Source organism: Dromaius novaehollandiae, chromosome 4 (genome assembly GCF_036370855.1).
Source record: "Dromaius novaehollandiae isolate bDroNov1 chromosome 4, bDroNov1.hap1, whole genome shotgun sequence".
In the NCBI taxonomy this organism is placed as follows: domain Eukaryota; kingdom Metazoa; phylum Chordata; class Aves; order Casuariiformes; family Dromaiidae; genus Dromaius; species Dromaius novaehollandiae.
The window spans coordinates 83,283,381-84,436,813 of record NC_088101.1 but is presented as its reverse complement, the minus strand read 5'-3'; the positions used below and the strand labels follow the sequence as shown (position 1 = coordinate 84,436,813).

The 1,153,433-nt window shown below is 38.9% G+C and overlaps 2 protein-coding genes and 1 long non-coding RNA gene across 8 annotated transcripts; 2 read left to right on the top strand and 1 right to left on the bottom strand.

Annotated features, from left to right (window-relative positions):
• The first annotated feature begins 358,946 nt into the window (after positions 1 to 358,946).
• LOC135328326 (uncharacterized) lies at positions 358,947 to 384,474 on the top strand. 2 transcript variants are annotated; one of them, XR_010389168.1, is made up of 3 exons: positions 358,947 to 358,984; positions 375,351 to 375,430; positions 381,999 to 384,474. It is a non-coding gene; the product is annotated as an uncharacterized LOC135328326 (long non-coding RNA). The 2 variants fall into 2 exon arrangements; XR_010389167.1 differs by lacking the exon at positions 358,947 to 358,984 and adding an exon at positions 374,089 to 374,230.
• Positions 384,475 to 397,858: 13,384 nt separating this feature from the next.
• On the top strand, positions 397,859 to 863,927 carry CTNNA2 (catenin alpha 2). 5 transcript variants are annotated; one of them, XM_064511624.1, is made up of 20 exons: positions 397,933 to 398,069; positions 435,894 to 436,065; positions 452,702 to 452,808; positions 492,025 to 492,220; positions 514,366 to 514,532; positions 517,837 to 517,956; positions 520,220 to 520,486; positions 534,459 to 534,662; positions 744,421 to 744,501; positions 758,380 to 758,532; positions 796,429 to 796,521; positions 796,801 to 796,957; positions 800,328 to 800,528; positions 815,052 to 815,203; positions 822,665 to 822,778; positions 826,106 to 826,287; positions 828,880 to 828,985; positions 832,302 to 832,436; positions 847,747 to 847,890; positions 862,770 to 863,927. In XM_064511624.1, exons 3-20 carry the CDS (start codon positions 452,707 to 452,709, stop codon positions 863,055 to 863,057), a joined length of 2,862 nt encoding a protein of 953 aa, XP_064367694.1. In that variant the 5' UTR covers positions 397,933 to 398,069; positions 435,894 to 436,065; positions 452,702 to 452,706; the 3' UTR covers positions 863,058 to 863,927. The 5 variants fall into 5 exon arrangements, with proteins under 5 accessions (XP_064367692.1, XP_064367695.1, XP_064367694.1 ...); XM_064511623.1 differs by having other exon boundaries at positions 435,894 to 436,073; XM_026121781.2 differs by lacking the exon at positions 397,933 to 398,069 and adding an exon at positions 424,151 to 424,170 and having other exon boundaries at positions 435,894 to 436,073.
• On the bottom strand, positions 703,828 to 706,583 carry LRRTM1 (leucine rich repeat transmembrane neuronal 1). The gene has a single exon (XM_026121784.2). The coding sequence runs from the start codon at positions 705,716 to 705,718 to the stop codon at positions 704,153 to 704,155; it is 1,566 nt and encodes a 521-aa protein (XP_025977569.1). The 5' UTR covers positions 705,719 to 706,583; the 3' UTR covers positions 703,828 to 704,152.
• Positions 863,928 to 1,153,433: the final 289,506 nt, after the last annotated feature.

Below are 1,153,433 nucleotides of genomic sequence, written 5' to 3'. Positions count from 1 at the left end.
GACCTTAAGAAAAGTTCATTAAGTACTATAGTGACTCTGCACATCACACAGACTGTTGTTCCCATAAAACAAAAATATTTCACCAAAATTTTACATACAAGGTGTGTATGTTTATTCATTCTTAACATGTTGGCAGATCAACTGACAGCTAAGATTTACATCCAGAGAATTAGACTTGGCATGTACGTATGCTGGTTGTTTAAAACTGAAAATCAAATACATTCCTTTCTAAAAAAAAGAGAGAGAGAGAAAAGAGAGAGAGAAAATAAAAAAGGAAAGAAAAAAAGAAAAAAAGAAAAAAAAAAGAAAAAAATCCCACTGGAGTCAGGAAAAATTCCTGCTAAGCAAAGGTTAAACAACCAAATTCAGAAGTCATAGCAGCTTCACTTCCCAGTGTTTTTCATAAAATTGACCCTTAGCTGGATTGCGAAGAGGCAGAGGGGAAGACATATGTTTTAGGACCTTCTTTTTTGATTCACCAGCCTCCAAATATGTTTCTAAAAGAGATGGAGCTTTAGTTCAAAAGCTCCCAGGCAGGTGTAAGACCATAGCTAGGAAGGTGATGATAGTATCATTTATATCAAATGATCATTTTGTGAAGCTGCCAATCATCACTGGATATAGGAACACTTACAGCCACCAGAGGGTGCAAGGAAAATCAGGTGGAACTTCACATTTACAGTCTGGGGAACGACATCTCAAAATACATATGAAGGGAGATGCAGGGCAAAGGGAAGGATAAGGTATTGCCAGCCTAGCATGATCACATTCCTGGTATTATCTGTGATCCAGAGAAATGGAGAGGAAAGGACTAATTTTGCAGATGAGCACAGCAGATAGTCTTGTTTTAGCAACGACAGTAGATAGAAGCTTGTCCATTTAGACATGACACTCTACACTCTCCGAACGTACAAACATTGAATTGAAGCTCATAACAGGAAAATGTAGGCAACAGACTGATAATGCAGCTCAGGATGTGTGACCTAGGTTTCCTATTTAACATATATGCTATTTAAGCAATCTCTATCTGTGCAAAAAGTGCTATGAGTCCAAGAGCTGGCTCAGAAGAGGAACACTTGTCTGGTTCATCTCATTCAATTAATTACAAGTGCAGGCTCATGCAAAGCATGGTCCAACTAAATCCAAGTATCTCAAGCAAGGACTTTACTCTCTACCGTGAGAAGCCTGTTCCAAGCCTGTAGAAATTCACTGTTGAGCTTAAGTTTTTTCATTAAATCTAAATCAATTGTTTTCAGCCAAATCTATAAATGTCATAGAGAATTATGATCCACTCAAGAACTGGGTCTTCACTCTGTCTTAGACTTACAAGGGAACAGTAGAAACTTAATTGTCTTCAAGGACACATTGGTGTTTGTCTTAAAAGCTTGAGGGCAATGATGCCCTTCCATTCCCAGTAACTTTACTAAAATACCATCTTCCAAGCTTAGGAAAAATCAGATGAACCACGTAGGTGCTGAATATAAGGCATAGTGCATGCTTATTTGCACCAGGAGCCCAGCTTTGCTTAGTGCTGCTTATTATTTATGGGTTTACAAGTTTTTCAGCTTAAATTAAAAAAAAAATAATCCTATATTAGACAATACACTTGTTTTTGATGCTTGCTTAAAGTATTGTAGGGCAAAGAGAAACTCTCAGTCATGCTTTGGGCACCCAGGAATAAACTACTCTGAGATCATCTTGTTTCATCATGGGCCACATAGGTTCCATCTGAGACCTGCTATTTAATGGAATACAGCTGGAAGTGTGATGAATAGTCCATTTTTACTATCTATAGGAAGATTTCATTTCATCCACAAAATTTAGATACTTTATTACCAGCCTGATTTAGTCATTGATTCGTTTTTCTTTTTAATAGAGCAATAAAAACCTCAGGACACAGATGACTTCAAGTGCTCTTCCTAGATTCCTTTTAATTCAGAAAAGACAGTTTGGCCCATGGGGAAAATAGTTAAAAATTAGTGAAAACAAGCTGGTTCTGATTAATTCAGGAATTACGCTGGTTTCTGCCTTCTGAAGAGCAAGGCCAGCTAGTTTTGTTTCAACAGGTCATGCTGGGTTTATACAGTTTTACTGATGGTTTGGGTCCCACAGTGTTATTGAACTGCTTGGCATGTGGCTTCAGTGTAAATAATCAGAGCACAAAGTCCTTGACTGTATTTCACTCCTACATACTGCTTGACGAGTGTTTACATTGTAGGGACTGTGAATCTGGGGTACGCTCCTTTTGGTATCCTTCATCTGTGGTTTCGGCGTATGGAGGAAGGGAGAGAAAGGTCTCCAGATGGTGCAGAAACAGACCCCTGCTCATGAGAAGAGATTTCTTTTTAAAGACTTAAACATCTTTGACATTTATAAAGCATCACATGCTGTAAAAGGAGCCTTTTGCCTCCATCAGCAAATCCCTGTCTCGTGGGAAAGCAGCTTACTCTTCACTTCTCAGAAGAGAGCTGATGCTCAGAGAGGTTTCTGAAACCACAGCCTAACAGGTAGGAAAGTAGGGCGGTTGTTCTGTATTCCCGGTGTGCATGTCGATTTTTATGGTTAACTGTGGTTAGTATTATACAACATCCAGAAGCGTGGCTAAGGAACCAGACTTACCTGGTTGCTACCAGGACCACAACTGCCTGCACTGCTGACCCCCACCAGCGCTCCTTTTTGTGGCAGGACGAACACCGTCTGTCTCCATCACAAATCAGCCCCAACAGACAAAAGGATACATCACCAATTTTACTAGGCCTTCCTCAAAAAACAACACACCCCACCAATTAGGTACCCCAAAAACTGTTTTTGAGAGTTTGAACACACTGACGACCTATTTTGGGCTGGGCACAGTAAAACTGTACCCACCTGGAGGACCCTTTCTCCACAGATCCCATGAGGGCAAACGGGAACATAATGCTTCCCGTGTGTCACATCTGTGCTGAAATCAGGCATTTGCACTGTACCCACAAAAGTGAAGAAAGAGCCAGTGTGGGTAGCTGGGGCACCCCAGAACTGAACAAGACTATGGAGAAGGGGTGCAGGGTCTATAAAATCAATGAAGTTTAGCATTTTGAATACCAAGAACAACTTTTTTTCCAAATATACAGAGCTTCACCTCCACCAGAAACAAGAAACTTCAGATTTCTCAATTTGGTGCACAACTGCTGACAAACCAACCAAACATATCGAAGCTTGCAGGCAGAAGGAAGACTTTAGTTTGCAGCTTGAAGATATCAGGAATACCCCAACAAAATGCCAAACTGATAAGCTGCTTTAAAATTTTCCATGGGGTAAATCTGATCAGTGAACCCGTCTTTCCAACACCACCATCATAACAGAACCAGACTAGCTGTATAGCTCTCATACCTCTTTTTTTCCAGCTTATGATGTCTTCTCATGTGATTTTATCAACAAAGTGGCAGCCACAATTTCCTGAAAACACCGCAAAAGGCTTGTGCAGTGCATTTTTTAGACTGTTAAACCTAAGCATATGCTTGTGTACAGGGCCCCAAAGGCACCTACAATCCTGAATTGCACAGACCAGCCTCACCTGAGGCTCCCATTCACACCTCCTACCCACCTGTCCAGGAGCCCCATATAAGCTCAGGCTCAGACACCAGCCTAGCCCTGCTCAGCTGGGCCCTGGTCCATGGGGTCACTGTCCCACCTGTGCTGGGTCAACTTCAGCTCCTTCTGCAATGCTTCATAGTCCCTTAGATGTGCTGCAAGACAGCTGCCTGCACCACAGCAAAGACTGAGGTGTTTGTGAGTGGCCCAGGTGGTTGGAGCCCACTGCTGTGGGACAGTTTAGGCAGGCTGACAAGGAAGTTGCTACTGGATCACTAAGTTGCATCTTCAGGACTCAGATTTTACTGCTACTTGAGATCCTAGAGGAAGTACTGTTTAAAAGTTAAAGGTGTTACTCTAACACCACCAATAGAAAAAAAGTCTATTTTGAGGGACTTCATGTTGGTCTACGGCATAAATTCAGATGGCAACATCCTTAAGAAGATCATGGTAGAGCAATGCTCCACCTTCAGCAACAAGGAGAAGTGGGTGATAGAAGCCAGGCACCTCAGGAAGGTGCAGAAGGTGGTCTGTGATAAAGGCACTGACTGAAAATGTTAACAACCTCTGTTAGTTTTCTTCACAAGCACGCCCTGGAAACATCCCTTGTGCAATATTTGGGCAGGTCCTACTAACTGTGGGAGAAGTTATTTTCCCAGAAATGTTTCAGATAATGCAGACCACTTACTCTATTATGCCTGAAAATACCATGTGATGTTACAGTTGGCCACTGTTATATCAGGAACTGCTCTGGAAATATCCTTCTACTAAATCTGTGGAGGACTTACCCCAAAGTCTTAGCAATAACCTGCCATTTCCCCATAATAAAGACAATATGGTTGTAATTAAAAATTTGACAAATCCTGTTGTGAGAGCTGCAAAATTCAGAAAGTTTTTGCTAAGTATGTGCATCACATTGACTTGGAAAAAAACACTGTTGATAAAGAGTCAAAGCATTATTCTTAACATAAAATACATGGTGTTATTTAAAAGTGCAACAAGCAGAGGCAACTAGCACTGACTCAGTAGTTCTCACATGCAGAGTCTTTGCTCAAAAATTCAAAATGGTGGTGGTGATGTGCCGCAGGGTATGGTCGCTGACACCAGCTGGAGCAACTGTCCCTGGTACAAAGACATCAACAGTCTTTTTTTTTCTTTGTTTTGAAAAAAAGCTGTCCCAGGACTACTATAAAGCTGCAATTCAAAGAGACCTTGACAGTCTGGAGAAGTTCAGGAAGTTCACTAATTTCAACAAGGGAAATTCTAATTAGCTATAAGGAAAAAGTTCTTTGCAACAGGGGTGGTCAGAAAGAAATTAGCAGGAGGTGGACCAGATGACCTCAAAAGGTCCCTTCTAACCTAACTTATTCTTCAGGCCTGCGAATGTCACAGAAATCAGCCTAATGCCTCTGGCTGATTTACCTTGTTCAGCATACTGCTACATGAAGGGTTTCAGCTTCCTTAATAAGACAACCCAAGGGCTTACAGGTTGATTCCTAATTGCTTGAGGATTTTTAATGTTTCCAGAAAGAATCACTAACACTGTTTCCCAAGGGAGAAGATGTTTATGACACCACACAGTAATTCAAGGATGAGTAGTTAGGAAGGTGTTCTTGAAAGATGGCTCCTCATTGGCTAGAAGGTTGGGTTTTTTTAATATTCTCCAAACATTTTAAGTTGAAAAGATCAACATCAAGCTGAAGTGTCTGTGTTTATCTCCTCACGATCATTTTTCCAACTGGGTGTCACTGACGGTGAATTGTAGCTCTTGGCTGCATCTGTTGCTCTAAACTAAATGGAAAATGTAAAGTTTGCTGAAAATCCCCTACTTATACAGTTACTTTGTCCTGGTTTTGGAACTAGATTCATTTTGGAAGGAGAGAAACAAGGACCCTCAATTCAACCAGCCTTTATTACAGTATAAATAGGTCCCAAATTCCTGGGTGGGCTGAGTTACGTGGGAGTCACTTTGCGTGTGCCATCAGAAGGCTCTTGAACTGCCAAGATTTCCCATACTTTTGCATCATTTCACTTGCACTATGAAAGGCCAAACACCATATGCTTCACCTGTTTTTCAGTAAATTTGTTGACAGTTTCTGTCTCTTCTCCTCTGTTCACGCTGATCTGATCATCTCTCTTGCCTTAACTTCCAAGCCCCTTGCTTGCTCTGCTTGCTTCTTCTCTGTGGTTGTTCCCTTGATGAGCTCTTTCTCCTGTTCTTTTTCCTAAGTTTTTGACACTCAGCAGCACTGTCAGAGATGTAAACACATACCGCTCCTCTCAACACATGCAGAATTGCAAGAAGTCACCCAAAAATTGCTCAGGGTGTTGGAGTCACCCCAGATGGCTGCAAGCCTCCTATCTGCAGCCACACATGAAAGCACTGGCAAGAAATGCCAGTGCGAGTTCAAGAAAAACGAAATTCGTTTTAAAGGATAGATGAACAGCAAAGGAAAGGGGCAGAAAACAGATACGCAGTGCACTACAAGGTGACATGGTCTTGGCACTGCAAAACAACCTTGCAGTATCATCTCTGCTTCACAACCACAGCCTGATGTCAATATTATTGCAAGGTGATTTGCAGGGAGCAGCTGCAGTAATGTTCTCCTCTTCACTGTGTTGATTTGTCTTTACCCTGGACTATGGTTTCAGAAGGACACTGAGGATGCTCACATGGTCCATCCTTTGCAAGATGGCCTGAATAATAACAGCTAGTAATATAGGAATGTGAGTGTAAACTGTGTGTCAATGGGAAGGCTTTGGCCTCTTCAGGCATCTGCCTGGAAGAATACGAGGGGATATGGCTCTGGAGGAAAGAAAGGTGCAAGATAGCCGGTTGATTTTCAAGGATCACCTCCTCCAAACTCAAGAGCGCTCCATCCCAACAATCAGGAATTCAAGCAAAGGCAGCAAGAGACCTGCATGGATGAACAAGGAGCTCCTGACTACACTCAAACATAAAAAGGAAGCATACAAGAGGTGGAAGCAGGGGAGGGAGATGATCCTACCCCTCTACTCAGCCATGGTGAAGCCACATCTGGAGTGCTGTGTCCCATCCCAGGCTCCCCAGTTAAAAAAAAAAAAAAGGCATGGACTTATTGAAGCAAGCCACGCAAAAGTCTGTGAAGATGATTAAGGGACTGGAGCATTTCTCATAAAGGGAGAGGCTGAGAGAGCTGGGACTGTTCAGCCTGGAGAGGAGAAGCCTCAAGGGAGATCTTATCAATGTATATAAATATCTGATGGGAGGGTGTAAAGAAGACAAAGCCAGACTCTTCTCAGTGATAGCTAGTGAGAGGACAAGAGGCAACAGGCACACACTGAAACACAGGAAGTTGTCTGAACATAAGAATTTTATTTATTTATTTATTTATTTTTATTACTATGAGAGTGACTGAGCACTGGAACAGATTGCCCAGAGAGGTTGTAGAGTCTCCATCCTTGGAGATATTCAAAAGCCATCTGGATGGGGTCCTGGGCAACCTGCTCTGGGTGACCCTGCTTGAGCAGGGAGTTGGACTAGATGATCTCCAGAGGTCCCTTCCAGCCTCAAGCGTTCTGTGAAATATTTTGAGCACAAAGGAAAGACTGCAAGCACAAATCCAGCCTGTTTCTCCTACAGAAGAGCAGCAGAGGAAGGGAAAAGGGATGCAGGCTGTTAACTAATCCCTGGCCCAGGAAGCTTGTCTAGCAAAAAGAGTACTTCAGGTCTACTCTGTAACCCCAAACCATAACAGCTTCTTGCTACAAACCATCTGTTTCCCTACTGTCTGTCAGCCATCCTCTAAAAACACGTAACCAACCGAATCTTGTTTCAGGAGATGTGATGACAGACATAAACAAGGTTTGTACCCATCGGTGAGAGGCAGCAATTAGCAAGACCCCACAGCACAAGGCGGCCAGTTGTGTCTGCAGCCTGATCAATAGCACCGCATGCAGATTCCCCTGAAAGGCTTTTAAAGAGCTTTCAAAAAATCTATGCTTATGTTTGCAGTTCAATAAGTCAGGAATCCACAGGGAGTATGCTTCTTTGTGTTTGGATGAATCAGTGACCGATTAAAACCCTAGTAAGAAATAACCTCACTGTAACCTCGGTATTAATTTCCCAAGTTTTAAACCGCATATAAACAGGAACAAAAAAATACACCCTGCAGTAGAAGATGCCTGTTTGATCACAGAAGATGCGCCAACTATTTTCCCAGCTCTCATATGAAGAAAAATGATGTGAAGGGCTAGAAAGAAATTAAAAATGATGGGTGAAGTGAGACTTAGGCATCTGAATTCCATCAAACTCGCAGTTTTCCTCACTCGGTTGCCTTTAACTTTGGGGAACCAAAGCTCTGCCCAAGAGCCTAAAGTTAGGTTCCCCTCCGCACACCTGATCAGAGCTACTTCAGTATCAACAGGGCAGAGCTACCTGGCACCAAACACCAAATCAGCAAAATGGAGTTTTTCTCAAATATCCAGACAGGCTTGACAGGTCAGTGTGTTCAGATCCCTTGCTTTGCCTAACGTACAGGCTTAGGCTCCTGTAACACGTGCGTTTTCACTCTTGTTTCAGAAGCAGGACGCTACCTAGCTCGCTGCCTAAAGCCAGTAAGCAAGAAAAGATTTTTTTGATTTTTTTTTTAATTGGAGGGTTTTTTCTTGCTTTTCTATCGCTGTCGTTAATATTGAAGAAAGCCTGTCAGAGATCAAGTGTTTGTTATTAAACAAGTCCTTCTTTACAAGATATCTGGTGTGTTTAGCTTTTTAATCAATTAAGGTTTTACAGTGAAGCATCGAGCTACAGCTTAAAACAATGACTCGTTTAACAGCTACTACTAATGTGTTTAGCAACATTCCAGTAAATGCCAAAAAACAAACAAACAGAAAAACAAACAAACAAAAGCTGTTCCCCAGCCCAATGCCTAGGAAAGTATCCTTGGAATCTAGAGGCTTTTTGAGGAGGAAAAGGTAACCAGTGCAACGCATATATAAATTCATGCAAGAGTCTTAAACCATACTAGATGACTTGAATACAAGTTCAGCTATTGAATTCAGTGGCATTTGTATTTCCAAGAAGTAAACTGGTATTTTTTAGCCAGAACAGCCTTCATTTCTTCTAGATAAGGGCAGAATATACGATGGGGGAAGATGGCAGATTCAAAGCATGTTTTAAATTCAAATTAGCAGAATATGTTTGGCAGTAATTTCATGAACATACAACCTGAAAGAAGATATTCAAGAAAGAACACCTAACAAAGTGGTTGCTGGAATAACTTGCAGCAAGTCAACGAGATGGAAAATAGCCTTTTTGATTTAATCCTAATGGAAGTAATTTTTGAGGCTCATATTTTCTCTTATGCCTTTAGGGGAAAAATTATTTTATGGCTTGTCTCTCACTTCACTAACAAGAGATAAGGGGGGAAAACAAATTAGATAGCAAGGTATTTTCCTCCCAGCTTGAAAACATTATTTCTAAGCCAGGATCCTCTGATAGCAGCAGATGCTCCTTCTTCTACTGGGGTAACTAGGGAAGGACAATATGCCCCATAGAAATTATACAGGCCAGCTAAAAAAGCTAATAACACACAGCTCAGAAAAAAAACCTTGTTTTCTTTTCCTCTTAGTCTCTAAAGGTCTTTCTTATAACATAGTGAACCCCAGAAGTCCCTAAAGGATTTTAACACCAATTGGAAGAGTCCTATAGAACAATTTGACCCTTGCATATCATATTGCAGGTAGCCTGAGAAAGCCTACGATGTTCTTCAAATTTAGGATGGAGAAAATGAATATTTAAGTACTGAAGCATTGAGTTAAGAGATGTGGAACTAAAAAGCAGACTAGAAGCCATTTAGCCCTGCATATATTACAGCAAGATGAATTAGAGTTTGGAACAGATGAGAAAAATATAAGAGAAGAATAGAGCAGTAAAATCATAGCCGACTGCTTAGAAAGAGTTAGAATTAACATACTAGCAGAGAAACATCAGCCACTAATCATCCTAGACAGCTATTTGTGCAGTAGTCGACCCATTTTTTTCCCTTTTCTTGATTAGTATAAGAGAAAAGGTGACGAGTGAAGCAACTAGCTCTGAAAATCATAAAGGACAAACATTATCTAGTAATCAGCACCACATGACATTTTATGATTGCTATTTTAATCCTACCTAAGCCCCCTTTACAAATTGCAGAACTCTTCCCCCAAAGAGCACCTTCACTCACACACCCTCCTCAGCTGCAGGTGCTCCCTATATATATAGTGACCTGACTTTATTACTAATTACTGGAGACCTTCCCCTGGAAGGGGTTTCTTTCATAAATGGATTCCTCCACCTCATTACTCTCTCTGCCATGAGTTTTAGTACTTTGTAGATAGTTAAGAAAGAGTAGGAAGGGATTGAAGAGGTGACAAGAAGAAAAGGTACGGTAGGAATTAATTTCTTTGATACTTTTGCTGTTTCAAGCTGCTTTTCATATAGGCTATTTCTAATCATCATTCTTCTAAGGCTAAATTTTTCTTCTAACAGTGCAATTTTTAATAACATAGTTCACACTTCTAATACAGTTTTTGGTAACACAGATAAGCTCTTTTAGTGCTTTTGAGCTCAGGGCTGGAAGTGTAGGGGAGAAAGGGAACAATTTTTTTTTACATGGAAGAGAAATTTAAGTGCAGCTAAGCATCTTTTATTTGACTAAACAACTTTCTCTGAGTACTATCAAGATGAGGTCAAATACTGAGTGTAAATAAAAGTCAGCTTATAATTTGCTAGGTCTTTCAATAACATTCAGTGCATAGAGCTCTTTGCAAGCACAAGAAAAATGAGATGTGAAAGTTGCAAAGCTGTTGAAGCGCTCTGAGCTCTAGGCTGAAACCGGAATTTCAAACTTACCCAGTGAAAACTTTATTAAAAAAAAAAAAAGTTTTACTACTCCAGCAGAGAACTACTTTATCCAAATAAACACATGTCCTGTTTATATGGCATAAAATTCTAGCCTATGAGAAATACTTTTTTTTATTATTATTATTTAAATCACTTACTGGAGTATAATTAGCATAAAAGGCTAATTTCTTTTAACAGCTTAACTATTCTTTAGGCCTGAAGTTCCTTAGGAAAAGTTAGTAAAATAAGTGCCTGATTACTTATAGTTCTTTATACATAATAATCTATAAGATGAAATATTTATAAGAACTGATTGTCTCCCATTATTTTGTACTTGTTTTAGACTTGATGTTCTAAGGCATTAGATTAGATGGTTATGAGGGTGCATTTAGGCTATGATATCCATGGAATTACTTTAAGTCCCAATTGTCTCATCTGAATAGAGAATTGAGGAAGACCAGAAATCTTGGCTTTTGTGCTGGAGTTCTAGTTTTGTAGAGCTTTGGCCAGAGACACCACTACAGAAGGCTTTAAATCTTGGATACAGAAAGAACTGAACAAACCTAACTTTTTATATATTTCATGATGAATATTGCATTTAAGTTATTAAATATGAATATATGAATATTATGCCAAGTTTAAAACTTGGTTCCAGACCTGACAGGTAGTTTTCCTTCAAGTTTGGACTAGTGAGCATTGCAAAAGTCCACATTGTTAAAAGAAAACGCAAAGCCCAGTAGGTTTGCTCATTCTTCAAAATCAGTCCTTTGAGATTACAGGCGAATGCAGACAAATAATTGTGATGCTGTTGGAGAAAACTTTTATTATTTACATTTGCATTTCCCTAATGATATTTGCATAATGCAATTAGCATAGCCAGGCATACTGTACATTGCAAATCAGTATTTTTTATCACACCCCAACTGTTTCCTTTTGCTGTATTTTTTTATTATTAAATGACTCGTTCTGTTCTAAGAGTGCTGGCACTCAAACCCTTGTGAAATTTCAGTCCTACTTCACTTCAAGGACAATAATCCTTTCTGATGTTTGATGTGCTGCCATGGTGAGTCTGGTAGATCACTGGAGCGTCACTGGGTAAGGGCGCTTTTCTCAAAAATTAAGTTGGAGGTGCAGGAGTGAATGAAGTGAAACCATGGAGCAGCACAGTATGAGGACTTGCTGTGTTGCAGCTGGAAAAGCTCAGTTCCTCTCCTCATCACTGCTGTATCTGCCTTCAAGGTGTTTGGTTTCAGGCTAATAGTAAATGATCCAGTGAGGATCCAGTTACTCTCAGGCTGCCTTAAAAAAAGGAATTAGAAAACCAAGGCATGGCACTGGTACAAATATCCTTACCAGGGGCAGCATAATTTGTGTAATGCAGGAGATCAGAGCAGATGCTCATATTTATCCATTTTGGTTTCAAATGGAGTTATTCTTGTCACTGCCCATCTCTCATTGAAAGCCTGGGGTGAATACTGCCAGGGTAGAATGGCCAGCTCTAATTTTTAGCTGTCCCCAGTTTATTATTAAAGATTCATCAGGCTTTTGTCATAAGTATCTTTGCTTATCATCTGAGCTGAATATTCAGGATTAGCACTTTACATTTTTCTTCACAAGAAGAAACATTTTTTATTATTATTTATGCATGACTGCAAAGGCTGAATTTCAAAGCAAAGTATCAAACTATGAGCAGCAGTTTGCAGTAAAACTGTGAATGGTGACTGTGACTGACCTGCTGTATGGTAACTAAAATTGCCCTTCAGGATAGTTGTCTTGGCACAGCTCACAGTTTTCAGAACTTGTATCCTTTCTGCTGTGGCTTTAGATACTATTTACTCACTGTCCCTGTCTTCCAATTCTCTGCTTATGTTCTATCACATCATTAAAGAATCTTCTCTAATGGCCCATCTCATGCATATTTAAAGAGTTAGAGATTTCCTATCAGGAAGTGGTTTCCCAAAGTGAGATGGCAACTGGATTTCTGAAGTGTTTCTGTTCTCATTCTTATTCTTTCCTAGAGATGTATGCAGGTCCTTCAGTAGTAAATATTGTAAATCCTAAATCAAAATGAATATCAGTGCTAGTCTTAGCAGTTTGATTCATAAGGAAAAGACTATTTCCAAACTGGGTTCATGCTCTCAGGAGTTCAGCTGGAGCTTAGTCCATCCCGGATGGTTTTCTCACTAGATCTTTTACTCTCAGTTACTTTTAACACTTGAATGTTTTCATTTTTTAAATAGCTTCCTCCACAGTGATCATCTTGTTTGTCATTAATTACCCAAATTAAGGTTTCTAGCTATCCATCAACAAGTCTTCCTCAGTATTAATGTCTTTCACTTTATCCAATAATGTTCTTAATTATTCTGTAATCTTGCAGATGAATAGAATACGATCAGTGTAAGATAAATCATTGAAGAGAGGCTTTGATTCCACTATCAACATATAACTGGACCACTTATTGCTCTTGCCTACTGCATGGCTTGTTCAGGCAAGGAAGACAAAGATAGACATGGGGATCCCTCATTTGGGTTGCAGCCTGCTTGGGTGCTTGTGTTTTGATATAGGAGCAATGCTCCTCTTTTTAAGGACTTCTGTTCTCAGAAATGTTAAGTGCTGTTCCCTTTCCCTGACTGTTCTGTCTTTTAGCACTGTAGAGACATCTGTTTCTTTGCATGACTGTGGAAAAGTCTCCATTTATGTTTATATGTTCAAACTCTCCGGAATTAACAGGAAACCCACCTCTCATCAGAATTCCTGTCCCATGTTCTTTACTCGCTAGTGCCCTTGGACGGTTGTGTTGATGCTGATAACTTTGCAGCAGTGGTATCAGGAGGTGAGGGTTGGCCATGCCTTTGATGTAATGAGTGCTGCATTAGAACTTTCCAGCAGAAACTGGCTGCAACATTCACTCCTGGAAAAGAAAAAAGAAAAATAATTCATCTTTGTTGCCCGAGAGCTTATTCTGGTGACTGCATGCAGCTTACAAAAATAATAACAATAATAATAAAAATAGACAAATTCAGTGCAGGGCTAGGAACAAGCCAGTGGTGATAGAAATAGTTGTTTGAAGTGTCAAAATGCCAGGAAGCAAAACATTATTTCACTAACTGTTGGATCTACCATAATGAATTTATGGACTTTGAACATGGAACAGCTAGTTACTAGTGACATTACTAGTACAAGCTAATCTCATTTATCTTTTACCTACCTGAGTTCAGCAATCTAAATGTGAGGCAAGTGGACCAGGCATCTGTCACCCTTCTGCAGCTAATGGGAGAAACAGGTGGCTGTGGAAGGATCTTCATCCCTCAAAAGATGGTTTTCTGAGGTAGAAGGGCAAGACCTGCCATGTGGAGCTGCTTATTTCCATTTGCTTTCACTCTGGGTACCTGAACAACAACATTTAGTATGGATACTTATCCTTTTTGTGTGATTAGAAGAGGACTACGGTTAGGTGAGATGAATATCAACCTTTTCCTACCCTGAGAGAGCCCTAAAGTAGATGTGCTGGTGTAAAACATGACAGTGTTTTACCAAGTAATCAGTTTGAGTGGTGGACAGGTTTGTAGGCCAAATCAAATTTGTGTCCAGTCAAGCCAGGCTTGTTCCACACAGTGGTAGCATCAGAGGGCAAATGCAATGAAAAAACTTACATTTGTAATCACTGGCAAAGCTTATTCCTGAATTTTATCAATTTGTGGCTACTGTAGGCTGTTGCAGGGAAGACTTTACTTATTTTTATTTTTATTTATTTATTTATTCTCCATTATGCTCATCTGAAGACAACTAGTCCTCTGTGTTCTTCAGGATTTGGATGCCAGGATACATGTGAAATTCACAGCAATTGGCATAAGGTTTGCTGTATTTCAGTTCTTGGTCAGAGATACAAAATTGGGCTTCTTATCTCTTCCAAAGAACAATATGTTTCAGATGTAAACCAGAACAACAACTAGGGTAACTCTCGCTAGTCTGGCTTGCAAATATTTAATATTTATTTTCAAATCTCCTCAATGCTATACTTTGGCAGTGAATTCCATAGCTGGTTTACATGTTTCAAGAAGAAGCATTCCCATTAATGACGTATTTGTCAGCCTATGAATTTTATGGAAACTTCCTTTTGTCTTTTTTGCGTATGAGAAAAGAATAAAAAGCTGTAACTTCTCAAGACTTCTCTAGATCTAATATATTTTTGTCAGAACTCCTCTTATTCATCTCTTCTGTAAACAGTCATACAATCTTTCAATCTCCTTTTATGAAATGTTTATTCCAGGATGTGGATCACTTTCATAACCAGTTTCTGAACCCCTTGTGATTCTGTAATATACCTCAGGAAGTTCTTTTGTATTTTTTTTTTAATGAGAAGTAGAATAAGAGCATCTCTGACTTCTATATTGTATTTGATCTGCATTCCAGCCTCAAAGTATCTTTCTATGACATTTTATTCCTCTGTTCTGTTTAGCACATGCTCTTCTCTATTTCCAAGTAGAGAGCAAGATTCATCTCACCTAACATTGACTATCTAAAAGTTAAACACCTCCATCTAAGCTGCCATTATAGTCAAAGCAGATTATATAGATTTGCTTTCTGGAATTGCATAAGATGCTTACCTCAGGATGGAAACACTTAGTGGATATATTAGCAGAACAGTGGAACAGTGAATAGGAGCCTTTGGAGTTTAACTATTCACAGTTGAGAGCAGGAGAAAAACATCTGAAGTATTTAATATAGTCTGATTTAATGCTAGCATTCTGAAGATTTCTTATACTTAGTTGCAAGTATTGCCACCCACAGTTAAGCATTTAAAGACCCAGAGACTCTTTGAAATAGTTAGGAGCATCCGTAAGAGAACCTCTACCCTCTTTCCTGCTCCAAGACATGTTTAGCTATATTTACATCACTTCCAACACATGACTATCTAGGTGGTTGTTTTCAAAACCCTCCAGTAATAAGAAGCGTACAACTTGTCCCATTTCGCTGTTTAACTAAGTACACTTGGAAATTTTTACCTGTTGTCTGACCTAATCTCCCTGGCTTTGGCTTTAGTCCATTCCCTCTCGCAGTGTCCTCAGTAGCTGCACACAGTAGGTTCTGTCTTTGCAGAAATCTTTCCAAGTTTAAAGACTATTGCATTGTTCCTTCTGTCATCTCCAAGTTATCCCGTTATAGTAAGAAAAGAGCCTTTATTTTCTGTTCCTAAAATACAGTTCAGTTGTTTCTTATATGTATGTCTTCTGGATGCTGAGAAATAGTTTAAGCATTTTTTCCAGCATGTTACTGGGAATGGAAGTTAAAAAGGTTCAGTCTCTACTTCTTAGTTCCTTTTCTTTCTCATACTTAAGACAAGCAAATGCTGTGCCCTTTCCCAGCCTTCAGAAATCTCCCCCATCTGCTATGAGTTCCCATGATAACCAGCAAAAGCACTGAGATTATTCTGGTAAATTTGAAATCTTAGAGTGAATCACTTCATGTACAGCAGATTTGGAAACATCAGATGTGGCCAGGTGTTCCTGCCCTGTTCTTTTTCAATTGTACATGATCTTTTGGTAATCATAGTTATGTTAAAGCTTCATTTACTTGATCTTATATATATGATTTGAATTGCATACATTTGGGAAACCTATTTGCCCCAGATCTCATAGTGAAAGGTCATCTTACTACATCAGACAGATTCTAGATGTTGTAAGTGTCTTAAAGATAAGCATGCAATGAGCTGAAAGTATGTTGGTGCAGTCTTCTGAGTGCTGCAATGAATTTCAGTGTACCATAATACCTGCTGACACAGTGCTTCTCCCCTGTGCAGCTCAGTGGTCATGTTTAGGGTGGGAAGGTAATTATTGTGTTGGTGGTAAAATTGGCAAAGAGGAAAGTAACTGCCCAAATGTCACATAAATTATCTGTTACAAAGATTTAAATTTTATGGCACACTTCTAAACAATAATCTGCAGATCATATGGGTATTTGATAAAACCTCAGATTTTGGCTTCAGTGACCTGGCACTGGAGTCTGCTGACTTGTTAGAACATAGAGTCAACATGATAGAATCTGAACTGAATAGCTTCCCAGGTCTTTCATCAAGAAAATAATTGTAGAGAGTCCAGGATTTCCCAAGGAGCTTTATATCTAGTAGTAGGATCAGCATATGCTGTGTCCAGCCACAAACACTTATCAAAAACATATTTTGATGTTCTCCAACACTTAATCCTTCTGTTCCAGGAATTAATCCTTGTAAGTAGTTTCTGGCTGAACCAGTGTGTCCTCTGATACCCTCTCAGAAAGCATATCAACCAGTCTCCAAGATGGTCTTGAACAAAGATTCGTGCTTCTCAGAAATGGCCTTGGTGGCAAAATGTAAAAGAAAAAGCTTGGCTGCTGGAAAAGCACAGGAAACTGCAAAACTTCCCTATAAGTCACCTTCTTCCATTCCTGCAAGTGATGAGAGCTAAAGCTCAGAAGGTTATCTCAGAAAGGTAAAAAGATGAAGGTGTGACTGAGAACTGGATGAGAATATCAGATTCAAGACTAAATTACATCATTTGCATCAAAAGGGCATTAATTTCATCCAAGGACAGCTTTCGGATTTGCCCACATTTCTATTGCTTTTCACTGGTGTTTATTCAACTGTTTGTTTCTTCCTTAAGCCTAGAAAGATTAAATACTGAATGCAAGGGGTTGGTTTGTTTGCTTTTGTTCCTTCTTGGCTTGTGGGGATTCAGTTTGTCTTTTTACTCTGAATTTTTGCCCCTTTTCTTAAGTCTTGTGGGATTAAATGAGTTGAATGATTCCTTTTTTCCCCTGGCAGATGAGGACCCAACAATTTCTCCTGTGCTTTTAAAAATCCCACATGGTTCGAATCAAATGAGCTTAGCAAACACCAAGTCCCTTGGCTTCTCAAGGGCCTTAGCTGGTCTATTATACTGTGCCACCGCCTATGGTGGGAACATAAATTTGCTCAAATAGCTGTCTCAAGCATCCATTTTTTTAATGAATCTAAAAAATATTTGTCTAATGGCGTCATGAAAATTAAATCACATGTAAAACCAGTATAAATAATGTATATAACATTCACTACAAGATTTAAACATTATCTCTGGATTGCTCTAGTGAGTCGTCTTCAAGATGGGGAATATTAGCAGCAAGTTTGGGTAGAATGCAACTACTTCCAGTTTAACTTTTGAAAACTCCCAATGCATCAGGATCAGCACCAGGACCTTCTTTCATCCAATATGAAAGATGACCTTGTCTTCACTGGGATCCAATGAAGAAAACTCAAGTTTGAGGGCTTTTTTTCCCCCCCTCAATATTGGCTCTGTGTGAATATTTGTTATCATTTTATTGCTGTAAACAAATTACTTGGACCTTTCTTTAATTTACAGATGGACTCATGTTCACATATATGTATGCTAGCTCCCTCTGATATACTACTGTAGTTAAGATGTGACTGAAGGTAATGCTGATATCCGAGAGGGAGTTGCTGGGAAATCAAGTCATTCAGATACCAGCAGCATCAGAAATGTGGTACTATGGAGAGCAACATGGACTTAAAAACTCCAGGATCCAAACTTCTTTCAGATCCATGGCATTCATATTTTTCTGTGTGGAAAAAATACTCTGATAACTCTATCCTAAAGAAGATTGCTTCTAATCATAAGAAGGGTCAAATTCACTTTGCTAAGTGAAATGAAGTGAGAAATACATTACCTAATATGTGCAAGATGGGGGGGTAAGAAAAAACATTGCAATTAAAACACTGTCAGAAAATAATCACTAATGTTATAATTTAGGTATTCACATGTGTACATACATAGAGCCTTTGTAAAAGCCACTTGTCTTTAATTTTAGACATTTGTGGGTCACTCTTAAATACATCATCTTGAAATTACAATTCCTCAACCTCTCAATGCTTGTATTATTTATTATAGGGTTCTACTGTGCTTTAACATATGATGGGGACTTGACTGAAAATGCTAGGTGCTGCTCCAAATAAATGTTCCTGGTGTAAAATGTAGAATGCCTTTACAACTGAGTCTAAAAAAAATTAGCCCTGTTTCATTGGGAAGCTTATTTAATTCAAGCTCATAGGGAATGGCTGTTAGGATAGTAACTTTTCTTCTGGAGAGTCTTTGGGCACTCTCAAGGGGTTGGAATAACAGTTATTTCATTGGTCATGCATAAGTTCAGATTTTCAGTATTATATTCTCTAGTTCTAGTCCCAGTAATTAAAAAAAAAAAAAAGATGAAAGTAAGTCAATTAAAAATTCCAAACAGATTAGCTTTGGGATTTCAGCATGAGTCAGTTGCAGTGTAAAGCTGTAATTTGAAATAGTGTTAATAATGTTAATAATAAAAGTGTTAATTCTTTCTTAAGTAACAGAGTAAAAAAGAGTAATATCAAACTGAAAATTTTTCCCGTTGTACACATGATGTAAGTTTTTTTTTTTTTTTTTTTTTTTTTTTTTTTCCCCCTTAACTAGTATTACAAAACAAAATGGGTCAGTTCTGCTGGTGTCACTCAGGACAAGTCTGAGCTCTATGGGAGATGATGATTTTGGCCCAGTTGACTCTCATAGACTAATTCGAATGCCTGCCCCAGAACGATTGCTCTCACAGGAAAGTGTTTACAGCAGCAAGTAGTTGTTAAAATAAATGAAGTACCTATCCAATTATGCTTACTTCTGCTAACCGCTTGCCCTGAATAGAATAAAAACTATACATGACAGCAATGTATTAGTTTCTGCCGAGTGAATCTGGTGGCAAAAAAATAGGTGCAGAAAATTAATTATGTTGAGACAATTTTTGGAATTTATTTTGTGAGCACAACAAAGAGCTAATTGCTGATGCATTTGTATCCAGTGGTATCATCTGCACTGTTAGGACATCACCAGTACAAGAGGTTTTTCTGACAGCTGTTCTGGCTGTGCTTTGAATCTTAACCAGGCATGTTTGCCAAAGAGTTATAATACCACTTACCACACACTCCGCTTTGCAAACATCGGCTAATTAGGCATAACTCTTTCAAAACAACAGAAACTGGAAAACCTACAAGGCAAAGATGGAAGGAAGAAAAGACAAGCAAAAACATAAAGATAAGTGAAGTTGGTATAGAAGAGCTGGACTTTGAAAGATTTTTTTTGTACTGTACTGATGACCTCTCCAAATGTCAAATCTATTCCAAAGGACACCAAAGACCACGGATTTCTGCGATGACAGATATGATGAAGTGCTTGCTGCTTCAGCTGTTTTTATTTTGTCCAGGTGGAAAAAAACACTCTGGTTCCTTTACTCTTTTATGGTAGGTCCAGGTGGGCATGGGTGTGCCTGTTTTACTTGATAGTTAAGGTATATGAGTTAAGAAATTATTTGCATTCAGACTGGTTAAGAACTCAGCTAAGCCTGTGTGAGGCACAGCAACTAGATGAGGAACTTCTTACCCAAAGGTAAGGGCTCTTCTATTCTTCTTCTAGGGCTTTTCTATTCACCATATAATTTCTATTCACTATAGGGTGTCCACGTTGCTGTAGACCCTCAAGCTCTTGGACAGCTGATCGCTGGCTCAGCAACCTTGGCTTCTTGCTCAGGTAAATACTGCACAAAGTCCTGAAGACATGGTCCACAAATAACAGGATTATAAAGCAAATGCATTGATTTTTCTCCCTCAGCCTTACCAGTGAGCTCTGAGAAGACACCTCCCCAAGTTTAATTATATCTATCTTCCTGTCTCAGCTTTAAAAAACCCAGCTCCACATTTTGACGTGGATTGGAGGTGTGATCAGCCTTCCACGATAGCTCAGAGATGGTCTCGACAAATATTTTAGCAGCGATAGGGCCTGTAAGGCACTCTGGTTTTACAGTTAAAAAGACGCATGTCAGTCTACATGAAAAAACTTAGCACCAGGAGTGGAAAGGAAAGATATTTTAACAAGGATTGTCAGGAAATCCTGTTTTCCTTGTCAGATGGTGCAAATGTGAAAAGATTAGAAGAAAGAAAAAGTGGGAAAATTGGTCTATAACTGGCTGTGAACTATCCAAGTTAATGAAGAGTAGAGTCCCACAAATTATTTTCTGTAAGGATATTTTTTAGCTTTACACTTCTGCCATCATGGGCCTTAGAAAATCTTCAGAAGAATTTCAGTGAAAAATTTGCAGGAAAAGAATTTGTTCCATGTGGAATTACAAACACTGCACTGAGAAACAAAACAGGGATCTTTTCAGTAACAACTTTGTGGGAGGTGGCAGCATGGACAGAAGACATGCACCACTGCTTTTGACAGACTGAAGCATTCCTTCAAGAAACCAGAATATTTAAAGGAACCTTTTTTTGTCCTTCTACTTTTTTGTACAAAGAATACCTGTGTGTGTCAAGCTCCAATTAAATATTAAAGGCACCTCTACCCCTATGGCATTCCCAGGTCTCAGCTGGAACTGGGATGGGGAAGCATTGCATGAAGACAATAGTTCCCAGGCTTTGTCTGGCTGCACTTTCTTTTGCTTATTGTCTTTATAACATTATTCATTTCTGTATGCTATAGAGCAACTTAAGATTCAAGAATGTGTTTCTGAGTTGAGCGTCATGTACTTCTATGCTGAAATTGTTTAAGGCCTTTAGTTTAAGGCATCTCTTTAAGGCATTTAGACTGTCAGTGAGAAATTCAGGAAAGATCTTGGGTTTTAACGATTAAGACCTATTATTGGAAAGTTGCATGCAGTTAAAGGGAGGGCAGGAATAGGAATTGCAATTGTGGCACACAGATCGGTGAGGAAACGTACGGCAAGGTCAGGAAAGGAACTGATTTCTTCTGTGTCCACAGCTGGTTGCTGTACCTGGAACACTGTCTTTGCCTTCCGTCCTAAGACCAAAGTATTTATTCTAATTCAAGTAAATCAAAGTATTTTATGTGATGAAATTTCTTGTTCAGTTGCTGCTCGTGATGTAGTGTTTTTAGTAGATGATATCAATTAACCAGAGCTTTTCAAGAGTAACACTATTACTTTGACTTTATTTTTGTCAGGCAAACCATTTTCTGATGAAGTAAGGATCTATATTGATAGAAAGTAGATTTTTGTCAAATCAGAGAAGCTGGGACCCACTGCATTTATTCCTGTGTAGCTGGGTTTTAATAAGCTTTAATTTACTACAGTGCAGTAAATGTAGATACTAATGCATGCACTATACCTATTCTCATAAAGGATCTCAAATGGCTGCTATAAATCTCAGCAGGCAATTACTTTAAAGCATTGTAGAGTAGGATTTTTGACATGCAAACTTCATTTCTATCTGAAGTTGGTTCTGTTTGGAGATTGAGCTATAAAGGGCTTCCAAAGGCGCCAGCTTAAGGAGACCTGATGAAAGCTATTTTTGTTCTAATGAATAAAGTATTGTCTTTGAACAACCGCTAGAAGAGGTAACTTTATGGTGTCAGAAGAAACGTTATGAAACTGTAAAAATGTCCAATGGAAGAACAGAAATTGTGCTAACAGAAAACAAAGAAAGGTGATCACGTGAACTACAGATTGGGAGTAAGCTTGAAGTTTTGAGAGAATATACAATTTTATTAAAGCCTTTTGCATGACAGAAGGCCTGAAAGATTTTTGCCTTTATTGGGGAGAGGGGAAGAGCTTAGATGAGATTAGTCAGCAGCATGTGATGTTTGAAGATGGTGTTCCTCTTGTTACACTAATAAGTCATGTTAAATAAATTGGCTATATATTAGAAGGGGTGTGATTTTCATCTCTAATTCAATATAATTTATAGATCATGTTTTTGTTCTTCTGAAAATCATTTACTTTTTCCCAGTGATGCTTTCACATCGTCAGTTTTTCCCTTGTGGTTTGTACAGTGGGCATGTTTAAAATGTCCTCTGTGTTCCTCTTTCTGATACACACACGCTGCCCTTTTGTGACCAAAGGGGTTTCAAGCGGGAGAAATGCCTTCTGAATGCTTGTTTTTCATCTGAATACTCCAGACAGTGGTAAGGCCAGTTCACCATTCTTGATATGACCATACCACTAAACTCACTGGGATCATAATCACAAATCAGTCTTTTATTTTACATTTTGTGAGTTTTCTAGGATAAAGACCATATACAACAAACAGCCTTCTGCTTTCTTCCACATACAGATTCTTGGAAATAAGAAAGAAATGTAATTCTAGTCCCAGGAACCAAAATTCTGTCTCCTTTTTCTTTCACGTGCCACAGAGGCATATTTCTGACCAGCACTCAATGCCATTTACATGCTTCCAGAAGTTCATCTCTTGCATGACTTTCTGGATAGTGTTCATATAGTCAAAAGCTGAACAGGCCGGGAGCAGTGATTTATTTATTACATATTGGAAAGGCTTTGTAAAGTAAGAGCTTTCAGTGTCGATCACAATGTTTTCCCAGACCCTAGGCAGTTTGTTTGGCTTGTGACTGAGTTGCATAAACTTCCTTGTAAGTGTCACTTAGATCTGTGCTCAATCTCTCTGGATTTAGGAGAAATTTATTACTGGTTCATCTCATTCTCCATTAAACATATATTTTTTTCCCCCCCCCCCACTTAATGTTCTCCTCTAGAGATGACCAGTCTGTTCTTGACGCTAACGCTTTCATTCTTTCAGTGAACCTTTCCATGTCCCTTTTTATCTTTAGTCTCACCACATTCACCTGTTCCTTCCAATAAAATTACTTGCTAATGGCCTTTCTTTCCACCTCCCTTTATCTTTCGCTGTTTCAGTAGTATTCTGAAGTTAAATATGCTACGGAAGTTGATGTGGCAGCAAAGAAATAAGTTATCTGCTAGAACGGGACCTTTTTTTTTTTCCTTTAGTCTGCAGCAGAAATTTCCTTGAATTAAAGAAAAGGTCAGAATTCATTGAGCAACAGACAATGACAAAGCAGTGAATAATGAAAAGAATCTTGGTGCACAGCAAATGTGCATGTGACCGGGATGTAAGGGGGGAGAGCAGGGTTGGGAAAATGTGATTATTAATTTTTTTTTTAATAACAAATGTTGCTGTGGACATTAATAATTGAGAACTAGCATCCTGAGCATGCTATTAGCTAAAAGTATTGCTCTTTTGTGCACACAGATAATCTGTCCTTACTTTCAAAAGCTTTTTAGACTCACCAACTTTGTCCACTTTTAAACTAACATCTCTGATGTTATGGTCTCTCCATGGCATGTCTCTCACCTCCTGATGTAATTTTTCAACTGACTTTTGAATTTTGTAGATGATAGCAGAAGGAAACACTTCACATAAATGATGATCTGTCTAACATGTATGCATACACTTTTGAGGAGGAGCCTGTCTGTGGAGACTACTGAAAACATTAGATGGATGTGAAAATGCCCATAACAAAACCAGGTCGTTTCTTTCTGTTCCCTGCTCCAGACAACCCAACCCCAGATAAACCAAGCACATCAAATGAAGGAAGAACAGGAGAAGAGCAGGAATTAAGCCCAGTAGCCTCACCAGCTATAAATGCCTGGCTGATCAAGCGTGTTTGCTCAGTGCTTTAACGGCGGTGACAGCACTGGCAGCGGTGTGCGGGGAAGGGATGAGAGCAAAGAACCGTGAGGGTGCAAACGTGCGACAGTGTCCATGGTGTTCATTGCACGGAGACCTCGCTGAGCTCCCATGCTCTCCCAAAAGTTTGGTCTTGAAAGCTGTCAGAGAAGATCGCTGACTTATTCAGCAAGCAGCTCTTCATAGGAAATCGTGGTTGCCACTGCGACAGAAGGAAAACAAGCAGGGAGATGGCGCGTGAAGCTTTTCATTCTCATCCTGGCAGGAGGCAGAGCATGCTAAGCACAGGCTAATTAACTGGAGGAGATTTCAGTGTCCAGCTCTTCTGTGCTGCAGCTTTGTTTGCATACATGGGGAATTAGCAGGAAGATTATTATGAGGGCTATCGAGGACCCAAACAAACTTTGAATTTGCTTTGGCACGAGTGGAGAGGAGCAGAAAGACACATAATCAGCCTGCTCTACACAGCCTAGCAAAACATCTGCTTGGGATTTATCAACTGGAGGAGTAGGTGCCAGCGGTCAGAAATCTGTGTGCAGTGATGAAGGAAGAGCTGAAAGTTTCCCTCACAGGCTTTGGTAAGGCCTGGTCAAACTTCAAAGCGCAGCCAGGAACTGCATAAAGCTCAAAGCATCCTGTGTAAAAGGAGAACGATAACGATCCTGAAAGTAAACAAGATGATGCACACTTGGATTTCAAGGAAAGCAATAAAATAAGGATCTATATTTTGCCTGCTTGGGTTTAAAAGCCTTCAAATCCCACCTGGCTTATAAAGCCTCAACCTGTGCTGGTGGCTTTTGACTTTGCCTCACTTCTAGATATTGAAATTGTGCAGCATGCAGGCTTTTATAAAATGCACAGTAGCTGTTACTGTCCGGTGAAACTGGGAGCTCTTAGGTAATGCCATTTCCTACGCTAGGAAACTGAGGCTGTGTTAGCTAAAATAAAATCAGTTATGGACTTTCCATATTCGTACAACAGCAAAGTCTGAGTGCTGGGAGTAAATAAGGGCCTCATTTTGCCTGGTGCTGTACCGATCACCTAAAAGAAAGGTGTCCCTTTGCCAAAAGTATTAATAGGGTAACTTTTGGGAGGGGTAAGAAGTTGCAAGTATTCAGATGGTGGTTGTACTCATTAGTGCACCTTATGCCCTCATAGGAAGGCAGAGTTAGGCCTCTTCTGATTATTTCTGAACATCCTATTCAAAGCTGTGCAAGTTAAGTATCTCCTTGATGAACATAATATGCAGCTTAGAGATATCAAAAAAAATTTACCAAAAGCGAATGCCTCAGTTCTTGGTTCTGCCAAGTGCAAGTGAGGAGCCTTGGGCTTTGGTCATGACAGGATTCATGTGGTTCCAATGAGATTATGATTTGATCCTCTTAAATCAGAAGAAATAATGGGTGTTAGCTTTCAAAGTCTGGGAGAAGAGCACTTGCGTATTACTGCATGTAGCAGTTGAGCAGCTTAATGTGCACGCCTTCAGTCATTATTTTTTAATTAATGTAGACTATATTTTTTCAGATCCAAGGTCTTCACCAGAGAGATCTGAACTCTGTGGAAATGGAGAACATTTGGTAGTCTCTGTAAATGAGGCATAACTTCCTAAAATGGTGCTCAGATTTTAGACAGAGAGACTCAACATCTTTCTCATTTAGAAAGGATTTAAAGTAAGCCAGTATAAATAAAATGATGCCAGTCATCTTCTTAGGATCTAAAGAGCTATATAAACTGTAAATCAGAATTATCTCCTGAGACACTTCTTTAATGACAAAGATGAAATAACCTCTCTATCTGGAAAGGCTTGCTCCTGTAAGAGTACTTTGTTAAAGAAAAGCATTGTACAAAAACTTGCAGGATACCAGCAAATAACCAAATGTCAGAGAAAACTGGTAATTAGTGAGAAACCCCTCACCTTGAATAGCTGCTATTTATGGCATCATATTGCGACCTTGACAGAATGCATCTACAGATCAATTTTTTGGCAAGGAGAAATACATACTTGTTTGTAACAGACTTCTTTTCATATGAAATAACAAAATCAAAAAAAAAAAAAAAAAAAAAAAAAAGGAAAAAAACCCTGTCCCTGTTCTTGTCATTCAAGAACTCATGATCATTTTTTGACTGACAGGCACTCAGAGAACCACAGGTAACGGGATTTTGTAGGCAGTAACAGATCACTACATCTCTCTATGGATTTAGCCAAAAGGTTAGATAACCTGTCATGCACCTTCCCTCTAAAGCAATAAAAGAAATTAAATAAACAGGGAATTTTTTAAATGCATCTCTAAAATAGTGAAGTGAGCCGATTAAATCATGCCTGGCCCAAATGCCAATTCATTTGGCACATGGATATTCTCCAGCAAAGTCTTGTTGGGGAAAAACTTTCCCTTTCCATCTCCAGTGCTTTTAAAACACCCTTGGAGCTAATCCTGGGCATGGCAACTTGCGACCGGAAAGTTACACTAATAAATCAAAATAATAACAAACAAGGAGAAAGTATTTGAATACCTAATTTCAGGTAAAGTGACAAGGTTAAATGCCTTGCTGTCATTTGGATATTGTGCTGAGTACATTAGAAATGCAGATAGTCAGATTGCTGGAGTGTAGGGAAGGCAGCGATCCTAGGGCATAATTTATAACCTGTCACAGTAGAAATTATTAAAAGAAAAAGAGGACATCTCTGGAAATTTCAGTAATATATACAAGGAATCAAGAACCAGTGAAAGTTACTCTAAAATAGAAGCCAATGTGTCATGGGGGAGAATTTAAAGTGAAAATTGAGATTTCATCTAAATGTAAATGAAAAATTCTTGAGAAAAAAATGTGGCTGGCTTCTAAAGAAAAACTTTCAAACATAAAAATAGTAAAAAATACTGGAAGGTGTGTCAGCCTGTGGGCAGCCTGCAAAAAACGATATTATGAGTGGTGAGTTCAACACGAAAGTTGGTGACATCAGAGCAATATTTATGTCAGTGTTGTTAAGGACAATACCGACACCAAATACATAAGTAAAAGCAGAAAAAAACACACTGTTATAGATCGTACTTGTCTGGAGTTTAACTCCTCTCTTGTTGGTGTCCCAGACAGATTGAGCTTTGGTTACATTAAAGTTTGAAAGAAAACTTTAGTTTAGTTCTTCTTTTAAACCAGGATTTAAATGATTGTTGACATAACCTCTACCTTTGTAGTCTAAAATAGGTGGAAAAGGAAGCATAAGACTTTTAAATTAAGAAATACTAAGCTGGTTCCATAGGAAAAGTTTGCATGGCTACTCTTTGATTCAGAGCATGGCCAGAGTGAGCCCTCAAAAGACTATATAGGTGAATCCAGAGAAACCTGTGTTTATGAAGTGCGTAATTTCTTAACATGAGAATTATCTGCCTGGAACACAGTCTAGGCTACATCCCAAATGAGGCTCCATTCTTTGGAGAAAGCATGTTTTGCTGAACTTAGTTCAGGAAATTTCTTTGTATTCCTCTTGCGGTGTGTTTTATAACTTGAGACTTTCTTCAAGATGGTTTTCTGTAAAATATATTGCAGCTAGTGTCTTTGGGTTCTGATCAACCAGCAGAACATCCTAGTTCAGAAAGCAGAATTGCTGATCCCCTCTGCCTGGGAATCTGAAAGGTTGCTTGGGTTTGGGTTTTTCTTAGTAGCCGGCATATGTCTTGAGTACTCTTCTGAACATTTTCCATTGTGTTTGAAAAGCTGAAGAGGCGATGGGAACACCAACAGCTTTTCTTCTCCTGGAATGCCTGCATAGATCCAAGAGATGGTTGCGTTTATGCCATTAGGCATCACTGTTTTTCCAGGGTGTATGAAGAAGTGTTGGCAGATGGTTTCAGCCAAAACACAGAGCAGACTGGGCCACTGCAAAGGAAGTGCTGCTCTTCGGCTGAACAAAAACATTTAAGTTAAAGGGCTGTCCCTCGTTTAGCACCATCCCACTATCAGACACGTCAAGAGGGCTCGGTCTGACTGTGTGCCTCTCTAAACGAACGAGTGCAGCTGCCTCCGGACAAGGGAGCCGTAAGGCCTTGTACTGATGTGTTTCATGGTGCAGAATCAGGAAATCATGTGGGAGACCAGCTGAAGAAACCTTGGTTTTTCACATTTTCTCAAATTCTCTTTCTGTGACAGGGAGAAACTTGAGACAGAAGTTCCTTGGTTTATGCAGAAGACAATCTTAACTTTATGCAGAAGACAACTTATGCAGAAGCCAATCCAGTCAGCTAACATCTCTCTCCCACTAGGAGACCCAAAACTGGAGAGATCTTCCAAATATGGTGTCAAAAGTGCTGGCCGAGAGGGGAAGAACTGCTCCCCTAAACTTGCTGGCTGCCCTCTTGCTAATGCAGCCCAGGATGCAGTTAGGACTTCATAGCCACATGGGTACACTGCTGACTTACGTTCTACCTATTGCTCACCTAGACACCCAGGTCCTTTTTTTGCAGAACTTCTCCTGGTGTAAAACTGTGGACATTTTTATTTTTAAAAAAGAAATAGTGAAAAGAGCATTGGTTCTGCAGCTACACGACCTGGAAAAAATGGAGTGAAACTCCAGCGCTCTCAAGAACTTTTCAAAGAAATTGAGCTATACCACTAACTATTTCTGTGGGAAAGAAAAATAATGGCAAAAAAATCCTAATATTTGTTTTTATGCAATTTTATCTGGATGAACAAGTATGCTATCGCTTTCCATCCCCTTCTCCAGAGCCCCTGGCAGAATGTGACAACATAACTGTTCTTTGGCAAGAGGAATTCATTTTTCTTCTTAACAGACTCCTCTGCATACGTTGAAGAGGCAGAATCAGAGAAATTTTTCTGGTTATTGAAAAAGAAACTCCAAGCTATTCAAAACTCAAGGTTGTTATGATTGACAGGATGCTAGAGAGTCACTGACATGAAAGGATTTGACAGCCTTTCAAATGCATGTATCGGATGATAGTTTTCTTTCTAAATTAGAAATTTGCTGGTAGAAACTCAATAGGGTCAGGAGATACTGAGTTTCAGAGCTGAGATGTTTCTCATCAGCTTATCTTTGATGTCGTGTTTGGTGCAGCATCTCGTCTTTGCTCCTGCTGAATTCTAAACAGATGTCTCAACTCCCACCATGCAAAACCCACCTCCAGTGGTGTCTGTTGTTCATGTTACGCTTTTCTGACCCCTGTGTTAGGTAACTGATTGGTGACAGTTTACAGGAGCCTTTTGCAAATCCAAAGGAAGTCCTTGATTTGCTGATCAGCAGCACACCTTTCTTTCAGAGAAACACTGCAGTGAAAACAAAAGGAAGAATTTTCCAAGACACTTCTGAAATGATGGTGTTGACTTTTTGCTTAGTGCAGTGACTGAGTTGGAAAGAGGAAAAGTGAGAAGGATCTCCAGCGCATTCAGGACAGCATACCCCCTGATGAGTCTGAACTGCAAAATGCTTCATTTGCTCCCATCTGCCAGAAAGGCAAAGAGGTCAGGAAATGATTCAATAGAGCTTGAAAGCAGCAGGTTCTGTGAAGTGAATTCAGTGTGCTAACTTATCAGTATTTTAAGGTAGTGCTGAATCATGAGGAGAAACCAAACCACTTTTTGCATGTCATCCTAAGCATGAGTTACTGCATGCTTGGACCATGTTCTTTTTTGATTCTCTACCAGACAGCTTAGTCGATAGTGAGCATGCAAGCAGGAGTTTTTCAAGATATCACTTAAAAGCATGTTGGTTGTGCCCTGAGTTGATAGGGGGTGATTTCAGGATTTTGGCCTGTCTCAATTCTTGCAGGTTCCGGCAAACAGTGAACTTGGCCTGTAACGGAGTATTGATATCTGAGCAAAGGCATCATTACAGAAGAACCCAGAACAAGCTTCCTGATGAAAACTCCCTTGAAGACTTGCATTTCTCTTACTTTTCCTTTTTTGAATTCAGTATTCCTTACATAAATAAGCACTGTTCTAAACAGAAAAGATTGAGTTTTTCCCAATACCTTTCCGTTTTACTGTAAGCAGTGATGAGTTGTGTGCTGATTACATACTTAAAATGATCATACCTCAGATGTCTTAGGAAACGTGGTATTGAATCCTATTAGGAGAAAAAAGTAACCCACAGACTCATGGTTGAACATGCAGCAATAAAGGATGGTGCTGCCTTCGAAGGCTGAAACCGCTGGGTGATTTAATAACAAAACGTGATATGGCCCCTTCTCATCTTAGACACTTGAGCTCTTACAGCATCAAGAACTAAAGGGAAAATATCCTCTCTGTGCACATATAGGTCTTCCATAACTTTCAAGGTCTGTGTTGGTCACAGGCATCTCAACACACATTTTGTATTAGAAGGTAAATTTGATCTGCTTGTGTTGAGGATGATCAGCCATTTGCGGATTTTGCAATTGCTCCTATTAACAATGTTTTCAGAGGCCCAGAGCAGAGCTCCCTGACGCAGGAGGGAGAGACTTGTGTTATTCCCTGCGACTAAGCCACATCCCCCCCAACAGAGCATCAGAGAGGTGAAAGTCACTTGGATCCACAGCCCTCAATGAATAAATATGTTGGATTAAGATGTCCAGCATTTGTTATTTAGTGCTCACATGCCTCTCTGTTTCAAACATAGATAAGGTTTGAAGGGACCTTGGGTGGTCATCTAGGCCTGCTGTCACCTCTGAGGCAGAGGTAAAAAGAGGCAGATCTGCTTCTAACATATTTATCAAGCCTGTTCTTAAAATTTTCAGCAGAGGACATTCTTTAACCTTCTTCAGACTCTTGGAGATTCTTCACTATCACTACACTTTCTTGCTGATCTTACCACCTTAGTTTTGTATCTTCTCACCCTCTTTCTCTTTGGGAATGCATAACAATATCTCATATAACCATATCTGCATAACAATATCTCATATACCAGAAAACTGAACCATTCCTTTTAATTCTCTCCCTCCCAGACTAAACAAGCCCACTTCCTCCCACCCTTGCTCCATAAGTCATGCTCTTATACCTCGTCTTTCTTATGACAGTCCTCTGAACCCTCTCCAATATGACTAAATCGGTATGACTGCAGTCAGTATGACTGTAATTGCAGTGCTCAAATCTGAAGGCAGTACTCCAGCTGAGACCATGACTGTACAGGTGGAGAATAATAATTATCTCATACTAATACATCCATTTGGAATTTGACTTTCCACAGCAGAATCCATGCTATTCTATTTTGCCTGTGTTCAGCAACAACCTGCTGTGCAAGGACTCCTCTAAAGGCCCTTTTTGCATGATTCCCCATTTTTCCTTCCTATGGGTACCACTTTTTATTTTTTTAATTGTATTTCATCATGGTGGTTTTGACCTTCTGTCAAATTTACCAAAATAATTTTAAATTCTGGTTCTGTTTTCTAGAGTGCTTTCATTTTTCCTAGCTTGTTGCTAACAGCAAATTGTACCAAAGCAGTTTGTATCTGAATAGTCAAACCACCTAGTTCAGAACAGATACTTGTGGGACCTCTAGCTGAAACATCCTGCCATTGACAGCAAACCACAAGGATGGCCTTTTATCCTCCAGTTCATTACACAGTGACTTTCTGGTACTCTTATATAGGCCATATTCCTTAATTTGTTTGAGAACATCATACTGGAGCTGTATAAACTACTTGAAGACACATTGCACTCTTGTTCCTCTCCATTTAGGTAGGTTAAATTAACACTCAGAGAAATTAGGTTGTTTTGACTATTCTTGACAATTCCACGTTGGTCATCCTTTTATCACCTTATTATGATGCAAGTGCTTATGAAATGTTTAATATTTTATTTCCACCATTCCAAGAACTGAAGTTTAGGGAGTTCAAGAGAGGTATGTCTGGTTCCTTTTCTAAAGCATACTGCCATGTTTGCCATTCCCTTGAATCTCATCCCCTGTCTCCTCAGCCATGAGTTTTTAAGGATAGCTTTTAATGGATCAGATCCTGAAGCATGATGAGAAAAGATTCTGAAAGCCTGATGTGTCTAAACCTGAGATGAGATATGCTTTTGGAGCATATCTCTCTCTTTCATGGAGGTAAAGTCAGGGTGTTGCTGTCAGAAAAAGTTTAAATCTTGGATACAGATGCAACTGTGACTCAGGCTTCTAAAGATAAATGTGTGAGATGTTTGAGCTGAAATTAAAGAGTATAAGAAAGGTATAAATAATGATAATGCTGTGTAACTGTATATCTTTCAGCTATCTCAAAATACTACTAACGATAATTTAAATACAACTAGTGAGAGATATTATTCCTTTCTTAGAGGAAAAAAGTCCTAAAAATGATTAAGTACCTCACATGACCTTCTGAAAGTTATTTTTCCAAGCAGGAGAAAGAAACTGGGAATGCAGACTGCCATTTTTCTACACTGAGCATCAGATGGCTTTCTCTAACTTTATTAATATTGCAGCTCATTTAACATATACTGTTTCAAATTGGCAGGTATTATATACTCTCCACAAACAAAATGTATGGAGCATGATACGTACTAGAGTTGTTACTCCTTTTTATAATCCATCCTTTGGAATAATTCAATTAAATGAAGCCATGAAACATACTTCTACACCATTTTCCTTTCCTTTTGCCTGTGTGAGTTTAGCACAATCATTGCATCATAGCTGTTGCTCTGCTTTGGAGCTTCACTGAAGTTAGTGCTTCTCATGCTTTTTTTTTTTTTTTTTTTTTTTTTTTTTTTTTGCCTTGGGTGAGCTCTGCAATACACCATTGAACCAAAAAGGAAGAAAAAGAAGGCTAAATTAAATTTATTCCAGAAAGTCAGTACATATGTCTTATGTCTTGCATGTCTACTACATCCCACAGCTGATTAGCTGGTCTTTGAAGGATGCAGGGCTAGACTGTCAAAGACTGTCTTACCGTGACTGGATTATAAGTCTCCTTACCGTACAGCAATGCTGAGCAATATGTAGCAATAACATTTTGGAACATTTTCTATTTGACTCCTGCATTATTTGGTCTAAAAACACTTGCTAGACTTGAAAGCACATTAGACTTTTTGTCAGAAACACTCTTCATTATCACTACAGCCTCCCTCCTAAGGAGTATGTTATAAAACTGAGGAATTATTTGTTTTTCAATTCATGTATTTATTTCAAGTAGAAGTGTCTTATACAATTAATAATGCAATAAAATCCCCATTAAAAATAAAACTTTAGTTCAGAATTCTGGTTAGTTCAATGCTTTTCTCAGGATACTTCAGCTATGAATCAACATTTAAGAAGAGTCCAGATAAATCTACGACTTCATTTCTCACAGCCTGCAGCCATGTGAATTTTCTCTCTTCTTTATTATAAATAACAGTAAAGTATGTGTGTTTGCGAGATCCACCAAATGTGTTTGAAAAGCCTATATAGCCCTCAGCAAGAAAGAGACTGTAGATCCAAGAGCTGAATACTCTGAGAATAATATACCTCCAATCGTTTTTTTATGTTCTGCGAACTATCAACTCCTAAAAAACCCAAAATGACAACAGTAAAAAAAGACTAGTTTGCAGTGCCAGATAAACAAGCTAACAGACAAGCTATAAGCAGCTGCTTGGAGCCTAACCATTCTTTTCTTGTGAGAGAGAGAGGATCTGAATCAAAAATGTCTCCTGCAGCGAGTTGTCATTCTCTTCCTTTTCCACGCAGTAAAACAAAGCAGTGCAGGCGTTCCCGAGCAGCCGTAGGGTGAGCAAACAGAGCTGGCACGACAAAAGAAAAGCCTGTTAAGAACTAATATTTGACAGTTAAAACTAGCCAAATTCTAAATTTACAATAAGAAGAGTTGACGAGGGATATTTCTGTTTTTTTTCCCCCCAGTGGCAGATCATGAACAATCTACTTTTTCTGAAAATTTTCACTTTTCTAACCAGAATTTCTCAGCTCTAAACTGAATGCTAAAACTGAATATTTCAGACCGATATGACAGACACTGAAATATTTCAGTTTGAAATGATCAGCTGATCTTCATTGCAAGACAGCTGAAGACTCACCACCAGTAGTCTCCTGTGGATCATTGCCTCTCACGAGCTGTTTCTCAGGAGCACTATATTCTTTTCCTCCATAGTTCTCCTTGTTCCCCTTCCTTAACTGCATATCAGATGATGCACTTCTTCCCCAATGGGCTGTTTCTGTGGTTGTAGCTTGCATTGTGAAAATCTGTCACAAAATATTGAGGACCTGAAAAAGAATTTACAAATTGCAGTGGTGGACACATTATTGTTAGAAAAATGCAGCTCAATCCACAGATTTTCAGGCTGTAGAATTTGTAATGCCCCCCCCTTTTCCATGTTAATACCATTTTGGAAAATATCATGTGCTTAAAAGACATAAATTGCTGCAGAAAGGAAAATTATGGGGGTTTTGTATGCTCCAAAACTAACTCCAAACATCTGAACCCAAAGCTGCATGATGATTGAAACAAACTGTCAGTGGTTATGACGGATTTCTCCTGTCCTGATGATTTGAAGACAAAAATATCTAGCTGGAAATAGTCCAATGTAAAGAGCTGATCTTAACATCCAGAGGTGAACTTTTCAGGTTGCATTTTGAAGATCCTGCTAAAGGTAACTTTTGGCCTCGGCATGGTCTCTCCTGATTTCTATCTACTCCGTAAAACGATGCCCCTGAGAGCAACCACCAGCCTTCTCTCTGAATTGAACTGCGCCTTTGCCAGACTCAAATGCAAACTGCAATGGACTCTTCTGATCCACTCGCTTAAGGCTTTAGGTATATTTGTATAGGCTAGCAAAGATTCTTCCCAAGCAGTGGAAAACAAGATTAAAAAAAAAAAAAAGGCGAAAGCAAACAATCCTGAAAACTTTGCAGCAAGTTTTTTGAGCATCTTGACTGAAGTCTTGAATATTTTGAGGAAGACACGAAAGTAAAGATGTTTGATCTCTAACGGTACAAGTCTTCTGGACTGTAGGCTAAAGAGCTGTTTCGCCCCGTTGTGTGGGTGGAATATAAGGTTTTAATAAAGCTCTACGATTCTGAGTCATTCTAATCCTATTAGCAGTCAATCCTCTTGATATTCTGCATACATATTTAGTTCTCAGAGATCGGATTGATTTTTATTTGCACTGAAACCACCTCTGGCACTTTCACACTGGGTAGAGCGAAATAGTAAAGTTGCAATGCTCTTCCCTCCATAGGGTAAATTGCAGCACAAATCACTGTGCTTTTTACCCAGGAGGCCACCACCGCTCCTCGCCACGGAGCTCAGGTTATACTTACATTTTTAGCACAAGCTGGTGATCGGGGAAGGTGCAAGATAGGACATCATGTGCACGTGATGTGTCTCATCCTTATGTTGCTTTTTCCCTAAGACGTGATTTCCCCCCTCCCCCACCAGTGACCTGCATGTTCAACAAGTTAAAGCAGAAGGAATAAAAATAAAAAGGATCCACATATTTAGTGTTGCACACGTTGGTACCAAAATAGCACTTCTTGCTATTATGTTCCTGACTTCACTGATAACGGGACTGAACTAATTAACTTCTGTTTTTTTCCATTGTCAGAAAGAGACAAGTTATAAACAGCATTTTTGTTGCAGGGCCATTTCAGGGCTGGTTTGTACCTAATTCCTCTCTTAACTATATCATAACTTCTCTCTTCAAATACGTTTGTGTCCTCATGCACTTGAATACCGTGATGATGAACAAAACAGAAAAGTCCAGATAGAGAAGCTGAAGGAGATATCCCACTAGAAAACAACATTTATGACACCCTCAAGTGGCAGGTTTGTGATTGGCATAGGAACTTCAAGATCAATTACACATGGAGCTTTTACTTTGTGATAATTAGTCGCCATGCCGCTGAGCTTCTTAAGTACATTATATGATATTATTAATTAGAAATGACAGAAGAAACTAGGTAGCTGCTTCTTGCTGTGTAGAAATGTCCTCCACTAGAGCCACAGGGCTGCTGCTATCTATAGACCAGCATGAGAAACAGGGTAATATTTCATTTTGATTTTGTTGCAAAATCAATATTAACCCATGTTTTCATTAATGATGACTGTTCAATTTCTGGGAATCTACTAGATATTATTTTTATGGTAATTTTTATAAGTTTGGTACATTACTCGGGATATGAGTCTGTCAGCATAAGCGTCTTACTTGCCTTATGAGCACATTCCAAGAAATATGCCCACCAGACTGCTCTGCACATCTGTGTCTGCAATTTGGACAAGAAGTATTGGTCCTTTGTTTTGAGAGCTTCTGAAATACTTGCTTGGCCAAAGTCCCCCCAGAATTAATAACAGGGTGCCTAACTTTATTGTTATAAGAAAGGGGAAAAAATAATTGTGTAAACCTTCACTGACTACGTTTCTATGAAGCAAGGTTGTTTTCCATAAAACTAGATCGTTCTGAGTTTCCTTGCCATCAGATGTATGTGACTGGGGCAAAGCAATTTCAGCTTTCATGGTATCCAGCAAAGACTGTGATTGACTAGCATTAGACTGGGATCAGTGTAGCTTGCTTAAGACAGCAGTCAGGGTGAAAGTTTTGAACAGGCAGGCAGAAGCCTTGCTTTCCAGCTTTCAGCTATGTTAAGAAAAAATGATAAGTGTCTTGGTGGATGCAAAGTTTGTTTTGGTAACCTCTTGAACTGAGATGGAGTTTTAGTCCTGCCTAGCAAAAATCAGTATGCTTTTATGATTTTTATGGCCATTAACGAATGATGAAACTGCTTCAACATCCCTGTTCTTCCACAGCCATAATACGGTCAATAAGTTTTTCTATTAATTAACTGAGAAGAAGAGGGGAGAAACAACCTCTCAGATTTTATTTTTCTATTGCTTTAGGTTGAGAGATGATTTATTTTTAGCACCTAGTGCAGATGTGTCATCTAGGAAAAACTTAAGACAGTAAACTTCTCCAAACTTCTACAGAAAATTTATTAAAAGTGCATCTGTGTATCTTTTCCTTATTTTACTTGTTCACAAAAAGAAGTGGCATGTTAGGAAAAGTGATTTTTTTTTTCTTTTGGACAACTAGTTAAAGATTAATATATCTTCCTATTAGTTATTGATAAATAACCAGTTATTTTTAGGGGAAAAAAAAGAATTTAAATGAAAATATTTACTAAAGTGACCATATTTTGCACATATATGTTTACAGAAGACTGTCCGCTGAAGTATGATGTAATCTACATTTTGAGATAAATTTCATAATATAGTGGAACTGGATCTTGGGAGATCATTTAATCCATCTCATTACCACAAAGGAAGAACAGATCTCCCTAAGCCACTTGTAGTAAGTGGTTGTCTAACCTGTTCCAAATACGTTCCAGTGATGAAGGTCCCACACTTGCTAACTTCTTCCAGTGCTTTGCTGTTAAAGCTTTTTCTAATGTTGAAACAAATTCCCAGTTGCTGCAATTGTCTTTTTCTCAGTGGAAACTGAAGAAAGATTAAGTTTCTTCTTTGCAGAAATTGTCTTATATTGAATGCTATTTTTGCATTCTTTCTTCTATGGACTAAACACACCCAAATCCCCTGGCTTTTTCTTTAGAAGTTCTGTCTTCCAAAAGTCTCATCATTCCTCTTGCTTTTTTTTAGACTTTGAGTCATACACATATTTCTAAAACTAGAGTGTCTGGGCTGCAGACTGGGACATTTTCTGTGCTCGAGAAGAGCTGGCTGGTATTCACATACCTTACACTGATAGGAATGCTGTAGGCATCCCAGTAAGACATATATGTTTTCCTGGTGATGCTGACTCATGTTTTATTTTTTATCCACAGTTCTTTCCAAGTACTTTTTACACAGGACTTTATAGCTAGTAATTTTTCATCTTGTTTCCATGCAGCTGATTATTCCCAGTTAAAAGTTGTATTTCGTAGTTTTCTCTATTGAACTACATCCTATTTATTTCAGACCATATCTTCAATTTGTTCAGATCATTTTGAATGTTAAGCCTATCTTCCACAGTACCCATGGGATATGCAAGACCTACCAGATTATTATTTTTTTGCAAACTAATTGCCTCTGCTACTCCTAATGGGATGCTGTTCCAGAATTTCATCGCTCTGAAATGGCTAAAAGCATTCTAATTTCCAACCCAAATGTATTGCTGGTCATGTTTGTTCTTGTACCTACCTGGTCTTAATCTTAAATAACTTATTTCACTAGTGATTTCTATTCTAGCCCAATGTTTTTCTGGATGGTAATCAGACCTTCCATTCAGAAAGTTGTTTTCATAGATTAAATAAACAAAGCTGCTTTGGATGCCTCTCACAGTGGGGTTGCCATTCTGTCACCCTCATCCCAGCCCTTCTGAAAACTTCTCCAGGTTTGACTTGATTTCTCCTCATCTTGAGAGAGCAACTACTAAAATCCAGCAGCTTGTTCCTGCATTTGTCAGTTGCAGTCAACACTTAAATGTAACTTATTCTACACTTATACATCTATTCCAGAATAGGCAAGTCTATTAAAAAAGAGAAAAGAAAAGTCAAAAACAAGGATTCTATATCTCACGAGGTTGATTCTGGCAGATGAATTTTCTCTAAGTTCTCTTGGCAAATTAAGCAGATCACTGCTTGTAATAATTTTAAGTCTACATACGGTTCTCTTGGGTCTGGAAAGATAATTCTTTACACAGAAGCACAAACCAGAACGGGAACTTGTAGATCTTCAAGACCTGTCCTGCTAACTATGGCAAACACATAACGTATTCCTCATAATGGGCTTTTAGAGATCAGTAGTGTCGATTCTTTGATTTTGTGAAAGACTCCTTTGAAGACAGAAGTCCTTGTTTTATCCTTAGATAAAAGCATGAGCAGTAGCTGTAGAAGCTTTCCCAATTTCCCATGTCATCTGTACCCTCATGAGGAGCAGGGATGAGCAGAGAGCACCTAAAGACTACATGAGAGGAGGATGCTCTGGTCCTCTTCTGGTGAGTGAAGTCCCCCAACTCCAAGACTTGGAAGTCCTTTCTCCTACTTCAAATGCATGTCCTCAGTGTCTTCAGCACTTGTGGGTCTGCTCAGTTTCCCTTGGTACAACCATTGCCTTCAACAGCTGTTCTTGGTAAATTAGAACGCTGGTCTCCACTCCGACCTCTGACACTGATGGATATTCCTGTGTCTAGAAATATAAACTTCAGTAAGTGAGAGAAATAAAAAGCAACCCCAGGATAGGACGCCAACAGCTCAGAACTATTACTGCTTGCTTGGATATTGATCTAAGCTAGTTCACTTCTCAGGTGTCTGCAGCCAAAGTAGCAGTGTAGGAATACTAATGGTTTCTAGCTTTCTTTTCCCACAGGATCCTCTTTGAGCAGTCATCCATTCTCAGTGCTCCCACTATTTATTGATCTTCCCTGTGGCTCAGGTGAAAACATATTTTGGGCTTGCATTTTAAATAAATGGCAGAAGCAGAATGAGGCTGAATGATGGGTCTCATGTATTAGACACTTCCATCTCTGGCTACTTCTTTTGTGGCACAGGCAGTTTTAGTAAGGAATATCAAGGGTTCCCGTTCTCCTCTAGTGAACACAAATTCTGGCTTCTCTTTTCTCTCTTACCTGTGCTTTTGTTCAGAGGAAATAAAGCTATAAAGGATGCACTAAAATCCCTTCTCAGAATGTGCATGTTTTAATTTGATGCTAAGGAAATTAGTGAAAAGACGATGACAGGTCATGGCCCTTCTTTATGGGAAGAATGTGTGTGAGAGAGAAGGCACTTTACATACTTGAAATCTGTATAAACCTCGTGAAGGTAAAATAGATTCATGCAAAACCCTGACCCTCTTGAGTCAGAGGAAAATGTCAGCTGCAAAATTCAGTGTCCTGCTTTTTGCTTGCCCTCTTACTGATCTGTAAAAACAAAAGGAGCCTGTTTCTACCAAAAAAATGACTCATTGGCATTCAGATGTGGCTCAGCCTTTCCTTCATCTGTGATTAGATTCTTCAGGACCCTCTTTCTCATAGTTGTGTTGTGGCCGTGTTGAGTGTCAATAAAGGCGTCTAACCATTATATAGTCTTTTTACTACCTTGAAAGATAAAAAAATGAGATTAACTAATTGAATTTCATTAATTGTCAAAGAAAACAAAATTAAGATGGAAATAAGACTGAAAGTATGAACAGCACTGCAGTAAAAACATAATAAGGATGTGTTAGATTTCAAAATTAAGGATAATAAATACAGAAAAGTAGGGCCAGGGATATACTCAGAAATACACACTATTACGATGAGAAAAGCAGGGTTAAAACAAAAAAATCTTAAGTATGACTTACAGTGGAATCAGGTAATAACTATATGACTAAAGGCATTGAAACTAGTTTTTAAAGGGAAGAGTAGTTTGTTTTAACAAATATCTACCTCCCCCATGATATCATATTACATAGAAATCATTAAAAAAATATGTTGGAAAGAAACTCTGGAAGTCTCTAGTCAAAACTTCCCTCTTGCGTAAATTTTGGGGGGTTTGAATAATGAGATCAAGTTCACAGATCAGGCTGCTCAGAGACTTGTCCAGCTGAATTTTGTCATTCTCCAAAGAGGGAGATTCCATAACTCTTGGGAAACCTGTTACTCATGCCCAATCACTCTCTCAAAAAAAGAACTTTTTTCCATATGTCTGAATGGAGTTTTCTTTGTTCCTTTGCTTCTTTGTCCTTGTGTTGTGCCTCTTCAAGATATCTGGCTCCATCTTGTCTATAAAGATAGACAAGATTTTTAGATAGTGGAAGACTGAAGTTAGATCGCTTTTTAGCTTCCTCTTCTCCAGTTTAAACAAGCCCAGCTGCCTCAACCTCTTCTCATATCTGCTCCAGCCCCACAGCCATCTTGGAGGCCTTCCAGTGGGCTCTCCTCAGTGTCTTGCTTGGACTTAAGGGGACCAAACTGCATGAAGAACACCACATATGGCCTCACGAGTACCAGAGGGAAACAATCACTTGCCATGACCTACTGGCTGCCCTCTTGCTAGTGCAGCCAAGGACACTGTTGTCTTCGTGATGGCCAGGCACACTGCTGGCTCCTGCGGAGCTTGCTCTTCCCTGGGCCCCAGGTCCTTCTTTACAAAGCCGCACCCCAACCCATAGTTGCTGGCTTGCATCGATGTGTGGTGCTGCTCCATCATGGGTCCAGGAGTCTGCATTTGGTTGTGTTGAACTCCAAGAGGTCCCTGTTGGCCTGGTTATCCAGCTTGTTGAGGGCCCTCTGAATAACAGTTCTGCCCTCCATTGCAGAAACCTCTCCCACCAGCTTGGTGCTGTCAGCAGACATGCTGAGGATGCATCCTGCCCCACTGCCGAGATTGCTGATGAAGACATTAAGCATCTTCCACAGTATTGGTCCTTGAGTAAAGTCACCGATTGTCACCAGAATGTGTAGTCTACTATCTTTTGAGCCTGGTGGTCCAACTAGTTTTCCATCCACTTTGAAATCCAACTATCTAATCGATTTATCTTCAGTTTAGCTACCAGGATACTATGGAAGTCCACACCTGAAAACCTTGCAGCAGTTGAAGTAAAAGATATTTATTGTTCTTCCTTTGTCTGAAGAGACATAGACAGCATATCTGGCTGGTCAGCCATGACTTGCTCTTAGAAAACCCATGTTAACTATTCCCAGTTAGCTTCTTGTCCTTGTGCTTGGAAATGTTTTCCATGAGAACTTGTTCTATGGTCTGAGATGAAGTTGACTGGCCAGTAATTAGCCAGATGATCCTTGCCTTTTCTGAAGATGGGCGTATCATTTACTTCTTTCCAGTCACTAGGGACCTCCCTTCACATTTGCAAAATTTCAACGATGATAGAGAACAGCCTTGAGATTGCTTCAGGCAGCTGCTTCAGCACCTGCAGATTCATCCCTAAATTTGGACTGGATGGTTATAGATAGTTGGGTGTACTTTTCTTCTGCTTTTTTGTGCCATACCGTCTTTCATACCCACATAGCTACCAGCTGACACTTTTCAATGGCATTCCCTTACATTTAGGGATGTGCCAGATGATACTATGGCAGTGTTTACTGGCCATCTCACATAAAGCAAATCAGAGTAATATCTTCATGACACCATGACTCCTTCCCAAATACATGGCCAGGGCAGAGCTTGCCCCCTCTCAGCACTTAGAATGAGCTGAATCATCACTGGGAGTATCACCAAGGGCATCTTTGATCTCCTTGGTGGAAGATACTGCAGTAGTATAACTGGAGAAGGGTATATCTCCATGCATTTCTGGTACAAATAACCTATTTCTATAGTGGCTGAGGCTACTGTTTCTGTGTAAGCAGTCTCACTTCTTAAAGAAATTGCTGGTATGTTTAATCAAACTAGATGCAGGGTTATGTTCAAGTAGCTTGCCTGATCCTTCATCTGAAAGGATCTCCATCCTTGGCAAGGGCTTAGGTCTGAAGTTCTTAGACTCTGTCCCTACATGGCAAGGTATTGGCAAATACCGTCAATTTCAAATTTAAAAATAAAATTCAGGAGATACAGTCTTATCTGAAGGCTGGGGTAAAAATGCTTATTTGTCTCTAAGGCTTTCTGCCTGAGTGGCCCACTTTTCTCTGGTCACTGCTGGCATCACTGCCAAAGCCAGTGACTGGAGTTTGTGCATGTAGTTTTTTAAACCAAACTGCCACTATTATTTCAATTCGGAATACTTTGCTCAGCTGCTAGGGACACTATAAGGGCAAGAAGGAGGCTATTCTTCATTGACTGGAAGATCTGGCACAGCTCCCATACATAATCCAGATTTAGTCAAAGTACATATGCTTTACGTTCATTTGCATGTGCCTACAACCTAATGGTGACGTGTTAATGTGGTGCTTTGACTGGTGTTTTTTGTGTCTAAGATGAATCTTAGATATCATTTTGCTGGGCAATATAGAAACTCAAACGTATATGATTAACCTTGTCCCAGGAAGCTTACTCAAGGCAAAGTATAATATGTTGAGAAAGACCAAACCAAAACAGTATAAGAAAACTTACACTTGCTATAATAAAATACAGTAATTGCAGTTCAGTAACAGTCTCTCCTTGTTGAGTTTGTTCCTTTCTTCTCTAGGCATTTTGAGAGCTGGATTCAGAGGACCGCAAGATGACTTTGTGGATATTTACTGAATTCTTCCCCCTCTTCAGGGCAGCATGGGAGAAATGATGAAAATTGCTGGGAATTTTGAAGAACAGAGAGGGCAGCCAACCCTTAGAAGCCAATCCCACCTATGACTAATCAGCTGTGACTCATCTGAGGCTTTGCTTTCTTTTATTAGGGCTTTTCAAACTCTCAATGTTGTAAGAAACATACAGGCAATACGCAGGTACGATTAAGCCGGAGCAATCCACAGGCTTACAGGTTATTACAAGAAATAACACCATTAATTCTCCTAAGTGCTCAAATACAGAATTAGCGAAGGAAGATGAATAGCTCAAGAGCTGTACAACCCCAGGTATAATGACATCATGTCACCTCAAAAAAGCCCTGGTATCCTAGCACCAAACTTCTTTTCTCCCCAGTGGAGACTGTTTTCTGGTGAATCTTAGACTGCGCAACGCTTGGTGTTGTTATCACTATTCATAAACCATTCCCCAGATCTGAATGTGAGGACTGAGGGAAACACATGGCCTTTTATGGAAAGGGAGTATCTGTTTTTGCCCAATAAGTTTGGCAAATTGTGGCTTTATTCCTGGCTGCTTTTTACAAAATCACTTTTGGAAGTACATATAATTTTTATTGTTTCTGTCTCATTTGCAAAGCTACAGATGATCCACTGGGACTAAAGATTAAAGCTCCATGAAGTAATTCCAGACTTTTGCTTCTTCAGCGTGCAGATTAAGTCCCATTGTACCCTAAAATAACAGTTTCTCCTTCATCCCTGTACACACACCTCTCTCTTCAAACAGCTTCACCAATTTCCTCATGATTCACTCCAGGTGTGGAAAGTAAGCATGTTCAAAGTGAAAGAAACACTCTGACAAGTAACCTGTGCTTCTTAGAAGATTTGAGGCACTTGCCAACTTTTACAGCTTCCTACAACCTGCCGCCTCCAGCACCTTTTCCTAGTTGCAGCTCTTTGTTTCCCCTCGCAGAAGACCAGCTCCAGCTTTTCAAACTAACACTGCAGGCTCTGCAGACCGTGCAGCCAGGGAAAGGTCAGCCCATGTTCCTCACCTCATTTGGCTATTTGTTTTTGAAGGCTGAGTCTGGTCCCTGAGGCACTCCCATTACTCTGCAGGCAGCAATTGAGTTTTTCATGTGCTTTGAAGTTGTGATCATAACCAAAATGTCAAAAGAAAAGCCACAATAGGGGGAAGAGAGCCCTGTTACTGCAAACTGGTTAAAGTACCAGCTCTAGGAGAAATGCTTTTCCCAATGGCTGAACTTGCATCTCCTATTTTCAGCTGCGGAGCCAGGCAGTCTCTCCACTACAAAAGGGCTTAAGAAGCCAAACATGGCTGTGGAGGAAGTTAATGACAAGCTGGTGTATCTGATCATTTTGGATATATGCTACTAATGGACATCCATCAATCTCAGCGCTTGCTCTTCATGAACATTTCACTTTCCAATATGTGAGACTTCTTCGTGTAGGAGGTGAGAAAAATCTCACATTGAGAAGTTTCCCTGGGACACCCAAAATTATTCTTCACATCCATTCTCCTGAAAGCTGATTCCTGTCCTTAATTCTTTGTTTGCTCTTGGGAGGTAATTGGTGCTGGATGAAGGCTAAGGAGGCCTGACTAAAACAAGACTTTCAGAAAGAGATAATGTGGGTTCTACCTTCACAAAGAACAAAAAAATAATAGGTTCTTGATGTAGCAGAATGTGTACTACTGAACAGGAACTTTTGTGAAACAGAGCACATAATTTTGTAAACCTGCAGTTTGTTATGAAAAACATTCAGTTGTATATGCTTAATAAATGAAACTCATAGATCCGTTGCCATCCAAAGTTACCAGAATTATCCAAGTAGATATGGCCGCAGAAATTTAGCAGTTTAGCAGTTTCCAGAAGGTGTTTTATTCAGTAAGTTACACTGTTCCCAACTGATCCTTAGATTCAAAAAAGCAAAAAGTTGGCTTATAGCTTCTTCGTGAGCCACTTATGTTGTCTTGGGAATTTTTATCCTCTACTGCAATATTACTGCTGTCTGACTTTACTTAAAAGGCACTCAACTGACACATCTTTTGACTAAGGAAAGGAATTACCATCTTCGAAACTTTCCTAATTCTTTCTACATTTGCTTTGTAGACTTTCTTTTAGTAAAAATGGAAGGGAAAATGCAAAGTGATACTGATAAACTAATGTTTTTGGAGTTTACATTTTTGCTTGCAAAGTAGTTCATATTGAGTTTCAGTCAGAGGTTGGGATATGATGTGTTTTTGGAAAACAGGCTTATCTAGGACTGAGGAAAAAGATGATACGATGCTTTTTTAGGCTACTAAATTTAGGATTGAGAAGATCAACAGTAAATGTGTGAATGTGCTGATATCACTCCAAATTTCTGATCGCAGATGCCAAGGACTCACAAGAACCCTCAGATTAGTTCAGTCATGTGGGAATCAAAGCACCTGATCAGTGATGTGATAGAACTGCCTATCTTGCTGTCATTTGCTAAAGAAACTTCATCTATAAGATGAGAAATGTCACCATCTTACATGGCTGTAGCGGAGAATAACTCTTCAACGTCAGAGCAGATGGTAGAAGAGATAACCACTGATTAAAAGGTTTTGTTAAAATTGTGCGCATCATACCATTTCATTAACTGAGGAATAAGTAGGTTAGCCTTTCTGAGGCACTCTTCTTGCCAGTACTTTTTCCTACCATTACAGCTTGAACCGTCTATCCAACACAAGAGCCATCTCTCTGTTTTCCTGCTGTCTTTTCTCGGCAACGGTGGAGCCCACCCCTGCCAATGAAGCTGAGGAAGTATGTAATTGCTTGAAAGCACCTACATTTTCAGATCCAAGCCCTGTAAAGCGAGCACTTGACTCTATAAGGACAAATGTCCTTGCTCTTTTGGAAGTGTTTGGATCTGATTTGGATTGAGCTACTTCGCAGATACTGCTGTCGAAACCCTGGTTTGTTTCAGAAACTGCATACTGTGGAGAGCGGACATGGTCTGCACAGTCTCATGGACATTCTGCTTCAAGATCAGCTCAAGGAGTAGCAAAATATTGTTGATCCTTTCCCTACAAGCTGCTCAAACCACATATGGGCTTCACGGGTTGAATGGTTTGTAATCAGGCTTTCTGCGGACATTCACCTTGGTATTATAGACAGATTTGGTTGGCTAACATGAGTCAGGCTTGGTCTAGACAGTCAGCAGAACTAGAGGATAATCTTGTTGGGTGCCTAGCACAGGACATCCTGGAAACCTTCTGATAAAACTCTGGTCTTAGGTACCCCTTCTTCGAGTCTTTTTTTCTCATAGGTACCTTAGAATCCAGTTCCGTTTTTAATTCCTCCATTGCTGCATATTGGCTAATAAAAGACAACTTATTAGTTCTTAATGACTGAAATGTCTGGTGATTCACTTATTTAATTTTTAGAGAAGGAAGAATAGCAGATTTTGAGAGCTACTGTGCATTGCAACACCTAATAGCCCAAATGTCTTTGTCTGCTCACTCTTTGCATTGTCTAGAAAACACACTTTTTCAAAGTCTCTGAAATATTCCATCCTGTCACCTATGCTCCTAAAAAATGGAGAGAAATCTGTAAAAAGACACTTAATCCATCAGCACCTCCCTGTTAGGAAAAGTCTCACAATTGTAGGGCAGAGGATTGGAAGGTGGAAGAAAAGAAGGAAATTACATTAACAGCCCTCAGGGATCACCTGGAGAAAAAGGGGTTTTCTTTACAAGTGACCAGAGGAGTCTAATATCAAAATCATGCTTACTTTCCTCAGCAGAGTCACGACTGCCTTGCCCTTTCTCTTCAACCCTCTCCTGAAAACACCAAAACTTGGATGATAAGAATCACAACTTGCAATCAGTCTCTCGACGAAGGAAGGGCACAGTGGCTGCACTATATGTGGGCATGTGCAGTGCAAACGTCTGTATCAGAGATAACCGCTGTAGGATCCCTTGGTAGCTGGTAGAAATCAAGTGAATATAGTCAACTAAATCTAGAGGATGAGTCAGCTCACGATGCAGGTGTGTAAAGTAGGCCTGATGATTCATGATTTAAAATTGCCTATTTCTCCCCATTAATTCTTAGGAGAGCCTTGGGTGACTAGCTCAGGTATAGCTGTCTGGAGAGTAAACATTTGAAGTTAGGCCAGATTAATTCTGCCTGGAGTCTTTCCCACGTTTTTTCTCCTTTATTTAAGCAGAGATTTATGGTGCTGAGCTGTTTCTCTACTTTCACCAACTTCTTAATGGTCAATGCATGATGAAAACAGCTTAGACAAGAAAACATGCTTTAGCTTTCACATTTAAATTACCATTCAGTTAACGCAGGCAAAAATAAATAAATTTTTGAAATGAGTAAATAGGTTAGCTTTGAAAACTGCAAAGAAAGCAAAAATAAGTTTGTAATTTCTGACACTTTTTGTAATTATAATTTAATTATAATAACAAGTAATCACACAAAAAGATGTTCCACATATGCTGCTGGATAGGAAGACAAGTCAAGTGTCTACACTGCATGTATTCCAGACTTTTGCAAAAACATTTCTGTCATGAAACCATCGTATGCATCTTATTTGAGCAGAACCATGACACAGTAGTTTGCAGGTCCTCAGTATGACATTGAAAATAGTCTTTTCTATTAATATAACTATAGGAATCGGACACTGGGAAATTAGAGGCATGTTTGGGATTCTGAGATCTTGAAAACCAGTAACTATGATCACAGGGATCTCTATAACAAGACAGTAAAAATTGGCAATTGACCCTGAGAACAGAGATGCCTGTGAATCCTGCTTTGCAATTTTTGCCATGCTCAACTTTCCTGCTCTAAACTGCTCTGTTATATGACATTTATTGTGGTGTATTGCAGGTTTCACTAACAGGGTCACAACCCACTTCTCTGTAGAGACCGCCTGCTTAGCATGAAGGATGGGGTTGAGTTTTGCCACAAGAAGCTGGGAACAGAGACTTCTTCAAGCTGAAGTTTTCAGCAAGATTTGAAAGTCCCAAACCTGTAATCTGAGCTTGCATCTGCCAGTACGAGTGAGTCAGTGATTCTGAAAGCACTCCCAACAAGGGACTCTTAGTTTCCCAATCTAGAATCTGAATTTGGTCTTATGGGTTCCAAGGGAATGTGCAATCTCTTGCAAAAACCTCCAGACATCTCTGCAGCAGCTAAAGACTTGCTGTTTTCATGATGTGGTACAACCTCTTCTAAATCCTTCTTCCCAGCTTTCTAAGATAACATATAGCTTGCAAAATTTCACCACTACAGTTTGGAGCAACTCAGCTGAAGATTAAGCAGAAGGTAAGATCAGTTGTCCGTGGCTGACACCACCAGGTTAGTATTGGCACTGTGAAAGAGAAAATTATGAAAGAGGCTGATCAAAGGTGACATAAAAACCAATTGAATATGAAGTCCCTAAGCTAAAAACTTACCTTGTAAACGCAAATTGCTATGACAGCTGACAAAGCAGTTCAGAGCTTACAGCTCAGACCAATACGAACATAGCTTTGGGCAGCTGCATGCCATCCGAAGTCAGATATGCTCCTGGCTTCTGTCAAACCCCTCATTTTCTCAGCTTCTGAATGTGAGAGATCCTTCAGCACCACGAACTAAACTCTTGAATAGAAATGCAGTAGAGGTGGCACTGTACTAGCAAAGTTGGTCCATGCCTTCAGCTCTCCAGGCCTTGAGAATCTACAAAATCACTGCTCTCAAAGGAGGATACAGTGTGGAGATACAGTCCCTCTGTCACAAAAAATTCAAGTATTGTATAACATAAAAAAGCATAGAAGTAAGTTATTCCACCTTGTACTCATATTTTTGTTGTTCCTGGCAAAGGAGAAAGGCTGGAGACAAACTTCATTCTGCCTATATTCATTACCCAAGCAGCAGCTCTTACTGCTTCAGTGCGCTTTAGGAGCTGGGGGTCCAGCTGGCCTGACCTCTTGCTTAACTAAATCAGGGATGAATGAAATACAGAAATTGTACTTCTTTTTTGCAATTCACAAAGCAAATGGTTGTGGAAACATCTCCTCCTCCACATGCTTGTCATGTTGTTGAGAGCAGTTGTGAAAACCTTTACAGTTTCATTAGCAGTACTAGTATGGGTAAGTGGCTGAAAAAGGGATGTGAAAAACCAAAAATAAATATTTCTCTCAATGAGCCTGGAAGCCCTGCTTCAAGGTGCAAAAGAGGAAGAAAAAAGTGTTCAAATTTTGGATGTTTGAAACACCTCCAGCTCCAGGCATCAGGGTTCAATACCTCAACAAGCGTGTATGTATGTTTACAACTAGTTATGGTTTGTTTTTACGTGGCTACTACAAAATCAGTTAAGTAATTCATTTCTGTGGTCTGTATTGAAGGTCATGCTCTTTCTCAGAAGGCAAAAGTAAATCAGCTCTCTAGGAGAACAGCTGAAAGACCTTGGCATCTTTCAATGGCTTTAGAATCGAGGTGCTAAAAGCATCAGCCCATGTAAAACAGAGAATTGCTCAAATCAGGGCACTCATACCATTAGCGAGGAATAATTATGAGCTACAAAATATATTTGCAAGCTATTTCTTAGAATAGAACTAGGGAACAGCCTGACATTGCGCCTTCATCTGAAACTAGTAGGGCAACAAGGACGGAAGATATAACTCCTCAAGTAAGGAATGCCTTAAAGAGGTGAAAGTGAATCCTTTTTTATTCCTCTCCAGGTATCAGAGACTACAGGAAATTTATTTTGCACTTTCTCGTTTGTTTAAGGCATCAGGAGGGAATGATTATTAAGGAAGTAACTTTGTGATTTGTCAGGTTAGACAGTAACCATTTGCCATCTTCAGGAAATCAGACTAATTTTATTGCAGATGTTGTGAAATGTTAGTATTTGTTATTCTAGTTGTGCTTGGTCTGTCGCTAGAAATCATAGTAGTTTACAAAAAGAGTAGTCAGTGTCCCATGCCTATCCTCTTCCTTCCCAAATCCCAGGTTCAGTCAATGCAGTATTCAAAACAGTGACAGAAAGCAATGAAGACAATGTGCCACTCTTTAGATGCAGTGATTCTTTTTTCATAAAGTCATGCTTGTCATTGATTTTAATGTGAGATAGTGATCACATGGAAAATTTCTTCACCTAGGTGTCAGTGCATTTTTTTCAGGGCTTCTGAATTGTTTTAATATTAATTTCAAAATCAAAAGTTGATCTCAAGGATATAGACTTTTTTATAGCTGATTTATTTCCACCATTTGGTTCTTCCAAATCAAAATCCTTTAGTCCTGTTCATCTTTGATTTTCTTTGTTAGAAGTACAGACTTTTTACAGATCGAGAATCAAGAAAATAAAATGGTAAAGCATTAGTTATCACAGACTTTCAGAGAGTACTCTGTTTAGGATTTAAAAGATTTAGTTTAATTACTATTACAGATATATCTCAAAAATATACATTAGGTGAATTTTTCTAAAAAAAAGAAACACCAGAACAAAGGCTTTCCTCATCCATGAGCAATACTCATTCCAAATTGTGTTTGCATATCACAGGAAACGTTGACACTTATAGTTTTTTAAGTGCAAGTATTTCTTGGAGCTTGACATTTTATTCTGTTGTTCACAATAACAATTTGCTAAAGTGCATATCTGTTACAGCTGATCTGTACTTGGGTTTTCAGGCACTTACAGGTTGAAAAATGAACCTATAGAAGCCAGTGAGACACTAGCATGCCTGAAGTTGGACATCTGCCTTTCAGCAAAACATTTCAAACCTACGTCTTCCCTCTTGCTGAAATAAGTTCTGGAACACAACGGATTGAAGCCTGGAGATTTTCACTGTAAATCTGTTTTTGTTGACTGCTTGTCTGAAGTCTGTACTGATCTCCTTCAGCACAGTAAACATTAACCAGAAATCTAATTTCAGGTCTTTTCAACTGCAGATTTTGAAATGAATTACAATTTTTTTTTGAAGGAAAATCTTCAAATGACTCCATCATGTTATGTACAGTCGTGATTCTGCTGAATTGTTGTTTGAACTAGCTTTTGACTTTGCAGGAAAATGCATCACTTCTCTCCTTGGCAAATGGCCTCTGCAACAACCAGGGATTTATGAGCACAAAATACACTTCACACAAGATCAGGAGAAATTCGGATGACCCAAATATAGATGTGTGTCTCTGCCAAAAAGGGCAGTCCAGAATTCATGGAGAGTCAGTCGGTTCTTAGTGGTCTCTGTGTAATTCACCCGTGAAAAATTCCCCATTCTTCAGCCATTATAAAAAGTTAGTTGCTTTAATCCTTGCAGGTCACTAGATTGCGGAGCGCTTGTGACCCAGAGACTGTCCAGGAAAACTCCTCCCTTTGACCTCTTTGATCAAATTGTTTTAACCTTACGTGATTTGTGTACTGATATGAAAACCGATGACATTATAGACTGCAGTGTAAGTTTTGACACAAGCACGTTTTAATGAATGTTTTATAAAAGTTTTTTTTTTCCCGAGCTTTATAGAGCCTTGCTAATCCGTTTATTGATACTCACATGGTCAGTACTTGGTTACCTCTGCAAAAGCTAGGCAAAAAAGCCATTTAAGAATATAAGACATTAATGCTGCTTTTAAGCAAGCAGGCCCTAGATTTTGTCTTTAAGTGCCATAATGTTCCATTCGATTTAATACAAACTGTTATAATTAACACCAGTGAAGTCTTGTCCTGTAAACTCTTGTCAGTCTTTCAGAGTGCTTTTCGCTATAGACATAGCTAAAGCCCAGTGCAGTTGTAGCTCAGCATCTCCAGTGATGATACTTCTGATGTACCTTTCAACTACACTGGCTATACTTAGCGTTGCAGTCTATTCCTCCATTTCATTGCAATGTTGTTCGGCAGACTGTCCCTGAAAGATCTGCCCTATGAAGTCTCCTATGCTTTTTAAAAAGCTGAACTGCTAACAAACCGCATGCAGTCCTGTTGTAAGGAGCCTTAACGAAAGCTGGTTGCACAAGATGGGCAAAAGGATGTTCAGATCATCCTTGGAAGACAGATTTCATGGTTAAACTGAATTTTGGAATCAGCTTATTGCATCATTGGAGTTGGACATCACTTTTTTCTGTGAATCTGTAATGTATAGTAGGGATGCGAGTACCAGCTGATCTGACCATCACAAAGTCGCTTGAAAGGTTGTTTTCAGCTTTATGACAAGCAAACTCTTGAGTGTGGTAACCTTCATCAGTACCAGAACGGTCCATGCATAAGCTACCCCACCCGCAACCCAGCCGCCAATGGCAAGTTACTGAAAGACTAGATATTTGCATAGAGGTGATGAAGCATCTTGGAAAAAGTATGTGGTGTTTCATCTTGCTTTCGCCACACTATTGCACTGTTGTGTCTGCTGGGATGCAAACGCTGTGCTCATCGTTCTTCGTACAAATTAATTCTCTTTCTCTGGGTAGAAAGTGTCCAGCTCCCAAGCGTTTATGAAATAAACATACAGTCTGGAGAGAGATTTCCCCTGGCCAATATGATGTGGAAACTGTGACCAAAAAACACTTTTCCTTTACGGACTACAAAGGGAGCCTAAATGACTTGTGAATATCTGCTTTAGAGCAAGAGGAATTTTCTTTATACTGCCTTTCATACATCCAGTGTAGAAAAATGTTTAGACTCATTACTTGCTTATCGCAGCAAATCCCTTGTAGCTTTCCATCACAATGTGCAGAAGTCTCAAAAAAAAAAAAAAAAAAAAAAGAAAGAAAGCGGAAAAAAAAAGAGTAACAGTGTGGAAATGTAGGAGACAGATGATCCAGTACCAGCTTTCCTCGGCATAATGCTTTGTGACACTGCTGGGACAGTGACTTTAGTCAGTCAGTCATGCTGTAGTAAAGCTACTTTTTTTTACAGTGCTATTTTCAAGTGAAAGCTCCTATTTAAGCTGCCTGCATTTTATATCATCAACTAACTAAGCTTCACGGACTACAGAGGGTTCACTAATGGCAAAAAGGGCTGGTCCGGCAGCACAAGGGGCTGCCGAGGGCAACGTCCCCGGCGCGTTGTGGATGATGATTTTCCGCTCGGCCGGGAGCAGCGTGGAGAGCCTTGCAACGAGGCGAGATGCTGCCCGCTGGGGCACTCCAGGGGCTTCTCGCCTGTGGGTGAGGCAGAAGCCGAGCTCTGCCATCAGCTTCCTGCCTTTTTTCCGAGCTGTCAACTAGAATATGTCACTTTGGCATACCCTCTACCGCCTCGTGAAAAGCGCTCCTTGAGCTGTCATCAGATCAAGAGTTTCGTTATTTTTGTTTCCTTCTTACATTTGACTTCGAAGTGACACTGTGAAATCGTTTTCAACTGTTTGTAAACATATTTCCTCGTTTTCAATAGGATCTTTCTTTCCTTGCCCTCTCATCTGTTCTTAAACATGAAGGTTTATATTTAGGTTCTCTGGGCAGCTCCATCTTTCACTCGCTTTATGTCTTTGTCCAAAAAAATTGGCATGTCCCCGGGGAATGAGAGCACTGAGCTGAAGTCCTCTTAGGTTCAGAAATTGGTCCTCCTCCATCATTAAACAGGAGTTCGTTGAAAACGAGGACTTCCAAGCTAGGGTTGGAAAACAAAATTACAAGCGTCTGGAGAAGTGCTTACCTTGCAGTGTCTGTCTGTAAGCTTAAAATGAAAGCAAATTGCACCATTTAGAAGAGCAAGCCAGACTGAATGGCTGTGTGTTGCCATACGTTGTTTCCAGCATTCAGTGCAACTTTGGAAAACCAAGTTAGAAGCCTTCCTGTGCCGTTAGCGGAGGATGCATGCTGCTCTCTAGCACAAGAACTCAGCAAAAGAAGCATGCTATTAGCTTAAATGGACAAATGAATAATGCTATCACTTGAGATGTCCAAACATTTGGAGATCTTTAAAATAACGATGTATTTAAAGCATGTGCATGCTTTCTGTTACATTCTGTACTTCAGATGTCGAGAACAACACAATTTTTATTTTATACTGTGCCCTGCAATCTGTCAAGCCAAAGGCTTTCTTTCTGACATATTGTTTGCATGTTATGACTTATTTTGGGACACTGTACAGTTAAGAGATGAGGGAAGAAATCTAAAAAATTCTTACTTTCCTTCTCCTGCCTCTAGAAAAGTCTCAGAGTAAGTTGTCAAAAAGTGAAGGTGGGGAGATTTTCTTAATTTAAAGTCAGTTTTAAAATGTTCTTAATTAAGAGATGTGCATGTTTTGTCAGCTGTAGCTGGTGCAGCATGAATAATTGTGGGCAGTTTTGACACAATCTGTACAGTTTTGCTATAATTAGACAGACACAGAGAACATCCTTCAGAGCAGAAAATGACTGGTTAAAATACATAATTTGCTGGCAGGTTTTAAAACAGCCGTGCCATCATCTGCCAACGTCTATCCTGTCTGTCACCTAACTTCATAGTAACGTCCATGAGAGCAACGCATGCCTGAAAATGACCGTCCAATGCACTGTTTCAAGACAGCAGACATCATGGCCAAGTTCACAGTCTTTCGTGAGCAAGAACATTGTCAAAAGCATGGATTTAGGGAGACGTGGTGAGAGGAGGCGCAAAGACAAACCGTAGATCCACCTGGATTAGAACTTGTTCCTAGTTTAGGATTGAGACCAAGTGGCATTGCGGGTTGACAGGACTTTAAAACATTTTGAAAAGATTTGAAGCCCTGTAGCGAGTCTATCAGCTTATTGTTCCCATACTGATTTTGTGCCTGTAGTGGAAAAGACATGTATATGTTCTATGTGACCTTCCTCTTTTTAAAAAGGCAGGAGCAGATCTTCCTGCTTAGCACGGAGCAAGGTAGGACTGTTGACAGTATACTGCAGTATCCTGATCAACTCTGTGAATAGTCTGCATCAGCGGAAATTTTCTGGTCATGAAGTGGGAGAGAGCAGAATTAAAATCCCTTCCTTTTCCATGTTTTGTGAATGGGATCAGTCACACTGGTATCCTCCTTCGAATATGACTTGTTGAAAGGTTCTGTCTTTGCATTATACAAGATCATGGAGAGGCCAGATTCAAGTAATACCATTCGTGTGCACCTCATGCTTATCTATTCTTTATGTTTCTTGCAAATTTGACTTATTACTTACTACTTCTTGGGGATAAAAAGTTTAGCTTTTATGCAAAGGTCTGTCCTTCTCTTTTAAATCTTATGCAGCCTTTCTTGCATGCACATCGCATATGCTTGAAAAAAATTTACAAGTTTCAGCTTGTAAAAATAACATGATTTACAAATTTTGGTTTAAGAAAAAAGTGTGAACCAGGTCATGAAATAGTCACAAGCTGCATTCCTATTCCAAAAGAAGTCCAAGTTTAAAAACAAGTTAAAACTTGTTTTAATTTCCTTTTACTTCCACTGTGGGCTAGGAGGCAACACTGTATGAGGTAGGTTTCTCCTTAGCATGGAATAATGTAAATTTAGAACTCTCACATCATTAGTTTTGTTTCCTATCTAAAGCATAGTCTTCAGAAATGGGCATTTGGAACAGACTGCAGGTTATTAATTGCCCGAAAACTAGAAGAATTCTTCCAGCACATTAACTATGAACTGTTAAAAAGTGACATGGGACTGTAAGTTCTATTTTTAATGCATTGTTTGCCATACACAGGCTAAAGAAGCTGTCTGTTGGTCTGAAAGATGTAGTCTTGTGAGCGGGGATGTGAAAGAAATATACCTTCACAGCAGTAATGGAAAGGGTATGGATTTGCAAGAAAAAAGAAGGAATAAGTTTTTGTGAAGACAAATATAAAGACTCTGAGACACAGATTTGAATTTTGCCCATGTAGGCAATACGAGGACTGATTTTCTATTTCCGTGAAGTCCCTCTAGTAACACTAAAATAAGCATAATTTACATGCATATCGATCTATGAGACTTTCAATTTACCACTGGAACCAGATAGGAATTTGAAGTAAAAAGATTCTTATTACTTTCATGATTTGCACTTCTCAGTTTCTAGGTAATTAAGACCTGAATATCTTAATTCCACAAGACAGAAACCCTCTTCCTTTCCCTGCTTCTTTTCTTCTTAATGCTGCCCTCAGCTTTAACTACTTCAGTGCTCTGTAGGGATTTATGGACCCCATCACAGAGTGGTCAGTCACCTGGGCAGACTACCAACAAAAATGATGGATTTTCCACCTTCCTGTTTCCAAACCCACATCAGATGCCTAAATTTGGAAGCTAGTCTCCCTTTTTTCTCTCTACTGAACACTCCTCCAGCTGCTGATTGATTTACCCCTTCTAAGATGTAAATCTCTGGAGATGCCTGACTTTCTCCAGTGATCATATAGGGAACCATAATGTAAATAAACCTACGTACCTCTCAGTTCAGTACATAAATCTGGGCTGCAGCTGTAGATCCTGACTCCTTCTGTTGCAGTCTTCTTCAGTAAAGAAGCTTGCCTCTGCTTGATGAAATGGAGTTAGAGGATTGCTGCCCATATGGATGCACACCACTTCTCTGTACTCATTATTTCAGGAGGAAAGCTGGAATAAATCTCCCAAATGGTTGGGACTGCATGTTTATAAAGTCCATTTTCTCCTTTCATCAAGAAACCAAACCAAGAGAAGTGACTGGTACTCCTCCTTCACAAGGAGCTGGCTGGAGTCCTCTTCTCCGTATCATTGTAGATGCTGGATGTGAAAATCTCACACTCCAAGCTGGGAACTGCAGAGTGCATGTTTCTCTCTCAGCAAACACGGTATGCCATTGCATAGGGCCAAAACCCACATTTCTCTAAACCTGCGTAACCCGGAACAGATTAAAAACAATGGTCCAGGTATTTGGATACCAGATCAACAACTTGTACCACTTTAGCTATATTTTCAGCTCTTCTATGCCAACATTGCCTTTGCAAGATATTCAGTTCCTGAGGCAGAAATCTCTTTTCCATTGATACTCTGTTTACACATTTTTAAATCTTTTTTTAAATTGAGTATAGAATATTTTGCCAACAGTTTGTGAGACCATAGCCTTTGATACAGGTATTTCAGATAAGAGCCTACAGTCAGGTAAACTGAATATTGAAGGATGATTTTAAATCTGAACTCAGATCTTATTGCCTAGAACAGATTGTGAAGGGCAGCACCAGGCAGAGTAGCATGAGGTTGTCCAGAGCCCACCAACCAGTCACCAGCAGCGATATTGCCACTGCAGTTAGCACGCAGTTGCACCCACGCTCATCGACCTCCAGATCACATGATGTGGGCACCAAAGATGGAGCTTTGTGAATGCCAGGCTTTGTATTTTATGTATTGGGTAATAAAATATGCAAACAAACTTTGATACAAACCTCCCAGAACACATTACAGAGCAGAATAACAATATTGCTGAGACTTTACGCCTATGGCACTGAAACACTTTCATCTCTAAAGAGATGTCCATGCACTCGTGCACTCTGTGGTGGTGGTGTTTTTGCCACTTCACACTGATTGGCAAAGGAGAAATAGGCACTCTTTCATTTTCAGGGTTTTAGATGGCAGCACAAAAACCCAGAAGGCATAGTACAGGATTTCCATAATAAGTACTTGTGCTGTTTTGCTCTGAAATACTGGTAAACAGAAGTGAAAATCTACTGAGCAGTAGTTGTGGAACACATGATAACCCAATATTGGGTGTAAGACTTTGTTGCTTTTCTTCAAGTTTATGGACAGATGGCCACAAGCATTCAAATTATCTCATTTTAATGAATTATCTGTCCTCACTGGGGCCACAGCAAATGCCCGTGGGCATGTCCTTAGCTCTGCTGCAAATAGGAAGGGACACATACCAGCTGAAACTACCTTCAGCTCTAAAGCAACAAAATCTAAGGTCACACAAACACTCGCTGAAGTAACTGGTGTGCTGTCCAGGAGCAGCACATGTTAGTGATGCTGTTAGTAATGCATTAGGCATCATGACTAAAGTCAATCAATACCAGTTGCTGTGTCTTCTGCCCATTGAGACAGTGTGACTCACTGCCAGGTCTCCCGATGGGTCAGCAACCTAACACTTTTCCACTGTAGAAAATTTCCTCCAACCCGATGCTGTAATTTTTATTGTTTTAAAGATTTCCTAATTTATATACCAGTGATAATACTAAGCTGTCTTTTTTTCAGTACAGTGCATACATACAACTAGTTAGTATTCAACAGCTCTTTACAGGAACTAAAATCATATTATATCACTCATGCAGTGCTGCTTTGAAATGGACCTGAAGCACCAAGATCCTCAGGTTACACGTATTGCAAAACCAGACTAATAAATCTTTCACCTCTTCAAAATCAATAATTAAATAAATAAATAAGCCCTTTCATCTCAGGGTTAAGGGCTAATGAGTTACAAAATTGGAACCAGCCTGAGAAGTAAGCAGCTGTGAAAGAGCTTGTAAGTTGTAGTTGACATAGCCTTAAGTGAGTGCAAAGAATATATAGATATAAAAGACAGAGTTATTAGTCTCTTTTCAGCTGGAGAAAGAACACAGTGGAAAATTAGTAAAGCAAAACTACTACTTTGCCTTACTAATTAGTAAAGCAAAAGTAAAGAAAATACGCTTCTGGGGTCTTTCATGCATGTTTACAATTAAGGCCAACTGCCTCTCAGAATCACATAACTCTTCAGGAAATAAAGACAGGACAAGACACATCAGCACGCCCAAAGTAACATTCGGTATCCAATTGTGTATAAATCTGACTCATTTCAGAACATCTCCAGAACTGTGAAGCTTAAAGGAAAAAAACATATGGAGATATGAGGGGACCAACCTCTTCATAAGAGTGTCCACTGTGGACCAACCCATTGGCACTATCTGTCCTTTTCCCCTTTCAGTCTCTTTCAGGTACACTGCCTTCAGTTTTCAGGCTTAATTTTGTGCCCTTCAGTGGTTTATTGGTCTCCTCTGAAAACATTATTAACAAAGACATTTTCTTTGTTCTTGTGCCTTTCTGGGATTTCATGCTATAGCAATCATAAGCAATTTTTTTCTTGGATGAGAAGTTTGGCTTAGGAAGGTCTCTGGTGAAACACTAATTATGCAGAGCAGTTTCTGAAAGGAAGGAAGTATTAACAGGTTACACTTTGTGCTGCTATGTAGGTGTCCACAGGGTAAATACACATTCAGAAATCCTAATGTCTGAGAAAGATACTTCTGTAAGGTATATAGTAGTTCCTAGAAAACATGACTGATGTGGAAAGCCTGAAAGAACTGAAGCATTTTATTCTAAAAGAGAGAAGATTGAAAAAGAGTATGTATAATAGTCAAATACAGAAAAAAGTGTGTGCCTAAGGGGAGGAGAGAAGGATGGGAAGATCATTGTAGCCTAGGAATGAAAAATGGGGAGGAAAAAGGCTAGAAAATGTAAGAACAATTGATCATATTGAGAGGGACTCTTCTGAGTCAGCTCCACGTGAGCCTTGTAGACAGTCCCCAAGCTGGGATACTATACTGGGAAAAGCACTAAAATGTGCAGCAATCTTTCATCTTACCAAAGAAAAGGAAGAAAAAAACCTCTTGAGTCATTCTGTCCACTGAAAACATTTTCCATCATCCTGGGTGTAAACACAACTTAAGAAGTGGCAGCAAAGTCCTCCCTGGAGTGGGAGCACATGCCTGCTAGTTAGAGGTATTTCTGCAGAGCTTTGGGGGCCTTTGAGGCACCATTAATGCTTCAGTAACCAGGGTTTTTGCTTTACATGAGACTTTAACATGAGACTACTGTTGCTTCGGTTCTGATCTTTCCTGGACAGCCTTCTGCAAAGTCCCAGGTGCATTCAGTACCTTGAGCAGATTTGTCCTGGCTGCACATCTGCTCCCCCGTAAGCCAGAGGGCTTTGTGAGCTTCAACTCCTGTGACGGAGCAGCAACTACAAGGATGTTGGGCAAAAAATGTCTCTAGGGCTGTGAAATATTCCACTTCCCTGTGAACAACTGCACACTGTGCTTCAGGGTCTGTATTTGTACAGACAGGTTTGCTGCTATGAGCAGTAAATTGTGATATACAGGTTGTTGCTGTACATTGAAAAAGATGTCCATAATCTGAGAAGATGACTCGGTGTTCTTCTCTTAGCAAATAGGTTCAGCCTTTCATGGGCGACTTCTCTGAATCAGGAGCTGAAGGTAGAGCTTCTAGTTTGTGGATAGTTTGTGCTTTTAAAAATAGGTTTCACTTTGCATAGGATAAAACCTAATAATTGAAATTCCCTGGTGAATTTGCTTGGAAAAAGTGGAGCCCCTGGTCTAAGGCTGCCATGAAAATAATCTGACTGGTTCATCTGCAACCCATTTTCCAGTATTCTTCCTTCTAGGCTCAGTCAAACTTCATTGGAAACCCTGCAAAATCCCATTAAAACTCTTATTTTCTCCAGTGCTGAGCAGTGACTTCTACCCTCATTAGAAACAGCTCCCTTGGCTTCAGGCTCGTCTTTCTTCAGTGCCACATCTTGCCAGCTGAAGAGATCCAGGGAGAACAAGGTCCATGTTTCTGACAGCCAGTCTGGCATGCTGGACGCAGAACCTTTACTGCTGTAAATATCCAGTTCCCAGGCCTCAGGCTGTTTACCAGAAGTCCAAATTCAGGGAAATGTGAAGTTCCTCAATTAGAAAATAAAAAGAAAAAGGAAAAAAGAGACAGTCCTGACTAGGGTTCAGACAAACTTCATTTGAAACTATGAAGTTCCAGGTTTGATACAAATCTGAGTTGTTTGTACACACAATTTTTTTGTCAGAAAATTTGCCAAGGTTTTCTCTGACTATTAAGAGCAATTCTTGTAGGCCCCTTCCAAGCTTAGTGCTGAGCAGGAAATATTTTTGCCGGTGGTATTCCAAAGGGTTTCCTGCAAATCTCTCTGGTGAGCTTGATCTGCCAGCTCTGAGGGTCGGCACTGCAGAAACCCTGACGAATGATAAAAAAACCTTCATGAATAATAAAGTAGTTTTGTGCTTGACCTAAAAATTTGCTATGGGGACAGAAATGCATACGAATCAATTAAAAATTATGCATAGACAGGACGTAAGAGCTGCTGTGGATGAAAGTTTTAAGCATCCAGGAAAGAGACATCCCCAGTAACCACATATAGCCAGCTTCACTGCTGGGTGTCAGCTGTTTTTTGCAGTACGCCTTGATTTTGAGGCGCAGAGAGGTGCAAACTCAGAGCGATGGAACAACCCTTCTGCAGAAGCACGCAGAATTTGCAAATGTTGACTGGCCCTCGAGAAGCTTTGACTCATGCGTGATTCAAAGCAAGACATCACAGATGTAAAAGGAACTTGTGGCAGGGTAAGGACTTCTTCTGTCAGAGGGAAATTCCTGTTTTTTTTTTTCTAGAGCTTTTTTACTTTTTTATAGCTGTCGTCAATTCTATTTGGCAGGTTAGCTGAAGGGGCCCCAGATCACTGCCTTTAAGAACAGTAAGTAGGAAGGCAGCGAGACCTTTTTTTTATTTCACTATAAACAAAAGAAAACACATAGGCAAACAAGTAGGTGTCACTACCGTAGACAACGTGCTTTCTGAGCAGATTTCATAAGTTACTATAAAGCTTCCAAAACAAAGCTTTGTGATAGACTTCAAACATAAAGAGTTTGTAACCTCTCTAGCTTTGTGAAAGTGATTCCTGTCACTTAAAATATAACTGGCTATGTTTAATGTTGCATATTTTCAGATCGCTTAACAAGATTTGCTTTAAATGGAGGCAGCAGTAAGTCCCTTCCTGCCACACAGCAGACAGTGAGAATGCGTTCAGTTTATTAACTTTTCATTTGGGTTCTGCTGGGGTTATTAATATAGCACTCAAGTGCGCTTGACGCTTCACATAACAGGTTGCTTCATGTAGCTAGAAAGAGGGCTAAGCCAGGCCCTGAGGAGATCTTTTCAAATGGGATTCTGGAGGTGACAGTGACAACAAGCTTGGGGCAAGGAAGCACAAAGATGGCAAGGTACTTGGCTGAAACGTGCTTTCTAGAGGCTTAATTAATGTGTTCTTGCCCTGCATGCACTTGCTCAGTAGAAGCTCTTCCTCTCACCCTCCCATGCCTGGAGGAGCAGCTGCAAAAGCAGCCCAGTGGTGACAACCATCCTGCCCCATACGTGGTGGGGAAAGCTGTTCTGGCACCTGGGTGGTGCATATCCATCGCTCTCAGTTCGTGCTCTGCTTTCTGTCCTGCCACCGGGCCAGACATGACAAATGATGACTCTCCATCACCTCCAAACATCCTCCTCTTCCTCCAGAGGAAGGAGGATTCTGGTTAATATGAGGCCGCCACTTCTCCTCATGAAAAGAGGCTATTTCAGGTTCTTTTCAAAAAGACTTTGGCACAAGGCTTGCCTTGGAGGCCAGATGTGCTCAGCTACTTACAGAATTATTGCGTGATTTAGGCTGGGAGGGACCTTTGGGGGTCTCTAGTCCAACCTCCTGCTCAAAGCAGGATGAACTTCAAATTTAGAGTTTGATGTTCAGGACCTTATCCATTGCATGTTGAATATCTCCAAGGATGGAGGTTCTCCGGTTACTTGTTGACCACTGTCATGGTGACAGCGAAACCTCCTTATGCAACATGTAACTCTCACTATTTAACTTCCCTGAGAAGGTGATGGGACACTGAGCTGGAATTTGCCTAAATGTTTTCCTTTGCTTTGAGCTCCCTGCACAAGCAGCAATAAGGTCTTAAACTGAAAAAAAGCAACTAATTAGAATATAAATTAGAGACTTAATGGCTTTCTGAAACTGAAAAAAATTCAAAGTGATTAGGTAAGACAGATGCAATAGGAGGAGGTTAAATGCAAATATTCCCCTGCTAGTCTTTCCTTGCAGAGCAGGTCCTTGATTCTAGGTTAGGTTTCAGTCAATTCAGTGGTTTTCTGGGTGGCAGAAAACTGAACATCCTGCTCTGGCCACTTCAAGGGACCCCCCTGACTCCCATTAGGTCTATGCCTTGGATTTTGCTTTTATCGCAGCATCGAAAGGTTGGTGCAAAAGCACCAACCAGAACTGGGCCACTATAGGTCAGACTAAGAAAAGGTGCATGTCCTTGCAGTGCTAAGATGCACATGATGGCCTGACCCCAGCAGTGCATGCTGGTTTTCATGAGGCTGTTTCCTGGGATAGCAGCTGATTTCACAAGCAGCAGGCCCACCTCCTGACCACAACCGACCCTAGGATGGATGTTCTGCGTTGCCCAGAAGAGGCAAGTGATGGGCTGAATGCCTGGCATCACTGTCCTCCAAATCACAGTCAGGAGCTCTGAATAATTCAGTGGTGCCTGTCTGAAATATGCCCTCCTCCTTAGTCTAGCTCAGATACATTTTGCTGAGTAATCCAGCTTTTATGCTCATTTTAGCTGCTGTGGATGAAGAGAACAATTAATTCCCTTCCTTCTTGTATAAGTATTTTACTTGTTTAAGACTTACTGGGACTTCTCTGAAACTGCTCTTTCTAGACTAAACAGTCTCTCATCTTTTCATCCTCTGTATTGTTACATTTTGCAACAATGTCACCCATCCCATAAAAGCTTACTTTCAACGGCATTGAGCAAATCCCCTTTGGTTTCGCTTTGCAAAGTGACACACTCAGAAAAACCTGCTGGTTAATAAAAAGGATTTGAAGAGGACTTTAGGGAAAATTGTTGTTTTCAGAGAAGCGTAGGAAACTGGTTTTGAAGCACACTTGCGAAAATAGATCTAAATCTCTTTTTTATGTTCTGCCTCAGTTGTATCAGAGTTGTCTTTGCAAATAAAGTAGATGAGAATAAACTGATAATTTATATTTCTGACTGTTTAGTTCTGTCTCCAGAAAGGAAAAACCCACATTTTTTGGAATAAACATTTTTTGACTGGCTGAAGGGCCAAGAGAATGTCTTCTATCATCTTTATAAAGATAAATTTCAGTGAGAGACTTTTATAATGACTTCTGGCTTTCTGGAAGAATTGTTAAAGCAAACTCTCATAGAGCAAATATACTTATTATGAATTGTTCTCCTGCAGTTGTTCAGCTACCCTTATCCTTAGAAAAATTTTCTGAAGCTGCTGTAGGAAACATCTGTTACATAAGTGCTGTACAACTTTAAAAACATTTTTCACGACAGCAACTCTTGAAAACAGGAGAGCATTGCCTTTCTCTATTGGTTTCAAGGGAGTAATGAGACTGGTGCTTAGGAACTTGTGAGAAGCTTTAGAGGAAGTTAGCAATGGAGAAGTGAATTAAATGTAGGATTCCCATGTCCCAGGTTAACATCCTAACAGCAAGGACGGTTCCCTCTGTGTATCTGAGAAGAGATGTCTCTGCACTCCAGTGTGTCAATGCTTGCCAAAGATGATTAAGACTTAAAGCCTGCTGCTTTGGGACACAGAGCTATTACTCAGAAATGACAGGAAATCTAAGCATCTCTCTCCTTGTGTTTATTAAGAAAAGCTATGGCATATTTTGGTTGTTTTTTGCAAGAACACTCTTTCCAGCACTCTGGAAATTCCACTTTAGGGCTCTGTACTTTCTGCCTACCAAAATTCCCCATATATTTAAGTAGCATACACATATACGCCTTCACAGCCCATTTGTGTCTGCTGCTGTAATGTGTGTTTTTCACTTCAATGGTAGCTATTCATCACCTTTTTTTAGTAGAATTAGCTTAGTGCAGTTCTTGCTAGCTTAAACGTTCTAAGTTTTTTAAAGTGTTTAAAGAGCACAGTGGTGCTTTAAATTGATTGATCTGAGCTGCAAAGCTGTATACTCAAATATTGAAAGTGCCTTTAAAGTAGTACCGAGTTCTCTAGTGACTCAGCACAGAATTTAATCTAACATTTCCTTTGGAATTTAATGTCACTTACTCAGATATTTTTCTTCACAGAGAAGAAAATTATTTGAAAATGAGTTCCAAATACACTAAATATGCTAGCTGTGTATCTACTGCACCTAGTATGACATAAATGCTTTAACTAGGCAAACACATACAACGATTTTAGCACGAGTTGACCCACCTAGGCGTTAAATATCAATTCTGTAGTCTAGAAGGAGGTTCTTACGTAAAAACTATCTGCGCTGTGGAAATGCATAAATTAAAGTGACAATGACACATGTTGTTAGCAGCCTACTCACACTTCAGTAACATATGTTCCAAGTGGGTAAGGGAAGTGTCTTGGAAGAAAACCAAAGTCCTTGGAGATGCTGTCTCTACTCCTTGCTTAATACCAAAATCCCAACAGGAAGAAGAACTGAAAGAGCACCAGAACGACCACCTGAGACATTCTGTGGCATCACAGAAACTACATAAAATGAGGAAGAGGCTGCGGTCGTGTGCAAATACTAATTCACTACTAAGCTCAAATATTTAGGCTCCATAGGGATGGACTTTGTTTTTCTTGCAGTATTAGAGAGTTGTCAAGACAAACTGAAATTAAACAGCAATAGCTATTTAGGATAATTCGAGCTGTATCAGGTAAGTCATTGGCATAGCTGCAAAATTTAATATCCGATATAACAGTGTTAGTGATGTTGATCTAGTTGGAAGCAAATGATTGATAGAAGCTATAACAGCACAAGCATTTCATGCAATTCATAAACTTATCTACACCAATTTTGGTCTTTAGGACTGCGAACCCATGTAGTTCTGTGTATTCACAGAAAGAGATGCAGACTCAGACCTGTAAATTACAGGAGAATGGAAGAGAAAACTACTCTAGAAAGGCCAGTAATGCCCATAACCACTGGTTTGGAGAAAGGGAAAAAATACAGTCAAACAACAACATTCTTTGTATAATAAATACACACACACAACCCCTACTTCTCTCTACATTTTGAAGAACACCTTTGCAGGTGCAATTTTGCCTCTCAAGAAGTAGAAAAAGACAAAGGGATGATTCCCTGGTCATCTCATTCCTGCCTCCATTATGTGCCTGTGTTATGATGCGGTTTTTAAATTATAAAATGATGTTTTGCTTTTCTTTCCATGGAAGCTCTGTCCCATTTGTGGCACAGAAATAGAAAGCATTCCCTAAAAAAGAAGCTATTAAATATTTATCTTTCTTTCCCCCCCATGGGTGATCCTCCTGTCTTATTTATGATACATTGTCCAAAACCATCATTTTTCTCCTGGGCTTTACTCTGGCTCTTATTGATACAGTACTCCGACTGCCTTCCAAATATGAATGTATTTAATTTTCACAATGTCCTACCGAGGTGAGCACAGGCTCCCTTATTACTGATCTTATTTTGCAGATGAGAAACTGAAACAGAGCAAGATAAAGGTCAAATGTATCTTGTAACCTGGGGTCCTGATTTTAGGGCTTGTTTTTCCATAATTTCCAGGGCTGGGAGAGACCATGATACCTGTTCTGACCTCCTCTATATTAAAAGTTATTAAATACTGCCTGGATATTTTCATGTAGACAACAGATTTCAGGCAGATGTAGGATTTTGAGTTACCAGGATACAAGACAGTTCCAAACTAGACTTTCTGCAGCCACGTACTGAGCCTATGCTAATTTGTGTACAAAAGCCATGTAAATTTGGGATTGAGGCTTGCTCATATCCAACCAGTCTGAAGGAAAACAAGTGTTTGTGGTGCTGCCACGTGCCATGATTTTATGCTTCCAGCAGAGTCCACTAGCTTTAGAATGAAGGACCTTTTTTAGTTCTCAAGATGTTTCCCTACAACACATCCTGCGCAAGAGGAAGGCCAGGGCTGCTGCTGAAAAGGAGTAGGTGAGAGATGCTTGTGTGATCTGAGCAGAAGAGAAGCATGCCCTGTAATGCAGAGTTTGGAGTCTGCCTCCATAAACTCCATGATTTCTTCCTGACTCCCAGCCCAATGACTGTTTTCACCACAGACATGTGAACGAAGTCCCTAACAAGGTATGTTCTCCGTCTGCCTTAGAGCACACTGACCTGCTCTGTTCCTTGTCCTTCCTCCAGCTGTAGTCACTGAAAACAAACCAAAACAAATCACATACACTCAAATATATCTGCCCAGTTCTGTACCAAGGGAAATTTAAATCCTCTACTCACCTGGGGGACGTGAAATTCTGAGACATGCATATTCATTATAATCATTATCTTAATGCTGAGCAGCAAGTACTCTGAGCATTTTGGAGGCAATGCAGGCATCTTTTGTTCCACCTTTAATCCAAAGAATTAACATGTATCTGAGACTATTTTAAAAATACGGATTGAAGTAATTACCCAGCCTTTAATATAATGACATTGATTGGGCAGTATTAGGCTTAAATAGAGATGCATGCTAAAAGGGTCATGAACATAATGTGAAACAATTATATTCAGTGACCTTTTCTCCTAATTCAATCTCAAATTAAAGATCCCAAATGAATGGGGTGGATGATTTAAGTGGTTAGTTAATTCCTCCAAAAGATTTTCATGTTGATGCCAGAGTCAACTTTCCCAGGCTTGTGACGTTCCTCTGTGCCTAGTTAGAAAGTTCCTGCTTAATGGTAATGACTTCTCTTCTTAACTTCCACTCTGAGTGAACTAAATGGATTAAACACCTTTATCTTCTCAGCATAGGGCATGTTTTCCTCTCCTTGAACCATTTGCTTGACTTTCCTGAACACTAAAATATGAATGCCTGACTGGATGCAGCAGTCCAGCTGTGACTTTAGCAACCTGTTCCTCAAAGGTAATAGCACCTTTTTGATATTAATCAGTATTCTTTGTTACCAATACAGATTTCTATCTGTGCTTTCTTCCGTAAAACATATGCCTCCACCTTAATCACAAGGAAGACCTAAAAAAAGAAATGTGTAGGTAGAACAGGTTGTTTATCTGCTTTTTCCTACAAGACTGACCTGCTAATTATCTGCTTTTATTCAGGCTGGTCTGTGCAGAACAATTGGGACCCCACGGTCCTCTAGAGCAAAATGGGGTTGTCTTAATATCTGCTGAATTATCTCACTGTCTGCTTCTGAAATATGCCTTACTGAGCAGAAATGCTGGCAGACCCTTAAAAGAAATAATCTGTGGGTTATACTGAGGAGAGCCAGAAGTGAACACTGATGCAAGGGCAGAGGAACTCACTGCTGGGACTCGTGTGCAGAAGGTCAATGGTGGGGCTCGGGGCATCTCTGCAGGATTCTCCAGTCGTGGGTGGCAGAAGGAAGGAAGCAGCAGCCTCAGGTGCTTCAAACGGGATTTTTCAGCAGCAGCCCAGAGAAGCAGGTAGGGCTGGACTCCTCTGCTGAGTCCTAGTGCTGGGGGAGGAAGAGGTTTTTGCAAAGTTGTATCTGAGGAGAGTGCTGGACTGCATCTGTACTACTTTTGTTATCTATGACCTAGTGTGGTTTGTCCATGTGAAAACCCAGCCGGCTCACTGCAGACCTCAGCCTGGCAGTAAGCCAACAGTGCAAAGGATCAGAGAGCTTAGTCTCGAGTAATTCCAACCCTGAGCTTACCTGAGAGTAAAAATTCACCTATAATGTAGTAATGGACATCTCTACCCATGGTAGCTTTTGTGTTAGTTATTGGAGATCTAGAAGCAAAGTAGCTGGACCAAGCAGCTTGCTGCAGGCTGCAAGAGGTTTGGCATAAATCTAATTAAATGCCTGGAGAGCTCAAAGCAAGCAATTTGCACAGCTAGAATGGTGGTGGTGGCCCAGCTAGCTCAAGCCACACTATGCGAGAGTCACTGCAGGAGCAGATGTACTCCTAAGGCAGTATTAAAACTATTGCATATGCTAATATTGATAGGTGAGATGGGGAGTTTTGTAAGGCCTCCAAGAAATCTGTCTTTCTTAACTGCTTCAACTCTACTTAACTTGCTGAAAGAGAGCTAAGAGGTCTGAGGGACAATTTGGAGGCCAGCTTCCTCCTTTCAAAAGGGGAGACTTGGCTTCCAAGTCTGGATCTTGTTTTGAATGAAATAAGCAGAGCATTTTTTGTACAAACTGTACACAGCCCTCCAAGTTTATTCATTTAAGAACAGAGTTTGCCTAAAAAAAGGGATGTTTTCTAGTTTTATAAACCTTAACCTCAAGGTCAGTGAGGAAACTTATCTAAAAACAGAGTTGTAAAAGCAAATCTGCCATGTTGTATCTGTATCCTTGTTCTTACAATTAACAACAAGAACAACAAAGTATAACAAACCTTTAAACTTTATCTTCTTGATGTTGGCTGAAACTCTTAAAAGATGACTATTCATGATATAAATAGCCTGGTGTGAATAATGTTTAGGTTTCATTTCAGTTCTGTCTCCAACATTTGCTTTTGCCTACTCTACTGATGTATTTTGGCTCTTATTTTATTCCTATCAGAGAAATCAGTTGTTTCTGACATCATTTCAGTGCCTTCAAGACAGACTGCTAGCAACTAAACAGCTGGTCCTGTCCACAGCATTTTCCAAGCCCATACTGAGTTCCCTTTTTGATATTCAGAGAGGTCACAGATGTAAAACCAGTGAAAGGACAAATTTCAGTAGAAGTTCACTTTGAGAGGGATGCTATGGTCCACACTTATAGATTACGGAGTATCTCCAGAATGATCATTTTTCATATTAACCAGAGACATCATGGCCAAGACTTACCAGAGTGCACAGTCTCTTTCCAGCATTCCCCAAACACAGCAAAATGATCTCTCCAGCCAGGTGTCCTGTGACTAGGCCAATGGAAAGACCTTTCTCCACTGTCTCCTTGTCATGGAACTTCACTTCTGCATGCAGGTGGAGAAAGTCACATCAATCTCTGGAGTCTTTTGGAGCAAGACTGGAGGGACCACATTGAGCAAGGCTGTGACTGAACTTGTGTTTGTGGCACAAATTTGTAGTCTTAAATCTCCCATGCATGCCCTTAAACACTGCTTCTAGATTTCTGAGGCTTGCCCTTAGACCTCTTACTCCTTTTAAGGTTCCTTCTTCCTGATACCCACTAGGACAGCAAGGCTGAATGCTAGCCAGCCAGCTGATCTAACTCAACATCATGCCTAGAGGAGAATCTCTATAGTCCCAGAAATCAGGACATCCTCTTTGTGTCCACCCTGACCCCCAATGGGAATGTCAATGGTCATGAGATTTTCTACAGGAGCCTGCCTACACTTTTTTTTTCTGTAACCTTATTAGAGCCATGACTGTAGGTGTTTATCTAGCAGATTTTACAAAGAACACAGCGGATTGTCATCTGGTTCATTCAGAGATGTCATTCAGAGGTGTTAAAACAATTGCCTGAAACCCACCATCAGGAAATCCCAAATGAGAGTGTTTTGCTTCAGGGAGAATTGCAACATGCTGATTCATGGCACTGGATGCATCTGCTAATAGAAACTTTCTTAGAGGAGGAGCTGCCATCTAAAATTTCTGTTAAGAGTGTCCCAGTTAGCTGTTTTATTTATGCACTTAACTTTTACTTGACACTTCCAACTTTGCTTTTCCTTTGCAGAAACACTCCAAACTTCTTCATTCCTTTCAGATACAGAGAAGAAAGAATAAAGCCCATTATTATTTACCATGATAAGGCTCAACTTACCTACTAAATATTAAACATTAACAACCTCCTTACTTCTTGGAGGTATGAGACTGGAGATTTGTCTTTAAATGAGCCTATTTCTTTAGTCTTGCTGTTTCTCCATACTTAAGATGAGTCACTCCTAATAGTAAGCATAAATGTGACAGAGTTCTTGAAACTGGCCTTTCTTTGTCTGCAGTCTCCTGATTTATGTATTTAATTGTAGCAATTATTTGAGCAAATCAACAGAATGGATCTGAAAATAGGTACAGTGGAGGTGCTGACTGAAAAGAAAGGTCTTAATTTCGCATTTGAAGGTGTTTATGCCTAGAGATATCGAACTCTAGTTAACTCCACCAGGAATCAGAGCAGCTTGGCACTTTGCTGCAGAGCTCCCACCCAGGCAGGCAGCACCAATTTGTATTCATTTGCACTTTGATATTTGTAGGAGGGCTGATAAAAGGCAGGGTGGCAGGACTGAGGCTTGATTTCTCCTTTGAACTCCAGTGAATTTCTTACTCCAAATACATTTGGCAAATACAGCTTGGATTTCTTGCAATGCTTTCTCTCCACTCAAGGCAATCAGTGGACAGAACAGAGTGAACTAAGTTTGAACAGAGCATTTATCTTGATAACATTAGTGTGCCAGCATTCAAGTTATAAAAAAAAGTCTTTCCAATTATTCCGCTCTCCTAATTTTTTCTAGCTAAATGAGAATAGTTAATGTTTATAATACTACTGGCAGCCTAGTGAAATAATATGTTTCTGATTTTTTTGTATATATTTAGTGACTCTTGAGCATTGGACTTGAGAATGTGTGACCTATTATGGCATCATATAGATGAATATATAACACTTATCTGGATTGATTTGCTTTATATTCTGCTGACAGCCACACTATGTTTTCATTTATTTTAAATCATATTCATGTTGGTTGATGCTCACATGATGTACATCTTCATCTTACATCAGAAATGCATGAGTTTTCCAAATACTGGTTCTATTAGTAATAATTAATGAAATTAGTCTATTCTTTTCCCTTTTATCCCTGTTGTGTTGAAGATCCTGGCTTTCCTGTTTGGAATGATAGATACCAATGCTGTCTAACAGACTGCAGTCTTGGTTCCATCACCACCCAATTGCATATGTTGATATGCATATGCATAGCTTACCAAAGTTGTGACTCCTTCCATGAATAGCTCTATTCTGTGGCAATTAATCTGTGATCTCTCGGTGTACTGTAAAATAGCTAGCAATAAATTTCCCTGGCTCATAACTCCTTAGGAGCTAAAAAGCTTAGAGGATCTATGTTCCTTCACAAGTATTTTGTATCACTTTAGTAATAAATATTTATTAAGTTAATAAATATTAATACTAAGAATTAAGAAGTGTCAGCAGCAATATTAATGCTGGGTTAATAGTATAAAATTAATACATAATTTAGTACTACTAGAGATGATATCAGTACTAATTGGTAGTAGTAAATATCTATTGGCTTAGTAACACAAGGAGATAAATTAGGTGTGCGCTGCTGTAGTAACTGTTATCTTCCTGATCTGTGAGCTGGGAGTCATCTCACTTAACTCTTCACGTGTGTAATGTGTATGTCCGCATCTGAGCTTAGATTGTCGTTACATGGTGGAGAGAAATCAAAGCTTCTAGAGCGAAGCTCATTTCCTCCAAAGGTAAATTTACCAAGATGAGATTAAGTCTTTCCTAGTGATTATAAAGAAAGTCTAGATATAAGGCTCAGATGCTGTCTTCTTCAGTAAGGACTGATGAATCCCATCTGCAGTCTCCTGGGAGACACAAAGCAAATAATTTTCATGTTCTCTGTGCATCCAATAATCCTGCAAAAACTTTCCGCATGGAAACTTTTCCAAATATTTCACTATCTATCTGATCTTTTCCCTATGATCAATGTCAGTACTGAACTACACATTGAATCATGTGGGGATAACTCAGACCATGCTCAGAACTGCTTGCTGCAAATTACTTTTTTAAATTTTTTCAAAAAATCATCACAAAATTTATCTGTTGTTAGAGAAGCTGTGCATTAAGCCTGAAATGCAGGGCTTAGCTCACTATTGGCAACCAATACCTGCCTAAAATGTTGCAGATAAGTGAAAACATTCTTGACAGCATTTCCAAAGCATCCGGTGTAGTGGAGTTTGGGAGTGGGAGGCATTTGGTTATACACTAGTGAAAACAACCCTTCTTGACAGATGCTAGTCAGCCTTTGAATATTCCTTACGTTCATTTAAAATAATTGGAAAACTCACAGTCCAAGGAGACAGACTTTTTTAAGCCAAGTGTGTGCCTCCAGTGGGCATCCAGATACATCCAACAGGCAGATATATGAACTGACTTGCCCATGCAAGTCCTTGTGTGCCGATACTGTGGGCTTCTGGAAATTGCTGCAAAACTAGGAATAAGACTGATGGGAAACAAGGTTAAACCACTCCAGTATAATGCTTGAAGCCGCTCTATATGTGAGTGCTTAGCTCTCGTGAGCTGAGTGTGTGTCCTACTGGCACAGAAAACATTTGCCCTTAAAGATAGAACAAAAAGAGGTAGAGCACCTTCTCCAGAAATCTCTTCTCATCCTCGTAGTTTGCTTATGTGACCTCTCCTTCCAGAGCTATGAAGTTTAAAAAGTCAGGAAGTTCAAAAATTTCATGATGCAGACACATTTCTTACAGGGAATCACTGTATGGGTTACAAGACCTTCAGTCTGGAGCTAAATGTGTGTCCTGCAAGCCATGGATATAAATGCTCTACAGACCTCTGCATATTATGTGGGGAGCTGAGAGTGCCCCCAAAAAAAAAAAAAAAAAAAAAAAAAAAAAAAAAACCAGCTTTGCAACTGCATGAACATATGCATTCATTATGAAGTAAAGAAAAAAGAAATTTTTCCTCTATTTCTGGATGGATAGTTAATTTTTTTGCTGGCTAGAGGGTAGAAGACCTCATCTGAAAAATGTACTCACATCAATTCTTCCATCCCTCAGCAAGGCTCGTCTCCAGCCTCTGATATATATAGACGATGGCATCCAAGTGAGATGGGCATCTGACATACCTGCACAGACTTTCCATCTATCACATATCAAAGTTCCTGCATGCTACCAGCTTGGCCTACAGTTAAATTTTAACTCCAGAGTGGTGACTGCAGCAGTCCTGAATATTCATTTTTTGTGTGTGTTTTATCTTTATCAATTGGAAGTTGTTTGCCTTTCTGTTGTTTGCTTTTCCAGATCTGTTAAAAAATCATCTCATTCTTAAAAAAAATCTCTTCTACAACTGATTGTCTTCATTTTGAAAGAGACTGGCAAAAAATCGGGGCTGAATTCATGTCTCTGACACTAGGCAGTATAGCAAAGGAGAAGGCTAATTGTCGAAGAAAAGGGTAAGGAGCTAAAATCTCACAGGCTTTTGTCACAAAATGTGCACAGTGAAAATAATTGTCGGAGGGCAAGGGACTACAATGAGAACATCCTGGAAAAGGTTCACCATTGACCTGGTGGCACCCTCCGTTATGTCTTCAAACTGTCGTGTCTCATGGTGTTGTAGGAAGAAGAGTGATTCACGTTAGTACGTGGATAGATGGCTGCTGAGGGCTGGTTAGGTATTACAATAAGACCTGATAGTTCAGTAAGTGCTCTTCTTTTCTGCCTCTCAGGTAAATCCACAGTGGATTAAGTGCCCAATACATTGTTAAATAGTGTTGAAGATGTAGCTTTATAAAACGTTTACAATTTACTGCTAAGGTACTTAAAATGCCATGAGTCTTGGCTAGCACCAGCGTGTTTGAGTCTTTTCTTGCAGACAGTCTGAGTAGACTAACCATTTCCTGCCCATTAAAAGAAAAAAAGAAAGTAATGGGGCAGTTTGAATACATATTCTTCATATCCTTCTCTGAATTATTTGTTGCTGGTGTGCGTTGCTCGACAGTCTGTCATGTTACACCCCAGAGGTGACTGCGTTCACAGTGAAGGAGAGAAAAGCACCCAGGCAAGGAGGCAAGGTCCTCCTCGAGGGCTCCTGCCCCCAGGCCTGTTGACTACATGTGTGCCCCAACGGGGCTGGTGGTGAGCCCACGCTAACAAGCTCAGTCAACCCAATTGTGGGTTGACAACTAGCAACCCTATCACCTTGGGGGTCTCCACCCTCCATTCCTGGGAGCTTGGACGTGGGGCAGCTGAAGGCTTCAGGATCCAAGACTTGAGAAAGCTTCCAGGCTTCATCTGGCTACAGATGAAAGTCTGCTGTGCTCGTGTCGCACTGTCTGAGCAGTGGCGCAGACAGTCCAGCCATGGATAACAGAGCTGGCTGTACCCAATAAATGCCACTCTGTTAATTAGATTCACCGAAAGGGCTGTGAGGCAGCACTAAGCTATGGAGGTGGACACACACTATTAAAAAGTAAGATCTACCTCGTGAACTTTCCCAAGGCTTGTAACCGTGAACATTCAACATGCTGGAGTTTTAACCTAAAGGCTGTGTGCGTAATTAACGTGACAGCAAGTTGCAGTCACCTGATGTAGTGAAAGAAGATGTTCCCTTGGCTCTACTAGAGAGGGTTATGTGTCAGCAGACAGTCTGCAGCTGATGCACGCTTACCCCGGGACATCCAGGCATCCCAGCTTCTGGCGTGCTCCTGACACCCACCCGCCGGGTAGACAATTTCTCATAGCTGATTGAAAAGAGTTCTTAAAATGCACTATGTATATGATTCTGTTCTTCTATTTACACTCTATATATCTTCCCTGATCTTCCCCTGATTCCCTAATTTTTATATATTCATACTACCGAGTTGGGGTTTCTCTCTCCATTCTTTTCATCTTCCACGTACTCAGGTCAGCTTTTGAAACATTTCATTTCTGCCATCAGCTTTTAAAGAGAGACAGGTTTCTTGCATTATCCCCTGTGAAGTCTAATTGATATTAGAAGGGTCATATTTATTACTTTCTTATAATTATCCATAAATATTGCAGGTGATATTAGTGTAATAATGTTGAACAGGCAGTGAATTGACTTTGACTTGAAAAATAATAATTCTGAGATCATAACTAAAAATAGCTATGTTTTTAGAGCAAGCTCATACAGCCATATTTTCCTTTTATTGTGATGCATAATCCCATTATATTAAACAACTAATAGGAAAAAAAATCATAAAAATAGAAGGTACAAGCCACAATCACTGACTCAGTTTGGCCTGAAGGAATAGAACTCCGTTTCAGCTGAGCAAGATAGCATCAAATTTTTATTCCCTGCATTTTGTTACTTATGACTCATCTGTAGCCAATTCAATTATCATTCTAAATACTGCAACTGTTTTCAAAAGTTGTTTCATATAATTTTAGGCAACTTCCCCTGTTCTATTTACCAAAACTAAACAAGTAGTAAATTAAAGCAAGATGCATTACCAGTGCTTTAAGAAAGTTCAACATCAAAGACTAGTTTGCCCAGAAAAAAAGTGGAGAAGATAAAATGAAGGAGAAGCTCCTGGAATCTGTGTTAGAAACAGGGTCATGATGGCAGCCACGAGAGAACTCAGAATGTCCTGTTTTCCTGTGCAGAATACTATAGAGGCTCTATTATTTCTTTTTAGGAAGAAGGAATTGAAAATACAGTAGTTAAGGCTGGAAATCAATTCAGGAACACGTCACAGGATCTAAATTTTTGGGCACCTGATAAAATTTATTATTTCAGTTTGGATGGAGGTACGTTAGTTTGCAGTAGCTCAGAAGCGGCTCCTTGCAGTCTTTCCCTTGATAAGCAGCACTGGAGGCGACTGCACACGGAGGCAAAAGTTTGGAAGCTGGGCTCCTGAGTCGCACTTTTCAACTCATTAATGCCCTAATCTTTGACTTAGTGCAGATCCCTAAATCTGATGCAACCCATTTGCAGCTCTTGGGGTAGGATGGGAAGGATATCTAGGATGATGTTAACCATGTCTTAGCCAGCCCAGCACCTCTGTGCTAGACTCCTTGGAGAGAGAACCTGCTCCTCATGCCATGGCTAATCTATAGTCTGCTTTTTAAGGCTGTTTTCCATAGAAACCTGTCAGCAAGTTTTTCAAAGATAAATATACTAACCACATTGTTATAATTTAGCTTACTCCTCTTCTGTGTTATCTATTTGGGCTTTTTTTTTTCTTTAATCAGCTTCTAAGCTTTTTTATCCAGGATATCTCAGAGTTGAATGTATAAAATTTTTCCATCTTCCTTGGCTATGTTGAGAGTTAGTAGTTTTAATTTTTACTTTTTCTCTGAAACAGAGAACTCTCAGCACCTGTTTACAACAGCAGAAGCCCAGGGCAGTTAGCTGCTACAAATATATGAAAAAGGGGATGAACTGGTTGGTTGCACTAGAACCAAGACTCTGGTTCATTGATATGTATTCTCCAAACTTGGCAAAGAGCGTAAGTGCCCAGAAGGATCTGCATCCTTGTGCAGCCAAACAGTCCATAGCTTCTGGTGATGATATAATTCAAGATGCTGTTTAATTAGGCTTGTGCCTATAGGAAGAGCATTGCTAAGCAGGCAGTGAACAGAAAGGTTTTATCTGCATTCAATTTTGAGGCCTTTGGAAAGGTGCTGCAGAGGTGCTTGAGCCAGTTCCACACTTCAGCACAATACAGGCAGGATTAGGCCCAGAGTTGCAGTTTCAGCTTGTTTTATCCAGAAATTTTATTTTTCTTTTTTCCCAGAAGTAAGCTGTATAGGGTTTGCACTTACAGCTCTTGCACATACCCTAATGCCTAGGCAAACACAAACTAGATTCGTCCTACTCTTGTAGAGCCGCATAATCTAACCCAAATTATGGCACAATTGTTCTGGGGTAAAACTATTCATAAGAAAAGTTATAGCAAGGTATCTAACGGGCTGAAAATGCATACCTACTTAGCTTGTAGTAACTTGTTCTTGTGGCTCAACTCTGTCTTATGATGTCTATTTTGAACAGTATCTTCTGTACATATAGGACAAGAGTTAGAAGGACAGCATGGCTCTTGCACCTTTGTTATGAAATGGGAAACATTTAAATGCATTGCAGACAGGAAAAAAAGATGTCTAGAGGGTCCCACGCTGGCACACTCACAGTTTTATACAATTAATTCATCGGATGAGCTCATAAATCTAACAAATAAGTGTGCCAAATGTGACAATGATTCCAATTTCCCCTGCATGTATTACCTGATTAGCATTGATTTACTATCCAGATCCCTTTTAGATTAAATAAAGTTCTCTCAAACACATCATATTTCAAACAACTGTATAAAACTAAAAAAAAAAAAAAAAAAAAAAAAAAAAGCCTAGCCATGAGTCATGCCTTTTCTTCATTACCCTGAGAAGTTACAATCCAGGATTCTCGTAAAGCCAAATGACATTTTGGGAGAAGACATGTACCATAAAATAATACAGAAATGTTTTCCAGAGAGCTGTTTTGATAGCTTGAATGCTACCCCACACAGACTTTATGCTCCACTTGGCACCACAAAGACAATTAAATGTATTGTTTACCAAACTCGTATGAGCCAGTATTTCTGCAGAGAGAGCTACAAAGGGACAAATAGCATTTTTAGCAACACGACACTGGCAAAGATGAGTGAAGTCTGATTCTTTATTTAAGTATATAGCCTTATAGAAGCTACAAATCTACAAGGCTGGAACATTCCATAATTGAAAGAAGCCAAAAAAAGGATTTTAAAATACGGTGTTTGAAAAAATACCATTTTCCCTACAGTTCAATCTCTGTAGAAGCTGGAAACTTCTTGGGAAGGACTGTAAAGGTGAACAAATAACTTTTCAGTGATAACAGCTTTAAGCGCTTTCATTTGGCGCTGATCACAGACAATTAAAATCCCTCTGAGAATGAAGTGTAATTAAGGTCAACATAGAAAATTATAGAGGGCAGATATGGGATGTACCATGACAAATGCTAGTCCTCAGGTCTTGATGCCCCTCCTGGCCTGCCATCTTTTGAAGGACAGGACCAGAAAGTGGGTGGTTGTTAGACGCAATCATTGCATCCAAGACTTCCCTGTGTCCTCTGCTCTTCCCAGCAGCATCCTCCTCCTCCTGAGTGCAGTCTGCAATCAAAGTAAAATCATATGTCTGCCTACGGTGCAGTGATGTTGTTGTCACATCTCTCCTGAAATACTCTGGTTGTCTCTTGAAAGCAGTTGCTGGTTAACCTGAGGCAAGAGACCTTCCTTTATTTTTTTCCAAATATTCTTTTAAAGACATGCGACGCTTACATTGCAGAGAGCTGCATGGCCTGAAACACGTCTCTAAAGAACTTATTACCAACGAGGCAAAATGAAACAAACCCAAACCACTGTGCTGCTAATTAATATCCCACTTAAAGTTTACTCTTCCTGACCAGCATGTTGCTCTGTCTCTGAAATCAGAAAAAGACAATTACAGTGTACTGGTGCATGGCTATTTAAACTCAGTCATTCACAGGTTCTTTAGGCTATGGCTGATAGCAGAGAAACTATGTTCTATTGACAGTTTTTTTGTTTATTTGTTTGTAAATCAACAGAGATTAAATCCTGCAAGTCAGAGAAGAATGAGTAATATCCTCTCTTCTGTGGCTCTCTACATTATGTCATTTCAACGCTTTTTCGTTAAATATTGCAGTAGATAACGCATTCTTTATTGCATGAATATGCAGATATACTTTCAATTTTTTTTTCATAGAAACATAGATACTTTGGAAGAAATCTGTGCCCAAAGTCTTGGTTTGGGGTGATTCATGTTAGCTAGCAATGTATACATTTTAGGGTGGCTTTAGTAACCAATAATCTCTGTTTAGCTTTCAAATTTAGCTCATACATTTGTTAGGATAGAGGCCTTTTTGTACTTCACTAAATTAAAAATCAAATTTCCATAATGCTTAAATACCTATGCTAAGAGGCTTAGCTAAAGTTTATATAACCTTTAGATTGCCATAGTGTTTTAAAAATCCATCTAAGGGAGTTTTTTGGATTATCTGTAGATTACAATGTATTTAGTGGATTTGTCTCTACCTTTTAAAAATGCAGACATGGAAAAAATAGAATATTAGTTTTGCATATCATACTACCAAAATAAACAGAAGGTAATTAGTTAAACCTCTAAAATTGCACGTTGCAAAGAAATATTGTACAAATCAGTGTGCAAAATTCTGTAGTAATTTTGCTTTGACTACTGCAGTACCGCAGCAGGCTAAAGACCAAAAACACATACTTTTACATTAGCTATGGATGTTTCCAGTAATAATTAATAGAGCAATTAAATTGTATTTACGCTTTGGGGCTTTAGTTACGATTGGGTAACTGTAGCCAGTTGGTTGGAGTGATATGAGAAGTTTCTACCCCTCAGCTGTGAGACGGAAATATCACCAGATAACCTATTAGAAAAAGGTCGAGGGACAGTTGCCCATCTTGACTGGAAGAGCAGCCGTCTCTCCCCAGGCAGTTCCTGCTGCAGAATTGACCATTGCACGTAGATAAGACACTTGTAAATAGTAGAAACCGTCCTTGCTGCTGCAGAAACAGCCATGTAGCACAGTGCTTTGTACATAGTTAAGACAGTAAGGAGATATTTCCTATGTAGTTTAAGATGAACAGTGGACATGCAGCAGTGGGCATGTAGGGCTGTGAGCCAGCCAGGGTGAGAATGGAGCAGAAGAACAGTTTGGGGAGTCATCCCAAACCCAGCTGGAGATGCCATTGCAAGGACCTTTGCAATGGAGGCTCCTGTCGCCACCCAGGCAGTGACCAACTGTCGTGTTTGGGAGGTCTGATTTGCCACACAAGTGTTTCCCTGTGCAAAGATCCCAACAAACCTATGAATAATGCCCTCAGTTAATTTGATTTTAGGGACTCAGGGTACACCTGGAAAAAAAGGCCTGTTTCTTAAATGGTGGTCTAAAATGCAAGTCCCTAGACCTATCATCTCCCCTTCTTTTGCACTAGTGCTTAGGGACTTAGGGATTCATATAAGTTTTGTCCTATAAGTCCCATATAAGTTTTGTTGAAAACAACAAAATATAAAGGCAATCCTTGCTCTTAGCAGTCTTAGAAAATGTTAGCAGACTTGAGATGGGGAGGCAGCTCTTGGGGATGGAAATATTTGCTTGCATAAAAATACGATTACAACAAACAAAACATCTGAAATTAAGGTAGGTATTAGGTTTGGGACAAACTAGGTGTCATGCTGCTCACTTGGTGCAAAATGACCACCACACAGCATATACTCATTTTCTATCTATTCCAAAGCTTTTATGTGGCAAGAAGCTCTTTCTTCGTGTAATGCAGATGTTATCAACGATGTCAAACTAGCCCTGCCCATGACAAGGGTTTGATATCATGGTCTGAACCAGACTGAAACTTAGCAGTGTGGCACCAAAAAAACCCCATCAGCATCATTTAGCTTTTGCGTCGCTGTAACTCAAAGGGTGACAGCGGAAGTGGGTGTCCAGATAGAGCTCAGTTTTGAAAGCGATTGAGATTTTTAACAGATTATTGTTTATCCTCTCAAGATACTTTGATTCAGTGCAAGCCAAATGCAATGTTATTACGTAGTGCTCAGGTAAGAAGAAATCTAGTTGTGAAAGCAGTCAAAATTCTTCATTAGCACTTTTGTCTGAGCAAGAATGAGTCATCACTTAGCAAGAACTTGATGCTTTCCCTTCACTGTAGGATTTTAATTGGCAAAATACTTCAGTTTTTAATGACTGCAAATACTAGGTGTTTTTCCTTTTTTGCCCACCTCCTGAACTAAATGTATCATCACAGTCTTAATTACTTCCTATCCAAGTAATATTTGCAATTTATTACTATCATTTAAAACTTTTCTACTTGAGTCTACCTGCTAGGTTTTGGTGTCAGACAAATCACTGTAGATCAGGAGCATGGCAGCCTATTAGATATTAATATTTTGAGTGTCATATTGAAAAGTCACTGGGTGAAATATATAACAAATGCTGGGAGCAGCATCTACGTGTCCCCTGAGTATTGGGTGTCTGAGTTAAGACAGTACGGAGGTACATCTACATCTCTGACTTCTCTGATTCAGTAAATTTCCCTTTTTTAAAAAATTGATTTTCCATATCTAGGTTGTTTTATCACTTTACAGAGTCCAAGCTGCAGGTTACAACTTTTTCAGGGGCAGAAAGGATCAAAGCCTTCCATTTCCTATCCAAATAATGTAACTACCAGCATATGGGCTGAAAGTGAGCTCTGCCCGTCTTAAAAGGAAACAACGATCACCAGTGCATTTTGCAAGGAGCCTAATTCTGTTGTAGAATAGCTGTACTCTCAATAAGGCCCCTTAGGCTTTTGGTGTCAGGCAGAGATTGACTTAGAAGGCTGAGAGGCTGTAGTCCATCCTTTAGCATCTTCTGAGACATTGGTACACGGTCGCTTATCTGGATTCTGCCTAGTGGATCTGGTCACTAGGGATTGGGGGAAAGGGATGAAATACCAGGATGGGGTTTCACTGCAGTTTTCTTGGCATAATTTTGCCAGATAGCACAGTGTAGAAAAATTCACCTTTTTCTCACTGTCATACATACGCTGAATGCAGATGTGGCTGTGTTGGCCAGCAATTGTTTTTGCTGGCTTACATCATGTCCTTGCGGGGGTAACAGCCATGGCAAGAAAACTTCTATCAGCCTGTTTTCATTTGCAGGCTCTCAGCCCCTAATCCTGGCTATAGTCTCATTACTGAAGCACCTTGTCCAGTGTGCACAGGCCGTTGGAGTGGGGCAATTCTGCACATGCATTGGTGCAGAAAATCTCAGGGCAAAAGAAAGGGAGCTCTGGATTTGGGACTTGTTAGGATTAGGCAGCAGTTTAGGAGATGTATTTTGAAGAGCAGTTTTCAAAGTCTATATTCAGCCTATTTTTGGACTGAGCTGCTTCAGTCCTTCTGGATATGGTCCTTGGTACACACAGGTGAATGATGCCGTGATTTAAATCAAGTCAGAATTGCCTCATAATGTTTGTGTTATAGTATTTCCAAGTCCATATCATTGCTTTCATATTAATCCTTGATTTGTTGAATGGGCGATAATTCAGTTAACTGAAAAGCCGAGCCCAATATTCCAGTCTGATTAATTGGTATTTCTTTAGTAGCAATCCCAAGGAAGCCCCATCTCAAGACTGAATCCTATTGTATCTGGAGCTATTCAGACCAGAACGAGAGCCCTACCACCAGTGACACTGTAACTCTAGTAACACTTTTTTTTTCTCCTCATAGGGGAAAAAAAAAAAAAAACACCCAAAATACAGCACAAATGGAAGGGACAACTACTTTAATTTTATGCATTTACTTTGAAGGTACCTTCATAAGCAAATAGAAGATTCTTCCACAGTACGAAATAAGCATAGTACCCTCATTTTTTAATAATATATAATTGCTTCTCATTCAAGCTGTGACATAATTGAGTAATTAATTAAACCAAATGTCACTGTAGCCATATCTATAATGAACGTCAGTGCCCTGGAACACTCCAAAGATTGACACAAGAAAGTAGGAAATTACTTTAAAAGGCTATGACATTATTACACGCTCAGGAAAAGGTAACGATATATGTCACACTAAGGTCTCTAGGTACTTGAAATAACTGTTTATGCATCACTGTAGTATCTGGAGGCCCTGGCTGGATCTGTGGCCTGCTGTAACGTGTGCTGTGCAAATGCATGCTAGGATGGCCACTATTCCACGGAGTTCCCAGTAGGAATAAGCCACACATTGCCAATACCCAAGTCTGCAAATTTTCCTTCACTCTTAGCCCGGTGCATCCTATACCCCTCTGCTCTCTCACATCAGACACCTGGCATGAGAACAAGATACAGAGGACTGCATGGGACGCTCATGGTATCACACCCAGAACCAGGGAAACAATGTCATACGTATGTCATATTGCTGCACAGCAATCAGTGATGCAACGTATGCCTTAGGAATCTTTGATCTTTCCTTGCAGTGGAGCTAGCAAAATAGAGCAAGGTCAGCACATATGTTCATGCATCCTGGTTTATACCCACTTGCTCACAAGGCATAGCTTTACAGAATTCAGCTAAACTCCATATGCCCATCTTAAAGGCAGATGTACAAAAATACCTAAGTGCCAGACACAAGTTATTATAACTGGTATCCATCTGGCCATTGTAAAAACAGATATAAAAAAAGTTCAATGCAAACTGCTCACCAAAAAAACCTTACTAAAATTTTTTTAGAAATATTTTTCAAAATAAATTTTCATATAAACTTTAGCTAGAACTCTTCACACAAGCACTTGGACCATCATGGACATTTTGTTTACAGCTTTGCATACAATAGGAAAGTCATTTAACTTTATACACCACCCTAGTTAAACTAGTCTTCAAATATATATCACATAATACAGAATAACCTAAACTATATAGGATTAGCAGACATTCTTCTCATTTCTAGCCTAAATATATTCCGGGTCAGTTTATATGCAGTTGGTCTTCTGCCAAAATTGTCCTTGAATTATCAGCATGTACACAGACTTTCAGAGTTAGGACACTGGAGCTGTAGTCATGGCTATGAAAAGAAGTTAGTGTGAGAAGAGGGGAAGTGCATATAGGAAGAAGTCAGAGGATGAGTTGAAAAGGAAATGTCAAATGAAAAAATGGATCATATTTTCCTTTCAAATTACTCAACTTGAATAGTGACAGGAGAAGTTTTGGGTTTAAAAGACTACTTTGTTTGGTGAAAGTTGGGAGCATATAACCATCCTGGGTTATGTTCAAAACTTTTGCTTCTTTTAGCTATGCTGTAATTTCTTGAGAGGCAGACAGCTTAACAAAAACACTTATCATGTCAGGCAGTTCTTCAATGTCTTGCACAAACATTAAGGAACTCTCTGGAAGATTAGGAAGAAAATCATACTTAAACACAGCTGCATCTAAGTTAATTTTTTAAATGTATGTATTTACAAGAGACGTGTAATTAAAACTGGGAGGGGAGAATTCTGATCTCTATGGAGTACAGTTGTCAGTCAAACCATTTTTAGACCTTGGTCTGAGCCTATGTCTATGTATAATACTTAAGATTGACAGGAAAGTTCCGTCTCTGTGGATGCAACATCCTATTTTTGTATAATAATGTGGGTTTTGATTGGCAACTCAACAATGGCAGAATTCAGCCATCCATGTACCCTTTTTATACCCCAGTTATTTGCTGTTATTGTTCTACATACCCAGGTTGTCAATAATAAAATGAGTCTAGTGCTCAACGGTATGCAGCCAGCACAATCCAGGGAATCTGAACTTCAAAATAGGAATATTCAAAACCAATAAAAAATGAAATAATACAAAATTTTAATACTCTACATTCCATGACTGACTGGCTGCATCCTGAGCAGTGTGCGCTAATGTTTCCCCATCCTTTGTAAAGTATAACTTTCTTCTACCCTGGCATATATATTTCAAGGATGCACAAAAATCCCAGAGAGAGGTGGAAGGTGAGTGCTTTTGAAATGGTCAGTAAAGGCACAGTTTCATGTGTCTTACTGCTCGCATCCCCTTCGTACGCTGAATGTGCTGTGCTGGATGACTACAATATGCCAAACCAACCCTGCGTTCCACACCATGATCTTTACAACTTAGTTCCCTCCCAGCAAAATGTTGCTTTGATTTTCCAGGCAAGTTCTTCTCAGGTTTTATAGAGCCTAGAGAGGTTAAGCTCACCTTAGTGGTTAGTGAATGGAGAGCTTTTCTCACACTATGAACAGAATACCTTCTATCTCAATTTAGAAGATCATGGCTAATATTGTGGTAATAGAGCTGGTTGCATTCCTGAGATATTTCATACATTTCATCAAATACTAGGCTTCATATCTTTGCCAGGTAGTAATACTGTAATTCAGTTACTCTTAGTTTTTAATGGTGGGCGAACAGAGCTCTGCCGTCTTGAAAGTTGGTTGTCCGGTGCAAGTTATTCATTTAATCCTTCTTTAGTTTCAGTAGTTAGAGAGAGCGAGCCAGCACTGGAAACTGGTTCATTTCATTCATCTGAGACACTTTTTTTAGGAGGGGTGAATTGCCACTGTTTCTCTGGATATTGAGTGTTAACGTCCTGTGTACCGACTCTGGTTTTCTTTTGATTTCTCTTTGTGGATGCTATGAGCAGCTGATAACCAGACCACTGTCTTATGCCAAGAATTGCTTGATCGTAACAGTACTTTAAAAGTTTGCTGTATGGGTTTATATGAGCAATTAAACATAGACACATATGTCTCTTATCCCTCCTGGGTGCTGAAAAGACTTGTCTGATTCAGACCCCTGTCTTAACATTACCGCTCTCATACAAACAATTCCCTGAATAACAGGGAATGTTATATAGATGTGGAATAACATCTTTTAAGAAATTTCAGACATTACCTCTTCACCTCTTCCTCCATTCTTAGGTTTAAACTGAAAAAATTGTTCATTGCTCACTTACTATCTTTCTGACAGGAAGTTGAGGCAACATTTGTACATAAGGTCACAGAAGAACGACCCCAAGTTAAGGTTACTTAAGAACTTCATTCATTCATTTATTACAGATCAACCTTCACACCATGCAGAGTCAATCCAGGTGGACCCAGTCCAGCCTTGATCTCTATCCTTAATCTATGCAAACCCTTTGAGTTAAGGGGGTGAAGAGAACCAAAAGAGCATGAAATGTTGTCAGTAATCTTTAGTGGGGGGAAGGAAGAGTCCCCAGGAAGATGTTTGTGTGAAGGTACAGTTAACACCATTACCTTGGGAAACAAGTTTGGGTGAAGAGAAGAGTGAAATGTAAAAGTATTGACAATCGTAGGAAGGAGTGGTAGAACATTACCTGAGGCCGTGAGCGAGGAGCATGGTTGAGTTCCTCTTGTCTTGCCACAGACTTGGAGGAAATGGGCCTTAACAGGCAATCTCTGGTCCTTGGTCATCTTTAACTATCAAGATAGCCCCGACAGGGAGACTGCCTGAACTGCTGCTGAAAAGAGGCTGACACTGTCAAAAGAATAGCAGAAAAATCACAGGATGGCTTACGGCCAAATGCTTGGCATTCCTAGCTGGGACAGACTTAATAAACTAAGAGAAGAAATGCATAAGCACAAAGTCCCAGAACTACATTTTCAGGCACTCAACTCAAAATTGCACTGGGATGTAGTTACATCTGGTAACATTCCCTCGAGATATTGAGAGTTTAGAGCTGGAAACTTTTTTTCTAAATACTCTGTGTGAAATGAAGAAACAAGGCTCATATCTGAATTTTTAAATTAGCTTGTCAGATTTTCATTAGTGCAGGAAACTCAACAGCTTCCAATGAAGCATCTTTGAAAGCTTCGTAGATTTGTTCATGTGCTTAAAATCCAGCTTGGATGTTGAACTTCTGAGCTGAAAATTCTCATGTTTCTATCTTTTAAGAGGATGTGGATTGAAATATTATTATTATTTTTGGGGGGGATTTTACTTCATTGTGGGAAAGAGGATTCTGTGGCCAAAGGGGACATGTAATTTTGCGTATATCATATTGAGCATGCATCAGAGGTACTGTTCCCACCCTACCAGATGTTCAAATTCTGCTTTTTATTCAGTGCACTCCTCAATTTCTCCCCTTAAAGTAAAGCTTGACTTATATTTTCTAGAAAGGCTGCAAAGTTCTGTTCCTAAATATGTAGAAGGTGTTTTGATATCTTTGGGGAGCACTAACCACAGGCACATTAAAAAACCTACTTCTTTTATTGGAATCATGTGCCTGTATGTTTAAAGTCAATCAGTCTGAGTGAAAAGGGTTTCCTTCTCTTTTTTAAATTAATATCTTGAGTATAAATGAATGATTTATGTCTTGGTAATAAAATTTTAAGCTGAGAAAAGCTAATGCAGGGGAAATAATTAAATTTGACAAGTGTCAAGTAACTCAGAATTGCACTGGGATGCAGTTACATCTGGTAACATTCCCTCAAGACATTCTGAGTTTAGAGTGGGAGATGTTTTTGCTAAATACTGCAAGAGTTTAAGTAGAATAAAAGAAATGTTTCAGCAAATAGCTACATCTGAGCCAGTTCTGAGTGTGCAATAAATTTATATACAAAGTAGTTCTGTCTTTTCATTTCCTAGTATTGCTCAGCTTAGGGAATGAAAACAAAGTCATTTCATCCCATAAGGTTTGATTTATGATGAAAATGTGGGATTTGTACTATGTATGTGGGCTTTTATTTAGATGCTAAAGTGAGCTAAGCTATTGCTTAGAGTGAATGGAGCGATTAAGAACTGATCCCCAAATTAATAAAAACCACAATGTTTACATGTTAAATACTGCTGAAAAAATAAAGTGTACCTGGTCTAGTGATTGGTCCACCTACAGATTAAGAGCTTAACATTTCTGTCAAAGAAATTAGTCTGTTGGCGCAACAAGTAGAAGTCTATGCTTCAATCATAAGGTCTTATTCTTGTATTTAATCCATCCTTGGTGAAGCAGAAAGGCTTTTTGCTCCATAAAATACTGTTTGAATTGAAATGCTTACAAAAATCTTTAAGACTGAATGTTTTTCCTCCAGAGGTGTCATAGTTTGACTGAAAAAAAAGAGTTTTCATGAACAAGTTATTTCGTGAAAACCAATCTCTACAGGTATCAGAGTAGAAGACTATGGAATATCCTCTGACCACGAGATTTTTGCCTATTTTTTTCCCCTCAACATAAACCCCAATATTTTTTCTCAAAAGTCAATATTCACAGTGAAGCCTGTTTTGGGCAATGCCTCTGAGTACTGGCCATTGCCCAAGGTGGAGAGCAGCAGCAGGTCTTGAACTGTCCTTTGCACCTTTCCAGGCAGTGACCTCCGATGGGGAGTCCAGCACTGTCAGAGGTCTGATGAGGGACTCAAACTGGTGAATATGGTGATGGTACCATGTTGATGGTATATCATCTCCTCTTGCTTCCAGACACTCTTAGTCTTTAATAGGCACCCTGAGAGACTCTACTCTTTACTAGAGAAGTGAGAAATAATTCTTGTAAACAAGATTTTAAGATACTGTAAATTTCTTTATGGTAAAAATCAAAACTTATCAGCAAGGGAGAAATGGGCACTCATGGATCTGTGAGCTTAAAGTCATTGAGAACAACAGAAGTGGTACTTAGAATTCATTATTCATGGAAGATTAAATTAGCCAAGCATGAGCTCGCAGTGTCATGTAGCCATTGTCTGCCGTGACGGAAATTCACCTGAGATATAATATAGAAAAAGTGGTATTAATTAAGGATGTGCTGAGGTATGTGCTGAGGACTGAGGCACAGGGCTGCAGCAGTCTCTGAGTTTTGCCTAGAGAGCTTGTGGTATGTCTCTCATTAGATGTTTTTAAGAACAGGTTAGACAGATGTTGATAAGGACTGACAGAATTACAGCTGATCTTACACTGGGTAAGGGGATGGACTCCACAGTCCCTCAAAATCCCTTCTACCCTCTTTTTCACTTTTCAAACTGGTCTACGAATCTGCAACAGAAGGCTCTGAGTGGACTCCAGGCAACTTGCACACTCAAGCACTCCAGAAATGTCTCTGTCTTTACCCCGTGATGAGCAAGCACAGATAGTTTTTTATAGCGATTAATGATACAAGCATCTTTCTGAATCAAACTAGTTGAAAAATCAGGCTAGATGGGGTTCCTGGTTACCCTGTTTAACAGTACAGACAATAAATAATTCCAGAGAGGGTCTGTGCTGGGCTAGACAGAGCCTGCAAACACGAGCACTGTTGAAAGTCCATGATCTTGTTACTGGCTGGGGGATTCATTGCTTTTTACATGCACATTCTGCTGAAGCAGAGAAGTAACCAGCGGGTACTTGTTAACCATGCTATCGCTGTTTTTCGGATTATTTATTTTCTCTCCCTTCTGTCCATATTTGTTCTTCTGCTGGAAAAAACAGTGTTCCTCTGGGCTATGTTGAAACCTGACATGTTCAGATTGGGAAGGCAAGGGAGAAGAGGCAGTAGGTGGTTTGTCCCCTCAGGCTGCCACTTTGATTTTTTTTTTTTTAATATTGTTATATTTTAGAAGGAAAGCAGCAAACTTCTTGCATAGATTCCCTGCCAGTGTTTCATAATGCTCATTTCTGTTCCAAGCAAGGTAAAGGAGAATAGCTGGGAGTGAAGTGTGGCAAACACCTGCTGCTATAGAACAAGCCATTGAGTGGATCGTCAGGATCATCTACACTCTGCCTGAAGAAAATCATGAGCCGTAGCTTACGTTTCTTTGCATGGATGTGGTGCAGCATTCAGGCTCTCAGTTCAGTCTGATCCATATGGAAAACTGTTTACGTCTAGGTGGAGCTGTTAGGATAAAAGGTGCAGTGCAAGTTTTTATTTCAATTGCACTTTTCACTTTTAAATGTTTTACGTGTTGTGTGCGTTTTCACACAACAATAAGGAGAAGTGCTTGAGAGCTTGCAAGAGGGATGGGGGTTCCTTCTCCAAAGATGGCTGGATGCAGAAACTGCGGACTTGCATTGCACCCAACATATAGATCCTGCTAGAGTCTGCTTGTGTGTGAAGACATCTGGCAATTGAACAGAAAACTAAAAATACTCAACCATTTTGACGAACTAGAGGAAATCCCTAACTGAAGTGGGGTTCATGAAAAATATATGACTTGAGGACAAAGGAAGCAACAGGCTAAGAATGAGAACAAGTGAATTAGCTGCCCTGGAAAAACAGGCAGGGACGGAAGCAGCAAGGGAGATGAGATGGTCCCACAAAAAATGACAAACAGAAAATAGAGATAACCAGACATTAAAGCCCCAAAAAAGAACTGGAACCACAGAAAGAACAGAGGAACAGATGGAAGGAAAACAAACAAAAAAAAAAAAAAGAAAAAAAAAAGAAAGGAAAGGCAATGACCAAAGGTTCATATTCAAATCCGGGAAGGAGTAAGTCTGCTAGCCAGGCACTCATTAAGGAGTGAGATTCACAGCCTCTGAGTGCATCCAAAACAAGAGTGTGCTCTCTCTCAGAAGAAGGATCGCAAATGTGGCCCTGAGGCTGGAAAAGACTCTGGAAGGAGCAAAGTAAAATCCAGTTCCACCATCTGGAACAAGTTATGTTGCCAGATTCCCAAAGTATGGCTCAGGGATGAATATACATCTCTGACAGAAATACTTGGAGATGGGGATTATCATGGCACTCTTGGACTACACAGAGGAGGCAGAGAAAGTGGCAAGATGATGGTCAATGGATGGCTCAAGGGCTAGTACAATTAGGAAGGTTTTGGGGTAGACTGCCAGAAAGCAGTATCTTAATACACATATACTGCTAGAATAATTCCTTTATCAGGAAGAGAATCATATGACTGATAAAAAACTTAAGAATAAGAAAAGATGGGAAAAGTTTGGTATTACTTCAGAGAAAGAAAATTAGACAAATGATGCAAGCGAACGGAAGCAAATCGCTAGATTGAAGGGTAAAGAACAAGATTTTTAATGAGAACAGTAGCTATGTCATTGCTTAACTCAGCAATAGGTCTTTGCCTACATTGGGACCGGTCATTTCAAAACAACTGTGTACAGGAAGCTAAGGCAACTAAAAGGGAATACAAACTGCTGGTTCATGCCTACAGCAAGAAGCTACAGGGAGAATATATATGACTGGAAAAAAATGACTGATAAAGAAATAGGAATGGGAAACCAGACTGAATTGTCTTGTTTAGTAAAAATCATTTAGGAAAAGATCAATACTAAGGTAGCATTGGGACACTTCTGCAAGGACAAAAAGAGATGTCAAATTGGGTTTAAAATTTCAAAGTAAAAATATCAATAACTGAAAGTACTAGTTTAGTGAACTTAACGCAACTGAGAAGTTTGAAGACTTGCATATAGAAGCTTCCTGCAATTCCAGGCCTTTCTGACTAAAAAATTACCTCTAAAAAATTAACGAAGAGCTTAGAAGGAGTAGAATAAAGGACCTATCAACAAAGAACAATAAACTCCTGAGGTCAAGAAAAATATGGTTATAACGCAAATTGCCAAAAGTCATGTGAAGGATTATGAAACAATTAGCAAAGGTTCTTCAGCACTATAAACAAAAGAAAACAAGAAGAGAACAAAAGAGGTTGCTATGCAGAAAGACTCTGAAATTATACTGAATATGGCTAAAAGACAAAATCAACATTCTTCCTTAGTTTACAACAAAAACAGCGAAGGGAAAGACTGGATGGGTAATAGGAATGAGAGTACAGAAAGTGACAAAACAGTAACAGTGGTGGAAGGAAAACGTGGCACACACCGAATACAGGAGGAGCAGATGATTTTAGAGTGGTAGCTGTATTACCAAGAATTGGGAAGCATGATTAGGATGGAAGAGGATAAGGATGTGAGAATGGGACAGACTGAAGAACTAATTCAATGGAAACAGGGTGAAAAATCACTGTTGCACTTTGCAAGCTTTTGCATTTAGAAATTTGCACTGCGTATCATTTTGGTCAGCTAAGCTGGTAAAAGACAGATTCAGGCATGGAGCATGCAGAGAGAAGGACTACCACGAAAATAGAACGCTTTATGAAAGGAAGCCAAAGGAACTTAGCTCATTTATCCAAGATGAACAAGGCCTGAGAGAGGATATGACTGCTCTCTCTACACTTGTCAAGAGGACCAACAACCAGGGGGAAAAGGGAGTTGCTGGTGCTAAAGACCATGCTGGCACAAGAACAAAAGGCTACAAAGTGGTCATGGATAAATCTGGGAGGAATTTAGAAGGCTCCTAGCTAAAATACTTCTGGGGTTCTGAAACAGTCTCGCTGTAAGATTATAGGGTGATCAAAAGCTGTATTTTAGTAGGGATTCATATAGGAGAAGGTGTTAGAGCTCTGAAGAACCCAGACAAAGATGGCAAAATTCATTTCCTCTGATATAAGAAATTTTGGGAACAATGCGGTATGGCACAGGCATCCCCATAGGCTGTGCGAATTTGCCAGCTCTGTGCAAATGCCTCATATACCCTGAGACATCCCGAGTAGTCAAACTTTATTAGAAAGTTGAATCACTCCCCTGCAAAGCAGACACTATCTGAGCTATTGGCCCATGGCTTTCTTTGCAGTCAATGGCAAACTCCAGAACTGCCTGTTTCTCTTCACTGACCTCACAGAAAGATCTTAATAATTAACTCAGATGCAGGTGCCATTGTCTAGTTGGGTGAAGTGAGCTACATCTGGACTGTACATCTCTCAAGCATTTTTAAGCTCAGTTCAAGTCTCTAAATAATTAGTCTAAACCTATGGATATTATTGAAGATGGAGAGAAGACGTGACAAGGGTCTTCCACTGAGTTAAAGGTAGCAACAAATATATAGGGAAGGGGTTCTTGTCCCCTGCACATATCACATTTTGAGGCACGTTTAGAGGTTTAAACGGCAGCAAGAGAAATTTGTATGAGCCGTCAGGGAGACTTTCTAACAGTGAAGAGAGTTAAGCCCTGGAATAGGCTGTGTTGAGAGAAATTCTACCACTTCCCACCAAGAACAGCCTTGGAAACGGTCTGAACATGCCTCTTCCAGGATCAGCTAGATACTGGGTTTACAGTTTTCAGGCAGTGGTTGGGATGATCACTTGAATCTCTTCCAGCACTGTTCTCCACCATTTCTATAGCTGAAATCATATCAAACTTGCAAATCACTGTTTAACCTATTGCTTCGGTTTTTCTGTTGTCTTTGAGAAGGTGTGTAGCTTATTGCTTTAGAGTCTTTCGCACTTTTATGCCTCTAAACATTTAAGATGAGGGCAAAACAGACTGAGCAATGAAGGCAGCATATATGCCTTCTTATCTACTCTTATTTTGTATCCAAATGGTTTCTTCCCCAGAGTCCCAAACATCTTTGATTTTGATCACACACCAAAAACTTTTCCTTCTAGTCCCTCACAAATTCTTTCTAAATTATTCAAGCTACTTATTCTGTAACCTCTCTTATCCACTCTCTCACCTGCTTTTTATAAAGAACTCATCTGCTGTGACCATAATTTACTACCACTGTCCTCAGCACTTCAGATTATGAAACTGGCCTTTTCTTAATTATTTTCAATATAAAGCCATGAATGTCAGATAGGCCTCTACTGCAAAGGCAGGTTTTAATTTTCATTTACATTTGCAAGGTAAATTTATAGAGGAGCCTGAGCTTTTTACTCACCTTGCAAAGTTTTATGAAAACTCTGTACTGTGTTATCTTGTCCTCACTTGGATTTTACATGAAGTTATATAACTCAAGCTTAGAAACTCGAGTTAAGAACGTTTTATTATCCCTGGTGAAGACCCAGCTGATGAAAACACAGTGGAACAACTTTTTTAGCCAGCTTATTTTAAAACTCTGCCCCAGCTCTTTGTATAGATAAAGGCAACAAGGCTTTCAAAATGTTAGCTGCTCAGGGTCAGACCCTTCATCATGCAACACGGTGGGAGAGCCTCCTTCATCCACCCTTTTGACCAGAGCTGCAGCCACGCGGGACGCGGGAGAAGCAATCTCGCAGCAGAGCAAAGGTTATGGTGATATGTCTGTGTGGTGACTCAGGGCTTTATGCACCTTAGGTGATTCTGTGTGGTTAAATACGAATTGCATTTAACTCAGTGCTTGCAGGCAATTATTTTCCTTTAGTGCTCTCGGAGTCCTCTGGCAGGAAAGCAAAAGGACAGGCACTCCCCCTAGTGCCTTACTGTTTAGAGCCAAGCTTAGTCATTTTTCCTCCTGCGGCATTGCCTAGCATCTTTTTTGATTTGGCCCAGGTACTCTGCTTCCACCCTACCATTTAAAATCCTTTCCACCCCAATTCCTGCAAGCTGATGGCACTGAAATGAAAGAGGAGCCTAACCTGCAAAATTCCCATCTAAATCAGGAATGTGACTAACGATAATTATTGTCTGCGTTGTTGCAGGGCTTCGGTGGCCCACTCATGAGCCACAGGTACCCAAGGCTATAAAACCAGGAATAAAAAAAGCTGACTCTGCTTTAAGGAACTTTGACATGTGCAGAACAAAAGAAATTTCCCAGGGCCCAAGGGGAGCTGGCTCTAGTGTTTAACTACATATTCAGAACAGGTCCGAATTGCTCCTGGAGCCCTTAGTGGGCACACCTTGAGAGGGGTCACTGGGCTAAAGAGAACGGAGGTGCCTTACTGTCCCTGTTAGCTCTGGTGGGCACAGAGCACCCTCTGCCTTCATACCTGGCCCAGTGTCCTCACTCAGAAAGAAGCTATTTCGTGCACTGGAGCTTCAATGTTGGTTTTGACTATCTAACACTGCCTGCTTCTGCGACAATGCTGAGCAAATCCATAGGGCCATAAATCCACCCCCCGGGTCACTGGAAATGTTTTTGCATCTCCTGGTCAAGCCTGCTTCAGTTTCTCATTTGATACAAAATCTAGGACAAAAAGAAGAGCTTTTCACACATGCTTTGATTGCAAACATTCAAATTTAACAATATCCAGGTTCTCCACAGCTGCTCAGGTCAAACTTGCTTGTTCTCAGTAATCTGTCCCTGTAATTCTTTGTGTCAATGCATTTTTTGTTTAAGTCAGGGGGTTAAGGAATGATTGTTTTTCATGCAAACACTCGTGTTCAGATGTGGGTGGACCAATTCAGATGGAAGCAGGAAAAATCATTGTCCGTTGCTGACTGTTCACTGTGCTTTCATTTAAGAAGTCAGGGGAAATAAAACAGGTGACTAATATGTAATTATCCAGCACAGAGTGGTGAAATACTGTAGCTGAAGAATTTATGGAATTGGACACTTCTTTTGTTTATCTCCAAGCAGCTAAGGACCTAGAAGTTTAGAAGACAGAAATTCCCTGAACAAATGGCTTACTGGCACTTACCAAACTACCACTTCCAAAAATTATAGGATAACTCTCAGAAGAAGAAAGAGAGGTAGCCATGAACACTGTCATTAGAACAATTAAGTAGGCCTTTTGTCTGGGATGTTGGCAGATCCCAATTGAAAGTTTGCAAAAAAAAAAAAAAAAAAAAAAAAAAAACAAAGAGGGGGGGGAGAAAGTTCAACTGTCTCCAAAGTGTCCCAATAAATAGCAAGTTTTCACATTTTAGGTCAGCTTTGTGCCAGGCCTCCAGGGTTGTTTTCTTGCATTAGTAGGGACAGGGACATCTTCCTTCCAGTAACGCCTCACTTGCACAACTTCATGTGTATGCAGTCAGGTTGGTGTTACCTCCTGCACGCTCCATAGGATAGACGAGCTTTTTCATTCCTCCCCATCCTTTTCGTGTCTGATTAGTCCTGTAGGGAAGAGAGATACGCAGTCATTTCCAGAGCAGCCTTTTAATATCACTGGGCACTGGAAGGGATCAAGATGTCAGTCTTGAGAAGTGGCTCTCCAGCAGTAGCAGCTCTCTCACCCCTTGTAAAATGCAGTCACGTCTCCACTCACCCGGGACCTGGAGTCCGTCCATCTGGCAGCATCAGGGTGGTGTTTGGGTCGCGCGGCTCACAAGCCTGGCAACAGCTGCTATGACAACTGACTGAGCATAGTCGCCCCGTCACACGAGAAATGGTAGTTTCTTGTGCCCCTGGTATAGCACCGAGCCATGTAGGGGCCAGATAAGTCCCCAAACTGGAATGTGGGACAGAGCGGGGGAAAAACGAGAGGAGATTACAGGCTTTGTGTCTCCAGAATTTCTGTCAGTGTGTGATGGAGAACATCGCCTTTGTGCTACCTGGAGTGTAGATAAAAGAGGGAGGAAGCAACAGAAGTGTGGAAAGAGTAAACCACGGTGGAGGGAGGCACGAAGGGAAAAGGGAAAAGGAGCACATGGAATAAGAAAGGAATGAAGAAACTGAATACAGCAGAGAGGAAGTGGGTGTTAAGATTGATTAAACATTTAGTTTCTTTTAATATTTAATTTCGTGTCTGCCTGGCTAACTTTCCAGGACACAGAGTGCTAGAGGAAAGCGGTTAAGTACTTCAGAACGGGGATCTTTGCACTCCTGAGTCAACTGGCCTCCCTGCGCTTTGGTTTCCCAGCCATAACGCGGAAACTATAAAATAGAAACATGCCTTACGGGGCATGTAGAGGTCCAGCATACCCAAACCATCTGAATAGCCTCGGATGAGAAGAATTCCCTGAGGAGCAGCAAGTCCTTACCAGGAAAAGGAGGCTGATGGAACCAGGCTCTACTGTCTCCCGGGGGAGGTGGTTCACTGAGAACAGCAAAGCCCGGTCCGGAGCAGGACTCTGCTCCCAGATGCATCTGCTTCCAGTTCACTTTGAAGACAGGCAGCCGTAGAGAAGTGAGAGACTGGTGTCGTCGCAAAGCTTTCATCTTCTGCTTTTGCTGGCCTTCAATTCTGGCTGCTTTGCTCTCATCTGGCTGTACCTATTTATCAGTGCTTTGTATAAGGTTTTTCTGGATGAATCCTACAGTTAAAACACACACTGTTTACTGAAGTCCTAATAACAGTGTCATTTGCTTATCTAAAACATATTCCGGAACAGCAGTGCTTTGTTCAGCAGATACCCACTGCTACAAACCAGTTTAAATCCATGTCACACAGAGCCCAACAGCATGTCATTTTAAAGGGACACAGGCAGCTTTTTTGATTTTTTTTTTTCAAATTTGCAGTATCCTTCATTCTTTCCTGTTCTTCCCTGGATGGGAAGCAGCACTTTATGAGATGCTGTCATTTAGGCACAGGAATTTAGTACCAGCAGAGACTTTCCAGCCACAGCTACTGCAAGTAACCCCATCATATCGTGTTTTGCATAGCATAATTAAACTCTACTTTAAAAATATTAGAGATTTGCAGTTTTATAATTTGAGGCTGTCTTTAAACTGCTGCCTGTGGCATCAGTTGTCTGTCTTATTATCCCTTGCCTCCTCTTTGCATCCCTTCCCATCTCTGCTGGTGGAACAGCATGGTAGCACCTCTTCCCATCATCTACCTTTTTCATTTAAGGCTTTGAAAAATATATGAGAGGAAGGCAGTTTTCTGCCCCAATTTTAACTTGTCAATAAGCATACAGGAAAGAGATTTGGCCTATGTATTTAAACAGTCCTATCCTGTATTAAATTTCTTAACAGTCTGCAAAAGAACTGCATCGTAACATCCTCTGGAAATGAGGGTGATCCACAGCCTCTCCTCGTCCAAGATAAGATATAAAAATCCAATAAATGATACCTTTTGGAACTGGCCTGAGTTTGTCACTATTTTTCTTCAAAGTGAGCTGGTGTTTAGGCACAGTTGTTGCACTGTGCTGGACAAATATGTAACACAGGGCAGCCTGAAAGAGCCTAGGTGAAGGGAGCTGCCCAAGCTTGTGTAGTGGGATATGACCCCGGATAGGGAGGGAAGGCTTTTGTCCCGATTCCTGATCTATAACCTTATCTACCAGCCAATGCTGCATCTTGTGAGCTAGCACACGTGGCCCTGATGCTACAGTTTGGTTCAGCATGTGCAGACTAACCACTGGAGAGAGGCCAATGATGCATTTGTCCAAGCCAGGCAGTGGCTGTTACTTGTGTTAGAGAGGCACGAGGAGCCATGTGCACGGACAGGGCGCTCTGGCCCCGGTGCTCCATGCACAGCATGAGATGTTAGCACTTCAATGCACCAGAAGAGCACGGTTTGCACGTGGGACACTGCACGGACAAAGTGCGAATGGGTGCTGGATGAGGAAGGACCATACCTCTGAGAACAATGTGGTGTCCAGCCCTCCTGCTTCGCACTGGAGTTTTGATGCAGCATCCTTATCTCTTGTCAGCCATTCCCTGATGCATCTTTCTCTGCTGCTAATCTAATGCTTTCTGCAGAGGCAGCGAGGACAGGCCAAAATAGGCAGCAGCATCTTCAACAGCATCTCCTTGCCCAGGACCACCTGGTCCCCCAACCCCTCCTTTGCCAGTTGCTTTGATGACTCCCATGTTTGCCCACCAATAAACGAAGGGTGCCTTGGTGGAAATAATCCTTTGTGTAAAATGAGCCTCCAGGAAATGGGTTTTCTATCCTGCAGGCTTAATACCTCAGAGATTACTGTGTGCGACTAAGCTGCCTTCAGGCATTGGGTACCTGTACCTTCCTCACATAATCTATTATCACCCCCCCACACACATACTCTCTTAAGAGCTAGGAAGAAACTAAATTGTTTGCAGAAGATGCTCCAAAATGCCCTCACTGTGAAGGGTGTAAGGACCTGTAATCGTTACAAGCTTCTTTTTGAATGACCCTGAAGGTAACACTTTTCTCCTGCAGCCTGTGTACTTGCTCATTTTTGAAGTTAGGTGGCTCAGTGCCATGGTGTAGCTTATGGCAATAAGTTATTTTTTTCTGATGTTGTTTCTGATAATAGTTGCTTGGATTTTTGTTTATTTTTTCCCCTTTCATGCTGATTTTCTGTTCTTGCTTCTGTTTCTCCTTTTGGCAGTTGTGTTTTGCTGGGAGACTTCATTAATGTAAAAGCTAGTTTTGATGTCAGTTATCCCTCCTTGTTTCTGTTAGTCGTTGCAGTAGGACCTAGATTATCAGTCTAGCTGGGAAGGGGATCCATAGCACTGCTGTTATGGAGACAGGCTTACAGTAGTAAGACTAGCCCCATTTTACCAAAAGGAAAAGAGAGCCCATGTGTGGAAATCACCCACGTTGGCAGGGGAAGCTCGCAGCAGGGCTGGTGACCCAGAAAGTGTCTGTCAACTGAGCGTGACTCTGACCACTCAGCTATTTGTGCCTTTAACACAAAATTCATTCTTCCTCCTTGTGGTCTGTCAATGTTATTGGGTTCCTATCCCATTACCAGGGAGTATTTTAAGCAAAAGTCAAGACTAGGCAAAATTCCTTGCAAAACTCATTTATTTTGGGTGAACTTTATATACTCACTGTCATTCTTCCTCTCTTGCCATCAGTATTGCAAGAGCAGTAGCCTCAGATCTGAATATCGCTGGTGAACTGAACCATGAAAAGCAAACAAGTGTGCACGACTAAAGTGCTCTGGGAATAGATGGTGTTTAGTGCTGTCAAACTGGCACTTTTCAGCTATATAGTATTATTAAAAAAAAGAAAAAGAAAAGAAAAGAGGAAGGTCTGCATTGTCTCACAACCAGTAAATGCTCCTCATTTTTCATTGTGTTGGGATAGAGGGCCACAAATTCTGACTTAGTTTCTGTATTTCTTTTCTTTGCCCAGGAACTGTCAGGCCCAATAGTTTAGAGAGTTTCTAGCTAGCCTCCCTCCCGGATTTTCTGTGTCAAGAGTGCTTTTTCAAGAACTTCTGTTGCAATCTGGCAGCATCACAGTTTGTTAACATTTTAGACATGGTGAAGACACATAAGCCAAGTTTTTATCAGGAGAGTTACGATGGATTTATTGCAGGATAAGAGAAAACAGAGTTTGGATCATTTATTTTTAAACTGGGATTTCACTCAGAATGCCCCAGGGCATTCTGTTATAATCATCAGGCTCCTTCTAGGGGCACGAAGCAATCTCCAAAGAGACTCTCATTTTGATTTACTTTGAGTGTAAAGTCTTCAGGGCAGGTGGCAGATCTTAATCTGTGCTCTCTTGAGATAAATCCACATTTCCCACTTTGAACTGCAATTCAAACTTCAGTTTGAAGCCAGCTTGCAACCTTAAGTTCCTTTGTTTTTGCTTTATGTTTTCACTTTGGAGTTTGAGTCCATTAACTGTTGGGTAGCTTTTTATTTATTTATTTCTACATCTGTCTAATTTGGGCACCTAATGAAAAAAGAAAAGTGAAAGAATGTAAGACTGTCTTGCAGCTTGGGGAACCGCAAGATTGTTTTTATTATTATTATTCATTTTCCTTTTTAATCTGGAATCTCAGGGCCGTCAGCAACATCAGCAGCCTTTACTGGTTAAAGCTATTTCTACCAGGAGGACTTTTGAATCATATTTACACAAATCTATCATGTAAATTATCCCTTAACTGTAACTTAGAACTTTCTTAATTCTGCTTTAAACACTGAACAGACTTTCTTAATGTTACTTTGATAGTTCTGTAATATGTGGCTTTCCTGCATCAGAAAGTCTTGGAAAAAATGCGGCAGATGATTCAGAAAAGAGTCCCCAGAAAGATTTTGAAGGTCTACAGCGAGAGGAGGAAATTGCTCAAATCTTTTAATTTATCAGAAAAAAGAAGATGGAGAGCTGCTTTGGTTAAAGTATGTAAGCATCTGCACAGAGGGAAAATACAAGAGAATAAAATGTTTTTCAGCTCCCTGGAGAAAATCTGAACAAAGTAAAACTTCAGGCAAATTCAGAGGAGAAATAAAGCATCCATTGGAACCTTCTACCAAGGAAAGTAGCAGATATATCAGCTTTGGATGAAGACTGGGTGCATTTCAGGAAGACAGGTATTAGTCAAGAGCAATGCAGGAGAAAAGAGGGAAATCCTGGGATTTATTTATATAGCAGTGCCCAGGTGGTATCTCAAGATGGTTCAATGAGGTTTTCAAGCACTTTAAAGTACAAGCTCCTACACCAGGGCTGTATGGGCCGGTGTTGACCTCATGGCTTCTGGATAACTAGTTGCTGAGAGAAGAAATAAGCACTAGAGGGGCTCCTAGGTCCCTGTAAATTGTGATTAATGGGAGCTCTCCTTCACCTTGGCAGTATATGTCCTGTGGTCACAGGACGATTTTACTGCTGAAAATTTGGCCAGCGTCTGACCTAGATGATCTAATGGTCCTATCTGAACGCCCACTGTCTAAATTTGTTAATCACAGACACACTCTTCTCACTTGGAATCCATCAAGCTTTGGCCACCTTTGAGATGTTCATTAATAATACTCATTCCAATAAGTAAGGAATATCCATTCAGATCCAAACCAGAACCACCAAGGAACCAGTGTATTCACTGGGATGTGCGAGCTGATAGCTAACTCTTCTAAGAAAAGGAGGTTCAACCCAGAAAGAGGAACACCATCTTTTGCTGCCTATAGTAGTAGTTAAGTACGTAAATCTTCTTCTGTCTCATGCATACACACACACAAACCCATTAGCTGAAAAGACCAGCCTTGGTTAGGTCTATATCTCGGCATATTCTAAGCAGAAATAAAGCAGCAACATTATCCCAATTTTATTTAATCTTCTTGGTCCTGTCAACTTCAGGTCTTCAGGAAATGTGACCAGTTCAACTGGGTCAAAAATAACAGTATTCTGAGTTTCACTAACATTTGAGGAATCACGTTTTCAAGCTTTTCTTTCCCACTTCAAGATTAGAAACATTGCCTTCTCCAACCGAAAACTGAGATCCCCTGCAAGACATCAGGTGTCTGAGAGCTGGGACATAGTTTATAACACTAAGATATCTGTAATAAAATTATGAGAGTTGGCAGCTCTGCCACTTCACTTATTTTCAATGCATTATAAGCAGCAAGGGAGCTTATGATCCAGAAATTGATCTCAAGTCAGGGGCTATTGTAACAGTTGCTTTCTGCTCCAAAAACTCATGCAAAGAGATGTCTTTTAGTTTGTAGTTACAGTATAACACATACCACTGATACAAATGCCTTTTTGCCCTTGTAAAATAAGCAGTGTTCATTCGTATCTTCAGCCTGAATTTGTAAGCTTGACAATCAGTAAGAAGAGATTTATTTTTTATTTATTTATAGGTGTAGATCTTCCTGAAAGGCAGGAAGCCCTGGACCTTCTTCTGGCCATTTTTATAATGGTGCTTTTCAAAGAACAGTCTCTTTTCCATTTTCTCCTGAGCTATACATTGTAAATATGAAAGGCAAAGCCAGAAGTATATTCCATCATCAGAAGTATTCAAGATACACATACTCCCTCTTCCCTAGTTTCGGTGTTAGCTCGTCCCAAAATGTGTCTTGGAAAATCTGTTGTTGGGTTACTTGCCTGACAAATGCAAACTCATCGTGAGGCCATAAGTCTCCAAGAATCACTGCAGAAGTAATTCCAAAGCTGAAAGCCAAACAGAGGAAATGAAATAAAATATTATTCAGAAGAGACAAAGACGTGGAAAAATGGAATATGCAATTTAATAGTCAGCACTAACTGTCTGGGTTGCATGTAAATATACACCTTGCCAATCTCAATATGGAAAAAAAAAAGACCAAGAGTAAATAAAAAAAAAAATTACTGCTGGGGAAATAGCATGAAATGCTATGCTGTGATATTCAACCACAAATTATCTGTTTGCTCAGGTAGTGGGAACTGGGATAGAAAAATCAGAATGAGGGAGGTAGTATGGGAGCTAGTTTTAATGCAACACAGCAGATGCTGCCCCAAATGTTTATGCACAAAATAATGTTTTCATGCTGATTTCATATGATGAAAGAACATGCACAACATGTTCTAGTCATTAATTTTTCAATCTGAAAATGCATTTTAGGGGAGTCATTTTTTATTCTTCAAAGCAAATGACAGTAAACATTAAGGAAAATAGGCCTGTTGGTAAAATACACTTCCATGTTTTGTTCCTTGAAATGTAGTTATTTCAGTTTTTCTTATATGGCACATTAAATTTGCCCTCTTGCAAAAACATGTACTTGTGGTCCCCTTGCACTTATCTGTAAAGTTAAGCACATGTCTATGTGTCTGCAGAACCAAGGATTACAAATCTCTTAGCCTAAGTATCTAGTGAAACATTTAAGGGGAAAAAGCCATGTATTTAAATATTTCAAAGTTAATGAAATAAATATGATAAATAGATTTTTTTTTTCTTTTTTGCTGTTAAATGAAGAGCAACGGTATAATCATTTGTCTGTAAGTGGCTCTATGGCAAAACATGCAAAATATCCAGGGAATGAAAGCAAGAAACTTACAGTAAAAATATATATCTATAGAAATTGACACAATACTGTCTGAAATATGATATGCAGGAGGCTGAGGCTGAGTATGTCTTTAGGATAAAAGGTGGTGATCTTTAGTATACAACTTCTATGGGCCAGAGAGTGATAATGAATTCGTTACAGCTGCCTGATCACGTACCAGTACCAGTGGCAGCACTTACAAGACTTTCTGTTCTTTAGATGACTTTTCTTTAAAAAACTTGCAATACATTCTGTACTACCCTAACTGACAAAATAGGAAGAATTAACTGATTCATAGTCCTAGGCCAAAATTATAGCAAAAAGCAAAATCTCAGTCTTCTACTCTATAAAAGAAAAGATTTTAGCTTTATTACAATCCAAAGAAAACCTCAGTTACTCAACAGTTTTCTGAATTAGCCTTTGACAGGCTAAAACTAAGGGTTTAGTCCCAGAAGTAGTGAAGCTGCTTTCCATATTGCTATGCCTGAGCTAATAACACATAGGTTGCCCCTCTGCAGTGCTTCGTAAGTGAACAAAAAGTTCTGGCCTTAAATTTAAGGTGTCCTGGATTCCTGGTTGACCTTTACCTGGTGTAAATTGTGCTCCAGCTATTTTTGTGTTCCCTTCCCTTTGTACCTTAGTCTCTCTTCTGCCCGCGGAAAGTGAAGAGACAGGTCTCTGATTATATTCTTTTCTGATTGGGAAGTATCTTTCACTAGCAAAAAGTCAAAAACCATGTTAACTAAAGCCCGGAAGGTCAACAGAACTATTCAATCTATTCAAAGAAGGAAAATTAAATAGCAATTAAAGATGAAAGCTTTGTTATGCTTGTATAACCCATAATAGCACAATTTTCCCATGACTTGCTACTCGTAAGATAGCCGACCTTGTAACAGTTAGCCAGTTCTTTTACAAATCCACTGAATGTGCTTTTAATTAAAATTTGCCTTTGAAAGTGGGCCCAGATGAGCTATCCTTCAAAACAAAATAATGAAATAGGACCTATCCTTTGGGTTATACCCTGAATCAAATCCTGCCAATTTTATTCCCACCATAAACAACATTCCTCTGGGTGTCATCCTGCTTTTAAAACAAAGCTGTGAGCTGCAAGTCAGTCTTACCTGGCATAACAGTGACAAGAGAGAGTCCTTGCCTTGTTGAAGTCAGTTAGCAGTCCTGTCAGGCTTTCTTTCAAATTTGGAGGGAAGGAAAAAAAATGTGGTAGTGTTTTGTAGGTTTTTCTTGTTTGGGGTCTCGCCTCGCCTCGCCTCGCCTCTTTCAACTTGTCTTTAAAGATCCTTATTGTTCCAGTCTCTGACCACCTAGAGACATGGACATAGGAGCAGGGCATCACTCTGAGCTTTTCAAATGCTGAAAGAAGCACAGAAAAACGTGCTGAAGTTTAAGAAGAGCATCCTGGCCACCTCTGGTGAGGACACCATGTGCCAGTCAAAGGTGCTTGCAACATTAAATGTTGGAACCGAAAAAATGGGTGAAAAGAGACACAAGTAGCTCCACCAAAATGAAGGAGGTGCACGAGGTAACTTTTGAGTAAACAGCTGAAGTGTGTTAGATTTCTCTCTCTTATTTAGAGGGAAAAAAGTCTAGATTAGCTATATGTTTCCCTCTAATAACACGGTGTCCATGTTCAAAAGTAGCAATGAGAGGGCATCTCCATAGTTCACAGGAGAATCTCCAGTATTAGTCCCAAGTGAAAAACCCTCTGGAAAACACCAGGTTTTGTTACTTGTCACAAATGAAATTGCAAGTTCAAATCACGAAGCACCTTTCTGTACTACAAACTAAACGCCTACAGCGACGCTTTTCATTTAAACAGAGATGAGGCAGGAGTCAAAGTTAGGTGGAATAACATTACAAGGGGCGATGAGCTGTATCTCAAGAAATTTAAGGCAATGAGTTTAAAGGAAAATCAATAAACTGAACTAAAGAAAACTTTATTTTAGGAATAAAATCCAATTGCAAGTTTAGGCTGTGGAATTACTCACACCCACTTCCCCTATTCAGCAACAAATAGGAGCTGGGCACAATTGAAATAAAATACAACATTTTTCCAGTGGACTAAGAGGGCATATGTAGCCTATATGTATGTGTGTATATATACATATGCATATACATACATACATACATACATACATACATATATATATATAAAATGAAAATGTGTCTAAAATTGCAAGCCCCAGGGAGAAGAAAAACACTTAAATTGTTAGTGCTGGTCAGTGGTCTGAACTGTGCAATTTATAAAGCTCTCAACCAGGGAGCACAGATCAGGGCTAGCCACATATGAGCTCACCAGCACAAGTGAGAAACGTGCAGCCGTCTCCATGGTGCACGAGAGAGGAGTCTTTTCCCATCATGTCCTACTATGGGACGGTGAATGAAAAGTTCTATAGGTGACATTAATTCCCACCCTATCATCTACCAAGGCTGAAATCACTATTGCATTGTTCTGAGGATTCAGAGGAATGTATTTAACCAGAATTTCCTAAAAACAGTTAACAGTATGTTGCTGAGAAAGAAGACCTTTTTGTGTGTTTATGAAAGAGATGAAACCTACACTTGAACTCCAAATGGCAGCTGTTCCAAACCAGCTTCTTTTTTATCTGCTCCTATTAAAAAACTGTTCCAAAACTTCAACGATCTTATAGTAAGAAATCTTTCTGTTGTCAGAACAAATGTACTCATAGAAATTAAACCCAGTTGTTCTTGTTCCAAGATTGCTCTTTTGCTTAAAAAAAATCTTTTCTTTCCGTGGATTTTATCCTGCTGATCTACTGATAGAGAAAAAAGGAACATCACCTCTCTTCTTGGCCTTCCTTTTACTTGACTTGACAAGCCTGGCTTTTCCCCGCTCCTTCAACGCTGTAGCTTCATCTTGCAACAGGTTCTCATCTCCCCTGATCATCAGGACAGTCTTTCCTTGCACCTCTTCCAGATTGAATCTTTCCTGATCATGAATGGCCAAATTTGAACACCCTACTTCAAATTAGATTCCTCCCATTTCTTGTACCAGGGCAGGAATACTTCCTAGTGTCTACTAGAAATAGTTCTTCTTGACTATTGCATATAGCTTTCTCATAGCTGCATCACACCAGTGTTAGTCACCCTGCGATCTGCTACACTACAAAATTGTTCCCCTTTCTCACTTATTTCCAAACGGTAAACCTGCAGTTCGTAACAGAAATGCCCACAGTCAATATGCCATCTTACATTTTGTCCCGTAAAATTCCTTTCAGATTTTTTTAATTCCAGTCTTCAAGGTCTTCCAGCATTTTGGATAGGAAGGCCTGTTTTTTCTCTTAAAAGAAGATGCCTTGAATTAACACAGTCTCATTATGTGCCCGTTCATAAAAGAAACTATGAAACGAGACCAGGCCTCAGACTTGTTTCTTGGGGAACTCCACCAGTGACTTCTTTACAGCCTGATCTTTCCCTTTTCAAGGTTGTCTGTTGTCACCTCCCCTCTACCTGGTGTCTTCTCACCTCAGAGTTCTGCCAGTGTCTTTAAGGCATTGCTTCAAGTCCCAAAGGCCAGCTTTACTAGCATGATAAGACTTTCAGTTAGAGAAAACTGTGAGACCCACAATAAAAGAGAGGTTGCAAAAAAATGTCTGCCTTGCTTGCTTTGTCTTAATAGGTCAGATTCTTCTCTTCCAGCCTGTCTGTACTATTGCAAACTTTCTGTAGCTGTCTGAACTGCTGTAAGATCTGCAAAGTCCTCTCTGCTTACCTAGAAAATTATCTCCAAGATTTCTGTTTTTCTCAGTAGCTTTCCCATCCAAGCTCTTGCTGCAGATGTCACACTTCATAGATTTCTCTCTGGTTCACCACATTTCTCACCTTGCCCTCCAAAATATTCTCCTTTTGTGTGTGTGTTCATTAACAAAGAGCTTCCCTTCTCATCAGAGGCTTCCACTGCTAGCAGTATAATTGCAAGGACAAGACTTCCGCCTCCAGCCGTACTTGCCTAACAATATAGACAAGCAGTGTTCATGAAACGTGAATAGGGACCTGAACTAGTTATGCAATCTACCCTAAGATTAGGTCTTGACATTTCCTGGGCTATATTTTCTTCCTCCTCTCAAGTATTCTATTTCTTACTCTCTCATTAGACAGTATCACCCACAACTTTAGTGAAAATCCTTGCTCTTGGACCTCTGATTTCATGTGGTAATATTTTTCAGAAATCTAAAATAGAGACTATTTGGATTTGCAGCTGTACGTGATCTCTTTGTGTTCTTTGGGATGCTAATTTTATCCCTTTGTCCAGATCTCTCAGTGTTTTCCAAGCAACACACTAAACACTTCAGATAGGTTAGTCACTTAGCTCATGACATAAATGTGGGTTGGAAAATGACAGTTCTCCACTGATTGTGAGGTACTTAACAATACAATAAAAAAGTGCTTTAGGTGTGGAAATTGTTCCATTCATTGATGAATCATAGTCCTTTAAAAGAGTTCTGGCTGAAGTGAATATCTGCAGAGTATCTGCAGATCTGATGGATCTGCAGCACATCTACTTTTAAATTGGCACGATGTCTGTATTTTTGAGATAAGCAAGCAATTATTTTATGAGGTGAAATAACTCCTTATTATCATGGTCCATATAGTAAAGGGTTTAATAATACTGTTTTAAAAGCCTGTATGTGGATGTCCAAATTGAGTTTCTAAATGAATACAATGAATATATAAGCAGGCAAGTTAAATAAAGTTAACAACTGCCTATTATTCTTTCCAAGTATCTGCATCATTCCTGCAGCAGGACAGTACCAACTATTTTACAGGACTATGAACAGATCTCTACTTTTCACCAGGAGAAAAATTGGGTATTTACCATCAGGAAATACCCAAATATGTGCAAGGTTTCCAACTCACTGTTGCTGTAATCTGCATTATAGCAGTTAGTGATCTTTCTTTCTGTCTCTTTCTTTTTCTTTAATTCTCTCTCTCTTTCTTTCTTTTCTATTTCTTTTTTTTCCTCTTTCCCTCTTTTCCCTTTCCCTTTTTCCTCCTCACTCTGGAAGTCTCCATTTCACTCTGGAAGACCCTGATGACCAAATGCACTAAGGCTGCACACAGGACTGTTGTCATTAGATACTACAAAGGCTAAATATCAAACAGATGCTTTATTTACTAGTTGTTTACTATTGCATCTGACCTGCAGCAAATGACAGAACAACAACAGCAAGAACAACTATGGATGCTAGTTTACTCAAATACAAGAATATCTCTCTGCTTATATAGTTTTCTAATGTAAAACTTTGTTTTTGGGGATGGGTGGGGGGAAATTGACTGTGGGAACAGATACTACGCTATATGCATGGACAAGTCTTTCCAGTTTTATTGCAGCTTTTACCACCTTTGAAAGCTCAATCAGCATCCAAAAGCAGTCAGAAATAAGTGCTAATATCTCTTAGTTCTCTGTGTCCTGGACTGAATTAATCTAGCCCAGGCCACTTAAAGATATTTAGTGTACAAAAGGACAGCTGAGTATCTTCTTTCTATATCCACCAATGATTCTTCCCTGCATGCTCCATTTTAGGAAAATAATATTTAAATAACAAAATGCTTCTGAAACTAGCTTCTTCAGAATGTTTTGTCCACAGCTTTTTAAAAATATTTAAACATTTAGTCTCAACAAAAAGTTTGGGAGATATGAATTTCCTGTCTAATGCGAGAACTTGTTCCTCTCTGTGCAAGGTTGAGCATGACTTACTGGCATCAGTGAATTTTCCCAGTTCAGATGTGCATGAAAAAAACAAAGGCATGAAGAAGACTATGAGTGTAGGGGTGAAAGAGTCAACAACATAGTTGTCCTGTGATCACTCAATATATATAAATCTTTCTTCTCAGTCACTTCCAAATAAATAGTTTGTAAACTGTACCAGAAATCTTTGTTATTGACCCTGCAAATTCATGGCCTTCATTTTTTACTACTACGTTTTGTCCTGTTGAGCATGTTATTGTCTGGCTAACTTCAGTTCCCTCCAATTCAAGCCCCAGGTGAGGTTGTGAAAAAAGAACACGGCTCATTATAGGATTGAATCTGCAATTTATGTGAGAAGTAGCTGATTCCTGTGGTTAAAAAAAGCCCCATGATTTCATTTAAGGAAAAAAATAGTCTACCTGGAGTTGGATTTACCCCACAAAAGCAGCATAGGAGGGTGGCATGATTGGGACTCTGAAGATAGTTGAATTGCCTGGCTTGCCATCAAAGGAGTTATAGCTACCGAAAACCACTGCATTCTGCTAATTTTGAGAGATTAAGAATCTGCCTTACTAACTGGAAATAAAACTTTCTCCTGCCTTTGGCCTCCTCTTTAAAGTGGTGTTTTAAACATCGCTCTTTCATAGTTCTGTTGGAGGTGATTGTATTTCATTCCTTTAATTTCTTAATTTAACTTAGTATTTAGTTATATTCATGCGATTTTAAGCTCATAGTGACAAGAAATGAAAGATAAAAAGAAAAAAAAGGAACAGGCTAAAGTAAATTGAACACAAACGTGGTCAATGTGCCTGAAGATGAAACTTCAAAAACTGAAACCACAAAAGGTTTTGTTTGGAACTGTCTTGCTCTTCCTTTTAAACTTATACAGTGGTCACACAGTCAAACTTATAAATTCTACAAGAAAAAAATAGAAAAGAAAAAAGTAAGAATGCTGCTTGATTATTTCACTGGAGTAATAACAGAATGAAATAAAGCAGCTCTGAAATGGGAAGACTTCATGAAATATCCTGATGCAGGTAGGGACAGCGATTTATGAAACTCACTTCAAAAGAACAAACCAGAAGTAGGTAAATATTAGAGATATCCTATCACATTTCTCCTAAGTATGTTCAAGCAAGGGTCTAAATGCACACGCTGCAAATACATCTCTTAATTCCTTAGCAATGTCTCTCCTCTTAGCAGGAGCAGCCCAGAGTATTTTGATGTGTGCTAATTTTGCAAAATCAAGAAACAGTCACCAGATCATGCTTCTCCTTCCTTCCCTCCAAGGCAGTCTTAGCCACTGAAGCTTAGTTGAAGTCTGCAGCATCAAAACACTGCAGCACTGTTTAATTACCTCTTTCGCAGCTCATTACTTGGGGTGCAGTATGATTCTCAATGCCAGTGTGCTGGAGGACATTAACACAGGCAGAAAATAATACGGAAGACAGAAAAAGGAAAAAGGGCGTCAGTATATGCTGAAAGGCACATACCATGCAATGAAGGACAGAAGACAAACAGGACATAGAGAAAGTATAAAGCAAACAACAGAAAAGCTTGCAGTCGACCATATATATGTTATTGTTGCTTTTGCAGCTGCCTTCAAACATGCAAATAATCTCCCATGAAGATGGAAAAAAATAAGTAAAGCTTTTTTCTCCATGTTTACCATGCTTGCACGTGAAACAAACTGTCACTTCAACTACATCAACAGGATGGAAGAAGCTGGTGGTGCCTGCAATGAGACAGCGGTGGAGGAACTCACAGCAACCATGAATATGTTAAAAAATGTTAGTAGCAACACAGGATAAAACAGCCACAGGTCTGTTCAAAGCAAGCAAGTAACAAAAATCTTAGAAGTGCCACTGTGGTTCTTTAAAACAAAATGGAAAACAGAATTCAGTCCAGAACGGAAAGAAATTAGCTTAAAAGGGGTATTTGTGCAACTCTAATAAATGGTGTAGGACCATGCCACTTCCAAACAACAGAAACCTTTCTGCACAGTTTTTTCTGAACAAGACTGGCAATTCAGTGAACAGCAGAATTTGAAGATAACATTTTGTTTTGCCATTGATCATAGTTTTACATTATACAACAAAGTGAAACAAAGCAATGAATGAAAATTACCACTTGGCCAAAACACTTTTTTAAAAGACTTTGAGAATGAAGACAGAGGTGTTTCACTGGCAGATCCTGGCAATCAATAGGTTCCTCTGCAAACTATTTGAATTTCCTGTTCTTTATCAACCTCACTGTGCCTGGTTTGATGAGAAACAGGAGTCAGATAATGACAGTTGTGAGCCCTCCTTCTGCGTTACTCTGTTTTGCCCACAGAAAGATTGTCTACTTGCAGCTTTGCACCTTACTGATGCTATTTGCTTCCTGAATACATCTATAAATGAACTACAACAAATCACTGATAAGCTACTCAGAACTACTGATTAGACCATATGTTAGACCATATGTTCAACAAGTTAAGAGGAGGGATTAAAAGGGCACCTTGTATCTTGGAGGATCTGACTACTGGTGACTTACTTACTGTTATTTACCCATTCCTATTATTTTGGCTGTCAGTTTGTGCAGATCATGGCAGTGACTGTAAGCACGTAGGCATATGCTTCTAACAGCAAAATCTTCCAAAAAGTGGGATGAAATTATCTCCAGCACAATCAGAGCTTTTGTTCATCTTCTCTGCAACAAATTGGTTAAACATCAGCAAAGGCATGTGTAGCGAAGAAAACATGAACATGGTAATTAAATCTGACAGGAAGTAAAACTAAAAGCTATTTATACACCATTAGCAAGGAGATGTTTAAATGAGCAGTCAGGTGTTGTGGGAAGTTGAGAAGTGATGCAATAAATAAGAAAAAGATCCATAAGGTGGGGTATAAAACCTAATGCAGCTTCTCTCGAACAGGAAAAAGAGGAAGAGGACTAATCCCATTGATTCCGGTGCAATCTCAGACAGTCTTCCAGTTCAGAAACTGATATTCTACCTTATTATTGCATTTCAGAAATGCCATGAGAGCCAAAGGATGAACGTGATTATGTGGTTGTTTCTGTGCAAAAGCAGGACAGATGCTTCCTTCCACAAATAACTAAATATCCTCACTGGAAAAAGGTGTAGATGCATCTCTGAAACAGGGATACATGGACAGGAAGAAGTTGGGAACAAAAGGAAATTGTGTGATTAATGAGATACTAGTTATCATTGGTACGACTGCAGTTATATGCCTGGACTACCAAGAAAGAAAGAAAAAAATTAGATTGAAGAATTTGGTTAGGAGCCACATGTGGATCTGGGATCTCCTGTAAGAGATTTGCAAGAGCCAGATGCTTAGCTAACAAAAATTAGCATAAAAGTTACTAGTACCCCCAGATTCGAAGCTGACATCCACGTGGTGACATTGCTCTTCAAAGTGATAGAGACCTGCCTCCTTCCTTGTGTTATTACTTATGCTGTAGAAATATTCAGCCTGGGGGTTGTCCTAGCCCATATACGGCTTACTGCTGTCCCAGTGTACTACCCATAATAGGAGCTGCGGGTCTGTATGAATCTTAATAAATTCTTTTGATGCAATAAGCCAGTGATCAGATCAGTCTTCTAGGATCTTGTCAGACTTGAATTCAAATCCTTAGTTTATCAAGGAAATCAGGTTTGATTTCAGTCAGAACAAGTAACCTCTCCCATCAGTAACAGGAGAATCATTTTCCTTACCTGTATTACAGTAATATGGCAAAGATAAAACCATTAAAGTTCCTTAGACACTGAAATACTTTCGTGATGTAGCTATTCAAAGTATTTAACATTGTACAGTAACTTGTAAAAAAATTAATTCATTTTAATCTAGCTGTTTATAGCTGGGAAATAGACATTACAAAGACCTGATAATACAGGGAAAGGTTCATACTTTGGCTAAACAATTGTTCTTTACAAATAGAACAGACATTTTTCAAACACTTCATCAATATTTCTGTATTCAGCTTCTGTTTCTCTGAATAACTCATATAATCAATGTTATTGAGCTGATTTTTCTTATTAAAGTGATTGATAACAAAATGCTATAACACTTACAGCTTATCTGAATTTAAATAACCTTGAACATTAAGTTTCTTTACAGATGTTAAGAGTTGTAGTTCTTAAGGAATCATTATCCCCAGGACACTCTTAACGCTGGTATGTTTAAAACAGAAAGATCTGGAGTACTTTAGTACCTGCTCTAGCTAATTTTACATCTGTGACGGTGTAGTCATATCTTTAAGATATCTTTAAGACACTGCTCATATATTGCTAAATATCTATGCAAATTTTCTTTTTCTTATTGCTCTGCTTACTGCTTGTTGATACTTGCATATAAAACCCTAGTCTGAAAAATTAGTATGGATTGGTGCCTCATGTAGGAGACAGATTGAATTTGAGATTGTAATAGCTTTTGTTCCCAGTTGGAATACACTCTTTCCATTTGGTGTCTTGAAATGTATTAAGGTTTCCATTACTTATTCCAGTCATCTCAGCCAAAATCATCTCATCTAAAAAAAAATGTTCTTAATATTCTTAAGCGGTCCTGCCAAAGTATCCTTTTGTTCTTATAAATAATTATACAAATAGAATGGCAGACAGGGAATATTTCATTGTCTTGCTTATTTGCACAGAATTTCTTTATAAAAAAACAAGACATAAGAATTACAGCACTCTGCCACACTCAGCAAAGTCTGTAATGTGAACTCATCTCAGTGACATTTGATGATTTTAGCACTATGAGCAGGTCCTTGTTGAAGAGAAAAGACTATCTACTTTAATAATCACATCAGTAAATACTACACATGGAAGGCAAAGGGAGAGGTTCTTGTGGTATTTGTTCAGTGGGGAACAATTCGGTCCTCTACAGAAAAAAAAAAAAGAAAAAAAGAAAAAAGAAAAAAAAGAAGTTACTGGAGGTGTCAGTATCGGCAAATCAATAAGTATAAGATATTAATGAAATTAGAACAACTATATTTTCTCCCTTTAAGAGAGCTACTGGATGAAAGCCTGGGGACCAGGCAAACACTTTGTCTGCTCTCCAGCCCTTAGCCAGCCACAGCTAAAGGGGCTTCCTGAACCAGCGCTGGAATTTTTCCTTTACTGGAGAAATGCTCCGGTAAGTGGCCATCACACATCACACTGAGCTGCTGTTTCATTAAGCCAAAGTAAAAGATAATGATATGAAAGACAAGATACTGTATGCCCAATGTATAGGCATACTTTATATAGGAAAGGTTACTTTGCAAAAAGTAATGTCACTAAAAATAACAGTTATTTCGTGGATTTCTTTTCTAATTCTCTAAAAATGAGTGTATCATTGCACCTTCGTCTCAAAATCTCTCTTGAGTGATCACTTTCTCAGAGTTTCATTTACTGAATTTTCAATGCTATGTGCTTTAAATTTGAGTCTAATTAGCTTTTGGAACTGTTTACACCAAAAAAAGTATCAGATGATTCTCTCCGCCTTTTACATATTTGATTTCAAATCACAGACACCCTGGAGCATCTTGCCGGGCTGCATGAGTCACCTATCTGCCAGGGTGGATGTGTGCATCCTAATGGCCCTGGTGCATCTCTAATGGCTCTGGAGGTCCACGTTTATGCACCGAGGCTGCTCCATAGATGCTTTTTCTAGGCGAATTGGGGCATATCTTTTCAGAGATATATAGGCATGCTGTTCAGCAGGCAATGGGAGAAATTCTATGACATGCCTGACACGTGTCAGCTTTTAAATCAACAAAGTTCCCTTTGGTCCTCGTTTGCGAGAAGTATTTCCAAATGCAAAAAAAAAAGAACGTTCCAATGGCGTAGATGCATTCAGCACAGGTTCGTCCTGTTTTCTTGGCATGGCAAGCTGTTAAGGAACAGTGTGACACTGAGAGAACAGGTATGTTTCCACCGGCAGAGGATTTCGGTAAATCGCAGACGTACTGCTGAAAGACAGGGCTCCGTCCTAGCACTGTGGGGCATCCTGCTATCTGCTGACAGCCATCAACCAGCAGTCCTTCTGTTCTCCTGCAGTCCTCGAAGGCTTTGGCATTTTCCTCTGAACAGCTCAAATACACACTGTTCCTGCACACCGCACTGCAGTTCCACAGCACTATAGCTTCATCCACAATATTCTTGGCAAAAAAAGATGTTTCGGTCATACACAAATCAAGTGTCTAAACACAAGAAGGGGAGGGGGTGTTTGCAAAAAGCAGAAGATAAGCAGCGCCCGTCCCCAGAATGAATGCTGGTGGATAGTCCAGATAATGAATCGTGCAAAAAGTTAAGTTAAAGAGTGTGACAATGTTCTCTTCAGGAAACCATATATCAGTAGATATGTTATTAAGAACAGCTGGCACCACTGTATTCAGAGTGTCATAACAGCTACTTGCTTAACATCATTTTGCTTGACTGGTTTTCTAGGATTCGTCTTGACTCAAATCTGGAACTTTTGCTTTGGCAAAACCCCCACCGATGTCAATAAGCTTCTGACTAGCAAGGATTTGGAAAGGCAAATCCCCAAGGAGATCTCATTTGTTGTCTTTCCACAAGGAATATTTATTATATATAACTAAAAAAAAAAAAAAAAGTGGACTTTTGTGATGTTTCTCATTTACATTTTTAGAAGTTGAAAGAATTGAATTTGATTTATATCTATATTCAGTTGAGGCAAGGGTGTCAAACAATTAAATAAAGTGGTACTGAGCACAGAGTACATAATTTATATTCATTAGAAGACGAGCAGGTTCCAAAGCTTTGTGATGTCACTTTGATTAGGCTATCGCAATGAAAAATTAATTGGTATAGATGAAACATTCTTCACCTGATTCAACTTAAGATTCATGGGCTTTGCTTAAGAAATCTAGGAAAACATGTTGTACGGAAGGTGAGCAAATAACTGGCTGTAATACTGTCCTCAGAGAGTTATTTTTTTCTTAGCTGAGCCTTGATGTTTTCTATCCTTAGGTTCCTGTAGGCAGAATCCAAGTATTTCTTGAGAAGACATTCAAAGACCAGGTACAATATCAGTCAGAATTATTCATCGTCCCTCCTGTCCTTTTTCAGTTGCCACGATTGATAAGGCTATTCTTGATTTTAAATCTTGCCTTCCTTGTTGTGGTCTATACCTCTTAGCCTGCTCTCCTCTCCTTTAGGGAAACCACCACTTGATCAGCACTTAGCCTTGGCAACAGGCTGAAGCTTTAAAATACGGCATACTTGAGAACCAAGAATCAGAACTTTCATTAAAGATTACATCTCTCATTGATGGAGAATGATTACAGGATGACTCACCCAGTACAATTGTTATCAGATTGTAGGAATGGGCCCCATTCATAAAGGCCCATTTTTTTCCCCAGCCCCATTTTTTCCTGACTAAAATGCCACATTTCATGCTAAAACGTCTTCCTCCAACAATGCAAATACAATAAAATCAAAGCAAATAAATGTCCGCCAGGCAAAGCACCGGCGTGTTTGCTGAACCCTGACACCTGCTTCTGCCAGGTAAATAAAATAAATCCATTTCGGTCCGCTCACTCAGACATGTTAAGCATGACAAACCATGCAAGAACCCCTGAGACCTGTGCTGTCATGCTTGTTGGTTCTTCCCAAAGGCACAGCTCACATCTTCCCAAGAACCAGCTGCCCACCATGACTAGTTGAAACCCCTACTGCAGTCCCAACCATCCTTCTGTCTCTTCCTGATCCAGGGGAGGGTTGCTGTGGCACTACCATTTCCAGAGTGCTCCTGTCTCCTGCGTTGCAAGTAGCTTTTTCTGTTGTCATTTCTCAATGAGACCCCAAACTGCCACACTGCTTTGCCCTATGCATCTCTTGACTTCTGCTTCTAGTTCGAAGTCACTGATTGCAACTTGGCAAGATCCTGTGTTATTTTTAACCTGGCTCTCCATGGGTGATACTAGCGTGACTGTTATCTTTTAGGACCTGGAGCATTGCTGACTTGGTTTTGTGCTTGGTAGCAAATTGCCTATTGTTGTGTAAGGTGCAGCCTCTTTTTTTTGTATTGCTTCTTTTTTCTAGTTGCCAGTCAGAAGGTTTTCCTGGATGCTGTTGGTCAGACTTTCCTTATGGCATTTTATAGTCCTTGGAGCTCCAATTTATCCATCCTCTCTGTTCTTGGGCAGGCAATAACCAGACTCAAAGTCAAGACAAGGATCAAAGCTACATGGGGGCAAAGGACACTACTCACATAGGACCTGATAAGTAAAGATACTTAAGTGCCAAAGCATACTGATAGATCTAAAGTGGAATGGACAAAGCTTTTAAGAACACGTCTACCTGCTACTTAAAATGCTAGAGTAGTAAAAAAGGTGAAAAAGAGACTGTGCACCCTTTTGTGCATAATAGCACACTCACCTGAGCACATACTTACGGTGTGAGATGTCTGGCCTTTTCATCTTTCCCTCTAACCCTAGCGCATTCATTTCTCACCAGACGGGGTTTTGTGAAGGGCACTCGCTGTTCACCCCTCTTGAATTTGAGGAGCGTGAGACCTGAAGGGAAGGGGTCAAGGAAGGGAAAGCCTGGCATCTTCAGCACGTTCCAAAGATCCTGTTTTGTAGTTTAACTAAGACTGGTATGGATAGAAAAAGAAAAAGAAGAAAAAGAAAAAGAAAAAGGTACAAACGCCTCTGGGCAAAGGGACCGAAACACCAGTTTCTGGTGTTACCAGATGAGTGGCTTAAGCCAATAGCAAGACCTCCCCCGGCATCCCCACATTCATGCAAAGGACATGGCCTGCCTGCCTTCCTTGGGGTGAGCTCTGGTGCTAGTTTCTGAATGAAACCCTACTCTTACTGGAACCAAACCATGCTGCTAAATTGAGAAAACATCTTTTCAGGCTGTGTTGTGTCATAACAAAATTCTGATATTTCAGCCTGTTTCCAGACTTGGGCTGAAAACTCAACATCAAAACAGATTTCCAAAACTTTGTGTCTTTTTCAGGGACAGTTTGGGGTTTTTTTTAACTTGATGACTAAATAGATGACTTCAGAAAGATTTAAACTTCATTAAGGGTAGGGAGGAAAGCCTCATTTGCTTGGATAATAAATCAGGGTTGAGTGTGCCTTGTGATGTTTAGAATAGCAATCAGCCTACCACGGTGGCTTTGCTCACAGTAGCTTACTTTCTCGTGACGGTGAAGCATATGTTTGTGTCTTTAATTATGGAAATATTTAGTGCATTTTGATAATATCCTGAGACCTGCTTTTTCAAGTTTAGATAGTTAGCAACTCTTTTGTTCCACCTGTTTCCTGACGAGTAGGAATGTGGGCAGACAGCACCCTCTGCAGCGAATAACAGGGAATTAAGAGTTTGGTCTCTCTCTGCCAAGGACCTTTATTTGTACTACAACTTGTTTTAGCTGCTCTTGTCCTCTTCCAGACTCTGCTTTCAATAGATAGGCTAAACTATGGGGTTTGGAGCTAGCAGGAAAGCTGAGGCAGGCAGAGACATCTCAGAATAGCTTGAAGTATGAAGAGGTTTCTCTAGTTTGAGCACTTGCATGTCACAGGCTCTTCCCAAGCAGGTGTCCTCTCCACCAGCTCTTAAATAAAGCAGGCTGAAAGCAGAAGCAGACTGAACACTGTGAGGAGCAAAGCACTGGCAGATGTTCTGGACCTCCAAAGTTCACCTGGTTTAAGAAAACAGTCATTCAGTGACAAGAACAGATGGTGATTTCAGAGGTTGGGGGCACTGCTGGAGCCCGTCTCAAATCCTACCTGCACTTCAGGGGCGACAGAGTCCTGAATACCCAGACGAACTGGGAGGGCAGAAGCAGTCCCGTGGGCAGCAGCTTACATTTATTGTATAAGCCTTGTGGGGTATATTTGCCTGGGTTTAGAGCCATATCTCTGTGCTTGGACTCCCTCTGATACCTGAATAAACAAGTCTAAAGGTAGCCTGGATTTTTCTCTGCCTTGCAGCATTTTGCACCATGGAAACACACACGACTTCTCTGTATAAGTGGGTAGTTTTTTCTAACACTGTAAATGTAGCCAATTACTCTGTAATTAAGAATCTTTTTGGCTGGCGAAAAACATCCAAGTGACCACAATTAATGATGGAGGGAATTAACTGGACATCGTCGTGGGTTGGTTTTTTTTGAAATGCAGCGACAATTGTCTTAGGATGATCATATTTACGCTTATTTCTGGATAAGCAAACTGTGAGAAGGCTGTTATTAGGTCAAGGCACCACTGGCACAGTCATCCTGAGTCACCTGGAAACTTTTGAGGGTGGAGAACATGGTGCCACCCAAAATTTCTTACAAGGAAAAATACTCCAAGGAAAATCCTAAAGTAACCTTGTTGTTCTGGAAATGTGTGTGAGCAGACACCAAAGCTGTTCTTGCTGTGTTTGCTCTGATGAGTCACTTCAAAAGAAAAGAAATGTCATTCGCATAATAAAAGAATAAAAAAAATCACCTGGTAGAATTTTGCCAGGCTGTTTAGACTTGCAAATACTGTTGATGGACAAAAGAAGAAAGTGTCCTGAACAGATTCCAAGAGGAAGGAACTGATGGATTGCTACTTAAAAATCTTGTTCAGTTGGCTTTTAGAATCTAAAATAGTGAAAGTCATGCTGGCCTCCTTTGTAAAGCGCTTTGTGATTTTCTGATGAAAAGGAATATATAAGCTAGATTGTTATTATTATTATTATTATTAAATTATTAGTCTCATTCTATAGCTATTGAGTATATCAAATGACTGCTAAAGTTGTCATTTTACTCAAAATTTCTCTGTAGCATCCATGTTTCTTCAATTCACACACTAAAAGCTTTTCCTGTTGAACTTCTCTTCTTTGTCATTTTTAATTCATTTTATGAGTGGATATGATCATTAGAAAGCAAACAAGGTCATAGCCTCTCAAAGAAAGCTCATAACTTTTGAAAGCAGTAGTATTTTTATTCTCTCTCTCCGAGGTGTTTTCTAAAAAAGTTCATTTTATCTTAGGTTGCTTCCCAAGTTTTGATTTATTATTACCTGTTGCTATCTCTGGATGTATCCATACTAGTAAATTAAGCGGAGCCGAGGCACAGGCTCATCATCCTCTTCAATTATTAGAGGATTTTGGCAATGTTTCGCTGTGGGCCCTGTTTACACTCTCCCAGTCAATGCTCAGACACAGGACAGGGGACAGACCGGGTCTGGGTCTGTTCCCAAAAGACATGTGGCCATGACAAGGCCATGTCACAGAGGGCTATGTCATGCCTCCTGGGCCAGAGAACAACCATGGGCCCTTTATGTCAGCTAATGGAGAGGTAGCCTCTCCAGACTGGGTCTTTTGGTTTTCAACATATCAATGCCCAATCCCTCTTCAGGCTAGTGTCATCTTCATCCATCTCCACACAAGGTTCCCAAGGAAGAAGGATTTTCAGAGCTGGTCAGCTGAGTGGAAGAAGTCTAACCTAGCCATGACTAAAATGGCATAGACAGGAAGAAAAGAGGGGCGCAGGCACCCCCAGTATGTTTATATCCTTAGCTCAGTGGAAGTCCTAAAGATGTTGCTAGAAGACTGACCAGGTCATGATGCTCTATATATACAGCTGCAAACCTCATGGAGCTAAGTGCCTAATTCACTGCAGCTACTTAGGATGTGGCTTTCTCTCTTCCCTGCTCATCCTCAGCATTTTTCTCACCTTCCTTCTATGTGGGTATCCTTATTTTTCTCAAAGTTTGAACTAGCCTTACCTCTGTTGGTGTTATGCCCTGGGTTTCCTACTATGGGAGGCTGCCTATGGGTATAGCTTCAATGATGATGTCCTCCAAACTCAAGAATCTGGTTCCAGTTTGGATTAAAACTCTGGGCAGGAATTTACATGCAAGATGGTGCTTAGGTGATTTTCCATGTGCAGATACAACTAAAGTGATGCTTCCCCCCGCCACGGAATTCAGTACCTAAGATAGCAAGATAGGTATCAAAGTACCCTTAAGGATTCATACCCCTGGCCTGCTAGGAAGCTTTGATTTCTGCAGGCTTCCCATTTATTTTTTTCCTCTTGGCTCAAAAGAAATAGTCATGATTTTTTTCTCCTCAAAAGCTCTGTTCCATTGCTAGCATCATCATCCTTTCCTGACACTTGGCAGTGCCTTTTAGCTGAGAACTAGCAGGATGCCTCCTCCTGAAACCAGTGATGCAATGTTTGGGTGTGACTTCCTGCATTTATATATATATATTCATGTTCTGGAACAGAGGTGGGCATGAAGGTATCACAGGTACAGCTTCCTATGAGAAATACCAGCTCCAAGAACCATTTTGCAAATAACCCAGCAAAGCAAGTCTTTTCTGTCCTAAAAACTACCTTACATGTTTAAAAAAAGCCCTCAAACCATAAATGAAAGCATATTGATGGCTTGTATGCTTTCTCTTGTGTTTATCTGATTATCCTAAAGTATTATGAAGTAGAAATCAGCTATCCACCCTCCAGAAGACAAAAAAAGGATTTGGTCTACCTTCTGTGGTCCGTTTCCAAGAATCACTTTTTTTTTTCACCTCATGCCTTTCATAAGGGTAAAATAAATATTTCCATACTCAAGGCATTTGGATACATACCTTCATCGCATATAAATGCAGCAATGAGACTCAAGGCACTGAGAGGATACAGACATGTATCAATACTAAGGACTAGGCTGTGGTGCTTGGGCACTGTCTGCCCTTACTACGGAGCACACAGTGCCCAGTAATGCAACATGAAATTCGAGGAAAGTTTTGTGAGGGATCCTTCTCTATGAGATCCTTCCTTTTTAACTTTGGGCAGTTCAAATGAAAGTGAATTAGGCCCTAAAATCCTGTATTGTTTTAACTTCTTCATTCTGCTCCAACCTTAATGGAGCAGGCAGGATCACACGCCTGTCCATGCATTTCAGCATTCATTTCCACTAGCTCCTTAGAGCTTCTTAATGTAGCAGAACACCTGATGACTGTTTTGTGTATTGTTGACTAGCTTGCCAGCACTAATGATCTCCTCATTGCTTCTCCATTTACTTTGCCTATCAATTAGGCTGTTATTGTTCTGTAAGTTACAGTAATTGGCAGATTTTGCAGACACAGCTGACAGTCACTATACTAGGAGGTGGTGGAGTATGAATAAATTTAAATACATATGCATATTGAAAATGAACATATAAAAATGTTAAATATAGACACCCTTAAAATAACTTCTAAAATAAACAAAAATCAAGCAGAATAAACCAAAGTACCCTACTGGCAGCAATCTAGGAAGCTCAGAAGGAGACAAGAGGGGCATCCAGCAGCCAGGGGCACAATGAAGTTTTGGAGCATTTGGCTTCCTGTCGCAAATCTATCACAGACTTTTTGTATGATCCTATACTAGACATTTCTACTGTTTTCAAAAGCGTGTAAGCAACATTGAGCACTCATGTCGATTTTGATATATTTGTCCCCATTTATGAAATGGGACTGTCACTGCAATCCTATTTTCTATGAAGTGAAGTCTCACCCTACCTATGTCTTTCATTGAAAAGGGTCTCACTGTTCTCAGCGTTATGCAAACAAACAACAGAAAAATAGCCTAAGGCGCTCATGATCTGAGCAGGAGATATGCATAGAGCTTGCGAAGTGTTTGGATGATGCAATAAGGAGCAATGCACGGGTTTTTCAGTCACATACACCATCTCATTATCAAAGCAGTTTACCGTTCCTTGTCCTGCCCTTCTTTTTCTTATGTCATCGAAGCTGAACTACTAGACAGGACAAATATGCAAGCCTGATGTTCCTAAGAGGCCTACTTTGCTCTTATGCAAAACTCCTGAGCTGAACTGAAGAGCCAATGCAAACTGCTCTGATCTCCGATCAAATAATACAGAATGAACAGCAATAAATCACCAGGACCAGATGACATGCATTCTAGGATTTGGAAGAGCTCAAATATTAATTTGCTGAGCCTTCAGAGGGTGTCATGACTATCATTTAACATGGCCTAAACATCAGAATTGTGTAAGACAGAAATCTGCTTTGCTGATGCGAAAGTCTGGTTTTACTCAGAGAGCTGTCTGTGATTACAAGAAATAGATCTAGAGGCCATGAAGATGCACAGATTTTCCAACGACCTAGGAAAAAGATAAAAGATACTGAAGTATGGGGAAGCATAAAGTAATTAACGCTTGGGACATGAGAGGAAAGAAAAACAGACAAAAGAGAAAATATCAGAGTTACAGAGTAATAGAGTTACAGCTAGGATTCATCATCACAGTTCTGGGGACTATTTAACATTTCTTGTTCCCACACGTGGGAAGTTGCATGCGTTGGACCTTACCCTGGTTGGTGTTGGGGTCTGTAACATCAAGACTGAGATCCTCAATATTTCCCAGAACGTAAGTCTGGGTTTATATTTCCTGGTTTAATTCAGCTACTGGTTTTCACTGATTTTATATGCCCACATGTTAACACAACAAGTCCATGAAAGTCAATGCAAGTAACAAATAGTGAAGGCGCTTGGCACTTTCCTGGTTCATTTCTTTACATACTGGCACAACATAACAAATTATTTTAAAATGGCAAAATTGGAGAATCTGAGCAGTGTGCTCGGAAAGTCTCTTCCTTATCAAACTATACTGGTTTCCCAGCACTGGTAAATGGAAAATCTTACCTATCAAAAAATAAAATGAAATTAAATAGAGCTTGCCAGTATCAGGTCAGAGAAAACTGGACTAAAGTTATGTACAAGAAAAATATCAACTGAGTTACACAGACAGAAACAAAATATCATTTCCTGAAAATCTGGAGGGTGGTTAATGTAATTAAGAGAGCCACAACACTGCACTGCACCATCACTATTTATTCAGATGAATGCCCCTAATGATACCAAAGTTTTCCAGCTGACAATGTCAAAATATGTTTTAGAAAATCTAAAACGTAATTTTAATGAAAATATGAAAGAAACTTACACAATCGTTTGCCAGGAGTAAATGGGAGGATACCATTTGTACCCAGCTGTAGAATTGGCTTGTGTGTCCCATATGCCAGAGAGATTTCAATGTTAGCTTCTGGCAAGAACTGGACATGTCGTTAATAGACAAATCTTGATCTTTAATCATTAATGGCATATTGATTTTAAGATTTTGTGCCATTATCACCTCTGTTAGCATTTGTACTACGCTTTCACTGGAAGTGGCATTGCAGCCCATGAGGGAATCATTGCCAAGAGGGAGTGTGATGTTTCCCACTACCTGCCAAGGGGATGTAAATGAATTGCTGTGCATTGCACCCCTCTCTCCACTAGCTGGATAGGGAAGCTAAGGTGCTAATTTTGGAACACTAGTCCCCTGGGTTCATTTAACCCAGCTTGAGATAGCTGAGCTAGTCATGCAGGCGTTTTCCTTGGGACGAGACACGTCACGCCCTACAAGTGTTTGTTTCTGTCAATGTGGATGGCTTAACTGCAGGGATATAAACCCTTCCAAAGGCACAACCTTCATCTCACCCAATTTTATCTACTTACATATGAGGCATTTCACCTGTGCTGGTTCTCTAGGCTCCCTCCGTACTCAGTGCAGGGAGCAGAAAAACACATCAAGACAGGAACGGATCCAGCTCCTGAAATAGACTCCACGGTGCAGATGCCTCCTTTTATCCATTACCTGTCTTATTCTAGGCAACTGCTTCTCCTAAATTTTAAATGGCTAAAGTGATGTGGATCCCGCAAAAAGAAGGTGAAATCAAGTCATGTGCTGATTCAGCAAAACCTTTTCATCTGTGCTTCTGTTTAATCATGTGTCAATGTCACACTGATTCCAGCTACACCCAAACCTGCGCCTCAGTGTCATTCCTAAACAGAAATCACCAGATAAGAGCCAAAAAAAGATGGGACAGACTGAAACAATGAAGTACCAGTTAGTCAAGTGTGTTTCTTCTTTTTTTGCAGTGAACAGCGGTTCCAACATTAGTTGAAGCAAAGATGTAGAAATCTAATGTGGTCTTTTATAAATGGGAACTACAAATGTTCCCCTTTTGTCTGAATTGCATTCATCTTAGAATTGCATAGAAATTTTCTCTATCGCTGAGCTCAGGTTTTTCTTAACATACCAGAGAGAAGGTCCTATAGCTTACAAATCTAACCCTGAGGATATTCCCTGGGATTACCTTCTTAATGCCTAGGCAGCTTGCCTGTTTTTTCACTGTTGCAAACCTGTCTTTATTATCCCTGCAACACCAACTGCATGAGAATCCGTAGTCTTTAGCTTGGGAGCCAACTATTCAATGTTTTTGATTCATTAGTTTGAAGCATGGTCCACACACTTTGATTTTTATTTTAACTTTTGTTTCTGACATTTTCTGGGGATTGTCTTTATTGTTTATTTTGTTTTATTTTTCTCAGTGCAGTTTTTGTTTTATTCTCCACAGGGAAATTAGTTTCCTACACAGTCCTTCATGCAAAGAACAACATTGCAATATTTCTTTACAAAATGACTGGAGGGTTTCTGTGAAACCTTCCCTTACTGTAACAGTGATTCAGCAGCAAAACTCCACTCTGTTAGGGCAACCAATCTTATTCATATCTTCTAACAATTATTTAGCAGAAATCTCATATTTCTGTCCATGTGCCCAGGAAAGCCATTTTCTGATAGTTTTTCTGTATTGCAATATTTTTGTCCTTGGCTATGGAATAACATTTTGAATTGTCATTTTAACGCAGTGGTTGCTTACAACTTTATGGGGGGAAGGGAGAGGACAAAGGGAAAGTCTTTGTTTTAAAATTCTTAATAATATATGACCCAACGTGAAAAGAGACTGAGTAGTCGTGTACCTAACAGCAGGTAAATGATGCATGCACACAGCTCCCCTGTGTAAACACTGAATGAACCTTGAGCATCAGCTTGCTGGAAGAAACATGTTAATACTGCAGGAAGATTTTAGAGCCTAAAGACTCACGTGTCAGCAATGGCTCTGGTTATGCTTACCTTGACTGGATGAGGCCACTGTGAAGTAGCAATCGGAGCCACAAGCTGAGGATCTGGCTTGAAATCCTTGAAAAGTGACAGATTTAGTGGCAGAGCATGTTTTCACTTTCTGAGCTTCAGTTTTCTTCCTCTTCTATCACTCATCTAAGCTTTTGGGCTTAAGCACTGCACGCACAGTGACTGCTCTATGAGCAGGTGGCACAGAGTCATCATCTTTAACACTAGATGTGCTATTTTTGGTTGCATGTGGTAAGAAGAGCAGATCTGATCCCATTTTGCTATCAATCTAGAAATCTTTTTGCATTAACTTCTTTCTGTGTTGACGTATGATGAAATGCCAAAACACTTGGAGAAGTAAAAAGATATTTTGACTAAGTTATGACCTTCCAAACCCACGTAGATCCAAAGCTTACAACTTGCAATGTGAATACTGCAGGATTTTGATCTTATCCCACAGTCCTGAAATACACACTGATCTTTGGCTGGATTATATATTTGTTGCTCCTTAACAGAGAGCAAACAGGTTGTTCACAGAAGCACAATAAACAAATAGTTGTGCCACTGGCATAAAATTTCTATAGGTTGATTCACCTCTTGCGTTGATGTACCCCACTGACAACCGTGGGGAGTCAGTGTTGATTTAAAGAGTCAAATCAGAATGAAGGTGGAAAAACGAGCTGGAAATGGCTTAGGAATAAATGCAAGGAGTGCAGAGATGCGGGACATTGTGCTATGTGTCAGTGTAGGCTTGTTCGTACCTTTTGCTCACACAGGATCTTACCTGCTTGGCATATGACCCTGTGCAATCACACTGATTGGCAGCTGTAATAATTATTCATCCACCTATTTTTACAGATGAAAAGTAGCATGGCTTTTTGCACGTTCCCACAGGAAAAATTAGAGAAGCTCCAAAAAGTTACTGACCCAAGGACTGAACCTCCTTCTGCTGTTATCCATCCTTTCACTGACAGCATAGGGAGAGCAGTGCCCGTGCTCCTCATGCAAGTCCCTCAGTGCATAAACCTTTCAGTGCTATTTGCAGCTGAAATATGTGCTATAATCCGGAAAAGAAAGAATCTGCTCAAGGGTTTGGAGAGTTAGTTCTTAAATAGGAAACTTTAATTGTTAGCCTACAAATGGGAGAAAAAAAAAACACTTTTACAAGTGTGGAATTATAAGTGGCATAAATCAAGGCAAAATGTCTTCATGTTTCCTTGTATTCCTCTGTTAAGTTTATTTCCCATAAAGTCTATTTGTTCATTTAATACTCCAAATTCCAAACTGGCACATGTTGTATTAATCTTAAATAAGTTAAAAATATTATCTGAGACTGCATGTTTACTAGAGCTGGCAAGAAAACATATCTGGTTAAAACACTATTAATGTTTAAAATGTTCATCACAAGCTTTGCCTCATTTTCTTTTTTTAATTTCACTTAAACACCAGAGTAGAGGAAATTTATTTTGAACTACATCATTACTTTGCAATTACAAGACTGTATACACATAATTAGATATTTGTTTATAATAAGCTATATTCAATATTTGATAAACATTTTTTCTGTCAGAGGAGGAATTGTAATCTCTGAACACTTATGACTAAACATATCCTCAACAAAAACAATGATTTATTTATTTTAAGAAAACTCTGTTAAACTCTGAATAATGTACAAAGTTTAGCGTGCATATCCATTATGCTGGAAGAATAAGGCCACTGCTGTCTGGGGCTTTCCTCTTTCTCCTTCCCCAAAGGGATGTATCCTTAATATTTGTGTAATGCCAGATACAACTGAGGCTTCAAAGGGTCTCTGTGAAGCTCTGCGTGAACACAGTGAGACGAGGCTTTGCTGGCTGTGCAGTGAAGATGTGGAAATGCTGGCATATGTTAAGAGGAGGGCCAGTTACAGCCAGTGATAGAAGAAGGATATCCCTGAATTAAGCAAAGAAGATAGGATAGTCATTCTGCCTTCCACAAGTCTAATTCTTGGGTTGAATGGGGGAAAACAAAAAATGCTCAGACAAATCCTTCTGGAAAGTGTAATTCCAAGTACCACATTCTCCCACTTTACCTTTATGTTTTATCTTTGCTTCGAAAGTAAAGCTAAGGCTGACAACTGCTTCCCTAGGAGCTTGTGGGAATGTGATCATCCGCACCCTTGGCTGAAGCATGGGACTGAAAATGTTCTAGGCGAGCAAAGTAATATGAAGTTAGTGTAGTGACCTGATGAAGTTGGAATAGTCTGGACAGCCCCACGCTATCTTGGACAAGAGTTGGTAACTACCCCGGCAGAGAAAGACGAACGCTACAGGCGATGAAGTCCCTCACAGCAATAAGACATCACAGGTTCATGCCTGACAAGTGTCATGCAGTCCATTACTTTTTTAAATCACTGAATTCCCCCCAAGTTGTATCTTTATGCAAATTTGCCAAAGTTTTCATCAGCCTCACATGTAAATAGAGGGTTTGGGGGTTATTTTTCGTGATAGGAGTGTTATAAAGAGCAAATTTTATTTCTGGTCATCTGTGTGTGCTTGAACTGATACACTTACTTATCGTATTCAAAGTGTTTGAGGACTATAGCATCTAAGGGTTATTTCATATTCCTCTGCAAATTGAAGAACGATAATATAACCGTTAACCAAAATGCATACCTGCTCCCTGAAAGACTTTTTCCTGGAGGGTTCTTATAAAATAAGCATAAAGATGCTCATGTTAATGTTATTAAATCCTTCTCCTTTGATACCACTGATCAGTGTGAACTGCTCTCAGCTTACGCCATCTTTTGCAGTTCTTATGTACTCTCAAGAATACAAAGGACCAGCTGATTGCATAGAGAAATCAAAATCTGTGTGGGCTATGGCTTCATCAAACCACTCCTGCTGCCCACTGTTAATGACCAGGCAATTTTGCTTCTTAGTCAGACAATGAAACTGTCAGGAATTGTCTCAAAGAAATGGGACTTGCCTGCACCAAATTTCTTCCATTAGCCCCTTATTTCTGTTGCAAGGGTCTACAGGCTCATCATGCTAGATAATAGCCTGGGAAGATGTAGATAAGTCAAAAGGAGGAGGAAAACACTGAAAATGACTGACTGGGAGTCTTCAGTCATTTTTCTGCTTTTTTGCAATATGATTCCCATGATTCCACCACATATTGATCTTTCTCACAAATTTAGTGTTGTTCTTTACACATCATCCTGTTTAATGCCCCCTCAAGGGAGGCCAGGAATTTCCCACTGCAACATAGATGCATAGCAGGAAGGGAAACAGGCACGGAGAGGTGAGCAACTCATCTAAAGTTGTGCAGATAGGAATTTGCCTGGGCCAAGGTGAGGATCCATCTATGGAGCGCCCATGCTAGAGATTATGCCTTTTCTATAGGCCTTTTGCATCTGTAATACTCCACACTGCGGCTAAACAGGAGGCTTGCATTTGGATGATCCTGTATGATCTGACACTTGAACTTTCCATCTGAACATAAGAAAACACTTTCACCGTGAGGCTGGTTGAACACTGGGAAAGGTTGCCCAGAGTAGTTCCGAGTCTCCATCCTTGGAGATAGTCAAAACCCAACTGGATACAGTCCTGGGCAACCTGCTCTGGCTGACCATGCTTGAGCAGGGGGTTTGGACCAGATGATCTCCAGACGTGCCTTCCAACCCCAGCTATTCTGGGATTCTGTGATTGAATTTACCAGGAGGGGACCATAGCTGACCAGGAGCTGTCTACTAGAGGTAACTAGAGGTGTGGGTTTGTTACATCAGCCAATACTAAAGCCATCTTAAAATCTCCCTCCCTTCTCCTACCCTCTTCTACTCACTGGATAGATTCATCCCTGCTAAACAGGAAGTAAATTTGTAGAATATAAGTTGTCCCTTTCACACCAGTATCCAAGAAAAAATGTTTGCATACGTTCAGAATGGTATAGGAAGAGGCTACTGTAATGACACGCATGCAGCCAAAAGATATCATGCTTGTCTATAAAATATAAGAGTAAACGAAGGGTACTGATGAATACACATACATGAGGCTGCATCCCTCTACAAATCCCACCTGCTAATCAGAAACCTTTAAAAACAGGGTTTGTTCAGTGCTCTGTCAGTATCCTGGGACACAGACAAAAGCTATTAGGGCTGAAAAATTCAATGTGTGTAACAACACACACTGGGGAAAGGAGTCTGGAAAAAGGAAAGGGGAAAGGATCAGGGATTATCCTCAAAATAGTCCTAAAGGATTAAAAATCCCAACCCAAACTGTAAGAATTTGAAATAGCACAGAAAATGACAGACAAGTCGCAGCTCAGTGTTATCTGGAAAGCTTTCACATCGTGCAATCATCTGATGATGTATTCACCTAGTAATAATTACCCTGTGAAATAATAGAGGGCTCATTACATATCCTGTCAAATATTGCAAACAAACACTGAAAAAAGAATATCTTAAACTGTAGAGAGAGATTCATTTGATTGAATGAGTCAGGTAATACAAATAATTAGAGCTATGTAGCAAAAAAAAAAAAAAAAATCAGGATGACTCAGGATTTACAGCAGCTTCCTTCTACTGAGGGTAGGAAAAAGCTTTCTCTGGGGATGGTCGATTCTGTGATTTTCTCATGCAAGAGTCTATCCTGGAATTTTTCTCATGCAGTCTCCTGTGAAACACACAGACTGACCATTCTCAAAGCTACAAGACAAAACGAACAAGTGGCCTGATCTGGCAAGGCAATGCTTATAATCCAGTCATTGTCAAGGCTTCAGTTTAGAAGTTTAGGAGTGAGCAGAATTACTCATGAGCCAGGCATCTACTTAAAGTGTCTTGGGTCACAAGTTCTTATTAGTGCTTCTTCTGAACAACTAATGAGCTGGGACGCATTAATAAGGTTCTAGTAATAGTCTGTCAACGTGTTTCCTCCAAAACTTTTGCAGATAAGTTTTCATATGTCTCTGCAAGCTTGCCTTTGAGGATTGAGAAATTTCTCTTCTCCTGTGATCACTTATCTACTTTGGGAGATGGCGATGGGCGTTTAAAAGTAGCTGGCAATTAGGAGCCTTATTCAAAACCCATTACAATCAACAACAGCCTTTCTATGGACTTCAGTGCGCATCAGGTCAGATTGTTGCATATGCAGAGGTATCGAAAAAGAAAAAAAGGAGAAAGAAAGAAGGAAAAAAGGGGGAAAAAAAACCCTTTTGAGGGTATTTTGGACCTTGCTTTCCAAGGTTTCCAGATAGATGATGGTTGATTAGAGGTTGTTTACATATCTTACACAATTTTATTTTGTTTAGCCAATGGGAGATGCAAAAATAAATGAATATATAAATAAATGAAAGCAACTTCAATAATGTTTGGCAGTGGAATGGCACATACTTAATTTCAGGTTCTTCCTCATGACGTTTTCTTGGTCTTGGATGTTAGATTTACATTCTTTATTTACATACAGGCATGAAAGGCGCTGTGCACCATACTGCCATACCAAGGAAAAAAAGAAAGGAAAAGAATAGAGAGAGTCTCTACCTGATTTTAAAAGGGACAGACTAAAATGTCTTTCTTGGTGAAATCCCAGGCTTCAAAAATAATTATGAGAAGGTAGAAGGGGAATAATAGAATTTTTTTCTTTCATCTAAGATTGATTTTTTTTTCAAAGGAGACAGATCAATTTGGTCTATTTTTAGAAGCATTTTTCTAGCTAGTTTTAAAGCCATTGTTCTTGAGGAAAAAATCTGTCAAATCTGATTTAATCAGAAGGTTTCTTAGTTTTGATGGGGCTTTTTTTTCCCTCTGGATGTTGATGAGTAAGGCTAAAAGGCAAGTATGATATTAAGGACTTTTGACAAATAGCATTAATGGGGAGTTTTCTGTTTCATTTCACTGGGAACTGACTGCAGGTTTTGAATTGCAACTGATGCTGGAGGAGGAACAGACTAACCATGCTACACTCGCGTACTGCCCTGTCTCCGGTAGACTCCACTATGTGCTACAAGGAAAAAGAGAGGGGACTGGAGGAAAAAGCATCTAAATTCTCCATCTGGCAGAAAGAGCAACAGGCAAAGCAAAGACTCACTGGAAAATTAAGGTTATAGAAGTGATTCACTAAGGTCATTCCTCCTCCCAGTAACCTGATGGGTGTATGGGGAGATCTCCAACCAAGCCACACACACACTTTGGGATCAGGAAGGCCTGGTCTGATCCCATCTAACTTTAGATATCTGTCTGAGACATCCGTGTTAGGCAGATGGGATTTGGTCCACAATCAACGGAGAGAGAGGCAATTCTGAAGGCACTTAGAGACCTTTGGAATCCACCTCTATCACTTAACTACAGCAAATATAAGGCAATAAGTCTTGGTGAGAAGTCTAAATGATTGAAATACATCTGGCTGGAGACTGCTAGATTGAGAGAGTTGTCCACAGTGTGGCATTGTCTCTTCCTGCCCTTTGCTGCAATTCTTTCTTTGATCCCTCCATCCTTTCTCCTTGCTTTCCTACACCTTCCCTCCATCCCTTTTTCTCTACCCTGTCCTTTAACTTCTTCCTGTTTCTCACTACCTACCTGTCCCTACAATAAGTAACACCTCATCCTAAAAATACCAGGTAGGAATGAGAGAACATTAATGTCCATCATACTCTGCTTGTGTGTTATAACTCTCCTTCCATCCTTCCTGCAACATTTCTACGCAAATTATAAAGCCCTTAGATCAAGGACTGTCTGCTCCTCTTAGTGCAATGCCAAACACAACAGGGACCTCTAAGTCCTTAAGCCCAAACATAATAAAAGCAGTTAATAGCAAGAAGGAATGAGTGGGTCAGCCAGCTTACCTTTTTCTTTTATCTTTCGGAGTTGGAAGGTTCACACCAGTATAAGTGGGAACACGGATGAATGAGAACACTGCTTTCATGTAGAGAAATGCCTGCAAATAAAATGCAGAGCAGGTGTTCAGAGGAATTAAATGATTCAGAGTAATTTACTGTGGCAGGAACATCAATTTGAGAATTGCTGAAATGTAGGAACTGAAACATCATTTTTTATTACATTTTCAACTATTAAATGTCAGCTGCTTTATTGGTTCTAACATCGTATCAGGTGTACCAATAAATTTACAAAGCATACCATTTGGCTTTCTAATAAGCATGGACTACAAACCTCAGATGCCATCAATTCTACTTCATTTGTGAATGCTGTGAAACTAGAGGTATTTTCTTAGCTGTGATTTGCTTTCATTCTAATCAGTTTCTTAGGCAATTTATACAATTTCTATGTGTCTTGAAAACAGTGTAGGCAATTAATAGGTTACGGTACTTGTTTCGTTACAGCTTTTGTTCTGCCAACAAAGTTGTCTTCACTCAGATCTAGGAGAATGAAAGCCAAATTTTTCTCTCAAAAATCAGCTTTATTAAAGTTACTGAACAGAAGAGACACCCTCCTCCCCCAAAAAAGAAGTTGGCAATAAAATCATGAGCCAGCTAAGCAGTCAACTAAAGACAAGATGAATTCCAAAATCAATTAAAAGAGCCTATCGTAGAGCTTAAATATTCAGGTAGTGAAAAAGGAATGTTTCCTATTGCAAAAAAAAAAAAAAAAAAAAAAAAAAAGTGATGAGAAAAATTCATTAGGGTGGATATCCTAAAGGCAGCTATTTAATGCAAAGTAAGAATGTGCCCCATCAATTGTTAAAAGGCAGAGTTTGATGTTTAACGAAAAAATGTCAGACCAAAGTCACTAAGATGCTTTTGGTGCTCCGTGCTCATGACACCGGCCTTTTCTGTTGCCACTATATGTTGCATCATAATTCAATGCTTTTTTCTGTTACTAATGTCCTTTTCAGTATTCGTCCCTTATGCCACTTGTATAATGTCATTACGATTGAGTCTCTCTCATTGCAAATATTCCAGGGAGCACTCTTTCTGTATAAGTCTCTGTCTAGGAATTACTTTGACCAACAGTGATTTGGAGGAGTCTTCAGAGGGAGGCATATGCTAACTTTTGGCTTTTTACAACATCATTATGATTCATCATTGAGCTGGAAGTCAGGCTGGTATTAGATTGCTATTGCAAGAAAAGTTTGGGTGGGTGAAGTGAATTCAGTGTGGGCAGTGGGTCGACATAGCAACTAATATAAAAACTTGTCAATGACAACAAGTGGGCAGAATCTCTTTTTTTGTGCTCACTGTAGAGACTGCAATGAATTCAAAACTAATCAAGCTGTTACTTTCCTTCTGAATATAAAGGGAGGCTGCCATCTAATGAGCACTAGCAGAAATTCCTGCCATACTGCAAGTTTTTCCTGTCCTATAAGTGAAAAAGCTTAACGGGCTCTCAAGGTGAGGAAAGCAAACAAAATACACGTACAGTTTGAGCTCTCCACAACTCCAAGACCCTGTTCAGAAGCACTGAAGACCCTTGGATCAAAGGCACTAAAGCCACATAAATTGTTCTTCGCTAATAGTGCGCTTTCAAAGAAATTGTCTGCCGCATTCAGGCAATGGATTGCAGTTAGAAGTAAGGTCATTCCATTGCCTCTCATTTAAGTCTATCTAAATTAAATTCTCTGCAAGACCAAATGTTAATTTAGGAAGTGATTTTTAATTTCAGTAATGCTGTGATCAAGTGACCTCTAAAGGTATAAGTTAATATTCCCAGCTGCTGCTACCACCTTTCCTCTTCTTTTTTTTTTCCCCCCCTGAAGACAAAACTGAAATTATTGCCATTTTTTTTTGCCTCTCTTGAGTCCACACAAGTATCAGCCCACACAAAGGAATCCCACAGGAAAAAAAGAAGTAGCTTTTGATCCAGGAAATACCACATGATGACTCTTGCATTTGGCTTTAAATGAAAGAGTCTCTAGACCTTTCATTTAGCAGGGAGCAGTCCAGTCCCACTGCACTGATTTTTTTGTTTTCTTGCTTCATGATCACCTAAGAAGGGTCTCAGGCCCTTTCTGCTCAGCCCTTGCTGTCCATGGTTGTCTATCTCAGGCAGCAAGGTCTAAATAATTTCCTGGTGTTCCCCACTCTGTCCCCATGCACATTGCTCTCAGGCTCTAGCTACGTTGCAGTTAAGGGTGATTCAATCCACCTGGCTCCAACAGAAATGCCTATCCAGAAGGATACCAGGGGGCCTCGGCAGCATGGATGTGAGTGGAATAAAAATAGGGAAAGCGGCTCTGAGATGTATTTCTGTCTTTCAGATCATAAATCTGCTTTGAGATCACACCTAACATTTTGGACACCTTTACGATGTTATGTCTAAGGTTCAGCAACTGCAAACTGGGCCTGCCCCAGCTAGTGAAGGCTAACTCTGGTCTCCTAATCTACATAAAAGGCATGTAAAGTCCATCTGCCCACAGTCTCAAATCGATTTTTATTTTTTGTTTGTCTGACAACCAAGCATCTTCCCTATAGACAGATGTTTAGGCTATGCTCTCTTGGCTGCAGACTGTTATCTTGTGGTGGAAAGCAGATGTTCTAGCCATCTTCTAATTAAGATCCTCCTGGGGGAAAAAGAAAGGAATGCACAGGTAATTTGACACGAGGAATTCACCTTAATGGAACAATGTTGGGAATAAGGTGGCTTCTTATTATCCCTGCTCCATTTCTCCTAAATTATGAGACAGTTTACCTCAGCCCCTCAATGCAACATGTCCAGCTTGTGCTGATGAGTTGATCAGACTCATTGATTTACAGGTCAGTGTAATCCATAGCAAGTCTGAAAGCTCACATTGGGAAAAACAGTGCTCTTTATAAAATAAACTTGAGCTGGACAAGTGAATGATGGTGTGGCCAGATGTAGAAGCGTTCCTAGTCGCCTCTTCCCACAGCTGCAGTATAAAATCACTTAATTCCTGTGAAGGCTGAATTTCCAAACTTTGGAGTTGAATAATGACAGAAGCAGTTGCAGCGCAAGTACCGAAGACTGAGCAACCATGTGCCTAGCCAAATGACACAGGTGCATGTGACGGGCCAGTCAGCATCGATAGTGTGGCTGAGACTTTCCTATCCCCTTTGATAAGCAATTAGTTTAAGCTCAAAAATTTTGAGACACATTATTAGTTGAATCAAAGAGCTACCATGTTAGCTCAGAACTGACGGCAAATAGGGCATGGCTACTACAGGATGAAAACAAAGGGCTACATATACATTGTTCCTATGAGCTGCAAAGTATTTGTGAGCCAAATTATCACTTTTCCTAGAGCTATTACTAGGGAGAGAGCTAGAGATGCAGCAGGCTGCCTCTGGGAAAAACAGCATCCTGCACCAAGCAAACTCCACATAACAGGCAAAATGCTCCTCTCACTTAAACCTTTTTTACACTCACATGATGGCGATGACTATAAAGTGCTATTCTCAAATTTACTTCAGGGTGAGTGGGAGGAGGTCAAAATAAGAGGAAAGATAAGCTTGCAGTTTCCTGCAAACCCTTTTCTCAAATGTTTGGGCTTAGAAGTCTTCAGATGAAAGCTGTGGAGCCCACTGAAACACTGGAATTCAAGAGAAGAGTCCACATGAAGGATGACCTGTATCTAATGTGCTATTCAGCTCTCTATCCACCTTTTCCTGGCAGTGAAGGTAGCAGTGATTGCCATTGCCTTTAGGACTGAATAGATGTGGAGAGCTACATCGTGTGTTTGCCCAGTTGACATGCTCTTCCCTAGGTATCTGTTACTTGCTAGATTCAAACACTGGCTCCTGGACTAGACGGGCTTAGGAAAGTTGTTCCTATGACCTTATGGATCTGCAGGTCTCAAGGACGAGGGACTCACCACATCATGGACTATCAGCCCCCTGTATAAAATATGCATGTACTCTGAACTATTGAAGCTCCGCCAAGGAAATGGGTTTAAGTGGGGTCTAATAGTGGCTTGGTGAAGCAGGATGAGAAAGTCATCCCATACAGATGCTCAGACATTGGATATGACTGCAGTACGTGTTGATGTGGATAAGGAATAGCAGATGAGACCTGGGCAAACTATGGACTTAAAAAGGACAATGAGTATTGTATCCTCTGAACTCTGTGGAAATGGTGAACAAAGAGGAAGTCTTAGACATTATTCTATACCCCTGTTGCCAGCTTGTGTTTGCTTTACAAATGCCCTTCATCTACAAAGAGCAAAGAGAAACAAAGTACCTGTTACAGGAGATGAGTCAGTGAGCTTTGGATCTGTCAGCAAAACACCCCCGGGAATGGCAAAGCAAATATTTTACCATAGTTTTCAGCTCTGTAAACTGTTAGCAAAATGGGATTACAGAAGCAAGAGCACTTCAAAATAATGGCAAAGTGACTGCAGCATTATCCAGGGACGTTGCTCTACTGCACACTGTGCCAGTGGCATTACATCTAATGTTGGATTTTGAAGTTCAGAGTACCTGCAGCAGATTCAAACACTCCAGGAAAGGTCTATTCCAAACCTACTGTTTGGAATACCTATATTATCTCTGGCCACCCAGGATATCATGTTTGCCACTTTGCTACACAGAGCTACCTGGCAGCTCTGGTTTGGGGAAGAGGAGCTGAGCTTTCCCCCAGCTTGGTCTACCAACGTACAAGCTTCTGCTCCTTCTGCAAAAGCAGAATATTTGGGGTAAAGCCACAAAGGGCAGAGGTTCCTGAGCTAGAAGCTGAGAGCATAGCAGACCCTTGCAGCATGGGTTTCAGCAATAGATATGGCAGGAGGAAAAGTAAGTTGTGCTGGTATAGACCTAATGAAAAAGGCCTAAGACCTTCTAATAGATGAACCTAACAGAGCACTCATAAAGCTGTCCTTGGATGAAGGATACATGAGCAGTGCCAGATGGGGCCAAAAGCCCAGCACCCTCCCCTTCCTGGCTGAGTTCCCTATTGATGGGCTACCAAGTCCTGGTTGCCACATGTCTTTCTGAATCACAATCTCTTTGCTGTATGGTGGCTCCTGAAATGTCAGCAGCCACTGTCCCAAATTTGTTCATGGCTTGGGGATGACGGCATGCCCCAAAGAAGCTGGAGGTGAAGATCTGAACAAGGAGGACACTGGAGCCCAAGCCATGCCTCTTGGGAGACTGCTCGAGACTCGTCTGGAGAAGACTTGTGGGGCCAGCAACCACAGAACGTAACAAAGATGAGTCCTGATCACTTTTTTGGAAAGAATTTAGCTTAGACTACTTTAGCTTTAACCATATGAGGAGCCTGAAATGCAGCCGATCCCAGGAAAGCAGTAAGTTTTGAAGCCCTGAGAGACGCTATGTTATGGTCATGGTTACACCATGTTATAGCCTAGTCTATGGGCTATGTTATAATTTTAAAAGCAAGTTAGAGACCAAAACTAGGACATCATATACAGCAAGTGTAGCACTTGATACCGTTTCCCATAAAGAAACTGAAAGTAGGGCCGGTTGCCATATCTCACCTTCTCACCATTCTTTGAGGGGCATCTTTTTCAATGCAAACAATCACTTAGGGCAGCCTGTTCCTGACTCTCCTTTCCTCAGCTCTCCCTTGCTGAGAGATGGGTGGGAGATGGGTCACGGAAAAAGGCTACAGGAACGATATGGAGAAAGCTCATAGAAACACCCAGCAAAGTGTCCAATCCACCCACCCTACACTATTCATTTGTCTTGATTGCATTTGAGTGGGTGGGTGTGAACTCTTTCCCATCACTGCAAGAGTGTACACATCATCTCCCTGTCCTGTGTCCTGCTCATGTTATGGCCTGCAGGCTCTTTCATGGCTGCAGATTCAGACATTTTCAGTAATTATTGCCTTTCCTCACACATAGCTGACATGGAAAGGAGCAGAGGGGAGAGGAGAACTTTAATTAGGCCTATACTATTAGTGCAAAATTGGGGCTTGAGGGTCCTAAACTGGGTTGTGGAAGTACTCTTCCAGAGACTGCAGACATCTCTCTCTAATATCCCTTGGGGGTTTTCCTGCTGGAGACAAGTTAACAAACCTTTCAAAACATACTTCTTAACAGATAGTCCAAATCATCCACTTCTTACAGATCTGCTCTTTTCAGTTCACAACAGGAGTGTGAGAAAACTGCTTTCAGCAAGTTCACAACTGGCCTCAGTCGATCATATTTATTAGGGCAGAGAATGGGCTCTGTAAGCTGATGGTTCTGCTGGAGAGTGGTAGAAGACATTTACTGCAGGTGAATTCCTTTCTTTGTCAGGAAGACAACGCTTTTATCTTTGAACTGGATCATGCTGCTATGCAGAAGGATGTATTGTATCTAAGTGAGAAGTATCTAGATCTATACCATTTCATTCCACGCTTTAAATTTGCTTTTGTTTATTGCTGTTCTCAATGGGAACAAAAGACACTGCTTTTTTAACATATTAGCACAAACCAAAATTATATACATATGTATAGATACATAAAAATATATAAATATATATATGCATCTTTCTGTTTGTATAAAACATTTTTATTTGATTCAAGCTATAATAGGGTATAAAATAACTAAATATATAATAGCATTTTGCAATGAGTCATAAAACACTAAAATGTTTATTTCCTGCCTAGTGAAAATGTTCCATTTGAATTGCATTAAATTTAAGTATTTAGGCACTTTTTCAGGATGATATGCAAGATCATGATCAACTCATTTTCATACAAAAGAATATTCCAAAGATAGCTTTTGGCTGGTTCTAATTTTAAATTCTGATTTTGCTCAGTGACTATCAGCTCCCCTGGAACCATCAAGCATTAAGGCACTTGCTAAATGTAACATTCAGGAAAGTGCTTTCTCTATCCACTGTTCTGACACCTGAATCTTGGCTTTTGATCCCTATTCTAGGTCAGATCTGAGCATCTTTAGAAACATGCCACGCTATCTTCACAGCCCCAAAGATCTGAAGGGACATGTCCTGCACGACAGGTCTGGGGCATGATAGGAGGCCATGAGGATGCTGTCTTGGGCAGATGGGCCAGGGAATTCCAGGCAGGGACGCTTGTGGGTGCAGAGGTGACCAGAGCACCCAAAAGGCATGCTGGTGGGCTGTGTATGGACTGTGCAGCCCAGTGCTCCAGCTAAAACAGTGCTGTCATGAGCCTACCAGAAACACTTCAAGATCTGGACAAGGTGGTGGACACAGAGGAAATTTGGCCTTGAGATAGCTCCAGGGATGCTGCAGCTGCACAGTGTCAATGTGGGTCTTTGGACTAACTCCACGGCGAGTTGGAAAAGTATAGCAGTTAGGGAATGAAAGAGATTAAAAAGCATTTGACAGCTGCCTCCCAAGTAATCATTCCTTGAATATATACTTTTTCTCCCTTACACACCTGTCTGTCATTTACCGAAAAAAGACCTACTATGCCAAAGTCAAAGCTGTGATATTAAATTCTCAACCACAACTACACAGGTTTGCCAAGCAGATGAGCACTAAGTGAAAATACAGTTTGTTCTCCACTGTTTCTAATGCTACCATTGTATTAGGTTGCACTGCTACAGCTTCAACATGACAGGCAGCATTTGGCCAAAAAAAAAAAACCACGAAGCAGGCCAGAACATCCCATCCACTCCTATAGTATTTTATGTGTGTTAATCCCGTTTCTCCAAAATACCAGGAAGACAAATGCTCTCATTTCATAAAAATAGTCTTCTCAGCCCAGAAAACACTAACAGTGATAAAACAAGCCTTATAGCATAGCAATTCTGTAAGGCAAATAGCAACAAATGAGCAGCTGCTTCTGCTCTCCTAAAGCTTTTATTTCAACTTTCTTCCTACGATATCCAAAGGAAAATATTAGAAGAAAGAAAGCACTTTGAGACCCGTCAAAGGCAGAAATCCTTGAACACTGTCTGTGTGAAGGCTTCTTCAGTTCTGATACAGGGGTAAGACACTGCCCCTGTGACAAGTACTGTCTATACTGATGTATCAAGGTCTGAAGTGGAGGGAAAGCATTTCAAGGTAAAGCTGCTTTCTCATGCAACTTGAGCAGAAGGGATACTCCAGCCTCCCAGATGCTCAATTTGTCTTGGTTGGCAGAAAGTTGGGAAGATGTGTCTGCAACATCATTTTCTTTAGATCCGCTGCTGCTTCAAAAGCAACGTATTTACAGTCTGTCACTTGGGCCCACTATAAACACAAGACAAAACTACAAGAAAGCTGGGATTTTGCTCTAACAGGACAAAAGGGCTATGCTTTTTATAACAAGGCTGGAAGAAGTGTATATGAAACAAGAAGGCACAGATTCAGAGCATGCTCGAATTCCCCTCCCCAATGGTTTGTGAGGCATATCAGAGACCCAAGGCAGGGCTCAACAATATTCTTCCTTTCATACAGTTTCTTGTAGAGTGGGTTTCTACTGAAGGACCTTTACCTTCTCAGGCCTTTCCAAGTGCTATTGACAGTAAATGACATTTCAAAAGGATTATTAAAAATGTCCTTATACCTTTATTAATTTAGAAACCCTCTTCGAACTGTGGCCTTGTTTGCAGCCACTTGGCATGAACAAGAACAAAAATGAAGTGTTCTTAACTAGATTTGATAATAAATCACTTCTCCAAGAGGAGATCAACTCTATATTACTTGGTTTTCCTCCCATTCCCATCCTCCATTCACCTTTTTTCAGAAATCTAATGAAATGCATTTGATACAGAGGTATACTGCAACATTAGCAAAATAATTTATTATAAGAGTTTAATTAAATTATGTGGTTAATTGCATCTTTTAAAGACTATATGGAATAGTCCTACCCAAATACACTAAGGGCCAGCAGCAATGGAATACTGTTCTCAGGTGGAAAATAGAGCAAGACCTACTTGGCTTGAATAGGGGCAAATAACAGGGCCATTGACAAATTCTTTTTAAATAGAGGAAAACTGATCACAATCTGCAGATAATAGTTTGTCTATGGTCAGGCAAATTACATAGGAGGAAGATTTTTAAATTGTGAGGGGATGGATGGATTAAAAGTAGAACAAAAGAGACTGCTGTAATTACTTCCTGTAATTTATCTCATGAAAGCATGATAAGCAAAGGTGAGCAGAGGTTTACAGGGCTGCCGACCCTCAAATGAAGGATGGCAGATGGCAGAGAACACAGTGGATGTTAATATGTGCTCTTAGTTTCAGAGGCCGTTATGTCACAGATATTTGCAACGACTCAAGAGTATATGGTTGTGTCCTTGCGATGTGCTCTGCTATTTTAGAGCAAACTATGAGACATCATTGGATTCCCTCCACCAAATCAGAATGACCTTCTCCATTTGTTTGTTTTGGGGGGGATTTGGAGGGGGTTTTTTTTTGTTTGTTTAAGGGGTGGAAGGGATGGGATAAATGGGAGTTCCCATTAATTTTAACAGACCTCTGGTATGGCAAGTAAATAGGGTTTTGTGGACAAAGCACAGGCAATAAAAAAATAAATTAATTAAAAAAAAAAGAGAGAGATTTGTGTTCCATTTGCAGCTTTATGCCAGCTTGAATAGATGTTTTACATGCTCTGGATTTTGCTTTCCTCTCAGGCTAATGGGGAGGAGATATGTCATTTAGACAAGTTTTGAACATTGGTTTATTAGACCAACTAATTCAATGTTTTGGTTTTTCTCCATTTTGATCACATGTTTCTTAGATTATAAGGTTAGAGCATCTCACCTGATATTTTACATTAGCACAGATACAAACAGTAAAAGACTATTTTATTTTATTTTTCAGCAGGTCCATATCACATGATTGACTTGGACTCACAAGCCTGAGATAAAGACTTCCAGTGACAATGAAATTTCACACAGCTCCTACTAAAATGTTCCCATGGTTAATTAAAATGACTGTAAAAAAATATTCAGACTTATTTATAGCTCTGAATTTGCCTGGATTTAGTTCCCAGCCATTAAATCTTAATAAGCCTTTGTCTGCTAGATAAAAAGACGTCTCCTATCAGCTGGATGCCCAACCTGATGCTTCTCAAGTCTGATTTTGAATGGAGTTTGCTGATATAATAATCAGACTGGCAGTGTGTCTGGTCCACTAAATACAGCATCCAAAATCAGTCAATGTTATTTGATGAAAATACGGTGAGCTTTTTAGCTAGGCTGTGCTGTAGAAAAGCAAAGCTTTCCTTGGCTTATGTTTTTAAATTGCACTGCATGAATTATTCAAGGCTAACAAAGTTGCTCGTTGAAGCACTGTAGGATCTAGCAGACTGGGTTGTGCAACCCTGTTTGAGGACAACTGCTAGCGTGAACAGCAGGTTGAAGAGTCCAGATGAAGAACATGCTCTGACCTTACATACACATCAAAGATAAAAGCCCCTTGAAGTTTGCTTGGGGACAACAGGGTGCCAATGCTATCAGCTGCAAAATCCCCAAAACTTCAGAGTAGAAAAACAAACAGTCAATTCCCTAATAAGACACATATGTCTTGCATCATAAGCAAAGCTCAAAAATGAATATTTCATTAGACAATGTCACCAACATTTTCATACCATTTGAAGGTGGAAGAATAATGTTTCTTGATTTGAATAGCTAATTGCTATGACTTAAGGAATACTTTTTTGCAGGTGCAGAATTTAAATTTGAAGTATGAAAAAAATGGGTTTGTAATGGTACAATTGTTACAAGATTTACTTTCCATTTAAGATTCTTTTTCAAATAAACCTATTGCACAAGTTAATGAGAGCAGCAACAAGTTCAGGAGACTGATGGCAATGCCTTTTCCAAGAAACTAAGAAGTTCTCCAAATTTTCCCTGTATTTATCTTTTGCCCCCAATCCCTTACATACCTTGATTGAAGAAGCTGCTAATCTTAAAAGGAGTTATCAAAATGCTGTCTGCACTTCTTCAGAGGAAGGAAGTACCAGAGGTTCTGCCATACAAAGAAAAAGGAAAGCACCATAAATAACTTCAAAATAAAACCTCAAACCAACTCAAAACCAGAGATAAAAGGGCTAAGTTCACCCTATTTAACATTAGGCACTTACCAGACACGCTGAAATTAGAGTCCAGTTGTCATAGTGTTCCTCTATCATTGGTGGACAGAAATAAGGCAATTTGGCCCAGTTAAGGTGTAAATCATCCTCTGGCACTTACCCCTCTCCACTGATTATAGAGGGAACCCAGAGCAATTAGATCCTCATTCACCTCAGTTATTTACCTGTAATTAGATGAGATGAATCTGTGCCATGGTGTCTATCTCATGAGCTAGGCCAGCTTAAGTACACCGGGATGCTGATAAATTATTGCCTGCAGGTAGCATTTGGGAAAATTCAGGATAAGACTCTATTTCTATACAAAGGCAAAAATAAACCAGCCTGCCCACAAATTCCATCTTACCAAATGTTTGACATTGGTTAAACTTTGGGAGAACCCATCTCTTTTGAGGCTATTTCTGAAACATTCTGACAATTAGCTAATCAAATCACTTTTGGGATACAGCTGGGGTGGGGGATGTGGCAATTACCTAATCAAATCACTTTTGTAGTACAGCTGGGGGGGCTACTGGGTTGAAAATAGGGAGCTGTTTACAGCTTTAGACTGAGAAATGGTAACAGCACTTTTCAAACACAAGGATCTTAATAGACTCCAGTTCAGCAAAATGCTTAACTTGTGTCTTTTGGCCCTGCCCTTTCTGGGTTGTGTTAAAGTTTCTCCTTTGGAGAGGTGCCTTTCTCAGAAGGGTTCTGGATGTGGCACAGTGAGGTCTAATTAGGAAGTGTATAAAATTACAGATCAGCAGTATATAACATAGCATGAGGGGGACAATCCAGATTCCAAATATAACTTCATGGGAATCATAGATGAGTCAAAAATATAATTTTTGCATAATAAATACATTGGGTATAGATAACAAACACAAATCTTGTTTTTATGAAAACTGCTAGTCTTTTTTACGGCTACCGATACTTCATCTTCTGTGCATCCCATCCCAGTTTTCAGGTCATCTTCAGCAGGTCTGCTTCCTCGAAGCATATCACCGCACTGCTTCAATAAAATCACATCAGCTTTGAAAACCAGCAGAAAGAGACCCTGAGAGATCACCTGGTGCATTTTCTAACTCTAAGGCACAAATTTCTAGCTAAGCAATTTCTGAACTCAGGAAAAGGGATGTCTTCTTTCTGCTCATTTTCTGCACTTCTGGTAAGCCTTTCAGTTTTCCTTGAAGGTGTCCTCATTAAATTTCAATTTTAGTAGAAAATCAGACAACATAAGCCCTTACAGGCAGATATATATTTCCTGTCCTCATGTTTATTTTTCAGTGAGCTGTGAAGAAAACCAGTTACATGGGAAAGGGAAAATTGTTGTTGGGAAATAAATGTGATATTTACCTCAGTTTGTTGGTCTGGAAACATCTTTCCTTGGCATACAAGCATGAAGGAGTGTGGAAAAGGAGCACCTTAAGATAGCCAGTTCTTAATTCCACAGAAGTAGATGTTTCATTTAATAATAGAGAGAAAAAGAAGAATTTTTCCCCCCCTCTAACAAGTGCTTCAAGAATCTGATTTTATCCTTCATTTCAGCTGCAGAATCCAGTGAACCAAACACCTAAAACAAATTTCCGTTAGCTTAATTAATTGTACCAGCCCTCAGACAAGTGTACTCCACTGCTATGCACATGAAATAATATGAAGACCACTTTATAGTGCTGCCAAAGCAAAAGGTCAAAAAATGCCCTTGCTAGAGCAGTAAAGCTAGTGTGATAGAAATGAAGGTCTAGACTGCTTTCTTTCATGCCACCCCTGGAAATCTCATATAAGTTCTCAGCAAGTCCCTGTAGGAGTTTATCTTAAATCTGTTTCTACCCCTAAGCCTGCATTTCTCCATGACTTGGGAGCCATTCAGACAAAGATCCTACAGCTTTCCACAAGATGATGAATGATTAGTAGAATATATATATTAAATAGGTCATTTATGTAATTCCAATGACCTTAGAGGACTCAGTAAATATCGGAACTAACAGTTGCATGTGAACACTACGGATGAACAGTGAAACAAAGCCATCTGCTGCTGCAAAAATTGTCGGAGTAGCGCACACATGATAAAGATTACTTAGATCATGATTACTACTATTGCGTAAGTCTTGCAAAATTCATAGATGAAAGTCAGAAGGGAACCAGAAGGGAACAATTTAATCATCCTGCTTGACCTCCTGTATAACATTACCCAGGCAAACTCATCTAGTCATCCTTGCACTGTTTTTGGCTGAAGCCTGCCTTCCAGAAGCACATCTACTCTTGTGATGGGGAACTCATTACTCTTCTTAATTATCATCCCTGAAGTTTCTGATGTGCATTTATCTAGTTTTACCTTCCAGCAGATGGACAAAATCACACAAATCATGGCTGTAGTCCAAGGAGGTTATGTTTTCCTACAAAGGAGAGTTATATGAAATCATACGGTGAGAGTGAGACTTTGTATTGAAAAGATGAATGAGACTACAGTATGGAGTAGTAGGTGTAAAAGTGAGAAAAGACATGACTTCAGATAATCCTATTTCTTGCTTATTTAGGCATCCAATTGCTGGTGGGGGGAAGAGTTTAACATTTAGTTTGTATTCCATGTAGTAGCAAGAGGAGGTAAAAAGTGAACTACTGGATGAACTCTGCAGGCATATTTCATTTTACCTAACCACACAACTTTGTGACTAACAAGAAATCTATTCTTCTTTTTTTCAGAATGCACTTTTCAGCAAGCAAGCCTGAACAGTTACTTTGAAATAGCTTGCTGCAACCAAGGACACTTGCCTTTAGTGAAAATTATAATAATCAAATGGGAGTGTTCAGACATAGTCTAGTTAGGACATATTTCTGTATTGAATGTTCTGACTAACATTTTTTAAAACAGGGCTTTTTTACACTGTGCAAAAGAAAGGAAAATGATTCACCACCATAAAAAATTAAAGAAGAATATAGAAATAGTGGACTCAGTGAAAAATGAGTAATGTACAGGCAAGTGGCAATGCAGTGCTGGAATAAATATTATGTGACATTGGAAAATGACATGACAACTGGAGCTGGACTAACAGTATCTTACTAATTGGAAGGGTCTCTGAAGAAAATCCTTGATTCTACACATTCTTTTTGACTTTTTGTTACATTTTCAATAAAAATGCATATAATCTTAATTAATTTTTGTTATCACAGGCCTCAAATATTTAAACACCAGGATGCAGGTCCTGAGCAATAAAACTAGCTTAAAAATGATATAAAATAAAACTATTTCTGGAGTTCCTCTTAAGCTGCTATCTGTTTTTCAACCTTTAGGAAGCACTCAAGTTTTTCTGTGCAAACACTAGAGCTGGAAAACTTTTCTTTCTGATCTTTTTTCCCCTTCCCCCAAGAGTCTCATTTAATCAATAGCCTGAAGTTGCTGGGGCTTTAAAATGGAACATCAAATATTTCTGTGAGAATTGGCAAAGCTGCTACAGGCATGATAATTATAATAAACAACACTCAAGGAATCACACTCTGCATTGACTCACATCCTGTTTCACTCATGAGAAGCATTAAGCTTGTACAAAGGATTAGCTGATGACGAATTTGATTGTCTATGGATTACAAATGAGAAAGTTGCAAAAAAAGTCAACATCCAAACAATGTAATCATGTATTACAACTGATTTTCAATTCAGTGTAGAGGATTTGAGTTGTTCTATCAAATTGCATAAAACTCTAACCAAATGCTAAGGGACACAGAAAGTTCTGATGAGTGAAGGGGTGGAAAAATACTTCTACAGAAAAACATGTCTGTCTGAGATGCTGGACTGGTATAGATCCTACGACTGGTAAGCATGTGCCCATGGGCATAGAAGTAGGTTTATTTACCTATCAGGAGATATGCATGGTCCTGAAACCTCCCACATACACATGATCCTGGGCCATAAAGCATGGACCGTTGTGACCTGTCTTCCATTCTCTTATAAACTTGAGCCCATAATAGCAAAGGACTGAAAAATAGGGACAGGGAGTGAAATGCAGGATTCAAACTCCTACATCACCTGGAAGGAGAGTAACTATTGCAGTGTAAGTAACCATCCCTTTTTTTTAGCTCTGTGTTATTGTGGGACGTCAGAGTGACTGGCCAGAAATTGTCTAGTCCTTGTTAACATCTTCAAGAAACTGCATGTATTCCCAATCACTTTCATATTATTATCAGCTGAAGATGCCTAAACACTAGGATGATGGTCCATTGGATAAAAAAAATTGAAGCAATTTACCTGATCAAACTAAACTGAGATAGATTGCAATACTTGCACTCCTCATCTGGCTTCTCAGAGAATGATGTTTAGCAAATATCAGAGTGTGATTGAAGATGGCCAGGCTGCAAAGGCTTGTTCATGACACGGGCCAGTGATGTTGTTTGCATTTTAGTGCAGGACTTCTCATTCAGTGAGAATAAAAGGTGGGGATGTACTGGGAAATCAACTTCATAAAGATTTTGGAAAGAAGTTCTGGACCTTTTGGTTTTCCCTATGCACACATGGTGAGGGAGGGGGGGAATAGAAAGGGTGCACTTGTGTCTTGCAAACCAAGTAGGACTCTGAAAACATCCGGGGAGAAATCTTTCTTATATTTGGGATAAAAACATGCACTTTCATCCAGAAGAGAGAAAGAGTATCAGCTAGTTTGGCTAAAACTCTGCAAACACTTTCAGGGTAAAGCTGGGACACGAGGGTTTGGATGTTGCTGTCTTTCCTAGCTGATATGATGGGAATGATGAAAACATTGTTGATAGTAAGAGAATCTAAGCCATCATTCTATGAGACATTCAAAAGACAACTGAGGTAGAAAAAAAGATTTTCACCTTGGGATAAGAATCTTTTTTTCCATTTAGACGAACTCTCAATCAGTGTTATTCATGCAGGCACCCTCCTGATGTGCAGATTAGCTGTAGGATGTCTTGTTCAGGTTTTTGGGGACTCTACACAAGCAATACATCATATGATTGACTGGTTGGACATTTGTAATCACAAACTGTATCAGCCAATTAGCATGATAAATGGTCTTGTTCTTTTGAATAAAAAAGAGAGGAACATCATCTTCTTTGGCAGTTTTGTGATTTCGTCCCAGCCTCCAAGAACATTTCTCTGCAAAGCAATTCTGCAAACTGAATCCCACCTGCAGCTAGTTTGGGAATTCCTGGAAATATGCTTGTGTGTTTGTGTACAACCCAGACACATCTATCTGCCTATATACATGCTTGTAGATGTGTTTTGGCAGATGAATCATTCATGCAAATGTTTCAGGTCAGGTGTCTTGCTCAGAGGCAACACAAAGCAATATAGGGTCCAGGTCGTCCAGTCCTCACAATACGAACAAGTCATCCCAAAGTTGTCCTGAAAGCAGAGGGCTAAAAGAACAGAGGCTATTGCACCTTATCCCTCTTGCTGAAGATGACTATATCTGTCCGTAGCCATATCCTAACCTAAAAGAGATTATGTTCATCTACTATGAAGCAGAATTTAAAAGGTTCCAATTAGTCTTTCTTTTGAGGAAAGAATGTCTTCTCCTTGAGATGCAGCATTTTGCTATCTATGTTGCTTTTCTATTCAAACATCAGTCACTGGAGTTTGCAGCCCACTGGGATCTAGAGGGCACAAAGGTTTCTCTGGAGACGCTAAACTCCTGTGAACAAGTAATTGATTTGCAGGATGGTTTGACTCCTGATTCTCCCTAAAGAGCTAATGTCCAGGCCTTTCGGGCTGAAAATGGCACATATCTAAATGTTTGGACCATGCAAGAAGATGTGTTTGTATGGTTTGTGGACAGGTTCTATGATATCATGAGCCCTGAATATGGCAGGTTTCTCAGATGAGTACGCAAAAGACGCCGGTAACCTGCTCAGCATTGACTTTACTGCTCGATTTTATTCAATGACACTTCAATTGCTTGCACAGTATTAAAAAGGAAGTAAGACTCTACTTCCCCGCAGTTTCACAGAATTCATGCCTGTAGGGTGCAAGTTAGAAGTGTGACCACTTAAAGAATATCCAGAAAGTATTACTTTGATGGATATGTCTTCATTCTGTCTTGATAACAGTTCCACGTTTGCTGCTTGCTTTAAGCTATTTATAAACTGCAGTGATCTGTCTCCTTTAACAACCCTGTAATAATGTTTGTAAGTAAGTTACAAAAAATTATCGTGGAAAATGTAGATATTCATAGAATTTAGGGCCAGAAGGAATTTTCCTTATTTTTCTGTTCCTAATCATCTAAAATTCCTTCTGCCTATGAACAAAATAAGACTTTCAGTAACATAAATGGTGTTGCTTGTTATTCTGTTAACATCAAACTCCAGCTTTTGAAGGGCTACAGTGTTAAAAGTCAGTAGCAGCACAAAAAGCTGTCCATCAGAGAATACATAGAAAGACTTTCAAGACATAAAGGTAGTTGAAAGGGGTTATAATGATAACACTAAAAAGTAACTCTGGTTTTCAAATGTGGTCAAATACCCCCAAGCTGGTTTCTGAAGATTACAATACCTCCACATATTGACACACTACTGAATATACGGGAGGAAATGGCTGGCTGTAGCCTGTTGCAGGTTGTTGGAAGAGGAGTAGATGTCACTGTGACCTTCACAACGTGCTGGATACCTTGGAGAGACCTTCCTGGAAAAGCAGACAGCTGAGGTGGGGAATGCCTAAACTTGGGAAGGCAAGAAAAAAGAGGAATCAGCTAATGATTTTGTTCTGATGAACCATAAATTCTTTTATTCCCCCAAGTAAAAGCCTTGAATTTGTAGAAGTGGAAATGAAATTTCTGAGATTTAGATGAATTTCCAGAGAGGGTTGTAGCAGCCAGATATTTGCTTATAGTCAACAGAGAAGCACTAAACTGAGACCTCTGGCTTCCCACTTCTGCTCTTAGCAGCCTTAAAAAACCTGCATTTCCAAACAATTTTAGATGCGTATTACGCCTTCTCTTACTGTGTCCCTAATTTTTTTAAGGTACTGGAGTTTCCTGCACCATCTGCCCTGAGGATTTCTAGTGGGTTCTCTGGAGAGATGCTCACCCCAGTCTCCTGTCTTCTGTTCTCAGCTCTCACATGAGGAGCTGCCAGGGTGCTGGTGAACATCAATGCTGAGAGCTCTGGAGGGGAACAAGCTCGTGCCGTCCACACCAGGCTCCACACAGAGCTGGCAGATCTCTTCAGAGAAGTGGACCTGGATGCAGTTTCCAAGTGGATGTTCCTAAATTATGCATGGCTGGAAAATAGCAGGATATAGCCAGGAAGAGGTGGTTTGTATTGCCCACTTTCTTATGCATTTTTAAAATAGCTATTAATGATCCCTGTCAGAAACAAGAAACTGGGTTCAGCTGAATTCTTCCAGAATATTTTCTGGGCAAAAGGAAAAGGAATAAACAAGTTTCATTTCCTGCAATTTAAGCAGGATGGAGAAACTCCTAGGTTCCAACAGCTCAGGTTTTGACTCATTTTCTTTCTCCAGCTCTTCGATGTGGAACTAGCGAATGTTGTTAATTAAAAAGGGTCCCCAAAGGCAAGCACTGTTGTTGTTGTTGTGCTAAAAGAGAGAGAGAGAGAATATAAAAAAGGAACCTGAATAGTTTTGCATCGCGAGGGACTAAAATAACACCATTTAATATTAATTTCCATTAGTGCTTTGAAATTTGATTACTTGCCCCCAGAAAACGCAACCATTGGGCCAAATCTTCAGGTGATGTTGATCAGCGTGGCTCACACTGCGGTCAATAACGGCTGCGGGAACTCCCACGAGCTCTGCACGCTGCCCTTTACAGTGCCGTAACGGGACATTAGAGGAAGGACCATGAAAATCCATCTCACCAAACTAGAGATTGACAGGCATCCCCCCCCCACACACAGGGACTTGTTTTTCACTCTTGTTGCCCAAAGTCACCCCTGATTGATGTAATATGCCTTTTCCATTTCCTCTCCACGGCTGCCTGAACTTTTGTTTTATAGTTGTGGTTCCCTTTATGGCCTGTTTTCACTAGTTCTTTCTCACATTGTCCATTGTGTTGTATGTGACAAAATAATAAGTTTATGTAAAGTACACATTTGTACATAAAGGAGAAGAAATTGTTTCAAAGGAGAAGTGACAAAGACACTGACAAGATTATTGCAGAAGATATTGATATGAGGTCTTTGATAAAGGAATTTTCTCATCAAATATTACATTACAGCAATTTCTGGAGGCTTCAGGTAAAAAGACAATTTTTTTCTGGATTTTGGCATGGGAAACAGTCTCTGCCCAGACTGTTTCCTGTGTAAGTGCCTATGACTTTTGTTTCCATTTTACTTTTGGGAAGTTGTCACAGGTGGGGACTGATGAAGGTGACCAGAAGGCTGTTAGAATATTATTTTGCCTAGATGAGAAATGATATTAGGGGCCAATCATAATCTTTTATGTCACTCCTTCAGGAGAAAACTGCAGGATTTTCTCTGCCTCCCATAATGCACGACCCAGTTTAAGGGATACTTTGTTTTTTTTGTGTGATAACAGTCTGGACACCCAAATTAAATACTTTGCACAGGCAATGCACAGAGTCTAAGTCAAAGCAGGGAACTCATGGTTTTTTGCGCACCAGTCTAGTGTCTTAAGCCCAAATGACCATATCTTCCCTGTTCTACTTTTCCCTTGAGACTGGAGCTAATCTGTTTGGCAGCTCAGGGACAGGTGGGGTTAGTTGCTTCTTGGTGTTGGCATGCTCTACAGTGATAAAAAAAAGCCTTCTAAATATGCTGCAGTCTGTAGACCTCATGGGTCAAGATAGCCATCAGCTTTCATGGAGCTGAAGTGGATGCATGCAGAAACACAGAAGTCTCTTGTGTGTTTTTAGAGAGACACTTTCTGTCATTAAATATAAAGGAGGTTTTCTTGCAATTAAAACTTCCCTTGCCTTTTTTTGTTTTTCAGTCTTACCTGACGTTACGCTCCTTACCTACACTGTGGTCTGTTGCACTTGCTAAGCCAAAAGATTCAGTTTTACAGTGGATCTCACCTGAAACCTGCCTCATTTTGCGGCAATTGCATCAAATTAAAGGATCTGCAGTGAGACTACTTTGCAGGAAATCAGAAAATTGACCTCATTTCTAGGAACTCATTTATCATGGTTGCGGCTGAAATTACACAATGCCTAAAATCTCTAACAATAAGTACAGACACAAAAACCCCTACTCTAATGCATGAATTGAGCTTCTGGCTGGTTCAACCTATTTTTGAGAGAGAGAGAGAAGCTTACTAATTCTTCATTTATATTCTGCAGTAACACCGGTGTCCAATAGTGGTCCATTGTGAGCATTTTATTAATTCAGCATAGGTAAGGAATATATTAGCAAGGTAAGATAGATAAAATCAGTATGTAGGAATACGGAAAGTATCTTGCAAAAATGGACTGTTTATATAAAGTGGAAAATAAGAACTATTTGGGCTGCAGTTTCCCATGCTAGCATTTTCCAGAAGCCTCAAACCATTCTGTTTTGTTTTCTTGGAAGTAGAAAAAGGACAGAAGATGAGGATGGGGCGGGAGGGTTGGTCAATTCTTTCTCTTAAATTCATCTAAAATGGTCTATGTGCTCCAAGAGAAACTGATCAAAACATTTATGTTCTGTTTAAAAATAAAGTCATTTTACTATGTTACTCTTGTACTCTTCCATTCTTTGCAGCAGAGACTTGAAATCTGTCACATTGCTGTTCCTCTACAGCCCACGTTGTTATAAGCTTTTGAAAACTCAGTTTTTGCTCCTGAGTAGAGACAGGTTTGAATCTAGCAATGAAATGAAGCAACAGTTCCAACTGCACCGAGCATGCTGTATCTTTTCCCTCTCCTTTAGACATAGTTCGCTTATGCTTACAGCACAGATCTGCTAGACCGCTTTTGGAGTTAAAAGGAGGAGCAGAATTTTCTCTACAGCTCCAATCCAGGCTGCCAAAGCACAAACAGTCTCAAGGAAAACATAGAACTTGACATCATATAATTAATGTATTAATAGCTTAATACTCAGGGCCTGAGGTAAGACTTGCACAGGCACACTTAACTTGGGCCTTTCATCAATTAGGAGTCTTTACTTTGCAACTGCTCATTCATTTTCTGCATAGTATTTTAACTAGTGGAAGGTATTTCTGTCGTATTTATCTTGGGAGAAGGTAGGCGGGATTGGAGACTGGAAGGTAATCCATAGAGGAACAGAAGAAAAAAAGTTAAATAAATGCCCAAGCACTAAGCATTTCATAGTGCCTCTTTTGCTATTTAAGAGCAATTTGTTACAAGATTGTAACTTGCAAGTTTTTTACCTTAATTTTGGTTATTCTTTTGGATTGCATTGTATTTCCAAAGCATGACATCTTTAAAAGTGCGTATTCAGACCGTAACTTCTGCAAAGGTGTGTATGAATGAGCTCCTATTGATAATCAGTTCTTCTTAAGCTGTGCAACTATATCTCCAACCAGCCAATTTCCTCTCTCTCTCAAAAGAACAGACCACAATTATATGTTCTTTCCTATCCCAGCTCTTTTTTTCAGACAAACTCCTTTTGTTTACAAGGAATGCTATTACGTTCATCTGATTTTATATTGTGATATATCCCAGTGGCTATCACAGGAGGAGCTGACTGACTGTCCTCAAGCAGCAATGATATTGTTCTGGTTTGGTTCAGCTGACTTTGAGATGGTATCAGCTACCTTCTCCTCCTTTCTGCATAATACCGTTGTCCTTAGCAGGAGGAAGCTGCAACACACGGAAGAAGTTTGCCTCTCTGCCATTAGGCAGCTCAAGGCAGCTCTTGATGCTGAGAAACTGTCATACTTCTGAAGAACTCAAACATTTTCAGGATCTTCTTTAGTAGAGTCTAAATCTGACTAGATGAGTTCAGTATTACTGTTTTATTTTCATTTTCAGATTTGGTTTTAGCACGCTGGTACCCAAGCATTGTTATTCACAATGCTCTAGCCATGTTATTAATGTGGTTTCTGATCAACCATTATAACTGGTTTAAGGTAGTGGCCTTAAGACTTTCCTGCTTTTTCTAAAAACAAACAAACAAACCCTGAATAATAATGTGGGATTTTCTGGCTTGGCTGCAAACATTTTCTTGCCATCTTTTTCTTTAAAAAAAGGAACAGAGTTTCCATCTGAGATGCCAGGACTGCTGTCTTATTTTTGTTCTCATTTATAATTAGAATTTCAGGAAAAATAAAAGCAACCAGTTTAGTGTTCAGACCAGAGATTTCTATTTTGGAGGAGTAGAACATAACGTCTTCGTTAGGATTATAATCATTAGTGTATAAATGCTCACTTGAAAAATCCTTAAAGCAAAGTGCTCTTAATGGTACAGAACTATTTCCCTAATCAGAGCACTTTTAAGTTCAAGGGTTTAATTGTAAATACAGCCAGATATGGAAAAATAACCCAATGTTTTTAACTGTAGTAGGAGTTTGATAGGTAAAATAGTGATTGATGAGTCCTAACCTTGGACCCACAATGACAAAGATGTGTATATATGAAACAATATTTATATTTCAGAGGTATGTTCATGAGGGAGATAAAAAGCAGAGGTGTATCTGGGTGGGACATATGTTACTTTATTGAACTCTCAGAGGCACCAAACTTTAACTCTCTAACTCTTCCTCCTTCCCGTTAGCCCCAAGCTGCTGCTTTCTCCTTGGCCAGGACCTTGGCCAAGGGTTGCCTCAGGGTGCCACCAAGCTGCAGCTTCTCCTGGCACCTTCCAAAGCCAGGAGGAGCCGTCAGGCTCAGCAGGAGGAAGATGTGTCCCAAATGGGCTGTGATCTCCCCTGAGATCTCCCAGACCTACCTGGGATGGCTGAGCCCAGGATTGATCCGACACCTAGGGCCCTCCTGGACCTGGTTCAGCCTGCTCAATGCCAGGTAGACCTGTCTGCAGAGCAGGCAAGTATGGCCCTCAGTCCCTTCCAGATGGCACTCAGGGCTTCACCATTGATGCCCCTTGTAGGAAAGGATACAACAGAGTGAAATACCTTACTACCAATAAACTTACCACCATTTTAAGGCTTCATCTGCCCTAGAAGATCCTGCCAACATGTTGCCTCTTTGCAATAAGCCAGCAAAACACAGCCTTTGTGCCCCTTGAATGAAGCCCCCTTCTTGAAAGAGAAAAGTCCTCGAGTGACCCGCAGCTCCTGGCGAAATGCTGGAGCGATTGCGCCACCGTGACGTAGCCGGTCCTGTGAACTCTGGGCTCCTCGCCACGGGATACTATATCATCCTCTGACATGGCTCCACACTGCGAGGACACACTGTATGTGGAGTAACTGCAGCAGCTGTTACACTGGCTGTAAAACTTCTGACTAAATACATGGGCCATATGGGGAAATAGATCATTTCCACTCTGTCATTAGAGCTGGAGTCATAAAACTTTTGCATGTCAAAAGTCCTAAAAAGGTTGACTTCGGAGCATTTCATATCTAATATACCCATCATGTAGTATCTCTGAATGTCTGCAGCCTTCACGGTGTTTTAGCATAGATCTCATAATTGTATTTGCCTCTTTTAGCCTCCAGATCGTCTGAATGAAAGCAAGTCTTATTGCTTTTGCGTTTTCCAATTCACAGTTATTTTTATAAGGCTCCCAAAGGCCTCCAGCTAATGAAGCTAATCAACTGACATTTAATGTTTTCTTATGAATCTGTCAACAGATTTTCCAAATGTATTCAGAACTCATGTTTGCTCTTTCATAAAATTCTCTCCCCTGAATAAGAAAAAAAGAAAAGGGAAAAAACCTAGCAAAACCCCAAAGACTTCCTAGTTAGGCTTGAAACTGAGAAATGTTGTATGAAAAGTCCTGCCAACGCTCGTATGTAAGTATAAAGATCCACACACATTAAAAGCAGGTGTTTCCTTTTCAAAAGACGGAAATTATAGCTTGGCCTAACAGACTCTCCTCTGATACTCCAATACTTTTTCTTATATGAACAGTCTGTTTCTGAGTCGTGAGAGCCCTCTAGGGTTAGTTCATGCACTTAGTGTTGCTCTAAATAAACCTAAGAGAATCATAAGAAGGAGCACACAAATTGAGCCATTTCACAGCTGCCTGGCTGAACACTGGGACTTTTGCCTATAGTTACAATTACTCAGAAATCTACTTCAGCAAAGGGCACAATTTACATCCCTGTATTGCTAAATCCCCATTCAAAGAAACCTTGTTTTTACACCAAAGCCAGCTTTTCCCTTTCCTGACTAAATGCAACTTATTTCTGATCTGGATGCTGACATTTTATTTCTGATTTTCTAGTTTCTAATCTTGCTGCTGCCTTTTAATTGGGCTGGGGTGAAGGTGGATCCCTCAACTCCAGTAAGAGGTTGGTGGTTCAGCAAACGGCACTGGTATTTAGGTACCCATGGGCAGCTCCACGTGGGGACTGAGGGCCCATACCTTGCAGGTTTAAAATGATAATAGCCTGATAAACGTCATTCATCATGAATTTGTGATTCTGAAGATACCATTTAATGCAATAATGAAGTTAACTGACAGACTCCACTCAGGTTCAGTGAAGGCTGGGCTGGGTTGGACTGCAGCTCGTATCGACCACAGCATCTTACAGGACTCCTCCACGTGCACCATACACCTCCTCAAAACATGCATTAATATGGAGTTGAAAGGCTGATAGCCCATTCAAATCACAAACATGCTCAGAATGGGCTCTTTTCCAAACTTCAGAAGTCTCATTTTTCTTTCATGCATAAAACATCAGTGAAGACATGCAAAAGAATGAAAAATCAGAAGCGGTAACACGGAGCACAGCAAATACAAGTCCAGCTTTTCTGAGATTGCTATTATAAATATATGCATATGTTTACTGCACACCGTTTCAAATAAAAAGCCTCAAAGACATGTCTTCCAGCATCTATTTATATAGAAACAGGTTTGTTGTACCAGCTGCATCCAAACAATGGGTTACAAGTCCTCTCTGTCTTTCAAAGGCAGCAATCCTTAAATACAGACGAACCATTTCCACAGTGGCCTATCTCTCTGTCTCTCTCTCAACGCTTATACTGTTTATTAGCATCCATTATTTTATGGTCTAGTGCCCAATTCCCCTCTAAATGACACTTACCTGTAAGCCAGGTAATGGGAAAAGGAAGCCCATTCAAACGGGCACTGCTGTTTCTCACAGTTTTGTGCCTCACTTTGAAACACAAGAAAATCCTGGTACTGTGAGCTGCAGAAATCAGATTTTGCATTTTCATAATTATTTAAAAAAAGAAACAAAACCACCTGATGTTCGGTTTGAGACAGAAAGGCTCAGAAAGCTGAAGGTAAAGAGAAAGAACTCCCAATCTACTGCTCAGGTCAAAAAGCCACCATAGGAAACCCAAGTTCCTGTCTGATTTTGCTGATAGAATGACTTGTAACATTATAAAAAGCATGTCAGAACAGCTTCCTTTGGTGTTTTTAATAATAGGTAACTTAATAATTGCGTTTTAGGATTAGTGCTGACAAGAGCGTAAAACATGCAAGTCAGCCAGAACTGAGCATGAACAGCTACATCAGAACATCTAGAGTCACAACCTATATATATTTGCCCACTCATATTTCCCAAACTCATTTATCCTATTTTTTTTGTGTTAAAGAGATATTTGGTGACTTTCTGAACGTTTCAACTGGTGTGCACAGTATGGGAGGAGGCACAGGAGGGCTAGATCAAAAATGCTCACTGCTCCTTGCTCCATGCCGAGATTCACAGCCACATTCTGGAAAATAACATCTGGACATTTCCACTTCAGGGATGTCCCCTTTGCCACCTTGCAGCAGCAGCAGTGGCAAGCTGCAGCACATCCCAGATGCAGCGCGCTCCTTCTTGCTGAGCCAGAAGAGGGAGACCAAGGATACACTAAGCCAGATGCCAGCTCCACATTCACTCCTGGCCATTGCCCCAGCTCCTTTTCAGAAACCCCTGTCTGCTGCTGACTGCAGTTTCTGGGACCATATGAACTCCATTTCATATAGTTGTATAGTTATACGAACTATAGTTCTGGAGATATACAACTGAATTGACTTTAAAATCATTTGATGATTTTGTACAAACTGCACAAAAAACCTGTACAAACTGTCAGAAAAATGGCACAATGGCCTTAACAAACATGTATTTTTAGGGCTATGAAACTTAATCTTGGTATGAGAAACCTATCTGCCCTTAAGATGCAGCTGGATGCATTTACAAACAAGACTGCATCGTACAGCTTTCTCCATTACTAGGAAATAGACCTCAGTGAGCCATGATATTCCTGTGATTTATATGCTCTTAATGGTTTGGCTCTTCTGTTTTACTGGTTTTTCATTGATTTGAATGTGCTTCCCTATTCATTCTCATACCTCTGCTTGCTATATTATCATCTTTTTATATTCATAATAATGTTTGTACACTGATGCCTAGAAGCCTCAAAAACGGATCAAAAGCCCCTCTCTAGTGGATGATGTAGAAATGTACAACAAAAAGACAGTCCCTGCCTCTTAGATCTCACAATCTCAGCTGATTTGTAGCAAGAGTGGACAGGGCTGGCAAAAGTTGAGTGACTTCTCTGCTAAGTAACATATTAGAATACTCTCCTCACACCTTAACTGCTATAGGAGCATTTAATTTTACATGTGGGAATCTCTGAAAGCATCTTGATGGAAGTATCATGCATGATTTCCTAGTCCATTACACACAGGATCTCAGGGCAGCACAATGTAGAAACGAAGCTCTATCATAGGCTTCACTGTGCCTGAAAAAGACAGTAGTCAACAAAAAACAAAAGCTCTAAAGGAGATGTTGTGTTACATTACCTTATCATTACCAAAAAAGATTTTGCCATGCTCTCGGAAGAATGACAGATACAAAAAGCAACCAGTTCCCCCAAAAGCTGCTCCAAACTCTAGCCAGGACTTGCTAGAACACTTCTAAGAATAAGAAGCTGATCTGAATCTTGAGGCCATTTTGGCAAATGTTCTGTGGGCTCGTTGAGGACTAGGTTCACAAAAAAGTGTGTCAAAGTGTCAAAATAAGTACCTTATTTTCAGCAGTTCCAATGGTGACACTGATGGGCACATTTTCCAGAGTTAAGCCTTTGCCCTATTTAATTACTTTTATTATAGATGCTTGGATTTTCTACTTGCATCCTCAAATTCCTACCGAGAGTTCGTCGAAACCTATAAAAATGCCCCCTGTGGCTTAGTGAGTTTTGGAACTGATCAGTCCCAGACTGTATTTCCAGCTGATCTAAAATGCAATTGAATGCATTTATATAGGCATGAGCGTGCTAAAGAGAAGGCTTCTACCTCCTTCTTGATAGAACTGAGAAAATGCTTCAAAAAGACTGAAGGGTTTTTTCAGTTCTTCTCTCTTTCCATCCTGTTTCAAGAAATGTATATGTCTTGTATAATGCTGATAAGCATCTTTGGAAGAAAAAGGTGCAGACACATCAGTGTGGTTTTTTTATCCTGGTATCATTTTTTTTTCAAGTACTGTTACACTGTGTGTTGGTTAGCTTCAGGTGTTGGCTGAAGCTGATGGCCTTATCTATCCTTTATTTAGCATAAATGTAAGCAACTAAACTCTTTTCAAAGCTGAGTGTCTTAAGCAACAGGAGCCACCAATGAATATCATAGGTGAATATTGTTAAATGTGTCAGTGTAGTTACGGAGGCCTAAGGATTGCATATGAGTGGACAGAGCTAGAAACAGCCCACAGGCAAGCAAACGATACAGCAGAAAGCTGTGTTTTATCAGACAATGTTTCCAGAAGCATCTGTGAGAATATTTGGAGAAGGTTTACGGGAAGAAAGCTGGCATGTGGTCTTCAGGCATAGAAAAGAAATGGAAATGTCTCCTGAGTAGAGAGAAACGGGACAGTGTGCACATTTTCTGTAAATAAGCAATCTTGAACCAAAAGAAAAGCCTGAGGCAACACTGAGTTCTCATTGTAATGAAAACAGCAAGATTCTGACTATTAACAAACAAACTGTTCAGATCAAAAGCAGCAAAGTACAATTTGGGTCACTAGACCAAGATTCATAGGCGTTCTAGCATCAGATCAGAATCCAAGGCACATAAATTGTGTTGATACCAGCACAGCAAAAAGCTTTGTCTGATCATGGATGTATAGGAACAGGAGATAGATATCTGACAGCTATTTTTGAGGCCTAAACTCAACTTGCAGGTGCAGCAAAGAAAGATTCTCATATCTCATTTCCTTCTCATATAACCTCACTTTACTTATGTGACTACCCATGCTGCTCTAAGGCTTTGATGACACACCAGCCCTGAAAGGTTCTGGTAAGACCTTACCTTCTGGAGCTCCCAGACATACTGTTGAGACCCAGTTTTATATAAAGAGAAAGCTTGGGACAAGCCTTTTAACAGTGCCCTTATTTGATTTTACTCCATCGGTCAGTAGTTATGGGACTCACCCGGGATTTGGAAAACCTGTTTTCGTTTGTCCCTGCTGTCTGATTGGAAGCAGGGACATAAATGTAGGTTTCTCACAAACCTAGATGATTGCTATAATGTAGGTTTCTCACAAGGCTAGATGATTGCTATAATCATCAAGCTGTTGGCTAAGTCTGGATAAATTTATCTTACTGGAGCTGCCCTGTTTTGTATAATTTGATAACGCACCTAGGAGTAAATGAGTGAAAAAGTGAAATACCTTCTGGTCACTAGAGTATTCTCCTGGGATCTGGGGTGGGGGGAGGTGAGGTCAGACACCTGTTCCAATGAATATTTATCCATACAAAAGGAATAGCTGCAACCCAAGAGATTTAAAAGATGTTCTTAAAGAAAGGTCTGAGACTTAGGGTGCTTTTCTGGAATTTGAGAAACCATCATCCAGGCTGAGCAGAGTGGAGATTTGAGAGGATGTCTTCTGCTTTCAGAGTAGCTGCTCTCTTCCTCCTCTTCCCACCAGCTGCCTCTCTTTCTCAGGCATACCGGCTAGTCTGGCTTCAACATTCAAGACAAGCTGAGAGCTCACAGATGAAAATCTGAAACAAAGATAGATCCTGGATACACCTTGTTTTGATTTTACTAGAGATCATTTGCCTAAATGCCTTTCAAGAGCTGGACCTAAAATCATACAGACGAGAACACTGGTAACTAAAATGTTGTCTAAGAGCTGAATCATGTTTTTAAATCTTTTTAAGACATTTAACACTCTGTGATACCTGATGCAGCATTTATTTCTTTTCAGATGTGGTTCTCAATGCAACATTAAATAAATTTTCTGAGAAAAGGGTAGAAACAATAATCAAGCGGTCGCATGGCCTAATAAGGCAAGGAACCATTTCACTGAACAAGCACAACTGAGCACTAATTAGAGAGATTATAGGAAGAAGGGACAGTTACAGTCCGCATGAAACACACATCAGGCAGCAATTTAACAACCGAGTAACCAGAGTCGTATTATTCAAAGTTGTTCCTTACAGAAATGAAATATTGCAGTGCGGTGACACCTGGTGCACAAACACAATTGCTCGTGAAATTACAACCCCCCTGCCATGTTCTCCTAAAGCAGCTTTCGATCCCAGAGAGGTTAGCCATAAGCCTTTGAAATCAGCTAATGTTTGTAAAGCACTTAACAGACAAGCAGCGTTGTAGGGGAGTGATGTCTTGCTGAACAATTCAGCATAATTAATTTTTGTCTGTTTACAAGACTCATCTTGCTACACTAAAGATTCACTTCAAGGCTCTGGAGGAGGTTTTTCAAGGACATGGATGGCAGTGACTCCGAAATACACCTTCGAACAAATTTCCTTTACCACTTCTTGTCATGTCACTTCTTGTTTAACTAGAAGACTAGATGGGCGGATCTTTATGACTTGTTTGGCCCAGGTCACTTCTCTGGGTTTCTAACCAAAAAAGTTTCCTGTTCACACCTTATTTTGCTCCATTTAGCATACAGTACTGATTTTCAGTAGGTTGGAAAATAGCCATCTCCAAAATGGGCCCCAAATAGCTCTCTGGATGAACCAGAGCTTTCTCCCTCTGATGTTGCGTTCCTTTGTAGATGGTGCACTGCAAAGTGAGATAGCTCATCTAAGGGTTTTAGGCACTACAGTGACAATTCATAAAAAAGAATGCGACTTCTTAATAAGGAGTTCTTATCCTGTTGGATTTCCTGACTTGTACTTTAGAGGCAGATTCTTGTATTCAGGGGCAGTCATTCTGGTTTCCACAGGCCGTCATGTAGGTGAAAGAGTGGCCCACTAAAAAGCCTTGTATATGAGAAAGGAGGTAGATACTGTATCTTCCTGTTTGGCTGCAAAGTGCACAGCCAATTAAAATAATAAATAATGACTATTGCACTATCCAGTCCTCTTTTAGACCAGTCGCAGTTTGCCCACATGTAAAATGGACATGTGGTCACTTGGTTTGGAAAGAGCAGATACACCTAGACATGATGCTTTTGTTTGCTACAGAAAGGAGGTGTGCTGTAGCCAAAATGATCTCATGGCCTGTTTATGACTATCCTTATTTATGACTATCCTTACTTTATGTTCATCTCTTTACAAACCCACACACTTCACCAGCCTTTTGCTTTTTGAAGTTCCCAACATCAGAGCGATATTCATTTCATAATGAACAATACAACTCCTTATGCTTGAGGGCACCCATAAAAGTGAAGCAGCAATGAGAGTCTGTGGCAGTCTGCATTAGATGTATGCTGCTAATGAGAGCAGTTCATCGTAATTACCTATGGTGACCTAAAAGACACATTACACCAAGCAAACAATTTTAAGCAGCAGACAGTGTACTTGTTTACTTCTCTTGAAGCTTGTTAGGCTTAATCCTTTTTTTCCCTCCACTTTGGCAAATTGATTTATAGTATCAGTTTCAAAACTGAAGCTCTTTGTTTTCATTTTTCTAACACTCCACACTGCCATACTGCTGAGTGCTCTTCATGCTGTATTTAATGTTAGGTTCGGGCAGCACATGTGGAAAAAAATAGCCTCCTGTTAGCAGTATAATGTGGCTCATTTGATATGGAATTGTGAGGCAGCCAATGTATTGCAAAAACCTCATTTAATTACCTCTCACCTATGGCTTTTGTTGTGTATGTCTAACTGTTGGTTTATGCTAAACATGTTTAACACACAATGATTAATCTTCTCCTTGGAGCCCTTCAGTCAATTTTTTTCCTTAATCCCTTGGATAGTTTTTTAAGACATCTCCAAACCACCTTTAAATGAGATAGCTCAGGTACTTTAGCAATCAAATTGTGTCAAAGGGAAGGCAGACGACCTGGGGGTTAGGCTGTGACGAGCCTTGTGCTATCGGAGTTAACTCTTTTAAAGCCATTTCTCTCTGAAGGGGAATGCTGTGCAGTCTCTCATGTGGTCTTTCATCTGGACTTTGGTGTCAGCCCAGGTTATATATAAAAGTTGCTGGTGCTCTCAGTGTAATCCGCTTTCTAAAGCACTTTGTCATCACCACAAGTGAGCTAAATCTTTCATGATTTTGTGTCTTGATTGGTGCCGGATGGGAAGGTGGTGGGTTGTCAGATCTGCACAACTTTCCCTTCCCACACTTTGCTAGACTTCAGGGGAGCCCATCTGAGCCTGACACTGCTTATTTGCATGTTCCCTTTGCTGTCATATGAAACGAGCCATTTATCTTCCCTTACGTGCTGATCGATACTGTCACAGAGTTTTCTCCTGCTTAACCTGGCTTTTGTTCCTTGCCAGGTGCTTAGATGGGGAAAAGCATCATCTTTTTATTCTGCATTTGTATAACACAGCACAGTGGGGCCCTGCTCCAGCCCTGCAAAGCCTTAAAATAACACACGTCAGAGCCATGGATATTTGAGCACATGGTGGCAAGAGTTTGCTTGTGTGTTGACATGCGAAACTGTGAAAGTGCAGTCCGGGTACCGAACCATCTGTACAGCAAACGACTGCTAAATCTGAGCCTGGAGAGGGCTGAGTGGTTGTGTTTGAGGATGCCCAACTGTCCTCTCGGTGATCCTGGTCTGCTCTGCATTGGGTGGTGTGGTTGTCCACCCTGGCAAGAGTCTGAGGGTGTCCAGGGTGATGCCCACTGCCCACCGTGTGGTTGTCCTTGGAGGGAAACCAAGGCAGAAGAGACCTGCAGTGTGATAAGTCTCCTAATGATGAGGCAACAAGGTGTGCCTGGGTGTGGTGTGGCCTCCAGTTCAATCAGGACTGCTTTTCCCCCCGGTTCAGCGATACAAGCCATTTGCACAATGAGGTCCTTTTTGCTTCCCACAGCTCCTAGATACATAGAGAACACACTCAATGCAACAGCTCTTCGGCTGCCTGTAGTCCTGACTCCTCTTATTTTGTAGACATTGATTAAAAGTAACAGAAGGAACTGCGGTTATGTCTCATTTGTAAGTGGATAGTCCCAGAAGAAGGCAGGGTCCTGCCTGTTAATCCACTGGCCAGACTGCAATTTGCAAAACCTGGTGTGTTTTACTAAAGGAAAGGATGCTCCTCATCCCAACCCTGGCCCATGTGCACACAGGCGCATATTTCTCGTGCTGACTTCAGTCCGCTGCACAGCAGCGAATGTCAGCAGCAGCGTTACCGCCCAGTCTGCTTGGCATTGTGGGAAAAGGACCGTAAGACCAAGCCATGTGTGAAATAAATTAAATACACAAGCCCACTCTGGGTTACCGATGGGGTCAAGCAGGCAGCTAATCAACATCCCACAGTAACCTTGTCCCTGTCTGGCTCTGCCCTTTGCTTTGTCACTGGAAATGCTTGATCCTGTAGTTTAATCCTTTTCCTTGCAGTGCTCAGAAAGAAAAGCAATAGATCTTAAAGATGGAAAAAGAGACCTTAAGCTGTTTGCTTTTTCTTCCCTGAGCTGCAAGTAGCCCAAGAGTTCTTGCAGAAAGGAAAAAATCTGTGTGGGCCTTTTAACATTTAAGGACCCTTAGAGAAGTGAATGGTTATTCAGTGAGCAGTTCTTATCCATATCTGTGCCCAGGCATAAAGGATGTGAATCTACTGCGGCTGCCACTCCTGAGATTGTGTCTTGCAGCTCATGCATGAATGGCCTGAGCTTAATGATAATCACAGTTAAAGCTGTTATGCAAACTCAGGTCAAGACATTTTCCATATAAATATTTGTAGAAATTTTGTCTGATAGCCTTCCCCTGGTGCTCACAGTCACAGCTTTTTCTAGGTCGGCGGTTACCCCTACACAGACACAGTTTGCAAATATCTGCAATGAGAAGAGCCAAGTAAGAATTCTTGAACGGTATTTGCGTTTCTGCAATTAATAAATCATCTGTGAGAGATGTGATAGGCTCTCTGGAGCTTTCTTTTCAGATGCCTTAAGATCTGAGCTCAGCAGGGAAAATGGTGACTTCTGCCCTTTCTCCCTTTTAGGATCACTGGAGAGTAGAGTCAGTACCCCATTAAAAAAGCCATATATCGAGAACTGGCAGTGCTTTCCTCATTGCCAGGAGCTTCAGCACAGATCTCTGGGAGAAAATGTGGTTGATTGGGTCACAAGAGTGCATGCAGACACACTTCAGCACGTGGTGGGTGTCCAAGACTGCTGTGGAAATGGCTATAACTGTATATCTTCAGATTGTGCAGGACTTTAGGTGCTGCCTTTGAATAGCCAGCAAGCTAGATTATCTCTTCATGCTGGTCTCTGGCTGTGGAGATATAATTTAAAGGCAAACAAATAAAAACATGCCAAAATCCAAAGCGCTGCTTTAGTCCTGTGTTCGGTTCAGTCAGTCCATGTGTGACCTTCAAGAGGACTTGGAACAGCTTTTTCCACAATAAGCTATGGCTTCTTTGTTTTTTAGCTCCATTTATGAGATTTATATCGGGCTATTTCATTCCAAATTGAGTATTCATGACCGTTGACATCTGCTGCTAAGAAGTGGCTCAGGAAGGTCTCTGTAAGAGACCTAGTGTAGGGGGTATCACCTAGTGTAAGACACAATCTAGTCTCACTTCATATTCCAGGAATATTACTTCATTTTGTTAAATTTGACTAATACACTCTATAAGTTTGTTCGTATTAACTTTTTTGAATCTCCATTTAGATATTCCTGGTTTTGAACAGAGCTGATTGATTGAATAATGTAAGGCTGTTTTGCAGACAAACAGCAACCTCCCCTTGCCAAACAAAACAAAACAAAAATAATGTCAGTGAAGTTTTCACCTTAAAGTTATTGAATTTTTTCATTGGGTTCCATATTTTTCTCTTTTCTACTACACTTCTCTTTTTTTAATCATGAACACTACTTTATATAGTGTGCAGGTCTTCCTGAACATAAGAAAAAAACACATATTTGTTTAAGTCCCTAAAAAGGCATGTGAAAACAGTCACATACGTATAGTTACTCCTTATTTGTCTCTTTCCTTTGAATTTGCAGCAGTCACTTAATGCCTTGCTATCATGACTTTGGGGTATTGAACTGAGTGCTGGCAAAAGTGCCAAACAGAAATTTTGAGATCGTACAGCTGTATTTAACCACAACTCAGGAAAAACATGAGCCAGCTCAGTGAAAGTTCCCATATCATTCCCCACTCTGTAAACTATGACTAAGAGCTTGCAGTGCTGCTTCTCTGATAAGGGCGCCACGGTTGGTTTAAATGAGTTTCACAGTCCCATTGGGGTTTGGATTTGTTCTGTGAACTTCCCTTTTGAAAAGCCATCTGATGGCAAAAGATCCTCTCAATACAAAATAGATCTCGTTCCAACTTCTCAGCTAGAAAGACTGTGTTTGAAAACTTCTTGGCTTTTCAAGAATGGCTTAGATGGCTGGTCTTCACCTAAGAAATGTCACAAAACCTAACACTTTGCTCTTGCACCATTCTTTAGACCTTGCCTTGTGTTTTGTTAGATCATAAATACTTCAATCCATCTTGCATAAATTTTTGCAGCAACTATCACAGCAAAATCTGATGATGTTCTGGCTCTCATACCCTGTTACTAACCTGCTTCTCTTCGATTTATGATATGTCTTTTCACACAGTTTCATCTGAGTTTGTAACCTACAGAAGCCTTTCCCTTTGGCAGCTCTGACCCAAAGGTAGATGTAGTGACTCACTCAGAGAAGCCTCTTTGAAACCTAGCATTATTTATATATTAAAAGCAACATAGCATTCAAGAAAAAGAGATGAAGCATCAGAGGGCTCACAATGGTAGGGTTTTCCAGAGGCTCACCATTTCCCTCAAAATTACGCAGACCTGGGCCCTCCCAGGCACCGCTGCATCCCCAGGATGGATTTTACCTGCTTCTCTGAACACGTTGGCTTTTGCTTTTTAACCAAATAATTTTTCCATTCTTTGCTATGGGGCTGCAGACACAATGTGGTGAGCTTATGAAGGCCAAGTGCTGGGTTCCCAGAGCGTGGTCCTCTGGGAAGTGTCTTGTCTGTGATTGAAAGCTATTGCTGGCCTTCCTGCCTGAACTAACTTCTTCAGGAATTAAGCTTCTAGACAAACTGGCAAAGCATATAATAAAAGTCATACAGGCATGCTACTGAAGAAAACAACATAGACCATTCCCATGATTTTCACTGAGTTATTCTGGTGAAGGAGGGTCACAAGCAGTCTATTATCTTTACCTTGCCTTTCAAGCAGAAAATTATGGGTTATAATTAGGAAAGACACAAAGGAGTCCTGAAAGCAAGAATAGTTCTTCCCTGCATCAAGAATTTGTTCCCTTTAAACTAAAACTGTCAATGAGTCTTTCTCAGAGAAAGTGGTGCTTTTTGTTGCTCAGGAAATTATGTTTAATCTTTCCTTTTTTCTTTTGAAATATCGTACTAAAGGCTCTTAGGTTCCCTCTTCCCTTCTTTTCCAGGAAGTGTATCTGGATGCCAAATAATATCATTATAAGAAAACTGATAGCGCTCTAACTAGATAGAATTAAAAAGATCGAATAAGTATTTCTGTTAATCCACTGAGATTCCCCCTTTCAAAAAAAAAAAAAAAAAAAAAAAAGAATGATTATGCAGCTTGTCTGTTTGCAAATAGCTTTTTAAAAAATCCAGTAAAAGATAGCCAAGGCCCAGGAGGCAGCTCTTATTCTTTGTAAGGTTTTAATTCCTTTCCCTTTCTTTGCCTGTCATGCCATATCACCCAAAGAAAGGGTCAGGCTTCACACTCAAGTTTGTCTTCTCTGAATCCCCTCACAGCAGCTTCAGAAGAGAAAGATGTCACGTCCGGATTTGGGCTGACCTTGAGGTTGAGGCCTCACTCCATTCATTGTTGCCAAAAAGTCTCACAGCCAGTTGCAAGCACTGAATTTGTTTGCAAAAGGCTTTAGAGGGCAATAATTGTAAAGGAGAGTGACTGGCAGAAGGAACCTGTGCTGCAGATGAGACTAACTGTTTGGGGCTTTTAAACATGACCCTGAAGGTATAATTACATCATATCAGAAGTAATAAAGATTTTCTTCAAGCAAGGAGAAAATCAAATGCTAGGCGGTGACTACACTTACCTAGACTGGTTATTTTCACAATTTGGGAGCAGACTGTTTTTTGGGTTCAGCTATCTTTCCCTCACATTGTCCCATAACGTTTAGGGTAGAGGAGGAAGATGTGTTTCCACTTACCTACCTGCTGCTAGAAAGTAGTGTTTCTTGCCTGATATAAATACTTGTTGAAGCCTTCTGCAGTCTTCCTGGGGTTTAGGACTGCAGTCTGAGAAACAGTGTTGCAATGACACACAGCCTTATGCTAAATACAATGTGATAATCCTGATGGCTGCTCCTGGCAAAGACCTTTAGGAGTTTTGACATAACTATTTTTAGCATATACATAACATTAAGGAGGGGATGCTTCATGTAGAATATCTTAATTGGTAGAGCACTTACTAAAATTGTGATCTTTGAACTATAATTCCAGCACACAATATCCTTTTGTAGGTGGCTGTGGGTAAGGCTTCACTCCATGCTTCAGATCATTTTGCTTTTAAGCAAGAAAATTGCCTTCATCCAAGGAATATCCCAGTACCTAGAGCCAGATCCTGTCCTCTTTTCTTGTAGCAGGGTAACCCCTGTGTACTTCGGGGTTGTTCTGTGCTGGAATCCTGTGAATATCATAATGTTGGCCCTTAATCTTGGTGCATGTTTCTGCAAACTTTAAAGAGGATGCTTACTATACAGCCAGTGCATAGCACCTGCAAAAAACTTCTTATTTAACAGCCCATCCTTTCCCATCTAAATGCTTGACAGGAAAAGAAAGCTTGCAGCAATCTGGGCAGACCTGTGATACGCAGCTTTTGGCTCAGTCCCCCTCATCATTGTATTTAAATGAGCCTACTCCTATATTATATGCAGGAAACACCAAATTAGAGGAAATAGCCCTAGAAGAAACCTTGGAGGTTGATCTTATTCATCCTCCTGCCTTAGGACAGACGCAGCTTTATGTAAAACCCTCTCTGTCAGACAATTTCTGCTTTCAGAAGCCCCCGAGAATGAAGATGCCCTGGCTGCCTCCGCTAATCTATTTCAGTGCTTAATCCTTTCTTTGACCATCCTAAATGCCAGCTAAATAGTTCTCATGATACAGCTCTATTGTTCTGGACACCCCAAGGATGATTTAACACAGCATTTTAAACTGGAAATCAGATTAGAAGTAAGAAGATGCGAAACATCTTCACTCTCCTGAATAACGAATGGCTCTGTCTCTTCTCCTTTTGGAGTGAAAGCATCTACCCACCCTCCTCAGGTAAAAGCATGCAGCTTTTATGGACAGCAAGCTCTGATTACTCTCCAATTTGCATTCTCCCCCCAACTTTTATATTAGTTTTTGATGTGGAAAATATGAATCATTCTCCAATCAGACGTCTATTGCCAGAGATATTTATTGTCTCTGCAGCTGCATCACGTATTTAACAGAAACCTATCACTCCAGTTCCTCTTGTGCAGACAAACAAAACATATCCTCTAGGCAGAATTTTTTATTGAATTTTAATCTCATGATTCATGGGAATTTTAAAAGCATCCTGTCAGAGATAGATACTCCTTTTTCATTGTGCCTAGGCAAGCAATAGATTTCTATTCCTCCTATCACAAAATAATAATAATAATAATAATGACAATAATGATGATGATGATGATGATGTGTATGTCACCCTTCTGCAAAGAATTAAATGATAATCAGAAGGGAGATGAAAACCCACCCAGGTGGCAAATGTTGTTTGGCATTTGCAATTCTTCTACAGCCTAGAAAAATGACAGTTGTAACTATTCCCTCTAATGAGGTTTTCTGAGGTCAGTAGACAGTCATGGTAGTGAAGAATTTTTGCCTAGATTCATAAACAAATGGGTACACTAAGAATAAATTTGAAAAAAGGTGGGCCAGAGGGAGCCATGTTTGTGAGAGAATAGATGAGGGAGGTGGTGGAAGTGCCCTGGCATCCTCCTTGGCTCCATCTCCACCACTCCTCCTCTGCTGAACCACGTTTGCACAGTTCTGGGTGACATTATTTGTCCGATCCTCCTGTTCAAGCTCCTCTGATACCCTGTGCCACATGGCACTTAGTTTATGCAGTGGTTTGCCAGTGAAGTCAGCAAACCCCTGGTTGTCCTTTACGGGTCACTTTCAGCCCCAAAGCTGCCTTTGGAAGAAACCTGGCTTCTGGCCCATTTGAGTTTGGAAATCCAAATAATAGGAATTAAAATCTGCACATGTCAACTATCTTAGCAAATCTGCTGTAAGTAGCACACTTAAGCTAAAACAGAGAATCAGACCTGAAGCTAGATTTCCTGAATACCTAAAGGATGCTTTGACCACAGGACTCCTTTCTTCAGTGAGTGTGTTGGTTTGCCGTCGTTAACCAGCTCTGTGCCAGTTTCTTATGAGATGCTTAAGGAAGACTCTCTGAAGTGCACATAAGATGCAAAGCCACCTGAGCTACACCTGCCCCGCTTGGGATTTTGCTATGTAGGACACATTGAATCTATGAAGGTGCTGAATGCACCTGTAAATCTTTAAATAACCATGAAGTCGTGTCTAATGGGCTTTCTACTTTGCTTTAAGTCACCTTCTTTGGCTCCAAGTCTCCTAGATGCTTTAGGAAGTGTTTTTGTCAATAGAAAGAGAATATTTTTCATGGCAAAAAACAACAATGTGCAAAAACATGGTTTTGACAGGCTGAGTAAGCTACTTACATTTTATTCACATGGATAACAATTTTATTCATGTGGATAACAATCCTCATGGCAAAAATTTCCCCAGATTTGCAGCAAAATTCTAGGAAATAGCCATTTTCCACTGTGCTCTCTCAAAAGGATTGTGAAACTGTGATCTGGGCATGGCATTTGGAGGGGATGGAGCCTGTAATGGGATGCAGATACAGGGAATTCTTGTGGGCAGAGGGTCCATGCCAGAAGCCTTAGGTTAGCCTCATACAGACATGCGATAGTGTCATGTGCATGAATGAGGCTTAGCACAACTAATTTTCTGAATCATGGGTGCTTTCCATCCTAGTTTTTGGTAAAACAGGTGAGAAAAATGAGAGGACAGCTATGGTATAGAGAGGCAAAAGGAGTAAATGTGCCAAGCTCAGTAGCTAAACTGCTTTGCATCTCACCGAGTTTTGCAGGTGTTACCATCGACTTCAGGGTGCAATGAACCCAAAGTGCGCAGAATGACTTTCAAAATTCTTGCCATAAAATGTCTCGGTAACAAAAGCCTTTAAAAACAAGCTGGCATCACATTTGGCAAAAAGTAAAACATGATAGACTTTTCTCTTTTAACATATCGCAACAGTGATTTTTATTAATGAAAAAAATAATAAAATTCAAGTTGCAAAGTCTATATAAATAGTTGTTTTCCTCATATAACATACATTTCCCCTGTGGCTAATGTCTGTGCATTATAAATGAATGCTTTCACTATAGTAAAATTCTAATACGATATCTTCAGAGTTTTGTTTTTCAAAACAAAAAAACCCCACAAATACACCAGTGTTTAATTTAGAACAGCACAGTTTTTCAAATCTCTGTTCTATTTCATCACTCTTCACAAAAAGAATCTCCAGAAAGCAATGCAATAGTTATATAGGTGCATCAACCAGGCAGCTCATAGAACAGGGTAAATACTTTACTATAAATGTACAGAGCAGCTTTTGTCTACTCAGAAAATCTCCAACCATCTTGTAGGTCTTTTGTGGGAACTTCTGTGCCACTTACCACTGTCCTGATTTCAGGAGACCATTCAATGTTCTTTCCTGCATTAGGAATTAATGGTTTGAGGGCATGGCATTTTTCACTCCCAAACAAGAAATGCCTGAGGGGTAGCGGGGTGCCCATGAGAGAATTACATGGAATAAAAAAAGAGACCACGGGCTTCAGGTTCTCCGGGTTTAGTGGTAAGTGTGCAGAATAAAAGTAACTCCCATACAAGGAATAGTTGAATAGAGTAGGACTTCTCTGACTACAAAAGAGACAGCTAAGAAGAAATGTTATATAGATCAATGAAGTCATGAGTGGCACAAAGTGGATGGACAGGGAGTGAGTGTCTCTAATGCAATAAACATGAAGCACTTGCAAAACAGAAGGAAGGGGGTTTTTCCATATAATATGCAGTTAAGATGTGGAACTCCTTGCCATGGGATGTTTTGGATCCAAAGTTTACCGGGAGTCAAGGGAAGACTTGACCTGTTCATGAAGTAGGAACCCATTAAGGATTATGAAATATTTCTGTGCGCTAATTAGCTTGAAATGCCCTTTATGGAAAAAACAATGTCAAGCTTGAAAAGTCTGGAGGCTGGAGGTGTCACCTGGGGGATACACCATGCCTGTCTCATTCTTGTACTCTTCAATGGACATCTGCTTTTACACATTACTGGAGACAGGCTGCCTTTGCTCTCACCTCATGCGGTCACTCTTCTATTTTTATGGTTTGTAACCAAGCAATAGATAAGGTTCATCTCACTTAATATTAGTCATGTAAAAGTCATCTGCCTTCTGTAACCTTTTTATCAAGATTCTCTTTAGAGCTAGGGAAAAAGACATGCACCAGAAAATGATTTATTCTACTTATTTTAAGAAGGGATGAATCACACTGTAGAGATGTCAGTCTCTCTCTGCTAACCATAGAAAGCAAAGGGAAAATCATGCAGATTACTTGAACACACAGACATGACATCCCCATCAGGTATGTATGAAATGACATTTTGGGGTTTATGTCTCTGACAGATTGCAACCTCCATTTTACTTGATGAATGCTCTGTTGGTTGTGATCTCTCTGCAACATTCAGTTTGCTTTAGAATTGTTATCTGGGACCAAGGCACTAAAATCTAACCCCAGTCCTAATAAAGACAATCAATTTGGGATGCAATAAACTTATGGTAAAGGCTGGAACATATCTAGAAAGCTTGTAATAAGATAATTATTAAGGATCATGAACATCAACCAGTTTCTCCCTAAGTAATAGGTTGATTTGACACTACTGGAGGCCCCTTATGTAGGATGGACTCAGTGGGTGGTAATCTGAAGAAAGGGCATGAATCTCTTATATAAATCTTCCAGTCAAGTTCCCCAGTTGCCAAGCCCAGCCAACCAACTACAGATGAAAGACTTCATTTCAGGAGGAGTCATCTCTGACCACAGCCTGCAGAATGACCAGGCAAGAAAGTGTGTCACGGGTTTGGCCTACACTCTTTCACCCAACAGTGCTGGCCAAATCCATGACTCATGAGGTACAGGGAAAATACTGAGGCAACTATGTTCAGCAGTTTGCTTTCTTCCACAGTTTTTTTAAATTTTCTGCAATTAAAAATTGCCTATGAATTGCACACAGGGCCTGGCAGCACACTGGAGACACTCACAATGTGTAGGACAGCTCCTGCGCATCTTAGGGGCACTGAAATGAAGTGATCCAAATTCAGTCCTAATGTGCCAGCATATAGTCAAACTGGGGTCTGCAACAACCTGGGATACAAACTATGGAATTCTTCTTCCCTAGCTCATGCACCCCAAAGCTTGGCTTGTAAATCCAGTCTCGTTATCTGTGACTCCCTTTCTAATTACTGGAGGGAGACACACATTTCTAAAGGTAAATAAGCTGTCTTAGATACCGTTCTTAACATGAATATCCTTGGAATTGCTTACCTCTTTCTGTTGACTATAAGGAAGCCAAGACAACCACCTTAAGTTTAAGAATGTAAGAGGTGGATGTCTAAGTTTTAGGCAAATAAATCCCACCTCAAGAAACTAATGAGCTGGGATGAGATAAGCAGCTGGCTGTTTCAAACACTTCACCTGGACTCTAAGTCTGCAAAATGATTTTCTGTAGATAAACTGTCTTTCTCATATTATGAAATTCCTCCTGTTCATTTTTTCCTCCCTACAGACAGCCTGTCACTCTTGCTCTTTCTGAGCCCACTCTGACAATGTCACCTTCTTGGCAGGAACTCTCTTAAAAGAGAAGTGTGTTCTTCAGTGAGGAGACAATGGGCTTTGATGAACCCCATGAGAAAATTGCACAGGGGGAAGAACTGGATTCCGATTGCCTAATTTTCACCAAATACAGGCAGACCAAATGCATTTGTATAAAATGTTACATAATTGTTAACCAGACCGTGACCAAGCAATAGTGAGAACAATGCTTTTTATGGCAATTGAAACTCTTTCTGGAAGATCAGATATCATTTAAAGTTGAGGCAAATCAGAACAGGCCAAGAAAGAGGCTCTATGAGACACCTATGGCTAAGCTATCAATCATATTCACACCCAGGTGGTGTAAGCATGCGCAAAAGATAACAGGATTCAATTTACCATCAGCATGACTGTGAGTTACAGTTTGCCACTTAGAATGAGAACAGAGATTGCAATGTCAGAAGTCACCTCTAAATCAGAAAGTAGTCTCTGCTTAATAGTCTCTTATCCATAAGGAAGATGACGTGATCAGTAAATTCAAGTAGAACAGCCAAGGTGGAAGGCAGAGGTCTGCATCAGAATCAATATTCATTAGGATAATTACCTGGTTCCACGTCACAAATGCAATGCAAATGGGTAAGTGCATCCCATTACATCTCTAAATTGCCAGTTTGGTTGAAATAATGCAGTGGTTTATTATTTTATTAAACTTTTGAAAGCCAGAGATATAGTACTTAGCCACATGAAGGTATAAAGATAAGAGACTATCAAATGCCGAAGTGTGCAATGCAACATTCATTATAACACTGAGTATGCAAAAGACCAGCATTTGTTGTGTCTCGGGATAATGAAGAAACCCTTCAAACAAGGAGCTGAAATTTGTAAATGACTATCTAAATACATACATTTGGGGTATTACTGGGCAGGACTCTGTATCATGCATATTCACCCAGCAGGATTCTGTAGAAATACAGAAATGACCTGCAAAAACTATTTGAGGGCTGAAAAAAGTGTTTTACACTGATAGACTCTCTTTAGGTTGTCAGAAAGAAATTTGAGGGCAATTTCATTATAAGCATTGCTTAGTCTGGTGGGGAGAAAACCCCAAATACAGTGGAGTCCTTTAACTCAGAAGAGAAAAGTTTATCCAGAACCAACAGCTGGGAAAAATAATATTAGAGGTATTCAAATTGCAAGCAGGACATACATTTTTAACAGTGAAACAAATTCCCAAAGGAGGCAGCAGATTTTCCATCTTTGGCTATCTGCAAATCAAGACTAGATGTGTTTCTGGAAGCGATGCAGGACGAGTGGGTGAAATCTCATGAGTTTTGTTATGCAACATGTCAGACTGATTGATCTGTTGATCCCTTCTGGCCATTAACTTGGTGTTTATTAATCACAGAGAAATGACTAAATTCCCAGAGCTCTGTCCCAACCATGCACAGAACTCAATTAAAAATCTGTGCTGGATTATCTGGGATCATTCTCATTCTGTGGTTAGTCTAAAACTGTGGGCCAAAAGCAATATATGTTCACAGCTTCTTCTTCTCTAAGCACTACAGCAGCATTTTAATGTGAAATTTCACACTGACCTTCCCATTAACCTCCTGGATTTTTCTCTATTTTCTTTCATTTCTTTACATAAAGGGTTACTAAGAGTTGTTCATAAGTGGATTATGGCAGAATGTTACCTGTCAAAGTCACATTTCCATTTCTTTTTCTTTTTGGCAATTAAATATATTTTCAAAGAATTGTCCCTCTACATTTAAAAAAAAAGAAAAGGTGGCAGATCAGTCCCAAGAAGATCATGTGCAGCAGAACGCTTAATTGAGAATTTATGAATATTTTTAGGCCTTATCCATTATAATCAGACATTTATGAGCAATGGGCAGCAGATGGGTAAATCCTTTCTGCTTGGACACATACCATTTTCTCCATCAGTAACTACACTTTCCTGTCAGATGTTATCCTACGGTGGAAAAGGTTTCCTGTGCAGCTGCTGCCAGAATGTGAAGTTTGCTAAAGATGTGCAAACTGCCAGTGGACACAATCTTTTCTAGCAGTAGCTTCCCTCCTCTAACAGGTAAAATCAACTTCACGAGCGGCTGCACATCTATGATATGCTCTGAGAATCGGCTATTGACAGCGCTGAGTTCTTTGTCCAGCCCCAGCTTAATTTTTTTTTAAAAGAAGGTGTTGGAAATGAATTCACAGACTCCCCATTATAAAATGGTTTCAGCTGCTACGTATGCAGAGGCATAAAATTGAAGGGCTGATGAGTCAGGTCACCTGAAACAACTTCTGCTCCTCCAGCAGAGCCTTCTGTCCTCATATCACTGTGCATCACCCCCTTTCTCCCCAAATCTAGACTGTTCCTCATGGCAGGGCAGGAGCCTGCCCGGGGCAGGTCCTTCTCCCTGCGACGCCTGCTTGCTGGCAGGGTTTGGACAAGAAGTGGGATCTGGTGCAGGATCCGTGCCTGCTGAGCGGTGCAGCCCTGCTGACACAACCAGCTATTAGAGAAGGGCATTTGGTCTGCGGTATCCAGCAGTTGTGGTCAGAGTGAGATGCCTGGCTCTAGGAAGAGAATTAAAAGTCAGGTAACCAAAATCTTCATTTCCTTGGGTCTGATATCTTTCTATCAAGTGCCTCTATTTTTTTGTTTTTTTAATCTCTGTGGTGAAAATCAGTTTGACTTTTAGTCATGAAATTTAGTAGACATAGCTGGGAAGCGCTTTTGTTTTCTGTGTCCTTTTCTACCTCTTTCAGAATGTCTCTGATAGCAGATGTCTTCAACGATTTTGTTTTTTAGTATATATTAAAGGTGATTACAGGGCAAAGATTTTCTTCTGGCCCCTTCTGGATAGAGACTCTGAAAACAAAAGTATTTCAGGCTGACAGGATGTCAGTGCTTGCAGTACAGCATGCAGAGAAACAGCATAAGACTCCTTAAATGTAAAGTAATAAAAGCCATGACTGTTTCAGGACTGCATACAGCAGAAGAACATGACTGCTACTTTGAGGAGAATGTATTTCTTGAAATAATCTGACTCCAGCAGGCGGATAAAAATTCGTGTCATTTCTGTTGCAGAACTTCATTTTATCATGTATAAAACTCTTGAAACTTTTATTCCTGGAAAGTTCAGCTGTGAGTGAAAGAACAGAAAGAGAGGGATAAAAAGATTTCCCCACTCCTCTGACCCAAGGATGTAGCACAGAATTTAACATTTCAGAAGTAATCGCATTTAAATTCATTTCACAGAAACATATTTATTTTTCAAATAACCACATTACTCAAAGCGGTTTATGACCAAGCAGCAGGGGGACAGGCTCAAGGATAAACAGAAGACATTAAAAAAGGTTGTTATACCCTTGCAACACATTTGGTAGACTGTAAACATAATAAAGCTAAACCAAATGAAATACAGAGCAGAAGAGTTATGAAATAACATCTATACATCTCAGGCTACATCCTGCAGTCCTTTCTCTGGAAAGAAGAGAGTAAGCATGCGGCTGATTGAAATGATGGTTTTGCTTGAGTGAAAGATGTCAGATTGATTGCCAGACTTTCCTTCTGTGCTTTTTCCCCTTTGCAAAAAGCACCTCTAAGGCATTTCTCACCATGATAAGGAGAGTAGCCCATGCTCTGTTTCGTTCTCCAGGTCAAGAAGACACTAATAGCGATGGGCCCTGCCCGTGAGTTGTGGGCAGTGAACATGCTGCCAGCAGACAGGAGGTCGTGTTTGATGTGCGCTGTGTGGTGGTCGGTGAAGCTGTAGGAGCCTGAGGCAGGTGGGGCTTAACTGAGCAATTCCCATTCGGGCAGCTTCAAGAATGAAGCTGATATAGGGCCAAATGTTGAGGAACTAGATGATTCTTTTAATGGTCACCTTATTTCCCACCTTTTGCAAGCTTTTTCCTGCTATGCTCATGCGAACGTTGCCATAGTTTCCATCACTAATGCAATTCCAACTTCTACAACGAGTGGCTGACAACAAATATTAGGATTTGGGATAAATTCATCTGCAAATGTGTGTGCAAGTCATGCTGCTTCTTCATGACATACTCAAATCCACTGCCATAACCTGCTGGCAATACTATTCTCTGCCCGTATAAAGAGCATCGGTGGGGTCCCTATCCCCATTCAGCCTTGGACAAAGCATCCAGACAGCATGCAGAGGCTATGTGAAATGACCACAACAAAAAAATAAAATATGGCTCAGTAAGGTTTATTTATCAGCTTTGCCTCTGTTCCAGTGGAGCCAGAAAAAGATAGTCATCCAAAGATAAACATTTTGGCAATTGTTTATGCAATACTTTTTTCACTTTAAAAGTATTATTTCTCAGTTGTTTATTGCTGGTTCAAGGAAGCAGGTTACTGAGAAAAAAAGTTATTTAACAGACTATTCTTTCATCTTGACAGCCACCAATCCTAAGCACTTATAAATGTGTGGGGGAAGAAAATTCCAAGTAGAATCTAGCATACACAAATTATAGTTAGGTTTATGTAGACATAGATATCTGGAACTGTGAAAGATTTTTTTCTTTGATCTTTTTTGTTGTTCACCATCTGTTCCAGGGACTTGCTTACAACTCTCAGTCAGAATCTGGGTCTGTAAAAGTGATCTACACATGGCAGGAACTTTCATGAGACTCTCAGATGTCTGAGAAAACAATAATGTACCTGAAACTGCTCTCATATGTGATGCTCTTTTCTGGAGATTTCTTGATCTGAATAATGTCTTATCCTAAAAGTGCTAGGCATTCTTGTGGGAAAAGCTACAGCTCCCCAGGAAAAAAGTGGATTAGTGTTCTACCCAGGAAGAGTGTCAAAGTGAAAGATGTTTTAACACAATACCTGAACAGAGGCAGCAATTAGTTTCCATCTCTCTTCAAGGACTTTTTATATAAATCCCACAAGGTTTTTGCATTCACCTATTCTGTTGCAGACCATTTTGCCACATTTAAAATGGCCTTCAAGACATTTTTAGAAAGCTATTACTCAATGTCAGGTTTGCAAAGAGACCACAGACACTGCGTATTGAACACCGACAATGAAGATAGCAGCAAGTAGGGCTAAATTGTTAGGAGATGCAAAGAGAAAGCATTAGCAGTGGGGAAGCCGCCAGGGTTGCTGGAGGAGCAGAGGTAATTCTTTCATTGCTGCCATTGCTGGTTCTCCCCAGTCAGGTTGTGTTTACAGTAAACATGGAAGCTGATTTATAAGAAAGCTGGAGACTATTTAATAATGCAGTTCTCCATAATCTCTGACCTTTGGCTTGTACAATACAATTAAGCAACAAGACCATGGCAACAGTCATACGGGGGTTATTACACCTTCATCTTCCTGCAGCACAAAGCCCCTTCAGTTCTGCATCTCTTTTCAGCTTGGTTCTCCTTCATAGCTCTAACACTCACCCTTATCTTTGGTCCTAGGAGAGAACACGTGCCAGGGAAAGATGGTTTTTTTTCACAAATCACTTTGTGCCAAGTCTGCTTCATTCAGCGGTGAATCAGCTTGCCATGCCAGGAACCTCCACACCACACCAAAATGGGTTCACATTGGCTCTTCTAAGGTTCAGCCTTCATAAGGTTCAGCTCCCACTGAGAGGACTCATCCATTCTTCCTTTCAGATGAGAGCTGAAGTGGGCAGAGGCTGCTGTCCTCCCCTGGAGGCTTCTTTCCTCCCACTAGTAAAGAATGTAAAGAACATTCAAAAATAACTGTAATGTGTTGCAGCACTGTGTTATGAATCAGGAGAGAGAGTGTACATCAGCGAGAAGGAGTGGTAGAAGAATAAAGGGTAAACTCCGTATCTGGGACTCATAACTCCTTTCTCATAACTGCGATCCATCAGTAATAGATATTACCAATAGGCTAAAATATTTGGGCTTGGAAAGTTTTATTAAGAACTGGACCAGTGCAGTGAGTGTCATTAACATACATAAAATGTCAGATACCCCTCCTGGCAGCTAGCTAAGCGCTTCTTGGAAAACAGTGACCCAGTCTGAAGATGGCACTATCATATATGAAGTCCAAATCCTTAATGGTGTTTAGGCTCCTAAATACCATGGACTTGAGCAGCACTTAAATGCTTTTCAGGTTACCTTTCTTAATATATCTGAGCCTCCATTTCCAGTTCTGTCAAATGGGGACGTAGTAACCATTCTTAGCTTTCAGAGTTTCTGTTTAGAAATGGAAAATGGACATTTTAAAATGCTCCTCTGGAAGGAAGAGAAAACTGAGAAGATTGTTTAGAATAACAAAAAGCAAACCAGGACTTCAAATCCATCTAGCTACAGTCACCTCATTTCCAGCTTTTGCCATGTCTAGCAAAGCAAGCTTGCACCCCTGCACCCCAACTGGAAGAGACGGGTATGCTCAGGTCTTGGGAGACAGGCTCCTGCCTTTGCCCTCAGGACACCAGAGGACCTGGAAGCTGCTCTCACTGCTACACATCTTGGAGTTACCTGGATCCCTCCGTATAGCAGGGTCTATCTTTAAGCCATCAGTTTTGGAGACCTGGGCTCCCTGTTAGACCCCTCCCACAGGAGCTGTGAGAATCCCAGGCTGTTTTCCATGGGGAAACTGCCAGTGTTTCACCACAGGTTTCTACAGTCAACTTGCAAAATGTTTCCCACCTTTGATTAAGCTTTTTTTAAATCATAAAGAATTTCTGACTGGCAGTATTTGTGACAATTTTTATACATTGAGGGGTGTGATTTGCAGGTAAAAGCTGCTAGAGAATATACAAATATCTGAGTAGTTTTAATGAGGATTTATTTCTAATCACATTAATGTGCTGAAAGGCTTGAAAAAAATTGAAAAAATGAAAGAACCATTTCCTTTCCTAGAAGAGCCCTTGTTAGTTTGCTTTTCTTTTTATGAAAGGTTAAATCTAGCCTCCAAGTAAAGTTCCCGGTACATATACTTGAACTAGTAGAAAAAAAAAGTGAATAAATGTACAGTAGTGGGTCTACAGAACCGACACATTGGCAGAAGTGGTTGCACACCAGAACTGGAAGACATTTAGCTACTTGGTGAATTTTACTTTTATTTTCTTTAAATGTAGATATTGCACTGACCGCCCTATTAAAAGGGGCTGCTCCTGAGCTTTCAATATCAGCCAGATCAAACTGCAAATCCCTTATTGTTTTTTCCTCATAAAATAACAGAGCTGCACAGTTTTGTTAGGCATTCTGGGGTGAGGTGTGCAACCATTTCCAAGTAATTCTGCAGGACACTGCTTTGCGTAAAAAAAGGATTTGGCTTCACTGAGATATTGGCCATGATACTGCTAGTTTCCATCCTTTCTCTGCAGCACAGCTGTCACCAGGCTGAGACAAGGGAGATGCGATCTGATCCCATTTGTGATTCTGAATGCAAACTTTCAAACAAGCTCTAATGCAATCCAATTAGGTGAGGTGGGAAACCAGAGCAAGAATCTTGATTAGCATTTACATGCATTAACATTTACAGTAGACCAGACAAAGTAATAAGCTGTTCCCAAAATAAGTAAATGATGTGCATGGCACATGTAAAACACTGTAACTGATTAAAATCTTTTGGCTTCGTTGCTGGTGTCTACATGTTAAAAGCCAGCTCCCAAATTCTCCTACTCCATTTGCATTCATGCTGTGGCATAGCATGTGCTGCCTGCTTGCTAGAATGAGAACTGTGATAATGCTTTAGCTACACCCTCACTCATCTGAATGGAGCTGCACCACTTCACAAAAACTGGAATATGATGTGTTTGCGTGTGGTTTCTATTATGATTGTGCAAAGCATGGGCCATAGACTGGCATAGGCAAGGACTGTGTCTGGTGTGGAAAACTACGCGAAAGGCGGTATCCTCAGGTCAGGAGATGGGATTTTACTTTTTGCTTTCCTATGCTACTGAGTCATCTGCGGGTTTATGCTTTTGCCATATTCAACTTTCAGGCACAGCGTGGGACCATGCTGCATGCACCTGCAGATAGCATCTGGAGCTAAATGTGGCCTTTATGTTTCAGTCTGTTGGTGATAAGTCTTGGAGCAAGGGTTAAAAGGGTTCTGCTGCTTCCCGCACCTTGGAACATTTATCTGCCAGTGCTTGACCCCTCCTGCATTTCTGAACCCTGGTGCTTGGACTTCTCTGGCTGAAAGCCTTAACATCAACATTCAATAGCTACATCACTAATTGTTCACAGAACAGTTGAGGTTGGAAGGGACTTCTGGAGATTGTCTTGTCCAAGACCCCTCGCTCAAAGCATGGTCAGCTAGAGCCAGTAGCTCATGACCGTGTCCAGTCAGGTCCTGAGTATCTGCAAGGATGGAATTTCACAGCCTCTCTGGGCAACCTGTTCCAGTGTTCCATCACCACCACAGTAAAAAAAGTTTTCTTCTTATATTTAAATGGAATTTCCTGTATTTCAATTTGTGCCCACTGCCTCTTGCCCTGTCACTGAACACCACTGAGAAGAGTTTGACTCAGTCTTCTTACTCCCCCCATCAGGTATTTATAAGGATTGATAAGATTCCTCATTGAGCCTTCTCCAGGCTGAACAGTCCCAGCTCTCTCAACCTCTCCTTGTATGAGAGAGGCTCCAGTCCCTTCATCATCTTTGTGGCCCTTCACGAGACTCACTCCAGTAAGTCCATGTCTGTATTTTACTAGGGAGCTCAGAACTGGACCCAGCACTCCAGAACTGGCCTTACCAGTGCTGAGTAGGGGGGACCTTCTACCTGGTACCCTGAAGTGGACAATTTTGACAGTGGGAGATAAGACAATCTTACCTCCATGAATGCCTAAAGCTACCCGTGACCAGGCCAGCTGACAGGGTGGAAGGGAAAGTCTTTACTGTACAGTGGACCCTGTACATGTTCTTGGCATGTGCCAGGATGTGTTGGACTGGGTTTCTTTCAAGCCAGGTCTTCTTAATCCAGGCACTTCCACCCAGCTAGTTTTCGCAAAGCCACTCCTATCCGATATATTGGGTGCTACTAAATGTCAGTCAAGGATTCTGCAGCTGTTCCTCTCTGCTCAGGACATATTAAGCATTGCCCTCTATGTTCAGTCTACCTGGGACATGATCTCTTACATATCAGCTGAAGAGAAAGCCCTTCAAGAAGACTCGCCACCACGCTTTGAATCTCACACAGTTGCCATCCTCAGAGTAACTTCCCTTGTAAAGAAAAAGAAACCTTGGTCCCTGAAGCTTCCCAGCCTAAAAAGTCTTCTTGCTGCTTGGTCACAGAGGAAAGGCAGCCCAGCCTGACTTCATTCAGGCCATCACTGTTCTCCTCATGAAACTTCCTAATATCCCTACTGCCGCATTTTCTCCTGCAGCCATTTCAGAACATTTAATTTTGCCAAAATGCTGCAATAGCACAGAGTCTGTTCAGATTTTCTCTGTTGGCTCAAACATAGCACCAGTTGTGTTCCTGAGTAGGGGGAGGAGGGAGGATACGCTGTCAATATTATGTTGGTCCCACCAGAGATGAGGTAAATAAATTACAACAAATGATTTTCCAGAATCTTTGCCCATTTCTAGGATTGTGGAAAATTTAATATTTCTTGGTTATTTTTCTGTGAGTCTACTAGAAGAAAATGACATTTGCCAGTGATGGCAAAGAACTGAATTCTGACACAAACAGTTCCTTCAGGCTTGCAGTCTTAATATGTTTTTTATTTTTAAAATCCAAATCTGAGTATCTCTCAGGGAATCTCTAAAGAACCCAGTCAAAACCACGTCCTTGGCAAATGCTTGGGTATATGAAATGTGGAACTATATCTTTGTGAATTTAATCCATCTCTTCCATCTTTTTTTTTAATCTCTCCACTGAGAATAGATCCATAAATTCAAAATTCCTGGAGAAATTCCATCCTTGCAAACTTTCTGGCATATTCCCAAAAAAAAAAAAAAAATCGTGAAACCTTTTCCTTTGGATTTATGATTTTCTTCACAGGTGAGACTTTTGGGAGATGTGGATCCTGGTATGGTCTAGATAATAAGGATGACATATTTTGCTTGATCTAAAGGACCTAGTAATGAGAACTGACCAAAATCTTCTATTGAGATATTTGATTTAAAATATTTGTCCTTTTTCTTTTCTAAACAAGTGGTGTGTTGTATTAAAATCTCCTCAATCCTTCCAACTTTCTTCTGTCTCTGCATTGTCTTTCTGATGTTTACAGAAGTGATGCCAGCATGTTTAGACTGTCTGACTTTGGGCTACTGTTAGGATTTCATGGAAACCCATCCTTCAGGTGGCTTTTCAGGGAGTGGTATGGACACGCAGGAAATAATACACTAGGGTCAGGAAGGAATCCAAAAACTGAATAAAACTTCCCAAGAGGCAAGCGTTCCCTTACCAAGTACCCTTTTTTAGGGAAGTGGTCATTCAACAACAGTCAGAAAGTAAGAAACAACTTCCAACAAGGAGTCTCCCTGTGGTCAGAGCAAAAGGCTGGACAATCCCTCACTGTCATGGAGCTACCTCCAGTGCTGACTGCAGCATCTACAAAGTATAGGCCCAAAATTGCAGTCCTACCCAACAAAAGGACCTTTTCTAGAAGCCCAGAACTTACTTTATGGCTCAAAATGCACTTTGCAGCTCACAAAAAGCACTGGTTTGTAGACTGCACCATATTTCTTCTCCTAGGGACATGAGAAAAATGGCCAATATCTCATCTCTGATGAGACTTTGCAAATTCAAAGTCAGGTCTGCTAGGAAATGGATGGGCCCCTCGGTTACTGTAAGTCAGCTTGATTCCTTTGGATTCTGGGAAAGCCATTTTATTCGCAAATGGAAATGAAAATATCCTTACCGTTCTCAATTTGATAAACCAAAGACAAGTTCTGAGCATTTGCAATTTCCATGTTGCTCTAGTTATCAAGTGTTCATTTGCATTTAACAGTTTGAAAGATTAGCACTTCATTAAAATTAGCACTGAAAAGCCCTGTAAAGTAGACTAAAAAAATCAGAATTATGTTTAAATAGTTACGGTACTATTTTCTATTTGGTTGTAGCTTCCTTTTTCTTTTATTTCTAGGAAAGTGTCTCATAAAATAACTTATATTTACTCTGGAAGGTAATTGAATGCACAGCTCACATGGCATGACAAAGACTATTTTGAGGAAAAGGAATTTACTGATAAATTGATCAGCTAATTGCTTTTTTATGAAGTTTCATGGTATGTTCTGCTTGCCAAGTTGCAATCTCACTTCTAAGTGCAGTGCTTGTCCTCAGCCTGTGAGTGATTTGTCTTATTTACAAAAGCACAACTTCCTGTTGCCAGCTTTAAAAATGTTTCCCTAATAACTTAATAAAACAATACAATTCCAAATGTTTGTCACATTTTCCATCTGTGCCCTTTGCCCTCCCAAACTGAATAAAGCAGTTAAAGCCCAGAATCTCTGCCTGCTCTGAATGACAAGCATATCCCCAATATTGAGTTATACCACGTATTTTTGGTAAGAGGAGAACTTCAGCATTAATCCTACTAGTTTGGCTTATGGCCTGTGGCACTGGGACCTTTCACTTGGTTCTGTCCATCGGTTTATTCAGCAGACTAGCTCCTTAAAGATAATGCAGCCATAGCTATGAAGCCTGTAGACTTCTATTGTTAAAGCATTTTGTGCTGCTGTGTGAAAATTAGCTCTTTCCACCTTCTTTGTTTCCCAGGTTGCCTATTTCCAATTGCAGGGTAATGCTCTTATGTGTGATGTGCTGCACTGTTGTGGAGGGAAAAAGCAATTTGTCCAGACTGCTGGACATCCAGAGTCTTGGACTTGGACAGATTGCTGTGCACCTACGACTTAGCACTACATCACGGGCTCAGTTGCTCTGGTGCCTCTGGAATATGTGGTATATGTTAATTGACCAAGGCACATATTTCTGAAAAAAAAAAAAATCTGTATAGACCAGTGTGTACCACTCCTCCTTTCTTTTTTAGTGTTCTTACATACAGTTCCTGTATATATAAATGTCATAACAGCACTGTCTTTGTCTATCTTTCCTACCGAGACCATAAAATCTTGGAAGCAGGATGCTTATTCCCTGTCTCTGTATGGGGGGTCTCTGGCTATGACCCCATGAGCTATTATAATGTTAATAGATTCAGCAGAGACAACGCAGGTCAATGGGAGAAGGGTTCTCAGGGAATAAATGACAGAGTTAGGAAGATTTTTACCATTATTTCTTTGTTTAAGGAAACCTGTGGACTTGTCTCTATTGCCACCACCACTAGTAACTCGAACTCCTGAGCTCTCCCAAGGGAAAAGCCCCTAAAGACAAGTATTTTCTGCAAGATCCACAAAGCAGAGTTAAACTTTGCACTGCCTGCTAGGCCTCCAGTTATCTGATAGATTCAACAAATCTGAGTTAAGTGTCTGAACTTCCTACACAGTACCAGGGGAGAAAGAGGCAAGTGTCAGACTGCTACAAAGGGGCTATATTAAAAAGTCAGTAAAATTTCCAAGACTGTCATGTTGCCAGATTTTGCTGCAGAGGCAGCACCTGAAATCTAATAGCTGGTGCAAAGCTGGGTTCATTTTTAACTCCTCTAACTGAGAAAGAAAATAGTGCAAACTTGTGCTGATGCCTCCTACCTGTGCTCGAGCCCATGAGCTGTAGGTCACTCTGAAATGGGGCCCTCTTGGTCTCTCCTTTTGCAGCTAGAAGAAATTAAAGGGACTTGTGCCTCCAACCCATGAGAACGGTCTGACAGCTGAGCTGCAGAGCAAACCTCTGTCTTGATTTGACCTAGTAAATATTTAATTTGTTAAGGGTATATGACAGACCTGGGCAAAAATTCCTGCTTCGAGACAGGCAAAAGAGGGAGTCAAGCTGAGGTGTCTTTTGTTGGAGGTGAATTTACTTCTTATTAGTCCTCATGCAGGGGAAAGAGCACAACTCCCTCTGTTTTGCACCAGTTGTCATCTAGCCAGTGACCTGGGAGTCTGCATGGGACCCTGCAGAGGATGTAGGCAGGAAAACATTTATTTTGTAATTCCTGCAGCAGCTTTGAGGCCGAAGGAACCACCAACACAGTGACTTGAGTATCTGTGTGCAGTGTTAGAAGTACAGATGACTGGGAAACTCAGGAGTGCGGCTATCAAAGTAGGGCAGGATTCTGAAGATGTAAATTAAGGATTCAAATGCCCAAAATGGCAACTAAAAGATTTTTGTGGCTTCTGCTGATGGGAAGAATGAGGTAAGATTACAGTGGCAAGCCTTAGGTGGAGCAATAAGGACTATTTGAGTAGGTTTGCCTTTGTTTAAATCACAGTCCTTTCCTTCATAATGTACTTTCAGAACGTGCGCTCAGGGGACACTTGCAAGTATAAGCAGTCTAAAGTAAAAAACAAAACAAAACAAAACAACCCCCTGTAATTTGTTTTTTGGGGTGTTTTTTTTTCAAGTGAAAACAATTCCTGAAAGACTTCTGCCCTGCCAGGCCCACAGAGCTCTTGCAAATGGCACCAACGTGATAGAGATGAAGCATGACTCTGATATGCCTGTCCACCTGTCCTGCTGCACTTCGATGCCCTTCGGTGTTATTTCATCTGCTTTCATTTACTTTCCTTTCCTGAGAGTGCCTGTGAAGCTGCGGATGTCATTAGGCTCAGCTAGAGTTAAAGCAGAAAAGGACGAGTCGACTTCCAGAAGTCATGCAGGCCAGGGCACATCTAAAACTGCAGAGGAGTATTTTGCCGAGGTCCCAATACAGTATTGAACAGTCTGGCTGGATTCCTATAAAACAGTGCCCTGAAATGCAGTGCGAGGGAATGCCTGTGCGAATATAGCCCCCGCGTCTCAGCGGGACTAACTGGCTTGGGGGCACAACAGTGTAGTGCCCAAATGCAGTTCTTCGCCCAACCCTGCATGATGTCATGTGGAGGCACCAGCTTGGAGGTTTCCGTCACAGTCCCAGCTGCTTGGAAATATCTGAAGAGGGTTGACGGTTGCGGAGGAGCAGCCTGTCTTAGCAAAGCTGGTCCTTCTGTCACCGTCAGTGATGTGACAGGCAATGTCTGGGACGATCATGACGCTGATAAAATAAGCAGCAGTGGGGGTCACCATACCCTGACCCTTTCCTTCTCCCTTACTGGCATTAAGGACTTTTTTTTCTGTGAACGCTAGGTTTTTTTCCTGAAGCAACAAAAGAAAAAGCGCAGGAAAAAAGGTATCCCACATCATCTAGGAGAGGAGGGGAGCATGCTGTGTTCAGTGCCTGGCTTTGCTCTGACATAGACTTCTTTTCCTGACGTGAAATGAGAGGGAGGGTAAAGCTTACTTTTCCTTCCTCCCACCACCTTGTACAGAAGGTACAGGATAAGCAAATAGGAGCTTACCTTAGGAAAAGCTCACATTTGGGCATGAGCTTTTCCCCAAGTATTTTTGTGACTTGGAAGATGTTGTCGTCGACACACTGGGCTTCATTTAGCGTTACGCAGCAGTAGGGTACACGCAACTTGCGCCAGACAAGGGGTTCACTACTGTATCCTGGGGTAATTTGTTGGCCATCCGCCTCCCTCCCGAAAACACATGCACAAAATCTCAGTCGCTGCTTCACAAGGGACATCCATGGCAGTGGTGGCTCCCACAGTGCTGAGGACTCTCAAGGACCCCTCCGAGAGTGAGAGAGGCCATCAGCGTCCCTGAAACCTTGCCTGTCCCCTTGCAGAAGACTGGGCAGAAAGCTCTGCTGAGCAGAGCTGTAATTTCCCACTGTAAATCTGAAGCTTCATTTCCTTGCAGGCCCCTTCGTAAAGAAATGGGAAGACTCCACGATGGGGAAACAGAGCTTACAGTAATTATTCCTAAAAACTTCACAGACTTCAGATGGTCTTCCATATCTTCTTTTATAGTGTCAACAAAAATATGGACAAGCAACAAATTACTGATTAATGAATTGCCTTCAGCTTCTCTTAGCATATATTGCAGACTTCATGACGAGATAAACTGACATAGTTTTGTCACCTAATGAACAAATCTTTGTTTCATGCATTTACTTTCTTATTTCTTGTATAGGATCAAAGTGCAGAGAATTCAAATAAAAAGCCTCAGAACAATTCCAAATGTGAAAATCATATTAAGGCTTCTATGGTTTCAAATAAATGAGCTGTTCCTCTTGACTCATACGAATCTTGCAAGATATAATTAATTTTTATCTCCATTTCTCTTGAAATTTCATTCAGTCATTCACTTTCAAATGATGAAAATAGTGGTGGTGGGCTTCTAAATTGAAATGGCAGTGTCTTCATTCTTTTCCATTCCTGTGGTGGTGATTACATTAAGCAATATTTGCCACATAATTAAAAGTATTTATATAGTTATTGTAATATTAAATTAACTTTTTTTGTAATTGAGACTCCTCTGATGTCTTTAATTTTAGATATTTCTCTTGTTTATGATTTCAGAAGCATTCACTATGAATGTGAGAAAGTCTGGCCATTCAAGGCCGTGTACATTTTAGAATTTCTTTTGATCACTGTTATTTTAAAAATAATCTGCTTCTAATGCCTTGACGTTTAGCAAGTTCCTAGCCTAATTATAAACTTTACTTCCAAGTTTGTTCCCTGATTTGAACATTAGAAATGAACTCCACCAACCTTTACAGATGAAATGCAAAGAACAAATTACATCTTAACAGCAGGGTATAGAAGCAGTTTGCAATATTAAATCGTACTGTGTATAACACACAATGAACATTTGGGTGAGCAATTGAAAAGAAAATGCTATCTGCAATATATGTCACAAAACGGGATGTCAAATTTGCTGAGGAGCCTGGTAGAAATATCAGACAGGCACGAAAGAGCCAGATTTCTAAATGCCTTAACCCATGGGAGTAAGCACTCAAGATTGCAAGTAAAGCATCTGCAATCTGGCTTACATACTGCTAAGAATAAGCTGGCCATTATTTATACCGTATGATGCCTGTGGAATGAAAGCTGATGGCTGTGTGACTGCTCAGTCTCATGCTGTTTTCAACAATGTTTCCTACTGTCAAATTGTTATCATTTATGGATTTATTGCAGGCCTTGGAGAAATGCACCACAACTTCAGACTATGCTAAGAGGAGCACTAGACAAGCGAGAGAATTTCCAAAGCAGCAGACTGACAGTTTGGCCTGAAAGAGTTAATGAAACTGTTTCCTACGCATTTAAAAGAAGAGGTGTGGAATCCTAAAAGACTAGTATGAAGTAATGGTCTTTTTCTATGGTTCATTACAAATATTTCCATCAAGAAATCCCTAAATTCATCAAAAAGGGAATAATAAATATACCTTTCACTCACTAAAAAATAAAAAATTCAGTCCACTTCTGGGAAATAGAAACTATATAAAGAGATCTTAAGAAATAATTTAATTTATCCCATAAGCTCAAGGCACTATCTAATATAACTGCAGAAATCATGATAGATGTTCATCTTCAGCAACAAAGGTCACCTAACCTCTTAAGGCAGGCAGTTCAAGTATTTAACTAGCTCTACAGCTAAAAAGCCCTTCCTTTTATCTAACCCAAATGTGCCTTGCTGCAGTTACCTCTTATGTGTCTGAAGATCCTAACACACTCTCACCTACTCTTCTTTTTTCTAGGCTAAGTCACAGCAGTTCCTTCAGTCTTTCCTTCTGGCATGTATTTTCAAAACTTCAGATCTTTCACACGCTTTCCTCCGGACCCTAAGCGAACAGCCACAGCTCTATTGAAGTGTGACATTCAAACGAAGGACAGAGCGCTCCAGGTTAGGTTTATAAAAGGAGTGATGGACTGTTCCTTGTGCCTTACAGATGCCACTCCTGTTCATACAATCCAGTATGAAGTTTGTCCTTTTCCAAGAACGTGACTTTTTTTTTTTTTATGGTTATTACTTTAGAGTTCATCCTTTTCAGTGGATATGCTGTCTAGCCAGTTTTTCTCATTCTTCACTTGTGAAGATCATTATCCCTGTCTAAATGTAGAACTTTGCAGCTATTTGTAAGGAACTGCACCATATCAAGAGTATTCAGAATTTTACCCATCTCCTCCAGTATGCTGACAGCCTTTTCTTTGCTTGGGGTTGCCTACAAACCTAAAAATCACACTCTTTTCTTAGTCAAGTTTACTGAGCATACGTAATAGTACCAAACCCAAGAGAGATCCAGGGCAATGGTGCTCTGTCTGAAAGGACAGTCAACTTCCGATAACTAGCTGACAGTTTTTCAGCTATTTGTACCCTCTTTACAGCAGTTGCACCCTCTGCACACTCAGCTGATGCTTTCACATCCTACTTATGAGAAGACTATACAGGATAACAAAAAGCTTCGGTAAAGTCAAGACACAACATCTACTCCTTTTTCCCTAAGGACCATTTTTGTATCATAAAAGGAAAATGGATTCATTGGTCTTACATGATTTTTTTTCTGGACAGATTCATGTTGGCTCCTAATCTCCTGATTTTCTAAGCGTCTGCCAATTGCTTACTCTGTGCTAGTGGTTTTTTGTAGCAGCTGGAGATGAAGATGGATGACCATAATTCCCTAGTTCTACTTCTCTCTTTTTTAAAAAGCTCATCAATACTTTTTTCTTTTTTTCCCCCTTTTCCTGCTTACTGGAACTTCTGCCATCCATTCTCCAGAAAAATCACCAGCCATTTAGAAATGGTCCCCACCAGTTCTCTATAGGAATGCAGTTAACCAACGTGAAGCTAGATGGGAACTTTTAATTTCTCCTAACACCATCTGTTTTCATTCTTCCAGTCTTAGTTACCTCTTGCATCAGTTCTGTTGGCCATTCTGATCTGTGCTAGTTTTATTAGTATATCTGGACAAGGCTGATTATTTCAGTGAAGACTGAAGCAAAAAGTTAAGCACCATGATCTCTTGACATTATCTGTTGACAGCTCTCACTTTCTGTTGAATCAGGGTGAACATTTTCCTTGTTTTTTTCACTTACTACTAATGTACCATCCAGTTGCCAAGATCACACTTTTGTGGCTCTGGCTAGTTTTATTTCCCATTGTATATCAGCCTCTCTGATTTTCTTTTCTAGTTCAACTTTCCTAGTCAAATTGTGGAAACCAAAGCTGAGCAAAGCATATTAACTCATGCCTAACTTCAGCATATTTAATCAAGGTTATATGTTAAAGTAATTTGGGAAAAATTTGAAAGATAAGACACATTTTGGTACTTCTTGGGACCTATCTTTAGCATGTGGCCTGAGAAACGTAGAAGAGGACTTCAGATTTTTTGAGCTATTCCCTTTAGGAAGGAGAGAGTATATTTAAGTTGGTTATTTTGAGTGGCTGAGATTTTGAGTGTGTCTGTAATCATTATTCTTTGCCTAAAGCATTCAATAAACACTTCTCTGAGTAAATATGAAAGGCATCAGCATGCAAATTCATCTCTTCCTCCTCTAATCCCAAATTACAATATGGTGCTTTCAAACCCTGCATTTAGATTTTTTCACCTCCTGCTCCTCCTCTTCACAATCCTTTCTTTAATTAGACTGCATTTTTAAAACCAGAAAAGAAATTAAAATTAAATGGCATGTGAAAATGTTGTTTTGTTACATTAACTTCACAGATGGTGAAGGCCTACTTCGCTGAATGTGAATATAAACATTAATCCTGTTCTCTTCTTTCTCCTAAATAAGACCTATCCTGATGGAAAGGGAACCATATTGATATAAATATTTACAATGCACAGACAGGCAAGCTTATGCATTAGCATAAAGAAACTGGTTCTTTTTTTCCTCCTTGTTCTTCGAGAGGATGAATTAGTGTAGACCCTGGCATTCGTGGGGTTAGCTCCCTGACCTCCCGCTAACTTGCAAGTTCTTGTAGCCTAAGTTATCTGGAGTCTTTAGGCCTCAGTTTATTCATTAGGAAAATAAAGGTAATACTCAGCTACTAGGTGCTGTAAGTTTTATACATTTTCTAAAGTTTGGGGGAAATCCTGACCCACATGATGCTATAAAATGGTATGTAGTTCAGAGCAATTTTTCAGAGAAATTATAGGATAATTCACTAAGAAAAGTTTATCACTCTTGTAAAACAAATGAATTAGAAATCTGCGTGGCTGTAGAGTACAGGAAAAGTTTGCAGTCTCTCCCATAGTTGCAAGCCTTGAATGTTCATGGCAATGGAAACCTCTCTCATTGACTTTGTTATATTTTTGTACCCAGGAGATCTTTCCTTAATCCTAGCCCTTTGTACAAGTCAGATGTCTGGCTTGCTCCCACTTGCACTGATCCCAATGTAAAATTGTTCCTCGCCTTTGCCGCATGTGTGCACGCACGCACACACACACAACACACCTGCTCACCAGACATCGCCGCAAGCTCAGCCAGCCACACTCAATAAGCCATCTTGAAATAAATTCCTGCAGCAACTTACAATAAGCTGGGATAACTTCTGAAGGTTTGAGAGGGAAAGAAAGAAGGGAGAAGGGAAAGAAAGAAGGGAGAAGGGAAAGAAGGAAAGACCAGAGGTGGTCTCAGCTAGTAGAATCAGGCATTTTACAAAGCACAAAAGTGGTTTCACTTTCTTTTGAAATGTCTGTTCGTCTCATACACAGAAAACTACTGCTTAGCATTTTTGCCCCAACTGGGGCTCAGTTCCCTCCCTGTCCTTCTGGGAGGCCAACCCAGGTCACTCAGCTTGCGGGAGAGGCTGCTCCCCAAACGCTCGCCATGGGTCCACGCGTATGGTATTTGGGAACCCACCCGAGAGGGGATATCTTGGTTTCATTCCCTGATGGCTTCTACATTTTAATTAACAACATTAACGTCCCAGGACAGGGATGGTGTCATGCTTGATCTATGCACAGAGGTCAGCATAACAGGCCGCTTATGTTCTGACACAGAAACATTGCCCCAAGCAATTTCTATTTCACCAAATAGTTTGCTTAGAAATGAGAAAAGAAACACATCTTTCAACTAGGACAGAGTTTTAAATAAAGTATTCAAAACAAAATATTCAAAATCAAAAGTAAATGTCAAAATATATTTTAATTTTACATTATTAAAAACTGTGTCAGTTTTCCAATTCAAAATGATCTTGTGCTTTGCTTTAAAAAAAACATTTTAAATAGTCCAGAATCAAAACTAGGCATTTGATTTTTAAAATAAATACTCCACCTCATTTTAATTGGACTGAATTCCTTTTCAGGATTGCTAGCAAGCCTACAAAATCCCCAATTCACCTACATATTGTAGATCCAACTACGATACAAAAAACCCTCAACCAACTATGCGTTACACATGTAACGTGGAAAAAACAGAACGCAGATTTGAGGTCTATTTTGAGGGTGTGTGTCCTTCTCCCATTTCACAGTGAAATCTCTCTGTCAATACTAGATGCAGTCATGCAAGACGTGCTGGGGTGCGGATGGAGAGTGGCGATAGCTGCAGTAAGACACAGAGCCATGTAGCCACGGCAAATTTTGACAAAGAATACAGGATATTATGAATGGGTCTGGATAAAACCCAGCCCCACTTTTGGTGGATAAAATATGAGAAAACATATGTCTTCCAACTCCACACTAAGGAAAGCTTCGTGTTGCACAGCACATACTGCCACGGGGGAGAATGATATTAATGATGTGGAAAAAGACCAGCCTGTCATTTCTGCTGAAAATGATAAGAGAAAACAATTCCCTGTAACAGTTGCAAAAGCAGCGCTGGAGCAACTCGAGGAAAAACAAGATTAAAGACTGGTTTGTCAACCTGGTGTCTTCTACTGCTAGGACTGATAATTTACAACAATACTGTGTTGCTCTGTGAGGAGAAATAATGTCAGCTCAAATCCCATTCAACCTGGGGAAGGTCTTTGTTCTTCAGAGATCAGGGTTAAACTATGAGTTATTATTTAGCAGGGCTGGTTTTAGTCATAAGCAAAGTAAGCAGGTGACTAAGAAGCAGACTGCTTATGGGGAGCAAAATATCTATCTATCTGCTTTATCTCTCCCAACACTTCGGAAAACCTGGCTGCCTGCTGCTGCCACTGATGGAGGACCAGGGTGTACAGGGAAGGGGCTACTGTCAGTGAGAGACCCCTGCAGAAATTACCCCCCACATTTTTAAGGATTCTCCCCTGACTCACAACTTTAGCCATTTTGCCTTGTCTTTTTGTGACAAGAGTCCTGAGAAAAATCAATATTCAGCATTGGCCACAGTGCTAAGAATCTGTGTGTTGGGCCTTTTGCTCAGGACCTTCTTTCTCAGACTTTCCTCATGGGATGTAGCATTTTTGTAGAAGAAAAAAGAATCCCATGAAATCAGGGACTTACTCTACAAACAAGATAGCATCGAGGATGAGCAGGGTAACATTTGGAGCAGCTCTCAGATGACTACTGCAATGAATCTTTCATAAGGCTGGGTTCTTACCAACAGTAGAGACACATTTCATACACTGGTAGTATTAAGGAGAGAGCTTCCACTGTGATTCAGGACAGCAAAAAATGAACGCTGATAGGAAGTGAAGTAAGGAGAAAACAAGGCTGACTCTTAGGGAACAAAATAAGAAGGAATATGGAGTCCAATTATTTCCAAACACTGGTAGGCTTGTATTGGGGACAGTTTAAAGAAGAGTTCATCAAATATGACAAGAATTCAGCAGACATCTTGGCAGGGTTGATCAATGATGTTTTTCAGCTGCAACATATTCAAGCACATACCTTAAAGGATTCTGACAAAAATTCAGAGAAGCCAGGAACGCTTCAGAAGTTCATCTTTTAACCCTACTAAATAAGCAGTATATAATGCCTCAATATCTTTGCCCAGGGCTGTTTTCAGTATGTTCCTCACTTGGTTTGGGAAACACCAAGACCTGATCCAAAGTCTGTTGAAATCAATGGAAAAAATGTAATTGACTTCACGATCTTAATCATCACCATTTGGATCAAAAAAGCCAGCTGTATCAATCCTTAACAGTGGAGACAATTTCAGAAAATTGTTAGCACATGGTGCTTGTAAAGAACTAGAGCATAACAGTGCCTAAAGTTCTGGAAGCATTTTGTCACCGAGCAATCATGGGATGAACTAGCTCAAAACAGGCTTCTAGACTTTCAAAATGCTGTTCTTCTATTTAAGGCTATACCTTACTTGCATTGGATTTAAGTTGGAGAAATGAAAAGCGGGGTGTACGTGAGGCTTGATTTGAAGAATGTGCTTAAAGACAGTATTGGCCTGATTCTGGAATACAAAATAGGACCCAGATGAATCTGTAAAACCTCAGTCTTGGGGTGAAGTTAAGTGTAATAAAATGAATATAGCTCCCAAACCTCATTACTTCCTCCATATGTTTTCCTTAGATGTCCCAGCTACACACTTGAAACAGCTAGATGTTTCTGTCTTGAGATTTACTTGGATAACAAAAGGCTGAGAACAGAAATATCAGGGCTTCTTTAAAACAAAGTAAATACAGGATACAGGTGACAATAATGAGCCGATCAAATAATGTCTGACCTTTCTGAAATTGCTAAGACAGAGGAGACAGAAACAGTGTACAAACAATACGAATAATTTTCAGATAAAACAGAAGGATTTAACCAAAGCCAAGTAGCATGGTTTATCCAGAATCCTGGAATAAATGCCACTGAGTTGTAAGAATTTAACAAGGAAAATATTTCCAAGTAGTGCAAAAATAAAAATATTTTTCATTATTAACAAAATTAAGAGTTTTCTGGAAACAGAGTTCCACAAGTACAAAGATCACCATAAAAGACTATTTAATTGCTAGCAGCTTAGTGAAGGAACAATCAGGAAATTATCACATTAATAACAATGGTCATATTTAAATAAAACTTTGTTTGCTAAAGTACCTTTTTCTGCTTCATGATTACCATTTCCTTGCATAAGCCCTTTGCAAAGGGACTGTTAGATAATTAGACAGTATCTGGCACTTGAGTATAAAAGGTATTTCATGAGGTTTTATGAAGCATGTCTCAAATGCTCACAGGATTTTAATACATGGGTACTTTAAACTAAACTGTGATAAAAAGCAAGGTGCATGTTGTGTCTACACCTGGCAATTAAACTAGAGGTCAAGCTCACCTGACAGATTTTTGCAGGTGGGGAATGAAAAATAAAGCATATAATAAAAGAAGAATATATAATAAAAAATCTTTGTCACATGGATGGGCTTCCTACCATAAAAACAGCACACCTGCCCATTTTAATATAACAGGTCCTGCTTTTGTGACCAAAGTTCAAGGACCACCAAAGTTAATTCCACTAGAGCCAATGGAGCCTCTTGGTGCTAAATTTAACCATTAAACTCTGAATTTAAAACTACAAAATAGATTTTGGTTGAAGAAAGAAAAAGTTTCTATCTCCAGACCATTGACTGGAATGCCATCATTTTTGCATCAACTGAGTTTAATATTCTTATCCCACATTATCCCTCCTTCAGTTTACATAATAGTCTTTAACTGCTGCAAAAGCAATTTATGGAAACATCCGCACTAATGGTGAAACTTCCATATGTACACACCATCTGAAAACATTCCTTTTTTCCCAGCAGGCCTACTTCTATTCAAGTGGCATTTTAGCTGTTTTTTGTAATAGCCTATTTGTGTCAAACTTTTCAGAACTGTTACATTTTCTGTTTGCTGGCCTAAAAAAAGAAAAAGTAGTTTTACACAGCTCAGTAAAGAGGAAATCAATAAATTCCTTGGGTTTAGTTATTTTAGCCAACTTATGGAAGGAATGAAATGGAATACAATCTCAAGCCCTCTGCTGAATGAACCCTGGGCACTCATTCACAAATGCACAACTGGAAGACATTTTTGCCAATTTTTCACAAAAGGAGGCTCTCCAAGTGTGATTACAGACATTACCACAAATACATTCAGACAGTAATAAAAAAGTGTGAAAGAGAAAGGTGTCTTCTGATTGCTTCTCACATACAGAAACACCACTGGACTAGTTTCCATATTAGTGTACAGGGAATTTCAAATTCATTCATAACTCACAATTGTGAATTTCCTCACCATATGTTTGAAGAAATCAGTCTACAAGTCTTCACATAGTTTGTAGCTTGCATCAAGAGAGAGAAATAAAGCAGAAGGTGTGCTGTTATAACAACTCTATCTCAGAACATGATAGAATAGATAGGACTTAAATTCTAAAATTTCCAATATATACTAGGTTGAGCTGTTCGTTGTAGGACAGCTGGCTTTCTAAAATTGCTTCAGGTCAAGTACTATAGCATGTCACTATATATTTATAGGGGTAGCTGTTGTAGGAACTGCTAATGAAAGGGGATTCTGTTCTTCCCTTCTCGCTAAGTCTCGCTGAAGCTAGTGGGAGGTAGGACCATATGTCAGACCTATAGTATTAAAAGTTCCCGATTTCTAGTCAATCAGAACTTTATAGAAGCTGTCCTTGAGTCTACATAAGGATCTTCCTCATCTTTTCAGCCATCTCTACAAAAATTCTACCATCCATTTCTGAGTGGGTCCAATCATGAGTTTTTCTGATATGCTAATATGGAGTGAATGCCTTATAAAAATCTATTTATCCCATTTCATATGTTAATCTTGCTTGATTAAAAATTATTGCTCCAGCTGCCTGTAATAACTAGTTTGAGGGGGTTTTAATGATCAGCTCTCTTAAGGACTAGTAACAGATCCTAAACATTCAAGATGGAAGAGCCCTCTTAAATCACAGTGTGTCTCTCTGCCCATGATATATATGATGGGAGACACCAATAGTATAATTTCTCTTGAGGCAGAAATCCAGGAAAAGCATACAGAGCTCTCAAGAAGCAGGCTCAGTGGAGGGCGAGAAGTGCCATGCTTAAGCATTTGCTAGTGGTTCTGAGTCTTAACAGAAATGTTAGCAAACTGAATTTGAGTTTTTTGTTAGACCTGGCAATTCAGACTGTGTGACTGTGGAGAAAATGGTGACAAGTAAACTGGGATATTTACTTTCCTAAAAGTTGTTTGCAATTGCAGATGCCAATGCTGCCTAGTGTGTGCTATCTTTTAAAAGTATTAATAGGCTGCAGGACCTATGCCCAGCTAGGGATGTTATTTTGGATCCACGGGAGGAACTGTATTCTTCAAAACATTGAGCCTAATCCTCAGTGCAGAAAATAACCCTATACCTTAACAAAAAGCTGAGGAGATGCGATGTTAGACCTCTGTGGTTAGGGGTCCCACCCAAGAGAAAAGATCCACCTCCTGTTTTCAGGATGACTGTCCATATATTTCATCCACAGACTGCTCCATCTTCCCGTGAGATTTCCAGGAACTGAAAAACTCTCGTATTAGCTAAAAACCCAAGGAACAGATGACCTTTCAATTTCTCCTTTCTGCCTCACGCAACAGGTGTTTGCACCTGTTTTATGGTCGTTGACATTTTAAGGGTCTTTTTAAAAATGCAAATTTATCCATTTTGAGTAGACTTTTTTTTTCCCCATGTTTTTTCAATGGCAAATGCAAATCACACACCACAAGCCTCAGGGAGGAATGGGATCAGTGTTTCACAATTGTACCAGAACTGGCTTTTATAGGAAAAAGGAAAAAATGAAGGGAGGAAAATTTTTTCTTTTATGTCAAAAAAAAAGAAACTCATCCTCACAAAAGCATTAAAAGATGCAGTAGCTATTGTCATGAAAAAATGAGCGGTTTATTTCTGCCATCACTCATCAGTTCCTTTTTCTTGTTTCCTGTTCCTTCTTGTGATCTGTCTCCTCATGGGCTGAATTACCTACTTCTCTTTTTCCCACCTGCAGATTCTTTTCTTCCGCAGTCTTTTGGGGCCTTTTGGCATTAGAAGAGTTTCTAAGAGGCAGCCGCTTCTTTGCAGTTTATCTGCTCCCCTTAGTATTTAAACATTAAGGAAGACAGTGGATGCAAGAAGCCGCAGCAGAGTTTATTTTATCTTAATGATGCAGCCTGAAGCCTCAGCCCCGTCGAGCGTGTACCCCTGAGGCTGATGGTAAACAGCATTCAGAAGCCTATTGTTTGCTGAATGTATCCATCAAAAGATTATTGCGCTTGGCCAAGTTGCTTCACTTTCTCTTTGCTGGATGTATAAGTTGAGGAATCCTCTGCTCCTCTCATTGACTTTGGATTCAGCAAAAAGGCATTTTGTGTTTAGTTAAGCAAACATTCATGTAATTGCAGGATTAGCTCTGGAGAGGGGTGTTGCTCAGATGGATGAGCGACGCTCTGGAGAAGAGGCATTTGTTACTAGACCTGTTTTCAGTGCTGAAAATTAGGGGCTGTTATTTTTTTCCTTTCTTAGCAGGGTTATTACACACTTTTCCACTCATATTCCACAGCCTGCTGGAAAATTTATGCTATCCAGAGAGAGGTCTGAGAGCCTGAGCTCAGTTACCTTATATAATTCTCCCTTAGATCATAATGTGCTAAGAGCAAAAATCAATGCCTTACCCACTTTACCTGCAACGAAGCAGATATAAATTTCTTTTTCCTATCCATTGTTCTTGATCTGAATTCTTCCCAGCTATCAGCATCAGCTCACTTCTTTCAAACACCTTGTAAAGCTGTCTTTTCCAAAAAAAAATCCTTTCTGTGATAAATTATCATAACATTAAAAACAACATACATCAGGAAAGACTGTCCTGAAGTCAGGTCACAGCGCTGGGTTTGGGATCTCTGGATTAAATTGAGGCCATTACCATAGAGCCCATCTGGGCATATCCATAACATGCAATAGCCAGGACAGAGATTTGAGGCTGGCTAGAGTATGGCCACGCCTGTGTGGCAGTCTGCCTGAGCTAAGGTACCCTGGGTCTCTTCAAGAACTTATCACTTTGAGCATAGTATAATAAACTTGTTGCTTTTGCAGCTCAGGTTACCTTAGGAAGACTGGCTTCGGTGTTTCTGTATCAGCCATTCTCAAACAAACAGGCAGGAAGGAAGTTGTGTCCTGGACATGATTCAAGCAGTGCCAGAAAAATTCCCTGCTTTTGTCTTTCCACTTCTCTTTCTTTGCCTCTTGCCCTCTCATTCGCCCATCCAAAATCCTCTTTGGAGGGCCACGTCTACTTCCAGCCAGCAAGGCAAATGCTGACACACACTGCTGTCCAACACGGGATGAGAAGCTCTGTGATGGGGCAGGATTTGAATTTACTTCCTAATCCCTGTTCCCCCAATCTGTGCAACAGTTTGCCACTCTGCTGGTGGTGGTGACCAGTGGTGTCTGCAGCAATATTATAGGTTAAACTGCATCTCCTCTTCCAGCAGAAGCAGGTCTCAAGCAGCTCTTGAAGAGCTGGATGGGACAGAGAGAGGAAGTCCTTCTGTTTTTTTTTTTTTGTTTTTTTTTTTTTTGTTCATTCGTTTGTTTTTGTAGAGGCGCACAGGGGCTGGAGGTAATAAATGGAAGGCCAGTGAAACTTGGAGCTCAGAAGCTACTGGGGCTGGAAAGGACTAGACATGCCGAGAGCGTGGTGGTGCAGGATGCTGCTGCAGAAAACAGCAGCTGGATTGTTACGTTTCTCCAAGCCAGACTGGATATGTCATAAACAGCGTAGTCCCAGTAACAATATACATAGCCTTCACTTCATTCTGCTTTGATTACTTCCCCAAATCTTAGAATCTTTGGGAGATCATCAAACATGAGGTGGAGGAGGACCCGAGAAGCATGCCAATAGAAACAGAGTTTGGTTTACATGAAAACTGTACTTGTTGAGAGACACAAAGGATTGTTTTGTTTTCACAGATAAGGCTGAATTTGTATGTAAACATACAGCTGATCACCCATTTGATAAAGATAAACCCAGGTTTGGGGGGGTGGGGATTGACAGTAACAAAAATCATAGAATCACAGAATAGGTTAGGTTGCATGGGACCTCTGCAGGTCAGGGTCCAACCCCTGCTCAAAGTAGGGCCAACTTAGGTCAGGTTGCTCGAGGCTTTGTCTTGAATATCTCCAAGGATGGAGATTCCCCCATCTCTTTGTGCTCCCATGCCAGTGTTTAACTACCCTTACAGGAAAGAACTTTTTCCTTCTATTTAATCAGAATTTTCCTTGTTGTGGCTTGTGCCCATTGCCTCTCATCCTGTTACGGTACACCTCTGAGAAAAGCCTGGCTCCGTCTTCTCCATACCTGTCAGCTGAAGACCAGAATAAAGTCTCCCCTTTACTTAACTCCCCGTAACTTTAAGGTTAAACAAACCCCATTCTCTCAGCCTTTTCTTGTACTTCCTATTCTCTAGCACCTTCATCCCATCCTAGCAGCCTCCACTGGACTCACTCCAGTGTGACAGTACCTTTCTTTTACTGGAGAGCCCCAAACTGGGCACAGTAATCCAGGTGCAGTCTCACAACTGCCAAATAGAGGGCAATCACACAAAACATTGCCTTAAAATTACAAGGGAACAAGACAAGGATACATGGCACTATCCTAGCACAGAGTAGACTGAAGAGTTTGCTTCGTTAACATTCATTATATCCTCTGTCTAAACCACTTTCCCAGCAGATTAATGCCATTAAGAACATTAATACATTTAAAAATGTTATGGCCAATACTGCTCAGCTCTTGTTTAAAGAATAAATGAGAAACAGCAGCTCGTAAAGGCAATCCATCACCTAAAGTACGCAGTTAATGTGAGCAGCAGCATTAGCACAAGCAAATCTTCTGCTAAAGTAAACAAATACTCCAGCACAAAGTAAGCACGATATGGAAAGAAGGCACTATCTAAAAGTGGAATTGCATACCTGGCCTTGTTAATCAAGGGACAAAATGATATTAAATCAGTCTCACGCGTGACATATGCAGAGTCTCTGTGCAGCTTTGAGATGCAGAATTGTCATGCAAGAAAAGGCTGGGCTTACCAATTAGAGCTGTAATAATGCCTCTTCCTTGGCAAACTTCACTTAGGTGTCACAGTTACTAAGGTGGTTAAGGTCAAGAGGATGCCCATGGCTGCAAGGGCTCACCTGCAAAATCTGCCCCCCTCCAGCCCAGGGAAAGAAGCTGACAAAACACCGGATTAGGCCTCCCCAATAGCTCTGGCTGTGAGTGCTCAAGCTAGATGCCTTTTGCAAGTGTGCGCCAGTAACACCAATAATTCCAGACAATTGCAAAAAAGTCCTTTTGTCAGGATGTATACAGAATAAAATAATATAAATGCTTTCTGCAAAGCCCAAGTGGATACCAGTTGTCCATACCTGACATATCAATGTGGAGCTGTCTTTAAGGATTCACACACCATTTGTCTTCTGCTTTGGACCTACAGTCATAAGACCTGGATGATTCTTCACATATTCATGACCCAGTCAGACCAGGCAATGGAGGAAAGTGTTTTCAGTCGTTCATCCAAAGCCATTTATACCAAGATAATATACTAAAAATTCTGTTTTGGGAGAAAGATACAACAGTGCTTGGTGTGAGGAGGCGACACAGGTAGGAAAGTGCAGGAGGCAGTTTGACAGTTCCACAGTGACAATAATAATACTTTGCATTTCTGTCTGGAGATCTCCAAGTGCTTTAAAACTATGGAGAAATGAATTTTCAAATGGGTAAGCTAGAAACATTCTTTTTGTCTTAGAGCTAGAGGTACTAAAGCACAAAGACCTTAAATGTCAGCCAAGGTTTAGGGACAAACTGAAAATAGAGGACAAATGCCCTCACTTCAAGATCAGGGCTTTTGTCCCAACGTGATTTTAATTTTTGTCTGCCTTTATGTACAATATCATAAAATGTGCATTTAAAATGATCCATAAAGTAATTGATCTTTGGATTAGAAAACCTATTAACTAGAGAGCTTGCAGGTAAATATTGAGGGGTTTTTATAGTCTTCTCAGGCACGATTATTTTTTAAACATATTTTTAACTTCAATCTGTGCAAATTGTTTCCTCCTTATTCAGTACATGAAATGCTTGTGAATTATTCAGTGGAATTCTTTGTCCTTGATTAACCATTCTTGGGCTTCTGTTTTTTAGATTGCAGCTAATGCTTTCAAAGTGAAATGCCTGAAGCTGGACAACAAAGTCAACACTGAAGCAGATAATTTAGCATTAAACTTTATAAAGGTTGGCTTTACAGACCGTATAAACCAGCTACCTAGTTTCCAATTTATAGTCATCCTTCCAGCTCAGATTCTCTTTGGTTATCAGGGACTAAGAGTAAAAGCTCTGCTGGAAAATATCTTTTGACTTACCCACATGATATTTTTCTCTTTGAAGCCTGCGGAAACTCGAAATGCTTTGTTGCCCTAGCCTGAAAACAATCATAATGATCCATATGGGACAAAGTATGTACTAATTTTTGCCAGAATATTTCTGGATATAAATAAGTCATTGGTTTATGAACTAAATCCAGGCACATATTAAAGCTCATCCGTAATGTTCTTCATTCTTATTTTTCCTCCTTCAGTTGACACTAGTAATATAATGTAATATAATAATATTGGTCCCTGCTGCAGTTGAGGTAATGGAGTAAAAATCTCATGTCACCTGCTTTAGGCTGAGATAACCATCTTCCTATCAGTGGGTGTCCATCTATCTCCAGTGACCTTCATGACGATTAGCTGGATGACTAGCTGAATCTGGAATATAGTGTGGGGCAGAGCAGGAAATAACACTAGGTCCTCCAGATGCCAGACTAATGTCTAATAGGCCATCTTGCTTTCCTTTGTATATATTATAGTTGCAGCTATTTCCTCACAAGGGCACTTCCAAGATTTGGACTGGGACTTTTACTGTAAGCAAGAATTATACCCATAAACATAAGTTTTTGAGGTTCTGAAAAGTCAATTTCCTACCACTGATTTGACTTCCAAATTCCGTACTGGAAATATTACCTGTGGGGCTGAAGGAAAGAAGGTTTATTGAATGAAGTAGATCCCAAACATAACTGTTTCCTGCAAAACTAATGTAAGCTACAGTTTCTCTGCCTCAGAAAAGACACGCTTTTCAGTTTCTCTCGAGGACAGGCTTTTTTGGCAATTCAAATATCTACATATTGTTTTATTCTACACTTTCTTTTTTTAATAGTTGTATTTTGTCCTCTATTTCATCTAAAATACTTACAGCAGCTCCACGGCTAGCTGGAATCTAAGCTATTTCAAATTATAGAGGAAGTAAATTTCCTTTTATAAGTATTTTACAAGACTGTTAAAAGTAGTGTATCAATATACAAAACTTAAAGGTACAGTCCCCTCCCTTCACACAGATTTACCCTTCTTCTTTAGCAACACACCTGCATATTGTAAATTCTTTCAGAAAGTGAGCCAAACAGAAGTAGAGCTGGTTAAAAATTACTTTCAGTGGAAAATTGTACTCCCTTTTTAGCAGAAAACAAATCAAGCCACATTTATTCAATGAGGAATGAAAACTATTTAAAGAAATTTGACACTCTTCATGGAAAGCTTTGATTTTTATATCAACATGGAAAGTTCTACCCCCAAAAAGCTGTGCTCGAAAATATTTCTCCTAAGTGCCTGTTTGCACCAGTCTTATGCCTGCCGCTATGCCTCTGCCCTGGGGAATCACTTAGGAGAGTTCCTGGTGTTCACTTTGGCACTACTGTCTGCTGTAACATCATCCCTTGATAAAATTTTCAGCAACCTTTGGTTAGCCACGGATAGCGGAGCCTCAATTCCTCATGATTTCATTGTTGAACAGTGACACTGCATTATACTCAGACTTAGCACATCTCAGGGACAGCACCTCACTGAGCCTGCTCTTTGCGTTCTACACTGGTTTCCCACAAAACAGGCTGAGAGTGCCAGTCCTCCTCCGAAAATAAGTGAAAAAAAGTCATAAGGACTGGTTGATTCAGCTTTACTGCTGTTTTCACTTTAAGGCAAATTGTATTGAATGCCTATAATGTCTGTTTGCGGCTATAATATAAAATTCAATAAAAACCAGCACTCTATTCTGGTATTTAAAGTACCTTCTTAATACAGTACAGTAGTGGTAATTAAAATTATTACTGTTGCATACAGCCAAGAGTCAATGGCTTGCATTGTAAAATCAAAATCTCCATTCCAGAGGATTCACATCAGTTGGTTTGCCAATAGTCCATTGATTTTCTCACTGAGTTTTACATGCGAGAAATAGATGTGTCCAGGGAAAATGGCAGTGTTGATATTCTGCTTGCCACTGTTTCCCTTAGGAAATCCCAGTCTGAGACTAACGCATATGGTCTGGGTCCCTGGATATGTTACTTAATCTGCCTCATGTGCTCAGTCTTGGCTGGATACAAAGCAGCTAGAGAAGTAATTTGCACCTGCCCAGGACTATACTGGATAACCTGGAGGATTTCTACGAGTCACAAATACATCATACATGTCAGGAAAGACCTCATAGATCAGTTTCCTAGACGAATAATCCAAGGCACAAAGAGGACCTACAGCAAGACAATACCAAATCCAGTTCATAGATCCAAGCCAATAAAATGTTTTTTTGCCAAAATACCTTCTATTACAATCTCCTGTATTTTTCTTTCATAATCCTCCCATGAAACAAATGCATCTTAACGTTATCCCATAATGTTATCCTTTAATGTTAATCCCTTAATGCTGTCCAAAGTATGATGTTAGATATAAGATAGAATTGTGGTCCCATTTCAGTCAGAGGTTAATGACTAGTGCGTGACAGGATTTAGCTGCTAAGGTCTTGTTCTGGTAACGGAGTGAGCACGGAAAGCTCACCACTGATTGCAACAAGGTCCAAACAACAAGCCCTGATGTCCATGCTCTGCCTCGAAGCAATCAGAGTTTTTAGTTATGTAAATTACACAGCATTGCAGGTCACAGCACAGATTTAATTAAATTCTGATAAAATCGATTTGCAGTTCTTGTACTGCGTAAGTCAACAATAGAAAACTACCAAGCTAGGCACCCAGCTGCAGAAAGTTCTCAAGTAGAAAATTGCATCTATATTTTTAAATGTTCATCTTATTCAGTATGCAGGAAAGGCTGGCTGCCTCAGGCAGGTGAGTTCGGCTACCATTGGTGAGACTGCATTCATTTATGCCAGCTGAGATTCACCATTTCATCAAACAGATAAAACTAGAATCTGTGGTGGGGTGAGTTCGCAGTTCTCTGTTGATAGAAAACTGAAGCCATCAAGGTCTGTGTCCAGCTCAAACTGCAGAAGGAATTTGTAAAAGCAGCATGGTTACAGGCTTTAATGATGGCCCTGGACTCCAGGCTATTCTGTTGTTAAAAGTTCCATACCATCTGTAATGACTCAATGTTGTTTCTGTCTCTTCAGAGAAAGACAACTGAACTGTGGCAACACAATGTCCACTGGGACAGACAAGGAGTACCACGCTGATGTAATGGACCTGCCATTTGCATCACAGGAAAATTCCTGTCACCACCACTGGGATTTCAAAGGACAATATTACAGAACTGAGGGTTTCATGAGAAATAAGACAACTTTCGAAACTCTGGTTCCAAAGCTCTCAGTCAATGCACCTGAGACATAACTGAAGAAGACAAACTAATAAAAAGCATGTTCTACCTGATTTCTAGAGCAGAGGACAAGCACCTGGGAGATCTCTCTCTCATACCAGCTAGCTGAGTGACTTGGGACCCCTGAACTCTTGGTCTTGGTCAGATCCGGTTTCAGTAATTTCCAGGAGCTGACTGAATATCATGGGGCAAAATGTACTTCCTTTTGTCAGCTTCAAATACAACAACAGAGAGCATCAGGGTTATCCTGGGTTCACCTTATCCTTGCTAACTTGTCAATGATGCGCCATGCCAGGAAGCTGACAGGCCTCATCTTAAGGAAGACAGTGAGTTTCGACATGTGACCTACACCTTCTGTAGTAACTTGTCTGTGATTATTTTTCTTTTATTTGTTAGCATGTTGTTTGGTTTGCTCTCTCCGATCCCCACACCGAGTTCATAGACAGAGAGCATACTCCTTTCTTTGCAGAACTAGACGACTTTGCATGTGCTTCATGAATCCAGATTCATGGTGCCTCATCTTCTACCCTGAATGCTGATGAGTAGTTCAGTAGTGCCTCTGACATAGGTGCGCTCTAAATAATAGATACAAATCGATGGCTATATTACAGCTGCAGTTTCTGAGCCTGTTTCCATGACAGCTAAAAAGTTTCTGTACATGCTTATTGCACCCTCTTGTGTTTGTTCACTATAAATGCATGACTTACTCAGCTTCACACTTGGTCCACATTTTGATGATGCCCCAGCTGGTATCCAAAGCCAGTCTTTCTCCTGTGCCTCAGTGGTAGAGCACAGAGAAGTGGAGATGACAAAAAGCCATTTGTGTGGAAGGGGATTCTCTGCAACTCTGTAGCAGGTAGAAGTTTGATGAATAAGTGGAGCAAATCCGTATCATTTCTTCCATTTCAGAAGTACCCATTAAGGCTATGGTCCTTGATATAATTGCTTGAAATTACAAAATATATATATGGCCTGGGAATAAAATTGCATCAGACTACAGTGTGCAATAAAAGCAGCATTTATTTAACATCATTCAATAATTTATACACACAGGATTAAATTCCCAGCCACTTGCCCTGGCTCTTAACTGAAAGACTTTTCAGGCTGCGATGGATGGTGTATGGAACGTAAGGAGCTTTTCCTGGTTCTCCTCACTTCTTCTGCTGGCCTGTCATGGGCAGGTTGCCCAAGTCCCTCTCTAGTTTTGCTTTGCACTATTCATGGGCAAGGAAGACATTCTTCGAATAATTATTGATTCTGATACTTCCAGCATAATTTCTTCTTATTGATTTATCCTGCTAGCTTCAGGCCCATTCTTGCATGTAGAGGCTTTCTATAGCCATCTGCCATACTGACAGCTCTGAAAGACCAAAAGCATGTCATATCCTTTTCTTCTCAGTCATATTAAATGAGATTTTAAGCTTACCTTTACAATGCTTTACAAATGATAGTGGATTTTTTCCCCTTTTGCCTTCATTGAAAGTTCGTAAACTGTCCAGGAACTTCTCTGAAGGAAGAATCTTGGTCTGTGGGTTTGCTGTGGATGTGAATGGCAGCTGGTAAAATTACAGAGGGAGCAGAGAAGGAAAAAAAGGCATTTCACATGGGCAGTACTGCATAAGATTTTAAGGCAGACTTTTAACATCCACAGTTTATCTGCCATCACAATGGTGATGTTTCACATGGATATAAGCCTTTGAGTTTCCATTATAAACAGGTAATCTTAGGACTCCGTATTAAAACTGGTCACATTTTGAAAGTTTCTGGTGAAGAAAGCAGTTGAATATTTTCAGCAAATGCTGGCCAAAATGTTCCTGCTTTTCAGCGTGTCCTACTTACACAGCTTTGGTGATGTACAAATCAGCCTCAAATGTTCTTCCACCTCCTCAGCCCTGTGGTCTCACACAAAGTGCTCTGGGGATATCAGGACTGAGGTGTGTGTCTAAGTGGAACTGCAAGTTGAGCAGGGAAAAGTCTTATATCTTTTGCTTGTAAAGAACTGGGAAAACTGCTGGCACTGTCACAATCAAGAACTAAGACTTAGGACAGAAATATTCTTTTGGGCACTATTATTAAAGCTTGTCAGCTGAACAGGATTTTTTCAGCTGGATGAGAGCCTGCTGCAAAGCTGTGAATAACGTCCACGCACATATACATAAGTATACATGTTTATATATATATATATATTTGAAAGTAAAAAGCAATATGGTTAATTTCAGATAAAACGTATATCACGTGGCATAGCTGTTGCCACTGTTGCTGTGGCAACCAAGAATGACAATGTGTCAGACAAGTTAATTTTAGCCAAAATAAACTGTTTCTCAAAAGTGTTGGAGAAACAGATGGATTTTGTCTTAAAATGGACTCTTAAACATTTGCTCTTTGGAAGTACAGGCAGATCAAATAAATACGCATTCGCTTCGCAGTAGCTTGTTCAAACAAAAGGACTTCCCAGATGCTTTGGCACCATCTTTATTGCCCAAGCCTCCTTTGCTAAAGCGTTTTCTCATAGCTTCACAAACGGATGCGTGCGCCAGTTGAAAAGATTATTTGATTTTTGATCTTTCTGATGCCTTTCTGCTGTGGCTTGGCGTTCATCCTCAGCCGTCCTCTCCGGGTCATCTTACGGGTGCCCCATAAGCACAGAAACTGTGTTTGGATGGACGCAACCTGCTGTGTTCACAATCATTGCTGCAACCTGCTGGGGATGGCTGTGGGAGGAACAACAGGGGTGGTAAAGACAGAAAACACCCATATTTGGTTGCAATTTTGATCTGTTAACATGCTTCAGTACTGGAACCTGCTTAAAATTCATGCCAGTCTCCTAAAACTGCTACAAAAGGAGCCTCAAACTCTCCCTACCTTCCTCCACACTGCTTTTTTCTTTTTTTTTTCTTTTCTTTGTGACATGCTGGTTTTAACTATATAGTAAGTTTCCTCCTTAGTGCCTTCACCTTTGCTGTTAGTTTAATATCCTTTCTTTGCTGTTAGTTTAATATCCTCCAGGCTGCTTCCACCAGCCTAGCCTTTATTTTCTACGAAAAAAAGTAGTGCACATAAGACCAGGTAACTCTATTTGGGATCAGAGTATAATGAATAAAAATGAATTAATCAGTGGGCTAGAAGCTGATCGTTACTAAAGCATCAGTGGTCATGACTTGATTATGTGCAAGATAAATAGAGGACAGTCCTAAGCAGTAACATTTTCACTTAGTGCTTCAAAAGTGCTGTTTCCCAGTGCTGAGGAAAATCATGAGCTAAAGAAAGTAGGAATAAAAGTAGGGGTAGAAAAAACATTTTCCTTTAGAAAATAGATTTGACAACCAAAAAACCACTAAGTCAAGATCAAATAAGAGGATGGTTGCCAGGTCAATAAGAAAAAGGAAAGCAGAAATAAAAAGAGCAAAAACTAAGACTCTAAGAAATGAAAATACATGGGAATTGCTATCACTAAGAAATTTTGAGATGTAGATAATTGACAAGAAAAGCTGCAGTCATCAGGGGAAAATCTATTGCAGGCAGTGTTAAGGCACAGAAAAAGGAAGATCTGACATGTAATAAAAGAAAAAAATCTTACCAGTACTATAAGCCTTTGCTAGGGAGAGGAGGACCCATCATGGATAATAACGCAGAACAGCAAGAAACACTCACTAAACACTTCTTTCTTGAAAAAGTCAAGAGACCATTATGCATTTTCTGTGAAGACAACTCTGCTTGCAAATGTTCTAGTAAATGAAGCAATTAATAGCCAAATCTACCAAGAATATACCTTTTCAAGATCATCCAGTCTGGACAACTTTCAGAAGACTCTGAAAGAGTTGGCTGAAGGGATAGTTGATGCATTGCTGTGACTGTTAATACAACTTTTCATACCAGTGAAATTTCAAAAAATGGAAAGACTCTATTTGACATAATATTCTATAAGGCACCGAAGAAACTGGAGATTTGACATCTATCAATCCCAAGCAAAATAATAGAAAAGCTTATATGAGATCTGCTTGGTAAAGACTGTGAATATAATTAATGCCAATCAAAACTGTCTCTGGAAAATGGGCCTTGTCAAACCAACCTGATTTTCTTCTTTAAGGAGACTACTGGTTTGGTTGGAAAAGGTACTGATAAATGTAGCAGACTTTCCTTAAGCACTCAACTTCATATTGCCCAACTTCCTGACTAAAAATACAGCACTACAAAATATCAATACATCATGCCATCTAACCGACACATTTTGCCTGCCAAGCATCACATCTTTGAGAAGTAAATATAAAATCTTTATGACAAACACAAATTACGCTGCTGATTACAGGAGTAAAATGGAGGGGGCCGTGATGCACAGGGGTTAGACTACATGATTTAATTATAGCCTGACCTACTCTCCCTCAGCCCCCCTCCTAGCCTTATGCTCCATGAATATATATATTCTTTAACAGCCAGCAGGGAACTCCAGAAATTCTGTCTGACTTATTACAGGAAGGTTCTTGCAAAACTGACATTGCAGCAATGAGCAGATAGTGTTAAGCCAGCTGCTACCCTACAAAATGATGTGACTGAGAGAAAGAGAGATGCTTTTGGGTTGCCACCTCCATTTCTGGATGACATGAAAGTGAATCCAATGTCTGATGTAGTGGAGAATTTTACCTGAGAAGTTATGACTATTGCCATTTTGAACTTTGCACTCAGGAAGTTTAAGAGCATCCCAGTGATGCAGGTGATTCCCAAGCAATGCTGAAATGGGACCAAGCATCTCCTAAGAAACATTCAGCATCTTGCAGAAGCAAGCCTGTGTGTCTCACCAGAAGAAAAGCCAGTCCTGCTATTGGAGTCTACATTCTCTCTTGCGCTTAATTTCTTCCAATTACTCTTAATTGTGCCCCCAGGAATAGAGCTCTGTGAATAATTGATTTTTTGGTTTTGTTGCCAAACTGGGGGGAGGGGAATTATTCAAGGCTGATTGGAAATGAAAAACATTTATTTTTTTCTCAACGTCATAAAAGACCCCATCCCCTGCATTTTTCCAGGCTCGATAAAACAGTTCTTTTAATTTAAAACAAAATGTTTTCATTCATTTTCTTGTCTAATTCTTATAAAAATGAATTATAACTATATACAGCCTTAAAATCTCATTTGAAATGTGAAAAAGTCAAAACACGGCATTCAGAAAAACTGAAATGAAATGCTTCAGAGTTCTAAAACAAATTTTTTTGTTTAGCTTTGGGTTCTGATATAGATCACATTCAACCTAAATTCGTGAAAACCTTCATTTCCACCTTCAACATGAATTTTCTAGGAATAAAACTATTTTCCCCATTCTGCCTCTCAGATCTTCCAATTTTGCCATGATTTTGCCATTTCCTCTTTTGGTACTGACTTGGTATTCAGCTTACAGATGTAGGTAGATTTATGCCCTTTTCCTAAGCTGTCCTTTAGCCAAGCTCTGCATAATTAGTTCTGATCTTCTCTCAAAAGTCAGTCCCTTCCTCCCAATAATCATTTTTCTTTCTGGAATTGCCTTCAATTTATCAACATGTGCCTGGGCAGGAGCTACTAAGAAGTGAATGCTGTGATAAATAGCAAGACAGTCACAACGGCTACCTTTCATAGGTAGCTGGTTTTGCTATTTTGCCTGCAGTTACCATTTTTGGCTCAGGTTTCTTTGCTTTACCAATCTCCTTGAAACACATTTCAAGCTGGCAAAGGTCTGCTTAGCCCTGCTTTTTTTCTAGAAGAATTGGAGATAGCTCAGTTGTAGACATGGGTTGGAAAAACATGCATCTTGGATGCTCCAAAACCTTTTGATAGTTCACAGTTTCTGAATATTTTACTCCTTTGTGTTCACTAAGATACCTGTTCTCACTCAACTCAAATATTTATCAAAATCACCTAAGGCAAAAGCTTAATACACATAGTTGGTGCTTCCAAACTTTACTTATGAACATCTGCGTGAGTCGATGCCTGAGGCCGTAATAAAGCCAAACCTGTCCATATGAAAGATTGCTGGAAAAGATACTGGAGGGTCAGCAAATTAGAAAACGGGAAGAGGAAAGAGAAAAGCTACCAGCATTTTCCCCACACATTCAAATGTCAGCTGAGCTCTATTACCCTCCTTCACCCAGCAATCTAAAAGCAAATTGATTTCATAAACAGTGAGGGAGGGCTAAAGGTTGCATGCTGGGGAGAGTCAGGCATGGGAAGAGTTATGAGAAACGTGCACATTTTCATAACTTATCTGAGCAGAGCAATATTTGCTGTCCCTCAAGGTGATCCAACACCCAGTCCTGCTGCCAGCATTTAATCCTTTCGAAAGCACAGTGAAGGCTGATGACAAGAGCACTAAAACTGCCAGCACTTTTCTGTTTCTGACTCTTTCATTAAGGAATGTGTTATCCATGCTCACATTTTTGTTCAGCACACATGCTTCATTGATTCATATTGTATGAACACACCTTAGACTTGTCTTTAAAACCTCATTAGTATCTGCTGAATATCCATTTAAACCTGAGTTTTATTCATAAATGCAAATTTACAAACATTCTTAATTGTGTGTCACGCATCAGTGTGATTACAACTCCATTTCCTCTGTTTTGACATAATGTGGATTTAATATTTTGCAAAACCACCAGCCTAGATAATGCATAACGACGTATCATTTATACGAAGGCAAATGTTTCCCATCGTCTGTAGATTTGGTCAATACCTGCTGAGAGAGAAGACTTCCTGCAATTAACAGGAATGAACTAATAATAGCCACTGATAATAGCTGTGGCCCAGTGCAAAAGCAGCACAGTGTTTACTTTCTAATAGGAATCAGAGAAAATTCCTTTGTTAAGGAACAGAAATGCAATTATACACAGATATGCTCTGTAGACTATACGAAGAACTGATGTCCCAAAGTCTTGCCTTTGTTTGACAACATTAAATAAAAATAAGTAAATAAAAGCCAATTAAGAGCAAGAGTAGAAGGTTAAATTCTGTGATTTTTATGTTTCCGGACTTCATTTTGACTCACCTCTCCTATTCCTCCCATTTTGTGCTTTTCACCCCGGCCCTATAGCTCTACAAATTTAATGAAGATAATCTTCTTTCCTTAGTGTTGGCCTGGTTCCACAGTGCTTATGAACTAAAACCAAAACTACAAACTCTCACACACACCCCTATGTGTGCAAGAACTCAGAGCGTAAGAACCCCAGCTGGTTGGCTATGAGAGGGCAAGTCCCAGAGCCACAATTCTGTCAAATCACTCACTTCTCAGTCAAAGACACCTGCTTCAGGTGCCAGCCTAACCTTCTTCAGGCAAAAATGACAGCACAAACTGGAAGGGTCCACCTTAATACTAACCTCTCTTTAGAGTAAATAGTGAAAGAAGGAAACTGATTGTGCACTAAAATGAAGCACAGCAAAGAGAACCCATACAAACCATGTTTAATCCACTGTAAAGGACTTCAGCCATGAGGCTTTTGATTAAAAGGAAAAAAAAAAAGTTGGTGATTTTTATCTCTCAGAAAGTTGCTGCTCCAGATCTCTGGCAACCACAGTGAAATAATGTGATGAACCATTTTGAGAGGCAGCTCCTAACAATGAATGATCTTTATCTCTAAATGCCTTGATGAGATAAATAAGCTTCATAATTACAGACTCTGAAGTCCTCTTCCCTTTCCAGTTTTGCAGTGAGCTTTTGTAATGAGTTTTTAGGGACATTATTATTTCTTCATCTATGGATTGGAGCTTGAACATGGCACAAGGGTGTGCAATTACAACTCTAATGACTTTTTAATTTCTCAAGCACTGGACAGGCTGTTCAGCAGTAAATAAGCACAAGCAACTAGTTGTTTGGTCACACTGAAACTGATTGTGCACTTTGTGAATTCTTGATTCAGAGATGCTTCTATTCAAGGGCCTTCTTACCTGCAGATGGCTGGAGGAGCACAGCAGAGATTTCAACACTAAGATGGGGAAGGTGTTCATCATGTTTTTTGAGAGAGAGAAGACAGCAGTAACTTGGTAGCAGTACTGAGCTATACATTATATTCCACAAAGCTCTCCATTCCAGCTGAAAGGCTCCAAAAAATAGGGCACACCCTTCATCCTAAGTCAGAGTGTTCCAGAGGTTGATTACCATCAATTAAACATGTGTACCTTATTTCTCAGTCTTCAGCTTCTAAATGCAAGTTTTGGCCACATCACTCTCTCCACACTAAACAACAACTACTTGTCAGCAATATTCTAGGTATATGCTTACCACTCTCTTAACCCTGATTATCTAGATGAACTCTGAAAATGTATGTTATTTTCTTTAGTTATGCTTTTTATCAGATTTCTCTCTTGTAGTTCCTTTCTCAATCCTTTTCAGTTTGTCTTCATGCTTCTCAAATACCAGACATTTGAACTTGATGTACTATTTCAAGCCTGAACTAGCTAGTACCAGATAGAGCACTAAGGTGCAGAAGTATTTTGCAAAGTAATAGATATTTTTTTGACAGCTCTGCTTCACTATGTTCCCCTCCCAGAAAAAAAGGCAGGGTTAACTTAGTGTGAGTAGGTGTACCAGCAGCCTTCAGAGAAGCTCCAGCTAGATATACTTCCATGTGATTGTGGCTTCAGCATGACAGCTGAAATGTTCCTTTTCTGACTTCCTCTAAAAAATACTCTGTTTGCAGATTTATAGTAGATACCTTGTTTCTTACCGTTATGGACCTATGGAGATTTGAAAGTAATTAATCATGTTGAAGAGTCTTGCTGCTAAGGAAGGAAGAATGTGCAATTCTGCAGGCTGTTAGTCAATAAGGAAGACTTTTTAGACATTCATAATTGACTACCATTTGTCACCAATTTACACACAGCAAACTTCTGTTGAGGATACCCTTGTAGGGCAGATTGCCAAATCATAATAAAATAGCAATTATAACACCAACAAACAAGACATCCGTAACTATTCCCCCATCCCACTTTTCCTTATGTCAGTAGATTTTTGATATCTGAATTTATACAGAAAACAAGGTTAGGAGGCATGTGAACTTGTAAATCTCTACCAGGCTAAAGAGAGTTTAAGAACCCTTATGTAAAAGTCTGAAAGAATGGGAGGAAAGGTATACAGGAAGGGAAAAAAGGTAGAGAAAAACTAAAGGCTTATAAAAAAAACACCAGATAGTCTGAAAAATGCTGACTCAATAACTGTGAAATTCTCTGTTGCACAGATAAAACTGTTTCGACTTGGTCAAGAGCAGAACAGTAAAATTTTTCCAGGGAACAGTTATTGTCATCATGAAAGGTCTGTACAGATTTTCACGAGTGATGGGATGAACTTAGAAAAGAAAGAAATTAGATATCAAGAAAGATGTTCCAGCACAGTAAGATCTGTTAGACTGCAGAATAGCCTCATAAGGAAACTGATAGAAATCCCATTGCTCGAGATATTTAAAACTAGACTGAATACAGCAGGTGTTACATCTCTCTCTCCCTCTGCAATAAAAAACTAATACAAAGAAATCACCCAGGCACAGCTGGAGACATAAATAACAGTGTTTAGCTCACAAACAGCTTCAAAGGGTACTGCAAAATTCCTACCATGTACCACGGTATGAACTGTTATACGTATGGCAGGGGCAAATCTCCCCTGGCAGGGAGATGGACGCCGTGCCTTGATAAGTGTGCTGTCTCCTGATACCTGTGATCATATGCCTTGCTACAGAAAAAGTATGCTCTGTTCCAGACTTGCACTTCATTTCAGAGGCTCTTTATCTGTGCATCTCCTACAGTTTAACATCCCTGCCCCCTTGTATAAAGTAACAAAGCACAGTATGTTGGGCCTGCAGTCTACTACCCACCTTCTCATCTTCTGAACCTTTACGAATGGTATTGTTCCTCCAATATTCTTAGCGTTGCCATTACGATTAAGAACTTTCTTTTTTTGTTCTCATATTTCTCCATTACTACACATCCCAAAAGATCATAAAACTGTCAACCATATACATAAATGCCCGACATAGCACATTCCCTGAATTGTCAGGATACCAGCCTGGAAGTGAACCAGACGGTTCTTGCAGGATACATATTTTCTAGTTTCCATGGTCCAGATTTGAACTTAATCTACAGACATACAAGAGAATATCAGAATTAGCTCAATGGATTATGCTTACTGTGACAATGCCTATGGGAAACTGGCAACACTGACTCAGTATGTTACACCCTGAAAGAGCAAAAGCATTGTAAGAGATGGTCTCTGCCCTGAACAAGCTGATTAGACTTTCTAAAAATATGAGTTAGCCACAGTGGGGTGGGAAGAGAGGTGGAACAAACAAGCAAAGTGAGCAATATAATGGCACTGACACAAAACTGCAAACAGGCTATTTGTTTATAACTTAAATCCATTGAATATAGCTGGTGATGGAGTGGGCTGCCATGTACCCTCTGCTTCCTCTACCCTTTCTGGAACACTCACCCAGAGCATGGAACAACAAGGTTTAATGTCCTGCCCTACCTTGGATGATCACACACCCAAATCACTTTAGCTGGGAGAAAATAAGGAAAGAGGAAGAGACACTTCAAGCTTTTGCATTATGGAGACAAGTGTGGGGCCAGAGGGAAGGAGAAAAGCAAAAGCATCAGGCACAGACAGCCTCTGGAGCGATAGTGTGAAAACAGGGTATACTTGCCCTCAGGTTTTTGCAGGTTATACAATGACCAATGTTCGTTTTTCATATATATCTAGTCCTTGAAGAGGAGGCTGGGATCTTAGTCTTCCCTTCTCATGTGAGTGTCCTAATGGCTTCACCACACAATTAAGCTCTCATTTGAAAGCTTTTTGGGCAATGCACACTCAGATCCCATCTGCACAACAGAAACTTCCAAAAAAATGCATGGGGAGCCATTCTTTTGCCTTGAAGCATGCAAAGCTGTCCTCAAACATAGGAACTGTTGCTTTGAATCCAGCTGGCAAGAAGAGATCAGCACCTCAATCAGCCCCATTTTCAACAGGTGCTGTGATAACAAAACTATTTTGTAAAAGCCTTGTGGAAACTCCCTGCTGTGCTGTGAAATACAGCCATAACACACTGCCAAACTTTGGAAAGGACCTCGGCTCTCACTTGCAGGAAAAGGGTTAAGGATTGTCATCCCTAAGCAGGAAGAAGGACTTCCCTACAAATATAGCACCCTGAGGAGTAAGGGGGAAATCAAGGTACACCACTATCTTCTGCCTTTTTGGGCAGCTCCCATGCTGGACTTCCTGCTGAACACCCTGAATTGGGTGGCTCCTGGCTCAGGATGCTGCTGCCTACAAATCCCACGCTGAAACACCTTGCCCTGGCATGCACGGCCAATTTGGGGCCTCAGATGCTGCTCTGCCAGGCCAGTGCTAACAGCCTGTGATGCCCCAAGCTCTGAAATCCAGGATGTTTTGCTACAAGAGGTGGGTTTTTTAACACAGAAAACTGGCATAGTGTATGCAACTGCAGCTTGGCTTCCACATATACATACTCTCTGCTAATTTGTGATTTTGCCTCAAAGTCTTCTTGAATATTTAAAGCATTTCTAGTCTTATATAGCATTACTAACAAGAAAGCAGGATTTCTGGTCTTATTTTTCACTCAACTATTGCCTATTATACCCCACAAAGCAAGTGAAAGCTCAGTTTAGCAAAACCTCTGGATGGCTCAGAGGGACAAGTTTCACCTACCTCAGCTAAACACTGGAGGGATTGAGCCAAAGTCCACCAGACGCAATGAGAGTCTTTTTTTCACTGACTTCAGTGGGCTTTAGATAAGGAATTAAGTCTATTTGCTAGAAGTCATAGCAAATTTTCAAAACCCTTTTCTGAACCTACCACAGAGGAGGACCAGAGTCCCAGAGCACATTAATGAGTATTGCATGCTCTTGAAAAAGTTGTTTATATTGGACGCTGCTGTCCTCAGACTTCTCCTACTTTCTGTAAGACATTTCCTTTCATTTCCATCTTTGGTTGCAGCCCAGTGGTGATATTTGAGGCCCTTCTCCCCCTTCTCTCATTTGTTATGTTCCCATGCCAAAGAGAAATTCTACCTGCCTCCTTTTTTTTTTTTAAGTCACAGTCGAAGTTTGAAACTTGGCATGTAAAATCCTTTTGGTGGAAAGTGGTTCTTTGTTAAGATAAGGCGGAGAAATAACAACAGTTTTGGTAGCCAGTTTTCACTTTCAGTGCACCTGTGGGCCTTTCACAAAATGTCATAGAGTTTAATACAAGTACGTGTAGGAAAAGACAAGGATATGAATTAAAGTAACAGTTGTATGATTTGGGGGGCTAGAATCAAATCTCTTGTTCATCTGCTGTCTAAAATTGGTACACACCAAATCCACAGACACATTTCTATATGACAATTTTTCAAATATCTAATGCTCTGCTTGCGCTCATAAGTGTCTCAGTTTTGCTGGAGTTAAAGAGCATGGTTGCCAGTATCTATTTCATATCTAATTCCCATATGAATCTCCAAATTACTTGTCAGCACTCTTCTTCCTACATTGCCTGAGGGCCTCAGTCTTTTACATGAAACACCTACGAGTGTGTGGTGAGTCCGGAACTGGGAGTTGTTCTGTTTAAGAAGGAAACCAGGGAGCTAACATGTTTTCAGCATGGATGTGAGATCAAAATGCTGGAGGAAAAAAAGGAACCCTCCAAACCAACCCACTGGACCCAAAATTAGTTGCTAAAGCATTTCTCCAGCTACAGCTTCTTTCTCTGCTTGAAGAGATTCAAGCTTTCGTCTCCTATAAGGATGCTCAAGCAAACCACTAGGCTGTAAGTGGAGAAACACAGCTGAGTAAGAAAGAAAGTGTTTTTAATCCTTCTACTTCAACCTGTTATTCACTACATAAATAGCCCAATAAATAGCCTCCTTAGAGGTTCAAATGAGTTTTTGATACTGAACTGTTTTGTGGTCCAAAGAAAACTCCATTCTCCTGAAACAATATAAGATGCCAAAAGAAGATTAGGCTATCACAAGGATTCAGTGAAGACTTCTATACCCTGTCCAGAACCCATATCCAATAGGTATCTCAGCATGACAGACATGAGGTTGCTTAAGACAGTTTTCTGTTCTTCAGCAACAAAAGAGACGAAAAGGAGAAGTAGAGTGAAAGTTAACAATTGAGTTATGTGGTTCCTCACTGACAAATGCTTTGTGCACATAGTAATTGCTTCCTTTCCTTCTCCTCACTAGCAAGCAGTAAAATGAGAGGGAGCATGTAGGAGAGACTTGTGAGAAGTGGGGAGGACTGTGGTGCAGTGCGCAGGAGGGGGACTGTGAGCAAACCCATGAGCTAGAAGGAAAGGAGAAGCCATTGGGGTGAATCATACAGGGAAAGGATGTGGAAGAAAACCAGATCCAAGCTTAGAAATACGAGGATATTTTGGCATGGGTTCTAGCGCAAAAAATTAGAGAGTAACCTGCCAACTGATGGCCATTGTTGACCCTCATTTTGCAGCCTTCCTTCACTAATAGACTGAAATACAATAGCACCACAGGCATACTCAATAGCTATGCCTTTATCCAAGATGTGAGCAGAGGCTAACTGATGAAAAAGGAAGGCATGAAAAGGACCAATGGGAGAAAAAAGGGACGTTTTAGTCTGAAACACACTTTTTCTGTAGAAAAGTTTTCATACTGCTTGAAAACACAACCAGCAATTCCAGTACGCTTCCAAACATGTCTCCTAACTGCAGTTAAAAGAAATATTTGCTCTGACTCCTATGGGGTTTTGACTCTGGCCTGAAGGACATCATTATTCTTTTCTGCACTATGTTTAAAGCCCTTTGACACAGCCAGAACAGTAAATAAGAGCTTAGCATGCATGAGAGTTGGGCTGTTGGTGCAGAAAGAAGAGCTTCTCTGGAGAAGATCCCTAACACAACAGGACTCCTTTCTTTCTCTCTTGGATTGCAATCAAAGCAGCTGGTGTGGACCTGACTGTTTGAGAGCCATTTAGGCCAGAGGGTAAGGCTGTCCACGGGTCTAAAGTATATTGTCAGCATGCTACCACATCCACTGTTAGCAACAAGTAAAAGGCTGTCTCTACCACTACACTATGTAAAAGATTATTCAGATACATTTTCCCTGAGTTTATAATTCCCTTGCATAGATAACAAAGAGAAAATATGCTTAAAGCAGAAAAATCAGCTGATGAGTAATTCCTGCTTCAAAATGAGAAAGCAATAGCTATTACCAGTGGCATGTTTTGCTCTGTGGGTTTCCGCTACAGAGCGGTACTAAACCACTAAGCATTTTGCCTAATGATAATATCCACAGAACGAATTTCTTCAGACTGGCACATAAAATTAAATTTAACTGAAGGTCTGCCGTGATTAATGAAACCCTGGAAAAATGCAATTCTTCTTTGAGTCCTAAAACACACATACATATATGAAGATATCAGAATAGTATGAGTTAAATTCCTAATATAACACACATGCACACATAAATACACGCATTAATCATTACGGTCTATTATGATAAAAAGGATTTGTATACTTCAGGCATCGCACACAGCTATTTGAAAATAAATGGAAATCGCGTTTATGATGTTACTCATTGTAAGGGAAAGAAAGTTTTGCATTTTTGTACAAACTAATTTAGCATGGAGGTTAAATTCATCAAGTAGCTAATTTTATCCTTGTAAAGCAATGTAATATGTGTAAGGCCACCTCTGTGTGGGATTATTAGATGAAAAAGTAATAATACAGTGTGTTATCTCACATTGCTATGGATCCAACAAAAACTCTGTCAAAGTCTACATAACAGTTCCTATTATATTCAATGGCCTTTCTGCTGATTCATGAGCAAAACTGATTACAAATTCTCCAAAAATAAATATTTCCTTTCCCAAAGCTAGATTATTTATAAGTAGCTCTGGGCAGTGCAGTGTAAGCAGTGCCTTGTCACCTTAAAAAGTACACCTGTGTATTACAAGGAAAAAACACACAGAAAATGTTACACTCCAAGGTCTGTCAGCCTGAAACTAGGAAATGCAACTCTTTTGATCATGCAATCTGAATTTGCCATCCTTGAACACATCCATTAGGAAAGCAGAATCCCAGGGCTGGAATAACCCAGGAATTATGAGAATGGATCTGACTGTTATAAACTGGCAAATGAACTCAACACCATAACTTAGAATTTAGTCTATGCTGATGAAGGTAAAAAATCACTAGCTGTTGACAAATAACTATTTGGCCTACATGAAAATGAGCTCAGGGGTCTCAGTGCAACTCCTACATCCTAATCTGCTAATAATGCTTATACCTTCTTGGTCTCCAAGTGCCTCACAATCTTTATAATGCATTTATATGCATAACGCTTTTGTGAGACAGTGATGTGCTATTTCATCCTGCTTTATAGACTGAGAAGACTGGTTACATAAATAGGCTCAACAAATCAAAGCACTACTCTGTAAAGGGCTCTTGCATTCAACCATGTAGCATCCAACTCTTAGATACCTTGTAGTTAGTTTTCTTGTAGGCAGGAGAGAAAAGCAAGCACAGTAAGTGATGAGATGCTTATAATAATCAGTAGAAAATATGTAGGAGAGATGTGGGACTTAGGTTCATGCCTCTGAGCTTGAAGACCTAGTCAGGTTGTACTGTTGCAGTTTTTGCCTGGGTTCGATCATCTATCTAGCTATATGGAGCTCACTAGCGGTCGCCTAGGGTATCTTTAACAGGAAACTGAATCCAGGTCTCCTTCCTCTCTGAGAACCAGAACACGAACCACCTCTCTTCCACATCAGCTGCAATCTCAAATAGCATTCAAATTAGCCACCTCAAAAGAAACCCCCAAGGGCTAAAGAGTGGTTTTCCAATCAGAGATATGGTGACTAATGTATGGAGAATCTGTCCTTCTGCCGTTGCTCCTCCTGCTCTCTCAGCAAACAAATGACTTTGCTCAGTGCTGGGCTGTCAATCTGACATGTTTCATAATACAAAAATGCATTTAATCAACAATGAAAAAAAGAAGATTACTCCGCTGAGTGCCCAGTGCTCCTCTATTGGCTGACATAAGCCTATTGAAAATGCATGTGTCATTCCTGTGTAATGTGACAGTGTAATTGGACTTGACAAATCAGCATGTTGCCATATTAAGCCAAGGAAGATTCAAGGACAGGCTTTCATTTTTTGCAACTTTCAATTTTATTTTATTTTATTTCTTTTATTTATTATTTTTATTTTATTTTATTTTTACAGTATTTTTCTATCGCATGAGACTATACATAGGACCCTTGGAAGCAGCATAATGCTCTAATCCCCTTGGCTTTGTTTACAGGTCTAGTGCTTGAACTGTCTGTATAGAGAAAATTATTCTTCCCTCTCTAGTTGAAGATCATGAGAATCCTATAGATAAATGTTAACAGGAATAGGAACAATGCAGCTTTTATCTAGATGGCTACAGCACAGCAACACTACCACAAGTAAAAACTTTTAAGAAAGTCGTATCCAGAAGGACATTATATTCCATTTGCATTTACACTAATATTTAAGGCAGAACTCAGAAGGCAGGGAAGACAGAGCCATACCCAATGTATCAGTGATGTCTAAAATTACATGGAAACTCTACCTGGTTGTAATAGGATGATTCCTTGTATCATCTATGGGCCCATCCATTTTCCACTTAATAAGACAGTGTTTAGGCAGGCTCCTCTGGTGAAACTGTGGTTTAGGCTAACTCTAGGTTCTTAATCTAGCAAAGGATCATTTCTGGTCTTGGGGATTCAGCAGCTCCCAGCATTATTTTGCTCAATAATTACATGCCTGACATCTGGCCTGATCGAGGGTGGTCATTTTTGGATCTTCCTATATCTTATGCTGCAATACTGCTAAATCACAGCTTGCTTGTAAGCATATAAGAAGTGAAAGGATTCTTTTATCTTATTTATTTTACCTTTCCTTCTTTCAGCCTTAGTCCCTTTCCCATTTTTTTCCCTCATTCTGAGCTTTGTTAGTCTCTTCTCCTTTGTGTTATTTTGGGTTATGTCCATCCTTTACGTAATTGCTTCTGAAAGGCTTAAGGTAAACACAGAAGAGCAGACTGATAAACAATTGCTGCAAGAAAGCCAAGTACAATAAAAGATAGCAGCATGGAGCAATATTTGGGAGTAGGATGTAATTTTAAAGGTCAATAATGCGCCAAGGAAATTTTGCCTGAAGCATGGCTCACGTTGATAACAGAGTTGGATTGGTTATCTTTGGATTTTTTAGCTGCTAAATGAGTTTAACATTCTACCTCTGAGTTTATCATTCTATCTCCCATATCTTGCTTCAGGCTTTTTCTTTCTCTCTCTCTTTCTTTCTCTCTCTCTTTCTTTCTCTCTTTCTCTTTCTTCCTTTCTCTTTTTTCTCTTTCTCTCTCTCTCTCTCTCTCTTCCCCTCTTTCTCTTTCTATCAGATTTATCACAGCTTCTAGAGTCACTTAGAAAGCCTTGAAGCACATCTGTTTAGTATTTATTACAATTATTTTTCATGTCCTGGCCTTCTGTGGAAAACACTTGCTGGATCAGTAAGTCGACAAACAGAGAGTAGGTTTTTAATTTCCAGGTGGTATTGCCTGTTGGATAAGTATCTGTACTATCATAGTTGAGTTTTCTATTATTTGTTTCTATGTGATCTGAGTATAAACTGCTTCAGCTTTCTGTGTTTGTTTCTCTCTCCACCCTTTGTCCATTGTGGCAGTTTTCTCTGAAGTCTTAAAGACTGAAATTGTCACAGAGAGACCTTCATCTCCCTGTGGTCTTCAAGCCCTACGGTGACTCTGCTGATCATATTAAAAGCAAGCAATGAGATGAAGTCAAGAGAACACAGTGAGTTCTAAGATTTTTTCATCCTGAGTTTTATTGTAAAAACTAAAATTTTATTTATTTGAATTTTAAAACATATTTAAGTGTTACATCACACTATAATCAGCTCTCAACTTTTAAGATAATAAAAACTCTGACAATAAAGACATGGTAATTCCTGTCCAGATTTTCAAAAGTGACTAAAGGTTCCTCAGTTCTTCACTTCTGAGCTGACATCTTGAGGAAGCCTCATTTTTGAAAGGTGAGTGCTCATACTCCTTTGCCAATTGAGCTATTCAGATTAGGACTCTGAAATCACTGATCACTGCTCCAAACTTGGCAATAAACATCCTAATATAGTAGCATGACTAAAAGGAAATCTACAATTTTTTTTACAAAGTTTTTTTACAAGGTATCCAATTTGGTCCCATTCAGCACTTATTCTGTGTATCTGTGAATGTCAACACAAGTTGCTAGTCAGTGAGGAAGCTGACTACGAAATTATGCAATTTTCTTAGTGTCTTTGTGCAACACTTCCCCCATGTCCTGTGCAGGCCAAGACAGAGTAGCTGCAATGAGGACCTCTCAGGCAGCTTCTTGGCAAGTTCTGTGTTTACTGGATCCGTGATAAATCATGACTTTTTTTCTGGCCCAGGTTGTAAAAAAGATAACCAAAAATGATTTTTCTACGCCTTTCTGGCTTTCATGTTTATAGACTCCCTACCTATAACAACATATATTAGAGACACAGACCGCAGCCATGTAACAGACTTTGTGCCATGGGCTAGGAGTGGGCACTAGATTATAAGCGCTGAAGCATATGCCATCAAATGCAGCCACATCTGGGGATGGATGTGGGAACTTTTGCACATGACCTAACTGCTATATAGGACAGACATAACATCATTCATGCAGCGGCACACACTGCTATTCTGAGACGTGTGAAATGAGTGCTGTCCATGAGCACATCTGATGCTTTATTATCCCTAAGATAGAATCGGCAGTGTCTACAGCTCCACTGGGAGAATTAGGCATGGGAGGGGGGTGTCATTTTAATGAAGACTTAAGGCACAATTCTGATCCAATTAAAAAAATACCTTCATAAAATATTAAACTAAACCCCATTACTATTACAAAGTTTGAACATGAATACTACAAGTCTCCTTGGGGAAGTTTTTGAGACTTTTTCTCATACAGAGCTGGCATGTCTCTGAGCCTCTTCTCGGTCTCCCACAACCTTATTTCCAAAAATGAAGATCAGAAGGTGACTGCATTTGCAATAGAGCTCTTACCACATCTGACATACAAACGCAAAAGGCAATTAATACCATCAGCTACAACTAATAGCGCTAAAATAACAATGCCCGGGAGGTAGCCATATATGGGTCTTAACACAAGATGATGATCTTAACAAAGGATGATTTTCTTGTGTTAACTAATTATGTGTTGCTCTAGGTATTTTCCTTGCAACAAAACCGGTATCACAAGGAGGAGGTAAGCCTTCCATTTTGCCTGGTCTAGAACTCTAATAAGCCCAGCCAGTACTAATATGCTACTATAAAACTTTGGTGGTTTGCAGTTATCCTTATATTAAAGGCAAAAATTTCCTGTGTATACATTTTGTTGCCTCCTCAGTACAGCCTCATTTCATACTTCCACTTGTAGTCCAATAAAATTCAGCAAAAAAAAAAAAAAAAATCTCTGGCTTTATTTGCATTCTTTCTCCCCCTTTTAATTCCTGAATAATGCAGACATGGACACATGACTGAAAGCACTGAATTTTCACTCACTGGATGATCCCTGACAATCATCAGTTGGGCTCTCAGTCCATCTTAGTTGCAAAATAAAACATGCTGGCTTCAACTGCTTTTGTGGTGGTTTTACTACACAATTCAGGTCGGCTGAGAATACTTCAGCTGTTATTATGAAGCTGTGAATTAAACCAACATGCTATGCTGTTCAGGATGACCTTATATGATGTAACATTCTGAAAGAATTATACTGCCTCATTTCTTTAAGATTTCATAGTATTGAATCTTGGCTGATGAACCTAGACAAAGAATGTTGGTACCCCATACTTCACAGTCAAGGAGACATTTTATATACAAGGTATATATAGACCCCAGGCACTATCCCTACATACAGATGACTATATAGAAAGTCTTAATCTTGAGCCAAATCCCAACCCACATTATAGACATGAGGTGGACAAAGTAGCACATGGTCCCAGGCAGGACCCCAGCATCATGTCTCCAGTGCAGATGAAACTCTAAAACAACACATCTTACATCACTCTAGGTTCACCTTTTCTTTCTTTCTAAATCAGTTCCTTCACCTTAATCTATAATTTCTCATGCTTGTGACTGAGTGCCATTTGCTCCGTCCCTTTCTGGCATCCAGGCATCCTGAACTGAGATAGGCCTATTCATCTTCCTGCCTTGCAGATCTGCAAAAGTGAACCTACCAGCTTTAATATTATTGGCAGTTTTGATGCACCTAAACACAGTCATGTCTGCAGAAAGTAGCCATGCTTTTCCATGTCCCCAGAAATGTTTGCTATTTCTGTTAAATGTTCAGGGCCAGTCTGAAATAAGTAGGTCTTTTGCTACTGATTCCAAGAGGCCTACATTTTGGCTGTTGCTTCCTTGATAAAAGCAGTATCACATTTTCAAAATGTAATGATATAAACATGCTTTTATCACACAGCTGATCATCCTCCTCTCTACTCGGTGTACTTTTTTGTGTAATAGGTTCTGCACTGGTACCCAAGCCTAAAGAAAGATAAACAGAGCAGGAGTTAAACAAACACAAAGAGCTGCTTCCTGCGACAACAAAACTTAAGAGTGATGCAGAATTTGCAGCTCTGTGGAGCTTCAGCCCTTCCATTGGCAGAAATGGAGACTTCTTCCCTCATTTTGTCATTGCATTAGTCTGGCTTCCACCACTCAGGTTTGCTGCCTTTTTGCCAGGCATCTGCCCTGAAGAGGCCCTCTGTCACTCCAGGCCAGGGACCCCGTACACCTCAGAGACTCCCTTCTCTTTTTCTGACTGACCTTCAGTTCTCCCTGTCCAACAAAATGAAACTCAAGCATTTACTAGCTGTATTTACAGTGTCGTAAAATATATCTTGCTGAGAGATGTACATCCCCTGGTATGATTCTGTTTAGTGTAATAGGAAATCATTGTGCAAGAATATAACCCTCTGATTCCTATCTTATGTCCTTGTCTTCCCTTTGTGTCCCACAGTATTCTAATTAAGCTGTAATTTGGAAGCTCTCTAAGATAGGGATATATCTGCCTTTGCTCCTATAAACTACTTTATAGCATGTTGTAAAGATAGACAGAAATTTTGCAAATCAGTTTGCTGGCATGTCACCAATACGGTGGAGCTAAGTTAATACTGAGCTCAGGAAACGGATAGGTCTGTGAAATCTAGTTTATTTTATTGTGATATTAGCATATTTGTTAATATGTTTTAAACCCAATGCATTCAGTTCAAGTGTCAGCTCTGCCTATCTGAAGGGCTTGCTAAGGACAGAGGTAGAAAGACTTTGAAAACATACCATTTTGGCTTCCTTTTCTATTAATTTCACTGGTGACATCATAGTATTCTCAATAACAAATATGCTTGGATTTATAAACCCCACACTGGTCCACACAAGGGAAACTAGAGTTCAAGGACTGCACTAACTTTCTCTTGAGATGAAAAGGAAGGAATTAAAGAAGGAACAAGGCAGCTGGAGAGAAGGAATAATGTAGAGAGGGGTATTTGTGGCCTAAGGAAGAGACTTAGGAAAAATATAAGATTACATGGGAACAATGATGTACTGTAAAAGGATAAAGACAGAAGGGAGCCAATCCAAATTAGGAGTTCAGTTCAAGCTAATGATTTTTACATGACATTACATGTACATGTCCATTTTATGTACATCTGCTCTCATGGAGAAATCACATGCAGGATTCAGACAATTCAAGGGTCTAACAACTCCAGCTAAGAACGGGTCTAACAGGCCACACCTGCTGGGGAGGGGAAAAGAGGGCAAAAAATTACCTCCTCTTTCTTCTATTTGAATTGTTTGATTTCCACTGAGGCACACTAGATGCAAGCTGTGTGACACTTTGCTTTGGAGAAGGAAAACCGAAAATAAACATAGGAGGCAGGGAAGATGTGTGCATAATCACTACTTCATTGGACATTTAATCACCTGAGGCATCATTGCATGACAGCCTACATGATTCAACCCGAGCCAGCAAGCTCTGGGTATAGAGGGAAACCTCGTGTGCTAGATCTAACCGTTGCAGAGGTTGTTGGGTACAGAAGTAAGAGGTAAACAGGCCCTCCTAGTAACATGGAAGAGTTCACAGGTACCGAAAGAAGGCATTAGGCTGTAGGCTACTAAACATTTCCTCAAATCCAAGGTACATTCATTTTACATTATAGAAAAGGAAAGGGAAAGGAAGATTTTCTGGTCATCTCTGGCTCCATCGTACTTACATAGTTTACTTACCACACTGACCAGAACTGTCTCACTGGGGTATTTTTGTATTATCTATTGGTCTGTTAGTATCTGTATGTTCTATCTACTATTGATGGCAGAAAATTTCTTGTTCTCTCTTTGAATAGCATTTAGCACAGTGAAAACCTATGGACTCCTGGGAGTTGTAAGAAAACAAGCCATACTCAATAAAAGAGCAGTAATTTGGGCCTCAGGAGAGTCATACTGTATTCTTGTTCCTGCCACACATACCCTATGGCTACAGCTATCCCATCAAATGGTCCTGCTTACGTTCACAGACTTAAAGTCTCATGTCCCTTAAATGGGATGGCTGTATACAAGCTGCTTTTTGCAAAAGTCTCTAAACCAGGGTACCCAAACCATGCCTTGCGAGCTATCAGGGCTACTTCCATGTCATGGAAGTGCCCCAGTGCATGGTTTGGAGTACTGTGCTATAAATAAAACTGGATGATGCCAGGCCAGGGGTCCAGCCATAGCCTTGTTTTATTTACTGGTGTGGAAATAATCCGTGTACTTTTGGATGACATTCACATCTACATCCTCTTTGTGTATTTGGGATCTTTTCTTCTTGAGCTTTCTCTTATCTTTTATACACAATCTACACCATCCAGTTCTACTTTATCATCACTGAAAACCATTATAAAAAGTGCTAACCAATGTGCTAGAAGGAGGATTGATATAGCCAGATTAAGAGACAATGGGAGTCTGGAGAAGACTGAGGTGAAATCCAGAAGTGAGATTGTGACAATGAAAGAAGAGGGACGAGGAGGGCATGACGAAACTAATTCCATCTGCAAAGAAAGGTAGGGGGGTACATCTGTTAGATATTTTAGTTTACGACAAGTGCCTCCAACCTCTCTAGTAAAATTAAAACATAGCTTCTAATTTCCTAGGCATGTGCATGTTCAGGGGAGAGAAACATTAATTAATACTAAATATCTAACCCATTGCCTGCCTCAGCTTTCAAGATGCATTATAAATATTGGCAAGAAAGATCATTAAAAACAACACAGATCGAAAGTTCAGCTTGATTTGTAGAAATTGCCTAGAAGCAAAGGTGCTGTGAAGATGGATGAGTTTGTTAAAAAGGAAAGAAGATTTCAAATATCACTTTGTAAGAAAATGAATAGCTCCTTCCCAGCTCTGCAATGTGGGCACAAATACACACACATGCACAGGGCAAAGGAAAAAAAATAGAAAACAAGCTTTTCTCATTACCATGGAAGCCCACAGGCTGCTGAAAAATAGCTTGTGTCTGGCGCTGTCTCCTGATAGAAATTTTTCAAGAGCTGCACCACAATTACCAAAAGTTTCTCAGACTCACCTATCATCCGTTCCTGCCTGCTGCTCCCTGCTACATCGTGCGCTGACCTGCTTCTATCTCTGCCCCCTGGCTCAAATGGACACAGAGAAAGCCAACAATATGACGCAGGAAATCTGTGATTTTTCCTTCTCTGGGGCGGTACATAATGAGAAGCCTTTGGTTTAGGATTTTTTAAATCAGAAGTTAAAGCAGTTGAAACATTTAAAAGGGGATTTCTGGACCACCTAGTGGAATTAGGAAAACATACTCTTTTAACAGCCAAGGGGGCATTTGCTTTTACATCTCTGATCTTCTTTTGAAGATCTTCAATTCCATAAAACTGAAAGTTATTTAGACTCAAGGAAGGCATTTAGGATTAAATGAACTTCCCATTCACTGTTAGACCCATCGGTGATGATGTTTCTGCTGCACCTCCTAATTTTTTGAGGGGAGACTTCTGGACTGAAGAATACTTCTGGAAGTCAGGAATGTTATTCATAAAAACTACTCTTTTTTTTTGGAGGGGGGGGCGCAGGGGGTGTCACAACATATCTTTCTGCCAGAATTATTTACTTTATTTATCTTGAACTACAGCTTCTGTCTTGTTTCCTTACTTTGATATTAATATACTGAGGAGTTGAATTTTAATGATTAGCATAATGAGCAATTCCCTGTAAAACACTTTGAGCCCAAAGTACTGCAGAAATTTTGACAAATTTTGTTGCTATAAATTTAATGAGTTTGGGGATAACCAACCGGTATTATAACAAAAGGTTGGGAGGATTTATATACTGCACACAAAATTTTATTCATCAGAGAAATTTATATGAACCTGAAATTTAATTTAATGCCCCCAAACTCAATAACAGCTTTGCAAATGACTTAATCTGGGTGAAATATCAGTCTTTAGGAAACCCGCATGCCACAAAACACAGGGGGAGAGAAGGCAAATTTACCCAGCACCAAGATATGCTATGAAATCTCCAATGCTCAAGTGATCAATTGGAATATGTATTTTACAGTTTCACACAAATAAACTGGAACACTATAAACTGTATGGAACTCTTTTTTTTTTATTTCAGAGAGTTCTGGTAATAAATGCTCCAACGTCTTGTAAGGTAGGACTGACACAGAATTTTACGGATGTTTAGACTCCTAATTTAAAAAAGAAGAAGAAAAAAACCCTAGCTCTTTTGGCTTATGTGTCATTTTTTCCAACCTTCCACTTTTTTCTCCATAAATGTTTCTCTCACCATCTTCCCAATGGGTTTTGTGAAACTGCTGTAGTACATAAAATATAGATTTTAGTAACATTTGGATAATATTTCCCTTCTCCTCCCATTATGGGACAGGTATTTTCCCAAGACTATGTAAAATAACATAGATCTTCAGATGACATTCTGGCAATAGCTAAAGATCTGGGAAGGGAAGGCAGAGAATTCTTGGGGGAAACTGATGAAAATGTCAAGGACAGAGCAGGAAACACACTTCATCTCCATTGCTGAAACATACTCACTGACTGAGAGGTTACATTTTGCTGTGGATAAAGATGATTGCATAGATGTTCCACATCATGCAGAAAATGGATGTGGCCACACTGGAATCTTTCTCTCTCTCTCTGTTTTTAAAATACCGTAGAAGCTTTATCACAAACCCATCCATGACTTTGACACCAGTGCTAAATATGCTGCTACAAAACCCAAAATCAATAGGCTGGAAGGTGAAACAATCCTTCAAACCAACCCCAGCTGTCATAGTCACTACTGTGTGACCACATCCTTGTAGCTACATCTGCCAATGATCCATGCAGAAAACTTCCCTGTCAGAAACACCAAGTTCTGCATGAATTCAGAGGCCAGAACAGAGCCAATTATTTGCCTTGCAACAACATATTTCATATTTCTGAAAATATTTCCGAACAACACATTTCTGAAAGGCGAAGAAACAAAAGTAGTGAACAGGGCTTCTCTGAAAACCAAACACACCTTTACTTTTATAGAGCACTTGGAGATCTCTTGGTTAAAGTGCTGTGTAAATGTTAAATGCAATTACATCTAAATATCTGGGAAGCATTATACTACTAATACTCTTTTTATTTTCCAGAAAGACTGTAGAATTAAGGCTCTCATTATCTTTGACCACTTAAGATTCCAAGTTACTTTTGCTAAAGAGGGAATGATAGCTTTGGTGTCTGGGCTAAGTTCCAAATGAGTAATTACATTCTGCAAGCCTACATTCCTCCTCAAGTTTTATATTAGATAAAGTTCTTTTCACTTAGCAATGCTGTTTATGTTAAATACTGACATCTTCTAAGCCGGAGGCAGCTGCATTTCACTGATGGGTGAAATAATTCCTATGTAAATATAATTTGAATAAATCACGTGCTTTGTGGTTTTCAAAATGCAATGTCCACTCCAACTCATGCTTTTCATTTGTTATATGCATGGAATAAAATCCTATAATGCAGACAAAACAAAAATCCATCAAATCTTTGGCTTCAAGGAACAGCCTAACCACAGCCAATGGGGAAAAATGCTTTGGGCAATTCACATTTACTTTCAAGTGTTTTGTTCATAAACAGCTTTTAATGAAATGGCATTTAAACTGACTATGATGCATATAAAAATAAAATAGCTATTCACCTGCTGAAAATCTCAAACAAAACCCCAAATAAGATAAACTAAAATTAATAAATCCGTGAACTTCCTTGAGATATATTTTAGAAGTCTCCAGCTCAGTAAATAATTAATTGGTATGAGTTTTTGCTTCAGTTCAGAAATATAAACTCTCGCAGGATAGATTAAATGTGCATTACTTACTAATGATTCTCAATGCATCAAAGCTGAGAGGCCGCAGTAAGGCGGAAGGGCTGAAATGAATAAGTAAAAGGCAACAGTGAAACTGTCAGGCTATACGAAAGTGTTCGCAAATCAGATAGTTCTTGAACACAAAATATAGTTCTGTTCACAAAGAATAGTTCATAGAGTTGCTGCTGGCAATCTGTGGAACATTATTCAATACTGTGTTATTATGCCCGACATTTTATTCCAGATGAGAAGTTATATTTAAAGATACACAGAGTAGTTTCCTTCAGGTGTTTTTGCCATGAAGAATCCTTTTACGAAGAAGAAAGGGAAAGCTACTCATACAGCCCTGCGAGGGAAAGGAAACACCATCCCTTTGCAGGAAGTGATCTACACTCGGAGAAAAGAAAGAAAGAAAAAAAGATGATAGGAAACCTGTGCTAGAAGAATAACTCCTTTCTCAAGGCATATTGTCTGCACCAGGCATTTATGTCTGGTGAGGCTGGGCTTGCTTTATTCCTGCTCTTGTGCCTTTGATGTGCTGGCACCTCACTCATCCCTGTTCAAACTCCTTCCAGGCCAGGAGCAAGTTACCTTTCTGCAGTAATATCCAAATACCTGTGATCACTAACACTGCTCTGTGATCCCATTTTTCTAAAATACAAGGGCTTGTTGGACAAAAAAACTTGAAAGTTAAGCAGAACACATCATAAGTGGTTTTATTACTGCACATAGTTCTTACTAGGCAAAATCTTGTTACTGATCAATCTTGATATTGATTGAACTGGTCAAATTTCTTAGAACTTAAGGGATTTTACATCATCTAGAGTAATTACAGTGTCTTTCCAACTTGTGAAGGTATCTCTAAACTTCCTGAAGGACATCCTGGTTGTGCTGAAGTCAGTGATAATTTCCCAATTTCTTTTGTGAAGCCAGGATTTTGCCCACTCGAAGAAGCTTAGATTATTTTACCGTATATTTAAACACACATTTTAGTCTATTCAACTATCCAGAACCAGCTTAGTATCATAGGGAGCAGCAGCTGGGCATGGGACCACTCTCCCCAGTTCCATGTTGGATAACCTGGAACACATCCATTTCCCAGCCGCACAAAGATCCCAGTTGGTTTTGTTCATATTAAGTCTGGAACTGGGGTTACCAGCTCAAATGTCGAAGCATTTCATGTTCTCTCAGTGCTAAAACCACTTCAGCTTCTTCTGTGCATGTGGGCTTGCTGATCTGGGTTTCCATCACTTATGAAATCTCCAGTCAGCATCTCCCTGTGGCCCCAGCTTAGGTGTGAGGGGCTCCACACACTTACCTTGATTGCTCACCCTTGCCCCTTAGCCAAATGGCTAAGCAATATCTCTTCAGTCAAGCATTTGTCCCAACCTGCAAAGATCCCTGATTCGATATGTCAGCTCAGTGAGCAAAGAGAACCAGATAGGTTTTGTACAAGCTACTTTAAGACTCACTTATTTTTCTGATCCCTCCCACTGAGGGAAATTCCTCCTTCATTAGCTTTTGAAAAGCAATTAACAAATCAAAGTTTCTGCTTAGACTATTAATCCTTTAAAGTGAGGGCAGCTTCTTTCTCTGTCTGAGCAGCATGCACCACAGCAGGGCCCAGATCTTGATGGGGGCCTCTGTAGGTGCTGCATGGTCAAAATATAATGATAATAATAAAAATAACAATATCAGAGGCACTTTCTGATTGCGGTGCAAGAGTTCAGGTGCTTTCAAGCATGAAAAATTTCCTTCTGTATGTTTGCCTTCCTAAAGGCACATGCCCTGCTGTGACTGTGAGCACGTATCTCATTTTGATTAAGGTATATTAGCACTGCAGTCACCTTTTCACTCAGAAAGTGTGTCCATTTCCCCTGGCTGAATAGGGGATGTTCATTTTAGACACAAGCCTTGCTCTGTAATCATTGTATAATAATTACTTATTCTTTTAGTTTTAACAAGCAATCAAGGGCTAGCACTGTCATAGTAAATAAGTTTATCAAAGAAGCAATTGCAGTGAGTCATTTTCATTCATCTAAATGACAGGCACTGACATTAGAATACACCTTGGCACATATTTTAATTATTAGAAAAGTGATTGAGAGAATACTGCTTTTCAGCTATGGACTTTGTTCACAGCTCATTGACGGCTCATGATGGCATTAATAGTCTTTGTATCAGTACCTGCAAGACTGCTCTCATACTTAGTGAAATATTTCTACTGGTACCACTATATATAAGATCAGGCACCGGTATATAATATATAGCACGCCAATTCACTGAGAGGCCTTCACAAATACGTGACGTGTATTATAACGGAGTGTTGAGGGGCATAGTGACTCTTCACATTATCAAAATTTCACATTATCAAGAATTCACAATATTCCAAATAATAGAAAATATATCCAGAGTTGTGCCTGCCTTTCAACTTTAAATCTTTGACTTCTTTCTGTGGCATAATGAAAATCAAGTAAATAGCTACAATGAGTCCTAAACAAGGAGCCCTGAATTCAGCTCCTAGTCCTGGCAAGGATTTACAACATGACCTCGGGCAAGGTCAAGTCCAGATCTTCTGTACCTCAGCTTCCCTATCTGCAAAATGGTAATAATAATTCCTACTCCACAGGAAGACTGTGGGGCTTAATTAACGTCCATAAAGCACCTTGAAATCCTTAGATAAAAGGTGCTGTAAAAGGGCAAATGTAATTACTGTTATTATAGTGGTGCTGCTATAAAATATTCATTGTATAATGGCAAGTCCAGTGAACATTCAGAAGCTTGTAAGATCAAATGCTGTGCATGAATGCACAAGCGCATTAGCAGGTCGTACAGGATGCAAGGCAATTTCCTTCCAACGATCAGGTTCCCATTCTGCAAAGGGCCAAGTGCCCCAATTTCCCACTGGACTTGATGAGAGGATTTTGAAGTCAGAAGAAATGGTGGGCTCTTAAAAAATATTAGAAACTCTCATCATGAAAAAAGAAACCTATGAGTTTTCTTCATACTGATCAGAAGCACTGTAGTAAACTGTAGTGTATTGATGTGCTGGTACCTATCACCAAAGAATGAAGGGCCAGATCCACAGCTGATAGAAATCATAGCAGTATTTCTAAAGTTGATGCAGCTATGCTGATTTATGGCAGTGAAGCTCTTGAGAACACAAAGTGTTCTTGAGGGGATTTTTTTTTAAGACACAGATGAGAAATACTTGATAATTATGTTACCAAATTAAACTAGCCTTGTAAGTATTGAGAAAAAAAATTAAAATACATTTGTAAGATTCTTTTGCTGTGTATTTAAACAGAAAAAGTGTTGTGATTACTTTACTATTGAAATAGATGTAAAAATTAATTCCTTAGGATTTTAAACAGCAACTGAATGTACTGGGGGTTTAAATTAATACTATTCCTCCTGTTCTTGCATTTATTACCTAGAGGTTCACAGTACCAGCTGTTTGGTTTTGAAGCGAGTTATCATTAATGACTTTCTAACCAATTACAAGACATGCTTAATAACCAACAGTGCTGTTATGCAATGCAGGTATTTAAGGACGTCTAACTCAAGGACTTCTAAGTGAGGATAATAGTAAAAGTTACATGAAGTCCCTGGTAGCACACTGGCTGGCTGCACCTTCTCAGACATCTAGTTTTGACACTCTCAGCAGTACTATCAACACATCTCATCCCTTCTTTACCCCACACCTGAACAGACGTCCACTCCTTACAGCCCACTCAAAAGGTGGTACCATTTTTACTTCATCTGAGCATTCGCTAACTCTTTTACCTCCATGAGTGCTTTGGCATCCTCCCTTTCACTTCATTCCTTCCAATATTCATTTGGCCTTTCCTCAGATTTTAATGGCTTCACATGACAAAGTAAGATTTCCTAAAATATGAATCCCAGCACTGCAAAAGCAATATCAAATCTTGCATTTACTCCAGTAAGACGCTCTGGGACTTTAATGGAACGTGTTTTGGGAAGAGAGCACTTCTCTTTAGCTCTGTGAATCTATCACATTGATCTATAAGGAAAGCGAAATTTCCCACTGCAAAAAATACAGCCAACATTTATCTTACTGTCTTGTAAGCCCTTTGTAAAGACTGTGGTTTGGAATATATCCCTGAAGCTCTGGAGAGACTAAGTGTAACTACGGTTAAAAATTTTCAGATGATATGCTTCTCCATTAGAAATAGCAGAGATGAAGCTTTAGTGAGAGGATATATTTATTTTTAGTGAAAATCGGTGGAAATCATGAAATCCATGCCTACAAATAATAGAGACCCTGGGATTCTTAACTGCTTGGTAGGCTTCCAAGAAGCTATAAGTCTGGAAGACTGAGGCTCTGACCTTCACAAACTTCCCAGGGCCTTGGTATCTCATCTGGCCTGTTTTCATAGGGCAGCCACACCAGAGCTCCCAGTGCCTTGAGGTAAAAATCAAATTTCCCAACCAGCCAGGTATTTCGCAGCTAACCTGGCCAATTTCCAAGCTCACAGCCTCTTGGCAGTCTGTCTAACAGAATTCCACAGAGGAGTGTACGCAGGTCCACTTTCTCCAGCCCATCCAAACCTAAACACAGCAACAGAGGGAAGCATATTTCAGTTCTGGAGAAACAAGAATAGTCTTGGTATGATCATATCTTGACAGATTCAGAATGAAATGTTGGAGTATTAAATTTCTGTAGAAAAAAAAACAGAAAGACAAAATAAAATAAAGTATTATCCTTTTGCCATTGATTTGGGATTTAAAGTTTTCCTAGATTTAAGAATCATCTATGGAACTTGAATTTTCTTTTCCATGTAGCTCTTGCTTATGGCCTGACACATAGTTGACCTTAACAAAGCTCCCTTGGAATACAGCAGCCTGAAGCATTGCTATAATTTATGGCAGATTACTTGAACTCCTGTTCACAGGCTGTCCAGCATCCATGGTACTTCTTGCATTTTGGTATTTCATCAAATCACATTATTATATAAATATGTAAACATAATATTTAAGCTCATGGGATGACTAGGAGGGAGAAAAAATGCAAAAAGTAAAGGAAAAAAGTATTTAAATATTTAGTGAGAAAATATTAATGATACAGGGACATTCAAGAGAAGAACACAGTGAAAACATAAGTGCTGTGTATATCAGTAGCTAATAAAAACAGTGGCTCTGGAGAAAGATCTTCTACTGTATGAAATATTAAACACCCACTGCTTTTGGAAATAACTTCATGACATAACAAAACATTTTTCCTGGGAAGTATTTATGAAACTTTTTTTCATACAATGTTTCATTGATTTCTTTCTCTCATTTTAAAAGGATATTTAGGAAATACGGTTGTGCTATTTTCAGCATGGGACTGTTCATTTCTGTGTGAATAACTATGGAAGATCAGAATCCTCAGATCCATTAAAACTGTTACAACGTTCAGAAATAAGCTGATTGCTTCACAAAAGCTACAATTTAAAAAGAAAACCTTTTTAGGCACCTAAGATAAGATCAATCCACATCTGGTGAACAGAATTACCTACAACACCTTCCGACAGAAATTCCAGCCTATGTAGTGACTTAGACCAACAGGACTACTGGCAATATTCAGATGAGACATATGTGTAAATCTCTGCTGAATGTCAGATCTGACCTAAAGGACAAAGTCAGCAACAGGCAAGAAGGAAGTAACGTGAGGGAAAAGTGGTGTCATGATTCCTACACTTAAGCAGATGGGATAATCCATCTAATCCACCATCCCAATACCTGTAGCACTCAGAAGCACTCTGCAAGAAGCAGCTGGAAAACAGAGTCCCATAATACCATTTAGCAGCATTAACCTCGCTTCCAAATATCATTTGTTATGTCTGAAAATCCTTTACACTGCACTTCAAAATGTTCCCATGCACCACATAGATCTCTTGGTCTTTTCTTCGTACACTGAAAAAATGTCATCTTGTGGTAATGAATTCACAGAATGAATGTTTGAACAATCGGACCTTATGAACAATAAGCTTATGCATATGCATTAGCTGCTCTGTTTTGTTTAATGAATAATCATAAAGATAACACAACTGATTCCCTGATCCAGGAAGACTGTCATTTTGGGTCACAGAATTAAGGGATATAATGAATTAGGACATTGCAGGCATGAGAATGACAAACAAAGTGATGATAAAAGAAATATCAAGCCTAGAATGCACGGTGTGAGATTACTGGAGAAATGTAAGAAGGGCAAGAAAGAACAAGAAAGGAGGCACTTGTGATGGATTTGATGCCTATAATAAAATATAAGAATACTGGGTTGGATACAGAAGAGGAAAATAATCTTGTAGAAAGATATTAAGGATGGTCAGCTAAAAACTCATTTCCACAGCCAAGTTCTACTAGTCTCATTTCAAGAACAGATAATAATAATTTGGGAACTGTATTTTTTCATGAGCAGAGGCAAAGATATATGATGCTATCTTGGAAGGCAGAACAGGGTGCTCAGGTCAATGGCAAGAGGTTCAACTTGTCTGCAAAGGCCTGGCTCCTTGAAATGCGACGGACGCAGAGCCTAGGTGGCTTGCAGCTCGCCTGGGTGTGACTGGATGATAACAGGAGATGACTGCCCTGGTGACAGAGTGGATCTTGTCAGAAGGGGCCTGGTGATGAAGGGGAGAAAGGAAGCCAGCAAGCTTACAATGGGAAAATAAGAAGATCAGAATAGGTCCTTATTAAGACATCCCAGAAGAGCTGTCAGACAGGGAGTCTGATGCATGGGAATATGGTTGAGAGAGATATATCACAGGCTGCAAGTTGTGAAGTTTCAGAAAGATGTTAATAGCTCTCCATCTTTCTTGTAGGCTAGACATGGTGTGGAGTTCTCTGAACAATATACATGCTGTGCAAGGGGAATTTCACCCCCCTTTATAATGTAGCCACCCCTCGGGTGGGTAGGCCCATTTCATCTCTCCTACTAACACTACAAAATAGCTTTAGAAGAGTAAGCAAAGAGTCATTTTTCCCTCTTGAAACTATTAAAGTAATTTATATGAGCCAAATGTAATTATCCAAAATGAAATTTAGCCAGCAGACTGGTTTTACTTTTCTTCTGAAACAAAACCACCTGAAATAGGGAGGATTCCTTCTAGCATAAAGCTAGGGTATGGATTCAGCCTGGATTAAAGTAGAACAAAATGTTCCCTAAAGCACTGTTACTGAAAAGGTGCTGAGTTAGCTGTAGCCCTCACTCTTTTCAAGACGACAAGGGTGCTCAGCACCTTGTAGCATGCCCTCATGCAGTGCATGCATAGGGGTAATTTGAAAGGCCGACTTTCACAGGGACAAAGGGAGATTTACTCTTATCTTCTTTGAGAACAGGATTTGGCCAAAGAACACATTCTTTTGTACTGCCTAAAAACTCTGTGTTGACCCACCCTGAAAGGGAATCAGATTTAACAAAATCATAGTCCCAAATGACATGGCAGGAAGGTGGCTAGCGCATAATTCAAGGTGGAAAATCTATAGGCTCAGATTCATGGGCTGGGTTTGCACCCCTCACCACCTAATGATGAGAAATGCTGTAATCCTGCCACAAATTGCCCAGATGAGAATTCCCTAGTCGGACTCCTCTGCAGTCTGCGTGCAGTGCCCTGAGGCATCACATCTTTGCTGCAACCCGGCCAGATGGGTAAGCGGGTGGGAATAGGAGCAGACATGCTGGGGGCTGGGGAAGACTTAGGCTGGTTATCCTCTGCCATGGCAACCATCCAATGGTGCATGTTTGGAGAGTACAAGGGACAGTTTTGCCTTTGTAGTTAAAAATAACACAGGAGCCTCAGCAGCAAGACTCCTGAGCATCTGTGTCACTACATATTTTACTGTTTCATTTCTACTGTGCAGTGTCCCATTGAAATGAGTGATTTCTGCTTGCACCATTACTTCACCGTAGGATTATTTTATGAAAATATGCCCTGTATATCACCTGACAGTTGCTCCCTCTTTTACTGGGCTAGTATCAATGAGTCTATCTACAGAATTACTGCATGAAAAACAGTCTATAAGAGAAAAGAAAATTAAAGTCTTACTATGACACATCTGCATAACTATCTTTCACTGCTCTCTGCTTCAGGGTGCTGTGTTAATGTTCTTAGAATGATCTGAAAATAAAATGTGCTACATAATCCATACATGCAACTCCTTTTGTCCAGTAGGAACCTTGTCTCATTTAACCAAACAGCAGTGACCTCTACACTGGATTACCACAAAGCTCCTGCATGTCTGTGCTTTAAAATCATTCAAGATGTAGCTTGTGTAGATGCTTCCTTGCTTACCGAACTTGGATGCAAAAAGCTACCAGTCCTTCAAACGTCAGCAAGGAACCTTCTAGCTTCTGGTTGTTAACCTGACCTACAAGCCTGCATTTGGTTTGTGAGGCAACTTCTCTCACCCAGTGAGTCCTGCTCACTGTTAAAAAAGCCATTTACAGTTCTTATTTCTAAACCACAACTTGTGCCTGACTAGAAGGAGTGCTTGATGGACAACCCTTCCTGCTGAAATTACTCTCTTTGGCAAAATCTGCCTATGACCCTTGAGGGCCACATGATGAGGGACTATTTCTCTTTGAGTCAGACCTTAGTCCCACTCAACACTGTGTTTTAAGTATGGTGCAGGGTGGTGCTTTCTTCTAACTTCAGCATGTTGACTCCAGATTTTATCCTGGATGTTTTGCTTGGAGCTCCAGCTCTTTAAATCAGATAATTCCATAGCAATTCCATCTCTCCTTTAAAACATAGATTGGATGCACTACTGATGGTGATTGGAGGCCTCTCTTTTACTGTACCAACAGTACCCAGCTCCTGACATCTCACTAACAGCCTGAGCAAACCTATGCCAGATCCTGCATGGTTGCACTGCTGGAAATAGAGAAATTGGGAATCAATATCTGTTCCTAGTGCTTAAGGAAACAATTTATGTTCTCTCAGTAGTCTAATGGTCAGGCAGGGAGGCTATGGCCTTAGTAAATACATAGGGAACCTTTCCTGGAAAAGCAGGGCATGGCAATGTCTCCCTAAATGCATGGTCTCTAATGACTTTGCTTTACTTTGCAAAATGTCCTGCATTGTTTCTACAATGCCGATTACCAAGGGCACCCCCTGTGTTCAATACTTTGAGCCATAGCAGTGATTAACCTCTGAGTGAGATATATTCAGCCCTGGTTTGAAGTCTGATCCTGAGAAATACATTGTTTCTAAGGGGACAACAGTACAACACATTATTTTAGCAAACTGTAGCAGCTGACTTCATGAAGATGTCTATAGATAAAAACAGACGGGGCTCTAAAGCTCTTCTGACTCTTTTAGGGAATCTGTGTCTTTAGGGATCTCTCCACATGTCTTAAAATAGTCTAAGTTTTCCTCTGAGGGTATTGACTGTTCTAATTTTCATTTGGGGATTGTTATATTCCCAAGCTAACACAGTACATGCACACTGTGATGGTTTTCCTGACTGTGCCCATCTATTGTATGTTCCTGGTTTGCCGCTACTGAGCAGTAGCTGAAACATATAATGCACAGCACTGACCTATTTTAGATATGATAATGCAAATAACACATACTTTACAGTAATAGCTCTTATCAGTGTCTCATTTCAACAAACTCATTAACTTATATATTTTCTTATTTCATTTCTCAAAACTGAATTCTCCAAAACATTCCCATTTCTTCAAGCCCCCTAGACAGCCACTGTGTTCTCCCAGGGCCAGATTCTAACACCCCTTCCTTTTAGGAATGGCTCTGTAGCCCACATGTGATGTGGGTAATTTCATGGGGCAGTGATCCCCATCTCACTGAGTTTGTAATCTAAAAAACAAATTGCACTTGGGTTTCATTTCATGTATACATCTACTGAGAAAGAAAATTAAAGGCAGTTTTTCTTTCTGAATGGCACAATAGCACTTCACAGGTTTCAAAATACAATACATAAAAAGAACTTGCTGGAGACAACAGAGAGATTTTTGCTGTGTTATTCAGAGCTCTGACATTGTTTTCAATCTGAATTGTTTGAAATGGATTCCTTTTTGGTTTCTTCAGTTTACAGATAAATCCAGAAACAGCTATACATAATTTTGTTGGAATCATTTTCTATATTCAATTACAAAACTTTTTAAAATTTTGGTTAATAATAATATTCAATTATCTACATTGTTTCTTTTATTTAGAACATTTACTTAATTTCCTTTTCAATAGTAGAAAGGCCCAAACTTTTGAAAAAAATGAAGAAAAAAAAGATTTTGACAACTTTGAATGAAAACCAGTAATTTTTAAAGTCTGTTCTTGATGGGAAATTTTTCTTGGGAAAAACTCAACCAGCTGTACAGGCAAATCTAACAAAGGAGTACAGAAATTGTAAATCCATCATTTAAATGCAAGATCCACTGGGGTGAAATGTGGCAACTGTTTAATAATGCACAGCAGCACCATACAGCAATTTAAGATGAGAAGACAAGAAGAATGACACAAGGAATTGAAAATGCAGGCTGAGTGTAAGTAGGCAAAATGTAATCATCTGAATGTGAATTTTGCCACGGCAACACAGTAGGCATCCCTGCACTTATAGATATTGCCATGAAATCTTTAATGACGACTTGTCAAGATTTCTGTCTCCTTTTTAAAAAATGCCATCCAGAAACGTAGTGACCCCAAATTCTCACTTAAGTAGTGGTTCACAGCAGCTCAGAGGAAGGAGCTCTCCATCATGAATCATTAGTACCATTTCTTTTTAATATTGACTGTGTTTTCAGGGTCCTCTTTGACAGGATGACACAAGCACTGCTTAGACTTTGGGATATCTGAGAAGGTCAAAAAGATATCGCATTGAATCCTGTTTGCATGTGGGAGGGTGGAAAAAAAATCTATTTTTTAGAATGCGTTTGTATTTTTAAAAGTTTGAGTTATTTCTTCCCTCCACCATTCCTCGAATGGAGTCATGCTTGCTGTCAAGCCTCATTGGTTTCCTCCTGTGTGGATGGACCTATTTTACTGCTGGAGTGACAATTTAAAACCTCAAGGGATGGATAATCTGGTGCATTGTTCTATTTTTTTTCCTTTTTTCATCTTGTCTGTAGAAAAAAAATGGCCCTTCATCCAGCAAGGAACATATGATCAGGAGATAAAACAAAACTTCAACTCATCATGCTTGAATGCAGAATGAAGTAGTCCCTAGAGCAAAGTAAGTCAAAATGAAGCACCAATTCAAAGGCCAAAAGTTACAGTAATATCCTATTAATACATAATGTAAGCATTCTCCAAGGGTTAATGAATTATCACCGCATCTTTATAACAATGCTCAGATTCTTAAAAATATTCCCTGAGCTAAGCTGTTCCCAATGACATCCGTACCCAGTGATATCTGTTTAATGGGAATCAAAACATGGCTTATTTCTTCCATAATGTTCGACAGAGCTTTTAGAGAAAAAGTCGGGACATGATCTTGGCACAGGAGGCAAGGCCTTTAGGCACCTGGGATGCAGAAAGGTGTTATCAGGACTTTAAGAAGTGCCTGGGGGCGAGTTGCCAGCCTTGTGAATGGGAGGTGGCCATTAGAGCTTTGGAAAAATCTCAGGAAGCGCCCCTATGATCTTGGCTTTTAGGCAATGAAAGTTCTAGAAAATAACTAACTAACGAACTAACTAAAGGCCCACAATTAATTATCATTGGAAAGGAAACATGACACACTTGTCTGGAGGATGCTGACTTTAAAGAGTTCTTCATTAAAAGAATAAGCTAGGGTCTAAACTGGGTATAGAGCATGCTATTAAGAAATAATAACATTGTGACTTTGCTAAGGTGGTGGTAGTGTCTGTTCCCTTTTTTTTCCCCAAGCACTGTCCATATAAGTATTAGGTCGAGAGATCCAAATGCTTCAAAGCCCCTTCTTACTGGATGCAGTATGTGCGTGCACATGTAGTAGTAGAAAACCCCTGCTCCAAAGTCCTTGCCGTTTGACCTGCCGTCTTGCCTGCCTGGATCAGAATTCACAATATACACTATCAGATGCAAATAACTGAAAAAGGTGAGTTCTCTACGTTGAGAATATCACAAACTAACCTCTTATTAAACATGTAAAAATGTGGATTAGAAATGATCACTGTCTCGTCGGTTTGATCACTGCCTCTACTGTGTATATGTGCAGGGTGCTGAGCACCTTGGCCTTGATCTTGAATGTGACCATTGCTTCCATACTCACAAAAACGATAGGCTACTGGGCAGAGAAAAAAGTTCTGAAGTTAAATAATGAGAAACATTCTCCTTGAGGCAGGGAAAGAGAGAGCAGGCATATTATGGTTCTATGTTTATATCATTCATTGTGTTACATAATATTGCTCAAGTTTCCATGACTGAAGAGATGAAGCTCTCTTCATCTTCGTTGGGAGAGAGCTGGGAAACAGAGAAGTTACATTAGACAGACAGACAAAGTCAGAGTCAGTGGAAAACAATGGGGAAGAAAGGCACAGTGTTGGGGTAGAAAACCATCACAATGATCAGCAAAAAGAGCAGGGTGGACATACTGAAGAGCAAGTAGTAGGATGTTGAGGTAAAGCCTGGAGTCAGGTCTAAGTAAATCACAAAGAGAAACTTGAAAGAGTCACAGTAAGAGGAGTGAGGCAGGTTGGTGAGATGGTGGGATAGTGTGGTCAGAGTAGTTGAACTAGAGAGTGTCAAGAAAGTTTAAAAAATATAGGCAGAGATATCGGCAATGTGGCTAAACCAAGAAGGTTATGTACCATCCACAAGGAAATAGAGATTAAAATAATTTGAATTGTCGCTACTGGTGTCCCACTTTCTTATCTACTTTCTTCTATTTCTTCTTCTCCCTTCATCCCGGAAAGGAGCATGGCTTTGGTTGTCCCAGTGATGGTGTTCAGCATGCTGCTTTTGCTAACCAAAGAACAGTGGTGATAAGAAAGAACCCACAGTGAAAACATGGCTTTTTTGAAATCCACAGGAATTTGTCATTATTGCCAGTGGCCAAGATTTCAGCTCTGATGTTCTATGAACTTTGCAGGTAGGGTCTGTATGCCCCAGAGTAGACATACACAGCATAGATGTCTACACTTCCTTCATAGTCACTAAAATAGGCATTTCAGGGCTGTTATTTGTTCATCTTGAAGCAGATGTACAAAATGGGTGAGGTTAATCACATTTTAAAATAACCTATTTCTCTCCTATAAATAAACACTAAGCTTAGGACCCCTGGCTCATATGTAGACATCTATAATACAGGTGAGAGGAATCCTACTGTCTGTGCCTGAAAAAGTCAGTGCAGAGTGTGAATAAGCCATGAAATAAGACTTGTGAAGGAAACTAATGTGTTGGACTGGGAGTCATTCCCTTCACACTTCCTCATGACACTTTCATTTCTTCTTTCTTTTCTTTCTAAGTCATTTTCAAGTGTAAAAATGAGTGTCTTCCAATGTGTGAGTAATTTGAGTGCATAATACTGCTTGAAATGAGGGTTGGCTGGCCCGAGGCAAGTTTTTCATCAGCTCTGTTGGGCCTGGGGAGTGATCAAGGTGGTGGATGGATGAATTGGCTTGAGGTGGTGGAAGGAAGTCAGTCTGAATTAGTCACCTGTTGTGAGGAGGAGTAGGCACTCAGCAGATAAGTTCTGGAAAAAAATATATGCATCATCCTCCAGTCTTCCAGGCTCTCATTTCTATTCCCTAATGAAAAATGAAGATGCTAGCAACTAAAAGTTCCAAAAACTTTAAAAGGCCATCCAAAATCTGATGGGAAAAAAATCCGCAGCGCTTCAGAAAGTACTGTATATATAAGCAGATGGCCCATTTGCTTTCCTGAAGTATAAAAATGAAATTGATGCTTCTAAAGCAGCATATAGGCCTTTAAAGATAATAAACAGACATGATGTCATTTGCACTGACATGTAGAAAACTCTGGTAATGGACTGTGTGAGCAGATTGGGTCCAGTCCACTTTCTATGGACCAAAAGATGTACAGTGTGATAGGTGCAGATGGCATAGCCATGCTGGGCTGCTCCTATATGTCTTTTGTTTAGTAAATACTATATTTAATGGCCTGCCATTAACTGATGAGCATAGTAAGTTAATTTTGCATTTAAATAGTAAAACTTCAAGGAAGTTCATAATTGCATATCTTTTTACCAAATGACAAGCCATATGCTAGGAAATTTCAAGCCTCTAATTAAACAAAACATGCCCAAGCATGTTTTTTAACAAATACTGTATATCGTTATTTAAATTCAGGGCAAATACTGTTCTGAGCACTACAAATAGCTAAAATGGTGTTTAATAAGATACACCATCTGCATTTCAAATTGATGCCACCCACATTTAAATCTCTTTCTTGAATAATCCCACTTAACAGTTACTGGGGAAAAGAAATGCATTTATGGCTCTTTCTGTAAATTCTATACCACTGTTCTCGGCAATTCTCGTTGGTTATTAAACTCACTGGGGTAAAACTGCCAAAGTGCTAACTGCCAGCTTCCAGATTACTCTAATCGAGAAGTGTACAAACCAAACTGAACTGTCCTTTAAGAGCTCTGAAAAGGGAGTAATTGGAGATTAATCAAAATAAATGTGGGGTTGTTCCCCCCCCCCCCCCCCACTATTTTTAGATACTCAGAGCTACCTACAAAACCACATAACATATGGACTCCTACAGACTGTACAGTCTCCAGATAGCAGCTAAGACCATCCCTTAATCAGCTGAGACTCTGCGTACTGGAATGAAATCCACAGAATAAAGCTTAAAAAGTGGAAATTACGGCATTCGAACATACAGACATTTTTCATACTCTCCCCCACTCCCCCCCAAGAGGATAAATCTGAAACACAACAGCTGTTTGGTTTAGCATCCAAACATCCACCCTGTACTGTGTTTGCAGGTGTTTGGAGTCCAAAACACATTGCCTTGTCTAAGCCAAGACAGCTGGTGTTAAGTCATGGGCTAATTGTTACAATTCTCCTACTAAGGAACTATAGGGGATAGTTACGACAATTAACATGGCAGAAATGTAGCAAGGGAAGGGGGGGACTTCAGCAAAGACATCTGCTGGAAAAATAAAGTCAGTACATCCCTTTTCTAATGTTTTTTGTTCTGCAGCTGATGTTTTCGTGTGGACAATTGCGCTCTCCCTGAGATTATTTATTAGCATATTGCAAAAACTACTTCCAGTGAAAGCTGTGGGATTGTCTTAAAACCTCTGAGAGCTTGGAAATACAGCTAAGGCTTCCGTTCTACCTGGTTGGGTCAGAAATATATTGAACTACACCCAGAAGATTAAGCCAGAGCTAGCCCTGGCACTATATATAGCAAAGGGAAGAAGCAACTCAGGGCTCCTGCCTTTCACCATTAATCAAATTTACATTTTTGTGATTTAGATAGGTGGCATAAAGCTGAAATGTATCGTTTATTGTATGAAAGGCTCTAAAAACTCAGTGCAGGGCACCATTAAACTGCCTCTCCTGTAGTCTCTGTGATGGTAAAGGGACCATATGTTTTCCTAGGTGTTTGGCCTGTTACTGATACAGCTGCCTGGCCAGTTGTTTTAATTTATATCTTCTTCTCAATCTGATCCCTTAGGAAGGAGTCCTGTATCGCACACTACGTCTTCCCCAAAAGTAAGGATTAACCAAAAGGGCTCCTATAACAGAAAGCGCAGCTTGGCTTGAAATTTTGACCCACTAGCCCTGGTGTTTGGAATCACAGTGAATTTCATGAGTTTTTAAGATCTCAGCAGACCGTATGCTCTGATGTTGTGCACTACATACACATGTAGCTCCCCTTTCTCAGTGCATCTGGACTCAACCACTTGCTTAGCTCATGCATACTCATGCATACAGGTTTCCACTTTGGACTTCAAGAGGCCAAAGGTAGGGAGACTATTACTGCCCTAAGAAGCATGTGTCACTGGCAAATAATAAATCCATTAAAATTTTTTAAAATCCATTCTTGTAATTTATATTTGCTCGGCCTCAGTTTATAGCCACTGCTACTTGCTACATCTCCCAGTTTCTTTATGTATGTTTTTGATGCCTTCTTCTTCTGAACTATCTGAATTTCTGAACAAAACCACACCAGCTCAAGAGAATCCTTTAAAGTCCACAAAGCCTATTTGGGATGTATATTTTAAAAAGCTTAAGCCATGTTTTAGCCAAAAAAAGAACAAACTGAACTTAATGGAAACCACGATGTTAAACCCCTTGCAATGCTTTGAAAATAATCCCTTACCACACTCCATTTGGGTAGGATTTTCAGAAATGCTCAACCTTGCTCTAGTTTGCTCTTAATGAATTCAGTGGGAGTTTCTCCACTGACTTCAATCAGAGCACAGTTAGGCTGACACTGAGTACTTCTGAAAATCTTATCCTTTATGTATCAGTCTATCCATTTTTAATTAACTACAAAGAGGACTTTAGTCTATATTATGGATTAATGGGCTGAAAATTTTCATTTAAATTTACATAAGCCAAAGAAATTATAATAAAAGCAATAAATCTAACAGTACTGGTACATTTTGTTTTCTTTCTTTATTCCCTCTTTTCCTTTTTCTTGAATTACTCTCCTTGAAAAGCAGCCAAATAGATATTTCTACTTTCCTTTAAAAAAAAAAAAAAAAAAAAAAAGGAATTGCTGAGTTCAGCATGGAGTCCATTTTGACTGCTAAGTTATGAATCTGGGGTTAATTCTAACACAATCTTTAATGGAAATACTGAAAACCTTTTAATCTCTACAGTGCTGCTAGCCAATATTACTATAGCTAAGAAAGAAAAATAATTAATTCTTTGCAGTAAATAGCGATAGTTTCAAAAAGCAGGAAGGGGGAAGGCTAGCACACAAAAATACTTAACTTAATCAGCCCATATAGCAGTATTTCTTCAACTACTTGGAGATCTTACGTGTTATGATCCACACACTGAGTGCCACCTGACTCTACTAACTTTTCTACAAAGCCCTCCTTCAAATCCTTATTTTCCATTACACCTATTAGAAAATAAATCAATAAGATAAATCTTGTTCTGTGTCCTTTCCAACAAGATAGCCTATTGTTTCCTTGAACTTCCCTGCCTCCTTGGGTCCACCAGTTGGATGTGCTCTGCAGCAAGCTCTACCATCCTTTCTGTGTGGGTGCCGCATCTAGAAGGGTGCATTCCTGATCCATCTCCAGGGCTCAGAGATGTTATGGCAATGCATAAAATAATTATAGTGATATACCTTGATAGCTATATACAGCTATAATGAGAAAGGCAGCTCAGGCAAGAAGGCAGTTCAAAATAACATACCAAAATCAGGCCTTTGAAAACTTACTGAGTTGCAGATAGGGCCATACGAACGCATTGCACACAAGACCTTATCTTGAAAGATGTCAAGCATTTCCAAATCCTTTTTCAGTAGCTTGAATCATTCAGGCTGCTTTTGCAGGTGAGTTGCCCACTGAAATCCCAGCGGCTGTTTGAAACTGCTCTTGTAGCTGGAAAACCATGTCCAAGGCCCCTGGTTCCCTTTGGAGCTGAATGCGCCTCTGTGGTGCTCAGCAGCCCCTGTTAGCTCAGGGACATGAATTTCTCATGGCCTGTGCAAATGAAGGCTGGTCAAGCCCGATATATTCATTTACCCAGTAGGTGCAGTCAGGGAGATGAAGCAGCCTGTAATATAAAACACCTGATGAAAAACAAAAATCTTTGCTGCTCACTGCACAAAATGTTGCCCCTGGGAATCAAAGGTTGTTTGCCATGCTGTGCTTGCCAGGAGCCTGCCTGCCACTAGGACAGAGATCAATCTGCATTGCAGACTGAAAAGGAGAAACTTGCAGTGATTGCAAAACAGGCCCTGAGACTTATCAGCACCAAAAACACATCCACCACTAATGTCCAGCTGAAGCATGCAGAGCCTGGATTGTATACAAGAGCCTAGCCTGCGCTGACTTTTCCTGCATAATATTTGCCAGAACACGTTCACATTAAACCACTTCTCCATGACATGATGTATTGTTCTGTAATTACTTTTTTATGCCATGTTCCAGCCACATTCTGAATGTCACACTTTTTAATTAGCTACAAGCCCATTAAAAATGATGCTTTTTCAATCCGTGTGTCCTGGGAAGGTTGGGCTGTTTTAAAGGAGTGACTGAAATTTGTAAACATGAATAAGTGATATAAGAAAATTAACTGTATTCATTGCTTTTTTTTTTTTTTTAAAAAAAAGCAATCTGTGAATAATTATTTTCTTCCCTTAAATGGTGTGCTGGGATATTCTTTCAACAAGATCTTCTCCAGGATTTGTTGTGAGTGTCAACACTTTATGATGATGTCACTCTTTTTAGGAAGTGCAACTTTCTTTTAATCAGTCATCAAGTCACACCTCATGACTTTACTATTTAAAGATGAAATGGACCCCTGACATGTCCAGTATTATTCTTCTTCTCTTTTTTTAATAAATAGCTAGGATGACAACGGAGGAAGGGAGGAAGGAAGGCAGGAAGATGGACAGACTGTGGAGGATGCAGGAAGAACTGGGATATAATGGAGGTTCTTGGGAGATAAGGATGTTGCCTAGGAGAAATGGGTTGAATTTGCTCAGCTATCCCCAACATATGGATTTTTTCATTAAAAAAAGAAGTATTTTCACACACAAGAAGTGAAAGGTTTCACAGGTTTTGATTTCTTAACTAAAGTTATGAATTCTCCAAAGAAAGTATACACTTTTCCTTAAGAAAATTCTTAGTTGACAATCCAGTTTTCTATTACGTGAATTTCTGTGAAAATTCCTAATGTTCCTAATCTCAAGGGAGAGAATTGCTGCTATTGCTGCGACTAATAAAACAAAGTTACGGGTGGGGTATGGCAATGAGAAAAGAGAAAAGAATCCCAGGTGAGCTCTGAGAAGCTGTCTGTGTGTCATTGATCCGAGTAGATACCACTGACTGATGAAAGCCCTGTTTGTATCAGAAACGATGGCAAAACAGACTTTAACCTGAGGGATCAACACTGATGGGTTTCATTGTGGCATAGTAAGGGACAGATCTTAATTCAAACTGACTAACTACAGGTGGAACTGAACTGAGGGCAAATCGGTCAAACACCTTTCTTCATCTTTATTTTAATAAAGTGCTTTTTAATTGTGAGCAGTTATTATTACTGGACCCTAGAGTATGCCTCCTTTTCCGTCTCCTTTTCAGACACTATGATCCCAATCATCAGCAGTAAGCCTGTAATCTTACCTAACTGCTTAGCTTGTGCAAAGTATACTGTTGGTATTTTAAATATTAAGGGAAAATTGATTTTGCCTTTAAAGAACTGTATTTCTGTATCATGGTGATTAGGTGTGAGTATTCCATTACCCTCTCCCAGATAAAGGGAGACTCCTGGGAGTGCTTAGTGGGGAAGTATTGTACTGTAATGACTATTAGATGAGTTCCACCTCCTCAATATGCAGTGAACGGTCTGCAGTGATGCAGTTTATTTACTAAAAGGGTTGCTTAAAAAAATAATAATACTTTAGTAATACTATGGATATTTCCTCTGTGGAAGAGGCTTAGGAACTGGGTAAAAAATGGAAGTGCAAGGAGTTGATTTACCAAATAAAAAGTGTAGTATGGGGTTGTCTCCAAACTACTCATGATTTCTGACTGAACTCTCTAAGTAGCTGCAGCAGAAACTGAAAACAAAAGGGAGAAGGGGATTGTCACAGTCACAAAATTGCTGCAGCAGGAGCTGTTAACCAATGGTCCAATGCTTATGGCCATTATCGCACAGACGAAAGACCTAGATTCAATTCCTTCTTCTTCTGCCTGAAGAGGTTTCAGCTTACCTCTCCCGGAGGAGTACCCATGCTGCTATGATAAGGACTATTCCTGTGAGGCAAAAAGAGCATTCAATGCCTCCTGTTGATGCTGTTCCATCTGGCATTGCTAATTAAACTTTCACCTGACATAAGGTTTGATTATTACTTGTCCTGACTGCTAAACTCATTCTTGTTCTCCACCCTGGCAAAGCTGAAATAGCAATTTAGTGAGCCCCAGCTCAGACTGGTCTCTACCTCCATGGGCAGGTCATTATTCTCTGAAGACAGAAGTCTTAGCTTTACATTTACGTGCTGCTTCTTCCAGAGACTGCAGCCTCAGGTGAGTATCCTAGTTGTATTTGCTCCCTCAAATTCTCCTCTTGGAGGGATTCCATTTTGTGTTAAATATTCCCTGAGCCCAAGCATGAGCCAGGACACTCAAGTGGGAGTCTTCTAATATCTACTCCCAGAATTGATTAGCACATTAAAAAAGCATTAACAGAAACAACTATGCCCTCTGTACCCATGAGGAGAAGGATTAAAGAACTGAGGAGCTGTGGCTTGCCCACCCACCAAAGCAATGGTGGGGATGAAATCTGTGCCTCCTGCATCAAGGATCAGTGGGGCTGGGAAACATCTCTTCTTGCAGTTTGGGGAATATGGCCCTTCATTTCCCCATTGTTTTTCTTCCTGGTGCTTCAAATTAGACATATTTAATTTTTTTATTCAACAGTGATTTTCATTTGTCAGGAAGTGAAAATGTTTCACAGTTCTGTCATTTATTTTGGTTTTGACCAAGATGATTCCTTCCCCTTCTTCATCTCCATCATTTCTCTGTCCACTGTGGTACTTGTACCTAAAAGTCATGATGTGCCCTAGTTCACTTTGCATTCAGTCCTATACATTCAGAAGCAATTCAGCCTTGAACTGGAAGTTACCTCTTGCAAAAATTCAGCCACCAAGTTACAGAAAAGCAATAAACCTTGCCTTGGATGCAGTATCACTGTTGTAGGGGAGCAGTGTGGAAACCTTGCCTGGGTTATAACACATCCAATGAGTGAAAGAAGGCTCAGTCTCCTGAGGATCTTCAGCAAGTCATTTCATCTTGCGGCTGTTGGTGGTCTAGCAAAATAAGAGGGGAATATGACCACCAAATCCACTACAACAGGAAATGCTTGTGTGATCCCAGAGACACTTTGGTTTTGTTCTATACTGCTTTCTGCTTTGCCCATTCCACAAAAGTGTCCCTGAGGAGGTGTGACTGCCAGTCCCTGTCACACATGCAGACAGACACGGTCTCACAGAGTGTGTGATTACACAAAGAGTCAGATCTTCAGCTGAGAGGGGAACAGAGCACCACACGAAGTGGTCTGTACATCTGACAGTTTGTTCTAGAAAAGGAGCCCAGCCCCTAGTTAAATATTATGCTTTAGAACCACACAATTCAGAGCATTTTGTGCAGAATGTGGTTTAACAACGTTTGCTGTGCTGTGTCACTTCCTTCTTTGCTTAACAATATTGGCTGTCTGCTCACCATCGGCCTGTGGCCATAACCACTCCCTAGGCTGTGCTGACTCCTTTTTTGGAGCTCGACCTACTCCACTCTTAGCACTGTTATCACTATTTTCCTTCAAGATCTTGTGCTGGTTGCAGAGCAGGACAAGTATCACTTAGGTTGATCAGAGCTGTGTGAGCTTATTGCCACTAAAAGCCAGGACATGCCCAAGCCCTATTATTGAGCTAGAAGCAGACTAGCATTGAAAGCAGATGTCTTAACTTCAGGTCACCAAAGACTTAACCCTTCTCAGCAGCTTCAGGAAATTTGTTTGGAGTCCCTCACAACAGCTTGATTGTCTTTTCCTGTTTACTAAGATGAGCAGGAGCTCTTTACTGAGTAAAATCCAACTCAAGAGATGAAATTTTGCTTTCATCGAAAGCAATAGGAATTTTGCCGTTCATTTAAATGCAGCCAGGATTTCACTCTCAGACTAAAATTCAGCTCTAATGTTGAGATGAACTGAGATGTGGAGCCAGCTGGTTCAACGAACTGACCACATTGCATTTGAGCCCAAAATTACCCAGCTAGTCTGCATAGAAAATTTCAATCACTAGTGAACTCAGCCAGCTGCTGAATCACATCAGCAGGACAGAGCTTTTTAATCTGATTGATTATGGTAAAGGATAACTGCTTTCTTTACATTCTAATGTATGCTATATTTCTTTTAAAAGTCAATGAGTGGGTCAGGCAAAACACTGCAGATGGAGAGGGAGTTGTTCTTTTAGGACTAAATTGACCTTCTCAGGAGAAAGTGAGGCCTCAAGACTGCAGGATGTGGCAGGCCGAGGAAAGGACAGGGACTGAGAGCTTATCAAGACCTGGAAGGCTACAGGTCAAGACTGGGAGACTGCTGAAGAGAACACAGAAACTGTGCAGAATTTGTTGCAACCAAAAAACCCACTGAGTTGACTGAAACCAAGAGGGGAAGCACAGACACAACATCTTGTTCAGAAAACTTCCTATTCTTGTTCTGCTTTACTTGATTGCTTTCGGTTGTCCCAGCTAACAAGGTAATTATTCTAGTCTGCATTCTAGTACAACCTAGCTTTTTGAGTTTAAAGGGCACTGTGGTCTTCATGGGGATGTTAATAAACAGCCTAGGCACTTCTTTCTGGAAGCTGTGCCTGACCTGTGCTTTCATCACAATTGTGGACAAAACCCCACAGCAATGATTGCCAAACTGAAGCAGAGTGCTATGGCCACAATTAGGCATCCTCACAAATCATTTCTTCTTTTTGCCTCTGTTCTCTTTACTCATCAGGCAGAAATAGCACCAGCCTTTCTTACTGTGTGGGTAGCTGTGAGGGTTAACAGGAAGAACTTAGAGGAGGACCAGATCCACAGTGACAGGTAGTTGTCACCCCCTCCTTGAACTGCAGAGAAGAGTGGATTGTTGCTCTCGTTTTCTGTATCTGGAACATTAATGTATTCCCCTGGAGTCCTGCATTCACTTTTCCCTGTGAAATCAATAACTCACAGAATCCATGGTCCAGATATCACCACAGCAGATAAGGGCAGCATTGCCAAAGTGTGCATATGGACAGGAGAGGCCTCATAATCAACAAACTGGAAGAATTGCTGGACTCAGAGGTTTGCAATCAGCAGCACGAAGTCCAGCTGGAGGACAATCATTAGTGATGTCCTAGCTAACTTGACTGTACATGGTCCTGGGCAAAATGCTCTAACTGATCCTGTTTTGAGCAGGGGGGTTAGACTAGACAATCTCCAGAGGTCCCCTCTAACCTCAGTGACACTGTGGCTTGTCCCTCCATGTACCAACAACAAGGAGTTCAGATGTAATCTATTATGCTAATTACTCCAACCACCAAAAAAGGGGGTGGTAGTGGCCCTGTAACCTTATTTGTAATTAAAATTAATTACTTAATGGAAGCAAGTAACCATGACAGTAAACCACGAAGTCTTAACCCCAGTTTCCACTGATAAGGGTATTACGGAACTAGAGGCCAATCTTTTCTGTCTGACTTCTCACCTTCCCCCCTGCCTTCCACTTATGGGAAGAAGATGAATCTTTCCATCTGTGAATTACGCAATATAAATTATTCATCAAGCACTTTTATCAACCCTATTAGCAGCACACGAATCTAGGTAAATGTCAAGTCATCTTCGTTAATCCTTCATTCAGGCTGTTGGAAGTGATACTGCACTGAGTGGTAATGCATTTGACCTCCTGGAGGATTCACTTTGCCAGAGAGTCACATTTCGATGAGACAGTCTAAGCGTTTCTCTGTGGCAGAGCCTGGAATTGCTCCTTTCTGAATAATTGGGTTGTAGGAGGTGGCCATGATGTTTGCATGTTTTTTTTTCTCAATCATATATTTTAAATGAAAAAACAAAAGGACCCATTAACTGATCTCATGTACATTTGTGTAATGCCTGTCCTAGTGGAGCTCTGCTCTCTAACATGTTTTAAAAGTTGCACTGGTTTGCAGTTCTCCTCTGTTCTAGGAAATGACTTACTATCTTACATCTAGAGGATTTTTCCCAGTAAGAACATACACACTGAAACAAATCTTTTACTATAATGCTCAGACAAGTTCCTTGACTGTAACTAGACCAGTGTAGTGGATTTAAAATGTGTCACTTGCTGTTATCTGGCACAGTGGCTTCCCTTCCACAAAAAGATCTGAATTCCTTGGAAAGAGACTTCAGCCCAAACCTTCAGCAATTTACAAGTGCTTTAGCAAGTGCCTAAGTTCAAAGTACTTAGAAACAGGAGTTCAGCTGCAGAGTAAAAGAGGACTTAGGCACCTAAATTGGGACTTCAGTGGGAATTTTGCTCATATGTATGCTATCCTCCTTATTCCATAGCTCCCTAATTCCATAGATTTTATACTTTTCCGTAAAAAGTCAAAAAATTAGTGTAATAAGTAAAACAGGCAAAACAAAACAAAAAACCTACAGAAACAAAAAAACCTGCAGAAACTGTCCTTGAAACACAGAGCAAAACCAAAATTCCTGCCCACTAGGTTATAGTACTATGTTTAGTCACACATACTTCTTCTCCAGCCCAGTGGATCTTGAATTGCTTCCTGGATGGTGACACAGCTTCCAGAGATGGCGTAGAAAAGCCTAGTGGCTAGGACACCTTCTGGAGATGTGGGGCATATGGCTTTGAAATCTGCTTGGAGACAGGATAGCACCAGACTTGTGCCTTACAGTTCCCATGTGAGTGTGCCAACCAGCACACAGGTGGGCATGCTTATTTTTAAGTCACACTTAAAAACACACATCTGCCACTGCTGCATCTTGTGAGCAGCCTGATACCACTGGTCTGTGTTAGGTGCAGTCTTAGAACAACTGTGGGAATGAGGGACAGCTTCTTCATCGGCCAAGCTTCAGCACAGGTTGACATGCCTCTCAACCCTGCTAAGACAGATGTACATGAGGGCAAATGCAAAACTGGAACTTTTGAGTGCCTAAGGTATTTTTTAAGTTCAAAAAATGCGTTATCTTTAAAATTTATGAATCTCAAGAGCAGAGGTTTTCATGATTTTAGCTTAGGATTTAGGAACCTGCATTCCCTGCTTTGTATCCGTCTGTTATTGCTCATGCTTTGCAGTGGAGTGTGATGCAGAAATATCCAAGTTTCTGCTGCATTAACCAGAAGTAGCCAACATCAAGAAATCTATGCAGTTTTCCCTCTGCCCAGTCCTAAGCTATGTCTCTGATTCTGTACTGCCTGTGGAGACTTGACAACTTACCCGAGCATCCCTCTCACAGTGTTGCCTTGTTTGGTGAGGTCATGCCTTGCTATTACAAACCTGTCTGTGAATAACTTGTCCAAGGTTGCACTCAAAGTCTGCGGCAGAGCAGGAACATAAATGCAGACTAGTGTTCAAATCCTTAAGCCTTTCTTCCTTTATGCACTGTAGTTGTCTCGCAGGCTGGCATTGCACTAAAAAATATGAAAGAATGAGAATAGTCAGACAATATGTTTTCCACTTCCTGGCTTTCCAGGTCTTCCTTTTTGCACCTTCCGTGTTGATCCCACATGTAAAACAGAGTAAATAGTCACCGATGTCAGCTGGAGTATTGCCTCAGTACAAACATGAAATGATGTTGCCCCTTGGTATCCTTCTTTTCCATAATCCTTTTCTAATCTCCTGGCAGAGCTACCGCTACCCCTCTCTCATGGATGTATAGACAGAAGTTTCATATACGTTACTCTGTTTCCACCAACTCCACAAAAATAACGAATTTGGCTATTCAAAATATGACTGGTGGGAGTACAGCCCTTGTAGATGGGACAGTGCATGAAAATGCAACAAACCTGTAGATGTAAGACAGGAAGCAAAAACATCTGAAATGACTTTGAACCCTTTGTAGAAAGTACGTTATGAAGCATGCAAACAATTTAAGAGTTATAAATCAGTCATTCATTTCACACACTTGTCAGCAGTCATTTAAAGCTCAGCATCTCCTCCTTCCTGGCTGCAAGAGGCTGCATTATATTCTCTGTAAATGAAAAGTGCTTCCCCATCATAAAGCAGAGCTCCTCTCTTCATCTTCTCTGCACATCAGAAAGCCTCTCCCACATATTTGGCCAACCAGCGACCAAGCCTTTTGAGAGTAATCATGAAGTACCCAGCCTGAGATAGCTGGGACCAAGCCTTTGGGCAGTTAATACTATATTGTGCAGCTGTGGAGCTCCTTGCTACAGGATAGTCCGTGAAAATTTACATAGGTACAGAAAGGAACTGCAGAGACTCATGCAAAAAAAAATGCCCTCTGCTGAGGTCTATTAAATATGAAAATATCACCTTCCATTTAGCAAAGCTCTAAGCCACAAGCTGATAGAGATTCAATTAGCATTCTCAGAAAGTAGGGCAACATGCATGCCTGTTCTTATGTTATTCCCAGGCACCCAGAGTTGATCACTGTCTGAGACAGGATGCTGGGCCAGGAGAATTTTTGGCCTGACCCAGCATGGCCATTTTCTCAGTCTCCTATTAATGGCAAACTGTGTGGAAATAGCCTCAAGTGACCTGCCCCCAGTGAGATAGCTGAATAACCACAATGCTGAGTTTGAGCTAAGGGAGCTCTAGGAAAAAGCAGTGAAGTTTCAACACCACAGCCTTGTGACTCTAAGGCAGGTGAGATACTCAGCATGGCTCTGACCTGTGCCAGCTGATGTGAAGGGATCTCTAACATGGCACTGCATTGCATGGTGGAAACAGGGAAACGCTCCTAAAGTGCTGGTTTGAGAGGTCCTTACAGCCTGAAGGGTCTGGCTGGTGAAAGCTAAAGCTACCTTCTCTTAGGAAAGAGAATTTGCCATATAAAGTATTTTCTAAAGAGCTGCGTGAACTCTGAGCCCCCCTAGATGAAAGATCCAGCACAGGAACCTCCTTCCCTTCTCTGGAGGGGAAACTGGCTTGGAAAGGAGCTGGATATGGCCTCTCTCTTCTCTTCTGCACCATTCCTCCTTTTGCCATTTAAAATATTCACTTTTGTTTCCATTAAGCAATTTATGCCTCAAGCTGCCATCATTCTTAAGGTACGTAGACTAAGAAGAACATATTACAAGCACTCTCTTGCCCCAACTGACCCATCAGGATTGTCAGTGCTACAGTGGCTTGCAGTGAGATGCTGTGATTAAGTTAGGGAATTCAGTTTCAAACTATACATAGTTATCTCTTGTATCCACACTTTATGGATTGGGAAATGGGTATGAAGATAACCAGGATGCCCAAAAATTATGCAGGGAGAGGAGAAGGCAAGGAACCAAGTCCTCTTTCCAAGTAAAAAGTGATTCCCAGAAATAAGCAATTGAATGTGGCTGATATGATATGCAGGCCACAATCCAAAAGATACACATATGCAGTTTTTAGCTCTGTAAGTATCTGGATAAGCCTATCTGGTAGTAGCAGCAGCTGATACAGTGACATGTGCAAAGCTCATATCCCCCAAATATGAGATTACATTTTACATTTAGAAAGCATCTTTCCCTGAGGATAGCATAACATTTTGAACTAATAAATATTAAGTCGATATCACACTAGCCCACTGCATGTGTGATGTGCATAGTGGACAAGTTACTTTAGCTTGGATGAGACATCCAAGACAAGGGCAGAAAACCCCACAGTTGTGGATTATGCATCCTGCACCTGTCTACTTTAAGTGCTAAAGACTACCAAATCTGTTTATATCCTCTTGACACAGATGAAGTACCTGCCTGTGGTGGAAGAATGTGAACAACCCCAGCTAGAGAGCTGCAGAGATATGGGGCAGCTAAGAGACTGGGAGAAGATTTGACTTTGTCTCCCACCTCTGACCCGGTATCCCCATGTTATTCCAGGCAGACTGCTCAGTCTTTCCACGCCTGTTTTCCATCCCTGAAGAAGTCTTTATTTTCTTTGCCTGGCTTGCCTGTTTACACTACAGTCCGCCAAGATGGGAAATGGTTATTATTTTGAGTTTGTGAAGCGCTTAGCATGGAAGGCCCTTGGGCTCCAAGTGCTATGCTAGTGTGAGCAATAATAAAATCAAACAGTTCTTTGCTTCTGGTTGCACAGAATTGGCCACAGTAGAGGAAATAGCATGTGGTTTGCTGCCTCTGACAGGTGGAGAAATCTCACTTCTTTACCAAAAGTCTTTGGTAGTAATTGGGAAGGAAAAGTTTTCCTGCTGGAAGGTCAGCTTGTATACCTGGTGGAAAGGCATCATTACACCTGATCTTGAAGTCAAACCATCAATGACTGATATATGAGTCTGCTTCTCTTGGGTCTGAGAGGCTCCAGGAGCTCACACGCAAGTGAGCCCAGTGAGTAGCTAGCTGATAATCTCAATACAGCAAAACGCAGGAAAAGGAAATACTTCTTGCAGGCTGGTGCTTTACAAAGATAACGTATGCTTGCTCTCTCCAGATTGGGAAGGTTGCAACCTGCTCCACAGAGAAGAAGAAAAAAAAAGCCCATCTTTTAGCCCGTCAGCAGCAAAGAGACAGATGTTCTTTTATGCACTAATCTTCCTCTATACCCCCAGAAAATCAAGGGATTTTGTCAGAGAGAAACTACATGGCCAAACTCACTTAAAAGAGCGTGCTGCAAAACGATTTGGGTCATTATGGATTAGGCAAGCTTCCCACTTTGCTGGGAAACTAAACAACTCTTTAAAAGAGCTGTGTCAGATACAATCCTCTTTGATACACTCTGTCCCTTGTTGGTGACTCACGGGGGATTGTATACAGACAGTGTCTGATTCTCCTCTCTCTCACACCAGTGACAATTAGGAGTAATTCCGTTACACTCACTGGAAACACACAGGGGCATCACACTCAGTTTCCAGTGGCACTGGTCTTTGGGTGCAAGTGCAGGCATTGCACACACAATATTCCAGGGACACATATAACACAATGCATCTAGCAGCAGACTCCAAGTTTCCCCTTCTTCCTCTCTCTCTTCTTCCCTGTGGTGAGCTAAAAGAGAGTTGAACTCAAGGCTCCAAAGGTCAAAAGTTAAAGCACAAGTGTGCATTCGTTCCCTCATCTTATTTGCCTCTCCCAGGTGTTCCCTATTACAAAACATTCATTCATTATGTCTGAAATCCCTTCATTGTCAATCATGTGCATAATGTGACTGGAAACCATTACAGATGAGCAAATGATTTCATAATTACTGACTTCTTCAATGAATTTCAGGTACTTGACAGTTATTTTTTTCTAAAATGTAATGCTACAGACTGACCAGGAATACTTAAAATGTAATCCGTACTGCTTCTTTATGATAAGCTGTAGAAGTCACATGATCCCTATTCATGGCCTGAGTACCAGCTAAACAGTCAGTTTTTACCATCCACTGGTGCAGGCCACTTTGGAGTTCACTTTATACATCATTTTTGGTCTGTATAATTTTTCATAACTTCCCAGTATTTAAGGGCAAAAGGCTTTCTTAGGTCATCTAATTTGAGTTTCCCAAATTTCATCTGTTTCTCCTGAGTAAGATCAGTAACTTCTGTTCGATGAAAATGGATCTAGTTCCTGGATCAGTAACAAAGAGTGGATGAAAGCAGTCATTCTGCAAGCCGAGGAGCTAACAAAGCCAAGTTCTCTATAGATTTGTGCCTCCACTCTGGCTGTGAGTCTTGCTGGGTGAGAAACAATTTGTGTTGTGCCTATTTCAAAGCTATGCATGCAGTTGGTGGGCCGCTACCTATGTGCTCAGTGGCTGGCCAGCTGCCACCAAATAAACTGGCTAACAAGAGTTCTTCCTGTCTTTTCTATTTAGAGGGTGCTAATTCCATTCTCTTTCCTCTACCTAATGACAGATTTCAGCACCCTTGTGGATATTAAATTCTCTCTGATTCTTCTACCTCCCCCCCTTCAAATTTGATTGAGATTGACTAACGAGTTCAAAAGTCATGATGGGGAGCAGGAGGAGGAACAGGAAGAGAGCTGGCTGTAGTAGGTATGAGATCACATAGCTGTGTTTCCTTAGGAAGTTAATAATGAATGCAAACATGAGCAAAGAAGGAATGAATTAACTCAGTGAAATAATGTTTATCTTTATTCTTCAAGCTCTGGGAAAAAAATGCAGAAACACACATCTCTATTACATTAGCTTGCACTTTCAAACAATAGGACTTTGATCCTCATTCTCAACCAGGGTCAGTAACTTGCCCTATTCCATATTAGATATAAACACAATAAAGTGAAGAGGCAAATTCCTGCTGGACAACAGACCCAAACACCAGTAGGTAATGTTTTTTTCTTGCTAGGTAAGTATCTTGGAATCGTGATTGTCCCAGTTTTAAGCTACCAATGCAGGCATGTAGGTTTACACATTTCTGCATCTGTGCTGAAAGCACCAGCCACAGCAAAGTTTCGGTGCTCCTTACAAGCATTCCTTTAAAAGTCCAACATTTGCAATGAATTCATTTCCCACTTGCCCCCCCCCTTCCCCCCGCTGTGGAACACCAACCCGTCCTTCCAAGTTCTCATTGCCCAAGCTGTGCAATAGCATCATCAGAAACATTAATGCTTCACTTAGATGGTGGAAAGACCACAGAACTGTGTTTACCAAACAAACCACAAGCAGAAAGCAAATGCCCAGTGGCAAAGTTATTTTGTTGGTACACCAAAGCCAAAATTGTAGCAAGCCTTGTAGAACTGGTTGGGAAGAGGTTGAAAGAGATCCAAATAGTCAGTCCATATGCAAGGGTGGAGGGCCAGCTGCAATGCCTCTATAATAAGCTTTTCTCTGGAAAGGGAAATTTCAGTTCTACAAAGTTGGTGTCCTCTGACAATACAGCCCAATGCCTGGTACATGAACCAGGGAGGAAATTAGGGGCAGTCTTTTATCTGCATTGGTGGCACTGCATGTGTACCTGTTGGGTGCTACACTGTGATAATACACTGCAATAGTGCAGCACAGTTAAGCTGCCTGTTGGCTTAAGAGTAAGAAACTTGAAGTTGTATCACTTGTATTTATGGAATCGCCTTTTCTAGGATGCTTCAAGACAAATTAAAATCTAGTAAGCATTGACTATAACAAAGGACACAAAAACCCCCATGTGATTTTATAACAGACACTTTCTCTGAGGAACAATGATTTCCAAAGATAAGAGCATTTCCTCTGCATTGGGTTTCCACACTGACGTAACTGCATTGCTTGCATCTGTCTTGTATCAGCATAAACTCATATTATATAGATGTGTTGCAGTGGTGAGAAAGTGCTTTTCCCTGACTTATCCCAGAGTAATAAGAGCTTATACCGATAGTCACACAGGGGTAACTGCATGTTTGTTTAAAAGCCAAATGCACAGTGCCCCATAATTTGGATCTCTGGAGAACCCAGGGCCATTACAGCTCAGACATGCAAAGCTGAGCTGCATTTGTAGCAGGCCAAGTGATGACAGCCCCAAGATTACCTCAAAAAAAGGCAGAAAATTCTTTAGGCATATGATGGTCTGTAAGTGCAGCAGCACATTGCTGCATAGATCAATTTACAGGTACTTTCCAAGGCGAAACAATCAGTGCATATGGTATTAATATTTGTTTAAAGCAAGCCAACCATATGATTTAAGACTTAAATAAAATGCCATCAGTTCTTGGAATTACTGATTTTCTTTGTAATGAAAAAGAGTATATACCTGGTACCTCAGCTGGGAACTACTTTTACTAAAATAAACTACATTCTCCTTTCAGTTCACAAATGATGAACTGGGCATGCTACAAAATCAGAACTGCAGCAAATGCCGCATTGTATGATATGCATCAACAGGAAAATCCCAAAGATAAAATGATTGACTTATCACTTATTCATAAAAGGGAGGGACTATGAAATCATATACTTTTCAATATTTAAGGGATGAAGAATTTTAAATATTATGCCTTGGGTGTCATTTTACACTCTATTTGAAAGAGTACTGGTCATAACCGAAGCTGCCGTGGGACAGATTCCAGTGACTTCACAGGCAAATTAGTACAGGATACGGCCCAGAATCTTGCCCCCTTACTTTCCGACTGTCACCTAGACATTAGTCATTATTCATTCGAATACTTTTCTGCTTCAATACAGCTGAGGTTTCTCTTTTACCTTCAAATTGTCCTAGAAATTTTAATCAACGTACAGATTACAATAACCATTTCAAATTAATCCTATAATTCAGTGCACACAGGTTTTCAGAGGCCATTACCACCCCGACTGAAATGAAAACTGCACAGTCTTAAGTGTAATGCTGCTATCGTTTTGCTGTAATTAACTGCTGAAGATCTGACTTAAATTTACGAAGACACAGGTCACGTTAATCGTCTTGTTGCTTAGCAAAAGAGCAGGAGAACTCAGTAGGGCTACTGGAGCAGCAGCTACCTACGGTTAATAAGGATTTTGAAATACTGGTTTCCTGAGACCAATACAGCTTCGAAAATATGACTTCCCACAGCCTGCAGAGTTCCAGAAACAATGACTTGTTTCCAAAATGTCTGTGGATGAGCAATGAAGTTGCTGCAATTATGTCCAAAGGCACGTAAAAGAGCATTACCCAAAACTCACTAGGCTGAAGATTTAGAGTCTGGACCTCCTTTATTTACTCAGAATGAGAGGCATAAATAACAGTTGAACATTTAAAAAAAATCTTCATGATTTAAAATATAAGCTTAGTTTCCAAAGGAAACAAAGGCCCTAATCCTTAAATGGAGTGTTAGGAGTCAGTCACCTGATTACTTCTAAGGATTTGGCTCCTAAGTCTTGTTGATATGGATATTATTTTATTGATTCTACAAGGATAGATGTGTCTCAGGAAGGAGATGATTTTTTAGATTAGGCAAACCCCTTTCCACTCAGGTAGGAACAAGAATGTTCGGTGTCATTGTTCCAGTTTGAATTCCCAGTATAACTTGAAGGGTTTAATTGTCCTTTGCAGACAAGACATTGGGAATGTGGGAGCTTAAGTCCCTGCGTCAGTGGAATTCAGGTTGTTTGAGGCCAGTTTTTAAAAAAATATTTAAGTAAATACAGATTAGTGAAGAATGGGACCTCAACATACAAACCTTACTAAAATCAACGCAGCTAGCTCCTGAAGAGCTTTGGAAAATCCCACAAGGAACCTTTCTACTTCTGTGGACAGGTGCCCAACTTTAAAAATCAGGCTTACTAATCAACGTGAGCAAGGCTGGCCATAGCAATCTGCAATTTGTTAGTCATGCAAAGTATAGTATAGAGGAAATGGATTAGAGACATGATTAAGACCCTAGTCTTGCACTGATCATCCAATGCTTGTACAAAACCCAGATGAGTTTACCTCCTTATACATAAACATGAGAAAACCAACTGAAGTTGTAAAACCCATGAGCTAGCTACTCAAGCTATTTCTCCAACAGGTTGTGAAAGAAAAAGAAAGGAGGATGTTGCTGGTATTTCTGCCTTGAAAGCTGTAGGAGGAGCCAGAGGGTATATAAGGGTCTGGAGATAGATGGGGGATGGTGTCCTGATTCCAGACCAGATGTTGCGACAGTTGAGCTACAAGTGAGTTTTTTGCCCACCACTAACTTCTTTGGGGAAAGCACAGTTTGAATTATGTGGAAACTGAAGCTGAGGGAAAAAAAAGAAGCTAGAAATGAGAACTGTGTTAACTGGAACTATTTTCTGAAGGAAAATTATCTACCTATCACAGACCTCTGCCTTAAGATGAGACGCACAACCCTCCAGAAGTGCCTATTTCTCTGCATCAACTATAGAGAGAGTCTAGATTGCAAGCTGCCAAATTTTCAGAGAGCTGCAGCTGCTCAAGGATAAATCCCACCCCCTGAGCCCCCCGGCCTACCATTAATCTTCTCTCTCTTTTGTAGCCATTAACACAGCCAGCCAGAGTGAATAATCTTGTTACTTGGGGGATCACATATATTCAGAAGGACCATTCTGTTACAATTTCCTCCTCCTTCCAAACAGTCCTCCTTTTCGTTTTCATAACGTTTCGGGATTACACTGGCAATGTGGTTTCATATTCCTTTGCCCTACCAGCAACTGACTGATTTATCTCACTGTAATATAACCAAATAAATTAGCATCCAAAAGAACTTTCTATCAAAGCCCACAAGCCTAGAGGCACAGGAAAATTGGTATTACTGCAGGAGACAATTATTCGGTTTGAAAAGGATAAAGATTCTGCAGGGATCTGACACAAGTTTAAAAGTTGCAGGGGCATTATAGCTATAAATCAGGAGGAAAGCAAAAAGCCTCAGATGGTCCAATTTGCTGACAATTTTTCCTCCAACATTTATTTTAAAAAATGTATCTAATAGTAAACATGGTTTGTTACTGTTGAATTTGTTCTGTGATATAATCCAAAATAGTGCTGGAAGTTTTCCAAAGACAGTATAAGTTTCAGTACCACTAGGAAAAGTGTACAGTACATCACCTACATGCATCTCAGAAGAGTGTTGGATGAGAAAGAAATCTTGTTAAGGACCAGATTTTGCTATCCTGACTCAGAGCAAATACTGGAATCTGGCTCCTAGGCCAGGTTTTTGAAAAGCAATTAATTATTGCAGGTGCTTCAGCTATTAGTTGCTTAGCTAGAGACACCTTGAAGAAGGCAGAATTTCGGAAAGTACTCAGCTCTGAATATAATTAGTGGCTTTCAAAAATCTTGGCTTTGCTGGTACTCTCTGATGAGGACTGAATTTTAAATTCCCATGGATGGATTTACTTTGTCAGCCATTTGGTTTTATTTATTTGTTGGAATGCATGCTGTTTGGTTTCGATTTTTATAGAGACCAGGACTGAAAGGTCATTCCTAAAAGGCTGTATTACATATTCTGTTTTAAACATTTGTTCTGTTGAATAGCAATGTTTACAACATCCAAACATGTCTCATTTTTGTTAAAGTGAAAGCTGAAATGTAAACATCACTCCGAGACCTTGATAGGAGTTTGAGTGTGTTCACTTTCCCTTTAAACCATCCATTTTCCAGCCAGAGAAAAACATCTCTGATAGATCTGTGATCTGTTCCAGGAGGGCAGATCTGTCTAATTCCTCTGTTGGCATCAAAATCATATTTCTCCTATAGAATTAACCACTCAATCATCAAATAATATACAGCTACGTAATATATTTGTTTGACTACTGACATTTTTTATACATATCCCTTTTATTCCCAGATAAGCCTAATTACACTCTGCCGTTCCTTTTCAAGACATGCAGTATGATTTTATTCTCCTAAGCACAGTGCTTTAAAAAAAGTTTGACCCAAGCTTTGTGAAAATCTCACCATAATTTCCAAAGATTTATAACTGTCTATATTTTGTCCTGACAGTAAGCTTACCTTTTTGAATTCATTTGTCATAATTTCCTGACAGTAAGAAAGAGGTATCCACTTGGGAATTTATATAATATGAACTTGAATTTTTAAGTCTAAAATTAACTTTTCTGATTGATTTCTACTTCCCTACTGCTCACCTTTCAAACAGAATGCACATAAAGCTGTAATATCTATACATAAAATTGTGAATTTAGGAATTACCACGTATATGATAAAAAGAAAGAAAACTATGAGCCTAGCCTTTTCTCAGGCTCTTCTTAAATATTTTTCTGACACAGAACATTATCCCACTTGGTCGCAGTGTCAGTCCTAGTTCTACTTTGTGTGTCTTGCTGTACACAGTGTGTAGACCTTATTTTTGAAATACTTTGCTAGTGCAAAATAAAGAAGTTGATGAAAATGTGCATTTTTTCCAAAGAAATTCGCACAAAATACCCAGTTGTATCTTTTCAAGCATCAGTATAATTTCCAGCACTCTATTTGTCCACTGCAGCTGTACTCCTCAATGCATTTCATGGATTGTTGAAATGCAATCCCAGTATGTCCTCTAAGGATGTCCAATCTTACTGAAACAATGGAGTAAAGCTTTCCATTGAGAGTCATAGTTATATTTGTCAAGAAAATACGTATTTGTCAACATATCCTGTTTTTTCAACCCTTCAGATCTTTTGGGGGATCCAGTTCAGAGTAGCTCATCCCATTCCACCTGCTTTTGATGTCTTGACAACAGCTAAGCCACAAAAAAAGGATGTTACAATGATGTTTAAATCTGCTGAGGTCTAGTTAATGCTCTTGAGTATAGTTCCTGTTACAAAGAATATACTTCTGAGACCCATTCTTTTTTAAATTTCAGGCTGAATCCCCCCTCTGCTGTCATGATTTTCAAGACAGGTACAGTATGAGCATATACTTGCCCTACTGTGGCATTTTTTGCTTTAGCACCAAAAAAAAATAACGTTTGTGGCTTTCAGTTTTAATCTGTTTAAGTTTTCTTTGCCATGAACTGCAAATAGATAAAACACACTTCCACTTTTCAGATGTCTTTACGCACCTAGGGACTTATATGACTCAGTGTCTGTACGTTTGCTATCAGCTGTAGTTAAAACATCATTAGCAGAGCTCACATTAGCAGACACAAGCCACAACTCACTGGCCATACCTGCTGGGAAGCTGTCTTCATGCATTCAAAGCATGCAGCCTCTTCTGTGCTCAAGTGATGGCTGCAAGAATTTGTCATTTCAATATATCGAACAAATATATTTTGATATTTTATTTGAGGAAAGGTCAGGGGACTCTGCAAGCATGCAGACCTCCAGCAGCTCTGCTTGCCTTGGCTAACTGAGTAAATTAAGAGTCCAGATTACAGTCATGGGCCCAGATAGCATGTAAACACTTTGACACAAAAACCTTTGTGTGTGATTTTTCTGTTCTCTAGGTACTTACATTTTTGGCTTTGAAATATTCTTTCTTCTTTGGGATAACTGACTTATTCTGGCTGGCAAAGGTCCTCAAAGAGCCATTCATTTACACAGTGTGCTCTGACTGTGCCCCTCTTATCTGACATGTCTTCACATAGATCTTCGTGCCATGTCCAAGAGTTGAAGGCGATATATCACCCAACTATGCCAGCTAACCACTACCAGAAGGTTTCTATGGTAATATCCAAAATTTTTGCAAATCAACCAAGGTGCAAAGGAATCATATCAGGGGAGAGAGTCAGGTCATCATTACTGTTTGAAACGACCTCTAAATGATTTGTCAACTTTTTCTGCAGCAGTACTACTCCACCGATTTCAGTGATGGTTTATGATCTGTTATGGGTTATTATTTTCAGAGCTTAGCCAGATTTCTGAAGGTATCTGTTGACACAGTTTTAACTTTGCTATACTTTTCAATTTAACTGCAAAATGTCCACAGTGAGAATTTTTGGATTTTAATATAACATTCTTTGCAATGTTGCATGCACATTTATTTTATTATCAATTTTAAAGACAGGTTACTTCAGTACAATACACATCAGTTGAAAGCAAGTTGGCACATTGTTACCAGAGGATCACAGTAAATATATAAAGAAGTACTGGCTGGACAGAAGGCTCCAGCCATTATTTGTGTAGATTTCAGCCCAGTTTCAGTATACAGTTAAAAAAACTTATTAAGAATTTTTCATCCAGTTCCCTAAGTTATTCCACATCCACCAGTCTGCAAGAATGTTTCCTTGTTCACTTAGGAGCCTGGAAAGGATCTTAGTACTTCTGAAGTTAAGTATTCAAAGGCTTCCTCACAGCCCTCTAAGGCAATGGATAAAACCCCCATTGACTTCAGTGGTTCCCCAAATCAGTTTTTCTGTGATAAGTTTATGTGCTTTGTCTGTGTTTTGACCATGTCAAGGGAAATTGGAAATAACAAAGCTTTATGGACACTCTAGACACTACACCAGGTAAGTGTAAAAGAGGCAAAAGTGAAATCCATAACCCACAATTCACTTTTTCATATGGCATAGTTCTGACTCATTTTTTTATCATTAATGTGGAAAAAAATAAGATAATATTCTTGCTTGTCAGCAAGAATATCCATGAGTCTCTCAGTTCACATTATGTACCCTAGTCATTTCAACAGCCAGTGTAACTTAAGACTGACCTACAGCAACACATTATTTGGAAGTGATTCCCCTGGTAATAAAGATGTATGTCCATGCTGCAACTTGACAAGTTTTTATCTCCACTGCAGGGGAGAGTTTAACTTTGCATCACTCCCACATGACATGACTGGACAAACACACTTTACCAAGTGTTCTTGAACTTCATTTCCTCTCTGCTAAGATCTCACTGCCTTACCTACTGCAGCTCCAATGAAAAGAGCGACGTGGGCAGCATTTACAGAGACCTCAGTGAATGCAGAATAAACCACATTTTATCTAACACATTGTTTCTGTGAAGCAGTATGCAGCTCGAGTCACAGGCTACCCTGCAGAGAGTATCAGAGAAGAGGGAAGCTGAGTCAAAGGACATCTCCTGTTTGACTAGCGAAAGCAACACAAAGCCTTGAGAAGTAACAGGAAGTGTGATTCCTCCCCTCCTCAGATATGAGTCTCAGATAAGTGGGGTGATGCCCTTCTTATTCATTTCAGATGATACGTGTTATGCAGATGATTGCAATAACGTTATTATTTCAGATTAAAAGTACTTTCATAGATCACATGTCATCTGTGCTGGCCTAGTAGCACAGTCCTATACGGACTGTGAAGGTGGACTAAAGGACCTGACTGAAAATCCATTCACCTGTCAAATGACTCTTGTTGGCTTTGAGTCAAGCTCAAAAGCTAGATAAATTGAAATGCTGCCATTTGCAAAAAAGTTGGATGTGTCAATTGATAAAGATGGAAGGATATACATAGAGGGAAATCGCAGCAACAAGTCTTCAGCAATTATGTTTGCCACACCTAGACAGAAGGGTAGAATGAGCTGTGAAAAAGAAGTCACAATATTTCTCCTGCTTATTTGAATCCTGAGTTGAGGATGGTCAAGCTTTGTGGGAGGTGTTTTGTTTTGATCTCATTTGATTCAATTTGCTTAGTTCTCCTATTTCAGTACAAGATGCCAGCTTATTTCTCTTGATTGAAGGTACATGTGCTTTGGCAGCAATTTCCTAGGGAAGAGACATCAAATTGACAGCAAACTGACTCAGCACTGCCCTGCATCTGGTAAGGTGATACAACCTAAGAGGTAGTTTTTATGAGACCTGCATTTACCTTCGTGTGTTTGTACCTACATTCATGCTAAGAATTTATCACATCAGCAATAGCTTCAGGACACACTTATTATTCATATGCATCTCGTATTTATGTGCACTGGTAGGTAAGAGATGGTGCATGCTCCATATTCACAGTTTCTCTCAACCCCCAGCTGAGATCATAGTCAGTAAAAGCAGAGCAGATACCTTCTAGAGCCTGAACCCCCATGAAGACTACATAATTGATAATGGCAACCTCTGACAAATAATTCAGTACCCAGATGATGGGAGAGGATCCTATCCCCAAGAATAGACATCAAGAAAAGTGGCTCATCTTCCCCTCCAAACACAGTAACCTGGAAACATCTTGGCATTTAAGGGGTGGCAGACAGGGCTTATAATGTGAGGTAGGACCATCAACAGTAGCTGCTGACTCTATCATTTGGTTGTCTCTGTCTTGTATGTTAGTTCTGGAATATGTTTGCAAACCCACAGAATCCTCACAGCTCTTGACACCGACTTTTCCACTGCAGCATCAAGTGACAGAAGAAGTAGCATCAGTCTCTCTCTGGTGAGGTCACACCTCACCAGTCATTTCCTTCTGTGACACTGAAAGACTTCTCATTATTCTCCCCAAGGAAGGGAGGAAGGAAGGGAAGATGGTGAATGATCAAAAACAAAGGGTAAGGAACAGCAGTGGTCTAAAATTTCCTCTGCAATTGTTCTTTCTATTGTGCCCAACTGATTGGAACAAATGGTTTTATTAAGAGCCTGCTCCAAAGATGACTGAAGTAGACAGGAGAATTCTCCTTGATTCTGATAAACTTTTCACTGTTCTAGAAGATTAGACCTCGATCAGGAAATTGGCAGTCTGGATCTCCAGTACGAGCAAACTTTTTGTCTGGGGAGGGGAGTTGTTACAGCTCGAGATGAGTCTATATCTCTCATAGCTCTGAAGTTCAAGATTAAACATCCATTACCATGAGGGCAGCTTATGAAAGTTTTTTAAATTACTCCTCTGGTAGTGTGATAGCGGCCACAGTGTGCATGATGTCTCTGAGCGGGCGAGCAGCCCTTCTCATTCACCGATGTTTGAATAATTGGAAAATCACTCACCCATTACTATTTTATGGCTGCAGCCACAATCCTTCCCTGAGCTGGCGTCTCAGCCAGAGATGCTTCATTTCCATTTAATAGGATGAAAACCATGTGGCCGTGAATCATCTGGTTCCTTCTGTGCTGCCTTAACAGGAGCACGTTTGCTGTATTCGATCAACTGTGCTACAGTTCAAATTGATGGCAGGGCTCACACCTCATTTCCACACACAGAGGCTGTGAACTTTCTGAGGCTGTGAGCATTTCCCCTGCCTACGTCCTCAGTTCTAGAGCCTGTTCGTATTTATTTTTTTGATTGCCATTGTGATACAGTCATTTCCTAAAGCTTTTATGAACTAATTCCATAAGATGCAGTGTTTCTTCTTTCTAAGATTTTCTGGCACGCTTATTCTCTCTCTCACACACACACGTTTACCACACACACACGCACATATCTGTGTGTGTGTGTTCGTGTCCATAAATCACAGTGTAATCTACAGACACTCCAGCAGTGCATTTCCACAGTGTTTAGCTAATCTAAACCAGAGCTACTGCAATCACTCTCTCCGTTTCACCCCCTGCTGTGTGTGTCCTATCTTCACTTTTGAGCTGGCACTAGGAGATTTGATATAAAGGCTGATATTTCATATTATAGCATGAAGTGAGCTAGCTCAGGGAGCTGATGCAGTTAGGTCAGGCTAGCTTTCGGCCAGTTCATTTCCTTGAACGATGTCATTATCCTGTACTGACAACGCAAAGCAGGGAATGAGACCACACAGAAATGGATGGGATTGAGGACAGCGTGACAGCAGGCTTGATTTTAGGGTGGCATAAGGTGCCCCTGTGCCTTTCTTTTTCTGTGTGCATGTGAGTGCATGCATGTGTGGATGTTATTTCTAGTTACACAGAAACAAAAATTTTTAGATTAGGAGTTTCTAGACTATCACACATAGCACTGCGGGTATAAAACCCTTTGAAAGGCTTGAAATATCCCAACTATCCAATGGGAAACTTTGTACATGAGTTGCAAGGTGACATTCCCTGGAAGGCAGGCACTGATCAGGTATGAATCATGACCTCTCAGGAGGTGCTGAGCCATTGGATGAGCACCTGAACACACCAGTCAGTCCACTGGTGATTAGCACCACTCAGCTGATCAGGAGTAATACCCCAGCTTCCCAGTCTGCTCTGTTACTTGTGGGAGGAACCCAAATGGTGTCAACACCTGTCCTGCTTGGGGTGCTGGGACAAATTCCAGGCAAATATGTAAAGGAATGGTGATGAAGCTAGGGCATATCTTTTTGGGATGGTGGACAAAACTAGAATGGTGGAGGGATGGGATTTCAGGTGATAAGCAGGAGGGAAGATGAGTGACATGCAATAGGAGTCCTGGTGTGAGGTGGTGGGGAGGGATGTGTTAGAAGGATGTGGACAAGGCTTTGCATCTTATCCTGGGAGGGCAGTAGGTGGGATAGGAGTGTGGAGAATGGATAGAGGTATCTTTTCCGTTTCCATTTGTGTTTTTACAGACTCGGATGTGGGAACTCCTACTGGTATCTGCAGTAACTGTTATTATCTACAGCCTCTGCCTGCAGCCACTCCGTGGTTGATAGCAGCCAAGTAGATTACAGCTAGGTTATGAGGCTGAAGGCCTTGCAACTGGTGCAGTGGCAACTGGGATATTACCGTACAAAGTCTGAGTGGGCCTAACCTTTCAGGTGAGGTGGAAGAGGCAAGCTTTGACACCTTCTTTCTTGGCCAATTGGAGGAGACATCTGTAATTCTGGACACTGGAAGGCAAGTCACCAATCCTTCTTCTTCCACCAGGTTATAGCAGCAGTGGTGTCTCTAAGAGAAAAGCAGCAGTTCGATGACCTCACCAGGTAATCCCTTTTTCTTATTATTCCTTTGCATTCCTCACCGTTTCTTGAATTATATGTGAATTTTTTTCTTTCTAATGTCTTCTACAACAGTAAAACTGTATCCTCTGCTAATATTGATTTAACTTTATTAATTTTTATTGATTGATTAACTTTGATACTGATTTGATTTAATACAAATCCATTAGTTGTGTTATTATTACCATTATTTCTTGAACTTCTGCTCTTAAGTCCTGCTCATAACCCACAGCTATATGAACATTTTGTCCTCTCTGCATAAGATGTTTATTCATTTTTCCAGCATTTCTCATATGCATCCCCTGCAGTGCAAATTCTCTTTCCTTTCCTGTTCTTTCCCTTCTTAGGTCAGCAGTATGCTTGCAAATGCCAAAAGCAACTTTTATTCCCTGCTTCTCAAAGCCAGTTAATTTTGCTTCATGGGTTAGTAGTTTTATCCCTACTCTTAAATCATTTGACAACCAGTCTTTTATAACTGATGTTGATTTAATAATGGAATAATGTAATTACAGGTGAAGTCAGAGAATAGTTGAGGTTGGAAGGGACCTCTGGAGATCATCATGTCAACCCCCCTTGCTCAAGCAGGGTCAATTACAGCAGGTTGCCCAGGACCTTGTCCAGTTAGGTTTTGAATATCTCCAAGGATGGAGAGTCCACAACCCCTCTGGGAAATCTGTTCCAGTGCTGAACAACTCTCACAGTGAAGAGGTGTTTTCTTATTTTCAGGTGGAATTTCCTGTCTTTGAATTTGTGCCCATTGCCTCTCGTCCTGTCACTGGGCATCACTGAGAAAAGAATGGCTCTGTCTTCTTTATACTCTCTCATCAGATATTTATAAATAGTCATAAGATCCCCCCTGAGCCTTCTATTCTCCAGGCTAAACAGTCCCAACTCTCTCAGCCTCACTTCATATGTCAGAGGCTCCAGTCCCTTAATCATCTTTGTGGTCCTTCACTGGACTCACTCCGGTAGGCCCACATCTTTCCTATGCTGGGGAGCCCAGAACAGGACACAGCACCCCAGATGGGGCCTCACCAGAGCTGAGTAGTTGGGAAAGATCACCTCCCGTGGCCTGCTGGCAAGGCCCTGCCTAATGCAGCCCAGGATACCACTGGCCTTGTTTGGCATGAGGGCACATTGCTGTTTCACAGTCAGCCTGTTGCCCACCAGGACCCCCAGGTCCTTTTCTGTAAAGCTACTTTCCAGCTGGTCCGCTCCCAGCCTGTACTGGTGCATGGGATCATTCCTCCCCAGGTGCAGGACTTTGCACTTCTCCTTGCTGAACTTCATGCAGTTCCTGTCTGTGTATTATAGTTTTTGAATAAATGTTTAAAGATGCCAAAATGTTTGATTGGAAAATGTCACTTCCAGAGGGATGATTTTAAATTTTCTAAATATTGAATCTCTTCCTCAGGGCATCTCTATCCTTTTAACCCCAGAGGAAGCCTAAGATCACTTTAGTCCTAGTGCAACTCTCAGTTAAATGTCTTTAGGTAGGTTGGATGGATCAGAGCCATGATATGACTCTGGTTGTAGAATCTGGTTTACACGAGCATTTTTTTAAGATGTAACCCTAGTGACATGGAGCAAGCTCAGGACTAGATGCTAATTGTCACTCTCGTTTCCATCCTGCTTCCTGATTCCTTCATCTCAATACTTCATGGATCTGTGAGGCTGTTTTCTTCGTGCTTTTTGTTCTTGATTTGCAACTCACTTGTGAATAAATATCTCACAAATGTTCATCACGTCTAAGCAGAAAGTGCACAGGTTGATTTCTCTACTCCCGAATCTCCCTCCAGGCAAACTAACATCATCTCATAGGTGATTATGCATCAGCTCAAGCTCAACAAGGTTAGAACCAAGCTTCTAATCCTCTTCTGTGATCCCTGTGGGCTATCTTCATTCTCTGCTGCCATTCTAATGCTCAGCCATGAATTCAGAAATCATTTTTCTCCTTCAGGCAAGGAAATCTTGCATTGGTTTTTTTTGAGGAAGAGGAGGAGCTTTTTTTTTTTTTTTTAATCTTAACATACCTAAAACTCAGACGTTCCTACACAATCTCAAGCCAAAATTCCCATCATCTGGGATTCACTTTGATTAGCTTTAGCCAGGTTAGGTTTATTTAGGCATGCCCAGCATCTAGTTTGAGCTAGTGACATAAGCTCCCTTAGCCGTCAGTGAAGCAGGATAGGAACTCTCCAGGTCAGTTTACCTATCCTGAGACAGGGCTGTGATGGGTAAATGTACTCCTAGACATGTTTTTTTTCTCTGTTGACTGTACATGAGTAATGTTGAGATTATGTCCTGTCATACTGAACAGTGCTATCCCTTTGTTTCTCTCTAATCTCCACGGTACTTGTATTATCTTTAGTCTCTTTTTACATGTAAGTTCTTTGGGGAAGAACTGCCTTTCCATTGTGTGTTTCTACAGCACCTAACACAAGTGAATCCTACTCTGTCACTGGAGCTTCATGGTGCTATGATAATGCAAATAAATAATAACAATGAGTTGGGTATGGGTGAAGGATCAAGCACACACAAGCACATATCTGAAACTTTCCTTGGTCATTGACCTCAATATGCAGTCAAAGATAAATCCAGCCATGATATAATTTACTCATTAAAGAAAGGATCATTAACTCTTTCCTATCACTCAATTCTGTTTTAGTCCTCACTGGACTAATAAATGCTCTTGATGTGTTTTTTTTTCCCTTTTACCCTGAGAAACAACTGTGGCAATGATTTTTTTTTTTAATTAAAATGTCTTTAAATTAAAAGGATGTTTTGTCAGAATAGATTATAAAAAAGACTACTTACTACTTTGTATATGAACCCAGATGGAAAAGTAAGACTATGTATCTAGCCTCTAAAGTCACTTGAGAAAGCAAAAGAATGCTAAATTTCTCTGCACCATCAAAAAGATTTGTGCCTAGAATTTGAAGTGGTCTCTTCACAGCTAGTAGTAGGGCATTCTCTGCGGCCAAGACCTCAGTTAAGCACTTACTTAATATGTGTTTATTCTCCCCCCTTGGAAGGGGGGTGGGGGAGGAGGAAGGGGGTAGGGAGACCCAAGCTTAAAGGTAAGAGGCATTGAAGTGTATGGACGAATTGGAGCCTGCATCATCTTTGTCCAAGAAACCTATTGTTCTTATAATTAAATCTCAAGGGAACAGACTTTTCTCTGCCATTTCTCTACCACACACTTTTTCCTCTGTATTTCTTTTTCCTCATGTACTTCAGAATTCACTTCCACCAATTTATTATTCATACCTGAGTGAGCCAGGATGCCTTCTTATTTTTTTATTTTATTTCTTTCTTTAATAAATGTTCGACTCTTCAATGTAAGTACTTGGCCATTCTCTCCTAGGCTTATAAAGCAGTATTAACTAACTTTACTGAAAGGATATTTCATTCAACTTTTAAGAGAGGATAGTTCAGATACCTCAGAAGAAGGAGATAGGGTAAGTAATTTACAACCACTCAAATAAATACTTAAAAAAGAAGGGGTTGGAGTTGCTGATTCAGTAAATGTTCACTTTCCTTTACAGCATGAATGATCTTTCTATCTATAGTTAATTAATTTATAAGGGCTGACATTAACATACTTGTCACAAAGCACTTTTTACACCAAAAAAGCCCAAAATACCTTAAATAAAAACTTAGGCTTCTGTTCTGAAGGTCATGAGTTTTCAGCTGAGTTTCCAAGCATATACTTTACTGTAATTGCCTTTGATGGGGCTCCAGGTTAAGAATATGATTAAATGCTTTGTGGCAGAAGTAGAAATTAAGCATGTTCTTGTATGCCCAGAGGAATTTGGGCCTGATTAGCAAGTTATTGGACTCACTTGATATATTCCTGCCATTCTGGGGACTACTTAAGGGCATACTGGTAGTAGGAATACCTAATACACATGGGTATTAGGCCTGTAATGGAATCAATGCAGACAAAACCTGAAATTTTTGCAGAGCTCTGAGGCAGGCCAGGAGCTACAGCTGAAAGCGAAAAGGGTTGGCCTTCATGCTAAGAAAGGATAAAGCTCATCTTTTTCATTTTACTTGAGATTTTTCTGCATTGATTCCCCATTCTTAGGAACTAAGAAGTTTGTGAACTAAGTTTGTGGGCCTACACAAGGTAGAAACAGGGTTATGGTACAGAATAACCAATTGGTTTGTTTATTTGAAGCCAGGGAAGAGTTCACTGAATTCAGCCACCATATTTTACAATGTCCTGTTTAAATATGCATCATATACACAGTCTAATGCAGAAGACAGAAGTGTGCTGTCCACTTGACAACAACTGTAAACACCTCAGGTAAAATTACATGACAGCTTGGAAATGCGAAGTGAAGGAGAGGAAGCTGAAAATGAGGAGGGAAATTGAAAAGCAGGCAGATCTTGATTACTTGCATGAGAAGGTAAACACTGAGTTTATCATCCTAACACTGAGGAAAAATTTTTACAGGATCTTTAACAATACAAAAAAGAAGGTCTTGGTTATTTTTCTCATACTTATGCACACTTTCAGAAGAGTGGAGGTAGTTGCTATATGGCATTCAAATGATTCCTGTATTTGTGTCGAAGTCCATTTAGCAATAAATGCTAAGGTCATTTCTGATTTTAAAGATTAGTGTAAGACTAATCTTGCACTGAACTCAAGGTAATTGAAAAAGTTCAACACAAATGTGCTTTGCTGACACTGAAAGAAATTCAAGCCGTGAATCGGCAGACTACAATCTATGCTCTTACTAAAGTCTATTTTTCCCACATGGTTGAGCAATTTCAGGGTTTTTTTTTTTATATAGTCGTAAAAAATCCTAGGGAAAAAGCAGGCAAGCCCCCTCAGAAGACAATGATTCATGGTATAGAGTTGTTCTGACTAGAGTGCTTTAAGTGTAGCTTCTTCCATCTCTGTGACACTGGCCTCTGCAGGAAGCTACTTCTACACGAATGGCTGTTTTTCATCTTCATAAATAGAAATACAGATAAAAAAGCCAAGTGTTAGATACACATACAAAAGATAGTTAAGGGAACACATAGTTTTCTGAGACTGTGGGGAAAGGAAGAGAAAAGAGACATAAGTGGATCTGTAGCTTCAACTTTCTTATTACCTGTTCAAAGCAGTAAATGAGCAAGAAGAAAGGCAACCCAGGTTCCCTTCCTGCCTTGGTTTCTAAAATGCTTTGGACATATTTTCTTTTAACAGCTTTGGCCTCTCGGTCCCACACTTTGTCTGTCTATTTAGATTCTCAATATTTAAAAGGTATTTACAAACTTAAAGGTGCACTCGATTTCTAACAAATATTAAAATCTGTCCTTTAGAGCAAAACAATGTCTTACCATATCAACAAAGCAAGGCTGGGGATTCTGATTAGGTACTTCAGATTACTTTATATACCTAACATTATATCCTTGGGATATAATTATAGATATATTAGATACAGTTAGATATATTATAGCCTTTGGGAGGGTTTTGCCATTTGTAAGTCTCTCACGCCCAAGTTGAAAGGTCTACCCACCCCTTACCATGTCTGTGTACATGAGAGACTCCTGCTCTGAACTTTCGTGCCCTAAATGATACTGAAGATAACAGAATAGCCCAAAGTAGGCAAAGTGAGTATTCCCACCACTGTTTGGCTCTGATTCAGGCCATTTAACTGTGGGCACTTGACAGAAGTAAGCCTTGTCACCTAGTCAAGAGAGAGAAAGAAGCGTTTCTACCAAAAGCCTGGGTTACCTTCTGGAGTGGCTTATGTCCTTGAATACTCACGCTCCTTATACACCGCTGAGATCTGTAGTTATTTCAACACCCTCTATAAAGAGGAAAGCTATTTTCTATCTATGGTGGGCAGAGAACATCTGAGCTAAAAGTAGTGGAGCAATGAAACAATTGCCTGGCTTCTCTTACATAAAAGAGTGCAACACCTAATTGAAACATCATCTTAAGTCTTCAAAACAGCACAAAGTGCATTGTTGCACCAAGAATAGGAAGCCCTGCTTTTTAGCAGAATTCTGATTTAGCAATACTGTTCTCAATTCCCTAGACAGACCGGCTTCTGACAGCTCAGGGAGATATGCACTCCCCTCCAATGTGCAATGCAGACATATCCTAAGAAGCTAAAGGGTTGTAAGAAACCAAGAATTAAAAACCACTTGTCCATGACAGGAGGCAAATGTAATTCTGAATGAGAAAAAAAAAATCTAACAGATATTACACCGGTAAGGGACTGAGATTTGCAATGTCCCCCCAGAGAAGACACCTGTTCAAATATCCATGTCTGGATGATAATTGGAAAGATGGCTTTTATGGCTGGGATGCTAATGAGCAAAGTCGCACATTTTGCTGCAAAGTGTTTCCAGACTAGCCTAGATAACAAATGAAGTGAACGGTAACTTGTCACCGTAGGAATCAGTTTGCTAGACCACAGGAAACTAAAACTGTGAAGACTACATATTTGTTTTTCTTATCTGTAAGTGTAAAAAGGTTTGGGACACTCTGGACAATGCCTGGAACCTGAGTCCTGTGTGCCACTTGTTTTAAGTGATCGCTTGTTTCTTCATTTAAGAAATTTTCTAACAATCTTAAGGACATTCCTGCTCATTCATACCTTAAAATCCTTCACAGATTACAGTAGAGTATGATTTACCTAGGATCTTCAGTCAAAAGGCCAGCTGCTTTCCTAGAAAATACTGTTAGTGCCAGAGACCGAGACTGTCTTCACTTATGTGAAAAGCTCTAACTATCACTGACAAAAATCTAAGTTAGAAATGAGATCATGTCAGATGGGACATGACAACCACATTTCACGGACCATGTGAGAAATGGTGTAAATTCTCAATGGCTGATTGTGCCCTACATTCATCATAACAAAATTCCCAGCAGTTTCTTTTTTAAGATTACTTTTTACAAGTTAACACTTTCATAAGCATTGCTTCATACACAGGATTTCATGTAAAATGCTTTCAGTCCTCAGGAAAATGCACACAAAAATATGCTTGTGATTTATTATTACATATGCTCAGTATTTGTAGTGAAGCTACAGAGTCTAGTCAATTGTTTTAAAATAATTTAATACTACCATCAGAGAGGCATGAAGCCATTCACTGACCACAGTGGTTGAGAAGAGCTGATATAAAAGTAGAGTTAACTGAGAAACTATCATATAAGTATTCCCAATTCTATGCTCATTGCCATCTGGCAGGACCTGAAACATTTTCCTCCATGGCATGTGAAGAAGAAGGCAGCCTTGTGCAAAATGCTCATGTGAGGTGATGAAGGGGAAATGACCTACTGAAAAAATTTCTGAGGCAAAGAATTGCACTTACAGAAGTGCCTGAACCTTTGACTATAGTAATTATAATTTTACATCGATAGTGCATTTCTGATCCTGGGTCCCACAGGGCTCTGTATACTGTTGCACCGTAGCAGTACTGACGCTTTTCAATAGAAGGACACCAGCCAGCTAAATCAAGGCATGTAAAGTGGGGCACTGAGGAAATTTGGGCAAGGAAAATGAAAAAAATACTGTGATGAGAAAGAAAGCTTGCAGATGTAACCCACGCAGGGCTAGAGACAAAGCGTACATTTTTAATAGATTATTTATAAACCAAGTTCTCTGTATCTTTGAGACTGGCTCATGACTTCTAAACACCAATTGTTGTCAGTACTGAAAACGTTAGCTTTGATTTCAAGTACTCAGAAACCTCTTTTTTCACAAATGCTCTTTTTATAGATAGCCCCATAACCCATTGCTAATTCAGAACATTCAGTTCCTACCTAACTTTATACTTGTAATTGAGAAGTTTATAAAAAAGTCTTCTTACCTGCATACTTCTCTCAAAGGAGAGAAATAGGTATCTTCTAGTGACAACACAGATCCTGAAGGGTCTGTATTCCTTACCTCATCTCCCACATCAGGCACTAGAAGGCTGATGTGATGAGACCAGGCCATACTAGGCACCTTCCTTTTTAAACAGCGTCAGTAAATTAGGTAGGAATAATGTCCCAAGACTGAATATCTTTTTTGTTTATTTGCTGATTGTGTTTTATCTATCCATCAAGAGGTACTTGAACGGTGTGGACTCATCCAACCAGAGAGCTTTAAATCTCCTCTCTTCAATGGTAATCCAGGGGACGCGGCCTCACTCCAAGGGAACTCATCTAATGATCTAAAATAGTTACAGTCATTTAAACAGATTGTTAAATAACCATGAAAGAAGGACTTGTCTGAGTCTATTGCAACTTGAGATGGTTTTGAACCTGAGAAGGCATCAGTCCAAATCCAAAACTCTTTTCTGCCTGACCTGTAATAAAGATACATCATGTGAAGCAGCCTGCAGGACTAAGGTCCTTGGTCAGATTTGCTAGTTGCCTATTTGTTAGCATCTCCAGTGATTTTACTTTCAATAAGTGGGATGCTTAAAAAGAGAACAATTCTAAAAAACACCCTGTTTTTCTTTTCAAGACTGATTTTCTTTTACTTTATGTTATGGGAGAAAGAAAAAAGAAACACTCTGAGGGATGTATTTGAATTCTCAAGGGGCTGATCTGCAGCGTTCCTTCCTTGCTGGAAGGGAGAGGACAAAAGGACTTTTTTTTTTTTAAATAAGCTAAATTTGCACAGGCATTTTGGGGGTAGGAAACGGAGAGTTAGGGAATATGCAGAAGAAACATTTGTATTATAACTTTGCTAGACGACAACGTGCTCTAATTAGATGGCAGCAGGCTGGTAATATCCACACAGCCTTGCTTACATTATTAATATTTTATGCTAACAGGGGCCCATCATGCATTCTTTAACATCCATTTTTTGCGCTTCACAGGTTACAGACAGGTCTTCACTTTCAATTTCTATATAAGAATAAATCAAGGTCTTTAGCAAACATTTTGCAAAAGAAAACAGGAAATTTCCTTGCCACAGAAGGATAAGAATTACGATTTACCAACTGCTGGGACATTTACTTATGATAAAAATGATAGAAAAGATAGAAAATTGCCTTGAAAATGGCTTGGAATTATATGTATACAAAAATCCTATATTTGTGTGTGTAGGGGAGGGTGGCTGTAATACATTTATTTCACATCTCAGTTTAAATGCATTCTGCTATACACAGTCTTAGTCTGGAACGTCCGTGAGAGTGATTTCTCATTCCAAATTCAAAGAACTAAAATTACCCAGCTACCTCTGGCCTACATTTTCCATAATGAATGCCCAGCTTTCCTTCATCCAACCTTTGAAGGAGCCATTTTCAAATATAATGGATTTTAACATTTTGCCATTCAGCTGATCACATGTAGGGTCACCACTAAAATGAACTCTGCTGTAAAAATGTGTTTTCTGCACAGATCTTGCTGTCTAGATTTTCTTTGGTAACAAGCGGACCAAGGGTCTGGTTTCATTGGCTCAGTGACAAATGCTAACATATGTAAGCCCTCCTTGGCATTATAAAAAAACCTGTGTCATTCCTTCAGATTACAACATATAGGGCTTGACAGTGTCATGGAATGTACAACTGCAACAATCACTTTTTAGCTATGGAAAACTTAATGTCATCTTTACATTTTAGCAGTAAAGCACTTGATCATAGTTGTCAAGTGTGGCCACTACGAGGTTTTCACAAATGTTGCAGAGCCAGGGTTTCCCTGCTTTACTTCTGACAAAGAGACAAAACAAAAAGCCTAATAAAGTGAAGGTGTATCAGAATTTATGATTTCTACAGCTTGTCCCCATGCCTTTATTGTGCTGTAGGAGGCAGCTAGATATAAGCAGGCCCCTAACAGGCACAAGGCAGTTGCGATAGTCACTCACCCAAAAATTCTTGCCACATAAGCAGGAAAAGGTTGTGGGGGAGGGAGATGGGCACAAGAGTTTGCTGGGAAAAAAGGTTAATCACAGTTAAATCACAGTTAAAATCACAGAGCAGATATACAACTAAGGCTTTTATGCCAAATTTTTCCATCAAACTTTCTAGGAAGGAAAGATCTGTCGACAATATTAAAAATAATATTGTCCTGTGTGGGCTTTTTAACCTACAAAGACTCTTCCTTTTCTATTAATTCCTACTCGCCCTACTTTTTTCTTTACTATCATTGTTTTCTGTTGACTTATAATTCCCTCCATCTGTCTCCATGTCTCTCCTCTTAAGTCTATTTAAGTGTTTCTCCCCTTTACTACTTTAGAACAAAATCATGTTGGACTTCTGTTTGGGTAGTTATTTTTAATCTTAAAGATCATTTGCTTTTTATCTCCCATTTTCATTCCTCCCTTTAGAGGGGAATTTTCTTTCAAATTTGGTCTTTCTTCAGCCTCTTATTTATCTTTTGAATAATTTTCCTTTGTAGACTGATATTTGCTCAGATTTCTTTTTCTTGTTGCACAGTTAAATTGCTTTTTCCCTGTTAGACTTCTGACCTCCTAAACCTGTATCTTCTTTATCCATCAAAAAGATCAGGAAAAAAAAAAGCAGGGGGTGATGGGAATCACTGAAAGTGCTAAAAATCAATGCACATATGCAATGTACAGAACTCGCTTGTGGGAACTGAGGTGATTCTGCACTCTGTGTGTTATTGTAGCAACTGTGAACTTTGCTGGCATCAAGGTCCCATTGTGCTTCACAAAAGACCATCCTTGCTTTAAAGAGTTTATAATCTAAGCAAACAGAATGTATAAGTGGTAGAAGAAAGGAGGGACTGCAATCCTTCTCATACAAACAAAGAATTGAGATTTAAGGCAAGTTTTTCCAAAGAATTCAGCTACCATTTAGGAAGTGAAATAAGCCCAAATTCCTCTGGCTTAGCTTTTGTGTTCATCTCTCGGCTTGGCATGTACTTTTGGCTAGAGGCCTCTGAAGGCCTAGAACTAGAACTAACTTGAGTTAAAGACATGCAGAGCAAACCAGAGGAGCAGCCTCAGTGACTTCGCTGGGTCATCTTTCTTTCTGATCCTCTGTTGATTAGAAAGGCTGTGCTTACATGTGAAAATATTTTCAGCAGGATTTGTATTTCCTCTAGTCTGTTGCAAGAAGCATTTGCTCCTTATATATTCATAGGATTGAAAGAGCTGGAAAAGGACAAAGGAGAGGAGGAAAGGGAAGTGGGAAGGTTTACCCACACAACCAAACAAAAAAGTGCACCAACCCTGAAATAGCTTTTATACTTTCACTGCAACTTTGAAAATAAAGAAATGAAAGCAAGTCTCATTTGAGGACTTCTTCCATTCATGCCTTTCCATGATTCCATAGTGGCATTCCTGATTCTCTTTTCTGTAAGTGAGATTAGTGGAAATTACAAGGAAGAGATTTTGTTGAAGACATAAAAAAAGAGGAGGTCCAATGCTAATCATCTTTAAATCCCTCTCAGTTAATGTGACAGAAACTTCAGGCTTTTTGGGTAGACTGAAAAATCTGGAGTTTGACTGACAAGGTTCCTTGGAGAAATTGTTTTCTGTTGTTTCTGTTCACGTAATGACAGTTTCAACTGGGGGGGTGGGGGTGGGGAGAGCCAATTTAACACTAACGATTTTGTTCTGAATCATAATGTGCCTCTGATTCAGTGTATTTATCGCCACGTTTCACTTGAGTAAACATGCTGTTGATTGGAATCCAAGCCAAATTATCAGACAACATGCTTGATGTCTGTTTTTATGTTGAATTCACACCATTTTTATTTAAAGACAAAAGCAATATTACAGGATTTACCAGCATCCTTTTGTTGGTGCATAAGTAGTCCAGGCTTTAGCATCCCTGCAACACATATATGCTGAGCAGATTACTACAAGCTGCTGAAGACAGTAATTTGTTTGGCAAAGTTAGTCTTTAACAAACCAGATTTGTGCATATATTGCTGGAGTTAACAAATCACTTTGAATTGTACCAGTCAGTATGTAAGTGCCGACATGCAGCTTCAAAACATATTTGGAGAAAAATCCTCACTTATTCTACCACATTACATTCCACTGATGTTAGAGATGAACATGACAGCAGAAAAGTTCACATAATAAAGGCTAAAATACAGGGCAGCATTTTAAAATCCCCTTAGGATCAGATTTTTAGAGAAGTCCAGGCTCCTACAAATGCAAACAGAAACTTACTGGGATTACCTAAATATGCCTAAACACATTAGGTATCTGAAGTACTGCAGAAAAAATAACTTGTAATTGGACCATTAATGATTTTTGTAACAGACATAGAAGATGATTGGTGGCTGATGATGTCTGTCATGAAGGAGAAATGGTCTTATTTATACATGTTTTCCTGCCTATGTGAATATTCTTTGTGATGCCTTTAGTCCACCTTTTCAAAATGTTCACTTTGGTAGGATTCATCCAACAGCCAGACATCAAATGCAAACTAGTTATGTCATAGCTTGTTAAATAACTCCCTTGCTGGAGATAGGTAGACCTTCCTCATGGGATTCAGGCTACCCTTCTGAATTATCTATTTCAGGGCAAGACTAATAGCCTTGTAGAAATATTCATCCCTTTACTGTGACTACAGAGGAAGTTCAGACAACTAACTTAGACGAAACAACTCATACGCGGCTAAATGTCAGTTAGATGAATCCTTTCTTCAACTTAAAGTATAACACAGCTATCCTCACAATTACTCTAGACATAACTTATACTTACAACATGTCAGAAATACCTTACAACATTTCATTTTTCAGTGGCAGTCAGCTTATTATTACCGAAGAGGACCCAGAACAGACTGGATGAAACAATGCTGGTTTTGTGTTATTGCCTCTAAAGCGTACCTAGCACACAGCTAAGGACTGACAGATTCTGCTTCTGTTACATCACAAAAAAAGAAAAATACATTAATGGTGGGGTTGTACATTCATGTTCTTAATTTTTTCTCGTTTTCTGTTTTTTTCATTATGATGGGTGGAAATACTTTAAAATAGAGCTGTCCAAAATAAATATTGTATTAGTAAAACTCAATTACTCTTTTCCTGAACACAATTTGAGGCATCAATAAACCTTTATCTCATTACCAAAAAAAGCACATTACAGTAATACTTAGAAGCTCAAACAGAGATGAGAGCCTCATTTTGCAGGCTACACTGCCAACTTGGAGACACCAGCTTCTCAAAAACTGAGACCAAGATAAGAAATCTAAACAAGTTATCTCCATTTTAAAAGTAGATCATGGAGACACAGAGAGGTATAAAGTCCAGATCTGGGTACCTGACATCCCTTGAAAAGGATAAGTAGGTCCTAGTGTGATTAAGGAAGTGGATGCTGTGACTTCCTGAAGTTTATACAAAAAAAAAAAAAAAAAAAAAAAAAAAAAAAAGCTATTCAGCCTGAAATTGGCTCTCCTTAAATGAAAGAACACCCTTCCTTCCCAGGTCAGGACTAAGTCAGAATATGAAATCTTCAATGATTCTGCTGTTTAGAATGAAATCTTATCCAAGGACTACTGTAATATATATATTTTTTGCATGTATGTCCACAGTGTGCTTTGCATTGTATGAACACTAAAAATAGAGATCTCTAATCTTTAATCTCCTTAAAACTGAGATAACTGGCTTTGATTTCTTATCTTGGTCTAAGACTTGAGGAGCTGGTCTCTCTGATTATGCTCAATGCTTTGCTTTTGACTATGCAGCTAGCATAAAGTGCAGCTTGAGTGCATGTGTTTATAAATAGGAAGTCACTAAATCTAATTATTTTTCCTCTTTAATTGCGTTTTCTGCCATCAGCTATGAAAATGTGACCCACAGAAACTTAATGCTTCTGCCTGCATTACCTCACCTCCCATGTGGATACATACTCCCTGCTAACTGTCTCCTTGTCAAATCCAATGATAAACTACCACTTGTGATAACAACATGCTGCTCTTTCTTTATTTTCCCAGTTACACTTATGAGCAGCTCAGCTGTAACCTTACAAACTACCAGTAGAGAGGGGCAGCACATACTTCCAAAATAGGCAACCTTGTCAAAAAATTGAGCACTAAGTGACACCAATGCTTCATGTGGCTTTCCCTTAAGGCTGGCCAGCCTTCGGATGGGAGGGAGTAAGACTCCGTCTGGTTTCCCTGTTGCTCTCCTCAGCTAGGGGAGGTGCATGATCTCCCACACAGATATTTCCTACCTCCCAGTTAGCAACTCCGGGAGACTTCAGTGGTACAAGAAAGATCTAAACCCTACAAAATCTGAACTGCATCATGAAAGCTTGTTCATTGCCATCATGCTCTAGCCTCTTTTCCCTTCTGTGCTTGCTGTCTGCACCACCATAGCATTCAATTCACAACTGTGTTTCTCTAAATGATTCAGTTTTGTTTTGTTTTTTTTCCAAAGAAACAGAGGAGTCAGAGGAGCTCCTGTCATGGCTTATGAGGCTCAGTCCCTCTGCTCTTTCAGTCACCATACAGCACACTCCCTGGCAGCAGGGACCTGAACATCTTTATATCTTTGACAACAACTGGGAATTTGAGATTAAGGTTGGATCTTTTACTTAAGAAAATGGGTTTGGATGAACAGGTTCTGTCCCCAGCTCTGATATCAATCTTCTGTGACTTCAGGTAGGTCTCTCAGGTTGGGATTCAGCTGCCTAAACACATGTAGGTGTTTCAGTGGTGCTTTAGATGCCCAGGAGAGAGGCACTTGTCTTTCAGCTGTCTGTAAGAAACGGTGATACATCTGCCAGTCTTGCTTGGTATCTCATATACTTAAGAGCATCTCAGATAACGTTGGCTCTATCTCTCATCTCAGTTCCTTCTCTGTTAAATGGGTTAGTAAGGCTTATTTTGTCTGCTACTCTATCAGGACTGGGAAGTCCTCAGAACTGTAGCTGTTCACGTACACAATGGCCAAACTCTGTTGGCATATCCCAGTAACGCTGTGAGAATCGTTCTGGGAAACAGAACAATTCTTTCCTTTGCTGCACTTCTGCATGCTAGTGTTGAGGTTTGTGTAGATGTCACTGTTGCTACCAGTTATACGGCACAGTGTGCACGGGGCACAACGTAAGCATGTCAGAGCCAACAGCCCCTGCTCTGACAAATTTGTGATTTAAGTATAACATAGAGGCAACAGATATTCAGCAAATCAACAGAGAGCACAAAGGAATGAGAAGACACTTTATATATAGGCCAGATGTGCCCTGGAGAGGTTAGGGACATACAGCAGTGCCGCAGGAGTAGGTAACTATCCCTTCACAACAGGATCACTCATGCCAGAATTACCACTGACTTGTCAGATAAAGCAGTGAGTTTTTGCAGAAACTGTCAATGACTGACACCTGAGAATGCCTATGTAAATTAAATCATGAGAAAAAGAATCTTGCTATAATTATTACTAAGCTATAACGAGTAGGTCAGAAGTGCCATAGTTTTGCCATTCCTTTTAGTGACTATAAAACATACCTATTTTCATACCATGAATAAGAATATGAAGCAAGCTTTGCTGCATTATATTACTGCTTTCTTGAGGCTCTTGCTTTGCAGGAAGGGTTTTACCCAGTACACTCAGGAGCCTCTAGGTTTCTCATTTTCCAGAGTACATTCCAGCTGCATATAGGATAGTGGCCACATGGCTAAAGAGCCTTCTGCAACCCCTGTAATGGCTACATCCTGCCCTGAGTCCTGCAAGTGACTGGTGCAAAATTGTTTCTGGCAGTTCAGCTCTTCCATGAGCCCAGAAAGGAGACTGAATGAGTCAGCACATAAAGAGAAATCTCTATTGTTTTAATAAAACACAAGTGCATAATCTGTCCACAGTACATAAATCTCCTAGGAGTAAAGAAAATCTTTGCATTATTCTGCATTGCCCGAGGTCGATGCAGGAATGCTCATACTGGCTTTTAAAATAAATCTATCTTTGAAGGGCCCCAAGGGGCTGTTATTAGCTGCTTTCTCTGCAGCCGAAGTTATTCTTTAACACCACTGAAGGTGTGTCACCTCATAGACAGGCTCGATAGCTCGAAAGCATTATCAAACAGCCGTGACAGAGACAATTGCTCATCTGGTAGGAAATAGGTTCATTGAGGGCAGTGTAGGTTTACAGTAGCACCAAACATTTACTGGAGAGAGGGCATCCCATCTGTGAATTGCTCGCTGTTGATGGAGAAATTTTGCCTCTGGCCCTTCTGAGACTATCACATATACATTTCAACTCCAGTGCTACTAAAGGATTGGTTGGTATGGGAGCAAACAGATTGCATCCAAGATAAACCGACCTTGTTTGGGATTTTTGATATTATGCTTTCTGCCCAGCCATTCATATTCATATGTCAGCTTGAAGCACACTTGCTAAATCTGTTAGTGCTGGACATTGCTGATTTGTGGGAAAGGTCCTGGAAAAGTCACCCTTTTTTTTCTGTAGCCACAGCAACCTCCTATGCTCTGACAGTCACGAGACTCAAATGCACCGTCTAGATCAGAATACGCTCTCTCAACCCCTGGGCTGGCTGCTCCTGATTTACACCAGCCTGGGGCTGTCTCTTCAGCAAGGCTTTAATTTAAATTGGTAACCTGTGCAAAAGTGCCAAACTGCCATATCTTTTCTAGGATTTTATCTCAAAGTAGTGATACCAAGTTAGTTCAATTCAAGTCAAGAACAAGTCTCTTTTTCTTTTTTCTTTCCTAAGTGAAAAGGAAAGTCAGATCACAAGGATGACTTTTAAAGCGGCATTGTTTTCAAAGCAAGCCCTCGTGATAAAGTGAACTGCAGCAATCTATCAGCCAGACTTTGCTATATAGTACACTAATTTCCCATTTCCACTTCATTCTGTGTATAGCACTGTAATTTGTAGATCTCAGAACTGCTACTGTAAAACCTCAGAAAACCTCAGGAAAAAAAAACAGGAATAAAAAGCCACAACAAAAACCTAGAAGTGTCTGGACTTATCTAGAATATAAATGTGTCCACAACAAAGGCTCTTTGTGAGTAAACCTGATCTGCATTTCCAGTGCTCTTAATTTAAATATGCACAAATTTTCCACAGCTACTTAATTGTTCTCTGGGCTAATTCATGCTTTTTATATATATATAAAAGTGAATTATCTGTCTGATCCCTTAAAAGAGATCCACTGAGATACAAAACTGATGGCTCTTTTATAGCTGTAAAGAATTTGCATACACAAGCCATAGAAGTCCCTGACATGTTGTTCAAAAATTAAATAATACGTATTCATCAGACAATGGACTTCTCTTATACAGTACGAGAATATTCGATCAGCTGAGACAGATGCTTAGAGGCAATCTTATTTGTGAGGCAACATTATGTTACTGACAGGTGCATAAAGGAGTTGTAACTGTAGAGACCAAAGATGCAAAATCAAATGCTAAGTCCTTTATACTTTTTTTCTCAGAGATGAAAAACAATCATTTTTAATGGGGAACCATAGCCATCTTTGCAGCTGATGTCAGTTTTAATTGTTTCAACGTGTGATCTAAGGATCTGCCGTGAGGGGAGCAGTCCTGCAGAAGCACTCACTTTCTATGGCATTTCTGTTGTCGAGGTGTCTTACACCTAGCCAGTGGTTGAAACGGGACTTCAAAAGTACCAATATAGGAGGAATAAATAAAAGGAGAAGAAAAGGTCCTGTATGCTATTCAATACCTTTCCCCATGCAGGAAAAGAGCTATCGAACCTCTTTGAAGTGTCAGTCAGTGTATCCCAGCCTGCATCAGTCACTGCATATATGGGTTCATTTTCTAAGTGCTATGCAGGAAAGGATTAAAATCTACCTGTGCTTCACCTGATAAAACAAAGGATTTCAAAGAAAGGGCTATCTTCCTTTTGGGGGCTTTCAGAGGCAGGGAGAAAAACATCTGGTCACCGAAGTGTGTATTGGGCAAGTGAATCACTAGACTTTAAACTTACTTCTGAATTTTCTAGCTAAGTAACCAACTACTGGATGCAAACAGGGTAGGTGTGGTACTGATTTCTGTTATTACTGCTAGAAGATGGTCAGCGATCTTCTGAAAGCATCAGCGCACCCTCTAAAGCATCACACTTTTCTAGGCCCCTTTTACATCTGCACCATTAATCTGGGTGATATCTATAAAGGAAAACTCTGGACTATAAGAAATATGAATAAATCAGACAGATCAGGCTTCAAAAAGAAGACAAGAAACTTCCAGAAAATAACCAACATCAGGCAAAATAGCTTTTTCTAACAGGAACGCATTCTGTCAGAAAATATCTGACCAGCTCTACACAGCAACTGCATAAATTAATACCAACATTTCTGCCTGGGGGCAGGGAAGGGGAGAAGACTGTTAGTGAAGTTCACTAGCTTTCAATTTTTCTAATTCCCTCCAGAATATCAAAGACCATTTTGCAGGGCATGAGAAAAGAGAAATTCACACTTATGTCTGCTCTGACTGCAAGAATTCTCGGCTGCAGGGAGCTGCCTTTACGGGCTGTCTTCAGAAGGCTCCTCGCTTCGCAACTGCAGGGTTTGGTTCAGGGGGTCGGGGGTTTTTTTGTTGTTGCTTTTTTTTCCTTTCACACTGTGTTTTACATTTTAAGAATTTCTTGGTTTTAGTCAAAAATGCCTGCTGGTGCTTTCAGTGCCTCCACAGTGTCTCCAGCAACAATTATCCTAGAACAGCTCCATTCCAGAATCTCGTAAAAATATGCTTTGAGACAGAGAGACGGTCTCTCTCAGGCAAGGGCTGGAACTGTCATTCTCTGTCAATTATTTTTTGTGGGAAATTAACTTGCTGCAGGAGACAGGGCAAGTCTCATTGAAATTGTCTGTGCTGAATGGTTTCTTGAGGGGCTTTTTTTGGTAATAGATTCGACAGATCAGTGGCCAAGACTATACTGTCTTAATTTTTGCATGCCACTGGCAGACTTAAAAATGTGCAGTGTACTCAGGGATATGTGTCAGTTTATAAACATGGACTGAGGATGTTGAGGCAGATGCCTTTACCATCCGAACAGCTCAAAATGCTTTTCAAGCATTCATTTAAATGCAGTGCAGCTCTCACCACTGTTCTGGCACAGCTTTGCTTAGAGCTGGGTAAAGCTCGTACCAAATGTAAATCATTATACTGACCACCTCCATGGGCCCAGTCCTCAGCTGTACTCTAGCTGTTATGCATTATGCTGCCAGAACAAAATAGCCCCAAGGTCATTGTGATCACAGGAAGATTGTGGCAATGGTCCTAAAAAATATGTATAGCCAGGGTAATGTTTTCACTATGACCAGCACAACAGATGTGGCTGATGATCAAGGGATGTTGCTGGAAACACACATGTCCAAATCTGGCTAGCTGGTACCCAGCTGCCAGAACAGATCTTTGGGGCAGTTGGCATAGGTTGAAAGCAAAAATGGGAAAGCTCAAGAAGAAGGTTGCTTTTCACTCCCTTTGCTCAACTGTGATATGCATTGCCCACACTCTTTAGCCTCTTTGGTGTTACTCTCAAAATTGTGTATTTGAAATCTCTATGCAGAAAACTAGTCAGCTGAAATGGAAGAAAGGAAGAATATTATTCAGACATGGGAAGTTAGGATTGGGTCTTTCAACGTGAAATCTTTCAAATCGTACCTTGTCAAAAAGGACAGTTGAATATATGTAGCTGAGTACTTCTGCTAGGTTACTCACTTTAAGCAAACATGTAAGAACTAAACAAGATATTTTCTAGATAAGCACCACAATTTGCCAGCTTTCACCGGCTTTGTCTTATCAAAGAGTAAAATCTTACTCTTTGGGGTGGACTCTGGGGGGGGTCTTGGACCCTGATTATGGCCTCTGATGCTTCAAGAAAGAAATGATAATAATCATTCCTCTTGCCTGAACACAAGCTTGGCCTGGCTGCTTGCTCCCTGGAAACATGTGCGAGTCAGCAGGGCTTTAGAGACCTTTTTCATATAGTCACTAAGTGATAACACCAGAGTGTTGTCAGAAAGCTGCAGCAGGATGCACTCAACTGGGCAAAAGCATTGAATCTCTGTTTCTTTTATCCCTATTCAGCACAGTTTTGAGCATGTTGTCTCCAATTCTTTGAATCTGCTTTCCACAGGAATGTTCCAAGTATTTCAAAAGCACATGCAAATTCCTTTTCTTTTCTCTTCATGTTGGCACAGAAATGTTCTGAGCACCCTGTTGTTTGGCTGGTGAGTGCTTCTAACTGTGTGTTCAGGAAATGTCAACAGGGTCCTACAAAAATTGCTATTTTGCTCTTTGAAAAATGCAACTGACCTTATGAAAAATAATCTTCTGACACAAGCTAAAGAAATGAATTATAGTACATAGTTCATATAACACATTAGTAATACAAATCAAATGCCATCGTTGCAGGGGCAGAGAGTGTCTCAGCTTACCAGCTCCTCTATCTGCCCACCTCACGGTACAAGGGCAAAACCATTCCTCTGCTGAAATCAGCAGGCAGCGTACTGTTGATTTGCCAGCTGGGAGGTTGCTATGCAGAATGGGGAATCTCAGTTGCATATAGCAGGCTGAATTTCATCTCCGCCATCAAAGATGATGGTAATGGGGGCCATATAACTACCTAGGTAATTAGATCACAGCAAATATCCTTCCTGATAAAAGGGCTCAATTCTCTGTCAAGATACACTCCTCCTCATGTAGTGCAATGGCAATTGAGCACATGAAGTGATGGGAACAAGTACCTCTCGGTGGTTTTTATTTTCCTAATCACTAAGCTGTTCCTTTCATTCCTTTTGTCTTTTGCTGACTCTCTTCCTTTTGCTTCTTTGCTGACTGTCTCTGCCTTATCTCCCTCCGTGTACTAGTGCCATAACCACTAAATCCTCTCTCTCGTCTCTTTGGTATTAACTGCTGTTGTCACCAACTACTTCTTGTCAACATTACTTGATCTCCTTTGTGCTTCACCCTGTCTTGATTCATTCTACCTGAAATTCATCAGTATATGTAGGGACGAAGATATAAGGAGAGAGAGTTCAGCCTTTCAGTCCTTCTGTATTTGGAAAAAGTCAAACATACATACGGCTGAAAAAGGAATTGATTTATGTTGCTGCAACTCCACTGATTCTTCCTGAGGTTTCTCTAATTTCCACTGGTGTAAGGGAGATTAAAATCCAGCTAAGAGTAGAGTACCTCACTGCTGTAGAATTGCTTTTGACTGGGTAAGAGATAGGAGGCATATTTCCAGCCTGAAATGTATTTTCATCGTATCTCATGCACAGGGCTCAGTGAAAGACTGTTATTGGAGTTGTGTGCAAATCATCTGAATTACTGATAATCCTTTAGCAGCACATAAGCAATAACACGCAGTATGGCATGGGATTTAATGTAATTTCTGAGTGTTTTGGATGCAGCTGGAAACACAATGACTGGCTGCCAGGTGCATACCCAGTGTAAGAGCGCAGAAGAGCTGCCCTAGCTTATGCAAGGGCTGAATTTGGATCCGAGTATTTCTAACCGGCAGCCCTGCCATGTGATTATCTCACTGATTTGCAGCTCACAGTCTGGCTCTGGGTTACCTCCATAAAATGTTTTTTTTAGCAGCCAATGTTTTATTTAAGGTAGGAATACATATGCAAAGTATAATGTAATGTCCCAGTTTGTCTTGCCACATATGCTTCATATATCATGAAACATGTTCTCTTCTTTGCTACATTGTTGATGTCCCACTTAACCAATAAACTAAACAGATAAATTAGTATTCACAGACCCAGGTAGGGGCAGCGCTGCTTTTTCTCAACCACCAACCCAATGGAGAGATAGCAAGGGCGCAATAGGTCATATCCCCAGTTAGCTGCTCCAATAGCTTCCAGTTTGCACCAGCAAAAAAGATACAGGCCAACTCTTACCAATTTCCTAAAATATTAATTTATACCTCCCTCATCACAGGCTCTCTAACTATTCCCTTTAAGAGGAAAAAGTTCTAGCTTGGGCAAAGTTCTCCATCTGTTTCATTGCTTTGCCAGTAGTCTCCCCTGTTCTAACCAGTCAATGGCGAAACAGATCATGCTGCTCTGAGCCTTTACCTCACCTGGAGCCAACACTATTTTTTGCTCCATTTCATGTCATTGTTCACCATCATGACATCAGCTGATCATAGGTGAAGCAGCAGCTTCTAATTGCTTTACACAGCTTTCTTTTTCTTTTGCTTCCAAATAAGGAAAAAAATACTTAGTCACAATCACATTGCAAAATATAAGTGAGATATCCTTATAAGTGTAAGGATTAGTTTGCCATAAAGACAGCAGGATGCCTCAGGCAATATGGCTATGCAAAAATAATCACACATCTTGGGTGGCTGAATTCATTTTCTTCTGTGGTTTCAGACACGCCTAAGGTATGCAGTTCCCATTAGACAATATGTTGTCCTGGCTTCTGAGAAGTTTAAGACTGAACTTCTGCAGAGTGTGATTCCTCATCAGGAGAGAAATGAGCTAACAACTCTGAATATTCCATAAATCACCTAAGTATTTATACCTTTGCAAAAGAGAGCAAGAAGGTGAGTTCTGCTCTCAGGTCTCACACTATCCTCAGGCCTGAGCTGAAGCTCTCTGTGCCTTAAACATAAACGGTGACTTGAATGACCGAACACCAAGGTAACCAAACCAAACAGAGTTGCACCAGGCCCAGAGATCAGACCTGTCTCTGGCTGCGTTGTTTGTGGTTATGTTTCTAAATCATTACCTATCAAAATTAATGTGCTAATGCCCAGTGCTTGCATTCAAACATTACTAAAAGGGATTTATTTTCATACTGTAAATATTTCAATGTTATATGGGCTTACCAAACAGCACAGACATGACCAAGAGCAGCAGTAGATGTTTTTTCTTCTGCAGTCTTGACAGTCTGTATTTGACAGAGAAATTAGGTTCCTGGGTTCATTTTGTTGATCCGTGTCTTTTCTGTTCCTTTATGCAATACACACATGCATAGGCTACTGACTCATTGTAAAACACAGAAGCTACAGCTCAGTGAGTAAGAGCAAGTGAGAAGTTTTTAGTGCTGGAAAGGACAGAATCTTTTATCTTTGCTAATAATTGCTGTGAAGCCTCAAATCGTGTCCACTTTGAACTATTATCTTCAGTTTTTTAAGGTTAACAAGCAGCATTAGGGAGCCAGCACTGGGCACTGTCCAAACCTCTGACTGAGAGGGTGTCCCTGCCTCGGAGAGCTCTGGCATGAGACTTTGCAGAAGGCAGGAGATGTAGAGAGATCATCAAACAATCTGATCGGCCTAAAAAGCAGTAGCCTCATTAAACTATCTTCTTAATCATTGTAAAGGCAGGCTTCTTTTCATCAGCCACACAACAAAGAGTTTTCAAGCAAAATTTGAAGGTGAGAAGTGAATTGGCTGTATGAGCAGACTGTGGTTTTTACCTACAGATTTACAGAAAATAGGATTGGAAAGGAGTTCAACAGGTCATCTAGTTTATTTCCCTTCTCTAGTTAACGGTGCGACAAGAAGAAAGGAGGAAAACTATTGGCTGATATTTTTAATATAGAGCCTTTAATATAAACTCTGCAGGCTGAGTCTGCATGTCAACATCTCATGAGGTGTAGGAGACCATCAGTAGGGCTGGGATAGACTGTGAAGGTCTGTCCAAGTGCATGAGTGTTTTGTGTCAAACACTCTGCAGGATACCAGTGAAGGAATGCAACAGGAAGGGACAAGGCAGTTTGTTCTTTTAAGTGAAGACGTACAAGAACGATCATTTCACCTCTATTTTAAAAGTATGTATGTGTATGAAGATGTTGCCAAGAGTAAGAGGAGGAGATGAGGGTTTGAGATGAAAGTGACTTGAACAAGAGATATCTCCTTGCAAATATGCCAAATCCTGGAGATATTACATCCTGTAGGCATAGCTTAAATCTGAGACTGTGCTGCAAGGACCCAGAGCTGAGTCAGAGTCAGGCCAAACCTATGCGACAGAGCAACAGAGAGGAACGGGCGAGTCCCCCACGGCTGAGGAAGCAGAGAGAGTGGATGTTTGGTGGGGGAGAAAATAAAACAGTCAGTTTCGACTATACTGATTTTAGGCCCACTAGGAACTGTCAGGTACACAAAACCATAAACTAAGCTACAAAATGTTGAACATGAGCTGCTGCTGGCAGGGCTGACCTTGCGATGAGAGGGTGAGGATCAAAGAGGCAAGGGCAAAGGAGAGCACAACAGCATGCCGCAAGCCAGGCAGCATCCTGGCACTTTTCTGCAGCTTTTCAGAACCTTAAGCAAAACTTAGACCAAATTACCACTTACACAATTAAGTAAAAGGCTGAGGTTTCAATACTGGTAAAGCTGATTCATTGCTAGCTCTACTATTTTAAAGGGCAGACTGCCAGCTACTGAAACACTGACCCTCACGTTTTTTTAACAAGTGGGCCTCCCATCCCTGTACAAACCCTGCCTGGTCTTGTTTAGTTTGAAAACGCTGCAAGAGTAAATGTGCGAGGCTATGTGACTTGCATAATTTTAAAGCACAGCAACTTCATAAGCCCGTAACTTACTGTTTACAAACACATTTACAACTCTTTCAATTTGGTAGTGTGAATGAATGAGCAAATAGGCTCACCGTGCATTTACCTGATTTTGCTAGAGTATTTAAGACATTTCGTTTATGCCAAAAGCTATATAGGATGGGATGGGAGGAGAAGTTCTTACTGGTTCTAATTTCTACATATATTAAGTGTAAACACTTCACTTCTATGAGAAAGTTTAACATTTAAATCTATAATATGAATCTTCGGTAGCAGTTCAGATGTAAATTATCATCTTTCAATCTCATCACCTCTGTCCCATCTATTAGATAAGGTCCTTTATTGTCATTCTTCCATTCAGCTCTGGATCTGAGATTACAAAATTAGCACATGGCTATAAATTCTCTCTCCTGTCTGATTCCATCCTCTGCAAATGTATTTTCCGTACTTAATTCCATTTCTTATTTTGTTGGTGCACTATATTTCAGAAATAACTTGCTCTCTTTTTTGTTCTTCAAACAATTACTATGCTACAGGTAAAAAAGTCATTTGCCTTCATGGAAGAAGCCTTCTTCCTAAGTGCCAATATGTAATATTGTAATATGCTACAAATCCTTCATTTCTGTAGAGGTTTGGAGCATGCCTTTTAGTTTCTAGGGAATAAATCATGACTCTCTGATGATTGAAATGACCTTCAGTCTCTATAGTAATTTAACCTGAAGCTGAGTTGACTCTCATTAGAGATCTGTAATTCTGCTAAGCATTTCAGTTACTTGTTTTCTTTGTTGTTACTGTATATTTTCAAACCCTTTTCTGCAGCTAATTATCAAACTACATTTAGTTTTATGTCTGAGTGATACTGGCATGCATTTTTGGAAACTGTAGTTAAAATAGCAAAGTGTGGTCTCAACAAAGGACCAAAAATTTTCTGGGAATTGAATTTCACCTTGTATCACTCCAGGTTAGCCACATTATCTATTTTATTAGCTTTACTTTAAAGCCTCTTTCTCCAGGGTTTTGTATATGGTATTTCCCAAAACGCTGTATGTAGACGAAATCATTGCTTATGGTATTTAACCTCTCACTGCTATCCAGACAATACACAGATTTACTATACTACTAATGATGATTCCCTATCATCGATGACCATTTACGATAGTTTAAGCACCCTCAGTAATAAGAAACTTGAAACACCCACACTGCAGAAATTTTATGGTTTGAGAGCCAAGATTTTTTTATACCTCTTAAGTGCACCTTCACTTTCTTTATTACACCAAGCTGAAGTTAAATTTACCAAGTGGCATAAATCTCTTGTATCTGTGCACACTAGGAAAAAGAAATCATTAAAGGAGCATCATTATATCACACGTAAAAGGGAAAAATAAAGACTGAGGTAAAACGTTCACAGGTTGGTGCTTGGATTTTAGTATCGAGGACAAGATGCATCTCTTCAAACTTCAGGCATCTGTGGTGTTGACACCCATCCTACGCTCCTTCTAGAGTCAGTGGAGAGAAATGTGCCCTTGCAGGGGAAGATTCATGTGACCAGCTTTAGACACCTACATAAGGATTAGATGATTCATTCCCTAGCAGTGCCTCTTTTCTCCATTGACTGAAGGCACTGTGGACAACCAAGTCAAACAGAAACGTCCACATTGTATGTTTGAAGTTGGGTGAGAATTCTGACAACTGCAGCTATATTTAAAAATATGACATAAAGCCCAGTCCAACAGCCAATCAAAACGTGTCTCTTCCTCCCCTTATCAGTTTATGGGATCAAAAATTTTAAAATGCCTGATTTTCAGAAGAGCTGAGTGATCCCAGTTCCTATCAAAATAAACGCAGGGACCTACAGTCTCCTTGAAAACCAGCTCAGTGTCTCTAAAATCAGCCTAGCCCTGCATCCACTCAGGCCAATTTTTAAACATGATTTTAGCAAAAAAGTTTTCCTGACTCTGAGTTTTAAATAGGCACTTTTACATGCTTTTCTCCATGTTTTTAGGCATCTAGCCTTAAAAAGTCCCCACTTGCAAAATCGCTGTTGACATTAGTCAGAAGCCTTGTAACGATTGCCTTCAGTTATGCTGATTATCACTCTTTTTCTAACTTTTTAGTTGTTTTCTCTTTTTTTTTCTGTTCAAACAAAATTAAGTTGATCTACCTTGATTATCAGCCTTCCTGAATTATAAGACTTTTGGGCTGTTTTCAGTTTCTAATACTACAGAGAATGTTTAAAGTAATAAGAACATCATGAAACCAGATGTAAGCATAACAAATTTGGCAAAACCTAATTCTTCTTTTCTTTTCAGGCTCCATTTTGGTGACCCATCTACTTGGCAAAGTTCTTCTAATAATTGAGGCATTTTATCCTCAGGGAGATTTTTTTAAAAGTGCAATTCTATACATTTTGGCCAAATTAAGCCTGTGAAATTAACACTATTCTGGATAGCAGCAAAAAACCTGGAATCATCATCTAAAGGCATTTGCAAGCGTTCCAGGAACATCATTACATATGTATTTTTAGTCTTCATACTGGCAGCAAGAGCAGCGCAAGTCAAATTTGCATTTCAAGGCTGGAACCAACTCCATTTCGCATGGATCTGATAAAAACATCAGAAGAACAACGAGATACTTTGGCATGCACAAGTATTTCCTAAAATGATAGAAAAATGAGAATTTCAAGGATGCATTTCTACACCTCCCACTTCAAAGTCTTGCTACTTAATCTCCCTTGAATAAGCTGCAAATATGTCTGACCTCTTAGTAAAGCTCATTCATTTCTATGTTTCTTTTCCATGTAATTCCTACAAAGGAACTGTATCAGTAAAAGTACACATACTGTACCTTTAAAATTATCAAATACAGATTGTTGGAATTGTAACAAATGGGACTTTTTCAGGGAAATCTGTTTTCAGTAGAACCCCTCAAATCCTGTTTTCCAAAGCAGCACCCAACTTACTACTGGCTCCCTACAGTGAAGATGGAATAAGAAGATTTGCTTGCAGACCTGTCTCCTGAGGTCATTTCACAGTAGGCTTGAGGAACACTAATGGGAAAGTTTTCTGTGCAAGCTATACAATGCTGAGGGCTCTCGCTCTAAATGTATCACTCACAACTTTCAATGCTGCTTTTTGGAAGTAATAGCAGGGAGAAGAGAGCAACAGGGTTATTTGCACAGGATGCTCCACAGCTCAGATAACTTCTGGTTCTGTTTCCTTTTCATTGCACTTTCAGATTTCTAAGAATCTTCACCTGTGTGTGATGACAGAAGTTTGTACAGAAGAGATGTGCAGAGCTCTCTCTTGGAGACATTTTATTCCTGCACGTAGTTTTGTTTGATCCCAAGTGAGTGATGTTAGACTGAAAGTACACTTCACTCTCTTGAAATACCACATGCTCTTTTAATACCACAAGCTGAAAGAGGAGCATCAGCAAAAAATTAACATCTTTATTTCTCAGAGAAAACGTCAGAGAAAATAAAAAGCTCATCTGAATATAAGGTGAATATCCCCAACTACTGCAGACTACAACTCTTGCAGTTAGGAAAGAGGTAGCAAGCACAGCTCGACACATGGTTTTTCCAAGAAACAGGAATACATTGCCAACATTTCCTAATCTAACTGCTCTAAAACTTTTTTCAAATCCTCATATGTCAAATTTGGGCTTCAGCCCTGACTTTGCCTCAAGCAAACCCACAGATCCACCATCTCTGCATTCAGTCAGGCATGGCTTCGTCTCTTGCCATGCTCCACAGCTATGCAACAGCACCTCCAGCTTGCTACAAAGCAGGGCATGGAGCAAGGGAAGAGGACTCCTCGGCAGCGGCTCATTCCTGCTTCCCCATTTGGCTGCTGCTGGAGGTGTCATTGACTAGCTTCAATGCTCTTCTGATACTGGAAGTGCTCACAGTGACTCCTCTGGTTTAAAATCCTTTGCAATACCTATATTTCAAATGCGGGGGTATTCATAGATTAGGCTCTTCGGAAGCTGCTCCAGGATGGAAGCTGAACTCCAGTATGGAGCTAGTTACATTTCTGTAGGGACAGGTGGGACTCTTTTATCCTCATATCTTTCGATCTGATTAGCTATCTGTTTCTCTTTTGAACATCTTGCTCAGTTTCAAGCAGAGATGTCTCTAAGTTATCAAGCTCCACCAGCTTTTTAGAAAGAAAGATGAAAGAAGAAAGGTTGTTTTTATTAACCTTTTCATTTCATCCCTTGAGGAAACTCCCATTAGTCAATCAGCATGTGTGTCCTGACCAGGACAGATGCGAATCAGGCAGTACACACGCCACTTTCTTAGTCCAGAAAGCAGGTTGTGGGAGAGGAGGCAAACGGGACAAGGGAAGAGGAAGGATTTAGGATACAAATTTGTAAGAAGCCAGGGTCTGTTACCTCTACAGAACAACATCTTTAAGCTTATTAGCTTTATGATCACCGTAATATCATGTAGCAATAAATTCCATGGGCTAATTATGATCTTACTGCAAAAAATTATTTTATTTTCTGGTTTAAAATTTTCTGCTTTTCTATTTCAAGAAATTATATTTGTTCTAACACTTTAAGAAAATGTGAACTGGGGTTCTTCAACTACTTTATCTGTATTGCTTTCTGTATCTTTATCATGATCTGGCTCTTCTTTTCTCTCTTTAAGGTGAATAATTTCATTTTTTAAATAATTCTAGTAAAAGAGTTTGCCCATTCTTGCCACAAATTACAGAATCATTTCTATTTCTGCTGTGTCTGCTTTTGAGTGTAGGTACCTTGAACTGCACATGGCATTCAAGAAGAAATATTTTAATTTATATAGTTTTGTAACATTTTGTTTATTATCCTCCATTACGCTCTTTGGGCATCTTAGCAATTTTGTTGACTGTACTTCCACAATAAGCAGAATGTTCATTAAGTTATTTATAATGATTCACAGATCTACTCTCTACTAGAGCCGAAACAGCTAATTTTGAATTTGCATAGTCAGGTATATGAAAAAAATATATGAGTATTTCAAAATCATATTCTCTACTGTGCATTATTTTTCTGTCTCTACACCAAATTTCCTCAGCTGCTTATCTGGCTTGGGAAGCTTTTTCTGCCTTGACTTCTCCTATCCTGAAAACCAAAATGTTTGTTGTCTACAAATTCCCCTCCTCCCCTGCTCACTGTTTCTTGTAGACTGTTAAAGCATTTTTTAAACACCAGTTTAGGAGGTGCATCTTTCACCTTTCCCACCGAAAGCTTCTTGCCATGATGAAAACTGAATATGTGTTCCTACTCCTGAATTAAACACTGAAGGGTTTCAGCAAATTGCCATTTTTATGCCAACGCTTATGCCTGCAGCAGTGTATCTAGAAGCAGCAATAACTTCGTAGAGCAGGACAGATACGTTGGTATTCAGTGACTGCTTTGCATTGGTCTGGTGATGCAAAACAGATGTAAACTCAGCTCAGCTGGCTGGCTCAGAACAGTGAAACAGAGCAATGAAACTGGTCTAGAGCCCACATCTTTATAAAATCCAGAACAGACCAGCACTGAGCTATTTCTGAAATACCTGGTACACAATTTAAGTATTATTCCGCTAATGTAAGCTACAGGCTTAAGTTAAATCTCCATCCTGGTGTGATAACCTATTCATCTATTCTCTCCTGAGCTGAATTTTTGTATTAGCAAGAGGTTTGAGTGGTAGCCTGAATGACTTCACAGCATTTTTTTAAAAACTTCTAATTTCCATGCTCCTCCACTAGACCTGCCAAAATCCCATCTACAAAACAGCACGTATAGTATTGTAATGTTTGTCTTAACATCTAGGCAGAAATGTAATCTCTTTCTCCTCACTCCTCCCTCCAAACCCTCTAGATGTTTAGAAGGAAGGGGTCTGTGGAGCCTGTGTTGATTCAGAAATGATGCGAGGGCTGAATAGAGTTGTGTTCGCAATTCACTCACACAGAGGAAATGTTATATTAGCCACATGCACATGAGCAGCCTCTGCCAACAGCTGCTCAGCTTTCCAACGTCTGACAACTGCAGACCAAAACCGTGACAGTGTTAGGAGGTGACCTGGCCAGAATATGACTTGTTTCCAGTACCAAAGCATGCAGTTGTTTTTTCTTTACTCAGCTACTACCCAGGATAGCCAAAAAGCCTGAAGAACGCATTGTCTGTTAATCTATGCAAAATAATGTTAAATTTAGCTACAACTGTGTTTGCATTTTGGGGGTATTTACTTAACTTAATGAGGAATGTGATCGGTATTAATGAGAAAAGTGCTGTGTTTTCATATGTGTATGTAAATGTAAGTAATTAGCATGTGCAAATGAGGAGTAGGTGTCCAGGGGAAGGTTGCTGTTCGTTTTCTATGACTCATGCATGTTAATTATCAAAATAAGATTCGCAAATGGTCCTATATTTTTTATTCCAAGGTTAATAATACAATTCAGTGAGCTTTAAAAAGGCCAGGCTTGCATTACAGCTTTGGCTAGCTTCCAGAAACATTACGCGAACTCATAAGCTTTCCTGATCTAAGATCTGTAAGTTCTCCACTTGACAAGGAATTGGCCTATTTCAAGAAAAGGCAGCTGATCTGGACATGTGTGAATCTGATCTGGACAGTATTATCAAATCCCAGTTTAAATTCAAGATTTAAGTAAAATTAGCCAAAGTTTTCACATGACAAGCTTAACTTGAGGCAACTGATTCATATTTGAATGTTGTAAATTATCCAAAATTCATGAATGAGCAGTTTGAAGAAAATTTCTGGAAAAAACAGGTCCTATCTGGGACATCATTCTTGAAATCAAGACATTTATTTAAATACTTGTATTTGAGTATAATTGTCTAACTTTAAACTCCCAGATTAGAAAGTCTTGGCCATTTAAATTTAAGAAGTTTCATCCATGAACAAGCATTTGCCTCCAATGAACTTGCTAATATTTCTGACTACACTGGTTGTGAGCACACATACCCTATACAGAAATCAAAACTTTTAGACATGATTCATTTAGAGCCTGCAGCATATTACAGATACACTAGAGAAAAAAGGTAAGTCCCTGTCCCAGAGAGACTGTACTTTAAATGTTGCAGGAAAATTCAAGGAACACCCCACAAAGGCTATTTATTTCTTCCTAAAGTCCTTTTTTTCTGTTGCTGTTCCTTTTAATCTAATTTTTTGTCTCCTTAGGCATTAGCTCTTAAATTCTACGTCCATCATTTATTCTGATGGACTATAATCTGATAACTGTAACTGATAACTATAATATTTTCCATAGCAGTTAAGACTAAATGCTGGTCTGAGTTTATGATTTCAATGAAACTTTACTACAGTGAATGGTAAATAAACAACCAAGTAAAGAAAGAACTGAGGAGGGACAGAGAAAGGTATGTGAGGCTGCTGTCAACCAGCTGAGAGCAACTGGTTCAACCCAAATCATCTCATGACTCTTAAAGTTATCAGTACAGACTGAACCTTATGATGCTTTCTTCCTCTGACACAGCGAGCCCATCTCTGAGTGGCAGTCCAGCTCTTCACAGCTGCTGCACCAGAGGGTAATGCACCTCTGTGATGGGCAGTGGTCGAGAAGGAGTTGCGGTGGCTGAAAGCATAGCGGTATCTAGTGAGATCTGACTCATACTAGGTTGAGAAACCCCTCTATACTGTTGTACCAGACATCCCTATTCATTGAAAACGTCAAAAACTTAAGATACTCATTTCTCTTTAGCCAAAGCAAGGGTTTGCCATACATTTCCATCCCACTGTTCCCTAAGCAAACATGCTGCCTGTTGGCTGGAACCCATGATTAGTGAAGGACTAACAAATAAGAAAGGCACTTGTAGAGATAAGCATCACTTTGGGAGGCATAAATAGGCCCTTCCGCTCTGCTGAACATTATATATAGTTATGGACACCATAGCTGAAGAAAAATTTGGGCCAACTGGAGAGAATCCAGAAAGGGGCACAAGAATGACTGAGTTGTTTGACTGAATTAAGCTGAAGGAAGAGGAGGCTGAGACCAAGAGTGATCATAGGAGTCAAACATTTATGGACATAGTGGAACCTCCACTGCTGGATACTTTTTAGAATAGGGTAGACAAAAATCTATTAGGAATGGTATAGAAATAGTTGTCCTGACCTTGGGAGGGAGGCATGGACTAGAGGACCTGTTAGAGCCCTGCCAGGGCAATCCTTCTACATGTATTCATGTGGCATCCTACAGTCAGGTGAGCATCTATCACATCTGAATGTCAAGGAGAGACTGAGGGAAATGGATTTGCTCAGTTTTAAGAGAAGTCTTAGAGCAAATCTTATTGCTGTCTACAACTACCTAATGGGAGGGTTCAGAGAAAAGAGAACCAGAGTCTTCTCAGCGGTGCACGGTGCAAGGATAAGAGGTAACGAGCTACACAAGTTGCAGCAAGAGAAATTCCCATTAGATAAAAAGAATTTTTTTATGAGGAGAGGCTGAGAGAGCTGGGATTGTTTAGCCTGGAGAGGAGCAGGCTTGTGGGGGGGGGGGGGGGGCTTACCAATATGTATAAGTGCCTGATAGGAGGGTGTAAAGAAGATGGAGTAGGACTCTTAGTAGTATCCAGTGAATGGACAAGGGACAATGGGCACAAAAGGAAATACAAGAAATTCTATTCAAATGAAAGAAAAAAACTCTCTTACGGTGAGGATGTTCAAACACTGGAGCAGATTGCCCAGAGATGATGTGGAGTCTCCATCCTTGGAGATACTTAAAACCCAACCAGACATGGTCCCGGGCAATCTGCTCTAGCTGACCCTGCTTTGAGCAGGGGGGTGGACAAGATGATCTCCAGAGGTCTCTACCAACCTCAACAATTCTGTGACTCTATGATTGTGTCTCTATGATCTCTGTGATGGGTCTCTTGCATGGATGAGGCCATCTCTCTGAGGGCTGCAGCTACAGAGCTCTGTGTTACCGTAATTTAGAGCTAAACACTAGGAAATTATTTCAGCTGTTTATATCACTGTATTCTCCTATAACTGATGATATACTTTACCTTAGTTAATTATTGGGTTAAAGAAGCAGAAAGGAAAAGCAAAAGGAGATGAAAGGAAATACATGTTCCTAATTTCCTTACTCCTACCTAAATGTCCTAACCAGAAGGCTACAAAGTCACAGCTGCTTCTCTCCCTGGGAATCAATCAAACCTTGCTGGCTGCAGGGGGGCTGTGGTTGAGTACTCTTATCACTAAGGTCATCTATGCAAAAAGTGCACATCAGCAGCCTTCAAACAGTAGCTGTGTTTAGATCAATCTCCCAGGAGATAGGTAACATAACTTTAATTTCCACCTCAGTCCATGGAGATATAAAGCTACCTCTGTGTCTTTTCACAGCCAGGCTTTAAGCACTAGGTTACAGGATATTCTGAGAGGAAGGATGCCTCCTCCTTGCTCTTAGTGTTTACACCAGGAGAATGAAGGAAGACCCCTTAACCTGAAGCAAAATCTTTTTGTCTACTGGTTAAGGCATATTGAAAAGGGGACTGTTGTGGTCTCGTCAGGACTATGTCTAGATTTTTAATGCAAGACCTTTCATTATCATGCGGGTATACTGTCTCAGCTTTTAGGAATACAGTCCTAGTCTAGTAAATCCTGTCCTAACTGCTAAGATACAGTACAGGGCTCCCTGGTCTCTCTCAAGCAGTGTCCAACAGCATATGTCAGGGGCATTCACTAAAATCACGTCTTTCAGTCATCAGCAATTGTACTGATGCTCAGAAGAAGAGACCTGATCCTACAGCTGAAGTCCTGCAGGGCTGGACCCACAGTTCACAGAAGAGGAGTATCCAGCAAGGACTTCCCTCTCTACAGACAGATTTGGATTTGGTTCCCATTTCCATAGCAAAGTGTGAAGACCTGTTTAATCTGCTCTGTTTAATATTTCTATTTCAGCTAACGTGGAACCATTTCCATTGTCAGATGTCAAGAGATCCTTCAGTGAGAGGGAAGTAGTGTTAGTCATTTGAAGCCAAAGGTAAGAGTAGTATTCTCGTAAGAATGAAGAGCTCCTCCATAAAACTGGGTAACTCCATCTATATCCAAAATAGGGGTGTTTGGTTTCAAAAGTAGCAGCTGTCTCAATCACCTGACTCTAGGGAAGCAGGAATATATCCTAAAGGCGAAACAGGAACACACGATTTTGAAAAACATTTTCTGCCTCAGTTTTAAAAGTGAGCCAAGGTACTGCACTGCCCTAGTCTGCCTCAAAGGTAGCATATGTTTTCCAGATCATGCCTCATGTGACATTTCTGTGTTCCTCAACTCCATCCTAGTAAGTAAGAGATAAGGCAGCTCTATAAATCGGGAGCTTAGTTTAACAGTCATCATTTATAATTTAGCCAGATAACTAAGTATAAAGTTTACACTTGGTACATATGCAGACAGACTCTTGAGAGGCAACCCAAACAGTCTGCAAAACAGTGATCACATCCCAGGCTAGTGCTTCTCAGGCAAAAGCACTTTAGCCAAGCGTCTTCACTAGTGCCAGACCTTTTTCCCTTTGAAGTGAGTGGACTTTTGCCACTGTCTTCAATAGAACAAGGATTCAAGCCTTATCCCACACTGTTTGAAATTAAAATACAGCAGGGTTCAAGTCAGCAGAATGGCCTGGACTGGAAAGAATGTATTACATACGTTAAAAAATGTGCTTATCTAACTAAATTGTCCTTAAAAACAATTAAAATGTTGAAAATATATTTCAAATCCACTTAAACCTATTAACATTTGTCTTAATAGAGGTAAAGGAAGTTACAGTCTGTGACACAGCCAGGGAAGGTAACCCAGCTCACGGACACTCAAGTTGCTCCATTCATTCAACAAAATGCATCAGCTTAATCACACTCAGGATTATTTAAGATAACCTGTTTTTACCTCAAAATATAAGTGAAACTAAAACTAGGTCCTGTTTGGTTACCGTATCTCATGCATAGGTGGAGACTTCTCTATTTACATTAGTTCTGTTGCTTTTAATCTGAACATAATCTTGCTCAAGTCGGTAGCTTATGATTTAAGTCAGACTTATTGTGGCCTATACTCATGTATTTTAGGGTATAAAACTAGTAAATACTATCTGAAATGCATAGTATGGCAGTGGAAGTACTGAAGGCCTCTATGGAAACTAACCAGGCAACTCATGTACAATAGGTCCATCCAAGTAGGCAGTATCTGTGCAGTGACTGATGCTTTCCAAAATCATCAGAATTATTGCATAGGACCATACATTCAGCGTGGAGGTACAGGAGTGCCAGCTAGCTGCCATATGTCAGCAAATTCTAACTATGAGGACACAGACCTAACTGTGTGACCATGCACAATGTCTCCAGTTCCATCTAAAATTTTCCCCTAAGGCAAACTTCCAACAGCCTAAAGGATCATTCTAGGGCTGCCAAATGTTCAAAAATTCCTGTTAAATTTCAAGAATACCTCCCTTTTTGACCAATTTCTTTTTTCCAGGAATATTTAGAGGACAAATACAGGAAAACATAGCTATAAAGTAGTCCTAAAATGAAATTCTTAGGGCTTTGAATTTTTTCCTTTCCACCATAGGAAACCATGTTACATCACCCCATTTCTAAATTTCATTTTGAAGCCAATTAGGATTGTCACTGCCACTCCTTCTCTTGGAAGGCTCTGACACAACCATAGTCTTCTTGGAGTTAGAAACGTCATTCTGATTTCTCTCCTAAATTCATGGCTAGGTAATTAACCATGATTTTCAACACGTGACCTCACGGCACTGAGTAGTCTACAGAACGTTTCTAAAGGCCTCTAGGCCAGCACAGACTCAGTGTATTTACATCCACTATATAGAGTATACTGCTCCGCAACCATTTTGGGGATATCAAGCTATTTCTGTTTCCTGTTATACAACTGTTATAAGCTCCTGTTATAAGCTCTCCATCCTCCCAGTCATACTCTTAGGCCTTCTCTGCATTTGTAGAATAATTTTTAGGTAGCAGTCCTCAACACCATATTGAGACAGTGGTTCTTCCTGACTACAGATGATCAATAGTGCTGCTAACTGTTTCAACAACACCACTTACTGCAGTGTTTGAGTTTTCCTCGGGGAACACACTCATACAAATATTACTTGGACTCAGCACTTAAATCCTCATGAATATGGTTTATAAAGCACAAGCTGCAGGTACTGTAGCATAATGCAAAGAAACATTTCAGATCATATTGCCATTCGACTGCATCTTTTAATAACTATTGGTTGGACGCACAGCAACTATTAAATACAATGGAGCCAGAAGTTTTTTCTCCTCTGCAACAGCAAAAGGCCATAAAATGCTCATGTCTAGCAGTTCATTACTTTGACTTTGCCATGGTTTAGAGGGAAAAGAACAGTAATATTTGGAACAAAAGCAAATAGACTTAAACTGATGCTGTCATCACTGTCTAAAATCTCTTCATTATGCTCTGACTAAATACAACCAGTGTAGTACCTGACAGTGTCTACCTAACACTGTCACACAGAAATTTAGAAATGCTGATGTATTAAGTACTCATTTTTCCAAGAACACCACAAATTTGGTGCTCTTAAATAAGAAGTCAAGTTCATGGCAACAAGCTTGTACAAGTGTTTGTCTTTATGAACACATTTCATAAAATGAGTCTCAACCAATTCTCAGCTAATGAAAATTTCTGATGAAAAATATCTCTTGAGTTTTATATATACTCTCTGTATTTTTATCAGAAAAAGAAACCCCCTAAAACTACAACATGGTTGTTCAGAAGAGCAAAGCATTTCACATGGGCTAAACAGCTGCTTTTATTATTTTAATATTGTATTCAAATGGTGATTTGGATCAAGGTTGCCTGTTTCAAAAAAAGATGCATTTCGGGCGGGGATCTTAAAGGAGGTTTGGTGGCTATTTTTTCCACAAAGGGAAAGAAAATAAAACACCTTCAAAACTGAACAGGAGATTGATATTTTTGAAGAGACTTCCTTTTTAAGGGGAAAAAAAAAAAACAGATTTTTTTCTTCATCTATAAATCTCCAGAATGAAGATTCAGTATATGTGAACTCAACTATTCTTAGTTCATTAAGTTAAGCAGGTGCTAAGTCCTTTGCAGATGAAGAACTTTATTGTTATAGTATATCTACTTCAGTCCTTACCAGCTCACCAGCATGATCGTTTTTAGAGGGACATTTTAGCAAAGTCAGAGCTCCTGAATCACATCAGGGATTTCAATGTCCTCTTTGATTTGACTCTACACTTAATCCAAAGTTCCAGAAGTTCTTGCTACACACGGTAACTATTCAAAAAGAGTTAGCAAGAGTACCTAGGGAATAGATGTTTAGAAAGATAAAAAGTTTCTAAAGGTATTACCAACCCAAAGTCTGGTCCCAACTGCAAAAAGTTTGTAGAACAGCTAAGTTCTATATTGTGTTTATTTTTTCTGAGAACTCACGTTATTGCAAGGTTGCCTCACTCACCAGGCTTCTCTTCAGTTACTACAATAATAGCAGTTCCTTTCTAGGCAAAAGCAGATATTTTCAAAAATATCATTACATTCCACAATTTTTCTAAGAAAAAGTCATGTCACAGAAGTCAAGAAATAACTCATAACCTGGTTTCAATAAGGCTTTTGCTTCAAGAAGGAAACTTTTGAGGAACCTATGCTATGGGACAAGAATCTTAACACACTGCAAAAACCAGGCAACCTAACATAACCTATTAATTCTCTTCTCCTGCCATCTTTTCAACTCCAGGCTAACTAAACTTAATGTACAACATCATAAAGCAGTAACAAGCTGTATAGTCATGTCTCTGCTTACAGAATTCATAACACTCGTGAGCTCACCTTGGCACAGTATCCCTTTTATAAGAGACTTTTTTTTCCTGGTAAGCCTCTCCAAAGCTGCATGTTTGACAAAACTCTACCAGCTTCAACCTTAAAAAAAGACTTATGATGAGTTGCATGTCTTTCTCTTTTAACTAATGCATTCTGATGTACTTATGCCCTTGCTGGCTTATGTTTAACAGCATTTTTTTTTTTTTTTTTGAAAAAAGCTAGAACTTAAAGTAGGCTCCATCTCTGCTATCTCAAGCTCTATAAAAGTTAGGGACCTAGTTTAAGCTAGCCTAGGCACTCTGCTTAGCTATTAAAGAAGGAAGGACACCTCCAACAGCCTTACAAGACAGAGCCTGTAGGACTCATTGACTAGATGAATTGACTATTGAGAAAACCTAGACTATGCACCCCATTTCTTGTTTTTCAGCAAAAGGCAGGATGAATCTCACTGTTACCTTTTCTTTCCTAAGTGCAAACTGACATTCCCCCGTAATGACATGACTACTGAATATGATCTGGCATTAAGAATGATAGCACCTCAAGAGCTGGCAAAACCAATTTAGTACCTTGTCATACCTGATAAATACACTGGTTAGGTGTTTCAGGAGCAATGATCACAATGAAATTTGTAGCTCTGAGTTCCATTCTGCTTCCTTCAAAGTCAATGGCAAAATAAATATATGTTGCTTTGAATTGCAATAGGAATATACCAACTGTTCTCATTCATTATCCTGTCCATCCCATTGCAAGGATGGGGGCAGACTTCTGTGGGTGTAGAAACCGCCTACAGTGATGCAAAGATGCAGAATGAGGGCTAAGTGGATGGTGACTGGATGAATTCAATTATTTCTTAAAACTGACTCTATAGTGTCTCCAAGTTGAACATTCCTTGGTAGAAAGAACTATGTGCATTTTTAAGCTTTTCAGAACAGCCTTCCTTTCCCACAGGCTATAAAGTTTTATTAATCAAGCACATTTTCCAGTGCTGGAATTCATAAAGCCAAAAATAAAATAAGAACGTAAAAACAGCTGTTTAGAGCCAGACAAAAAAATCATCTAGACTAATTCTTCATCTCTGATAGTGGCCAGTGCCAGATCTTTAGGGAACATGTGTAAGATGTAATGTAAGACATTTATAGTGAAAGTTTTCCCCCAGCGAATCCTTCAGGCAATCTGTGGTATAAGGACTTGCCTCCAGACCACTGCAGTTAATAACTCCTAACTGATATACCCTCAATGGATAGGTCTAGCCACTTTTTGAGCTCTTTCATTCAAGTTTCCAAAACTTTCTGGAGTAATTTAATTATGCTCCCTACGAAAAAGTAGTTTGCTTTGTTTGTTTTGAACCTACTGCCTGATAATTTAATTGCATGTCCCTCAATCCTTGTTTAACAAGAAAGGCAGAACAATCATTCCCTACTCACTTTCACAATGTCATTCATTGTTTTTTAGACCATAACATCAATCCTGGCTGTTTCCAAGCTAGAGAGTCTATTTTATAGGACTCCTCCTTACTGTTCAAACTGTTAGACACCTCTGGCTGTCTTTGCCATCTTCCTCTGTGTTATTTTTTCCCCTCTGTGATAATCCATTTTGAGATAACACCATTCTCAGGAGACACTGCAGATGTGAACTTACATAGAGCTTTTCTGGTAGTTTTGGTTTCAGTCCCTCTCCTAACTATCCACAACATCCATTCTGCTTCTAACCAGTTTCTAAGCATGGCACTGGTCTACAGAGACTCCAAGATCTCTGCTATCAGTGGTAATAACGTACAGCCCATCACTGAGAATGGTATTTATGATTTTTTTCTTTCCATGTGGGTTGCTTTGTATTTATCAATGCTTAATTTCATCTGCCATGCCCTCCTCCAACACCCATATCATGATTTAAATAAAAAAATAATCTAGAGAAGTGTCATTTGGTTCTTAAATTGCTTCTTCTAGTGTCCACTGAGGTCAGCAGGCTTTCAGGCTTTCAGTCAGACCCAGATGGTATTATGTAGCCACAGATGCCACAACATTTTCAAAGAAGTAAACCACTTCTGAAATGGAAATGTTTTCCAACCATCTTTAGCAGCTGAGCTGCACATTCTAGAGATTAGAAAGGGGTTGTCTTGCCCGCAGAAGGGCTGGATGGCAACACCACAAAAAAGAAAGTGTTACCAGAACACAATTATTCAGATGCATTTTAATTCAAATTGGATGGGACTGTGGGGGAGGAAATGCCAAAAGCCACAGAAATAGAATTTTTCCTCTCTTGCTTTAGTGTAATTTAAAACATCAAACCATTTTTAATGAGTTTTAGTGAAACCAACTCTTGGCTGTGACCTTCTATGCCAAAATCTAGCCTGAAGAAATTTTTCAAAGCTGATTTATGAATCCTATAAAACAGGGAGGCTGACAATGGAAACAGTGAGCAGTGGACACCAGCAGGATATATTGTTACAGCCTTATTTTTAAGTTTTAATTTGCAGAAAGGCTGTAAGGTGCATTTACATAGCATCCTGATCCTAAAATTCTGCATGAAACTTTCTCCTTATAAAAGTATGACTTTAACATTTTCCAATGTATTAGAAGCAATGAGAAATGTGTGTTAGCAAAATAAAACCTACAGAAGGGACTATGTACCACCAAGCTCTTATCTTGAGCAGAGACCTCATTTACAGTAATTAGAGTAAACAGCAAAGGAAGGACAGCTTCTAGTCTTCTGTTGGACAAGTGATTTTTGCACCCGTTTCTCATTCTAGTGCTTGTCTATTTGTCATATAAGGTCTTCAAGGTACAGACTTTCTTACTCTTGGAATGGATGGTGCCTCCTACAGTGAGTATGTGGGGTCTCTAGGAGACACCCGTCATGCAAAAAATTAGAAGTAACTAAGGGTTGCATTTATCAGTTTTTTCCTACCATCCTACAAAGATAACAAGGTTTAGAGTAAAGAGACACAACAAATATCCTCATTCTACCCACTCCAGAATTCCTTTCTTGAGACATTCATGCAAGTTTGTAATTAATAAGGTTTTGCAGTCATCCGGCCTACTGCGTAATGCAGCCTTATTGATTTCCTTGTCAACAACTTACACAATGCTTTGGACCTTTTGCTCCAAAATGTAATTTGAGCTAAAGGCAAGCTCCATTATCTCACAGCCTCTGTCATTCTACCTTTCAGAGGGCAAGGGCATATGTACATTATATTGTGCTACCTGTGGATTGTCCATCTGAGCTATCCATTATTCTGTACCATTCCCCATCAATTTCCCAGCACATTCACATCTGCTCAGTGCTATGGTCTCCTGCAAGTTACCTAACTGCACATGCTTATATTTTCATCTATGAAAGTTTCCAGTTTTATTATAATCCTCTTGGTGTCTTGAGTTTTTCCGTTTTTGCATATTGTACAGAACCACTAGTCTCCAAAGCTTATCTGTCCTTGGGAAACTTTCACCCAATACCTTCTCGACATGTACATTTCCTTTCTTCAGTCTGTTGTTTTCTGGTAATTATTTCTCCATCCAAAACTATAAACACCTATAAAATTCACCCCAACTCACACAAAAGGGGGCATTTTTGGCAAACCAAGCCATGAAATAAACTTAGGAAAAATATTCTATAGATACAGGCATTTTGGTTGGGATTCACCTTCTATAGCTTTTGACTTTAGATAATGTTGGTGTCCACATTTGAGTTGGTCACTTACATGACTATATGCTGCACTGAGCTTCACAAAGACAGATTTCTTGACTAGTAAATCAAGTCTTGACTAATTAGTTAATAATAAGCTGCATTTGTCAACTTCCTTCTGTGTAAGAATTTCCCTGATTTCAAGTAAATGCTGTATGCACAAATCTCTTGGCACAGTTCAGTCCTTAGCCATTCAAGTCCAGTTTAAAGCAACTACCTTTGTGATTATACTGAGTGAAACAGAAGGAAAAGAAAAGTTCAGCAATGCTGACTACAAACAGCCCTCCAGGGAACAATAAGAGAAAACGTCTTATTTTGCACAGAGCAGGACAAGTAGAGGTTGCTTCAGCTCCTAAAGAAAATATGTACATTGCTTAATGTGTTGATGATGGTCGTGGTGTGTGTGCGTGGGGGGGTATTTTATGATTCTGTGTTTTTTTGCGTACTTTCTACTGTTTGTACTTCACTTCCAAAATAACATGACTCAGTAGATGGGAGCCTTGAGACCTGGTGAATATTCCTAGCTCCATTACTGACTTGCTGCAGTAAATGAGCAGGTCTCTTAACCTCCCTGTACCTCAAATATCCCATTTGTGAAATGGGGCTTATTCTTTCACCTCTATATAGCACTTTGGGACTTAAGGGATCATACTATCACTACATTCAGACCAAAGCTACCAGCTCAAAACAATCAGTCCTGATGCTGGTGGTCACAACAGAAACTGTGAAGACTGTCTATACCCAGAGCTCAGCTATAGGCTGTGAAAAAAGCTAAGCTGTTTAAACATCTTCTGTAGTTTCCCTGTCCACCCAAGAAAGAAAGGGAAGAAAAGCACTTCAAAGGACTGGTCCCCTTGCCCAGAGCACTGAAATCTGAAAGCATGTTGTTCAACATGGCTACAGTTCCCATGCTAGACAGAGATCAAAACTGCAGCTTCAGTAGCTCTTCCCTACAATAAAGCTAATCACATTAGCCACTTCATAAGAATAAATCTTTCATTTACCTTTCACTTTGATTTTCACTTTTCATTTTTATCTTTAAAGTGTAATGGTTTGCATACAGTCTTAGGTACAAGGAGTACAGAGTACAAGTCTGTTGCAGAAGGCACTTCTGGGACTAGGCTACAAGGTGGAGGACCGTGAAGGGTCACTATCTGATAGGGTAGGCTTAAAACTTGACCCAGCATTTTATTAATCTGCTTAAGGGTGTATTTCAGCTGGTACTGAAAGAGGGGCTTGGGGAGGCTTGGTTTTTCTTTTTTTGTGGGGGGAGCTTCCCTCCTCATCAAAGGGAAATAAAAAAACCAAAGTGTTAGCAGGCAACTACATCATTTTCCACAGCTATTTGTTTCACAAGTGCAGAGAAGGAAGAAGTTTGGTCTGATAGTGCCTGAACCCCCCTCCATAAAAGCCAATGACAATATGTCAAGGAAGACAGCAGATAACAAGTCCTAGAGGGCAAGGAAACTAAAGTGCTGTCAAATTCTTAACACATTAATTCAGCTATCTGGGCCTGATTCTGTACAAGCTTGTACTCTGAGACCTCTGATGAATAAGTCCAAATGTTCCTGAAGCAGGATCATCTACTGACTGAGCCTCATGTTAGTCCTTGCTACCTAATGTGCAATGCTTTGTGCAAGCATGCGCTATTCTCGTTTCATATATTGTAGAGAATCAGGCTCTTGATTTTCAGTAGACTACCTGAGAAGAAACAGATAAAGATAAGTGCATATATGCAGAGGTATGCCTGGCATTTAAGGCTAGGGTTTTTTTCTCCACATTAAAAATGTAACAGATGTTACTGCATGAATAACTTTGGCAGGTAGCATATTGGCTTCCCAATCCCCAGGACTAGCTTACTTTCCTGGCTAGGAGTGGGGAAGAGGAAGGAAATAAAAATTACTCTAGAAAAAGCAACAAATGAATTCCCAAGCTCTGAAAATCTTTTCAGCTTCTGGTATGCACAGCATATCAACCCAGTTTGCTGTCCCCTGAGGGGAGGTATTTATTTGTGGCAATAGTAATCATTTTTTCCATTGTTTTCTAACCCCTTCTCTCCCCAAACCCTTCTTTCCCTACCTCCGTTACTTTAAAAGCATTAAATAAAATTTAACTTAAATAGGCAGCCTCATGTAAATGAATACATGAGGAAAATTTTGCTGGATTTAAAAGGACTCACTCATGATATAATTGTTTAGCTGGGGTAGCGCTCTACGAGCCTGCATGAAAAGGACAATGGAGGTTTGTTTTGCTTTTTATTGCAATTGTTTCTACTTCTGCAATTGCAGTTCAGAGCCAGAAACTTACTGTTCATGAAAAATTAGAATGTGCAGCATGTTTTTGAACAAGCTGAAGTTTAGAGAGAGACGTGAAGATCTCAGGTTCAGTGATTTGTGTGGGCGTGCACACACAGCTTTTTCCATCCTTGTTATAAATACAGAGGTTTAAGGAAGTGCGCACTGACTGGCTCATGACACAAAGGCAGGGGGATTTGCAAAGCTCCTGACACTGACATAAATCAAGGGGGGACTTCAGTGAGGACAATTAGGCTAGAAAAATCCCACACACAGAGACTTCAGGCATGTAATGCAGGGACAGGAGGAGAAGAGGTTCCCAGAACGACTTCACTTGCACTGACCAAGGCAATTAGAATTGCTCTGGGCAAGGGCAAGAGCAAAACTGGTAGCATGGGACCACACTTCGTTTAGTGGGCTCCTGCTGTGCCCTTCCTAAGTTCGGGGAGGAAGAAAATGCACTCTCTTCCCTACTCCCCTCAGGGTATTTGGTCACACGTGGAATTAAGCAAGTCTCCTCTCCTGTTTTAATACGAATTTGGACATTACTTTAATATGGGCCACATCTCCAAACCAGCACTGTCAGTATTTCTACTTTGCAATTGAGGAAACTGAGGGACAAAGCACGTAAGTGATATGGCCCAATTCTCATCATGCGACAGAATTCAGAATCTACTCCAATTCCATCCTTATTTCCTATCAGAAAGAAAATAAAGGCTATATTAAAGTTATTAAAAAGAACAGAGAACCAAATGTGCTATTCAAAAAGAAAAAAGCAATTATCTTTGCTTTTTAAAGAATTAATTAAAAAAAGAAACAAATATTGGTAACTTATAGGTATCCAAAGTTACTGGTAGGCATGAATATGAACAGTTAAAATGGGTGTACAGTACATTCTAAGGAACTAATGCATGGAAATGGCTCTAACGTTACACAAAATAAGGCACAGACAGCACAAATTCCTAAAGACATTGTAGCAACAGTGTGCTATACAGTTTTGCCACATGTTAGAAAATGTAAGAATAATAATAGGTCCTTCTGCCTGGAGAAATATAGTATGACTCAGGCATCAGGGAAAGGCTCACTGCTGTGGTATGATAGAGCTGTCACCTTTTAATATACAATGCCAAAAAAAAAAGACTCATAGCTCCCTTCTCAATCAATTTTAATTAGATTGAGGGAGGAGAAGGTTAGCTATGAAGGGGGAACGAGCATATGCTGGTGATATCTGAAAATACACAGACAAATACAATAAAACATTGCTATTTCTGTGTCTAGGTCTCTTTATCTGATGCCCTTTTTCACAATACATTTAGTGTGCAGGTCAGTGGAAGAAAAACAGAGCAAGCAATGCCTCCATGACTAGTTGGAAACCTTGGACGTATACCCAATATATACATTATTTTTAACTAAGAAGGCCTCAATCCTTCAAATGTATGCAGCTTTGTTTAGCTTCATACATATAGATAGGTTAATTGATTTCAGGGGGGCTGCTTTCACTGTTAGCATTGAACATCTGCTTAATGCCTGAAGGAGCAGCACCCTAATTTTCTTTTCCAAATAAACGTCATGATGCATGAAGTAATAACTGACAGACAATAACTGTGTAAAATTAATTCACTCCATATTTATTTACAAAGCTAAGAAAGAAAACTAAGAGAAATGTAGTTTTCAAAAATCTATGAGAGGTAGTTTCACAAGAGACTCATAAACCATCCTACAAGCAGTATAAAATGCTTTGTAAGGGCATTTATAGCATGCTCATCCCTAGGGTAAACCTACTGTTTGATGTAGAAATTAAGAAGGAAAAAATAAGGATGGGAAAAAAGCATGGGACAACTGGCAGAATGGTTCTGCAATTAAGGTGCTGAAGTGCTGATTCAATGGGTTCATTCACTTCCTAACTCTGCTACTGCAAACACCCTTCGTAACCTTGGGAGAGTCTGTCTGTATCACAGTTACTTTTCTATAGACTATAGAAATAGCACACAGTATTGGAGCACTGAATACCTCAAAGCAGGGCCAGCCTCCAAATAATCCAACGCAAAACACTTGCCAATTTCAAGGGAACCTGTGGAAGGGTGTAAGGATTTCTACTGCCACCATCCACTTGATCTTAAACAGAGGTTTCTCACATAAACGCCAAAATAATGCTAAAGTCAGCAATATCCCTGGCTCTCCTGCTTCTCATAGTAAAAATTTTGGAAAGCATACATTAGTCCTACTTTCATTAGTTGGTTTATTCATTATTTCATTTTGTTTTGGGGGGGCAGTAGCGAAGGAGAAGAGGGACTGAGAGCTTGAAGACAAAGTGAAAATAAGCAGACTGTGGACTAGAAGCTTCTTGGAAGTGTGATCCACTTTAGTGCGGGCACAAAGCAGCAGACTGAAATACTGTAATTGCAACGTGTGCCTTTGGAAAATAACATGCAATGGCTGCAACACAGGGTAGAGATGCAAGAGATCCATGGTCAAGTTGCCTGAACAGTCTTAACTGTGGCATTTCCTGAGTTTTAAATATTTGACTTTACAGCCTTAGCATTCTTTCTCTTACTTATTTTCTAGTTATATATATATATGAAACACATTCAACTTGCATATTATTAATAGCTGATGTTTAAAAGCATAAAGAATAAACCAGTTTTATATGTCTGTGTGGCACAAAATTGTGGAGGGGAGTCTTAATAATATTTCTTTTGCCTTTGTTTTGAGCAACTACAGAGTGAAATATTGCCCTCAGGACAGAAAAAACTCGTCTCAGTTTTGCACTAAGAATTTCAGCCTTTAGCCCCAGGCATTGCATCATAATCTCAGTAACCCTCTATCCCTAGGCAATATTTTACCACAGTTTCCCTCCACAGTGACTATTTATAGGTTGGGAGAGAGTGTAGACAGTGTGGTATGTTATATGCATGCAGCGGTTTGTTTTGGGTGTATGTGAGGAACTTGAGGTTTCTTCCTAACAATCCAGGCAGCTTTATTTTATGTTCTTTGAACATGTACATGCAAAAAGCTTTTCTCTAACAATCCTAGACTGAGTGGTGAAAGAGGCGTTTTTTGTATCAAATGATACTGGCAAAAAAGCCTATCAACAGAAGAGACTGAGACCTTTTTTTTTTTTTTTTGTCCTCAGTTCTGAAAGTATAAATCCATATGCAGATCCAGAAAGTCAGTAAAGTAACCCTGCTTCAGGTTTATATGGAGGTAACTGTGACCAGAATTCAGCCTAGCGGCTTGTAAATATATAGTGTAGTGAAATACATTTGAGGCAGGATTCATTTCATCAAATTTACCCATCTAAAGTCATGGCTAAACCAAGCTAGGCACTTAAAAGCATCCTCTATGGAGTTAGTGAAGAGTGATAAGGAATTCATTCCAACTGAGAATAAATATCTATATAGGAAGCTTTGCCTTTGCAGAAATTTCTTTCTCTCCACTGATTATGGAGGCAAGCTAGAGTGTTATCTTAGCTTGCATACTAAATCTTTAGATAGATGAAGTAAAGTCAGATGTAGGATCATAGGGTCATAGGAAAACTCAGGTTTGAAGGGCCCTCTGGAGGTCTCTAGTCATCCTATTTAAAGCAGGATCAGCCCTGAGGTCAGTTCAAGTTACTCAAGGCTTTGTCCAGCTTGGAGAAAGGATGGAGGCTGTACAGCCTTCTCTCTGCGAAGCCTGTTCTCTTGGTCAAGCAGTGGAACAGTCCTCAGTCTTCCAAGCCTGCTTTTTTATCATAGAATAAATTCTTGTTGGAAGGGACCTCAGGGGTTCATCTAGTCCAACCTCCTGCTCAAAGCATACTCCATCTGTCCAAGCAGATACAATACTTAATGGTGTATATCATTGTTTATGAACCTTGATATCATAAAGGGAAAAAGCAGTCACCTCCTTTGTCACTGATATGGGAAAGAGTTCTTTGTTGTCACATGCATTCAGGTGCTTAGTTCAGTGGAAGAACAAAGCGAGAACAGTAGCTATAAGGCAAGTAAAAGAGGATGAGAGGCAATGAGAGGATGTCAGTCAGCTGGGCTGAAGGAGAAGAAAGGAAGTGTTTAGAGAAGACCCTCAAGGACTGGATGCCGAGAATGATCTTGTTTAATGTTTAACTAATAGACTTGGCAAAAAGTAGGAGTGTTAATTAAACTGACTGATGAAAAAAACTGGCAGGCATCACTGATACAGAGGAGTGCAACCTTCTACTGAAATAATTGAATGAGAACAGAAATAACAGAAATGGGATAAGATTCAATACTTTGAAGTTGTAAGGTCACACACTTAGAGACTAGAAACAATTTATACTGTAAAGCTGCAAGCTTATCTGTGCAAACAACTGATAGAAAAATAGATCAGGGTATATTAGTCAATCAGAGAATCACTATGTGCCACCAACATGGTATGGCCATGGAAAAGACAAATATGATTCTAAGGGGTATCAATTTCACTACTTCAAGTAGACAGAACCTAGTAGTTCAGAAAGTAGTAACTGTGCAGTACAAAGCAGTGGTGGTGTCTCATCTGGAGCTGTGTATACAGTTCTGGCCACTACTGTTTACAATAAAGACATTGAACATTGAATATTGCATTCTTGTTTGGTAAAAGAAGGAAATTAAAATGAGATGCAAGTGACAAAGAGAGATTTCACCTTGAATCAAGAGAGAGAAGACACAGTGTGAGAGACCTCACTGAGACAAAGGAGACTGGGACTACAGGTAAGTAGATCAGGCTTCAAAGTTCTGATGTATTAGAGCAGCTAAGAAAGCATGATGTAAAATTGCACTTGACTGTCTGTGCTTCTTTCAGTAACATTGTTATAAACGTTACAACATGATGCCAATGTTCTCATAAAAAAACAGAACTCTTTGTTTTCTTATAATAAAATTGCTTTTTCTTCTTTAAGCTCATCTTATGTTAAGAGGGAGCTCAAATCAGGGTGACAAGCACAGACATACTCTTTCCTCAGCAGCAATGGACTCAAATGAAGCTGATTCACCACCAAAGCAATGAGGTCTGCAATCTGGGACAAGCTGGGGATTTGAAGGAGCCTGACCATGTTTCCAAGCTAGCCTGCAAGACCTGGTGTGGGATCAGTGCAGTGGGATCAGTGCAGATCAACCAGTGAACAGGGAATAATATCTCCTGATAGGGTGTCTACCATTGTGCTGTTTGCCAAAAAGATACTGGTTGGATAAAGGAGACATATCCCACAATACTGAATAGCTCCAAATTATCAAAGTGACATACCCCACAGAGACTTGTGTCTTATTTCCCAGTTAACCCAAGTTATGCTTTCCTTTTAACAAGACAAGATGGTCTGTGAAATCTTGAAAACAAGTTTTCCTTTTTCCTCTGATATTTTCTGTCCTTTCTAGGCAAATGACAACTGAGGAAAAAGACCTGTTCTAAATTGGTGGAGGTACTGCTGTGCTCAAGAGAAAGGTTAGACTGGTAAAACAGGTGATGAAAGGTAGCATTATCCTTGTGACTGGAATTGCATGTTTTTAAAATCAAGTCTCGCAGACTTAAGAATCCAGGCTGGCAATCAGGAGGCTGGAGATTAAGGCAAGGACTGAAAGGTCAATAAGTGACCAGACCCGAAGCTTACCAGATGAGATTCTGATAGGTTAAGGAAGGTCATACCTGGCCTGTCCATATTTTTCTACATTACATTTAAACAGGGCCAAGATCAGTGAGAGAAATAAGTATCTATCAAAGCTGAAAAACAGCTTGGGCATAAGTGTAAATGAAAAAAATATTTTTAATGTGCATGGAGGGAGCGGAGGAAGAGTCAGTTTCCTCTGATGGTTGCAGTAATCACAGATGCCAGGGTGAAGAACATCTTCGCAACAGGAATCTATGAAAGTGGCCTGATGTGGTCCTGTGAAAACAGGAGAGTGCTTTTCATAACCCAGAAAGTCTTTTCCTGTCTTAAGACCATTTTCTATTGCAACAGTTTCCAAATGTTTCATATGCTGATTTTTGCCTTTTCAAAAAGAGTTAATTCCAACGGTAGGATACTAGCAACTGATTAACATAGCAAAAAGCCATTGTTTTTATCTGCATCATATTTTGTGCAAAAGTTGGAGTTACACAGCATGAACATATTATCAGGTATCCACTAAAGAGCTTCTGAAGTGTACATGTTTGAGAAATCATTCAGAGGGGTGCCTAGGCAAAAGAGCCAAGACCCAAGAGCTGATTCTTACTTCACTGTGGCCTTCCATAGGTGTAATTCCACTAACTTCAGGATAGTGACGCCAGGCCTAAAGGAAAGCAGGCTTAGCAGGCAGAAATTGTGCAGCACTGTAATGTTGATATGCATTCTGGAGCAAAGGGAAGGGAAAGCAAAAATAAAAATGAAGCAGTATTAAGCAGATTTCTTCTTATATTTAAGAAGAGAAAAATTACAAGAACTCACTGATGTGGTGTATAGTCTATCCCACACATATCCTACTTTTTCCTACTTTTAAATTTTGAATGTGTTGCACAAAGAGATTATGCAATTGCAAAATATCTGGGGATTAAAACAAGCTTCCTCCCTTTCTCTTGAGGAGCAAAGTCTGAGTATACTCCACATGATGGTATACTAGCAAACACACATGCCTCAGAAAAAGGAGAACAAAATTCCTAACCCAGCTTTTTCTGTGTGTCAGAAAGTGTTTCACTGAACTCAAAACTAAGTGGAACTGAATGCTCTCAGCAGCCATCTAGACAAACAGAAGAACAGTGGGGAAAAAAATAAAATGATAGTAACAAGCAGAAAAGCAGACAAATTCAGGATAACAGCACCCTTTGCAATAATCATAATGAGAGCAATTGAATTGCACCTTGGAAAGGTCACACTTACTTGGATCCCATGTGGGTACTGGATGTGTGCGTTCAAACAAAAAAGCAGATGGCAGAATGCACCCCCTCCGTACACAGCCTCCGTTTCTATTTGTGCTTGCAATTCCCTAGGTTGCTGTCACCTGTGTTACCCCAGATCTCCTGGGGAATTCTTACCATCAGCTACAGTGCATGCTGGTCTCCTGCTATGGTAATGTACCTCCACATACTGCCCTGCCTTCCATAAATGGCATCTTGAGCATACAGTACAACCTCAAATCCAGATGTTTTCCTCCTTTATAAAGCAGCCACTGGGCTAGTATTTATTGATGAGCACTTAATCACCAGCTGATGGAAGGAGTTTTACATGAATTGCTGGTGGTCACATTAAAGATATTAATCAAATTATGCTATGGTCTGGGATGGTTATCTGCATATAAAGATCACAGACCTGGCTAAGGTTTGATTTATCCCAGTGTATAAAACCCCTACAGGTTTTGTACAGCAGTTAGTACAGCGAATGCTCCTCCATCACTGAAGTTTACAGCTCAACTCAAGTAACAACAACAAGCTTAGAGTCACATCAGCAAAGAACTGAGGAGAGAATATAATTAATATATTGTTATTATATATTATTATTATTATTATTAATAAATCTATATATTTTCCTCCTAATTTTGCTGTTAGTTTTTCAAGATCAGTTCTCAATAAAGGTTAAAGACCATCTGAATTCAAGCGGCACATCAGACCACCATGTCACACCTATGCCCAGAGGCTAACACTACAGATGCCTGCTTAAGTTTAAAGCTCAAGGTCACTTCTTGGATATTTATTGAAGTTGGGTGTTTTGTCTAAGCCAATTACCTGTGCTCCTAGTATAGTCAATGGAGAGCATTAGGTAATTCCACAGGTGCATTCGTCTTATCCTTAAAAATATCAGATGCCTTGCAATGACAGGATGTCTAATTTTGCAAAGGCTGATGTCAGCTGATGTGAGTCCCATTTCAGAAAACCACTTTCCCATGGACAGGTGGGTCAGCTGAGAACAAGTTGTGGAACAAGTCCAGAGACTGATTTTATACCTCTGGATTCATCACAAGATGCTTAAACTGATTTGTTACTGTACCCCTCCTAATAACTACAATTACACAGAAATCATTAATTTAACATTAAAAATACAGCATTCTATGCTGCTTTATTATCCAGAATGAAGAGAATTCTGAGGCAACAAAACATTTTTTCCACTTGCATTTTTCCTCTAGTCAAAGGACCTCTGCATCTTCAAATGAGCTCAGGACTCCCTAAAAAACATATGTGCAGAGAAGAATATGAACCAAAGCAACAGAGATCTCAGTTTGACAGTGGCTGAGTTGGGGAGAAATAAAATGAAAGAGTGAAAGTCAGAAGACTTTCTGTGTAGCTTTCTGGAAAGCACAAACTAAGAGTTTGTGGTCGTCTAAGGAAAAAAAAAACATTATGTCTACATGCACAGAGATCTGAGTTTCTCTCTTGGCACTCTAGACCAGAAGTTGCGTAATCACATTAGCACATTAGTACTTCTGGAGAAGACTAACCACACAAGACTTACAGGGCTTCATGGTTTCCTCACAGGAGCTGGCTTATATCCAGCCAGCTCAGAGCTTGGGCAGAGGAGGCTGGAACTGTCTGCATCACCCGTGCAAGCATGCCCCTAGTTACATTTAAATCTGCAATGAAGCATCTGACCCCTTTTAAAAAAGAACAATTGCAAGCCTATTGTTTGGCCACATCATCGGAGCAACTGTAATTTACCTCATGAAAAGAGTGAATGCAGTTGGCAAAGTTCTTGCTTTAAAAAAAAATCACTGACAGGGTTTTAAGCTCCAGCTCCGGACAGTGAGAGTAGCTCAGATTATATGCAGGCACAGAGAAAGACTGGTGGATTGATATGGAGATTGCACCAGTAAAGGCAGGACATGTTAAAGCTAATAATCATCACAGAGAAGAATGCCATGAGCAGCTCAGCTATCCCAGCTGGAGCTATTCCAGGCTACACGGCTACCAGAGTAACGTCCAGCAAGTCAAGGTGGTGGCGGGAACCAGGAGACTGCCTGGGGCAATAAAAAAGGGCATCAGCTCCATTAATTAAGGTGCATTAATATTAACCATAATTGGGGAGGATTTTGGATGCACATTGGATGCCCAGTCCCCATTGCCTTTGAAGTGGAATCAGTGCCCTGTCCCTCAGGATTCCCCAGTTTAGCACTTTGTAAAGCAGTTTATACCTACACAGCTGAGTGCACTTTACAAAGGAAGGTGTTCCCCTTTGCCCACTGTTAGGAGAATCAAGGCACACAAGCATGAAAAACACTCACTGATGGAAACAGAAATCAAACAGGTGTCTCATCCTTGCCTTGTTTCCAATCCAGAAACCAAACCCAAACTGTCATACCTGCTCCAGCACAGTCAGACACCTGCTTTGTGGTCCGTATGCTAATTCTCAGTCCACGAGCTATACACATTTCCGCCACATTTATTACACCTTAAAAGTTTCTTCTGTCTCTTACTGGTTCTGCTGGTCTGCTGTTATGAGGCATAGGCATATTTTTCAAAGGTCAGACTAGGGTATCAAAGTAGTCCCTTCTGGCTTTAAAAGCTATAAGCTAATCGGATGTTTCAGACTGGAAGAAATGCTATCACTGAATATAAGCCAATGTCCCTTTTCCTTTTTTTTTTTTACTGGATACAGTAAAAGCATGGTCTCTCAAGCTACAGCAACCAGTCCTAGCAATGAGGCTGCATTTCTGCTTTGGAGATGGTTATGTTTTTTATTTCCAACCACGTGCACTCATCAAATTCCATGTCATTTCTGTTTAATCTGATTCTCTATCAAGCTGATTCTCTGACTCCCAAGCCTTTCTGTCTTCCAGCTGGGCATTTTTTAAAGCAGTGATTTGCAAAACATTAAAGCAGGCATATAAATAAGTCACTGTCTGGAGAGTGAGTCATCATGATTTCATAGGAGACTGTGTCGTAAATAGTGGCTGTCTGTTGGCAAAGCAGGTCTATGCTGCCCCCAGTTTTATCCTGCTCCTCTCTGCCCCCCTCTGTCTCTTTGAGTGGACTGAGGCTGTATCCTACCCCCTGTCATTTCACTTGCTGGTAAATGAGGCTCTCGCTCTGGACCTCTGATGTTACAGGATACTATGGAGAGGACAGCAAAAGCACATTAAATCTTGAGACACAAGTGCTATCTTGTTGCAGCTTGGCCTCACGGGAGCCACCCTATGCTTAGGATCCCATTACTTATTAGCTGCTGGTGAACTGAAGAGTATCCATCATGCACGAATGAGAAACTGGACACACACTAACGTGCTCAGGCTTCCCCTAAAGAAAGCATGGCCGTGCTAGGTCGCTGCTCCTGAAAACCCTTTGTCTGGCCTTGAAATCAGGCTGGTACCCAACTTAACAGACAACATGCCCCAGTACAGCTCCAAGTCACAGTTATGTTCAAAGTTCTGACTTTGGGACCCAGATTCAAGGAAGCCCAGGGATTTCACTGAGGCAGATCTATTTGTGTCACTATGGTGTTCAAAGGAGGGGAACAGTGCAGTAGAGATTAATTTGCATAGAGACAGAGATCCCTCTCTCTCCTAGCAAGCTCTACTCTGTTGTATCTCACAGCATTTCTACAGAGCTTGTGCTTTCCTTTTCATGTTCAAAACTCTGCTATGTAAACAAGCAGGGACACCACCATTAAACCTCACTCAAGCGCGATTCCTTCTTCCTCTATCCCATCCTATGCTTGCTATGGCCTAGTTCACCACTGTGTTTATTTAAACCCCATGCACGAGCGAGGCAACAGCCCCAACTCTGAGACATCACTTTCCAGTTCTCTCCCCTCCCTGTTGCATTGCTCCACATGTCTGGTCCCAGGCATCACGCTGCCAGTGGAAAAGCACAAGTCAGCCAGAAGAGCTATTCTGCACATTACCACCTCTAACAGTAACGCAGCAAAGCTTCTAAAAAATGTGAATGATGCAGCCAGAACACTGCCCATTCCTTATTTCCACTTCTTTATTCACGACTCTCTTCTGGAAGAACCTGGATTAGCTAAATCCATGATCAGCTGATATATAGTGAGGTTTTTTTAAACATGATGCTATGCTCACAGGCAGAGTTCCCATTGATAGCCACCGTTGTTACTTCCCTTGTTATTCACACTGCCATCCCACACTTTCTGAGTACAGAACAGATGTGCCCTCAGTGCATCTATTTTAGGCCTTCAGCAGCATTTGAAAAGGTAAGAGATGCTTCCTGATTAGAATGCCAGCAAGGAAAAGGATCAGATGTACTTTTGGTCTAAACCGCTGTAATTCCTGTGAAGCAAAAATCCAACAGCCATTGAAAAGCATAATAACTTCCGCCATCTGAAGACGTGATTTAAGTCTCTGTGCATCTGCACCTAGTGCAAATATAATAGCCATTACATCTAAAAGACCACCATAATATAAAAAAATCTAATAAATGATTTTTTTGACAAAAATTCTGCTTTGTCTACTACAACTCTGTTTGCAGATATTTAAGGGCAGAGCAGGACTTGGAGTCTAATTCTGGAGCCAAAGGGTATGTTTAGGAACGCTGTTTTTGTTTTCTCTACAATGACTTGTAAAGAAAAGCCAAGCAAGGCAGAGAGAGGACAGTCTGGGGATCCAGGAAGAAGTTTTCCGGCTTGTGACTCCAGCAAAGTCATTTCAGCTTTTTATACCTTTGTTTCTTCTTCAAGCAAGCAAGGCCCATCTCTGCCTGTATATCTGCACCATACTTAGCTTAAGAAAACCCTGATCTTAAATGGGACTTTTTGATAAGCCCTTATAAAAGGGATATTTTTTCCTCCTACCTTATGTACTAATGCACAGTTGATGGACGATGGGAACTCCAAAGGGCAATTCAGAACATCCAAATACCTACCTCTCTCCATCAGGTATAGGTGGAATGAAGCCTAGGAGCTTAGTTCCCAAATAAAGGCTCTCGTAATAAAAGAGCCTTTCTCCATGAAGTGACTAAGAGGCAACAGAAAGCAACCTATGAATTCCCAGTTATTGTGCTTTGAGTAACTAAAGTGGGAAAATTTCCAACAAAAGGGAACGGAAATTAAGTTTGGCTTGGAAAAGCATGCCATTCTTGGTAACAAAAGCCAATTGACAGCAATGTTTACATTTGGTATATAACACCAGTTGTGGCAATCCTTGTTCTTAGTAATGCCTGTTTTGAGGAATGCAGAACAAAGTGATAGGTAACTATTATGCTTTTATGCTCCTGAAGACTATAGATTGATGACAGAGGTCTATCTCCTTTGCCCTCCAGCTTTCTCCTCTCTTTGGCTGAGAGCCAGCATGGAAAATATGTTTAGTCTCAGCAAAAAAAGCCCTACTAAAATAAGTGGAAAAGAATAAATAATTAGCAGCCCCCTTTAAAAACAGTTTGGGCTGACTTGTTTTCCACTAGCAAAGATAATCATCTTAGTAAGTTATTTTTATTTGATTATGGTTTATCTGGAAATGAGGAAACATTAAAATGCCTTAACAATAGGAAAACTGAAGCTACTAATGAATTATAACATAAGATATATATAATTAATCATTATAAATTGGCAAGCCCTTGACAACCTGTAGCGAGCTAATCTCATGGCATTGCTCACAAGCATTAGGAGTATTCAATGCCCTTTCTAAGCTAAATGCACATCTGGATAATACATCTTCCTTCACCAAGCTCTCCCTGCAACTAGATAGCACATTCGTCATTTCCTGGCAGTATTTAAAATGGAATTTTAAAAGACCCATTCAAACCTATTTGTCCTATAGCCCGTGGTAATGATCATTACTGTGAAATGTCAGTACATATATTTGATATACTGAGAAGTGCTAGTATTCTATATTCTAATGCTCTTGCATCCTGTGCTAAACTACTGTGAAGGGTGATGATGTTTTTCTGGACAGGCTGAGGAGTGTATGCACGTCTCATTTAAAAACCCACCTGGTGTTGATATTCATGTAATAAACTTCATAAACAGATGAAAAATTGCATTTTTATGCCATCTTCACCTGCACTGTACCCTTTAGTCTATTTCTCTCCCTGAGTTCCTTCCAACTTCCAAAATCTCTGAATGGCTTCACATAGCCAATATATTATATTAAACATGTAAAGCTTCTGGGGCTTTTTCTTCATTTTGCTTAAGTGTGGAATTTTTCTAGCCTCAGATTAGGGTGCTCTCGGTTGGATGCAAAATGAACAATAGTGTTCCTATGCAAGCTGAAAATCCAGTATCTTATGATGCATTGAGTCTGTAAGCAAATAGGGGAATTTGCCACTGCAAAATGAGGATTCCCAGCACCTAAACGGGAGCAGCATTTGCCGCTAGCTTGCAAGCTATGAGATACATAACATTTGATATCCGCCCATTACGGAAAGCATTGTTTTAGACTATTTTGTACTAAAGAGTTTTCAAATATTTGCTTATATTTCTCCTATCTCTTGCCTCCTTTCTGTCTGGACTAATCATAACCAAAGCACAAGACTGCACACACAGAATGAAAAATTAGTCACTAAAAAATCAGAGCCATTTTTAAACTGTGCATTCCCTAATCATCAGTAAAGCAGTACTGGAATTGTGGACCCTCCTGCCTTTTTCCCACTGTTATAGAGTTGTCCAAAAGCTAAGAGCTTCTGGGGAAAGGAACATTTAGCACTTCTTTTATTCTAGCCATGAATAGTTTATGGGGGGCTCCCTAGCTTTCAGGTTATTCTTATTGCTTTACACGAATGCTTATTTCCTACTCACTGGCAGGAAAGCATCTGTGGTCAGAATCCCAGCTGGTGCAAATAGGTATATAATGGAGACTAGCTGATCTTTGCCAGCTGATGATCTGAAATAAGATATTTCAGCATTGAAAGTTTTCCATTTCTGAGTAGACAGAGAACAGAAACACTGTATGACGTAAACAACAACTCTTGAAATAATTATTTTGAAGCTAGAAGTAGGAAAAAAAGGTTATGTTTTTCATAAGCAGTCCTGAACTTTCAGTAGTATTTCAATATCACTTTTCTTCCATCTGGTAGAGTGTTTTATTTAGATTCTGTCACTGTGATCACCTGAACACTTCCTAATATCAGGTTGAGCAACATAATTATCATGTCACATTTGTTCCTTCCATGTTTCTGTAGCAATACAAGAATGTGCAGTGAAGTGCCTCTCTTTCAAAGAGTAGTTGTGTCTGTTCCATTTTATTTTTTAAGATAGCATTAATTAGGGTATAAGGGTATATAATTTATGTATTTTTATGGAGAGGTAAACAATTAGAAAAAAGTATCTGACACTTTGACATGAAGGTGGTAAGATTCATAAGGATATTGGCCTGGCCTGAGCGAATTTACTGCACACCTGACCTTTTACTTTATCGAAGAAAGTCATAGTGTTGCAAAGAAATGAACTTTTTGGCCATGATATTTACTCTGGAGATTTACGTGGTCTTTTAGATATTCTGAGCCCACATCCTGAAGTGTCTTGAATATAACAAGCGAGTTCTCGAATGGAAAACAAATATGTCCTGTTTTTCTTTAAACAAATAGGAAATTTATGATGACTCTATCTTAGCCAAAAAGCTGAGTTCATTAAAAAAAAGTGCAGTCTTTTTAATGCTGAAAGTGGGGAAAAAAAAGACAGCTTTCATACCCCTTTATTTTACTCTTCAGATTATAAAAAATCCTACTCAAAGAAATCAGGAAAAGAAGCTAAAATGTCTGTGGAAAAGCAAAGTGATAAAGAGATAAATACAGCAAAAATGAGAGAGAGAGGAAAGAGAAGGAGAAGAGAGAAAGACAGAGAGCCGAGAAGGGTGGGTATTAGATGCGAAAACAGTGTAAGAGAGCCTCTGGGCCAGATTCACATAGGGTTGTTCCTCTGAAGTATTTTGCTCCCTCAAAGCCCTGAGGAGGGGAAGGAAAATACTTCACCCAATTTTTGTTAGTGGAAAAATACCTTATATTGTCCTTACCTTTGGGGCAACAGCACTGAGTGCGCAATGACAGCAGAGAACTCCATGAGGCTTCATCGTCTCTGACTGACTGACGGCATCAAACCACAGCCAGTCGTCCGTCCCCAGTTGTGGCTCACTAATACACTTGCCCTGGTCTTCCTCTGCCTGGTATGGTTCAGTTGACACAAAGTTGTTTCATTCACCGATGGTAAGGAGAGGGGAAAAGCAGCTTTCGCTTATCCCAGCTCCCACATGCCATCCTCATCCATAGTATGTTTTCCCACCAGGAGCCAAATGCTTGCCAGGGCTAGCAGAGGAGATTGCTGGGTGTGCAGGCGGCAGAGCCATAGCCACCCGCTAAAAAGCCAGTGAGCTCATTCGGTCTTTTTGCATATAACCTAACCAGGGAACATAGTGTGTGGAGGAGTTGCATTTGCTACCCCTACCAGGCTTCCACTCTAAGCCTGTTTTGTTTGTGCTGAAATGTGCTCATCTGCATGCTCAAACAGGCTTCGCTGCGAGTTCTTGTGTCCCATATTCTTCTCACTAAATGCACCTTTGGCAGACCTGCTCACACGCACGCACTCTCTCTCTTTCTCTGTGATGCTTGCACTGCTGTTCTGTTTACTGTTTTATTCCTTAAACCCCTCTTCTTGCAGATAGCCAGGCTTTGGTTGGTACCAAGACAGGAAAATAGCCTAGACACCCACCTGAGGTCCCTTCTAACCCTATGGTTCTTTGGCACCAGAGAAAGGGAGAACCAGAGAGCAAAGTACCACACAGAGAGTGTATGGAAGCTGTAATATTTGCATTAGTGTTACAGGATGTGGAGCTAAACCTGTAGCTTCTTCATGAAACTTCTTTAAAGCCTAAGACTGCTGCCTGAGTTTAAGATCTTATCTCAGTCGCGTAGGGCAGGCTAGGATTCTTCTTGTATGCCTCCAGAAGAAGAGAAGACCACTCAGACATGGATTTCACTGTACAGGAAGAAAAGCAGATCCAGGAAGTTCCTTCCAGTTTGTTAAAAGGAGGCACCAATGCATGGAATCTAGTTGTATTTCATTTTCAGGTGGGGCGAGGGGACAGAACATGAGTAGGAAAGCAGGTTTTGCCCTTACGATTTTGTCTATTGAATAATGAATAAGGTCCACAAGTCAGCCAAAGTCAACAGAGAACTGCAGACGGTCAGTGCTGGCTTTTTCTGTGGCAACTCCAGCCAGATACCTCAAGCAAGATATTGCACAGTAATCGTTGCTAATTCCCTAAATACTGTATAGAGTAGGGATGATGATGTACAGAAATAATTTGCTCTCCAATAGTGTTACATGGGTCAGGGTGTTAGTACCTCTCACTAACCAGTCATTTCCAGGGAGGGCAGAGGAGTTACAGGAGCAGAATGTGAGGCCTAGAGGGATACACTCCATTACAGATACCCCAACTTTGGTCTGTGTTTCCAGTTTCTCCTTCTAACTTCGAGACTAATCTTATTCACAAACACCACTCAGATGTCCATTTCTATGCAGGTGAATTATAAATCAATCTTTCTATTCCAGATTTGACTCTTGCTCTGCTCACATTAACATCTTGGCCTCGCAGATCTTCAGCTATCAAGTCAAACTCAACATAATTAGGACAGGTTTCTTCATCTTTTCCTCCACACCCTCCCTGTTACTTCCTTTCTCTGTCTCTGTGGATAAAATCACTCCCTGCCTGTCATTCAGGCCCATCTGCTGTGACATGGGTCTGTCTGTTCCCACGGGCAGGTGCTATCTCCAAGCTCCTCTCTGACACTTCACTAGAGTGTACTTCCCTTCTTACTCTATTGTCTCCTTTTATTCTCAAATGTTCACTCTCAGTGCCAAATCATCTTTTTTTGTTCTTTGTACATATCATCTAGCTCAATGGAGTCTTGGTCAATGACTTTGAGACGGAGATGTGACAGCCATAATAACTATAAATAACAAAGGTAGCTTTGGTAGGTCTTTAGTCTTGGAGTAAAAGTTTTTAACTTAATCCTCTTGAAACAAAGGACGGGAATGGATCAATCCAGAGTAATTCATTTTCAATCCACTCTTTCAGCGTGAACTGATATAATTCACGACGACATCTATGGAAGCAAAAGAACAAGTCATGTTAAACCCTGCCAGTAGAAAATAATGTATGTTACTACTTTGTTTCCATGCATTGATTCATATCACCTTCTTTGTTTTTGTTTTTCTTCTTTTTTAGTTATCTCTATCTAGGGAAAATAAATAAAAGCTGTATTTACAGCAGAAATGGTTTTTTGCCTGTACACGTAGGTGGGAATTCCTATGCCAGTAAATCCTAATAAAAGCATTTATTAATTTAATTTTACAAATTTGGTTTGTATATATAGCCAATTCAAACTATTGTACAAGAGTCAAAAATATGCCAAGCATTTCCTACCTTACAAAAACTGTGATTAAATTTGGTTAGTATTCAATAAGCTCTGCAGAGGTTAATTAAATTTTTATAGATTTATTCTTCATTCAGTGCTGTAAAAGGCTCTTCTGTTCAGCTATCATTGCCAAGTTGGTGATGGGGGAAATTGAGAACCCTGATCTACGTGAATCTTCTGTGTTGCCAGTCATTGAAATAATTTGAAGAATATTGGTATGGCATGAAATGGGGAAAGAAGGAGGAGACAGAGAACTACCCTTGAACGTTGTCTGGATGATCTGTGTGCTATCCGGAATGTTACACTTCTGTAGGCACAACAGACAAATTGGAACTTTCTTTCATTGGGCACTAGCTACAGAAGAATGAACACTTTTCATCTTACTTTCAGGCAAAATGGATAGCCATTTCTCCATCAAGTCTAGGCAAGAGTGGAATGTGGCAATGTCAATTCCATGAAGATATGACAGTTAAAAATATTAATAAAACACAGAGCCATGTTCTGTGTCTCTGCAATAATTTGCTACTAGCTACCCCACTACTACTAGTAGTATATATTCCTACAATACGCCACCTAGAAAACTCAGCTGGGGATGGGTGTTTTCTTGAACTATGTGTCAGATAGGTAGGTAGCAAAACAAAGCAGTCAGTGTCCCAGGAGGATTACAGTTAACATACTAGACACTGCATAGCAGGTGGTTGTGATGGAAAAAAAAAAAAAAAAAAAAAAAAAAAAAAGAGGAAGGCTGAGAGATTAAGATAACAGTATAAAGAATACTACGAATGTCAAAGTCTCTGCTCAGCTTCTGCTTAATGAACTCCGTAAGTCCCCTGTGTGGCAAAGCTAAAAACATGCTTAAGTCCATCTCTCTTCAGCAAAGCACTATGGCATGTGTTTAATTTTTAGTTTGTGATGAAGTGTTTTCCTAAATATGGATTGACTGCTGAATCTGAGCCTGAGGATGTTGTTAAAATAGTGGTTAACGGAGATCCAGTTAACATTATTTATTAGGATTTACAAAAAGCTTTTAACAGCATTCCTTACATGAAGCTGCTTAAGAAACTAATCTATCATAGGGTAAAGTCCTGCCTCGGGTTAAAAACTGGTAAAAAGATTTAAAAAAGGGTCAGACTTGATAGTCACATTTCATCAGGGAAGGAAGGTTGTCACAAGAATCTACAATAGCAATGAAACTGTTTCACAGCATGCGATATATTATCTCGCCTACCGGCATACCAGCTGATGTACACTGAGTAGTTCCAAAAGGATCTAGGAAGAGCTCTTTTTCAAAACTTATTAAAAATGACAAGCATATTTCTGTTTTTAAACACGGTGTAGGCAATGATCACGCTGAATATTTCAGTTATGTTGTGGATCCCTTCTTTCAAAGCTGTATTTAGAAGCCGAACTCCTTGGAGGATAGGTCTTTCTTTTTTTTTGACTTGGAAAATATCTTGCAAAGTCCAGGCAGTAGCTGATACAAATAGCAATAAATACTGTTAATAATCTGGAACAAAGTCTTTAGCAGCAAAACATTTTTTGCCAGAAAAAGTATATTTTATGTGACATAATTTCCATTAGCCAAGATTAAATAGGACTTTGGAGAATGGCCAAACTAGACTGTCTGCACAACATCCATGACAGATCAAATTAATTGCAGAAAAGTTCAAGGTGATACACACTGGAAAGGACAAATCAACTGCTCATACGCATAGCTGAGTTATAATCACTCACGTGTAATCACTCATGAAAAAGATCTTGTTGTCACTGTGGACAACTCTATGAAAACATCTGCTCAGTGCACAGCAGTGATCAAGAAGCAAACAAAATGTCAAGATGTATGAAGAAAGGATTAGGGTATAAGGCTGAAAGTATTATAATGCCACGGCCTAAGTCAATGGTGTGCATTCACCTTGAATCGTGTGCCCAGCTGTGGTCTCTCCAAATCAGAAGTGATTTACTGGAAATAGAAAGGATCCAGAGAAAGGGCACCATCTTTAATTAGAGGCTGGGAACACTGTGAGGTGAGGGAACATTAAAATGATTAACACAAATATTTTCAAAGAAGAAAATTAATAGAAGTTTAGAAAATGCTGCAGAAAATAGGAGTTGAAAAAGTCAGCTTCCCCTCTCCCACAATACACATTATGGGGCTGGGCACTGTCTAAAAGATAAAACTGAAAGAAATCACTTTTTAAGAATTTTTGTATAATTAACATGTGAAACTTATTCCTACAAAAACTGAGTTCAAGAGTTTAGCCACTTTCAAAAATAACTACCAATAGCATTCAAACTTAGAGATACGGATTATTAAGAAGGGACATAACCACCCAAATGGATGCCAGCCAACTGGCACATGAGGACATTTGGAAGAAATATCCCCTCCGGCCAGCTTATTGAATATGTTTTATATTCATTAAAGACGTCTCTGCTTTTTTACACTGGAGGATCTCCAATTTGTCTGGTATATCCCAGAGAATTTCATGTCATTTGCAGCAGATGTATCATAGCTAGTACATGTAGACTTACATCACTGGAAGAGCACACTAACAAAATTTTGCACTACTAGCTATTATATTGTATTACTGCATCACATTACTGTTCTTTGACCCATTGCCAGATTGCTTCAATACCTGTGGTTTGTTATGATTTTGTGCTAGATTACTTCAGAATAAGCTACCTGAATCAATGCTCGGTGACTTGGCATTATTCTATACAAACTCCTTGCAAGAGAACGTTATCATGCCAAAGTGTTAAAATAAAGACATACAGCAAACAGGAAAGGTAAAATTTAGACCATGAGACTTGAAAAATGCAATCAAAGGTCCTGCTCTTCAGCAAGCAACAAGTATAGGAAAGAAGTTCAATGAAGCGAAAGAAATACAAGCTGCATACAGCTTTGGGAATTAATTCCCGACAAAAACATTTTAAGGATCCGAAGCAGAAAAATCTGTTTTATGCTTCTCTGTGCAGCTGATCATGCATTCCTTCAGGCAGAAAAAGTCCTATTGACTACGCAAGACTGATGTGTGTGGAGCAAAAATGGGATCAGATCTGAGGTACCAAACAGTTAATACCAGAACAGGGCAGGAAGGATTTTTCCTGTCCTTGCAAAAATGCATGAGATTTAAACAATGGTTCCTTTGTGTATAGAGATGAACTTCAAGAATTGCAACATTAATTGTGGAAAAAAGGGAAAGAGATATTGACATATCTCCCAGATAGGTCTGCTGGTTAAGATAGATGGAAGGGAACAGACTGAAAGGTAAGTCCTAATTTGTTCTAACAACTGTTCACTCAATATTATGTAAAGTGAAATCCAACAGAAGAGATTCATATCTGAGTGGCTGAGACACTTCCTCAAGAGGAGAAGACCAGAGCTCAGGTTTCTGCTGCTCCCCATTCAGAAGGCCTGGTATAAACAAAAAGTGCAGAGAGACAAAACAAATTTATATTGCCTGTTACCATTTTATAGTACCTGGACCACAAAAATTTAACTTCTTGACTTAGGAAGACCAGATATAGTGTCTTGTACCTCTCCTTCACTGGCCAAACGGCTATTTGGATAGCTGAAGATGTCTTTCTTCCCCTTAACTCCATTCTTCAGTTTGACAAGGCAATTTCTTAGAAATGTCCCAAACAGCCCTAGGCAATACTTTGTTTTTTTTTTTCTTTGGAGAGAGCTATCTCCCCTGAAAAAGTACACACCATAGAAATATACTGCAAGTCATCTCTTCTGGTGCATGCATAGTCAGTCCATGTCCATATGCCAGCTACTCCTTATATAGCTACATAGTAGAGCTATATTTTGGTACATTCTGTATTTACTCCCTGCAAAAAGTGACTGCCGCGTAATTACACATGCACAGCAATACATTTTATACTGAATATGTACTGTTAAAAATTAAAGGTACTTTGCAACTGTACTTAAAGTAAAATTAAACTAAATTTATAAAGGTTATTGAGTAAGAACCTGATTCTAGCATACAGGATGCTTGATTCTTTAGTCCAGTTATTGTAGTGTTCACATCCTCTTTCTCCAATAGCACTGAGAAGCTCCAAGCTAGATCAACGGACTGTTAAATACTCTGTACAGGTAAGTCCATCTAGAAGTACTGACAAGCAGTCAAGTCATTATGGGTTGAGCAGTGCCGTTTATCAGCTGAACTACAATCATTGGTCATTCACATCCTATTTCCCCATTGCAAATACAAGGTAAAACATGTTAATTTAAACTGCCATAATTTAAATGAACACATTTAATTTCATATACACAACAGAGCAAGAGCCTGAATATGGCTAAAATCTGTCCTGGGAGGTTTTCAAGACCTGACTGGACAAAGTCATGAGAAAACTGGTCTGATCTCACAGCTGTCCTGCTTTGACACATGGCAACATAGCTACATGTGGTTGTTCACCCGTAACTTGAGTTTAACTTTTGGATGATTTTATTATGACCTGCATTACTGAAAAATGATACAAGATGACAATCAGAAGAGTAAACATTTGCCCAGACACTTCAAGGAGGTGATTAGTTCAAGTTAACTTATCTCAGTTGCATCACAGCCAAACCACTACTTTGCAAAAGGCTTTGTAAGCAATATTTTCCAAAGAACCTAAAATCCATCTATTCACAACGGGCAGATTGTGGAAAAGTTTTGCTAAATGTTCTCAGTTCATTACACTCTCTCTCTGGTTCTCCCTGGGCATCTCAGAGAGCGCCATCTTCTCTACCTCAGCTCAGACCATTTCTCATGGTCTGCCAATAGATGACTTCATATGAGGTTAGCTATTCAACAGTTACTGCATCTCTAAAGTAGTAAAGGAGTCCACACTTACTGTATATGACGGTTACTGTAGGGGGGCTGTCAAACTGTGAATTCTAACTTGAGTTTACTCTATGGCAGTGGGTTTCGTGCCCACCTCTTAGCATATAATATAATGAGCACAGAACTTGGTGGTGGTATCTAAAAATGGAAAAAAACTGTTTTCTCCAATTTTCCCTAAGCAATTTTGAATGTTTTCTCTTTCTGGCATCCTCAGCCCTTGTGCACTGTTGAATTCCTTCCATCTTTTGTGTCATCCTTCAGATCAAGGTCAGTGTGAGAGTCAAGCAGTCACCAGAAGGGCATCCTGAACCCACAGCTAGTAGCAGCTATTGGCAGCAGTGGTTACTTACGATTACATGTGATGAGGCCTTAGAGGAGGACATAGTTTATTGAAGATAAAGCAGAAGTAAATGTTTTCCTCAGTAAGAACAGTTTCAAAGTAAGAGACCATCTTCAAGAAAGATGCTGCCCTCCTACTGCTTTGGTGATTTATGAGCCAAATGACATATGGACTACATACTTTATCAAACTTTTCTCCCCTTCTTTCTCTTCCAGATCTCTAGCATCTTAGAGATGTTCCTCTGCCCTCTGGTTTATTAGGGTGACAAAACAGACAAATGCCATTGTTTATATATATAGCATCTCTTAGCGCTGACTTACTGGGATTCATTTTACATTGTCTTTTGCCATACAAAAGGAAGATGAAGGTAAGAAGAAAATAAAGTAGGAAACTAGGCAGTTTATAGCTTTAGCTTTCTTGATTATTTTTTTCTTCTGAATCATTATGAAACATAAATACTACTGTAAGTACTTAGACGAGTGGAACAGTACATTTTGAATTATATTCACACATATTGTCCTACCTACCTATGATGTTGATGGGTAAAGATTTACTTCTATTCCCTAATCACTATGCAATAGGCTTGTTTGGTAAATAACAAACAAATCTGTTATAACAAGAGTAGGCTTTTAGGAAGCTCCTTAAATTCTTAAATACATCTCTTTTTAGCAGTACACATATCTTCCTTTCTGATAAAGTAACTAGGATAAATCACATTCTTTTTGAAAACAATCCACATACCTTTGACTTTCATTTCAAATTGACAGACTTGTGCTTACAGTCAACCACTTGTAAATGCATCAGTTCTTGTTCTTAAGATTTAGCATCCACCAAGTTATCATCCAGCTATAATAAACCAGATGAGAGAAGCCTTCTGTGCAATATTTGTTCCATGAGCCATTCAGAGTTGGCACAAGCACTGCATAACTGAAAGGGTATTATGTTACACTGTCAATCTTGGTTCAGCTTGAAAGCCATGCTCCCACACCCTTCTGAATCCGCTTGCATCTCCTATACATTAAAATCCTATGTGGAAAATGCTGTCTCTTGCTATAGAATTCAATTACAGCTAGAAACCCTATGCTCTGAGGAAAAATTAAATGTTTTGACAATCACATCTTTAAAATGTATAGTGATAAAGAGTCCATCTTTTTTCCTGCTCCAACACTAAACCATCTTTAGTAGGAAGATTTTTTTACTGATACCTAGACTTATCTCTCTTGAGGCAAACATAGCAGATTATCTATGGCCTACCTGTGTAGCATCTATCACCATCTTTACATTGCATATTTCCAGACTAAGCAAACCCATCTTTTTTCAAATTTCCTTATATGTTATGACACAGCTATTTTTGGCATACTGAATTAAGCCTTGAAGATTTGAAGGTTCTCAACCCCTAGCATCAGGAGCATAAGTGTGTGACAGAAGATACTAGTCTCAGATTACCATTGTATTTCCCTCTGTTCCCCCTTTGACAACCCCAGGATGCAAAAAGGGCATGACCTTTGGGTGTCCCAAAATCATTTGCATTGATCCTCTAAATCTAATCACATGCAAGGATGAAACATGTCTACAGCAGGATATAATCCACTAGCAAAGTGACTTTTTTGAAAAGAGAGCTTTCCAAAATGGTTGCGAGAGCAGTCCCATTGTGGCTATTCTGACACGCTTACAGTGTTTGAGAAGCTTTTGTTTTCTGCCAGCATTGTGACAAATATCAGTGCATTCACCTGAATGTTCTTGAACAAAACCAAGTTACAGATACCTCAGCAACCAACTGATCAGTATTTTATTTGCATGAACATTCCAAATACTTTTCTCCTCTGTATTTGTCCTGCTCTATTGCACAATGCTACTGTTAATTATGCCCATATCAAACTGTTGCAATGAAACTGTGTTAGAAATAAATGCACAACAAAGGCATTGGCTTCATTTATTCTGTGCATTTCTTATGGTCATTTTTTTGGCCAAAAATCTGATTTGTTACCTTGTAGCTCTAAAATGAGGCATTACACTTATACGTAGTTTTAGATTAGCGCCAAGCTGACACATTTTGAGCCTGCTATAGTTGGAAATACAAAGAAAATGAGAGCATTTTCCTGCTGGAAGATAGAACATGATTAAAGAAAAGCAGTTTAATATCATATTGCAATCTGATATAATAATGTCACACTGCTGACCTAGTGAACCTGCCACAGCATTGAGTCTCGTACAATATTAGTTTCTTTCAGCATAAGAAATGTTAAATAAATGGACATACTGACAGCCATAAAATCATTAAAAACTACAGCTGTCCCAACCACTTCAGAATGGCAAGTGGGCAAAATAATTATGCTACTCCCATTACACACACATGCACTGAAGAACACAAAATAAAAGATAAATATGCCCTTTGAGGATTGTTTGGAAGTTATTCCATCAGTATTGAAACAAAATTAAGCTCACTGAAATTAAACTCGCTGAGATAAAATATGAGGACCCTTAAATAAAGAGCACATTTGACAAAAATGAGTCAGTGGGAGACGAAACTGTCTCTTAGGATTAGGATTTTTAACAGGAGTCACATCCCACCATCCCTAAGAAGCTCTACTTCCCACCTGTGAGGTTTGTCTCAGAGCTGAGGCATAACAATGTTAAAGATGATGTATACACTGCTGGCGGGAGAGGAGGTGTTGAACAGTTCATGCAGCGCTGAAGAGCAGGTGTAGAAGATCCCTGAGCTTGGGTGGCCATGCTCCAGTTACTGCTATTCAGCAGCACCAAGGATCCCAGAGCTCAGCTTCTTTTCTGTATCAGCACCACTCCAGGGTTGAGAATGGGACCCTGTGTTCTAGCATTTGGCACCTTTTTTGTTCTTGCAAGCCCCCTAAGTCTTGTGCAAGTTGCCTGGAGTTCAGGAAAAAGGACACAAGGATCACAGAGAGATTATTCTGCCCGCAGAGTTAGTTATCTGGCAGTGGCAGGTTTAATGCTTGTCTGCTCTCTTCAGTGCTGTTTCATGAATGATTAGCTGTTTTTGTAGCATTTCTACCACCTTCACCTGTCCTTTCACCCTCTTGTCCTGAAACTGTTCAGAGCCTGAACCCATCCTGGATCATATTCTGACATCTCTGACCACTTTAGTCTCAGGGAGACACTACTGTTCATCTTGCAAGATGGCTCAGTTTGTACTGACTTGCTGGGAGATGGAGTAAACCTGATGTGCTGAAGGATTAGATCCTGTAGAAATACCACAGCTAGATGAACAGGCCAAGTCCTTGCACTAAGAATGTATAAATATTTAACCTGTCCTTGCAGAAATGGAGAGTCTACAGAAATACCCTTCCTCTTTTCTTTGAAAAACATAATCAGAGATCATTGCTGTCTTTTAAAACAGCACTGTGATACTGCCCACCTTTCATATCGCATAGTGGTAGGTGAAGAACTCAACATGAGAACAGATTTAGATCACTATCCCTTTCTGTCTGAAAGGATTTCAACCTACATCTTTCACCTCAGAGAACAGAAGGTCAATTTTCTTCAACTTTTGGCTATTCTGGGTACTTGGTACTTCACTTCTTGACATGACTTCTTGATACTACTATACACATAAGTATGAAAAAGATAAATCATGTAAACATGGCTCTCTAACCTAGTGGCTATGGTGTTCGTTTGATATGGTGAAGGTCTGGGTCGCAGCTGCATTCCTGGGACAGTTTCTGTATTTTAACCACCATCAGATTGGATGCTTAAACTGTCCAAACAAGAGGGGCAGAACCCAGAATTGCCCTTCTCTCTGATCAGTCAGCAAAAGTTTGCAGTCACCTCCTTTTTACGTGGTTGTCTTTCCTGACCCTTTGATTTCTGCCTTCTTGGCTGTAAATTGTAGCAGCTTCAAAATAACAGGATGACAAACACCCAACCCATAATATTCTTATATGACCCCATATACTATCCATGTAAGTCAACTGGTGATTATTGTCTTCTTTTGTAAGCTGGGATAGATGTGTTTGAAACCTCTCAGACTAAGGACTGATTTTAGCTCAGGACCGTCACTTCTTGGGTGAATGTACAGTCCACTAAGTTACTATATTTTAAGCTAAAGATCACAACCATATCTATCCTTGGGTATCCTATGAAGGTATTTGCTAGTTGGGGTCCTCAGAGTCTCAAACATCCCTTGACTCTATTCACACAGATGTCAGGGATATATGTTAAACTGCTTATTACAGGCCAGATGGAGCACTTGCAAAATCAGATTTCTAAGTCTTCAGGAACTTTCAGTACAAACAAAGAGACACCTTATAAGTCTGAGATGCTTTTAGGCAGATAGAAACAGAGGTGTGAATTGTACTGATGGTAATTCGGGAGCTAAGCTCCTTAATTTCGCACAAATCCTTCTCTGAGTTTGTGTCTTTTATTCGATGCTGCCCTCCATCATAGGCAGTAGGGTCATCTGCATTTGGAGTCATAATCTTCATGGTCTTAGGACTCTCATGCCAGTGACAGCATTTTGGATGTTGTTTTTGCTGAATTGCAATGGTGGTTAATTAGTTGAAAAGCCTGAAGTGGAAAGGGCTTAAATGACATTCCTGTAGTGTATCTGTGACTTTTTCTGTGTGTATCTGCATATTTTAGATGCCCTGATTGTCATTTTATCTGCAAATCAAATCAAGCTTCAACTAATGCTTCTGGCTTTAAATACCTGCAGCAGATAGTATCTACTTTTCCCTTTTACGTTCAGCTACTTTAGGGGTTTTATTACATCTTCTTGAATATGCTTATTCTCTCATCATGTATAGTCTAGGACTATTAAAAAAGAACAATTTGGAAGTGTTAGTTTTATTTGTACTAGATGGATAATCATAATATCATATAAGAATCAGATTTAGGCTGACTTCAATTGCGCCCATTTCTGCATTACATAACTTGTCAGCCCTGGCTTCTGATTATGACTTTGTAACTCCAAAAATATGTCAGAATTTATGTATTCCCACTGTTCAACATTTCTAAGCGTAACAGGTAAAAACACAGGGAAATAATTTCTCTAAAAATTGAAGTGGTTTCCATCTCATTGTGATTGTGAAAACTTATTTTTTTCTCACATCCTTGTATGTCTGCAATTTCATGTATTTTGACTGTAACAAATTAGCCTTGTAAATAGTTAATTCACACTAAAATATAAGATACATTGCAAAAATCAATAATTTCAAAAAACATTTTTTCCTCAGAAGAGTTTTTTAAATCAACAATTTTTCAACAAAGATGTTATTTCTGCAAGATGGAAAGAATGCAGGCCAGTCTGTTTTAAAGCTTTTGGAGTATCTAGGTTTCTCTTGCATTAAAATTCTGGAACATCACTTTCTGGAAGGGATGGTTCCTTCCCCCCCACCCCCCCATGCTTTATTTCTGATCTTTTTGGTCTTACTTTTCAGAGAGTCCTCATCATGCTGGGTAGCTGTGATGACAGGCTGACAGACACAGGGCAGGTTCAGAGCTGGCACCTGAGGACAGAGGCAGTTCTTGAACTGCATGAGGTCTTGCCCTGGTGTTTTTGGGGGAAAGCTTTCAGACGAGAAAACTAACAACAATTCAGGAACATGTTGCTGTGTCCCTCTGGGAACTGGGAACTGCTGATTGCTACAAATCTGTTTAAAGTTGGAAAATCTGCAGCTGGCAGAGACAGCACTGAGGCTTACAGTACTGTCCCTGAGGCTTTCTACACACGGATGAAATGATGCAGGATTTAAATGAGTGAGCACGTACAGGGGTCATTCATCCCCTCTTACTCACACTGAGTAGTGCTTTACTCTCTAAGTTGATCCCCTAAAATCAGTTGCAAAAAATGTGCAGTGATGGGATTGAAAGCAAATGAATCTGACAGAAGAGAAGTGACAAAATGACATATTGCACCTGAGGGAAACTTGTCACAATGTAAAGAAGAAAAACCACAAATAAATCAATGTAACTCAAGTTCATTTGCACAAATACATGAAAACCCATTTTTCACGCTGTGAATCCTTGCTTTCCATTCTCCAGCTCTCCAGACACACAAAGGTTAAGTAGGACAGAGGTTCTGAATGAGATAAACAGCTTTCAGCTGCTGGTGGGTGACTTAGAGCTGATCTCGCCTGTAGCTCCCATGAGGAAGTGATGTAAGGGTAGACTGAAGAGAGGATAATGTGGGCAAGTGGGACTGACCACAGGATGCTGATGTGAGCTGCTGCCATCATAAGTGCTCCAGACAGTACGCATTTCTGAAGCTGTCATTACTAGGGACTGCAAGACATTGCTGAGAAAAAGCACTTTGTTTAAATTATTGCACTTGCTCTGAGTGCAAAACGCTTTGAGTTTAAACAAATCAAAAGCGAAGAATACTGCTTATGCTAGACATGGAAATTTCAGTCCTTCAGAGAGATGAAAAAGCACTAATGCTTAATGACTGTGTGCACATCCAGTAATTACTAAAGGATAAAGTCTGATATCAGTGGTATGTGAGAGTTAGGTTATGTAAGACTCGCATTAAATGAAGAGAGTTTTTGTTGGGGAAAAGGAAATGCATTCATGGCTTCTTTTTCATTTGAAAAGTTTTACTACTGGCAATGAAAATATGCTACTTCTCCTCTAAATAAACTGTAAAACATGCCATATCACTAGAAGTACTTAAAAAAAATACTTCTCGACTAAATCAGGGAGTTTGGGCTCTGGATTGTCTTTCCTGCTCTGTAGTAACATTGCTTTCTATGTTTCCTTGAACAAATCACTAAATCTATAATAGTCTAGAAAAAAACCTCTTGATTCTGGATGCCATGAAACAGTTACAAGGCTGCCAATTACCAGAGGTACTCAGTGCCAACAAATTTGAAATCAGTGAGGCCTGCAGATATTCATAACCCTGTAAAAGCAACGGATATCTGAAAATAGAGGCAATTATAATTAGAAGGCGCATTTGAAAATGGAGTCCCCACACATGCAATTCAACTTTGAGTAGAATTAGAAAGGGGAATAGGCTGAATTAGAACAGCTAATCCAAAATGTCTGCAATATTATAATGATTCTTCCATTATTACAAATATTTGGCACTCTTACATGCACCTTTTGAGCACTAATTAATCCCCTTTGCATTGCTTTGATATGAGTATCATCTCCATCTTCTGGATGGAAAACTAAGATTTTAAAAGGCGAGATCACAACACCAGAAATAATCAGTGTCAGAGCCAGAGATCACTCAGAAATAGGAGATTTTGGCCTCATTCTATCCTGTCTGACTTCCCTTGCTTTCCTCTTAGGCTTGGAACAATAGATTAGCATCTGAAGGGGATTCCTTGCTGCTTCTTTATTTGTGCTTGTGTTTTTTCTGTATTCCTACCATTCAGCAATGTACAAGCATGAATTCACTGCTCTACTATTGCCAAGAGAGAAGCCTTCTCTCATCACTATGAGGTGTGAAATTTTGAAAAGTGCCATTTATTTGAATGCGTGGCAGGGTGCCAGGCAGGTGGTGGGTGGGCTCTAAGTAGAAGCTGTGTAACACACCAGAAAAGATGTCTGTGGAGCCAAAAACTCTGTCTGTGACTCTTTATCAGTGTCATACTGACCCTCTCAGCTTAAGAGAAAATCAAACAAGACCCATAAATCTTGTGAAACTGAATATAACAGTGGTCCCTCCTGACACACAAAGATGCACAAAGAAATTCAGAACTTTTTCACTACTTTTTGTTGCAAGAAAGATAAATCCTGTAGCAAGACAGCATTTTCTTTTTCTTTCTTTGAATTCCTGTGGCATTTAGATCATCTATTCATTCCCTGAGGACATCAGGGTGCTTTTTTAAGATGCCCATAATAGACACTGGAGTAGAGAGTTTATTACTTTCCCTTCCTTTTCACTTTGCAAGAAGCTGTAGCAGAAGAACTTCAGAATGTTGTAAAATTTCAGTATTTTGAACCTTTTATAGTATCAAAAAAATGCAGTAAGCAGGTCTCCTGAGTGAGTTGAAAATTAGAAGTGGCAGAAGAGTGAGAGGTGGAAATGATTCACCCCAAGGTCATGTAACCACCCGGGAGCAACGGCAGTGAAAGAATGTGAAAATCCCAGCTCAGTGCCCTGGAGAGAGGACTCCCGTGCTTCCCAGGCAGCATCGCTGCATATTCCCGTCTGTAGCAGAAAGCGGCTGGGAAATGAAAGCATCTCTCCCCCAGCCCTCCCTGTTTCCTTGGTGATGGATAGCAATTCTACACTGGCTCAGTACTCAAGTCAGCACAGGGACGGGGCACTGTAGCCAGCTCTGCAGCAGCAGGTGCAATGGGAAGTTCTTTGCCCTCCTTCTTGCAAATGGAGCCAGGTATAATCTGGCTCTCGGCTTGGCTGGATCCATGTGAACAAAACCCTGAGGCATATAAAAAGCACTTCTGACCTCTTTCAAATGACATGGTAGGACATGGCGAAAGGAAGTGAGGTTATTTCAGAGCAGGATGTAGAAAATCCAAAGTTAAAGCTACATCTTCCTCCAAAGCCTGTACTTTCAAGTTGCTAGGAGTAAAGCACATTGAATATGCCGAAGACTGAAAAAGCAAGGCATTTGCCAAGTTATGTAACTCAATTGGATGTTCTAGCTCAGACTACTGACCTGTATCAAATCTGCCACCAGCTTGGATGTACAGAAGTGCAGTGGCTGGTACTAGCACTGGTCTGGGACACATTATCATGTTCATTACATGAATTTTCCAGATGAAAACTTATTAGAAAAATCAGAAAAGAATATTGTTTTACATATTATATTTAGCTATATATTATACCTGAATATAATACATTTTTATGTTGCTCCATACAGTTCTGTGGCTTCTGGCTTTTTGTGCAGCTATCTGTATTTGTTATAGGGTGTTTTGTGGAGGAATCTGTGTCTTGTGGTGTGAGGGTAGTAATGGAAGGGATGTGAAACTTTGCTGGGCTTAAACATCTATTGCCATTCTGCCCGTGCCAGAGGGACTGGACTCCAAGCACAAACTGTCTCTTCTGGGACTGTCTTTGTAAGAGCACTTTGCTTTAACTCCAATGTGCACTGGCCCCATGCTCAGAAAGTATTATGCAGCTTTATGAACCATAAACTGACAGATTTGTATTGGGTATTTGTACCACACTGCACTAAGCCATCTCGGATTTACAGCTCAACCTGAGAGTTCAGCTACGCGCAGCAACCTGTTTACCTGACCTGTTAGTTCACTTGACCTGTCTTTTTTACAGGTAGTACCTTGTAGCTCCTTTGTTCTTTTTTTTTTTTTTTTTCTTTTCTGGTCGTATTCATTTACAAGAACATATGTTTGTTTTAGACTGCAGTCACTATTCTGGCAGGCTTGTCCATACCTAACTGTTCTCTGGTTTGAAATAACCATGCTACAATATGCTGAAAGCATGCAAGTTCTCCATCCTCCCACTACCACTACCATGTGACTTCCTTCAGTGTACCTAAGGTGTAACAAGAACACTGTTCTAACATCTCTGAATTGAAGTCAAACTCATTACTCATACCTGCAGACATTCATAACAATTCCAAAGAATCACTGCTGCAGATAAAAGGGCAAATGAATTTATGGCAGATAATTAAAGCACAATTAATAATTAAATGGTGATGTGAATTCTTAACATGAATAGTGTTTTTTTCTAGAAAGAATGCTGGCATTTGACAGTGGAGTCTGTGGCTAAACATTAGTGTCACTCTTGGTGTCACTTTTCTGAAGTTAAGCAAGTATTACAGTGGAGTTTGTTCCATTTTACCTAACATCTAAATAAAGTGCACAGATTTTAAGACAGTTCTTTAGATGTGAGAAGCAAGTAACATTATTTCTTATTTCTTTGTACATTTTAAGAACATTTTCAGTAACAGTGTTTGCCATTCTGTGGCAGGCCCTTTCTCTCTCCAAGATTTCACCAAGATGCCTTCGTTTAACTTCTTTTGGATTAAGTTTTTGCATAGCCTTGCAAATGGGTCGTAAGTGGGAGAAAGAGAGAGAGAAAGAAGAAGAATCCATGAGATAGTTATACCCCCTTCCTCAAGCATTTGACTTAGGAAGAGAGGTCTACAGCCAAGACAAATCATTGCATGTGGGATTTTGGCTGTCGTAGGAGCACAGGAAGATATACTGCAGGTTATACAGCACAGCCTCTAGGAGCTTGGACTTGTGATGCACAGAAGAGGAAGGCACATGCAACCGTGCATATAGCAGAGTATCTAGAGACTAAGGAGTATCAAAGGCATGAATAAGAAGGTATTTGGGCAGCTTCCTCTTCTTGAACTTCTCTTAGGGTAAGGAAACAACTTCATGTAGTGACATACTTTTAGTTGTTTGCTTTTCCCCAAAGCTTCACATAAGATATTTTGGAGGTTCCCCTGTTAGGTCATTATTACTGTTAGTTTTTCTACCCCCTATTTATTTTTGTATGGCTTCCCCTTAAAAATTTTAAAATAATTACTTCTCTGCATGTAACCATTATGAAAGCACAGTCTCCCACCTCAACCCATGTGGTTAGGAAGCCCTTATTTAAAATGCTTTCTCTCCCCTTACCCTCTCTCCGCACAAAAACAACCCAAACAAACAAAGGAGGCTTTCTTGGAAAGTTGGCAATGACTTTCAGATCTCCCACTGTCTTTTCTTCTTTAAGATCTTCAAGTTGTTTGTTTAAATGTTCATGTCTTTAGGCCTTTCTTCCTGATTTTATTGCTGGAAACCATGAGAAATACTATTTGTTCCAGAGAGCAGATTTATGATTTCTTCTCTACACCAACTACAACTTTTTTCCAGTTTAAAGTTGAGAAAGAAAAAAAGACTCACTCTTTCAATATGCACTTTAACTCCTGTGACTTAGAGCGCCAAGCTGTGAAATGGCACAACTTGGTGGATTTTTGCAATTTAAAAGCAAGAGTGGAAGGCGCTCTATAAAATTATGGCAATGCATGCCACCAGCAGCTACAATCCTTCATGTTTGGCCTGATGATGAGAGCGAATCTGCCAAAATGTCAGGCAAACAATAAAAGCGCATTTTACATGTCCTGTTTGTGATAGTGTTTCTTGTGAGGATGGAGTTGGGCGGGGAATCCGCAACAACAGTTGGTGGATACCTACAGTTTTAATGGGGTGGGGGGAGGTCTCAAGCTCCGAGGCACATCTAATGAAGGCACAAGGACTGTGGTTGTCAGCCTCACAGGGCAGCGTGCTGGGCGCAGCAAGGAGGGCAGCAGAGACTGCTGTTGCTAGGGAGAGCAGCATGGATAGCCCAGGCAGCAGAAACAGAAAGAGCCCAGTGCTGCCAGGTGAGCTTTCTCATTACCAAGAGAAGACTCCTGTTAAAAGATAACTGCTCAGCTCTGAGACTGCAGCAGCTGGGGGATCTCTCTGTTCCCATTCAAAGCACTGTTAGCCCCTACCACAGACAGGACCTTTTCTGTCCCTTAGCTTTGCCCCTGCCCCACACCACTTCTCCTCTGCTGCATGTCAAGCAGTTTCCCCCAGTGCTGTCTCCAAGAGAAGGACGACGTGCTGCTGCCCTGTGTCAGCAAAAGCCCAAGTATTGTCAGCAATACACAGGGTTAGTGGAAACAGAGTATGTGCACAAAGATGGAGAGAAAATGGGCACCTTCACTTCACACACACACACACACACGCACAAGATTGGAAATCATTTGTCCAAATGAAAACTTTCTGAGGAAGTGCATTGATTTGAGTGAAATTTTTTTCACCCCAAAATGCAGTTTCTCCTGCTGTTCATTTTTAAAGGAAGATAATAGCCCAATATAAGATAATAATAGGACAATCCAGGATATTCTGAGATGGTGAAGGCCCAGGATCACCTCTTTCTATCCAATTTGACCAGACCAGGAGTCTGAATCCAGTCATCCTGCACTTCAGAGTAGGGCTCTACCCACCAGACTGTTAGCATATTCTTGGGAGGGCAAGGTGTTATCTGTGTGTGTAACCAAACACATTTGCAAAACCTTAGTTCTGTTCTGCATCAAATGGGGAAATATATTTTGAAACCTAAATTTTCCACTAAACAGAAATCTGGACTTCTTGCCATTCTACTTCAGATATCAGCATCTAAAAGTGTGCAACAGTCTTTTGATTACATATGAAGCCTTGGTTCATCTATACACATAAAAAGGTAATTCAGGTCATTCAGTTGTAAACAGAAAGATGATTTCTAGCAGGCACTGAAATGCATGTAGGAATTTATCTTCTACACAGAATTAACTTCTTCATGTTAACCATTCCTGCCTAAAACACAATCACAATTGGTGGCAGCTGAGCGTTTACCATGCTGTTCTTTTGATGTATGTAACCATCACCATGAAGAAGAATATAAAGAATTAGTGATAAAAAAGCTTTGATAAAAATGGGTTCTGTGCTGACTGCATTTAAACTTACTCAAATTCAAAGTTCCAGTGTTAATACTGTTTGCGATGAAAGAAATTCTGCTTTTAATGACAGCTGAGCTGTGCACAACCACTTTGACAAAAATAGATACAATGTCAATAACCTGAAATGTTTAAGGGTCCTTGATACTATGTGGTGTCACATGAACTAGTGATAACATCACTACTATTGTAATATCAAGTTGTTAGAAGTTATAGTGGCTTCTTATATGCCTCATGACGTTTTTTTTTTCCTTGTGAAGAATTATTTTAATATAAAAATTCACCTTAAAGTAACAGTCCAGATTTTCCAGCTGCTGACTGTGGGCCACCCTTGGCATTGTTATTATTCTGCAAGGTATCAGCAATGCTATGAGTGTCTTCCACAGCAACAGGGAATGAATAAGAAATGGAGATACTGATAGAATATGGGGATTGTCAAATTAAGCAGTTTTGCAGGGGTGACCCAGGGAGCCAATCCTTGTTTGCTAACATTTCATGCACATGTTGCACAACTGTAAATGAGTATGTATTTCAAGAAAATAGGGAGTTTGGGCCAGTGTACTTACGAGCATATGTGTGTAGGCATCCTTGTGTTTGTGGATTTTCCTGCCACAGTTTTACATCCCCTCTGATCTTCCTGTGGGAGAATTTCTGTGTTATGAAGAGTCACCTGTGCAGATTTATGTCCTCCCATAACAGGTACATTTTCTGCACTCTTCTGTCTCCCATCCTGATTGCCTTCTAAATTCTGCTATCTCACGTCACTGGCTGCTACGGAAGTGCTGTACGTTCCCTGGACATCAGCTAATACCGCTGTTCAAACTTTGTATTGGGCACAAACAGCACGGTTTGGGCTGTAAGGCGGGGTGGAGGGGGAACCACCGGCGGGGGGGGGGGAGAGACGGCCCTGGGCCGGTCACAGCCGGTCACAGCCGGCTCTGTAACCGCTTGTTGAAGCCCCGCGCGTCAAAGCTGCAGCCAATCAGAAGCCGCAGCTGAAACGTATTTAAGAAAGGTCAGTAACGGTCACTGGGGCTCCTGAGGGGAGTGTGTGACAAGAAGTGTGAGTGGAGACCTGGGAGGTATTATTTTTTGGGGGGGGGGGGGGGGGCGGCCTGTGGCAGGTGGGGAGACCCACCTGGAGCAGGGGCATGCCCGAGGGGGCTGCAGAGGTAGTGGAAGGAAAGGGTGTGAGGGAGGGAGCAGTGGGGGGACTGTGGCAGCCTGCACTGCCTGTTGCCTCGCCAGAGAGAGGAAGTGTAATATGTGGAGAGTGGGGGGAGAGGAGGGGAGTTGTTGGAGGGAAGTTGGGCTTTGGGTAAGGGGGAAGAAAGATGTTTCCCTAAGCATTTGTTTCATTGCTTGTGTCTTTGTTTCTTAAAACCCAAATTGGTAATTAAAAGTCTGTTAATTGGCAGTGAAATAATAAAAATTCCTCTGAGTTGAGAATGTTTTGCTTGCAAGAGCAGTTGGTGGAGGATGTGGTTAACACCTGGACTGGTCATGGCTTGGGGTTGGAGTAATTGTAGTGACTTTGAACCTGAGGGAGCTCCAGCTGGGTGGAAAGGCAGTTGGGAAGAATTGGGATGAGTTTTGCTCCATTCTCAGGGACCCTTTCTCAGGGGCCTGGAGCTGTTTCTGTGTGCAGGATCTAAGAGCACCAACTCAAGAGCTGCAGAGGGGCCATGGTGGTTATGAAATCCCCTCAGCAGGACTAGGGGGATGAGCTGATTGTCAGAGTGATGGCCTATTAACAGAGGTGTTAACGAGCCTTTAGCAGGGAAAGGGATGCTTCTGGTCAGAAGTTAGCAGCCGGTAGTGCTGAAGTGGCCAAACTGAAAGCCAGCAAGCTTAAAGCCAACTGCCCTGGAGTGGGACCCTGACTCCCTGAAGGGGGAAATTGAAGACTCTGAATTAAAAACAAAGACCTTCCAGTGGTTAAGCAGACTTAGGGGAATGGGAGCACTGCTCCCCAGAGTGTGGCCACTGAGTGGTCCTTTACTCAAAGTAAACTTAATGAAATGCAGGACACCTCCGGTTGTTGCACAGGGGAGGTGCACCTGCAGTGCCTATGGCAGTGCTGGGAAGCTGGAGCTGTTGGGATACAGCTGGTGGCTCAACAGTGTGTTGCTTTGGGGAGTTTGGGGCCTGTGCCACTAGTAAACACTACCCTGTGCAAAGGAAGAGGGCTTTGGGATGAGCTGATGGAGGAGTATGTGGAACAGCAGCCTGATCCTGATTATTCTGCAAATGATACCCCTATGGAGGGACTGGGAAGGAGGAGATAATTGACTGCAGTTGCTTGGATTGTGGGAGTGTGTTTACAGGCAAAGGGGAGGGGCCCCAGAAAAGCAGTGATGACTACTGTGGTGGCCTGGAAGGTCCCACAGCTAGGCACAGTTACTAATGTCCCTCTGGTATCTCTTGATAAGCTGGTGGGATGTCCGATTGAGCCAGGAATGACCTATATACTCTGTACTTACGGGAGCGTACCAGAAGGCAGGCATGAGGTTGCATCATCCTTGGCCTTGCTGCTAGAGTCCAGCAGTATGGTCTACCTCCAAAAAGGTGTCAAGAAGGGCTGAAGATTTCCCATGCTCCTGCCCTATGTACTGGGACTTCAGCGTATTCCTGAAGGAAAGGGGGAAGGATATGATGTAGGACAGAAAACCCTTCAGAGATGATTGTGATTTAGGGAATTGCAAGTGCAGGGGAAAGGTCAGAGCTCAGTTAATGCTGTTACAAGATGTGGAACAAGCTCCAGGAGATGAAAGATGTTTGGTGCATAGTTTTACTCCTGAAACAAGAAAGTGTCCTCGCTGTACTGAGTGAATGCTGTTCACCAGCTATTTCAGGTCTGAATGAAGCCCTCCAGGGAATGGAGTTGTGACCTATTGGTAATTCCAATGGTAGTGTTATTCATTGCTTATAAGAGTGACCTAAGACTGGTTTTATTTTCTGGGATCACTTTAAGGAAGCACTTTGAAATGAAGCTATAAAGATAGCAGCCCAACCAAGCTACAAGAAAAATGTATAGGGAAAAAGGAGGAAAGGATTGTCCCTGGTGTCTTTGGCAGTTGTTGCCTTGGATGGCATACAAAGGAGTGGGAACTCCAACCAAATTGGAAGGATGTTGTCCTCCTTGCCAAAGTGGTACCAGGAAAGCCATGGCCTTGAGCTGAAACTGTCCCTCTGTTGTCTCCTTTCTCAACCTCTTGTACAGGTAAACAGATGCTCTTTGGTCATGCTCACTTACAAGGTAAGACCCCAAAGGTTTATAAGTAATATCATTATGTTTAATTCTAACACAAAAATACTAAGTTAGGACAAGAGAATTCTATGCATAGGGGAATCTCAGAGCTCCTAGGTGAGACAGATGAAACTGAAAGCTTGAGAATTGCTTGCTCCTTAGGTGCTTGCAGGAGAGCTCCCTTCCTCTTGATTCTGATTGCCAGCTTAGTTTTTTCCTGTTTTGAAAACCTGTCTTTTTGGTCCCCAAGAAAGTCTGTTTTGTCCCATCATCTGCACATGTTAACTTTGGGTCCCTGCCAAACAGACCATTGCTTTTCTCCCAAAGGTCTTTCAGTCTGCCCATAAACTGTAGACTACCAATTTAGTATCAGTGTTGCTGCTCTGATGCTATTACTGTAGCCTGAACTTGTACAGCTGCTGTCAGGATTATTCCTTTCCTGACAGCAGGAATAACCTGTTCCTTTTTTAGTCTCAATCTTGAGTCAAGAGAGCCAGCCAGACCCTCTTCTCTGCTGCCCACCCTCTCAATTTTTAAATGGAATATAAAATGACAATAAACTATCCATGGCCAAATCAAGTATTTTTACCATCTGTCACAGATGCAAATAAGTGGACAAGAGGCAGTGGAAACTTAGGCAAAGATGTGGAAAAGATTTATGAAAATGAGAGATGCAGTCCAACTGTAGACTCATGGGGATCTTCCCTATAAATAACTGATAGTGTTTTCATTTCTTTTTATGGAATCTGACTGTACTCCCACGGGCCAGTATGTGTATTTCCCACAGTGTCTTAGTGGAAAACAGTCTGATTTTAGTGTTTAAAAAAAAAAGCGTACCAGCATACTAGTCACAGTTGAAATCAATTCAAGTTCCCTGGTAAGGAGATGGTGCTCTCTTCCTTGTAAGAAGCAGGGTTCAGCCATTCTCATCAATGCTGGGAATGGTACCTGAGTTCACTGTAATGCATTTACTGTTTTAAAAAAAAAAGTCTGCTATTTAGCATTCTGTCTCTCTGAATTCTGATCCTTGAATCTGAGGAAATTTGGACCATATGGTTGAAAATATCAGCAACTGCAGTTGATTTTTTTTTCTGTAAAAGTTGTCTTAAGCCTTGTAGCATGCCAAATGCAGTAAGCAAATACAGTTTTAACAGAGCCTGTCTGAGGCAACTATCCAATACCATCCTATAAGCGGATCCCTGTCTAAAAAGCTGTGTCAAGTCTGGGGAAAAGGAAGAAGAGCTGAAGCGGGGAAGGATTTTAAAGCAGTTTCTTCTTTGAAGTGGTTTTATTGCAAATCACTTTACAGTGTAAAACTCAGCATTAAAACTTGTCTTCTCAGATTGCCAGTGTGGAATTCACCCACAGTTTATTGAACCAAAAAGCACACTTTGTGCATTAAGTATTCTCGTATGAAGGGGTGTTTCATAATCCAAGGATGGTATCTGCTAATTCTCCTGGGTCCCAAGTCAGACCCAAATAGGTTGCTTTTTTTGGATAACCACTTGATTTGAAATTGAATCATCTCCACTTCCCTCCCATTAGTTTATATCATGGACTGGTCTTGGAGCACCTGCTGCATATTATGTTTGGGTAGGACTAAGAAGTCCAGCATAAAAATCCTTGAAACATACAGTGTAGATATTAGGGGCTCAGGAATGATGGTCTTTTCATTAGCAAAGTCACCTCTAGAGGGATGGTAACAGTGTTAGGAACTGAATGCTGAAATCATAAATGAATGGAAGGACATCTGCAGTGATTCTTCTTTAAAAAGTGGACCATTAATTGAGTTTCTCTGTTGGTTCTTAGTGGGATCATAGTTCGCAATTGTCCTCTAGTAGCATGCCTCACTGCAATTTTTTCTTTATCTTGCACACTGATTATAAAAACTGTGTGGCGTACCCTGAATCATGCTCTGATTTACTTTGAAGAGGTCAGCTTAAAAAATTTCCTGTGAGGAATTTTATTAGAAGCAAACTGCACCATGACTGAATTAAAATGCAGCCTAAGGATTCTTATATCCATTTCATCATCACCATTATATTTTCCCCTCTGTTTCACCATTATAAACTGATTTCTGGCTTTTCCTTTCATGTGGATGGGTCAAAAGAAGTTTTTTCCAAACACAGGGTTAGTTGTGTTGTGCGGAAAGTGATAATACCTCCAAAGCTTCTGTTACACTCTGAGGGAAATTGCCAAGGTGTACACAGAATGCAATGGAAGGGCAGATGTGGGAAGTATCATTTAGGAATCACTTAGCTCAAAGGTTTCTCCTAGAGGTCTGCAAGCATTTTTAGCGATTGCTGTGAAATAGTGGAAGGCACAATGTAATGAAATAAGCATTTCCCACTTCATTCAAGCCATGCCCTCTTGAAGTACAAGTCTGCATTCTCTTTCCCAGCTAAACAGAATAAATTATAAGCATTAATATCATACACAGTTCAAAACTGGCTAATAATGCTCTGCTAAGTTTGAACTGTTGGACCTGATTTCATGCAGAAGCTTATTACAGGTGTACTTCCTCAAGCCAGGACTGCTGGGACCACCTTCTGCTATAAGACAAGAACTTCATTTGGAGTATTGGGATCAATCCCAATATGGTAATATGGGCAATATGACTCACTTTGTGTGAGTCATAAGATCTTGTAGATAAATATTCAGGTTTGATTAGCAGGGGGAGCTGTGTCTCGTAGCTAAGATATTAGCTTTGTGTCAGCTAATAGGTAAGATGTAAATAAATGATGCCAAAAAACTGTAGCATATATTTTAGGTTTGTTAGTAAATTTCTTGTTCTGTACTGCTAATGACTGCCTTTTGCTAGTCTATGTATGCTTTTAGCAACAGGATTTTTTATTGTTACTAAAGGATACTACAGAGCTGTTAAATAACAAAAACTTATTTGCAGTTTAGTCTGCACTGCTGCCTTTAATCATGTCACTCCAAAAATCTTCTATGTAAATCAAGAAGTGACTCAAAGCATCCGTTAATCTCTACTTGCAGAGATTGAGATGGCTAGTAGAAATGCAGTATTTCTTGGCATGACATATCATCCTGGCAGCATGCCTGCGATTCTGGCAGCATGCAGATGAAGACACCTGGCAGTAGGAGAGAATCAGGTATTTTTAGGATTGATGCAGCTCTTCTAAAGTAGCAGGGGTAACACTGTATGCATTAAGTGCCTCTGTAGCCACACACATTTTGACATGTCCTAGTTCCATACATGTCATCACCATGTAGAAAATGTTTGGACAGTTACTAAAAACAGAATGCATAATAAAAATGTATTTGCTGAATTCTGCCTATTTTAATTTCTTGAATTATCCATGCTTCTGGTACGAATTCTTTTGGAAAACATTATTTGAAATCAGTAGCTGAATATTTTCTATGGCTCATCAGTCAACATCTGATTGTAATGATTCTGTATTGAAAGACTCAGTGATGCTCAGAGAGATCACTTTATATGCTTAAGATCCCTTTTTGAATGACTTCAAATCATAGAATTAGGTTTTTCATGAGGCTGTTGCTAACTTCAAATTTCATTTCTAAAGTTTTGCTGGTATGGTTATCTAAGAGGGAATTATTGAATAGAAAATAACACAGTGGTTTAAAAACACTTAAAATATTCATGCCATCTTCCCATGCTACTTGCCTGACTCATAACTAGGAGGCAAGAGTGTTCAGTTTTTTTCAGTCATAAGCCGAAGTTAGGGTATTTCAGTATATATGATTAATTGATTTCAGCTTCATTAATACCTGTTCTAAACCAGAGCTTTATGTCAAAAAGGCAGCACTGAAAGTCAGTGAAACATTGTCATTTGAATCCCTCTAAAGATGTAATTATATATCATCTGCATATAATTAGTAGCAGGTGCACTATCAAGCAACACAAAGGCAATACTAAAAATTCAGTAAAACAGTAGTCTGAGGTACACACAGTACTTAGAGAAGGAAATTAATCAGCCTGGGACACCATAAAGCTAAATTAAATGGGATATCATGTATAACATATTTGGAAAGATCATTTGTAAATTTTCCTGAATGACTTAATTAAAAAATGTGAAAATACCAAGAAGGAAGGTGAGAAATGACATGCTACATATAATAAACTGGAGGCAGCTAAGATGGAGAATATAGCCCTGTTGAAATTAAGACATGTATGGCCAAAAGGTCTCTGCTTCATACTCTGCAAAATGTTCACAGGACGCCAGTCCCATGACACAACTATTCAGAGTTGTTTTTATCAAATTGGGTCCTATGCATGTATAAATAAGACTGTATCTATTGATTGGCTTTGCTTGCTGTGACAGTTGTTTTCCATACTACTAATTCTGCAATTTTACATTCCATTATTTTTGTTCTTGACCTGAAGTCCATTCCTATCAAGGAGAATTTTTCCATTGACATTCAGTGGGCATTGGATCATATCCTAATTTATCCATTCCCAAGAGAGCAAGTCTAGAGCTGCTTAACTGCTGTAAATTCTGCATTCACAAAGATTCATTTAGACTCTGAATGGCTGTACGATTCAGCCAAGCCTGTGTCCTTTTTTATCACTAAAAACTGTATAATCAGGTATTTGCCCAATGAACAGCTGTTCTGTGCCTATATTCTTATGTGCACAATATTATATTATTGTTGCCATTCATTACTCATTTTCATTCTCCTGTTAGACCTCACTGTGTTTTTGGTGTTTTGTTGGTTTTTTTTGTGTTTTTGGTATGTTTTTACAAAACCACTTGAACAGTGCTAGTTTTCAGTTTGCTCAATATTTTGCAGATATTTTTCCACCCAGAAAATGAAAAGCCACACCAAGTACTTTTGCACCTTGTCATCTTTTTTCCCAGGCTTGCTTTTCCCCATACCTTATAGTAGAGAATGCTGTCTAGAAAAGGAAAATCAAAAATGGAATACATTTTGTTTGGTCAATAAATGAAACAGGCCAAATGAATTGTGAGCATTTCTTTTAGGTTCATTCCCATTTTAAGTTGTCAGGCATCTACTCAGAGGAAGAACAGTAGCATGCCTCATTGAAGAGGAGCAAAAAAATCCCCAAATCTAAATAAAGAGTGCATGAACACATTGTGAGCCAAAATGTGTTTGCTTAAATTAGTCATTGAACAATTACAAACAAGAAATAAGTATGCAAAAAATCAGTGTGATTTGCAAATCATTTGTGAACAGAAAATGAGCTGCCAAATGTACCGGATAACTGATTAATTGCAATTAGCGGGTCGGGCCCTGATCATACAAAGTAAATTTTCTACCTATCTGATTTCATTGGAAATAAGTTTGGGCCCATGCTAATTAATTCTCACCTCAAATCAGTTGACTTCATTTCTCCTAAGGCAAGTGTATGTTTCTTTTCAGCAATAAAGAATGTTCCCATTATGTAAAAAACTTCATAAAAATTGCCAGTTATTTGAGTAAGAATTTGTCTCATACAAAAAAAGTGTGTGGGGGGAAAGATGTTTCTGTGGGGCCTATTGACAGGTACTTGACAAAAGTACTTGGATCTCTGCTTAACACAACATGGATGGGTGGATGACTGAGATGTCCCAGGTAAGTCCATGCCTGTTGATTTATTTTATTTAAATAAAAGTTTTGCATGCATATTCATCTACAAACTCTAAGGTGTATATATTTGTAACTATCTTTTTTTTTTCCATTAGGAAGTATAGCAAACAAGTAGAAGCATGTGATTTTTCTGGAAAATTTTTGTACATGGCTTGGTAGAGTCAGCATTTCGTTCAGAGTACTGAGCTCCTAGTGCTGTTCTAATTGAAGCTGTCAAGGGTTTTGCTTGTGACCTCTTTGAGAGCTTAGTGGCTGTGTCTACATTGTGTGCAAAGGATGAATATATAAGGCTTTCTTCAAGACCTGAACCATCAGCAATTTACACAAAAATGCAAGTCTGGTAGAGGACTGCTTTTTGGAAAATGCCAGTCCTTCCTCGGCCTGACAGCATCCAGGTGGGTTTGCAAACTGCCAGGACAGACAATCTGCAGTGAGTGTAGTAATTGCTAGGAAGCAGCAAAGAGAAGAAAAGTCAAAATTCAGATTTTTCCCTCCAAACAAGCTAATCCAGTCCTATTTCTATCTTTCTTACCTCATTGTTCAATCATGTGAGTGTTTTAACATGAATTCTGGGTTGTACATGAGTCAAAGGGACTGATAATTGCAGGTTGGAGAAAATCATTTTATACTGGAAGTAACTAATGTTAAACTAGAGGTTAAAATGACTGTTGCTTCCTACTGTGTATGAAAGGAAATCAAATAAGAGAAACAAGCCAGAGGAAATGTGATAGCATGGTAAGCTCAATAAGAAACAGCACATTCCTGAATTTCCAGCTCTGAATGTGAAAGATTCTGTTTGAGAACTTGAAGGTAGAATATGTCCACAACTCTGAATAAGAAAAATAATAACCTGAAGATGTATTAATTGTCCAAGTGTTGCAAGGGAATTCCTGAAGCATACCAGTCATTCATGTCAGGATTAAAATCAGTGCAATTGAGCTTGACACCAGTTTAGCACTGAATTAACTGTAATGATCTGCAGTGATATAATGGCAGAATCTGGAGCTGGGAAACTAGAGTCTTTACAAGAAGCACTAAAGGGAAGAAGTGCATTTAAAAAAAATGGAGGAGAAAAAGATTGTATGGAATAAAAGTGAAATGTATAGAAGTAGTATACTGCAAAGCATAAGCTCGCAGAGCTCTGAGGAGCATCAGAGACAGTCAGACTTATAGTAAATAAATGTTATTACACTGCCACAATTACAGCATCTTTCCTGTTTTCAGGCTGGCTGAGCCATCTGGCATGGGCATCCGGATAAAAGTTACGCAATTATTAAAACAAGCTACATTAATTTAAATTAATCACAGCATACAAAAATAACTGGCCAGAAGCACTGCATAGTTGTTTCAAACATGATGACCTATTTTTCTGTTTTCACTGGACTTTCTCTAATTGTGAGATAATATGTTGTCTTTGAAACTAGTGGCAAAAGTCCAGTTGACTGAGAAAAGAGACAGATCTGGGTGGGGTACTGTCTTTGACATACACAAGCAATGATGTACTTCATTAAACATTGTGCACATATAGTCCCTACTGAAGGAGATGGATACGTTTTACTACTCCATGTTGGTCCATCGTGTAGAACGTGAAGTTACTACATTATTTCAGGATGTTTCTTATGTTATTTTGGGAAGGTGTAAAAGACTTTTTTGTTCCCTTAAATGTTATGAAAAGTGTATATCATTTGCTAAATATTCCTAAATAGGTCATTCTTATCTAAATGTTTCCAAAAGGATTGTCCAATGGCTTTATCTATCACAGATGCAAATTTTCTGTTAAAATTTCAGCCAATCTTTTGGTGACAGTGTGTTTAGAAAAATGATGACTAACAGAAAGTGGCTTGATTTAAAGTGCCAAAAAAATGGGAAGGTATTGAACTGACAAACTCCTAGAGCTGCTAGGAGTAAGAGAAGTTGAGAAAGAGAATCTCGAGGAGGAGACTCCCTAAGAATTTCCAAAGTTACCAAATCTACTTGCCAACACGTGGAAGGGAACGGCAGCATCTCGCCTGCTGGTTGCTCAGAGGCACCTTCTGCTCTGGGTTGAGGAAGATGCTAGTGTCCGTTGACTTTCGCAGGATGTGTTGTCCATGCTCAAGGCTCCTGATGTATGCCTGGTGCCCCGAGGACTGAAGGCTCATAACGTCCAGAGCTGAAGGCATGAGCTGCTTCAGCTTTAGTTAAAGCCCCCTAAAATGCTCTCTGACACTATCATAACCCATAAAAACTCATCCAGCAATGAAGTATGTAACCTTATACAGTGCAGATGAAAGCTCCCTCTGAATTCTGTTAGGTTTTTGGCTTTTTTTCTTCGCATGTCTTCTGCCATTTTTTCCCAATTATGTTGTCACTAGAAGAAGCCTTTTAGAGAAATTTTTAAAATCTATAACCAATTCTGTGTAAAGAGCCAGTGCAGTTATTTAATAGATTGGATTGGAATCAGAGCAGCAGATAAAACATGCTGTTTATTTGTTTTTATGCTCCTCATGTGATGTCCCCCACTGGGCAGGCAGAGCCATGTGTCACATACTGAAGGGAGAGATTTTGTTGGATACGGTGAAAATCTGTACTAGATACTGACAAAAAATTTTCAGAAATGTTTACAGAGGAAGGGGAAGCTGGTTTAAAACAATTCATTTTTCCTAAATGAGATCCAGACTTCTCAGGATGAAGCATAGGCAGAAATATGTATCACTGGCTTATTTTTTCCCCTAAGTAGAAAATGGTAAAAATGCTTTTAGTTTAAGGTTCTGTTAAATACCTAACCTAGACTTCATCACTTACCTAGCAAGTTTAAAATGCAGAGTGCTAATAGCTGCAGAGAAATCCAAGTGTGGAATGTGCAACTTGGACCAGTCTGAAATAAAATGTTAGGCAGAGGGGTTTCTCTAGTTGTAATCAGGTTTTAAGTTTAAATAGTTGCAGGTTTACAGATTTCTCCCCTTCCCAAGCTGTGGTGAAATTCTTTTGAGTAAGGCTGATAATCTGCATATTCTAAGAAATTTCATATGAATAAGTTATTCACCCAAAATGACATGAATGTTTACAATAGGAGTCTTATCTCTAATAGCATTGTTATTACCATTATAGTTGTTACAATATGTATTTTTTTAAATCTGGTAAGTCTGTTGCTTATATGTGCATTTTATTCAGATTCTCTTTCCTGCTTATTTTGTCTAGGCTTCAGTAGATGTCCTTGAAATCTTTTCTTTCATAACTTCTCACCTTCTGAGAATTTTATAGCTCCTTAGAGGTAATGTCTCCCAGATAGAGATAATCTATCTGGGAGAGGGATTAGGAATCAGCAGATGGAGTCCTGTTCTTGGCCCAGTCATTTAAGCCTTGTGAATTTGTGGAAAGCACCTTAAGTAAATTTGCCTCAATAGTGAGATGGGTTAATGCCCCCAAATGTATCCTCTCTACTTAAGTCAGTGGTTTTTACATAAGGGATGGTTTTAAATGCAAGACTAACTCATTTTTATAAACAAGGTTTTAGATTCTCTGCTGAAAGGTACTAGAAGAGCTAATTATTTTTATTCCTACATCAAGGTGTAAATGATCTTGCTGAACAATCAAATATTGCAGCCTTTTATATTTCCCTGTGTGGTTAGTTCTACTAGGATCACAGTTATTTTAAAATACATATGAAAGATGCAGTTACTAGCAAAAGCCTTAGAGATTCTTACCGACAGTGAGGACCAGAGGATTAGTCAGCTGTTTGGAAATCTCTGTATATAAAAATACCCACTAGATACATCGAGTATTTGGGTGTGATACAGTGGAACATCAAATCAGCTATCTGCATTTGTAAGCTAATAAGATGCATGTACAAATACCTGATTTGTATGGATACCTTGGGATTTGCGCGCACAAAAAATGGCAAGGGCAAATATCTGTGAACAATTGCATTTACCTCACTTTGAAAATCTGCCCATTAGAGTCAGTCTCTACATTTTGATAAACAAGCCTTCTTTCTCCCTTCCTTCTGAGCATTTATTATTGTAATGACCAAGTTAGCTTACAAGCACAGTGAAAACAGGTGAACATTTAGAAGGGGGTGAGAAAGAGTAGTTCCCATCATACGATTAATCAGACAAATGAGATATTTTGAGAGAATTGTTTGCATGCAGCTGAGTTTTCTAAAATGTTTGTTATGAAGTAATTGCATTATGAAAATAATCAGCTGCTCTGCATTCTGATCATTAGAAGCTGATGATATAATTGTGTTATAATGAAAAGCATTCTGGTGATTATTCCACAGAGAACTTCTCTGCAGATAATATTCAAATTTACTTTATTTTGGCATCATTTCAAAGAAGCTGAAAGTACAATGTAAACAGCTGGACTGTGAGGTAATGTTGTTACAACTTCTGAAGTATGTCCCTCTTTTAGTCTGTTATCTTGGAAAAGTTCTTTGAGTGTATCTGCATAGTGCCAGCTGAACTTATGTATGTTTTATGGTTGCTCATTAAATAACTTTGTTCTGTATTTGCAATGGGTGCCAGCAGTTTTATTCTTTTCTCTGAATAATTAATTATAAAACATCCTGAAGCCATAAAGAACCAGTAATACCATACTTCTCTTCTGCCATGAGTAATGTTTTATCACATGCTTTCTTCTACTAACTTTGTGGGCCAAATTGTTACCGTGTATACTACTGGTGACTTAGATTCTGCAGGATATAATACAAGTTGGACTTTTTCCATTAGTAATTTCACTGGTGTTTCACAGTAGGCCTGCTATATTTCATCGTGCTAATTAGCCATCTGAAAATAAAGGCATCTGGTGTAAACTGTTCATCTACATGAAAGGAGACAGCCTTCCAAAGACAATTCAATCCATTGGTCTTTTCAGAGGAGAGAGCATGCTATGGAGGAGCCTGTTTTCCTACTGAATGAATATCTGGAATCCTGTATCTGTGGATAAGTTGATAACCCACCCAGATAAGAAAACTAAGTTATTTTAGGGTCTTGTTAAAATCTGTGTATTTTTCTGCTGTTGCTGCAGTATTCAAATGCGCCTTGAAACATAGTTTTATGCTGTGCTGACTATATTACTTGCAGGGAGAATGTCTGGGCTATAGCATGGCTAATCTTTGACTTGTAACAAGCTCTTTGTTTTCTGCTCACGGTTTTCTTCATTATTTCTCCCAGATAAGTATGTAGCTGCAGCGCTGTTTGGGTAATAGGAGTGAAAAGGCAGAGGTAAACATTGTTTTACTCAATAAGACCCATTAGTTTTCCTCTGCCAGAAAGAGGCATTTTTAATCTCTGAGTTTCCCAGCTGATTTAGATCCCCTCCCTGCCTTTTTATTCATGGTAAACATGATTGTCTTGATTTTTCTGTTGTCATTCAGTGCAAAAAGAAAAAAACACCCAATTCAGTGCAATACACAGCCAGACAAATCTAGTACCAGCAACAGTAGCTGGGGGTGGGAAAAACGTTGGGCAGAGGAAACTGAGATCTTGACCTTGAATGTCCTTCAGTGTTGAAAATGTCAGGCCAACTTCAAGGTTGTTGCTGCCTATTGTGCAAGTAGCTATCTTGGGTCCTTTAAGGTTAGGTATTTGTAGTTACAGTCTTTAGATAGCTGAATGTACATCTTCTGGGAGGTCGGCATGCTCTTGGGGTCAGTGTGCTACTCTTTCCACCTTTACCTTAGTCCTGCTGTAAAATTAGAGTAGCCAAATGGCTGTGTAGCACTGCTCTCTTAATGCAAGATCAGCTTCCCCTGCTTCCCTAGTTCTCAGCTCTTAGAAACACGTGTTCACATGTTCACCACCCTGCACCTGTGCTGCACTGAGCTGAGTGAGAATAAAATGCCCTGTTTCATTTTATAATGTTTTTACGGGGAAGTAAATGCCCAAACCTCTCATTGATTCTAATTAGAGCACCACATAATCAACAGTGCTGAAAATAAAGCCACTTACACAGATGTTTCACATTGTCTTAGATCTTTAATGGGAAAAAAAACTCACCTAAACTTGGAAAGGATCTGTAAGATTCTGAAAGGCATTTAGGTGTCTAATTCCAACTTGCTTTAGTAAGATTTAAGCACCTCAAAACATTTAAAGCTCTATATATTTTGCCTTTGATTACTTAGGTAGACTATAGCCATATCTTAGAGCTTATGAGCCTGATCTCCATTTCCTTTTTTAACTATTAAGTACTGCTGCCAGATGGAAAGAGGTAGAAAAAGTCAGCAGGATAGAAAAATGTTGTTCTCCTGCTTCTGCAGTTCAGCCAGCAAGCAGAACTTCTGCAGAGACCAAACGCGTTAAAGCTGGAGTTAATGTATCTTAGTCTGTTGGCCTATGAAGTTGATTGGTGACTTGCCCTTTCTTACTTTCCTACTGCAAGGGTCTCAAAATGGCATTTGTAATAATAAAGTGCTGTAATGAGAAAGAGAGCTTACTTTTGGCTGGAGTAACAACTTTTGACTCCCTTGTTATTACGCTTTTTACAGGGAGCTGGATTTTTCATGTTACTGTGTTGTAAGTTTTTGAGTCGTTGCTTTTTCAGTGCTTTTTATTTTACTGCAGTAATCAAAGAGAAAAATCATTTCTTTGACATGTTATGTGAATCCAACAGAGAAATGCTGGAGGGAGGCTTTGGGAATTGCTAGCTGCATATTCTACCAGCAACATAAAGGAAGGATTGGGATAATTCCTCCACCTTTGGGCTTGCGTTATCTCCAGATATTGCTGAATCATTGATGCTGTAGAACTTCCACCTGGAACTCATAAAAACATCAGGGGCAAGCAACATTTGTGTTTAAAATTTACCAGATTGAAGCAAGTACTGGATTAACTTTTGTTTTCTTTTTAAATGCCGCCATGGAGAAAACCATGGGATGTCCCTAAAAGATCTTCCTCCCACACACCCTTTCTGCCAGCCTATCTAGAGAGACAAATGAAAGCTCAGGATATGTGGTCTTTTTGGAAGATAAAAGATAATCACCTTTTGTAGTTTCTCATTTTGTTCTGGCTTTATTTATTAAATAGTGCACGGTGAAAGAAATCTGTATCCTTTGTTGAATGTCCCTGATGTTGTCTTACAGTGGTGATTTTCGATAGTAAGTTGTCATCACAGCATTACAAATGGGTTTGTCAGCCAGATGGATAAACAACTGCAGAAGCATGACATGTGGCCAGGAGTAGATGTATGAATGGCAAAACAAGATGATAAGAGGGATCGTGGACACAAACACAGTGTGAAAAAGTCAGGGATCTATTGGTGCTGCTCTTACTGGACATGGTATGTAATAAAACAGATACCTCTATCACCAGTGACATCTATGAGCAGGGTCCTTAGAGAAACCATAGCAGAATATCTCTGCATTTTAAGGCCAAATCTCTGCTAACAGACTCACTCATCTACAGGTATGCTAGATGTATATTCATTATTATTAGTAGTAGTACTGCAGTGGTGCCTAATGTTAATAACATTAAAGCATATACTTCAGCAGCACCTACACATCAACCGGGCTAGCTTTTCCCTCCTCCCCTGCCCCCATGCCCACTGTGCTAGGCCAACTGTAGAGTGATAGGTATGGTACAGACATAATAACCATTCTTACCCCTAAGCCATGCAGTCTAAAAATTATGCATAGCAGGGTGTTGGTAACAGATGGACTGTTACAGTGTATGCCGTGAATACCTACTAAGAATTGAATATATTGTGTATCAATATTGTGGCTGGGAAATAAAAACCCCGGTGAAGAGTCTTTACTGTGAATAAGCAGTATAGTTTGGCAGTTTTAACTAGGGCAGGGGTGGGTGGGAGAGGAGTAGCAAAAGCAATCATTCCATATAATGGAGTAACTACTGCACCAGTTCCATTTAAATAGGCAGTCCATTCTAATTTGTATATCGCACACAAGCTAAATTAAATGAAACATTAATGTTTCCCAGACTGAAACTTTGCATGACAAATTTTTAGTGCATAGTGAACTTTTGCAGTCAATCCAAAAACCCAGGAAAAAGGGCTGTGTTACTGGAAGTCTTCAAAGACCTTTCATTATGATAGCGTAAGTGAAGCCTTTGCAATTCACACTAATTTCTTGCACATAAATACATCATACATGTCCTCAGTATTTGCCATGATGTTATCATTTCTATTGGTAATTGTAAGTCTAATTTCTTTATATGATGACTACATATCTATAAAGCTTAGTGTTTCACAATCTGTATGATGCCTTTTGGGGAGCAGCAGTTGTCTGCTACCATTGGCTTTTCATTATTTGGCCTACCTTACTGAATAAGGTTTGTAATAGCCCAGTTCTTTCTTTCCCTATTCCTAATTTAAAAGCAACCAGTTTTTAATGCTTGTAATGTGCATGTCATTCAGAGCTGAAACATTTTGCTCAGGGCCAAATTCTGGTCTTCACTGATGGCAAAACTCCCAATCATATGAACAAAGCCAAGGTTTGTCTGCAGCTGTTTATAGCTCATTTCATTTGGAAAAGTGGGCTAGGTTTGTGCTTGGCTTCTTTCGTGTGTCCTTCCAAGAAGCTGATAACCTTTCTACAAGTGTCCTTGTGGAAATCAGTAGAATGAGAATTAGCAGGAGTTGAAGCAGGGCAGAAAATGACTCAACCAGGAGGCCTTAATGGATTAACTCCTTTCCAGGCAGCGTCTCTTCCAATGTACCTTCACCCTTTCAAGGAGAAAGGGAGCATGAAACATACTGTCCCCTAACCCGGAGATCTGGAAATCTGCCTAGCAAGAGACTAGCTCAGCTGGTCAGACAAGTTTGCCCTGTTTTTTGCACCATTTGCTGAACAAATAATTATTTAATCTCTGATTAATCGGGACATTTATGCAAATGCCAGACTGACCCCTAATAGATCTACTGGCAACAATGAGCTGAGCAACCTTAGTTCCTTCTGTTTTTTCTCGTGCAGTTGAGAATACCTATATTTTATTAAGCTTTCTGCATGAAGATCAAAGACACCTGATTACATTATACAGTAGAATGTCTCACCCTTATATCTTCTTCAATTTCGTGAAACCCACTGTTTTGTTTAAGCTGATTAAACCCACTGTAATGTTGAAATAAACAAGAAACAAAATTAGTTCTAGAGCTGTTAATTCTTAAGGAATTCAGACACTAAAAAAGAAAACCACATGTTAAAAATTACTTCCCACTCTTAAATCCTGTGATATGTCACAAGTTAAGTAATTATAAATCTCATAAAGTTCATCTATTTATGAAGGACGTAATCTGTCAGCTTGTATTGTATTGCAGGTTAAATATTCACTAGTGGTTCATTAGCACATGTAGGTGATCAACTTTGTGATTAATGCACAAGTGCTACAGAGTTTCTCATATTTAACAAATATTTTCTGTACTCCATTATTGCTTTATCAACATAGATTACAATAGCTGTCTAATAATTGTAAATCAATATGAACTCTGTAGTAAATCATTGTGAACCATGGAGCCATTACAAAGTGAAATGCCAATCCAAACCTCACTTTTCTGTTTTGTTGTACTTTCTCTGCCCATTCCTCTCTGGTATTTCTTTATGAATCCCCAACAGCACTATGACAGCATACTGGAAACACGTGGACACAGCCTTTTTCTTATGGAACTGAGTGATACTGAAGAGAGAAAATTCTCTGAGATTAGGAACAAGTCCTTTTGCTATAGGCTGGATAAGCAGCTGTGATTCTCCAGGTCTTGTAGTTGGCTTAATTTTACTTTGCCTCTGGCTCTCTCTTGCTTTCTCTTCTATTTAGTTATTTTAATTGAAATTTGGGCACGCGGCACTGAAACCAACACACCCCTGTCTTCCCAGAACACTCAACCACTTACCCTTAGTCTCAGTACGTAAAGGGTCTTAAGATAAGACTTATATTGCCTAAATTTAGGTGGAACGCCTAGCTTTCCAATGGCTGGTCCTCTAGGTGTCCCCCGTAGTCAATGGAGAGAGAGAAAAGTGTTCTAAAAAGGAGTTCCCAAACTAGATAACTAAAGCAGGCAGGATGCATCTTTCTCCACAAGTGACAAAAAAAGGATGACTAGCTTGCATTCAACACCTACCTTTTGAATGGCTAAAGTTAAGTGAGATGAATCATACTGTTAGTTTATTGGTCTCCCTCATCATTATAGAACAAAAATTCTGTTGTTGTTTCTGTCTTTACGTAGTCTTTGCTCTGAAATACCTGCTAGCTGTACAGTCTTCCAAAGAAATATTTTACAGAATTGTATCCATCATTGATCCAGTTGAAATCACAGGCTGGAATCTAGGTACATGGTGATGAAAACCCAGTGAATTTAACTGAGGAAATTCTTATTTGCTGAATAGGCTTTCCATAAATTTCAGTATGGTTATTTGCACTGGGTTGGCCAATCTTTTTAATGCTCACTGCTCTTATAAAATGGGCCATTAGGTCTGGGATGATTTCAGATGGTCAGGGTCCGAAGGTGGATGAAAGTACTTCTAACAACAAAGTGTCTTTACTGTGTTGGAGTGAGTCAGTCCAGACCAGCAGAACTGTGTTAAAATGCCGATTGCTTTATTGTCCATTAAAAACCGCTTCTCGCAAATCCTATTTACTAGCACTGATGTACCCTCTCTGAGGGCCTGTGCTTCAAAATCTCTGCTAGGTAAAGTCCTTTAATGCATGATAAGTACAACTTCAATTAAGATTCCCCCTCTCCTCCCTTTATTAGCAGAATATCTACATTTTCTTTGCTGGATGGAAGTAGTTTATCTTAAATATTTATGAAACAGAACAACTATAAACTATTGATAAGTAATTTCCACCTGTTTTGTCTCTCTCTCAATTACTAGGGCAAGCTTGCCTGGAATTCTGCACAGAGGTCACAGCTAGCAACTGAGGAGTGTTCTGCAAGGAGGTTTATCACCACCAGGTCGGTGCCACTCTGCCTGATTCAGAAACCACAGCAAAAGGTGGTATAGCTGTAGGTACAGCAGATATTTAATCAAATTTTTCCACCTGTTTCTTTAAAGGTATGATTAACGATTAGGAAACCCCGTCAAATTCTTGCCTACTGCTCAGTAAACTGATCTGTCAGTATATTTCTTCTTAACAGCATCCTCAAATATGCCCACACAGCTTGCTCCCAAATGAGCCTAACTTTCACAACTGCTAGGCACCCACAATTTCAATTGCAGGCAATAGACAGACAACACCCAGCGTATCACAAAAATAAAACCTATTAGAGTATTCAAGTGCTGGTTGTTCTGCAGGATGTTTTCTGGCTTTCTGAAAAGTATCAGGGAACAATCCAAAAAACAAAAAAGTGGGGTGGGATAGAGAAGAAAGGACACAACATATTAGTTATTGTCAAAGTCAGTGAGCCATAGTGTATAAAATAAAGCCTCAGGAACATATATCACATGTTTGTGAAGACCTAAATGATGCTAGCTCCCCTTTTCAGCAGGCACAAACAAACCAGCTAGATTAGAAGGTGCCATGAAATGAAAAGGAAAATAATAGAATTATCTGCTTTAATTTTCCCCAAAGGACAAAGCAACTTATCACAATAGCTACAGAAGTGCATAAACCGTGGCCTAATATTGAAGATTTATAGATTATAAACTCAGAAGAGACCATGATGTTCACCTAGTCTGACCTTCAGTACAATTTATAATATATACTTTCACTGAGCGCTTCTTGCATCAAGGCTATAACTTCTGGCAGCATTAGGACTCTTTTAGAAAAACATCCCAACATAAAGACTTAAAGCGATGGGAAATCAATAACATGTTTTTGTAATTTGTTACACAGAACCCTCGCTGTTTAAAAATGTGTTTTATTTTTGAAATGGTTTAAATGATTTTGTCCATTGGCTCTTGTTCTGTTAGCCAGATTAAAAAGCTTTCCGTTATTGGAATTTTTCTCTCCATGTACCTACTTGTAGATTAGAAGGTGACTTAAGCGTAATCTTTTCTCAGGTAAACCAAATAAATTGATCTTGTTTACTCTTTGACTATAAAGAAGGTTTTTTAGATCTCTGAATTGAGACACTCTTCCAGACCTGCTGTATTCTGCAAGATGTGGTTCCATATCCTGTATGTGTGACATTTTTGCTATTTCTATTTGTATGACTTTCACATGGTTTTATTAAAATTTCTATAGCTTAAATCGGAACATCTCATTAAATGATTCAGAGTGCTCTGTGAAACCAGCCCTTCATTGCCATTATTTCTTATAGCTCAAAACTCTCATCAATAGTTACTGTAAGGATACTCTCTGATCGCACACTCCGGTTTTATAGAGTGCTGTACAGCTACGATCCAGATCTTATTTAGGTTTTTAGAGATTGCTGGTGGATTACGTTCACATTACATCTGCAAAGATTCCTCACAGAAAAATACAACAGTATTCCTCTTTGTATTTATTTTTATGAAATTTTCCCCAAATTCTGGTTGAGCTTTTCACCTCTGGACAGCTGTTTCATATCCAGCTTCTGATAAGAAAGTTTAGAAAGTGTTAGGACTTGGTATTTTTCTTTTTATTGTGTTTTTTTTTTTTTTATTAAACAGGTTTGATGGTCTTGGTCTAGTTTTAGTGGTTAAACATCTCCCTGTAAAATTTACCAAAATAGTTAGTGGAGTTTATATACTGATTGGTCAAAGTCTGAAAATAGCATGGACTACACTTTTTACTTGCACATAAGAGAGGTGCTAACAGTATTTGTGGCAGCATATGGGCTAGTTTCAGAGCATTCCTAAAATATTTCCAAGCTGCAGCATACAGCAGAGTAGCGAGAGATTTTGACTTGGTTACTCAGTCATGTATATCAGGAAAAGCTTTTGTAGTTCTAAGTCCTAAAGGAGACAATTTAGGCAAGAGTCTTACTATATTGCCAAATCAATTTTTAAAAATCTTTCTTCTGATTTGCATGTGCTTCGACAGTCTTACAGAAGGTGGTAGCAGCTACCCTAAAGAAAGCTTTGTCCCTCTTACATGACTTCCTCTTACAGGAAATACAAGATTTTTTTTTCAGTTGGAAACCACTTTGCTCTTTAATCTTACATAGTTTTTATATAAGAAGCAGTTGAAGTAATTTTTCTCAAGAGAGAATATGTTAACGAATAGGAACATTTCATGTGTTGTTCTTGTGTTTACGGCCAAGAAGTCAAATTTAAATCAGAATTTCAGCACCATAATCTCTTAGCAAATGTTACCAGCTGTTCAGCTCTACACTTTCTTCCTTCTAAAAGCCAGTAAGAAAGTGAAAATCCATCTTATCAGTCAGCTAGTGGTTCTCAGTACCCTTAGCTTGACAGATGATACATCAGAATGCTTGTCTTTCTGGAGATTTTAGTTTTAATGGGCTGCGATCCATCTTCCTGAAAATACTAAAATAAAAATATGTATCAAGTTATTTATATATGCTCACTCTTTTATATGTTCTTCTGAGAAAGGTTAGTTATTTTTTCTTCTACATCCATTTGTTAAATCTGACCGTATTTTTCTTCATTTCAAGAGCCAATGAATGCAACATGGGGGCTATAGTATTTTGATATCCTTCCAAATAGCAAAAAATGGGAGAATATTAAAAAAAAAAAAATAGATGTGGGGTAAAGAAGCATAAAACGTTTACCATTTCTGAGAAGGGGAAAGAAGGGACAAAAGTTTACCATGTCTCCCTATTGTATTTGCCAAAAAAATTCATTTAAGGAGGAAAAAATCCTCATGAAAGAAGAATAAAACCCCCAAAGGCTGTATTTTCAAGGCGTTACAGTAGTGGGATCCCAGAAAAAGCCGCCTCCTTTATGCATATATAATTCTATATTATATATAATTTAGAGATATATGTTGTTATGAAGATTGTATATATTTTATACATAGAATTCTGTATTATATTATATAAATTATATATATTATGTCTATATTATATATATTATTCAAGTATATGCTATATTACCTCAACATCGTTCATCTCTCATAGTTGTGCAAAGCCCTGGGTGATAGAGTAAGGCTGCTGAATATAATGTTAGATGCTACTGTAGTGAAGATCAATAAATAAATTTACTGTAATAAAGATAAATACATTTTCTTGGGCTGGACATGGTTTTTAAACACTATAATCTTTGTCTACACAAGAGCAAAATAATGTTTAACACTGGCCTGCTGAAATACTCCAGCTAAAATAGCCTTTAATCTAGGCTTTTTGCCAGATAGGTGTGACCTTGGTGACAATGGGAAATAACAAACAGAATACACTGTGCATTTCCAGTACCATAGAAACAGTCCTGGAAGTGTATGATTTTTTTTTTCTCCTCCCCTCCGGCAATAAGAACTACCCTGACCAGCTGGTTGAAATTGTACACGTTCTATACCAACCTGGGAAGCCTTGTGCCACTTAGGGTTTTTTGACAGTAAGATTGCAATAGATGAGGAAAACAAATGGAGCTAGTTTAAATCCATAACATGTCATATTTTGCTTTCTTTTATGAGGGAGCTTGCCAAATGTTAGAACAAGTCAGATGCTAGCTCTGCTTGTGCTTCTATATCAAATGGTAGCTTCTTGTCGTCAAAGGCAACCCCCTTCCTTACCTGCCTCCAGCCTGTTCGACCCGTTAATCTGTTACGATGCTGAACTTCTCCGACATTCTCAGCCTTTGCTGCCCCCCTCTCAACTTATTCTTTATATAATGCCAGACTTTCCCTTATGTGGCTCTTTGAACACAGGGAAAGCTCCATATTAAAACCCAAACATCCATTACCTTATCGTTCTGCAGATCCCTTCTTAGAGCTCATATCTCTCAGGAAACCTATGTAGCTACTCATGTCATGAAAACTGATTTTTCAACTTGTTTACTTCCAGCCTCTACCTTTGCACTAGCGACAACAGAAATATTAGAACTGTGTGAATACCTAATTTCATTTTTGTTTTTGTCTTTAGCCTGAACTGAAAAAAACTCGATATTTTCATTTGATAAGTGATTTTATTTTCATTTCTGGACAGTCTGACAAAAATGAAAAGAAAAATACAATTATTTTGAGTTAAAAAATATTTGTTTCACCCTCAGCAAAATAATTCGAATTGTTTCTTAAGCTTCATTTTTTATTAAAAAGAATCAATTTTTTAAAACATTACTTTTATGATTTATTTACTATTGTTTTCCGTCTGCCTTTTCCCCTCTTTTCACACTGTATGCACCTATTTTGATTGACTTGAATCTACTTCTTTTTGTTTTCATCAAAAAGATTTGATAGGAAAAAGATCCCTGTTCAGAAACATAAACACAACAGACAACATTGTAACAGTTCTTCCTTATGCTCATTTATGTGCAGATTGAGTCATCTTCATGTCTTGTTTCAGGAGTTTGTGTTCTAGCCTGTGAAGCTTGCTAGGCAATAATGTCTCCGTTTGTGTTTGTGCAGCACCTGCTGCAAAAAAGTCTGGACTTCAGTAGAGCCTTTTTGGTGATATTCCAAAGCAAATACCAGTAATTAATGAAAATCACCTAGCTTTCCTGCTGTTTTCAGATTTAAATTTAGAAATTATTAAAGAAATATACTGAACAAAGATATTCACATGAATATTCTATTCATATACTCAAATGGCAGCACTGAGGGATTGTTTAATATAGAAGTACAAAACTATTAACAAAAACGGAGAAGCTGAGTATAACTTTTGCCAAGAGTCTTGGCAAGAGATTATGTCTTCCTTAAAGGATTTATTAGTTTAGCATTTTATTAGCATTAGTTTAGACCTTTAGCAAGGCAACACCAGAAAATGTAGTTAAGATGTCAGCTTAAAGCTGTGAATAATGCCAGAGAAGCTTTGGACAGGAAAATTCACCTTTAGGTATGCTCTAAATGGCTTTCAAAGCCAAACACTCTTGGGCACAAACGTGCAATTGCTTAAGGAGTATTGAGTTGACTGCCCATGGCTGCTCTTGGGAGATGTGTGTAGAAGAGAAAGCAGAAAGTCCTACCAGGGAGCAACACACTAGGTATCTAGTGCTGCCAGATAAAAATGGGTAATAGGTATATATATTTTATATATATATATATATATATATATATTTATATGTGTAATTTCTTAACAGTTTGTGGAAAGACCATAGTCCCGCTGAGTCAGGGCTTGCTCTCACAGGTCCATCGATCCAAAGCTGTTCATGCTCTTCACTTGTTTCTGGGCTGTACATGGGAACTGGACACTGCAAAGTTGTTGTAGGCTTGTAGGGCCAAAGGCTGGCTTCTTTGGCCCATCACAGCCAAACTAACTATTGAAGGAACAAAAGATAATGGCCCAGCATGAGTCTTGTCTCCTACGCTCACCAGCAAAAGCGCACGAGATGTTCTGCAGACTCGGGACTTTCTACAAGTGCGGTGGCATTGCCTCCTCCTGTCCCCTATGGGAATGCCCTGCTCAGTGGCAGAAACACTCGTGGGAAGCAATAATCTCAAACTTCTGGCTTTTTTTAAGTTTGGATCTGCAATGTCCTTTCTTAATATCACACAAAGGATGTAGACTTTCAGTATATCCTTAGGGTAGCATATAAAATAACGGCACTAATTGTTCCTAGCTGAATTATAGAAAGAAGCAATCGTCTTCCTTTTTTTCCTGCCCCTCTGTTCCTCTCTCTCTCTCCTGTGGCACTTCGCAGCTTTGGGACTATAGTCAGCAACTCTATGTGAAAACTTGCCATCTGATTAAGCACTGTTGGTTCATGCTTGTAGGAATTGCTTAAAATAAGGAATCGGCTTTCAGCCAAGCGCTGTAATTTTAAAACCACTACTTAAAGGTATATGGTAATGTAATTAGTCAGGGATGTAATTAGAAACATTTTGATGATGACCTGAATGAATGACATTTCTTGCTTAGTCCTGCATTAAGGGTTTTTGGAAATACTACAACCTGATTCAAGTTTAGAAAGAAAGTTTTGTCTTGAACTTTGTATGCTGTAGAGGTAGAAAAGTAATCTGGAATTCCTTTGAGTTGTCATTCTTCTGACAGTTCCCCAAAATGCCTTTGCTACAGCTTTACTGTTGTACCATACCCTTTATTCAGATCAAAAAGCAATTTCAAGCACCCCAGCTTTATGTCAAACTGAGCAAAGACTAATCACACTTTCAATCTTGAAGACACTGTTTAGGGAAGCATGTTATACAGACACATTTATTAGATGTTCTACTGATGTACTGTAAGCATTGTATTTATTAGCTTTATGGCTCTTTCTGGATTCTACCACATGGAGTCTTGGCTTGTGTACAATGTGAATTAAAAAACAGTGACCCTTTTCAGGGAAAATTACGTTTATTACTTATTTTCTAAGCCATCTAGAGTAGTGCTTCCTGGTGAAATTACCAACTTGTTAGCATCTAACCATGCATACAGAGAATTACAGTTAAATGTCTCTGTGCTCCTAATAGCAAATGCAAGTTAATTTAACTTAAACTATCTTAAAATGAAAGGGAATCAAACTAATCCATATTGTCTTATTCTTCCACAGGAAAAGAGCATACTCATGAAGAACTGTTGTGCTGTAACTTGTTAAGACTCAGTACTCTCTTCTTGGATCTGAGCACTACATTATCACAGATTGGCCCAAGGAAAGCAATACCTGGGCTAGGACTACTTTTTGGCTAAGGTTCAAAGACTTGGCTGTGGGATAACTTAGAATTTGGGTCATTGTTATTTTGTGAATAAGACTGAAAACTTAGAAATGTAGCTGGTACTGATACTTGGTAGTTACCTGTTCTAGTGAGCGTTCTGCTGTCAGATGACATTATCTAATTGTTTTCTGGGGAAAACTAGTAAAGAAAGTCACTTCTGGAAAGGAACTTAATAAAAAAAAATGTTATCAATCGTGAATGAAGCAACAGAACAATATAAACCGGATAAGGATAGATGAGACTTGGAGGATCAGTGTTATGGATGGTCTTGCATGAACATTAGCAAGAAACAATGTGTAGTTTGGGATAAAAGTTTGGACTACAACTCTAAGAATCGGTTCAAGAATGGCAATGCAGCTCTGAAGTCCTTCATATGTAGGGAGCTGAATTTGCGGTTTTATCTGTAATTAAGTATTTCTAAAATCCTTTTTTTTCAGTATATTTGAAAAGTGTTCATTTGGGTGGAAAATAACTGATAGTTTAACTAACTTAAATTGTTAAACTAACTTCAGAAATAAACTGATATACAAAAAGTGTACATCATCACACTTCTGTGTAAACAGATGGAAAGCTGGGTATTTTCAAGGTTGTATAACCTGTTCTTTTTTTTCAGGCTAGGAGGGTTAGGCTTCTGTATAATTTGCTGAATCAAATGCCCTTTCACGTCATCAGTGATGGATGGAATTTACACATTTTTTTATCATCATTTAATATTTAGTGAAGTTCTTGCTAGGATTTCTCCAGATCAGTTCTGTCCTTATCTGCTATGTACTACTCTATTTATAATTATTACTGTTTTTTGCCATACTAAATTCTCTCCATGAAGTGACTTTCTCTAACAGTATTTCACAATCACCGATTATGCTCCCTGTGGCATTTTGTTTTCCTTTTATCTGCTCTTCCTTTTTTGTTTCTTCACATTTGACAGGGATGTTTGGTATGGAGAGTTGTTTAGGGATCAAGCTGTCTTTCATTGGAAGGTAGTATCAGTCAAATAACCTTCCATTCACCCCAGACCTAGTGTACACACACAAGCGCTAACCATGGCTGAGCTGAGCACAGTAAAGTGTTAAATAACTGTGTTGTGGCAACTGTTTGGCACAATGCGATAAGCCTGCAACTCAGATCACACCGCAGCCACTGTGAAAGAGGGACAATAGCAGTAGACAGATTAAACATCAATGCCTTAGAGAAAAGCTTTGCATTGTACTGTAAGACTTGTTTTTCTTGCCTGTGACATCTTGCTGATTTTTGTTTAAAATGTGCATAATTTTGTAGATACACTACTTACAGTCTTTAATCAGCAGTTAAGATAAAACAGTATCGCTTTTGTTCCCCTGCTAAAGCTCTTTTCATGTAGTGTCACTAGTTGCACAGCAGACGCGTTTATTCTGAATGTCTTATATGGCCTTTCCATTCCACAGGAGCAAGAATGTTTTTTACTCGTTTTTTCCTACAGTGAACATTTTCACCACATTTTCCATTCCAGGTTTATGAACCATGGCTAATCCTGCAGTAATGCCTGTCCTTGCTCATCCCACAGCTGTGCACGACTCCCCAAAACATCAGAGCACAAGTCCCCCCCCGTTCCGTACTCCACTTGCTTTGCTGGTAGCCCTGATTCTACTTAAAACTCCCAAATGCAAAAGATGGAGGAGGAGGTCAAACTGATCCCTAACAAGACACTTCTGAGAAAATCACGTAGAAGGATTCCTTTTCTTTTTAACCCTGGAGGCATATGAGCAGTCCAGAACTAATAAGTGCCAGATATAAATCTGGTACAAATTGATCCATCCTTTTTAGTTGAATGGTGTAACACTGCTTTCTACTGTCTGATGATCTGGCCCTTCGTTTCTCATTAGTAATAAATAAATACATTTTATAGACAAGGAAAAAAAAAAAAAGAGGTTGGCTCTGAAGACCACTCATCAGTTCTTGTGTAATACCATTTGGCTTTAAGTTGGGAAGGCATAATTAAAAACATGAATTTTAAACTTTCCCTTCAGAAATGAAGTGCAGTGAACTTTCTTCTTTTTTTATATGTGACTGACTCCCTTATTGCTGTTTACTCTCTGCAATATTTTAAATTATCTAAACAAAACTGAATCAATAGACTATGTGTACACTCTGCTGCTTACAGAAAAATAGTTTTGTATTGCCTTCATAGCAGAGGACAGGCAAGAACTTGACATTTATCTATGCTGTTTGCCAACAGCCAGCTGGCCTGTCAGCATATGGGTAGTAGCAGGACAACTGGCATAAGCACTGCTTTAAGTAGCACGTGCTGTTTCTTGCAGCCAGTGGGTCAAAAAACCTGGACACAATGAAAGCTGGGGATACTGTAAGATTTTGGGGAACATGGGGATGCATAGAAAATACAGGACAGAAATCCACAGAAAGGTAAAAGTCTTTTATCCCTACTCATGAAACAGCTTATTATGCATAAAGAACCAAATACTGGAATTAACATGAACTTTCCTAAAAATGTAATACTTTGTCTGACATAGTCTCTCATAATTAAATCCTTCTGAATTGATTTTTAAAAATATAGAATAGTCTATAGGACTTTTATGGCTGAAGCTTTTTTTCTTCTATTTAAATCTGCAGTACAAAAAACTTACATCCCTTATTAATGCAGGTTTTTGACTGAACTAGGGTGTTTGCGCCTGTAGGCCCATGAAGAATTTGTCATGAAAAGAAATGATAAAGACTTTGAGTGCTTTAAATGCTCCCTTGATTGGAACTGTAAGATCAAGTTCAAAAGAGATCTGTATCATGGTAGCCTAACAACTTTGATGCTTAAGAAGCTATACGTACATAGATCTTTCCTCAGGGAATCTAAACCACCTAAATTTCTCCTACCTGCATGAAGCATGATCTTCTTGTTTGCACCCATAGTTACTTGCAGCCCAAGGCTACATGCAGTTCACAAACATACCTCCTGATTGCTTGAGCAACTTGAGCTGATAGGTATGTTCCAGCACACAGCAGATAGGACAAGGCACAGCAACCACAGGGTTTTTGTTGGTAACCACAGTAAAGGGGTAGAGTCAAGCCAAGCTGTTGTTTAAAAGCTTGGGTGGGAGATCTGGCTTAGAGGCCAATCTGAGAGATTTCAAACTCAAAGTTCCCATTTCAAGGCGTGGACATAGACAAAGTGGGAAGTGCTGTCATAACTGTTGAATTCCACATGTGGACTGGACCTCTTGCTGTAGCTGAACCCGTGCATTTGTATACAGAAATGCATAATTTTGGGACTTGCTGAGACCAAAACAAAAAAAGGCAGGAGACTCATTTTATAGCTTATTTGTTAGAACCTTCAGGTTCACGAAGTAGACTGAAGGAGGTGAGGGGAACAGTCATCTTGCTGTTTGGCATGAGAAATAAAGAACTTAGAATCCATTCATTACATGAATCTGTAATCTACTGGTCTGTAGTCTACTTTGCTTTAGTGTGGAAAAAGACCAGTTTTCTAAATCCTGTTTTACAGAAACTGCGGTGGTTCTAGGATGAAATGTAGAGACACAGCAGGTTCAGAAGGAGCATACGAGTCAACACACGGGAAGTCTGCGTTACAGCCAGAAACGGAAGCTAGCTCTCCTGCGCTGCAGTCCTAAGTTTAAGCATTCCATTTATTGCAATGCTTAAGAATAAAGGCTTTCAGTTCTGCTTTATCTTACATTTTGAGTCCAGATATCTAGCCTATTAATTTCTTCTGTCCTATTGTGAGATGGTTTTCCAAGTGTACATCATTAGGATCATTTACTTCAGCAATTCATATTGACTCATTAAATTGCTTCATTTTTACAGATGAAATGTGTTCAATGGCTGTGTTAACATAATACACACCAAGCAAACTGCTCTGAGCTTTCTTGAAGAGCAGTTCAGCTGTGCTCTCCTACATATATCTAACCATCTGAATCTCTTTTAAAATACCAGGTGTTCTTTTAATTACACTGTGGTCACTTTTTGAGTTTCATTATTATTTGTAATGATCAAGTTTTCCAAGAGAATCTGGAGATAAAACAGAGAGAGATTAGGCAGTTTTTCAAATGATACTTGCTGTCACCTTTTAAAGAAAAAAGGAAGTATTATAAATGGAAAAAAGAGGTTCTTCAGTATATTAGAATGTATTGGAATATTTAATAATTAAATACTAAATATTTACTTACAAAATAAATATTCTTTCTGAAATACACTGTTTGGAAATAATGTTACAAAAAAGCTCTGGGTGGGAGAGGTGAGAAGCATAATGTGTATATTAAAGCCTATTTGCTCAATATCTTACTGTTACAGTTTCAGCTTAGACCTGACGTCCACACAGCTATAACTCACCGAACTGCCTTGTAATTTATGTCTTTATAACCCCCTGTAACTAATAAAAGGTACAACAATTAAAGTCTTAACAGAACAAATGTATGATCGTGTGATAATAGTCTTTGTTCGCTCCTTCCCTTTTCAGCACTGTTATTAGCGTTAGGTGCTTCATCAGGGTCGCGTTCCAGGCTGTGTATTCGTTTGTTCCTGCGTAGCTCTCGTTTTGTGGGCAGTAACCTGGCAGCCTCACTCCTATCATCAGAGAGGCTCCCTGTTGCTCCTGGAATGTGGAAGAGGGAGTTTCATATTGAGGCAGACCAAGGAGCAAGTGCACATCATCTTCATGTTCTTGCAGAGCTGAAGACAGAAAGAGTTCAAAATACTTTGTCATTAATACTAGACTACTGGGACTGGGAATCCTGGGACAACTGCTCCAAGTTTAGGCATATTAAGGTCAAGGGTGATACTCACATAAGATGCACAGAATTTGGACCCCTCATTGTTTTAGCCCCTTCTGTACGGTTGGGATTGGTTTTAAAGAGGGACCCACAGCACAAATGCAGGCTAGTTAAGCCTTGACCCACTTTTGGAAAAGGGATGTGTATAAAGAGGCACTCCCTAAAAGTCACTCAAGCTATTTTTGGCCACTCAGTAAATAATGAAAATATATATTCAGTAGTTTAATGCGGCATACTTATTAATACAGTAAATGGGTCAAGGCACCACACCCACATTTATTCTTAAAAGGCACAATTTATGCTAATCTCTTATGATTGTTTGCAAGCCTTTTGCTTAAATTATACAAGTTTTAAAATGTTTATAGAGGTGAATAAATCACAGAATTGAACTACTCTGACAGCTTCTTACTGATTATGTAGGTTGAGAAAGTATCAGTATATCAGTAATATACAATTTGGACATCCTTCATGTGATAAATATTTATATCTAGCCTGTTTTGGCCACCTACTGATGCTGAACTGATTGCCGATTTCATTTTTATTCCTTTCCACATTGTTTTGAACATTTATTTTGTCATTTGCTCTTATGATGGATATGTTTCTGTGACTGTGCTTTCCATATGTGCGTATAGCTAGTGTACCAGATTACAGAAATCCTCAGTACTCACATCTTTCTTATGTCTACCTATATTTACACCTGTTGAGTGGTGGCAAATCTTTGAACAAGCTGCGTCGTACATGCTGACTTGCAGTTTTACATGGTTCCTCCATGTGCAGAACCTGACTGAATGCACAAGGGCTCTGAGCAATAATAGAAGTCTTCCTTGGACATACGAGTTCACAATATCAGTATTTGTCTGTGTATTCCCAATACATGCTGAGACGTTTAGGTTAGCAAAAATAGGTAAAAAGAAATACCTGATGTGCTTTGCCTTTTTATGCACAGTACAAAATAGTACAGTATCAGACACACCTAAACGTTTGAGTGCCAAGGTATGTTCTTAAGCCAAGTATCCTTTAATGGAGTCAGAGCCCTAACATAAAGCACTTGTCTTCCCTTCAGCTTTATACAAATAATCTCTTTCCCAGGAGCAATTTCCCTTTTACTTTCTACTACTCAAAGCTCTCTCAAACCATATGTACTAGTAACCTGCTAACAGGATAAAAACACAGAAGCATTAAAATAAAAGCATAAAATAAATGTAACTTGCTCCTTGCAAGTCCACTGAAAAAGTCCTATTAATGTCAGAGAGGGAGTGTGTGTATGTGTGTGTGTGCATGCATGTGGGTGAGTAGCTAGAGTCTGAATATGAAAAAAATCAGGAGTTTCTCTAGTATTTCATAGCAAGAATCATTTTTTCATAGGTCTATATGACAGCTTATATGCTGTTGTATATATCCTCCTCCTCGTCTATTCCTAACTGCTTAATATCTCTGGGATAACTCCAGATTTGGGTAAGGAAAGAACAAAAGAAAAGCCTGCATTTTAACTGTTCAATGGCTTTTGACATCTGCTGAAAAAAAGCGTATCACACTGGCTCCGGCTGTTCCTCAGCTAATCGATCTTCAATCAGCTCTTTTCTGGCTGCTTTGTCAGGATGCTCTACCTTGTACCTGTCCCTCCTTTTTCAATACGCTCTCTAGTTATCTTGTTCTCTGCTTCTGGACATCCCTTCTTCCTTCTGTGTTATCAATGTCAGAGCACCAAAAATAAGCTGCTGTTAATCAAATGATTTCTAATTTCTTGACAGAACACAAACATACTTTGCTGCCATGCTGTTGTTCTTTGGTCATATTTTGGGAGCCTGTGGGATAAATCGGGGTAGCTTTCAGTCAGTCTTAAGAGATACAATCAACAGATAATCCAAAAACCCTCTTTGCTTTAAAATCCAGAATTAACCCATACATACAGGACACATGCAAGTTAATTTCAGGAAGGCATATCTGTGAATTTTAATTAAAGAAATATCTTTCACATTATTTAGCAACTTTATTGCCCCAAACAAGTGAACTCTAACCTCGGGCAGTTCTTATAGTCTGATGTCACAAAATACAAAACCAGAAAATACTCACTCCCTTCATGACCCTTGGATGCCCTTTGAGGATTCAACATACGATTTAGCAACTACTACTTCACCAGTAAAAACAATGAGTCAACTTCATCCCACTGTAGTTACACTGACACAGAAAGACACATGTATCTTATTTTTGATGTAACCTTACTTGCACAATCAGCCAACACTTACAGTGGTCCACTGGAACCAATATTAAATGAGTTCCTTATGCAAGATTTCATCAATGATGGCTGCAAGATTCATCTGCTCTATTTTAATGTCTGTACCTTTGAGACTCCACCTGTTTCTTATTTACAAAATACTAGATGCAATTTCTTGTAGCCATTTAGATTTCACTTGGCATTGTGCTACTGGAATGAAAAAACCCCAGAACAGTTAATATATTTTCTGGCAATGGCCCACACCTATACCATTGACTTCAATCTGAGGAACCACTAGAAACATTTTTGCCAATGTTAAATGTAATTTATTTGGGAGTCATTTGTTACACAGAGAAGTAAACAAAATCAATTAAACTAACAACACTGTATCTAATGACATTATGCATTTGTAAGACTAAAGTTATGTTCACTTGAGCTCATGATTATGCAGATGTAAGCTGAAACCTTTGAAATTAGCCTTCATCTTGATTGTGACGAATACTGAAAATTAGGGCACTGAAAAATCCCTGGAAATTTTTTCCAAAAAGAAAAATAAATGTTTTGACAAAAATGGCTTCATCTTGGCATATTTATAACACAAAATAAAGCTAAAATAGAAATATTTGTAGGAACTGTCATAGCAACCTGCTTTTATGTAATTTGCCAAAATTCCATTATGGAAATCTACTCAGTTTTTACAGAGTATTTCATGTAATTGGCACAAAGAAATCTGTGAATGGAAAGGATCCTTGTACCTTGTCATAGGAATTTCTAGAATAGGACAGCAGTATTTTTTCCCCCCGCAGACTGTTGCAAGCCCTATGAAATCATAGTTTGCTAGGCATTCTTTCAAAACTTCTCAGCAGGTTCATTAATTTAATGAAAAATCATTCCCTGTAACATTTCTTTTTTTAAAGGATGGTTCATCCAGCTGCGATGCAAGTGTGAAAAGTGCTTTACAATTTAAGTATTCCTGGTGTGTCATTCCCATTTCAAGCATGCCTTATGTAAGGCATGGAAGGCCTTATGCACCTCTTGACCTGATCGATCAAGAGGTACAACCATCTTGAGAAGTAACAAGCTGCATAATTCAATTTGAATGTGCATAGCATTTCTGACATTGAAATAAAGATTTTTATCTACATGCAACATGCTCATCTTACATGCAGCAGTCTACCTATTTCTCTCACAGTTAACAAGGCCATATGTCTTTTCTGAATGTCATTTTCTTTCTGTTTGAAACTACTTTTTCCCTAGTTGTTTTTGTGTTCTCCATGTAGTGGATGAGTCTGCCTCTAAATAATTGTCCAGACAAACACAACAAGGAATTATTTATATCATCCTTTAACTGTTGCTGTGAGTACAGGGCAAAGGGGTGTGAGATATTCCATGTTTATTGCTCATGATTTCTGTATTAATTTTTTTCTAATCAAAAAAGCTAAATTTTATGTTGCTGTATTACTACTGTGGATGCTAAAAGGTTTCTTAGTTGAAGGACATGATCTTTAACAGAAACGCGTTTGAACTAGAAAAGTTAATTAACAAGAAATAGACTCTGTAAATTAGGTCAAAAGGTCCATTAAGATGCAGGAAAATTCCAGCTTGCAACAGATCAGTTATAACCTGTAATATTTCTTGTCACTGGCTTTATTTATTTTTTTTCTTGATTTTTTCCTCTTTTTTACTTACAGCTGCTGTTTCTTTAGCAAATGATTCATCAAGGCCTGAAGGCAGAGACCAGAATCATCCATAGCATTTTTATTTGTGACGTAGACTACGAAAACCTCATGAACTGTCTTCAGGCTATGTCTAGGTATAGGTCCTGTGCATTTCTAGAGATGTTAAGGGAAGGATGCATCACCTTGGGCTTCTGTCAATAGGAAAAAAAGAAACAAATTAGAAATTTCACATACTTCAAGTTGTGGGAGATCTTTTCTCTACATGCCAGTGTGTCTAAAACACAAGTCTTGATTCTATCTCACCACTGCTTCCTGCTCACAAGATAGAAAGTACATGCAAGTAATTGCATTTCTTCTGACAAAAATGGTTTAGTTAGTATTATATCACAAGTAGCTGTTTTAAGCCTTAATTAAATACTCAGAATCTTTAATGTAGTGGAAAAAGAAAGCAGTAACATAAAGCCTAATGGAAAACAAAATTCTTTTCCTTACAGACCAACAGTTTCTGCAGCCAGTTATCTCTAGCCTACCGTGATGCTGTATCACCTAGGGATATTCTCTGTCACGTCTGTCTACTAAAATTCTCATAAAGGCAACAGGATTTTGTATAGTAAGGCCTAAGGATCAAAATTTAGCTCAGTACTTCTAAATGACATTTGCAGAGAAGTACTATAATTGGAACTATGTAGGAATCCAGGAATTTTCACATGGATAAGAAAGTACCAACAGATTTCCATCCCACCTTATGTGTACAGAAAGTACAACAGGATGTAATAATTGAAAGAGTATATGGTTGAGGATAGTAAAATCTCTGAACTGAAGCAAGTCTATTGACTGTTTTGTAAAACAGAGTAATACTGGACTATATTTGGAGCCATGATAGTGCAAAAAACCCCTTCTTTGCCTCAGTCTGAAAATTTTGAAGGAAGCTATCCTTACTCTGTGACAGGTGTTAGGTACATATATTAATCTCTCTCCATGAGCCTTTCCTTGGTTACAGAAAAAAATTCTAGGAGCAGACCAGCTTCAGAAGATGAAAGAAGCGACTTCAACAAGTCCTGGAAAGGAATGAGCTTGCTTACGGAGATTTTTAGTCTGGGCATTTTCTGCCCAGTTCCTCTAACACCTCCTGTCTCCTCTGTTACATGTTCAGCCCCACTCTCTCATTTGGTCTCCTCCTCCTTTGTCTTGTTCCCCCAAATAGGCAAGATTACCTGAATGCCTACTCTGTGTATGTTTGAACTAAGCTGTTTTATACTTTGTCACAGAGTTGTTCCTCTGTGAGAAGTTTCACTAATTGAGATTCCCAGCAAGAAAAAAATATGTTCTGCTATTACATAGGATTCCCAGTCATGGACTGTTTTCCTGTTTTTTTTGATGCAGTGTGCAAACAGAACAAAATAGAGCTTGTTTTCAAAGGAGCTAACAGCATCAGTGGCACAAGACATGAGGTGCTTACAAACAACAGATGGGAAACAGCACGAAGGTGGTGGTCAACATGAGAAGCAGTGCTCTCTGCATAACAGCTGCTCGCCTGATCAAAGTTTCCGTAGGAACCAAGAGCTTTAAGGAAAGATATGAAAAACAATTTTTCTGATATATGTATAATTAACACACCTTAAATACAGAGAAACTGGAGTGGCTTAAGAGAACTTAAGCCAGTTACCCAAGGAGGCTTGAGGAAGAACTGAGAAGAGAAGCTACATTTTCCTCAGTCCCATTCTTTTTCCCTAGCTGCTACCGCCTTTCAGACAGAATAACATATGAATCATTTTACAAACATAAGAGAGAGATTTTATGGCATTTGAATTGAACATTCAAAAATTTATAGCACATTTTCTGGACATATGCAAGATTTCTCAACTCTTCTTTCCCCTCTCTACTTCAAAATAGGAAGGGGCTATCTATATCTATCACATATTGTCCTATCTTGAATTAGATGAAGGGTGACAGATGACCTCCATCCCCCCACACACTAACAGTTGGCATCAACAGAAGTCCAAAAAAAAGTTTATCAAAAGTCAAAGACTATTCCTTTGGTTTCGAAAAACAACAATTTAAAGAAAAGGCTTATAGCAGCCTCCAATGACAGTCATTAATCTAGCCAAGAACATCATACCAGCAAGAGCAGAGAGAATGTCTTGTGTTTCTTTTTAATTTTTGAAGTCAGTTTTCTGAAAGAAGCAAAGGTAGTTGCCACATCCTCTCCAGCATAAAAAGGGCACAGACATGGCCCTGCTCTGTTTTTTCACAACAAACTGCATCCGCTACTTGCCTTCTTGTGACTTCAGAGGGACAAGTCAGGGTAAGTCCCTGGATCCTCTAACTGACAGATTCTTTTGAGCCAGAGGAAACAGTCAGAAGCGGTGACTGAGGGCAGGGCAGGCAGGAACTCAGTGTCAGAACTCACCTCGCGTATGACTCTTCATACAATAACCAATTTAAATGACTTGCAAGGCTTGAAGACCTTTCTATTGTGCATTGTGCTGCTCATGCTACTACCTAGTACAAAAACAACAAATATTTGCAACTCAGTGCTCAAGCAAATATGCCAAAAATGACATACCTAAACCAGCATGCAGGTGTTCAAAATATCTACCCAAAAGCTACCCAAATGAGCTCAGAGGCAGTAAAAATGTGCATTTTAGCCTGTGCACTCAAATCAAGCCTGAAAGGTAATCTCTTGTTAATACAAGATATTTAAATGCCTTTCAAAACTGCTGACAGTATCTCTTCAATATAGGCAGGCAATAATCTACTTTAAAGGAACAATCATGGCTGTATTATTTATTTTGTCTTTAAAGATAATCGAGCTTAAAAGAAACTTAAAGCATTCTAGTTTCCACCTGTAGTTTTCTCCAGAAGTCACCTAAGAGATACAGATCCTTCTCCATTTTCTTCACTTACATATTAGTTAACTGATTCTTTCCATTAAAAAGAAAAAATGCTCAGCTTTCAGCTGCTCTCTGAAATTCTCTCTTTCAACCACTAAAGCACAAACGTTGTCCAAGCAGGAACAGGAGGAGTGGTTGCGGATTAGGTGGTGAAAGAAACTAAGTCCACCTAGAAACAGACAAAGGGCTATTGAGATCATTAAGGGCTCAAAGAAGTTCATGTTCTTAAAGGAAACAATTGGAAGAGTTTTAAGCAATAATCTTGCTCCACAGACAACGATGTTCTACAAGAGAAAAGATGAGCAAAAGTTTTTTTTTTTTTTTTTTTTTTTTTTATTATTAATACAGACACAATGCTAAGAATGTCTGCTAGGGTAAGGGGAATAATTCCTGCTGTGGAATCTCCATGAGAGCAAGATGTAAAGATAAAATAAAATACTTTGTAATGTTTCAAGAAGCCTACTAGCCTATTTTAAGACTGAAAACATGTCAAATGCTAGGTCTTATTGAAAGAGTTGATATTGCACAATATGAAGAGCCCAGGAAACAGGAGGAATGTATAGATAAAGAGAAAGCATAGCTAAATGAAATTAGCATTATCAAAGCAAACACTAAATTCCCAGATGTGAAGACAAATGTTAGAAAGAAAATAAGATAAAAGAAGATTGCTACATTGAAAAAAAAGTAAATAAGAGCTGGAATTAACACTGAAATACAATATGGTGACCATTTTTATAAATACACTAAAATTAATTCTGGTTCTAAATGCTCTTTCTGCCACCCAGTCTCCACAACATAAATACTGCAAATTGCCTACAGAGCTCACAAGACACTGTGTTTCCTCCTGTACATCTATCTCCCTCATTGATCATACCACCGTTACAAATTTAGGTCCTGTATTAATGCCTTTCAGCAGTGATCCTATTCATTTTCCTAATGGCCATTCATGGAGATAAGGACTTCTAAATGTAAGTAGGATTTTTAGGGGTCTATGATTGCTTAGCAGGTAACAGCTGGAGACAAATTAAGAAAAGATATAAGTATATGCTTATAATGCACCTTATATATGAAAAAGAAAGTTAAGAGTGTGTTCTGCTTTTATTTCCCTGTTCTTAGCATCTCTGTCAACCTCAGGGGTAGCCCACCAACAGCACAGGGGCCAAAAATGCCACTGAGCAGGTTCTGCATGGCACATGATAGAGTCCTGAGTGAAGGCCTCTTCAAAAGGCACACACGAGCAGCTGAGACTCCTGGACCGCTCTGTGGAGATGCAAGGTATCCCCAAGTCAGCAACTGGCTGCACCTTGCCTTTTCTCAGGAGTGTATTTGAGCTTCTACTGCATTTCTACTGGTGTACCTTACCTCTCATCTGTGAAAGAGAAATGAGGCGCTCACATGCACCCTTGCCAACCTCTAGTTAGTTTATTATTCTGTTGCTTATACGGGACAGACTCACATTCCAGCCGTACAGGCTGAGTGAGGGACATTTTGTAGCTCCCCACTACGAGGATGAGTGAGACCTGGCCAACTGTGGGGCAGAGGCAGTGTTGAGCAGAAGGGTTTGAAGGCACCACTCTGATAACGTGACCTCCAGCCTGAAAGAGATCAGCTGGGTCCCACTGGGCTGTGTAAGTGTGGCAACCCTGGGTAGAGCTCAGTCTGGCAGCCCAGAAGCTTCCACAGGCTTTACGGCTACTCGTCCAGAAGCCATAAAAGCTCAGCTGCACGGTTCATCATGCATGTGATGGAGCTGAGGCTGTGGGATGCCACTTGCTGCAAGAACTCCAACTCTCCAAAGGACCTTTTGCTTGAGCCAGCTAGCTGCGCACCTAGGACTGGTATGATTATGCACATTTATGTGTCTTTGAGTGTGTGTTTTCCGCCAGATTCTGCACATATCCCTTCTACTTCAATCAGATACTCGCAGTAAAAGCTAAATTGAAAGCGGCTTGTATCTGACTAGTTATTCCTTTGAGTAACTACATATTGCAGAAGTCAGCATGAAAATGTTCTGTAAAGGAAGGTTAAAGATTAAACTGCCAACAGGGGCTAGGTTCACTGATAAATGTGAAGCATGCCTTGTTTGCAGTTTTTTGTAGTTTTCGTTCTAAATATTCTCATTTTCCACATACATGGAAAATATTTGGGTTCTATATCCTGGCAGACAGTTCCACAATTTGCATAGCATTTAAAAAAAAGCATACACATGCAAAAAACATCCACGCATGTTTCATTTAAGTCAAATGGCCTTTTCGTGCGTCTTCCTGATCAACCTGCCCAATAATTCTGATGCTCTAGTGATGTCTCCTTTCTATACGTTGCTGAATTCTGGCACTGGGAGATCCCATGGCGGTTGGAAGCGTAAGGACCTCTCAGCTGGCCTCCCTTGGCTGGTAAGAGCAACATACATTTACAGAGCAGCTTAGCAGCTTACCTCAGTTTTTAAGTAAACAGTGGTAATAAAAAAAAAAAAGCTTTTTCTTTTGTTTGAGACTGTTAACAGTGATAAAAGACAAGGAAATAATACGGGTAGTTTCCAACCAGTTAATATCCTAAAGGAAGAAATAAATGTCTAAACAGTGGACAGCGCTCTCTTTCAGGGCCTTGGGGGGGGGGGCAGTTTGTACAGCTCTTCCAGATTTTTAGACTGCTTTACTGCATTCAGGCAGACCTCATAGCAATAGTCCAGCAATCCACATCTGTCTTAGATAAAAGTAATCTGGACCAGGTAAGTAATCTGATTTGTTTCTCAAACTGACACACTTTAAACAGAAATATGCTCAGATTTTTTAGTGTGTCCTTGGTTCAAATTTACAAGAGATGTATGCAGCTTGGGGAGAGGAGAGGTTATATCACTTTTCATAATCAGGCATTATTTATGATTTGTGGTCTTGTATGTTCACTATAGCAAGTTTGTTTCAATTAAATGCCTGTAGAAACACTTAGTCGCCATTCAAATAGTGTAATGCATTGTGATAAAGGACTAATTTACTGTATTCTATATGGACAACTCTGCTTGTTTCCATTAATATTCCGAATATGCTGGCCACTCACAGCCTAAAGTAAGGCACTGTCGCTGCCAGAAGAACTAGCAACCTAAAAGACAGGGATACAGGGATGGAGGCTAGAAGAAGGTCTGTAAGTAAAGTTTTGCTGACATCACATGGCTTGATGCAATAGCATGGAAAAGACGAAACGGTACCTAGCAAAGTAATCCGATGCAACTTGCATGTCTATTAAAGAGGCAAACTAAATGCACAGCCTGCAGCAATAATTTGCATATCACCCTAAAGGGCAGGTCAGCCTGGCACGCACTCTGTCACGGGATTTACACGCACAATAGACTGTTTCTGTTTTAAATGATACCGTCAGAAGGTTGAAATAATTCAAAGTATTTCGGTAAACTACTGGCTGCGGCTACTTACATGTGTTATATGACGGTACGAAGTATGAGCCATGATGTACCTGATGGGGAGGAGGGAAGGAAGAACCGGCAGGTATCGCCTCTTCGCGAGGCCTCACAGACGCTCCTGCAGCGGTACCATCACCCCGCACAGGCTGCGGGAGGGGAATTATTTCGGTAAATCCCCCCCCGAAGCTAAAACAGGCCGGGAAAACCCCGGGCAGCCTCATTCCCCCTCCCCTCCTCGCTTCGTGCCCGCGAGTTCAGGCACCAGCCGCGGACGCCGATGGCTCTGCCGGGCGCGGGGAGACCTCGCGGCGCCTCAGGACGGCCAGGTCCCCCCGCGGCACCCAGCCAGCAGCCGCCCCCGCCCTGGGGACTCGCGGCCGGGTGACTCCGGAGCCGTCCGTGAGGGAGGGCAGGGGAAGGCGCCGCCACCGAGCGGCGCAGGCACCTTGTGGCGGCCCCGCGCTTCCCCGCTCGGCCCCGGCCCCGCGCAAGATGGACCCGCGGCCGCGCTCCCCGCCGCGCCCCGCTCTCACCTCACCTCACCTCACCTCACCCCCGGCCTCCGCCGCCCCGCGGTCAGCAGCAGCGGCGGCGGCTCCGCACTCACGGCACCTGCGCGCGGCCCCGCCGGGCACCCGCGGCCGGCGGCGGCGACACAGGCCTCCCCCCGCCCCGCCGCCCCCTCGGCGGGCAGCGGCGGCGGCGCAGGCGCGCTGCCTCCTCCTCCCCTAGTGGCTGCCGCCGGGAGCCTGGCAGGAGCCGCGGCAGCTCGCGGGTCCCCTCAGAGCCGAGCGAGCGCGGCTCGGGCCGGCGGCGGGGGCCGGGCGCCGTGTGAGGGAGCCGCGCCGCGCGCCCAGCGCGTCCGCAACGGTCGCTGCCGGGGAGGAGGCGGCGGCGGCGGCGGCGATTCTCCCCCCCCACCACCGAGCCGAGGTGAGGCCGGGGCAAAGCATCCTCCTTTCTTCCCCTCATCCTCCCCTCCCGCCCGTCCCTTCCCCCCCGCCTCCCCCAGCGCCTTCCTTTCATCCTCCGTCCCTTCTCCTCCTTCCCCGCCTTCGCTCGCCGTCCCCTCATCCTTCCCCGCGCTCCCCGGTCCTCCTTCCCTTTCTTCTCTCCTTCGCCACCTTTCCCCACTCCTCCCCATCCCCCAGGCGCCTTCTCCCCGTGCCCACGTTTCCCACCCACCACAAATAATAACCATCCGCTCCTTCCCCTTCCTTCCTTTCTTCCCTTTTTCAACCGCGATTCTGATTTTGGTCCGGTGGAAGAGAGAAAGAGGCGCAGGGAGAGTCGGTCACAGGCAGCGATAATCCCCCTGTCTTTAAAGAAAGGGTTTGAATTAACGGTCATTTCGTGGCGTGCGTAGGGTGGGAAGAGGGGATCATATTTAGGGAAGAGGGGGATGATATTTAGGGAAGAAAAGGCAGGGTCAGGGTGTCGCTTCACTCATGCCTCTATTTACCTCGCATCGCTTCGAGGCGAACGCCAGCTCCGTGGTTTTTTCCCTAGTCTGGCTCTTTTTATTCTCCTTTCTTCAGGCACCACAGATTTCTTCCTCGCTCTTTATCCCTCCGCTGCGCGTCTCCGTGATTTACGGCCGCCGCTCCGGTTGTCTCCGCGAGGAGCCGCCGGGAAGGGGGTCGGGGGGCGCTGGGCAGGGGGTGGCCAGGCCCGCGAGAGCGGCTTTGTACAGCCCTGCTCTTTAGGCCTCTTCCAGTTCCCGAGACGCTTCCAACCACCCGCTTGGGTGGCTTCGGAGTTGGAGCCGTGTTTGGGTTGGAGTCCAGCCCGACAGGTCCCGGGTCCTGTCAGAGGATTTGCTCTGGTGGCAAAGAATTAAAGTTTGCGGAGTCTAAAATACAGCTTTGTGCTCACGGGGGGACAGCAGGAAGATTCACGAAGGTGTGGACGAAAGGCGGCCGCGAGAGCGCCTCGTGCCCGGCCCCAGAGCTGGCTGTTGGGGCGGAAGAAGTTTTGCTTGAACGTGGTGGTGGTGGGAGCAGCGCTGTGCTTTACCTGTCGCCAGACTTGTGCTGCTTCGCCTGCCGGGGCGTTTGCGTGGCGTCAAGTGTAGCGGTGGGTACGGCTTGGGACTGCCAGTCTGCAAAGGGTGCTTGAAAGTAACTTTTGTGTGTTTTCGGTGATACGTAGTGTGAGGAACATGCAGCATGCACCTGTTCCTCAATGCACCGAAGGGGCAAATGCGTTCACTCTCGTCTTGCTGGTCCTATGTGATGCTCGTCTTCTTTTCAAGGTGCTGTTCAGCACTTAAAATGCTCTGTGTGGATGCTGTTTTTTTTTTCCCCCTCCATCAGCTGTGTAGTAACAGAACATTTATTTATTTATTTGATAGCTAGGATGTTTCAGGCAATTTCATCCTTTTTAAGCTTCCGTTTACTGAGCTAGGAGAAGTTTATTTGTACTTTGTCAGGAGAAATGTGTTTCAAAACCTCTGCTATTTTAGAAATCTATAGGTAGTACAGCAGCCGATACTGTAGCAAAACTCTGTCAGTCTGAATAATATGAAAACCTGCACGTTATGCACTATCTTGGTCTGGATTCCCTAAGAAATGTTGATTCTGTTAACTTGTCAAGATTACAGGAAATACGGTGTATTTTGGAGTGGAGGGTAGATACATAACATAAATGGGAGCAGACTTAGATGATGTTTCTAATGAGAACAACAGATCTTACAGGCTTTGTGGCTATTAGAGTGCTTCTGGTTTTCTTTTTTTACGTATCTTTATGATTAATACTATGTGTCGTATCAGTTTTTTTTTTTATATTACAGTTTAAACAGAATTCTTTCTAGAAGAGTAAAAGTACTGACCTGAAGAATGAACTTTTACAGTCCATTGTGGAGATCGTTGTTTAGGGACTACTACAGAAATAATACCGCTTCAATTGTATGTGAGATATCTGCAATTCCATTGATGGGTTTTGTTGGTGACAAAAGCCTCAACAGGAAAGCTCCAGAGGCTCGTCAGTGTTACTTGAGCCCTTATATGGAAATACAACCCTAATTTATGCATATTTTTGAAAGCTCTTTTTTAATATTAATATTGAATGTGTATGGTACTACTGAAATGCCTTTGAAAACCAAGAGCATTCGTAGACTGAGACTTTAAAGCCAAAGGAAGCAATTAGATCTTCTTCTGCTGTGACTTCTTGACCATTATAGTCTATTGGATTTTATCCAGTTACTTTTGAATGCAATAACTTGTATTTGGCTGAAACACATTTTCCAGAAAAAAATGGAATTTTGATTGGAAGATAGTAAGAGGTGGAGAAACTACTGTTTATAAAGTTATCTGGCCTCAGCTTCCAGTTAGTGGTTATTGCTGTATCTTTCTCCACCATGCTAAAGAACTTGTAGTATTCTCTTACCATGGATGTATTTATCTGCTGTAACCTAGTGACCTCTCTCTTTGTATTAAAGAGCACGAATGAACTTAAATTCTTGAAATTTGTCACTACAGGCATCTTCTTCAGAACTTAATTTCTGTGGCATTTTTTCCAAATCCACTTCCATGTTTTCAGCATCTTTGTAGAAATGTGAACTGGACGTGGTATTCCAGTATCTTGTCTCAGCTGTGTTTTGTGAGTTTGAAAATCACCTCTCTAGTGCAACTCCTCTGTTTATGTATCACATTTACACATTAACCCTTTTGCCACTGCAGCACATTTTGATCTCATTTTCAGTGATCACATCTTTTCAGGACTGTCCCTTTCCACAAGAGTTCATTTTTCTTGTAGACTGGTTTGCATTTCTTGTTTGTAGGTTTCTAACTTTGCATGTGGCTTTATTTAAGAATATATTGTTTCTAGCGTAGGTTGAATTTACCAAAAAAGTCCTGACAGTTTTTTAACTGATTTAGCTGAGCTATATAACATTTGGCCAATCTATGACCTGTGTAAATTTTGTCATGCTTGATCAGTTGTACGTATGCTTACAAATAACCGAAGAAGTGTGTTTCATAGTGGTGGCTCCACCTTTGGGGAACTCCACATGAATATGCATTAGATTGTGATGCAGCCTTGTTGTCAGCTTTTTTTTTTTTTTTGAGATGCCTGTTAACCAATTCTTAGTCTGTTTAATAGATACTATTTTGTAATCAGACTGTCATAATGTCATAAAAGTCTATATGTGTGTACTGATATTTTTATCAATCGGGAGTATCAGTCTTATCAAAGAGTAAAATCAGATTCGCTTAAGAAAATCTACATTCATTAATGCTACTCCCTGTTATTTCTTATGTATATCTTTAATGTATTGATTGAATCTCACATCAGTTTTCCTATTATTTTACTCAGGACTGACGTCATTCCAACCTGCCTAGAGTTAGAAGCTTGGTCTCACTAGCTTTTTTACAGTATGGTTATAACATTAGCATTCTTTCAGTCTTGAAATTTCCATGCTATTTTCAGAAATATTAAAAATTTGTATTGGTGGAATAGAGATCTTAGACACTTCTCAAAGAACGCTTTTCTGTGGTAATGTTATTTGGTCTTGCTGACTTAAAAATGTCTATTGCGAAGTAATGTTGTTTTGAAACTGGTTGTCTTCAAACATTTGTTTACTAATGGACTGAAAAAGTATTTCATTCTCGTGAGGCACAAAGAAACCATCTCGCTTCTTTCCAAATACTAAAGTATTTATTGAATGCATCTGCCCTCTCGGTATTATTGGTGTAGACTGCAACCCCTTTTTAGTAGCAGGCCTTTATTATGGCTAAGATTTCTTCTGCTTGAAGAGCTTATGCTCTTTTTTCCTTTTTTTTCTGCCAAGAAGTGTCTTTAACTTCTCTTATCAATTTTTTACACTTATGGATTCAAAATGTATGTAATTTTTTATCTGTTGATTCTTTTCATCTTGTTATATGTGGCTTCCTATTTCTAATAGCAGCATTTATTTAAATCTGTTTTGTTGCCAAATTATAGTAGTTCTGACAATGTCTTCTAGGTTTTACATGATGTTTGAACGTGTGAGAATGGGATTTTTTTTCTGTGTGCAATGACACAGCCATACAATTCATTGCATTTCAGGGCAGAGTAGGCTTTTGCTGTTAATATAATATGTCTCAAGGTTTTGCTAAGCAAAGCTAATCTATTTATTTATTTATTTCCCTCTCTCTTTTGTTCAGAGGCAGTACAAAACAGAGGAGATCCACATATATGTTATATCTAAACCAAAGTAGTTGCAAATATGCAGGGCAGCTATACAGAAGCAGAGAATAACAACGTTAACCCCATACTAATTATGGTAGCATACTTAGGTCGTAGTTAGATTGGGGCTCTTTGTCACTCAGATCTGTAGAAATTGTCCCAAAAAGCTAATTTGAGGGAAGATGCAACAAGAAGATGCAATAAAACCAGAATGAGGGTAGAGGGGGAGGATAAATGTGACAAAGGAAAGGTGTATGTTAGAGGCAAGCTAAGAGCTGCATCTTGACTAAATTTAACTGTTTATTCTAACAAATGTTGTGTTTATATAAAATAAACTTTCTTGAAGAATTACATATACTTTATTGTTTATTAGTTGACCAGTTAAAACTTTCACAAGACAGGGCTTTCAACGCAGTAGGCTTTTGCAGGAAGCAGAGGTTACCTGAACTTCTGGCTGCTGTGTGGAGCTCCATTAGTGGTGTGTAAGATCATCCAGATGTTTCAGCAACACTATGAACATGACTTTGATCGTACTACTTATAAGACTAGCATGTCTTGAACCTTGAGAATAATTCTATTTATTAATATTTTAATATAAATGAGGCAAAAATGTTTAATACTGCTGTAAGAAATATGATTAAGACATGACTAAAGAAAGAACAGAAAACAAGATTTGGCCTATTAAAAGTAGTAGTTAATAAATAAGGTATTTTTGTATTCTGCCTTCTTGCTGTTTTATGGGAATTCGTAATTCCTTATTTTCAAAATTATCCAGAATAGTTTCATTTGGCTGTGACTGTAAAGCAGCAATGTTGGATTCTTCTTGCATTATTATGTGAATATATTTTATTGATCCTTACTAACTGAGATAGAAAAACCCCCTTATCTGTTGAGTATTTTCCAACTACATGTCCAAGAGTGATAAGACTAGTTTATTGCACTGAATCCCCTGTTGGACAGGCCCAGTGCTCTACGGATGTGAATGAATTTTGTCTCAGGTTTATGGATAAAAGCTTTACATCTCAGTTTTCATAAATAGTTTCCTTAGCATTTTAATACACTCCAGTAAGAAAGTCCTAAGACACCTGGTTCCAAACAGTGATTGTATACAAGAGGGCATTCTTGAAAGTTTCAAACGATGAGATGGGTTGAAGATTGTATGTAAATAATTGAAGAACAACTGCTCTAGGAAATAAAATTATTGTGACCGCCACTTATTGTTACAGTTGGTTGAAATCTGGGATTTTTGTACTATGGTAAATTCTCATGTTTTGGAATAGTGGTTTACTCCAGGTTGGAGCAAGCAGGTGAAGTTTAAAATTTCTTGCAAGATAAAACTTCTTTTACCAAACTGAGAATATCATATCCCTACTTGTTTCAAAAACCCATTTATTTCAAACTTATATCTTGTCATGAAAGTGTATGACTTTATAGGAAAAAAAAGGCTTTTCAATAGTTTTTCATTGGATATGTCGACATAATATAGCTTTCTTTGAAACTTTAGCTTCATTGAATCAGCACTTACTCATAGCAAGTTTTTCTTTTCTTTGGACTACTTTTCGAATAGCTATATTTTTCTGTCATATCACCCCTTGCATTAGTATTCTGGTATTGGGAACAGTAGAGAAACATTTTCAGCATTGCTACAGAGACTGCTGAAGTTTTCAGGCTTTTTAAGTAATGAGAATTACTCAGTTAAGTGAAGCTGCATCCTTTAACACACTAAGAAGACCTCACAGTTTTCTGCTGAGAGGTAAGAAAAATAGATTTTTTTTTTCAATTATACAAAAGAATCTCTATATCCACATTATTTTAGAGCTTTATTTATAGAAATTTCAATGTGTTATCATCACTGGTGTTATAATGATAATTACATGCTGTTTCTCTCTCCAGTGTCCCTATCCTTTTCTTTGAATTTTTGTACTTTAAAAACAAGTATATGTTATGTAATGCTTAATTTACACAAGAATATTAGAACAGAAGACAGTTTGAAAGTAAGTGGAAGTTAAATTCTGAGTATGCTTTTATAAGGAGAAAGTGGAAGTGGTTTCAGTCAGGCTAGGCTTCCAGTTGCCCAAGTGACTGCTGAAAATGGGACTTAAGCTTTTAAATTACTTAAGACTTCTTGAAAATAGATTAATCCGTTTGTCCTTTATTTATAAATAATTGACTTTAATTTTCAATACTTTATTACTTACTGATAAAAGCCACCCTTCTATATTCCATTGAGTCTGTGTCTGTAGAATTATGTAACAATTTTTACATTAAAGTCCATTTTACATTAAAGCTCCAGCAGAACAAGAGCAAATAAATCTCTCTTTTCTTATAAGAAATGGATCAGTTGGAAATAGTTTATTCTCTATATTCTAAATGCAGAGACTGTGTCCATCCTGTGCAGAGCTGAGAAAACTGCTTCTATCAGATCTATAAATCTTTTCGAACATAAATGGAAACTCCAAATTCAGCTTCCTAAAGATTTGACTTTCAAGTTAGATTATGGAATAGAAATATTTCCATCTTTAGTTTAAAATTTTAATCGGCACTGATCTTTTTTCTGTTGTAGTGTCATTATGTTAGTAACAATAGTTTGTGCCCTTTCCAAAGGAACCGTGCTAACAAATGTGAATAAAACTTCTTGAAAAGAGGCAAAATAATTATTTGCAGTTTGAACTTGCTTAAATAATCTGAGGCAGGCATTTATCTGAGGGTTTTTTTTTTTTTTTTGGTGCTTCACTGCCCCTAGAAAAACACTTTGTTGTTTGCTGCTTGGTAAAGTAAGATGTCCCCTTTAATGTTCTGTAACTTTTGAGTCAATTTATGGATTTTTAAAATTCATATTAAATGGATAAAAATAAATAGGTAATAGAGGTAATGTTCTCTGTGATTAAATGTTTTCTTCTTTGGAAGATTGTTGAATAGTGTCTCCTTCTGCTATAAAACATCATCAGCTGCGATAAATTGCTCATAGTCCCATTCATGGTCAGTTCTTCATGTGAATTCACATCTGTACCTTCACATATCCCCCATCAGGTGCAATATTGCATCTGTAAGCAAGATGGTGCTAATGTACATACCTGAAATTTGTTTATGGCCTGTGTTGTGTAATAGAACATTCAATTATTTTGTTAGATAAAATGAAAGAACTGTAATGTTTCCTATGAAGAGGACTAGCCCCCATGCTTAACTTCCTGAAAGTAAAAGCTGCAGTTGCTTTAGCATATTCCACCATGTTTCTTGAGAAACTTTGAATATAGAACCCAATTGCCATTTTTTTGCCTACCTATAAAAGTTAAATGATGAAAATAGTTATTTAAGTTTTGGCCAAAATAAAAAGATCAATTTATAACTTTTTATTGTGTCAGAATCTTTAAGTAAAATAAGTTGCCATCTGGTCTTGACTTTGATAGAGAATTTATCAAAACTCTTCATAAATGGTTATCCAATGACTACAAATGTTGGCTGTTTAGATAAGACTGTTCAGACTTGCCAGTAAAGGTGTAAAAATAGCCAACAACTGAAATTTCAAGTGAGAAATATCAAGAGTAGAAAGGATGCATGTTTTAAATATCTTTTCTGCTTAATTACAGATTAAAAACACCTCCGTCTTTTAGGCCAGCAGGGCCTGCACATAGCCAAGTTTGACTTTAAAAATTATCATCTAATTTTCCTATTTCAGAATAAGAGCAGACTATCAATCATCAATATTAGCAATCCTACTTGAAAAAAAATTAGCAGATTAAATTGGGAACTAAGAGAATAGGTTTTCTATTTGTGAAATCCATAAAAGTCAATTAATTGCATTCCTGCAATTAAAATCCACAGGTGGATCTTTAAAATGAAGTTATGGAGTTGCAAAAGAAACAACGGCCATTTGTACCTAGTTTTTATTTGATTAGGGTCAAAGCGAGAGGGATTCATGTATTTTTATTAACAGCATATGAACTCATTTCTAGTTCTTATACAAATAGTCTTGAGTGCTTACTATAATCAAGTCACACATGCAAATTCAGAATTACAGCTGCTTAGTCTAATTTTGAACATATCTATTATCTCTGTAATCTACATTTCCAATCTTTAGATAATATACAGAAATACTTCTAAGAAAAATTGTCAGGAAGTCCATGAATGAAGGAGGATGAGGCAGAGTAGGGAGAGGTTAAGAATAAATAGATTCATACTGATTTTCTTATTGGCTGGGAGCACTTCGCCCAGGAAAGGGTATGCAAGACTATCACTGGTACTCAGGTGGACTGTCCATGATTTCAGTAAAATTCAAGCCTATTACCTTAAATTGACAAAACGTTTTGGACTTTTTGAATTGCTAAGTACTGTTTCTGGGTTATATCTGATATATAGTAACAATAGGAAAATGTTCCAGAAAAGAGAAATATTGTTGCCATCTTAGGATTTAATTTTACTTGGGTACCTTAGGAAGAGTTAAGTATATGGTTATGACAGCAAGCATACTGGATCCATGGATGGCTTTAATCTGCTCTTGCACTCTAGCATGTTTTTTATCCTTAAACAAAGGTTTTATTTTAAACTCAAGTTTAAAACCTTGCATTTCAGGCTTAGCCCTGGGAGTGCAAGGCCAGTGTAGGTCAGAGTAATGGAAGTGTACCGAGTGCTTCCTGGGTGCTGAAGAGCCGTCAGGACTCAAGTCCTGAACAAGAATGTTTTCTAGGCACGCTCTGCTTATGTGAAAAGCAGGACCAAAGCTTATATAAGTTCTGGCCCTCCTCTGCCTACTCTTCTGATCTTGTAAATGACTTAAGTGCATTTCCAGAGCGTTTTCTACAGCTTTACTCATGCATTTTGGCTTGCCTTATTCTTAATCTATGTTTATTAGCAACAATGTTTGGTTTACAAATTCAGCTCAGAACCTAAAAGTGTAAAGGGGACGTGTGTTCAATATTTACCTTCAGTGGGGCAATAAACACCATTTTGTTACTCACTTTTATCTATATAAATTCCCTTACTGTGACCAGAGAACTATGAGTTTGCTTCTTTTAGTGTCTTCTTGGATTGCCAGTGACAGGTATGGTATGTTCTTTGTGATCTCCAATGCTGCAGCATAATCTAATGAACGTAACAGAGTAATATGGAGGGATACGTTTTATGTAAATGCAGTCAAATGGCCTCAGAATTAATGTCTTGAAGTAGTTGAGCTGCGTGACTGTAGTAGCCACGGAGCTATTCCTTGTTGCTTTTCAGTAGACGCGTCACTGATTACTAGCCTTCATGTGAATCTTAAACTGGGTACGTGTTCAGCAAGCTACAAATTTGGTGGCATGAAAAGAAAATTATATGCGTGTGGACAGGTTCAATGCATGAACAGCTGTGTGGTTTGGATGCAAAACCAACATGCTTGCAAACAAAATGAAGCTGAGAGCTATAAAGATAATGCAAATGTATCTGATTTTTCAAGGCTCCACACTCCGTGTTTTCTTTGAGTGCTGCTAGTTTAGGATGGTTCTGGCTTGGCAGGTGCCAAAGTTACATCCTTTATCTCAGATGCTGCATGAGACTTACTTCAGGTTGACAGGCCCTTCCTGACTGGGTTGCATCCAAAGGGTGGAGTCAACTTAACTTTATTTTAATAGTTTTATGGCTTTTGGGCTCATGAGAATGATGCTGAAATGCACTGACAACATGAGTGTGCTCAGGTCTCCTGACAGCTTAATGAGTTTATTTTTGCTGGGTGGTTGACAGTCAGCCAAAAGAAACAAACCAACAAAAAATTACATAGCCTGAGAACAGCTTCTCGGCTGATTTTTTTTTTTTTTTAATAAAAAGCTCAGTCAGGACAAAGGGGACACCGTAGAGATGACATCTGGGGGGAGAGGGAGTTCAGTTTTCCAAAAGGATGTAAAAATTGGGATATCTCATGTTCCTTCTCTTTGCACCATAGAAGTGTTGGTGATATTGTGAGGTACATTCTGTTGCTTGTGTAGTCCATGATGTCTGGAGGAAAGGTTCCTTGCATCGTAAGGACTTTGCAGCAGTTGTGATGGTTCAGGCTTTTCATGATCAGCCCTTAAGAGCTAATCCACAAGGATTTAAGTGTTTCTTAAATCAGAGAGAGGGAGCAGGAGAGACTCTGTAGTCTAGTGATTACTGGCTATGCTGGGTTGGATGTTTCTCTTTTACATCTTGCGTTAAGATTTTTTTTCATTCAGATGAAGCCAAGGTGATGTGAGAAAGAATTCTGAATTTTGATTTTGAGATATATATATATATATATATATATATATATATAAATGATATATAAAAATATATATTATATATATAAATTAAATATATAAATTTTTTTCCACCTAGCTTTAATTAGAAATGACTAAAAATGCTTATAATTGAAGTCACCTTTTGGCCATTACGGCTGGGATACATGAAATATAGACAAAGCATAGCTGCTGTGGGAAATATATATTCAAGGAAGACTTTGGACAGCTTCATGTACTTATAGGTCTTTTAGACAAGAGGAAAGTGTCTGTATAGAAAAACATACTGTTTCTTGAATAGATGACCTTGCTTTACTTGAACAAAGCGCCCATATTGAATCTTAGTTCTAATGCTATATTCACATAATACTCCTTTTGTGGTAAATTAAGTGCCCCAAATCTAAAACATCTTTCTATTATTGAGTGAAATGCACAAAATACGAGAAAGACTTTGCAGTGACAAAGTAAAGGTTTATTTTGCTGGGGCTCTTCCAGCATCTTAGGTTATTTTTCTGGGTATCGTAGCTAAGGAATTGGATTGGGAATTAGGATTATACAAGATGAAAGCCTGCGTCCTTTACAACTAACAGCAGAATTTCCATTAATGTTGCTGAGATCTTACTCAACGCTTCTAACGCTAGCTCTGCCTTTGACTCTGTGGGCTGAGCCTGTATATTCTAAGTCAAGAGTAGCAGTTATGAGCCCTGTGTTACAATGATACTAACTAGCTTAAATCACTGGAAATGAGAGCGTGTACCTGTGTTACCTCATAGAGCTGGTGTGAGTGCTAATTATATCTGCAACATCCTCTAGAAGTCAGATGATTTATGTGAGCAGGTTTTTTTCTCAATATTCCAACATCTTTAGAAAAAAAAAAAAAAGTAACAAGAAGTGTCCAGTACGTCTGATCTTCTTTGTATTCCATTTCTCAGCTGCTGCAAATATGCAATACATTCTGCTTAAATTTTTTTTATTAATGAGCTATTTTTTGCTTCTACTTTTATCTAAAGATAGCTTTTCCTCTGAAGTGAGAAACTAGTTTTGTCGTGGTGGGCAAAATAAAACGTTACAGATGGAGTTCAGTTGCCTACACATAGGCTTGTCGTGCCGCTGTAGATACCTTATAGTATTCAGCTTGCGCTTTGGTTAGGTCACGGGTCTCTCGTAGGTCCTGTATCATCCCTGTCGCTGCTGTGTGTTGCTTCTGCGCAATGTGCTGCGGTACAGCTCATCTCGGAGCGACAAAGAACACCAGGAGAGTACTGAATTTTTGGTGACTTTCATTAGATTTCTCTCCAGTTGTCCTAATCAGGGTGGTAGGAGTGTCATGGGATGAATGACAACTCTTGATTAGTCTTTAGTGTGGCAAGCTACATTAAATAATAATGAAATTTGATGAGAATAGTGACCTTTCGGAGATCACTGAGAAGTGGAAGTAAGGAAAACTATGAATGTTGTCTTAAATGATTGGAAAGCGTATTGCAGATGTGCCGATCCAATATGCAGAATATCCTCTGTGAGGGATCTAAACTCATCATGGGACTAATGAAAATGTTACAAGGTTAAATGCAAAATACGTCAAGGAGGTTTGTGATCATTGTCAATATGTTAGAAAGGATTTATTATTTGTTGCTCCAAGGAACTTTTGATGTCTGAAGAGCAGCTAACATGTTTTCATTTTTTGGAATCTACTAAATAAAATAGATGATTTGAGGAAGGCTTGTAACCACTTAAAGTTATTGTATCGCTATAGTGATGCTACAGTATGCAGTCCTTGAACATCTTTAATTACCACTGAAGAAAGTGTTGTTTTTCTAGCTGTATTTATCAACCTTCTCTAATTTGAGAGTTAAGAAAGAAAGAAAAAAAACCCCCTTACTTCTGTTAAAGAAAATGTTTGTCTATTGTTAATCTTAAACCTTAGTCCAAACTGTAGTCCAAAAAGTATATATATGTATAATTATAAATAATTCAATGAAAAGTATTTGTTAATAGCAGGGTTTTTTTTCAAAGGTATTTGAATGCTTTCAAATCAAGTTATGCAAAATACAGTGGAAAAGATGAAAAATAGACAACTTCTATTATTATTGTTTATTATAGTTATGAATGCTTCAGGGGATTTCTGAGTGTTTTCTTTGTTATAGGAATCAACAGTTCCACTCTGCATTATTTTATGCTTAAGTTCTGTTCTAAAGCAAAAGAAAAAATAGTTTGTAAGAGCTCTGTGTGTGTGTGAAAACTTAGCAAATGCTTATCGTTGTAGTGAGGCCTTAGTAAAGTATAATCTATTATTCTATGTATTCTATCATATTTGCAGTTATTTTTAAGGCATGGGAATGTCAGGAGATGCGTTTTTTGCTACAGACTTGCTCAGAGTTGCTGTAATCCAATATTTATCTTCTTATTGCTATTTTTGTTAGTGGTTTTCATGGGGAAGGCTTGCGATTTCCTAAGCAGTTATTTAAAAATCCAAAAGACCCGACAGGGCTAAATAGAAAATAATTCTATTTTCCATGTAGATAAGCACAGAAATACATGAATAAAAATCAGCTTGGCCTCTTCATCACACCTCAGAACTCTCCTCCGTGGCTGTATGAACCTTTGAGAAATGGGCCATGTTATCTTTAATTTGGTAAATAATTAAAATTCTCTCTGTGGTTATTTTTATCGAAAGTATAATTCTAGATTAATTTGTGAATAGGATGTCCAGCCTGATGTACTAAAGCTATGGTGCCTTCCATCCTAGCTAAAGTAAACCTTGCCATCAGCCAGTTGTAGTTGTTAAGACTCATTTTTCTTTCTTTTTGTGCATCTTTGCAGCGTATGAGTAGGAACTTACCAGGTTAGCAACGTTCATTCCGTGCTAAGCTGTGCATTGAAGAAGGGAGTTTAATAGTTTTTACAGGCTTTGAGCTTGTTTTACACTATGATAACCCTTGAAACTATAACATATACGTTAATTCTGTAGATAGTTTCAACAAATTGTCCTAAGAGAGCTTCTTTGTCACTTACAGCTTCAGGAGACAGGGTCATGTTGTCCTTTGAGTTAAGCAACAGGGATTAAAGAACATGTACTTTCTGATCCTTGGTTTTTTTCTGTGTACCAAATAGTATGGTGACCGTATGTTGCCACTATTCAGAATGTGTGCTTTGTTAACAGTTTTTGAGATTTGCACCTGAGGTTTTAACCAGACAGGTACTTTTTTTAACATACCAACTCTGTTTTCTGGGATTATCCCTGTCACGTCTGGATTTCGCTACCTTAGGTTCCATGTGATGGCACTTATTCCTCTTGTATTTGTTTGGCTGATTTGCTTAATTTAAAAAAAGAACAAGTCCATACTACATTTATTTTTGAAGTGAAGCAGAAAAAATGACTTTCTTTGGAGTGACGACAATGAGCTGTTTATTACCACAAACTGTGCTTTTATTTCCTTCTGTTTAGAAAGCAGTGATTTGTCTGAATTTCTAGTGTGGTTCTTAAGTGAATAATGATGTAAGAGCCTTCTTATTCGAGGCTTCTTATAAATGTAGTTATTTATATGAGAGAAACTGTTCAAGCTTGGATTATTTATGCAGCTGAAAAATGGCTGTGGATTGATACAATTTTTCTTTCCCATCTTCTCTGGTCTAATTGATTTTTCTCTGCAGTGAGTGCTAAATACGATTGTGGCTTTGTTTTAGGCGCTTAGGAGCAACTTGGACCCTTTCGCTTCAGAAGATGGTCAGATTCAGACCTCACCTCATCAAGACAAACTTTGTTCCCTCGTGGCTTCAGACAGGAGTGTTAGGGCCTTTCCATTTTAGCAGACCTGGTGTCATTATACATCTTAAAAGCAGTAGTATTACTGGCACACACTTTTCTTCATTCATATGTTTTTACCCCACAGAAATTAAGAGGTGGAATAGAAGCTTATCTGCATCTTTGTCCCCCTCTATTGGTTTCACCTCTGATAGCAGTCCTCTCCTACAGCTTGAGGACTGGAGCCTGGGTTCGGACTCCAGAGTGTACGGTGATGTGAATCCACTTTCTTCGTCCAGTACCTCTGACTGCTGCAGAATCTGTAATTCTGCCAAGGGAACGTGCAGTCATTGGTGAGAAGAGCATCTAGACAGCATTCTTAAAGTACCGTTAACTATTAACAGTAAGAATAAAGCAAAGATGAAGAGGATTTTATATCAATAAAGAGCTCTCCTACCTAGAGCCAAGAATGACCTGATTTTTTTAGATATACCAGCAGGATTTGGGAGTCTTTGTCTCTAAACAGTTTCTTAGCAACAGCTGCCTGTCCCCTAGAAAGAATGTCACTTCTTATCCAGTGTGACTTTTGTTCTGTTGACTCCTGGGTTTTTGCAGCCCTTCTGCCCAGATCGGTACCTAGATCAGGGGAAGGTTGATGCAGTCTCCTCAGGGATGATGGTTCTTCTTTTTCTAGTAGCAACCACCTAAGGTTCACTGAGGTGTGTTTGATGTTAAATCACTATTTGCCTTGTCATTGCTTTCCCAACAGCTTTGCTGTCACAGTCCAGCACTATAAATTGTCTCAGTGCAATTTCATAACCATTATGAAAAGATCAGGGTACCCTTATTTCTACTTCTATTTAAATCCAAGAGATGATAAGCCGGAAACAATGAAATGGATTTTTTAAGCTAACCTGGTTTGAACTGGTTTCGAGGCAGAAATTTGGTTTTCCTCCCAGCACAGCAGGTCTCTTCCTGCATCAGGACTCATACGGATCCCATTTCAAAGAATGGGATAATTCAGAAACAAAGAAAATGGGAGCCCTTTCTGGCCAGGTTTTTAGAGCTTTTCTCTTCCTGTTGCTGTCTGGAGGCCTGCAGCTCAAGTGACCAGTTTTCGGAGACTTGTCTGCATTGAAGACCTGTTGAATAAATTGCATCTAGATGTCAAACAGCGGCACATACCAAGGAACAGATCTAAACCTTAGCCATGGTGAACTGGAAAAAAGGCAAGGGGTAGGGTCATCTCCCTGGACTTTATAAACTATTGTGATTGGTTTTAAAGAAAGATGCCATTTGAAAGTAGCAGGTTTTTTCTTTTAGCCAAAGAGCTGTATGACTTAAAATATAGAAAAACACCTTATACTAGTTTTTTTCTTTTTAATCGCAGCATCTTGTAAAAGCCTGTTAACCTGGGGCTGGGGGAGATCAGCTGATCGGTTCAGGCTGCAGAAAGTTCTGATTGTCATACTGTGCGTGTCAGGTTCTCTGTCTTGCGATTGATACACTTTACCTTACCTTAGCTGAGACTGTTCTTGAGATCTGGAAATACTGCTCTCATGGATGGGAAATTTTGCACCAAAGGGTATTGGAGTAGAATTGTAATAAACTCATTGAACAGGAGATGGGGAAGAGTAGGCTGGGATCAGTCTCTGTTACTTTCCCAGTAGTCCCGAGGCCATATGAGAGGGCTTTTATTTATTTATTTATTTCGCATTATTATGTTATGACTGTATTGTATTTGGAAATTTTCTGCTGATGTCTGTGTTTAGTTTAATCCTGATGCTTTAAAGAAGCTAGGAAGAAAACCATATCCTAGCTTCAGAAAAGCAGCCTTCAAGAAAATACAGTGCATGCTACCTACAGAAAATGCTTGGACTATTAAGTGTAAAGGCATCAGTTTGATGTACCAGTTTGTGAGTTGTTTTTGCCAACGCTGTGAGCTAGCAGATCAAAAGGATGCTTACATCTTGATCTTGAGAAGCCATTCTCTGGAGATGGGGAAGCAGATGGGATTTCTTCAGTTTCCTGCAGATTCAGGACAAACAAGAGTTGTCTCTTAAATTACCACAGGATGGCTGAGCCCAGCTATGTGTATTGTTCCCTTTATTTATTTATTTTTTATTCCTATCTGCTACTGTTGGGGTTTCAGTTTGAAAACATGGTCTTTCTACTTGTACTAACTGTCCCCTTTAGAGAAGTAGAGCCTGCAGATGTTGGAACTGGTTAAATCTGACCAAGTGTCATAGCTGATAACATAGGCTGTTGTGTGTGGCCTGATACAGGGGAATTGTAGAGCTCTTTCTGCCCCAAAGGAGGAAAAATCATAGGTCCGAGTGCCTTTGAGGAAAGCAGAGGAAGGAGACATTCAGACAATTATGTTCCTGTGCGAAGCTTTCTTGTTTCTTCCAGCCGTCTTTATTTCTTCCTCTTTGTTTCATTTGAAATTCAAAACTTTCTGCTCTATACAGAATGGGGAGTTAATAGGTAACTGAGATATTTTGCTGGGAGAGGCTTGCATGTAAGACACAAATGGATAGAAAAAGTTCTGATTTATGAAGGAGAGGTTAGATGCTGTTATGTGCACCTGGGAAGCAGGGAAAAAAAGGCAGTTTAAAATACTGGTATGTTTAAGAGATAACATTAAATTAAAAAAAATGTTGGGTAGGAAGACAGGATGAAAATTGAGCTTTTGAAGAACTTTCTGTGGTAAGGGCAATAAAACCAAGATTTGTTACTTTTTCACGTTTTAAGAGCTGCTTGGGTGGCTTCTTGTCAAATAACATAAAATGGAATGTGATGGAAGATTTGGACTAATTTCTCAGTATTTTACTGTTTTCAACATTCTCCATTCTGGCCACAAGTAGTGCATTGTTTTAAAAGTCAAACTCTGTTTTCATGGCTTTGTTTATATTGTGTGTATAAAGGAAACAGTAATCTCTGTCAATTGCTGTCAATACTTGTCGATATTTCCCTCCAGATCTGGGCCAAACTTACTTGATAATTTCTCTTTCATGTAGTAATACTTCCTCATCATGATAATTTCTCTGTTATTCTGAGAGACATAGATAAATCCCAAAGAAGATATGTATCTGTTACTAAATACTCTTTTCTCTCAAGTACAAGTAGAATTCCTCTATTGTATGCAAGCTCTTGGTTTATAAAAAAGCCTGCTTTTTTTCTAAGCAAATTATCGTAGCTCTAGTTGCTGCATATATTAACAAAATGTTTGAAGGCTGACGTGAACTAACACGCAGTGAGTGATTTTCTATTAAGAATAAAACTCAGTACACTTGTGAATGGAATCCTGCTTTGTGAATACAGCATGTAGTTTGTTGTTATTATGTTATGTTGTTATTGTGGGATTTTTTTCCTTTTTTCATATATTTTTGCTTTTAAGAGCAGTACTGGTCAGGAAGGTTATAATTAAACTTATGAAGTGCTCTCTCACTTATTTATAAATCTAAAAATGTTAGGATGACTTAGATTTAGTAGAACCTTACTAGGACTAAGAATATCTGCCTTAAGTGTGTTGAATCATTTTTAGAGTTGCCTGCATTGACAATACTTAAGGAACACCTAAACCTAGATTCAAACACTAGGATACCTAAGAAGTTTAAAATTTAACTGTGAATCCCAAAAGCTCGACAAAGCTCTTTGTTCTTACACTTTGACAAGCTGCTTATTAGTCAAATATAGGATTTGAGCAGAAATGTAAGTTGATCTGATGAAACAGATGAAATGCCGAAGTCTAAATAAATCCAAATGTATGTTGCTTTATATTAAAAAGATTTCTACAACTCTTTGTGATAACATTAAACATGATGGTTACAGGCAAAGTTAATAACAAAATCTAGTATTCTCTCTGAAACAGTGGCTGAAAACATAGAGGACATGTTGAGTGTTTCTTCTTTGGTTATTCCATCCTAGCCTTCAATACTAGCTGTTTATGGATTTCCTGAGTTTCAAGGTAGCATCTGGACAACATTTTTTAATTGAGGACAGATGTATTAATGGTTCTCATTAATGTTACCCTCTCCATCTCTGAAATATCTGATTGCATTTGGTTCCACACATTTGAGGGAAGAAGTACTTCCTTTTAGATACTTCTAAGCCTGATGACTGAAAATTTTAATAGGTGGTTTTAAGTTCTTGTATCCTATAAAATACTGTGTGACATCACAGTTCTATTCACTTTCTCCGCTCTTTGTGTTTACATGAATTTTAATTGTGTTTCTTCTCTGATTTTTATATTGAAAATCAAAGATTGAAGTTTGTTCAAACTCTCTTCATATGGAAATCATTCAATGCCTCTGATCATTGAGACTTTAAAGACCATTCTGGAGATGGAAGTTTACATAATATTGTAAGATGTAGATGTGTCATAGACTTTTCCAGTGGCATGCTGATATTTTGTTCCCCCCACCCCTTCTCCTTTCCTGAGCAAGACTTTGCAGAACCACTGTTTTTTACAGTATTTCTAGTTCTAACTCCAAGATCTCATTCCTGAGTAATTGCTAACTTCAAGCCCTGCATTTTATATGTAAAATAGGGTTGCTTTTCTCCATGTACTGTATTTGCAGTTGTGAAAAACGTAATTTCATATGCTATTTTTCCACCCTGTCGCTGCGTCCAGTAAGATCTGCAATTCTGTGTAGTGAGATTTATATAGATGTATTCTGAATAATTTTCTATTATTAGCAAATAGTCACGTCATTGTTCACCTCCTTTTTTCCAAATCACGTATGAATATGTACGTCAATACAGATTCCAGCACAGATTCTTGGGATACCAGGTTCACCCACGTGGTTGCTTCCTTCCGTCTCTGTAAAGACTACGTGATGATTTTCCTGTTGGAGGGGACACTGGGAGAAGTCCTCTCAAGCTGTGCAGGCAGTCTCTTAGGACTGCTGAGGAGCAGCATGCAGCTCAAGGTCCCTGTGCATACTGATTTCCCAGGAAAGAGTAATTACTGAGGTGAAATTTAAGAGTATGAAGTAGAAGAATGAAGATTAGGATATTCATGGTAATGTTCTCTGAAATCCCGAGAACTTTGTAATCTCTTAGGAGGAGAAAGAAGTTAACAGATCTCAAAGGAAAATGGTGACAAATCTGAACATCTAGCATTCAGGGCACAGAAAATAAATAACTGAACAAAACATACATGCTTCTATACAAGTATTAGAGGCCTAAAAGATGGAGCAAGGGAACCAGGATGCTAGGCTTCACGTAAGGATATTGATACAAATAGCGTAGTGACAGAAAATCAGTGTATGGAATAGTGATACTGTACAAGTTATACAGGGAAGGCAAAGAAAGTCTCACGGTGTGGGATTGGGCTTTACCCTTCCATAAGGCTTCAATTCCAGTTAGATAAGTGAGTTAACTGTCTAAGAGGTAATAGTAAGTATTCTTATGGACTGAAGTTCTGTGACAAAAAAGGAAAAAATGCACAGTAATGATGGGGCACGAGTTCTCTGTCCAAAGACTGCTTTATTGAGCTGCTAGTCAGGGATCACGGAAGAGGAAAAGCAACTCCTGGTCCTGAATAATACATAGGACCTATCTAAAGCCATTACTAGTGAAGACATCTGAAATAGTGATCAGACACGTTTTAGTTCAAATCCTTGTAGGAGCTGAGGAAAAAAAAAGCCAAATTAACTGTACAAGTGTTTAATCTCAAAAAGGGAACTACACATACAGAGAAAGATGATTAAAAGGAAATTAAAAGGAACACTAAAAATCCTTTATCTATTTTGGCCTTAGAAAAGGTATCCTCCAAATAATGTGCAAGTTTTCAAAATATTATAAGGGAGGCCAAAAATAATTCTGTAAAAAAATGTTCAGGACAAGAAAAGTAATAACGAGTCCATTTCAAATTCTTTGGAAGCAAGAAGCCTTCCAGACTGTTGGCAGCCAGTAGATAATCGAGTACAGCCGAAGAGCATATGGCCCAGCAGAAAAGCTAAGGAAATTCTGTGCATCTTTGTTAACTTGAAAGCAGCTTACAAAGGTTTCTTACAGGGGAACTTACAGGAAAGGTCTGTCTCATAGAAAAACGTTAATTAAAGATGTTTTAGAATAAATAAATACAATTAGTAATAGCAGGGCACTAAAACTGAATGACATTCAACAAGCTTTTTATTTATTTATTTTTAATGTTTGGTCTCACATTTGCTCTCCTCTGTTTCTCCAGTGCAAGAGTTGGCTTAAGTGATTGCTTCCACACCCCAGTGAGAATTAATTAGTTTAATTTTTAACTTTTGTAATTCTTGGATAGACGTTACCTGATTTTGCTGACTTTTATTAACATTCACTGTATTGTTTTGTTTGAAGTGGTATGTAAGATGACTTTTTTTTTTTAAACCTATTTAACTTCCCATTATAATCTTATGCTAAAAGTATTTGTATTCCGTTGAGGTGCCTGGAGTAGTATATTTGCCTGATGACCTGAAAAGTTTCATTGCCATTTTGAAGTTTGTCTAGGTTCCTTTGTTCTCTTAATGCTCATAGAGATTATTTTTTCAGACACATTGATCAAAGATTTGCCATCAAGATGGAAATTTTCTATGAAAAGAAAAGTTCTTCTGTGGAAAAATTAATCTGACATGAGTTCAATTGAATTTTTTTTAAAAAGAGCTAACTCTTTAAACTCCTGTTTGTTTACCTATTGCATTTCCTTTAGCTTGCAAAGACTAGTCATTTTTTAATTAATCCCATCATAATTTTCAGATTTTTATAGATTTGTATAAGAAGCTACTTCATATTTAAATGTAAAGGGAAAAAATGTATTTTCTCTTTTCTCCTCAAATTCAGGACATTTCCAGTTGTGGTGAAAGTCTTCGTTTTGCACATTAGATATGTTGGTTTCCTCTGTGGTCAGGGCAAATAGTAATGCTAATTGCTTGGACAGGTTGCAAGCATTTCAAAATACAACCCTGCATTTACTGTACCTTTTGTCTTGGATTTAAAGGCATAGAAAATATTTATTGCAGTTAAGTATCAAAATGCATACATTCTTTTTTCTGTGCTGATGTTATTCCCTTCTGTTTTGCTACTCCAGAGTCTTTTCAGATCCATTAGTGAGGAAATCGGTTTCCTTCTGTGACTAGTACCATAGCATCAGTTAAAAAAGAAAAAAAGCTTTTAATTCTTTAAAATGTCCTAGGACAGAAAAGAGACAACCTCCTGTAATAAACCTCAAACTTTTTTCTGTGTTAAATTGCAGTTCTCTTGAGAATAATTCTTTTTTTAAATTTTCATATTAAATCTTAAATACCTATTTGCAGAACTTGGTAATGCGGAACCAAATGTGCCTGAGAATAGAGTCGCTTGATCATGTGGATAAGGCTGTTACTTTTCCAGATGAATCAATTTTGAGGATTCTTAGTTAAATTTCTGGCAATGTATCCGTGTATCCCTGGAGCTGTACAATCTGTATCCGTGTGTGTTTATGTATATGTCTGCTGGTTCAAAAAGTGCCATTGTAGAGTGATAGATATTTTAGGGATCGAGCACTGTTCTCCAGGTCTGTTTATGTAAGAGATATAAAAAAACTACCTTATTTAAATTCTACTTGTTTTCTGGCATATGGATTTTTCTGACTTTTCAAGAAGGTCGGTCAGTCTTTTCCACAGTGGAACTGGGACAAAGACAAGCAACTTGATTTACTTTTGTGTGTTTGACACCCTTTTGCTCTGTCCCTCTTCTCAAGAGCACAGATTTGCATCTGCAAAGCTAAGTATATTCTCCCTGCCATTTCATAGTGTGGGCTCACAAGACAAGTACTATCCTACTTCTGGGTACAAATGGCTGCAATCAAGGCAGTTTCTAATCTGTGATGATTGCAGATTTCTGTGAAGTCAATGGGTGTCCTGAGCATCCTCTTACCCACTCAGCAGAGGAGATGCCTGAACAGCTTTCCCAGGGTAGCAGCCTGCCCACCAGCTCCGACGAAGTTGCTGTACTTTTCTCGTCTACTTAAAATTCGTGTGCTCCTGGCTTTTTAAGACTAATTTTTTTTCCTCTCTTTTTCTCTGTTCATGATCCTTTCACCTTCAGTCAGTAATAGGCAATCCTCTATGAACTGCAAAACCTGCAGTACGCAGATGTCAGCTGGCAGTCTTTATACGGGAATGTTCCCTCAAGTCAATTGTTTTCAAAGGAGAAGAAAATTGTTCATTATAAATACATTTAATAAAAATCACACTATTCATTGAGTTTTTGCTGGCTTGCCTGAGGGTGTGAATAAAAACATGAACAACTTAAACATGGTATCGCCTCTTTCAGTAATACTGTAAAAAGCATATAAAGCTTTTCATTACAGTCTTTCCATTTTCAGAGTTTTATCTCACCTACTAATTTACTCATTATAGGAACAGTACATGGAAGGTCCATGTTGTGCCAATCAAGTTTTATTTGTAGATAAATGCTCTCCAAACAGCCTTTGAGCCTGTTCAGGAAGATATGCAGTTAGCAAAAATTGCATTTAGAAAATCCAAACCATTCTTTGGGATAAAAGGAAATTAGTGTTCTCTATATGATGAGGAAAAAGTAATCTGATTCATGGACTTAGAAAATATTTTCCAGTATTTTTTTTTTTTGATACTATTGATATGCTTAAAGAGGGCAAAAATTCTGGAGGAGTTCACTTCAAAATGCAGTATACAATTATATACCTATGTCTTTTCTTATTTTTGTGATTCAATATAAATTAAATCCCAGCATCTATTTATTAATCTTGGCACAGATTATTTTTCTCTGTTTTATTTTTGTTATCATTGTTTACTTCCTTTCACTTCATATATCTTTGTCAGTATGGCAGGAACTTGATCCGTTATGGCTAACGTTATGCCAGTGCTTCCAGATTTAATTCCTATTTTCAGAAATATAGGTGCAGAAAAAAAGAGAACTTCACCTTGTAATTGTCATGCATGTGTCTGATGAAGATTTTTATGATTTTTTTGAGATGGAAGGAAAGGTTGTTTTTTTTGTGTGTGTGTTTATTTTAGCACCTTTGATTTTTTGAGTCTTGGACAAAGATTTCATTCTCTTTGTGCTAAGTGCTATATAAATATCCGACAAAAATAGACTCCGTCTCCATGTGTAAAACGAAATACAGCAGCTGGAGTTAGGCAAATGAAGTGCACAAGCTAAACTGGTATTGACCAGCAAGGTAAGGTACGGTGGCAACATCCCAGCCCAACCACCGTTGCGTGCCTTTGCGTGGCGCTGCCAAGGAGAGTAGTAGGAGCAATGAAGTGGCAGATGTTTTCAAGGATTTCCTCACAAGTGTCAAGGGCAGTTTTTGAGAAGGTGTGAAGCTACTTGTTTAACAATTTAGCCAGCAGTTGTATGGGATGTTTGTAGCTGAGGTCAACTTTCTGTTGCCGAAGCCTTATTTTCAGTATTTCTTTTAGCTCCAGGGCTAGCTCAAGCAGGCAGCGCTGATCATTCTCATTCTGTACCACCTCCTGAGCTATGCTAATGTAACTATTTGGGCATAGCTGGTCTGGATTAAATTAACTTTCCTTTTAAAAAAACACATATTTTAGACCTGGATTGTTTTTCTGGTTTCCTCTGGTTCATTATGCACCTGAGGAAATACTTGTGTGAGCAGAACTCAGAGCATGGTGTGGGGATAGAAGAAACAGTGAGGAGTAGGTAGATGCTGCTGAAACTCACTGCTGCCGAAAGGCTCATTAAACTACAGCCCAGTGGGTGTCTATAGTAAAGTTGTAAAAAGTTTTGAAAACGAAGGCAAGGAATATGATGCAGAAGGGTGGTTTAGTGAAAGAATTTCAAGAAAGCATCAACTTTACCAAAAAGAATTTTGAGAAAGCATTGACTTTACCAAAAACTAAAGTATCTTGCAATAGTTTCCTGAGTGCATATGATGGAATAAGATTGCTATTAACAGAAAGTACAGAAAGTTGGATGCAGGACGATGATATCAAAAAGGGGAGAGGAGGAAGCTATGTAGCTTCAGCTATGTGGATGAATCAGAATGAGATAGGAGTGAAAGATCTGCAAGATTTAGGTGTAGCTTGGAAGACACAGGAGGAAGTTCAAAAATAATACCTATATAATAAGATTATGATTATTGAGACATAAGATATAGAAGCCACATTACTTTCCTCTATATCTTCTCTCGTTTCTTGGGAAGTGCTGTAAAATCTGAATACCAGGATTGAATGCAGTTTGTCAGTTCTGTTGTTCCCCATATGACCCTTAAAACCTTTTAGTCATTACTTTTCACAGTATATCCACTTTTTTTAGAAGTAGTCATTTTTTTCTTTTTTGTTTTATACTTCTGAATTTTATTATATTGAAACAGTTTTCTTAAATAGGCCCAGTTTACCAAGTGACTTAGATTTTGTGGCTGAACTATTTTCATCGTTGTCTGCTTATCTTTGTGGTGTCTGCAATTTTAACACTTTACCTGCCTTTCTTTTCCCCCCCTCTCTTCTATAGAAATTACAAGGTGCTTGGAAAATATTTTATTTCCAGGTAATGGTTTGCCTGCCTGAAGAGGCTGAAAAATCCTCTCCTACCAAAGAAACAATACCAGCATCTAAATTGATTCTCTTAAGGCAGATGAATAGGTTATGGCAGACAGACTTCTGTGTTGGAAAAGACTTGTAATAGCTAGTTAAAGCCTTTGATTTGATCGATAGTCATTAGTCATGGGAAAAGGAAGGTAAAGAATCCTTAGGAAGGGTTATTATAATAGTCCCTGGATGTTGACTAAGCCTTTGCCCATTAATCCTTGATGTGCAGATATCCTTAAATGGCACTTTTGTAGCAGTGAAGATATTTCTTACTGTGTTTTTGTTTGTTTTTGTTTTGATTTGGAAAAGCTAAACAGTGGATTAATGTGGAGGAGGCACTGAAGCAACTGAAAGTTTCACTACTTGATAATTTTCTTTCGTAAAGTTATCAGCAAGCCTAAACATGTTTTCTGCATAGATTGATGGCTGGCTGTTGTGCTTTTATTCAGAATTTTAATGGATATATATGTATGTGTGTATATACACATGCACACACACAAAGTAACTGATAGTTTCAGTAATATATATCAGCAGTCGTTTATTGCTACATTCGTAGGATTTAGTAGAAGCCTAAGGAGAAGTATAAATGGGGCATGACATCGTCAAATGCCTTCTTGTTTTGTCTTCCTATGTGTTTTTCAGGACCTTTAAGTTATGATTATAAGTTGTCTCAGAAAATGATCAGGTGGCACATATGCACTTAAAATTTGATTTCTCCCCTTCCTCCTTCCCAGTAATGTGTGCTTTCATGAAGGATTTCTAATTCATGACACACTTGTGTGTGATGTTCTCAGAGACTGAAGAACTTAGAATCGTTGCAGAAATTTAACAAAGCTATTGGAATTTAAATGTTAGCTTTAAGGAGGCTGAAAATGCCTTTGAAATTAAAATTTGCCTTCCCTTTTGACTTAATTGGACTTTAAAACTTTTATATAAATTAGGAAGCTTGAGAGGGTAAATTTTCCATTTACCAGGAAATATAAATAAAGTCAGGCTCTTCCATGGTGAAAATAGTGGTATTAAAAACCACTCTCAAATACTGTAATTTTAAAGTCAGCATAATATCTTTGTGAATTACAGAAAAAAGATACAATTTCTATCATATTTCTATAAACTTCTTTCTCTATAAAAAGAAATCTTTATTGTGTTGACTTCAACTCATGCTTTGCTAAAATGCTGATTTTCCCATCTGTACAGTAAACTTCCTTTTGTGGTGTGAGGTCTTAGCGAGGAAGAAATGTCATCGGGGACCTGCTGAGGCGAAGCAGAACTAAGCAAGACAAAGTGCCGGTTGCTCTTAAAGAGAGGGAGGGATTTCTTGGCTCCGTTTCTGGAGAATCAGAATTGGAGGATTGGTAAGGAAAATCCTCTGCCTATTATTACATCCACGAAATACTTGTATTTGGTTTATTGAAAAGTATCCTCATTTTATTTTTTCCTTTCTGGTTAAAATAAATCCTTCTTAGCGTTTAAGTGGTAGTACTTTTAGTACTGTTTTAGCAAACTTGCCAATTGGAATAAAGCTGCAAGCCTCAGAGTTGAAGAAATAGTGTTGTTATAAAAGCTAGTAGCATCTTTTGTTTGCTGGTAGGTTTTATGAACAGTTGCTACCAGAAAAGTGACATAACCAATTTCTAAACCGTAGCCAGGAATCCAAACTAGCAAGTTCAATAGATCAATTCTCATTCAATTGTATCTAAAATTTCCTCCCATACCTTCCTCCACCAGTTTAGTTTTGACTCTGGCTGGTAACAGTTTAAGTTGTGCATACTGGAAAGTGTAAAGCAAAAACTGGGGGTTGCTGCAGAATAACATAGCTCTGAGAGCCCTGCCGTGGGCACACAGCCTGTGCCTAGCTGGTTCTTGCTAGGACGTCTGGATTTAGCAAGTTCCTCACTTGAATTAGAATTGGAATAATGAAAAAAAAAAGCTATTTCAGTTAGAGCTCTATTTTGACTTCTAATTTGCAGATCAAGGTAGTTCTGCTTCAAGAAAAAAATGGTTTCAGAAGGTTTTTGATTGGGATTAAGTTTGGGCGAGCAATCTGGGAACGTTTTAAGTGTCTCTGAGTGTTAAATTTTGTTCTTTTTTTACTGTGGATGTGAAAATGATGTTTTTGGAAAATGTAGACTAGAAATTTATAAATAATATCACTTTTTTTTTTTTTTTTTTGCCAAGAGAAATGGACAGTAATCACATATCTTTAAAGAAATGTGATATTACTGTTTCCTGCCTCAAACATCCAAAAATTTAAAGAGTGCATATTTTCCTGTGGTAGCTTTTCTAAGTAATGTTAAAACTATTTTATTCCCCTTAATCTGCTCCTTTTCTGTATATAATTATTACAATACTCTTGCCAACATTATATCTGATTTCTGTAATTGTCAGTATTAGAATGGGATCCCTTGTTTTTCTATCAGGCATTTTAACCAATTTCTCTTCTGAAAGACTCTTCTCCCTTCAGCTGCTCTGTTTATTGAAGGAATCAGCTGTCCTGCAGAATATGTAGTTTATGAAAGTACAGTGATTTCTATGTACTGGGGAAAAATAAAATTAGTCACCCTGCAATAAGGTGCAAAGTCTTTATTCCAGTAAGTGAAAGAGCTTCATCAGTCCTCATGGTTTCCTGATAACTCTCAGCCTTCCTCTGAACCAAAGTCAGATGCTGCATTTGTACCTCACGTGGGGCTCAGTTTTAGGATCTGGGAACATTTTTGCAATTGAAAGGTTTTGAAAATTTGTTCTTGAGCAGCATTTTCCCCACCCCCCGCAGTAAACTTACAGCTTAACTGAATCTTCTGGCTTGTGAAAAATCTACGCAAAAGATATCTTCCTCCACTCCCAACGTTTTGGGAAACTGATTTTTCTGCTTCAAGCTTTGCAGCTATTGAATCTCAAACTATTGAAAGTTAGATTTTTGGTTTTTTAGATCTTTTTCCCTTCATTCAGGTTTTGTTTTAGGAATTCAGGGAATTGTTCTTGTTAGAAATATTTCTCTGTCTTACTCTCAAAACAATGACACAAGTCAACCAAAATCAGCGTGAGGCAAAGAGTAAACGTCATTCCAAATGGCCAAACAGGAATTTTTAAGGACCTGAAATTAAAGGCTTATAGTGAGACATTTTATTCAGCTAAGTGTCATTTCCACCTTTCCTTAGGAGGTATTATATATGAGAAGGATGTTAACAATTTGAATTTTGAATTGTATATTTTGATATAGACCGTATATCGTAGATAAAGCCTTTTAATTTCATTTTGGTTAGATTAATAGTATTTTTACAATTGTAGAAGTTATTCCATATTTAAAATGGAGCACAATAGCATTAGTCACATTTGCATGAATAAATAATTTGTTAGGTGAGTATTTAATTGATAGCCATCTAGGTGCTTTTTAAAAATTATTAGGTAATTTAAAAGGGCACAATAGTGTAACGAATGAATCTGAATAATGTAAATACATACTGCAGACAGATGCAATTTCAATATGAAAGGAGATCTTCTCTCTTCTGGTATTCTGTTGCTGGCATTTTAGGTGGTGGAGCTATGTCTTAAGCATTTTCTTACATTACCTCACAGCAAAACAGAGTGTGTATGATCTGCAAGTCTGAAATCCTAGCAATTAGAGTGGGAAAAGACCTGTCAAGTTGTACAGATTATTTTCTTGACAATGCAGGATTTTTCCCTTAAACAACATTTTCAAATATGTTTCTCTGTTCTAATCACAAATGCTCTTTCCAAAACTCTCTTCCATGGTTTCTAATACAGGTCATTTTTGGAAAGACATCGTGTATTTCAAGTTCTGTAATTTAGTTCTGTTATGTCTCATTTTATTTATTTCAAAGAATTGTCACTTTTAAAAATCATTTGAATTTTGTCCCATTTTTCTCCTCTTCAATTGCTTTTCTAAGAGGCAGATGATTCTTCTTGATCAGTGACCATTAAGACTAGTTGATTTCCATTTAAATACAACCTGTCATTTACATTCCTAATAGAAAAAGTAAACAGGAAGCTACACAATATTCATATTTAAACATTAGTGTTTGTCTATCACTGTAAAAATTCTCCACATTGCAGCCACAGAAAATACTACAATTAAAAATAAAATCCAATTTTAAGGCTGTTTTCCATCAAAAGACAAACATTTGACAAACTGACCCAGCGTAGTTCTCGTCTAAATTTCCTTTGTTGTCACTCATATCAGCTGTTTGGTTTCGAGCTCCTTACATTCTCTTACATAATTTTATTTCTTTTTTATAATTTACATTTTAAAATTGCTGAATTATTTTATTTGCTAACCTGATATTTTTAATCAGACTTTTTAATGGAAATTATAATTAAAATGTAGAAAATCAGCATTTAAATATTTTTTTCTTATTAAAATAAAATATGTGTGTGCAAGATGCATATATTATATTTCTCACCAAAAATGGTTTGCATTTAAATTAATATAGAAAATTTTTTCTGTAGTGAGGAATAAAATTGATTTTTGTGTTCCCTATTTCCCTTCTGTTTTAGAAACACCAGCTTTCAGGCTATTGCACTTATTTATTTATTTAATGCCTGAATTGGTAGAAGAAACAAAGTTTTCCCATGTTTTTAAATACTGGTAAGTTTCTGAGTTTACAAATAGCCTGAAATGATGAAAGTTTCCTTTCTGCTTCTACTGAAAAGGCTGGCCTTGCTGGCAGAATTTTCCTTCAGCTGCCTTGGCATAAATTCCTCCAGTTTTACTATTTAGTTTTCATTGAAGTGTATGTAGTGAGTGCGTACTACTTGGATATTATTTTATTTAATCATATTTATAAATGTATTTATAAATATATTTATGTATATTAATTGATTTTAGTGATTTCTACTGATTTTCAGTCTTCATATAGATTATTTCCAAATATAAATAAAAATTGCATTCATTTCACTAGAATCAATAAAATATTTATTTGTTTCTAAATACATATATACTTTTATGATATACAGACTTGTTTCTAGTCCAAACTTTCAGGTGTTAGGAACCACTATTGTCTTTATGTTTCTTCTCTGACCTGTAGCCCTAGATTTTAGTAAAACTTTTTTTAACTTTATCTTCCATAATTCAGTTGCTCCCATCCCTTCTTGTATGTTGCTTCTATTCCAGGTCTCCCATTTTAAAAATTTATATCTGATAGTGTAGCGGCCAGGTGAGAAACTCATTTCAAAGACGATACGACATCCCAGCCTTAGATAACCTGACTCATACGCTCTATATGTTTAGTGGCTGGTTTACTCAGTTGGATTTTTGTCCAACCTGGGCTTTAAAAAATAAAGATTTTTAAAGCAAAAACTTTCTTTGCACAAAATTATGTGGCTCCTTTATGGTGATCTTTTTTTTCCTCCAATAAGTTGTGTTTTTTGTTTGTTTGTTTTTTGAGATAATTGCCAATTTGGGCATGCGACTTTGTGTATTGTATATGTCATATATATTAAGTAACTTCAGAAGTAGAAATGTAAAACCAGCTGTTATCTAGAGTATATGCCTAGGACTAAATAATGCAGCTGGCATTTTAGTTCTGACCTTGATAACTCCTGCAGTGATTCTAGGGCAGTTTTCAGTATATCTATTTGTTTATTTTACATGGGGACCAAAATAAATAATAATATTGAGGCTCAACTAAAACTTAATATATTGTATTATGGCAAAAATAAATAAAATGATTTTTAAAAGTACCGCTGGAAAAAAGTAAGGCAATATAGAGAAATTTATTTAAAAAAATACTTCTGAATCTGCATTTTGTCCTCCCAGTCTTTCATCTCACTAGTCTGACCTTTTCTCTTTCCTTTACTAAACTATTGATTGAATTTTTAAAATGGAGTATTCTCTTACTTCCTGTAGATAGGTTGTACAAGATACTGTCAAAACAGGCATTCATTATAAATTGACTGAAAGCAAAATTTAAGTTTCCAAAGCCATTTCATAAAAAAGTTTTTATGCTCAGTTTCATTATAAATTGATGCACTTGTAAAGATGAATTAGTTTTGATCACTACTTTTCATCTTTGCTAGAATTGCATTATATTGATCAAAAGTTCTAAAACCTGTGTGATTAAAACGTGATTACTATATGACAACACCAAACTGCTGTTGATGTCTGATGTGACTTTATTTTTGTTTTGAAATACTGTTCAAATCTAGTTAATTTGCTCAGGCAAGTGAGATATCAATACAGATTTAATAGTCGACGATATCAAGGATATTGAGTGACCCAGCATATCTTCGTCCTTTTACTTTTGAGGCTCAGTTGAAGGCAATACCTGGTAGCATACTAACCAATATTCTCTTTCATGTTACTTTAAAGTTAACTCTCAGGAACACGAAGTCAGGTTTCGCTCCAGAACTGTGAGTAAGATGGAGCAAATGCAGTTGCAATGTGGTACTTGTCTATAGACAGACACTCTCTGTATATGTATTTGTCTTTGAGTGCAAGAGGCGTAATGATAGGTATTATACTTCAGCAATATATATACCGGAACATTTTTTTCCCCCCTACTGTACATACCTGTATGACCATAAAACAGCTTCTCCTGTGCAACATATGGAAAAAATGATATTTCCTCCCAAAAGTTAATGAGTGTAAAAACCCACATATTGGAAAACTTGACCCCAAATACTGATTTTGGGGGAAGAAGGAGAAACAAGTGAGCTATGTACCAGTGGAAACATATTTTCCTCCTCTTGCCTGAAAATTCTCCATCACAAATTAACTGCTGACAAAAGACCGTCAGTTCAGTTTCTTCCATTGATGCTCACTCTAGAGGGTTCTGGGGGAAAGCTATTCCAGACAGGCTTTTCCTTGAAACTGTAGTATGTCAGAGTAACAGGTGTAGAAACAAATTTGAAAGGTAATAATTTAGACCGTTCAGAATGTGTATTTATGTGGGTTCTGAAGCAGCTCAAGTATATAAGTGTTCACATTAGGCAAAAGTAGGTATTCTCTTATAGAAAGCGTAGCTGGAGAACAGCGAGTGTTTTGCTTTTTAAGTTTTAAAAGCACTTTTTGGGTGAGGTTGCAAAAGTTTTATTTGTATCTTGGCTCACGCCTCCCTTCCTCCCCCTTAATGAGCTGCTGGCAGTTAAAAGCTTTAATACGCCTCAGGATTAAGCTCATAAAAATAAAGAAAATTGAGAAACATTTGAATTGCAGGAAAGAGGTTTGTGTACATATGCTGAACATCTACACTTTGCAATAATTTTAATGGCAATTAATATAAGATGTGGATTGTCCCCGTCTCTGCTTTTTCTCTCATTAACTGATTAATTTTATGAAAAAAGGACAGATTTTTTTTTTTAATGGTGTTCTCTGCAACATGTGCTAGTGTAATAAGTTATACTCAAGGGTAAACCTGCTGACTACTAGACCGTCTTCATAATGCATACAGTTGCTTTTCTTCAGGATGGTTGCAAAAATGAGAAGGCTGATCCTAAGTCCTTAGGTTTACACTTGCAGACAATACTTGCCTGATCTTCTGTATTTCTGTAAAGGTAAATGTATTAGGACAAACCATTAACTTGTTTTCCTTTGGAGACGCTTCTCATAGGTCAACCAGTCTTTCTCCGTTCTGTATCAGAATTTGATTTTGGCTCTGTTTTAAGAGTATTAGATGATCCTCAGTATGCCTATTTTTAATCATTTCCTTATCTACTTCTGTTACAATTATAAATCAAAATTAAATTAATTTGATTATTAGATAATTAAGATCAGTGGGTATTGTATGGAAGGAAAATACTGTTTTTCTGTGTTTATTGTATAAAGGTGTTTAATCACAGATTAGCTACCTGATAAACTTTTCTCTCTGATTATTTTCCAAAGTCTGCATAGATGACATTATGATGTGCTCAGTGTTGATATTAATCTATCACTATGTTGTTGCAAAGGATTAAGAACTTTCATTATCAAAAAGTTGAAGACTGAGTATTCCTGTGAAATAAATTTTTCTAGTCAGAAGGCCAAGTTTTTTGAAACACGTGGCCTACACTTGGAGAGGAGGTTACAGTATTTTCTCTCTTGATAACTCTCGATATCCAGCTAAGGAGAGATGCAAATGTAATGCTAAATAGGCAATGTCTACAGATTTATGCTATAGTGTTATTAAAATTCACAGCAAATACAGTAGAGGCACGTTCATTAACAGATCATCTGTTACTATAGACTTTATTTGTAAAGAGCCAAAGAAAAGTCTTGGCCTTCCCTGATATATTGTTTCCTACCAATAGTTACATGTGTGATGTATAAACATCATGCTGTGCTCTTCCTTGATGGTAGGTCAGGATTTTCTTTCATTTTCTCCTCCTTTCCCCTATGTCCATGATTGCTCTTTATAGGCATGAAGAGTGTCCTCAGCAGGTCTGATATCTTCTATCCAATCACACCCACCACAATCAGCACATTGAGCTTCTTCAAAATCTGGTCTGACCCCAAATAACCTGTCGTATGTCCAGCCATCCAAGTTAATGCCATGGGAAGGACCAGGAACTGCTGTGGCCACACAAGGTAGAGGGAAGAGGGGACCGCAGGAAACTAGGTGTTGCTACTTCCTCTTTCATTCAATTACTTCCTTATGTTTTGTTAAGTTTTTAAAAGACTTCTCACTTAGAATAATTAACTGATTGCTCGAAAAATGAGACTTTTAAAATAATCATATAATCTTACCATCTTTTTGGTCTTTGTTGCTTTAGCTGTTCTTTTTGATGGAGGCCTCAATGTTTCTGCTGGTGCTCCAGATATTTTGAGTTTATGGAAGGTGATCAGTTGCCAGTAGAATTCGTTTAATTTTAATATACATTCCCTAAATGATTCTATTTGAGAATTTGATGTGATTAAAGAGAATACAAGTTGTACTTTCTATACTCTGCCTTTGCACATTCTGCCTTAGCTTTTTTGTTTCTCTCTCTCTCTCTCTCTCTTTTTTTTTTTTTTTTTTTTTTTTTTGCTTATATTTGCATCACAGTTGCTTACTGACTTTTGTTTTGTGAGTAATTTCAAAGCCTTTGGAATTTAATACCTTGGGTTATCTTTTGATTTCCTGGTTCTGGTTTTGAAATTTGGTGGTTAAATTGGAGCATCCTCCTTTGAGTTTCCTGAATTGCTCTTTGGTCTTTGTGACTGTTTCCTTCATTCAGTAATTCATTCTTTTTTTCATGACTTGGCAGTCCTTCTCAGATAGATGTTCTGAGGCTCCATGCAGTGAAGACCTATTTGTCTGTGTGCTTCTAATCAAACAGTTAACAGTTTGTGTGGCCATTCAGTTGTAAGGATACACTTCATCTTGGTTTTGCTTGAAAACTTTGCTTTCAACTTTAAATGTTTCCTGAGTCTTTATGATAACATAACTTGCTTTGATATCTCTGCATTTAATGTGGTCATTAATCAGCATCTGCTAGATATAAAAGCTCTTCCTCTAATGCTATAGTCTCCTAAAACCAGAACTTTTTCAAACTGACCATTGTGAATCTTAAGGTAACTTCAGTCGCATTGTTTTGCATACCCTTAATTTTCTTTGTTTTTCAAATTAGTCTTTTTTATCTTCTTTCTTTTTTTTTAATCTACTTTTATTATAAATAGCACACGTGTAAGAGGGAGAGTTGGGGAGTACTACCACTGTAAAGAGAAGGAGCCCTCAGAGGGGAGGGAGCCTGTGGTCGACTGCTTAGGACACTTTCCTGAGATATAAGGACTGTGGGCTGAGGAAAAGAAAGGACCCAGGTTCCTCCTCATCTGTGTGAACACTTGTAACCATGAGCTGGGTGATAAAATGAGGCATCATGACTGCTCCTTACATCTCTTGTAAGTGGAGAGAGTGACCATTGCTCCTTTGTGGATGGGATGGATTACTGCAGGAGAGGACTTCAAACGCTGAATACAGCATGCCTTAGACTGTAATCTGGAGCTAGATCCTGAAGTAAGACACTAAGTAAGAGGGTGTTTCTGACAGGTTCTCTTACCCTTGTGTTTTAAAAAGAAAAAAAAAAACAAAAGTGAGCAAGAAGAATTGTTTCCCGTGAAAGGGAAAAGTAAAATTATAGTTTGAATCCTTCCTCAATGAAAAATTAAGTGGATGCTCTAGTAGGTGATGATATTGCTCACTGTTGTTCAGGAATTGTCTCTTGATATGAACTATCCCTTTTGTGTCAAGAAAGCCTAATATAAATATATTTTATAATAGAGAAGAATACATCTAGGAATATCTTAAGTAAGTAAGTTCACTTAAATGAGCTTAGTTTGGAATATCATCTGTGTCAGTTCTGCTGCCAGGAGCCTAAAAACTCGCTGTGTTGGGACCCACAGCATGCTAAGCATTTTCCTGGTCACAGTACAGAATTAGGTTAGGATACATTCTGTGGTGTTTGATTTTGTAGTGCACAGTATGCTGGCTGTAATATGTTGACATGAGAGACAAGCTAAAAGATGCTGTGTAAATCACAAGAATGTTTGCAAAAACAATCCACTTCAAACATTAAAAATAATTCCAAATGGGGAGAAATTCAAATATTCTGCATCCAAATAGTCTAAGTGTAAATTCCAGCTTCTAAATGAGAAGCTTTGCTTTTCTGCCTTTTTTTTTTGATGCAGAAAATTCTCATTTAATGATGTAAAAATCTGTATAAATTCTCTTTTTATGATATCACTGTATACCTTTCAAATATTCAAGTAAATTGCTGACCATCTGGAATTTCTTTATAATCACTTCATAGTCTTGCAAATGCTGGACTCTGGAAGGTTAACATCACAGTTTCTCTAGGGAGCATATAAAATTCTTTTGGAAAAAGTTTAATTTTTTAATAAGGTGTTAATATGAAACTCTATTTTCCCTGACCAATATTAATATTTCCACTTGAACATAGATAAAGAAATCTATGTAGATAAAAAAAGGCATTGGTCAAAGTACTTAAAATTTTATATTATGAATTGCTGAATTGTTTTCTTTGAAGTAGTTGCCATGGAAATTCTTTATTGCCAGGTTCTTGTTATGTATGCAATGAGGCATTAAAATAACAGAAGGAATTGCAGAGAAACTTAGAAAATAAAAGTAAATCTCTTGGTGGAAATGTTCAGAATAATCATCAAATTCTAGCTTGCACAGAACTGTTATGTTCCTTTTTACTTTATATATTCCATTTAAAAACTGACTGTGCAATTCAGTTTTAGTGGTGAGAGGATGCTTTCCAGGAAAATTTGGCCAAATACAATAAATATTTCTATTAGATACTAGTTTTATAGCTACTGTTTTCATATCTGCCTCTCTAAATTTAGGTAGAACAAATTGTTATTGACCCAACAAAAGGAGGAAGCTTCAGGGTCCAGGTCTCCCCTGAGGCTCAGCAGCATTGCAGTTGCTTTTCTTGGCTTTTCAAATGAAGGGATCTGGGTCAAGTGTCCTCAGTAACGCATCTTTCTTCCCAAATAGGTCATTGGCTTTCTGTGAATGGCATCTTAAAACTTTGTGAGCTTTGTAAACCAAAGTTAGTGACCAAACAACTGATATCGTAATTTAACAATGGCTATTGTTCATGTCTGTGCTTCTGAAATGGTTGATGTAATTAGGAAGAAGTTTCTTCTGGTTATTGTGGAGTATTAATCAAGATCCATAATTCAGATCAGTGTATCCCATATATCCCATACATTCGATTTAATGCATGAAGGGGACAAAATCTGGTCTCCTATTTCTTTGGTTTTTGGTATGCACACAATTAACCTTATTTTCAAACATCTAAATGTGCCATGTCTAGTGTATATTTGACTTAAAAAAATAAACAAAAGATCCCAATGATGATCGGAATCTGTTGAGAAAAAGTTGCTTACATTTTTTAAGGACCATTCTGTTGGTCACATGTTGGAAAAATGTGGTTCCAGAAAAGTTTTTAAGAGAGCTTCTAAGACAAGAAACAATTGGGGCAAGTCCTCTGAAAAAATAATTTGGAGAATGTTCTTGAAAGGTTTATGATAAAGGAATAAGTAGTGCATACAATGAAAAGGGAACAGAAAACAGCAGAAAAAAAGTTTATCTTCAAAAAGACTAAGGAGGAAATCACACTTGAGAATTTTCTGTGCTTTAGTCATCGTATAATCATCATCAGTCTTACATAATATGAACTCTAATCTTTTTTCCATTGAAGCCAACAGAGAAAATTGCTCAATAAAACAGGATTGGAGGCCATATCATGGTCTGTAAGGGGGGGATCACTTTTCTGAGATCCCTTTTGTGCTTGACGCGCTTCTTTGATTTCCCACAGTACGGATGAATGCTATCTTCATCTGCAGCATTCAGGATCATAATTATAATTTAAATGTGGTGAGTTGGCTGCAGTTCCAACAAGTATATCCTAATAAGAAATTTTCATCCAAAGTTATTTCATGTAATCTGACGAATGATAAGGCATCTTTGGAAACCTGAGTCTCACACTTGTTTTGTAGGCTCAAGTCTGAAAAAATCCAATTAAAGTCAGGTTGGCCTTTGAAATTTGTATATTGTTTAATTTGTTTTTACTGAGGTTTTTAATGAATATTGAATTGCTGTAAACTGCGTGACTCAGAAAATTAATAAATTATATATATTCTTATTGCCAGTAAATTGTTCAATTATTAAAAAGCATGATTAAAAAGCATTTAAAGGAGTATGCGAGTGTAACAGAATAAATATAATTTGCAAATTTCTGGTAGTTTTACATAGATTTGACTAGTGAAATGTTATCAGAAAAGTAATTGGCATAAGTTCATTGCTGAGAAACAAATACTGAATGTTAGAGTAGTTAAGATTTACAAAGGCTTAGATTTCTAGCAAGTCTGAAATGCAATGGAAGGGGATCCTAACAGCCCTCCTTGAGTTTCTGGATGAATGAAATAACAGTCATTTCAAGACAGTAAAATCGACTTACTTCAAGTTCACTAAGGTTGCACTCTAAATTTTGTGTGTTTTCTTGCATAGTATATGTATGGCTATCATGTTTCCAACATCATAATGTTGAACACCTCACAATCACAAAGGTATTTTCTTTTTTTCGGTACTTCAGTGGTATGAAGTATGTAAGTGCTGCATTCTTTTATTGCTAGGAAAGAGAACGGCACACGTGAAGTGACATCCTGAAGTTACTGAGAAAGTCAAAAGCTGAGGAAGGATTTCAAACTAATTTCTGTGGCTCGTGCTCTGTCGATCACACCCCAAGGCATCTAGCCCATGCCCAGCAGGACAGTTACCAGTTGCAGACAGAAGATCCTTGCCGAGGTGAGCAGGTAGGTGTGAGGCACTTGCGGTGCCCTGCTGCTCGCAGCTCCCTGCGAGCTGCCGTCCCGGCTCCGGGCTGGGAGCGCAGCCCGGGAGGTATCTTTGCGCGCGCTGCAGCGTGTGTGCTGCGCCGCCAAGGATTAGTTGCTGTAATCACCAAGAATCATTCAGCCTATGAATAGGTTGGCTTGGGCTCGCCGTAGTTGCAGCCACTTTCTGTCAATAGGGCAGGCTAATCTTCCTGGCTGAAAAGTTCGGGCACCGTTGAATTTAACAATCATAGAAAAGTGCAGCTATTTTCTCGGATGCAGTCGCTGCCATTACTGCAAGACTCTGCGTTAATCAAAACAATTTTGCGAGCTGCCTTGCGAGCATCCTGAGCTGTCACTTTCTTTAAACAGCTGGGTTTATTGGTGTAATCTGTGGGACAGATACTTCAGCGGTGATGGTCCCGGAAGGATTTTATAAATAACTACTACTTCACTGGACGGTGATAGCATGACTGGCATTAGTGGTGTAATTCAAAGTTACACATTAGTGTGCAGTGAAATAAATGTTCCCAAAAGGTCAGACTGAATCTGTGCAGTCAGGTCTGGCCCTCTTCCAAGCTCTTATGAATGAAAACGTGATATTGGGCTTGTAAAATCACATCCTGTCGCTTTTAGTGCAAAGTAGCCCTTTTAGTGTACTTCCTTTAGAATTTGTAACTACTCGTATAATCGGGTGTGAAACATGAGAGGGTTTGCTGTTTTGTATTCTGGTGCAAGGTTGTCGTCTGTGTGGTCCTCATTTCAGCCGATTGCTTCTTTTGTGTCACAGAGTGAATGCCATTATAGCGTTTTGGCATGACTAAGCATGTGTGTGTCCCTGACGGATACCGAAATTCTTTGCTGAGCAAAGTTTTAGGTGAAATCTCCTTGATACCTAAGGCTTAGGTTTGCATAGTTAGCAAAGGAGAAAGGTAGAAATCAAAATTGCAAATGATGTTGAGAAAAACTGATGCATTTTACTTCAGTACAAGAAATAACTGACTAGTTTCTGTAAGAATTATACAGCATAACATACAGCATACAGCTGAAGTGGTTTATAATACTAGAATCCTGAATGGGGAAAAATGTGTATGCCTATATATACATATATATATATGTGCATTTATTTTATTTTGGTTTATTCTGTTTATTATGTTATGAAGTTTTTTTAAGACCTTTCAAAAAAAATTTAAAACTCATAACGTGGCGCTGTCAAAGTGGGCATACCTTTTCATTTAGCCTTTTTGGAGTTAGCGGCATACCTTAGCTACTTTGCTTTTCCCATTTTACATTCTAGAGCAAACAGTCATTAGAGAATCCGACTCTATTTTACTATAATGTATTTTTGAGCATTTGATCATGTGCTCATTGCCTCAGTACCTGCAGGTTCAAGGGAAAATAGGTACCTACAAACACAACAAGCTACAGCAGCAGTACGAAGGCAGGTGTATTTTCTTGCCTAGTGGGTTGACCATGGCTTGAGGAGTCGTTGATATAGTGTGTTTCCTTATCTTCTCAGTGAAGATGAAACCATTAAGGTAACATGTCTGCTTGAAACGTGACAATTTCAAATGCTCCTGTTAGGTTCTGTTTTCTACGTGCTCTTGCACATTGATTATGCTGAATTGTGACATTAAAGCCAGAATATACATTTCAAGATGAGGTTTGAGAAGTAAGATGTGATCAGCTATGATCAATATCAGCTAGCGCTGCTTGCTTTCTAGGTAGGGAGGGATGATACACTTCTGGTTTGAAAACGGTATAAGATGTCTTTAACTTGGGACTGGGCTTGTGCAAATAAATTCTTCAAACAGGCTGGACTTAATGTCATAATATGATCATGTAGTCATGTGCTGGTGTTTCTGAAGAGCGTTGGAACCAGGCATAGATCCTGTTCTGCTGGACTGAAAAGTAAACCATGTCAAAACTGCTTAATATCGCTAACGTTTGTGCAACAAAGAACAAAAGGTTGTTTTCTTCTTTCTTTCTCCTTCAACTTATTTCTTTTCAGAAATTTTTTGATTTTTGTTTTTCATTTTACCCCAACAGTGAAGAGTAAAAAGTCAAATGAGTTCAATAAATAGTGACTTCATTTTAAATAGCAAATTTCAGTAATTTGAGGTTCTAGAATGCAATGCTTTCATTTTATATTGGTGAAATCAGAAATGCTGTTCACCCTTATCTGGAAATGCCATCCAGCTCACTCAGGTTCATGGGTTTTGGTTTTACATTGAGCAGAAACAGTATGAAATTTGAAACAGCATTTCTTGAGCCCTTCAATGGTAGTACGTATGCCTAAAACAAATTTTGTAATTTTACAGCAGAAGTAATGAAGACCTTGATGGTGTGAGGGATGACCACTTAGATACTAGGTTAAAAATCAGGAAGCCTGTATTTCTTCAGAGGACTAACAAAGTCCACTAAAACATAGGTGCTATTGTCTGGAGGAGGATATGGAGACTAGAAGGTATCAAAATATGGAATTTAAAGGTAAATTAGATAAACAGATGATCTAATACTGCTAATAAGAAAAAAATGTGTGTGCTAGGGTATGGATAAACTAATTAACCGCTCAACACCTAATGATACATAATAGGAAATGGTAACTTGTAGGCAAGTGTGTGAAAACTCATTAGACGCTTATAAAAGGAGGCCGTGATTTGGATTTTTTGGATTCAGGCTTCTTTGTAGTTTGATACCACAGTGCTCTGCTGAATCAGCAGCAATATGCAGTGTTAAGCTTTCTGTGTACCACATGAAAAAATCCTGTGTGACAAATGCCACTTCAACCTGAAATGTGTGGCTTGGCAAGTCTGAGTGAGTTGGGTCCCTGGAAGCGGCGAGGTCAGAAACAGACTCTGGTGCTATCAGTTCTGGCTGGTGGCTCCTGGCCAGTGGCTGCAAAGCCAGTAGACACCAAAAAGCTAAGAGTGGGCAGTGGGAAAGGCAAATAACAGATGAACCCTCCCAAAACAACAGCGTCATGTTAGAAATGAGATGACTTTAAAATTTTGTTGACCGGCAGTCATAGGGAGTTTCTGGTTTTGAATGCATATATATGGAATCATGTGTGGAAGAATTCATATGCAATTTTAAAGCTATATGCGACTGTAGTTATAAATACTTTAGTAATTGCTATACTTGAGAAGAAAGAGTCAGAGTGTTTATAAATACTTGGTAAACAAGTTTGTGCTCCTTGCTATTAAACAATAGGTACAAAAGGTACAGGTAAAGGTACAAAATGTTGAATTATCTAATGCTTCTGTTAAAAAGTTGTTTTCATACATTTTTATGCTCCTAATAAAGTTAATCTATTTTTATATATTTTCTTCTATGATGATATGGAAGGTACTCTTAATTTTACAAATAGATCTTTTTCAGTTTCAGGAAGAACTATACATCCATTTCTGTCTCTTTACCTGAAAGGAATAATTTGAATTTCCTAATCTCTTACCTTTTTTGGTTATTTGTTTTATATTTGGGATGGGGGAGGGTGGGGATAAGAAAAAGAGAAAATAATTCCTGAAAGAGAAAGGTGTTCGTTCATAGAAATTTATGTTATGTCAAAAAAAGATTAAATATTCAGTATATAGCTATATATTTTTGTACATTCTTTTCAGTTGTAATTTTGAGTGTAGTTTATGTCAACACTAGAGAATTAAACTGTAGTCTTTTGAGACAACGTACTACATATGATGAATTTGCAGTTAGGTAGCTGTTAAGTATATGATATGATAAAAATCATATGTGGGAATTTATGATGTGTATGATTCAAATAGGATGCTAAACTTTTTTAAGAGAGCATGGGCAACTATATACAAAACTTGAAAATTTTATATTTATGTTAGTTAAGTTTTATATTGATGGAGCTGGAAGAGGCTGGGTCCTTAAGGAGTGTGACTTATCTGGTCAGGATAAACTGAACGAATTTTCATTTCTCTTTTACTTGCTGGTAAAATGAAACAGATTATCTTAAGGAATTCTAAGAATGGAACTATGGATGGATAGATAAGTCTGACTGAAAATAAGACAGACACATCAGTGATGATTAGGACATTGATTGTACCAAAAACATATAAGAAATGCCGTTTTTCTCCCTTAGGCACTTGTCCCACTGATAGGATCAAAATTAATTCCACAAAATAATCTGTTTGATTTCATGCTTTCTTCTAGGACATTAATACTGTGTTCTTAAAAGAAAGATGTAGCATCAAAAATGTTAATGAAAAGAGATAAATTTGTGACCCCCAATCTGCAAAGAAATGTGTAGACCTTTTACGTCATTATATTCTCAGAGGCAATGCTCCTTACTTCTTGAAATGAGTCCAAAGGAGAGGTAAGACTAGGACATGGCATAAATTATGCCAGCCTACCCAAAGAAGTGCTCACAAGAGGTCTGATAACATGCAATATTTACCCTGATGACATTACTTGGCCCTCCGCAACTGTGGCTCTGAATGTGTTATTCCAGTGGCCATAGAAATGAAATGTTAAGCTTTTCCTCTTGGTAATGGTTATTTTACTTTTATTTTGGCAGGCACAAATGAGTAAGTCGAAATCCTGTCTAATTCATTTTAAAACAGTGCATGCATATATCTTTCTGTGATAGTCCTGGCAAAAGCCTTTGGCACATGAGTCTTTTATTTCCAGCATTGTAATTTCTAGCAAGTCCTACCTTAAACCACCCCGTGTGGTTCTAGCTTTCAAACCTGCATTTCTCTAAACAAATTTTGCTGCGTGGATGTAGGCAAGTTAATGGTAGATTTCTGGGATTAGCATTTTTTTATGATTCAGTAATATCCTGTATAGTTTCATGACTTGAATTTTCCATATATTTATTTGTAGGTTTTATTTATTTATAGATATGATTAAATGTGCTCTTTGTTGTGCTGTATCATTTTGATGCAGGGCTTACATAGTTAAGATTTTGGCTTCAGTTAGCGTTTGAATTTACTTTGTTTACTTATCTGCAATATGCTAATAAAAATATGTAGAACTTATTTTTCCCTCAAAATTGCACTGCTGGTTACCAACCATTGTGCCAAAGTTTCCTCATATGGTGCCAAATGCATGGATATATTCCAAAATTTGCATCTAGCCCTTACAGAACGAGGCAGTTCAGAATTGTGGAAAGTTCAGATTTTCCAATTCGTGATGAACTTCTGGGGGAAGGTAAAGTGATTCTAATGGAGCAATATAAAGAACTAAATGGGTTAAGGTGTAAGCTACTGCTCTTGTAAACCTTTAATGTCACAGGTACTGTCACGATTGATAACTAAAGGTAAATAAAAAGAAATGGGTGGAAGGGTCAGCAGTTGGCAGGGTTTATACTACAGTCTTCTGCATAAAGCTGGAGTTGGTAAGTTGTCTGGGCATCTCACAAGCAATTTTTTTTCTTAGTAGCAGCCCAACCTAATGAAAGAAAATAGAAACAGGAAAGTTGGGACTAATTTGGTGGGATTTCATGACATGACTCAGATTTTTGTTAATTTTTCCTCCAGTGGGAGAGTATAAGAACAGTTGGGGTTTTTTTTTTGTTTTTTTTTGGTTTTTTTGTTTTTTACTGGAGAATTAGAACAGAAGTAGTTTATTGATGACTTTTTAATTAATAATGTAATTTATATGTTTGGAGTTATCTAGAGTTAAGTTGTAGGAAAAACATTACATAACTGCTTTTTAGACCTGTTTATAAAGAAGAATGAAGCTAAGGGTAGAAAGCAGGGGTTTGAATATGGTAATAATTTTGTATTTGGGGAAAAGTTACTTCTTTTACACGAATTATAGTAGATGACAGAGGAAAGACAATCCTAAGAGTCATCCAGAAACGAAGAAGTAAGATATTTATTGTCAAGGCTTCTCTTTTAGTTTGTCCATTGATGTTATTTTGAAATATTCTAGTGGAATACTTGACACAGAGAAATATAAAATTGCTTCAAAAGGAAAATGTTTTCTTAAGCATATCTGGTTTTGGAAGAGTTTGCTATTATTACATTAAAGATTTTTAATTGCTGGTAAGAATGTTTGGGTTCCTTTCTGTGACCTGAGGAGACTAATTAAATGTTGCCAGATAAAATCATTTTTCTTGAAATGAATCCATTTTCTCTTGAGTTTTCTGATTAGGTACTATCTTATCATTGAACAATTATGCAAGATCATCACAGATTAAAAACAGTATCGAGGACTTAAACGTGTATTACCTCTTTTTAGACCGTATGAACTATTAAGCATCCTTTAAAAGCTAGGACTAAAGAAGAGAAGTGGAGAAAATAGAGCAATGTGAATATTGGATTGAATTTGATGTTTTCCTGTCTGACTAAATGGTAGTGAGGGGCTGATTAACCTGGAATGGGTTGAAAGGAAGTCTGAGGTGGTGGTGCTGAAACAAGGCACAAGGAGGAGAAGGGCACACGAGTTACCTCCGCGGATGTAACGAAGAAAAGGGTCCCCGTGTCTTGAGTAATAAATAGGGCATGTGGGCATCTATACGCTCTGTGCATACGTCGTCTCTGATGCGTTTCCAGTGCCTTTGGGCACCGGCGTAGCCCACTGAGTGTTGTCTGAACCTCCCTCGGTGCTTCTAGTGCTGTCAGAGGCTCTGAAAGTGGTACCGTGGTATCGCTGGCTTTTAGACAGCGAACGAGAAGCTGTCAGCACCAGTTCAATGCTTCGGCTGGTCTCTGCGACTGTCGTTCTCGTTACTGATTCCTCACTTCCAGGAACGTTGTAGATCTGTGATACCAAGTCATTTTTCCGAGTGCGTGTGTGCTAAGCTGAGCGATCCTTCTATATGCCTCTTTTAGTAAATGAAGCTCTTCATGCTCAAGAGGCAAATTAGAGCTGTCATCTCTGTGTTTACCTCGCTATCTACTGGGCTTCTGGATTCCTTATCTGCCTTGTCAGGGCAAAGCTATTCCTGCTGTACTTCGATGGCTTGGCGCCGCGTGCCCTGGTTGCTTTGTCACGCAGTGGAAGGACAGGGAGTAGATTTATCTCACTCCCAAAAGTTGGCCCAATCTTTTTCTTCCTTTGAGGTTTCCTTGTCGTCCTGGTGGTTGTCTCTGAGTGATTCGTCTTTCTCTTTGTACCAGGATAGACAGTAGGCCAGGGTGTGAAGAGTTTTAGGCTCCATTTAATGAGAAGTGCAGAGAAAGCTTCGGAGATACTTTCCCAGATTACCTTCCAGGCCTCCAACAGCCTGCAGCTCAGGGGCTTCAGGTCAATGGAGATATATATATATATTTCTTTTTCTCCTCTTCCATTCACCTGTCCAGTTTATTTTTGAACTTGTAGCATCTGCAGTACCATATGACAAGGAGTTCCAAAATCTTTGCTTGTAACTTAACAAGCAGTCATTTATTTGATTTTTTTTTTTTGTATTGACAAAGACAACGAGCAATAGATAGTTTCATCCCCTCCATGATGCTTATGATTTTGTTGGCCTATATTTTATTCCTCCTCTGTCTTCTCTTGCAGGCTGAGTATTCTTAGTGTATTTAGTTGTTCCTTGATGTCATTGATTGTCATCGTTGCCCTTTTCTGTATCTTTCTCAGTTCTGTGATATTCTTTTTAGAAATGTGATGGCCAAATAGTATTCATGATGCGGCAATATGAGTAAAATGGCCATCATAGTGTTAACGTGGTCACACAGAGCTTTTTGGAAATGAAGACAAAACAAAAAGGATCTGGCAATTGGAATATTTTTCTGTCTTGTGATGGATTTAAGGTAAAGTAGCAAGTTTTTCCAGGTGCAATACAGGAATATTATATTTTGATTGAACCAAGTATGCCATCTACAAAAATTTTCAGCAACACGTTTTCATCCATTCACTGAATGGAATGCTAGAAGGGAGAGATGTGATTAGTGTAATCACCTGCATAACACACATCATATCTTTTAATGAATTAAGTCCTGTTTGAAGTAGTCCATACCTTTGGGGAGGTAGAGGAAAGTTCTGAATTTAAAATAACCAATGATGGAGAATCCATCTCAGTTCTTTGTAAATTGTTCCTTGTAAATATTTTCAATAGTTAGAATATTTTAAAAGTTGTTTTTTTGAATTCATAATTTGTATAGGTTCAGTTTTCACTTACTAGATTTTAGCATAGTTTTCCCTGGATTGAGGAGTCTGTAATGATCATATTTTTTTTTCTAATATCTAAACTTCTCACAATTAAAAATCTGTAAATCTATAATTACTGAGAGTAATTTTGTAACCCTTCTGTAATTCTTTATTAACAGATTCAAATATCTGCTTTTCCCCATGTATTTTATGTGGGAATGATGTTGGGTTGACAATCTTACTGAGGTCATTCTGTTTTCTAGTTTCAAACATAGGCACTTTTTTTTTTCCCCCCTGGTCTTCTGCACTGCTTTCAGTGCTCCAGGTTTTAATGAAAATCAAAATTAATCATTTGAGCAAGTTTTAGTCCAACTGTGTCATAGATGAAAGAGATTAAAGGCAGGGTCTGGGAAGTATAGTCTCTGTCTTTAAATTAGATTTTTCCAAAGTTGGGCATAGGTTTTGGGGGAAACAGATACAACTCTTTTTTAGTTATTTTGATTTAGCATGTCATTTGCACTATTATGACTTTGGATGTCATCTTTCAGATTAGGAATTGTTTGTGTATTTTCTGATTGTCTACATTACTCCTTTTCTTTTGAATAGTGTCGATATTCCCTTTGAATAGAGTGCCCCAAATAAGGAATGCAGACCTTTATTATCCTTTAATTAGGTGAATTCTTTGAGAATATAATAGTGGTGTGATTCTTATGTTGTATTGCAGTATTTCAGGACTAACAAATGAAACTGTAGCAGATCATGCAGACACACAGCTAGGGAAGATAAAAGTTGATGGAAATCATCATGGATGGCTATATATGCATTGTGATTTATTTAAAATGTCCGTAAGCAGAATAACAACATCAGGAAAAGTTTCAGTAATAAGAAGTCAGGTGGAACTAAGTGACTTAGGCTTCTTGTTTCCTTCTTTACACAGTTTTGCTCTATCTAGTTTTTGGATTAGTGGAAGAGTGGTAAATAATTAAAAGAATTGTACATGGGTCTTCTATCAGAGTATCAGGCCTCTGAATGGGCTTATGAGGGATAAAACAACTTAAATCAAATATGTACACAAAAAGAACAGATTTAATAAAAACAAGGTTAAACAATCTGGATTTGCCTAAGATTTTTAGAAACTTGTCACAGAGGCAGTTGATGATCAAGGTGGCGAATGCAGATGCCAGCAATGAGACAATATGTGCACCTCTAAGTTGGTGGGAACATTCAGAAAGGTTATCATTAATGGCAGTAAATTCTTGCAGACGGAAATGTCAACTGTGCTCCCACAGGGCTTTGTTTGAAAACAATCCTGTTTCATATATTAATTATAGAGCTGGAAAATGGAACAGCTGCTTCTTCCTAGTATTGAAATTTGTAGATTTTAGAAGGGCAGGAGGAGATTGTTGTCATCTGCTAAGCTGCAGTGAAATTGTAGAAACTTTGGGCTCGTTGCGTAAGTAGTCAGATAAATAAAAGATTCTTTTCAGAGCAGGAGAATAGTGTTGCATCTGTAAGAACAAGAGCAAACCCCTCTTAATTAAAATAATTAAAAAATAGATAATTTTGAGCTTAATGAAGCAGAAAGGCACATAGAGATGATACTACAGTATTGCTGCTGTGGTGGCACTGGAAGGGAAATGGGCTCCTTTAAAAAAACAATCAAAAACCCCCCAAAGCACTGGCTCTCTGTAAGGAAAAAATGTAAACTACTTAATCTGAAGGTAGAAAAGGCTGATGTTGTGGAACGAGGAATTGTCTTTTGGAGAAATGAAGAAAAGCTATGGGGAAATATAGACGAAATGTTAATTGTAGTTTTCAACTATGAGGAATTATAAACAGGATATCTTCAGTGCAAGGATGACCCCTATATTCAGAAGCTTTCAAAATCATGGTTAGGCACAAGTTCTAGTTTTGTTTTGTTTTTTTTTTTTTTTGAAGAACTGTTTGAATTTGAGATATAATTTCTGTGTTGTAAAGTGAGCAAACATGGCTTAGTTTAAACCAAAGATACTTAATACATTTATGCTCCAGTGACAAGTGCATTATATGTGCCAATTTCATGCACTGAATAAAAATCATGAGAAGGTGTAAGTAGATTTAGTGACTAAAAGTTTAATTTTTTTTGCAAGGTGTGAGAATGAATTAATGTTTGTCTTAAGGAGAAACAGAACTTGGAAAAATTCTCCTATAAGCAGATACATTACTAAAAAGGAGGGATATTTATGGAAATTTGTCATAGCTATACATTGTTCCATAATCCAAATAACATATTATTTTGCTATAAGTAGAGATTTGCAGTCATTTTGAGGGAAATATGTCGGAGAGAGAATGCGTTGCCTAGGACCTGCGCCAAGGAGCTGATTTAAAGTCTTTTGGTTCTTCTGGGCTTTTGATATGACCCAAAGTGAACCAGCACCGGCGAGGTAGTGAGCTCAGAGGCTTTGATCACGGCTGGAAATCTGGCAAGGTTTGTATTAGGAGGCACTGAAGAGCTGTGTGAGTACTCAGGGACACTCGCAGAAGATCTACCACTAGAGTTTTGGGTGTTTTAGGAAGCTGGGATTTCAGGAGAGTCTGGGCAGTGCCAGTGAGGTCTCTAACTCTCGCCTAGGGTGTTGATCTTCTGGATAGTAAAGTCCACCTGCAAGTTGGAGTCATAGTCCAGCTTCCTGTCCCAGGACCACCGCAGGTTCCTTGGCCTCATAGTTTTGTCTAAAACTCTTTCTGAAATGGGCCTTACAGGGGCTGGATGAAGCATGAAAGTTTTCTGGAGCAAATGGGATGAACGTTTGTATGACCACTGCCATGACATGGCTTTGGCGTGCCAATACTAAGGTGAGAGCCCATAGCCAATCCATGGCTGCAGAAGTGTGAGCCTTTAAACTAGACTTATTTTTCTGAGCTATATAGTAGATGAAAACAATTTGGACATTGCCTGCAGCTAGGGTTTGCAGTGAATTTTTGAACATATTATTACTGTTTTATTTATAGCAGAGCAGGAAACAAGTCATGGAGGTGGGTGTAGGGGAAGCGTGCTATTACACTGACCCTTACACTGCCGTTCACACTTCCCCTGTGAGGTCTTTGTGATTTCTTTGATTTCTAAAGGCAGTTTTTTCTCCCGACTCGGTAAGGCTTTGGTGTAGGCAGTTGCCTCCAAGAGTGAGCTGGTGAATATGACTGAAAAGTGTGAGTGACTCAGTCATTGCCTTTTTATAGCTTTCCTGTTTCTGTGTCAGGTGACTCCATGGTCACCTTCCCACCGGCTTTGTTACCAAGGTAATCTTTCCCTTGTCAAGGCCATTTTCTCCATTACAAAATGGCTTTTTGGCTAGAGGTGTCTGTGTTTGCATAATGGACTGTTTCCATTTAGAAACTTTGTTTTGCTGAGACCAGACAAGAATCTCAACCCAACATGGAGGTGGAACAGAAGGCAAGAGGGCTTCCAAAAGGAAGCTGCAAGCTTAGAAAAACTCAAATAAAAAAATCTCTGCGTGGTTGGGCTCGGGCATGGGGCCTAAAGGTTTATTTTGGCTTGTTTTTCCCGCTTAAGTTTTAGGACAAGAGAGAAGAGATGCTTTTATGAAACAAAATAAACATGTATGTCAAAAATTTTTTGTTCAGACAATATATGCCGCAAGGTATTGCTACAGTCTTCTGTCAGTCTGATTAACCCAGAGGGAGGGTTTCGTAGCCTGTATACATCGCTAGTATTTCTGGCATCCCGGTTAGTTTGTCCTGTGCTCCAGTGTAACCATAGCAGGGAATATGGAGGCAGCTTGCACATCACACTGCTGTACAGTGCATTTTGCTGCTCAAATGTGGACGTTTACAGTGGTTTAAACCATTTGTGGAAGTGCACCGTTAGTTTGGGAATGGAGACTGTAGGTACAGTGAGATCATGCTTGGAGTAAGAGAATCGTATGTAAAGCATTCCTTTTTTATGTTCCATATAAATCTCTTGGAATATAGGGCTATTATAAATTCAAAATTTGGAAGTGAGGGCAAAATTATTATTAGTTTGGTTTGGCCTCCTCTTTTCTCATCTTACTCTTTTTCTACATTGCTGGACATCTTTCTCACCTATGAAAACCATTCTTTGCCTTCTAGTAGTGGATATCTTCTGTATCTGTAATGTTCAGCATTGCAGATAAGAGCTGGACTAACAACCAGCGGCTTGTTCCAGACTGGCAATGTTCATATTTCTAGAAAATTAACAATTTCCTTCAGCAAACATTGCTTTTGTTCACATAGAGTTAAAATATTTTTACTGTTAGGTTTAAGTTGCAGCATAGAAATGAGATACGCTGTCACTTGTAAGCAATTTTTTGAAGATTGGAATGGACATTTTGGTAAATCTCCAGGAAAGCAGGTCTGCTCTGTAGGAAAACAATTATAGTGTGATAGACAAAGGTAATTTTGCATGCAGAATATGTTGATTCTGTAGAAGAAGGTTCTAAACAGTGAAATGCTGCTTTATATAAAAAGTTAGTGAGAAGAGTGGTTGTATGATTAGATATTTGGGGCTGCTGTGTTGATGCAGAATTCTACTGCAGGAATTAGATTATGGTCCTACTACAGGCACCCACTCTAATGAACTGATGATTAAAGTATACAGTTATTTTCTTTATAGATGATACTTTGAGGGCAGGCTGCCTGAAAAAATGTTCACATTGAATAATAGTTACTGGCCTGGATAGGGAAGAGACATCTCTGTATTGCTGCATTTTGTAAACAGATATATTTTGGTAGATTTTTTGGGAAAATAAAGTACAGTTAGACAATAGGTTTTCCTCAAATATATTATTGAAAAAATACAGAGCTAGTTTCAGGATTAGGGTGGCAATCACCTGTGCAAAACCTTTCATCAGAAGTATGCTGTCTAAAATACAGTATTATTACATACTTTCCTTATTTGACAGTGTCAGATTTCAAGTTCAGACTTAAAAAGTCACCCTCTGCCGGTAGATAACATATGTGGACAACAGAGAATAAATTTCAGTGAAACTTCTCAGTGTACTGAGAAATGCCCTCTTCAGTAACCATTCAGAAAAAGAATGTGCAAACTTTAATTCAATGAGATTTATCCCCCAAACAGTCAGTACATCTAAATTACAAAGGCTGGAACTCAAATGAGAAACCAAACTTCATATTTTGAAGATTGGGTTGTTGTTATTGAGCATTTTAAAAAACGGCAATCATCCTTTGAATGCTGGAAACTCCAGAGATAAACAAAAAATGTAAACCACCTAGGAAAATAATAGATATTATTCTAGCCTGAAATGTAATGGGAAAGGAGGTCTGTCTCCCTTGTGGCTATTTTTGTTTCCTTCTCTCTATCATAATACAGTTTTATATGAAAAATGTTATGTGATGCTGTTATCCTCTGTCAGCAGAGCACATAGGTTATCTTCCTTACAGGTACTGGGTATTGCCCAGCCACGAGCCAGGTGTAAGCTGTGGAGCAGTTTGTCTGCAATGAAGTGCTTGAGGCAGGTGGTTTGGGGGATATGTTGGTCAAAGCAGGAGTAAGATATGGTTAGCATCCTTTCTTTCATGTGTTCATATATTTGGGTAGGTAACTCCTTTTCAGTCTTTTGTCATTTAAAATTGTTATTGTGATAGCAACTAGAGCAGTGCTGAGGAGGATGTACCAGATTTGACTTTTTTCTTTTTGCTTGTTTGCTTTTGTGGGCTAGATCTTGCAGCAAACAAAAAAACCTTTTTATAGGTTCATAATGACACTTTTTATTCTATGAATTTTTTAATAGTTGAAAGCATTTTTTTGCCCTTTCATAATGAATTTTGAAGGATTTCATTCTATTTCTTAGGTTGAAACTGAGGTTTTTTGATTATAATATGGATGATCAATTGTTTCATCTTTTGTTCATCTGTATGATTGTCAGTTCACTGAAATGAGTTTGCTTTTGTAGGCTTTGGACTGTGTTTAATATCATTTTGCGTAAGAAAGCATATTTTTGAGTACACGTTAATAGTGAGAAAAAACACGCTTTTTTAAAGGTTCAGAGACTATATTTTACACACTTAAAAGGTATCGTAACTTATAAAGTATTGACTAACATCATCGTCTACTTAAAACTTGCCTTTTCAATATGGAGGTCAACTGCAGTAGCAACCATCATTCTAAGAACAGAAACTTGTAGGTGCTGGCGGATGATTAAATGTTGTCTATCAGAAACTCCCCTGTAACCTCTGTGTTTACCATGTTTACAGCACCTAAAAACTGCCTCATACTTTTCTCTGATCACCCAGATGAGTGCTTTTTAACATTGTCCAGCATAAAGCCTAACAATTTTTTGCGTAAGAGTTATTATTTTGCCAAATAATAGTAATTTTAGAATACACTGGATTTTACCAGATAACTCTGTTATTAAATGTTTGTGAAGAAGAGAAGACAGAGGTCTGTTTTTATGTGTTTTTATAATTACTCTGATTAGAGAGTTCAGATACACATTTCTTTTTTAGCAAGTATTTTACGTTGTCTGCTAGTAATACGGTTAAAATCTTTTGCATAGGCTTGCCAACCTGCTAATTTCAAATGACAGTAATTAGTCAAAGACGTTTGCCTCAATCAAACAATGGGACTTATTTTGAGCATACTAGATAATATTCCTAAGTACTGAATATATACCTTTGAATTAAGCTTTATAAAACAGATTGCTGTCCAAGGAGTAACGGCTGAACATGTTTTGATTTTTGTTCACTTAAATCTTTTTTTTTTTTTCCACATTACTGAAATCAGTTTATCAGCTAGACACAGACAGTAAGTTAGCTGAAGAAAACAATTTTAAATATTTGGGATATTATGTATAGAGGACTTGATTTTGATCTCTCTTATGCATTCTTATGTATTCTACGTTTATGGCACTTTCTTGTTTTTAGTTTATAATTAAAATACAGGATATATTTAGACTAGAATTATTTTAGATGAACACTTCAGTTTTGTTTTGTTTTTGATGGGCAAGCTACTTCACTTGTACCATTGCGTGTCATCAAATACTTACTTGTATCACTTTGAATTCAAAGTTCAGAATCACAGGTTGAGGTTGGAAGTGACCTGTGGTGGTGGTCTAGCCCTACCTCCCTGCTCGAGCATAGTCAGCTAGAGCAGGTTGCTCAGGACTGCATCTGTTGGGTTTTGGGTACCTCCAAGGATGGAGACCCCTTAGCCTCTCTGGGCAACCTGTTGCAGTATTTGACACCTTCACATTAAAAAAGTTTTTTTTAATGTTTGGATGGAATTTACAGTGTTTCAGTTTTCACCCATTGCCTCTGAGAAGAGTCTGGCTCTGTCTTCTTTGCTCCCTCCCTTCAGATATTTATACACTTTGGTGAGATCCCCCTCAGCCTTCCCTTCTCCTGGCTGAACAGTCCCAGCTCTCTCAGCCTCTCCTTGTATCATCCTTTTGGCCCCTTGCTGGACTTTCTCCAGTATGTCCGTATCCTTTTTGTACTGAGAGCCCAGAGTGGGACCCAGCACTCCAGATGTGGCCTCACCAGTGGCCGAGTAGAGGGGAAGGATCACCTCCCTCGACCTGCTGGCAAGGCTCTGCCTAATGCAGCCGAGGATGCTGTTGGCCGCCCTTGCCACGAGGGCACATTGCTGGCTCATGGTCGACTTGTGCTTCAGGACCCTTGGGTCCTTCTCTGCAAAGCTGTCCAGCTTGTGTCCTTCTCTGCAAAGCTGCTGTCCAGCTGGTTGGCCCACAGCCTGTACTGGTGCACAGGGTTATTCCTCCCCAGCTGCAGAGCATTGCACTTCCCCTTGTTGAACTTCATGTGGTTCCTATCTGCCCATTTCTCCAGCCTGCTGAGGTCCCTTTGAATGGCAGCACAACCATGTGGTGTATCAGCCATTTCTCCCGGTTTTGTATCATCAGCAAATTTGCTGAGGGTGGATGATGGATGAGATCCCATTGTCCAAGTCATTAATGAAGATCTTGAATAGTGCCGGACCCAGTATTGACCCCTGTGGGACACCACCAATGACTGGTCTCCAGCTGGAGTTTGTGCTGCTGATCACAATCCTCCAAGTCTGGCAGTTCAGCCAGTTTTAAATCCATCTTACTTCTTGAAAAACTGAAATTGCAGATAAATTTGCAACTTCATCATCTTTGTTTTAAGGCTTGCTTAAACCTTTAAGCCTATAAGAGTCTTCAAAATCTTTTTTGTTTTCAAACGAGTACTGCCATTCCTGGTCCAAGATCAAGTAATCATAAATATTGTGGGGGGTTTCTTTTCACAAAGCTGAACAATGTTGTTGAATTATTTCAGGCAGCAAGGTAGACACCTATTTTTAAGAGTATAATTTTCTGAATATAGGTGTTTAAGGAGTCTCTAGAACTGCCAGGGAGCTTAGGAGTTCTTGCGAGTGTGGGAAAACTAGCAATATTGTGAAGAAGTATTTTATACGTAAATGGAAACAGCATACTTGCTACTCTCCAAATAGGAAAATTATCATCTTATATGCACTATTTGGATATTGCATTAGTAATATTTGTTGGTTTTGTGTCACTCTGTTCTAGGGAGTATGACTTCTGCAACTTCACCTATCATTTTGAAATGGGACCCCAAAAGTCTGGAAATCAGGACTCTCACAGTAGAGAGGCTACTGGAACCACTTGTTACGCAGGCAAGTGTTTTTGATTTATTTTGCTTCTTTCTTTAGCATGATGTTATATGTACTCATTATATGTAATTATCTTAATAACATTTTATAGTAAAAAATTAAATAGTTTGTGTTCATCTCTAGTAGAAAGTTCCATTCAAATTTGTTTAGAAGTTCTTCTAAATAATTTATGATCTCGAAGTATGAGGAGGCAGTTGTGCTCATTTTTCAAAGCAGTTTAGAAATTAATGAAACAATCAGTTTAAGTTAGGGATCTGACTGAGCACATGCTCCTTGTCTCTTACAGTACTACAAAAGTAACTGTGCTAGTAGAAGCTAAAACATCTGTCTGATCATTTCTAAATGGTCCAAAAAGAGTAAGGTGGAAGTGATCCCATTATTTAAAATACCCAAGTCATTTTTCTTCTAGGAATGCTAATTATATTAAAAATGAATGCCAGCTAACCCCATCTGTCCAACAACCTGTTATTAATTATTTTCTTATAGATAAGATTATATCTATATTATGTATAGATAAATAGATTGTGGACCTTAAGATTTGTCTGCTGAATAAAAGTGTAGGCCTTCTATTTTGAGTGAGACCAGACTTAATGATGCTTTTGTTATCAGAATAAAACTAATATTAAGCATAAATCCCTACTTTTCTAATGCTCTAAAAATAATGTCTGTGTATGGTTCCTGTGTTCCTTAAAATGAGTCACTGTAGGAAGAAGTTATACCTGTTCTTATTTCTTTAAGTTTGAGGAAAAATTACTTTGCATTATTTTTCTTCAAGTTTTTCTGGAAATACAAATCTAACACTATACGCAACTTTTCAGATGCAAAGGCAATTGAAGAGGTACAGGTTTCACTTCACATAGCTGTTGATAACATGATAATTAGCTTTCATTACAAATGCTGACAATTTTGTTGTTGATTTGGAAGACAGGCTGTAGAATCTGGGAGTCCGTGTGATAATAACTGAAAAATAGGTTATGAGTTCTCTCTTTCTCTGGTCCTGCTGCTGGGGTGGGAAATGTAGCTGTTGTTGGCCTCATAATCTGTTGTGAAAAGAGCAGTGGATTGAGTCTTCTGTGAGTATATCTCCTATTTTCCTTTCACTTTGATTTTCAGCCCAAAAGCAAAAATATCGTTGGAGTTTCATGGTGTCTGAAGTTGTCTGGGTAAACTTTGGTTTGGCTAGATTTAAGTTTAAACACTAGCACTCCTCTACAAAGGCAAGTAAAGAAATCACAAGGTGAACTACGAGGCACACATTCCTTCAGTAGCGTAAACTAGGGTGCCCCAGATCCTGAAATGACTATTTTGATGAGGAGCAATACATTAATATTTTAGCAGTTTTTCAAGAAGGCTAGAGGAAATAATGTACAGTCCAGATCTGGAAGGGAAATGTTGAGCTATTGTATTATTCAAAGTTTATGATTACCTACGAACTGACTTCTTCATTTCATAGATTCATAAATAATATTCCCATATATAAAGGACTTCTTGAACATAAAATTTTTTATACTAGAGAAATAAATTTTACCTAATTTTCCTCTATATTGAATCCTATGAACATGCATTAGTCAAACATAGTTTTTGAGAGATGTACAAATATAATCTTGAAGGCTTCAAGTGATTAAGACTGCGCAACTCTCATATTATGTTTATTTGATGCACTTTTAGCTTAAGCTATTCAACTGCTCTTTTTGTTTTTCTCAGATAAGCTAAGAATCATCCCAATCTGAGGGCTTTTTTTTCCCCTCTTAAAATTGCCTATACAGTCTGAACAAGTGAAGAATAGTACCTAATTTACCTGTGGTCTTGGATAGCACTTTACCTGAAGTGACAGCCTCCAAAAGATACTTTGCACATGTTCCATGTTCACAGATTTGGACATTTTTAAAAGAAAATTCAAACCAGTCTACTTTCCAAAGAAAGCCTCTAGTTTGAAAGTTTCTCTTGGTAAATAGATACGTAAATAAAATATTTAATCCCTGCTCAGTTAGAACTCCGAAGTCCACTGAAGGTTCATAAGAGCTGTTTAGTATAGATATCTTAGAGATGTGAAGTTCTTTTAATTAATTAAAAACAGGTTCACTGGGTAGAGAAGAGAGACTAATGGCCACAGACTGCAACAGAACTGTTCCTGAACAAGTTCCTGAGCAACCTGATTGAACTTGGAAGGTAGCACTACTGATTAGGAGGTTGGGGTAGATGATCTTATCCTTTACAACCGAAATTTGTCTGATTCTATGTTTTTTAGCTCACTATGTTTTATTTTGGCATTGGCACTTGAATACCTAGACTGTCCTCTTCTTGTCCAAGCTGCATAGGATATTGGGGAACATTTGAAAAAAACTCTTTAGCCTGCAAAAATGTCAGTCAACCCTTTTTTTGTATATGTGAGGATTTAGGCTCTGAACTCGGTGTATATATAGGTGCATAAAAAAGTGACAGATTTTCAAACTGCTGAGCATCCTCTGATTTCTACTGAACTTCTGAAGAGTAATGCAGAAATATGGTGTGGATTTGAAAAAGAACAACTGAGTGAGTCAGGAGAGTGGTGCATTAAACTGAATTTTAGACAAGCTCATTAGTGTTCCAAATGAGAAAATATGGATAACCTATGAATTGATTTAGAAAAAATTATAAGACAGGAAGGTTGTCTGAGCTGGAGGCAAAAAAATCCATTAACTGATCATGAGACTGCATTAGAAATGACAGAATTGCATTTATTCTAGGAAGCCTTGAACTAGCAAACTAATTAAAACTTTCTCTGGCTGTCAGAGATCTAAGAGAACTGGAGCTTGCCAGGGCACCCATTTTTTCCTTGTTGTCATGTTTAAAGAGCAACAGATATGCCCTGCCACCTGTCTTTTTCACATTACTGTTACTGAGATTTTTGTGAGAAATGTGTGATTGAGAAATTTATTAGAATTTCTCCTCAAGTATATTGAATTTGTCTAATGATTGCAATGTGTTTCTGTTCTCTGGCTTCAATATCACAGTCAACTAAAAGCATAAAGTAATTATTATTTCTTGTTAATTTTGTTTTCTGGGAGTTTGTATTTTAGCATTTTTAATTCCATTAAATTTTTATATGGATATGTATAACTAAAAATATTTGCTCAAGGAGTAGTGCCGTCTCTTCTCGCCTTTGTACTTAGTAACCAAAACGAACGACAACTTTTGTCAGACTGTGGATTGTTTCCATGAATGGTTTGTGAATTTTGATAAATAAATTACTTTTTTAGGAAAGGCTTAAATGCCTTTTCCTGACATTTTTTGTGTAGCTTCCCTTACCCTTTGTGGAGATTGCCCATAAGGATTCAGGGGATAGTTTTTGGTTTCTGATGGTTCTGGATAATAATTAAATACAAATATCAACTTTTAATGCAACTTATTGCCTGGCCAGAAATATATGTTAAAGCCAAAATGCACTTTTTTGGAAAAATACCAAAAATACTCCTGTACAATCATATGGAAAAAAGGATCAAGGAGTTTATATAGTTTTGAAGATAAGGTATGAAATGCTCTTCTGACCAAATGTCAGTTTTCTGATGTCAAACTGTAGTTCTTCGCAGTAGCTTTTCCTAGGTATTTTAAATAGCAGTATGAAAGTTCTACAAATGTACCTGTTTTTTCAGGGCCATGCAGCAACAAATTTTTGGAAATTGTATTTCCTAAGTTTTAACTGAGACTGTTTTTACCTTCTTTATCTTTTCATTTCCTTCTGGCAAAATTTTTGTAGAGCATTCATGGATATTTACCACTGAACAGAATGTTATTAAACATGTTATTAAACTGTTCTCCAGCTGTGTATTTGCTATTTTATTTTTATACAGGTTTTAATAGAGCATTGAGCCTTCTCAGGTGCATTTAGAAGGCTTAGCATTATGTTTTTCTTTGGTTGGGAGAATAGTGCCACAGCATTTAAAATTGTGTAACAGAAAATACAGAACTATTTCTTATTATATTTTTACCTGTGTACTTAAAGAAAAAAAGAGAGTGAAATATATTATTCCCATTTTTAAATTAAGCTTTTCATAAGATAATGTGACACATTATTGGCCTTCTGGTTCTGCGGGGACAATTCTGTATGGCAGTTCATGGGTTTTTGCCATCAGAAATTTAAGAGGTTTAATATAGTAGCTTAGAATGAAACAATATGTCGCATGGCAGATGAGGAGCAGTAGTTAATCACAGGTTTTGTAATTTTTTTCTGTGTAGTAATACTTCAGTAAAATTAAGTAATCTGTATCTATAAAATAGACAGGTCATCAGTTATCATTCTAATTTACTTTAATTAGCGCAATGTATGCATGAACTCAGAACAGTTATGACTGACATGGTGCTTTGCAGTTTCTCCAGCTTTCAGTTTCATGTTGCCTTTGAGTAGCTCGTAATCAAATTCCACGAAAGAATCTCACGTTTCAATTTAAAGAACTGGTGCCTGATCCAATTCATTCTATGTTTTGAAAATGGACTGATTTCTGTATTGTTATGAAAAAAGTATTTTTATTCTCAGCCATCCCAGTTATTCAGATACTATTTGTAGTCAGTGAGCCTGGATTTTATTATATTTGAACCCTAAATCTGGTACACTTACTAATCTCAGCAGGAAGTGTATTATTGACTGCTCTTGTTGCGGAGCCACATCTGAACCACTCCTGTGTGCATGCACACACGCAAACGCATCCAGGATACCTTCAGAGGTTTGTGAATGTGCATGCATGTTTAAAACAGTTTTCAGAGGAACAGTTACAGATAATAGAAAATAGTATGCCTGATGCACTCAAACTGGGTTAGTAATTGCACAGAATTTTTGTGCAATTTCTGTTTGAGAGCTGAATTCAGTTAAAGCAGCATGTGAGTCTTTTGCAAGACAGACATGAGGGAAAATCAGTTATAAAGGCGCACACTCTCTCTCTCTCTCTCTTTCTCTCTCTCTTTTTTTTTTTTTTTTACCATTTGAACTCAAGGTCCAAATTATTATTTTTAATTGAATAGAACTATTTTCCACTTGTAAAATAATGTTCTTTTTAAGCTCTGGGTCTGTTACAGTGTTCACAAATTTGTGGTATTTCTGGGAATGCAGGAGGTTAGACTGCACATCCGTCAGGCCAGGCGTGGACCAAGTAGCTGAGGGCCGTTACTATCAGGGAGTCAAAGCTAGAGGCCATCAGCAAGGGATTTTGGAATTTTTCTTTTCTAACTGAAACTGAAATTGAAACATTATTTTTGAAGTGTTTTTTCATTGAGCAGGAACCAAATTCACCTAACTTGCTCCAGTGTTATTCTAGTTAGCACTTAAAATGATATCTGAACCTAGAAGTAGCAGGTGCCTATTTAGCTCAGGATGTTTTTGCATCCACTGGAGTCTGCAAAGAAATGCCTGCCGCATTCTGGCCATCCCCGTTTCTTCTTTGTCATCTGAGTTACTAACATTGCTTGCACTCGCCACAATGCAGCACGATGGCTACGTCTCTTCTGCCACACATGCCAATATAGAGGGATGGTGAGAAATTTTATGTTCTTTTTCTAACACAGCTGGAAATGCAAATGGTGCTTGGACTCTAATAGGTTTGCAGGAAACGGTGACTGAAAAAGCCCACGGCTAGAATGGACCTATTCTACCATGTTACTCTTTGTGTTCTTAAATGCTAGATCTTTCCATCCAGGGAGACAGTTTTTGATCTGGTTCCAGGTTACCAAATCATTAGTGGTTCAAGGTTGCCAGACAGGTACAAACTGGTTTTGGCTTTACAAAACCGTTTTATCACAGTTTAACTGAGAAGAAAAGCACTGACTGCTTTGACTCTTCAGTCAGAGAGGTGGTGCCCTAATGAAAGAGGCTGGCGGCATCCCAGTACGGCGTGACTGTAGCCCAGTGCGGCGAGGAAGTTTTGAGGAGGAACTTGCTTTACGTCTTTGCTAATGTCGTGAAGAGCCATAGATCTGCATCAAGTCAGCTGTGCGCTGTTGTGGCATGGCCTTGACTCGGATATGGACAGAAGACGTGCTCTGTCCCTGCTACAGGCTGGAGCTCTGCTCACAGCTTGTGACCCACCCATGCTCTCAAAGTCAGAACATTTCTCTAGGTCCAGAAACGACCTCTTCTCATCAAAGCCAAACCAACAGAGGAGATGCAGTGGATAAATATGTGACTAGTGGCAGTAAAACATAGCTGAATATCTCGCCATAGCAAACTTAGAGGTGTTTTGCCAGTATTTCCAGTTGCTGCTCCACCATAACAATGAATGAATTGCAGTGGCTGGATTCTGGGGGGGAAATTGGATGAATCTTCCCCATACTGGTAGGGCATTTGTCATGAGCTAATGCAAATAATTGCATAGCTAAAACCTAGGAAAGTCTGTGATACTGTCTTCATCCTCCCTCCTGAAAGAGGACGGCCTGGCGTTTTGAAACTTGGAGCAGTTTTTGAGAAGTTGTATATCGCCTGGAAATTCCAAATACAGGGAACATCCAAAAGTTTCAAGGGAGAATTGGCTTTGATTGTATCTTTTGCTGGTTTGTTTTCTCATTGTGTTTGGAAAGCAGTTACATGTTGTGTTTTTTGGGGGGGTTGTTTTTTTTTTTTTTTTCAAAATATCATATGAGCTAAATGTCACATCCAAAATTTCTAATTTTCTAAAAATCTATGGCTACAATTATATTGGTAAATAACAATCATTTCCTTTTATGTCAAAAATGCTAATTAAAGCAGAATAGACATATCAATTTATTTTTAAAAAGATGATTATGTAGTTAACAGCCATTCCCATTGTTTAATGGACAGTAGGCCTTGCTGGAAAAGAAGTAATGAATGTAATGGATTTTCATTTTGATTGATAAAGAAAAGCCTGTTAGATAATAAATTTATACTTATTAACAGTATTTGGCATGCTAATTTTTTTAGTGAATAAAATAGAATAGTTCAAAATTATATTAGCAAATATAACTGCTGATATGATAACTGATACAATTATAATTAATAGTTTTAAGTTTATGACAGTTTTATAATGTACTTTTGAGTGCTTAGCAGGGGGCTAACTTGGAAAGATGTTTTTTATAGCACCAAATGCAAATCAAATGTATTATAAATAATGCCAGTCACATATGCTGTATGACCAGCAAGTTGACTTATTTTTTTTAAGCAGTGCCTTCAAAATAGCTGTTAGGATACCCAACTGAATATGAGTTCAAAGTAGCAAAAGATAATGTGATCCTTAAATGGATCAGATGGTAGCTATTAAGTGAATTTAGTGAGACAATATTATTGTTATAACGTAGCATTAATGAGAATATTATTGGAACGCTTCCCCAATCTCAAAAATGATGTTGACAAATTGGAAGGAGATCAACGGAGAAATAAAGAATGATTCGAGTTTTGTCTTTTAATGGCAGACTAAAGACTTTGGATGTATTCTTTTATATATCAGTAATGAGAAATTGTCTTAACTTACAATATGGGTTTTAAGACAATTTCTGATAGTACCTACAAAACAAATAATATTCTAGAATTAATGTAAACTGAATTCAAATATGGGGTTCACACCCTGAAATTAAAACAATGATGTAGAATAAGAATTTTGGAGTAAGTACTTATGTGAGTAAGCTGTATTAAGTCAAGAGGTGTTATGAGCTCAGTCTGTATACGCTTCTGTATGAAGAAAAAAGTGTCCTTGTAGTGAAGGGTTTCTTCGTATTACAAAATCCTGTTACTGGAAGCTGAAGCTATAAATAAATGGAGGCTTCTAACAACATGCCCACTGAAATAGTTTTTCTAGAATCGTGGACAATTCAGTACTGCCAAAGTTCCTTAATTAAGAATAACTTAAATTAGCTGAGTTAACTTAATTAACTTAAATAATTCAGTATTTTTCCAGAGGACATGCTTTAGGTCTGTCAGAAATTATAAAATTAGGGAAAGAATTATTGGAAGAACAAAAATATGTGCGATGGTATGCCCTCTCCTTTATGAATCAAGGAGAAAGCAAGAGCAGGATTGTTTCTTTTGTAGATCAGACTCACCAGAAAAAAAAATTGTATGCTATGTGATTAAATATGTATACTTCTGATGACTGCCATAGTCTTTGGATGAGATATGGATATTAAAGTTTGTAATCCATTTTAGCCTCCTGCCTGAGTATGATGTAAAAATTCTATTCTCTTTTACATTGACTTAATTTGCTACATGTCATCATTGATCGTAAATGCTAGGCTGCAAAATAAGCCTGCTTACAAAAAGAATACGCTAATAACAAGGTTTGCTTTGGACTGTTAATTAAGATAATTATTATAGATCTGTGCTCTGAACAGCAGTGATTTTTTTTGACTTCCCTTCTATACATAGAGCTGAAGATTGGCTAATTTAAGCTCAAAGAATTCAGAGCATGGATACATGGATCATTTAGTTAATTTCTTTCTTATCCTAATTTCTTTGGAATATTGATTCCATTCATTATTAAGTATACACATTTCTACCATATTTTCTGGATTTGAATACATTTTCTTAGCTATCTTTGAATCTTTAATAAAAGGCGATAGTATAGAACTAGCAACATCAGACTTTTTTGCTTTGTTATTTTTAACAAAATGTTGCTTTTCAGCCTGAGAAATTTAGAAATGAATTGCAGTTGAGTTAAATTAATGCCTTTGCCTTAATCATATGGTCAAAATGATCATATTTAGTTTCCTATTTGCTAAATTAATATTTCATGTCTTTTCCCACGACCTCATAAGTGGTCACTGTTCTTGAACACTGTGTCTCGTAGCAGCAAATGCTTATATTGTGAAGAAATATGCTCTTCTAGTTGTAGGCAACTGTCTCTTTCAACGGGATGATTAGTATTTTCTCCTTGATGTATTGACATTTTTCTTTCATTTAGAATTTTTGTAACTACTGCTGTCGTCATTCAGTACTCATTCATGAGACTTCTAAAATCTTTCACTATCGTATAATGGGAGTATGAAGCATATGTAACTCATGTTTAGCCCGTTCAACACAGATGTGTTCAATATTGTGAAGATGACTTTTGAAGAACGTTCAAGAAATATTGCTCTGCTCAGCAGAAGGTTTCATTTTGGCAGATATTTGTTTTTAGAGTAAGCCTTTTTAAATTTAAAGGGAAGTCAGTACTAGCATTTTCACTGTCGTTTAGTTTATTAGGTCAGTTACTTGTTCAAATTTTCACTCCTAGCTGATAGCTAGCTCATGAATAAAAGTATATCGAGCAAAAAAGCATAATCATAACAAAGTATTTCTCTGAGGTCTTCTTTTGTGTCAATATTTGAGAGAGATGAATTGATTATATATACCCTTTTAACCAAGAAAAGTGTCTTAATTTTACCTTAAGAAACTGTTAGTGTGGAAAAGGATAAAATAAAAGTAATTCCTCCCACACTAAGAGTTACTGCAGGCATGAATTTTCAGATCTCACGCAATCTGCTCTCCTTTTCCAAATCACCCACCACAACACTGACATTTTAGACGTGTGGCTGAGCCCTGTCCTGTGTTGTACCACTTGCTCGGGGCTGCAGCTGATTTGATGGACCGCAGAGTGGATGAACTGTGGCCCAGCCCTGCATCCCAAGCCAGGTTGGTGCCTCCTGCTTTCACTTTTCTTGGGGAGCAGCCTGCTGTAGCCCTTCGCCCTGACATATGACCAAGGACACTTTGTTGTTCTGACCGGAGATCTTGCACAACTTCCACATAACCCAACTCCTCTGAACACTTCTCTCACACATCTGTATGTGTATCACACCATACAGCATCTGAAGATTTCCTTTTTCAGCATGTATGTGAATCGAGATGCCAGATGCCTCTTGTTGAATAAATTCATCCAAGTTCTGGCAACTTTAATAACCACCTTCTCCCTCTCTTTTCTCCCTTTTCGCCCCTCCCTACCCTTTGTCCCCACTTGCAAAATCTTGACAACATATGACATATTCTACCTGTGTTTCCAGATTCAGCTTTTGCTTGTTTTCCTTTCTTGCTGAACTTTTATCTTGCTCATCAGCACGCATTTGGGCTGGAAGGGGAGGTGGGGAATGGATGGATCCTTTCTTAACAGGCTCGATCATGTTCTTATCCTGACTTATCAGGGAGCAGTTGTTTTGCCAAGTCCAGATCTAGTGTATTTTTTATTTCCTTCTCAAAACAGCAGTCAGAAACTCCAGCTTTCAAAATCAGTGTATGCCGCTTAAGGGCATGGATCTTTCAAATTGCAAAATGATGGACTTGCCCTGTATTGCCCTGTGCAATGTCTACAGGTTGCTTTTGCTTTACAGCACACAAGCTTTACAGCTTTCCGTTCTGTAGTACAGACCTACTTGATGCAACTGTGATGGTGGGCAGCACTCTTTCATTCTGTTTAGAACAATTTCAGGCAACAAGTGTGTCTGTACAACACAGAATTCTAAGGATTTTTAGGTTTAGTCAGACTTTTCATAGTCAATTAAGTATCGCATTAGTGAACACATAGACATATGCAGTTTTTCTGCCTTTAAAGATGGGGTAGACCTTGCAGTAAGGTGCACACAATTTTCTTATTCTAAAACACTATCTTCTTGTAAAAGGGTTAAACCTTATGTTTTTAAAGAAAGATTTTGGAGAAAGGAGATTTGCAACAGGATTTAATCTTCCTTATTCATTTCATGTTGCTCCATAGTGCTGAAAATGTATTGTACCTGCTTATGCTAATAGCAAGTTCTTTTATTAGTAGGTATTCATGTAGAAGCATAAGCAATCCAGCATACTGAATGGCTACTGAATATTGAGCTGTTTCCAGGGGATACGTATTAATCTATTCAGATTTTCCCAGCAAATTACACATATCTGCACACTATAGAGCAGAACGATTAAGCTTTTACCTCACTGCTTGAAATAGTTTGATTAACCATATGTTATTCTGTAAGGTTATAGTAGTACAGGTACAAAATCGTAAAAGCCAAGGTATAGATCTTTGTTTTTGAAGAGAAGAGATATCAGTTATTTTTTTTCCCCTGAACACTTGTCAGGTGGTTTTTCATTTTTCTGAAAAAGTGATCTGCTCAAAAACCTTGAGGAAAATGCATGCACGAGGCAAGGCTTATTTTGTTTTCTTCCCCATCTTTAAATGTGCTTCCTTCATATATTCCTCCACAGAAGATCTCCTTGAACATTTCCATGAACCTCTGAGAGCTGTACCACTTGTATTTTTCTTTCCTTTTAAACCGAGGGCCCCAACATTTTCATGTATGTACATTATGATATTATTTACTACTGGAATATTGTTGATTAAACCAGTTTGCGGTACTGTTTTTATCCTTTGTAGAAAAGGAAATATGCTTTATGTGAGGAGTTCTCATCTGTCATAACTGGAGTAATTGAAGTACTGTTAGAGTAACTGAAAACATGCAGGTCTATTCTTACTATATCACTTATTCTGACAGTTAGTTCATTTTATAGTGTGGGCCATTTGCTTTTTTTTTTTTCTTTTCAACCAACTTTTGTGCAGAATAAACTCACTGACAAGTGGACACCTTTATCAGGGAGATTCTGAATTCAGCAGCGTTCTGGTGTGCTTGTTCAAGGTGGATCAGGATTACGTCATTTATTTCCATCCAGATGAATGCCGCTTTGTGGACATGCCATCTCATCCAAAGCATATGTTTAATTGCACTATTACTAATATCCGGAACTTAGTAATGACACTAATTGTGCGTGTGTGTTTGGACACAGAACAAGAAACTCGAGGCTGCGAGCTGCCAGCCTTCCCTCCTGAGCAGCCCGTCTGTCTGCTTCCCCACGTGGCAGGCAGCTCTGGGGACAGATGCTCCGACTGCCTTGCTAGCTCACCTGGTCAGCTAAAGAGCAGTTAGGAGCAGTATTTTCTGGGTCATCATTTGTTGTTAAACATCTCAAGCTTTTAGCATCTTCAGTTGGGACAATTGGGTTAGGGACTTACCTGTGCTCCCAGCCTGATTGCTAATCCGTCTGGCTTTTTTTTGAGTTCACAGCTTGCAGTAAAGCAGGGTTGAAAGCTGCAGTGCTTTATCATGGAGAGGGAAAAGATGGCCTGCTGTTCTGAATCAAGCTAAAATTTAGGAGCCTTAATACTTAATGAAATGCAATCATCATTCCTCAGCCATCGTTAGTTTGGACCATTACTTGAAACTGAAAAGGCCAAACCTGGGTTTGAGTTAATTGTACCTACATAATGTGCTAGACCATGTGTTTTTGTTTTTAATATATCCTGTTACACAAATATTATAAGTTCTCTGAACAGAATGATCAGAATTTTGCATATTCCCATTAAAGCCTATCAACTTTGATAGGTATTTACCAATAGTATATAATACAGAATGATCTGCTCCTCAAAGAGATTTTTTTTCTCTCTCTCAAAGGGCACATTTGTGAGCATTTTATTTATCTTTCAGTTTGTTTTATTTATTAATATTATGTAGAAAGTACAGGAAGTTCTTGTTAAAGAAAAAGGGAGGTTTTGTTTATGACACAGTAACAAAATTGCAGCCGTTGCGCTGATCTTTAGGGTCCTTCAGGGCGGTAGACAAACTGTGTAAGAGGAGTGGAAATTATTACTGCAATCGTCATTCTAGAGCCTTTGCTGGTGTTTAAATTTTTGTGAACAAAAGTTACTAAGCACTTTGAAAATGAAGACTGAAATTTTGAGTTCAATGCAGTAGTCACTGCATAATATTTTATACATCTTTAATCAGAGCTTAGTTCTGCATGTGTTCTTCACCCTTTGTGCCTTTTTGTTGGACTGCAATAAAAGAAGAATAAAATTGGCATAATCAAGTTATTCAGTTGCTTTCTCTCTTCAAGTGATTGGCCTAGTAGTTCTTTCTTTAAGATTATAGGAATATCTTCAATTAATGTGAAAGATTTTGCCTCTTTTGGTTCAAGTTTTCTGTTTTTGTTTGCTTTGCCACTGTTTCATTTGTACAAGTGCAGCAATAGCCCTGGAGGTGAGATGGGCTAGCAGAGACATTAAATGTCCGTATATCATTTATTACACATCTCTTGTGGAAATGAGATAAGAGACCCATAGTGTTAGTTTGCACTGAGCTTTGTAGGTACTCAGAGCAGTGTATTTTTATTCATATTTTTGTTATAGAAATCGCAGTAGAATTGCATCAGAAACTAAGTCAAGAGAAATTAAGATCTGTGTGATGCTTTTCTGTTCCTTAAAAGTGACACTCTTAACGCTGCTTTGCCTTGAAGCAGGATGCGTCCTCCAGAGGTGTTGTGTCTGCAGCCTCTCCTCCCGGTATTCTGTGGAAGCAAGGGAAGCAGGACTGACAGTTTTCTCTCCAGGGAAGTAGATACAACCTACCACAGACTGTACCTGCAGAGCTGCGATCAGCTCTGCAAAAGGCTCCGTCAATGCTTTTGTGAGCTGATACCCCCCGAAGTCGTATTAAGCGGCAGGAATTTGGCATGTACTTTCGTAGAGAAATGCGATTGCTGCTCCAGTGAGGAGTCAAAGTGCAAGCTGCAGTACGTGACTCTGGGTGAAAGCCGAGAGAGCTGTGAGTGGCATGCCTCACTTTGGCATTGTACATCAGCTGAAGAAGGTACATGTCAAGGTTGTATTCACATGTACTCATTAATCCATTACTCAATTAATTCCTTATTCACTTGAGTCCTTATGATACTTCAGACCAAGGATTTCAACGACCACAGCACTTGCACTTTTGTCTGGAGTATTTTATTCTCTGGTACCATACCTTTTATATGTGTGCTAAGATCTTACACGGTGTCAAGTGACTTATTACGAGGTACATACCACGGTCGCGTCTAACTGAGAAGCAATTCCTGAGTCACTAGCCCAAGAGCTTCCAAGGAGCCACAGCATCCTGAAGGGAGGCCTGGAGCATAGCCAGCAGCTGTGGCCACAGTTTGGTTTTTTAGCATGCTGAGAAAGAGCCAGACAACAACCAAAACCTTTCATTTTTGGCTGTCATTTTCTTCTTAATTCCAAAGAAGTATTTGTCTTGCGAAAATGTTCTTAAAAATGCAAAACCTCTCTGCTTTTCAGGGCTCTATATTCTGATAGCGCAGAGGAGTTCATTTTACAGAAGGGATTCATCTGTCCAATTTCACAGTCAGGTGCAACTTCAGAGCTGCCCTGAAGGACAAAACCGTGACCGGAGAGGTGATTATCTGCTGCTGCTTCTGCTGACCTACAGCTTTCACTCTATTCGACAGCAAGCTTTAAGGCATGATAGGGAAGCCATATGATCTTTATGTAATATAGTCCTTGCATCTCCTTTTCCTCCCTGTCTCCCGTACGGCCCTGTGCTTTTGCCAGCTGCCTGGTTTTGTCACCAGGTGCTATCCTGTGCCAAAATAAAACTTAGCAAATTGCTTGTCAAGAAACTGTAATTAAGTGCTTTCGAACTGGAAGGCAAACAACAGAAAATATTTAAGCTCTCATTCTTCGCAGAGATGAAATTTAGTAAAGACAAACATTTTTAGAACTTCTGAGGTGATGGTTTAGAAAGAGAAGTTTAATTTTAGATTTTAGCTTCCTGTAGTAATTTTATGCAGGGTTATCTGACTACTCCCATATGTCTGGACTATTTCTGTCCACTCCTTCAAAATACTTCTTTTGGCCAAAGTTTTCTGTTACTACACCATGGATCGATGTCCTGTGATAATTTCTGTTCTTTTTCCTCCTTCCCTCTCCTTCCTGGTATAATTTGTGTGTACTCTAGGTTCTTTTAAAATCAATGCGTTTACAAATTATTGCTGCTCCTTTTAATCCAGAAGTTCTCGTCCTTCAGACCGCACTATTTGGAGTTCCCTGGGGACATCTGGTAGCAGTTGCCATCCTTGGGGACATCGGCTGCCTAGGAACATCTGATTCCAGGGTAGTTGTTCGCTGTTCACTCTGACACAGCTTTTGCATTAGTGTGTTTTTTATTAGAAGTGCAGGAAAGGGCAGAAATCAGCAGGGCTGCATTTTCCAGTTTAGAAATTTCTGTTTTAGAGAAAAAGATTTTAGTTTAACAGGCTGTTGGATTGGATTCAGTGGCTGGTTGTATATTGAGTTTCATAAATCTCATTCATTTAATGGAAAATCAGTGGCCAGTACAATTGTTTCTGTATACTTGGCAATCCAGACTTCAAACTTGATTACAGATTTTCCCTTGAACTGGCAAAAACTTAGGCAGTGTCAGTTTATACATATATTCTTTATGCTTGTTTTAATGAGTCAACTGCACTTCTAACATGCATGTCTTTTCATGATGTGGCCATAGGAAAGGTAAGGCTACCAAGGTCACATATTAAAAAGATATATATTTAAAAGTAATATATCCTTTTTTATGATGTCACTTTTTCTGTATTCCCCAACACTGTATAAAATAGTTTGTTATTTTCCTTGTCAGTGGATGCTGTAATTTTTATAAGATATATGTGCCTTGAGATTATATGATTCACTGTGTACTTCTCCCTGAGATTGTGCAGAAACTTATTTAGCAAGAAAATGAATACAGATAATCAGCATTTAACTAATAAGAAGTCTCCAATAGCTTATGCTGAGTCCCTATGTTTCTGTTTATGTAGGAGGGAACTACCGAAGAGCTAATTATTTCATCAAAATGTGCCTTATGTTGGATTCATTAAAGTTCCACTTTTGTCCACTGAGAATGTGTCACCCACTTGATATTCATAAAGCCTTTATTAAAATTATAATTTCATTTTACACTACTGTGCAACTCATTTTTATTTTTCATTGGATTTTGCTCATGTGCTTTGTCCTTGTAAATTTATTTACTGCAGTCTTAATTTAGTAAATCTCACACAAGATGCTAAGAACTTTACATAAATATCATAATCAAAGGCCTTTTTATTGAGTTTTATTCTCATGCTTGACACATTTTCTTTTTAAATAATTAAATCTATATATTTCCAACAAAATTCTGTGGCACTTACTCTGTGAGTATACATTCTGTGGGTTTAATAGAGTTTCTGTTTAAAAGGATGTGAATATGAAAAAAAAATACAGTACATTTTCCATGTTAATCAAGTCAACATGTTCTGCTGACTTTATTGATCAATTCTGATTAACCACTTTGGTCCTGAATATTCAGTGACTTTATGACAACAGTCATGTATTCCTCTAATATTTTTCCCTATTATTTTTGGAGGCCAAAAAAGTGCTTTATTTCATCAGTTTATGTAGTTTTGGTTCTAGATGAATTTAGAAAATACATTTTGCATATTATCTTCCTGTTAGACCTTATTGTATATTATATTCCCCCAAAGGATATACCTCCAACCAAATACAGTGATGCATGCTTTGTTTTCCTTTTTTTCGAGAAAGTTATTAGCTGTAACTTCTCATCCAGTGGGCTAAAATTTCATCTGTATTTTGGTGTCCATTTAAAAGTTGCTGCTTATACAGAAGGTAGGCTGGTTTGGTTTTATGAAGGTAGGTCAGCTCTTATAAAGCACCTTTCTGTGTGGCTTAAGCAGATGGATCTGTCTTTGAGAGCAGCCTTTGCATAATTGACATGTCAGCATCATCTGATGCTTCACCTTTTTGCTGCCCCTAAACTGTTTTAAGTATGTCTACATGCGTATGAAAAAAACTGGACCAAGATTCACAGAACAATCTTGTCTTGCTTTATCTGTGCTCTGCATCCTGAAAAAAGCCAAAAAGACCTACTTCGCGACTTATGCTCCCGAGGTAAGTTTTTATAAGATAGCATTGCTGTCCCCAGGTCTGTTACCAGACTTGTATACAAGATTAGCATAGTCTAGTTATAATGAAAACCTGACCTGCTTTTGCCTTGCTTCCTAAATGGCTAAAGGGAAAAACATTCGTACATATGACAGATGAGCAATCTCCTTGCTTCTTGAAAGACGAAGGAAAAAAAAGCAAACAAAAAACCCTAAATGGTTGGAGAATGCCCTAGGCCATTTGAAATGTATAGATCTCAGAAGAGATATTGCCATCTCGAGAGGCCTCTTTTGAGATGGCTGTGATATTGGAATGATGATACAGCAATACACTTTGAAATAAATTTATTCTAAAATGCTGGTGTTTGTTCCATAGGATGTTACTGGTGTTGGTTTTTCTGTAGTGTTTGCCCTGCTATGGGATACGGTTGCAGCATACTATTGTAAGTCAAGGTTTGTAAACTAATCCAAAAGCAGAATAGTTTGTGAGCCTTCCATTGGATTTATTGCTTTATGCAGAAGATGCTGCTGTAAGATCTGTATCACTTGAAGCAGAGATTTGTTACTTAGTGCAATCGGATATAGGAGAGTGAAATTATTATTATGATTTTAAATAGTCTTTAGATGGCTGACCAGAGACTGTCATGGTGCTCCCTAGCCTCTCCAGATGGAGAGACAGCATGCCGAGACCGTTTAAAGAGAATTTACTGGTCAGTGGTTGTTGCTTTGGCAGAGTCTTTTCTCTGCATGTTTGCCCACCTCACCTGTGACTCCGGCTTTTTCCAGTGTGAGTGAAGAACTAAGAAAGTGGGAAGAAGACTTGTGAGTATTTAGCTTACTTTTGCTTTTGTTCATTCTGAGATTTACATAGCAGGGTGACGTGTCACTTGGCCAAATTTGGGAAATTTTTCAAAAGGGCAATGAAAGCAAAACCCCACATTCTTATGGGGCAGCCTTTTCTCCCTCTTGTTCCTTTAAAATCACGTGTTTGCAACTCAAGTTTTGGGGATACTCGATCTCTTCAACAAAAAGGCTTTAAGGTACTTATTTTTAAAATTATCCAGATAATACATATTCAATCATATTGGTTTGGAAATGGTAGAACCATTCTTGATGAACCTTTTCACAAAAATGTAGCCTAATGCACCTATCCAGAGTGGATAACTGGAGCAAAAGAGAAGTTACAAGTTCATGCAAATTTATAAATACTTGAAAACAAGGGATTAGTGGTAACTTGTTTCAAGTCTGATACTCACTACCTTTTTGTTCCTTTATGAATTGATAATAATTTTAATAATTTTAATTGCTATTTTTTAATTCTTACACATTTGTGTTGTTAGAAATGTTGGGGGAAGAATCAATCTTTCTAGCTTATAACATGGTTTCTTATAATTCTGTTGCATAATTCTGGGAATTACTGCGAACAATGTGCTGTTTCCCTCTTACACATGTTATTTATGAAAACGATTGAAACTCCTGCTAAGCAAGTAGTCGTTTGTTATATTATTATATTTTAAGTACATGCTTAAGTGCCATCCCAACTACACATTTTTCCTTGAAATGGCTTGCTGATAAGAGGTGTAACTTTTAGTCCCTTGTTTCTTTTTAGCTCTTACTTGGTTATGTGCAGATGACGGCTCAAAAAGCAGGAGCTGGTTCCATTTAGCTGCTTCTTTCTCCTTGTGGTGGTGGAAATTAACAGGGCTATCATGGGTTGATTTTTGTACGTGTACACCATAAATGGACATTTTTCTTCAGTGATACAATCTTCACTCTTCTTACAGTTATATGACAAGATTTGAAAAGTTTATGTTAACGTTGATGTTAACATTTGAAAGTAAATGCCGTATAAAATAAAGAGAAAAAACATTAAGACTAATCAATTAGCTTGTAGATTCTGCTGAAGTCCCTAGAGTTATTTTAAATCACATATGCTGTTAGGAATTGATTCTTGCAGGTAAGTGTGTAATCAAGTTCTTCAGAGACTGAGTAAATGCAAGTGCTGTGTGTTGCGAAGAAGGTTTATAGCAAAAAGTTTTTTTTTTTCTTTTTTTTTTAATTGGGATGTCTTTTGACAGATGTTCTAGCTTTAAAATTCTATTTTTCTAGATGTTAGAATAGAAATGATACTGTAACTCCATAATTAAGTAGAGGCTACAGAAATGAAATCAAAGAAGGATGCAACAGAATAGATACATGGTGTCGTACACCGCCACTACATTGCCTGGCTAAATGTGTTACATTACTCATCCAGCTTCTCTCAACCACTTTTGGTTTCATCACTGTCAAATGCAGTAATAGACTTGGGCAGATTTCTGACCATTCATTAACATATCAGTGGAGCTTAATGACCTAGTTTACTGGCAATTCTAAGCAGATTTTTCAGGTGAGGATGAATATATTTTTAGTACTCTAATATTCAAGTAATAATTTGCCAGCTGCAAAAATCCTGTTGATTCTGTTGGAATTTGCTTGAAGTCTTCTAACTTTATAATACGCTGACACAGGAGTTACCAATGTTGTGAGACAGCGGTCACAGGCTTTCAGGGTAGGGAGCTGCTGAATCCCCTCAGCCCTTTTCACAGGCAAAGTCCTGTTAAAAACATCAAAAAGCTTCAAGGACAGCTTATTTGATAAACCTGCTTCTTGTAAGGACTGTCACACCAAGATCCAGCTTACCATGCATCCTATCTTCTGCTGTGACCAATGGCAGATACTTAAGGGAGATTGCAAGATGTGGTAAATGGGTAGTGATTGCTCTCTTTGAACCACTGATTGTCAGGAGCTTCCTGAGTCCAATACTTGGTGGCCAAGAGGACGGCTGAGAAGGCAGAACATATGGTGAAAGGTTGTGTGTGGGGAGGAATAACTGCTTCCTCTGATTGCTGCTCTTCTTCACTGTTCTTGCCATATGTCTGGACTTCATGAAGACTCAACAGTGGCTGAAATGGCGTTCTCAGAAAGAAACAGTGGTTTGGATGAAACTGCTATGGGATGATCATAATCTGGATGGAAAAACAGAGATTTATTACCAGGTTTCACTGTCAATAGAAGAGAGTCCACCAAAAAATATTCTGATAGTATGCAGTATTTTAACTAATGGTCCAGATGATGGTATGGAGAGATGTGTGCTACATTTGCAGAGGACGCCAAGCTAGAGTCGGGACTGTGAGCATATTGGTAGATGGAGTTAGGAGTCAAAATAACCTAGGCAAATGGGAGAGGATAATCTGAAACTATAGAATGTAGTTCAGTAAAGACAATTAGAAAGCTCTACCCTGGTGCATAAATATGGATCAGTGACCTGCCCCAGTAAAGGAAACGGTAAGGAATGGTAGTGGGTCATGATTGAGGGTAAGTCAAGAGTGTCATGACGTGCTAAACAGGCATGTCCTAAACTCAGCTGTAGTACAGAAGTGCACCTTCCTGAAAAATAATCCTCCCATGCTTTTCAGCATTGTGTCAAGCTGTGCTGGTAAAGTAAAATGCAGTCTGATGTCCAGTTTAAGCACCATGCTTCAAGAAAGATGTGAATTACAGGCAGTCTAGATAAGAGTGGTAATAATGATCAGAAATTTAGAAAACATGACCTTCTGGGAAAGACTGGGCAAACTGGAGTTGTTATTCTGCAGGAAGGAAGGCTGAAGTGGAACCTAACAGTTCCCAAATGCATAAAAGTCTGCTTTAAGGAGAAATGGGACAATTTGTTCTCTGTGCCTATAGTGGATAGGACAAGAGATTAAATTGCAAAGGGGGAAGATTCCAGATAGATGTTAGGAAAAGCTTTCTTACAGTAAGACTAGTGAAGCACTGAAATGGATTTCACAAGGAAGCTGTGCAATCAACAGCGTTCAAGGTCTTCAAAATGGGTTAGATAAACTTCTGTCAAGAATAGCAGAGGTAGAGCTAATTTGGGTTTGGGATGGGGTAGCCTAGGTGTTTGGAGGTCCTTTCCACCTGTGTAGTGGCAAAATGATTTTTTTTTCTTTTTTTCTTTTTTCCTCTCAGTGTGTTCCTTGTTAAATCTCTGCCTTTTTGACTGTGAGTGAGAGCAGTGGCATTTACCATGCTAACTTTCCATTCACAATCTCTCTTTGATATCTTTCCTCAGTAGTAATAGCTTTGTGTATATTGTTATTTTTTGCCCAAGACCTTTGCTTTTTCAGTATTGCAATCTCTTTGCCATAAATTTATCACTAAATGCAGCAAGTGTCTTCTGTGGCTCTTTGTGGTCAGCTTTAGTTTTGATTAATGTTCATTAATGTTCTTTTATGCATACCGTGTCACCTGTCCTGTTTCCACTTTATTAGTATATTAAACACTAGAGCCCTTGTTGAATTCTCCAGTATCCTTCCTTCTCTATATTACACATTCCTCTCCTCTGCTAAATTTGAAGGCTAAAAGATTTCAGTTAAAAATCGCTGCCCAAGAGGAAGAAGAAAGCTGAGGGATACCTCTGATCAGAGATAAGTTGGCATGTAAGAGCTTGGGTCGGGGGAAAGTAGCTGTTACATTTTAATTACTTTTATTATTGAATTATATTGTTCTGTGGAAGGCTTTGTGGAAGGTCGTCACTGCAGTCTGAATAATTTCCTGAAAAAAAAGATGTGAACAAACGCAAGGCATGATATTAGTATTTTTTTCGTAGCGAAAGGCAGACAGGCGACGGTGCTGTTTTGACCTTTCTCTTGTTTCAAGTTGCAACACGTTTTTCTTTAAGCGGAAGGAGATCGGCTGATCTTACTATTCTAAGTCAGTTGTAAAATTTTTATGAAGTGTTGGTAGGGTTGGCTGAAGAATAAACACCCACAAGGTTTGTCCTCCCTCGGAAACTGCTAAACTGAAGTAACAAGTAATCGAGGTTTCCCCAAATATAGTAGTCATCAGTGTTCTGAGTCTTCCTCTGAGATTTCTCTGTCATCTCTCGAAAACAGATTCTGATCTATTAACAAGAAACAAAAAAGGGAGTGTTCTGTTTCTGTTACGTATATGCATATATATATGTGTGTGTGCACGTGTGCATGTTTCGTTTTTAATATTAGTGAATGCAGAGTGTCCGGTCAGCGCAGTGGCTTCTTGCTCTGGTAGCAACTTACTCCCTTCCATGCAGCCTAAAAGAGCCTAATATTCTCGGTGAGAGCGTTCTGGCTTTCCCCCAGCTGGTGCTCAAGTTTGAGACTAAGAAGCGACCTAATGCCTTCTTAAAAGTCGGCGAATTTATCTAGCAGAGATAAATCAGCAGGCATTCTTCCTTTGGTAACAGGATTTTAAATGGGGACTTTATCTTGGAGTGCAAGCTGTGCCCCCGAGTCGCAGCAAAGCGGCCGTCTGATTCACGGCGGGCTGCGCCGGCGTTAGCGCTGGCACCTTGTGCCTGATGAATTGTGCCCCTATTTGGACTTCAGCGTGTTCTGGAGCTGTGGCTCAGAGCTCCTTCGCGCCGTGTGCTGTACAAACCCGCAACAAAGAGGCTGTTCACGCTTTCAAGAGCTTACTGCTCGCTTATGCTGCGCGACTTCCCCGCTTTGTCCCTCCTTTGTACCTCCATCTTTCACATTCAACGTAGGGAATTCTTCTAAAGCTGTTTGGGAATGAATTGTTTGCAAGAAAATAAAGCAAGGCTGCTACTGAAACCACTGTTTTTTTTTCCTTTTCTCCAAAGAGAGAAAAAACAGACACGTCCTTCAAAGGATCTGTAGTTAGGCAGCAGCGTTCTGTGTTTTAGAAGGGCTAATAGGTGTGAAATCCTGCCTGTCCCTTTGCCTACCCCACCAAACATTAAAACACATCAATTTCCATTCATAACTGGTTGTGTTAAAGATATTGTAAAACTTAAAAGCTTCGATTCATATTTTGGCCGAAAATGATGTAGCAAATGCAGATACGGATTTTAATGGTAATTTTTAAGGGTCTCTAATTTGGTGTTCTTTCTGTGAGTCTGGTTTCATTTATGAAATAAAGAGCCTCTTGAAATAATTTAAGCCTCTTGACCACCTTATCTCCACCTGCCAGGTGCCTATGTAGAAAACCTCCAGGTGATTTAGATTTGTGCTTGGAGTTGGGTTGTTGATGCCAAAGACTGGGAGCGAATATTAAAGAGGTGAGTGAGAGTTCTGTTTGTAGAAGAAAATCTGTCATTTGGAGGCAAATCCCGGCCAAGGTTGGTTGTTTGCCACTTGTTTTCATGCCATACTATTTTCATTTGAAGTTTTATTTAATTATAGCATTTTTATCTACTTTGTAGTCAGTATTATGAAAAAAAAACAAAAACTTTTGAATACCCAGAATTTTGCCAGCAGAAGACTCTCCGTGCCCACCTCGTGCCTGTGAAGTGCACTCCAGGGGTTTGACTTCCAAAACAAGCACTCCTGCCTTTGGGAGAGCACAAACATATGAGTGCCTACGCCAGTGCTGAGCAGCTTCGAGCTATCTTAGATCTGATTGTTTTAACAGAAACGGTTTAACTGGGGGATACTGAAGGAGATCTCTGGATGTTAACTTAGGATGATTTTGTTACTTAAAAATGGAATCTTTCCTGCTGATTGTATTATAATCAATCTGTGTCCACACCATCTGTATTCACCGTTGCGTGTGAAACATTGCAAATTCCTAAAAACTAACATCAAACCTTCAATACACAGAAGAATATTAGAAAAAAGAATGAAACCCAGGAAATGTAAATCTTTCTAGCTTTTCTTAAATAGCATACCTACCTAGTTTATTGTTCTAAAAAGAAATGTTTCCTGTTCTTCAGTCTGTATAATATCTTTCTTAATTCTATATAAATACCACTAAGAAAGAACTTTGTTCTCTTTAAACTCATCCTTCTTATTTGCCGATGTTGTAAAGATCTACTGTGTTTCTTGTTAGCTGACAAACAGTAGAAACAAAATTCTTTTTCCCTTTCCTCACAAATTAATCATTCTGATAAATCTGTTGGTATCTTCCACCTGGATAACGGACCTGGACTATCTGCTGGGAACATGTGAGCAGCCTGCTGGGTCGCTGCCTTTCCTACCATCACAGAAAAGCGGAGTGAAGTCCCGACGCTCCGCTACTGAGAAGCGTGCAGCGAGATCGTTCTTCTTGCAAGTTCCTCTTCAAGTTGTGGACTAGCTCTCCACAATTCAGCATAAATTAATATTTTTCTTGCCTCTGGAGGATATTCTTTTCCTCCTTTAGAAACAATCCAACCAACGAACTGGATAAAATTACTTAGCAGTCTTGGAGCAGTTTGGATTGAAATGCAGGTTCTTCACTTTCATGTTAAAGCATAGTGATTTCAGGAATCTGATGGTTACTGGGTTATTTTAGTGGGTTAATAATTTTAATTGGTTGAAATACATGCACTGAGCAGTGCCTTTTTTCTTTCTTGGGAGTAGTGATTTGAAATAAGGTAAACTGAGAATTTAAATAAAATGGTATCAATGTATGTCTAATGATCTGGTGAAATCTAACCTAAATTTAGCTTTCAAAGCATACAGGTAACTGATACTGTATGATGTAGAACTGCTCAAACTTTTCAAAAGGGTCTTCCACATGTTATATTTAGTATTTTTGCTTCCACTTCTGATATTTTTTAAAAAAAAGAGTATGTTTTATGTATATCATACTCTCACATCTGCTGCCAAAACCACTTTTGACAGTTTGTCAACACAGCCAATCATTCATGGAAAGACGGTTCATGTAATGAACACTTTCATACTTAAAAATCAGCATTTTAGTAAAATATAATACTTAGTAAATGGTGCAAAATAAGTTGACTTTGTAAGACTGAAATTTAGTATTCAGTTCTTAATGCTAGTACTCGGGAGATAGCTTGTAGTTACTGCTCTGTCGGGACAATCGGTGCACGTGGAAGTATTGCCCGGTTTGTTGGTATGGAGCTTTGAGGCCGAAGAGAGGAAGACAGAGCAAAAAACTGGAATAAAAGAGCAAAAACAGCTTACAGTAGAATACTGTTTGAACTTTTAAACATAGCATTATAAGGGTTAAAAATAGAGTTGGAATATGTTGTACTATATGCAAGAAAGTTCATTTATTCTATTTTAAATGTCAAGTTGACCAAAGAAAGTTGCCTTGAAGAAGCCCAAGATTTATTTATTGAATGGAAAAAAGTGCAAGATCATAATTTTTTGATAGCTAAATATTAGCAGTATCTAAAAATTGAAGTAATATGATCAATTTTTTGCATAAAGATTCTTTTTTCTGCTGACTAACATTACAAATGGCTTGAAATGAAGAATAATATAGACAGCCATGGCTATGAAACAAAATATGCTCAATTTTAAGTTCATAGTAATTGGCCATAGTGGGCTTTGCACTGGTTCAACTCAACCAAGCTGTGAATATAGCAATCTATTTAAATGAGCCAAGCAAAAAGCTGGTGTGGATAAAGTCTGCTAGTATAGCAGTATCCGTTGCTATAAGTTGTAGGCCTCTGTTCATGATGGGGCAGTGCCCCTATCTTAATAAATAAATAAATAATACATAAAAAGAAAGAAATCCCTGCTGCGGATGCACCAGCCTAAGGCAGCCGTGCTTGTAAAAGAAGAAATTCAGCAATCAACAAAAGTTCTGGCTGCAAAACTTTCTAGCACAGATCTAGCCTCAAGTAAAGTTTTGTAACAATCCAAGATAAATAGATTTGGGTTAAACTAAGCTTTTATATCTCTTTTACTACTCCTTTTTCAAGAGTCCCTTGTGACATCTCCAGAAACATTTTTGCGGTTGGTGTGTTAGCAATAAAGGAATGTTTTAGTGTCGATCACAGGCTGAACCCGTCATTCTGTTATCCTTGTGGATAAAAATGTATGCTGCTTGCATCAATACATAAATCTTAGTGAAAGTGAGGTTTAATGATGGGGGATTATGTCATATTGAGATTCAGCAGGAAAAATTGCCTTCTATTAGTTCCTTCCAGAACGTACCTAGGTTAAGCTTTATACAAAATGTTTTCTGTAGCAGCCTAGAACCATATGCTTCATAAAAAGTTTGAAGGACAAATAGTTTTATTCCCTGCCCATTGCTATTCGTACAGTAGAGTAAATAGCAACAACGCAGAGTTAGCTAGAAACCATGCAGGAGATGTATTCACATTTAAGTGCAACTTTCAATTAAATATTATGTTTGACAAACGAGGAATTCATTATGTTGTTTCATCGTCTCTAAGATAAAAGCAAGCAAACAGTAGCCAGGTCCCCCCGAAAGAAGGGCTTCTTGAAATAGCAGTCAGAGCAGTGCTTAGTGCAACGTGCAATCTTTTAAGTGGGGGACTGGAAGCATCTCTTGCACTTAATTTACTGAATGATTGTTCTTTTAATCCTCTGCTCTGCTTTCATTGTGGTCTTTATACAAACCTTTCCATTCATACATCCTGCATTCATACTAACCTTAATTTTTCTGTTGCTGATCTCCTGAGACTATTAGGTTATGCTATAGATAATGTATTTTTAAGTTGTTATGCATTCCAAATGATAGCTGGCTAACACTTTCCATATTATACATTCGGACACGTTTATTTACAAATTTTGATATTTTGCAAGTCGAGCCTCTGGTTTTTTTTCTAGTTAGAGAGGCTTACTAGTATGGGTTGCTCTGAAGGTAGAAAACTAGCCTTGAAGACTATGCTGGGAGGTTTTAAATATGTCTACCAATGTTTGCAAAGAAGTGTGATTCTTTACTTAGCTGTATAAGAAAGTTATATTATAGAAAGAAATTTGGGTGTTCTGGAAAGGGTTTTCTTTCATAACTGGAAAAAAATGGCTAAAAGATGCTTGCTGGGGAGCTGACTGGGAAACATCTACTTTTTTTCTGCAGTAATACGTTATGCAGGTGATTGGTGCAAAAACGTAATACAGAATTATATATTGTTAAGGATGACATCCTGGTTAAATGGCTTAGTATTTAAAATACAGCCTGAAGTCCATTTACTTTGATGTTAATTAATACATTTGTTCTTTAATGAAAAGCTTATTTTGTGTGCCTTTGTTGCTTGTCATTGAATGAGTAGAAAACCCAACTTAATCTCACTTTCGGTGTCTCAGACATAACACCTTTTCTGTGACACCTGCTGTTCTGTTCTGGCAATTGCCACTTACTGCTGGGAACATATATATCAGATACTTTCATGTCTCTAAGAATTTTATTGACTGGCACTGCTAGTTGGGGTTATTTTCCCTCAAATTGTGATTTAGTTCTTTCTCCATATGGTTAAGTTTAATGCGAAGTTATTGTAACTGTGTTTCTATTCAACAAATTGATACTGACAGCGGTAATGGTAACAGATAGTAGCCGAGGAAGGACTACTCCATTTCCAGCAGGAAGGGAAGACAAAATTCTTTACCATGGAGGGAAAAACACAACCCAAAATTCAGTTATCAGGTGGGCAGACAAATGCCTAGTAGTCTGGTGATTAGAAAGGCTCAAGTACCATATGTGGTGGCATAATTAGATATATTGCTCACATTTTTGTTGAAACAAACAAAGAAAAAATGTTGATTTCTGCACAAGATTTGTCTGTGGAATGTGTGGGACAAAAGTATCTGTTAGATCTGTGTGGGATGATGTTGCTGCTCCTGATTTTTCATCAGAAGAACAGAGATGAGCAGTGGGAATGAAGAATTGGTTTCTGTTCCTAGCAGATCCTGGCAGAAAGCCAAGGAGGAGATGGTATACAGTACTTGCTTCTAGTTTGACCAAAGATGCTTTCTGGATGGGCTCTCTTTTGGCATATCTTGACGGCTGTCTCTGAAGAGACATTTAAATTGGCAAGCTCTACTCTTCTATGTCATGGTTGGCCCCCAAATTATAAAATTAATAAATAGGTTTGTGTGCCAACATAGAACAGTATCCTCTTTATGTACAGAATCTCTACTCATAGTAGTATCACCCCAGAGCCCAAACGAATGATGTCGCTGTTTTTTAGCAGGAGATATACCACATACATGACCATCAAAAACCAGTTTTGAAGCTTATCTCAGTTGAATGGTATTAACTTGAAAGTGCTCCATTACTTTTTTTTCTTCTTCTTTTTTAAACTAACAACAAAACCTTCCAACAAACTTCCCTGAGTGTCTCAGGCAGTTCTTCTGAACCACACAGTTATCTTCTATTTTGTAAGATGACTTTCTTTCCCTTACTGTTGTGTAAAAAGTACACAAAAGAGAAACTGAATGCTTTAACTAGGGAAGAGATCTTGACCGTACATGTTAATACAGGTTTTGCCTTCTCAGCTACTGTACAGTATATATGGGACAGGTGGAGTACAGCGTGGCTGGACTTGTGGGCTCAAAGAGTAGTGGTGAAAGGTTCAAGTGCTACTGGCCACCAGTTGCCGGTGGTGTTCTACAGGGATTGAGATGGAAGTGATAACGTTTAATGTCTCGTCAGTGGCCGTTGCAGTGGAACGAAATGCAACCTCAATAAATTTCCAGATGACAAAACTGTGAGGAGGGTTGATATGCTGAAGGGTAGGGCTGCCATTTAGAAGGATCTCTGCAAGCTGAGGAAATGGGTTGACAGAAATCCAGTGAAGCTCAGAAAAGGCCAGTGCAAAGTCCTGCAGTTGGGATAGACCAACCAAATGTGATGGTGCCAGCTAGGGGCAGACTGTCTGGGGGACTGTTCTGTAGAAAAGGACCTGGGTGTCCTAGTGAGGAACAGGTTGAACAGCAGTGTGTCAGCACTGTGACCTTGGGGTGAAGAAGGCCAGTTTCATACTGGGTTGTTTTGGTGTTTTTAATATGAGTGTAACCAGAGAACTAAGGGAAGTGATTATTTCCATCTGTTCAGTCCTTGTGAGATCACATCTGGAGTACTGTGGCCAATTTGGGCCTGACCGGTATGTGAAGGACATGGAGCAAGTCCAGCCAAGGCCACCAAGGTGGTCAGGAGGCTGGAGCACATGACACGAGAAAAGAGGCTGAGAGAGCTGACTTTGTTCAGCCTGGAGAAGAGAAGGAAGATCTTACTTGCTATCTGTTGCTATCTAATGGGTTGATCTAGAGGTGTCACAGCCATAAACTGTATTCTTCTAGGACACGTGTAGTGAAAGGACAAGAGGCAGCAGTGCAAGTTCTGGTCAGATATCAGGAAAAAAAGTTTTCACTATGAAGGTGGTCAGACGTGGGAACAAGTTGTCCAGAGAGTTTGTGCAGTCTCCGTCTGTGGAGATACTAAGTGTTCAGCTGGACAAGGTCTGGAGCAACCTCATCTGATACTGAAGCTGGCCGTGCTTTGAATGAGGGGCTGGACTAGAGACCTCCAGAGGTCCCTTCTGACTGAAATTATTCTGTGATAATATGTATAACATCTTGGTTTTTGAATTTTAAGAAACCAAATTCAGGGAATATTTTCTCTATTTTTGACTGACAGAATTGATGTGTGCTATATGTTTACTGTCTCTAAAGTTTTTGGAATGCTATATGTTTACTGTCTCTAAAGTTTTTGGAAGCAAATTTTGACTGTAAGAATAAGTTAATTTAATTATTCTTCACGTTATAGTAAATAGAATATAGAACTCACAGAAAATTAAATAATACCCATTTGTTTGGATTTTGATTTAATTTGTTGTGAAAGTAGAGTGGATGGTTGGTTGCTTCTGTTTTCTGCTGCTCTTTATGGGATAGATTTTCATTAAAAAAAAACCATATTCCTTGTTGCAGAGAAGTCAGACACTGAAGTATTTTAATTCCTTCGCTTCTTTACTTCCTTTACTTTAGATTAATCAAAATTGAAGCTCCTGGGCATCTTTTCCTTAGGCTTTATATGAGGTGTCAGGTTGTTTTGAATGCTCTTTAGGAGAGGTCACAAACAATAACCACATCCTAGTGGAGGTTCTGGGCTCCATCTCCAGCTGGTGGAGAGTGGCTTTGCTCTGGTCAACTCACCTCTAGGTGGTCCAATATCCTTCATCTCTGCCTCCTTCTAGGAGTGCCACCTTCTCTTTGGCTAGTGGAAACTGAGGGAGATGAGTCTGCCGATGACAAAGTTAAACTTTGTACTACCTCCCTTTATAGTCATTGCAGTGCTGCCTGGTATCTTAGTTTACTATCTAGGTAAGGATTATTTAAATCCGCCTATCTTATTTGCTCTAATACAATGTTTTAATCACTGCAAAAAAAAAAAAAAAAAGAATATTAAACTTCTATTTTGGATGTGATGTCCATTAAAGTAGGAAGGAAAACACTTTTTTTTTTCTTTTTTTTCCCCTGAACATGAATAACCCCAGAATTAGTTAGAAAAAGCTGTGGAACCATACTAAAGAAATTGGCATCGCTCTTGCTTTTTGTCTCCTAACTTGTCTTTCCTTTAAGAAGTAAATCTTAAATAATGCTGTCTTAAAGAACGTCAGTAGATTTTTAAACCGAAAAAGAAGTCTCAAGAAAGTGATACTTTAAACACCAGCTAAAACTGTTTTATGCGTGTGCTGCTGCTGGTGACAAGAACCATTAGACCCAATACTACGCCAGAGAAGTACGCTACACCCAGGCGTTTCACAACGTAGCCTTTTCTGCTATGACTCTAGCGTAGTATGCCCTCACGTGGTTAAATGAAAGATCTTCTTTGCATGAGACAGGTACTGCTTAAGTTTAATCCCTTCTACAAAGGAATTGAGAGAAATAAAGACGGTTAGCTAAATGGGAGCTGTGTGTTTGTCATCTTGCTTGCTGGTCTTCAGAAGATCCACTTGCCCATATTTAGGCCAAAGTGGCTTCATTTCTGATTGGTTACGTTCCTACTGATAACTTGAAATATGACCCCTGGAAATGGAAAACTGTTTAACATTTTTCTCCCACATAATATATAGTGCCAGTGGTCTTTTGCTTATTTTACTTATTTAAGTATCCCTTAATTTGGTGCTTACCACCACGCCGCAGTGAGGTACCACCGTAAATGATGCTAACTGGCATTCCTGCTGTCAAACTCTGAACAACCGTGACAATTGAACAGTCGTTTCCATAACTTTTGGGATTTTCCAGGGGTGACAGTCAAGGCAAGTTGGCTGGGTGGTGTGGGGCAGCTTGAGGCATGGACACGAGCAAGTGAATGCGTAGGAAACTTAATACATGTAAATCCGCTATCTTTCACTAATGTGAACTTTCCTCCTGTCTAACAGTTGAATCCCTATACGATAGAGTTGTATTTTAAAGAAAACAGTTCATTTTAACCTTCTAAGTAGCATCACAATATTTTAATGGGATTTTGCCACAAAAGGAAAATGTAAATGTTGTTGCTCCTAATATGTTACAAATTAGATGCAAAATATATTAGGAGAGACATTTTACCAGCTTCTTGTGTTGGTTCTTGTTTCAGTTATGGGAGGGTAAGTGAAAACATATGGCAGGTATGTATGTCCCTATATAAAAGATAATTTTTCAGGAAGGTTTGTAGGACGAATACATACATCTATATCTATATATGTTTTACAGAAGTACTGGGAAATTCCGGGGAAAATTAATACTTGCTTAAGAACTTTAAAATACTTACTAAAAAACTTTACAAGTGCCTTATACAATATTCATTCACATCAGCTGGGATATAAACCTTTTCCTGTAGTGTGAACACTGATAAGAAGAATATAAATTAACAGCACCGGTGTTTTTATCTGTAAATCGCATCCTAAAGGAACATCCTGTAGACAGAGCAGAAAGATGCAAATTTGCCCAGGATCCTGATTTTGTATGTGGCAGCTGAAACCTGAACCAGAGCAACTAGCTGTCCTCAAGCTAGCTTGGGTGCTAATACACTGCCTCTAATCGCTATGTTCCCGGATTATCTATGTACTTTGCATCCAAAAGGCAGGTGTGTCACTGGCATTTTTAACATCTTAACTAATAATTTATACATAAAGAGAATAGTCTGCTAGCTTACTAATTCTTCTAAATCGTGGGCGTTTGCAAGCGTTGAAGACAACTGGAATGAATATAAAAAGCCTGAGTTAGAAACACTGAGACGCAGTGTTTCTAACATACCTTGGTGAAAATTCAAATATAGGGAAATTCAGTTTAATGAATTAGATAGCTATGACTGATTGTGTGGAGACAATTACAAGAGTTTATAATGTGAGCTGTTAGAAAAAAATAACCAGTGTTGTTCGTGAGCTGAGGACAGTCACGAATTATTTAAGCTGATGGAGAAAGCATCGTTAGAAAGAGTGGTATGGAATTGAAGTACATTTATTATCAAAAAAGGACTTATTAGATGCTGAATCATGTTCAACAGATTGTCTGTGTGTGTTGATGATTATATTGGTATAGTTTAGAAAAACTTCTTTTCAGCAGCACTGGAAAATAAGCACAGCCGTGGAAAAAACCATGAAGCTGCTTTTTTGTTTTGCGCGTGAATGCAGCTGGTGTAATTTGTGGAAAGTATTTATATATTTGTGGAATATATGTATATTTATTGTATTTGTGGAATATAATGTATATATATTATTTGTGGCAAGTGTATAGTATGCGAGATAGTATCTTGTATTTGGATTAAGATTGCGTGAGGAGCTGCTGCCAAGAGCCAGATCATAGCATAACTTGGCAGTGTGCGGAGTCAGGCCATCATAAAGCAAAGGGGGTTTTACGTGGTTGCAGGAGGGTCGACGTGAGGAAGGTCATGAGAACGCAGGGTTCGAGCCCGGCGTGGGGGGCTGAATCTGAGCCTCGGTGCCGCAACCCGCAGCGCGACCTGTTTCTCCCACGGAGGGCTTTGAAAGGTCTCCGTTTCATCCCGCTGCCAAAGGAAACCAACTTTGTCAAAGGAAAAACCCCAAACCCAATGAAATAACCCAAACCCAAAGATGCTTTGTGCAATGGACCTCTTGTTTTCCAGACAGCTGTGGTGATTTGTGTCTTTGATGAAGCAAACTCCTCTGGGGAAGAGGAGGGTTTTGAAAAGCAGTGCTTCGGAGGATGCCGTTAGTGTGAGCATGGAGGCAATGGGACGGTGTGTTGGAGTGGAAGGGTGGCCACGTGTCTGGAAGCAAAAGGGGCTTTACCCTGAAACGTCAGGGCTGTCCTTATTCCGGTCATCGAGTGTTTCCAGCAGCCTGGTGATCTATGAGGATATGAGAAGAGAGGAGTAACTTGTAGCTGTTCACATTCAAGAGATGCCTCTGGGAAGAACACATAATACTTGCTGGAAAACGAGGGGGAGATAGAGGCGAAGGGTGACGTTTTTTGCAAACAAACAATGATCTTGCAGAGAAAGCCTGTAAAATTGATTTCATGTGTTGCAAGCATGTGTTGCAGGTTAGCATTTAACAAAGTAAAGTATGAATTCGGTTAAGCAAAGTTACTTTGTTTCACATAAAGTTCAGTTCCCTGTGTGTCTTTTCATTTAAAACCGGGATATTTATATTAACGCTCCCAAATTACTTATGGGGGGGGGGATCTTACCAGTGATACTCATTACTTCTAAACAGTGCTATTTAAAACGTATATGAGTAGGCTGTCAATGGTTGGACAACATCACAAAATTATTCTCGTGCATTTATTGATTAGTGACCACATTCACTGTGCTGTTATTTGTTACCATTTACCTCAAAAGTCTGTACAGAAAAAAGAAAAGTCTCTCAAAATAAACACAACCAACGTACTTGTATAAATTGTTTTTATAATGCAAATGTTTGCATAGCCATATTTGATGTACCTTCTTTGGTTTATTAAATAACCAAACATTAAAAAAAACTGAAAAACTCCAACAGCCATCAAATCAGTGATATTTAAAAATAATAAGCATTAGTAGTAGATGCATGATCAGTGACAAACCACAAGGATTAGTAATGTAATGAAGAAGTGCATATCAGTATTTTCCCAAAAAAGTGTCGATTAAAGCATATGGTGTAACTTGGCTATAGAAAACTTTGTGAGTAACTAATGCAATTCAAGCAGATATTGAGGAAATAAATAATAATAAAAAAAAGGTATTACAGTTGTATAACAGTTCTTGGCCCCTGCCTGTCAGCAGTCTGTGGGGAGGACAGTTTAATTCAGGGTCTGGAGTGGTTTTCTCTGCGCTGTAGCTGCTGACCGTGGATTGATTTGTTGTGTGGGTGATCTCTGTGTCCCCTCTCTCCCTGGCATCCCTGCCCGCACACGGCCCTTGCAACAAGGAAATCCATGCTAACAGATTTTTTTCTGCTTGTTACCAACGACCATGATCGCCTTTCTTTTGGGCTGTTGGAGCTGTGTGAGGATGACTTAATTCAGGGTGGGACTGAACTATTAATCAGTGAATTTCTGTTTTTCCAGCAGAGATCTGTGCTAAAACTGTTTGAGGCTGCTTTAATAAAGTAACAGAGCAAGGTTCCCTAGCGTGATCATAAAGCCAGGATCGTTACGGGTCTGCCAAATGAGCTCGTGGGCATTACAAAGTGATATATTTGATAACTGTGCAAATTTTGGGGTGAGATTTGCATTAATTAGGAAGAGAAGCTGATATACATGCTCTTTGCTTGGTACCAACATTGGTGGGATAGTATATTTAAAATAAACCTGTTAGCCTTTGGTGTCATCTGCAAAGGTGATGAGAGTGCACTCCAGTGCTGCCACCGGGTCATCTCTGTCCCCATTTGGGAGATTAGCTCAGCTAGATATAAGTGCAGAAGAACAACGAGACATGTTCAGGATACAGTTCTTGCTGTAGTATTCCAGTAAGTCCATGGCAGTTTTCTCTGAATCATGGCACAGGGAAGGTGACTGTGAACATGCACAGGGTGAGGTGCTCCCATCTGTGTGCATTGCAATAACCATTTCTAGGCTGTAGTGCAACACTGAGAAATTTGGTTATATCAGGCTGCACCATCGTGGATATGTTTACTCCTGCACTTGCTGAGATTGGTAAATTCAGAATGTGCAGGTTCCTTTGAAGGACATGTTTTATATGATAAAAGTAGCTGAAAGATGCATAGATTAAATTAAAATCAGGGTGCAATACTTTTTGTTTGCTTGCTTCTTTTGGTTTTTCCTTGAGGAAAAACCTCCCCTCTGGTGTTTGCTTATAGTACAGTAGATGGGACTGTCTCTGAAATGAATGAGTAATATTAGTACTCATTTTGGTCAAATTAGTTTGGGGCCCTGATTCATCAAGTATTTAGTTACATCCATTAAATTTATTTAAGTAAATGGGAAACTGAATAATTTTCCAGACAGATGGAAGTATGTAGACTAGAGAAAAATAATTAAATCATGGATAGGAGATATGGCGTCAGAGACTCGAGCGATAACGCTGCAACTGGAACCTGTGTCCCCTCTCTGCTCTCCTGTCTCCTAATGCACGAGACATGTTGCAAGGGATGTTAAGATACTATAGCAGTACGTAGCAAACATTATATTGCTCTTCCTTTTCTTTGTGGTTTCTATCAAGGGATGTTTTCTCATGAAATTAAGTCAGCCTATTCTCAGATCTGTTTAAAATTCCAAAAGTTTAAGTTGATATTTTTGTGAAAAAGTTAACTGCTTCTGCTGCTGTTTTCCTAAATCAGAACCTGAGAGAAAGAGAAAATTGTCTGGTCACCAGTACTTCTAATTATTGAGATGGATTCTCTCAACAAAATCAGGAGCTACTTCCCTCTGTTTCCATTTGCTTTTAATTCTGTTTTAAATATTTAGAAACAAAAAAGAAGGCTAATAAGGTTTCGTATAAGCCCATGAATATTGCCAAATAGAAGCACTGATTCCCAGTTAGCCTAATTGTTCTCAGATTGTGGAACGAAATTAAAAATACATATGCATTTGAAAAAATAAATTTCCAGAATAGTAACCAACATATTTCATTCAGCTTCTTTTTATTACCCTATTCAGTGCACTTTAAACATATATAAACCTCATCCAAGACTCCAGTTAAAAACAGGGTAGCTTTTGAGTGTATGTGAATGATCTTACCTTTGTTTGCTGGGGCATTATCACCTCCTTGCAAACAAAATAAAACAAACAAAGAAACCCCAGCGTCTGAATGCGTTTGTTTAGATAGTAGCCAGAAGCTGGTATTCATGTCTTTCATGTTTGTAGATCTCCATTGTTTAAAATTTATAAATTTGAAATTTATATTTATTATATATTATATATTATTTATTTATCTATATATTATATTATTTATTATATATTATGTATTATATAAATTTATAATTTCAAATTTACAGATCATTGCTGGTTTGTTCTTGAACAATATACCGGTATCACCTATGGTGAATGTATTGCGCTCTCCTGATAGCCCATGTCTTATATGGTTTCATGATTATATTTGAGCCTGAGCTTTTGACATGCCGGAAACTTTTTTTAAACTTTCAAAATGCTAGGAAAAAAACACAACAAAAACCTGTAATAATCCCTCAGCAAAACTTTGATGAGGAAATTGGGATCTATTGGGATCAACACCAGCACTTCCTTTCGAAAAAGATTTGCTTTTGGTATGCTGCTTCTTATGTGTCCGCTATATAAGTGGTGGTGAAAGCCTTCTACGTCAGTGGCCATCGGTAATGTCCTGTGCCTTGTGCTACTGCTGGACTTGCAGCAACCCTGAATGCGTTAACAAAGGTTTTGCACTAATGCTGGTTCTTCTTCATTTATAGGACAAGCATGTGTACCTAATCTACACGGTAATTGTCTAGAAAGTGATAAATTCTCACTGCTCTGGAGCTACTGAACCTGGTTGCTACAATTTGTCTCAGATTCTGGCATCGAAGGAGATTCTCAAACTCTTCTCTGTGAGGAAGCACTGAAAGACACACATCAACTTTTTGGAGATTTATCTCTATTTCTGCGTATTAGTCAGCATAGGACAATACAATCATTGTTGAAGTGTTATGAAATACTTTATTTTCACTTTTAATTTTTCATATATTTTGGGAAGTTCAGATATACTTTTTTAATTAGTGTATTATGCTGTGTTCGAATCGTTTACATTTCTGTAGGTGACCAGAAATGGGTACCGCTGTGCCAAGAAGAATAGTGTTGAAAGCTCAAACCAAGATTTGCTCTACGCATACTTTCTTCAAAAAGAAACCACCCTCCTCTTTCTTGCTCCGTCTGGAGTGCTTATTTGTCTTCTTTAAACAGATAAGGATTTTTTGTCTGTTTCTGTTAAAAAAAAATAGTATTTAAGGAGTTTTCAAAACTAACTCGTTTCATAAGAGGTACAGAGAGAAAAAGGCCCAAATATATAGGCCAAGTGGTATCGATATTTCTCATTTCCTGATTTCTTGGGAATTCAGCAGCCGCTCCCATGGTCTTGCGTGGAGATATCATTGCGTTATGAAGGCCACATGTTAATGGGTCTATTCGTTCTGCTGAGACCATTGATGAGCTGGGAAATCCAACATGCAGGATGATTTTGTTAAAGAATATATGTATTTATATGTGTAGGTATATCACTCTCATTTTCTCTCCGTTATCTCTTGGTGATAATGGTGGTAAAGTATTTTCTCAGGATTTATTTCACTTAATTTAGCAATCTAGTATCTATTTGCCAGTATCTATAACCTCAGTGTGGTTGTCTAGCTTCCCTTCCTAGTCAATGACACGGTATCTATTTCTAGGCACAAATCCATCTTTTTTTACAATAACTGTGGTCTGTATCATTCTTCACGGAGTGCATCAGTTCAATACTTCTAGATGATCTTAAAATAGACATGTAACTTTTTGTAGATAAAATTAGGTAAGATGAATCCCACTTGATAGATGAAACCTTGACAGATGGAGCAGACGAGCAGATGACATAATCCAGTAACATTAATTTTGAATGTTTTTAATGGAAACCCTTGAATGTTTAGGGTACTAAAGGAAGTCTGGAATCCAGCTGGAACCCCTAATCCCGAGGTCTTCCCAGCACTTCAGCAGTCCTTCTACCAGCTGAAAACCCCCTTTTAGCTATTGACCCCTGCATCTACATAACAGAGAGAGATAAAAATAGTCTGATTTGGCTTCATTTATTGACCAGCATTTCCTTACTTCAGATTGTTTTTCTTTCCTCTTCTTTTTTATGATCTGAACTAATCTGGCAGTCTAGGTCTAGTTTGTTCAATCAGTTCAGGTAATTAAGATGAAGCATTGTTCTCTTCATCTGCAGGTCTCCTAATTTCAGTGTCTGATTAATCAGTTTTATTGCCTGCTGCAAGCTTTTCTTAGTCATCCTTCAGATGTGCCAGACAAATGCATTGTGTTGATAAACTTGAGGTAAATTACAAAGCAATCCGAGTTTGTTTATTTGTAGAATTCTACAATTCAATCTGTAGTCAGTGATCAACCATAGAAGGATCTTCATGAAATTTTATAAAGAATAATGTAATGTAAAATCTAATTAAAAAAAAAAGCAGTATTTCTGCACATAAATAGTGGAAGAGAAGAGCTGTTGGCAGAATATCAACTTGCTGTAGCTAGGCTTCCTGAAAAAAAGGACTTTTCCCTTTCCCTTCCCTTCCTGAAAAAAGGCTCTGGAATGTATTTTTTCCAGTACCTCGATGCTTCTGGTGTTTTCGAGTCCCGATAGTGTACTATACTATGGAAAAGGAATAGGATGACAGGGAGGTTTTAGACTTCCTGTTGCAATATTATGCTTTGTAATGCACTGTATTTATTGCAAAGATTTTTATTTTCATGCAGCAAATTTCTGGGCTAGCATACTCGTATGGTCATTTCAGTTGCCCTGGTTTGTAGCTTGGTTAGGGTGGGTTGGATCACTGGGTGTTATGCATCCATTGCTCTTTTCTCACTTATACGCCTAATAATATCCAATTCAGTGTCCGCGCATTACAGAAAGACTTTTTTTTTTTTTTTACAGGAATGTCTAATAGTGTGACATGAGATTTTGATGTGATGTGACATCTTTGGGGGGGTCCAGCAAAAAGCCATGGTATATGATGTGCTGTATTGTGAAGCTATGTGGTGGAAGTTTCCAATCAGTTTATCAACAACTTAATGAGGAATTCTTTTAAGAGATTCTAAAAATACTGCGGAGAAAGTGGGATCTTTCCAATGTCAAGTTGTTGTGTAACCACAATATTTTATATATACTCAAGCATTAGAAAATTGAATAGTTTTGACCTATGTAATCTGTGCAGCAGGAGCTACTCATTCCTTAACGTCTGGAAAACAGCTAGAAGGTTTTTGATCACTACTTACATATAAATGATAGCACTTATCTCTAGAGATGATTGCTTTTGGAATGGCTACTGACCCTTATGTCTTAGGTTTCACTTTATTGGTTTATTCATTTTACTCTAGTGAAATACAATGACAAAAATGATGCTTCAGTACCAGCGCCTTCCGTACATGTTTCTTTTTCTCTGTCATTGCTTGACTACTGATTTGCTTAACAAGGAAAAATTTTCTTTCTAATCATTTTTGTATCTTTTTTGACTTATGTGTTGCCATCGTTCAGATTTTAAACTTTGCTTTAACTTTTATATATTCAATACATCTGATGATTGCATCATTTTAATAGTAAAGAAAATACCGGAGCTGTCAAATCGTATGACCATCCATTGTGCCAACTGATAGCTGAAGAATTGTTCAGACTTGTAAAGACTTTTTTCTTTCCCAAAGGTAACGACGCTGGTTAACACAAGCAATAAAGGACCATCCGGCAAAAAGAAAGGGCGCTCTAAGAAGGCTCATGTATTGGCTGCTTCGGTAGAGCAGGCCACTCAAAACTTTTTGGAGAAAGGAGATCAAATTGCTAAAGAGAGCCAGGATCTGAAGGAGGAACTGGTTGCTGCAGTAGAGGATGTGCGCAAACAAGGTATGGGGAACAGCCTGCTTAGCTGTGTCACTATTAGGTTTGATTATGTTGTATGGATCTCTTCCAAAAGAAGTGTATCAGTTGCTCTGATGATTTGATGAAAACTACCTTTGTCTTATATAACGCTGCATTTTCTCATAAAGTACAAGTATTAAAATAGCTGTACATTCATGAATAGCAGTGAGTATAAAGAATGTTCTAACTTTGATAAAACAATATGTATTTTTTTTTACCTCTGAACTGATCTACATCCAAAAAGGACACTCAAAGATTATTTAACAGTCATGCTGCCCAATGCCAATCCCTACTGTTTATTTTTCAACTTGCTTTTTATTTCCATTCTGCAAAAAGATTATGTTAAAAATGATTTGTCACTTCATTGAACTTTGACCAGTGGGCTCATACATTTCTGAACAATCTAACAATTATCACCCAGATAATAGGGCAATATAGAATTATTTGTGGTTTCCAGTATATATGGAAATATATACAGTATTATCATATTCAGAAAATACATAGATGATAGCAATATTAAAACCAGTTTTTTGCTGTGTTGGTGATCATAATATAAATGTTAACATTAGTTTGCATACTGCGTGGGTTAAAGTGGGAGTTTCAAGATACGCACCGTGTCAAAAAATTGCTGCCTGATTGGGCACGGGACTTGGGCTTAAGAAAATAACGCTGCCTTTAATGGCAGAAATAATACTGGTTTTACAAAATTTAATATTAGAAGTTTACAGTGGTATTACAGGGAATATGCTTTCAAGTAATGCTTTGAAATTTCAGGAAATAATTTTGGATATCAACTCCATTTTCCCTCAAAAGGTAACACCTGTCAGGTGCTTTCAGTTTTTCATGTGCAGTAGGGAAAAATATGTTTTTAATAAATGTCCATAACAAAACTCTTCCCTTTTATTAACTTTGATTATAGTTATCTTTATTGCAGCACAATTCAGTACCTTTCAGTTTTTTCCATTGTAAATCCTGTAATCTGAAGATACCATCTGCCGGTATCATCGTTCGTGGGTTTTAGAGCAGGACTGGCAGAACTGCAGCTGAGATTTCAAAAGGAGCCCAAAGGAATTACGTGTACAATTCCTACTGAATTTCAATGACTTAGGCCTCCCGGCACTCACACGATGGTTTTCAAAGAGGTACTTCAGTCCTTAAAAATTGCACTCAAATGATCATATGATCACTGATCGTATGACCAGGCAGGGTAAAAATCCTGTATAAATAAACACTGGGCAGTGAATGTTCCAGTCTGTCCTAACCTTAGGCTATTTTTTCGCCTACCTACTACATGTATGTTTGATTGCTCTGTTATCCTATGCGGGTGGACTTTTTTTTTTTTTTTTTTTTTTTTTTTTGATATTCAGCTGCCTCTGTGTTACAATAAGCCCAGTATTTGCTGTGTAACCTTATGTGTGTTGTTGACCTAGTCATCTGTTTTGTTTCGGAGATTTGATGCTGATGCTCGGTTGTTCCGGCATGCAGCTTTATTTGTCAGCAGCGCTGGTTTTCTATTGCTTACATTACTTATTTTGTGTAATGTCAAACTCAAGTTCAGCGTCGTCGGTGCTGACATGAGTGCCCTTGCTCCCTCTCAATCTGTTGGCATGTCCCCCTTTGGGGCTTTGATGCTGACTCGGTTTGGCTAGCTTTTCTCCAGGAACCTTATACTGCGTTTGGATCATCGGCATAATCTGTTGCATGCTGTCTAATCTGTTCATGTGTAGCACTCTCATTAGCACGGTACCTGAGCTTCTTATTTAGCTTTCTTCGTCATTAGTGCTTCCTATTAGTTAACGATGATTTGGCTGTAGATTGGTGCTTTGTAAAGCTCGCGGTGTCTGAGAGGAATGCATTGGAGGATTGTGGTTTTCTTCTTAACTGAATTCCTGACTTCTTAATTAGTAACAAACCTTTTATTGTTTGTTTAATATGTATGGGTTTTTTTGAAAAGATGCGGGAAATAGAGAGGAAGAGAAATCCTAAACAGCATCGTGCAGAATGAGGCAGACATTCATCTTTCATCAACATTGTGGGCTGGAAAATGGTCCATGAGAGAAGTGGAGCAGTTTTTTGGGGGCCTCTATGAGATGAGCCCATAATTAAGAGAGCAGGAGACACCAAGTGCCGTTATTAGCATACATGAGCCACCTAAACCCCACCAGCCCTGGTGAAACGTGAAATGATATGTTTAGCTCAGTGACATGAAGAGCTGGATTAATGATCTGAGGCTGTGTTTTGCAACAGCATTGCGAGCTGATTTCCTGGCAGGATTCCACCTGGGATAATTACACCATCAACCTAAAAATGTCTCTTGCAGTTGCATTGCAGTTCTTCGTTTCCTGTTCTACATTGCTCTATACTGTTCTCTGCTACTATAAATGGTTGTTGCAATTCATCTGGGAGAGCGTTGCTTTCCTTTGGTAGGTGAAACAGGTGTACTATATGGTTTGCAAAATACTTCGCCGTGGATCTCAATGAAAAGAATATGTAAGTTTAAGATCCTTATTACTTTGATAATGTGGAAGGAGTAAGTTATCTTTGGATAGCTCTACAAAAGTCTGATAGTCAACAATTTAGATTTACAAAGTTGAGTTCTAGAAACAGCTAAGAGCAAGAAGACAGTTTTCTATGTATTTTTTCAGATACCACAGAATTTTATGAAAAAGTAAGTAAAGGTTTATATATAAAGCTCATAACTGTCTATATGTATGTATAATCCCATAATAATCCCATAATATGTACCCTTCTGCCTCACAGGTCTTAAAAAATGTGAAACTGGTGAAAAGAAGCTTTAATTCAAACTCATCTGACTGAAATTATCACATTTCTTGACACCCGAATGCTTTGTTATACGGGCCTTTATTGGCATGCTGTCAAAGCTGTTAAAAGATCTCCCAGATGTGGGGGGGAGACCAGGAAACCTTGATATTTCTTACTGCATCGTCTTACATTAGAGATGAAGGAAAGCAGACTTGCCTCTTCATAGACGAGTTTTGGGAGCAGTGAAATTTTCATAGAAGCAGACTGTGATAATAACCCTATAATAAACCTTATAATAACCCTAGGCTGAAACTGCAGAGCCTGAGAAGTGCAGGGACGCAAAGAAGAACTCATAGAAATACAGCCTGGGGAGAGGAATGGATGGGCAAGTTTGCCTAGCAGAGGTGTCTAAATGTAATTGTAGGATCGTTAAGGAAGAAGGAAATTCTCTCCGGAGGAGACATTCAGGTTGTGTTTCACATGGAAAGTCTACACCGAATTGGAGTTCCTTGGGGTTCCAGCTAATTGGTCTGATTAAATTTATTAAGAAACAGTCTAGGGTGCTGAGGAAATCCGATTAAACCCATGCAAATATATTGTGTCTATTAAATGACTTAGGATATGTTTATCTTTTAGGTGTGTGCTGGTGGCTGCCTGATTTTAGTATGATAGTCCTTGAAGTTCACCAACACATAATCAAACCTTCCATTAAAAACATAAGTTAGTCTAGCAGCAACTTGCTGTGTTTTAAAACTGCTATATTTTTCAAGCATAGTAGATACAACTTCACAATGCGATCTGAAATTTGTACGTAAGAGAGGGAAAATAGTTATTGAAGTTTTTTTATGTTTGAAGACAGCATAAACTTCTTGAGGTAGAATTAATTTTTTATTCATTCAGATTTATGCACATTGCATAAACAGAATATGATCCGTGCACTGTATGACTGTCAGTAAAGTTGAAAGTACATATCAACAAATGACACACAAGGCAACTTTAGCACAATCTTTTCTTGGTAATATTTTTTTCTTAGTGATAGATCATACTAAAAATGGATAGTTTTAATGCCTTACTTAATACTTTCAAAAACCTAGTTTTAAAGCCTTTTAAATTAAAATTTTTAACTAGCTCTGTAAAAGGTCTTCTTCCCTGCTGTTCTCTCCTGTGTGCAATTACCTTGGAAGAGAAGCAGGGAATCTGCAAATTTCATTATTTTGGACTAAGGTGAGAAGCAAACTCCAAAACCGTAGAATATTCACAGGATGCCAGCTGTTCTTATAATAGTTTGTAAATAAGCGTAGCACACAGAGAGATAGATTCCCAATATATTTGTGATAATTGTAATGTGATTCACTGTCACTTGCAATTGTCTCATTTCTATTTTCCTGGAGATTGCCAAATGCAAATCCATGCACAGTATTCTTTGAGATACTTTAATGAAAAGAGTAGTCCAGTTCAGCTGGCAGTTTATATTTTGGGAGACTCCTGATTCCATGATTTTCTTTCAGTCCCTTGTTAGACCAACAGTTCCTGCCTGAAGCCCAGCTCCAGCAATTGCACGTTATCTCAAGTCTTTTATGAAGGTTTCTGCACCCATCTTTCATTGTTGATAGCTGCGTGTAGGTCTCGACTTTCCTGAATGAAACAGAAAGCCCCTTCTCTGAAATTGCCTTCTTGATAACTTTCCCACTCTCTTCAGATATTTTTCTGCCCTCTAATCCAATCAGTCTTCCTTTTTAACTGCATCAAAACCCACCAGCAAGATAGAGAGGCTTGAGGAAAGGTTAAGCTGCTTCGTGGAGTTGGTGAATATTCCTTTGTAACGTTTCTAGAGCAGCGGATACTGAGCAATCTTAATAGTCATCTCCATTTGCCGAAGACTCTGTGCTGCTACCGCTGTTGTCTTTCATTTCCCCCCTCCCTTTCTTTGCTCCCTTCATGTGGTTATATAATTATTTTGTCTTTCTTGCAATTCAGGTCCTGAAACATCCCAAATCTCATCGTCTCTTAACATCTCCCCTGTTCCCTGTTAGCCCTTCTTGTTCCTGACTCCTTCTCACACTCCGGTCCTGTATGCGTGGAGGGTACTTCTGCTTGTCTCCCATTTTCAGTCAGGTCTTGGTAGTGCAAGGTAAAGAAAAGATCAAATGTGTCTTTTTTTCTCATACCTAGTAAGCCTCCCATATTTACATTTACGTTCAGGGTCTCAGTGGTGGTCTCACACAGCACATTAAACTGATGTCTCGGATATCGCTGGTTAGCAGTCAGCGGCAGCAGACTCTCCAGCAGCCCGGATTTACCCAAGCTACTTGCTCTGCTGTTCCAATCTGTTTAAAAAAAATAGTATGTGTCCATCAATATCTAAAAGCTTTCCTGAAATAGTTTAGATATAACAGATCAAAGTTGCATTTAAAACATAAAACGCTTTAGTTGAATACCTTTGCTTCCTTTGGCCGATAAGAATCCAGCTAATGGACGTAGGCTTTCTCTGTCTTTCTCTCTGCTAGTTCCTCAGCGTTTTTCCTAAATTATGGTACGTGGAAGTGGAATCACTTCATAATCGTGTTTCTGTAGAAGCCATTAAAAGACTTGTCACAATATAACTATTACTCGACATAGGACAGGAGGAAGTGCTATTTACAGAGAGCAAATGAGGAAGTATTGGCTGATTTTTGCACCCATTTTCAACTCAGAGCCTCAGCAATAGGATTCTAATTGAAGGGCTGAGCTGCAGTAGAAGGTATTTGAAGGCATAATGTCTAAGCACTGATTACTTCAGGTTTTTTGGGCATTTATTTGAGTCTTTCTGACTGTGATTGCTATTCCCCAAAGCTGTTTGGGTTGAATGAGAGAACGGTAGGATACTGGGTTTGAATCTGGCAAGTATTAAGGAGGCATAATAGAGCCTTTCAAAGAAAAAAAAAATATATGGCTGATACAGTATTAATATTTTCTCACTCAGATTTGACTAAGTAGCCTGAGCCATTGTTTCCTACCTCAGTTAGGGGCTAGAGAAATCCTTTTTAAGAAAAATTATCTGGTCTTTTCACTCTATACCTATATTCTCCTTGGGCGTGCTTATAATACTCTTCATCAAAGTGTATGAGATCTTCTCTTTTTTTTCTGCTTATAGAAGATCATTAGTTCTTGAGAGAGAGGGGAAAAAGTTTGTGTATATATAAAGAAATTACTGAAGGACAGTAATTTTTTAGACAAACTAATCTTTATATCTCTTTCTGAGTGATGAAACAAGGCCTGTGGTCAGTCCTGCTTAATAGGATAATGAATCTTGATCTGCACTTTTGAAAGAACCTTTGCCTATATTAAATGTATTCTCCATTTTGCCAGTAATATCTGCAAAGAAGTACTTTGCCACTTGCTTTTTGCCCATGTCTCTGATGGCTCATGCCTGGCCACCAGAAAGCTTTGAGCATGAGGATTTGAAGTCTTGTATTCAACAAGAGGTCAGTGCAGCTGTGGCCTGAAAACTCTATCTTGTTATTCAGAAATATTCATCATCTATTTTGAATTGCTTGTTAGATTTGGAAGTGACTTGAATTGTTATTCATGTTTGCAGTGCTCCTCCTAAGATATATAGCATGCTAAGTGTCGTTCGATGCAAATGCTCTACTGCGAGTTCTTTCAGACCCTTTTCAAATCCATCAATTATCTTTCACCTCTCAGAATTTAGCTGCAGAGAAACAGTCAAGTTCCCTTTCCGAAGTGATATTAAATGCTTCGGATGGATGAGCAGACATTGTATAGATCTCAAAGACTTGTTATACACATAGATACCAAATCCGGGAGCCCAGTGGAGGAGAGGCCAGCTGCTCCCGGTTCCTCATTCCCAGGCATAGACATGTTCCCTCACCCAGGGCAATGGTGAGAAATGGAGTTTAATGGAGACTGCGCTGTTCGGGCCGCCCCTTTCTCCTCCCCAGACCACCCTTATCCCTGTCTTCCTCCTCCTCCTTTGGTTCTTCCCTGAAACGTCCCATAATAAGTCATGTGCAATCCCCAAATGCTCTTCGCCTGCATCCCATAATGTGTCCCCTGTCCCTAGGCAGTAACCTAGAAATAAAGAAAAAAATGCACACAGGTGAGGTCATGAACTGGTGACGAACTCGTTTCCTATTAAAGCCAGCTGAGGACTAAGAGCCTGAACTTATTCCCTGCACCACTTCCAAAAGATTTGTTTCTGGTTGGAGTTTTCTAATATTTGTTTCACTTTTTGGTATTTTGTGTAAGTTCATGTTGGTTTGCGTTTGTGAAACCATAGCAACTTGCATCCCCAAGAAATGTTTGTTATGAAAGGTGGTTGGCATTTGATTTCATGTTGTCCAGCTGTGACAGTCTGAGACAGATTTTACAAAAGCACAGTGATATGTGCTTGAAAAATAAACAAAATAAATTAATATTAGGTGATTTTTCCTTCTTTTAATATTATGCTTATTTATATTGTCTTTTTTGAAGAGTTTATTGCTGTTGTGACTGTAACAGAAGAATGAAATTGCTTCAGAATGTCTAATCCTGACCATTCTCAAAAATTAAATTTTATTCCTAAAAGTGTTAGAAATAGTGCTCTTTCAGAAATATTTGACTTGAATTCTAAGACCAGATCCTGAAAATACTACTTGTTCCTTTAGAAGCAACCTTTCTGTTAAGAAGGGTTTCATTTGAGGAAGGGATTGCAGAAGTAGATCCCAGATTTAACAGTCCATGGAAGGATTGTACCTGGAGCAGATTTTTCAGTAAACGGCTTACCCCAACCACCACCCACTGTGCATGAAGTTTCTGAATTTAGGTCAAATTTAGACATGAAGTTTCTGAATTCAGGTCAAATTTAGAAAATAATTTCACTAGGATTAAAAAAAAAAAAAAAAAAAAAAGGTCTTACTTAAATTGAAAGAGGTGTTGGAGGCAGTAACTTTATCCCATTCTGTTGCATCTTCTAGCAATAATTCCCAAAGCAGGTAGTTTTAGTCCACAGTCAGGAGTCCCCAGCTGCATTAAATGTAAAGCATTTTCAATTAAATTTTGAGATAGCCCTGAACAATGGTCTGAAAGAAGATTTGACTGGCATGCATGAAATCTGTCTTTAAATCCCCTCTGTGCGTAATTCAATATAGAGATTGGAATTGAAGTCTCTGACCCCTTGGAAGATTTGCATTACCATAAGCTGCAGAGTATCATGGGATGAGCAGCACGGCCTCCCCTTTGGCAGCTGTCCTGATTTATGTCCTAATGAAACATTGCCTGGATCACAGCTGAGTGCTTGAAATCACTATTGATTCATGGGGCAGAAATTCCGAATGGAATTTCTTTTTGTTCAAGCAAACATTAAAAAAAAAAAAAGAAAGAAAAAAGTTTGATTGCCCCTTTGAACTGTGAAAAATCAGTTCTTTTACAGCCTCAGTCAGATGGAAAGTATTCTGAAGTCGAAGCCTTTCAGCTTGGCAATCACACGACCTCAGACGACTGTGTGTAAGCGCCCTCCAGGACTTTCATCGTCAGCAATGGAAGTTTTTAACAGAGCAAAGGTAATAGGAATTGCTTTTTCTGGGAGATTTCAGCTGGGAGGTATCCCGTCCGAGGCAGCAAGGCAAGGAGACAAGCTTGGAGTCAGGTTGCTTCAACTAAAGGGTTGATGCATAGCACTGGACGCCGTTAGGAAGGTAACGGTCACCGAAAGGGAAGGACTTGCTTGGTTTTGGAAAATGATGATTTGGAAAATGAAAACTCAAGGTTTTTAGGGTTTCCTGCCGGGTCGAATCAACATAGTGCAGAGTGTTTAGCTTCACCCTGGCTCATTTGCTGAAAAACATCTTTTATCTCTTTTCATTAAATAAAAGGCCATATTTTGATCTGGAAGAATCAATTTTTTTCCTGTCACTGACTGTTTAAGAGGTGGACTGAACAATGGAAACAGGCTTATTTCTAATCTTTCAAAAACATAATTGGAATATTTCCAGCAATTTAGTGATGTTTACACAGAGGAAAGTTACTAGCGAACTTGATGAAAAGATAATTTTGATCTGTTGAGTAAGTGTTGCAGATTAGGTGGCAAAGTATATTTTCAAGGAAAAAAAACTTTTTTTTTTTTGAATGAAATTGTAGATACTGCTGGAATTCACCTCAAAGATGGTAACCTTGGGTTCTGATCCATGTTATCAGAATTAGTTCTGCTATTTAGCCAGTTCTATTTAATGAGAAAGGTATAAGCAGTCCCAGGAGCAATAACCTTAACCTAGGACTCTTCCGTGCACCATCCCTCCCTGTTTCTCCTGCCTAAAGTGTGATTCTTTCTGCGTTCTTTATTTTTGGCTGCATTTTTGGTGACAGAACCATCCAACTTTAAAAGCCGTTGTAAAGAAGCTCCACCCTCCTGTAGCGAATAGTTTTTAACTTTTTGATATGTTTTCAGAAACTTGTAACCAGTGAGAACAACAATAAAAAATAAAAGACATCATGAAAATTTGAAATGCACTTCCAGGATTCTGAACTCCAAAACCTCCCTGGTTGGTATTCAAAAGATTTTAATTTATTATCTTTCTATTTAATGCATTTTGAACACATCCTTTTCTGGCATACATTTTTCACATATAATAAAGGCCAGTAATCTGAGTAATACTTTACAGAGTGATGAGAATATAAAATTTTATAATCAAATAACATGTGCTGCTTGATCTGATATGTGTCATACTATTGTATTCTGATCATCAACTATTTGATTTTCTCCCAGCTTTAGTCTCTTTATGAGATGCAAGTAATTTCTAAAGTTTCTTTCTTGCAGACCTAAGTCTGCAAGAGCTTATGACTTATGTATGGAAAACTGCAAGAGGAGACAGTACTGTAGTGTCTTTAGAATTTAAAATTATTTTTATAACTATCGAAAAAGCCTAGACTCTTCAGTGATTTTGATTTATGACACTTGCAACTTCATCTGAAGTTAACCGTACTTTTAGACAAACAACACTTCTCAATGGCAGTATGTAGCTATCCTGGTGTTGATACTTCTTTGTAAAAAACAAAACCCGAAAAACTGCTGATATATCCATGCGACAATAAATACATGCATTAAAAATTTTATAATATTGCAAGAAAAGCTACTGGTGTGATGTGGGACATGGAGAATCTATATGATGATAGGTAGCTAATACAACAGAAACTGAGCATTACAACTGTCTTCTGTAGATACCTGGGCTAAATAGCAGTAGGGCAGAAAGGCTGTTGAACGCGTTTATAAAATTGACACAAAGAGAAATAGGTGTAAATTGCCCATGAATACTTTAGTCTGGGAAATTAAAAATAACTTTTCAAGCCAGAGGTAACAACTGTACCATAGCAATAATGGAGACCAAAAAAAGGGCAGGAGGAGGTGACTGTAAAATAGATCCCAGACTATTTATGAAGAAGATGAGAAGATTATCCACTATTGACTGTGTTTGGAGGCAGGGAACAAAACTTGATGCTCTAAGAATCCTTCCAGTCCTGCACACAAAATAACTGAGCGAAAAGATTGGTTGAGTGCAAGGATCATACACAGTACTTATGTTATTTAGGTCTGTCCAAAGGATGCCTTGAGTTTGCATAGCAGGACAGACTTCTCATTTCCTCCTTTGTTCACTTGTCTTTGTTTCCACCATCCTTTCTTTTTTCCTGTTTCCCCCTTTTTTTTCTGCACTTCTGCCATAATTTTCCTGACTAATCCAATCTCCTTTTTCTGTGTTTGCCTCAGTGAAAGCTAAGGAAGCGTCAATTTTGTGCAATGCAGCCTGAAGTAGAAATACTCAATTAGTTCTAAATATGCTAGTGTAGATATCTGAAACACTCCAGCAAGGCTAACATGGAAATCTGTATGGACTAATTTACCCACAGACAAGTGCATAGGATAGACTCAGCTGATCGCTAGTTCTGATAGTCAGCCACAGGTTTTATTGCTTTTATGTTTCTTTATATGCTGCTTCTGTGACACCTATGCTTGCAGCTCTCTGTACTGCTTGTCCTTTTCTGTTCTCAATAAATAATAATCATTAATAATAATATCTTATTTATAAAGCTTTTATTATCCCAGAGATCTGTCTATCGAATTCTTTGTGTCAGTGGTGGTCCATGATCAGCTCTGTGTTTTGATTCTGGCATCAGAAAACAATTCAGCAGTATCAAATGAGGGTATCTGTTCATTTGTCTGCACACAAGCTCTCGCAGTTTTGAAACGTTCATGGCTGTGAATCATTAGATAAGGAGCTATGTTATATCAGCACCTGCATGGTATACGAATTCCAGCTGAAAATGGCAACAAAGTGTGATAGTGTTAATATTTTACCAAATCTAGTTGAGATCAAAGATTATTATAGTCTGTTAAAATTCCTTTTTTTAAATGTAATTTCTAACTAAGGAAAGATGAGCCAAAAAAAAGGTTAGCGTTCGTGTAGGTTGATGCTTCGGGCATCGTTCCAGGAATCTTTGCCAATTTTTTTACGGTGTAAAAATAATAGCGTTAGGTTTCAAATATAGGTTACCAAAAAAGATCATGTGTGCGGATTATGTGAACAGGTAGTAGAAATAAAATAATTTAGTTTTCAAACGTGCTATTGTGCTTGCTCTTGTTTTATGTAAACCTGCAGTGCTGTCGTTTGTTTGCATTCTTTGCTGTCTTCTCTCTTTTTTTCCCTTATCCTAAGGCCTATACCATAGATGCTCTCTATCCTGGTGACCCTCAGCAGTCTGCTTTTCTCCTTTTTCTCCTTATCTTATACTGGAGTACTTTTTTTAATTTCTCTGCTCCATATCTTGAGTGCAGAACTCGAAAATTGTCTAACATGAGCACGCCTGTTCTCCTAATCCCAGTCCAACAGCTTCCCTAGGGTGCTGTGGTGAGGCTGTTTCATCTTCAGCTGTGTTTGTTTCCCACGTTTTCTTTTAACCACATTAAAAATATGCGCTCTGCCTCTATCGTTTTCATAAAATCTCCCCGTTTCCTTTATCTCACGCTCATCAGGAAACCCGTGGTGAGCGGCAGGCAGCAGTGACTCTCAGTAGCATTCCCTCACCTGCAGTGTGCCTGCAAATAAGCTCTGCTCGGAGCCAGGTGGTCCCCGCTTCTCTTATTGCTTCTGTGGAGTCATTCATAAACAGAAACTAAATGAGTAGAAAGAAGAAACAGCAGCAGTTAGCAGGGATACAAAGCGGTGCAAAACTCCCCCCCTAAAACGTGTAGTGGCTTCATCATATTACCATCAATCTCATCCGCCTACTCGCGATGCTGCCTGTGAGTTGATGTTACGTCTCCGTGGTCCTTCGATACCAAGTAACTTGCTGCGCCTTCCATTCCCAGAGCCCATTGGAAAGTTTGGATAAATTTCATCAGAAAATGTGGCATGCTGGAAAATATCAGCCCTTTGAAATGGAAGCTTATCTCCAAAAAAATCCATTCCAACTAAGCTCTTCACCGAGGAATTTTTTCATGTGATCACAGAGGATGATAGAGCTGATCCTCATTACGATTTTGAATTCCAGCTAGGAAGAATGTGAATGGAGCGCACAGTGCCTGGGGCACAGATATATACCCACGCGCTTGCTTGGCTAAACAGTATGTATAAGCCTCTTTAAGCCACAGAATGAAAGTAATATCCAGAATGATGGAATCTAAACCTGCCTAATGCAGAATGCTACAGTAGTTTTCTTGGAGGGCTCCCTTTTTTATGCCTGGTGGAAAATCTGTGCCTGCTTTTCAAGTGTTGCTCTTTCTGTAGCTGATATATTTCATTCAAGTTTATTAATCACAGTTCTCTTTTTTTTTTTCCATTCATGAATTCATATGCAGAAGCCCATTAAATGATTAAATTCAAGATTTTAATTGCTAGGAGTCTTAGCAAAAGATTTTTCTCCTTCAATTACATCTGTTTTGGTCCTTTTTTACAATAATTATTTTAATATATGTTGCATGCACAGTTCATCAAAAAGATGGCAACTTTTCCAGCAATTGCCACTACAGTTATTTGAATAATTTTGTCATATTTATGTGATGAAATGTTCTATTCAGTCTGAATGTGCTTCTTGTCTCAGTTCTGTAGAGGTCTGACTGGCAAAGCTTCTTATATTTAATAAGAAAGCTCATTTTTTTTTAGAATAAGAATGGAAATTTAGAATAATTATGGAAAATTTTCACTTTTAAGGCTGTAGTAGACCAAAGAAAATAGTAGACTCCCTGCAAGATTGAGTCATGTGCTCCAGTGTCTTGCTGCATGCCAGAAGTCCTTGCTGGTTCTTCCTGATGGTTGGAAGATGGTCTGAAATACCTGAATGAGCATCCCAGGTTCCCTCCTGACTGCAGCTTGAGAGCAAGCTAGCTCGTGTACAGAGACCAAATTATAGCTCATTTGAGTTTGCCTGTTTAAATTTGTTTCAGTGTTTATTGACATCAGAAGTCCAGTGTGTTTTCAAGTTCCCTAGCATAACTTTACACTTCTAAAATGTTCATGTGAAACTCTCCTGTTCAACAGTGGAGGTTTTTCAAAGGCCAATTTGGTAGATCCCTAAAAGATGATAAACTGCAGAGTAGCTGAGAGCTGCAGACAAAGAGGGATAAGAAATGGTGAGGTATTCTCACATGAAAAACATTTTTTCTTAATTGAAATTTAATTAATGTTTTATTGTACTTGAGTGTATCAATGATGTTTCAAAGGCACTATTATCTGACGATTAATTAGAAAAGTTCTTTCTAAAATATAGTGTTTGTGAAAAGACTGTTTTAGATTGTCATAGTTCCATGGCTGAAGTATCTTAAAGTTGTATATTCTCTTTTACTGTCCCTCAGGAAAATAGTAGTTTGCATAATGAAAATCTATGCATTTGAATGGTCTGTGGAGGGAATGAAATGGTGTGCTTTCAGAGCTAAGTGTGCATGCTGGATCTAAAATGCATACTAGCTTTACAGATAGCCTGTGTGCTGTAAAATACATAATGATTCACCTCTCATCATTATAATGCGAATGTCAAATGTAAAGTGAGTCAAATTTAAGTGAACTAGATTGTCTATCTAATCAATTCCAGAGGGACGCAGCTCCAGTGGCTGAAATTTAATGTGAAAATATCAAGCTTAGATCATATATGGCCTCTTCTGGCCTCGAAATCTATTAGTACAATGAGAAAAGTGGCCATTCTTCCAGAGAAAGAGAACAAAATCCCAACTGCAAATGAAAAGGGAAATAAATCGAGGGGACATACTAATATGAGATTTAAAGGGAAGGGATTGGGGGAAGGGAGATGAAGACTTAATAGCCATTCATGGCAGCCTTTGGGAATTCTGATTATTATTTTTAGTGCACATGTATATATAATAAATATATGGCATTCTTAATTATGAAAATACTCTCAAAATGCCTTCAATTTTTTTAATGAAATGATTATACAATCTCTGAACAGAGGTCACTTCTCAACTGCACTGATTTTTGTTATGGAAAATGACAGCCATTTTAAAGTACTGTAAATACAATATGACATTTTAAGATAGGAAGTAAATTCATATATGATTTATTAGGTAGGAGGAATAAAGACAGGAGGAAGCAACCATTAGAAATTGGAATTAGACCATTATTCCTGAATTATTCAGAAAATCGACTGTTGGGAAGTATATTAGCATGGTCAGTACCTGGTCCTACCCTCTTTTTTGTGTTGTGCATTCCTGGACAAGTCCAAAGGAGATAAAACTGCAAATCTTTGCATGCTGACGGGTTTGGTTTTGTTTGTTTTAATAACACGATCACATCCCATGAAGTAAGGATAAAGAATTGCTTACATTATTTAAAAACAGCCTATTAGCAGCTATGGGTTGTTCGCTTCTGTCGTATTATCATTTATATTAAATTTATATTAAAACCGTGTTCTGTATGGAACTTGCAACTCCATTTGGGACTATAGACTTATCCTTTAGAATATCTTTGTAACAATACTCTTGCTCTAATTAAAAAGACAGACCTCTAAAGTACTTTAATTAGGTCATGGATCAGTTGTCACATCTTTTTATCTTGGACATGTAGGACAAAAGACAAAATCTGAAAGAGATGGATTAATTAGATCACAACTTTATTAATGTCTCTCATTTGAGAACTGCTCAGGACAGCACATTCAATCAAGATGTCATTGCTTCCTTAATTCTTTCAGATACTTGGAGTATTGTCAGCACCCTTCACTGATCATAGTTCTTCTCTAGACTGTGAGTCTGTGCCCACCACCTTCTCTCTCTTAGGAGATGCTTCAAGGTTTTGGAAAAATGGCAATTGCTCAGCATTTTAGCCATTAGGAACTTTAGTCCATTCCACCTTCTCTTAATAGACCTACCATTAAGTCTACTTATAGATCCAAAAGTTCCAGTAGCCCAAACTAATGGGCTTATGGAGTGAGAACATTCACTGGACCCCAGAAGAAGAAGGTGCCAGCAACCAGTGTTGATACCTCTCAGCCATCCATTTCCCACTTTTTCCTTTATACTCTCCCTAACAACTTACAATAGATGAAAATAGCAATTGCTTTTTTGGGACATGGGTCAGAAGATATCTTCTTCACCCATGATAGGTTCAATAAATGTTTTCCATAAAGAGTGCTGTATAAAAGTGCACAGCTTTTCTGTGTGTATCCTAGTGGCAATAGTTGCTTGCTTGCATCAGGGTGAAGTGAAGAAATTTAACATAGGGGATTTGATCTAGGCCTAAGAAAAACAAAATCCCTTTTGTCATCTCTTGTAGGCTTATGGCTCTCTCTTCTGTCCATCTGTTTGGAAGTTGTCTAGTATACATACAGAACTGCAAAAGTAGTATTCCAGAGTTTTTTTTATTATTATTATAAAAAAAACCTAAGTGAATTTATTCTTATTGTTTATCTTCAAGAAAAATTTTACTGATAAATTTAGAAGTCATTCTTATTAATGGGAAGCCTACGTCATCTTTTGTTTTCTGCCTACATTTTAAAAATATGCACGTAAAATTTCATTGTAAAAATTTCACCATTTCCCTAACCTGCAGATGCGTTCAATGTACTGTTTATACTCTTTTTCAGATCATCAAATTATGTTTTAACTAAATGTGCATATTTTACATTGAACAGAAATACAGTAGGTACTTATTCCAAAAGTAGCATGCTTCTCTGCTGTCTCTTGAAATGAATGTTAGCAATCTGTTTTCTAGTGATAATATCCACCCCCTTGAAATGTGGATGTCATTCGTTACTTGTTTTAATTTCTCTGCCTTTAATTTCTGCTATGCCACTACTTTATTATTTTATGAAATATATCTATGTCTACAGGACTCTTTTTACAAATCACGTGAAATCAAATTCATAGTCTGTCACTGAAATACTATACATGTTACAATTATTTTTCAAAGCGTTTTCCGCCTGCAAAGACAGTAGTCTTTGGCATTTGTCTGACCTGTGACAAGACAGTTCAGCTTGCTGAGCAAGTAGAAAATGGGTAAGATTTTGTCAGATTAGCTTTCTGCCAGCTCACAGAAAACTGGCTTACCATAATGCGAAATGATCACCAGACCTGGCACAGTGAATGAAGCAGGAGCGTGTATGTGTGTGTCAGGGGAGGAGAAGGAAACACAATTATGGTAGTTCTTAGTCACGTGTCTGTAGAGAATTGGAAGGGAGTAGATCATCTTGACTTCCACTGTTAAGAAACTGTACAGGTCTCCTGATCTTGTTCCAGCACTGTCATAGTACCAAAGCTCCTGGTGCTGCTGAATATCTGGGGGAAGGAGAGAGGAGACTACAGATGGAGACTACACAGCCTTTCTGGGCAACCTATTCCAGTGTTTGACCACCTTTACAGTATAAAAGTTTTCTCTTATGTTTAAACAGAATTTTCTGTATTTCAATTTGTACACGCTGGCACTTGTTGTTTCACTAGGTATCACTGAGAAAAGTCTGGCTCTCTCTTCTTTACTACCCCCCCATCAGATGTTTATAGACACTGGTAAGATCCTCCCTGAGCTTTCTCTTCTCCTGGCTGAAGAGTCCCAGCTCTCTCAGCCTCTCCTTGTATGAGAGATGCTCCAGTCCCTTAATCATCTTTGTGGCCCTTCACTTGACTTGCTCCAGTATGTCCATGTCTGTCTCTCTTGTGCTAGGCAGCCCAGAATGGGAACCAGCACTCCAGATGTGACCTCACCAGTGCTGAGTAGAGGGGAAGGAATATCTCCCTCAACCTGCTGGCAATGTTCTTAATGCAGCTGAGGATACTGTTGGCATTCTTTGCCATCAGGGCATATTTCTGGCTCATGGTCGACTTGTCCTTCAGGAGCCACAGGTCCTTCTCTGCAAAGCTGCTGTCCAGCTGGTTGGCCCCCAGCCTGTACTGTTGCATGGGGTTATTCCTCTCCAGGTGCAGGACTTTGCACTGCCCCTTGTTGAACTTCACGTGGTTCCTATCTGCCCATTTCTCCAGCCTGCTGAGGTCTGTCTGAATGGCAGCACAACCATGTGATGTATCTACTACTCCTCCCAGGTTTGTTTTGTCTGCAAACTAGCTTGAGGATTCACTCTGTCTAGTAGCTGAGAATGATATCTCCTAGAAAACTGCAATTCTTATTACATGTATTCCAAAATGTAATATTTTCATAGCACTACTGAAATGATTGTAGTAATGGATGTTGTGTGCAATAAGAGGAGAATGAAATACTGCCTTTAATCTGTCATTGTTCATCACAAAAATGCAGGAGGCAAAAAGGGGATAATAGGAAACAGTGGAAGAATAAGACTTATTTAAATCAAAGGACAAATGAGGCATAAGAAGAAATGGATATAAATTAGCTACAAATACAGTTAGTATGGAATTAAAGTGTCTCTAATGAACAAAAGTGTGACATTCTGCAGTTCATTTTGGGAATGAGTTTCCTACTTCCAGTAGGACTAATTGGGGTTAAATATCTTTGCTGTTTCTAAGATGGAAGTTTGATAAGTTTATGAGAGTAGTTATTATCATATTAAGATTATTATTAATTATATTATGACATGACTGTCTGCAGTAACAAGGAAGCAGACCTGATGACTCAAGATGTCTGTGTTTCTTACACTGACCTAATTTTCACTGAAAGTAATTTAATACAGCTTTGCAGAGCAATTTGAATAGAATTTGGAAAGAAATGGAAAACTGAAAGTAAAGGTTGTTTTTTTTTTCTGTTAAAAAGGTTTCTTTGAAAAATAATTTGACTAGTTGTAGCTTCAACATTGCCTTTGGCCTAAGAGTAGCTTGATACCACTGTTGTACAAAGATAAAAATATGTTAATTGACACTGATAGATGATCCCTCCTCCTCAATAACATTTGGCTTTCTTGATTATTAGATTTTAAATTGTGAACTAATCGTACTTCATGTGCTTTAATCAACCATCTGTGAACTTTTATATTAAGACTTTTTTGTTTTGCTTAACTGTTTATAGATATTTAATACTTTCTGCTTGATCATTTAGGAGAGGATTCATTTTACTTAACTCGAGCTTTCTAACATTAAGTATCTAATGTACTGGACTGAGCTTCTGTGGTCAATGGAAAGAGAGAGGTGTACACCAAGAGAAGGGATTTATCCCATCCTAACATATTTACAGCAGGTATGCAGGATGAAATGCCCTCTAGAGCTATGTACCTCTCTTGGATATGAGAGGTGTTGAAAAGGCTAAAAGACATCTACATTTGTTTGGCTGAATAGCTGTCTGCACTTTCTTGGCTGTACAGCCAATGGAGACCCAATAAACAGCGTGAACTGTGACATGTAGCTCATATGTAAAGACCTAAATTTAGGTGGTCTTAATACATGAATTGAATCCTGCCCTGTTTTAACTTTAAGATGAAAAGGCTAGATAATAGAAATACAGGCCTTAATTACTGATTATGTGAATTTGGAAACCGATGTGAGTTATATGTTTCTTCCTCAGACTCTAAGACTTCAGACTTGAAGAGACTCATTAAATTTTTAAGAAAATGGCTACTTGCTGAATTATATAGAATTATAGTCTGGTCTCACGTACCTAATGCTCAAACAGGAGCAGTTATAACATTGACAGGAAAGCTGACTCAACACTCATTAATTCTTTCTGTAAATTGTGGTTATTACCTTTGTGGATCTGAAAAAAACCCCATCATGTCAATGTAAAAGCTGACAAATTTCCTACAATAAGGCTATGCTTATCCTATGTGAAGTTTATCGAAAAGTACTTTTTGCTGTTGTCTTATTCCTTGCATATTCTCCTAATAGGGATAATTCCATTTTGTTATAGTTGAGCTCTGAATCTCTGCTTTATATCTTTTAGCCAAATCTAGAGTTTTTGCTGTTTGCTAATGAAATTTCATCCAATCCTTGTATATGTTTATTTTATGGATGAGGTAGTGCTATATGAAGAATCCTAAGCATATCTTGGATGGCATTTCCAACATCGAACCCTCCCATGTCCAGGATAAAACTCTCTCTTGTCTTTAGTCAGCTTCAGAGCTGTTTTCCCATTACAGAAAAGTGAAGAATTTTCAAATGTATTTTGATGGAAGCCCTGGCTTAGTCTGATAAAGGATTTTGAACCCTGGAAACAGTAGTTTCCACAATAATATTTCTATTCCTTAGTTTGCAGAAGACCTTATTAATTGAAGGAAAGTATATGACATTGTTAGTAGTAGTGCAAAAAACCTGACTTTTTGTTGGCTGGGGTTTACATGGGGATACGTTTTGAGTTGGAGGTCTAAGAATTATTTCTTGCATGGCTTTGGACAAATGATTCACCTCTGTTTTTCAGAAGTGGCCACTTTTATGGCTATCATTTTGACCCTCCACGTATTCTCCCTCTCCCCACTCTGCTTCATTTTCAAATATGTTTGCTAGTTATATCTCCTGGCATAACCGAGGGCTAAGATAATTTCCCTGCTTGCTTTTCTGATGCCGCTGGTCATTTGCTGAAGAGTCTTTCTTTCATAGTTCAATGTAGTATTCATCTGAAGCTACAGACTGATAATTTGGCCCAGATCCATAAAATCTTTTTAATACTACAGCGGAAGTCGAGCAATTCTTAGGCATCTGAGTCCAAAGTGCAAAGCTTTTTTTGGCTACTTCATCTTAAAGATGGCTAAAGCTGAAGTACTTTCCCATACTGAAAGTTTTGTTGATGGGACTGCTCGGAAGCACTTCCATCTTCTCTCTATCCAGCTTGGAGCTTAGATACTGGAAAGCCCTGTTGGGCTTCATACCTTTGCGTGTATTCCCTTGGGTTCAGTCAGGTAGGCATGTGGCATCGGCCTCTGTATGAAAAGCTGTGGTAGCTGGGTTTCTTTAACAGATGCCTGAAGATAAGATGATGGCTTCCCAGTTGTTGCACTGGTTAGATGAATCCTGTCTTCCACATTCTGGCTTAAAATCCCATGCCAGGAGATTCAAATCTACCTCTTCACCTATGTGCTAGACTCTATGGTCATTTAGTTTTTCACTTTATATGGAATATTTTGAGTTAGTGACTTATAAATAAAATGATTATCAGTGCTTTCATACCCAATTATTAGCGCGCTCAGAGCCAAGAGCTGTCGCTGGATTTTCCTAATGAGTGTTAATTTAAAATGAATGTCAGAAAATTGTCTGTCACCTCGGAGTTCATTGCTGCTAGTTTAAGTGATTTTTGGCACACAGGTGAAATGCTTGGGGAGTTAGGTACAACAAACTCTGCAGAAACCATGGTCCTTTCCTGCAGAGACCAAATAGAACTTCGATACTGCAATGCTGAGCAATGTAACATTTCAGTGTGTTTAGAAATTTGTTTTGTAGGGATTGTTTATTCCTTGTCTTAAAAAATAAAAAAATAAAAAAAAATCAGAGTTTTGGCAACCTTATGGAAATACAGGGAAGCTACACAACCACAGAAATAAATGACTGGGATTTTTCTACTGAAATTGTGTATTACCAACTTAGCCAAGATACACTGCACACAAAATGACAGTAAAAACATGTACACAAATTACAGTAAAAACATGTAATCCTAATGGTGATATAATAAGAAAAAGACTTCTGGTCGGAGGTCTTCACTGTGAGTGTCTAAGGCTCTCCTGCACTGTTTGCACTGACTTTTGGGAAGTGAAGCCATCTGAGATTTTTTTGAATGTTGTTATAATGTTCTTAAAAACATTGTAAATATGGTTTGAAATACGGAAACCCATCTTTATTAATTTGGCTGCTCAGAGATCAGCTTTCGTTATATGAATAAATAAAACTCTGGTTTGAAAAGAAGGTCACAACAAACCCATGTATGGAAATAGCAGAAAGTTTATGATTTAGTTAAAGAATGCTGAATTTTAAAAAGTAACTTGGGCATGGAGCTTCCTTTCAGCACAGCGGAACCGTCTAAGGAAAACTAAGTCAATAGACTATCTTAAAAATCTATTTTAACTTGGTATAGTCACAGCATAATTCCTAATAATATTTAGGCTGCGTTATTTTAAATACTTTGAACTAGTCTACACAGCAAAATGCAACACATTTTGGAGATCCCCAGGCTGAGTAAAGCTGCAAAGCAGCAGGGCAATCCTATAAAAAGAAATAAAAAGAAAATCTGCTAACCTTTTAGAATCAGTGAATTTTCCTGGGAGCTTGAGTTTTTGGGGCTTTTGCTGTGGGTGGGTTTTTTTAGTTTTGGAGTTTTTTTTACTTCTGTCCACCCTCTGTATCTTCATAACCCATTGCAACTCGGGTACTGCTTGAGAATTTCAATGTTAGGATGGGAAGGGAGTTTTAATGAAAAATCTTTTTTACATAACGGTATGCTTAGGATCTCTTGCTATCAATGGATATTCTTTTGAGTGTAAACCATGTCAGTTATATTAAAAGTCGGTGAAAGCTTTATTCTGGCTATTAAATTTCTCCTCAATAATAACTACAACAAAAAATGGGTTGTTTCCCACTACAAAAATGCCTTACGATCTTTGGAAGGAGCTTAATATATGAAGATTTAACAAAACAAAATAAACATTCCATGTACCAAAAAACCCAGTGAAGTTAGTCCTTAAAATTTTTGATTTACTTACTGAGCACTGTATTAAATTTGTTGAACTCCTTGAGGCCCTGGTGTTGAAATTAAACAGGGATAATGTGTCCAGGCGGCACCATGGCTGGTTTGGTCTACAGGAGGGGATTTTGGTTGTGCGGAGAGGGGCGGCTGGGGGGAAATCGGGGTAATTTGGCACGGTGAGGAGGCAGAGCGAGTCCTGCAGACTGGAGAGCAAAGGCATTACAGCAACGGTGATCACGTATTTTCCCGACAGCTGTTAATTCATTCAGTAAATTGTTTATCCTTTCTGCAAAAGCGTAACACCTTTCTTTAACGCCGCTGTTTGAATTGCAGGTGAAACGATGAGGATCGCCTCTTCGGAGTTCGCGGACGACCCGTGCTCCTCGGTGAAGCGAGGCACCATGGTGCGGGCGGCGCGGGCCTTGCTCTCCGCCGTCACGCGCTTGCTCATCCTGGCGGACATGGCTGACGTCATGAGGCTTCTCTCGCACCTGAAAATTGTACGAGTCTTTAACTTTCGGTCTCTTTTAGGCATGTTTTGTGTATCGATGAGCACTGAACACACAACTAATCCGTTCCACTGTTCACATTTCTATTCTGTTTTTGACCTGTTTCACTGTTTTCTTAAGAAAGTGCTGGGCAAGAATTAGGATTTGACATTTCTACTTTAGTCTCGTTAATTTTCTGATTTCGCAGAAGTTAATTTTTGGAGGCCTAAAATCCAAGTTGCTGGATGTGTTCAAGGACTGACCTACCAGTGCTGCTGAGCAGCTGCATTTGGGTAACTCGCCTTGACGCTTATTAGGCTGGTTTAGCGGCTCAGCGCTTGTAACGTGCTGCTATCTTGTGGCAGAGTGCAAACACTGCAGTTGTACTTTTTTCCCCCTCTATGCCTTTGCACAACTGCTGGATGCATCACAAGAGTGACCCTTTATTTGGGAGTGAGACAACAGTCCAAGTGCCTAATCCAGTTATCAAAGGGTAAAAATACAATAAAGAGCAATTACAGATTGCTAGATGGTTTGCTATAGAATTATATTCACTTTTGCCTGCTACCATTCGGCTGTTTGTGAAAGCATGTTAAAATGCTTTGTAATTGCAACAGAGAAATGTAATTTTTTCTCTTTTTTTTTTCTCTATTTATTGGACTCTTTCAGTGTCTGTTGCACAAGCAAGCGCACAAAATCCCTAAAACAGAATGAAGTTCTGCAGAAACTCACGTAGATATGTAGAGTCTGCAGAGTCCATGTGTGAGCTTGGCAGAAGGGATGGCAAATTATCTTTTTCTAATTTTTTTTAATGGCTGTCCAGAAAGCATTTCCTTTTCTTGTTGTCTTTTAACAGTGTAACCTTACAACAAGATTCTGTTTTTGCAAAGAGAGGAGAAGCTTTCAACTGCCGAATTGCGCTGATGAACTAAATCGTTTGAAAGCAGTTTTTTTTGTGAAAAAGGCAGATTCTTTTCTGCGTGGGTTCTAGCGGGCTCTGCTCCGATGAGCACAATGCTGTTCTCGCATGGTCAGCCCATTGCTGTGTGCCTGTGTGCAGAGCTAGCGCTGTGGATCCTGAAAATGCTTTTTGTTTTTTCTCCCAGTATAGTACCCCACAGGGTTCGAATTCAAATACTCCTTTGCTAATGAGACTGACTCTTAGTATTATGAACAACAGGTTTTCTAAATATTATGATTAAATTCCTGTTCAAGCTGTTGCACAGGTAATGAGAAATACTCCTCTCACATCTGAATTTCCGCCACCTTTTATAGCAGTGTACTGTGTTATGTAGAACATAAATGTCCTGTACTCTTTTGTAAGTGGCTGTATTTACTTGCACAGTTTGCATGCTACATTTGTAAGGGCAGGGTTTGGCAATGTGGTTCGTAGTCTCTGCATTTGTCAAAGATTTTTTTTTCTTTTGAAGACTCTAACCTCCTATTTTGAAGAACCCAGACATCTCTGGTTCTTTTTATCAAAATTCAATTTAAAGGCCTTAAATTTGATTATGTTTTGCAGGTTAAAAGGGGTAACTTACCTCTGAGGATTGACAGTATAAATATTTTTTGTATCGTTCTATTAAGCAAAGTAGTTTTAGCCCAATAAACATTAAATCACTAGAAAAAACATTGAAAAAATTGACAGTGGGATAGCTTTGACCCCAAAGTAACATGCAAAGACTGATGCAAGATATCCTGAAAATTAATGAACTAAAATCATTCTGCATATCAAAGTTAAGAAGCTTGATTTATACAGTTGGGATCCTATTTTATTACGCTTCAGACTTCGTGAGGAATAGTGCCTTTTAATCAACGTGTTGGAGTGAGTATGGGCATTTGCTTTGCAGAAGGACGCTCTGCCATTTCATTCAGATTATATTTTGCTCTCTTAAAATTAATACTAATATTTATTGTAGTGAAGCTTGTGTCAGCACTTTCAAAATAGCATATACTAATATAGTATGCAGTGATGGTACAAGAAATTATGTAATTTTGCAATTATGAATCTATTGTAATTAACTGCACACTAATCAGAGGAATACATGTCTGTACAGTTGTGCGTAGTAGTATTCTTTTGAATGTAGAGATGTTGTTCGAAATTGAATTTGTAAAGGTAATTTTATATTTTTTTAAAAAAAAGAGGGTTCTGTGCTCATGTCATTTCAAATGCTTTTCATATCCAGTTTATTCATTTCAGAGTTTCATAGGCCTGAGCCCAGGCTGACACAGTAGAGAAGGATCTACATCTTTCAAAATCAGATCGTCAGAGTGCAACCTAACAAATCCTCTAGCAGCTTGATTTAATAGCGGCTGGCAGGACGTACGAAAACATGTATCAGTTGGTCATGCCTGTGCTTGTCATTACCAATATGCTAAGGATGAAAGATTGAGGTAGTTTAGTGTAAATGTTTCTTGATCTGAAAGAAAGATGTTCATGTTTCAGTGCATTCTCTTTTCCTCCAAATACCTGATCATTCGGAAGCCGTTACCTATAGGCTCTCTAAAACTGTAAACTGAGCTGGTTTGACATGTGTTCCTTGCTGGCGTGCAGAACCCAGTGAGGAAATGAGATACGGACATTTTAGGAAAGAAGAAAAAATGTTCCTTGGAACAGAAAGTTAATTTGCATAGTAGAAAAGATGGTAGATTTTGGTGTGTCAGGGTAGTTGTTCTTCCTGCTATGGGCAGTGTTGGTGTCCTAAGCCTTTGGGTAGCCATTCAGATGGCACTGGAAAGCTGGTAGGACCCAATTCGATAATACAGTGATGCTCCCCCCCAACTATGATGGCAGTCGGATAGTTTCACCTTACAAATCTATTCTTTTTTCATTTGCTTTACGAAGATACAATATTATTGATATATCAGGGTAAATTTAAATACCTACAGTATGTTTCATTTTCCTTTTTTAAAGTTATTTTTCATCTACGGTTAATAACTACCCTTTGCTTTCACATAAAGCATCTACAAGACATTAAGAACGTATCTACCTCTTTTGTCTTAAAACCCACAAGTATTAAACACTTCATCTTGTAAATGTGAGGGGTGAAATGAATATAGTTATGTCTTTTATATTAATTATACATGATAACAAAATACAGTTAATGGAAAGTAATGCATGATGACATTCGGACAGCTTTTATATTAAGAAATCTAATTAAAGTCAGTGGAAATATTGTGAAGCCACTATTCAGTGATGGACCTGAGAACTAAATTGGGTCCATGTAGTAGAGAGTAATGGCTAGAACAGTTAGAGACTTTGTCAAAGCATGCAGCTGGATTGAAATGCTAACCTGGCTGATATATTACTTTCTAGGTGGAGGAAGCACTAGAAGCAGTGAAAAATGCAACAAATGAGCAAGACTTAGCAAACCGTTTCAAAGAGTTTGGAAAAGAGATGGTCAAACTGAACTACGTGGCTGCTAGACGACAACAGGTGAGTGTGTTTTAAAGCAGTGATTGAGAAAATGAGTCATGGCTAAAAAGAACTTATGTTTTTGTTATGCTCAAGTCTCTCTGGTTTAAAATGTCCGGTAAGTAATTGCTGTGCCATGGCCTATAATTTAATCATATTGATTTTTCTGAATAGGATTAAATTTTTCAAAATGCGGTTAATTTCTTTAAGAATATATTTCAAGTGGCTTCAATTAATAATGGAACAAAGGGTGAGAAGGCGAGTGATTCAAAAGGTTATGGGTAGTTTTCATGTAATGATTATTCCAATTTAATTCTAACCTATGCTGATTTGAGGTCACTCTGGCAGCTGGAAAATGATGAGCTCTTGGGTAGTCTAGTGTATTTCAAGTTCAGGAAGAACAGAAATCTAGTTTGTGTTCAAAAATAACATTGTTAATTTTCAGATACTTGAAAAGACAAATACCTCATTCATTCATTACTAAAGAAGACAGAAAAAAGACAGGAAAGTCATTATAATTCAATGCCCAAAATTATACATCCTTGCATTAAACAGAACTTTCTCCTGAGGACTGTTCTTTTTAAGAGTCCAGACAGTGCTGTAATTGTGGAGTTATATAATGTCTCTTCAATTATGAGTGAGTAACACTAACTATTCAGATGTATAGTCCTTATATTCCATAGGATTCCAGATTTAGAAAGATGGTTTTTCCCATTCATCTTTTATTTACCTTATTTTCTGCATTACAATAATAGCAGTCTGTTTCTGTATCATTACTATATTTTTTACAAAATGTAACATTTTCATAGTTATAAGGAAAATAAAAATTTAAAAATATAGTTGCTATATGAAAGTGCTGTTCTGTATGTTCAGATACTTAGTTTTTGGATGTATAGTTAAAAAATGGGATAAAGGAAGAAGTGAATAGCAAAAAAAGAAGTGAATAGCAAAAAAATATTAACCTTTCAAAACTTACTTCTTATGAAGTATTTTGCCTGTAACGTGGCACATATAATTGTGGAAAATCTTGACAGTAGAAGCTACTACTTAAAAGATGTTCATACCCCTTTCTTTCATCTCTTCTATTCTGAAGCCTGGTAGAGATTTTAGGACTTTAGTTCTCTCGGAGACCTGTATCCGTCAGTCACCTGTGGTAGAAATTGGCCAGCGGGTAAAACCTTTAAACCTAGAATATCTGGCTTCTTTTTAAATTTTGCTGTAGATTATGTGTGTGAACACAAGCAAACCATTTACCTCTCCAAACTTCTGCGTTCATAGTTTTAAACAGAACTTAAAATAGAATGCTTTCTTACTCCTTATGAATATTGTTAGACTCTGCTACCTAATATTTGAAAGGCTTTCATGAGCAGTGTGATGTACCCTATAAATAAATAAAGTCATGGGTAAAATAGCAATAATATACTGCCATCTAATTCTGGTGACAGAAGATAATGCAGAGTATCTAATGTTGCTTGTAGTCAGGGGAAACGAGAAAGTATATGCGATTGAAACAAAATAAATAGAATGAAATGTATGAAAACGGGAGGAAAATCTGAAAGAAAGATCTAATATGCTGGGAAGCCCCCAGGCAAAACATCTGAATGCATGGTAGTAAGACCAAGGAAAAGGAAACATTTGACTAGCCCTAGGCTTCAAGGAAAAAATAACTTTTAGAAGGAAGCCACCTCACGGAAAATTCAGCATTCTTAAGAATCATCAAAATATGTTTGGTAAATTAAACAAACATAATAGAAATAATTATATATGTAACAAAAATAATGAGGAAGATACTTACATTGCCTTTATAAACCAGAAATGTATCCATCCATACATGGCTTTTCAGGGCGATTTCTAAGGGTTTCTCTTATGATGGTTTGAACAGGGCATAGCTGCAGTACTTACACAAATATGGCACTTGCTGCAACAGGAGTGTCACACTCCCACTGCCTTTATGGAATCAGCAGACTCAACCCAGTCAATCAGGGAGAGTAATTTTGAATGTTTTATTTAAATTTTCTGCTGGCCTTTGGATAGGGGAAGCGTGCTGACTGATACGAAGAGCTTCTGAGCAGAATATGACAGCTTTAGTTATGCAGGAGGAGTGGGCTTTCTTCGGCAGGAGCGACTTTTCTTTGGGATTTATGGTAGATTGTGTCGTAAATTCCATCTCTGCAAAATCACAGGGTGCTCTAATAGTTGCAGGGACGCTTAAACTGTATGGGCGGTGCATTCTAACACTAAAGCTTGAATTTACAATTAAAAATTATGTGATTTTTCTGTATAGGAACTGAAAGATCCTCACTGCAGGGATGAAATGGCTGCAGCTCGAGGAGCTCTGAAGAAGAACGCCACTATGTTGTATACTGCCTCCCAAGCGTTCCTCCGTCACCCTGATGTAGCAGCCACTAGAGCCAACAGAGACTATGTCTTCAAACAAGTGCAAGAAGCAATTGCTGGCATCTCCAATGCTGCCCAGGCCACCTCACCCACCGATGAGAACAAGGGGCACACTGGCATAGGAGAACTTGCTGCTGCTCTGAATGAATTTGATGTAAGTATCGGAAGTGTATGGAAAATGAAGTGTTTTTCCGTGAAATCTACAGTGCTTTTAACTAAACAGGTTTTGAACAGGACTTAAATTTCCTTTTGCATTCAGGTTCATTTTCTTAGACTGAAGCAGCAAGTTTCAGACATTCATTTGTCTTTTATTTGAGGAACGTTTGTTTGCTACTGATGGGCTCAGATTGCAAGGAGTTAAGTGTGCTCATATACTATGGCTATGATAGAGAGAAAGAAGTCTTCTTCTGCTTTGGTGTTCTTGAAAAATCTAGCCACAATAATTCTAAATAATGCAAAGGCCGATTAATTTGACAATTAACTTCTGTGACCAAGATAATTTTTTTTATCTGGTTAGTGGAATAGCAGAATCAGATTTGTCCAGCATGTCAGGAAGAAAGTTAGAACAGGAAAATAAAGGTGGTGGTGGAGCTGAGCATCCCAGAAACATGAACATTCAACTTGTTTGCTGAATCAGGAAAGATGTTCAACAAAGATATGAGTAACGCGTCTTTCAGAGTTGATACCAGTCACTTTAGCTGCAGGGGAGGTGCTACAGCTTCTGTACCAGCAAATAGCTACAGCTTTGCTTTAATAACTTTCTTAACAGTTAAATTTCAGTTAGTTGTTTATTAATTAACATTTAACTTTTTAAAGGCTAATTTCATTGCTAGTCTTGTCTTGTGACTTTTCCCCATCCCACACTTGATGACCTTGTTTAGAGAATGGAAAACCTTAACGGCAGACAGTATCTGAAAATGTTTTTTTTCATTTCATTCTGACTTTTAAAAAAGGAGTTGTTAAGATTATTCTTGGGTAACACCCTTTCGTCTTAAAGTGATGCACAAGGTTGCAATCCAAGTACCTGTCACATCCACCAGAGCTACTCTGTCCTGCTGTGCTTAGGGCTGAAAGTAGAAATAGAGCGGGTGGTTCATCTCACGGGGTGGTGGAGTGGGCCTCTGTTCTGCAGCTACAGCTTGCGGTTGTTGGGTCCACTTGGGAGGTGGTAGCAGAAAGGGGGAGCTGATAGGATCCAGGGAAGCTGGAGGGTTGAGTAGGACATTGCAGAAATGCAGGGAATGAATATACAGATAAGAGCAAAAGGGAAATGAGGACAGAGCTGGCAACACGACAGCTAAAACTGTGCGGACGGAAGCAGTAGGAGACAACCTGGCTGGTGACGCGGGAGCAGAAGAGAACATACTCTGTTAATGTCAGGCTGCTTCATGTAGTGCACAGGGGGAGCTGGGCCCTGGCAATGAGTCAGGGTTGCATGAAGGTGGACTGTTAAACTTCCTCCTTCACTGGCCCAAAAACTTGGAAATATGGTGAATGAAAAGAAATTGCAGGAAGTGAAAGGCTGGTAAAACCATTCAGTGGAGTTACTGCAGGACCTAGAGATGGAGTCGATTTTCAGCATGCTTTCCATTCCTTCCAAATAAAGGAAACAGCACTGCCTGCATTGACTACATTGATTTATATATATATATATATATCTATAGTTCTAGGTCTATATTTTTTCCTGTGAGACTATTGTAGGTTAAGATTTAAAGAATTCATCATTGCATCTGGTGCCTTCTCAGGTCACGGTTTTAGGTCCCTGACTGGTAAGATCCTGAAATAATATTCCTGTTTGGTCTGATTGTACTGTGGCTTTTGTATGGGACTCTGTCAAACCTCTGCTGTCCATAACATGCGAACAGTAACTGGAAGCATGTGACTCTTATCAGTCTCAAACTGATGATGCTACCGCTATCTGGAAAAGGCTGCTGCTCAGTGCAGAGAGTCACTGTGCTTCCCCACAGCCTGCAGTTCATTGACTCACGGCTCTGTGAAGACTTTGCAAGACACCTGATACTGTCCCCTGCTGCTTTGTGAGAATATTTGTTCATCGTTTTCTTTTGCAGGTAAAGTCTCTTCCACTTCACGTGATGTTGCAGGCATCATGCATTACATACCTGAGGCATATGGACATAGTATCATGCTCTATTCACAATTACTTGTGCAATAACACCCTCTGTTTTCTGAGAATTTTCTCTTCCTAATTTTAAGAAACGAAGGTTTCCTTCTCTGATTTACTGAGGATACAAAGATTTAAAATACTGTTTTATTTTCTTCCTACCTATGTTTCCTATTTTGCCTGCCTGCTTAGCTGTTGAATGAGATTTATTTGGACTTAATTTTGCAAGAGAAACATCATTCCCTAAACTCCAGAGAAAGCCTAAATTCATAGCTGCAATTGTGAGGTGATTCTGAAATTACCTTTCTGTTAAACAAGCAAGAAAGCAAGCAAAATTACCAGACTAGTTAGTTGTACTATAGGTAAAAACATGATGGAGAAGAAAATGTCATTTTTTAATGGCAAAGTATTACTTTAACAAGGAAGATTATATTTTCCAGTGAACATATTTTTCAGAGTGTTTATTATACATCATCAGTCATGTTAATTGATGTGAATTTGTATTTGGTATGGAGGGCATGATTAACCTCGTATTGTAGGACAAGGTAATTCTTCTATATTAAAAATAAGCATTCAGATTTTCCGTAACATTTAACTTTTCAGGCTTTGTTTTTGCAAGCTTCAGAATCAGCATTCTGTGGCTTTAGCACTTTAAAAAATTGCGGTGTAAATTACTTGAATGCTTTGTGAGTCGAAATTTCACCGCAGGTAATTTATATTACTCTGTTTTAAACACTTCAGCTATCGTCTTCAAATAGATGTCATGTTAATTGTCATATTCTTTACCACAATGATTTGTGGTATAGTCACCTGTGAGTTATTAGCAGCAGAGTCTTTTGAAAGAGTTATCATTTACTGTGTTCTTTTAGATAATTTATGTAGAAAAGAAGCGAGTTCATGAATCTGTTTCTAATCAGAATATGCTGCTTTGAAGTATTGTTTGAAGCAGATTGATGAAAATTACAGTAGTGTTTAATGCCTTGTTTCTTATTCTTTAATTTAAATACTCTTGCTTTAATTTTAAGTCATTTAAATCCAGATATTTCTAGATAACTTATTAGTAAAGTTTATTGTATATTTTATGCTTGTTAAAATTCTTTGTTCTTTCTTTGACTAATGGTGCACACTTTATCTTCTGCCTAAATTACTGTTTCTTTGAGATAGAGAAACCATTATGTTTGTTAAGAGCTTAGTGCAAAAATATCATGTTTGCACTGAGCAAACGGTAGTGAGAAGAAGGACCACAACGTTCGTGCTAGGTGGGGACAGAGATGGATGGCGACTCCACTCTGGTGAGGAGCTGGCAGTGGGAAAGAGGTAAAAAATACACACAGCATGAGACAGGCTAAATAGATGCAAAGCCCACATTGGTGGGGGGCAACGGAGAGGGGCAGTGCCAGGGCGAGACGGAGTTGGGCACTGGGGATCTCCAGCTATCTGGAGCATGCCTCTATTTCAAATACGGAGTTGAGACCATGGTTTCTTAGTTTCTAGAAAGAGAGCTGTGTTGGTGAGATGTGCTGACGATGCTCAAAGTGGCAAACACTGATAACATTCAAATTCTGGGTGCTTCGGCTAAGGCACCCTAAAATACGTAAGTTCTCAAACAATTCTAACAGTTTTGCTGTAGCTTTCGATGTGGAAAATGAGGGTAATCCTTGCAGGAGGCAGTGACAGTAGGTTTATCAAAGTTTTGTTAATACCAACATTTTTGCGATGAGTACACCATAGGCATCCATAAAAAGGAATATTTCTCTGTTTGGAGCAAGACTTGGATTGTCTGCAATAAATTATCTGTCGAGGATAAAATAAATAAATAAAGCCATTGGCTTAGGAAAGGGAAAAATAACAGCGCTAAAGGGGCTGGGGGGAAGAGTAACCAAAGAAATCAACCCCCCTCCCTTCCTCCTCTGCCAGAACGCAAGCCATGAAGGTCTGCATCTCACTCTGGAAATTTGTAAAGGTGGTCTTGATCTTGACGTTTTCTCATTTTGGGGTGTTTGACTTTGCAGCCATAATATTCCTCTAAGAATATAATTTTAAAGATGTAATTAGCTAGAAATTGAAATGGATCCTTGCATGTCATGGAAAGGTCAGGAGGTTCTCTTTGTGGTGTTTACCACGTTTACAGATGTTGTTTACTCTAACAAGATACGTTTTCCCCTTGCAACCCATCTCCTTTTTTCCATTGAAGCTAAAAGCAAACAGCTGTCAGCTCTTGTGTTGCTCCAGGAAGAAAATATTACAGCTGATGGCACCGTTTAGCTGACTTTCTCCTTGAGTTTTGTGGTATAAATATATATTTATATTTATATATATATAACAAATTGGCAAGTTCAGTATCTATGAATGGCATAAAATTATATTGTATTCATTAAAAAAAATACATAGTATATATATTTTGCTCCCATTTAAAGACATGTTAATTCAAAAGACATAGCCTATACTTGACGTTATCTTCATATTCCCATGTCTGGTCTGCATGTGTGCTCATGCACATTTGTCTTTAAGGTGGCCTGTCAGCAACCTAGATCCATGTTATGCCTTTCACGGACGTGCCTGTGTGTCACCCCTTTGTTGTGTGATTTCAAAATCATACCGAGTCTGGAATGAATATGGAAATAATTTGGTTTATAGTGGAAGAGATCTGGCTGAGAACTGGGAGAGATGGTTAAAATTATTCTTGGTTTTCCTCCATGAGGTATTTCTGGTTTTGGGAAAAGCCCTGAGGGTACTGAAAATATACCACACGTTCCTTTGTGAGAAGGATTTGGACAGCAGACTCTTGGACAAAGTAACTCAGTCTTTAATAATTTTTTGAGCAGTGCAAGTCTACCATTTGAGAGATGACTACTTTTTAGCAGAAACAAAGTGTCTGATGAACTAAGTGGTCACTGTCCTTCAGGCCGTAAAATGAAGTTTATACTAAATAAATGGACTACCACAACATATTTTTCTGAGACATTAATAATGCTTTGAGAATATTTTGCAGGGCTAGTGCATGCAAAGTTTCTTAAATGGAGTGACAGATCTAACATACACGTAATGAAAAAAATGCATACTAAACTATAAAGACAGAATACACTTGTGCAGCAGTACCAGAGGTTGCTTTTGTTTAATGAAAGTGAGAGGAGTCCAAATGTGAAGTAATGGTAGTGGGCAGCAGCAATACAGTATCTTACAGTCATTAGGTGACTACTTTTCCAGATGTTGTAACCAGAGTCAAGAGTAATAGATGTTCAGCCTGGAGATGGATCCCAGAATGCTTGTGGAATCTCAATTGATTTGTAAATAGCTTCTTCAGCAAAGTGATTTGTGATGCTGGAGATAAATTGACTGAATAGGAAGTTTAAAATAAGAATGGGAACATGTTTGTTTCAGTGCTGAAATCATAAGAAACAATCACAAAAATATCATTGAGCATCCCGCATAGAAATGGAAAACTAGGTTAGTTTTGGGTCCATTTTCTGGGGAAGGATATTCAATTTGGGTGCATTTCTGTAGTGTATGGTAGCAGCAACCCTATGCTTCAAGAGCTCCTAGTCTGTGATGTATTTGGGCACTTTTTGTGCTCTCTGAGGTTCTCCATGGGGCAAGGATTGGTGCTTTGTAGGAGAAGGTAGGTTGGGTTTGCAATCGCCTCTACAAGCGTCCCCGTGTTGCCAGCCCCTGTGTACCCTGCTTGCATGCTTTCCTGCACAGTGTCACGTTCGGACTCGTGGCCCCATGCACGTGTGACTGCTGCAGGAGAAGCGCGTGTGACATGCTCTTGAGCCTTGAGTGGTTTATAACTCGCAGACTGACTGTTACTCTCATATTAAGAAAATACGGAACAGCAACACAATGATGAATTTTACAGGATACCCAAAAACTTTACATGTTCACAAGCAATACGTTTGAGGATGCTGAATTGCCCCCTCAAAAGAGGAAGTAGCAGGATAGGTTTTCCAGGTCCTGATGGCGATGAAGAGCCTAGCCTGCCGTTTCCTCCGCATCACTGCTGTCCCACCTCCCAAACGCCCCTCCAGCTGCCCCCTCGTGCCCACTGCAACCCCTCTGTGTGCTGCCATCGTCCGAATTTCCCTTCATTGGACACCGGAGGGGAGGACGTGGAATGGGTGCCCTTTCTGCCTTTCAGGCAGGAGCAGCTCTCAAGGGAGTTGATGCTGACCACGCGGAAGCTGTTTTCTGATGTAATGCCATTACTCTGGGTTATCCCTTCAACGTGTCCTTTGTGGCTACTTTCCCGTCCCTCCGTGGGCACCGTCCCTGGCTTCGTGTGCTCCACCACCCCTGCATCCCCGGAGCCTTCAGGGAACCCGGAGGAAAGGAAGCATAGTGCACGGGGACTCGTGTCCTAGGAATTAGGGAAAACAAAGTGGTTTCAAGTTTTTCCTTCTTTTCCCCATTAGCTTCTGGCTTTCCTTTATCTCCTATGAAAGCCTTTGGCCTCTCCATTAGGGTAAGATGTGCCTGGGGCGGGGGTGGTGAAGACACAGTTCAGGATTTTCTATGCAGAACAGAAGTTTAGCAACAGGAAACTCCATGTTTTACCAATCTGTTTCACAAGTTGATTCACTGATTAATGTTTTTTCTGAGTTTACTGGTGTATGTACAGGTGAGTATTTATATTATTGTGGAAACAGGAACTCCCCATTTCCAGTGGCTGCACTGGGAAGGATAAGATTGTGATTCCCAGTGTGTAGCAGAAATGGGACTTCTGGAACCTTTCTGCGTCCACAGAAAGAGGGATAGGCCATTGCTTTGCTTGCAGGCAGTTAGTATCCAGATATATTTTCACCTTGAATTGAGAACGGGCTACTACTGATTTCTATTTTCTGTATCAGAGCACCATCTAGTGGGTTCCTTGATTTTTCTCTGTGCCTGAAATGCTCTCGGTTCTGCCTAGTAAATCAGCACTGCAGAAAGATTTCACAGTCAAAAGTACTTTTTCATAAGTTTAACCATACCTTATTGTTACCTTATTGTAACCATACCTTACTGTTATTGTCTAAAAAAAAAAAAAAAAGAAAAAAGCTGTATGCCAATATATCACAGCTGCGTTGTGTGTTTTCCTATCAAATATATTTAAACTCTTGGCAATAGAACAGTCATCAGTTAACTTGCGTAGGAGCTTTTGCCATGAACCCTTATCCAAATACATTTGTTTGAGATAGCAGAGGCACACAAATCAAACATACTTTGAGGAATATAATCAACATATATAAAGAAATAGATTTTATGTAGCAGTTGTTCAATATATTACTTGATGCTTATTATATTATTAATAATAAATAAGGTCTGAGCTGTTAAATCAGAAGTATATTATGTTGTCAGTCTACACGTAATATCTCAAAAACAGCACTTCAGAATTTTTCTTATTATTCAGTACCATTTTTAGTATGTTTATTTGGCATCTCCGAGATGTTTATGCAGCTCAAGCATGAATAATTGCACACCACGAATATTTCAGAGAAGTAGCATTGCCATTCACGTGCGGAGGACCCAGAAGGGCTGCTGGCCGCCGGGGTCGCGGGCATGGGGCTGCTCCAGCTGCGCTTCCACCCCATCCTTGCCCCGAGCACGGCACTCTTCAGGCTGCCATCAACTTCGTCAACCCGTTATCCCAGGAGAATAATTCACTTATTTTCCAAATTAGTTTGCTGCTTTTAACCCATCGTGCTGGTTCAGCGAGAAGTTCAGTGCTGGAGCCAAGCGAGCGGTAGGAACTCGTTTTGGGGAGCTGGAAAAGGTAGAGCAAGGGGGTGCCGGTGCCAGTGCCAGGTAGGAGCGTTTGCTTTATCTCTACCCAGGAACAAAACAGCCTTGCTAGCACTTCTGACAGGTACTGACGTACCTACAAGCCTGCGTCTCACTAAACAAGCCCGTGAGTCTGCAGCACCGCGTTCGCTTTCACTGGTGCAGGTGGTTTGGAGGAAGAAATGCATTGCCCGCTTTCATTTGTACAGCACCATCTCCCACACTGCTCTGAAAAACTGGGTGTCTCAGTGTATTACTATGTGTTCCTTTCTACAAAAAGACAGTTTTTTGTACTGCCTTGTTGTTTGTGACATTGCTTTTCCAAGATATCTGTCAGTTGGGGTTTTTAATGGCATTTGTCACTGTGTTTTTGGTTCCTTGTTATGACATGCCTTGCAGTAGCATTGGCCTTAGAAAGTGTATTTGCAGTGTGTTAAATCACTGAGAAGCCCGTTATGAAATAGTCCTTGCCCTGAAGGTTTCACAATCTAAATAGACAAATCAGTAATAACAAGAGAAATAGAGGAAAGAAGGTATCATTTGTCCATAGTCACACAACAGATTAATGAAGAGTCAATAAAGGAGCCTCAAAGCCATAAATTCCAATTAAATGTCCTTTCTCCTGTGCCATGCTGCTTACTGTGCTGCTTGATACATCACTTCAGTTTGCTGGGGTTGTGTGTGTGTGTGTGTGTGTGTGTGTGTGTGTGTTTTAAAGAACAGAGCACGGTAAATTGTATAAAAGTCCCCATTACTCTCATCATCCTTTTACATCAATTGAAAAATTAAGGAGATACTAGGAAATAGTGAATCCTTTATTGCTTTCTCTACACATCAGAGGTTGGTTGGGAGGTTAATGGGTGCAGGCAATTTGGAAGAGAAGTATCTGTATGAAGGTAAGAGTCTACCTTTTCCCCTTTATACACATATATGCAAATGTATAAACAGGAAAAATGTGTAGACCCCCCCCTTTTTTTTCCCTAGATTTTATTCTAAGCCTTTTTCCCCTCTGGCTTTTGAGTTATAGCTGAGCTGCAAATTAAGAAGCTCTTTGTAACCAACCCTAAGGAGGTTACAGTAATAGTATTTTCACTACTAATACTTTGTACTTTGAAATGGTGATGGTTTCCATGCATTTTTTTTAAGCTTGCCAAAATGCTGAGCAGTGTCGAAGATGAAGAGTCTATCCACTGACCTAGGAGTTCTTTTAGACACATTTTATGCTGGTTTATTTTCAATTACTTCAGAAATGCAGAAATGCAAGTTTTTTTTTTTTTTTTTAAACTTCCAAATCATCTTTGATTACACATCTAAAAAATAAAAAAGGTGTGATTCTGCAGAAGCTGCTGAAATTTTCCTAAGACTTTTTACTCGTACAGCCAGTAGGTGAATTGATTTGTCAAGGTCAAGAAGGCAATGCACATAATAAGTAAGTTCTTGCAAGAGTGGATGCCTCCTTTGGGAAATGCAGTAATGAGTTTGAAGTATTTAGCTTGAGCTGATAAAGTAATTGTAGTACTTTTGGAATTGTAAATTCTTTTCTAAAAGATTAGTCCAATTTAACATGTTGGGTTTTGTTTTACTCTATATTTTTAATTAACACCTAATCTTTTTATATTGTAGGAAAAGATATTCTAATCAGTGAGATAAAATAACTTCCACCAAGTTTTCATGATTATATGCTCTCTGATAATACAGCACATTTAGGTAGGGCATATGGTTATTTTCAATATTTTTATTTTGAGTATGAATAGTCTATTTGATATTTTAAACTTCAGAAGTAGTACATTACAGTTTATTAGTGGCCATGACAGTTGAGCAAGATGGAGATGGCTTGTAATAAGCATTTGTGTGAAGTCTTTTTTATAAGTTTTGATTCTCTAAGTAGAGAATTGCAACTCTTCTGTAAACTTGCCATTATATTATTTAAATAAATGAGAGTGCAAGAAAAAATAATCAGGTAACTATAGTATGCTTAAAGAAGGTATTAACACAAGCTTTAACAGTCTTTAAAGAAGTCTCCTATTCAAGATATTTAAATTGATATTTTTGGACTTTGTTTCTCCAATGGAAACTGGAAATCATGTGTATTCATAGCAGTTGCAAAGATACAGTTTACACTAATGTGTCTGCAGTTTTAAAGAAGCTTGAAACAATTATAATCAGTTATGATGACAGATGTTGATTTATAGCTTTAATGTTTGTTAATTAATTAAAAAAGGTAAAATGTTCAAATATATTTACATTCCTCACTCATTAACTGGCTTTCAAGAAATGATGGAAACTGAGACTTGTATTTTTAATGTTTTTGAAGGAATTTGTTTAGTCAGATTTCCTGGAAGCTGTTTTTTTTTTTTTTCCTTCCCAGAAGACATGCCTTCCCTTTTAATATAATGTTAATATAAATTCATTAATTAACATAAATTATTAATTATTAATTAATTAATATAAATACATATAAAAACATTGTACCTGCCAGTAACATAGCCCGAAGTTGCATTTAGATAGCAAACTTCTTCTGAAAAGGAATATAAGCATTTTGTAAGCCAAGACTAGTGTCTCTTTGGAAATGGCGTGTTGAGAGCTGTCACGCAGCAAATTCGTGGCCTCATTCTATAACTTTTCCCCACACTTCAGAAACCTGTAGCACTCAGGATATTTGAGAAAAGCTTAAAGTTTAAAATAAACATCTAAAATGACATTTATTTGTAAGCACCCATCAGTAGGTAACGATATCATTATTTATTATATTTTAAACAAAGTAGAGTTGTTCTGTTTCCTTCCCTAGGAGCCCTGCGGCTTGTTTTCCCAGCAGGGTTTCAGTGACGTAAGAGGGGCTCCAGCGTTGGTTCTGGTCAGTCTGGTGCCACATTTTGTGGTATGTTAGGGTTAAGAAAGAAGCAAGGCAAATGCAGAGTCCCGCACCTGGGATGAAATAACTTCACGCAGCAGCACAGTCTGGGGCTGGCTCTCTGGAAAGCAGCTGGGCAGAAAAGGATTTGCAGTTCCTGGTGGCCATCAAGGTCAACGTCAATCAGCAGCACACCTGCACAGCCGTGCAGGTGAACTACATCCTCGTCTGCATTAGTGTGAGTGTAGCCAGTAGGTCAAGGAGAGTGATTATGTCCTTTTGTTAGGCACCTGTGAAACTGTGTCTTGTCATCTAGACCCAGTTTGGGGCTGCCCAGCGCAACGAAGGCTTTGACATACATGAGTGGATCCAGCAGAGAGACCTCAAGATGCTTAGGGGGCTGCAGCACAGGACAGATGAGGAGTGGCTGGTAGGGCTGAGTTTCTTACATCTGGACACAAGAAAGCTTGGGAGGGACCTTGTTGGTGTCTTCACTGCCTAGGAGGAGAGTGTAGAGAAGGTGGAGCCAGACTCTGCTTGCAGGTCCATGGTAATGGGATGAGAGGCAACAGACTCCAGCTGATTCAAGGGAAATTCTGGTGGGATGTTAGGAACAAAATTTCACCATGAAGGTGGTCAAGCACTGGAACAGGGCACCAAGAGATTTTGAAAATCTCCGAAGATGGAGATCTCACAACTTGACTGGACAAAGCTTTGAACCTGCCAGTCTGGCCTGATGACAAAGTTGGCTCTGCTTTGAGGACAGGTTTAAACCAGATGATCTCCAGAGGTCTGTTCCAACTTAAAATATTCTATAAGGCTACATTTTTCTTAATAGAAAATCCCAAACAAATATTGAACAGACTTCTTCAACATGAAAAATCACAAATGTATTATAAACCAATATTTTAGTGAGATATGGATGAAGGAATTACTAAGTGCAGCTCTGTAGCTTTTCTTCTGCATGAGCTAAGGTCGGATGATCATAACAATCTCTTCTTTAAAGACAAAAATCCACAAAAATATTATTTTTTTTCTTTTTCAGTAAGGAAAGTTGGTCTAGATGAATTATACACCTTCAATGATGCACACTGTATTATGTAAAAAGTAAACATTTGCATGTAACCTGTACAGAACATCCTAAATTTATTCATAGAATATAATATAACTGCTTGTGCAAATAGTGAATCGGATTTCAGTGACCAGAGAGGTGCATGGAGATGTTCGATCTGCAGATTGTTCACCCTCTAGGCCCCAAAAGGATGAAAATAGTCTAGGAATACCTTCTTAGGAGATCTAGGGGCCTGGGGCCATAGCAAACTGGAGTGCAGGGTCTTCGAAAACAGATAGTTCATTGGATGCAATTTCAGTCTTGCTATCACTGCATTAAATATAAATACTGTTGTGAAGATGAATTTATGTAGTTAATTTCTGAAAGTATCCCAATGATTATGAACAAAACCAGGTTGTTTCAGTGTGGCAGTGAACTCTCCACTTTAAGTATTGACATATGAGTGAAAAGCACAGCTATGAAAGCAGGCACGGGTCTGTCTCCTCGGGAAGTCATTTCTCATCTAGATGCTTGTAAAACTGGCCTGCTTACTGCTGGGCAACACAGGTCCTAGAAAATACCGTGAAACGTTATTTCACATTGTAGGCAAGACTGCATTCATTTCTGCCACATCAGCAGTTCCTGGAGCTGGAACAATATGATATTTGTTTAAAATTCTCCAGTTTTTCTCCTTTATTTAACAATGACTCTTAATAAATTTCCTGACATCCTTGTGTTTCTTACCATGTATCTTTTAGGCATTCAGTTACATTATAAACTTCTCAGGCCTTGCTGCTCTTTCTCTGTATTGTAATGTGAGTTATGGTTTTTGTGAGCGTGTGGAGGAGTTAACTGGAAGTTATGTTATGAAATAGGCAGATTTTTTTGTAAAGTCCTTGTCCCACTGATTTAAAGAAAAAGTATTGTGTGGAGGTTTGGGGGCCAGAATTTACCCAAGACTTACGTGTTTTGTTTTCTAATTTATAATAAAACAGATATTGCTGTAAATGTTAAAGGTGTTAATGTTAAATGTTAAAGATGTTGGTTATGTATCATGTCCCTAAATTCTGATGAACATTTTAATACACTGTTATTATTTTATTTCTTCAAATTAACTGTATCTTTTGGCTTGGTCTTGTTGACGGCTCTTGGATACTGCAGGAAACGGACTAATCATAACATTATTGTGAGAATTCAAATGTTTCATTAGGAAAAACTGGATGTGCTTTAAAATGGTCGTGATTATTCTCAGAAATCAAATACTTTTCAGTTTTCCAGATCTCCCTCTTTTATCTGTATTTCTTGATTTACTTTCTTTAAAAATGCGGATAAGAACTGCACGGCTTACAGAGCACTTTCAGACAATATGTAATTATGAAACCTATTTGCATGATTGCAGCAAAAGGTTACGGCATGACATGGTTTTGCTAATGTGCCCGTGAGTGGGAGCAGAAGGTTTTTTCTTTTGTATTTCTTTCTTTGTAGTTCAAGATAATAAAAGCAAGTCAGACTATAACCTAGTGGTGACTCAAAGCTTGCAATATGACTTCATGTTGTACGCTGCTAAGGATAGGATTTACGCATTTTAGCACTACTAGGCATTTGGTAAAGCACCTGATATATAAATTAAACAAGTGTCTTGCAATATTCTTAATTTAAGCATTAAAAAGGCCTTTAACAGAAAATGATCTTTGAAAAACAAAACAGACATTTTTTAGTGGAGTAAAAATGTTTTACTAACTGGCATGTGGTAGGTAATGTGGTAGCATTACGGCAGTGTAGTCTACTCATACAAATTATCAAAATGAAGAAAGTAGCTAACACAGAGAATATTTTGTCTTCTCTTCAGTCATAAATAACTTCTACATTTAAAACAATGCTTGCATGTTTGCACATTGCATATTAATTTCTTGATAATGCAAAACTTCCTCAGAAGATTCAGAAAAGAATAATATTAGTGAACTTACTGCACTTGATAAAATATATGTACTGCATATAGAGAGATGCATATATGCTACATACGTAACAGTCTGTTTTGATTTGTTTTTTCCTTTGTGCTTCCCAAATATGTATTTGAATCTATTGTTCTGTTCTTGACCACAGTAATGTTTTACAATTACATGTTGCTAAGGACTTTTATACACTATGTAGCAGCTTAGGATTTCATAGCTACCAGATACTTATGTAATGCTGATTTTTCAAGAATTTGATAGATAACTAGTCCATTTATTCAGCTGGGAAGATTAAAAACCCTGTGAAACCACGGAAACAAAAGAGGCTTTAAAAAAAAAGCCACAGATCCGTGTACGCTAATTTTCCCCCTCGTATTTTGTTTTTCTTAGAACAAGATCATTTTAGACCCCATGACTTTCAGCGAGGCCCGGTTCAGACCGTCTCTGGAGGAGAGGCTGGAGAGCATCATCAGCGGCGCGGCGCTGATGGCCGACTCCTCGTGCACGCGGGACGACCGCCGGGAGCGGATCGTGGCCGAGTGCAACGCCGTGCGACAGGCCCTGCAGGACCTGCTCAGCGAATACATGAATAACGTGAGTTACGCGCTCTTCTTAGCGCTTTCTTTTTTCAGTGACTTATTCAACCGTTCTGTGGCTAATAGTGTGGCTTTAATAATTAACAGCAACAAAGAGAGGAAGGTAATTAATGCTCTTTGAATTACTCAACTTTTTAACGTTTTGCAAACTTCTGCGGGAAGTTTGGTACAATTAGAAGCTCGTGGGAAGGTATTTTCGCCTGCAAACCTATGACTCCCCATAGCTTTAAAGTTAAAATTTCTTCTTCTGTAATAAACAGCTAACAAATACACCTCTTGAGATAAAATACTTTTCTTATGAAGCCTAATGGCAGGCAATGTGAGTGGGAAATGATCTGAGAAGTGTTTTCTTAATGAAAGTGAATACAGTTCATTAGCAACATGGCATCCGTTGTGGGACAGCAGTCATTTGGTTGGTTTTCAGGATGTTACCTATAGATGCTCGTGGGAGACTGTCTGCTGTGTGGGTTAAACCATCGCAGGTTTTTGCTTGCTATTGGAGCTATTAAGTATGCAGTTTGCCTGAACCTGGTGAGTAATATTTAGCCATCTTGCCGTTCACGCAAAGAAATTAATCTTCGGTATCTTAAACACGGCTGCCTGTGTGGGATTTCAAGAGGTGTTAAATTGTTCAACTTGGCATTAAACTGCAGTGTATAACCTTTGTTCTGCATAACTTACCCCAGAAAATCCTCTCCGCCTAACAATACATATGAAAACACACAAGTCATATTGGACCCCTGTGTCCTTTGGAGGATATTAAATGTGTGAAGAAGTCCTAAGCAACGCTCAACACCTTTTTTAAAATAGCAATTAACTGTTGGGAGAGTCATGAAGGAGAGATTTTTTCCTTCTAAAAATATGATAGTAGCCATTTGAAATAAGCAATAATTTCGCACATAAATGCCATTCCCTGACCCTCTAGACACTGGGATTTAAGACATAATTTAAGAATTTTAGACTTGTTTTAAAATACTCAATGTATGCTCTGAGATGTTTGCAAATAGGTATCTGAAAAAATTATCCAACGGACCATCCTATACTTTGCAGTTTCCTGTCTGTCGTTGCTACTAGTCTGTAAGACATCAGCACATTTTGATCCTGTTCTGTTAGGATTAACAAAATAGCGTTGAAAAGACAAGGATTAAGCTTTTAACATTCTGCTGGTTTCTTTGGTACTGTTGTAGTTATTTGGGAGAATGATACAATGCAGTATTGGCGGTGCAAGATTCATCCTTCGGTTATTTTATTGTACAGCTTGCAATAACTATGACTTTTTTAAGCTACTGTTCCATACGTAGAGTCACTTTAAGGAATAGCTGTTTCTGTTGGTCTACAAATTAAAAACATATGTTTTTTTCTTTTCTTTTTTATGAACTGACAGTTGAAATTTCCTTGTACTGTGAATGAAAGCAAAGTCTATGCTGTGTTATTATGGGCTAGAAATCTTAAGGAGAGTGCATTAAAGAGCAGGTGATGAGAATGTGATGAAAGAGATGCTGGGGGATTGCTTTCTCTGGGATCTTGCTTTGCAGAATTATTACTCTTAGGTCTAATCTTTAAAGGTCCTTCCAAAAAGTTACAGATCTGTTGGATTATGGCATCCTATTTCACTGTAGTGCCTGTTTTTATGTATGCAAGATTTTGTTAGCAATTTGCCCTTGCACCAGAAACTTTATTTTATTTCTGATGACATTTACAGAGAAGGGAGAGCTTTAAATGATTATAGGCATTTATGGCAATACTTCAGATGGCTAACAGTTTCATGGTTTTTACTTAAACACATGATGAGGTGGGCATCTATTTTTATTGTTATCACCGTATATTTAAGACTTCCTCTTTTTTTTTTTCCTGTTCTGATTAGTCTAAGCCACACAGTCTCAATAATTTTTCTTTTCATGTTTTGTATTGGATTGCAATCAATTTAAGCTGTTTTTATGGTATCGAGTAAATATTTGAAGAACTGAATGCATGCTTAAGTTCATGAAAAGTGTAGTACTTCTAATTTCAACACATACGTGATGGTAGCATTTAAGAACAACACTGAAGATTCATTCTGTCTTCCAAACAATCGTTCTGTCTTCCAAACTGATCTTATCGGATATAAAGGATGGGATTCAGCTTACAGCTTGAGGCACCTAAATTTAGGTGTCTGTACGCAGATACGTACAGGTAAGCCAAGGGCTCTGTTCACTTGCTTGAAGATAGATGTCTAGCGCCATTTTAAATGGCTGGTTTAAGTAGTCATTCGTAGTTGTTGAGTAGACGTTCCTCCGCGCTGAGGCTCCTGGCCTTGGTCTGGCAGTCAGAAACCTGTGAATCCACCATGGGTCTTGTCCCATCTGCCAGCCCCATTTCCATGCCCCCTACGCCCCAGGGAATAACGAGTGGCTAGACTCCTACCTTAATCAAATCAACTGAGCCCAGTCGCTTAAGCTCCTGCTATAACTGATGGAGATCCGATCAGTACTGTCAAGGGAGTCTAAAAATGAATTAGATAACGAAGTGTTATAATCTAATTTGGGATAAGCTAAATAACTCCCTAGACTCCTGTGGCTGCATTAACTAAATCCCCATTAACTAGAATGGAGGATGAGGTACATAGTTCATGTGTAGAGAGCTCCTGTCTAGGCATCTGCCTGCAGACCGAATTTCACCCGTTTGCGGGGGCAGAATGTGCTTTAGTATTTAGCCTGTTGCCTGAAACCTGGGGACAGATTTTCTTGAGTTTGAGGCGATGGTAAGCGAGTTCATTATTACAAAAGATTTCACTTGGGAGGTTTTCAAAAATCCTGGATGAGTTTCAAAAAGTAGATGCCAAACTGCATAACTTGACCTTGACCCTAATGTAACTCTGATCACGAGGTGGCTTGATTGTCAGAGCAGTTCGTGTCTCAGCTTTGGCAAAGAAGTTAGAAGGATGTTTCTGACACCTTCTGCCCACATAAGCCTTAAACCATTGCAATCGTCTCACTTTAAATACTGTGAAATTTAATCGTACATTGATGTTTTGTTTTTTTGCTTTTTGATGATACCTGGTAAAGGACAGATCATTTCTGGCTGATGATGGTTGGTCAAATGTGCATACTCATTTCATACTTGTCATGACATGCAGAGAATATAGAGCAGATTAAATAGTATCTGGTCATATTTTAGGATTATAGACTACATATTGCAGTGTATTGGCAATTTACTGTATAGTCAAAGTTTTCTATCTTTCTTTAGCTTAAAATTGTTCCTTTCAAGTTACCTACCTCTGTGATCTGGGTTTAGAGGGGTTTTTCTTTTTGTATACAAGAACATTTCTATTTTTTGTTTTTTAAGTAGATTCTTGAATTCCCATTAACATTTTAGACATTTACACTGCAACTTTCCAAATAATTTGGTTGTGGTTTATGTTCTTACATTAAATTTATACAAATACTAAGTATCACATTGAGTGCAAAAGGCGAACGTACTCAGGATGGAGTCATCGTTTCTGAAGTTTCACTCATCTTTCGGTGTTGTGCCAGCGTGTGGTATTGCAGTCATGAATCAAAACCTGGAAGGGTTCAAGGCAGGTTTGTGAAATCCAAGGTTTGCTATGTAATGGTGTAAGCTGGGCTTGCTTCCTACCATGCCACATGACGAGTGCTACGGGCAAGGGGAAAAAGGATTTTGAGCAGCTTTAAAAAAAATTTTTTTTTTTAAGGTAAAGGAAATAGCATCCAATGGAGAAATATAGGAACTTTTGCCCTTTGATTAGTATAGAAGAAAACCTTCTCCACCTACAGATCATCCCCTGGTGTCCACCTCTTTCTAAGAAAGTCCTCTGTAGAGAGGCATGCCTCTCATTCTCGGTGCTCCCGCCGGGCTGGAGTTACATCCATCACAGCTCTTGGTTTATTCCCAGCACCCGTGTTTCGTTTTGTCACCATTTGCTTTATCAGCCTTTGACAGGTCAATATAGTTTGTTACATAGGAAGAGAAAATTTGATGCACACAATGCTGTTTCTCCCATTCGCCTATCCAGTTTTTATAGACCCGTGACAAGCTAGTAAATAGATATCAATGTCCTTACAGTTAGTTACATACCGGGGATGAAATCTCAGAGTTTTACCGAAAGAAGTTAAAGGTGTTTTGCAGTTTGGGAAATGAGATGCCACAAGTCATCTTATCATCTGGTGAGGGAGACACAAGGTCAGAGAAACAAAACTTGCAGATATGAGGTGGAGGGTGTGATTTTAAAGAAAAGCGGATATCCAGTTTCAGAATGTTGGCAGCCAAAGAAAAAATATGGAAAGAAATTCTGTAAAGAGGATAGAGCAGATTTCAACTGAGAAGGATAAAAATAATGCTGGCTTTGCATTTGTATTATGTCCTGTGTTATGAAAGTTTTAGGAAAAATGACAGAAACTATTCAGAGAACTGTGAAAAGAGATGTTTTTTGCTTTCCTCCCTCCTCCCCCTCAGATAAATGCTGGTTTGTGCTGTTTCCTGAATGTGTTGAATTAGGTTTTTTTCAGTTGTATTCTCTTCACAAATATTCAGATGTTCTGGGCCCATTTCAGAGGTTATTTAAGCAATTATTGTTGTAGGAATTTTTCAATGATTATTGCTACAGGAAAATTAGTCCCTAGGATCTTTACCAGTTCTATGAATAAATATATATTTGTGTTGTATTTTACATTGAAAGGCTGCAGTCAGGACTGGAGTCTCACAGTATATAAGCACTCTGCAAGAACATCTATGGAGAGGAGATATAAACTATTTCATTATAGTTTATCTATCTAGTACTATATATTTAGTACTGTATATTTGTTTCATATGTCTTACCAGTAATTGTGTCAAAATATTTTCCCAGTGCGTCATCTATTATTTCTATATTGAACCCAACTGAACCTTAAAACCTTTGCTTTTTGGCAAGGGGTGGAGGGTGGGAAGAATCTCAGTGTGCAGGGTTGTATGATTTTATTCCAACTCTCACAGAAAATTGGTGATTTTTTTTTCAGATTCTTATGTATGCATGATAAATCTCATAATTTATTCTAAAATAAAATTAAGTTCTAGACTTCTATCCTGCAGAGGAAAACTAAATGCAGCTCCGTGGAAGCTCTTAATACAGTTGTTTTCCATTTGCCTAAATGAAAAAAAATGATTTAGTGGATGGTTAGCTCTGACGGTGGTGTAGTTTCCTGCTGGTTTACTCTCCTGGATCCTTGGTGATTTGTGTGCAGTCTGAGAGGGAGCAAAAATCCTAGAGACCTGCTAGTTCCAGCCCTTAAACTCCTGGATTAGGAGTACACAGCCGAATTCATTCGGATAGGACCTTGCTCTGGACACCCTTTCTAGGCAGCGTCAGGCTGCTGCTGCATTGATGTTTGATTAGGGTGGGAAAGAAAGAAAACTAAGTCTTCAAAAAATATATGTTGCTCACTGCAACTTAAGTGCTATAGCTTCTCATTCTCATTTTCTGCAAAGAAGAAAATGTCATACCTTGAAGATGCAAAATATGTGAAAAGTGAGGGAAAGAAAACATGAGTCTTCAGGCAGTTTCTCCTCAGGAGTATCTTGGTAAAAGATTTGATTCAGCCAAAGAAAAATTGTAATGCTGCAGTACATGAAATCGAAGTGTCCTTAACAGAGAGCTGAAGTTATTGTCCTTGATAAAAACACGATAAGAAATGAAAATCGATAAACTCTCAAGATACTGTCAGATTCTGTATTTAACAGCTCCATCCGAATTCATATTTAATTCATTTTAAAGGAGAAAAGTAATAATTCTTGGATGCAGTTTGGCTGCGGGTAAGGTTAATCTGGGTGACAGTGAGGAGGCAGCGAAACGTCTGGGTGGTGCTGGGATGAGGAGCAGGGCTGAGCGATGAGGTTGGCTGCTGAGCATCAGGATCGTCTGCTTGGGGCACGGCAGGCGAGGAAGGACAATTTTTCACTTGGTACCATTGCCGAGTTCCTGGTTCTTTGAAGAGTTCTTAGAAAAGGACAGCTCTCGGCTCTATTTCAAGCTTGAGACGAACTATTTTACCATTCACTTTGCTTTTGTAGAGGATACATGAGCAGGGTTTTTTTTTCCTACCTTGGAAAAAACAAGTGCAAACACAATAGTTATGATTGCAAGGGTAGGATATGTTCCCAAACGTGCAGGTGTTTTCTGATAGGGTTTTTATGATAGTTCTACAGAAATGCTGCTCTGCCCAAGTGAGTTTTGATTTATTTGTTCATTCATGTATTTTCTGGTATTGCAAATCCGTGTTCAGTTTTTGTTTTGTTTTTCCTAGCAGATCCAGAGAACCATGTTGCTGCTTTCCACCAAAACCAACTTAAATAGAAAAGGCCAATGAAAACACAGGACTTTCTAGTTTGGATGTGACAAACATGCTAACATCTAGTTTGAGTTCAGGCTTTGGTGGCCACAAATTTACACAGCCCTGTAGTGTTGCATCTGCTTGGAACCAGTAGATTTATATATTTGCTAGAGGAATATTTGTGGGAGGAAATGCTGCTTCTGAACCACAGTGCCGATAACCAGGCCCTGCTGGTGTCCACAGGAGAAGGTTTTCTAAGTGCCTTCTAGGGGCTTTCTGTCTCTAACAGCCAGCCCACGGGATGTCATGAGGAAAGCTTTGTATCTCTTGTTAAAACAATCTTATGAGGTTTTTGGACTCTAAAGCTGAATTGCTCTATGAGGTTCAGTGATGTTCCTGACAAGATATTTGTCTCTAAATTAATGCAGAAATTTTCCAGACTCCTGGTATAACCAAGCAAGTGCCTGCATATGAGGACTTATTTCCTTGTTGTCTTTTTATCTCTATGCAATTAATGAAGCCCAGTGGCTGACTCGAAGGGTCTAAAAGAGGTCAAAATCATATTACATTCCAGTGCCTCTGGGGAATCTTCTTCCTTATTATCACTGTATTTTTATTCCATTATTAAGTAAACTGCATTTTAAGGTTCTGTTCAATACTGGCCATACTGATCATGAAAATCATGCATTTAGTATTTCCTTAACTGAGGAGTGAAGGTGAGTTGCCCTGGAGTTTCAAACCATTGTGGCAGGAAAGCATATATAGACTTGTCCAAAACCTTTCCTGCCCAGATATCTAGGTAGATGATAGGGCATGAAGCTAATGGACTTTCCAACTTCGCTGTCCAAGTCCAGTGGAATCAAAATTTTCTAGGTACAGCAGGCAGAATGCTCATAATAAATGCATAAATTACAGATTTCAGATTTCATCAAGGGTGCAGGAGCAGCAGGTACTTCTGGTCTATTTATGTGGGTAAAAAAACTATACGCCTTAATGTCTCAGAGTGGTTTCTGAGTAATTTTTTTGCACAGAAACCCGCATCCTGTAGGTTTGGCAAGATATGAACCATTTGGTCCTCCGCTGCTGCTGATCATTTTATCAGTTTTTTCTGTATTTTAAATCCCACAACCTCTCTTCCCGTTGCAAAGCGATGGAGAAGCCAACCAGAAGGAAAGCCAAGATCCAGCAGGAATTTTCAGCAGGAGCAGCTTTGTCCATAAAAATTGAGCTTTAAACAATAAAACACTGTGTGGGGCTCTGCGGATGCCTTGTCTGAATCTGGTAATATTACTTGAAAGGTTTGCTCACAAAGATCGTGTAGTCTCTGTCACTCGATGTTTTTAAAAAGTGGATGAGACAAATGTCAGGAGTGATGTAAGTGCATCTAGTCCAGTTTTGAGGAAGACATTAGACTAAGTGACAAAAGCCATAATTTCTGTTTTTTTCTGATTGTGAGTCTAAGTTGCACTCACAGAGTTGGTTCAGCAGGCAGAATACTTTGCTTTTTCTATGGCATTCTTGCTGTTGTGTTTTTTCTCTGGAACACCTTTCCAGGAGCAAGATTTTATTTATTTTTTTTTTCTATTGGTCATTAACTTACAGATGGAGAAGACAACTCCGACCTCTCAAAAGCAGCTGAACTCCTCACTCCTTGAAATTTTGTGAATTGAAATTAAAAATTATTCTGTATCTCACTATTTTACATTTTATAGACTCACTGGCCTGTCTAGAAGTATTAAAGATAATCCTTACGTATTTATTTTCAGCTGTTTTGAAATAGTTTGTAATAAAGACTGAAGACAGTATAGTTTCAGAAAATTTTGACTATTTTACATACTAATAAGTATAATTTTCTTTATGAAGGTAATTTGTCATATGACCCAAATTTTGGGAAGCATTTGAGCTAAGGAATGGCAGTAATAACCAGATTTAAAGTGACAGCAGAAACCATTGTCTTTACAATTTTTTTTTTTTTGTCCTTCGTCCTTTCTGGCTGCTCAGCTGCCCATTCAGCAGAGATCTTGCACGCATGTTTAAAATTAAGAGGCTGCCAAGTTTCAGTAGGATTTAGTCCCAGGTTTAGTCTTCCTAGGCCTCTGTGACTCCAGGGTGAGAATTCACCTGTCATGTTAGACTTAATTCATTCAAGTTGAAGCGTCTTCACATTTTCACATCACAAAATTCCGTGGAAATGTAGTAATATTGTTGTATTTGTCTAACTGCTGCGTTTGGCTGTTGGAGGGTGTACTTAAGGTCTGTCAGGTCGAAGGAATAGGATTTCTCTCAATTTAGTTTCTTCCTCTTTACCTAAATCTCCTCCATCCGCTGCAGGAATTGTATGGGAATTTTTGCTAGAATTAGGCAAATAATAAATTGTTTTGGTTTTGGCTATTCAACTCTATTGATTCTTTGCGATTTCATTTGGATGAAACATGACTTTGATTATTTATGCTGGGGTTTTTGTTGTGGTTTTGTTTTTCTTAGACCAATCCAAACTGTTTTGCTGTAGAAAGGAAATATTAATTTCCTTCATAGTTTGGACAAAATGATTTATTAAATGTACCCCAAGTCCTTCAGTTCTTTGCTTCTTGAAAACTTGCATTTTTGACAAATGCTTTTATTATTCCTCTTTGCTTTACCTCACATAGGGGTGCATGTATACATAATGTCTAGCTGTATTTCTGATACCTTATCAGAGAATGTGCTGATTTTAAAGTCAGTATATTCCAAAAAATGAAAAAAAGAGAGAAAAAAGTATTATATAACATTGCATTTTTTTCAGTGATTTTCATGTTAAAATAAAATGAGTTACAACATGAGGTACGTTCTCACAGAGGTAATGGCTTCTGCATCAATGCTTTACATTTAATGTAAAGTATCGTGGTAATGGGTAGTGTTTGTCAGATTTAGACTATCTGAACGTAGAGTTGCTTAAAGTTACTTGTTCACCTGTAAAAATGTCCTGTGTCAATCTTGACCGCATGGTATGATTCATAACTTTCATAAGTTTTCCTTGGATTGAAGTTAGCATTTATAGGTCACTAATTTGCTGTTTTTCTTTGTCTGTAGGTCAGTATCAGTGTACAAGAAATTTTCAAGCATTTAAGAATATATCAATAGCAATATGATTTATATCTCAAAGTACATCTGTCTTGGGGGAAGGAATTTCAATGCTTTTACAGTCTGTATTTACATTGTTGTATATTGGATGGTTTTTGGATGCAAAGCAAAGCATTCAGAATAATTTCAGTGTAATTGGAAATGCATCAAAATGCTGAAATTGGTGAGCTTTCAGAAACCCCCAGCAAAAATTTACATCTCCTGGAGGCTCCGTAACATCTGTTTGCTTAATGATTTTTTTTAAAAGCCTTAATTGCAAAATATGTCCAAATCCAGGTAGTCAGGTGGGAAAACCTGAAGGCAGCAAAGGAAGCAGGAGTTGTAAATTCAGCACGCACGTTTGTCTCTCGCAAGTACTGTTATTCTGCAGGTGAGCATGAGAGGGAGCAGCACACAGGTCTATAACACCAGTTTATTGTTAAGCGAATACGTGTCCCAGCCCAGCAAGCGTGGCTATATCACTCCTTTTGAGCAATGGCATATATGAATAACTGTATTAAAATCATGATGTACATTAAAGCGACTTTAAGCAGTTTGGATCAATCTTCCTTGCCCCTCACACAAAATCTGTAGGAATTGGAGTAGGAGGAAAGAGAGAGGAAGAGAGGTGAAACTCATCCTCAGGAATTTTTTTAATGCATGAGAACAGCATTTTGATAGTCAGGGATAGAGTCAAAACTCTTTTTATGCTTGTAATGGGATTACTGTATTTAAGCTACTATTAGCAGTCAAAACTACAAAGTTCTGTGCAGTCTCAGTGTGTGTAAACCTCAGCTTTATGCATACTGTGCTGGTTTGTATTATTCATTTTTTATTTACACAGTGAAGGATTTTAAAAACGACTATGAGAAGCTGTTTAATTTAGTGATGGAAGAATTCAGAATAATTTTGAGAAATACCGTCTGAAATAGTGGTTTTAGATGCCCAGAAGAGGGCACACTTGCATACCAGAAGTATGTCCCTGAAGATCTGCATTCTGATGTTGTAGAGCCGTAATCAGAGAAAATTTAATATTATACAAAATGAAGAGGTTTTTTATTAGTCACAGAATCCTCAGAAAAAAACACTACATTCAAAAGGTTGTGTGGGGAAATATATATGTATTTTTAAATCAAATCAATGTTATGTGCATAAACTATCAAAGAGAAATCAGATGTTAAGTTCTGCTTGCATTTTTGGAACACATTGATATTTTGATTTCAGCGTGGAATTGGGCATGCGAGGCATACGATCCTCTCTTCCCGCTCTTCCCTGAAATCTTTTCAGATGTAGAAGGATGATCCCAAGACCATATGCAATATAATATAAGCTAATTCACAACTTGCTTTCTGCAGCAGTCAAATGCATGATGCAATGAAGTGCCCTATATAATTCCTTTTGTTCAGTGGGATTTGATATCGGACCTGTTAAATTATTTTATGACTTGCTAAAGACAGTAGAATTATAAGGAGAAATCATGTTTTGTGACACAATGACTTAGTTAACTTAGAGTCATGTTTTCCAGGGTTGCGTATTATTCAGACACTGGGAGCACATGTGGTTTATTTTTATTTTTTTATTTGAGAAATGAGGGAAAGAAAAAAACATCTCCACCATAATCAGTTCCCTGGAACTTCCTTAGTGAAAGAGCGAGGGGTGGGAAAGGTTGGTTTCTTTTGTTTTAAGATGACTGGGCTGGAAGAATAAAAAATTTCAAGTTTGGTTTGGATTTTTGTTGTGATCTTAAATATTACTCCAGTTTTCATAACATTTGATAACATCTGGAACTATGTCGTAGCATTTCTTTTTATAGCTATAGCAACTATTTTTAAATACTTTAACATACATTTGGCTTCAATGGAATGAAATGAAACATTTCCTGAAATTCATTTACCTACAATAAAGTTTAATGCTCATTAGCTTTATAAAGTAGTCTTCAGTTAAGTGTAGGAAAACTGACCACATATGTTATGTAGGTTGTTTATATGCTTCTCAAACATTTCCCAGATTAATTAACTGGTACCTTGACCAGTTCTTTCATTTGTTAAGAAATTATTTAAAAAAAAAACCCTAGGAGACTGACAACCCAGATGGATGTATGAACATATATTACAACGTTGTAATGTTTCTCAGGCATTTGGTAAAGATTTAAGTCTACATGTGATTTAAGCTCTGATTTCCTTTTGTTTTAAGAGAATTCTTCCAATTTATGCTGAGGATTGGCTCGCGTCTTTAAGAGCATGACTGGATTTTTTACTTTGTAATAAAATCTATATATTTCAATGTGAAGTCAGAGATCCCCCAAATATCATTCTGCAGCTTTACGTAGACAGTGACTAAATCCTTTTTGACGTGGTCTAGAATACCTAGGGGCATGGTGTGTAGTAATGGAGTTACTATAAGGCTGTCAAATTCATTGCCAAATAGTATTTGAATCCTGGGATCAGATAAATTAGATTTTAATTGGGTTTTAAGGCTAAGCTGAATAAGTAGATAAGGTAGAATTAACCAGAGACATATTAACGTAACGAAACCTTTGGTTCTCTTAAGCTATTGTATTAAAGACCATACAATCTTTTGTTGATAAAAGACGTCATGGCCGAGTAAAAAGAGATTGACATTGATAGGTAAGACGAACGGTGGTATCTAATATAATCACATTATCGGGAGCACTGGAAAACCACGGAACTGGACAAAATTGCATTACTTATATTTCATTATAGCATTTGGAAAGAAAACAAGCAAACAAAAGACCTCAAAACTGAGTTTTTCCAAAGTGGTGGGACCACTCAACCAGAAAATTTACTGAGGCGCCTGGGTGGGTTTTTTTTTGTTTCTCAAAGGCAAAACAGAAATTAGTTACTGTGTGTCTTGTGAAATGATAATATCATTTGCTTTTGTGTTTCTTCTCTTACAAATTATCGTGCAATGTTTTTGAGCTGCAGAATTAAATTTTCATTGGAGAAATGACCTTTTTCCTAGTAACTTGCTTTGTCTTCTGTATAGACACATTTGGATGCTTAAAATTTTAAAAAGGTACAAAATTCCAGAACTGGAACTCATTTGTTGTTCCATTGTTTTGTCCTTAAATACATCTATTATCACTTAAAAGTGAGCAGTATATTTAACGACTAAGGCCTGGTAATGCAAACCTTAATGTGAATAGTTTCTTAAACAAATAAAAACAGAGCTCCGTGCCATGAATAAGACCTTATAATTGCAGTGAGTATCCCAAAAGAGCAAGCCTCAATTATTCTTTGAATTTCTAGATAAATAGAGAAGAAAGGAGAAAAGAAAGTGAGAAAGACAGAGTGGTGAGAGGAACTTTTTTTTTATGTCACTCAGAAATACATTCATTCATTACAAAATTTTGCCTCATTCTTCGGAACGGGTAGGTGCACGCGAACCCTGGTGCCGTCCTCTTGGTTTCTGCGTAGAGGATGAAGACCATAGAGCTGAATTTCCACAGTTTTTGGTCATACACTAACAAGGATCTGCTTTGCTTAAAGAAATCTGCACAGGCCTTAGATGAACAGAAATTTTAGATAAATAACTAAGTGAACAAACAAATAAAAGGTATGCTTGATTGCTTGTACATATGACTAGACTTATAAGGAAAATCCAATTCCGACTATTTGTAGGCGTTCCAAACAATAAAACTTGAAGGCTCATTAGCTTGGAATGACCCAACTGTGTTTTATGTGTAGGGGTCATTTCTTTGCTAATAAGCCGCTAAGCCAGATGGCTAACCCCACAGTAGTCTGACTGCATTAGTGTGATTTAGGTTTTTAGGGAAATTGCTTTTTTTTTCTTTTTTACTAAAAGGAGCTAGTGGCACTGCTGAGCTACAGCTCCTTCTAGAACTGTGCAAAACAAAGTATTTTGCCTTAAAAGATAAATGGTCTGTACTTAGAGATTTATATCAATTTCTAATATATTTGCTAATTTGCCGTGATCAGTTTGTTAGATACTATCCACCCTGGAAACTGTTTTGGAGAGAAATTTATTTGGACTGTCTTTATATTGGATTTAGTTTCAACATATAATTGATCAAACCCATTCTTAGTGCCTCATATCTAAGTGCATGTGAAAGTGCTTAAATGTAAAATGTGAATGAGGATTGATTCCGTGCAGGTGATTTAGAGGAACATTAATATTTCTTTCTCAGGGTCTGTTTTCTTCTAGAATTTTTGCATGTCTTTATGGCTCATTTTGGGCTGGATTCACATCACTTCCTCCAGTGTGCAAGTGAGGAACCTGGAGATTGTGGATTCCCTCTGGGCAGCTGAAAGATACTGGTTCCTTCCAAGAGGACTGTATTTTAAGAGACCTGAATCACTTTCTGCAGATGGTTTTCTCTCACCATTGACTAACAGCAAGGCGAAAGCGGTCCTGAATGACAGGTGTGTCAAATCAAGGTCCACACAAGGAGAGGTTGGAAATATGACAGAAAAATCTACGTAAAGAGACCTAAAATGATGAGCACTTAAAAGCAGGGTAGCTTGCGAAGGGCAAAATCAGCAAGGATCTTGTAGAGCTGGTTTCGAAACGTTTCCAGCGTAGTGTACAAGTGAGCATGGTGGTCCTTTTGGCAACGCCACGTTTGAATGACATTTTGTTGTAGCAAATTGCTAGCTTCTGTTGCGGCGAATGACTTCATACGATGCTTTCTTCATGTCTTATGGCAGTTTGTTAGGGAGATATTAGATAATGGTATATAAGTTGTTAGCACCAAAAGTTGCTTTTATCTTTAAAAGAAGGTGGCTATGTTTGGAGGAAAAACAAGATAAAATGGGTCAGAACGGGTTATCTAGCCAATATCTTACCTCTCTGATGGTGGTCACGGAGGAATGACTCAAGAGGAGCATAAGAACATGACACACACATCGTGGCTGTGGTTCCTTGCAAAGTTTATTATCTCAGCCTCCAGCAATTCATGGTTCAGGGAGTCTTTAAACCAAAGGTGGTATTTTTTCCTTTAAAAATGAATAATTTAGGGTCCTTGCTTAAACAGTCTGTTGAGCATTAAGATTTTTTAGAGATTTACACCGGTCTCTAGAATAGCTATGGTATGTCATTTCAACCCTTTCTATTTTTCCTTATTTTTCCTCCAGTTTTGAAGATATATAATCCAAGATGTGTTAGGAAGGGGAGGAGTTGAGAGCCAACAGACAGAGGAGAGATGTAAAACCTACTACAAATTGATAGTTCTCTTTGTAGACATTTTAACACATTATTAAGCCAGATTTTGTAGACATCATCAACTTTATCTGCAGTTTTTTACATTTTGACTACTGAAACAAAACTGAAGATGCTGCATTGTGTCTTTAAATGGATTAAGTCTAACATGTTGAGATTTGCACACTTAATTTCCACCTGCTTCTGTGCTGCTGCTATACCTGTCTCTCAATATCTCCAGTACTTCCACAGCCGTGTGGTTTCCTCATATGGGGGCCTGTCTGCCAAAATTAGCTGCGGAGATGCAGAGTGGGAGAACTGAAACGCTGGGGTCTTGTTACGTGCTTCCTAAAGAAGCCACGTTTAAAGAAAACCTGGCCAAAAATGCACAAAATAACTTTCTTCTGAAAAGAGGAGGAAAGCAGTGTCAAAACATCAGAGAAAGGAATGAAGTTTAGGTGTGAAAGTGCAGGAAGATCTAAAGGCTGTTGTGATTTGCCGGTTGTCATAAATCTCCTTTCTCCAAGAGCTGGGAGTGCGTAGGTCATTTTCAGGCCATACTAATCACAGCGAAAAAGAAAAGGTGTTTTTCAGTCTTATCCTGATCAGAGTTTATATTTCTTTGAGTTCACATTTCACAATGTTTTAGGATATTTGTGTGCATGTGTATCATATTTTTAGCTTATGCCTCTCTTTAACCAAAGCCAAACGAAATCTCTCACGCAATGTTAAGCGTTAGGTAGAAAATTACTTTCAAGTTGGTCATTACTTTTAAGATCTATTTATTTTTGAAGATGAAACTTCTAAAGTGAATCTGGTCTCCAAATCTTACCTTGGTTTGCACTCTGGGAAGTGTAATTGGTATTTTTCTCTTCGCTTTTTGTTGCCAGGCTAATAGAATAACAATAATATAGCTGTTTTTTTGTCAAGCCATGTAATTAAATGGCTATGAAAACTATAGAGCATTCCATTCAGTGAAGAGTGGTTACACTTTTACTGCCACGTAAGCAAAACTAATAACAAAATGAGAGAGCATCCTATGTTGTGTACATTTTTATTTGTTAATAACATTTAAAATGATAAATACTACTTCTTTTGTAAAAATCATGCTGAATCTCTTGTGAATTCAGTAGCACTGTAAATGTAATTTGCAGTTCTTTACAATTATAGTTTAAATAAACCAAGTCTAAAGGGAGCCTGCCTATTTGATTTTTCAAATTTGCATCACTTAAAATCCAATCAGACCAACTGTTCAGATTTTTATTAGATATGAAATACATGAATGGGCTCAAGGCCAAACTGTATAGCAAATACATACCTTATTTTACAACATGGGTTATCTAACAAGTTACATGTGCGTTGACCTTCAGCCCACAAAGATTGTTACTGACTTTTGGAATTGTTACCATATTAAACCCTTTGATTTTCAGTAACCCGTGTTTTATAGGCCAGCAGATTGCACTTGATTTTGTGAATTTGCTGTAGCATATTGAGTTTAACAGATTTTTACAGGAATGTGAAACAAAAATAATATAGCAGGCGCTCACAATTGTAGAACACAAGGGCATTAGGCTTGCAGATGGCTGATACAGATAATGACATTGAATAATTTAGCTCTGGAAGGTAATCTGGTTTTTGGAGAATACATTAACATTTCGCTGAGGCCCAGCCAGGTGCTGGGGTAGTGATCTGCATGGTCTCTTCGAAGGGAGACCATGGCGGCTACGTGAAGTGCAGCATTATAATCTCACCGACTGCGCTTAGGTGAAGAGGAGGGTCTGTTCAGAACATGCCAAGGCAGATTTAAGTGACCCTTGGTACTGCGCTTCTGAAAATCGTTTCTCACTACGTCGCTTCCTTTGTTAATTTTTATCACGGGAGAAGTGGATAAATGCATATTTAATACTTTGATTATACTTGTGTGTTCATTACAAGGTGTAGTTAAGGAGGAGAAAGAAAACACAGTAATTAGAAAAAGGTTTCTCTTGTTTTCTTCTCTATTGTGTCAAAATATGGCCTCTATTTTTTCCAATTTCCTGATGAGACACTCCAGTCTTTTTACCATGGTAACATCTTTAAAATATAGCAGACATAACATTGTTGGAGTTGAGAATTTGAGTTAAACTCTAACTCAATTCAGACTAATAACCTGCTACTTCTCTTTTAGATCAGCTGCATGACTTGTCTGAGTTGCCTGCTTGGGTGGTGCTTGTGGTCCAGCAGCGCGCGGTGGCACAGCTTTGCGGTTGTTTCCCGCCTGCACACACGCACACACAATCACCGTTCGTATTTGCTTGGTTTACTTCAGTCTGCAGTCAGTTCTAACTTTTTGGGGTTGTTTTGGGTGACCAAACTGCGATTCTTGAGCCGTGCATCTCTCGCAAGCCTCGGATGTGTTCCAGCCTACAGGATGTGGCCACCAGCAGAGCTGAGCTGGTCCAGACTTCCAGCCAGTGGCAGGGACAAGGCAGAGGGAGCCAGCTCGGTTCTGGTTTCCGCTGGAGCTCTTCAGCCCTTCTTGCAGAGGCCAAATCGCTTTTGTGACCCCTCAAGCATTGGTTCAATCCCTCGCTAGTTGTCACTATTGAATCCAAATGATGGAAAGAAAGGGAGGGCAGCTTTTGGCAATGTATAATATAGGGATTAAATTGAGGTAAACCTGCTATTTTCTGCATCTTTTGTCTTGTCTACATTAAAAAGACGGTAGCTATCAGATTTTCTGAGGCAAATGAACCCTGGGCAGAACCGAATATGGAGAATTTCTGTTGAACAGTTTAAGTTTGTCAATAATACAGGAAATTGAAAACTAGAGGTTATAAGGAGAGGAAACCTTTAATACAGTTACCACTCACTATTTTTATAAAATAAACCATAAGTATTAAGAATGCCAGGAATACCCTAAGCATCATATTGATTTTATAATGTTTTTTCTGACTCTGGTATTGCTGCGCAGTGACATTTCATTACACCCATTGGAACTATAATAACTGAAGTGCAACACCAGCTGATGGAAATGAAATTAAATCTATCTTCAGTAATAAAGATGTGACATCCACCAGGAATAGAATCTAAAACAGTTTTCCAGTTTTATAAGGTTCAATTACAACAAGCTATAAAAAAAAAGTAGATATTTATGGTAGCAGTACTTCTTGTGTATCAGCTATCAATCAGATAACCTAATTTCTATTCAGATCTCAACAAAATGTTCCATAAACAAATGCATGCTCATGTACACGCATATTCACCTCCATTAATTTAAGACCACACAATTCTGAAATTTGTATTTTTGTAAATACTTAGTAAAGTTTCTATCTTCACATTCGTGGTGACAAGCTTTGGCATGGAAAGGATATACCTGTCCCTCCTTTGATGCTTATGCTATTATAGGAAATTTGGAGTTTTCACTCAGCTCTGTTCAAGACCTTGGAGTACTAAACGTTTAAGCAACTTCAAGAATTCCTTCGGATTAGGAAAATCATTCTGTTAATTTCAGTGAATGAAACTTTTTGACTTTTACCATTTTATGTTTTAGTATTTGGGGATGTCTATTCCTATATGAACAGGTAGGAGGATCTTCAGATCCCCATGCACATTTTCACTTGCATGAGAGGCCCAGCAATGAGAAGGGCAGAAAGAGAACTTGAAAAAGGATGATGCTAAAAAGACGGGGAAACATAAAGAAGAATAACAAATAGATGTTAAATGGACAGAAAAGATAACTAGCATTAGTGAGGGTCAGAAACGTGGCACAGGAAAATTATTGCACATAATGTGAAGGGTTTCCATCGGTTATGGAGTCGGCTAGCAGTAAGGGTTGTAAAGAGGAACCCGGTTTGTTCATTACCTTGAAGATGTTATTTTTTAAGACTCAAAAATCTGCATTTAGTTTAGAACCCTCCTGTAAACTAGCGAGCTTGTGCTCTCGTCAGGAAGTGCTATTTCCCACTGTAACTGTCATAATAGTGGGAAATACAAATACAAGAGGTATTTTAAAACAAACAGTGACTTTTTTAAAGCTCAAACTCAAGGTAGCAGCTTGACATTACCACATATTCTGATATATATATATCAGGATCTGATTCAGAGCCTGGACAGACAAGGATTGGGCAGAGACAGAGGTACTTGATGAAGCCTCTGAAAATGTTAAGCTTACGTACCTGTATTTTAGTACTTGCACAGGCTTTAGCGCAAGCTCTATGGTCAGTAACCGAAATGGTCACCAGTGTGGATGAGCTCATACAATGCCCCAACATCACCAGTCTGAAAGAAATCTCCCAGCAATGGCAACAGGATCCTTGATGTTTGTTTTGTTTGTGTGTTTTCTCTAAGAAAATAGAAATTACAGACTCTCATCACTTGGACCCCTTCATATACAATTTCTGCCCATGGCTAACAGCCTAATCTTCCATGTAGCCACCATGGGCAGAGGAACCCCATGGCTTCTTTACTGACCTGTTCTCTGAACACCAGGCGAAGGAAGTCTATTATTTGATTCTGTCTATCCAAATCATCAGTCGCGATGCAAATTTTGCTTACATTGCTTTGCTGGATACCAAAAGCATTCACAAAAGTAATTTTTATGGCTCATCTGATTCATGGCATTCTGCTAAGTGTTACTGTAATTTTGATTTTGTGAATCCATAGAAAGGGGAAGCTTGCATCCTTTGCGGGGTCATCATACTCTCATACAGAATGGGTTAAAGTATCTTTCTTTCAAATTTAGGGGTGGTTAGTGCCAGATTCTTCAGTCTCTGTTCTCAGCATTTCTGTGTAGCTTGCTGCTAACTGCCACCCTCCATTGAGAGAGAGGCAAGAGAGTAGATTTTTTATGAAGTAATATGTTATTGAAAGAGAAATGATGGTACCTATATGCTGCATGCACTTTGTGCCATGTATAGAGCGTAATGCAAAAGAGAGTATTTTAGCTAAAAAGTAGTGATTGTGGAGGGAGAGAAAACACTAACATTTGTATTTTTTAGTTCATTGAAGTCTCTGTTGCAGAAGAACCACTGAAACTCTGAGGTGCTAAGTGACCTTTTGAAAGAGTTATTAAGAATTCAGAGCAATTCTTACCATTTTCATCTAGATCTTGATGTCTGTATTACTCTTGGTAGAGTCATTTTCATTTCTCGGTCTCCTTTCAAAATTTCATGACATATAACTGACAAGATCTACCTGGAACACAATGTGTGAAGACCCCAGCTGAAAAGGAGCAGAAGCAGGATGACATTAGGATATGAAATGCAACCTTCGCCTGTCACTTTATGACATTAAAGAGTGCCTGGCACCTGCGATCACGTTTCTCTGAGGGGGATGGTGAAAAGTGTAGTTGAGATAAGTTAGAAACTGATCTGGGTTTGCTTTGCAAAAGGTCTGAATTTTTATTTTCTTCCTATCTTAAATTCTATGATTTTAAGGGACCTACCAATATTTTGTCTTTTTCTCCAGGTTCTAGATGTAATATTTCTTCCTATTCTGGTATCATTGTTTTGTTAAATAAATAAAGGAGCAGAAGTGGGCTGTGGCTGTTGGGAAAAATGGATTGCTTGCTTTGCTTTTTAAAACTTGAAAACATTTTCATGATTTTTTTTTCATTTTTGCTCTATGTTAAGAGGACATTGCTGTGGAAAAGAAAATCAGCATATATCATTCCTGTTATTGTACCAGGGTGGCTAAGGGACAAGCACATGAGTTTACCAATCCATAAATATTATATATTTTTTTTGCATGGTAAATGGAACTTTTATACCTAAAGATGTCTTGGGCTTAACAATTGAAATTGGAGAAGGGGAAGCAGGACAGTCCTCAGAGAAGTCTACATCTATGAGTAGGGTTGAACTTCCAGTTGCTGGTTGCCTTATGGAGTCACTCGCTACCGTCTGTAATTTCTAGTGAGCAGTCAGTTTGTGCATCTGCTCTTTGCAGGGAACTCACAGAAAATACCTGTCTTCTCTGTGTCTGTGTCCATGCGTATCTACTTCCTTGGTTTGTGAAGTGAAAGGAGTTGGCACTTAACAGGAGATTCAGACACTTAACAGGAGATTCAGACTTTTCCACCATGAGCGCAGCCAAGTGTTGGAAGGGGTTGCCCGGGGAGGTTGTATGGACTCCATCCTTGGAGCTTTTCAAGACCAGCCTGGAAAATGACCCGGTAACCTGGTCTAATCTCATAGCTGATCCTGCTTTGAGCAGGAGGTTGGTCTAGGTGACTCTAAAGTCTCTTCCAGCCAGTATTAGTATGATCCTAAGATCATACAGGATAAACCTTAAGACTAACAGGTATTTAGACAGTGGAAGACAATACTGAATTCCAGTGTAAAATTGACTGGCTTTTAAAGAGATCTACCTGATAGCTTCCTATTCATCTTTCCCAAGGTGCTTTCTAAAGGAGTGAATAGAAATGGACTTATATGGCCTTGGTGAAAAGTGTAATTTTGATTAAGAAAGCAGTCCAAGTTGGATTATTTTAAAAGTTTTACTGAAGCAAATTAATGATAGTTTCCTGTGAAATCAGTATGTGGTTAGACTGTCAACAGTTTTAATTTCTGTGGAAAAGCCACAAAAAGGTCATTTTAAATCATGGTGTTAGTATTTACACACTCAGCTTCTTTACTAGCACTAAGTATTCCATTAGTAAAGGACATAGATAATTTTAAGTAATTAAGCCTTTAAATATTAAGACTGTGGAGGTTAATTTAGGAACAAAAAAATTATGAAACATTCTTTAGATGTTGATCAAGTCTAGGCAATGATAAGAGCTCTACATGTTCTGTGCAAAGACAAGAAAATTTAACCCTTTCTAAAATACTTTTAGAGAGGTATGATAGGAATAGTACAGTTGTGTCTGTTTTTGCTGCATTGGATGAGGGAAGGTAAGGGTTAGTTATATCCTCCACTTGGAGAAGATCTGGATCCATGTCTCCCTCCTTATAGTTTAGGTGCTGACCAGGAGCCTGGCTGGTTTTTCTGGGTTGGAAATAGCTTTCTCCTTTATACTGAGACTGATTTAATTTAATTGAAAGTTTGTGTGTGTGTTGAGGGGATGGCGGCGATGGGTTTCCAGTATGAGGAGTATGCGTGTTTAGAGTTTCTATACTCAGCTCTTTTGTTTTCTTCTTAAGTTTTATTAAAAAAAGAAAAAAAGATGTTTTTAAAGACTTTTAAAGGCTCAGAATAAGGAAAATAAAATTATGGTCTAGCCTGTGGAAGAAGCTTTTTAATCTGTATTCAGAGTGGTAAAAGAAATCAGAAATCCTCCGTTTTACTCCTTTCTTCCTGCGCTTTGTGAAAAAAACAAGATTTTTTGTATGCATCTCAACATCTCAATGCATCTCTTACTACGTTTTTTGCTCCACTTTAAAACAATAACTATTAGCAAATCTTGTATAGCAAGCACTTCCAGTGAGTGTTTCAAGGAGTCAGGATCCTGCTCACCGGCGTGTAAATCGAAATGTGGGGAAGACGGAGGGATCCTTCCCTTGTTTCTTGGCCTGGACGGTATTGGAGATGGAGCATGGTTGGAGACAGGAGGTTAAGTGGCATTCAGCAGTCCCAGAAGGTGATGGAGAGTATAATATGTGACTGATTTGTGGCTCACAGCTTTGAGTTTATTCTACGACAGTTTGGGAAATCTGCCCGTCTATTATGAATCTAGTGGGGCATCATGATTCAGTGTATCGTTAATGAGCGGCTACCTTCATTTTTTTAATGTGTAACTAACTTCTCTTTCACAAAGTATAGATCAGCATACAGATTAAAATAAATACTAGCATTGAAGGATTTTTTTCTTCTGTGCTTCTGAATGGAAGTGCCGTCACCACGGAAGAGGGCTGGTTTCTCAGAAACAAGGTCACCTTGGCGACAAAATCACCTGTTATTGTCTGAAAGAAGCTAATCAGTGATTTGGCAGAGGAGGAGAAAAACAGGAATGATAAAAGGGCTCGCTGAGCCATTTGCTCTCTTTTCGGTCCTCTTCTGCTGTGCGGGATGATGGTACGGCGCTCGTCGCAGAAGCTTGATGAGGCTCCTGCTTTTGCTCGTGCAGACTCTCAGCGCACCAGAGGGGACTAGGGACCCTCAATACCCTTGGGAGTATTCTGCCTTGCTGTAATGGCTTGGGTTTTATTCAGTGAGCAAAAGCAATGGTGCCTTCAGAATTATGTAAAACTTTTCCTTGTCTGTCCCTATGTTTGCATGTTCTGTCTCGTTTGTCATGGATTAAGGTGTTACCCGAGAGGTCCATGTCTGTGGTGGAGCTGTGGAAAATGAATGAGTGCAGGTGAGGGGTATGGGAAGAGTCGATGCTCATTGCTGAGCACAGACAGCAGGGCTACCAACTTTCAGGATGGAGTCACGTATGGTATTTTAATATCCATAGATTATCAACTGACTGTTGCTTAAAATGTTCGGTTGGGTCCCCTAATAGTGATGTGCCTTTTGTACCTGGCTCCTCTAATGTAACTTCTGACTCAGTTACAGGGGCAACCACTGCAGTTGTGCATGAATTTGAATCTTCTCCCAGCTCAGATAGGCAGGGAAATTTTCTCCATTTTTTTTTTTCTTTCTCTAGTCTACCACTATGGATATGCTGATGGTCTTTCAAGCATCTTTTGGCTCAATTTTATTGCTTAGTGCAAAACTTCAGGGGTGGGGGGGAAATCTTTTTCTTCCCTCCTTCTGCATTTGTTCCTTAATTTAAGCTCCCCTCTTCAGGCTGGTCCTGCAGAAGCTTGGCACTCTGCTTCACTTCTCTGCTGCCTTTCTACAAAGCATCTGACCAAATCCCAGATAAATCGTACACGTCTTCCACTTTTGTATCTAATAGTTCCCATATTGGAAACGCTTTCTCAAACTAAGCAAATTCTTAGCACAAATGACCCTTTCCTCACTTTTCTGTGCTCCCGCAGCTGTTATACCATGCTGGCAATTTGTGTTTACTGCAGGAAAATAACAAGATAAATATATTTGGATATTAATAATTTAATTTAAAAAGTTGTGTCTTTGAAATATGTAGCTGAACTTCATGACCATTCTAAAGAATCTATCGATGGATAGATTCAGTATGTTTTTACTACTATTTTAGAGAGTGGGCATATATGCTATATATTTATTATACCATTTTTAAAGGCACTGGTGAGAAGGCTACATCTTATTTTCCTATGTAAAACTGCCCCTGACAAGTCCTTTAAAGATTGAATAAATTTAAGGAGAATTTTATTCTCATAATCCTTTCCCAATAGGATATCTGATTCCTACCATAAATTAGCTAACATCTGATAAACTACCAGTCTCTTGCGTATAGCCCCTTATTTATTTTCAGTTGTGAATATTTTGATTACGTATCTCTCCCAAATGCCTCGTATGTTCCTTATCACCTTAACCTGCATGACTTTGAGTTGAGCTTCTAGGTGAAATCTTGGCCTTACTGAAATTAGTAAGAAAAAGCCTTTCGAGTTCACTGACACAATTCAGTTCACAATTTAACCATGGATATGGCTAACACTAAATGTAATATGGATACTGTTGCATATAGATAAGAATTTCCCACTGCTAGCCATAGAAAAAAGAAATAAATAATAAAATATTGGAATGTTCTTGCAAAAGCAAATTAAGCATAAGTCCCTTTTTCTCTCTTCTCTTCTCTTCTCTTCTCTTCTCTTCTCTTCTCTTCTCTTCTCTTCTCTTCTCTTCTCTTCTCTTCTCTTCTCTTCTCTTCTCTTCTCTTCTCTTCTCTTCTCTTCTCTTCTCTTCTCTTCTCTTCTCTTCTCTTCTCTTCTCTTCTCTTCTCTTCTCTTCCCCCTAGTAGTTATGACATTGTAGATGGAAAGAATAACTCCAAGCATAAAGTTGGCAAGTGATTCACTACCCATTTTGCTAGATATTCACAGATCCTCTCTGGCTTATCCTTTTTCCTTCTTCAAAACACTGCATACACTTTTTCTAGGCTATCTGAACTCTTTAGATTCTTTGCATTAGGTTTAACGTGTTAGCAGATTTCATAGTTGATATAGCTTGTGTAGGAGACAAGTATTGCAGGATTCTGAGATTTTTGTCATTTACTAGTGTCAAAGTGATATATTTTCTTATATGCTGGATACCATAGTCACTTGGTTTGCATGGATTTTGCATCTATTTTGCATTGCAGTAAATAATATCAAACCAAGTAAACATGGAAGCACAGCAAATCATGTTTTGGAGCATAAAATATAAAATGCTTATTTAATGGTATTTATTTTTAAAAATCTGATAATTCCTGTGAATTGCTTGTATTTAGTGACAGTATCTACTAAACCCTGCATACAAAACTGGGAAACAAAACTTGATGTTTAAAACCATAAGGGAGGAATGTTATGATCACAGTTGCTCTAAATAGAGAGAAAGAGGAGGTATTTGCCAAATATAGCTAAGATACAGGAGATGTTTTGTCACTTAAGAGAGAACTTGTGCTTGGGTGGAAGTTTGGTCAACTTTTCACATGCCTGGGGTTTGGTCTTCAAGAAAGCACGCTTTCTTGCACTGCGGAAATTTAGTTTTTGGGAGGAGTGTGTAGCAAATTCAGCTCTTTTGGGTAGCTTTCTTGGGGTGTTGCAGAATAGAGTAACGCATGGAAATTTTGAGAATTTAGGTCCTTGCGGCTGGACGCCGCAGAACTCCTCCTCTCTCTCCCATCGCTCCTCTTGCTCTAGCAGACCTTGCTGGTCTCTCTCCTCCTGGGATGAATCCAGCGGTCTGAAACCTGAATCTAACTGCTCAAATGTCTTAGCTTCAGCGCCAGTCAAGCGCTATTGATATTTAATTTGGCCTCCTGTCATCTGTGACTTTCCAGGGCCCTTCAGACGTGACGTTGGAACTACCCCGACGAAAAGGCTGTAAAATGCTCCAAAGGGTTCGTCAGCCTGGGCGGCAGATTGGCGAGGCCCTGACACGGGCTTTGCTCAGTCTGAGGCTGGCAGTATATTCATTATAACATGCTGCATTAAATGTTGGCAGCCCTAACAAAGCACAAGCATGGTATGAAACGTTATCAGGAAATTAATTATTCCCTGCACACAGATAGCATATCCTTTTATTTTGGTGCATCTTCTGGTTACGGTGCAGTACATATTTATTACTTGACCCTTTTCCTTAAAGGGAAGCAAAGGCATTAGCTCACTAATTTGCTAATTTTGGTCTATGTTATTTCCTTAGAACTGGCCTAAACAGATTAAAATTCTTTCTCTTGAACAATTTTCTCTTTTAAAGCTATGTACAATAAGGGAGTATTTAACACATGTGGGTCAGAGAAAAGTTGGAAAGTTTGCAACTTGTCCATTAAAATGTTTCAATCTCAGCCTTGCAAGAGGTGAATTCCTATCCCAACTTTTAAAAATTGTTAGGACAATACCAAGAAGATATTTAAAGGGTGCTTTTAATGTTAAATGTTAAGGCATTTTTAAGAAACAAGGTGAGAGAGAAGACCACAACAGAGCAAAAGTGTCACCAAAAAACAGAAGGAATTTTTTTGAAGGAAATGTACATTTGTTAAACACTGTAATATAGATATGCTATTTATAAAATAATTACAGTGCAGCCTTTTGTTAGAATATATTGTATTTGAGAGAGCTATTGATGATCCAAGGTGGCACAGTTTAAATTTTAGTACAGCAGGGATCTGCTTCTTCCTAACGTTATCACAGGACGTGAGTATCCATGGATGTCTGTACGTGCAGAACAGCAAACGCTTAGACCAGTGTAACTCAAGGTCCAGGTAATCCTACTGAAAGTATGAAAATAAAACAAAATGCCCTCGGTAGGGACTATTTTACAAATCTTGCATACAAGCCAACTAATGTATGTTATAAAAGATTTCGGTATAGAGTTTTGGGGGACAAGGCTGATTTCACCATGGTACTTGTCAAAATCTGAATTAATAGCTGTTGTTTATCTAATATTTTCTCCTCCCCTCAGTGATTCAATACATTACTTTTTTTTTTGTTTAGAATTTTTTAAAGGTTAATGCAAAACAAAGCACTTAAAGCTTGAAAAAATGTTGAGCACCCAGTTTTTCCAGTTTGCTGGTGTACAAATCTGCTTTCTCTTTCTTCCATAGACAGTAAATAATACATGAAGAGAGCATGAGAATTAGGTAATTAATAAACTATCTTACTCGATGCATTGTATATTTTTTGTTGTTTTGTAACGTGTGATAGTTTGACATCTTTTAAGTCCATATTAAAATTTCCACTGTCAGATTTTCACATGACTAGCCCAGGAACTTCTTTAATTTTAATTATCTGTGCTCTGGTTTCCTTCTGGTCTCGTAGCTACATAAATAAATACCAATAGGATGCTTTATTCATATGGTCAGCATGGAACACATTTGATGAGACTGTATAAATCTTTTTTGGAGGGGAGGAAGGGAGCCTTCCTTATATTTGCAAAAGCCAGCAGGCAGAATAAACACTGCCAGGAAAAAAAAAAACCCTGCAATTTGTCTTCAACTGAGCCATCTACAGGTAGGGAGTATCGGGAATGGCTGAATTATGGTAATAATTAAGGTGAATGGCAAAAGATGGTAGAGCAAACTTCAGGATGCTGGTGAAGCTGAAGCAGGGAGAGAGAGTCCTGACCCAGTGAAGCCTGTGCAGAAGTTTTATGGCCCTCAGCGAAGCAACAATTTCACCTTTCTAACTGATTTATGTATATCGACACAGAGCCCTGTCATTGTGATGTTTATGCATGATGAAACAGCTTGTGCAATTTATTGCATCAATATTGCATTAATTCATTGCGTATTGCATTCATTTATCACGGCAATATTGCTTTTATTTATTGCATATGGCATTTATTGTGCAATTTGTTGCAATGCAATACTAGTGCATTGGTTGCAGGGATAATGTGGATTTATTATAAGTAATGAAAGCAAATGGTGCTATGAGCTGCATTGGTGGACCTTTGACATCGATTATATTTGAATATTTTCTTGAACTTTGGATCATGCTTAGAGCTTTCTAGTTTCTTTGTCCTGTAAACAATTTGAATTCCATCTTTATGGAAGTGACTCTATAGATGTACGATGGAAACTAAAGATTACTTTGCAAATAAACCTAAAATTTCAATGATTTTTATTATACTTTTCTCAGAAAGTAATTTGCCTTCAAATAGGAATAATCATCTCTTGAAAGTGAAAAGGAAAACGAGCACATCTCTGCTTCATTAAAAAAAATGGAAACTATTTACCAGCATTTCCATTAAATATGAAGTACTTTGGGTATGTTTTTGCAGACTACTATAATGGATCAAATTATTCATTACACAGTGATAGAAAAAACTCAAATAATTTGTACAGTATTTGCATTTTTGATCTATTGACAATCTCAAGTGAAAAATCAGTACAACTGAAAAATAATTTATGAAAAATTACTGATAGTTTTGAGACATTTTTTAAAAACATTTTTAAAAAACATTTTTGGTCAGACAAAATGGCTTTTACAATGTACACGCATTCAGCTTTCATTTTTTCAGGGCATTATCTTATACATTTTATTTATTGAAAATTGGCTGGAAAAGCAGTATGGGATTAATTTCCATCTCTTGTTATCTTATTACTCTTCCTTGATATGTTTTAGACTTTTGTAAGATTATGGTAATTTCCAGTATTTTTTTTCTTAATGTGGCCAAATGAACAACCAGTATTGACTTTTTATGCTATATTATAATTTGCATTGTATCCTTGTCAAGCATTTAATAACTTCTGGACAGGAACAAGCAATTAAGACTATAAAAGTTTGGAAGGATCAGTTAGAAAATATATATACACATATATATGAAAAGCAAAAAAACCCTGACGTGCTAAGGAATATAATTGTTTCTATAGTCTTTTTACGTTTGTTGAATTTAAAATACCGCGAATAACACTGGATCAAACACTAACAAGCAAATAGCTAAACACTTTCTTCTACTGTTGCCTCTTACACAGAGAAGTCAGTCTTTTAGCGCTAGCGCTTTCTCTTGTAGAGTTCCACAGCTTGCTGCTATTCAATTCCAAAAACCATGGTCAGAAAAGTATATTGCCAAATTTTATCTTCATGGAAAATATGTGTAGAAATAAAGCTACAAATATTCTCTTTTTTTTGTTTTCATGTGTTCATTTACATTATAGCATGCGTGCATATACAAGTCTAGTGAGTGTATTCAGCCGCTCTGAGGGCATGTGCATATTATTTCTCTATTAATTATATTTGATTAATATCCTCGACTTCTTCAAAAACCTGGATTTATTAGCGTTTTCACTGTGGTCGCATCTAAGGGTGGAGAATACTATTGCTCAGATACGTGTATAAGTTGATTGTACATTTCTTGTTCTTGTACGGTTTGCAAACCAAACCAGTTCGAGATCAGGTGGAGCTGGGAAAGTTTTCTCAGGTACAATCCGATATTCAGGTTCATGCAGCGAAAGCGCCATGTTAACCACTCCTCGGTGCCTTACCATGCCTGCATAGCAATAGACAGTCTTTGTTTTCTAACTATAGAAGATAAAAGTTTCAGGGGCCTCTTTTTAAGAGACGGTCCTGGCCAGTTTAAAACAAACAAGCTGGCATATAATTTCTAGCAGAAATCCTGTATCCCAGGTGATCACGGGGATGCTGATCTGTAAAGTTCTGCAAGAAGATCTACGTGAAATGAAGGGAGCAAAACAGTGAGGTCCGGAATGCTCACTGCAAAATTTAAAAAAAGAGAAAAAATACAGTTAAAATTGTTTTTTTGAATTTCATGCTGGAGAGTAATGCACAGAGGAAAAAGGAGGGCTGTTAACTTATACACAGTGGAATTGCAGTGAAATATTGCTCTAGAATGTAGGTGGAAATAGGAACCAAAATTAACACTCTCTGATCACTGAGCTGCTTTAACAACTGTCTGCAAAGGCAAATATAGAATTAACTAATGAATACTCATTCCAAATTAAAACTTTTATCTATACATCACTCACTGGATTGTAATTTTACTTACTGTTTTCAGGTATGCCGTAATTAGTGGGTAGTTATACCTATTCCTTCATAAATAAAATTTGGATAAGGTCTCCAAGAGCTTATCTTTTGATAATCCTTTCCAATAATATCAAAGAGATCTTCTTGTTCTGTGAGGCTCATTGAACGAGTGGCTAATGCATGTAGCAGATTAAGGAGGCAAGAATTAGGTCCTAGCTCTTGTTTCTCAATGCGGAAACTGCTCCTCTAAGGTAGACAATATATTGGGTCTGTAATAGTTAACTACTGCCTTCAGTTAACACTAAATTCTTAATTAAATATGATTGTGCTTATAGTGGCAGAAAGAGCTCCTACCATTCTTTTGTCTGATTACATCACTTGCTACATTAAGTTCATTAGGAATATTAAGCAGTGAATATAGGCCAAGGGAAACGAACCATTTTTAATGAATGATGAATGAGACCATTTATTGAGTAAGGTGGAGTAATAGTTACAAAGGATGATTTTTTTTTCATTTGACAGTCTATTAAAATATATACATTTCTGTGGGTTTTTTTTAACAATTAAATGTTTTAGGAAAAAAGATGATGAGCTCAAAATCATCTAACATTTTATTTTCCTTCAGATTTTGAAGCTGCAAGCTTCACATAAGCGTTCATTTCTCCTATTACAGATATGTCAGGGGAGAACAAAAGATTACTTGTAAATATACTTACCTCAGCCTACTCTGGACGAAGGATCTTTGGGGATCCTTAGAGAAGAGAGAAAACAAAAGGAAATGCCAAACATCAGAAGGATTTATATGTATGAGAAAACCAACTTTTCCAAACTCATGAAGAAAGAGGGCATGCTGTAGGCTAGCTTGGAAACCAAGGACTCTTCAGAAAATTCAGTGCTAAGGGGTCCTTTTCCCAGTAGGGAAGAAGTCCGCCGTGTTTGCCCAAGTAGATCTCAACTGTGTTAGCGTATGCCAGGAAGGTAGGTGATCTCCTGTTTCTCAACAAGTTTAGACTCTGTAGGTTATAATCAAGATTTTCATTTCCAGAGAATCATATTGGAGACCAGTGTTTCTCCCATTAACTCCAAAAACAGCCCTTGAGTTGGTTTTATGGAATAAGTCACTGGTACGTTTGAGTCATTCTTCATATAAAACGTATCATTGATACCGCAGAGGAGTGCGGGTTGGAAGGAGCCTCTGGAGATCGTCTCGTCCAACCCTCTAGCTCAGAGCAGGGTCAGCTGGAGCAGGTTGCCTGGGGCCTTGTCTAGTAGAGTTTTGACTATCTCCGAAATCTCCCATATCTCCAAATTTTTTCCTCAAAACGCATGGAGGGGAAGTTTGTTGTACAACCCCATTGCCACTGTCCATCCCAAGGAGGACAGAACCACGTTGTTTCTTTGTGAGGCCAAGGTTCACGCTGTCAGGGTATATGTATAATCATTTATTCCCATTCTGCTTGACTCTCCGTCTTTTTTACAGAGTAGTTCTGTCCTGCCTTTTAACTTCATCATCATCTTAGTGGCCTAGTTTTGCAATCATTTTCCTAAGTATTGACAGTAATTTCAGTTGATACTAGAGTCTGCGAATCTCTTTCCTTAGGCAAAATCAGGTATGAAATGGGAGCACACGAAGTAGAAGGAATAAATCATGTTTGCAGAAGCTACTGCTAGCTGTGAGACTGCAGAGCTTTGACATTTGCTATTACTGAGCTTTGACATTTCCTATTCCTGAAACAGATTCCTTAACAATATTATTTAATAATATTTTACGAAGTAGTTTCCCTGTTGTTTCTCCATAACGTAGCCATACCTGTATCCGAGGGAGGGGACTGCCTTTAAAAAAATCTCATTAAGGGCAAACAGCTTGATTTAAAAGTTCAGTTTCTGAAACTATTTCTCTTGCCTTGCATAATGTTTTGACTGCTACCTCCAGCCAAAATTTTACTCTCTTAACATCATGAGAAAAGTAAATTAGGTTCTACAGCGTTAATACTGCTGAAAAGCAGCAGTTAATCACTTGCAGGCTTTTAGGAGCAGGTTCAAGCAAGCGTATGGCTTTAGATAGGGAATTTTTCAAGATGGAGAGCAAGGCTTTTTGTGCGGAAAACTTACCCCATATGTCTTGGGTTGTGCCAAAGCCCAAATCATTGCTACTTACCACTGAAAAATAGTAACATCGTAGTTCTGTGTAAACTTACTTGCTGCAAACATGGTTTGAAGCATTTTTTAAAATATTTTGGTCGGATTTGTAGACGTTTTTGGTAGCTGCTTATTTGCATTTTTAGCACTTTTTCACGTTATGACCCTTTTCAGGGGGTAGAATGTAGCAATGCCAAAGTTGTTGTAAGCCAGTACATCAAAGAATGGGTCAAATCATGCTGATTCCCTTTCTCAGTGCCAGCTTTCACCTCCTCAGAGCTCCAGGACAGTAGTGAAATGGAGTTCAACAGTTAAAGAAAATTTCTTGCAAAAACATTATCTGTGTTTTAAGACTGTCTGCATCAGAGCCTTTATGTATGCTCTTATGTATGATTATATGTATGCTCTTATATGTTTGCTGTATTATCCCAAGGGGGGGGAAAATCTAATCAGAATATGCAATGGCACCAAAAAATAAAACCTATTTTTTTCTACTTTCATTTTTAACGCAACTATTTCCTAAGAGTAAAATATAAAAGCTCTGATAAAAATCTATAAATTACACTTTTTTCCTTCACTAGTCTTTTTGACGTTTTGGAGTAAAAAGAATAAAGTCCAGAGGCATTTAATTCTCAGGCTATTATTAAATAAGAAAAACATTAATTAAAATTAAATAATTTCATTTTGTGACGTAAATTCAGGTTCAGGAAGGTGCTGACCTGCTGATTATAAAATCTGCTATTTTCGTCTTTTTTGCGTTCCTGTACTATTCCCATTTCTTCCATTTCAGTTTGAACCAGTACTGCCACCTAATTACAAATAAAAGGATATGACTTTAATTACCTTTTACCGTAGGTATGAAAACAAGCGAGCGGTAATCAAAGCCATTACACCAAATGGTGCAACATTAAACTTCTGACCCTCCTAGACAGAGCTGTTCGACTGCAACAGCATCCGCGTGAAGCAGAGTCATCCTATTTATTGCCTTCTCTGAATGCTATATACTGAACTTGGTGCCCTGGACGGTCTTGTTCCCAACTAAGAAATAACAAGTACCTTCATCAAAATGTGATGAGTGCTTTGACATTTTGAAATAGCTGCTAGAACCAGCTGGGGGATACGAAATAATTGCCACTCAAATGTATTATTGTTCAGGATTTCCTTCTTGCTTCATCAGTCACCTGTGCAGCAAGGGTTGAGGGAAGGTTCTAAACTGTAACTCGGAACAAGCATTCAGGAGGAAATCAATTCTGTTTAATTAGGTCCTTAACTTTGGTAATGCCTCGCTGAAATTTTCCTCACCTGGATCCGGGAGGAGAAGTTTGCCTTAAAACAATAACTGCAGCTCCCTTTATGTTCGTTTGAGAAAGCAGACCAATTCTCAAAGCGTACAAAACCGCTTACGGCAGATCCTCACATCTTCCACTGAGACTGTGGGGAAGGGGCAAGAAATGCTAGGTGTCCTGCCCCCTTGGACAGTGGTATCCTCGACCTGCTCTGGGGACAGGTGCCCTAATGGGAACGAGAACCTTTTGCGTGAATTAGAGCTGTGTTTTTTAAAGTGGAGAGGTGGGTATTGTAATCTCTTGGAAGGGGAGGGATCTGATGGTAGGGAGATATTCCCGAAAGGGGAAATATTACAAGCTGCAAGAGGCAAATGGGGCGTTGGGGGAGAGAAAAAGGCAGAAGGTACAATATTTCATACAAAAATGTACAGGTATTGGCTCTGAAGTATGCATCTGGGAGGCTAAAATGTAGTATTTTACAGCTAAAAGGCTGGGAGTGAGTTCTTTGGGCTTCTAGAGAAAAAGGAAAATGTTTCTTCAGGTGTTAAGAACTGGGAAAGGGAGGTTGCTAAGGAGAGAAAAGATGTAGTGGTGGCATCCAGGAAGCTGTTTATGCCTCCTATCTTCTTGCAAGGATATGTAAAGGATACGTCTTTCCAGCCTCAGTGAAAAAGGGTCTACCGTGTGTCTGCTTTGGTCGCCTATGCAGGGGCTGAGATCCATAGGGCCTTAAAGTGTGTGTCCAGCAACTTCGCACATGGACTAGCTTAAGTTGTGGTAGACCCGGCGAGAACAATGGTGGCATTGGTAGGCAGGAAAGTGCTGGAGGTGTCAGCACGAATTCATGATAGTGGCTATAACTAAGGGACAGTGGGATTGCAATTAAGAGTAAAAGATGATGATGGAGGCGGCTCTGGAGTGTGTTTCTTGTCATGCGTGATGAGTCCAGCCTGAAAGTTTGCATCAAGATCGAGTGAAGAATCTTTTTGAAGACCAAGAAGCTGTTGGCTAACACGCACGTGCTACGTGAGCTGTTCAGGGGCGTCGGAACGGATATCTCAAACCGTGGAGATGTAATATGTAATTTAGCTCTTGTGACTGGAGGAAGGGAGGATGCTGGGGAATACAGGCAAATATTTGAGTCTGACTGAAGGAGAAGCACGGAAGCTTAAAGCAGCCAGTTTGTTGCTGATACAGGACTGGATTTAGAGGAAGACCTCCCCACTGGTTAGTTGCAATATGTTGAACTGTTACAGATACTTCATCAGCACACCCTTGGTGGTCTTGATTCAGGAGATGCACGTGAGTAGGTATCTAATTTCCTGCCTCAGAAACTATAATCTTGTTTCAGAAATACTGAGTGGAATTACATACCTATTTTTGGAGGATTTAAAGGCCAAACAAAATCATCAGAATTGCCCCTTTTACTCTTAATGTCTTTAAATCCATGAATAATTTCTAATACAGAACTTTTTCTTTCACGTCATTCTTCTTAGAAAGAAAAATTCACATTTTTTTCCCTTTTCAATGAGAAATGATAATATTTTGCCCTGTCTCATTGTAAGTATAGCTTAGGCCTACTGTCTCCTTAGTCTCCATTATACCTCCTCTTTTATAACGTAGGCTTAAACTATATTTTAATATAATGACACATTTATTTAGTGCTCCTATAAATAAGAAATATCCTGGCAGTCCCCAGGGATTCAGAAACTTCATGCCCATATATGTTACTTTGGCTTCATCTGGCTGATATTTATTAATGTGTACATTTGCTCACACAATCACATTCCCCCAGTATAAACACAGATATTCCAGTATCTTTGCTGGTCGAGTTTTATGCACAGCAAACATCTGCAAAGTCAGTAACTGGTATTAACGTTACGGTAACATTACACTAACCTGCAAGTTTGCCTCCTATATTAGCATATCAGTATACACATCCTAACTTCTAATTTAAGGGGAAAAGAACATCTTTGCTGGATGAAATTTTCATTTGAAAGAGTGTTAATGTAACTTTTAATTTCAGCACATGTGAAAGGCAAATGATTATGCTTGTGTTAGATATTCAGGAGTGCATAGTTAATTGCATTAATTTTTTACATTCTTATTCCACTCTTTATGATTGCCAAGTTTCTAATTTGGTCTGTTTGCTATATAGTCAGTGAGAGAAGCGATATCAATGGAAGTGAATTTCATGGTTCAGTTTTGGATAAATCAAAGGAAGAAATATTATTTTTTTTAATGTAATCTTTTAATAAATCTTTCTAAGTATTTTAAGAATAATCATTTAAGATTTTTTTAAAAAAATATAAATACTTTAAGAATAAATCTTTCTAAGTGTTTCCCAGATGTCACTCAGAGATTGCTCAGATATCAGAGAACTGATTATTATGCTTCTGTATCATCGTACCTTTGACTGTTAAACATAAGACAGTCTTCTCGTCATGCCCAGCTTAGAAATGGCAATCTCCCGGCAAAATGCTCCTTGCTATTAGTGTGCCATCAAAATGATCCCATGTCTTCTCTTCCAGAGGATGATCTGTTCTTGACTGCTTAATGGCATGGACTTTTATGGACTTTTTTGGACTTTTTCTCTGGCCTGTACTTTTCTCTAGGTGAATATTTATGCAACAGTTTAACCTTGGTGGGAGGGAAATAGATAGAAATTCTCACTATTATCAAAGCCAAAAGAAGGGAAAGAAAGTAAAGATTGGGTCTATTCCCACACTGTGGCAGAGAGAGAAGGCAGCAGGGGCAAGATTTGCATCACCTATCTGCCAGGGATGGCTGGGGATTTGAAGGACCTACATGGGGTGAGGAAAGAGCAGCACTGGCTGCAGTGACCTGGAAAGACTTAGAGTTAAAAAGTAATAAAAGTGTTAAAATGTTATATTGTGATAAATGCTGTGAAATAGCTAGACATTTCCCCCTTTTGCAGCTTGTCTAGTATACCAGAAAGAAAAGCGTAAGCATCTCAGTTTGCTTTCTGTAGTCTGTTCTTTTTATTTCAGTATGTCTCAACACTTATTCGTGGTAAGATTGCTTGGTATGGGGATCCATACCGATATACCAACATCCACTCCTCCTGCTAGCACATCAGTCCTTCCTGGCATTTGGCCTTTGATTCCTTTTGTTACGTTGGGATGCAACTGGTAGAATCAAAATGAACTGTATCGTAAAAAATGTTTTTAGTCATCTGTGTTCGTGTAGCAAGGGGTAACAGGAGAGCAGCCAGAAGGTTGATCTAGCTCTTGGCTGGTTGTGCGTGGCCCCAGGGAATATCCAGATGTTTGTGGGTCATTGCTCTGACTCTTTTTTCTTCAGATAAACTTCCTTGCTTTTAAGCAGAAGGTTATGTCGAAGGTGCTCTGAGGTTTTATGCCCTCTATTGACTCCTCTTGCAAAGGGGAAAAATCTTTGAAGATAGGCATTGCCAGTCACTGCTTAGACTAAGGTCTCGTTCACTTTATTTTTTATTTTTTGACAAAAACAGACAAATGATTTGACATTGTGTGGTACACTTGCACCTTGTTATGAATCAGTAACAAAATCAAAAATCAGATGCTACATTTGTTTGAGGAACAAGCAAAACAGGAAAACTTTATTTTTTAATAACATGGTATTATACAAATAAATATAGAGATTAAAGCAGAAATAGTTTGAAGTGTCTCAAGTAATCTTCTAGTTCATCCACATTTTCCTCAAGCACTGTGACCAATTATGTCTAGAGTATTTCTGATAAAGGAAGCAATGGATTTTCTACTGTGTTAACAGATTTATCAGAAGTCATGAGTTTAAACTCAGGAGGGGGGAGCCAACAGCTTAAATTTTATACATAGAAATATACGCAGTAAATGGGTATTTTCATTTTCTCTTGACCCCAATAGATTTCAAAATACTCCTCCATGGAAATAGGATCTAACCTCAGTGTTCAAGAGCTACTACTCTGGAATATGACTGGGTGATACAGACAATATAGGTATATTAAAGGAAGGATTACTTTTACAACCTAATATGGCTTTTCCATTTCTCTGTCTAAGATTGTTTCCACATTTATGGATACTGTTTTATCTATTTGACTTTGAAATAGAATTAGCAAGGAAATCTATATTTAAGATTTTAGAATCTCTGTGCATTTCAATAAGGCTTAAATATAACATTCTGCTAAACACTGTGGGGAAAAGGCCAACTGAAATCACTAATTGCCAGCCACTTTTTTTAGAATGGCAGAATTATTTTTGCCTGTAATAAACCTCAGCAGTTTGCTTTGCTATTGTTGGAACATGTTTGACTACCAGTTGTTAAATGAGCCTGTATCATCTAAGAGTGGGAGAAGAACAGTTGAAAAAGGAATCAGAATGTGTTTATTTTAAATAGGCAAATTAAGCTGTCACAGACACCATTAAGAATAATTTTTAATAGACAACCTTCAGATGATTTTCTAAATTAGTGGTTTAAACCTGCCCATATGTCGTTTTCCGTGACAAATTCCTTTTGGAAGCATGATCAGGGCTTCTCTAAATACTGGTTTTCCTTGCTTTCTTTGTATTTGGTTTATTGTTATATATTCCCAGCTCTGATACATTCTTTTTACCTCAATTAAATATAAGAGTAGGAGAATGTAAAGTTTAGGATGCTGTATTTGCCAGTGCACCAATATTAAGCATGCACTTTTATTACAAATGGTAATTTCCTTGTTAAAAAAATTCTATGGGAAATCAGTCAGACTTAGAGTAGCCTAAGAACATGATAGACCAAAGTGATAATTTCCACTTCCAAGAATTCCCTCTGACCAGGCTGTCAGCCTTTCTGGGTTGGAATAATCCATCATGGTTATCTTCATGGGTAGTCAGGCACCATCCTCATCACTGATACCATCACGGCAGCGTTAGAAGGTGCCACGTCGGAATCACACAGCTGCCCTGCTACGAGATGTCTGGGGCTGAACCATCGCCTTCTTGCCTTGGTATCTGGCCTTCCCTCAGTTTTTGCCGATTACCTCTTTTCTCATAGGATTATCGGTTTCTTTGGCTGCTGCTTTTTTGAGAAGTGGTCCTAGCAGCTACAACAATCTGCTGGAGTCCGTATTGCCATCCCTAAATGAGGTGCTTGCTCTTTGCTTCTTTGGAAGTCCCCATAAGGATGTGTGGCAGGTGTGGGGTAATACTCCATTGGGTTGTAAAATCATATTTTAAAATTAACGTTTAAAGAAGTGAGCAGAGAAGTGATGGACCTGCCTTAGTGGAAGAATGAATGCCAAGCAGATAGAGAACCATGAATATCAAAAACTCTTGAGTCCCCAAAATGACGAGGGAAAGGGCTTGAGATTGGTCTGACTGCAGGTTACTGACATCTACGGCGCATGGTATCTGTCCGTGCAAGCAAGTCTTGGTGCTGTGCCGTCTGGAAAAGACAGACCAGTCGGTAAAGGCGGTCTCTGCAAACGTATGAACACATAGGTGTTATTTTTACATTAATAATTTCTCCCATTCCTTTTTGGCTGCCTGTTTCTGATGAGCCAGTCGGTGTTACGTAAGTCAAAACACTCCTCTAGACAAGCGAGCGTAAGCAAATCCTTCAGCCTGGGGTAATTAGTTGTAAGGCAGATGCTTAGGGATCCATCTTGCAAATCAGGGCAGGGATCTGGAGGAAGGACCGTCAGCGGCTGAGCAAGAGGACGCACAGGTGGACGCGGCGGTGGGGAGCGAGCTGCCCGATACAGAGTCCGGGATGCACCAAGGAGAGTCTGGGGCTCACCTGAGTTATGGGCAGCCAGGCTGCGTTTAGAAGCAGATGGGACAATACGTGTGCAGGTTAAAACAAAGCGAAACCCCGTCTTCCGAAACGTTCACCTCCCGTGAAATCCTGCTTTATTTTTAAAAAGAACCGTTCCTGAAAAAAGCAGCTTTATTCGGTGGAAATTTATTCTGCCACAGGTTGCTGGAGGAAATGAGATTACAGGTTTCAGGCCAAACTGATTGATGCTACTTGTAACTGTGAAGATTTCCAAGTGTGAGTGACAGAACTGTGTAGTCCCACATAAAGAAAACGCATGTGAGAGGCCAAGGAGGCCTGGAAGGCTGCAAAATAAAGCTGGCCCTGTAAACTGCAATAACTTGCCTGAACAGCCAAAGTGAGCAATACCATATACAACAAAAAGAAACACAGATGTACCTTAAGTTAGATTCTGATTAAGCAAAATATATGTTGTTGTATGTATTAAATTCTGAAATATAATTTAGTTTCTGAAATATAATTCAGTATATCCTCATATGATCTTTTCTTTTTCCGTACAGAAGTACCTATTCTCACTTCGCTAAGTATTTACTGTGAGAAAACAATGAATTTCATCACAAAAAATGCCCAAAAATAGATTGCTGTAATTGTAAGAACTCTATTTTGAACATTAAATGGGTGGTTAGATATTCAGTGATAAGCCGGTACGCTGATTTTTCTGGAGACAAATCAAGTAATATACTGTATTAGCTTTTAAACTTCTCAGCACATACGTTCCCGAGTTGTTATTAGTAGGGAAGCTTCAAGTCAATAGGTTAATTGTGTAAGCAGTGTTAGACGTGGGAGGGAAATTATTCACTAGTGATACCCACTAGTCTAATATTTAAGACCAAAACATGGTTTAAGAGTTAGTCATTCAGTTTTCTCCACTGTGTTTAAAGACAGAAACAAAATGTAAACAGGAATTTATGGGAATCTGGAAAACTAAAAAAAAAAAAAATCCAATTTCCCTTAGAATTTTCAATTCCTTGGAATTTTTGCAAGACGGTATATATTCTGTTTACATACACTAACTATGTGATTAAACTACGATTAAGAATAAAAGCCTCAGTTTTCTACTCTTTTAACTTGCAACAATAAAGGCAAATATTTCAGCTAACTAGTACAATTAGAGTTTCCAAGGTTCGCAGCCTTACACGTGGGTACTTTTACATTTGGCACGTGAACTCACTGAGAATTATTACTAATTCCTCTGAAAATAGGCCAGTTCTCTCAGCATCACTGTGCTGACATTCCAAAGTTGCCAAAATTTGACAACTAAAGCAAGAAATGGAAAGAGGGCTCTCATAGCAAATTCCTGTGCCTAAAAAAAGAGAATTAAAGAACTTTAAGCTGGATATCTGGATGAAAAACTTGATGGGGAGTAGAATTGGCTTTGGTCTAAAGTATCTTTAAATAAAACTAAAAAGGAAGCAGTTGTGTTTTGTGACAATCTGAATGTTTCTGTTCATCATAACACTTTAGAGGTTAAATAATCTACCTTAAATTCTCAAATAAAACAAGTTTTTAGAAAAATGAACTGCCATTCTGAAATGTTTCCAGGTAGTTTGAGTCCACAAAACTGCTGTGTTCTCTTCTTAATTTATATTGGAATGTAAATCTGAATGTATATTTTTAAGAGTTATATTTTATATGTATATATCTATGTTAACATGAAGGAGTCGGGACTGTCTGCTGTTGGTCCATGGGTGCTTCAAAAGAAGGTTTTAAAAAAAGCAGAATGAATTAATTCTGGTTAAATTACAACTTCTTTATAATGTAAACAGGCTCAGTTATCTTTTTAGTACATCCGCCAGGTTCCTGAGCTGTGGTGACTGCAGCTTGTTTGCAGCATCCCTCTTCAGAATAATGAGATAATACAGGAGAACTGTGTGTTTTGAAAAGGGTAGGTCTATTTGAAAAAAAATATGCATATTGAGTAAGTTCCTCCAGATGGAATTTCTTGATTCTTTTTTAACTTCAGGTGCAAAACTCTGTTTATTCTTAACTGTGGAATTGCAGTTTGTCCCCATAATGTAAAGACTGTAAAGTGGGAAGAATATAGAATACACTTTTGAGGTCATCCTGAAAGTATCTCCATGTATGCAGAAAGCTATGAGACTTGGCACTGAAATAGTTTAACTTCTGCTCTCTGTTTGATTCCGCTTTCTGACTCTCTTTTTTTTAAGATGATATCTTTAGAACTGTTATTCTCAGTTTAAATGTTTATGAAGATGAGCTTACAAATAGCTGTGAGCTATTAAATCTACATGATTACATAATGAGTTATTGTCCTAAATTGTTTCTTACATCATTCTCTGAGGGATTTGTGTTTTTTTTCCCCCTCTCATCGTCTTTTAAAATTTTATGTAAAAAAGGAAGAAATGCACAAAGGATATTTAATCTTTTCTTTTGCTGTCATTGCCATGGAAACATTAAAAGTAAAGGGAACTGTAGGAAGAAGATGAAAAGGTAGAGACAAAGAAGTAGATACAGAACAGTAAAGAAAAGAGAAAGGCATGCAGCCATGTGGACAGTTTAAGGCAATCAGTGGTCGGACACTAATTTGGTTCAGGATTTTGGTCACATTCAGAAAAGCTACGCTTCTTAGACCTGAAACCCAGGTTAGTTTGATCGGTTAGTCTAAAAATAAGAATCACTCATCCGTTCAGTAGAAATACTCAAAACTTCAATTAATGTCTTTCCTGAGGTTTTCCTGGCGTTACGGCTCTACTAGTTGGAAAGATTTAGGGGTGAGTAGCGTTACCCGAGGGTGACCGCTTTCGTGGCAGGATGCACGTTGGCTTTGCTCCTCTCTCTTTTGCACGTGTCTTGGACCAGTGCCCAAGCCCTGCTGGAAAAGACATCCCGGAGAAGTTCAGAGAAGTCGCTGAAATCTGCATCCCTACATCTAATTTTGTCTCAGGGATTTAGAGAACGTAGTTTTGTTGTTCCTGCAGGTATGTGACTCTAATGCAGTTTTATCATTAGAAATATCAGTTTCCCTCTCCTTTTCCTCCATCCCGCAGTCACCGCGACTCCCGGTCCCTCTCCGTATCCGTCCGTATTCCCGCAGAGCAGGTTCCAGTAGGTGGCAGCCCTGCAGCGTAGTTTGTGCGTTGGAGAGGATGAGGAAAACGTCCCGTGCATTGCAAATGGCTTCCTGCGTGCAACTCTCTGCAATAATTCTGAAGTTATCTCCACTCTTTCATGCCTCTGATTTACCACTGTGAGAGAACAGCATCCCCAAGTCTCTGTTCTGTGTATTTTTTGTCCTGCTCTGAAGTCTGCTATTGTATTCCCGAGTAAAAAGTATATCATTTTTTTTCTTCTGTTGCTGGAGTCTGTTCTTCAATCCCTTATTGTGGGTTAATTCTGAAACTCCTGCAGCAATTGCAGTGCATTAAGGTTATGAAGCCAGACCATGCAGCAGTCCATCCTCAGAGAGTATTTGTAATAAACAGGTGTCACATGACATGCTGCCACCCTTTTTGTTGGTTTTGGGAATTGATACCATGTGCGCGTAGTCCAGTTCCGCAGGGGAATGAGGCAGACTGTTGTGAAAAGTGAGTCTGGCACAAACATCTCTAGATCATCTTTACACTCCCCTTCCCGTGATCAGAAAGGGTGACAGGAGTCACGCTGCATGATCTCCCCATATTTATTTTCCTCCTTTAGGTGAACCTTCATTTTAAAGACATTCTTGGGTTTCATAAGCACAGAACAGGTCCTGGTAACGTGGTCATTTCTCCTACTAAAGGAGAAACAGTAAATTTAGTGATTAAAACTGTGTTCTCAAGCACTTGAAGGCCCAAAGGGCATGGTCTCTGCAACGCTATCGTAGCCTGCTGCAGACCCCACAAAGCTTCTCTGGGTTCTGGGGTGGGAACCTGCTCCTTCAAGTGTGGAGGGACATAAGACAGAGAAAACGTGCTTTCTGGAGAAAGCAGCCGTACGAAAGTCATGAAGCAATTATTTTCTGGACCTGCTCATACATATGTTACTGTCACAGCCCTTTAAAGAGTGTTGGCGTTGCTAAGCAATATTCAAATTATTTAGCGATGTTTTGGAAGCAGGGAGTACCTGTTAACAGTCCTCTGGGCTATACTGGTTGATTTACTACTGAACTGTATTCATGCGTTTTTCTCTGACTTTTTTGTTTTTGTTTCTGTTTTTTTTTCTTCCCTAACCTCAAGAATTTAACCTCTAAAAGCACAAAAGCCCAATCTGAAATGAGTGAGTTAGCGGAGAGGACTTGTTGGGGGGCCTTGGGGAGGAAGGCACACCTGTAGGAACACGCTGCTTGTTAATGCGTGTTTCATACTGCCGTGCTCCTCAGATTTGATAAATGAAGGAGGGAAGGGAGCAGAAGACTCGCTAGACGGAGTGTCGTTGCCTGGCAGCCTGTAGAAATTATGAAGTTGCTGCACGAGGCTGCCTGACCTGAGCGAAACAGATATTTTTGCCCCTTTCTGCTTCCTGTTGGTTCCTGAAAGAGCTGTTGGGATACTGCCCGGTTGTAGCGGTGACGTCTTCCATGAAGGAACACTTAGAGATGTCCACATAGTTTTAGGTGTGACACATGCTTGTTTTGCTTAAGGTGGTATATTTTTCCATTCTTTGTTGGAAATGAAAACAGATGCTCTTCATTTCAAGAATGGCTTTATCCCGATATTGTGATATGCGATCTAGATACCTATGTGACGCAAAGCTGGCCATGGCAGCTTAGGCAAATACCTTGCACTAATTACGACTAATATAAGTAACGTATAGATATCTTAGCCATACATATGTTGCATTAGTTGTATATTTCTCCAGAACTAAGACTTTGGCATTATTAATTTTGCTTTTATTTGAAAGACATTATAGTCGTTCCCTTTAAATGAAGTCCTTACAGTAAATCACGCTTTAAATAATGGCAGTCTTTTTTTAATTTTTAAAAGAAAAGTCACACTAATAGGAAAACACAGAAATTGCTATTTTGATAGGCTGGATGCAAGTCTCCTGTATATCAATGTAGCTTTTCAAAGCAAGATATGAAGAGACTTTTTCTTGGGTGTATATATAGATTCCTCTTTATATTAGCTAGTTCTGTTATGGAGAGAAAAACAAGACAGAGTTGTAGATCTGTGGAATGATTTTTTTACCTAGTGACTCTGTTTCTTTTTTGTCTACGAGTTGGTTCTTGAAGAAAGCACTTCCTAAAGAGGTCACATTTTTAGGACCTGCTGTGGAAGGGCTGTGCTGAGCGGCATTGCGGTCACCGACGATGACAGCAGAGCTTGCAGCAGGGAGCAGATCCCAACAGCAAAGGCGAGAGCTCTGCTCTCGTAGATGCCATACACGCTAACAGGCACAGAGCTTTCAGGATTTGAAAGTCTAACCTATGTGTTAAATACACTTCTCAACCAGAATATGTTTGGGTTGATCCTTGTTACGGTTTGATACAGTCATCTTCAAAGAACCTTTTGCCTTCTCCTACCAAAGGAGAAATAATGAGTTTAGTGAAAACCTAATGCATACGTTGTGAGTTCTCAGATGTTATCTAACTTGTTCCTCTGTTTTATAGTCCAAAGCTTCTGCTGGAACCAAGTCTGGGTGGTGCTCATTTCTTTCCACTACTCTCTCTGGTTCAGTGTCTCTTCTAAAGTCTATATTTTTTCATGAGTAGAAAATTCTGACTCTACCTCCCTTGGTTCGGATTGTCTCTACATTACAGAAGCTTTAATTCATGTGGCTCTTTATTAAACAGCATTTCCTGTTTCATTTTTCTCATGATATTTATAAAGATTTGTGATAGTTGTTTTTAACTTTGTGGAGTGCCTGGTCGGATAATCTGATCCTAAGCTTTTTATTAAGACTTTTCAGCACGCGACATTTTGAGGTCCAGAGTGTCACCTAGGAATTAAATACTGCCAAATGCTACATTTTAAAATGCCAAACATCTGAACTGGACTTGTCAACACCATTTGGCATAAAATGATTGCTGATAATCCTGCCTTGAAGTAGTGTGTTTAAATGCACGTTCTTTTGCAAGCAATTGAGCTCATAATTTTTTGTTTTGTCTATTATCTTTCATTATTGCTTTTGTAATTTTCTAACAAGCACAGATATAAGATTACGTCTTTAGCAACAGCCATAACAATGCTCCTTCTTGGAGGTAAGGATAAAAATCCAGGATCAATATCTAATTTTTCCCAGCATACAAATCTAAATTGACTCCAACATGGGAACGTGGCTCTATAATGGGATTTGGGATTTTTTAGAGCTTTGGGGGTGAGTTTGTTTTTCTTAAGGCTGTTTACCTGAAAATGCTCGTCTTTGTTCCATCTTTTTCTAGCAATGTTTACCAGTGACCAACTCATAAGTAATAAGGGGGCTATGTTCCTGGTGACATTGGCATATTATTCAAAAAATTACAAACTGAGATATTAGCAGTATTTGATCTTATTAATCAGTTCATTGTAGCATTTGCCTTTCTTTACTCTCCAAAACTTTACACTAAATTTACTGACATTTGGACAAATTTTAATGGCTTAAAAAAGAATATTATCTTTATTTTTTAATTTCAAATGTCTCCACTTTTCACAGTACTTAAGTGCTGAATTAAGAATGTCACAAGCGCGCTAATATCTTATATTTGTTCTCGCTTTCAATTTGCTATATGAAACTAATCAGTCTGAAACATTTTCTTTGAACGACTGGGTTTTTTTTTACAAATTTTCAAATTTCATCAGAAGCAGTGAGTGCCTTGCTTTTCCTCACCTGGCTGTAAGCTGCTGCTCAAATCTACTGTGTTGAATTCAATAGCACTCAATAAAAAAACAAAAAAAAAATCTTCTTTTTTTCCCCCAGTTTTATTAGCCTTAATTAATAGATAAAACTATTTCTTGAAACCTTTTGAGTTGTCTGCTGCACAGTCTTACAGAGACTAAATTAGTCCCGAGTCACTCCCCTTGCTGCCTTCTTCCCTCCCAAAGGACTCTTAGTGCATCCTTACACCCAACTGTTTTGCTCTGCAGATTTGTTGCTGTTGCATTACATTATTTGCTAATGTGGATGTGGAAATGTATCAAAGTTGTCAGCAAACCACCTCCCTCAAGAAAAAAAAAAACCCTACAAAACCCATGAATCCTAAGGTCCACTGGAGAAACTGGATCTGGATCTGCAAGAAGTACTGTAGGTTCAGTACCCACATTTGAATATCCATTTACATGCCTTAAAAAAAATCAGTTTGGGATTGAGAGGTATTGACATCATGAATAACTAGGGCCATCACAGAGAAACATTTGCATCTTTGTAATAGGGTGATTACTTGGGTATCAAACAAGATAATTTCTAAAGACAACCAAGTTTGGCTGTGCTTAAGAGGAGAAATAAATGCTGCTCCTGCCACCAGTAAACACATTGTTTTTGTATTTGGCTGCAGCCATCCCAAGATTTGTCCCAGGCTGCTTAAATTCAGGTCTCTTCTTGACCTACAGCTGGCAAGAGGCTTTGTAAGAGCCGTCTCGTCGGTGGCCGTGACTCAGTCGGTGGCAGTGACTCAGGCTGCCGTGTCAGTCTTGTCAAGGAAGCTCGTTCCTGTGGAAGAAGGGCTAAAATGACCCAGCAGCCGCGTCACAGAGGAGAGGGCTGGTCCTGTCCCCTTGGCATCATTGCAGTGCTTATGTCACGCATATTTTTGGGTTGTTGTGTTGAGCACATCCACTGTTTCGTGCTCACTGTGCTGTTTATTGCGGTGTGTATTTGAGGGGGTGGTTACTCTCACAATATCGCCAGATATTCCCAGTGTACCACAAGCCATCGGGCTGTTCCTTTTACACCCTTGCAGTAGTGCAAAACCCCCGAGCCCTAATACTATTTGGGGATAAAAGAAAAGGATGTTTTCTTCCAGAGAACTCATATCTGTTTCAGTCAAGAAAAAAAAAAAAGCATTGTGGTATGTGCAACTCTTGGTGACAAAGAAACTTTCTGCTTTGCGTATCCGCATTATGGCTACTAATGAGCCAAATAAAACTGCACATTTGTTACCACCGCAGAGGTGATTGATCATTTTTGTCGTGTGTGGATAATTATTTCCCTAAATAGAATTCCTAATATCATGACAACTCGCACGGCCCACGCAAACTGATTCACTCATGTAACTATGGCAGCCTTCGTGCTATATTGTACGGCAGCGATTGTCTGATTAGTCAGAAATTGTGATTTATTTGAATAATCATACTCAGTCTAGTTAACAGGGAAAGTTAATGCTCTCTTAGAAGTTTTTATTGTCAGTTGTCTTCTCTCTAACATGGTACGACTGGATTCTTTCTCAACAGGAGCACACTTAGAAATGAGGTTTGTGGGTAATCATTACTGCACTAATGTTGAACTGGAGAATAGTTTTGGTTTGAAGGAACTGCTGGAAGGCTTCTGGGTCGAGTCTCCTGCTCTTTCAAAGCTAGCTTCAGTGTTAGACCAGGGCCTTATCTGGTCGCATTTAGTGTATCTCCAAGGATGCAGACTCCACAGCCTCTCTGGGCAACCTTAGCTAACCAAGTCTTTAGATGGACAGGGATCTAACTTGGTGTGACTCGGCAGCTGATTGAAGTTCATCCAGAGTGCGAGAGCTGCCTGGCCGTACATCTACTTCGACTTCTGGCCCTGCCCTTTCCCGGGGTGCTTCCTCCTGGTTCGTGATAGGCACAGATTTGGAGTGGCTTTTATAAATTAACCTTCTAGTCCCAAATAGGGGTTTCCTATCTTTAGCTTCCTGTTTTCATTTTCTTTTCTTGTGCGTGTTTTCTAAAAATATGCAGAGTACAACATGAAGTATCTCCTTTAAGGCTGTGGATAGAGTAATCGGCTCTTCTCAATTAGAGATAGTGTGGCACTGGAGCTCAAATACAGGCAACTGGAGGTCTTCCATGACCGCTGCCCCGCTGAGTATTCTTTAGCAACTCCCTTTGCATCAGTCTCTAATGCACAAGAGGATGACCGGGGTGGTGGTGGTCTCTTCGTTAGACTGCTTTGAGACACCCTGCTTTGAGACATCTGTGCGAAGACTAGGTATTGTGGTAATCAGACTCTGTACTACAAAATAAGTTTGGTTTGAGCATTATCCATGAAATGAACCATCCATATTTTTTGCTGAAAATTATATAGAGTGTTTATTTCCATTTAGGTAAATGTTTCATAAGGTAGTCACAAATGAGAGGCTAAAATATTTGTGCGCAATCTGAACTAGGCATTTTGCCATAAAGTTGAACTAAGCCATGTATAAATAGTGGTCCCTGCTATTTCATGTTATAGTTCAGGCTTTTTTGTGTGCTAACTGTGGGTTAGCAATGGTAAACTTATAATACCTCTGATTGCCATAATTAAAGGCAGTTGATTACATCAGCTTGGAATATTTTCTATAATGTGATTAAAATCACACTGGAACACATCCGGCAGTTTTACACTTCAATAATACGCGATACGGAATGAAAACCTGGCAGCAGACTGATGAATTCAATGTCGCGTGCAGGAGGACAAAGCAAGTGCAATTACGATGCTTCACAAGGAGTGGACAAGTGATGTATTTCCACAGATTTTGCTTTTGTCTTTGCTTAGTCTTCAAAATGAAGCTTCGGATTTCTCAAACGTAACTTCTAACTCTTTCAAGGTTGTTTTAATGAAGTTCTTTCTGAAGCTGTTCAAAGATCAGGATACATAATTTATTATTTTTGTGTAGTTCACATTGTAAATAAAATCTTAGCTGACTTCTTTTTTCTCAGTGAAGGAACTTGCTTTGTTTGCTTCCTACTTTTTTTTCTTTCCTCTCCTATTTTCAAAACCTGATATACAGAATTTATTTTTTCTACTTCGACTTTTTTTTCTTTTTTAATCTCTCATTCTTCCATCTTTTCCACTGGGGCTCTTTCTTTTCTTTGGTCTCTCACTTCTTACTTCTCCCCAGTATAGAAAACATTTTGATATCACTAAAGGAAAGTTCTTTAAAAATACCGTCTTTCCTAAATTAAAGATCTGAGGGAGACTTTCCTCTCCTTAGCCATTTTGATTCCTCTGATTCCTTCTGTTTTGCACCAGGAGGTGCTGACTCTTTTGGATTCCAACAAGAAAGGCACAAACACTCTAAAGAAAAATAACTATTTTATTAATACGCCTGAGAAGATGATAGCAAGTTATAAAATCTTATGTCCTTTCTGATGCAGGGAACCCTGAGTTAGTACCATGTTGGAGTGACCTCTAGTCAGGGCATGGCACACTGCGCAGGGACTCAGAAGATAACCAGAGATATCAGGAAGCAAATAGCCAAAATAGTGCTGAAGTTTCACATTATGTTAAAAAAAGTATATATAGTATATATGTGTGTGTATATATCTGTGTACACACATATATATGTACATATAATCACTGTCCCTATTCTACACTAATCTTCATTCCCATTTTTTCCCATACTGTTGTCTTATTTATTTATTTCATTTTCCTAATGCTGTAAAATTTGTTTATTGGTAGTAGGCAGCATACAATTATTTAAAATAAAATGCAATAAAATACTTAAGCCCTAGAGGTTAAGCACTGGAGTAATGTAACACATTTTGGTATATGTTATATAGATAAAGTACTTATATTTTTTAATATTTATCAATTAAACGGTCTTATTTAGGGGCTTTGGGTTAACTTCTGTCTGTGGTTTTACTAGTATAAATCAGCTTTACTTAAATCGTAAGGTCTCAAAGTACTTTTTTGGCATCTTGGGATTTACTTTAAAAAAAATAGCTGATGCGATGGTATCAAAGTCAAAAAATTCCATAGTGCCTTTCAAGTAACAAAGTCACAGTACCAAACAAGTAATGGAATAGTCTTCCTGTGGGAGCAATTTTGCCGTAGCAAACCAATCGCAAACCAAAATTCATGTTACTCTAGGTAAAGGCAGGACGTCGGAATGGAGAAAAACTGAGTGGAAAGCTTCATGCTAGGTGTGCATTTCCAGCAAAGTCATGGAAAAACTGCCTCTATGTAAAAAATAGTATCTTTACAAGTGTACAGTTTGGTGTTCCTATACTTAACAATTCTGTATATTAAAATTATGCCTAGTCTCCATTCAGTATGAGATTTTTGTTTGGTTTTGTTTGGGGTGAAATCGCTTAGGCTGTGTTTACCCTCCTGAGTAGCTGGGTTCCCAAGTGCTGCAGCCGGAGTGGGGTTGTAGGAACAGGAATCTGTGGAGCAAAGCAGCCGGTGCTGAAGACCTGGCGTCCACGTCGTACCCATGTTGGAAGGGTTTGTTTGGAGCTTGGTCTAGTCCGGGCTCATGGAAGACTGTCTGGAACGTGTTGGGTGTCCTCCTGAACAGGACCTTCTGCTTTAGTTTCATCTGAAAGCAAGGCAGGTCATTTACCCCAAGACCACGCCATGATACGAACCAAAGAGCAGTAAGTAAGAACACTCGGATTTAAATCAGTCCTAAAATGCTACTGTAGATATACACTCTTAATTCCCAAATTTTTTCACAGGGAGTTTCTTCTATAAGGAGACATGTTGATTAGTGGATATCCCCCCTCCCCAGCTTTGGATTCATGTATTTTTCCTCTCTACTTAAACATTATTCTTTTAGCTGTTGTGTTATGACTAGTAGTTTCCACTTGATGTGGAATGAAGTGATTGTTATTTGCAAAAGCATTCCCAAATAATATGCATTGCTAAGTGCCAGGTGCTGTTTCTTGTAGGTTCAAATAACATGATTACATTGGAAAGCTGTCAGTACAAAACTAAACTGAAAAATGAAAATACTGAAGAAGTCAGTATTATTGCTCATAATTTGATTTATTGCATTTTATATTCCTCTTCTGGTAGGTCATTATCTTCTCCAAAATTAAATGAAATACTTTATCACGGGAATATACATGCAGAAAAAAACACATTCATGGGACTGGTACATAATTATTTTTCTGTCTTAACCAGAGAATCTAATCTCACTAACAAAATACTGAAATTTTAGGTTATTAATAATTTACTTGTAAAACTTTGCTTTGATTGCTGTGTGCTTTTGAAAAAAGTGTTTTGATCATAGAGTAGTTTAATAACTTATGTGATTTTGCAAGAACTTTTACCTGCACCACTTAATGTCCACATCGATTTAAATATTCACACAAAAATTGCTATCTCACTTATTCCAGTCAAGACCTCATCTGTCTTTCTTGTTCACTGCAAGGTTTTATTAGACGGGGTGAGTTTAGGGTTCAGTTATGACTATAGGCTACCCAATATTTGGTATTTAAGTAAAATGAAAAGCGCTTGATAAATAGTTGGAGGGCAGTAGAGTTCTCTCGCTCAGACTGGTAAGTCATTATTAGCACTTCCATTCAATACATCAGCGATTATTTCTAGACTGAAGGGATGGTGGGGATTGATTTCTTTTTCTTTTCTTTTTTTTTTAACCTATTTTGCTGATTTGGTCAGCATTATGCTACTGCATGATCAATATAAAAGTGCTAGAAATTTTCAGAATCACTGTGAACTTGGTATCTGAGTTGGTTAAATAATGTAGGCTCAAAATGGCTTTGAAGAAGAGAGTTAGAGGGGAAAAATGCCAAAGGAATTTTTGGGCTTGGATTTAGTTTTCATGTTTATTATGAGGAGAAATACACAAAAATTTCCCCGACCCTCCAAGGAAAGATTTTAGTATTGGTGCATCATGCGTATGTGACTTTTACTGTTGAAACTTGGGCTCTTACATAGGAAAAATGTACAAGTTATGTTTGGGAAATGATAAAATCTCTCTGCTTTCATATAAAAGCCTCATCAGCCCTAAGAGTCCCACCGAGGCGGGCAAGCCTGGGCTTGAAAATCAAGAACAGTGTCTGGAAAACATTCAAAAGTGCACTCGCAGGTCAAATTAAGCAAACAGTATTTGCTCGTCGGCTACCTCCAACAGTTCAAAACAAAACCCAAACAAGCAGAAGGATCAAGAAAGAGAGAATCACAGAAAGCGTTGGTTTTGTTTCTGGGCAGGTAGTAGAAGACAAAGGGTTTTCTTTTTCTTTTTTTTTAGAGGAAAAAATTTGTAATGGAAAAAAATATTAGAAATGGGATTTTGGAAAAAAGGGATAAAATGAGACCATAACACAACTGCTGTAGTGGGTCAGACCAGTCCGTTAGCCCAGTGCCCTGGTGTTGATATTTGTCAGTAGCAGGTTTTTAGCAAAGAGTGCAAGAAAAACTGCAAGCCCAGAGTGAGCTTTTCGCTGGTATAGCCTCCAAGGTTGCGCTAATCTGCGATTTAGAAACTTCCTAAACTGAAATTAGCATCTGAATCGCTATTGTAATAGCTATCAATGGCCCTATAATCCACTCATTTTTCTAAAGACGTACTGAACCCACTCCTACGTGTGATCTCTACAGCTTGCTGGCAACAGGGATTTTCAGAAATTAATTAGATATTGTATGAAATTGTAATTACTGTTGTTCAATTTGAATGTCCTGCCTGATTTTTCTTTCTTTTTTTTTTTTTTTTTTTTAGATCTCCTAATTTATTGGTCAGTGGCCAAGTTGCAAAATGGTCTTTCCCTTTCTCTCTTTTGCTGTCCTAACAACCGTTCTGCTCATTTAAACCCTGAGCTATTTGCATCTCCTACTCTCTGTAGACCTGCTAAGCCTTCAAAAATACATTTTGCTTTGCCATTTTATTTTTGAAGGAAGGATACTTGGGTCTTATAATGTGTGTGCATGTGTAACTATTATACTAATAATTTAATTTAAAAAAGTGGAGGCAGTGCTCATATTCAGGTGAATAATGTGTTCCAAGAAAGACGAGGTGGTAAGTCATGCAGTACAACTTATCGACCTTAAGTGGACAGCTACAGAATTGCCTTGCATCTTCACAGAATTGGGAAGAATGAGACAAATCCAAACCTACCCAGAGCTGGTTTTCAGTAAAATTTGCTTAGAATTGGCTGAGCTGTTAGTAAGAAAATGGTGCTAAGCTGGAGTGTTTTGTCGCCGGAGAGGATAGCGACTTCGATATTTGCAGCGGCTGACGGCTGCATTGAAATACGATGGGAGAAGTTTCTGCTGATATTACACAGCTGATTATCTTTGAGTGACCTCTGGCTGACAGTTTACTACAGCTGAATAATATTGACAAATTGGGAGGGATCGATTTAATGTTTTTAATACAATTTGCTAATTACTCCAGAAATGAGATTTTTGGGAGGTTTGATTGTAATGTTGGAAAAGAATAGCACAGAAGGAGTTGAAAACTTGCAGCTGTAAGCACAATGTCTTAATTTTAGGCTATTTCTGTAAAACATTACTGCCATTTTAAAACAAGCAAAGGGTCAAAATAAGAATGCTGGAAAAAAAAAAGAGAGAGTAATAAAGTTACTGCTAGCTGTTTAATGGGATATGATGAGGAGGAAAACGAGTTTGCAGATTTGATATGCATCCTCCCCATTTTGACTATATTCATTTGCAGTGTTAGTCACGTTCCTTAGATTTCCTTAATCCATGTATACTTTTTAGAGGAAGAAAAAAAAACTAATGTGGGCCATAATGTGTTAATTTTTAATGTATTAAGATAATTTGCTTTTGCTGGCATTATAGAAATAATTATGGTAGTGTAAAATGAGCTGCTGGTCTTCCCAGATTAATTTAAGAATAATGAGATTAATCATGAGTAGGAGGGAGACTAACAGAATCTTAATATGGAAGAGCAAAATGGGCTTGTTTGGAATGTAATGTCTTTTATCCCCCTTCTGTTAATTAAAAAAAAAAAAAAAAAAAAAAAAGGAAAAAACAGAAATATTCCATCAGGTAGGTGGATTTTCATGGGGAATATATAGGTACTAAATATGTGAGTTCAGAGGATAAAAGCTCCTTGTCAGTGATGACATGGTGTAGTGCCTTGGGTTCTACACAGCAAAAAGATACAAAACCAGTGGAGAGAGCTTGTAGATAATGAACAGTCAGTAGTTTGCCAGGTACAGGATGTATTTTAAACATCTTAATGACACAGACTGTGCTGTGGAGAATGTAGAAATCAACATCTTAACAGGATGCAACAAACGGTGATAGCTCAAAACCAGTGGATGAATGTGATGGGAGGACCATACATGAGGAAGCAGCAATGAGGTGGGGTTGCAGCTTCTTCTGGGTGCTTTCCAGGTGCAGGATAGGGGTATCTTGGTGGCCCTCTTCATGAAGGTGGAAGAGTAAAGAACTGAGGGCACTGGTATCCCCAGGCTCCTAACTGGTCCTTGTTCCTCATGGGATAGGAGTCTCCTTCCTCATTGCCTTGAACAGGATATGGCCTGCTCAGCACAAGCTGTCACTGGTGGTGTAACTTGGGTATAATCCGTAGAGCTTCAGTTACGATTTGAAATACATTGTCTGTAAAATCTGTAGTTTCATCTGTGGCACGCCGATGGAGCATTTGCTTCTGATTCATGGATTTGTCATTCTTTTGGTGCACTGAGAAATACTCAGGTTTTCTCTGCTTGAAGCAGATTAATGTGATGGAAAAGTGCATGGTGGTGTAATAATTTTGGAGACTTCATTTTATTTCAAATTATCAAACAGGCTAATTAGATTGCCGAATTTCACAGAAACATTTAATCTAATCAAGTTCTTGGACAACTGGAGCTTTGCAGAAATGAACAGGTCTTGTCTTGTTAATATTGTCAGACTATGAGATATCACATCGTATGGTATATTAAGAATGACACTTGTCCAGTCAAACAATTATTTTTTTCATTTTGAGTGATGCAAATAGAGATGTTTTTAAAATTTAGACATTCATTAGAAATGAAAGCAGATGAAGCAAAGCAAGTGGGAAGTTTGACTTTCAAGTTCGTCACAGTTTTCTCATTAATGAGGTAAGTTAAAACCTGGAGAAAAGCTATCATGGGCTGTTTGTTCTGGAAGAGGGTCTGTGCAGAACAGACAGCATCTTAGGCTTTTCCTTGAACTACTCTTTTAAAGAATTGTAATTTGCTTCCAGTACAGTTTGTTGATGATCTGACAGCAGCATGCAGAGTGATACGGAAGCCTGGAGAATGACCCAGATCTATTCTGTACTTTTATGAGCTCATAGAAAAGGGATATTGATGCAGCTGAAAAGAAAAAAAAAAAAAAAAAAAAAAAAAACAAGCTTTGAACACACAAATTGTCTTTAATCTCCTTGTTTGTTTCAGTGGATCTCACACAAATTTCGTGGACGTTTAATTTCAAATCATAATACATACATTATTTTGACTTTGAATGGTTTATCAGCTTGAGTGATGAGATGTTGAGTGGTTCAAGAAATAAAGCCATAACTCTGAAGTCCTCAGTTAATGATCTACTTTCAAGTGAACTTTGGAAGCTATGAGAGAGAAGTTGGACCCGTGCAAGCTACACAACGTGGCCGAAGGATGCAGACTTGGAGTGTTTTCTTTTGGGGCTTCACTCAGTGATGATCAAGGCTAACACCTTGTTCAGGTTGTGTTATTTAAAATGCTGGTTCAGTGAGGTTTGCAGAGGTGCATAGGACTGGCTGCTATGTTGTCGTTAACAAGTTGAAGAGTATTTTAAGGTGGTCGCAGAAATGAAATCCAAAGTACTTTGGGTTGTTTCTAGGTTATCAAAGGACATCTCTCCACTCACGAGCCTTGGGAAAAGCCTTCAGCTCCTACCGCCAATGCATACATACCCACAAAACCTTCTTTTTGTTCCACCAGTGAGGCTTGATCCAGATCCTGGGCACCTCTGACTTTCCCCCTGTGGGAAGGAGCCCACCTGTAATGCTCTGAGGTATGTTTGGGCTTCTTCTGCAAGTGCCTTCTTGTGATCCAGCTTGGAAGAGCTAGCCTAGCCCATGAGATGAATGAGCTGCAGTAGCAAGGGTAAGGAGCACTCTGCCAGCCCTGGAGACGTAGGTTGGCCCAAAAATGGAGAGTCTTTAGACATGAACCCTGTAAAAACACGGGACGTATCATGAGTGGTGCAAGGCCTTTGCTGGGCTCACGGCGAGGGTTGTGGCACAGCTGGCATGCCTGCAGGTACCTCTGGGTGATACGTGGAGGGAAGGATGGAAATATTTCTGGGGCACGCAAGTGGCTTTTCGGGTGCCTGCAGCCGGGATGCCACTGTAGATGTGGCTCGCACGAACAGCAAACATAGCCAACTAAGACACATTTTGCATGTACACTGCAAAGTCTAAAAAATGACATACTGTCATTCTTACTTTTTTTTCTATAGTGACTCTGGATAAAAATGAGTGATAAGTAAACTAGCTGCTTGGAAGCACTGATCTTTAATGTTTGACTTTTTAGAAGATACAGATAAAAAAAAAGAAGCCTGGGTGCAACTAGTTATTAGATATTAGCTGCTGGTTTAGTTAGGAACTGAAAGTGTAGAGTTACGTGCTTCTCTCCGTGAAGACAAGCCGTTGACAGCAGACGAGCAGAAGTTGTTCCTTGTCACTCTTTTGCACGTGGAGTCGGTTGCCAGAGGCGGTAGCAAATCTGTGCGGAAAAATACTGAATATTCTGGAGCCTCCGTGGGGCTAATGTGTATGTTATCCGAGTCGCCACATCACGAAACAGCCTGTTAGAGGAACACGGTGGTTTGGGCTTTGATGCAATTCATTTCCTCCCTTCCCTGCTTCTGTACTACAAAGAGCCCATCTGTTAGAGCGCATAGACTGCAGACAGCATTTTAACTTTTGGTATGTGAAGTGTTTTTGATGTTTTCTGTAGAAATGCGAGGCCATCATAAATCTTTAATGTACTGATTCCCTATAGTGAAGGATATGTGTATATATATTTTTTTTGCATGTGAGACATGAAAGATTATAGATCAGTGTAAGTAATGAGAATGAGAATGAACAGTAGCTATTGACTTAGTTCTGATTTTCTCTTTTTGGGAAAAATATTGCAAAACCCATGACAAGAACTATCAGAAACCATCTGCTACCACCAGGTGATCTTGAGCTTTTTCCATTTGATTTTTTTACAGGAGCATGACAGACAAATTGGATTTTTCTTGTTGGCTGAGTGTCACCTTTTATACTCTTGCCTTACGCAGCCAATATTTTTATTAGAGAGGCACAAGTAGATATTAGAATGAAAACATTTCGTTACGCTTGTAAGAGGACAGTACTCATTGCACGGTTATACTACCAATTTGACCATAATGATTTAGAACATTAGTAACATGAGTGAATATTATTTGTTTTATGTGTTTTTTTTTAATTTAACCACAACACTGCTAATTCATAAGCAGTTTATAGTGAGTTCGTGGTGGAAAGTAAGGCAGGTGTTCAGAATTATGGATTTGAGACTGAATGAGAGGTGTTTTTTTTCCGTGGGTCATCTGATTTGCAGTAGTGCGTACTGGCTTCCTTCCATGGAAGATCTTGATTCCTTTAGATTGCCTCATATGCAACATCCATATGTTGCAACCTCTGGGGACCAAGGTGTTTGACACATTTCACCTTCAGAGGTTTGAACACGCCTAAATAACCACGTTGCTTTTCTAATACTGCTGAAGTAAGATAAGATTTCTTAAAGCCATAATGGAAAAGTAAATGGTCAGTATTTGTATTCCCTATGATTTCTCACAAATGTCTTTATTTTTGAATCAAATTCCAAACAAAATATCCAAGAAAGTGTTTGTAGGCACCTGGTCATAGCCTGTTTTCTATCCCCCAAATGATAAATTAGCAGTAGCATGAATCATTTCTCTCTTTTATTGACACAGTAGTGTAACAGAATATCTAATAGTAAGTCAGTCTTTTCCATGGCTATTTTCTTTAATAAGTTTTTAATAGGCTATTTCTGAGGGTTTTATTATTTTTCGATAAGACTATCTTCTCTTCATTTTTGCTAACTTCCTCAAGCAACTGCCACATCAGAGCGGGAGTCTTTCAGTTATGATTATTTCAGCTAGCCATCATATATTTTTCGCAATATTGTACCGCTGTGTTTTTAATTGCTCTTTTCCACTATTATTTTCAATTTTCATGGTGCAGTGTTTTGTGAAAACTAAAAATAAGAATAAAAGAAGTATAGCATTAACATTTTACCACATACACTATTTTTATTGTTATATCCTCCTTTAGCACTGTCATTCATTATTGTTGGTGGCTCTTTCCATCCATATTCTTGTCATTAGTGTGATGGTCAGAACATCGTCATTGCTATCAGTTAAGTCAGGTTATAAAATAGGTGGAATGGTCGTAGGGTAGGCTGTAGGATAATATGTCTCTTAAAAATATCTTTTATATTCTTAAATTACCAAATGGCATTTTGATCATGATTCTTGGAAAGTACACGACAAAGCACACTGAAAATCTCAAATTTGTATTTTGAATTTAAGCAGAGGACTTTGGTGCTGACCATCAGTGGTGTCCTCTATATCTTCGGAGGGGCTGTGCTGACTGTAGGAAGTTGGCCAGTCTTTGCCTGAAGGTCACGATGTGGGATTTAGTGGGGCACTGAGCCCCACAATTTTTTTTAAGATGATTCTTTCTTCAATGTGAGTAAAATACTCCTAATATCTTGAGCTTTTCCTAAGCAGTTCTACATGCGGCCGTCTCACCATTGCTCTTAAACCACTGGAATATCATTCTACATGATTGGCTTGGAATTTCAAACAAATACCTTTTACAATAAGAACTGTAGTGTATTAAACACTCTCTTCCTTTTTCCCTCTGTAAATTTTTTTTTTGACTAGAAATCCCTATTGCTTCCCCTTTTGTTGCAGACAATTCTCTGCAAAATTGGTTTAGCAGACTACTAGTCTGTGATAGTCATGAAGAGAAATTAAACCTTTGGATATAACAGTACTGTTGGTAATGTTAAATATGACAGTTCAGAATCTGCAAAATATTGAAGAATACATGTTAAATGATAATTAAGAAAGCATCCAAATCAAAATAATTTAGAAAATTGTGAATGCATGAGAACAGCTATCTCTTTTTCTTCCTTCCATTCTGCTGAACATAATTGTAGGGAGCACTGCAATCCATTAGGATCATATACCTTAAAAAAAAATTGTGTTCAAATTTTATTATATTTAGTAACATTGATTTTGTGTTTATTTATTGTCATCTACTTGGTTATTGGTTGAAAAATTACTGCGGTTTACTACTGTTATCTTCCTGCCTTTCTCTGGAGTGGTTTAAGGATCCTTGCATTCATTGTCGACGTGCTTATACTGCTGAAAAAAAGCAACACGTTGAGTTTTTGCATTTGCAATAAGGAACATAATTACAGCACTGTGCACAGCTTTTCATAATCTAATGTAGAAATTTTCAAATTTATGTTGCAAGTTTGCAAGCTCTTTGATAGCGACACTCCACTAAGTCTGGCCAGATCTCGCATCCTGCCTGCCCACACAGCAATACAACAGAATCAAAGCAGAATACATTTATAGAGGCTTTAAAAAAAAGTCTAGATATAACCATAAATTTTCTAAAGTATGATTTGCATTAAACCTGACTGTGATTTAGCAGTATATAATTGCTATAACTAGCTATCTAAAACCAATACAATTGAGAAATTGGCTTTGATATAAAATGTAATTAACAAGTAGGTAACTAAAAATAAATAGGATAAATCAGAGATCCGTATAATGTAGATATATATAGTATAACATATTTTACATGACTTGATACTTTAAAAACAAAGTATGGAAGCAAAAAAGTAGTATATTAATATTTTAAACAGTCATAGGACTTAGTGGTATGAGTATCAGAGGCTTGATAATTAGAATCTTATTAAAATCATATTCCTAATTATATGACCCAAAACAAATAGACTTTAAATTACTTTTTATTTAGCAGGTTTTTTGGTATTTGCCACAGAGATGCTTCCTGTTGCATTTTATTGTGCCAGTTGGTAAGGATTGGGGAATAAATCTTTTAGTTTGCAGCATCTCATAAACTAATGGCTTTAAAATTTGATTTCAGAGAATTTGTAATGCTGAAGAAATACATTAGTCTTTTTCTTTTTTTCCCCTCCCCTTTGGAAAGCTTTCATTGCTGTATGTTGCTATGAGATACATTGAAAAACCATAAAGATTCAAATAATTAAAAATATAGTCTTTCATTTTACATGCTTTTACTCTTCTCAATATTGACATTTTACTCCAATAATAATTAGCATACGCTCAGAATGGATGCTCACACAAAATGTACGTGATAAAAGTTAAAACACTCAGGCATATTCTTTTTCACAATATTCTAAAGTTACAGAGAGAGAGCTTGTTGAGACTGAAATTATTTTAAGATGTCCTTGTTGAAATATATGGTTCACTGATGGGATTTTGGTCTAAAAATATAGCCCTGATATCAGCTTTTGATAGAAGCATTTATTACAACACTGGCTAAATTTCATATAAAACTTAAAGGAGTCTGGACTGAAAAAGGTAATTCATTACATTTTTCATATTTGTCAGCCAGCTTTCCCCTCCCTCCCCCCTTAAAAATTAAGAAAAAAAGAACTGCATATATATATATGGAAGAACCCTACTGAATTCCTTCCTTGCTCTGTCGAAGGAGACCTTGTGTGTTCAGGATATTGTCCGTAGTTACACCTCTCCCAGCTTCAAGTTACTCAAACGTTGAGTGTCTTTCTGTTTACTTAGAAATTATCCAGCAGTCCTGTTTAAATACTGTAATGGGAATTTCCTCCTTGACTGGGAAACTCATAATGGTTTCTCGATGACCCACGCAAAACAGATGCAGACAGTATTTGCGTACCTGCTAATTTGGATGGTGAAAGAAAGGCCAAACTCAGTGCTGGAGAAAAACACACCTTTCGGGTCACCATGGGAGTCCGGGATGAAGAGGGCATAGGAGATCTTTCCAAAGAAATGTCTTTGTAGGACAAGTACAGTTGAACGTGTTGGCCAATGTTTGCCATTAATAAATGTCAATATGCATATATGAAACCAACGGTACCAAGTAGCATTCACGAATCCTTTTTTTCTTTCCCCTGTTGATGCAGACAGGTAAAATGAATACTCTTTTTTTTGCCCCACCTCCCCAGCTCTTGGGACAGTGTGTCTGCACTGGAGCTCTTGGATAGCGGCAAAACAGAGCTAGCTGCCGTTGCGGGGATGGGCTGCTTCCGTGGTGGTTCTGGGCAGCGCGGATAGGAAAGCCGTGTGCAGGTATAAAAGTATCAGTCTTATGCAATGAAAAATGCTCGCTTTGATAGGGTTGAGTTTCACTCACTGTCACTGCTGGTTTGAATTTTTAGGTAGAGGATGACAAAAAAGAGGCTTTTTTTCCCCACCTGTAATCACTGTTTCTGACAAATTCAGAACTGATGGAATATGCCATTAAGAGGAAAGAACAGAGAAGAGAAAGGAACAAGCCGAATCACTGCCTTGTGCCATTAAGGATTTTCTTTTCAGTTGGGTGACATTTTGGGGATAGGCTGCAATTTATTTAATATTGTGCTTTTTACTTGAAGAAAGGAGAGATATTCTCCTCTTATTTCCTCTTTTTCCCCGTATACCAATGATAATACTCTTTACCTGTTTCCCTTTATATCTCATTATCTATATACCATATGTCCTTGTTAAGAAGGCCCCCTATTTGATCAACTCTGCTATTTGTTTATTTTACCTTTTTAACCTATTTTCTTTTGCTGGACATTTCTAACTGCACTCACAAGTCCCTCTCGCCAGGCCACACTTTAACATTTTGCACTTTCTTTCTAATGGAAATATTTTAATTCTGTGTCACAGTTTAATAATACTGATCTAACTAAACCGATTTTTGTACTATTTCCTATTATAAAACTAAGACAAATTGGCCGGTAGGTATTTACATGTGTCTTTCTGTGTCTCTGGGACTTTTTTGGTTATTTGGGACTGTATGGGTTTATCTTGAAAAAGGTACAGGACGAATAAACGTCAACCAGTTAACCTTCACAACCTTTAATCTGAGCACATAAAGTACCCACATTTTAGAGAGGGGAGTATTAGAGTATAAAAGAGAGTATAATATAATGTTACAGTATAAAATATATGAATTTCTGCCGTAAGATGCTTTTGTCTTTTATTGTTGTAAGAAATGCCTGCAGTTAATAAAGCTCAGACAGAATAGAAGGAAAAAGTACTTTTCTCTCCCTTAACATGTCGATTGTGAGATGATGGGAGTTTAGTAATTTACTGCAGCTTCCTGCACTGTTGCATTGGTGTTTTACTTAACAAGGGAAAAAGAGAGAAGATAGTCATATAAAACCCACTCTTTCCTCTTCACTTAGGCCTTTCTCCAGAACCAGTTAAACTCCAGTTAAATCACTCAAGTGCAACAAGCACATTTAAAAATAGGCCATGTGATTGGAAAGCAGTGAGATCAGCAAAGTTACTTGCAAGTACTTGAAACCCGAATCTACGTTTGCGTTCTTTGATGGATCGGATGAAATGTGGAGTTGCACAGGTCCCCGCAAACGGCTCGTGCCATCTGCAGCTAGCGTCAAAGTCAAATTTGGGCTTAGAAAGGGGGTTCCTGGCACTCTGTCCCAGTGAATCAAAATTTCCTTGCAAGCTATTATTGGGCCCAAACCAAAATAGCTGCTTTCGGCAGTCATGGGTCATGTTTAAGACAGACATCATGCAACTGAGGCCATGAATGTTCTTGAATTACCAGGACTGCAAGTGAAGCAGCCCAGGCTAATGGGGAGAAGGAGGGAGTAGGTTAAATCCCTTAAGCGTTGCTCCTGCAAATCCATACCTTGTGTGCACATTTTTGTTCATCCGTGTGCTCCCTGTTGCTTTACTCCTCTGCTTGCAATTCTTTATACTAGACATAATAACCTATTCCTTGCTTAATTTTGTGGCGATGATTAGGTGTTCAAAATTGCACTTGGATTTCTGCATGGAGCTGGTGCACTTGTAGCGATAGGAGGTTATGGAAATATTTCTGAAAGAACACGGCAAAACTATTGTTACATTTTTTTCCCAGTGTTTAACAGTTTTGTTTCCGCCCGCCCCCTCCCCCCTTCTTTTGCCCTTGAACTGGGTGGTTGCGGTGGAATGGCAGAAAGATATAATTTAATCTAAAAGAGCAAGCTATGTTGAAAGTAACTTCAAAGCTATGATTAAACATACTTAAATAATTAGTTTCAAAGCATTCTAATTCCTAGCAGTGTTTGAAGAATTCAGCAGATAATGAAGTAAAATAAATTACACACCACTTTGTTCATTGAATAACCAATTTTCTTCTTCTAACTACCATTTATCAACAGGGCCTTTCACTGGAGAACTTTGCATCTCTCCTTTACATATACTCAGGCCTGAGCACGCTTCTCATTTCCCCTCCCCTCCGCCCCGGAGAGCTTGATTATAGCACCTTCATTGGATTATGATCACAATAATTTATAGTTCATTTTGGATTAGAGTTGGATCAAGCAAAAGGAGCTGCTTGGTGCACACTCCATAATGCGTTATTTAAAGAGCACTTGTTAGTGTGGCTGAAAGAGGAAAGATTTTGTTTCCAGAAGTCTATTTTATGATATTATTAAGCAATAACAAGTTGAGCCACTACATGTGCTTTATGCTTTGAGCTGTACTGTCATATTTTTGGTGTGGAGAAGTATGTGAAACTTTTTATTTGTCGGTGGGGTTCGGCACCAGGTCGGTAGGCTGGTGATTCGTATTGCTGAAACCAAAAATACAGTATTTCTGTATCAACAAGTAACCCCATGGACTTCAATGAAATGGCTCTTGATCACAGATTTTGACCAAAAGATGCAAAGTAGCATGCGGTTTCCCTCCCAGCAACATATTTCAGTAGCAAAGGGAAAGTTCAGGAGGAGTGAGGACCTTCCAGGTGCACGTGAGTGCAGCAGGACAGGGACTAGCTAGGCTCATGTAACCTGCTGTTCTTGCTTTTTATCTTTACCAAAGGTAATGAGAAAGTAAGTTTGCTTGAAATTACTTATGGGCAAAAAATAATTTCATAAAGCCAGGAGAAGTCAGCATGTATGAAATCCCTGCTGTCTTTGGGACATCAAGAGGGAATTGCACAGAAGTGCCAGGAACAAAAAATGGGAAGGAGGTCTGGTTGCTCCTGGTAAATCTAAGGGTACCCCTACCTTCAGTGGGATTTAATTACTTGTCTTAAGAGTTCATGCTGAATCAATTTGTATTTTAACCAAAAGGCCACCTTTCTCATTACTTGTCCTGTCTGAGAATCAGAATAATCTAGTTGCCTGTAACAGTGGTTATAACACCCCGTGATGATCTGTGCATCTTGAAAACCTGGGATTCCCAAAGGAAAATCCCAACTGATTTTTTCTTTCTTCTCTGGCTGGACTTTTTCATACTGTACAAATTGGACCACACATTCATTCATTTGTTTATTTATTCTTTTTTATGTGTATATATGCATTATATATGTGTATATATGAGACTTTTATATATATATATATATATATATAGGGCTGTCTAAATTTTGAGTTTACATGCTATCGGTTTACATCCTCATGAGCAATGTGGCTAACCATTCCTAGGCCTATTAACTTGAATAGGAAAATTTGAGAGTATTCTCGTGTAAGGTAGATACAATCCGGGAGTTAGTATTTGCTATATAAGGCAGTCTGTTGAGATGCTATAGTAATATTAAAAATGACAAAAACGTTGGAAAATTAATACTAATTTTGAAAAACAATATGACTTACTTATTGTTAAGGATTGTGACATATCAAAATGAGCTTGCATGTACTTTTAAAATGTTATTCTTAAACCCGTGGGACACTGAAGACAATTTTTTAAACAAGTTTCCTCGTTAGTGTGCCATTTATAATGTGCATTGTGCAGGAACATTTTAAAACCCTTGGGAATCATTCATCGCAGATTTGTTGCTTGTGACATAATATTTCATTTAGGTTATGCAGTGAATAAGGAGAGATTTTAGTTACAGATGTCAAAATTCAGATGCGAATAGCTTCCTAATTACATTTTTAGTGCTAGACATAAGTAGGAAAGATAACTAAAGGTAACAGCAACTATGACACAAACGAGTGACACCTAAGAAATGAAAAATTGAAGGAAATGCTCTGTCCATACTCTGCCCTTCAGTGTCATTCAGTGTTGATTATTCAATTCAATGCGGATTATTTACTGAAGAAATCCCAACACAGTGCTTGTTCCTTGCACATGTATCTGGGCATACGGAAATGTGTATTTAGAAGAAAAAAAAGGCTCATTATTAACACACCAATAGGTTGAAAATGTAAGATAGAGCGTTCTTTACCCACTCTTCACAGACGACATGAAGGATTACAGATTTATATTTTCTTATAAAGTTGTAATGGATGATCTTAGCAGATTGGTTGTTGATTTGCTATTAGATGTTGTATGTTTATAGACCGTGACATGGAATATGGAAGAAGAAAGGTGCTCTGTTAAAGGTCTTCTTCGTTTTGTAAAGCTTTGATTTTTCTTCTGTAGTATGCAGGAATGTTAGGACTGTACTTTGCTGTTCTCTGACTATATTGAGCACATTTTTGTTTTGTTTTGCTTTTTAACTTCTTTTATAGAAAATAGATTTCTTCTCTTCTTCTTTTACTGGATTGCCAGGCCTAAGTCTGCACATGGCAGCCTCTGCCCGTGAAAGCTGCTCCCTCTGAAAGCCCAGCTCCCAATGAAGCCTGCATAAGTAGACACCTGCATTTGCTTTTTTAATTTTTTGCAGTAATTCAGTTTGCCAAATGAATGTAATTTTATGAACTATTATTCCTTGCATACCACAGCTTCTTTGGAAACCATTTTTAGTAAAATCCCTGCAACTTTCTCTTAAGTGAAAATATAGAGCAGCATAGCCAGTAAGAGGTGCCTGGGAAAAAAACTATCAATAGAAGAAGTGTAGAGTGATGATTCCCTACAACAATTTCCCAGCCTGCGAAATTACAGCTTGTAAAATAAGATGACTTTGAAAATGAAAAACATATATGTTAAAAAATTAGTTTAATCATCTCACTTCCAGTACTTCCTTGTATAGATATGAGAGTGCATATGGAACATGCGCAGTCCTGAATCTTTATAGTAAACTGATTACTGTTATTATTTGTTATTTTTTGGTAAGTAAATCCAAATTTATATCAAGATGCATAAAATAGTATTTCCATCACTTTATTATGTTTCATACACATATTTTTCAAAACGTAGGTATAGACTGTTGCTGACTTACCATGTTCTTTGGCAAGCTTAAGCACATTCAGATTTGTTACTCCTGAAGTTTTAGGTTTATTGTCATCTCAGCCTTTTCTGCAGTAAAAAATATGCCTTTACTGAAAGGTGTAGGTCATAAAAATAGAGAATTATGCAAGAAAAAAAGAGTTTGTGCATATCTTTACTCCCATTTGTTGCTTTTAACGGATTCACAGGATTATTTTCTTCAAGAGTGAATGAACTCTTTTTCATTGGGTTATCAAACACAATTTATAATTTATATACTGCTTATTACAAGTTAGAAGGAACTGAAAAAGTTCAAAGGAAGAAGGAAAGGCAAACAGCCTGATGTCTTCCATGTGTATGACTGGGAAAGGAAAGCAAATAGTCTTAGCATGGTGAGGCCGTGGCAGAAAACTCAGCACTTCCCACCCTTTTGATGATCAGTGCCAAAAGTTCTGCATTTCCTAGATTTATTTTGACAACTACATTTTGAAAAGTATTCCCGTCACCTGCGTCACCTACGGCTTTTTGGTTCCCAGAGATGTTGTGCCAGAAAATTGGAGAGCGTATGGATTTGACCAGTTGCAGGCTAGGAGCTCTGGGTGTCCTGACAACTTGCCAGATAATTTTCCTCAGAGCTCAGGGAAGAAGACACTTGTTCCATAGAGAAGTGTTTTAGCTGTAATCAAGTCATGGAAAAAGGTATTTTTCCTTGGTAGTATGGTCCATATTGTGTGAAATGAACCCTGAAAATTTTTCTACTTAAGATGTGTATTTTCATGTAAGTGCTTTCAGTTAGTGCGCGTGCAGAGCTTTGGGCTCCTCTCTCTATTATTCCCTTTTTCCCTTCCAACCTCTTATTTCTGGCATTTTATCCAAAGGGATAGTATTTGGGGCCACATGTGAAGCATTGCTTTTCTGTAGGGGGTTGAGAAAATTGTGGGTGTCTCTACAGTAGCATTTTTACCTTGAGCTCCCTGGCAATGGGTCACCTGGAGAACTTCAGCCTATGTTTTTTTTCAAATCTAGCCACTGCTTTAGCTCAGTTGCTTCCTTTTACAGCTCTTTCACTCCTCCAGATCCACTTGTGGGTGCCGATGGCAAACGATGGCAGTGGGACCCAGATCTCCGTCTCTGTCTTAGGGTTGCTCTCCTGGGCCTGGGGCAGACAATATTGATCCAAGTGACAAGAATTTTGTCTCTGGAGCCACATCAACTGATGTCAAGCTGCCAACCAGAGGAGAAGATTGGTTAGAAGAGCTGGTCCAGTTTTACTACGAAACACTTGTCAAAAGCTGATGATCCAAAGAAAGGCGAAGAGATAATTTTGTGTGTTTTATTTGTACAGTTCTCTTCTACAGAAGAAAGACTTCTGCAGCAGAGACGTGTCGCAAAAGAAATCATTAGTTTAGCATGCATGGAAGGATATTGGCGTGGAGATGGGCTAGTTTTTGTGGGATTTTGTTTTCCTCTTTTATCTCGAAGGCGAGTCCCGCTTGCCGCTTTGCTGTTGAATTTTGCAGAGAGGAGATCGGTTTTCACAGATGACACATTAAAAACTAACAACAATGGAATTGTTCAAGGCAGACTTTTGAAAATTAATAACCTGTGAAGGTTGCAGGGCCTCTTGTTACAGGAAAACAGAGTTAACCTGCACGGTTGGGGTTCCCGAATCCATACTTTAGATCACGGAAGGACAAATAAAATTACTTTCAGAGGTCGTCTTATTCTAAAGGAAGATCGACTAAATTAATGCATATGTATACCCGTAAAAAATACATCCTATGGAATAGGAGACTACAGTGTCTCAAAAATTGGCTGTCTTGCCTAATAGCATATGATAGCTCTGCCCTAAGGTCATTGCTCAGTTTAACCTTGGATATTTGTATAATCACCGGCCCTCGAAGTAAAGGGACTTTCAAGTAACGCAGGGTCCAGTGACAACAGCAAATGTCTTTGTCTTTATCTAGAATATTATGTTACGGCTCCTGTAACTCTTTGAACAGGTAAGGTGAAAGATACGGAATATCTACAAAACAATGGACCATAAACGACAGAGGGACATTAATAATTAAATGTGTTACAAGTCAGGAAATAAAAAAAAAAATCCAGTACAGCTATTCTTAACGACATCTTCCATGGACCATATAAGTCGATGAATTTCAAGTTCAACCGTTTATGCTAAACAAGGTTAAAATGCCTAAAGCACTGACTATATTTTAATGTGCTATAAAGGAATTAAAAGCCTCCAGCAGTCCATAAACTATCATCCTTCAGCTCTGAATGCATTGCCCATTACCACGGAAAGATTTAGTCAATCACAGGGCAATAACTAACTATGTAGGGCTGCTGTAATTGCTAATGTAATTGTATAACTGAGGTTTACCCGGTTTTAATTCCACTGTTTCCTATTCCTTTAGTCAGAAATAAAGTTTCTTCGTGCTTTTAAATAGGTAGTATAATTTGTACCATTATATTTACTTCATTTATTTAATACACAGCTAAATTGTCTAATTACTGGTGACATGTGGTATCCAGTATTTAGCTGATTGAAAGCAAAATGCTGCATTCATTTATTTTGCGTATCTAAACAGTTGCAAATAATTAACAGTAAAATGTGTTTACTTTTATATGTTTCATTCTAGTATTGGATTCAATTAAGCCCTGGACAATCAGCATTTTGCTGATACATGATGTATAGTATTTTTTCAAGGTTACAAAGTTTCAATGCTCTCATTTCACCAGTACCTTTATCCGTCCTACTTATAGCAATTTAATTTGGGTAAATCCCATTGACAGCAGGGTAGCCCGAGTGTTTGATTACCTCCATGCCAAAACAGAAAGTCTTTTTGTTGAAATAACTGATTCAAGAGCTAGAAGCGTTGGCTGCAGATGAGTTATCATTATCAGACTGGGACAGATTGTCATACCAAAGAGCTACAAATTGATGTCACAGCTCTTAGATCCTCCACGGTAAAAGCAATGGTTGCGGTGGCTTATGTAGAGGTTGCACAAATTTGTATCTTCAAACAGGGGCTACCTACGTACCTGTCCGCGGCTAAAGAAATAGTCACAGGGCACTTGGCAGCTCTTCATGGAATTCCAGACATATTGCAAGAGCAGAGGGGAACGTAGAGGTGTTGGAAGGAGGAAATCCACTGTCCCTCTCCCCTGCGGTCCTGTTTGTTCTCTGCTCTTTTCCCTCATGCAGGAGCCCATGCTTAGCTTTAGAAAGCTTTCTTTTCGAATCCATTCCTTTCTCATTGCCTCTTTTTGTTATACGGTCAGGAACTGGCATCGCAGACAAGCAACAAAGTGATGATTTTGCTTGTTCATTTGCTGGGAGCAAAAGCAAGTGGAGAAGAGGCATTCGGAGAAAGTGAGAAAAGTCGCTTTTGTTTTTTGAGTTTTTGGGTTTTTTTTTTTTCAAATTTCACTCTTTGGCTGCTTGGCGGCTCGCTCGGAGCAGCAGCGGCAGAGGCACTGCAGCTGTCAGGTTTCGGAGGCAGCTGTGGCATTGATATTCTTGCCTTCATGTTTCAGCCGTTATCTTTGCAACTATAAATGACAGAAGCTCTTTTTAATATCATATAAAATAAAAGCTAGCATTCTGTAGACATTGATGGGAATCGTGTGGGAAGTATTCCTACCTACCGTGAAAATGTGGCTTTGTTAAGCTTAGGATAAAATAAGAAATGCATGAGATATTTTGAAGAGAGGAAAAAAAGTTTTTTATCTCCCTTTTTTTTGTATTACCACATGCATAATGAGTGTGATTTGATAAACATATGGTCAGGTTTGGAATGACAGGTCTTCTTCTGTTAATACAGCAGTCTTTACATGGACTGAGGCTTCACATCAGGAGTAAAGGAGAAACTCAGATACGGTAAAGAGAAAATTGTCTCGAAGCTGTGGCTCATCAGGCAGACCATAAAGCACATGCATTTGCTTACAGCTGTGCGAGAGCTGGAGATATGCCTTAAAACAGCTGAAAAAGAGCAAGTAGGAGCACTCGTTGTAGTAAAGGTCTGGAGGCAAGAGCTTTGACAGGGAATGCTCGAATTTGAATTTTGGCAGGGATACGAGACTGAGAATTAATAGCCACAGGTACATCCTAAAGGTGAGAAGAAGAAAGAAGAAAGAGGCAAACTGAACGGTCATTTCAGAATCATGGATAAATAACAGCACTTGGTGGAAGCAGTTGCAGTTTATTAGCCAAGTACAAAAATAAAAAATGAAGCAACTGTTTATTCCATGCAGAAAGCGTGTTTATATCTCTTGAATATGAAATATGGAGGGAACATGGAGGCATAACTTACAGATAAATGGAAGCTAAAACAAATTATTTCCTAATGTGAAAATCAAGCTGGAGTGCAGCGCATCCTTCTAAAAGCTAAGAGCAGAAGGAGAGTGGGAACAGAAAGGGAACATGATTAATCTCTAACAGTAAACTTTTTTCTTGTCATTCTGAATGTCTTGAATCAAAGGCAGCCATGCGTCAGATGTTGAGCTTGAACAAAATACATTATAAAAAATGTCTGGTTTGATGAAGTCAGTGAAAACTGCTGATTACTGATATCTAAGCACACACAAATTCTCTCCTCACCTGTCTCTAACATTGAATGACTAAAAAAATAACCTGGTTCTTTTAGCTCACTTTTAAAAATTACTCTGTCACTTGATTTTAAAGTAAAAAGAGAAAGGGGAGGGATTAATGTGGAATTGTCACCTGGCTTTAAAAGTTGGATATATCCCATAGACTAGTATACTGTATTGCTATAACTGTGTTCGGGTTTTGCATTTGAGGAGCAAACTTAGAGCTGGCATAACTCTTAATTCCTGCCAGAAAGCTGTAACATCAGTTGGTGGTCACCTGGTTAAATTATCATTGCCACGAGAAAATGAAGGGTAGGAAAGAGCCACTGCAGGGATGTGGATTCACCCAGACAGTGTCAGAGAAATGCCAGGACTTCAATGCTGTATTTCAGTGATTTAGGGTTTGATCAATTTGGCGTATGAATATCTTTGAATCTCTTTGACCAGATGGGTAGATTTTACCATGTCTTCCTACAAAAATCAGATGAGAGGTCAGCAAGCAATTGATGAAACCACGGTTGTGTCTCCCGCCGTCCTCGATGCAAGTGCTTAAGTGAGTGCTTCCCTCTATCAGGCAACGCTACCAGACGGGGCGTCACGACATGCTCATGCTACTGGGCAAACCCACCAGCAAGATACAGCAACGCGCTTGCCCCTCTTACCTCATTCAAGGCCTAACTTGGGGTGTTAGGATGACAACAGGAGGAGAAGCTCTTTCAGATGCACTTCTAGAAGTGCCCCTTAAATCAGATTTTAGATTGGCTTTTTTATATTCTGCAAGACACGCTGGATGTTTAGCTCGTGACTGTGTCTCATGCCACCACAAGTCAAGGGTTATAAACAAAAGCTGTGTCGTGTTTTTATGTGGTGAAGGTTTGTTTGGAAAGAAAACTTCGTGCTATCTATCTTAATGACCTCTGTCTTTCTGCAAGCCCAGAGAAATGTGAGGAAAAAAGAAGAAAAGCACACAACAACAAAACCCTTCCTGAGGGGTCTGGGGGGATGCCTAAGAAAAACGAAGCACAATTATAGGTACGAATCAAAAGAAGCTGAGCTTCCTGCAGCATGCAAGGGGCTGAAGACCATCTCTGGTGCTAGAGCAAATTAATTCTAGCATTGCTGTCAGCTCTTCTTTCTGCATTAGTGTGTATTTCAGAGAGTCTGTGCCAACAGCTATGGCGACCCAGTAGAATATTTTGCGTAATTTGCTTCAAAAATAGCACTCTTTATTATCTCCAAATTCATAGAGATATCCTTAGAAATATTGTTTTGCCCAAGAGGTTGACTGGATACTGTGAGAGTCTTTCTGAAGGGAGACTTGCTGAGAGACTCTTGCTGGAGATGCCAGAAATTTGTTCTCCATGAAGAAAATGCACCACAGCCCATTCTCTCGGTTTTCCACCTGTCTTAGTGTGGAGAGAGGGTGGACTTGGGATAAACCCCCTGGATTAGTTATGAATTGCTTCTGGAAGAAAAACTTACAACCTTGGCAATCCCATGAAGTGGCAAGCAAGTTTCAGATGCTGCAGTGAAGGACTTACATGTGTTATTTCTTCTATTTTCCTAAATTCTTTCTGGAAGAGTGTCGCTCTCAGCAGTTGATTGCGTGTAACAGAGTTGGCTTACTGAGTAACAGGCAGGGATCTGCGTTTTGTTTTCGATACAGCCTAAAGCACATGCCTCAATGCAAACTATAGCTAAAACGTCTCTGCTGCCAATTTTCTGCATCCGGGATCACATATTCACGTTTGTCTCTTCTTAGCAGTAGAGTTGTAGCAGTCTACTCTCCTTTGGCTTCTGTAGTAGACAGATGCCACCGTTTCACTAAATGGCAGCGGTGATGGGGAATGGAGTAAAAAATCTTACACAGGTACATATATGTATGTGTACATATGTGACATCGTGTCTCTTATGGGATAGGTAACTCCAGCCTTTGTCATTTGAAGGTCTTTCAAAGAGGGTCTCACATTATTGTGAGTAAATGCTTCTCTGTCAGGGAAAGAGGGGGCAATTCTGTCTATATGGAAAAGAGTAGTCAGGTCCTGTTTTCTCTCTCAAAAAAAAAAAGTATAATAAAATGCCCAAACCCGTTGCATTAAGCTAAAACTGAGAAAAGTATCGTACCGTTGCAAGCAGTGATCTGCTGATCCCTGTTGGCTACAGGCGTGTCAAGAGGGAAGTAGGTGTCATGGGTTGACTAGGGCGAGTGCGTGTCCAGGCAATTCCTTCCCCCAGTAATCAATAATTATGATTTAGGGATTCTGATTTCACGTCGGTATCAGCTTTTAATTTGCATTCACCAATCATGGGCTCACCTGCAGCGTAGATTGGCAGGGCCCCCCGTGCCCAGCCCAGCTGCTGTGATGTGTCCTGCAGCCCCTGTGGTGGTGTCTGCTGGCTCTAGTACCTTCTCATCTGAAGATGGCTTGCAAAGAGGGCACCAGCTGTGATTTCAAGGCAGCCTGAGCTCACACTGCTTTGATACAATGGAAACATCCACTCCTGAGCTACCTGCCTGACAGGTAAGAATATACAGCATACACTGCAATAAGTCATAAAGTCTGTTAGTAGCTGGTTCCTTGCACTTTATTCCAGTTCTCTTCTTCAGAATAATCCACCTAAAGCAGCAATTACTGACTTTGATCCTTGCTCTGTTTTTTGATCCCCTTCATGACTTTATTAAAGTCACTGTTTGACCTCCAGTTTCCTATCTGTGAAAACAGTGTTTTACTTATTAATTGAAGGTTTCTGTTGTTGCATCCAATAAGCTGAGTCCTTGTAGCTTTCTCCACACTTTGGAAATTACTGTAATCCAAAATTTGTATCCAAAATTGTAAGATTGGTGTCATATGCAGTGGCATAGTCATGGTTGACCAGAGAGACTTCAAATCTTTTTGAGAGATGTGGAGAAATGTTTCTTAAAGAACTGCCAAAAACTCCAGCAGTGAGACATTTTCTCCATCAGAAGTTAAAGAAAAAGAAAAGAACTTCAAAATCTGAAAGGGCAATATTAGCCTGGTGTCTGTGGTGTGATGTCTGTGCTTGCAGCACTTGGAAAAGTGCCATTCTGAGAAGAGAAATTATATTCTTCATGGGCTGTCTTTTGTTCAGGCGCTTAGTATGAAGTGATGCTGATGGGGTCCTGGTTTCCTTCAGCGGGTGCCCTCCACACCATGACTGTGAATTCGTTAGCCAGATTTCTCTCCTAGGTCACGATTTGCATTGCTGTCTTAATTGTATTCTGGTTGCTGAATCAGCTCTTTGAATGATAGAATTGGTTATAACATTCTCCCCTCTTTATTATAGAGCTGTACATGGAAAAAAGCATGTTTGTTGGAGTGGGAATTACAATTCAAAAGAATTAAACAAAAAAAAAGTATGTATATACACACATGCAAAGGGATGTGTGAATATAAAAATAAAGGCAGGATAAAAAATATCTCTATTTTATGCTTTAGCATCTAATTTATCTCTATTCTCTATTAGCACTCTCTATTTACATCCCTATTTAGTACTCTTATTCTGGCAGCTATTAAATTTTCCATATTTTAATCAGAGAATGAGGTTTTTTTAGTCTGTCTTTTAACTAGATGGTAGAGGGAAAACTAAAAGATCACACCCAATTATCCCCCAAATATTGAATTATTTGGGAATATAAGGAGGCAAGAACAGTCACTGTGAACTCCATCTTTCATATGCATATTTCGTGTCTTTTCATAAACAAAACTGGATTCCCTTTATTGTCTTCATTTATTTTTGCTCCACTAGACAGAAAAAATGAACTGTCAAACTTTCCTTTTTCCATCTGCTTTTCAGTATCACACAGCAGGCTTCTTTAAAGCCTCTAGGTATATTTATTTCATGTACCTTCCCAACCCTTGATCTTCAGAAAGCAAAGGGGTCGTTAGTGATAACTGGTGGATGAACAAAGCTGTGCAGTGGAAAGGCATGTTGGAGAGTAGCATGGCCACACATGGAAAAAAAAAACAAAAAAGAAATAGATATGCTGAACTGGAAAAGCAATGGGAATATGAGGTGCTCATGGTTAACGTCTAAGTGCTGAGCTGTTAGCTGTTGCTCCAGCCAAGTATAGTAGGGAAAAGTTTCACATGAGGTTATTCAAGTAACACATAATACAGGGATTTGGAGTCATGTCTACAGAGTTATTTAAATGCTCAACCATGTTGATAACTAAGTAGGAATTAGATATACTGAAATTTCTTGGTGGATCTGGTCTTTCATTTGTCCAGAGCACCAGGTTTCTGCTGGCAGACAGGAAGGCTAATTGACATCAGCATAATTCCCTTTACCCTTCTTATTTGTGGCTGTAATTTGATGAGCCATTTCTGTTGTCAGCATGATCTGTCATGTCGTGTGTGTTCGTGTCTGTTTTCTGTCTTTCGGATCGTAAGCAGTTGAGGATAAAGACGATGTTCCGCTCCTTCTGAACATGGACACTTAACATATAAAGAATATGGATCCACTGGGAGGCTGCTCTATATTATTAGAAGATATAAATTGTCCATTGTGGGTTTTAGTGCTCTGTGTCTGAGTTGCTTATTCTTGAGATTTTTATTCCTGGGTGGGTGCTACTAGCCTTCGAGGCATACGTGTACCCATGCGCCGTGGTACCATCATAAATGTGTGCATCGGATAGGGGCCCCATGTGCAATTGGTTGGACCTGGGACTGGAGTGTGGTGATGCACACCTAAACCGAGTCAGGAGAGAAGTGGAATGAGAGAAAGAAGATGCCAAGAGAAGTTGAATTTTTCAAACAGTGAATTTCAAAGCCCCAGGTGATGAAAGGGAGGGCTACTTTGAAAATCTGGAAGTATTTAAATGCCAGTGTATTTTCTTCTCGTTGCAGTTTGTTTTCCCGCTTCATTTCTACCTGCAGATAGGAATTCATCCTGGGGTGTCTTGGTTGCTTTCAGCATTTCAAGCTCTGTAATTCTGCTTCTCTTCAGTTCTGTGACCTGCAGTGTTTCTGTTCTTGGTGTGAGCATCCTTATTCAGCCTTACAAACATTTTATTTCTATTTCTTTTCAAGTTGCTTTCTCTTTACTCTTTTCTCATTCTCTCTGTGTTCCTCTTGATAAAATCTAGCCGAGAGGTTTGGCCGCTCCATCGACATAGCACTGGCCTGCTGGGTGAGAGGGGGATTGCCGAAGAGTGTAGGAAAAGGCAGCGGTGGGAAGGAGAAGGTGGATGAATAAAAGAAATGTAGATGGTGCAGTTAAATAAAATGTTAGGGGAAATGAGAAGGAGAATAAAAGGAAGGGGAAGCAAGTGAGAAGAATGTCGTATGCGTTGTTTGTGAACCTTAGCTCTGGCAGCTATTTGTTTCAAATGCCAAAAAAAATCAATACCCAGAATATGGCTCAGAACTAAGCTTGTTAGCAGGCGGAGAAGTAAGATATTGTAGGGCACTGCTGCTGCACAGTAAGAGTGTATAAAGCTATGAAAAAAAAATATTTTAGAGGGCTGAATAGTACATCATGAAGTAAAAGAAAAATATAATCTTTCTGTGTACTGCAAGGCTGCATTAGGAACTGCACAAGGGAAAACAGCCTTAAAAACAGTAGTACCTCAGGTAGTATAGGGAGAAAAAAGCTTCAAGACAGTACCAACACTATGTTATTAGCATGAAATACTTCTATTTGCTTTCTAAAAGAAGGGCATTTCTGTGCGTTTTGGGAGTACGCATGCAGGGGAAGTTAACTCACTGAAAATAAGCAAATATTGCCAGCTTAGGACTCTGTACTAGCTCGTGCACCAGTCCAGTGGACATCATTAAGATGTGCTACATTTTATAATTATCAGACAAGTCACCATATATCTACTCTATAATTAGGTTATATGTATTTTTTATGTATTTCTATATGCCTTAGGACTGTGTTATCTAGTATACCATTGCTTATCATGTCAAGATGAAGATCACTTCACCCTTTGCCATTTCAACAATAACTGCAGTGCTAAGGATTTACCTGCAGATTATGGTGTGCATTGAAATGAGCTTTCCAGATTTAGACTATTTTTACTTTAATTGGCTCTGAATAATAGTAAATGCATCATATTATTTGCACAACATGTTTCCTCAATAAAAAAAGTTATTTTGCTGTCATTGCTATAGACTGCAGTGCAAAAAATGTAAAATTTCCTAGAATATCTTAGTGAGGTATTCTCCATTCCCATTCTCCTTTAGAAACAAATAAATACATTTCATAGCGAAAGACATTCACAGACAGTGAATCAGGAAAAGATCGTTTTGACCTCTGCAGAAGGCAGAGCAAAAAATTTCTCTCCTTGAATTCCTATTCAAAGTAGAGCATATCTTGCAGGAATAAATCCTTTCTTCATTTTAAAGTGGCCCATGAGGAAGAATCCAGCATAACCATTAGTGAACTTTTCTAATGGTTAATTATTCTCATTATTTAAAAAGCATTTCTTGTCTGAATTTGAAAGTGTCAACATTCAGTAATTATTTTTTCTTACGTTTGTGCCTGCCATTTAACCTGCTTCCCTATTCTAGGGCCAGAAGTAGAGCAGGAGTCTAGGGAGCAGGTAGCTGAAGTGGTCGATAACTATGCCTGCAGATGGTTTTGGAGCCTTTCAGAGTGGATCTATAGACCAAAAAAGAATCAGGAGGACTTGCAGGCATTTGTCCTCCACGCACAGGTTTAAGAGCTGTAAATAATCCTTCTTTTCTTGATATTTGCTTTTTCTTTGTTGTTTTAGGAGAGGGAAAAGGCATCATCTTCTGCCAGAAGGTTCATATGTGACTGACAGATTTTGAACACTCTGTAATAACTAGCTAATGTTTGGCCAGCTTTCATCTTTCTTTTGGTTTAGATAGCTCGGAGGCTGATTCCCAACTCAGTATCTGTTGTGTTTGACAAGGTTACACTGTATTTACACTTTTTACAAACTCTTATAATTCTTGGTGCTGCTCATGGAGGTCTTCCCTGAGTTTCTCTGTGTTTGCATCTCTACCCAGTCTGGTTTGGGTGTCCTTGCAGTAGAGCAGCAAGTCAACAGAAGATACCTTGGCAATAATAGAGCAACCCAGGTAATGTTTACAGAGCGCCTCTGCTTCGGCAGCAGGGAAAAACAGGGTTGGTTATACTGAATGGAAAATGCTTGCTGATATAGCTGCACGGCATAGGAATTCAGTTTTCTGTTAGTTTTTAGAATCCAGAAAAGGAGAGAAGATTTATGTACCCTTTGAAGAGACCGCTTGGTAAACAGGACTGGCCAAAAGCCAGATCAAAATAGCAAATCATCCTGTGCAGATGTAAGGAATCACTTAGTTCAGCTTTTCTTAAGTGGAAGTTGACTCTCTTGACCTTTTCCAGGTGTGTCTGCAAAACCTAATTGTCCACTGAAGCTTGTCTCAGTTTGTTTTGGGTTTTGTTGTTTCTTGAAAAAGTGGCACGCTAACAGAACCCAGTTACTGTTGTTGTGTAGCAAACAAACCATGAAGTGCGTTAGTGCTCCTTGGATCAAAAATAAGGGATCTCAAGCCTAAGAAGACAACTGTCTAGGTTTCTTTCAGATTCTTAAGTTGTATACAAAGGTAAGTTGGCATGTTCCCATCATAAGGACTGGTTAGGGCCGACTCCATGTGTAGAGGTTTTATAAGGAACTAATTCTGATTCTATAGACCATCTCAAATCTCAGCTTTTCAGTGATCTTCTTGCAAATTAAAACAGAGAGTAAGAAAAAGTGATTTGAGGTCAGCTGGTCATTACTTTTACTAATGTATTTAGCTGTGGTTATTGTATGGCTTCTTTTCGTGAGGAGTATAGGAACTGCCACACTAGATTAGACTAATGGTCTTTCTATGCCTCTATACTCTTGAAGCTTGTATTACCTGTAACTACTTTTGTTTCTAAGTTTTATTTTAAACTACTTTTTCCCCCCATATTTTACTCTGTGGATGTTAGAAATAGCTTGTGAAAATGATGGTCGTCACAAGGTCCTGTTTCAGCACTTTACTTATTATTATCAGTTAGTGTTCTAAAACAAGAATCATTCCCTAAAATCTCATTGCTGTTTACCAAGTCCTATACTGCTGAAGGTGAAAAAATAACCAGATGATGCATCAATATCTGTGTGTGATCCCGTCTAAATTGATCAGACAGCTAGATGGAAGAAATTGTAATTTATCTAATGTATTTGTCAATCTTCAAAAGCATTTCAATTAGTTAGACCAGTAGCTTGGTAAAGGCAGTGTGCCCACACTTCGCGGAGATGAACATAAATTGACTATGTGTTGCTGCAAGTCATCTGAAAGCAAACCCACAAAATTCAGAACGCGTGAGGAAGTGCAGAAAAATGTAAGGCTCATTTAATTTTGTTAAGGAAAAGGTTCACAATTATTACTGCTAATATCTAATTGTAGATTTTTTTTTTCCAGTGGGAAAAGGACGCATTCAAAACCAAAAGGAGACAAATTTGTTCTCCTGACCATGCACGGAGTCTTCAGAGTTTAAAATCATTTGGTTGGGAGTCAGGGCCAGCACTACATGTTTCCACCATAATTTAGCCATTCATTAAGGCGCTTAATCTCACTGGGCCTTTTTCCCAATAGTAAAATAGAAATAATAAACCTTAGCGGTCTAATTATGGGTGTCTTGTTAAGCTTAATTAATTTGTAAGGAATATTAATATTCCCATATGAAAATTGCTATGTGGTGTGAAGTGTTTGTACGTAATTACATTTAAAGTCCCCCCCTCTGTTCTTAAGAGAGCGCTATTTAGGGTTGTAAGGCCGAGCACTCAGAAGGAAATATGAGTTTTGCATATGGCCACTCCCTTGTGACTGCTCATTACGATAAATATTTAATTATACTCTCTGATGCCGTTATCCCTGCAGGAGCCCTGCCTCATTCACCGCACGTCAGCTGCTAACGGCCACCTCTTTTTGCCAACTCATTTACCTCTCCGGCATCGCTCACTCGCGTTGTTCAACCATCCTACTTTCTCCTCATACATTGACCAATTCTGTGGAGCTTTTCAGAGAAGACCAAGAAGGGCACTTGTGACAGCAAGGGTGTGAAATGCCGGCCCTGTGCTCCAGGGATGTTAGGACGATGCTCGTTGCTTTCTTTTGGTTATTTCTGAGAGAGAATAAATCTGCCTAGTGCACGAGGTTTTTGACATCCACGTTTCACGTTCTTAGGAATGCCTCTTTTATACTCCACAAATTGATGAACGAGAGCACTGTATTGTAAAATAAGTAATGAGGAAATACATGGAAAATCACTGAAGCCAGGAAGATGTAATTAGAGAATTTATTAGTGGAGACTTTGCGTTTGATTTATCCAAGCTGTATGAGATCACTGACTGTTTTAAAATATTCTTTCTAAAGGCTAATTTTGTTTTAAAAGCCATGATTTTTTTGCTATTGAAGAGTGCAAGCATAGCTAATCTATTATCTCAATACGGGTAGCTAAACCGTATGCATTTGCATTGTTTCGACGTGCTATACAGTGCTGCTGCAGCGGTGCTACCCTGTGGTGTTCAGATGTTTAAATTCATTGTGGTTCATTGAATAAAGCCCATTTCAGTCAGCTGGGAAAAAGTGTAATGATATTAAACAGAAGTGCCATCATTAATACCTATTATTCCTGCACTTCAGCAGAAGATAACCGTGCTCATTTCTTTTCAGAAAATAGTTTTTTTTTTCCAAGACAGAAATTATAGCTTTATTTTCCTCTTTGCCTTTAATTATTCATTATTTTGAAAGTAGTGTGGAAAATAACAGTAGAATGAAATTGGTATTTCCCATAGATTCAAATTCTCTGAAAGCCATAACTTGTAGAGAGAAAGCAAATTGTTAAATTAAATTGAAAATATTGTTAGTTTTACACTGTAATGGAGAACAACTTATATAGATTGGGTTTATTTTTTTTAAATTTCTTATCCAACTGGCAGCTTGTTATTAACACAGGCTGAGCTTTAACTCTCTATTCAAGGTGCACAGAAGACTCTAGTGAAGAAATAATAAATGATGGAAAAGACCAAGACTGAAAGATGTGTCTAAACAGCAGGATGCAGGAGAGTTTCCAGCCCTCAGATCCATGTCACATTGTTCCTATGCCTTAGCTACATATCAGGACTAGATTTGAGCTTTTTCCCTCATCTGCTCTGGCTTCATGTGACCACTCAAATGAATTTGGGTCCTTTGTTGTAGACCAGAAGGTAAAATTGTTCTCCTAGCCTGAAGGCCAGGTTGTACTGCTTGAGCAGGAGAGTTGGACTAGATGATCTCCAGAGGTTTCTTCCAGCCTCAATCCTTCTAGGAAGCATTGGGGATGGGGAACTTGCAATAGACTGAAGGAATCTGCTGATGCTGTATCTGCTTCAGGTACAAGGATGCTGTCATATTCAGTTACAGTGGCTCGGTAGTAGTAATCTAAATTTATGTCAGCCCCTTGGTCTGGAGTAGTATCACTTTAATTCTCACATGAAAAACAACGATAGAATCCATACTTTGGAAAAATAAAAGAACAAAGGAGAGATCATTTAATGAGGTGGTAGATGTGATGTTCATTTATTTTTTTGTTTGTTTTGAAGCCAGAGATACTGATAATTTCAAAGGGATTGTAGCCAGAAGTATTACTTGTAATTTTGAAATATTAATGAAAGCTGTAGAAGTTCCTTTGAATGATGTGGAAGGTGAATTTTATGGAGCCAACCATCTTCAGTGTTTAGACCTGTCTAACTGCATTGCCTATTTCTCTGTGCAAATAACTCTAGGAATAAGCTTTCAAATAATTGCAAAAACATAAAATGCCAAAACCATAATTATCATCTTAGAACTGACCTTTAAAAGGTGTTTCTGTACACTTTGCATCCAGATTGTTTCCTAGCAGTCAAACTTCTATTTTTAAGTTCTAAATCCAGTATAAGAAGAAGGCATTGTGTTAATATGGAAATAAACAGACACTAAATCTCATTATAAAAATTTTAAAATACCTGAAGACCTGTAACAACTATATGCTAATAGTCTATGAGTAATTTAAAAGTATAATTCTCCCAGGTACTGAAAAATTGCAAAATAATGGCAATGTATTTCTCTGCCTCAACTGTGTCTCTATCACTCTAGTGCTATGAAGTCATCGTAGGTGCAAGGAATGTGGTTTAACTGATGAGAGAAGTTTGTCTGAACCACCAAGCCGTAGGCCGAGGGGTCCGCTAGGGATCATGCCTAATCGCAAACGTGCAGATGGTGAGGCTTAGGTGTGACAGGATGTAAAAACAACCTGCAGCTGGGGACAGGGAAGTTCACTGTGAAGCTATTGAATATTTTTAGCTGCTGGAAGACAGCTGTGTAAAAAGTGCAGCAAGAGATGCATTTTCTTGATTCAATGTATGTATTGCTGGAAAAAAAAAATCTTGTTTGAAAGCCAACAGCAGTATTTAATAAGAATCTGCAGCATCACGAAGCTTAAATGTATCTGTTAGTGTTAAACCAATTGGCCATTCCATGTAATCACTCTTTGAGTTTTCTTGGAGCTTGAGTGTACATCTTAGAGACTCAATGAGCAAGATTATAACTTAGCATGGTACCAGCCGTGTTTAATTCCCTCCTACTCCACCAACAAACTTGGAATGAAGAGCGAGAACAATATAAATTAGAAAATCAGTGGGGTCAATGATGAAGAAAAAAAAAAGGTATCTCATTTCCGCTGTAGACTTCAAATTACTTTATAAAAGATTGAACATTAATAACTCCATTTTAGATGGAAAACTGAAGGACAGAAAGGTGATGTGACTTGTGCAACCTCATTCGGAGGCACGTGGCAGAGCTGGGAATAGACTCCCTGCACCTGGAATTGCACTGCCATGAACACTGCATGGGGGAATTTGGATAACGAATCTGCTGCAGCAGTCAGGTACCACGGAGAAGAGCCCCTTTGGGGTCAGCTCAATGTTGCGGTGCAGTGTTTGGTGAAGGGAGAAGGTGGATGGAGGAGGAGGATGGTTGAGAAGACAACAGGGCAGTGCGGGACACCTTTCCTTTGCTAAATTGCCTTTTCTCCAGCAAAAGGAATTTGTATTGCTTGGAGGCTCTAGTTTTATGGGGTCTGACATTTTCAGCATTTTGGTGATGCTGGCTGAAAAATAAAGAGCAGTTACCAGTCACCAGGGGAAGGAGCCTGGAAACAAATATAGAAAAGAAAGAGAGAAGGAGGAATTAGGTCAAATCACGTATGTGAAACAGAATAAGAAAGAGTCATGATACCTTAAAACATGTTCTGTTTAGCTCTTTGAATGTGTTCTTAAGAGAGTAGAACATTAGAATTTGGAGAGTAGGAACCTTTTGGTACCTAAAAAACCTCAGTTAAAAAAAAAAGGTGCTTTGGTTAAAAAAAAAGGAAAAAGCTCATTTTATGATGATATTTTTTCCCTGTAGTATCTGGGAATGCTGTCATAGTGGTAAAACTCTCTTCATCTTCTCCATAATGCTTGAAGTTCTTCACTAATACGGGTAGAGCATATGCTTCTCATGAGGCCATTCTAGCACCGAAAGCTGGGAATATCGTGGACGTGCAGAGGAGCCGGTCACTAGGAATACCTTCCCTCCTTTCCTGCAGAAAGTAACTTGTTAGCAGACCACTTCTAGAGCCACACGTACAGTTTATCCGGGAATTTGATACAGGAATATTTTATGGCACTACAGCTTTCATCGATGCCATCCACTGGCATTGGTGAGAAGAATGGGAGAGAGCAGGACACTGCCCCATATGTATGTGAAAGTACATCTGTACAGGATGTTCAGAGTGAGATCCATCTCCCCTGGGCTGATGCTTACCTTAGGCTCACTGTCTAGGCAAAGAAGAAAGTAAGTTTTCTTAAGGAAATAAATGCTCTCATTACTTATCTTAGACATAGAGAGCAAAGAATTGTACCCTTAGGCTTTAGATTTCCTCTTGTTATCTACCGGGATCCTAGACAGCGAGCTGTAACATAGACATCCAGTGTCTGCGTTGGAGACATCTCTATTTGGCTAGAGAAGTCCCACTCTCTGTCAAGATAAGTAAAATTGAGAGGATGCTGAGCGGACCAGAGCTGTGTGATAACTGCCTCTTGTTGGGAGGAAGAATGCCAAGAGATACCAGAAGCTTTCCAATCTCCTAAATTTTGATTTTTTGTTGTTCTTAGAATGCAAAATACTGAACTAGAATAGTGTAACTCTTTAAACAGGTGAGTAGAGAAGACCCAAAAGGGATAGCTGCAGCATTTAATGAAGAAATTTGGAAACCAGGCTGCCCACTTGCTGTGTCCTTGGGGGTTAGGTCCCTTCCTGCAGTCCAGCTTTCCTGTCCAGTGGCTTTCAGGGCTTTCTTTTTGGGTGAACTCCCTGCAGCCTCTTATATGTTCTAGGAAAGTGGAAGCGTATGTCAAGATACAAGTTTCAGAAGCATCACTGATGTCTCTTTTACCAGTGCATTTGCGGTTCAGACCAGCACTGCTGTTATTAGTCCTGGTTGTTTACAGGTTTATACTGTTTCAGTAAAACATCTCTCTAAAATGAAACATCTTATAAAGTCTTGACAAAAAAACATTTTTCCTTTCCATTAAATTCAGTCGGTTTGTGGGCTAAAATTGGCAACTTTGTTAAACCAGGAAAAACATCATTTTTCATGGGTTTTGAAAAATAGTGGAGTACTTTCTGTCCTTGGCTAATGAGACCTCTTTTTTACTTTTTTTGTCTTCTTCTTCTTCTTTTTTTTTTAAAGAATGCATTGGTAATTGAAGATGCCAAATTGACAGTCCTGCTAAATAACATCCTCCATTCACAGATACATACAGTAGATGCAATAGGTCATGATGCAAATTTCTCTACTTTGAACTTTAAAATTATTCAAGACATACTATTTAAGTATAAAGGAATTCTTCAGACAATACTGATGCTATGAAATTTTTATTCCTTTCCTCTTTAGCTTGAAATGGTGAGTTAAAAATTGGTTCTGCTGACTAACTGCTCTTTGTAGATGTGTCTCTGCTGAGGGCTCATACTGTGATTCTCATATATTATCTAAAGATATTTGTTATTCTTCTTTCCCCCATTTTAAGTATTTTTATATGTAACTATTGACTTTAATGGGGCTTCTCCCAGTCTTCCCTGCATGTCTGGCATTTGTTTTATTTTTGCTTTTGCTTAGGCAGTACTGTGAATTGAGAATAAAGTAAGCAGTTTGTCTTTTGAAAGTATCCAGTATTACTGCTTTTTATTAGGAACGTTATGAAAACAATGAGCTAAGAAGGAAGCTGATATGAGGAGAAATGCAATTTTACTAATATGTAGACTATAGGCATTTGGGAAATGGTGGTTCTCACTCTGGGGGTCAGGTTGATTGTCCTTATAGATATGTATGGAAGATGACTCAGTTATGCTTCTTTTGATAAATACGTAGTCATGTATAAAACTGAAATTTTTCTTTTGAGAACTGCAGGATAAATTTTGAATTTTATATTTATTTCTCTCTAATTTGTGAAAGAAAAGCAACAGATAAAAATAGAAAAAGAATCTGGAGTAAGACCTCTTCCAGATCCTTCGTTTTCAAAGCAGAGCATGGGTTTATCCATATAAACCCTATATTTGTTAAAGAAGAGGTACATAAAACCTCAGTACATTGAAAATAAAAGGAAAATGTCTGAGTCATCTGTTACATACAGGTATTCCCCATCCTTTGAGGCAAGGATATAAATAAGCAGTTCCTATTTTGTTAGTTGATCCATGTTATAAACCATGTGGGCTCCGTGAAAACCTGGGAGTCCGAGAGTCCGTTCTTCGTGAGGTCTGTGGAGAAACACCAGAAAGGGACTTGTTGGCAACATGACAGCGTGGTATCACGCAGATGTGTCCCAGCTGCTATTTTAATTGAATGAGGACTTTAATGAGCAACGCAAGGTTAATGTACAGTCCCAGCTTTCCAGCCGATTAGATTGACAATGTTTCATTTTACTGTCAGAGTTATCAAAATGTGTTTTTTCTTCCCTGTGATGTGCCTTTATTATAAGTTTTGCAGTAGTAGGGGAATGCAATTGATATGGAGTCAAATTGTTACTGACAGAGAGATTTTAAAAGCTTTTAGAGTGGATGTAAAGGAGGAAGTTTTGTCTTCATAGAGTCTGCTTAGCCCATCTATCTGCATTAAGCGTCTAACAGTTATACTGAACAGAAATGACATTTTAAAGAAGACTAAGTACTGCTTAACTTTTTAATGTCATTCTTGAAAGATTTGAAGTTGAATATTTTTCTTTCCTTGTTGCTTGTATCGCTCCATATCAGCACTTCATGAAAAATAAAACACTAGCTGTGCTCTTAATAGTGGACTTGCTGTTCTTCACGTTGCACCATGGGGATGGTGGTCTATGTCTTGGTGCATGGAGTGAGAGCACCATATTGTTGAGTGGATGCTTGCCTATATATTAATCTGCAACAAGAGGCATACAGGCCAAAAAGAAACCTCTTGCATCTCTGTTGCCAGACCCCCACTATTCCAGACGTATCTTTTAATCCCACTTGTGAATTTGCAAAGATTCTCATGAAAATTTAGGGTTCTTTTTGCCCCCACTCTGTCTCAAAACCCCACTCTTGTTATTTTCAGAAACTTGGCAGTTTCTTGTTTGCATTTAGCTCTAGCCAATCCATACCTGATTAATTTTCTGCCAACACTATGCTTCGTCTCATATAAATCTTGGTCCGTATGATTTTCATTCCATACCTTTCAGCAGAGCAACCTTCCAGTGGCCCCTTGCAGCCTTCCTCATGCTAAAACTAAACAATTCCGGCTCTTTTAGCCTTTTACAGTAATAGCATCCTAGGGCATCCTCCTAACACTTTTTTTTTGCACTGCTCATTTAAATACATCTTTCTTGAGCATAAATGACTCAAACTGCACAGTGTTCCAGATGAAAACTCACCATTGCCTTACGCAGTATCATTAATATTTCCCATCTCTATTTTGCCCAAAACTCCTAATATTGCATTTGCCTTATTCACAGACACATTATACTGGTAGATTACACTTATTTAGAGTAATAGGTCTTCCCTCCATTACTATTTGCAGCTGATGATTCCCTGACTTAGAACAAATTCTTCCTATTAGTCCCTAGTGTATGAACTTGAGCTTCATGCTCTTAATTTCTAACCCACGTCTACTACTTAACCCCCACAGTTATCTAGTTCTTCATGTGTGATATTTTCATCCTATTCTTTATTGAATATTTCTTCCAATTTTTTGGCATAAACACATTTCACGACTTCCAGCATGTATAACTGAGGGTACTGTCTGCTTTATCCTATCTCTATTAAGTTGAGGTATATTATGCTAAAAAAAAATTCTCCACAATTATTTACTAGACTGCAGAAATAAAAAGTGCCCAGGTCAAGCATCTTTAAACAAAAGTAATAGTTATAGCAGCAGCCTGAACCAGCTGACAGCATCTACTCTATATGTCCGTCTTCTGCTAGTACATATGGCAATGAGCTCATTTCTCTCCTTCCCTGATTTTAGATTTCTCTCCTGGCCAAGCTCTGTGCAGCCACTTCCTCCCTGGTCACATTCGAGCACCCTGCAGGTAAGAGTCCAGCGACTGCCTTCCTCTGAAGACTGCCTTTAGCATTTTGCATTCAGACTTTCCATTTTGTGCCTTCTTCCTGATGCTGTTACCTTTGGATGAGCCAAGAGAAGTGCTCCTGCACAGGCTAAGCTGCACAGAGTTTCTGCTCTCTGACTGCAATATGCATTTCGACTTTTCCAATTCCTGTCCTAAGTACTTGGCCCATCAGATGACCTGGACAAAGTCCTGAGCAACCTGGTCTGATCTCAGAGCTGGCCCTGCCTTGAGCAGGAGGTTGGACTGGAGACCTGCTGAGGTCTCTTCCAACCTGAACATTTCCATGCTATGATCCACGTTCTGTTTATTTTTTTGAAACATCCATGCTTGCTCTCTCTCTCTCTCTTTTTTTTTTAAAGATTTTTGAATCATATCTGAACATGCAGACAACCTTTCTGAATACCTTTCTCTAATGAAATAACCCTGTGAAAAACCTATTAGACTGCTTGAGCCTGCTGTAGTGATGGAACATTTCTTGAAGTGTTTCTGTGTATTTAATATTACCTATGAAGGCTTCATCTAAATTGACATTACTGCATCTCAGTTACACTTATAAGAAGTACAGCAAAGGTCTACGATCACTTAGTGTGTGAGAGAGATTACAGCTAAGAATAGTCCAAGAAAGTTTTACTTTGGAGAAAGATTTATTTGAGGGAACAAGTGCTTAGCTATTCATATGAGCTAGGTCACATAAGTATAAAAGTTATTTTCAACATTGCATCAAATTCAAGGTTAAAATCTCGTTCAACTCCTTTTATTAAAGGTAATATTTATAGTATTGGTTACATTGGACTGTGCTGCTTGAGACATTTTAATATTAACAATGCAAATGGTACAACAGTGGTACCTCTGAGAAATATATAAGATGTATGTGTGCTGCTAATACTATTCTTATTACCATTATCTACTTTAATCTCATTTCCATTAAAGTGATGGATATTAAGCAATATGAAATAGAAATAGCCATTTTCTCTATTTTCTGCTTTGCTAACTGGCAATATGTAACTGATGAAAACTCTTACTTTATCAAGCACATTTTATATTCCAAAATTGGACTGTAACAAATGAACAGCAGAAGTAATACTAACAATGAGTTTGGTCATTAAGATGGAGACATCTATGATGTGTGCTAAGGGCATTCAGTAACTTGTTTGAGAAGCATGGCAACTCCTGTCGCCACATGTGATTTAGATACTTTTTGCAGTTTGTGGTCGTGTAACAAATATGTAGGAAATTGTGCTTTCTGTAACCTAGAAATGAATACTGATGAGCTCTTGTCGATCTTAACACCAGAGATGAAATGATGTAAGCTTTCTTTCAATTTCTGAGTTGCCTTTTCATCTTCTTTTTCAAGAATCGTAAAATTGTAGCCTGCAAGACACCCAAAGCAATCCCTTCTTCTCAGCTAATGGCAGGATAAAAGAGAAGCTGTCTCCAAAAGATGTTTTTTCAGCCTGTTAAGGTCCTCCAGAGATTGGCATTGCTCATGCTGTACTTGACTAATGAGTAATAATCCTTTTTTTATTTTTGGTTCTTTAGAGTAAACAAACGATCCTCCCTCAGAGGATGGTTCCTGTGTCTTTTCAACACTGGCAGTTTTCTAAAAATTTGATGCCCTAATTGGACTCCATGCTTTACCTGAGGATCTATTCCCCAGCCACTCTCCTGTGTCATGGTCTGTCTTTATTGTTGACTCTTCTAAGTCTGGAAAATATTCGAATTGACTTCTATGGTCATTTTAAATGGCATATATCTCCCCTTGGTGCTCCCTTTAAGAATGTGATACCCTGCTGTACAGATGCAGAGCCCTCCTTTAAAAGCAAGAAAACAATGACGCCTTTAAAATTCATAACTGCTTGTTCCCAATAGCCACTAAAAAAGAATGATGCCATTTATGTAATTGCCGTGTTGCACAGCAAACTTGCAGGGAAGAGAAAGGAAATGAGTACGAGGCATTAGTATGCAAAGCTGTAACTCAATACAGTAGAAAGAATATGGGCTTGTGATTACATTCAATACAGTTAATTGACTCCTGCTTCTTTATTACTTATAAGTTATCTGTGAATAAAATGTGAGAAAGTCCCACATACACACATTTATTTTATTAATCAGTAACTTTCTTTTGCATACCAATTAAACCCTGAAAAAAACAGGTCCAGGAATGACAAAATGTATCTGGCTACTCGATTTCCTATTGCCATCACAGGCAGAGCAACGTGTTGGATGGTCAGGAGCCCCAAGATCACCCCATATATGTTTTTAAGCTTAGAGATACAGCTCTTCTTTTCACTTTTGCCAACCTGCAAAATTTTTAATACGTTTTTTGACTGAGGACCATTTCAGTCCTCGGTTTGTGGCGTTCTGTTTGTTGGCACATGATGCAAAAGGCTGATAGGAGTTACAGCCCAGCATGCCTAACATTGATTAATATGTAATTGAGTGCTTCTGTTATATCCCTAATTTTCAGAGCGTTTTTATGCTCGTCCCCAACTAAAATTCTGAATCCCCTGTTCCAGGTAGTTGTCTGCTTATGGCAGCTATAAAGGCAGAATATTAAAGAAGTTTGTATTATTCTCTTCCCTGATTACAGAGATGAAATTGTATAAATGTAATATGCTGGGACTATTCAACCCGGAGCCCAGCAGCCGCCCTGCTGTTTAAACGCTGCGTGGCTGCCAAACAGAAAAACACTTCGTTTCATAGCACATTATTTTGCATACTTTGACAAAATACTGAAAAGCAGAAAAAAAGAGAGAGAAAAACACACCCCCAAAACACTTTACAAATTATATGGCTCTGCTGAACTCGAACTTTTAGCGAGACATCTTCGCTCTCCTTTGCAAGATTTTCCTCATTTTTAAAATGGTGTCAAGAGATACATGGACCTGATAGATGCAGGTCAGTGTCATCAGTCTGGAAAGTGCTTCGGGATCAACAGTGACATGGAAATTCAAAATATTTTATGTATTTATTTGTCCCACCGTTCAGTCATATTCCAGGCTTTGGTAAATACTTAAGTGGACAGTTGGACTAAACTGAGGGATATGGACAGAAAATTATTTCCCTTGTTGAACACTTCCTCAGCCTCTCCCCATCCATCCTCGGTTCCCATGCAGCTTTTCTGCTAGCTGCTGATTTGAAACAAGAACCTTTACAATATTTACTCTACGCTTCTTTTGTTAGTTGTTTTGAATGCTCAGGGTCATTCCTTGGCTCAGAATTGAAAGCTTTTTTCCTGTTTTTTCACCTGAACCTCTTCTGAAGCGAAAGCTTTAGTTGTTGATCAGAAGTGAAGAATTTCCTTCCACTGTTTACAGACCATCTAAAGGGCCAAGACTAGGAGGCTCCAGTTCTCAGAAAAATGATTTTTCCATCTCCCCGGTTAGTCAAGAGGCTAGTCTAGGAGAGCTGTCAAATTCCATGAAGTGCTTTCAATGATACTTCTTGCAAATAGTTGTACAGGCTTGTGGCCAAGTTGTTTACCCGTGCTTGGGAGCTGCTGCAGTGAGATGGGTGGTGCAGGTGCGTTTCGAAATCCGGCATGCCATTCGGTGGGAGAAGAGCCCTTGGCCTATGCCATGGTCCTCCACAAGGGCATGGTAGGAGCAGCTTGGCCATTCTTACAATTGTTCTCCTTTCCGTTCTCCTTCAATCCAGTGGGACTTGAGGCAAACAGGAGTGGGGAAGACGTGTGTCTCGTGTGGCCTGAAATCCTCCATTTGCGGTATCCTTTCAGGAGCCCTCTGCAATCCCGACGGTGTCATCTGGCACCAGTATTTCTAAGACTTTGGGTTGTGGCCTGCTTAGGGTTGCGGTAGCATCCAGGGCAGCTCTTTGGGAGGAGACAGAGAACAGTCTGTAATCTTTGGATATAATGGCTTATAGGAGACTTCTAGCTCCAGCTGCTGGCAGCAGCTCTGATGGGCCAGGCCAGAAGAAGGAAGAGGAACTACTTGTCCTTAGTAATTACTCTCGTTCTTCACACATGCTGCGCCAGGAAGTGTTGCAATTTCTGAAATGACTGATATGGATCCACATTGCCTGCAACCAGATAGGAACCTCTTCTTTTTTTCATAGTAGTTGTGGGGGATTTAAGTAGAGAGAATGAAATGCTACCTTAACTTGGGAGATGATATCTGTCCTCTCCATTACTGCTTGCAAATATCTTGCTCAAGGAGCAAGGAATTAAAAAATTGTAAAATAAAGTAAATAAATATATAAATAAATAAATAAATAGCGATATCCTTCTGTGGTGAACCTAAGTGAGAGCCCTGCTGTTGATTTCGGCAGGGCCTGGGTTAGATCTACGATGGTGTAGGAAGCTCTGCAAACAGTAATAGCATTGCAAAACAATTGTGAAAGCAAGTCTAGAATCCTGCTAATAATTCCAGGGCTCTGGTTGTTGGGTCAACATATTGCATGGAATTCGGAGAGTCGTGGAAAAAACGATTGTAGGGTTTAAGCAAAAATTTGCGAGAAATGTTAAAGAGAAGGGAAAGTATATCATGCTCTTAAGTAACAATGAAATGAGCTGGATATTATTAAAGGAGTTTGTTTTGCTTTAAATGGATCTGAAGTATACAATTACAGGCACAATAACATTCTTTTTTCCTGTAGTCTGTCTTGCATCTCACAACTACACAGGAGGCCTCGTGTAAAGAATTCAGGATTTTGCCTTCAGAGATAACAACTTTGATCTTTTCCATTCCAAGATCCTGATGCTTTCTTATGAACAAGACTCCAGCACGATTTTGCAGAGAAAGGCCCACTTTTAAATATTGGCAGATATCCTTATCTACATTTTTTCTTACAAATACTGAGGGAAAAAAGTCAATCTGGAGTAGTTTAATTTTGTTTGGATTTCCGAAGGAACAGCCAGACAGCAGTGTTGAATTTAATTAGCAATGGCGATGTTTTGCATGCCAGCGCGTTGCCTTAAAACTAAGAGCTTGACCATGCATAAATGAAGGACATAACCTTAAAAAAAAAGATAGTTACTCATGCAGTGTATGTCTTAGCGTGGCGTGTGGGAGGACCAGTCTTTAAGAGTGACAAGCTTTGTCTGCTTTCCCAGCGAGGTATTTGCCAAACCCTCTCCAGCTGCCTGCAGGGGAGTCCGACGGGCAGCTCATGAGCCTCGAGCTCCCACTTCTCCGCAATGGGCTCACCGCCGGTGCTCGTACCTAAGGAACGAGTATTTGGTGAAGGAAGGGAACCCCGTTCAATGGGCCGAATGAGTGCAGTGCTTTCGTTTATTCAGATCAGCTGAAACCATGATGAGGCTGCTGGGGCGAATGGGTAGATATCACCTCCAGGTCACTGAAAAGGAGCAGAGGGCATTGAAAAAGAAACATTAAAAAAGGAAAATCACAACCTGCTAAAGACTGGGCAGATATTTTCTTCTTCTTTCAGTGGCTTAGAGCCACTCTTAGTTGGCTTATTCGCTTAAACAAGGTATTGGCTGACTCTTTTCTCAGTGCATAGCAGCTAATCCAGCAGCTATTATTTAAGTGTATTGAGATCCTGTGGGCTACACAAACATGTGATCGTGAGGATGGTGATAAGTCATGGGACAAAATGTGCAGGTAGAACTACGTATTTAACCTTAAAATCTGTTTTTACTGTCGTTCAGATGTGAATTTTTAATTTTCCTTTGAATACAGCCCAGCTCTAGGATGAGTTTATCAGTGAGAGGAAAGAGGGTACCAGATGATCTGGTTCTGGGTCGGAGGAGATATTTCCTAGGTTTTATAAGATATTATACTTACCATTCAGTGTTTTCTTTCCCAAATATTTTTTTCTGTATTCTACATCATTAAAACTTGGTTTCATTGAAGTATGGGAGGGGAGGAAGAGATCCAGGGGGGCCAAATTTGGGAACCTGCCAAGGACGCTGCAGTAGTCAGTGGGAAGTTAGCGGGAACACAAGACTCTGACTTTCCTACCTGGCTCTGCAGAGGATTTACAAAAAGCCTGTTGGGCTTGAGGGCGTAGTTTGAAATGGGAAACAAAATCTGACATTTAGCAAAAAGATAACTTTGACATCTTTAATAGAAATGATTAGAGTTGTAATTTCCCTGAGACATGTTAATTAAAATAACACAACAAATGATGCCTCAGCGCAGGGTTGGACATGCACTGTGGCTTTAAGTTGTTTTTAATAAACATAGTAGACAGTAATATCAAATTAGGAGAAAAGATAAGCAGGAATAAAATTCAAATTTAAATGCAAAGGTTAGCCTACAACAGATGACTCATGCTTTATCTATATTGAAGTAATTATACAGTGAGAACTCACAACACTGGTTTTGGACTTATAAAGAGCAAATCACCATAGTGAGATTTATCTTCTAGCTAATTTTATGGGCAATACAAAAGTTTGTAAAAACTGCTACTTGAAGGATGGGGAGGAAAGGTCATTGCTTCTTCAGTTCTCTCTTTTTTTCCCCATGTTGAAGGACTTATCAATCATTGATGTTTACCAAATCACTTTACTTTTTCCTGAAATCTCCTATTGAGGCTATTGATTGCTTTTTCTGTGCATCCCTAAATTTTTCAGGATTACATTCATGTCTTCTTATGTGATCTGCTAGAAATGGTTGCTGGTACGTTTGTAGCGTATGAGTCTGCAGGCACGGTGATAAACACCACATTCCCAAAGGAGATTTGCTAGATTACTGTTCTCTTTATTGTGCCTAAAGTCACCTGTGAACATCTTGAATTCTTGCTGGGAGTGGCGGCTGTGTTTTCTGCAGTGTTTGATCATAAAACAGAACAAAGGCATTTTCGTTATGAGGATTATACAGATCTCAACTGAAGCGTTTTTAAAGCCTGATGCCAATAGACGTCAACCTGCGGCATGTTAGAAAAGTCAGATTAGTGGGAGGCGACAAGGTGGTTTGCAGATGGCTAAAATGCTGTGCTGAAGCATTAAAATAGATGATTTGTGGTGTTTCTTTTCCCCTTAATCCCAATTTCTCATTTTAAATGTATTTATTTTTCCCCTCAAAATCAAGATAAAAATTAATGGTGTCTAATCTGTTTTCTCTCCACATTCAGGAAACTCAAACTCCTAAATTAAAAGCTTTGCAGGTCGAATCCTGCCTCCTTTGATGAAGAGAAGTAAAGATTCATTAACTCTGTAGTCCAGAGTATGGGTCAACCGTTCTAGGGAAACGGGGAAGGAGCGTAGCTGGGAAGACGCAATGTGGGAGCAATTGATTCCTTTGGACAATATTAAGCATTTATTCAGTGCTTTCCATCTTCAGATTCCTATAAAACAGTTTTTAGTCTTTTAATCCACTCATGAGACTTGTTTCTTCCTTCTAGCCACTCATGAAATTGTATCAGTTTTCTTGATAAATTGCCTTTCATGTTAAATTTCTCTGTTCGCTTTTCTCTTTCATATGAAGCTTTGCAGCACTTCCTTTTCGCAGTGGCGTCCCGTGGACTGCAATAGGCGTTGCTCCTCAACGGCTTCCCGTTTCACCTCGCCTGAGAGTCCATTTAGCATTTTGCGGTGGAAATAGGTGGGCAGGCTCCCTCCGCCTAAGTGTTGGCAATCCAGCTTGAATTCCTTTTGCAACAAGTGAAATGAAGCACCCGAAGAGAAAACGGAGTCTGCTAGGGGAAGGGTTGGAAGGATGTATTTCCAGGAGGAGTCTGAAGGCATGCACGTGTCTTAGAAGTCAGTTGATTTCTTCACCTTTCAGTGATACGAATTCTAGTTGTTCCTTAAGACCCTTTTAAAGAATTATTATGGTTTAACCTTTTTACTTCTAAGAGACGAATTCCAGTAATAAACACATTTATTGAAGTTTAATAACTTCTATTTTTAAAACAAATAGGTAAAAAGAGAAGTAAGATTTTTGTTTTCTACACAACGTGTTTTTGTCAGCAAATCATTTAAGAACATAAACTCCAGGCAATACATACTTCTGTAAGACCTAAAGAACACTAGCCCTCAGGCAACATCTGTTTTCGAGACCGCTGCACAAAGTGATGCTGGAGCCCCAAAGCAATTAGGTGCCTGTAATTACTTCAAGGCAATTTTGTAGTATACGAATAACCTTTCAGTTCTAAGGGAAAATGATAAATAGATTTTAAAAACCCAGCAAGCTGAAGGTAGTATCAGGAGGTTTTGGTAGGTGGTAGTTTACAGTGTTTTTGACCATGATAACTATTTATGACAGAGCCACCGATTGCTAAAATTATCAGAAACATCTCTAGATGTTTCAGAATCCCGTTCCACCTTCCCTATGACTTTGCCCAAACCCTCTTTCAACTTATCTCTTTGAAAACTAAAATTGTTAAATAATACAACCTCATCTATGTATTCACTCTTCTTTTCTTTGGAGAGCCGCTAATACAATTTTAGGCGAGGAGCTGTGACAGATGGGCTCGCAGGCATCGAGCCGCGTGGAAGCTTAGGTAGTTGCTATGACATCACGAGCCCTGAAATGTTAGTGGGAGGATGATTTTGGGAGAAAATACTTTGCATGCATAAGCTATCACCTGTACTATGCCACGAATAGTCTTTTGGGAGAGCTGACAGTGAAAGTTGGAAAGCTACACGTTCATTTGATAAAAATACCCCAGCAAACATGAAAATGTTGTGAACGGCAGGAAGGCTGTTCTAAAATTATTCCCTCTGCAAATGCGCTCAGCTGCTATCTTAAGGAAGGCAAGGTGGAAGTGTACAGGTAAACAAAACTTCTCCAAACAAACTAGTCCTGGCCTTGACGCGGTGCGTGGGAACATCTCCCCTGTGCTAAAAACCGGTTTGGAAAGGTGGCTGCCAGGGGAGGGGTGCTGCTCCGTCCCCTCGCCCTCCTCTTCCCGGAGATTTCCCAGAGGTTTGGCAGCCTGGAAGGGGGGGATCTTCTCAGTTTTTATGCTGTTGTTTTAAATGTTGCTCTTTTGTAAGTTTTTTTCCCCATTTTTCAAATCAGGAATTCAGTCCCTTCCTTGCATTTGTTTAGTCTGTGAACATTTTTGGTTTGAAATGGGTTGAGATGAACCTGGTGGGTACGAAGCACATAGTTTCCCGTAGAACAAAGACTTCAAATAGAGAATTTGAAATAGTTCACTACCAGAGAGCTTCCTTTAGGAGCTGGGATTAAGAAAAACACTCTTATCATTTTTTTTTTTATGCTGAAACATCAAAGGATATGTTTTGAAAAATAGCTCGGTCATAATTCACACACCCTCTAGCCTGCCAACAGCCAAAGCTGACACACGAGAGAAGCCCGTTACTCCCAGTCACTGATGCCTAAGCTGCCAGCCTCAGCGAAATGCTTGAGAACCACATAGAATAAGCCAATTATTTCAGTAAAGTCAATGTACCTTTTCTGGTACACTGTTTTTTCCTGGAAAAAAAAAAATACACAGATATGATTTTTCTTCTTTCACGAGAAAGGAGAGGGATGGGGGAAATTCATTCTGGTGGCTGTGATTTTCTGTCTGCAGATGCAGATCCTTTTTTCGCAGACTGGCGAATGGGTTTTCCCTTGTCGCGCGGTGCATGGCATAGATGTACCGCAGGTGGCCGCAAGACCATGAGAACCTGTAGGAACAGGTCTCTCCGATGCCAGGAATGATTGTACTCAATTTTCTCAGTGAGAAGATTTTTCCAACCATTTTCTTTTACTTTTGGCATTGGTAATACCTCATTTAATTTTTTTTCCCCCGAAAAGATAATTCTTTGTAATTCTTTATAGCTGTGTTGTGTTTAGGACTAAGTTACAACGAATGCACTAGCGAACGTGTCTCTTTAGTGTAAAATACACCCATACATTCAAATTTGAAACATCAGTTATTTTTAAAAAGTCTGACTGTAAAAGTCCCTCGAACCCTCTAGTCTTTCCTAGTCCTTTTGGCAGTAAGAACAGTTTTAGGGCTGCTTAGGGCTCTAAGATGAGCACTGCTGTTAAGGCTGGAGAAGACAGCGCTGTTCACCACGGCCTCCTGGTCCAGGTAGCATTGCCAGGAGGGTGTTATAAAGATTGCTTAGAGATTTTAAAAAAGAGAAATAATTTTAAATTCCTGAGCTAATATCTAGCCATGAGTTTTAGGTTGCCTATCCCGCTGGAAAATTAATTCTCCCCATTTAAGTTTAATGAGATTGACTCTTTCATCATTGCTTTAAGATACTTGTCTTGATTCGATTACAGTCTCAGCTGCTAATTGAAAGTCGAACCTTGTTCAGTGTTGCCTGGGAATTGGGAAGTTACCAGTGTGGATTTTGGGGAAAAGCTAACAGTTCAAGGTGTTTCGGTTGGTCAGCGTGGGCACAGGGCCAAATTACATTTTTATTTTGGTTTGTTTTGACCTAGAAAAAGGGTTATTCTGGTAAAGGAGCATTGCTTGTGCCTGGCAAAAAGCCAGCCCGCAATCACTGTAGCCCATTTGCCATAGCTAGATGAGGATGACTGGGAAGTTACAAGCGTTATTAATCATGAAGGAAAGCCTGTGTGTTAAGGCTTCTAATCAAACGATTGAAACGAGCGGAGGGAGGTGATTTTGCAGAGCAGATGTGTGTTTCCGTAGGAAATGCTGCATTATAACTAACTTCTCCAGAGGAACGACTGCTTATTTGAAGGAATGTACATGGAGCATCTTGTGTTGGGTAAGAGAAGATTCCTCTTCGAGCAAGAGAATAGCTGAAAAAATAAAGTTAATGTGTTTTTTGTGTTAACTGAGTCCAAAGTATCCAGCTGGCATTTGCAAAGATTTGAGGCAGTTAATCTCACCTGCAGGTGAATTTAATATTAAAATTTCCAAACAATCTCTGCAGTCATGGACAAGGTCAGTTTTTGATGCTTTTGGGATCAAGCGCAGATCAGCTGGAGGGGGAAGAGAGACTAATTAAAATGAAGACTCCGGGCCTGATCATCTTCTGGGGCTTGCAGCTGCACAACCTGAAAAATGCCTTTTTTTTCGCTTCCCAGCCACAGTCTGGTTATTTGCGTGGCTGGATGATGAAGCCATCCATGACCTTCAGCAATGTGGGAGATGTTACCATTTCTGAAGTGTGAACTCTCAAATATACCTATGTAAAAGAACAGCAAAAATTTAGTCTTTAGGAGAAGAAAAGGACATAAAAAAGTCTGAGACATGTTTATGTCTCGAGCATAACTTTAAATAGTTTTATTGTAATAAGCCGAACATCATCTCCTTGAAATATGTTGATTTATTTAGACACGTAGTCTTTTAACTGTTCAAAATGTTGGGCAATATATTAGAAATACAAAAATAGAAATTACATGCAGTGATGCAAACAGGTATATATAATTGGCCAAATGCAGATCATGTGGATAGTGTCTGGCAATTAAAATAAAATTTTAATATTAAAATATTAAAATATATTACTAAAATCTCAGAAAAAGTGCAGGGTTCTGACTTTTTGGTAGGACGGTTGAGTCTGCTAGGGCTGAGGTGCGGTTTATGCTGCTGTGCAAGCTATCTGATGGGCAGGGTATGGTTGCCAGGATAGGCGACATCGGAGGCTTTTTCTAGCCCTAAAATGGAGTCACGCCAATTAGTGCTTATTTTGTCAGGCTACAGAATTGTTTGGATGTAGGGACTTCTGCCTTTTTCTCTTGGGAATGGTGTTTGGTTTATGCATTTTGGTGTAATGTGGCTAAATACGACAAATAGTGCAGCTACATCCAGCTCTTATGAAAACTGCCCAGTCTCTTGCAAATGCTTAGATACCTTTCTGATGATGATGAGGATGACAAACGGGGGGTCTTAAATTTCCTGGGTTTTGGTGCGTTGTGCCAGTGGCTTGAGTGCACCTAAGGAGAGGCTTCGCTAGGCCCCTTTCAGCCTAAAATACCTTCAACTTAGCAATTTTAATTCCAAATACTCAATATTTGTTTCCTGTAGCCCTGTATCAACAGCGCAACGCATGCCTACCGATACATAAATACGCATTTTATCTTTTTAGACAGTGATTTATGCATTCACATCCCTGTATGTTGTATATAGTGTGTTTAGAATATAAACACTGAATTAATTTTAAATCCATTAAGGTAGAGATGTCTCTATAACGGTTAAAAATACTGTAGGAAGGAAAACAATGTATGCTGCTGCTGAAGAAGTGTTGGCTTTATCCAGGTTGGTTATTTTGAGCAGCTGAGCTGCTCCGCGAGAACTATTTATATCGGTTGCTGGGCAGCTCCAAAGGCAACTTTGAGCCTGGCCAAGGAGGTTTACTTGTAAATGGATGCGAAAGTATGGTTTATTTATAAAGCAGCTTATATGCATATATTTGTATGCAAGTTTTATATCCAGATATGTGACTAAGTCTTCTTTCTCAGGTTAAAGTTCTCTTGTGCCCTAGATACCATTTTAGGGACATTTCTACGTGTCTTGTAAAGATGCTGGAAAAGGATTCACATGTAAGCAGCGGCCCCATGGTCAGCAGCTCCTGAAGACAACTGCAAGGAGGAATAATGCACGGCCAAACCAAAATATCGGCCTTAGACCTACAAACATGCAGAGACCCTGCGTTGTAACCTCTCGTGTGCTTTTATCCCCCTCCAATGAAAAATATAATTTAGTACACCAGCAATAAAACCCAACTTCCAAGGACTTTTGCATTATTGATATTAGAAAAGGAAAGGTGTGTACAGCTTGCTTCCACCTTTTAGTGTGTTTGGCTTCAAAACTACATACTGTAAATATTGTGCTTTCCATGAAGTTTGCAATGCAAAAGCTTTGAGATTACACCCCAAAATATTGATTTTTCTCTGTGGATAGGATTCTTCTTGGCTAGCTTCAGCTGTTAAAAGTTAGACAACTAATGTATGATAATCATCCTTAGGCACTAACTGGAGAGAGAAACAGGTGCTTCTGGGGGGAAAAAAAATCATAGACTGTTTAAGACACCTATTTGTGATGAGATGAATTGCCCCTTGGAACTGCCAAGTGTAATAATCTTTTATTCTTCCTTTTTGTAGAATAATAACACTTAGCATAATATAAAGTTTGATTTTGAAACTGTATACATAACTATTACCAAACTGCTAACTACTACCAAGTATTACTAAACACCATAGAAAATTGTGCAGATGAAGATAATTGCATTCATCACAAATAAGAAATTTAATATTACTTATCTGCCTTTATGCCTGTTATCCAGAGTGGTCAAAATACACAGCAAAGGATGGGAAGTATCACTATTGCATTTTGAAAATAGGGAAACTAAGCACCGTCATGTTAGTCGAAGTCACGGAAGAGTACAGTGATATTGCAGGTTGTTTTACCGTGTCTAATGCCCCGTGTGTCGGAGCATGCTGCTTCCGAAAAGTTCTGCAACCCAGACTGGATCTCCATCACCACCCATAACTTTTTGCGTGAACCAGGTATAAAAGCTAAATGACTGTTTAAAAAAGGTCATGAACTGCAAATGGCTTTCTCCATCACGGGGTTGCATTGATATTGCCCCTTTTCAGAGTTATTGCTTCATGCTGATTCTCAGAGGAGGAAAGAAAGGAAGCAGCAGCTTGCAGCACCCTCTCCACCGGCCACCAACGCTCTGTAGGCTGCCGATGCCGGGAGAAAGCTCCTGGGTGTTCCTAGGTGAGATTGATATTGGTACTTCATCCCAACTAAAGATGCTGCATCTTTTCTTAAGAAAATACTTTTTGCACTTAATTCTGTCTCGTGACAGCTCTTTTCCTTTCTTCTGTTAGTCTGCAGCCGAAAGGCACCTGCTACAGTAAGCATGACTTTCTAGTTGCGAAATATCTTATGAAGGAATCTTAATATTGAAAAGAGAAGGCACTTGTAAAACAGACAGAAAACAAGAGATAGGTTCGTAATCATCTTAATAGTTCTGGTTTGTTGTTGTCTTCATAGCATTTGTTCATGTTTTGATACTTAGCACAGAAATTATCACACTTTTACCCCATTTTTACAGCTTTTTTTTCCAAAGTCTTCCAACCTACAAGTCTTACAATGTGAGACTCTTCATTTTAATCACTAAAATCTCTTAATGATTCTTACAAAATTAAGCCTTAAATCTTCTGATGACGTGCCTATATTTATTCGTATATATCGTCTAACCGAGCTTTGCTATAAAATTGTGATATTCTGTGTCCCGTATCTTACATATATGAATTTTTCTTGTTCTCCAGTCACAACGGTTGTCCAGTGCCTTGTGAATTGTTGGGAAATAAGCTTCATTCATGAAATTCAAACTGGTAAAACACATGCAGGAGCTCTAAAAGATCAATAGCTGTTTAAAAAAAATTTAAAGTTCACCAGTTGTGCTAGCAAAAATAACTTTCTACAAGTTAATGAGGCTCTTAAGTTAGGTTTGACAGCTTAGCCGTCGTAATCATAGTGGAAACAGGATTGGGCTCCATCGGAAAATCATTATCTGAAACATTTGCGGCTGCGACTCTTTCTACGTAAGGAGCTGGAAGTGAGGTGGCAATCCGAAAATTGGCAGCCCAGATCAAACTGGTTGAGGGAGTGTGCGGAAAGGTGCCTAGCCCATAGATTTACATTATGCCAAAAATTAAAATCCTTTAATGCTTTAATGAAAAGTGGCTTTTTTCTTAAGCATCAGCATTTAATAACCGCAGCAAATCAACATTTAAAAGGAGGGGCCTTACGCTTCAGTAGATGTTTATTCATAAATCTACCTAAATGTATGTGTGCATGTGTAGAAATTTATACTTTATGTAAATATATACACATATATGAAGTATATCTAGAGAGAATTGAATAGAAAAACAGAGTGGATGGCAGGAGAGCTGGATATTTGCTGTTTAAGGTACTCTTCAGCATTATCAGAAAGCAGCGTACATGTTGCATCTGTTGTCTCTGGAAAATGCCAGAAAATATTTCTGATTTATTATGTGGGAGGACGGAAGTGAAAAAAGATATGGTGCTGAAAAATTGTACACGGGAGGAGAAAGAATTGTCCAAATAATAATTTGTGAAGTTTTACACTCGCTATATTAAAACTGCCCCCACTGTTTTGAATTTCAGGTTTATAAATCATCCTTCTCTTCCCTATGTATGTGCTATACAGAAGTGGACAAGTGGCTTTTTGTTATGTTCTGGGTTTTTTCTTCTTTTGTTAACAGAAAGGATGCAACTGTTAAGCTTGTATAGCTTCCTCCTTAGATAAATCATTGCAAAACTGTGTTTTACAGATGATATATTTCCCTGTGACCTAAAATAATAATAATAGTCTGTATTTTAAGTGAATTTAGTAATTAAATGGCAGCCATCTTGGTTCTATTCTCTACTTCAGAGTTGTTGCAATTACATTTAGTTTTCTACCTTTGCAAATTATGCTTACGGAATATATACTAAACAAAGTAAATCAGAAATCTTTGATTTGCAATAGTCAAATAGTTCTACTTTTATGATTCCAAACTAGCCTCATGCTTTTGCTATGGTTATGTTAAACAGATAACATTAGCATTAGCAAGCATTATAAAAAATAAGCCTGGAATGACCTCAAGAAGGGATTTAATTCACTCTTTTACCCTACCGAAGTTCAGATACAAAAAAATACTGGTTGCAAAAGTAGATATGATGAAACTGAGGAAAAAAACCAAATGAAGTAGGACTCCTGAAGTAATCGTCTGAACGTGAAGGGTGAGTTGCCACCTTCAAGTTGAATGGCAGTGGTGACCTCAGCATAACTTGTCCTGTAATTAAACTTAAATATTTAAATCTTTGATCATAACCATTGATCGGTGACTTATATTGTCTAATAAATCTGTGTTGTATAATGAATGAGGCTGCTTCTCCAGGAGCCTCACTGCGTTAACTGTAGAAGCTGCCAGACTACATCCGAAAGCAGGAGTAGACTACAGGAAAACAAGGGGAAAAGAAGAGAGAGATTGTGGCTGAGGCTTCCAGGCTCAGCCTTGAGTTTTGATGCCAAGTAATTTAGTGAAAGATTTTTATGTGTGGCACTTGTCCATGCTTGCAGGCTTTTCTCAGGACCCAGGCTGAGCTGCTTCAGTCCTGATAACCACTTTGAAAATGATAATATATGTGAGTGCCAGGTATCTCTGATACTGGTGTCTGGTCTGCAGGAATCATGACTTCCAGATCTGCCTTCCCTTCGATTCACTGCATGGTCTCGCCCTCTGATTAGAAACTTCCCAGTATAACATATTTTTTTTCCATGGGGAATTATAGGAATTATACCTGTTGAGATTGAAAGTCTTGAGTTTGGCATAAAGACTGAAAATATCTGATAATTGAGTGATAGCTTGAGTTTTGCTAAAAAAGCATCATGGAATTTCCATATCACAAGAGATATGGTATTTTGTCTGCTTCAGAAATACTCTCCTCTGCCTCTCCAAGGAGTTTTCTGAAATGGGAATTTCTATATGACTCTTGCAGCATCACTGTGTTGGAGGAGACACTGCTCCGTTATATTAAAAATATGGCTCTGTTTCCAGTTTGTGGAGTTTTGGCACCTTGGCCCGCTAATAAGTATTTTGAAAGACAATGTCTAATCGGATAAAGTTAGTAGAAGAGTATGGATCTTGTAGTATCCTCAGTCTCAAGGTAGGCATAACCTTCCCTGTGCCAAAAGCTTATGGTCAGGAAAGGAAGCAGGAGAAGTAAAGCATTTGTTTAGTCTATGTCTGTCTTGCTCTGTGGCAGACTGATACAAAATTCTGAAGACATGGCTCAGCGTGGTTGGAAACTCAAAAGATTTTATCAGCGTGCTCCTGGCAAGCTCTTACAGTCACAGCGAAGAGTGCAAATAATGACCCTCTGAAACTCCTAATTTGGCCAAGTCCAAACAGGCTAGCTTGAGGACATCTCCATGGTAGCTGCTAACTCTTGGACAAATTTCAAAGTACCGCTGCAAATTAGAGAAGTATTACAGTTATTAGGAAAATAGCTGGGGAAATGAATAGCATGGGAATTGTTAAACAACCTTAATAAAGAGATTGATACTGTTTCCTCATATCCCCTGACAATTCTCAGGAGGACCTGGGAAAGAAATTTAGGTCGTGATACAAAACTAAGGTTGAAATATTAAGTAGTGAGAACATATATTCCGAAACAAGAAAAACGTAAGCATTCTAAGAAAATTTGATTTGTAACACTATAGAGAAATGAGAACTAAAGGGAGAGAAACAACAACAGAGGTGAAAAAAGAAAATGAGAGAAAAGAACAAATTATGAAGATAGAGAGTCTGACTCTCTCTACTGAATTTAGAAGTGATGTTTGGACATTCAAGTATTTTCCTTCCACTTTCTGTCACCTTCATGTTATTTATTTCATTTCTTTTTCTCTTTGTTATCATCTTCCTCTCCTTTCCCCCCTTTTTTATGTTTTTTTCCCTCTCTTTTCTTCTTAGGTCTAAAACAGCAGCAGAAGAATATCTACATGCACCTCCTAAGATGTACTTTTTAATAATAATGAATTGTATATATACCTTTTCCCTTCAAAGGATGCAAAAAATTTTACTTGCACTAATTTTTTAGTTATTGCCACAATGCAGCCATCCTTGAACAGGTTATAGCAATTTCCAAAAAAGATAGAACATCATTGAAAAAATTTTAATATGGAAGTATTGATGAATATGCATGCTAGTAGTGCAAAAGTGTGGATAGACAAAAGATAAACAAATTAGAAAGCGGTGAAAACAGAGATTTTAAATAGAATTACCAGAAGCAGTTTGGAGACCCATTGCAGGTGTTGCAACATGCTAATGAAAGGATCATGCTCTAAAGAATGTATACTCTAAATAGACAATGAGCAAAGGATGTTTTATGAGTCAAAATTGAATTATGAAAAACTAAGCTACAGGAAAGAAGACTTCGTGGTGATAGTCCCATTAAATCACTTCTTACTACACAAGCAGCCCCGTCATGTAGAATAATAGTGAACTCGAATTGCACTGTTTTTGTTCCCAAAATCCAGTGGCACGTCCCAAGTCATGCAAGCTGTCTGGTCTTCAGTTGAATGTCTTAATTACAAGACCATGATTTCTGTCTTTTTCCTTGCAAGCCTTGCCCCATGATCTCTATTGACCTCTGGTTGTTCAGATTTTGCTTTTACGTCCTGGGATAAAAGCACATGTCACAGCTCAACGCCGTCTCATAGTGAGCTGTGTTTTTGTGCTGAGTCTTTGGTTTGCTATGGTCGTGCAGAGAAGCTGGCCCACTGCAAACTTGCACCAACAGCACTGCTTCCCGCAATGTCTTTGGTTGTCCTTGGAGGCTTTCTGCAGAAGCGCTCACGTCTAGGCTACTCTGTGCATGCACAAAGTCCTACTGAAATCTCTGCTTTAGGCAAGAGTTGAAGGCACAGTGGTGAATGTGTTCCTTTCCATGCTCACGGGCATTTAAATACCATGGAGGTACCGTGCGGTGCTGAGTGGGGAAGTGTGGATGGACTAGGGTTGGCGGCTTGTCTTTAATATTGTTTCAGTATGAGCAGAAGCATAACTGAAGTGAGCAAAGAGCTGAACTCAGGAAAAATTCCTGATGGTGAAGCAATCTGAAAAATCACACAAAGGTTCAAGTCTTGAAATAGTGTTTTCTTCTGTGTTATGTCATTGTAATCCTGCATTTTTAAATTTGCAATTATTTCTTCATTTTTTAAACTGCTCATTGTCAAGAAAGTTAGAGTGCTCTCTCTTTCTCCATAAATAAATTTTGCCAAAATAAATCATATTATTCCCTAGACCTGAGACTGTAGAACTGAGTCTATAGTAGGAAGGTTGCTGTCTTCTGGTAAGTATTGCAGGTAGTGATGAATATGCTCATAGAGCAGATGAGTATCAGTCAAGTTGCTTTATTCTCAGCAGAAGGGAAGATAAGGTGGCTCTAGTGTGCAGAACAGAGGAGGAATCAGCAGAAATTGTCAGGGCAGGGATGGAGTCTGTATAAATAGAAATAGGGATAAGAAAATAGAAGGAACTTAGAGTAGTATTGGCATGGGATTGCAAAGGACATTTGTAGGGCACAAGAACGATAATAGGTTGGGAAGACAAGATAAGCTGAATTCAGTCAAAGCTTAGCAGACAGGAGGGGAGATATATGGTATATTTTCATGGACTATTTCACTCTTACGTGAAGTTCTGCAAGAGAACTAATGAATGAGCTAGCATATATATTGTTAGAGACCTCGGTGTGGTAGAGGAGCATTCTGTCCGTCTCATGTCTCTCAGTAGGCAGTCAGAATAGTGCTAGAAAATGGATTTAACGAGGTAAAATAGAACTTGTCTTCAGCAGCCCCATATGCTGTGAAGGCTGTGTGGGATGGGGGCTATTTCCTCAAGCAAGGAAGGAAACAAGGCCCATGTAAAAGTATTTTCAAGGCTCACTCTTTGGCTTTGCCTTTACTGTCCAGGGAACATCCCTTAGTTTTTCAGGATCAGAGTGTGTGTGTCATATAATTTAAAATATCCTAGGGGATATTGCAGTAGTCCAGGAGCAGGTAAAGTACGCTCCTGCTTTCTCTTGAGCCTAGCCTACTTTTGCTTCACTCCAGTAATTCCCTGACTTTGACAAGTTCGGGAGTGAACATTTTTTTAAAAAAATTTCTTCTGCTACACAAGATCTGCTTGAGAGATTCCTATAGTTTCTACTATTTGTCTTCTACTAGGACATGATGCTTTTTAATCCTATACATGAGAATAATGTTTAGCTCTTCAAATGCAATAATGGACCTTCTTAAACAGGTACCACCTTTTTTCTTATAAAAAGTACCTCTTTTGAGTAGGTTGTGCGTAGAAGTTTAGTGGTAGCAGGGTTGTAAAGAAAGAATTTTTACATATTTACGGAGTGGGTTCTTTACTCAGTGGATATGGAAGAGGTGAAATGTGAGGTGCTACCAGGTAAATACAAGCCTATGCACTTAGTACACCACGACCTCTGACCATGCTGTGTGAGATATCTGTATGGATCAGCTGTGCTGCCTTTGCCTGGCCAAAAGCAAGCTCGGAAATGCTCTCTTTGGTAATTGAATCAACTGTCAGTTGTGTGATGTGTCCATTGCATAAAACATCAAGTCTCCTGTCTGCCCAGAAAAAGTTCTTGTGGATAAGGCACTCAAGAGACCGATATGCTGGTGACTGTGCCTTAGCTGAGCTGTGTAGTCTTAGGAAGATCACGGAGAGTGGAATTCGTCTCCAAACTCTAACCACCCAAAATGTAAGGGTCACATCTAATCTCATTGTTTAGGATCCCCTGTATTTTACATATATATATATATATATATATATATATATATTAGCAGGATTGTCTCCAGAGAGGGATTTGTCCCACTCTAGGACAGTTGGCTGTGGTAGATGGACTGTACCTCCTTCTGAAAAAGCCTTCCTCTCTTCCTCGTTTGCAAAAACAGCATAGATAACTAGCTCCGACTGGCTGCCTCAATCTTACATGGCTATGGTTAGATGAAATGAATCCAGCCCTTAATCTGTCTGTGCTGTAATCATCACATGCAAATTAAGGATATTAATGTTTCATTTTCAGCTGTTTCCCATAGAAGCAATAATTAGGTATGACAGAGAGCTGATTTTGTTGGGACATACAAGTACACAGCACTTCAGGAGTCATGAAGAAGAGAAACAGGATATGTGATTAGTGGAAGAGAAGAATAATATCAATATACATAATCGTATTTTACATTTTACTCCTCACAAATCAGAATGACTGAAAGTATTCAATATAGCCTCCGTCATTTCCTAAAAGAAAATAATAATCAGCTATCCAGTGTGTTTATTTTAAATCATTCTTTTGCAAGGAAATGGAAAGGTTTCTGGTTTTGTTTGTGTTTTGTTTCTCCTCCTCCACCCTTCCTTTTATAGTCTTTTTTTCTAGCAACTCCCAAGTGTTGCATTTGTTGACATTACTGTGGCCTGTGCTGGTACAGATGAAGGTCAGTTTGAAAGAGCCTATGTTTTGAATTAAGTTCTTTATTATGACACTTCATGCCTGTTAATTAGATGAGTCATATACTTGACTCACCATAGAGTTTATCTTTGCAAATAATCATGAAAGAATTACTCAAAGACATCAAGCCAGACCTCTGAAGGGAAGCAGTTTTCTAAGTGTGTAATGTTAAACAGTGAAGAATTAGGAAAAGAAAAGATGGAAAGAGAAAATAATTGGCTATAGAAATATATAAAATAAAATGGAATACATAAGGAAAAGAAAAAATATGAATATATGCAAGCTTTCCCATATCGAGTTACATAGTTGTCATGATGATGGATCTGATATGTAGTATATATACACAGATGATGTCCTTAGTCTTATGTCACTTTTAAACATTAAACATTACTTTTAAGCAATTGCAGCTTTTAAACCAATAAAGCAGCTTTAAGTGGAATCATTATAAATATAGGACAATTTGCAAAATATGAAGTCACCAGTATTAATAAATCATATGATATTGTGCAGATAGGCTGAATTAAGAGACTTTTACTTAGAATGTGTCATTGAATATCCTAATATTATTAGTAGTAATATTAGTAACAGTAATAGTAGTATTAGTAATATTAGTAACAGAATTAAAGAATAATGATTATACTTGATAAATATGTTAATGGGGGAAAAAAAGGGAAAAAAGTATCAATAACAGAAGATTCCTCTGGAAAAGCGTGTCTGCTGCTTTCTCATAGCCATATGCAATTTCATCTACTCACAGGGAAAAGTTTTTTAAAGAAATGAAGTCTAGACTATAAGTTGATTAATCCTTGTGGAAAGAACCTGGATTCATCTGGGAGGAATGACAAGGATTGGATTTTATTACTGCTTTTTAGGGTCATTTTTATAATTAAGGAAGGGATAAGTCTGCCTCAGTGTTTGTAAATGTTTGGAGAAGCAAAGGGAATTTCATTCATTCAACCTCCATCCACTGTTATCACCAAAATTATAGGAGGTAACAGAATTTTTTGATACAGACTTAGATTCATCCCTCTTGAGACATTTTATTACAGCATGAAATATGTTCATCCTTTGCTGTGTTGTTACTTAGACCTAGATGAGTGTTTCAGAATTGGCATGCCTATCTTAGGAGATGCAGCAAATTCAAGGCCAGTGCCATTGACGGACAGAACAGTAAGACATCTCCTGAGCTATGTGGAATATGAGGTTTCATTTAATGAAATTCAGATGACATCTGCTCAGCATCAACAGATCTTGCCAATTCTAAAAACATGTTTGTAAGGAACATGGTGTGAGAGCAGCAATTCATGAAAGCTTCGGTTTTGTCCTTGACCTTTACATTTCAGCAGTGCCACAGTCTCCTGGAGCCCATTGTTAAATGCCAGCCTGAAGTTTTGAAGGCATAAAAGATCACCAATTATAAAAAGAATTGGCTTTCAAATGAAGATCAATACAAATCCGCATAGAAGTGAGGGAAACAGCTGCATGCATGAGCATTAAAATGTGGAAATGGAAGGAAAAGTTGTGTGTTGGCAGCACTGACAATGGATAGATGAAGGAGGCCACCTGCTACTGAGGAAAAGTCTGCATAGATAGGATGGTAGCCTGTTGGGAGATAGACATCTCCTAGAAAGGCAGATATTCACCAGAATATTTGGGGTTTCTAGCAGGAAAGGCTATAAAGAGGAAGAGGCTATTGGGGTGTGATGATGATGTAGGACGTGATGATGTAGGACCAGGTTAGTGGCCATTGTAGCACGCTCAACCACTAAGTAGGTACCAGTGGATAGAGGCTTCCAAAAATCCACCGCCAGCAGTCTTAGTAGTCTGGTAGAGCAGTGTGATTCATCTCTCCTTTCAACTTTCGCAACGTAGAAGCCTACATCTGAGCTGGCCATAAACATCCCGTGGTTAATGGGCAAAGATAGGACTTTTTATTGGGTGCTTCAGCTGATTTGTTTTAGACATCTATCTGAAGATGAAATAGTGCCCTAAATGTGCTCTGGTCATATTAACTGTTTAGGGACTCTAGACAAGTATCTGAGTAGACACCTATATTGCAAATATGTCCACACCTGCAGATTATTTTTAGATTAAAACACCCTTGTGTTTTTAGTTACTAATTGCCATACTCCTCCACTTAAGCTGTTCTGTTTTACTTACAGTGCTCCTAATTTATTGCTCTTCAAGCACATGTTCAGTATGAGCAAAATTGTTATATTAACAGAGGTACAATTTAAGTTTGAATTTATTTGAGGCAAAAAAACAGCTAAAGTGACAGTAGCCCTCACATCTGTTAAGATTTTTGCTACCCCATGTGTGCTCCAGTCATGTTGTAGGGAACAGGTTTTACAGCTGTATAATCTCCTTTTTCCCTCTAAATGGGGTCACATGCAGCCCTGATCCAATTACAGTTGAAAGCAAGCTGCTCGAAACTTTTGGGGTGCAGAAAATACTCCCTAACTAAAGTAGCATGGGTAATAGTGAAAGTCACTTCAGGGTGATAAGGGCATAGGAAGTTAGGGAGCAAGTGGGAAGAAGGCTTGAGGTATTCTTTTTGCAAAGATGCTGACTCTCTGATCTGGTGAAAACCTGCATTTTAAAATGTCGAAACCAGTTTTTTGTCAGTTCTCAAGGATCTCTTTCAGATATATATATATATTTTTGGGGGGGAGATTTTTGAGACTTTTGGGATCCTTTCCCTCGCCCCAGTAGCTGCAATCAAAATTGGCTTGCAAATATGTGACAGGGTGTAGGAGCTCTTATTAATTGCCTACTTTCAATATATTGCTCGTGTTGATGTAGAAAGAAAAAAATACTTAAAGGCATCTCTTGTGTCCTGGTGACAGATGTATATGCAAATACAATGAAAGCATGGTTTCTGTTTGTGCGTCTCTTAAGTAAGCTTGTCAGTATAATCTTTCAACAAATAGAAAGAATCCTGGCATGATTAGCTGCTATTTAAAATTGGTAGGCTAAGTCATATGTATAAAAATTATCTTCACAAAGCTTTTCTAATGCTTTACAACTCTTACAAGGAAGTTATATGATCCAGCAGAGATTATCTGCAAGTCCAAAGTGTGCGATGTTTCATCTGTATTTCAACTATTTGATCTTACTTGTTTCTTCAGAGGCCGTCCATGTGGGAAATGTTCAAGAAAAATAGAAGATAGTATGAAAAACGGGGAAATTTATGGCAATTTAAGATATTACCTGATTTTTCTATTCTGACCTGCAAATTACTGCTTGTAATAAAATATGGCAACAGAACAAAATACATGAGGGCACTTTTAATTATCTTTAAAACCCACAGAAAGAAAGATTTCTATTAGATGTCTGCCCTTTTTTTTTTTCTTCTTAAGCACTTTGGAAAATTGCTGCTAAGAGGAGATAAATGCAGCTTCACATTTAAATTAAGATTATCTTTAGGCTAGTAATCTCATTTACTGTTCAGCAATTTTAATTCAAGTCAAGACAGTACGATTTGTGTCATCATCCTGCTGCTATCTCTCATTGCTTTGTGGCTGTATTTACTATTGTTAAGATAAGACAACTCATATAAGGTGTAAGTCAAGATAATAAATTATTAAGGGCAGAAAACATCAGTAAGTGTTGCCTTTTGAGCTGGACTTACCTTCAGACACCGACTCTGCATAAAAAGAAAGTCTCATTAAGACACTTGGCAAACTTAATAAATTTCCATTTGAGCATGGAGACAAATTTATTTCAAATGTCATTCTGAGAAGTGTTTTTTTCCCCCCTTAATTGCATGGTTAAAATTATGTCAGTTTTGAATATTTATATTATAGGGATTAAGACTGTAAGAACTGGTTTCTCTATGAGAAGTTTTATTCACCGCGGCGAGAAGGGCTCTTGCTGTTGCTTAGCTGGGCTATTTTTAGGAAGACGCATGTCTGAGGGCTGCAGCTTGCGTGGATGTAAAATCGTTTGCCCTTTCAGGTGTGCAGAATGGGCAGTAGCTCTGAGCATGCTTTGCCTTCCGAGCCAACGTCGGCGTCGGGGCTTTTTTATTAGTAATATTCTGTATTTTCTGCAGCTGCGTTAGTGAGTCCCAGAGGAAAGCTGAGTCCCGTTGCTGTGTGGGTGAACGGAGCGGCTCACCCTGGCACGCGGGTGAAAAGCGCATGCGAGAGCTGGGACGTGCGAAAGGTGACTTGGGAGAGAGGAGGCGATGGTGGGACACTCAAAGCACATGCGCAAGGTGGAAAACAGGGATTTTTCTTACAAGGAAAGGAAGGGCTGTGAGGAGATGGAGAGAAAGCACGGCAAGGAAACGTTAAATAAAAGCAGGAGGCTACATTTCAATTGCACATAGATTCCACAGATAGCTGAGCATCACCCATATGTGTGGAAGAACATGTACCTTTAGGTAAATATATTTGTATGTGCATGTGTGTATAAATAAATAAATAGGGATATGGGGCATGACTGTATGTATTGGTGCATAATGGACAACGGGAACTGCTGCAAGAGTATGTCATGCCAGAAGCACTTTTAGTTCATTACCATTCAGCAAGGTGCTTAATATATACTCATCTTTAAACTTATGAGCAATGGGATTCGTGTGAGTGGACTATTCACGTGCTGAACAACCTTGCTGCTTCAGGAAACGAAAGCATATGGTGCTATTAAGACCTTGAAATGTATGTATGTGCTCAGAGCCCAGTGATTGTGTGTGGTTCACACGGTCACGTGGGCCTCTTTCTCCATCCCCTTCTCTCCCCCTCTTAGTCCCTTCTTCTCTTTCCCTCTCTTTATATGTGTGTATATGTATAAATATATATATATGTATAATATGCATATATATTTTTCCCCCTGAATTAAGTAAAAGACTATGGCAAGACTTTCCTGCTCTTCTATTGATTCTCCTTTATGTATATTTATAAGTCAGCCCTGCTTAGGATAACTTTTACCCTGGCTAATAAATATACTCCTGAAGAGTTGATCCTTTTCCAATTTGCATTTTCTTCTTTTATTTGGAATAGGCAGTGCTGGGCTTAATCGCTGTTGTCTGGGGAGCAAGGGGAATTGTCAAGAGAGAGTGCCACAGAGCTGCTCTAGAGTATTCACTTATGCCTCCTTTCTCTGTAAACTGCTGATTATGCTTTTTATTATTCAAAAGATAGTTATTCTGGCTTCTTGAGCCTAATAATCCAGTCCTGTGGTGGGGGGTACAAACGTTGGAATGTGGCAGGGTTTAGCAGATTGAGCGGAAATTCAAAAATAGCCTCATTCTCAACTGTTTAGGTCTAGGCTCCAGGAAAAAAATTGAACCAAGATCACCTATCGGTTGTTTTATTTTAGTATAATTTGGTTGTTTAGGCTTGTTACCCTGGCGGTAAATCAAGCCCCATGAATTTCTGACTTGTTCCCTGCAAGTCTGAATGACTCGAGCAATAAGCCTTTGACAGTGGAAAGCACCAGCAGAACTTAAGACTGCTTAAGGCTGACTCAAAATGGGCCCAAAGAGCTTCGGAGCAGCAGAAGTCATCCAAGAAAACAGATCCCAAGTAAATTGAGGAGTTCAGAATCTCTTCTCACCCTAAAAACTTTAATCCGATAAAAGCAGAAATTACCCGAGCTTTTCACAGCTATGAGCAGGATCAAGTTCAGGATACTCCTGCAAAATTGAGAAGAGCAGAGGAAAAAAAACACTGGAGCTATTTCCATATTTAAAATGCTTCACCACCTCCTGTAATATCTGCAGTGACCAAGTGCAAAAGGAAAATGAAAAGTACTGTGGTTAGTGTAGATCCAAGGAAATAGGAGTCAATTCTCCTTACGGGAACCCAAGGAACCCATTTTGGGTGATTTTGATGGGATTTGGATCAAGCCCTGTACTTAAGTTCAAATTTTCAGGTAAGTGGCAGCAGCATTGGACCGCTAAGATTTTATCCCCCAATGGAAAATTCATTAGCTAAGTTGAACTTAAGATTTTTTTCCATCCTGGCTTAAGTGGGCTAGAATATAGGTTGTCTACACTTAAGTCTAGCCTGGAGAAAAAGAAAAGAAGCATTTCCATGAGTAGCAGGACTATTGAAGTTGTCTCTTAGGGGTCTGGGCCTCACAACAGCACCCACGAGGGCGCAAACCTCAGGTCCTCGAGAATCCAGGCTACGAACTTCATCGGATTCATTGGCAACAAAATCCGACCTACTCCACTCAGTTCCCTTAAGTTCAAAAGCCCTGTGTTTAAGATTGTAATTAGTAAATAAATATTTAGCTATAGTGATAAACAGGTTGATTAAAAGCATTCAGATTTACTGGGAGAGACTGCTGTGTTTGGATAGACATGTTTATCAGCCAGATTTGGATCCCATGATGCTAAATGCTCTATACTCAAAGAAAATTGCATTTCTTGCCCTAAAGCAATAGCTTCACTTATGTATTTTCCTAAACAGAATATTGGATGCAATTTGCCGCTGTTGCATTTTTGGACTTTTTAATCAAACCTTGCTATTTATTTCACAGTTATTTATTCAGTTGAATTACTTGAATCATAGAAACTTGTTGGACGATTGCTAAGATCGCGACCTGAGGTTTCTCGCATCGTTTTAGCGATTGGCTGAGTAGGCAACGAGAAACTTTTTTGCTAGTAGCCACATGCAAACGTATGGTAGCTGTGTCAGGCATGAAGCCTATAAAAACACTAGCACCCATCATAGAACCAGATGTTGCCATTTCAACTTTTCTCCAAACGTGATATACTCTACTTTTGGGCAGGTCCAAGCTGTGTTAGTTGGTCCCAAGTCATAGTCGTCTTACTCGTATGTACTTTGTATCTCTGAAGCTATCCGCAAAGGCTGGGTTAACACCTGGACTTCAGTTTTAAAACAGTGGTACATCATTCTTTCATGAGCACATTAAGCTGTTTTTGACAAACGTCATCCATAGTCAAAGGCATAACAAATATATTCCTTAATTATATGCCATACTTATGGCGAAATTAGAATAGATCATGTAACCTACACTTTTTTTGGTAGACTGCATAAAATACAAATGAGTGACAAGTGACTATTTCAGAGCATTTTCGTAACTCAGTAAACACAACGCTTACATCACCTTTCGAAGCATGACCATCAAGTTCAATGCATATCATATACAGTTAGAAAAATATGCAGTTCTTTCCTCTCTTTGTTTTCTGTTATGCATGATCAAAAGAATGACAACCACATATGTTCGGGGCAATCTCTGGTATTTCACCCTGAAAAAGGAGCAGCCTACAATTGTGCTTTTCAGCAGCAAGGTAGGGATGAAATTTATCTGCTTTTCTCTAAATGCAGGAGGAAAATTGAGAAAAATCTAGCTTTAACACCATAGTTATCTAAAGAGTGTTCTTGAATGTAGATCTTAAGAAGCAATATAAGATCGCTTATTAAAGTTCAACTTTTATTTTTTCCTATAAAGTACAAGTATACCTCTTATATTATTCCCATGTTTCATCCTATATCTAATTGCACATGGTGTTATGTTTTTCTGTGTCAATTACATAATACAGTTACTTAAAATGAGTGTAGAATGTTATTTTACAAGTAATAAAATTAAAAATAATAAGTTATTATGGATATGCAAGAGGTATTAAGGTATGTACAAAGTAGTTGTAGCTAGTATTTATGCATTAGTATTTATAGATAGATGTTATTTGCAATGGAAAGACGCTTACAGGTTCTCCATTACGGTATAAAACTGGCTTCTGGTGAATGTTTAATTGTCCTCAAATATGGGCTTCTCGTGTTTGCTTTCCTACAATTTATACCTCCTTCATTATAAACTTGATAACAGAGTTTTATTCAGAGTGAAGTTTCTTGAACGCATTTTCCAGAAACCAGGGGGCCAAGTATTGCCAATATTAGAGGTGCTCAGCGCCCGGTTCTGCACGATGATTGCAATCAGAAGCCATGCGATCTTCCCTGAAACTGCTCCGGTATAATATGTACATTGTGCTGATGTCAGGGCAGGTTTTGCTTTTATACCTTGATAAATTTACCAGTCACCCTTCGTTTCTGCCCAGAAATAAATAAACAAAATTAAATCATTCACAGGATTAGTCGATAATTTGGGCTTACTTATTTTCCAAAGGGAATATGGTTCACATTATAGTTCTGCCGCTGAGTTCAGCACCCCTATGTTTTTATGCCTGCCATCAAAGGAATAATAAAAGCACCCTGCTAAGCTGAAGGGCAGAAAAACCAAATCACTTTGGCACTTCCGACAGGCGTGACTGCCGATCCCCGTCGGATCCCTCACGCTTGTACCCCTCCGCGTGGGTGGCGAAGCAGGAGTGCCGTGTCCAAGCTTGCCTCCAGCGTTGCCGTTGACACAGCCTGGGACCAAGCCAGGCTTCCAAAAAGGTTTAAACCCCGAGCAAGCCGGCACTGCTTTAAAAGGTTCAACTTGCAGGATGCACACGTGCATTATTTCCTTGAGCTCCTTCTTGAAGTTGATAACATCAGGTGCTCTGCCAAAACCAATAAGGTTTTGCAGTTTCTTTCTGTTAGATTGGACAGGAGGTTTATCAGTGTACGTTGCTGCTATACTCTCAGATTTCCACTATTCAGGTTTCTCCTCCAAATAACTGAAAGGGAAACTTTGCTATCTCACGTGCACCACGGTGGAAAATGTAGCACAAACTCCCTTTTCTATAATGACCAGCCCTTCTTCCATTGGCATTTCTGGAGGCTTGGCTCTGATACGACGAAGCATTTTAAAAAATTATGTACTTACTTACCTGAAACATACAGATGGTCTTAGTGTGTATGCGATAAAATGCTTTATTAGATCTAGGCCTAAAATGCATGCCTCAATAGAAACCTGGCTGCTCCTGTGTCCTGTAACAGTTGACAGCATTTCTTGGTTGTGCTAGGCCTCGTTTACTGTGGATTATAATAGAGCGGATCAAAAACCGCAATAAATACTTAAATCAGTGACATCGGATGAGGCAAAGGGCGTTAATAGTCATTGCAGAAAAATCCTACAAGATGAAGTGTTTGAGGAAGGATAGGCATTTCAGATGACTTTATTGAGGCACCAGAAATTAAAATACAGTACAGTATTGACATTAAAGTAATCATTTTGCTTGGTGATATATTCAGTAATTTTTCAGCAAGTTTTTCACACTTTAATACAATCGCTTTGGTCAAATGAAAAATCAGAAACAAACTCTCCGCCTCCAAAAAAAGCCAGCTCTGATGCTTAAATCATTTTTGACAAATATGGTCAAATTTTGGTCTCCACCTGGAGACTGCCAACACTTTTCTTTCTGGGGGCCCCTGTTGTGGTGGGGATTCCCTCGGGCTGCCGCCTTGCCCTCCGCCGTTTTCCTGCGTCGTATCCTGCAAAGAGGGGGCTTTCGGCCAGGGAGAGGGTGAAATGAAGCGGGTCTCAGTTAGAGAAGCTGAGCTGGTGCCTAATTTCTAACTATGCAGTTTTGTGTAATTACCACTGTTTTTCACTGAGCAAGACAAAAAAACCGAGCGCTCTGTTTGCGTTAAGGACCATGCGGTGACACTGTGGGAGGATGTGGTCAAGACTCAGACTCTCCAGAAGTATGTTGAGGAGTTCACAGCCTCCTGCCCTTCATCTTTTATTCCCGCAGTCATCTCTCAGGCAGCATTCAGCTCTGAAGCTCGGGATGTCCAGGTCTGGATCTCAGACATACGAGTGCATCCCAGCTCCCGCAGATGTAGAGGACGTGCTGTAAGAAAAAACGATGCTCAGATTCAAGATCCGTGATCATAGCTGGCCTGATATTTGTGAGGGAATGGGATTTTGCTGCTGTCTCTGCTCTGGTGAAAGAATTTTCACGTTTTCCTACGTAACCTTTCTGTTGTTTTTATCAAAGGCTGCAAATGCACTCACCACTCGCTACCCAGCGTGTTTTAAAAGTGCAAAATATGAAACCACTGATTTTCTTTTGAGGCACATCCTTCACTTCAGATAAATTTTTTCAATCTGGTGATAGTTTATGTTTGTAAGGAAAGGTTTCTACCTTATATCACCACTACTTTCATCAAAATGTTTGTCTTACCTTCGGGGAGCAACTTCCCCAGAGAGCTCTAGCTCTGTTGACTTGGATCTCTCCTGGGTTGATTCAGACAGGGGGATCTGAAGGACTGATACGTCACCTGCAGAAAGGAGCATGCAGTCCCGAGGACATGCTATTGAGGAGCTGATGGCTTCATTGACAGATTATTTCTCAAATCTCTGCAAGAAGTAAACTGCCTGGCAAACTGGATCAAGCAGGAGTCAGTAGCAGCGTGGAGCTCTTCAGATGTTTAGGACTAGAGAAAGGAGATGCAGGAGTTAGGGCGAGGAGGAGGAGAGGAGAGGATGTTTTACTTAACTAGCAGTTTCTGAAGGAAAATAAGTTTAGTGGGTGCATTTTTCTTGTATGTATTGAGAAAGGAGACAGCATTAGGAGAAGAATTTTACACCTACTGAGGCTTTTATCTTGTTGTAGACAGGAATAGAAGAGAAGAGTCGACGCCGTGCATGCAGGAAGCACATCCATTTCAAAATTTCCCTGGATTTAGCAGTATAACCTATTTTTCCCCTTTAACATTTCAAAACTATTTTTATTGGAATGAATTAAAGGGCTTGTACAAAAATATATTGAGCTGTAATACAAACCTTGGGCTTGATCCAAACATGATGATGTCAGTAGAAATCTTCCTGTTGACTTTGGACGAGAGTCTTATACTCATTCCCCCAGCTATTATTTATGCCTTCTGGAAAAGAAGCATATCTAACAGAAAAGTCTAACCTGTCTACAGGCTTGTTATCGAGTTATCTTTTTTTCTTTTTTTTTAGATACAACAGTATAGAAACCATAGACTCACTGTACTATTTTTTTCAAAGCTGACAGAAGGGAAATCATTTTCTATTATATCCATTTTTAGACACTTGAATCATTAATTGCCTGATTGTTAAAGTTACTAAGCATTCACACTTCAGAAGAGCAGTCTGTGTTAGTAAATGATGCAGGATGTTTTTCACCCCAAATGGAGCATGGAGAAGGAAAGCAAATATTCTGAAAATTAGTCAGCATAGCCTCTTCTGCCTGTGATCAAGCTATACCTGTGTTTTTCTCCTTTATGCCCTCCTTTTCTTCTTCCAGAGTCATGTGGATTTTCGAAAACAGCTTTCTGCCTGAGGTTTCTCGATTCTGTTTGGTCTTTGTCAGAGCAAGTGCAATGACTTTATTTCTCCAGGGCTAGCAACGCTGATAGGGGAACTCAGCCCCAGAAAGTGGCCAACAGAACGGTGGCAGTCGATGCCAGATTTGGGTCCTCAGCAAACAGAGCAGGAGCAGGCAAATAGCTGAGAAAGGCTCTCTGAGCCAAGGGACGCGAGGCAGGAGCGTGGGTAGAGCTTAGGGTGGGATGGAAAGGCTTGGGGTGGATGGGCTCCATCGCAAGTTGATAGGTTTGTGAGGGAAGACATGTTATGAATATCAAAGTGAGAATTTGGGGGCAAGCATGGGGTGATGGGTTCTTTAATGAATGTGGTTTGAGATGTTGGGATGTGTTGGGAACTCAAGGGATTTGGGAGTGGGGAGAAGTTAAGGTGTTGGGGCAAGGTAAGAACATAATTATATTCACACTGGTAGAAACCAGAGATCTAACTACACCTGTATCCTGCTTCTGATGGTAGTTGGTAACAGGTGCTTAAGAACATAGCAGGGCAAGTGCTGAGCGATTCTCCTCCTTTGGACAACGATTTAAGGAATTTTTGAGCTAGAAGTTACATCTGGGACATCTTGTGTAATAATTCTTGAATTCTTCCTACTGCTTTCTGAATCCTGTTATATATGGCTCCAAAATATGCATGACAAATGTTTGCTTGTGAGAAAGTACTTTGTTTCTTCTGCCTAATAATTCAGTGCCATTCTCCCCTAGGTCTTGTATAATGAGACCAGTGATTAATTATTCTGTATTCACCTTTTCCATGAAGTTTATAAATGCATTGGTATGCCTTTCATTTTTTCCCCTAAGTTAGAGGATTCTCACCAGTGTAATCTCGTTTTGAAGAAAAGAATTTTTATAACTTATTGCTCTTATCTATATTTTCTGTATTATTGCTTTTTTGGTTTGCCGGTGGCACCGAAGGCACCAGTGCACCCCATGTCTGTATGGTTTCATGGTGATGTTTTCTGTGTTCTCTACCACTTTCAAATTAGTTCCTTGCATTCTACTCATCTTACTAATCATGCAAGAACATTAAGGTCATGTTTTCAAAGAATCCACACCAACACAAGACTTCCTGAGTGAGTGAATTGCTAAAGTAGAAAGTATTGTTGTAAATATGTTGTTCGGGTTCTGCTAACACTTTTAACACTGAATTTCAGCTGACATTTTGTTTCACAGCAAGCCTTCACACTCAGTTATTAGTTTGATCACCCAGAATGTTTTGATATCATAAGCAGATTTGGCTACCTCACCATCTCTAGATCATTTATGAACATACTGATGAGCCAAGATCAAAAGCAGATCCCTGTGAGATTCTGCTGATAACTTTTTCTCATTGTCAAAATTGACCTTCTTCGATCTTTTAACAGGATACAGATCTGTGAGTTGATTTTTCCCGTTGTTCCAATGACAGCTTACTTCCTTTAAGAGCTTTTGTTGAAGGATCTTACTGAACTTCGAAAAACTCACAATACTGAACTTTCTCTAAGAAAAGTTGTGAAATACTGAATCTTCTTCATAATACTACCTTAGTGCATGTATCTACTACTTCTATGTTCTGTAGTTCTTTGCCTGTTACACTGGTCAGATTTGCTGGTTTTATTCCCAAGGTTGTCATTGAACCTTTAAGTTCTTTTTTTGGTTGTTTTAATTCGTGTCACATTTGCCACCTTCTGTTGTCTTACAGGGGAAGGTTTAAATAACCAGCCGCTCACTATAGTTAGTATTTCAGCATTTTATGTGTAAGTCCCTTTTAAAACTCTTGGGTGTAAACCGTGTGATGTTCAAGTTATTTCTCTTTGTTTTTACTAAAATCTGTGCCACTGACAGTTCAGTCTGAGACTTCTCAGATCATCTTCTGTAATGTAAAGATTAGCTCCGGTGTGTGGACCTCCATGATGTCCAGTCTTGGTAACTGTAGTAAACAAATGTGTTTAGTTTTTCTGTGATAGCCATTAGGACTTTGTTAGGTCTTCCTCGATCAGCTGCCATGAGCCTACAGACTCCTACCGAACAGGAGCTGGAATGAGAAAGAAAGCTCTGGGGTAGCTGGACTGGAGGACTTTGAGGTAGGCTGAAGGTCTTAAACCTTCCAGTTGGACGGGATGTGGGGTGCTGCAGTACACAGCTTTAGCACAGGAAACATTTGGCCCTTTGGGGCAGGAGGGTTGGAGTCTGGAAGGTCCAAGTCAAATCCTTATTATTATCAAAGGACATCTTGCCCCCTGTCCATCTCCATTAGGGTCTCCTAACTAGGACCTTGATTTAAGTACATTTAGAAAGTGTTTTCTTTTCTGCTTTTCCCTTATTTTGCTGTCAGGTGTATTACTACACTTCTGTAGCATTTCCAGAGTGTGCGCACTGATAGTGGTTTGAGTTTCAGGGAAAAATAAAACCGCCTCTTTGTGGTGCTTGATCCAGGGTAATTAGCCTTGACTCAGAGAAAGATGAATTAGCAGAGTCATCCTACATCACGGTGCTGTTGAAATGCCTTGAAAAACTTAATCATACCTTGATCATCCACCCTTGCTTGGTGCTGCATTTGTATGTAGTAGATTTGTTTTATAATCTCTAACTTATTACAACAATATAGAGAGGGGAACAGACTGCAAACCTTCACGCATGTAATTGAGTAAGAATATTTTGAGTTAGTACGTGGAAGAGAAGCAGGACCTAATTCCAAGTAAATTATATCCAGATTCAAAGGTGACTTTAAAGAAGCATCGTATTTACCTGTTTTCCTAGCAATGATTATGATGGTAAGAATAGGAAAACTTTTTATTCCTGGAGAACCTTTCTCTTAAATAGCTAACCTTTTGATATACTTAAGATTTGAAGTGTATTTGTACTATATTCGTCTCATATTCCAAAGTTTTTCATGGTGACTAAGACTTTACCCCTCTCCATAGTTTGGTTTCAGCATTTCTTCGGCTTTTTTTGTCTTCCTGTGAACTATTGGAGACTCATCTCGTCTAATGACGTGATGTAGACAGGATGTTCCTTCTGGCATGAATTTCTTCTGCTTAAGGATACATCCATCACCAGATTTGGAGTCAGCAGGATTTTTTTCTCTTTTACAACAAATTGGCAGGGATTTCTTTTGGACCGGGTGGTGTGAAGTTGTCTACTTTATGGGACTGCCTTGTTCAATGAATCCCTTATGATTAAAGGGAACCAGGACAGTAGTGATGATCATAAGCTGCTACATTCTCCTCCGGTTGTCATTTTTACTTGTAGCTTTTTAACTTGAAATTTAGGCTTTAAGTTAATTGTAGGGATTTTTTGTTTGTTTTTTGTTGTTGTTTGTTCATTTTTAAGTGTTTTATATATACTCCATTGTCTTAGGACAATGTGCTGCAGGTTATTGGGAGACAACTTGTTGCAGGCTGCCTCGTGGCCCGTTTCAATTCTAAGTTTCAAAGTTCTTCTGAGAGTGTTAATATTTTTTCTAGTTGCTTCTTAACAGTCTGCAGATAAGTAAACTAATTACTGAGAAGTCCACTCATATTAGCAATGCTTCAGGGAAAGTCGTAGATATGAGATCTGCTTTCTCCTTACCGCTAAACATCTCTACCCTTCACAGCTATGCTAAATAATCATTTCTGTTATGGTCTATTGTTTTGTTTCTGTCATGTCACTGTATTAATAAAAATGTCAGTATATTAATAAAATACGTCATTCTGTTTTGTCAATGGACAACTCCTGCCATTAAAAAAAAAAGACAGAGAGAGAGAATCTGTTTTATTGTTCTGACTAGGGAAGATAATCATATATAAACACCAGTCATGAAGATGCCAAAAAATATGAAGGTTTTATGGTACATGTTTTAAGAAAAATATATTTGGTGAGTCTACTGTGATGTATCTATTTTTCCAGTAAATTCCAGTTCTTTACATAGTTATGTCTTATTCCTGCTTATTTAGGTGTATGCATCTGGCAAATCCCAATGAAAGCATCCAAGCTGTATGCAGTAAAATATTGCAACCTTGTCAGACAATCATTATTTAAAAAGGGCATAAATTTGAGGTTATTCAGCTTTCCTCCCGACACACAACTCAACTGAGTTATTATGTTTATTAAAATGCTTGTTTACATTACACCCAGACACAAGTCAAAAAACAATATTCCATATAGATAAAATACATTGATTTGTTGGGAAGTGGAAGAATTTTACATCATCTGTCTTTTGGGACACCGTTAATATTTATTGGGTAAAAAAAGCCATTTTTTGAAGATGTCAGCAAGTATGGGACAGCTTAGGATGAATTCCTGTGATGCAAGGTGCAGGACCATGTTCTCAGCTTTATGTACCTGATAAATGTTGTTCAGCTTTTGTCAATGTCACCGGAGCCATTAGCGGATCGCTTCAAAAAGTTCAGTCATTTAAAAATGAACTGAGCTGTTCTTTATGGACATCCATTATTAAAAAGAAATATAACAGAGTTGTCATGAATGACTTTCATCGCACATCAGCTCCCCATCCCTGTAGCTGCGTTGTCATCAAGGGAGCTGTTCCTAATCTATAACCATTACAGAGTCTAAAGTCAAAAGGGCCATTTTCATTAGGTGTAATCCGACCTCTGGTATAACGTACGGCATAAAATTCCACCCGCATTAGGCCTGATGATTAAGCCCGTGCTTCTCTGAAAGGTGGTGAATAATGTGTCTCACCTAGCTTGATCTCTCTAAAAAATAAGCATGTGGTCTCAGCTTTCTTAAGTAAATGGAAGGAGAGGAGCACCTTTTAAGGAAGACTCAACCCACATGTTTCAGTTACTTAAAACATAATGACGTGAGTTGCCCGCGGGGGACTCCGGTCCATCTCTAGTGCCTAGGCTGTGGTTTAGAGTAGCTTCATGACTTAAATAGCCAGCATTAGTTGATATGAAGCCTTCCCATACAGCTTTGATCTTAAGATTTTAGTGGGTCTTGATCAGTTTTCCTGCAGGCTTTTTATTCTCACTTAAACAGTTTATTTATATCCTGAATTCATTTAGCTTCAACAGTTAAATGTTGAATCTTTAAATAGATCTGTATCAACGAGAGGTGAAGTCAGAGGCTTTTCCTCTGACAGACGGGGGTAAAACTGGGGTGAAACCCAACTGGAAGAAAGACACGCTATTTACATGTCATGTGAAGCTTGGCAAGATGTCCAGGTTGAGTATGCAGGCTTTTGCTTTTAAGTCAGTTCCATCAAAATAAATACCCCAAATATTCCATTGAAGGTTCCATTATGACTGGGGACAAGACTAGCAAAATCTTCTCAGCTACTGAGTGCTGCTGTTATGATATGCTTCTAATAATGGATCCTTCTATAATCAAGACATTTCTGATCAATGAATCCACAAAAGTATTTTTAAATTGGTATCATTTTTTCCCCCAATATAATCAACATTAACTTTGATTTAATTCAGAGCATTTACTTCACCTGGCCTTAACCACATAAAGTGAAGCATCTTCCCTAACATAATGGTCAAGCTTCCAGTTCGGTCAATGGAAAGAACATATACTTTTGGGACTGTTCTTTTCAGTTATGGAAGATATCTCTAATAAGAGATAAATGACCCTCTGCAAGCACCTATGAACCACATAAACCTGGTACCTTTGAGATCTCCTCATTTTCTGGTCTTTCTTTAGAAGAGACACCTGGCTAGGAGACCTCTCATGTACGCTTAGATATTGCGGCGTGTAGGATTTAGATGCTGAAGGGAGCCTGCTGAGCTGGATCCAGGTATCCTGCAGTTTGCAGGTGAATGAAGGGCTGGGAAAGTTGACAAGACCAGACAGCACAGAAATCTCCTTGATATACAGGATTTCACTCTGTCTGTAGTCTCCATCAGAGGATTCGTCGCTTCTTTTAAATATTTTACTTTTATTGAAAAGAAAAAAAATGCAACATACAAGAAGGAACCACCTGATCTAGTGTTATTTGGAGACGTGTTAAAATATAGCCCTGGATGCTACAGAAGCACAACTTGTTTATTTCCTTGATTATGTTATATAAGTATTTTTATTTATTGAGAGTGAAATTCCACTGTTAGCTGAATGCATACCATTTCTGCGGCTGCAAGAGTTTTGTGCAGAGGGCAAATTAAACCCGAGATTGTTTTTATTATTTGCATCATTAGCAGCCAGGAGAAAGCTTTCTTTTTCCAAATGTTGCCAAAAAATCATGTTGTGGCTTGTTTTAAATTAGACAAATCAGTAAGACAGTCAGGAAGCAGGCTCCTAATATGCTTCTGAAAAGCATTAGACTACAGAGCCCATCGCTTATGGAATGAAAATTACTAAATAGTTGTCAGGTAACGATACATTTCTAAGAAAGGGTTCTGTAAACTGCCTGGTTAACAGATATCAGCCACGGAGAGTCCAACAGAAATGTTACATGGTATAATTTAATCAGGTACTTGAAGGCATTATGGGATTTTGTGTCTGTCGTTTTGTTCCCTGATGTAAATGCTAAGATCACTAATGTAAGTCTAAGCCCAAATGTTTCAAAATGTACCTAGAAGTAATCGATTTATCCTACATTTAGGGCTTCTCAGTGCTGCGCCAAATACCTCTAATTCCCGACTTTGCTTGCACGTCCCCTTCCACCGCGCAGCTCGGCCGCGCTGTATATATGTAGCCGCAGCTATATATGCCGGTGTGGCTCCAACTGCAGCGATCGGGACTGAATCCCCCTCCCAGCCCTGCCACGCATTCCTGCTCTATCCTTTTAATTGCCTCCTCTGCTCCTCAATCCAGCCAGCCTGAGCGCGTCTCAATAACGGGGCCGGGCAAGGAGAAAGGACCTTATTGGATATTCACCTAGCAGAATATCTTTGTTAAATACCTTCCCATGGACCTCTTCAGGGCCTGGATCGCAGTTTTATTAATGTCCTTCTGTATATTGCATCAGCTCAAATAAGAGCTGTGATTTGCAATGAGAGCATCTGAGCAAGAACGATTTGTGTCCTGCAGAAGGTGAAGTGGGACAAAGTCGTCAGCGGAGGTGGAAAAAGAACGACATGTCTCCAGTTGCGAGACGCACTACGAAGGTGTCCGGTATGACCGCGGTTTATGTGCTGCTCCGTGCGTTTTCACAAAGCGTGTTGAGGCCACGCGGGTCAGCACAGCCACTGACTTCAGATCTGCCAGCTCCCATGTAGGGCTTCCAGTCCTGCTAGGAGAGGTTAGTCCTTTCCATCCGAAATGAGGAAGGACTCCTAATGACACCAGTTAAGAGATGCAAAGGCTGTGTGCAGCTCTTTGTGGTCTGGGAGGTCTGTTAACGTGAGACAACAAAACATCCAGTGCGGCCTGGAACAATTTGAGCGGAGCTCTTTGTGGGAAGATGAATGTCCATGTCTTCCCCGAGGCACAACGAATGGGATTGCACAGCCCGGCCGATTACGGGCTCTCTCTCCCAAGAAAATCACATAATTTGGAGACTTTGCAAATGTTGCCATGTATTTATGCACAAAGATAAAATGGGTATTTTCTCGTGAGCGTTAGTGTGGCAGTCTGGGATCTCTTGATGTATCTTGTATCCTTTCCTGGGTCAAATCTACCTATGATTAGTAAGACTGAGTCTGAAAAGTAATGACTGTTTGGAGTATTTATTCGACTAAAGCTAGCAGGACTGTGACAAAGATGGTTATAACGCCGGCAGATTGGGCTGCTGAGTGCAAGACTGAGGTTTTGCAGTTTTGTCCCTCCAGTGAATATGGAAAGCATTAATGAGAAACCAAGCTCCTTTAGGTTCCCACTGTAATTACGCACCTGGACTTTAACCTTGTAAAACCACGGGTATGGTTTATTTACAAAAATAACCTTATTACTCTTCTTTCTCTCTTTTTGTTACCCTGTTTATCTAAGTATCTGCTCTAGTCTCACCCTTATCAGGGATAGATTTGGGTTTGGAAAGGAAGGGGACATAAATAATTCTTACAGCTTAATAATTACATGGGTACAGCTTGTGCAATATGTCTGGAAAATCAGCCACAAGCAGGTCTTCGTCATCCAAGACAAATGCCTTGCTCTGTTATAATATTCTGTTTTTGTTAAGCTCAATCTTTTATGTTCAGTGTTAGAAAAACCTGTCGCCCAGTTTATGGCCTTGGTGTTATTTGTTAGAATAACGTAGGATCTGGTTCACATGAGGGGTATGTGGAAACATTTCTGCATTAAAATGATGTTTCAAGTTGCACTATTTTGCAACCAATCCATAGTATTCTGCATGCTTTTTTCTGGATATAGCAAAAATACGTGGCCTCCATCATGGATATGATGGGAATCTTTCTGTGCTTATGGGGCACTACCTGAAACACTAGGCTGAAAACAGAATTACTCCTTCCTTGAGCTTTCATTTGGGATAGTTAGATTTATCTTGCTATTAGCCCTGTATTTTGTGGTTTTGCCTGGGAAATGGCAAGATATTTAATACGCTGGGATACCTCTGTTTAATGCTAATAGGGAGCTGATTGAGAAGGAAAAGGAAGGAAAAGTAGAGAAGCTGGGGAAAGGGGGGAAGTGCCCAAGACTAGCTGTTCCTCATCCTGAGGGTTTTGTGCAGAAAAAAAACCCCAAAAAGAGCTTTTAAGACTGACCTAACTGCTCCTACTGAAATCACTGGAAAAAGTGCTTTTTTTGTTCAATGGCCGATGCTTTTAAGAGTCCAACTATTGCATCTTTTGTAAAGCACCACTTACTGCATGTAAATAATATAAATAACTGTACTTGGGAAGTGCATGGGGGACTTTCCATAAAGCTGGGAATTTAAGGTGATTCAGGTACTTAGGTATCTGTGGGCCATATAAACCTTTTCACAAAAGGACTATTTTGAGAAGCCATTTGGAAACTCATTTGTGTATTTACCATATGAAACTTGAAGTAGAAGTGAACCGCATTTTTTGTTTGACAAACCAATATTTTGTGGGCATTCTTAATACGAAGGCTGAAATGCGAGAAGTTATTGCTAGAAAAGGGTAAAGAGAAACTATAGGAATGGAGATACAATAAAGAATCATTTAGTAAATGTCCTAGGCAGCACCGTCTTTGTTAACCGTAAAGGAAACGTTTTACGCTGAGTTAAACTCTGTCTGTTTACATAGATGAAGTTGCAAAAAATAAGAAATGAAACTTGTTCATAGACAGCTTTTTTCACCCTGTTCCTTTGAGGTGCAGTTTGCTAAATGCGGTTCCCCAAAGTCACCTTGAAGTTGGAAACTTTGGAAGAGATCCCCTTTGGGCTTTTTGGGACAGAGCATGCAAAAATATCCCCATGGTTTAAGCAGTTGCCAGAAATTGCTCTGATCCATGTGTGTGACAGCAGGTGGGTTTGTATCCTGGAAGGAAAGAGGGATCTTGCCTTCTCCTGCCGGCACCAGCGTCGGGTGGTGGGAGCATGGGTGCCGAGTCGCTTGGAGTTAGAAGACTTTCCATCTCTCCAGCGGCAGAAGAAAGTCTACATAAAATTCCTAGTATATTTTCCATCTTCCTTACCTGGCTTCATTTGTTATTTTTGTGAAACTCGTGTTTCAGACTGAATGAAGAGTTTGCGTTTGCTTTTTGCCTGAATTTTGGATTTTCTTTTTAAGTGACTGCAAAATGTAGAGCACAAATCAAGATACCTCCAAGTTCAAACGTACAGGCTGAGCCAAGGAAAAAAGCTATGTGCAAGTTAGTGGGGTAAATTCATCACAAAAGAGCTATATTGATTTATAAATTCTACAAATCTACTATCCAACGTATGGAGTGAACCGTGAAGGATAGGATGAACTTGGTGCAAACGGAAGAAACTACAATTTTTGTAGTATTTTAAATCAGAAGTTATAAAACTGTAGGATATGGGCCTAGTATTATAAATATAGGTTATAATATTGTTATGTAGTATAGTTAGTTATAAATATTGTTAAATATAAGTTATAATATAGTGTTATATATATATATATAAATAAAAATAAATGCATAGTATATATTATAACCCTACTGGAACCTGTTCACACAGCAGTTTCTAAGAAATAATGCAATAAGAAGGAGTCAAAATTACTCTTAACTAGTACCGTCTGGGGTTCCTTATCACAGGTAAATGAAATGATCACTACATAATAGTACATTGTTTCACTGAAATAGAGAATACATGGAATGTTATAAGATATTAATATGCTTAAGCATATTAAAATAAATTGTATTAAAATCAAAGTAAAATTGCAGTATACACCAGATGTAGAATAAAATTATATAGCGAGAAGAATACTTAAAGAAAATTTAGGAAGTCAGAATACTAAAAGTAAATAGTTTGCTCTGTCTGGACTAATCTTGTTTTTGTAGTAGCTCACTTGCTCCAGCTCCTTGTGCAATGAATATCAGTGTCTCAGCCACACTACTTTGATCACACTGTCAGGACATGCATCACATTGTAAGCTTTCAGCAGCATCAGGGGTAGTCGTATTGCAAGACTGCCAAATTTCCACCTGTATCTCAGAAATGTTGTGCTTCTCCAAAACTAGCACTGTTCAGCCATAAAGACTGTTGCAGAAAAATGCATGGGACGGGGGTGTTTTCCTTGGGAGTTTGTCTGAATGTGGATGCTGGAATATGTCTTTTCTTTTTAGTTTTCCCTGAGAGTGTGACAGGTTTCCATACCTCCAAGTAGGTAGATTTTTTTTTTTTCCTAAAAAAATAAGCCTAATTAAGAGTAGCAACAGCAGTTCTAATCATAATAAGATTTGAGCATGAATACCCTGTAGACTGGTAATTTATAGATACCTCCCCGAGAACTTAACACCAGGAATGAATAATATATAGAAATATTAACGTGAGCACTTTCATGCTCTGTGTGGAAATACAGTGATAGATGACACCTAGCGGTGTTCAGAATTAACTACAAGAATATGCCCAACCCTACGAAACCGTTCAAAATTGGAGTTCGGAAGAAAAATTAGTTCTGCCAAACTCCTCTTTGTTCCAGTTCCTCTTTGTTCCAGTTACAGATGTGACAGTTTTCATCCTAACAGAATTCTCCTGTAGTTGGCTGTTGCCATGATGTTTCTCAAGGGGCAGCGTCGTTACACAAAAGGGTAACAAAATCATTATACTGGGCCTCAGCCCCCTGTAAAACTAACTTCTTTTTTCCATGTTAATCTTAGGAGATGTCTTGGGGGAGGTTGTTTTGAGTTGTAAAGTTAGAGGGGATGTTTGCCGTTGCTTTACTGGTAGATCAGTAGAAATTATTAAGAAAAAATGTACTAGAACCACCGTTTTCAGAAACAGATGGTCGCTTGTGTACGTGTACTTGGCCTGCAGCTTAGTAGATGCATCTTGATTTGCATGATTTACCCCGTGGTTGCACATGTGTACAAGATGATTTGGGTTCATGTTGGAACATACACTGTTTTGGGGTTTTGTTCGAATTTTTGACGTAATATAGATCTAACTCAGATCGCTTGCACACCCTTGTTATTGGTCCTCACTGAATTGTTTACGGTCATCATTGAGAATGTCGTCAAAAACTGTTTTGGGTCTGACCTCAAAGTAAGTAGGTATTGTGGCAGTAAAGTTTTATGTTAATTTAGTTATGTGTCTACTTCTTAAATGTATAACCGTGGAGCCACAGTCCCCTCAGTGAGCATAGAGTTACAGTATATCCAAGGATGTTCATGGGGATGGTGGATCAGGAGGAGGGTCTGTTCCAGGGAAAGGCAGCTGAAGCATTACTCTGTCTTTCATACCTTTCATACCTCTGGAGAAACTTTATTTAATAGCCCATCTACCCTGAAAGTGTAGGAGTTGATGGTCCATAGCAGAATGTGCTGAACTGGCCAGGTTCCATTTTAATCTCTAGTTTACTAGTTCTGCTGATGAAGTCTTGACCTCCTGGCAGATGGGATTCGCAAACTAGTTCTGGTTGCCACTAACAGGATCTGTCATCCAGTGTGTACCCGAGAGCGTGGCTTCCATATCCGGTGGAGTGGCACATTGGGCCATGGCCTGCAGGGTGCTGAAGTCAATATAACTCTTGGATTTCTTAAACAAACTTATGCACATGCATCGCATCAAAAGGATGACTCCAGTAGTCTTTGCTTTGCTACGACCTAACCGGGTATCCTTCCAGATGTGACATTCAGTACAAAGCCTGATCTTCCAAAACTGCTTCCGCTTAAAAAAAGGTGGATCAGTGGGCAACTCAAGAGAGCAGTACAAGTAGCAGTGCTTAATTTCTGATTATGGAGCAATTATAGGTGTGCCACAGACCTCACGTAGTGAATTTTAGCAAGGATGCTGGCTCGCTTTGCAGACTGTAAGTGTGGCAGGGGGGAAGGTGTCATCTTTTCTGCATCCGTGCCTTGCACTCAAGCTTCTTGGAAGTGTTGATCGAAAATGGATGGTCGGAAAATAAAAAAGGTAATTCTACTGCAGTAGAATGGAGAGGATTTAATATACACATTGATTTGCATCCATTATAATGTGCTTCATCTACTCTATAGGAACTTCTGTTATTTAATCAAAATGTAAGCCATAACTTGTTACATCTCCAAGAGTGAACACCATTAAACGTCCAGGCAGCACGTATCCTGGGGAAGGTGAGAGGAGCCGAACCTCTGTCCCCGGTGGCCCTGCTCACCATGCAGCACGTGCTCTCGTGCCGCACAATGTGCTCGCCGCCTATGCGATGTCCTCCCTGAGGAACGCGTGCTGCTGTGCTAAAACGCTGCAAAACTGGTTTTCTGTTCAGTTTGGATCAGCGACACACAGCCACATCACAGATGTAATTTGTTCAGACTCCAAATTACCATACTGTAGGGTGTGAATGCAGAGCAGATGGGCTGCTTTGGGATAATAATACACTTGGACACTCTCTAAGGCGGCTTATTTTACAGTCAGAGGCACACAAGTTGTGTTGCACAGAAACGTGCGGAGAGAGCCCCAGTGGGTAGTCTTTCCACTTTGGTGTCTAACATGGGAAGATTTAAAGTGCCTGTTTCAGACAATAATTAGATTTCTGGTCTGAATGGCCACTGAGAGCATCTACCTTTCTCCATTAGCTATACAAGGAGCCCAAGCTACCTATATGCCTGAAGTTAGTTGGCAAGAAAACCTTCTTATATGTTTGTCGTGAGGATGTGGTGGTACCTAACACATGTAATTGTCGCTGATAAAAGAACATCGTCTTCATTATGACATGGCTGCCTTTCAAGAAACATGCCATGTACTTGAAGTGCGCCCTTATACTGCCTTGGGTTACTAACGTCTTGGTTTCTGTCCCATTATTTATTCAAGCGGATGCATTCATGTGTCCTGTGTACCTTGCCACGGCGGGTGCTAGTTTGGCAGCAGACAGAGATGAAGACCCGCATTATTTCATGGAGCTGGGTCCATACAGCAACATCTAAAATCAGTTTTTTTCATGCAATCCTCGCAAGTCTTCCCGGTTTCAGTAACACCAGGGTTCATCTTCTTGACCATTTTATGCAGTCCGAACGTCACGTTACCCAGTGTGAGATGGCTGCCCTGAGAGCTGCTGAAAGACATCTCTGCAAACCCATTTACTAGGGCAGCTGCCATGGAGACCCTTTCGTGGCAGGGGAGAGAGCGTGGGGAGGCCACTCCACTGGCCCTAAAATCTGGACAACTACATGCCAGATTTACGTGACATGCTGTTTCAGCTGTCGCTACTATGAGGAAATCTAATGAGTCCAATGTTGAGGTCTGTCTTTAGTGCGTCCTAAGGACAGGCTTCGCTTGAGTCAGCGCTGCAGGGCTTAATGCACAGTGGCTCTTTGTAAGATGCAAGGTATAAGCGTGAGTTGTGCCTTGTCCACCAGATCACAAAAGCCCTGATATTAAAAGGATACACTGGAAGGCAAGTTGCTGGCTGTGATGCCTGGAGTTAAAATAAATTAAAGGCCTTGTTACACTGTGAACAATTTTCAAAAATTAATCTTACAGCAGCCCACATAGCACTGAGGGCTTAAATACTTTATTGACCAAATTGGTGTTTGGAGTGTGTTGCAAAAACCAGGAAGGACTTGCATCAATTTATCTTTCCTACATAATATCCTTTCAGTCATCAGTCTTTTGGCTGGGCTGGCTCTGGGAGCATTGAGATTAGGCCAATGTTTCTGCATGTACTTTGGTACAGGAGAAATAAAAAAGGGTTGTAACGTTCCGTAAAATCCAGACTTGTTCAGAAGTGTAAGGCTTGCCGTGGTCTTCAGATAATACGAGTAACAGTTTGGGCATGTGCTCCATGTTTCAGAAAATAAATTGTAGACTTCAGAGCTAAATTGAGCCAGGTATTAAGCTGTAGTCTTTGGAAGCTGACTGGTAAAGCCACTGTCAGGTTGGCTTTAGGGCTGTCCTATTTTCCAGCAAAATACAAATTTTTGGAACATGGTCTGCAGTAGTCTCATTAGGCGGAGCAGGGTAGCAGCAGTGCTGTATAGGTTGGGCCAGAAGGGTAAAAACATATAGTCATCTCCCAGGAAAAACGAAAGAGGGAGAGGGGAGAATTTGCAATGAGAGACAGCAGAAGGAAAAACAGAATATGGGAAGAAGCAAAGCATAGGCTTGAGAAAGACATATAAAAATTATTTTTAAAAAAAGCTAAAAACCAGGAAGCCCTCATGGGAAATGTGTAATAGTAAATCAAAAAAGGAAGAAAGAAAGAAAGAAGATGTTGCATCTAATTTTTAAGCCCCAGTTATATTTTATTTTTTCTTTAATCTGCATTTGCCTACATTTCTGTTTCTTCCACCTTACACCGTGAGTGAAAATAAAAAATGGGCTTTTATATATATAAAATTGAATTTTTATCTTGAGATTCTTACTCAAAGCTGAGGTATCCTCAGAAAGGCATTTAAGTCAAAAATGGTTTGAAGGGTCATAGTTTCAGTCTGTGATTTTAGTTGGGCAGATCTACCTTGAGTGACTGCTTTGGGAATATTCTTCTCATATTAACATACCATGTGACTGAGCTCCACTTTTGTTCCTCTTGCCTGATTTTTGGTTTTATTTTCTTGTTGATGCAAGAAAAAGTAAGCTCTGCAGTGGCAATTGTTCCATTGCTGCTGTTAAATGTTGTTGAAAAAAAGAATTTCACTGGCTGCTTGTAAAATGAGCCCTAGCTATAAAACTACAACTATACAGTCAGATAGTGAAGGTATTAAAATCTATTACAGAGTTTGTCTTCTTGATCATTTTGTGTTACTAGGAAAATGTAGGAAAAGAATCTGTTACAGCAAATTGGTTTATTGCTGAGTGATCTATATGGAATTACAGTGAAATAAATCAGCAGAAAGTTGCAATTGAATTTTCTTAAGTGAAAGTACTCAAGACTTGCTCGTAACTAATGCATTACAGAAGCAATACAGAGCATTGTCCTCCATCAACAAAGTAACTACTGTTACAATAGGAAGTTGTCCACTGCAGTATAGTGAATCACAGAATCACAGGATAATTAGGTTGGAAAGGACTTTTGAAGATCTCTGGTCCAACCCTGTGCAGGGCCGTCTTAGATCAGGTTGCTCCAGGTCTTGTCTGGGCAAGTTTCGAATATCCTCAAGGGTGGAAGATCCAGAACAACAGAAAAAGGACAATTCCAGAATAACAGAATTGTAAATAACCAAAAGGAAACAGAACCAACTAAGAGATTATGACCTTGGTCTGGCAGCAAAGGAGACAAGGAGCCAAGATGGATGAGAAGTTGACGGTCCAGCCATCAAAACAGCCTCACACACTGGGGAAGACAGCAGCTGAGGCTGTGATGAGCCAGGGGTCATATGCAGCAACCTCAGACTCAGGTTAACAGTGCAGTTGAAGCCAGAGGAGACTTTTAGGTATAGCAGAGAACTACAGAAATATGGCCGAGGAGGTATAGAAAAGCTTGGTGCGAGAAAGCCAAATGAAGCTAGGCATAAGCAATTCAGAGACCTGCTGGGCTGCTGTCTAGCGGAGAAAACTCAGTAATATGAGGTCAAGTCCCTTCCAGCCATGAAAAAATAAACCGGAATCAATTCTTTTTTGAAAACCACTGGAGTGCACTTGAAAGCAAATAAATTAAAATATGATGGCATTCAATAGCATGTCTTTGTGTTGGACTCTGTACTGATAACCCCATACCCCAGCAGGTCAGGAAGCGTTGCATGAAAGCAATATTAACCACACAAATGGGTAGAATAGGGTGTGATAACATGCACAGAACTAGGAGGAAGAAACATGGTTGCAAATGAATAAGATCTCAAGAAAAGACCAAGAAACCACTAGAGTGCATATAATTGCAATGTAGCTACAGATATAGTATATATGTATATACTGCATTATGGACTTACAGCTGACATGACAGTATTTCTGTTGGTAAAGAACCAGTCCAGCTGCACAATCAGGAAATTATCCAGTGTAAGGGATATTGTGCTTGAGTTAACAATAATATAAATTTTAGAATCAGGTTGGAAAGAGGGAGTTCATAGTTTATAAAGTGTGAGTTTTCCTTCCATCCAGTGAAGCTGGTGTTTGCTTGTCTGCAAAATGGCTATAGCTCATTGAAGCAGCCCAGAGTTGCAGCAAACCTTTTTTTAATTTTTTTTGAGTTTCCAATATCAGACAACTTTGGTCAGGTCCATTGGGACCACATAGGTGTCCCACATTTCTAGAAATCAGCGGCAGCTTCGCTTACGCTTTACGGTCAGCGTCGGAAGCATTTTGGCATGTGGGTATTCCTGGGGGCCTGCGGGAGAGTGGGCAACGGCCCGGAGAAGTCAGTGGCAGCATATGGAAATCCTGCCTGCCTCTTCCCTCCTCCAGGATTTGCCCTAAAGGACAGTTATGCCAATGAGAGCAGGCTCGCTCAATCCCACACTCCAGGTACATGACAATTAAAGCACACTCTGGCTCTGCTGAAAATGAACCACAACTACAGAATAAGGAAGAAACCAGATTACTACTGCCAGGACGTTTCTGATCTATTCCCTCTTTGGCATATATTTGGATATATTAAAGGCTTTTTTTATAGGCGTAAACCAAACAGAAAATTAAAATGTGAACAACAGATTTTCTACACCACTGATGTCTGCAAAATAATTTATTCTTGACTTCCTGTTGTGAATTCATTATCTGAGAAGATTGTTTAGGTTTTGAAAACTGTGCAACCTGATACAAGCGGGTATTTTACACCACCTCCTTTTTCTTAACTTACTGTGCACATTATGCAAAAGATAGCTGGCACAGAGTTATGGTATTATCAACATCATTTAACTGCTTGTCCTTAATTTACCTCATTAACATTTGTATTGCATTTTGTTCCTGTCACATATAGAGAAAGCATCGTTGTAAGGTCACGCGGTTCAGGCTGAGCACCTATATACTGACCAGGGCTGTTGGCACGTTTGCACTGCGATGCTGGACTGGATTAAATAGCGGAGCTTTCCAGCTGTTCCAGTTCCAGCTGTTCTATCCAGCTGGCAAAGGTGTGGAATAAGCTATGACTCAGGGGACTGCAATTTTCACAATCACCTTTCTACGGTCGCACCAAATGATATGCTAGAAAGAGAAATGGTGCGTTGACCACAGGGCCAGTATTTGATTTCAAGCCTTGATGCACCCATACTTCCATGGGAAATGATCTCAGTAGGATTTTGCAATCTATCCGGAGACAGCACGAAGGCTGTAGATTGTAACAACTGATGTTTACCATTGTTTCCGACTGATAATAGGTGGATAAATTTGTGCATGCATTTATAGTGTTATATTGACTGAGTTACTGAAGGTCACAGGAAGCAATAAATTGTCTTCTAGCAATGATGTTACAGATTTTTAATGAATATTTTAACAGTAATTTAACATTAAATATAATATAGTATTATAATAATAACATGATTATTATAAATACGCTATATCTTCATCCAAACTTTTAGAGTTCAAAACTTTAGGGGATCAAATTCTTCTGCATTTCTTGTAAATGCTTTCGGTAAGTGTGCATTTCTTAAAGTTAGTGGTATCTGGATATAGGAGCATGTGGTTAGTCCCACTTTAACTTCTCTTAAACAATTAAGGACTGGAGGTCATTTGTTTCAAAAAAGTATTTTCCTTTTAACTTTCAGAAGTTATGGGCTGACTATCATGAGTTTTTAATAATGATAAGACAACAGAAAAAATTATTTTCATGGACTTCTTAACAGCCTGTTAATTTACAATGTGAAGTTCAATTTACCTTTTAAAACTGAATTTATTTGCAATGAGTGGGCAAGCCAGTTTCTTAGATCAGCAATCTGTGATTGTTTAATATATAAATATACTATTTCCCCTAACCTCTTCAATAAAAAAGTCACATTCATTTTGTTCCCATAATCGTTATTAAGAAGACATTCTAAAATACTTTATCATTAGGCTTCTGAATTAACATATATCATATAAAATTAAAAAATCAAAATATTTAAAAATGCTTTAGCAAAACTTTGAATTCCTGCAGTATATTTTACTACTGAAATTTTTTTTAATCCTCTGAGTGACTAGGAGCTATTAACTCTCTTAATTCACTTACAGCCTTCTGCCTTTGATCATCGCTCATGGCTTCATTTCTTTTCAGGTGTTAATATTACTTATTTGTTAATATTACAAAAGCACCAGGAGATGGCTTGTGATTAAGTTCCATTTTGCAATAGGCAAGCAGAGTCACTTAGAAAAGTTAGGGCAGTACGGGGAAAAATGCATTCCTTGCAAACGTAATGGCTAATATTAATGTAAAGATGGGTTGGCTTGCTTGTTCTTTTTTCTTCTGTGCACATTTGAAGCAGCTTCCAGGAAACATTTATATGAAATTAAGGGATGGGAGAAGAGACCCTGAGGATTCAGGGGTGGTGAGAAAGGAAAAGAAAGCGTGAGCACAGAGTGAGGACACAAATACACGTCTCGGCGTCTGCTTCAACAGCGCTCAGCCTGCTTCGACCCGTTCGGTGCCAGTCTCTGCGGTATACACCAGGACACTAGGGCGAATATGGTCCTCAGGCCAGAGATGTAGCACTGAATTTTATATTCCATTAATTGCTCATTGTGCCCTTTAGCTTAAAACATGGCTATTGGTATCTTAGTTTTATTAGGGCTTACTCCAACAGAAAGCCTTCTGGAAAGCAGCTCCTCTCTATAATCTTCAGTGCAAACCCTAGATGCTTAAAATTCCTTTGAGGAATGACATTATCACGGATGAAATCTTCCATGGCCAGGCATATTTCTTAGCAGCCTTCCGAATCAGCCTCCATGTTTAATTTTCCTTAAATGGCTGTTTATTTATACACAGGTGCACACTTCCCTCGGGATCGCATCCACATCTGGTTATCACTGCTATGCTTAGAATTAGACATTTGCTCATCCTAAATCAGTTATTTCTAGCAGGTGCAAGCCTATGGTCCCTTTGGTACCTGGCCCCAAATAGAGTTCAATGTAAAAGAGAGATGTAGGCTGGAGGACTGTTAAGAGTATTTTGAATCAATTAAATGGGATTCTCTGTTGGCTACGTATGATAATCTCAGTTCAGTTTTCATCCTAAAGGTCCTGGTGCGGTTTTCTCCACCTCTTCCCAAAACCGATAGATTCAACCTTGTAGAGATAATATGATAAATGAAAAGCACAATTTTATATATAACAGAACAAGTTGCTAGAAATAGAGGGTAAAAAAACTTTTCTTTTTGTGTGAAGTACTCGTGTGGAATGCAAAAAATATTTTGAAATCCTGGAAGTATACCCAAACGGCTCTTTTAACGCAGAATAACTGTGGGATGTGGGAAACTCAGACCTAAGATTTTGCTGTATCTGAAGTGATACAGAAATTTGAACCTGGCAATCAAAGCAATTACCATGACCATGAGAGTGTCAAATCAGTGTCTCTTATTGCGGTTTTCAGTTTGTGTACATAATTCAAGATTTATTCATCTACATAGAGAGGAACTAAATTTTTTTATTCTGGTCTTTGTCTGTCTGAATGATTTTATGTCTTTTTTCCACTCTCCAGAGAGTGTGTTCTGGAGATAGAAATAATTCTTGACAAAATTGTTGAGTACAGATGAATCAGGAATCTCTAATTAAAAAAATAACAAGAACAAAATCCCAATCATTGAGTCTATAGATGTCTGCGGTGTTTATTTTCTGCTTTTAAATCATATCCAGAGACAACGAGCTTCTTTTTTCTGTTATTGAAGATCACAGCATCTTTTAAGATGACGTTAGAAAAATATACAGGTGGGAAAGTTATTGAGTTCTGTGATTTATGTAGGAGTTCTTGCCGTTGTTTATGTGTCTTTTTGAAGGAGAAGATTAGCATGGAAAATGCATATGTCTATAGATCAATTTATCTTCCTGGAAGAGCTCTCTTGTCACCTGTTAGCTTCAGAGAGAGAATATCATGGATGGATCTAAAAAAAGTAAATAATGGTGCTAGCGCGTAAGCTAAGAATAATGGTTTTATACCATTACCGTCTTGGCCACTTCATTGAGTTAAAGTATTTCATTTACTTGAATTTCAGATGAGTGTTCCCAGAACATGGCTTCTTAGCGCTAACTCTGCAATTAGCTCAGGAAAGCTTTGAAGCTACAGAATATTTTATAGCACTGCAAAAGTTGTAAAGGAGCCACCTTTTCTTCCTCAGGTTCATAGTTTCATTTCATCTTCCAAGTAAGGCCATTATGTTCAGAGGACTTTCTAATTGTGTCCCAGCTCTTTCCTGAGGATTAGAAAGAATGGAGCAGGCAGATTTTTTCTGAATCACAGAAACCAGTCCCACTCTAACATCAGCAACCATCTCACATGAATTCTTTTGTAAATAGGTCAAGTTTGGTCTTGAAAATGGTATATTCTAGTCCCTCATTCCAGGATTATTTTTTTCATCTCGATACGTGTAGTTGTTTATACGTGCTATTAAATGAGATGTTTTGGTACATGTGGAAAGCCTTTACTTCACAGTAAACACCTCCTGGTCTCGTGGAATGCAGGACAGGGAGAAATGCAATATGCAAAATGTTTTGTAAAGATCGAGATGGCTTCATAATTTAGGGATGAGAAGACCAAAGCTTGTGTAATGCAGTATGTGTAAATTTGGCACTCATTAATTGAAAATATTTCTGATTAGCATTGCATCTACTTTTTCTATACTATAATTGGCCGAGGTTATCTGGATGAATGACCTGAGAGGTCCCAGTGAAAGGCTGTGCTGTTTCTTTTTCCACCAAATTTTGTGTAGGTGTTATCAAGACAAAGGTCCGCAGACCCCCAAAAAGCTTTTGGCTCTCGATTATCAACAGTGGCTATTTGATCAGTGAGCGCTCCTCAAAGCTGAAAACAAAATTTCTCCTGACCTAGAATTCAAAGTGTGAGAAGAGTCATCTAAGGTCTCTGAAAGGCGATGATAATAAGTACCATTATGTAGAAATCCCACTTACAACCAAAGGAAAGACCTGAGGAGAAGAGTTGACCGTACTGTACATTAACGTTTTATGTCTGCTATACTTTCTGTCAGATTTAAATAGATTTCATCACTTTGAAATGCTTTTCCTAAAACAATGAAAAAAAAGTTTAATATATGACTAATTAGCATTAGATTTTTGCATGAAGATCAGCAAAATTAGGCTCTGGTTGGTCATCTAGGATCTAAGATACGCTCTTCCTTCTCTGGCTGACCAGTCTTCCCTGGTTCTAATCTACCCTCCAAAAAAACCAACAGCTCCTCTGTCTGAGTTCAAAATCATCCATCGGAGGAGAACTCATAGGTCACCTACGGAAAAAAGTGCTTTCAAACACCCTCTTGGAGCTTAAAGTTCAGTAGGAAAAGATAAAAGTACAGTATAATATCAAAAAGTGGTACTGCATCCTTGCACTAAGAAAATGTTTGTTAAATAAACCCCCAAATAAACAGGTAAAGCAGACTAGCTGATGCCTCTTGAAGTGATGGATTATGAAGTGACCCCGCAGGACTGTTTCTTCTGGGCAGTGGCCAGTTCTTTGTGCCGCACCATTTCCATTTGAATGACGAATCACCGACGTTACAGACTCCTGACTGCTTTCCACTCCTAGCGCTGCATTAGATGCAGGGATGTTTGTTACTGCTTTGAAGATTTCGACACAAAATGGAAGATAAAATAGCATTCATAAAATAAAATTGAATTGTTAGACTGCATAAATAGAATAAGTACTTATGAAGCTGCTGTAAAATGTTGACAATGGCTGTGATTTTTCCCAGAAATGGTAGGGTTCTGGATTCGTTTTGATAATCCTTGGTGTGACATGAGATCATGGGTCACCAACTCTATCACTAGCAATATCATGAGCAAAACTTAGACCTGTAAGGAAGGGAAAAAACCTGGTTGGCTGCCTGTCTCTTCCGCTCTGGACCACTTTTGGTTGGGCATCCTTTGCCGTGTGCAGAGATATTCTGCAAGCAGTATATACCCAATTTTAGAGTACACATCAAATATTTTTGGGGTAGTACACACAGCAAATTGTTAAGCTAATTAATCCTCCATTAATCATTAATATAGTCACCACCCCTGATGAGACACCTAATGCTGGCTTGACAGTTGTTAGCCAGGTGTGGAAGGGTTCTCCTCCACTGCACTTTGGAACCGGCTTCCAATTCCTTGGGTTTTTTTCTTAGGGTTTTAGATACTTTTTCATATCAATATTTTGCCACCTGAATCTTTAAGGTGAATCTTTGAGTTACCATCTCAACAAGTGCACTTTTCTACTCTGGGAAGAGAAAAAACCCTCGGTTTGCCACTTCCCACTAGTTTGGAAGGGGAGAAGGAGGCCCTACTGCAGCAATCTCTACACCAGGCAGCAAACTGCAGGAGAAGTGATGCTGGGTAAAGCGGTTTGTCTGGAAAGACCAACCTGAGAGAAGAGCAGGTAGGAAGGGCAAAGGGCAGAGCTGATGAAGGAGATTTTGAATGGGGGGAAGAATGAGGGTAGGCTTGACAGCAGCGGAAATGGGAGTTGCAACATAAGAATGGTTGACATGGAACAAAATATTTGGAGACTGGATGAAAGCTAAAGAAATGGGCCGAAGTTTTTTACAGCAGTGCCTTTTTTCTCCCCATAAATTTGGGAGAGAGAGCAGCAATTGTTACACATGCCATCAGGATGCAGATCAGAACAAAAGCCAGATAAAAAAAGCCACAATGTTATTTTACCAAATAAGTATTGGTTTATGATTTTACATTGTCAATTTTGCATCAGATTTCTGTATTAATGTCATAGAAATTAGCAGAGTTTTTCAGAAGCTAATGAAATTCAGCAACTCGTCTGAATTTGGCCCTCTAGATCTGATCTGCTTATGCCTCCTTGACACCAAGATATTCTAGGAACTTCAGCAGTGCTTCTTCTAATTGAGGTTTATAGGGAAGAACATCCCTGCTGAATTCAAAAGACTATTTCTGAAGGACATTGTAAGTCTGGACAGTCACTCACTGTCTCATAATTTTAGTAATTGCTTAAATTGTTTCCTAAATTTGTCTCGTTTTAAAACTCTGACAACTTCTTGTAAATACGATACATTACCTCCCTTTGACTTAATGACTTTGCCTTTTTACATACACATCTCTTCATTTACATGCAGAACTAACAATGTCAGTGGATCAGTGAGACGGGGAATGGGGAATAGAAACCTGACCGGGTAATTTTGGGCTCTTTAGTATTTTTAAACTGCTGGATCATCCTGTGCAACTGCCTTGCATTTTATAGGTGCACTAAATTTGATGACCGTGAAGGGTTGTTAAACAATATACTGTGATAAAAATAGTTCCCTTTGCTGACATTATGTGTTTTTTTTTAAACTAGCTCCATAAATTATACCAACAAAAGCTATTTGCACTTTTTATTTTTTCTGAAATTCTGAGACAGGCAAGTTAAATTGTCTCTGTAGAACCGAGCGAGAGAAGAAGCACATACAAATGATGGACCTGACCCTCCAGTAGTTATTCATACAAAATATCCTTGTTCTTGCAAGTAGTCTTATTTAAAGACAACAGGCTTTTCCACATCACTGTTACTGCACCATGCACCTGGGAAAGTGTTGCACAATATTCTTCTTACAATTTTTTTGTAGAGCTAACATCCAAACACAATTAACAAATTCCTGTATGTATTTCAGGCTAAACGAAGCAGTATAATGCCTGACAAGTGAACTGAAAGCGTTAGCTGGCCCTGGTATTTTTGAAGAAATTTCATATACTGACAGGGTTATAGAAGCTTGCATATATTATCCGCAGTATGAAATAAGACTGACATTAAAACGAGACTTTAAATAGTATCACTTAAATAAGAGATAAGCATTCAATTACCTTGATTTAATAGGTCAAAGAGTTGAATGAAAGTACTTTGGGAGATGCTGACGATTTCAATAGAAGAAAAGTAAGGGAGAAAATATATTCTCCTGAGTCAAGAATGAAATTACAATAGCGAGAACAGTATTTAGAGGACAGGCAGTGCAGGCAAGCTGATAATAAGCTATATCATAACAGGTAAGGTCATTCCAAGAAACAACAGCTTGATTATTCAGCTAATCAAAAGAATCAGGATGGCAGTTTTACCTGCTGTTGTTTCGCAGCTTCATGCAAGGACATATACTAGCTGCTAATAAAACCACAGCAATTACATGACTACACTCTTTCTTCCGACTCTTAACCTTAGCCTTCAATGGGTGAGGTCAAAAGGTTTATATAAATCGTAGGATAAAATGCAAGGACAGGCAATAAGAACTGAGTAATAAATGTCAGTCTGAGTATTTTGAACAGTCACAAAGGCTGGGATTTTGAGAAGTTTGGAAAGAAGTTCAGACATTCGGTGAGATTTTATTGCCTAACGAGCCAAGCTTGAAAAAGTCCAGCCTTAAAATAACTGTGTGTTACAGACTTTACCTAAATCATGTATATCCTTTGATTTGTATGAAGTAGTTTGTACCGAGTATTTTTTTCATACTGCTTTTTTTCCTGAAAAATTCAAATTAGCAGTCTGATAAGAGTCAAGTTATGATAGAGTGTGAAAACTGGCTAAAGGAGAAAAAGCAATCTTTCCTTCTCCTTCTTCTTCCCTTTTCCTTTTGTGCGTGGTTGTAACTTCTGCAGTTAACTTCCCCTAACAGCCCACAGCACTGACCCTCTAGCTCTTCTCAGGCGCTTGAATGCAAATCAGTTAAACATGCTGATTTAAAATCTCCAACTTCAGTTGCTGCTTAATATCTTCCTTTTTACTGTGGAATGTGAAATATTTCATAAATACAGGAGATAAATACTTACTGAAGATTTTTCTCTTCTTTGGATGTATATTGATAATGGATGGATTATTTTTCATTTTAGTTCAGATATGCTCAATAGTGGCATGGTAATAAATGGTCTGACCACTCATTTTCTTTTGATAAAAATCCTTTATTAAAATAGGATAGGAATAAATTATTCCATCTGAAAAGGTATATAAAAATATTGCATACCATGAAGGACTGGATTTTTAGAATTAGATGCACTCTTCCCTTCTGCTTACACTTCATTTGGCTTGAACAAACAAAGGGAATATAGTAAAATTTATTGGGAGAGGGTGGCAGTTTAAGCACACAATACTACAAAGTTAGAGACAAACTGTAGCAAACAACTACGAACGGAGAATTTTGTGAGACCTTGACCCTTTGGAAAGGAAGTTGTTGACTTCATAAAGGTGGAGCAGTTTCATGGCCTTCATTAAGCAGTTTGGGGGATCAAAATATGCTAGGTACAAGGACACAAATGAAAGCTGTGGTCATGCAAGCAGTCCTTCCTAACAACGTTGCTCATGGGAGGGGGCACCAGAGGAAGCACTGCCAAGACTGGAGTGAGGACAGTTATGGAAGAGCAGCAGGAAGGATATTGCCAGAGATGACCTGGGAGTCTGTTCCAAGGCCATGTAGGTTTTGTACTTAGAAAGTGAAACAAAAAAAAGAGAAAGAGTATAGGACGCTGGTGATAGGGTGCCTAGTTAGTTTTGCTTTCTGATTATCTCCTAGGATTATAGTGCTGGAGCTACAGCATCCAGACAAAGTCTGTTTAATTTGAAACGCTAGATATGGATTTGCACAATTTGATGGCGTTTCTTGAAGCCTTGCCATTTGTTCTGAGGGAAAGAACAGCCTCAACTTGTGTGGATAAAGTGGGGAGGGGGAAAAAGTTGATAAGATGAGCTCATAAATCAACGACGATGAAAGGAAATCTGTCATCAGCTCAGTTGGATTATAAATTGAAAATAGTAGTTTCACAGTTGTCAAAAGAGTAATAATAATGACAGGTTTCCACTTGTGCTGCCTGGCTTGATTTTTTGTAATTATTTTCTTAAGATGTGCATATAAAAACGGTATGGCTGTATACTACCGCACTTTTTAAAATAAACCCACCTTATTTTTGCAATTTAAATTTTCTTTCTGCCCCTAGAATAGCATAAATTTATGAATCATCCACCTTACCAATGATTGTTAAAGTAGAGCTAATCGAAATTTAATGAAGATTTTAAGCTTCATATGTATTTTTAAGTGCCCGTGAAAAGTACCTGAGAACGGCACCATCCCATCGTTCCCGTTATGTTTGGGAAGGAAGGGGAAAGTAGGCCATTGCTCAAGAGCATCTTTGCTGTGGTTGGGCTTCATAGCCTCTCCTACTCCACTGAAGAAAATTGAACATAATTTTACCACAATGGACTATTGCCCCCTTCAGAACGAAAAAGCAGAAATGAAACCTTACAGAAGACAAAGGTTAACAGGCCATTCCCAGAAATTTGGGTAAGTGCAGCCAAATCAAGCCCTCCCTACCATCAGTTCTCCATGCTTGGATATTACCTTTGGCAGACCCGCAGTCTCTTTAAGGCTCAATAATACTAGACATTGACATCCTGTCATGAAGCATTAGTTAAAGCATTGGATCTAGAGCAGCTAAGGGGGATGTAATATGTGTGTAGGTGTTTGAAAAGCACGGATATGAAAAAATGAGAGATTGTTGAAGCTGATTATGTAACTGTGAGCTCCAGTAACTTGGTGAGGAGGAATGAGATGAATCAAAGAAGCAATGCAAGCACGGCAAGCCAGCGGCAATGCATTGATTAAGAAGGTCAAGGCAAATACAGAATGGCTCGAGTCTCAGTAAAGGTGATTAGTAGAAGTCCTTTTGTGAGTTTACTTATAGGCAAAAATAATTTCCTGATAATGGAATTAGTACACTTTATGCTTAAATCAATAACAAGATACTTACTGCCTTCTCTGGGAGTCAAGTAAAGGCGTAGATGACCTTGCAGATAGCTTCTGATTCAGTTTTTATGCATCTATGAAAATTAGCTGCTTTAGCCAGTTCTCCTTCGCAGAAAGGCATCTCTTGCTAAGTCTTTACCAAGCCTCTTTCTTTGTATTTCTTTGAATGTAGAACCCACTTGAGGCAAGGAGGCAAACCCACTTTACTTAAAATTTTGGGATCTGGAATGAAAATTGTACAGCTAGTGTAGGTCCATGAAACGATGGCCAAGGAGCAAGGAAGGCAGACCGAGCAGCCTCTGGAGGTCTCTTCTAGCCCTGTTCTCTGTGCTTCTGTCATTGGATCAGCTCATTAATGACACTTAAAATCTGCAGAGATAGGGACTGTTCCAAACACACTAATATTTCTTTCTCTCAGAGTTAAAAAAAAAAATAGCTAGATTTGTCTGTGTCTTACTGAATTAGGGAAACAACATCTCAGAAATTTAGGACAATCTAGCCGCTAGATTTTTATTACATTTTGCATATATAGCCTTCCTTCCCCAAAAGCAATCAAACAAAAAGGCAAAGGCACTCAGGTGGAATGCGATTCTTTCCCAAATGTTGCTGTTGCATCATTATTTTCCTTGAAAGGCCATGTGTCTTTGTCTGATCTTTAAAACTTAGAAATGAAAGCTGTCCTGAAAAACAAGCTGGGATTCCTTTCTGGAGGTTTAAGTATATCATTTGTCACTCAGCCCTTATTAGTTTGGCTACTGGCATGTCAAAAGGAAAAATGCTTTAGCGAAGCTGTGTAAAGATCCCAGTAAGGTAATGGATGTTTGCTTTTAGCAGGAGCGTTATTATCTGGTAGGCCTGCACGTCTCTTTGGGATCATTGCCAAATTTTGACTGGTATGTCAGTGCTGGGCCTTCAGTGAGGTTATGTATTTGGAAAAGGCAAAACGGTAGCATCAGTAAAATAAAAATAGATAAGTAAGGAGGAACTAAAGGAAGTTTTGTCTCTGTCCTCATGCTGGAGACTCTTTTTCTGCTAAAGACTCGCTCTCCTCACTGCATCTGTGTTTTTAGCGTGGTGGGTAGACTCTTAGCATCACTGGTAAAATTAATTCTAAAAGCTCCGAAGAGAGCTGATAAGCATTAACAGCTCTTTGATAATATTAAATCATTGTAAATGCAATACAAGTCATTCAGAAGATTCTTCAAGATTATTATGACTAATAGGGAATAGCGTTGATAGAACAGAAATATCTGTCACCATGAATATATGTATCCATATCTGTATATATAGCTAGAGAGCGACCAACAGAGAGATATTATATGTTACGGATCCAGCTGGTGCTAAACCAAATATTAAAGTATCAAGACCGGGCTGTGAATTCATTAATTCAGCTGATGAGTACCTTGCAGCTAAGAGATAAATTGTTGCTGTTAAGAGTCTTGGAGTGTCTACGTGAAATATAAAAGTGGTTTATATAAATTACTGATGTGAACGCCCAAATAAATTGATTGGATTCAAACTCTTGGCAGTCTTTGCTCGGAAGTCTGCAAATGAGGTAGTTAAAAAATAATGTTCATAAAAATATATATTTAATCCTGAATACGCAAAATAAAATTTCTAATGTATGGTAATCAGCATTTCTGTCTGCTTCCACATAATAATTATTTTCAGGAATAACTGTAAGGAAAATGCAGTAAAACTTAAAAAGTATCAAGCTCCTATTAATCATGCATACATATACAAACATTTATATCTGATCAGTTAGTTTTTACCATTAAAGAACATACATATATATTTTAAGTATTCCTGTTCATAATGTGTCTCTAAATTATTTCTCTAGACTCACTATGTAGTAAAAAACTTACAGTGTTCACAGATCTAAATCTCATATTTGTCTAGATTTAGTCAGGGATTTCATTAAATCCAGTGAAATTTTTGCTCAGTTAGGACTGAATAGAAACCTTCTAAAGACCGAACTTTGCTGATACTAGCTATGATACGGCTTTACTGCTAAAGTGAAAAATGACAGCAAAAATTTCATTTTAAAAAATTATTTAATTATCAAATATTTTGCACAGAATGCAAATAAAGACAGTGAGTATGTCCCAAAGAGATTAAAAATCAAAAAGAAACTGGATCAAACACCTGAGAAACTAATATCATGCTATTAGAAATCGTAAATGTTTGGAAGTGGTTCTAGCGTAATTTATGTGTTGAGTAAAAGTGAGCCTTGCAAAAGCGATGCATTTTGGGGAAATGGATCCATCAGCGTAGCGAAAAGAAAAGAAAGTGAAAGAGTTATGATAGAACAAAATAAGAAAGTGGGGATGCAGCTAGATGTAAGAAATTAGTCTTAAAATCAGGATGTAGCCAAGGAATATGGTGATATATCCTTCCTGAGGGCTCACGTTACGGTGTTTTTGCTAATAATAATGTGGAGGAGCAAAAAGTTGGGGTAGGAGAGAGTCTAGGAAGAGATGCTAGTGCAAAGAGTGCAAACATGCAACGAGGGGTGAAAAATGTTTTCAACCAAGGGATATGCCTGCAGATGCAAGTTGTTCAAACATTGTAAAGAAAAGAAAAGCAGCTGTTCTTTACAGACTCTACAGGGGATAGAAAGGTGCCCAGGATAGTGAGCAGCCCAAAGTCATTAGATCTGGAGAAAGAGAAAAGGGCAGTTTTGTGCGTACACACAGCGATTGTGAGAAAAAAACAAAAAGGAGAAAGAGAAAATAATTTGTGACCAAAATGACAAGTTTGTTGAGGCTTTGCTGTGTTTGACTTGGCTGTAGAGCATTCAAGAGGACTGGGCAGAAGAAACATGAGATGCAAACTGGACCTGGAAGGAGAAATTGTTACAAAATGGGAAACCAGTGTACTGCAGTAGCAAGTATTTTTGCCATAATTTGTGAGGTACCTTTGTGTATATTTGCCTTTGAGCCTAATCCTGGGCTGATTAATATCTGCAGGCTTTTCATTTGTTTTGGTGGGCTTTGAATCATAGCATTAAAATGCTTGAGGATGCGCAAGGAAGTAGAGATTCGCATCCCCCCTCAGAATATTAATATTCTCATGAAAGCATTGTACGTTTTTTCATTAATTAAAAAAAAAGATCGTACAATGAAGATCGGTATTAAAATAATATTTGGGGCATAAATTAACCCAAATGTGTTTTACGCAATCCTAAATGACATGATTTTATTTGGGAGATGATGAAGACAACTTTGACTTCTCATAATATTCAATACAGTTTCTCTGAGCCCTGTAATGTCTCTCAAATGTCAGCTTACTTGGGTCACATCCAGAAGAGGCCCTGCCATGCTGTCAGTAGAGCTGCCGTTCTCTAGAATAGATATGAAGATGAAATCCCCAGTCTCCCTATGGCAAAAAATTCTCAATATACTTTTAAAAATAGTGCTGTTGCAATCAGGTGACTTTTCCAGTATATCTTCATTCTAATGACCAAATTGTATTCTTAAACAAAAATGTCATCTTAAAAAAATAGATGCGTACTTTCCGATAAAGTATATTTCCAGACCGTAGTTCATCAGAGGAAGGATTTATTGTTTTATATTGAATGACTGACTTATTCCTGAGCGTAGGTCACTGTAAAGTGTACCTACAGTTGAGGATATGGTTAAGTGCCTTGCTGCAATATGCAGATAAATTAATATCCTATCCTTGTTTGTAGAAATGTATTTATGCTTGGTCAGTTTAGGCAAATGAGTCACTTCAATGAAGAAAAGTGGCTCCTTAAAAGAATGAAGTTTGGTGTGTATACACTATTGAGGGCTATATACACTATTGAGCTCTATGACTGCAGTGGAGAAAATAATGGAACAAAGTACAGCCTATAACAGGAAAGATTTTTTAGTAATTATTTGTAAACACATATATGCACACAGTTATAATACTTATATATAGGAAAACAAAATCCTAAATGTATTATATTTCTTTGATCTTCTACTCATAATTCCTAAATATCTTTACATGACCAAATATGTGAATATTTTTCTTATAAAAAGAAACAATTTATTAAGGAAGAAGAGAATCCGTAGAAAGGACTTAGGTAGGTTGTAGTACCTTGTAATGTGTTCATAGGTCAGCCAGGGATAAGCAGGATATATTACCTACCCACCTTGGTAAGACCTCTCCTGAAGTACTGTGTCAATTTGGGGTACAGACTGCAAGAAAGATGAAGACTGATTGAAGAGGAAAGTAAAAATAACAATCATAGACCTAGAAAAATATGACTGATGGGAGAAGATTGAGTGAACTGGTGTTGTTTCGTCTGAAGAAGGGAAAATTGCCACCGTTTTTCCTCTCGGTCCTGAGTGATGTAAAAGGCTGCTGCAAAGTGGCAGGAATGAACAGGGTTTATTTTCGTGGTGGACCGGAGAAATAGTTATGGAATAACATTGCAGCAGGAGAGATTCAGATTGGAATTACAGAACCCATATTAGCAGCAGAGATATTTCAGCAGTAAAGTACATTGCCTGAGGAGGTTGCAAAATCGTTATCAATGAGGTTTTTGATAATAGATTAGACAAACATTTGTCAGGAGTGATACAAATGGGTTTGCCTTGTGGCAGGAGAATGAACTAAATAGTTTCTTAAGTCTCTTTCAGTTCCTTTTTTCCATCATTTTAGCAGCTAAGTAACAATATTTAGTAAGCTTGTTTATAATGATTTAGAAATCAAAAGTCTATATAAAGACATTGCCCGATTTAACTATGCTATATCCCTGACGAAGAGCCCATCTTGGATTGCTAAACACTTGTCTGGTGCTGTTTCGAAGGTGGAGGAACTGAGTGAGTGACCCCATTCTTTCTCCTGATGTTCTTGCTTCTTTAACTATTGTAAAAGAATGAAAACACTTGGAATAAAAAGCAGATTAAAAATGTAGCCATCAAAACTAGTCCAGTTGATAAATAGTAGTTGAGTAATAAATCAATTAAACGAGGGACTTGTTCCTTTGTGCTACTCTACCTTTATGTTATACTTAAAAAAAGGGAAAAGACTATAGCTAACATCATACGTCCTTGTTTCTGTTGTCTCAAACTTACACTTTTATTTGCAAAATCACTAAACTATGGCCTGCCTGTGCTCACTGACAAGTTAAAAGAAATCGCCATTAACCTGAAAATGAGTAGTAGTATGTCTATCCTGAATGCCTAAAATAATTTTCTGTATTGTATTAGTGGTGGTGTGTAGATAGACATTGAATGAGAAGTGTGAATGTGTGCTTATGTCAGTGATGCCACCTGTCAGATCAAACCTTGCTATAAGGCTCTCAGCTGTCTAATTACCTGATTGGACCTTGATGGCCATTCGGCAATTTAGCAGTTGGAAATAGTCCAGGCATATATAACTATCAAAAGCTACTGATTTCTGCATGCTAGCTTTAAGGTGCAGGTTAGTTGTTCCATGCAAATTACCTTAGTGCAATTTAATGATTTCATTACATGTCAGTTTGCATGCTGTTAAATACCATACATTTATTTATTCATTTATTTGTATGAATGGACACAATGCACACATAGGTCACTTGTTTGTAAGTGTCCTTAGCTATTTGTGCATATAGAAAAGTGACAGTACATGAAAAAGTCTAAATTTTGCAATGTAAAATACAATGTGTTCTTAATGTTCTTAAAAAGCCATATAATATGGACAGTTATTTGAAGGATTCCTAATGCAGTTCGGTTGCAGTAAAGGGTTAAACTGCCAAAATTTTCAGCACAAATGAAAGTTATTTCGGCTTCTGTGCTGATCTATACTTACAGCTAGAAAATGTTTTCTTGTAATGTAACCCGAATCTCTCCTGCTGCAAATTGAGTTGATCTTATCCCTCGTAGCCATAGAGAGCAGTGGAACACAGTTCTCCTTATAACACATCTGAAAACCCAATGTCTTTTTCAGTGCTACTGTTGGCTAAAATAGAGTTCCTGATCCTGTGAATATCTTCTGATTCTGTTCTGCTGGTCGTTTAGGCTACTCTAAATTGGAAGTATTTGATTAGCCTTAATTCAGTGATTTGATACTGTGCTGGCAGTACCTTACTGCGAGGAATTCAGTCATCTTTTCTGGTATGAAGCAAGGCTATATTTTCAAAAGACAGGACTTACCTACTTCAAGAAATTACTCTGAAGTAGGGTGTGAATTTAGAGTGCGACAGCTACTGAGTTGCAATGTGGAAACTTGTATTATGCAATCAGTTAGAGGTAAAGGACCACGCTGGAGGTGATTCCATTATTTTAGGGGAATTTGCTGCCAAAATTGTGGCTGGTTCCGGGAGTGGCTGTTAAAAGCCATTTTCAGCAAGCTGCTCTCCTCTCTGGTGGGTCATATCCCATCCTCGTATGGTTTGGAGACTGTTCCTCCTCCTGCTGAGAAACAGGAGTCCGCTCCATTTTGCATGTATGTGAGGAAATGTCTTGTCTGTAGCCTTAGCTTCATACTCCCAGGAATGCTCCCAGTGTCTAGGATGAGCTTATATTCCCTTTTCAGCATAACTCTGGAGAAGCCTTGCTCGCCTTTGAAAAATCCAAATCCAGCCAGCTCAATACACAAATTTAGCAGAAACTTCCAGCGAAATGAAGGCTGTAACATCAGTAGAGAGGTGAAAACCTTCTGGATCAACTAGTCTACCTGTCATTTGAGTATCAAACCCTTTAGCTATCGTGGTGTAAGTAAAATAAAAAATCTTCTTTTGCTTCTTTGATAGGCCTGATGCATTAATTCAAAATTTCTTTATGGTACAGCTAATCTCTATCAGAGATTTACAGAAGACTGGTATAATCCTCTGTCTTTATATTTCATTAGCTGTCAACCACTGTCCAACAAAGGTGACCAGTGTGAGTGAAACTAAACAACAAGCAACAAGGTCATTTAGGAGCACTGTGTGGATAGGTGAGAACTAAAGATTGGTATGAGATTCTACCATGCCCTCAGAGGGGTGAAGTGTCTAACAAAAAAATTGTTCCCCTGATCCATCTAGAAGTCCTTCAGTTTAACCAGCAGCATCAGTGAATCCCATCTGTAGAAGTGAAACATACTCCCACCGGAGCGGTGAAGGGAGGAAGCTTCAAAATTCATGAGCTTCTGGTTTCTCCCTGGTACCAGGGTAATTTTCAATCTTTTAAATTCCTATAACAGCCCGTGATAAAATCAGACTGTAAAATTAACGGTGTGAGTTGAGCTACCACCTTCTCCGGACAGGTCCGGAACTAAGCTGTAGGCTGTGAAATCCTAAACAGAAGAGAAAGATTTGTAATTGACCTCCTGTTATTCACAGAGTACAATTAGCCTCACTTCTTACAAAGCTCCTGCGGTGAGAAATGTAATCAGCTCGCTTACAGACTTTGTGATTTTGGAGGTTAATGGCACAGCATAACTAGGCCAACTTGCATTCTCCAGGAAAGCACACCACTTGATCCACGTTTGAAAAGCAAGGCTTCCCGCTGTTGAGTGGAGGAGAGCAGCACTGCTAATGGCAGCTTCTTATCAAAGACAGTCGGTTCTTGTTACAAGAACAACAAAATAAAAAAAAAAAAAGTCAGAAATATCAGAATCATTCCCTCAATAAAATCTACTGATTCTTGAAGATACGTGGAAGCTTTGAAGAGTTGCATTAAATTAAGGTATAGACAGTTAGTGCCATATTAACCACCAATATTTTATTTAAAAGCTTGTGTCTAAAGCTGGGATCTTTGCCTATGACTACTCCTACTCCTTGGCAAAGCTAGAGAATTGAGACTATGCATCATGGTGTAGGTTTATGGCAAATGCCAGATCTGTTCCTGCCATTGGGACTGAAGAACTGTAGAGGAAGTCAGGCAAATTTGGATTGCAAAGTACTCAACTATTAATTCACTTATCACACCAGCAGAGGTACCCTTGTACCTACCTGTATATAGAGATAAAAAGAAGAATTTAAGGAAATTGATATTTATTTCAGGAAGGCATATCTGTTCATATACATTTATATTTGCTCACTCATTTTGAAGTAGATTCAGGAACAGGAACCAAACTTGTGCCTAATCTAAACAGCAAAGGATCTTACCATTGTCACCAGCTTGCTTCTTGATTCAGTCTTTTAATGATCTGATTGCTAGCAGTTTGAGAAAGTTTTTTGCTAAGTATCCCAAATAGTCTGAAAGATTTGTGTAAAAGTTGTTTATTTTACTATTGGTGTTTTTACTAGCCCTTCCAATGATCTGGATGTCTTCTTCTAAGCCCACATAAAAGTGTGTACATATATAAGATGTTTTTCATAGGTCTTTCCAGGTATGATAAACTGTGGCATGCTTTCTTAGACAAGATTTACTAGAAGGGATCATTAAGTTGTTAGCCATGTTAAAAATCTCTCCCAGTGTGCAACTGTCTGTAGCTGTTTTGTATAGGAATTAAATATTTTAGATCTTGTAATACGCAGTTTCTTTAATTTTGTGTTTTTCTTTGACATATCACTTCACACTTAACTATAAATAATAAACTACTTAGCTCATACATATCAATAAGAAAGCCTGTTAGAAGTGAGAGATTGCTTGCTTAGTACCAACAAGTACTTTGGAGAACAGCAAATCCCCTGACAGATGAGTGTTGCCACAAGGATTTATTTCGTTCAGGCTTTAACTAAAATAGCTTTAGTTGCATTTTGCTATTTAAGGATATTGAAGTAGAAGGTTATAGCAAAATGATTTATAGATAGTAATTGCATTTCCCAGCTTACCTACTTCCATAAATGAAATCACAGATTCAATCTGTACTCGATCTTGAGCACAACAATGTCAATATTTGTATGTTCATCAGTTTAACTGGAAAGTAGTTTTCCTTTGTTCCGCCCCAAAATACTTAGAACTTTCATAACACATGATCGTGTTGATTTTTCCCATTGTGAGATAAACAGAAATGTGTTTCTATTTTTGGAGTATTTTGAATGTTAATTGAAAGAAGCATCTGAATTTTAGATGGTGGTGAGGGAGATATAGCAAAGATAAATGTTCTTATTCTATATTTTGGCTACTTAATCAACATCCTGCAAAAGAGGAAGCATAAAAAATATTGAGTCTTACCTTGTATGTGGAATTTGAATCTTAATTAAATTGGCATTAGTGATGGAGATAACCCACACAACCAAATCTGCTGTTTGACCACTTTGATTAGACAAGATGATGTTGGACTGAAGGAACAAGAACCATCATATTTTGAACATTCACTCTAGAATAAATGTTTGCAGTGTCACTACATTCTAGTGTGAGATAAGCAACTTCTTAGTCCATTTTCTGATAGTGAAATGATGAGCAGATAAATTTGGAGATTTAGGTAAAGACCAGTGCAGGACTAGAAGACTGTAGGACAACTCATGAAGTTGAATATATAGTTTCGCACTTCACCACATCTAAGCAAGTTTCCATTCCTGTGCTGTAGCTAGCTGACTGTATGTTACTTAAAATGGTAGACTTAGTTACTGGAAATAAAATGTTTCTTATGAAGACCAGGGGCAAAGGAATGAGTGATGACGGGAGTGCTATTTCCTAAAAAGTTGCTTAAAATCCTTCACATTATTCTCCAAAGTCCTCCTTGCTAATGTCACGAAATGTCATTAATAGGAGTGCTTTCCTGAATATCTTTCTCTCTTACTTCTTCAATACTCTCTTTTTGCTGTCTAAGTGGTCACTTCATTGGCTTTCAAAGTTGTCCATACAGGCCGACAGACCAGTCTGAGAAATATTGCTTCATATGTTTGGTGTCACAGTTTTTTAGACACTTTAAACATCTTTTAATTATCCAATCTTACTGGTATCTATTACTGTGCTATGCTAGCCAAAACAAGGATTTTACTTAAAAAGAAAAAGTACTGGCTAATATTATTTGCATGGTAATTGCTTCACAATGCCTATTAAATCAATGTTTCTGGCTTTGTGATGGCAGAAGTAGAGTTATTAATATACTACGACAAAAAAACTTTTTTAATTTTGTGGTTTTTTATCTAATTACTGGTTTAGTGGGAAAATAAGTAATGCATTCATTGTTACCCTTGGGTTCAGCATATTTTGTTGAGGGTCATTGTATGGGCTGGAGAATCAGTGGTGTTTGCAGAAATATAGGGGAACATTTTAACCCCTAATTCAAGATGTGTGGTGCAATGGCAGTCTCATGGTTCGGTCTCAGTTTGATTCCTCTATCCATAATATTAATGGCAGCTAATATATGTGTGCGGTGTCTGGGAAGAGTCTTCCAAACCACCCCCTGAATGAGAGCCTGACCACATTTCAGGCCCAAACTCCTCGCTGATTTTAGTAAGCATTTGGTGAAATGTGGAATTTGGAAACATAATCTTATATGAACAACTCTAAATGTTACATAAACGTATCCTATTTTAGGCATTTCTAAGACACTTCATACCAAAGCTCTGTTGTCTGTAATGCTTTTTTGCATACAATTATTCATAGTTGCCATGAGTTAAAAATGCTACTAGGAAGATACTATCATACATTTTCTGTATGATTTTTTCCTTAAGTGCTTACAGGACTCACTTCAATTTGTACATAGATTTTAATTAATTATTAGGCATATGTAACTGTCAGTCAATAATTTACATGCTTCTGGCTCACAGTTTTGGAATGTAGCTTGGTTTATGAAGAGCGAACAAATATACCATCCCATCTGTGCACCAAAGCCACCTGGCACAAAATCATTTGGGCCATAATTATGTAGCTGGCAAGAGTTTCAAAAAAGGCAGTTTCTGGAGTTTTAGTCCCCATGGATGCTTTGCTTTGTAGTGACGGAAACCTGACTAATGCATCAAGGAGCGGTGCTTTTCTTCACAGCTCTGAATAACTTGTGTTCACCTTGCAAAATAATGCCTAACATCGACGAAAATAGGAATCAAGAGAGAGGCATGGAATAATCTTGAGCGCATAATCACATGGATGGAGTTGAAGCAGGCTGTTGTTACAAGGAGTTGAAAGGAGTCGCGTAGGTGTCACATCATTGTCCTTTTAATCTCTGTAGGAAGGGGCTTGGGACAGTTTGGGAAATGATTTTTCCTGCTTGATAGCAGCGCGGATATTTTTCGACACCCTGGTTTTACAAGGTTGCTACATCTGCAAATGTATTTTCCTGTCCTTTCAGTGGTTAAATTTGTTCCTTAATCCTCCAGAAGCCCAGACTGCAGGCGGAAAGAACTCAGCAAATTATTTTCGAAGCAGAAAGAAACTTTCTCTTTTTAACTCCTGCAGGGGGAAAACAAGCTCATACACTGTTCACTGTAGATTAAATAAAACTTTTGAAGTAGCAGCAAAATTATACCAAAAAAAAGGGGGGGAAATGGCCACATATATTCTTTAAGTGTAGAATTAGACAGCATACAAAAGTTGCACAAGGAACGCGCATTTGTTCTATATGGTAAAGCTGCTGCTGGAGCAAAGAGGATTTAATGCTATAAACACAGTAGTGTTGATAAGGGACACTGAAAGACTTTAGAAGGTAGTCAGCAAAAAGCTTAGTCCTTTTTTACCATAGTCAGTGGGAATGTGAAACAGGATCTGGACCTTGTCTTAAAGTCTTACAGGTTGCTGTTGTTCAGAGCACTGGCTCTGTAGTTGTTCTGCATGTTACAGAAGGAGACAAGTAAAAATTTGTAATTGAAAATACAAAGGAATGCTGTTATTGCAAAGGGCTTTATATATGAATAAGAAATGCCTGCTCAGAATAGATGGTTTTGTTCGGGTTTACTTTCTTGTGGTCAAACATTGTCTTGGCGTGTTGTAGGGTTTGGGGAGAGAGCCTCCTTTGTTTTAATTCTTTGCATGGTTAAAGTCATTCAATTAGCATTCAGTTTAATTAAATGGTTTTTAAGATTTAATTTTAGTGAAGGGAAAAATGAGCAACCATTAAAATTATGATTGATTTTTTTTTTCTACTGTGGCAGATATCGGGGAAAAGCCTTTGAGATAAGTTTAGTAATAAAAAAATCCTTCTGGCAGTCTGTAAGAGTGTGTTATCTGCAACGAAAAAGAAGGATTGTTGATATTGTTAATTAATAAGTGATGAATTAGTCTGGAACCTGACACTTAATTTACCCCAGTGATGTCATTCAAGGGATATCAGAGTATATCAGGCTGTCATTCTGAAGAAGCAGACCCTTTCTTAAATTTGTAAAAAGTTATGGCTTTTGAGCTAAAAATCATGGTCTAGTAGAGCAGTCACTTTGGTCTACTGTGAGGAGAAATCTAGAGAAAAAATTTTTGATATTATAAGGTAGAGAGAAAAAATTATATTCTTGAAAATACGTCTTTCCTATGTTAAAGAATGCATATTGTTTCACTTGAACAATATGCAAAGCTTTCCCACCTGGTATGATGTGCCCGAGGAAGTACTCAAAGCCACTTTCTAAAAGTCACTGCAGGAGCTGCCAGCAGTAGATGTCTACCTCTCTGTAAGTACTGGCGGAAAAAAAAGATGCCCTTAGTGGATCGATGTCTTCTTTGCACAGTGAGCAGTGATCAGTTTTCCGTAAGTCTCTCTGTATGCTTTTCTTTCTTATCTTACACCCATTATCGTGGTACTCAAGTGCCTTTTTTTGTTTATCGTCTGTACAGTTCCTTATGTTCTTACTCTTCGAACTCCGTCTTGACAGTGGATGTTATGAATACAAGTGTTGTCTGACGTTGCATCCGTAAAGGATAAACTACCAAACCTGCACTGAATGTGGATAGCAATGGATTCATTTTATCCTGGAAGAGTGACCTGCTTGCATTATCTTATTCAAATCATTTGAATAATCCATTTTCTAAATATTTTTAATAAGACACGTTAGAAATGATTAATTATTAAGACACATTGGAAATGGGTTCATGTTTTTAAATTTAAGGTGTGAGAAGTCACACTGTGCCTTTTTTACTGTGTTATACTTTCATTTCAGCTGAACAAATTAATAACAGCACATGAAAGTTAACATAAAAGGGCCAGCTATGAGGTCCATCAAAACTAGTATTCAGTCTTTGCTCAAAGCCGCCATCAGAGAGACAGCAAGGCAAGGCTTTAAGACGCTCCCTAGGTGTCTTCAGAACCACCTAGGGCACCACTCCACCGTATACTTTTGCTTTCTTTATTTAAATGCATGCAAGAGTGTGTGTTGGGTTATAAAATTTATTTAGAAACATCTTCTTGAGCAGTTTCTTGGAGTTTAAAGTCCTCCTTTTGCGTTGACTGGCCCGTGAGTAGGCTGTGAGAAGGACCATGTCCCCCCAGGGTACGCCTTGGCCCAGCCGCTGGTCTCGCGCGAGCTGGGAGGGCCTTCCCCGCAAAGCGCAGAAGTTTCCTCAGGTGCTTGAGACGTTAGTGTTCAAGAAAAGAAGGCATTCTCCAAAAACTTCCATGTCTCCTGGGAAGCAGATGCTGAAAAACAAATGAGTAACTTTTCCCCGGTATTAGACTAACAAACAGTAGGCTGCACTTGGTGGTGTGCGACCCACAAAGGCTATTATGGCTTCCTAATGAAAGCCCATTTTCCTTTGCCTTTTGACTATAGCTAGTGTCTGTTTTGGAAACAGCCATGTTACAGAATCTCACGGAAAGATTTTGTCAGACTGAGCCAGGCCTAATGTTCCTCCTCGCTGCAGGAAGCTCGTTACTTGACCCCACGCTTGTGGTCCAAGCTTGTGGTCCCCGCGCTGTCACCTACCACTATCCCAGCTCCCACAGGGAGCATTTCCCTTGTATCTAAGCCTTCCAGTTTAGACACTGTACACACAAATATGCACATATCTTTTTTAATATCAAAGATTTTGTCTGTGTGTGTATGTACACGATTAAGTCAACCTTCCCATTTCTGTACGTTCCCGTTCCTCTTTTTTAATGCCTGCTGATATTTTTTTCATCAGTAAAGCCTCACAACATGACGATCATTGCGGTTATGGACGTGTATGTGGGACCATGTCCTATTCCAGATGCTCCCCTTGCAGGTGTGTACTAGCAGACTGCAAAAAGATTGCTATAAAGCAGCTTAATCTCTATATAACAAAGCAAGAAACGACGAAGGAATACACAAGGTGGTTTGATGAGAAAATAGGACCTAACAGTCAAACGACGGGAAACAGCATAAAAAGTGTGCTTGGCTATGCACTGAGAGGGGAATAACAGAGCAGGATGTGCTTGTTTTAAAATCAATTGCCAGCGTATTGCTGTTCACTTTTATGGATTTTTTTCACACCAGCCCTATGTGGACTGGCCACTAGAGGGGGGATGGATACACGATTTGCTCTTCTGCTGCAGCAGTAGGTCTAGTTTCTTGTATGTGTCATTGCATATGAACTTTTCCAAATCTTTCATCCTTTTGCTTACCAGTTGCTTAACTTTATCTAGCAGTTATCTAGCAGTTAACTTTTGCTTTAACAGAACTGGGGACAGTTTTCTAGCTGATGGCGTAGTAGTGATTTATAACAAGCTATTTAACTTAAGTGCTATTCATTTGCATATACATTTTAAATGTTATTTTGCTTTTCTTCTTTCCCCCCCTTTTTTTTTATCTCCACACACTGAACAGAGCTTTTCAGTGAACTATCCAGAACGATAATTGCTCAGTTAGTGCATATAATTTACATCCCAAAGGTATGGACGAGCAATTTTCCTTCCACTTTGTTTTTCACTTAGTATTTGACAGCTTTGAATTTCATCCATCAAAGTTTATATAATCCTCAGCCTTTGGAAGTCCCTTTGCACATCCGCATGATTTTCATTACTTTCTGCAACATAAATAATCTGTCACTGGAAAACGTTGCCACACGTTTCCTGATCGTTGCTAGGATGATTCAGCAAGCCTGGCTTGGGAGCAGACTGCTCTTGATTTTTTGCTGTATTGAGTAAAAGGCCACGGTGATTTTGGTCACATAGTTGGTTTTTTGTGACCACAGAGCATGTCTTTTTATCTAACTATCTGAATCTCCTTTAATGGTGTTTTGTCAAAAAAAAACAAATACAAAATTGTCTTTTTTTATTATACCACTTTGTTAAGATTTTCCAGGTTTTGCATTATGGTAGTCCCTAAGCTGGGTATTCCTCGGAGCCCATATTAAGCAATATAATAATCTGATCACATTTAGAGAGTTTTCAGATAAACATTTGCTGCTCATGGTTCATAGGAGTCCATGAGGAGCTAACAGTAGTCTGATGGTCCAAAAGTTCAGGAGCGCAAGTCCATTTATCCCTATTATACCCTGTTACAGACCTTAAGTAATCTTGATACTACCTTAACAGCCACTGAGATAAGACTTACTAGTTTGTTATGATCATCTCTAAGCAGCTCTAAAAAGGGGGAAGTTCAGCATGTTCTAGTTACACATCTTTTGGTGCAATAGCTACTTTCGCTAGAAATCTGCATTTTTTTTACCAGCTGTACTGCTTTGTTTTTACACCTTTTTAAATTACTCAGTACACACCATTTAATCCTACTGCTTTGTTGTTTTAAATGCACTGGTTTCCTGTAAACACTCTTACTTTTATACCTCAGTTACTAGCGTCTCTATTACCTGGAAACAGTGGTTTTGAGGTAGATTTTAGTGTTTGTCTCAAGTTTGGTTTTCCAGGACTCACTCATCAAAATCATCATTAAGAGTTGTTGTTAACAGCCATGGCTTGACTCCTTCGGTGCTAATGCAAAGTGACAGATAGGGGCTAGGTTATTCTATGTAATAGGAAAACATAACCAGAGGGGGGAAAAAAACAGAGAAGTTTTCAACTCAATTTTATAGAAAGATATAGAATATAGCTAACTATATGAAGAGGAACTTAGGTGGAAGATCTTCCTTCCACCAACAAGAAGGACATAGCAGAAGTCCTAACACTTGCTGTAATCAGGGAAATACATGCACAAGAAAAATATAGTAAGGGTCCTGTTTCATGCTCGGGGCCCTCTACCTTTTGCAAGCTCAAGCATCATCATACCCAACGGTTTTCGTATTTTGGGCTTTTTCCCCAACAGAGGATATTTCAGGTGCGCTTCTGCTACTTATTTACCGTCGCCGTTATTTCTGTGTGTTTCAGGCCGTACGATTGGGGTTCACTTTGTTAGACAGCAGCAATTGCATAGCAAATTAATTACAACCAGTTTGTTGGGGCGTTTGGACTGCCAATAGGATCGGATGCTGTGTGGTTGGTGACGGTCCTTATGGCTCCCCACGATGGGTTACGGGGATAGAAGCAGATGCATATAAAAAAAATAAAATGTCCAGTACAGAGTGGTATTTACATGGAATTAAGGTAGACACTGCACATCTGTTTTCCTTTCAGCAGCCACCACAGATTTCTGTTTGCTGTTGGAAAATTGCTGTGGGAAGTAATCTGGATCAGAAATATATGTTTTCCATCAAGATAAACTTTCGGAGTGAGCCAAGTTTAAAAATGTGGGGGGGGGGGGGGGGGGGGAACATCCCTAGCTGGTTTATCTCATTATTATTAACATCTTTGAATATTTACTAGTCTCTCTGAGCAAGCCAAACTGTCCATAGGAGCACTGAGGTTTCCCGCTTTTGGTTCACTCTGCCTGTGACGTTCTGGGAATGCAAAATGGGAGAGTGGATAAGAAGGAAGAAAAGCTAGAGGAAAGGCCTATGTTTTATATATTTATTTATTCAGGAGCCTATTTCCAGTTTGAATCCCCGGCTATTAGGAAGATGTTTGCCCATACCTTTTAGTAGCCACGAGGGTACGGAGGCGTACTGCTTCGTTGAGGTTTCTTATAGATAGGCTGCAGCCCCTTAATTACCTAAGGCCTTTTAATCAGTCTGATATATCCACACATTCAGATTTTGCTGAAAATACGATTTTAAGTCCTCTCCTACTACCCTGTCCTACTCTAGTATCCTACTGGGAGAAAAGCCAGTCTAGAAAAAGACCATAACAAGGTTTGTAATTGATGAAAGACCATGCTTAGTTTCTAAGCAAATCAGCCAGGTAGATCTACTGCATTAAAAATGGAGATGCAGTGTTCAAGGGGACTTTTATATACTTACCTGTTGCCTTTGAAATCTTGTATTTAGGTTTTGTTAGCTCCAGAATGGAACCAAATTGGTCGTATTTCCATAGCGTCCACATGAAAAGACGCAATAGTTACTGTGCCTGGGAAGGAGGTGAAGAAATGGGAGAGGTGAGATGGTTTGAAAGAAAAGTGCCTTAGCGGACTAGTACGTGCAGGTACACATGATACTATTCTTTAACCACTGTCAATTATCTCTAATTTCTGTAAGGGATATACGTATCTGGGGTTTTGGGAATAGAAGTGGAAGAAAAGGTGAAAGCTGGTGTTTCATTTTTATTTTAAACTAGATTTCTTCTCTTGTAATGCAAATATGGGGGCTTTGAACTCAGAATTCATTTCATTTTGGTGCGTTGCATTTAACAGTGCCTCACAGAACCAGCATCCTCGCGCAGGAGAATAAGGACAGTAATTGGGTGAAAGACTGAATAATTGTTCCTGAATGCCAACAAGTGACGTTTGCTTTATCATAAAAACAATTGCCTTGCTCACACAGAAATACAGATTTCCTTGCAAATATGCTCACTTTAAAGCAGACATACTGCAATGAAATTACAGGGCGCTGCAGCATTCATCTCGGATCTGCACAGCCACCCACCCAATTACAGGCTGTGTCTTGCCAGCATAAGCTAGATTGTTGCTTGGTTTCTGTAATATTTTTGTAGCCCTGCTTTCTTCAAGATAGCTTCAGAGGTATACTGCACTTATTCCTTTACTTTCACCACGTTTCTCTGCTGTAAAAAAAAAAAAAATTGGCTGATCAGTTGAGATGGAGTCTTCTCCATGGGACTGTATGTTCTATTTTTACATAGAATACGCTCTGAGTGGTTGTTTCTAATACCTTAATAGCTCCGGTTTATGTCAGTAATTATATGAAAGGTTAATCTTTAAATCACCAGCATTTCCTAAATTCCCAATCAACTTCATGCTTGGAAAGGAACCCATATAAATGCTCAATTTGTTCCTATTAGACTGGGCTGAGCAGGTCAAGGAACAGTCTAACTTTGGTGAGTAATAATAAATTGGATGCAAAAAAATATATATGTGGTATATGTTTGTCATCATAGCTGTGGATACCGGAGCTGGGTATGAGGGTGGGTATAGTGAGCGTGGGAATCTGCTGGTCTCAGGGTCACCCCTGTGTCTACATGATGGAAAAATGAGATATTGGGGTACGAAAGTCTGTCTTAGAGAAGACACGGAGAGAAGGAGATCTTAGGTTTCTTTCTTAAATCTCCGTGTTGTCCTTGCTACACTTTGAACATGGGAGGTGGAGACACAAAAATCTCATTTACCTTGCGTGCATAGGGGTCACCTGAGCTCCTCACCTAGTCTTGTCTTTCCTTTCATCATGTGCCCTCATCCTTCCCTTCCATCTTTCTTGTTCAATCAACCTGTTTTGTGTTGTTGCCCTCCTTTCCAGAAGCTGTTTCATCTCCGCTGACACAGCCTTTAAAGCTGCTTTCTCCACCCACATCAGCCTTGGGTTTCTCATCTCTGCTAGTCCTTTAGATTTAACCATCTTTAAAAAAGGAAAGGCGAAGGAAACCAGCAACAACCTGGTTTAGTCATTGTTACTCCAGTCTCCTCTCTCATCTTTTGTCTCCTTTGCTTCATTTCCTTTATTATTCATATTATTTTTAAAGCACTAGTAATAAGCTTCCTGACTAAATACTCCTTCTCCTTTGCCAGTCTGAAAACCATTGGGGGTGTTGGGGGAAGAGGGAGGGTTATTCAGCGTGTCCTTTTGCTATTAATACAGAACGAGACATAAAAAGAAACAAATTTAGTCCATCAGAAAAGCAAATGATGGGCTTTTTATCAGCGCCAAAGAAAATGATTAAATATATGCATTTCAAATGCCCCTCGATGCTCTAGCCATAAAAAACATAAAACATGTATTAAATCATATAAAAATCTCCTTAGGTATCATTAGTGATTTTCTCTGACACACATATGCAAAGTAATTAGGAACGAGGTATGGGGTTGCATCTTTAGGCTGTTACAGAGTGTTTGGATATTGCTGTACACGTGGAATAACAGATCATCCCCTTGATCTAGACCCCTGCAGCACTCAAACAGAGTGATAAAGGATGGGATTTGCTGCTTTAACACAGAATTACTTTGTATTTTATACATTCAGACCAGAAACAGAATGTGGTACATTAGCATTGATCTGTGGTTTCATATCACTTTTTTTTTTTTTTTTTTTAATGTAGTACAGAAAGAAAGGAGAAAAGACAGAAAGGAAAATAAATCATCCCTTATATACATTCCAAGCATACACAGCTACAGTTCCTCTATCACTGCGAGTGTGTATTGATGTGAGTAGCAAGGGATTGCATACTAGAGATCCATAGCCCTGATAGTATTAACCGTCCTCAAAAAAAGGCAGTTCCCTTGCTTGCCTTTCACCCTTTCTTGTATATTACGAAACACTAAAAACATAATGCTAATATAATTATAAAAGGGAGATTACTTCTTTTAAGCGGAACATTAAGAGGGGAATATTTAAATTATTTTCACTCTTTTGATATTCCCGCAAGCATCTCCTGAACAAGAAACTGTCACAACTAACCCAAAGAACCTTTTTTTTTCTTTTCCTCTCTTTTTTTTTTCTTTTTTGGATCCATATCGTAAGCTAGGATAAGGGGATCAAAATAGAAAGAATGACATATCTCTGGACAGTTGGTGAACATGAAATTTGAAAGGAAGAGAGGGTGAAAATTTATTCCTGCAATTGCTATACATACACTACAAATATAGTAATGTTCAAATATACCAATGCAAGCAGCCCGGAGCAGGATGAAATAACTGGATCTGTAGTAGCTGGATTGAAAGGAAATACTTGCTTCTTTCTTTATTTATTATCTGTTTATTTTCCATGTAAACTTTCAGGCCAGCTCTGGGCAGTTTGTAGAGGACCTCTGTGCCACCTAAGAGCAAAGGGCTTCAGTGGCACCCAGGGACCCCTCTCTTTCCACCAGTAGATATTTACAAGTATCCTCTGGAGATCATTAGGAGGTTGTCTCTGGAAGATATTATCCTTATCCATGTTTTTAGAGAAGATTTCTGCATGGAGATTTTGAAAGGCATCATTTTCTGAAGTTAAATAAGTGCTCTCTTCTGTAGGGAGGATCCATCCGTCATCCTGCTAGGGGAGGCAAGTCACTGGTGGTCATTGCCTCTCTCCAGGAGAAATGGTAACAGGCAGTACCGAAATTAGCCCCTCACTTACAAAAGCACTGCACCTTTAAAGAAAAGAAGTGTGGTGTGCAGTTTACTTAAGTTGTCAATGCAAGAAGCACGGAGGAGAATAAATTGCCCAGGCGGAATTGCTCAAGTCTCACAAATGTTGCTTGAGATTGCTAACACTGGCAAACAGCACGAATCATTCCCGAGGTGTGCAATCACTAGTGTGTTTAAAATACAACCCACAAATATGCTGAACATACAAAGTGCAGCCACAGGATGTTTTGTTTGTCTGCATCGGTCTCGCGTCGGATTTGCAGGGACAAAAACGTGACCACGCTAATACGGTTCCTTATAGCAACAGGGGGTCACTGTGGAAGTAAAGCTTTTTTTTTTTTTTAACCATGTGTAGACAATATTTTAGCAATCTCGATTGGTTTTGGAAGCTTCCTGGCAACTAGATGTAATCAGGCTTTCTGATTGCAGTGCTGCCTGTGGATATAGTTCAGAGTTAGCCGCATTTTTTGATCTTTCACAGTTAAAATCCCAATTGGGTTCAGAGGAGATTTTAGTGGGAAAAAACATATATGGCTTGGCCCTCCGTTAGCATGGCGTAAGGTATTTTCCCTTAAAATAGGATCAGGCACCCAAATGTAGTAAGGGGCTCCTTTCCTGCTGTACCAAAACCATTAAATTCGCATATGGACACCCAACCTCTCCAGGCAGTCGGAGTTTTAGGATGAATCAGGCCCTTCGGGGTTTGAGGCATAGAGACAGAAATGTGTGTTTGCTTCCATATATAAAAGCCTAGCTTTAACAGTGACAGCTTGTTTCAAAGCTGTGGGAGAGCTGTAAGTGGCTTTAATAAAAAAGCAGTTTACTTTCATTAAATTTCCTATGAAAAAAAACCCTCGCCCAGTCCATATGCTCATTGCTTTCACTGATAACGTTATAGCCTCACTAAATAAAAATGTTGGTTAGAAGGTTGTCTCATGCTTAATATTAAACAGGATGAAATGTACCAAAAAGAGGAAAATAAGTTTTGACTCCTTAAAAAATAGTCTCAGTTAGAAAAAAATACAAAATTCACTCTTCCTGCTTAAAATTAATAGCTGAAAAACTGCTGGGCAGGGGGAAAAAATGGCTTGATCTGTGCCAAATCTCTGTTTTATCCATCTTTTAGAGTAGGTGGCACTTTGATGCTTTAAAAACTAACAAACCTGCAATAAATTAAATTGTGTGTTAAATTTCTGATTTCTTCCTCTGCTGATGGTAACCTAAGGATAGAGAAATACGTACGAAGTGTAGCAATATTACTCCCCAGTTCTTTACCAGTAACATTTTATTAGAATGTGATGCTATATAAAGAAATTTCCGAGCTGCTCTTGCTGATATTATAAATCAGCAGTTCGTTTTCCTCGGTGTGCGAGGAGTTGCTCAAAAGATCCATCAGCAGGTTGTTCGCATGCTGGAATGGGGGGGGGGAAAAAAACCCAAAAGGCAAGGAAAGGAAGCTGTTATTGAAGGGCAGTCAGATAAAACAGCTGTGCGACTCCGCATTAGGGAGCCGCTGCCTGGATGCATTAATTCCCTATCGGTAATTGGGAGCGAGGGTTCGTGCTCCTGCATCCTCTGCAGCTGGTTTCACGCGTGCTTTGCTAGTGCTGCAGGGGACGGGCACGGGAACGGCTTTTCTATAGCGGTTTACTATAGTAACCAGAAGTACGCGCTCACAACTCGCTCACGGCGTCGCAGCCCCGGTTTTCCTCTGGCAACGCAGCGGGGTTTCGCCCCTGAAAACCGCCTTGCTCCTGCTCTCTTTGCACCGCAGCTCCCTGGGGCATGCAGCCCCGGCTCGCCTGCCATCGGCTGCTTCCCCAGCAAGCCCACAAGGGGGAAATGCTAGAACGGAGCCCTTCAATTTAGGGTTTTTTTTTTTTTAATTCCTTTTGTCTTTTTTTTTTTTTAAGAAAAAGATGGCTAGCACTTTTTCGGCAGTGTTTCAGGATTTTTTTTTTACTGAGACTTTGCAGCACAATCGGTTTTGATACAAAATAGTTTTTAGGGGCGCTGATGCAGTTTTTAGGGGTCTTAAAGCAACTTGCAAGGGAGCTGTCTTTAAAAATCCCTCCCAAATGCTGTCCTAGGGACACGGTCAAAACTTTAGCCTTTCGGAGCTGAACCGGCTCCGTGCTGTAACGACATCCAATTACAGGTAGCACGTTAACAAAACTATAATTCCAGTGCCATGCTTTATATCTCCAGTAACACGATGTAAGTGAATGTGTAATAATTACAAAGTGAAGCCAGCTGGTTAATTTAAATCCCGCTATTTTGCCTGGCTTCTTTGCTCCTCCACTTTTCCTTTCAACACTCGGCATGAAAAGAGGTTAAACTGTTGCGTTAGGTACCCATGGGAGCAAGTCAGGTAACATACACCAGCCTGTAAAAACTGTAAATGCTATTTTTTTTCTTTTTATTTTAAACGTTTCTCTTCGTTTACAAAAGATCAATAACCGGTACCTTATTTTTTTTTTTACACTCTCAGATTCCTGAATATTGACAGGTCTTCAAAGGGAGTAGTATCATAGGAAACCTTAAGAGGGACCGTCCTGAAGGTTTTAAGACACGATAAAGCTAAAATATCAAGTCTTTCAGGCCGAGCCTCTCGCGATGTCGGCCGAGGCCGGAGTCCCGGCCCGGCCCGGCCCCCCGCGCCGGGAGCCGGCTGCCCGCCGTTATTTGGTTGCACGCGGCTGAAGTGCCCCCCACCCGCCCCGGGGATCACACCTCGCATTCCCTGGCCGGCTGCTGGTGGCAGGAGCACGAGCCGTACTCGTTAATGATCACCAGGGCGCCCTCGATGTGGTTGGGTTTGTAGTCAACGTAATATTCCTGGGCCGACATGGCGGCCATTTGGTGCATGGTCTGTTTCTGCTTCTGCTTTCGGCGCTGCGTCACGAAGCACTGTCTTAGCTGCCTCAGGCTGGCCGGGAAGCACTTCCAGGAGACGTAGAGCACCAAAACCACGATGAGGAAGGAGAAAATGAGCGCCATGGTGCCCGTCACCACCTTGTGAATCTGCACGGCGTTCTCGGCGGGCTCGCCGGGCAGCGTGGCGGGCAGGGCGCCCGTGGTGGGGCCGCCCGCCGCGGCCCGCCCGTCGTAGCCCGCCGTGGCCGAGCTCAGCCCGAAGGCCGGCTCGCTGCCGTTGGTCACGGGCGCCGGGCTGCCGGCGCCCGTGGGGTCCGCCGCCTCGTCGCACAGGTGGAAGGCGTACACGGCGTCCAGGAGGTCCTCGCCCTGCGCGTACTCGGGGGTGGCGCAGAGCAGGTTGCCGTCGTAGCGGCCCTTGAAGTCGCTCAGCCACGAGGCCAGGGCGCAGACGTTGCGGCCGCAGTCCCAGGCGTTGGCGGCCAGGCTGATGCTGGTGAGGGCTTTCCAGGAGGCCAGGATGCGCGGGTCCACGTAGGTGAGGCGGTTGGAGTCCAGCTGCAGCGACTTGAGGTGGGGCACGCTCTCGAAAACGTGAGGCTCCATGTACTCGATCTCGTTGCCCGACAGATCCAGCTTTTCCAGTTTCCATATCCAGTCCAGCGTGTTCACCACGATGGTGACCTTATTCCTCCGTAGGCAGAGGGAGTGCAGCGAGAGGAGCCTGGGAAAATGGGCTAAATTCACCTTCACCAGATCGTTGTGCTCCAGGTGGAGCTCGGTGAGCTTGAACAAGCCCGCGAAAGAGTTTCGAGCCAGGCTCTTTAACTGATTGTATCCTATGTCTAGAAACTTGAGGCTGCGGCAGTCCTGGAAAATTCTCACGGGCACGAACTTGATGGCGTTGGACCGCATGTGCAGGGTGGTGAGCTTCCGCAGCCCGTGGAAGAGGTCCGGCTCCAGAGCCTGCAGGCTGTTGTACGATAAATCCACACTGCGCAGGTTGGGCATGGGGCGGAAGGTGGTGTTGGGCAGCTGGGTGATTTTGTTGGAGCTCAGGGTGAGCTCCTTAACCCGCCGCAGCTTTTGAAAGGCGTCCCCCTCCACCGAGCAGATGTGATTGTGATCCAGATAGAGCCACGTGAGCTGCATTAACCCCGCGAACTGTCCGTCACGCAGCTCTGAGAGGCTGTTGTACCGCAGAGACAAGCCCATCATGCCCGACAGGTTGCGAGGCATCTCTGTGAGATTCAGTGATTCACAGTACAGAAGCCTGCCCTCGCACCGGCAGAGCTGCGGACACCCACTATTCACGGCTGGCAGCATTTTAGAAACGATACCCAGCGTACACAAAATCAACCCCGGGGGCTTCCTCAGCAGCCAGTTTAAGCAGAGACCAATGAGAAGGAAATCCATTAGCAATAATATTTCCGAATGCGCTCGAGAATGTCCATTGAATCGTTTCGAATTCTACATCATATTTTATTTAAAAGGAGGGGGGGGGGAGGCAAAAAAAAAAAAAAAGAAAAAGGCAAACAAACGCAACAGACACAGAGCCAAATATTTCACTTTACAGCATGCAGGAGCTGCGCAGCGTTAAAGTTCACAGACATTCAAAGGTAAAACGATAGTGATTTTGTTCATGTTAAATGCTGCAGCAAAGGAAAAAAAAAATCTTTCTTCATGAAAGAATTTAATTAAAAAGTGTCTTACCCACCCTTTTCCAGAGAGTGACAACCTCCATTCAGTTGCTTCCTTTGTGTTTGGACTAATTATATGCGGAGCTAAAAAAGACCCCTCTGTGCTACAAATGCCGTCCCTTTCAGTGGTGTGCAAGGCTGGCACGCTCACAATGTCTTACTTTGCTTCTGCTCAGCGAGCTAGAGGGTTGTCCAGCTAGCTTTTTAGCTGACTTCTAGGACCTGCAAGTTTCAGAACTATGTGCATGAGCTCGATCTTCTCCTTCTCCCTCTGTCCTTTTCCTCTGCGGTTACCACTGTGCCGCGGAAAAGACTCCAAACTCTCGCCTAACGACTCCGCCGGCTTTGGCCATCTGCTTAAGGTCCATCGTTTGCCACGACCACTGGCCGGCACAACCTTTTGCTCCAGAGAGAGGTTACCCTTCATGCACTGACCGGCTAAGGGCAGCTTTATTTCCCATTCTTTGTTCGCTTTTTCTCGTTAGGTGATGCTCAGAGCCGAGAGAGGAGAGAGAGAGGCAGCGAGAGAGCCCTTCCCTTCAGCTGAGCAGTGTGTTGCTAGAGCATGCAGAGGCACCTAGTGTTCACTGAGTGTCGTAAGCCGCTCAGGATTGTACGCCTGCACTGTGCGGCTCGGGCAGGGGCAGGCGGAAAAGGGGTGGGCGCAAAAGCAGCCGCGGGCGCCAGCCGGCAAAGTAATATATATGCCCTCCGAGGGAACGGTGAAGGCTCTGCAGCCGCCGTGGCTCCGGCGCGCCCGCGCACAGCCGCGCGGCTCGGCGGCGGCAGCCCGGAGCGGGGAGCCGTAGCGTTAGGGCTCCTCTTCTTTTATCTAAAGTCTGAATTCGCGAGGCGTTAGACGGGAGAGAGGGAGGCACTTGATCTCGTGTGTTGGGGACGGATGTGTAAAGCAGTATCCTTGGATTGCTTTTTTTTTTTTTCTCTCTCTCTAATTTTCATGATGAGATTTGCCTTTTGGAGTCTTTTTTTGGGGGGGGGGGGATGTGGTTTTATTCTGACACTGTCTATGTAGAGCAGCGTTTGAAATACTGTGCGTCCTTTCTCATAGAAATACAGGCAGAGCTCTGCAAATAGGAATGTCCGGTTTCATATAAGCTTTAATTACATTTGGTCTTTTTCCATCCTGCATATTTTCTGTGTGTTCAGCACATGCTTTTCCTAAAGGCTTTTTCTTTCTTTCTTTCTTTCTTTTTTTTTTTTTTTTTTTTTTTTTTTTTGCAGTGCACGCTACGGCACGCAAAACTATTCTTCTTGCAGCATAAAGAATACTGTGCTCTTGGAATAAGCTCAGCCTATAGGTTGCTCTGACTGCGTTGGTGGCGTGAAAAGAGGGGGCTTAGAACCCAATTAGTTAATAAGTTTTGCAGATTGTGCTGTTGTTTGTTCCACGTACCAAAAAATCCTCGCCTCATAATTTTCAGTCCTCATTAGCTATGGGAAATGCATCGACAGTGAGCTATCTCTGTAATTTTTACTGACTGAGAGATATACAATGCTTCTGTCAGGAAAAGGCTGGCCATCTTTCCTATTAGGAAAAAAGACTCCAAAACCTGTGTGCTGGTGAACGTGATCAGAACTGACACCTCGGGATTCTGCACGAATTCGCTATGACGAAGTTTGACATGGAAATACAAGTATTGCAGAAGATGGTGCTAATTTTCTCTTTGAGCCAACATTGGTTGTGAAGTGCTGGAGGCAGGGCAAACATGTTACATTTGCTTTCTTTTTTAACAGCAAATATTAACGTAAAAAACATTGCTTTTGGAGTATTTGGTACAGAACGGTAGAGCTGTGCATTGTATTTGAGCGTGACTGGCTGCTTTGAGTCTGTGTTGGTATAGATCAAGGCATGCAGTGATTTGATGCAGTAAAAGTTGTTTTACCGAAGTCCCAGAAAACTTAGTCTCTCATGCATAAAAATGTGCAAAGAGCTTCATTACAAATGTATTTGTTCAAAACAGTCTCCTTAAATGAATTACAAATATAAAACACTTTTGACTGCAGTTCCAGGACGTGGGAATCAATGTGCTTTTATGCTCCCAATTCAGTTTATTTACATGCCTCTGCTATCCGTAGCCCTTTTTTTCAGTGTGAGTAACGACTCAGAGAGAAAATGTGATGCTTTAATACTATATAAACCTCTTACATGTCTGATCATTTGGGAAGGAAGACGGAACATGTTCTTCCTCTCCCGAGATCACACTGTCTTATTCAAAGCAGGCTGTTTGTGCAAGCGTCCACTGGTTGCAGTACACCTCAATTCTCTTCCTCAGTACACAAAAGCAGGGAGAAGGTAATCAAAGCAGCAGGAAAAAGAGCGTAGAAGCAGGAGAAGAGACTACAAAAACCTTTTCTAAGAATGCATTCCAGGTTAGCATTCCAAATATTTTGATGTAATCATCAGGAAAAAAAAAAAACCCTCCTGAACTTTACAGATACTGAACCAAGGTTCACAGCAGTGAGGCTGCATCCCTCATAGGGTTACAGCCCTGTCAGTCTTCAAGGGGTAAGTCTTGATGCCTTCTGCCACAAACCAATTTGGGGGCAGATCTGCCAAAGTAGCCCTAAAAATCTCAGCTACGTTGTCAAGGAAAGTTGTCATTTTCTGCAAATCAGGTGGTGATGGTGATGAGCACTTTGATACCATCTAAATGCTATATGCAGCTTGATATACTCCACTGTGAAGAGTTGGATACTTTCTTCACTAATGCTTCTCACTATCACCTGGGATACAGCTTGGATGCTAACCCATCTGCCCGTTCCCACACTGGCATATAATCTATTATCGTTTGGTTGCTAGAGGTAGAAATTAGAGCAGACAGTAGAAAACCTATATTGCATCGAGCTGAAAGACTGACAACTAGAATTAGGGACCCAGAATTAATGCCCCTAAGCATGCTAGCTTGCTGGTCTGTCAGGCGTCTGCTGCATGAAAGACTCTGCTCCGATTTGTCCAAAATGCATTTACAAAAGAGAATCGAGGGAAGTGAGAGGCCTCAATGTATGTATGTATGTTGAGGCAGGGCATTGACCACATCCAGGAATTGAGGAACCTGGGTCTGCAAAGGCAAGGCTGGGTGGATACATGTCTTAGCCCTGTAATACCTTCTGTAAATTTGGTTTGCTTGGTATATTTTCTAACCTTTTTTAAATGTACTTTTTATTGCAATAAAACTAGGAATCCACTTTGAACATGATTGTAATGCAAAGGGCTTAACATCCACAGTCTAAGCTGTTATCACAGCCAAACTGTTGAGTTTACACATTTTCTGAAGTTTCAAAGCCTCTGGCAAATCTCTATAAATTAGCAGATTTAAATTAGCTTTATTAAGTGTGCTATTATGAAACATTTTAAGGCACACAGACTAATTTTTTATGTATTTAAGGGAGATTGATTAAATCAATGTAAAGTAGGTTACGGAAGAACAACATAAGTAAAGTTTTAGAAAGTTTGAGTGGGAAGCTATTTATTGGCCTCATCGCAAGTGTGATTCACGGGCGTAACTGCAGTGATCTCAAAAGTGTACAGGTTGAAAAATGTTTTTCAATGTACTTAGTCTACAGATTTTTATATTATCTTCAGAATAATGTCACTTACATCACTTAACTAATCTCAGAATTATTTCATACTTACTAATTCCTTCTATTCCTTGGCATTTGTGCCTAGATATTTAATAGGTCTAAGTCTGCAATCCAGTACAGGGGTGTGAATAAAATCATCTTGTGGTCCCTAATGTCTACATATGCATACACAAATGTTTTAATATGTTAACCAACAAAATACAGAAAAACAAAAGAGCATATATATAATCTTGTTTATTATTAGTGTGTATGAAATACTGAGAATATATTTCTTCCTTCTGGTATTTTCTCAGTGGTTTCTATCAGTATAATAAGAAGCAGGAATTTTAGTGGTGATTTTAATTTCCTTTCATGAATGGACAGACTCAAGCCTTGATCTTACACAGTAGTCTTTAATTTTCAAGTGCACTGAACCATGGCATCTTATAAAGGAAACATTTAAAAACAGAAAAGGGAGGAAAAAGACGTGACTCCAAGTAAAGTAAATTAAATCTGTTATTTCTCTTATATTTACATCCTGGACACCGCTAACATTTGACCACCTGTATCCTCTAAAGAGAATTTAGAATTTTATCTGATAAGTCCATCAGATGGATAATATGGCTCTCTAAGTGACTGTAAAAATGTACTGCTATTATACAATACAAGCTTTCGACTAAAATAGTCCTGGCCACTCAAGATGTCAAAGCAATGGTGATAACTCCAATTAAATTCTTGCCTTATTATCAGTGCAGAATAGGCACAGTGGATGTATTACCACTTTTAAACAATGGATATTCTTATGTAAATGGCCTTATTGTTTTAACAGTGTGATAAACACCCTCATCTGTCTGTGCAGCCACTCCATTGCCATCATCAGCCATACTCCATAGCAGGTAGTCATGTATAGCTCTATATAGTCACTTATGGAGGTGACCTGTGTGCACAGATGTCAATGCAGTACGGAAATGTCACTTTTTAGGAAAATATATCAGTGGTAAGATGAAGTGTCTCTTTTATCCACTGATTACTGGCATAATACTCGAATAAGCTAAAGAGTTACTGACTCTCCTAAATATCTGTGAAATCACCTATGGATTTCTGGATGGGCTGTACAAGCTCTAGGCGGTCTTACAGGTTGTGAGTGTCCAAGTATATTGGAAAAATGAGTTGTGTTGCTAAACGTAAGAAGTATTCCTTTGTGATTGATCAACAAGTTGTTGAAGATCATGTAGCATTCTGGTTAAGCAAAGACTGTTGTGTTATGATCAGGTTACTAGTTTGTTGCAACTCCTAGCTTATAGGCAAAGTGGAAATTTTCACCTTGTTTTTCAAATAACTCTTCCCCATTAATATCTGTACAAATGTCTTGGGAAGTCTTGGAGAAAGCATTTGTAAGGAGTAATCTTTAGCATTTGTGAAGGTTTTAGTTAGTTATATTTAACTGGAAAACAGTTAGTTCCACCTTCAAAAATGATAAGCTAGACACTCTGTAAGGGTTTGTTGCAAGACTTTCCCAAGCATTTCTGGAGGTATCGGAGAATAACATGTAATTGATTTATAATTAGCTTAAGAGCAAAGAGGGCCACAGCTTATCCATACACTGGAATCCATCTGCTTTGCCCCCTTTTAGTGTTGATAGCTCATCTGTAAAGACTATTTTTCAATAAACTATATACTAAGTGGTCTTTTTTTTGGGTTTTAAGACTGCTTTTCACTAAAGAGGTCCCATTATTTCACACAGATGTAGCTAATCCAAGATGGCTATTTGTAGAGAGAAACCATTACATCTTGATTTGTTTGTTTGTTTGGTTGGTTGTTTTATCCTGGCACCTTTACTCAGATTAGTGAAGCCTGAGAAAGGCTAGAGGATGGTTCACCCATGAATATGCTACAGAGTGACAGAATAGTAGGGCTGGTTAGGAGCATGAAAAATCTTCCCCCTAGCCAAATCAGTCATGGCCCTACACCCGTCATGTCTACATGACTTACACTGGCAGAGCATGTCCATCCTCTGGTGCAGCTTGTGTCACACAGAAGGTTGGCAAAGTACCCGTGGTGGCAGCATGTCGGCTAGGGATGGACCTAGTGCATGGGCATAACCATGCCAACAAGCTCCTTCTCCAGAGATGTTGTTATTACTGCATTGGGATAACCTTGATGTAAAACAGTTTGTCTTTTTTATTGATGACATAGCAGTAAACACTCTTCTGACTTTTAAGGTGCAGAAACTGAGAGAATTGAGAGGAATTTATGAAATCAATTATTGAAAGCTACCATGCACAAGTTAAAAGCTGTTCCTGGCAGTGTTCTGAAAAGTCTTTTCACAAATGGATGAACTGTTCTTGGAAATTTTTCACAGAGAAAAAAATCTGTTCTTCTCAGTCTTAACCTATTTCTTTGGCTTTTTTCCAAATGTATTTTAATGGACAGTGAAAAAATGTAGAAGATAACAAAGCTATTCTGACCTCCATGGGTACATTGTTACAAGAAAAGTAGGTTGGTGCCACAGTTGATGCTATGGGAAAATAGATTTACATATTGCTGTAAAGAATCAGTATTTTGAAATGCAATAAAGACTTTATTGAGTTTTCTTCCATCACAGAGGAATTCAAATTGACTGACTAAGGTGTTACAGGGAAACGGTGCTTTGGTAACTTTCCTTGGAAGTTATATAATTTGGAATGTTTTTAGATCTGACTCCCAGAATTAGTGAAGACCTGAACAATACGAGCCAGATTATGCAGTCATGGAAATAGATGTTGGACTGTAGCACAGGACCTATAGCAAGCAGGCAATGAGATCTTTGGCAGACTATATTATTCACAGCTATGTCTGCTTCTTGGTATATTTTGGCAGTCTGAGAACCAGCATTTTTATGTTTCCATCCTTTTGTTCTGATGATACCTATAATCTGAAGGGAAAGCTCAGGATCAAACTGTTGAAATCATGGTCGAGTTTTTTGTTTGTGTATTGCATCTCATTGGGAGATTAGAGGGAATCTGGCTTAGCTCTTACACAGAAGTAATAACACAGAAATCAGGTTGAAGACTCACATTTCAGATAGGAGACACTGTGATGTTCTTTATCAAACTTAAAGAAGACAATTTGTTGATTGCCTAAAATATTTATGGCTTAATTACGTATTATTTGCAACTGATGTAATGTCTAAGAGCAGCAATGACGGGTCAGGAGTCTCAGAAGGACATACATAAAGGCATAACAAGAGATAGTCATGCCTTCTAAAAAAAGAGAACAACCTGACCTCTTCTTAAATGACTTAAAAATACTGAACAGTTTCATAAGGTAGGGATGGTCTGTGTGTGGTGTATGTGCAGTCTCAGCTTTGGGTAGTCTAGCTTTGCTCATCGGCTAATTTAATTTTGTTAGGACTAGTGGCAGTCTCTGAACTGTGATTTTCTGATTCTTGCTTGGTTTTGTTTTTGACATATTTATGTGTCTATGCTGAAGACTTACAAGAAAGAAAAATACAAATACAAGAAAAATACAATATTGCTCTCAATAAATGGGTAGTCAATTCTTTAAACATGTGCGAAGATCCTGAACCTACCTGCAGTTATAAAATGTATACACATGCATGCACACACAGACACATTTGCAACATATATACATACAATTATATAAATATATATATTAAAAAACACACATTATATATGTTATACAAGATGAAACAGCAGATTTGGGGGCAAATAGTAATAAAACTCTAGGGTTTACTTAACATATGTTTAACCAGTATCATATTTCTTCTCCTACTGCTGTAATTTTGAGTCTTTAATATTCATGTAAAATGAAGAGCTTATTCTTTCTTAAGACTTAATTTATGTTTTAAATTAGTGGAAGGATGCATAATTGACTGAAAGGGAAAAAAAAGATCAGCCTGTTTTTCAAGATATAGGACATTTTAGTATGTGTTTTGAATTCTAGAGACCATTTTAAAGAACACTTGGCTTATTTCTACTCTTTTTTTGTTCTGCAAATTATAATTTGACAAGAGAGTGCTTGATTTTTTTCTTCAGATTTGGTGTAGAGCCAAGCTTTATTAGTTAGAGCCTCTAAATCAAAATCAAAGGTCAGTATCTGTGAAATGCCTGTGGCTCAAGATATATTGTAGTTCTTTCCCCATTATTCAAAGATTTTTGCCTATGAAAAGGTGTTTATGAATTTAAACAGATAGGGTATGCTACATGTATGTCTGAGCAGAGGCTGTGGAAAAATAACCATTTTTGATGATTCTATCAGTAACGTTCCAAACAGTAATCATAAAGAAGTGGGCAATAATTGGTGGGAAACTCTTGAGTTATGGACCTCTTTGGAGCATGTCCCACAGCGCGTTGAACCCAGCGTTTCCACTTCTCCTGCCAGCCCAGCAGTCCATGGGCAGAGAAGCTGCTCCCAAGTCTTCCCCAGCAGCATCCTTTGGCAGCCCAGACCTAACCGGTCTCACCACGCACGCTGCTCACCTGGGGCCTGTTTGGGGAATTGGCAAGGAGGGGACAAAAAGCGATTGAGCCTGCTACGTTCCTGCTTGCAGAATACGCCAGCTGAGATCAGAAGGGCAGTGAGTGGGGCAGATGGGCATAGTTTTTATGCTCAAAAAAAGTGGGACTAGCTGTTGCTGAGCAGAGAAGCATTTAAAGGTAGTTAGCTTTAAAAAAGAGATCCTGAAAGTACTTTGATTCTTCTAGTTCTATGCCATTCCCTTACCCTTCCTACAAATAGGGTTTTTTTCTGTTTCAAGCTTTTAATTTCAAAGATTGTGTCTTCCCATGCCCCTGTATAGTGCCTAACATAACATGTCCTAGTGAAGACAGTCCTAGTCTTAGTCCTCTTTTCATGTCCTAGTGAAGACAGCAATGATCAACATAATGCAGGTGTTGGAGGCAATAATTATTGGACAAGAATTAGTGAATGCAATAGTCCTAGAAATGTAACCCATACAATAGAGATTTAGCCACCTTGTCTCTCCATAGCCTATTTTCTTAGCTGAGCTTGGACTGTACTCTGAGGTTAGGTCAGCAGAAGTCCCTTCTACCTGTTTTCCTGGTCATAATGTGTGTTGAAGGCAATAAGCCCCAGAAGATATTGCAGATGTAGTGGGAAGAAGCCTCTCTACTGACAGAGGGACCAAACGCTGTTGGAAGGCATTTGCTTCTTTACCTTTAGCCCATAGAAAATAGTATCGACAGCAATTATAAAAGGTCTATCACAAAAAAGACCTTGGGTAGATGCTGCTTTTCCATGGTCCACCATTTGCAGGACCATGGAGCCTGTTGGAGGCTTCTCTAGCATTGCTAAGTAATCCTGGCCCTGAAACAAGCTGAGCCCTGAGTCTTTTGAGATGTATTCCCTGACTTTCTGGATTTTCTGGCACCGTTGTATCCATTAAATACTGATTAGATTTAACAAATCCAAGAGATCAAATAATGTCATCATGTATTCCTTACTTATCTTAACAATATTGCGAGTAATATTCCAAGGTAGCAGTTCTAGGATATTCTAGACCTAACCTGATGCATGAAAAATATGAACAGTAAGCTTTTCTTTTTGTTTCTGAGGCAGAACAAAACCAGTTTATTTATTGATTTGATTTTGCTATTTTGCTTAAAGGTGAGGGTAGAAAGTGACTTAGCTACTTTCAAGGACTGTGAGAGAAATACATCATTTTTCATAATGTTTGATGAATTGCTTACAGTACTTGTTTTACTTTAAACTGCAATTAAAGATCGCCCTCTAGTCAAAAGAAAAATGTGATAAAAATGTGACTTGAAACTGGGCAGAAAATTTTCTAAAGCCCTTTGGGATTAATTCCAGTAATTATTCAATCTGACGTTTTGCAGAGAAATAACCCTTAATGTATGAACTCCATTAATCATAATAACATAGTTCACATGTCAGTGACTCCTGTCCAGTCACTTCATGTAAAAGATTTAATAAGAGACTAACAAACACGTTCATTAAATATTAAAAAATGTTAAACTTGTTTTAAAAATTCCCAGTGTACGTGGGTGGTTTTTAGCTGGGTGTTAGTGCTGGGAGGTGCGTTTGTCTTTCTACAAATGCACTGAATTTCAAGGCAGCTGTAATCCAAATCATGTCTCCTGCTAATTTTGTATGATTTCATTAACAGCACTTATGTCTGTTTTAAATGTCCAAATCAAAATCTTTGATGCCAGCTTTGTGGGTATTTAAGGACTTAAATATTGTGGTGGTTGTTTTCTCCTCTGAGCTGTCCTGGACAGATCTGGGTTCGCCTCTCTCTTTGGTTGGAAATTTTATTATATTAATTTCCTTATGTAAATATTTGGGCTAATATCTTTTGCAAGGTCTGTACGTAGGAAATGAAATTTCTACTTCAGACCTTGTGCAAGCATAAGAATAATTTTTTTTTGCTTGTATCTGAACTTATTGCGTATCCCTGGAAGTGCACAGTGAATATTGGGTAACTGTCTCCGATGATACACAACGCTAAGAGTGTTGTTATATCTGTCAGGGTTTCATCAGCTGAGGATATTCTGTAATGTTCTCACGTGTTAAAAAGTAGTGGTTTAAAAAAGCCGGGGTGACTACGTGCTCGTCTTTGAAGAATGTACCTCTCTCCTCTTTGCAGATTCTGACATTGGTTTATGCTTTCAAAGCTTGAAAGTAGAGTTATCTGCGCTGTGATGAGAAGTGATAAATGCAATCTTTTTCTGAACGTGGATAAAAGGCAAATGAGATTGTTTTAATATAGCCTCCGCAAGCATCTTCCAGCTTGTTCAAAAGCTCAGACTGGCAAATAATTCCTTGTCCATGAAGAATTCTGTTTTAATTTTTTTAGTCATATAGCAATATGCGATGCATCTAAACTATTATTTTGACTAATGCTTTCATTTCCGGATTGTTTTTTACGTGTCGGTTGTCATTCTTTGCACACTCCAGTAGATGGCAACTCCAGTCTTCTTGACATTTCATCTCCATTCAAACTAGAAATATTTTGTTCCCACACACCCCCCACCTACTTCATCTCATCTGTATAAATGGCTACGAGTTTCGCAGAAACGTGATTCAATTCCGCTTTTATTGGAAACATCACATAGCATCTGATTTGAAATCAAAAGGTACCAAAGGAAAATAAAAAAGAGGCCCACAAGCTCCACTCCTCCTGCCTCATAAAGCACACAATGATTCCCCCATAACTTAAAAAAATATTTTAGGAGATTTCATAAAAAGGATTAGCACCGGCAACTTTTTTATGTGAAATAAGTGAATTGGCTGACTGCAAATACAACATACCGGCTTTATGTTTGATGGTTTGACTGTAAAGCACATAGTACAAACCGTCCCTTCCTTAATGTTATTTATTTTCTCTATGCACAGGAAATACTCTATTAAACTTTTAAAAAGTTGCAAGTTATCAAAAGGCTGTCCTTATATATATGATCTACCAGGGTATGGATTCTCTTGGGTGATGGGAAGAGCAGGTCGGTTTACATCAGCATCTTAGAAGACAGAATTTCCTTGGATTCCCCCTCTTGCTCGAAACACTGTTATATTCAGCCTATATTCTCTGTGCTTTTATTTTCTCATTGTATTAATAAAGCATGAACAAAGAGGAGAGTGTTTCTTCATTTTCTCTCACTGACTTTCACAACTTTTAAATACTCACCTGTCCAAGTGGAAGAACTAAAGCAAAGCGTCAGTCTGTGAGTGAAAGCCGGACCTAACTGGGCATGGGCGACAGTGATCGCTCTGCCATGGATGGAGGCTGACGATCCCGATGGTCAGCCAAAGGACCCTTGTTCCATCCTTCGGTATCGAGACTGCAGTCTAATTTTACTGAATCACGTCCGCTGCTGAGCAAGGTCTTCTTTTGCAGTTGGTGGTTAAAAAGGCACCTAGGGAGGCATAGTTAATAAATCAGTTTTTATGAAATGAAATGTAGGTCCAAGTTCAAACAAATACGTGCTTCTTATTGGAAGCTTTTTGGTTCACCTATTTTATTCATTGAGAGTTTTCAGTAGCTGCAAAACAAACTTTCAAACTGTCATGATCTGTAGCATCACTGATGCCACATGATACTAGATCCTATGGGTCAGGGACCAATAGATAAAAACATTAATTATTTAAAATAAAAGGCAAAATGTTATACAGTATAGCAATATTTAAGGCCAGATTTAGGTGTTCATGCTTTTCTCGGTTTAGTGAAACCCGTGCTTTTCAACCCAGACTTGATTAGTCTGTGGGCATTTTTATTTCGCAGAACCAGTCTTCAAATAAATTATGCTCATATAGGACAAGCAGAATATTGGTCCATTTAAGCCTGACTGATTTTTATGTAACAAATTAGCGAGCAAGGTAATTAAATCTCTTTTGGACGTCTGTTTCGTCTCTGGAAAGATTCCCAAGAACCTCAGAAAACCGACTTGCGGGTGAGATCCAGGTCCTGGGTCTGTCGCAGCTGAGTGGCTGGTTTCTCATTATCGCATTTAGCGCTATGGGAACTACTCCACCAGAGTCTTTATTAAAACTTGCTTAAGGCTAGCATTTTCCCTTGGGTCAATAATGACTTTAGAGGAATGGATGTGGAAGCTAGATTTTTTTCTAGCTGCTGGTGTGAATTATGTCTCATCGGGGCCCCCAAGCCAGCATTTCAAATCCGCCACGAGGCACTTCATCAAAATTTCTATTGTGGCCTTGAAAAGCCCGTGTGCGCCTATTAGTGACTGCAGAGCACACATTGGAAGATCTCTCCCCCTGCCCCAAACTTTGCGACTGTACATTTTTCTACACTGAGAAGCCATTAAATCGCCAGGTGCACCGGTGAAGGATGCATTTTAGAAATGTATGCTCAAGATTCCCTGCAACAGGGAGATGCTTGGTAGTTATTCCTGATTAAAATACAGAGCACAAATAGAGCAGCAAGCTAACTTTCTTCTATAGTACTCCTACTGCTAATAGCCATTAAAATCCTACAGCTCGTTGTCGCGGTCCGAGCACGGTGTTTATGATGGCTTTTTTTTTCCGAGTTTGGAAAATCTGCTCGTTTTAATGGAAAGCTAGAATATCAACTTAGTTGAGACCTCAGGTTTATGATCCCAGAATGAATTGCTAGCTCTCCTATTACTAATGCAGTTTTAAAAATGATGGTGTGGCATTTACAAAATGCAATAGTCCATAGGTATTTGTTCTGTTTCCGTGTTTCTACAGGATGAAGTATCTGTTGAAACGCAGAGGTGTTGGATATCGAAAAGACATTGATAACGGGTAATAGGCAGCCAGGTGTTTGGCTTTTCTTTGTGCTTGTCAAGGGCAAAGTCTTCGGAGCAGTCCTCCGATAGCCCACAAGCACGCTCCCATTCCCATCCTATTTGTGCTCGCTAGCTGGGTTTTCCCTGAGCACTGTGTTTAGAGGTTTCGCGTGCAGCATTACCTAAAAGGTGCCATTAAAATCTGAATCAAACTGCGAACGTTACGAGGGATATTGCGCTTTAACTGCCGTATCTGGAGCCTCATATTAAATATAAATACTTATTTTTATATATGCAGTGCAATCATCCTTGCAACCATTTCCATGGTTTATTTCTCGCCTATCCACTGCAGGAATTTAAGAAATTCTTCCTCCTCTGCTATCTACCAAGTACCACACTTCTTCCTTTTCATTCTAGAGTAGCTTTTCCAGATGTTTCGCAACTACATGTAGACTAGACCAGTTCAGTAGCTACTGTAGACTGTAAAATTGTATTTGCGTTCTTGCAATGTGTTTATTATGTATTATAATTTTATTAAATACCATTTTAATAGCATCAATGGCAAGGCTAATTGAGTACATTTTTGTGTATAGATAAGTTTTTCCCTGAGAATTTCTAAGGCTGAAACAACATTTCGCATTGTAGCAGAAAAAAATCACTTTTGTATGAAAATTGTAATCCAGTCAGCTTAATCCGGATATCAGGAAATAGAAAATATATAAATTAACAGAGTAAATATAATCCATTTCTCTTATACTGTATTCAATCCCTAGAAATAAAATGCAGATTTTATTATTTTACATGTCACTGGATCAAGATACGAGAAATCAGCTTTTCCATGAATGTTTTCCATTCAGTTTCTACTTTAAGCAATACCAGTCTAATACAATAGTGGAGTTTATTTTAGGTACTCAGCTGGGAGGAGAATGGAGTAGGCTGCAGAGAAAAGATTTTCAAAGTTGATTAAATGAATTTCACCAACTGGTTTCAATGGGAGTTCTGTGGTTATATTCCCGAGTCATCTTTTGAATTTTTTTTTTTACTTTAAATCTGAAATAAATTAGACTTTAGTCTTGTTTCTTGGAATATGGCGAATAACCCGAATTTAAGAATGCATATTCTGATCTCCCAAAGATACTTAGGAGTTGACAGGGATTCCTGCCACAATCACAGGTTGTAGATATCTAAAATACCTTTAAAAATTTGAGTCTCAGCCCCTGACAGTATGTATGGAGCCTCATAAATAATTCTCTGCCTCTGGAGATCTTTGAGTCCTGTGCCATGGTTTAGGAGTGGCCTTATTTTTATGTGTGACTAGCTGGAACTTTGAAACGGATTTGCCTCTTCTATAACTAGTTCCCCAAAGGAGACCAAAAAAGGCTTTTAGCTTAAAAAAAGCCAACTCTAACTTAAGAAAGCCACCTCTCTAGTCCTCCTTGGCACTAACTTAGCAGACCCTTCTCCGGTGAAGGGCGTTCATCCCTCTCCGTGAGCCTGGCTCCATGCGCTTCGCCAGGGTTTTGCAGGTTCCTGGCATAGGTTTCAGGCTCCCTGCTCATCTGTGGGCAAACCTTGCGTTGCCTGAGCAGGCTCCCTTGCTCCCCCAAAGACAAATCTATCTTTTCCTTGGAGATTTCCATCTAACCCAATATTTTTAAAGAAATAGAAGACCATGTGAATAAGAGTAGAAAACCCAAGCCCTGTTCTATGTGTTTAATGTTACCTGTAATTCTTTCAGGTGGTTACAGCTGGGAAAGTCATTGCAAAATTAACCTTCCTAGTTGGTACAATTGCAATGGATTTAAGAAGTCACCTAATCCACCTTTTTGCTCGAGGGCAGTATCAGTTTTGCCATTCTCGACATACCAGCTCTTTCTGTAGACCTCCAGAGTTCGAAGATTTCCCAAGGAAATCTGTTCCAGCACTTCGCTCTTCTTACCAGCCGAGAGTTTAACAAGCCCAGTGCATCCAGGCGTTTAGCATTGGCCTTGTTTTCCTGACCTTCAGGAACTCTTGTTGATTTTTGGATCCCTTCTAAATGCTCCATGTTTTCTTGAGATGCAGTGCCAAAACAGAGCATCGTATTCAAGCAGAGACCTTGCTAGCCCTGAGAAAAGTGGATGGATTACCTCCTGCAACTCCCCGGCCACGGTTGGTTTTTTACACTGGCGAATGGCCCTTGCCTTTTCTGCAGCTGGGTGACGTCGATGACTCACATTCAGCCTGTGACTCACAAAAGCCCCGAGAACCTTTCCTACAGATTTGCTGCTTAGTTACTTACTACCCATTCGGTATTTTATGGCTGGTTATTCCTGACTGAGCGCACATCTTGAACATGACCCTGTTGAATAGCATCTTTTTTTTCCCCCTTTTTGAGGACATAGCTGCAATTTGTCAGGATCATTCTGAATTTTTATTCTGCCCTCCAGAGTACTTTCAGTGCTTCTCAGCTTGGTGTCACCTACAAATTTAATAAGCGTAGTCCGTATTCTATCACCTGGGTCATTAATGACAGTATGAAACATTGATGGACCCAGAACAGACCTTTCTGTGTCATTTCTAAGCGAGTCAAAGAATTGCTTTTATGTAGTAAGCTCGTTATATGGCATGGATAATTATATTATATTAATGAAACCGGGGAACAGAAGGGCGCATCCACATCTAGCAGTGATGGTGGAAGGAAAAAAAACCAACTCACCTACGCCAATATTACCTTTTCTCCTCCCAGTTTTTTGCGTGAGTTGTAGTTATTTGACTTTGCATGGACTTTACAGGGGAGGAACAAAGCAGATCATCTCCTTGTCTCTGTAGGACTGAGCTGGGAATTTAGAAGTCCTGTAATGAGAAAGAAAGAGTGTTTAGGTAACCTTTATAAGCAGTGTAAGCTATGCTTCATTCTGCCGCCTGCCCAGAACCTACATAGAGTAGAAATTAACTCTATAATTTAAATGAAAAAACCCTACAAGGACTTATAATAAAAGAGGTTTTTCTTCCCATTTTGGAAGAACTCTGGTCTCGGGGATGCTTACACAAACGCAGCCCCAGTCTTTGCCATTTCAGTTGTGTGACAGCCCTTCCCGTAGAGCTCGAGGATGCCAGTGCCACAATTGCTTTGTGCTGAATTATGCATTTCCTTAACTTTCATTTTAATATGAAATAACACTCTAAAAAAGTGTTTTCAATGTTCTACTGTGGAAACAGACACATGTCTCCTCATTTATAGCCATAAAGTCTCAGTGGGAAGACGTACTACGCTCATGTATCATGTCCCTATGAGCTAGACATAACATTTGAATTACTGATTACCTGCATTATTTGTAGAAATTCATGAAGCTGGACAGCTCTGGCCCTGCGGAGTCTCAAAAGCATTAATTATTTTAGTGAAGTCCTGACATATATTATATCCATTAAGTTGCGTCTATACCTGCCTGCCTTAAACCGTAACACCTCAAGGTCACCTCGGTTACTCAATTACTAGCAGATATGCAGAATTTATTTGACAGCATATATGCAGAAAATATTTGATTAGGAGACTCTTTCTTACAGCTTTGGTTTGCAGTGTTGAAACAAAGCTTCTGTTATTTATTCAGTAGCGATATTCTCCCAGGAATATACTAAAGCAGTTTTGTTTTGGTTTGTTGGGATGGTTATTTACAAGCCCACACACATGCAATAAATGACAAGCTGATACGATTTTTTTGTTATCTTAACAGCATTTCCATGAAACTTTGGCTCATGTGGAATAATCTATTATATTATTACTTTCAATTTATTTGACACCTGTCCAATACTCTAGACACTTCTATCTATCTCAAGTACTTCTATAGCTTCCAGTACAATGGTATTTTTGCACTTCCGATATTTTTTTATGTCGTTTATCTTCGGAATGTCTATGTGAAATATTCCCACTTATAAAATAGATAGAAAAAGTAGAAAGGGACTAAAGTGACATGACAAACACCGCTCAGGAAGCCTATGCTGGAGCAGAGGCATGCCTCTCAACTCATCCCCAGCTATTCATATGGTTTTCCCATGTACAAGATCATAATACCTTAGTTATTTACAGGAAAAAAAGAAAAAAAAAAGAAAAAAAAAAGGAACAGCTTGTCCAGACTTTGCTTCCTGGTTTCTATTTCCTATTTCTTATTTTTATTTCAGTTTTTTTAGTTGTAATCTGCATCTCAGAAGAGGTTTAATGTCACGCGTGTCCTGTTGCTCTTACTGTCCCGGCATGCTGAGACTCACGTGCCCCGTCTCAGTCATGCTGTGTTCGAGGCTTAAGTTTCCACCACGGGGTCTGCAAAGGCTTGGCAGCACGAGGACTCAGAGCTGCTCAATCCTTTTGATGTCAGAGGCTTTAAATCTCTACGGAGCTATTTTGCTGCATCATGTTACAGTTTTAAAATGCCCTGCATATTATGAAATTTCTTCCAGTACAGTCTCAGATCCCAAGTCCCTTATAAAAAGCATACTTTTCTTTCCCCCCGTGTACTACAGTCTATCGGCTCTGTTACTAATTGTGCTGTCTCCACATTTAATCTTGCTGCTACTCCCTCTGGTAGGACACGAGGTCGTCCCGTGGCTTCATCTCTGGGAGTCGCAGCTGGAGATGGCCGCACACAAATGACCACACGTATTCAAGGTGGCTTTTTCCCCACTCCCAAGCATCACACATGCGGTTGCATTCGCCATAGCTCTGAATGGCAATCCCGTTGCCTTTTGAATTTGTGTATCCATCCAAACAGGTAGTACGGAGCTCTCTTCTCACGTTCCTGTATGTGCCCTGCTTGAGTGGCCAGGGAAAGGGCAGGAGCCAGGGTGTCCAGACTGTTCCTGGGTGGCAGTGGACCATTTTGAGCTGCTGTGTCCATCGCATCTTCTTGTACTCCCTGCCTGCCATGGATTACGAGTGAAGGAGCAAATTTCTGCACTGTATTTTGTTCTCTTGGACCCAGCCCTTTGACGAGCATGGGGAAAGCTTGGCTGGGAGCTGAGGACTGTTCTCCCTGGGACTTGACAAAATACCTGTAAATTAGCAGTCTCAAGGCAGGCGCCGCTGACAGCACTTGCGACCCTTCCTCCTCTCCCGCAAATCTCAGGCGTTCGTATGGCCAGAATAAACCTGAGCTGGTCAAGGCTCACTGTCTTTCTGCGAGAAGCTGGGTTAAAGCAAGGCTTATATATTGAGCATCTGATATTGCGGCGAGCTGCGAAAGACAGAAGAGTAGAGACTGACAATTTGTGAGGCTGAGACTGTGAGTAATGAAGGAAGAGCAAAAACAGAGGCAGAATTGATTTGGAAAGATTGAGAGCAGAAAGCTACTGATATGGAGAAATACAATATTGTATTTCCTGAAAGGCAGGAAAAAAGCATGAATTTACAGGTGCTAATACTGTGTGAAATTTGCAGGAATTTGGCTAGTAGAAATGGTTCATTTTTGGACACAGAAGTTGTATGAATGTACATCTCTAGGGATATAGTGTTGGTAATCTTAGGAGAAAAATGCGTCCAATCCGACTGATTTACAAACTGATACTGGCACTAATATTAGCTCAAGATCTGCTGAAGCAATTTTGCGGTCTATTGCAAAAGCTCAAGGACCATATTCACTGTATTTATTTGCAGCAAAGATACAAGATAGCATATGAGTGATATAATTTGACCTGCTTAGCACACAGAAAAATGTGGATAGTGCCAATTTGGTGATACAGCCTTAGTACGTTGCTTAATAACTGGGGGTAGCTGAGTCTGTAATTAAAATAAAAACATAAAGATATTCAGTAGCTTTTTAATAAGAAAAAAAAAAAGAAGTAATAGCAAGGAATTTTAATAGTGGACATTTAAAATGACATTTAAATTAAAATTTTGCCCCTATTTGTAAATGTGGCAGTGTTTTGTGTGGTTTTGATCAGTACAATATGCTATCCTTATATCAGCATAGAAACCGAAGTTGTTCGCAGCGCGCTCACCATCAGATCGTGTGGGTGGTGGGGGATGTCCCTTTATAATAAGCACTTGATTTAAGTGGGACAAGTGAGTTAAATATGGGTCCGTGTCTGTTGATGCATAAAGCCGAGCTAAAAGTGCATTTTTGCTCTTCGTGGAAAAGCTTCCTGGACTTGATTCAGTGCTTCTCTGCGAGTCTCCCAGAATCCAGAAGGAATTCATACAAGCGGAAAAGGTCATAAAATGCCCCAAACAAATTGCTCTAAACAGTGTAATCTATAGGGGGGAAAGGGGAGATACTGTGTTTGGTCTCTTTTTTCCTCCAGAAATTTACCCTACATTTCTGCTTTGAACAGATGTCTCTTAAAAAGCATGTGGGAAATTTCCAGGAAAGTCCCATACGCTTGCATTTTATTGTATTTTCAAGTAGGATAATGATTTCAGAGACTACTGATGATATTATTTTGCTTATTTTTACAACATTTTGTGTTTCTTTTTATTATATTTGCATAAATACAAGTAGTTTTAATACTAATTAGCTGAATCTCTGGAAAAAGGGCATCTAAAATTTAAATATTTTCAATATTTTTCCTGTGAAAATGTTCCCCTGTAATTATTGCTTCCTGCCCAGATTTGAACTGACATTCACATCTATCCATGAAAGCAGTCATACTAATCATTAAACAGCAGTGAAGTCTGCTATTCAAAATAAGGTTTTTTCTTTATCCTGTACTGCTCACTTGCCCTCTCTGTAATGTAAAAGATGCGGAAGGCACTTTTCCAGTATTTTCAGGCTAAATTAGTAGTTCCTAAATACTCCATGAGAAAAAGCTCAGCAGTTTGTGGTTGACCACTTTAACCATAGTTCTCAGTGCTTTTAATAGCAAGTTGGATGATCACACTGAATAGTGATCCACGAGAGAGTGAAGGCTGGCAGTGGTCAATTGTCCCAAAAAGCTGAGGAACCAGTAATGCAAAGAAATGGAAGCCACAAGGACAAGAGAGAGGACAGGTTTTACCTGAGATATTTTGAGGGACTACATTTTCATTAAAGTGGTTCAACAAACCAAGAGATGTCTCCACTGAAGCTCTCTAGATGTTGGCAGGTTCCACAAATGATTTCATGGGTGAAAGCGGATGACTTGGGGGATGAGGAGGCAAGAAGAGTAGTGGACAATGCTGGCAACTCAACTGGGGGCAGCAAAAAACACTTCTATGCTTTGGTGAAAATGGAATAAATTCTAGAGCAAATGTGGACATTGTGCAGAAGATTGTGTGTGTAATGGGCAAAGACCAGCTCATAGACCAGTGGCTACACAGAAAGAGCAAAATGAAGTTATCAAAGGCACCACGAGGATGCTTTTGATTGTGTTGTAAGACAAATTACACGCAACGCTGGCTGGATGGTCGACTTGAGATAGATTCTACTGAAGGAAGGAGAGCAAACAATAAAAAATGAAAGTGCCACCAAGAGGAGCAAGCCTTGAGTCATATTTCTGATGTGGCAAAGGAAAGGCAGATGTGACATGGGAATCTGGGGTCTGAGGAGATAAATGACTAAACCTTTTGTGCCTGTGTGACAGTATTTTTATTATTAATTTGCCTTCACCATATTCTTCCCCACTCACAGTAGTCTGTGTTTTCATTAGACAGCAGGTTCTTGGGCGAGAGCCGTGGCTACCTGTCTCTTGTACGAGACCAAGGACACTGACTTTGGCTGAGGGTTTTGAGCTTTCTTCTGGAAGTGTGCCTATCTACTTATGCATATGGATAGCCATTTGTATATGTTTGCGTAACAGATAATAAACGTTGCACAGTGTTTGCAGGCTACACCAAAGCGATGTGGAGGGAGTAGGTGGCTCGTGCTCTAGAACATGGAAAGGGTTTGTTGGTACGAGGGAGTAGGATGACAATTAAGACTACAAACATTATTTATGATTTGTAGTCACTGTACCTAACTCTTCTGTTTCGAAACCTCCAAATATTTAGGTTTTTCCCAAATTCCTGTATCTTTGTTTCATGCAAAGGATTATTAACTTAACCCTAATCTAACCATTTAATCTAACCCTTGCAAAGAAATGTTTGAAACATAGTCCCTTAAGACGTCAAGCCAAAAGGCAAATGAGCATAACACAAAAAAATATTATTTTTAAAAGCTTGTGCATTTTAAGCAACATTCTTTTGTTTTCCTAGCCTGCATTATGACTTTAAGCTCCTTAGATTGCCATTACTATGTCTAGGGATCGTGTCTGTTTGTTCAGCATAGCATGCATACACTGCCTGCAAGGAATAGGAAGAGGGGAATCACTCCAGAAGGGTGGTCAGAAAAAAAAAATTGCAAAAAAAAATTAAATATCAAAATTTGTGGAAATTATCCTAATATATGGTGAATTCCAGGAATAAGTAGAGGAGTTTGTTCTTCTGGATTGCCATTTCAGCATAAGCTCTATAACAGGATCAAATGGAAAACATTTAATAAATATTCTGTTGCAACTACAGCACATTTATCATTGAAAACTGGTTAAGGCATCATTTAGCTGTATGATTGCTCCCCGATGCTATAGTAACTGACATTTAAAAAGTGCTTGGGTAGAGGAACATTTAGGTTATTGGCTTTTCGAAATAAATATTTGCAGATCATATTTACAAAACAGATTATTTCACCCTGTGTTTATGAAGCAGTAAAAAGGTCTGTTCATTTTTAGTGCAGTCTTTTACAAAGATCATCATGTCTAAATACTGATTTTACAGTAGTGTGCCCAATTAAATACAATGCATTTTTTTCCAAAAGTCAGCAAGCCTTTCCCGAAGAAACTTTTTGTGAGGAACAGGGGATTAGAGAAGACCATGACTTCCAGTCCAAGAAAGTGGAAATTGGTCTATGTTCATGAATATACTATATAATTTTTAGGCTGATATAAATATGTGTGCATAAGCAGAGCTACTGTGAAAAATTAGTATGTGATCATATAATTACGGGCTGTACAATAACGTGCATGGATAAAAGCAGGGCAAATTCTAGCTGATGGGGCAGTTGTAATACTTTTGTTCTTTGCAAGTGTGCGGTTCTGCGACATGTTCTGCAACCTATAAATAGAGCATCAGAAAGAAAAAAATATTTAAAATAAGGCTTAATACAGAGCATTTCCCTCCGTAGCTCTGAAAATACTAGATATGTCAATCAATAAATCGCAGGTTTTTTTTCCTTTTTTATTTATTTTATGAGAAGTTAACATATAATGGATTTGAATGATAAAAGCACTGCATACACACATAAACGCATAAATAAATGCCATCCAGCTTTCTTTTTGTCTTTTGACAAAATCTGGAGTTCTCTGGATGTGCAATAGCTTTCCGAGGCAACGTCTCGTTCTTCTGCATGTTGTTGTGGTTTGTTTCTGATGTGAAAAATAGAAGCTTTTTGAGAGCAGGGTGATATTAGTAGTAAAAAGAGCTCTACCAGCAGAAACTATTTGTCGTGGTAACCTACTCTGAGATTCATCAGTGAAAATGATTGCTAGCATAGACAGTCATTCTGCTAGGCTCATTTTTTCTTTTAAAAAAAGCACTCCTACCCCAAATTTCTACTCTTTACCTGTATTAGATGATTGATGGTTATTCTTATCTTGATTTAGCAAGTTATCTAGAAAATGAAATTTCATTCTTGAGGCTCCAAATGCCTGTACGTGTGTGCACGCGGTTGTGCATTTAAGTCATACTTTGAGGAAAAGTGGATCTCTGTAGCTGAAAAGAAGCTCGTGAATTATTCATTTGGTAAATGCGGGTCCTTTCGTTTCGTGCAAGCACGTGGTGGTAGTAAAACGGACTCAGCAGAGACGTTTGCAGGTGCATCGAATGGTGTGGCCATGGATGTGAGCTGGTCCGCTTCCCCCTTGTCCGCTGCAAGGTGAGGCTCCAACCCTCAGCGGAGGTATAGGGTGGCCAGAAAACCCATCCTGATGCAGTGTTGTTGGCATTGCCTAATTTTCCTGCTTTATGGGAAAGCTCTCCGAAAGCCCTCGGCATTGCCCATTGCTTAGCTCTAAGTACAGACTAACTGCGTGTTAAACCTGCTGCCTTTGAAAGTACGGCAGTAATCAAACATTGATATAATTGAGATAATGATGAAAGCGTGGCAATTACTTTGTTGCATCCATTCCCCTCCTCGAGGCAGCACTTTCCAATCCCCGAGAACAAGCTATTAATATACGGATACTTCGTCGGAGAAGCAGAGGTCACTCGCTCTACTCGGAGGCTTGTTCTGCATCACTGGAGAGGGCTTTGCAACGCCGACTTGTTAAAACCCTTCCCGTGGCCAACCCCACTCAAACCCTCTGTGTTAAGAGAAAGTCCTTTGAAGGTCAAGCCTCAAAGACGGTTTTGGGACCGAGGCCAAAATGAGTTTACACTTGGTAGATACCCTTTTGCTCTTGCTCAGGAGCAGGTCAAAAAATGGCTGTGTGCGTTGCAGAGTTCCCATTCATAAGTCCTCTCCTGTTACCCTCGCAAAATATTAATCTATTACCCCTATGATATTTAATCTGAGAAAATAACCCTTTCTGACCTCTTTGAAATGAAACTCTCGTATTAAGGGGGAGGAAAAAAAAAAAAAGCAAAACAAAAGCCTGTATTCCATGCTGGACATTACAGTGTTGGAAGAGATTATTAATGAAAAGTGTTTTCTCTAAATTGTGCCTGTTGGCCGTTCAACCGTGTGCATGTGGATCTCCTTAAAATGGACAGCAGCGTTTCAGAAAACCAGGGAACGCTCTTCATTACAACCAATATTTGTGTTACTTTTTCTCCTGGAGAAAGCCTTTTCTTAATTCTTATTTGTGTTTCCTCTTCCTCCTCCTCCTGAGTTCCTGCAACTTTTAATAACAATCATCAAAACCAAAAATCTGGGAGAAAGTTAACCTTTTCTTTTTTCTTTTTCTTACTATTTTTTTTGAAATAGCCTGTCTTTATGCATCTAGGTATTAGTTCATTGCAAAAATCTCCTCTGCTCTCTGAGAAGCATCGTAAGGGTATTTCCTAACCCATGCTGTGATTGCAACTTTGCTATTAAAATGACCTTTTTCTACTCCGGCTTTCAAGACCAAGGAACAGGTATGCAGTGCAGCGTACTTGCAAGACACACTTAAAGGCAAGCTGTGTTTTACCCTGTGCCATAAATTACTCTTAGCAGTGCTGTGCCTCTGAGATCCTGCCTCCATCACGTGCTACCTGACTGTATTAATATAGTTGTAATATGCTGGGCGTTTCCTGAGACTTCTTGAAAATAATCCTCTCTAGAAGTTTCTCCTAGAAACACTAGTGCAGTACCAAGAGCAGAATACAGCGTAGTTTCACAAGTTGAATCTTTACACTTCTCTCCCACATGAAAGATCATTAGGAAAAAAAAAATTGTTTCTGTGCTTGCTCCTGCAAGATTAAAAAAAAAAAAAAAGACTGTTCACTTTATACTAGAGAGGTAATATGCATCATGGCACCACTTTAAGATGAGATACTTCCTACCCATTTCACACTTTAGAGATAATTACTTAACACAGTGCAGCCCATTTTATTCACAGTAACTTTTTCTCGGTAATTTACTTAGTAGTTTTGAAATGAAAAGCATCATGCGGTGTGGAGTGCAACACAGCTTCTCCTGCCGGGCTTTAGTTTATTTTCTAAAATTTCTTTAGGCATTTGATCATCATGGAGTTGACTCACCCTTAATGCTAATTGCCATACTACAGCAAACTTTCCTAAAATACAGGCTGTTAGGGGGAGAACTGGCCTGGGAAACTGGGACAGAGTCTAGTTCCCAGAGACTGTGGATTCGGTTGCAATCTTGGTGGCACTCCTCCTGCCCTTGTGCAAGGTGCACAACCTCCGCGATTGCTCCCGTTTTATTGAAATCATAGACCTTAAAGGAAACATTTATTCAATGATAATTTTATAGTTAATGCCAATGAAATTACAGGGTGTTGCGTATAAGAATAGAGTAATAAGTTAAGGAATGGGGAATGTTATGTCACGTTACTGCTAAAATTGCTGTTGAAGTCACTGTGGAATCAAATTAGAAAATGTTTAAAATAACACTATTTAAGAGAGTTCACCTACATAAAAATTAGGTTTAATTCTGACCGTTGTAGTTTTAGCTGTTTAGGAGGGCAAGAAGAAAACCAGGTGTAGAAGTCAGTAGGTGCTTTTACCAATTACAGCTAGTTCCTGTATGCATCTTGCTTTAAAAGGTATTCTGAAAAGCTGCAAATGTCTGTGGGTAACTTCTGATCTACCACCTTTGCAAGTCTTGGTACAAATCACGCTTTATTCAACACTAAAGTAACTCCTGCAGTGAGTAACTCAGTACAACTCCAGATCAGTAATTCACCTCAAAAGCCAATACTAGCTGATAATGTAGGCATATCCAGGGGAATTTAAGAATTTAAATCCCCGTAGACTTTCAGCCTTTCTGCTCTTTTGAAAAACACCTTTTGAATGAGACACCTTTGTCTCATTGGATGAATTTTCGAAAGCATCTCAATAACTTAGCAAAATATAAATACCTTTGAAGCTGAGGAGCCATATCCGACCACATTTTAATGTTGTTTTGGACAGCTAATGTCCCTTTGGCACTTTTGAAGGCTCTATCACTTTCATTTATGGACATCAGAATGGAGGTGGTGCCAATCAGTGTCTATTTGAAAGCTATTTCATTTCTTGCAGTAGAACCACAGCTTTCAGTCTGCTGGGATTTCGCTTAGCACTCTTTAAAAATGTTTACACTTCATGTCCTACGACAAGTCTTTGTGGCAGTCTACCAAAAGGACTATCTTGCATTTAGCCCCTTTTGAGATATTTTGGTGACTTCAGTTTTGCCAGGAGAGGAAGATGTGTCAAGCAAATTTTAAGAATAGAATTAACTTTATCCTTTTTATTTTGACTGGCTTGGCAGAATGTAAGCTGTTCCTTACCACAGCAGTTTTGCATGTTGCACATTCATTTATTTTCTTCCTTTTCCATTAGATATGAGACCTTGACAGTTTGACTTTATCATTATCAAAGATAGCTGAGTTAATTTGTCATATTGCACATTCACAGTAATAACTTTTTGCAGGCAGTTCTGTGGATGTGTGGGGCTATTTGTTCAATTACCCTACGGACCAGGCAGGGATGGTCAAATTAATGACTGTCTGTCCCAGGAATATAGAAGGTAAAGGGCCAAATCCTGTTAAAGGCTACGAGTCTATGAGCTAGGAATTACAACACAAACCTTTTTCACCACGGGGGTATCCAAGACCTGGGCCATGCATCGTGATTTCTTTTCTGTGCAGGAGAGCAGATGTATCTTAGCAAAACTACTCAAAAAAAGTTAAATCACCTCAATCCAGCAAAGTAACTGTGCAGAGCACAGTGCGAGCCGCCGTACTTTCTGGATCTTGAAAGAGAATCAAGGTTGGTAGGCAGAAGTCCTTTTCCAGGAAGGGTCTTGTGCTCACCGTGTATTTTGAAGACGTGTGTTGATTGTTATTTTTTTGGAGATCTTTTTGATTCCTTTGTATCAAAATTTAGTAGTGATTATTCTGCCACTCCTGTTTTATTTAACTGCTGAGTGTCACCTGAGGAATGAGAGAGCTGGGTCTGATTCCCTGTTGCGGGGGTCACATATCCTTCCTTCTTTTACACCTCTGCACTGGGTGTATATTTTGCCTAAATTGTTGGAACTGAGCTACCAAGCATTTTGGGATGAAAGGGTCGGAGAGAAGCAGAGCACGTGCCATCATATCCCACCTGAGCACTTGAGACCCAAGGTTTTGGGGCAGATTTGCTTTTGCTTGGCCTTTTGGCTCCATTAGTCTTGTATTCCTGCCTTCAGGGGAGAAGTAGAGGAATCCCTTCCCTCCCCTGCTCCCATTTCATCCATTTCATCTAAATCATTCGCTTGATGATTCCAAAAATACGACTTACATTTCAGCAGAAATTTGGAGTATGCCTGCCATGTGAATGTTTCAATCTTGTGTCAACCGAAAATAATGGTAAAATTCCTCCTGACTTGGGAGGGAGCATGGAAAGGCTTTGTGAACGCACCAGTGATCATGCCAGTAAAGGTCTTTATCTCTGTGTATGTATTTTTTTCTAAGAAGAGAAGAGGAAGAAACTCAGAAATCTGAAAGGAGAAATAAGGACTCTAATCAGTTTATAGCTTTAAAGCATTGTTTTGTGTGTAATTAGCCTGGAATAGCATTTACAAAGGGCTTTTACTTAAAAAAAAATAACACTTTAATAAAGACTGTTGATGAAAATGTCACAGAGTTATTTTCAACAGTCTTTTGCTTCAGATTTCCCAAACGGGCACTCTGTTATTTTGTGCTGACTTTTCTGCTAATGCCCTGTAATTGTGTTTTACTTCCTCTGATTAAGGTGACAAGTAATTTGAATGGATATCACTTAGCACATTGATCCGAGGAGGTGGCAGGAAGGGACCACGGCTTTGCGCTGTAGAAATCAGAAGAGCTCGTCCTTTGCCGTTTAAGTAGATGCAGTTCTCCTGGTTTGGTTTGGTTTTGTTGTGTTTCATCACTTGTCCCTCGTAGTGGTGGTGTCCTCAAGAGGGAAGGTGGGACACAAAGAAGCCAAAGTGACCCATTAATTCCTGCAATGAGCATTGAGTCCTCTTCTTTCCCAGCGTTTCCTCTGTCTCCATTAATTTGAAACGCTGGCTAACGTTGCAGGATGAGTCCAACTAATTGCCGCGCACATTGTTTGCTTGCAGGTGGGGTTTTTGCTGGCCAGGTGCCATGGAAAGGCTTGTGGCCAAGCGCACTGGTCGCTGCCCTCGGCAAGTCTGACCCTTGCGCTAACCTGGCATCACGTGGGCTGTGCAGCACGCTGCCAAGCAAGGCAGCCGAGCTCGAAAGTGGCAGTGGTTTCGCTGGCTGCAAGAAACGCCACCCCAAATCATTTAAAATATTGTTTTGGGGTAGGTGGTGATTGCAAGTGGTCAGACCAGGTTGGAGGATAGAGGGAAAAAAACATAGTCTGGAGGCAAACAGCAAGGTAAGGGAGGAAAAAGAAGCAATAAATTTGAGAAGGATTTTATTCTCTGTTTTAAGTACAAATATTGAGTTTCTTTTCACTTAGCGTGTGCTTTAATCTGTGTACAGTGATGAGCATGTTTTTGGTAGGATGCAAGCAAGAAAAGACCTCGGTTCCTTGTGGCGCATCCAAGGAATATAAGCATGATGCAATTAAAAAGAAAGAAATGCAGGTGTGATACCAAATACACATCCTCATAACAATGTTTGTTAGGCAGTCAGAGATGCAACCAACTAGTTGCCATCCTATTTTTCAGTCGTATTAGAAACTCAGAGCACTCTGTAAGCACAATCAGGACAGTCCTGTGTCTCCTCTACACTAGATTTTGGGTTTTTGAATTCTGAAGTTATGAAACACCCAACTTAGGACATTAACCAAAATTCTGGATGTATATAGAGCGACCTAGCTGGAACTCCATTATGATCATTAAAAAAAAAAAACAGGCAACATTTTGAATACTTCTAAATGTGTGAAACCTTTGATGTATTTCCAGCAGTCCCATCATTTGTCACCGATGTCTGTTTAAAATACTCCTTTGCTGGAAAAAAATGCGTAAAGGTGCACATTACAGAAGCTAATGTTATAGTCAAATGCTGTAGTCAGATGGAGCCTTTTGCTTAAATACGCAAGCAAACAAAAGAAAGCCTTTGCTTGCAGCCAAATGATGTTATGTCGTTGTCCTGTTCAGCCTAAGAGGGAGACCTGATAAATCCGAACAGGAGATTTTCAAGGAATGCTGAGATGCCTCAGGCAGTCCTAATTCAGGGAATAACACTCATCCCCGAGACTCGTAATAGAACCTTTAATCTAAATCCACCTAGGAAGATATTGGCCACAAGTGCTTGAGACATAAAACCGAGACCAGCCGTGATACCCGAGGTCCAATGTCACTTCTATTAAGAGTGCTAACAAGTATTCCCACTAATCTGTAACAAAGATGTGACAAAGACTTTCTCAGTATATTCTCCTTTGATCTTAAATGCATATGGTATTGTTCATTAAATGTTGCAAGACCTCCCCTGAACTTTTCTAACCCTCCTCTTTTCTTAGCTACCTGGTCATACTTAAACTGTTTTAACAGAGAAGTTTGTAGTAGAAAATATGGTAGATGTTATTATTTATTATTTTATCACTTATGAGCATGAATTATAATAATATAATATGCTTTTCTCAAAAGCTTGTATAAACTTTGGTGAATTTTAATTCTCTTTATTTACATAGCCCTTAACTATGGACTGCCAAGTCTTAAGGGAAAGAAAAAAATGTGTACCGTCGTCTTTTCCTCAAGTTATTTCAGCTTAAGAGATGCCGTCCAGAAGTGATTTAAAAGCAGATTACAGCTGGAAAGCAGTTGGTAGCTAAATTGGGAGTCTGTAGTGGACACACTGTAAGTGGATGGCTGTGAAAAAAATTAGAACAATTTTGAATTCTGGAGTAAACAATCCTGACCTTCTAAGTGGAGCAGCTGCAAGGTTTCATTTAGCTGATGAGGGAGAAGGTTCTCAGCTGGTGTGAATTAGTGTGGCTTCATTGAAGTTGATGGATTTAGAACAGTTTACCTCGACTACATTTCTGTCCCTAGAAGTCTAGGCTTTTTATGCATTTAACTGTAACAACATCAATTTTGTATACAAACATCAACTGACTACAAACATGCAGTTTCTTCTGTGAAAAACCTGATGTTTTCCTCCTCTCGTACTCCGAGGAAGCATTCCAAATAAACAGGTGTTCTTTAACTAGAAGTAATATATTGCAAATCGATCCAGATTAGGGTAAGGTTACCGAAGGTTTTTATTTGAGGAAGTTGAGTTTAGAGAATTTCAGCTGCAGCTATTTTTTTCTCCAGCAAATTGCCACGTTACCGTGACTAGCAGCTCACTGTGTCTTGCTGTTACGGTGACAATCACACCTTTAATTACAATGATAAGAAACAGTTTTAACACAACATTGTCCTAAGGCCATTGGTAGTGATGACCGAAGTATTAAAGTTTTGTGTTTGTATGTGTGTATATGTTAAGGGGTTTTTGAAGGGTGAGAGAGCCTGGAGAAACTAGCAAGGGTGCTAAGATCTAATGCCTAATCTTAAATTTATAAAGTATGATCCTTTTAGACAGTGGGAAGAAAGTGAATTATTCTAAAACTCAGCTAAATTATCACACCCTGGAGGTAAAGGAATGACTTTTGGGGGAGCTTGTTAAAAAGGGTGCCCTTACAACATTATTATTTTTAAGTTCTCTGGAAGAAAGTCACCCAAAACATGTACAGTTTGCCCAAGATGCGGTCTTTGGGCTGAACCTTAGGAGGGCTGGACATTCTTGCAGTTAGTAAGAGGGGATTCATCTCATGTCACTTAGTCATTTAAGAATTAACCATCTAGTATCACGACACTCCCTCCATTTGCAGTGGATGCAGAAGCAACCCCATGTGGCGATATGTATCCCATATTAAAATAGATATATAAGAAATGCAGGCGAACTGTGCTCTAGAAATGCCTATACCTATGTTTTCAATATAGAAGGAGCCCAAATAGCTAGGTCACACTCAATACTTTTAGATGGTAAAATTAAATGAGATGGATCCTACCCTGAGAACTCTCTCTTCATTCTCTAAGTAGAGTGTGCACTACATTATAATTTAAAATTTGATGAAATTACAGCTCTCAAATGATGGCAATAAATCCTTTCCCTGGGGAAATACTGTTGATGACACATTTTCAAAGCTACAGTATGTAATAGCCCTCAGAAGCAGGGTGACAGTGAGGTTGGCCAGGTGAAGGAGGTAGGACAGTTTCTACCTGATGAACCTTGTGCTGCTCGGCTTCATCACGAGGAAGAGTGTGCTCTCCTCCAGCACCTCTTGCCTCCAACCTGCTGGTTGGAGTCTTCTCTTAGAGCATGGAAGAGATGGCTTTGAACACCGCCAAGCTGAAGAACACACTGAACGTTCAGCTTAATGCTTTATGCATTTTCCGTAAAAAAGGGGCACTGCTAATCCACATTTTAATCCACATTGCTAATCCACTGATGTCCACATTTTCTCAAGAAAATGGCCATACATGGACTTTAGAAGGAGCCAAGTGCTGCTCCCATGTGGCTGGCACCTTGGGTCGGGCTCCTAAGGGAAAGCAGGTCATTTGCTGCATCACACTGGGTGCTGGTGGGGGCAAAACCTGTGCAGCTGGACTGCTGGAGCACGCAGAACCGTCACCCCTTAGAGCACTTTTAGTTCAAATGGTCAATGTAAGGGGCAGGTTTTGGATCTTGACTTTGGACTTTTAGCTCAAGAGTCCTGTTTTACCCTTACTCTAGTGTCTAATGTAGGTTTGACTCCCCACTGCTCCACAAAGGAATAGCATTGATTTTTTACGTAACCAAAGTCAATGTGATTTTTATGTTACGCTTGCCTTGACACTTATGAAAATCCCACCAGTTGCTTTTTCGGCATTTTTGGTACCTCGGTATGCTGAAAAAGCCAGTTTTGACTAGTAGCTAGGAAAAAAAAAAGTGACCTTGCTAACTCTAACTCAGAAATACACAGAAATACAGAAATATTCCACATATACCTACAAGTGAAAAAAAAAAATAATGCTGGCATCATTCTCAAGAGTGAAAACGGTCTGCATTTTCCACAGCCTCTAATATTAATATAACTATTAATTTTTCCAATCATTTTTTTAGGGAAGCTGAGATGCCAGTATACAGTAATGGGTTAATATCAGTTTAATTATAGTAACTGTTATTTAGGAATGAAAATGGTTAAGCCCTAATCCTAACTGGGCTCTTCAAAGCAAACTGTTGTCTTTGAGAATGTTTCTGAAAGCCCTTGGGCATTGCCACAAGACAAGTAATGACCATAACTGCAAATTGGGCAAAACAACAAAAGCAGCAGCAACAAACTAAGCAAAGTCAAGTGCTCCACTACCCACAGATTTGCCTTTTTGTGAGAGGACAGGAGGAAGAACAAGGCACACATGACTAATATTAAACATGCTGCTTTGTTCAGCCCTGGAAGGCACTCGGGATATTGTGGCGATGTGGACTGCGTACGAACACACGTAGGGAGGAATACAAGAGTCTTCTTCCTCCATTTGCATATGTAGTTTCCATGATTTCTTTAGTTCGTTGCATATTTAGTTTTATTTGGGCACGGATCTCCCTAAAATTTGCTTGGAGCCACTAAGATGTGTGCACCTAAGATGTGGATGTGGTATCCAGCTCCTGGTTCATTAATTCCCTTGCCTTTACTTGCTCTCTGGCAAAATAAGGATGAGCCTTCCCTAGTTTGTGCTTCGTTATGATTATTTATGGTACAGTGGCATCAATTACGCTCCATGAGAACTAGTCACCATTCTGTAAGGTAATTAAAAACTGCTGAAAGCACTTGTTTTGTTCCAGGAGAGCTTCTTGGGTGTAGGTTACATTTATGAGCAGGCTGTTTAGCGAATGGCATTGTCAAACTGAGCAGGACTGTGGAAGTGCCTGGAAGAAAGACTGTAATTCAGTGTTTTATTGCAAGGTGGCAAGATAATGTACATATAGGAGTCTTTCAGGCTTGCCTTGACTCATATTTTTGGTGACCGAACCTTCCTCCTTCTTTGCAACTACCACTGGATAAACAATATCAAAAAGATTGGAGTAGAAAAATGATTTCTAAACAACTTTTTTCCCCCCATTTATGCAAAGTTCCACTTTACTTTTTCCCCAAGAGCAGAGGAATGATTAAGAGGAAACGGGAACATACAAATTAAAATTCAGTGTTAAGATGGCATACAAGTGATTACAGTCTCCACTCTAGTTGCTGTCTTAGAGTAAATGCTAAAAAAGAAAATCATTTATAGGTATAAATTTAAAATATGGATGAAATCACTGGCTTGAGTAGAACATAATTCACATTCACACCATATTTGTAGGAGCTTCTTTTACTATTCCAACATTTTTTTTAATTCATTTTAAGATGTTTTCTTCAGCTCATATATAGGGGGACCTCACAACTTTTCTAAACTATATTTCGTTGACCAACTTCCCTAGCTAACAGCTAGGGTTTTCAGCTTCCAGTGAAATTTCGCCTCTACTCGCGTCTGCTAGGATATATGAACTAGCCTTCTCCTGACCCAAAATTAGTCTTAACTTGTCAAAAGGAGACTATGTATTGGTATGTTTAAACTTAGCTTTCTGCTAAAAAGCACTGATGCAGCTTGTGTCTCTTGTTCAAAATGTTTTCCTCTTAGTACTAAGCCTCTGTTCATCACTTTTAAAAGAGCTATTGAACATGAGCACAGTTTTTAAAGAGTGATGTTGTTCAACATTTAAAAGAAAATATTAGGACCGATATATTCTTGAGCAGCAATTTACGCCTTAATAAAGCATTGTGGTATTGAATTCTGAATAAACTGTAAATAATGGAACCATCTACCTAGGGGATGATGAAAATATAAAAGTATATCAAGGCAGAGTAGCTTTTGGATCAATAGATAATCTTTCCAGCTGTCTCCTAGAGGCTAAATTACTCTATAAATGACAATGAGGAAGTCTTGGACATGCAACATGTAATACACTACGAGCTCTCCTAGGCATTTTGGCTTATACCTGAAGCAACAGGAAGACAGAGGAATGTGTGCAAATAATGGTCCCAAAGCATCTTACACAGTTTTAACCTTTTTTTTTTATTATTAGTGATAAATGGGCATGTTACACTGAGCTTCTACATTAGGCATTTTAAAGGAAAAGGAAAATAATTTGGTTAGGAACTCTTCCAAGTCTCTCTTGGTAGAGTCATACACATTGGTTTTGTACCTGTGACATTGTTTCTTGGCACTCCATTCCCTTCCTTATGTAGGTTACTATTGTTGGCTGTAGTCATCTGTCTGCTAAAAAAGTAGCTGACTATAAGACTTTTGTAAGAATGTGCTCAGAGTCATGGCTTTGCGTCTTACATGACTGTAGCTAATCCTCCCTTTTAAATCTCTGTGGCCACATAAGAATATTCATTAACATAACACTAAGTCCTCCCCATAATAGTTGTAGCAATTTTAGTCGTTTTATGTGCTGAAATTTCAGAAGTTTTGTGAACTCTTACGATTTCCATTTTGGGGGATTTAGAATTATTCAAAACTGACAGAACGGTCGTGGTCCAGAGCATCTTCTTTCTGCGGTGACTGTGTCTCATCCAAAACGTACCGTGTCTCTAGGCTGATTGGCCTGACTGGCCTTTTCCTAAATCTGAGATATTCTCTAGGGTTGAAAAAGAAAGTCCTATGAGTACCTCATGCTGGTCAAGAGAGTTCCCTAACGAGCAAGTCTTCGGGTATAAATGTCCTCAGTAGTTGTGCAAATATTGGAGAGAGTTTTATTTTACTTCCACAGTATGAACTGTGAACAGCTCATGCAAAGCAAAAATAGAGGAAGAAAATAAAATCTCTTTTAAAAGGAAAAACAGTGCTTTATCTTAGGAAAGATCATTCTGGCAGATGCTGAAATTTCCTAACATAGTTACACGGTTTTGGCTATTACTCTATTTATTTGCCTTCCAAATTAAATGGGATTGGAGTTCCTAATCTAACTAAGCACTTACCTTAATATTACACAGTTTTTCTTTGGGGCTTCTTAGATTTTGTTTAATATAGGGAGCACAATGATTATATTCTTTATTTGTTTTATAGGTTAGGAAATACCGTTGACAGTGGTTGAGACTGTAGGCATTTCCTAGAACAAAATGATGGTAACTGGATTTCTCCAGGTCCTCATTAACTAGACACGTGTGTGCTGAAAAGTTGCTCAACTTCTAAGGGCAGGTGGCAAATCAGGCTTAAAAATGCTTGAAAAATAAATCCAGGCAGCTGGATCTTACTTTGCCGGCCCAGGGAATGAGACGGCAGCCTTGGGGCAGAACTGTAATGGAAGTCCCTTTTTGACCTAGCAGAGTGTGTAGGAAGCACAGCCCCTGGCCAGGAGCCCTTTGAAATTAGCTCCTCCTGAGAAGCTGAAAATAAATCAGGCAGGCAGGGAAAAGCTCTAAACTAGGAGGGGAGTAACATGGCCTGGGAGAATTGTTTGGAAATATGCTGAGTATAAAACAGCATGCAAACCCTGCTAACGGTCATTTGCAATCAGGATATTCAATAATTAATATATTCTTCCATAGGAAAGTTCTCCTTACTACACCATGAGTCGGCGCGACTCTAGCCATAGGAACTGCGAATACCAATATTTTGGCCGACATGTTCCAGGAATTCTGTGCATTTTTCCTTCTGCTTTCATCCCAATGCCAGGAGCTCTTTTTTTACTTTCTTTTTATCCCATCTCCAAAGTGCCTTTCTTCCCCTCACAGAAAAAGCTTAACAGAGGAACGCCATGAGGTTTAATACCAAGCTTTTTGGTTTTTTTTCAGAAACACAGGAAACTGCTAAATTCCCTTCTATCCCTTCCAGGAATGGAGGCCAAAAATTTAGCACAGAGCAACATTAATATAAGCGTATTTAAGGACTTAAATAAATAAACCTTAATAAACTTATATTTTCAGCACAGAGCAGATGGTGTTTGACAGACCTGCCTGAAGCTATGTAACATCACATGCCATGCTATTTATTTTCCAACAATGTGATTTACTAAACGAATTTCTCCTTTTTCGAAATCGTACAGTGAAGCAAGGCTTTTGTAACAAGAGTAAAAGGCAAAAACCACTTTACAAGTAACAGGTGAAGTGCATTCAAGCTAAACAACACCTAAAATTCCTGTATAATGAAGAGCTGTGCAGAACGTGAGCACAGTCTCTAAGATTTCATCTGTGTTCATAATGATTTAATAAAATACTGCCACGGAGGGACGCAAGAGCCGGATCTCTGTGCACATTGTTTGGCAGCATGTTCTCCAGCATTGGCTCATACCAATTAGCATCTCAGACAAAATGCAGGCACGGTTTGGGCAATTGCATGGAGTAGGGACTCTTTTCAATAGGTAATTAATAGATGAGGCTTTTCCCTACTTTGGAGGGAAAAGGGGCTGGCCAGGTGGACATTGCCAGTTTGTGCTGGGTGGTGGTCTCCAGTTTTCTTGCATTTAGCAGTAGGGTGTACCTAAAGGGCCCCTCTTCTTGTAATTTAAAATTAGACAAAAAGAGCTATAGGATAAACTTGAAAAGGGGCTTAGATGCTAGATGTAAGATGTTGAGATGTCAAATGCTGGATGTAGGCTACCATGGCCCTACTCTCACTATTTAGTCAATGATAGTTTCCTCCAAAGACCAATTCAAAGAAGCCTAAGCTGGGAGCTTAATTCCCATACTCCAAGTCAGTCTCAAAATATCTGTCCTTCCTCCAGTAACTTTTCAGGGAATGTCAGGAGCCTTTGCTCCTAAACTTTGCCACATATCAGGTGCCTGATTTATTCAGTATCAGTACTTCCCATGGCTGGCCATCCTGGAAGAAGTCCCACATTCCTATTCAGGGCACTTCTATGACCCCTTTAATGGGGAATGTAAGTGCTTGATCTTGCAAGTGTTGAGTGCAAGGTCCACTTGCCCTGCACAAGCTCTACGGAGAATTGTTAACTAGTTGTTTTGTCTGATAGCTGTAAAATACCAGCTCAAGGTAGCCTTAAATGTCACGGATTTTGCTTTTCCATTATTCACATGGTGTTAATATTCACTGCGATTTGCATAGTTTGTCACACAGTACCCTGTTTTTTATGGGAAAAAAGGTCATCCTTGCCCCAGCAATAAATGTCTTAAAACATTTTGTGTGGTCGCAGATCTTCCTCTAAGTCTATGGATCAAAGCTGAAACACCGAGAAGGAAGAGAAGAATTTAAACAATATTACAGAAATTGAATTATTTGACTGGGAAAATAAAGCATCCCTGAACGCTAATGTTGCCAAGGATACTTGCTGCAGCTAGTCCACAGCACACAGCCGGAGTAATTGAAAATTTTCTTAGAATGTAGCTTTATAGTCGAGCAGACCTGGAACCTGGCTGGAAGTAGTTCATCTGACAGTCCCCGCTGTAGCATTTCAACAGTTAGGATGGCCCTGCCATACCCAGCTTAGCTGCCCCAGGCTGTCTCATTTTTAATGTGAAATTTCAGCCTGCGAAGCTATAGATTGTGTGCATGTATGACAGCTGCTGTCTCGGACAACGTACCAGGGACTGAATTCAGGACGTCTAAACCCAAAAGGACGTGCTGCAAGTGCGTAGGCTGAAGAGCCATAGGTCATTAGCGGGGGAGCAGCAAATCTCGGTCTAAGGATAAGCACAAGAAGAGGGAGCTAAAAACATCAGCGGGTTACGCGGATGAATCCTCTTGCATCAAATGTTTTCTCTCTCTGCTTTCCGGTTTCAGTTCGTGTCGTAACTTCTGTGAATTCGTGATGGATTCTCTTTAGATACCTGCGAGGTTAAATTTATGTTTTGTGTTACATTCTGCAGGCATTTGGCATTGTTACGTTTGAATTTCTAAATAAAAAAGGGGTTTTACGGATTTCCAGGTGATCATAAATGCATGGGCCTCATATCATAATTAAAATTGCAGACAGTAATAGAAAGCAAGCGTTCACTCAAATGGTTAAGGCAGAAGATTACAGCACAGGCCGCTCGCCGGCGAGGCCTCGCGGAGGTGATAACACAGCGCTGTGCCTTTGCGAGACCGTTGCTGAAAGGCTGTGCTTAATCGCCATCCCACCCCAAAAGTGAGTCCTCAACAGATCCCAGAAACGCATGCTATTAGGCTCAGCTGGAATTAGCAAATCGTTCTTAATCGGATGCACGGAACAATTCTAAATAGGAATATTTTTTAAAAAGCACTGGGAAAGAAAGGGGATTGCTAGGAGGAATGGAAGATCGCTGTGATTCTTGCTAAAAAGCTATCAAGCGGAGTTCAATGTGCAAAGAGATGTAACAAAGCTTTAGAGAAGCAGTCATCTCTTAAAAGATATGTCATACAGCTGACAAAGTCACTTAAAGCCTTCTGTACCGTGGTAGCTACAAACTATATTTTTTCATAGATTTTGAGCCGCAAAACACTTTTTTTCCGCCCCCTTTTTAATCTTCATGGGCATTTTTGCTTTGAGACTTCCTGCAGGAAAGTGTTTTAAGTGGAAGTTGTCTTTATACTGCACTTAACGTCTGCCGCTATGATTCCTGTTGCAGGCGTAAGGACCATTTTCCTTCTGTCCTCAAGCTGTGTTGCTGCTTATTATCATGTTTAACATTCCCGGTGCCTGGCAGGCTGGAGATTAGAAACTCTTAATATTCGTTTTATACTGAAAGGTCTCGCCAGATTTTTGGAGCACGGGCTATAATATATGCACATAATATATTGGTGGAAAAGTCCTGAACTCTCTAGTGAGTCACCTTAATCTTTCGTCTTATCATTTTAGGGCTGTTTTAAAATAATCTGCAGTGCCCCCACGCATAAACATGTTTAAAACATTATGTTGAAAATAAAAGCTTAATGGAAGCAAACAAAGAGCAATGCATAGATTTGCTTTGATACATCTGTACTGTTAAAAAAAAGATACGTGTTTTGGAGAATGTTCTCCTCTAACTCCGTAATTTCTTTTATAACAGACTGGGCGGAAGGAGAAAGGGGACCCGCTGAACATTGCTATTGACAAGATGACCAAGAAAACACGAGACCTACGAAGACAGGTAACCTATGGCTTTCATAATACTTCTTCGTTTTTTCAGAAAGTCATTGCTTTTCAATTTCAGACTTTGTCACTTGTAGAAGCATAAAGAATGCATGCCCTTATTTTTTTACATTACACTCGACATTAAATGAAGGATCAGTACCTCTCCTTAAGGAGAGCTTGCAGTATACTACATATCTACCCCCAATACTCTTAATATCTGGGAGGGTGGGCAGACTGCGCAGACCTTCACTGCCTTTGCTTCCAAGCATCCCCGGCTGTAAAAACACTGGCATATGTGCTTATTTGTATTTACACGAATACTCTTATTGAAATGACAGGAACCATGAGCAGCATATGAAAATGTTTGTAAGAGCAGAATATTTTCAAAGAAAAATTTCTAGGTATGTTATTAAATGAAGGTGCTGTGAGACTAGGGATAAGACTGATAAACAGCAGTAAAGCATAGTTTCAGCCAGAAAGGCTGGCTTTCTCATATTGCTTTTATCTTTGCGGTTGGTAATAAGGCTGGAAGATTTGTTCAGAAAGCTTGCGATGGAAAAGAACAGGAGGAATATTGGAAACCAAAGAGAGAAACCCCCTAGGAGTTTCTCTTTGCCCTTTCAAAGTTACAGCGGGAGGGATTACCTTTCTCTTTTTCTGGCCCGTTTTTTTCCTCTTTTGAGATGATCCCAATATTTTGGGTTTATGTATATTTTCTGTGAAAAAAATGACTACTGACCACTCAAAGCTTGAGTCTGTAGAAATAGTCCCAAACACACAAATCTGCAATACCAAATAAGGACTTAAATGCACCTGCAGGTACCTATTTGCGTGATAGTCTCAGAAAGAGTGGCATCTACAGGCACTTTGGAGTCAGTGCTGTGCACCTCCAAAACTCAGCTCATTTCGCTTGTCACCAAACTCGCAACGAACATGCTTGAGGAGAGCTGTCTCAGAGCTTACTTCTCCAAATGATACAAATATTGCAACGGCCTTGCAGACTATATGAATCATCAGCTCCCTTGGATCAAGCCTAGCATCACATCTGCTGCTCGGCGGATAACAGGAGGCGGAGCTCTGCTGCTCTGACCTCCAAATTTGTGGCGTCCCCACTTCTGCAGCGGCGCTTGCACCATGTGTTGCCTCCCACCTCTGTTCTTACCGCTCGGAGGAAGTAGCAGACTAACACATGAGTTACTGCGCTGCGCGAGGCTCGCAGCAGTTGCCTGAATTACTCATCTGCGAAGCCAAATTTACTCTGAAACGTGATACAAAAGTGGCACCTTTCTTAATAAACGCTCTACTTCTAGGGTATATTCAGCCCCATGGGTGCGGAATTCAGTCGAGAAGAAGTTGGAACTCTGCATGTGGGTAAAGCGAAGCACGTGTATAAACGTGTTCCTGCTTAGAGCTGAGGTTTTTTAGGTAGTTTCTGATGTTTGTGTCTACGTATGCCACGTAGGAATAGTATTTATTTAAGCTCTGGAAGTTGCTAGTAAGCTAATAAAGATTAGATCATAATTATGCTAGATTTTGCTCAAGCATGTAGGAAGATGGAGTTTCCATGATCTCTATTCTTACCATAAATCGTTATGCTTTTGAATCACAGTCTACATCCTGTTTCATCCTATGTATAATCAACAGTATATATGCTAGAGTCTACCGAAACCTGCCTATGCATCCTCTCCCGGCCAAGTTTCAGACTATGTGAATGTCACTGAGGGCTTAATTTAATGCCTGGGAGGTTGAAGTTCAAGAAAAAACAAACAGGAATTCGGATTGTGGTGTTATACTGTCCCAGTCTTTCTATTTTTGAGGTATATCATGGTAGAGACAATAAACTTGGAGTACTGTAGCCTTCTTTTTTTTAATGAATCCCGTTTAAAGCAACCTTGCCTATCAGATTTATGAAGCTTAATGTTACCACCAAAAAAAATGAATAGGCTACAAAATACGTTCTGGTAATGAAGAAAGTAAATATATTTCATTCGGTAGCCAAGCTCCCTTCTAGGCTTCAGTAGTCAACCATCGAAGACTGATTTTTCTTTCTCTCGCCAGGTTACTTAGCTCTTTATTTCTGAGATTTTATTGGATTACCTAAAGAACACGTGGACATGTGGAATGATTGTAGCTGGGACACACGGTGCTAAAATTCCATCTCGCAATTTACAGTCACATCAATATATCCCATTCTGATGGAATTACATTTTTTATGCTCATCATTTAAACTCTCCTGGGCATTGGAAAACTATTATGGAGATCTAATTATACGTCTTAATATAAATTGCCAGTAAGAGGAGCATCAACCTAAGTCAGACTGAGCAAGTTCTTGGAAGCAGGCAAGTCTCACCAGCCCATTGCTTCCTGCTGCCATTGCTTGCTTTATTCTGAACGACTTGGAAAAAGCGCAGAGTTCTGTGTCTGATAACAAGTCATGCCAATTGGCAGGATTTGGGGTCTTTTTTCCCCCAGTACGCCAGGCTGTCGTGAAAAAAAGTAATGCACAACCTAAAAGCTGAACAAAACCATCTTTCACTGTGTGATACAGCAAGCTAGGATGGTGACAGCAGCAGGATACTCGTTGCTGCCGGTTATTTTGTTTGGTTGTTTTATCTCCTTAGGGGCAAAGAGAGGGAAAAAAACCCCTAACCCTATAGTTTAAATACTACAGCTAATCATAAAGCAGCATGCGCACACAGCATTTCGCGCCTTGCAGCTCTGCGGTGACATTGAAACAGAGCAAAGCGGGAAGGACACACCGAAGGATCTGGCTAAGGCACAGCCCGATGCGCGGCGAGGACCGAGGCGGGCTATAGATCATCCGGAGCGGGGCTGGCAGGGTGACGGCTGTTCTGCTGTCACCACCGCTGGCGTCCCACCTGCCCACGGTGCGGCCGCCTGCCACCGCTACCCCCGTCCCTTGCCCGTGTTTTCTGGTCCGGATGATCTTGTTCTGTCTGCATCAGCAAGTTTTCCCACAAGGTATAATGATGAAAACCACTGCTTTTCTCCTAAAGAGCAGATATTGCTCTAAATTTTAAGAGCAGTTTGTCTGCAGTGTACTCTCCAGTAGATTGAAATCAAATAATTCCTCTTTTTTTTTCCACTCAAGCCAAGCTAATACTTCATATTCCTCCAAAAGGGAGGAATTCTAGGGAAATAGGAATAATTTTTACCAGCAATTCCCAGCTTATACTGGAAATGTCACTCACATGCAGCTGTTGAGGAGAAGACATCTACCTCTTGCAGTCTTAAGATTATGTCATTGCTAAAGCTAGTTAAAAATACTTTATAGAATAAATACTCAATGGAAAATCTTCACTTTCTTTAAAACTGAAAAATTTCATAATATCGTGTTTATTTAGCCAGAAACTCAGTTTTGAAAATAAAACAGAAGATGTCTGACCATGTCGAAAAGACATATTTTGCATTTTTTCAATAGCTTCAATTTTTCATTTTGAATGTTATTATTTATTCCAACTTTGCAGTGCAAATATAAATATATATGTATAAATAAATATTAAAAATTAAAGTGGAAATCAAATTTTCAGAATTATCAAGAAAGTTATCAATCATTTTCAGGTGTTTTGGTCATAAAGCATTTTGAAGTTTGCAGGTTTCATTCCAAAGTAGAACAAAGCAAAATTTTAAAAAATTGTATTAAAATGGAATTTTCAGTTCTCCTTGCAGTTTCAGACAATAAGATTTTATAGTAAAATATATGAATAGGAAGTGTGAAGTGGTAAGTCCAGAAATAACTGTATTACCTGTTCCAGTCTTCAGACTGATGCACTGGGCTTTTATTTCCTAATGAAGGAGTGGCTGTCTAATAGAAATTAAATTAAGGCCATTGTTCTCTAAATCTATGTGTACAGTATCAAAATGTATTGTCTGCCATCTGTTTATTGTTAAGTGATCTTAGGAAATGAGTTGCTGGTTCCAGTCCAGTTCCTTTTTTGAACCACAAAAAAGCAAAATAGCATCAACATCCTGTTAGTAGCTACAGGTACCAACATCCTGTTGGTAGCTAGGACGGTGATTTTCAATATGGACAAAATAATCATTTCGAGACATGAAATACCTATGATTCTTCTCATGATCATATGAATTCTTCACACCACTGTCTGTTCTTTTTAGCAAAAATGTCTTCTTCTAAGAGTATCTTTTCCAGGCAACATCCTAAAAACCTCTGAAGAGTATGTGTGGTGTAGACACAGGACTCAAAAACACATTGTGAGCAACTGAATTGATGAAGTCTTGTTTTCCGTAAATTTGTACCATCTGTATTAGGCTTCTGACAACAGTCTCAGGTCCTCCCACAAAGTCTCCGATTGCCATGTTTCCTCTGATTTTGCTCATATCCATTCTTCTCCTTTCTGCTGCTGCCTCCAGCGCCCTGGCTCCCTGGTCAGCTGGTAGGTGGGGTGGAGCAGTGCTGAGCTTGGCTTCGGCACACTGTGCTGCTGACGGGTGGCTGGTGTCCACGTGGTCTTTGGCCAACTGGGGCGAGTGTTGGTGCACGGGCTGGGCAGCTACTGAATTTATTCTGCAGATTTCCCTCCGTAGGACTCTGATTTGGGTCACCTTTCTCCTACCCACAGAAGTTCTCATCAAAATTGTAGCTATTTCATGTTCGCAAGACTGTTCCTGGCTGTCAGATTTGTTTGAAATCGGACACTGGATTAAAATGTGTCAGAAAGAAGGGGCGATACAAATATAACGAGCTTCATTTCCTCAGAAAACTGGTCTAGACAAAAGTATTTCTGGTCAAGACGTTTGTGAGCATCTCCTGCTCTGTCTTTTCCCTGTCTTCTCCCATGTCTTCTATATGTGTAACAAAAGTTTGAATTAGATAAGTCTTTTTAATGTTCTTACACCTTTCTGTCTTATCTCTTTTTCTAGCTCTTGAAAGGCAGCATAGCTCCTTTTGCTCTTTATGTCAGTCAGTTCTGCTTAGATTAAGTTGTATTGCTATTGTTTATGAATACTATTTGAGGTAAAAAAAAAAAAAACACAACATTATTTAGCACTTTGAAATCTGCTGAAAATTCACGTAGACTCCAGAGAGCCTGTCAGAGTAAAAAACATGAGTATTAAGCCATGCAGTGAGACTAAAGGGACACCTAAAACTGAAAAACCGTGTTCCACTGGAGCACATTTTATGGCATCTAACCTATACAATGCAAAATATATTATGAATAGACACTTATATAATGTTTTCAGTCTGCGGACTTAAATCTTTCTCTCCAGGTACATGCATACCTTTCTGCTTTTGCAATATGTGAGCATATTGCTCATATTGCAGGAAATGTCAGACCCCCTCCAAAAGAGCACACATTACCACCATCATTCTGGGGGCAAGCTACTGTCTTATATACAGACCAGATGACTGGTCAGGTGTTGTTGGGAGGGTCAGTGGCACCTAGAAAAGATATCTTGCATTCTTGAATCATGACTGAGTGTCTTAAGTTATATATTCATCCTCTCCCCCTTCTAACAAGCTTTCCAAAGACAAGCAAACCCTACTGTCCAGTTTTCAGAAGAATAACCTGAAACACAGAGATGAAGTTGCCTCTGGAGGTGTAGCTGCCTCAATTTAGATATTCTGTATTGTATGAGTGTTAAGAGATACACAGCATCTGTACATTAAGATAAAGCCTAAGGGAAGTGCGAGTGCTCAGGAAGGAAAACAAAACTAAGAGGAACACAGTGAACCTAGTTCAAATCCAACTTAATTGGTATTAGATAGCCAATTCCTTTCAGCTCTTTTGAGAAGCTGAACAGAACACCCAAATAAATAAAAGCTCATAAAAAAAAAAAAAAAAAAAAAAAAAAAACTGATCGTAAAGGGAGAATTCACACCAGCTGATGTCAAGTGCAGAAATTGCCTGGTTATATAACAAAGCTGCCTTTCCTTAGCTCTCTCCAGTAGTCAGCAGAGCAAGTCCCCTCTGGAGGGTGGTTTAGAGCAGCAGTAACATGGTTTGGAAGAGCTCATCTTCCTTCATGTAGAGGGAGCGATGAGAGAACAGCTTCCTAATTTAGGCACCTCTAAGATGGGCGCCCACAGGTAGGTTGTGTGAATATTGCTTTTTCATTCAGTCCGTGCAGTGAGGCAACACCACAGCAACAGCTTCACTTCCAGGAGGGCTGGTGAAGCAAGTTCTTTCTCTCATTACTATAAAAGTAGGTTTTGATGCCCCCTTTGTTGCAGGGTCAAGAGTATAAATCCTGGTAATGGCTTTATTAATTCATCATCTGTATATTTCAAGGAGAGTTAAAAACATATTTATAGAGAGAGGGTCACAGACTTTACCTAACTCATGTAGCATTGTGAGAATTTATTAGAGCTTATCCAGTATTTTGAAGATGCAAAACCTCATGTAAGCACTAAGTAGCAGCAGAATTGTAATTCAAAGAGAATTGTATCTTTAAAATGTAGTCTTATGCGAAGGTTTACTAAAGATTTATTTTGTAGAGGCACAGTTGAAGTAAGGTCATGTTTAAATAGATGATCCACAGGACTCTCTTGCTAAGACTGTGTTGTATTACCAAAGATAGGGTATCAGTCATTCCCACGGGAACGTGCAGTGGATTGATGATACTGCCTCCTCCTGTGACATGGGAATGCTTCTTGACATGTTAGCATTTTTTTTTTTAAAGTGAGCCAACCATAACTCAATCTGAATGTCTAACCTGAGGCCACCTGCAGCATCAGCTGTTGCTCATTAGAAACTCATCACCTCTTTGGTGTTGCTTAATAGGTTGTGTTTTCACCTGCAATGACTTCACTGCTCCTGCATAGGGAGATCTGCAAGCTGTCTTGATAAAAGCAGTCTGTCAGGGCTAGCATGGATTTCTTCCATGGTTGTTTCTTGTATATGTTTAATACGGATGGGCTGTGTTGCCGGTATGTCAGTCTTTTTTACTGGCTTTTTTTCTTTTTTTTATCAGCTCATATGAAGGTATTAGGCACGAATCTTGTGTAAGGCTGTGTTGTAAAGCAGTGATAGTAATGCTCCATTTGATAAAGCTCTCTGCTCTTTCAGCTGCCGCTGAATTTATAGTCAATCCCAAACGCAAGAGGACAGGCATGGACTCTGACTGGAGGAACTGCACCCCTCCGGCATGGCCTTCAGTCCTGCAGCCACGTTTTGCTACTGCTGCTTAACGGACTCGTTGGGATATTTACTTTAGAGAAGGTGTTTTAGAGAAACACTTAAAGATCTGATCTCAGTATTAGGAGCAATGGACTGTTTTTTAAATGGCACTTAAATGGGTGATCTTTGACTTGAGTTTACTGGAGTGAATGCTTCTTTGTCTCCCTCAAAATGTATTTCTTCTAGATCTTTATCACTGTGACATTGAGGTTTTTATGGCACTCTGAAGTGCTTCAGAGGAAGTGGAGAGTGCTTTAATACTGCTGATTTACTCTTGCAGGTCTGCAGTAATTTCCTTACTGCCTAATTATAAGGCTCAGTTTAATTTACTCTACACATAATGTTTACTGATGCACATATGGTGCCGTATTTCAAGAAATGATGCCCATATCAGGTAGTTTTGTGCAAGGCTATGGTGTAATGCTTTCATGAAGCGAAGAAAATCTTGATCCACGGTGTGATACTCGTGATGGATTTGTCTGGCAAAATCCAAAGAGTGTCCTGGCTGTAGCCGTCTTAGCTGTCAGGTCCTTACTTCCAAAAGCCATGAGTTGGCATCAGTCTATTAATTCTCCATCAGACACTTTGAAAGTGCAACCATCTCTGTTTGCAATATAGGTCTGTCAAAAAAATTGAGCCAAAATTCAGTGGCAAATATATTGTGCACAAGTAGATTGCTGCACATAGTTTGGCTGTGATCCCTCAAATGGGTCCAGTAACTCAGATATCCTTCACTAGATCTTTGTACGCGCTGAAGGAAGGCTTGAAGGCACCTAGCATCTGTGATCACTGCAGAAAAGCACGTATGGAATTTTTAAAACTCGTCTTAATGAGGGACGCTATAAACACGAGGGAAGAAGCTCGGCAGCAGCGTATGATGTTGGTGCTCAGAAAGAAAAATCCATTCTGAGAAGTTTTGATTGATGCGGCGTAGTTTTACATACAGAAGCTTTCATTGTTTCATAGCGCTAGCCTGCGAGTGACCCGTCGACAGCTGAGCTAATTTACAGAAGCTTGGGGTTTATAAAGACAGCTTCAAATTTTGGTGTTGGTTATCAATAATGCAGTAGCGAGAGTTAGGGATGAGTATAAATGTAGAGTAAAATATACTGCCTTTCTACAGACTTTTATAATTCTATCCTCCTAATGGATTTATGAGCAATGGTAAGGAGTAGATAGAATTTAATTTCCAAATGGGATTTTAATATTGCATTTGTTTCTTAATTGACATTCATTTTGTCCAGTAATACTATTTCTCAAGTACTTTAAAACGTCTTTAATGCTACTTGTTGTTATGCAAACAGAAATACAAGAAGGTTGGTTTCCTCCCCCCACCCACTCCGTTCTGCTTTGTAGATGTTATTACCACAGAAAAACAGCAATGCAAGAAGACTACAACTTAACTTTTTTAAAATACAGATGGTAACTGACAGTCTCAGATTAGTGATCTCTGCCCGCAGGGTTATGGGACAGGATCAGTTCTCGACTCTGAGCGATTCTGGGGAAGGATGATGATGATTTCATTTCTGCTGAATGCAGTCAATCTTTAATCTTGTGTTTCAGCCATTTTTCTAGGACTTTGGATAGATAGGTCTACAAAAGATGGCTGCCGTATGCTTTCACCAGGGCTAAACCCCTGGGTCTTACGGACACTGATAATATCTAGTAGGCCAGTCTGTTCATGGGTAGGTGGGAATGCATATATGATGCACTGTTGCACTATGATCCCTTTGAAGCTTATTAGATGCAACTACATTTAAGTGAAGTCACTATGCATGTTTGAGTGTACAGTGAGAATAACTTCATGAAGAGCTTCCATTGACTGTGTCCTTCCCATTTGTCACCAAATAGCTAGTTAACCTCCCCAAAACAATTTACTCCCCAATTTCTGTAATGCTTTGATTTACTGCTTTAGAAAAAGCGTCAAGCTCTGAAGCCAGTCTACCTGCCTTAATATTTTGTCTCAGGTGATGTTGAAATGATATTTAATGTGTTGTGGCTGTCAGTATTAGAGGACGTTTAATCCATGCCTTTCTTATTCTTCCTCATCAATATTAGGATATTATTGTTCTAGGTAGACATAAGGTAAGGCAGAGTTTTGGCCTTGATATTACTCATCTCTGGTGGATTCTTTCCCCTGTGCTGATAAAATATAAAGTTTCTGTGCTTTTATGTAACTGGAGTGATGTGCTTAGTGAGTCCTAGGCTTTTTCATGCCAAAAATGGTTTTCTGAAAAGGCAATATAAACTCCTAAGTCACTAAAATTGACATAAGTTTCTAAAGCTCTCAACTGTTCAAAGAAAGTGAAATCAATGGGAATTAAGTATATAAGTACTTGGTAACTAGGTTCTTCTGTGGTTCTGGCCATATACCATTTTGAGGATTTCTTTGTAGTGACCTACTGCTAGGAGGAACTTTTTACCCTTTTCTTTCAAAGTTCTGGTGAAGGCCTGTTACTTGAAGTTGCTTTTCTTTAGTGAATTCAGCCCTAGCCTTTTCCTTATTAGAGAAGTGTCTGCTTGGGAGAGAAAAGATCACACGCAGGAAAAATACATGAAAAAGTGAATAATCAGTTGCTGCAATAACATTTCTTCCTCAGGTTTGTCTTTAGGCTCAAATCTTAAGAAGTATGTAGTATATTGTGGAGATCCGTAGTTTAGGTCTGAGAGTGTGATATAGGCTCTATTTGTTCAGCTCTTTAGTGCTTAACCTATTGTTAAGGCAAAACTAACACATTAGCGTACTCTTCCCAAAAAAAAAGTGTTATTTTGAGGATGTGTGCAGCTACTTATCACATATCATAGATGATAGCATGCAGAATCAACTGATTACTTTCTTTTTAGCCTAATATGGCAGTAACTTCTAATGGTCACAGTCTTATTCTCCAGGCCTCCATTTCACAATATATTTGAAGAAGACTTATTTTAGCTGCAGAGGAGAAGCTTTTTAATTCAATCTCTGCCAAGGAAGTTAGGACCTGAGTGGGAACAATTTCCAGCAGCAACTTGTGGGTTTGGAGCTGGGTTTGGGTTGTGAAGCCTGTGAAATGGAAGCTGGTGAAGCTGGTGTTCCTTGGTAGACTCTTTGATAGCTTTGTACCGCTTTATTAGTGACAAAGCTTAACAATCTGCTGGAGTCATTAATCTCCTGCTGTGACATTACCTTCCAGTGTCAGGATTAGACATTTAATTCTCTACATGACTGTAAGCAGCGTTGAGACGTTTTCATTCAAACATTTTTATCTACCCATGAAAAACCTCATTTCAGTGGGCAGTTTAACCTCTTGGAGCTCAATTATTGCTGTGAATCGGCCGTGATGAAGCAGAGCTAAACAGCGCTTGGAGCCGGGGAGCACGGTGCTATCAAAAACAGCAGCCGACTCTGTGCACCATAAACTGACTAAATTGGCTGTACTGGAAAGGCATAAAATCTGCCCTGTGCTACACTGTTCATACTTAAAAAATATTTATTTACAGGTCTTGCTGTTTTCCTTTCATATTGTTGTGCTGGTCTGGTAAGCTAATTATTTGTTTGGCTATGGTTAAACTTTTTCATGGAGAAAAGTACAGATCTCTGATAATTAGTGAAGTTAAGTGCCTGCTCTGGCAAATAGAGCTTCATGCAGTAGAGGCTCCCCACATGTTGAAGCCACCTGTAACTTAAACTCAGGGGAAAAAACTAAAGCATGGTCTAAAGAATAGTATATGTCATAATATTTATGTCAGAATATAGGGTAAAATAATAAATTATGAAGACATTATTAATGTACATATCACAAGCTTGGATATATTCTTAAAATAAAAAATTGAGTTTAAATGGTCATATAAAATGCAACAAAAAGTCAAGTCACACGTTTCTTGCATTCCCTTCTGAACTCAAGCCAGCTGTATGAAACAATAAAATCTCTGGATATATAAGCCATTACTCAGGCTGGACTTTGTTGCAGTATACAGAGGAATATGAGAGAATTTTTCCAGTAATGATTTAAGTTGATGAATAGTCCTAATTGGATCCAATAGACTGGTAATGCTGAGCTAATACTTTTAAATGTCTCGCCTTGCACAATTAATATTACCTTGTCGTGCATCCATTTGCGCTACTGGATGAATGTCTTCTGCTCCTGCTCCTGTCACTGCTAACAAATGATTTTGTCAAGCCATTCTTTATTGTCTGGGGTGATGGAGAGCAAAATTTGTGCTCTCCTGCATATACAAACCTGTTAACTATACTTCTCATATTTAACACAAGGGCGTCCTAAAGCTCAGATAACCAGTTTCTAAAGGAATTGTAATGTGTGTTTGCAGGAGGGGTTGCAAGTGTGCTGCTGCCATGCATGAATATACCAGCATATGAAAAGAGGACTTGATAATTTTATCTTTATCGAACCAGTGACAGTCAGATTTCTGACTTTGTTCAACTTTTGTGATTCTGCCTTCTGCAGTTCAGTATACAGTTACCATTAGAAACAGGATATCCATTATATCCACTTGTTTTGAGTCATATATAACTGCTATCTAGTTACAGTGGTAAAACTCAAATTGCTGCTTAGCTGATGCTCTTATTGTCCTTTTTATTGACTTCTAATGTGTGGCTTTAGGTTGAAGACACTTAATACTGATGAAAATAAGCTGTGAATTTAACCCCCTGAGGAGTTTTCTTTCAGTTTTATGGGGCATATTGTTATAATAAGAACTATAAAGCCACTTTAACCTTGATTAAAAGGTGAATTATTTAGTCAAAGAACACAAACCTTTGAAACAGCTCCCTTCCATATAAGATGATAATCAAAAGAAAAGCTTAATGTTCACTTAAAATTTAAAATACTTTTTCAGATGGTGGGCAGTAGATTTCACTGATGTTCCCGTGAGCAAGTGGGTTTTTAAGAGTTTGACTGGAGGATGGGATGGATCCCACATGGCTCTTTAAAACCTGTGAGTCCCTTTGGAAACTCTACATTTGGGCCTATTTAGGTTCCCTGGACTTGGAAAAGCCTAAATGTAGGTCTTAAAGTGAGGCATCTAACTTAGGAGCGGAGTTTGTAGAAACTCCTTACTCGGGACGTTATAAATTTCCCATTGCTGTGTCTCGGCCGTGTAGTGCAGCTTGGGTTTTACAGTGCAACGCTGTGTGGCATTCTCAGAAATGTGATATTTCATATTTTTTTACAGCACTTTTACATATCTGGAGTAATATTAATACTTATTTCTATTGGTATGACACCAATGAAACCTATTCATGGAGCAGGATGTCATTATACTAGATGCTGTGCAAACAGAACCAAAGAACAGGATGAAAGACTTTTGATATAAGAACGAGAAAAGATGAAATAAGTGGAAATTAAGAGATTGGAGGAAAAAAAAGGCAATAAATGAAGATGAAACAATTGGGCAAAAAAAGAAGGGATACAAAGTGACAGTATGATAGGTAGTAGCTACAATGCACCAGCTTCCTAGCTGTTGGCAGGTCTCTCTAATGTATTCCTCTCTTTTATTATTTTGTATGTATGACTGTGATAGCTGTTCTGAAGTGCCTTTAATCGTTTAGGAAGCGAAAAGTATTTTCCAAGTAAAATCTGAGTAGAATTAATTTCCGAAGGGCATTAAGAATTACTGTTCTTAATGTGACCACCTTTATAATTTAAATAAAGGGAATGCTATATGCATATATGTATATGCTTTATTCTGCCTTGCTGCTTGCTTTTACTGCATCACTAAGGGATTAAATGGAAATATTCAAAAAGCTTCTTTAAAGAAGTATCACCAGCCTCCCCTGCTGCTGAAATCCAGTTGGGTCTTTGATCATGGGTTTGCAGCATCTACCAATATGGCAGTCTTCAATGTGGATGAGTATTTCAATGTCCAGTTTTTCATTCTTAACAACAGTTAGACCCCCAAGCTGGAGTGAATATGCTAAAATGTTTCTGATCCATACTTTCATAGCGCAATTAAGTTTCCAGGAAGAATTCTTAAGCTTTCAGTCATCTTTCTGGCCGCACTTCAAATCTTAGCAAAGTTTGACGTTAATTAGTGGTTATTAGCAAGGTAGAGAAGATGTTGGTGACAGCAGTCGTACAGTAATATTGTTTCAAACAGGTGTTTTTGTGAAATAACAGGTGTTTAATCTTCAATAACTTGTAAGGTTCTTTTTTCCCTTTGGAATAAATTGTAGGTGTGTCTGCTGATCTTGCCTTAAAATTGCTTAGAAAGGTTTTCTGTTTATACCTGCTGGAGAGATTTGAACGAGAATATGAGGCACAAGGCACAGGCTACACGAAATGCACATTATTGCATAGGACATTATTCAGTGCAGCAGTTACAGGAGGCTTAGAAGCATTCAGGCTAATATTCTTAATGGTTCCTTGATGCTAAGCTCCTCAATCCATATTAGGCTTTTAAGTGATCTGAACAGTTCTTTAAAGTACTGTGCCACTGTCAGTTCTCATCAATCTGCCAGGCGTTATGTGGGTAATCATCATCATCATCGTCCTAGATGGATCCGTTCAAACCAGTAGGATTAAACGTGTGAGTCAGCATGAACCTTGAGTGTTTTGCAGAACGAGGCCCTTAAGACTTTGTTACGATATTTGTATGCTTGCTGCAAATACAGAGTTGGGGGGAGTTCAAACTCCTGTCCAGTGCTGTGAGATATTACACATCAATGCCTATATTTAAGTAGCCGATAAATACAGTTTACTGATAACTTTTATTTACTGCTCCACTTTGTTTTCTCGCAGCTGCGGAAGGCAGTGATGGATCACATATCGGATTCGTTCCTGGAGACCAACGTCCCGTTGCTGGTTCTCATCGAGGCCGCAAAAAGCGGCAACGAGAAAGAAGTGAAGGAGTACGCTCAGGTCTTCCGCGAACACGCCAACAAGCTAGTTGAGGTAAGGGACCTAGTGACAGAGCTAGGTTTCCATACTGCTCCTCTAGGAGAGGTGAGGAAAATGATAGATCAGCTGAAATGTTAGAGATGGTGTTTCTGTAGCAGGTTTTGGTGAACTTCATACTGGGTGACTGCTTAGCAAATGTGCGCTGTATTTTAGTAGCTCATTAAAGCTGAGTTCATTTTGAATATTTCCAGTATTTTGTCAAGTTTTGAGCAGCAAGGCGTCAACTTCAGTTGAGCTTTACTAATGGTACAGTAGATTGTCTTCTCCATGAAGGAAGAAGCCAAATAGGTGCTCCAGAATATGTCTGGTGCATGCTGAAGGCCACTCCAGACTCACCAGCTAATCATGCCAAATCAAAGTAGGGAAAAGGATATATAAAGAAGGCATAGCTGAAGACCATGTTTACTCTTGAAGTATTAAATAAGTTTTGTTTGTTTGTTTAGTACTTCCTCTTTCTGAAGAGACTTGCTGTGTAAAGTCAAACTGTAGTTAGCTTCAAGGATGGTACAGATGCATTTATTTGAGTGGGGAGAATAAAACATAATGATTGAAACCTGACTGCTCACTGACCAGTTCTTACCAGATGATAATGTTTGTGCATGCCAGTTTGCCCTCCATGGCAGGTGAACTATGAAAAATACTTGCCTTTCTTGAAGACACCAACACAGTTCAGTGATGTTTGTTTGATATTATTGTGGCATTATTAATGCTCTGTACTGGCATTATTTTGAAGAATATGAAGCTCCTTTGTAATCTCCTGTCTCACCAGCCATGTTATGTATACTTTAACAAAAAAAGCTACTAGCATATTGCTGATTTGAGAAGTATTGAACTATAGTTTGAAAGGTTCCTATTTGGGGGGGGTGGGGGACATTCTGCTAAATCTCTGGTGCGTAAGCTCTAGTGAGCAGTAAGGGTTCAGTAAGCCCTACTGACAAAAGCTGGCGTTTCCCTCATGAATGTGTGAGGGGTATTTTTGGTGGGATTAGGGTGGGTGTCATGGGAAGGTGTCACTCTCCCCATTGGCAATAGAGGGAATCAAAATACCTCACTTGAGCTCTAGGGTCTCACTTGCTGTCTGGGGTCTGCCAAGTGCTACAGTACTTCACTTGTAGGCATCTAAGCGTAGTTTCTGGGCTTTAAAACTGCAGCTGGAATCTGTACCTCACTGAATATTGTAAGTTTAACTACTCTTATAGGTAAGAAGAGCAGAGGAGTGTTGGCAGCTTGCAGTCTTGACCCATTAGTGCTGCAGGGAGGTTTGTTACTGCTGTCTGGTGGCTGGAGCTATGGCAGTGAAAAAAGGAGATAAAGCCACTATGTGGTTTTTCTTTCTTTCTTTTTTTTTAAGCATTCAGAATCATATTGTAGTAGCAATCAGAATGGTAACCTTATGAATAATATGCAATGAACATATGTGGTTAGTGTTATAGCAGTCCCCTCCTCCACAGATTTGCAACAAAGTGTTGCAATTATGGGTCTAATAGCATTATTAAAAAGTTATAAATAACTAAGTAGATCTCATCTTTTACAAGATAATAAGAGGTAGTGACAGAAAAGGAGGAAAAATCTGTTAAGGACTATAGGTTTAAAAAAAAGTTGAAACTAAAAACTTTGACTGGAAGAAACCAAGATACTGATTCTGATTGTTCAACTGTAGGATTACAAATTTAACATTACTGTTGGATTTGGTTACTGATTTTTGTACTTTACATGATCTCTTTTAGGTATCTTTCTCAGAGGACCCTGTCAGTAAAATAACAATGATGATGGTAACAATAGATGCCTTGGTCCAAATGCTACACACTTTTCTCATCCCATTTATAAATGACTTTTTTCCTGTTTAGGCTGTTTCAGCCTATTTAAAGCAGAACCTAAACTGATTCTTGTGCATCTCTGACAGCTGATACTAGACTATGGCTTTTTCCTACCCCTTTCCAAAGATGGGCTCTTTCAGATCTTGGTCTTTTACTTCTAAGCATTGTTGTTTGTTTGTTCTGGGTCGTGAAGTCTCTTGAAGAAACCAATTTCTAGTGCAAGTGGGATTTTGAAACCTGGGTTTTGTTCATCAGAGCGCACAAGAAAAATGTTTGGAATAGACTTACTGTCTTGTACACTAGCTTTTTCCACTTAAAATAGTCTCATCGTTTTCACTTAAAGATGTACAATGATATCTTAGCAGATGGGCTTCTATGGTTTTGTGGGTCAAGCATTTTGCAAATAGTGAAATATGGTTTAAAGATGAGACATAATCAACTGACTGTGGAACAAAAGATCGTTTCCCAGGCACAGGGCCAGAATTTCTTGCTAATATATGCAAACACAGTTCTACTGAAGTATTTAGAGTTGCACTTACTTATGCGAGAGGAATTTGGCAATACAAATCCAATACTGTGAAAATGCTGTAATAATCAATAATTCTAGAATCAGAATCCGGATTTCTTGGATGTCCCACCAAGCTCAATAGGAAGTCTATAAAGATCAAAAGGTTGGAAGAATAACCCATGTAAGAGCTATACTTTACCATTGTGGGGAAAAAAAAAAATTATGTTTTGTATTTGAGGAACATGAGGCGTAATTTTCTGAGCTATATGTTTACAAAGATGTATGTTGTAGGAATGAGGCTTATGGAGGTTAACTTTCCTAGTGCATGTTGCAGAACACTTGCAAAATCTTTGTTCGTGAGCTGCTTTGACTATTTCTGTGTCTTCCCCCCACCACCTTTTCGTAACACTTGTCTTTTGCTTTTCACTTGATTTGCTATGATATGCCTCATTTGAGAATAAACTCAAAGATGAATTCCCAATTTCCTAGGCATCCACTGTCACCCACATTTCTCTATGGGCTGTTTAGGAAACCCAAGGTCAAGTTTCATGACACCCATGAAACTTGAGGCACATTATCTGCGGTTCCTATGTTCAAGCCTGGCTGCTCAGGCTCCCTCCAGAGCCTGCAAGGCAGAACATCTCAAGACTGAGAATCAGCCTATTTGTGAATCATCTAAAATGACTTGGAACCTAATACAGACATTTAAACATACCTGAAGGTCCATGGTACGTTTCAAGGCTTAGGTGACTAACTCCATTTCTTCAAATCACATTCCAGCAGCCATCTCTCAATCTCTGTGCTTTTTGAAACCAAAGTTAGAGGAGCAATGGTGCTTTCCAGATCATGACATTTATCTTGTAAATCCTTTTAATGTTTTTAAAAAACTTTATCTTTCGTGACTGAAAGGCAGTAAATGCCTAAGTCCTATTGCCAGCTTCAAATATGACCTTGGGAAGTAATTTAATGTCTGTGTCCAGGCTTCTTCATTTGTAGCATAAGGTTAATGATAATTCTAATACCTACCTTACAAAGGTACTCAGGTGCTAAATCAGCTCAGATTTATTCAAGGCATCTATCAAAGCACTGTATGGCAGCGACTTAATTAACTTTTATTGTTCTGTTTAGTAGCGTTTTCTGTATTTAACTGTTAGTCCTCTGGATTGTGTTTTGCAACATTACACTCATTAAATGATCGAATGCAACCACTTCTCCTGGGAGATCAAACGCAGCAGCCAGTAGGCTCTGAAGAGCCAGGATAGCAAGCTGCTTAGTTGCCTTCAACACGAAACCTCAGCATACGTGACGTTATTAACTAATAACTGTGGAAAATGCAGATTGTAGGGCCTTCTACTTGCATTAGGGGATTAGATTGGGGTTTCCGTCCTTGCAGCAAGGATGGGAACGAGTGCATCAGAGTGCTATTGAGGAGTAAAACTCTTGTTTTCTAAGCTTAATTCAATTATGCTATTTAATATTTCTTGACTTTTTATCTATTTCCTGACAGCGTGTGCGAGCTTTGACAGGGATAACGCTGGCAGGAGTGCTGGTGTCTATCTAGAGTTGACTGGGGAAGATAAGAGTAGAGGTGAAGTGGCAGGTCTCTCTGCAGCTTTCACCAGACTCAGTTTCCCCTCTAGACCTGTGCTGAGTATCTGTTGTAACTCTTGGTGGTGTGAATGATACGTATGGGCTAGGAGTTTCAAAGAGATTGCCCATTTCATGTTTTATCCTACCACCATCCACTGCTATTAGGTTTACAGGAATGAGATTTTTAAACTGAATTTCAACAACAGATCTAGTGGAAGACACTTTTTTAATTATTACTAATTTCTTTTCACTTAGGCGAAGTGATCACAAAGCATATCCCTCTGTCCTAAATGTTTGGCAGCAATTTTTGAATGTAGCTTTAAAGAAAAATCCAGAATAACAGCAGCTTTTAGACTTCCAAAAAATGCAGCCTTCTAGAGGAGGCGGCAGCCACACTTGACATTTGGCTGGGTCAGGAGGAAGGCTTGCAGCCGGATCTCTGTTATACAGTATGAGAGCTGAAACCAGGTGCACAAAGGTTTCCTCTTATAAAATCCTAAAGAATGAGATGTACAATTGAAATGGCGACTGACCCACAACCCAAATGTCACAGGATTCTTTCTATTGTACTATGGATGTTTGTCATTGAATATTGCTGTTGTTTGTCCTTCACATCCTAAGGACAAAAATCTAATGGGTTGTGCACCGCAAAACAAGCCCTTGACTCAAGGGAGTGTGCAGAGGCTTCCTGTGAAAAGGCAAAACTTAGCAAGCAATCTAATTCTCTCTGTTCTTAAGGAAAAAAACAGAGTTCTGTGTTTATACTTCCTCATCTTGATGAGGAAGCTAGTTACTGTGAGGACAAGTATGAAATTTTAATATGGAAAAAACAAAGGCATTTGCCACAAAAGCAAGAAGAATGAAGCTGTGCTAAATCTGAATAGCATCAAAGTTTAGCTTAATTTGATCTCCAGGAGGGACACAATGGAAAGTAATAGAACAAAGATAGTAGGCTATAGGAAATTATGTTCACGCTCTCCATCCTGAAAGTCAAAAAACTTATCCAGTAAAAGTTCAAAAGTGTAATTACTCATTGCAAGTAGATGTTCAGGAGGTTATGGCTTAAAACTTCATATGACAACATGGACTTCCAGATTTTCTGAAAACCAAGAGTTAAACTGATTTTTTTTTAATTTACCATTTGGTGATCAGCAAGCAGTTGCATCGGTTAGTCTTCTGCCTCAATTTACTTCTGACAATTGTAATACTGTGGAGAGGACTCTTATTTTTAGCTGTTTTAAATCTGGTGCTGCATCACTTCCTGCTAAATACAATCTTTCAAAAAAAGTGTCCTACCAGTTTTGTAATAATTCTAGAAAAGATTTTTATGGGGCCTGCACAGCTATCAATTTTGGCTCATGCAAACAAAGATTTCCAGACCTGCTGAAAATAATCAAAGTTATCTAATGAGGGTGCTTGCTAGTGGAAGAACTGTGTTAGGCAATGGTTTATGGAGATTAAAACTTGATACAGTGCAGACAAATCAATAGTATCACAAGGTTAGATAGTAATTTGTGGCCAATGACACCTAAAGCAGCTCTTCTTTCTGTTTTATAGTCTCTCTACTAGGCTTATAGGATTCTTTAACTTCCTCCTGACCATGCAGGTGTCCTTTTGAAAAGGATACCGGGGCTGCTTTGGGGAGGTTTGGCATTTTTGTCTTTACTATAATGCCAAGAAAAAAGAACTAGTGTTTGACTCTTTGGTAAGACAACATCCATGCTGCTTTTCATCTTCCGAGACCTGGCTGTCAGTGAATTTACCCCAGATTTATATCTGCAGCAACAGAACTACTGTCTAACCCAGCATTTTTGCTCTAGAAGTGTCTTTTGGAAGTGTACCCTGGGTTTTCAGTTTGTAAGAAACTTAAAGCTAGAATTTCTCCTGGGGAATGGAGAGCTTATGTTCAGGTTTTGGACTTGCAGGGCCAGGTTCTTATTTGGTGTAAATCAGCAACATGCTGCTTGAGATCAGCAGAGCTTTTGACAGTGATCTTCATAAAGAATGTTTAAAAAGGCTTGTTTTGTGCTTTCGTAAATTTGGATAAGTTCATGAGTCTCAATTTAGTGAACTGAATTGGATTTTCATTTGAGAAAGATAAAACCCAGAGTAACAAGCCCAAGAGGAAAATATTTGGTTCACTTATTTCTGAAATTTTAGTTCAAGGAACAAGCAATGTTCCTATATGATATAATTCACAAATACTGACTGTGCTTGAAATGTTGTGTTCTTTTCAATTTAAGTGCACATCACTGCATTACTGGAGTATCTGACTAGCTATTTTCTGCTAAGCAATAGAAGAAGAGATGTCAGCCCTCTTCCAGAGCCTCTTTATCCAACTTCCATCATGAAAAATATGTACCTCTGGGTTTTCTCTCTTGCAAGAATAATAGCTGATCTTTTTTTTTTTTTTTTTTTTTTTTTAAACTTGACATTAGAGCTAAGCTAGGTAAGAAATAATATTTGGAAGGTACTAATCCTTGATTGCAATCAAGCAGCGTTAGGAAGGTCATAGCTTAGTTGAATTCAAGCCCTTCAAGTTGAGAGATTTGATCCGAAATTAAAGCTGTGGGCTACCTTTATGTCCTAGTGTTTCATCTGCTCAGTTGAGTTGGAATTTCCATCTCCGACCTTTCCTCCCTGCATGGGCAACAGATGTCTTTAATTCCTAGTAAACATCATCAGTGTATTGAAGATTGATAAAACCATAACAAGTCTAATTATCTGCAGTGAGGGTATGAAAAGCTCCAGAATGCTTTGCAGTTATCTGTTCTGACTCCCTGCTGCAGCCAGATCTAGTTACTCTACTCTCTTCATCTTGGGAGTCTGTAAGCCTTTAAGATAAAGGAAACTAGAAGGTTTTCAGGGGAAAATTTTCTGGTAATGGTTCACTGCTGAACTCCTTCCTCTACTGGCTTCTCTCCCACACTTATATTAGACACAGGATAAACAATATTGGTAGTCTGCTGCCATCTTTATTCCTGTGGGGATCTGCACCAGCTTAATCTTCTGCCTTCTAGGTTAACACTGAAAATCATAATGCCTTATGGAAGAGAGGACATACAGAGATAATTGTGGTTTTGTGACTTTTCCAGCCTCTTGTATACCTTTCTCTGAACAGGGTAGGCTATTAAAGGAATTAAAAAGTGATCTCTGTTTTAAAGATTGCTTGTATTCAAGAGTGATCACTGTCTTCAGGCAATATGGATCCAGCTCTGAAGCTTAGGAGGTCTGCCATCGGGAGAGGCCAGTGCAGGAGCTGCCTGTGATCTGGTGGCTGCATCCTTAACACAGAAATGGGGGTAAAATTAATCTTGGGTATGGACAGCTTGGCTATGGAAGATGTTGACTGTGGAAGTGTGCCTCAGCACCCGCTTAGCAGGTTCCTGAGGAAACTCAGGAATCCAGGATGGCTCCAAGGCGAATAACTTCCTCATCTCAACTAGCTTGCGACACAACTGCTTCCAAAATCTTGTCCTATTAATAATACACTGGTAAACATGCACACCAGAATCTGTGAGACTAGTAAGATTATCTTGAATAATCCTTTTCTACTCATTTCCCCTTTCCTTTATTCTTAGACTGGTAAGCTTCCATGTGTCCTAGCAACACCAAAAGGGTTGAAGGACAAATTTACTCTTTTCCCCCCACATCTTTCCCCACCCTTCTGTGACAGGTACCTAAGACACCTGCTACTTAAACTTGGCAACCTGTGGGCAATGATAGCTCATTTTCACCTTCCTGGAAGAAGGCTACAAGCAGGGGGAGGAAAAATGTGAGTAGAAAAATGCCACAGCATCTCCATACCAATCTGTATGCATCTTTTGCCTGGAAGTGTAGATGCTGTAAAGCTGGTCCCATTATCTAATTTCCTATAGGTCACCATTCAGTTGTGAATGACTGAACTATTTTATTGTATGCTATCTCTTTTTACTTCTTTAAAGAAGTGTAAAAATACATATGTATCTGGAGAGCTTTCTACAAATTAGTTAGTGTACTTCAACCAGTTTATTAACCGCCTCTGTAAAGAGATGAAGTCTAATTACTCCCTCTTTAATCACTGAGTAAATTTTTTGATTTCTTTTTCTAGTGAATAACACCTGCTTAGCTAAAGAGAATCACTCCTCCAGTCTGATCACACTACTGTGGTATGTGATTCATGTGCTACAGTAGTCCAAAATAAAACAACTCCCACATACTCTAGTATTCATTTATGTCTACTACCAATGTAATCCAATCGCACAGTGGTATAGGTGATTTAAAACTTGTTAACAACACAAAGAGCTCTGGGTACCTTTTTAAATAATTGATTTTATGCATTATGGGAATAATGGCAGCTCATCCTAACCAATTGTTGGACGCTTAACCTTAGTATACTATGATGCCGTACAGCATAGGCTGGGAATTGTCCCCTAACATTTCCATAGAAAAGACTGCTCTGGATGGATTGAATATGTGAACTTTTTCATGGCAAATGGTCTTCTGGAACCTAGATATCCGTTACTTTGGACTTAAACACTTCTGATAGACATGTTTTTCTTATTTACAGAAATGTCTTCCCTTCCATCAGGGAGGAGTAATGTAAATGGAAGCTCTTGAGACAGATACAAACCTTCCTTAATTATTCTTCCATCAGCGAGGGAAGTAAAGCTAGCTGTTAGCGGAGGCATTGCTCTCAAATTGTCAGGATGAATCCATCACACTTGTGTGATGACATGGTGTAAAATTCCCAGCAGTATGACTGCTCTGCCCACTCTTGTTTGGCAGCTCTAAATCAGTACTGGCAGGTCTGTGGTTTACCTGCCTTTAGTATGGTTTTTTGTTTGTTTGTTTTGTAATTGCTTTCCACTGGGTAGGATGCATGAAAGCCTCTTCATTTAGTAGTCAGCAGGTGAAACTTAGTGCCAGCATCCTGCACTGACCAACCTATTAGCTTTCTGGCAAGAACTAGAAATACAGCTAATGCTATAACTGACTTCTGTTGGCTTCCTGGTCTTTCTACACCTTCATACGTGCAAAAGAGCATTGGGTAGGAGACACCTAGAGCAGGGGTAATACTCTGGCCTTTCCCACCACTGTAAGTCACCTGCAGCTCTGCCTTCATGTCCCTTTAACCATCCTGTTAGCTAGGAGGAATAACTCAAGTAAACACTGCTCAGAAGAAGCAAAGGTTCAAGAAAGCATTCTTGCTTTATTCAGCACGTATCCTCTCATCTTTGAGTGTTTAAAAAATAATGGCTTTGTTATTGTGTAGACTTCAAGACTTTTGATTTTTAAGATTCCGAATTTTTTCCTTCATTTTATTTCTCTTAGTCTCTATTTTATGGGACTATTTTCAATATATTGTGTAATACAAACACCTTTTCTATTTAGCAGCCTCCCCTTTCAGCTGTTCTGTATTAACACGGTTATATTTCAACAAGTGAACATTATGAACTGTTTCTCTATATACGCATTTTATATTTTTATGCAAGTAAGAAGAGTTTGATCACAAAACCCTCTCTTATCACATAAAATTTAGGATGGAATTAAGGAGTAGGGTGAGGAGTAAAGGGAAGAATGAAATACAAGAAGTTATACCAGTATTCCAAAATCATGACTAAGTATCAAATAAAGCAACCAGCTTATATGAGTATATAGAAAGGGAATTTGTCATCCGTGACTTCGCCATTTCAAGCGTGCAGGATGGAGTGATAGAGAAATAGAGCTGTTAGGCAGCCAAAAAGTTCGGCACAAGCAGTAAGCATGTCTGAGGAGACTGAAAAGAGCATTTTCAAGAAAAAAATGTGTCAGATATGTAAAGGAAAATATTCAGACATGTTCCAAAATCTGCAGAAGATGCAGACAGAAGAACCGTGTCAAAAGTGCAAGGACAGGATGACATGGTTAATGGCAATTCTGAATTGCTATAAAAACAAATTGTAATCAAGAAATCCTATGATTTTGGAGAAGGAAAAAAAACCATAGCTTTAATTGGAAAAGAGAAGGGAAGTCTATCTGTATGAAGCAAAACTTCAAACATGTGCCTATAAATAATAAAATGTATTACTTCTGATTTAGGTATGCAAGTGTGGAAAGCATTGTCTCTAAATACCAAGTTCACAGGCACGTTAGAGCTGCCCAGGACTGTCTGTGTTGCTTTAGCTTTTTAGCTCATGGGCCAGACAATCTCCAGGTGTCATTTTTGGTTGGCAGATTGTCACTGATGCTGACCCCATAATCAGTTATGCTAAGTGACTTCAGCAGTGGGTTCCTTGGGTTCTTAAATTTATTGCTCTGTCATCTGAATATGTCTGTTTTATTACTTCTAGCCCTTACACTTTGTTTCACATCTTCTCTTCAGAACTGAAGACCTTTGTAATATTTCTGCTCTCCATGTAGGTACTTAAATTTTTATCCAAGAACTCCTTAGCTTTGTTAAGCTGTGTAAAATGGGGTGCTTTGGTCTCTTTTCGTAGCCTCTGTTTTCCAGATGTTTAATTACCTGTGTGACTCATCTCTATACCATCTGCTTTTTTTTCCAGCAACTTCACCAGTGTTGCTACCTGAAAAGTATAAATTCTCTTACTTTTTCTCACCATTTAGCAGATGCAAATAGCACCTGTAGGCATAGTGTTTTGTGGCTGTAAGTGAATGAAAAAAAATCTCATCACATAAGTATATTTTATTTGTGATTAATCCTGGAATTCCAGGTGTTTTCAGTCATGAGAGACACCTTTTGCCATTTTGACGATGTTCAATAATTGTTTTTGTGGTGTTTTTGCACCTACATAATCTATGCCTCAGATGACCTGTGTTGCTTTAAAAAATTTTTCTGTGAAAATAGATTCTCAGGTGAGCTGCAGAGTCAGATAAACCACGTCTTTGTTTTCTGCCAAGATAGCTGTTGTTTGGACAAATTTTACTTCTCTGGTTGGAGGCTTTTGCTACAGAATTGAGTAAGGGAACGGTAACAGAAATCCCAGTGATGCTATGAATGCATGCAGAGCAGCCTGTGGGAAATGCATCTAGGAGGGCTATTGGGCAGAGATTTTAGGGTAAATTTCCAGTGGAGTTGTGTACACATGTTTATAATACTGGTGCTGAATGTCAAGCATGTGTGGGACTGGATTTTATTTTTTTACCATGTATTTATGGGTTTCTTTTTATTGGTGACCTATAGATTATAAACAAGAAAATACATTTCATGTAATGTGGATCCAGAAAGTAGATATTCTCTCTCCTAATCTTCCTAATTGAAAACTTGAGTTCAGTGATGGAGGAAAAAAGGCATTAGAAAACGTATAGTGTCACAACCCCTGGTATGCCTAATTAGGTAAATACAATACTAAACTTATTTGCAAAATATCTAGATTTTACTGAGTAAAATATTATGCATGCAAATAACAAGGTTTCTGAGTGTTTGAAAATGTATTTCATACCTTAATTTGGAGGTAAATTTCCAAGCAAAAAAAATACTGCTTCACTACTCATCTAAAATAACATTTTAACAAATGTGTGCATCGTGTTTCAGTTGAGAACCTAATGGGATATTGAAGACAATAAAGGGTGACTTCATGACTGAGCATGAAAAGTTATTGGTTTTCTTGTTTGTTTTGCTTGTTTTTTTCAAGTTCAGAGTTCTGAAAACCAAATAAAATAATTGAATGGATTTTCTCCAAAGTTCCAGGAAGATTTTCCTACAGTCTAAGACTAAGCATGAGGAATTTCAGGCTAATGACAACTGCTTGAGAAAGTTATAAGTAGCTGAGAAAAGGATTTTAGAATGAAAGTGTCATCTCAACAGTAAGTGTAGTGTGACAGAGTGGTTATAAAATTCCAAGTAAAACTGTGTTTTGATGACCCTGAAGTGGTTCCAAGACTTCAAAAGTTTAGGAATAGACATTCTGTAAGGCTTAATCTCTTAACAATACATTATGCTTAAAAGCACAAGATAGCAAAGCCAGAGGAGGTCAAGATTTACCGATGTCCATACTTCTTGCAGTCAGAAGGAATGTATGATATAGGTTATATTTGTGTCTGCTCCTAAAAGATGAGTGACTTGCAGCCTATTGATATCGCCCTAATGTCCTTGTCATTATAAAGCAATGACTTCACTTTCTTGCTCAGATATAATGAGAGCCTTTTATCATAGAGACCCAAGAATGGTTGACTTGGGGGCTGCCATGGTACATTACAATCTTTGTTCCATGTCTCCTTGCAGCACATCATTCACAGTCGTAACCTCTGAGGTTACAATTAAATGCTTGTAGGCTTTCTTCTTTTAATGCAAAGAAGAATAAGTACAATTCTTAAGCACTAGACATGCTGATCAGTGTAGCAGAGCAGATCTGCTATTACCATTTGAAGACGCAGTACATAGCGTTCTCAAGTTTAAAGAGATTTCTAAATTTTACCACACCCAAGGAAACCAGTCCAAGCTGCTCTAAGAACTTAAATCACTGCTTGTGATGTGACTGAAAAGCACCATGGGTATGTTTTTGATGCAAAAATACTGTTGCCATGATGTCAGAAGGAAGATGAAGGTGCTTGGCAATGAACATTAACAAAATAACAAAGAAGCTAACATGCAGAAAATTTTTTAGATAGATGAGGGAAGATAAGAAAGAGGCAATAATGACATCTGATTTGAGTCTGAGAGTATCACTTCCTTAATTATTCTTACTGGGACACCAGTATAGCTGAGCATAGTTCATGTAAGAGAGTAAGAATTGAAGTTTCATGTTCTCCATCTCAGAAAATAACAATGTCAAAGGACATCCCTTTCACAAGAGAATGTTTTGTGATTTTGTTGGTTTAAGGTATCAAAACCGAAGCTGATGCAAGAAATGGTGGTGGTAGCTATTACTGACCACCATACTTAAAACAGTGCATGTTATTAAGCTTCTAATCATCGTATTGGAACTAGTCACTGTATTACCTTGACATCTCTTGGTTAAAAGATAGTCAAACACTCAAAGGGCAAAGTTAGGAAGCTATAATATTTCACATACTGTCAGTCTAAATAAGAGAGATTTAATGAGATCAAATTCTATACCTCAGGTTACATATCTATATTTCAGTATTACTGTAATACTTGCCTATTTCACTGAATTATCATAAGTATGAAGAGCATGAATAGATCACTGGCAACCTTAGACAAAAGGTTCCACGTAAGTGCAATATTAATTATACTAATTTGTGACACATGGTTCTCAAAAGCCTAACAGATTAAAGCATTAATGCCATAAATCATTAATTTCATCTGATTTTTTCATCCAGTCTTTTATTTACTTTATGTTCAACTAAAAATTGAGGTTAATGAGTCTTTCAAATGTTCTATAATATTCTAGAATTCATTATTTTCCCCCCCAAGGTAAAAGTTCATTTTCTTCTCTCTTCTCCATCCGTTTTTAGGCTAGAGAGGAATTTCTGAGTCACACCATACATTTTCATTTGTGAAAGTCACTGATAGCAATTTTCTCATCAGAAAAGACATACAGAGAATGAGATGGCAAAAAGCCAGAAACCAGCAGGAACTCTGGAATGCAATGTGCAAATATAGTTTTATCTTATCTTACATCTTTTTGTCTTCCTTTATTTTCTGCAAAAGTTATCCTCTTTCTCATCTACACCTTGACCCAAAATCATCTTTTACTTTAATTTTATTTTTAATAAGAATTCAGAATTCTGCAGAAAAACTTTCATCTTTTTCCTCATTTTTGAATTTGATGATTTGCTACTTCCTGAAAATGAATGAAGCATTCTTAAAATAAACTCAAATTTGGTAATAATCATAAAAATGATACATCATTTATATGCATTTAAAATCAGAATATAATACAAAAACTCCCTCCCCAATATTTTTAATGAATATGTATGGTCCCTTTCCTTGCCTTCACCAATCTCTTTACTTTCATTAAGATGTTTCTAATTTGTAGAAGGCAGAAGAATAGCAACTTTTATTCCTTCTTATTTTGTGGTATTTTTAACACAATGAATAACACAACAAATACACTTGGCATTTTTCATGCCATAAGTAAATATGTAAAACCTAATGCTCAGCTGCTATAAACTAAAAAAAGCCCTACCATCTTCTCAGGAGCCTTGTCAGTCTCCATCAACCAAGAGTAAATCCATGGCTTCTACGGTGGTTAAACTTAGTAGAACTACAACTCGTGTTATGTAAGGATTTGGCCAATGTTTCTTGCCTGAAATGCTTCTTAGTGCCCCAGATTGCTAAAACCCTATCTTATTTAAGATTTTTTGTTTGTAGATCTCAAAAGGCTATATAAAATTAATCCTGAACATTATCTCTGCTTTGTAGGTAATATCTTGGAAGGTGAAATGATTTGCCTAGAGTGTGTTAGTGGACCGGTGGCAAGTTCAGGAGGAGGATCTAACCATCTTAATTCCTATCAGTGCTTTATCAGTGAGGCTTTCACACCACTTTCTCTGGTTTATTTTATTAACTGTGCTGTGTTTTAGATTTTGGATGATTCGTTATTTACGTAGCACTCAAAATAGTGAATTAGATATAGATAGAGCAAAAAGCTTGAAACATTTAGAATCCATTAGATAAAGCCTACGCTTTGATATATATAAACCAGTGAAAGTAAACATAGTAAACTTCTAAGATTAGTTTTAAATAGCTATTACTATTTTAACATATAAGGTGAGATTTGCCTTGCCTAAATTTAGGCAAGGCTTTAGTCTAAAAGGCTAGGTGACTAGTCTATGCCAATCAATAGTCTACACAATCTGGGTCATCACTGGAGAGACAGGTATCTCTATAAGGTGATTCATACCGCCCCAAAGTAGGGATCTCGGCTAAAATGGTGGGATGCATTGCCTCTGAAGACAGCTGTCTCTCCTCTGGGACTTTAGAGGGAGTTTAGTCAGTTAGGTGGCAATAAAATGCTATTTAGACAGTTGATTGAGGGTTGCGTAAGGTGAGCCTCCATCTATAATGACAGAAGTCATTTCTGTGCTGACGGGTTTCTCCCACAGAAGTCACTGTCCCAGTAATATCCTTTTGCCACTGCTGGTGGTCGGTTAAATCTTTACCTTTTTGACTGAGCCCTCTGAGACTATCTTAGAAGTCTGCAGTGTCTGTCAAAGATGTTCCCGTTTCCATCTTGTGTGTGTTGAAAGCTATCTTGGCATTCTAGCTTTAACACAACAGATGGGACAGAGTGCAGCTTGGCTGACCTCTACTTTAAGTATTTAAATAGCTAAGCTGATTTTATTATCATAAAATAAACTTGCAAGAATTTTTTTGCCCTGTAGACTGAGCTCAGTAGCTAACAAGTGCCAGTTGCAATCCTGTAACTGCAGTGGATGAAGGGGTCAGTTTTTATAACAGTTTCATGGGAATGAAAGAAACTTCCGTTGACTTTAATGAGAACCATAGGGATGAAGTACCTAGAGGACTGATGCTTTCCTCTCACTAAGACAAGGAAGCCAAAATAATGTTGATGGTAGCAGATGCAGAGTTCATTAGTTTGTATTTCCAAAATCATACCCTTATTTTTTGAAGTATTATTGAAAGAGACTAAGGATAAATAGGGCTTGCAATAGGGGGAACTGAAAAATTGCGCCAAAAACATCAGCTCATTTCATGTCAAGAACAATGTCGTCTTGCTGGGAAGCTTTTCGTTTGGTGATTTTTTTTTTGCTGCTCCTGTTCTTTTATTTCCATAAAAGAAAAAAGCCACCTTGGCACCATGGTTCTCTTGTTTTCTGTTCCTGGTGCCCACTTTTCTCCTGTTACCCAGCTTTTAGGCTGAGTGGCAGCACTGTTGGCTCCCGGATCGAAGTCTTTAGCACACCTAGCAGGGTTTTGTTGTCTGCCAGATGTGGCAAAGCATTCGAGTGCTCAGCTCCTTTGGGCTGCCGTGAATATAGAATGTCTCTGTAGAAAGACTGCCGAAAGATTGTCTGATTTTTTTCAGTTATATCAATTACAAATGTTGTTACATCATATAGTTACAGGTGTAACCATAACTGGGCTATCATCTAAAGAATATTTTCAAATTGATCTTCCTTTACAGAACGTAAGTGAGCAGGCAGCTGTTTAACTCCGCTTGCAAATGGTCTTCATTTGGTCTTTTCAGTGTTTTCAGTGGAAAAGAACAAAATGACTTTATGCAATTAAATAATAAAGGTACATTTCACAGCAGTTATTAAGTAAGGAGGCACAAATCTATATTTTTACTTACCAATCCTGTTCTCTACAGCTTTTTCTGCTCAGGTTTTTCTTCTGGTTTTCATTCTTCCCACTTGCCCTTTTCTTCAATAATATAATAAATAAAAACAAATTCCGATGTGGGATTCTTCATATCCTATATTGTAATTATGGCATTTTTGCTGTTGTAATATTGATTTGAAAAAAAAGCCCATCTGTATTTCTGTGCATAAAATAATAGGAATCTGAATCTTACAAGAGGGAGTTATTTAATCTTTGCCGAGATGATTTATAGAAGGCTTGCAGGAGAGAGAAATAAAGGAAGAAAAGAATATTGTGATCTGAAATTCTACTTCCATCATAATAAGAAACTTTTTTATGAAGTTAAGAATATATACGTATATTATATAAATAATCATCTTCAGGAAGATTTTCTAATCAAATTAAATCTAGTGTTTGTACCTTATTCTGCAACTATGTCATACTTACATGATAATTATCATTATTAATTTTTCATTTCACTGCCTAAGAGTCTTTCATTGTGTAAGAAAAAATTTAGGGCAGAATTTTCTTCTTGGCTTCTTCTGATAGGGTGTAACTTTGCAGGCAAACTCAATTTGATTCTAACGCTTACCAGGAGAGTGGGATATTTTAGTCGTTGCTTGCATGAAAGTGCAGGAGGAGGCTGGTGGTAAATGCAAACAGCCCTTAAAAATAAATAAATAAATATGTCTCATTAGGTAGGGGATGAAAACCATGAACATATAAATACAGTGCAACAAACACCATCAACAACTGTAAATCACCAAATCAAATTCTCCAGATATTCCATAATCTAATTTTTAATTCCAAGACTGGTTTTAATCTGTAAATTTCAGAAACTTTCAAGCTCTGTTTTGGAGACAAATTCCTGTTTCCTAGTACCTAACTGGCACACAGTTTCAGAATTACATTCCCTTAATGATCACAAATCTCTTACTAAATTTCATTTTTCTGTTATTCTCATTCAATTAAAATCTTACTGGAATGTAGAGAAATAGTAATTATTCCTCTTGGGCACTAATCTCAAATGCATTTGTAAAACTTAATCGTGGCCTCCCTCTGTTTCCCCAACCTTCCAAGAAACTCTTCTTTGTATTTATTTGGTTCACAGGCAACTTTTTGAGCATTTGGTGGCATTCCAGCTGAGGTTTTGCAATGATTTGTAGTAACAATTTAATATATTTTCTTAAATTATCACTATTGACTTTTCTTCAACCCCTTTAGTATCTGCTCCTATGTCTCAAATGCTTTATGCCCGAACTGGTCTGTTTAGTCTTTAAAATTGATTACACATGTATGGGTCCTATGATAGATGATCATCTGTGCTTGTAACCTGCCAGAGCTGTTATAATTTCTTGTGATTGATCAGGCAGTATAATTTCTATTTTTGCTCAATCTTTTCCATGCTTTGCAGTTTCTTGGTCTGGTGGACGTAAAGGTAATTCATGTTTCTTTAGCAGCTTGTCACAGAATAAGTCCAAGCCTTTTGGCCTGGTAGGTACCTCTACAGCTCTAGAAAAAAAGAGGATCAGAGAGCAAATGCAAGAGACGGACCCTTGTTAGTCCAGACTTCTTAACTGTTAGCACGGTCCTTGCCTTGGACCACTGCACCTGCTCTGGGAGCCACGTCTACTGGAGTGAAGGACAGTTGTAAACCAGAGGCCGTGAACCAGCCCAGCCCACCCAGTTTGGGGACTGGAGATAGTTGGATGGCTTTCTTCTTGTTGACAGTATGGACATAACCATAATATATTTCTTAAAACCACCATGGAGATCCCTTGTTGCTTCAGGTACTGACATTTTCGGGCAAGGAGAAACTATCAGGGTGCATATATAGATCTAAAAGGACAGAGAGTGTTTAACTGTATGTGGGAATCTCTTTGTACCCTGAGACCCTTGTGAGACCATCTGTCATCTTAAAACAAAAGCTTCTTCCCAGGAAGCTCTTTGTGGATGTCTGCACAGTCTGGATGATAATGATCCTGGCAGCAGCAAGTGGCACTTCATCTGAACTACTTTTTCCCCCTTTCCTCTTTTTGACTGTTTTCAACTATTTTACAACATACTGACATCTATCTTGTCATGTAAGTCACAGAACTGAAAAATCTCAGGAATCTATAAAATGTCTGCAAAGCTCAAACTCTCCAGTAATTGATGGTAATTGTTTGATAAATATACTTGTATCTATAGTTTCTGTCTGTATAAGACTGAAAAATGACAGGACAGAGCAGCAAAATGTCAGTTTCCTGAAAAATAGGTAGAAATTTTCAGTGAAGAGAGCTCTCCATTCAAGAATAAGACAGGCCATTAAATTTGGTTGGCAATATTGGGCACTAATCACTAAGAGAATAGCCTTGATAAGGGAATAGTCTTGATGATAAAGGGTAAAGCTTGTAGGTGGCAGATAAAGGTAGTGATTTCATTTGTGTGGTAACATGTGGAGCCACTCTGAAGTCAGAGCCGAAGAAATGAATCCGTACGGCTGAACACAGCCTTCTTCGGCAGCCCTCTAAACAAATATATACGGTGGATGTTAAATATAGAAATACATACTGCATAATTACAGGTTTGAGTTATTCTAGGAAAACCTAGAACTAGGGAGTAGCTGGGTGACATTTTTCGTAAGAACACTTTCCTTGCAAGAAATGCAAGTTTTAGGTCAACGTAAACCGTTTATGAATGTTTACTGAATGTGGCCAATGAGCAAAAATGAATAGAAATGGCCTAAAAGGGAATAGCAAAGGTTGGAAGGTTGCAGTATTTCACTTTAAAATTGCAGAGAGGGAAGAATGTATTGAAGAGACTATAAAACATGCTTGGTGTCAACCTGAGGCAATTTTTGTGATTATTTTTCATTGCAGCCACTGAACAGAACAAAATATTACTTAAACAATGCTATTTTTGGCATGCATTTCACTTACAGATAGTCTGTCTGGCAGAGTTTCTGTATTTTTATTTTCTTATTATGAAAGGGTTTTCCTGAATCTGTCATATATGTTTATAATAAAACTCACCCCTCACCCATGTATATCTTTTACTTAGCTAACAACAGTGATATTGAGGATAAATTAATATATTAATAATGTCATTTGAAATTGTGTGGGACTTCTTGCATATTTTAGAAACTTGGCGGTGTTTTCTGCAGTACTGTGCAATATTAAACATAATGCCCTGACTAATTAGTTTGGGACTATTTTTCTCAACTCCCCTCATTTTCACTTAGTTAATATATTCTTTATTTCCTTCCTTAAGCTGAAATGTAAAATTACCATTTTTTGGTAAACAGCTGATGTATTTCATTGTAGAAGTCGCCAGTTGTTTTTGCAGTGACAAAAGATGGTTAGCTATCACAGTTATGAAAAGCAACATATGGACATTAAAGAAAATAAAATTGTTCACAATGTATGCGATGCATACATTTGGGAATAAGATTACTGTAAAAGGGTACTACAATCTTGATTATTTCTTGATGTAACCTTAATTCTTAAGGTGTTCAGTGTGCTACGGGTGGCCAGGAGCAAAGCAAATGTTGCAAGGAAACAGTTTGTCAGGTCTCCTTTCCTGTGCTTGTCTTTTTATTTGGAAGTTACTGGACTGAGATACCAGACTGAGAATTTGTATTAAAAAGGAGTTCCTGTCAAAAATGCATATTAAGATATTGAAGGAGTAGATTAGTTCATTTTTATTTTTAAAAAATGTAAACTCGTAATAACCATCAGAAAAAGTATATGATAAACTAGTATTTCTAAGCCCTATATCAGTTTAATTGCAGGATTTTATACTTCTAGACAGAAAGCATTATGTGTAATTACTGTCTTTAATTCAACTCGGTTTCAGTAACTGTTGGAGAAATGTAGTAATAAACAAATTCAGATGAATGGGTAGCACAGCTTCAGTTTTCAAGAAGAAAAAATTTCCTTGCCTCACCGTGTTTGTTAACCACTGCAGCCTTATTTTTGCCAAAGGATGACTGTATTTGATTTAAACCTCTGTGTGAGGGAGGTTCTGCATTACAGGTAGTTGGCTGCATTTGGCTCCACTGAATCTTAAAGGGTTTTTCTGTGTGGGGTTAAAACTGCAATAGGAAGATAGCATAACTGCTTTGTAGCCTGCTGGTTTGTGCATTTTCCGCAGAGGTTAAAGCTGCAGGTTTAAGTGCATTTGGGCAAAGAATGGAAATGGTCCTAAATCTCCAACAGCTGAGCTGTTGTAGAAAAAAGGGGGAATGTAGCAACCCTTCTTCCTTGGTGCCCCTCCTAATTACTAAGGAGCTAAATTCATTTTGGACACAAGTCCAATTTTCTCATTTTCTGACTTTCTCATTTTCCATTTTTTAGGAATTTTAGGATTTGTTAGGCTCCTTTGACTATCACCACCTTACCTTCTCTTTGCTTGGGTTCATTCCTTTGCTCTATGAGAGCAATACCAGCCTGGGACTTTGCAAAGTTGTTCATTACAAGTTACTCTGAGATCTTGAACCCATTTTTCACTGCTAATGGAGAATGAAAAGCCCAAGTGTTCCTTTTGCTACGGAAAGCAATAGTAGCCCAGGTGAAATCCAAGAACAGAGATGAGAAAAGTTTTCTAAGCTTTATTAAACAAACTGAGAAAGCCAGACAGAATGAATATGGTTTGGACACAAGGATTTAATCAGCTACAGCAAATGAGTTTCAAATTTTTAACATTATAGGCAGAACTGGAACCCTCCGTGTTTCGACCTTCAGAGCTTTCGTAGTGCTTCATAATCACCACGATGTGTTGAATTAGCTTGGAAAAAATAACAGCAACAGTAAACTATGATACTTACTGTGTCTCGTTCGTCTTTACCAGTATTTTTTTTTCCTTATGTTAAAGACCAATTCTCCGTAAAGCAAAGGTGAGACATCACTGATAAGTTAAAGTGATCTCCAAATTTAGACCTGTTAATTATACGTTATCCACCTTTTTACAGTGGACTTGAGGTCTTAGCTTGCTAAAGAGGAGAATGGCCTGATGGCAGCAGCTGTGCTACCAGTGATTATTTGGGAAGATGATTATCTTAGTTAATTTGAAAACAGTCTCTGTGCCAGCAATGTAGGGAAGAAGACTCTGGTCTAACAAATCTTCACAAATTGTTCTCAACTTTGAGTTGTTTGAGTAATTGCTGGTTGGGTTGTGGTTCTTTTTTAATGGATTTTACCCCTCTATAAAAGTAAGAGTTTCCCTCAGAATTAGATGGGAGAAAATAAATAGCTTTTGTACTTATTAAATAAGTTAAAGAAGAGAAATTTAAATTCTACCAAATAAGTGCTAGACAACCTATAAGGGACAGACCCTCAGGGAGCTGCTCGAAGCTGCTGATATTAGCATCTGTTCCCACCTTCATCCGTGTTTAGGGAGCTTCCTGGAGGGCCGATGGTCTGAGGCGCTAGCTTGTATGTGGAAAGCGAGGTTGTCGCTCCGCGTGTGCCACACGTGCTGATCAGGTTGCTTTTGGTGGTGGTTAGCTTTGCCCGTGTCCACTTCCATCCCTGCCAAGCTGGTGCGAGCTGCACTCGTGCGGTCGTAGACCTCCAAGGAACCATAAGGTCCTGGGGGTCTTGTGGAGGCAGGAGCACACTAGTGCAAGGAAGGACAGCAAGCTTTTGCCATTATATGGTCACTTTGCGTATAGAGAGATGAATAGCCAGAGAACTAATCAACTAAGCAGAGACTTCCACCCCTTGCAAAACTGAGCCGTTTATTAAGCAAAAAACCACTATTAAGCAATAACATCGCAAGCTTCCACTGGTGTACCTGGAGCTAAGAAAAGATGCCCAGTTTGCACAGTTGCTCCTGCAGGGAGAGGACTGTCATTTGAGCACTCTCGGTGCATTTGACATTTGTCTGAAAATCGAAGGGCAGGGCTCCAAATACAGCGCCCATAGTCCAGAGCGATAACATGACTTCAATCCAGTGCATCTTATAATTATACAAATATGAATGCAGCCTCTACCCTATTTTGTATTTAGGATTTTTCAAAAGGAGATTTATTCCTAGCGGGAATGCTAATTTGAATGTCGCTGTTGGGCATTAGCTGGAGTGTTAAGCGTTAGTTAGTGCGTCCAGGGTCTGAATTTGAGTTCCTTTAGCCCGTGTAGATAAAGCTAGCGTTGAAACAGTGCAGCTTTCCCTCCCCGCTGCCCCATAAATCATGGGAATTCAAGGAGAGCATTGAGACTTCCGACTTGACCGTGTTTGTGTTTAAGCCGTTTGCTTGAAATGAGATCAAGAGTAAATCACTGCTGTGCTCCCTTTTCAGATCGAATGCTTGCCTAAAATGGGAATAAAATGCTATGAAAATCAGCTGTTCTTCTGTGAACTATATAAGTGCATAAAGTTGATCGTAAATACACCAGTGTTTTCTCAGCCAATTTTCTTTTCTAATGCCCTCAGCAAAAAGTCCGTCTATCGTTATTTATATTTGGCTTTTGACCGCTAAGAAAGGAAAACCTGGGAGTTTTGCCTCTGAGTGATAACCTGAAAAATATTCTTTCATCAAATCTTTCATGATCAAAAAAAGTCCTGGGCAGCTGTGTGAGTGTATTCTTGTGTCTGTGTGAACATTTGTGCGATGCTATTTTGTCATTTTAACCGAACAGGTGAACAGGCAGCACATCAACGGATTCGCAGCCTCAGTCTCCTGTCCCTCATGTGTTACTACCCAATTCTTGATGATTTTCCATTTTCTTGATGTCTTTTTTCGGACGGCACTGTGACTTTGGGCTAAGAGGAAGCAGATAACAGGGTGCAGATAACCAGCTCTCGTCCTCTGAAAAGATAGTTTCTCCAACTGGAACAGCCCGGAGTAGATTATGAGTCCACTGGCTCAGAAATTAAATTGGTTTCCCTGTGTTTATGCAAATAAACGCTTTCAACAGCTGTTCTCCAAAACCTACTGAGCTCATTTCCCCTGTCGCTCATGCCGATGTAAATCAGGATTAATTCGACTGCAACTGATGACCATTTAATGCTAAATGCACGGGATGAGGAGAATCACTGACTTGATAGCAGGCGGTGATTTTTAAAGAAAGACGCACTGAAAAGAGCATTTTAGCAACTTTTAACTTTCAGCAGGGCGAAGCGGTGCCGCAGGGCTTTGGGCTGCCATTTGGGACTCGCTCTCTCGGGGACAAAACGCCGGCGTACGCCGTGCCGGCCGCTCGCCTGCCCCGAGCTGGCAGCAGGTTGTCATCTGGCAGCTGCCAAGGGGTTTGGAGGGCTCCAAAAAAAAAAACAACTTGCAATGGAAAGGAAGGAAGGATTAAAAAAAAGCATGAGTTCCCTGACAGCAGGAAAAACAAAGGTGTGTGTATAACAGCTGGAGCAAGAAATATTTACTTTGGCTTCCTGCTATTCTGGCTTTATTTTAATGCAGTTTCTTCCCATATCAGTTTGTAAAGCTACATTTACACCTTCACTGACCCCAGATAAATAAACAGATCCCCATGTGTAGCTAGATGAATAAATCCCAGTTTGTAGTAGTGCAAATATACGCTGACAGTTCTTCAGCGAATTGACGGTAAATTAACTGTTAGCAACATGAAGGTTAGAAGAAAAAAAAAGATGTAGGAACAATCTATTTTTTTAATATGTTATTCATTACTTCTGGTCACAATGTGACAGATATATGTTTTATACAGACTGTGCAATGCTTTCTTTGGTCAACAAATCCTGTCTTTTCCAAAGAAAGAAAGATTGCCGTCATCAGTTGCCAGATTTAGAAAATCCTCTTATTTTCCCCTTTCTGTAGGTGACCTGCTGCTACAGAGATGCTGCTAAGTACGCTCCCATAAACATTTCCGAAATGCCATTGCACGTATAGAGAAGTGAAAATAGAGCAGCACTCACTGCTGTTTATGTATCATTTGGGGACTGATTGTGGAATTCATTTCTACCCTCGTTTGTCAAAACTAGTATTTATTGACCAAAGGGTGTTTTACGTGAATTATCTAGCCAGGTGGGTTCAGAAGCAGGGCTGGTGTAAATCAGTGAAGCTGGAAATCTTTAGCTTTTTTTCATCAGGTGGCTTGACCAAGGAGGCTAGTTCATTTTATGTTAGTTTTAGGGAGTTTTATAATTGAGAATTATGTCAGCAATAGAAACGCCAACTGTGATCTGCAGTTCTTTACGGTGCAAGCGCCTAAATATTTTTGTGTACTCAGACCTACTCTCTCTCCCTTATGCACTCACATGCAATTTAGAGAATATCCATCCAAAATCTGTTTGCGTGTTTAAATGCATTAAACAGATCAGAGGAACCAGCATGTCACATGTGCTGGAGTTATCCTGTCATAAAAAGAAAACTCCTTCAAATATATATTTTAATATTTTTTCCTTTGGTCTTCCATGTGCATGAAGATATTGTAAAAGCCTAGTAATATATGGACATTTAATTTACAGGAGGAAGATGTTTAGACTCAGCCAATAATCCTCTGTGGTGGTGTTTCAAACGCAGAAATGCACACGCAAAAGGGACAGTATGAAGGGATGTCAAATCTTGTTTTAGATAAAAATGTTATTTGCACTGATGTATGAGACTTCTCAGTAGAAGGGTTTTTTGTTTGGATGTTTTCAAGTACTAAAGTTCTCTGAATTTATTATAAGCACGTAAAGACAGTCCTAACGGAAGCAAATAGCCTTTACTGCTGTGCAGTAGATGGATGGGTTTGGCTTGTTCTAGTCAGTCACAAAATCTAATAGCTCGCGTTTAGATTTTAGCTAACAATGAGGCTGCTAAGGAGAAACGTGGAGGAAAGAAAAATGTTGGTTTATTGTTGTTGCAGTCTCTTTTAACATCGTGTACTGAATAGTGTTTTTCTTAGCGTGCAGCATCGTCACGGGTGCATGTGTTTTTACCGTCTCTAAATGCCGAGATGCTACGAGGGTGTCAGCGGGAGCGGGCTGGTCTGCGTGGGGCGGTGAGCCAGGAGCTGTGGGTGGCAAGCGGGACAGCAGCATCACCCACAAGGGCTGCAGTCCACCATACCCAGACGACAAGAGCACAACAGGTCCAACGATGATAAACAAGGTCAGCCAACTGCCCAGGGATAACCAGACAAGTGATGGTGCTGGTTCCAGGTCAAGCGGGCAAGGGAAGGTCAGAAGTGGCAAGGTACGAGGGCCAGGCACAGCGTGCATGCAACATAACTCTGACAAAATACATGGCCAACACAGCTTTGTCAGAGCCAACCTGGGCTACAGCCAGCTAAATATGTTGGTTTCAACATATCACAAAGGGCAGGAGGCCCTCTAAAAGCATGCCAGGCCTTCTTGTTACCCCAAACTTGTCATCTTCCAGCCAACTTCTACCGCCTGCAGAACCACAGTGATTGTCCTGTTTCCTAGTTGAAGGTTTTTCAGATGTGAAACTCTTGCTGTGGTTTGTAGGCAGAAGTAATATCTTTTATTAGGCAAGCAGTTCTGTAAGCACTGGACTTCATGGGTCCTAGTTTCTTGGAGATTTTTATTTTGTGGTCAACTGCCAGATCCAGCTGAAGCTTTTCCCACAGAATTTATGCAATCTCACTGCTATTTCAGTTCCTCAGTGTGAGATATCAGGTAATCTCATTCCTCAGTGAGGCACGTAGAGGTTAATAAGGTTGTCTGTTCAAGCCAGTTGCTTATTTTCATTAAAATTTTAGGAATTTAATTATCAGGGAGATGGACACTCTTTAGTTAATTTGAATTAAATTAATCAAAAGCTTTAAAAAATGATTAAGATGGACTGATAGAGAGACACTCTGGAGCTTTATCATGGAAACCCTGGCCACAGATCTTGAACTAGCGGTTTGTAAAGGAGCCCAACAGCATACAGATATTGCTATTAAGTCTAATAGCATAGACATTGGTCTTATTATACTGATCTCTGCATGCTAAGAGGACCATAAATCACAGTACAGTGAATTAAAGATCTCTGTCTAGAGTGCTGTGCAGAATTTTTAATTCAGTTTTGATTTCTTAGATATATGTTTGTTCCCATTTTATGTTTGATGCTAAAAGTCACTAAAAGAACTTGCTATAAAAACTCATTATTAAAAACTATTTGTGTATGAGCCTCATTCATATGACATGTATGTTTTTAGAGTAGTCAACAAAAAAAAAAGCAAAACAGCACTCTAATAGATGAGAAACAATCCCAGTTTTGTTCAAATGGTTTTAGGTATTTATGATCTAATGATGATCCTTTAAAAAGGCAGTCAGCTCTCATGCATAGAACTGCAAATGTGTGAGAAATGGGGTAAAATGTAGGACTGAATAGGAAATATTCCCTGTAATAGTTTTTAATCACATAAACCATGTGGCTCAATTTACAACCAAGATTAATATTTCCAGAAATTTGTTAGTACTATAACAAAAATAAAATTCCAAGAAAAAAGCAGAAGAATATAGTCTTTAATTTAGAGATAATGTAATTTAAGGATATTGAGTCCAGCATATTTAATAATTAACACTGCTTTACTCTTAAAAATGTGAGATAGTTCCACTCCAATATTTAATCTTCTCTGCCACCTAGAAACAATAACCCATTTTTAATTTTTTTGGGCTAAGAAGAAATAAAATCAAGCATTCTTGTTTTCCTTTTTACGCTTTACTTACCTATGAGAAAAAATCAAGACATAAGGTTTCTCAATGCCATCACTTTTCCTCACGTTTTATTTGATAGATAAAGATATAAAACAGACAGTGTGTTTTATGGCCAAGTGCTAGGTGGTTTAGGCAAAAACCATGCTAGGGATTATGTTTAGAGCTGCAAAGGCTGAAGGACTGCGTATCAGTGCTCACACCTGTGCTTTGGTCCTCATTAGCTTAGTGGTATAGTCATGTCTCTGATCATAGAAAAAGTATGGATATAAAGTGATAGGACAAAAATGGAGAAATAGTTACCCACTACTTGTTTTTCTTAATATTAGAAATGGGAAAATACCTTGTATTACTACTGCACGTGGTTTTTCCATGAACTACTTGGCGTCTTACTTTGTCTCTTGGTGTCAGGTGCTCATATAGTAAAAATCATTGCCATAAATTTGACTCTTCCAATAAAAAAGATACTGTATTAGCAGGAAAAAGAGCTGTTTAGCACATACGTAAACTAAATCACCCTTCTAGCTCTCTCTCTGTGCCAGGGTTCAAGCATATTGACAAGATGAATAGAGAAGGAACCATGTAATAGTGCTGTCTGGTCTACACATGCTGGTTCTGGGCAGATGACATCAGTCTGCATTTCCATTGAACCAGAACCAATATTACAAAAACATTTTATACAACAACACTGCAGAAAAATCAAATGCATCTGAAATCCATCTTTCTCTGAATGTGGCTTTGTAAGCCTATAAAAATATAACTCTAAATAAAAATCTCTTCTCTCATGCCTATGAAAGCAATCATAATACTTTACAACATTTTGTCTATGAGCAGGGGAACTAATCAGTCTTGATTTCTTAAAAAATCTGTATTGTACGTACCCTCTACTATGATAATCTCAGGTTTCTTTCACACTCACGATCTTCCCTCTCGTGAAAAACCTCACATTTTTCCTCCAGACCTTATGATGGTATATCCCCTGTTCTACTTTTGCAATATCTCCAGTTTCCAACTATGCCCATGTTCTTTCATCCTCATTTTCAAAGACTCCTTCCGTGTCTCCTGTCTATCTTTGTTTTCTTTGTTTTCTCTGATGACTAGACAAATACAGCATGTGCCGTGGCTGACTGAGAACTGATCTGTGCTGGCTGGTGAGCTGGCTGCTGCTTCCAGGCTGTCAAGTAGGCCAAATAAAATGAAAAGCGAAATTCTCCCTGTCCTTCCCCAAGTGGGACACTCTCATCTTGACTCAGGTGCCAGTTTTTGTGAAAGTTAGGGGAGGACTAACAGACAGCTGTGTCTGCATTATAACCTTGCCTCAAGAGTAGGGTACTGGCCAAAACACGAGCAATCCTATCCCCGCTAATGATAATAAATATTTACGTATATATCAATGCAGGATATCAGAGTGATGAATTCTGCATACCCAATTTTCAAGGCAGTTGAACAACTAGTTGCTTTTGTTGCAGTCTTATATACAAATTAAAGATATCTCCACTTATGCTATCAATCATGGTCAACTGTAATAGATTGTTACACAATTCTTTCTATATGTTCTCGACTTAGGTCCTAAAATTAGTTTCTGTCTAGCTCTCAAGGTTATGTTTATTTACAGATCAGTGACCATTTGTGGTTTGTGGTTGTGCACTGCGGTCTCTGATCTCATGCTGTGCTGATACTTTGAATGCTTTTGCTACCGTGCAACTTGTCTTGGTCTTGTCCTCTTCTCTTCCTTGTTATAATCTGTCTGTTTTTCTCCAAGAGCTTTCAAAATATGGCTTCTTGATAATATAACTGATGTTTAATTAACACAGCCTAGTCATGCATGCATCCCTGTACTAGGGTCACTGAACGGTTTGCCAAAATAATGGCCCATTCTTAGTTAGATAGATTGCTCTGGTAACTACTTGTTATTAATATCTATTAGTTATAGCAATGCCACTGGTATGTTGTCAAAATTGCTTTATGGGATCAACTCATAGGCATTGCAGTCTTGTAAATCTTGTTTCCATAGGACACCAATTGCCCCCTCACTCCTCTGAGTATTTCAGTGCATGCTGTTAATAATTCACTGCAAGTTTTAAGGTCAATGGCCTTGATTGTTGCTTGGCCAGAAAGCGTTTATACACAAACACCCTATATAACTTCTTCTTTTGTTGGAATACTAAAGCAAGAAACCCTGGGGGTCATTTTGCCTACGTTGAAGCATATAAGTTACTGCTGGTTAAGGTTTCTGTTGTCTGACATGGCAGAGATGTTGTTACATTTTTTGTGTTCCTCTATATTGTCTGTTCAATGCCTTTTCAGTATGAAAAGTGTATAAAAATAGAGTAAAAAAGCCTTTACCTACTGTCAAATTAAATAGAAAAAACAACCTGAGCCTGCTAACAAGAGGTAAAAGAACATTGAGATGGGTCATTTGCCTCTGACCTTTACAGAAGGAGTTCCTTTAGTTGGACATTTTACATTTGCCTTCTGTGAAATGAAGGAAATATATGCATTTATACCTATAACTCAGGAAATCAGTATCGTATCAGTCAGTTCTGGTTATACCACCAAAACTCAGCAGGTGAGCATCCTTTAGCATGTAATGATGGTGTGAAGGTGTAGGCTTGATGGTAGTGCTAGATATGTGGTTTAGAACAGGGTATCTGCTTTGTGGCCCATCTCGATAAACAGGCAACAGACAACAGATTACTTACGGTTTTATAAACTGTTCTCCTGTAGAAGAAAGATTCACTGCATTTCATCAGTGCAGTGCTTTATTGCTCAAGTAGACCAGATAAAATACAGCAGGAATCTGGTTTTAACAGTGTTCCAAAGACTAAGTCCTGCTCATATTTACATCTTGGGTAACTACAGCTGTTTGCTGGGTATTTCTTCAGCAATGGATGCACATGTGTAGAGAGAGAGGATTTTGGAAATGACATCAGGGCAGTGACCGAATCTTTGGAGGAGAGATGTCATGTTCATGTTACCTGGAGCTAAGTGCCCTACTGTGCTTCCTAACTCATATGGGAGTGAGCATCAGGGGAGAGGAGAAGCCGTTTTCTGCTGTCCCCCTTCTCCTCACTCTCTCCTGGCCAGCTGGAGCCATTTTGGTTTCCCACTACTTCTCACTATCAAATGAACAGCATTTCAGCTGAATGCCTCAGAAGCACACTCTCACAAAAGAGAAGATCATCTGCAATATCTAAGGGAGTCTTCTGTCAAAGTGGGAAATATTTCTATTGAGTTCAACCCTGGGAATTAACAGTTGCACCCCCTTTTATCAATTGCCTTGAATTTTAGGCTGTTTAGAGATGTGGTGGAACACAGAACCCACAGCAGATGTGAGCCTAGGCTTGCAGCTGTGGGATCAGGTCTTCAGGGGTGGTACCTGGAAGAGCTCTGAGGCCAGCCTGTTGATGCTAGCTGAGGATGCGAGCTGATGGTTCTGGGCAGTGCCAGACAATATTGCTTGAATAATTTTTCAGGTGAACCTTAATAGCCTTCCAGAATTCTTTTTTCAGGTTCAAATTGAAAAAAAATGCTCCAAAACAATTACCTGTCTTTCCTGTAATCAATTTTCTTCCCCCATTGGACATACAGGATGCTTGAATTGATCCTGCTGAGAAATAGCAATGACCTGGAAAGCCAGTCTGAGTTCTCACATGCGTATTAGCATCACACACCAAGCACATCTGGTGATTATCCCTCTTGTTTCAGTAGGTCTTTGAACCACATTAGGGGTTTTCCTGTGCTGGCAATCTGATGTATTTATCACAGTTGGGGCTCACCAGCGTGATGTAGAAACTTGACCTGTTTTAAGAAGAAGCAGTTGGATGGTCAAATTCCTTGTGCAAAAAGAAAAAAAGGAAGAGTCAGTATTTATTCCTGATGAAAATCTGTTTTATTCATATCTAAAGTCATTATTATTGTCTAATATTAAAAGTGAAGGATCAGGCATGATACAATACCCTTTTCCTGTGCTCATTACTGGCAGCTCTACAACTGAACATGAACAAATTTTTTCAGATATGAAAACAGTAAAATAGAAGAATTTTTTCAAGGTGCTTCATTTTTGATCTCTCTCTGTTCCATCCTATGGGCAATAATCACGTCAAGTACCAGAATGATCCTAGAAAACAGAGCAGATTGAGACTGCCTTAATAATACGTCACTGAAATTGTCTGAAGCTGGAATTTTTGCATTTTGAATTGAGCTTTCAGTATGAATTAGGCATCTAACACTCACCAATTTTTCTGGAAAATCCCAGAGCAAGACCAATGAGTTTATTGAAATAAGAGTTATTTCAAAGTCTACCGAAAGCAGAAATCTCTTAAGGGTCTTTTAACTAAATCTGATATGAAGGAAGTCTGAGGACAGTATGCATGTGTGGCAAGGCCCTAATCCCACAGTAAGTATGAGCTGATATGCCACTCACCTTTTGAGAAGTGAAAAGTATTTTTCATAGGTTCAGTGGGCAGTACATAGAATATGAAATAAAACATTCATCTTTCTTGCGCTTCTTAACATTCCCTGTGACTTTCTAACTTCTTGGGGTTACCAACCTGCTTAGTTACGTAAAGTATTGTAAATGTCTGAGCAGTTCATGTTAAATATCTTCAGAGTTTGTTATTAAAAATATTCAGAGCAAGTGTCAAACTCTGTAAATTAGATCATTAATAATTTACAAAAGACACTCCAAATTGAATTCCATATTTACTGCCATTTATACATTTAGATTCCTAGGACCACTTGAATTAGTAACTCAAAAATACATTCCTCATTTAAACAAGAACAGTTGACTGGTTAATATAAGTGAGGCACAACCAGCAATATTATTCGGTATGAGGTTACCCGATGCCATATGGAATAGGTGCTGAGGAAGAGTCCAAAATCTAGTATTTTCATAGTAGTACAAATTGGCACTGTGTTCTGTGAGGAGGAAGAAGAGAATGTTGCAGTGTGTACTCTCAGGGACATTTTGATTTTTGGCACTTAACTTGTGTATGTGCAAAAACGTCCTATCTAGTGATATAATCAAATTTTGGTCATAATAACGTGGCATGAGTGATAAGGGTAAGGATAAGGAAGTTGTGGATCTTGGGTAACTTAGCTCCAGCTCTGTGCTCTCCTTTAGCGAATCTCTTAGTCGTCATTTCAAAGAGATCACTGGGCTCCCTCTCAGCAGGACCACCACCACCAAAATTAATATATGTCAGAATTTTAGAAGTTTGGAGACAGTAATGCCATGCAGATAAATTACTAAGCAGATGGACAAATGATTGCAAGTATTTTGGTTTCTCAATTGTGTGGTGTAGATCTTGATTGTCTTGGGTTTGTTTAAATTATTCTATATTATTCTTTTTAGCAAAACTTGTGAATTTTTTCTTTCTAATGTTTACATCAGTTACTCTATTGCATAGATAAATGACATAAATAGGAGTGACGTGTATAAAAATTTAAAAATATATTTACAAAGAATTTACAAAATCAAGGTGTACATAGATTTCATTCTCTACCTTTGGATGGTTTAATGGTGGAAGAAGCTGAACAGAACTTCTTTTGTCTTCCAGCCTGCTCCTTTTAAGCAATCTAGCATGGAAAAAAGAAAAAAAAAAGAGAATTAAACAATAGGCCACACAAATTAGCTGCAATACTTTGCAGCCTTCTTATTGATATTGCTCCTTTCCTGCAGCGTATATAGGTCCCTTTATTTACATTTTCATGCCAAGTTATTAATTTCTTTCTTTGGATTTTATTTGGACTCATCTGAAGTGTTGTGTCCAGTTCTGGGCTCCCCAGTACAAGGGAGACATGGATTTACTGGAGTGAGTCCAGCAAAGAGCTGCTAAGATGAATAAGGAATTGGAGCATCTCTCATAAGAGGAAAGGCTGAGAGAGCTGGGACTGTTCAGCGTGGAGAAAAGAAGACTGAGGGGGGATCTTATCAATGTGTGTAAGTATCTGAAGGGAAGGTGTCGAGAGGATGGGGCCAGACTCTTTTCAGTGGTGCCCAGCGACAGGACAAGAGGCAACGGGCACAAACTGAAGCAAGGAAGGAAATTCCATCCTAATATACGAGAAAACTTCTTTACTGTGAGGGTGACTGAGCACTGGAGCAGGTTGCCCAGAGAGGTTGTGGAGTCTCCATCCTTGGAGATATTCAAAAGCCGTCTGGGCAGGGTCCTGGGCAATGGGCTCTAGGTGACCCTGCTTGAGCGTGCTTGGACTAGATGATCTCCAGAGGTCCCTACCAACCTCAACCATCCTGCGGTTCTGTGGCTTTTTCACTTGCATTAAATGCACAGTGGCCCTGTTAAATCTATGAATTTAAGATTAAACCAGAAAGCAATATATTTTGTTAGTCATGATTGCTTTTAATAATATTGAAGAACTCAAGTCAAAAGTGGGAATAATATAGTTTAAAAACACCACTAAAGATAACTATGCCTAATTCTCATCAGTGTAAAAATAATCTAAATTGGTAAAAAAGATCTGTGTAATTGATTACTTTTGTAACTTACAGTGCAATTTTACAGCAGAAATAAAAGTCTTTCTTTACAGCTGGCAAGTGCAATGAAAAAGTGCTAATCCAGACTTCAGTATAGTCCACGGTGCCATGAGCAATAATGGCCTACACTGACATCTGTGCTGCATATCTTCACTGTGATTTTTGCCCATGCTAGGTAGAGAAAAGCTAATGTAGTCATCACCTACCCATGCAATAGTTACCCTTCCAGCCACTATGTGGATATACCCTTAGAATAAATAAGAATTCTGACCTTGGCGTGTCCTTTCCACAACAGTAATAAAAACACGCATTAGAAACAAAATCCTTCCCCCCGCCATCTGTTACATTTTGTTTAACGCAGGAAAACGCTTGAGGCTGAAATACACTCAAATACATTTTGTTGGGATTGATGCTGCATATATCTTGAATAATCGAAGCTAATGGGATTATTTACGTGGTTAACCAGAGATGCCCAACAAGCTGGAGAATTGCGTTCTTGGGCAGTTAGTGCCAAAGACAGCAAGTTACCATCAGGGAGTTGCTAAGCACCTTTCCACTTCCCCAGTTCTAGGGTTGGTTCAGTGGCTTTGGTGATTGCGGAAAAACATGGCATTGCTGCAGCTGGAGCGTTTATTTTCCCGCTCATTACTTTTCCATACTCTCACAGGACAGGTTTAAGGTCTTCGGCAATTGTTTTGATGGTGTAAGAGTAGCTTAGCAGACCTGAAATTTTAGACAATAGCGTTTATCTACATAGCTGGATTCACTGCTACTGAGTCCCCCATGCCTTTCGAGGATGATTCGCAGTTCATTGATTTTGGTATTTAAAATCTATTCATTCGTATAAATACTCTTCAGACAGTTCACATTGATTTTAATACAAACTTAGGTTCTGTTTAGGCAAGCAGTGAATTCAGTATGCTTGAGGAACTCTAGTAAACAAATGAACAAAAGAAAAATGAATTATCTAGTTGCATCCACACCCAGCATCACATCAAATCTCTTCCTCAGTGCTTCAGTGGAAACCGAGTATTTGAAGTAAGAAGGTAAAGGCTATCAAATCAAGGTTTTGGCAAAACAACAGGGACAATAACTTCTCAGGCCACAGACCCTTCCTGAAAATGCTGTAGCAAGTACATTCATATGGTAAATGTTCATCTTCAGGAGGGTGCAATAAAGACCAGTTTCTGTGAAATCAGTAAAAGTTTTATCACCGAGTTCAGAGCAGCCCGTAAGTCTCATCCCGCTCCTGACAGATCTCAGACGACAGGTTACTTGAAGAAGGCAGTATAACACTTCACACTCTCTGGTCACAGCATACAAGTGTATAAATTGGAAGGTCCAATTTAGAATATGCTAAGTAGCAATATGCTAAATATGCTGTTTAGCATAAGCTGCTAAGGAACGTTCATTGCCCACATAGTCTGTCCTTGCATGTTTTTGAAATACCACCACTGCATACTGTGAAGTTTAAACATACAACCCTTCTTATTTTACTTTCCAAGCTATCTGCTGCATCCGGTGCTAGATCTGTGGAGTGACGTATTAGAAGAACTGCAAACTTTGAACGATCTGGCTTCTTCGCTATATATATTGTATTAAATATGCCCATGCAAAACAAGGTATAATGAACCTTTAAAAACTAACTTTTTAAAATCTCCCTCTTTTGTTTCAGTAAGACCTTTTTCAACAGTTCTCAGGGTCAGATATAGATAAGGCATTGCTGTTTAATAAGTTTAGCTTTAATCTACATTTAAATAATAGACTAAGCTCATCTAGAGAGTGAGATACTCCACTGAAGATCTGAAACATTCTCCTGAAGTGCCTGTCTCTCTTCACCACTGTTGAAAGAGGTGATGGCTCCTAGCCACAGTGTCTCAGTTAAGTGTCTAAGCTAAGTGGGATAGAACCATGTCTAATTTTTTTGGTTGCTTGTTTAGACAGCAAAAATAGATGAAGCTGTTGACTTTAGCTTAATCTTCTTTTGCGGTAGACTAAAGCATGTTGAATTACCTCATGTTGTATGGACTAAGAGCGTGCATCTGGACCTTGCCTTGCAAGGAGGATTAATTTATGGTAACTTGATTGTATATTTGATAACAAAGTCAATAAAAATAATTAGTGTGGTGTTTGATGATTGAGTGCACTTAAAACTTGTACTGCTTCATGGATCCATGCTTAAACGCTGGCTCTAAAATGCAGGCAGTAGCAAATAATGTCTGCTTCCTGCCATGCCTCAAAAGTAAGTTTTAGGTAAAGTCATAGTTCTGATTTGTTAGTGCTAAATTCAGTTTCATCCACATTGCGTCTACCTTTCTGGATTTGTTTATCTCTGTGCTTATTTGACATAATCAGAGCTTCCCATGGTTCAAGCTGGCATAATCCTTGCTGAATTCTGACACTGGTGCTGCTGCCCATGATGCAGGACTGTATTTAAGCAATAGAAAACATTTAGATATTATGAACTATAATGCTCTTTTGAGGCATGTTTAATGTAGCTGTACATTGCACTTTTACTCCTTGGTTATTGATAGTTATATCCAAAACAATATACTCGCTTCTGAAATATTTTACGAGATGGGAGGAAGAGATTTCTCAGGTTACCTCCCTTGCAAAACCGGCACATCTTACAATATCCAGCTATCATCTCATCAAATTCTATTGAAAGAAAAATTAACAGGGACAGAGAAGAAATACGTTTGATTTTCTCTGACTTTGTTCTGAGAAGATCTATTTCGAGAGAACTCAAAGAAACAGAGCTGCTTAACAGTTTGATTGCCATTTCATGACACCCAGAGTCTTTCACTCTTGTATCTCGCTGCTGTCTGAGAGAAAGTAAGATGTATGGTGCATCTGGAGCCTTAGGACAGATTGTCAGCTTGCTAATCACAAAATGAAAGGGCAATCTAAAAGACTACTTATTTTAAATACAGGAAGCCGGCTTTTGCTGAACTTAATACCATTTGCTAGTTCTTAAGGTCTATAATTTCCACTTATGTTACTGCATTCTAATTATTATCCTGCTTAGCTTTTGTTTCTCATGAAGATTAAAGTGGTCTGTTTGATGTGCGCAAAGAAGTGACTACAGAAAATGGTAAATTAATTGGAAGATGTCAGCTTGGGAGAACATTTTTGACGTGAGTGCTGTAAGGCTGTTAACAAACAGACTAACTCATTTGTCTCACCATGAAATGAAAATAAAAATCACAACATTATGATAAAATCTCGACGTGGAAATGCCTGTAAGACTCTTTGAAGCCTAAGGTCCTTTTCTTCGCTGGGCTTTGGCACAGTGATGTATGCAAACCACGTTCTAAATAACTGCAAAGCAAAATAGGTTCTAGGAAGAACAGATGGATCAAGGCTAATGCAGCGATGTGCACTGGCGATGAGAACAGATTAATACCACAAGGGGAGACCAGAGGAAAATTGGAAAGATGGGGATATTTGAACTAATTCATGAATCATTTCCAACTGATAGTTATGCCTTCAGGCACAGTGAATAATATCAAGGAAACGTATTTAAAATTTTATAAGTTTGTTTTAATGTAGATTAGAATTAAGAGCCATACTTTTGGTTGATTAAAAAAAAAAATCTTGTACTCCCCCCTCCCAAAATGTACCTTTGTGATTTAAATATCACTGATGAGCATAATTACATGTACTGTGACAGGAATTGCTGTTTTGAAACCCGAGGGCAGGTTCGTGGGCTTGGCACAAAGCTTTTGGGAATGGATTTTTTGCAAGAAGCACTGTATGCGCTAGGAGAACAGATTCCATCACTCGCATCCAAGCTATAGAGATGCAGCTTTGCAGTGTCTGGGGTCATGGTTTGATTGCTCGATCTCATTCAGGTGTCCCTCAAACTCTCCCTTGCCTCTATCTTTTCCAAACAATCTTCAATATTTTGAGGTTCAGACTTCCCAAAACTGTGGCAGAGCAAGCACATGTAGATACCTACATCTTCGAATGAAATATTTAGGCATCCTTTACAGAATGAAGCATTTCACTGAGATATTTCATGTGACTAAGTTATGATACTCTTACTGATGCACATCAGGGCAAACAGCCCCCTAGAAACAGAAAGGTCTGCCTGAGAATTAAGATAATTTTGACATGCATAAAGCCATTAAGATCTGAAATAGTGGGGATGTTTGAGAAATTTGTAACTTCCCAGTATTAGTGAAGGTATCAGGATTTTGTTTATGGATGGCAAAGCACAAATCCATGTGTTAGGACCCCAGAGATTCTTCATTTGGCAAAGCTCAGAGTATATGGATTAGCCTCATTACAGTTATTCATAATGGGCATGGTTAATAAAATGGAAAAGAAAGTGAGAGAAAAGGAAACATATAGATAATTGTTTGGATATTAAATCTCCTAAGAAGTTGTATGGAGACTGTAACCTACAAGCTATGGAGAAGGAGGTAAAACACTTGGCAGTGATGGAAAATTTTGAAAAATATTTAACAGTGAAGATTGCTAGTTCAGTTGGCTAGTAAGGAAATAATCTACATGGGTTTCTGTTCATCAGCACAGAAGATGCCGTATCATGCCTCTTGTGTACAATTCCTTCATTCTAGGCAAGGCTCAGTAAAGAGAGAAAAAAGTATAAAATGGCCTACTTGCTGAAAACTTGATTCTCATTCTGCTGATTTCATTTCAGGTTGCAAATCTGGCCTGTTCAATCTCTAATAATGAAGAAGGTGTGAAGTTAGTCCGTATGGCAGCAACGCAGATTGACAGTCTGTGCCCACAGGTAAGTAGGATTCATGCTAAAACGTACTTGAGAACTCTTATGGCATTAAAAAGCATAAGGTAGCTGACAGAAAAACACCCTATGTGAAGATTATAGCCTTGCCTTTGTCTTTATGTTGTTGACTGGTTTGCACAAACTGTGAAAAATACATTCAGGTCTTGAGACCTGGGTAATGAACAGGGTGTACAGCTATGTTTGTAACACAGTCTTTAATCAATTTGTTCTTTCCCTCGAGAACATTTTTTGCCATTCCTTGTAACAAATGATTTTGGATAATAGGTAATAAATGCTGCGCTCACATTGGCGGCCAGACCACAGAGCAAAGTAGCACAGGACAACATGGATGTCTTCAAAGACCAGTGGGAGAAACAAGTGCGAGTTCTCACTGAAGCTGTTGATGACATCACTTCGGTGGATGATTTCCTCTCTGTCTCAGGTACTGGGATCAAGGGATTCTGAAAAAAATACACTGATAAATTAAAGTAATGGATCAGAGCAGAAAAAAACCTATAACTCCTAAAGCATCATTAGTGCATTAGTCCATCCTTTTGGAATACTGATCTACAATACTCAGTGGGAGCAACCAAGCCCTGCCAATTAGTCCCCAGTAGCAATGGTTAGCTTTTTGTCTTCCAGAAAATAGCCTCCTATATGTGCTCCTGTTTCTGGAGAGAAGTTTGGTTTCAAGTCAGGCACAAAGTAGGATTTTGGCCATCTTTTTATAATGTATTATTGTCTCGCGACAGGCTGAGCATGTTTGCAAAAATTGTCGGAGTCCTTATGCAGCTGTAGGCAAAAGGAGGAAAAATGAGCTTTCCTTCCTGTCTTGTTCAGCCTTGCTCAGATCAGCTGCATCTGAGTGGTGGGGCAGGTGTGCTGGTGTGTGTCCTGGTCCCCTTCATCATCTGTTCCAGGTAACCAGACCCTGACGAGGCGTGGGAGGAAGGGAAACAGGCAGATGCCATATATGAGACCTATCCACTCTGGTGTACATTCCCAGAGAGCTGGGAAGCACTCCTGGGTCCCAGAGTTATCAGTGCAGCTTGCAGTGTGAGCACATGGGAAGGAGAAGTAAAGCAGTATAAGAAATAAGAAACCTTTTCACTTCTCTAAGCTAGGTGGGAATGATTGCAATGAGAAGCAAGCTCTTCTGCAAAAATGGGCAAAGTGACTTAGTCCTTAACTGGAGAAGGGATGGAGTAGAGAAGGAAATTTGACTCTTTGGGTCACAATCTCTTCTCAATCTTCCTCTTAAAATAGTCAACTTGTAGCAGAATGTATTGTTAAACATAGTCATAAGCCACAAATGCTATAATTGCAAAGTGTGGGGTATCTCAGGATAAGCATCTGCAGCAGAAAACTCATTTCCCGGTTAGGGTTTTTAAGAGGTGGATTTGATTGTTGTGAGTAAGGACATAGAGTGCACTGAGGTTAACTCAAAGTAAGCTAACCTCACGGAGGAGCCAACCTTCAGGAGATTGCTTGGCCTTAATGTTATTGCATTCTGTTTTAAGTTCCTTTCCTTGAAGTTTCCTTGACTTCCCACTAAAACATAGAGATCTTAGGGAAAAAGATTATTTATCCTTTAAAAAAAATCCTTAATTTTCTTTACTGCCCTCTATTTCGTTTGGTTGCATCCTGTTATTACTAGTAACAAGGACATGGCTTGGTTTAGTCTAACCGCACTGCCCTGTTCAGCACCACTGCTGGAGTGTGCACTGCAAGCCATGACACGAAGATGAAAATGAACTCACAGAGTAAAAAAAGTACTTCACACTCTGGTAGCATGTACATTTTGGTTTGACAGCTGAAGCTGGCAAACACTTTTCAACAGACCTAGCTCTGCAATGAAGGGGCAACCTGCAGATCCAGCCCACCAGCTGAAGAGATGGGAAACATGCTCCGAATGGCCGTTTGATTAGTTGTTTGGGGGCTTTGGTTCACTCCAAGCACTTGTATCCATAAAATCAGAGGTTATTTGCATGGATGACATTTTTATTTTTTGTCATTTTCAAATCATATTTTTCCCGCAACACATTTATTGACACAACCTGGAGTTACAATGTTTGGCTCTAGATTGAAACTTCCCAAGGTAGCTTGAAACTTAGCATTTTGGGGGTTTTTTAGGCTTCTTTCTATTATTCTCCATAGATATCTATAGCTATTCAAAATGAGAAAGCATCTAGTGTATCCAAAAAGTCTGGTGCTGCTAGCTATAACTTCTGAAGCCTTGGCTTACACGGAGTAGTTTATTTTTGGTTGTTAAACCAGTGAAGCATTAAAAATGGGCTGGTGCCTGATTAAACGTAAATGACACCTCCTCCTCTTCATATTATGTGTCACAGTTGATCGTATGTTTTATTAATACAGTGGCTACCAAGAGAGGAGGCTGCCCATAATATTGACGAGTCGCTTTATACTCCGAACACATTTCCCGTTCGCATTTAGAAAGAACTTCTTGCTGGGCAAAATTGGGCCATGGCATGGTGAAGAAAATGACGATGGTGAAGAAGAAATATTTGAGCAAAGCAGCATGTTTTTACAATGTGGTTGGACAGTCTTTTCAACAGACAACTTTGCCTTTCAAATGACTCCGATTCACAGTGCATAGGACTTTCAGTTTTGGTTCAGAGTTGTTACAGTTTGAAATCCAGCGTCATGTCAAACATTTCTGGAATCATCAAATGATCCTACCTTGGAATTTTTAATAATCCTCATGAGTTCTATTTTTGTGGCTAAGGATAATTAGCAAAAAGCCATTGATGAACTGATTTTTTAAAAATTTATTACTACTACAAAGAAGTGCATTTTATTTTCAGTTTACTGGTATCTGTGGCAGAAAAGTAAGCTGCTGTTAAAAGTCGCTGAGTTTCTCAGAGTGACTTTTGTCAAATGTAAAATTCAGTCATGGCTTTATTATTGAAATGATTATTTTAACTGTGCTAGCTGAAAGGAAAGAGTGTTTGAGCTGCTCAGAATCTGCTCCATCCTTTCATATTTTCTGTAGGTGATCATACTACTTAAACAATGACACACATATCCAGCATTTAAAGAAGAATAGGTGGCTGGGTTCTGAGTGGCCCAAACTGACTCAGCTCCCATGATTTCAATAAATCTACTTAATATTGCATCATCTGAGGAGACCCACTCTTGTCTACTGTTATTTCAGAATATGCACAATTGCTTATAATCATACTTTGTCATGAAAAATTCACACCTTAATCTGGGGTGCAGATGGCATAGGTGGAGCGAAGGAGATAACTGCTGGGGTACAGACTCTCTGCTGTCTACAAAAGCCACTTGTTGCTTTCTTTTGAAATTGGTTTTCTTTGGCAAGTTTTTTAGGCAGGAATGAACTACATATATTAAAATTTTATAGAAAGGGATAAATCAGTTTTCAAAAAATCATCCAACTGTTTTGTCTGAGCATCTGCACAATATTTTGGCTAGTTTCCTTCTGACAATGTTTTTTATTGCACTTTTATTATAGTAGAATTCAGCTTGATGTTTGAAATTAATGTGACTGTTTTTCAAAGAATAAGATAGGTCCTCCCAGCACAGGGGAGGGCACGTAGCCCAGTCCCTTCTAAGGATAAATACCACACTTGGGATTTTTACTGCTGAATGGCACAATGTCACCGAATCATATTTGTTTTGCAGTATTAAAGAATGGAGTAAGGACAGTTATCAATTTTTTAATGCATTGATATTTGTCATTTACCCAAATCTGTAAGCTTTGCTCTGAGACAGAATGAAAAGAAATGACCCTTATATGTGTTTTCTTTTTTTTTTTCCCTACTTTCCAGAAAACCATATTCTGGAAGATGTGAACAAGTGTGTGATTGCTCTCCAAGAGGGGGATGTTGATACGCTGGACAGAACCGCTGGTGCCATCCGGGGCCGTGCAGCCAGAGTTATTCACATCATTAATGCAGAGATGGAAAACTATGAAACGGGAGTTTATACGGAGAAGGTCCTGGAAGCTACCAAGCTGCTCTCTGAAACTGGTAAGCGCATTTGAAAGATTGTTCAATACAAGTCACTTACAACTTGCAGTTAGTTTTCTGAAATCGGTAACTTAGAGGGAAATCCACACTTGAGAATGAGATATAAACAAACAAATTAATGAATTAATGGTGAATTAATGAATTAATTAATGAATAAAGTGCTTCTTTACTCTCTGCTCAATGCTACTGCAGAAGTCATATTAGCGAGAGCTGTATAGGAAACGAAATTCAATAACCCGTCGAGGATAGTTTACTTCATGAGAGGTTCAGCGTATTTAAGTAAAAAATACATAACCTTTTCTTCAACTTCCTTCTGAGTATGTTCATTATGAATTATATCTTTCTCTAGAAAATCATTACAAATGCTTTTTCAGAAAGCGGATGGGCAAATTGTCAACATCTGCTCTTCTAAGATATTGCTGTTGATAATAAAAAGTAAACATTACACTTTGGTCTGTGCACATGAATGTGCTTGCTGGTGACTAAAATTGTGTTTCTAAACAAAACAAAACAAATTTTCGCTGAAAATACATTTGAAAATACATTTCATTGAAAATACATTTGAGTGACTGAAAAAAAATTGCCTGGCTGAAAAAAATGCAAAAGTCTGTTAGATGAAATGGACAGGTAGATTAGGTAAAATCACTGATGTTTTAATCTCTTTTTGCCTTCACAGACCAAGGGTTGAATTCATCTGAATAAATGTGGGTGATTACATCTCAGCAGGTGTTTTTAGACCTTTATAATCTGTATTATCTGTTGCTGTGTGTGACTGAATTGTTCTTTGCAGTCAGTACTGTCAAGAGCTCTCTCATCTTAAAGTAGGTGCCTACATTTGGTCCGATGGATCATGCTTTAAATTTCGTTGACTTTATGGGCTAGATCTCCTCTCATTGTACAAGTGACTGGCTATGGTGTAGGCACGCACAGCGCAGACCTCCGAAAATTGCTGAGCTGATCCTACCTTACCTGACTTGCTCATCTAGGCCTTATAACCATCGAGATTATTTTAGAAGTAAAAAGTGAGAATGAGCCTGTTTGCACATACAGAACAAACGTAACGTTAAGTCAAAACAAGCAGACAGCTCCCTACGAGATAGAAAAGCAAAAACTGTCTTAGAACTGGTAGTATCTGTGTATCTTTAGTATAGAAATCAGCAAAATGAGCTAAAAACAAGTTGCAATGATTTCAAATTGGTTGCCATGTGATTACTGCCCCTGGCATAATATCCGTTGGTCCTAATAGGGACCCAAAGCCTACAGATAAATCCCAAGGACCAAAATCAGGAATTTCTTCTTCTTCTGCCCTTTCATTATGATGTATTGGAAATTATAGCTGAAGTGTAGGCTCTTGCTATAAGACCGGAACGTTGTGCCTTGAGCACACATGACGGTTGTAAATTCACACTGGGGACTCAACACTTGTCGAGATTAACTTTCACAGCTGCTTTGCTGTGAGGTTTGGGCCCTCTCTAGCTTGGATGTAATGGAATAAGGGTTGTTGTTGGGTTTTTTTTTCTGAAAATGTGGTGATTCTATTTGAGCGTGACGTAGTTTTTAGTGAGAGAGAAGCAAAAGTGGATCAGAAAATGGTTATCATTAGTCCCCCAATTTTTTCTATAATCCATGAGAGATCAGTGGAATACATACTGTAGTGTAGCGGCAAAAGTGCCTGAATCACGAATATGAATTCACAGAAAGAAAATAATCTGTTCTGTTTGATATCCTAATTTTTTTTGTTGTGCACTCCTGTTAAACACTCTTAAAAAAAAAAAGAGAGAGATTTTGAAGAATTCTTCCTATCAGTAAGATTTCTTTATTAAACAAAAGAATAGACTTTTTATTAGGCTAAAATTTCTGACCTAATGTTATGTAAACTTTTTGCTATTAATTTTTCAATGGACTAATTGGCAGTGATAAAGCACAGTAAACTGAACCAACAGTAGGCACATTACATCCATACATTCCATATTTAATGCCCTCCTTAATACAATTTGAATTATAAATAAGTACTAGAAGCTCTGGACTAAGTGCATCTTGGCAACATGGACTTGTTAATGCTGGGATGCAATGCCTAAAACTGTGTCCCTGTTCCTTAGTGCCAAAGTTACATTTTGTTCTTTTTAAAATAGAAGTAAACTTATGAGTATAAAATCAAAAAGGAAAAAAAAAAAACAGGCCAAAAATGCACATTTTAAATGTTGAAAACTGTGCTTTTTGTACAAGTGAAGTTCAGAAGACAGCACAGGTCCAAATTCCCTGGAGTCAGTGAAGCTGAAATGATTTATGCCAGCCATGAATGTGGCTTGCAATATTAGAGCACCTTCCTATCTGCAGCTTTTTAGGCCATTTACAAAGGCATTGATTATTATTTCTCTGTGACTGATGATTAAAAAAAGGTGCGGGTTTTTCTAGGGCCACAGCACGAGTAAAGAGGTGAGAGTGGTGTTTAGACAACCCTGCTCCATCCTGTGCCCCATCCGTGTACACCGCTGCCTTCGCCCCCACAAGTCATCTCTGTCCATACCTGTATCCGTATAGCTATGGATATCTACGAATATATATATATATATAAATATATATATATATATATATATATATATATTCATTTTATTATTCACTGTGCCACAGACTAGCTGTGTGGTTAAGTCCCTAATCTCTTCCTATGGAAAAAAGATGGTAGTAAGATCTCCCAAAGACACCCAGAGGCTTTTGCATTAATGTTTCCAAAGCACCTTGAGATCTGGAGCAGATTTTATGGAGCAGTAAAGAGTGACGGGAGTGATTTATTTAGAGACAGGTTCCACCCACAAGCGCCCGTGTGGAAGCCTCAGGATTTCAGTAGCTCTCAGGGTGAAACAGGCTGATAAACACCTTTATCTGTTCCTTCTTTGTTTCTCTTCATTGCTCATTTAACCTTTATTCATTTTTAAATGAAGTGCTTTTGAAAGCTGGGGGAAATTTAGTTAAATAACAATGGAAGGGAAATAAGCACACCACGTTTCTCTTATAATTTATTCTTTTAGCTGTCAGCTCAGGAGAGAAAGGTCACTGTTAACATGTAAACCTGTATTTCCTGGGGTTTCATAGTGTGGGGCGAGTTCCGGATTTGATCCGCAGGTAGTGCAGAAATAGGGACGGGCTCTTTTGGAAAGAGAAACACTTTCCAAATTTTTTTGTTTTTTGAAGAGCAAGTTCATGTTTAATGAAAGCAATTGGTGGTTTTGAAAAGTTGCAACCATGCAAATCTTCCTTTAACAACGGATTTCACCTTAAAGTTTTATTTGTTTGTTGTTTTAATTTAGAGCCTACACTTCTCTTGGAATATAGGTTTTTTTTCCCCACATTTCAGTGCTTTTTTTGGTTGTGCTTGACTGACCCACTGCCTTTATAGCCAAGTATGTCTCGGAGGCTAGCTGATTATCTCCAATAGCAGTATTAGTTAGTGACGTATTGGTTAATGTCTTTTTAAAATTGGGTTATTTTATTTTCCCTTAAAAACAAACTAAAAACTTGACTCTGGCTGACATTCTTATAAAACCGAGATGAAAACTATAAAACCACAGAGTCTATGAGGCTTGCTGGAAAGAAAGGCAAAATTCACAGAGATTTCAGTGGACATTAATTGTGTGCTGCAAGAGTAAAACAGAGCTTCAGGGTTTCATTTTTTTGTTGTTGTTTTGTCCTGCAGAGGATTCTGTGATGATATGCAGACCTATATAGTCTCTGTATTACGAACTGCGTAGTAAAATAAATATAACAAAAGAGAACTCAACCATGGTATTAAGAATAATTTGAGTAACTTAACTATCTGCCAGTGATGTGGCACTAAGGGGAGGCTGGGCAGGGCCAGTGAGGCCTTTGGTGTCCTCAGGACCTTGACGGGCACTGGCTAGAGGAAGACATACACGTATTAATCTAGTTATCTAATACGTATTAGAGCCTCACTGAGGCTCTGCACTGTATATCACATCTCACCTGATTGCAGAAAATACACGAGAGAGAGAGGGACACACAGGTGTCCCAACTGCAGGGAAACCTTTGAGTTTTTGCCTTATTCGATCCCAGAGAATCAAAGTACAACACCTACAGGCTTAGAAAATGGAGCTCTGCTACTTCTGCTCATCATAAATGTGTCATTAATATCAATGGCTTATGGGGTAGCTATGTTTTGGTGGGTGGTTGTTGTCCATGTCTTTATATTGCAGTAACACTGGCATTTCTTTTGGACATAGCACTTTGTGGTTAGCTACTATTTGTAGCAAGTTATGAAATTAAGAATCACAGAATCACAGAGTGTTTGAGGGTGGCAGGGACCTCTGGAGATCATCTAGTCCAACCCCTCTGCTCCAGCAGCGTCACCTAGAGCCTGTTGCCCTGTCCAGCCGGCTTTTGAATGTCTCCAAGGATGGAGACTCCACAACCTCTCTGGGCAACCTGCTCCAGTGCTCAGTCACTCTCACAGTAAAGAAGTTTTTTCTTATATTAGGATGGAATTTCCTGTGCTTCAGTTTGTGCCCGTTGCATCTTGTCCTGTCGCTGGGCACCACTGAAAAGAGTCTGGCCCCATCCTCTCGACACCTTCCCTTCAGATACTTACACACATTGATAAGATCCCCCCTCAGTCTTCTTTTCTCCACGCTGAACAGTCCCAGCTCTCTCAGCCTTTCCTCATATGAGAGATGCTCCAGTCCTTTAATCATCTTAGCAGCCCTTTGCTGGACTGGCTCCAGTAAATCCATGTCTCTCTTGTACTGGGGAGCCCAGAGTTGGACACAGTACTCCAGGTGTGGCCTCACCAGGGCTGGGTAGAGGCAGGAGGATCACCTCCCTGGACCTGGAAAGGAAAAAGCATGGGTTTCCAAAGAAGGAAAAAGAATTGTCTGCAGAAAGCAATCAAGTAACAGGGAACAAGGCTGAATATTATTTTTAAAGATTTCTGAGATGCAGGCAGGGAAAAAAGGCTGTGACATTCTTAAGAGGTCAGAGGGTTGAATTTAAATTGGGAAAGCCGGAGTAGACTTTGCAGGGCTGTAGTGAAAGCGAGTGAATGGGAAGTGAAGGAGAAAAAGCAGAACTAAGGGAACTGGCTGGGAAGGGCACTGAAAACTTTCAGATTTTTTTTTCCTTCAGTTTGTATTTTGCGATTTCTGGAAACCGCCTTGGAACAGCCACTAGCTGAGTACTTAGGATTCTCACTGCTCTGAAGGATATTTGAAATTTGAAATCATCTACTCTCGTATTCAGACCATAAATTTGAGTTTCAGCCTTTAGCATATATTAGAAATATCCTAATAACTTGTTAGCTAACTGTTACCAAGCAGGTAAGTGTAGGTCGCTCTCCTGTCTTCTGTTCCTGCTCAGATTTTGTATTCTGTCTTTGTCAGAATGGACTAAGGTTCAAAATCAGCACCAGCAGCAATTCAGCAATGTGTCTGTGAGAGGTGTATCAATGTGAGTAAGGCGATTTTTAAAGATGTTTATCACTAGGAAAAAACAGCTCAAAGATGTTATTAAAGCTAATATTAATATTTGGTAAAGATGGACTTTTCAGTAGTAATTTGAAAGGAGGCAAAATCTAGAAGGAAACAAGATGAATTTAAGCAGAAGAAAAAGGATATTACATTTGAGGGAGAGGTAAAAATTCAAAAATGGAGACTATTTAAAAATGAATGATATTAAATTCATGTTTTATGTGGGTTCCAGGTAGCCATAGTCCAACTTATGGATAGCATCACCCTCAGAAGAGGAAAGTGTTTATTCAGGAGTTTTGATGAGATTATGGCCTTTATTCTGCAAAGCACTTCAGCATTTTCTTTAAGGTTTTGCTGAACTGAAACCCAAAGATAAAGATATCACCAACAAAAACATTTAATGCATTATTAAAAACAGATATTTTACAAAAGGATCGGAGAATACCTAACATTACATGCATATTTCAAGGAAGTGCTTGGTCTGATTTAAAGAATTTTTAACCAGAGGCCACTTTGAATACCCCGAGGAATACAGTGAGAAACCATATAAAAAAATTATAAAGCAATTAAATGAGACACATAAGAGATGATTAAATCACCATGGTGTCTGAAAGTTTAAATAATATTTCTTTTTCTCTCCAGTTTTAAAGAGTTTTAAAATAGAATGTAATTCTAAAGGAGAATATAACGTAATGATTTAGATTTTCAAAGGCTTTTGATAAAGTCCTTTGCACACGGCAGTTTGGGAAATGGGTAACCATGGAGTGAATGTTAAGGCCTTTGATGGATTAAGAACTGGTTACAGGACAGGAGCAAAGAATAAATGACCATTTCTCAGCATGCAAAAAGGTAAATCCTGAGATGCTTTAAGGATCAGCGCTGTGGTTGGTACTGGGTAATGTATGTAATTAATAGGTGAATAGACAGAAGCAAAATTTGCCAAAAGGAAGTGTAGTTTAATTTGACTGGGTAAAGTAAGGGAGTTTCCTTATGAGCAAGACAATAACACAAGACACTTTCATTTAATTTCTCTGGGTAAGAGGAACAATTTAAACTACATATATTTCCATTGACATGCTCTATGCTAATTCAACCTCTCAGAAAAAAATATGAGGCATCGTTATGGACAGCTAGGCGCAGGTACCTTTTCAGTGCACAACAGCCAGCAAAGTAGTGCAGAAGATGGTACGTTAAGGAGGATAGTCACTGAATGCCCCAAACAGTTCTTTCAGCTTAGATCACAACTAAAAGAGCTTCCAGAAGTGGAAGAAGGTCAAGATAAGGATGACAAAATGATTAAAAATATGTAAGGGTTTGGAGGCAAATTATCTTCAGGAGAGTTTAAAAAGACTAGAACTATCTAGTTTGGAAAGGAGAGAACATGACAGACACTTAAGATAAGGAAGGGTAGATTAGTAAAAGAGAAGAGCCTGTTTTCGTAAATCTTTATTATTTAGTTACTATTCAAATCTTTTCTCAGAAACTTATCTCCCTCTTAAGAGATATTTTGCAAAATGGACAAATAAGAACATGACTGTTGAGATAAAAAAAAAAAAAAATTGTCCCACATCCAGAAAATATAGGCGGAAAAATGTGACAAAGGCTGACTAGCTCCAACAGAATGTTTTGCGAATATAAGTGTGAATTGTACAATAATCTTTTAAAATAAAAACACTGGCTTTCCTTGCATCCCCTTGCCTACACACACCTACATGCAGATATACACAAACTTATATCTAAAGCCAGAAATGGCATATTGTTCAGTCTTATATAATATAAGCCAACAGCACGCAACTGTTTTCTTGAGATCTTTTTTGAAGAGCTGCAGCTAGCTTTTATTTAAAGTATTAACCTGAAGGGAGTTCCATTTAGCAGTAATAATGTTGCTGGGGTACTCACTTGATGTATTTTTTTATTGGCACGATTAGGCAGGAGAATGAGTGAGACATCTGAAATTGGTGAGACGCATATGTCCCTGCAGCCTTCATTTGTAATCCTTACTTGTATGGTTTATGCAATACCCTTGCATTACACGACTGGTTACTATATTTTCCACGAGGCACCTCCCTGCAGACACCGCTTGCCTGGTTTTCCCCAGACGTATTCTCTTTCTGTGACTCACAGACCTGGGCAGAGTTTGAAGATTTATTTCTTCTTTTATACGTGTCCATATCTCGCAATATCTGGTAGCATAACTCCAACCAAACCACCGTATCTGTCCAGACATCCCACTAAGTCCTATACAGCATGAGTAACTCCCTCGTGCTGCGCATGAGGAGCAAGTCAAACATCTCCTGACAGTGTTGTATTACTGTGTCTACCCCACGTGGTTGAGTATACCTGCAGACAGAGCTTTCTGTGAGGTGTCAGACAGACTCACCAAACCCATATGGGCCATAGGGTTAGCACTGGTGCCGTAATTCAGGGCTCCCTGAGAACATTTGTTTTACTCTGCACGGCCAGCTGGTGATGCAGTGTGTTGGCAGTGCGGGCTGATGCTTCCTGAAAGTCTTGTGTTTACTGCAAAATGCTATATAGTATGCGTATTAATCTTTTTTACGTCTGTCCTTTAACGGTTTCATCAGGGGAAGGATGAATCAGTGACTAGCAGGAGGAGAAAAGATGGTCTCGTGCTTCAGACAGCTGAACAGCAGTGATGTTCCATCCTTTTCTCTGCCATAACGTTTAAATCAGCATGCAGCATACTCTGCCCTAATTTTGCTACTCTTCTTTCTTGAGTGACCAATTAGAGACACGTAGCGCTTGGCATCTGGAGCTGATGAGGAGTCACACTTGCACTAGCTGCAGCAGAAGTCAGTGACCACTTCTCAGAGCACATGGTGGTAAACTCTGAAAAGCCAATCCGGTGATGTAAAGCACGGACATAATTAGCTTTGGCACTTCTTCATTCATGACAACAAAAATATTATTGGTTCATGTATGTGAATGCATGATATGTCTCTGCACAGCACATTTGACAAAGATACTTGGGTAGAAGCGTATTTGAGCCCAAACCACAAAACGTTTAAATCAAATCTGCCTCTCTGAAAACCATTTGGTCAAGTACTGTCATCTGCAGTACAGTAGTACCCTATTTTAGTATAGCAGTAAAAAGCTTTTTCTTTTTAATTAGCAATATAATAATCATGATTGAAAATGTTATAAATTACAATATTATGTGAGGCTAAGGTTTAATAAACCTTTTATGAAATATTTAGAGTCTTCTGATAAGGAATTTACAGTTCTTATAGAACCAGACTTTGACAAACACTTCAAGCTAAATAAGGTGTCATGTTCAATTCCTTATTCATCGCTCAAACTAAATTGAGAAACTGTGCATTATTCTACAGAGTAGGTCAGACATCCCGTAGAAATTGTTTTTGAAATACCTGTTTAAAATACTTAAATATCCTAGCAGATTGTGTTCCTTCCTCAGGTAAGTAAATTAATGTATGAAAAAATAAGAGGAAGAAGAAGTTGCATCTTGACTTTTACATTTTTTTAAGTGATTGCTTTGTGACTTTCCTGTAATAAAACCCTTAAATGTGGATAAAGACTGGGGGATTTTCCTAACAGAGCATAATTTTTTTAATGTAGTAGGTCATTCATGGATTTTTGCTTTATTAGTCTCTTCTGATGACTCTTTGACTCTATTACTCGCAATCATGCTGAATAATTCCATCTGTTTATGTGACATACACAACTGTGATGCTTAGTAGAAGCAAGTGTTCTTGGCATGAGATTTTTGGGGACTCTCCCTTCAACTTCTAGCATGAGAAGGATTCCTCTGGATTCAAAATCCTTACTACTGGAAAAAGCAGGTCCTTGTCTTATTAAAGTACAGGTCTAAGAAGCAGCTCATCTGATGCCGTTCAAAAATATTCCATTGGCTGGAAACACTGCCTGAAGGTGAGACTCATGGTTCCATTCCAGTGGGACTTGGATGGAGGGTAGTCCATTAGACAGTTAACCACATCTGTTTTAAGAATGCAGTTTAGGTTAAGATGAATCAACTTCTGACATTCCTCTTATATAGCGGGAGCACAGCTCTAGCTTAGACTAGATGTCCATATTGGACAAACAAGGTTAGGTAAGACAAATCCCATTTTTATATCGAATCTTTTGCCTCTAAATCAAGAACTAGTTAATCTAGGTGCGAAAATCGCCTCCTCTGTAAAGCTTTAAAATCTTTATTTGTCAGAATGACAAGCAGCCAGTGAGTTAGAAGTATTGCTACTAGCTTGGGACCTGACTGTCAATATTTATGCAGGTGCCTAATTTAATGCATGTAGTTAGATCAAGAGATATTAATGAAACACATTCTTCAGTCTAAGTATATGCATAACTTTTTTCAAGACCACAGCACAAACTAAGAAACCAATAGTTGATTTTTTCCCGAAAGTACTGATTTACTTCTGAATCTGAAATTGGTAGCCAGTCTCTCTCTTCATAATAAATGAACCAGCCGCTATCTTGATGCATTTATGACCTTCAACTCCAGAGACAGATTTTGTGCCTTTGCCTGAATTTGGCTTGTAGCTCTTTCACTGGCAGCATAAGAAAATCCCTCTCTGTACAGTAAATGACAGACAAGAAAGACTGGAGGTTTTGTGGTTGCAACTGAGATATGTATTCCCCGTATAGCACTGTAATGGAGCTCCGCAAGTGTGGCTCAATAACCTTAACTGGAGAATAACAGAGTTCTTAATTTCCAAAAACATTACTGCGTTAAATGACAACACGCTTAGAGAAACAATAAGAAATAGGACCTTATTAGTCTAAGATGTTTTTTCATGCTTGTCTAATCAAAAACAAGCACTGATGTAAAAATACAATTGGCAAGCAAGTGATTCGTAACACAGCTTAATAGCTATTTTCCATTTGAAAATTCACCTGGAATAATGTAAGTTAAAGACTAAATTGTAGCCAGATCTGCAAGGTTGAAACTATTGAAAGAAGCTTTTCCCACCCAGTGGGGCAGCCACCATGGTAATGCATGTGGGTTTCACACTGTCGTTGCCATGGAGGAGCAATAGTTACCAAACCTACCATACTGTAGCTCTCCATCTCCTCCTCATGCCCTGGTGCTTATGGACCTACCACTGCTGCTTCTGGAATGAGTGGATGGAGTCACTACTGGTGGCGGTGAGAAGAATGATCTGTGGGGCCCCAACCTGGGTTGCTGTTGGGGTGAGGCTTCATTGTTTGAGCCGAAGGATTAAAACTTTTAGGTGAGAGACAAGAAAAGAGCCTCACGAACTATCTGTAAATGCTTCACCTATGACTTACCATGCAGAAAGAGACAAAATCCGATGCAGAGAGAATGTGGAAAAATGTGGACGATCTTGTTGTCCTGTGAAGACATTTGAGCTCTGCTTTGACCTCTCCTTGTTTGCTCCTCGTATAGCTCTGTTTCAAGTCAAAGTGCAGTCTTGAGTCGAATAGCATTGTATTAGTAAAATAATGTTTGAGTTTAAAACTTCTCTCAAGAATTAAATGTTTGTTTCTGGTGAGGAGTGTTTCTTACTGAAGCATATTATTCAGGATGTGGCGCTGAACAAAGACAGTACAGCTTTCTATTAAAAATTTTAATGCCTATCTCCATACCAGGAAAGTCCTGATTTAGCAAATAAATAATCTGTTAAACTATTTCAATGTATCTATATCTATACATTTCTATATCTCGTCTGAAGATCTCTGTGCCTAAGGCTATAATCTGAGAGGGTCTGCTTATGACCAGACAAGTGTAACAGAAGCAGCATGTTACCTCTCCCTTTTTTGTCTTTGTGCTTTCATTTTCATACATCTGAGACCATACATCAAGCAACAAAATTTGGATGAAAATAATTATAGCCCAAATAAAAAGTTTAGTTCTTAAATATGAATTACAATATATAGTGCAAGCAGAGAAATGAATTACAATGATCAACTAAAATGAGCATCTTTATCTTCTTTTTTGGGGGAAAAATTATAGGCAGTGGAATCTGTTAAGCTATGAACTGATTTCCTTCAAGAATTGGTTGAAATTCCTTCATTTGAGTCATTGAAACCTGAGGCGGAGATAGCTTTCAGAAAAAGAATATAGAAGCAATCTATATTGTTTGGATTAGATTGTATCATAGAAACATAGAAATATGTCTGGATACAACCTCAAAAGACTTTTTTTCAAACAATTTTCAGATCTTTCCTATACACACTCTACAAAAATCTCAAAGTGAGATACTTAAAAGCGGACACAGTGCTCCAACTGAGGCCTCGCTAGCACAGACTGCAACTTCATCGCATTTCTTCGCAAGGCTCTTTTTTATATATTGTAATAATTCCGGATTGACATTTGCCATTTTCTACAACAGCATCGCATTGTTAGACACATTGCAAGAATCCACTTGACATATCTTCCTGGTTTGACAGTGCACCGCCGGTAGTTATTCTTTGAGATGCTTCTTCTCGTGAGTTCTACATCCACCTTACAGTAGTTTAATTCACATTTCCCTTGTTTGTCTCTAAGAATGCCATGTGCATCCACGGCAAAAATCTTCCCAAAGTCAAGCTGTATCACATCTCCTGCTTCCCCCTGCCCACTAGCTGGCTATCCTGTCACGCAAAATATTGTGATGGTTCGCGGTGACCTGTTCAAGACAAATTCATGTTGTCTGTCTCATATCTATTTGATATTTACAGGATAATTAAACGTTAATTGTTTTACATTGTGTTTCATTTTCTTCCTGGACACTGAAATTAGGCTGAATATCCTATGATCCTTCCTTCCTTCTCCACATTTAAAAAACAGACACATGCTTTTTCATCTAGATCCCTGCAAGCTTCGCTGTTATTCTTGAGTTTTCAAAGATGGTTCAGAAATTGCTTTGATTATTTTCTTAATCACTGCAGGGTAAATTTTACTATGCTCTGCTAACTTGAAGATATATTTAATAGATAAATTTATGTATGTTTATGTAAATGTTCCCCAAACAGCCCATTCCTGATTCAGGTCTGTTGCAGTTCATATTAATTATGTGAAATATCTGATCACATCTGCTATGTAGGAAATCTGAGACAGAAATGTAAGGACCCTAAATATTACGGTTCTTTGTCTGCCTCCTTCCCTCCTGTCATTTTTACATCCTTAGCTTTCCTTGTTTTGTCCCTATGTCCCTAAATTATGAAGTTTTATTCTTAATGTTTACTTGTTTTCATTTTTCTTTTTTGTCAGTGATTGCTCTTTGATTTTCAGGTAAAAGACCTCCTTATGCAACCGTATTGGTCTCCTGCTACACTTCCTAGGGCTCCATTAGTCAAGATAACTTGATACGTGTATTCACTAATGCTGTTTCCAGAATTTCCAGCTCTCTTAAACTCCTTTTCGCTTTACAATCTCCCCTAAAATACCTTCCCCCAATATGTACTAAGACCTTATTGCACTTCTGAACAGTATGTGTATCAGAGATACAACTCTGTTCTCTCATGAATGCATGAACACAGCTATACATAGGCGGAATAAAAAAAGTTTGAATAGATTTAATCCCTTAAAGGATTCCCCTTCAGGAAGCAGTATCCAGTGAATAATACCTACATGCCTGAAACAGAAAGGTTGAGTTCGTAGTTGCTGTCAGGTCTTCTTCCGAAAGTAAACTATTCTTGAATCATGTTTTTTGTGGTTTTATTTTAAACCAGATATTATTTTAAAATGAGATGCATAAAATATATTGTTTGCATTATGAATACAGTATATTTAAGGGCATTCATTCAAGAAGGAAAAGTGGTTTCTTGCTGCAGTCAAAGCTTGCTTCTTAGGGAAGAGTCTCACTGCTGTTCTTGAAAATGACACTGGAAATTTCCCTTTGTATTCATCGCTCAGGATCAGGCTACTAAAAAGTATATTTAAGAAAGGATGTAGGGAAAAGATGATAAAGAAAGATAACTTTCTAGCAAAAAAAGGCAGCTGAGTCAGGAATCATCTTTTCTAATTCTTCCAATTATAGTGCCAAATATAGCCAATAGCCTTGACTTGGATAGCTAGATGCTAGGAGACAACAAATAAAAGTTACGTGACTATAAGGAGAAGCTGGCTAACTATAAAACTTAAGCATGACCCAAGTTCCTTGAAATTTGTAAAAATTAATCCCAATTGATTTTGGATCCAGGTTTCTAATGAAGCATTGATTCTACTTGTCCTATATTATATGAGATCCCCACCCTGCAATATTGATGTAGAAATATTTAAGTATAGAAGGAATGAAGTATAGGAGTATAGGTGCATTATACTTACTGGGACCTGCTGTTGATGTTCTTGTTTTTAGGATTTGGGTTTAAGTCCTTAGGGGTCTGATTCTGGAAATACTTATTTTTCAGCATAATGCCAGTGATTATACTTTCAAAGGAATCGTTTATAAAAATTTGAAGAGAAACCTCCTAACATACTATGATTACTTCAAGAAATGCCTTAAAACTTATTTAAATAAGTAAATAATTGCTTTAATTGTGCATTCATAAAGCATATACCACAGTTCATAACACCTGGAACCATTAACTTCTATCTGTGACTATCTTTTGTGATAGATACATGATGATAATGAAAACCAGAATGTTCCTTTATGTGCCTTTACAAAAATCATTTACTAGATTGCGTTCTAAAAATGTTTTGTCCTTTACAAAATGATTGTTATTCAACCTGAGCTAGACTACCATTAGCAAATCTGAATTAGTGGGCAATACGGCTGAATTTTGCTTTGGTCATTTGGTATAAATAAAGGTACGTACTGTACTCATTCCAAGCTGTAAAGGTTTTAAACGTACTTTGCTGATATCTCAGATAATTTGCTGTCCTTTAAAGGTTAATAAATCACACTTCTTAAAGGAATTTTACATTCTCCATCATGCAGTTGGAGGAGGGAAGATGAAGACAGCTGTTTCAAGCCTTCCTGTGTCTCAAAATTATGACAAGACCATGTTCCATACCTACTGGAAACTATTTATGTCCAAGGGGAAGGGAAAAATGTTCATGAAGGGAGGTGTCTAATCCCACTACCTTTTCTTTTTTTCAATCTAGTCATGCCACGTTTTGCGGAGCAAGTGGAGGTTGCCATTGAGGCCTTGAGCGCGAACGTCCCGCAGCCATTTGAAGAGAACGAATTCATAGATGCCTCCCGCCTGGTTTACGATGGAGTTCGCGACATCAGGAAAGCTGTTCTGATGATAAGGGTATGTAAGGCACCTGGGAAATAAAGCTGGGAGGTTATGGAAAGCATCACCCAGGATGAGAGGAATATGAAAGCTGCTTGGAATCAGTGTTGCTTCATAAAAAGCAAGAAAACTTGATGTGGAACCAAGTGTAAAACAAAAATATGCATAGCAGAAAAGATTTTGCAAGTAAAGAGAGTATTAGAGCATTGTAGCAGTTGTAAGTGAAGCTGAAACTTATAATATTTTAAGAGGCACTAGCAGAGGTTCCATAAACAGCTATCTCCACCTGAATCATCATCTGCCACACCTGATTTTTCCATTCCAAGGCCTCCCAGCTCAGAGAAAATAAATCCAGGGGATGTGCCAAAGTTATTTGGTTAATTACGTAGGACAAGATTCAATCCCAGCTGCCTCTAGATGCAAACTTCATTCCCGTAGAGCTGTTTCTGCAGTAATAGCATTATTTTGTTAAGATCTTGAATACTTGCGTGGAATGTTTTTTTTTTTTCCTAATGTATGTATGCTGCCTGAGATATGAGGTAAGTGTGGTTAAAATCCAAATGAATAAATAAATTACCTTGCTGCTTCACTGAGCATCTGAAGGGATGGTTTTGAATGTTTACTGGGGTAAAGAATGTGTCATTTCAGCATTGAATAACCAGTTGATTCAATTTGTTCAGGCGTTTTTTTTTTTTAAAGCCAAACAACATAATAATTGTGAGAGTAGATGTGTGTCTTGCTTTTCAGTGTAGTCCACAGTCATGAAAAAAAAAACAAAACAAAACACAAAAACTGATTTGGACATCCCTTCAGGAAGTGCAACTCTTATCTGAAAGCTAAATCCCCTTGAAATTGCCCTAGCGAAAGCCGCCTACAAATATAGCTATGGTGAAAATCATGGAGGGAAAACTGCCCCATATTAAGCAACTAACTGTTAAAACAACAGCTCATCCCTTAGAGCAAAGAGATAACATACACTTGTGGTTGTGAGTATGGTACGGCACTGACGAAAGACTTCAGGCAGTCAGAGCACTCCAAAAGAGCTCCGTTTTAGTCATCTGTCACTAGGGATTAGCATTTACCCAGAAAGCTTTTGAGACACTTAATTTTATATCTGCGGAACATAAATTCCGTTCCGGGGCCCAGTGCTAATCCCAGGTAGCCTGAATGATAGGCGTGGTTCATGATGGGACCATTTTTCTGGCTATGTGATATTGGGGTAGATGCGATATTGGGGTAGGTGCAACTCTTCCAGATTGGGAAGGTAAGTTCTGTGTGGTGAAGGATCTCCATTTTTCCTTTGTCTCTCCAGTTCCAACAGCAGTTTCCAAACTTTTCTTACGGCGAGAGCCCCTTCTGAACTTTAGATCAATATGCGAGTGCTGGCATATGCATGTCTCCTTCACATGCAGAGAATGTGACTAAGAGAGGAATAGACTTTCCTCCTGCTTAAATGAAGTACATTTTAGTCTTTTGTAGTCACAAAAATCTCTTGTAGCCACAGTCATGAGCTCTATTTTGGCTTTTCTGGCCTGTGATCTGCTACAGACCTGTTTTTTACTGTCCTCTACACGGAGCTCCAGCTTCCAGGACTCCCTTGGACATCAGAGCTGTCCCGGAGAAGTTGCCATGAGACTCTCCATACCGGATGAGATTTTCTTCTATGCACAAAGCACCATTTTAAATTCTGGAGGCACATCCCCCTTATTTCATTACTGCCTTATTGCGAAGGTTAACCGCTAGCTTGGAAAGCTGATCAGCATACAGTCTTCACAGGCTGCTCAGAGCCATCCCAGGTTATTTGTGCAATTGTATCACTGCCACTTTCAGCTCCTCATGCGATATGAGCTAATGAATTCTGCTTAGCCAGATTAGAAAGATGTATTTTTGCACTCAGACAATTAACTCGTGCATGGAGCTAAATTTAGTGTTCCTTGCCCAGGCAAAATACCAAAGCACATGAATGGACTACGGTCGTTAGCCTCGTGAGTTAATTGGGGAAATTCACATATATCAATTTACACAGATTGGAGTTTGCTGAACCAGAACCATGCTTTATACACCATCAGAATATAATACAAGTTTCTGTTTGACACACTCCTTTTAGCATACCCATCCGGACATCTCTAAGGCAACAGAGCCCGACTCTTTTAAAAGCTTCTGGGCAACAGCAGTTTAACAGAGGTTCGAGAAGTGTAGGGGAGAATCATCCATGAATAACTCTTCTCCTAATCATCTACCCATCAATCTCATGTTGAGATTGCCAGAAAAATTATTGGTTGAGGAAGGAGGATTTTCTTGTCTTGTCTTTCTGCCTCCTAACTATCCAGCAGGCATGTTCCAAACCGGCATACAATAGCGAGATACAGGCAGAAAAAATCATCTTGCACTGAAATGGAATGTAAAATTACAGGGTGAGGATTAAGCTACAAAAGACAGGCTTTAGAGTATTTTTATCTAGTAGTTCATTAATTCTCACACACACCTTTTTTCTCAGCCTGTAAAAGTTCTTGCAGAAGTATAACAGAAGCTTGCAAACTTTTTGGTGCATCTGACATAAACAATTATTGTCAGGCAGTAATTGTTCGTGTGCACGCCACAAAAGATCGAATTTGCCTGAGATGCTTCTCTCGTTCCATGAGGAAATAAACCCACATTTTAAATTAATTTTCGATGGTATTATTACTTTTAGCAAGCTGGGAGAAAGGGGGAAAAAATCTCTTTTCTGTTCTTTTCTCTTGGAAAGGGGAAATTTTAATGTCCCTTTGGAAGAGAAAGGAGGATCATTTTTGCATTGGGGACTATTAATGTAATCTATACAAGAAAAAAAAACCTCTTTCACAACTTAAGAAGTAGTATAAATTTAGGAGTATAATTACAGAACCTAAAAATAAGATAGAAAATAATAACTCTGTTCCATCATCTTTTTTATTACTGCGTGGGGATCAAATTACATTTTGTTTTTTTTCAGAGCCACTTATAAAATTTCCTCGGTTATTAGACTGAAACCTGCTCTACAGTTAGGAAGAATCACGGTGGCACCTTTTCTCATTCGTAGGCAGCTGCGAGGCCAGTCTCTTCTTTTCAGGCGTGTCCTTTGCTACTCACAGACTTGCCGTTAGCTGCGTCTGTGTTAGCGTTAGCACTGCATTTCTTGGGTTTGGGAATGCCTTTTTGAAGGAAATCTCCAGTTATTCTCACTTGGCCTATTTTGGTTCACATTATGGAGTAGTCTTAGAGCCTATGAACATGGTTCTTGCAGATGACACTGCAAGACGTGCTCCAGGAGCGTGTTAAATGCACTCCAATCGCTAAGGGACGTTCAGGCCATCCAGACTAGAGCTAGCCTGAAGTTGAAGCAAAAGCCTCTGCAGTGAGGGTAGTATAAATTTGGGGTCCTCGGCGCCAGCGCTTTTGATGTGTGAATCCTCTCCTGCTCTTCCAAACTGCCGGTTAATGTAGCCTTAGCCATGATCCCCTCGGGAATAAATCACCGCGTGAGATTCAAGGTGCCGCTCCGTCCCGGATCCCTTGGAAAACGAGGCTTGGTGCAGAATCCAATCATCTTTTTAAATAGCCTGTCTCTTAAGTGTGCTAAGGCAGAGTCTGTTATCTACATTGACTGCCTGTTGCTTTTCAGGTTGAATTTAGAGTGTTAGTTTTTACTATAAATCGTTAAATAGCTGGAGACCTGCTGTGCGAGAGACTCTCTGCCTTTGCCAGGCAGAGTGTGTTTGCAGCACCTGAGTCACTCAGGCTGCAACTGCCTTTGTACAAAAAACAACAGCCCAGAATAGTCCAGGGTTGAGTATAAAAGCGTATTACAAAGCCTTTCTTCTCCTTGGCCTTTAGAAGTAGGGAGTATTTTACCAGTGAAGAATAGGGGTATATCTTTTCAGTCTTTCTTTTTTTCTCGTTGGGAGGTTAGATTGACTTGGTGTTTGCAGTACTGAATTTATTATAATTGCATCTTACAATTTTTAAGTGCATAGGGCACTATAGCATAGTGGGTCTTTTATCTTCATCAAGTATATTTGAATCAGTGAAATATAAAACAAATAGCATTTACAAATCTGCACATATATGCCATTTTACATCTTATGCATGCATAATTCCCGTTTTTATACTGAAGTTACAAAGGACAGAACAAAATTAAATTGATGGAAGATATTTTGTTTGCAGTGAACTTTTCAGCCTACCAGCTAGAGATATAACAAATCCAATGACTGGAAGCTGAAACTCACCAAATTCATATTACAAATAAATCATGTATCTTAAAAGTGAAAGTATATACTTTATTATATGGATATGGATTTGTTATATAGATATGGATTGTATGAACGATTTAAGAGAGAAGGGAGAATTCCATAGAACTGGATGAAGGAGGTCAAAAATACGCTCTACTTCTAGTAGGGAGGCTGTATTTGAAAGAAAATTAGTACTGGGAAGTCCTGTGGCCTGTGCTATCCAGCAGATCAGACTAGAAGTTATGAAAATGGGCCATGTTTTTTAGGGAAATCAGTGAGTTTTGAAAATCTAGTAGTTTCAGAAATGACTCTCATGCTTCCTCCCACTGACGGTTGTTGGAGTTTTGTTTGGAAGCTTTCATCTCAAATCCATGTTTCCTCTGCCCCTGTGACCATAGGTTCAAGTCTCTGCAAGATTGAATCAGTTCTTCTGTCTTCCAGCTCAGATAAATTAAGTTCCAGACTTTGTTGTCTTGGAAACTAGATTTTAAATACCAAGGTCCTATTAGTTGTACACAGACATTACAGTTCTTATGATACATTTTGTAAGGCCCCGCTAAAGAGTGAAAATGCTTTAAGTCAAGGTATTTATATATAAATATTTCTCTTTTTTTTTTCCTTTGTCTTTTAACAAATTGGAGAGCTGCATCTCCAAGAGATCAGATTGCACAAAGTAGTGGAGCAACAGGGGAAAACCTGTGTACTTTTGGAAACATGCATCATGTTTGAAATGGCAGCCTCAAGACAACTGTTCACTGGTGCTCTTCATCTTAGTGAAAAATGTAGCTGGTACCAGAAGAAAAGGAGGGTGTTAAATTCTCCACACTAAAAGTGAATGTAGAAGTTAGTTCTGGATTAGATCTCACTTGTACATAGGGAAAATATTAAGATTTCTTGTATCTGTAGGATATTAATGATAGTTTCATTAACCTATCCTTTTGTTTTGCACCACCTTTTCTCTATGTTCAACACCTAAACCAAAGAAGTTTCCATCTTTTAAAGACCACTGATTTCAAGACTATGAATGTCAGGCAGTCAGTAACAGTAATATATTGTTCCTTAACCTTTCTTTAAGAATAAATCTATCAAACACAGAAGTCTGAGAATGTTTTGACTCCTTTACAGGCATTCTCATGTGCTCACAGTTTACACCACTGAGACCTAAAGCTTTTAAAGTCACCCCTGGCTGATGTCTCCAGGTTAGGCTGTCACTCTGCTGCAGCTCTGACCGTGAAAAGCAGGACATGGACTGCACACTCAGTAGTCTTATATAAAGAAGTGCAGAGCAGAAGAAGCTAAAAGAGTATATTGGGGATAGGACACTCGTTTTAGAATGACCATCCATTGGGTTGAATGGGGCTTTGAAGGATGGGGAAGAGCCAGCTGTTTTATGAAGAAGGTGGTGAAACTTTCCTCCCTGTTCCTATTCTTCAGAGCAAAGGGTGGGCAGGTGAAGAGCTGAGCCCTATGGCTGGAAGTACTTCTCTGTTTTGCCACAGAGTTACATGCTTCTGTTAGTAGCTAATTTGCTTCTGGCAGATTTTAAAGTCACATATTGCCCTCAGGCAGCTGAAACCAGAGAATAAAGTGATTAAAGAAATTTGGACAGAAAAAAACCATTGGACATTATAATGATGGGTACCAATCAGTCATTGTTTCCTGTGGCAGGAGAGAGAAGACAAATTCATTTTTTCCCCTAAGCGTCATCTCCTGTCTAGCCTGTTACATACACTCTGTGTACATGTGTCTCTACGGAAACTCTGCCTGAGTTTCATTACTGTACTGTCATACTTGGTTATTTCTTCCTTCAGCGCTCAACATCAAAACACAGATTTAAATCTTATTCCTCAGGCCAAATGAAGATGGCTCTGTTTTTCTCTCCGCATCATGCGCACTTCACCATGTAGCTAGCAAGGCTACAAACGGGGATGTGCACTTTGTGTTGGAAACCAGGCTGTAATATAAATATCCTCAAAAGGCTCCTCTACATTATGTTAGAGGGTTTGGACCAGTTCCTAGTGACGGAGCATCCTCAAGACAGAACTGTAATGACAGCTGGCAATGATTAGCACCTCTGCTAGCAAACTCGACAGTGCCTGCAAGCAAGGGATGCCAGCATGGATGATTTTGTCCAGAACGGTAGCCCCTCTGGGTTAACATTGAGGCATGCGGGTACGCAGTAAGGCGAGGATTTCTCTGCTGTTGTTGTGATCTCCTTTCTCTATTCCTACTATTACGTGTGGTACTTTCAGAAGTTACTTATGGCCAGACTCTATTGTCCTAGACGCTGTTCAAGTACAAAAGAGGAATATAATCTTCCTTTCCAAAGTCTGCATTTCTGTTCTTGCATGTTCTATATCTAATGTATTACTAAATATTGATTTAAAATACACTCTTTATCTCTGCATATATACATAAGGTTTTTGCTCCTACTCAGTGCTAAAAGGTGCAAACACTAAAGAAACACATCCAGCAGTTATCTTTCTGCTCTCTCCTGCCAACCTTTTAAGCAACCTGGGGACAGTCAATATGTAACTGGACTTGAACAGTCAGACGGAGACCCTCGCACTCTTCCCAGCACCAGCAGTGGACATAAAGTGGCTTCAGTTCAGATAAGGCAAATTCCAAAGATCTGGATCTGAAAAGAACTGTGTTTTCCTAACTAGCAAAAAAACCCAGATCATAAATAAACTCTACATTTGTTTCAAAAGCAGTTGACAACATCATTTGCATTTTCTTTCGAGGGGAAATCTTTTATTCACTTCGATATCGGCTCTTTTTCTTCCCAAATGTGAGTTACCTTTTCCCAGGTATTTACTTTCTCCCTTGAAGATTATGTGGAAATTCCAGTAATATAATAGGATTAGTGTCCATTTATAAATGAAATAACATTATTTTGAAATATTGTATTCCGGTTGTTAATGTTTCCAAAGGATATTTGTTCCAGGAACTGTACTCAGCATTGTAACAGAGTTAAGAAAAGTTGCAGCAAGGTAATGATAAATGACATTTGTAAAGGAGACCAGAGTTGAAACAACTTAATTTTTAAGACAATTCAATTTCAGTTCTTGACTGCTTGGGCAGACAAGTTAATTTAAAAGGAAAGAGAAATAGCATTTCCGGGGAAGGTAGTTGATGAAATAAGAGCTTACTGTACACTGGACTTTGGCCGTATCCTTTATAAGCTTGTCATCTCTGCCTCTTTGCTTTCTCTCCCCGTCTCTCTCCCCAGACTCCTGAAGAGCTGGAGGATGATTCAGACTTTGAGCAGGAAGATTATGATGTTCGCAGCCGCACCAGTGTGCAGACCGAAGATGACCAGCTTATTGCTGGACAGAGTGCAAGGGTGAGTATAAAACCCGTGTGCTACCTTAAGTGTCTGTATAGCCAGCAATGAAAAGCTATGCCTCGGAAAGCAAATGGAGTGATTTTACATCTTCAGGGTCACATAAGAAAGTACGAGAGTAATGTAACCTTGGTGTTTAAAGTTTTTTCGTGTCTCACATCCTTGAAAAGCCCAGGGTTTATTGAATGATCTTCCTTAGGCTTACGTGATGCCATGTGTCAGCCATTTGCTCCAGCTAGCGCTGTAGGAGAGGGCCTTGCACATTGGGAATGTGCTGCAACTGTGGGAGTATTCGGCAAATTTTAAAAAAGTAAACCAAAAAAATCCCATCACGGCACCGTGTGCTGCATTCAGAGAAGTCATATATTAGTCATGTTTCCCTGTGTGCTAACTTGTCAAGGAGAGCTGTTTAAGGTGGCAAATAGTCCCTGTAATTTCATTGTAATTGAAGACATTTGTTACTGAGTCAATGTAATTTTACCAGGATAATTATATCATGATAAACTGGAGTCATTGTGATTTGTGACCTTTGCTTGTGCACAAGGATTGCAAATTAAGCTGATGAGTGCTGCAGGGGTCACAGATGCTGGAGAAGTGAAGTTTGTTGGCATGCAGGATCATGCCACCCTCTGATGAGTGTTTACCTTGCACTAAATAGGCTGCTTAGCTCAAATTAGAAAAAAAAAAACAACAGAATACCATTTGGCTGGCAAACAACATCATGGAAGTATGTTTGACTGGAAAGAGAGTTAAAAAAAGAATCCAGTTGAGAACTGGTGGGGAACTGGGAATTATCTGAATTGTTTTCATGGCTGTTTCGCATCCGCCTGCAGGTTTCTTCTGATGGGACAACTTGCTGAAAGGGAAACAATGGGTTAGAGGAGAAACAATGTCCCACACACTCAAACACAATAGCAAAAGCTGGTAACTGTGAACAAGGGACTTCTTACCTTTAATCCTGGAAAATGATTTCCAAGGCTGAGAACCTGAAGACCAAAAGGCAATGATGCTTTGGAGGATGAATTTAGAGGACCTGGAAGGGGAAGTTATCAGTTTTTGTAGGAAGACCCACAGTATGTTAGGGCTTGAAGCAAACATTTTAGACCCTGAAAAGAAAGGGTATAGCAATGTAAGCCTAAATCAAATTTCCTTAGGGGTCTGGGAGGAATATGAGGTGTAGATAAAACTGAATGTGCAGAGGTTGCTTTCTGTCTGAAATCCATTTCCCTGAATATTGAATACAAATGGCGAATAGACCATACCATATATTGGAAAAGCTGATTCTCTATCACTGCTTTCCAAGCCCCAAAATTTAGTGCCTGCTATTGGGCTTGCTGGATATCATGACTAGAAAGCTCCTCACCTAGGTGAAGACCAGCTGGGTTGCAGGTCCCATCCCAAAGCGGTGGGTAGCATGGAACTGGCCCTTGAAGGCATGATGCCAGGAGAGTTGCAGAATGCTACCTGGAGACCTTACCCTGAGAACCGTGACAAACCTTCTGGATGCAAATGGGTATCTCTGGGGGATTTTTATATTTTAAAGAGCATAAAGTCATGTTTGATACATTCAAAGGATTTGTTCGATACATTCAAAGGATTGACTACGAAGGGAAGTCTCAAATACAAAAGTTTTGAGCTACACTGATCTGAAAAGACAAGTAGAGACTGCAATAATGTTTTTACTAAGCCACTAGTTCAGCTAGGAACTTAAAAGTCTTAAATTCTATTATGTTTATTGCTGTTATTATCACTGCTGCACTTAAAACCTTCTGCTTTGATCAGCTACACACTGTATGAACATCCCTGAATAACTTATAATGCAAGTATATCACAAGAAGCAACAAATGGATAAAAGCAAAAAATGAAGACCTGCTAAGCAGAAGCCATACAGTCCACTGTCTGGAGTGATTCATTGAAATGAGTCTGCTAAGCAGAATAATCCCTTATTTTAACGTTTTCTGTAGAAAAGCTAGATTTTTAGTTGTGGACTGTAATGGTTTTGTTTAATATGCCTACTCCCTAAAGCTATTAGCATTTCAGTTGAAGAGCTTCTGTTGGTCTTCGGTAGAAATAAAAGTTGAATATATGAGCTGCGTTTGCTGTAGGGATATAGCTTCTGTGAAAATACATCAGTGACTGGAATAGAAATGCTAAGACTATATACTAGGATAAAAGTGTGGGGGTTAAGTTGTCAACAAAGAGAAACTACACAGAAGACATACAGATCAACCTTTGAAGTGCTCCATATCATATCCTCTTAATTTCAGTGAATTCATCTGTTCTAGTGTTTTATACGTATATTTATATATTTATTTATTAGCTTGACTTACACTGCATTTTTCTGTGGCAAGACTAATATGCTAACGTTTGAAACTGCTGAGTTACATTGATAAGGCCTAATTAAACCTCATGTGTTGAATTTTAATTTGATTAACTTGCAAATTTCTCATTTTCTGATCTGCTGTTTATAACCTTTTTTAATTTCAGTTTTGGAAAAGGTCAATTATGAATTTTTAAAAGCCAAGAGCATTTTAAGAATATGTAGAGAAAGACTTCAGTTGATTAAAAGTGACATAAACAAGAAAAAATGTAATGACACTTAAATATATGTCACACCCCATTAAATGCATAATGTGGTCTTCAGAACCCTACAGCCAAATAGCAGCTCAACTTGGAAATCATTATTGGAAGTGTCCATTTGATCTTCAGAAGTAATTATTATAATTTTGTAGGGGTTTTTTTATTTTTTTGGAAACTTTCTGCCTTGTTGGTAATGTCGAGGCAGATTAGTATCAACCTATTTAGTGGCTTTTTGCATATCCTCCAAAAGATAACTAAAACACTGAATGTTATCAAAAGGTACATTCATTACAAATGTTCACTTTGAATATATTACTTTGCATGTCATCATTTATTTTAGTGTTGGGTTAAGCAGAAAACCTCTGTATTTCTGCAAGATAATGAGGATGAGGGAGATAGAGGCAAATCAGTCTCTGCCTTTTACCTTAAATTTCATTAATTTTGTTCTTCCTGAAGGTTGGGATGTAACAGGAATTATTCCTTACTCTTCCTGTATAGATTTGTGAATAATCTATATGCCAAAGTGTCATATATACAGTTCTTAAATTTGTGGAAGGTATAAAAAGACCTATAAACATCCTATAAATTTGTTTGCCCTGTCCTAAAAGAAGTCAAACATCTACCAGATTTTGCTTGGCATCTTCAACTCCTGCAAAAGAAGCTAGAAGCTGGGCATGCTGTTTAGACTGTTGGAAATATATAGTTTCTAGCTTTCTTTATGTCCAACTTCTTCCGTTTTCCCTCCAGGCTATCATGGCCCAGCTGCCCCAGGAGGAGAAGGCTAAAATAGCTGAGCAGGTAGAGATATTCCACCAAGAAAAGAGCAAACTGGATGCCGAGGTGGCCAAGTGGGATGACAGTGGTAACGACATCATTGTGCTGGCAAAGCAGATGTGCATGATTATGATGGAAATGACAGACTTTACTAGGTAAGGACAAAATAATCCGTGCGGGGGGCTTCAGACACCCTGCATCTTTCCATTGGTTTGCAGTTTAGAACCTGATGAGATGATATGTTGCGTTTTGGGGGACCTAAAGCCAGACATCACACTTCATACGTAATGGGATGGGTTGTATGCTTCTCTGCACATAACTGCTCTGGATATTTCACCGTATGGGATTAAACACAAGAAGTTTTTGTTTTATTTGCAGGCCCATTTTATCGTCTGGAATTTTAGCGGCAAAGATAGTCTGTGACCTTACAGACGCTCAGCTGACATTTCATTTAGTACCCATCTAAATGCATGTGCTTCTCTGAACTTTCAACATTTCAACACAATTTGTGTCAATCAAAAATAATGGCAAAACTATTTATATCATTTTGAAGAATGAATTTCTTTCCAAGAAAAATCCGAAACTAAATGAAACTAGTTTAATCTAATACTATATTGGAGTCAGTAATTAATTATTTTTTCTTTCTTTTTTTTTTCTGTTAATGCTTTCCGCATTTCTAATTGCAATGTATCAAAAGGCAGTTCATTAATGATGTCATATAACAGAATTATTTTGTTTAAATATAGTTATATTGTTAATCACACTAGGGAGAACATTTTACAAGATTCTTTGAATTACAGATCACCATAATCAATTAAAGCTTACTCATTCAGTGTTTATTTCTAATGAGGATTCAAAAACATAAATGGTATTAATTAAAATATGATTAGATAAAACTAAATTAAAATCTTCATGTTGTTCTTCGGAATTAGGGTAAGACATGATCACATCTTGTGTCTGGAGCCTTCAACCCACTTCAGAGGAAATAATCTCTGCATTAAGAAAATCAAATTTGCACATACATAATATGTATGTATGTTAATACCATTAATTTGCAAAGAACTTAAATATTTGCACTTGCGTAGGTAGTTAAGTGGTATAGGCAACTACAAACAGTTTTATACATTTAAAAGTTAAATCTTAATGTAGAAAGTTTTGCTTTCACTTTAATAGATTACTGCCATAGTTATTTCTGAATAATTAGTCTCTCAGTTTACTCACTTCTTTTCTCAGTTTGTGCTTTTATAATTATTCTTTCTGCAGTAAAGTCCTTGGTCCTGTATACCGAGTGACAGCGCACAGCCTCCTGCAGAGAGCTGTTCTAGAGAGGCAGTCTTAATTACCTTTATAGCGTTCTTGTCTTTGGGTCTTTTATCCTTCTGTGCAAAAACAGAGTGAAAAACTGCCCAAGCAGTGTCATCATTTCACTGAAGTAGGAAATAAAGTTCTAAAGTAACATCGCAGAATGTGAACACTTTCTGCAACCTCCTGGACAAGCTTTGATACATTAAGCATTGAAAGGAAAATTTTGTAATTATATTTTCCACCATCAAAAGAACAGAATGAATATGTGAATGAGAGAAAACCACTGTCACATTTGAATTAAAGAAAAAAAATCAAAGCGCACCTCTGCCTATGTCAGATTCAGTAAAAACTTATTTAATATATTGCATTAGAAACAGAACAAAGCCCTTCACACCTTTTGGGTTCACTGTAACCTCAGCAGCGTTAAAATAGAATAGTTTTTCAAATGTATGGAATTTGTGACAGTTGGATGTGCTGATCTGCTGATATAACTAATGTGAAAGCATGCAAGGTCACTATTAAGGATTTCTGTTACAGTTCAAGTTCAGCAAAAGTGGGATACTTGTGGTATTTTAGTATCTGTTTGATGTGGAAATGAAAAAAAAGATGCAAATGGAAATACGTTTCAGTGTGTTATTTGTAGCAGGAGATCTGAAAAAAATAACAGTGCTCTTGCAAACATAATAAACTGTTGTCCTTAGAAAAAATGCCTTCAGGTTTAGATTAAAAAAGCCTAAGTTTGAGTATCGCATGGTTTTCCATCAAAGTTGTCTGAAGACGTGTTTTTCCATGAGCAGTGGTGAACATATTAGAGAGAGATAGGGTTGGAGTTTTGAGTCTGAAACTAACCTGGGAAGGTCTGCAGCGACTTTTTACTTCTTTTTTTATACACATTTTGGTAACTTTATTGATTAAAATTAGAGTTCTGTGCATCATCTTACAAGTAATCGTGAAAGCTCAGTCTTAAAGCTAATTATGCAGGGTTTATGCCTAACAGGATTATGCTTCAGTTATCTTTGTTGTTTTCTGACAAAGAGCTAAAAGAAAAGGTTTTCTAAAATGTGACATTCCTGCTCTAGGTGTGACAGGCTTAAGTGTTAAGCACTGGCCTGGGAACAACATAATTTTTAAAAAGTTGTGTATTCCAGAAAGAATGTTGCCCTAATGAGCACTTAAAAATGCATATACTATTACATATAGTTCATGTACTTGAAGGTGCCATCAAACTAAATTGCTAGTGAGGCATTTTTTAAGAGAGAGGAAATACAGCAGACCGATTTCTTAATCAAGCTGTGCCATAACAAGTAGTTAAAAGGTGAAGTCGCAGTAAATTAAGACGGCATTCGTGTTGCTGTTTTAAAATCAAACACTAACCAGGTTCACTAAAATTGTTTCCTTGCGTGATTTAATTAGATGGTGCATAATCATATCATATTTCACAGAGGTAAAGGCCCGCTGAAGAATACATCGGATGTCATTAATGCAGCCAAGAAGATTGCAGAGGCAGGATCTAGGATGGACAAACTGGCACGGGCTGTAGCTGATCAGGTAATAACAAAAAAAGCAGCAGTAGAATGCAACTCCTGCTAACCATTTTTCAGGGATAGGATATCTTTGCTGCCAGGAGACTACCCATTCAAAGTCACTGCTTGGACTCTGATCTATGCATTTCATACAGGTTGTTTCTTCTGTAGCAGTCAATTTGGTTTTTTACGGGACCGGAAAGTCATAAGTGGGTCTCTTCAAACCCCTCAAATTGTGCCGTAGCCTCACTTCTGGACCTGTATGGTTGTGCTGATGTATCTGCTGGCATGAAAGCAGCTGGGAGTTTGATGCTCTGTTACCCTTGCAGAAAGCCTAGGGCTCCTTATACTCTTTCAGCTCTTTCCTCCAGCAGTTTCCCTTGATACTGCACTTTTCTGTTTCAGGATTTTCTTGTCTTATCCTTTGCTTTGGGGTATTGTGCTCCGTACTGTATGGGCACCTGCCCCTGTATTTGGTCCTCTTTTGAATAAAGGTGATTGGATTGTGTCTTCTCTGCGGGTGGTTTTCCCACTAACAAATGCATTTCACAGCTGGAAAGATGAACTTTGAGAGCAAGAGAAAGCATTGCGTCCAGAGTCAAGAGCCAAATATCAAAACCCAGGTGTTTCGTTCTGGGTACCTAATTTTAGATTTAGTCAAGTTAAATTTGGCTATTTTTTCCCTTGCAAAACCTTTTTCCTCCAGCAATCCTCTGACATGCTCTATAGAAAGAATGAGAGGATGTAAAAAAAGAAAAGAGAAATTAAAATTTGAGTTTTACCTGGGTTTTTAACTTCAATTCCTGTGATCCATTTCCTTCATCTTGTGCTTTGTATTTTCATGTTAAGATAAATGTCTGGTTTGCTGGCATACATCAAGCCAACCAGCCTTTGTCAACAGAATCCATATCCCATGTGCTGTCAATGTCTGGTACCAAGAAGAAGGTAAATTAATGATGATTGATAACATTAGAAAAGCTCATGTGAAATTCTCATAGCATCACCTAACTATGAGTATGGGGGCCTCACTTCAGACCCTTATATAGAAAATGTTTCTATACATACTTTTTGTGCAGCCTTTGGAGACCTTGGATGATCCACCACTGACTACACAATGTTTTACAATGGTTTCATTGCAGAGTTCCTCCCTTATCATTTATTTATCAGCATCGATCCTTGTCTTCCTACAGTTTCTTTTCAGTGGCATCAGGAGAAAGTTGGCTAGAGGTAGGAATTATAACTTCCTTGCCTCAAGTCTTTCTCTTCAAAATAAACATTTCTTTGTTTTCTCTGAGTGAGCATGAAATGGCATCAATATGTCCTGCCAGGGAATATGGGCACGACTTGCAAGAAACCTGAAGCTGTACGTTCTCCTATAGCCTCAAAAGGTTTAGGTTTGCGGTTTTCTTCATTGTAGGAAAGCATGTTTCCTGCAGTTAACCCATTCCTATCCTTCAAATACAGCTTCTGTTTGTTTTAGTGTAAGAAAAGAGAATATTCTACCTGCAGAGGTGAAATATTTTAAAGAAAGAAACACAAAGCAGAGAGACAGGCTATGCTTAGAGCACACTGGCTTGAGTCATGTTTTAAATTTCAGAAGGTTGTAACACACAAACACTAATAATAAACAGTAAAATCACTGTGAGAATGGAGTGTATGTTTTAATGCTTTAGCTTTAATGATATTTTGCACATCTTTGGAGACACTCATGCAATATAAACTTTTTATGGACTGTTGCATTGTTAATTACTGTTCCAATGAGAAAGATCCTACGTTTTAATTCCCTCCAAGGTACTTGTATTTAAAGCCTTGTCAACTCCCTGTAGGTATTATTTTAAAGTTAATTTCTTTCAATTCATAGGCTTGAGGGCAGGGTAAATATTTCTGTATTAAATTGTCACAGGTAGAGAGAAGAGATATTTTAACGATTCATGCTCGAAAGATGCGGGAACTGTCTGAGACAGAGAGACATTATAGCACTGTCACAGGTAAAGAAAAGATTAAACCTAACAGCCACAATGAACCTCCAGCCCTTGTTTATTGTTAGTTTAAAAGGGAGAGGAAAAAGCACAGTGACTGCTTTCAGTGTTATAGATGACAGCGTACGCAGTATATCACCACAAATGTGTTCCCTGCCTGCCTTCACTGTCTGAGATAGAGCAGCCATCTCACGTCAAAGGTTTGGACACTGTTGACTCGTATGTTTAATACTGTCAGGTTTTGTTTAAGTCCTCCGATAATAATTTACCCTACCAATGAAAATAGAGTATAAACTTTTTAAGACCCATAAAAGACATAGTCAGAAGTCCCTAAATCTTTGGTCCCCAAGCAATACATTCAAAGAACATTGTTGGTGAGACTTTGTTGGGTAGCACTGATGAGTGCTTGCTGAAGATATGCTGGTGGCACTGGAACCTGTTAGTTTAGTTTTGTCCGAGTGAATTATCGAGACCTGTTCTCTTGGGGCAAGACTGAATATTAATGATGCAGTTTCTATTAAGTGTTCAAAATGGTACAGGACTGTAGATAGACTTCCCTCTAGGACAAGGAGGTATCACTTAGACATGCAAAGGGACCACCTTGTCTCATTGGGTTCTTAGGAAGGGTTGCAAGACTGATGGCATCTGCTGAAAGACTCTGTAATACGTCACTCGTATTACAGTAAATAATTTCCTTCTAGCACAGACTAAGGTATTTATGCATCAACAATAAGCTTGCCAAGCCTGTTGGGATCAAAACCAGGCAGCCTCCCCTCTACCTCTTGAGTTTTTAATGTGTCAGTATGGGCCTGGCTTCTGCCAAGTCTCAGGCAGGGTCGTGTCCCCTGAAAGTCTGCACAGATGCCAGGGAAGCTGGCATGACATTCAGGAGTCGGCAGCGGAGCAGGTGTAATCGATGCTGAACTGGGTCTGTCTGGACTTTAACTAGTCTATATTGGATCTTAACCTGGATACCCAGCAGGTGCCTTGAAACCTGAAGGTTTCAGATCAAGCTTGGTCTTTTGGCTACGCAGTAGATTCCTCCATTCTGTGCAGGCTCATAAAAGAACCCAAAGCATGACACTCCTATTGTTTTCTTTGTCATTCGTTAGTGACTGACAGAGAGGTGTTCCCTTTTTACAAAGAATCGACTGTGCATCGTCAGATTAGAATTCCTAAGTCTTGAGTTGAACCAAAGGTGGAGTTTGAATTGTCAGGTTTCATCAAGTATCTCATGGAAAGGCGAAGTGAAATGAATCCAGCTAATATGTTACACATATTGCCGCTGTCTCCTCTGATTAGCCCTGTATAATACGCGTATAAGCTCAGGTACATGTAGTCAAATATGTGTTTCCTTTGCAGTGCCCTGACTCAGCCTGCAAGCAGGATCTGCTAGCCTATCTGCAGCGCATTGCCCTCTACTGCCACCAGCTCAATATCTGCAGCAAAGTGAAGGCAGAAGTGCAGAACCTGGGAGGAGAACTTATTGTATCAGGGGTAAGCTGGTATTTGTATTTAGCAGTTTATGTTTCCCATTGTAGCACTTGAGAGGGAGCATTTTTGGGGACAATAACGTACAAAACACAAATATAGTGATTCATAAGCAGGCTTTTTAAAATGTTATCACCATTATTCCAGACCTTACAATAACTTGTGTAGCACAATTTGATTTTCAATTACCCTTTGTTTATACTAACCTTGTAAAATCTTCATTCTTCTAAAAGAAAAGTAATTTCATAGCCTAGAAAGCCATTGCCACGTGGTGACTATTATAATTATTTGGAGCTTTTTGTATATTTGCTCATTATAAATCTTCTTTCCTTTGTTAGTACTGGTAATTTCCTTCCTCTGTGCAGAAGCCAGCTCTGTATGAAGTGTATATTGTTAAGATGGTGATGACTAATGGGATTTCATTCACTCAGGTTCCAATGCACACTAGGTTTAGCAAAAACATTGGAAGGCCAGCCAAATATTTTAATTTTTGGTGCACGTGCTGTTTCCAAATACAAATGCCAAGCCCAATGATTATTTACTGTAATTCCAATTCAGTTATTTCAGTTATTTTCAATGAACCCTGCAAACATTTTACCCACAGTTCTTTTTTTAGAAATAAAGGCAGGAATGTGCAGAAGCAGTCATATGATAAGCAATGAGCTTTTTGCATTTTAAAATTGTTTTTTCTTCCCTTCTCCCAATGCTGAACTCTGTGCCTCTGGGAGATTACTAGAACCACGTAATAGCAATGGCTGCTTTTCATGATTTTCTTAACTAATCACCCTAGTATTAGCCCCATTACACCTTGGTTATCTTCTAGCTCACATACAGACCATATGTATATTTAATGCATAGTATGTTTCACTCTCGTGATTGTATTTTCAAAATGAGGGTGATTTGAGAAACCTGAGATACTTGAAACAAGATTATTTGCAAATGCCATTTGGAAAAAGCACCCTTTCATTGTTTAAGCCCAATCAAGTACGAAGATTGTTAGGACAACTTGTGCCCTCCATTTCGTCCATAACATTCCCCAGTGAAATCACTGGCCTTCCGCAGACACACCAGAAATCAGAGCAAATGTTCTCAACTATATAACATTTTGATTTTTTGCAAAGCACAATAGAAGGTCTTAAATATTTGCCAGGCTTTCTTAGATCAAACGTTCTGAAGTCGCATACGCAATCCTAGAAGGAGCTGCTTAAATGTTCCTGTATCTATCCTGCAATTGGTCTTCACTTCTTGACGTATGTACATATGTAATTTTAATACCTTGATCTTCCCACAGCAATGAAAAGTGCTCTTCCATTTTCCTGGTATTAATGGAGTGATCTGTCCTTGTATCGCTGACAGCTGTGCTACATAGTAAATGCTATGATCTTTTCTTATCTATTGCCATCTGGGTCCAGCTTTTCATACCCATTGAGTTTTCATATTCATCTCTCTATAGCAGTTACCCAAATCAGTGCTTATATCAGCTTGGCTTTTGTGGTTGTGTGTATTTCTTTTTCAAGTCTCTTTATTCAGTGTGTGTGGATGCTGAATAAGCCATTGTGAATCTCTAGCATCTATTTGTTATTGGACATCGCCATCCGTTGTGAAATTTAAGTGGCCGAAGCGCTTGACTTCATCGTTTCCAGTCTGGCATTGTTAGCATCTGCTGCTTACCAGGCCTCATCACCATTGTGTTTTTGTTTGGTTGGGTTTCTTGCACTCAGCTGTAGACAAAGGCAAAACTAACTTCAATCCTAGAAATTATTTGGGTCTGTTCCGAAGACTCGGTAATACTGACATCTAGGAAAGTTTAAGATTATCCAGCTCACTTCTTCTCCCGTTACTGTGAACTGACTAAAGGAGATGATATAGAAAGTTGAACCATTGTGCATCCCTTTCTGAGACCCTTATCTTGCACCTTAGTGTAACACAAGTAGTGCAATGCTTTCCTGGTAGTGTATTCCAAGCTGTATATCTTCAGAGTGCTGGGTACTGTATGCTCCTTTGCTATCCAGAGATCTGGTATCCAAGTGCACATCTACATCTGCTTGTCTACTTGCCACTTCTGCTTCCATCTTCTTCATTCTCTCTTGGATAGCCAATTACAAATAAACAGTATTTTATTTGCATTAAAATGAAATACCATTATTTGGCAACTTGCATACAGTACAATGTTAGAAGTACACTAGAAATCCAGAATTCAAGCTTCCAAAGCTATGACTAATGTAGTAAGCTTGTGTGAATGTGTTGTATTTAAAAGTGTTTTGATGTAAATATCAAGGACCAGGATGACTATTATAATATTGTAATTTATTTCTGTATTTACAAAGACCCACAATGTAATTCTGATTGTTCTCATCCAGAAGATCACTTATGATCCAGAACTACTATGGGGAATACAATCTCTGTTTGAATTCCTGCGTTATTAAGAACAGTAATCCATATTTCTGAATTAAATGAATATATGTATATATATGTAAGTATGGGCATATGTATATTCATGTAAGAAGGAAAGAGACATAAAACCAATCAGAACCTAAAAGACAAAAGAAAGCCACTCCACAGCTACTATAGTTGTGGTCTGTCAGGGAAAAATGTGTTGCAACAACTTCAAAAATACTATTTATAACGTATAATGTGCTGGTGAATATCTTTTGTTGAAACTTCCTTTTATTTTTTTTTTTTCCACAAGATTCATTAGTTCAGTGTAGTTTACCTTTGAACATAAGCATAGAGCTGATCTTGTTTGCTTTTCTCCTCTGTAGGTTGATATGACATTAACATAGCATATGAAAGGGCTCTTTTTGGCATCATTGATTTTGCTGCAAATAGAAAAACAGGTCAGAAAGTAAGAAAATGTCAAAATCCTGAAGAGGAAATTATTGCAATAAAAGAGACAACCTGCTGTTTTCTTTCCCTTTCTTTCTCCCATTCTTTTTCCTCCAGCTCTTTCTCTCCTTTGATCTTTCCCATCAAATTCCCTACATGCAATTAGCAAAATTATTTTCCCTGAATAATCAAGATCTGGCAATTGAGAGTTAGCGTAAATCAGCCTAACCTCAGTAATCGCAATGGAGCAAGGCCAATTTAGACTACCTGTTGCTTTGACCCTTTGACACAAGCTATGTGATATCTGTCCCTGGATGAGAAATCTTGTTAACTTGAAGAAGACTATAGAGAAGGAAGTAAAATGAAAAATGAGAGGAGGAAGTAAGATTAAAAAAAAACTGCAAAAGATTTTTAAATATTTCTAATCTGTATGGGCAATATCCTTGTTCCAAGTCTCTTTGACCTTGCTCCATAAACAGATATATGTTTCTATAATTTTAAATTTGAATATTCAGTTTCTAGTTCCCCTCTAACAATAAACACCCTCGGCTAATGTAATCACAGCCTGTGACCGCAAGGCAGGCAAGAGAGTGTTGGATAATGGTGGAGAGAGACACTCAAGGTCCATAAGGGGTTGAAGAGGATAGGTTTCATAAAGGACTTACACTGCAGACTGCACAGGGAGCCCCGGGAACCGCTACAGCTAACAAACAGCTAAGGTGTACAAGCAACTAAATCATAGCGAATATACATATATATATATATATATATATACATACAGTAAATTGTAACATGTATGCGCACAACAGTGATCAGCCCAGAAGACCAGGAGCATAATGCATTTTCCCCATAGTCCTAAATTCAACAGCCATGATGACAGTCACTGCCAGGGTTGTCCCATACTGGTTCTTCGGACTTTACATCATGTAGTACTTGAAGTAAGCTCTTTATCTTGTGGGCGTTGGGTTCAATGCGCTCGTCGCAGCTCCATTGGTGTCCCAACTGCTGTCAGGGTACAGGGTTAGGATGGAGAGCAGCAATGTCGCAGCTCTGCTCAGTGTATTCATCAGGTCACGGTACTCTGGGTGAGAGTCTCCTAGAGGGGACGTAGACTGGGACACTTTCCCCTTTGATTAGTACCACGTGCGTGTCTTCTGGCCCATCAGCAATGATTTCCCCTTCGAACTGTTCAGGTTTAGCCGGATCACGCACCCAAACAGCATGCCCTGTAGACCCCAAACCTCCTGGTTGCTGGGTTGGGTGGGCTGCAAGGAATCTGTTTCCTGGGTAGTGGGGACCCCTATCCACCCACGTATCAGTTGGGCTATCTGGTCTCCCTGTGCACATCGCAGGGGCTGGGAGCCGGTGTAATGGATCGCAACTTTCCCCCCGTCAGGGTATTTCGAGTCAATGACTCCTGCCTTGATGTCCACCCCCCTGGAGAGCTAAACTGTTACAGGGCACCACATGACCATCATACCCTTGAGGTATGGTGATGGCCCACCCCATACTCACAAGATGACGGCTCTCCGGTCCCTGGGTTATTTGTGTGGCAGTCGCAGACCCAACCCTGCACTCCCGGGCAGGGCTCGCCTGGCTCGCTCGGCGTGGGCGTGCAGTCGCTGCAGTCTAAGCACACGCGACCATTCAGTGGATGCCCCTTTGAAACGAGCATACGGGGTAGGGCCACACGGTGGGTGGTCATTGAGGCAGGCAGTTGCCCGATGACTGGTTTTGCTCCAACCCGTGAGGGTACCAGAAGGTACAGTTTGCACAGCTGCTCTTTGAGCAGCCCGTTCATTCGCTCTATCAATCCTGCCCTTCGCGGATGGTAGGGTACGTGATATCTCCAGGCTATTCCTGGCTTTCCGGCCCAATTTTGAGTGTCATTCCCTGTGAAATGAGTGCCCTGATCACTTTGGACTTCCACCAGGGAACCATATAACCCAATCGAGTTTTCTAGTGCCGTAATGGTGTGAGCCTGGGTAGCTGCGGCGCAGGAGTCATCGACGCCCGTGGCAGTCGGCCAGGTTAAGGGGGCTGTGCCCAGCACCCGCTCTGTTAGGGAGGGGGAAACCTTTCAGTCCTGCTGCTGCAGGGTGCCAAGGGTGTTGCACAGCCTGGGAGCCTGGGGCACAGCCCCCATCCGACCGAGCCCCTCTCTAGTAAAATAAACTGCCCCTGCCCCATCGTCCCACCACTGTAGCAGCCACTCTGATAACGCTTCGCAGGGCTGCTGCCTGAAACGGCCCCGCGTATCCACCCCAGATCCCCCGCTGCCTTTCGCTGCATTTCCCAGCCGGAGCTTGGAGACCAGCTCCATGAGCTGCTCCCCTGGCTCACGCTCCAGCTCTGGCCACACTGTGGGGGCAATCCACCCCACCAGCATGTGAGCCATGGGTGCCCACCAGCCCGCAGCAGCCACCCGGGAATGCAGCTCGCTCTCGCCGCCTTGTCCTTTCGCCCCCACAGGGGCATCTCCACACCGGTACCCCACCGACTACGCCAAATGTGACCGCAAGGCGGGCAAGAGAGGGTTGGACAGCAGCAGGGAGAGACACTCAAGGTCCATAAGGGGTTAAAGAGGATAGGTTTCATAAAGGACTTACACTGCAAACTGCACGGGGAGCCCTGGGAATGGCGAGGAGGGGTCGCCGGTGGGAGGCTGCTGGAGGTACGGGTCGGACACAGAGGCAGGACGCCCGGGTCGGACGTCCGGGACTCGTCTCGTTGTTCCTAAGGGCCCCTTACGTCTGCTAGAAGTGTTTCCTTATCTCAGCTGTGCTGCCCTTGAGCAGCTAGAGGCTGTTGACTGCCCGGGAAGTGGCTAGAGGTTGTTGGCAAAACGGGATACACACGCCTGGCCCCGGCGGGAATTTGGTCGGTGTGTAGTTTCCCACGCTGGGCCTGCTGCCGCGTACTCTGCCAGTCACTGACTCCTCGCCAGGTCCTCCGCACGCGTTCTCACTGCACAAGCTAAAAGCACTGCAAATTCATTTTCTTTGTCTTTTGCCTGCTTTTATTTAATGTAATGTGTATTTGCTTCATAATCAGTTGTGCCATTGTATTGGAACGAGCTCGCTGAAGTGCCGAGCATATGCTACTGCCAATGAAGTAAATGCCATTTACATATACTTAGCTCATGCTAATAGGTCGCCTTTTTCTGGTAGTTACTTTTGCTGAATAGAGTTGGTTTGAACCATGACGTTTGTATCTGGAGCAAAATTCAGGCTTCTAACTCTGCTTTATTTTTTAGTATTCCTGTCTGACTCTGTCATTAGCTAGACCATTACAATAAAACAGATCTATATATTCATTTCTTACCCTAGAATAAATATCCACTTGTTCTGTTTACTGCTCCTCTGAAGCTGATCAGCTCATTTACCTACTTCCCATTTAAGCTATGAGCTTCCATTTTTTTTTAATTGTTGTTTATGTTAGTGGCTTTCCCCGAGTGTTTCCTGCAGGATTATATTTAACAGAATCGAAGACAATCCCTTATCTAAGGCATCCCCCTGCTGTTTTCGGGTTTGATTTAGACCTGTGCGGCTCTAATCAGCCCTATTCTGAGAAAAATTGCCCAAAGAGTCCTAAATTTCTGAGCCAGACAGATATGCAATGTCAAAGTCACAGCCATGTATCTTTGAACACATCCTGAATATATTGAAACAATAGCCAAAGTGCACTCCAAATATATACTTTAACCCTGTCCAATTCTCAGTTATTTTCAAAAGCCCATTTATCTTAGCACAGTCGGCTCAGCTACGATACTAGGAGAAGGACTTGTAACATTTTGAACATGCAAGGCAGTTTAGTTAAGCTTTTGACTTTACGTAGGACTTTTCATTGGTTAATTGAAGTGCAGATTTATGGGGCCAAAGGAGGTAAAAAGGCTGGGGCCACCCTGTTAACTTCGTCCGAGGTGGCATGAGTTGGGTTGCAAGGCTGCAACAACATAAAACTTCTCATTAACAGTTGGCCTGGGATGTTGGATGTGTAAAAATAGTAACAGACGTGAGATGCTGCAAAATCACTGCCTGTATGCTTATTCTTCATCTGTGATGAAAGCGAGGCAACTGGAAAGAGCTAGTCCTCACCCAAAAAAGAATGAAGCTCTTGATATTTATTGCAGAATAACTGTGCAGTTAGCAGCTGCTCCAGGTAAGCTGGCAGACAGCTTCCCTATCAATCCTGTCTGTGCTTCCTACATCTAGTAATACAAAGTGGCTTAAATGGCATAGCTTCCTTTTTTCAATTTTCATGCATACTTTTTCATTTAAGGTAGAGTTACCCTAAACTACCTGGCCTGCGAAAGGAAACGGGTACATGCACACGCAGCACAGTATCAAGTTGCTGCTTATGAACTGATAATTGATCACAGGGACTCCTAATAAAGTTAAGGTAATTTGGAGTTTACCTGCTATTAAAAGCAAGTAAGGCTGTCTGTCATTGAATCTGGAGCAAGAGCCTGTACACTAGCAGTTGCTTAAGAGCAGCTGATGTTGCATTTAATTTCCTTGGACCAGAAAGCCCTGCTTTGCTCTGCTTTCTCTGCTTTGCTTTGCTTTCAAATAGGCAATCAGAGAGATGCTTCACATTTTAAATTCTTAAGATATGGAGAAAATGTTTTTTGTTTTTTGTTTTTTTTTGGATTCAGGTACATAACTTAATTTAATTCCTTCTGAATCAGGTAAGAATTTAACGTTGTGTAAAAAGGAAACTTGCTGAGGAGGGAGTTGACAAATTGGCAGGACTGTCAGGTTCCTTTTATCTGAGATCCTCAGGAGCACCAAAAGGTTACTGCTGTTATTCAGCTAGCAAGAGAGGAGGTTTTATTATTGAATTGTAATCGAAGTGGAAGAATGGTGCATGAAGTAAACTCATAGAAAGAGCCTGATAAACCAGGATTTCTAGACATTACTGGGCTGAACTGCCTGGACTGGCAGGCTGATAGTGCTTTCAGTGGAAAAAATCTGAGCCAAGACACATACTTTTTCAAAGAATGTGTTTTGAAAAGAAATGCACGTACGATCCGCTTTTTAAACTGCACCAGTTTTCCTAGTTGTACTTACTGATTAATAGATGTTGCTAATAGAAGTCTTATGTTTTGTCTGTTAGTGATTCAGTTTGCTTTGTGCTGCAGGGAAGAGCAGGTATTCCTAAATAATCATTGTTTTCATGTTCCCTGGACAGTTGGTGCTCAAATAGTTTCAAACTACAGAGAAAAGATACAGTCCTATGTCCAAGCTGACATCCTTGGAAGACTAGCGTTTCTGTTACAATAATACATGACAAGTGGATATAACCTAAGTGATATATACTCAGATTGGTAAAGGGAAGGTGAAAGATGGACCGGAGACCAAACAGAAAACTATGAAATTGCTTAGGAATATAGTTTGAAGTGTGTGATTTCACTTTTGCCCTTTTTTTCTCCGATAAGATTGTGGCAAGAAGTTAGAATTGCAAAAAATGAATTGCAAACATGAACAGGGTTATTCACCTATCACAGTTGTTTCCTAGAAACTAGCAAAACATGATTAATTTTATTCTCAGTATTTTAGTAGGAGAATTATTTAGCAGGTAAACACAACAGAAACTACTCATGTGTATACACAAGGAAGCACATGAAAATAGTCATGCACTAGTGCTGTGAAAATCAAGTTATGTGAGATGGAAGTGGTGGAAAAAGATTTGTTTAGGATGGGGTTGCTGGAATGGAGTTCTGTTTTGAGGCTTGGAGTGAAAACACTGGGTAAAGGAAAGGAGTAGGGAAATACTAAGGACTTAAGCAAAGGAACATGAAAGATGAGATATAAAGGGGTCAGGTGAAGAAAAAGCCAAAATCAAAAGCAAAATGGGGATATGAAGTCAAAGAACTGTAGTGGTGGGGAAAAGCTGGGAGAAGGTCTGGACCACAAAGCTGTCAGGACTCCATCATGCTCCCAACTCCCCTGTTACTCACAGTAGAACAAGCAAGGACAGAAAATAAAGCCTTTGGATCCTTATTTCGGCCCCTGAGTTACCACGCTAGAAAGGGAGCTTCTGGGACAGAAAGGCTGGGGCTGAGTGTGGAAGTGAGGGACCTTTAGTTACATTGCATACTTGGGTGTAGCTTATGTCATCCGCTTTGGAAGAAATGAAAGGAAAAAATGCAGGGAGATATTTCAGCTGCGCCTTTTCAAATGGAGGTATATTTAAGTAACCTCTATATACGTCTTTGAATGTGTGCAGGCATGTACATTTATATTGATATATGCAAGGGTGAAATAAGTTGTAGTAAGTGTACTTTTTTCCAAAATATGTGGCTATGTGGTGTATGTGATACAGCAATATGAAGGTTTCGATAAGCCTTTATTCGGGACTAACTGCGGTTCTCCATTTGTGGCTAATATGGGAGTCTCCCACTCATGTTGGCTCGGGCTGTATCCCTCAATACACTGTCAAAGAAAGGGAGTGCCTGATGAGGTGGTAACATAAAAAATTTAGCAGCCTGAGGCTTCATCAGCTTACTGCTCCTAAAGGATAAAGGCATCCGTGAGTTATGCACGTTAATCAAAATGAGTGCTGATAAAATTCTTAATGGTCATATATTGATTATATATGATGTATTTAATGGAAACACTGTCTTAGGCCTTTCTGAATGCCAAGAGAGTGAGGAATTCCTAATTATCCTGTGAAACAGCTCAAAGAGGAGTAGAAAAAAAGAAGTAAATACATGCGTAATGGCTCTAAAGCCAACTTACCATAGCTCTTCCACCTATATAGCAAGGATATATTGCAGGATATGAAGTCTTCCATTGCTTCCCAGGCATGATAGTGCAGCGCAGGGACAGGAGCCTGGAGATGTGGGATTTCCATCTGTGGAAGTTTTCAAGATCTGGCTGGACAAAGCAGTGGCCGAGCTGCTCTGGTGTTGGCAATAGACCCACTTCTAGTGGGCAGTTGTACAAGAGACCTCCAGAGGTCTCCTTGAAGCACCATTTCTATGGTATTGTGATTCAGCTAAGTGAAGGATCTCGAAGGATCCTATTTCTACCTCTATGAGTTCACAAGGTTTTGACTTTATAATTGTTGTTGGATTGGACAATGGGATAAACCCTGAGCTTTGGACATCTGGTACTGCGGGTGGAGGATCCGCATATAGAATAGCACAGGAGATTTGGGGAACGTTTTTTAGTGTTAGGTCTTCAAAGCTGTCCAGTGAAGGTGGACTTGTTGGTGAGCAGAGTGCATGTTATGCAAGCAAAAGGAGATGAAAGATGTTTAAGAGGTAGCCAAAAATTTCAACAAGCAAATATTATCAAATTTAATCGCAGATGGTTTTTTTGAAGGTGCAGTGCTTTGTTACAAGACTATTTACAGGAATGTGCAGACTAAAAGAGGATATCTCATTGTATATAAATACATATATAAACACACACATATATAAAACAAACATATACTGCAAAAATAGAAAGAAACTGTCCAGAATTTCATTTGCAAAACAAAGTCACGCTTCACTTGCCTTTATTAGGATATATTCATGGAAACAAGAAGCACACACCCCCTTCATATGTCTACATTTAGTAGGTTAAAATTTGGACAGGTCCGCCTTTTATCTTCATTAACTATTTTTGGCTTTAGGGAACATGTTTTTGTGCTTTATCAGGTAACAAATATTCATGAATTTCTCCAGATTACATTTATTGAAGTTTCTCTTCAGAAGAGCGTTCTGCAGAGAAAAGAATTTCTGATTAAAAAAAAAGTTAAGCGATTTAATTCCATGGGAACAAAGCAGTGTGTTATGGCTTCAAGACTGAGGCTTGAAACAAATATGATAATAAAAGAGATTCTAGATTTGAAGGAAATACTAATATGTATGCTTCACTATATATTGCATTTATTTTAAAGCTAGTAACTACTCTAAAATCCAAAGCTTGCCTGCTCCTGCAGGAACTATGGTTTCAGTCCAGATTGTTTTCCTATTCCAGGGTGTGCTGAAGGATGGGGGAAAAGGAAGGGAACATTATGGCTTGTTGATTCATAGACTGCCGCAGCCCTGCAATAATTAGCAGGGCCTAGAGACCCCTCTAACAGCTGGTCGTAGTCCCCAGGGACTATGCCTATTGCTGGAGAGGAGAGGACTCAGGTTCCCTTCCTTCCCTAACTTCCTTTAAAGGGAGCTGTTTGGGACCAAGTTTCAACGTTTTGTATTAATTAAGGATTCCTTTCCCCACCCCCATGGCATTCTCACTTGCCCAACTTATATCCTTAGTGCACAGCATAGAAGATTTACTAATATGTGTATCTTGTGGCTTTAAAAAAAAAGTTAGATTTGCTTCTCTTGCGTGGGAATGTGGAAAGCTGAAGTTAGGAAATGACAGATTTAATACACAATAGGAGATTTGGGGCTGAGTTTATTTCACCGAAGTACATCTTTTAGTTCTCCCAATTATTTCAGTTCCTGATTTTGATAGTGGTGAGACTTTAAATCACTTCTAAAGTACTATCAGATGATGCTTTTGCTGATATTAAAGCAACTTCAGTTAAGACTCATCAGTTTCTTTCACTTTAATTGTATTTCTTGACAACCTGAGTTGCAGATGAGTAGCGCACACACACATAGAAACACATGCATGCAAAAAGCCATACCCTCAAGGGAAAACATCATCAGTTTTTCCAGCCTGAGTAAAATCATTTGCAAATACTCAACTAAACAGCTTACAATGAAATACTTAATAAAACTCACAATAGGAATGTATTTCCATTGAATGCAAGGAGTAACAATAACCTTTAGGAAGAGATGAGACTGGATGAAGAAGGTTCAAAGTTGCCTTGTATTTTTTATGTCTGAATTATTATCATCATTATTACTAATTTATTATCTATGAACCTCATAAGAGGAAAAGTATGTCTGTCCTCACATCACATCATTAGTCTTGAAGCAGCTGCATCAACAAGAGGGTTATATTTTGTATGATGTAGTTAAGACATTGATATGGAATCAATCAAAGTAAAATAGTATCTGACCTTAGAAATATCAGTTTCTGGTACTATCCAGTATCAGATTTCTTACTGTTAGATATTCTCAAAGGATTTCTTTGGGGATCAAACCTTTCAAATTTTGACTAAAGCACCATCAAAATATCTTGTGAACGAGGTTACCAGGTAATTAATAGTATGAGCAGAAAATGAGGCAAAGCATGCAAATAATTTGTCCTAAATCTCATCAAAGACCACATTAGAGGTGAGTTAGAGCATCAGTGTCTGACCCTAAAGACCACAGAAATATTTTCATCCTTTTTTGTACCAGCAGCTAGATTCAACATCCCCAGCATCAACAAATCAGAGGAGTTACAAGTTTACTCTGAGTCAAATGGGATGTTATATATTTCACCATTCCTTGGCTATGGCAGGTAATGAGCAGAAAGGATTTTGCCATTCCTCCGTTAAGCTGATCCACTGCAGCAGCAGGACACTTTTGGGTCAGTGTGTTAGGCTTTGTGTGTTGGGCTCTCAGACTTTCATGATATGTGTTACCTTGGCATTTGGAGATGCCTTGAACTTGATATTCCTTTTCAAGTTGCTGTTTCGATTTCTTAAGGTATATCCATTTTTACCTTCCTTAGGTTTAGCAGTAGCGCATACATTGTTCCTGTGCGGTTGGCGCTCTTCGCAGCCTTTCACAATCTTGCTGTTCTCAAACTTTATCGAGCCACTGGTACCTGAATGGTGCCTTTTCATTGACCATCCTCTGTCCATCTTTTTAAGCAAGTGCTTCAGTGTTTCTTCCCGAGGGATCTTTGATGTCAAACTGAACATGGGCACGTTCTTTTCCTTGATTGCTAGTGCCTGGGTGCAAGTGACCACATCAGCTAGCTGCTCTGGGTTTACGAAGCTTTCTAGTGCTATCAGTCTTCACTTAGGTCCTTTAAGAAACTATTGTAGAGCATAGAAGTCTTCATCTACTGTCTCTTTGCATTTGCATAAATATTCATTTAATTAATCTTAGTTATGTTCCTTGGAACACTTGGAAGATTTCCCTCTTCTTTCAAAGTATATATGTTTTTAAATGTTTTCAGTTAAGTGTTTTTTCTTTCAAGTAATATGTTCTAGTGTATGTTCACAAATCAGTCTTACCTTTTTCTGCTCTTCCCTTAGTTTTCTCCTTTTTATCAACTACAAATATTGTGCTAAGTAGGTCAAAACAAGACTTCAGATTTGAGCAGTGCTCACCCAGAATACCCTCTGGGGTATTATCTGTTACCCAATCTATTGAACTGTTCATATCACATTATGACGACGGAATCTACCACCACATTTTTCATCTTGTATTGTTACTGGAGAATATACCTGGCCATCCTCAGTCTTCCAGAAGTTAATTGTGCTACCTCCATGTGCTTCTGTTCCAATAAAAGGCAATTTATTTCTCTTTAGGAGATCTCAGAACTGCCACTACAGGTGTACCATTTTTCATAATTAAGGATACATCCTATGAACATTGTTCTCTTAATCAGACTAAACAAACTTTGTTAGGCTTCATGAGATCTGGTGGTCACAGGAGAGTTCAAAATATGTTCCTACTTCATTTGGCAAAAACAACTGTGGTGCAAAAGTCAAGTCATAGGATACCCAAGCTGTGAATTAACTGAATTCCGTCTAGTACATTTTACCATAAAAGCCTTTAAATGTTCAATTTTTCTCATCTCTTTGGCAGAGTAGTGGAAATGCATGTTAATAAGGAATAGTAGCAATACAGCTTCCATTAAATAATTGGAAATTGGGCCATATTATGGAAAGCCTTTTGACAGCAGGCCATGAAATTTAGAAGACCGTATCACCATCTAGTCCTTAATACAAAAGGCACCAAAGATGGTTTTTCCTCCCCTCTATCTTCATATATGCAAATAGCTTGAGACCAAGATCAAATAATGAGAAATCAGCTGGACATGGTTAATTCAATTATGAACTGAAATTCACAGCACCATCATAGCTTTGCATTATGCCGATGCAGCCTAGTTTTGCATTGTGTTCCTGAAGCTGTATTTCATCTCTAACAGCCACAGTAGCTCTTCATTTTGTTAACTGGACTAGCCAAATTGTTCTTAGAGTTTTTAAATCCACAAAAATGCTGGTTTAAAACAGCATCTTCAGATACTGTAGAAGTTACAAAAGTTAAGAAGAAAAATACTTGACCTCTGTTGCTAGGTGAAGTGACTGGTACTAGACTTTAGTCAGATACTCTCTTTTTTGATAGCAAGGAAGGAGGGAAAAAAAAGCATACAAACAGAGCAGGGAATACACATTAATCATTGGTAAGACTGAAAAATGCTCATGATTAAAATAGAATTTACATAATCCTTCTAGCAACAAAAAGCCTAAGCGAAAATGTCAATATTAACTCTGTGTGTTTATAATCCATACTCTTAAGAGAGATTTAAGGAGCATTCACTTTTCATCTTCCAAAACACACGATCTTATGCTACCACTCTTTACTGATACTGAGTAGTCCCCTATTCTCTGAGCAGTTTTATTTAATGGAGTTGTTTAGCAGCATATACTGTTTTGTAAATTTTAGTACACAGCTAATTTTTTAGAAAATCAAACTCCCGTTGGATAATATCAATAATTGTTTACTCTCAAACCTGCTTTTCCTGAATTTGCATGCTAAATCTCCATTTACCATGAATTAGAGTGAATATCCCATTTTCAGTGTCAGTTCCTAGGAAGGTGTCTGAAAAAAATTGGCTTCAGCCCGTGAGGTTGTCACTGTGTAACTACAAGACTAAAACTGTACAGTCTTTAAAACTACCACCTCTTTGCAATTTTGCTGATATTTTCTGGAACTTGAAAGTGTGCTCTGTAAATAAATGTATGCCCAGAGTCTTTATACTTCCCTCACTTGCTCTTTCAGCACAGTATGCCAGTTCTCGTTTTCAGTGCGAGAAAAATGTAGTCCTCTCCTGACCTTCTTCAAATGCTGGTGAGGGTGACCTACCCTCTAGCTGACTTTTTTCAAGCACGAGTCCAGAGGGCTGGATTGCGTTTTGATGTTTATGGATCAAGTTCAACACTGGTGGACACGATTGCAATTCCCGTGGTAGTCACTGGGATTTCAACTGCTTGTCATCAGTGTTTAGCTTTCTATGTGCACTCCAGCTCTTCAGAATCACACGCCAAAAATGCCGCTCCAAAGTCTCTCAGCCAAATTCGTGCCCCATCTGATGTCAATCAGCTCGTAGTGGGGATAGAGCTTTCTATCCTTTCTGGTTTTCATCACAAAGCGCCGTAATTAGGCGATTTTGGGTTTGGCCGTCCAAGCTGTGCTGTGGGAGCAAGCGAGAGGAACCGCCAGGCAGCGGGGCCACTCCGCGTGGACGAGTCCCTGCTTCCTTGACCAAGCATAGCTCCTTCAGCACCTGCTTTCCTCTCTCCTCACCTCTCCGCGACGGCGCAGTATTTCGCTTGCTCTCTCTCTCACTCTCTCTTTTCTGTATCTCTCGGAAATCAGACTGGAGTTCAGAGCACTTTCACTACCTTTTATGAGGTAGAGTGTGATGTCATAGATGGGGGCAGGGCTAGTCCACTTTCTACCCACCTACCCACCTGTGCTGAGGGAGCTACGCTTGAGAACGGAGGCGGGGACTCCTCGACGGTGAGTAACCTCCTTTCCAGTCTCTGTCGCTAACGGTCGGTCTCCTCCTGTGGGTGGTGGGAAAATACCCGAGAAGGTGGGGTTTGTTTATTTATTCCTTTATTTTAACCCATCCCAGGGCTCACGGAATGTGTTTATCATTGTCGACTGTGGATAACGCCTGTTTTTGCAGGACAGACTTTTTTATTTTCCATATTCTCTATGACTGTTTTTATTTTCTTAACCCAGGTTCCTGAAGCTACATGTTGACAATAGGCCAACTCTAAGACTTACTTTATAAACCAAGTAAAAATCAAAAATAAATTATAAAAGATGGGAAATTAAGCAGGAGATCAAAACCCAAGAGATGTGGCTGAGATTTAACCTTTGAAACTATATGTCAACACTTTTGTTGTTTTCTGTGATATGGACTGGAGGGGGGCAAGGTTATTGCTATCTAGATTTACTATTTTACTTTAAAGCCCTCATTTTTTGCCTATATTTCTTGGGCCTAAGTATTGTTGCTTCACTGTTTCGATATCCCTCAGCTTTTTAAAAAAAGACAAGATGGACAACGAAGCTCTTCCTTGCTTGTTCTGCCTCTCGGGTATCTATTAAAGCTGTCAAGATGTCAGAGCTCTCATAGGAGAGGGCAGAAGAAGTGTCATGTGAAGATTTTAGCACCTGGGGAGAGCACAGATTTCGCTGCTCTTGTTCATTTAAAGCTCTTTACCAGCTCTGTGTGGGGCCTTGTCAGAGCACGGGGAAAGGTGCTAAAAGGCAGGAACGCGCACTCTATGAATCAGAGACGAAGAGAGCGCAATCACAGCCCTTTCAGCTGAGGCGCTCGGTCGTCTGATTGATGGCATCCTTCGGTTTTCAGGTGACCAGGTGGCTTTGAGGAGTTGGGTCTAGGATGCAGAGACTTTCATCTTTTGGCCTCAGGCACGTTTTTGGGGATGGGTTGGTGGTGGCAGGTGGACATTCCCCTCTGGCGAGTCGGGGATGCTCTTTGCACCGGTGCGTAGGAGGCCCTCACGAAATGCTGGGAGGATGAAGGTTTTCTTTACAGCTATCAAAACCTTCACTAATTATTGGTCCCTTTCCTGTCAGACACACACACCCAAAAAAAGACTAAGAGGATAAAATGTTGGCTCCCCAACTGGTGGCTTTTGAATGACACGTGTGAGGGTTTTTATTACAACTGCCTGCTCCTTTAGTGAACCACATGTTACGGCTCCAAATCTTCCTTAGCAAAGCCAAGAATTCACGTAGCAAATTTAGCTTCCCTAGCCAACTTTGATCTTTTAAGTAGAAAAAGAAGAAGAAGCAGGCGAGTCAATTTGTAATCTTTTTTTGTGGGAAAACTTTGTTGGAATTGCTTCTGTGAAGGATGTTTGAGGTTTGTTCTTTTCAGGGGCAAATGCTTTGACGTAAAATTTAATTTAGATCTAAGCACATCTTTCGCTGATGAGTTTACAAAATTGTTTTTGCACGTAATTATTCTTGCATAATGCAGGAGACTTTAATTTTTGCACAGAATTGGCAAGGCATAAGCACCAACTGTACAGTGCTCCTAACCTCACTTCAGGGAAGTGAAAGCATATTAGCGGCATAGAGGGGGAATTATTTTTTTAGAGAGATACAAGGATCAGGAAGGGGAATTCAGAATTGGTAACGTTCGGTAATTGAGGTGAATTAGAGATACTAATCATCACTGGGGGAATATTATGGAACAGAGATGTCAGTGCATTACTTGAAATCCCAAGAAATTTGCTCTCTAAATTTATCTTATAAGATGAGCAAATCAGTAGTGGGCTGGCATATATATAGGGAGAAGTTTGTAGAGGAGATGGTATTCAAAACAATATAAACCATTGTGATAATTAACCTGGAATCTGCCTGTGCCAAATCTAATAAATTTTTGCCCATACCACCCCAGGTTGTGGGTTTGACTGAGTAACCTGACACTGGAAGAATAAATAGTCTAGTTTTACATTTACTGTGCTAATTCGCCTCATAAATAATTTTACTGACAGCTATGATAAAAAAATTTAAAAGTCTACATTGTACAGGTTCTGGTGTTTTACACAGCTTTGGATAAAATATGTATTATGTCAGTTGCATTGTTTGTTTTAACTTTCTGTTATTTACATGTACAAAAATTAAAGTAAAATATAATACGGTCTAGTATTCGGCAGATTTCATTCAGTGTGTAGTATGAAAACTTGTGAAAGCAAATATCTGAGCAGCTTGTTTCAGTATATGCTATTAAAATGAGTTAAATTTTCTTAAAAGTGTTTTATAAACTGAAAGTTACTTTATGATATAGCTTATTTATAAAAATAAGGCATTTTAAAAAGTTGTGCTGGTTAAATTTTGCAGGCGCATTTTATATTACAGACTCGAAGCAAAGCCAGTAACTCAAGTATATTTATACCTATATGTTTAGGCAGATTAGCACTGAAGTTACAGACCTTTTCCTCAGTCATACTGGCAAGGCGTGAGCAATATTTTAATGATGTAAGACCATACATATGGACCATTTTATCAGTATGATTGAGATGGCTACATATAATTCCCAAATTCTCTGTGTTTTCCAGGCTGATTTCTCTCACAAGTTGAATTAAAACTTTGTGGGCTGGCTCTTACCTTCTCATTTTGCTATATAAGAAGTGAGGGAGAGTTATGAAATGCACCATCTGTTCGCAAACCATGTCAGCTGGCAGATAGATGCTCATCACCCTGCCCTCTCCTACTGCAGTTTTAGGCTGCTATAACACCACTGACTCCAAATAAATTACTTTTCATTTAATCTTGTTTAAGCGAAAGAAGCCACAATTACAGCACACAGCGTTCTAGGGGACCCTCTGTGTTGATTTAAATTGCAATCCATTTAAACTCCGACCTCAGCTCGTTTGAATTGTCAACAAAAACGCTCAGTGACACGTGGGCTGAGCGCAGTGGCCGGAGGAAATGAGGACTGCCTTAACTCCCAGACTTTTTATTTCTTGGTGAGTTCTGTCTTAAAGACATTAAATAGGAGGCTGTTCAATCATAGTCCTTTGGATTTTTATACATCCCATCTGCACGTCTCAAAGCACACACTCTGGTGTACCCTCATAAAACTGAAACCAGAAGCAAATATTGTCATTGTGCTTCTTCTGCAGATGAGAATACTGGGCCACCTGAAGGCCAGGCAGATCAGGGCAGAAAAGATATATAGAATCATGATGAGTTTTAAACACTGTGCCCTCCCCCAAGACTCAGACCTTTTCCAGGCCAACCTTTCTCTGTCTCAGCCTTTGTCATTCTACTTTCCAATTTCCACCCTGGATGGAAAAAAAAAATCCTAGTAGAAAAAAAAAAAATCTTAGTTTAGTAAGAACTACAACTTGAAAATGATAGAGAGGAAAGAGAGCTTGCAGTAACAGGAGTGGGACAAAAATTGTACAAAAAATGAGACATCCATGGTGTAATGAAAACTGAGCATTATTCAGAAAGTCTCTGCTAGAATTATGAAGAATTTTCACTGTCATAGCCCCAGTTATGTGGCGAGGATTCATCTAGCCAGATGTAAACGTCTGTTTCTAAGCTATTCACTGTCAACCTCCTTCATAATTGATGGAGATCAATACACATTTCTAGAGAGCAAATATTCCCATCTCAGGGTAGATGCTGACAACTGGCTAGATTAGTTACATCTAGAAAGTGTCAGAGGCATAGGCAGGTGAACTGAAGCATGCGTTCAGACAAGTCAGGGGATTTAGCCTTGTGGACTTTTCAAGGTATATATTTACAAGAGAATAATGTAAACTTTCTCTGAATTTATGAATATGAGAATTTGGTGTTGAGCTCGGGAGAGGAAACTACCTGTTTGTTTCTGGACAAAATATTCAATTTATTTCATAAAGGATATTTATATGAACAAAGTAGCTCTCTGGGGCCACAATCTCATTAGTTTCTGTAGACTGGAGCAATAAATATGTTTTGTTGCATGTGTTTTCCCATCTTTTTACACTTTTTGGGAGCAAAAGAGAAGTATTAAGGAAAACAATCTCAAAAGTATTCATTAAGTTTGTTTAAATTCTTGGATTACTGAGTCAAAAGCCAAATACAATTTTTCAGAGCCTAGATTCATTGCACTGCCTTTAGGATTCCTAATGCAGTTTAGGATTTCTAAATATTATTAAAGAGTCTAGGGTACTCTGGCGCATTCCTGTAGAAAACAAAGAGAGAACCCATGAAAGATCTGAAGCACCCCGTGGTGCCTCATCTTCTCTGCCAAGCATAGAAAGAGGCTGTTATGCCTTGGTCCAGTACCTGAAGTTAAGATGAGCTCAGTATAAGAATTCCCTTTTATAAATGGAAATTCTGGAAATCTTGCCTAGGTCACCGAACCCATCAACTCAATAATTTTTATGAGCAGGCCCATTTTTCATCCAGTACCTGTCTGCATTCCTAGGAAAGAAATTGGTCAATTATAGACATCTGAGAAAATGCTTCTGGAGAGTCTAGTTCCACCAGCTATGAACTGTTCTTGGATTCTGACTAATATTAAAAGACATTTAGTCATAATTTTCTTGTTGCCAAGTAGGAGCTGTAGACAGCTCTGTAGATTACCATGAGTAATGTACAATATTTAAGTTAGGCAAGAGCTATCTTCATTAAAAAAAAAAAAGGCAATGTGAATGCTTTTTCATTTCACCTTTCTTTTAAATAACAGTTGAAATTATTCCTTCATGTCCCTTGCATAAATTCTGAATTAGAAGGAAGATTTGGAAAAGGGGCTGAATTATTTTGATTTTGTATGGGAATGATCATTGTGAGGTGAAAACTGCAGAAATGGCTGGGGTATGTGAATCACTGAGGATATAAGCAGTTTTGCATTTGTTGTTCAGGTAAAATACCGTCTAGAGCACTGACTCCTAAAAGAAAACACAAGCCAAGTAAATTATGATTTCCTAATACATAACATGAATGTTTTCTGAAGACAGCGGTGCAGAACTAAACTTGAGTGAGCTATTAAATATCTGTCAATAATTGATTAATTTTCCTCCCTTCTTAAATAACTTCTACAGCTACTCACTTTATTCCTTTGGATAAAATATTTGCTCTTGTAACACTGAAATCGAGATCACCTGCATCTTCTACACTACTATTTTCCATGTATGCAGAAGAGAAGGCTAAGGGGAGATCTTACTGTTGTCTACAGCTACCTAACAGGAGAATATAGAAAGGATAGAACAAGATTTCTCAGAGGTGCATGGTGACAGGACAAGAGGCAATGGACACAAGTTTGAGCAAGGGAAATTCCAGTTAGATATAAAGGAAAATTGTTTCAGGCTGACAATGGTGAAGCTGTAGTGCAGGGTGGGGGTTGCTAGTCTAGAGAGGTGGGAGAATATCCATCCTTGGAGAGTCTGAGAACTCGAGTGGACAAAGTCCTGAACAACCTCATCTAATTCAACGTGCTTCAGGCTGAGGGTTGGGCTAGATGACCTTGAAAGGTCCCTTTTAACCTAATTTATTCTATCATTCTATGAATATTTGCATACTAGAATGTAAGTGATAAAAACAAGTCTTTACAATTGTGAACAGGATTTTATTCACTTTCATTTATTCTTATGATTTTCTGTCATCTTTGCTTGTCGTTTCCTTGTGAGCTACACCAGCATTTACAGTCATCCTTGTTTTCTTGTGGTTTCATTTGTTTGCTAAGTATCCAGTAATTCTTTCCTCCCTTTTTTTTTTCTCTTTTAATAACATTTAGTGGTAGCTGAAGCTAAACACATAATGAACAAATATATTCACAGGCAATGTATTCAGTGATTGACTCAGTTTTGTTTCTTTATTTCATTGTGTACTGTTGTAAAGTCCTAAAAAGTGCTCAGGGAATCAAACAAGGAAAGGAAGGTTCAGTTGGCTGGGTTGAACAACTCCAAAAAAGTTTAGCAACTCATAAATTATCAGTATCTTGAAGGATCAAGCCCTTTATCTATTTCTTTGAGATGTAAAATGCGTACAAAAAGCAGCAGGTACACATTAGGAAGTGAGGAACAACTGTTCTGGTAGTATCTTCCATTCTGCAGGAAGATTTTATCTTATTCGTTTTGACTGTGTTTGATATGCTGTTTCAAAGCCCCTTCCCGGGGAAAGCTCATTATGCTTGTAAAGCAGCTGTCTTCAGGGTGTCTCTGTGATGACCTGGGGAAATGTAACCATACAGATATGAACTTAGTTAAGGAAGAAATTTGTCTCAAAATGTGACAGAATGTGACAGTCCTTACAGTTGAAGACATGGAGATAACTCATGGGTATTGTTTTGACATTTTTACAAATAAAAAAAAAATTTGGGAAAACGTCAAACTTCCCAATACTGCAGTCTGAAACCCTGCATTGTCCTGCTTTGCCTTTTGTTTTCATTTTGACAAAATCAGGAGAAACAGCAGTAGATAACACATTCTCATGTAAAGAATATAGTGTTTCTGTGCTTTATTGATTTTTTTTTTACCCAAAGTCTCCTTCATTTTATCATTGAGAGTACAATTTCCAGCCAACCAGACATGATTTGGACTCCCTTCAGGTAAGACTGTAAGAAAGGCATGCTTTTCTTACTGTTATACCTGTTGCCTAGATGGAGAACAAAAGGTTTGTTTCCAAAACTCCAGTGGAAGGAGCACTAGATTTTTATGGGCTTTTAAAAATGATATCTGTTTTTAATTACATAGAAGTCAGGAGGAGGGAGGTCAATAGCACAGACCAGTTAAATATCCTTTATTTCCTCTTTCAATTAACTCTGAAAGTGGAAATCTGTCCTGAAACAAATCTGACAAGAGTCCTGACTGCACTTTTCTATTCATAACATCAGGCTCCGACAATATATAGACCTCTGGAATGTGAATCCCAGCATAAAATGGTATTCACAATTTTGGTGATAGACAGACTACTTACCTTAATTTCTACATTAATGATTTTTTTATTGGGTCAGATACTGAGTTTCAATGGACTTCTTATTTTAGGCTTCTTCAGTAACCCTCCTGTCACTATTACAAAGTCTTAGTTATGGTTTGACCTGGCCTATCCTATTAAATATAGTTTGCACTTCATCTTTGTTATAGGATTTTTATCTTCTCCTTGAAGATGAGGTAGGAGCCTATCTTCAAATCAGTCATAACAGAGTTTATTTCCTGTTAATCATCCAAGAATTCAGACCAAACCATTCTGTGTGACAGAAAGATTTCAAAGATTTAACTGTGATTTTACTAATTTTGCTACAATTAGTAATGCAACTGTGATAGCCATTATAGAAAGTCATCGGTTTTGTCCAAGATTGTTCTCAGGACAGTTTTATTGTAGGCGTCTTCCAGGCAAAAGATATATGCAGAATGAAGCAGAAGATTTAGAAGAAGGAAACCTGGAGCCATCCTGGAGGATGTTTGTCAGTCATAGGGTGGTGTAGAAAGTATTTATTCTTCTACATTCAACCTTAGCAAAGCAAAAAGTGCAGTATACTCACCCACAGCGCTGGCAAAATCCTGGGGTGGAAACCCGTTCTCATTGATCTAATCTACAAAACTCCATTGACTTTATGGACTCAGGATTCCTCCCTTGGTCTGTGGAACTGTTCCAGATATTAGGCGTTCAGACTGATCCTTAACTATCCTAATTCAGTAACAGAGTCTGACAGATTTGAAGTGGTGTTGTGTCATGAAACTGACTGATAACACAACCTGGTTTAAAAAATTTGACCCTGGATATGATTGCTTGTCTCTACAGTGTTTCTGGTGTTGAAAGTGAATTGTACTGTTATAGCGTCTTTCCCCTGCTAGGCAGTGACAAATAATGAGAAGAAGAAGAGTGGGGTCTGATATATTTTTCATTTTAGGTCAAAATATTTTTTTCCATGAAAATTGTGAAATCAAATGCTACAATGTATTAAGCTAACATAGGGAATAAATAAATAAATAGGAAGTAGCCTACATTATATCTGATGTCTACAAGGCAAACTGCAAATCTTGTGATACAGCAGTAATGCTGCCGTATTGGGTACCTAATTTGTTAACTCTAAATACAGATGATGAATGTAAAAGCTTTAACATCTATCAGAAATTCCAAAATAATTGTATACCCTCTTTATGGCAGACACATGGAAGAAACATATTTTTATCATTTGGGACCTGTCAGGGTGGAGAGAAGTCAGTAATAATCATATTTCACAAAAAGAATCAGATAACATTAACTTTCAGTTATTTCCAGTTGTCTTATGTTATGTTTTACAGTTTCATTTGTTAAAATATATGCTTTCATCCCAACTTATTCAAAGGATAAACACTGACTTTCATCCTTGCTCATTCATGGTATAAATACTGACAGTTTGGGACATCAGCCATTGATATAAAAACGACATTTTCATAATGTCTAAATCAGAAGGGCACTTCCACAAGTATAACAAACATATGCAAAACTTGATGGCTTAAAACAAAAGAAAGTAAATGTCTGAGTCCTACCTAAGGCTCATACTAGACATCTTATCTTTGAACTCAAAATCCAGCATAATTAGGCATCTACTTTTCCAACATTATTTTTAAACAACTTTCCAACATTAAATTCCCATGTACGTGTTACAAGCTGTCCTTATACAATAAATGTGTTTAAAATGGCAATGCTCCATAGAAGACAGAAGATACTCATCATTCTTTGTATACTTGTCTGTTTTCTGTTGTGGTAAGAAAGAGATATGATACTATGAGCCATATAAAAATTCAGCCTTTGTGAACTATAGCCCAGTGGGCATGGGAATCCCTGTGGTTTACTTACCTATAATTGAAAAAATGCAGATGAGGACAATTAATCAGTGGATTGGCCAGCTATAAAACACAACTATCACCTGAATGAATTAAAAATTCAACACCTCTAAAGGAGTAAGTTAACTACAATCAAATGGAAAAAAAATAGCTAGGAAAAGAGAAATATAATCCCACTTTCTCTCTGTAGCCACAGATCCCTTTTTAACACCATTGTAACCGCATTACATTCTAAGAAATGACATTTTGCTTGTTACAGGATTTCAGATGTATATGATAGTTCTCTTTTCTCATGTTAGACCCAAATCTAGCAAAATCCTTATGCACATTTTCCAATGACTGACTGAAATACAGCTTCAGCCATTGGGTAGTGGTGCTGATAAATAACAGATGTCTTTCACCGCAGGGGTGAGTGCATCTGAATAGTGAATAAGCCATTCTTGCATTGGCTGTCGCTAATACTAGCATGTTTTATGCATGAAATGTACTACAGAAATGTAGGACATTAGTATTATGATGAAGATCTATTTATTATATATATTTTACATACATATATGTAGGACTGGATTTACTCTTCAGCATAGCTGAAAGGAAAATGTTTTGTTGCATAAGGCACACACCCAAAATGTAACCTGGGAAAATGTTATTTCTGAATCACCCTCCAGGGTCGCAATTGTTTCATATAACCTTAGTTGCTTTAGGGGCTATTAATTGACTTTTGGCTGTAGCGACTGCAACAACACCTATCCACAAAAGCATGGTCTTGCTCCCAAATAGAGAAGAAGCAGGGAATGCATCCAGCATTCACAGTGAGCCGGAAGGGCTTGACAATGTCTATTTTATCTCCTAAAGGCACACAGACCAAGAGAACGCTAAGGGTTGCAGGTTCTTTTGCAACATAAATATGTGACAGTTGCTCCCACCAATCTGTAGGAAGTAAAACAGACTAAACTCTATTCATCAGTAATCATTAATACTCATTTTTTGAATTCATACATTTCAAAATCGATATGGGCCATTGTTATCATATAAGCTGCCTTCCTGTATAACTGACGCATAGGGTCCCAAAATAATGGACATACAAAGTGTCTGATAGTTATGCTTAAACCAGAGTATACATATTAAACAAAAATATCCAATACTGATTTCACAATTTCTAGAGAGAGAATCACTATCTTTAACAAGTTGTTGTGATTAATAACCATCACTCTTAAAAATTTGCAGCTAATCAATAACTAAAATTACCTGCTTCACCTTCCAGCCATTAGGTTGTGTTACATCTTTGTCTAATCTGTTGAACTTGAAATATTACCAGCTTTCTGTTATCAAGTACTTGCTGATTGCGATCAACTCAGTTTTCAATCGTTCACTTTATTAATGGAAAACACTGTGCTGCCTGAATCTTTCCTTTAAGACATGTCTTTTGTTCTTCACGTTCTTTAAATTCTCTCCAGGTTCTCAGTCTTCTACCTGTATTGAGAAGAGGTCTCAGTATTGCACAACTATGGACACAGGATATCCTGAATATGACTATTTAACCTCCTATTTAATGTTCTTCTGCTTATACACCCAGGGCTCATATTAGTTCTTTTCCACACTGTTACTTAGAGAGGGTTATACCTATAACTAACACCTTGTTGAATCACTCTTGCCCAGGATAAAGCTCCTTATCCTATAAATAAGTAGCAATCTACATTTCTGGTTTCTACCAGCTTATTATGGATCAATCTCTTGTCCTCTTGATTACTTACCGCTTTCCCAATTGCTATGTTATCTGCAAATGTCGCCAGTTCTGACTGATTCTTCACCAGGATGTTAACAGAAATATTCAGATCGTAAAGCTGAGAACCAGTTTCTCCAGGAGCTCACTGCAAAAGTAGCTGTTCAGCCATGATTTTTTTGCACGTATGTAATTTTGGAAACTTAGCTGTTAGAGAATGTGGAATCATTCTGTGTGCCGTGTTACTTTTGTGTCCGTTCAGTTTTTAATCAAACTGTCATGTGGTACCAAGTAAAGGGCCTTTCAAAGGTCTAATTAAATCAACAATATTATTTTAAGCAAACAAAAGTTTAGTCACATCCAAATATGATGTAGGTTACTTCTTTGAAAATGTTTTTACCCACAGAACTGTTTGATTACCATTACCCATATTTCTTTCCCTTTCTTCTTCATCTATGGAGTCCCTCATCAGCATTACAGTGTTTTATTTTGCAGCACTGTCGGCTGAACTGGCCTATACTTGCACAGGTCGTTCTCTTTGCCTGCTCAAAGATTTCCAGACTAGCAGCTATCTACAGTTCTTCTGAAGTTTTCCCCCATTTTCCAAAGTTTATTAAAATCAACAATAATGATCCAGAACACTCCTTAACCAGATCTTTTAAAACAACCCATACTATGCCCTTGCTTACTGGAAATAAAGAATGTTTGTCTCTATTTCCCTTCCTTTTTTAGTGTATTTCCGATTAGGATAATCTCTGGAAATTAAATTTTCTCCTTTCTAAAAGCTGCGATATAATTCTTCCCCATTACAGTTGTGTTACCATGCAGGGAAAGCATCTCTTTTCATTTGCTATACTGTTAAGGAGAATATTTTCCAGTTCTATTCTCTGCTGTTTCTCCAGCTATTTTGGTATTGTAATTGTCAGTTATTTTATTCAGATTATGTGTGTATGTAAAAGAAGCAAGAAATCCTTATTACAACAAGACTCTGGAAAATTCTGCATATATTGCAGGGAAAAGGCAGCACGGCTTATAGGCAGTTCAAAACCCCCTCAAAGCCTTACGGATTTTTTGAAAAAAAACAAGAAAAAAAGACTGAAATTACCTTCTTGGCAGATAATAGGCTCTGCTGCTCCCGTGTTCTAACCTTGCATTCATTAATGGCAGAGTTAGCTCGTAGTGAAATCTTTTAAATGTTTTTCTGAATGATTTATGTCTTCCCTTGGTAGATGGCTGTTTTAAGTAGGATAAGTGACCAGTGCTGTGATTCTCAGGTTCTTTAAGGATTCTGGATCTGTCCCCAACCTTCTTCGTTCTTGAAGTTTTATGGCCCGGTAACCGAAATTTCTCTCTCATGTATAAGATGGCTTTCTTCCTAATTGGAGGCAAACTTATTTGTAAAGAAACCTAAGTAGCAGAATACTATTACTTGCATAGCTAGTCAAAGGCTGTGTTGGCTATTAGCACAGAAAGGCTATCGTGATATTCATAATTCCCTAACCAGTGCTAGGGAGTGAAGGTTGCCTTCTATACTGTGCAGGAATTTCCTAGTGATGCTTTTATTTAAAATGTTAATTTCCTTTTTTTTTTTTTTTTTTTTTTTAGTATTAACATTATCTGTTTGGAAAAGCATCTATGTTTCTGTGCCCAGACTTGGGAAAAAATAACACACCAAGGGTTTGATTCACTGCTGCCTCATTGCAGCTCTGTGCCACTGTAGTTCTGCTGATTGCAAAACACAGCTTAAACCTGGAGGAACGCAGTGGTGTAGTAAGATCTAAATGTTAATTGAAATGGTGCTCATTCAGTTTAATTCCTCTTTACTGAGCCAGAGTATAAGCAAGGAGCTGGAGGCAATAAGGAAATCAGTGGAAGTGGTTAGGTAGACAAATTGGATACGTGGGATGGTTACCAGCAGATTTTGGAGAACACTCATGTTCTAATACTAGTATGGGTTTTTTATGGCTCTTTTCTGATTCCAAGACTTGAAAGCATATTAGAATATGGATGAGTATTAAGAACAAGGACAAGTATCCGCATGTTAACACTGCATTAATAATGGTTCTCTTCTACTATAACAACAGATTGGAACTAGAGGTAATTAAAATGGCATCAAAATACTTAATGCAGTTTTCTTAAAAGGCATCACTGCAACCCATATCCAATCTTGTAAAAGTACACATGCTTACACACGTCCTTCTCTATAAGCTCTATAAAATTACTAATGCTTTAAAAATGTAGATCACCTCCTTTATATGGATTTAAGCATCTAATTTAGGTGCCTCTTCATGTCAGAATGCTTCCTTTAATCATTCTGTTCCTTAGTATAAGTCAAATGTAAAAAAGAGGATTCATAGGAATATACAATATATGCTTGATCCAGTCAGTTTATCCACATTGATTATGAAGTAAATACTGTTTGATGGTGTCCCTTTATTTTCAATATCAATGCTCCAGTGTTTCAAAAAGAACCATTTAACAATGAATGTTTGATTGTAGATCTCTGCAGTAAATTAAAATATCCTAATTTAATAGAGTATGATCTGTTATTTGCCAACAAATATACAGATTACATTATAAATCATTCAGTAGTGTGGTTACAGAATAACACTATACTGAATTATATTTCATTACTGCCTATTGAACAGGCATGTTTCTGCCACATAATGTAATTTTCCATCTTTTAACTTTGTTTCTTTTACTAACAGAATATACAAATTAGTCCTGAGGAAAAATATTTACTGGGGACAGGCAATTAACTATGCATTTCAGGGAATGGCACCAAGTACATGAAAATCATTATAACTTTTTTCTGTTCTTCACTTATCTGTGTCTAACTTTTTGTGTATTTAATAAATAATAATGGATATAACGCCACATTTCAGGAACTCAAGAACAACAGGTAAGCCTACAGATGAATGTGCCTCCAGGTACAGGCTTTCTGTGAAGCTTGTTCTTGTTTCATATGACACCTACTTTTCAGAAAGATGTTTCTCCTGCAGTTATATTCTGAACTCGCTGTTAATGATTCAAAATACTTGAGGAACAGTACAGTTGCTAACAAACAAGGTTTTGTTATTGCTTCATGAGTATTTGGCCTGGTTACATTGCTTAAATTTTATGTTAGAGAATCATATAGTCCCAAAAGATGGAGCAGGGAAGGTTTGGAAGGAGATGGGGCCTTTTATACCAATTAAAAATAGCTTAGAGCTTACAGAGGGAGTGGGGTAGAATTAAAGAGCTAAAATAATATTGCACCTAAAATAGTTCCTACAAACTAGGAAAGACTTACAGAAGATTAAGATAGCTTGTATGGTAGAACTGAGAGGCTTTATCACAAAGAGTATATCCCACTTTTTCATATTCTGTGAAAGGAATAATTGAACATCCTAGGTTGCTACAGCACTTTGGGCCATATTTTTTAGCAGCTACTATTTGATGGTGCCTAGCTGAACTTGTCAAGTGCTTGATTCGTATTTTGGAACACCGAGACATTGCTTTGGAAGACCCTTTATCTGCTTAAATACTTTGAAAAATTGGGCCAGGTACATGTGCATGTACTTGATTTGAGTGTATGATGAAAGTTTATTGTCTGGAAGTCCCAAAGGTTTGAAGGTCAACAAGTGCCTGAGGCCCATTACCTCCATAGGGCATGGGCACCTCAGCAGACTTGTGCATGGGAAAAATGCAAGGGTATGTTTACAAAAAGCCCTACTAATCACTAGGTAAAATTCTTCATGAACATGAATATCTTGCATACTACTATAACCGGAATAATGTGCAGTTAACCGTTTCATCTTTTTAGCTCTTTAGGGGTTTCAGAATCTTCTTTCATCTTTTCAGATGGGATTCTCTAACAAGCGCAGCATTGGCCTTAAACTGTTCTTGTAGATATCGTTGGGTGTGTTATCTTGGGCTTACTGGGAATAATTAGAACAAACCTGAATACATGGGAAAATCCCTGTTGACCTATTTTGCTGTTTCTGACAGTTAAAAGTAAATTTTTAAAGGTTTAAGCAAGGAGTCACTTTTTTGTGAAAAAAAAGATCCAGCTGAATATTCACCCACAGAAGAATCAACAGGAAAAAAAAAAAAAAAAAAAAAAGAGAGAGAGAGAGAAAGAAAAAAGCCAGCACAAGTTTTTCCTTTTAATTATTTAAAAAGTTGATGTGAGGTACCACAGTCTTCCCTTTACAGTTTGGTGCATGTTGTTCCTGTTTCTTGTTCCTACCAGCCACTTGATTATTCCTCAGGGGGAGTGTTCATTTCTTGCTTAATGAGATCTGAGAGTGTCTGGGCTTCAGTCGGGGGATGCTCTAGTGATCCAGCCGTGGAGTAACTCTGCTGTATTTCATTTTGTTTTCTATTCATAGCTGGACAGTGCCACTTCTCTCATCCAGGCAGCTAAAAATCTGATGAACGCTGTGGTCCTTACAGTGAAAGCGTCCTATGTGGCTTCTACTAAGTATCAGAAGGTCTATGGCACTGCTGCAGTGAACTCACCAGTTGTGTCTTGGAAGATGAAGGCCCCTGAGAAGAAACCTCTAGTAAAGAGAGAAAAACCAGAAGAATATCAGACAAGAGTGAGAAGAGGGTCCCAGAAGAAACATATTTCCCCTGTACAGGCCTTAAGTGAATTTAAAGCTATGGATTCATTCTAAAACACTAAGCTTTAGCAGGAGGGTTTTATATTCTTTTTGTATGCATACCTGCCGACTTGTATGCGTCTGGCATGGGGTGGGGGGGACTAACAAAGCAGTGTCAATTTGCATGCAACCTGAGACTCTATTAATGTAACTAACTTTCTGCGACACCAAAATTTAGGGCGTTCTCTTCTGATGTTAAATGGAGCTATTCCAAGCTTACTTTTTAAACTAGGCTATAGCATTAAATTGGCCAAAGAATTTGCATCACAGGGGTGTGTGTGGGTTAAATAATAAATTCAAGTCTAAACCCAGAAATTTGTATGCATGCAAGAAACATTAGGTTGGCAGGTATATTAAGTGAAAAAATGGAATTGTAATGGTAGACCATAAAGCTTGTATTGCTTCTGTTCCAGTGCAAAAATGTACTAGCCAATATGCTTAAATGTGTGGCCCAATAATTGAATGATATAACTTTTAAGTCATCTTCAGTATAGTATGTGGATTTTTAAAACGGTTGAAAACTAACTCATCTTAAAAATGCTTCTTTTAAACCATATTTTGTTCTTTATATTCTAGTAGTGTTATGATCGCTCACATTTCAATTAATCCCATTAATATGAACAGAGGTTTACTTTTGCCAATTGAATTCCTTATGGTGGAGTATGAAGCACAATATGGTGATTGACATTGCCTTTTATATTATGATTATGATTATTATGATTATGATTATGATTATTATATTAGTAATAGAAGACCTGGTGGTGGAATGTGTAGAGACACGGAAAATGTGAGAATTTAGAGGCAAATATGTAGGTGTAGTTTGGATTACAGGTATCTAACATACCATTGTAACCACTAACTCAATAAACTCATTTAACCTTGGAATCCTCAAAATGGCTTGTCTTTTTTAAGGTGTGTATATTTATCCTGCATCATAGTTGCAAGGTAGACAGTGATTGATTTTGCCTTATGCTTCCTTTTTTTTTTTTTGTGAAGGAAAAACAGTATTACACTCATTCTCTCATTTTTTACAACCAGGATAATGAAACATGGTCACTGAGTTAAAAACAGAGTTTAAATCTTTACCTGAGACATACATGTGAAATATGCAATGAAATTCTTTGTTTGAATACTCACTTACTCAATTCATAGATAACTGAGAAAAAATTGCCTTTGAATAGCTTGTCGTAAGATGTGTCAGAAAAGAATGAAACAACACCTCAGAAACAGCATGAAGACAGTTCAATTTATTAAGTTTGTAAGCTTGATATCTAAGAACCTTGGAAATAATCTACTTGTGCCATGTGGTACAGCACTGCATAAAAAACATTGCACAGAAAAATGCAGTATCTACTTTTACTTGCTTTTAGCCCCAACGGTTGGCTGAACGGCATAGATTGTATTATCATTATGAAAAGGTCTTGGTATATTTGAAAGTAAAGCAATGAGTATGTATTTATTTTGCTAGTAACTAAATAATAACAACTTAAGAGAGCATCCATGACCTCATAAGGGATTTGAAACAGTGTAAGAAAAGTGAGAAATGTCATAAATGACATGTATATCCTGCAGAGTATTTTTAAGAGAGGAGGTCATATGCTTGTCTCATGCTGATTATTCCTCAGAACAGCAATGTACCAAATAACATACTGTGACCCTCCCAACCAATGTGTATGAAGAAATATACTCTCAGAAGCTTTTTAGCAGATTATGATTTTTGCTTCATTTAGTTGTATTGAATGGTGTAAAGGTATCGCAATCAGAACTGGAGATTCTTTGTTCTCTTGTCATTGAACCACATTAGAAGACATGGGTACATCCTTAAAGAGCTTTCCCAACAATGCACTGTAGTCTGAAGTAGATTAGCATTACTTATCATACCAATAAGCTCCCTAAAAGTAATTAGGATCTTTACAGAATGAAACCATGGAGTCAGAGGATGAATAGCAAAGTTAAAGGTGAAAATAGCAAATAAAAGCCAAATAGAAATGTCTCAATTAAGTATGGCGTATTAAAACTGACAATTAACCCCAAATAAAAGTATTAATGCGTCTATGCAAGTGTTACAAGTCTAGAACTGCGATGGATTGACTGAATGTTTGCTTCAAAATTATATGATGCTTTAGCAGGCATCTCAAAGTTAGAGGTGTTTAGAGGAAAGAATATAGGCAGTGCGATCTATTAATGTGTCCTGTAGAATCTCCACTGATTAAAGTTCTCTGGCTAAGTAGGAAGATTGTAATACAAGGAATCCATTAGCAGTCTTTCTTTTTTTTTCCAACAAAAATAGTGGCATTGTCTGCAAAATGCTAAGGAAGATTAGAGTCTCTGAAAGTAAAACCCACAATAATACTGTCTACTGAATTCACTTGAGTTCGACTCCTATTTTAGGATGGATTCTTTGCCATCTGAAGGGACCATCTCTGCCCTGAATATCTTTGTGGTAAAATGATAAAATTTAGTGTTGAATGCACATGAAAACAAGACCCGAAAATACATCAGGACATATCAGTTAAGTGCTGAGGGCATATAATAATGCCAATACTATGTCAAGACTGCTGAGAAAAGGTTTAAAAAAGAAGGAGATATCATTACATGATACTGTACATAAGGGATGTGCCTATGTTTGAATACTTCATGCAGTTCTTTTCAACTCAGCTGAAGAAAGGTTAGAGCATAGAAACATACAGGGAAAAATGAGAAGGAAGATTAGAAGTCTGGAATTACTTTCATGTAAGGAGAGACTAAATAAGGTAAGAGTCTCCAGTTTCTTTCAGGTCATCAATGGTGAGGCTGCAAGATGAGTAAATAAGGAGCAAGTAATCGTCAGACCTTACAACTCAAGAATTATGGGTGACACAATGAATTATTAAACAGCAAGTTTAAAATAAACAAATGATTGTACTTTTTTTTACACAAGTAAATTGTGGAATTCATTGGCAAAGTTTTGTAGTTGTCACAGTGATAATTGCATTGACTACACCAACCAAGAATTCATCCCACAGACTTAACTGTCTTGAAGGCTTGCAGATCTTTAAGACCTCTAAATCTAATATGAAGTGTAAGCACAAAAGGATGAAATGAGTGTGGATTTTTTCGTTCACTACAGCCAGTCCTCCACTGGCTTGATGGAACTCATATCACCAGTGTGGTGTGATGGAGAACTAGGCTGGAAGCCGATACCCTTGCATCAGAAAGCCACATAAGTTTCTCGTGAGTATCACCTAGGCCCGCAAACCAAACATATAGGTACCAAACATATTCCTGTAACCTCTGGTATTAAAGGAATATATTTTCTATTCCTATTGCATCAAGCATGTTGAATATTATGGGGTTTTTTTCCCCTCTTACATTTCTGTACTTAGCATTAATTATAATTAATTGTGAACCAGTTAAGAACACTGGATATTTTTGTCTCTAATTCCAGCATTTCTACCTCCCTTCTTTATATGGCACTGCCAAATGAATGGTATTAGTTGATATTTTAAATTAATAGGCGATCAAGCCTTCTGATTTTTTTTTTGAAAAGAGATAAACAAACTTCCACACTACCATAACTGAGCACTCAAAAATGCGAGATAGTAAATAACTAGCCAATATTTCAGAATTAAAGAAAATTAACAATCTTAGGTGATAAACTATCCAATTCAAAAGCAAGCAAAGAAAAGGGAAGTCATTAAGCAATAAATACAACTTCGAAAATTTTAATCTTCATATTGCACTTACAATGCAAGACTTTTTAAACTAGGAATGATGGGGGAGGGAAAGAATGACCTGTGGACAAGTAAAGAAGTGGTGGACAGGGTTGGCAACCAAAGGATCTGGGGTGACATATACCTGGGGTGAAGGCTAGAGAAAAAGGTTTGGCTTATTTCCCATCCTAATGAACAACAAAAAAAGTGTTAGCAAAATGGTCCACTTTTGTAATTTTCTTCTTCTTGCAAATGCAACAACCAATATCTGGATTAAGAAGTCAGAGAAAACATAGAAAGCCTGAGAACTTTTAGACACATTTTCAGAATAGTTTTCTTAAAATTATTTGTCCTTATTGGTTTATTTATTAAATTAAGAATTAGAAAGTGAAAAGAAGTATTAAAGTATCTGTGTATTCTAGGTCACCCAGCTACTGGACAAGACATACTACTGCAAAGAAATAGGGGTTTTGGGTGGGTCGAAGAAATGAGACCTGCATGTAGTAGAATCACTGAGTACATTATTCATACATAGCATTTTCTTCTCCTTAATCCCCCGTGATCTCAATTACATCATTAAAGTTAAAGCGCTTTGCTGCATATAAATGACAATATTCATATACTTAAAGTTGAACAAATGCTTTGATAATAAGGAAGTAGGGGATAAAGCTCAGCACAGATTGCCTTTGATCCAGTATTTTCTTGCTACTGTGTCTTCAGATTGTGAAATACTGATCAATAGTTCAGTTCTTTTACATTTTAAAAAGAGCTGGACCAAATGAAAATGTGGCACAGGAAACAATCCCACACAGACAAAACTACTGAGTAGATACTTTTATATCTCTCGCATTATATCTGCCCCAATAAAGATGACCAAAACAAGTTTTGTGTCTCTATGAAACTTGAGTTTAATAGAGAAGATCTATATTTATAGCCCCCAACTGACATTTCTACATATAAAACTGTATATTTCAATTGGATTTTCAAGCAAGAAGAGAGAATGTGTGTTTTTTTTTAAAATCAACCCCTCCCAATACGAATCTATGTTGAAGGCTTATAAGTGAAATAAGGCAATGCATTTCCTTTCACTCTATAAAAATTCCTTCAAGCAATCTTGCAAGTTAAGACTTTGTTGCTCGATTATTTTAGCAGGGCAAAGAATGAATATATGCATGAAGAAGAAAAGAAGCTGGCCCAGAGAAAGCGGAGAAGTTTTTCTGTTAAGACCTTCGTCAGGGATCTGTCTGGAAGAGGAGGCTCACAGATGAAGCTTCGTCCAGGGATGGACAGATTATCCCGTGTCCTATTAGTGATGCAAAGTTCCAACTTTTTTTCGACAATCTCAATGCTTTTTCTAAGTCAAAGATAACACTCTCGGAATTGCTAGATGATTTTTCTTACACTAACAGTACTTCAGTTTTTTCGAGCGACTTTAGGCTGATTTTCAACCTTTTTTTTCCTAGCCTTTGTTTCCACCACTTAAGCATGTGAGTATGCACATTCAAAAATAGTGGTGAACGTAAGCATTTATTTGGCAAGTAAGCACATGCTGAAGCTTGCTGCTGAACTGCACCTGCGGAGATCAGGAATAGTCTCCAGGATTTTCTGGTTTCTCACTGAATGACCAATGACATCCTCAGGCAAAGGTTCACACATTTTTCCTGCTTTAGATATTTTTCCCTTTATGACTCAGTTAACACCAGGCTTTGGAGAACTTGACAGCTTGATAAAAGCTGTGGGAGGTAAAAATGTTGTATTTTCCTGCTCTAGTTATACTTTTAAAGGAATTGTTGTGTTTTCCTGCTCTGGTTATACTTTTAAAGGAATAAATATTTAATTAATTGAGTACTGCTTCTTTTTCTTGATAATGTTAGGTGGGATGTCATAGGTAAGTAGATACTACCCAACATTAGCCTCTCCCTTGGGTAAAATTTCAAAGCTCCAATGTTGTTTTAGTAATTCCTGAGTAATAGTGGACTTGAAAAGAGATGTATCTTTGCAGAATGTGAAATCTTTACACTTAGCCGCTTCATCACAGCTTGCTAAAAATTAAAGAAAAAGAAGAAAGAGACATAAAGTGATGTTTCCTAATCCTGCTATTATACTCAGAGGTAATTACTTTGCTAGAAGGATGTGCTCCATCCAGTCTTTTTCTTCTGAAACTTTTCAAGCAGAAATTATTGAGAGAGGTACTTTGGCCTGCACTTCCAGTAGGTCAGATTAAATTGTCATAATGGCTCCATCTCCCCACTGAACTATAGATTTGGCTGCTAAAAGGTGGATAAAAAATTATTCCAGAGGGCTTTTTTTCTCTTTTGTTCCCATCTATTTGATTATTTTTCTTAAACTGCATCTGTATTTATGGTATTTTGCAAGAACTTCTGTACAGAAAGTAGTGAGTTTTTAAGATCTATGAAGAACCTGGTGCTGGGTTTTTCCCCTCCACCAAAACTCAGCTTCCCCTATAAATCCCAGCTTTGAATGCTCTCGTCCTCAGCTTGTCTCTAGAGGAGCTGTCATCTAAATTTTCTTTATTCAGCTGGTACGAGGAGCAACAGAGCAGCACAGATACCTCGACTCCGGCATGCAGCTAACCAAGCATTAACTGTTGAGCAGCTACAAACCAACATTCATTAGCAGATGCTTGCTAAAGGGTGACAAAACTTATTTACCTATTCCACACCGGCCTGTGCATACTACTCAATACGATTCAATAGTCTTTTGTCACTGCTGTGGCTTGCAAGCAACCTTTTGAACTGCGGAGTATATATTTTTGGCCACGTGCAAGTCAAGCCTGGTTCAGCTAAACCGCAGGCTCCTTGCTTTCATTACCCTGTCAGCAGCGGTACGGCCCGGCATTAGTCAGTGTTACGCAGACCCGTGTAGGCAACCCGCAGGAGCTCACGGAGACCCTGCTGGTTGTCATATACAATTTTTATGATCGGTTAGACCTTAGCCTGCAACTGAGACCTTAAGGAAGATCCATTATTGGGGCCTGAACTGTGGAATAAATTAGAGCACTAGACTTTGTCACGGAGCTGTGCGAACACTTGCATCCTGTTTCATTTGTCCCTTAAGACAGGTTTTTAAAGCTGCAGTATGCACAGCCAACAGGTTGCAGCAGCTATATTGTATTTCAGCAAGCTGTTTATTCACCCTGCAAAGAAAAGCTCTTCTAACCTTCCCCAGGGCCTTCATGGAAGCTGAGTTGGGACCTGGATAATTGTCAGGGGTGGAGGGGGGCATTTATGACCTCTTGTCCTTTCACTGACAATGATATTTAGAAATCACATAACTGGATCTCAGGCACCATGGCAGAAATATTTCACTGAAAATGGTTTAAACTACAGATTTACATTCATGTGGCTCAGACAAAATATTCCCTGCATGAGACCATGGAGTGCATTACAAGTTTCTTGCATCTTATCCACACTGCTTATTGTATACTGTGGTCACCACCTGATAGCAAGAGGTTTTTAACCTTTATCAGCATGAATACCTTTAAGTGCCTCTATTGCTTACAGAAATCATCTGAATATTTTGTTTTTAATTTCAACAATGACTTGTCAAATGATTGGATGAAAGAAATAATAACCTACAACCCAGCGACTATTTCACGCATACCCAACATTAAAGAAGTATCTATGGGAAGGGAAAGGAGGGCTGTAAGTTCACAAATCATAGTCGTTTTCCCAATTCACGAAACAAATTGTGCTAGGTTACACCTGCTGGTCCCTTTTTCTCCTTCTTTCTTGATAGCTTTTCATCCCTGCTTGGACTGATCCATTTTACCTCTTCTTTCTCTTTACAGGTACTGCCTAACCTTTCAGCATGTCAGCATGAAGCAGCTTGCAGTGCAAATGTAAATACAAGTGTTATGGACAGGAGAGCTCGTCTGAAGCACTGGGAACAGTGGAAAATCTAATGACTGAAAGAGTTTGGATACCCACTTCACCTATTAAAATTTTAGGGCTGACATTTGAGTTTTACGCAATCAAAGCAATCAATTTTCTGACTTCTTTACTTTTAAAAGGATCATAAAAAGGGTTTTATGTTCCGTTTCTGAAGGACAGTGTATGAAAGCCTTGGTAGGCTGAACCTTGAAAACTTTCAAATGAGTAATGTCTGGGGTGGGAAGAAAAAGCATTATGCTCTAGATGTGTTCAGCGCCCCAGGAAAGACACTCCGAAATAAAGCTGAAACACTCAAATCCTCAGATAAAATAGGAAACGGCATTTTCATCTCAAAGCATTGACTGTCTCAGGGTCTTGTCAAAAATGGCTATTTCCTTGGGGAAAAAATAAAGAAGAAAGGTTAAAATAAATATAACTTCAAATAAGTGTTTATTTTGGTACAGCTTGCTTTATGTTAAATTTTGGAGAGAAGCGAAGGTATAAGGATGTTTTACTTACTTATATCTAATAAGCACAAGACCAAAAATAATGACTGCACACAGAAGCAAGCAAGCAAGATAGAAAAAGAGAACAACCCCACCATCACTACTCTGTAGTGATAAATGTCTCTTAATTCGTCTAAGTATCAAAACAACCAACATTATACCATAACTCAGCACACAACACCTGCAACTCGTCTCTTTAAAGAACTGGACTCTGCAGTCACCAGATCACTAGCTTTCATCGTCAAACCATTTTAGGTTAAGGGAAATTTTCAAATCCAGATCTGAGATTACCTCATATGTGTAAGCTGACCTCCTGGACAAAGACTTTCACATTTGGGCTTGTTTTGGCCAATTTGAACCTATGCCAAAGTATTATAAATTAGACTAGGTCCTGACCTGTGTTTCCATATCATATAGCTGTATATAGCTAGTCACAACAATTTTTCAGCTCTTTCCTTTAGCTATAGAAAGGTAAAGCAGAAAGTCGCTTCCAGACTCAGATATAACTGCCAAAGACTCACGTTTGTCTCCCTTTGAGAAGCTACTGCTTTGTTCTAATGAAGATGTTAAGAAATTACTCCTTAAATGGCTCATACAACTTTTTTTTTCTTAATACCCTTCTCAAAAGCTTTTCAGACTTTTTTTTTTTAAAAAATTACTAGGGCAGTTCCAAGCCTGTTAATTTATATTGCTCTTACTACCAAAAATATCTGACCGAGAATATGGTTTGTTAATTGACCTTATAATTGACCTGTAGAGCATCATGTATTGGGCATGCTAAGTTGTCTCCTGCTAATGCCTTCTTCATCAGGCTTATTACTTTAGCACAGCTCATTAGGAAATGAGGACATAAATTAAACTTGAAAAGAGAAATAAAAACGCTTGAGTTGATGTGGGAGTGTCTCCAAGTCTCTTGCATGCTGAGGAGGGTAAGATAGCCTGTTCTTCCACATGCTTTGGCTACCAGGTGTCTTCATTTAGGATTTATACCACTCATTAAATTTAATTGCTTCCCTTGAGGCTGTTGTGGTAAAAGCCCACATAACTGACTGAAAAGGGGTTCCTGGTTAGGTGTATGGGGTAGAGCTATGGCTATTGGCAAGGGAGGTTTTCATTTTAAGCTATTTGGTATGTGGACTGCATTGCTCCAAAGGTGGTGGTAGGGGTTTCAAAGGCTCATATTCAGACTGTTAGATATAGCTGATCTGCATAGCAAAATCTGTCCTTTGTGATATGCTAGAGGTTATTTGGGGTAGGTAACCCTTATTCACAGGCTTCCTACAGGAAACTGTGAGCTAATGAAAGTGAGCTTCATTCATTATGGATGAAATATTTTAAATTGCAGTGAAGTTTTGTTTTCCTTTCAGGATAGGTGTTTCTTAGTCAGGAAGGTGTTCTTACATTATTAATTCAGTCATGCAGAGCACCTTGCTTCTCAATTTTTAAGCTTTCAGTCTCATCTCACTCCTTCCAGCACTTTGGGATTTAAAATTTGCACCGAAGCTGCTGAAAGGTCTAGCCTTACTGCAGTAAATGCTTGGTTACTGCTGATTTTAGGGGTTTTAAAGTTCTTTAGTATCATGTCTTGAGTCAGGAGGCAGCATCTTTCCTTATTCAATGGGGTCCAGGCTCCAGCGTAATTTCTCTCGTTGTCTATGTTCTTTCTCAGACTGTGTCTCATGCCATAGAGCATGACTCCGAGATACTGGATCTGGCTAGGACGGAGTTTCCTCTGAGCCCAGAAGCAGTGTACTGCGTCATGGCCATGCTCTGCACAAGGAAAGCCCTGGTAAGGAGCGTTATTACACTGGTTGAAAGAAGCCTGTGTCATTCAGGGTGTCAGTATGGAAATATTATGTCTTTTCCTTACAGTAATCTTCCCAAAGGAGACTAAAAAAGCTGTAGAAGTCAAGCTATGTTAGAATATAAACCATAATGCTACTTAACATACAGAAAACTCAAAAGTGGTTTGACCAGATGGAAGAGTAATAAGAAAGAAATATATTTAACTTTCTCCCTGTCAACTGCATTACTGCAGCTGGTTCCTTTCTTTTGGGTTTGGTTTCTGTAAATCTGTTAGCTTCCTAGGTGGCAGCAAATGGTCCTCAGAGACTCTCCTTTCCCACCACTGTTAATGTCTGGACCATGCACCCATTACCCACACCTCTCAGATGCCCATCGCTGAGCCACGTTCTTCTGGCTCCCTCGTGTCCTTCTCCTGCTAGCCCCATCCTGGACCTGATCTCCCTTCTCTGCGGGGGGATCCACTCCTACCCATCATGTTTCTCTGCACTATCTTGCTCTAATGCCCTCAGCGTTGCTCCCGGAGGTTAAAACCTTTGCCAGACCACATCGCCCGGTTTGCTGCTTGAGTACCTGGAGTAACTTGGCTGGGACACCTGAGGGAGATGCATCCGGAGCTCCCTGCTGTGGGCTGGCAGCACGAATGCTGACCCAGAGCCAAAGGAAATTTCCCTTCAGCAAGTCCATAGAGCTGTAGGACCCCCTTCGCTTCTCAGCTGCCTCAAGCTTGAAGCTGGACTGTGTTTGCTTTCCCTTGCTTTAGCTCTATTTTCTGCACGTGGCCAAGGTGCCGCTCCTCTACGTGAGCTTTGACAAGAGAGGTTGGTTGCTGTGTTTTCTGTGCGTGTCCTCCCGAGAGGAAGCTGTGGCCTGCCTGGCAGGACTTGCCAGCCGTGCCTGCTGACTCCTTGGTGCCAGCCCTCCCGGCAGCAGCTTCTGCCACCTGTAAGCCTTCTGTCCGGGTTTGTCATCTCCCCAAAGGGCAGGCAGACTCTGCGGTGCTGGTGTATTTGTTACAGAGGCTTGGCTGGCTCTGTTTCCGGGCAAGTGCCTTCCTTGGAGGGCTCATGAAATTTGCCTACGGTTTGCAGAGTATGGAAAAGTGTATGCGTAGTAATAAACTGCTTTTTCTGCAAGTAGGGCATAAAAGACAGTATTGGGAGGCCTAAAATGATCGTGGGGTTTGGCTGAATTTGGAGGTGTAGCTAAGCTCTTAGAAGCTTTCCTAAAATGCCAGACTGGTAAAAATAAACAGAAGCGTGCCAGATGTGGGGACTGGGGCAGGGGGGAGACACAAACAGACCCTCACTGAAGGTCAAGGAGGGAGCTAAACTTATCTGATCTCTTGAAAATACTCAGCAGAATGCCTTTTTTAAACTGAGTTGTTTCAGGTTTTTTGTGATTGAGTGTGGGGCAGTGTATCTGCAATACTGTGAATCCCAGGCAAGGCTTGTTTAACCTGATCGCTCTGCTGTTATTCTCACTTCTGTCTGCCTGTCTTTCACCTGCGTGCTCTTAATGCATGTTTGCATGGGGCCACTTGAGCTCAGAAGCTCTCTGCATGAGGAAGCTTCAGAAACCAATTTAAATTGAACACTTAGTGACCAGGAAGCTGCTTGAAATAATATATGCATCTATCAAGATGAAATAATTGCGGAATGAATTGAAAATTCAGAAATATGCTATGTAAAATCTTCTAGTCACAATTAATTCTATATTAAAATCCATACATTGACAGATCAGGTGCCAGTAAAGAAGGGGTAATAATAAAGCAATGAGACACATCACCAATGCTCCAGCTCCTTATAGAAAATTTTATTGGGAGATCAGATTAACCTTATTTCAAGTTGTCATAAACACCCTTTATTCTTTATCTTTGCCTGAGGTTCTGTTCAACTCGTGCATCATTCTGTAATATAAACATTTCAGAAATGTGGGCTTTTGTCCTATGCAGCAGCACTGAAGTGACCTAACAGCCCTTATGTATACAATTTGAACAGAAGAGAATTCAAAATATCCTCTCTTTGGCATACATTGGTTATAGTTATTTAGTGACAATGACCTTTCAGTCACAAGTTAACTGAGCCTATAATATGTTGATAGTGAATTAAGAACTTGTTCTTATACATCTATTTTCCCTACCAGTAGAGAGTTGACCCAGATTTAAATTTGCATTAGTGAGGATATGTTTCTCTACAAGCTGCTAAAGAAAGGGAGAAATTATTTTCTTTAATCAGTTTAATATCAAGAAATGGCAGCTTGCCTTTTTTCTGTTTTTTTTTTTTTTTTTTTCCCCCCCAATGCTAATAGCAGTTCTTGGTGAAATTTAAAACGATAGCCTGCATTTTCTTTTTAACAGCTCATCAAATCGCAGCTCTGGGAGTGCTCGGCTGCTAGAATTGGCTGCTTGTCCTCGCTGGGCGGGGAGCTGGGTTAGACTTTTGAGTAACCTGGTGACTAATCCGTATCGTGCGAGAAGCCAGAGAGTCACCAGCGTAAGGAGATGGGAAGCTGCTGGGTAGGAGTAGCTGGAGGACTCCTGTGCAACGTGGCGGGGATCCCTGGCACACAGAGCCTGTTGAAAATGCATGCCCTTGTGCCTGGCAAAGACGGTTTAAAGCAATCGCCAGCCCCGTGAGTTTTATGCCTTTTGAGTTCTCCATATGTAAGACAACTGCGGGAGTGACTTAGCCCTGTTGCTTAGTCCCTCTGCTCTACCAGAGGGGTAGGCTAATTAGCAATAACTAGCTGGATTAATGCTGTTCAAAGCAGAATCAGGCCCAGGTTCATGTGTGGAGTTATGCCAAATTTATGGGAGATGTACACAGATGGGAGCAGGGTATGGTTTGATATTTAGGCAGGTTTGGTTTCAACAGTGGGTCCTCTGAGGCAGTGAGTTGAGTTAAAGACAGACCCCAAAGACTAAACCGCCTAAAGTTTCTAGCAAACTTCTAAGGTATTCAGACTGCAGGAAACTATTTATTTGATGGCATCTCACCAAGTATTCTAAATAAAAAAAAATCCTATCAAGTAAGCTTACTCGAGCACACGGAGCGCATTGCATTAATAATTGGTGGCTCAGGGTTTAATGTCGACTACAGCTATCTCCATCCATGTATCTTTTTGTTATTGCGCCGTGGCATCCCCATGAATTCTGCTTTTATTCCAAGAGGTTTTGCTAGGGGCATTTAAGCCCTGTTCACAAGCGTACCACTAGCACAAGGCACAGCATTGCTTCGGCTTGACCTTAAAATTAAAAAGGAAACCCATAAACCGTGTTTGCTAATTAATCTGGGTCTGTGTTAAAGTTCGGTATTGAAGAATAACTCTGAAACACAGAACAACTTGACATTGCCAGTGTTAAATGTTAGGTAATAGAAATGTACCTCTGGTGGTACTGAAAACATGAGCTTTGGAAACAATAGAGTTTCTATATTTTAGACCATTTTGAAGCAGATTGAGGAGCCTTTTGCCATGCTTTTTATCCCTGAGCAGTTGGAAAATATTCATGAGGCTCCATGCAAGAAACAACCTTTGGCAGTCCCAGTCTCTGCCTAACAAATTCTGGCACATACCAGGCAGAGCCTGGCTATCCATTTTCCTGGAGGAAGACAAGAAATAGGGTATTAATCAAATAATGTGTCATATCAACAGCTCTATCATAGCAAGGAGGAATAATCTTGTGATAAGATACTAAGAGCTGCTGGTGATGGTTTAATTTATAAAATATATCCACATCTTCAAAGATTTCTGTGTTCACGTCTACTTAGTAGAAAGAGAAATGCTGTAAATGAAGAGCAAACTTTTTTATTTTGATAGCATACCCCTCTCTCTTCTGTCAGCTCCCCCCTAAAATAAATACAGAAAAGGCAAACATTTAAAAAGACATTATTTGCTTTGGATGATGTCCTTTTCAAGCAGACCTGGTGCAGAAAATGTCAGTACGTACTTTGAAAATAAATATTTATTATATCATTGTATAAATATTTTTGGAATATTTCATGGCGGGGGGGGGGGGAAATCTAATAACTGTTGTTTCCCAAAATACCCAATCTATTTCTATTCTCAGTAAGAAAACTCTATACTGAGGCATTGAAGGATTATAGTGAGCAACAGATCTTCCTACTGTCAAATTTTAAATGAAACAAAGTTTTCTGTGAATAAAGAGAAGTTTTCTGTTGAAGGAAAATCTAACAATATATTTCTGACTAGTTCTGTTTTGAAGGGAATCAGAGGATTTCCCACAAAGCAGTTACTGATCTGATTTAAGCCACCATCCGGCATGCCGACTGCCGCACATCCTCGCGGTGATGATTCTTCATTTGCAGTTGCATGGTAATGCAGAGGTAGCCCATTGGCTAGCTAGCGTTCAATCTATTAAATATTTTTCTTGTGAATTGGATATTCTGGATTTCTAACCAAAATTGTCTGTAATATCTTAAAAACAGCTTGTAGAAATCTAAGCATGCAAAACTGATGCTATAAGCTCTTACAGTCAACTGGATGCACAATCTCATGAAAGAAGGTGTCAAATTAGTTTGATAGGACCTGCGTTCAGAAGAAAATGTGGATTAAAGACCTAAAGGCAGGTAATATATCTCTTATGTCCTGTGTCAACCATTACTTTCCCCCAAGACACTGTCAGTCTGATGTGCCAGTGATTACTTGGTTTATTTAAATACTAACACAATATCCGTTTGAAGAGTGTGGATGCAGGGCATATGAGATTGCCGTTTTCAGTTTTATTTTTTTCAAAGGTTTGAAATCACACACATTTATCTGGCCTAATGTAGATGTGTAAATCTTGCAGTCAGAGATGACACTGCTGGTTGCAGCTGAGATCCAGTTCATTACACCCTAAATACTGACGAATTCTGACAGAGCTGAGATTAACTGAGCCCTCAGAAAATGGCTGTTTCTCTACATTGATTATGAAGGGAGTTCAGGATGATGTGCTCGTAGGTGTCCACACTGCATTTCTAAAATTAAATATTGTGCCGCTGATTTCTTTCCATTGTCTTATTTACGTTCTTTAAGGTTGGTCAGTTGAACAACGTTTCTTCTGATTAGGGGTTGTAAAGAAGGAAACTTCAACACCCAGATGCACGCATACAGAACACTGCTAAGGGCACCTCTTTAATACTGCAAAATTAGACACTCAAAGTTAGCGTGTAGGACTGTTACCTGCACAGCCTGATTTCTGCTCTGTGGTGGGTGTACGCTGTGATATGGTCTTTATTTACATAAGCATGAACAACATTTTTTTGCACAAAATCCTGTCTTACTCCACATGTGTGATGGATTTGTGAGGATATATCATGTCTGTAGAAGAGGGACAGTTGTCCTTCAAACTTCTGCTTCACTTTCTGCCCAGCTCTTCACTGAGCGAGTCAAAGGACTGCAGAAACGTGAAGTGGTCTCGTGGTAAACTTGCTGAATGCTGCTCTAGGGAGTTAATTATAGTTCAACCTCTGCCTCGGACTCGTACGGCGCTCAGGAAGTGTCTGTAACCAACCTTTGCACAAACAGTCATTAACTGAGTGTCCCTGTTTTTCTGGTCTCTCACCTTGAGACCTTTGGTCATGACGGGCAGGAGTTTGTGCTCCTGCAGCAGTAGCTGAAGTCGCTGTGTACCGTGCTTGCGTAAAGTGTGGCATAGGGATAAATACCCTGAAAAAATTAACATTCCAGGTGTTTTGGACTGGACACTCCCAAATAGCATATATATTTGATTTTGATCTCTTTGTGCTTCAGCTCCCTGTTGGTAGAATGGAGATACTGGTGCCTCACAGCAAGGGTAAGTTAATTAATATTTATGAAGCACTTGGTTTCTATAGTGATGAGCACCCTAGAAGATTGGAGGAAGAAATGAATAATTACGTTTTTGAAACTGGAGTTGACTTGGGCACGGTAAATAAAGAAAGGGCCAATAAACTAAAAGACAAAAGTATCAAGTGGCTGCTGATTAGGAGAGCATCCGTCCTGTTCACGGAATGAAGTGTGGAACAAATAGAATTAGCTTTTGTCTGACCTGAGCCCTGAGTCATCAGATAAGTGCAAAATTGGACCACATTTTCTATGGAGTTTTATCATGAAAAGTGTTCATTTTTTTCCCCCTGTTTTCAGATCATTCTGTTACTCTGCAAAATTAAATGGACTTTCTTTCATATTAAAATCATTTGAAAATCACACACAATTGGCTTCCTTTCAACTGCAAAGGCAGGGGGAAAGATCAGCAAAGCATTTTGCTCGAGAAAGTGTTTTAAACTTTTGGCGCAGTTAAAGGAGAAGAAGTGATCACATTCCAAGTTTTGTTGTATTTTATTGTGTGCACCTCCACGAAATCTCGAAGTAGAACATCAGTGCAGACAGACAGCATGGCTTCTGTACTGACGGGGTACATGTGAAGCTGGCCCCCGGCCTGCCTGTCCCTAAGATGTGCACGTTGCTTAGTCAGGTCATTTGTATGGAACAAATTTGGGTCAGCTAGTAACCGAGACGTAGGATTTATTCATTCAATGGCAAAATGAAGTGCAAATGTAGTACAACTACTGGAACCTATGTTGGGTGATGGTGTAAAGGAAGAAGTACTTTGGATTCCTGATATTTCACATGTTCAGTGTGCTTGTGAAAATTACCTTGTCTTATATCAATTACAAACAGTCATTGTGAATGCTTTTTTAAACTGAAATGGAACTGAAAATGCTTCAGGGGTACATGCAAGCTCTGGTTACCCTGCAGTGACGCATGCAAATACTTTCAGCAGCTGCATTTGTTAGAGCTGTAGAGGTGGTAGATCTCAAGGAAAGCAACAGGGAGAAAAATGAATAAGATCTTTATTTCTTTTAGAACTCTTTTCATCAGTGGAACTTCATTCAAAAAAAAAAAGTTCCTATTTTGCAGACAGAAAATTGAGGTCAGTTACATTATTGACTATATAAAGTGAAGTATCATAAAACACCGTTTCCATAGTATCATACTTCTTAAAGGTAGAATAAAGAAATTAATGTTCATTGATGAATTAAATAAACTAAGAATTGTTAAAATATACAACAGATCAGACATTCTCTTTGTGGCAGATAACAGTCATCATCCTTCAGCGTAATATCTACCTGCAAAGAAGACTACATAGCACTAACATCACGCCTAACAGCGTTTGAAAATGTTCTATTGAACACTTTTTTCAAAAAAGGATTTGTTTTCAATAATCTGACAAAAAGTCTAAAACTTTTTAAGGAGAATTATCAGGTGGATTTTTTTTCCAGCTTTCAAAATAAATCTACCTATTGGTTACAATCCCATCTAAACTCATTAAAGTGGAAAAGTACTAATTTCTGATCTCCCTTTCCCTGAAAACACAAAAATTTATTTTTTAAACCCTGAATATGAACAAAAATGTTTGTTTCTTTTATCAAAATTAGGATCCAGATATTATTTTCCTATTGACTGAGAATGGCATCATATTCTACAGTCATTTTCTTTTCTATTGTCCCTAAAACTGACTGAATGACTTGTATGTGGAAAAATGTTGAATGCAGGTTCTACTGTCCTTACACTGAGAAGCTTAAGGCATTATTTGAGAGGGTAAAATATTGCTCAGTAGGAACAAAGGTGGAAGATCTGCTCACTAGCAGAGACACCCGTGAAATGTCGTGACTAATTGGAAAAGCTACTCTGAAATTAGCATTTGCTGAATGGTTTAATAAAATCAGCATGGTATGAAAAAATAACAGCAATTACTGTGTTACATAACTCCCAGGAAACATCTATCAGACATCACAGACTATCTGAAGATGTATAATTTAGCATTCCCCTTCCTCAGAACTGCTTGTTCTTGCTCAAGATGGTCTCTTTCCACCCTGTCCCCCATCTGCTCCACCTCCGCTTCCTATCCTGTCTGATTGCTTGTACACTTTTTTTTAATTTTTTTATTACTGGTCTTCATTTTAAGGAATCAATATGAGTTCTAGGGTTGAATCTTCAAACTGCTGAAGCCCTCTGCCAGCAAAAAACTGCTTCCAACTTCCATTAGCTTCAACTCACTGACTTCAATCTAATCTACCAGTTTATCTATCCGGGCTCTTATATTGCTGTCTGTCAGCACTAGTGGTTGCAAACGTGTTGGTGGGAAAGTTTTGTAGGGGAATCCCATTTCAGTAGCTCTGCTTTAAGTTTCCTGTGTGCAGCGCTGACTTTTAATTTATTTGTAATGACGGGAGTAAAATGCCACAGTACAGAAACACTGAAGGAGAATGGCTTGGAGACACCGGTGTGCTCTCAGGTCAGATCGATGACCCCACATAGCTGAATTCAGATTGTTCTTGCTGTTTTTTCTCTGATGATTTAAAATAGTGGTGTTCATGGCCAGGATCTGAATGCATTTGATACAACCTGAAGACTTCACTAAGACTCCGACACGTTGAGTCACAGCTCTTCACCAATGTTCAGGACTTTGGAGGGCGCTAGGCACCTCGTTAACGTGCAGTTCTTGCAGCTCGTATTTTTAGGAGAGTAGATCATATGAAGCTCTCTGATTCAACACCACTGTGGTTATTCATGTGGGCAGGTAATGCAAACACATGTGCAGAGGCAGCAACCCTGACTCCCAGCAATGTGCCCCCTCCAATCAGGAGCTCCAAACCCTCTGACTCTCTTTAGACTTTCGTACTCTACCAGCAGGTCTTCTGTATCTGCTGACCCCTGTTTCTGCCTCTGACTTTTGCAGGTCATCTGACCATTCAAGCTATCTGAAGATTTAATTTCAAGGAATGGTACTTACAAAGATATGTAAATCACCTAAGATAGTGAATTTAAGCCTGAAAATTTGATAGTAGTTTTGCTGGCTTGAAGACAGAATGGATCTTTTAGATGAGATTTTGATGGAATAATCTGTTGGATTTAGATGCTTTTAGATGTACTCAGATGCTTTTCTAATATGGATTGACAATCTGTGAACATATAAAAAACCCTCCCTGCATAGCCTCAGAGGTCTCTATTACCAGTGTTTCTAATTTGACAGCACATCTCTCCCAGACCACAAAGCCTCCTATTAAATGTCAGCAACTTATCAGTTCCCAGCTCTTGCAGAGAAGAACACCTTTTACTGTGCATGGATACACCATGTGATAAAACCAAAGGAAGCTTAAAACCACCTGTTTCTATTTTATTGACATTTCTGATATGTGTAAAATTACTGCAACATCAGGTGAGTTAACTATAGTCTTTACCCGGGAGAGAGCTAGAACAGTGATTGGAAATGAGTGGCCTTCTAGCAACCACAGGCAATTAAAAAGAAAAAAAGAAAAATAAAAGGGTAAGAATCTTGCTTACCTAATAAATAGGTTAACTGGAGAAAAGCTGATAAGAGGAAAGAAATCAATGACTCTGACATGAGTGGAAAAGTAAAAACCACTAAGGACTCAATTTTCAAATCTACTTTAACAATATTGTTTCCCTTGATGGCGTCATAATTGTTTGTGCAATTTTGTGTGCCAACAAAATTCTAATTTCTGAAAGAAAGTTTACGACCTGCTATTACAGCTTTAAGTTTCCATTAAATGATAACTCCTTGAATTTTCCCGCCATCCGTAGCTCATACTTTTGATCACTGAAAGGGCTCTTTTTGTTGTTTTCTATTTCCCTTCTACACAATCATGAAAATTCATACTTGTCAGTAGCAATGAAGCAGGGCTGAGCTTTTAGAAAAATAGATCATTCTGCTCAGCTTTTCATTGGAGATGAGGAGCACACAGAGAATCTGAATTCTCTGGGAGAAAATGTGGGAAGAAAAGCCCATATTCTCACAGATGGGTTTTTAGACATGACCCACATGAGCATTTGTTTTTTTGTAAGAATGAATGAAAATGACTTATGAGCATATGAAAGTAATTTGGTGAAACTACACCTTTTAATAAAGTTGCTGTACCATGTGGAGTAGCAAATAGACCACCCTAAGAAACTGGGAGGCTCTGCAGAGAACGGCCTCCCTTTGTGATGTTCATGGCCAGCACCATGAAGAAGGTATCAATTTGCCCTCTTGTGAAAAGTTTTGGATAGTATATGGTCTTACGTGCTGTGGAAACTCAGCTGCTGCTGTCATCTCTTGTTCTTTGGGGAGGTGCACGCGTGCTGGAGTCACTGGTAGTAGTCTGCAGAGAGTTTCTGTCTTTCCTAGAATTAAGTCACCTGGTCACTTGGGAGAAGGAAACGGGTAATAGCATCAGAGAGTCTCCAAAATTTTTGTACTACTTGGGCATTTCAGGGATGAAATTGCAAGGATTCATGTCCAACAGGTGTTGCTCAAAGCAGTGCCTGCTGATTTGTGTCTGACAGAGGAAGTCTTGATGGCCACAAAGGATGCCTAGATGATTAGAGAAAATGAGGTGTGCAGAATTTAGCTGGCTAAAATTGCATTGTATGAATTTGGTATCGGGATAGGATTTGTCTGACCAAAGACAGACCTCTACAGTGTGGATATTTAAATTACACCTAGTCAGCAGAGGCTTCTTTTGTAGTGAAAGAAAACAGGCAAAAAACTGTAGGACGTTGTTCATTGCATCCTAAAGCACCTACATTTGGTCAGATGAATCACACTTTATCTATTTCTGTTCTTTAAAAACAAAGGAAAAAAAATTATTATTAGGGGATGTGTAGACAGCTGGGAGACTTTCATTCTTTTATTACTGAAAATGAAGAGACAATCAGAATGCCTTATCCTAAAGTACGAGAATTTCAAATATTTCTTTATTGTGGTTCTTCCCAGCTGTTGAGGTTGTTTTGAGATAGAAACGAACTTTGTATCAGCTCTTTCATTGAAGGATAAATTAAGTCCAGCGAGGGCACAGATAGGTAAAGTATATGCCATCTTGCAAGAAGAGTTCAGCTTTTTTGAGCCTTTCCACAGCTGAGGACACCAGGATGGGCACTACAACACTGCAATTTTTTTTTAAGGACATCTAGAATTTCCTCATGTAATATATTCCAAGAGATCAGAGGGGTGGGAAAATTTAAAAAACAAGAGCTCTGTGCACGAATATCTCACATCTTGCAGTCTTAGTTAATATTGCTTTTTCTTTTCCTGATTGTGACCATTCTTTTTTTAATCTTTAAAAATTAGGAAGATCAAATATTTCCTGTCATACAGAACAAATATATATATATATATATATTTATATTTATATTTATATTTATATATATTTTTATAGAGAGAGAATTCCTGTTCACCATGTTATGCAGAAGTATAAGAATAGTCTCTAAATTGGAAATCATGTAATATTCTGGTGCACATCATTTGAAGATGGATTATTTGTTAGAATTATCACTACTAGAAGATTATTGTGACCATATGGAGGAGAAACAGGCTGTGGATTAGCAAATTATGCTGAACTAGAATATCAATAGACAGATATTCTAGTTGAGAGATAACAAGAGATGCAGAACTCTGAATCACCCATATAGTATGTCTGAGGGTAAAATTAGCCAGAAGTCAGAAATGCAACACAGAATAGTAAGAAATTATCTGAAGACTTAAACTAGATAGATATATTTTTGATTTTGTCCTTTATTCTCACCTCCATATAGTGTATTATTCAGAAAGAGTGTGGTGGAAGGATAGTTCATTGGTGATAACAGTGTGGGTCTAGAAAGAGTCAGGTTCAAATCTTTGCTTTTTGGATGACTTTCTGGGTGGCCTTAGGCAAGGTCCACCAGCCAGTGCTCAGTCCACTAGAGGATTTCAAGGCGCATACCTAAAACTGTCCCCTGAAAGCCCCGAATCATCTGTTTCCCTATATTCTGAAAGAGTTACCGATTTTAAACATTTTTAAAAATTCTTGCTGTAGGAGCTCTCTTCCAGTCAAGGTGTCTGTCTGGTTATGTACACATTCACTTTGACCCTACTATCTACCACCAAACATCCAAGTGCCCAAGTCCTGTAAAAAAAATACTATAGACTGTTTTTAGGTCACTAACAGGAAGAGGAAACTAAGTTCTAAGCCATAGTCCAACAACTGCTTATGTCTTCTCAGTGAAATAGTTACTATATAAAATACAGTAAAAGACCTTGGAGCAGAAAGCACAAATCAGAACTTTCCCAGATGGACTCGCCACCCTCTAGGTTGGAGATTTAAACTCTATCTTTCCCTCTAACCTAATGAATTTTTAATTGGTTTATATGAAATGAAACAGATTCAAAAGGAAGGGGTCAGGGATTTCCTTCCCTCTTTTCACTCTGGAATAGTTGTAATCTGCTGGTTAGTGCAGTCTCCTGGAAAAAGATGTGGTTTTTGAATCCTCTCAGGGAAAGAATAAATCAGGCATGTATTCCACATCCTGGCTGAGTGCGCTAGCTCCTGAGATGTTAAAGAAAATGGAGACAATTATCTTTTATCTTTTTTTTTTTTTTTTTTAGCATGATGTCTCCTACTTTGTTACGGGCCTGGTCAGATAAGCATGCTCTGAGATATCAAGGTCACTCAGCAAACTCTAAAGACTGCCTTCAGGATCACCCAGTTGTCCAGAAGGAAAACTGGTTAAAACCTATTGAAAGTCAAACTTTTTGTTTTATAGAATTCCGTATTCTTGGACATCCCCCCGCCACAAATATTTCCTACAAAAATAAGTGTTGCTTGCTGCCTGCATCCTATTCCTTATACTGATGTTTATATCCCTCCTGTGTCTCTGTTTCTACTGTGCATATGTAAACTGTAAGCTTTTAGGAGCAGAGGCCACTTAGCACTGTGTATTAACAGGACACACACAGCAGGATCCCCTCTGGGTTGGTTCCTAAGCCCTCCACGTAAACTTGGATAGTAACAAGAGCCAAAGAACCAACCAAGAATCAAAGACTCATAGACTCATGTGGTTTGGTAGTGATGCCTGAAAGTCATCGAGACTTGCTTTCCGCTTAGACCAGGGCTGAGGTCAAAGTCGGACCTAAAGTCTAAGCTAGAGCAGTTGTTCAGGACCTTGTCCTGGGATTTTGCCAGGAATAGAAAGTCTACAGCTTCTCTGAACAACATGTTCCAGTATTTGAATATCCTTCATTGAAAATATTTTTTCTTATATCTAACTGGAATTTCCCTTGTTTCAATTTGTGATCGCTACCCTCAGTATGTAGTTTCAAACATATTTATACTGATGCATATGGTAACTTCTTTCTTACACGATTAGAAACGGAACCAGTGACAGGCTTCCCAGCTTATTCTCCAAACACACGAAGCCCCCTTGAAGTTGTGGTCTGATGAAAAGATATATCTAATGTGTGCCTGAAATAATATGATTGATGCACAGTCATTATGCGCAAAGTGGTGTAAGGACGGTGCGCTTACCCGCAGGGCCGTTTGCTGTTCAAGAGTACAAAGCTTGCTAGGTAGCACACCATCTGGATGCAGCAGTATGCCTCGTCCTCTCCTGTTGTCACCTGCAACACCTTTATCTGTTGTCAGTATATATTTAGCATGCAAACAATCACAGAAATTTTTAATATTTCCTCTCTGTTTCCAGACAGTGCTGTCAAAATGCCAAATGAGAACTGGATCAAACGAAGTAGGCATGGATTTAGCCTATTTAAGCCATGCCTGCAGTATTTGATGGTGTTTTAAAGGACGTGAAAAATGCCAGAATGCACAGTGCATAGTAGCAGACCAAACCACCATGGGAACCTTGGCTCTTATTTCCAAACAAGTGTTTACAGCAAAGCAACAGCACTCTGGACAGTCAACGAAGTAATACACCCTTAAACAAACATACCAATATCAACCTAATGTGTATGCATGGTTTACAGATCAGCTGTTTCAAATCACTTGATGCAGGTACAGAAAATTCACCAAGTGTTGTTGACAACCATGCGAGTGTTGCCTTGAATGCATAAGAAGTAAAATAAGTAGCCTGAGTGAATCCTAGAAAATCAGTCCTAGGCACACAATGCATACTTTATTTTGGGGCAACTCTGTCTCCAGGGAAGACTCTTACAAAAAAAAAAAAAAAAAAAAAAAAAGAATAAGAATGAAACAGAGAGACTCACCAAGGCCACCTCCTTGGAATATAGTAGAGGTTGAAGATATCCCTTCTGAAACACGGAGCGGCATGAAAGAGCCAGGAAAGGCTTCATTAAATTGGATAAGCTTAAATAAATGTCCATGCTTTTGAACTTCACTTAGGCTAGATTTAAAGTCATAAAAAGTGGGATGCATTGACATGTCATTTATCTTTAATCTTCTTTGATGAATTTTGAAGAGAAATTAACATTCATTGTTTCTCCCCAGGATCCACTTCTTTCCTTTAAAAGCAACATTGTTGACATTGCTTCAGAAATTCAGCTTTTCAGTGACTTAATCATCAGTGTCTTTTTCAGATTATTTATTATCAGAAGTATCTAACATAGCCCTGTTCTGTCCCATGCCCTGAATCTCTTAAGTTGTTGTACTTAAAAGAAAAAAAACCACCTTGCAATAATGTATCTTAATACACTGGAAAACAAATGAATAAAACTATATTTTCTGATGAACCTGCACAATACTGTCTAAGAGCTACAAGCCAATTATATTTGCTGCTTAACACAAATTGCTTACTCATTTTCTCATTCTCTTTCTCTCTCTCTATTCCCTCTCCTACACTAAATTTCTATTCATGCATCCATCTCAAGGTTAAAAAAAAATCTATTTTTGAAAAATCTAAAGAAATATGGAATACAATAGTATAATACCCAAAGCATTTAATATTCTTCTATTCTGAAGAATTAATCTGTGAAGAATGCCTTCACAATGTATTTGTGGTTCGGGCCAGTTTTATAACGTCACTTGCAAGGAGTAAATATTGTCTTACGATGAAATCTAGTCACTGTGTTTATTCTGTTTTATGGAAAATTAGTGACTTATATGCGTTTGATGGCTTCCAGACATGCAAAAATCAGGTTTCATCATCAGCAGCAGCCTCACAGTCTATGGAACCCAATTGCAAATCTAGGTACGGCCAATAATATGGAAGAAGACATAAACAGAACATGGGCATAAAATTCAGGAAAACTGGGACACATTGTTAGAGCTGGTGTATAATCATAAGAAATACGGTTTGTTTTTCAGCTCCTCTTCCTTTGCCTTTTTTTTACGTATTTTGAAAGCTGTTTGAACAAGGTTTGTCTTTCACTATCTGTGCAGTACCTGTCATCACTGCTTCTCTGGTCTTGATTGAGGACTCCAGGTGCTACTGCAACGTAATTAATAGCATAAAAACAAAATAGGGAGAGGATCAAAAGAAGCAGTAAGAAGACAAGAAAAGGAAAAACTGTTTTTGACTGATGAAGATGACCATGTTTCGAAAAGAAAAAGAAGAAAAAAAAGAAAAAAAATGCAACACAAATGCTCCTTGGAAAGAAATACAATAATCTTGTTTAATCCTGAATCACTGTTGCAATCAATTCAATTTTGTAGGTAGGCTCCCATGACACATCTATTCCAAGAGCTAACAAGAGACAGAGCTGAAATACCAACAACCCCAACAGGAGACCAAATTTTCTCTTATGATGAAAATCTCTGCTTGGAGAGGTTTCAGATCTGCATGATCAGTGTGAAATTGAAATTACTGCAAGTGATTTTGATGAGGGACTGTCTTCACAGATGAGCTGTTTGATGTTAATGAAAGAAAGGAAACAGACAGTGATATGAGAGCAAATGAAAGCATTGAAAAAAGCAAGGAAAAAGTGTGATGGCTTTTTCACTAATCACCATAAATATATGTGATTGCATAAAAAATGAAATAAGACTAGAAAGGTGAGTGGGGTTAGGCAGATATGCAGGGTTTATTCTTCACACAACAAAAGAAGAAATGAACAACAGCAGCAGACAATGTTCAACAGCACAGCAATAGCTGAAATATGTGCGTAGCCGCTGTATCCCTCGTTTTGAATTAAAGGAGTATTATATTAAAATAAAAGGGATCTCATGTACTCTCTGTAACTTATAATAAAGTTTCTGCCTTTAGCAAGGATGAGACCTTTTAATCTTATGAAGCATTCATACTGACAAATAAGCCAACCTATTTGCATCAGCCAACTTGTTCATCTTCTTATTAATTTGCGTCACTAGCAGCTCTGGCTGACTTTGGGCCACTCTGAAATCAGGAGCTGCTGTTGTGCAAGGTGACACACTTTCCTTTCTGCTGTGGATAATACTTATTGCTCTGTAATTAACCCTTCTGTCACAAACATGCATAGTCTGCCTTTCTGCTAGGGAGCCTGAAATTTTAGCACAAAAGTTGATATGCTTGATGAATATGGAAGCTTCAGGCTCAGTTTATTAATGTAGATGCAGGTTTATGCTAGATGTTTCTAGCATCAGATCCGAGCATCCCCGAGACTGAAGCAGTTCAGTTTTCAGAGCCCTTTTTTAATCAGCATAGCACGTTGCATTGTCTCTAGCCTTTACAATGTAAGGTCAGAGCGTGCTGGAAACTTAAAATAAATCTTCTGGTGTTTATGTGTCATTTTCATCTTGATTTGACAATATAATACATATTCTTCCTCTAAGAATGAACTGCCTGCTGTGCTGTAAGAGTATGAAATGTCTTTAAAGGCTGCTAATCAAACTAACTACAGGGACCGCTAATGGAGGCAATCTTAGACCTTACTGAGGGACTACGGTTTTGACCATTTTGGTTACTGAGGGTATGAGGTTTTTGAGCAAAACCTCAGTGGTTTTGCTGCCTTGCAAGCAGAGCTGCATCCAAATTGTGAACTTCAGGGGTTCAAAAACTTGGTCCTTGCTTCATCCTTGCTCTGGAGGGAAGGAAACTGTGCCAGCTCTCTACTTGGCACAGGTTAGTTCCTCTTGCTTGCTCACTCAAGCTGGCTCAGCTCCACTAGCTGATGTATTGGCAAGATGGAATCAACACTTTATAAGTTGTCCACCTGCCGTAAAAGCTGCCCTCCCACAAGCTGCACACTGGTGACAGAGATACAAGCAGTACAAGGCTATCTAATGCCTTTTTCTTCCTTCCCTCTATTGCTGTGCAAGTGACTCAGAAAGAAACCCATCACAGGGGGCCCACAGCAACCCAGTCACAAGGCAGAAGCACACTTATAATCTCTAGGACGCATTTTTTTTTTTTTTTTTTTTTTTACTGATGATGGAGAAGTCAGATTTTCACAACTATTTGTGCTGGAAAATGAATGGACAGGAAAATTTTGAAAGAAAAGACTTATTCTTGCTTGCAGGAGATTATTAGGGCCGATTCTTAAGGTCATGGGTCTTGATTGATGCATTCCAAAGCAATTTATCTCCAACATTGCCTGCATTTAGTATGGCATATTATATAATTTTGAAAGAGTGATGTCTCTTTCTACTTCATGGATTTCTTTCTTTCTGTGATCTAGAGAGCAGAATAAATTGTAAGTTCTACATCCCAGGTTAAGTGGGACAGCACTGTTTATACCAAGAAATTCATGCCCTGCTTGGTCCAGGCTTACTAAAAATTAGAGTGAATGGAAATTAGGTCTGTGGATAGTACTGGTACAATTATAACATATAGTGATATTTATCATGTTGTTCTATTAGCAATAACAAAGGACCTAACTGTTAACGGTTTTGGATAGCTAAAGGTGCAAATAGGGATCTAGCAAGATTGCCAAAAGGTGGTAGGTGCCAATGTGAGTCAGGTACCTTAATATTATTGATGAGATTGGCCTTCTCATCAAGTTACACAGCCAGATGCTTCTGAAAAATCTCTTTAGCTATCTCTGTGCCTCATTAGGCAGTTAAAAATCTGGTGAAAATGGCACGGTGAGCTCTATGCTTCTCAAAGGCAAGAAAATGAAGAATTAAGGGAATCTTACAAAACTGGTGCTTTGGAAGAGGTATTCCAAATTGATGAAGAGGTCTGTGAAATATCATACAATAACTTTCAGATGCCCTCAGCATTCTCAGCTCTTCTCCAGTGTGAAGACGCTTTGGTTCCTCTTTTGTTTACAGTCTCCTTATCACACTCGTTGAATGAATTAAAGTGGCAACAGACTGGTATTATTTTCCTCCAGTAAGGGATGGTAGAGTCAATACATGTTCTTTATATCTCTTACTCATTCTAGGGCCTCTTCAAAGTGGATTATAGGTATTAAGGAATTTAGAAGAGTCAAAATTCTCCAAGTCATTTCCTGTAATGCATTTTTTTAACATGTCGCAGTATTGCAGATCAACCCTAAAAGATGAACCTTCTACAGGAGATACTGGCATGGATGTTGGTGAAAAGCAGACCAATTTCAGCAAACATTTCAGGCATAGAGAAGCTGTTAGTATGTAACCAAGGTCAGGATTATTTGAACAAGGAAGGTTAATAGATTCTGAGGCAACTGAAAAATACATCTGCAGGAGGTAGGAGGATGCCTGGGTCTATTACGTGACAATCTCCGTATGTAGTCAAATAAGGGGAAGGGAAACTTAGATGTATGAGCTCTATATGTGTGATCTTGGCTTATTTTGGGTTCAAAGTATATAAAGTACCTTTATATAAATAAGTAATTAAAAGAGCATCCAGTACTAGAGAAGATTAATACGAGATAATAGTGGAAACATTCACTGTGAGTTCTGCAGAGCTTATTAGCTATATACACATTTTCAAGATGTTACAAAATATGTGAAATTTTAACTGTCTCCAGTGTTGAATAAAGGCAGTTTTGATCTCTTAATCACAGCACGCTAAATGAGGAGATCTTTAGCATGTTTAAGTCTTTTAGAAAAAGCAGTTCCTGTTAAAAAGACCTTATATTTACATGGTTCCTTTTAGTTTAACAGATGCCAAAAGGTTTACAAAATTGTCTGTGTACAGAAATAATTCACACAAGGTTGATACAGAGCTGTGGGAGGAAACATTCAATTGTTAAGAATGAAAGCCATGCTGTAGACGTATAAGAAATTAAATACGTTTACCTCTATTCTGTTGTACATGCAAAGCGAATCAGCTGTCCTCTGATCATCCTAGAAATGTATCATGTAAACCAGGGACTATTCAAATATATAAATCTACCTTTAAAAGTTGTCATTGAATCAAGACTTACCTGTTCAATCTGGAGTAACTTTTAGGAGTACATCATCTCCAGGTTAGCACCCGTAGACTGATTACTACATTTTAGAAGGGTGAATGGCATGTGCTAAATGAACATGCTTAATGAATCCTTCATTTCTATTTACTAGTCTCTTGTATGGCAGTGAAGTCAAGAGGATACTGAAATAAATTACTGAATCAGTACACACTGAATCAGTGGCTTGCTCTTTTAGTAGTGTAAATCAAATAACCCTTCTGCCTGTGGTAGCAATCAAAGCACTTGGATAAATGTCACATTATACTTTTATGTTTCTTTTAGATGTACAAGCTTAACCTGTGAATGACAACAGCTGTCGTGTTTGGGACAGTCTGGCTGTGCGTAACTCACTTGCCTCTCTGGAAGGGAATCCTGTTGCTAAAAGCACAACCCAAATCTCTTTGAAATAACTGGAAAAGCTGCCACAGGTTTTGGATCAGCCCCCCTAGTGCAAGGAAAAGCTGCTAAATTCAACTAGTCCCCTTTTCACTCACATAAAAGATAAGCTCTTACTCAAGCTGCAAACTCCCAGGGGGAGAAAAAATGAACAGAGTTGTTCAAACGCAGCAGGTTTGGTTGTGTCTGACCCGGTGTGGGTGCGAGGCAAAAGGGAGCGGAGTGAAAATAAGCTTTCCCAACTGCCTGCTGTGATTCCTACTCCAGGCTGGACGCAGTCGCACTCCCTGCGTTCAGGGAGCCCAAAGGGTGGTGTGGGAAATCCTGCCTAGAGCAGAGGGATGTCGGGATGCGGCGCCGTTGACTCCCATATCCAGGCAGAAGAGCGGAGTGTGAGCATTGAGTCAGCAACAGAAATCTGGGCTGCGAGCGTTGTCACGGGTAGGGTCGTGGGGCAAAAAAGAGGGGAAAATTGCAGCAGTGAGGTGCTTAGAAAAGATCTGTGTGCTCAGCATCCTTCCTACTGCAGCGCTGGAGGAAAAAGCCATGATCCCTCCCAAATGTGTTGTCGGTTTCCCTTGTAAAGGGAGAGAATGATCGTTCATGCCTCATCTGATGCAAGCAACAGGAGGCCATCCCTGCTGGTCAGAAATGACCTGCGGAAAATACATGCGCACGGGGATACTTCAGAGCTGGCTTTCCGTGTGCACCGTGCTATTCATTACGCACAGTTGCTGTATTTCTGTGCTGACGTACGGGAACAAGTCCTGGATGTTTTCCTGATCCAACACATCAGGTGAAGTCTCTAAAATTTAGTGTCTTGCTCGTAGCAGGAGTCAAATAAGCATCATTAAGATATTGTAGCAGTTATTAACTCATTGGGTAAATAAGGCCAAAGAGAAGGAGCTTAGTGAACATCACCGGCAGTGTCAATGCAAACCAGAGCAAAGCCCCCAGCGCAGGTGGCAGTTCAAAGTGATCAGGGTCTTTAGCAAATCTGCCCAATTGCTGCATTTTTTTTTTCTTCAAACTTTTGGCATTTATAATCAACAGGAAAGGGCTGTCAATTCTGCCAGCTACTGCAAGAACATTTCCCTTCATCACAAAAAGGAGAAGTCAATGGGCCATTTTTTTCCGAGCTGGCATAACTCCACTGGCCAATATTTTTCAAGCGAATTCAGGACCTGTGATGATTGATTCAGCCGTTTAATGACAAAGCAGGCAAGTACTGCATAGATGACAGCAGTAAAAGCTTCTGTGTATTTCACGAATGATCTGGAAGGACCATGATGAGCAAGTCATTATTTCCTTCTCCATTTTATCCTTTTCTTCTGCCGAGTCTGCCACTTAGTGCCAGCCGAATATGCAACTCTCATCTGGAGCTGTGCAAGCAAAATTGTTTCGGTTTGGTTCCTGTTGACCTCTGACAAAACCTTCCAGCTGGGGAGGTGTTTGTGGGCTTTTTAAAACTGTTTTATGCTTATTTTAGTTACTGGATAGAGTGGAAAGAAATATTGTTTCAAAATGAAAAACTGTAGAAGTTTGCTTTGAATATAACAAAACAAAATATTTTCGCCTTCCTGAAATGTACTTTATTTTTTCATAGTGAAATCGTCTCAGACATAGTTCAAGCCTTTAAAGACAAACTGAATCAGTGTTTTTTGGAGACTGTAATATTTGACTCAAAACTTAGTTAGCATAAATCATTAAAAAACATTAGAAAAATTTCAGTGAGCTTAAAAGAGTTTAAACCTTTATTGTAACAGGAAGATGAATCTTGTTACTGCTTGACCCACTCACTTCTCCATCTGATAGACAACGTTATGAAGCAGTTCCCAATGCTACCACATCTGGAACGAGTATCAGCATGGGATACTGGGGAATACTGGGATGGTGATATCCCAGGATACCCACTATACCTTATTATCCCTTTTCTCATTTCTTGGCCCTCCTTTTTGTTGCCTTGTACCTCCCTTTCTCCCTAACCTCAAATCAGGGCCCGGCCGACAGCCTAGTCATTTGTCTGCAGTGCTAACATTGAAATATAAGGAGGAAATCTTGGCTCTGTTTAAGTCCACTGCAAAGCGCCTGCTGCCTTGAGCACAGACAGACTTTCACTCTGAAATGCTGGAGCTTTATACAAGCAGAAGACTTCAGCGACATTGTGCTGCGTCACTAAAGCCATGCAAGCGGAGGTAACTTTTGCCAAGGAGAAGACGATGAGGCTGTTACATGCGGTTAAGTTTTAAGGGTGATGCCAGAACAATTCCTTGAGTCTTTTCAAATCCAGCTGAAGGTGGCATCAAATTTATCTTTCTAAGCCTCACGCAGGAGGACGAGACTGATATATCACATATGTGTCTGAGCCAGGGTCTCTATTTAGTAACCAATACTTTGGCTATCTATAAAATGTGTTTTATACATATATATGCATGGCTTCTTTGAAGCTTTTGGAAGTTTTGTGATTCATTTCACTATCTATTGTTTATTGTTTATGGTTTATACATCACAAATTACTGAATAAATGGTCAATATAAATATTTCATTTCATATATTAGAATCCATAGCTGTCTATGAAGATGAGATGTTTTAATACAAGACGTTGCATTTTCAGTGGTTAAATCTCATTGACTAATTGAGGCTACAGTGACATAATGTGATTGCAGCTATTTATTGCCTGTTGCCTCAGATAAATACTCTTTTAAAGATGGTTTATTTTTCATCCCTCTTCAGAACATTCTTGCAGGACAGGATTTTAATTATCTAAGGCATCCTTGTTGTGTGCTTTACACCCAATAATGCAAAATTTCTTTGGATTAACTATATTTCAGAATTTTTTCTTATACTTCTTGTTTTCCAATGTATTGCACTGTTTGTGTAATTTTTATTTCATCTTTAGAAAACACTTATATGTTTACTTAAACTTAGCTCTCAATATGCATTCATTATGTTCGCAGTGAATATCATTTTTCTGTGTGGGAATAGTATAAAATAGAAGTAGAACAAGCTAGCTGAAGCCTTCAAAGAGGAGCACAGGCCCCTGGATGTTTTTGTTGCTTCACTAATCATCTCTCCCACACCCTCCTCTCCTTCCTGTCCCCTCTGAACCCCGTCCTCTAGATGGTTACTTGCACTCAGGGTCTTCTGGAAGCACGTTTGCAAGCATGGGTTCCTCACCTACAAACCTGGTGGGAACAGTGTCTCTTTATGCATGTTTTCAAAGGCCTCGCTATTCTTTGGCACTGTGTAAGGCTGAGAAGAATTTAAATGGTGCCAGATATTGAAATGATCTATCAACACTGTTGGTATAAATATGGATCCTTTTCGAACCTTGAAAAAATATAGCCTGGATGTGTATTCTTAGATCAATGCATAGTGGATTAATAAAACAACACACAAGAGGGACAGATTCCTCTATTTTCCATTTTTTGTGAGGTTACAGGGAGCTCTCAGGACATCCTCTGCCAATCTGACCACATGTTGGGAGAATTCACTGACCATTTTGGCTATGGCTTGTGCTGTGATTTTTCCCCTTGGCGGTACCTTCCTCTCTCTGGACTACATAGAGAGTTTAGGCTTTTTAGTCTGAGTATTTGAATTGCAGATAAGGTGACTTTCAGCAGCCTGAGGTGGGAGGTGCAACTATCATCCATAGAGTTCAATATGTTGAGTTACAATTTGAAATGCTCCCAGTATCCAGTGTAGTGTAGACCTTATGCTAGGCAGCTATTTAGACTAGAGGGGAAGGATCCCTTCCTTGAATTTTTTAACCTGCTTATCTGACCTATTTTTGCCTTCCTTTTTAAGTGCAGTTTTTCGACTCAGCGGACTAGGTTAGGAGACCGAGGAGCCGCACACATAGCTTGCACTGCCTGACTTACTGTTCAGCTCTGCCCCATTGCTGCTGACCAAACTACCCCTGCGTTATCTGTGTGAACCTTATCCATCACCTACTTGCAGGAAAGGAATTTTTAAACACTTCTATACATATATGGTAAAAATGGGGAAACTGAAGAATAAATTACCAGAGAGGTAGCTTTAATCCTATATACTGTAGTCCGTCATGGAATTACTGTCTTATTGATTTATTTAGGTTCCAATGATGTTATACACTCTTTGTAAAATAAACCTTATATCTTTTCCTCTCTGCTTCCCTTATGTTATATTTTTATTTTATTGACAATCCTCAAGCCTTTTTTTTTTAACTGTTGGAGAGATAACTCACCATATTTAATTATTAATAATTTGTTGTTATATGACTGCAAAACAAGGCTATCCTGTTCACTCCCCAAGTGGTTTAGGCACACGACTGGAACATCAGTCATTTAACTAGTTCAATTTAAGTGTCTTTATTTGTGGAGTTCCCTTTTCATTTGTCATTGATGCCTGTGGTCCTCAGCTCTCAAATCTCACTCCATCTTTGCACAGAAAAAAAAAAAAAATCTTTTAATGTCAGTTAAGTTCTGCTGGAAGAGGTATATTTTGATTTAATACATGTGACCATACCTTACAGTAATTTAATTCAGCAAACTATATTCACTTTCTACGTGTGATTTGAAAGCTTTTTGTCTAGTTCAGATGGTCAAGGATTCTGGCTGAGGTTGTGAAGATGACAGTTTTTGCCCCCTTTACATAAACCAGTGAAGTATTCAAGAGTTTTAGAAGTGGCTAATGCACTATATGATGCAAAGATTTACTGAGGGGATCTATGGGATCCCTGTGTTTTTCCTTACTGGTGTGTTGTGAACAAACTCATTAGCTGATATTAAATGGTGCCACAACGTAATCTGTTGCGTTTTCCTCAAAGTGAAGCAGATTCTGACTGGTTATAACTTCAGATCCCTGATGTAAATCTAGTTTTGTCTCTATATCTGTTAGAGAGGTCGTATGTGTGGTACATGTGCCCAAGTAATTAAAAGTTGTCACATTCGCTCAATGGTTTCAAATAGACATTTTCATAAAATTTACACTTGGGATTGTTTTGCTAGGTTTGACTTATCAATTCCTGATGCAGACTTTTGAATAAATAAAACATGGCCTGGTATTACTTAACGTCATTTCATACAATTGGTGAAAACTAATTTGATGATCTTGTACAGGGATTTCTTATTTCCCAAAAGAGCCAGTAGATGACATCTATCTAATTTTCCAGTTAAAATTCGTACATGCAGCTTATACGAGAAAATTGATTGGAATTCATTTGACTATTGAATAAGATTCACATCAGTAAATATAGTGACTGCATTAGTATTAGCTAAACCTCCGAACCACAAAATACATTTTGTCTCATTTTATTTGTAAAAGAATGGCACAATCATTTTGTGAATAATTAACTTCTCAATTCAGTCACAATTACATCCTGTTATAATAATTAAAATTACACCCTTCAATTTAGATTATTTGAATGGAATAATGATTCCTTAGCTTAAGATTTAACCAGATATTTTTTTTTCTTCTTTTTTTCCAACCTTCAGGAAACAATATTATTTTAAAATCATCTGTGGGTTGTGCTCTGCTGTTCAGTCTTCATCTGGTTTGGCCCAATATCCCAAAACACGGGTATTTGAAAACCAGTGATTGGAATTCAAGAAGAATTGCATTGTTTGGCTTGTTTGTGGTGGAGGAGACCTTTCCATCAGGCTGTTCACAGGAACACAGGATTTGACGTCAGGCTTAGACAGACGTTTCATTTAGTTCAGCATCTCATGCTTGCTGGTGGCTGGCGGATAATGCAAAATGCTATACAGTAGGCAGTTATTGTATACACTGTGTCAAGGAAAGCTTCTTAGGTAAATGTGGAGGATTTCTATCCATTTCCTAATCCTTATCTACCTATGCTATTTATATGTCTGAAGTCTAAAGACTTAAACGCTTTGTTTGCTTACAGTTCTTAAGTGCGCTTACAATCCACCCAAGAATTTACATGTCGAATTGCTGTGTTGGTCCTATATCCTACATTTAGGTAACAAATGAAGTTTGTGGTATCCTTGCCTAGCTGCAGACTTCAAGAAAGATCCCTTCCCCATCTCCTGAAGGAGGAAGGTATTCTAGGTGTGGTCCTTGTTGTGCAGCACCAAAACAGGGCAAAATACATAAACGAGATAAATCACCGCATCACATGTCTTCTGTTCTTCAGTTTTGCTGACTTTCCTCCCTTTACCTGTGTTCATCCTTCGTTCTCTGCCAAACATCGGAACTGATATTTCACCTATCCACATGCAAACCAAAAAAAAGGGTCAGCGTATACTTCACCAAGTTGAGTCCATCATAAAACTTCAGCATATTTGAGAAACGCATGTAAATCACACACATATGGGTTGATATGTCTTCTGATGTCATCTTCTGTCATTTTTACAGTAGTAACAGGATGAGAGAGGGAGTATCTGTCTAAAACTCTTCAATTCCAGCTTACACAACTATTCAAGAAATTGCCTACCCCCACAAAAAGTGCAACAGGTCAGCTGGTGTTTTACAGAGATTTATTTGAGAATTTTAATGTGCAAGCATATATAAAATAACTTAAAGCTCACCTAGAAGGTCAGCACCAGAGCAAGTCATCTGAATAGTCCCTGTTCTGTGCTTTGGACACAGGTCTGGCCACAACACAAAACCCCAAATGGGATTAACTCTTCACTGTTTGTAAAAGAGCTGTGCAGACACTTTGTATAAAAACAAAATATCATCATAGAGGGGATGAAGACCTATTATTTGGTCAGGGGTATATATTAAGCAATTAAAAAATTGATCTATCTTGAGAAAATGCTCTTTCCACATCAGTAATCTCAGTGCCTCCCTAGGCCCTGTCTGTAGCTTAGCATAGACATTTTCAATGTATATGTTTGCACTATTAAATAATTTATAAAAACACATTAAAGAGGGAAGAAAATTAAGTATGTTGTTATCATTACCTTCTCTGTATGAAACAGCATTGAAAAACACAATAGCTAAGGCATTAAACAGTCCTATGAGGTTTTGTACACCTTGTCATCCATTTTACGAAAGATTTGAAATCTAGATTGTAAAGTTTCTGAACATCTGTGGTACATTAATGGCAGCATCCAGCAGTACTGCATAATCAATTAGTACTTCATAAAAATGTTTATTGTCTAGCGATTTGTATTTGAAGCATAGTCCTGTGGGTCAAACAGTACTATAATTTTAGTTTTTGTCTCTACTGCAGGTTATAGTACGATCATCGGCAAGTCACGTATCATCTTCTTTCTGTATCTCAATTCCATCTGTAAAATGGAAATAATAAAGTTTGCCTGTCTCAAAAAGAGGTTTTACAATGGGCCCATAGAATACAAACTCTACTTGGATATGGTATAAACACGTTCTCTAGATTCACCTGTATCATTACAATATTTAACTGTTGCAGTAGCCTGCAAGCAGTTTCCAAGCCATTTCCAAAACTTTCTAGTTTTTAGAGAAGTCCAGAGCCTCAAGAATCTGGTTTATTAGCAGAATTACCACATTATTCTATGGAATTCCAGCAAAGCAAATAGACTTAGTCTGGGTTTATCCAGATTCTAGCTTAGCTCAGTAGTATGTTTATATGATGCTGGCTAGTCTAAGGAAATGAAAATTATATAAGGTCTTACTGCACACGTTTTATTCTTGCTTTAAACAATGCCACAGATTCCATGTTTAATTTCCTTTCAAGGCCAGCCAAGCCGAACGACTTTCTTTCTAGGACTGCTCTTATTTTCCATCCTGAGGTACTCTTTTTTTGGCGTGTATATTTTGTTATGTTGTGTTATTCTTATAATTCTGATTAAAAATATGGCAAAAAGTGATAAAATTTGTGCAAGCCCAGACACATCATCAAGGCTTGCACTGTCGACTTATCACCTAAATAAACAAGATAGGCATAGGGTATGGGACCTAACACTTGAATGGACAAAGATAATAGTAAAGGGCATATTAAAGCCCTGATCATTGTAAGTAGTAATGGCATAAGGCACAAAAATGGCATTTATGTAAGAAGAATAAGAAAAAGGAAATATGAACTGAGGGAGATGCCATGAGGACTATAAGAAAGGCAGGAGTGGAGTGGCCTCGGTGGCATGGCATAAATGGCCTATTAACATAGGAGACAGAAAATCCAGTTGAAACTGTAGGTAGAATACAATAAAAGAATATAACAGTTGCCTGCTTTTAACTGCTTTTGTGCTCATCTTCCTACCAGGTGCAAGCTTTGTTACTACTCCTTTTCATGTTTTTGTTCTACTGTTACGGTGTAGGAAGAAAAGATGGTATAGCGGCTCCACGGGTTCCACACAGTTTGGGGTACAAGAACCTGGAAGTAGATTTTTGCTTTACACTTCTCTCCTCCCACTGTGGTACTTTACTAGGTCCTGCTTCTCAGAATCTCACCAGCATTTATCTGCTAGAATTATCACTCAAAACTGTGAGCTTGTCATCAGCACTTTGAGAAAATATTGAGGATCTCATGAGCTTTGAATGCTGTTTCTGCTTCAGTTGCTAAATGCTACCAGGTTGTTTGCACAGACATTGCCTGCCTGACCTAGCTGTAAGCTTTGTGTGAAGAGAAGTGCTAAATAGGTAGGCTTTTCACACCCCAGTGCAGCTGGGGATTTGGGAAGAGTAACTTTGAAGAAAGAGTTACAGCAGGGACAGTGGAGACCTTTTTTTTTTTTTAAGTAATAGGATAGCTTCCCTTTGAGCAGAAGCTGGAGAAAGAGAGAGTAGAAATATGCCTGCCTGGGACAGAAAAGTCCCACAATGGAAAGTCTCTTGGTCTGGTGCTGACCCATCACGTAGGAAATGGTGGTGGTTTCTTCAGCTTGTTCGGAAGAAACCTAGAAACTCACTCGTAAAGTTGCTAGACGGGAGAGAGCATGTGGTGAGAATTAAGAGCTCCCACCATGACATGTGGGCCTGCTGGAAGATGACATGGTGGTCAGTCTCTTCACCAAAAGGAGATGTTTAATAGAAATCAGAAAGCTACTGGAAAGACCTCAAAAGAACAATAGTAACTTAAACAGGGCCGGGGGGAACCAAGCAACTTCCGTTTGCTATAACTGTATTTTCAATCTGGCACTGGCATACCCATGAAAGAATCAGGCTCCCAAGGACGTGATTATTTGGATATTGTTGTTAATAAAAATGATAAAATTGGAAGTTTGTGATAGCTAAAATTTCTTGCTGTTTTTGAGGGTTCGTTCAGTGATTGGACTCAGTGGGGCTAATTTAGTAGTTTGCTGCCTGCCAAATGGCTGGAGCACTTTGCCTAGCTTCGAAGAAGTCAGCAGAGCACTGGAGTTTAATTTATGCAGGGGGCTGCTGGCTCTGTAATTCTGAGCCTAGACTGGAAACCTGGCTCAGAAAGGGGTCTATTAAAGTCACTGAATGACTTGGTGCAAGCCCAAAAGATCTTATCTTAGCTGAGTTCTCAGGCAAGACAAAGTTCTTTAGCCCCTCAAATTCCACCTAGACAAGCTTTAGGCCAAAGCTTGTACCCCAAAACTTTATTTAGCTTAGAAGCCCAGCTGGCACAAAATCCCATACTAAGAGTAGTTTTCATTTAGGTGGGGGACAGATTACTGTGATGTTGCTGCAGCTAAATGGCTATGAATTAAACTTTTTATGACTGTCTTGGACCCTAATTTTTATATACCTATTTTCGAGAATTGTTTTTTCCTTTTTAAAGCTTTTGTGCGTCTTTGTCCTTTTCCTCTTTCACAGCAGCTGAGCCCACGATCCCCAGTTCAACTGTGATAGATTGCTGGGACAGGTTGACACACTGGTGCTGGTATGGTTTGCAAGAGCCATGTTCCTTCAGCTGGGCTTTTCACATCTGGGGAAAAAAAGGCAGAGAAAATCTGTTTTACTATAGAATGTATGATTCTCACACTGGGCACATGTAGTGCTGTTGAGCAATAAGTGTACTTTAATACACAAGCAGAGACTGAGCTAGATAGATATTGGCCTGCTCACATAGGACTTGAAAATGTTTCCTGTGTCTCCAGCTGTTAATAACTCTGCCAGATTTAGCCTTTTTTGAGCTGAAGTTTTCCATTCTTGATGACTACCTTATGAATTTTTGAAGGGAGGAATTTAGGGAAGGAAGGATGCTCTCAGAAGTCTCAGCCTTTTTTCCTTGCAGCAAATGCAACGTGTAGACACACTAATTTAGAGCCGGGAGAAAACTATCCTGTAAAAAACCTTAAGAGAATCCTAAATTATATCCTGAAGCATAGGGATCAATAGATTAGGATGAGTATCTTGGCACCTGGAGAGCTGGTGCATAAAAAAAGGAGTCAGGGACTGTAAATTAGGACTGGGGACTGACTAGCTGGACCAAGAACTGAAGAACTGATATCAGCTGAGGAGCTAGGGATGGGGCACTTGAAAGCAGGAGCTAGCTAGAGAAAGGGACGATAATCAGTCAATGAAGATGAAACTGAGAATGAAAATGGGGAAAGCAGGAGTGGATGATCTCATCACATAATAGGACGTCAAGAAACATGATGGTTAAACACTAAGATTCAAGAATGGGGAGATCACAGAAGAAGAACTGAAGTTTGGGAACAGAAGGATCTTCATCCAGGGGTGTAGGGCATTAGGGCATCTTGGGTTTCATTTCAAGATTCATATGGGAAAAAAGATTCTGTTTTCAGTAAATATCTGAGAAATGCACTGTTTCCCTTCTGCTTTTCTGTTGATTCATATAAAGGATGATTACCCTCTAGGGCTATCAATAACTTTGTTAGCTTACCTAGCAGAGGACAGTGTAATGGAAATGATTTACCAATATCACTAATATGTGGATGTCAGTATAATTTTTTATACTGGAATTGGATGTTTTTTTTTTTTTTTTCTAACTGACTGTTCTGAAAACACTAGAAAACTTCAAACTTAATTTTATTCTAAAATAACTATCTTGTGGCTAAATTCAAGCACTAAAAGTCAAAAACTGCCAGCACAGAGGTTGCCTGTGCAACCTTAAATTAGTTTCTGGGCTTTAATGCACTGCAGCTATAATATATATATATATTATGGGTGCCACTTCTGTTCTCATCTGCTTGGGACCATTATCTCATTCATTGCATGGAAAACCTGGAAGATGTAGAATTAACCAAAAGCTGTTACTGGATGGATTTACTAAATAAAACATGGGACTGTCTATCTGGTTGTGTGATTAGGAACTCCTCAGAGAGTGGAGGAGAGTGGAGCCTACCTAAGACACTCTTAAGGACTTCTCGCGTAGTACTAGTGAAGTTTATTAGCTGCCACCTGAGTGCTAGTTCAGTTGTGAGATCCTCAGTTCATTGGTACTCAAGGAAAAGGTCTGTATCTTGTCTGCAGAAATACTAAGCTAAAGATGGTGAGGGCTGTTCTTTGAAGACACAAGCACAAATATGCCTAAAAAATTATACCAAGGTGTATTAAAAAGAAGAGCCAGACACAGTGGTCTTAATCTTTCTCTGCCTCCATTCTCTCTTGGTAAAATAAGAAAAATACTGTTTTTCATTCCACAGAAATGTTTTGAAAATTAATTAATGTTTATGGAACATTTGGTTACTATAGTAATGAGCATCACAGAAAAACCCAGGAGGAAACTGAGCACTATCCATTCTGTGCAGCAGCAACAAAAACAAATTAGCATGAGCTCGTATAATTAAAAAGTATATTATAATGCACACTGGAGTACATTGGCTGATTTTTGTGTTTTGGATTTTGTGACCTTGACCTTAGTAAACCTTTAGAACAATTTCTGTGTTTGTGTAATAAATGCATTCATGTTCAAGCCTTTTAGCCCTGGCTATAAAATAGTTTTATTATGTTGTTGCTTAAGTTACCTTGTATTAAGACTTTGTAAGAATTCTAGGACTGCCTATGCATGAATAGCAGACAATGATATACTGCTTTCTGAGATATCTTATTTGTTATGAGTAGCATAACTATTGGTCAAGTCACTCAAAAAGCACTGAATGCATTAACTGTTATATTAAGAATATGAATCTAGTAACCATTCATGCCATCTTATCCAAGGTTTCTGCCACTTGACTCATTCCCTTTCTCTTTTGTTTGTGTGGTATATCTGTATGACAGAAGAACTTTGTCCTGAGGATGTGTTCAGAAAGTGTTTAATTAGGATTAAAATACCCCACTTCTCTTTAGTTTTTGTAACTTCTGTTCAGTCAGGGCAGAAAATAACTCTTTCTCTGCTATTTTAGCAGTGTTGTGTGAATGAATATAAGGAAACTAATAACACTTCCCAATCCCCCTTTATGCTAAAATGAGGAATATAAAACTTGAATTTCTAGCACCCTGTGCTTTCAGATGTTGTTCTTACTTGCTGTTTCTAGCCACATATTCTTCTGGATTTCCCAGTCTGGATTTTCACATCCCCAATCTCCACTTCATTCTTTTAGAAAACAACAAACTGATTTCTGTTTCCTGACCCTGAACTGAATCCTTACTCAGCTATAACACTTCCCTGACTCTGAGAGAGCATTTTGTCCACTTTGTCTGGCGTTGGACACATATTGGGTTTAATAGGTTGTGCCGGTAGACTTGCCTTAACATTTTGAAGTGCAATGAGAAAGTTAAACCAAGGAGGACCATATCCATCTCCCTTTTTGACAAGTTGATTCCACTTCTCCTCATCTGCAGTAGCCTTTGCTGGAATATCTCAACGGGTCAGGAAGGAGTGACAAAAGAGAAAAAACTGTTAAAAAAGTGAGTGTTTATTGTAGCTCATGGGGCAAAGGGGGCAGTTGTTGGTCTATGCAGAATGACACTTTCTTATGTAGGTGGCACACTCATTCCCTGCGTGGGGATTTTAGATGTTTTATAGCACAAGAGTATCACCAGATTTTACTTGGTGTTACAGTCTCTAGCATTACATCAGGACAAGGAATACGAATGTATTAAGAAGGCGATACTTTTTCTTTCCTTTTAAAGAAGAGGGTAATGGTTAGTGCAGGTGTATGGGCACTTAATAGGAATCCCAAACAAAGCAGAAAATTGAGGGGGGTCTAGCTTAATTTACAATGTTTTCTGGGCACCGAGGCAGTCAAAATAAGAGTTGCAGAATCTCAAGGTCACATTCTCTTCATGCAGCTCTACACTTATTAAGGACCAGAATAATAAATCTCTCTGATATTCTGAAAACTCTTTCTTTGGCTTCCACTCAGCAGACATTCGTCTAGAAGACTTACAGCTCACATCACCACAATATCTGAATGCCTCGCATCTTTAATGTATTGATCCACCCAGAACTCCTGAGAGGCAGAAAAATGTTATTATTATCCCTGTTTTAGGCATAGGGAGAGATAAGGACTTAATCAAAGTCATATGGTAAGCCTGTGGAGGAGTAGAGAACATAACCTGTCTCAAAAGTTGTGATGCAATGTCCCAACCACCCTTCACCTGTGCTAAAGAAACTTAGAACCTAGCACAGTAAAGGCTCAGTTGCACTTTTTAACATTCTCTGTTGCCCATGAAGGCTCTAGGTTCAGAAAAAATATGGGAGTTTAACTTTTAAATCTTTATGTCTTTTTCTAGTAACAGTCTAAGTTTTCCCTGTTGCAAGAAGAGACCTGAAAAATCTTGTATCTTTGCAGCCTTTTGATTTTGTGCGTGTGTGTGTGTATTTTTTCAGAGCTGCTTCAGAAATTAGCTTCCGCTGATGTGGTTCAACAGTCATGATTTTCAAAGCAGATGAAGTCTCGATAACAGTGCCCAATCAAAACTTTTTTCTGTTAATTTGGTAATCTATGTCAAGACTATATTCATGCTAAATAGTAGGTAACAGTGTTACATCATTCTAATCTGCTGGATTATTTCCCATTATTTGGACACCTCTGTAAATCACTGTCAATTTATTATTATCCTAAGACTTGCAGAGATTAGATAGTCAGTCACCTGCATTTGCCTGAGAAGGCTTAAAATTCAGTTCTGCTTATGATTCGAACATTGCATGGACTTACCGCAAGTCTCGTTTTATCAGACAGACCAACCACTCTGGAAGTGAGCTCCTGTCTTGGGGGGCGGGGGGGGGGGGGGTTCTAGTTTGTTGGTTAATTTGGGGATAAAGTTAGAGGAATTTTTAAAGAAAGTATTGATCAGGAATAACTGATGAAAGCTGTGACCTTCTTCAGCTTCTAATGTCTGCTCTGGGTTGCTCATTTGGTTGCTCTGGTGAATGGGTTGAGGTATTCTGGATTTGAGCTGGTGTAAACGAGAGCTGGATTTAATCACTTGAGGTGAAAGTAGAATGTGCTTTCCAGACTGTGTGGCCCAGTCTTACTCTTTATGCACAGTTTCCTACATCAGCACTGCTTTTACCTACGGTTTCTAAAAATGATCCAAGCAGCCAGCTTTGCACTATTCTCTTTGTGCTATTTACTTCACTGCCTTTTATGTATTATGTACATTTTCTTGATAATCAGCTCTGTTCTCAGGTGTTCAGTGGTGGCATATTTTCATTTTGGGTTACAACGAATCCAAGTGGGCTTGGAGGAAAGAAAACTTCAAATACCAGGTTCAGCTCTACCTATGGCTACTTTTGAATAAACATTACTGATGTGAAAACAGAACTTTAGCCTTATCAGCATTTCATGGTAATCCATTTCTCATCTAGCCAATCTATGTCTACACAACATTTTTAACTTTGAGTGATCTATTTTGTTCTAAAAGAATGTAACTTCAGAGGTTTTGGATCATAATTTTCCATTTATTATCAATGTTCCTCTATTGTGGGCATTTCCACACTAAAGCAGAATTCTTCAGAGAATCCTGGGGCAAAAAAAATAGCAAAGCAGCAGGACCAGGAGAATTGTGTTTTTTGGGTGCTCGTAGCTCTGTTGTATGACAACAGGGTCTTTCAAGACCTGAGCTGTCACCTCTGCGTGATATAGCACTCTTTGGCTACAGTAGCAGGCTTGGGTTGGCTTGTGTGTTTTTGCACCATTGCCAGTATTAAGATGTCCCTTGCTTTTGAATACTTCTAAAAATCCCTCCATTTCCTTCCCTCCAGTTGATCCTGCCAACCATGAGATGCTTAGTGCCAGTGATTACCACTGATCTAATACAACTAGTCCACAGACAATTTAAACTTAATACTCTAGCTTCACCTAGAAAACTTTGCTATTCAGCTACTGAAATTCATGTTTTCATCTAAGGAGATGTACAGAACAAGCGTCAAGAAGATGATGATCATATTTCATATTTTGCTGCTTTCATGAGCTCCATAATATGTCACGATGGACTGAACTACCTATGTGCTGGATGCAGTTCTTTTTCCATTGATGGACATACATAGGAGAGTAGGGTTTTAGACTTTTTTCCGTTTTTTTGTTTGAAGTCTTGCTCTCAAAAACTTTGTAGGGAGACTACCAGTCACATAGCCAAATCTAGGAGACATAAGACATGTAGCAACATATATTACAAGTCCAAATTTTAAAATTTTGGTCAAATGTTAATCTTTCAAAATATCAGCTTTTCTAGTGTTAGTGGTTTCTGATACATTTTGTGATTAAAGGGTCATCTCCACAAACACAAAGGAGCACAGAGGTTCAATGGCAGGCTGAGGTTATTGGGTAATAACTCTGTCTAAGAGATGCTCACCCTGCCCGGGTCCTCTCAGTGCTGTCCCAGGCTGGAGGTGACACTCATCATGATGAGCCAACAGGAGAGGTTCTCCAGAGCTCCCTACGGACTCGGGGGGGAGTTACTGCCTTGGGTATGGGACACATTTTGGGATGCATTTGGGATGCAAGGGAAAAGCATTTCAGGATTGCACAGTACTTATTATGGGATATTTAGAGGAGGAACCAAAGATGGGGAAAGGGAGGGATCAAGGTGATTTAGGGAGGAACAAATATGGGAAAATAGAGAGAGAGAGAAAGTGATTAGGGGCCAGTTGCATGAAAACAGGTTGCTGGTCAGTGCACTTGTCCGGACATGGCCTGCACTGATAGCACGGTCTGTCCCGTCTTTTTACTAAACTCCATTTTCAACTATTTTCTTGGGTGAGGGGCTCTCTATTCTGTGTGCATGTGTGTGTATGGAGATCTAAGTGGCAGCAACTGGAGTCAGACCCACGTGTGCCAGCAACTGGAGGGACCAGTATGCATGCATACTGTGAAGGTACCCAAGTCAGCATGCAAGAGCTAGTGAATTAAATAGTTTGCATGTGTGTGTGTACCTCTGTGTGTGAAGCAAGGGAAGACCAAGGATCCAGGGCCAGTTACTGGAGAGACTGCGTGTCTAAGCCCATCTACTGGAGGGATCCACATGTGTGCGTATTTCCCACTAACAGACCTTCTTTCTGAGAGGGGGACAGGATCAGGCTGTTTGTGCTGTCTGCGTTTGCATGAGAATTTCTGTGTTAATTTGTGTATTTAGTGTATAGTGCGTGCACATGTGCATTCACTCCTGGAGGGACCAGGGGCATGGAGCTGCAGCAGCCTTGCCCGTATGGGGCTGCCGTATCAAGCAACCCCCAAACAGCTTTTTATTATTTGTTTTGCTCTAGAGTTGAGGAACCTCTTTCATGGCCTAGTATCTTCTGTTAGCAGTCAGTGTGTAAACTAAAGTCCATGTTCAATTAATTTAATTACAAATTTTTAACTGATGTTCCTAAGTTAGGAGTCTCCTTTCTCAGTGCTCCCTCTTCGACACAGGCTGGAGATGTGGCCATTTTTCATAAAAGGCCTTCATTCCTGAGATAGACCTTTGAAATAGGCACATCAATAAGGTTATTCATGTCAACTCTTCCTCTTTCTCTCCCTCCCTATCTCTCTCCCTCCGGGTATAGGGGGGGGGGCTAATTTCCTAAATTATAAACTTATAGTTCTGTATGAGGTAGTTCTGTATTGGGTTAGGCTGGAAATATTCAGGCCAAATAGCTTTATATTCTGATCTTTATTCAAAAAAGCATTGCTATTACAGGATGTATTCAAGGCTGACTAACTTCAGTGGGACTAGCACCAGATGAAAAGCAAACAAATGATGCATTATTGGGTTAGGACCAGCATCTGATTTTACACTAATGTAATTCCACTGAGCTAAACTGATTTCTAACAATTCAAGGGAGAGGAGAATCAGTGTCAGGGCTCCACGTTGTTATCCACAGCTGGTAATTTGTGGGGGAATGTGAGCACTGACATGAAGTCTCCTGGTGCACTTAAGTTCTTTTGAGATTATGGCCTAAAAGTGAAATGGGACTTCCCAGGAGCGGCTAATGTGTGTGGCTTATGGAATTAAACCTGATGACGGAGATAAAGTTTGTCCGTGAGCAGAAGCTTGCTTTGCTTTGGGCTAACTTCTCATCCGCGGTAGACTGTCCTGGGTAAGATTCAGTCAGGCTGGATGATTTGCTTATTGTGTTTTCAAGATGACTTATGAAAAAGACCTGAGTGATTAAGCAGATGTTTCAAAAACATAGAAAATACATTATTCTGTTTGGTGGGGGAGGGGCTAAACTTCTGAGTTCTTTCTAGCCTGCCCCGTGGGAAAAAGGCTACGAGAGGAGTCCAGGAAGACAAAAAAGTTACCATGAATCAGGCAAACTGGAACAGTCAGGGAGAATTTCTGAAGTCAAATTATGCTGATAGACAGGAAAAAATTGGAAAGTAATGAGCTTTTGAGGAAAGTTAGATTACAAGAACCAACACAGGCAGGTAGCCTGAAGATAGTAAGACAGTGCCATCAAAGAAACTCAATAGTGACAGTGTACCTCCCTGAATAGAAAAGAACATTGATATAATTGATTCAGCTGAAAAAGATTTGTTACTAGAAACAGGAATGGCTAGAGCCCAACATTTTTGTCCTGGATCTTTGGTATCATTAGTTATCCCAATAGACTGCAGACCTTCAAGTGGTCCTTTTCTCTTCTTCTCCTTAATTAGGTTAAGAAGAGTAAACTTTTCATGCAATTGGACGGAGTCCATCCTGGGTTTGTTGCAAACGTCAGTTAAATCTGGTTGAGATTAAAGCAAGGTGTGCAGTATGAGGGGCAAAACAGGATTCTTCATGTTGCAGAAATTCAGTGATAACACTATCAGGACATTGGTCATGAACATAAATTACTTGAAATGGAATTTGCAAAATGTCCTCTTCAACTGTGATAAGGGCTAAAGAAAAAAAAAAAAGAACAAATTTGCAGTTTTAGCATTTTAGCATTTTTCCAATGTTATAAAATTCTTTTGTATTTTCCTGTCCTGATGGATGTTTTCAACCCCTCTAAATGTGATAGTGCTTAGCAGTGTTAACAAGCTGGGGGTTTTTTGTTCCTTTTTTTTTTTCTTTGGGATTATGTATTGCAGGTATTTAATAGAGCTGACCAAGGAAAAACAGGGGGAAAATCTCACCTATTTTAAAAATGCTCATCTACCCTCTTCTCTTCTTTCTGAAATTTGAAATCCTTTAGAGAGGTCTGAAGGTAACTGAAAGAAAAAGGCAAAAAGAAAATTAAAAAAATATCATCAAGCTCTTTCCTGCCTATGTAAAAGAGTGATTTTTCGGCACTGAAATTTCATTAGCTCTTGAAAATTTTGAGTAGCTCTAAGATTCAGGCTAATCCAGGTCCTTAGAGTATCCTATTAAAGGCTTTACTCCTAGTGATGCATTATTATTTAACATAATCCTTTTATTTTTCTTCTCTCAGTTTACATGGCACAGATATATATGCTAGTATGTAGATTGTAAATAAAATTAATCTGATTTCATGGGTTATTACATCAAACTTAAAAAAACCCTCTTTCTTTTGGTGAATTCCTTATAGGAGTGGGAGATACAAAAAAAAGAATCTGTCTCTATCTGTTGATTAGTGGAATGTGATTTATTTTTCATTCCTTTTTTATGGGTTCAATAAAGTTTCACTAGTGATAATTTAGTAAAATATAAATAAATTACTCCTAGAGAAGAGAGACTGTAATTATCATCTGTTTCTAGACTAGACGTTACTATTCTAGACTTTACTGTGCTAGGTCCTGTGCAAACCCAAAGCAAAAAGGTGTTCCCTTCTCTGAACTGCTACTGCTTGATAAGGATAAGGGTATATAAAATAAAATCTATATGACCAAATGCTCAAATCTCACTAATTTTAATGGAGAGTTGGAGGCCAGCAGTCACAGGGTAGTTTTTAACAATCATCTCAGTGTAGAAGCCTCCACTTTTTATTTTTGTTTGGTTTACATCCTTCTTCTAATAGAGCACAAGAAACATTTTCTGTGAATTTGTTCTCTGGAGCCTGGTCATTTGTACTGTGTTTGTTACAGGGTGTCACATTGAAGATAGGTATTGATGGGAATATAATAAGTTTTTTAAAAGAACTGTCATAGACGTTAGAGAGGGAGAGGCTCAAGACAGATGAGATAGAGACAAAAAGTCACTACAGAAACTTCATAGAAAAGGAAGAAGAATCCTAAAGTGTTATGGATAGATTTGCTTTGCTCTACAAATGAAGAGAAGTGAGTTAAGGACGGCCGGGGAGAGATGACTTTTTGGGGACACAGATATAAACAAATCAGACTCCAACTATTAGGAGGAGTTGGGGAGGGAAGTTACCTCTTGCACAGGAACCTCAGAGGATGCTTTTCTACTACAGCTGTAGCTTCGCCCTTGGCGAAATGGATACTACCATCCCCAAGTAAGAACTGAATCCAGGTTGGGAAATGATTATTTAGGGCAGCAATTTAAAGATCATTGTCATCAGCAAACATTCATTTTGTGCCTCTGGCTTTAGCAAAATTGCTGCCCTACCAGTAGCTAATACTCGGAGAATTTCTGACTCACCGCTCCATGGACCCTGACATCCTTAGGTGTCTACATTTTTGTTGTCTCTTCTATAAACCTGTTACCCTATGGAAAAGAGCCAGAAGTGAATCCACAAACTTGCTGAAAGGATGGAAAGTTGGCAAGGCTGTTACAACAGGTGTGATATATTGCTCATAACTGCATTATGTAACAGCCACTTTGTATTCAGGAGAAAATAGCTCGTCAAGCAATCAGCATGTGCATGGCTGCAAATAGCCACAGCCTGTTCTGTCCCCCACCAAAAGGCAGGGGGAAGAGAAGGCAAGTCAGTGGGTGTTAGGCTGAGAAAGAAGATCTCTGCAAAGGAGGACAGAAGAGAGGTAGGTAGCTGTAGGTATTGCTGTTCAGCTGTTAGGTCAAAGATACAGGAGATGAAGCTTCAAGAGTCTTGTTGAAATGATATTCCATGTTTATAGCTAAATTGTAAAATTCATTCTCACAACCAAGAAATGTGGATGAAAGACTGGATCTCTTAATTGTGCAAAGGTTCTTTATAACTTGTCATCTTGGAAATAAAATCCTGTGCTGTGAGGGAAAGACCTAGTTGCAGACAGGTTTGGGTTCTCCTTTCCTTTAAATGTTTTTGCCTGTGTTCAAGTTACTCCTCCTAACTCACTGGTTACATGTGTTCCCCTGTGGCTGGCTCTCTTCATGGGCAATTCTGTATATGGAGAGTATATATATGATATTCTGCCTAATTCTAAATTCTAACTATTGTGAAATGCCAAACTGGAAAGCTGCATGTGACCCTACTACAAGTTGAAATAGGGAATATCACTTTTGAAGTGATAGTTGTTAGAGAGCTTTTTTTTTCCTCTAATGGTTTGGTTACCCACAGTGTTGCTGCTATGAGCCCTTCACCCCTCTGTAATTAGTGTCTGAGGAGCAGCCTTTGAAGAAAATGTAAGAGACTGTGCTGCTTATGCTCCTGTAATGTTTATTGCCCCCAAAAGCACAGGGGAAACTGTGTGGTCTGGATGTCTTCTGTTAAGGCAGTCACTTGCAAAATCTTGAAAGTGTTGTTCCCACCAAGACACCCTTTATACCATCTGTTTCCAATGTCGTATTGGCTCAAAATTCAGTGAGGACAAAGAGCCAGGTGTCCTAATTTGAGCCTTTGGTGGTAAATTGGTATGAAAGTAAAGGCAGAAGGGACAACCCAGTGATGAGAAACTACTTGATAAAAAAATCAGTGTCTTCACTTTTCTAAAGAGTCATGTCAGATCTGGAGAGCGGAGCTGGTGGGGTGGATGAGGAAGATGCAGCATCAATATATCACTGCACTGCTTGTGACATAGCCCCATTTCAAAGGCAGTAAGGAAAGCAATATATCATGAGCTGACTCTTGAATTTTCTGTCTCTTGTGTTATATGGCCTGACCCCCAAAGCTGCTGACGAATGTTCTCCTGAGCTGCCGTTTTCCTCCCCAGTCGACCTGCTTCTCACCGGCAGCTTAAAAGTTGGAGAGTGGCTCAGACTTAATCAGAGCTCGACATGCAAGCAGGGAGAGATTTGGAAACCTGAGTTAACTGTACTGTAGTCTATTCCCACTAAGCTTTTTGTCTGAAGGTTGTTGGGGTAACGGTATAATTGACAAAGCAGACTGTCATATGAAGCTAAATCAAAGAGATTTACGCTTCTGTCTTTATACCGGTATGACAGGTATTACTATTTGTGTTGTAATCCAAAATGAAATACAATAAGAAATGCTGATAACTGATCATAGGAGAATCTGAAAACATATATTTCTAGGGCATGTTTAAATGAAGAGAAAGTAATCATTAAAACTATATCAAAAGAGAAGGACATATTAGGTAGAGCAGGAAGATAATACTGAAATTACTGGGGTGGAGGGAGAAACACTTCACTGGAGTCTGCTGTGATAAGCAGATCTAAGAAGCCACAAATATCAGCACTGTAAAATCAGCCAAGAAGCCGGGGTATCGTTCTCTTAAATCTTTCACCTGCACTTGTCATTAATAGTAGGACTTAAAATGTTAATGAACATACCCTCATATGGGAGCCCTGGGTATTGCTGCTATTACCAAATTAAAGGTGCAGAGAATGAGACAGACAGATACAGGTCCTGCAACTTCATGCATCTGGTCTAACCTTGTCATCCAGCTCCCATCTCTAGTTGCTGGAGAGACAGCAGTGCTGGCAGAGGGCAATTCAATTTCTTTCCATTGACTTCCTAAAGCCATTGAAAAGCCAGGCTATAAGTTCAGTTTTGCTGAATCCTGCTTTAAGTGACGTGCTTAAGGACATGCAAACTTTTTATGGCTATTTTGGGATTGAATGCAAATTTTTCTTATACAGCTCCAGAGAGCATACCATTTTTGATAACAGTGCCATGGATACCACAAAGTACTAGCACCTACTTCTGAAAGCCACTGAGAGTTTTGATGGAAATGAGGTGGAGGGAAGCAAAGCTTGTGACTGTCTGTACAGTTTGCATATGCTCTTAAGTGCCTATAGTTAAAGTTCAGCATAGGGACCAACACTACGCCCTTTTTGGGGGAGGCTTGGCAGAATCCCAACCTTAGAGCCTTTTCATTTTGGTATTTCTAAAGTTAATTGCTTCACTTTTAAATTTGGAAGAAAACTTCTCACTAGAAAGACAACAAAACTTTTTTTTAAATGTAGTGATCTATAATATATATATATATATATATATATAAAAAGGCAGCTAAGAGATGGTCTGATTGCCCTTCTTGTCTGTGCTCCAGAAGGAAAAAAGATCAAACGTTTCAATTCAAGTTGGAAAAAAAAATTGAGTAAATTTTATTTAAATCTTACTGGGGGAGGGAAAGTTCTATCTCCACACCAAGTATATTTATCATATCATCTGACTTATTTTCATTCCAGCCACTGAACTGAAGGTCTGTTATTTGACTGCCTTTTCCCTTTAGTTCAATTCCATCCATTAAAAAAAAAAAAAGAAAAATTACAAATCTCCTGCAATCATAGACCCATTTGGCCAGTATAAATATTCCTTAGCATCTGTAGTACTAATAATGACAACCTTGGCTCTGATATGTTGTAGGACTTAAAATGCTGCAAGCACTAACTCCAACTGGTCAGGATCAGTAGCTGCTATCTCACACAGTCCTCCCTCTGCTTGAAGCTTTTGCTCTGTATGATAATTAAGCAAAGCTTTCAAAAGTCAATGTAAGAGCAAGACATTTTTATTGGAAGAATTGTGCCTTATCCGGATTACATCTAAATAAGGCAACCACTTACCCTAATCATTTACTTGATACACAGAAAAAGCATACAGTCCTGCTCCTCTCCATCTCGTCTCCTAAAATTTGTGTGTGTGTGTGTGTGTGTGTGTGTGTGTGTGTGTGTGTGTGTGTGTGTGTGTGTGCTTCCGCTAGACGCTTTCTCTCTCAGCATTAAACCCAGCAAACAATGAAATACTAAAGTGCTGAATCCCTAGGGAAAAAATGATGTTGCTGGCAAGACAAAACCTGAAAACTAACCACCCTGCCACTTGCGACTGTAGGGAACAAAACCTGCTCTTTGTGAACCTTTCAGGACAAGAAATAATTCAGCGGGAATAGTTTCAGCAGACCGCAGTGTATCTTAAGACGTGCGGCAGATCATTGTTTTGGTCACTTGTTTTTCTACTGCAGTAACTCATTCAGCTCAGCAGTCAGTCAGTCCTACATTAATAAACTTGCGCTTAGGAAATGCAAGTGAACCTTCCTCTGGAAGCGCTCTTAAAGCGAGCTGCCGGGTGAATTCTGTACGCGGATCAGCAACGCGCTCCTGACGTAGCTTTCTCTAGTCAAAAACATCCACCGTTAACTACCTGATAGAACTCTGTTTCAGGATTTGGGACTGAAGTGAGGAAAAATGAGATAGGAAAGAGAAATCTAATTGGGTGAAAGCTAGTAATTAAACCTGATTGAATTTGGCAGGAGATGCAGGTTAACATGTGCACTTCAGGATGCTTCAGTTGATGGTCTCTGGGTCTTCACTTATGGTTTTGGTTAAACTTGTCTACCTTTTCCTAAAGGCTTTAAGTGATCAGCTACATCTGCAGTCACTATTTCCTTCTATAAATATCCGGTCCCATCAGATGTGCTCCACAAGAGCACAGTATCTAACCTGTGGCAACATGTTCTGAGGTTAAAGGCATGATTGTTGTCCAACCTTGTTAATCACAGGTAGGATACGCTGTATTTGGGGGTTCCCCTAGCCCATGTGGTGAACAGGTGAGCTCCAAATGACTTGCTGAAGGATGCTGTTGCATTTACATCACTGTTCTCAATGTGAGATGAATCCAGTCAGGCCTGGTTTAGGGGCACTTGATTCAGCCCAGAAAAATGATGGTGAAATGGATGATATTTTGTGCACCTCTGCAGCCCTATCATTTATGGTATGCATTTAAAGATGAGCTCTCACAGCAAAGTTAAGCAAAACGGATAATTCCAAACTGTTCTGGAGTTCAAATGGATTTGGATTCAGTTTAAATCAGATCTGTATCTCTTCTGTACTGGAGGTAATGCAATAATCTTCCCATAGGACTCTCATGAACTCTGTGTGTGTTTTTCTTTTTTTTCTTCTGCTTTACTCTTGCAGCAGAATTTCATCCTTTCAACTTGCATAGCTACACATACCAGAAATTTATTCAGTTATCTTATTTTCATGTTTCACTATCTTATCAATCCACTCATACACCCAGATGGAAATTCTTTAATAAAAAAAAAAAAAAAAAAGGAAAACGACTGAAGTACAAAGTTACATTCTATGCTATAATGTGGTCATAGAGTCAGGTTTTCAAAGAACAGCACTAGACTATATTTTTAATGCTTTTGGCATTTATTTCCATTATGCTGTAGTCTGATAAAACTTCATGGGACATATTGAGGCTTTAAGATATTGCTACAAAGTGTTGGCCTTGCTCAGAAATCCAAATGAATCCCAGACTTCATATACCTGCTTGATATTGGCAACAATAATTACCAGTAAATATTGATGTGAATGCAGAAGTGTGTGAATCGCTTAGATATAGGATCAGCAAAGTCTTTGTGCTGTCAAAAACTGACTTGACAATTGTCAGCTGTGTGTGCAGAAAGAATCAGGGAGCCAACCCTTGAGGTGGATGGGACTTGTGTGGTCTTTGATAGCTGAAGACAATTTGCTAATGCTTATGTACAGGTTTTCATATAAATCTCTTCAGGAGCATGTGATCAGGCTGCAACTGGAATAAGATACACTAAATCATAGTATAATTCAATATTTGATTAATCAGTGTTGGAACAACTATGCAAGGATTTTAATCTTTTAAAAATAAACCCGGTATTTCTTCATTTTTAAATGAAGTAGCTTGGATGTGGGATTTGTTGGCTGGGCAGTTGCTGACCGATGGGTATAGGATATAGTCTCATTTATACAATTCTTCTGCAAATGCAGTTTAAAAACAAACAAAAAACCTCAATATAGACACTTAGCTCACTGCACGACCTGAAAGATATTAAGGGAAGTTGCTGCTTTTGTACTGATGAAAGTAAAAATGTGCTGGGCTCGTGGGAAATAAATATGCAGTAAAAGTGGAAGCACACTGATGATATGATATTACAGACTCTATTCTCTTTCTGGCTCACCAATAAAAATACATTTATGATTATAACTAATTTCAGTTTCTCAATACAAAGAGGCTGTTCTAATACCACTGCAGTTATTGGGGGGAGGGGAGGGAGGGAATTAAAAACCTAAATTTAAAAGAGCAGACAACAGGGTCCAGTTATTTTATTCATCAATTTAATTAGGTAGAATGCAGATTGCCCTGTGTTTTTATTTTTTTCCCCGTCTTTCCAGAACAGCAGCAGTGACACTCAAACATTTGCAAAAGAGAAAATACATGAATGATAAATACTAGTGCCATACAAACTCTGCTCACCCCAGACTAGTGATAATTCCTGCAATCTATGTGCATTCACCAAGGTAGCTGTAATGGAAGCTGAGGGAAGGAGTCCCTTAAGCTGGTCTCGGACAGCAGTGTGCAAGATGTGGAAAGCTGAGGTGAGTTATCTGTAATGGTCTTCTGTTTCTGCATGGTTGAAGGTGCTTGTCTTGGCTGGGTGGTTCAGCGCTGGTTTCCTCAGTGTTGCTGCAGATGCCTTTAGCTGTAAGGTGTGATGCTTGGGAGGTCTGTAGCTGCAGCGGCAGATGGGAGAACATAGCATGGAGGAATAGGGAACAGGTTGCAAAAGAGGTGTGAGGTTGATCCTGGGAGAAAACCCCAGGTTTCAGTGTAGGACAGATATCTTCTCTGGTGGACTCCAGCTAGACAGCTTTTCCTTTTGAAAGGGAGAAGCCATGTAAATGTTAAGCAAAAAAAAAAAAAAGTCATGGACCCTCTTCTCCATGTGAAGTGCATCACCTGCAAACACGGAGCGTAAGTGTTCAGGGATCTCAGTGAGCACAGAGTTAAGATTTCTTTGCTGTGTAACTTAACTCTGTATTCTCCATTTGGAAGAACGATACTTCCAACAAGTTTGGAGGAACGTAATCTTAATTTCACATTAAAACCCATCTGTTGGTGAATTTTCCAGGTTATTGTTTTTCTTAATGGAAAGAGAATGTTTGGGGAATTACAGGTCAGTTAAGTAGCTATCATTACCTTGCTACAAGGTTCCTAAAGTTAATCTGTGCCTCTTCCAGCACTTGTTAAAGCAGATCATTTTCCTTGATAGAGAGGAGGAAGAGCAGTGGGGGAAGAGTGATTTCCCCAGAGTAATTCCCCAAGGTCACCCCACAGAGTAAAGAGTAAAACTGAAGACTCTTGGGTCCCAGCTCAACAGGCTGTTCACTTATTGTGCAGTTATTTTGTGACTTCGGAGTATCTCCTTTTCTTCCCTTGGTCTTATCCAATTGGTTATAGTATAGCATAGCTAAAACCTGTGCTCTGAAATATTTGGAGCCTTATATGCCTGCTGGAACCAGACTGAATTTGCAGTCACAGGATAGAATTCAGTTCACCTCAACTTAGCCATGTATATAGACAGAAAAAAAAAAGTTGTCATATCGTGAGTACAATAATATTAAGCATATGAAAGAATGCTGGCACATTCCTCACTTTCCATCCTCATGCCCTCCACCATCATTCCAGCATTATACATAACTTTTCCTGGTTTCATTTTGAGGTCACCTGTTCCTGTCAGTGCCATGGAGTCATTAGCATCTTTAATAGTTTCTATCAAGTACCTTCTCTGCTACTCACGTGCCCAAAGCAGCAGTTTCCCGGGTAGCTGCACAGAACCTCAAATGCAAGGAATAAACTCTTTTCCCACATTTTATTTCTAAAAATATTTTTAAGTGTTCCGCCCCACCCCTGATATTTAGATTACATGATGCATGATGAAATAATCAAAACCTTGATAGCAAAATGCTATCAAGCATATTCATTCTTGGACTTCTGTAAGTCCAAAACATAACTTTGTCAGCATGTTAGACAGATTTTTTGATTAAAAGCACATTCCCTTGACTCACCTATGTTCACAAGAAAACTGACGGCTTTAAAATTATCCTGGCTGGTCATCTTGATGTGCAATTTAAAATATATTTTCTATGTATCATTATAGTTCTTCATTTTGTTTCAACATTTCTTTAAACAAGCACTGGACAGTATATGCTAGGAGAGATTTAATACTGAGCAACTGAAATCATGTGGTGCCTGGCCAGAGCCATAATTGTATCCTATGGTGTTATAAGGAGGAAAAAAGCAGAACCTTTGTTATCTTAAGGAAATGATGGTTTTGGTTAAAAGTATGCTAGAATGACATGTGCAGGGATTAGCCTGTGGCAAGTCAAGCTGTCAAGATCTTGGGAAAGCTGTGACTGTGATGCAATATCTGAAGCTGACCACTGTACTGACAAATCTACCATTTCATGGACTTTTTCTTGGTTTTGGACACTTATTTTTCATGTACAGCCTATTCATTTGGAAATAACCGCAATTTGCTTCAGGCTTAAGTTTCAAGCTTGACTTCTCTGTCTGGGTTTCCTAGCATCATCAGTCCTCTGCTTAAATGATCCTTGGGATTACTTAGGGTCACTTCAGTAAAAGGTACCTTCCCTTGCAGGAGACACAAATCACATCAGATTAATCCAGACAGCTCTTTAGATCTTGTCATGGCTATAGAAGACATCTAAACACAGAGCTTTCTTGCTTGACCCTAACACAGCTGTTGCTTCTTGGTGATGGTTGCAGCATGTCAGTGGTCTCCATCTGGTTTTCAAAGCCAAATACATCACAAAACATTGGGGGAATGGAAATTAATGGGTGCCTGTGCTGACTGTCCTGCCAGAAATATCAAGCTTTGGATGCCCATGAAAACCAATGGACTTCATCACTCTAGAAGCGATTCCTCTAGGTCACAGCTCAGACACTGCAGCAACCTTGCGTTGGTGGTGTGTGCCTGTGTCCTGCCTCATCTGATGTCCAAAAAGAGAAATTCACTCTCCAAATCCAGTAGCCTTAGTGCCTTACAACCATCCAGAAATGACACATTATCTTGCTTTTTTTTTTTTTTTTTTTTTTTTTTTCCTTCTAATAACTACTCACAGGACATGGTGGGGGTGGGAGGGAACTTTACATTGAACCTTAGCACTCTGGTGTAAGCAGTTGGTTCCCTGGGTATTAAAAGACGTTATGTATTTGTTTTTAAAAAAGAACTATAAAAAGTGGCATAGTTTGAAGAGGCATTGAGTGCATCAGCTGTCACTGAAATAACCTGACGTCATATGTTAAAGTATGGAATATATTATTCCCTATGTTCTTCTTTCCTCGAGGAAAATGAGTAAGGTAATCATTATCGCTCTTGAATTCTTTTTAAATTAAAAAAAAAAGCTTGAGAGTTGTTTTCTTACCTCCTTCTGGACCATTTTAAGATTGTTTTAATCTCTAGCAACAGTGAAGTAACAGCAGGCTCTTCTTTTTGCTCAGTCTTCAATTAGACTACAGTCTTTTCTCATTGTGACAGAACCTATGGCTTGCACTCAAAATGTGTTATCTTCCTTTTCTTGCCCCAAAGTGCAAATTGTTTCCTGCCACTCTACAGGATTTTTCTTCTTTAATGATATGGAGGGTGATAACCACTCATAGTGCTGACAGAGGTAAGAGTACTAGGATAAGTAATACTTCAGATACAGAATGATATACTGCTACTGGGAGTAAACTCAACAAAGATTCATATCCTCGAGCACTAGTTAGTTTATCAGCACTTCTGCCATTATCTCTTACGCCTCAAATCCGAGGAAAAGTTTCAAGGTCAGCTGTAACTATGTGTAAAAAAAAAAAAAAAAAAAAAAAAAAAAAAAAAAAAAGTCTGTAGATTTAAAAAGCCCAGTGAATTAGCAACCTCTTCTTTTCTTGGATTTTATTTCTAACACGAGGCCACTAGATGCCCCCATTTGGCTGGATGGGTGTAATAGGAAAATGGTAAATACAAAAGCCTAGTTAGAGATAAAGATATTGGGTAGAGAATTAATATTTGACAGAGACATCAGGTATTGTAGCCCAGGGAAAGTGTGGGGTTGGAGGGAATTTTATGCTGAGGTCAATGTAATTGCCTATGTAAATAAACATACTCCATTAACATTGATGGCACGATGCCAATTTGTCCAAAATAGACTGGCTGAGTCAACTGGTTTAAAGTTGCTTTCAATTGTTTCAATGCTGCTCTCCCCTCCTCCCTTTCTTCTTTTCTTTTGGACACATGCATACAATTCAAGGCAAAGCTGCAACTTGCAAAGGCTTTACCTCTAAGAAACATTAAGTTTTTCAGTTGCTACGTAGTTAAATAAATCTGATTATTGAGATTTGAAAAAAGGAGTGTGCTACAGTGTTCACTTTTAGCTTATTAACACTATTTTTCACTGTTTGATGTGAAAATCTGCCTTTCTACCCCTTAGGGAAGACTTCCCCAACACCAGTGTTTGGCATTGACCGTAATACAAATGCAAGTACTAGCTGCCCCAAAGCAGAGGAAAGTATAGTAGGGACCTTCATTAATTCATGAAGTTAAGGAAGAACTCATTCTTATTTAAATACATAAACACGGAAAATGAAAACCAGTCCTAATTACTCAGGACAGGATATAAAGGATTAAAAAAAAAATAGCTCTTCTATTTTGCTTCAGCTTTTCCAGCTTTACCCTTAGGTGTTTTTTTTATGACCTTTGGGAGCGGTAGCAAGAAAACATTCTAGAAATACTTTATGAATAATTGGAAAACCAACAAAGCTGCTGGTCCACAGCTCAGGGAAGAGGAAATGCTATCTACAGGTAGTGAAGAGGAGGCTCAAGGGTTTGATGCTCTTCTACACTGGTCTTTCTGGGAAGGAAAACTGCAATTAGATCAGTTAGTGTCTGTAATAGATAGTAAGATCTCTTCCTACAGCAGGGATATGAAGCAAATAAGAGTAGCTGGATTGGTTGGAGTTGTTGAATGTAGGCTGCTGAAAAACTATGCATAATATAGGGTTTAGGATTTTTTTTTCATTTTTTTTCTTTTTCAAAAGAAGGGATCAGGAGGAAGGAAGAATATTTTATACAAAGCACTCTCATAAGTGAACTAACCTGGTTGAGGTCTCAGCCAAAACTGGTGCCAGCCACCACCACTCTTTCCAATGGTACTGTCTTCCACTGCTGACATGCACCTGGGGAGGTAAAAGTGCTGCTGGACTGCTGGTGTAGATGAAATCACTATAGGGGCTACCAAGCTGCTTAAAGACCTGTTTTTCAAGAGCATTTAAAATGAGTCACAGACAGAAATGGAAGCATGAAGCAAAGGAGACTCTTCAGAGATATGTCCTTGTGTAGTGCTATTAAATATTTTCATTAAGATCCAAATGATGGAGTAGAAAGTTTACTTATTAAATTTCAGGCTGCACCAAACTAGGAGCAGCTGCAGGTACGTGAGAAGACAGGATTAGAATTCAGAATGATCCTGACAAATGGGGGATTTGGTCTGCAAAAGTGGGTTGAGATTCAGCAGGGATAAGTTCAAAATTCTACACTTAGGCAGCAGCAATCATTTACAATGTGGATCATTTGAGGAAGAAAGCAGTAAGAATGATAAGATGCTGCCTCAGGGAAATTGGAGGAATCCGGGTTATCTGTTGCAGAAAAGAGGAGACACTGCAGTGGTGTTTTACATCTTATTCTAAGAAAAAAGAGGGAGGAAGAGGGCGAAAAAAGGCGAGATAAAAATAAAGGCTTAAACTTCTCCAGTAAAGATCTAGGTCAGACCCTGGGAAAACTTTCCGATAGCAAGTCAGGACCTAGAATAGTTTCCTTCCTGACCTTATGGTGTCTCTGACTTAAGTGTGGGTTACAGCATTATGCTATACTATGAAGATATGAGTAAACTAAGTCACAAGGAAACTAGTGACAAACTCAAGGTTAAAACTTCTTAGCTGAATTTTCGTCTTGAGCTCACACTCACATAATCTTGCTAAGTCCAAGCTTTATTGACTTAGTGGTGCAGACCTGTCTAAAAGGAATTTCCCACAGGTATCAAACCCTGAGACTCTTAGCAAAGTAAAATACTGTTTGTTCTGCTTTTGTTTCTCTGCAATCTATTCGCATGAGGTTGGCATACATAATTTTATTTCCTACACATGAGATCAGGGACAGTAAAGCTAATATATTTTGTATTGTCTGCTTGGAAAGAGATATTTTTGTACCCATAAATGAAGTGGAAAACCAAAGCGTAGATGCTCAAAGTAAGTTTTAACCTTCATTTTAACTTTTTGAGTAGCTTTTTACATTAACATGCTGTAGCTGTATCATAGTCTCATATTACTATCTGAATTTAAGACTGAAAGTACATCCAACTTCAGCAATTGCTTGTCACTCACCTGTTGAAATCTGCATTTATATTGCTAATTACAGTGAGCAATTTCTTTTCCCTAGCTCTGTGCCCACTAGACTACCTACCACTTACCTGAATTTTCAGAAAGCATTTCCCATAATGGGTCAAGAGAACTCCAGAATAATATCATTTCTGCTAGTGCAAAAAAGTATTTTCTTCTTTAAAACTGCAGTAGTTTCAGGCTTTTTCATTTTTGTGTTTGTTCATGCTTCCTGGAGCTTGATTTTTAGATGAAACAGAAGCATGTTGGCTGGATGCCTTCCTCCTTATGACCTGAAATTGGCTTTAAACAACCATTTAGGAGCAATTCTTGCTCATCCTTATGAAGCTTTAAAGACTGTATGCCATTATGTGCACACAACTTCTCAGACTAATCATTTATACCATGTATTATTCCCTTCAAAAGTGGCTCTTTGAACATGCTGCCATACGCAGCATACATAATACTGTATTTCATTAAGCATCATTGTCGGGTATTGTACGACTGTAATGAAAATAGTATGTACTCTTGGACATTAAATAAATTGTACCCCTTTGGTATTTTTATGGTCGACTGACAAGGGAATGATAAATAGTCCTATTTGATTAGGCAAGGGATGCTTTTAGAGGACCTTGCTATGTGGATGGTGTTCATGGAAGCTTTCTGCAAGGAGCACTTCAACAAAGCCTTGGGTTAGGGTGATTACGAAAATTGTAAGATACTGTTTCATTGTAGTTCAAGAAGAATTAGAGACGGAGTGAATTTCAACTCATATTAGATCCTAAAATATTAGACATCAAGGCCAATATGTTTGTTTAGGTTGTCTGTACAGTCAATGGGGAAAGACATAGGAACCTCTAGAGGCAGTGACTGATCTGATCTTAATTTGGCATTTAAGATACAAGGGGTGAATCATCATCTAGAGGATTACTTCTCTTCCAAATTCTCCCATTGCTTCACTTCATATAAGATGGATAATTGTACCCTTTACTTTCTTATTGTGTTCAACTTTTTTAAGGCTGCAAAGTGACACTACAGAACAGCTTCATATTTTCTCTCCAGGGAAACTGGTATATTTATCAGCTACATGAAATGGTATAATCTTGATCTCAGCCCTGGATCAAGTTACCTAATTTGAATGGATTTTGAATGACTGAAGCCATGGTTGGCACAGGCATGATTTTGGTATTTGCTGGAGGGCTGAGGCTGCAGTCCTTCAGTGCTCTGGCAAGCCTTGGTGGCAGTACAGTGGTCCTGGAGCTGTGGGTAGGGCTGGACATCATTTAGTGCAGTCTGTGGAGTCTGTTTTCTCTGAGCACCTGAAGATCAGAGACTAGAAAAATAATCATCTTAGTTGTTCTTCTCTGTAACTCCAAGTAGTATATTTTGATAGCAGTTAACATATGGAAAGCTGGCAAAAAGTGCTTTGAAATGTAAGTAATGTTTGTCAGAAATAGAAACCACGTAATGATATGACAATAATCAAAACAGTTTGCATGGCCTGTTGACTATATTATTTGTTTTGATTTGAACGCGATAGAAAGCACCCATCCACAGACTCTCTCTGGCTTTTCGGTTATTTAAAATCACAAACCCTAAATCAATGTTATCAGCTCCGTTTTCCTGCTAAATAACAATACCACAATCAAATGCTACCACCTGCAGACACTGGCCTGTATCTCAGTCCACCTTCCTATTGAGAAAAGAATGAGGCCAATGAGCAAGAATGGTCTACAGAGCTAACTCAGGCTAAAGAAGCTGTTCTATGCAATCTTGTTTTAATTTACACATACTTAGTCCTGCCTTTAGTTGGCACCTTATATAGTCAAAGAACTGTAATCATAGAAAAATTGGGAGGGACCTCTGGAGCTCTCTAGTCCATCCTCCTGCTCAAGGCAGAGCCAAGCTCAAAGTTGGAGCAGGTTCCTCCTGGCTTTGTCCAGGTGTGTTTTGAAAACCTCCAAGGATGAAAGTTGGAACAGGAGTCCAACGGGGTGGTTCCATCACTTAACCATGGTGAAAACATTTCTTCTTATACCCAGTCAAAATTTCTGTTGCTGACTGTTGCCTCCCATGCATTTACTGTGAAGCCTGAGAAGAGTCTGGTTCTGTTTTCCTGTACCTGCCTTGGTTTAGGTAGAGAAAGACTGCATGAGTCAAGCCATCTCTTCTCCAGGCTGACCAGGCCCAGCTTCCTCACCCTTCTGTACATGTCTCTCTAGTTTGTCAATCTGTCTTGTGTTGGGGCGGGGGTCCAAAACTGCACACCATGTTCCAGATGCGGTCTCAGAAATGCTGGGAAGAGGACAATGATCACTTTCCTTGACCTGCTAGCTGAACTCTTTCTAATGCAGTCAGCTATACAAACTGCCATCATATGTTGACTCACATTCAACTTTTCCCTAAGGGTACCCAAGTCCTTTTTCACTTTCTAGCCAGTCAGCCTGTGCTGTTGCAGGAGTTTATTCTGTCCAAGGCTCACAACGTTGTTCAGCTTTGCCATTCCTGTCAACGTACTCCTCCATGTTGTTAATATGCCACCTAGCTAATCAACTGCTCCCCCAATTTTGTTTCATCCTGGAACTTGGTGAGAGTTCGCACAGTCACTATGAGTGCGAGATAAAATTTCCCCCTGCTTCACCATCACTGGGAGAGAAGGGAAACAGTTTGAGGAAAGAATCCTTAAAATCACAATGCTTGCAGCAGCAACTGGAAGATGTCATGCTGGAGATCTGGGGTGCAAGTGGAACAGCTTTTGCGTTCCATCATACCAGTACCAGATTGTCAATGAATGCCCATATCAAGTGAGAGATAGCATTCAAGTGCACTCCACAGAGAACTACGTGGCTGATAAATTTTCTGGAGGTGATGCTTGTGGAAAAGACTAAAAGAACAGCTGTGGAGGAGAAACAACTAATCTGGCATGGAAGCCACACTCAAAGTCACCATATCCCAGTAAGTCTGATCATGATTCACCCTGCTTCAAATCTCATCCCATGGCTCAAATCTCATCTGAGCCATGATAGGAGCTGCATTTACTTTGGAGAGAGAAAAGTACTTAAGCAAGCGAATGTGTTTAATATGAGGTATATATTTGGAATCCATTTTCTGCAGAAGCTGAGAAAGCAGTGGCTTTGCCTGATAGCTCCTCCCAAAGGAGCTATGGCTCCGAGCAGGATCATACTTGTCTTCATCTTTACAACGAAGCAATCCTGGAAGCAGATAAAGTGCACTGAATGAACACATAGAAGAAAAGCATAAGTTTGCCAGTGGAAAATAACATTCATTCAAAGCCAGAGAGAGTTGTTTCAGGAGGGCTTTCTTTTTTCCCTCTCTATTTTGTTAAACTTCAGTCTGATCACAGCTCGAGCTCTACAGCAGTTTAAAAGCTACGACAGCACAAAGCCAGTCATTCTCTTGCAGAGCTTATGTCACCTTAATCAGATTCGATAGAAGCATTGCAGCCAGGCACGGACAGTGTTTTATGCTCTGCGTATCGCCTCTACTGGAGGCAGTTTAGTGCTCAGCCTTCTTTTATAATTAGCAAACTTAAGAGGTTAAAGAAAACTAGCTGAGGAAGGGGAAAGGAAAAACACTTTTCATTTGCTCTGTGAATCCATATGGTTTCCGAGGTACAAACATGCTGTGTTCATGATGGTACGTTCTGATTTCCCGACAAAAACATCTCCCTCTTGGATTGATCGTGCAGTGGAAATAAGGCATAGATTTTATTTTTAGATACAAAGCAAGTGGCACACAGACATCTCACTTAATGAGTTACTTTTATGTGCTGCAACAGGGGCAAGTTCTTGAGCGCAGGACTGTAAATATAAAGCTCTTGTGGCTGTGGAAGGAACACTGTTACTGCAGTCCTGATGCATGTTAATTCCTAAACCCAAATCACTGAGGTGTTTTCAAAAGTGATGTATCCGCAGAGAGCAAACTTTCTAAAGCTGTGTAAGTACCTAAAGCTGCAAGTATCTCCCTGTAGGACTTTCCCTAGGTAGAAGGTTTTCTAACTATTATTGAAATCACTAGCTATCATGTACTTAACTCTTGCTGTCTCCAGAACTTATGATGTAGGTTACATCCATACAGGTGAATTGAACAGTGCCAGGAACAGGCCCATGCCAAGGAGCACACCCATCTATGATGTTAAATTGTTTGACTGGACCCCGATGTGCTCTTTGGGAAGCAAATTCAGAGGATCATTTGGGAGCAAGGACATTCATAAGGCTTTGGAGGCCGTGAGTGTTCTCAGGAATACTGAATTTAGCATACAGCTATAACCACAGTCTCTTGGACTATGCCTGCGGCTCGTGACCGGGGTGACTAGGAAGCCTGTAATTATTATTTGCAGAAGCTTTATTGATAGTTGTTGGGAGTCACTCTATCATTGCTTTCTGCAAATTTCAGCTTGCTGTGCGTTTGTCAGGTTAGCCTCTCGTTTGACTTATCAGGTGGATGATCATGAAGTCTAAGAAGTATGAATAGTACTAAACCTGGTTGTCTGAATAATGAACAGGTTTGTGAAAGAAACAGAAGGTCAGAAAATCCTCACCGAAATCTGTGGAGATAGATGTTTTAAACATACAAAGCCATGGCTATAGCAGACTTAATTTCTTTGAACAGCAAGGTAAGGGGCAAAGATGAGAGCAACTTAGAGTGGAGGAAAATGAGCTGCGAAGCAAGCATGCTTAAAAAAAAGGGGGGGGGGGAATTGTTTCTGGTAGTGGGAGAAGCATTAAATTGGAAAAAACAATAAAACATTCATACAATCTGCAATTTTGAGCAGGTTGTAGAAAAGCGCCAGTACTGCTGCAGAATACTGAAAATACCTTTCTGGTTAAAGGTTGACTCCTCTTAATGCTCTAAAATCCACAAAAACTACAAACTTCTGCAAATTTATTCAACTTGTAGATGTTACATAGGCAATAGTCAATCAAGTTTTGACCAAAATGTGTGCACAGGAGGACAGAGTTAAATTTCTGTGGGTAACTCCGCAAGCAGCTTTAACTTTGGTGTTTCCTCTTGAGCCATAGTTATACTAGTATTTCTTTGTTACTCCATATAAAAAATGTAAGAGCTTCATATTCAGCAGGGAGCAGAAAATTATAGATGCAGCCAGTATAACATTCTCCTTTGTTTTGATCCTACCTTTAATTCTATAGGTAGTGAATGAAAGGAGGAAAATAAAGGCTTTGGGTGTCCCAGGTTGTTTGAATCCATGATCAATGGGATCTCTCAGATATCAAATTCAGCAACACAACATTAATCAAGGTCAGTAACTTTTATTTGCCATGATTAAGGGTCATGTCAGAGAAGATGTATTTCTTTGATTGTTTGTTATTCACATCTGACAGTGATTAAAATCACTCATGATCAGTTAAAACGCTTCAGGCTGGAGTGTCTAAATGAATATTGTGCTGTGACTTCAGCAGCGGTTAGAGTTCAACTCTCGCTGCACACATTTATCGTGTGGGTTTTTCTGTAAGATGCATTGGAACGGGAAGGACTGGACATTGTCGGTGGACACATTCCCTTGATTTGTCTGTTTTGATCTTCCCTATCTGAAATACTTCAAAGTCAGTTTGAGGGTGAAAAACACAGTATTTCAGGCACCCTTCTCTCTATCTGGCCTTTGAGGAAGGTCTTTGTTACACAGCTTTGAGCGGGAGAGAAAATGAGGTTGGTAAGCACATAAGAAGTTTATTATTCAACACTTGCAGCTTATCAATAGCAGCATGCAAATGGAGAGTAGCATATTTTAACTGTTACAGAAGTGTCTGTGGAAAACCCTGCGCAGTGCCCCATGCTGAGGAGCTGGTGGAGGTCCATCAGAGGTGCTGGGGCGGGAGGACACGACATAAGCAGAAGGGATGAGAGAGCGGCATTTGATCCGCCTGCAGAGGCGAAGGCACGAAGGCAATTAATAGTAGTCTCCCAGTGCCTTGGGGGAGTATAAAGAAGATATTAGGGGAAAAAACATCCCCACGACAGTGTTTACACATAGGAACAGGGGCCCTATTACACGATTCTGCAATTCTAATTGTACGTAATCTCTCCTGGGGAACGGGAAACACTCCTTGAAATAAAAAGTAGCGCTGGAGAAGCGGTGAATGCAATGCCTTTTAATTGTGAGGACGAGCTCAAAGGGCTTATGTCAGCTCCGTTCAGAGCTGTTACACACTGCGTAGTACAAAAGTCAAGAAAATAAAAGTTGCAGGGATCTATAAATACTTGGGCGATCTCAAGGTGCTGTACAAAGTATATATATCTTCGGTTAATAAACCAAGCATTTCTAATTAGTGTAAGTGACCACAGAACTCTAATCAAAGTGCACAAATTAGAGAAAGCAGAGTCTAATTTAATGACTCTGGAAGTTATTACCTGGCTCTGCAAAGTCTGACATAATGCGAGTATTGACTGAATTGTGTGGATTCAGTGAGAACTCTGGTGGGTTTTGTGCCAGGTGGAGGGCGGAGGGATAGGAACGGGGGATGGAAGAGAGGGAAAGCTTTGGCTTGTGACAGAGAAGCTCATTTACCCCAGATCTGAAATCCATATGCTTGTTAACTAGGAGCTGGCTACATCCCAACATGAAAAATGAAGTTTACGTTGTGTGTGTGAACCAGCAATTTGCATTGATTTGCACATGATTTGTGTCTAATTTGCTAATCGTTAAACTCCATGTGATATGTAAATAGGTGGAAAGTTAAAACCAAGGTTTTAAATTCATTCACTTTGACAATTTAATCTTGTTGGCAGGAGCTGCCTTCTCTCACACAGTCTGAGTGGATTGAAGTTCACCCTACACGAAAGGCTTGCAAAAAGCAGGATCGCTTTTCACTCATGCTGTTTCCTTCTATTACGGGTGTCTAAAGGTTGATTGAACTTCTTTAGCAGTGACCTTTTGTTCAGGATCTTTGAGATACTTTGAATATTCTGCAGCCATTTATGTGACTTGCAGCCCACTTACAGGTGAGGCTGACCAGTACAGCTAATTACCCCTTTCGTGTACCTGAAATATGGGTGGGATGCAGAGCAGAAAGTATAGGAATGGAAGAAATAATAACACCTGACTGCAGGACATTGCTAGACTGATGCTAATGTGAGCAGGATGAAGCCCAAAACTTGCAAGTAGACCTTTTAATATCCAAATAAATATCCATTTCTTTTATTTTTTAAAGGGAATTAAATATAGAAGGACAAACGCTGCGGAGATTGTAGCATTAAGGAAAAAAAAAATGGTAACTTGGTCTTTTTTTGCTGAAATAGTCATGAGAGATGACTAAAACATGATGTCTGATCCTGTCAGTGCCTCAGCTATCTGAATGACTTCAGGAACATGGCAGAGGTGTTATTATGCAAGTTGTAACAAATGAAAATGAACAAGTTTCCAAGGCCAAGTGGGGTTTGACCTCATGTTAAAGAAGGTCTTGTCAGAAGCACACGCAGTGCTACTATATATAGTTGTCTGTAGGAACATGTTAAGTTTTCATGATGTCCTGGGAGACAAAAATGGTATGTAAATTAAGATTTTTTTTTTTTAACTTTGAAGCTATTCAATCAAAAAATATCCCAGCAGCATGGCAACTCAAAGATCAGTGTGACTCAGCGAATGGAGCATTGGATTATCAAAAAGACCATCTCCAGCTTGCTTTGTGATCAAGGCAAGGCACAGACACAGGAAAACCTCCTTTACTTTAACTGAAGGATGTCAGGACAGGACAGAGCTTATCTGTGTGGTGCAGTGTTTGTAGGCAAGAGTCCTGGGAGCCTGGACTCATCAGAAACCTCACAGTTCAACAGTGATGTATAAGGTGATAATGGACAGGCAGTAACACAATAGAAACATCTCTTCCATACTGAGCATGCTCTATTTCATATGGGTTTATACTGTATATGCAGCAGATAAACATGCCTGAATAAAATGGAAAAAGAGTCTGAAAAATTAGTATAAAATGTGAAATGAGCTGAGGTAACTCTTTTAGTCTGTACTCAGCTCTAGCTTTTGAGATTTTCTCCAAAATGTTGTTTCAGAAAAGGATACAAGACATACAAGACGGGCAAGATGCTATTAATTTTCGGCTCACATAGATGCTTCCTGAGGAGTGCTAAGACAACAAGGTTCCTATTAAACCCTCACAGAAAGTGACACACTGAGAAACTGAACTGAGAGTCTCATCCCTTTACCATCTTCTCCCTTAGCAGGGAATATCTATGTTGTCATCCAGACCCTAATTGCAGCACATCAGATCTTGCATCCACACTGTGGAAGCTCTTCTTTTCACTCCAATAGCAGCTTTTCAGAGTCCAGTTTGTTGGTTCAGAGAGCTGTTGCCATCCAGGCTGACCCTGGTCTCGATCTTCCTGGGGTGAGAGTGGTACTCATATCAGGTCAAAATTCATTATGATAATATGTAGCAAGGACACAGTGACATGACACTATGGACATCAACAAGATTATTTGGTAAGGTAGCACTTGTCAGAACAATATTTTCCTTATTTCCAAATACCCCCTCCTTCAAATTACCCAATTATGGGTCTAATGAAATCAAAACATGGAGAAACAAATATAAAGGGCCTATCAGACTCTTTCCCCATTGCTATTACAAAGTATAACATGCTCCTCACTCATGCAAATCAGACATTTTCTCTTAAATATAAATATGAGAATGAAGATTTTCAGTAGAGCTACAATAATTACAAACAAAGGTCCTGTTTTCTTCAATGTCTTTTAAAATGAGCCTGAATTGTTTATGCTTCCATATCATTTTGAATTGAATTACTTTAGGCCAAAAGAAAGTATTTGTCAGTTAGGTATAGATATTCCCACTGAGAAAAGGAGAGCTCATTACTATCCATTCATGTTTACTTCATCATGTCACATTTTTTAAACCTCCAGTTGATTCCGAAAATATAATGCATAAATGTTTCAGGCTTTGTCTTGCAAATGACAGACTCTACTTTGCATAACAAACTGAAATATCCATCTCCACTTGAGATCAGGGAAGCTGAGAGGACACTTTTAAAAGTCCTTTCTCATTCATAGCATCTCTTTTCTTAATTACAGTCAACACAGACTCTCTTATGTAAGGCAGAAGTAGTCATTGAAGTATGTGATTTGGTAATCCCAGCATGTGGGGAAGGAATTACTGATTTCTTTTGAATATGATATCTCTTTCTTCTCTTCAATCTACTACTTTCTGTGCATCTAAAATAATCTTTTTTTTTTTTTCTTCTCACAATGGAAGAGGGAAATGCACAGGTCAGCTCTCATAATGGGGAGAGTCTCTTGAAAATCAATTCTCTCTCTCTCTGAGCTTACTGTGCTCAGCTTATGTATTTTTGTTGTGCTCAGCTCATGTATTTTTGTTTAAGGGCATATTTCTGCTTTTCAGTAAGAATAGTTATTTTTGAAGACTGTTGCCTTGTCCAATGTGTTTGTTTCACTTTTCCTTTTTTCAAAGTCATACATTAGTCAGAGAGAACCTTTTCACCTTTGGGGGAGACCTCCCTCCCTCCAAAATGATCATCACAAATGTGATTGCAAAATTATTATTATGGCAAAAAGAATCATCTGGACCAGTAGGAAAGCTAAGATGCACAAACAAAAAAAGTTTTTTTTTTTTTTTTCTGAAAGCTGAAAGTTTCATGAGATAGATTTGAAAATCACCTAAAATAATGGTAGAGGATATTGATACAAGTAAAACTTCTATGTGTTTGGATTGCCTGTAAGAAGCAATGGGTGAGTGAGTCATCTGAAATGCAAAGTCAAGAGTTTCTGTCTGGATATAAGCAGAAAAAAAGGTCCTTCAGGTGGATGCTCCTGTACACAGAAAAACAGCTAGTTTTGAGTTCTTCAAAGCTAAGTGGAAGACAGTTACCTGCTTGTATCTATGCTGGCACTGTGTGACATAAAAAATATTTCTAGGCAAGAGGGTGGAAAAGAGGGAACTGCCCATGCTGAGCAATTATTTTGAACTGTATTCAGAGTGTGGGAACTGTCAATTCATTATTATTATTTTTTTTTTTTTGCATACTTGTGGGTCAAATTTGAGCAGAGGGGTGCAGAAATTGCATTCAACAAGCTGGAGCTTATGTGCAAAATTTGTCTTTGGAGTGCCAAAATCTGCAGCAAAAGAAAGTTTAGCATTTGTTTCAAAAGGAGTCAAGAGCCTGTTTTACACCTCCCTGTTTATAAATGGAATTGTACCCATGAGCTTCAAGCAATATTTGAAAAATTGGGCTTATGCAATTTTCTCATTTCAAGGTTTTCAGATTCAGGATCGTGTGGAAATAAGATATGTACCCTATATACTATTCCACTTCATAAACTAGAACATACGCGGGATGCCTGATATTTCAGATGAGATTTTTAAAGGAGCTCAAGTATTGATCTTATTGAAAATGATTTCAGCTGTGACTTCAAAGGGAGCTCGGTCAGTGACGAGCACTTCTGAGGTCAGAATTCTCACCTGTTTACTTATAAATTCAAAGCAATAAGTTCAGCACCCTGGTTAAAAAATATATTTATATATATATAAAATAAAAATAAAAGAAACTCTTCAGTGATGCAGTGGACCTGGATAAGGATGATTGCTGTCTCCGTGGTATCCTGCACCACCAGGAAATTGCAGTGTTCAAATTCTGAATAAACTCTGCTGGCTGATGGGAAGGTTTGCTCTCTCCAGTCTGGAAGACAAAACAAGCTCAGTCTGTGCAATTACTTACTCTTGCAAACAAGGGCCTACTTTGTGGTAGAAAAGGATTGTCCAAATTTGATCTTCAGATGGCTTTAACTCTTTCTAGAGCCCTTGTTTTCCTTAAAGAAAGAGTAGTCTGAAGATTTACTGCTGTTTTGCTGATAGCATTTGTTCTGTTCTGTAGAACTGGAGCAACTAATGAAGTGGCTGAGTGATATCGTATGGAGGGAGCCTACAGTTCTTGGTTTCTTGTCTCTGCTGGGACAGTTTATTATGCAGTGTCAGGATACTGGCCTTTCTCTTCCTCATTCAATTCAGTGTGCTTGTTAGTGCATCTCATTATTAGCAAAGATAAGTGATTGCTAACAGAAAATGTGAAGCGATTCCTCCTGATTTCAGGAAACGAATGCACAGACCAAGAACTTCTTCAATTGTTGCACTTCTGAAGTAAGTGTTCCCATTAAGAAATGAAATAAGACAAGCAAACTCAACAAGAGCTGGACATTTAATTATCTCTACACAGCTCCTGAGACTGAACCGCTGGAGTACTTCTCTATGATGAAGCATGAAAGAGAGGTTTAGAATTGGACTCTCTATATCCAGTGAATAGCAATCAATAGGTAACATATTTATGGACCAAATCCTGTGCCAGAGGAGTAAATGGAAGCATTGTCCTCGCAGGGATACGACATCAGACCTTTGAGCCTGAGGTCAGCCCGAATCCTGCCAGCAATCTATCACGAGTCGTATGGCTCTGCCCTTCTTTTTCACTGCCTGATGCCTTGCAGTCATTGAGTATTGGACTATTTAATTGATTTAGCACTATTTTGATTGTCTTGTAATGCAAATGCTGACCTTGATAAGGGAAGGCTTTTACTTCTTGACTTTTTTTTGCAGTTGTCAGCATAGCAATTAATACATACTTAATAGAATCCAAAATTAGTCACTCCTGAAAGCAATTATGTGCTAATTATGCAATTATTTTATTTTATATAGGCAGCAAAAAAAAAAAAAGTAGCACTTCAATTACAGTTTTTACCAAAAATCAAGTCAACTACTACTTGACTTAAAAACTCATTTATGAAATAATTTGTCACTTGACATTTTGAAACTTCAGGTATTTTTGCAGCATACTTAGCATTGCTATTGTGTATCTAAAAAAAAACTGCGTTTTTTTTAATCTGAGATTTTTTTTCAGTGTCAGAAATTTGACATAGTTTTATCTTTTATTTATAGTTGTCTGAAATGAAATTATGACTTACCAACTTTAATTGAGTTTGAGATGAATCTTTTAATAGTAAAATTGGGGAGGAGGGTTCGATTAATTTCTTGTGTAAATGAGGCTGATCGGATCAGGGTCTTTGTACCTCTGATTAATTTCCTCTTTTTACTTTTTTGTGTCTGTTGACCAGTGTCACTCCATTTGTGAGAAGTGGCAAGATCTCCAAGCAAGTAACGGCCTGGATCTCCTGTGAAAAGGCTGGCTAAATGGAAAAACAAGCCCCACTTAGTTCTTCTAAGTGAGGAGAAATGATATGAGCTCAATCTGCTCTGTCCGGCCAGCCGATGTGTCAATCAGCACACACTTATTGCTTGCTAATCGGCATACAGGTAGCTGGGAAGCAGGTGCAGCAGGAGCAGCTTGCAGGGAAGAGCAGGTCCATGACCAGGCAGATGGGGCATTGCGGTGGCTTGTCCTGGGCTGAGTGTTGCAGTGGGGAAAAGGTTTTGGAAGGAGATGGTGTGGGAAAGCAGGAGGAGATAGGACTCAAATCCACAGGACAGCAGGCTCCTTCAGTTGGGCTGCTTATGAGTTGTTTTAATTCTCCTCTATAAGATGACCCTACAGCCCTTTATCTCTAAAAAAAATATTGTTCTGCTGTGCTCAGAGGGAAACTCTCATTGGTGTACAAGAAACAAATAATGTCAATCAAATAGCAGTTATGCCCCTTTCTGAGTAATACTATAATAATATGATGGCAATTAGGAGCTCAAATGAATTTGAGGCTTTATTACTGTAAACAATAAAGGAAGACATTCATAGATGACTTACAAAATACCCTGTTTGATGGCTGGGGATCTAAGGCAGAGGGGGGTAAGTTAGAAGCTGGAGATTTCAAGTGCTTGTTGATAACACCTAGATTAAGTCGTTGTCGATACTAAATAAGCTTCTACTGGTGCCAAAAATCAAACAATCTCAAAGAGTTCCTCACATCTGCTAACAAGGATTTTGCCAAAGCCTTGACAGATCCTAGATGAAAGTAGGCTTGATACTCCAGCCCATCTTTCCAAGCAGGCTGGCCGTATTCTCTGCTCCCAGAGGAAGATTTTGTGGCTGCTCTTGGGATGAGGATAGTTGCTAGTTACCATACAATCTGGATACGGCCACCCTCTCACTCTTTCATAAATTTTGGCACAGAAATGATTATGCCAACTTTGTAAGTTAATGTTTGGCTGGGGAGAAAAGCGAAGTTTTCCAGGAGTCCCTGACCCAGCCCAGCAGCTACATGTGTAGATAGTGCTCCGGAGGGCCTGTCTCCTATAACCCAGCACTTCTTGCTCTTTTCTGAAAAGGAGGTGGAACATGGGTTGTCTCATCCGAGCTTTACATTGAAATAAATAGGCTACAGCGACTGGATCTTTATCAGCTGCTACATGAAGAGTCATATTGTAGAGAGGCCAATGATGCCATTAAATACAAGAATGTTCTCTCCTGTCTATCTTTTCTCTTCAACACTTTCTGTAATCAGCTCCCTCATTCTGTTTTTTGCCTGCCTAACTTGTACAGCCCTGACTGACTGGCAGCTAGGGACCACAGCATTGCCAGTTTACACTTGCAGTCAATGGAGTCCTTGGACTTCCAATGACTTTGCTAACATACATTTAATAAGCAGCAAAGTTTACTTTCAGCTCACATTTATGACTATGTACTGAAGCAGAAACACTTAAAAAGTGCTTACGCAGAACTCTTCCTGGATACGACTGGCTTGTATACCTACCTCTGCTCTTCCCTTCCCTCCACATACACCACTGAGAGGAGTCTTCTCCTGCTGAACAGCTCCAAAATGTTCTACCTTCCAGTATCTTCAAATATATGTAAGCTGTTTTTATTGAGAGCTAGTTAGCAAAGAAACAAGGAGCTCAGATATGTACAGGTGTCGGGCTGTGGAATGGTTTCTTCAGTTTGTATTTTCTGGGAACTTTGTAACTTTATTTTAAGGTATGTTTTCATATATTTTCCTTGCAAAGACATTTTAAGTAACCACTGTCCTGGTTTGAGCAGCAAGGTTGTGCTGCCGTTGAGCACCTACACGACAAAGCTGACTTAGGACGTTATATGCAAGGAATTTGCCTTTCTCATATTAAGTCATAATGATGGTGTGGGACTTCATCTTCACTACAGTCTGCTGTGTCAAGAAATGGGGGAGGACCTGTCGTGCAAGTCTAACTGGAGACAGCCCCATTTTTCTGGGACTTCTTTGAGTGTGTCACCCTGGTAGGAGATGCCTGAGGGGACAATGCGCCTGGCCCTGAAAAAGCATAGAGAAAATGGAAGGAAACACCTGGAGAGCTGTTGATGTAGGGGACTTATCCTCCCCTCATTTCAGAGTTGGTATTTTATCGCTTTCAACCATAAGAACTTGTCCAAATCTGAGCCTCTAGCTAGGCAGAGACTATCAAATATCAGTCCAGGCTGAAGGCTGTGCTTGATTAAGGAAGGCAAGAGGTCTGTGACTAGATCAGAGCAAGACTCGAGGTAGACACAGGGGATGCTCAGGGAAGCTCTGCGGTGAAAATAGGAGCATTAGGGGAATAGTGGAGGGAGAAAAAAGAACAAAAGAAAAGCTGACAGACAAAAGATCACATGATGAACTTTGTCTCCTTTGTGATAAGGTGCAGCATCTGCTGAAGCTAGTGGACTGCATGCCGTGCCCTGGAGCTTGCAGAAAGATAGTGAATTACATAGCAGCTATTGTGATTTTGTAGCTTCACACACCACTTTTATCCACAGTCTCTTGTAATCTGCTAGATGCTAGAATTAGATACTCCACTGTGCTGTATTCCACTAGAAAGTCAGTGGAAATGTCATTTAAAGTAGCTGAAAACTAAGTGAACATATGTGACCAGTTGAATGGGCAGTGAGATATGCCTTGTTTTGTTTATTGTATTTCCCTTTTTCTGTTTTTTTTATGGAGGAAGAAACAAGAATTCCAGGGAAGATTATAAAAGAGGTTAAAAACTTGGAGGTTTTGGCAACTGAGGTAGCATATCTGCGATTGTTTGCTTGTGAGGGGTGTTAGAAGCAAGTCTGGGATTCAGTATGTTTACCAGTTTTGTTAAGATATGAGCAAATTAAAAAAATTAAGGTATTTGCATCACTATATTTTGGAAGTTCTTTTTTGAAAGTAAGTTTTGAAGTTTGTAAACCTTAGAGTCACTGAATTGCTGGGATTGGAAGGGACCTCCAGAGATCCTCTGGTCCAACCTCCTGCTCAAGCAGGGTCACCTAAAACAAGTTGCCCAGGACCATGTCCAGTCAGGTTTTGAATATCTCCAAGGATGGAGACTCCACAGCCTCTCTGGGCAACCTGTTCAAGCATTCAGCCATCATCACAGTGAAGATGTGTTCTCCTGTTTGAAAAGAATTTCCTGTATTTCAATTTGTGCCCCTTGCCTCTAGTCCTGCTACTGGGCACCACTGAGAAAAGAATGGCCCCATCCTCCTTACACCCTTCCATCAGGTATTCGTACACATTGATGCGATTCCCCCCAAGCCTTTACTTCTCTAGGCTGAACAGTCCCAGCTGTCTCAGCCTCTCCTTGTATAAGAGATGCTCCAGTGTCTTATCATCTTTGTGGCCTTTCGCTGGACTCACTCCAGTATGCCCATGAACTCCGGTACTGGGGAGCCCAGAACTGGACCCAGCCCTCCAGATGTGGCCTTGCCAGGGCTGAGCAGTGAGGAAGGATCAAATATCTGATCATTCCATCTCAGAGATGTGCTTTCAGGCTTTTTGCAGTTTGGGGAAGACAATCTCAGTTCAGTTATTTTTTGTTCCATGCTTCAAAGTTTTTCTTTCCCTTCAGAAAGCATAAGAAAAAAACGACTTCTGTCCATATGCAAGTGGAACTGGAAGGAAGGATATGGTGGGAGGAGAAGCCTCACCAGAGTGTACGTGCATTTACATCCCAATCCTGGAGAGAAAAAAGAATCCATTTTTTGCAGCAACATGGATTTCAAGTTTTCCACATTTGGAGGAACTTATATCATCTATTTAAACATTTAAACTTTTACTTGCCCTAAAGATGAAGGAAAGAATAGGAAGGGACAGATGGAAAAATATGTAAGAATGTGAAACTCTTTTTCATTTTAATAGGAATTGTCAGGAGCAGGTTTTAAAATCAGAATAAATAACCTCAGAAGAAAAGAGAAGCTATTTTAGAAATACATTTTTCTAAAAGAACTGTTTCCCTTTTACAATAGTAAAATGTAGAAGTGGACTGAGTAGTTGGATTTATTTTGAAGATTTTTATTTTGGGGTTGTGAGTTACTCCTTGCTGAATAAGGATTTAAAAACTGTGGTTTTAGGTTGGAATGATCGAAACAATGTGAAAAGTAAATATAGTTTAAAGAAGAGCAAAGCAGATTTATGTATTAATTCTTGTTGGTGTTATTTTGCCTGGGTAAAATTTTTAGTACTGGTTCTATGAGGATTTGAACCACTACATTACAGCAGAAATAAGTAACTATGTTATCCACTGAAAATAGTTAATCTTACTTGCTGATATTAATCATTAAAATGTGAAATCAAAGATGCCACCTGCAATTCCTTGTATTTGGCCTATCTCTGTGTTCAGATTTTTCTGCAAATATATCCCTAGACTCCTTTTGGGTCTTGTGTTTTCTTATCTTAATACTAGTAATTAGAAGATTAAGAAGTGTATTCCAGAGGCCAGGAAGAGGTTTCACAGTTTGAAAAAAAAATACAAATTGATTTTGTTAACATATAGCTAAAGGCAAGGAGCGGAAGGAAAAATTTTGCCTTGACAACATAGGAGCCTAAAATTGAATGCAATGAAAGAGAAATCGGTGAACACCATCGGGATATGTGCCCTTCTGTATCAGGCAGTATGTACTTACTTACATAGCAAGAGACCATGGCAGCTCCAAAGAGTTGGTCATCTGAGTTGGAAGGATGGACACTATTACTGTTCCCATTTTGCAGAGGGGAATGGGGTCATGGAGCAGTTAGATTGGTCTAAGGGCTCAGAAGAAGTTGGCATTAGGTTCACCCTTATTGAATCTCTATCCAGCTTCCCAGCCACAGGATCATCTTTTCTCTTAAGAACAAAAAAGTCTCTTTCTACAGAGGAAAAAAAAACCCAGTCATATTCAAATGTGTGAGGGGGGAAAAAAGCTCCTCTTTTGTATGAAAATAGGTTTTCTCCCCATGATCAACTGATCTCTGAACCTTCTTTCTTTGCCCAGTGTGTTTTTAAATTAAATGTGGGAGATGTAAAATTCTTCTTAATACATGTGCTTGTATCTCAGTGAAAGTGAAGAGGAGACAGGGTTTTGCCTTTAGAAATTTCACTCTCCTAAGAGCTAAAAAGACCTCTGCTTTTTGATGAATGATAATCTTTAAGGCGTATGTCTCTTCTGCTGAGCGACTTCTGATTTCTTTAGTTTGGTCTCTTAATCTGTTTTTTACTGAATATTGATTTCAGTTCACTGCTTTTCTGGAAGTACTGTACCAAAGATTATCTTTCAGTAGACTCCAAGCATGAGTGGCTTAGTAGAAGTCTCTCATCTTATTAGAGGTTTATATTCTGACAGCAGTCTCTCTTTCTCTTGTTACGTACTGACAAGGACTGCAGGCAGGTATATCTAAGAAGTGTTTCTTAACTCTTTAGTTAACTGCTTGCACTGACATTAAAACCCTCACTTTTTTTTTTTTAGTAGGAGGTGTGATAATTTCTCATTTGTTTCTAATTTTGCATTCAATTTTTCATTGAGATAATCTCTATCAGAGTGGCTTTGGAGAGGATTTTATTCAATTCTTGTTTGAAATCTGGGGTGAGGGGAGTGTTTGAAATCTGTTATTTTCTGAATAAAGTGGGGTGGAGGACAGTGGAAAAATAATTTTGTAATTCAATTAACTAATTGAGTAGAGGGATGTGTGATTAAATAGATCGTGTCCAGGAAAGCATTTTAATTACAACAAGGTGTTTCCTTAATAATCCGAGATTAATTTAATTAGTTTTAGCTCACTAGAGTCTCTGAAGTCTTATTTCAATTTTGTGTTACAGCAACTGTATGTTGTCAAGTCCTAGATGTGTGATAGGCAGGGGCTCTACCCAGCATCTTCAAATCAAATGCTCGGAGCTAAGTGTTTGGAATAGGTAGGTCTGAACATCTTGGTGCTTGAGCCTCTGTGATATTCCCTCTGCCTAAATCTGCTGTAGGGTCTGATCCTGCCCTTTCAATTTAAAAAGGCTGCTAAGGCTAAATTTTCATCCCATTCAAGTGAAGCTGAACAGTGTCACTGTGAAAAAGAGACTTAAAGATTCCTTAGAGGGGACTGAAGCATAAGCTTTCTTCCTTGGGAGGGCAGAAACCCAAATCCTAACTCCTTCTTCCACAAATATTTGCCCCGTATTTTACAGAAAGGGTCATCACTTGGCTTCCTGTAGGGTGATATTGCACAAAGGATGCCTCTCTCTGGTCCTCAAATCTTTTTGGCAATTCTGTAGCTTACCTGTGTAAGCAGGAAGGTTTGGTTCCATGAGCTACCACCTCTCCATTGCTGAACTTCCAAGCCTCTCAAAAACAGCACAACCAACCCACCAGCGAAAAAGTGGGCCTGGGTGGGACAACGTTGCTGGGAGCATTGCCTAGCGTGCAAGTCTCCGGTTTGCCATGTCAGCACTGAAGTCCCAGAGGTAGACAAGATTTAAGGCACATCAACTGCCTTATCTGTCTCTCTGCTCAACGTGGAAGTTATTAAAAATCCCATAGGTAATTTAATTTAAGGAGACAGCAGGAGTGTGATAAACCATCCACACTAGTATTAGTCAAGTAGTCTGTATGTCTGGATGGCCATGTAGCCTTTACATTGCTTTTGTTTCCACCAAGAAAATCTGGCAGAGCGGGTGTAAGGATTTCCTGCCCTGGTTTGAAATGTTTGGAAGTCCTATCAGATCAAGCTTTATAGCAACTCGACAACTCACGTATTGAGAAACCTCTAAACACTTCTACAGTAAATGTGTCTGTGGTTGACATGATCAGTGAGTCTGATGCCTTGGGGAAGAGAAAAATCCTCTGTGCATCCATGAAAAAGGTTGGACGTACATGCTAAACAAGGCACCTACACGTGTGCTGTGAGTGTGATGTCTTGGGCACATATTTCTGTCCTATATATCCTGGAAGTTGTGTGGGTATTTTGCTCTGATTCACAGCTGCATAAACTAAAAAGATCCCAAATGCTTGTGCAACAATACCTGCATTGAATGGCCTTGGGGGATGTTAAGTCGGATTAAACTGATTTAGTTTTGCCTACTGGCCTATTGTTATTTCAGAGACTGAATTTTAGTAACAATTGCAACTGTATGGCAACAAGCCAGCATTGCAATGCAGGCGTCTTGACAGCCTTTTTGGAATTATTAAGAAGCAAGAATATATATTTCTTGAGAATGAATAAAATACAGTTTACCTGCTTGAAAATCCATCCTCTAAAAGAAAAAGAACACCTTGGGGTTCATTCGAAATTCATGCAGAATCCTAAATTGATTTGATCACAGAAATAGCAGCAAGTCTGCCTGCTTTCAGCCCTCCTCCTTGGCAGAATGACTGCAAACAGAGAAGAGGAAATCCTCATCTCTAATTTGAACTTTATAAAGCCCTGATAGTCCCACCTGCTTCATTCTTGGCAAGAGAAAATATATTCTAATGAGCCTTACTTCATTCATCATTAAAAGCAGATGATCTGAACTCTACCACATTGTAGAGCACTATGTGAAAGATTTCTACATGTGTTTTCCTGTCCTAAGTTCATATTCCTGTCTTCTGTGGAATTATATCAGCCATGAATTTTCCCTTTGTCAGTTTTGGTTCCATTTCTTCAGCCATCATTTCTTAGCCACATTGGGTCCATTTCTTTAGTGTTTCCTTTTTCTTTTTTTTCTTTTCTTTTTTTTTTTTTCCTTTTTTACACTTCTGTTATAAATTCTGCTTGCCTTTTAGTCTAAACAATCAGCATTTAATAAGGCTTATTCTATTAAAATCAGACCAGTGGTGCCAGGATGAAATGTGCTCATTTTACAAAGTGGGATTTTATGTGATTTCATGAATTCCCATTTGAAAAGGAACTATTCTGGGTTTACTGTTTCGTATTCATTAATACTAGAGGCAAGGGTAAAACTGAATGGCTCCATTGACCTCTGGAGTTAAACCATGATATACATCAGGAAGCAATCTTGCCCAGGGTCAGATAAATATTTATTCTTTTGGATTAAAAGACTTGTAAAAGCCATTTTGTATTTCATTCTCAGTTCAGGACCCTGTTATTCATTCTTGTTTAGACAGTTGCAAAAAATCATCTAGAACCACCAAGCTCAGCTCTTAAAAATTTTAATTAAACCTTGTGTTTTAGATAGCACCTACGAAAAATGATATGTTGATGCAAGCTTTCTGAAAGATTAGTGAACTATGGGTAACACACTCCAACTTCATAAATTTTGTTATATTTGATGTGGAGATTTAGAATGAAAACAATTCAGATTAAACTAAGATTCTCACTGCTCGGTTTTGGAAACGCTGTGGTAGGAAATTAAACAGATGTGCACCGTTGTTTTGATTTCAATGTGATAATTTCTCAGTTTGGGTGATCAACTGTAAAGTAGCTGGATTTGGTTTTATTTTTGTTGTTGGTTTTCTGAATTGGAAAGAAGGACATTATAGTAGGGAAATAAAGCAAACGTATCTCTTACGCCCCCCCCCCCCAAGCCTACAGTACAGGAAAAAATACAGTCATACCATGTAAGAGGAAAGAGCATATGCTTGCAAATTTAATTGGTTACGTTCTCCACACAGGTCACAGCATTTGTGCTAGAGTTGGCTGAAAATTGCAGACGGTATTCACAAGCCTCCTTATCTTGCAACTTCATTACTGCAGCATCCCCTTCTCATGCCCTTGACAACTGCTCTCGTGCCCCTTCAATTTACTTGAAAGCCTCCTGGAAGATGCTCTTCCCACCTCATTGCTCCGATCATGTTACCAGCTCTCCAGGATTTCTCCTTTTCCACAACATCTAACATAATTGTCTGTTTGTCTGCTTATCTTAGGGTGCTTTCTGACTTAGCTTCAGTCTAGCTTCTTAATTTTTTTATATGGTATCAAGTGGTATTTCTAGTCTAATTCAGTTTCCTATTTCTCCTGTTTTAGTTCTTACAAATGGACAATTTGAAAACAGAAACAAAGCCAAATGAGCAGGGAAGACGTTGTACTCTGGACTCTTCACCCAACTCTAAATCAAACCCCAAGCTACTCCACATAGTGTTCATATCTGTTCAATTTTTGTCAACTAAGTCTTATTTAGTGAACATAATGTTTTTAAGGTTCAATATTTTAAAGAAGTTCAGATATTTTATGTTCTTGATCTCATTCCATATTCCCTATCGTCTGGATTGCTCATAAATCTGGGCTGGTTGATTGCCATTTCTCAGCGTTTCACTCCAGCGCTTCCGGTAGCCTGTGTCGGAGAGCGCGGGATAGCTCATCACACTTCCAGTCCATTTGAATGTAACATCTGTCACTGAACTTAAGACTGTTTTTGGTCTTCAGCTGAATAAGACGTTCATAATGGGGGAAAAAAAGGTTTTCTTGAAGCTAAAGGAGGTTTGGGGTGGTTTTTTTTTGAGTTAATCCCATTAATCATAGGCTTGGTTTTGATTTCTTGGTGGACTGAGCCTGCCTTGGCAGTGATAGCAGCAGACATTTCCCTTTAACTCCGGCTCTTTGGAGGAGGATGGCGGGGGGAAATAGCAGTGTTAGGTCATGTCTGACTCTGTCAACAGTTTGAGCATGGGAAAAAGAAACAGCGAATGAAAATGCTTGACTGCCCTCCATAAAGAGAACAGGGCTGTTCCTGAAATACTATTCCAGCTCTTCTCCATGCTGGCTAGTGGTGCATAGGGATATACATGCCAGTTCAAGGAGAGAGAGCTGATATTTTTCAATATCCATTGCTTTTGAGGCTCCATTCATGAAAAGCTTTTTCCATTTCATTCTCCCATGGGACATAGGGCAGGCATAGTTCTCTGGGGACATTGAGCCGAGCCCCCTTTTTCCACAGTTAAACATTCGTAAAATTAGCAAGCGCCATTCTGAAAGTAGTGAAGGTCTTCACCCATCCCACGCCAATGTATTCAAATTTTTTCCCTCTATGTTCAGATATATTGTCTTTAGTTTTCACATTATTCTAAGATTTATGCTATTCATTTTGTTTATGATAGTATAAAAATTATACTTTTAAAGTCATATGGACCTCTAGTATGGCTATAGTACAATTAATATGAAGACGTTATGACTGCCTAGGTGGTCCTAACTGCTGTTTAAATTCTATTTGCTTTGAATATGTCCATTTGTAAACCACATATACTTAAAATAATGACAAAATTGTGTCTGAAGAAGCCTGAGATTCATAGATTTGTATGTCAGGGAAACAGCGTTATGACTTTCTTGTGTAATTTTTTTCATATCATAGGCTGTGTAGCCCCCATAATTACAGCTAAATCTCACCTGTATAAGAGTAGCAGAAGGAATTATTGTTCTTACTGCCCAGCATCTGAACTAGCCTTCTGGCACAGCTGTCCATTATGTGCTAGTTGTACCAACACGCTCTGGTCTGGTCAAAGTCTTTTGTTTTCTTCTCAAAGACTTTTTCTTCTTGAGTTCTTAATAGCCGAAGTCGCAGAGATTTTGCTACCACTTTGAGAGCTTAGTCGGCAATCCGGTAGCCCTTGCCATCAGATATTCAACTCAAAGTTGCCTTTACTGAATTTCCTGCTGTTTTCCTTTGCAAGGTCTATCCCCTCTCTGCTGCCTTAAAAATTAAAAATCCTTTCCGTATTTGGTGCTTAGTTTTCAATACTCAGAGATAGTTATCATCTCTCCCCTAGCCATCATTCAACTGTGCTCTACATAATTAGTTCTTTTAATCTTTGCTAATAATGCTTCATTTGATTAAAAGCTAACAAGGAATTTATTATAAACTGCACTTTCATTTTAAGTCAGCAGAGCTAAGCCATGTCCTAGAAGAGCACGTGTCAGAGCAGCATTAAATGTTTTCCTTGCCAATTTTTAAACGGGAAGAAGGGCTGGCAGGTAATAGAGGGGATTGTGCATAATGATAGTTAAGCTGGAATCACTGGTTTTGTTCATTTTAGATATCCTCCAAGTCTTGTAGTATAGCTGGATAGAGGATCTCGGCAAAGAGAATGAGTACTGATAAGGTGCTTGGTTCCCCTTTTTCTTTGGGAAAAATGATCTGTGCAACCAGGTTCAGTGGTGGATTACGGTATGAACTGCATTGTAGACTTGGGCTTGAGCGTAGTCCTTGTGATGGTCCTTGTCTGGCCATGCAGACACACACACACACTTTGAAGAAGCTACCTTACCTTTTACAGAGGAATATCTGCTTAATACTACTTGAGCTGCTTTTTTCCCCCGACTTTTCCTCGTGCCTCTTGACAGGAATACACACCACGCAACACTGCATCTCTTTTCATGAAACAGTTTCACGTATAGCTGCAAGACATGCATGAACTGTACCACTTTGCATATACAGTGGATGTTCACGTAATAGAAAAGGTTATTATATCTGGAGTCCATTCTGCTTATATGCAGGAAAGAATTAGGACATAACACAGAGATACATTTACTGGAGTACTGAGTCCATTAATTTTGTAGGTGTATAAAAACATAGTTTTCTTTTAAGTCTCAAAATACATGCCTGCATTCCTAATTCAGTTCTTATTTTGCTCAAGATTAGGATTTAAACCGCCTCTGGGATTCTGTGTAAAATCATTACAGTAAAAAATATGACAATAAGACTCAACACATTTATACTATCTTGCTTTCCCAAGGCATGTAGTTTTCCTTATTGCTGAGATTTTGGTTTAGTGGATAGCTAGCTGTTCAAAGCTGTACAGACTTTAAGGCCAAGGGGGATTATTATTTTTATTTTACCTGACTGCCTACACATACTTTTTTTTTTTTTTTTTTTTTTTTTCCCCTGATTCTGGATTAATGTATGTCTTCTGGGGAGGGATCTAATTGCAGCTTAATGATTCCTTGTGATGATATATCTTTTACATCTGCTGCTAAAGTTGTTCCAGTGCCTGGTTAAACTGGCTGCTTGGGACACTGCCCATTATATCAATCTGAATTTTTCCAGATTCCATTTCCAGCATCAGTCTTTGGCTGGATGTCTAGAAAACTGAAATGGACCTCACTATAAGCTATCCTGAATTTTGTGCTATAGGCACCCACACATGGATAACCTGCCCTTTTCTTTCCCCCTCAAATCTGCATTAACACTTTTTCCAGAAGTGGAAAGTGTCAGGGACACTGAACACAGGACTGTGGTGGCAGTCTTGCAATAAAAGGAAAAGGCATTTCAGCCCTAGCGGTGTTCCCCCTCCTACACCTCCTAGAATTTTTCAGTCCTTTTTGTCAAACTGCTGTACTGAAAGTGCAGGCTGAGGTGATTATTATCTATGATAACCCCTAATTTCTCCTCTGATTCACTGTTTTCCAAGGCAATGTTTCCAATTTTGCAAGTATTACTTGAATTGCTGGTTCCCAAGTGCCTTATTCGGCGTCTTCTTGTACTAATATCCATTTTGTTAGACTGTGCCTGACTAATCAAGCCATTTGGAGTCCTCATTGCCTCTTTTCTCACACGTCTGAATGTCAGCTGCAGACTCTACCGGCAGAGATTTTTCACACCTTTACTTTAACCTTGCAATCAGCAGACCAAGAGCAGATCACGTGGAGACACTGCTCCAGCCAGCCATGATCGCTGCTGTCTCAGTAACGCTGTTTCGATATCCCAAAGGGGTCTAGTTTGTAACTGATCAGATATGAATTAATATCTTTTAGACTGAGCCTCCTTTGGTAGTAGGTGAGATGAAATCCGTAAGTTTTGACATAGCTGCCTTTGTTACCAGGGTTATAATCTTGTCAAAAACCTTATTATTTGTTTTGCCATGTTTACTTCCCAGAGACAATGATGGCTGTTACTGAGCATGTTTCTCTTGCCTACCTTTCGAGAGCAGAATACACAACAAACTGCTGCTTCTTTTGTACTATCTAACAAATTAAAACCTGATTTGTGCTTCTTTATGTACTGCATGTGAAAAGACTACATAGTAAAAGAGTATTGGAAAGGTAATAAGCTGTACTTGCTGATAAGGGTTTTTTTTTGTTAAGGTAATGTTTTTTCTTCATCATCATTTATCCATATTTTTCTTGGTTAGTATATTTTAGTATTTTAAAAAGGAAGCTTGAGCACTGGCTACCTTGACCTTTTTATTTTCCCTGCGGAAATATCCAATTTCTGTTTTTCTTGCCTACAGTTAAATGGAATATAAAACTATAAAGACTCAGTGCAAATTTTGCCTTGTTCATTATTCATTATCCTTGCCATTGCTGATGGTGACAAATGTCATTACTTTAATGACCATCGTTATCCATTGTCATAATTAAGGGACATCATTTAATGAAACTGAACATAACATTGCTTAATGCATCAAATTAAAAAAAGATGTCATGACAAGGTACACAACATCACCAGTCATTTGTACAGATGAGTCAATAAATTAAACAATTTCTCCTTATTAATATGACAGCATGGTCTTGCTGAAGATTCACAGGGGCAATGACAAAAGGTGCCAGATGGTGCTTTTTCATTATTCCCTCCCAATTCTGTGATGGCATAGGAAGCTGGATTCCTCTGCCACCTTCTGGGGTGTAACCAAAAATGTTTCCTGACTGCCATAATGCCTGGCTTGCATATGGCTGCACCGCTCTGAAGAGACCATTAGACATGTCAGCCTCAAGTAGCTGCAGCTTAATATTGCTATAGTGAACAAATGTCTCCTTAATTTAAGTGATAAGCATCTGTGTCTTTGCAACAGATGGCCATGAGCTCTGTACCATGGATTACTGTGGGTGGTCTGGCATATGTTTTCGGAGGGCTGCAGCAGTCTCTGTACCGCTCTTCTGCAGAAGCCAAAGTGTGCAACATGCCAGTGCTCTGTAGTAGGAATGGCGATAGTCTGGTGTGACCAGGGAAAGCTGATGAAGATCCAAGCATGGTGGCCGTTCCTTCCATTTCAGCCAGTGAAGCCCACCACTGAGTGCTCTTCCACCTTTGCTTGGTAGATGTAACATTTAAGGAGAGTCAACATGAGCGAGATGCAATTAACTGTTATGGAGAGACTCTTGCTAAGCAAAGCTGATGAACTGGAATATAGACATTGAATAGAACAAGCTTCTGACGGCTTCTTTGGCTCTAAGTGACTTCAAAGCAACACAAGACTTATGAATATATTTGACATTTGGAAGAGTTTGGTGTGGGTCAAAATCTTAGGCTCAGCTTTTGCTGATTGTGCTCCTTCCTGATGTAATCATCCCTTCAGACACCTGTGTACATGGAGGCATTGTATTACGTGGCTTCAGCCCATCTGTCGTTTTTATATATTTTTATAAGCTAACAAAAAAGTGAAAATGGCATGGTGATGTGTATCTGAGTTGCTAACTAGTCCTCGATTAAAATGTCTTGCCCCTGGCGCGCAGCAAGGAGGAAGAGGATGCCGAAGAGCACAGACTGAATTCCCTCATTTCCTTGCCGCCATGCAATAGCCATATTTTGCAGTAGGCCTGTACGCAGTTTCAAAAATCAGTAATGATCCCTTGCCCTTTCAGTTAGTGATATTCAACCAATTAACTGGAAGATTCCTGTCTAAATACTAGCAGACACTGACTTTGCTTAGCTTGTGAATCCAGTGAAGTCAGAGTAGTGGCAGAGCTATAGGCTAACCGGCTATCTTCTTATTACATTTACTGACACAAGAGAAAATATCCAAAGGTCTACAGTTCTTATTTAAGACTGAGCCTTAACTCTGGCAGTGAGGGGTGCAGCAGAGTCCAAAGTACTAAAAACGATGCCTTTCAGACCTGAAAAATTCTGAACAGTATTTTTTTCTTCAGGGCGCACAGTCATTTCTTAAAAATTTATTAGGGAGTTGTCAACAAATCAATGGACAGTTAGCCCCACTGATTGGGACTGATAAATTTTAAAAAGCTTTGCATTCCTCTGGGATATACATATATTTTTTAAGTAATAGGAACGACTCTTTGAGAATATGTGCAGCTTCAAGGACAGAATAGGCAAGTGTGTCCACGAGGTACATCCATCACAGCAGGGAAAGATTTCCCTGGTAAGTATTAAGGGCGAGAGGTAGGGAAAGAAATCCTGAGAAAAAGATTAAAGCCCATTCTCCCTTCTCTTCACAACCTTTAGATCTCAGCTTTCACTAGAACTTAAATCAGAAAGCTGCGCAATCTGTGTGCAGCCATTTTACACATCTCACTGACCTCCCGTCCATGCTGAAGTACGACAAGATACGTGTACTTCTCCTACCCATTAAGAGTGTAGGTATCTCATCTGAGGAGGGGGGGGAAACCCCAAAGGTATTTACTTCACAAGAAATAAATCCCTCATTTTCACTCTCTTCCTTCTGAAACTGAGGACCAGATCAAAGCACAGCCATATCACTTACAGCTAGCCTTAGCTGGTTCTGAGTTACTGTTCACACCTAAAATATCACAAGCAAGCATTAGATCAAAACATTGCTACTTTTCTTCACTTTGCGTTTTGGTTCGATTCATGAATATAAACACTTTGTTGCATTCACTTCTCCATGCAAAGAACAGATTTTTTTAAAAAAGAAAAAACACCGTTGCAAACTTGTGAAAATTTCCCTCGGAGGCATTACACATATTGCAGGCTGGAAATTGTTTTTAGTATTTTAACCGTAAGTCTGAGTCTTGTTATTAATGCTACAGTTCTTCTTAGTGACCTGGACGTCAGTATTGCATATTTTGAAAATGCATGAAGAGACTGTCCCTATCCTGAGGAGTTAGTGTCTCACTAGCGAGACACACCAACAGTGATGGAAAAATAAGGCTATAAGATCTACTCACCTCTCAGTTCTGTTATTTTGCAATCAGCCACTCATACTTAGTTTATTATTGCCCACAATGTAGTATATTCCATCTTTCTCACCAGAAGTCTTTTTTATTGGGTTTGAATTGTCAGTATGTCAAAGGTTTTCAGCCAAATTCTGCTCCATTACACTCAGATAATACAAAATACTTTCACTCAGATCAGAGGAGATATTGTAAATTTATCGCAGTTCCATTCCATTTCAGTGCACGTAATCAGTTCATTTATACATTTTGTTCTGGAGGCTCTCCGATGTTTAAGAAAGTATTATCGTCCTGTGACACTGAACATTCAATCAGCCTCAGCGCTGAAATTAATGTTAAAATCAATCAGATTTGCAAGTGCAGATTGTTTGCAAAAATTAGGCCATAAGTGGTTCTGGTTACTCATTTTTCAGCAAGATTCTCAGGATTATCTAAATGTAACTTCACAGCAAACTCGTCTATTATTTCTGTGAACGTGTATTGAAAAATCCTATTTGAGATAAGACATTTGGTAGGATGGAAAGGGCACCTGTTCAGTTCGGAGAGCTGTAACACTTAATTGATTGTTTAGAATAGAGAAGGGATAGCAATAAAGAATTGATGCAAAACATCTATTTTTATACTTTAATAGGCAACATGAACGTGTCTTCTCAGAGCTGCCAGAGCGTCTCCAAGTACTAGGTGTTATAAGCAACTTGGGACATTTTTATTCAAAACTGAAGGCAAGGTGTTGGATGTGTGAAATTCTTTTCCTAGCGGTAGCGCTGAGTTGGCTTTTAATTTTAGTTTACCACTCCTTAAAGTGGCAACTCATGATAATTTGCCTCCCAGGAGTGCTGTAAGATTTCATAAATATTTTTAAGAGTTTTGAGATCCTTGGATGAAGTGTATGATAAAGTGAAAAAAAAAAAAAAAAAACCACAGAGAGTTCAAGTGTACCTCGCTGGTGATGCTATTATTTTGACTGCTGTTTATCTTAGCTTATCCAGCATTATGCCTGATCTGCGTATTGGAACTCATAGCAACTAAATTATCCACTTTAGCGTACTGACAAATGCTTCTGGGTTTCCCTTTCCAAGATACTAATGCAGACTCCGTATAGAAATAATAAGTGTCTGTGAATTATTTTATTTTCTTGTTCATGCATGCGCTTCTTGTATGACTAAGGAAATGGGCAAAAGTTGTGAACCATTGGGAGGTGAACACACTATAAAAGCGCAAAGATTTCTTGTCTCCTGTGGATAACTCTGGGCTAGAAGATATAGGTCAGCCTCCAGATTTTGGAAACTGGGTGTCACTTAGTTGCCCTTGGTTTTGAAGTTGTACAGAAGTCACATGTGTGTTGCATAGCTGTCAGTGTGCAATGCCGCTGCGGTAAATACAACAAAGGAAATTCGCTTCTCTGATGCACAGGAAAAATGAGGATCTGCTCCATATTCTGTAGCAGAAGTTGTAAACTGCATTTCCTTGTCTTGACACTCCTCTCCTGCACTTCAAACAAGGTGCGTAAGAGTCAGTCCATGACAGCTCGCTAGTGCCTGCAGTGAGCTAGGACACAGGGAACTGGGCTCATTTACTTGCATTTACTACATGGTAGTTACTACGTACATGGACGCTACACTTATTAGTGTCTAACCTGTGTAGCCTTGGGAAAGCACATCAAGTTTCTATCTATTCATTCCCTGTATGTAAAATGGAGATAACAACCCACTCCGCATTGTTTGTTTTGTATATTTAGGCCCTTGTATATTTAGACACTCTTTCTAGATAGCATTTTTCATAATGAAGCACTGGTCTTGTTTTGGACATCTGGGTGTTGCTGCATGACACAAAAGTACGAGTTGTCTCTCCTAGTTCTATCACAACAACACAGGGAAAGTGTTAATTAATCAACCCGGGCAGCAGAAAAAAATCATCCGTTAAGCTGGAATATTTCCTTGACCTTTTCTTCCTTGTTTATGTTCCAGATTTTATATATACATATATTTACATGATGCTTCCTATCAGTTTAATTTTTAATGGCTGAGGTGTTGCGACGTAGTCTCTCAATTTGTCTGTGTTGGTATTTACAGTTCTGCGAGCATTACAGTGTCAGGGACCTACCTGAGAAGACAGCCGCGACATTTGTGTCTTGATACAGCTTCGTGCAGATTTGTGGGTGTTTGGTTTTGGAGTTCTGGCATATGCCCCTTTCTTATCTCTTTTCTCTGCTTGAATAGTTTACCCTGATGCCAACTTCAGGAGATAATTTATCTTGAGCTCCAGAGAAATTTATTCTTGAGTGCTAAGAGTGTGAGCTTTGAACACTTTGAATGACAGACCTGAGAAATGCAGCTAGAGCAGTTCTGTCACTAAAAATGAAATTGTGAATAAGAGGTTGCTCTTAGCACTTAAATGTAAGATACATGTCCAGTGGTATTTGTGTTCGAAGTGTGACTGTGAGCTGATAATTAGAAAGCTGGTTTCCTCTCAAGTGAGGGGCTTCATGATGACATTTATAACCTGGTATTCTCTTTCTGAGAGTTACAAATTTCAAGAATGGTGAGCTGTATTAGATGAAATATTTTTGGAGGCTACTAGCTGTATTAGTCTTTGTGACCCTATCCCTATAAAATAATCTGCACTTTTTCCCCCCCACTCTGCCTAGAGATTTAGTTTTTTTTCAGAGAATTACACACTTTTTATTTTTTTAAAGGTGGATTTACTTAGAGAATTTGGTTCAGCATGGCATATTGTGGATTAAAAGTTGCCTGAGTATTGCATCTCAAAAAAGTAATTTCAAAGGTAGTGGTATATTATCTTGTATCAGTGATGGTGTGCCCATTGCAGTCGTTCAGTGATCAGTTCTTACTCTCATTCTTTCCTTATCTTTTCTGATGACGCACCCTGAAACTGTAAATTTATGGTGTCCATACCTGATAGCAGTACATATTTGGTGATTTCCTGAAAAAGAGATACAAAAAAATTACTTGAAGTGAGAGTTTATAAAGATCAGTATAGTTAGCTTACCAAAAAATTACTAAAAATTATTTGTTGAGGCTGTAAAGACATCACACAAATGAAAAAGTATCTGACACTAGAGGGATCTTTGGAAAAACGGCAGAGGCATATTAATGTCTGGTCTCTCAGACGCTGGGCAAGCCGCAGTGAGGGTACAACTTGAGTGGGCATAATGTAGTCTCAGTATATGCTGATTTTGAATCAAGATGAAGTGACTTTCTTGAAAGAGATTCTCCCATTCAGCTACAACTTCCAGAGGCTGATGCTGAAACTAGTTAGATCCCCACTCCTGTACTACTCGGAGTTATTAACTTCTCTAAAGACCACCCAGTTGAACCTCTTGCATTAAAAGGATCAAATAGATGAGCTATTGTGTTCATAAAATGTATCAGTCAGATTTTTAGTAGGTTTATGTCAGCACACCTTCTTCAGAGTCAATGAATATATGCAGATTTGGCACTCTGCGAGATTTAAATTGCTGCTTTTTCTTAATGTAACAAATTTCAGTAAGAAACCTTGCCTACTGGAAAGTTTTTCAATTTGTGCCAGGATTGTCCATATAGTGTGTCTTCAAAGCAGGTAACAGTGATTCTTTTGTTTTTATTCATTGAAGCTTGTGCCTAACTTTAAAATAGAACTGGTACCAGCAATGCAATGCAACTCTGCTCAGAAAATGGTGTTTTCATTCTTCATGAAAAATTTTGTAACATAGAGTAAGATTTTTTTTCCTTTTTTTGCATATTCCATTAATGAACCACCTTCAGGTATGAAGTTTAGCATCTATACTTAAATGTAGCCACCTCTTACAGGTTGGTGATCCTGATGGTGGTTCATTCTAGATGGATTGTTAGCACTGTGAATTTTATGGTCTCTTGTCTGCATGACATTTCATTATTTTATGGACCTCTACCAACTGTCTGAGTCACAGCAGGGCTTGGTTTTCTGTATTGTTTTCGAAGACGCTTACAGATATTGCAAAAACTAAGGCACACTATAACCCTGCTTTCCCTGTGGATTTGTGGGAGGATTGAGGAAAATGACAAGAAAGAATCATTCTTCCTTCTCACAGAATCACACTTCACTGATTCTGTAGGCCAGACCTCTCACATATGTTTCCTATATCATTTTACTTTTCCACCTATGATCTGGAATTTTGTTAAAACATTGCTTTCCTTTTTGCCTTCGAGCTAAAAGTCATTCAGGAGTTCAACATTTTACATGCTACTGAGATGATAAATGGAGTGAACAGGGGGCTATTGATTCATCTTCTAAACTGGCTTGGTGGCCTATGGGCAATTACACACCTAGTTGAAACTAGTAAGCTTGGAAACTAGCTGTCAGGAGCTCCAAGCCCTATTGCATTGTACCATTCCAACTTTCCGATTATCACCAAATCAATATTTTGCTCACTGATGCCTTTGCTGTTCCTTGGAAGTTTGAGATACTATCAGGTGCAACATGTTTAAGCTCTGGTGTGAGCCGCTAGCGACCTCCACGCTCACCAAAGGTCAGATTATGCATTTCGGGTCACTGTAATGCGGACTTTGATTGAACGGATCTTTGTCAGATCGTGGACCCTAATGGATTTCTGAGCAATGGCAGAAAAAACATTTGAGAGGTATTCTGCTACTCTTAGAGAGGCAAGCAGGTACAGAAATACCACCTTCTTCATCTTTTCTCCGTTCATTCTGATAACAATATCTGTAACACACAGAGGAGGGCAGGACTGCTTCGCATGACTTTTGTTCCAGGTGCATGTGTCCTATGTAAACTTGCAGGTGAACTTTTCTTTATAAATTTTTGCTTGGACCATAAATACTTGATGGATTGTGTCTATATCTGAAGCAATAGTTTGTCATAAAGGGCATGAGAGGTAGTGCTGCCTAAGAAGCTTTAAATACCTTCAAAAGGGAAAATAAGGACACCATGCTGCATAAATTAGAATAAACCATACGCTACAAGTTAGAAATGTGTTCTAATTGCTGTAGTAATGTCTAATACTTATGGTGCTTTCAAATACCATTTTCCTTAGTTATTTTCCATTGCAAAGCAGTGAGGAAATAGCTCTTTCTTCTACCCTCTCACATGTTTGCCATCACAATTTAGCCATTTCAGATGGGTTTCACTTTCAGGATTTAGACACTGAAATTAGATGCTTATGTGGCATCTACCTGTTTAGGCTGTCTGCCTAAGCTCATGTTACAGTAGAAGGAGATCTCATCACTACATTCATTGCAGGTCTTCAAACCTCCCACAATAGAGATGTTGGTGAATTTAAAGCTTTCTAGACTCCACTGAGGGCTTAATTTGCTTGCCTATACGTAGGTTGCTAGTGCCATTAAAAACACCCTAGGATGTCCTGGCTGACCTCCAGCTACTAATCCAAAGGGGCATGCGTTTTTTCCAGATCCTACATCATATCTGTCAATTCTACCATAGAGCTAAATTTAGGCATATTAATGTGTAAGCTGAATCCCACCCTTCATTTACTTAATTCAACATTTATATATTTTCCTATTGATCTACAGTGGGGAATTCCAAAACTTCAGAAAACATCTTTCAATTTGTGATTTGATACAGGAGGCAGTGTGTTAAAGAAAAGATATATATTCTTACACAACATTTCTTAGCTTTGGGAAAGAAAGGTAAATGATAAGGCTTAGAGGATGATGTCATAATTTAGCAAATACAATGCTGCATGCAAAATCAAGGCAATATTGACTAGCGAATATTATTAGTGATAGGTGAAGTCTTGCTCAACTCCTATTCTCATATTTTAAAATGAACATTGATGAATTCAAAAAGGTTCATAAGAGGGAAAAAATAGAGTAGATCTGGAAAATCAGTCTAACTAATAAATAAATAGATAAAGCATTCAAGTATTTAACTTAGCAAACAAAGGTTAAGAGATGACTTACTGATGTTCTACATAAATTTACCCACATTTAGAGGACTTCTGAATATAAAGGACTGCTAAAAATAAAGGGCACTTCAGTTCATCAGAAAAAGCCAGAAGAAGCTGTAACATGCACAATTTTAACAATTAATTATCATTAGTCGTTACAGCAACAGCAACCCTATCATTTCTCTTCTTTGAATTGAAAATTAATGACTTTCTAAAAGACAGTCTAGGTCAAGTAGAAGTTTTTGATTTTGATGCAGGAATAGCTTGGAGAAATTTTTTAGTAAAAGTTCAAAACACTGTGTTAATGAAGTGGCTAAACTGTGATCATTTATAGATGAAAGGGTGAAAAAGATATTCTCATTGCAAAATAGTCAGATGATTTCCTCTGCCTGGGTCAACACACAGCATAAAGATGCAGTTGCTTTATTTTGAAGAACTAGATAAGATACGACTTACTGCAGAGACCTTTTCCTTGTTTTTCTGAGAGATTTTTTTTTTTTTTGATTACTTGGGTAACCATAATGGTTTTTTTCTATATAAAATCTGAACTTGCTTGGGAATGGTAGAACAGCCATTTAATATTTCAGTGTAATGTCCACTGAATGAAAAAGATCAGCAGTGAGTTACTCACATTTATAGATATTTCTGGCTTTGAAATAATTTTGCTGTAAAAGTAGGGGTGGTGAGAGAGACTTACTATGTTTGAAATTTGCATAACCATATATATATTGTCTATCAATGTATTACTTTGGTTTTCAGCAATTATAGCAGACAATTTATTCTCTTGACTTATTCTTTCACAAAGCCACAATCACTCTTTACATTAAGAAATTGTAAGACCGGCACCAAATTTGCATGTATTGTAAGATTGTTCTTATCAGCTTTCACTTTCCACTTAGTAATTCAGTGCAGGAAAAATGTAAGAGGAAGGAATTAAGTAATAGACTTTGAGTGTCCATTTTTTAGTTCCTGTGTACATTAAATCACGTACAGTGGGAACATCTTACTTAGAAAATAATTAAAATTTTAATTAAGAAGTATGAGGTGCCACTTTGGAGAAGGAGAGTAGCTGGAAAAATAGTGATTCATTAGTGTGATCCATAAGGGAAAGGGAAAAACGAGGAAAAAACCTCTCAACACCCACTTTTGGTATGAGACTTACAAGAAATCTACCAGTCAATGGTGGTTGGTGGGACAGATGGATAGAATTCACTTACTATATTTGCTGTAATTATAAAATGTCACATACATATATAAATACTATATATTTAATTTTCCTCCTACTACCTTTCTTCCATTCATAAGCTCCAGCCCACTTCCAGTTTTAGATGTCTGAAACCAAAACTACAGTCCTGAAAACCCCTCCATTCGTCTGCCACTTTACCCCAGATGCTCTTAAACGCTCCTTAGCTTCCAACATCATCCTCCCAAGCACCTGAAGTTCTGGTTCTTGGCATGACCAGACTCTCAAAGCCCTAATGCCGTCAACAACCTAGGGGCATATATCACACCTCTGGGATACTGTCCTTCATCAGAATATACTACTGCTGGCATTATTTTGCCTTTTATGTCTGCACATGGCTTAAGGAGAAGCACTGCAGCTTCAACGGCCATGAATCCTCAACACTGGCTGCCGAGACTGTACCCTGCTCTCACTAAACCTGCACCTGATACTATCTTTCTTCCTCAGTGTTTGTTTGTGTTGGGTCTCTGACTCATCAGGGTGTATCTAAGCCTTATCAGGAGCCACAAATTGGATGTTCATTCATGTCACCATAGGGGTTACACTTGCTGAATCTGTGGCTGACAGGGAAATTACATGTTCATTGCCTACCGGTGAGAGCTCCTGTCTGTCTGGAGCAAAGACTGGAGACCAGCTCTTCCCATCCACACAGGTAAACACCTTAACTGTATGCTAAAGAGGAAAGCTGCCTTTCACTCAAACTCTTCTTATTTCAAGAGCCTGGGAAGCTCCCCATTCCCAGTTGCAAGCTAATTGCTAGCCTTTCAGTTAGAATGAGGTTTTTCTCACCACTTCCTTCTATTTTTTTAAAAAAGATAGGCATGTCTGCTGCTCTGATATTGAAATAAAGATCACACAGGCCTGTCTTTACTAAAAGGTTTGTGGTGTTGGTGCCTTGCGCCAAAAAGTGCCTTCCAGTTGAACGCCTAAGCTGTGGAGAAAGGTTGGATTTAAAAGGCACCTTATTTTCCAGTACAGGACCTGCTGTAACCCAGCCACATAGCTGGCAGGCAAAGAACCAAGCAGAAAACCTTACACTGTAATAAGCATAACTTGTCTTCATTCTAGCTCAGTTTTAATGTAGACCAGGCTATGGCTCTTCGGAAACCGAAGGGAAGGGAAAAAAAAAAAAGGCAAGAAAAAGGAGTAGGTGATGTGACAGTCAAAACCACAAGAAGTGAGAAATAAAGGTTGTTAAAGGTGGAGCTGAAAGTGCCTCTGTTTCAACAGAGAAATTTGTTCCACGTTGAAACTAAGAGTGTATAACAAATTAATAATTAGAGAGGAAAATGAGGGAGAAAACAGGGGGAAGTAGGTCCTGCTGCACCAGCTGTGCAGCACCAGTATTTCCTGGCAGCCCCCCTAGGCATCCTGACTATTATACTGCCTGTGTATATGCCATGTGTGGCTAATGGAGGTGAAGTCCCCTAAAATTAGCTATTCTAATATTGAATATTGTGGTACATAAATCCTTGTCTGCATTTGAGATTTGATTAATTCTTCAAGACAAGAACTCTTTTGCAGTAGTTTGTGTTAATTTTGGAGCCGATTTGGATTCACCTTGGAGTAATACTGGATAGCAGAGTTTGATTGTCAGTAAAATATACTTAATTGTAGAAGTTATAAATGGAAAAGTGCTATTAAGTCATGGAGCAGAACTGTTCCCACTGGTATCTCCTCATTTAAAACCAGATGCCTCATTGTTCTTCAGATAATCTCAAGAGGGTCTGGAAGCAGGACTAAGTAGAAATTCATCCTGATGGCAACACAGTGATCAAGGCACTCTGAGATGGCTGCATATTTACCCAACCTATCTCTATAAATTATCCTGTATATATTTTATAACCAGAATAAATGCGCTGGCAATTGAAAACTGGAAGCCTGTTATTGGAAATTATTTTTGCAAACTGTACTTACCAGTGGCAATAACATATTTTAACATCTGCAGTTACCTTGCTGAAGCGTATGGCTTTAGCCATTACCAGGAACTTAATAGGCCTAGTGCCTTCATCAGCTGTTTTCCAAATCACTGTATCATATGTGGAATTCTTCAGGGAATTGAAGCCATGGTTTGTCATAATACATTTAGCAAATGACAAATGTGAACACATTGAAATATGTATGCAAGTAAGGGAAAAATACATCTCCTGGGTCCGAAGCGTATTGAACTGAAAGCAGTGTAAAAATCAAATAAAGACCTAGAAAGGACATGGTATAAATATTCTCTGTCTGTGAAAGCAGATGGACTAGATGATGGTTATAAAATATCTGCAGAAATGGGCTAGATTCATCAATACACTCCAGCTGTTTCACTATGATGGTAAAAAGCAGCAATATCAGTTAAAACAGGCTTATGGCTGATTTACATTGCACAGTTTTGGTGTTTTACTAAATATGTGGTGTTTTATCAGAGAACAAAAGCAAACAAGTTTCACATAATTCTATCTGATAGTTGCAGCTCATGTCTAAACTAAGACCCAGGATATTTTCCTACCTTCTGAGACTAGATGTGCCCTGGCTGAGCTCTAGGGCCACATTAGGATGAGCCTCAGAGGCTCGCTCACCTTCCTAAGGCAGGAGGCCTGGGCCAGAAGACGCTCCTTTCAAACCCCTAATCTGGATGACACCAGCACAGGTTTTTGTGCTTTTCTGCTAAAATTCTGAAATATAAACAATAAGTAGAGACTATTAAAAATCACATCACCTACGTAAAAGGCTATAACGCTATTCTTACATAGATCATTATGCACATGCCAACATTTAGAGATTCTGAACACTTGCACCTAACATTGGTAAAGGATTGAAGCAGCCTTGCAGATTTCCAAAATCAAAATCATCTTCTCTAATGGCCTTCATTTTCACACGGTAATCTGTGTGAAAATTCCTCCCTTACTGCTGACTTTGCACATCGATTGATGCTCACCAGTCAGAAAAGTCGATGCAGATAATACTGTGGGCCCACTCATCAGCTGGTTCCTAAAGGAGGTGAGCAAAGGAATCCCTCCTGTGGGAGTGAATAGCTGCTCTGTCTCACTGTGGCACGTTGAGAGTAAGTTGAGTGACACCTAATGTGTGACAGCTATAGGATTCATTAAATTACTTTTACTCCTACTACAAATAAGCAAAGCTATGGTAAAGCAAGTTTGGAGGAGACTTTACGTTTCATTGTAAGGGAGTCTGGGTTCTTGTGTCATTCTTGTGTCCTTGTGTTGTTCCTTGATGTTGTGCTGTTTCTTGCGGTTGTTAGGTCGGATGCTGCTTTCATTTTTTCACCTCTCCTTTACTTCATCAGTCACTTTTAATAGATGACTTGGTATTAAGCAAAGCTAATTTCTTCCATCTAGTTAGGGACTTTATCACAACCTCTATGGAGTGTTAGCCCTTGTTTTATGTTTCCTCTTCTTGTTGCAGCCTTCAACCTAGTTTATGCTGTCACTGAGTTACTTAATGCAAGTAACACACTCTTCATTGCAAAGTCATCTTTTCCTCATATCCTTGCTTGACAGCTGTCTGACCGGGCTCTTTTGAGGCCTGGAAACTATCTGAAGTAACAAAGACTGCTCCCACTGATTATACAAGGAGCATTTTCAATGATTTTTAGGAATCTTTTATCTACAATAATTTTAACAGTTCATGCATGGTGTGGGTTGCATGCGTTTTGACAATGCATTTCTCTTTTTGTCTTTCTTTCACCTGCCTGCCTGCCTTGTATTAACTTGAAACTTCACCTTTCAAATCTTGAAAATCTACCTGTTTAGGGCAGAGCCTTTCTGGTCCCTATTCTATCAGACCCTGAATATACCTTATACCAAAACTGTATTATCTTACCCCTTTTTCACTCATTGCAGCAATTCTGATACCCTGTAGGTACAGAGAGACTTCTTTGGAAGCTTGTCAGGGAGGGAAAGAGCATCATCCTCTAAACCTTGTTGCTGCTTTCATGATCATTCATTTGGAAGAATGTTTGGAACAGGATCAGGGAGCCCAAAGGGGACAAATAATTGGCACTAACCTACCTGTTTTGTTCTGTTTGTGGTTGGGCTAGATTGCCTTGGACAGGTGCCTGCTGAATGATTCTGGGAGAAGGCTCTACATCATGTATGACTGTGCTGAAATATATGTCAACCTAGGCAGAACAAATAGGTTTCATTAAGCAACTCTCAAAAAGCAACAGAATGAAAGTTTGCATAGGAATTGCAGAATACTGCCCTAGCTAATAATAAAGGGTTAGTTGTGTTGCAAGGATACGTGGGAAACACTAGCTGCAGGATGTGATGCACACACTAATAAAAGAAGAGTGTGAGCATGACACTAAACACGAGGTGAGGAAGCTTTCCAATATTTACCAGAGTTTATACATCTGTGGTAGCAATTCATAAAAGGTGAATTGTCTTGTCCCCCTAAACAGAGCTTGCAATCCTAGGAAAGCCTGTAACAGATTATCTTCTGAATGGCAATTCCCTGAAGAGCCACAGACGCTGATCATTTTTGACGAGACTGAGCTGATTTCCTTTGTACAAGTAATTAACAAACTGTTTGTAGATGACTGAATTTATACTTCCAACAGTTTATATTTCCAAACCTCTTTCCTTGAAGGATAGCGACATGTTGAATCTGCTTAAGATTTAGGACATGTAGCAGAAAAAAGTGAAATGTTTTGGGGGCAAGTACAACACAAAGCTCTCTTTACAATGTGTTAAACGCTCTCCTGAACTTGAATCCACATTCATCTTTGCTAGTTTTTAGCTGAAATAGGCAAAGGAATGTGAAATCACCTGAAATTAATGCCTCTTTGAATATCCCTTTTCACCATTTTAATTTTAGGAGGTCACAAGCTTTAGAAAAGGAAATCAAATCCTACAAAGCACTAAAAGAAAAGAAAAGAGAGAAAGCTTAATGAAACCATACTTCTAGGAAGCTGGCTTTAGTATCAATCCTCAGGGACAGCAGGGAAGCAAAATTTTGACAAAAAGAGCTTTGGTGAGGGACGTTACTTTAGGTGAATGAATTATTGAAGGCTAACCCACAACTTTGTGCATTGTGCACCAAAGAGTTTTGGGATGACCTTCTGGAAGAAGCTCCAGGAAGCAGAAGCCTTCAAAAAATTGCAGAGCTATTTACCTATACTTTCATATTGGGTGCTTGTGGGTCCAGTTTACTACAGCTTGCATAGCCAGCCAGCTACATGGAGTAGCACAGGATACAGAACCATGGAAACCTGCTCCTCCCTGCCCACTTCCTACTGCCGTACATCTAAGGCACTGTTTTGCTGAAACATCTGCAAGATTGCACAACAGCTGCAGGAACACAGGCACTGTCACCTTGCTCCTCCCTCTCTTTTGTCCCCTGACATTAACCTATACATATATGTATATGGAAGACATCAACATTCATGCATTATGCATTCACGCGTACAGGCTCAAGAATTTGGTCACCTTGAGCCTCCTGAAGATTGTATTCTGTGGTGTCATCAGCTGCTAGCTCAGGCATACTGAATATGTCTCTGTTTCACGATCAGTCATTTCATATGGTCTCCTGATGTTTTGCCTCTGGGCTGGTGTGTTGACCTGATAAGGGTCGCCTGTTCCTAAAGTATCGAGGTTAAAATTTACTATACAACAACATAAGGTATGTCTTCAGGAGTGGAGATGTCACTCCAATGCTCTCACAAGCAAAAGAGCTCAGGGCTGTCCCACGCCCCATTAGCTGCCTTCTCCTTCTCCTGCCCCACGGGGCAACACACACTCTAGATCTCCTCAGCATTGCCCACACCTCTGTTCATGCACCAGTGCACGTTTTTCTTCAGTACAGGGTGACTTAGACTTGTAAGCACGTTTATGTGCCAAGCTCACCTGTAACATCAGCACCAAAGATGTGAATTTCCATATTAGCATGTGTCAGGGAAAGATATAATTAATTAGCTCTAAGTGAATCAGAATTGCAGGTTTATCCAGCTGATACAAAATAAGCTGCAATACTTTGTCATAGATCAGGAATCTATCAGAAATTTGATATGCCTTCAGGTATGCTTAATGCAGAGTGACAAACAGCTATTGTGATGAGAACAATGCAGTACCTTCCTGGGTAACTCTCTATCTGGGTAGTAATATCTAGATTAGATTAGAAATATAAATACTTTAATACGTGACACAGCTTGTTCATTCTCTGAATGTATCAAATTTTTTAAAAGAAGGTTAAAGTCAAACTGGAATGTAACATATTTCAGTTACTTTCATACTGCTAGCGTAAAATTGTTATTGTAGTAATAGGCACTAGTCTCAAGTGAACATTTGTCCAGATACTGAGAAACCAAACTCTGTTTTCACATTTTTTCTAGACCATTTATGTGATTTATGGGAAGTAGATCAAAATATTTAGCACTGAAGTTACTGAACCTCCAAAGTAATTTAGCTGTTCTTGATAATTTGGTCTTTCAGATTTGCGTATCCAGCTGGGTCTGTTGAGCCACAAAATCTGATTGTAGGCAGGTAAATAAAAGAAAGTTGATCAAGTTAAAAGACAGAACAAGCTGGCATGCATGGAAGAGCTTTTGACTAGATTATCAACGGGCACCTCCTTACTGTGAAAGGTAATGAGAATCAGAGTCCTAAAGATAAATATTTCCTTTTCACTTACATATAGGCCTTAAGAGATTGTGTTACCCATGCCTGGAAACAGTCAGAAAGAGCTACACAATACAAAATTATCTGACAATGAATATGACAAAAAGCTAAAGACAAGACCGTGCATGTGCATTAGCAGATGTGGGAGAAACATACTTTACAGAAACTTCTAATTAATCAAAAGATAAAATCACAATATCTGTACACAGAGAGTCAGTGACAGTCACTCAGCCTTAACTTCCCCTGGTCATGACTTTCTGTGCTTAACTTTGCAGATATAACAATGTTTCTTGATGCAGCTATACAATCAATGGAAAGTATAATCAGGAAGCCCACAAAGAAAATTTTCACCAGTGATATTGTTTAATGAACGCACTCATGTATTCAAATGACAGTTGTTAAATTAAGTTGTCCCAGATACTCAAGTGAGATCACTCATGTCATCCAGTAGCTTCTTTTAATTTATATTATTTGGTACTGTCTTTCCTACTTTTGAATTTGAAGCCCTGTTTGAATATAAATCATTTCTTAAATATCTCCAAGTCCAAGGGAAAAGAATCTTTTCCATCTGTTTCATCTACACAATAAATGTAAGTGAAAAAAAGAAAAGGAAAAAGGAACACAAAAATAACTACATTGGAACATATCAGTTACATATCCATTGACTTTGGCATATGTTGTGTTCTTATTCAGTCAAAAAATATTGCAATGGAAAACTATATTCACATTTACATGTTAACAATGTTTTTCTTGTCAGAGCTCAAAGTACAATTACCCTGCTATAAAGCTGCATTTCACATGCATATCACAGATGCTGCATCTCAATGTACTTTGATATTAAACTCAGTTGCAGGGGGCCAATGTAGATGACCCCTTCCATTCTTAAACATCTTGGGCAAAATATCTTTAATAACTCATCTAATAAAAAGTGAATTTTCCAATAAAATGCTCTGTCCCATTCACCTTAATAAAAAAAATAAATGAAAACTGACACATCATTGTATCTCTTACTATTATTTATACTGAAAATTCTCTACTTCATTCATCAGCTTGATTATCAGTATTTTATACATGCCACTTGTAAATTTAAAATAAGCATAGCTGCATATATGGACATTTTATATTTGGTGTGCAAATAATCATCCACTGAAGTGATGAGGGAAGAAAGATGCTTATTTAGGTAAACTATTGGATTAATAGCCAGAATATATTGCCTCCATTTCCTGCTCTGTCTCAAGTTTTTAATGTGACTTTGGGGCCGTTTCTTCTGTCTTTGCGTGCAGTGCTCCATCTTCTGAAATGGGGAGAGTGCGCTTTCTTGCTTTCTTTCTTTCTATGTTTTGTCTATTTAGAATGTGATGTCTTTTTATAATGCTTGGCACAATTAAGCTTCAGTCTTACTTGCTATTGCAATGTCAATGACAAACATTGCTTATTTGGTGCATGCAAGATAGTATAAAATCATGAATTGTGTACACTTCAAAACCATTGTACTGCAGCTACAGCCAGACTCTGTTTCACCTCCGTTCCCTCTTGCAAATGCTTAGAAAGGTTTACCTTGGAAATTGGCAGGATGAATAAGATGAAGAATGGACTCTTAGGCAGAGCTTCAAATTAGGGATAGCACTAAGCATATTGAATTCTTTTCTTTCATAAGAGCACATTAGTAAAGAGTCAATTATTAACTCTGCTACTTGATTTATTCCAACATTTTGAATGTATTAGGGGTCAATGTATTTAAGGGTTTTTTTTTAATTATTATTTCAAGTGGAAATTAGGTTCTCAGAGGGTAAGTAGATTATAATAGATCCCAACTCCTGGGCCCATGTGCTGGTATGTCAGTAGGATTTATTATAACTCACACCTTCAGAGAATAAGAATTACATGCAATTTGCTCTTTCAGTTAATGAGATTATATGTGGTTAAGTAAGTATTCAGTGTGACTTGGTGGTGAATTCTCACTCAGAGATCCTGTCCTTTGCTTTATCAGTAGGTTTTCTTAATTTCTGATCTCTTATTTCTGTACCTTCCTAATTTAAAGCTAATTCCTAATTTAAAGCTGCATTCACAGTTAAAAATGTGCAAATTTATCCCCAGGTTCAGTTCACACTGCATCACTTCTGAGAATATTAAGTTTTGCAGGTCCAGCAAAAGCTCATTGAACAGTTAAATGAAGGCAGAGAGTTTGCAAAATATGAGTTTTATCCCAGAGTTATGCAGGTGAATTATATGCTATAAAATGGAGGGGGGTGAGAGACTACCACTTGCACTGTTGCAACAGAAGTTTAACGTGTAAATGATCCTGACAATGTCTATAACATACGCTGTTAGAGAATTGACTGGTTATTAAAACAGACCTTTGCAACATTAAAGGATTTTTAATCTAATTTTATTAAGGTGTTATGAAGAAGAACGATTAAAGTAGTTTAGTTTATTAACTGATTTACTGTTTCTTCAGAACTGAACTTGTATGGTTATTTATTGAACTATCTGCTGTAAATCAGAGGTTTGTCCTTTTTTTCTTAATTTTAGCAAATACAAACCAAAGTAGTTGTAGAACCTATTGCAGCTGCTGTCAGGAAGTGATGATACCAATGCAGGCTCAGGAAGGGATCAGCCTATTCGTGTGTCTTGTTCGGGCATAAAATGAAGATAACACAATGGCGAAGAAAAGTTATATTTAGCTCTTTCCATGTCTGTAAATTGGGAAGCAATGATACTTTTCCTTTCCTGCAAGTCCGAAGTGCACGCTGTCCTTGTTGGCACTGAGAACCTGAACAAAGTTGCTTTCTAGGCTGCAGTGCAAAGCTGCTCATTTACTGGCGAAACATTGGCTGCTCTGTGATAGATAGTGCCCCTCTGAGTGCAAGTGCTAAATCTCTTTCTGGTTATTTTAGGAAACAAAGGGTTTGTAAAGATTTTTGGGTTCCTACTTAAGCAGCTCATTAGAGCAGGGTTATAGGGGGCTACAGAAGGGAGTAGAAAACTTTTGATAAAAATTCATGTTCTTCACAGCTTAGGTTGAAAAGACTGAATTTTTGATTTGGCCTTGCCTGGGGCTGTTTTTTGGAAATGAAGCAGACCTTGAGGAAATGATAATGAAATGGCTTATGGTTTTATTTATGCATTTATTTTTTGTCCCCACGCAGACTTTGGTTTTGTGCCTTTTCTTACCGAAGTGAGGAAGTAGTATGAATCTCTGAACCGCTCCTCCATGATGACAGTGTGTTATTCACCCTCTGCTTCTGGTGCAGCTTTGTTGCATGTTTGTTTTTACTTTCAGGGTGAGATTTGCCCTGACAGTTTTCCCAAATACAGATATACTGTCAGAAAAATACTCTACGTAGTCTTGCAGATGTAAGCAGAGTTCCACTATGCCAGAAAAGGGTAAAAACTGGAAGGATCTTCCCATTGCTTTGTTTTGTCCTAATACATATTTGGGAAGTCTCTGACAACCTTAGTGATCCAAGGGACTGCAATATTAGAAAGTTTCAAAATCCTCTACCTAATGATGGGTTTCAATGTATAAAGAACAAATTGGTTTTTCTTCCATAGCAATAAGTGATTTTCTGAACAATAAAATAGGATTCAGTAAGTTTGTTTTGAGAATCAATACATTATTAATAATATTCCAATAGTCCAGAAGTGAATTTATGAAGTAATATTTTGGCCTTGGCCCACAACAAACATATTTTTTATCTTCAGCTGAGGCAAAAATTCTGACGTTGTGGTAAGAATTGAACTTAACTGTTACCCCGAATTCAAGAGAACACTAGGTAAATTACTAAAATAAGTAGAAAATAAATTCCTCGTGGCAGATTTCACTGAATTTGCTCTCTGGAGACAGCAATCCCACATTTAGTAAGGAATAATATGTTCCTTTACAATTTCTGAATATGTCTCTGGAATTGAAATATAACCCTGCAACAGAATTACATGAAATCTAGGAATCTCAAAGGTCTACCTTCCTTTTAAGATTAAAATATCTTTAGTCTTCAGTTGCTTGAGGTAGTGTACTTTTCTGTTCCAAGAACTCCCTGCAGGGAAGAAGGAACTCTATTGATTCTGACACAATAGCTTGGTTTCTCATTGTGGTGATATTGAGCTCTACTAAAACTGTAGCCTAGATCCTCATCTAGTGCTATCTAGTATTAACTTCACAGGAGAAAGAAATCTGAAATTGCACCTGGTAAGGATCTAGCTTTTCTTCTTCACGGTAAGGGTATCTTATAAGCAACCAGGACACTTCAATTTTAAATATGGTAATGTCCTGCAAATGGAAATTTCTACATGCAAGTGAGATCTGCAAAGGAAAATGCGGATTGCTTCTTGACAATATTACAAATAATTTAGATAATTATTTATTGCTGGAGAAGTTAATGTCAAGATTGCTGGGTGAATAAAGTGGTTTCTCATGTTGTTAGCAACCTGTGTCAGAGAATTGTTAGCTCAAGAAAAATGCTAGCGTAACGGTGGTGGTATTACTATCAATGCTTATTATTTACTGAGACTGTCACTACAAGTGGTGCATAACAAATATAAAAGCCAAGGCAGGTCTCCCCTGATATAACTTGGATGAACTCATTAGACAAATGCTGTATGAGCAAGAATTTCAAAAAGAGAAAGGAAAATGGGATAAGAATAGATAGGTACAACCTTGAAAATTGTTTTTTCATGGTCTGAGTAGCATATGTGGACAGGTGAAGAACTTATAGCTGGGTCTTAACATCACAGGAGATGAAGTAGCAAAGAAGACAAATTGGGGCAATGATGTTTCTTCATTGTATACTGAATTAGCTGATGTGTTCCAACATGATTTCTTCATTAGCTATAAATAACATAAAGTGTTGCTTCAGTTTATAGGAACAAAAAAACACTTTCAGTGGTGTCTGATGGAAAAAGAGATGTAGAGCTGCAATTCATCTACATATTGGTGGTGATTTAGCTTTTATTGCTGTATTTCCCACAGATAATGTTAAGACTGAGCTCTTTAGAACTCATTAGCTGAGAGCTTTTGGGAACAAACTTTCCCAAACGCATTGTTTGGGATAATCATCGGATTCCATTATCAGCACCTTTTCATAATGACTTATTGTACCCCATCTAATTTTGTGTTTATCTTCATGGAAAAATTATTCTTGAGAAAGGCTGTGAAATGAATCTCTTACTGTTATTCTGAAATAAGTTCTGAATGATGGTGACTTTATTAAATAAATTTAATGCAAATTAAGCACAGGCAAGTATTTTTGAACTTGTGTGACCAGCCTATGTCATATATGTACGATTCCCAAATAACCTTGCCAGTCATATTCCCTATGAAGATATACCCTGTGGACAGCAGTAAGACAGGCCGTCAGAATGATTATCGTTATTAACAAGACGTGTTTCTGATCCATTACCTGGAAAAAAAAATGCTAGTCATTTAGAGTAGTACTACTTCATCTGCATACCTGTCTGGAGATTTTAAATACTGGACTCCACTTCCCCCAAGGAAGTGGGTAGATGCTGCCAGAATTCATGGTGTTTTGACAAAGCAGCTTTCTTGAGGAAAGGCTGGACACAGCATATTTGAGGGTGATTGTGAGTTCCTTTTCATAAGGCCCCAGGGAAGCTAGCAAAGGATTTTAAATAATTCACATGGCAAAAATGCATCCAGAGAGCTTAAAGTCAATAAAGCCTCTGGCTCTTTATAGTACTTTATGACTGAGTCTCAGTATATTATTTCAAAGCTCTCAGAAGCCAAAGACACCATATTCTCAATCTGCTTGGGTGCAAATGTGAGATACCATATGGGACTTAGCCCCAAGAGGGAGGACGCAATAAACCCACAGTCAGAAAGCTTAAATAAGAAGTGGGATTGGTTTCTTTAGCATAAATAACACTTTTTCTACCCAGCATTTCATGAGCCTACATTTCTGATGTGAATAATTTCGAGTAGAAAAAGTGTGATAGAGTAGAAGTCTGTGTGGGATGGAAGATAAATTTAGGTCTGTAATGAGGGACAGTTTGAATTATGTGCCCAGTGTATCAGCTGTTAGAAACATTTTCTTTGTTGCTAAAAATGCAGAAGTTGCAAAATGTTTTCCACCCACCACTATTTCCTTCACTTCCTATGGATGTTGTGGAGTTTTTTTTTTTTTTTTTTTGGGGGGGGGGGGAAATCTACAAATAATAAAAAAGGCTTTCAGCAGAGCCCAGAACACTGCTTCTATAGCCTATGCTCCAAGAAAATAAAATCCAGCTCTGATAAAGCACTTGTATTAAAAATGACACTTCGTGAGACGCAAAGAATGTATAGGACAGATTTGTTAACATGACTAACAAAAACCCACTCTTGTTTTAGTTTAAATTAATATCCAGTTTTGCTTATTATAACATGCTTTTTCAAATTCACTAAGAAAAGATATAACTTTCTCACTAGTTTGAAAGTTAATCTGAAGCTATGGAATCTGATTATCCATGGTTTACACCCTTATATCCGTACAATCTAGCTAAGTTAGAAACACAGAATCTTTGAATTTAACAGAGATTTAAGACTTTTTTTTCTGCCACTGTTGTTATCAATCATCCAGTTCCCACTGAATTTCAGGAGGCAGGATCAAACCCCAAGGTAGTACCAGGAGTTAGGGTGTGGAAAACATTACCATTGCTTGCCATTTAGGTTAAAACTTTCTGATAGAGATTTTCATAATAGACTGTGCCTGTTTGAATATAAAAGTGACTGTCCCACGCTCATAAGATTCAGGTGAAGAGGCAAGAAAAATGGTGGCATAGTTAAATAAAGCAAGAAATCGGGGTGGGATTTTTAGCCATAAACATTGTATGTGGTTTTTGGGAAAATAGCTGCTCTTCTTTGCCTCAGTCTCCAAGTCTATAATGTTAATGTAATGATTATTCTACTTGCAGAGATAAGTCAGTGACTCAGGTCTTTAGTAACCGAAATTTTCATGAGTGCAAAGGTCTTAGCTCAATCGTGTACAGCTCTTTCTGTTAAAGTCTCAGGGATTTATGTGACACGGCGATCTCAGTTGTCTAGACAGCAATATTTGTAAATAGCTTTGAGAAGTTCAGTAGGAAGGGGGTGGCTATACATTCTAAGAGTACTAGCATTTAAAATTTTTCCTTTAATTTGACATGTCTCTAAGCCTCTTCTATCGTCTCCCTACATCTATCAGCTTTTATGGTTATCCTGTTGTGCTCTGCAAAAACGGCAACTTGACCCCTGCCTTTCTTGATTTGAGGCCTGGTCCCTGAAAAGGCAGCATCTTCTAGGCAGAGACAAGCTTTAGAGTAATTCCCTTTCAAAGCCTGTCAGTCCTGTTTCTTAAGCAGATGGAAATATTTGCTCTCAAGTTAGCATGGAAATATAGGCTCAGACCCAAGATGTTTAGTACAGAAACCCGTTTCTGACAGTAGTAGTGCTAGATATTTCAGAAAAAGGTAAAAGAATTTCACAGGAGGAAGTGTGGTAATCTGCCCTTTACATTAGGTCTTCTCCTAATCTCTAATATTCAGTGGGCCTTAAAACTGAAGCATGGTGTTTAATAACCTTTTGAAGCTTACTAGTACTGTTATAATTGTATATAACTGCAATAAATACTATTGATAGTCATACAGGTGGCCAGTCTTTCTTTCAGACTATTAAGCTTTGTGACCTGGAAGTGCTTTTTGCTTGATTGTCACTCATGCTCTGAAACTTGATGCTGTGTTGAGTAGAGCTCTTGTGCTTGGGGAAAGTGTCACACCTTGTCTTTCAACTGACAGATCTCCGCCTCCCCCTCCATAATCCCTTTTTCTTCCTGTGAAATAGGAGAACCTCATCCACTTTATGCCAGGTTCCAGTGTCCTAATATCCAGCATGTGCATCCACACTGAGATAGGAGGGTAGGGAAGAGGAGATCTGAGAACAAGGAGTATTCCTCTGAACTTTCCCTTGAGCAATGCTGGGAAATCCTTAGAAGCAGAGGAATTAAGAATGCCAGAAGGTCCGCAATCCTGTTCTTCATCTGTCGTTAAACTTCAGTGTGAATGTAGCACATCGGTGGGTCACGTCCTCAGCTTCATATGAAAACTGGGAGGTGGCATGTTCAGATCTTGTCACTGGAGCTTAAAGACTCCTCTGTCTGGTTGGCAGGTGAATTTGGAAAGCTTTGTCCATCTACCCACCCACCCATCCATTCAGATCTTCTTATGGTGTTGGCAGGTGCCAAAGTGAGTCACAGGCTGCTTCTCCCACCAAGGGCATCGTTATGTTAATTAAGGATATGAAGAGAGCATTCTTGGCAGAGAGGCCTTTAATGGTTAATGTAGATAATATAACCCAGCTCCAAACAGAAGAAAACTCGGATATGACTAACCAAGTATCCATAACTGACAATCACCAAGGAGATAATGCTAAGAGGAGTGGACAGGACTAGTTGTAAAGTTGGAAGGATATCATGTCAGTTTGTTCCTTTTTGGGAATGAAGGAAAACAGCATGACTAAGGGATTGGCAAGACCGTAGAGCTGGTAGAAAGCTGACGCTGCCTTTGGCTCCATCCGAGATGGAATCATTGACACAGCATCTGGCACTGTTCCTCAGAGCCCGGAAAGCTTGAATGATCTGGATAAAAAACTGAAAGACAAAAATATCCAGGCTATCCATGAATTTCCCAGAAAACCTACTATCCTGAAGTGAGGGAGGAAGGAGACAACTGATACTGAAATTAAGTGTTCAAATGGCACCACACTGATGGTTTTGCCCCAGGAATATTGGGTCAAGCATAGGAAGAGTAGGTTGTAAGAATGTGGTGGCCTTCATCTAAATATTTTCACAGTCAGGAGATCTTTAAATAAATAAGGAAGAGGAGGATAAAAATGGGCCTGTCATACTCAGGCATGCAAAGTGAACCTGAGAATATTTTATGTATAACAAAGTCAAATCCAAAATTGCCTATTATAAGCAACTTCAAAGGTATGTCTGCACTGTTGCTAATAATGTGCTCAGAAAGGAAATATAGTAGAGCTGGTTATCCTGAATATCCAAGGAGAGTTGCTGGGGTCAATATCAGACGCTCATAATCAGACACTACTGAGAATTACAAGACTCTAAATGCTAATTCATTAAAGCTATATGTAATGGAATTGCTGGGCAACAATTTATTGCAAACTGTCTAATCTCACTAAAGAATGACCTAAACTGCATCTGAAATTGTGTTACACTGAGCAATTTTAGTTGGGGAATATTAATTAGACATTGCAACAAAACCCACTTAAGTCTCGAAACACTAGAAATACAGCAAAATCTCATAGCAAGGGATATTGGGGATATAATATATAAGGGATATAAATTTAATTTTTTGCTGGATGAAGAGTTAATCACTGATCTACAATTTAGTAATCGTGCAGCTAGCTAATGGTTATGGCCTGGTCATGTGTACTTTGTGCAGACAATTTGTGGCCAACAGCAAAATTTGGGAATGTGGCAAATGAAGCCAAAAGAATCAGTGAGCTACAACAAGCAATAAGGTTAAAGATAGCAAAACAGGATATCTTAAAAAAAAGATTTGGCTTCCCCCAAGTCTGTGGATAAGAAATCAGAAGGTGAGGGCTACCTGTGCCTGTTCAGAAAATAGAGGAGACCACTGCTTGTTCAGAAGGCAAAGGTAGCAGCTTATGTCAAATGTGAATGGGCTGCTAATGATGGAGAGCACAGAGAGCGTTGTTCTCCACTTGGGTAGGGGGACTTCTCAAGCCATAGCTTGAGAAGTATCTGGTGGGGAAGTGGGAAAATAGAAGTCACTGTTTATTTAGGTGGAGTAGATAGCTGCTCATTAATGACAGGGCATATGCTGATACCACCCTAAATAGCATGAGGAGAAAAAGTAGGCTGGTGTCCCCAGACGGGAAGGATCTGTCGTGGTTGAGTAATCACTCAAGCCTCTGTTGAGGGGATGACTTGTCATACATCAGATCCAAAATTCAAATTTGTCTATCCCTGCTGCCAAAGTTGATCAAGCTTGCTGTATGGTGGTGTGGAAGCAGTGGAGATCCTGCAAACCCTGCTGAATTGGCAGACCAAGGTAGCTTACACTGTGAGCCCAGGGACCCTCTGGGATGTTCTGTAAAGCAAGAGCATGTCTTGTTTCACAGAATTTCAGGTCTAGATGAAAAGGTCTGTTTATGAGGGAGAAATTTTGGTTTTCTCTAAAGCATTTGACTTACTACTGTCTGACATTTGATTAAAAGAAACTTTTCAGCACACAGAACAGAGAAAGCACATTACATGGATTAATAACTATATAACAGATAGATCTCAAATTAAGCTCTTAATGGGGAGATGTCATTAAAGAGATGGTTTCTCATGGGTTCCATTTCTATATTCATTGACCTATATCTTGTCTAATTCTGAATATGGCAGACAGATTGCTGGGATATAAATAATGTTGGCATGATCTGAGATGCCTGTGGGAGTAGTCACAATTCACCAAAATGTGTTCCAATACGGTTAGTGATACATTTGGGAATCCAGATCTGTTTTACCAGCAGCATAGAAGACTTTCCTGGAGAGCAGACACCTAGAGAAAGACTTACGGGTTGTCCTGACCAGTCACCTCAATTTTCATTCACTGATCTCACTATGTTTAGAAACCAGACTCCAACAACTTTCCTTTTTTTGTTATTCAGAACAAGTTTTCATTCATCAGTGAGTTGTTGAGACATGGTCATTTATATTTAATTATCCAGGCAATGTTTTAAACAGGCTTTGTGTGTTGGGTTTTTACAGTGTCTTAACACCAAAAAGTTTTCAAAAGGATGTTTCTGACATTTTTTCCAAAATGATCTTTCCCCCATTCTATTCTGTTGTACTTTATTCATTTACTTATTTGTATGTAAGAGAGGAAAAGGGAGGGACTGAGTTGAAAATGTTTTACAGCTAAAGCTAAGCAACACTGAATTATCTTCCTATGTTACTCTTTATGCAAAACCAGGCTGATGGAGGAACAGCAATTTGGCAGCCTGTAATAGAAGTCCATATGAACCATATTGAAATAATGACTAGTCAAATTGCATGAATTGTGCTTTTCTTTCTGCAGACAGGTGACTGCATTACTCCCCAACATGCATAAATAATAGCCTGCATATGCACTTAAAATGAAAAAGAAAGAAAAAAAAGAAAAAGAGAGCTTGTGTGTCATGAAAAGAGAAACAATACTGCCTGTCAAATACTGAAAATGAAACAGGAGATACCAAGCATAGCTAAATCCTAGTCAGATGTAAGAGATTTTTGGCTGGCAGGTGAGCTTGACTCATACCTACTTCCTAATGGAAGTGGTATTTATACTCCATCAGTCTCTTCAGGTGTTCTGGTGGACTTATTCCAATTATTCTACCATTATAATAAATTTGGTGAAATTCTATTGTGCCCCATCTTTCTTGCTGAGAGATGCAGAATGGAATAGTTACTGCTGAATGGTGAGCTCCAATTGGATCTCTATTATAGTTACCAGGAATGTTTTTTTTTCCTGTCTTCTCATATTTGCCCATTAAGGCTGAGAGATTCAAAGGAATATGTCAGTTAGGTATTCAGCTTGCAAAATGGTGGCAGTGAAATGGGATCATTTGTGCTTTTAAGGATGTGTCTTTTTAGGATATCTAAATGGATACTCCAATGGGAACATGATTACTAAGATATCCTAAAAAGACACCTCCAAGGGTGTACGGTTGTAACCTGCCAGCACTGCTTTTAATTGTTTCTAGTGTAAGAGCTGTTACACTACCTTGTGCTGAATCTCTTCCAATGAAACCTCAGCAAACCTATGAATATGGCTATTCTTCAAGCCTGTGCATATGCCCAGAGCATCTAATAAAGCAATGCTGCTCTCATGCGGGCATGAATTTGAAGCACCTTTACTGATTGCAGGTGCTCCAAATTTAAACTTGCACAACTAATATGAGAATTTTCTTTTTGCAGCTTATTTCTCATTTCATGAACTCCAAAGAAAGTGAACAATACAGTCCAGTTTTTCATGTCTTTTAAATTTCTCTGGTTTTGAAGGGATTTTTTTGGGTGGGTTCCACTTAATGCTGATTTGCCTCGCCCAGTAGATAACAGGTATCGGTATTAGAACAGAATCAATAAAAATCAGTGAAGCTTTAATGTCAAAGCAGCATCAAGCACTGATACTGTCAGGTCTGTGAACACAAAAGCTATAACACTTGCATTAAAAAAAAAAATGTGTGTGTGCATATGTTTGTTTTTGCTCCATGCCTCCGAATAATTGTTCTAGTGGCAAAAGTGTCCAGTAAATCCTTGAGAAAAATATTTCCCTTTCCTAGTGTAAATAGTTCTGAATGTACTGCCTAAGCATGGGAGCGTGGGTGTGTGTCTCTATATATGGGGGGAGTTGTTTAGCTTTTTGCCTTTTTTTTTCCTTTAAGGAGCTGAAATGATCTTGATTGTGCTGGTTCAGTTTTTTATTCAGCTTCTAGCCAGAGGCAGCTCGGGGCTGGAAGCTGTTTCTCAACGCTCTCCCTGAGCATCACCACCGCTTTCAAGAGCCGTGGGGCAGAGCGAGGACCGAACGTGCTGAGGAAAGGTCTCTTCTCCCCTCCCCTCCTGCGGTAAGGCTGGGGCAGGAGGAAGAGCTTTGCTGTTTCCTGCAGGCAATTTAGTGGCGGACTCCCCTGACGTACGCACTGAAGGACGTGGCAGCGCTGGGGGCAAAGATGCTCTTCCCGAGCACGGGGCTGCAGCTCTTCGGGTGTCGGCGCTGGGCCGGGGCGCAACGGGGGAAGCGGAGATGAAGACCAGAACAAACCAGGAGAGCAGGAGGTGAAGAAAAGCTGGAGAGAGAGTATGAAAGAACAAGATAAAGTGTTTTTCCTCCGTCACCCTCCGGAGGTGACCTTTCCACTGATGTTAGAGGCCGCCCAGGTTGATCGGGCTTCTAGGTTAGACAGCGCGAGTTGTTTGCCTCAGGTAGGTAAACGGAGCGTGGCGGCTTGACCTACGAGCTGGAAGTGAGATGTAAAACGTGCTCCCAATGTCTCCGTTTGCTCCCACATCGCTGGCCGGGAAGCAGTAGGGCTTGCTGCTCTGCTCTCGCTGAATGAAGGGACGGGGAAGTCCAGCTTTCCCGAGGGGCACGGTGGGGTCGGCAAAAAATCAGGGCAGATCACGCTGCATTTCCATCCGCTGTTGCCCAGAGCCAGCTTGCATCAGTTGAGGCCTTTGAGGATGCTGATGATAAATTTAAAAGATTTGACAAAGGGACTGTAGTGACTCAGATAACACACACATACGCTGGCAAGAGTCTTTGTTTCAAGCACTCTAAATTTTGGAGTCATTTTTTAAGGCAGGTCTGGCAGTCAGTATTTGGTAGCCTGCAAGCCTTTCACTGTTATCTGTTGTTTTATACTATTACATATTTTTTTTTAAGCGTCAGATGTGACCATTCCTTCATCTTCTGTTCCTGCTTTATACATTTGTTGCCTGAACTTGAAATTTTGTTTTGAACTTTGCTTTCATACCCTGATTCTCTCTGCAAATAAATTAGCTAAAAGCATTTTTAATATTATTATTATTATTCAGTGTATGCAAGGCGCTATATTCATTCTAGCTTCTGGCACAATCCAGCTTTCCTAGAGGCCTTTTCTTCACATATCTAACACTGCAGTTTAATTGGTTTCCAGCTCACTGTGCATCTCCGTCTCACTCACATGCACACATGCAGGCACCGACACACACACACAACACTTCCCTCCCTGCTCAGGATGCAGACTGAACACAAGAAATCAAAGCCTGCAGCAAGGTTGAGCCTGTTAGAAGCAGTGGGCATGATACTGATGGGTATATCGATTTTCCACAACTTCCAGGGAGGTAACAACAAACATTTTATCATCGACTGTACTGTATGTTCTTCTTCAGTCACTTCTGCATGCAGTCCAGATAGTGTCTTTGCTCAGCACGGCACCACATACTGCGTTTTCATTTTTGAAATTCAGTATCTTGACTGGAGTCTGAAGAAAAATGTCTGCTTCTGCTGGAAGTAGAAAGGAGAGTTTGTAAAATATATTTTTCATAGTGCTTACTCAGAATCCACCACTGTCTTACATGAATTTCCTTATAATCTTTACGGTAGTTATGCTCACAATGCATATGACACAGGACATAGCATTTATTGTGCATTTTACAGTCATAAAACAAAGGCATTTATCTTAAAAGCTACACAAGCATCTTATTCCAGTGGGAATCAGTAGATTAAAATGGTAGATTACGGTGGCAGTTAGAGTTTAAATGTACTTGAAGATCTGGGATTAAGTGACTTGTTCAGGGGCAAAATGGTAGCCTGTAGCGGAGCAGGAGCTTAATGCCATAGCTACCAAGTCCTGCTGTTAGGTGTCTGTCTTGTCAATGGCTTACAGCTGCATTTCTAAAATGCATTTCTGATAATCTCTAAAAATTTAGACCCTCAAATCTTTTATGTCATTACAGCCCTAAATTTCCACGCAGCCGCTGGGTCCCCACCCTGTTACTGTTGAAATGCTTTTCATGTCAGAGATAAGGCATCTGGGGACAGAGGTATGGAAAGACTGCTCGGTTCTTCTGAAACCTTGACCTCTACAGTACGTCATGATGCTGAAATCCCTGCAGTGGCTTCCCTTCTCATTCTCCTCCAGCGTATAATCGCTTCTTGAGTTTGCCCAGCTCAGCTCTTCCCTCTCTTGCTGCTCGTCTTTCCTTATACTTATCTGTCCTGAGGCTCAAACCGTGACTAATTCCATAGTGATATTTCTGTATTATCCTGCAAGCCCTGGATTCTCATCTATCATACCTTCAGATATCCTCGATCCCTCTATAATGACATGGCAGGGGACATTCACAGGCAGCTATACCAGCCCAGCTTTTAGCACTCCAGAAGCTACAGGTTGCTCCCGCCACTTGCTCTCACTCCTCTTTTCAAGGTCATGATTTTTCCTTTTTAACCAGTAAATCACAACTGGAACATTTTGGTTTTGCTCAGCACTATTCCTCTATCATCTTGGCTCCCAGTGGGGCCGTGATTTAGTGGACGTGCTAGTATATTCTTCCATCCTGAAAGTTATGCTAGTCATAGCTTCTCTGGCAGCAGATCTCCCAACCCAAACAGCTTGAAGACAGGGGTCTGGAGGATGGAGCAAGGTACTGCTTCCCCAGACTGAGTGTAAGCCAAGTGCCTTTATTCTCTTGAAAAAGGTACAATGCACAACTGTTAAATCTGAGCTGTGAAAAACTCTGTATTGTTTGAAAGTCTCTAATGCCAGGGCTGAAAAGCATTGTCAACACTGTTCCTCACCTGTTTTGTGTTGTTCTGAATCCCGCTCCTGCTCTACCTCAAGATGGTGCTGACCATGACTTAAAGATCCTCAGGTCAGGTACCTCTTCTTACACGCCTGCAAAATGTCAGACTTTATGATTCTTTGTTTGTTGTTATTTCTTTTGTATATTTAATATGGGTTGTTAATTGGGAAGATGAGGCAAATTGGCCTGATGCTGCAGGACAGATAGGGTTTTTCTTCTTATACATCTGTCGCACAGATGCCTGGAATTTCTGTCTGCTGCTTGCATGTTTGGCTTAACAAATTAGTCATATATCTATAACCCCTAACTTTCTCAGTCATTGAGCTCGGTGGGTCAGCACTGATAACCATTTTTAATGGGGCAACCGAATCAAGTATGGGTGGTCTGAAGTCAGTAATGAGAGATTTTGGATACTGGTCTATATCGGCAATGAAGCAATAGCAAGGCATAAAAAAAAAAAAAGGAATCAAGTTTGTTTTTTCTTTTTTAAGTCCAGTGTCCTTTCTGCTGGAGGGTGGCACCTTTTGCAGATGTACATAGAGAAAGTGGCATAACACACATTATGACTCATTCAGCTTTTCCCTCTTGGAGAGAGGTTTTTGGGCAATCTGCAGAAGGAAGATGGTTGGAACTCAGCAGCACAGAAGTCCGAAGATTTTAGCCTTCCTATTTTCTATCACTTAAATATGCAGGCTACCTTTCCCTTTCATGCAGGGGCAGGCAGAAGAAGATGGTCGATTCAGTACAGGAACTATCTAGTTTATCACTGGATTCCAGTCAGGGGAGGCATGGGTTAAAGGAGGGCAGTTGTTTCTGCCAAGTACTTGGTAAGGAAACAGTAACAATTAAATGAGTGCTTTACTTTTACAAGCTAAATATTAGCACATTTATTACTTTCCAAAATTATTATGAAAAGTCTGCAATAATTGTTATTAATCAATCCATTAAAAGTAATGGGGCATGATACCTATTACCTTAATAATGAGTTTTAGTGTCAGAAAGTCCATCCATATTGCCTTTACGCATTGAAGACCACATCCTCTCTTAGTGATAGACTGGGCTGGAAATGAAATCCTTTGCCAGGAGATGAATTCTCTCTGAGAGGTGACTGCATTAGCCCTGATTTATTTGAATAAACACATGGAACAATAGCTGAGAACAAACATTTTTTGTAGCAAATGTAATTACCCAGCAGAGCTTGTCACGGAGAGTAGCTGCCTTTCATTTATGGCAAAGTGAAAACACCAAGGAAATTTTCATGATGATTTTTTTTAAAGGTCAGGGTGTCTGTTCTCCCAGGCATGTGTGTAAATACAGAGAAGCAAAAAGAGGAGATTGCAGAGACATGCAGATCCTTGCTCTGTGTGGTGGGGTAGGGGGTCTGCTGGGCTCCCATTGCCTCTGTCAGGTCCTTGTCCACACAGCTGGGGAACACGGATGCCGTCCGATACGACCAGCGTAGTGTGAGGTTTAATTCATTAATAGTCATTATGAGACCTCAGACCTCGGTGTGGAACAAGGTGCGCGATGCTTTGGACAGATCACTCTGCAGAGCTGTTATTTTCAGGTGTGAGCTTTCCTCTGTCAACAACTGATGATCATTTGTGTCCTCCTCCCTTAAATGTTGCCAGGGTAATAAGGCAAGAAGGTCTGTTGCTGTCAATTGTGATGCAACAGGAGTTTTTGAGTGTTTTTTTTGTTTGTTTGTTTTTTAGGAGTATTTCTAGGTTTCTAAGTGCTGTTAAGCAGGTGTTTAGCCTTCAATTGTGTGATACACAAAAGACTGTCTTTCATAACTGTGGCATGGCTTAATTATGATCTCTGAAGGAACAGTGCAAAACTTGCACAGGTTACAGTTAATTCACGAACTGTCTTTAAGGGTAATGGTACCTTTTGCCTTAAAACTTCAGGTGGTAGAGTCTGATAAAAAGATACCTTAGATGGCCAATGCAAATATTGCAATTGTACTTAGTTTTTCTACAGACCCTGATGTAAAGAATTAGGAGACCTGGCCTGTTTTTGTCTTAAGCAAACTGTTTAGTCAACTCTACTAAGACCTATTTTTATCCTATTACTTTCATTTCTGGTCTCAGACAAGACCCACAAATAAGCGCGAAGCACTGATGCGTGATCAGGAGTTTACATGTTGATATGAAATATAAAGTTCAGTGTATGGAAAAAGCCTCACAAAGAGATTTACTCCTTGCCTGTCCAAGCCAGGGAGAGCTGTTAATATTTTTCTAATGTCTACTCAAGTGCAAGAGATAGCACCTATTTTTCTGAAGGGCCATTATCATTTCCATAGCAGTAAGGGCAGTCAATACCTGGAAGAAGGAGTGCTGAAAATGCCTCCTAAATAAATTAAGGATCAATACTGTTTGGTGGGAGGAAGGAGGATTTTAATCTAAATGGAAGCCCAGGGAGATTTAAGAAAAGGATTGAAGATAAAAACTAGCTCTTTTTACCGAGAACAGACTCCTTCCTGTTAGAGCAACCTGAACACAAAATGGGCAAGAGAACAAGTCCCTGGCCATGCGAGTAAACCAAATGTCAATGACACATCACATAGACACAAAGATGGAAGGAGAGACCCTTGGGATTTGATCTTCGGATAAAAAGATTAAGCATTTGCAGTTCTCTTAATTTTACCCGCCCCCTCCTCCATCTCTCATGTGTCTTTATAGGGCTTTCTAACTGTGTTACCGGTTTTGATGCTGGAGGTAAATACTTTTTTTGCTCTTACCAAGACTGCCTTGAGATGGGTCGCATGTCGAGATACTTAAAGTTGGGGCGGGGGGGGGGGGGGGTCTGCTCCACCTAACCTTTGTGGGCAAGCAAGAGACTGCCGGTGCGGGAGCTGAAGGTGGATGTGTCTTCCCATGGCCAGCATTCTCCGAAAAAGCTTTCTGGCTTTGACAGCACAGTAGAGAGCATGGTTGTGACCTATAGATCCAAACATCACATGGAAAAACTGAGATGCTGCATATGCTCTATAAATATACAGCTGCTCAAACGTCTCTGCAGAGTGAAAGGTCTTGAAAGTAAAAACCACGGTTTTGATCCTCTTCATGTTCAACGTGGTCCAAATCAGTAGGAATATTGCTGTGTTAGATGAAAACACAATAGATAAAAACGAGCCGCTAGAGCAAAACTGAACTTTGTAATTTTTTGCTGCCCCTACCCTGAATGGTGACAGTATAAATCTATCTGCTGTTCCACAAAGCTGTGGGGATTAAAAAAGGGATTTACTGAAATCCTTGAATAGATATAATCTAATTTAGAATTGGAGAATCGACTTTATCAGCAGTTGAACTGAATTTGGACGTGTACATACTTTAATCATCTTGGATCATGCATATAGACGTTCTTGAATTTTACATTTTAAATTGAGTCTATTAAAGCGAAAATCTAAGACAGTTTTTGTTTTATCTAAAGTCATTACAATTTTCCTTGCAAAGTTTCTGACAGATCATTTAATATTAACATATTTTAAAACGTCTAAATTAAAAAAACCTATGTCTTGATGTTTCAATTTTTTTTGATTTCTGCAAAAAATGTTTCCTGTAGAAACTGCTTTGTTCAAAACTAACCGATGGTTGAAAATGCACTTATTACTGGATAGCATCTGGAACTGTGTTGGTAACAGATTTTTCTATGTTTGTTAATTTAATTGAAAAATCAGTGGAATTTTCATTTTGGATTAAGCTATTTAAGTAGAATATTAAGGTTTAAAATAAATGTTTTCTTAAGTCATCTGAAAACGTTATTTTATTTCAAACCTAAAATTTTGTACTGTGATAAAAATTGCAACAAATATATATGAAAATAGAGAAATGGAAATTTTTGCTTAAAAAGTCAGAGTTAAACTTTTCAAAGCAATGAAAAAAATATGATTTTGACAAAACAGTTCAACAGTAATTCATGACATTTTAATTAACCCAAACTTCAATTTCCTCATGAAAAGCTTTTGTCCCCAGAAATTTATACCCAACTGTATCAGACATTTCTCTCTATTTTTTTGCCTTACTCTGTGTTGGGTCTAGAGAGGGCATCAGCCACCCGAGGGAAAAGAAACCAACAGAAAAAGAAAGCACCACAATCCAGACCTCTCATGTTAAACATCTTTATCAAGTATTATTCTGTTAATTTAATAATATTAACCTGAGAGTTTGCTGTCTGTTCTCATGTAAATCACTCAGTGATGAAATTAAGTACTACATAGATCATGAACTGTATTTACTGATGAATTTTTTAGATCTGTTTGTTGAAGAATCATCCACAAAAATGCATTCAGATCCATGTGAAAACAACTGTTTAACCGGATTTCTTGTTTAATTCCTTGGATTAAGGCAATGAATGGTAGTGTAATGAGATAAATTCTAATAATCAGTTTCAGTAAAGTGACCTGGGGAAAATCAGAAACTTAGTAAAGGAGGCTTCTTAGTACCTTTAAGTAGGACTGACCTTAACAAAAAAATGTATTTCATGAAGCTAACAGGTAATTTTCTTGAGTGATTCCCCCCACAAACAAGTAAAAATTCTATTGTTCCTATTGCAAAGCACCTGTAAAAGGACTGGAGGAACCCTTAGATCACCTGTGTTTGGACAATGTGCATGTACCTTCTTCTTACCCAGTGTTGTACAACACAGTAATCATACAGTCAAAAATAGTCATGTTTATAACTTCACACTGACAAATATCCTGAAGGTGTCCTAAGACTCCAGTCAAACGTTTTCTACCAGGAATTATAGGAGTTGCTGGAAAGCATTCAAAATGAGAAACTTACTATCAGGCTTTTGTATCAGACATCACCATGCCAGCACAGTCCCACTTCCTGCAAAACTCATGCAGAAATTGCATTAAATCTCTTTTTTTTCAACTCTCAGTTCCATATCGAGCTGTTCTTCAATATAACAATTTAAGGAGGAAGATATTATTTCTGCAATCTGAAACGGTCACATATTTGGATGAATTAATGTAGCATAGTATCATATAACATAGTATCATATTTATTATAACAAGGCATCTGATTTTTCTTCTGTTCTTGCAGGTTCTTGATGCTCTTGTAGATTTTGATCTCCAGAAAAGCAGGAAGGGTAGATTCTCAGTGTAAGTCTTAATATACATCTTAAGATATATAAATAGGGACTTAACTGGATGCTCAAGCATCACTGCAAATTAAGTGCTTTATGCCCACTGAAAACAAATGGGAGGACAGCTTACAGGTTAGTACTTTGTTGAATATTTAGTGTTTTATATAGGATTTGTACACATTTGTCACGGAAAGGAGAAAGAAGAGCATGTGGTTATGTGTCTCTGTAGCCTGGTCAGTGTAGGGCAAGTAAATAGGTGTTCCAGGCTGTGCCTTGAGGATTTTGTGCATAGTTTGAATGGGTGATTAATAGAAATGAAAGCGAGACCCCTCTCTCCCACTTGGCTATGGAAATAAGGAGGGTAGCCCCCTTATAGCTAGTATATTGATTTATATGTACCTTTGGTCTGACACATCATGGCCACTCATCACTCTTATTTTATTACCTTTCTTTTCTTTTATTTGTGGTACCTTATGTCTCTTTGTACACTTGAGTTCTAGTTTAGCATGCCCCAAGAATGACAATTTCTAGTGTAAGGTAGGGGGGAGATAAAGTCTACCCTAAATATTGGAAATGTGAGTTGGAAAACATGGTTGCATGATTATTCTAAGTGAAATAAATATGATAGAACTAACAACAGATTGATTTTGAGTTGAGGTGTCCAATCGCTTAGAACTTATATTAACTTATATTTTTCTTCCTTTTCCCTGTATATGCCTTCAGAAATGGTCTATGAGAAGGTAAGGTAAACTAGGAATAATCACTTCATTAATATTAAGCCAATGTAATCATTATAATCGACCCAGCTTTGAAATCAAAGGTAGTTAATAAAAAATTACTTAAAATTAAATAGAGGTGACTACGGGTGACCATCTTTTAATTATGCATTACTGTTCAGATGATGAGGAAAGAATTAAGTTTCATAATATCATAGTCTTGTTTTCCAATGAGGACTGGCTACTCCGTGCTGCCAGAGGATTATGGTTCAAAATAAGTTAGCGAAACAGGAAAATATTCTCCCTTGTGTAGCCAATCGACCTGACTACCAGAACTATCTGCAGCTACAACTATTGCATCTAACACAAGATGCCGCAGGATATGTTCTAAAAGAATGGTCGAAGCACCTCTATGTTTCAGCATTATTTGCCTGCATTTGTAGACCCCCAGGGACTGCTGGTAACGGGCACAATTCAAATGAACAGATAGCACATTTTAAGAAACCTTAGGTTGTTTTGCAGAAGTAAAATAAAAGGTCAGATTCCCGTCTAAGGTCATCAAAGGTCCCACTTCATGGGAAGCTGAAGAGCAGTTTAACACACAGAGAAATTAGTATTAGCCAAGTGGAAATACTTTTGAGGCAGACACTTTGATAACTGTGCCTCATCCCGTTGTACTACTCATTGCTTCTAATGGATGTAAATTCTTTAGTGGCAAAGCAATTGATTTGCATATCATTTTATAAACAATAAGAAGCAAGAAATGCAATTTGGAAATGGAGATGGGCTGACTTTTTATTGTTCTTTGCCATTTTATAGAATTGTTCAGATTTGCATGAGCACCACTGTTGCTGTTTTTATTGATATTAGTATCAGGAGACAAATATGAACTGTTTATTTGAAAAACACAGTGTGATCAAGAAAAAATAATGGCTAATACAGTTAATACATCCTTTAACCGAGAGTGAAAATACAAAATTGGAAACACACTGGTCTGGGAAGTACAAGGCATTCCCAACAGATGTTAGGTCCTTTTGCTTTTAATTCAGCAATTTTAATTCTGCTCCACTTTAGGTTAGCAATAAGTGCAAAGCTTTCTGCCTGTAGTGTAGCCTTTCATGCAGAGGCTCAGCATTTTAATGTAGGTTCTAAAGAAGAATTCTGTATACATCAAAGCAGCATAATTAGTATTGGCATTAATTTTAAGCCTATGTGTGACTGCTTCATGAAGGTGAAAACTGAATGAGATGGCAACACAAAACTGCTCTATATTATTTTGTGATATCCCATCCCATCTATCATAAACTTCATTAGCAGACCAAAAAAAAAAAAAAAAATTATGGTGAGATATCAGCCTGTTAACCCAGAACAGTTTATTGTCAGGGCTGTATTTCTGAGGTGACTAATAATGGAGTTTCAGCCTATAGAAAATGTAAATGTGTTGATTGCTTTCTTCCTAAGTGAAACAAAAGAGGCAGAAGTCTGGGTCCAATGCTGACTTTGAGAAGGAAAGGGAAGTAAGATGAATACCCCCTTTTCTAGAAATTTGCCCCAAAAGTAATCTCTTACTCTCATTCTCAGAAGGACTCTGTTTTAATTTTAGTGTTTTCACATGCAAAACGTTGATGAAATCTTGGAGAACACTGACCTAACATGTGCAACCCTCAAGGTGAAACTTTCTGTCTACAATTCTCCTCCACTTACCCCAGGATCTAGAATAAATAATTTAATTTATTATAGATATACTTCATTGTTATATCTCACTGTCAGTATTTCAAGCATATAAAGAGTGATTATACATGGGACTCTCTTAACATTAGTGTGAAGTACTTTTGTGGAATACCTGAGTGTTTTTGTCCTTGACAATTTTATAGTTGTCAGTCTGTAATAACTTCAGAAATCCCCACTGTATATACCAATGCTTCCATGAAGATTTCTTCATCTTTTTATGTTACTGCTCCTTGTCCAGACCTGCCCAGGGGAGAGCGTATCAACTGATGGACAAGTTTTGTTCCTTCAATCACTTAGTCCTTGCCACATCTCATTCTTTCCACTATTAGCAAGAAGAATCCAGTGAGCCGTCCTCATGGTATAACCTGCCGTTTGCCTTAACAAACTTGAGACTTTCAATACTCTGCATTCTGGGCAAAATTAGAATGAAAACAGCACTGTGGATCTTGCCTTATAAACCTTTACTGTGACATTAGTCCCATTTGCTTAAACAGGGGCTAGCTGAGGGCGAAACCTCTATTGCCATGAATGAGGGTTTGCAGATTCAAGCTCACTGTCGCTATTCTGTTGCTCAGGTGGTATCGATTTCCTTCACAAGTCTGCTTTGGTTTGCAGCTAATAAGAGTTCTGATTAGTTACTGTTTTTCTTAGGTACCTGTTCAACTGATCAATTAATGGAGCCTAAAACATTACTTAGGTGGCAAAAATGCATTATATAATTTGTATTCAAAATCCTATGGTGTTGGTTGGGACAGTCTCTTACAGTTTAAAGACTCTTGCTTATGTCTGTCCTGATGCATTGAGCTTATATTAATTTCGTGAAATGAGAGACCTTTTGCGTCTTTGCATTTGTAAAACTTCTGGGGAAGTATTAACCTGGTGCACTTCATTGCCTTGCTCAAGTACTAGTGCGAGATTGAAAAGACCCAAGTTCTATACACTTTGATCACATACATGTCCATCAGTGTGTTCAGTAGTGTGGAAAAGCAGAAACAGCATTATTGGAATCCAGTAACAATTCATTATTTTTTATTTTATCGCTTCTTGTGTTCAAGTCTTTGCACAATTTAAACAATTCAGAACTTTCTGTTTAATTTTCAAGTAGTATATTTTTACTCCAAATCCAACAATTATGTTTATAAATTCTTTTCCTGTCAATTTGATAAACTGTTTCTCTCCACCAAACAAGCAAAATTACAGCAGTAATTAAATAGAATTGTTTTGATTCCCTCCTGCTTACTGAACAAAAGAAATCCAAAGAATTTTCTGCAATGATGTCTAAACAAAAGTTGTGTTTTTTAAATTCAGAACCAGAAAACAAAGAGCTTTAATAAAACGGGCATTTTATCTCAAATTGGGCTTGTAATTGCATCCCAGATTCAGGTGCTGTTTCTCTGTCTGTATCAGTAGACTTTATTACCAGGAAGAAGATGCTCCCTAAGGAATAAAATAGCACATACTCTCCCTGAAGAGAGGTTAGTTGCCTTTCACTGAGTATCACTTCTTCTTGTAGAAAGTGTAATGTTTAGCAGAGCGTGGTCATGGCCTATGGCTAGAATTTCCAGGCACTGAGATAGCCACAAATATTAATAGTAATAACAATAGCACATTATACAGAACATAGCTTTTTATGTCCAGAGTCCCTCCAGGTTATCATTTGTTTCCTTGTCCCAACTTCACTCACACGGTGGCACTCAGCCAGATTCAGAATCAGCACTACTAGAAAGCAACTAGGATTAAGTGCTAAATTGTTTTGCAGCCACGTGAAACTGAGCCAACCTCGTAGCTGCAAATACAGCAGTGGGGCAGCATTAGCAGGCAGGAGAGCTACATCCATGGGATTCTTTGCAGCTTTGGATGAATCCTCTATGTCCCTTGGGGAAAAATTCATTGTAAATTGTTGGCTTGCTGCAGCCTTTCCTGAACTAGTATATGAGCTGGGACTTGTAAGAAGTCCCTACCACATGACAAGATCTGATTGCATATCAGTTCATTGCTGTTTTCAATAATTTACCTCCATCTTCTGCAGTCAGGAGCAAGAAATTCATGTTATCCTAGCTGTAGCACAAGGATCTGTCTTGGAGCCACTGACAGCAGTATTAGTCTGCAACAGCTTTTTTGTCAAGATATCTGATACCAATGAAAAGTTATCTGATGCAAGCTCATAAAATTCAGATGCAAAGATTTTGCACCAGTTGGATACACCCGTTTTTACAGAGGAAGCAAGTCTCAAAAACTTAGTAGTGTGGGAAGAAATTTCCTGCTTCAAGAAAGTTTACTGCAAAGCATACCTGCTTTTGGCATCTGCTTTGGAGTAAAGGACATCTTTGCTTTTGCAGTGCTGATCCAGAATCTCTTTCAGCAACTCTGAGGCTTATAACCAAACTGAATTATCTGACCTCCTTCAGAAATAGTTTCTGAAGGGATCTTCACACTATCACTTGCTTCTCAGTGGGAGTTGGTCTCTACTGCTAAATCAAAGGGGACTTTGAACATTCAGACCCTGCTTGTCCATTTTACATACATACATTAATAGCTCACTCCCAGTTTCTCTGTTTTGGACTGTTGTAAATAGCTCTCTCCAGGAGCAACCTGAAACAAATGGGGATAGTGCTAAGAACTGTAGATTTAAAGAAGCCTCTGGCACTTGGTTCCAAGATGCAGATCAGTCCTTGTCCTTCTTTTATTTACTATTACAAGCTTTGTGTGGTCCCACAACATGCACAGTTGTGCTGCTCTCCTCCACAGGGCAAGAATAGTTTGCTCTTGTCCTTGTCCAGGGAGCCTTCACAGGTTCTATAGAATATAGAAGTACTAAAGTTTTATTGTGAATAAGAAAAAATGGTGAACCCTATAAACCCCTAAAAAAAAAAAAAACCCTATATATTAGGGTGAACCCCTAAAATCTATGGAATCCTTTGTCATCTGACAAAAGTCTTAATGTTTGAGAATGATAATCTATATTTGTTCCATTTTAAACTGATGATGTCATCAGAGGATTCTGTTTTTCTGGTGGGAGATGGGAAGAGGAGATTTGAATGATGCTGACTTGTGCATCTCTCACTGTTTGGAGTCCTTCATTTATCACTTAACTATTTTTTGAAGTAAGAAGAATGGAGGTCTCTAGACAGAAAATATCTGTCAGGTGCTGCATATGAAGGGCGAGGGAAATGGTCTTTTTGAAGTAGACTGTATCTCCTGATATGGTAACGGAGATGTCCTTGGTATAACTAAAGTTTTTTAAGAACCTAGCATGCAACTTGAGACTATCTAAGGAGACACAGACTTCTATGTTACGTCAGGAATACTTAAGTTACTCATGAAGAAACATTTCACATTGTTAGTACAAGTGAACAATAGAATACTTATGGGAAATTACTATCTCATAGGCTTCTTTAATAAGCTTAATGTGGTGCCCTAAATCCCCAAGCTCAGCCACATTAGAAGTTGACAGTGACTGTGGAAAAATATATAAATATTCGCAGCACCTCAATGGCCAGGTACTGCTTTTACAATCTATGACTACCCAGCCCAGTATGTTGGTCTATTAGTCTTACTGATCCAGCATTTCATTACAAACTGCATGCTTATGTTGTCAGGTTTACCATCCCACAACTCTGCAGTAGAACGTGGTGAATTGCTGAAAAGCTTATTTGCCAAAAAATAACATGTAGGTTCAGAATCAGTGAAACTAGTCACGAATTCCCAGTGAATTAATCTAATTGTTTCAGCTTGGGAGCAGAGAGAAGGAGTGGAGATGAGGAAATCAAAGGGTTTTATGTCACCACTTCTGAAATTAAAAGCTTTGAAACAACATTTGTGTTAGGAAGTTTATCTGGATTTAATTAAAAGAATATATAAGTATGCACAGAAAAGACCAAAAATGGTATATTTTTTTTCTGTTGCTCCTGCTCTTCTCTTTTGGCATTTGAGCCAAAATCAGTTCTTTGAATAACCCTAATACAAAGTGAATGCTGCACTGTGGAACTAGCAAAAGGTCTCACACAGACCTTTAAGGTGAAAACAGCCTGAGGTTCCCATCCCAGCCCTGGCAGAGACTCTCAGCATAGCTGTGGGCAAGTCTCTTCACAGCATCACGCCAACGTGCACGCTTGGTAAGGAGGGATACCGGCTCGGTGTCTGCTACCGGGCAAAAGTGACATCCATCAAATCCACAGGACTTGGCTGCCCTAATGGGAATGAAATTCCAGGTTACATGTGACAGGATCTTCTTACCAGCATCACACAGGAATAGAGCTATGCAGCATTTCTGTCCCATCTTAATGCTTCTGCCAAGGCTCTGCTGTGCAAATCAGCATAACAACGGGCTTGCAGTGGTCAGTTCAATGAAAGCTGTGATCACACCTTGCCCCAGGCTGCACAACTTTAGTGGCGTGCTCCATCTAATTATTCCTGGGAGCTGGCCCTGTTTAGCTAGTGAGATCTCATCTAATCTCTGCTTTAAGTGTTCCTAGTTGGCTTGTTTGGATTTTTTTATTTTCTGAGAAAAGACCTTGGGTAAGGATTTCAGTGCATACTTTCCAGTCTTGTGCTTCTCTTCAATAGCTATCCTATTGTGTGTAACATTTCTGGACCTGACTGCTGTTAAGAAATGTCTCCTGGGGAAGTTGTCTTACCTTTGCTTTTAAGGAGAGCTGCTGTAGCAGGTCAAAAAGCATAAAGCATCAGGAACAAGGAAGAAAATCAACCTGAATTTCCAACTACTTGGATTCTCACTTTGTATAATACATTAGTGAACACTGATTAAATAAGTGATTTCTGTGTTTATTTGTTTGGCACAAGGGAAACAATTCCCTATAGACTGTAGCTAGCCTTTCTTCCACTAATAATTACCTAAAAAATGGGTTGTTCAAACCTTTTCTCTCTATCTGCTTAAACAATAAATCAGAGATATGAATGCACAGAAGTGAAACAATCTTTCTGTAAATCTTTGTTAAAGCCACTGCTAGGATGGGCTGAAAAGAAGTTCTGCCTACCGATATGGGGACAGTATTTATTCATAAGGTAGGGCACTATGCATCATGAGTAAGCTTTTAGGAAACTGTTTTTTTTTCTGGTGGTCATCACCCATCACTGAGCATCACATAAAAAATAATCTGTATTTGGCAGAAAATTAAACAATTGCTTAAGTGCACAAATGGCAGGAAAAAGAAAAGAAAATTGAGGAGGTGAGTGATGGCCCTTTAATTGAGTAATGGTCCATCTAGGAACCTCTTTAACAGGACTTGCTATTAAGAAAGGTTCCTGCCGGCGTTGTCCAAAGAGAAATGTTTTCTCTGCTGGAATTAAGTGTGCAGGAAGGAGTTCAACAACAAGCAATTTACTCAGCGCTGCAGTATGGTTAATTAGCTCAGTTTCATATGGTGCCCTGTTAAAGAGGTTCAGGCCCAGTGTTATACATATAGTGGTGACGTTCCACCACTGGAAGACTGCAGAGACACATTTCTGAAGGGACAGCAGAGAACTGGGTGTCCAGACCCTACCAGTTTGGGAGCTTTTGGGGTCTTTTGCAGCCTTGATAACCTTCCCACCAAATCGTGCAAAGACCGAATGATACTTGCATGTTCTGATGGTCACAATCCAGCTGCGGGAATAAGATATGCCGAAGTCTGTTCGTGGCTTAACTTGTTGTACGTTATCTGACTTTGCATAAATCATTCAACTCTGTATCCCACTTTCTCTGTCTGTAAAATGAGAAATGGGATGTTACAAGCAGCACAGAAGCTGCTGTTTAAAGCATACAATTACTTTTCTTTAGTGCTACCGAATTCGTGAAATACCTGCATACACTTGAGCCATCTGGTGGTGCCTTGACTTGGAATTATTTATTCTTATAGACAGGGAAGTTTTAGTCACAGTTTCTGGGGGGAAGGAAGAAGGAGTCTTTGCAACCAGACAGCTACTACATATCACCTGACCAGCAGCATGCCAGATAGCATCCCATAGCATTTTCCTAAAATCTTCCTTTGAGAGGGGCAGGCTGTACATGGAAAACCCCAGAATTCAGGGGCAAAAGGTATATTAAGAGACTCCTGTGAATTAATTCCCTATGAAAGAGAATGACTTAAAATGGGTGGAGTTTCCTTTCCAGAGGATTTATTTGTTGCAAAGGGAAGCATATAAAATAAAATATGTGCAGCTTCTTTAAAACTGTAGGTGGTGTCCAGGCAGAAGAAAACTGAGAATGGCTCTAGTTGTAAGCCTTAGAGTCAGCAGAGGAAAGAAAAGCCACTTTGGGGAATATCATTTCTTGGTTTATTCTAATACTTACTGTTTAGCATCAGGAGAAAGTAACGCTTCCCCTTATCATATGATAAACGGCATCTGATTTATACGGGGAAGACATTTAGGGTTATTCAATACTTTGTCCGTGGGCTTGTGCTGGTTTGGTATTCAAACTGCTTTGGAATCAAATGATACCTTTTCATTAGTATTTATGGGATTTCTCTCATAGCACCAACAGTGAGATCGAGAAATGACTTTGGCGAAGTAAATTTAGAGCACTAAATGTCCAAAGTGAACTCTGACTGCTTCCTTCTTCTCTTGAGTTCCCACACTGTGTCATCTGTGTTTTTGCCCACATTTGCAGTTAAAAACAAATTGCTTTCCATCTCACATTTGATATTTTACTGCCAATCATTTCATCTCATGCCTTAGCTCACCTAGTGGCAAGTAACAGTACAAGAGCCCATAAGTAACATTACTCAAAAAAGCCTGGAAATCTAAAGAGGTAACTGTGATATTTCTGTCTCTTAAATTATCTCTTCTTTTTCTGCTTGCCGATTGCTGTTGAAATACAAAATGTGTTGCTTGTTTGGCGAGGGGTAAGCAGCTGTAGATGTGATAACATAATTGAGAACAAACAGGACCCATTCTCTCCTTGTTATCTCTGTGTGTGTTTTAATATTGGATAGGATTTATGATGTGCTGTGATTTCTCATTCACAAGGCTGTTTCGGGAGTAGCCCATAAGGCCAGAGCTGTGATTTGTACTCTCATTGAGGCTTCTGTTTATGATTCAAATGGCAGCAACCGGAAAATCCCACTTCAACGCATGTATTTTACTAGGTCTATAAAAGAAGGAAGAATAGAGGCCAGGCTAATGCTTTAATGTGTACAATCCGTGGTGGATGCAGAGCAACAGAAATTACTCTTGCTGAGATAAGACTGTGCTTACACAGAGCAAAGCGATAGTAAAGACAGTTCATTCAAACTCCGCTGAGAACAACTAATCAGCTACACGTTGTCTAAAGTACTCTGTCTTTCCAGTAAAAGTGGAAAGGATCCAATTAAGAGTGGAGGAGGCTGTGCTGAGCTTACTTTAATAACTTTATAGTAGAAGGAAGAAACATATGGAGTCAAAGTCTATTGCCAAAGACGAAAAATAGCAGAAAAGAAGAAGAATCCTGATGCATCTAAGATCTCTGAAAATCTACCAAAATGCAGTCTTCAGGAACTCATTTTGTGGGTTAGAAAACACAGGCAGGCACGTGATCCTGCCTTAGGACAGCAAGAAGGATTTACTGACCACCTAAGGTTCAATTCAACTTCGTTTTCTTCCTGGTGGCAAGTTTTAATTTCAGCTGTAGAGACGCCGTTCAAGAAAATAAATGGTACTCAACTATCACAGCGCTCTGACGGCTGCATCCAACTGTACCATACGCTTCTGGGCGAGGGTGAAAGAACATGTCTTGTACCACTTCTACCACTTCATTGCGGTGAGCGGGTCAGTGACTCTGAAGCTTCAAAAGACACTTGCATGGGCAGATGGCTTTAGTGGAAAGCTTCAGGGATTTGGCAAGTAAGGGCTATTGAGACACAGATGTCATAGTCAGAAAATAGGATTGGGATGAACCTGGAGCAGAAACCTGGACCATCTCCCTGCCCCCAGGCAGGATCACCTGTAAGCAGGTATGGATGTACTGGTGGGAGGCAAGGAAGGTAAAGAGGGTTGGGGAGTGTATTATCATTAAGCATTGGTATTATTTACATTTGAATTGTCGGGGTTATCTGTCATACAACACAGATCGAGTTTAGTGCTGGCTGTGCCTGCTATATAGGGAGGGGCAAATCATATAATCTCTGCCTCAGCCTTCCTGTCTGTAAAGCAGGGATGAAATTATTTTCTTTGGTATCTTTTTTTCAGAAAATTAACTTCTAAGTGTGTTGTTAAGAAAACAAAACAAAAGAAACAGCCTACCAATAAACATAGGCAGCAAAGATTTATTATCTAATCTGAAGAATTTGATAGGTGAAGCTGAAAAAAGAAATCCTAACAGTAAATAATGTTATTAATAGGGCTTTTCAAAGTATGCTTTCTTGGCAATAAAGGTATGCCAATAAAGTTTAATTAAAATAGCAGGCAATCATGATCAGATTAAACAGGGTGTATACTAACATAATCTCATGCTCTTGCATGAGAACCTAAAAAGCATATGACTTGAGGATGACAACTGAGAGCGGGGTATTTTTAGCTAGAATCAACAGAACTTTCTTCCACTCAATTAATTTCTGCATAATATGGAGATGAAACATTTGCTTTTCTTCCCGTCATCCCGTCATAGCAGGAACAAGGCATAATAACAACATTTTTGGCACTAAAATATGTTTGCAAATGTTCAACAGTGTTTATTTTAGGGGAGAAAATGCACCTCTGAAAGATACAGGAGAATGCTAGTCATTTTTTCATTTTCTTTCCAGTTTTCCTTGTGCAGGACATATTATAGATACATATATACTTCTTTGTATGTATGTGTGTGCGTATGTGTGTACAGACAGACACACTCGAGGTCCTTTTGGGGAAAGGAGAAGGAAAACAGAGGCGAAAGAATAGTCAGAGTATTGAAAGACTGTTAGTCAGTGTCATGCTGTATTCTGGTCTTTTGTCCAACAATGAAAATGATACTGCATTTGCTGTTTAGAGTTTTACAATTATACAGTTATGTGTATGTTAAATGATTGTGTGTCGTTTGAACTGTCTATGCCTTGCATGTTCCTGTTAGGTGGAATGTAACCGGCCTTACAAAGCACACACCTGGAAGCACAATATAAGCTCCTTATGACACGACAGATTACATTTTAGGATACTCCACTAGCTTGCTAATCATGACTTTTAGTAGTAGTAGGTATAGGATGATATTCCTCTCCCTTTGAAGTTGGTGATAGTTCAACCGCTAATGTTTAGAGCATCACTCATAGAAATTTGGATGTCCACGCACATTTTTTGGGTGACAAGGATATCTCTGGCATCTTTTAGTGGATGAGTTCTGGTGAAGCTTTTTTCTTCAGAGATTGCCCATAATAATGCACTGACAGAGCTACGTGGTTGTTAAGGGTGTGAAATTACAATGTTTAACATTCGAAGTTCAGCACCTTATAACTTTATGAATAAGCATCTAAAACTGGGACTTCTTCTCAAGACTGATTATTGGAGGTGTGCCTGATATTCCAACTGCCTTATGCACAAATGACTAGCTAAAATCTGATTCACCCTATGGAGGGCCCTGTTTTGGGCCCATTTGGTGTAGGTATGTTGCGCAAGTAAGCTCCTGCCATAGGTACTTGAAGTCCATGAATAAAAGTAGGCGGAATGAACTTCAGCCACCAAGCGCAGATCTATTACTTGGTGAAAGGCACCTTGGACAAAACCAACTCCTCCTTGTCTTTGAAGCTAGCATTTTCAGAGTGTAGCAGATGCAGTTATATGAGCTTGTGTGTTTAGGTGAAATATATCCGTAATTGCGTTGTGAGACATTATTCTGGCAGTCCGAGCCAGCTGAAGTTCCCTAACAGTGCAAGTCAGCAGGTTTGTGAGAAAGATTCAGATGCCCCATCTCCACCAGTTCCCCAGTTTGCAGGGAGGAATTATATCTAAGCACTGAATGGTATGAAATGACTTGAAGGGAAATGGTTAAGGTTAGAAAACTTATCTTGTTCTGCCGTTCTCCTTTTTCCCCCTCTCCAAAATAGAGCTAAGCACTGATACATCAAAATACCTGGGAGCATGCAGGGAAGTAAATGCAAACTGTCTGCTGTGAAAACTATTGTTTGTTCACGTTAAGCTAACACATTTTAAAGATGTGCTTATATTTACCATAAAACATGGTTTCGTTTTAATTTATAGACTTCTTTACATTCATACTCCTGTATCCCTAAGGGCCATAAAGCAAAGCATAAACAGAAAATACAAAATGAATAAAATATATCTTAGCTTCATTTGTGTCAAAATTACAATAAAATGAGGAAATATAATCAGCTTAGATGCTGTTTTGCTTTTATTTATAAAGGTTACTGTTCCATTCTATGTTAATTATCATCATAGTGGATGCTAAACTGCAGAAGCACAGTGAAAGCGGCTGTATCCCACCTTGACAGACAGATTAGTATCTAGTTCCAAATGAAGGACGCTTATTTTAAAACTGGTTCTGTAAATCATTCTCCTGGTCTATGTTTTTTGGCTTCACTCCATCATTATTTTTGGACAAGTACATATTCCTTTAATTTCATGCTTCCTAGTGGATCATTCCTTGCAAACGGATGAAAGGAACAGAAAATTTCATGTACAATGCTGTATAAGGCCAGCCAATTTTGCTACTCTATGAATGGTATATGGAGCTGTGTCTTCCCTGCAGCAGAGCAAAATATGTTGAATCAGATTCAATTGTTTGCTGAAAAACAGTAAGATTCATTTTTATCAATAAAACTGGCGAAGAATAGGAAAGTGGAGAAGGAATATCAGAAAGCACCAAGAACAATGTAGATACTTCTGTTTTATCACTGGAACCCATCTAAGACTTTCTCCTTTCTTTTTTTTTTCAAATCAGAGAAACAAACCAAAGGCTTTTTATATTGGAATTGGTATTTCTATAGGTCTCCTAAGGACTCGACAAATCTTGTTATAATGTTGATTGAATAGCCCTAGTTTGGTGCATTGTAATCTGCTCACAGTTATACAGTATGTGGTTTATTGCTGCTTACTGCATTTCTGTGAAGCAGTGTCCGGCAAACAGAAGTACATTACATCTTAATAAACTAACTCTGAAGAAAATAAATAGCATACTGAGACTTCTGTTCTGTCCCAATGCAAAACATACTGTGATCAGGGTCACCAATGCAGCTACTAAAGGCATGTATTTTTAAATAGCAAAAACCCCCACCTTTCTGATTTTAATTAACAAATCATCCCTTGTGATATGTAGGGATGGTGGCAGAAGAAGTGCTACTACTGTTTACGGCTGGTTAAATGGATTAATTATGGATACATTAAGAATGGATACTATGATAATGCATTATTTATTGGTTTTGATCTTCAATTGCATAAACCTTTTCAGGTTGTTAATGTTATTCTTCTGTTAGTTTGTTTCTGTTTGTATGGTTTTTTTTTTTTAATTATTGCAGGTCAAGTGAACGCCTCCCTCTTTCTCACCTCAAAATAACAGAAGTGAAATATATTCTCTTCCTATGAAAATATTTACTGGCAAGGGAGTGCATTATAGGCAGTGTTATTTCATAACCACAGAAACATTTGATCAGTTACTCAAGGAATAAAATAATATTGTGATCACAAAAACCTGTTGTGTTATAAATGCAGTACACATATGTTAACTAAATACGGCTTACAAGAAGCTTGTGAAGTATTAGGGGATTAGTCTTATTTTACAGATCATTAAATACAAAAAAGAGAAGGGAAATGATCCCAGATAACTCAGCTAGACAGAGTAATAGCCTACATAAGTCTGGGAAAAGACATTTTCTAAACATTAAAGTTTTTCTGCTTCTTTTGGAACTCCTGGGTGAAATTGGTGAAGGAGACAACTTAGCCCAGAGCTCTTCTTCATGCACTGAATATGTATGTACTTTACAATATGACAACAGAAAACACAAATTCAGTTATGTCAGGTTACTCGGTTTGGCCCAGTTTTGGTTCAAAGGGTGAAAGGATGAATTTAATTAGGATACTTTTCCAAATATTAAGCCCAGTATTACTAAGCTATATAAGATTTGGAGAATATAATGTCTTGTTTAAAATTTTAAGCAATGCAGTGCAGACCTGAGGATAAACCCCCCACTTTATCCAAGGGGTAACCGCTGGATTTTAGTGATAGGCAACATAACAGTCCTAATGCATTATGTGTTTAGATCAGAAAACAGAAAGGAGAAGAAATTTCCCATTTAGGCATACATCAGCAAGTTTGCTTAACAGAACATTTTTCCTTCCTTGCATTATGTTTGGGTTCAGTGAATAAGAAAACATTTCAGTTTGCATTACTGATTTAGAGGAATTCAGCTCTACCACAAAAGACTACTTTAAGGGCCTTTTTCACAGCAAGGAGTCAACTTTTCCACTACTAAAAATGTTTTCTAGAAACAAGCAAACCTGAGTGGTTTGGCATTAGCTGGACAGATACTGAGATATATACTTGTACCCAGCAGGCTGTTGGATTTATAAACTCACACTTTGCTCATGAGAAATACTCATCATTTGTTTGATATCTAAAATGACCTATAGGATCTGCAGAAATCTATTGCAACATGTAGGGTTGTTTGCTTCTGAATTATTCTGCACTATTAGAGAGCATCAGAAACATCCGATTGTACAGTGTAGATCTAATGCTGATGTTTACCAACATGTCTTAAATCAAAGGATTACTCAGTGCTTAGGAAAGACTCAGTGAACCATCTCACATCTCAGCTGAGCTGTGCATAGGGAACTAAGATAGCAAGGAAATATTTGGATAATCTCAAATGTGCCTAAAGCCATACAAAGACAAATGTATCTGCTTTTGTGCTCTGTTCCTTTTAGTTGAATCTTTTTAATGTCTTTTCACAGATCACCTTCTGATCTGTTTTGCACAAGAAATGACTTCTGGGTCACAGACTGAATAACACTCCTATATAAAACACTCATGCCATGTCTCTGTCAGCTCCAGTTTTGCTATAGTTTCACTCTGGATCATATCACTGGTTATCAGAGTGATATACCAAACAGCCATAATATGAAACAGAGTTACTGATCTAAAGACTTTCATAATCATGAATTTGCTGTGGTTTTATTCATACTTCAGTCATAGTACATGAAACAAGGGCATACACTGGAGTGAATAAAAAATTTCAGCAGGTTTAAACACTGAAATTCATGGATATTTTTGTTACCTGTGCATATTTTTCTTATATTTCTCATGATGGCATCTAAATAATAATGTAAATAATATTGACTAAGAATAGAGTCATAATATGGTTCTCTCTGGCACTATCATATTCTGTACATCTAATACAGATGGTGTTTGAAACAAGCAAAATCTCTGCCCCCTTAAAAAAAAAAACACTCCTTCCTCTAAAAATTAAATAAAAATGAAACTTCAAAACAAAACCAAAACTTTGGAAGAAGTAGGACTTGCTTTACAAAATATTAAATAAGTAGTTGGGGAGGCTCCAAAATGAGGTAGAAATGTCCTCTTTGGGATGACTCGCTAGCTGCTTGTCAAAGGCCTGGGACAGCAGAGCATATGCCCCCAAAAGAAGGATGCGTGTCCTTTCATTGGAGAAACATGGTAATGGAAAAATGGCAAATGTGGATGCAGCTGTTGGTCATTAGCCTGCTAGACTGGAGCATTTACAAGGAAGGAGACATTTGCTAAGCAAGAAGTGCAGGGTTTGTTTCTGGCAGGCTGCAGTGTGTTTTGTTCTTCTTTTCTGTAGTCCACCTTGAAAGTTATTAATTGACAGGCAAGGAGGGATGGCACTAAAGCACTTATTTCCTACCCTCTTTTTCTCCATTACTCACCAAGGATGCAGAGCACCTTTGTAACACTACCTCCACACCTTACTATCTTCTTTCTACTGCAAAGACATACTTCCTATACTTGGATTTATCTGAAGTCTGTAGGCACCTATATTAAATTTGTCTGTGTGCCTACAGATCTGGGTATCAGTCTGCCAAAAAGTGCCCCAGTCTCCGTGGGAAACCGAGTTGTGATTAGGCTCTGCCAGGGTCAACAAGCAATGTGATCCTTCTGTCTCACCTGCAGGAGTTATTTCAATAGCCATTCTCAAAATACACTTGCCACGTAGGCCACATATGAATCAGTAGCTGGTAGGATCACAGTCCTAACTTATCTAATAGGTTGAAAATTAAAATATTTACCCAGGAGACACAATATAATCACCTTTCCACTGGCAAGAATAGAAATCCGCAGCATCTATTTGGGTCTCAACTCTAAGCTACAGCTCGCTTTATCTGGGGCATTCCCCGTTGCCCTTCCTGAAGTGGTTTCACTTGTACTGGTTAATTAAACCTTTTTTTGATTAGGAAGAGATGGGTAAGATAATAGTTATTTCAAGGGTGAAAGAACTTGTCATTCCTCCACATAATAATATTTCACGAGTTTTTCTTTTTTTCTGCTAAAGGACTTTCAAGTTACTTGGCTGGAAAGAGAGAGATATAGTTACAATGGGAAGAGATTGGAACATCTGCCTTCAGAGCACTCTGTAGGCTGCTGGCGATAGCATTTCCAAAGAGGTGGGAGATATGAGTTTACATCCTCAAAAGCAGAAAAGGAAACCAAATGACTGGTTCAGTGTCACTTATTTAATTAACAGCAGACAAAGCAGATGTACATTATCATCTAGCAGCGTTCTCTGGAGCATTAGCATAGCAGAGACAGTTTTGCAAGCCCACAGTAAGGAGGACAGTGGGCTTGACTTAGGTCATGGTGTGTTGGTTACCCCCTTTGTCAAAAAGGGAGAAACAGTTGAAGGTAATTTAATGAAACAAATCCACCTGCTGCCCTGTCCACGGTCTGAGACTCAGTACAATGTCCTTCACCACGCAGAAGATTACTCTTGAACCTAATTGTTTGTCAGTGACTGTTTCTCAGTGGCATGTATCTGCGTCTCTAGCTTTCATCTGACCAGAAGTAGCTCCATGCTTTTACAGAGAATGTTCTATACCTTGAAAGAGCTTCAGGAAGTCTTGGAATAAACACCCTGTGAAATCTAGAGACCTGAAAGACTTGGAGAATTGCACCTGAATTAGGAATAGTTTTGGTGTCTTCAATCCACAGATCTTAAAGACCTTTCCCAGCATTGGTGTTACCATCCTTGCACAATGCTAGAGGGATATATTTTCTTATCTTTACTTTACAAATGGAGAAAACAGAGAGACAGAACTTACTTTTGCAAGGAGTCAAGTAGCCTCAACTCTCACTGATTTCAGTGGGGAAGACCACAGAATTGAGCCTGAAGAATCAAAGTTACAAAGGACCTCTGCAGTGAATTTTTTCCAAGTCCTTATAGCCTCTAATTGATGCAGCACTTCTGAAAGTCTGTCCCCAGATCTTAGTAATAAAATACTTTCAGAATGTCTCATTCAGGGGATTTGCCTCCAGGAATGCGGTGAGTTTTTAATAAAGGGAGAACTGAAGCTGGATCTCTCAGTTGCTTCCTATGCTCTTAGCCACAATAATATCCTTTTTTTCTTTTTCTTTTTTCCCACCAACAAATGACACCTTTAACATAACCCTGGAAAAATACCAATAGAGAGGTAGTCAAAGCATAATGAGAAAAACAGCAAGTTTTATTTAATGCTATGTCTGCATGCTAATACCAAAACCACATGAAAGCATACATCAAAAAAATCTATTTGATGGGGAGATATGATTAGCATAAAATGGCCTGAGAAGATACCCATTCATCAAGAGGTTAATGAGAAGAATTTTGTTTCCATGACAGAATCCTTCATTGCTAAAATTGAAAAATGAGAGAAACTGTTATTGATGGAGATTATATTTCTATCTTTACTTGATGTCCTCAGTAGTTTTGCAGATATGAATTTTATTAGCCCCTAAAGACTGTGGGAGCTAAAATTATTTCTATAAAACTTAAGTACAGCAATCAGTTGCATATATATAATGCTGTTCAAATGAAGATTTCAGACTGTCTGCACAGTAAGCCTCAGTACTCCCCAGTTTTATGGGGCAGGCAAAGGAAGGACCTCTGGACCTCTGGACCTCTAGCCCTTCCTGGAATCATGCATGCCTATTTACAAGCTGATCAAAGAATTCTGCAGTCTGTATGCTCCGCTTTTGATCTTTGTCAGGTCTTCTCCCAGCTGGGTTACATTGCCCCATATGATGAACTAGTCTCAAATATTTATATTGTATTATGGTGCTACCAAGAAGCCCTGGTGGAGTGAGGGCCTCAGGAGGGTAGGATCTGTATGCAATGTCGTGTTTCCCACTTTAGCACTGAGTTGCTAATCCGAGGTGCTAGGTTCACTCACTCAGAGACATATCTGAGTGTGTAGTTTAACTGACATTTAATGGATCCTAATAAAAAATCATATCCTTGGAAAACTTGGCTTCCTGTAATTTGCTTAGCTGACTCCCACTGAAGTACCTTGACATGTTTGCACACTGCTGTGTTTCCATTAAGAACATTCACCTTTGTAGCAATAAGATATTAGATAGTTCCCCTCACTGACATTGGAGGAATTTCTCAGATGGAAAATGTTTTTGCATGGTTGCTAATTGCATCTCCTACTCTATTTCACCAAATTTCAGATTGACTCAAAATGATAAATTTATTATTTGCTTTATTTTTTTTCCATTTAGAAAGCTATTGTTTTTTCTTACTAGTTAAATGATCTTAGAGCTTTCCCTGGTATTTCATGACCTCATTCTCTTTTATTTCACAAGCGAAATATTGAAGTATATTTAGTGTTAAAATAATATGTACCTTAAGTAATACTCCTCACTGTTGTCTCAAAACAAGAAGATAATAATGCAAACTAGCAAGGTGAGAATAACAGGCATGAACGTAGGAGGGAAAAGGTCACATTTTTCTAGGCTGTCCACTACTCTAAAATAGATAGGTTAGGTTTAGAATGAGTCTTGAAATTCAGTTTTCATCATTGTTGTATTTCTTGACATTAGTATGCAAAATATTAAAATACTGGATATTTTAGGTTCTTTGTCTCTGTTTCTTTCTGTATATTTGTGTGAACACAGGTGGTTAATTTATATCTATGTATATAGATAAGAAATTAGTGCATAGTCATGTATAGAATATATATTTCCATGCACAAATTTATAAAAGTAATGACTGTTTTGACAAAAAAAGTGTATCTTAGCCTGAGAAACTTTTCTTAAATAAAATTACATTGGAACAGGTATTTTCCTGTGAAACACTTTCTTTGGTTAAAAGAAGAGTAACAAAGAATTGTAAACAAATTCTTTGCCAAACATATGTGAAAGATATGTCCTGAATTCATAAAAATGAGGAAACATAGACAGCAGACAGAATTATATGAGGAATAAAGTAGAACTTTACCTTCACAGAATCACAGCACAGCTGGTGTTGAAAGGACCCCTGGAGATCACTTAGTCCAACCCCCCTGATCAAGCAGGGTCACCTAGAGCTGGTTGCCCAGGACCATGTCCAGTCAGGTTTTGAACATCTCCAAGGACGGAGACTCCACAACCTCCCCAGCCAACCTGTTCCAGTGTTCAACCACCCTCACAGTGAAAAAGTGTTTCCTTATGTTCAGACTTTGTAGACCTTGTCTACATAGACCTACTAATGAACAATCAGGAAGGAAAAAAACTAGCTGGAAACTGGCTGTCTTACAAGGGCTAAATCACTGTGCCTTCCAACTGCAATTGTAATCTGTTCTTATAAAAAATAATTTTAATGAGGCGTCACCTGCTGAGTGAGGATATGCCATAATGGAAGAGGCCTCAAAATGTGAGATGTTTAGGCATTGCAAAGCCTAATAAAATGCCATGCATATTCAGTGTCAAGAAGTTTGTCTCTGCAATGATCTAATGACAGTGGAATTGAAAAGCACAGGCCTTTCCTGGAAGAAGAGCTTTATAATATTTATCTTAAAGCCTTGCAATATTTATAACTGACTGATGGGGTGCCTTATGGTGTTACAGAAGAAGGCAGTTGATGCGAAACTAATCAAGAACAGAATGCCAGTGGTCTGATATATCTGCCACCGGAAGGATGTATCACAGAGGCAGACAGGGATATATTCAAGCATTGCATTCAAATTTGTGTGATATACGCGATTTAAGACCTATATGCAATCTGTTATGCTAACGTACTTACTGAAGTTTGAATATCTTCAAGACAGTCAAGAAAGACATAAAATTTTATCTGTTCACTGAAGAAGGTTTGGACATCTGAAGGTTTTGTCTCATCTGGACATTTTTCCTGGCCATTCTGTGTGCTGTTGGAAACTACCTCTTTTATTGTACTTCGTCTGTTCTTTTACCTGAGAGCGTTTTCCTGACCCCAGGACTCACATTCAGTCTACCTTCTGTCTGTGCTTTGATCAGCCCAGATTTACTGAGTTGTTCTTCTTGCGGGGGGGTAGTTAATGACAGTTTTTTATTCAAGTATATCAAATGCATCCAATCCTATTCTGGTATTAAAGGTATTTATCAAATAAGAGAGGTGATCACCGTGTCTTTTGTCACAAAACAGCTCAGTATTAATTCTGAAAGGTGAAATTTCTCTAGCTGTGTGTTGGTTTACTAGTAGCTAGGCTATTACTGAAAGTTAAATATTTGAAAGTTTCTCCTTTTTTCTGTTTTTTTTTCTTTAATCAGCCACTTTGTTCCTCAGTCTCATTTCTAAGGTTTAACTCCTATATAGCTGTAATAGCCCTATCCAGTTTCTTCTTCTTAGTGACAAGAAACCTTTGATCCAGAGGATTCTGGTTTTGTCTGGCACCGCAGGACTCCAGCCAGATTTAGACTTCTGGGACCTAAACTTCTGGGGCATGCTTGTCACTAGTAAAAGTACATGCTCTGTTAGCAACACAGTTTTCTTTTTGTGGGTAGACTCAAGAAATCTTTGATAGGGATTTTCTTCAGTTGATATGGTAAGTTTAAAAGTTCATGGGCAGCAATACCTATTCTCCATGTACCAAGTATCTAAGGAGCGAGTGTTGAAGTCAAATGGAGCCATGCCTCATTCTAAATACTCCTTTTCAGGTTAACATAAGTGAATCGCTTTTCAAGTGGAATTCATCAGGTCCATGGTACGTGTTCTCATCTAGGAATTCTTCCTGCTGCATTGTATTTCTGCATTTAACATTTTCAAAATGTTAAATGGCTTGATTTGCATTTGCATCTGTTGATTGAACACTTGTTCTGTTTGCATGCATAACAGTTGCATTTTATCTTACCTCTTCTCATTGTAGCTTTCAGTTTCATGTTTCTGAGCTATTGTTATATGTCCTTAATTTTCAAGTCATTTTACATATATTTTCCATAACATTTTTCCTATTGTCACTGTGAACTGTGAAAAAATGTTAGCTGTATTTTCTTTCCAGCTCATTTTAAACTTCTCACCTCTTGAACTCTTTAGTTACATCTTCTGACAGTGACTGAATGAAATGCTGTCTTCGTTTAGAAAATTATCTCATGCAGTATTTATGCCAAATTACAGTTGTTCCAGAAAAAAAATAAGAAACCTACATTTTTAGCAATGCTTCTGCTAAGCAATATTTAATTGAAAAAATCCTATTCTACGGACCTGTGTGGGAGACTTAAGAAAAAAGGGTCCTAATATTTAGTAGAAGAGTCCTTTTCTGTTCTCCATTATGCCAACCTCCTCAGAGATCAGTGAAATTATTTAAATAGATATATTTTAGAAATAACTCATATTTTGACAAATTATGTCTCATCTGTATTTTTCTTTATAAATTAGAGTTATTTACTGTGCTGACTTGTTGAATCACAAGTGACTGAACATTTCAATGGTGAAGTGGGAGGAGACACTTAGATCCTTTCACCCACCTATGTGTATAAATATATATATATATGTTTTATGGCAGAAGAACAAAAGTACTTCTATTTTTTATAGTGGGTAGTAAAATCACCAGCCCAAACTCAGATATATAAAGTAAAAAATTTCTAGGCAACTTGCCAAAGTGATCTGATGTATTTTTACTCTTGGAAATGTTAAATACCCACAACTCTTGTTGATAATTCCCCCTCTGAAAACTAGGCCACATATGTAAGTGCTTAATATAAACAGAATTGCAGATTTTGATGCCCACTCAAGAGTAAACAGTGGGGATTTATGGACAGGCCCCATACCTTCTACACCACCTAACTTTGGCTGATAAATTAGGAGCCTAGTGCCTGTCTCTACAGATACTAAACTCAAACACTGTTAGCAGACGAGTCACATCATAAGTGGTCTGAACTGTGCCCTGAGGGCACCACTCCTTCTCCAATATCTGCAAAAAGAGCCTGGGATGACTAAGACCCTAACTTAGTGCTTACAGATACATATGGGTGGTTTGAGGGAGTTCAGGACCATGGGAATCAAACTGACACTGCATGAGACAAAACTGGAATTAGGAATCATTTTGCAGAGATCATCTAGAGGGCTTATTCTGATTTAGACCTAGTCTGGAAGCAATATAATCACATTCAGGCGATGTTGTGCTAGATAAACATGGCTCACTTCTGGACCCGGCTATATTTCACTGTTTTTTGCATCTGTGAGTTATCTTTAAATTAATTCTGAACGCAAAAAAATTTTGAAACTAGCAATGGCCCCTAAATCTCCCTATCTTACCTGTTACTTCTGAGTACTGTACCAACAGTATAAGTACTATCTTACCTTTCTGTACCTTTTCTTTCATTTAGTGAGACCGCAAAGCACAAGGGAAGATAAATGATCTTCAGTGGCTTAGACATCTAAGTCACAAGGCCTTGTATAAAAATTATGGTGGATGTACATGTGATTGATTATAGTATGTTGTTTGTATTGTATTTGGAAATGAAAATGTAGGAAGGAGGGAATTTCAATAGCAAAGTGGAAATGGTTGTCATCAGGATTAATGTTAAATGATCATTCATGTCTGCCTTATCTTGTGCTAAGTTTTCTTTAGTGGAATTTTAATAATGTAGACTTTATTGTGCATTACAGTGATAAGATCCTGCTGATGTTTAGTTGAGCTGGTTAATTTACAGGAGCTAATTTAAAATGTAGCTATTGTATTAGTGAATCTGTCCTGTTGGACTGATAACCCAGCTTTTAGGATATTATTTCCATAGGAAATAGATCTTCATCTCTTCTCATCGGTGCCCTTGCTTTACAGTTTCTAATTAGTCAGCTGTAGAGGGAATTTCCTTGGTTTGCAGATACAAACATTTTCACCGCATAATTTTATGAGGTGATCTGCAGGGCAAATGTATTACTTTGGCTTGTGAAGTATTCCTATAGAATTTTATAATATATAAAGTGTACATGTAGGAATAAATATCAGCTCTATCTGATATCGTCCTATCTTGGAGAGACCGTTTTTGCTTTGCAAACATTTAATGTATTTACTCACAAATTTTACCATCAAATATAATTTTTCAGCCTTCACCTCGCGTGTTCTTCTAACATATCGCAAACACTGAAATTGAACCACTGAAGCCGAATGTGGCAGCTATTTCGCAATGCTCATCTGTGCAATGTGAGAGTTTAAACAGAAAGTAGGCTTGCTACTTGCCCAACTTCAAGGAATATTCGAATATTTTCAGGCAGCTGTCATTTAGTTTCTTAAATTCCTTTATTTCGGGGGTGGTGCTGACTGTCATCTCTGTTGTCACTCAGAACTGAATTCTGGAACCCTCTTGGAAGACTTTTTCCTATATGGGCCCTCATACAGTTATTAGCACTCTGCAGAAACTTCAAATAATGCAATAAGAAACGTGATTAGCAGCTTGGAACTGAATTCTCTAGCTGGTTCTTGTATCGCTTTCATGTCCAGCAGCCACAGCGAAGGATGTAAACAACATTGAGATGTATGGGTTTCATACGCTTATACGTCTTTTGTGCTCACTTTCTGCACACATTCAAACAATAAAATTTTACTTGCACAAATGTTCACTGCAAATGGGTCTCCAAGCCTCAGGAACCTCACATGAGCATCTGCAAAAGGTGGGATTTAAATTTTCATGGTAAGGCTTTTGGTGGGAAGTCCTTCTATGTTCGTCCATTCAAAGAACAGGAAGATAGGAATATGGCATAGTTTCCGATCAGGAGTGATAAGCAACACATGTTGAATATCAAGGATTCACACTCAGTCCCCAGGGTAAAATTCTGGAAGAAGACAGTTCTGAAATAAATTCGCACAGCATCCAGTCTAGTAGCCATTAAATAAAATGAAAAGACAGTTTGAAGAGGGACTAGGCCTGCAGGTCCCAACCTAGTACGGTACTCAAGCGTGTGTGAAGTCTCACTGTCTTTGAGGAGCATGCATTTGAACTTATCCACATGTGTAAACACCAAGTTGCTTTGGGGCCATAATAAATTAAATCAAAGAAAGGGTAACTCGCCCTCTGGAAACAAAAGAAAGAAGCTAAATTTGCTTAATATTTTTTCTTTTGTAAAACACATACTCCAGTTTAACAGGAGTATTCAAACAAAGTTTTCTGGAGACTTTGCATTGGCAGAATATACAATGACTTGTCGTTTTAAGTGGCAGAGTACTAGATACCATCAGATAATTTCTCAAAATCATTTGTTTCTTGCAAATGACTGTTCTCATTAATCAAACATGTTTTTGTGAAAAGATGAGAATCAGAAAGCTTACTTTTCCTGTTTCCCTTTCCAAATACAGAGTAAAGCATGCATTCAAAGCATGCTGGCCAAATGAATATACCTATCAGCTTCACATTGCGTAACTCCATGCTCCACACTGGACGCTGAATTTTAATCCAATCTAGAATACATTCTCCAAATATATATTTTTTTTACTCAGACTTTTGTGTATTTCTGTGAAACATTTTTATTGAAATATTGACCAAAATCTGATCATTTTGCATCCATAAGTTGATGGGAGCTAAGTGTTATGGTTGCATCTAAATTGTCCTGCCCTTCATAGGCTAAATATGACTTTAATCTGAAGACAATTCTAGTAATGGTTCAATGGAACTGTTGGCACAGGTGTTATATTTAAATATAATAGGGTATTCAAAAACTTTTCAGAAGGGTGCTTCATCTAAGGAATATCAAAGCTAAATTAGGTTTGGAATACATTGCTGAACCTGTGTTTTAAATTACTGAAACATAAATAAAAACTGTAGATGCACAAAAAGTGGGAAATGGAACTTCGTAGTAAAGACTGAGTAATGAGCATAAAATAAGAAATGGGCAGAGGCAACAGACTCTCTTAATATTGTAATTTTCATATGAAATTTTAGTGTTTGATTGCAAATCGTTGCTTACTTTAATATTTAGTACTTTAATGTCTCTATACATAAAATGTACCAATTTCCAGGGAGTTCACCACCATGACCAAACCATTTTTATTCTCAGAAATCAAACCATTTTTATTCTCAGAAATACAGAAAGCACATTATTCTTACAGGAATATTTCACTTCTCTTCATATTACTGATTTTGTCATGGAATGAAAGAAAAGCAAATGCAGATTGTATTTTAAATCAGAAGTATATCGACACTTTCACTGCTATTGTCATGCTGGTTAAAGATCTTTTAATATTCCAATTATAAAATCTTAAATTTGATATCTTACCCTTAGAAATTTATTAAAACAAATCCTAACTTTAAGATGAAAAATAACATCATGGATATCACCTCATTAACTTTCCCCTGATATATTTCCCTTGTAACTTATCACTTGCAGGATGTACACATCCAATCAACTCATACTTGTAGAAAGCCCTGAAGTAAACACCTTTAAACTGGCATAAAAATCCAGTGATCAAGTGGGCTCTGATCCTGCTTATTTTGTTCTTCTGGGAAATAAGTAAGAAAGATGAAGACAAGTAAAACATCAAGAAGAAGATCAAATGTGAGACAACATGAATGGCCCGAAATTGATTCCTTTTACTTTGGTGACATTTCATTAAATTCAGTGAAGTTTCAAAGGATTTTTATACAAGGGCAAGTGAGAAGAGAATGGAGATAAAAGAGAGAAAAACTCTTCTGTACAGACCCCAATAGCTTGATCTGCTGAACTGTGATTTAACAGAGAGAAGAGCAATACAATGTTTGCAGCTCTCCAAAATAACCTTGTCCCTCATCTCTTTAGTCACACATGACTTGGCAGGTCCTTTGTATCAAGAATTTCTGGGGAAGATCCTACCATGCAGCAGTCCAGAAAAAGTGCTCATACATAAAACTGCCAGTCACAATTCTGTTATTAGTTAAATGAAAGAGGTCTTCAGCCACTGGGAAGTGGAGCTTCTTAGCTAAGTTTAATGAACAGCAGTCCCTATTTGGAATAGCCCCTATTCCAAATATTCAGCACGAAGAGGTGAACACTAAACATTTCCTAACTTCAAAATCAGGCTTCAGCCAGAATTAGGCCAAAAGTTCCTGTTATTTTTATGATTTTGTACTTATTTTTTTAGGAGAAACTTAAGAACTTAGGGTAGGAGTCAGCTTGCAGATTCCGTAGATGCCTATACATGAGATAGCTGACTTAGTCAATTGCTGAAAAACAGCCATGTGGAGCTATTTTAGATTACCTGAGACTTCTCCACAAGTTTGGAAGATGTGACATAGGATCAGTAAAAAACACATGTCCTCAGGACTGCAGCTGCAGGCCATGCGGGATGTCTGAGTGTGTCCCAAATGACACTAGATGCTTTTGGCAAGTGAATTGCACCCTAAGCTCCTATTGTAGGCAGCGGAGCTCAGGTTGATAAAGAACTGCTCAGTTCACTCTAAAGTAGACATCTTTTCCAAATAACTCTTAAGACTCTATTAAGTCCACAGTCAGTGAGGATCTAATTGGTATTGTAATCACCTGCATGTACAGGACTAAATGTACAGTGTCTTAGTCTGAGAGCTAAACCCTACTTTTATTGGATAAACTAGTACTGCAGCAGTGAAGAGAACCAGGTAACACTATTGTAGCAGATTTAGAATTGTTCCACGAGTATAGAACGGCTGATAACAAGAACATAGATAAATCAAGTTATCTTGAAAACGAACAAATAAAATGCCCTATATCTTGGGCTTGTAATGTGTGCCACTTTAAAAACCTGTCTGATACCTATAGGCAGCTGGTATTTCTGTCTTTTAAAATCTGTCAGTTTTATTTTGTTCTTAAAATAAAGTTAAAGAACACCTTGAATGACACCTACTCAGTCAGCATCAGTTGGAAAGCAAGTTTTATAGCCAACTAAAATCCATGAAAATCTGTATTCCTTATAGAAACATTGATGCAGCTGCTGGTGTGAACAGCGGTGCCCTAAGGTATGCCTATATTATTTTACGAATGATGCATGCTGTAAAGGGTGGTTGAGCACAAAGCTGCCAGATGCTCTCTGTGACTTGCATATTTGTAGGTCATTTGTGCATTCTGATGGCTGAGGTGTAAATGATAAAATTCTGGAACAAAAAAACATCTGTATTGGGGCCTGAAATTTGCCTGGTGAGTGCATTGATACAGCATTAGATCAACTTTTAATGTGACTACTTTTAAGTCAGGCATGGTAGATTTGTATCACGATTCCACCCGTTGTCAGCATGTGATAATGCAGCCTCCCCTCCCAGGCCGATGAAGATTGCAATTGGGAAGCCAATGTGCCTGTGTGCAACTACTGATCTTGTGTACAGCTTCCAGCTTTACTCATCTAGGAGGGATTGAATGGGTTTGTGAGGTGAATGCTATGTGGAAAGGACCAAAATCTTCTTGGTCTTAATAAAAATGCAAATATGAAGTTATCAGTCATTATGGTGTCATCTAGAAACCTCAACAACGGTTTAATCCCTTATGCTATTCTCCCTTCAGAGTAAAAGAAATTCTGAAGGTCTTACAGTTTAAACATAGTTACAAAGATTGAGGTGTAAAGGAATACTGAGAGGGAGATGTTCACACTAAATATTCATATATTTTTCAGGGGCTGAAGATATGTAATATTTTGATCAGTAACGCGGTAGATCTAAAATTGCTCTGATAGAATTTACAGATGACAAAAGATTTGTTATGTCAAAAAAAAAGGGGGTGCACCAATCACATGAAGAAATCTGTTTTACTTGATAACATTGGACCTCACAAATACAGTATGTGCCAGCACAGTTGAATAAAGCATTAGAGGTCTTTGAACAAAGAATGCCAGTTATGCAAAATGTGAGATTGCATGTTGGAAGTCTGTGACTTATAAGGATTTAAGAGTTACAGCAGCCAAGAAAACCAAGTTTTTTTTTTGCGATGATATGACTGTGATTCTTGATTCTTAATGTGTTAAGCAGGGTTAGGTGAAGATGGAAGTTAATAATAGCTTTGAATGTGGTATATGTGAGTTCAATAATGGAATACTGCTTATTCTGTGAGTGCTCTGTGATTTTAGCAGGATATTAAAAAACTGAAAAATGTGCAAAAAAGAGCCACAAATAAATGGATTCAAAGACTAGAGAAATGCCATAGAGTGATAAACATACTAAGTTCAGTCTCTTTGTTTTTTCACAAGGAGACTGAGAGGTGATTGCATCGCAGCACATAAACACTCTCACTGAAGAAAATGCCAGTATTAAAGGACCTTTCCTTTAATAAGGTATAATGGTCAGAATTTAGAACCAGATGAATATAAATTCAAAACAGGGTGCAAATCCATAATATGGAACGTAAATGTAGCAAACTACAAAAGCAGCGGTAAATTCTCTATCTCTTGATATCCTCAAGGTTGGACAAGTTTATGGAACAGAAGGAAGGGGCTGCTCTCAGTCAGAGGATAACTCAATTACATTTAATGGTCTGTGGTACATAGGAATCTGATTAGGTGATCTAGTAACTCCAAACCTGAAACCTTCAGATCTATGAAAGTTGTTTGGGTAGTCTCTTCTGGAGTGTTGTGAAATAGAAGAATCAGAAAGTGTCAACAAGGAAGGACCTTATACTGAGAAGTAAGGAAGATGTCAGGGTAAATGGCAGAGAACCTGCAGCGAGACAAAGTCTTGAGCAGGCTGAAGCAAGTGTGTAGATCCCTAAGAGTACAAAAGTAGTTCTTAGCTTGATCCCAAAACAAAAGTGCTGCCATCTGAGTATTAGAAAGCATAGATGAATAGTCACACACACTTTATAGCTAAGACCACTGACCTTGACAGTTTCTTTGCTTTATTCATACATATCACTTCTAGCAGTCTTAATTTTACTTTCTTCGAAGGGCAAAGGTAGACTCAAGAAAACAGAGTAGATGGTCCTCTGAGACTTGGATGACATTTATATAGCTTTATATGACGCATCTGTTTATAGTGTTGGGGGAGACGTACAGTTTCCATGTCCAAATATATTAGTCTCTAAGTGTATATCAGAAAAAATACTGCAGAGAGATACTGCAGATCCTAGGTTCAGAAAGAAAATTAATGAGAAAGAAGATTTTGAATATTAAGCAAGAAAATGATATTAAATAGGGCATGGCAAAATATATTAGGAAAATGAAATCTGAAACTCTAATGGGATGGCTTGTTTATCTTGTTTCCAGCCCAGTTTATGGATCAGATAGTTAGGGATAATATAAAGTAGGCTCAAATGTGGTTTTGCATGCTTACCCCCATAAACCTTCAAACCATCTCATGTTCACTTATATCATTAATCTTAGGGATGGGCAAACACAAAAAGCTCATTCATGCTGTCTCTGTGTATTCAAATACAAATTTGGACTAATTTTTGGTTAGTTTATTCATATTTTTATAACTCATAATTACTCATTTACGTATTGCAAAAGACAAGGCTGTGAGGAGATACTAGTGTAGTCTTTCCAAAGCAAAGACACCATTTAGGTAAATATTTGGCAAGAACTACATAGTATTTTATGCTTGCAATTAGCTTTTGGGGTCATTTTCCATGTCAGTGAGAGTCCTATTTGATTTTGTACAAATCTTTCACTATAATTAAGCCCTTTTTTCATATAATATCTATTTACAGACTGTAAAGCCAGAATACTCTGTTCCTAACATTTTATCCAGCTATTCCTGTATTAATTCCCTAAAAACTTCCAGCTGAACTAGCTAATATTATTTTAAATGTCTTTTAATATTGATTTGAAGATTTCAGGTGATGGAACCGATCATGCTCTTAAATAAGCTTTTGAAATGGTTAATTAGCCTTCTTATTAAAATGTGCACCTCATTTCTTATGTAAATTTATCTATCTTTGGGTCCCAGACATAACATTTTGTTTGTTCAGTATTTTCTATGTAGACATTTCCCTCTCATCCATATGGTGCATTTCCATGGAATGTGATCAAACAGACTGAGTTCATTCAATGCTTCCCTGTAAGAGACACAGTTGCATGTAGATGATAATCCTGTATATGAGAGGAGAATTGTAAGGCTTTGTTCTCAGCTTTAGGGCAGAAATTTGTTGGGTTTTTTTTGCATAGTCATTTCTACAGTAGTATTGTTCATTATGGTAACTGGGGTGATGATGATTTCTGATGATAAAAATCTTGCTTCATAAGCTATCCTGCAAAGTTTATGGCATTTCTTATGCAATGTTCAATAATAGGTAAAGGGGGAAAAGAGTTCAGTGTTCCAGGTAGTCATTCCTCTCCCATTGCATTTGAGAGTAAAGTGGTCTGAAGTGGATATTGCCTTACATGTGGTATCATAGTCCCATGTGCCTTATGGAAAGCTATCTGTTAGAGAACCCTGAAATTACTATTTTTATAATTTTTATTTCTAATAAACCACACTATGTTCTTTTTTCTAATTCATACCATATTATTGCCACTGAGCTCAAAATCTATCAGTTTCCTACCTCTGGTAAATAATCCACTGCAATGTAGGAATAGGCTTTGGTACAAGAAGCTGAGATCTTATTTTGTTGATGATCATGAGGTAAACTATTCAAAATTAATAGCAGTCTAAGTTCTATCTATTTTAGTACTTGTATGATGGAAGGAGGACATTTCCTTTTGTCCTTCCTGACGGTAAAGTGATAGAAGACTGTCATGCATTTATAGCAATATAGGTATAGATAAATATGCTTTTGAACTTGTTAATGTTCTATTCATGTGTTTATATTAGCAAAGGCAAGTAGGCCCGCAGCTTTTTTCTTGTGGTTCCACTACATTGATTTAGTTAGAGGAAATACATAAATAAATAAAAATTGAAGAAGCAAGGATTTGGGGTCAAAAGCAAACTTTATGGTTCAATTTGTGAATGCTGCAAACTAAAGCATTTCCAAGTCATCCCAGCCAATGGCCACAGCCTATAAATTGTTTTTAAAACAATCCAAATCATGGAATGTTTTGCCATTTTTAAACAGAAACATTTCAAATGATAAATTCCAGAAACTCTAAGACTAAGTTCAACTAGTTAATTATACACGTATTTGAAAAGACTTGCTTCTTGTTTCTACTCTGAGCCAGCATAACACTCTCTGTACATTGACTAAAATCTTTTTTTTCAGAAAGATTGCTGAGAAGACATCTCTTTGTTCATTTCTGGGGACTTGATGTCTCATTCTCCTTTTTTTCCCCATAATCAGAAAAGATGCCCCCAGTTCCCAAGCCCTGCTCATATGGCCATATTTACCCAGCAGGCCCAGAAGTGTTTCTCAGCTCCTGGGGTGCCCAACCCAGGGGTCAACCCTTTCCATGTCCTAACTATATCCCAGGATGAAATGCAGGGGATAATACCATTATTACCACTCCTCTCCTCCCCAAGGCACGTGGGCAGAAAGAGGAAAGTGCAGTGGGCTCCAGTAGGTCCCCTTTTCTGGGCAATCAAAGGCAGACTGGGCACCTGGTGGAGCACCTACTCAAGGCTATAAACTGAAGTGGAAGACAATACTGCCTATTTTTGAGTCAATTAACAACAGACGTGTTGACTTTCAGACCAGTGGGACATGACACAGCAGCATCACGGATTTTTGCATCTGAGCCTTCTGTGATAAAGTATGTAGGCCATCAGCTAAGAAAAACAGTTCATTCATGGCTAGGAAGAAACAAAAAAGTGCTTAATTAATTCAAATGGGTAAGCTTTGACTTTGTTTTATTGTTTTATTTGGGATAATGGCAGTTATGTTTTCATAGATATCTTTGCTCTCCTAGATTCAATAAATGACTCCAATGGTAGAATGAAGGGCAATCGTGTCCAGTGCCATGGACCACTGCTTGATTAGCAGGGTGATGTTCGGTATACAAGGACAGTAGGCATCAAATATTTCTGCTGTCTAGACCTCTTACTGTCAATTTATTGCTTATTTTGGCTCATGAACTAGTTGGTAATTAATACAGTACCTATTTACACACAAGTGTATTTCCTGCAGTTCCTAACTCCAAGATGTATTTAATTCCAGGATTACAAATCATGCGGGTGAATGATTTTGTGTAAATATAGAATTAATTTGCATTGTTAAATTGATTCCTTTTCCCATGAAAACAAAAGGAAAAAGCAAAACAGAACAATTAAAAATGAAAAAAGCAATAGTTTATAATTCCATTAACACATATTAACAAACTACAGGTTATGCCGTTTCTCACTGAAAGACTATTGTTCTTTTTATAGTTCAAATCAAGATAAAGAAGCCATTTAATTTAACTTTTATAAAGAAAAGTATCCTACTAACTTCTAAGCCATAAATTTTGGTCCTGGTATTTTCTGTATAATTTATTATTTATATTTCTTGTATCCTTATGGAATCATTTTTCTTTCACGCAGGAAAAACTTTGTTAGCTATCTGCTTGTAATGATTAGAAAATATTTGAGGAGTCATGCTTGTTTTCTGTGGGAAGAAATGGGGAGGATTTAAAGAGAAAAATGTTTTTATCTCGGCATAGCCCCGATGTCATTTTAACTGCTCCCAGTGTCAGAAGAGTAAAAGCACAAAGCTTGGGATATGAAGAACGGGATAACATACACTGTATAGGTTGGCTATCAGTAGCAGTCAGTGTCAGCTTACGAGAAAAAACAATAGCAAATATAGTGTAGGAGCAATCTAGTTCCTGAACATAAGGGCAAGATTTTATCTTTATAAGTGTTTCTTCAGCTTCTCTATTTTACGCTTTTGGCAGTAGAATAATATATTGTACAGAGCTCAAATCCCGAAGGTCTAAGAAAAGGAGTATTTTTTTTTAATCTCGCATTTAAGAAATTATTGGCCTGTCCAGTGCTGATTGAAATGTTTCCAATATGTATACTCAGTTTGTCAGCACAAAGATGGTTTAAATTATGCTGCAAGAGATCAGTCTGCCAGAGAGACAAAAAGACCGATCTCTTCCCACCCCGGAGAGTGTCTTAATTTGGCAACAAAAATAACAATAATTCCCAAAATACTTGTGAATATCTAATTATTAACAATAAAATTGTTGCTAATTTCTATTACTATTTCATGAATTTCAAAACTTTGCTATTTATCAAGGGATGAAGTCACTGATCATTTCAGTCTGCAGTCTTTGAACATGCAAAGGATTTCTCTTAATTTCATTCTGTTATTTATTTTTAAGTCTCCTTTGTTAAAGGTCTTCCTGTAAATCTTCAGCTTATTTCTATCAGCACCTAAATATCTCCTTTTTCATTTCATTTGGGAAGAAAACAAATGAATAATGCTATTCTCAAAATAACTAAATTTCTATCCTGGTGGAACACGTGAAAAGGCAAAGACATTCCAACAAGATAAAATATCGTTTTTCAGGGAATTTTTTAAAACACATTCATAGTTTTTGCATGCAGTTTTCACATAGTGGCAAATTTTGCTTTGTAACATAATGACATACAGTTTTGTAAAATTTTGAAATAATTACCCAAGTTCCAAATTGTGAAAATACTCATCTCTTAATGTGATTATTATCACTACTACTCCTGAATTTGAATAAAACCAAAAAGTAGTTTTAGTGGGTCTTTTTTTTTTTATGTCCATGAATCAGGCATTTTTACATTACTGTGGCAAAATGTCAAAACTCAAAGGGTTATCGTCAATAGATTCCTTTGAAATGCCTTGCACAAGCCTAGCAAATAAAATTAGTAAGTAAAGACGGTGATTTCCTAACACAGTCCCCACACATCTTAATCACAATGAGAAGCTGTTCCCCAAAGCTTTTCTTAACTAAAGTGATATATTATAATGGCATTACCTTGTTGCTGTTTCTGTGTTCTTGGCCAAAGGCCTAATGCTCCCCAGGCGATGCAGACCTGTGCAGGAGGAAGCAAATAACCATCACCAATTACAATTTGAAGGTGACTTTATATGAAATGAATTAGTCTTTCCAGATCAGTGTCTGATAGGTCAAAATCACCCAAATTAGGAAGACTGAATGCACATAGGGAACTGGTTTCATCCTTTGCCCCTATTAAGACCTCCCTAGGCCAGACCTAAGGCCCAGTAATGGAGAAAAACTTTTACTTTTGTCTTAGCAGGCTTTTCACAGAGCATTTACCTCTTCAGAATCATCAGTCTGGTAGCTCTGTCCAGAATTTGGCTAGTTTAGAAAAAAATATATGCTACTCATTTTTAACACATTATCCTACATTTCAGCTATGAACTTTTAGACTGCTTCACTGTACTTAGATTACTTCTTTCTTTTGCTTTCGAATATCTTGCTTCCCCAGCTATTCACCCACTGCCAGCTTCTTTTCTTTATAATGCCATAGGTGAACTGTTTCCATCTGCAGTGTTCTTAAGAACATTAGTTTGCAAAAGGCTCCTTGCAAGACAGAATTATGCAGACAAAAAAGAAGTCAGCAGCACTTACAGGAAGAAGAGATTATGCTGGATGTCTTCATCCTGACACTTAAATGGAGTGTGACATTCTTAGAACACTAGTAGAACATGGGCCGTCAAGAAAGTAGTAAAATATTTGTGCTCTATTAACACAAAAAGATGTGTAGATGCATAAAGGAAGATTCAAACCCAGGAATGACAGGGTGAGTTAGGAAAAAAATCTAGTAAGGCAGTAATCCTATCATGTGAAGAAAACAGTATTGTACTTTATAACAGATGAAGGCTTCTGTCTATTGTGTGAAAGAGATAAAATAGAAAAGCAATAAGTACTGCATAATCTGAACTCATTGTTCAAGGTATATACTGCCGCTTCTCTGGTAGCAGCCCAGAGATAAACATCAGTGGTATGTACGTAAAGGCTTCTTTCATGAACAATTAAAAATACTATGCTGCATAAGTGTAGTAAATAATAAAATTTACTGCAATAAATAGAATATGTGAAATATGGGCACATGCTATCCCCAAGAATAGAGGCATCAATCTAATCCTGTTCAACACCGGGATTAGCAGATTCAGTTTGATCCCACTGCATGAAATGTTAGCTGAACTATTTAAAAAGAAAGCAATTCAAGCCTGTGAGCCCCTGTTGTGCTTATTCTTGTTTAATAATAGTTTACAGGGGCAACTAAGAAACAGCAAAACAAAAAATCCTTCCCAAATTAAGCAGCCTTTCCTGTAGTCCTGATCTGTCTCTTGTTTAGAGAATACCAGCGACTTCTTTTTCTCTGTGATGGGAGGCTCATATCAGGTATGGAACTAAATAAAAATGTTTTGTTTATCTGTTATGATGATCAGCCTGAATTCAGAATTTTTTGATACTTTCTTGCCCTCATTAAAATATATATGTCTTTTTCATATATAGGGAAATTTACTACATGTAGGGTTAAATCATTTTTTTCCTATAGAAACTCTCTGGGACTTCAGAGTTGGCGAGTATCTCAGTGCAAAAATAGAGAGAATGTAAGAAAAAATAAACATCAAAGTAAATTTTTTATTTGTTTCACATGAGTTTTCTTAGATGCGCATAGCTTCTCAGACTGGAAATGAAAATGTTGCATACAGAGAATATTTATATGTTTCACAGGAATATGAGCAGAGGGTTAGAGGAAGGGTGTATCACCAGTTAATCATTCTTCAAGGAAAAATTCCAATTCTGCAAAGTGATTCTGCTGGAATACTATCCGTATTCATTAACTTTAATGATAGTTGACCACATTTATCTTGTTTACTAGCATCTCTACTCTCCATACCTATCCTACAAGTTAGTTACCCTCTTCTGGAAACAAAAAGTACATCCTCTCAGGTTTTTGTATCATCACCATCAGTCATAAATGTCAGTTGCTATTTTTATTTTCATTGCACAGTGTTCTTAAAGACAATTTTATCCATTATTACAAGTCCTTAATTTAACAATTCCAATGATTAAATATCTTCAAAAGAATTAACCCTTCTTTTGTTGCTGTGTTAATGATAGAGAATAATGGAAATGCAAAATGGGCAGTTATTCTCATCACTATAAGCAGAAGAATATATAAGGTACAAATAAATTTTGATGAGTAGCAGGTTACTATATCTGTGAATGGCCCTCTAATAGATCCTGGGCATCCATCTGCTTTCTTTTTTTTTCCACCACCAAGGTGACTGCTGTGTCTAGCTCATAATAATTTTAAGTGTGGCAGTGTATATCTTTTAGAAAATGATTGATTCCATTCCAAAATGTCAAGTGATGAAAAAGCCACTGTGCTGCTAAGTATAATATTCCAGTGGTTAATTACATTCACCATTAAAAATGTTCCCCATGTTCTGAATATGTCTACCTTCAGCTTCCTGCCATAGCATCTCATTATACTTTTGCCTGCTAGATCAAAGAGGCCTCTTCTCTCAGAAATCATCTTTTTGTGTTCATACCAATCGTGTGTAACTCTATAAGTTGAATTTTGGTGTTATTGAGGTTGATTAGATTTTTCACAACTTTTTTGACTCTTACACTAAATGTATACAAGAATGTAAAGTTGAAATGTCTGACATACTTTATATTGCTTTATTTTGGTCTTTGCATAGGTTTGGCAATCTCAGTGACTACCGAAAGTTTTGGGCTTTGTGTGTGGCCTTGTCTGAACAGTTGTTTTTCTAAAATTTTTCAGAATACTGCAAGACCCTGGAGACTTTTTTTGTTTATTGCCATATTCAATGATCTTGTCATGGGATAATGTTTAATATCCGTGTTCAGCCTGAAGTGGTATTACACTCTGAGAAAGCAATGCACTTCCAAAAAAAAATCAGTCAACAAGTCAGTCCCTAAGACCTGGGATGTAACAGGATTTGGAAAATATTTTACAGTTAAATCAAATGTAACTAGTCTGGATAATTCCAATTTTAAGGAACTGCTTAAAAGCTACCTCACATTGACCCACTTTTTTGTTGTCATTTCTTCAATAAAAATTGACAACACACTCTTGTCCTTGTAGAATTCATGTATTGACAGAGGAAATTTAGCTACATGCATGATTAATGACCAGGGCAGTGCTCTATCAAACATGCAACATGCATCGGGCTATTTGATGTGTCTGACAGCCCAAGAATGATTGTTCTTTGGAGGAGTGGAAAGCAGACCGTGACAAAATTACAATTGCTGATGCATCCTGCTGCATCAAGAAAATAGCACACCACAACAAATGGGACTCTTGACCTCATCTATTACAGTGGAGAGGATCATTTGAATAAACAAGTTATTTAGGTACTTAGATAGTTTTCTTTAATGTACTTTGGGGTTGATTAATAATGCCTCTGTCTTCTACCCAACAGACATCAAAGAGTGTTTGAGAAGTGAAAGGAAGGAAGCACAGTCTTGGAGATGAAGCAAAACATTGGAAATTTTGATTCTGCCAGAGCTTTTCTACAGACTTTAAGTTTTAAATTGGACAAACGACATATTGCTAAGGCTTCAGCTGGACAAAGAATTATGCATGAGTTTGCCTTTAGGAACTGTGCATAAATGCAGAAATAACCCAGCAATGCCAACTCCATTTTCTTGGCAGGCTTTTTTGTATGTGTTATCATAAGAGTTGTGCCAAGCAGCACATCATCCTAATTTTCACACCAAAGTAATTGGTATTTTCTCTACTAAATATAGATATCTGTTCTCCTAGTAAAATAATAAGTTGCTGTCCAGAGACTTTAAGGTAATTCATAATTTTTCTCTACTCTACTTTCTATTTTGGGATTGGAAAAAGTGGGAGAAAACTGAGCAGGTTCTGTTAGGGCCAGGGAGCTCATCTGGGATGTTATATTGGTATCTTCATCAGAAAATGAGGCTATGTTTTATTGAAACTGAGACTAATGTTTTACAAAATAAGAAGTTTCCTATATTCATCCATTTAACTCATAAGAAATTTTCAAAGGTCATTCTGGGTTCCGTAGTATTTCAAGGTGCCCTACAATGGATAGAAATGATACCTCTGGCCGTTTTTTAGACTATTTTCATCAAGCAGGGAAAGTCTCTAGCTCTAGAGGACTCTGTATGAAACCTAGTTACAGAGTCTTGGTGAGTCAGGCAGCCTGCTTCTTCTTCTTTTTTTTTTTTTTTTTCCTGAAAATAATGAAACCCTGAATTGATTTGATTTTTTCAATGCATATTTTTTAAAGTTCTTGTCTCAGAAATTTTGAAAATTTTGAGTCTATGTTTCAATTTACAGCAAGCCTTTTTACAAAATGTCTGATTTTGATTACAGAAAGGAATAGAATATTAATAAATTAAATAACTCAAATGTATTCCCTTTACTGTTTTGTTTTGTGTTTTCTTTTGTTTTAGAATTCAGAAAGTCGAGTTAATTTTCTTGTTTTTTTCTCCTTCTTGTTTCCTGATGCCATTCGAAGTCAAAAGAGCACACCACTGAAGAAAAAAAATACAATCTGCGCCTAAATTTCAGTTCCATCTAGAGGGAGAGACAGCTCTTAAAATTCTGTCAGGAATATCTGTTTGTGTCCATACAAAAATTTAGATAGTTTGCCTAGATAATCGAAGGCATGCTGGGAGGCTTTTTGGATCCACATCTCTTCATGGAGCTGTAAAAATAAATAAACTGTATTTTCCAGTCATATATATTAAGTGCTATTTTACCTGTTTTCACAGGTTTTACCTATTTTCATATTTTCCTTTTTTTTTTTTTTTTTTTTTTTTTCTGTGTTAGCAATTAAATTATGGCAAGAGTGAAAAAATTTGCCTTTTTTTCCCTCTTCACTATTGCTGGAGTGTATGTGCAGAAATGCTGATCATCATCTGCACTGTTAGCTACTCTAACTCACCTGGACTTTCGTATTCTTCTCCTATAGTTTCTTTTTCCTTCCATGAACAGAGTATTGTGCTACATATTCCCCCCCACACACACACACACACCCCTCTCTGCAACCCTCAAATGGACTTTTCAAGGAAAAATATCCCGACTCTTCAGAAGCTTCACCATCAAACAGTGAAACAAAGTGGTCAAAGTTGGCAGAGTTCTTCAAAGCAACTCAGGAAAAAAAAAAAAAAAAGATGCTGCCCTGAGCTGAGGGAAAAAAATGGCTTCTGAGGAACGTTGTCCATTTAGAGACCTGCTTCTCTGCTGAAGTCTGTCCTTATTTTCCTGTTGGGGCAAAGCAAAGCTCCCTTTCCTCCTAGGAGTGTAAGATATCTCCCCTGCACTGCTAATGGGCTCACAGGAATCTCACTAACTGCAGTGGTCGGCAGTGCTGTGGAAATCTAAGGTTGCACCGTTTGCAACAACTCTTCTCCCTCTCTAGGGGCTGAAGAGGTGGGGGAAGAGCAACGAAACCATGCTGGGCTGCTCAGCATTGCACTGGATTGTTGCTGTCTTTGCCGCACTCAGTCCTCCTGCCTTAGGAGGGGGCGAACGGGTGACAGAGGAGCAGCAAGCGCCGGGCAGGACTGCCTCTTAGTCATTCATTTTGCTGCTCCTAGCTTTCGCCTGCCTCTCTGCAGCTGATTATACAGCCTACGTGTGACGCTGGACTGAACAATGTTGACCCTTAGTGTTCGGTGTAAACGTGCAGCTCTGTATTCAAGAAGTCTTACAGCAGGGCTTTGAGCCGCATGTATTGATTTTTAAATCACCACAGATGTGTACATTTAGTCAAGTAGTAACCTCATCTATTTAGTACAGTTTTTTGTCTCTCTTGATAGTCGTTTCCTCTCTGTGTTCCAGCAGAATCTAAATATTATGATTGTTATTTGTACGATCGATATTCATTTGCATGATCGATATTCATTATACTATTTGGAGTCATGGGTCAGGGCTTCCAGTATTACGGTCCCTGCCTCATGCACCTTTCCCCATGGAGGGGGTGTTGCTTTCCTGGAACTGTCATTATTCTTATTCTCATCAAAAAAACTGCTGCTTTTTGTATATTCCAAGTGATGTAAATGGGGAGGAGCTCAGACCAAAATCTAGAGGAAAACACAGCTTGACTTTGCAGTTAAAGATATTACTGGAACTGAAACCAGAAGCTTGTACTCACTTTAAACCATAATGCTAGATGCTTGTTTAAGCAGTTTTTCCTATTACAGTGTGAGTGAATCTGTTACATGCAGTTGCTACAAAGAGGAGATATCTGTCAACGCCGATGAGTTACTGCAGTGCCCTCCCATTTTAACTAAGTACATGTAAATTAATATTTCTGATTCAGTTGTGCAACTTTTGTTGACAAATGTTGTCTCCTTTGTGATGAGTATTGTAACTCTTCCCTTAAAAAAGGAGTGCTTGTCTAGTATGCATATATTAAACATAATCTTGCTATCTGGATTCAGTTTAGCAAGCTATCACTCATTCGCTGTGACTACAGTTAAATGAGAGAGAACTATCAATACTACATAAAAAGTATTTGAATATAAGCTGTAGTCCTCTAGTCCTTTTCACAGCCACTGAAAGCAATTAGTTTATAATATAGTCATTGCGATTTTGTTGGCACTTTTGTGTGTTTTGGTACAGGGAAAATTTCAGCTGCACTGAAATTACTTGCACTGCCAAAAATGTACAGGCTTTATCCGAGCTTTTCCCGTTGGAAAAGGAAGTGAAAAAATCCATCAGTCTTCCAAAATCTTGTGGTGGGATTCAGAACGTATTGTGCTGCCAAGCATCTTACTGGTTTGTCACAAAATTGGTGTTGTGCTGTTTCATGAAGCTGCTTGGTGAAATACTCCTGCACTATCCTGTGATACCTGGCTGTAGGTCTCTTGCCCCCTGGAATCTGTAGCTTGTGCTGTGCTGCAGAGGAAGGATTGATACGTATACCAGTTTGATGTGTCATGACCATGTCATACGAAACCCTGGAAGTCAAGTGATAAAACTTGTTTCTCCATCATGACTCCACATTTGTGACGATTTCCTCTAGCTGAACCTTCATTTTTCCAGAGAGGAGGACATGCAGTGTTTTTCTGAGGTCAAGACCAGCAGGCTCAATAATTGTTTTTTTTTTCCTCTCAGGCCTATTTCTGCAGTTTTCATTCAATTCCATGAGCCTGGTAATGAGGGGAAGAAACAAGGCAGATTTTAGTGTATACCAGCAAGTTTCAGGGTAAGGCAAGCAATTCGATTTCTAACTCATCCCTGCATGTAACATCTTGCAGCACAGAGCTCATCTGACTTGAGTTACACGGAGGAATTTGTTGTACTCCAATAAATTCTGTGCCTCACTGTAGATGAGGAGTTAGGAAGGTAAATAAAGCAAAGAAGAAAAAAGAAAACCCAAACACAGGACTTAGAACAAAACTGGATAATTCATTCTGTGAACATTTTCAACTCTCTTTACTTGTTTTTTCAGGCACTGTGAGCAAAAGGCCTTTATCTGAAAAAAATATTGTAAAAGCTAAGCATTAGGAATGAATGCATAAATTGGCATTTTATTCAGTACTCACAAAGAAAGCATTGCATACATTTTGAAAGCTCATAGCACTTTGGAAACTAGCAGTGGAAAAGAAGAGATCTGGTGTATGACAAGGAAAAGTCAAAAATTAAGTAGAGTCAGATGAAGAAATAAAATGAGGACATAAGAGATGTCATAAGAATCAAGAGAGTAGACAGCTGAGAAACACATGAAATGTTTTTTCATGTTGACTAAGAGACACATCTTCTGGTGGCAACTTTGACATCTACATGTCCTTGGTCTTTCACACTATTCCTCAAAGATGCAGAAAGCAAAAGGAGAACTGTCCTGGGCTTTGGTCTATCTGGAACTACCTTTTGGAGATGGACAGCACTTATTTGTGGTCCAGTGTTGCTTACAGACCACAGCCATCCTGGACACCCCTGAAGCTACAGCAGCAAAGAGAAATGGTGTAATCTGCTTTCCATCTCCTTGAAAGATAGGGCAAAAGTGGTGTTTAAATTATAACAAGGAAAATTCAGGTTAAATATTAGGAGCAAAAAGACTGTCAGGACTGTGACACACAGGATATATTGACTAGGCAAGCTGTGGAGCTGCCAACATGGGAGATCATTATGAACAGGTTATTCAAACATGTCTTAGGAATAACAGAAAAAAGTGATGCCTTAAAGCAGGCAGAAAAAAGCATATGACTTTTGGCCCTTCCAGCCTTGTGGTTCTACATTTCTGGATGATCTGCAATGAGTTAGGAAACCATCTTTGCCCCCAGTGAGCACAGAGCATAAGAAAGACACGGACATATGCCACGACAAATGCCAAAAAAAAAGGGAGGAAAAAAACAGCTAGCAGAGTAATATAATTTATTCTCAAGTACTTTCCCTCCCTGCACATTGCATATCCTCTACTGCCAGCCAAACTCATTCATAGTCCAGGATGATCTCCTCTAGCATTTCATCTCCATGAAGAGACTCCCTGCCTCATTTACTGCTGTGAAAGAAAACACTAAAAGAGAAGATCTGCTCTCAGCTGTTCACTCGCTCTCGGTTCTTCCGACAAAAGAAACACACAATCCATACAGCTACAGGTCTTCTGGCATCATGCTGTGTTGGTTTATTGCCAATTATCGATTTCTTAGTGTAGAGAAATGCCATTTCTTCTTGTTTTCTATTCAAAGTTTTAAAGATATGTCTCATCAGTTCATAACCATTTTCCTTTCATATTATGTCTTCATTTGTGTGTGTTGGAGGTAGACTTCTCTTTCAAAGGTAACTTTTGAATCTTGGCCATTCTAGTCTTCCATGCTAGCAATTTTAGGTGCTCCACATCACAGTATTCTCATGGCCTCTTTCTCTTGATTAACTACATAGGGATTGTAGTATCCTAAGTTTAGTACTTTGCAATATATTTAAATTCACCATCTATACTATGTGGTCTGAATACATCACTAGTTTGTGTATGTTTATACAAAAGAATAAGCCAGCTCAATATAGTTATGATGCCCAAAATACTCATTGTTTAACAGTGTTATTGTCTTCGAAGGGACTACATGAATGAGTAAAAATTTCTCACAAGAGCAAGCTCTCAGTCCCAGACGGCAGCCAGTGATACCTGCTGCCTTCACAGCTTTTGAATTATTTTCTTGGCTGTATTGCTGGACTTAAGCATTAGGATTGCATCTACGTTCTCAAGGAGAAGAAGAGCAGGGCTGTGACTTGGCTCTAACCATCTGTGTCCCAGTCTTCCCATATGACTTTGGGTAAGACTTGTTCCTCTATCTCAGCCTTTATCTAACAGTGTCAGTAGTAATGATGCAGAACAGTTCTGTGGCAAAAATACACCTGTAAAATATTTTCCAGTCTTAGGACGGAAGGCACTAGATGAAGTCTAAATCGCTAATTATAAGTTGGAGGTGAAGATTAATGTCACGTAAGTTGGTATTTAACTGCAATTCATTCTGTGCACTGGGCATAGGGGGGGAAAGGGAAGTAGGAGAAATTCTACCTAAAAATGTGCAAGAAAGGACTTTTTTCCAGCGACATTGAGGGCCTTTACCGATCTAGATTTACTGCAATGGTTAGAAGTAGTGCACAAACTTTAAAACACACTTAGTGTTCACAAATTGGCTGAGTGTATGGTATATCACGCCAACATTTCCACTCTTTTACTGCACCACTTAAAGGCCAGGACCTAGCTATATTTCAGAGGAGTAAAAAAAGGCTTGTATTTCCATCAGTCTACAAGTAATACGGTAGTACTGCAGTACTCATAGGGGGAACATTGACTCAGTACTTGCTGGTATTCAGCTCTAAATCACTACCTGTATGACTGATAAGGGAACAATACCTGTGGGCTGTATTACAAAGAAATGGCACACATGGCTGCACGTCACTAAATGTATGAATTTAGTGCATAGAGTCAGGAGATTTTACCACTAATTCAGAAAGAAAACAATCTACAGAAGGAGTTCAGGCTTGAAGGTGGGCAGTTCCCTGGTCAGTCTGCAAAATCACAAAGGGGTGAAGAGAATACTTCTCATGCTTGGAAGGTATTTTCTTTGTATTTCTTGTGTTTTTACCTGTTTTATATACCAGCAAATCTGTTTTGATCAGATTCTTTCTATGGAGGTGTTCTCCTTGCCTGCAAACACTCTCTACTGGACTAGTTGCAGATTCCGTGAACAATTCATCAAGGGGAAAAAAGTCAGGTGAATGTGACTTTGCAGCTGAAGCTCTGTGAAAATCAGCAGGTTGTGTTCAATGGGATGTGCACACGCACTGTATTTTGGTTTTGGTTTGCATGGATTCATGCCCTCTGAGCTACAGGTTCAGACAAATCATCAAAACCCACTCCAGATCTCCCCATTTATTCTGGCTTCATGCTGAAACCTTCGAAAACACTAGGCTTATATATTTGAGAATAAAAAGGCATGACTCACCCCTAGTTTCTTCCAGTGTTATGTCATTTCTAACTCTACTGATTTCAGTGTTGGCCTGATTTCAATGAAGTTAAACTTAAATAAACTTAAAGTGATACAACATTGAATCAGACCCCTCAGGCTTAAAAGACATGTATTGCAACGATATATGTTCAGTGACCTTTGTGAAATGGAGATTTCAATACCGTTCCCATTTGAGGGACATAGTCAACACTGAAACCACCATCAAAGCATTAATTCATCTCTTCCGCTCTCTTAGCAGTGTAAGAGCTCTGCAGAAATATAGTCTTTTACTCCATTAGGACAAGGATAAAGAACAGCATCGTAGATCTTAGGATGATCACTGCTGGGGTTGTCAGACTGCCTCCTGCCACCATATCACATGAAAATCTCTTCTATACACTGAAAAAAGTGTTTGTTTTAAAGAGGTGTTTGGTTCTTCCTCCTTGATTGACAATAATTCAGCTATTACCTCGGCTAGTGAAAAGCTTCTGCTGGGAGCTTAGGAATAGCTTTGGTTTGGTCTTTTCACCTTTCAGCTCTTTGACACGGAAATAAATCTCCTCTGCTGAGCATCTGAATCATCATTCAGAGATGCCCTCTCTCTCAGGGCTGACAAGGTGGACTGCCCATGAGGCATACCTTGGATGTCCGAAGAAGGTGCGAATAACTTCCCTGTCTGTAGCACATTGCCTCTATTTTCAACACATGGAAGAGGGCTGATTGTTTTTACTGAATGGCAGGTAATCATGTCTGAGAAAAAACATGTACAATGTCCTTATGGCCTACTTATATGTCCCGTCATACAGTTTCTTAATGCCAGTAAGATGCGGTATAAAATAAATTGTCACAAATTTAATTGTTCTTTTTTTCCCCTTTTTGCTTTTCTCTTTTTTTATCTTTTACAATTGAAGACATAATCAGGATGGGTTTAGGACTGAAAGTCTGCTCTAAGCGAACCAGCTAGGAAAAACTTTATGATCTCTGGGCAAAATTATTCTAGTAGCTCTAATAATTTATGAAGCTTTAATCACTTTGTAAATTGCTGGCATATTGGACTCTTCATCTGAGGCTGTCCTTCACAGCCAGATAAATAGGTCACATTTTACTGACAAAAAGCCTAATTTCACTGGCCACTAAAAAAAAAAATCAACTATAAATCATCATATTGTTATGGAAAATAATTAGTACTGTAAATAAAAAGCATGATACGCTAGAAAGTAATCTTTCCTTTTTTTCCCCATATTTAACTGTTGCTTCAATTACTCTGTCATTTCAACATCTGGAGTGTAAATTAACTATGTATTAGCATATATCTCCATTTTCCATATTCATATTCATATTGAAACATGTTTGAATCATAAACATGATTAGCATCATAAGCACACTTGAGTCATGTAGCCCTAACCCTATTTTTTAGTAGTTTAAAATATTACTGCCATTGCTGCTGTAGTTTGTGTGAGTCCACAGAAAATTGGAATATATCATTTCACTCAAAAATATGCAATATTTAAAGAATAAATTTTAGTTGTGTGAAGAGAAGATGTTTTTAATGAAGTTAGAGCTGCTGAAAAGTACTGATTTGCTGGATTTTAACAGCTGCCTGCAGCTACTAGAATTTCACTGCTGGTATGTGCTTCCATAAAACAGCAAGATAATTGTCAACTTCAGCCTGGTGTTTGTCCTCATCAATAAAAAGAGCAGCTGATATTCTCTTACTTGGTAGCTGTGGTATTTTCCCAGGATGTAATAGTCCCTTAAGCGACTGTGAGTGACATATTTGTCACACTGAACAGTTCAAAATCATATCAAGAAACTTGCCGTGAATACCAGATTTCTGTAAGCTTGCCTTCTGCATAACTTGACAATGAAGTGAATGTCATTAATATGACACAGCTAATTATTTTCATATGTTTCTTGACAGCTCAAGTCTAAAATTTTTAAATGCGAAGGCCTAAACACCTAACAACTTTCCTAACAAGGTATAATTTTAGTCTGCAGTTTCCCTCATGGAATTTTGTATTCTTTTTCTCTTGTTTCCTGGGCTAATACCTTCCCTGGGGTTGCACGGGGGGCACTGCACATCGGGGACACTGCCTGTTCCCCACCACTGCCACCTTTGTGTGAACTATTTGAATCGCTACCCAGACTTTTACTAAAGAAGCAGTATTTCACAAATTGCAGGATAAATCTGTCTCTGGAATTGTCCATGCCTGGGGGATACAGCAGCATCTAAGGACTGAGGTCATTTTTTCTTCTTGAAGCGCTTACTTTTTTTCTTTTTTCTCTTACCTAGGGGAACCAAAAATGACCTTTTTTTAACATAACTAGTAGCCTTGTGACCTGTGGATGCCCCCTTGTCTTTCTTAATATTAATCACTGTAATCTGCAGTCAGAGAATACTTACATTTAAAAATATAAACTTGCTAATTACAACCATATATATTGATTACTTCAAAACCAAGTTATTTCCAAATCATATTGTTGGATGAAAAGCAATCTTAAAAAAGTGTTAAACAAATTTCAAATGCCTTCCTAAACAATGTTTCAAGCAAATGAGATGTCTGCACCAGCATAAAACATAATAACATATAACACTGAGATGTATTTCATATTTTCTATGAGAAATCTCCTGGATCTCTGGGAAACATGGTGGAAATCAAATTATTTTATTTTTCTTTCTTCTGCAAAACCTGATTAAAACATGTTTCAGCTGGAATTTTTCCAAGCCCTTTTAAAGATTACTTGCTTTGAAAAGTACTTTGAAGTATACTGATGAAAAGCACACTAGCTAGTAGTTGCATATTATTATGAAAACACCAGGAGGTCTGAAAAACTTTTATTATTTCCTGACTTATTCTTATGGTGAAGAATACCACAGACTTTTATTTTCATTTGTCTTTTATTCCTTGCAAATGTCAAATCACTGTTAATAGTGAAAATGTGCAATTTAATAGTTTTCTTGCCTATGTTTTTATCTGTGGCAAACCAGAGATAACCTTGATTACATTCACTGTCTATAGTCCATGAAATTTGTCACTTTTTCCCCTTGATTTACACACATGGCTGTAATCATAAACCATCTTAAAAAGAAAATGTGTGAGGCTGACTGCCAGAGCTTTCAGAAAGAGCTTGTCATAACTCAGCAGCCATTTCCAAAAGTCATTTCCAAAAACTTAATTTTGTTGGCCTTAAAGACATTTGTACTTTAAAACTTAACTTTCAGTTCTACATCTGTGTTCTGGGAAAAAATGGTGTAGTATAATCTTTCTGTAATAAACCTACTAGCTTTCAGAAAAGAAAAAAACATAAACATTATAGATATTGAACATTTAATATTTCTTACACTTGCAAATTCTAATGGAAAAATACCTAACTGCAATTTTCTTGTGGTAGTAACCCATAAGTTGTTATGGATGAAATTCTATTCTTTAAAGAGAATTTGTGTGTGTAGGATTATCTATTGAAAATAAGATTGTGGATAAGAAATGCTATTATCTGTTTCTTGTCTGGGTATCTGGGTAAATTATTATCTATAGCTTATTTTCAATAGATAATAAATAAAATATTACCTATACTGGTATATATGGTCAATCATATATATATATGTATATGAAATGCACACATGCTTAGATAGATAGATGGAGCTATATCTAGAAAATTAGTATCTAACTTGGCAGGTATGACAAAGATTAATTCTTCCATGAGAGTTTTGAAGAATCTATAATGTCCCATCGTAATGCAGGTAAAACCCCTTTCAGCTTCACCAGGCTTGTTACACAATAATTCATTCTCTCTGGAAGGGATTTGCTCATTGTGTGGAGCTGAGCTTTCAGAAAACTGTTTTTGTTGAGAAATAGTATCTCCTCAAGATTACAGAACTAATGAAGTGCCAAATTTTATTCATGCACATGTTGTCCTTAATGTTTCCATGATTGTCTAACTGACACCTGACTGATTTTTGGACCAAAATAGCTGCAGGTGTAGCCAGTTCTCAGCCTTCTCTGAGCCCTCTTTGAAAAAACTTCAAAAAGTACCAGATCATCAGTCAAGAAACTTTCCTTGTATTCTTAGTTTTGTCATTAAGTCCTCAGAGCTATTTTTTTTGAAACTGAGGATTTTTGTGCTCACATATCTCATAAAAGTTTCTACAGATCTTACAGCTTCTCAGATATTAATAAAAATTGCTAAGCGTGTAAGCTATGTATTTCTGTCCTTACAGTAGCTATTGGATTTTTAGTCTTCAACAGAACATTGAACTGGAGGAAAGATCTCTACCTTAGGCTGTAAATAGGTACTGATAAGAAATAAGGCAGCATGTAAGGAACTGGTCACTTGAATTATGCCACTTGGTAACTCAAACAGGACCAAAATCTTCCCTTCTAGTCTGAAGCACAGGAAGTGGTAAAAGATTGACCATGGACAAGACGGAAAGGAGCACATGCACTTGCGAAACTTGAATTTACTGAAGTAAATTCTCTGTTCATGTGCACTGCGTAAAGAGGACCTATCCAAAATGCCTAAAAAGAAGCAGGTGTCCTAAGAGCTCAACAACACTTGCTCATGGAAATTTGATACAAGGCCTTGATAGTAAAGCATGAGATTCAGTTCTTTTAGACTCACAAACAATTTATGTTTGAAGGGATCCTTCATCTGCCTAGACATGGCTTCCAGGAGGTTTTATTCCAAAAGGATTTTCTCTTTTATACATGTCTAACTTTCTTGGATTACATACTAGTGAATCAATCAAATATCATACAGAATTTAAAATTTAAATTTCTATAGACTGAGCTTCGTAACTGCAAGATTTTGCAGACTTTTCTCTGGATGCTGAGGGCCTGAGAGAATACATCTAATTAATCCTGACCAGTGGGCTGTGCAAAACTCCTTGAAGTCAATGGCACTTCCATCCAATCATACCACAGCACAAATTAATTAATATTCTTCAACCAAGGTGTCAGTGTGCATGTATGTGTATAGATCGTATTACCCCAGCCTGCCTAAATGGCACAGTTTCAATATGAGCGATTCACCTTCAGTATCCATGTTCAATTTCAGGTATTTAGTAGGCTTTACAAATATCTAGAAAGAAGTCAGACAGTTGTATTGGCATAATTCATACACCCACATCTGCCTATCATAAATGCTTATCTCAGAATGGATGAATTTCCTGCTGGAATCACCTATCTCCAGTGATTTTACATAGTTTTGAGTATTAGCTTAGACTGAATTCTTGACTTTTAGATGGCTAAATTCAGGCTCCATGTCCTCAGTTTTAAAGAATTTGTTAGTAATTCTGTATTTTTGACCATTGCTTTAATATAATCTCATTTGGAAATCCCAAAGAACATCAATTAGTCATTCAGCATTTTATGGATAGGCTGTTAACTGAGCTTTAGAAAACCAAAATTCTTGCTCTGCAACAGATTTCTTGTGTGACACTAGAAGATGCATCTAATTTCTGATATCGACTGGAATGAAACCCTTATAGCGCTCTTGGCTCTGCCGTATCTTTTTAGAATATATGAATGGAATTGTGTTTGTTACAAATTTAGTGCAGTGGATTACAGCAGTCATCAGCTTTAAAGCATTACTGTAGTGCTACCAATTAATTGTGCACCCTGGTTTGCTCTTTGGGGTTGTATGGTCTGTCACAAGCTCTGCTTTAGCTGCATCTCTGTCCTTTCTTTCTTAACTTCTTTGGGACCTTCCCGGAGTTATCCCGCTCCAAATTTAGGTTTTACTTTGTCACTTTTCTTGGAATAAATAGCGATCGGCACCTTCTAGTCTGTTCTCTTAGGAGAGACTTAACACAAGTTTCTGTTACCTAGGGGACAAGCAGCTGCAACAAGAGACTTGGGTACAGGCAAGTTCAAAAGAAAAATATTTCAGAGAGGATATATCAGAAGGAAATGTGTGTAGAAGGGGCACATCTGACTGCTAGCAACATACAACTTATGTCACCCATCCACCGCACCGAAATGCTAACGAGTTATCACAGCGCTTGTCCTTTCTGGATTAATGTCTTCCTCAGCCTCCGGTCAGGACTGGCATTTGAAACATTTTCAAAACCTTTGTCTTCACATTCCTTTTGAACCAGGCTAGACCATTTTCTGTTTTTTCCTCAATGCTTTTAAGGTACTATTTTTTTTTCCCTCATCGGCTGAGCCAGAAGTACATTCACTAATCACAGGCAAATGTATTCCTATTTCAAACATCAATACAACAACCTCTAAAGACAGCAGCATTTCATAGCCTTTGTCATATGAACCCTATGTCTTTGCTGATTTCTTACGCTTTCAGTTATCACTGTTCTAATTAATAATCCTTTCTCCCCCCCCCCCCCAAAAAAAAAAATCCTTTCAGTATAAGTGGGCTAAGTGCTATTTATTTAAAAGCCTCTGGCAGCTGAAGTCTGGATTAATCTTCTAGCCCAAATCAAATCATGTCAACTCAAATCAGCTTCCCTGGGTAATCTGATTTTTGAGGGAAAGTCAGCTTTTCTCCCTTTATGTGACCTACGATAGCAACGTGAGGAAGGGAGCTGGGCATCTGTGTGTGAGACAGATCCTCGGGTGGTGGAAATCAGCACAGCCCTGTTGCTTTTGCTAGACTTTTATCGATTTAAATCACCTGAAGATCTGGCTGGAACTTTTTAATCCTTTTTATAGATCATGAGTTTGGAAAGTAATAAACCAAAAAAAATTGTCTTCTCATTTTATTGCTTTCGCTTGTAGTAAAGTTTGGGTATGCTTATTCAAAACCTTAGCTGTCCTGTATAAGAATGGCAATATAAATTCTCATACTTTTTCTCCAATGTATATTCTTATATTTAGCTATCCTGTCAGCTCCTATGCTACTTTATAGCATTTATTTCACAAACTTTATGCATAAGAAAGCCTATGCAAATCTTCATTTAAAAATAAAAGTCAGTAAGAAGCTTGTGAAAATTACAGTAAATAACAAATGTTCCCACACACAGATATTGACTTTATGGTGTGATTAAATTATATCCATCTCCTCTCCCTCTCCCTCTCTCTCTCTCTCTTTTGAGCAGGACTTCAGTCACTTTGGTTTAAATTCCCATTTCCAGAGTAATGCTTTTTACCAGTGACAATTGCTGATCATCATTTTGTGCTTAAACTAGGTTAATGCACAGCTTTTAAATTTTTTCTTAAGCAAGTTGCCAAGTATGGTACTTTCAATGACAATTTATGTTCTGATTCTAGTTTTGTTTCTGCGTTATAGAAGTCTGTTCTTAAGCTTAATAATTTTGTTATTCTGAACACGAAGTTGGTGATCTGATCTACACTGTGGTCTGCAGACTCAGGGTCAGTGATACTTGAATATGATTAGATTAAATTGCAGCCACAAAAAAGAGTGCAAGGGAAAATAACAGCATCATAAAGTTATCCAAACTAAGGAATTATGAAGGTGGGAGAATCACAGGGAGGGGAAATTCTGGCTTGGGCAACTATTTATGTATTGAGTTTCTGCTTTTCCTCTTTTTTTTTCTTTTCTTTTTTAAATTCAGAAGGACAGTGCTAATACTAAATCAGTAACAAACTAGCCATAAGTTGCTTCACTCCTGGCATTAATTTTGCGTGATATGTTATAGCCTCTCTGGCAGAAAGCTAAATTGGCTTTTTCATTGTAAGTGAACATTTTTTCTCTCTCTTTTTTTTTAATGTATTCAGCATCTTTGACAGGGAGAGATAGTCCAGTCAGTAGATTATTCCCTGGCAGGCTTTGTTGACTTCCCTGCTTTGCAACAAGATTCCTGTTTGCAGAACAGCTTAATCATAAAAGGGAGTTATTTAGGGTTGAATCCATAAAAGAAATTAAAGTGTCAAGTTTGACTCCTACTTTCAACACATACACCCAAAATTGAGGTATTCACACCTCCATATGTCATTCCTCCCCTGTGTTTCTTAAACTAAAGGTCCACAGGCAAAATGACTTTTGATGCAGAGCTTCTACAGGAGTCTAAACTCTCCTTCTGAGTATTTCCAAAATCGTCTTATTCAAGGTGCAAAAGATCAAACTGATCTTTTGCATCTGTCGTACGCCTAATCCCTCTCAGACTCTCGAACTTAGATTTTTAATGCCTCTATCATTAATGCCAGTAGTGGGAACAAAATCTCAAGTAGGATGTGGATTTATTGACTTTTGTCTGCACAGGGACTTCAATGCCATAACTCCTACCTCCTACAAGTTTCCTTGAATCATCAGTAAACTAGCTATTCCTGTGCCTGGGGAGGGTAGATATGCTTTAAATTCCCTTAATGAACTACTTTGACTTTGCACAAAATAACTGTAGTTTCTCTAAGTCGTCAAGCAAACAGCATTAGGATGACTGTGTAGCCTAATGGTTGAAGCACATAAGTTCGAAGGAAAGTTAAGGAATTCCAGTGTCCTCTCAAGTATTTTATCTAAAGTATGTTGGAAGGTTTTCTATAAAATAGACTTTTCAAATCTTTTGGAGTGATTAATGTAATACATTAAGATAAATATATAGATAAATAATAGAATATATACATATATTCTAGAATATACTAGAAATCTATTGACTGAGATATTAATATATTCTTGAGCACCAAGTTGTTGCTTTGAATGATCCTGAACAACATCTCCATGATCTTTTTACAATATCAGTTTTGAAAATAGCACTTAAACTCTCAAGAAGAACAGAATGGTGTCTGTTCAGTTTTGCAGACATGCACTTCAGTCCCATGGAGGCCTTTGGAGCTTATGCTATTCAGCATCAAAGTTGAGGATAATGTGGCAGTGATGCTGTCCTTCAGTACCATCTTCTGTCCTCCAGTAGTTTCCTCTGTCCTCCAGAATGCTAAACTACCTTTTAAACTCATTTATACTTTTTTTCCCCAAAAAAATATTTATTTTAAGATGCCTGTTCGCATTGACTCATGAAGTCCTGACAGACATCCCGGTTTGCATGGTTAAGTTATACGACTTCTGAATGTGGAAGAAATGCAAGGTAAGAATTCAGGTTATTGTAGGAGCTGTGTGTGTTCTGACTGATCCGCTTCAGAGCCTGGATGTCCCCACTTAGCAGGGACACATAAAGTCATAGGTGCTGGTGAAGTCATCCCTCTTCGAAACAGGTACCAGAAACAGGTTATGGAGTACAGTTAGGGCATCCCTTGAGCATCCCTAATTACTAGATATTAGAACACGTCGAGCTCTTTCGTGTGCTCCACCACGAGCCAGGTGAGCTGACAGAGCTGGAAATTACACCAGTACTAGCCACTGAAATCCTCACTGGAAGCATCTAAACTTTTTGTGTTCTGGCTCAGTTGTCCTCAGGAACATTTTAGCAGGAGCTCTGATCTATGAAAATAATGTTTCTACCTCAGGGAACAGTCTGTACATACTCAGTTTAGCCATTAGTTTCCCTGGAAACTTAGCAGAGACACTAGAGCAAAGTGCTTTCGCTAGGAAGCACTGCTCAGGATCTGAAATCCTGCTGTCTGCACAGTGCTCACCATCTGTAGGTTACTGCTAGGTTTCCTTTGGAAGCTCCATCTGCTTTCACTAGTTTCCATGACTCATAAATACACAATACCCTGTATTTTTATCATGAAGGCTTCCAACTGGTGATAGTTTACTGATGAAAAAAAAAAAACAAATGTAGATAATACATACATTATTGATTTATAAGAACAAGCAAGGCAAAAAGACAACCTCTACTTTGCTCAAATACCTTCATTCTGCCATCATTCCCAATTTGTCTACCTGCTTACCATGTTCTTGCATCTCTCTCTCTTTCTTTCAGAGGCAATTGATACCTATTTTCACCTTTCCTGCAAGATCTCTGGTTTTGCATTTTACCATGTTGCCCTGTAAAAAAGACTCATTACTTCTGTTGTTGCCTTTCTAGACTTTGATTTGTCTACCTATCCAGCTTCAATTTTGATCTTACTTAGGTTCCGTCAGTTATTGATATCAGGAAAATTCCTGGGTAACACTGGGATCACAGCAAAAAGAGTAACAAAGCTGATCCAAAGTGCAGGTATCAAGACTACTCCTACTCCAATTTTAACTTAAAAAAGTACCTACAGACTTACAGGGGAATAGGATCCAAAGACATGTAAGCCCATAGGTCCATAAGAAACCTCCAGAATTTTAGCTCATATTTTTTTCTTGTACATTTGTAAAAAAGGAAAGAGTTCCCATTTAACACCTAGAGTGAAAATATCTGCATTTAATAACAATGACACCAATGACAATTATTTTAAAAAAAATCAAGAAACCAAATAATACTAATCACATAATATTTTCCACCTTTCCACTGCAACTATCACTATTTCTATTTTATTTACAGGTGGAAGCAATTAGATCCTTTCTTATTAGTCTAAGTAATTATTCACCTCTTCAAACCTAGTGGAGTATCTGATGAAGCAGCATATATTCTATACAAATGCAAAGTGACCAGCGTGAAGAGCCCTGGCTGGAACCTGATGAGAAATATAATCCCAGAAAAGCCCCCAGATCTATATAAATTAACACAATTAAGGCTCATCGAATACTCCTCTGGACCCAGTGTCAAAGCGGATAAACAAACTTCCAGCAGCATGTGAATGTGTAATCAAATAGTGCCTGGAATTCACTGTGAGCTGTGCTTGTGCTTCAGATACCATGTCAAAATCATTATTTTGCCTTAGACTCTTCTGTTTCTTATATCTCTGCCTCCAGCTCAATAATTTATCCATCACACATTTAGAAGAACACAAAATAAACAATAAAAATCAGCGCATAGAAAATAGCACAGCTCTGCACAATGGGAATTTAAACACAGAAATAAAATAAACTGTATTTAAAAGCTGTTATGAAATATAACTGTGATTCAATTGGACAGATATTATTAGCTTAATGGAATATTAATAGGATATTCCATTAATGTCTCCCTTTCTGTCCCAAAGGCTACTGCTATGTTTTCCAATGGGTTATTTACCGAGAATATAAAATGCGTCTACTTCTGGGATAAACATCTTGCAGAAATTAGTAACAAATTCATCACATAAGAACTGAACTGATAAGAAGAATTCACCACCCAGTTGCCTAAACTGGAATATAGCAAGAGCACTGGGGATGACAGAGCAGCTCAAGCATGCAAGGAAATAAATATGCAGCATCACCCACAGCCTCTGTTCGACATTTTGGGGAATACTGGAGAAATGCAGAATGACAATTTATTTCTTCTCATCGTTTTCTAAATCTTCACCGTGTAATCACTGAGAGCTACCAAAAATGCATATAAAAGCTACAAACTCTAAAGTTGTTATTATCCATTTCATTTTGTCTTTTCACAGTTACTCTTTTTCTCATTCTAACTTAAATATATACTTAAAAATTCTCAGTAAAGCCCTTCCCTTCTCATCCGATCACATTTTTTGGTATGCCTTCTTTCACCATTTTTCCTGTGCCCCACAGGGGAATCTGTACAATACAACAGAGTAGAAAAACCTGCAGTGATAATGAAGTGGATTTTTTCAGAAATTTGTTGTATATTAACGAGGATAAAAACATTGGTTATCCTCCCTTATTTTTTCTTTTGCATTTTCTTTTGTATCCTTTTGAAAAATCCTTTTAGCTGATGTCACGACAAGCCTTTTTGCTTCTTCATTGCAAATGGCAGAGAAAGCTTGATTTTTCTTAAGGGTTAAACTGACTGGATCCAGGGGCTACAAGGTTAGCTGCTGAATGCAGTTCTGCAGGGCACAAATTTAAACATGTTTTTGCTTTTTTTAAAGTACAAGATGGAGATACCAATCGATTGGATGTAGAACACTATATTCTTCCATTTAGCTGACAAATCTAATGTATCTTCCAAGGATCTAAAGCTCCTCTCAGACCTTTCAGTAAAATATTTCTAGGTCATTTTGGTCAAAAACAGATGAGAATCAGACAATTTCTTTTTTAAAACATTGGAGCTTCATATTGCTTTCCTTCTTTACCTCCCAGCCTTTCAAAATCTTCAAAGAATTTTCAACCACGAAAGGAAAGCCCCAGGAGCAAGGAGAGAAGTCTTATGTTTTTTGCAATAACCGTAAATGTTTTTTTTCAGCAGCTTCAGTGTGGTATACAGAGCGCTAAAGTCTTCTCCCAGCTTGGACTGAGTGGAACAGCATAGGGAACTCAGCGCCAGGTTGTTAACCACTGTTCAAAGGCGGGTAAGCAGATATGCATTGTTCAAAAAGCAGATATAAGGCAGGTAGAGTGATACAAGTTGAAGTTACCGTGAAAATCAATAAATGTTCAAGCCCTGCTTGTGAAATGCAGCTGACTTTATACCCAGAAGAGACGACAGCGGAAGGGAGCAGCTCCATTTACGTGGACAGTGGGGTGCATCTGTTTGCAATGCACTGCAGGAGGAGCGGGGTGACATAAAGAGCACGTACGTGTTAATTATAAAAAGGATGATGACAGGGAGAGGAATTAGAGTAAAGAGACTAATTACATTCTTTTAGATGTTTGCAAGCAGTGAGCGCCATGGCGCTTTGGAAGAAGAGAATGAAAAACACAAGCAAAAAGAAAACTTTCAAAAAACTAAGAATATAGATTCCCCCACGCTGATCCTTGGCTTTCGTGTTAAAACTTCAGGTGATGTTTCAGTCCTGGATGAGGCTGTTGAATTGACAACCCTGGAGAATGAAGTCCTTCTTTAGTCTGCAAGGTAGGTATAAAATAAGCAGTCATAACAGCAAAAACTGTGCAATTTGTTTTCAACTGTATCTACACTCATCTGGGAAGGTCTTCCCAAAGAATTAGGAGCCAATGTCAAGTAGATGGCATATCAGCTGGCTCTGCCAGCGAGGGGTTCAAGATAATTCTCATTGCAATAGTTTTTTTCAGGAGCGTAAAGCCCTCTGCACTACAATCTGTGGACTCTGTGATTTATTTCATACACATCACATGTTTCTTCAGGTCTTTTTTCATGTGGGGAAAATGCTATTCTTTTCTGTTTCAGTATTTTTAAGCAGGTTCTGCGCATTTCTGAATGGCATGTCATTGCACAGCAAAAATAAAACGTTAAAACAAAACGTTAGGTGTTTAAGTTTTTTATCACACTCCATTCCTTTTCCTTTCCCAGTGCCTACATTAAAACCAGTTTGGAAATTAACAATTTCTGATTAATAAAACCTGAGCTCACCAAATTTTGCCCCCACACTGCTGCTAGATGAACGGTTGACTCCAATTTACGTAACTGCCCTGAAAGATGTACTGTCTTTCCATTACACAACCAGGGGAAGTGACCTACTTTGCCAGCAGGAGACACATCTGATGCCTAAAACAAAGCAAGACTGAGCTGAGACAGAGGAACCGCTGTACAACAGAAACAATCCTGCTTTCCTGATACAGAAGGCAGATGAGAGGGGCAGATGGTTATCAAGTGATTACTGTGGTACAACAAAAGGTTTCTGTGGCATTTCTCCATTTTTTAATGGTGCCTTTATGGTTTTTTGGTATTAAACCAGGGTCGCTTGATTGAACTACATCTTCTGCTTTAGGGTCAGGCCCTGTAAATGTTGCTGAAAGTGTCATCTTCTGTACGAGATGTAAAACTGAGGAGCTGCCTGTAGCGATTAACAAGGTTCATGTGTGATTTAGGTTGTGGAGGTGAAAAGTGTAGTACTTTACTATTCAGTAACAGACCTTTATGCTCCATGTTTCCAAAAAGATGTCTTGAGGTTAGTCACAGAAAGTCATTACAAAAGAGTGAAGTTTGTATAAAGTTATGACTAAGTGCCAGGAGAAGCCTTTATTTATATTATTACTGTTAATATTACTATTGTGGTTAATTTACTGTGATAAACTGTGGATGCTTCAGCTATCTTGTTATTCTATAAAATCAATGCCAAAAAGAAAGCCAACATGGATCCAAAATGCTTACAGTTTAAGCATCAGGACAAATTTGCCTCAAATTTTAGAGCCTGGTATTGTTTATTCTCTGCTAAATATATATATATATGCACTTCAGCAGTCAAACCCGATTATAAGATGTCACTGAAGATGGCTCTTTATGAGGTGTTGTTCTACTTCACCATTTCATGTTTTATTTTGAGAAATCTGGAATTTTTAAGAAATCTCATTCTAAAGGACACTCTGTTAGCTGTACAATAGTGTGAATAGTGAAGTCCGCTCACCTTTTATATGATATTTATAATGCATTTGCAGAATACTGAATAGCAAGAGATAATTAGCTGAGGGTGTTTCAACTCTCTCAGAGCTAAGATACTGTACTGTGAAAATTAGGAATTACAAATTAAATCTGATCCAGATGTTGGACTGTCTGATGTTACCCTTTAATTAAAACATTTATTACAAAGATAGCAAAGGCTATGATAACATATCAACTTGAAGCATAGCTCTTCAGTGACCTCAGCCTTCCTGGCTATGTGCCAGATGATTTTAAAGGGGGCCCCATGAATAATGTATAATGTAAAACAGAGTTCTTTTAATATCAGATACCATTTCTTAGAGTTATCACTCGACCACTGAGAACTAGTATAATAATAACAATAATCATCTAGTCCTGCAAAAATTCCTTTTTTCATTTTTTCATTTCACATTTCTAAGCTAAATCACCATATTTAGAATAAAACTACCTGTTTTTACAGAGGACCAGATACTTCCAGAGTGAAAAAAGGAAGACAGCTGTGACAGGGAATAGGATGTCTAAGACGTTTAGGTCAGAACAAAATATCAAAAACAGGTCAGTTACAGAGAAAGAAGATATGTGTCTGTCCAGATGCTGTGCACCAAACCATCTTCGCACATTTGATTACTCTGTGTTTCTCTATTGGCTATGCAAAATAACAAGGAAATACAAAAAAATCTAAATAAGGATTTGTATACAATGTTAACAGTTTTATTACAGAAAACAGAGATCGTATATGTGTGTTTGAATGTCAGATCATAATGGAATGAGAGATGTCAGGAAAGGAAAAATTTAATTATTTATTCTTTCCCCTGCTCCTTGAAAGATTGCTTCCTAAGTGCATTCTTGACCACTTTCTGAGATTAATTTTTAAATTTCCTTTCAGTATTCCTTGTCTTCCTGTGATTTGTCCTGGCAGACTGCAGTATCACAGTCACAGTACTTCCCACAGTTGAGGCAGCACTCGGGTTTGAGCACAGTGCAATGAATCCCGGCTCTTAGCAGTTCCGTTTAACACAAAGAAATCAGTTTGTAATGAAGCAGTGACACAGACCCATCAAGTGCCTAAATGCTGATTTCAATGAGACTCCTGCAGAAAGTTCTACAAAAAGCATAGCAGAGAGCACAAGATAGTAACTGGCCACAGTTCTCAAAAGTAGCTAGGACTTGTTGGGCACTTAATTTTTTTCAATGAATAAGAAAGCTTTAAACAAGAAACTTAATTTTCCAGAGGACTCAGCATATTTTGAAAACAAGACTCTTTTAAGCTACTTAATCTATGCATCCCAAAATCATGAGTCATTTGAAAAACTTGGCTAAGATCTATGAGACACCAACTGCATGTCCTGCAAAGGGATAATGCACAATGCTTACACTACATGCCTTGAAGAGTTTGAAAGCAGGAAAGGAATAACTAAAAATGGAATTACTGAACTCAGGAATCAAATGCCAATGGCTAACAAAAATATATCAATATCTTAACCAAGGAGTACTACAATTTGAAAGTGTCAGGAAGTTAAAATGCAGATTTGAGTTGGACTAAATACTCAGTAGACGAAATGTAGATTTATATATCACTTACTCTGGTGTAAATTAAGAGTAAATAATTGAAATCTGCAATGAACAGCTTCCTTTTAACGTGACAGTGCCCCTACACCTAATATTGTGTTAGACTGCAAATTCATATTGACTCCTATTGAATGCCATCTTCTGAATTGCCAACCTTACTTGTTATAGGACATAAATATTAATTGTATTAAAGCCATTTTGGCATATGAGGCTTGGTGAGATCAAATCATCCATCATATAGTGAAAGGATCTGCATAGCAGCTCAAGGGTGCAATTGGTCATGAAGAGAAGCCTTAAGCTGAACAGCTTATTATATCTCAAAGGTTTGCAATTTCAGTATTTCCACATGCTAAGTCTGGAGACTTTCTGTAATTCAATGGAGATGATGGGGTCAACTTTTAAAGCAGAGACACAAATCCTATTATCTCTTCCTGGGATTTCATGATTCATTCATTTGAACAGAGAGGGCTTCTTTCAATAAATAATAAATAAACAAACACAGGAAAAGATCTCACCTTCTATTCAGAAAATATAAAACTAACAGAGCTTAATATTTCTGGTATTTAAATATTTTAATGGTGTCAAGGCAAGTGTGTGTGTTCAGCTTTGCTGAAGAGGAAGAAATGAGACATGTTAAATAGATACTCAGCACTGCTTGCAGAGAGGATTAGATAGTGAATGGTAATTCTGGAATTCACAGCATTGAATTCACACCAATGGAAGTGGACAGATAAAACACAGGTAAGTTTAATATAAAACTATTAAACTCAGTCATAAAACAATGTTATTGTTTGGAAAATTGATCCTGAAATGTGCACAGCCTTGCAGGAGGTGAAGGATGCTTGCATCTCATAACTCAAAACTTGAAAATCTAAACTGTCTGGGTATCTATGAAAACTCATCCTGCATGTATCAAAAGCTGGCAATTCACTTAAAGCTTAAATACTGACTGTATTTTTTGTCCCCAGGATTAGCCCTCTCATTCCTGTCTTGTTCTCCCTTGAGTATGTTCCTGGAGATACTACGGTGATGTCCAAGCACCATGGTTTTGCTTCCTGCTGTCCACGCCTTGCCAAAAAGACACAGGTCACACTTGCCATTATATCTCTGCCTTTCTTTTCATGCTTGCCACTAGCCTCAGGCAAATTGGTTCTTTTACTTTAGGGAGAAAAAAATACCTCTGCTCTTGAGATATGAAGGTAAGTTAGGGGGACTGTCTGCTCTGCCAATTTGTTTGAAGTCTCTGCTGCTGCAGAAGTGCTCTTCTCTGTCCACTTTAAGCACTGCATAAGCTTAACATATAAAGTGAACAGGTTCTATCAAAAAATGAAGGATTACAGTTTTGCTTATAAAGTTGGAAACACATTTACATAAGAAATGTAAAAACAAATGCTTTGTGTATGCCGATAAGGAAGTCTGTCTCCAGCTGTGATGTTAGTTTTTCATAGAAGGTGGAAGTTAAAGATCCTGCTTGGAAGACCTTTACTTGTAGAGTAGCTCAGGGTGAGTGCTGATCCCTGAATTTCAATCCCTGGGTTTTGTGTCATATTTGTACTTTTATTTTGGCTGCTGTCGAATGTAAATTAAGCTTAAAAGCATGTCTCTTATTTCTCTATTAATAACAGGGACCTTTCTTATGGTGGTCTTATTTTTCTTCCTGCTTTGTTTCTGTTGTGTAGTGTCTAAGAGAATAATAATTGAAAACTCTACAAGTTACGTGGGAGAGAATTTCTTACAGAAGTAGAGAGAGACCTTAAAATACTTGTACGCGTCATTTCACTCTTCTTTCAAAAAAAAAGAAGTTGAATTGTATTTACACTCTGACACTGTAATTCAGCATATGTTTATTTTTGCAAACAAGTCAGTTTTACAAATCATACTTGATAAGAACGCTTGGTGCCATGCAACAGTTTGTCTTTTGGTTTAATAGAACGTAATACAAGGTTATAGATGCCACATACAAACGTTCATTCTTCAGCATGCGACAGTTTCCTTTCAAATTCCAGCTGCGCAGGTGAAATCCCCTAACTTTCTGCTGCAGAAGAATCTGAGTGGGCAGAGAGTACAACTGTGGGCTGCTTCTCCTCCTGGCACGGACAAACATCCTCTATCACTTACATCACATCTACCGTAATATACTCATGTACATACCTGAACTTGGCACAATACAGAGAAGCCTTCAGACTGTTGTAACTGATTTTTATGAGCATATGGGTGCTGGGATGGGACCAAGATTAGATGAGTAAACTACAGGTGGTAACAGAACTAATTATAGTTAGTGATATTAGTGCAGAAATCTAGAGTGCACTCAAAGCAGCTCAAATGGAAGTCTATGTTTCCAACAATCTTATATGTAGCTAACTCACAAATAGCTGAATGTAATGATTAAATATTGAACTTGAAATATTTAGTCACCAGATTCTTCTCGAACATGTATTTCAGTCCTTGAACTGTACATGACTCAGTCATTTCTTAGAGAAACCTGTGAATCTCATCGAATTCATCCTGAATTGTAGTTTCCCAGTATTTTCCTCTTTCATGATCAGGACACAGTTGTCATGAGTGACTGCCAAAGGAGGAGACTCAGGGAGTGACTCAGGAGCCTAAACCTAGGGGTCCGGTGCCATTATATAGGTCCCAAGGCGCACAGGATATCTGCACAGGGCTGGCGATCTGGCACTGGACTGGTGGGAGACCCAGGATACCTGGATTTCTCCCTTCTTGTCATTTTGCAGTCATATTCAAATGGAAGTTTAGTCAGGAATATCTCAGAGATGTCTAGGAAATCTGGGGAAAGGTGGGGGATTGACACTGGGAAGATGAAGCTAAGGGACTTATTGAAAGGAATATACTGGGGGCAGCTACTGTGATGGACTGCCCTGAGGGAAGCAGACAGCACTGTATGTCTGAGGGATGGCAGTCGTGAACTTGTTGGAAATAAGACATCAAAACTTAATTCACATTGTGCATAAGAACCTCCATTATTTTTCCCGCAGTGAATCTTTCCTAAATTGCAGATCTGTGGCATATTTGCATTTTTCATTAGTTCAGTGTCATGTAGTGCTGTGTGCCTAGGAACGACCTTCAAGTATATTATTCTCCCTGTAGGTAATTTCAATAAGATATAAAGCATTTCAGGCAGAAAACCTAAGCAGTATAAATTTGGGGTATTCTGTCTTTTTTAATCCTAAGGACAATTTCACTGTGCCTGTGTTTGAACCTTCTGCATTGAAGGTACATGCAGAAATGTTCTCATGATGTTGGGAACTCTGATAATGTTATCTTCCTCTACGTGGGTCATCCCAGCTCAAGTTTTAGACACATTTCTTTAAGATCTGTTATTTAGATCCATTTCTTTAAAGTTAGTAGGGCATAGCTGCAAGAGCCCCAGAAAGAGCAGGACTCTGTCTGTGACTGCTGAGATTGTGCAGACAAGGTTTTGGATACTTCATGGGAAACTTTGAGGTCCCTATCTTAATCTGAAGAAAGACTTTCTTTTGTGTTACTTTTGTTTGTTTGTTTATTTGTTGTTTAATTAAATGAAGTGTGGTCTGATGAGAGAAATCCTTCTTTGGTGTATAGGCTGTCCTTTGTGGAGCACAAGAAGTCCTTTAATATATATTTTTGGGGAGCAAAAGTGCAGACAAATGGGTAAGTCTCAAAATTATTAATCTGGCTATAGGAGCATTTTAAGCTCCATGTTTCTGCAGTGTAAAGAAATCCAAGCCAGGAAGGCAAACTTAAATAGAGTTAATATAAAATTAGGAAAAAAGTGAACAAATATAAATATATTACAAAATGAGTTCCAGAGTAATTGTTTTTTTCACTCCCCCACATCCCATTATATGTAAAAAAAGATATCTATAAAAGCATTTTACACAGAAAATAAAATGTGTAGCAAACACCTCCTCATATTATTGACTTAAAAACTCTTTCTGATAAACAACATTTGCATCACCATATTTCAATATCAAAATAGCTTCACACTCTCAGTGTGAACTCTTTTACCATCTAAATAATTTCATTGTGTCAGCTACAGAAAATCTTTTACGTTCTAATATTTCAGGTTCAAATCTTTCATAAATTTATGATTTTAAATTCACTCTTCCTATGTTTGTCCTATGTATTTGGGGTTTTGTGTTTAAGGGCCTCATGGTATTTTAAATGCAACCTTTTCATTGAAATCTTTCTAATGGCTTCTGATGAAGAGTGGGGCAATCCGTGCATTAAGTTGAAGTGACCTCTATTCACTTCAGTGGAGGCTCTTGCTATTTTCAGGGAAAGTTTACTATTTGAAGTTCAGTTTTTATGCTGACTATAATCGACTCAATGGGATTTGGGTCAAGTCCTAAAAGAAACCCTGGACACAAAGACTTTAGCAAATCTTTGTAATCCTACTAAAACCAGAATTTGTAAGTTAGTTATCCTGCATGGGACCTGCCTCGACTCCTCGCTTTTTCATATTGTAGATGCCTGGGTAGGGGGAAAATCCTCTTGTGGGCACATTAATACTAAAACTTGCTGTTTCTGAGAAGCTTAAATCTGCAGGCTACAAGGAAAAAGCTCCATAAACAAAGCTCAAAACTGCCCTATGTACCATCAAAAAAGGAACATAGGAGTGAGAAGGATCCCCTAGGTCATTAAGTACAATCCTTTACTATCATAAGCAATTAACCATGTCTCCAAGACCTTACATTCTAAGTATAGGACAAGTGAAAAAAATTGAATGAAAACCAGAAAGGTGGAGAGCACAAGTAAACAACCAGAGTACACTCGTCAGGATATTTGACTGCTATGTCAGCACACTGTCAGCGTACTCATAATCAATTTTTTGTAGTTACCATAGCAAAATATTTCTCATGCTTCATCCACATCCATTGCCCCTGCCTGAAATGTGATTGGGTTAGATATTACATCACTGTTAATGTTATTTTTTATATCCTTTTGAATTGTTAAGTATTGGCAGCCAGCAGTGACAAAATGCTGTTGCGGCGGGTCCAGTTATCTGGTCCGGGAGAGCATGTTGCATATTCCAAAAGTTCAAACCAAGTGAGGCCAAGAGGATCACAAGTATATTAGAAACAAATCCTACATTAAAAAGTCCCACGTGCATCATTATAAAATCATTCGTCAAGCTCCCTCATTCATTTTTAATAAGCAAAACAGAGCCTAGCAATTAATGTCACTATCTGTTATTTTCCTTGTAAATGATGTATTTTGTCTTTGACTAGTGCCTGCCTTGCACTAATTTTCTTTGGAAATACCTAGATCCCTTTCTGCTGGGATAAAGTTCAACTCAGTTCCTTTGAGCGTTAAGAAATGTCATGAATGTGTCCTGCATCTTTTAAGTAGAGCTGTGCAGGTAAATCAAACCAGTACTCTTTATTAAAATGGCATGAGATGCTCTGACAGGGGTCAGATTCATATGAATTAAATTTAGTGGTCTTAAGTGTAGTATAATCTTTCTGTCTAAGCTGCTTCCACTATCAATGGGCATCTCCAAAGGCAAAGCTGCTCCTTATTTCTCTGCTGGACAAAATAAATAGGAACTTGCCAATCTATTCAGTCATTTGAATGTGATTTTGACTTGTTTATGGGATGCCTTGCTATGTGGAGAAAGGATACAGTTCAGCTAAAGAGATACCATGTACTGATGTACAGGATATATTATACTCAGACAGAGAGCTCATAGCTTTAAGATTTTAAAATACATAGACTTAGCTTCTTACTATTTCATCCCTCCTCCTGCTTTTATTTATCTTTTTAAAAGGAAGCATATTCTAATGACTGTCTGATATCATTGTGATAAAAAATGGATTTTCAGCTTTTACATGAACAGTAAGAAATAGTAACTAAATTTTGGTTACTGCCTCCATGAGATTTCTGCCTAGGTGATTGATTTCCTTTATCTGAGTATTATTCTGACTTCAGATTTTTTTAACAAATTCATCAGTCTTTCAGCTGTAAGAGAACATTGGAATGTACTTTTTTTATATTACAGAAGCACTTAGTCATATATGGCACAGACCCCCGACACATGAAAAAAAGCATGGATGAAAACCTAAGTTATCTAGTTCTGAGAGGTTAATTTCATGGCCTCTCCTCTCCTTTCCTCTCCTCCTGTGATGCTGATTTCCAAAGCTGAGGCTCATCCATTCATTTTTAAGAAAGTGTAATTGGCCTGTAGAAGTTACACCTCACAGAAAACTGTGGCTGTGTGGGGCAAGACCACCTCTGCCAGCAGGCTGCCCAGCCTGGTGAGGAGAGAGTTAATCTAGGAACGATGGGAAAGGGAGATGATGACTTACAGTTAAGTGAGTGGCCAGGGTGGAAAGCAAAGGGCACAGGTGATTGGGACAATAGAGACCTAAGGAACCAAAAAAAAGGGCAAAAGGAGGTCCTTCGCAAGTGTATGTATACAAATACACATAGCTTGGGAAACAAGCAGGAGGACTAAGAACTCCACATGTGGTCACTAAACTAGAACATTGTTCAGATAACTGAGATCTGATGGGACACCTTACAAGAGTGCTGCAATGGGCAGATACGAGTTCTGTAAGAAAGACAGGCAGAGAAGCTGGGAGTGGTGCCTGTATGGAGCTCTTTTATGGGATAGATGACAAGCTGGTTGGGAGTTTGTGGGTCAAGATCACCAGCCTTCTTTAAACAACTAAAGGCTCTGGATCTCAGATGCTCACTCTCACTGGGGACTAGACTGATACCTGCTGGAAGGACAACACAGCAGGACACAAACAGTCAAGAAGGTTTCAGGGAGGAATTAAGGATAACTTCCTGATACAGGAGCTGAATGGGCCAGCCAGGGGTGATGCACAGCTGGATTCACTAAGAAGGAGGAACTAGCTGAGGATGTGATAATCAATGGTAGCTCTAGCAGTAGTGAGCCCTGTGAGGAGAAACTGAGGGAACTAGGTCTGTTCAGACAGGAGAAAAGAAGGCTTTGGGGAGACCTAATAGCAGCCTTTCAGTATATATGGGGAGTTTATCAAAAAGATAGAGCCAGACTCTTTGCAGGTGTGCATAGTGGGAGGATGAGAGACAACTGGCATAAGCTGAAACAGGAGAGGTTCAAACTGGATGATGAGGTTGGACTAGATGTTGGACTTGATAATTCCAGCCTGAATTATCCTATGATCCTACAGTGCAAGGAGTTAGAGATTGCTAGGTGTCAGGATAAAGACACAGATTTTGTTTTCAGTGAGAAGATATCTCAGTGTTCCAACACATTCAGCTCCACTGCTGTACGCATTCTGCAACTGCATGCAAATGTTCTCAAGGCTATCCAAAGAGACTCATAAAAATAGGTATACTGTCTTCCGAGGTGCTAGATTTTCATTTGGATAAGTGGGTTTGCGGGAACATACATGTCTTCAGACATAGTCAACTCTATATTTGTTTATACAAGATTTGTCTTCTGAGTATGTTGAGTTCCTGATTAAGATGACGCGTAAGCCCAAGAATGGCTAATTTTAACACATAGTGAGTAAGTTCTAGAATCTAAAACAAACCTGCTCTATGTCTACTTCATCTCAGACATACTGGAGACTCATGCTGCATCAGAGAGAAAACTCAGGAGAGAGAAAATGGAAATGATGCAATCAAATCAGAAGGAACAATCAGAGACAAAGTTTCTGAAGGAAAGTAGGAATAGATATTATTTCCTGCTTGTACTGAATTCCCATCTATGTTGCATGTTTGACTAGCAACCAAGAGGGATGTTTCTTTTTTTTTTTTTTTTTTTTTTTTTTTTTTTTTTTTTTAAACCTGGCAGATTGTGACTATGTCCTTGTACTTGGAAGATACTTCCAACTAGAGCAGACTGCGCATCAGCTTTCTTGCGAAACGTCTCGTGGGGTCTGCCTATTTCAGAAAATCCTTTTCTCTGTGTCATAGCATGATTAGCAGAGCAGCTCGTTCTGAATGCTCTCATGCTTACCAACGAAGGAGTAAATGGTGAGATATTCTGAATCTCTCTGCTGTAATCCAATATTTCTTATTTCAGTGCATCATTAGTCACACTTTTAGTCAAAGATCATGATGGGCTGGGGTTTTGAAGGCTATGATGTGTAGTTAAGGTAAGGTATTTATTTCCTCTCAGTATGCTCCTCCATTACCGATTTTCTATATCAATTGCCTTGACTTTTTTGATATAGCTAACGTGCTGAAAGCCTCTGATAGACACTTTGTTAGTATTCCATTGATTTGTAAGACCAGGAGGATCTATGATGATTATCTAATCCTTCATCCTGTATAGCACTAAATTTTTCACACAATAATTCTAGCATTAGGCCTATAAATAGAAATATTTGCAAATCTAAGTAAACTATGACTAGGTATAGATAATACTAGTTTCAGAACTGCATTAATAAACTTACCTGGTGTTGACTGCACTTGCTCAGGACCATCACCTGTGCAGATCTAGAGGGCCACACATACAGAAACACATAAAAAAACATTTCCAAGAACTGGGAAATCACTAGCTGAGTAAAGACTTTGAGCATAATGTTTCTGATTCATGGCTCCAGCAGGGCTGCACTCAACAGGAGGCTGTGGACATAAGAACTACCAGGCAGGGCCTGAAGTCATGTTCATTCCCTGTTATGTGCTGATTGTATGGCCTGAACCATATATATTCACGTGCTTCCCAGTCCCATGGGAATAACTGAAATGTTTCCCTTTACCTTATCTGTTATTACTGAGGGTTACAATCTGAGGAGGCCCTCAGAGTGGGAAAAATTCAGATGTCAATTAAACTCATGTTCTTGCCCCACTAGAGGCACCTGTATAGGATTGTTACCCAGCCCAGTTTTAACTTCCAAGCTACAACTAAATGCCTTTATTCTAGTAAGCTCCTTATTTAGTAAAGACTGGGGAATGCTCATGCAAGTTAAGTTACTGTTACTCTGATGCCCAGGCTGCTCTGATCTGTGACAGTGAAAGTGGAAGCTGGGAACAGAAGACATGACTAGAAACAATCAAAGCATCACACCATAAATACATGGCAAATCAGTCATTAAACACCTTCTCACACACATTTCTCCCTGCCTCCAAACACAGAGTCAGCACCAGCTGTAACCCAATTAAACTCAACAGTTCACAGGTGTTCAGTGGAATGACTAAAACATATAAAACACTTCTCTCTTTAGGCTTCTTTAATGTTTTTAGTGTTATATAAATTTCATGCATGAAAAAGAAATCCAGTGACTAAAGCAAGGGGTTGTTCAAAAGGAAGAAGCAATTCAAGATACAGTTTGGAAGGAATTAAAATTTCCCTGGAGACTGCCCCATACCCCTGCTGCCCCACCCCATGACTGTCAGTTAAGAAATCAGGTGTTATGTGTTCAGTCTGAAGACAGACTACACACAGCCTGTCTGCGAAAGAAGAGCATGTATTTAACAGAAACAGCATGGGGTTTGCTCAAACAATTTCATAGTCATTAGAAACATTCCCGTGTCAAATCACAGTTTTCTTTTTCACATAGCCAGCCTGTGCTACAGTGATCACAGATGCTGGAGTCCCTTTCTTGCCACTGCACTCTTACAGTTCAGGCAAATTCAGAGTCCTGCATGTGTTTCTTATAACTTTTATTGCTTAGCTGGCTGTATGCATGAATTTTTTAGTCAGCTACTTACTGACTGACTTTTTGCACTCATATTTTGAATCTACACAGTGTATAATTGGCCATAAATTTCATTAATCTAACCACAGAACTTAAGAGCAATGAAAAGAAAAAAGAAATGTTCATTTTTATTTCACACTTTAGCAGACAAAAGCCTGTTGAAGCCTATATCACTTTTCTCTCATTCCCTCACCCATACATGGTGTCATCCAGTGGTTGATTATATGTAGTGGTCAGTTTTGGAGAGGGATGGTATGGAGTCTGCAAATTTCTGTGGGCTGATTTTGAAGAGAATATCGTGGGGCATCCCAGGCCTGGGAGCTGGAAACAGGAGGATTTTTAACTGTGATGTCTCCAGTTCCTGGTCTGCAAATAGAAAGGAAGCTGGGAGACGTTGCCTTGTAAAGCACAAGCACTGGCTGGCACATCACTGGGTTGGCAGATTTGGCTGTGAAGCAGAAGCTTGCCTTTTCTACCTGTGTGCCTGGTCACTCACTGAGAATGTTAAAACTCCGTTCTGGTATACTACCCTCAAAAAATGTTAAGTAGTAAAATGAGGAGTGCAGTCTTCTGGACAGAAGAAAATCTGGGTTTCCTTCTCAGCTCTGACTAAGCTTCTGCCTGTGACCTTCAGAAAGTATGTGAAGTAATAAGAGATGGGAGAACCTTCCCATGTAGCCAAGTTATCTGTGGGAATCTTGGGTTCCTGTATCAGCCAGTGGAGGGAGATAATCAATTATCCTGCAATGAATGCAGATGACAGGGACCCAGAAACAGGGACCCAGGGGTCTATTTCACTTAATTTTAGACTTCTAAAATTTAGTTATCTAGAAAATAGGTACCTCTGGGGGATGACTCATTCCATCTAGCATAGACAGCTATTTTCAAAGGGATGAACTTCACTGATTGCAAGAGGTAGGCCAGATATACATATCTTAGACCAGATGTCTTTTAGACACCTTAAGTTAGAAGACACGAATCCAAGCCTTTGATATAAATTTTATGGTATAGAATATCTTTCTACTGATGTTCTAGTTTAACCTCGAGTCACTGGAATGAGTATAGGAATCACTGGGAGAAAGGATCTGGCCAACACAAAAAGGTCAGCCTAGATGATCATGATAGTCCCTTTGGCCTTAAGCACTATGAAGATTTAGAAGAACCTGCCCTTTGGCTCAGAATAGCAGCTGAGTCACTGACGATAATTATAAAAGACATTACCATAAAAAGGATTTATGGACTTTTCTTTACCAGCAAGATATTTGCCTGCATGAAGATTTTACGTATTCCATGAAAATTAGAAGAACTCTCCTAATAAATACAGCTTTTAACTACTTCTGGTAAATACTCAGACCTTCAAATAAATTGTAAATGAACAAGATCTGTGTTGTCTGGGAACAGAGAATGCTCCCTTGTCTTACGTTTGTACTGCACCTTGCACAATGAGAACCCAGGAGGTATGGGAATACAAATAAGTACAAATGATAACATCTGGACACATTAGCTCACTGCAGTATCCATTCTTCAACCTTTTCTCTTTGTGCATCAGTACTCATTTCAAATCAGGTATGTAAATCAAACATATATCTGTGTTGACTTTGGCTCTGCTGTTTTATTTCATTCTGTTCCCGTCATCTGGTATAGCATTGTGCTATTTATCTCCCTTCACTGTTACCAAAAGAAAACAGTGTTAATAAATTTTTGAAAATATACACTTTTCAAAAATATGTTAGACTCATTGGGAAGAGAATTAAGGGAAGAGGAAATAACCAGTTAAGTAAACACTTTAGGATAGATTTACAGGAGATCTAGGTACTAACCCCTCTCTTGTCAGCGTAGATATCTGAAAAGAACCTTTCTTGCTAAGAAAACAGTGCTTTCTATTGCTAATGTGCTTCTAGCTAATCACCCAGATCTATTTGTAAATTGTATATGCTTAATAAAAGACTCTCAATAAATAATATAAAACCTTTTCAAAAAGGATAAATTCACTTTAGATGGAATTTTATTAACTTTACAGCATGAGAAGCTTTTATTCTAAATCAAGACACTTTCAGCTGCAGTGTCTTGCAACACTCCTTATAGAAGCAAATGCCACCCACCAGAATTCTTATGTTCCATGAAAATTTTGTAATTAATTATTTTTATAGTCTTCAATCAATTTAAACAACACAGATTTCTCAGATGTTTTCTCTGAAGGTCTCTTTTCACAGGAATACTTGTTAAATGTGTTAACTTTGAAAAATGATTTGTGCCTTAATATACTAAAGATGAGCAATACATTAAAAATGGTCAATATACATGATAGAATTTAAGCCTTACTCTCTTTTGTGTGCTGCTTTTTCTCGATAACAAATAATTTCCACTAATCTAACTTATTCTGATAACTTTATCATATTCAAAACACAAATGCCAAAGTGACTATAGGCTGATACTATGGATTGCTACTGCTTTCATTGTGTGTCATAGAGGTTTAAAAACCTACTTGTCCTGAATGGCTTAAAGATTTGGAAGCTAAGATTTGGTATTATGACTGCTTGTAAGAAAAGACTTCCTATTTAAGATAGTATTTCCACACATGCTTAATCTGAAGTGAATTTAAGTCCCATTGAAATCAAGTTATCTATGTAGGGAAAAGAAATGGATAATTAAAATAGGGACCCTTTCTACACCTTTGAATGCAGAATTTGTTGTATAAGAATAACCTCAATATTCCCTTAAAATTCCCTGCAGTGATTATTGCCAGAAGATTTCACAGTTTAAACATTGAAATATTAATAGAAATCAGATATATAGGAATATTGAGAGAGCAATAATGTTAATGGTTCAAAAACTGGAGTTAGGAAACAGGTGAAAAGTTACCTGTTCCACAAGACTTTCCCTAACTGCATCAATAAAATGCCTAAAATTATGTGAGAGGAAAACAGGCCATCGACTGAAATTTAGCTGTACAGCCAATGACATTATTCCCCCAGCTTTCCCTGCATCCCTTAGAAACACATCTTGTTTGCCACTGTAAAGTCCTGTTGCTTGATAAAATGCAATATTTTGCTATCTGTGGAATTCCACCAGCTAGTTCTCAAATTTCCGTAGTTTCAAATTTCCTTCTTAATAAAATACTTCCTACCTCCCATGCTTAATTCCTTGGGGGGCCTCTTGGACCTGTGGCACACATATGGACAGTCAAGATACTCATAGAAGGTGCCACAAAGCAATATTTCAGTAGAGGCCCAACATAATACTTTGATGCTCTAAGATTAGTGGAAAAAAGCCAGCAGGCTCTCTGAGACAGAATGAATAGAACAGGCCATTTTATTTATTCCATCAACCTTGCCACTCAGCAAAATGTACATCAAAAAGCAATTCAGAGGAGACGAATATGAATGATTGTCTGAAGAATTTCTGACCTGTTGAAACATTGCTTTTAGGTTTGTTTCTAATAAAGAGGAAATGTTCTACCGTGTATGCATTATTTCCAAACAAACTCACTCTTTCTTCAGTTAAGTCACTACAATATTTATTCTGAAAGAAAAAGAAACATTTTTGCACCTAAAAATTCGACCCTTTGTGAGCTTATTTGATTTAAGGAAGGAAAGCAGGTCTGTTTAGTAGCTGGAGGCATGGCTAGCAGGCATCACTGTTTAAATAATTGTAGCCTTGAGCCTGGTTTTGAATCAGCTAAGCAATTACCCTTTCTTTAAGTTCAAAGAATTCTGAACAGTGGTGTGCAGAGATTTGTCCCAAGGTGAGCCGTTTCTTCTCTGAATGCTGCGTAGCAGAGACACTGCAGAAAGTTAGAGCTCTGCAAACTCTCTCTCTAAAGCCCAGATTTTCTCCTCTTCTCTACTACAGAGGCAGTGTTTGAACATCTTGTTTTTAACGGCATTGCCAGTCAGGGCTCTTGTAAAAACCCTCATATAATTTAATTTCCCACCATACAATTCTTTGCTGATGCTCTTTCCCCCTTTCTCTGCCATCTGGGGAGTTACTCTTTTAACTACTGTAAAGGAAAAGAAAAGTTGTGAGAATCAGAAAGTTGGTCTGACTTTTTCTTGGGTTTCTTTTGTGTTTTGAGGAAAGAGGGAGGATTTTGTTTTGTTTTCTTTTGTTTGAAACCATCTAGGCTGAAAACATGGGATGATGGGAATTACCTTACCTTCCCAATTGGTTGTCCAGGCAGTACTTTTATTTCTATGGCAATATCTAGAGGGCAGGCAATTTTTATTATATATGCTTATGTAGAATCAAATGCAATGTTGGACCTACAGCTTTTATTGCAATATTTAAAATGTGATTTTCCACAAATTAAAATAAAACAATAATAACAACAACAAATGCAACCGTTTAAGTGGCATAAAAATGATCATTTAACAACAGTGAATATAGGCACAATATTCAGGATGAGGGTCACTGATATGGAGAAGAAAGGAAATTCCAAAGGATCAGTTTGTAAAGGAGCATCTCCTGATTTTTACTTAAATCTCCTACTTAAGTTTCGATCCTTTGTTGATGGATGTCACTAATTTAATGGATCTAATATGGGATATGTAGGATCCCCCCCATATCACCTTACATTATCACCTTCATTTCCAAGTTTATCTCTAATCTAGCTGGTATCTTCTTGTATAGAAGCTGCTGCATGCCCGTATGCTTTTGTCCATTTGTTTCTTTCTTTCCTATACTTTTTCCAGTTTCACTTTATCTTTTTTGATGTAAGGGGAATAAAAATGCATGCAGTATTCAAGATGTGAACACCCCAAGTAGTTACTCTGTTGCTATTTTCTCTTCTGTTTTCTATTTCTTTCCTAATAACCCCTTAAACTGTTCCTTTTGGCTCACCACAAAACACTGACAAAATTTCACTGAGCAGTTTCAAATAACTCTAAGATCTTTGCTTTGAATATTAATAAAACTCTTGGTTCTACATACTTTGGGATATTTTCTCCTAAACTGCATTTCTTTTATCACTGTTTATTTTCATTTTCTATTTTATTGTCCGGGCAGCTTTCCCTTTACGACACTGGCTAAATTAGAATCATCAGTAAAACCTGTCACTCACTATCCACGATGCATCACCTTATTCCTTGTGAGCACATGGAAAGGCACAGGTTTTCGCACAGATCTTCTGGGAATCTACCGGTAACTTCCCTTCATTGTGAAAACTGTAATTATTTCCTACCTTTTGTTCCTATTCATTTATCAGTAGCTAATCCATGGGAGGACTTCTCTTTTTATCCCATGACAACTTAGTTTCCTTTGAAGAGAAGTGTTTCGAAAGCTCTTTGAAAATACAAGTACACTATTTATATATGAGAAGCATACTCTTAAAGGACATTTTTTATGTACAGGAAAAGTGACTTTCAATCTTTTGGTTTTTTTGTGGCTGTGAGTCTTTTATGCTTTGTTTGAAATTTTGATACTATTCCTATGAAACTTCATGAATATTATAATCTTTAGGGAATAAAATTTCATTAATATTCTATGCAATATAGTGAAATAGTTCATGATGTATTTCATGACTACTTCTTGGGACCATTTTTGTGATCTTAATCTTATATTTTATTAAACTTATGGTTGTGATTTTTTCTTTAATCTTTATGTAATATTCCATGAAAATTTAAGAGGATATTTCCTGAGTAGTTCATGAAATATTTCATAAACATTTCTATGAAATTTTATGCTGTATTTATTTATGGAACTGCACTGTTATGTTTGGAAATGTGCCTGTATTAGACACTTCATTCTGAAGCATTCATAAAAACATAATTGATCACATTTCAGCATAACTACTATTTATTTTTTAAGTGAAAATATTCAAATATTTAATGTAAATTACTTTCTATCTCTATTTCTATCTTTATCTCTATCTGATTTCTCTTCTCATTAAAAATAGAAGTTTTAATACTTACTGCAGCTGAGCAAACAATTCAACAAAATTTCAAAAGTACTTATATTTTCATGTGCAAAGCTGTAGGCTTTCTGCCTGATGTCTTTTCTGGTAAACTAGTGGAATACTGTTGTAGAAGATCATTACTTAAACTTGAGAATTTGAGGGCGATTTCTAAGCTTGTTCATCTGTTCATCTTGCTGGCCTTTCTTACCAGGAACTGGGCAGAATGGAGGTGGGAAGCTGCTTCCCATACTGTAAGGTAAATAGGCTTTTTGGATGCTACAACAGCTAGGCTTAAGGGCTTGCAGAAGAAAAGTAAAGTTTTGCAGGCAGTTTTCATGGTGGCTGAGCAAATTCTTGACCAGTGGGATCAGAAAACGGATACTTGTTTTTCTAGGAAGCCAGAAAGATGGCTAAAACTTATCCTGGGATGTCACTCACTAGAACCGTCCCTTACAGGATGCTCCCAAATTTTTCTGTATCTTCCTGTGTTAAAACTTACATTCTGAAACATTTCCCCTGAAGAGTTTACCCACTGCTAAAAAGCTATGCTTTGTACTGAATGAAATGCCTACATTCTAAAATGCATACGCTGAATAAAATGCTGATAAAATGCTACAAAATATACCTCACACAGTGATATGATGCAGTAGTCTGCATGCAAAGATTACTGTGGAATATATCTCACACGATTCTGTGATATGATGCTTTGAACAGCACCTCAAAAAGGACTTCTATGAAAAAAGTTCTATAGAGGTACGTGGAGTGGATTAACAGGAAGAGGGACTTGGAAGGGCATACTGAACTGCACATTCCTGTAGCAGTAATATGTTTTACAGCTGAGACACCAGCATGTTGTTCTGAGCAAGTGGGTAAGGATGGGGAAAAGCTTTAGAAAGGTTACTTGTGGTACTCACTCTTCTGTTTGTGGTAGCCTGAATGTCTGAAGCCTAGAACAAAATTACTGTTAACTGTACCTCTAAATTTAAAACTTAATGCTTGAAATAAATCTGATTTAATGGCCACAAGAGAAAGGCTTTCTACCTGAAATGTCCTACTTAGGACTGCCAGGGTGGGTATCAAACTGGTGTCTCCAAGTTGGTGTCCCCAGTGGTCTGTATCTGCCCTTGTGTTTCAAAGAGACCTTAGCAGGAGATGCATCCTCCTCAGAACGGGAGTCACAGGAATCTCTTATCTTCATTGCTTTTGGCATTATCCTCAGTGAAATGCAGCTAGAAGCTAGAGGGTGGCATATCAACCAAAGTATTGCCAGATTCTTTATTATGTGGATAGCTGGTAGATGCACTGCCGGAAGTGAAATTTTTTTTCTTTGGTCATTGACTTTCTTGTAATCCACTTTCAGCTCCTTAACCTGGAAGTACTCTGCTTTCCAGGCATGATTCTTCAGCTGTTCCTTCAGTAATGGCGTTATCTATTGTTATATTCCAATAGTTTTTTCCCAGATTTTCCTATACCTTCACAACTGTCCCCCTCCTCCCACACCACCCTACCCTGCTGGAAGCAAGGCCATCTTCAGATTCTTGGTCCAGCAAACAAAGTCTGGAATAACATGACTGTGCAGCAGGCAAACCCTTAAACAGAGGTTTTGGGGCAACGTAAGGCAGAGTTGTGAACAGACAAGTTAGTGTCACAAAGTTATGGTCTGCCTACAATGTCAGGCAGAAGGAAACCAAACTAATGCAAAGTAAAGATGCATCTACAAAAACTTTAACCTGCACTAACTCAGAAGTCTACTCTACTTTTATCCAGGTTTTACTGGTCTCCACAGAGTAGTCCTGAAAAATTCTTAACATTATTTTGTACTTTAGTCTCTTTTGGTTCCACTGAGTTTCCCATGTTTTGTGACAGAAAAAGACAGCATATCATGTGTTTCTAGGCTTACTTGGTGTAGGCCAGATTCTTAGCTGAAGTCAGTGGAGCTAAGTTCTGGTCCCATCAACTTTGAAAAGCACTATTTCCACTCGTATTTGCCTGTGTGGATGAAAGCATAATAAAGGAAAAAAGATTTTTTTTCTATTTTGATAGGGCTCTAACAGAGTCTTATTTCTGAAGTCAGTGAAGAGTTTAATTAACAACTGCTGGTATCACATCTACCAGCCTAAGTGAACACCTCAGAAACCTTAGCAAATCCTAAATGACAGTAGAAGCTGACATTTTATCAATGTTATCAAGATGTCATGGGTCAATTTACCCTTTGACATCTAGAGAGCAATTCACTTCACTGAACGTAGGAGGCTCCTTCAGATTGAGCTGAAAAGCTCTCTAGCCTCCTCTGAGTGTATTGCCAAGATCCATTGTATGTAATGATCATCCAACTCACACGTTGCACCCACATGTATATTTCTATATTTAGGCATTTAAAACTGCAAGCTGAATCCTACTGCTAAATTTTATAAAGTTGTCATGCGAGTCACAGCATAAACGTAGATGTTTAGTTCCAGTCATTACCCTATGTCCTATATGGTGTTGACAGACATGACACTGGCACTATGAGGGACCTTTCTGAGCAATTGAATTAAGTTCTTAAAGTTAAGAGAGAGAAATCTTAGGGATAAATTTAGTTGCCCACTTACTGGCTGGTAGCACTCCTTCATACGAAAGTGCACATGGGGCTGACGGGTGAGGGACTGACACTATTCCTCTCTCTTTCTGCAGTGGTCACTGGAGAGGAGAGAGGGTACTCTAGGGCATCTCAAATCCAGTAAACACCTTCATTTAAGCTACTGAACTGTGACACACTTTTCTTTGCATAGAAATGTTCCATTTTATAAAATGGAAAATGTTTCTGAATGGGTATGTCAAATTAGCATCTTATAAAGTCAAAAGCATCCCTGGGTGAGTGTTCCACAAATGCCTGAAGTATTAGACTCCCAAATCCCACTGATTTCTGAAAATTTCACCCTGACTGTGGTTGACAAGGCACAGCAAATGTGTGGAGACAAGAGGAAAAATAGTCATGCACGTTTGCAGTATTTGTATTCCTTCCAGGTAACATTAATAAGACAGTGAAGCTGAATGTGTGATCCAGGATACTGCACAGCCGGTCACAATGCTGCTTCCATACGACTGTACAGGTGAAACCAAAGACGCTCAGTGACACGCCAAGGTCATCCAGGGAACATGTTGCAGAATAGAAAACTCCAGTGAGTCTCCATGTATCCAAACCCTGTTTTCCTACTTTCTGAATGACACCCAGGAAAATTGGGAGCACCAACAGCCATGCACTACTCTCTAACTACTCTCTATATAGAAATTTATCTTTAGCTTTTATTATCTTGTAGAAGAGGGATGAGCTACCTGTTTGGCAGCAACCTGCATGCTGCTTGCATATAGCATTGCATTTGCTACCGATTAATACTAATATAATAATAATTTTTGTGAGAAGTATCCTCTGTAAGAATTCTAGTAAAAATATAACTGTGAATGCATTAAAAATCCAAACCACCCAAAATATATACTATAGACTAAACATTTTAATTGTTGTTTCAATTTTTGAAGTTGTTACTGTTAAAATCTGCCTATGGCTGCTTCCTTTTGAATCAATCAATCATTTCTTGAGGTAAAGTGAGAAAAATAAATGCCTCTGTTTTCCCCTTAAGTAACCCAAGACAAACATGGGTGAAAAAGAAAAAAAATCCACACCTCCTCAGATCTAGATGGTAGGAATGTATAAAACACGAATGTGCCATCCAGAGTGAGCTTAAGAAAGAGGTGTGTTTAATCCTGGAACTGATTGTTAACTCAGTATCTGTCTTTTTCCCTTGCCAGACTGAATTAAAAATAGCATCTAGCACCCTGCTCATGCAGTGACAGCTAATACCTCTGTATGTGAGCACTTGCTAGTGTGATTTTTCCACATAAATGATTCCTGGATGTGTTTAAGGTGCACTACCTTAAGTTTAACTTTCCATGGAAGAACAGCATGACAATAGTGACTGCTCAGCTCCGTTCCTGAGTCAAGAGGAGGGGCACTTTTATCACCCAGCACCTTGGACTCAGTTCTCCAATACAGGCAGCATGTTTTTATCCTGAAAACAGGCTGGTAAGGCAGACATATTCTTGCATTTGCAGAATGAATATTTATAATCTTCCACCCAACTGTTTTCTGCGAGTCATTCCTGCAAAACAGAAATCTTCGCTTTGGAATAACACGTAGACAGGAATGCTGGTTTTGTACTAAAGAATTGGGCATTACCATCTCATGGCTTGTGGGCCAATGCTGCTCATAGTTACATGTTTAGTTAAATAGTTACTCAAAGAGTTAAAAAAAAAAAAAAAAGCCACGGAGGGGCACTGAGATAACACCATAGTGTTGTTTGCAGGGCATTTTTTGCTAAATAGCACTGTCCACAGACTCTTGAAAGTCAGGCACCATTAGCACAGGCAGCCTGGAGACTCAGGAAATTTGACTGACTTCATAGCAGTCTCATAGGATTTGTCTATATTTGAAAAGGTTTTAATGGGTTTGAAGGCGATCGAAAGGGAAAGGGTTTAAGGCAATTCATCCTGACTGTTTAAAGTTCATCAGAAAAGTCTCTCTTCCACCTTTATACACAACTAATGCTCCTCTGGCTGTTGTCCCAGGACTCTTCCCACTGGGATGCTTGCAGTACTTTTTTTCTATCATGGAACGCTGATTTTAGTCATGCTACTTCTAAAAATCTAGACTTTGATTCCTGCCCATAGAGCCAGGGAAGAGCGAGGAACCCCTGGGATGCTGGTAGTTACATTAGAACAGAAACAGATTTCAAATGAAAAAAGGCAGCACTACCACCTTGCACCAAAGTATTTCCACAGAGACCGTGGCTTGGGTTTATAAAGAAACACCAGCTGAGGTGAACTTGGCGCTGTACTTTAGTGAAGAACCTTCCTGCTCTCCCTGGGTGTCCGCCACTGAATCGTATAACTGACTTCATTCTCTGTAAACTTCCCCAGTTTAATGTTGAGTTTTGTTCCAAATGCTTCCAGAGAAAGCAATTTCACAAACTCCTCTGGCAGCTAATTTCACTGTCTAAGCAGAAATAAGATGATGAACCTTGAGAGAGTGCTTTCCTAAGCTTCCAGATGAAAAGCTGTGTTCTAAACTGAAATCATTGCATCACCTAAAAGGAGCTGAAACAGCCAGGACTACAGAGTGAAATCTAATACAAAACAACAAGAACTCACCAAAATCCATTTCTCTCAAATAAGATCTTTTATCATGCATTATATTTTCTGCATGCAGAAAATGTAAATACATGAGTAAAGCACTAAAATGTTCAAAGAATATATTCCCTTTGCACCAGTCTGCAAAAATAAATAGCTATAAAAAAAAAACCAAATTAATGCCTGGAAAGAAATAAAGCTGTTAAGAGAATAAGTTACATACTTGCCATCTAGACACTTTCAGTGCAGTAGTTAATGAACAGGGAACAAAAGCAATACTCTTTTTTTCTTTTTCTTTCATAGCTATGGACAAGAAAAAAATGTAAATGTAAATTGAATTGAATAAGCTCTTGCTTAATTTATTGGATTAATTTTAAAATACACCTCATAATGACTTTTTATCCTCTGAGAAGTTTCAGGAGCTTTTAATGCTTAAAAAGCCAGATGCTATACTCTGTGTATACTCAGGCATAGCGGGTCTTACCAGATGAAGAAATAACATCCTTAAAAGGTTTCTGTGTCTCAGAAATGCAAACGTGGGTAATTTGCCTGACATTTTAAAAATTTAATTCAGGGTTCCTAGGAAAAAGACATAATCATCAAATAACAGCTCACTTTCTATCTATAGAAATTCCTTAATGGTTCTAAATATGATGTGTACTCTGAAAAATTACTTGACTCACAACCATGAACTTTTAACACAATTAATTAATTTAATTTGTAAATTGAACAATATGCATCATTAATGACTCAATTTCCGATTCACTGAATGGCTTCTGCCTTGTGTCCCAGTCACTTTGGTCAAGCCATTTTCTGCGGCTTTATGTTGCCTCTAGGTTTCACGCACCTCTCCCACCTTAACTCCATAATATCCAGCTTGTACTTTAATGATAACCACTATTAGTGAAGACACCAATCTTGCTCAGCAGTTATTCACGCATGCAATATATGCAGCAGCATCCTATATTCTTCAATCTCCTTTCAGATGACTGGCAAATTGCTTCTGTGTTATAGAAACAGGCTATGCAAAGGTGTTTTCAAATGAGATAGCAATGCAAAGTATACCCAGGCTAACCAAATTTTCATACACATGCTATGTATGCAGATTGGTGCCTGCTCCACCACTGAATTAGGACTCCATTTGGAATCAGTATTGAAAAGTTCCTTTAGAGCAAGGCATAAAATGGCATGGGCGAGATTTTGAAAAGCTTTCGGAGAATATCAAGTGTCTGTGAAATAAAGGAATAAAATGACTGCAAGGTTCTGTAATTTCTAAGGAATTAGTCAAAATCACCTAAAATTACCAAGCATCTCAGTCAGCCATGAAAGCCAAGCAGAAGTGTTTTGTGGTACAGCCATGATGTAATACACCAGTGAACAAATCCAGTGAACATAATTGCTCCAGGGGTGATGACTGCTGTGCTCCAAGAAGTTAATCAGTGATGCCCATGCTTTTATGTCTGGGCCATGATCACAGGGTTACAGGACCCAGCTGTTCTCGAAAAGGAGAAAGTGGTAGCTCCACATTGTTTGAATGAAAAAAAGAGTCTCTTTGGGGGCATTACTCTTAAATGGTTGTGCCAGACCAAGAGAAAGATAAAACCATCCTTTGGAAAAATAAAGTAGTGATGAGACAATAAACACTGGCTACCTTTAAGAATGACATACCTCAAATCTGTGCAATACTGTGAAGTTTTAAAGGGATTCGGATGTTCTTTTACGTATCATAGTATGGGATGTTTCAACAAGAGAAGGCAGATGGCATGACATTCCCAAGAAATTTTGATAATTGTGATTCATTATTTATGAGGCAGTTTTTGATGAAAACCATATGCCTGTTCCAAAGCCTGGGAAAAGATAAACAGAAAAGGCTTCTATTCAGTTTTAGAAGCAGTATCAGATCCAATGGTTCAGCTCTTTGACATCCCAGGATGATGGACCAGCAGTATGAATTATTCCTGAAGTTTTAAAGCTCTCATTTTTTTCCAGATGTCTCCAAACTAACTAATAATAGTGGATCTATCAGTAGAGTGATGTTTATTTGCGCGCTTGTGTAGCCTTAATAAAGCCATAGCCCAACAAAAAGTAATTTCTGTCTGAACTCATCAAATATAAAATCTGAGAGGGATCTCACTTTGAATTGTTAAGCATTTTGTAGGATAGAGGTGTCTGGAGGTGCATAGCGACATTTGAGCTATGTTCTTGGAACTGTAGCTGTTACAATGTTTGTCTTTGTATTTTACACCATGTGTGAGAAGGACTGAGAAGGACAGATCCAATAGACTGAGGATTGTAAAGGGAGTAGGATTTGCTGCAAATTATGCACAGCTGAATACAATTCCTTGAAACTGTGACTTAAGTGAACTCAGCATCTCTTAAAGAGCCCACATTTGAAAGCTGAATGTATATCACTATAATGTACACATAAAGATTAGAGGGTATGCATTGCTGAGGCTTGTTGGACCCAGGATTAAATGATGGCTAATAGCACCAGCTGAAAATTTTGGAATGGAAAATATCCTTTATTTGGACATGATTTTTTTTCACTAAAATTATTACAGATTTTAAAATAATAAAACAGTTGTTTAGATATTTAATGTATTAACAAACTCAACTGCAGTAATATTGCAACATATACTTCAAATGAAAAATATAAAACAGTCATCAAGTTTTGAACTAAGCAAAAAGGAAATACACTGGAATTTTTTGCTATGTTTTTAACCTGAAATGTTGTAACAGTTAATGACCATCCTAGCTTTCTTTGCTTGTGGCAGTCTAGTGTTGCTGTGACTTTGTTTAATTTTTCCAAGAAATGATTTATCAACATGGCAATCTGTGACAGGGACTCTATGGAGAAATTACTGGGGGTATTGGTGCAGTAATTAATGTTATCAGTTGATCAAATACTTTTTCTGAGTTGCTGTTAGGTTTAATTTCTTGATCAGATAAGGTTTGTTTCATTCTTGAATATATTTTGGGGCTTGTATGTGAATTATGTAATGGGAGTACTTTGTGAAAAAGTTAATTGAGGACACATTGATATTGAAATAAAGTGTGCTTGGTGGGCTCTACACAGAGATAATTACTCCCAATAAGCTTTATTAGTTACAAATCAGATATAGGCTCAGTGAATTTATTAATCAGGTACATCGAATGTTATGTCAGGAAAAAAGAATTGTGAAGGGGAGGGGTAGGACATGAATCTGCTTATGGTCCCAAATTCTCTCCACCTGCAAAATATTTCCAAGGTGCATAGAAGGCAGTATCAACACAATTTTGACATCAATTTGCTTTAAATAAGTTGAACCACTACAAAGTTCACCACTGGACTTATTTGCAGTAAATATTCCCCACCAAAAACAAAAGCACAATAGGATGCAGAGGGTTTATTCCACTCAGCTTCTGTATGATTTTCCAGTAGATAACACCTTCCTGTGCAAGGATAGGACTGGGTTTATCCCTGCCCCAGTCCTTCAAGCTACGAAATCCTCCAGGTTACCAAACTGGATATAGCCATTAAAGTTCATTGAAGCTTTGACTGCTGACTTTTGGGGAGCAGTCCTGATTATCATGTGATTTTTGTTGAAGCCCTGCATATATATTTCCATCTGGGTAAAGGAATATAGTCACTGGTTTGCAAATAGACAGGAAGACAATGTTCCTAACCTAGCAACTCTACAATTTATCAGAGCAAATCCCTATGTATTTGTCTCACGGCTGTGTAATCAGTCAGAACCACTGCAACTAATTGCCTGGTTTCTTTCTTGAGAAAACACGCCTGCTTGTTATATTTGCATGGCTTCATTCAAGGCATGACACTTCCTTGTCATCCTCTGTCACTGCAGTTCTAATCACAGTGCACCTGCCTTGGCTCGGGAAATGGAGAAAGTGCTCAGAGTCCAACCAAAGTTAAAGAGCTGAATTTCAAAGCATTTAAGATTGTCCTTGTTTGTGTAAAACCAACTCATTTAGTAATCACCCTATCTTGATGTGTCAGAATGATAATGTCACTTAATATTTGTGAAAAGGTCACAGGAAATAAATAATTACAATTCATATTAAATTTGGCATTAGAAGAGAGAACACTATAAGATTTTTAAGTTTAAGTGAAAAATAAAGAAAAATATTTTCCTTGATTTTTTTATTAAGAAAAGTCCATATTTTAATTGTACCATAATCTGTGGCCCAGTATCTTTTTTTGTTTTTCTTTTTCCTGAACATATTAAGAACTTGTTGTGGAAAAATAATTGGCCCCTTTCAAAATGTACTGGGGTTCTGGAAAATGTGCTGTAAAACCCATGAATATAATGTCTTTTTTTAAGAAAAGCTTTCAGGATTCTAGGGCAGAGCTATAATCCCATTAGCATATTCTATGGAGGGGTTAAGGAAAGAAAAGTAACTAGTTTTACTACATCCAGCTGGACTTACATATAAATGTGTGTGTGTGTGTATGTGTATATTTGTGTGTGTGTATGTATACATCTACATGTATAGCTGTGCAGAGGCGTTACGTTAAGTCAAATTTTCTGTAGCTTAAGTATCTAACGTCTGCATGGATCACAGATATTTTACTTTGTTTTTATATTGCTCTGAAATCCTCCTTGTTTATGAATTCTATGCACACTGCACTGCTGAAAGCTTATTCACTCCTGAATACTTCTGTTAAGTTTTCAATAGCTTACACAACAGTAAGGCAATGCAGCTTGTGTTGTTTCTTTTTACTATTTATTGTAGTTTCATCCCATTAAACATATACTCCTGGTCCCACAGGACACATGAGTTCTGTCGGAAAATATATTTTATTTTCTAATACAAGAACGAATACTGAACTTTTAATGTACGGTCACGTTAATTAGGAAAGAGAGCTTGGTAAATGGAAATAGCACAACTCTGCCCTCTATTTTACAGGTATAATACATGTTGAAAATAAATAGATACACTCCTGAAAGACAGAAGTGTTTTTTACTTTGATCTCCTTCTGCTACATGCATAAAGAAGAACTATGTGCTCTCAATTTTTACAGGCTTTCTCTTATATGATTAGCAGAATTTACATTTAATTTTGAGTTTTGAGATCTGCATCAATTCAGACCTGTCAAGGCGCCATGAAAAGAAAGCCTTTACCTAACAGAGGTAGAAAGACTGAAATTGAAATGACTGTGCTAATATTATATCAGTGAAATGACTGTGCTAATATTATATCAGTGAGAGAAAAAAAATGGAGTCACACTGAAATCTTTGATGCCAGACTTTAGCAATACAGCAAAGAATTATTCCCAAACCACGTTATCATCAAAATTTTATCCACTTTACCAGACTTTTGAATACTTTTTACCAACCTGGTCTGTATTACAGTTGAACAGATTCATTTAATACAATTTCTGTTTTATATTGAGAGCTTGCACATTTCAGGAAAGAGGGATGAAAAATTGATTGTTTACCTGCAAAAAGAAGCCACCTAGTTTGAGTGAAAATTGCAGTCTAGGTTTGGTTTAAAGTCTGGGGACACCAACTGGACATATTCAAGGAAGGAACATCACCTGTCTTTTAGTCAGTAGTCCAATGTTTATGGCACTCAGGCAAGAGCTAGGACAGGTAATTCAATTTTCTTCTCGACTTGCAGAGGATTCAATCCAAGATCTCTCATTTCTCACAAGTGTGTCACAGTTAACTTGTGTTATGCTGTTATGCTACGACTTTCTCTGAAGTTAGCCCACTGATGGTGTTCCACTTTTTTTACACTGCAACTAGGACTTCAATCCTGGCATTCTAGATTAGCTGCTAATCCCTAATTTATGGAGTTATTTTCCCTTGTTCTTTCACATAGGCTTAATAAACAGCACCGACTGGGAAGACTGTGAGCACCTTACTGTAAAATATGCTTCACAGCACGAACAGAGCACTCACAGCCAGGTGAGAGCATTAAACCTCAATCTCCTATTCCCAGGTGAGTGCCTGAACGGTGGAGCTATGTCCTAAAGGGGGGTGAGGCAGCATCACTTCCTCTGCCATTTTGGGGCAAGGTCCTGTCATAAGTCCTTCACCATTTCGCTAGAAAGCTACATTCAAGTCTGTAATGACTCTCCACACTCTTATTGTGAAAATAACTAATGACTGGAAGAATTTACTTAGTGATATGGTTGATCTTCTATTACCCAAAGTTTTTAAATCATGCCTGGAAGTCATTCGGAGAGTTATGTCTTATTTGAAGCAGTAGTTGTTGGCTCTATACAAGAGTCGGTAGGTGAAATTTGATGGCCTCTGTTAGGCTGCAGGGCAGCTGAGATGATGATATTGGTCCCTTTTGTCCCTAAAATCTATGAAAAATGCTGCCCTGTGTTTATTGTGTGTGCTTATTTATTGCATACTTTTTTTGTCCCTTGCTTCAGAATCCTTGAAAAATCTACATTTTGATACAGTGAAATATATATTTAAGGTCTGTGACAGATAATGTATTCTTGTAACATTTCAGTGTTTGCTAACATAATGGAACTTACAGTATTGGAAGATGCAAACTATTCATCTTAAGGGTTATATAAGCTTCTATATCCAAACAGATTGGACCTAGATTGTATTTGGTTCAAACTCTGTAAAGTCCTTTGGCACCACACTAAACAAGACAAAGAAAAGGTGAAAACAAGGATTTTACAGGTTCGTTCATTGGTAGGCTGGTTTAATAAGTTAAAATTAGGAATCTTTCAACAGTGTGTGTTGGAAGGTAATCAAAATTATATGAAGCTGCTTTGCATCATTAGATTAATATATTCAAACTACATCCTACATATTGATGGACAATACAAGCACATTACCTTTTTCATTTGTATTTCTAGTTAATATTCATTCTGAATTAAATATATACCACTTTACATGGTGGTCTGTTGAAGGCTGGTTTGTTACAGGTGGGCATGATCTGGGACCTATAACTAGCTCTTCTGTGGGGAAAAGAAAAAAAAAAGAGCAGTGTCTTGTTCTGCCCACTGAGTACTTTTCACAACATCAGCTGTGAACAATTCTCAAATATAGGAAAATTATGCAAAAGAAATAATGAAATGGGAAAATTAATTCAGGGAAAGATTATCATGGAATCACAGAATAATTTAGGTTGGAAGGGACCTCTGAAGGTGTCTGTTCCACCCCCCTACAACACAGGTCTGCTGTGTCCACAGGGCCTTGTCCAACTGAATTTTCACCATCTCCCAAGATGCTAATTTCACAACCTTTTTGGGCCCTTGCTCACAGAGAAAAACAAATAAACAAACAAACCCTTTTCCTTATATCTAATGGGAATTTCCTGCATTGCAATCTGTCTCTGTTCTCCCTTGTCTTTTCCTCCAGCTCATCCAAGAACAGTCTAGCTCCATCATCTGCATACTCTCCCATTAGGTAGTTGAAGACAGCAACAAGATCTCTCGTTAGCCTTCTGCTCTTTAGGCAAAACAAATCCAGTTCTCTCTGCCTCTTCTAGCATGTCCTCCAAAGCAAAGCACAGGGTGTATTTTTTACAAGGATGTAGGATTTACATCTCCAGTCATTGCAGCTATAAAGCAAGAACGGGATTTGCAAGAGAATTAGAATGGCTTTTATTCTGGAAGAACCTCAGATACGGGTGTCCCGCCATGTGCCGTACAACAGGGGAGGAAATTCCCATTTCCGCCCCCATGATGAATTGAGGAGGGTTCTGACTGCACCTTAATTCTGGTCAGTCTTCCACAGCTGCTGTTATGGGCCTATTATAAATTTGGATACACCTGTGGGAGTGTGTGCCAAATACTGCTGATAATGGCTGATCTATATTATTGTCAAACGAGTGGCAATAGCTGGTCACTAAATCGTAACTGGTCATTTATTGCAGCTGAAACAATCTGGGAATACTATATTTTTCTTACCTGTCTGAAGAGAAGGGACTGGAGATCCAGAAATACAAGTAGGACAAAGGGATTGAGGTGATAAGTGAAGGGTTTAGAGGGTTTAAAGCAGGATTTAAAAAAGAGAAAAGATTTAAAAGGCACCACAGGGAGCTCTACACAGGAGGTAGAAAGAGAGAGACAGCCTTTTGTAGTGGGAAAGACTGCTGTAGCTGTAGGACCATCCAAGGTTAGCGAAACTACGCTAGAAAGATTCCTTGGTGAAAAAAGAAACAGCGACCTTTGGTCATGTATGCCTTTAACTATGGTACATAGGCTAAAAGAAGTCTATAGCGCAAGCCTCCTGTAGATTAGGACCTCACACAACCTTATAGGAAGTATTGGACTGAAGAAACTTAACTAGATCTGTTACAATATATCCTGCTACTAGGAGCAAGCAGTAATCAATGCCTGTAAAGCAGGGGGAAAGAAACTAATGTGCTGGACCAATTATCCTTTGCGACATTGCTCTTTAATCCACTAGATAAAGGGATATCAAGATTCAGCTGGTGAAAACTGAAGCTAGACAAATGCAAGCAAAGGTGTACATTTTAATGAAGAAGGTAACTAGCCACTGGACCACTTAATCAAGGGATGTGATAGATTCTCTGCCCTTTGAAGTCTTTACATCAAGACTGGATATCTTTTTAAAAGATACTGATTGAATTCCACACACAACCAACTCTCTGTACAAGAATCACTGGCTGAAATTATATTATCTATTTGAGGTCAGATTAGATTATGGCAATGGATGCTCCTAGTCTTAAAATCAATGGATGAAATTCTGTGAGTTTTCCTTTGACATCTCTTAGGCCAAAATTTCACCAGATACCTGAAGGAAATTTATTCCTGAAAATACTGTGCTGATTTTCATCACAAGCAGAAACTGATGATGAAATGAAAGGAAAACAAGTTCTCAACAAAGCAAGTGACTTCACTGTTGGATGCTTTTTCAAACAAGCTTTGAAGAAAACAGAACTTAATAACACAGAGATAGGAAGGAAATTCCCAGAGTAGGAAAAAAAGATTATTCTGTAAAACAGTCCTTCAGAAGACAGCCACATAAATCTCAACCACAGCTCAGAAAGGTATTTGTTCCACTAACGGATCTTACATAGCTATTAAATAAACTCTTGAAGTTTTATTAATATAAAGGCTACTTGAATGCATGTCTAAGCAACACTATTTCATGTTTTCTGCAAATTCATGACATCTTTATAAATATTTATTGGTTCAAGCATTTATAAAATTCAATTCAATTTAAAAAAACCCAAATGTCTAAATATATGTTGGGTAGAACATTATATTATATTGTAGAACTCAATCAGTTAATTTGCCTCACACCTGACTCTATGAAGTTTTCTAAGCCAAATGCCACAATGCAATGTTTTTATAATCATACAGAGGAAAACATCTTTTTCAGGATGTAATCCACTTTTATTTCAATGTGAGTAGGAATTTAGACTGAATGAGTGATTAGAAATTTAGAAAGAATGGTTTAACACTTCATTGTAGATGCTAAATTTCAGCACATATTTGAGAAGCCTTGAGCTGACTCAAAATCAAAAATTAATTTACTGGTTCAGGAAGAAACGTTCCCCGAATATCGGCCATTTCACAATAGGCCATAACAACCCTTTAATTGTTGTCAAATTTTTGTTTGCTATTCTGTCACTGCGTTCTGTGTCTCAAGATCAACAAGTACAAAAATTTCATACCAGTCCAATCTGAACTTCTAGCGCATCATATATCCTAAAAAGTGACTTTTAGAGGGCAGATAAGTCAAGACACCACAAAGTCTACATAAAGAATAATTCCTTGTTCTTATGCCATAGCATGCAAGGTACCATAGAAAACAAATATAGCCAGGGATTATGGTTATAGGCAAGCAACCAAGTCATATGCATATTGAAAAGCTGAAAAAAATACAAAATGCTTAAGAAATCCAAAGGGCCTTATATAACCTAACAGAAAGTGGTTTTATTTTTTACTTATTTAATCATGGTTTCAGTTATATCCAATAAATGCAAAAAGGGCCATGACCAATCCTCAAAACTGAATCTAATATGTTTTATTAGGCCTTTGAATGAAAGTTGTAGTATGATTCCCACTCTTGTACAGTCTTAAAAATTAATAAACAAGTTCTTAGTGTTACAAGCACAATAGTCTTTAGAAAATAGTGTAGATTATCAGTGCTTTGCTTTGTAAAGCTATTATATGGTTTTTCCACTGTCGTTTTTTTGAAGAGTCTGGAGATTCAATATGTATGACACGAAACACATAGCAATATGTGGATGACTGACAGATTTGCACATTAAATCAAACTGGTCTGTTGACCAGTTTAATCTATGAGCTAAACCAATGGTTAGAGTTACTTTCTCAAAGTACTTAATAACTTTTGAGATAGATACAATTGAAAAAATATGCCCTTTAGTGAATTCATTATCTCTCTAGCCCTCTGCATTCTTTCAACTTTTAGCATATATATGCATTTCTCTAGGGTTAAGCTAATGCATTTCTCAATTCCTAGATTGGTTTAATAACAAGAATCGAAGACGACAACAAAATGAATTCCCAAACCCACACTGAAGCACATGAGTTTTGAATGCTAAGTATGTTGTTTTAAGATATGAGTTATAAACAGTATCTCCTGGATCAAATAAATAAGCTTTGATATGTGAAATGCCTCCATGTTTTCTTCTCGTTCACCAGTCAAATTAAATAATTTTACACTTCTCTTACAAAACACTCGTCAATGATGATGCCTCTTCAGAGAATTAATTAAGAAGTCTGAAGGATCACCAGCTATTTTAGAGGGGGCAAAATTTTAAGTTTTTACATTTTAAAATGTGAAAAAACCTTTAAAGAATGCAGTTTTCAACACCAGTGAAAATATGTATTTATTTGCTGATGTGAAATATTTTTGGATTCATATCAAGACTTTGTGTGATATTTTAAAAAAATAGAAATTGGAAAGCAAATAGTGAATGGCTGAACCTGTCATTTGTCTGATTAACAACGCTAAGGCTTGGTCTATATAGATGGTATTACATTTTCTCAGATTTTGGACTCTCAGACATTCCCCAAAGAAGATATAGCTCCTTGTATGAGTTTATTGACATGAGGCTTGATTTTCCTAGCTATCTGTCACTGACCCTGAAGAAGCTCCAGTGCTCCCTGGGCAACAGACCGAAAAGCCATGATTGCATGAACTGAAATGACTAGTACGCCTTGGGTGACCTCTGGTCTGCCTCTGACTTTAGGTGGATAAAATTTAGAGTCTACTATAAGCTAGTCATCTAGGCTTTATTGTCAAGAAAGAGACATCATAAGATATTTGGAATTAAACTATCTTCAGGTTCCTTAACTGGCTGTTAAGAAAGCCTAACAGACTAGCTCAGGCTAAAACACCAAAACCTTCAGATGGTTGAGGCAGGTGAGGAAAGTCTCATTGTTTAAGTCCCTACACAAAACTGCTTGAGATTTACACAATAGGTGTGAGCTCACATCGTAGTGCAAATGCTTTGTGTACAAGTGAAAGCCTTGAGCTGCTTGCAATTCAATGGCTTTAGAGATCACAAAGAAAAACAGAAATGCTTCAGGTCTTGCTTTCTCTGTTTATCTGCAAAGTATACCTCATTTTGGAAAAACCTCTCAAAGCACACTGCTTCTGGTAGCTCAAAAAGACGCTGCCATTTCTGAGAGGTGCAAAAAGACCGTAGTGTATAAAATGACTAGTGGAGACCCCAGCATGTACTTTGAACAAGCATATACACTTTTTCTGTGAGGCTGGTGTAAACAGGCTCAACTATTTGTGCTTGTAATAAATCCAGAGGACTGTATTTTTTAAAGATGTTCTTATTCAGGGTGAACAAGACTTTGCGGAATAATATCACATGCTACAGCATGATACTCATTTCTCACAGGTGAGGAGGCTTTGTGCTTATTGGAGACAGACTGCCTTGCAGAGAAAGACCATTCAAAGATAGATGGGTACGGATCTACCCACCAGATTGAGCTGGTTTCTAAGAGTAAAAGCATGATGTGTGAGGGAGGAAAATAATTTCATGATTAAGGTGCTGGAATAGGACAAAAAACAGGATCCCATTCCCACAGCACTTTTTCAGTCAATGATTTTGAAGACATTATGAAGAAATAAAATGAGAGAGAAAAAAATTACTTTGGAGATACATTTTGGAATGCCTTGGTTAGGTGCAGATAAAAGCATTCAAATTTGAACGCTTACCCATCAGAAATCAAAATTCAGATCTTTAGAGGTTCATCTGCCATCACAAGAAAATAGGATACAGGGCCAAAAGATATCCCTCATTCCATCTAGTCTGGCACACTTTTTATCAGAGGCAACTACCTCATTTAATTTATATCCTAAATTTGCCAAGTTTTATTTTAAATAGAGATATGGTGTTTGCCCTGTATATGCCTCAATAAAAGCTAGAGACTCACTCTGTTAACAGGCATTCCTGTTTGTTGTCCAAATTATTTACAGCAATTTTATACTGTGTACTTTCCTATTGCTTATAGGGCTATCCATCCTGTCTAGGATCCATCCTTTTTGGGTCTGAGCTGGGCCTGTAGGCTAGCTTTCTTCAGAGGAACAAAGGTCTAGTTCCTGACCTGGTGGAAACAGAAAGAGAACCAGCCTCTTTTTGTTACATTTGATCTTTTGGAAGTTCAGATATATTGTGCTTTTTGGTATAAATGATCAGTCTCTGAAGAAAGATACTTAATATAATATGATCTACTGTCAGTAAATTTGGTAGCATTGTATTTTCTGTTTGCTTAGATTCATTTCACTGATATAATTAAAGCTTGTAGAAGCAGCTTCACACACAATGGGCAGCTATGCTTTTAAGACTGTTAGAAGATCATTATTGAATGAAGTAGACTTTGGTCAACTTCTGGACTTTCAAGTCATCTCTGGACAATGACCATGCTACTGAGATCACATTAGCAGGCTAGTAAATGCCTCAGTAAAAGCTTTTTCTCATGTTCTTACAGACAATATGTGTGCTGATCTTTATTTATATGGAATTATTCCTGATTAATTAGAAAAATCTCTGCTATCAGATTTGCAGTTTCATGTCCTTTTTTTTTTTTATTCCAATATGCAGGTCATCATGTCTCCCCTCTGGAGCATTTCACCTATAGGATATAAAGATCTATTATTCTGCACAGAGCATAACTCCCTCTCGTTCCCATCTGGTCTATCCTTTAACAAAGTAATAAATGTCAGTTGGTCACTCAGAGAGACCAGATACAGAAGACAAGCTGAGTTTTAGTGTCCAAAGGGAAGAAAGGTAACTCCGAGGCAGAGAGGGTCAGACGCATGGGGGTACTCCATCAATTTGTCCTCCAGTGTGGTAGGTCTGCTGAGGGCTGACCCTTCGATCTCCCTGATCAGGGACCACTTGCTTTGGGGTCACTTGTCAGCAGCACAGAGAGCCCGAGCTGTCAGAGCAGCAGCAGCAGCAGCAGCAGCAGCAGCAGCAGCAGAGATGGAGAGATCACATGTGGCAAAAATGAGAGGCACAGAAAGTCTAGATGAGAGATAAAATGCCTGGCCAGTTAAAAAAATAATAACTGTGACAAAACCTTTGTGAATCAACAGCTAGCTCAATGATACCTTTTGTCTTTATGAAAAATCTGTGCTATCTGAATTTTAAAAATGTAATTTAGTCATAGCAATTAACTAACTTTGAAAAAAAAAATCTGACGGCTGAGATCATACTCTTTGGTAAGTCTCTTGTTTAAACAATAGCTAAGAAAGCTTGTGGAATTTAGGGGAGAGGGTGGCAATCACACAGCGATCTTGTGTCCCTTAACCTGTTCTTCATCACAGATTGGAAATGAGGAGAGATGGACAGGTGGTCTAAAGCAGCTGAATTCTTCTTTCTGAATGGGTCAGGAGTCCTTTCCTGAGTTATGAAACTGTGTGGGCAGAGCAAGTCCAGTGCAACCACAAAGCAGTGCATTAGTTTAATATTAAGCTTCAGGAGCCACTAAGATAACATGCTTTTTTTCATGTGTTCAGTGAACGAAGAAAAGCTGTTTGCTTAGTTAATGTGACTTAGTGACCTGCAGTGACCCATTATGCCCCAGTAACTCAATTACTTGTGATTATTTGTCCTTATCCATACTGAAGACCTGTGAGAGGCTTGAGGAAGAGGGGAATGAGGTAAGAGGAAGGAAAGGAAGGGGAAAAATAAACTGAATAAACCTTAATGAGAATGAATGTCCTAGAGAAGACTGGTGTGAGGCTTATGCGGTGTTTTAGCTGTCATTCTGGAAATAAGTCCTGAAGCACCATACAGTAAATAATGAGTTAAAAAATATAAAATAGCAATCCAAGCAATGATTTCCTTCCAGCTTTTGCACTAATAGAAGCAAATGTCTTGTGGGAAAAGTGTCATGGAATTTTTTTGGGAGGCTATCATAATGTGAGCACGCCAGTGTGCTAGATGCAAAGGCAGCTGTTAATTTTGGCATTTAGTAAGCTTTGAGTGCCTAGATTTGCAGCCTTAGAGAATATCTTGTAAAATAGTTTTTCATCATGAAATATCTGAAGGGTTTTTTTGTGTGTTACTGCATCACACGGCACCCAAATGGTTCCAATTTGGGTCATTGGACAGATTGGAGACCTCAGATCCATAGAACAAACATCTGTCACTTCAACTGCCTTGCTGATAGACAGCTGTAGGAGGTCGTTTTCCATCACATGGCCAATGATTAGAAAACAAAGAAAAATAGAGCTTGATGGTGAGATCTGCTGATGCTGGCTGACAAAAAAATGAAGACTAAGAAGTAATCTGGGGTTTCTCCCAACCCATCAGTTCCTTTTCTGTGTCTATATTTTTTCTGGCCCGGACAATGAATGCATCTCTCTTCTGTTCCCACCCTTTTCAGTTCTGTTTTTGGGCTATACCAATTCTTATGATAATTCCCTTTTTGTTACCACTTTACAAGTCATTGTAGCTCCTCATTATTTTCTCATTGGTTTCTGCTTCTAAAGAGCTTCCAGTTCTTCATTCTTCTTTTTCTGAACATCTCTGACACTTGTGTTTGTGACACTGATCCTGCTTCCTGTGACTCATATTACTTCACTCAACGCTGTTCACCCCTTGGCAAGCCAGTCAATAGTTTTTCTTTCTTTTTTTGTTTTCCTCTGTGCTTCTTGATCATCCTTGTTGAAACATACTCTACTAGTTCTGAATTTCAGTGTCTCTTGCAGCAAAGACTGGTTGCAACAGAAGTAATGCTTGCACTAACAGAGCCTCTCAGCTTTGTAATAAAGTGGTAGATAGATACAATGAATTGTTGTCCATTCACTATAAACATGATATAAGACATTCAAAATAGACAACATGTTCTGTGTATATTGGCAAAGTCCCAAAAGCTTCCTCTGAACATATACGAACGTTACTTTTCAAATATATATGTTTATATGTATGTATTTACAAAACTATACAGATCTTTAGCACTGCTCTGACAACTGGACACATTTCAAATTTCTGGTCCTATTTCAGAATAAGGAAGCACTAGTATTTCTCTTTGATTTGACTGTAAACATGTTAAGAAGAAGAAGAAGAAGAAAAAAAAAAAAAAGATCCCACTCCCCCCAGTCTTGTTATCAGGAAAAGCTAAACTGTATATTCTGAAAGTTTCAATATCACATGTACTGTGAAGCGGATATCTGACACAGTATAATTTATCCTGAATAGCACAAGCTTTAGAAAATTATAAGCCTATTTTAAAAAGTCTTACAAGTGAAAGTATTAGGCTATAAGTTTAGCTGTTCCAGCCAAGGAACCCTGCTGTAACAACCCGTTGTGTGAGCATTTTTTTTTCCCTGCAGTATCCATCTCTAAGGAATCTAGACAATATATTGTAATTGGTGTAATATTACAGTTCAAGCAGTTCAAACAACCTTAGTAGAACTGATTCCTGTTGTCTTCGTTGTCCATAAAGCACTCAAATTCTTCCTTTAGTACTCATGCATCTCTTCAGAGTTTTAAGGTAGACCAAATAGCAGGACACTTATGTTTTATTTCACACTAGAAACTGAAGTTATTGTTTTTAGTCAACTTTTTACATCCTGTCCTTTAATAAATCTACTGAAACCAGTCATTTCTTATGCACTGAACAAACTATTTATCTTCCACGCAACGGGGAAAGCAGTCTCCAAAAATCCTATCTGAAGGTTGCAATGAGTCAGCTCATGCTTTATCAAGGGAGAATATGATTTAGGTTCTATTCACGGTAGAGGCAAACTGTTTTTAGGAGGATTTTTTTTCTTGAATATAGTGGCTAGGAATTTTCATGTGAAATATTTGCCAAGTGACAAACAGAGTGGAGCAGATATAAACTATAGACTAGAATTTGTGCAGTGTAATGACACCAGGTAGATTAATAAACAAGCAGGATTAATGGAATATTTCCCCTCTGGAGTATGCAGAATACAGGTCCTTCTTTCTGAAAACAACACACTATTTTCCCTCATCCTCTTCCCAGGGGACAGAGAAAAAATTTTCCAAGCATGACTATGTTAACAAGAAAATATGAACCGATGACACTAGAAACAACAGCCCTTTTCCTCCAAGCCTCAGAAAAGAAATCTATACTTCATCACAAACTGAACTCAAGAGAAACATATTTTCTGATCTAGAATCATGACTGTTCATTTCTGATTTCTATCCAAAAGCAGCAGGATTTCTTTTTTGGTACTGTAAATAATATTTGCATCAGTTTGACCAACTTTGCACACATGACTAAGGATGAAAGAGGTTTCTGACAGCTCCCAGGAGCCCATCTCCCACTAGCAGTTACTAATGATCAGTAGAAATCAAGTATCTTACTTCAGCAGACTAATTTGGAAATCTCTGAATGTATACAGTGCAGCTTACAGCTGGGTATCATAGATCTACCTCTCAGAAGGGCTCGTGGAGCCCCATGAAACCCTGTTGTGCATGGAGCTAGGCCTAATACTTATGTCCTGCGATATAGGCATCTGCGCCTCAGAAGCATCGTGTAGAGAACATGGCAGCTGAGGAAGCCACACTTTTCTCCTTTTTTCACTTTGCCACTTGATGAAGTCGATTTTACTATTTGCCAGCTGAAATCTACTCCATTGGTTTCCTTGGTCTGGTGAAAATCCATGTTCCAACATGTTTATGGATGCACATGTGTACATGGGGAAGTGATGAGGCATGAGCAGACCTTAGCATAGGGGTAGCTGCACTTCCTGATCCTCCGACAAAATGTCCCTGACTGTGAGCCATGAGACACAAACCTTATTCCCCAGGGAATGAGGAGATCTTGGAGCTTGGTCTCAGGTTAGGGACTAAGATTGGACCTCAGTAACATCACATCCGTTTCAGTAGCCTCCATCCTGCTTTTGGGGGTTGACTAGCTTGTATCTGTGTGCTAGCACAGCCTGTTGACAAATTGTGTGATTTGGCCCTAGTGGGAAAGGAACACTTGAGATCTTTGCAAGGCTCAGAAGCCTTAGCTTGGTCATGTTGGCTGTAAGTGAGCAAATCTGCCTAAGCAAACTGATGCCAAGTTCACACCTTAAATTTCTGAAATTCCCCTGCTGCAACAGAGCAGTTTGACCAGTAAGTTTAATCACTGCCCTGCTGGACATCCCATGAAAAGCAAAGGGGAAAAATACTCGGCAACTGAATTTCTGTGAGACCAAATATTTTTTCCTGTTACTGAAAAAAACCCCAAACATAGTTATTTCACTTGTGTTCAATTTTCCAGTAAAAGTTAGAAAAATGAAAATTTCCACAAAAATGTCACTTTCCAGACACTGGTCATTTTTTCCTGGTGAATCCATCAGTACATTGCAATCCATTCAAATGGATATTGCTGTGAAGAAAATGCTGGCAGAAGACTTGGTGCTGAAAATGTCAGAGAAAATCACTTTACGATGGCAATCTGAAGTGAAAAGGAGGTGGGTTTGAGGGGGAAAAAAGCAGCTAAACCCACTGTCCATCCTTGAGCAGGAACTTAAGGGAAATCATAGGTAGCATGGGAGTGTGTAACGTTCCCCTTTGAAAATTAATTAGAAAGCTATCCATCATTCCAGTTAGCATTGCTACCAGTGCCTGACAAAGGTGCTGGATTTATGACGTGATGTCAAGAGATGTGGTACCAAAAAAAACCAGGAGAAAAAATAGCCGCTGGCCAGCTTGGTTCAGCGTGGATGGAGTAGAGTAGGTTGTTTCTCATTTTTCCTTTTACATTTTATTATTCAACTTGGCATTAATAATATGTATTTATTTGTGTTGCAGTTGCATCTACAAGTCTAGTTACCAACCTGAACTGTGTTACACATAAACAGAAAGAGAAAAGGCAGTTCTTGTTCTCAAGGGTTTATGATTCAAACCCAGAGGTAGATTCGGTAATTGCAGCAAAGAGATTTTCCTTCATCTACCTTGGTTTGGATCCACCAGGCTGTAGTTCTGAATAAACTACGAACAGAAATCAAATTCAGCTGAAAGCTGCATGTTCAAAAATTTTCATCTGGCCTTGGCAAAGCAACCACAGTATGAATCTTCAGACTGCCCAGAAATATTCCAAATGTGGATAGCAACCTCCATTGAATGGTCTGGCTAGCCTCTGAAAATTTGTCTAGACATGTTCTCCATACTCTGCTCAACCTGGTATTACCATGATTCAAAGGTGTGATGCTCACATAGTGTAGGAAGAAACTGTGATCCACATTTTTGATTGCTTAAAATAAGTGTACATCGCCAAATTAAAAGTTATCATAAGTGAGGAGGTGCATATTGGCCGTGCTATATTTTCTTCAGTCTAAAATAGAATCAAAACAGTCTTTTGCTGAATAAAACCTATTAAAAACCAAACCCTCATAAGATATAAACGGAATTGTTTACTTTTCATTGACATGATTGATTGGCCATGGCAAACTTTTGAAACCCAACTAGTTATATATGTAGATAATCAATTGCATAATGATCAGCAGCAAGTGATAAGGAACAAATAAAACACATATGCTTAGAAACAAATGACTTGTAAAGACTCTAACTCATATATGTTGGATAATTTAATCATAAGGAGTGCAAGCTGTGACCTTTGAGTGGGAGCTGGCAATCTGGCAATCAGAAAGATAGCAGAGATATGATGCATTGGTCTTTCTTTGCTGGACCATCAGCAGTGATGAGCTTGTTTGTGCAGCCTGCTGTAGCTTGGGGTGATTACGTGACTTAACTGGTCAGTTGTTTCAGATTTCAACAAACTTCATCATCTTATTTTCCTAAGAAATTTGTAGAATCCTTAAACCTACATTTTATGCTGTAGCATAAACCCCACAAAACCTGGCAAGTTTTCTCTTAACCACTCTTTCTCCACCTCCCACATCATTTGAAAAGACGTGCCTGAATCTGTCCCAGCAATTAAGAATCATTTTGATTCCTAGAATGGAGTAAGTAAAGTAAAGTAGTCTGTAAGGCTGATGGATCTCAAGAATGGGAAGAACTTCACCTTTTATGTGCCAAGATAAAAATTATTTTCTTCCCAATAACCATGAAAATCAACAGAAGATAGTTGCATTTTGTTTTTGAATGCACACTGCTTTTCTTCTCAAAAAGCTTTCCAGAAATAATCACAGACATTACTGAAATAAGAAATGCCAAACACTTTCTTTCCAGCTCAACACAGGAGCAATCAAACCCTTTTTCTGTCATGAAACATCTGCAGGGAATGGATGCTACTGCTCAAGGTGCCTAAGCAACACGACAGGCTGAGGCTACACCTGAGGGGTTGGTATTCACATCAGCTCGTATATGCACCTAATGATTGCTTCAATAATTATCATGTCTCAAGTCAAGAGAGGCAAGAGAGCAATCTATTCTGACCACTACCCAGGACTGACAGATCATAGCTTTCTGTAGGCTCAGTGAAGAAAAGTAGCCAGGACAACTGAGCTGGCAGATTACTGTAGGTAATGTACCAACTTAGGCACTGTAGGAACTTCTCCATATAGGACGGATCCTCCATGAAGGATCCAGTACTCCTGGACCGTAACTGGCGTGAAAGATTCTCTGTTCTGTTAGCGTTAGATGCTACAGTAGTTCTGATGACCAAGCTGCAGGTGAATGCAGCCCAACAGGTCTCCTTTGTGGCAGATGCAGGAGCCAAGTGTTGGGTGAAGACAGGAATTGTCAGTGTCAAAGAACCAGAAAACCCTGAGCATCACTCTGGAAGGAAAGAAAAAGAAATCTTTTTGGCACATAAGTTTCTGAAGTCAGCGACTCAGTTTTCTAAGTGAGAAAAGTCTGTGATGATGATGATGATGATGATGTGTGTGTGTATAATGTGTATATATATGTATATACATGCATATAAAGAGAGAGATTACAGTTCATAGATATAGACAGTTAAAACATATATTGGCTACTCCGCCCATTTCTGGTCACTAGACCTTCCCACTAATAATAACCAATACAATGCAACAGATGAAAATAAAAATAATGACACCCATCGACTCTACAATTTCTTGGCCATTAGATTTTTATGAAATGATGTACTATTCATAAAATTTAGTGCTGTTTTCCATTGCAGATTTCCTCAGCTAAAATAAATAAGACTTTGGTGGATTAATATTAGTATGTTTATGAACAGCAACCACATCAAGCCATGTCTGAAGCTAAATTATCTCTACTTTCATTAGGTGAGGGAAATCCAAACACTTTGGAGAGAGTTATTAAGAAGACCAATCAAATAAAATGTATGACTAATGGTGTCAATTCCTTACAGTGAGCATCTTTGCTCTTACCACTTAGAAAAGGGATGTTGTCCTGAAGATTCCTCTGAAAACTAGTTTTTCTGCTGCTATATGCTATTCTGCATTCATCTGGAGTCTAATAGCAATGTGGTATAGAGCAGAATCAGTGTCTTACTGTATACAGTGATTGCACAAGTTAATCACTCTTTTTAAATTAAATATATTTCTTTACAGTAAAAACACTGGGAAGCAAAGACGATTAAATAACTACTTTTATAAACATGACTGGTTTCTACTGATTACCTCACATCACCCGGTCGGTGCACTTTTTATAAATACAAATACTTGATTTTCTCTTTTTTGGGACCAAACAGACAAAAGGAATATTAAAAATGAGACTGAGACTATAACTGGGTGTAAAGCAATATACATTGTTTATGAAACTTCAACTGCATTTTAGGAAGTCATTACTACTGACTTGTTTGGCATTACCCTGCTTTCATCTGCTCCTGGATGACCCTCAACTAAATTTTAAAGAATGTGGTTTCTTTTGCACCAAAAGGAAACAAATGAAAAGCTTACAAGATCAGTTATTTGCTATTGGATAAGGAAGTGATAACTTCACTGAGTGGTAAAACCATCTTAAAATGCATCAGCTATTTTGCCAACAGAACAAGGCCCTGACAGTCATATTGGAAATAGCTTAATCCACTTATTCCAGCCTCTAGAATTTAAGAATAATTGTATCTGCTTTCATATAGAGTATCTCATATATTGATCTGGAAGCACTGTAAGTGAAGACCCATATTGTCACACCTATACTGTGAGAGCAGTCATGCTCTCTAAGGCTTAGTTCCCTGATGTCCAGAGCAGAGGTCTTATAATAATACATTGGAGTCCTCTTGTAGCTTATACGCCTATAGCACATCCATAGGTTTTCTTCTAACACAGGATCAGGACTTGGCTCCCAAGATCCAGCAATGTAGGCAGCCTATGTTTATCAGTGTTTTGCATATGGGAAATGAAGCAAAGCAAATGCAGTGACTTGCCCCAGGCTAGGCAAAAGACAGGAACAGAACACAAGCGTCCTGCCTCTATGCAATGTTGCTGTCCGTCTTCATAAATTCATGTTTAATTTATAGCAACTGGGCCTAAAACGTCTCTGTATTGAGTTCATTAAGAAGTGCTGGCTGCTTTGTAGTTTCAGTTACGAAAAGTGAACTAAACATTTACGTGGGTTATCGACTACTTCATGCTAATTGTTTTTTTGCAGAGCAGCCAGAATATATTGAACAAGGTGTGTTTACTTATTCACACCATTTTCACCACTACTACCTAATCACTTCACCACTACTACTAATCACTACTACCACAGAAAAAGTTGTTTCAAACCATAATACAATTATTCTGAAATTTGGAGGTGTTTACATACCTTAACTTCCAGACTGCAGATCCAGCTTTAAAAAGATCTACTATAAATCATTGGAAAACTATGTATTCATAACTAAATTTGGCAGCCAGGTTGTTTATTCTATAGACTTTAGGCTACTTTTGAAAGTCAATTCAAGTGTCTTCAAAAGACCCAAGTTCCTTGAATGGTTAATGGAAAGAGAAATGATAAAACCATGTGAAAGAGATTTCATGAATAATTCTTCCTGACCTAGACCCCTAAGGGATATAAACATGAGCATATATGCAATATTATTTGCATGCAGAACTGCTTAGTCCATGGAAATGGATAACTGTTTCTGTATTTATGAATCCTGTATGTAGAACTGCTCTCTTTGCTGAGTTGTAAAGGATGGTATCTCCAACTTTAAAGGAGATTTTCTGAATAATTGAGCATTTTGATTACAAGAGGCTATGAAATTTAAAACAAGAAAGTAATTTTCACAATTAGGTATTGGTTCGTGATATGCAAGCTAAAATTTCTTTCCCTTAATTTAGGTTGTCTTGTTGGCTTTGCATATCCTTGCAAGCTACATTAAGTTTCAGAATACATTACAAAGAGAAGTACTGGACCCTCCAGTTTTTGGCATTTTCAGTTAGTGGGTAAATTCTGGAAATCCTGTAGAAAACTTTCCAAACTTCACAGTTACACGAAAAATAATGAAGTCTTTCCTGTCTCTGTCATCTGCATTTTGACAGACTGTGAATATGAGACCAGCCTAAGCCATTGCACATGTCTCTGCTGAAAAGGAGTGCTAGAGTTACAGAGCTCCTGTGTCTCAGGATGCGTTACCCATTAGATGAAATCAGTGTTAACATAATAAGCTAGTTATTGCTGATATGGTAAAAAAAAAAAAAAAAAAAAAAAGTATAATAGGCCAACTACAGTAGGAGTTAAACTACTGCAGACTAGCACTGAAAGAGCAACAGCAGCCTGAAGCAAGAATCAAAGTAATTACATCTTTCACAGGAAGAAAGCAGTTGAATTCAGATTCCTTGTATCACATCACAGCAGCAGAGTCAGATGAAAGGAATATAACCAATCCACTGGGCCTTTTCTTCTGCAAGAGACATGTCTTCTCTTATTTTGGAGTAGGTAGCTGTAAATGACAACCCTTACTCCTCCAAATCCAAATAGCATCACTTTTAGTACTAGAAGTAGCCAGGATCCAAATCTGGATTTGTGGCTTGGGACTTGCCCATATAGCAAGCAAAGGTGCAAATAGAGTCTAGGCACTGAGTGCAGCATAATCATCTCCATACATTAGCTAAACTTCACAGAACAGCGCTAATATTATCAAGTCCTCTGTGTGCGCATGTGTGTGTGTGTTTGTGGGAGGGGAGGATTTCAGTACCTCTCCACTACCATAGCTTTACTGCTTATGAATAAATGCATTACTGTAAAACTAATTAGGAAATCAGAAGCTCCATTCAGCTCTTTGCAGTACAGGTGCAATTTGTTCAATACACTTACTAATATTTTGTCCAGTCTCAGTTAAAGCATCTCAACTGAACGGGAGTGATACGTGCAATGTGAGCACAATGCCTGAACGCGTACACAGAGGAGCACTGGAGTGGGGTAGGGAGGTGGGTTGTCTCTGCAGAGAACATCAGTCAGCCATTACTGGAATACTATGCCCAGTTCTGGTGTCTAAACTTTAAAAAAATTGAAGTCATTTCTGAGAAGTTCTATAAAGCTGTCTTATATTCTTGAACACAGTCATTACAGACAGAGGGCATACGAGCTCGCTCTACTTAATCTACTTCAGAAACTCAGGAAGACAATTTATGATTATCTGTGCAGGAAAAGACCTCTTTTACTAAATGTTTCCACAGCACAAAAACCAGAGGCATAACAAACTCCAGCAGATGATAATTAAAATCAGACTAACTCTGACAAAGACTGGTGGCAGCAGGGGCAGACGAGTGAGTTGGGCTGTGGAGGAGTAGAGGATGGGTTTTCCCCTTGGAGCTGGCTAGTGACTCCACACCTGGTAAAAGCCGGCATCTACTGTGTCAACGAAGCTAGCTCACACATAGCTGTAAATGTTTAATTAAGGGGAAAAATAGAGTTTTATTGTCTCAAGAAACAAATCAGCTTCTTGACTTCCTCATTGAAGAAGGCACTGGAGGTCAGCTGGTGCAGCACCTGCTCATACGGTAGTACAGGTAGGTCTCTTGAAACCAGAGGGCTCATCCGCACTAATATGGGTCATCAGCAGGAATCATTTTCCCCTAACCCCATAAGTTCCTATCTCAGTGTTGGAGAGTCCTTAGTGTATCAAGTGGTTCAAATAGCACTTCTCTCTACTGCATGGATGTGATAAGATTCAGCTCACAGAGTTTTTTTAAGCTCCTTCTTAGCCTATTTTTTACTGCTATAGGCTTTGGTAGTGGCTTTCAGGAAGCCCAGTTCTCCAAAGGTCAATGACGGCATAAGTCACTGCTTTCCCTATGGCATCCCGACCCGACCGCCGTTGTTTAGAGCAATCCTATCCTGGGGAAACTTGTGCCAAGAGAAAGGGGAGAAAGAATTTCCCTTTGACAAGTTCCTCCAGCTATGCTAGAAAAAAATCTACTGAATAGACTTGGAAGAAAAATAGCGAAACGCCCTGTTGCAAATACATTAGAAATGACTTAGAAATTTCTGTGACATGGTTAACAGGACTGGAGAAAAATAAAACCTAATAATCCCTGTAAAAGAAAAATCTGCAATTCTCATCTTATCTCCTGCCCTTTACCCTTCAGCAATAGGGAGAGGTTATTCACCTTCCAGCTGGGAATATCACTAGTGATGGGGTTATCAGAATAATAAGAAAATAATGGCAGGAATGTGCACTTTTCAGGCGCTGTGTGGTCACTGAGGGAAGCACAGCCTGTGGCATAATTTAGATTACATCCAAAGGCTGTAATAATCATTTCCTCAGTGCCAGAGATTGGTCGAAACATAATGTTAAAAATGAATGATTTATAGCTGGTTCCTTGTCTGCCTTCTCTCTCTGCCTGTAAGAATACAGAAAGAAATCTGGCCAACAAAGCATGCCCCGGTTAGTTGGTGGACTTACGTACTGGAACACTTTTTTTCAGGCAAATAATGACCTAAGAGTTTTCTTAGGAATAGGGTATTAGGGAGTAAGGGAGTTATAACAGCAAAATATTTATTACTGTACTTTTTTTCCAGTAAATACATATTACAATAGATTAAATATATACTAAACGTGGGCTAAAAAGTTATAACATGCTTTTTTTGTTCCATTTATTTGGTTGTCATTCTACTGAAGGTAGAATGAAAAGAACTCTAGATGCAAAACTTGGTGCCAGAAGTACTACATACATTACATTACTTAAATAACTATATTTTGTGTGTTTACATAGATTTACTTGACAGCATGTATGTTTATACATTGCCATTAAAAATACTAATTATGGGATGAGAAGCTATTTGAGCAAACCTCTGTGAGGAATGATAATATAAAAAACAGCTCTGAAGAGGAGAAAAGTGTATAAACAAACCGATCAGCTTATTTTGCACCTTAGTACTATATGCATAACATATTTACTTTTAATTTGGAGGAGCAGACATCAGAGGAAAAAATTAGTCATAAGTGATGTAAATTTTTCTGATTCTGTGCACATTTTTACCACCAGGTATATCTAGGTTCTTCCTAAAAGACAGCTGCACACTATCATGGAGCATATTAACTTTATATTATGGTAGATACATTTCTTATTAGGTTCTTGAAGAGTCTTGCCCATTCATATGTTTTTGTCTCACAGAACCTTTGTGCAAATGAGAGCCCTTCTGCAAAAAAGGGTTTTGCCACAGAGGGTCCAAGCTCACCTGTATGTGAGAAGAAGGCTTGTGCAGAGGACAATCTCCTGTCCCTGAGAATACTGAAAGGTCATTCCCTTCCTCCAGTAGCTTCTTTCTCACTAAGGATTTTACAGAATGTAAAATTTCAGTATAGTTTTATTCTGAAGGTTGTGTATTTGGAACTATTTAGTTCATTGTGTGTGAACTATGTATATTTTTTAATCTTTAAATATGTTTTTTTCTTTTCTGTTTTTGTTTGTCCATTTGCTGTTTTCTGTTCTCTCCAGGAATAATCTTCCATATAGCAAATATGTATTGATATTTACTTTATACACACACACACACACACACACACACACATATATAGACACATCTGTATATATATTTCTTTCCAGTGGAGGTTGCTGGAAATTCTAGAATAAGACAAAGGTGCAGGAAAAGAATTTAAATAAAATACTTAACATATGATTGCATGAAAACAAACAAACAAAAAGTCATGAAGTCTTAAATGAAAGTCTTATATGAGTCTTAAACTCATAATGTACAACAATTGCAACCACTTGCATGGAATTTTAAAATCCTGACTGCCAGCAGTAACATCATTTTAGTTACACATTCAATTATCTCGTTTCTACTCTCTCTTTAAAAATATTGTTGGTAGGTTAACTTGAGTCAGAAGCAACTCACTTGTAACTTGGGGTAGGTAAAATCTATGTGCACATGAAAAACAAGATGATTGTGCTTCTCTGGTTGGGCCTAGTACATAGAAGCAGGAAGGCTACGGTCTAGCTGTTGCTGGGTACATGCTATTGCTCTGAAAGGAGCACCAAACACCACCGATGCACAGATGGTATGTGGGTGCACCCAAGGATGAGAGCTTTAATAACTGGGCAAAGATATATAATAGCAGTGCGATTGCAAAATGTAAGTGAATGGCAGATACATGAGAAATACATGATAGAAAGCAAATAAATAAATAGTAGGATAACGTGAGATGCAATTTACAGGAAATGGTCAAACATGTATAAAAAGGAGCAGAACTCACCCTGTATTTCAGCTACCAAACAGCTGGACTTCGTTATACTATTTGATCAATAATACATAGCTTTGTGCTTATTATTGGAGAAATAAAGGACTCTGAGTAATGAAGCCAGCACAAAGTGAAGCTATATGTCTGGGCAAGACAAAGTAAATAAGTACCTAGAAGAGATGAAGTCAGAAACAGAGCTTGGAGCAGCTAATTGTGATCAATGGAGAAAGAGCTGCGTGAGAGAACAGCAGGCGTGAATTCCTGGAAGGGCGCCTGCAGCCAGGAGGGGAGCAAGATTCTGGGAAGGAGATAAGAATCTGGGATATTTTGTTTGTTACTTGTTTTTTGTGATTGTAGTTGACTGACATGAACAGAAAGGCAAAGTGGAATATAATATATGTATAATTCAGATTGAAACACATAACGCTGGAATTTCATGAGTGAACAAGATGCAAAACAAAGCCATCATGTTAGCACAGCCAAAGGAATTGAGGTGGATGTCATCTGTAAGGCAGGCACTGGGATGGGAGAAGTTAAATGGTTCCATATGACCACAACACTTTTCACTGTCAGGCTTTTCTTACAGAACCTATCATTTTATTATTTTTTAATTAGACTGTTTTAACTTATTCATGATTGTTATTAAATTTACAATACTTTTCAGTTCTTAAATAATTCCTGTATTTTACCCTGAGGCAAATTTTTTTTAGCCTCTGGCACTTAAACTCAAAGACTTCCTGTTCATCTGCAATAACTATGCGATAATCTGACTTGAAACAGAAGAATAAATACATGGCACCTCACAGGACAGGAACCCAACAGCGTTACAATTTAATATGTTAGCCACTCACCTCAGGAAAGTCATATAACAGTTTGTCATTCATCAGTGAAGGAGTTTTACTCCATGCTGAACAACTCACTGGGGCCTCTTCACACTGTCTAGTGATACCTAACTTAGATACCCATGTTTGGGGACCAATTCCCTGTGCCCTTCTCCACTGGGAGAGGCTCTTTCACAAGGCAGTTCAAATCAAATACTTAATGAAAGTACACCTAAAAAGCCTTTCTCTTCTACTTCATCTAACTTTAACTAACTTCATCCAGTTCTTTGACTAGATAAAATAGTGTGACTAACAATGCAGTAGAAGACTATTTAAATGGTGTCATTAATTTTACCCAGCAATTTTTTTTTTTTTTTTTTTTTTTTTTGCTTTCTACAGTAGGAATGCATTGATCTGGATAAGGTCCTGGATTAAGACTCAAGCATTAGCAACATGAATAAAACACATCATTTGTGGTTCGTTTTTACTCTTCTACCTTCTCGGCAAAAATTGTGCATATACTGTGGAATGTTTTGTTTCCAAAGGTTTAGTCTGAAGACACTTCTTTCCATTTATTTTCTCTTTTAAAAAATAATTATTCTGCTGTGATAGTGAATACACCCAAAGAAGTTAGCTCAATATAAAGCACAAGGTGGTAATGACTTCGATGACCCTTAGTTTGCACAGAAAGATGTCTCCTGTCTAACTGGTTATTGATGTGAGACAAAACTTCTTTTCATTATAAGAGCAGAGTTATAGATCACAGCTCTCCTTCTATAGAGTTAGATTTTCATTTTGTTATTGCAGCTCCAACCCACTCATACCTCAACACTACTTTTCAACTTTTCATAGTAAGCCAGTGAAGAGCAGAAAACAGAAATGGAAACGGATTTTCTCATTATGAGAATTTAAAAGTTGCAGGGGATAATTACAGCCTGCAGCTGCTCAAAATGTTTGTGACAAAGCTTTTCCATGAATAGTGTGCGCAGGTAAAGGCGCATTCCCAGGGCCTCCAGGTAAGAGGTGCAGAGTGGTTTGTGGTCACATGGCGAAGGTCTACTGCTCTACGGAGGAAAGCATCTATGTGGAATTCAACAGTGTATTAATGACACCTAAATTTAAATACCTGCATGCACATGCCTATACGACATCTAGGTGTCTAAGCTTCCATTATGTTCCACGATGATCTAATCAATACAGCCAGTAGCATCTTGAAAGCTATGCAGTTTACCCTGAGGCAGTTACCTGAATTTAATCAATCGAATTACCATCTAGATTCCACTCACTATATTGACTAGATCTCATTTGACTTTGAAACTAAAGTGGCACTCTTCTGTTTCTGTTAAAACAGTGTTTGTTGTTGCTTTTCCATTTCAAATACACGAAATAACATGAAGGCAGTTCCACAATCTGCCTGTCGTTTTAAGCAACATGCCAAGATCGATGAGGATTCAAGACCTTTTCGGATAGTAGTGTATTTTTTTTTTCAATACAGCACAGTTCCTCGGTGCATTACCTAAGATTGGCACCCAGTTTTCATCTCATAAGAAGCTACTTGGCTCATTGCAGAAGAAATTCCAGAAACTAAATAAAATACATGCCGTGTGGACAGTTGGGGGCTCAGCAGTGAACCAGTCATTTATGTTATTTGACTGTGATAGGATACAGGAATACAATGGCTTTTCAGGAAAAAAGAAATAAAAGGAAAACTTGTGATGCATATTTCCATGGATGTTAAATTATTTTGCATTATATCCTGTCATCTAGCTTTCTCCTTTTGTATGTACAGTTTAAATATACTCATGTGATGTTTAGTAATTCTTAATTTCTACAGAGATCTTTAAGGACAGAACCAAAACAAGCTTTTCATCCCAATATACCATTGGTAAACTTTCCTTCACAAGACTTTTGCCACTGTTGTTCATTTATTTGTTATAAAAAGTACACTGAATTCCTGAATATGTGCCTTTCTGCAATGTCTGAGGCCTTCATAAACATGAGAATGGAAGGAACACTCTGTTCTTTATTGTTGTTCTTTGGCCGTTACTGTTTCCTCTAATGTTCTCCCTTAACAGCAAAACAGCTTTCTACTCCATTTTTTGTCTCTACCTATTTGGCAAATGTTTCTCACGGAACACAGTCCCATTAAGGCTGCAGCAAGTGTCACTTGACACAGCTTTAGGATTTATGCCTGTTTTCTCTGCACCACAGACAAGCAGGGGAAGACACTCAGTAGCAGTCAGAGATTTGGGTTCAACTTCTTTTTCTAGCAGGTTTTCTCGGATATTATTGAGTTAGTTATTTCAGACCAGATCCTCAAAATGGCTTAGCAATCACAGAGGTAAGCATGAGCATGCCTACTCATGAAATCTCTGGGATGCGATTCAAACACCCAGTTCAAATTATTTATTTATATTCCTTATTCTGTACCTTGTGAGAATTAAGTTCCTTTGGGTAAGAATGGGTTTACCAATATCCATTGCAGTCAAATTATAGGGATGCCTACTTTAGGCTATAAGAAATGCTGGAAGACAGGGGTGCTTCTGTGATACTGTCTCTACCCCAGCTCTTTGCATTTATCAGGTGGGAATTCACATCTGTAAAATTTCCTCTTGTGTGTAAGCTTCTAAAACATCCTTTTAGACAAAAACGACTCATTCACTTCTTTTAACAAATAGCCAGATATATTATTTGGTATAATTTAGAGGCTGGATTACTAATCTGGGACACAAGACACTTGTTCAAGCCTTTCTTCAGCTGCAATTTTTTCAAATTTCCAGTTTCCTCTCTCCACAGAAGCACTCTGTTGACTTGTGCCACTTTCACCATTCACTTTGAATTAACTGGAAAGAATTTTTCTCTCATGGGAAATTTCATCAAAAAACTATATGATTCAAAAATATTAATAAATTATAGCACCATTTTGTAATGTAAAACTATTTCCAAGCTACTCTGCTGATGACCCTGTTAGCTGAATGCTTCATGAGCTTCAATGAATTTTATCCTCACATGATCTTTTGTGATGTAAAACATTCAAAACTAATTTTTCTGAGCACTACATGAGATAGATTAAATCTTTTACTTGAGATCACACACAAAGTCTGTATCTGAGCTAGGAGTGACCCAGATCTTTTAAGTCCTGGAATGTCATTGCCACGTAAGGATCCTTCCTCTTTTTTGTGGTCTTAGAAACAATGTTCCAAACACTCAGATGGGATCAAGAGGTCAGAGAAGGGAAGGGATGGACTGGTTTCAAGAAGGTCGGGCTAGGTTAAATACTTGGTCTACACTTTGATGGACTTCCTTTAAATGCACTATTGGAATCAGTGTTGTAACACTGATGTAATTTTTACGTTTGCTTCCCAAAGGTTCTCTGTTAGCCATTTGTCAATCAGCTTGGAGAGCTTTTCATCCCTCTCAAGTCTTTTTTTTTTTCCTGCCCTTGCAGAAACACTTGTTAGAAACACAGAGATAAAGTTCCACTAGCAGAAAAGACGCGATTTCCTGTGGGCAATGTCAGTGCTAATATGAGATGTCCAAAAGCAGATGTTGGTTGCTTCAGGCTGCCTGATGATATTCCTTTAATCCTTGATAGTGTATCATGGGTATTGGGTAAACTGTATTCGTGCAGATACATTTCAAGAAGATTTGAAGTTGGTAACAATATCATTGCAAAATTTATGCTCATCCTCTTAAAATTGCACAGTAATAGACTTACCCTATGCACAAGGCTTTCAACGGGGCTACAGCTGAAAGAGCCATCTATTTCAGAACAGATGAAGCATAAAGAAGCATAAATATTGCACAGTGACTCCAAAAAAGATCATGCATGACTGCACACTTTCTAATTGCCCTTCGTTTGTATGTAGATTTAGCCCTGCAAACACCAGTGCGGTACCGTTAGCACTACCAATGTGCCTCTAATAAGCTAGCCTTAGGAAGCAGTGTAGGAAAAAGCACACATGATAATTAGTGCACGATTCAGAACCAGAAAGGACTGGAGGAAAACTACCCAAGCGTTCATCAGGCAACACAGCAGGCTCCTTATCTGCATTAAAGTCATTATTTTTGTAAAATAAACAAATAAGGTGCTTAAAAGCAGGAGGAAAAGAAAGCATGTGCTACACATATGCAACAAGTAACAGGCCATGCTGCAGTGAGTTGCCATGGAGACTGTTGGATGGTTTCTGCGGAGCAAGTAAAAATGCAGTAAGACCTGAAGCCAAAGCGCTGCGAGCATCCTGTGCAAGCCCTCAGCTCCCACTGAAGTTGAGGCAAGTCGAGATCTGTCTGTATTCATTGCTGAAGCAGTCTAGCACCTGGCAAGATCAGGCTTAGTTAGGCAGCACTAGTTAGTAGCATAGGAGCACCGGTGGCGCATTATCCCCGGAGAAACCACCATCCCAGGAAGGGAAGAAGGAATTAATTATTGCTTAGCAAGAATGCCGCCTGTGCAACCGTTCTTCTTTTTCCGAGTGCGGAGTAAATTACTTCGCCTTTTTATAGAACATCTTACCTCAGCTAGTCTGGCTAGTGAATCATGAGGCCTATATCCTCATATTCCCACCTCTCATAAAACCTTGCCTTTCCAGAACAGGGAATAGTAAATGAGTAGCTGCTTCCTTCCTCGTAACTACAATTATGCTTGGAGTAAGAAATAATGAAAAGGAGAGTCGTCTTCTTCTGTGCAGCTGAGTAGGGATATGACAGCTCCATCCCGTGTTTCCACACAACCATTCCAAATAAAACAGTGGTGCTCTCTGTGCAGAAGCCTGCACAGGTTGTCGCACTGGGTTTAAGCACCCATCTCAAAACAAGAGACTGAAATCCTGGCCCTCCTGACATGAAATGGGAGACCGGCACAGAGTATAGCAGGGCCAGGACTCCCTTATAAAATGTGAAGTGTAACATGGAGAGATGCTGTCTTCATGGCCACCAGTCCTCACCATCGCTTTTGGGACGGATGCTGCTTAATCCCATCCTTTCTTTTGTGCTGCACTTTCATGTTCACCATGAGCCACCCAACCTAGAGCTATGCAGAACACCATTGACCATAGAGCACTCCCAGTGCAGGACTGCAGGATTCAAATGTATGTAAGGATGGCATTTCCTTTTCTTTTTTCCCCCACTGTTTTTTTCTTTTTAATAAGCTTTCTGCTTTGTTGCAGTCTCAAGTTTCCTAGTGAGAGAAACTAACTGGCTTCCTTCAAGCTGGACACTGGGAAGTAAATGATGTGTTTATAGTGTGATGATGATGATGGCTAGGACCCCCAAGGTGAACAGGGAGTGAATCAATTTATCGGTCTAGATACCTTAGCAGATTTCAGTGGTGGCAAAATTATACTACCACCGATTGCTTTTTAAAGTGGTTCTAAAAAAAAAGAATTGCAAGGCAACTCAATTCAGGGAGCAACTGCATGGTCTACAGTCCACGAGAAATTTGCTCTTTGTACATGAAGTCGTAGTTTATATCAACCGAAGTTTCTTCCACATGCACAGTGCATTGTTCTAATCTAGTATGGAAACAATAATGGAAGTATGTGTCTATTAACTCTTATCAAGTGCAAAATTTTTTAGACTCCTTTTGACCCAAAACTATGATGTGTAGCTGATTACTAGAGTGCTTTCATGAAGGAAAAAAAATATATACAAATGAAAGCTGAAAACTCCTAAAAAGTTCTAAAAATGCCTAAGACTCTTTTTCCCCATAACACTTGTGAGGGATGGAGGAGACCATTTATTACAGTCAAGAAGTTTATGGTTTCTTTCCTGTAAGAAGTTAACAATAGTGGAAACTTAGATACAATTTATAAATCATGAGAAATTCTTTCTTATTGCACCTATGGTAAAGTAATTCTCTTCCACATGTTGATGAATAAGTTCTGTGTTCTTCTTAGTCATTCTTTTATTAACATCTCTCCCAGCAGTAGAATATTACTTCTCTCAACTCGTCCTATCATGCACACATATACAGAAGATAGTAGTCTCTGGCTCCCTGGAAACAGTTCTGCTGATCAAGTTTTTTTTTTTTTTTTAATATACATTTGGAATATCGGTATCGGTATCGAGCACTACCTTACTCTTGTGAAGTGATATATTCAGACGTTTCTTGTGATCAAAATAAGGTGGTCTGAACAATCTTCATGCTATTGTTTACTATTCTGTGCCTCCATGCAGTCTTTAGCTATGTGATTATTTTTTTTATGGTAGGACTTTGACCTTATTCAGTGGACAATCTGGATGGTGACTGAAGAAAAGTTGAACAACAGGCCTGATGCCATCACACGAAAGCTGAACTGGCTCCTGGAAACCTTCTTTCAGAGTACTGTGGGTTTCCAGATGAAATGCTGAAGCTGACCTCAATGTTCCCTATATTCATTGCATTAAACTCACATTACAATTGAAGAATACATTTTGATAACTGACTATAATCAAGTCTTTCTTCACTTTCAGCAGTGTGCATTTTCGGTTGTGGGAATGAACCTATTTCCAAGAAATTGAATTAGCATAGCTAAAGTAGTTGCTTTAGCAGTTAACAAACCCTAAAAATTATTATGCTGTTGCTTCAGTGTTTACTCAATATTCCATTTTTTCTCAGTGCATCATGTATTGTGCTGCTTCAGGAAAGTCCATATTTTGATGACACAGTCCATGAAGCCTATTTTCACCACTGCTAAAGGCAATCACACTTAATGCATCTTTCGATATAAATTAATTATCTCAGGTCAGATAGATAGTGCCCTGTATTTCATGGCTTAGATGACCCTCTTTTTTTCACCTCAGATCATTTAACTGTTATGAAAATTTTCGCCATAGACAGATGCAGTGAAAATCAAGAGTTTTGAACCTCGAATTTGTAGAATTAGCTAGGCTCAGGACCATGACAGTATTCTATGAAGAAAATATGTTTTTTAATAAGGGCATAACTCTGATGATTTAGGAAAGTCATATTTCCTATTCATCAGGTTGTCACTCCTGTATCAGCCTGTAATAATTTTTTTTGACTACTGCATTGTCATTGAGAGTTAAAAAAAAAATACATTAAGGATAGCTACTTCTTCACATCCATACAAATCCACTGCCCTGCCTGCTTGGGATTTCAAGTCCATGCGGACATCCCTCCTCCCGTTGTCGGTTTTGGCACCTTGCTTTGATTACATCATTCTCTCTGTGATGCATGGCTTGATCCTTATCACATCCGGAACCAGCTTTCTGTGTTAGACTTAACAAGTCATTTAATTTACCCTATTTCTAAAAGACTGGTGATTTTAACAAGCTATCAGCCCTCAACTTTGCACTATTACTGATCATCTGCTTTTCCTGACAGTGCATCCACACTTCAGAACATCCCAACACTCTTTCTTGAAAAAGTCCTTCTGAACATTTGTAAAGGAATTATATTTACAGTTTTAAATCCTCCTTTAAAACCTGCCTCTTCTCAGGCTACTTATTCCTCCACTTTCGTACTGGGTTGAGGGAAAGCTATTCTACTCAGCTTCCTCAATTTTATTTTAAACTTGGCATTTCACCTCCTGCTTCTTTAGTTGAGATAGCTCACCAGCTACTCTTTGTATCATCAGCTACTCTTTGTTGATTTAAAGACTACAAACACCAGAGACAGAGCATATGCTTTTTCTCCCTTGTACGATTGCTTCCAAAACACAGATCCTTGATTAGAGCTCTTAAGGCTACATGATCAGTCATGGCTTGTGCAATGCAATTAAAAATAACGTTAATAACAGCATCGGCAAAGTGATTCTTTAAAAGAAATTCCCAATTGTTTTGGTAGAAGACCTGTTGTCTTAGATATGTAAATCTAGGCCTTTTCAAGGAGTCGAATAGCTACCCTAGGGAACAATACAGTTGTTGATGAATAGACTAAATCACTTGATAGATTTATTTTTATTCCTCTCTATGATCTATGAAACCATAGCATCACTCTTCACAACTCCACAACTGTTTGAACATAAAGCCTGAGGAGCAGTAAGGATATTGGCATCTATCCTCCGGAGGGTCCAGCAATGTGGGTGTGTATGAGACTGCCATGCTGCAAAAGACAGACACTGTACTCCAAGTTTCAGTCTAGCAAACTTTACTTGAATAGCTGCACTGCTAACTGTCATGGGAACCAGTGATGTGATCAGCAGAGTATGACAAAAAAGGCAATTGGAAGGAGGAAAGAAGGAATGGACTAAAGCAAGCTGAGAACTGTCACTGAAAAGCATCTTGGCAGTAATGGAAACTGTCAAGGAATCCCCTAGTGAAGCTAGGGCACATACAGCAGAAAGGTTTTGGTTATTTACTTAAGCCAATAAATAAAGAGAGACATAGATACCTAGACAGATAAACAGAGAGATAGGCAGGTGGATAAATAAATAAAAGCGCCAGGGAGACTTTCTAAAGATCTGTAGATCAAAAATCACTTTAAAAACAAAGTCATTTTCAGATCCTTGGGATGTGTTTGTCAAATAACAAAAGGCTGCTACTCATTTCAAGCTAAGGAAAATATGCATTTGCTGCTGTAAGTTAAGCAAATGCAAAACAGTTGTAACTTCCAGGAAACTGATATCAGACCAGTCACAACTGCAAGCCGATCACTGACGACACTAGGCAAATGCCTCATGATACATGCCAGTTATTACTGCTGGAGCAGATCATGTGGCTATTCAGACTTGGGTTTCTTTAATTGCTCTACAGGAAAAGTACATACTTTGTTCTTGTTTTATTTTTCTTTTTGAGGTGGTGGAAACAATGAGGAGGGAATATGTACAAAACTCCGGACATCAAAGGTTAAGAATTGCCTACTCTATACACAAGCATGAAGATGAGCTGGCACACTGTGGTACTCACCTATTTAGGCTTATCTTGAGCTGCTTCAGAGCACTCCCAGCCTGACTGCTTACATTTGAAAACGTAGCATGTAGAAAGCAGAACCAGAACATCTCCCCTACACCTTTCTTCAACTACATGCTCCACAGAGTCCAACCGGGAAAAGAAGCCAGAGTAACACCTAGCAGACCAAAGAGAACTCCCAAACTAGTGGTATTATATGGAAATTATTAGAGTAATTCTGGTAGTTCACGTGCAGAACTTGCTAGTGAAAGAAATTAAGGATTTGCCTAAAATATAGTGCTAACTGTGTGTTCAGCAGAAAACAGGTACAACTGTGTTACCTTTAAATTAATATGGGTCACAAGTTAACCATGGCAGGGAGTCCATGGAGTTACAAAGCCCTTTGAAAAGCAACGCAAACTATCCCCTTCTATACTCCTACACATTTATAGATACTAGCATCTGAAATATATAAATATGTAAATATATAAATAAATATATAAATAAATGTTTTTCTTCCACATAAATACTATGTGTTCAGTCAAGACATACAAGTAGTGAAACTGCTTTGTCACAGGGAAATTAGATTACAACACAAATTAATTAAAGAATTTAGACTGAGGAATGCATTACTTTGTTTTCCCCCCCCCCCCCCACAGGATTAAAGAACTTAATGCTCTCCCAATTAAACAGTTTCACACATAGCATAAAATCTTTCATACCTTTGAGAAAACTACAGAAAAAATTTAGATTGATGGTTGCCCAGCAGAGAGAGCAGGAGAGCAAAGCTGGGACCTCTGAATGTTCATAGCACTGTCTACATTTTGGAGGAGATTTTCTTTGTTTTTGTTGTTTTTGCTGATCCTTCCTCCCTTGTCCCTCTCCATATTTTCACCTCGGCATCATTCCTTTCCAGTTCTCCATTCCCTGCCCTTGTACCCCCCATACTATTTCTACTCTGTATTCCCTCTGTCCTCTATTCCCATTCTTTCTCCTCATCTCCTTCCTCCACCAAATGCAATGTTAGTTGTCATCCAGTTGCTCACTTTACTTGCTTTATCATCCCACGAATGCCTGGCCTGAGTCTGCAGACTCTCATGGGAAGAGACTGTGTTTTACCATCTGCTGCTTAGGCGTGATGTTAATAAACATGATTTGTGAGATATACAATTAATCTCAATATGCATTACAAAAATTAATTAGCATTGGTTGGAATGAAAATTTAGAAATCTGAAACCTATTAGTTACTAATGCTGTTGGCTATAACACGCTGAACAGTATTAGGATAAACGTTTGATGACCAGGAATTTCCCGTGTGTAACGGGCATGTTTCTGCCATCGGCAGCCTCCGGAGTGCACTAAATCAGTATCTGTTGGCTGTGCAAAGCTGTACATTTACTGCCACAGTAGATATTGCTCCCTCGGTCACTTTATTACAAGCTTGCCGCTTGCCACCATGACTCTTCTGACACTTTCCTATCCAGCCCTGCTCCAGCCCTGCTCCAGTCTGCCTGCACATTCCTCTTGCTGAGCTAGGCAGGGTATATATCTGTTCTGCATCCAAATACATTTTTTGTTTGCAAACTGTATTTATTTATTTATTTATTCCATCCTCCTTTTCCTCCCCATCCTTTAGCCTAAACAACAAGCATAGTAAAATTTAGAGAATCCTGTTCCGTGTCCTTAGTACAGCAAAGACATGGACTTTGCAATAGGATCCTCCTCTTCTACTGAGTGTACTGATATACCAGTTACATAGAGCATAGGAGTCCTTCACAATCCCAGTAAAAACTCAGGCTACAATAAATTACATTTTTAGTTCTGATTATGCAGAGTTAAATTGTCATTTTGTGATTCAAAGTGGCAGCTGACTTATCAAAGGAGTCAGCTGGACTTTGACCTGACTTCAGCCTTGGTGTATGGATTGAAATTTCTTTTTCCACAGGAAGCAGATAATCCTGCTGACTGTAGATGGTACAGTCCTAACAGGGAAAAAGTTTTGATTGCAACTAGAATATCTATTTTTTAGTTCCATCTCATCTAGATAATTTTCTAGTGTGGCTGATAATTTGTCAATACATTTTTAAAAATGAAATGAATTAATCATTATCAACTAAACTTTTCTTTTCCTGACCTGCTAATTTCAAATCCATATGTTTAAAGGCAGGATGGTAATGATGCTAATTACCTTTCAAACTGCTATTAAATAATATATAATATAATAATAATAAATAATAATAAGAGATAACAAAGAGAGGCAGCAACACCCATTGCATAAGTTATACCCAGATCACATGAAGTGCAAATCCAATAATCAAAGGGATTTCTTCAGCGAATGTGATAGAAAAAGGAGAAAGTATAAACATAAAAGCAGAGATACAGAACATAGTTTCATACAATCCTTTTGCTATTCTGAAGACAGAGAGTAGCCACAGCATAAGCTGTTTTGATACTTGAAGATTTCCAAATTGACTAAAGCTGTAAGATTTAAGCTTTGTGCTTTTGGTCCTTGGAATTATCATCTGCTGTAAGAGTAAAAGTTTCTCCCACAGATTTTCTGTAGATGGACATTAAGAGTGAGGTAAGGATTAACCGACGTTAGCATTAGGGGGCATATAAAACTGACTTTAGGCCACTGTCTTTCCCTCCAAGGCCTTACTCTGTGTACATCTCAATCAAACTGCAAAGCTGAGACCTAGTATTTTATCTTTAGACTTCTTATCAACCAAAAAGATGACTTGCCAACTATGCCTCACTGACAGTTATTTTCAGAATGCTTTTCATTAAAGTAGAACGGGACGAATTCACCATTCAGTGACAGCAAGGTACAACCAGCCTCTATTGCTGGAGTTATTCCATATCCATGCTGGAAAAAACAGGACAGGATTTGGCCCATTATCTTTAGGATTAATGCTTAAATGACATGGCTACAATAGATCTGTCAGTTTTTTCTGCTAATGTAATTGTATTGCATTGTATTATGAATATTATTAATTAAAACTCCATTTGCAGGTGATTTAATCAGTTAACATATGCCTTTGAAGAATGAAATATTGCCCTACTAGAAATGGGATATTTAAGCTGACTTGTAGAAATCTATTTCCGTTCCTTTTCATTCCAATATTTCTATTTCTGACTTCAGTGCCTCAACATTTGGCAGGGGATTGTTAGACCGTGTGAGGCGTGCCGTGATCAGTATCCATGGGCTAAAAATGCTGGTAGAAATAAGTGTGAAAACTGCAGGGTTCCCTCTGAAAGTAATAGCTCTCTATTTTCTCTCTCTGTAAAACAACATTTCTGACAAGCAAAAAAAGAAAAAAATCAGTTTCATGTCAGGATTAACTGCGTTCTCCTAAATTTGGGGGGGACATGTGTGTAGATGTGATTCAAGAAATAAAAAACCGAGATGGGAAGTGCAACATAATGCATTCAGGAGAAGTTCTTCATTTACGCAAGAATAATAAAGAGTCTCAAATTCATGATTAATCATAAAAATATGAGAGACCTTTCCTCCTCCTCTGACAATGTTTCCACACTTCTTGCTTTGTGGTAAGCCATAATTTGCTGATTAAATTAACATTTTCTATAGGCATGTTCATGGAATGAGCAGCAAGGGTTATTATGGTCTTAAAGCAGTCTCCTTGGCATTTTACAAGGCAAGCACAAATTGCATTTCATATGTCAGAGTTTCTACCTCCCTTGAGGGCCTTCAATAAGAAAAGTGCTAACTTAAGCAAAAGAAAATGAAATGCCTGTATTTTTGGTACGTTATTGCAAGAGGAAAGTAGCGGAAGGGATATTTGGAAAGAATGACATACTTTCACTCTATTTGGGTGGCCTTGAACTTTTCAGCCTCTTTTTTAAGTATAGAGATATTGCAATAGTAGTTCCAGATTTACCAACTTCTTTTTCTGGATGCTGTACTCATTGTTTAGAAAGGAGGCTGAATCATGGATAGCTAAGATTATGGAAATAAAGAAAATAACTACCTATCTGGGGTATGAATTTGCCAGCCCAGATGTTTTCAAGCTGTTAGAATGAATTGACAACACATCAGTTTATCAGCCAAGTATTTCAGTGTCATTCTTATTCAAGATTGTTATCTATATAAATATTCATACAGAGAAAGCAACATTGCATCATCAGTATTGTTTGCTTACTAGAAAAATAGGCACAAAGCATGATCACTGATAAGGATAGTTGTATATATGTGCAAGATACTTAAATGTTGATTAGAAATATTGCATTTGAGACACTGACATTTTAACGGATTAATCATCCTGTAGTTAAAATGCACATATTTTCTATGTCCATCATGTGGAAAGCAAAGTCTGAATGAGGACACAGTTGTAAGCATCTGGATTTTCCCTCAGCTATGAACATGCTTATGTCACAGAATAAATTAAAATGTAGGGACCCTGAAGCTAAAGAGGACTTGAGATGGCACAGACACAGTAGCACCAGGAGATATTCATCAGCACCAGAGACACAGTACAACACAGTAGCACCAGGAGATGTTCATCAAGGTCCCCAAGCACCAATGCCCACCCGTGTTTGAGGTAATAAGCTTTGCTTCTCAGCCTCTATTACCATAGTGCCCACAGCATGCAGATACAGTTATATTTCTATATAAGTCCAGAAGCACTAGCTTGACTATCTCTGGCTCACTTTCTATAGTATTGTGTACATACAGCTATAGCCACTCGCCTTATTGAGTATCATGTATTTGTTTGCCAGTCGCAATCTGATTTATTATGCTTCTTGAGTGTGCCTTTACTCCATGTGGAGCACATCTGAGATCATCTGTAAGAGTCAGACTTGCCATGCATCCAGACAGATGATTTGCAGCAGCACAACTAAATTTGGAACCAGGCTTTAATGATTTATCCATAAGGCTAAGTAAGACTGCAAGTTTAAATCTACTGCACCAGCTTGCTTGTTTCCACTGTGGGATAAACAACAGCACAGTTGAAAAAGGAAGAAGTACTCCCAGATCAAGCTGCTTTTATCACAGAGCAGCCAGTCTTAGTTATTACTACACTTCTACAGCATGGTATTGTCCAGAATGCAAGTGGAAATTATAGGCACTTTGAGTATTTTCTTGCAAAAAGAGGAAAATGTGTCTAGCAGAGTAAAGATCTGCCTTACATATTCTAGTGATTTTTCAAGTCTAATATAAAAGTTGGGTCGCACTGCACAATCCTCTCAGGTTGATGAGAGTCAAAACTGTTATGTAGGTTGATGAAAATCAAATCTATGCTGAAAAAGCCCAGGAGAGAAGGTAGAGTTTGTCTCAAAAGGAAAAAACCTTATATTGGGGATCCACATAAAGAATAAGAATACAATACCAGTTCTATATGCAACTAGTTCTGCTGCAATGACTTTGTCCATTCAGACTCTTGGCATTCATCTTTTACTAACTTAAATAAAGATGCCCTTCATTTCTTTTAGCTTCATTGGGCCAAATTACAATTACCTGGAAAGGGGGAGTGGGATATGAGGTCAAGAATGTCTACAGAAATAGAACTGAAATCTAGTTGGACCTGGAAACAGCTGCAGCAGCTTAATTCCTACAAAATATTTTTACTCCTGCTTCCTCATTTTTAAATAAACAAATGTGACATGTAACGGCTGGGATTTGCTGTGGGAAATTGTTAATGTGTAAGAATGCCACCTTGCTATATGCCAGTGGATGAAAGTGGGGAGCTTCATCTTGGTCCTATTTATGTATAGAAGACACTTTTCTCATGTCAGTTTTGATTGTGTTTAAGAGAATTAGTTCAAAATTTAGAAAAATTGCTTTCCCTGATGTTAATTTCTTCACTACTAGATAGATTTGGAGTATTTTTTTTTAAAAAAAAAAGCTTTCATACAGTGACCTCTTAAATGAATGAAATAAAAAAACCCAGCAACAACAAAAACAAATAAAAGCAAGAGTGAATGTAAATTGCTCACTGAAATAGAGGGCAAAAGCTCACTCCCCCTCATCAAAATCCAGTCTTCTTAATGCCAAAATGGAAACCCTTTATTAGAATTAATACAACACCAAATTGTTCCTTCCAAGCCCATGGACCAGAGTGGCCTGACATAGGATGAGCAGGCATCATTGTTTTTTCACCTATAGTTTCATTTCACTATGAATTACAAGTGATTTATATCGAAACCAGATAAACTTTTCCAATATGTTAACAACAAACAATCCTTTCTGTAATAATAGTTATAACTATCCATTTGCAGAAGCCATTTCAAATAGTACAGTCTTGCTAAGTGGTGACGAAGAGAACAGGATAACAGTCTGCAAAATGTTTTAGGATAGAGGAAAGTGAAATTTTAGGTCCTTCAGGGGAGCATAGCTAAAAGTAACAGAATTAAATTAAGACTAGAGAAATCAGTGGCCTGATCCTTTAAACACCCACCAGCTGATATCACACTTGCTATTTTGAGAGCCCCTAATTAATTCCCATCTCTGTTTGTTGATAACACTCATCAGATATTTATAGAGCACCATCTTTTCCTTGCTTATTGCTAAGTGAAGCAATGTTAATGGACTAGTTTCAGTAGCAAACGGGACTCAGTACTAAATGTTTACAGAAGTTATTAGGCTATCCAGTAGCCTAAGAGGAACTGGTTCTGAAATGTGTCATTCTGTGTACTAATCTTCTAAGAGAAGTGTGAAAGCCCAAGAATGAAGGCTTTGTAAAAAGAGCTTGCACTGGAAAAAACTGGGTGCAGTTGTTTTCAAAGGCTTTCAATTTGAATATCTTTCTAACTTAAGGTAGCTGCCTACATCTTCCAGACCAGCTGCGGACCACCAGGACCCTTCATCCAGTTTCTGGTTCATTTTTATATCCTTTTTTCTCAGTGCAACTTGGGAACAGGCTGCCAGTTGGATGAATTTTTCTGGCAATGGCAACAGATCACTGTGTCACTGGTTTTCTGAGCTCCCTCACAAAGTGATAGATACTCATGTAGTTACCCAGAGGAAATGACTAAAGGTTTCCTTCAGTTCCCTAGAAAAGATGGCATCCAGGAGCAGCACCAGGAAGATTAATCTAGCTTGCAGCCCAGTTCTCACCTAGGTCTAAGGAACAAGCCATGGGAAGTGGTCTCCAAAGATCAGCTTGCAAAATAACTCACTCTGGCAGGAGTCCATTGCTGCATGCCATTTCTCTAGGTTTTTCTCAGATACAAAGAGGGAACGAGAAGCGAAGAGAGTTTTTGTTCAGTCACTGTTTGATTTATGCACATATGGTCAAGTGTGCAAGGTATGTGCAGTAGAAACATTTTTGTGACTGTTAGTGGCATCTTCTTACATCAGAGGGACGTATAAGACCTACTTTGCCAAATGTATGGAGAACAGAGTTTGGGCAGAAGCCCATCAGCTGTAGACAAATAAAGAAAGTGCTATCATCTCCATTTCACTGAGGAAGCTGACACCAAAGAACTGACATGAGTTATAGAAATTGGAGATTAGATGTTATAAAAGTCCCTGGCTTCTAATGAAACCTCAAACCTGTGATTTAAATCCTCCTCAAAATAGCATATTTTTTGTGTCTGAATGATTGTAACTAAAAAGAGAGTGAGCTAAGTATGCAGTTCTATACTGGGGACCACTTTCTTTCTTTTGGGAAATTTTAACTTTCTCTTTTCAATTGTATTTCATGTTTCTTTTTCTTCTTCACATACATTAGTTCCTACCTAAATCCTTCACACTGCATTTAGAACCAAATAAAGCATTAATATGTTCATCTGTGTGAAATGTTCTCTTAACTATTACCTCAGGCAGTCATTTAGTGGAATCTGATAGAGGGAATGCATTGACATTGTTAAGGTTAATGACCCAATGATTAACAATACACATTTTGCAGCTCAATGCTTCCAGTCATTGTTTCACAGAATAATGTGAACAACGACATGTATATTATGCTACAATACCTGGAAGGGAGTCTTCCCTTTTACATAATAGGTAATGTAAAAGAAACCGCCTCATGCTCACATGAGTACTTCTAAAAGATGGACAAAGTTTTATACTTACCAAAAACGTGAGGCACTTCACTGAGCTCATAGATGATACTATATTAATCCTGATTAGCTCCTAAAGTCCATTGGCTTATAATTTGTGGACACTGCATTTAGTTAAATTATCCAGAATTAAAAACAAAATACTTTTTATACTCATAATTATGTTTAACCAAAGCAGTAGTGCTATATTGGATCATCTACAGCACAGATCTGATCCGGATTGATGATGCATATGATTGCAATTCTGTCATATAAACCACAGCACACAATTTGACTTTTGTGCTGGATTTATGCTGACCAGGGGAGGACAGCTATCTTTGGCATAGACCAGCTGGGAAGAGCAACACTTGGTCTCGCACAAGGTCATCTAGACCAAATTTACCATTTCAAAAATTTAGAACAACCATGAACAAGCAATGTGAGTTTCTAACATTTCAGTGTGTGCACCATGAGGCCAGAGTGGTTTTGACTGGCACTATACTTATATTTTTACCACCCTTTGGAAGCAGGATCCGTCTTTTAATAAAATAGATGCATGTGAAATAGGATTTCTTCTTGAATATCATATTCTTTGAACATTTTTGATGGTTAATGTTTATGTAATTTGCAAGAGTAATGTCAGCCAGTTGTCAGAAAAATCTGGCATTTCCTCTCTCAGGTTTATCACACTGCTTTGAGATCACTGATGTCTGAAAATAGAATAACTGCAAGAGACACTATTATATTGTTTCATCCATACCATCCTTATTTAAGGATTCAAAAATAATTTATAAATATTAAGTTATTAATTGAGCCTCAGAGCACCCCACTTTTGTTATTAGCACTGCCACTTTTAAAGTATTTCATAGGGCCACTGTGCACACTTGGACATTCTTGCACTAAATAATTTTCAGGTTAGTATTAGGCATAACATAATGAACTGAGCAAATAAATAGGACAGTGGCAAGTTTTGTGAGGAAGGACAGGAACAAAATCATATGGTTAGTCATATCTGTCATGAGGGCATCAGAGCAGATTTATGACTACCTTTATTTTTATTTAATTATTACAGAATAAGGAGTTGAGCCCTAATCAACTTACAACTTACCAGTCATAGCCGGTTTCTAAACTGAAGCACTGAAATGAGTGTTCTGATTTTCAAAAGGGGCCTGCAAGAGCATGTTCTGTTTAATTAGTGGAAAAGGTGAGCGTTTACATTATCTGAAACTTTTAATAGTTATTTATGTGACTAAACATGGATTGAGGCAAATTTATCAATAATTAAGCTTAAAAACGTGGAACTACAGCCCAGATCCTCATTTCCATTTACATTAGACCCCTGCAGCAGTATGTATAAACCACGAACTACAGACCAGACCCAAATGGGTTAAGTGATTAGTTCTGGAGAATGACTTTCAAGGAGACGATGAGTCTATCTCAGAGGAGCTTTGCACGGAAAAAGACAAGCCTGTTTTCTCAGCTGTCCACGAGTGTATTTCATACAATATTCACCTTTCACACACATTGGCTCATGCAATACAGGCTTTTAGAGGTCCAAGAAGTTAGGAGTAAGTTTTGTGAACTGAGACTTGGGCAGTTAATGTTCCCCCTGAAGTACAGTGCTTCATATACTGCACCAGCTAAATGGACAGTGTCTCCAGGCTTTCAAAACCCAACATCAGAACTGGTCATTTACTTAACATTAAAAGCAGAACGTATATGCTGATCCATGCCAGTCATATCATATCAAGTGGAGAGAATTTCATAAAGAAAAACAGCTCTCTTTCATAAAACAGAGAGGATGAAAGGTTGCAACTTGAAGGCATGGATCAAAGAAAAGGTAGGAGGGAAATTCTCTCGTCCATGCTTGACACATGGCAGATGCAGCCAAGGTAATGGCAGCAGAATATACCAAAGATATTTAGCTGTTAAGCGCTGATGCCTTTTGATAAAATCCCATGATTTCTGCTGTGGTTGTGTTTAAAATTCTGTGTACCAGGTCATTTTTTATCTTTAAAATAATTACAGAAAAATGTGTACTTCCTAGAGAAAAAATGATGGACCAAATCTTAACAATCACTTCTCTGGAAACAGATTCAAGAATGACTTCTATCAGTTTACTTGCATGGCATGGTTTAAGAGCCAGTATAATTTAAAATTAAGAAAAATGATAGCAATAATTAAATATGAGTATTTGACTAGTAAAGAGGGGAAGAACAGAAAATAAAAATAAAATTGAACACAGAAAATGCACATGAGGCATTAAATTATATAAAGTTATGTAAATTATTAAGATTTTTTGTAAAACATCCTGTGGAAAGCTAAGAAGTTTTGTGTGTAAGAAGGGGCTTCTCTTGAAAGGTAGCAAAGTAGCTGTTTTCAAACTTCCAATCTTGGTTGAAGGTATCATAGACAACTGGAACAGTTTAGGAACAATTAAATAATTTATTATGAGGACTAATGAATTCTGTGTGCTGTATCATGGATAACATACACTTTACAAATTTTCACATGTGAGTAATCCTAAATCCTATGAAATGAAAGAATGTATTTGGCTTTAAAAAGCCAAATATAGGCATTTCAATGCATCTAAAAAATCTTAATCTGAATTATTTTCCTGTTTGCCAAAGTTCTTGCTTCATCTTTACAATACGTGAGTTATATAATTAAATGTTTTATAGAACATGGTGCTAGTACCTTAAATTACAACAGAACTTCAATATTCCCAGTTTAATCTGTTTGGCAGTGATTCACAACTTTGGCAGTGATACACAACTACAGTAAGTGTAAGTAACACATATTTGAGTCACGATGAAGTTGTCGGATGAACTGGAAGGATTTTGAGAGTTTTCTTTTCTCTTGATGCTGCATAATAGCTTTTCTGTCTTCCCTCTGCCTTTTGCTTGATGTCTTGTAACTGTATTTTTGCAGAAGTGAATGCAAGGAGTGCAATACAGTTACAGCTGGAGGATGCAAAACCAGTTTTCTGAATGTTTTATTTTTACACCCCCTTCTTTCTATAACCTTATGGAAACAGACCACCTGAGACCACCTGAGTCATGCTTGACTGGTTTTGAAATGACTTTTTAACAACTTTTCATTGGCTCTGTACCTTCACAGCATTTATAACACTTTCTGCTCATGAAAATGCAGTTTGTTCAATGTATTTGCAGATTACCTTTGTTCTCAGGGCAGGAAACTCTGAATGTGTTCTTAAAGGTTGTGTTTTAAAGAGGCTAGAAATAGAAGAAATCTCTTGGGTCACTGAGTTCCTTCTAATATAGCTGATCTCAACATCAGTTGCCTTAACAAGAACTATTTCTTTCTTAATTTAATTAAGCTTTTTACTTCTGCTACTCCTGTCGGAAAGCTGTTGCAAAATCTTACCATCCTGATGATTAAAAACAGTCTTGTCTTATACCTAAATGCACTCAAAGCCCAGCTATCCCTGTGCATTTTTTTACATCAGCCCTGTTTATCAGCTTAAATGCATTTTTCCTCTTCCTAGGCATTCATGTCACTGCTGTTTCTAGACATCAGTTGTCCCTCAGATCAGCTAATTTCTGCTAGGCCAACCAAGCCAAGCTATTCAATTTCCTCGTTAGCTGTCCTTTCCATACCTCTGGGGAGCTTGGTGGCCGTTCTTTGGATCACTTCTAGCCTGAATTCTTCAACAGCGGGGACAAGACAGTATTCTAAATGAGGCTTCACAGGTGCTTTGAACAATGTCATTAATACCTGCTCATAACAGCTCGCTACATTCCCATGAGAAATAGGCAGTATGAAAGAGTGACTCATTTCAGATCTTACGCATCTCCTTCAGGATGACATGAATGCGTTCTAGACTAATACTCACTGATAAATACGAGTCTAGAGTGACTACCTTGCATGTAGACATCTGAATCCTACCCTTAATTTTTAGAAGGCAAAAGTTATATGAAATTAATTGTGTCCCAAGAGTAAGACATTGCACTTTGTTCTATTTAATTTTGCTTCACTTCTCACCTGTCCCCTTGTCCAGTCCTTCCAGGTCTTCCTGTGTAATATTCTGGTCTTTTGTATCTTCATTTTGATGTACTTTTCTGGAGTGCAGTCCTACTTTTCATATCAAGACAATTAATGATTAATAATTAAATAAAATCAGTTCCAAGGTGTTCCTTTGGAAACTCCACTGCTATTCTAGGCTATGATGTCATTTTTCAATTTCTTCTGCCATTCATTCCAATGTATGAAAAAGAACTTCATCAGTGTCTACTGAGTTGAAATTCTTCCCAAGGAATTCCAAGCAACTTTTTTTAAAATAAGAAACTTTTTGCATCTCAAATATTATTTTTTCAACATTTACATCCTAAAGAGAGCCTTTAAATTAAGGCGAAAAAGTAAGAAAGCCACTGGTCTGTCTCTGAAACAAGCCCTAAAACTAAATCTGCCTGAGATCATCCTCTGACACTGAGGCCAACTATGCATGGAATGGCCGCAGTCTATGCTAGCTAACTCAGGGAAAGGTCTCTTTCCTTTGGTCTAACTTCAGAACTATCTCTGTTTGGGAGAGTTCTAGTGGGAATGTCCCAAAAGTTTCAGGGTAGAAATAATCAAGTTCCACTGCTCAGAAATATTTTCTGGCACTGTTTAATTTACTAGTAGATACAGCCTCTGACTCTGATGAGGTCATTGATAAAGTGTTACCAGGCACATTCCTCCAATTAATAGTCATGCTTTAAATACTTAGAGAGCTTTTTATATTATATTACGCTCCAAGTGGCCCTCTTGGACAGTACATACATAAACCAGATCACTTTTCACATAAGCAAGTATGTATGTATATGTGTACATATATATGCGTGCATGCATGTGTGTATGTGTGTGTGTATAAGAAGAAATTATCTGAGTATTTTGTATAATGATGCAAACACATAATTGCTATTAAACTTCATAAAAGCAGTTTGTAATCTCAAACATTTAAGAAAAAACACATACGTATACTAGAGAAGAAATGTGAGTCACTCTCCTGTGGAAGATTTCCTAATCAGTAACAGTCCTGATAATAAGAGGTGAGATAAATTTTCCTTTATGCATACCTACATTATCAGATGGGAAAGTAGATATTACACCAAACATCATAGCAGGGAATAATATTTGGACTGTAAAGGAAAGTACCTTCACCAATAACTTAGTGCCTTTTGATGGTGCTTAAGATAAAAATTTTTGCTGCTGAAAGAAGAAAGTCCAAGCTAAGATCTGCTTATTGCAGGTACTCCACCTTTGTTAATAAGCTGTAAGAATTTGGCTTTCTAGATGAAAAATAATTAACTATTTTTAAATGGATTATATCTCCTTAGAAGTTAAACCCAGCAGCCTTCCTGTTCGTGTTTCACCGTGGCCATCAAAATGTTTATAGCTAGGTCAGAAGGATGGTATGCCTAATCAGATCAAATTGCTGTTCCACCACGGTTCAGATAAATACATAAACTCAACAGACACTTTTCCTTTGGAATCAGTACCAGAACTTAGCCTGGAGGTGCAAATCTATGCTATCAACTCATTGTCCAGGACCTACCTAAAAGTCCTGGTTCAGGACTTGAGGACCACAGTGGTAGGCTCAGGAAAGACTGAACGGAAAAATCCTAGCAACGGTTATGATTGAAAGTTCATTGCTGATATTACAAAAACTAACAGTTCTTGAAAATGATCAGTACACATGAGCAAGTATCAGATTTCCGATTAATCTTTAGCTGGCTCCTGGCAATGCTGAGGGAATACAGGGCATTTTCTTAAGCTGCAGGGGATCAAATTCCATCTACAGCAGTACTAGCTGAAAGCTATAGGGCTTTGCTAGTTCATTTGCTTAGCAGAGTGGGGCTCTGAACCAGCTTCACAACTGTCACCAATACTATCTGCTCAGCAATGGGACAAGTAGAAGTCCCTCTAATACAGAGATATTGGGGAAGTAATATAGGGGAGTACTATAGACCAAGTGCCACGCAACTAAGGTGGAGGAATGTGGGGAAGCATTCTTCATGCATCTACCACTACCTGTGCTTCCTGTGAGAGGACATCACTAGCTGTTATCCAGCCTTTTATATTTCAACTTTGAAATGCAATGCTGAGGCTTAAATAAATAAATACTGCTATATCAAGCAGAAACAGCAACTTATCATCAGGGGATCCAATACTTTTTCACTTCTAGATCAGGAATAAAGCTATGAAATTGAAAAAAAAAAAAAAAGTCACAGGGACATTCAGCTGTGCAGAAGATGATAGGCCAGGACAACAAAGTCTCTACAGGTAAGAACTGTGGCATTAATAAGAAGCAAAAAATGTATAGTACTAACACCATAAAGATGTGCTCCTTCTCATTTTACAAAATACATATTTTAACAGAGATCAGATAGACACAAAGGTTATTCAGCTGTGAGTGCCAGAAGATGGTAGCATGTTTGACTTCATATAGGGATAACCCATAGCACCACAACTTGGCCTGATTGTCTGCTTTTGAAAACAACTTGAACAAAGTAAAGAACATTCCCTTAATGGAAGTCAGGGCAAAATAACAACAGCAACAGCAACAATAATAGTAGTAGTAGCAGTAGTATCTCCATTATGACAGAGGAAGTGAAATCACATAGTAAAGAGCAATTTAATCAGAGATTTTTCCAAAACTGTAGTTCACTGAACTAGCATGACTAAGGTTTATCAGCATCCTAACCTTTCTGTGCCTTTGATTTCTGGGCATCCCAATCAGGACCCTTCTGTAGCTCTATGAAGTGAAATGAACCTTAAAAAGCTGATCTAACATGCCTTAGATGCTCCACTATTACATCATTTCCTCAAAGGCTGAGCTCTTCCATCAAATATGGAGTATCAAAGAATCAAAGATTTTGCTATCGAAATAGGCAAGACAGACAAAGGATATCAGAGGACACAAGACAGAGGTGACTTGCCCCATTAAACCACAGTAGAAGACACACTGAGGAGAAATCTTCACCATTACTGTTCACAGTTTATTTCATGACCAGTGATGACTGCTTCTCATTTTGAAAGGACAGGAACTAGTACATCAACCATACCAATTATTAAAACAAACTAGCAAACAAAACCCCCAAAACCTCAAAGCAATAGATCAAGAATTCAATATTTGGAAGCACTGTCATGTCCGTACAGAGGGGCTTTTATTCTTAATTATGTTTTAAAAATGATGCTCTATCACAGGCAAAAAAGCTGAACACCAGCGAATATCTCTAAGAAGCAGAAATGCTAATCATGGGGAAATTAATTCTGTCTTCATCAGAGCAAGTAAAATGCCACTTTTACTTTAACAAGGCTGCATAAACAAATTAATTCTAAATGAGGCAGCATCATCCTGCCAGTTCTCTCACAGGGCTCTGTTCTACCTTCTGCTGCTTTTGTTACTCTGTTTGGAAATTTCCTTTCAGGAGGGAAGAGAAGATTTACTGCAGTGTGGAAACCTCACACAGAAAAACACACATGAAAACAGGGAAGAAAACCTCATTGGCCTGAATGCATCTTATTCAACTTTAAGGAATTAATTGAGGCGCACAAGTTTGGAACCTATTTAACCCTGACTTCTGCTAGAAGTCTTTCAAGAGAACGCAAAATGGCATTGCTCAAGTGTGAATTAGATCTAGAGGTCCATCTGCTGAGTATAGATGCCTGGGTTAATATAACCTAGGTTAATATACATACTTCTTTGTAAAGGCCTGGAGTTAGATGGGATGAAGCTAGGCCCTGTTGCATCTGAAGCACAGTCCTGACTGTGGGGAATGAAATGGAAAAGGAATGTGCCTAGCTCAACACCAAAAGCTGTAAGATGCTTTGCATCATCAAAGTGGGAAGGTGAATAGGGCACGATAATCCTTATTTAACTATTATTTTCTGTGCTATCATCATAGCAGGATACTCTGAGACATCACAAGGATCTTGAGTCAGTGCTTAGTATGAAGCTTTTATGGTCTAAACTGAAAAGGCAGAACGAAGTATTATCCCTATTTCAGAGGAGTGAATTTGAAACAGAGAGATTAAAGTTTGCTTTAGGTGACCCAGAAAGAAAACTGTTTAGCGGGGAATACCCAAGAGACCTTCTGAGTCGCAGTTAGACACTTCAACCATATAAACACCTATTTGTCAAGTTGTCCAGTCAACTGACCATCCACTGCAAGCTGAAGGTGATTGGACATAGTGAAGAAGAGGAGTGGAGGACAAGGGAGGAGATTTCCTCCATTTCTGTCTCTTCCCTTCTAATAGCTAAAGAAAAAAAATCCTATCCTAGGTTTTCAAATCATAGTCTATGTCTTCCCTCTTTTTTCCCAAGAATCGCTTTGTTTTTTTACCTTTTCACCTTCACTTTTCCCAGCTCCCTTTCTCTGTATGGTTTTCACAGTTGCGTAGCAACAGCATGTTCCTTAAAAAAAGAGACTTGCTAGATATAAAAGATTGAATGAAAAAAGCAAGTTGAACAAAGTCTTAATGAGACCATAAAACATAAAACATAAAACAACCATATTTTCTGACTGATTCTTTTCAAAGAATAACTAAGGAGGTGTGTAGGCTGAGGGGAAGTAGAATGCAAGAAGAATCATCATTGCTGACACTCATTTCCAGCTGCCCTTCTCTAGGCCCCTAGGGAGGGTCCTCTGAAGCTTTCTATATGTTAGGAAAGACCAAAGAAAAGTGTGGGACGAAAGAAGGAACAAGTGTATAAGGCCCAAATAACCAATTAGAAACCCATACCAACATGTTCATGTAGCAAGGAAAAAAGAAAACATGCTTCAACTCTTGCAAAAGCCCTAGCTGTACAACTAGCTCTGTGACTTTGAAGGATTCTTCCCCAAAGGAAAACTGACTTATTCAAGGACACACATGAGCAAAAGCAAGTTTTAAATTCAAGAGTTAATCATTTGTCCTAACATACAAAATAGCCACTGGAGATTCCACTGTCAGATCGTACTTATTACTGCAATTCGGTTGCACTTACCAGAGACAAGGCTGAGAGTCAAGCAGGATTCTCCAACAAAGGCTTAAGAAAGTCAAGCAGTTTACACACATAAAGCCAAAGCCAGACAGCTTTGGTTGTCATAGCAGAGTGCAGGATGATCAAAATTGTATAAAAGGTTAGTAGAGAGGGTCAAAAAGTCTTATCTGACCTTAAAAATTACTTTTTAAGACTGAAAACTAGTGTCACTGAGTGTCATGTCAACCTGTTGCAAATAATGGGAGCCTATCTTCAAGAAGTTAATGTCATTTCTTCAATCCATAAGCAATTTTTTATTTGCTACCCCTCAACAGGCAAAATGCTTTCTCTCTTCCATTTAAATCCAACACTTCTTTCACTCACTTATTCATGAGGAAAAAGAGGAGGTGCACGAAGAGTCAGAGAAAGGCCAGCTTTCCAAAACCTTTCAATAGGGTTGACTCCTCCATGGGATGATTGGGTGCCATGGCCTTGATCTATGCAGGCTAGATCATTGCTCAGGTTCTTAGCATGCAGAAGATCTTTGTGTACGACAACACAAGTAAGGAAATGAATACTGTGTCAGGAAATGGTTCAAGAGTTGAGGTTTAAATTTTCTTCCAACTCAGCTACCAGATGCATTATAGGACACGAAGGAATGTCTCTCCTGGACATAAAGCTGCAACAGAAAGGGTTAGGCTCTGAGAGAGAGTGGAAATCTTGATCAATGTGACTTTTTTCATCTTGATCTTATCTTAATCTATTCACTTCACTTCTCCAATGAATCCTTTCTCATAAAGCAAAAATAGTCTATTTCTATTTCAGGGAAGTTGTGTGATGAATGTTTATAAAAGTCTATTAGAGTAAAAGCATGATTCGAGTACTAAGTATTACATGAATGGGATGAATTAAGACAAAGTCTAGAGAGATCCATACACCATCCTTCTCTTCCACTATTGGGAAGTTTGCCCACATATCCACTTCATATGCAAAGACCAGCAGCCAGATATTGGAGATGAGGTACAGACTAGCAAATCTTTTCTCTAGAATTTCGTGGCAAGTAAGAGGAAAGGCTTGATAACTTTCTATCTTTTATGGGAAAATCAGATAATGGAATACTCAAGGAAAGCAAACATTTTTTAATTGGATGCCAGCAGCTCCAAAGAATACGTGACTTGAAATTAGGATGGGCTGAAATGTGTGAGACACAAGACAAAGTGCTGTGTGAGAAGGAATGCAGACTATAAAGTCAGAGGTCAGTAGTAAAGCTTTTGGTAATCACAATCCCAGAAAATTAGAAAGGGATTCATAAGCAGATTATATGTTTTGGGGGAGTATTAGGATTAATGAATCAATGGAAAAGGTGATAAATAAGACTGGTGCAATATAGCTGACCAGAGCATATTAAGGAAAAGCATCAGCTGACTGTAACATAAGGGAGGCAGGTGAAGTGAAATGTTTTTTAAGTATACATGACTGAATGTGCCTAATGTTGTCTGCTCCTGGAAAATAGAGTCCTTGTCAACTCTAGTGTTTGGCAAGAAAAACACCTGGAAATCTCAAATGCACAGAAGGGAAAAAAAGAATCGTAGTTGAAAATTTATCATAGAAGTGACACGAGCTAATATGCTGCATTAGGTCCAGCCATTTTGTTGATCAAATACACAAAAAAAGAATGAAAATTGTAAAAAGGATTAGGATTTGGTAAGGATGCTGTGATTTCCTCATAGCCAAAGGAAGCATTGAAATTTGATGTAGAGGAGAATAGAAATGTATTGAGATAGGAGACTTACAGGAGGCAAGTTGGGTACATTTGATTAGAAACTGACTCCAAGACAGCATAAGAATTCATTTTTAAAACAACTGGACATATTAGAAAGTTTCTGATGACATTTAAAGCTAAGATAAGACAGTAGAGGCAGTATAACCTCTCAATTAAAGATGTTCGTAAGCAGGCTAAACTGCATCTTGATATGACTGATGATGATGATATGCTACAAAGTGCAGATACTTTACTGCAACTTCCACCTAAATATCCTCACCTCCTTCACCTGCGGTCTAAGAATCACATCCTAGATGGATGTTTAACAACTGAATCCAGACACATACTGTATTTATAAAGTTCATACTCTTCTCTGAAATGCAGTTCAGTCATTAGATGCCCACATATGCTTTCACGTCTGATTAGTGCTGCCCTTGTTTGCCAGCTTCCAGTTACCACTCTATTAAATAAAGTCCTTCAAAGACTGTTGGTAAATGTGATGCTGGTGTAAGGTGGGCAAATTACAACACTAATAAATTAATTTCTCTAGCTAACATGAACACTGATTAACCTACCTATGCTGCCCTGTTAAGAACTGCATACAGGACTACAGCTCTCTGTTAAGAGCCAGAGGAACTAATCTCTCTTGATCTGTATCTTCTAGCAGCAGTGCAACATTTCATTCATCCACTTTGCCCTGTCTTTTTCATCTCATCTAAGGAAGCCAGCAAAAATTATTTTGGTTTGTGAATATAGAATATTGCATGAATTCACACTGAGGAAAAAAAAATCATGTCAGTTGACTACTAAATAACCATCAGATGGAAAAACTAATTTCAGGGTGGCATTTACCTCCTGGGACTAATACTTCCATCCTCAATATCTGTGATAGATGAGACGAATTACTCTCTGGAGGTGACTATAGCTCTTCATTGACTACAAAGAAAGTCTACAAAATTAACTTAATCTATATACTGAAACCTTAGTTGGCTTAACTACATCCTTAATGACTTTGTTCAGTCTCTGATTTTACAGTGATTATCTCTTTATCCCATCACCCACTTTGTGAGCCACCTAGTCTTTTCATATGTTATGAATGTTTTTCCATGAGCTACTTACCACATCCAGTATGACACTCAAAAAAATTTCTAACAGAATTCCCATCTGTAAGTACAGTACTGAAATTTAAGATAGCTCACAAATAAATAGCAATAAAGCACATTTTAAAAAAAGTTCAGTGACATTTCTGTATCCTTTATGTAAGAAAGCAACTCTACTTTAATGGATCAACTCATAACTTTTACTCTGGTTTAATGGATCATGTTTATTTTCATGTTTATTACAAGTTCTCTGGATAAGCTCTCAAGACTTGTAGGCAGCAGCTTAAGACATAGGAGCCTTCGGCTCTCTGCCCCAGCCATGTATCAGAGATTACCACACCTGTAGCAGCCAGTTCAAGGAAATGTATCCCCGTGTATGTGCTGCTACATTTAGTTGTTCAGTAGCTGAGCTTAAAGTCACTGTGAAAATGAGTTTGCACTGGAGAACCAGAGCAATCTAGGCCTAGTAACAAATTGTCAGATGTCCATTCCTCTGTACAGAAAGTTGCAATTAGAATAGATAACCACCGAGGGCAGTAAAGGTGGGAGGACCTCCTATTCCTTCCCCCTGGTTCAAATGGTTCAGTGGGAGCTGTAAGGATGTGGGGGAAAACTGGAACAGCTACTATGGAGCAGAAAAATGAGAGCTGGGTGATAAACTTCTGGGTATATATGACATCATGGCTAGCATCCACCTCTAGTTCTCTAGAGGGTTTTAGAAGAGTGTGAGCTGCTATTACACCAGATTAGCATAGCCAAAAAAATTACAAAATAAATCACACAAGCGTTTGTGATGTACATGATGTGTGCACACAGGTCTTAATTCGTGGCTGGCATTAGGCTTGAACAGGCAAAAAGACGTGTGAACTACACATTGAGCAGACTGCTAAAAATGCAGATCCCAATGTTGAGGAGACAGTTGGAGGGGACAAGTTCCCACTTTCTTTCAGGCTGCAAAAGCATCTAGTTATATTTTCAACGTGTCTAGCCAATTTTTGTCTATCCAGCCATCAGTAAAGTGACTGCAGCACGTGTGAGAATATCTGCTTTCACTTTCAGCATTGACAGTAGCAACAAAATTTCTGTTCAAGCTCTTTTGTGTTTCTGGATAGCGAGTAGGGCAACTAATCAGATCTAGACTCTATGCCACTGCAATTGGATTGTTGTTTCTAGCTGGGTTGAGGCTAGCCAGGGAACACTGAAACATGTTAAAGTGTACACCTGATACATAAAGTGTGCCAATACTGAATGAGAAAGAATTCATATCTTTTTAAAGGCCATGCAATTCACAATGATTGGGGAGGAGCAGAGACCAAACTGTGACTCAGAGAATGACAACTACAAGATGTCTTCTACTCAGGCCTTTAATGGAGGTATCAGTCTAATCCATTAAGAATCCTCATGTGAAAAGAAATGAATCTATTTGGACATTTGATTCCTTAAGAATAATCACTAGAATAACAAGTGGAGAGGCTAGAATGGAATGGAACCAAAGAGGCATTTCTGTTTCAAGCAACTGCCAAAATACCTATTTACCACTGAGACCAGAACAACTCTGAAGCAGCTGTTGTGCTCTTCTGGGTAAATAATATGTGTTAAAAAATGTATAAACATTTATACATGTTTACCTTTGAGACGCCAGCTTCTCTGAAGCAGGCATTTCCCTTGCTGCATACATTATACATGTTTCATTTGAAAAAAACTGCCTAAATTCATAAAGGGAGAAAAACCTGTAGGGCATTGTATATGTACAGTGCTGTATCTCCTGTAAATATAGAAGTAGCGGAGCCTTAGCATATAATATAGTCTTATATTTTACCTTCAAAGATTTTTGCAAGATGCTCAAAGCATTCCTGTAAGTTTGGCACATACTGTCATCTACCCATTTCTAAGATAAGGAACTGAAGACCATGGTTTTGAAAACTATTCACTGAAATGCAGGCCTTAGTTTGCATAGGTCCCGTGTGAGCCACAGCTGGCAGTAAGCTAAAACATCCTCAAGCAGTCTGCTCCCTAAGGGTTTCAGCTCTCTTTCCATCACCATTAGCATTCTCAAGGTAGGCATCTAATCTTAGCTAATGGCTGAGGCTCCCTGTGTAGTCCATGGAGAGTGAGAGAGACCTCTCTAGAGTCTTTCATCCCATTTGCTATAGATACCTTCTTACAAAGAAATAAATTACTTCATAGAGGTATCAGTCTTTCTCCATTTACTAGAGAGGGAACCCAAAGAGTTGTTATAAACCACATGCCTAAATTCAGCTAACTGGACCTAATCCACACTCCCAGTGAGTAAAGAAGAGGCCTTCAACATACAAATATTTTGGGGGAAGAACTCTGCAGGAAATCCCAATCTTTATTATTGAGCTAAAGGATTTTCCAGAGGAAGGAAAAACTAATTGCATACAAAGATTGACTCCCTTTCCCCTTTCCCTCCCAGTGTGCAGAACTAATATAGTAATAATTCAACATAAATAATATCACAAGTGATTAGCTGATCTAACAGTGCAGTCTTGGATGTCTGGTCTTAATCCACAGCCCAGAAGATAACCTGTGTAGTCTGTGGCCATCCTTTGACAAAGCTTTAAATTCCTTTGAAGATACTGAGGGTCAAGGGGAGGCATTAAAGTCTAAAACTCACTAGAGGGACTGGACTGTTCAAAGACTATGGACTGTTCAAAACTATAGTGTGCAGAGGAAATGGAAATCATCATTTAATGCTTAGTTAGCTGTGATAGAGAGGGAATGCATTTGGTTACCCCAGTGGTACAGATCCACTTTCCTATGATCCAGATAAGGTTTTTTTCAGCAGCATATTTTCAGTAACTTGAAGCAAAACTGGAAACTGTAAATTAGTGATCCTCCTTCTCCATAACTTTAACAGTGAAGCTTGCCTAGCGCCTTGAGGAGAGTGGAATTTTGGAAAGGCCCAGTTTCTGTGGACTTAGTGTGAACAGGTAGCTATTAACATACTAAAAGATCTTCAATGTATGTATCCAGACAGGAATTCTACTCTTGCTGCTGAACACTGGACGCTGCTCCAGCTGATCAAGCTGTTAATGGGTATGTGATCCTCCAGACTTGTGTGACAAAGGAGACTGGATGTTAACACCGAGCACCTCCCTCCTGGAGTACAGTAACTTGCATGGCATTACCTGTTTCAGCCCAATGAGACATCTCATCTCAGGAGGATCTTTGACTATGTCTTACTGTGAACCCATTTAAGATCCATAAGTGTAAACAACTGCTGTCTAAAACTGCTGTGGTGAGATACAGTTTTCCTCAGCATCCACTCTCCAAACTCTGATTAGTAAACATCCATAAATTTAGTTGTGTTTACTAGAAGATCTATCAATTGCCTTAGTGGAAGTTAGCCATCATTTCTGCAATGCAATGTTGCCTCTGATGGTTTAGACAAATGTAAGCAACCTTATAAAATGGTCTGAAGGTGCTATCCCTGGTAAGAAGATCAATTGATCTATCTATCTCTCTATCTATCTGTCTGTCAATTTCTTTCTGATATCCACTGGTAATCACTTTATAATCTCAAGCTTCATATTTAAAAATAACCCCTTTTACTATTTAATCAAAATAAATTAATTTGTGCCTGCAAACTTTCCACACTCAGAACCTCCCAGGCTTCAGCTGGCATTTCATATGCAAAGCCGCAATAAGAGAGTATTGTAAATATTGGGTCTGCAGTAGCAAGGGAGTTAAAAAGACTGGCATAAAAAAATAATTTTATTTTAATCAGAAACATCCTTACTGAGGAAGAAATACAAACACATTTGTTATTCTTACTATTATCAGCTAAAGACCCAAAGGCTAGGTGATAGTTTACAAGATGAGTTCCTTGCTATTATCTTGCATCTTGTTTTCTTGTTCCAAACCACTTTCACAAGCTCAACAACTTGATCAAGCGTTATTCACCATCCAGCACTCGACTCATTGCCAACATATCATTACACTCTGGAGAAAGACCTAACTGAGTCCCTGATTAATAATTAATGAAGCTTTAATTATTAATTGCTGTTATTGATAAAATCATTATGAGAGGGCATGGCCTTTGTACCATTAATAGGGGAATCCTATGGCACATTTTTGTACATCTCTTCATTTTCTGGAAGGTCTCTTCCAATACGTATTGTATCAGTTAAGGGATAGTCTTATTAAATTAGCATCATTCTAACAGCATCACAGCCCCACTATAAAACAGAATTATTTATGCACCCATCCGTGCATGGATATGTAGGTAATAAATAAAAGAGCTTCTTATATCCTAATGATACTGACACCCAATTTATTTAGCACTTTTTGTGTGGTGTTACTTTGCTTTACACAAACCCTCTTAAAAAATCTATCACTTTTCACAGACCTTTTACAATTTCTTTTTGCATGGAAGTTTACTTCTGCATGGGAGTAAATCTACTAAATAAAACTTGATTTTTAGAACAGCAGAACATCCACAACTCCCACTGGAAATCAGCTCTGAAACTATCACTTCCCACCACCTCCACAAATCAGTGAGTGAGTCCTTGTTTGCTTGTCTGTATCTTCAGGCTCCTCTGAAGCGTTGTCACCTGACAGGAAGCTAAGAAGAGGTCTGAACACATTTTACTGAGCCCAATAGCAGAATCACTGGGTATAGCTGCATTTTCTATCATGGAGAAGGCCATTCTAGGTGATCCGATGGTCCTCTGTTCTTAATCACTGTGCTTCTGCAACAGCATTTCACAGTAGATAGCTGCATGACAAAATGGTGTGTGACAGACAGTCAAGAATACCAAGAATAGGTGAAAGTTGAGGGACAGAGGTTACGTCTGACCAGATGTGTCAGCTAGGAAAGCAGCACACCAGAGCAGTTACAGTAAGTGCTCACAGTCTCATTAATTTGGTGCAAATATATATCAGACAAAATGATGCTGAGAGTTTTCAGCTGAAAAACTCAGCTAAGAGTTTTTCAAGAGACATGAAACAACTCTGGTTTGTTACCAGTTATCTTCCTTGCACACTTCTAAATACCATCTTCTCAAAATGTATTGCTACATAGCTCAAGATTTATCCACATTTCACTGTGCACTGTTTATAATCGGAAAAAATCCAACAGGCCAACATGTTGGTTGCTGATAGCACTGATGTTTAGAAGATAGGCAGGTTTTAATATGGCATGTCAGCTGAAAACAAGAATGTAAAAACAGTTTTTAAGGAAAATTTTATTATTGTTCCAAAAAATTAAACCCAAAGAATCTTGGTAATAACTGAGTTCTGAAATCCTGAAAGTACAGATTAATTTATATGATCAAACAAGAAGTAGAAATGATACAGAAGGTCAAGAATCTGAAATTAAAAATGAAACAACTGTCAAATTCTAAATTTAGCTTTAACTCTGTACAAAGCAGCTAATGGAAAAAGAGCAACTTTCTTTTTGAAGAAGGTGTTGTCAACTCATTTTCCAGGAAGTTATTAAGAAAGAGACAAGTGATTCCAGTGCTGAAATGGGTTCGGTAATTGCTAGCACATGCATTTCATGGCTAAGGTACTCATTTGTTTTTGAAGATGATAAAAAATTCTATATTATGCCAAAATTTTGGACCATTGCCTCCTCTTCCATTGCTGGTCTGTGTTGAAGTGAAAATTCTGAGATCTTTTTGCAGCAGATGTAGTTTTTATGAGTTGTGTTTGTGTTCAGCAATTTTATTAGACTTTCAATTGCAGTATGTGAAATTCTTGTTTAGAGTCAGAAGAGACCAAGCAGCCTGTATAGGCAGCAGGCTTGTCCTGACACTGGTCTCATCTTCAGAAGTGTAACAGGAAACCTCCAGGCAGCTCAGATGCTGGCAAAAAATGTTCATTTAACAGCCATTGCTTCCAGTGGTCAAATATGTCAGCAGCATGTGGTGGGAGATGAATGAACTGATTCATCCCAGAATTAAGGAAAATTTTCTTATTATAAATATTGTGATCTAATCTTCTATTATTTTCCAGACCTTTTTCCTAGTGTTCATTGCTAATCCCTCTTTACATATCTTTCTCTCACATGTTCAGGAGCTGAAATAAGACTGGCTTAGTGTTGTAATTCAGCTCCAATATTGCACAGGGCCAGTGGAGATGTATTTAGATTCAAGCTTGGTATTGTGTTTGAGAGCCAGAATATTAATAGGATATCCAGGCCAAAGGGAATCCAAATAACCATTCCCATCAATTATCCTCTTATTCTAGTCACATCTAATGTTTCCCTAGAGCCAAAGCCAAGCTTATGAGAGCAGAGGTAGGACAAGAGAAGGTGGGATACAGGGAGCTGACAATTAGCTAGGTGCTATGCTAATTGCCTGGAAAAGCTAGGGAACATATTAAGTGGAGACTCTGTTGCATTTTCATAAGGCAGATAAGTGTGCACACTCCTTACATTTTAGAAAGCTGCCTTTCACCTCCAAAATAAAGCTTTGTCTTAAGGGAGTAATTCCATCCCCAAAGACAAAATCTCTTCACTCATACTTATGTAGCATGATTACACTGACCTAAACCATAGACTAGGTAATTAGCAGTTAAGTTTACCGAGAACATCTGCTAAATATGCTGAGAAATAGCTGCAAACATTGAATGAGTTATCATACAGTCTTTGCAAAAAGTAGGCAGACTCTCTGAAATCTACAGACATCTTCCATTAGTAGTACATAGTGTTTTCAGCTACTTACATAAGATACACCTCTACTAGGGACAAGAACTTGATTGGATATACATCATTTAGCTCGAGGCAGCAAGGAGCCTTTCATAAGAAGCAAATATTAGTTCTTTTGTCATTCTTCTTCTGTGGGTCTTTAGCACTGGAACTGCACTCTTGTATTAATTTGGGAGATAACTGAAAGTGTGTTTAATAAGATTCATTACCCTTAAGCGGTACATTAGTTGTTATCACTAATAAATAATCTGAGAAGAAAAAAGAACTCAAAGAATTTATCCAGTTTTATATCCACCCTGTTTTCTTAAATGAAAATTGTATTAGTGTAAGTGAAGATAGCATAAAGTACCTAATATAAGACAGCTCTAAGTAAACAGATTTGGACATTGTACAAGCTTAGTTTGACTTTAAAATGTCCACTTGAATGTTGCAAGCAAAACTGCAAATTGCAGCCTGTGTAATTTAAAATCTGAGTCATATTGATGGAGATGGGTAGCTCTGCAGTGCAGGCTGAGTGTGTTTTAGCTTTTGGGAGCAGTTATGTTATGGCTGGAGTCATGATATTGCTTCTTCCCCACCCTTTTGGAGAGTAGGAGTGAAAAAGATGCCTGTACTATATCAGGTGCTATTTTCATACCTATTATTTTAGGTACAAAATACTCTCAGCATCAGATGATGAGATAAGCTTTGGCTTCCAAAACATCAAAAGCATCCATCTATGGAAAACCTAAAAGAGGCAACAAATCTCTGTAGCATATGCCACTAAAAGTTTCATTTTTGTAAAAGTTTAATTTTCTCCTTGAAGAAGAAAATGGAGCTGTCCTCATCTTCCAACAGATAACCCTTGAATGCTCAGCTCACCAGAAAGATAAGCATCCTCATTGTCATTGTTTGGTATATATACAAAATTATTCCCTAATTCCCTTATTCCTTTCCAAATCAAAGCTCTTTCTCCATCTTTTCTACACTAATCTCCCCTCTCAATCTCTTCATAGTCTTTTGTTTTCTAATTAGTTTCTTCTTCATGCAATTCATCAGCCTCAATCTCTTTTTTCCCTTTTCAGCATATTGTGTCCCTCAGTAATTTGTCCCCTGAGGGTTGTTCAGCAGGAATCCTAAGCTCAGCATAAGGTCAGTTTTTTTGTAAAATGCACAAAAACTTTTGCCCAGTGTGACTCATCCAGCAAGTTAAACAGAGAATCAGCGGTCTACAAGTAAATAAGTAGAAAAATAAATGAACAATTAAAAAATGTGTGCCAGAAATATTAGTGTACAGTTGCTCCAGTTCTTATTAAGAATTAACTGTAACAGAGACTTTTTCTCAGGTATCCCCTCTCATCCACACATCTTAGCCATAAAATATTCATTTTATATGAAGAATTTTTTCTTTAAAATTAATTTTAAATTATTTCATAAAAAGAGGAACAAATTCACCCAGAAGGAAAGAGGTTATTCCTTCCACTTCTGCCAATAAAGACACTCTTGAAAGCATTTATATGACCTCCGACAGTGGACGTATTGAACCTGGAACACCTCTAGGTTTGGTGTGGGTTTTCCTGCCACACTGATTCTGATCCCTCCTTCCACAGTTCTCTTTTTGAAGAATGACCCCCCGCCCTGCACAGTTTCCATGTCTAAAGTGCTTATCTGTAGTAAGTTCAAAGCTATGATGCCTAGGGAATATAAACACAAAAATACTTTGGAGGATTGGGGGTTTGGTCTTTCTCACCACAAATTAAACCCATAAATTGGGGCTAATAGTTCTACACTATTTTACAGAATATGATGGGGATAATTGCATCAAAAATCATTACGCTCTCCAATACTATAACAGCAAAGACCTAATTAATAAGTTGTAAGAAAATAAAGGTCCGAAGCTGACAATACTGCCAGGAAACCCCAAATTTATGAGGATAAGGTTTAACTGCATTTTGGAAATGCAAGAACTGTGCCATAAACTGCCTCTTTAAGACATACCAAATGTATATGTGTATATATTTATAAAAGGAACTGCAAGTCTCCAAAACTGTATCAGTTACAGTGTCCCCAGTTATACTGGCAATGTGTGTATGTGGCAGTCTGTAGTTAACAGGCAGGTATGTGAAAAAGCAGGTTTCAAGTGTGATAAAATTGTGCAGCTGTTGGGGTATTATTGTTGGCACTGGTCTCAGATGCAGACACCTGAGGTGAAAAATGAGATGCAGTTTCAAACACATGAATAAATTCTAGTTGCAAATTATTCCATTTAGTTGTACAGAGGAAATAGCCATGTGAGGGGAATGTTTTTTGAAGTGTCCTCTCTGTTTTTTTTGCAAGAAATAAATAAAAAATATTTTTATGATATAAACAATTTATGCCATTGTTCCATTTCGCCACTTTTAATTAAACAATGCTCCAATTAAACTCTGATTGGATTGCTTCAGGTAAAATAAAATAAAAAATGTTGCGCTCCAAATGTAATTAATTTGAGTGAGATTTCTTTTCTCTTTTCCCACAGTTACAGGACACTGTTCAGAGGAATTATCCATCTAGTCTCTTGGTTATAAATCTTTTAAACTAACAAGGTCAAAAAAATAAAAAAGACCTTTCTCTTCTGTATTAAGAAAATAATTCATACTGCCTCCTCCCTGACACCACCTATGAAACACCAAATGTTTATCACATAAAGAACCTCTTTATGCAAACAGCAGAGCACAACAGCTGAACTGCAGAATTGCAGCGCAAAACAGAGGAGCTTTAGGAAGTTAGAGAATTTTCTTTCTCTAGCAATTCTGGCATTTGCAACTTTGACTAGCAGTCATTGGGTTTCAGTTAGTCTAACATTAACTCAGAGGGAAAAACTGCGAGGCTTGGCACTGTGAACCCCTAAGTGCCCTGAATTGCTGTTGACACCAGCAGGAATATCACGCATTCAGCAATGGAGCATGCTAAGCTTTTTGAAAATTCAGGGACAGTAATATTTTAGCCCCTGCCTTTACAGAGGGAGACAGGACTAGCACAAGTGTTCAGTAGGTGTAACAAATCAAGCTAAGTGAAGAGTAACCTTCGTTCGAGCACTCGGAAATACATAAAAAACAGAATAGTATGAAAAGTAAATATGATGCAGTGACTACACACACAAAACAAATATTTGACCAAGGGACACAAGAAACGCAGAAGCTGTGTACAGCTGATCTCAGGGGTATGCTGGGGTGGCAGCCACACCACCTAAGCCCAGCTCTGCTTTGAAATGCATCAGCTATACTGGGTATCAGCACAGGGCCTCTTTGTCCTGCAGCATGTTACCTTTCCTTCAGGTCTAAAGCACCTGTCCCAACTCATTTTTGTGTATTTGACGCAGGGAGCCTCACTTAGCACCTCACAGGGGCTTGCAGGGTACATCTAGACTAGCAAGGAACAGGAGCCAAGTCTATGCTCTGACCTTCAGGGAAAGCAACACACGAAGGATGGATCTACAGAGCTATATTACCTTCTTCCTAGAAGAGGACTGCTTCACACATACAGCATCTAGGGCCCAGGCTATTTTGCAAACTGTGAGAGGCCAGTGTGTGGCAAAAGAGCTATTTGGCCCAGGTCAGAACTGCCATGGAGTATGATAAAGACCCTTCACACCAGTTCCCCAAAAGACAGCAGAAAGAACCTTCCCCACTGCCTAACACAGCTGGGTCTTGCTTCATGACTGGGATTCGTAGGTGCTAATGAAATGCAAGTAATAAATGAGAAGAAACGCTTCTTTTTAACAAACAAGCAAAATGGTTCAGCTAATCAGTAACACTGAATCCCTCTATATGTCAAACACTTACAACAGACTTCTTCCAAAGAAGAAATCTCTACTCTTTTCTTGCTCCCAAACAGACAAAATCCAACAGTCACAAAATTTACAAAAGAAACACATTGCAGTCTCCTCGAGCAGTGCAAAGCTATGCCTATGCCCTCTAAAAGCTAAAGGAAAGGATACAAAATAAAATTTCTTCTATGAAAAAGAATAGAAATAAACATATTCAGAGGGTGGATACATTTTGTGTCAGTCTTTGTAAGGAAATTCCCAAAGAGCAGAACAGTGGTATTAATAAACCAGTGCAGAACCAAACATTTGAATACATGAGCCTGAATATCATACATAAATAAAATACAGAGACGAAGATGAAACACTATATTTAAACCACAAAAATCTTATTGTATGGCAATTCAGGGGAAGATTTTAAACCATCCACAAGTTCAGAGCTGTTTCTTTTAATGTGTAAAATTTTGAATGCAATGTTTCTCTATGATCTCTATAATCTCAATGATTGACATCTTGTCTGCTGTCAAAAATCAAATGCATACTATTCTAATTACATTAGAATATGACATTTTTCAAACACATATTTCATAACTCTTATCATTAAACACAAAAATCCTAAGAAATTTCATTTTAAAGGAACTAATGGCTGGAGCAACTCATTGGTAATACTAACTGGCACAAAAAGTAAATTACGGAAAAAAAAATTCCATCAGATTAAAATGTATCCTGCTTCTTTAAATCAATAAAGTGAAAATTTTTCAAGTGTCTCAAAGGCATTTCTCCTGATATATCTTCTCAACCAGTCCACAGAACTAAATCTGAATTGAGTTCTGCACTTGGATTACGATGGATCAGTTTTTCTAATAGATTTACAGGGAGCTCTTCGAGTGTAGCAGAGGTATAGGGGAAGGACATCCCTCTCCGCTTTTAACTCATGTCCCATTAAAGTTCCTCATTTTGTCTTTACTACAGTAAGAAATATTAATGATAGCACTTCATTCCTTCAAAGAAATGCTTTAGCAGTCACCACAAGTGGGAGTTTTGACAAAGAGTGCAAAATCTGATCCTTTTGTTGTAGGAGTGGTTTTTCCTTTTTTTTTCGCACAGTGGATCTTTACCGTTGCCAAGTTTGTATTTTAGGATTTTGCTTTAGCAGTTCCTTTTCGTTAGGCTTCTGAGGTTTCAGATTAGTGAGTGCTACAGGCAGAGACATTTCTTAATATTCTTACCATCAACCATTCTGCTGGAGATCATCCAGATGCAGGTGATCCTGAGCAATATGCTGTAATTGTTGTATACACATCTGCTGATTTTTACCAATGTTTTTTTGAATTTGTACTGCTATCTCTACCTCCTTGCTCAGGGGAACATGACTTCTGATATGACAGTCAAAAACCCCCCAACATTTCAAGCAAATAGTAGACATGCATCAGAGCTGTTAATATGAGGCCCACTGCCTGCTATGAAGAGTTTAGGAATTTCACATCTTGCAAGTATTGACTTTAGTTTTTGGATGACATGTGAAGATGACATCTGTGAAAGTAGAACCGAGTCAATATATCTGGAGAAGTAATCAGCTATGATAACGTGTGTGTCTCCTTTCCAGAAAATAAAAGCTGTTGCTATTTGCTGCCAAGGTCCTTTGTAGAGATTAATGATATTAGCAACTGTTTCTTGGGGGGATTTGTCTGGATTTTCCTGTTTGTTTTTTTTCCCCCTTCATGTTATATTCTTCGCAACTGTCTGCTTAGGTTTGAATTGTTCCGGTCAAACCCTACAACCTGCTCAGCTCATGCCATGCCCTTGTGTGCAGTCTTGTGTCCCTTCAGGATTTTGGCAAACAGTTATTCTGAAGTATCAGAGGACCAAAAATACTTTCATTTCTGAAGGAGGATGTCAGGTATCTGAAAGTCAACTTGTGCTCACCTCTGTGGCAATTGGTCTGTTGGAATTTCATCCCTTTGACTTTTTCCTCTTTGGCAACAATGAATAAATTCCTGGAAAACTGATTCTTATATTTTCTTTCTCTGGTATAATTGAAATTTATTGACAGACAGTATGATTACTGTCAGGTCAATATCAACATATCTGCTTGGGCATTTTTCTCAAAAGTCTGTTCTTCTACATCAGTATCTGTTCAATAAAGACTTTCCATAAGAATATTTGCTCTTGACTGCCTTCCCCAGAGTATGTTCAAAGACAAAATTAAAAAAAGGAAAAGCATCATTTAGGACTGAAGCCTTTGAATCTAAAATGAAAGGTCATTTGTCGAATTTGAACCCAATAATAGCAGAAAATGCTACGTTTTGTTTTGGTGTTATAAAACAAGCCAAATACATATGGACTAGGCCTTTTGCAAGTCCGAATGACCTTTTGAGCAACCTCTCCACCTGAAAGTACATTTTTTTGATTTCTCTGTAACTTTTTGATGAATAAAACAGGTTTGTCTCCAGCCAGGTTTTCTTTGGCGGGGAGGTATATAGACCAAACAAGAATGCATCCATTGCCACTACCTTTGAAGGTTTGGCAAAATGCAGTATATTGTGCCAAAGAGGCCAAGATATCAATACTTCTTGTATTTCTTTTATTTTGATGAATGTCTTTTGTTGCTTACTTTCCCAAAGCCTATCACTGTCATCATTACAACACTGTTGCATTTACAGACTTTTGCTAGGCATTTTCTGGAACTACTTGTCATATACAGGAACCTTCCCACAGCAGAAACATGATGGTTCACAATAGTTTATGAGAATTTCCTGTTTCCCAATACTCAGCTCCACAGACTTTATCTGTTCCTTTTCACATGTAGTAGCCTCATTCAGAGCAAGGCCAGCTTTGTGAAAGCATCTCAAAATTCATCATGCTCAGTTTTATTTCTGCTATAAAGCAACACATCTTCTGCATGGTAAAGGATGCCAAGCAACCCTGGCACCATTTGCAATTTCTTTTTCAGAAATTTCCTGTTGCTAGAGTGATGCTGACTGGGAGCCAGCTGAAAAAGCACCTTCCAAATATAATGATGAATACAGTTAATGGTTAGATTCTGTCATGAAAGAGACAGGGAGCAGAAAGGGCCAAGAGGACTTTCAAAGTATATAACTTTGAGAATATTTGGCTCACAATGCCAAACAAGCATTGTAAACAAGCTAATTCAAGAAGCTTGTTTCTTCCTCTGCATATGCATGTGAATTTTCCACTGACCTCTTGGACTTCAACAGTCATTGAATATGAGTCCTTATGCACTTTTGTCTCACATGTACCTCTCCCATCTTCTATCCTCTTTTACAGTTTTCTTACTTTCTCTACCAAGAACATACAGAGATCACAGAGTGCTGTAAGGGCAAAGGGAATAGCTGATGCCACAAGTTTATTTTTACATTCCCTTGGCTACTCTTCTATTCCCATAATGATGTGTGGCTACATCTCTTCAGTAATTTGGTTTTTTGCTACTGATGCATCCTCAACCTTGTTTTGCTGGTTACCCAGTGTGAAAGTTACCAGTTTTTTCACTGTATTTTTCCAAGAACTCTGCGTTTCTCCAGTTCATCTAGGTACTGACCACAAACATCCTATGACATGCCACTACTCCCATATATATTTTCAATTTGCCTTTATCTGTCATCCATTATTAAATGGACTTTAAATTATTTTTGGAACTATAATGACCATTTTTGATTAAGAATTTCAACATTTTGGGCTCATGTTTGTTCATATTTTATGATAGAAATAAAGTCACTGTCATCTAAAGCTAAAACTCCTTGGATCATTTTTATTCATCTGGGAAAGTGGCAGGTTGCTGAACAATGCTCCTTTTGATGTGAACTATGTTCTCTTTCTTCTCTTGAACACGGTTGTCAGCTGTGGTTTCTGTTTTACTACATCTTCCACAGATTTTCCATCTCCCTGCCCTACTGCAATTTTTTGGTCTTTCAATCCTTAATGTTGTAAATTTAATAGAACTTCTTCCTTCTTTGTGTGTTCATTCTTTATGCAGTCAATAATGTCTGAGATTATCTCCCTTTCTGCTCCTAACAAAGAAGTCATACTACTATACCTTGAATTTTTGTGCTCGAGCTTCTTCCAGAGTGAGATCTAGATCCAACTGAAATTGTGCTAAAAGATCACTGTCTCTGATGCCAGCAATTACCCTCATCCTTATTAGGTCTCCCTTACCATTCCATATTTGCAATGTTCAGCTAGACTGAACACAGTAATAAATGCTTCAGCTGCTTCCCCTTGTTCCTGGTACTTCCTTTTACGTTTGACCCTTTCATATATTGTATTCTTTCTGGCTATTGAATGGGCATCAAAAGCTTTTCTTTGTCGCAGTTCGTTTCCTCCTCCAGCAGTTTCATAGCACATAGGTTATTGCTGTAAGAACCGACTCTGACAAACAGCAGAATCTGCTATTCTTGGGCTGCTCTCTTGTAAAGCTGAAACATTCCACAACCAAACATCTCTGGATCCAGCAGATCAAATGCCTGAAACATCAAAGTCAATTTTTTCTAAGAGCCATTTCCCATCTGCGGTCCAGTACTGAACTGAAAGTGGGTTGTCCACCACTTTCTTACTAAAACTTTCATGGAACTTTCCCTCCATTCTTTTTTCTCTTGCTTTATTCTCTCATGTTTCTGTTCCCTTAGAGTCTGTTTATTTCATTTCTCTGACGATAAAAGCAATAGGACACACTCTTTGACTTGCCCTTCATGAGCTACCTATTACATCTTCCCCATATCATATATTCTAGACATGCACTGCAAATTTTCTGGCTTTTCAATGACAGACTATAATTGTTTCTTGAAGTTCTGTTATTTAACCAAAAAATGGAAAAATATATAAGAAATTAAAGACTGTACTGGTAAAATTTGTCCTAAATTTTTTAATGCAAGAAAAAAAGTTAAAAGCAACAATTTCTTTATTGTCTATTAAGTAATCTACTCTAAAAGTAACTTCCTTTGTATACAGCTAAGTTCTGTTTTTCTGAAATGTGGTTTTATATTTACTTTTTTTTCTTTTCCTTTCCATTCCCTTTCCATTTCCTTTTCCTCCACAATTTGTTGTCCTCATTAATTTTTATCACGGTAGGAAAATATCAATAACTTTCCAAGAAATAATCATGATACTGCTAAAAGTCACCACTTTTTTCCCAGTACTCCTCATATTGCAAATTCTTATGGGCATCAGCAATTTCAGTGACTATAGGGGTATTAGGCCATTAAGGTAAGACAAACTACCAGCTGGAAACCTACAGAAATACCTATTTCACTTTATTCACTACACAGACAACTTATACCACTGATTTGAGATGACTGGTTTGCTTCCTGTGTCCCCTACTAAGAAACTAGTAGCTAATCATGTCCGCGTGTACCTTAGGTTCCTAAGGTAAATTACACTGGATCAGAGACTTTTCTTGCTAATGTATTTATATACTGGCTGTATGTGAAATAGCGTCAGGGAATGGCCAGTTGATTCCTTTACATCCCTTGGATGTGTTGGTCCAAAGTGTATCATTGCTGTAATGATACTGAGATGAACTTGGCTTCATGTAAGTCTTTCCTTCTTCCCTCCTTCCTTCCTTTCTTTTTTCTTTTTTCTTTTTTTTTTTTTTTTTTTTGGCTTTTGCTCTTGAGCACCTAAGTTCTTAGGTATGCTGATGTGGAAACTCTCTTTTTACTGCAAAGTACCTTTGACTATTCTCATCCTTCTCAACATGGCAGTTTATCCACTGACCACTCATAAAGGCCACCTGAATGGGGCATAGTTATTTCTCTTTTTCTTCTTTTTTCTTCCTTTTTCCTCACATTTTCCATATAATCATTCTATACAAGTACAGCTCAAATGCTCTGTATGCTGAACATAGTGTGTCGGCCTCACAGTCATGTATTACACCACCAGAAATATTTGGATTGAATTTTGCTGCCTGTAATTTAAGGATTTGCTAACAGGATCTCATTTCAACAGTCTAATTAGAAATGGTCTGGAAAAATAAGGTACTCCAGGGCTAATCGCAAGATAGCTTGTTCTGCTTTTCATAGTGCCATAATTCAGCTACTCCTTTGATGGCTGTAAAATGTTAACCTGTCACGCTTGTTAATTTTTTTTATTTTAAATGTACTATAAAATTATATCTTCCTCAATATTTTATGCTTTTATTTATATTTTATGGCACCAAATAATGCTTGTAAAGCGTTACAGGAAACAGATTTTTATTTACCTGGCAGGGAAGCGATCTGCACATGCAGTAACAATTAGAGTGTTTCAGAGAAAAGAGGTGTAAAGTTTGTGAAGCTCTGAGATGGTTTCATACCCTGATTCATCAGCTGTTTTGGCTCTTGGTGCTGACATCTCAGCTTTTGTAAAACCAGCACAAAATCTCATCATCCCTTGTTAACTGGAAATCAATGAAAAACCATATGACCTTATATTTGTCAACTTCCCTTCGGTGCTCATGTGTGTGTCTAACACTCAGAGCAATTGGAAGTGGATGCCTAAATACTGTTAAAAACTGAGTCCCAGACACTGATACAGTACGTGTGGTATAAAACTATATAGAATTTAACAGAAGGGTCCTCCTTTAGGGTTATCAAGCTCATTGATATATTTTTTTCTCAAATCATTTTATATTTACATTTCTGTAAACAAACAGCTCTGAGTAGATGCTAAAATGCATTGCACTTTCACAGTGCCTTGTGCTCCCAGGTCCTTCTTTTCTTTGGGGCAGTAACTTTGTAGCAGTTCTAACTGTGGGACAGTCAATTTTAACTATAGATAATTAAGTCTTTCTTTGAACAGCCACAGAAGAGGAAAAGTAATTATTTGCATTTTGCCTCTTTAGTTCATGAAATCTGAAGTGCAATAATGTTGAGGTTACGAGACGGTACTTAGATATTTTGCCCATCTAATATTTTGTCTTAACACACGGCCAAAAATGAACTGTTTCCAGAACTTTGTAATTTTGACTAAAAGAAGCTCCTGTCTGAAATGTATTTTTCATTAAAATTCAAAAATTAAAAAATCAGAATAATGAAAATTTAAAGGAAATATTAAAGTTGTTTAACATAATGATATAACATCCCATTTAGAAAAAAAATAAATTCACAACTTTCTAAATTACAGGAATTCAAACCCTAACTCCAAGCCAACAAGGACATTTCCAGAACTGACTCAAATTTATTCATAAAAAGTTTTTGTGTGAATATTTCTGTTCTCCTCATTGACGAAAGGAGCTTTGAAATCAAAAGTAAAGCTGATCAAATCAGGACAAGGGGTTTTTTTAGCATCTGATTTGCCGCGGAGATTTGATCTACTATATATCTGCTTGGGAAACTGCAATCAGAAACTAATCCTATGCTTGCCTCTGACACGACATCATCCCAACAAACACTCGCTTACCACAAACTGCAAAACCTAAGCAAAAAAACAGTTTAGCCCCAAGTCCCCTTGTAGTGGTGTTCCAGAGTCTGGATGAACTACTTCTGTCCATATTTATCTAGAATTAGAAGATCTGTACCACAGTACTATAGAGAACTATTTAACACAACAAAGCATTCATTTGGGCTGCCTGGCATCCCAATGGCATCATACAATGACAAGACTTAAGTACTGAAGTCATTTACAAATTCAGGATACTATTAATCAGGCTTTAGCTGTGATTGCATTTTTGTTTGATAAATATCATGCAAAGAGAAAGAAAAAGTTTGTGGTTAAATGTAGCCATATTGCTGCAGGAGCTGGCAAAAGTGATGAGCTAAATCCTGCGAGTTACGTGAGGACACTGAATTTGCCACTGTAAGAGCTCCGCTAACTTTAGGAACAGAGCTGTTGCCATTAGCAACAGGCTAGTCATTTATAGAGAGAGTGATGTTTATCACTCAGTGTTGCTCTGAATTTTTAGTGCTTTGCTTGGAGACAAAAAAAAAAGGATGCGGCTGTGTTTATTTTTTATTAGCTCTGGTCTTGCACTGGTTGGGAACTAATTTACTGCATAGTGCAAAGTGCAGTTTGCATAGAGCCACACACCTGTGTTTGCTAATAAAAGTATTTACTTTGCTACTGTTTTATTTCACAGCTTGTGGAGAGGAGGGCAAGCTTATTTTGACTCTGCACTGGTTTCTTTACTCTTTTCTCCCCACACAGATTCAGAAAGCCATTTCTTGAGCCCTAATCTACAGATATGGAAAATATTAAGTGATTAAAATCAGAAACTGCTATCTGACGTATTTTGATCATACATGCTCTTCTCCCTGCTTATTTTGATATTGCTGCTTATGCTAGAATTTTTCCTCTAGTTCCCTCAGCATCGCTCTCTTCTACCAGTAGATCCTCTATATCTTCTTTCTCCTGCTCCTGGGTGTCTGAAGGATTCTGGCTTTGGCCCATTCTCTTTTTTCCTTGGCATTGACTTTCTGGATTTGCTACAATAATTGAAATATTCTCCTACCTCTCCTGGCTTTGTACCTTCCTCTCAATGTCATCAAAATCATCTCGATCACTGGGCTAGTCTGCATGTTATTCTCCCCTCACTGTCTCCACATTTATTCTACAGTTCTTAACAACTTTCTTAGCAACTCCTATCTTGATTACTACAATATTTTCACCCACCTATTACTTGCCACCTCCCTCTGCTTATAAAACCCTGCTGAAATAATAGATTTGTCCACTAAGACAAATGTAGACAATAACAGCTAGAATGATCAGGACACAGAGAGTCTGAGAAAGAGAAACAGACAGAATTTGGTTTAATTTAGCAGAACATGCTGAAAATGTTCATTTACAAAACCACAAATTGTAAAAAACATGAAGAAAAAGGTTAAAATACAATAGTGGCATAGTAATAAATAAATTGCCCATGACTACCTTCAGTTTGAAAGAAAAAGGTTTCTAGTCACTGAAGCTACGAGGTTCCAGAACAGCCTCATGGCTTCATTCAAAAATGTAAATAGTTTAAAAGGAAACTTCCCATTCTTATTAACAAGTTTATCTAATAACATATGTGACTGGGTATACAGACAAAAGAAGTCTACTTCAGGGTGTTCGTTGTAGAATGATTTCTCTTCAGTAATGGCTGTAAGGTCATTTGCTTGTCTGTCTTACAACCCAGTCCTGTAGAGTAAGTCACCTGGACAGCTGCTCATACAAGAAAATTTAAAGACATGATTATTTTCATAACTGGGAGGCGAAGTTCTTTGTTGCGTGGTTCAGAAGTAGATAATAGTAATATTACTAGCACAGATAAAACTTTAAGGACATATAAATGACAGTGTGCAGCGTTAATGCAGAGAGAACAATTAAGATACAAATACCAGTAAATTCCATTTTATTTGAAATCTAGTAATTATTAAGCATCACGCTTGGCTACTTGCTTCTGAGTGTGCTCAACTTTTTTTAACTTTATCGTGTAAAGACTGGTTACTTTTCACAGTATGGTATACAGTCCAAATTGAAAGAGATAAGCACAGTACAAAAGTAGAATAGGAATGAGAAGCAGCTACATAATAGGCTAAAAAGGTAGATGTCTGTAGTCCACCAAAGAACTTGCGAAGGTCTCCACAAGTTTTACAGGGCACTGGATCAAAAAGATATATGTGGTTTTCAACAGAAAAGGATACCCAAACCAGAAAATGCCCAAATATGCCACTGAAACATAAAAAGCATGAAGTGAATAGATGGGGACGTTAAAGCTTGGAATTTGTGCACATGCTGATCGTATAGATAAAATAATTAACCACATAAAAACTGTGTGACAGAAGATGAAAACCATTAGAAGATGCATGATACATTGCATAAGGGAGTGATTAAACGCATATAAAAAGAGAGTAATGGTTTGGATTATTTAGCTTCAAGCTGCTAGACAATTTGTCCTGTTCTGTACTGTTTGATCAGTGATGCACAATGCCCACATCTATAATGGAAAATTAACATTCTTGGGACTGTTCTCTGGTTATTCAGACCAACAGTCATGGAATGGCCCATGTCTATGCTAGTAAACTCTCTTAGACTTCAAAACAAGGTGGCTGCATCCCAACTGCCTGTTGAAAATGATCTCTGGCCCTTTCAAATGCCCAAACTGTGCTGGAAGCTGTCTGGGAGGATGCTAACTGGCCAGAACGAAAAATATGCTGCAGCTTGTCTGACAGTTTAACAATATGAAGAGCCCAGTTTTAATGAGCAGATGAGTAGGTGAGCAAATAGACAATGTAATGCCCATAGTGAGTCGGGATCCCTGAAGAGCCAATAGTCCCTGAAGTGCCAGAGAGACCTACCATCAACAGTAGAGGCAGATCCCAAAAGGAAAAGACAACCAGAAGAGAGTAGGGATCTCAGCTTATGGTCTGAGGTCCATGAGAGGCCTGAAAAAGTAGTTCAGCCAGTCTGTAGCACAACCCCAGTGGTCTTTCTTCCTCAGGATCCTCCTGAGCCAGAATCCATTTTGAATATATTGCCTTGGCACCAGGACAATGGCTGCGATCATTTTGCAGAGGATGGAGAATAGAGACATCTCGGTCACATGATACACATGGGCCTAGTCACATGGGAAAGACAGGCAGAGAAGCTTTTGGGAGAGATGGTGATCAGGGGAAGGTTGCTGCAGTTAGATCCGCTTGGTACCCTCAGCCTGAGAAACATCCAAAAAAGAGAGGAACTGGGAGCGGGTTCAGTGACTTACTCTCCTAACAGCAGTCTCCCTTGGTTGTTATCTTTCCTGGAAACATTTGGCCCAGGCAGGGAAGTGGGTCAACTAAACATGCATGTGCTCAGACTGTCTGAATATGTGGAGTGAAGCTGATGCTTCCTGGAAGCATGGATCTTCTGCATACGCAAAGATGGAGTACTGGCACGCATGGTCAATTTAGTAACTGTGTATGGTCGTTCCCAGCCACTGGGAGATGGCTTAGGGACTGCTCAGAAAAGAAGGTTGGGATAAAGTACGTTCTTTGGAGAAAGTACTCTTCAAAGAAGGGATTTTTTTTATCCCTCATCTTTAAATTGACATTTCTTACCATGCTGAGAATGATGTTCTATCTTAATACATGGTGATAACCAAATAAACAGTTGTACCCAACACCTGTTGGTACAGTACATAAGACTAGCGATCTGTACCCCGATTTGGTCCATCAAGTCCAAGTCCAAAGAAAAGTTCAGAAAAGATTTTCAGTTAATAATTATGGAATAAGCTGTATGAAGGGACAATTCCTCTTCCCCTCAGCTTTTAGTGGTCATCTTACACCAGAAACAATGAGGGTTTCATATCCTTCAGGTATCTTTCTGCTGTCAGCTATAGTGGTTCCTTATTTTTCTAGGACCTTGCTAAACTTCTGGCCTTAATAATACAGCCTGGAAGTCTGTTCCCCAGAAATTTAGTTTTTAGTGGGCTTATGTTTATTTATCCATTTATTCTATTTTAAAGCAGAAATGAAGAATCGACACAGCAAAAGATTTGCAAACATTTCTCTCTTCTTAACCTTTTCAACCGCAGAGATTATCCACTTTCTCCTCAGCTTTAGACTGACAGACTGAAAATGTGAATTAATAAAGCATTAATGCAACATCAAGCACACTTAAGGCTAAATATGTAAGTTACATTTTACATAAATCTTACTTTCTCCCACCAGCTTGGATTGACAGATCCATGATGTCTATATTTAATGTTTTCCATACAGAGTTTAAACAATTTCCATGTGTGTGTTCTGTATATGTTTACATTTGTGTAAAAAGGAAGAGTGCACTGAGTGCGTTAACCACACAATTTTCCTCTCCAGAAGAAACTCACTTTATAAAGAGAGAGAAACAAATTCATATTGATTAACTTCATATCATCAAGAGCTATAACTCTGATCAAAAGCTGTCAAAAATCTTCTCTAAATTAACCCTATTAAAAAGCAAAGACAAAAGTAGCAGACTCTTTCCTTTTTTGGGACATCTTTGGGCTTATCAGCATGATGCAGCTGGGAAAGAGGCAGACAGCTGCCATGCGGATGAGCCCCACAGCAGATAATGCACATGTTTGTGAGTGGTAGCGATCCGCCTCTTTTTCCCCAAAGGCACTTTAGATGCTGCTCAGTTTCAGAAGCAGCAGATACTGTAGCTCTAAAGGCTTAAGCTATGTAGCTTTGCTTGTTGAGAATTTAACAGGTACCCTAGAAGATCTACAGCTGATTGCTTGTTTTCTCTGACAGCAGTGCAAAGGGGAAATTCAGACCTTGTATTAAGAGTACGACTTCTCTGAAGGATGCTGGGTGAAGCAGGAGAAAAAGTATTTACTAGCTGTATTAGTAACTAAAACAGGCCAGGGCAGTTTCTACCTGTTCTCTGGCTCAGATGAGAGAGGCATAGCATTTGCATTTAAAGACATAATAATAAAGACTTCCCCTGTGGTGGGAAGATGAATGTGGTGTGATCACATAGGAAAAGTCAATGTCAAGGTTTTAAATGGTTTGTGTTTATTTATATTTTCAGGCTTAGACTGTAAGGGGAAAAAAAACCAAACATGAGTTCAGAGCACAGGATTTGCTAACATCCATATCTTAGATGGTGAATGTCTTGGACTGACAACTAACAGTGACAGAATGGGAATTACTAGATTTCCATTCTGACACTTTTTCTACTAGATCCCACGCATTTTCCACAAGATTATATTTTCATATAAAGATGCATATTTAGAAGCCTAAACTAGACCAGATTCTTTGAAATTTGACCATGTATGAAGCACTTAAATGTTTGTTCCAGGGGCTTTTTTGAAAAATGTAACATATTAAGAAAGAAAGATTGGATTTTCCTTCTTCTGTGTTAAATCTCCACTAAACAAGCCTTTCACTGGATTAGCAAAGCCTGATTTTGTCCACACAGTATTAATTATGATTTGTTCCAACACAGGATGGTAATTTTGTTGCTTTTTTCCTTTAGTCAAAGAGAAATCAAAGTAATCTATTTATTAAAACAGGGCATTAAAAAACTGAATAGAGAGTAAAATGCCATGCGTAACATTTTTCATCAACCACCCACTAAAAAATTTAAATACATGTGTTTTAATTGCTAACCTACTTAGAAAACAGAGGAAGACAGCAACAGTGATAAGTTTTAAAAGATACAGAGAGTCAATTAAGACTTCCAGTAAGTATAGTTGCTTCATTGGTTTTTATAAGGTGTGGAGTCTGTTCTATTACTTACTATTTTGCTTGAATTTCAGGTGTCCTCTGGGTCTGAGCATTTAACTTTTCCTCTATTGCTTCATTCTCTTAATCTGTAATTGAAGTTTTCCAGTGTGAAAGTATATTGCAGCTGTGTATGGAACCTCCCCCTCCAAGAAAACTGTAGGTACATATATATTGGGAGATTTTCTTACTACTAATCAGTGTGAAGGTTACTCTGCCCCACTGTAAAGGGGAGAATCTGTCATATCAGTTGATTCTAACGACTTCTATGGCAACAGTCAGCTTTGTCAGTAATAGCTACCTTTAACAACAAGTGGTCACAGGGCACATCAGCATCAGTGTACACTGACATCATGGACTGGATCGGCAATCAACCTAGTTTTACAACTGGAAGTATATTAATGCAGATCTTTGCAGAAATGTTTTATCCCTTCTCAGTCCTGCACTGCTGTGTGGAGATCCTAGGCAACCTGGGCCTAAGTCAGAGCTCTCTGCGTTGTATGTCCTTGAGCAGTGTGGGCAGTGTAACCTTGCTCTTGATTACTAAGGGGTTTTACATCATTCTGAGCTCTTCCCAGCCTTCCCAGCCTGGTTCAGGATTACGAGGCTATGTCCTTAGTTGGTTTTGGACCCTTTTTATGTTCTGAACTCAACAGTTCAGACAATTTTTGGGTTTTTTTTTTTTTTTCTGTACTAGGAAAGCTATGAGGTAGAACAACATAATTACTCATACTGTAACTAATCAGGGATTAGGAACACAACATCTTTTACATCCTGACCTGCTGACTATGGAAATTATTGTTCTTTACTTTTATATTACAGTAAGTCCAAATTGAAAACTACAGAATTCTCCAGGAGCCTAAATTTTTAACTGTAGGCCAAGACTCCGTGGTATGTTGGATCCCACTGTGTAATTTGTAACGAAAAGCTAATTATAATCAGTGGGAATTAACTCATCAAAAATAATCCAACAGTCTAAACAAAAAAACACACAACAAATCAATTACATACCACATTTCATCAGCATACACAAAGTAACATATAATTCTTACAGTACTATTTCAGCATGTGCTCTCCATCTGTGCTTCCTATTTATGTGGTTCAACTCCATGTCTGGATGGGAGCAGGAGGATTAACTACATCCTATACAGGCATATTTCTCTCCATCTGCTCCAAAAGGAGCTTAGAGTATATTGTTCAGGTGCCTGACCAGGTAGAGGCCCGTGTTGGGTCAGATTCTAGCTCACTCTGTTGTTGTATTTAGACTGTAAACTAAGTGATTGTCTCTTTGTCCTGTGTGTATCCAGTAACTAACACAACATGCTTGCATATGTACCACCAAACCCACACGTTAAATGAACTCTGTGCATAAGCAATGTATTTAAAGTTGAAAAGAAAGTCAATTTTTTCATATTTTCTCAGTTGAGGAATCTTCAAGGCTTTTATTAATTCATTAGAACTGGTCAGAAAAATAACACGAAAACTAATGGATGCTACAGACGTTCACACAATGAGCCCTCCTCCAGTTTTAACCATTTAACATTTTTTAACCTTATATCTGTGAAGCCAATTATGTGAAGCATTAGTTAATCCCCCACATATCAGCTTTACCTGCACTATCTTATGTACAGTACCTACTGCACAACACACACAGCCTGTGTAGCTAGAGAAAAGCCTACGCAGACAGGTAAACACATGCTCATGAGTGAATATTATTTTGCCATGTCATCTAAAAGCATGCTGTATACTTTATAAAACAGAGACAGAAAAGACTCTTTCCTGAAATCTATGCAATCTGTGAGAGAGAGAAAGAGAGAGAGAGAGATGAATTGATACTGAAAGACATCAGCCATACAGAATTAGCAGCACAGCACATCACATCCAACTGGTAATTGAAACTTTAATCTGCACAGCTGAAGGAAAGGGTGCCCTGTAACGTGTACCACAGCTATTAGCCTCATGAAACTTGGAAACAGCGGCACCAGTGAAGTCTCTGGAGAGGAAGGCATTCAGCTGAGAAGGGAAGGATCTAATACTTGAGAAGAGACATGCTGATGTCAGTGCCCTCCTGCAACAAGGATGCTGCTGCTATGGCAGAGTGGATCCTCAGGGATAGGAAGAAGCAGATGGCAGGAGTGGGATATTCAGTTACTCAGTACATAGAGAGCTGTGTTCATGACATTAGAGAATCACACGATGATATGCTGTATGGTCCTAGGTAATCTGCTCTAGCTGACCCTGCTTGAGCAAGGAGGTTGGACCAGATGATTTCCAGAGGTTCCTGTGAACCTCAGCTATTCTGTGACTCCGTGACTTACCTATTGCTGGATGCAGAGGAGGTATCTTAGACCTCACAAGATAAATTACACAGATATGCTGCGTAGGAGCCAGTGTTTGTGGTCTATGATGGCACCAATAAAAGGAAAGTAAAGGAAGGTGGTTCTGGCAGCTATATTCAGGAAGCTAGTACCTCCGTAGCAGCATTCTCCAAGATGCTGTCTAATACTAAAATAAAATACTGTGCAGGCTCATAGGCAGGCAGAGATCCAGGGCCTCAATGCAGCGATGAGATGATGATGTAAAGGAGATAGACTTAAATATGCTATGAACTGGGCAATCTTCTGGGATTTGGAGAACCTGTACAGGAATGATGGGCTATGTTTAATCCACAGGGAGCCAGGCTACCATCACTGAAAATGTGAAAGATTATAGAAAAATATTTAGATCAGGAAATGGGGGAAAGCCAAGGGGTGCAGAAGGTTTCCCCCAGGAAACAGTGCTGAAGTTAGTTTTGTTCAACTAAACATCTTTTCCACTGACCTAGAGAAAAAAAAATCCATGAAGGAAAAATATTAGTTAGCAGTTAATTAAAAGAAAAATATATTTACTTTGAAGTTTATTATGGTTCTTTTGTTTTGACTGATTTGCTGTTATAATATTTATAGTCATTGATCTTCTTAGGTCCAATATTTTTGCTTGATTTGGGAAGGAGCAGAGATGACATCTAAAAACATTAGTTCATAAACAGTTATGAGGAAAACAGGTGCAGCAGTAATAAAAATAATAAAAAATGCAAATTACCAGAATAGTTTGTCTTAAAAAGGGAATTTATTCTGAATGCACTGCCTTTCTGAAATAAATTTTAAGCCCTTTGATGCATCTATTTTCAGCAAGAAAAATGTGATTATTTCCTGCTATTTCCTATATGGAGAACAGGAAGGAAAGGGAGATTATTAATGGATTGATTCTTAAAACACATCCAGTGGGACGACAAAAAGAACAATGGAAAAAACACTAAAGACTCCTTTAATCTAACAGCTTCCATTTAAAAGTGCCATGCCAGATGTTCTCCACACATATGAGATTTAAACCTGTTGGAAGCTGAAATAATATTAACTTTTTATTTTAAATTTAGGTAATATAAGAATACCAAAACATTTATTTCTCAACTGTTTTTTACAATGCCTTAAGTTAATGTGCATAGTGGAAGTAATATTTCATCTATAAGATTTCTTTTGTTTTAAAATCCAGAATTGAAATAATATTAAAGTAGAAAAGCTAAGTAAGTGATAAATCTTACAGTAGCCACATTTTTTCAGAAGTGGTTCCTTAGGTATTATCTGTTACAGGCTTGAAAGAAAAGGATTTACAGGTTTCTAAAATAATTTAACTCTCTTTGAAGACCATTGAAACAGAGAGTCTAAATGGGATGTCTTGGCACCCCGAGCATGCAGATTGAGAAACAGGCACATTCTAAGATGTTATTCAGCACAGATAAGATGTGTTGCCTTCTGGAGCTGTTCATCTGTTTCCATTCCCTTGACAAGATACCTGGACAGTTAGTTTAGATAAGACACCTAAATTTCAGATAGCTCGGTTTTAAGGGAAATGGCTCGCCTCCTTAGTCTGCACCCTTAATTGCTGTTACGATAAAATATGAAAAAACCATCTCTGAGTCCCTCTTTCTCTGAGCAGGGTTGGACATTTTTCTGACCAACATAAAAAATAAAAGTTTTTGATCAGAACGATTTGCCTCGTGTAGCATAAACTTCCTGACGCTTGAGAGCTGCGCATTCAGGGAAGAGAAGTGGCTACAAAATGTATGTTTGAAGTGATAATCAGCTGTTATATTGCTAATGAAGGTAATTGTATGTTCATTCTCTTCGGGGATAAGAGGCTGGAATGGGTACATGAAAATTAATCAAGTCATTTATAGCCTTCTTACAATATGTACCAAAATTTATTTAAAAATCAATCAATCAACCAAATTCTCTAAATTTCAGACAGCAGAGAACAAATAAATGCAAACACTATTTAATATACCATTGCTTATAAAAATTAAATCTATTCATTAATATTTTTTCCTTTCATCATAAATATTTTCTGGTGAAAAACTTTAATCATTTGGATAAGGAACAGAATAAAAAACTATCAAAAATTTTTCTTTAAAACTATTTCCTGTTTTTCTGTTTTTTTCTTTAAAATTTTTCCATGATGATTTTTAATGCTATGCTCATTATTCATATCATTTTATGGAACTAAAGGGAATTGTTTCTTCTGTAAGTTGTAGAAATAATGTTTCTCCAAAAAGGGCATATTTTGCAACTCATGTATGCTGGAAACAATACACTACTTAATAAAAAGTGTCATTATGAGCAGAGGTTGAAGAGTGTAAATTATTCCTTTGTGATCCATCGTTCAATGGAAGTAGTGGAAAGATTTCCGGTAAAGTTTGAATTGTGTTTTTAATAAATAAAAATGCCATGTATTCACCTCATCTTCAGTGCAAAAGTCAAGAAACACATGAGTTTTACTTATTCTCTTATATAAAGATATTTCACTGAGTTTCAGAGGGGTCCAATATCTGTTTTAGGCATCTCTTAGAAATCTCAGACTCAGTCATTACACCTACAGTCTAGAGAGTACTGGAACTAGTGTTATTACCCCTGTGTTCAACATCAGGAGTAGACAGGTAAGTTAGGGCTCCAGGCTGGAAAAATCAATATGCTTAATGTTTAGGTTTTACACATCAGCCAAATGAAATAAAAATAAATAAAAAATAAGCTAACTAGCTATCCTCAGTCATTAAGAGTGTTTTTTCCCCACCTTCCTTACCTATTTTTTCTTGGAAAAAGGGGAGGTGAATCTTCAGAAACAAGTAAATAAGTTCTTGCAAATTTATTCTAATCCACATGTTGTTCTGCATTTAGCTAATGGTTGTGGATTAATGCCTGTAGGAGCTGACATGTATGATGAATCAAGCTGTATAACAATGTGACTCCTCTATTTTATAAATCATTTTGAACTGGTATGCAATATATCATAGAGTATCTTTATGGTTGCACCAATGAAAAGCAAAAAGTAGTTAAGTGCACAACGTAACACAAAAGCCTGACTGTAAATCAAGCACCAGACTCAAACGATGATGCCCACGTGCTCTGGAGACCAGTGCTTCACCATCTCTATAACCAGCTCAGAAGTAACTTGCCTTGGAGCCAGAAAAAAGGCATTCTCCTGCCTGTTTCTCTGCAAAGTTGGCCCAGTGTATATTTTCTGATGGTATCTCTTGCTTTACTACTACAGCAGGTTCATTTAGACTGCCAGTCCTTTTATGGAGAATTTAAGCAACCATCTTAAATTAGATGTTTAAAATAGATATGAACACTATCACCCTCACTGCTGCGAGTTCCGT

Coding starts and splice junctions, on each gene's coding strand:
- CTNNA2 (XM_064511622.1), top strand. CDS start 452,707: ATGACTTCTGCAACTTCACCTATCATTTTGAAATGGGACCCCAAAAGT. Junction 744,502..758,379: donor CACGAGACCTACGAAGACAG/GTAACCTATGGC, acceptor GTTTTCTCGCAG/CTGCGGAAGGCAGTGATGGA. Junction 796,958..800,327: donor TGATTTCCTCTCTGTCTCAG/GTACTGGGATCA, acceptor CCTACTTTCCAG/AAAACCATATTCTGGAAGAT.
- LRRTM1 (XM_026121784.2), bottom strand. CDS start 705,718: ATGGATTTCCTTCTCATTGGTCTCTGCTTAAACTGGCTGCTGAGGAAG.